This window comes from Mustela putorius, unplaced genomic scaffold (assembly GCF_011764305.1).
Source record: "Mustela putorius furo isolate JIRA1106 unplaced genomic scaffold, ASM1176430v1.1 tig00003853_pilon_pilon_pilon, whole genome shotgun sequence".
Taxonomy (NCBI): domain Eukaryota; kingdom Metazoa; phylum Chordata; class Mammalia; order Carnivora; family Mustelidae; genus Mustela; species Mustela putorius.
In genome coordinates, this window is record NW_025422005.1 from 60,895,823 (window position 1) to 62,049,255 (window position 1,153,433).

The 1,153,433-nt window shown below is 36.7% G+C and overlaps 7 protein-coding genes, 1 long non-coding RNA gene, 1 other non-coding gene and 2 pseudogenes across 15 annotated transcripts; 5 read left to right on the forward strand and 6 right to left on the reverse strand.

Moving 5' to 3' along the window:
* Positions 1-163,830: 163,830 nt before the first annotated feature.
* Positions 163,831-385,074, reverse strand: LRRIQ3 (leucine rich repeats and IQ motif containing 3). Its single transcript, XM_004758195.3, has 8 exons — positions 384,888-385,074; positions 356,239-356,487; positions 345,630-345,953; positions 318,336-318,469; positions 264,532-264,688; positions 238,618-238,747; positions 181,365-182,088; positions 163,831-164,455 (listed from the first exon to the last, which is right to left on the reverse strand). The coding sequence occupies exons 2-8, from the start codon at positions 356,485-356,487 to the stop codon at positions 164,299-164,301; spliced, it is 1,875 nt and encodes a 624-aa protein (XP_004758252.1). The 5' UTR covers positions 384,888-385,074; the 3' UTR covers positions 163,831-164,298.
* LOC123387393 lies at positions 354,555-354,657 on the reverse strand. The gene has a single exon (XR_006601852.1). It is a non-coding gene; the product is annotated as a U6 spliceosomal RNA (small nuclear RNA).
* A 39-nt stretch (positions 385,075-385,113) lies between the features above and the next one.
* Positions 385,114-391,930, forward strand: FPGT (fucose-1-phosphate guanylyltransferase). Of its 2 annotated transcripts, none has more exons than XM_004758191.3 (4): positions 385,114-385,284; positions 386,659-386,826; positions 387,994-388,086; positions 389,893-391,930. In XM_004758191.3, exons 1-4 carry the CDS (start codon positions 385,140-385,142, stop codon positions 391,347-391,349), a joined length of 1,863 nt encoding a protein of 620 aa, XP_004758248.1. In that variant the 5' UTR covers positions 385,114-385,139; the 3' UTR covers positions 391,350-391,930. The 2 variants fall into 2 exon arrangements, with proteins under 2 accessions (XP_004758248.1, XP_044920661.1); XM_045064726.1 differs by having other exon boundaries at positions 385,115-385,284; positions 390,707-390,873.
* Positions 391,931-418,992: 27,062 nt separating this feature from the next.
* On the forward strand, positions 418,993-748,692 carry LOC101680385 (serine/threonine-protein kinase TNNI3K). 4 transcript variants are annotated; one of them, XM_004758186.3, is made up of 25 exons: positions 419,001-419,533; positions 420,325-420,433; positions 436,936-437,021; positions 438,351-438,448; positions 456,435-456,545; positions 540,870-540,968; positions 546,727-546,865; positions 559,207-559,351; positions 559,438-559,542; positions 563,018-563,112; positions 563,702-563,851; positions 582,948-583,034; positions 583,617-583,673; positions 584,651-584,743; positions 584,826-584,883; positions 585,006-585,200; positions 585,950-586,054; positions 653,492-653,544; positions 653,874-653,926; positions 658,119-658,251; positions 670,241-670,350; positions 696,386-696,445; positions 699,284-699,453; positions 744,816-744,895; positions 748,150-748,692. In XM_004758186.3, exons 1-25 carry the CDS (start codon positions 419,494-419,496, stop codon positions 748,224-748,226), a joined length of 2,508 nt encoding a protein of 835 aa, XP_004758243.1. In that variant the 5' UTR covers positions 419,001-419,493; the 3' UTR covers positions 748,227-748,692. The 4 variants fall into 4 exon arrangements, with proteins under 4 accessions (XP_044920659.1, XP_044920660.1, XP_044920658.1 ...); XM_045064724.1 differs by lacking the exons at positions 744,816-744,895; positions 748,150-748,692 and adding an exon at positions 732,009-732,176 and having other exon boundaries at positions 418,993-419,533; XM_045064723.1 differs by lacking the exon at positions 696,386-696,445 and having other exon boundaries at positions 418,998-419,533.
* Positions 668,970-673,733, reverse strand: LOC123387349. The gene is made up of 4 exons (XR_006601786.1): positions 673,132-673,733; positions 672,808-672,982; positions 669,440-669,597; positions 668,970-669,262 (listed from the first exon to the last, which is right to left on the reverse strand). It is a non-coding gene; the product is annotated as an uncharacterized LOC123387349 (long non-coding RNA).
* Positions 674,645-689,053, reverse strand: LRRC53 (leucine rich repeat containing 53). The gene is given in 4 exon segments (XM_045064920.1): positions 674,645-677,723; positions 680,423-680,938; positions 685,800-686,615; positions 688,951-689,053. Coding segments are annotated over 4 exon segments (3,771 nt in total). The 3' UTR covers positions 674,645-675,387.
* Positions 748,693-766,472: 17,780 nt separating the features above from the next.
* ERICH3 (glutamate rich 3) lies at positions 766,473-881,742 on the reverse strand. Its single transcript, XM_013059191.2, has 16 exons — positions 881,516-881,742; positions 862,984-863,403; positions 841,419-841,512; positions 838,849-838,974; positions 835,186-835,257; positions 833,222-833,350; positions 828,378-828,536; positions 823,852-824,070; positions 813,786-813,966; positions 806,157-806,343; positions 802,035-802,333; positions 796,687-796,923; positions 784,532-784,978; positions 775,473-775,595; positions 769,771-772,093; positions 766,473-769,091 (listed from the first exon to the last, which is right to left on the reverse strand). The coding sequence occupies exons 1-15, from the start codon at positions 881,740-881,742 to the stop codon at positions 769,806-769,808; spliced, it is 5,208 nt and encodes a 1,735-aa protein (XP_012914645.2). The 3' UTR covers positions 766,473-769,091; positions 769,771-769,805.
* Positions 881,743-892,778: 11,036 nt separating this feature from the next.
* On the reverse strand, positions 892,779-918,898 carry CRYZ (crystallin zeta). Of its 3 annotated transcripts, XM_045064727.1 has the most exons (9): positions 918,785-918,898; positions 912,947-913,063; positions 911,196-911,348; positions 907,200-907,363; positions 902,618-902,669; positions 898,726-898,875; positions 894,392-894,493; positions 894,198-894,293; positions 892,779-893,772 (listed from the first exon to the last, which is right to left on the reverse strand). In XM_045064727.1, exons 2-9 carry the CDS (start codon positions 913,055-913,057, stop codon positions 893,608-893,610), a joined length of 993 nt encoding a protein of 330 aa, XP_044920662.1. In that variant the 5' UTR covers positions 913,058-913,063; positions 918,785-918,898; the 3' UTR covers positions 892,779-893,607. The 3 variants fall into 3 exon arrangements, with proteins under 3 accessions (XP_044920662.1, XP_044920665.1, XP_044920663.1); XM_045064730.1 differs by lacking the exon at positions 911,196-911,348; XM_045064728.1 differs by lacking the exons at positions 912,947-913,063; positions 918,785-918,898 and adding an exon at positions 911,460-911,510.
* A 40-nt stretch (positions 918,899-918,938) lies between these two features.
* TYW3 (tRNA-yW synthesizing protein 3 homolog) lies at positions 918,939-936,756 on the forward strand. The gene is made up of 6 exons (XM_004758181.3): positions 918,939-919,220; positions 921,943-922,023; positions 923,967-924,065; positions 924,500-924,571; positions 926,858-926,991; positions 935,709-936,756. The coding sequence occupies exons 1-6, from the start codon at positions 919,047-919,049 to the stop codon at positions 935,926-935,928; spliced, it is 780 nt and encodes a 259-aa protein (XP_004758238.1). The 5' UTR covers positions 918,939-919,046; the 3' UTR covers positions 935,929-936,756.
* Positions 936,757-1,048,248: 111,492 nt separating this feature from the next.
* On the forward strand, positions 1,048,249-1,048,899 carry LOC101686103 (annotated as a pseudogene).
* Positions 1,048,900-1,067,166: 18,267 nt separating this feature from the next.
* On the forward strand, positions 1,067,167-1,067,810 carry LOC101685807 (annotated as a pseudogene).
* Positions 1,067,811-1,153,433: the final 85,623 nt, after the last annotated feature.

Genomic DNA, 1,153,433 nt, shown 5'->3' on the forward strand with positions numbered 1-1,153,433 from the left:
TCACTTGTACTCTCAAGCCTTCATTTCCTGATCTTTGTAACATGCATACTTTAGTCTAACTCAGAATTTTTGTGGGAGGAATAAATGAGAGATTATAGTGGGTCTAGTGTTATCCCTAGTAGGTAGTAAGTTGGTAGGTATTAAATAAATCTGAGTTCCTTTTCCTTGCCTCCTCTCCCTTCCATGAAACTTATTTGAAGTTTTAGAAGTCTGTACAAAGCTGGAAAACTCTAAAAAACCTGAAGCTTGGTACAGACTTGAAAGTTAGGATCCCTTTTTATAAGGTGAGTTATTTGAGAAATTTTCTTCCATTCAAGGGCTACTCTATTTGGTTGCACAGTTTATGCCCTGCAGACAACATCATATCTGAAAGGGAATCAATCACTCATATGGTACACCTCATCCATTTGTTTATTTTCAACAATTTACTGACAGATTTAACAGCAACGTCTTGTTCTAGAAAAATATATCACAACAATTTTCTAACAGATAGAAGTAAAATGTCTTGAGACATGGGTGTTTCAGGTGTCCAAATGTGCTTTATGTACAGCAGAGACTTTGAACCGTGCTTTGCCTGAATGTTTTACATTTCCTTTTCATACAGCCTAAAACTCCACCAAGTAGAGATTCACTTGGTTTAATACACACCCCTTAAAATGCTTATGTAGTGAAAAGTATTAATTCTAAATCATTTCTGCTTGTTGCATCTAGGCTTTGTGTTTACTACCCCGGGATATCTTCGGGGGGATATGTTTCTAAATCTCTGGAAGGATATATTATCTCTAGTTTCCAGGTCTACTTGCTATTCAAATAGATCAGAAGGCCCAGACTATGAAGGGATATGAGAAAACCATGGGGAATTATCTTTCAGAATCATCCACCACAAAGTCATGAGTGTAATAATACTATTATAGGAGAGTAAAGAACTGGGACCAATAAATTCAATATTGTGCACTCTGCCTAATATTCCTACTAGGTTTAAGTCTGTATGATTGTCATAATGTAAAAATGTATGAGAGATTCTAGGCCATGATCATTATTAGAGCCCAAGTACAAAATGTTTTTTAACTTGCAATTTGTCAATGTCATTAAATATAAAGTACCTGTAATGACCCATGAAGAAGTATAGTGTTATTTTAAAGTCATTATTATTTTAATGATTCATTGTTAATGTATATGGCAAACTTTAGGGGAACCCTTAAAATATTTTTTAAAGAAGTGTAATGAATAGACTAAGTGAAAAGAGAAAAGGAAATTATAAAAAATACACAATTAAAACCAGAGAAGGCAGAAAAAGAATGGAAGACAGAAAAAAATTGTTACAAATAAGATATTAAATCATCTATATCAACCATATGTTTTCTATAAAAAACTCACTTTGCAATCATATGTTGGATAAAAGACTTGTATCCAAATGATACAAAGTACTCTTAAAACTCAATAATGAGAAAATAAACAACCCAATAATAATGGATGAAAGATATGAATATATCTTACCAAAGAGATACATGATGATAAATAAGGATATAAAAAGATGCCCAAACTTGTATGTCATCAGAAAATTGCAAATAAAACAATGAGATACCACTACACACTTGTTAAAATGACCAAAATCTAGAGCACTGACAGTATCAAATACTGACAAGGCTTTGGAGAAACAGGAATTTTAACTTACTGATGGTGGGAATGCAAAATGATTTAGCCATTTTGGAAGATATTTTGGAAGTTTTTTACAAAGCTAAACATAAACTTATCATATGATCTATCAATAATGCTCATAAGTATATGTCCAAATAAATTAAAATATATGACCAAATGAGAACCTGCACATGAATAGTTATATTAACTTTAGTTATAATTTCCAAAAATTGGAAGCAACTGTGATGTCCTTTAATAGGTGAATGAATAAACAAACTGCAGTACATCCATGAAATGGAACATTATTGAGTTATGAAAAGAAATGAGATATCAAGCTACAAGATGACATGGAGGAACTTTAAATCCATATTACTAAGTGAAAGAAGCTAGTTTGAAAACGTGTTATACTATATGATTCCAGCTACATGACATTCTGAAAAAGGAAAAAAACTGTAGGGAAAATTAAAGGTCAGTGGTTGCCAGGGGTTTGGGGATGAGTGGGGAGTGATAAACAAGTGAAGCACGGGGTATGTTTAGGACTATTGAATTATTCCATGCAATACTATAATGTTGAAAATATGACCTACATTGGCCAAAACCCATAGAACTGTACAATACAAAGAGAACTCTAAACTATGGATTTTAATTAATAATAATGTATCTCTATTGACTCATTAATTGTAACAAATACACCATACTAATGCAAGGTGTTAATAATAGGGGAAAATTTGGTAGGGAGAAAGGGGACATATGAGAACTCCATATACTTTCTACAAAATTTTTTTCTTAAATCTGAAACTATTCTAAAAATTAAAAGTTATTTAAGGGATGCCTGGGTGGCTCAGTCCATTAAATGCCTGCTTTTGGCTCAGGTCATGACCCAAGGTCCTGGGATCAAGTCTCACATCAGGCTCCTTGCTTAGCGGGGACCCTGCTTCTCCTTCTGCCTGCCACTCCCCCTGCTGTGTGTGCACTCTCACTCTCTCTCTCTACCTGACAAATAAATAAATAAAGCCCTTTTTAAAACAAAAGCTACTTAAAATTAAATTAAACAGGGATGACTGGGTGGCTCAGTTGGTTAAGTATCTGCCTTTGACTCAGATTATGATCTCAGTGTCCTGGGATCCAGCCCTGCACCAGGCTCCCTGCTCCATAGGCAATCTGTTTCTCTCTCTGCCCTTCCTCCCACTCATTCTCTCTCTCTCTTTCTGTGTGTCTCTCAAGTAAATGAATAAAAATTTTTAAAAAATAAAATTATATTAAACACACATTTTAAAATTTATTCTTTAATGTCTCTCCCCTTCTAGACTATAAGCTAAATATGAATTATAATTCAATAGTTGATAAATAAATATATGCCAAATAAACTAATAAAAGACCAAAAAGTAACATAAATATCATTTATTCTTTCCAGGTAATCCCAAGTAAAAGCCCATAAAATGTTACCTTCATTTGGATGCTCACCCTTTACTGCTTTTGAGTCCTCTTGGGAATGTCAAACACACAGATATACTCTTGCCAAGCTACTTGTGAAGTCTTGCCTCAAAGTAATCAGTAAAAACACTTAACAGAAAATTATATGCAATGACTATTAAGTCAGTATATAGCATATGGAAGGTGAAAATTTCATAAATTATTAAGCTCCATTTTTTTTCGTCTTATGATGACTAAAGATATGGGGAATCTTCTTAATCCAGCTTCTCTGCTGAGCTCTGCTGAAAGCCTTCTAACACGGTTCTTTCAGTGACCGCAGAACTATCATTGAAATTTCCTCTAAATCATTGTTGCATACTATCTTGATATAATCATCAGCTCTATGATCAGTTATGAATAATATAAAGCCCAGCTCTCCCGTTCACACACACAACCTTGACAAAGAAAAAATAAAACCCTGCAGGTTTGTTCTTCCTGTTACTTTGTTTTCACCTCCATGAATATTTTTCTCTATATTTTAGTAGTTTTGTTTTGTTTTTAATTATTTTGACTTGTTTTGCTTCTACTTTTTGTTCTCTTGCAGGACATTTTGCTTTATCAATCAAGACTTTGCCCCTCCCCCACCTCCATAAAAACCTGTAGTTCACAAGAACATCCTGCCCTAAACCTGTAACATCAATCAAGCCAAAATAACCTCGTTGTTTTATATCTACTTCAATACATATTACATTTACATGTTCCATGTGCATGCATTTGTGTAGCTACATGAAAATAAGAAAAATCCTGATTTTGTACTAGAGTGAACTTCAGACATTAACTGGTACACCCTTTTCCAAAAATAAAGCCCTGACTGAAGTAAAGTCACATGAACAGATAATGAGAGATCCTGAATTATAATCATGGATTTCTGTTTACCAGTCCAACACTCATTCTACAATTATTCTGAAATTAGACTCTACATTTCTAGGTGGTGTAAGCATTACCTACTCTGGATGGAAGTAAAGATTATTTTCATTGCCATTCTGTCTATGGAATTTTCAAGTGGAAGTAAGAGTCCCTTGAATCTTCCAATTTCTTATACTCAAGCTTAGTAACAATTGGAAATTGTGTTCTGGCATGATGCCATTTCCTGGGCAGGGGGATGCTAAGTCCCACTCTGGTGCAGTTTGCATTTTAGTGTATTTTGTAAATAAATTCTTAACAGATGGACAGAGCAGCAGGAAGCCAACACCAGGGAGTCAGCAGGTGGACAGGAAAGCCAGAAATGGACTGGCACTGATCAGATTAACAAAACTAAAATATCTTGGGATTCACACATGCTGCCCACAGAATAAGTTGGCACTGACCAGATAGGCAAACGCAAATCAACCCTGAGCATGGAAAATTTCCATTACTCTGTTCCTATGGGGTACCAAATCCCTCCCAGATGGTGACGACAAAGCTATAAATCCTTCAGAAAATAAGTCTGTCTTCTTTTTTTCCCCATGATGCTGACATATAGCAGGAAGGTGAGATATAAATTACGATTATTAATAGTATCAAATTGCTCTTTATTTAACTGCACTTGCCACAAAAGCAGGCACGGAGAGAGGAAGATACTATCATTGAACCCTATAAATCACTGGTATAACATCCCAAAGGACTTGAAGATTTCATTGCCGCTATAAGCACACTCCAACCCATGGCATTTTCCCCTATAATGTTTAAATCTAAATGATCCATTTTAAGGTTTGCTGCTCTGCTCATACAAAGATATGACTCTTTCATTAAAAACCTCCTTCCTTTCACTAAAATATGTGTCCTCAAGGATCCCTGCCCTTTACCCTGCACCATAGGTGTTATCTGGTGAGATAATGGCTGGCAACACAGACCTAATGCTGTCAGAACATCCAGGACCAGGGTGCTGGGCACTTTTCCTGGTCAGTCCCAGAGTTTCTAAATAAGTGTCAAGGTTTTCCAAATCTCCATGAACTCATAGTCTTCACGTGGAAATTATGAAATGCTTAATCAGATCCCTTAAATTTTTATGAGTTTTATAATAGGTGAAGCAAATCCTTGGAGTCAAGAGACTAAGTATTAAGTTCTGAATTTGCCATTAATTAGCTGCTTGATCATGCAAAAGTTGCCTAAGATTACTGAGTCTAATTTTCCTCTCTTCTGAAATCAGGATTGTGAGAATTAATTGAAAACATGTATATAAAGAACTTAGCAAAGCAACTAGTACATAATAATGAATAAATTATAGTATCTTCAACATCATTTTTATTATTATTAGAAATTTAAGTGGGGTTGATATGAAGACTGATTTTAAAATCATTCTTAAGGAGCACTGATGTACCTGGCATAGGAGATTCCAAAACCAGTCATAATGTGTGGTTAGGATTCAGTAGGATAAGAACATTCAGGGATAAGTTTGGAGAAAATTTAATTTGGAGGCTCAACCTGCTTGGAAAAGAATTATGAAATCCATAAGGTTATAAGAAATGTGGTGAACTCAAGTTTAGTTCAAATTGCTATAATAATAATAATAATAATAATAATAATAAAACTAGACTAAGTTAATATTCCAAGTTTAGTCCAATGTGAGTGGACCTGAAATAGAAAACTCTTCAAGAAACAAGGATAATCCTATTCAGAACCCCATACAGTGACCAGGATAATAGGGATAACACCTAACTGACCCCCAATCACCAGATAAAAAGCTACCCTACTATAATGTAAGATCACAATTTTCCTGTGCTGCCTTGACATGTTTAAACCTCACAGGGCTCCAAAGACCTAGTTGTGAGGCTTACTCCTATCTTCATCAGATATGCCCCTCACAGAGTGAGAAAGATTCTCACCTGCTAGTCCTCCTATTAGCCTGACTATGTCTACTCCTCCTGGCACTTGATCTAACAGGCTTCCCTTCCCTCCCAGCCCATGAAATTATTCAAACAAACCAATATCATCTTCCTACAGGAACAAGGGATCACCATACCCTCCTGCTATTACAAAGCCTATCTTCTACAAACTGTTCTCTTTCACTCTACTCTTGCATACAACACCTGTGCAGCCCTGCATTGCATTCAGTGCCCTCCTCTAGGCTCTGAGTATGTGTAACTAATAAACTTCTGTCAATCTCATGTTCCCAGTATTGGGCCTTGTGTATTTGACCTTCCCCATCATCTCGGGATGGTAATCCCTCCCTTTACCACGGGTGAGGAGGAGGTGGATAAACTATCGAAGTCAGGCAGAGTAAATAGTAGATTTCCTTCTCCCTACAGGAGGAGAACATACTCAGAAAACTAAGTTCAGTTGACTTGCAATTCTTAGTGAGGGTTTGAAAGGAAGGCTGGTTTATTCAACAGGTTTAAGACAAGGACAAGAAGGGGGAATGCCAGATCCAGTTCCCTAGAGATTATAAGCCTCCTGATGTCCTGCCTAGAAATGGACTAGAGAACGCAACCCTCAAGGGTTTTCTTTGTTCTTACCTCAACCAAAACTGGGCTGTCAGAACTAAAGGCTACCTCTCAAGCCAGTGGTATCACTAAATATATTCTTACCACTAAAAGAGAAGAAAAAAGTAATAAAAAAAGAAATATTTAACAAAAATAAAGAAATTTAAAAATGTTTTTAAAATTAAAAAAGAAAATAAAAGAAAAAAGAAAATTGAATTTTATTGCCTATTCACTATTCTCATAAAATTTTAGAGTTTTATTGTTTTTATATGCTTGCCCCAAAGATTCACTCTCCTGTTCTCAGGAAGTTTGTGACTGAATATTATTTATGGTGATCTACTGGATAGCTTCCATTTAGCTTTTAACCTTTTCTATATAACCCTTGGAATACAGGGTGGAGAGTGGGTGGAGACAGAGTTTGTGTGGCTCCCAACTATGCTATATATTCAACCTATTCTATTTCTAAGTGACATTTTGGGATACCATCCACACTCAGTCTATGTTAACTTTGATCAACTAAGCTAAAATCCTGACTTTTTAGACCTCTGTACACATTACTTAAAATATAGCTCTAACAGATTTAGCTGAGATGCTTTTTCCAACCCATATTTATCTACATCTGTGAAAAATATGAATAGGATAAGACTCCTGACATATCTACTAAAATCTTCCCTTAAAAGCTTTTTAAATATTATGAGGATTGGGTTCTAGCTATTCCTAGATGAAATGCCTGCATTGTATATGATAGTTAAAATGTGTGATTATTGATTTGGATACCTCTATCATCAATACAGGAGTTTAAAAATAAGATCAGGATTTGGAAAATGTATAATAAGTAATACAAAAAGACTATTTCAGGTGAAGAATGTTTTGGCCTTGGTTTTTAGTAACAATGTACAAATCATGAGATTCTGTGTGATTCTGTGTGAGTTAACATTAATGTAATCCACCTGATGTTTTCTATAATTGATGACTTCAGTCCTCATTAAGGGCTATAATCAGCTTGTCTTAATTTTTCCTCTAAGTGGACCCTGAGATGAAGATTTGAGTATAAGTAGTTTACCTGGGAGCTGATGCCAGGACAAAAATAGCAGAGTGGAGAATGAGACAGGGAAGAGAAGATATCCAAAAAAAGGGTGCACAATCAAGTGAGTTACTATAGTGGGTAACTGGACCTTGTAAACTGTGAAGTCTTTGCTTTAAAAATGTCAAAGAAAAGAGAAGAGAATTATTCTTACTGATGACTTCAGTGCAGCCCAAACTGGGATGGGAGGGTGAACCATACGCCCGTTGAAGATCTCTTCCACTCTTATGATTATCTGATTGCTCATTATTGAAAATTGGCTGGTAATTGGTTTGACCCAGAGAGGTCAGGATGTGAAGCGGACAGCAAAACCTTTGATTTTATAGTAAAGAGCAATGTAGTTGTCCCAGTCATATTTCAGAAGGGCATTTTTTTTAAATTTTAGAAATGTGCCATGATAATCTTCATGACTGCTAATTACAAGAGATTACCTAGGAATTGGCTACAATTTTGACAGGTGGAGATGAGACTTTGGCAATGGTGGAAATGAGAAGACCCATGACAGACCCTAAGCACTACACAGCACACATAGCACTGCTTTTGTTGTCTGTTTGCTTTGAAGCTACCTACACTGCTGATATATAATCAGATACTGGTTTTAGAAATGGTTTAAGTGAAAAGAAAAAACTTATGCTTCACATTTCTTGCTTTTAATTGGAAGAAAAATCATCCTTTTATAAACAAATGGGAATCTGATTATAATTATGTGATTTTTGTACATAATTTTATGTAAAATTAGTCACCCAGAATGCATATTTTAAATGCACTGGCTCTCGCTAATTGGCCAACAGTGAATTTTCAAAGTGATCAGTCCAATTACTGACTGCCAAGATGCAGAGATCAAATGTAGCTTTCTCTTTTTTTCAGTCCTAAGATTTGTAGAAATGGAGCATTTATACTCAGAATTATTTTTAATGCAACAAACTTAATGAAGTTAAGATCTCATTTTAACTAGGATGAGAGAAAGAACATGAAAGAACTTGAATAAATAAAATCATCTTTATTTTAATTAATTAATAAATTCATTTTGTTTGTGGGACCCCTTATATCAAACCCACTGCAACATAAAATTTCAGAACTGAAAAGGATCCTAGAAACTACACTAGTCCAATGTTTTCATTTTGTAGATAAGGTAACAAGGCTAGAGAGAGAATTAATGCCATCAGCAATTTGGTGGAGCTGAGGACTTTGAGTTAGAATTTGAATTCAGGTGCCCCATTTGTTAAGTGAATGTTCTTTCCACTACACTAGTGAGGGAAACACAACTCTTTCTTAACTATTTCAGTAATATGTCTTAAACCTATCTTGATTTTAAAAATGAGATGCTGTAGTAAGATATGGTGAAAATAGCATTTTCTTTTTTTTTTTTAATTTTAATTTAATTTTATTTACTTATTGAAGGAGAGTGAGAGTATGAGAGAGCGTGAGAGGAGAGAGGGTCAGAGCGAGAAACAGACTTACCCCTGAGCTGGGACCCTGATAGGTACTGGATTCCAGGACTCTGGATCATGACCTGAGTCACCCAGGTGCCTAAAAATAACATTTTCATATCCTGTCCAACCCATGTCCTTCACCTATAAACATCATCATGTGGATCTACAGTAGATAAGCTTCAAGGAAGAAAATACCAAAATTAGTATGTTTATTGTTAAGTGCAATGGCTGTCTTTTGAGATAGACTCAAAATCAGCATTTTCTGGCAATCTAATTCAAGATTACCGTAGAAATAGATTGAAATACCCATTTCTACGAAAAGAAGTAAAATGTTCACAACATCAAAAAGGTTAATAGGTTTTGAATGATCTGGAATTTTCTTTTGGCATCCTCTCACCTGTAACTTTTAACATTTTCTTCAAGAAAGAGATAACTGAGGAAAGGAGGGGAAAAGGAGACTTCTAGTATTTCAAAGAAATCTGAAGATCAAACAAGAAAAAGCACTAGCTTGTTATTTCCTGTCACCACCACTAGGAAGGAGTAAAGAACTGAAAGCTATGAATTTGTTTATATTTATTTTGCTGTAATTATTTAAGTACTTCAACTACACTTTTATTAGGCTGTGAGTTTCTTGAAAGCATCAGCTGTATCATTAATCTTTACATCTTTGGTGTCTAACTTAATGTCTTCTATGTTATAGACAATAAATGTCTCATAGGTAAATGAGTGAGAATCTGGTGTAGCTAGCAGTTATAATAAAATCTATAGGCATAGAAATAAGAGTAAAAAGATAGGGCCAGGTGCTAAATGAGAGGGAAGAGAAAAATTATATCAGAAGCAAAGGCTAAGAGAAGGTATTGTAAATGAACAGAAACTGGTTCACAACTTCCTGAAAGCCAAAATAAAAATTGAAGGTTGGTAGACCATATGATCACAATATCTAAATAAAGAGAGAAATGATATTTAATAAAATAATATTTTAGGATATTGTTATACGAAACTTTAAAAAATAAAATTAACAAATATCCATTAAGCACCTACTACTTTAAAGACACTTTTTTAGGCAATGTCGGATGATACAAAGGTTATGAAAAAAGAGTTATCAGTTTTAAAGAGGTTAATTAATGGATGACATAGAAAAGCACATACATGAACATAATTTAGACAAGATGTAATACACTGTAGTGGATTATAACATGACTCAGAGGAGGAAGCAATCACATAAGATTGCAAGAATCATGGAAGCATTCTTAAAGTTTTATTTGAGATGAGCCTTGATATTTGGGTAGGTTTTTCAAAGTTGGATGCATGAAAGCTAAGCTAAGGAAGTTTTTTGTTCTGTTTTGTTTTGTTTTTTTTTTTGTGTGTGTGTTTTTTTCTTTTTTTAACAGACATAAGGACAGCATGTGCTAAAGCACTGAGTTGAGAAAATATGTTTCATGCTCCTGGGGAAGTGAACAGTCCTTGTAATACCAGTTTAACTCTCATAAAGGCTTTATGTCAGGAAGTAATAAGAGATAAACCTGAATTAGTACTTGTAATACCAGTAGAAATCCAGTACCTCCTGAAGAGAAGTAATTTTGCACGAATCAAATTCAGCATCCTTATCTTGATTCAAAGCCCATCTTTAATTTCCACTCAGGTTTAAATCCTTTGGCATATCTAATTTTAATAATTAAAGGACTCTTTGGACTACACAGCATCTAGCATTCTTTTATAATTCATGAACTTGGAAAAGTTTTAATATTGTATGGATATGAATGAGCTTACTAAAACAGGCTAACAAGCCATCTGCTTCATGACACACACTTCCATAAATGTCATGAAACTTTATGTTACCATAAAATGTGGCAACAAGGAAGTACCTTTCTGTAGAAGAGAAGTTCTCTAACAGGCATTTGTAGGAACTATGGTCTTTGCTTGATCTGGCACATTGCAGCTATAACAATAAATGCCCCTAATAGAAACGGAAGAAAAATTGGCTGTAAACTTTCAAAGGAGAAAACCTGATGCTTTGACCATGGTTTCTATATTCCTGTTCCAACAACAACAACAACAACAAAAAAAAACCATTACTACCCAAGTACCTACGCTATTTAGAAGATCCCACAGGTCTTAAATCCTCTTCTTTAGAAGACTAAGATACTAAGCCCCAGAGAAGAGGGTTCATCTATTTTCTTAGTAATATATAAAGAGTGGATATTTATCACTCCCCTGTTCAGGGCAAAAGTGATTTTCTAATGTCTTTCCATAAACCTTACTGCTATGCTTAAACTGGATTAACTGAAAGAATTAACCCAGTTCCTAAGGATAAATTATTTTATTTCTTGCTTATAGGAAGGAGCACCCAATGAACTCTCTGTTACAAATATTCATGTTTTCATCAAAACCATTAAGTGAGGCTACAGTCTGCTTTAGTTCTTGGTATCTGTCATGTATTTTGAATAAATTACAATTCTACACATAGTCACCAAGGGGTCAACACAGCCACTTCCCCATTATATGTGGCTTACACAGACTCTTACACAAATTTGCAAATTCTACAAGTCTATGGATATGTTTCCATGTGGTTTCAATGTCTTCCCTGCTTAAACATACACCCAAGAGAGAAGTAACCAGTAAACAACAAATATACCATAGAAAAGCAATTCTGCAATGTCTCAGGTTTTATGTTCTAATAATGCTCAAATCCCAGTTTCCAGGATTCAGTGTACTGTGTCAGCAATAATGAGCAAAACTACTGAAACTCATTAAAGAACTTACTAATCAGTACGTTAATTGAGGCTATATGCTTCCCATTATACAGAGACAAATTAAGCAGGTTACAATGGTTCCCAGAAAACATCTGTGGAAATATGTCAAAATTAATGATAAATAAAATTGGAGCTACCTTTGTGGTTGATTTTACACCCAGCTTCATCTAAAAAAGTGCTATCAAAGAAAACTATTCATTATTTGTCAAATCAGAATAAAATCTCCAAACCACTCAGTACTTTTTCTTACAACCTTTTAATTAGAGATGAACAAACCTTAAAATAGCCACTTGTACCCCATATTGTGAGTTAAAAAAATTGGTTCTATGGGAAGAAATGTACCAAATATATGTGAAATATATAAAGGTAGATAATAATTTAATAATATGTGTTTCTATAGCATAAATAAAAATTTTCTTTCCAAGAGTCAACTGGGCTTTTAGAAACATTCCTTCACCAAATGTTGGCTCTTTGGTGAAGCAGCAAGCTATTTAGGGTGACATAATAGAACATACAGGAAGACTGGAAGAGTGACATAGAAGGAAATTCAAGTTATTAAATTATTGTGTTGTGTATACACACAAGCACACACACATATATATGTGTATTTATGAAAATCATACCATGAAATAAAACTATGCCCCAGTGTATAGATGTTAAATGAAATTTTACCAAATCACATCGCCCTCCTGCTTAGAACTTACCAATAGCTTTCCTTTATTCTTAAAATTTAAAATTGTTGATAGAAGACACAAAGTTTCACATATATTAACCTTGATTTTCTGTAACAACTTCATCTTCCCTCATTCTGTCCTTTATCCAGATACTTTATATATACTTGTTTCTGGGTTCTGTAACTGTGCTTCAACTCCAAGTTCTTTTTCAATGCTGTTCCCTCTTCCTGGAGGGCTCACTATCCCAATTCTACTCTCACTTCCTATAATACCCAGCCATTCTTCAGTTAGGAACTTAAATGTCATTTCTCTCTTTGAACTCTAAAATGTTAATTAGACTTCCTTATAATACACTTGTTATACTGTCTCTTCTGTGAACTTTTTACAAACTACATATGACTTTAATAGACTAAAGTTTACTAGTAAAACTGGTAGGCTTAGTAGTTCACTCTGCATAAAGAATAATAGAGTGAAGACAAGGTGCTCAAGTTCATAGACTGGGCAACTGGATGAAGAATGGTGCCACTCATAGAGAAGAGAAGACAAAAGGATTAAGGAAAAGGAGGGTAATTAGTTCAGTTCTGGACATGTTTAGATTTAAGTGTCTCAAGGACCTCCAAACGGAGATGTCTAGCTCACAGTGGTATATAAGATATAGAGTGAATGCATAAGATATATACTGAATAAAGATTTGGGAGTTTTTATCCTATCAATGATAAATGAATCATGGAAGTAATTGTGTAGATAAATAAGAAAAGAGTATTGGGTATAACACTAAAGCAAGAATTTAAGAGCTAGGTAAAGAAAAAGGAATGAAACTGTGAAGAAACAGCTGTAATAGTGAGAGAGTAAGTGTCAGAAAAGCAGAAGAAATATTCTTCAAGAACAAAGAGGTCAAAAAAAGAAGAAGAAGAAGAAGAAGGAGGAGGTCAATGGTGCCAAATGTGGCTAAATGGTTGAACAGTTTGATATTTATCAACAATGATAACCTTGGCAATGGCTTCAAGAGAAAAGTGCTGGAAAAAGAATGACTGACAAGTAGAAAAAATACTGTTGTCCACATCAAGAACTTTGTGAATGAAAGAAGAAACTACAGAACCTAGAAAAGCTATGGTATGGTGACACTGTGTTTTGTTTTGGTTTGGTTTTTGGTGTGGGTGTTTTATTTATTAGTATAGCAACCAAAACATGTTCAACTACTTTTGAAAAGGAGAGGCAACCCACGGAATGGGAGAAGATATTTGCAAATGACAGTACAGACAAAAGGTTGATATCCAGGATCTATAAAGAACTTCTCAAACTCACAAAAAAACAGATAATCGTATCAAAAAATGGGCAGAAGATATGAACAGACACTTCTCTAATGAAGACATACAAATGGCTATCAGACACATGAAAAATCAAAACCACGTTGAGATACCACCTTACACCAGTCAGAATGGCCAAAATTAGAAGACAGGAAACAACGTGTGTTGGAGAGGACGTGGAGAAAGGGAAACCCTCTTACACTGTAGGTGGGAATGCAAGTTGGTGCAGCCACTTTGGAGAAGTGAGATTCCTCAAGAAATTAAAAATAGAGCTTCCCTGACCCTGCAATTGCACTACTGGGTATTTACCCCAAAGATACAGATGTAGTGAAAAGAAGGGCCATCTGTACTCCAATGTTTATAGCAGCAATGGCCACGGTTGCGAAACTGTGGAAAGAACCAAGATGCCCTTCAACGGATGAATAGATAAGGAAAATGTGGTCCATATACACTATGGAGTATTATGCCTCCATCAGAAAGGATGAATACCCAACTTTTGTAACAACAAGGACAGGACTGGAGGAGATTATGCTGAGTGAAATAAGTTAAGCAGAGAAAGTCAAGTATCATATAGTTTCACTTATTTGTGGAGCATAACAAATAACATGGAAGATATAGGGAAATGGAGAGGAGATGGGAGTTGAGGGAAATTGGAGGGGGAGGTGAACCATGAGAGACTATGGACTCTGAAAAATAATTTGAGGGTTTTGAAGGGGTGGGGGTGGGAGGTTGGGGGATCCAGGTCGTGGGTATTAAGGAGAGCACATATTGCATGGAACACTGGGTGTGGTGCAAAAACAATGAATTCTGTTATGCTGAAAAGAAATTTAGAAAAATAAATAAAAGTTAAAAAAAAAGAAAAGAAAAGGAGTCAGCAGGGAAACAGAGTGAGTCTATGTGGGAGAGGAAAAAAATTAGTAAGCCAGGTCTTCTATGAGGTATAAAATGGGAGAAAGAGAGATGGTTAGAAAAACCTAAAATGACTGAGAAACAATTTTAAATGCACAGTGGAAGCTAAAGACATGAATTTATGTTAAACTGCACTATTCTGGGAATCTTTCAGCTGTACAAAGCACCCTAGATATAAAGGTAAAATTATTAGATTAATCAAGATGTTTTTTCTGTGCAAGTTCAACAGCACTACAAGTAACAGAGTTGGAAATATCCATAAAAAGAGTCTGGAAGTTAACAGTAACTTGAAATCCAATATGAATAAGAAGCAAAATAAATGTAGAGGTGAGGTAAGGAGGCTGAGAGATAAAAGGTAATAAATGAGGAGGAAGATTAACAGTAACTAATTTAGACTGATTGAAGGTTAAGAAATTTAGTCAGAGGGTGGGATGTTTGAATTCAAAATTTTAAAATGATAGTATTTCCAGGTGACAAGCAGGCTGAGAGTTTGATCATGTGAATGGGTGGATAAAAAGACACAGAAGTAATGATACCTAAAGATGAGGAAGTCAGGGGCCTCAGAGATCAGAGTGTCCAAAAACTGGCTTCTTAGCCTATTTATTGAAGTCACCTAAAGTTCCTAAGGATTTTGGAGCAGGGAGTAAACAAACATGAAATGGGTTTGAAAGTCTTCCATGAATGAGAAGGAATAAACCAGTAGTCAGTATACAACAGTGACACAGCCAGATAAAATGTGGAAGGGTCAAATGTCATGGGCCTCAAAGGTATATGGTAGTAATAGTCTAAATTTACTATTAACACAGGAAAGAACAGACAACCAAACCTCTAACCCTAAAGTAAAAGGAGTAAGAAGCCAGAACATCTATCCCCTCCATCTTTCTCTATGCCAAAGTCAAACACAATTTAATGAATTTATGGAAGGGATAAATAAGCCACCAAGGAGTGTTGAGATCAGTGGATGAAAACTGGTAGTCAATGCATGTTGTCTGAATAATTTTCACAAAAATATAATTTGGTAATCTTTAGTCAGAGCATACAGTTTTTGTTTTACCATAGAACTGACCACTCCCTGTTTTCTTTCAACTGACATAATTCCCATATGTACATTACACGCTTCCCCCACAGGCATCTGAACATTCAACATCTGCTCTACATTCTTTTTAATTTCTTTTCAAGAAGAATAAAGGTGAAACATTCCTGTTTGTATTCATCTTCAGTGCTTCAAGAAGTCCCAAATATAGTCTTCAGTGGCCAAAAAAGCTTGATCATAGTGGTAAATTGGGGAGTGACTTCTAACTATCTTAGTGAGTAATGAAACTGAGGTCAACAGTACCCTGAGTCTAAGACAACTTAGATATCAATTGATACAGAATCTCTAAGCTGGGAGTCAATAGAAGCTAAATAAAGAATAAGCTAAATAATTGTGTAGTTAAATGTAGGACTTCTCACTTAAAAGGCAAAGGTATAGCTTTCTTGTGTAATATAACCTACAACTATTAGTCCAAGGGATACATTATGTAATAAGAAAGATGGGGGAAAGCATCATGAAGCATAGACAGAAAAAAAAAAAAAAAAGAGAGAGGGACACTAAGGTGACATTGCTTAATGACTTACCAAACCAGAAGTGACTATTGATCAATGCCTTGGAAGTAAGCATAGCATATAAGAGACCAGGAATAGAGATAAGGTTTCACCTGCAAAAATATCAGGGCATATCATAGCTTAATCAAACATATCTACATTACCCATGATTTGTAAGTATAAAAATTAAGCCTATTTTTAAATAAAAATATATAAAGTTAAAAAAAACAGGTTAAAAAGCAAAAGAATAGCAGGTAACAGAGACCATTCTGATAAATGATTACAAGAAAGAACAGCTCTTTAGCATTCATTTATTTGTCTATTCAATAAGTATTTATAGAGCATTATGCTAAACTTAGTAGTATCCTAAGCACTGAGGCCTGATGTACAAAACAGAAGCTCTGCTTCTCCTGGAACTTATAGTCTAACCAGGTACTTGTAATGTTTCCAGAAATCTAATTCTTTCATCATCCAAGAGTTAGCTAATAGCAATCATTGAACAAGGGAAATCAAAACAGTGTGCTCACACATACCAAAAACATGCAGAATGGTAATATGAACATACTCATGCTCATTCTTTTGCAAACAGCTGAGCTACAAAGCAAAAACAAAAATGTGCTTTCTGTCAAAAAAAAAAAAGTGATCTAACTGAAAGAAATGAAGGATCTAGAAAATAGAATTGAACTTTTATAATATAAAACATTTGGGGTGAGTAGCTAAGATGGTGGCATAGTAGAAGGACCCTAGGTTCATCTCATCCCTGAGACACAACTACATAATTATCAAATCATTCTAAATATTCAGGAAATTGATCTGAGGACTAATACAGCATACTGCACAACTAGAAGGAGAGAGAAGGTCAATCTGAGGCAGAAAGTACAGCAACATGGTTTAGGGAAGAAATGGATCAGGTGCTGCAGAAGGGAAGGAGCCCTTGTTGCAGGGAAAGGTGAGAGAGAGTGGAGCACACAGAAATATGCATAAGGAGAATAATTTCCAAAAAATATTGGCTCAGAAAACAAGAGGGGTTGAATTTCATGGGCTTTTGCAGCCAGCAGGCCTCAAAGATTGGAGTTTAGAGATCCCCAGAATTGGCTAAGTTAGACTGAAGGACATTGCCTTAGTCCACCAGGGGAGACAGTCAAAAATCTCAGGGCAGACTGAATGATCTGAGGATTGCCTAAGTGGCACAAGGAGAGACTGTTCATGCTTTTTGGAGCACAACTGGGAGAGGTGACATTGCCTCTCCATGGACAAAGGAGTTGGCAGGTATCATTTCCCTCCCCCACCAGTCAGCACAGTGCAGAGACACTTGCTGAAGGGGGATAACCAAGACACTGATTGCTTAGCCAGCTTGCTCCAAATACCACACCCCTGCACACTGGCATGACTTTCCTTCCAGGTCAAACCTGCATAAGTCCCAGAGTGGGGAGACCTTTTCCCAAAAGACCAGTGCAGGTCTCCATCACATCAGGTCCCTGAAGTCTGGAGTTTTTAAAATCAGCATTCTGGCTGGAATGGAGTACAAAGTGCACAGTGCTGCTTCAGGCAAGCAAGTGTCCCAGAGACGGTGTGAAATCAGCAATCTGAAAAATGCCTGTGATCCACAGGGGGAAATTATTCACTCCTCTGAAAGTGCTTCCCTGAGAGCAGCAAGCACAGATTCCCCTCTCCAGGGACAAAGGAACAGGATGGCACCATACCCCTCCCTTACCCCTCAGCATGAACCAACTTCACTCAACAGCATAGAGCCAACACTAGCTGACTACCATGCTTAAATCAGACCCTACCCCTTGCTCTGCTCTGCTGGTGCTGCTTTTCTCAGGCGAGTATACCTAATGACCAGCACAACCCCCCACATACACCACATTTACTGACCACAGATTTCTGAAAAGCTTCAATGCTAGTAGAAATAACACCACATCTCTTTTAGCAATCAGGTCAGAGCACACCTATTTAAAACTTCCCAAACTCTGGTCAACGTCCAAACACTCCCCATTGCAGACAAGGAGAAACTCTGTAGACTGACCTGAGCAACAGAATAGCCAACACACAGCAACAGAGATAATTCCAGCACAGCACATATCAGAGATAATTCCTGAAGCACCAGAACTTGGACATTATATGACCTCTTCATAAACCATTAGTCTCAGGAACAAGAAACATAACAGGTCTTTCCTAACATATAGAAGACAGAGATATAGTCAAAATGGCAATATGAAGAAATTCACCCCAAAAGAAAAAACAAGAGAAAGTCATAGCCAAGGATCTAACTGAAACAGATATAAGTAATATGCTTGATCTAGAATTTGCAGCAACAATCATAAGGATACTAGCTGGGATTGAGAAAGGCATAGAAGACACCAGGGAGTCTCTATGATAAAGAGCTAAAAATAAACCAGATCAAAATGAAAAATGCAATCATCGAGATTTGAAACCAACTGCATGTAATAACTACAAGAATGGGAGAATCAGAGAAAGAATAGTGATAAAGAAGATATAATTATGGAAAATAATGAAGCTGAACAAAAGATGGGAGAGAAAGTCTTGGATCACGGAAGTAAACTTACAGAACTCAGTGATTCCATTATGTTTGATGTATCATAGAAGTCCCAGAAGAAGAGGGGGAAAAAGGGAATGGAAGGTATACTTGAGGATATTATAGCTTAAAAATTCCCTAATATGGGGAGGATAAAGATATCCAAACCAAGGAGGCACAGAGAACTCCCATAAAAATCAACAAAAGCAGGCCAAAACCAATACATATCATATCTAAATTTGCAAAATACAGAGATGGAGAAAAAAAATCCTAGAAGCAGCAATACAAAACAAATCCCTAACATACAAGGAAGACCTATAATAAGATTACAGCAGACCTCGCCACAGAAACTTGCCCACAAGAAAAGGGAGACATGATATATCCAACATGCTGAATGAGAAAAATGTGCAGCTAAGAACACTCTATCCAACAAAGATATCATTCAGAATAGAAGGAAATATAAAAAGTTTCCCAGAAAAACAAAAACTAAAGGAGTCTGTGACCACTAAACTATCCATGCAAGAAGTTTAAAGGGAAATCTTTGAGTGAGAAAGAAAGACCAAAAGTGACAAAGACTAGAAAGGAACAGAGAAAATCTCTGGAAACAACAACAAAACAAGTAATAAAATGGCACCAGATTCTTATCTATCACTAATCATTCTGACTGGAAATGGACTAAATGCTCTAATCAAAAGGCATAGGGTATCACAATGGACTTAAAAAAGAAACAAAACAAAACAAACAAACAAACAAACAAAAAAACAAGAGCCATATATATGCTGCCTATAAGAGACTCATTTTAGACCTAAAGACACCTTCAGATTGAAAGAGAAGTGCTGGAGAACCATCTGTCATGCAAATGGACTTCAAAAGAAAACTGTAGTAGCAATACTTACATCAGACAAACTAGAATTTAATAAGTGATGAAGAAGGGCACTATATCATAATAAAGGGGTCTATCATAAAAAAAGACCTAACAATTATAAATATTTATGCCCCCAACTTGGGAGCAAGCAAATATATAAAAAAATAACAGACACATTGTTAATAATACAATATTGGTAGAGGACTTCAACACTTCACAACAATGGACAGATCATCTAAGCAGAAACAACATGGAGGTTTTGAATGACACATTGGACTAGACAGACTTCCCAAATACACTCAGAACATTTCATCATAAAGAAATAGAATACACAGTCTTTTCAAGAGCACATGGTTACATTCTCCAGAATAGTTCACATACTAGGTCACACATCAGGCCTCAACAAGTACAAAAAGACTGAGATCATACCATTCACAACTTCTGATCACAATGCTATGAAACCAAACACAAGAAAAAATTGGAAAGACCATAAGTACATGGAGGCTAAAGAACAGCCTACTAAGGAATGAATGGGTCAACCAGGAAATTAAAGAAGAAATTTTGAAAATACATGGAAACAAATGAATATGAGGACATGATTGTCCAAAACCTTTGGTATGTGGCAAAAGCAGTCATAAAAGGAAAGTATACAGCAATACAGGCATACCTCAAGAAGAAAAAAAAATCTCAAACATAATAAAGGATGGAGGGGAAAAAAACAATAAATGAAGCCTAAAGTCAATAGAAGAAAGGAAATAATAAAGATTAGAGGAGAAATAAATGATAAGAAAAACCCAGCAGAACAGATCAATGAATCCAGGAGCTTGTTCTGTGAAAGAATTAATAAAATTGAAAAAAACTCTAGCCAGACTTATCAAACAGGTAAGAGAAAATCACAAATGAGAGAAGAGAAATCACGAGCACCACAGGAAAACAAACAATTGTAGGGAAATATCATGTAAAATTGTATGCCAACAACTTGGACAACCTGGAAGAAATGGATACATTCCTAAAAACATGTAAACTACCAAAACTGACATAGGAAGAAACAGAAAATTTGAACATACCCATAACCAGCAAAGAAATTGAATCAGTAACCAAGAATCTCTCAACAAACAGAAGTCCAGGACCAGATAGCTTCCCATGGGAATTCTATCAAACATTTAAAGAAAAACCAATACCTACTCTTCTCAAACTATTCCAAAAAATAGAAATGAAAGGAAAATTTCCAAACTCATTCTATGTAGCCAGCATTACCCTGATTCCAAAACCAGACAAAATCGCCACTAAAAAAGAGAACTATATGCCAATATCCCTCATGAACATGGATGTAAAAGTTCTCAACAAAATACTAGCAAATCAAATCCAACCATACATTTATTCCTGTGTTGCAAGGTGGGTTCAATATTTGCAAATGAATCAATGTGATACACCACATTAATAAAAGAAAGCATAAGAACCATATGATCTTCTCAATAAATATAAAACAAAACAAAACAAAAAACACTTAATAAAGTATAACATCCAATCATGATAAAAAAAAATCACAAAGGCCATATGTGAAAAACCGACAGCTAATATCATCTGTGGGGAGAAAACTGAGAGCTTTTTCCCTATTATCAAGAAGAATACAGGGATGTCTACTCTCACCACTATTATTTAACATAGTACTGGAAGTCCTAGCCACAGCAATAAGAAAACAAAAAGGAGTAAAACGCATTCAAATCGCCAAGGAAGAAAGCAAATGTTCATTCTTTGCAGACAACATGATACCCTATGTAGAACTCAAAAGACTCCACCAAAAATTGCTGGGGCTGATATATGAATTCAGTAAATTTGCAATATATAAAATCAGTGTACAGAAGTCTGTTGCATTTTTATATACCAACAATGAAGCAGCACAAAGAGAAATCAAGGAATTGATCTCATTCATAACTGTATCAAAAATCATAAGCTGGGGCGCCTGGGTGGCTCAATGGGTTAAAGCCTTTGCTTTCAGCTCAGGTCATGATCCCAGGGTCCTGGAATCAAGCCCCACATCGGGCTCTCTGCTCAGCAGGGAGCCTGCTTCCCCCTCTCTCTCTGCCTGTCTCTCTTCCTACTTGTGATCTCTCTCTGTCAAAAAAATCTAAAAAGAAAAAAAAAATCATAAGCTACCTAGGAATAAACCTAACCTAAGAGGTGAAATATCTGTACTCTGGAACCTATAGAACACTTATGAAAGAATTTGAAGATGACACAAAGAAATGGAAAAACAGGGGTGCCTGGGAGGCTCAGTCATTAAGCATCTGCTTTCAGCTCAGGTTATGATCCCAGGGTTCTGAGATCAAGGCCTGGGTTAGGCTCTCTGCTCAGTGGGAAGCCTGCTTCTCCCTCCCCCACTCTCCCTGCTTGAGTTCCCTCTCTTGCTTTGTCTCTCTCTGTCAAATAAATAAATAAAATCTTTAAAAAAAAAAAAGAAATGGGAAAATGTTCCATGTTCATGGATTGGAAGAACAAATATTATTAAAATGTCTCTACTATCCAAAGCAATCTATATATACATTTAATACAATCCCTATCAGCATTTTTCACAGAACTAGAACAAACATCCCTAAAGTTTGTATGGACCATAAAAGACCCCAAATAGCCTCAACAATCTTGAAAAAGAAAATCAAAGTCAGAGATGTCACAATTCCAGACTTCAAGTTATATTACAAAGCTGTAGTGATCAAGACAGTATGGTAGTGACACAAAAACAGACATATAGATCAATGTAACAGAACAGAAAATCCAGAAATCAGCCCACAACAGCATGGCCAACTAATCTTCAACCAAGCAGGAAAGAATATCCAATAAGAAAAAGACAGTCTCTTCAATAAATGGTTTTTGAGAAAACAAGACAGCGTCATGCAAAAGAATGAAACTGGACCACTTTCTTATACCATACACAAAAATCAATTCAAAATGGATGAAAGACCTAAACATGAGACAGGAAACCATCAAAACTTTAGAGGAGAACATAAGCAGCAACTTCTATGACCTCAGTCGTAGCAAATTATTAACAGACCCTTTGTTGAAGGCAAGGAAAACAAAGCAAAAACAAACTATTGGGACTTCATCAGGATAAAAAGCTTCATCAGGATAAAAAGCTTCTGCACAGGGAAGGAAACAATCAACAAAATTAACAGACAACGGAATGGAAGAAGATATTTGCAAAAAACATATCTGATAAAGTGGTAATTTCCAAAAACATAAAAAAACTTTTCAAACTAAACACCCCAAAAAACAATAACAGCTTAAAAATGATAGAAGACATGAATAGACATTTTTCCAAAGAAGACACACAGATGACCAATAAACCAATAAAAAAGATGCTCAAAGTCACTTATCATCAAGGGAAGACAAATCAAAACTACAATGAGATATCACCTCAGACCTCTCAGAATGGCTAAAAGTAACAACACAGGAAACAGCAGATGTTGGTGAGGATACAGAGAAAAGGAACCCCCTTACACTGTTGGTGAGGATGCAAACTGGTGCAGCCACTCTGAAAAGCAGTATGGAGTTTCCTCAAAAAAGTTAAAAATATAGCTTTTCTGATCACAATGTATACCTTGTAACCCAGCAATTGCACTATTAGGTGTTTATACAAAGGATGCAAAAATACTGATTCAATGGATACATGCACCCTGATGTTTAGAGCAGCATTATCAACAACAGCCAAGTTATGGAAAGAGCCCAAATACACATCAACCAATGAATAGATAAAGAAGATGGGGTTTATATATACAATGGAATATTAGCCATCAAAAAGAATAAAATCTTGCCATTTGCAACACTGTGGTTGGAACTAGAGTGGATTATACTAAGGAAAATAAGTCAGAGAAAGACAAATACCATGAGAGTTCACTCATAGGTGGAATTTAAGAAACAAGACTGATGAACATAGGGGGAGAAAAAGAAAGGGAGGAAGGCAAACCATAAACTAAGGGGTTACTGGAGGAGAGTTGGGTGGGAGGATGAGTTAAGTGGGTGATAGGTATTAAGGAAGGTACTTGTGATAAATGGATGTTGAATATATGATGAATCATTAAATTCTATACCTGAAACTAACATTACACTATGTTAAGTGACTGGAATTTAAATAATTTAAATTAAAAACTTGAGAAAACAAAACAAAACAAAACTATGTTATAACCATTACCCCATTAGGATAGTAAAAGTTGTGACCAATTCTCATTATAAACAGATAATCTTAATGGTTAAAATGGGGATTAGAATAAGCTTTCAGAATTAAAATGGGATGAGATCACACATCAAATGTGAGATGATACATTTCATTGAGGATGTTTTGGTATAACCTGCAGTGAACACTACAATAGGGTCCAAGTAAATAATCCCTTCATACTCCCTGTGGAGTCCCTAGCAGGCCTTAGATCAGGAAAAAAATGATTGTCAGATGTGGTGACGAACAGCATTTTGAGCAAATAAAAGGGTCCCTCTGAATTCAGGGAGTATGCTATTGTGTCCCACCTCTATCTTCTAATCCTGCTGTAGGATCTTTCCACCTAGAAAATGGTACATGGCAAAAGGCCCAGTCTATTCATGTGCTTGAAGACCTACTAAATTGTTCACTAATATTTTTAACACTGGCTCTATAAGGGTTTCACAGAAGTCATTTATGTTATGGATTCACTCTTTGCACAGCATCTCCTTTGACAGCAAGTAGCATAAAAAGGCATTGAAATCAAGACTCACAAACCCCTTCGGCCAAATAAGGAACTTCCTGCAGTCACTTCAAGCAGTCTGTTATACAACTGAATGAGATGAAAGGAAGCAAATCTTGTTGATGGTCACTCAGAAGCAGCCAGATTGCTCTGCTCTGTGCCTTCCCTATAGATCACCAATTTAGCCCCATTGTTTAATTTCCACAGAGAGCAGACAACACAGAGAGTAGTGCTCGGGGCCCTCTGAGCAGTCAAAGCCTTTCTGAAGAGCCAATATGCAGGAGAGGTCAGAGATGGAGGAGCCCTACCCAAGAGTTGTGTTTGTATATTTGCCTAACAATTTGTTTTGTTTGTTGGCATTTTTTTTATTAATAAAAAAATTTAAGGAAAATAATTAGTCCCATTGAGGACTACCAGCACCCCAGAAGCCTGAATCACTCATCACTAAGGGAGTGGATTTACAAATACATCTTGATGACTAGAGCCAGGGTTTCTTTCAATCAACTGCTTAAATATTTATGAGGCATATTAGATTGAGCGGTGTCCAGATGGCAGAGGAATAGCAGATTGAGATGACATCAGGTTGCAAGAGTTCAGCTAGAAAGTTATCAAAATATTCCAAACACCTACAAACCAACAGGATATTGAAGAGAAGAACAGCATCAATTCTAGAAACAGAAAATTGACCACTTTCTGAAAGTAGGACATATGGAGAACTGAATTCAAACCAACGGGAAGATAGACTGTGGCAGGAGAGGCCAGCTCACAGCAAGCAATGGAATCATGGAGCACAAAATTTGAATTTTTAAAAGTCTGCTCCATGAGGGACATCAATCTAGAGGATAAGTGGGAGTGGAGCCCTCATGGAGACTGTGTGGTCTCAGGTCCCGCAGGGTCAAAGAAGGATCAGGGGTGTCTGCATGTGGCAGAGCTCATAGGTATCAGAACGAGGAAGCTGGCTACAGAGACGGAGCCAAGGAGTGAGCTCTCATCTCAGGGTTACCTTAAACTGTGATCAGCAACACAGTTACACCACTGCTCTTTGAGCAGGGACACTACAAGTGGAGGTCCGGGGATACCCACTTTCATCTGCAAGAAGAGCAGAGTGACAGGAATCTGCTGGGTTTGGAGACTCCAAATGGGGCTCTGTGCCAGAGACAGAAACACTCTGACACAGGCTGGGTAAGCTTGGAGCACAGCTGGAGGCCAGGGAGATAGGAGTGATTGAGCGCTTTTCTCTGGGGATGTACTAAGCAGTGGGGCCCCAAGTTCTCAGCTCCACTGGGCTGGAGATTGTAAAGCCGCCATTTTCATTCCCATCCTCCAGAGCACTACAGAAAGCATTCAGGGAACAAAAACTCCCGAGAGCGAACCCGAGCAGATTATTTAGCCTGGTCCCTGGCAAGGCCGGCGCATTCCACCTTGGGCAAAGAGATTTGAGAATCACAGAAACAGGCCCCTCCCACAGAATATCAGCAAGAACATCCAGCCAAGACCAAGCTCACTGACCAAGAACAGCGGAATTCCAGAGGTGGAGAAAGCAAAGCATGGAATTCATGGCTTTCGACCCATGATTCTTTAGTCTTGTAAAGCTAATTAATTTTTTTTAATTTGTCTTTTTCTTATTCTAATTTTTTTTAACTTTTCCTCTTTCCACTTTTAACATTTTTAACTAGTTTATCTTAACAATACTTTTCTAAAAGAAAAAAAAAATCTTTTTAAACCTTCATTATTATAGTTATATTTTACCCTTCATTGTATCTAACTTTATTTTTCATATATGTATAGGGCTTTTTTTCTAAAAAATTTTTAGGATACAATTTCTTCTAATAGCTCAAAGTATAGCCTAAATCTAGCACAGGGCTTTGTTCTAGACTCCAGCCTGAGCAAATTCTCTCCACTTTATTTTTCCTTCTTTTTCAAATCAACTTATCTTACCTATTCCTTTTTTAGAATTTTTTTAAAATTTTCATCTTTACAGGCATATTCCATCCCTTCGTGTTTACCCTTATTTTTGTATATATATAAGTTTATCTTTCTTTAAAATTTTGGAGATATTTTCTTCTAAGAGACCAAAATGTACCCAAAATCAAGTGCATGGCTCTGTTCTATTCACACACACACACACACACACACACACTCACCTACATACATGTATGTATGTATGTATGTATGTATATATTATGTATATATATATATTTAATATATATAATATATTATATATATATATATTTTTTTAATTTTTAAACTTCTTTTTACCCCCTTTTTTCTCCCCCAACTTGGGTCTCTTCAGATTTGGCTGGCATACATATTTCTGGGGTCTTGCTCATTCTTCTAGTATTTTATTCTCTCATTCATATATTCTTATCTGGATAAAATGACAAGGTGGAAAAACTCACCATAGAAAAAAAAACACGAGGCAGTACTGAAGGCTAGGGACCTAATTAATACAATCATTGGCAATATGTCAGATCTAAAGTTCAGAATGACAATTCTCAAGGTGCTAGCTAGGCTCGTTAAAGGCATGGAAGATCTTAGAGAAACCCTGTCTGGAGAAATAGAAACCCTTTCTGGAAAAATAAAAGAACTAAAATCTAACCAAACTAAAATTTACAAAAGCTATTAATAAAAAATGGAGGCTCTTACTGGTACAATAAATGAGGCAGAAGAGAGAATTAGTGATATAGAATACCAAATGACAGAGAATAAAGAAGCTGAGCAAAAGAGAGACAAACAACTAATGGACCACAAGAGGAGAATTCAAGGGATAAGTGATACCACAAATGAAACAATATTAGAATAACCGGGATTCCAGAAGAAGAAGAGAGAGAGAGGGGGACAGAAGGTATATTGGAGCAAATTATTATAGATAAATTCCCTAATATGGCAAAGGAAATAAGCATAAAAATGCAAGAGACAGAGAGAACCCCCTCAAAACCAACAAAATTAGGTCCACACAACATCATCTAATAGTAAAACTGATGAGTCTTAGTGACAAACAGAAAATCCTGAAAGCAGCCCGGGACAGAAGTCTATAACATACAATGGTAAAAATATTAGATTGGCAGCAGAATTATACACAGAGACTTGGCAGGCCAGAAAGAACTGGCATGATATATTCAGAGCATTAATGAGAAAAACATGCAGTCAAGAATACTGTATCCAGCTAGGCTATCACTGAAAATAGAAGGAGAGATAAAAAGCTTCCAGGACAAACAAAACCTAAAGGAATTTGTAAAACCAAACCAGTCCTAGAGGAAATATTGAAAAGGGTCCTCTAAGCAAAGAGACAGCCTAAAAGTAGTAGATCAGAAAGGAACAGAAATAATATATAGTAACAATAACCTTACAGGCAATACAATGGCACTAAATTCATATCTTTTCATAGTTATCCTGAATGCAAATAGGCTAAATGCCCCCAACTAAAAGACACAGGGTATCATAATGGATAAAAAACAAAAACCTGTCAACATGCTGTATACAAGAAACTCATTCTAGACCCTCCAGATTTAAAGTGAGGTGGGTGGAAAACAATTTACCATGCTAATAGACATCAAAAGAAAGCTGGGGTGGCAATCCTTATATCAGATAAATTGGATTTTCAGCCAAAGACTATAATAAAAGATGAGGAAAGACACTATATCATACTTAAAGGATCTGTCCAACAAGAAGATCTAACAATTTTAAATATCTATGCCCCCAATGTGGGAGCAGCCAACTATATAAACCAATTAATAACAAAATCAAAGAAACACATCAACAATAATACAATAATAGTAGGGGACTTTTAACACGCCACTCACTGAAATGGACAGATCATCCAAGCAAAAGATCAACAAGGAAATAAAGGCCTTAAGTGACACACTGGACCAGATGGACATCACAGATATATTCAGAACATCCCAAAGCAACAGAATACACATTCTTCTCTAGTGCACATGGAACATTATCCAGAATAGATCACATCCTCTGTCCTAAATCAGGACTCAACCGGTATCAAAAGATTGGGATCATTCCCTGCATATTTTCAGACCACAATGCTCTGAAGCTAGAACTCAATCACAAGAGGAAATTTGGAAAGAACCCAATTACATGGAGACTAAACAGTATCCTTCAAAAGAATGAATGGGTCAAATGAGAAATTAAGCAAGAATTGAAGAAACTCATGAAAACAAATGATAATGAAACACAACTGTTCAAACTCTGTGGGATGCAGCAAAGGCAGACCTGAGAGGAAAATATATAGAGACACAAATCTTTCTCAAGAAACAAGAAAGGTCTCAAATACATAATCTAACCCTACACCTAAAGGAACTGAAGAAAGAACAGTAAAGAAAGCATAAACCCAGCAGGAGAAGAGAAATAATAAAGATCAGAGCAGAAATCGATGAAGTAGAAACCAAACCAAACCAAAACAAAACAAAACAAAAACCAGTAGAACAGATCAATGAAACTAAGATCTGGTTCTTTGAAAGAATTAATAAGATTGATAAACCCCTGGCCAGACTTAACAAAAAGAAAAGAGAAAGGACCCAAGTAAATAAAATCATGAATGAAAGAGGAGAGATCACAACTAACACCAAAGAAATGCAAACAGTTATAAGAACATACTATGAGCAATTATATGCCAGCAAATTTGACAATCTAAAGGAAATGAATGCATTCCTGGAGACATATAAACTACCAAAACTGAACCAGGAAGATAAAGAAAACCTGAACCGGCCCCCTAACCAGTAAGGAGATTGAAACAGTCATCAAAAATCTCCAAACAAAAGCCCAGGACCAGATGGCTTCCCAGGGGAATTCTACCAAACATTTAAAGAAGAATTAATTCCTATTCTCCTGAAACTGTTTCAAAAAATAGAAATGGAAGGAAAACTTCCAAACTCATTTTATGAGGCCAGCATCACCTTGATCCCAAAGCCAAAAACCCCATCAAAAAAGAGAATTACAGACCAATATCCTTGATGAACACAGATGCAAAAATTCTCACCAAAATACTAATCAATAGGATCCAACAGTACATCAAAAGGATTATTCACCACAACCAAGTGGGATTTATTCCAGGGCTGCAAGGTTGGTTCAACATCCACAAATCAATCAATGTGATACAACACATTAATAAAAGAAAGAACAAGAACCACAGGATATTCTAAATAGATGCTGAAAAATCATTGGACAAGGTATAGCATTTTTTTTAAAGATTTTTTTTTTTTATTTGACAGAGAGAGATGACAAGCAGGCAGAGAGGCAGGCAGAGAGAGAGGAGGAAGCAGGCTCCCTTCTGAGCAGAGAGCCCGATGTGGAGCTCAATCCCAGGACTCTGGGATCATGACCTGAGCCGAAGGCAACGGCTTAATCCACTGAGCCACCCAGGCGCCCCGGTATAGCATTTTTTTCTTAATCAAAACTCTTCACAGTATAGGGATAGAGGGTACATACCTCAATATCATCAAAACCATCTATGAAAAATCCACCACAAATATCATTCTCAATGGAGAAAACCTAAGAACTTTTACGCTAAGATCAGGAAGCCCTCAGGGATGTCCATTGTCATCACTGTTATTGCACATAGTACTAGAAGTTCTCACCTCAGCAATCAGACAACAAAAAGAAATTAAAGGCATCCAAATCGGCAAAAAAGAAGTCAAACTATCACTCATTGCAGATGATATGTTACTTTATGGGGAAAACCCAAAGACCACACTCCAATTCTACTAGAACTTGTACAGAAATTCAGTAAAGTGTGAGGATATAAAATCAATGCACAGAAATCAGTTGCATTTCTATACACCAACAAGACAGAAGAAAGAGAAATTAAGGAGTCAACCCCATTTACAATTGCATCCAAAACCCTAAGATACCTAGGAATAAACCTAACCAAAGAGGCAAAAAATCTATACTCAGAAAACTATAAAGTACTCATGAAAGAAATTGAGGAGACACAAAGAAATGGAAAAATGTTCCATGCTCATGGATTGGAATAACAAATATTATAAAAATGTCTATGCTACCTAAGGCAATCTACACGTTTAATGCAATCCTTATCAAAATACCATTGATTTTTTTTTTAATGGAACAAATAATCCTAAAATTTTATGGAACCAGAAAAGACCTCAACTACTCAGAGGAATGTTGAAAAAGAAAGCAAAAGTTGGTGGCATCACAATTCCAGACTTCAAGCTCTATTACAAATCTGTCATCATCTAGACAGCATGGCACAAGAACAGACATATAGATCAATGAAACAGAATAGAGAACCCAGAAATAGACCCTCAACTCTATGGCCAACTCATCTTTGACAAAGCAGGAAAGAATGTCTAATGGGAAAAAGACAGTCTCTTCACAAATGGTGTTGGGAAAATTGGAAAACCACATGTAGAAGAATGAAACTAGACCATTTCCTTACACCACACACAAAAATAGACTCAAAATGGATGAAAGACCTCAATGTGACACATGAATCCAACAAAATCCTAGAGGAGAACACAGGCAGCAACCTCTTCAACCTCAGCCGTAGCAACTTCTTCCTAGAAACATCACCAAAGGCAAGGGAAGTGAGGGCAAAAATGAACTATTGGGACTTCATCAAGGTCAAAAGCTTTTGCACAGCATAGGCATCAGTCAACAAAACCAAAACACAGCTGGCAGAATGGGAAAAGATATTTGCAAATGACATATCAGATAAAGAGCTAATACCAAAATCTATAAAGAACTTATCCAACTGAACACCCAAAGAACAAATAATCCAATCAAGAAATGGGCAGAGGACATGAACAGACATTTCTGCAAAGAATATCCAGATGGCCAACAGACACGTGAAAAAGTGTTCCATATCACTCGGCATCAGGGAAATACAATCAAAACCACAGTGAGATACCAGAATGTCTAAATGGCTAAAATTAATAAGTCAGGGAATGACAGTTGCTGGTGAGGCTGCGGAGAAAGGGGAACCCTCCTACACTGTTGGTGGGAATGAAAGCTGGTGTAGTCACTCTGGAAAACAGCATGGAGGTTCCTCAAAAAGTTGAAAATAGAGCTACCCTATGACCCAGCAATCATACTACTGGGTATTTACCCTAAAGATACAGATGTAGTGATCTAAAGGGGCACATGCACCCAAATGTTTATAGCAGCAATGTCCACAATAGCCAAACTATGGAAAGGACCTAGGTGTCCATCAACAGATGAATGGATAAAGAGGTTATATATATATATATATATATATATATATATATATATATATATTACACACACACACACACACACACACACACACACACAATGCAATACTATGCATCCATGAAAAGAAATGAAAATGAAATCTTGCCATTTGCAATGACATGGATGGAACTAGAGGGTATTATGCTGAGTGAAATAAGTCAATAAGTCAATCAGAGAAAGACAATTATCATATGATCTCCCTGATATGAGGAATTTGAGAGGCATAGTTGGGGGTTTGGGACATCAGGAAGAAAAAATGAAACAAGATGGGATCAGTAGGGTGACAAACTATAAAAGACTCTTACTCTCAGAAGAAAGAAACCAAACTGAGGGTTGCCAGGGGCAAGGGAGTAGGGAGAAGGTGGTTGGTTTATGGACAATGGGGAGGGTATGTGCTATGTTGAGTGCTGTGATGAGTGTAAGCCTGACGATTCACAGACCTGTACCCCTGGGGCTAATAACACATTAAATGTTAATAAAACCAACCTAGCATGTCAAAATTTTTTTAAAAAATACTTATTAAGTATAATAAAGGGTCTGACTCCATTTTTTAAAATTTTTTATTTTTTATAAACACATATTTTTATACCCAGGGGTACAGTTCTCTGACTCCACTTTTGATACTTGATTACTGACAGCTTTCAAAGCCTACAATTCTCTTTCCCTTCTGCCCTCTGAATCTGAGAAAGCTGATAAGAAGTCAGGTATTCCTTCTTTGGGTATTGGTAGGAAGTTGAAACCATGCAAGCCTCAGCCCATGTGAGGGAACCCTCATCCCAGGTCCATTCCTTAGTTCCCATAAAACCCCAAGATTCTTGTTATTTCCTGTTCTCTGAAGCTATTTTTGGAGATATATAGGTAATTTTCCTGCTACCCCCAGAGAGCCTTATTACTTGGGTAGTAAACCTTTTAATAACCTGTTGAATGTGTGCTATCATCAGTCTCAACACCCAAACCAAATGTTGGGTGGTGTATCCATCCCAACCTTGCCCAGTGATCACTACATAAAAAATATGTAATAATTACATATGTAATAATTACATTAATTATAATACATTGACTAATAAGTATAACCTTATACTTAATAGCTTGCTTCTCCATTCCTTGTTCTCCAAAGCTAAGGCTTGTCTTGTCTTAGACATATCAAGACCAAAGAGAAAGAAGGAGTTGAAATAAGACCCAGATTACTCCACATAGCTAGGGGAAGACTGAAGCCTTGTTTTCAGTTTTAAGTAGCATTTTCTATGGGAGACCACTGTCTTAGTTTCTCCCGTGACTGCATTTTCACAGACCGGACAAAAAGATGTCAATAGCTAAAGCAAACACACCTTACCCTCAGAAAGATTTCCAGAAATGTCTTGAGAAACAGAATAGGAATAGAGGCAAAAATTAATTGAAACTGGGCTCAGATTGGCTGACTGACATTTGAACTTTCCATATTAGAACAAAAAATAGTTGATATAGCTAGAATTCAAACACTGTGGTACTTTAGATCCCTAAATACCATCCAGCGCAGCTAGGAATGAAAAATGAAAAATGACCACTTATCTGACTCACTTTGGGCAATTCATTTAACTAAGCTTCTCTTAACTAAGTTTTCTCTTTTATAAAATGGTGATAATGTTCTTGTCCTGACTAATTCAGAGATATTCTGAGCATCAAAATACCATGGCATACACAGAGTTCCTTGGTAAAGTGTCACATAGCACACAAATGTGACCTATTTTAAAAACCAAAGCACCATACTCCTCAGAGAATTCCTTACTCAGCACTCTGTAGGTATTATGCAGAGACTATTAATTTTAATTTACAAGCAATTATAACAAACTTGCTAATCTGATTCTTAAGTCTTTAGTGGTTTAAAGGTAGAAAATTGGAATAAAGACGAAGCTACTTGATTCTCCATAGTACTTACAATAGTAAGTACTTATAATAGTACTTACAATAGTAAGTACTTATAATAGTACTTACAATAACTAACAGGAATACTTCAAAGGGAGCATGATTTTATATAAACAGGAGGTCAAGAAGACAAAGGGATAGCTTATAGCCTAACAGGAAAGGAGGAAATAAGCTGTAATCATCTGATACAAGAATTAAAAAGTCCAGAAGGCTGACAAATGAGTTATTTGTACCCTGACTGGTTTTGTTTAATCACAGCAAGATACAGATGATCCTGGAGAAAAGATAAGTCTTATAAATGTTTAGTGTATTCATTTAAGAAGGTAGAAAGCATTATAACATGGATTTAGAGATGTCCCATTAAAAAAAAAGTCAAATAAACTCTATGATGCTTAATGTGATTAAAAATAAAACAATTCCACCATTAATATCAGGAAGAGGGAACCCGACTTTATTAAGATGTGCTTGATAACATGCCTGATTGCCAGGGATTTTGTAGTTGTTGTTGTTACTTCTTTCAGTGCTTATTTTATCTAGTTTACAGAGAGACTCCACCCCTAATAATTCTGCAATCAGCTATCCAATAATCTTATGTTACTTAAATACATATTTGTGACAACCCTCCTACAGTATTAATCCTTATAGCAAAACAGTATAAAATTAAAACAAACAAACAAACAAAAAAACTGGGGTGCTTGGGTGGCTCAGTTCATAAAATGTCCAACTCTTGGTTTCAGCTCAGGTCATGATCTCCTGGGGCATGAGACCGAGTCCCATGTCCAGCTCCCAACTCAGATGGGAGTCTACTTAAGACTCTCTCCCTCTCTCTTTCTCTCTCTGCCTCTACTCCTCCCTATACTCATGTGCATATGTCTCTCTCTAAAATAAACAAATCTTTAAAAAAAATTTTTAAACCGGTATATAGAAAATGATAACACTCCTGTAAAATGATAACATATTTTAAAAAGCCATCCATAACTATGTACGTATCTTCCCCCTTCACTGCTCTATATCCATAAAGTGCCACCATCTCCGTAATTCCTTTTCTTTCTTTTTTTAATAATATTTGTCTTTTTTAAAAGATTTTTATTTATCTCACAAGTAGGTAGAGCAGCAGGCAGAGAGAGAGAGAGGGTAGCCAGCACCCTGCTGAGCAGAGAGCCTGATGCTGGGCTCAATCCCAGGACCCTGAGATCATGACCTGAGCTAAAGGCAGAGGCTTAACCCAGTGAGCCACACAGGCACCCCTCCATAATTCCTTTTCAATTGCTCTAGAACAAAAGAGCAAATCACCACAAAGTTTCTGTCTTCCCTCCTTCCACACAAACTCCCAGGGATAAGAATTCTTTCTGCATAAGGAAGGGTCAGAAACGGAATCTTGTTGCAGATACCCTTTGAGACACTTTTATACAGGTAAATATGAGTTAGCCAGGTTGATGGGAAGGGAAATGCTATGACTTTGACTCTTAATAACCCCTAGATATCCATTCACATATGTGCTATGATCATTTTATGAATTGCCTGCGGGACATTGGCTGGTCTTCAGACAGCGGGACAACCCTGGGCTTGGCTGCTTGAAATTGTAATATCCATTTGCTTGGCAAGTGGGTATGAGTCAGAGCATGATGCATAGCAGGAAAAAATGAATGGCTTTTGTTTATCGCCACTAAGACACAACACTATGCACATACTATATGTGTTTTAGCTATCTATCTATCTATCTATCTATCTATATCTATCTATCTGGATACATAAATATATCCTCTTCTGCTCTCTTTGTCCACATGTTTTGGGGGTGTTAATCCTTTAGGCTCTAGGCATCAGTATTTTTCCCAAGGCTTCCTGCTGATAGCATTTCATACTCCAAGGCAGTGAAGGCTTTTCTGGGATGGAGCTATGTTGACAGAAGCTCTTTTTCCTGTGAAGTCATGGCCATCTTGCCTCTACAAAGTTGGAATATGTCTGAATCAGATAAGCAAGACAGATCAGAGGCAGCTGAAGCCAAGATTTGGAGAAAGATAGATTTCTGACCATATAATCGAAGCATCTGTCCTCCCTGAAAATGGACCTTGAACTATTAGTTATATGAGCCAGATCATTTCCTTTGATTGTTAAGCCTATGTGGTCATTTGACATTAAAAATTCATCTTTAATATCCTTGTTTTCATGTCTTTTTTTCCTTCTGACTTGCGAACACTTTAAAGTCAAGGATTATATATTAATAAGTTTTCTATATTTATTAGAAATGTTTAATCCATATTAATCTCTAGTCTAGTAGTCAATAAATGTTTTCAAATGCAAGACTAGGGAAAAATATGTAGACATGTACGTTCAGAAGTTGTGGGTCTGTCAGGAAACTAGATCATTTCAGAGATGATAGTCCTGAGAATTTGGGGGGAAAATGAATAGGACGGTACTTAAGATCTTTTTAGTGCAATGAATTATGTAACTAAGCCATAACTCTACTATATGGTTCTTTTCTATACTTTCTGAGTCTAGGAAAGGATAGAAGATGAGTGCTGTTTAATCTTTTGTTTGTCACATCTCTCCACAAAACATGGCCATGGACATGCTATGGCATCCCTCCACAGTCTCTCGGCAGAGAAAGAACCACACACATTAAGACAAAAAGAGATTAAGGTGCTTCTTGTGTGAAATAATTTTCTCATTTATTTTATGAGATATGTGTTAGGAAATTCAATAGATTAGGAAGTGTGAACTCTTGTGACTAAATATTAAAAATATTTATTCACTGAAATGTCACTAATTTATATAATTTTCAAAACAATTAAATATTTAAATTTTAATACATTTAATTCATATGAGTAAGTATAAAATTAAAACATGGCATAAGGGAATGTTACTTTTTTTTTCTTCTTTATAAAAGGACACTATTCAAAATTTCTGTCATCTGCTTAGTTAAAAGTTGTCTTAGGGAATTCTTTCAGGCAAAATTTCATACACAGTCTCAGCTCTGCAACCTACATGTGTTGAAGAAATTAGGAAATAAACAGAATATCATGGTGTAAGTAAAAAATCGGACTAAATGTCAAAATTGTGAAATCTCCTCATATTGTATAAAACAAGGAAGTATATTGGACAATATCCTCCTTCTCATGTCCCTGAGATTTTGTTAGTTAGTAAGGAAGCTAACTGAACCCCTGTCAGACACCAGGTACTGTGCAAGACATTTTCACATGTATTTATGCACTGAACTTGCGTCGTGGCCCAAGAAAGAACTTTTTTTTTCTCTTTACACAAAAGGAGAATGAGACTCAACCAAAGAATAAATAAACAACTTCACAAAGTCACAAATGTAGTAAGCAACTGCAAAAGGACTGAAACCCTGTTCTGCTTAACTTTAAAACCTATTACTTAAGGATTTGCCTTTGGTTGACTGGTTTTGCAAGTGAAAATAGTACCTCTACATGACAGAAGCCAGAACTCTGGTATCAGAAGCCTCTTACAGATGAAAAATGGCATCATTCTTTCCCTTCCTCTTTTAATAGGTCATGTAATTTACCTACTGATATATAGTCATCAGGTATTTATATGTATTAGTATATAAATTTACAAAATAAAAATGTTCCTATGCACATTTCATTCTTTTAATTATACATCTAAGTATTCCAATAATAATAGTAGTAATAGTAATAATGATAAATATTTGTTTCAACCAGACAAATAATAAAGAGAATTAGATTGCAAATCATCAGGTATTAATTACCTAAGTGCACAATGAAGACCCAGGAAAAAGTCTGGGTACTGTAGGTCCTTGGAAAGCATCCTCTGGGCCACTCCCTGTTTCAAGTATCACTATATAAACACGTGAAACATGCAGTATATAATCAAGGGACGAAATGTGTGGTACAAGTTATAAAACTTCTAGAAATTTAGAAGAGAGATTAAGAAATGAACTTTTCCAGTAAAAGGTAAGGAAGTGAAGTATCTCTTAGATTCAGGAGTCTTATGTACTATGTACTATGTAAATTTATTTTTTTTCTAGGGTATACTAGAATTTCTTATTTTAAGGAAAACAAAATTTTCAGTAGGGAGAAAATTCATAGGGAGAGAATATCATTGTGATGACACAGCTAAAATAAGTAGAAGTCATAAATTGAAGTACAGAAACCACCGGTTTCCTTTATTAGAATTAAGAAAGAAGAAAAAAAAAGCAGTATCTCTGTTGGTCTCCTGTGCTTGCACTGGATCAACTCTAGCAAGAGCACCATGTGAAAAATGGCCACAGATTACTTAATTACCTTCTTTAATTACTTGGAGATCTGCAGCAGCAAGAGTAGCTCACATGGGTCCATTTTATTTCTACACCACAATTAGGTGTGCAATCAGGTTTCCTTTCTTTCTTTCTTTCTTCTTTCTTTCTTTCTTTCTTTCTTTCTTTCTTTTTTTTTTTTTTTTAAAGATTCTATTTATTTATTTGAATGAAAGAGAGAGCACAAGTGAGGAGGAGAGGGAGAAGCAGGCTCCATCCTAGGACCCTGAGATCATGATCCGAGCAGAAGGCAGCCACTTAAACAACTGAGCCACCCAGGCACCCTGCAATTATGTTTTCTTTAGAAAACAAGCAAACATAACTGTAAACAAGGGACTAACAACAAGTGTAGTCACTTCTTTTTTCTTTTTTTTTTTTAAGATTTTTATTTATTTATTTGAGATAGAATTGGGGGTGAGGGGGAGAGAAAGAGCACAAGCCCAGGGAGCAGCAGGCAGAGGGAGAAGCAGACTCCCTGCCAAGCAGGAAGCAAATTGCTGGGACCCCAAAGGTGGTCATTCTATTGCCCAAAGCCTTGCATTCAGAATGACTATTCTTTTAGAAAACTAGTTCCAGACTTTCATGTTCACAAGAAGTTCTCAGAATTCCCCAGATTAACCACATGTGTGGTCTGAGAGAAAGTAGGATGACTATGCTTGTCTAACTATAATCAAGGAGCTCAAGGATATAGCCAAATACCATGTGACCTCAAAGGCTGTATCTAGTTGGCACCATGAAAAAGTTAATTACAATCACTGAAACAATGTGGCATTTCATTTTGCAACCATGAATCATTCTCTGTCTGCTCTAGTGGCTGAGATTCATTTTCATAGTAAACTAATCTTTAGAGTGTCAGACTGTGATTGGTGATAGTGACACATTTTACAGATTGGGTCCTCAGAGCTGCGCCTACCCTGTTGCTATGGAAAGTTTGGTAGAGATCTTGGTGATAATAATCTTGACATTAGGAAAACTGGCATAAAAATTACATATGTATCTCCTTATAAAACAAAATTTGACCAAAATTTCAATCTAGAATAGTTTGTTTCTAAACAGCGTATATAATTAAATTATAATAGATTATATATAGATGGGACCTAGAGGTTTGTGAATTTATATTTGTATGTTTCTGAGTTAATATCATTTGCAGTTTAGGGTAATATTTGAAAGATCATACTCTAAAAAATAGTTACTGACCTATTAGGTATAAATATCAAATGCTCTGAAAATTCTTAAAGTGTTCTTAACCTTAAAAATGCAACATATTTTCTAAAGATACTCTTTGCCAAAAAGTGTTACAGGTAAAAGGAGATTGTGAGAAAGAATTTCTAAGAAGTAAAGATTGCCACAGGTGAACCAAGACAAGTGGCATTATAAATCCCTTTGCGTCTCTTAAGAGTGTTCCTGGTTTGTGTGTTTGACACAGTATGTATAGTCTTTCTGTAATTTATTAGAAGAATATTTAGATTTGACTCTGCTAGTATGAAAAATGAAATATTTATTGAAAATGAACTCATGTTGGCCTTCTTTTAGCCTTCAGCTCTTGTTCATCATGCCAGAAAGAAAACTTTCCCATCTCTGGAGGAGGAAATGAGTCCTTCAAGTAGTACGGAGAAAAACACTTGAAAGAAGTCCTTTCTACCTCTTTGTTTCTCAAGCAGATACACACAGCAGAGCAATTACTCTCCAGTGTGTGGTTAGGAAATGGGCTTTGATGTATTTACAAAAGGTGCACAGCTTTTTTTTTTTTTTTTTTTAGATTTGTTTATTTGTCTCTAGAGAGAGGGTTGGGAGAGGGGCAGAGGGAAAAGGAGAGAAAGTCCCAAGTTGACTCTGCACTATTTGAGAAGCCTGATGGGGGCTGTCTCATGACCCTGAGATCATGACTTGAGCCAAAACCAAGAGTTAGACACTTAACCCACTGCACCACTCAGGTGCCTTCATTGTATCCAATTTCTATTTGTGAATGTCTGCTATTAGGAAGATCCCTTTAGGTCAGAATTGTCTCTGATGATTTTCCATCAAGAACGGAAAGCTCCTAAAGAGCTTTTCTATGTATCATTCCACATAGCACTTAGGACAAGAGTAGCTATCCATGATGAAGACTCACACTTAGTCTGCAGATTTACCACTTCAAGTCTCATGCTAGACATTAACATTTAAAATATAAAACATAGGAGTTTTAACACATGATCACTGAAAATGATCTATGTCATTTGAAGATAGCTGTGGCTTTATGTAGCACCATCTTGTTATATGCAAAATAAGTCAATCTCATGTTGCTGACACCAATCCTCTGCAAAACCTGAAGATGTAAAAGTTGAGGAGTAAATTATAGCACTAATAAAGTTAACCTGGTAGAGTCCAAAATGGCATATGCAGCAGAGGAAAAAAGCAAACAGAAACAGTTCATGCTGTTATAATTGCTACAATTTCAGTGGCAATTTAAATAAAATAATTCAAATTGCTGCAATTAACACACACATAGAATTCAAAGGATGGTGGGTGACCTCACACAAAACACACTGTGGAATCAACCCTCCTCCAAAGAATTAACCTTCGTAAATCATTTGCCTCCAAAGGATGCCTGGCTTTATGCTCTCCGAAAATTATCAGCACAGGAAAAGCAGGACCCCTAAATGAGAATGCCATCAACAGCAAGCACTGTCTCCTGGTTTATTTCATCCATATGAATACACAGAGTTTGGATGTGTTACATTCACAAACTCCCTGGCTGAAAGTGGGATTTTGTTCTTTCTGCATGAGCACCCCCACACAGCTGAGAAGAAACTGTTAGCTGGATTGCTAAGAAGTGAGTGTGATTCACGTTGACAGAAATTCCACTTTTACTTGACTTCAGGGGCATAATACCATCATGTCTATGGCTTAGGTCTGGATACAGGGCTCTCTCCTACAACACACTAGAGCTTAGTAGCCACCAATTGTTATTTGAGATGTGGAAGAGAGGAGTTCAATGTTTCTCCAGTCACCTGAAACCAAATTTAAGACATACTATCTGGGACACTTTGGAAGGCTTTTCTCTTGTTAGGTCAGATTTATGCAAGCACAGAATAGACAGTCTGAAAAATGATGATTTATGATGAAAAATTTTTAAAAAGTAAGAGCTGGGTGAATCTGATATGAGTGAGAGATGACCTCTACCACCCCTGGTTCATGAGGTCTAGGTTTAGAAAACAAAGCAAGCCATTTGAACAACTGCCCAATACACAGAGCTCAAAAGCACTTTTAACATCCAAAATATATAATTTCTTGCCCCCTTAAAAAATAATCTCCACTCTGGAAGGTGCTCTTTCAAGATCACAAATCTCTTCTGACATACTTTCATATATGGAAACTTTATAACGCAAAGGCAAAAGGAAATACCATTTACCATTCACGATCTCCCTTAAAATTACCTTACTAGGTCTATGCTTATGCTTTGCATAATTTATATTGATGCATGTTTAGTCAAAATAATATTTAAACAGGATTCTCATGTGAAATTTAATTTGTGTGAGGGTTATTATACTATTGCCATGGGAAGGTCAAAGGATAGTTAATAAAAGGAAGTAATTCAAATCAGTTTAAAGGAGAAAGTAAAATTGTACCAGCTGTGCAAACAATAGCTGAACAGGGAGGAAACTGTACCTCTGTGCAAGTTACTCATACAAGTGATACTTTCTCAAATGGGGACAACAGTAAACAAAAGCATTACTTAAATTAGTATCCCCTCCCCAAAGAGAATGGGAACCAGCCTATCAGGGAAATCCTATGAATGACCGTGACAGCATCCAGAAGTCTCTGGCAGAACAAAATGGGAGGAGATATGAAATAAAACCAGAGGAGCTGGCAGAGGCTTGCAACTTGCAACTTGCTTGTAAAACGTTCATGTCTGTGGAGAGCCATCCAGCAGATGCAAGGAGTCAGGTAGACGGGAGTGCCTGAAGATTGAGGAACTGAGAATGATTAGTCTAGGAGGACGCACACAGCTCCAGGAGCCAAGAGATAAACGCATGATCACCGCTAGAGAACAATAGAGTCCTGTATGGTTACATAAGGGTCCACAAGGACACTGCGTGCACGGCGTTATGATTGGCCAAATAGGGGGGCGAGTACGGGTGAACTTCGTGGATAAATACTGCTGTAAGTGCTTGGTGCGGCGCGGCCGCCATTAGCATTAGTACATTAGCATTAGTAATAAAAGAAGTTTGCCACTCACCTCGTCTGCGGGTCATTCTTGCGGGCCGAGAGCGACACATGTCCAATTAGGACAAAAAAAAAAAGTGTTGGCAAACTGAAAGAACAAAAACAGAATTCAAAACTAAAAACAAGATCAGAATTCTTGAATACCAAGACTTCGTATGCAAATAAGTGGAAAGTAAGTCATGCTCCTTGTGAAATAAGTATTCCTTAAAAGGTTGCCAAAAATCAGATTCTTAAGTGGTTATCTGAACGTTAGTTGAAGCTGCTTAAATTGTGCATGCTTAGGAATAAAAAAAAAAAAAGAAAAAGAAAGAAAGAAACAAAAAGAATTAGTAATTTATTCCCAAAGTGACCTTTTCCAGGCCATAATAAATCATCCATATATACTGTCTTTTTCCATGAACCTTCCATTTAAAGAAGGCAAAAATGGAAGTACTGCTGAGAGCACGAGGCAGTCACTGACTCCAATAAGAAGACTGAAATTGGAGCACATAAGCACAAATCTAACTTCCTGGCTGAAATTCATCATTGAAAGAAGCACATGTCTTGTGGTTACCTGCCTGCCCCAAATCATTCCTTCTTTATGCCCCATATTTCTTTTATCTTTGTGGCTAGTCAGGAAAAGAAGAGTCACTGTTCTTGGCGTTTGCATGTGAATCTTGAATAAGAAAAGAGGTTTAAATAAATGAACAAAATGTTGATTGAGGATTGTATTTGTCCCATTGAAACAGAAGTCAAAGACTTAACTTTTGAATGTGAGTTTTGAGACTCAAAATATTCAATATTACTCTTATTGGAAAGTGAACTGTTTAAATCACAGTTATTATAGCTGCAATGGTAATGAAGACTCTTCATATTTGATCACCTTTGCTCCTTTTAACTAAAGTGTGAACCTAATAGCTCCAAGTTCCTCTAAACTCAAGGCTGAATTTTTAAAGAGAAAAATCTTTGGGAAAATCTACAGCTCCATTACAGCATTTCATTTGATTCAATCCAACACACTCTGCATTGTTGTTTAACAATTATGTGATCTTCAGCTATATTTATAATACTGAATAGTCAGCCTTTTAAATCAAAAAGCACAAACATGATAGTAGGAAAGTTTCACACTTATTATAAATTTGTGTATTTTAAAAATTAGGTAAGGTACAGCCAAAAGAAGAGAAGAATAAGAAAACACAGCAATGTAACCCTTTTCATACCCAATAGAGAGTTTAAACAAAAGATAGAACCACATTTCAATTTTTTTATGAATGACTGAATTTTAAATCTTAAGTGAATGGTACTTCAAATTCCCAGGATAGAAATGGGTTCCCCACGAACCACCCTCTACCATCATTCTATAATTACAAACCAAGCAGTACTACAAAGTAAAGGAGGTTGATAATTTTTTATAGTATTATAGCATCATAAGTAAATTGACAATTTGATGTTATACTCTGTATTAAAATATGTAGATCTAGTGGAATCTAAACACAGTTTAAATGAATGCACATGGAATATTCAACTTTGAAGAGTGCTTTCACTAAAGGAATACAGATCAGTAAATATACCACAAAAATAGTAAAAAGTCTTGAACTGAAATAGAGCTTTAAATCATCTTCATAATGTATTGTGGGGTTAACAATATCCTGTGAGAAGAAGTACCCAGATCACAACAGATCATATAGTCCTCTACAGCCACTAATGGACAATTTATTGACATGAATTTCTGTGATAGCATGCAGTGTTGGAAAGAAAAGAATGAGCTAACCTCCTTGATTCTCACTGGAAATGACTCTTTGTCTTGATCAGGCACACTGTATGCAGTCAACCAAGGCAGGAAAATATTTATCGCAATGCATTTATGACAACTTGAATACAGAGGAAAGGGAAAAACAACAACAACAATAAGAGTCAATATGAACTCGCAGTGCTAGAGAAATAGACGGGGTGTGGGGGGAGGACATTTTTCAATTTGACCAAAGAAACTACTGCCCAGAGAGAATGGTTAAGAAAACCAGAAGAACAAAGGTGTCAAAGTGGAAAAAGTGACCTTTAAATAGTTCTGGAGAGAAATATCAGAGGACTTAGAATAAAAGTATTCAGTAACCCACTATATTTCTTGTTAATATTTTATTTTCTTTAAGGAATATAGTTCAGAAATCGCTTACATGAAATGACAAAAGTAGTTCTGCTCTTTTTGAACAATGCATTTCTCAAAGCATTACTTATGAATTATTTAACTTTTCCTTATGTGTTCATACAGTGAATAATGATTAGGCAATAACTTAAAAGGAAGAGTTAAAGTTCAGTAAATTGTTCGGTCCTTCACATGTTAATATACATCTTACGAACAAATAGCTAACTTCAGTTCAAAAAATAGTATAAGATGTGGGTCTAATACCAGCAGGATTTTGTTCCCACGTGAGGCATATACTTGCAGTCGTAGATTACTTTCATTTTAACCACTTTAATCTGATTCCTTTTACCACAGGGCAACAAACAGAAACCTTTTTATGCAAATGAGCAGGACAAAGCTGTGATGAAAAGTCTGCAATTACGAGTTAAATTCTGGTGAAACCTTTACTGACTGGCATTTACGTGCCTGGTGAAACAACTGAAATTGCTACGCATCGCCCTCTCCACTTGCACTGGGATGGCAGGCTGCCCCAGGTCTTTGGGATTCATAGAAATTAAGGATTATGCATCTCACTGTAAAGAAATTATTTTGGAGATGTTGGTCAGTCTACCACGAAAAAGATGAAAGGAGTAAAAACTAACTCAAAGAGGAGTGAAATGAATCACTCCAGTTAGAGTGGAATGAAAAGTTTAATTTCCAGACAACTGCTGAGCCAACTTTGACTCATAGGTAACAATTTTTTCAAATGAAATTTCACTAAATAAGGAGGAGGCGGCATCATTCACTGTGCAAAACAAAGAGGAACTGAGTGAGCAGACCCTTCCGTACTGAGCAGTGGGCAGCTACATGTTTGTGACTTAGGCAGGAGTTAGAGTCAGGCAAGTAGAATACAGAAGATTACATGCATTTTTAATTGTTGTAAGTTCAGATAGCAAAAAAAAAAAAAAATGTTTATTTGTGTACAGTAGTGCTGGGGAAATAAGGACACCACTGCAACTGATAAGAAACTGGTTTGCTTGGTGGGGCACCTGCAGTCAGTTAAGCATCCAACTCTTGATTTCAACTCACGTCATGATCTCAGGGTCCTGAGATCAAACCCAGAGCTGGATTACCAGCTCAGCCCAGGGTCTGCTCGAGATTCTCTCTTTTTCTCTGCCCCTCCCCAGCATGCATAATCTCTCTCTCTCTCTCTCATAAACAAATCTTAAAAAGAAGAAGAAGAAAAGAAAGGAAAAGGAAAGAAAAGAAAAGAGAAACAAAAAGAAACTGGTTTGCTTGGTATAGCCTAACAAGTAGAGCCTCTATGTTCTAATTTGAATCAGACGGAAGAAACATGGGCATACAATACTGTTTTTTCTTAATTCTAGAAATAAATGCAACTGGCTATTAGATTGTTACTGTTTCCTTTACTGAAGCTTGTAATCCTCTGAAATAAAATGGATTTAGCAATTAGTATTATACCAGCCATTATTTTGCCAAGAAACCAATCTTCCATAGCTTGTCTCCAAACTTAGAACTCCCACATACTATCCACTTACAATCTCCAATGCTCACCTAGACGTTCTCAAGAGCCTACTACTAACTGGGCCAATGGACTATACTCTATAGCATTTTGATCCATTCTTCACACTGTAACTGGAGTTCACTCTTCCAAACGCCGATCTGATTGTGTCACATCCAACAAAACCCCCTATAAACCTTTGATAGCTACTTAGCTCCTATGATTAACCTGGCCTTTAAACCTCTCCATAGCCTCATCAGCCAAGCAAACCTCAATCTGTAAAACTCTTGAACTTCATGCTGCAGGCACACTAGGACTTACTCAATTCTCTGAACGTCCATGCTCTCTCCCACTACTGGGTCTTTATACACGCTCTTCTTCAGCCTGGAAAGTTATCCACGTCTCCACTGTCACTTACTTTGTACACTCCCTTCAAAGCTTACTTCAAGCTTTGCTGAAGTTGTTAAATTCTGTCATAGTATAGTATTGCTTTCCTCCAAAGCATCAATCTCATATGCAAATGTGCTTTAGCCTATCTCTTAAAAAGGTTTTCCTTATGAAATATTGAAAAAAACAAAACCTAAAATGCACACAAAGCAGAAATGGACAGTTTATCACTGATGCACCCAAGAGGTGCACCCAAGAGGTAAAATTTTGTAGGGAGAAATTCATGCTCTTATCCAATTACTGTATACTCCTACCACTCCTCCAAAGTATAACACTGATATGATTTACATAACAAATATTGTGAAAAATTTCACTATCTAAACATGCATCTTTAGGGGGAGGAGTCAAGATGGCAGAGAAGTAGCAGGCTGAGACTACTTCAGCTAGCAGGAGATCAGCTAGATAGCTTAATTAAAGATAGCAAACACCTACAAATCCATCGGCAGATCAAAGAGAAGAAGAACAACAATTCTAGAAACAGAAAAACAACCACTTTCTGAAAGGTAGGACCGGCGGAGAAGTGAATCCAAAGCGACGGGAAGATAGACCCCGGGGGGAGAGGCCGCTCCCGGCAAGCGGCGGAGCAATGGAGCACAAAATCAGGACTTTTAAAAGTCTGTTCTGCTGAGGGACATCGCTCCAGAGCTAAACCAGGGTGAAGCCCACGTGGGGTCAACGTGGCCTCAGGTCCCACAGGGTCACAGAAGGATCGGGGGTGTCTGAGTGTGCAGAGCTTGCGGGTATTGGAACAGGAAAGTCGGCCTCAGAGACAGAGCCGACAGTAAGCTCACAGCTTGGGGTTACCTTGAACCGGTCGCAGGCTCGGTGAGCTCGGAGCGCAGCCGGAGGTCAGGCAGACGGGAGTTACAGGGCGCTGTTCTCTGAGGGCGCACTGAGGAGTGGGGCCCTGGGCTCTCGGCTCCTCCGGGCCAGAGACCAGGAGGCCGCCATTTGTATTCCCATCCTCCAGAACTCTACGGAAAGCACTCAGGGAACAAAAGCTCCTGAAAACAAACCCGAGCAGATTACTCAGCCTGGCCCCTGGTAAGGGCGGTGCAATTCTGCCTGCGGCAAAGACACTTAAAGAATCACTACACCAGGCCCCTCCCCCAGAAGATCAACAAGAAATCCAGCCAAGACCAAGTTCACCTACCAAGGAGTGGGTTTCAATACCAAGGAGAGCAGCAGAATTCCAGAGGAGGAGAAAGCAAAGCATGGAACACATGGCTCTCTCCCTGTGATTTTTTTTAGTCTTGCAGTTAATTTAATTTTTTTTCTTTTTCATTTTCTCTTCTTCTGCTAAAAATTTTAACCTTTACCCTTTTCTTTTTTAACATTTTTAACTAGTTTATCTAATATATATATATTTTTTCTTTTTTATACTTTTCTTTATTCGTTTTCTTTTTTTAATTCTTTTCTTTCTTTCCTTTTTTTTTTTCCTTTTTCTTCTTTCTTTCTTTCTAAACCTCTTTTTATCCCCTTTCTCCACCCTCACGATTTGGGATATTTTGTGATTTGGTTTAAGCATATTTTCCTGGGGTTGTTGCCACCCTTTTAGTATTTTAATTACTCCTTCATATACTCTTATCTGAACAAAATGACAAAGCAGAAAACTTCACCACAAAAAAAAAAAAAAAAAAAAAAGAGGCAGTACCAAAGGCTAGGGACCTAATCAATACAGACATTGGTAATATGTCAGATCTAGCGTTCAGAATAACAATTCTCAAGGTTCTAGCTGGGCTTGAAAAATGCATGGAAGATATTAGAGAAACCCTCTCGGGAGATATAAAAGCCCTTTCTGGAGAAATAAAAGAACTAAAATCTAACCAAGTTGAAATCAAAAAAGCTATTAATGAGGTGCAATCAAAAATGGAGGCTCTCACTGCTAGGATAAATGAGGCAGAAGAAAGAATTAGTGATATAGAAGACCAAATGACAGAGAATAAAGAAGCTGAGCAAAAGAGGATAAACAGCTACTGGACCACGAGGGGAGAATTCGAGAGATAAGTGACACCATAAAACGAAACAACATTAGAATAATTGGGATTCCAGAAGAAGAAGAAAGAGAGAGGGGAGCAGAATGTATACTGGAGAGAATTATTGGGGAGAATTTACCCAATATGGCAAAGGGAAAGAGAATCAACATTCAGGAGGTTCAGAGAACGCCACTCAAAATCAATAAGAATAGGCCCACACCCCGTCACCTAATAGTAAAATTAACAGCCTTAGTGACAAAGAGAAAATCCTTAAAAGCCCGGGAAAAGAAGTCTGTAACATGCAATGGTAAAAATATTAGATCGGCAACAGACTTATCCACAAAGACCTGGCAGGCCAGAAAGAGCTGGCATGATATATTCAGAGCACTAAATGAGAAAAACATGCAGCCAAGAATATTATATCCAGCAAGGCTATCATTGAAAATAGAAGGAGAGATTAAAAGCTTCCAGGACAAACAAAAACTGAAATAATTTGCAAACACCAAACCAGCTCTACAGGAAATATTGTAAGGGTTCCTCTAAGCAAAGAGAGAGCCTACAAGTGGGAGATCAGAAAGGAACAGAGACAATATACAATAACAGTCACCTTACAGGCAATACAATGGCACTAAATTCATATCTCTCAATAGTTACCTTGAATGTTAATGGGCTAAATGCCCCAATCAAAAGACACAGGGTATCAGAATGGATTAAAAAAAAAAACAAAACGTAACCCATCTATATGTTGCCTACAAGAAATACATTTTAAGCCTGAAGACACTTCCAGATTTAAAGTGAGAGGGTGGAAAACAATTTACCATGCTAATGGACATCAGAGGAAAGCAGGAGTGGCAATCCTTATATCAGATCAATTAGATTTTAAGCCAAAGACTATGATAAGAGATGAGGAAGGACACTATATCATACTCAAAGAGTCTTTCCAATAAGAAGATCTAACAATTTTAAATATCTATGCCCCCAACGTGGGAGCAGCCAACTATATAAACCAATTAATAACAAAATCAAAGAAACACATCAACAGTAATACAATAATACTAGGGGACTTTAACACTCCCCTAACTGAAATGGACCGATCATCCAAGCAAAAGATCAATAAGGAAATAAAGGCCTTAAATGACACACTGGACCAGATGGACATCACAGATATATTCAGAACATTTCATTCCAAAGCCACAGAATACACATTCTTCTCTAGTGCACATGGAATATTCTCCGGAATAGATCACATCCACGGTCCTAATCAGGACTCAACCAGTATCAAAAGATTGGGATCATTCCCTGCATATTTTCAGACCACAATGCTCTGAAGCTAGAACTCAATCACAGAAGGAAGTTTAGAAAGAACCCAAATACATGGAGACTAAATAGCATTCTTCTAAAGAATGAATGGGTCAACCAGGAAATTAAAGAAGAATTGAAAATAATCATGGAAACAAATGATAATGAAAATACAATGGTTCAAAATCTGTGGGACACAACAAAGGAAGTCCTGAGAGGAAAATATATAGTGGTACAAGCCTTTCTCAAGAAAAAAGAAAGGTTTCAGGTATACAACCTAAACCTACATCTAAAGGATCTGGAGAAAGAACAAGAAAGAAACCCTAAACCCAGCAGGAGAAGAGAAATCTAAAGATCAGAGCAGAAATCAATGAAATAGGAACCAAAAAAAACAATAGAACAAATCAACAAAATTAGGAGCTGGTTCTTTGAAAGAATTAATAAAATTGATAAACACCTGGCCAGACTTATCAAGAAGAAAAGAGAAAGGACCCAAATAAATAAAATCATGAATGAAAGAGGAGAGATCACAACTAACACCAAAGAAATGCAAACAGTTATAAGAACATACTATGAGCAACTCTACGCCAACAAATTTGACAATCTGGAAGAAACGAATGCATTGCTAGAAACATATAAACTACCACAACTGAACCAGGAAAAAAATTGAAAGCCTGAACAGACCCATAACCAGTAAGGAGATTGAAAGAATCATCAAAAATCTCCAAACAAACAAAAGCCCAGCCCAGGGCCTGACGGCTTCCCTGGGGAATTCTACCAAACATTTAAAGAAGAACTAATTCCTATTCTCCTGAAACTGTTCCAAAAAATAGAAAGGGAAGGAAAACTTACAAACTCATTTTATGAGGCCAGCATCACCTTGATCCCAAAACCAGACAAGGATCCCATCAAAAAAGAGAGCTATAGGGCGCCTGGGTGGCTCAGTGGGTTAAGCCGCTGCTTTCGGCTCAGGTCATGATCTCAGGGTCCTGGGATCAAGGCCCGCATCAGGCTCTCTGCTCAGCAGGGAGCCTGCTTCCCTCTCTCTCTCTCTGCCTGCCTCTCCATCTACTTGTGATTTCTCTCTGTCAAATAAATAAATAAAATCTTAAAAAAAAAAAAAAAGAGAGAGAGAGAGCTATAGACCAACATCCTTGATGAACACAGTTGTGAAAATTCTCACCAAAATACTAGCCAATAGGATTCAACAGTACATTAAAAGGATTATTCACCATGACCAAGTGGGATTTATTCCAGGGCTGCAAGGTTGGTTCAACATCCGCAAATCAACCAATGTGATACAACACATCAATAAAAGAAAGAACAAGAATCAGGACACTCTCAATAGATGCTGAAAAAGCATTTGACAAAGTACAGCAACCCTTGCTGAACAAAACTCTTCAAAGTGGAGGCATAGAGGGCACATACCTCAATATTATCAAAGCCATTTATGAAAAACGCACTGCGAATATCATTCTCAATGTAGAAAAACTGAAAGCTTTTCCGCTAAGGTCAGGAACACGGCAGGGATGTCCATTATCACCACTGCTATTCAACATAGTACTAGAAGTCCTAGCCTCAGCAATCAGACAGCAAAAGGAAATTAAAGGCATCCAAATCAGCAAAGAAGAAGTCAAACTATCACTCTTTGCAGATGATATGATACTATATGTGGAAAACCCAAAAGACTCCACTCCAAAACTGCTAGAACTTATACAGGAATTCAGTAAAGTGTCAGGATATAAAATCAATGCACAGAAATGCATTGCATTTCTCTACAACAACAGCAAGACAGAATAAAGAGAAATTAAGGAGTCAATCCCATTTACAATTGCACCCCAAAACCATAAGATACCTAGGAATAAACCTAACCAAAGAGGCACAGAATCTATACTCAGAAAACTATAAAGTACTCATGAAAGAAATAGAGGAAGACATAAAGAAATGGAAAAATGTTCCATGCTCCTGGATTGGAAGTATAAATAATGTGAAAATGTCTATGCTACCTAAAGCAATCTACACATTTAATGCAATTCCTATCAAAGTACCATCCCTCTTTTTCAAAGATATGGAACAAATAATCCTAAAATTTATATGGAACCAGAAAAGACCTCGAATAGCCAAAGGGATATTGAAAAAGAAAGCCAAAGTTGGTGGCATCACAATTCCGGACTTCAAGCTCTATTACAAAGCTGTCATCATCAAAAAAGCATGGTACTGGCACAAAAACAGACATATAAATCAATGGAACAGAATAGAAAGCCCAGAAATAGACCCTCAACTCTATGGTCAACTAATCTTTGACAAAGCAGGAAAGAATGTCCAATGGAAAAAAGACAGCCTCTTCAATAAATGGTGTTGGGAAAGTTGGACAGCCACATGTAGAAAAATGAAATTGGACTATTTCCTTACACCACACATGAAAATAGACTCAAAATGGATGAAAGACCTCAATGTGAGAAAGGACTCCATCAAAATCCTTGAGGAGATCACAGGCAGCAACCTCTTTGACCTCAACAACAGCAAATTCTTCCTAGGAACATCGCCAAAGGCAAGGGAAGCAAGGGCAAAAATGAACTATTGGGATTTCATCAAGATCAAAAGCTTTTGCACAGCAAAGGAAACAGTTAACAAAACCAAAAGACAACTGACAGAATGGGAGAAGATATTTGCAAACGACATATCAGATAAAGGAATAGTGTCCAAAATCTATAAAGAACTTAGCAAACTCAACACCCAAAGAACAAATAATCCAATCAAGAAATGGACAGAGGACATGAACAGACATTTCTGCCAAGAAGACATCCAGATGGCCAACAGACACATGAAAAAGTGCTCCATATCACTCGGCATCAGGGAATTACAAATCAAAACCACAATGAGATATCACCGCATACCAGTCAGAATGGCTAAAATTAACAAGTCAAGAAACGACAGATGCTGGCGAGGATGCAGAGAAAGGGCAATGCTCCTACACTGTTGGTGGGAATGCAAGCTGGTGCAACCTCTCTGGAAAACAGCATGGAGGTTCCTCAAAATGTTGAAAATAGAACTGCCCTATGACCCAGAAATTGCACTACTGGGTATTTACCCTAAAGATACAAATGTAGTAATTCGAACGGGCACATGCACCCGAATGTTTATAGCAGCAATGTCCACAATAGCCAAACTATGAAAAGAACCTAAATGTCCATCAACAGGTGAATGGATCAAGAAGAGGTGGTATATATACACAATGGAATACTAGGCAGCCATCAAAAGAAATGAAATCTTGCCATTTGCGACAACATGGATGGAACTAGAGCGTATCATGCTTAGCGAAATAAGTCAAGCAGAGAAAGACAACTATCATATGATCTCCCTGATATGAGGAAGTGGTGATGCACAATGGGGGCTTAAGGGGTTAAGAAAAGAATAAATGAAACAAGAGGGTATTGGGAGGGAGACAAACCATAAGTGACTCAAAATCTCACAAAACAAACTGAGGGTTGCTGGGGGGAGGAGGGTTGGGAGAAGGTGTGTGGGCTTATGGACATTGGGGAGGGTATGTGCTTTGGTGAGTGCTGTGAAGTGTGTAAACCTAGTGATTCACAGACCTGTACCCCTGGGGATAAAAATATATGTTTATAAAAAATAAAAAATTAAAAAATAAAAATAATAAAACAAAACAAAACATGCATCTTTAAACACAGAGGGTAGATTTGTCTGTTTTTTGAGCATTCTAGAAATGGAATCATACGATAATTATTATTTGTGTCTAGTAACAAGAATTATTATTTGGCTAGTAACGTAAGTCTTAGCTTTTCTGTTCTTACTAAAATTTGCCTTTATAATTTCTGGTTGCTTGCATTTCAGTATAAATTTTGAATCAGAATTTTGGTTTCGAACAACAACAAAACACTTCATTGGAATGCCATTAAGTCTATTGATCAATTTGGGGAGAATTTACATCTTGACAATACTGAGTTTTACAATCAATGAATATGGTATATTCTTCCATTTATCTAGCTCTTCTTTAATTTATCTTACTAATGTCTTAGAGTTTTCAGTATAGAAAACTTGAATTTTTTTTTGTTAGACTTATTCCTAGGTAAGTATTTTATGCTATCATAAATTATATCTATCTTAATAATTCATTTTCCATTAATTTGCTAAAGTATAAAAATATAACTAATTTGGGATATTTACTTGTATCTAGGACCCTTCATAAATTCAGTTACTGGTTTTAATAGTTTTTTCTAGAATTGTTTTGATTTTCTATATACACAATAATGTTGCCTATAAATAATGACAAATTAATTTTTTTTCAATAACTCTATCTTTATTTTCCTGACTTATTGCTACAGTTAGGACATCCAATATAATATTGTATAGATAAGAAAAAAATGGACATCTATATTTGGACTCGATCTCAAAGAAAAAGCTTTCGAGAATTCAAAATTATATATAACAGTCATTGTAGGGTTCTAGTGATACCTTTTATCTAATTAAGTGTCCTTCTGTATCTAGTATTTCAATCAGTCAAATATTACATTTTATTATTTTTTAACTATTTAGCTTATTATATTAATCATATCCTTTATTTTGTTAATATCATGTATTACAATAATTTATATTCAAATGTTAAGTCAATTTGCATTTCTGTCCTTCATTTGGTAGTGACTGTACTATCCTTTTTGTATACCACCACCTTTGGTTTGCCACTATTTAGGATTCTTTAAAATCTATGTCTATTAATATTGTTCTATAATTTTTCTTTGTTACATTGTTATTGTATCATTATTGGTACTGTGGTTATTCTGTCCTTATAAAATAACTGGGAGTCTTTCTATTTCCATTTTCTGAAAGTATTTAGCTTTATCTATCAGTAGAAAAATCTGGTCCTAAAGTTTTCTTTGTGATAAATTTTTGATGTTTTAAATATAAATTTAACTTCTTAGATTTTCTGTTTCTTACCATGTCAGTTGTTTTTTTGTAGGAAGTTTTCAATTTTATCTAAAAATTTAAACAAGCCTCATATGCTTTCTTATTTTTCATTTTAATATCACTAGGATCTTTAATAATGTTCCACTTTTCAATCCTTATATTATTGTGTGTGTGTGTGTGTGTGTGTGTGTGTTGTAATATGTAATGTGTTGCCTTTAATTAGTCTCACCAGAGTTTGTCATGTTGTTAGTCCTTCAGAAAAAACTCTGGGATTTGTTGATCCCTCTATTATATGTTTATTTTCTAAGTTTTTAATTTCTGTGCTCTGCTTTAGTATTTTCTTTTTTTCCATATTCTGTCAATATTTTTTCTCTGTTCTTTTTCTAAAATATTTACATTATAGATCTTTGATTTTGATAAGTGTCAGTCTAATTTACAAAGTTTTAATCCATGTTTTCTAAAGTTCTTTTTTTTTTTTTTTAAAGATTTTTTATTTATTTGACAGGCAGAGATTACAAGTAGGCAGAGAGGCAGGCAGAGAGAGAGAGGAAGAAGCAGGCTCTCCGCCTAGCAGAGAGCCCGATGCGGGGCTCGATCCCATGACCCTGGGATCATGACCTGAGCCGAAGGCAGAGGCTTTAACCCACTGAGCCACCCAGGCGCCCCTTAATCCATGTTTTCTTATTCAGCTAAAAATATTTTATTTTTATTATTACTTCTTTGTAGGGATAGTTCTAGTCTCAATTTTTTTTATTTATTTCTGGCTTAATTGAATTTTGAACATAGTATACACTCAGAATAATCTTGATCCTTTGAAACTTATTGATACTTGTTAATTTTTATCAAGGTTTCTTATACATTTTAAAAGTGTGTATTCTGCAGTTCTCAAATACTTTATGTTTCATGCATTAGGTCTAGTTTATTAATTATGTTTTGAAAATATTCTATACCCACATTATTTATTCTTTTAGTTACAAACAGAGAATGTTAAAATATCTTATCATAATTGTGGACTTATCTAATTTTTTCATGTTTCTATGAATAATAATGTTACATATTTTAATGCTACATTACAGGGTATAAATGTATAACTGCATATGGACATTCTTAGGTGAACTGGACCTCTATCATTATTAAGTTTTCCTCTTTAACTCTAGTAAAGCATTTTGTTTGCTTTAAAGTCTACATGGTCTGATATTAATGCAGCTACACCAATTTTCACTTAGGTAATGTTTGAGTGTTAAATGATACAATTTTTCTATATTTTACTTCTATTTTTCTGAACCTCCTAAAAACAGCATTTAAAAAAATTTTGGCCTGTCATTCTTTGCGTTTTAAGTGATTTACAATTTAATTTACAACTATAAATTGTGGGTGGAGCAGCTGGGTGGTTGAGTTGGTTAAGTGTCTACCTTCAGCTTAGGTCATGATCTCAGGAACCTGGGATCAGTCCCTGCCCAGAGCTCCCTGTTCTGTGGAGAATCTGCTCCTCCCTCTCTCCTCTTTCCCTCCCCCCACACACTCCACTCATATGCTATCTCTCTCAAATAAATAAATAAAATCTTTAAAAAAACAAAAATACAAATTATACAATTTACAATACTATTACAATGTAAAATAATCAATTTACATTTGATTACTGATATATTTGTGCTTAAATCCATCATCTTACTGTTTCCTATTTGACTTAGGTGTTCTGTATTATTTTGTCTCCTCTTTCTGAGTTTTTGCTTGATTTAACATTACTGATGTTAAAAGTTATCACATTTCCTTCATCTATTTCTTGGAAGTTTATATATTTATTTACTATTCTCTTAATGATTATTCTGAGAAATAAAATGTAAATTTTGTATCAAAGCCTAATATTGTCATTCTTGCCCTTTCTCTAAACAGTACAAAGATCTTTGAACACTTTAATTCTATCTATTTATCACAGGATTTTTATGCCATTGATATCATGTATTTTAATTCCACACGTTTTAGAACACTCACCCATTGTTATTCACCTATAAGGGCTATACCTATATATTTAAAATTTTTATAATTCTTCATGTTTCCTTACATTTCTTCCTTCCATCTTATTATAGATTGAATGTTTGTGTCCCTCCAGAATTCATATGTTGAATCCTAATCCCCAAGGTGATGATATTTGGATTGGGGACCTTTGGGAGGTCCTTAAAGTTAGAGGAGGTCATGGGCGTGGAGTCTTCATCATGGGATTAGTGTCCCAAGAGACACCAGAGAGCTCTCCCTCTCTCCATACACACCCACTGAGGAAAGACCATGTGAGGACACAGGAGAAGGCACCAGATACAAGTCAGGAAAAAAGCTGTCAGAATTGGCCACTTTGACCTTATTCTTTTTAAGACTACAGAGTTGTGAGAAATTTCTGTTGTTTAAGTTACCCTAAGGTATTTCGTATTGGCAGTTCAAGCTGACTGATACATTTGGACTGATTTCCTATCTGAAGCATATTTTTTAATATTTATTTATTTGATGAACACAGATGCGAAAATACTCAACAAAATACTAGCCAATAGGATTCAACAGTACATTAAAAAGATTATTCACCACGACCAAGTGGGATTTATTCCAGGGCTGCAAGGTTGGTTCAACATCCGCAAATCAGTCAATGTGATACAACACATCAATAAAAGAAAGAACAAGAACCATATGATACTCTCAATAGATGCTGAAAAAGCATTTGACAAAGTACAACATCCCTTCCTGATCAAAACTCTTCAAAGTGTAGGGATAGAGGGCACATACCTCAATATCATCAAAGCCATCTATGAAAAACCCACCGCAAATATCATTCTCAATGGAGAAAAACTGAAAGCTTTTCCGCTAAGGTCAGGAACACGGCAGGGATGTCCATTATCACCACTGCTATTCAACATTGTATTTATTTATTTTTTAAAGGATTTTTTAAAAGATTTATTTGTCAGAGAAAGAGAGAGAGAGAACACAAGCAGGGGGAGCTGCAGGCAGAGGGAGAAGCAAGATCCTTGCTGAGCAAGGAGCCCAATAAGGGACTCAATCCCAGGATCCTGGGATCATGACCTGACCTGAAGGCAGACACCAAACTGACTGAGCCACCCAGGCATCCCTATTCTCTATTACTTCTTTAAATGTGAGTTTGTTTGTAATTAATTTTCTCAGACTTTGTTTTTCTGTAAATGTCTTTTTCTCATCCTTGTTCTGAGAAGATATATTTATTTGTTTTAGAAGTTTTGGTTAGTAGCCATTATCCTTTCTTTTTAATTGATAGACCTTTGTTTTCTACTTTCTTTTGTTCCTATTGCTAACTCAGTTCTCAGTCTCGTTGTTACTTCTATGAAAATGTTTCTTTTCTCTTCTGGTTATTTTAAAATGTTATCCTTGTTTTTGTTTTCAACTGATTTACCCAAGTGAAAATTTGTTTTTATTCCTTGGAGTTCATGGGGTTTCTTAGATTAATGACTTCATGTATTTCATCAATTTGAGAAAATTCGTAGCCGTTATTCTTGTTTCCCATAATAGATTATAAACCTCATAAGAGTAGGATCTATGTCTAATCTTTCAGTCACTATTATATTATAGGACTCAAAGTGTTTGATAAGTATGTTGATTTATCAGAAATTCTTCTGGGAAGACTTCTCAATACATTCTTCCTCAATTCTTTCTACTCTGATTTCAATATTTCTCTTCTGTGCCTGTCTGTAATATCCTGTCCTTAAATACATTATACCTCTTACACTGAAACCACAGTGCTTCTCAATCAAGGGACACATCTGTGGGTGTATTCAGTTATGCCCAGAGGTAAACAAAGCTAAGAAATAAATGTGGCCCAACTGACTGAAGTATTTAGGTAGTTTTGTTTTGTTTTTTTTAAGACTTTATTTATTTATTTGACAGACAGATCACAAGTAGGCAGAGAGGCAGTCAGAGAGAGAGGAGGAAGCAGGCTCTCTGCCAAGCAGAGAGCCCAATGCAGCGCTCAATCCTAGGACCCTGGGATCACGACCCGAGCCGAAGGCAGAGGCTTTAACCCACTGAGCCACCCAGGCGCCCCAGTTTTTTTTTTTTTTTAAAGAATTAAGCAATCACCCAAGTAACTTGGGACATTTTTTAGATATAACACAGGTGGGGTGGAATCAGTTCTTAGACGGTGCTAAGAAGCCTTCATCTGTGACAGAGAACTTCTCTGGGAGGAGTAATGGTACATATTCTCATACATCTTATAGGTTTTACTCATTGTCTGTGGATTTAATTTTTTTTTAAAGGGACTTATTGTATAAAGGTGTCTGAAAGCTACTGGAATAGAATACAAACTTTTCAAAATTAGAAAATAGAATACAAATCTTTTCAAAATTAGAAAAAAATAGTATAAATGTCAAAGTATTAAGGTTATGTTCCCAGATCCTCATTCTCTTTTCATTAGAGATATTTCAGAAGTGCTGTATATACTCTATTCCAGAGTTTACTTGTATGTCTGCAAGACATGAGGCATTGGGATGGCATAACTTGTTCTCTTAATCATCTTTACAACCCCCAGAGCCTAAAACAGTTTAAAAAGAAAAAAAAGTGTAAGGAATGAATGAATGAATGCATGAATGCTAGCATATACAGTAGTCATTTCATGTCTCTCAGAATAACTTCTTTAAGAAAAAGAAGTTAGCAGGTAGCAGTGACAACACTAGAAAAAGTCTCAAGAAAAGCCTTTAAAAAATTACTTGATAAAAGGATATAAAATCTTTACCCACATAAGGTTATGCACGTGTGACACAATCGGTTTCAGCAATATCAGTAAAGTTAAACTGGAATAACGGACATTCTATATAATCATTTGAGTTAATATACTCACTCAAACACGCTTTGTATCTATTTGTTTATCTCCATATAAACAGTAGTGAACAATCTACTGTTTGCTAGCTGCTTAACTTTTGTGAGTGTAGCATAATTATAAGTGAGTTGATAAGTAATGAAAACATTAAGTGTCATGTAAAGATTATGACTCCAGTACCTAGTAGGGCAATTAAATTTGATGTTTGTTACTCTGTCTCAAAATAAATGATGATCTGTTTTCCCCTGTGCCCATGTAAATAGCTGATTGATAACAATAGGAAAGTGGCTATGAAGGCCAATTTTACTCATTAGATAAGTGAGTAAGCAATTCATTTTACTGTTAAGATGAGTGGTGGTGAGCGCTATGATACCTACAGAAGAAATCAATATTGGACCCTTTACAACAGATTAAATACTTGTGTGTGTGTGTGTTTTAATTTATTGAATTGTGATAGTAATAAGAAATGACTGTCATGGAGCATTAGTGTTTGTAAGCTGTGACTTGATTGTCAACACATCTGCTTGAGACCAAAAGATAACATCATGAGGTATAGCAAAACTTTTCAGAAAGTGAAATTATATGAGGTCCAGGACATTATATACCATATGATCCAGTGAATATAAGTGAACTTTAAATTCTTTTTGTTTTGGGGCTCCTGGCTGGCTCAGTGGGTTAAGCCTCTGCCTTTGGCTCAGGTCATGATCTCAGGGTCCTGGGATGGAGCCCCAAATCAGGCTCTCTGCTCAGCAGGGAGACTGCTTCCCTCTCTCTCTCTGCCTGCCCCTGCCTACTTGTGATCTCTCTTTCTGTCAAATAAATAAAATATTTAAGAAAAAAAATAAATTCTTTTTGTTTATTCCTAACTTTTCTTGTAACAATAGTGTTATAAATAATCCCTTTAAAATAAATTTTATCAAATATTTTAAAGTTTAAGCTCTGCTATTATTTTACATCTCCTCAAGAGTGACAAAGTGATAATCATTAGCAGATGTAAGAATGAAGCAGATGAATAATGACTAAACTTCTTGCAAGCTAAAAGCAAAAACAAAGAAATTTTTAAACAGGGGGGAAAATACATATTTTCATAGAAGCTACTATTATGGTCTATGGTCTATATTATAACCATTTTATGGTCTATGGTTTACTAGACCATAGAACCTTTGGAATGTATGTGGATTATTAAAAAGGCAGACCAGAAATCTAAGCGAATGAGCAAAGCAGAGTTCCAAAATTATTTTTGGAAAGGTTTTTATACTTTGTAAAAGGCATAGAACTAGTTAGGACAAGAAATAAATATTGTGTTGGACTGTCTTCAACTTATTTGAAAATTTTGTATTTTTTTTTTATTTTTTAATTACACTAGCCTGAGTGAGGACTGGGAGGTAACATAAGCTAGTTGGTGCTCTAAAAGTCTCAGGATGGTCCTGTCTGCACTTTGATGAAAATAAAGAACTGCCTTGAACTCTGAAGAATAAGATAATACTCCACACATTAAAATGACGAAATTGTACCTGGATTACATATTATGAACACGAATTCCAATTTTCCAATTTCAAAGGTTGATAGAAGTGTTTATTGGGGTTTAGACACCTACCGCCTTTGTTTCAGAGCCAGAGGCTTTGTTAGGAGTAAAGAATAGGACACAAATTTGGAAGATGTCTGAAGGGTCATATTAAATCATCCTGTTCCTTGAAACAAAATTTGGCCCACCGTTGTAAAGTAAACCAAATTGTTTAAAATTATATTGCACTGGTTTATTAGAGCCTGGACTTTTTTGAATCATTATCATCTCTCCCATCTTTTATAATGATTTTATTAAAGTCAGAAATAGGTTTCTAAAGTTGCAAGGTGAAAATTATCATTTAAAAGATAAATTAGTAATTCTGGAAAATGTTTTACTATCAAAAGACAATATTTACAATAACTGCAAATCTTCTTTGCTTGCCACAATTAACCATCTGGCAAATGGGATATAATTAGGTCATCATTTGGCAATGTGATTTCAATAGGCAGACAGAATACTAATAACACAATGAGCCAAGTTCCATAATCTAATTCATTATCATTTCTCCAGCACTTCATTTTTGTTTTAAATGACTCTATTTGTTAATCATTCCACATCTCTTTGCTGAAGATAAATAATATAGCACATTCCCAACTGATAGACATGAAAACTGAAAATAAACAGAGTAATTTCTCCTTGGTCATTCTGCCAATTTTTAAAACAGCCATATTATTAATGCAGCCTCTGATACCTTCTAACACAATTCACTCAACAAGTATTTACTAGATGCCTACCTTGTGTCAGCACTGTATTGGTTACCACACAAATCAAACAAAGAAAATATAGGCTCTGGCATAAACAAGTTTAGACAAAGAAGTGAGAAAAAATTACAAATGCAGGTTTTAATGCAAAGTGATAACACAGAATTCAGAATAACCAAATTCTCTGGAGATTAGGAGTGACCAGGAAGCTCTTCATGAAGTGGGTCATGAGCTTTTCAGAAGTTTGACAGGTGATGAGCTGGTTATGGGAGTTGAAGAAAACAGAAGCGTAGAATGATGTTGCTTCTCTCTCTCCTCTCTTACCTCTCTCTCTCTCTCCTCTCTTCCTTCTCTCACTCTTTCTCTCAGTCTTTCTCTCTTTCTTTCTTATTGAACTGACAGTATAAATGGGAGCCTTAACCAGTTTGGGTAATTAATAAGGAGTAGCAGGTTAGGGAAATAAAGTAATGGGCTCAATTTCTGCATGACCAAATTGAAGACTTGATATATAAAATCTAAGAATTTGCTGTTCAACTTCTGGAGCTATTGATAAAGGCACAATTAATATAGTTGAAATGAAATGGGAGTAAAAAGGGTGGCCAGGAAGAATTTGCTGAGTAAAAATAGTCAAGGGCTGAGAATGGAGTTCTGGGGCACCATTTTTATTTAAAAGATGAGTGGAGAGGCCACCAAAATAATTTTAAGTAGGAACTGTCAGGAATATAAAGAGAAACAGCATATACTATCATAGAAACAATAAACAAGCAACCAGAAGGGTGAACCAGTTAAGTTTTTTGGTCTGCATTTATGCTGCATAACAAAACTTACAAATATTAATGCTTATAACAAAACATCTGTGTTTTTTGCATAGTGATCTGTGGTCAGCATGAACAGTTCTGATTCATGTTTTCTCTTGTTTCCAGCTACACATTCAGTTCATGGGCCCTCCATGTGACCACATGGGTCCATTTTGCTGATCAGACTATCATTAAGGGAGCACGTTCTTCTCAGAGCATATGGAAAATGCATGAGGAACCAAGCATCTTTGAAGTCCTTACTTATCTCATGTCCACTATCATTCTATTGTCCAAAGCAAGACCTATTATCAAAGAATCAGAGATACATGTTCCAACTCCTGGTCATAGAGGTTTTTCAAAATCATCTAGAAAAGAGCATCGTGAATTTATAAATCTATAATCTGAACCAAGTAAAGAATTGAAAGCTATAATCTAACCCAATCTAGTCTATGACTAAAGAATGCGATCAATTGTCAGAGTCTAAATAGGAAAAGAACTGGCCTGAGAAGAGTTTATTGTAATATATAGTTACTGACTCATTTCCAAGTATACAGTTTAGAAGAAAATGATAATTTTCTATAGCACGGATTCTTCACTTTGTAGAGAAATAGAAATAAATGTCTGGTGAGTTTTCAAGAAATACTTATGCATGAAACCAGATCAATTAAATAAAAATGTCTCAGCCTGAAATGCAGACATTTTTTACTCTTTTTTATAGCTCCTCAGGTGATTCTAATGTACACGAATGATTTATAGTGAACATTCTCCACTTTGCAAGGGAAATTAAAAAAATATAAATATCCCTAATGTGACTTCACAGTATAGTTCCAATTTTATGTATGTGAGTGTGTACATGGCACAGAATGTAGCTATGTCTGTATGCACAAAAAGGGAGTGAGAAGGACACAAACATCACGTTCATCTCTGGATTTTCAGATTGGAAATGCTCTTTATTTTACTCTTTTTTTTGTATTTTCTAAATTTTCTACAGTGAAATGTACTACTTCTAAAATATGAGACAATGAATAAATATTGGTAAATAGAAATTCAGACTAAAGAGGTGCCCAGAGTAGAAACTGCAACATATTAGGGATTCATGAAAACAGAGAATAATCTCCTGGAAAGAAGGTGAAAATGATGTGCTTTGGAAACCTAAAGGAAAAGAAGAAACAGAACCAACTATTTTCCATATGTGGTCAGCATGTTGTAAAAGATGATGAGGAGAGCTAAAATGTAGTGATATACCTTCTTCTGAATCTAAATGATTTCAAGATTTCAACCCAGAACTTTGTCATAAGGGTCTGACTATACTCTGAAATATCAGGCAAAAATAAGATTGAGAATAAGTTAGTGACAGTTCAGTGTCCAAGACGCATTTATCTCCTCTGCCTTTCATGAAACTTGATATGTTAAAATTGATCTTTTCATACTATGAAATGGGATAATTTTTCATCTCAGTTTGATCTTACCAGGCATCCTGTACCTCTCCACTTGATGACAAAAATAAAACATACCACTCCAATAGAAAAAATAATGAAGAAAACTGGAATAAAATGGAGATGAGGGGAAAGTAGCAATTGCCAAAAGTTTGGATATATAAATATGCAAATGTAATACATCCCAGGCTTTAACTCAGTTGATTTGTTGAGCCTTCACAAAAGATATGGGCAAATTTATGGCCCATTTTCCCCCGTCTTTCTAAAAAATTATTTTGTTTCTGAGCACTCAAAGGAGAAGACTGCTTGCATTTTTGTAAATAAATGTTCCTGTGGTTTGTGAGATCTAGGCACATATGTTTCAAGCATAAATGTTTTCTACTGGGAACTCTATAGAAAACCTATTATCAAGAATTAGATGATTTCATGCTTCATAAGTTTAATACTAACTGGCAGAAGTCAAAAGGAATTAACTTTTTTGCAATTGTGTCATGACTCCAAACATTGTGCCAAACATCCTGTTTTTCAGAATTGACTGGTTAGGACAGTCCATTTGTAGTTAATATTTGTACTGAATTCCCAACTAATCATTACTATTGCCTTTATTATCCCTGTTGCTATTGTTGTTTTTATTATTAAATGTGAACCAAACACATGCCCTCTGCCTACAAAGATAATCCACACTTCCAAAATTATTCTTGTGGCTTTACTTAAAATCAGTGTTGCAACAATAACTTTTTAAACTCTATCCTATACTACTCTCATATGAATATTAACATTACTGAAGAAAATAGAATGGTTCGAACTATAAAAGCATAATGACACAAAAATATTTTAAATAAGACATGCTTTCATAAGAAATTATGAATATCTAAAGAATGATTAAAGTTCAGTAGATGACCTAAGCATGGTCATGACAGAAATAAAGTATATGAATTCCCAGCCCCACATTCCAACCATTTAGCTACACTCTGTAACTTTCCTCTATCCAGAGGCAACATTCAGGAGCAGAGCCTCACGAATTTCCCCATGATACCACTAATGTTTAGTAGAGAGAACAACTCTTCTCTTATACAAAACTCATCAACCTAAAGACTCCCAAAGACTTCCATACCCAAACTGAGCTTTAAATCCTGAACTAAGAATCCTTCAACCACCGTTGACCTCAAGAGGAAGAACCACAGCAAGTGTGGTCAGCATGCAATAACCCAGCACTCGTCATGCAGCAGGAGAAATAACCCTACTCCCAGTTGAAAACTCCAAAGGAGGACAAGTCCTTATTACATTAGAACAGTGAGAGCACTAGCATAGCGTAGCACCACTTACTGAAAAAGAAGAGAGAAACTTTCCCAGAAACGTAGAAACCAGGTTCATTCTCACACCTAAGAAACAATAAACTTATTAAGAGTTGTTTCCTCTAGCATCCATTTACCATTTCTTTAGATAAGTACCACCTATTGAGGCAGGCAATATTTACCGAGGGTACAAGATTACAGTTAGATTTCATCTAGAAAAATAACAAACAATAAAGGTCTGTAACCAGATTCAGAATAAAATTGTGTCTATGAGCTTTGTTAAGTATGAAGAAAAGCGGAATATTCCAAGCATCCAAATATGATTTCTAACAATAGAACTGTTTCTTCCTCATGGTACCCATGGGAACTGCTTTTGCTCATTAACCACACTGGAAAAGATCAATTACAACCTGTCACCTTGATAGAAAAAATAGCCGTTCATTTTGCTAAAGCAAGTTTCTCCTTTTTAAAAAAAATTCCGAATACAAAATATCACAAACCAGCACGGCATTTAAAATACTGTATTTATTTTTAGTACATTGATTTTTGAGAATAGCTATTTAATGATATCTAATGAATTGTAATCATTACTATAGATATAATCTTATAAAATAGCATCTGCTTTGGGCTCTGCAGTAGAAGGGAGCGCTTGTACAAAGATTTTTTTTCTTATAATTGAAATGTTATTTATCTCTTTCCAATAGAGTGAAACATCTATATGGAATGATATTTAAAGGTAATTCTGGATTTTCATTTGCTCTATTCTGTCTGTGAATATCTCTTGATATCCGCCACCCCCGTCTTTTTTTCTTAGATGTCATGAAAGGACAAACTCAAATATTCAGGGTTTTCATATGAAATGTCACTCATCACATGGGTATACAAATCCATTTACTGTAAATCATTATTGAGAGAGGCCTAAGAAGAAAAACCTTGGAAATAGCTCATATGTTACATTAAGTCTAAAAGCAATCCAACATGCAATCTGCATACAGTCAGAGACACTACTTCCATTAAGCATACTTTACAATTTGCCATTCATTTTTCTTTCTCTAAATCTGTATTTAGATTCTCAAATAAGTTAGAACATTTACTCTAAAAACAAAAACAAAAACAAAACAAAACAAAAAAAACACCTATTCTTTTAAATTTCCATGGTGTAAAACTATTGACAGCTTTCCATGAGGCAATAGATCACATTTGGAAAGACCAATTTGATGTTAGCCATTTGATCTCAGAGTGGCATACATTCCAGAAGGAGATTTAATTATACATCTGACTCCCACTCACCCATTTGGCAGAATTTATTTTGATGTTTATTAAACACAGGACTTGAAAACATGATATATAGCTTTATCTTTCATTCTTTTTTATCCATCAAGAAAGTAGAGTTTGGAAGCTGAAGTTTAAATTCTTACAGATATTCTTGTTCCTCATTGCTTTGGAAGTAATAATTTCATTCCAAAAGGGAAACAGATTTTTTCCTTTTTTTTTTGGACAGAGAGAGATTGCATGATTGGAGGTGGTGGGGGAGTGGGCAGAGGGAGAGAGAGAATCCTAAGCAGGCTCCACACTAAGCACACAGCCCAACACAGGACTCCATCTCACGACCCTGAGATCATGACCTGAGCCAAAATCAAGAGTTGGACCTTTAACAGACTGAACACTCCAAGTGCCCTGAAAAGAGATCTTTCTTCTGAGACTTCAGATCAGGTAGCTCTACCAGGAGTCCTCTCTACCCCACTCCAGCCCTCAGGACATAGAGCAAGAGCGGGCTCTTTCATTATAAGAATCTTCTCAGCATTCCCCACTAAATGCACAGATTTAATACACTCTAGGGAAGTGGTAATCTAAGACATAATGATATATGGAAATAAGATCTATAGTCCATGGGCCCCAGATCTTTCTGACACTCAGAGTTGAATTATTCATTCAATAATCATTTGAATATAGCAAAGTGGTTGAGAATCTCCTAAGACTCTCTGAAAAAAATTATTTATTTTTTACAAGAATTATTTTAATGGCAGTCTATACAAACTACAATAGAAGCATCAGCAGGGGGAACACCCAAGTATCCCCCCACCCCCAGTGTTCCAAGATTCATCTCTGAAAGATTTTAAATCTACTGCTTATTTTGTCACTCTATGCGTATGACTTAGGGCAAATCACTCAAATTCTTGAAGCCTCAAGTGTCTTATCTTTAAAATGGACATAATTGAAATTTCTTTCCAAGTTGATTGTGAGAATCAAATGAAGTAATGCATGTGAAGTACTTAGCCCAGTGCCAGACACACAGTAAGAAGAGGATACATTTTCACTGATAAGTTTTCAAATGATCCAGGTGCTATACTTCTCTTTGGGAATCTAAAGGTGAACAAATCAGTGCTTCAACAAGTTCATAGTCTGCTGTTAAACAAAAAGGAAAACATACTATTAAGGAGCATGAAAAGTGATGGGGAATAAAGAGGTTTCTGTGAGAACACAGACAGGAGAAAAACTCGCTGGGAAAAGAGGAAGAGGAAGGTGACAGAGGATACCTAAATAGATGCCTGAAATATGGGGAGGATTTGGTTAGATTATTTAAAAGAAGAGGATTGTTGAAAATAAAAGAAAGAAGGACTTGTGTAATCCAGTGTCTTCCAAGGATCCCTCTTTATTCATAAGTCCTTAAACTAAGGTGTAGGCATTTACAGATTTCCTTGTATACCCTCTCCCTTCAAGAACAGAGGCCAGACCTCGCCTTCCCTTCTGAACCAAGAGCAAAAATTCTTTGAAAATCATACAACTTAAAGCTCTGTGCTTTCTCCTGATCCTCACCAAATTTCCTCTCACCTTAAAGAATGTCAGGGGAAAGTTGTAGCTCTTTATTATAATATAATAATGAAAAAGAATGAAAATTTACTAACAATACTCTAAGGTAATAGCTACAAAAAAATCTTTAAACATTCATAGTATCCTAAATAGGGCTTATTACCATGAAGTTTTTATGGTGCCCATTGTCCTGTTAAGAGGCTGTACATTTAATCTGCTCCTTAACTCCTTGGTTCCAATAAACCCATTTATCATTTAGGTAAACCTTTGGGTGGTTTTGGAATGTATTAACTTTGCTGTCATATCTAAATGTTCTTTGACTCTCTTCATTCCATCAGTCACAATCCCTTTATTATTTTAGCCATTTATTCTTGATTCAAGGCTTATAGTATCTTGGATAATATTGGAGAAATTCACTTCTTGTTTTATGAAACATATCTATTTTCTTACTAGTCATTTGGATCTAGTCTGGTAGAATACTTGCTACTAGAAATCACTAGAAAACTAGCTTTCAGTTATCACCCTTACTTCTAAGACACATGCATTTACAGAAAATGACCCCTAACCTTTCATCCTTTCTGCACCCATACGTACGTACATATACAGTGGAATAAAACATTAAAGTTAAAACTAATTATACTATGTTTTCATTAAAATGTTAATTTTTGTGATAAAAATGTACTTTATAGTTTTACATAGGCTTTATAACTATAGATCACATACACACAAATCAAAATTAAATTATGTACCAAAGTTTCTCAGGCCAGTCTTGGGAAGGTTATGACAAGAATAGACCTAAGAACTTCCCCCAAATATGTTCTGTAACCATGCATACTTTCAGTTAGAGTCTTTGAATATTTTTTTCCCTTTTGACTTCCATAGAAACTTCCAATTTTTTTTCAAATCCCTCCATTCTGAACTCCTCAGTTAATCCATCTAATAATATTTTATTAATGTTAATTACTTAGGGATTGTAAAATTTCCATCACCCTGAAGAATCATAAGCTCCTCTCTAAACCTAAAACAAGTGTGTCTCAATATAGAAGGGGTATAAGTAATTCTCCAGTCTAACTTGAATCAAAACCATTAAGAATAAAACCTCAATGAGAACCTTAAGAGTAATCTTATTTAAGCTATAATCTTTAGTTTATATAAAGCTCATTTGTGCATTTTTTTCCATCAAACATTTATAGAGGTGCTAGGAATGCATGTGTGAAAAAAACTACTGCTGGCTTCTTAATCCTTATGTTCTAGTGGAAGAAAAATATTACAATAGGTAATAGAAATGGTAATACCCGCAGTGTGTTATATAAGAAGTGGAATGAGAAGTGTTGAAGAGGTTGCCACAATACAGAGGTAACATTTTAATAAACAATTGAAGCTCGTAAAAAATGGAGAACCATGTGAGTAGCTGCTAAAAGAGCTTTCCAGGCAGAGGAATAGCAAATGCAAAGAATGAAAGAAGGGTAGAGGAGAAGGAGATGCAAATTAGGTAAGTAATAGGAGTGCAAAGGCCTTTATGAGGACATTTCCTCTAAAAGAGATGGAAAGCCAACTGGAACATTTTGAGTAGAGATAATATAATTTTACAGCTCAATAGGACTTCTATGGTTCTGAATATAATGAATTGGGAAAAGAACTTACAGTGTCTTATAATTAAAATGCCTTATCATGCCAATAAGTCATATCATCAGCATATAATTGACACCTGGAGCCATCATATCACTGAAAGACTGAGTACAGATAGAACAAAAAATTAAAGGATGGGACTTTCTAATGTAAAGAGGACAGAGATGAAAGCAGACAGCAAAGAAGACTAAGAAGTAAACAACCAATGAGGTAAAAGGAAAGCCAGTAGTTAAGTGATCCTAGAAGCCAAGTGAATAAAGTATTTAGTGGAAGAGGGAGTGATCAGCTGTGCCAAATACTGCTAATGAACTCAGTTGGTTAAGGACTAACTGCTGTATTTAGAAACGTGGATGCCATTGGTGACCTTGACAAGAGTAGTTTCAATGGAGGGACAGAAGTAAAAGCCTTGCTGAAGTGGATTCGAGAAATAATGGCTGGGAAGTAATTGTAGAGAGTGAGTACATACAACTCTTATGAATGATTCTGCTCTAAAAGGAAACAGAGAACTGGAGAAGTAGCTGGAAATTAAAATGGGCTAAAAGAGAAGGTTTGGAGAGTAACAGATTATTTGTGCATATAAGAAATATCTGGTAAAGCTGGGGCTGAGAGAAGATGAAGGGATATTAATATTCAAAAGAGAGGAAAAATATTGGAACAATATCCCTAACTATAACAACAAGGATAAGACTTTCCTTGTTGATTAATACTGATAATTAATATCCCTAATTATACCAACAAGTATCTGGACTTTCCTCAGAGAACAGGTACTTCAACCAAGTAGTAGAAAGTTGATGTAAATAAATGGTTAGATGTGGTGGTAGAACTTTGTTGAAATTCTCTTCTGGTTGATGAAATTTTCTCAGTGAAATAGGAGTCAATGTCTTAAAGTGAAATGAAGGACATAAGAGTGTGTGTTAGTGGTTTGAGGAGAGATTATACAAATATACAAGCGAATTGAAGGGTGAATAAACTAGAAAAATCTACTATAATTGTTAGACAGCATTAAGAGTTTGCTTTAGGTTAATGATCCTGAATTTAAGGTGAAACAATTCTTCATGGTTGTGTGTTTCCCTCCACCAACATTCAGTTATAGGATAGTAATTTGCGAGTAAGGAAGGTTAAAATTTTGATAAGTGAATATGATGAAGCAGCAAAGGGGCAATAGATTGGAGTATATACAAGAGAATGACAATAATAATTGTTCATGGTATTTAAACTCAAAACAGAGGATAGTCAAGACATGAGGGGATAAGGGGCAGAGAAAAGATAATAAAAACCAATGAATTGTATATTTTTGTAATATAAAATTTTTGCCAGAGTTGGAGTACTAGAATCAATTGGTGGAAAGGATGAGATAATGAACAGAGAAGCAAATGCTGAAGTTACAGTCATGTTATGACAAGGTCTAGGTTCTGCCCTGTGGGAGTGAGTAGCTAAGGTAAGTGGAAATTATGATAATTAGAAAAGAAAAGTTCAAAGAAATGAAAGTCCAAAGACCTGAAAGGATAATCTACATGGATGATGATCATACCCTTCAAAATTATGATAATGGTGTTATTAAAAAAATAACTATGGGTCTAGTAATGTCTTCAAGGAAGAGGATTAGAATGTATCTACAAGAAAGTGTTTCACTTGGCGCAGTTTTATGACATGAGATTTTGAAAGTTGGAGGGCTGAAGTAATAAAGAGGAGTGATAAACCTAAAGCAGCCAAGAAAAAAAGGAGGACAACCACCCTCTTTAACCTCCTCCAGCCCAAGCAGTGAAGGAGAGTGGAAAAGAAGAGTCACCACCTCAAACAGCTTCAAGGGAAGTAGTACCCCAAAGTAAGAGGTTATTTTTGGACAAAGCAAAAGGGTGAAGACAGAATAAATTTCTCTAAAGATTGCTGTGAGTTACAGAGGGCAAATCATGATGGTTTCAGAAGTTGAAAAAGAATGACCTCAGAAATGTGAATGTATATTCTTCAGGAAACTGTAATCTAGGGGAAGATGTACGATGACAAACTGGATCTTATGCTAACTAGAAAAAAAAGGCCATCTAAATAAAGTGCATGTCAAACATATTCTTGAAGGGCAGGGATCAATAATCCAGGCATCAGGCGCTATTAAAGGGAACCTGGCTCCAAGGGTTTTTAAGTTTCATAATTGGGGATAACCAGTTTTTCTTTTGTCATGATCAGGAGATGGAATCCAAGCCTTATAGGACAGTATATATGACAGGCAGAATCTTGACTTTCTACTCTAGTCTGCTACCTACATTAATTTTTGGATGAGCACCAGCCCTTCTTCTAACATTACCAATTATTAAGAGGATTCCTGAAAGAAAACTGTAAGGCATATCAGGGGCTCCCAACTCTACTCAGCCACCTCCACCAAGAGATAATTGATTATTTTATCTTTAGGTTTTCCAGAAGGCCATCTTCCTCTACATGATGCCAAATTAAAGAGACCAGTCTTATACAAAATTACCCTTACTGTTCAGGCTATTCTCATGTATTATATCCCATTATCTCAATTTTTGTTGATTAGGCCTGTGATGCTACCCCCTGACCAGGCTTAGAAGATTTTTGAAGACAGCCAACCCAAGGACTAAGAAAAGGAAGAATGTGAATGTTTTCCAGTTCCAGGAAAACAACAATGCATTTTCATTCTGCCTCTATATGTGTTTGCTCAAGGAGCAGACTACCCCTTGGCTGGCCAACAAATGATGAAAAGGCAACTTAATTATTTAAAATTATGCTAACCAAGGACTCAAGATTAATCTGTTGCCTCTGAGGCTCAGGTTTTTAGCTATTTGGCCTGTCATAGCTGCCAAATTCTCCGTTGTTTTGACTTCCTTACCTGCCACTCAGGAATTACCCACAAAGGTGTGGAGTTGTTGTGGAGTTCTGTTACTCCAATACACCCTCTGCAGACCAGAGATTAACCAGGGGTCCTGGAAGGGAGCCCTAAAAAACTCTGAAAGATTAGGATAATAGCTGTCAGGGTTGAGCTCTCATGGACCCAAGGCCGTCAGGGTAAAGATATCTGTAGACATAGAAAAAATAGCCTGAGAGAGTCTTGTTAGTGCAGAAAGGAACCTGAGTTGTTAAAAGGGTCAACCAATTAGAGGTTGTTCTGCTCATAATGGACAAAAGCATTGCATGTAATTGAGCAAGACTGGTATTCATGGTTGCAATGAATCATAATAATGTTGAATAAGAGTGGAGTATATAAGAAAATGTGGTGGGGCAAAGGAGAAACTGATCAAGTCCAGTGAAGTAAAGGTGCTTTAGATAGTTCTTAAAGAACAAGTTGAAAATTTATAAATATATGAGATAGACAAGCAGAGGAGGGTATTGTAGGCAAAAGGGATAAAATGTGAAGAAGTATATATGAAGCAGTATCAAATTTCAGGAAAGTGCACACAATTCAATGCCTATCAATAATAGTGATTACTACCATTTATCGAGCACCTGCTGTATGCCAGATATTGTATTAAACTGGTTTCAGTAATTCAACATGGTCCAGACTCTACACCACATCCCTTTCTAAGAAATAACAGTCTGACTCCAGAAGTTCTGGAGAATGATACATATCTTTCCTGAAGAATTCTTTAAAGGGGAGATATGAGAGTTTTACATAGTACCTTAGAAAAGAAACTTTTTATTAAGTCCTTTTAAATAGATCTCTCATTCCACAAACCTTCCCAGTCTAGGGAACTACTAAATTCTCCTCATTTCCTAACTGCCGCTGTCTCACTACCATGCTGTCCTGCCTTCCACCTACATTCTCCCTGTGTCATTCTGGACATAGGCCCTCTCAAGTGAAGGTAGCCACTTGGACTCCTGCCATCTCCTGTCTGCGTATCCAGATCCTCCCAAGAGCACTGAAAGACCTCATGATTCCACAGTCCCCAAGGAGGACCCCCTTTTCTTGCTGAGAAAACAAGGTGAGCCCTGGGAAATGAGGTTTTATCTTTCACTCAGTTGAAGGTGTGGTAGCATAGGAGCACAGAAGAGAGGTTGTGATAACTTTGACATTAATATTTCTATTTCTATTATAAATTACAATAGAGATAATGGTAGAGATCCTAATCTACATTAGGATGAAACTGAGGCACAGCAAAGTTAAGTAACTTTCCCAAGGTCCTACAATTCATAAATGGCCACGCTAAAGTAAAACCAAGCCAGGCTTGGGTCAGATTCCTTGCTTAATGATATTCTTCTACCTCACTTAATCCTCACAGGAAACTGTGGAGGTGAGTACTATTATCCCTGTTCTCATTTTACAAGTAAGAAAACTGAGGCTTCTTGAGATTCATTAACAGGTCCCACAATACGTGAATGGCAATGAAGGATTCAAGGTCATATTTTTCCATTCACAAAGTCCACACACTTCTGATCAGCCTGATGGTATAGAATGATGATCTGGGAACCATCCTCAGTTGAGGCTCAAAAGGGAGTGGTATTACATATCGTCACAGCTTATCAGGCATGGTTGAAGAAGAAGAATTATGATGCATAGACTAGCTAAGGAATGATGAGAGAAGACTGAAGAAATACGCAAGCTACAGATTTTATCTTATACATCACATTAAGCAGTTTCAGTTTGATCTTTAAATGCAATGTGAAGTCATTGAAAAGGCTTTTATGGGGGTGGGTGGGAAGGGGTTGGTTATGCTTCAGAAAAATCCTGCAGGAGTGGGTTGATATACTGAAGTAGGGGTGAGGCACTGGCTGTTTGAGCAAGTCCAGTGATTCCTAACCTGACGTAACTTGGGATTTTGCTGCGCATGAGCTGAAATCCAGTATCATATGAGGCTGAAATGGAAGTGACCAATAAGAGGACCTGAAGTACATAAGTAAATCTGGTCCTACTGTCTCTCCTCGCCTAAGGGATCTATGTCCTCAGTCTTAGAACATACCCCAATCATGGCACGCCTGTAATAATACAGTACTTGTGCTGGTGTTTTTCTTATTTCTGATTGCTCTTTGAGCCCATCCTATGTTACACAGCCCTGGAACTATACTTAGAATAATGGGCCTTACATTTTCATTGCACCTCACAGTTTTCACATAATTTATACTTCTATTATCTAATTTTTGCCACATAACAATCCTGAGACACTCAGAAATAGCATACGGCTGATAAAAGTTTAGAAATCTCAAGTGACAAATGGATCAAATAGCTAAGTTGTGAGAGAGTCAAATAGAATCCACAGTTTATTTTGAGGGCATGGCAGTGTGATGGAAATGTTCCATATCTTTATTGGTGTGCTAGTTTCACAAGTGTATAGATCTGTCAAAACTCATCACATTGTATTCTTTAAATGGATGCACTCTATTGAACATAAATTATATTTCAATGAATTTCATTTTCAAAAACACATCTGTGTTTTTTTAACCTTAATCTGAAGCTGTTTGGATTAAAATCTATTCTATCTTGGAGTTTATCAGAAATGAAACAAAATTAAAACACTTTCTGGATTTTCTGCAGCATTAAATATAAACTTAAATGTTCTTCCTACTTAAGGAAATTAAAAAAAAAAAACTTAAATGTTCTTCATATTTAGTCCCATAATACTTTTTCAATCTAACTCCAACCTTTCCATCCTCCTCCACTCCTTATTTCTACCCCCATTACTTTCCTGCATAAACTTTCTGGAGTAGCCAAGCTACTCCACTAGTCTCCATATCAAAAGGAAATCCCTGTGCTTTGGCCAGACTAGGTTCATGGTCAGGCTCAAGCCTGCCCTCCTCTCATAGACATTTGAACTGGTTATATCCTATTTTCTTATTTCTACTCCTCACAATTCTTCTTATTGCCTTGCCTTCATGATTATTCTTTTCCCTGAACCCATATAGTATTTACTGCCTTTTGTTAATTTGGCACTTAGCTCTTTCTTTTGGCTACACACTTATTGAGTGTCTCCTATATATCAAGAAGTTTGTAAACATAAATGTTTGCTCTTCTTTTCCCTGTCAATCTAATTAGATTATAAATTCTTCAGTCATATAAATAATGATATTCATTGTATTCCCAATAGACATCAAATAATGGGCAGCCTTTTAAGAGTATATAAAACGGCACAAAGAACCTTGGACAGGGAATCATAAAACCTGTATTCTGTGCTCAAATACAGCATATATGTGAACTGAGGTATTTGTAAAACTTTCAGAAGTTCAATTCCCACATTTATAAATGGGAAAAATATATTAACTATGCTACTCAGTTCTCAGAATCTAATGAAGCAATGTATGTATAAGTGCATTATAAATCACTGTAAATTTTATAAGTTAATGATATTTTTAAATAATTCTTGGATATACTTTTGATGCTTTCTTTTTTAATAGTGGAATAGTTCATCCCCCATCTGGGTCTGTGTTCATTCTTCAGTTTGTGGTATAATCCTGTGTTAATCCTTTCTTCAAACTTTACTGCTTCTTTAGATGTTCAAAAGATTAGTCTTATGTTAAAGATAATCCACACATATATACACTGATTCATACATAATTTATCCCACATCAAAGCTAGTATCCTATTATGCACAATAACTTATTTTATAGTACATCTATGACTTCCCTTATCCAACACGTTACAAATTAATAGGAATGGCCAACCTAAAAAATATTCCGAGGATGAGAACAAAATTTAGATAATTAAGCACTTGTTTTCCAGTAAAAAAAAAAAAAAAATATTTGGGTGCCTGGTGGCTCAGTAGGTTAAGTGTCTGCTTTCCACTCAGGTCATGGTCACGGATTCCTGGGATCCAGGCCTGCTTTGGGCTCACTGCTCAGCAGGGATCCTGCTTCTCCCTCTGTCCTTCCCTTCAACTTGTGCTTGACTTCTCTCTCTTTCTTTCTCACTCTCTCAAAGATAGATAAACGATCTTTAAAAATAAATATAAAAAAATATATATAAACTGAAATCATCAAAGAAATTATCCAGGCCTAGCTAGCTCTGACTAAATATTCAGCAGTACCACTATATTCATCTGTTTATCCATCTATTTATCATGTATCTATAATTAATAAAAATGTTGGCAGAATGGATGAGGTCCTCTTATGATTCTTTCTAATTTGCATTTGTATATTGTAGATAATGGAGTAAAAATAATATACTAGTTAATGTTTTGCTGAAAATAATTTTAACTTCTTTAGATTAAAGATCTCATTTTTGTAAGTAGAAAGTTACTGTAAATTTTACTAATGTGTACTAATTCTCAGGATACTGCAGGAGCTATTTATTTGGCTAGCTAAATTTCTACTCTCAATCTATTTCTACTAACTTTCTCTTTAAAAAATACAGCATTCAGGGGTTCCTGGGTGGCTCAGTGGGTTGTGATTCCAGGGTCCTGGGATCGAGCCCCACATTGGGCTCTCTGCTCATCAGGGAGCCCGCTTCCCCCTCTCTCTCTCTGCCTGCCTCTCTGCCTACTTGTGATCTCTGTCTGTCAAATAAATAAGTAAAAGAAAAAAATCTTTTAAAAAATACAGCATTCATATCTGAATTTACCAAGAGTTCAGTTAGCTATGCTTTTGTTCTCCAGATACTACTACACATAGTACTACAAGCTTAGCAGGTTGTTCAACAAATTCTTCGTTCATTTGGGCTAGCTGATTCAAACAAGTGGTCATTCGCTTGACAAGATTCAAATGTGTGTGGAGTGAAATGAAGTTGTTTCAGTGATGTGAGTTGTTGATCAAGTAAAACCATCAATGTGGCAGCCCTGTGAATTGCCACGTTAAACAAAGAAACACAGCCATACCTTTTATTTTTTTTTTTAAGATTTATTTACTTATTTATTTGACAGAGAGAGATCACAAGTAGGCAGAGAGACAGGAAGAGAGGCAGGCAGAGAGAGAGGAGGAAGCAGGCTCCCTGCCGAGCAGAGAGCCCGATGTGGGACTCGATCCCAGGACCCTGAGATCATGACCTGAGCTGAAGGCAGCGGCTTAACCCACTGAGCCACCCAGGCACCCCAGCCATACCTTTTAAAGAAGAATGCTTTCCAAGCAGAGCAGTAAGAAAAGTCTCCCTCTGCAGCCACATGTCAGATATGGGACAATTCACTCTGCTCAGTAAATCTGAGGGCTACCGAGAGGCCTTCCTAGATTGGGAACAAGGAATTCTCATAAGGGGATGAAGTGTGACAGAGGAAAGAGAAAATACAATCTCCACCAGTCAGGAGACCAGAATTGGGTTGTGATGTGGCTCTTGACCAATGGTGAAAAGATGAGCAGTCCATCTTTCTCAGTTTTCTCACCTCACACTTAAGAGCAATCACACTAGCCCTTCTCATCTCAAGGGCTTCCCTGAGCCTCAGAGGTGGTCATAGATGTGAGAGCATGTTGAAAAGTGTAAAATACTACAAAGATACAGAAAACATAATTTTCTGTTTCTATCTCCTTACATGAACGAGTGAATGGCACTGAGGACAAAAGATGTGCATGAGCAGCTGAGCGCCTTGTATATCAGATAAAAGATTTTTTGAGGGAGAAGAGATTTTTCAGGTTTGTTATAACTCCTCTTAAATTTAATAAACATGTATTAAGCACCTATATATGTATAGAACATGATAGTGACTTTTACAAGGAACAGAGAATACAAAGGTGATTAAGTGGACCTCCTATATTCAAAGAAGCTTAAAAACTAAGTGAAAGAGACACTGTGGCTCTGGAAAAATGCAAATAAATTCTCTGAGATACTAGCACATGCATGGAACAGCAGAATTTTTGAGCAGTGTCTGAGGGATGAATAGGAGTTGGAGAAATGGAAAAACAATGGAGGAAACAATCATACTAGATAAAGTAACAGCATAAGCACAGGGATAGAAATGTGAGTGGACAGTACACTGAAGGGTGACAAAGAATGCTGAGATCTTGGATGCAAAGAGGAAATGCATGAAGAAATTCTACACATCGGGGTGAGATTAGAGACTCTTGAATACTTTTTTTGTGTGTACTTGCTAATCAGTCAAGCAAAATAATTTGCTACCAGTAGTTTGGTGCAGATATTTGAATTCTAGAGTCCAGTTTTTCCACATGAAATCCTGTCGATTGAACTCTACATCTGACAGCTCTGGGTATGTCTGGCACTTCCCCACTTCCTAGAAAATGTTCAAAGCCAATGCATCCAAATTGGATATTACTTTCTCAAACGGCCACTGAGCTCAATAAAATGTTCCCTTCAAGCTCTGTCATCCAACAAAACAAATAAGTATCAACCAAAAATTATTTGTGAAGAGAATGTGAAAGAACTGAACTTGAAAACAATTTCTAAAAGCTTATTGCCTAAAAGCATTGATGAAGTCCTTGGAAATCTTCCTAGCAGGCAGGGTATCTGTACCCATGCAATTGAATACCATGTGCATGCAGAAACTATACAATAGAGACATGCGGCTGCAAAATAAAATTGAGATGCTTGTTAACAATATCAAATAGTTTCTGAGAACGTCCCCACCTTACATTTACATTGATAAGCAATTTCAGATTTTTCCTCCTAAACCTGGTTTAGTCCAACTCTCTAAAACAAAAAATGGGTGAATCCCATTATATTTAAAGTCAATTTCACTTTTATTGAAGATGCATGATGATTTGACCAGATTTCCATACATAATTTCAAGTTAACTTATTCAAAATTACTTATTTCCACCTAAAACCTGCCTCTGCCGCATCCTTGCTATATCAGTCAGGATAAACTGTGCTGCAGGAGCAAATCCCCAATTCAATGTACACATTGTTCTCACTCTGGGACAGGGTAACACAACAACCATTGTTTGGAATATGACTGGTCACTGCAGAAGCCAGAAGGAAAGATATAGAGAGTCTTTCTTAGCTATTAAATGCTTAGCCCTGAATTGAAAACACATTTAGTTACCCAAGTCTACTGTAGGGTCATATCATATGTTACCAGTCTCATTACCATTTTATATCAATAAAAATGTTCAGATTTTTACATAGACTGACATAAAATCATTTCTTCTCCAAACTGTATTTGTGAAAATGATAGACTATATTTATTCTTGAAGTCTTTTTTTGCTCTTTTTGCACCAGCAGTTTTACCCTCTCAAACATGTTACCTATCTTACGAACTAATATTTCCAGCTTTGAGCTATGTTCTTAAGTGTATTCATTTGTATACAATGATTATATTTCTTAAAACTTGTTTGAAAGGAAATTATTCTTCTAAATCAAATCTATTGAAATTTCTTCAAAGCATCGAAGCCAATATTTCAATCACTTTTAACCTCAGTTTTAAGCTGCAGAACTCTTTTTCATAAATCTCAAAACATCGGGATTTTCCAAAAATACTTAGTGTAACATCTAAAACTTGAATTTTTCCTCACATATTAAACTTAGATACAGTTGACTCCCAAACAATACAGGGATCAGGGGAGCCAACACACCACAGAATCTAACTTCTGACTCCCCAAAAACTTTACTAAGAGCCTACTGTCGTCAGGAGGCCTTACCAGTACAGTCAATTAAAACATATTTTGCGTGCTATATATAATACATACTATATTCTTACAATAAAGAGAGCTAGAGAAAAGAAAACAATATTAAGAAGTTGTAAGGAAGAGAAAATACTTTTACAATATTGTAAAAACTGTGACTAGACAGTACACCCAAGGGCAACTAGATCTGCCTTTTGCTTCAACAGTGTCTAGACAGAAAGGACCCAGAGGCACCCCTTTTTTTTAAACTCCAACTACTATCCAACCAACCTCTTTTGTAGTGGCAAACTTCAAAACCAACTATTAGCCATCCTCTGCCCCCAGGGCCAGGAAATATCATTTTTTAAGTTTGGCCCCTTATTGCTGATCAACCATGAGCTCCAGATAGGTAGAATTATCCACTCACGTGGAGGTCCCTGTCAACCACCTAAGCAACATGTGTGGGTTGGCTTCCTACACCTACCGCTCTCTGGACTCTATATTCACCATGAGGATATGGCTCTGGAGATGTGGGCCATTTCTTTCCTGAGTTCACCGAGGAGAAGTAGGAGGGTACCCACTGCCTCTCGAAGATCCAAAACCAGCAGGGAAGCCACACTTTTTCACAATGTGCAAAAGCAGTCCCTGAAATAGAATTTAAATGAACCCTTTTAGTGTCTGCAGGCCCTAGGTTACGACTGTGCAGGAACCACCTCTCCTCCCAGCCTCTCTGCGCCTTCCTGGAAAACCACTTCTGGATGAGCAAGTAGAATTCATCTAGATAGGCAATCACTTGGCTAACCTCCGCAAGCTGGCCTCCCGTGCTAGGCTGGGCGAGTATCTTTTCAAAAGGCTCCCTCTCAAGCACAGTTGGAGCCTCTAGAGCACAGTGGCCCTCGAGGGACCCCTCTAGTTTCCCCTGATGTCAGGCTTCTGCCTAAGCCCCTCCCTTGCCGTTACTAGGTAGCCTTGCAACCACTTAAGAGAACTCTCAAGTGGTTATCCAAATTGAAATGACAATTTTTTCCCAAACAAACAAAAAACAAAAACAGAAACAGAAACAAAAACTAAAACACTGCAAGTAAGTGGACACAGTTCCAACCATGTTGTTAAAGAGTCACCTGTAATTAAGAGATTTAATATAGATTCTTATTCTTATCATACCAAAATAAGCATAGCTATAGAACAAAGAAAAGTGGGAAAAAAATAGTAAAATTAGAAATTCTATAATGGTGAGCTGAGTTATGGTCAACTAGAATGTGACTGATAGGTAATAAAAAGTCAATTTTACCTAAAAATATTTTTTTTTCTAAATGGTCTTGCAACACACTCAAAAATTTATTTCTCAAAATTTATTAACTGCCTTCTTTTTTATTGGACCCTCAGGACAGAGAACAACATCAGAGATGACCACTGCTTCAGGGAATATAGTCCCTGGAGTGGGATTAGTAGCAGGCATGTTAATAAACATGTTCAGGGAGTATCAGAGATGATGAGGTGGAAGAATCCATCAGTTACAGTGCACTGGAGCCAGAGATGGAATAGCTAATTCCACCTGAGTAGTCAGAAAAAGTTTCATTGAAAAGCAACACAAAAACATTCTTAAAAGATTAACAGGTGTTTATACTTTGAAAACTTCAAACTCTAGGGGAAATAGATCTATTAATTGTCCTGTTCCATAGAGCTAGTTGTGTGAATTTGACTTGTACAATTAAAATGGAATTTAATAAAAAATTTTCTATTGGGGGGTATTTCACTACCCCATATTTCAAATTCCACTACTTTGGTGTGTTCAAAGGACACATTTAAAAGTTTAAACATATTGGCTCATAACTTAAACTCATTTGACTATATTGGAAAAAACTGCAAAAGTGATATCAAAATTTCAAACCACATTGGGGTACAGATGGCCCTTCTTTTCACTACATTGTATCTTTGGGGTAAATACCCAGTAGTGCAATTGCAGGGTCACAGGGAAACTCTATTTTTAATTTCTTGAGGAATCTGCACACTGTTTTCTAAAGTGGCTGCACCAACTTGCATTCCCACCAACAGTGTAAGAGGGTTCCCCTTTCTCCACATCCTCTCCAACACATGTGGTTTCCTGTCTTGCTAATTTTGACCATTCTAACTGGTGAAAGGTGGTATCTCAATGTGGTTTTAATTTGAATCTCCCTGATGACTAGTGATGATGAACATTTTTTCATGTGTCTGATAGCCATTTGTATGTCTTCATTGGAGAAGTGTCTGTTCATATCTTCTGCCCATTTTTTTTATATGATTGTCTGTTTTGTGTGTGTTGAGTTTGAGGAGTTCTTTACAGATATCAACCTTTTGTCTGTACTGTCATTTGCAAATATCTTCCTCCATTCTGTGGGTTGCCTCTTTGTTTTCTTGACTGTTTGCTTTGCTGTGCAGAAGCTTTTGATCTTGATGAAGCCCCAAAAGTTCATCTTTGCTTTTGTTTCCTTTGCCTTTGAACCATGAGAGACTATGGACTCTGAAAAACAATCTGAGGGTTTTGAAGGGGTTGGGGGTGGGGGGTTGAGGGAACCAGGTGGTGGGTATTAGAGAGGGCACAGATTGCATGGAGCACTGGATGTGGTGCAAAAACAATGAATACTGTTATGCTGAAAAGAAATTAAAAAAAAATTTTCAAACCACAAGCCATAATATTAAGTTACTGATCCTTTACTACCAGCTGAAATATTTGCCCAGATGTTACCTGTGGAGAGCCAGTGTGGGTTCATTTACTGTGCTGGCCATGCAGACCAAAGCCAGAGTTTAGATTCTAGAGGGTTAAAGCTGGACTAATTGGTCCTATGGGAGATGGCCAAGAATGGAAAGAGTTCAGACTCCCTAGTCTGAACTAAAGTGCAAGCCAGAAAACCAGGATCAGTCAACAAGCCCAATAACAAGCTCAAGATCAAAAATAGTATTCTAAAATAATCATAGATTGCCAGTTGTTTTGGACTATCTTAAATGGAACTGAAATGTCACCAACATTGTGCTTATTGTTAGAATGTATTGAACTGATTTAAGATTAGAGAATTGGATTGGACAACTTTCTATAACGTTTTTCAATCTAGTAAAGATTCTTTTTATTTCAATAACAAAAAATCTATGGTATATAATGTAAACAAAAATAGAATTTAATAAAGTAATACTAAAGTAGCTAATTTTTTTGATTTTGTGTTTTTGTTGTGGTTATAGGTTTTGATCAGCAAAAAGGATATTGATAGTTCCCATATTCCTGTTTGATGCCTCTCGTATATATAATAGGTGCTCTACCCATTTACTGTTGTTGTTGTTGTTGTTAATAAAGAACTGGCACAACTACTCATTACAGTATCACAGTAAGCCCTCAGTAAGATCAGTTATGATTATGATTATTTGGAAGTTTTCTCACAGAGAGAAAGCCAAACACTGAGGTTTAAATTCTAGAATTCTAGAGGGAGAATCAAAATTCAGTCTTATTTCAGGTTTTCAATGCTGTAAGTCAGCTAGCTTTGTAACACACCTACTATGTGCCAAGAATTGTAGTAGGCATTTTTCTACACCATTAATATTCATATTTTAATAATTAATATGCTCCTTACACAAAAATAGTGTAGGGATAATTAACAACTCAGTAAGTAAAAAAAAAAAAAGTCTGGGAGATGAAGTAAAAGAATTAAGTACAGGTCATCACTTCCTGAAAGACCAACTAGCTGAATAAACACATGAGTGTGTATAGCTATGCTCATGCACTTACATAACACAAGTTTAATGAGCACCAACAAAGCACTTTCCTGACCATGCTGCATATATAGACCCCATTTCTCTCTCCCTTACCTTGCTTTACCTTCTTTCTTTCTTTTTTTTTTTTTAATTTTTAAAGATTTTATTTATTTATTTGACAGAGATCAAAAGTAGGCAGAGAGGCAGGCAGAGAGAGATGGGGGGGAATCACGCTCCCTGCTGAGCTGAGAGCCCAATGCAGGGATCCCAGGACCCTTGGGATCATGACCTGAGCTGAAGGCAGAGACTTTAACCCACTGAGCCACCCAGGTTCACCTCTTACTTTCTCTTCTTAGCACTCATTATTATCTACCATACTGCATACTTCTTTTTATTTTGTTATTTTCTGTCTTCCTTCACAAAACCAGATCCATGCAAGCCAAATTACATTGTTATTTCCCCTACACCTGACACACAGTAAGTGCTCAGTAAGACTTTTTAAAATTTATTTTAATTGCTTATTCAATTATATATATAAATTGTTTATTCAATTATATATATAAATAAGCAAAACAAAAATTTTACGCATTTTCCCCATCTCCTTCCTCTCATATCCACCAATTTATTCTCTGTATGTATGAGCAGTGTTCTTTATTTGTTTTGTTTTTTCCTTTTTTCTTTTTTTTTAAATTTCACATATAAGTGAGATCATATAGTATTTGTCTTTCAATGTCAGACTTACCTGGCATAACGTCCTTGAGGTCTAACCATGTTGTTGCTCATTCTTTTAATGACTGAATAATATTCTATTCTACTATACATGTATACCATAGTTTCCTTACCTATTTATCTACAAAAAATACTTAGGTTGTTTTCATATCTCAGCTATTGTAAATAATGCCACAGAGCACATGGGGGTACATATATCTTTTCAAACTAGTGCTTTTGTGGTTTTTTGATAAATATTTAGAAGTGGAAACATTTGGAAGTTTTAAAATTTTTTGAGGAAACTTCATGCAATTTTCCACAATAATAGCTACACCAATTTACATTCCCACCAACAGTGCCCAAGTGTTCCCTTTTATCGACATCCTCATCAATACTTGTTATTTCTTGTTTTTTGATAATAGCCATTCTAACAAGTATGAGATGGTATCTTATTGTGGTTTTGATTTTAATTTTCTTGATGATTAATGATACTGAGCACTTATTTAGGTATCTATTGGCCATCTGTATGTCTTTTTGTAAAAACTTCTATTCAAATCTTCAGTATATTTTTTAAACTTTTTTTAATTTTTTGACTTTTTGTATTAAGTTATATGAGTTCTTTATATATTTTGAATAATAGCCCCTTATGAGGTATATTATTTGCAAATATTGTTTCCAATTCAGTAGGTTGCCTTTTAATTTTATTGATGGTGTCCTTTGCTATACAGAATCTTTTTATGTTAATATAGCTCCACTTGTTTATTTTTGCCTTTGTTGCTTTTGGTGTCAGATTCCAAAAAATCATTGCCAAAACCTATGTCAAGGATATTTCTGCCTATGTTTTCTTCTAGATATTTTGTGATTTCAGATCTTACATTCAAGTCTCTAATCCACTTTGAGTTAATTTTTGTGTACAATGTAAGATAGTGGTCTATTTTTGTTCTTTTGCATATTGTTGTCCAATTTTTCCAACAGTAGGTGTTGAATAGACAGTCCTTTTTCCATTGAATGTTCTTGCTTCCTTTGTCATAAATTAATTGACCATGTATATGTAGGTTTATATCTGGACTCTGTATTCTGTTTCATTGATCTATGTAGCAATACCATAATGTTTTAATTACTATAGCTTTGTAATATGCTTTTAAAATCAGGGTGTGTGATGTTTATAGCTTTGTTCTTTTTCAAGAACTTGATTCTTGGTTATTTAGGGCCTTTTGTGATTCCATAAGTATTTTAGGAGTTTGTTTTACTTTAGTGAAAAAATGCCAATGGAACTTAGAAGAGATTACATTGAACCCATATATTGTCTTGAGTAGTATAGAAATTTTAAAAAGATTAATTCTAATCCATGAACATGGTATATCTTTCCATTTATTTGTGTCTTCTTCAATTTCTTTTTTTCTTGTCATTTCTCTCTCTATATATATTCAATATATAATGTTAGTAATATAACTTTATAATAATACTCCAATCAAAGGAAGAACTAAATAACCAAATTCATGATAAAAAGGCAACAAGTAAGTCCAAGCACCACGATAGAGAGGATTCATGAACTTATATTCTAGAGTCTAGAACTCTACCATCACCTTGACACAGTTCCATAGGTCAAGTGTCTTCTGGATCAGTAAACTATGTAATCAAAAGGAAAATAGATGTGGGCTAAATCACCCCAAAATGTGGCTATCATATTTTCTCATAGTTAGTGATTAAATATGCTTCTCTACAACAAAATAACATTTTGTAAAGAGAAGTCACATCCAAACACAAAACTAAGCAAAGGAAGTAATTATTGTATAGCACTGAGCCTCATACAACTAAAGTTAAGCCACGAGATTTCCCTTATCTCTCTGCCTTTTTGAGGCTAGTGTTTGCTTTAATGACTCTCTTAAAAAAAAAAGTCTATAGAATAAGTTTATGTGTGCAGTAGCTTTATGATCAGAAAATGGCATTGATGTTTAGCTGTTTTTTTCTGGATTTCAAGTACCTAGAACAGTGCCTGCAGAGAAAGACACTTGATATTTGTTGGATAATTTCAAAATATATAGAAATGCTTTTTCTGATAACTTACAACTTTCAAAGATTTCTAGAAAGCAGCAGCCTTTTAACTGGACATTATTGGCAATGATAACAACTATCTCAAGACAACCTTGCAATGGCTGGCACAAAATCAAATAAAGCTTATGATTGTCTACAGGGGTCTAAGTGTTTCTGGATGAGAAAGCATATCAACTAAGGGAAGCCAAGATATTTTCCAAGATCCAATAGAACCCCTAAGTCATAAGCTAAGATACTGCTCTGTAGAGTGAGCAATCTTTGTAAAGTCAATTGCATGACAGTTTTATTATTATATTTCCCTTTGCCTAGGGCTTTATTCTAGAAGAATTCTTTTTTGAAAATTCAGTAAGATTATTAGTTCTATTTAGTTCTTTACATGACCATAGTACATATTTGGCTTTGTTCCTGTAGTTTATCAGCTGCTGGCCCTCGGGCACAAAAACTTATATAGCATAAAACAATAAATAGTGACCAGAATAAGCCAGGGTGTATAGGACACAGCCAGTAAGAACTTAATAAACATCGAATATTTGCTTCTGGACAGCCTCTTGCAATGCCACAGTTTATATCTTAACATATCCTAAATAGAGAACAATCCTCACTATCCTTGCAGCAAATTTGTTAGGGGTACAAAGAAGCTAAAAAAAATTAAACCACTTTTCTGCTATAAAAGAATAAAAGCACCAAAATAAAAGGGAGCCACAGTAAAAACTCAAAGCTCGAGCAATTACCAACTGCACATAAACCTTGTTCTCACCTAAGGTCAAATTTTTCCATTTGGGGAATCCCTTCTAGTTAAACTACTTTAAAAAATTGACTTAAGTAAAATAATGTACCTCTAGGGAAAGACTCTTTCATTTTGAACCCATGTGCCTATCCAGAAGGAAGACAGTAATCAATTGGTCAATTGGTTAAGTTGCTTTCGTGTCCTCACTTCTGCTCTTTTGAGTGCTCTCAAAGTTAGCTAGCCCAAAAGGCATAGGTGACTAGATAATTGTGGAACAGCAGGGAGTAGAATACATTCCCCACGAGATATTTCTTGAAGAGGTTTTATGATCATCTCCCATATAATATGGGAATTCTAAAAACTTGAAAAATGAAGAAATGTTTTGGTCATTAAAAGCCTTAATTTAGGGCACCTGGGTGGCTCAGTGGGTTAAGCCACTGCGTTTGGCTCAGGTCATGATCTCAGGGTCCTGGGATCTAGTCCTGCATCAGGCTCTCTGCTCAGTAGGGAGCCTGCTTCCCTCTCTCTCTTTGCCTGCCTCTCTGTCTACTTGTGATCTCTCTCTGTCAAATAGTTAAATAAAATCTTTAAAAAAAGCCTTAATTAAAAAAAAAAAAGCCTTAATAATTCATACAGTAAAAGGGACACCTGGTGGCTCAGTCAGTCAAGAGTCTGACTCTTGGATTTGGATCAGATTGTGATCTCAGGGTTCTGAGATTAAGCCTCACCTCAGACTCCGTGCTCAACATAGAGTCTCCTTGAGATTCTTTCCCTCTCCCACTCCCTTCCCCTCTGCCTGCCACCTGCTCTCTCTCTCTCCAATAAATAAATAATCTTATAACAAAAGTCACATAGTAAAGAAACTCATTGAACCCAACCTTTTCCAAAGGCATAGACTATGGAATTGTTCCTTATAGAACATATCCTGAGGAACATGGTACATCCTTTGGAAAATGCCATCATGGAGGACTGGGAGTGTCTATTGGAGAGCACACAGGGGGTGGTGTCTCTTGAAATGTTTAGTATCTGATAATCAGTGAGTTACATTTCAGAGCTATTATCATGAATCTGACTCCCTCTGCTCCCATCCCACCAGCCCTCAAAATCTCAGCTGACCATGTGTAGTTACTAGTGAAGCTAAACCGTTTCAATATCATGTGTCAATCTGAGAGATACAGAATGCCCATGGAGCCAATAAACCCATGAATAAAGAGAAATATATGATTTTCTTCTTAGGAAAGTAAGAGACCAATAGGATGTATGATCAATTTAAGTACTGTACCCCACAGTGGGGCCCATCTAGCATGTTAACAGAGAGCATAATTTAGAAAAAGAACAAAGAGGAGGAAGAGAAGGAAGAAGAAAAGGGAAATGAGAAGGAGATTTTTAAAAAGATGTTGAGAAAAGAAAAAGATCTTTCAAAAGGACCCATTGAGAAACTTTTAATTGAATTTAGAAGAAGAGTACATCTTTTGGCAATTGAGAATTTGGGACATTAAAGACAGAGACAGAGAGACAGAGAAAGGTTTCATTCCCCAGGATTGAGAGAGTTATGGGTCTTTTCAACCTGGGAGAACTCAGTCCTGAAGTTCATTAACATTGTGGAAGCTTGGGAACACGAGCCTGAAGGAAACACTCTGACCTGCAGTGATAATTACCCAATAAGGAAGTTAATTTACAGGAGGGATCACAATAACAATGATAGCTTGAAGAAGGTTTTTAGTCAAAGTTATACATTTCTAACAAGTTCTATGCAGACTTTTGTGGATTGCCCATCTACTGAGTTACGTGTCCTATATATCTCTGAGTGGCACCAAAACACGAGGCAGCTATTAAAATCACGTAGAGCCAAATAAAATTTTCCCCACTCCCACAGCTCACGTGTTATGTAGTAATCAGAAATAAAAAAGACTTTTTTGGAACATACAATCTGAGAAATGATTTCTGTTGTGGCTTATATTGTGCTCCTTTCATTCAATGTCCTGAGCCTGACTTTAAACTTAGGGCTGACTCCATGGGAGTTCCTCAGACACAAGGCCACTAGGAGTTAGATTTCTGTATGCTCATTCTGACAGCACCTACAAAAATGTATTTTCCATAATGATATACTTTATTATACCCCTAATGTCTCTCAACCTATGACCCAATCCATCAGTAGTTTCTATTAGTTTTACCTTTAGAATATATATACAGAGGCATCTGGGTGCAGTCCATTAAGCATCCAACTTTTGGTTTCAGCTCAGGTCTGATCTTGGGGTCATGGGATGGAGACCCACATTGAGCTATCCTAGCTCAGCAAAGAGTCTGCTTAAGACTCTCTGTCCCTCTCCCCGCTCTCTCTCTCATTCTCTGAAAGAAATAAATAAATCTTTAAATATATTTATATATGTAAATATATTATATATAAAATATATCTATAAATTTAAGTATAAATAGTATATAGCTAAAATATATAAATATATATAAATATATGCTTAAATATATATTATATATTATTAATACATAATTAAACATATATATTTATTATATATATATATATATTATATGCAACTGCCTCTCACCATTCCCATTCCTATGATTCTAGTCCAAATCACTATCATTGGTCTCCTGGCATCTGCAATAACTTCCACTGATCTCTCTCAGTTTTCCCACCACTCTTATTCTCATAGCCTATTTGTTGATTCAAAAACTAGCCCTCTTATACATGGAAGATAAGGAGAGATTAAAGAAAGAGCAGATAATTCCAGGCTGGTAAATTGCAGATTTAATAAATAGGTGGCTAACAATGAAAGAAGGCTGTGGGGGCAATCTGGTTGAAACATCTGTCACCGTATTGATCACCAGGGTTGATTAGGCTGATCTGGGTAGGTAGTCAGTTGTCATCTTCCTCCATCATGGCTCTATGTGTGTCTCTCTGTGCTCAGTCAAAGGTGATGACCCTCCCCAATAGAGGAGGACAATTCTTCCATCAATGGTATAGGAGAACCTATGTTCCCCTGCTAAAATCTCCAAACAAGCTCTCAAGATCCATTTGTAGGAAAATGTAGGGTAGTCAAGCTTCCAAGACTCTAGACACAGCCAAAGGAAATGCTGCATGTGGCAGTCTGCCTTTCTTAAAAAATCAAAACAAAAACAACCCCCCCCCCAAAAAAAACAAACAAACAGTAAAAAACAGAAAGACAAAAAGAAAGAAAAAGAAATGGGATGCCCCCCTGTGATGGTAAGGTAAACTAAGTTCACTTAATCAGTTTCAACCTCTCCCAGGAATGTGAACTTTTAACAGTCAATCAGAAATTTCTTAATCAGCATTAGTGAGGTAATCTGCAATAAAAGCCCTGCCTTTCCCTTCTCCCAAAAAAAGTCATTCTCCTCTGAAACAGTCCTTTCTTTTCTTTTGCTTATAACCTCCTTGGGCCACATTTCCTCCCATAAATACTTTCCATTGCAGTGCAACACATTACAATATTTCTCTACTTAGTCGATGGGATGCTACCAGATTCATGAATTGCTGAAAAGGTCAATTAGAACTTTAAATTTACTTGGTCAAATTTTGCTTTTAACAAGGAATTTAGGAGGTATGTTTTGGGTAGCCTCAGTATGAATAGATCTTTTCACTCATCCGCCAGAATTTTTAAGTTTTCATAGAAGCTTTAACTGGGTTCAGTCACATATCTATCCAGATAGTCTCACAGCACATTGCTCTCTCAAGGCTGTGTTTCAAAATTGGCTCCAACTGTGGAAATGGTGGCCAGAAAGTACACTCTAAAGGTAAGTCTTCACAAACACTGAATTAGCAAATACTGAACCATTGTTACTAGGAGAAAACAGGGTTAAGGTCCTGTGAGGACAAGTGGACAAATGGTCACTAGGAAGTTCATTCCAAAGACATATATTCTGGGAAGCCTCTCATTACCCAGATCTAGCTCAAAGGTCAAGCAGCAATCACATCCTCTTGATTACCTCCTCCAACACCATTCTTCACAAAACAAACCAAATGGAGTTTTTATGTCCCATTTCTTCACTTTCTTTCAATGGTTTCTTATTACAATTAGAGTAAAATAAAACTGGGGTTTTTAATATCCTATTCCTTTACTTTCTCTCAATGACATCCTATTGTAATTAGAGTAAAACAAAATTCATTTTCATAGTCTAGAATATCCTAACTCCTGCCCATTTCTTTGAATTAAACTCCTACACCATTTCTTTCGCTCACTACACTCTAGTTTTACTGACCTTTACTTTGTCTCTGTAGGACACCAAATTGATTCTCCTCCATGGCACTCATTTCCTCAGAGAGGCCATCTCTGATCATCACCACATCCATCCCTATCCATCACTCTTACCTTATTTATCCTGTCTACATGTTTATTTTTAGACTGTTCAATTGGAATGTAAGCTCCATGAGTACAGGAATCTGGTCAACTTTCACACTGATGTATTTTAAACAGTGATTGACACAAGGTAGGCAGTTAAAAATGTTTCTTAGATGGATGAATGAATGAATAAATGTCACTTGAATTAAAGCTCCCCTTGGTCAAATCCTGCAACTATGGGGATAGAACTGTTGCTGCAGTCTCTCTCTTTGTCCCAATCTTGTATGTGATTGATAGGTTTCTCAGCAATCATGAATACTTCATGGACCTATGAGTCAATAATGAGTAACAAATAATGAGTAACAATAATAAGTAACAAAATCCCAGTTTTGTTTTACTCTAATTGTAATAGGAACCTGGTATCCAGGGGAAGGAGCTGTTTCTGGGGACATAGAGGTAGTTACTGAGGCCAGCCACACAAAATATCCTAAGGATACCTTAGGTTATATATGGATTTATAGTCTTTATAAGGCTTGTTTTATTGTGCTGGATTCTGTTCCATCCTCTACCCTGTAGGTGGCATAATATATCACAAGCCCAACTAATCTTCTCCTCTTACACATTTGTGCAAATCACACTAGTACTATTGTAATTATTCATTAAGCAATATGATATTTTGTGCTGGATACTACACATGGGGCATCAAGAAACAAGTTTTATTTAATACTCATAACTCTATAAGATAGTACTAGCATTGTCCATATTTTACAGATGAGGAAACTGAGACTCTGAGATTTAAGTAATCAGTCTGAGGTCACAAAACTTAAGGTTCAAATCCTTGTCTTCCTGACTCTTAAATGTTATGCTTACTCTCCTCACAGCAATAAATATATTCTTATAGTATTACCTGAATAAGAATTTCATGTAAAATTTTTTTTAAATAAGGTTTTATTTAATTGAGTTCCTTCTTTATGTTGACCAGTGGACTAGGTGGTGGAAATAAAAATATAAATTGTCATGACTCTTGTCTTAAGTTATTTATGGTTTATATAAAGAATTAGGCCTATATACAAGAAGTATTTTACAGCATGGTACATCTCATGATAATGCAAAAATGCTACAACCGAAACTATAGAAATCCAGATTAAAATGTTTCTTGGCATAATTAATGCCTATGCTAAGTTTTCAGGGTGAATCTATCTTAAAATGTGAATCAGCTTCACAGTGGTTAAGAGCTCAGTCACAAGGAATAAGATCAATGTTATTCCAAATATCAGCTAATTAACATCTAAGGACAAATATTTTAAAATTCCCATTAGACATCTTGCAGAAGACCATATGCTCTTCAAAATATCAGTGAGCTACTGGCAGCCTTACATGGTCAACCTCGAGCTCAGAATTTCTGCTCCCCTTAATTCTCTGCCTTTTTTTTCTTGAGCCTATTCCTTTACCTTAGCTTTGTCACCTGCCAAAATTTAAAACTCCCCCTTGTCCCCACCCTCCTCTTGCATACATCAGCATAAAAACACCATAGATGCAAGTCCGTAGCTGAATGTTTACTGACGTTTTGTAAACTTTTGTGAACAAATTTAAATCATATACAGTTGATTCTCATTATTTGCTGTAGTTATATTCTACAAAATCTCCACAAATGCTGAATTAACAAATACTGAATCACTGCTTCTAAGAGAAAATAGGATTAGGGTCCTATGAGTCTTTGGTTATAATATTTTCATCAACCAATTAACACTTATTCTGTAATGTGTGTTTTGTTGAAAATCACCTTATTTAATATTATATTGCCAATTCATTAGCATTGAGTTCATAGCCAACAACTCTATAACTCATGCCTGAAAGCTTATCTAGCACATGTATTTTTTTCCATAAAGTATTATTGCAGCCTTTTGCCTTTAGAAACACCAGACAACACTTCAGCACTATGCTCAAGGTCTGTTTTAAACAGAAAAATTACCAACATAATTGCCAAGAATATGGTACTAAACATACTGCAGAAAAATCCCACAGTATGAGAGCTGAAACAAGGCAGCTGAGTATCTCCTTTCTCATCGACCTCAGCTGGGAATGTGCTAGTCCAGTAATTCAAAATTTAACTACTTTGGCATGTCTGGGAATGACTGCAAAAGCAGCACAAGTATTGATTTGGAGCTTATTATTTCAAATAAGTTTTTTCAAGTAGGCAAATTCACAGGCACAGAATCCCCAAATAATTAATATCAACTGTATTGGACACTTACTTACTAAAATGGCCACCAGCACTCTCTTGCTGGCTTTCTTCTCACCCCTATCCATAATGGCCTCAACTTCTTACTATTTTCCTGATTTATTTCAATCCCTTCAATTTCTCATCTTATTTTCTCATAAGATGAGAAAATCTCATAAGATGAGACTTTTGACCTAATTGTCATTTTACTATGAGAAGTGGTATGTCCAAAGCTATCCTTTAAGACATACATCTAACAAATGATTACAGAGCCAGCAATGACTCTGCAATTGTGCTCTTTCTTTAGAATGCATTGTATAAGTTTACTAGGGCTGCCATAACAAAGTATTGCAAGCTCGGTGATTAGAATAACAGGCATTTATTTCTCACAATTCTGCAGTCTGGTAGTCCACAATCAAGGTGTTGGCAGGGACATGCTTCCTCTGAAGCCTGGGAAAAAGAATTTTTCCTTGCATCTTTCTAGCTTCTGGTGGTTTGCCAGGAATCCTTGTCCAGTACATCAACATCTGCCTCCATCATCAAATGGCATTTCCCCGACATATGTCTGTGTTTCTGCATCTCTGATAAATTTCCTTAGGAGCAGTTTTCACCTGACTGAAGGGAGGCCAGTAAGACTACTAGATTTTTGTGAGCTGGGGAATGTTTTATCAAATTTCTGTGGTGAAAGTCAAGAAGCATTTTACACTCCTCATTCATTTTCAAGTATTATATATTCAGAGGTAGTTTACGTGATAGAAAACTTTCCGCTCCATTGTCCCACTTGAGAATTTTTTCTGTATTTGATGATGCCCTCTTCAAAAGGTGAACAGGAGTAGAAAATATCTGTTAGAGTCTCTTTTCAAAATGTAAACTATCCACTTCACTAAGAACTCCACTTCTCTCCAAAGGAAGGAGACTTGACAGCCAAATTTTTAGTAACTGAAAATCCTTGACCACATTTTATTGGATAAGGTGTGCACTAAGCTGGACCATTACCTGTCCAAGAAGTTTGTTTTAATGAGAGAGAGAGAGATGTTGGTTTCTGCTAGTTAAATTGGGAATAGCTAAATTTGGCAGTTGCAAGGAAATGATCCTCCATTGTAACACCAGAGAACCAGAAAGATAAAAATCAAACAGACTTGAAAGGAAAAGCCAAGTTAAGAGCCCATGAATTCAACGAGAAGTCAACACAATGACTACCCCTAATATAGCACTGTATGTTAACTAACTGGAATTAATATAAAAACTTAAAAAAAAATAAAAGACGGTGGCTTCCTTAGAGCCCTCCAGTTCATATTTGCCTCATGTTGCAGTATAAACTGTACTTTCTGCTATGTGTTCCATGAAACATATCTATGTATAGATAACAAACATTTCTTCCTACTTTTTTTACTAGCTCATTTCTGTTTTTACATTAAGTAGATTTCATTAAAATGCAACTCATTTAGACCTTTCCAACACTTGTTGATCTCCTGGACATGATAGTTGAGCAACTAATATGAGGCTGGCAGGAGAGAATTTTTTCAATCTCCTATAAAAGATATCTGACCAGCAATGGTGATATATAAGTAACTGAACTATAATAGTTTAATCATGTGAGAAATGAAATTATTTTTTACCATAAATGATCACATTGGTGCTGGTACTTGTCTCCTATTCGTTTTTAATGAAATATACACTTCTTGTACAATAGCTTTAGTAAATTTAGGATCAACCCTTCCTTTTAGTACACTGCAGTTGAAACTAATTTCTATGTGCCTAGGATACATTTCTATGTTCCTTCCTATAGTCTACCAACTTTTTACCTCCTACCAGAGACTAGAATACCTTAAAACTCTTAACAAAGAAGATGGTGGAGGAGTAGCAGACTGAGATGACATCAGGTTGCAGGAGTTCAGCTAGACAGTTATCAAACCATTCTGAACACCTACAAACCCAACAGGAGATTGAAAAGAAGAGAAGCAATTCTAGAAACAGAAAATCGACCACTTCCTGAAAGGTAGAACATGCGGAGAAGTGAATCCAAAGTGACGGGAGGATAGACTGCAGGGGGAGGGACCGGGTCCCAGCAAGCGGTGGAGCAATAGAGGATAAAATTCAAACTATTAAAAGTCTACTTCACTGAGGGGCACCATTCCAGAGGTTAAGAGGGGATGGAGCCCTCACGGGGACAGTGTGGCCTCAGGTCCTGTGGGGTCACAGAAGGATTGGATGTGTCTGAGAGTGGCAGAGCTCCCAGGGATTAGAGCAGGGCAGCTGGCTGCAGAGATAGAGCTGAGGACTGAGCTCTTAGGTCAGGGTTAACTTAAACTATGATCCATGGCACAGGAAAACCACTGCTCCTTGAGCAGAGACCGCACATGTGGCAGATCCAGGGAGACCAAACTTCATCCACCGGAAGAGCAGAGAGGTAGGATCTGCTGGATTTGGAGACTCCAAATGGGGCTGTGTTCCAGAGACAAAAACACTTGGTCACAAGCCAAGTGAGCTCAGAGCCCAGCTGGAGGCCAGGGAGATGAGAGTGATTGAGCACTTTTCTCTGAGGGCACACTGAGGAGTAGGGCCCCAAGCTCTTGGCTCCTCTGAGCAGATATTGGGAGACTGCCATTTTCATTCCTGTCCTCCAGAGCTCTACAGAAATTGTTCAAGGAACAAAAGCTCCCTAGAGTGAACTTGAGCAGATTACTTAGCCCAGCTCCTGGCAAAGGTGGTGCAATTCTGACTCAGACAAAGATATTTGAGAATCACTGCAACAGGCCTCTCCCCCAGAATATCAGCAAGAACATCCAGCCAAGACCAAGCTCACTGACCAAGGAGAACAGCAGAATTTCAGAGGACAGGAAAGTAAAGCATGGAATTCATGACTTTCTCCTTATGATTCTTTAGTCTTGCAAATATAATTTTTTTTATTTTATTTTTCTTATTCTAACTTTTTAAACTTTTCCTATAATAATGTTTTTTTAATTAGTTATCTTAAGAATACCTTTGTAAAAAAAATCTTTATAAACCTTCATTATTATAGTCATATTTTATCCTTCATTGTATCTAACTTTATTCTTTGTACACATATAAGGTATTTTCTTCTAAAAAATTTTGGGATATAATTTCTTCTAATAGATCAAAATATATGCTAAATCCATACAAGGCTTTGTTCTAGCCTTCAACCAAGCACATTCTCTCCACTTTCTTTTCTTTCTTTTCTTTCTTTTCCAACCAACTTATCTCATCAATATTTCTTTTTTAGAAATTTTTTTAAATTTTCATCTTTATAGTGAAATCCCATCCCTTCATCATGTTTACCGTTATTTTTTTTGTGTATATATATATATGTGTGTGTGTGTGTGTGTGTGTGTGTGTATTTTTTTCTTTCTTTAAAATATTTGGAGGTAGTTTCTTCTAAGAGATCAAAATACACCCAAAATCAAGTGGGTGGCTCTGTTCTATTCTCCAGTCTAATATATATATATTAGACTGGTGAATAAAATATATATATATATATATATTTTTTTTAATTTCTTTTTACCCCCTTTCTTCACCCCTGGATTTGGGGTCTCTTCTGATTTGGTCTCTTCTGATTTTTCTGGGGCCTTTGCCATGCTTTTAGTATTTTATTCCCTCATTCATATATTCTTATCTTGATAAAATGACAAGGCAGAAAAATTCACAAAAAAAAAAAATGAACAAGAGGCAGTACTGAAGGCTAGGGACCTAATTAATACAATCATTGGCAATATGTCAGATCTAGAGTTCAGAATGATGATTCTCAAGGTGCTAGCTAGGCTCGTTAAAGGCATGGAAGATCTTAGAGAAACCCTGTCTGGAGAAATAGAAACCCTTTCTGGAAAAATAAAAGAACTAAAATCTAACCAAGCTAAAATAAAAAAAGCTATTAAAGCTATTAATGAGAAACAATAAAAAATGGAGGCTCTTACTGCTATGATAAATGAGGCAGAATTAGTGATAGAATACCAAATGACAGAGAATAAAGAAGCTGAGCAAAAGAGAGATAAACAACTACTGGACCACAAGGGGAGAATTTGAGAGATAAGTGATACCACAAATGAAACAATATTAGAATAACTGGGATTCCAGAAGAAGAATAAAGAGAGAGAGGGGGGCAAAAGGTATATTGGAGTAGATTATTGTAGTATACATTGCCTAATATGGCAAAGGAAACAAGCATCAAAATCCAGGAGACACAGAGAGCCCCCTCAAAATCAACAAAAATAGGTCCACACAATGTCATCTAATAGTAAAATTGATGAGTCTTAGTGACAAAGAGAAAATCCTGAAAGCAGCCTGGGACAAGAAGTCTATAACATACAATGGTAAAAATATTAGATTGGCAGCAGACATATCCACAGAGACCTGGCAGGCCAGAAAGAACTGGCATGATATATTCAGAGCAGTAAATGAGGAAAATATGCAGCCAAGCAAACTATATCCAGCTAGGTTGTCATTGAAAATAGAAGGAGAGATAAAAAGCTTCTAGGACAAACAAAAACTAAAAGATTGTTAAACACCAGGGGCACCTGGGTGGTTCAGTGGGTTAAACACTCTGCCTTCAGCACAGGTCATGATCCCAGGGTCCTGGGATTGAGCCCCGCATCAGGCTCCCTGCTCAGCAGGGAGCCTACTTCCTCTTCTCTCTCTCTTTTTCTGCCTGCCTCTCTGCCTACTCGAGATCTCTGTCAAATAAATAAATAAAATCTTAAAAAAAAAAAAAAGAATTGTTAAACACCAAACCAACCCTACAGGAAATATTGAAAGGGATCCTCTAAGCAAAGAGGGAGCCTAAAAGTAGTAGACCAGAAAGGAATAGAAGCAATATACATAACAGTCACCTTACAGGCAATACAATGGCACTAAATCCATATCTTTCAATAGTTACCCTGAATGCAAATGAGCTAAATGTACCAATAAAAAGACACAGGGTATCAGAATGGAAAACAAAACAAAACAAAACCCATGAATATGCTATCTACAAGAAACTCATTTAGATCCGAAGACATCTCCATATTTAAAGTGAAGGAGTGGAAAAAGATTTACCATGCTAATGGACATCAAGAGAAAGATGGGGTGGCAATTCTTGTATCAAATAAATTGGATTTTCAGCCAAAGACTATAATAAGAGATGAGGAAGGACACTATACCATACTCAAAGGGTCTGTCCAACAAGAAGATCTAACAATTTTAATATCTATGCCCCTAACATGGGAGCAGCCAACTATATAAACCAATTAATAAGAAAATCAAGGAAACACATTGACAATAATACAATAATAGTAGGGGACTTTAGCACCCACCTCACTGAAATGGACAGATCATCCAAGCAAAAGATCAACAAGGAAATAAAGGCTTTAAATGACACACTGGACCAGAGAGACATCACAGATATATTCATAACATTCCATCCCAAAGCAACAGAATACACATTCTTCTCTAGTGCACATGGAACATTCTCCAGAATAGATCACATCCTGGGTCACAAATCAGGTCTCGACTGGTACCAAAAACTGGGATCATTCCCTGCGTATTTTCAGACCACAATGCTCTAAAGCTAGAACTCAATCATAAAAGAAAAGTTGGAAAGAACCGAAATGCATGGAGGCTAAAGATCATCTTACTAAAGAATAAATGGGTCAACCAGGAAATTTAAGAAGAATTGAAAAAAAAAAATCATGGAAACAAATGAAAATTAAAACACAACTGTTCAAAATCTATGGGACACAGCAAAGGTAGTCCTGAGAGGAAAGTATACAGCAATACAAACCTTTCTCAAGAAACAAGAAAGGTTTCAAGTACACAACCTAACCCTATACCTAAAGGAACTGAAGAAAGAACAGCAAAGAAAGCCTAAACCCAGCAGGAGAAGAGAAATAACAAAGATCAGAGCAGAAATTAATGAAATAGAATTTAAAAAAAAGGCAAACAAACAAACAAAAAAAAAAAACAAAAAAAACAGTAGAACAAATCAATGAAATTAGGAGCTGGTTCTTTGAAAGAATTAATCAGATTGATAAATCCCTGGCCAGACTCATCCAAATGAAAAGAGAAAAGACTCAAATAAATAAAATAATGAATGAAAGAGGAGTGATCACAACCAACACCAAAGAAATACAAACAATTATAAGAACATATTATAAGCAATTATATGCCAGCAAATTTGACAATCTGGAGGAAATGGATGCCATTCCTGGAGACATATAAAGTACTCAAACTGAACCAGGAAGAAATAGAAAACCTGAACAGACCCATAACCAGTAAGGAGATTGAAACAGTCATCAAAAATCTCCCAAGAAACAAGAGCCCAGGGCCAGATGGTTTCCTAGAGAAATTCTACAAAACTTTTAAAGAAGAATTAATACCTATTCTCTGAAAGTGTTCCAAAAAATAGAAATAGAATGAAAACTTCCAAATTTATTTTATGAGGCCAGCATTACCATGATCCCAAAACCAAAGACCCCATCAAAAAAGAAAATTACAGACCAATATCCTTGATGAACACAGATGGGAAAATTCTCACCAAAATGCTAGTCAATAGAATCCAACAATACATTAAAAGGATCATTCACCATGACCAAGTGGGATTTATTACTGGACTGCAAGGTTAGTTCAGCTTCCACAAATCAATCAATGTGATAAAATACATGAATAAAAGAAATAACAAGAACCATAGGACACTCTCAATAGATGCTAAAAAAAACCTTTGATAAAGTACAGCATACTTTCTTGATCAAAACTCTTCACGTGTAGGGATAGTGGGTACATACCTCAATATCATCTAAGCCATCTATGAAAAACCAACTGCAAATATCATTGTCAATGGAGAAATACTGAGAGATTTTCCACAAAGGTCAGGAACATGGCAGGGATGTCCATTATCACCACTGCTATTCAACATAGTACTACAAGTCCTAGCCTCAGCAATCAGACAACAAAGAGAAATTAAAGGCATCCAAATCAGCAAAGAAGAAGTCAAACTCTCACTCTTTGCAGATGATATGATGCATTATGTGGAAAACCTAAAATACTCCACTCCAAATATACTAGAACTTGTACAGGAATTCAGTAAAGTGTCAGGATATAAAATCAATGCACAGAAATCAGTTGCATTTCTCTACACCAAGAACAAGACAGAAGAAAGAGAAATTAAGGAGTCAATCCCATTTGCAATTGCATCCAAAACCCTCAGATACCTAGGATTAAACCTAACCAAAGAGGCAAAGGATCTGTACTCAGAAAACTATAAAGTACTCAGGAAAGAAATTGAGGAAGACACAAAGAAATGGAAAAATGCCCCATGCTCATGGATTGGAAGAACAAATATTGTGAAAATGCCTATGCTACCTAAACCAATCTACACGTTTAATGCAATCTCTATTAAAATATCATCATTTTTTTTCAAAGAAATGGACCATATAATCCTAAAATTTATATAGAACCAGAAAAGACTTCAAATAGCCAAAGGAATGTTGAAAAAGGAAGCCAAAATGGTGCCATAAGGATTCCAGACTTCTAACTATATTACAAAGCTGACACCATCAAGATGGTATGGTTCTGGCACAAAAACAGACATATAGATCAGTGGAATAGAATAGAGAGCCCAAAAATAGACCCTCAACTCTATGGTCAACTAATCTTTGGCAAAGCAGGAAAGAATGTCTAATGGAAAAAAAGACAGTCTCTTCAACAAATTGTGTTGGGAAAATTGGACAGCCACATGCAGAAAAATGAAATGGGACCATTTCCTTATGCCACATACAAAAAATGGACTCAAAATGGATGAAAGACCTCATCCATCCAAATGGATGAAAGATCTCAATGTGAGACAGGAATCCATCAAAATCTTTGAAAAGAATGCAGGCAGCAACCTCTTCAACCTCATTCGCAGCAACTTCTTTCCAGAAACATCACCAAAAGCAAGGGAAACAAGGGCAAAAATGAACTTTTGGGACTTCATCAAGATCAATAGCTTTTGCATAGTATAGGAAACAGTCAACAAAACCAAAAGATAGCTGATATAATGGGAGAATATATTTGCAAATGACATATCAGATAAAGGACTAATATCCAAAACCTATTAAGAACTTATCCAATTGAACACCCAAAGAACAAATAATCCAATCAAGAAATGGGCAGAGGGCATGAACAGACATTTCTGCAAAGAAGACATCCAGATGGCCAACAGACACATAAAAAAGTGCTCCATATCACTCGGCATCAGGGAAATACAAATCAAAACCACAATGAAATATCACCTCACACCAGTCAGAATGGCTAAAATCAACAAGTCAGAAATCGACAGATGCTGGTGAGGATGCAGAGAAAGGGGAACCCTCCTACACTGTTGTGTGGAATGGAAGCTGGTACAGCCACTCTGGAAAATAGCATGGAGGTTCCTCAAAAAGTTTAAAATAGAGCTATCCTACAACCCAGCAATTGCATTACTGTGTGTTTACCCTAAAGATACAAATGTAGTGATCTGAAGGGGCATGTGCACCTGAATGTTTATAGTAGTAATATTCACAATAGTCAAACTGTGGAAAGATCATAGATGTCCATCAACAGATGAATGGATAAAGAAGTGGTATATATATATATATATATATATATATATATATACACACACACACACACAATGAAATACTACACAGCTATCAAAAGAAATGAAATCTTGCCATTTGCCATGGCATGGATGGAGCAAAATAAGTCAATCAGAGAAAGACAATTATCATATAACCTCCCTGATATGAGGCATTTGAGTGGCAAAGTGGGGAGTTTGGGGGGGTAGGAAAAAATGAACCAAGATGGGATTGGGAGGAAGAAAAAAATCACAAGAGACCCTTAATCCCACAAAACAAAGTGAGGGTTGCTGGGGGTGGAGGGTAGGGAGAGGGTGGTTGGGTTATGGACGTTGGGGAGGGTATGTGCTATGGTGAGTGCCATGAAGTGTGTAAGCCTGACGATTCACAGACCTGTACCCCTGGGACTAATAATAAATTATATGTTAATAACTTTTTTTAAAAAGATGTTATAATAGGGACACCTGGGTGGCTCAGTGGGTTAAAGCCTCTGCCATCAGTTCAGGTCATGATCCCAGGGTCCTGGGATCAAGCCCCGCATCAGGCTTTCTGCTGGGCGGGGAGCCTGCTCCCCCCTCTCTCTCTGCCTGCTTGTGATCTCTGTCTCTCAAATAAATCAATAAAATCTTTAAAAAAAAAAGATGTTATAATAAAAAAAAAATTTTTAACAAAGAACTAGCTTTATAGTTTATCCCAAATTCTATTATTTCACACTGACGTTGAGCTTAATGAGTTTCACTTGTCATCATATTTTGCTTAAACACAAACTTTATGTTCTATTTATCATTTTTTTTATAATGACATTTTTAAGGTTTTCTAAAATTTTATGTCAGAGATGACACACTTGCCTTGGTGCATTTTACCTTCATAGCACTCAGGACTTGGCATCAAAAATGCTGCAATCATATTCCACAACAGAGCTATTCATTTGTCCATTTATACTCCAGATTTTGTGGAATATTTGCCAAAGGCAATGTCTTTGTGAGACCCTGGCCCTGCCTTCAAGAATTCTACAACTTAGTGAAAGCTAAGACATATAAACACAAATTAATCCAATTAAGCTAGAAAATATAAGTACCTTAGGAGAGAACATTTAGAAATCAAGATAGTATCACTTCTGGGTTAGTAGATTAGAAAATATTTTATGTACAAATACAATTGAAAATATGAGAAATTGAAAACAGATAAAATTGAAAACAAGGGGAAAACAGTTTATAGAGTTTCATTTTCTTGACATTTTAAAAATTAAAATAATTTCTTTTAAACTCCAGAAATATTTGGATTTTAAATATTTATATTCATACATATATACATATTCCAAATATGTGTATTCCTTTTGCTTTTACTGATTGTTTTTACTGCATTAGCCAGAAAATCCCATGTTATTTTCACCTTTGCTCATAGCCTTCTCTAATGTAATCAAATGCCTTCCCATAGTCATAGGGCAATGCAGCCCCTTTATTTAACATATTCCTTTACCAGGGTTTGTAGAACTTTTTGCTAGGCCTTTCAGTTCCTTAAAATTTTTTGCAGAGCAATTAGCTGCCCGTCCCTCATATATCCTTGTCATGAATAAACCTCAGTGAATAGAACCCAGTATGAATCAAAATGTATTCATCAAAAGAAAGGCTCATGGAAGAGAGGTATGCCTTCCAATGAAAGACATTTGTTCAAACCCAAAGAATTGGGGGAAATCGTTTAAGCTCAAATAAGAATTCAACTAACTTATCATTTCTTATGCATGTTATTTTCAAATGATAAAATAACTCACTTAATATTTTATATATCTGAACTGAATACTAACAAAAAATCTGAGAGGATGGCTGAATCCCCAAGTTTAAGATACATGAAATTAAACATCTTCTGTCTCACAAAATTTGCAACATTTGAGGGGCCAAACAGGTAGTGTTCCCTGCATACCAAAACAAATTCTGTCTTGATTTGTATATAAACTCATGCAGTAGATAAACTATTCAGTTTCCTACTCAAGTAAGAGAAACAAAAAAACTGATATTTAATCCACATTTTTCTTTTCTTCTGTAATCCAATTTGAAGGAGAATCATCATGCACTGTGTTTGTACTTTTTTGTTAAGCTGTGGAGTCTTCCCTCATCAACACTCAATCCCCATCTTTTTCATACAAGGCAGAAATCAAAAAGCCTCCTTCACCAGTGTGAATTTTCAGTAAATGTACCGATGGAAATTCATGAACAGTTACATGGATATGAAAAGGAAAGAAAAAAATGTGATCATTTAAAGGGAGCAAAGATTTCTCTTCATGGCACTAGGTGAGGGCAGATCATCCTTAACTCAGTTAAGGAAGGATGAAGTGTAGGATTTTGCCATTATTAACTACACAAAGGTAGCCAGCTCAGAGAAGAGAAGGGGATAGATATTCAGCTTACAGAGCAGGTGCCAGGACGTGCTTTGGGAAAAAGGAATATATTTTTCTAATTCACACAAAAGCATTTCCTCTTATAAACCATGGCCTTGACAGACTTCACCCACTCTGATGGAGTGCTGTTCTTAATTTCTACAGAGGCATGATATGGCTTAAAATGGATCTGGAAACATATGCCAAAGTATAGTTATTTAAGGGATGATTTATCCTATTAAGGGATAAATTAAAAATACGAAGAGAAAATAATATAATGTCTTAAACATTTACTATGCACCTGGCACTCTGTTAGTTGTTTTTATGCAATCTCATTAAACCCTTTCACAAACTTTATAAGGTAGAAGTTATTCAAAGAACTTAAACATCTTTTACTTTAAAAACTCCCTAGATTAGGGGTTCCTGGATGGCACAGTCAGTTAAGCCTCTGACTCTTGGTTTCAGCTCAGATCATGATCTCAGGGTGGTGAGATCTGAGTTTTATTAGGGTTCTGTGCTCAGCTGGAATCCATTTGAGACTGTCTCTCCCTCTCTTTCTGCCCTTCCCCCATGTGTATGTGTTCTCCTCTTTCTAAAAACAAATGGATAAATTAAAAAAAAAAAAAAGTCTCCCTAGATTAACTGGCATTCTCCACCCAATCAAGGAAGCATACTGAATAATGCTCATCATTCACTGAACACTTCCGTCCACTAAGCTATTCTTTAATACTAAAGAATACTACAGAGTGTTTATTTCTTCAGCCCAAGTTTTAAGGCATATACTACTAAGAATCAATTGAATTGAATCCTCAAACTTTTAAGGTCAGTTGTCATTATTTGGAAATTGTTATTTAAGTAACTTATAAACCAAAAAATGCAGAAGGTCCTAAAGAAAGAAAGTTGCTTTCTATATTTTCTATAAACATTAAATAGAATATTTTGGGAGCCAAATAAAGATGGTTCAGTAAAAAGAACTGCTATTAAATTATGTTTGCAGAGCACTGTAAAGTGCTGAGAACAATAAAAATTGAGAAAGATTAAGCAGATGGATTTCTTCAGGTATTCAGTTCACACTCATTTTAAAGAAACCAAGACTTAAACTCATAGAAGAATCATAATGGTGTGGTTTATGCAAGACCATACCAATGTCCCATCAGAATACTTATACTAAAAGAAATATTTTTTAACTCTTTAAAAAACTACTGGTAAATAACTATTTTTTAAAGTTATAATTAAAGGCTTAAGATTTGTACACATCACTTTTATGATTAGCTTTTTAAGAAAGCCTCTACTGTATTATTAACATTATAAAAGTGATGAAAATGAGTCAGCTGTTACATCAGTTGCAAAAAATAAAAATAAAAAATCACAGCCAAGAGTTGGATTGAAACGTTAGTCATCATTTTTTTAAAATTTAAATTCAATTTAATTAACATACACTGTATTATTAGTTTCAGAGGTAGAATTCAGTGATTCATCAGTTGTATATAACACCCAGTGCTCATTATATCATGTGCCCTCCTTAATGTCCATCACCCAATTACCCCATCCCCTCACTCCCCTCCCCTCGGGGAACCTTCAGTTTGATCCCTATAGTTAAGTGTCTTTTGTGATTTGTTTCCCTCTCTGTTTTCATCTTACTTTATTGTTTTCCTTCCTTTCCCCTATGTGCATCTATTTTGTTTCTTAAAATCCCATACAAGTGAAATCACATGGTATTTGTCTTTCTCTGGCTGACTTATTTCATTTAGCACAATATCCTCCAGTTCCATCCATGTAGTCCCCACTTTTACTGAGTCTATATCCAGCCCTGAGATACATCTTAAGTGTTTGATGATTTGACCTGCTCAGACCTGCCAACTCATTTTTTGCAAGCACCCCAATCATATTCTAAACTGTAGCCATAATAAACTGCCTTGAGTTTCCCAAATGCCCTATGTTCTGTTATTCACTCTGACTTCTAAGCCTTTGAACTTTGAACTATTTGTCAAAAATATTCTTCATTTCTGTATTACCTCGCAAACATTTATTTGACAGCCTCAAAGACTCAAAATTGGTGTCATTTCTTCCAGGCTGATGTCAGCTTTCCCTCAAAATTAGAAGCCCCTGTTTATATAGCACCTTTAGTTAAGTCTCTTTCACCTTTCATTATACCAGTTATTGGCCGGTGTCTTGTCCTCCTATCGCAACTAGAGCATGTGTTCTTTAAGCTCAAGTGCTCTATATAGTTCATCATTAATATATAGTACCAAACCTAGCACCTGGCACATAACTGATGATCAGTACATATTTGCAGAAGGAAATCAGAAAGGGAGACACTCTGAGAGAACTTTAATCAATATTTTCAAAAGACAGAAAATCAGAGTGTCACCATCAGATTATGAGCTACAAGAATGCCAGGCTGGTAGCAAAACATAGTGCTAGATATCCATGACCTGTTCTTAAAGATGTGCTATCTTTCAAGATCAATTGATGTCCATATTTTAAAAACAAATTTTTATTATTCTAAGATTAATATATTTAAAAATTTAAAAGAAACACACGGAAAAATGAGCTACGGCACTCAGAGAATAGCTCTTATATACTCAGTATTTTAAAATATCAGTTACACTACATGAGTCACATTATTTAAAACTCTACTAATTTAAAATGTATAATTATTCAGTCATAGACTAGGGTAAAATTTACCTTATAAATTTCAAGGATTAAAAAATCATTTCAAAGCCAAAGTAGAGTATGAAAAAGAATTGCAGGGGGAAATATTTATCTAATTTAAAAGAATTAGTTAAACCTCATTAGAAGCATTTATCTGCATAAAAGTAAATCAATAGTACAATTACAATTCATTGTCTTCTGTTCTTTAAAGCAGTTTCTTTAGTGGGCTTTTTATAAAATTCTTTTTTTAACCTAGATTAGGTAGCTAAAAGTAATGAGTTTAATTTTAAAAAGAATAATTTTATCTTTTAGTCAATCCAAACTATCATTCTATTTCAAGCAATTCTCCATCTTTTTTTCTAAAATATAAGGAATAATCATTTATCTAGTCATTTATTTATCTATCCAATGAGCATTTATTAGGAGTATACTATTTTCCAAGTTCTTTTCTAAACACTGTGAATATAGCAAAGCATAAAAAGATATGATCCATCTTCTCATGGAGTTTATTTGCCCCTGGAGACACAGAAAATAAATAAACAGGGCAAAATGAAGAAGAGACAATTTTCTCTATGATGAAAATTAAGAGAGAGATATGACATGCCGTTATTTCAAATTGAATAATCAGAGAATATTTTTCAGAGGAGATATTTAGGAGGAGATATTCAATATTAACTGAATATAGAGGAGAAGCCAACCATTCAAATATCTAAGAAAAGCATTACCAACAGAGAGAATCGTTAGCCCAAGGTCCTGGATTATGAGTAGGGAGGAGCATAAAATGAGATAAGGTCAGAGAATCAGCAGGGATTGGATCATGTAAGACTTTATAAGCTGAGAGTATAGATTTTATTTATTATAAATAAATAAAGTGTAGATTTATTTATTATAAGAGTACTTGTGTGTCACTGGAGATTTTTCAACAATATGAGAGATAGAATGTGATCATGAAGATTTTGTGCATACTATGTAGAGATTGTTTAAGCAGAAGCACGGGTTGGGAAGAGGAAATCAGTTAAGAGGCCATTTCTGTTGTCCACATGAGACAAAATAGTAGCACTGGAGACAAAGGAGTGGACAATTTTAGGACATTTTTAATGAAGAATCTATAGAACTTAAAGATACTCATCAGAAGTGAGGGAAAGAGAGAAACAAAGATTGACTCCTGTTTTGAGGTTGAGATACTAAATGGCAATGACATTCACTCAGATGGAAAAGACTGGGAACAAATAAGTTGGAATGGAAAATCAAGACTTTGTTTTGAGCACTTAATAAGAGAGATACTTTATTAAATATCCAACTAAATAAGGTACAGAGAGTTGGTCCATGAGCTTAGATTTCAGAGAAGGGATGGAGGTGAAAATAACACACTTAGGATTCACCGGCAGAGAGAATGACCTTAAAGACATAAAACTGGATGAAATTATCTAAGAAATGAGTAGTTGTTAAAAAAAAAAAAGCAACCAAACAAGCTTTCACAAACAAAATATATGTCACACCAATATTTAAAGGTTGCAAAGGTATTGAAGCAATAGAGAAGCACAAGTAATTAGTTGAGGAGAATTAAAGGTAACAAAGTTCAGTATCATAGAAATCAAAAGAAAAAACAAAGTTGCGAGAGGAAAGAGTCCTCTATATCAAATGTTATTGAAATGTAGAAAAATAAATGAAGAAGGTGGATCACTAACTTTGGCCAAATTTTGGTTGCTAGAAACAATATCATGAACAGTTCTTAACAGAGTGGTAGCCATGGAAATCTGATTAACATAAGTTGAGTGAAGGATGAAAGAGAAATATGGAATATCTAGATGAGTAACTCTTGAAATTTTGATATAAAAAAAGAAGCAACAAGATGAGGATATAATTGAAATGGGATATGACCTCAAACAAGGTCTGTTTTAAGATTGGTGATATGAAGGCATGTTTGATTGCCAATGGTAATGTTCTAGTAAAGACAGGTATTAACAATATAGGAGAAAGAAATTAATTTAAAAACTGGAAGTCCTGAAAAATGAAAGACTATCCAGAGAGCATATGAAAGCGATAGCCTTAGATTACAGCAGGGACATTTAATGCATTTTTATAGAAGGGAAGGAGACGGCATGAAGCAAACACAGATAAGCTGGTAAGACTCGTAGTAAGAATAACAGAGTTCCTTCTTAATTGATTTTATTGTCTTTTTCATGATGTATGAGACAGAATCATTTGTCTAGGCTGCCAGAAGGTTGTGGGATGTTTGAGGAAAGAGCTAAAGCTATAAAACGGTCACCTGAAGAGATAAAAAAGAATGCAGTAGGGCTACCATGCAATATTGTACGTCTATTTGGTTTTTGTGAACATGAATTTAAAGTGAGATGTTAAAATCAATGCCACAGAAATGAAAGAAGATCATAAGGGACTATTATGAACAATTATATGCCAACAAATTGGAAAATCTAGAAGAAACATACAACCTACCATGACTGTATCAGGAAGAAATATTCTGAATAAACCAATAACAAATAAGGAGTTTGAATCAGTAATCAAAAACACCCCCTCCTCCGCCACAAAAACAGAATCAAATGATGTCCCTGGTGAATTCTAACAAACATTTAAAGAGGAATACTAATTCTTCTAGAACTGTTCCAAAAAGTCAAGGGAGGAAGCTTCCAAACTGTTTTTAAGGTCAGCATTATCCTGATACCAAAGCTATAGACAAGGACAGCACAAGAAGTCTATAAGCCAATAACCCTGATGAGCATAGATGTAAAAGTTTGACAAAATACTAGCAAACCAAATTGAACAGCACATTAAAAGGATCATACATCATAAGCAAGTGGGATTTATCCCTGGGATGCAAGAATGGTTCCACTCACATAAATCAATCATTGTGCTATACCGCATTAACAGAATGAAGGATAAAAAGCATGTGATTATCACAGTAGGTATAAAAAAAGCACTTGAAATCAGTTTTTCATGATAAAAACTCTTAACCAATTAAGTATAGAAGGAACTTATCTCAACACAATAAAGACCATATATGAAAAGCCCACAGTTAATATTGAATAAATAAAAGCTTTTCCTCTAAGATCTTGAATAAGACAAGGATGCCCACTCTTGCCACTTCTATTTAACATAACACTGGAAGTCCTACCTAAAGCAATTAGGGAAGAAAAGGAAATAAAAGGCATTCAAATAAGAAAGGAAAAAATATAATTATCTCTGTAGAGAACATCATCTTATATGTCAAAACATTAAAGACTCCACCAAAAAACTATTAGAACTAATAAATGAATTCAGTAAAGTTGCAGTGATTTCTTGAATATGACACTAAAAGCACAGGATAGAAATAAAAAATAAACAAGTGAGATAATGTCAAACTAAAAAGTTTCTATATGGCAAAGGAAGCAATCAATAAAGTAAAAAATGCTACCTACAAAATGGGATTAATGTTTGTAAACCATATATTCAATAAAGGGTTAATATCCAAAACATAGGTTGGGTCTCCTGGGTAGCTCAGTCAGTTAAGCCTCTGACTCTTGATTTTGGCTCAGGTTGTGATCTCAGGATCATGAAGCCCCCATGCTTGCTCTGCTCTAAGCAGGAAGTCTGTTTTCCCTATCCCTCTACTTTTCCTCAACCTCCACTGCTTGCTCTCTCTCTTTTCTAAAATAAGTAAGTAAATATTTTGGGCAGAGGACATGAACAGACATTTCTGCAAAGAAGACATCCAGATGGCCAACAGACACATGAAAAAGTGCTCCATATCACTCGGCATCAGGGAAATACAAATCAAAACCACAATGAGATATCACCTCACACCAGTCAGAATGGCTAAAATCAACAAGTCAGGAAATGACAGATGCTGGCGAGGATGCGGAGAAAGGGGAACCCTCCTCCACTGTTGGTGGGAATGCAAGCTGGTGCAGCCACTCTGGAAAACAGCATAGAGGTTCCTCAAAATGTTGAAAATAGAACTGCCCTATGACCCAGCAATTGCACTATTGGGTATTTACCCTAAAGATACAAACGTAGTGATCCAAAGGGGCACATGCACCCGAATATTTATAGCAGCAATGTCCACAATAGCCAAACTATGGAAAGAACCTAGATGTCCATCCACAGATGAATGGATCAAGAAGATGTGGTATATATACACAATGGAATACTATGCAGCCATCAAAAGAAATGAAAGCTTGCCATTTGCGACAACATGGATGGAACTAGAGCGTATCATGCTTACCGAAATAAGTCAAGCAGAGAAAGACAACTATCATATGATCTCCCTGATATGAGGAAGTGGTGATGCAACATGGGGGCTTAAGTGGGTAGGAGAAGAATCAATGAAACAAGATGGGATTGGGAGCGAAACAAACCATAAGTGACTCTTAATCTCACAAAACAAACTGAGGGTTGCTGGGGGGAGGGGGTTTGGGAGAAGGGGGTGGTATTATGGACATTGGGGAGGGTATGTGCTTTGGTGAGTGCTGTGAAGTGTGTAAACCTGGTGATTCACAGACCTGTACCCCTGGGGATAAAAATATATGTTTATAAAAAATTAAAAATAAAATAAATATCCAAAACATATGAGGAACTCTTATAAAGAAATAATAAAAACAAAACAAAACCTTAAATAACTCAATTAAAAAATAGGCAAAAGAACTAAATGTACTTTTCTCCAAAGTCAACAGATATATAAAAAGGTGTTCAACATCACTAATCATCAAGGAAATGCAAATCAAAATTACAATAAGATATCACCTCACTCAGGTTAAGATGGCTTTTATAAACAAAACAAAACACCAAAAAAATAACAAATCTTGGCCAGGATGTGGAGAAAAGGAATCCTTGAGCACCACTGGTAGGAAAGTAAATTGGTGCAGTCACTATGGAAAACGGTATGCAGATTCCTCAAAAAAATTAAAAGTAGATCTTCCATATGATCTAGCAATCCCACTTCTATGTATATACACAAAGGAATTTAAATCAGGATCTCCAAGACATACCTGCACTCTCATGTTCACTGCAGCAATATTCACAATAACCAAGACACTGAAGGAATCTAAATACCCATTTATGGATAAATCAATAAAGAAAACATGGTGTATGTGTGTGTGTATATATATATATAGATATAGATATATATATATAGAGAGAGAGAGAGATATCTACATATAGCATAGTAACTATAGTTAACAATATTGTATGCATACTTAAAAATATGCTAAAAGAGTAGATCTTATGTTTAGGTCCTTATCACATCATCATCATAAGTGAGAAGAAACTTTTGGAAATATGGGGTAGGTTTATGTCATTGATGATAGTGATGGTTTCAAGGGTGTACATTTATCTCCAAACTCATCAAGTTGTATACATTAATTATGTATAGCTTTTTGTATGTCAAAAATATATTAATTTTAAAAATAAAGTGAAATATCTGTCTCTTTTTTCCCCCCAGCAAAGTTTAGCTTCTCTGGAGCAGGCTCCAAACAGACAATAATTTCATTGTGATTAGGTTTTTGCTGGGAAATTGTGAGCTGGCCAAGAAGGAACGCTAAAATGTTCATAAGGGAGTCATTTTTGGAGAGTCAATGTAAGATATAAATAATTTTCACAAACAAGAGAGGATGTAGAGTTTTAATTTTTAGATATTTGAATTTTATAGACTTTTTTTTCATGCTAGACACTCACAGAAGTTCTGTCTTTTCTCTTTCCAAGTAAATACACTTTAAAAAAATATAAAAATCTCCATTTATTATTATCATCATTTCATATCTCAAAATAAAGATCAAAATGTAGGAAAGACACAACCTTGAATAAAAGACAGCAGTTTATATTAAATTCATGTTCCTCAAAACTCACAATATTGTTCTTATTTTCTTGTTTTATTGAGTGAAAATTTGCACATGGATCAGCTCAGTGTCACTGACCTATGTTGGCGATCATGGTGAACAGCATGGGCACCAAGTAGAAAAGACCTGCTCCTGTTCCCCAATTCTGACTACTATCAACAATATGACTGGGAAACTTGCATCATGTTCACGAACCTCTGAAAAATGAGATACCTCATCTTTACACTGCAGGAATGAGCACTAGGTCACAGAGTTTCTATGAACTTCAAATTGGATCACATATGTAAATTGCCTTCTACAATGCCTGGATTCTATTAAGTAGTCTTTTATGGCTATTGTTATTATTATTTTCCTCTTTTCCTTCTATGGAACTGCTATAAAAGTATCTTTTCCTCCTTGTCTTCAGAGTCTCTTCTAAAAGGAACCAGGCAGGGGCACCTGGGTACTTTGGTTGTCTAAGCAGCTGACTCTTGATTTCTGCTCAGGTTGTGATTTCAGGGTGGTGAGAGGGAGCCCAATTCAGGCTCTGTGCTCAGTGGGGAGTCTTCTTGAGAATCTGTCTGTCCCTCTCCCACTGCCCCCGCCCCCCACTAATGTTCTCTCTCTCTCTCAAGTAAATAAATTAACTTGTCACCAAAAATAAAAAGAGAGAGAGGAGAAAGCACTCACAGTGACTGGGGTTGCTTGCATGTGTGGCTTTTTCTAATACCAAAATAGTGTTTCTTTTCTAACACCAACCAGTACTCTAATGTGCGAACAACATCTGGATGTTCAACAATTCAACTCAATTCTGACACTAACTACCCAGAGTTAGCAGAGACCCCACAGCGTAAACTTAGGCTCCTCACAAGACTGCCTGCACTTCAGATGGCAGCCCAAATGGAGTACTGAGGCTATGCACACTTCTGTCCAGCTGACTATAAATATGAAGTTTATCACAACTCCACCCTCAGGTTTGATAGTTCAGTAGAATGAGTTATAGAACTCAGGTAAGCACTTTACTTACAATTACCAGTTTATTGTAAAGGATAACTCAGAAAAAGCCAAATGGAAGAGATGCATAAGGCAAAGCTTTGAGGGGTGGTGCAGAACTTCCATGCCCTCTCTAGGCACACCACTTTCCTAGCACAGTGATGAAATCACCCACCTGAAAAGCTACTTGACCCCATTTTAACAGTAAATGGAGGTTTCATTACATGGGCATGGTTAATTAAATCACTGGCAATTGATGATTGAACTCAATCTCTAGCCCCTTTCTGTTCCTCGGAAGTTAGTGAATGGGGCTGAAAGTTCTAATCCTCAAAGCATGTGATTGATTTTCTGGGGACAAAATCTCACCCTGAAGCTATCTAGAGGCCCACCAAGAGTCATCTCATTAGCATCTGAAGATAGTGAATTGCAAAGAGCTATGTGCCAGGGGACTGGAAACAAAGACTAAATATTTATTTTTTATTATACCACACTGTGCTAAAGGTAACATTTGCTAGATCATATGGCCTGATAGCTGCCCTTATGCCAGTTCCAGATAAGGACAACTTCTAGAAAAGCAGAGAGAAGAAAGCTTGTGTTCTTTTAATATTTGTCAGAGACTTTCTCGAAAGGATGGGGAGGGCAGGAATTAACATAGTTCATTTAAAGGCAGAGAATAGGTTTTTATTCTTCAATAAACTGGTCATTTATTCATTCAATATGCATATTTTTGAGTGCTATTAAGCCAAACACTGTTCTAGTTGTGCCAGACACAACTTTGAACAGGACAAAGTTCCTGCTCTGTTCATGGAGTCTAATGTGATGGAGGGGACAGGCAGGAGACAAGCAAGCTCCTATGTGTAATAGCTTCAAAGTAAGTGTTATATAGAGAGAGACCAGGTAAGGGTTATAGGGACTTGGGGCTATGGGGTTATTTCAGAGAAGCCCTCACTATAAAGATGATATTTGAGTAGAGATTTGAAGGAAATGGGAAAGCAAGCCACCTGAAAATCCAGTGGACTTATTTTGCTATTTCTCAAAATAGAACGAATACAGGTACTTTAAAATAGCTAAAGAAGAAATTCAGGTAGTGATAATGATAGTCCAAAGTAGAAAAGGAGAGTTTGCATAGTCTAATAATCTGACAAGCATGTCTTGTTTATATTTTACCAACAACCCTTCTTTGTGCAGCAATCTTAACAAAAATGAAGGAAACTTATATCCAATTTCCTGACTCTCACACAAACTAAAGCTTTATAAGAAATTATTTTTTAATCATGAAAACCATGTATCACCTTTTAATCAATATGTGGAAATCAGTGATACAATGATAGCTAATGACATTTGAGGAATGTAATGCTTTTTGGTTTTTTAAATGTGAAAGTTTAAATTACACAGTTCAGTAGACAATGATCTAAATAGCCCTATCTCACAGGCAGCCAGGTATCACCAAGTAAAAACACTCAGCTTTGCAGGCACTTGGTGTAATTACTTCCTTCTTTAAAACCCTCAAAATAATTTGCTTATTTTTTCATTATATTTCTCTTATTTGAATTATATTCAGTTTTGAATTTGGTTTTTGATCCCTACCACACTGTCTGCTACTTTAGAACAGGAACTGTGTTTGTTAAGTGTTCTAATGACTAAACGAGTTTATGTCTGGGCTTCCGACCTTAAGCTTTTATTTTCTCTTCTTACACAAAGATAAATGTAGATTTACACTGTTTGGCTTCTAACATTTTTCTCTAATTTAATAATGTGCCTTTCTATATCAGAAGGTCTTTAAACTTTTTGTTCTACCTGCATAGTATTTCACCGTATGGCTGCATTTCCACTGCCTCAAACTGCATTGCCACTAATAGCTCTATGTTAGGCAAAATTCTAAGATGAACACCCATGACTCCCACTCTCATATAACCCCACAGCCTTTGATTGTGAGAGGCACCTGTGAATAGGATGGAATATCACTCCTATGATAAGGTTACATTATATGGCACTGTTCACCTTAAGAAGGAGATTATCCTAGGTGGGCCTGATCTAATTAGTTCTTAAAAAGTACTGGGCTTTTCCTGTAGAAAGCTATTTAAAGCAAGAAAAGAGCCTCCAAGGGTAGTTTTGAAGATGGAGAGAAGAATGTGACAAGGAATGTGGGCAATTTTCAGAGTAACCTCCAGCCTATAGCCAGTAAGAAAAGGGAGGTCTCAGCGCTGTAACTGCAAGACACTGACTTCTGCCGACAAATTGAAGGAGCTTGGAAGAGGACTCCAAGCTCCAGATGATAATACAGCCTGGCCAACACCTTGACTTCAACCTGTGACACCCTAAGCTGAAAACCCAATTATACCTTTGGCTGCTTTCTGACCTACAGAAACTGTGAAGTAATCAAAGTAAGCCTTTGAGTTTGTGGCGATTTGTTACATGACTCTTCTTTATCAGAGTTTCCCCTGGCTATTATTACTTGATTACTTATTTTCCATATGCATTTTTTAGAATCAGTTTCACAGTTCTAGAAAAATAAAAGTGATAGTGCACAGTTGAATTCTCAATTCAGGGACAATTGGCATCTTATTTTAAGCATTTTTTTTTTTTTAGTCTTTAACATTTATATTTTAAGGTCATCTTAATTCTTTCCATTTTTTATGCCCACTTTTATTAAACAGAGTAAAATACTCATTGAGGTAAAGTTGGATTTCCAACTTAGATGTCTTTCCAAAACAGTTGAGCTTGGGCTTTCTGGTAGTTCCCAAGGCTGCTACAACAAGGTGCCACAAATTGGGTGGCTTAAGCAAAAAGGGTTGTATAGTTCTGGAGGCTAGGCGGCCAAAATCAAGATATCAGCAAAGTTGGTTTCTTCTGAGAGCTGTGCTGGTGAGTTTGTCCCATACCTCTCTACAAGCTTCTGGTAGTTTCAGGTATTCAATCATTTATAGACAGCATTTTCCCTGTGTCTTCCCTATATGTATGTCTGCGGCTGGGTCCAAATTTCCCCTTTTTATAAGGACATATTCATTTGGATAGGGCCCAGACTAAACCTCATCCTAACTTAATCATCTACAACAACTGTATTTCCCAATAAGGTCACATTCACAGGCACTGGGAGTTAGGACATCCACAACTGCGGGGAATACATCTTTCAACCCACAGTGGGCCACTTCAGTGGTTCTTATGAAGATATCCAGGCTCAATTCTAATAAAAATATGGAGAATGGATTTTTAAAATCTTTTCTGGCTCTATCACCTTATAACTAAGTAACTTGTAATTTTTTTAAAGAAAGAGAGTAAAAATAATAAAATGTTAAGCTTTCCTCAGCCTGAGACTTCACAATTCTTGAATGATAAATTCAGCTTAAAACTATAAAGGGCCATGTTTTTTAAAGAAATTTCTGCTTCACCAGATTCTTGAGGAGAAAAAACAAACCAACTAAACTCCAAACCTGTCAACTACCAAGATATTTGAAATAAAAAAAAACTTAATTGTACTTTATAGCATTACTTGAAATTTAGTTAGCATTTCAGAGGGAAGGTAGTCCTGAATTTTTATGAGTCCTCTCAGAGTTTAATGAGTTTTATTTCTTAAATAAACTTTTATTGGAGGAAATTAAGATTTTACAATATCTTAAATGGAACAAAAGCTCAATCAAAGCTAGTGGTGGGGAAGGTCGTAACCTTAGACACAATCACTTAATCATTTGTTACCATATGTTGGAAATCCATTATACCTCAGCTTGCAGGCTTTGAGAGCAGACTTAACCTGGGTCTGAAAATAAACAATGGCTTACAAGCCAGGAAGTCAAATATTAGCTGGATCAGATCCAATGGAACATTTACTACATAGATCTTCCTTGACTTCAAAGGGGGTTACATTTGGATAAACACATCATAAGTTGAAAATACCCGAAGTCAAAAATGCATTTAATGCACATAACCTACTGACCATCATAGCTTAGCCTCATCTACCTTAAATATGCTCAGAACACTTACATTAGCTGACAGTTGGGAAAAATTATCTATCTTGAAATCCATGTTATACTAAAGTGTTGAACGTCTTATGTCATTTATTGAATTCTTTATGGAAAATGAAAACAATGGTTGTATGGGTACACAATGACTGTTAAGTATATTGGTTGTTTACCCTTATGATTGTGTGGCTGACTGGGAACCAAGGCTTACTGCGCCTACCTAGAATGATGATAGAGGATCACACCACATATCACTAGCCCAGGAAAAGATCACAATTCAACATTTTAATGACAGTTTTTAATGGATACATACAGCTTTCACACCATTGTGAAGATGAAAAATTGTAAGTTGAAGCATCATAAATCATTGGCTATAATCTGCTACTCTTATTTGAATCTCTGTGTGTGTGCAACTTTGGTAGTGATGGGCATGGTAGTCAAGGCTTAAGGGAGTAGTGGAAAGAAGGAATGAAGTTGATTGAAATTCCACTTTTCCTCTTGGTAACTAATTTTACTCTTCTGTATGCATACAAAACATCTTTGCTTTTCCTCATATTTGTGAGAGAACAATTGGCTAAAGCCTAAAATAGTTTTTTCTCTTTCTCCTTCTTCTCCTGCTTCTCCCTCTAGCTTTGACCTCCTTTTCCACTGTTGTATCTAATGGCCTTCCCATAGGAGCTAGCAATAGGCAGTGGAGACTATGCTTACTGGAATCTTCTCCAAATATATTTATTTTTTATAAAGCTTTTTTTAAAAAATATTTTATTTATTTATTTGAGAGAGAGAGAGAAGGAAGGAACAGGGGAAGGAGCAGAGGGAAAAGGGAAGAAGAAGGCCCCCTGTGAGCAGGGAGCCCAATGTAGGTCTCAATCCCAGGACTCTGAAATCATGATCTGACCTTGAGCTAAAGGCAGCCACTTGACTGAACTACTCAAGCACCGTATCACCTCCATATTTAGAATATCACCCTGAATTCTACCTTCATCTTTGAAAATGTAACACCCTTAAGTCCATAAAAATGTAGCCAACTCAGTCAGCTCAGGAAAGGCATCCCATTGTTTATTACAGTTGATGTTGATGGTGCTATTTTTATCTTTGCTTATTTTCTCTTTCCTTTTCACTGAAACAGATTTGTAGAGTGTTGAATCAAAAGGAAGAGGAGAATCAAGCTGGCCAGGGTGAGCAAGCTTCTGGATGGACAAACAGGTGAGATGACTGCTCCAATATTCTATCATGGGCAGTCAACATAGGAAGATAGACTTTACTATATCCTTAGTGTAGCTACGGTATCACATCACAGCAAAGGAACCATAAATCCTCTAGTTAGGTCTAACCTGCATAGTTAAGTAATCTGAGGACACAATCTTGCAAACAGTGGTTGTTGTAGAGTTCACTGATGACTCCCAACACACATTCTCCTCTCCTTCCTTTTAGCAGTACATTTTGACTTCATAGCTGGAGACTCTATTTTGAAACTTCCTGAATTAGTTTTCTATTGCTGCCATAACAAATTATCAAAATTTACCAGGTTAAAATAACAGTGCTTAATATCTCATAGTTCTGTAGACAAGAAGCACCAGAGGATCCAGCTGAATTATCAGCTCAGGGCTGCACAAGGCCAGAATCAAGGTGGTGGCTGGGCTGGGATCTTACTGGGAAATTTCAAGGAAGAATCTGCTTTTAATCACAGTCAAATTATTGGCAGAATTCAGTTCCTTCTCACTTTGAAAGTTGAGGTCCCTGTTTGCTTAATATGTAGCCTTTCATATTCAAGTCAACAATGGCACATTGAATCCTTCATATGTTTTGAATCTCTGACTTCTCCTGCTACCACCACAGAAAGATCCCTGCTTTGAAGGGCTCCTATATTTATAGTAGGTCCAACCACATAATGTAGGGATAATTTGCCTATCTTAAAGCTAGCTGATTAGTAACCTTAGTTACATACCTTTTTGTATATAATGAAACATATCCATTCCAGTAACATTAGGGGCAAAGATCAGGGATGACAATATTCTGTCTACTATATACCTTTCTTGCAGTAGAAGCAGCCATTCCAGCATCACTACTGTGCATAATGCCAAGAGCATCATACACATCAAATCCACTGCCAATGACACCCCTGCAAGGTGCACAATGTGGGAGAAGTACACTATATAAGTAGGCTTTAGCTAATGGGATGTAAGTGGAAATAATGTGTCTGACTTGTGATTATTTTAAACTCAGAGTATCTTGCCCGGTTCTTTTTCCTTCTCCCTTTCTGTTTACCTTAAAACAGCAATAAAATGGGCAACCTAAGAAGCTGTTTATTAAAAATGGCAGAGCCACCTTGTCATTCCTGAACCATTTATCTGTGACACATTAAGAAAAAAAAAGAAAACAATTCTATCTTGTTTAAGTCACTCTATTTTATGGTTTCTTTGTTATAGAGTTTAGTTTGCTAATGGATTACAGAATCAGGATGAAAATCCAGGCCACTTGATTCCTAGTCAGGGCTTTTAATTACCATATTGTCTCTCCCTATTCATATATGTGTTTAGTTCTGAATACTGCCACTACTCATGGAACTTACTATTTCAGATTGCTTCCCACTTGGTAGGCCTTACATCCTTTGGTCTCTAGTCCATTGTTATCCACTTGTGCTCTCCAAAACTTCTGTAAGAGTATAATACTGGGGAGAGATGGTAGGTCTGGATGGAGTTTGAAAAGGTAGGATTAGGGTTAGTAATAATGTTGGTAAGTGACTTAGTTGGGTGAAGTTGGCTTATGGAACATCTCAAGTTCCTTATAAGAAGTCTTCAAGTGAAAACTGAGTTTCGTAATTTATGCAAATTCCTGAAGAGTGGTGGATAATTTGAGCACAGAATAAAATATATCATAATAAAAAGAAAGCAATAATTGTTCTAATAAATACAAAAAAGTCAGCATGTCCATTCTTCGTACGACATCAATATGTAGAGTAATTTATAGAAAAAGGCAGGCATCTAAAATTATGCATTCATAAAATAAAAAAGTTACCGACAATGCCTAATCAAGCATCAGATAGCATTTGTCTATATCCAATAGATGTATTTTTCTCTACCTTCTTCATTAAATGGCATTCAAAGTTTTTGTCATATTCCAGATTTAGCAATTTCATTAATCTTGGCAGCAGTGTGGGTATTGTTCTGGATGAAGCCTTCTCTAAGGAGAGAATGCAGCCAATGTCTGTGATCCCTTAGTCCTTTTCATTCTGGCTGATAACTTTCATCTTGATTCCAATTGCTTCTACGGCTCTGAGCCTCCCTGAGATGTTACCGATGATTTTTAGGCATTATTTCTATTTAAAAAAAAATTAATCCTCAGAAAACACATAGTTCACAGAGTACAGTCTAAGACAACTTACAGAGCGCAATATCCCAAGGCAACTCGGAATGCAGATGTTGGCTGGAAAATCACTTTGCATTGTGCTGAGTACTTTTATTTCAGGCTTTATGTTAACACTTAGAAGCAGTTTTGAACCAACTAACAGTATGACTAAGAGTATAATCCTCACTCGGAAAAAACTTTCTCAGATATTTCAAACTGCATAATTATATGCGATTTTTTCTATATATTAATAAAGATGCTGTTTTTCACTCTATTCTCAAAAAGCATAAAATGATCATGGATAAATTGGATTGCCAATTTACCTGTCACATACAGATATTTGTTATTTGTTCTAGTGACAGCTGAGGAATTAGAGGAGAATGCCTAGGGAAGGTAAAAGTGACATTACAAATAGACAGAAGGCAATAAAATTGAGCAGAGCCCTGGGAGATGGGCCATTTGTCACCTACATTGTCTTTTCCAAAATTACTAAATATCTCTGCAACTGTTTCCTCATCAAAGAGATGGGGAGATAGTAGCTCCCTATTCACAGATATTTGGAGATAAAATGAGGAAAGGAAAGAAAGCATATATCCATAGTTCTTGAAATGTAGTTGGCTACTAATACGGTATTTCTGTATACTCGTAGCCCTGATAGAGGCGGCTCTGGAAAGAAAAAGATTTATTTATTTTTTAAAATATTTTATTTATTTATTTGAGAGAGAGAGAGAGCACAGGAGAGTGAGAAGTAGACTCCTTGATGAGCAAGGAGCCCAATGCAAGACTCAATCCCAGAACCCTGAGATCATACCCTGCACTGAAAGCAGATGCTTAACCCACTGAACCACCCAGGTGCATCTGGAAATGAACAGATTTAAAGAAAGAGATTTTCTTTGGGTACAAATTCATTACCAGCTTCTACTACTTGAAACTGCAGAAGTATATATGACCAGTATCCCGGCCACATTATTCTGAGTTAATAGTTCTCTTTTTTTTTTTTTTTAAAGATTTTATTTATTTATTTGATGGAGATCACAAGTAGGCAGAAAAGCAGGCAGAAAGAAGAGGAAGCAGGCTCCCTGCTGAGCAGAGAGGCTGATGTGGGGCTAGGTCCCAGGACCCTGAGATCATGACCTGAGCCAAAGGCAGAGGCTTTAACCCACTGAGCCACCCAGGCGCCCCAATAGTTCTCTTTCTTGAAGGAGGATGTTATACCTAAGTTTATGCCACGTATCAATTTCCTCTTGCTGTATAAAAATTAACTATAAATTTAGTTGTTTAAAACAACACAAATTTGCGTATTTCACAGGATCTTTGTGTCAGAGGTCAGAATATGGTTGGATGGGTCCTTAGGGTTTTCCCAGGCTATATATAAGCAAAGTATCTTCTGGGGCTGCATTCTCAACTGCAGTTTGCAATACTCTTCTAGGTTGTTGGAAGAATTCAATTTCCTGAAGTTTTTGGACTGAGACATCCATTTCTTGATGGCTGTTGGCTGTGGGCCCCTCTCAGTAACTCAAGGCCACTGTCAATTCCTGGCAAGTGCCCAAAATATTGATCCCCACTTCTTCAAAACAAGGAGAATCGTACATAACACAATCTAACCAAGAAAGAAATTGCCTTGTCATATTTTCATATACCAATACACAAGAGGAGAGAATTATATAGGAAATATATGCCAACTAGTGGAAATCTTGGAGGCCATCACAGAATTCTGCCTGACACACTCAATTAACTCATTTTGAAGCAAAATAATCTGATTCTTAGAGTCAGGTAACACTGTTCCATTGAAAATACATAATCTAAACTATATCCTTGCATAATTTCTTTCCTTTCTCTATCTTGTTTCCCTTCCCCTTTACAGGTTTCTCTTGAGACTTTCCCATCATAAGTCCTTTGTACATGAATGCTCATCATAGGTTCTGCCTCTAGAGATCCTAAAGGAAGACACCTTACATTGTTTTGCTTTTTTTTTTAAAGATTTTATTTATTTATTTGACAGAGAGAGATCACAAGTAGGCAGAGAGGCAGGCAGAGAGAGAGGAGGAAGCAGGCTCCCTGCTGAGCAGAGAGCCCGATGTGGGACTCAATCCCAGGACTCTGAGATCATGACCTGAGCCGAAGGCAGCGGCTTAACCCACTGAGCCACCCAGGCACCCCAACACCTTACATTCCTGTTCGGTTATATACTTTTTAATGATTGTAATATAAGTTCCACATTTTTTGTCTTTTTTTATTTCTGAGCATTGTTCTATAAGAATTTTTAGATAATTTTGTCAAGATAAATTTTAATTGTACCTTGATTTTAATTACCTTAAAGCTACAATATAAGGTTAGACAAGCTGATGTTTTGACAATATTCTGACTTATCCCTTAGAAATATGGTATATTGCTTAATCTGCTCAAGAATTCTTTCACGTCTCTCAATAAAATATCACACACATTTCTGATTTAGGTTAGTCTCCATATTTTACATTAGTTGTTCCTATAAATGGAAAATTTTTATCATTATTATTTTAGTTTCTGACTGTTTATTATTACTACAGAAATGATGAACATTTTTTATTATGTTATGTTAGTCACCATACAGTACATCATTTGTTTTTGATATACTGTTCCATGATTCATTGTTTGATGAACATTTTATCTTTATAAATGCTTTCAAAGCTATATTTAAGAATAAAACCACTGTATTTTCAGATGATGACAAGCCAAGTAGAATTGTTAAGATCTTAAGAATAGGCAAAAAATTGAAAATCAACAAAAAATAGATGGGAAGAAAATTAGGATCAAAACACAAGTGTATACTTAATGGTTTTTTTTTAAAAGAAAAGTATGAGGAAAGACATTACAGGATAAAAAAAAGACAAAATGGACTGAACTCACCACAGTAGCTCAGGAGCTAAGCAGAAGTATAAGCCGTATAATGCTCTCTGAAAACAAACAAACACTGGGCAAGACACTAGATTGTGTTAAAAAAGAAAAGGTCAAGCAAGGGCCTGCAAATAATCATCTTTCTTTATTCAGCACTAACTGGGCCCCTGCTATAATACCACATTGTTGGAAGCTAGTATTTCCACCAATACTATCTTCTTTCACAGCAGTTTATTTTCTTTACCAATTGCTTTAGAATCATCAAATCATAAACTGTTGGAGCTACTTGACTACTTAGAGACTTCCTAGTTTATCTGCCTTATTTAAAAAATAAGGAAGTGAAGCTCCAATTAGGTGAAGTTAAGCTCTAATTAGGCAAAATTATTTTCCCTCTGATTTCTCTTTTTAGTTAAAAGCATCGGAATTCATCCAAACCAGAAATCTAGGTCATCTTAAAATTCCTCTTCTTTTCATCCAATATACAATCAATGATCCAAGTGCCATTTATTTTTGAATCCTGAGCATCTCACTAACTCATAGCCACTGAGGTAGTTCAGGTCCTCTTCATCACTTTCTCTCTTTCATGCTACAAACATTCTATGCAACTTATGCAGACAAATACTGTTCCAGATGCTATAAGTACAACAGCAAAATGTTGCTTATATCTGCAGTAGGTTCTCATGTACTCTTGATTTTGATCCATTTTCAACACATTTATTGGAGATTGTTTTATGAAACATGCATCTTTTTTTTTTAAGATTTTATTTATTAATTGGACAGAGAGAGAGATCACAAGTAGGCAGAGAAGCAGGCAGAGAGAGAGGAAGGGAAGTATGCTCCCTGCTGAGCAGAGCCTGATGCGGTACTCGATCCCAGGACCCTGAGATCGTGACCGGAGCCGAAGGCAGCGGCTTAACCCACTGAGCCACCCAGGCGCCCTGAAACATGCATCTTATTATGATCTTCCTCACTCAAAATTCCCAGTAGTTTTCCACTACCATGTGGGATTAACATCAAACTTTACTTAGTGTAATCCTTCTTTATGTTTCAGCCCCTTTTCTGCTTTATGTCTAGGTTTTTGGTCCGCCATGCCACAGATCTTGTGCTATAGCCAGGATTTGGGGGTGCCTGGGTGATACAGTTGGTTAAGCATCCAGCTCTCGATTTTGGCTCAGGTCATGATCCCTGGTTTGTGAGATTGAATCCCATGTAGAGTTCTGTGCTGGTTGTGGGCCTGCTTGGTGTTCTCTCTCACATAAATAAATCTCCAAGAAATAATTAGCTTTTACCCAATATGACAGGCAGTTTCATATTATAAACTTAGAATGTTAGCCTCTTTATCTCTAGTATATTTGGGAGAAAGCAAGAAGCCCTCATCTTAGTCCCAAAACATCCTATTGGCTGTTGCTGCTTCATGAGCTGTGAGTTCCTTACTGCTCTCAGCCCTAACTCTGGCCATCATATACTTTATGGCTAGGTACCATCTGATACTCCAGGATGCTCTGATCCTTTACATAGTGCTGTGACTGCAGTACTCGCTGCACTGAAAAATGACATGGGGACAGCCTTCCTTTATGGACACATCCCTTAATTCTCCACAAGAATCACTATGAAAAGTCTTATCTATGTAACAGACTTTATTGCAGTGTTAATAGCTGCAGTGTTGATTGTTGCTAGTGTCCAAGGGAAAGGAACCCTTAATGCCTTTGATCCTAGCTTTGCTTTCCCATTCTGAAAGATTTTTCTTTACTCTCCCTCTGAAGGAACTGAATCCTTCCATGTGCTCCAGATAAGTATTTGTCCCATCGTACCCCATCTCCTGAGACAAAATACTAACTCATCTCTTATCACTGAAATTGCTCCAGATTTTGAACCATGAGGCCTTAGCCGTAGACTCCAAGGAAAACATCAGAAAAATCTCCCAAGGAATGCTTTGGCCCATCATGTATATTCTTTGCCATCTATGTAGCAGTATGAGGTACCAATATACCTCCTAATTCTTCCTGTAGGTTTGGGATGAGTAACCTTTGAAACACACACACACATACAGACATACACAGATACATACATATATACATATACACACAGAAATCTTTTTATAAGAACAATAGAAATTTTTTTCTATATATATATATAATACAAAAACCTTGCACTATATTCCCTGGCTATAATGTATGTAAAGGTGAATATTTTAATAAAGAACAAATTTGCCTTCATTTTACCTTCTTTTTCTAAGTTACAGGCAATGCCCACAGGATTCTTGGGTTTTTAAAAAGTGTGCCATTGTGATACCCTGACAACACTGGAAACACCACTGCAAGCTCCTGTCCAAAAAAGAAAAGAAAACAGGAGTTGGACATATCAGTGTTAGAGGAGAAAGAAAAGGGATTGCCCTTTTATGTAAAATATTTCACATTTTTTCTAATGTCATTTTTTCTGCAAAAAATGCCACCTTTTTAAATAAAATGTTCAATTTAGAATGTCTTTACTGTGATGCTTTCCCTTACTTCCCTGTAGAGTCAGCCAATAGCCTGCACTGGGCTTCTTATACTAATCTGCACTTACCTCTGCTATAGCTCTTAACACATTTCTATATATTTTTACATCTGTCTGTCACATGCAGCCTGTGAGCTCTTATAAGGGCAACAATGATGTTTTATTTATTTTTGTCTTCTAGTATTTGGTAACAGTAGGTGTTTAACAAATATTTTGTGAATAAATGAGAGAAGGAATAAATTCCCCAAATTATACAAATTAATGACAGAGTAAATAGCAAAACACAGACTTTCTGACTTATGGTCTATTATTTTCACAATCATTATCTAATTTAGTCCCAAGTAACAATTTTCAAATTGCAGGCTTGAAATCTAAGAGATTTAATGAATTTTTCAAGGTTATACTGATAATGTTCTGTCATTTCAGTCAGGATAGGTTAGGTAATGCTGCAGTAATAAACTCAAAATTGAAGACCTGTAAAAACAAAAGCTTATTTGTTACTCCTGCTATAGATCCATCATAGGTTGGTATTGAGAGAAAATCCACATCTTTATTCAAAGATTGATGGAATAACCGTGGTCTTGAACATTGCTTTTCTCTGTGCTAGAGGAAAAAGTGTGTTCTGGAACAATAATAGGTATGGTTTGGAAGTAACACATGTTATTCCCACTCACAAGTTAATCAAACTAGTCATGCCTTCCCTATCCATCAACAGAGCTCATGAAGTGCCATTCTATCATGTTCCTAGATATGCAAGTTAGTTAAGACTATTAGATAGACTCACATCTATTAGATAATAGGTATACCAAAAACATTTGAATATAATTTTTTATTTCTAGCCTAAAATTCTCTCTACAAAGCAGTTCTCCTTTCAGAAAAGATACAGTAGATATGGGATATATTTTAAGAGGGTTCAAGTAATATAAAAATAAATGTGAAGTAATTCAAGGAATTACACATCTTAGCTTAAAATCAAGAAACAATTGAAAAATTATTGTCTTTAGCTATAGGAAGGTGATTTTTAAGAAAAAATATGACTAGTATTAGTTGTTCTCAGATCATTCAATATAGAGAAATAAGTTGAAAATCATTTTAAAAAAGTTAAGTGTTATATAAAATGTCATCACACACACACACAAACACACTCAAAGGACATTATAGCAGGAAAGCCTAGGATTCTAGACCTAAGTTCATCACTAATTATTTATGTGTCCCTGGGTCTTTTGTAGGCATATATCTTGATATATAAAATGAAAACTTGAAGACATATATAAAATTCCTTGCAATTTAAAATTATTTGGCCCATGTAAATCAACTTAGGACACAATTTAGGAGTAACTACTATGGTCATTAGGGTGACAGTAACTGTAATGCAAGTACATCTCTAAATTTCAAACAATATAAATTTATATTAAATTTATATTAAATTTAGTTAATTAAATTTAATTCAAATTTAAAATTTTAAAAATTAAATTTTAAAAAATTTTAAAAATTATTTAAAATTAGATTAAATTAAAAGTAAATTTAAATAAATTAAATATATAAATTAAAACAATATAATTTTATTGTTTACCTATATAATAATATTCCTATTGGCAGTTACCTTTTTTCCATGCCATGATATAGGGGTCCAGTTTTCATCCATCTAGTGACTTCTCATCCAGTAGGGCCACAGAGTTCTCTGCTTTTCATCAGTAAAAGCAAAAAGAGTAGAGAAACTCAGTCCAGATGTGACAAACATTACTTCTATTCACTTTCTGTTGGGCAAACTTCTTATTGGTGAGAAGACATGGCCTCACCTGGAGGCAAAGAGGTTGGAAAAGCAATCCCTGGATGAAGACTCCCCTCCCAGGACCCAACTGATACTGTGAAAGTAGGGAATCAAATTTTGGGAGACCATCTAGTCCTCTCTGCCACACTTTCTTGACAGCCAACTACTACTCTCTGTTGCTCACCCTGTAATCAGAATACCACTATGGTATTTATATCACTCAGTTCCTTTAGGTGGTAAACATTCAAGGGCAAGGATCACTTTTAAAAAAAAAAAAAGATTGTATTTATTTATTTCAGAGAGAAAGAGCGAGCGAGCGAGAGAGAGAGAGAGAACATGAGCAGGGTGAGGAGCAGAGGGAGAAGACTCCCACAAGCACGGATCCTGATGCAGGGTTAGATCCCAGAAGTCTGGGATCATGACGGAGCTGAAGGCCGACACTGAACTGGCTGAGCCACCCAGGCACTACAGGGACCATTTTTTATTCAACTTTGCATGTTCCAGCATATAGCCCTATTACAGGAGCAGAGCAATCATTCAATAACAAATTTTGATTAAATGAATTTACTCAAAGCTCCCTCTGCCACGTTTGTGGGGTTTGTTTGTCTATTTGTTTGTTTTCCCACAGTTAGGTGAACTTGGGACACTATGTGAAATCTTTAAGAATTTTGTTACAGAACCAGACAAAATTGTTGACAGTATATTATAAGAAACATATACTAAATGTTTAGATCTAAACAATATTTTCAGACCTCCATTCTGCCCTGGAAACCATAGCTCCTTCATGAGTAGATGCCAGAAAAGGCACTTTTGATATTCTGATCCTAGGGACAGGACTTGAAATATTCTTTTACTCTTTCAGTTTATATGCATAAACCTTGGGTTTTTAAGTAAAAAACGTAAACCAATGGTGCCTAGGTAGTTCAGTTAGTTAAGTATCTGACTCTTGATTTTGGCTCAAGTCATTATCTCAGGGTTGGGCTCTGCACTCAACACAGAGTCTGCTTAAGACTCTCACTCTCCCTCTGCCTCTTCCCCTGCTCACACATTCACTTTCTCTCTCTTTCTCTCACTCTCAAATAAATAACTCTTAAAAAAAAAAAAAAAAAGGAAAAGAAAAAGGTATAAATCATAGTACCTCTAGAAAGATAGAATAGAATATGTAAACTTAAAAGTATGTGCCCTCTGAAAAACATTTATACTTTATAAAGAACATCTGTGAAGATTTTCAAAGTATAAATGAAACATTTGGGGAAAATTAACTCTTAGGTCAAGTTTTATTTCATCTACGCCAAAAATGTAAATATGTAATGATATGGTTAATGTAGAATTAATTCCTTTATCCAACAAACATTTATTAAGGACCCACATTGGCTTATTAACCTACATTATTTAGGAAAAAAGATCACACCGTTTTTTCAAATCACTTGGATAATTATCAAATGCCCTGCACTGGATTTGCAGCAAGGTCCATAGGAAGCATTTTTAAATTATAGCTTGTGGTTCTTTAAGGACAAGAGCCTATACCTACCCTTGCTTGAATTCCCAATAAATATTTATAGAATAAGTTACTATCAACATAAATCCTCTGCCCATTTTTTTCCAATCTTTTATGAAGATTTTTATCTATGACAATGTTGAACTTCACCAAAACTCAGTGATCCTGGAAAACAGCAATTAACACACACACACACAAACACACACACACACACACACACACACACACACACACACTCTTTCTCACTCTCGCTCTCACGCTCTCTCTTTCTTTTGTGTTCAGGGCTTTACTGAAAAGAAAAACTTCCCCTATATGAGTTAGATAAATCCGGATGTTCTTCCTGTTCGCCTATAACAAGGCCAGACAAAAACGCTCCCAATTCCCAGTTTTTGCCTATTAATGATTAGCTGAACTACTTGTCTTCACTGATAAATCAGAATTAATCAAAGCTGAGTTAAACTTCCCTCCTTCCCCCAGCCCCTGAACTATAACCCATTCTTACCGTGAGTTAGCATAAAACTGCTCAACGGTTCTGCCTGAGAATAGGAGCCTTGAGATAAAGCACTCTGATCTGTTCTCCAATCCCACCCTTGCATCCCACTTCCCCATGTTTCCTTTCAACCTTGTTTACTCCTCCCTATAAAAGAAGAACACTTTTTGTCTCATATTGGAATATTTACAGATCTTAGGTTCATTGCAATAACCTCTGTGCCCCTACTACAAGACCTTTTCTTCCTTGTAATAATGTTTCCTAAAATCTCTTCTTACTTCCAAATTTGTTTTTTGATACCTACTTTAAAAGAGAATTACTCCCCCCTCTACACTCAATACACAAATGTGAACTAAATCTCCATAGGCTAGATTCTAACTAACTTTATTTTTTTCATCTGACCTAACAGGTGTTGTTTTCTAATTCTCTGCAATGAAAATATTTATTAATATTCAAGTGGAGGGGCACCTGGGTGGCTCAGTGGTTTAAGCCCCTGCCTTCGGCTCGGGTCATGATCTCAGGGTCTTGGGATCGAGCCCCACATCGGGCTCTCTGCTCAGCAGGGGGCCTGCTTCCCCCTCTCTCTCTGCCTGCCTCTCTGCCTACTTGTGATCTCTCTCTATCAAATAAATAAATAAAAATCTTTAAAAAAAATATTCAAGTGGAATTGGGGCATCTGGGTGGCTCAGTTGTTAAGCAGCTGCCTTTAGCTCAGGTCATGATTCTGGGGTCCTGGGACTGAATTCCACATCAGGCTTCCTGCTCAGCAGGGAGTCTGCTTCTCCCTCTCCCTCTGCTTGCTGCTTCCTGGGCTTGTGTTCTCTATCTCTCTGTCAAATAAATAAAATACAATCTTAAAAAACAAAACAAAAAAAAAACATTGGGGAGAGTATGTGTTATAGTGAGTGCTATGAAATGTGTAAGCCTGATGATTCACAGACCTGTACCCCTGGGACAAATAATACACTATATGTTAATTTTAAAAAAATCAAAAAGATAAATACAATGGGGTAAAACAAACATTCAAATGGAATAAAGGCAAATATTTAGGAATGATACAAAATAAAGGCAATTTTGGAAATAAGAGTTCTGGATTCTGTCTTGGGGTTTGGGGAGCACCAAAAGAAAGACTTCCTGGATGTTAGGGGCGACTCTTTATTTTTCTTCCCAGAAGATTGAATACGTACTGCCATCTACTGGTAAGCACTGCAAAATCAAGTTAAAACAAATGGCACTGCTTTATTCTCTAGAAGATTGTGAACATAATTGTTGAAAAGATGATCTTCTGAAATATATAGCAGACCTAAAAACAAATATTTATGATATATATGCATTTATATTGATCCATAATGTTTAAATACTCTTTTGTCTCAGATTTCCTCGAGAAAAATTTTAGTTACCAAAAAAATATTAGATGATTCAGGGTTAAACATCTAAACAAGTCTAATCACTGCATAAATTGAATAGGATAACACAGTTCAGTATAGTATAGAGCTTTGATATACAAAGTGTTGTCTGTAAGGTAGCAGTCCCAGTATCATGTAGGAGCTGGTAAGGAATGCAGAAGCTTAGGCCTCTCCCACATCCACCTGAAAAGAATCTGCATTTTAATAAGATCGTTGGTAACACGTATACACATTAAAATTTGAGATGTATCGGTATAAAGTATTGTACAGAATTTACAGGTTAAAAAACAACAACAACAAAAAACCCTAATTGGAAGTCTTTTATTTATTGATTTATTTATTTATTTTTAATAAAAGGGAAGCTCTCAAGATTTTTGTCATGGTCCTAGAATCATTTTTCATTTTTCAATCTTCAAATGGATTTCATCTGCAATTAAATTGTTTTGAATCACTGTAAGATCCATTGAAGCAGTCTTGAAACAAATTATACCTCTGTTAAAGAAAGACAATTAAAGAACAATACCCTCAAGCTATATGTTAATATTATACATTTGTGCATATTGAGATTCATTATTCTGTTCAGCATCATTGATGAGACTTTCCATAAGATTAATTACTGACAGATATGCCAGCAGCCTCCCAAGAAGGTTAAGGGATAGATAGTAAAGGAAAAGATAAAAAACAAACTAAGGCATTGGAATTGAGCACAAGATCACTTTGGATAGCAAATCACATGCACATACACAGACACGCAATCACACACACACACAAAGACACACACACACACGTGCACACTGATGATGAACCCCCAATATCAACTTGACAGGCCGCAGGAGCCAAGCTTCAACAGTGTCCTGGCTCTTTGCAGCTCCCATAATAACCTGTATTAGAAGGGGATGCCATTGCCTCAGGCAATTTCATTTAGTGCACCAGATGCCTCCTACTTGAAAAAGGAACTCAGGTAAAAATGTACATTCTACAGAATAAAGAGCACAGTCTCAGTTTTTCACATTATAATACCATTTTCTTTGAAACTTGTTGAGACTTTCTTCATGGTCAATTTTTTATTGTTTCATGTATGCTTGAAAAATCTGCATTTACTCACTATCGGATAAATAAGTAAAGAGATGCATCAAAATAGTTAATTGTTAATTGTTCATATTTTCTATATCATAATTTTTTCTCTGTCTGATCCATCAGTATAAGAACCTTAATGTCTCCCAATAGAATGATGAAATAAAAACTTTATCTTATTTTGGCAGTTTTCGTTTCCCATATTTTAAGGCCATTTTTACTATTTTGTTTATACTTTTCTAAGAAATGTATTACTTTATAATTATTTTGTGACCCCTTTCATTCTTAATGTTTTTCATTTTAATTTCTAAATAATTTAATACTACCTGCAGTACCAAAATTCACAGACTAAAGGCACAACCTTCCCACCAGCCCCCTTTGCCCTTACTTTGGGGTTCTAGTAAGTCCCAAATTCAGGGGTCCTGAGGACTACCTTCACTTTGACCAGCTGACTGGTTTGAGTGTTCCCCTATCACCATCAAGTTCCATTATACCTTAGACTCACAGGACTCACTGAATGTGATATAGTTAATATTGCAGTTTGGGGGCACCTGGATGACTCATTAGGTTAAGTGTCTGACTTGATTTCAGCTCTTGATGACCTCAGGGTTGTTAAGTTCAACCCCCACATCTGATTCCACACTGGGTATGGAGCCTGCTTGAGATTCCCTCTCCCAAAATTCTGCTTCTGTGAGTATATACTCAACAGAAATGTTGAACAAAGTACATATACAAGAAAGTTTACAGCAGCTTAATTCATTATAGCAAAAAATCTGAAAACCCAATGTTCATAAAGAGTCAAATGGATATCTCACAGCAATAAGAAAGGATAAGTTAGTAATAAATAACACTAATAAATTTTATAAAATGATTCTGAAGGAATGAAATCAAACACAAACAAGTAAAACTTGTATGATTAAAATTAATATAAAAATTCAACAAAAGGCAAAATAGATTTGTGAAGATAGAAATAAAACAAGGGATAATTCTTAAAGGGAGTACCATTTGAGAAGGGGCATGAAGAAGCCTTCTAGATTACTAAACATGCTTTTCATCTTTATCTGAGCTTTGGCTACATAGGAGTATATATGTGAGTATACGTGCAAATATCATCAAGCTGTACACTTAGGATGTATGCAGCTTTTGTTTATGTCACACCTCAAAATAATAATTACTGAAGTATAAGGATATAGAAAGATATTTGCAGTTCTTGAGTAATAGTAATTCTTTTTCTTATTGGTTTCAAGTAGGTGGCAAGACCTCTTCAATAGTTATAAAAAAAAAAAAAAAAGGAAAAGGAAAGAAAGAAAGGAAGAAATTAATTTGCTTCCAAGGTAGCCTCATCTTTCAGTTTCACTCACCAATCTGCCTTCAGATGGTTTCAGTTAATTGACAGAAAAATAAGGCATTTGGTGGAGGGAAAAGAAGCCCAAAACAAAAGGAAAGATACTGACATTACCAGTCTAAGTTAACATAGGTAAACAAAAACATCTCAGAGCTCAGGTTGAGGAAAGGGGATAAGGAAAAAGATAAGGCATGAATGGAGGAGGGAATATCAAATGTAAGAGTCCTGTGAAGGAGAGTTAGGAGAACTAACATATCAGTGTTCTGCATTAGAATCAAGGTCTAGCTGTTTAACTCAGCTTCATTCCCATAAGCCAACGATCTAATGTGACACACTGAAGAGTGGCAGACATGACCCTGAAACTTTGGACTTGCTTCATGTGGTAGAATGGTCCAGTTACTGGGAAACAGTTGCCTGTGGAAGACCAGTGTGGCCTTTCCCTTCTGAACAACTTTGCTGTCTAACAAATTACCATTTGTGTCCACCTGGAATCCTCCTCTTTCTAGTTGTACTAGCTTTCTTGGGCTGCCATAACAAAAGTATTACAATGAAGAGACCCAGAAAACATAGTTGTTTTGTCTCACAGTTGTAGAGCCCAGAAATCCAAACATTAGGTTGATACAATGTCTCTTCAACTGTTCACTCTAGTCATCCCCTATTCTATTACCTAATGCCAGCCTCACTATCTTCTGCCCGGACTATTTTAACAACCTCCTAATGGCCTTCTTGCCTCCAGTCTTATCCCACTCAAACCCATTCTCCACTTTAAACCCAGAATGATCTTTCTAAATTGCCCATTTAATTGTCATTCCTCTCCTCAAAGACCTGTATTGGTTTGCAGCTGTTCTCAGGATAAGGTCTCAGGTTCTGAAAATGTCTTTTAGATCCTTATTTAAATGAATTTCAATTCTTTGAATTCACCCTGTTGTCTCTGTCCATCAGGTCATCGCTCTTTTCTGTCCAGAATATGCTTTCCATATCATCCCTTACTTCATGTTGCTAACTCAACTGAGCCCTTAATCCTGGCATAATATGTTCCTGAATATCCAAAGGCTAGATTAGGTGCTGCCCTTGACTACCATCAAGTATTGCCACAGCATTAAGAACTTAACTCTTCCTGTAGCACTTAACACTATTATAATTATCTGTGTACCCATCTGTTTTCCCACTACTCTTTAAATTCCTTACGGGCCAGAATCATACATTGTCTTGTTCACTATTCTATCTTTAGCATCTAGCAGTCATCTCTTCACATAGTAAGTACTTAGGAAGACTTTTCTGAATGGGTAAATTAGTAAAATAGCCAAATCATTCAAAGAAACTTTTTTGGTTACTCCCAATATTTAATTTCTGTGAATAGAACTGTACCCAAGCACATTTTATCATTTTATTTTATTTTGTTTAAAGATTTTATTTATTTGAGAGAGAGGGCAGAGGGTGAGGGAGAAACAGACACTGCACTGAGCAGGGAGCCTGATGTAGGCCCTGAACCCGGGATCCTGAGATCATAACGTTAGCCACAGGCAGATGCTTAACCCATGAAGCCACCCAGGTGCCCCCCCCCATTCATTTAGAAAATGAGTGTCACTAATCTTAAAATACTGGAATATTGCTCTTAAGTTATGCTGGACTCCATCCCACTACAGTTAGCTACTGATGCCCCCAAAGCACCTCATTAGAAGGTGACCAGACTTAAAAGGCTTGGACACCAAAGATGCATGAGTAAAGCAGATGTTTCCCTCAGAGGGCAAACATTCCCGGCACAAGAAATACTTCTGTGCTTTGCTTCAGAACACAGAAATGTTTGACACACAAAGAAAACCTGTGAAAGACAACAGGTAATCTGAGATATTAAGAAAGGTATAGAGGTGTGGTCTTTGTGCATAAAATAGATCTCCTTTGTTTTGCAAATCAAGTTTAATTCACACACACGTACAAGTATTCCCCTTATTGGAAAGAAAAGTGTGAAAAATAAAAATAAAGAAAGAAGAGAGAAAAATACTGCACTTAAAAGGCTCTTATGACTCTACCTTGTCAAACTGAAATCATGAAACTGCATAGCTTTCCACAACATTTTATGGCACCTTGCAAGAATAAAATGAAACAAAAGCTAATACCTTTTTTTTTTTTGGTTGTAAAATGAAGAAGCACAAATATGATAATTTGGCTTATTACCACAAAGTGCAAATTTTGAGTGCTTCAGAGAAATACAACATTGATGCAGGCTAATGGTTTCTTCCTTGTAACTATATGCCAGGACACCTATCAAAAACATGTCCAGTCAAGGGGTTGACATGGTTTCAAAGCCAGTCCATTAATATGGTGACAGCCCTCCATTAAACTAACTGCAAATCATTTTATTGGAGGTGAAATATTGGAGAGAGAGTGGGATTCTTGTTTACTGTCGCTATTGACTGATTGGGACATGATTGCTTAGGGACAAGCCAGTTGTTTGCATCATGTAGAAAGATAACAAAGATAAAGAAACTCTCATTTGGAGCAACTCAGCTTTTCTAATACATTTCTCTTTTCAACTCTGCACAGTAAATAGAATGAAATCCTGTTTTTGTATTTTTGGTTGTAATGGAGAGGGGGCTGATTGTATTTAAGGCAACTTACAATTAATACACATATTTTTGTACTATGAATTCAATAGAATTCCAAATAACTTGCTATTTAATATCACCACTTTATATACTTACTAAAGTTAAATATTTGTTTCTCAAAATATATAGTTTGTTACTGGACACAAAGCTGATTCTGACCTCAGGTTTGGCTGCTCACTGATAAAAAATCAGTCCTCAAAAGAGAAGTGATGTTGGGAAAGGAAAGATTGCTTTACTCAGGAAGCTTTGAGACTAATGTCTCAAAGACCATCTTCCCCTTCCAGACAAAGCCAAAGAGTTTTAAAGGGGAAGGGATGAAAGAAGGGAAGAGGGCTGCTTGCAGGAGAAGCAGGTGCCCAGGGTGTTATTTACCTGTAAACATGACTCTCAACAGACTTGACATATCAGTGGCAGCTATTCTCAAATGCAGTCTTCTGGGAAAGTTTGGTCCTTCATGCCTCAAGGCCAGGGGTCTGCAAATCTCAAGGAAAACAGGTTAGTTCTCCTGTAGGCCAAGGGACTTAGGTCAGCAAGCAAGGCATTCGTAAGTTTGAAGCAGGTTAACCCCTAAGGCCAGTTGGAATGCTGTTACAGTTTCTCAGATTTTGGTTTCCAATAAAGATATGACCATAACAGCCATAAATATAAAATATTAATCTAACTAAATGAGTTAAACATTTCTTATAGTTGCATTTACCAGCTTTTTAATTTAGCCTGAGTTTGCCACTAGGAAAACTCATGACATTGATTTGGGATTATTCTCTCAGATACATACCCAATTCTTGATTATCTAAGGTAGTAGAATGTAGGAAATAGCAAAGATAACTTAAAAATTACTCCCTTGCCTAAACCTCTACTAACCTCAAAGTATACAAAGCAATTATACCTCAAGTATTAATGATCAGGAAAATGACCAAAAGGTGAGTAGTGAAAGAGAAAAACAGAAACAAGAACTCTGGAAAATGTGTTAACTGCATGATTAACTCTCAAAATATTCATTTATGAGACAGAGGGGGGAATAAGAGAATTGTTTTATTGGAGAAAATGCAGGCCCAGATTTGTTCTGCTGGGTATAGGTGTAAGCAATACACACACATACAGGTCTAACGTATTTCAAGACATAAACAGAGAACAAACAAACCAGCCGTATGAGGCAGTAGAATAAAATACTAGCTTTGTAACTAAGGAAGGAGGCAGAAATTGGTTAAGCATCTTTCACCCATTTATAAAATATCCCCTGATGCCTATAAGTACAATGCTAGGTGGATGAAAAGTGGTCAGTAAGACACATACAATAACTCTCTTCATGAACCTATTAGGGAAATACATATTAAGTAAATGACTATAATTAATTAATCAATTAGTTAACATTGTAAAAAATCTGTCAGGAAATAAAGCATGATATGAAAACACAAAACAAGGACCTGAGAGGGAATTATTCTCTGAGGAAGTAAAATTTATTGAGTATGTGCTGTGTGTAAGCTAACATATTTTACATATAATTTTGTGTGTATAGTATAAAATTTTTGATAATAAAATGTGGTCATACAATGAAGGGATGGTAAGTAATTTACAAATAACTATAATAATAAGGAGAAAGTGCTGCCACTTAACAGTAGTACTGATAAGTTTTAGGACTATCAGGGGAGAAATTGCTACTGTTTCATTTTCTTATAAGACTGGTTAAAGAAAAAAAAAAAAAGATTGGGTAAAGGAAGAAATATATTCCAAGCTTATGGACTGGAAGAACAACCATTCTTAAAATGTCTATACTACCCAAAGTGATCTACAGATTTAATACAAACCTTATCAAAATACCAACAGCATTTTTCACAGAGCTAGAACAAACAATCCTAAAATTTGTATGGAACCACAAAAGACCCTAAATAGCCAAAGCAATCTTGAAAAAGAAAAGCAAAATGGGAGGCATAACAATTCCAGACTTCAAGTATTATTATAAAGCTATAGTAATCAAAGCAGTATGGTACTGGCACAAAAATAGACACATAGATCAATAAAACAGAATAGAAAACCCAGAAACAACCCACAATTATAATCAATTAATCTTCAACAAAAGAGGCAAGAATATACAATAGGAAAAAGACAGTCTTTCCAACAAATAGTGTTGGGAAAACTGGACAGCGACATGCAAAAGAAATGAAACTTGACTACTTTCTTACACCATACACAAAAATAAATTCAAAATGGATTAAAGACCTAAATGTGGGACCTGAAACCATAAAAATCCTAGAAGATAACATGGGCAGTAACCTCTTAGACATCAGTCATAACAACATTTTTCTAGATATGTCTCCTAAGGCAAGGGAAATAAAAGCAAAAATAAACTATTGGAGCTATATCAAAATAAAAAGCTTCTGCACAGTGAAGGAAACAATCAACAAAACTAAAAGTTAGTCTTCAGAATGGGAGAAGAAATTTGCAAATGACATTTCTGATAAAGGGTTAGTATTGAAAATATATAAAGAACTGATATAACTCAAGACCTAAAAAACAAATAATATGGTTAAAAATGGGCAGAAGACATGAACACACACTTTTCCAAAGAATACATACAGATGACCAAAAAAACACATGAAAAGATGCTCAATATTAATCATAATCAGGGAAATACAAATCAAAAGTACAATGAGATATCACCCCCCAACTGTTAGAATGATAAAATAAAAAACACAAGAAACAGCAGGTGGGTGAGGGTGAGGATGTAGAGAAAAAGGAGCCCTTGTGCACTATTGGTGGGAATGCAAACTGGTGCAATCATGTAGAAAACAATACGGATTTTCCTCAAAAAGTTAAAAACCACACTACTGGGCATTTACTCAAAGAATACAAAACACTAATTCAAAGGGATACACATATCCCTATTTGTTGTAACATTATTTACAATAGCCAAATTATGGAAGTTGACCAAGTGTCCATCAATAGATGAATGTATAAAGAAGATACAATATATAGATACACAGATATCTAATATTATTCAGTCAAAAAAGGAATGATATGTTGCCATTTGCAACAACATATGCCAAACTAGAGAGTATAAGCTATGCCAAAAAATTCAGCTAGAGAAAGACACATACCATATTATTTCACTCATATGTGGACTTTAAGAAACAAAACAAATGGAAGGAAAAGAAAAAGAGAGAGAAAAGAAAAAGAGTCACAAACCAAAATACAAATCTCAAGCACAGAGAACAAATTGATAGTTACCAGAGGGGAGGTGTGGGGGTGGGGATGTGTGAAGTAGGTGTTTGGGATTAAAAAGCACACTCGCCAAACTGTGGAAAGAACCAAGATGCCCTTCAATGGACGAATGGATAAGGAAGATGTGGTCCATATACACTATGGAGTATTATGCCTCCATCAGAAAGGATGAATACCCAACTTTTGTAGCAACATGGACGGGACTGGAAGAGATTATGCTGAGTGAAATAAGCAGAGAGAGTCAATTATCATATGGTTTCACTTATTTGTGGAGCATAACAAATAGCATGGAGGACAAGGGGAGTTAGAGAGGAGAAGGGAGTTGGGGTAAATTGGAAGGGGAGGTGAACCAAGAGAGACTATGGACTCTGAAAAACAATCTGAGGTGCTTGAAGTGGCAGGGGGGTAGTGGGAGGTTGGGGGAACCAGGTGGTAGGTATTAGAGAGGGCTCAGATTGCATGGAGCACTGGGTGTGGTGTAAAAATAATGAATACTGTTATGCTGAAAATAAATAAAAATAAATTAAAAAATAAATAAAAAGCACACTCGATATGATGAGCACTGAGTTATGTGTATAATATATAATGTATAAACTATATTGTACACATGAAATAAAGATAAAGCTACATGTTAACTATACTGGAATTAAAATTTAAAAATGTAATAAAAATAATAACAAATAAAAGATTAGTTAAAAGAAATTGAAGATAGCACATCAAAACAGAATGGTACTAGCACAAAAACAGACACATAGATCAATAAAACAGAATAGAAAACCCAGAAACAAACCCACGATTATGATCAATTCACCACTGAATTACAGTAGTGATAGACATATCTCTAAACGACTTCCCAGGACCAGGAAGGGACATCAAAGGCTGAGTAAACAGCTTGCACTGTGTATACAACAATCTCTTGCCCTACAGAATGTCCTCTCAACACATGTTCAGGGACCAGATCCTATAATGACATAGAAACAATGTTCCCAAGGAGCTTCTAGAGCTGGGCTTTCTAGCGGATCACGATGGTTGTAAGGCCGTTAATTTGGGAGCATTGAAGTTCAAATTTTGCTGGTTTTAAAGGCTTCCATTTTATATCTACTTATTCAATAGGCTAAATTAATATTACCCGTAGGATATGAGGTTTATTTAGGAATACTGATATAAATCTGCCACTTTTTTGAATAGGCTTTATATCAGTAGAAATCCTGAGCCCCATAAATCAAACAGTGTTACATGTATGAATGGTACTTCAACAAATGAGTCAACTAGTAATGAGTATACATGCAAAACAGTATTGATCACTGGTCAAGTGAATCTCAACAAACAGTACTTTTTGCTCCATTCTTTAAGAAGAAATCTGTGTGCCTTCTTAGGTAGAAGATAAAAAAGATCCACCACCCTCATAATAATAATAACAACTCCTATTAATTAAAGTGCTTACTGTGCAGCAGACCCTGAGTTAAGCATTTAAGTCTTCCACTAAATGTATGAGGAATACTATAATTATCTTACAAAAGAGGATGTTAGTTCACTTATTGTCACTCAAAAAATATATTTTCATACTGGCACCTTTCCCAACTCTGGGAAGACACATGACTTTTTTGTAAGGTGCTGGAGTTTGGACCCAGGATTTGAACCCAAATCTCATCTATGATTCTATTATGCTCTCATTGTTAATGGTGATTCATCTTTAAAACTTTCATAAAATTTCACTTTTTTTTTTTTTTTTTTTTTTTTTTTTTTTAAATTCTACCAAATATTTTTTTTTTTTTTTTTTTTTTTAGCTTCTGGTTTTTATTTATTTATTTTTTTTTTAATTTTTTAATTTTTATAAACATATATTTTTATCCCCAGGGGTACAGGTCTGTGAATCACCAGGTTTACACACTTCACAGCACTCACCAAATCACATACCCTCCCCAATGTCCATAATCCCACCCCCTTCTCCCAAAACCCCCTCCCCCCAGCAACCCTCAGTTTGTTTTGTGAGATTAAGAGTCACTTATGGTTTGTCTCCCTCCCAATCCCATCTTGTTTCATTTATTCTTCTCATACCCACTTAAGCCTCCATGTTGCATCACCACTTCCTCATATCAGGGAGATCATATGATAGTTGTCTTTCTCTGCTTGACTTATTTCGCTAAGCATGATACGCTCTAGTTCCATCCATGTTGTTGCAAATGGCAAGATTTCATTTCTTTTGATGGCTGCATAGTATTCCATTGTGTATATATACCACATCTTCTTGATCCATTCATCTGTTGATGGACATCTAGGTTCTTTCCATAGTTTGGCTATTGTGGACATTGCTGCTATAAACATTCGGGTGCATGTGTCCCTTTGGATCACTACATTTGTATCTTTAGGGTAAATACCCCAATAGTGCAATTGCTGGGTCATAGGGCAGTTCTATTTTCAACATTTTGAGGAACCTCCATGCTGTTTTCCAGAGTGGCTGCACCAGCTTGCATTCCCACCAACAGTGTAGGAGGGTTCCCCTTTCTCCGCATCCTCGCCAGCATCTGTCATTTCCTGACTTGTTGATTTTAGCCATTCTGACTGGTGTGAGGTGATATCTCATTGTGGTTTTGATTTGTATTTCCCTGATGCCGAGTGATATGGAGCACTTTTTCATGTGTCTGTTCGCCATCTGGATGTCTTCTTTGCAGAAATGTCTGTTCATGTCTTCTGCCCATTTCTTGATTGGATTATTTGTTCTTTGGGTGTTGAGTTTGCTAAGTTCTTTATAGATTCTGGACACTAGTCCTTTATCTGATATGTCGTTTGCAAATATCTTCTCCCATTCTGTCAGTTGTCTTTTGATTTTGTTAACTGTTTCCTTTGCTGTGCAAAAGCTTTTGATCTTGATGAAATCCCAGTAGTTCATTTTTTCCCTTGCTTCCCTTGCCTTTTGCGTTGTTCCTAGGAAGATGTTGCTGCGGCAGAGGTCGAAGAGGTTGCTGCCCGTGTTCTCAAGGATTTTGATGGATTCCTTTCGTACATTGAGGTCCTTCATCCATTTTGAGTCTATTTTTGTGTGTGGTGTAAGGAAATGGTCCAATTTCATTTTTCTGCATGTGGCTGTCCAATTTTCCCAGCACCATTTATTGAAAAGGCTGTCTTTTTTCCATTGGACATTCTTTCCTGCTTTGTCGAAGATTAGTTGACCATAGATTTGAGGGTCTATTTCTGGGCTCTCTATTCTGTTCCATTGATCTATGTGTCTGTTTTTGTGCCAGTACCATGCTGTCTTGATGATGACAGCTTTGTAATAGAGCTTGAAGTCCGGAATTGTGATGCCACCAACGTTGGCTTTCTTTTTCAATATCCCTTTGGCTATTCGAGGTCTTTTCTGGTTCCATATAAATTTTAGAATTATTTGTTCCATTTCTTTGAAAAAGATGGATGGTACTTTGATAGGAATTGCATTAAATGTGTAGATTGCTTTAGGTAGCATAGACATTTTCACAATATTTATTCTTCCAATCCAGGAGCATGGAACATTTTTCCATTTCTTTGTGTCTTCCTCAATTTCTTTCATGAGTACTTTATAGTTTTCTGAGTATAGATTCTGTGTCTCTTTGGTTAGGTTTATTCCTAGGTATCTTATGGTTTTGGATGCAATTGTAAATGGGATTGACTCCTTAATATCTCTTTCTTCTGTCTTGCTGTTGGTGTAGAGAAATGCAACTGATTTCTGTGCATTGATTTTATATCCTGACACTTTACTGAATTCCTGTATAAGTTCTAGCAGTTTTGGAGTGGAGTCTTTTGGGTTTTCCACATATAGTATCATATCATCTGCGAAGAGTGATAATTTGACTTCTTCTTTGCCGATTTGGATGCCTTTAATTTCCTTTTGTTGTCTGATTGCTGAGGCTAGGACCTCTAGTACGATGTTGAATAGCAGTGGTGATAATGGACATCCCTGCCGTGTTCCTGACCTTAGCGGAAAAGCTTTCAGTTTTTCTCCATTGAGAATGATATTTGCGGTGGGTTTTTCATAGATGGCTTTGATGATATTGAGGTATGTGCCCTCTATCCCTACACTTTGAAGAGTTTTGATCAGGAAGGGATGTTGTACTTTGTCAAATGCTTTTTCAGCATCTATTGAGAGTATCATATGGTTCTTGTTCTTTCTTTTATTGATGTGTTGTATCACATTGACTGATTTGCGGATGTTGAACCAACCTTGCAGCCCTGGAATAAATCCCACTTGGTCGTGGTGAATAATCTTTTTAATGTACTGTTGAATCCTATTGGCTAGTATTTTGTTGAGTATTTTCGCATCTGTGTTCATCAAGGATATCGGTCTATAGCTCTCTCTTTTTTGGTGGGATCCTTGTCTGGTTTTGGGATCAAGGTGATGCTGGCCTCATAAAATGAGTTTTGGAAGTTTTCCTTCCATTTCTATTTTTTTGGAACAGTTTCAGGAGAATAGGAATTAGTTCTTCTTTAAATGTTTGGTAGAATTCCCCCGGGAAGCCGTCTGGCCCTGGGCTTTTGTTTGTTTGGAGATTTTTTTTAATGACTGTTTCAATCTCCTTACTGGTTATGGGTCTGTTCAGGCTTTCTATTTTCTTCCTGGTTCAGTTGTGGTAGTTTATACGTTTCTAGGAATGCATCCATTTCTTCCAGATTGTCGAATTTATTGCCGTAGAGTTGCTCATAGTATGTTCTTATAATAGTTTGTATTTCTTTGGTGTTAGTTGTGATCTCTCCTCTTTCATTCATGATTTTATTTATTTGGGTCCTTTCTCTTTTCTTTTTGATAAGTCGGGCCAGGGGTTTATCAATTTTATTAATTCTTTCAAAGAACCAGCTCCTACTTTCGTTGATTTGCTCTATTGTTTTTTTGGTTTCTATTTCATTGATTTCTGCTCTGATCTTTATGATTTCTCTTCTCCTGCTGGGCTTAGGGTTTCTTTCTTGTTCTTTCTCCAGCTCCTTTAGGTGTAGGGTTAGGTTGTGTACCTGAGACCTTTCTTGTTTCTTGAGAAAGGCTTGTACCGCTATATATTTTCCTCTCAGGACTGCCTTTGTTGTGTCCCACAGATTTTGAACCGTTGTATTTTCATTATCATTTGTTTCCATGATTTTTTTCAATTCTTCTTTAATTTCCCGGTTGACCCATTCATTCTTTAGAAGGATACTGTTTAGTCTCCATGTATTTGGGTTCTTTCCAAACTTCCTTTTGTGGTTGAGTTCTAGCTTTAGAGCATTGTGGTCTGAAAATATGCAGGGAATGATCCCAATCTTTTGATACCGGTTGAGTCCTGATTTAGGACCGAGGATGTGATCTATTCTGGAGAATGTTCCATGTGCACTAGAGAAGAATGTGTATTCTGTTGCTTTGGGATGAAATATTCTGAATATATCTGTGATGTCCATCTGGTCCAGTGTGTCGTTTAAGGCCTTTATTTCCTTGCTGATCTTTTGCTTGGATGACCTGTCCATTTCAGTGAGGGGAGTGTTAAAGTCCCCTACTATTATTGTATTATGGTTGATGTGTTTCTTTGATTTTGTTATTAATTGGTTTATATAGTTGGCTGCTCCCACATTGGGGGCATAGATATTTAAAATTGTTAAATCTTCTTGTTGGACAGACCCTTTGAGTATGATATAGTGTCCTTCCTCATCTCTTATTATAGTCTTAGGCTTAAAATCTAATTGATCTGATATAAGGATTGCCACTCCTGCTTTCTTCTGATGTCCATTAGCATGGTAAATTCTTTTCCACCCCCTCACTTTAAATCTGGAGGTGTCTTCGGGCTTAAAATGAGTTTTCTTGGAGGCAACATATAGATGGGTTTTTTTTTTTTTTATCCATTCTGATACCCTGTGTCTTTTGACAGGGGCATTTAGCCCATTAACATTCAGGGTAACTATTGAGAGATATGAATTTAGTGCCATTGTATTGCCTGTAAGGTGACTGTTACTGTATATGGTCTCTGTTCCTTTCTGATCTACCACTTGTAGGCTCTCTCTTTACTTAGAGGACCCCTTTCAATATTTCCTGTAGAGCTGGTTTGGTATTTGCAAATTCTTTCAGTTGTTGTTTGTCCTGGAAGCTTTTAATCTCTCCTTCTATTTTCAATGATAGCCTAGCTGGATATAGTATTCTTGGCTGCATGTTTTTCTCGTTTAGTGCTCTGAAAATATCATGCCAGCTCTTTCTGGCCTGCCAGGTCTCTGTGGATAAGTCAGCTGCCAATCTAATATTTTTACCATTGTATGTTACAGACTTCTTTTCCCGGGCTGCTTTCAGGATTTTCTCTTTGTCATTGAGACTTGTAAATTTTACTATTAGGTGACGGGGTGTGGGCCTATTCTTATTGATTTTGAGGGGCATTCTCTGAACCTCCTGAATTTTGATGCTCGTTCCCTTTGCCATATTGGGGAAATTCTCCCCAATAATTCTCTCCAGTATACCTTCTGCTCCCCTCTCACTTTCTTCTTCTTCTGGAATCCCAATTATTCTAATGTTGTTTCGTCTTATGGTGTCACTTATCTCTCGAATTCTCCCCTCATGGTCCAGTAGCTGTTTGTCCCTCTTTTGCTCAGCTTCTTTATTCTCTGTCATTTGGTCTTCTATATCACTAATTCTTTCTTCTGCCTCATTTATCCTAGCAGTTAGAGCTTCCATTTTTGATTGCACCTCATTAATAGCTTTTTTGATTTCACCTTGGTTAGATTTTAGTTCTTTTATTTCTCCAGAAAGGGCTTTTATATCTCTCGAGAGGGTTTCTCTAATATCTTCCATGCCTTTTTCGAGCCCGACTATTTAATTCAACTCTGAGTTGCAAGTTTCAGAGATAAAGTGAGAAAAGAGGTCTGTTGAGGAGAAATACGTTTGTTGGTATTTTAATTTTAAAATGAGTTTTGAAGTAGTTAAATACTAAAAATCAGATTTAAAACATTTTTCAGGGTTTTTTTTTCTTTTAACCAATTCATCAGACTCTGTAGACACTTACTGATATTCTCATGTTATATCTCCTCTTTGCCGCTTTCCTGGAAAGTAATTTCATTCCTTCTTTATTTTCCTGCCTCCAACATAGATGGTCCCATACCCTTAATAGGTAAAGCAAATCTGTAAGAGTGACTAGTCTATTGGTTCAATGGTGGCATGCCAGAATTAAAGTATGTTAACTATAATTTAAGATACCGGAAATGAACAAAGCAGAAACATTGATAGATGCTCATATTTACTTACTTAATGAAGGAACAAAAAGACAAAATATGTGTGATGCAGTAGGTTCTACTAGTGACTAATTTGATTTATAGTTGCTCTCACGAATGATAGCTCCAGAGGCCCACCTTCCCTTTCTCTGTTTTGCACAGTGTTCAAACAAATAAATTCTCTATTTATAGAAAATTTTTTTCACAACATTAAAATTGAGAGAAAATTAAATCTATATGCCATTGTGCTGTTGGTTTTCATTTTAAATATGTCTACACATTTCCATTTGGTAATACTTGGAATTCTGGGCTAAAGCCTCTTGGATATTTGGCCAATTATACTGAAAGTTCAAGACAAATGAAACCCCGCTCTGTGATCTAGTTTTGCACACAATGAAGAAAAAATAAATTGATCAGGAAAGAGCTCATTATCTAAGTCTTAAAGATTTACTTTTTATAATACCATTGTTGATATTCTTAACTATATGAAAAATACACTACTGTGATCTGAAAATGAAAATTTCCATAGATACTTTTACAGTTTCAAGTAAGACAAGTTCATCCAACAAATGTTCTTAGGCTAATTTCTAGCCTAACCATTTAGTTAAGGTTAAAAGTGAACAATACAAGTTATTTTTATGTTTATTCAAGTGCTGCCTTTTCACACATGAATCAATACAACTTATTTAATATTGCTTACCTGTTTTAGCTATTTTCCATAGTTGATCAATTCATTTCAAACACAAAAAATGCTTCTCTCTCTCTCTCTCTCTCTCTCTGCTCATTTGTAATTTGAGAAATTTATAGGTTGTATGAGACAGAAGCAGGTATAGTCGCTGCTATTAACAGCATTCATTAATTGTCAATTGTGTGCACAGTATTAGATTGCAATAGGTACTGTGGAAAGTTGTAATAAGACGGACACCGTTTCTGCCTTCAATGCATGCAATGTAATGAAAATCATCTAACACACTTCTAGAAACATACAATACTAGAGATACACATTAAAAATATTTAAAGAGCAATATACTCAAGTGTTAGATTGACACATAGAGAAATGCCTCCATTTCTTTGTTCAAAAATATGTTCATTGTGGGGCTCCTGGGTGGCTCAGTCACTTAGCATCAGACCCTTGATCTAGGCTCAGGTCATGATCTCAGGGTCATGAGATTGAGCCCTGCCTCAGGCTCCATGCTGGGTATGGAGCCTACTTCGATTCTCTCTATCCCTCTCTCTCTAAGCCTCAACTGCCTGCTTGTGCTCTCTCTCTCCTTCTCTCAAAAATTTCATTGTCGTTCCATACCTAATAACATTAGTAACAACAGATATCAAAGGGGGCCATGAGAGACCCAACCATCTAAAATGCTAAGATGGCAGTTAAATTTTACAGAAAGCTTAATAAGCCTTGGAACTTTATACACATTATTTCATTTAATCCTTATGACAACACTACCAACAGGGTTTATCCACATTTTCCACATGAGGTAACCAAGGCTTAGAAAATTTAGTATTTAGTTGGGTCATATAGCTAATTATGGCAGAACTGAGCAAAATTCCAACGCCAGCCCCTTCCTATTTCCATACCTGGCCTCTCAAGCCTCCTTCACCAAGTCAGTCTAATTTTCTGAACTCTTTCTCCTTGCTACATTGCTTGTATCTACGCTTCGTCTTCAGCCAATTATTTTTATCTTCTCCCTTTTCCTTCTAATCCCCAGGTACTGCAGCTCCCTGCACTTCAGTATGGGACCCAGCCTCTCCACCTGAGCTCCTGGCTGCAGTCATCAGTGACTTGTTGTCCAGTCCTCTAGCTGTGCTTTTCAGGCCTTCCTTTCCTGAGCTCCTCACATTCTTTAAGTCCTAAACACCGTTTACTCCCAAACACTTTTTGAAGCTGAGACTGATACAATCCCCCATTTACAAAACTCCTCTTTCTTACCTCCATTTACATAATTGCAATCAATTTTGAAGAGATAATTCGAGACACAGGGAACTAGCATTAACTGAGCAGCTACTGTGTGTGACAGTGTCTGCTGGTTCATTTGCTTCTTACCTGGTTTTATTTCCAAGAAATCTTTAAAGCTGATTGCTCACTCTCCTGAGTCTTTATGGTATTTATTGATTCAATTTAACAAATGTTTACCACGTGCTCATTTTATATCAGGCACTGTGTGGGTTGCTGATTAGAAAATGATGAGAGGTTAGATCTCTAACTTCATGAACCTTAGAGCCTATGGGAAGAAGGTCAATAGGCAAATGTATCACTATTATTAAAAAATAATGACAGCTATGTATACAGCCATAAGCATGTATGGGAGAGAAACCACACTCAGAAGGGGAAAAGAAGGTTGGGGGGGCAGACACAATTTTTCAAATGTATATGTAGGCAGTCTCTCTCTTTTTTTTTTTAAGATTTTATTTATTTATTTGACAGAGAGAGATGACAATCAGGCAGAGAGGCAGGCAGAGAGAGGAGGAAGCAGGCTCCCTGCTGAGCAGAGAGCCGGATGCGGGGCTCGATCCCAGGACCCTGAGATCATGACCTGAGCCAAAGGCAGCAGCTTAACCCACTGAGCCACCCAGGCGCCCCTGTGGTCAGTCTCTTAATTATGAATCTGAATAAGCCAAAGTAGGTGGGGGGGGCAGGGGCAGGGAGCAGGGCAGAACACGCTAGGCAAAAGTGGCACCATCTTCATAGTGGCTGTGTGCGAGTGGAACACAGGGTAGTAAATGCCAGATGGGGTGAGGTTGGAGGCAGAAGGAGAAACTAAATCATAAGGGACTTTCTATGCCACGCTAAATTGCTTGGATTTCAATCTGAAGGCAATGGGGAGGCATTAAGGGTTTATTAAAAAATAATAATTTTTTAAGCAGGTCTGGATTTATACGGAGAAAGATCAGTGTGCCTGAGGTGTTGGACAGAAAAGCTGGAAGGAGGTGTTAAGCGGCTGTGTTGCAGTATAGTGAGATAAAAGAGGACAAGGATTTTGACTAGTGATAACAAAAAGTACTTTGGTTTAAGAAACAGATTTTAAATATTGTAAATGCAAAGAGCTTATTCATTTTTGGATGAAGGGGAAAGGAGGACAATGGAGCAGTGGGATCCAGAATGCTGCCTTGGTGTCTGCCTTAGAAAGAATAGAGAAGAGTAGACTTGGCCGGGTGGAAGAGGAGATGAGGGTGCATTTGGTGATAGCATGGGGTGCTTACTGAGCTTTCAAATAGGGATGCCCAGTTCACATTTCTGTATGAAACAGCTGGGATATGTCACATGTTCTCCAGTATTGTATTTACCATTTCATGTGTATTTTGCATCTGACCCAGTTTTTTTTTTTTTAATTTTGATTCCAATATAGTTAACATATAGTGGTATATTAGTTTCAGCTGTACAATATAGTGACTCAAATATCCCATACATCACCCAGGGCTCTCACAACAAGTGCACTCCTTAAACCTCACACCTATTTCATACACCACCCCAGGCACCTCTCCTCTGGTATCAAGTTTTGTTTTGCTTCATTCCTTAAGTGAAGAGGAGGTGCTACCTTACAATTCTTTGCATTCATCACAGGCCAAGCACATTATATTGTGTAGTGGGAGCTCAGCAAAGATTCGTTTCTTGAAAAATGGATTGATTGACTGATTGCTATGGGTTGACTCTAATACATACTAAGTAAAATTGGATAAAGTTTGCCTGAGAAGGCTTTCATAGAGGTTTTCTGTGGGAAGGTTAGAAGAACAGCAGCACAGCACATTAATGTAAACCATCCACACTAAGTATTTTTTATGTGTACCCTAAATACTTGTTATCCTGGAAACAATTATTTAGATATTTTTGAGAACATAGATTATCTTATTTTGGACTCCATTTTATCCCCAGTTAATTTCATCCTATATAGCAGGTATTTAATAAATATTTGTTGAGTAAATGTACAAATTACAATCACCAAGTCACAGTTTATGTATCACAATCACTAGATTATAGTTTATGTAAACAGTTATAAACACAGTTTATATACCACAATTGTAAATTATGAAAGCCCATATTTAATAACAGTTATGTTAAATAATAGATGGAGTTTATGTAACTTTTATCATCCAATAATCACAAAGTAGCTTTGTTTGCTATCTTTGTGATATATTTGTAGTTGGAGTCTGTCCCTTTATATCTGAGCAATTCTGCCTCCATCTGCTAGTGATGCCAGATGGAGGAGAGGCAGGGAGACCAAGAGATTAATGAAGCAACTCATCAAGTTGTACGAAAGGCAAAAATATATAAGAAAATCAAATCTGTTGAAATGCCCTTTCCAAAGAGTGATGGTTGCATATTGTATAAGTTTAAAGTTTCTGGAGGAAAAAAAAAAGAAAGAAAACTTCTGGAAGATAAAATTGTAAATGACTTGTAAAGATGTCCATTTTGGAAAAACACAGGGTATCATCTTCTTCCCAGTGTAAATGTTACATCCTAGTAGCAAAAGATATTAACTCTTTCTGACCATAGGGGTGAAATTAACTACACGGGGGAGTACAGTGTCCATTAGTGGAAATGGTTCTCCAAGGCTCTTACTTAGTGATGGACTCATACACCATGAAATAAGGGTGCAAGCTAGTTTTTTTCAAAGAAAAGTCAGTACTTCAGGACAGGGAGATTATAATTTATAGGAGGAAGGAAAAGGCAGAATCAGGTGAACTCTGCTGGGTCTTGTAATTCTTTGGAAAGCAGTAGTAAGAATGGTGGGGTGGGGGGTTCCATACACAATATTTTAGGATAGTACCAGACCTCAACCAGTGGGAGGTAAAAGAGAAAATGTCCCTCAAACAGTGCTGTAATGCAATAAGCTATATATACACAACTCACCAGGCAAAATGAATTCTAGTAGAAATGAACTAATTTAAGATAGCAGTAACTTGTAAAATTCCTAGGTGAATAAATATTATTTCTATTTCTATATATTTTCTATTACAGTATTTCTATTATTTCTAATATTACAAATGAAAAAACATGGAATGGAAAAGATGTTTAATTAACAATGATAAGAAATGGATAAATCTACATATAAGTTTAAATAAATATCATTAATAAAGTAATCATGCAATCATATTTATTAGAATTAGAAAATTCCTCTCTCTAAAGAAACCTCCTATTTGCTTAGCTATTTCTGAAGCAAGTACCATGTAGATGTATAAGTGACAACCAAATTCTCCCTGGGCCTAACATTATTCTTCTTTACACTAAATTTCTCAAGATCAAATTTTTTAAAAAGATTTTATTTATTTATTTGACAGAGATCACAAATAGGCAGAGAGGCAGGCAGAGAAAGACAGAAGCAGGCTCCCACTGAACCACCCAGGTGCCCTCAAGTTCAGTTTTTTGTCTTTATTTAAAATTATACCAATCCTAGGGGCGCCTGGGTGGCTCAGTGGGTGAAAGCCTCTGCCTTCAGCTCAGGTCACGATCCCAGAGTCCCGGGATCGAGCCCCATATCTGGCTCACTGCTCAGCAGGGAGCCTGCTTCCTCCTCTCTCTCTCTTTCTGCCTAATTGTGATCTCTGTCAAATAAATAAATAAAATCTTAAAAAAATATATATGTACCAATTCTAGTAATACTTCTGAGTTTAAATTCTTTATTAAACCTGGCAGAGTGGACAGAATATAAGATTTTTGAAATGCAAATAATTTTATTTAGTAAAAGTCACAATCAGTTCAGACCAGAAAAGAGATATAGAGGGGCAAAAAGCACGGAGTTAAATTACAGTAGTAGGGCTTTCTTGCTGGATATTTTAGGAACACATGATTGTGTTTTTGCTTCTTACAGGAATTAGAGTCATTGTGAATGGTCTTCATTTATTCCTTCATTCACTTGATTACTCAACAAAAATTTTTAAATGCTCATTATCTATCAATCATCATGTTAATTGTGAAATATATATAGCTTAGACCTTAAATTTCCATATCTGTATAAAGATTAGAAAGGAATTATCCTTGTGATTATTGGTTAAAGATAACACCCAAACTAAAGATATGAGTATGGCTGTTCCTGTTCTCAAAACATTTTATCTGCTCCCCAGAATTTCCCAAAGACCCTGTGTTAGGCAAGTCCATGTGAAAAGTTCTGGAAAAAGGCTATAAGCAGATGTGACATGTATCATTTTAGAGCCAAGGCATTTAAGATCTGTTGGACTACCTTCCTTCCACCATGCTCTTTTTTGCTCTAACAGACCTGGAGGCCACGTGTAACAGATGCTGAAGCTATAAAATGGTGGCACCTTTCTCAGTCCTATTGGACATGTAGTTTCAGTGAGAAATGAACTAAGTCGGGCTAAGCTGCTAAGATTTGAGCATCTGTTACCGTAGCCTATTTCTGGTTGTTAATCAGAGATTATCCCAAAATGATAAAGGAGGTATTGATATGAAATAAAAAGGTTGTTAAATATAAGTTCAAACCATTGGTTGACTTCTGGAAACCATGCATATCAATTCTGAAGTACTACAGGTTATACAAATTTAACATTAAGTTCTTGCCTGGTTGGTGACCACCTTTATTCATGAGATAAATGAAGGTTTTGCAGCTCTAATAGTGACATTTTCCTATGAATTCTTTACTTCCTCTTTAAGACATTTCTTGTTTTCCAGGCTGCAGAAAAATCCATAGTGAAGATAATGAAGCTGAAGGTCAGTACCTCTTGTTTTATAGGCCCTTTCTAAGGTTTTCTAACTACATATCTGTAATTTTAGATAGTTTTTCTAAAAAAAGACCCTTCCAAGTTGAATAAGCTTCAAGTTTCACAGAAATCTGAATCTAGCCCTACCTTTCATATTATAACCTCTTACCTGGAACTAGGCATTGTCTTTTTTTCATCACCTATTTATCGCAGTCTCCAAAAGTAAACTAGATAAAAAGTCCTTTAGGCAAATCAAACCCAAAAGAAATTTCCTTTGGCTGATTGTCTGAGCCACTGCTTTTCTTACATTTAGTCATTTTTAGTAGCTCTCATTGACACATACAGACTGGCACCTTTGTATTTATATACATATGGAAACATGTACACAAACACAGACATATGAGTACACACAGAAAGTGCATTTTATTATGTGTTGAGTTTTTTCTACATATTAAGATTACTTTGTAATAGAGACCTTTATTCATGTCAATATTAGGTGAGTGGGGCCAATATCTACAGATTTCTGACAGACAAGTCAGCCATTTTCATGATGTTCAGCTCATGTCACAGGTCACATGTTATAATCTGAGGTAAATCAGCTAAACAAAAACCTGCTCTGATGGTTTTTTTTTTTTTTTGGAGCTCAAAGTCCTTGGCCCTTCAAAGAGAAGAAAACCAATGTCAGTGTGATACGCAGTAGCTTTCCTCTTTCCCGAAGTACTTTACTCCGTGAATTATAAGGGTTGTGGCTTGACAGTAGCTGACATTTTCATAGATAGCCTGACCATAATCTGTATTCTGGTTAGCAGAAGAATGGTAGAAGGGGAGAGAATAGGCCAGGAAAAGTATAGTTAATAATTATGCATGCAGGTAGTGTGTTAGGAACTCTTTCCAAAGCTATGATAAAGTACTTCATTCTTTATTTAAACTCTCATAATCACTCTTCTTCTTTATCTAAAGAACCACATTTTTAGAAGAAGCAAAATTCTAAAAAAAAAAAAAAAGTCAGTTTTCAAGTTTGTTTTTCTTTTCCCCCTCTAAATGTGGGAAAGAAGGGAGAGTAGGAGGTTTTTGAAATTACCATAAATGGGGCTTTTAACCTAAAAGTTGATTCCTCAGCAGAACAGTTGAGATAGTTAATTCAAAGAATATAGCAGAAGAGTGTTTTCTTCTTGAAATTTTAGTGTTACTAAATGCCGTTATCTCAGTTTTATCAGTCTATAAAATATATTCATTAATCTGTTGCCCTTATACAGGTCAGAAAAATTTTTATAAACAAATACTTTAAAAGTTAATCCTTTGTTCTTGAAACTATGCCAAGGACTAAATAATATACACAGAAAATTAAAAATATCCTTCTTTCTTGATTTTTTTTTTTGGCACTGGAGATAAAAAATAAAATACAGGAAATCTACAGTCAAATAGATGGAAGAGCATGTAATTAATTTGATGTATTTCTGTGAAACAAGTATTACAATGGAGGTGTACACAGAAGAAATGTAAGAAAACTCCCACAGAGTATGCCCCTTGACTCTAACGGGAAATTCTGCAAACAGAAAAGGGGATAAGAGCATACCAGAAAAAGAATGTGAGAATTGTGACTAATCTGATATTTGGAAAATTGAATTGGGAGTTCTGAAGGCAGGAAAGAGCTAGAAAGATGGGAACCAGCAAAATCATTAAGGATTTTTTTTTTCCTACCAAATGAGGATTTTTACTTTATCTTTTAGGAATGGGGACCAACCAAAGAGTAGATTTGCATTTTAGAAAAATATGCAGGATAGATTTGAAGAAAGAAATAGTAAGAACTAAAGTAAACGTTGTCATTGGAAATTCAGAGAAGGGGATTTTCAAAAGCAGAGATAAAAAGATGGGCTTTTTCTGATTATATAAGATGCTAAGTAAAGAGGGATGTTAGGGATGACCCAGGATAGGTCCTGAAAGGAAAGGCAGTGGTTTCAGTTTGTAGCTTGTTGAACCTGAGTTCTATGTGGGAGCATGTGCAGTAAGTGATTAGACATGTATTTGGAGCTCAGGAAAGATGCTGCTAGGATCTGTTAGAATATAGGTGATGATGATAGAAAATATGGCCCTGCATATTGGCAATCAAGAAACTTATATAGACAGAACATTGTAGGTGAAGTGTGAGCAACATCAACATTTAAGGAAAAAGTAACAGGAACCTCTCCCAGAAAGGTCAGGAAGAACCTGAAGACTAGCCCATGGTGTCATGGAAGCTGAAGTGAAAAATAGGTGTCAAAGGGAAAAATCAATAGTATCCAATGTTTCCATGAATTAAAAAAAAAAAAAATCAACATCTGAAAGATGTTGATTTGATTTAGCCTATAGGAAATTATTAGTGATTTTAGTGAAGGTGTTCTCATTGGAGTGTCATAGGAGGGTATGGAAGTTTTTGATTTTACAGTATTGATATGTAAAACACAGGAGATAATGTTTGAGCATTTAAATGACTTGAATTGCCTAAGATGTATATTTAGAAGACAAGGAATCAGTAAAGGTGACACAAGGAACATATGGAAAACTAGAGCGAAGAGGGAATAATTATTCAATCATTTCGACATACACATTTACAATTTTTTTTTCAATATAAGCAGTTTTTCTGTTCTTTTTTGGACATAGGCTTTATAAGAGTCTTTCAGCTTACCCCAGGGATCACTCAGTAAATCTCAGCTGAGTAAGACATCAGTAAATGATCATTGAGGACCACATATGGTGTATAGGACTCTGCCAGAAACAGCTGGAAATGGAAAGGTGGTGACATACATTTCTGATCCCAAGGATTTTAGAAACTAACTGGGGAAATTTAACAAGTAGACAGATGACCAGAATATAAGGTAAGATGTGGGCCATGGGGCTATATACTTGAACTACCATTACTGACTTAATTTGTTTCCTTTGATTATCTGCTTCTGATGTATCGCCTTCAAATTTACCACAAAAGTTAAAAAATCATAGCACTGAAGATGATCGATAGTAATCATTTATTAATATAAATATAAATATAATAATTAATAAAACAACCATTATAATAATCTAGCACTTCTTATGGCTCTGGCCCTGTTCTGGGTGATTAAGATGAAAAACCTATGGTGTCAGTTTCAGAAATATTCATTTACATGTGAAAATTAAGGTTTGTTGAGATGAACTAAGGGTATAAGAATTCTTATTATTCTTACACTCTTATTATTCTCACTGAGAACATTGCTAGTGAGAGCACTAAAGATACTCACTGGAAGGATATTAGGTAACTTAAGCATCAACAGGAGAGGGGTGCTGGAGTGGCTCAGTGGGTTAAGCCTCTGCCTTCGGCTCAGGTCATGATCCTGGAGTCCCGGGATCGAGTCCTACATCAAGCCCCACATCGAGCCCCACATCGGGCTCTCTGCTCAGCAGGGAGCCTGCTTCCCCCTCTCTCTCTGCCTGCCTCTTGTCTACTTGTGTTCTCTCTCTCTCTCTCTGTCAAATAAATAAATAAAAATATTTTTTTAAAAAAAAGAATCAAAAGGGATCAAATTTAGAAAATGGGTAGAAAGCAAAGGAAGCTGTAGCAAGAGTCCAGGCTTAGCAGTGCCACAGAAATGATTATCTTTTGGATTGTTAATACTAGAAATTTGTTGCTGCCACTATTGAACTCTTAATGTCATCATTAATGACTTAATTGTCTTTGGTGTATCACTTTTTCAGGATTGAAAGTGCTAACATGAATATCAAATAGCTAACTATATGTTAGAAGCTGGGGTGAAACTTCTTTGATTTTTCTAAATTTTGTGTTGGGACATGGGTCTATATCTCAAAGCATGACTTGGCCAAAGGTTATTTCCTCAGAAAAGGAATTCAGATGATTTAGAGACAAAAACAAACAAAAGAACTTGACAAATGTCCACCTACATCCTTCTACTGATAGCAACACTTATTCCCCCCAAAAGCGGCCCAATTCTAATGTAAGTATTCATTATACCCACCAAACAAAGTATACATCCAAATCTTTAAGGGAAATAATTCAAAGTCTCATTAGTTACTACATCTGACTTGGGAATCCAGAATCACTATACTATATACATTACTCTAGTTCTCTTATGATATTACTTTAATATTATACATATAAGGACTAGGGTAAATGGAGAGGAAGGAAAAGAAATATACACAAATATATTTATGACACAACAATGTAAATAGTAGAGGTTGTGATCTTTATTTTTGCACATACAGTTGACTCTTGAACAACATGGGAGTTAGAGGTACCGACCACCCAACATAGTCAAAATCCATGTATAACTTTTGACTCCCCAAAACTGAAATTCTAGTAACCTACTATTGAATGGAAATCTTAATGATAACATAAACAATTGATAACATGTATTTTTGTATGTAATATGTATTATATAATATATTCTTGTGATTAAGAAAGCTAAGGAAAAGAAAATGTTAAAAAAAAATCTTAAGGAAGAGAAAATATATTTGCAGTATTGTACTGTCAAAAATCTGTGTATAAGTGGATCTACACAATTGAAAACCAGGTTGTTCAACGGTAAACTGTATTGATGAGACAGAGTTAGAATGTATGACTACCTCCTATACCACCTATTAGTGTACCTGTCATCAACACTTCGCTAGAACAGATTTCACCTGGTAGATTTACCCACTCATTCCCAACAAATGGGCTCTTGTTTGTGAAGTGTTGCCATAATCTTCTGTTACCTTTGGCTCTACACATAGCACTTAAGATGGCTTGAGCTCTGTCCATATGCTCCCATGCCCTATTTCTCCTTCATAGAGACATATTAAGAAAAGGAAATTTGTCAATTCCCAGCTTAACACATGGGCAGCCACCTAGAGAATCTAGTCAGCATGAAACAAAGAGGTCACATCATAGGAAAAATTTGGTAAGAACTTCTGGTACTGCTGCCATAAGAAACTAGTAGCTGCCTCTTCTGGAATGCTGATGCTGCAAAAGAAGTTATCAACCATCTCTGTCTTACACATATAGGTTATTTCCATGTCTTGGGTATTGTGAATAATACCACAAAGAACATGGAGGTGTGGATATATCTTTAAAATACTTATTTTTTTAATTTATTTATCTATCTATTTATTTATTACCTAGAAGTGGAATTTCTGGATCATGTGCAAGTTCTATTTTTAATTTTTTGAGGAACCTCCATATTGTTCTCCATTCCCACCAATTTCCATTCTCTCCAATATTGCACAAGAGTTCCTTTTCTTCATGTGTTTGTCAGCACCTGTTATCTCTTACCTTTTTGATAATAATTATTCTACCAGGTATGAGGTGCTATCTCACTGCAGTTTTTATTTGCATTTCCCTACTGATTAGTGATATTAAATACCTCTTCATGTATCTGTTGGCCATTTGTATTTTTTTTTTTTTAAATACCTAGTTAAGTCCTTTGCCCATTTTAATCAGATTATAAGTATCCCCTGCTTTTGAAACGTTTGTATTATGACACTTTGTTTTTATAAAAGACTTATATTTCATTACTGGTCTGTTTGGATTTTCTACATCATGATTCAGTCTTGATAAGTTGTGTGTTTCTAGGAATATATACATTCATCTAGGTTGTCTAATTTGTTTGTTTATTATTATTCACACTACTGTTACTAACCTTTGTATTCCTGTACTTAGCTGTAAAGTTTCGTCTTTTACTTATAACTATTTTTTTGAGACCTTTCTATTTTTTCCTTAGTAAGTGCCTAGCTAAAGGTTTGTCAATTTTACCTTTGTAAAAAATCAACTCTTAGTTTCATTAATCTTTTCTGTTCTCCTATTCTCTATTTCATCTACTAATCCATATTTGTTCCTTTCTTCAACTAACTAGTTTATTCTTATTTTTCTAGTTCTTTGATATATAACATTATGTCATTTGAGTTTTTTTAAATATTAGAGATATATAGCTATAACTTTTCCTCTTAGGGAAGCTTCGGTTTGTTACAGTTTGGTGTATTATATTTTCATTTCCACTTTTCTCAAGATCTTTGATTTTCCTTTTATTTTTGATCCATTGGTTGCTTAGTTGTTTCTTGTTTAATTTCTGTGTATTTGTGAATTTTATTTCTCTTTTACTCTAAGATTTCTAATTTCATGCCATTGTGTTTAGAAAAGTTAATACGGTTTCTGTCTTCGTGAATTTGTTGAGACATGTTTTGTGGCCTTTCATATGACCCACCCTGGACAATGTTCTTTGTGCACCAGCGAAGAATGAGTATTCAGCTGCTGTTCAATGGAATGTTCTATCTAAATCTGCTGAATCTTTTTTATCTATAGTGTTGTTTAAGTCTGCTGTTTCCTTATTGGTATTCTGTCTGGTGATTTTTCCATTGTTATGAATTGGGTATTAAAGTCTTCTGCTATTATTGTTATTTATTTCTTCTTTCAGTTCTGTTAGTATTAACTTTATACATTTAAGTGCCCCAGCATTAGGTGAATAAATACAATCAGGGGTACGTGGGTGGCTCAGTCATTAAGCCTCTACCTTTGGGTCCTTGGATCAAGACCTGCATCTGGTTCCCTGCTCAGCTGGAGGCCTGCTTCTCTCTCTCTCTCACTCCCCCTGCTTGTGTTCCCTCTCTTGCTATCTCCCTCTCTATCAAATAAATAAATAAAATTGTAAATAAATACTTACATTGGATCTTATATTTTATAGATCTAGGCATTCTATTTCTTGATTAGAGAATTTAATACATATACATTTAAAGTAATTATTAATAGACAAGGCCTTATTATTGTCATTTTGTTAATTTTTTATTGCCTGTTTGCAGTTCCTTACTTCTCTTGCTGTCTTCCTTTTTAACTTCTTGTGGTGATATAGCTTGATTCCTTTATGTCAACCTTTCTTGTATCTACTACAGGTTTTTCCTTTGTGGTTACCATGAGGTTTACACAAAATATCTTATAATTATAGCATCTTATTTTTAAGCTGATAACAATCTACCTTTATTAGCATACATAAACTCTACACTTTTAATTATCTCTCCACTCACATTTTAGGTTATTGATGTAGTTTATATCTTTTTTATATTGTATATCTATTAACAAATTATTGTAGTTAATAATACATAGCCAAAATAATAGACTAATCAAATAATAGGAAGAAAACTTTTATCTGAGAACATATTTAGAGTTCCTTTCTAAGCTTGTCCTAATGTGATTACATGAATGAATGTATATTTGCATAATGGCCTCTTTTCTCCTGCTGTTATCCCGTCCCTCTGCCATTTCCCCCTCCATGGAATGACTTTTGTTAGCCTCTGCAATTCCTGGACTCACTCCTGTTGGCAGAAAAATAAGCAACTTTAGGAAAATTTTTCTTCAAAATATGATATAAATGTATCAAAAAGACACCAGGTGAATCTCAAGAGAATGAATCATTTCTCATTAGTTTATGAAATGTTTACTGCCTTTGTACGTAAGTATCACTACCATGAACTGAGTGCTTTGTTTGTATATCTCATCTATGTCTCTCTTATGTCATAGCAGTGCAAAACTAGAAACTGTATGGCCCACAAATCCTACAATTTTACTAACTGGTAGTGAAAAAGTTTGCTAACCCCTGGGATACACTATCAGTAGACACGAGTTTCCATATTTATATTCTCAGTGTTAGTTTCCTCACTATCCAGGAAAGCCAAGAGCGTATTTATTGGGATTTTGTAATAGCAGCATCCTTACTTTGAGTACCAAGTTCTCTGTTGATTAAATCACTATTAACTGCTGACTTAATGTAGTCAGTTGTGTTACAAAAACCTTATCATAATTGAATTTCCTTTGGATCAATTAAGGAACACAGTAGGTTTTCTTGATCACACTATAAGCCATGATTCAAGAACCTATGCTCTTTTCACTTTGTAGCTCAGTCATTTTTAGCATGTTTTCCAAGGTGGTGAAAGAAAAGAAAAAATCATGGAGGACAGTGCATGGTACATACCTGTAGAGCTGGAAATCATTTTTACTCAGATTTCATTGGTCAAAATTCAGTCCTGTGCCACAATTAACTGCACAAAGAAGGCTGAAAAATATAGATTAATCATGTCCTGAAGAAATAGGAAATAGGTTTGTTGAAAAGTCTGCCAGTCTCTGACACAGAGACCCTCTGCACATAGAATTTATAGGGCTTCATATTTAATAAGATGTTGTACAGTAAAAGAAAAAAATAAAATGGGGCACCTAAGTGGCTCAGTAGGTTAAGCGTCTGCCTTTGGCTCAGGTCATGATCCCAGATTCCTGGGATCGAGCCTTACATCAGGCTTCCTGCTCAGCAGAGAGTCTGCTTCTCCCTTTCCTTTTGCCTGCCACTCTGCCTACTTGTGCTATCTCTCTGTCAAATAAATTAATAAAATCTTTAAAAAAAGAAAGAAAGAAAGAAAGAAAAAATATCTTCTACTGAAGCAGAGAGCCCAATGCAGGACTCGATCCCAGGACCCCAGGATCATGACCTGAGCAGAAAGCAGAGTTTTTAACCCACTGAGCCTCCCAGGCGCCCCTTTAACATATGATTTTAAAGGTACTTTAATGCCTTCCATGTCTAGCACGCATTTGGAAATATAGGAGACATACTAAGTCTAAAGATAGAAGAGATACAGATTTTTGATTTTTCAAAACAGTAAGGTCATTAGATTGACCTGGGATAGAACTTAAATAGAAAAAGAGAGTTATAAACAAAAAAAGCATTGTATGTAATATAATATCTGCCTTAGTACAAAGTAATAGAAACACAGAGATAAGTAAAATGTTTTTCCTTTAAGAAGCTAACAGTTGGGTAGACAGAAATAATCAAGGATGTTATTGATAACCTGTTATGTGATAAAGGTTATGAAAGATAAATAGTATAGCATAGGAGAATAAAGGAAGGTCAACAAAACTTCAGTATAGTTACTGATTCAATAAATAAATTATATCCAAATATATCAGGCAAAATTCTATTTCTTGATGATATCTGTCTCTCCTCAAATCTTATATAAATAGATAACAATTCTTCCTATAGCTAAATAGAGAAGACTTCTGCCTTCATCACTAAACATTTACCTTTATGAAGTGCTTACTGTATAGAAGGCATTGTGTTGCTTTATGTGTTTTTTTCCCCTCAGTTAAGTTTCATAATAATACTATATGACATGTATTATTCTTCTCATTAAATTCCCCAAAAATATGTATTATTTCCAAATATAGAGAGGAAAACTAGGATATCATAGAGATTATCTAACTTGTTATAGGAAACTATATCTGTCATGTTTTTTTACCACTTCACACTATCTCTCTTTGTTTTTTGAAGAATAATTAGAAATATTAGTATGAATTACTCAATTAGTTATTTGTAAAACAGCATACTAAGAGCTGGTGACATAGAATTAAATAGACAGCTATTATTTTATTAAAATTAGGAAAACACTACAAACATATTTTTAGCAGTCCAGCATAGAGGCATAACTGAATAACTGCTATTTAAAAATACTTGATTTTTGAAAATTTACCATAGACTAAGAAAATTAGAGAATTTTTAAAACAGACACTTAAAAACTTGCATATATAACTGATGAGTATAAGGAGAGATATTGAGTGGCACTAGTTACACTGTATTAAGTGAGCATGTCATAATAATAGACATTTATTTTTCTAGATAAATGAAAAAACTATTGAAAATTAACTTACACTTTACAAAGGAAACTTTTATCTCCTTTATATCTTTCTTCTAATTTTACCATGACTGTGTATTAAATAGACTTAACATTAACATGTATACTATTTCTGTATACTTTATAATCACAATTATATAATTATATGTCTTCTGTCTTTCTCTACTCTCTTCCCCCAAATGTATGCAAAAGGCAAATACATCAAAAGTAAATATATAAAAATCTTATGATCACCAAGGAAGCCAAAAGGAATGCTTAATTTCCGGTTTATGTTTGACATTTTCTGAATTTTGATAAGGATATGGATCACTGATATAATGGTGAAGATTTTATTTTGAAATAAGAAACTCAGAAATTGTTTTAACAAAATAAATGGGAAATATAATTAAATATATGAAAGTACGTAATGAAACTAATCAAAGTACACAGTGTCTTAATAGAAGTCAGCAGCTGGGGCAAAAATTACTATGCTAAGATTGCCAGAGAAACTGAAAATAGCTTTAGGGTAACTATCCTTGGGATATGAAGCAATACAATTAATGCCTCTGTATTATTTCCTGAAATAAATTAAATAAGTTTTAAATGTTCCTTGGACATCTGGAAATATAAGGAACCTTTTGGGGGTGTCATGTTAACTTGATTCAAATTAAATTATGATCAACAAGAGAAACAGTTTAATTATTGTTTATATTTTAGAAGATTTATATACAAATCCATCTTGTTACATAGAATGTTTCTTCTTTCATAGCATTATTTCAAAGTCCTTCAACTAAACATATTAGCCATAATTCAAAAGGACCACAGATGTAACCTGGCATTGGTTCATTTTGTCACTCCTCTGGGAACTTGAAAGATGAAATTCGTTTTCATAATTGCAGCTTTTGTTTTAGCATCTTCAAATCTTTCACAAGCTTTTTGAAAGGCAATCATATCAAAAACAAATTTTTCTTTACAGTGTTTTTTATATGTTTCTTGAGCCCTAAAAAGAAAAAAAAGTAAAGTAATAGAATGAGATACTTTTTTTTTTTTTAGAATGAGATACTTTTAAAAAACAAAAAGTGTAACAATCATTCAGATTATTAATGGTAAGTAGATGCTTTTAAAACAGACATACAAACGGGAAAAAAATTAGAACTTCACTTATTGCATAGAATTTTATTATATCAATAATACTTATAATTTATTTAATAAATAAATACCTATAATTTATTTAATAATATTTATATTATTTCTAATATTTCTAAGATTTCTATTGGTTGTAACAGAACTTTCATAAATCCTTGTTTAGATTCTCAACAAGGCATCTAAACCAGGCTATGCTAAGATGTTCAGAATTTTGGGGGCTCCTGGGTAGCTCAGTTGGTTAAGTGTCTGCCTTTGGCTCAGGTCATTAAACACAGGGGCCTGGGATTGAACCCTTCATCAGTATTCCTGTTCAGTGGGGAGTCTGCCTTTCTCTCTCCCTCTGTCCCTCTCCTCTGCTTGTGTGTGCATGTTCTCTCTCTCTCAAATAAGTAAAATCTTTTATTTTTTTAAAGACTGTATTTATTTATTTGACAGAGAGACTGAACATGCAGGGGGAGGGGCAGGCAAAGGGAGAAGGAGAAGCAGGCTCTCTTCTGAGCAAGGAGCCCAGACACTAGGGACTCCACTCCAGGACCCTGGTATCATGACCTGAGCAGAAGGCAGACACTTAACCAACTGAACCACCCAGGCATTCCTAAATAAAATCTTTTAAAAAAAATTGCAAAACATTTATTTAAGCCTCACTATATCCAAGTTTCTTCTAGGATGCTGTTATGGACTGAACTGTGTTCCCACTTCCAACCCTCAAATTCATATTGAAGTCCTAAACTCCAGTACCTTAGAATATTACTGTATTTGGAGATAGGGTCTTTAAGAGGTAATTAATTTTAAATGTTATCAGGCAGATAATATGAGTGGTGTCCTTATTAAAAAGATAAGGAGACGCTAAGGATATGAACACATAGAACAAACATGATATTACAACATAATGAGAAGGCAGCCAGGGAAAAAAGATCTCAAACCTGAGAAACCAAATTTGACATACCTTGATCGTGGACTTCTAGCCTTCAAAACTGTGAGAAAATAAATTTATGTTGTTTAAGCCACTCAGTCTGTGGTAATTTGTTATGGCAGCACCAGCAGACTAATATAGACTCTAAGTTGGGAAAAGGTGAATGAGGTTACCCTGTCAAAACTAGAAAATGTTCTGGTCCTTACAGGATTTCACTCATTCATCCTCATTCATACATTAATTATGTATTATAATGCCCCTAAGATGCTGGAATCATAAAGATAAGTATGACATAAGTATGAGAGGTTTATAGAAAGTAGAGAAATAATGAATACATAAATAATATTTTAGTGGTATAATTAAAGCACTATGTAACAATACAAGGAAGGCATAATGAAAAAATTAGTAAATATAATCTGAAGAAGGGGGTAAGGAAAGAAAAAAAAGACCAGATTTGAAATAATCCTTGAACTTAGTCTTGAAAGATGTGTATTTTTTAGGCAGAAAGTATAAGGGAAGAACATTTCACTCATGTATGTTTGTTTAAATAGCATGAACAACTAAAATAAAGGCAAGATAATAGCACAGCTTGGCATGCTCTAAGAAGTGACAACACTCTAATTTCTGAGACAGTGGAACAGATAATTCTGAAGAAACAGACTTACAGCAGATCATAGAACTCTTCAGTTATATTTACATATGTGGAGACAAGATGGTGGAGAAGTAGCAGGCTGAGACTACTTCAGGTAGCAAGAGATCAGCTAGATAGCTTATCTAAAGATTGCAAACACCTACAAATCCAACAGGAGATCAAAGAGAAGAAGAACAGCAATTCTAGAAACAGAAAATCAACCACTTTCTGAAAGGTGGGACTGGAGGAGAAGTGAATCCAAAGTAATGGGAAGATAGACTTGGGGAGAAAGGGCCAGCTCTCAGCAAGCTGCGGAGCAATGGAGCACAAAATCAGGACTTTTAAAAGTCTGTTCTGCTGAGGGACATCACTCAGAGGCTAAACCGGAGTGAAGCCCATGTGGGATCAGCATGGCCTCAATCCTGCAGAGTCAGAGAAGGATCAGGGGTGTCTGAGTGTCGCAGAGCTGGCAGGTATTAGAATGGGGAAGCCAGCTACAGAGACAGAGCCAAGGAGTGAGCTCTCAGCTCAGGGTAACCTTGAACAGGTCACAGGCTGGGTGAGCTCAGAGCGTGGCTAGAGGCAAGGGAAATGGGAGTAATTGGGCACTATTCTCTGGGGGTGGGGCCCGAGCTCTTGGCTCCTCCGGGCCGGAGACTGAGAGGCCGCCATTTTCATTCCCATCCTCAGGAACTCTACGGAAAGCATTCAGGGAACAAAAGTTCCTGAAAGCATACCCGAGCTCATTACTCAGCCTGGCCCCTGTTAAGGGTGGTGCAATTCTGCCTGGGGCAAAAACAATTGAGAATCACTACAACAGGCCCCTCCCCCAGAAGATCAATAAGAAATCCAGCCAGGACCAAGTTCACCTACCAAGGAGTGCAGTTCAATACCAAGGAGAGCAGTGGAATTCCAGAGGAGGAGAAAGCAAAGCACGGAACTTATGGCTTTCTCCCCATGATTCTTTAGCCTTGCAGTTAATTTAATTTTTTTTTCTTTTTCAATTTCTTTCTTCTGCTGCTAAATTTTTTAAACTTTCACCCTTTTCTTTTTTAACGTTTTTTAACTAGTTTATCTAATATATATATATATATATTATATATATATATATATATATATATTAGATAAACTAGATAAAATATAGTAAATATATAGTAAATAATTATAGATAAAAAATAGATAAAATATAATAAAGAATAAATATATATATATATATATTTCTTCTTTATTATATTTTTTCTTTCTTTGTTTTCTTTTTTTAATTTTATTTTCTTTTTTTTTTTCCTGAACCTATTTTTATCTCCTTTCTCCCCAATCGCCCAAATTTGGGATCTCTTCTGATTTGGTTAAAGTGATTTTCCTGGGGTCTTTGCCACCCTTTTAGTATTTTACTTGCTCTTTCATATACTCCTATCTGGACAAAATGACAAGGTGGAAAAATTCACCACAAAAAAAAGAACAAGAGGCAGTACTTAAGGCTAGGGACCTAATCAATACAGACATTGGTAATATGTCAGATCAAGAGTTCAGAATGACGATTCTTAAGGTTCTAGCTAGGCTCAAAAAAGGTATGGAAGATATAAGAGAAACACACTTGGGAGATATAAAAGCCCTTTCTGGAGAAAAAAAAGAACTAAATTCTAAACAAGTTGAAATCAAAAAGGCTATTAATGAGGTGAAATAAAAAATGGAGGCTCTCACTGCTAGGATAAATGAGGCAGAAGAAAGAATTAGTGATATAGAAGACCAAATGACAGAGAATAAAGAAGCTGAGCAAAAGAGGGACAAACAGCTACTGGACCACGAGGGGAGAATTCGAGAGATAAGTGACACCATAAGATGAAACAACATTAGAATAATTGGGATTCCAGAAGAAGAAGAAAGAGAGAGGGGAGCAGAAGGTATACTGGAGAGAATTATTGGGGAGAATTTCCCCAATATGGCAAAGGGAACGAGCATCAAAATTCAGGAGGCTCAGAGAATGCCCCTCAAAATCAATAAGAATGGGTCCACACCCCATAACCTAATAGTAAAATTTATAAGTCTTAATGACAAAGAGAAAATACTGAAAGCAGCCCGGGAAAAGAAGTCTGTAACATAAAAAGGCAAAATATTAGATTGGCAGCAGACTTATCCACAGAGACCTGGCAGGCCAGAAAGAGATGGCATGATATATTTAGAGCACTAAACGAGAAAAACATGCAGCCAAGAATACTGTATCCAGCTAGGCTATCATTGAAAATAGAAGGAGAGATTAAAAGCTTCCAGGACAAACAAAAACTGAAAGAATTTGCAAACAACAAACCAGCTCTACAGGAAATATTGAAAGGTGTTCTCTAAGCAAAGAGAGACCCTAAAAGTAGTAGATCAGAAAGGAACAGAGACAATATACAGGAACAGTCAGTCACCTTACAGGCAATACAATGGCACTAAATTCATACCTCTCAATAGTTACCCTGAATGTTAATGGGCTACATGCCCCAATCAAAAGACACAGGGTATCAGAATGAATAAAAAAAAAAAAAACAACTCATCTATATGTTGCCTACAAGAAATTCATTTTAAACCTGAAGACACCTCCAGATTTAAAGTGAGGGGGTGGAAAACAATTTACTATGCTAATGGACATCAGAAGAAAGCAGGAGTGGCAATCCTTATATCAGGTCAATAAGATTTTAAGCCAAAGACTATAATAAGAGATGAGGAAGGACACTATATCATACTCAAAGGATCTGTCCAACAAGAAGATCTAACAATTTTAAATATCTATGCCCCTAAAGTGGGAGCAGCCAACTATCTAAACCAATTAATAACAAAATCAAAGAAACACATCAACAATAATAGAATAATAGTAGGAGACTTTAACAATCCCCTCACTGAAATGGACAGATCATCCAAGCAAAAGATCAACAAGGAAATAAAGGCCTTAAATGGCACACTGGATCAGATGGACATTACAGATATATTCAGAACATTTCATCCCAAAAAACAGAATACACATTCTTCTCTAGTGCACATGGAACATTCTCCAGAACAGATCACATCCTCAGTACTAAATCAGGTCTCAGTCGGTATCAAAAAATTGGAATCATTCCCTGCATATTTTCAGACCACAATGCTCTGAAGCTAGAACTCAATCACAGAAGGAAATTTGGAAAGAGCCCAAATACATGGAGACTAAACAGCATCCTTCTAAAGAATAAATGGGTCAACCAGGAAATTAAAGAATTGAAAAAATTCATGGAAACAAATGATAATGAAAACACAATGGTTCAAAATCTGTGGGACACAACAAAGGCAGTTCTGAGAGGAAAATATATAGTGGTACGAGCCTTTCTCAAGAAACAAGGAGGTCTCAAGTACACAACCTAACCCTACACCTAAAGGAGCTGGAGAAAAAAACAAGAAAGAAACCCTAAACCCAGAAGGAGAAGAGAAATCATAAAGATCAGAGCAGAAATCAATGAAATAGAAACAAAAAAAAAACAATAGAACAAATCAACGAAACTAGGAGCTGGTTCTTTGAAAGAATTAATAAAATTGATAAACCCCTGGCAAGACTTATCAAAAAAGAAAAGAGAAAGGACCCAAATAAATAAAATCATGAATGAAAGAGGAGAGATCACAACTAACACCAAAGAAATACAAACAATTATAAGAACATACTATGAGCAACTTTACGCAACAAATTTGACAATCCAGAAGAAATGGATGCATTCCTAGAGACATATAAACTACCACAACTGAATCAGGAAGAAATAGAAAACCTGAACAGACCCATAACCAGTAAGGAGATTGAAAGAATCATCAAAAATCTCCAAACAAACAAAAGCCCAGGGCCAGACAACTTCCCGGTGGAATTCTACCAAACATTTAAAGAACTAATCTCTATTCTCCTGAACTGTTCCAAAAGATAGAAATGGAAGGAAAACTTCCAAACTCATTTCATGAGGCCAGCATCACCTTGATCCCCAAACCAGACAAGAATCCCATCAAAAAAAGAGAATTACAGACCAATATTCTTGATGAACACAGATGCAAAAATTCTCACCAAAATACTAGCCAGTAGGATCCAACAGTACATTAAAAGGATTATTCACCATGACCAAGTGGGATTTATTCCAGGGCTGCAAGGTTGGTTCAACATCTGCAAATCAATCAATGTGATACAACACATTAATAAGAGAAAGAACAAGAACCATATGATACTCTCAATAGAGGCTGAAAAAGCATTTGACAAAGTACAGCATCCCTTCCTGATCAAAACTCTTCAAAGTGTAGGGATAGAGGGCACATACCTCAATATCATCAAAGCCATCTATGAAAAACCCACCGCAAATATCATTCTCAATGGAGAAAAACTGACACCTTTTCTGCTAAGGTCAGGAACACGGCAAGGATGTCCATTATCACCACTGTAATTCAACATAGTACTAGAAGTCCTAGCCTCAGCAATCAGACAACAAAAGGAAATTAAAGGCACCCAAATCAGCAAAGAAGAAGTCAAACTATCACTCTGTGCAGATAATATGATACTATATGTGGAAAACCCAAAAGACGCCACTCCAAAACTGCTAGAACTTATATAGGAATTCAGTAAAGTGTCAGGATATAAAATCAATGCACAGAAATCCATTGCATTTCTCTACAACAACAACAAGACAGAAGAAAGAGAAATTAAGGAGTCAATCCCATTTACAATTGCACCCAAAATGATAAGATACCTAGGAATAAACCTAACAAAAGAGGCTAAGAATCTATACTCAGAAAACTATAAAGTACTCATGAAAGAAATTGAGGAAGATACAAATAAATGGAAAAATATTCCATGCTCTTGGATTGGAAGAACAAATATTGTGAAAATGTCTATGCTACCTAAAGCAATCTACACATTTAATGCAATTCCTCTAAAAATACCCTCCATTTTTTTTCAAAGAAATGGAACAAATAATCCTAAAATTTATATGGAACCAGAAAAGACCTCGAATAGCCAAAGGAATATTGAAAAAGAAAGCCAAAGTTGGTGGCATCACAATTCCGGATTTCAAGCTCTATTACAAAGCTGTCATCATCAAGACAGCACAAAAACAGACACATAGACCAATGGAACAGAATAGAGAGCCCAGAAATAGACCCTTAACTCTATGGTCAACTAATCTTCAACAAAGCAGGAAAGAATGTCCAATGGAAAAAAGACAGCCTCTTCAATAAATGGTGTTGGGAGAGTTGGACAGCCACATGCAGAGAAATGAAATTGGACCATTTCCTTACACCACACACGAAAACAGACTCAAAGTGGATGAACGACCTCAATGTGAGAAAGGAATCCAGCAAAATCCTTGAGGAGAACACAGGCAGCAACCTCTTCGACCTCAGCCACAGCAAATTCTTCCTAGGAACATCGCCAAAGGCAAGGGAAGCAAGGGCAAAAATGAACTATTGGGATTTCATCAAGATCAAAAGCTTTTGCACAGAAAAGTAAACAGTTAACAAAACCAAAAGACAACTGACAGAATGGGAGAAGATATTTGCAAATGACATATCAGATAAAGGGCTATAAAGTGTCCAAAATCTATAAAGAACTTAACAAACTCAACACCCAAAGAACAAATAATCCAATCAAGAAATGGGCAGAAGACATGAACAGACATTTCTGCAAAGAAGACATCCAGATGGCCAACAGACACATGAAAAAGTGCTCCATATCACTCGGCATCAGGGAAATACAAATCAAAACCACAATGAGATATCACCTCACACCAGTCAGAATGGCTAAAATTAACAAGTCAGGAAATGACAGATGCTGGTGAGGATGCAGAGAAAGGGCAATGCTCCTACACTGTTGGTGGGAATGCAAGCTGGTGCATTCACTCTGGAAAACAGCTTGGAGGTTCCTCAAAATGTTGAAAATAGAACTACCCTATGACCCAGCAATTGCACTACTAGGTATTTACCCTAAAGATACAAATGTAGTGATCCTAAAGGGCATGTGTACCCAAACGTTTATAGCAGCAGTGTCTACAGTAGCCAAACTATGGAAAGAACCTAGATGTCCATCAACAGATGAATGGATAAAGACGATGTGGTATATATACACAATGGAATACTATGTAGCCATCAAAAGAAATGAAATCTTGCCATTTGTGACAATGTGGATGGAACTAGAGGGTATTATGCTTAGCGAAATAAGTCAATTGGAGAAGGACAACAATCATATGATCTCCCTGATATGAGCAAGTGGAGATGCACCATGGGGGGTTAAGGGGGTAGGAGAAGAATAGAAACAAGATGGGATTGGGAGGGAGACAAACCATGATTGACTGTTAATCTCACAAAAAAAATTGAGGGTTGCTGGGGGGAGGTGGGTTGGGAGAAGGGGGGTGGGGTTATGGACATTGGGGAGGGTATGTGCTATGATGAAAGCTGTGAAGTGTGTAAACCTGGCGATTCACAGACCTGTACCCCTGGGGATAAAAATATATTATATGTTTATTAAAAAAAATTATATTTACATATACTCAGAAATCTGCATTTAGGGAGTAGAAGAAAGGCCAAATTCGGAAAGTCTGCAACTTACTGACTATGTGATTTTAGATAAGTTATTTCAGTTTTCTTTACCTCAGTTTCTTCATTTATAAAAATGGGATAATCCAACTCATGAGGTTCAGTAAAATACTAAATGAGTTAATACATTTAAAATCCTTAGAACAGTGCCTGACATTTAATAATTAATTTTACTGGATGGATAATAATGGTATTCATCAGAATAGGAAATATAGGAAAAGCAGCCAGATGAAAAGAAATATCAGAATTCTCTTTTGGTAATATTGTGTTTAAGGATCCTGGCTGTCCATGTGGTAATGCTCACATAGTTGACCAGAGAGAAGCAATGGTTAATGGATAAGAGAAAATGTAGTAAAGCCATTCTGCTTGGGGTTGAGATGCAGGTCTGCAACTTACTGTGAGATGTGATACACATTATTTAAACTCTGTCTGAATCATTTTATCTTTAAGAAGTGGTAGTCTAACTCATAGGATTTAGTAAGAACTAAATAGCCAATACATTTAAAGCCTTTAGAATGCCTGACATTTAATAATCATTCAATGAAAATTAGCTATTAACTATTTTGAATCTGGATTTCTAGAGAGTAGCTATATCTGGACATGTAGCAGAGTAGGAGTCATGGCAAAAGGGACTTTGCACATGTAATTAATAGTATTAACTCAGTCTAAAAAATGTATTAAAATAAACATCATACAGATAACAATTATAAACTCTGGACTAAATGTAAAAAACAAACAAACAAAAGAACACAATGAAAACAAAAAAAACTAAACTATTAAAAATTACTGAAGAGTGAGAAATAACAATCTATTATATTTATATACGCCAGGGTCAGATAATTGTAAAATAAAACTAAGAAATAATTCCATTTACAATAGCATCAAAAAAATAAAAACAAATACTTAGGTATACGTTTAACAAAAGATATACAAGACTTATGAGTGAAAATTATTATTTTTAATTAACTATTTTTGAAAAATTAAAGAAGATCTAAATTAATGGAAAGTTCCACCATTTCAAGGACTGGGAGACAGTATTATCGAGATGTTAATTATCCCCAAATTTATCTATATATGCAATGCAACCCCAATGAATATGCTAAGAGTCTTTTTGGTAGAAATTAACTTTTAAATTTGTTTTACATTTATAGAAGATCAAATTTAGATTAAGATTATATTAAGATATAAGATTAAGATGAATAAATATTAAACTTAGGTATTTTGAATTTATTAAAATTTCAATTCTATGTCAATGCAAAGGTCTGATATTAACCAAAGCAATCTTGGGAAAGGAAGAACAAAGTTAAAATTTGTATTTTCTTATTGCTGTGTAACACATTACTGTAAAGGTATTGGCTTGTAAGAACAACCACTTTATTATTTCACAGTTTTCATGGGTCAAAAGTCCAGGCACAGCATGGATTAGCTAGCTGGGTTTATTGCTTTGTTTCTCACAAGGCTGAAATCAAGATGTCAGCCGGTGCTGTGGTTCTTTTTTCTTTCTTTCTTTCTTTCTTTCTTTCTTTTTTTTTTTTTAAGATTTATTTATTCATTTTAGAGAGAGAGTGCACAGAGGAGCAGAGAGAAACATTAGCAGACTCCTCACAGAGTTGGGAGTCTGATGCAGGCTCAGTATCAAGACCCAGATACCATGACCTGAGCCAAAACCACAAGTCAGTCACTCAAATGACTGTGCCACCCATGGGCCCCACGGCTGTGATTCTCATCCAGGATGTGAGGTCCTGTTCCCCAGATTCTTGGTTGTTGTCAGAATTCATCTCCTTCTCATTCTTTCCACATTGTCTCTTTCATCTTTAAGGCAGCCATGTCACATAGAATCCTCCTACTTTCAATTTCTCTGCCTTTCTTTTCTATTACTACATGTAAAGCCTCATGTGATGCATTGGGCCTGTCTGGATAATCCAAGATAATTTCTCTATTTTAAGATCCATGAATTAGTACCCTTAATTACATGTTCAGAGTTGCCATGTATGTACTGTTACAGATAAGAGGAAAAAGAGTAACCAACTGAGGGAGAAGCTAAAGTTGGAGGCCATACAATTAATATTAGTGTAAATTTACAAGCTAGTGATTTCTTTTAGTCATTTTAACCTGAACACAAAGCATAGAGATAGTTGGATTATTCCAAGGTAGGAGCTGAGGTGGTTAGCATTGTGGAGGCAATGAAAGGAAAGGACTTCAGAGACACTGAATGAAATGGAGAAAAGAATAACTGATATGAAGAATCCTGGAAGCCACGGTAGAAATGAAAAGAAAAGAAACAATTAAGGAAGTTCATTTGAGGCTCGAGTGTCATAATATATTTGAATAATTCATGTGGTGAAATAAAAGAAGACAAGAATTGAAAAGATAAAATATTTTATTCAAAAATAAGTATACAAGGATTTAAGATTTATGAGGTAGGGCAGTTCCAAGTGATGAGAAAGCCTTTATGTGTCTATGAAAATGAGTTTAAAGGTTGTTGAGATCCAAAAATATTAGGCAATTGGGAGGGCTGTTCTTATGAATTTGGAAGTTCACTGTGATTACAGCTGAATTGGATGGAGAAGAGCTTTATAAATCAGGATATAAACACCACAGTAAATGAAGAGAGTAGTCTAGGAGGTAAGCTGATGACCAAACTAAGGACAAGCAGAAGATGATATAATTAGATAAAATGCCGTATGTGCCAGATTTTCCATGCTAATTGATACTTTATTGCAAAATGGACACCCTGCTGTTCTGCCCTGAGAACTTTCATCAGAGTATGAATAAGAATATTTTGGAAATTTCATGACCAGCTTTTACCTGAGATATATTTTTTTCTCATTTCAAAGTCTCTTTTTTAATTCAGTCTTAAATACCCTTGCAGATAGTTTATCAACTTTCTAAACTAGAGCTTTATGGTTCCTCTTTCTTTTTTCATGCTTCCTCATTCCACAGCAGGATCAGGAACTAAATTCTCAGTAATGACTTCCCTAGCAATTGAGATTCATCAGAATGCTTTTAGGTCAAGTGTTTGATACATTAATGAAGAATCAGGAGAAAAAGAACTGAAAAATTGCTGAGGTCTCTGGCCAGACTTTACTTTTTTGACTCACTGCTCTCTTCTGCATATTGATACAAAATCTTTACTTGAAAAACACTTATAATAAAACTCAGTAATGTCTTTTAGGACATGTTACCTACATAGCCAGAATATTGCCTTATTCCTGTGTGTTTTCAAGGAGATGGATAATATCTTTGCAACAGCTTGCAAGAGAAGATAATTCAGTTAAGATACATTAGGAAACTCATTTGACTCTGTATCCTCTACAAATTAATGATGGCCAGGCATTCAATTTGCTGTGATAAAACTAAGCTGATTGAATTCCTCTAACATTGATTTGCACTAGATTTGTATTTTGATATACTAGACTAGCTTTCATTCTCTTTTCCAAAATATATACTAAATTATAGAAAAATTATTTCCAAAAACCATACACACATACACACACACAGTATACATTAAGGAAGATGTTTTTAAATTTTGGCGGAGAAGTATATAAAATATTTTCATACTTAAAAAGATATTATATAAAGAATTTCAGTAAATAGTTTAAAAATTGCTTTTAACTAGGAAAAGGCAAATGCTTTCTTATTACTTTATGCTCTTTTCTAGTACAAACTACTTTTTAGTGATAACATTTAAAATTATAAATGGTTTATTTTATAATTCAAAGTTGTACCTTTTAATCCACTTCACCTATTTCACCCATCGCCCTACCCACTTCCCCTCGGGCACAGAGAGATGAAAAGTATAGTATCAGGAATATAAGCAATACTATTGTAATAATGTTGTATAGTGACAGACGGTTAACTACACTTATGGTGGTAAGCACTCTGTAACGCATAGCATTGTCAAATCATTATGTTGTATACCTGAAATTAATGTAATACTATATGTAAACTATACTTCAGCACTCAGCTTTTAAAAATGTAGATGAAATAAGCAGCAATATGGATCGCTAAGTATTTCTAGGCAAGCCTTAGGCATATGTATTTACACTGTTTGGATAGTTAAAAATGTCACCAGGATAAAACTGTGACTTGATAAGCTCCAATCTAATATCAGACAAAATTGTGTAAAAGACTTTGAAAGAGTAAAAAAACGAGTACTGGGATCCTTTCTAGTGCACCTTTCAGAGTTATCTGTGTCTTTCAATCTCATTGATCTATTCTACAACACTATATAAGTTTAAGAAAGCTATGAGTAATACAAATGATTCTTGTCTATAAAAGTATAAGCGAATTTAGTCCAGTGGAGTTATAATTATCACTAGTGGATAATGACTAAATTTATTTTGGCATTCCTGATTGCCTTTATATATACGTGCTCCTAGAATTGTCATTTGAACTGGCTAAAACATCTTATTGGTTCCTTAATTAGTTAAATAAAATCTTTGATGTGTTCATTTTATAGTGTGAGTTACAGTTTATGCTCTAAAAAATATCCTTTAGAAAGAAGTTTTAGTATATATACAATGGAATATCATTTATACATAAAAAGAGGGAAATTGTGCTATTTGCAACAACATGGATGGACCTTGAAAGCACTATACTAAGTGAAATAAGTTAGACAGAAAGACAAATATTATATGATCCCACCTATGTATGGAATCTAAACAAACTGAACTTACAGATAACAGAGAACAGATTGGTGCTTGCCTGAGGTGGGGGATAAGGAGTAGGTAAAATGGATAAGGAGGTCAAAAGACACAAAGTTCCAGTTATAAAATAAGTCATGGGATGGAATATATAGCATGGTGACTATAGTTAATAACACTATATTGTGTATTTAAAATTTGCTGAGAGACTAAATCTCAAAAGTCCTCATCACAAGGAAAACAATTGTAATTATGTGTAGTAACAGATGTTAACTAGGCTTATTGTAATCATTTTACCATATACATAACTATTAAAACATTATGTTGTACACTTGAAACTAATATAATGGTATATGTCAATTATACTCTTCATAAAAAAATCCTTTGACAACTAATAGTTTAAATTTATTAAATATAGCTTAATATATTTTGAGTCAATATTAATTTTCAGAGTCTTTGCACTAAGTTTAGTTTAAAATTTAAAAATCATCATGAAACAATTTTTAAAAAATTTTGAATTTGTTTGAGAGAGCTTTGTCCCAAGTGTATTCTGAGGATTAGCATTCTGAGACATTTCTTGAAATAAAGGTTCTGTGGTAAAATGCATGTTTAAAATAAGTTTTATTTTTTTAAGTAGGATTCCTAATGGTCTTTACCATGTGACTGTCCACTGAAATTACAGTCCCTTTCTAAGCTAATGTTTCTTAAGCAACTGCACTTTCAATCATCCCTCTTCAAAAATCTCTGCTATGATAGTTGTCTTTCTCCGCTTGACTTGTTTCACTAAGCATGATACGCTCTAGTTCCATCCATGTTGTTGCAAATGGCAAGATTTCATTTCTTTTGACAACTATCATATATATGATGTCCCTGATATGAGGAAGTGGTGATGCAACATGGGGGCTTAAGTGGGTATAAGAAGAATCAATTAAACAAGATGGAATTGGGAGGGAGACAAACCATAAGTGACTCTTAATCTCACAAAACAAACTGAGGGTTGCTGGGGGGAGGGGGGTTGGGAGAAGGGGGTGGGATTATGGACATTGGGGAGGGTATGTGCTTTGGGAGTGCTGTGAAGTGTGTAAACCTGGTGATTCACAGATCTGTACCCCTGGGGATAAAAATATATGTTTATTAAAAATAAAAAATTAAAAAAAAAATCTCTGCTATGAGTAGAGCAATATTCACTACCTCCTTCCTCTCCCCTCCATGTTACCTATTCTGAACTCTTCGATTTTGCTCATCCACTTTGCCAATTATGATTTCCCCCAGTACTTTGCTTTTCCAAATTCAAATTGACAACTGTAATTTCCTACTTCTATTTTTTGTAATGATTCAAGTATATGCTTATACCTGCCACTGAATGGTGAGTTCTTAAAGGATCAAGAATATGTTATTAATTTTTATATGGGGGTGTTGGGGAGAATTGAAATGAATTAACGCTTTGATATTTAGTTATGCTTTCTCTTTGAAGGTGTCCTAGATTACTCTCATTTATTTATTACCTACCATTTAACTAGAAATTTTAATTTTGTCTTGAAGTTCTTATATTATGTTTGTATTATTATTTAACTCTGGTAGTCTTATTGCTGGGTGACTTATCTCCCACTTAGATTTTCAGTTTATTGGTGTTAAATAATCTTTATGTCCCCATATCACTTTGACATCTTCAATAGCTGAAAATGAATTACCATTTAAATGATTTGAATGGAAGGTGTTCCCTAGTAGAAATGCCAATGATCACAGAGAGATAGAAAAAAAAAAAAAAAAAAGTGTAGGAAAAATTTACTATCATGAAATAAGCACTTATTTTAAGATAGATACCTATTCTAATAATTAGTGAAGCTATTTTCAAAATTTGGTTAATTATATTTTTAGTATATATTTAACAATTTTGGTTTTATATCTTCACTACACATTCTGAAAAAATACACATTATTTCTCATTCCAATGGCTGAAGTATTAAGCACACTAATATACATATGTATATATACAGTATACAAACATATATATTCATACATTATATATGTATTATAGATATAGATACAGATACAGATATAGATATATAGATACACACAGACACACACACACATATATATATATACATATTATGCGCTTGCCCCAGGGATCTAGCATATGACTTACATGGACTTACATGCAATCATTACTAATTCAAAAACCTTTTTTTATCCTATTTTTTTCAATAAATAATTACTGAATAGATTTTGGCAATTACTGTACTAGTTTACAAACTAGTTAGGAAACTACTGTACTAGAAATGAAAAGATAGACCAAATTATTTCATAAAGGTCTTTACAAGCTAAACTGATAAAGGCCATCTCATGGTAACTGCTACAACTGAGATCTAAATCAAGTACTAAGGAAGAACCACCAAATGAAAGGAATTAATTCAGACCGGAAGAACAGTTGTGGAAAGGTAAAAAGTACAGGTATCATTTCAGTTGGTTACTAAAGGATGAATAATAAAAGGATGAGTTTTGTCAGTGGTTGTACAGTTCATACACTGCATGACAGGGGCAAATAGGGGACAAATGGAAATACAGTCACACTCAGCCAAGCATCAGCCACTAGTGATGTGTTTCCCTGGAGAAATCCGTGCCTTGTCCTCTCATACAGGCACTAACCCCTCACCAATGTGAACATTCCAAATCTTTCTAATTTGCACAATAATAAAAGAGGCTTGTGTTGCATAATAATATGTAGATAGCACTAACATTATGGGCTTGTAGTACTCTTTCGAAGTTCATACTTTAAGAAAAAGGGGATAGAACTAGTAAGGTCACTGGAATAAGAAACTACAAATTTGGGTAGAGAATTGGGAATAATTTAGTCTGTATGGAGCAAACAGTGCTATTAGGGGAAGAAGGAAAGGCTATAAGCAGAAAATTTGGTGAGGGGCGCCTGGGTGGCTCAGTGGATTAAGCCGCTGCCTTCGGCTCAGGTCATGATCTCAGTGTCCTGGGATCGAGCCCCGCATCGGGCTCTTTGCTCAGCGGGGAGCCTGCTTCTCTCTCTCACTCTGCCTGACTCTCCGCCTACTTGTGATTTCTCTCTCTGTCAAATAAATAATAAATAAAATCTTTAAAAAAAAAAAAAAAAAAAAAAAAAGAAAATTTGGTGAGACCAGTCTAGTTAAATTGGAACAAAGTATGATGTCTGAAATGCTATTCCGATTTTATTCTGTTGGACAATGGCAAAGCATCAATATACTTACGTGGGAAGTAATATGATCAGAACTTAATTTTAAAAGACAGTTGTGGGCAGGTGCCTGGATGGCTCAGTCAGTTAAGTCACTGCCTTAGGCTCAGGTCATGATCTTATGGTCCTGGTCCTGGGGTCGAGTCCCTGGTGAGTCTCCCTGCTTAGCAGAGAGACTACTTCTCCCTCTCCTTCTTCCCAACACCCTCCCTGCAAGCTCTGTCTGTCTCTCTCAAATAAATAAATAAATAAAATATTTAAAAAAATAAAAGACAGTTGAAGCTTGGCTAGAGAACAGATTTGGGTTGAAGAAAGGATATCTTGAGAATGCAGATGGAACTCTCAATTTGAAGGATAAATTGTGAATCTTAGAATGACTCTGAGTCTGCATTAGAATGGGAGAAGTGGGATTGAAAAGGATCAGTTTGAGACTCCTTTTAAAAGTAAAATGAATAAGGAAACCTATTAGATGTTGCCACTGAGAGAGACTGAGTTGTAAAAGACTGGTTTCTAGCAATGGTCCAGAGGCTAATGATGATTGTCATTTAAAAGAATAGCCATTCATTAAGAAGCAGGTTTTGTTGGTTTAGGTGGAGGTAGGGATGAGACGGAGTTGTTTTATTGTCTCATCTTTGGTAATATATAACAACATTTTTGTCCTTTTTTATTGTCTCTATTTTTCAAAGAGAATGCTATAAACAAAGTACTGTTTATTAGGTCCCAATACTTAGTATACAATATTAACATGTAATTGACTTTAAAGCCTCTATAATATCAAAACTGTACTTACCTGATTTCCTTCATTTGTTTTAATAAATTCTTTTGATATTTTTCCATTTCTAGTCTTTGCTGAACAATCAGACATTTTTCTTGTAAGACAGCTTGATTCTTCCTCAATCTGTCCATTTTAATAATTCCTTTGGATAAAAGAGTGCGCTCATTACTTATGTTTTGAATTAATAAACGGTCTTCAGTCTTTTGTTTTTTTTGTGCTAGAAACATAGCTCTCCTCTCTCTAACTTTTTTGAGGTAATTGAATCTGTCCTGCCAAAGTTGTAGTAAACCATCCTGAATTGTCTCGTTATCTTTTGCAATTAGCTTTCGTGCAGCATTTTTTTTCTTATTTAGGTTTTCTTGAACAGTTGAGTGAACTCTTTCTCGGGCACCTTGTGCAATGGTGATAGCCGCTATTTTTTTCTTATGGCTTTCCTGCTTCTCTTGTTCTGAGTAATATCTATCAATATCCCAAAGTGTTTGGAGTTTTATACCAGTTCTGTGTGCTGTAAAAAACTCTTTTCTTACATTACTCTTCAACAGCATGTCTTTTTTATTGATTGCTGGTTTTTGATGAGTAGTAGGAAATGGCTGGACATATGTAGGAAAATAATATTTTTCTTTCAATAATGCTGCATACTTCAGTGATTCTGAAGTATGTATGGGTAGTTTGAACACTGATATCCTAAAACTGGCATCCAATTCTTCATTCTCACTTTCATCTTCAGACTCCTTCTGACCTACATCATATGGAAGACAAATATAATACATTTCACAAATGCTAAGCAGTTTATTTTCCGCCCCTATTGTTTTGAAAGCTACATTAATAAAGGTGACAAGAACATGTTATTGACTTTATTAAGGAGCATTTTCCCCACTGATGTTCTTTGTAAACTTGTGTTTTAATAGTGATTTTGGTGAGGGAAATCACTATTGAAACCATTTAACTCAAAAATGCACTGATTTCCTGTATTTCCTGCATTATCTCTCACAATCACTTAATTGGCAATGACTGAATAGCAGTATCTTATCTTATACTTAGTACTTAATGGGGCATATTATTTTTACACTTAGTTATTATTAGCTTATACTTGTAAAGGACTTTGTAATCCATTTTACCTTATTTGTCTTAACTGGTAGAAATGAATAGCTACCATCATAATTGTTTTTTCTCTTATTGGACACACAAATCCCTCAACTTCCTTTGTTAGTAATGTATAGTAATGAGACTAAGTCCTCTCTAGTAATGTGTGAACAGAAGTAATATGTGTCATTTCTGGTCTAAGGAAATGAATATATTTTCTCTATATCTTCTTTCTTCTTCTGACTCACTAGACAGAGATAAGGATAAGGCCCTAGAAGACGGCGAATCCACAGTGTGGAAGGACCCTGGCTCCCTGAATCACAGCTTGAAAAACTATGTATTCACCAGAATTAATCAAACTTGGATTCTTACAGAAGCCAGAAATAAATGGTAATTATGTTTGAATCAATATATATTTCTGGGTCTATTTGTTTATTTTCTGACAAACCTAGTTATGATTATAGGACCCATGGCAAATACAATTTTTTTTCCAAAAGTTATGCTTATTGGTCTTAGGAAAAGATGGTTCCCATGTTTAACTAATTCCTCTACCAAAATTACATCTCTACTAACTATAGTCTACAACAGTTTTATTTTTTCTAATAGAAAATTATCTTAAAGTCTTTATATGTCAAATGCAAATCCACTGGTAGAGATTTGATGGAAGTTGAAGTGACCATAAAGAAGGGTAGGACCTAGGTGGCAGCAGGGAAGAAGCAAACAGGCATGATTTTCACTAGGGGCCATAGGAATATTAACATTAGAAAAGGAAGCAGTCTAAAGCGAAGTAGAAAATCAAGTCTAGCAAATATAAAAGGTAATATACCAGGATACAAAGTCAAAGTGTCTTGAAAAGTCTATTAAAAGTTTGGGTCCAAAGCAAGGCACTAGACACAGAGGAACAAAATACAGAATTTCAGTTCTAGAGTTCTAGAGTAAATAGGATATGGTCTGGGGAACCACCTAGAAAAAGTATTCTTTTGTGTTATTTGATTTTCTGTATAAATCTTGGCATGAGAAAGCTGGCCTAGAATAATAAGATCAGGGATAGAAAACACAACTTTAATAAGTTACTAAAGATTCTGGTCATCGATTTCAATTCATATGGGGGATTGGGATTTTTTTCCCCATACCACCAAGCAATGCTCCAACACCATCCAGGTGTCCTGCAATTCAAAGTAATTCTGACACTCTGTCTACCTGGAGATAGGGTCACCTCCCATAGGTTAAAGTTTCAGTCCTACAAAATAGTCCCTACACCCTTAAGATGCCAATCACAAGTCCAAGTTATCACCTGAGCTCTGACAAACTGGCTATAGATTAGAGGTTCCACTAATCCCCGCTTGGGTTCAATTTGCTAGAGTGGCTCACAGAACTCAGAGAAACATTTTACATTTTACTTATTAGACTACTGTTTTTTTATAGAAGGATATAACTCACTAGCCGCCAGACAGAAGAGATGCATAGGGCAAGGTACGGGGAAAGGGAACAAAGCTTCCATGCTGTCTCTCCAAGCACACCATTCTGCCCAAATCTCCACGTGCTCACCAACATACAAGCTCTTAGAACCCAGTCCTTCTGGTTTTTTACAGAGGCTTCATTACATAGGCATTATTGAGTATACCATTGGCCATTAGAATCAAATTCAATCTCCATCTCCTCACCACTTTCCAGTGTTGAGGGTGGGACAGAACTTTCCAACGCTCTAACCATGGGGCTGGTTCCCCTGGCAACCAGTCTTAGGTATGAGCCAAAAATCAGCTAACATAACAAGACATTTGTGTTGCTCTTCTCTCATCACTTAGAAAATTCCAAGCATTTTAGGAGTTCTGTGCTAGAACCAAAGACAAAGACCAAATATATTTTTCTTATTATAAATCACAGTATCACAGTTACCAACATACATCAGTTTGCTCTTTCATAGCTTAATGCAGTGAATTATGAGACTGCAAGTTCTTTGAAAATAGAAGCCATACTTTATAGTAACTACATATATACTACATTTATACTAACTAGCGTCTACTAACTACATTTACTTTGTAGATGATGATTGAGATGTCTCTCATTGGCTGATTGAACATAATCCCATTAACAGTTTTCCAAAGTCTCCCAGTTTCAGGGTACCCGGGTATCTCAGTCAGTTGAATGTCAGACTTTTGATTTCAGTTCAGGTCATGATCTTAGGGTCGTAAGATTGAGCCCCACAAGCGGCTGCACAGTGGGCATGAAGCCTGCTAGAGATTCTCTCTCCCTCTGCCCCTCCCAGCCCTCCTATTAGCATGCACCCACAAGCCGTCTCTGTCTTAAAAAAAAAAAAAGTCTCCCAATTTCTTTCTCTGCTTCTAGACATTGCTCCATGCTATAAAATATATCTTCCTAAAACAGGATTCTAATCATATCATGCACCCAAAGGGAAACAAAACCTTCATGGTTCTCCACTTACAGAATGAAGGATAGTTGCACTTTTAAGCCTAGGATCCTTCATCATAGGGAAAGAGCTTCATTTTTTCCCTATACATACACAACATCTTCCCATATTTGGCACTTTGCTTATATTATTCTATGCTTTGTCCAGTATTTTCTTTTCCCTATCTGCATATGTGCTTAAATTCTATCCATTATTTAAAGCCTCTTCACATTCTTATTCTTATTCTTTACATAAAGAATTGATATATTTTATTACCTGTGATATCAATCCCTTCCTCATAGAATTTATCACAATCTGGGATGCCTGGGTGCCTCTGTCAGTTAAGCGTCTGCCTTTGGCTTAGGTCATGATCTCAGGGTCCTGGGATCAAACCCCATGGGCTCCTTGTTCAGTGGGGAGACTGCTTCTCCCTCTACCTCCTGCTACCACCTGTGATCTCTGTCTCTCTCTCAAATAAATCAAATAAATAAAACCTTTAAAAACAAAAAACCTTATCACAATCCATTTATATTAAAGCTCTATGTAGAAATTCTTAGACATAGTATCAAACTAGATATAAGCTCCATAGGAGTTGGATTCATGTTTTCTTTCATCCTCCATTCCTAGCCGTTAGCCTAGTATTTTGCAGAGAGGAGGGTCTTTTCTGCAGGGGTGGGGTATGGAGTAAACTAAACAGTAGATGCCAAAAAGTACATGTGTTAGATGAATGAATAGATGAAATAATCTTGTTGCTCAAGAGTAATTTGTCTTTTATAGTGGTAGAAGTCTAAAATTTGGAGAGAGGCAGGTTGGATTTGAATCCTATTTTTACCACTTACGTGGCCTAGGCAAGTTATTTAATTCTCTGTGCTTCAGTATACTCACTATAAGATGGCTATAATAATATCCAATTTATAGGGTTCATACAGGATTAAATGACTTAATAAAATGTAAAATGCCTGATAAAACTTGATATTTATGTATTATAACAATGCCTTATAATGAGTAAGAGCCACATGTTAGTTATTATTACTTTTTCATTATATTTTATCTGGAAAATTTGGAGTTTATCTTATCTCCTTAATTCCATCAATAGTATGTTCAAATAGCCAGATAATCGAATAACGAGTGGGGAAAATACAGCAAAGCACTTCTATTACTCCTTTCAACATCCAATGTATATTGAAGTATAGAATATACAGGAAGCCTTCTTTGTATGCTTATTTTGTTTCAAGACTTTATAATTAATCTCACTAGCTATTGTAAAAATAGAAGCCAACTGATGGAAGTGTTCTCATCTTTTTATAACCAAATTTATAAACCTATCTGCATGTTAATGCACTATCATCTTCTACCCTGATACAATTAAAAAAACACCCTTTCCTTCAGCAACAGTTAAATTTTTCACATGTACTTTGGTCCCATCAGCCTTTACTTTCCCTTCTTCAATTATCTTAATGTTCTCCTTCTTTTTTAAAAAAGATTTATTTATTTATTTGAGAAGAGAACACACAAGTAGGGAAGCCGTAGGCAGGAGAAACAGGCTCCCCACTGAGCAAGGAGCCTGATATGGGACTCAATTCCAGGACCCTGGGATCATGACCCGAGCCAAAGCTTGCGGCGTAACCAACTGAGCCACCCAGACATCCCATGTACTCCTTTATCATTGCCTCTCTACTGGCTAATTCCCATCAAACCACCAAGGCAAGCACTACAACATTCTCTTCATCCTCATTGCCCTCTAGCAAGCATTCTACTTTTCCTGTTCAATTTTAGAATAAAAACTATTGAAAGAGTTGTCTCCTTTTCATCACCTTTTATATTTTTTCAGCTTATTTAGATATGGATCTTACCTCTACTATTCCCCTCCAAATTTTGAAACTCTTTCTACCAAAGGCTTTCATGGTGATAAACACAAAAAATACCTTTTTTTCTGTTCTAATTTTTCGTAACTCTCAGTAGTGCTTAGCACAGTTGTTTCTCCTTCTTGAAATTTTTTTTTTTCTTTCAAATTCTGATTTGCAGAATTGCTGAAGCTCTCCTGATATCTTAACGAATTCTTTTTTCTTCTTCTAGATTCCTTGAAGCTCCCCTGATTTTTCTCTAGCTTTTCTGATTGCTCTTGATTTGCAGATTCTTTGTCCAGCAAATCTCTGGAGTTCTTGAGGGCTTGATATTATTGATGTATTAGGTCTCCTTCCCATGTACAACTCTCTTCTTAAATGAATCATACTCACAGCTTGTATCAGTCTGTGCACTGGTAACTCTCATATTTATCACCTCCACTTGGAAGTCTTAAAGGTATTTTTTCAAAGTTGGTACATTCAATTTTTTGCTACCAGAAACCAATTCCCACTAAAATCAGCCCTATTTCAGCAAATACCACCTGCTAATTTATTCTTCCCATATCAATTTTATCAATTAATTATAGATTTAACCTCAGAAATATAACTAAAATTAATTATTTTTTCCCTCCTTTTCCCTCCATTAGTTTCCTTCAGGTTTCTATCAGTTCTTAGTTTGACCAACTGCAGTGGCTTGAGTACTCTCCATATATCCCAATGCACAACACACTTCATTACCCACATAGTGATCAAGTCAGAGTCATCTCTTACAAATTTGGCTTTAAAGTCTTGTGGCTTTCATATGAGCTCATGATAAAAGTCATTTATTTGCCATAGCCTACAAAAACTTACATGATTTTACACTGTTGTACTTATACAACTATTTCTAACCATATCTATAATGCATAGCCAAGACACAAATGATATGTGGGTTAATTCTCAGGCACTATTTAGAGTGTCAGAACTATAAATGATAAAAAGAAGTTGTTTCCTCTATTACAATTTTGCAAGTGAAAAGTCCAAATAGACTTAGATAAGTATGTGGGCCCCACCTACTATTAGCTAGAGTCTTCAAAAAGTGAAAACAGTGCTGGCTTAAGAATCATATAGTCTGAAAAAAAAAAAAAAAAAGAAAAACCTCACCAACCTTAAAGCCTAGTAGAGGAGACAAATGGGTAAAGCATGTGTCTTCAAAATACTGTAGCTAATGGTAAGGTAAAAGTACATGTATGCAGGAAGCGTTGCAACCATAGAAGAAAGACACTTTACCCTATCTGGGTTAGTGAGCTGGTTGTCAGCAAAACTGTTCTGGAGAAGGTAACAGCTAGATTTATTTTTAAAGAGAATATTTGTTTTATATTATATTACTATAAGTCCATGTTTGGGGTATATGAAAAAATTCAATGAATTTGCAAAAGAACAGGAAACAGGGTATTCCCAGGATGGGGGAATCATAAAGATACAGATGTGAAAAAAAGATATATGTGAAATTTGGTTTTATAAAATATATAGTCAGCAGCTATTATCAGCAGTTAGTTGCTACAGATGTCCAGCAAGCAGGTGGATAAATGAGCTGAATCTAAATGCTGCAAGAGAGGACAAATCAGGAGATAAATATTTGGAGCCAATCGCAGAGGTTTTATAGATAAAACTGTAAGCATATTCAAGAGCTACAAGAGAAGTAAGGATGAAACCTTGGGGAAATTGATTTAATATGTACATGATAGGTAAGCCAAACATTAAGAAGAAAAAAAAATCTGTGGCTATAGCCTTTTGCTATGTAAGCCTCTAAAGAAATCACTACATGTAAGAGACTTGGCATATGTATACACCTAGTTTGCCATGGAAAGTCCCTGTCTTTGCCTGCTGTCCTGGTGAAGTTTATTAACAGCAACTGCTTTCACTCAGAAATGACACACGTTGGAAGGTAAATCATTGGGTCACCTTAGCTATAGGGACATTGCCCAATAACAGACAAGTAGGAGAGTACGACTGTGCTGTCTGCATTGTTTTAAGTTACATTAATATCTTAGTACAATGGCCAGGACTTGATAGATACATAGTAAATGATTTTGTTAAAACATAGGTTACCAGATCCTCAAGGTTCAATGAAAGTTGAGACCATGTTTGTTGTGTTCACTACTTTATACTAAGCACTTAGAAGAATGTCTGGTGCATAACAGGCTTTCAATAAATATGTGAATATTTATTGAATTAATGAATATTTTTCTACAGACCAAATCAGGGGTACTCTTCAGTTTGGGAGGTGGACTGTTGATTTTTAATTGACACTTTCCTCTCATCTTTTGCACCCTCACTTTCTGTATTCCCCAAATCTATTGTTATTCCCTTTAGGAACCCCACACTTCAAATATAACAGCATAACTTCTGAACAGGACTTAGACACTTCTATTTCTTACCTTTGGCTCAGGCTATTCCCACTTATTTGAAAGGCCTTATTTGCATCACCATCTTTATAAAAAGATCATTCATCTTGAATAACATAAATACTGTCATTGATTGAACTCTTATCATGTAGCTTCTAAGGTTACTTCTTTACATATACATTTATCATTTATTTTAATATTGATAAACCTGTAAGGTAGATGATATTAATCACTAACCATAATGATACAGCTAAAACACACCGAGTGTTTGCTATATATCACATTGTTCCACATCTTTTATATAAATGATCTCATTTAGTTTCCTCAACAACCTTATGAAGTAAGTACTGTACTATTTTTATCCCCATTTTTCAGATAAAGAAACTGAGGCTTAGAGAAATAGCCAATATGTTGGAGTAAGATCCTAGCATATGGCTAACACCTGGGAAAAAAAAACAAAAGAAAACAACAAAACAAAGAACAAAATATCTGGGACTCCAGAGAATAAACAAAAACAGATAATGACCTGTTAAAAACATTCATACCCTTAAAACAGAATCCAGAGTATACAACATTTGTGATGCCCTCAATATGATCCAAAGTATGTAATATGAATGATAATTATATCATGAATGATATCACTTCATATAAAATACAGAAATCATGCAATCATATAAACCATTTAAACTCATCCTTTCTGTATTTTATGTGAAGTGGTACAATATTAAATAGATTGTGCAAAGTTAAGGATTTATATTAAAATCCCTACAGAAAATTAACATATAATGCAAAGAGGTTCAACTGAAAATCCGAAGGATAAATTAAAATAGATTACAAAAATAGTTGAATAAACAAAAAGAAGATAGGATGGGGTGCCTGGGTGGCTCAGAAGGTTAAATCTCTGCCTTCAGTTCAGGTCATGGTCTAAGGGGTCCTGGGATCCAAATCCCACCCCCAACCCCCCCACCCCCCTCCCACCCCCGCATTGGGCTCTCTGCTCAGTGGGGAGCCTACTTCCCCTTCTCTTTCTCTGCCTGCCTCTCTGCCTACTTGTGATCTCTTTCATTGTGTCACAGAAATAATTAAAATCTTTAAAAACAAAAAGACAGGAAAAAATAAGCAGAGGAACAAAAGACTAAGGACAGAAAATAAATAATAAAATGTTGCTGACCTAATAGGATTAGTTTCCTGTTTAGAAGAGACACCAAAGATCTCACTTTCTACATCTCTCCATGAACACACACACTAAAAATGGGTCATATGAACACACAGAAAATGGTTGCCATGCTAGCATTTTGATCCTGGACTTCCAGCCCCCAGAACTGAAAAAATAAATTTCTGTTTAAGCCACTCAGCGTGTGGTATTTTTTTATGGGGGTCTGAGCAGGCTAATACAAAAAAAAAAAAAAAAAAAAGGAGTACCCTCTCTTCTGAATTTCTAAGCATCATTCCTTGGCTGGTATGCTGTTGCACACCAGTATGCTGTTAGTGAATAATGGGAGTGCTCAGTGACATTGATTACTCTGGTCCGGGGTGGAGTTGCTACAGCCTCTAGGCTACCTTTGGCATAAATTTCAACTAGAGACTTCAGAGTTCAAGTGGGGTCTGACATTATTCTGCAGTTATAGCAATAGAGAGGGGCTCAGGAGGGATTCTATCACTTGAAAAACACTTAGTGAGTTATTGCGTGTGGTGCTGTTTACCATTGACAAGAGGCTCATGGAACAGGTGTTTAAAAAGCATAACACAGGGGTGCCTGGGTGGCTCAGTGGATTAAAGCCTCTGCCTTTGGCTCGGGTCATGGTCCCAGGATCCTGGGATCGAGCCCCGCATCAGGCTCTCTGCTTAGCAGGGAGCCTGCTTCCTCCCCTCTCTCTGCCTGCCTCTCTGCCTACTTGTGATCTCTGTCTGTCAAATAAATAAATAAAATCTAAAAAAAAAAAGCATAACACATAGCCCAAAGAGCACCCAAATTGGGGTGGGAACTCCCAAATCCTGGTATACATATATCAGATACTTCAATCTATTTTTGGTTGATATACATTTTTTTTAAAGATTTTATTTATTTATTTGACAGAGAGAGATTACAAGTAGGCAGAGAGGCAGGCAGAGAGAGAAAGGAGGAAGCAGGCTCCCTGCTGAGCAGAAAGCCCGTTGCGGGACTCGATCCCAGAACCTTGAGATCATGACCTGAGCTGAAGGCAGCGGCTTAACCCACTGAGCCACCCCGGCGCCCGGTTGATATACATTTTTAATGATATTCTGCCTCGCAGCACAGTGGATGCTCTTCTGTATCTTAAGAATCTCATCATTATTTTAAAATAAGAATGATATGGGGCACCTGGGTGGCTCAGTGGGTTATAAAGCCTCTGCCTTCAACTCAGGTCATGATCCCAGGGTCCTAGGATCGAGCCCCACATGGGGCTCTCTGCTTAGCAGGGAGCCTGCTTCCTCCTCTCTCTCTCTCTGCCTGCCTCTCTGCCTACTTGTGGTCTCTGTCTGTCAAATAAATAAATAAAATCTTAAAAAAAAAAGTTTTAAAATAAGAATGATATGAAAATTAGTTTTAGTCCATTCACATTTACACACACACACAGACACACACACATGTCTTACATTCATCAATGAAAGAAATGGGGAAAATTCACACACAGAATCTTTCAACTATTGGAATTGTCTGAATGACTATAAAATTGTTTTATATTTTTGGGGCTTGCAGGTGGCTCAGTCAGTTAAGCGTCTAACTCAGGTTATGATCTCAGGGTCCTGAGATCTAGCTCTAAGTTGAACTCTGCACTCAGGAGGGAGTCTACTGAATACTGTACTTTTTTTTCTCTCTCTCTCTCCCTCTGCTCCTTCCCCACTCCCCCACTCTCTAAAAATAAATAAATAAACCCCTGAAAAAATATTTTATATTTTATCAGTTAGTCAACCTGAGTAACTTGTTATTGGAGTCTATGAAGGCTTAAAAAATTATCAGTAAAACTTGGTGCATTAGTTACCTATTGCTACTTTTAAAAATTACTCTTGTTCATGGAGCATAACAAATAGCATGGAGGACAAGGGGAGTTAGAGAGGAGAAGGGAGTTGAGGGAAATTGGAAGGAGAGGTGAACCATGAGAGACTATGGACTCTGAAAAACAATCTGAGGGTTTTGAAGGGGTGGAGGATGGGAGGTTGGGGTACCAGGTGGTGGATATTGGAGAGGGCACGGATTGCATGGAGCACTGGGTGTGGTGCAAAAACAATGAATACTGTTACACTGAAAATAAAGTAAAAAAGTTAAAAAAAATACTCTAAAACATATGGGCTTTAAAACAATAGACATTTATTACTTCAAAATTTCTTTGAGTTAAACTTTTAAGAGATGCCTAGTTGGTGGTTGTGGCTCAGTTTCCCAATAATGTCACAGTGAAGATGTCAACCAAGGTTGCAGTGGTCCAAAGCTTAACTGGAGGATGTGGAGGACTTCATTCCAAGATGGCTCATTCACATGACTATTCAGAGGTCTATGTTCCTTAATGCCTATTGGCAGAAGGCCTTAGTTCCTTGCTCTATGGAACTTTCAAAAGAACTGTTTGGATGTCACCCAGATCAAGTAATCTGTCAGAAAGAGCTCAGAGGAGGACACATATCTTTTATGATGATCTTGTAAGACACACACCATTTATTTTGCCATATTGTTCATTTTATGCAAATCAGTAATCCACCCAACAATGAGAGAACTAGGCTCCACTTTTTAAGGAAAGTATGCAAAGGGTTTGTGAACATATTTTACAATCATTGTATCTGATATAAAGATTTTACATTCATGGGAATCAAGCTCAAGTTCATCAAACAGTTGTAAAGACATCATTTCAAAGCTTTATATAAATTCAATATTTAATTTCTTATTTAATAATTCATATCCTATTATTATCACCATAATAACATAAATGGATTATAATTATATATTTTCCCCAGATTACAAACTCTCTCTTTTTTGTAACCTAGTACACTTTACAATAGTATTATTATTATTACAGATTTCTGCCATGACTTAAAACATTTGGAAGCACTATCTTATGGCAGTGGGATAAAACACATTCATAGAGTTTATAGAGGAGTTTGTTTATGCTATAACTGCCTATCTTAACATCTTGGGTAAATTTCCATTTTTGGATAATAGGGAACATATCTTATATATTCTTGTGTCTGTCCTCTACTACAGCTAGCACGATGTTTTGTATTTTTGGTTTTCAATTTTTAAAATTCAACTATTTGTTGAATATTAATATTTATACTCAAAACAAATTTTATTTATTAAAGACTTATTTATTCATTTGAGAGAGAGAGAGTGCACATGGGGGTGAGCAACAGAGGATAGGAAGTGAGCATCTAAGCTGACTTCATGCTGAGAATGGAGCCTGACAAGGGCTGGGTCTCATGAGGTTGAGATCAGGATCTGAGCTGAAAACAAGGATCTTAACCGACTGTGCCACCCAGAGAACCTTCAAAATGAATTTTAAAAATACATATTGTACTTCTAAATATATTACTTTTTTTTCAAAGACAGTTTGTGTCTTACAAGGAAGTCAAGAGTCTCACTTAAACTAATGTAATATTGTATGTCAACCATACTTCCATTAAAAAAAAAAAAAGAGTCCCACAATAAGAATTAGGTATAGCAGAAGGAAAAGCATTTTTAAATATCTAATAGTACTTCTTTTGTCACATTAACTTATTTTATTTCCTTCCTTTTCCTTTATTCTGACACCTTTCATCTGCTTACTGTTTTATAGCCTTTTTGTTTTGCCTTTCTTGTCTCTTACCTGAAAATGAAACCAAATGTCTTTATTAGATCCTGCTGATAGCATTAAGGGCCAAAACAGTGACTATATTAAGCTAGGAGCTTAAAAAGTGAACTTTCTAAACCAACAAGTGTTAAGGTCTACATGTGTAACAGCTTCCTATCAGTTATATTTTTCTTGCTGCTCTGGCATTATGATAAGGCAAGAAAGATAATCACAAAAGCCATACATATACAAGTTCAAATCTGGGAGATAAACTGGTGATCTGATACATAAACACCTTCTGAATGATGTGGAGTTGCTCAACATCCAGAAAAAACTGTTCAGTAATAGGCCCTAAAATGGGCCTATTGGTGAATTAGGGAATTGACAATAAATATAATCCAAAGGGCTAAAGGTCATCTATCTAGACATACAAAGCAAGCAATAATGTAAAAGGTATCACCTTTGGATATGAAGGGCACTGGCATAAAGTAATGCAAACAAACTGTCAAATCACAGCTCACACAGAATAAGAAAAATGTGACACGAGATAGTTTGAATTCTGTATCTCTTATCCAAGCTTACCATAAGAAAATGCCTAGAGATAGAATAATGCATATATTCCAAACTTACTTGGCACTGCTATGGAATTAGCCCTTAACTTAAATTACTAAGTCATAGAAGAAAATAGTTTATATAATTCTATTTAACCTTTTCCTTTCCAAAAAAATTTTCCTTTTCTATAGCAATTCTTTCTTAATTTTCATAGGAAAAACATTTAGAATTGTCTATTTGAATTGCAGGCTTAGAAATAACAATTACTTACATGACTATTGATCTAAAGAGAAGTCAAACAATGCAAAATATGAAATATTAAAGCAGATTCTCATTGCACATTTAGTCTGAAAGACCAGAGCAAGATTTCAGAATTATGACTGAAAATTGAGTTTACACATAGGTGTTCTCAGAAACCCTTGATTAAATTCTTAATAGATCAGAAGCCCTTTAACTCTCACAGTAAAACTAATTATTCTTTTTTGCCTCTTGTTTATAAAAAGACATATTTAACAAATTGTAACTATTAAGCAAATAACATGAAATTCTGAAATACCTTCCATGCAAAAGACAGCTAGCTTTTTAAAAAATGTTCGTACCAAAAAAAAAAAAAAAAAAAAAAAAAAAAAACAAACGGAAAAGGATCTGTCTATTAAACAAGCCCTGAGTAAAATACTAGATCCATGATTACTTTTCACGCTGTCAATGATTTCTGTCCCAAAATACATTAAAAAATAACCTAAAGATCTTCATACTTAGAAACAGAAGCTTCACTACAAGGAAATCTTTAGTATCTAACACATTCTCCTCTCCCTAAAATCTGCTCAGAATCTAAATATGGTCAGAAGTTTTTCTGGGGCACCTGGGGTGGTTCAGTTGGTTAGGCAACTGCCTTTGGCTCAGGTCATGATCCCAGAGTCCTGGGATTGAGTACCGCATTGGGCTCCCAGCTCCATGGGAAGTCCGCCTCTCCCTCTGACCTTCTCTCCTCTCATGCTCTCTTTCACTCTCTCTCTCTCTCAAATAAATAAATAAAATATTGAAAAAAAAAAAGAAGTTTTTCTGGTTCTTAGTGTTTTCTTTTTTCTATTTCTTAAGCAGAGTGTTGACAGACGAAATGCTTTTCAATACTGTTTGGTAGATAACAAAGGAGCATAAAAATAACTTTTTAAATACTTAGGAATAAATTTACCCAAGAAGATGAGAGATCTGTACACTAAAAACATTAAGACACTGATGAAAAGAAATGAAGAAGACATAAATAAATAGAAAGATATCTTGTATTCAGTGAACTGGAAGAATTAATATTGTTAAAGACCTATACTACCCAACGCTATCTACAAATTCAATGCAACCTTATCAGAACACTAATGGTATTTTTTAAAAATAAAAATAGATAAAATTCTACAATTCATATGGAACCACAGAAGACTACAAATAATCAAATCAATCTTAAGTAAGAACAAAGCTAGAGGCATAACACTTCCTGATTTCAAAATCTACATTACTACAGTAATCAAAACAGTAAAATAGTAGCATAAAGACAGACATATTGACTAGTGGAACAAAATAGAAAGCCCAGAAATCAATCAACACACATACAGTCAGCTGAACTTTGACAAGGATGCCAAGAAAGGATGAGGGAAAGGATAAGGGGAAAGGATAAGGTCTTCAACAAATGGTGCTGGGAAAACTGGATGCATACATGGAAAAGAATGAAACTGGAACCTTAGCTCACACTATACACAAAAAAAAAATCACTCAAAATGTATTAAAACCTTAAAGTATGACCTGAAACTATAAAACTCCTAGAAGAAATGTAGGGGAAGAGCTGCATGGTACTGGTCTTGACAATGATTTTATGGATATAACAAAGCAACAAGAAACAAAAGCAAAATAGACAAGTGGTAGTTTATCAAACTAAAAAGCTCCTGCACAGCAAAGCAAAAAATCAATACACAAAAAAGACAATGGGAGAAGATATTTGCAAACCACATATCTGATAAGGAATTAAGTTCCAAAATATATAAGAAACTCCTTTAATTCAATAATAATAGCAAAACCCTATTACTGGTTTTTCAAATTTTTAAGTGGACTAAAGACTTTAATAGACATTTCTCCAAAGAACATACAAATGGCCAAGAGATATATGAAAAAATGTTCAGTGTCATTAACCATCAGGAAAATGTAAGTCAAGACCACAGTGAGATTTCCCCTTACATGCATCAGGATGGCTATTTTACAAATAAAAGATGACAAATGGTGAGAATGTGGAACACTTGCACACTGTTGGTGGCAATACAAAATGGTTCAGACAGGTGCCTGGGTGGCTTAGTCGGTTAAGTGTCTGCCTTCAGCTCAGGTCATGATCCCAGGGTCCTGGGATTGAGCCCCACATTAGGCTCTCTGCTGAGAAGGAAGTCTGCTTCTCCCTTTCCCTCTGTCCCTCCCCACTTATGTTCTCTCCCTCTCTTTCAAACAAATAAATTAAATCTTTAAAAAAGTAAAGTTATAATCTTAAAAAATGGTGCAAGACACTATGGAAAATAGCATAAAGATTTCTCAAAATATTAAAAACAGAACTATCATATGATCTAGTAATCCCACTTCTGGGTATTTATTAAAAATAACTGAAATCAGGATCTAGAAGAGATTATTAGCACTACAATGTTCATTGCAGCACTATACACAACAGCCAAGGTATGGCTAAATGTCTATCAACAGATGAATGAATAAAGAAAATGTGACATATTCACATAATGAAATACACTTAGCATTAAAAAAAGACGGAAGTTCTGAAATAATGAGACAATATAAGAGCTTTGAGGATAATATGCAAACTGAAATAAGCCAGTCACAGGAAGACAAAAACTTCATGATTCCATTTACATGAAGTATCTAAAATTGTCAAATATGTAGAATCAGAGTGGGATATTGTTGCCAAGGTCCGAGGGAGGGGGAACTGGGGAGTTACTAAAATTGGCACAGTTTCAGTTCAGCAAGATGATGAGCTCTGGAAAGCTGCTTGTAGAGTACACCATTGTGCCTATAGTCAGCAATACAGTATTGCACAGTTAAAATTTGTTACAAGGGTAGGTCTCATATTAGGTGTTCTTACCCCAATAAAATCAAAATCAAAATCAAAATACACAGTTAAGCTTAACCCACAAAAGGCATGCCCCCCCCCACTGAATTTGGCAAGTGACTATGATGCAAATAATCATGACTGATATATTTCTTCACTCCCTGCTTTCACACTTTTTTACATTTTTTCCCTTGGTTGAAAGATTCACAGACCAAAAGATATTACCAAATTTCAGTACAGTGGTCAGAATAGCCAGAAAAGCTAGACCTTAAGTATTACTTAAATAAGTCCCCTCAAATAATTCTTACAATATCAACCTCTAAAGGACCCAGTTTTATGATAATTTCCAATAATACAGGTTTCGAAGTAGAAATCAATTAATAGAAATGTCAGAAGTCTCACAGAACCTTCGGAGACTATGTATAGTCTACTATAAAATAGCTATTTAGGCTTTTTAATTGCTACTTGTGGTCATATTAGAGTTCATTTTTCTCTTTTCCTCATTGCTAAATTATTGATTTCTATTTCATTTCAATTGTAAGTCATCCTGGTGCGTTAATGATTCTTCTATTTTAATTTCTTTTTAGATAATGTACCAAGTATGTCTAAGATTCTGTGAGCATTTATCCAGTCTCAGATCTCAAATCTCAATTTCAGTGTTTTATTAATGTAATAGACACCAATTTCCCCCAATGGCAGCTACTTAAAATTACATATGGTCTCAGTGAAGAACTTAATAGCTTCTAGCTTCCTAGAATCATTTTGATTTATTCATCTATTAATTCATCTATCTATCCATCCTTCCATCCACTCATTCATATTTTAGTAGCTTGCAAATTCAATTGAAATTCAGGAATTACAACTATGAAATTTCTTATTAAAACTCCTCCTGGTTCTTAATTTTTTCCTCTAAATTTTATTTTCCTTTTTAATCATTTGAGAATTTCTCTTTAATAAAAAATGTCTTATTTGCTAACCACAGCATATATAATAAACAAATGTGAAAAGTGCTTACATAAACCAAACATTTGCTATGTGCAAGACACTTCGGCAGACAAGGGTAGTATGAAAGGCAGGATTCCAGGTCTCATGGAACTTTTATTCTAGTGGGAAAGACATATAACAAATGCATAAATACAAAAATATCAAACAGGAAGAAAGCTCTGATGAAAAATGAGTCCGGGTAAAATGACAAGTCTACTAATTGTATGGGATAGGTAAGAAATTATATATATATTTATATTTATATTTATATTTATATTTAAATCCAAATAATCTCAAGTCAGAAAGACAAGAAGAAATAAAGAGTAGGAAATCTGCAGCAAGGGTAAGAGTTTTCCAGGAGAAATGAGAATCTATTGTAAGGACACTAGGCAGGAGCACATTTGGCCTGTTAGGGACAGAGAGAAAGCCACTAATCACTGGAACCCAGTGAGCCAAAGGAGAGGGGAGTGAGGTACAGTGACAGAAGTATGACGGGGACCAGATTACATGCGGCATTGAAGGCCACACACACTCATAAGAAATGGCTAGATTTTATTCTGAGATTGAGAGTCATTTAAGAAGGGGAGTAATACGATATGTGATTTTACCATGAGGAAAATGGATTTGAATGTGGAGTCAAGAGTGTAAGGAGAGAAACCAGTTTAAAACTACTACAGAGGCCCAGTCTAAGATCTGATGGTAGGGCTAGCCTAGAAGCAATGAAATTGCACAGTAAAAGAAAGATTTGGACTATGTTTAGATGCAAAGCCCAAGGGTTTGCTGATGAATTATATCACAAAGGAAAGGAAAAAAAAAAATCAAGGATGAATGCTAGCATTTCAGCTTGAGGAGCCAGATGGATGGTGATGTCATTTGTTGAGACAGGAAAATACTGGGTGAAAATCAGATTTCATAAACTAGATTAAATGTTTTGAAGTTCATACCTTTCATATTCAAACACAAGTTAATATTTCACTAATAAGTCATATTTAAATTCTGTATCTTATAAATAATTTTAATTTTTCATTAATATAATGTCATTTCAAAATTTTTAGCCTGAAAATAAGAAAATCATTTTGAACTATTTTTTTCCCTTTATAAGATTACTAATAATACTCAGATAAGAATGGAGAAAAATGCTATCTTTGTACACTTTTCATTAATAATACCAGATAATTTTGAGACACAACCATAATTTCCACAAACTGAATTCTTCAATACAAGGGCAGCACAGAGTTTACTCTCTGAAAGAAAAATGTTTTCAAAAAAGAAATTATCCTTATATCTGTACTTTATATAAACTTCTCTATTTAAGAGCAAAATAACTAAGCTATATTATAGTCAAATTTATATTAAATTATCTCAAAAGATAGTTTTAACTGTCACGTGAAATTTTCAGAAGTCAGGAACACAGGGGCCAGTACCATTTGTAGTCAACAGAGCTTGTTTGGTTCACCTAAATGTATTACAGATTTATGAGCCATCTGTGAGGAAATAAACGGTCTATTTTAAAATCAGTACAGATACGATCAGAACTTTCACAAGTGGTTCTGAAGCAGTTGCTCTCTTCAGCAAAACTGTCTGACACCTTGGCACTAACAGATGGCCTTGTGTGGTAAATAGGCTTTGAGACAGCTTTGAGTTCAGGTAAAGCAAAGATGAGGGAAAGGAATAAGTAAATACAAAAAGAAAGTAGTGACATCAACTTCTGTCATCCATTGTTTTCTGTGATTTGTTAGGCACACAAATGTCATGAAGTTTGGTCACACAGGGGCCATTTCTTCTTTTGAGGTTAACTTTCTTAGGAGTAATACAAAAAGGTCTTAAGTCTTTCCCTAAGCCATGCCACTGACATATACACACATAATATGATATAAATAGCCTAAGATATGAGCCAAGATCACCACAAAAAAGAATATGGTTTATAAAAAAAAAAAAAAAAAAAAGGTAAGGTATGCCTGAGTGGCATGATTGTTTGAGTGGCAGACTCTTGGTTTCCACTCAGGTAGTGATTTCAGGGTCATATGATCTAGTCCAATGTTGCGCTTAGCACAGAGTCTGCTTAGGATTCTCTCTCCTTCTGTCCTTTCCCCTGATCATTTGTGTACACTCTCCCTCTCTCAAAATAAATAAATAAATCTTTTTTAAAAATCACACATTCATATGTAACAAAACTATATTGGGGATTGATTCCAATAGGAGAGAAAGTTATAGAGAAGCAGAGAAATTATTTCCCCACTTAATACCATTAATTAGACATTTTTGTGAAAATGTTATCTAGGAATCTATTTCTCTATAGTCACATGGGAAAAACTGTAATGCATCACATGTTAACCACAAAATCATATAATTTCCAAAAATTAAAAAAAAAACACAAAAGCAATGAAACTGATGTCTATAAGTACCTTTCATAGTAACATGCAAAATACTTGAAACATTGTCACTTGATCATCAGCTAGTGAGGTTGTTTACAAATAGTTGTTTCAACTGCAATGAAATGTCTCCTGTTGTAGCAACAACATCTCAGATGAACATCCTCATTGTTGACATCCAGCCTGCTTTAAAACTGTTTACATGAGATCTTTTTCAAGATCTTTATTGAGACATATTTAACATATCATAAAACAACTGAACCGTTAAAATGCACAATTCAGTCATTCTAAAATATTCAGAGTTGTGCAACCATCATCACAACCTAGGTTTACAAATTTTTCATCCCACCAAGAAGAAATGCTATAACCATTAGAGTTACTCTCCATTCTCCAACCACCACTACCTCCCTAATCCTATACAACTGATAATCTGCCTTCCACTTCTACAGATTTATGTATTCTGAACATTTATTGTAAATAGAGATATACAATATGTGGTCTTTTATAATCAGATCCATTATTCTAAGGAAGCCAAATGCAGCTTTATGATTTCTTCTCTTTTATGGCTGCACTTTTTTTGGTTTTATTTAAATTCAAGTTAATTAATATATAACACATAGTGCATTATTAATTTCAGGGTAGAATTTAGTGTTTCATCATTTGGATATAACACCCAGTGCTCATTACATCAAGTGCCTTCCTTAATGCCTATCACCCATTTAGCCCATTTCCCTCCCACCAGACCCCCTCCAGAAACCCTGTTTGTTCCCTCCAGAAATCCTTAGTTTGCTCCCTAGAGATAAGAGTCTCATGCTTTGCTTCCCTCTCTGTTTTCCTCTTGTTTTATTTTTCCTTCTCTTTCCCTATATTCATCAGTTTTGTTTCCACATATGAGTGAAATCAAATGGTATTTATCTTCCTCTGACTGACTTATTTCACTTAGCATAATACATTTTTGTTCTAACTACATCATTGTAAATGGCAAGACATCATTCTTTCTGATGTCTGAGTGATATTCCATTATATATTCAGATATATATATATGTGTGTGTGTGTGTGTGTGTGTAGGTATATATAGGTGTGTGTAGGTATAGACACCTATATATATATATACCTACACACCTATATATACCTACACACACACACACTATATATATATATATATATATATATATATATATATATATATATATATATAATATCACCTACACACATCACTTCTTCTTCATCCATTAATCAATGAATTTCTGCGCTCCTTCCATGTTTTGGCTATTGTGGACATTGTTGCTATAAACATTGGGGTGCATGTGCCCCTTTGAATCAGTATTTTTGTATCCTTTGGACAAATACCTAGTAGGGAAAATGCTGGGTTGTAGGGTAGTTCTATTTCTTTCTTTTTTAAAGATTTTATTTATTTATTTGACAGAGATCACAAGTAGGCAGAGAGGTAGGCAGAGGGGGGGGGGGAAGCAGGCTCCCTGCTGAGCAGAGAGAGCCCGATGCGGGGCTCCATCCCAGGACCCTAGGATCATGACCTGAGCCGAAGGCAGAGGCTTTAACCCACTAAGCCACCCAGGCGCCCCTCTAACTTTTTGAGGGACCTCCATACTATTTTCCTGAGTGCTGCTCCAATTTGCTTTCCCACCAAAAATGGAAGAGGGTTCCCTTCTCTTTGCATCTTTGACAACATCTGCTATTTCCTGTGTTGTTAATTTTAGCCATTCTGACTGGTGGTATCTCATTGTGGTTTTGATTTATTCTCCTCCACCTCCATCTTCACCTATTCCACCATGAATTCTACATGTCTGGTTAATTTTAGATAGAACAATATATTCAAACCAATTCCATGCCTGGTCATAAACCCAGAAAAACAAATTAACTTATGTCTGAGCAAATGTGTCTCAGTATTAGGGTCAAACTTCCCACAGCCTCCCGAATAATTATGATTTGGTCTTTTGATGATATATAATTTTACTTTATCAAGATTTTCCATTTCTGTACTCTTCCAAGGAACATGGTGTCTCAGTCTTTTTCTCCTCTAACACCAAGATTTTTTTTTTTAAGATTTTATTTATTTACTTGACAGACAGAGATCACAAGTAGGCAGACAGGCAGGCAGAGAGAGAGGAGGAAGCAGGCTCCCTGCTGAGCAGAGATCCAGATGCGGGGCTTGATCCCAGGACCCTGAGATCATGACCTGAGCCAGAAGCAGAGGCTTAATCCACTGAGCCACCCAGGCAGCCAAACACCAAGATCTTAATTTGAAGATCTAAACTTCTCAACCTGATATCTTAGGGTTAAATCCGTTCAACTTAGACCACCTGGCTACAAAGAATATACTAGTTCAATGCCTATTGAAACAATGCTTTACTTCTATCATTATGTTGAATAATGGTTAGAAGTATAAAACCATGAGCAAAAAAAAAAAAATAGCAAAATCAACTGGATTTCTGAAATGTCATATTTTAGCTTTTCAGAAAGTAACTTTAAGCAAGTTATTTAATTCCACAAGGCTGCAGTTTCTTTATCTATGAACTAGAAGGGTGAAAATGCCTACCTTATTGATTAGCTGTGAGAATTGAGTGAAAGTGAGTGACACACACTACGTTTTTTTGTTTTTTTTTTTTTAATCTAGATTTTAGTAACTTGGCTATCCATTTCATTTCGAAATCAGAATGCAGAAATCAATGAAAGTGAAAAGAGAAAAATAGAGAAAATAAGCAAAATCAGATTTTTTAAAAAATAAACAAAATTTAGAAATCTTTAGATAAACTTCCCAAAAAAAGGAGAGAAGACCTGAATTACCAAAATCAGAAATGAAAGAGGAGGTATGACTACAAAATTTATAGAAATAAAAAGGACTATAAGGAATACAATAAACAATATGCCAACAAATTAATTTAGAGGAACAAATTACTAGAAAGACAGAAACTGCCCTACTGAACCAAGAAGAAATAGAAAATCTGAATAATCCTATATAACAAATAAATACATTGAATTAATAACTTAAAAATTTTTCAACAGATAAAATCCTAAGTCCAAATGGTGTATTAGTTTCCAGTACTGTTATAAAACTTATCACAAACTTGATAGCTTCAGATGATAAAAGAATATTCTATCACAGTTCTGGAGTCCCTTAATTCAACATTACTTTCACTGATGTGAAATTAAGATGTCAGCAGGACTGCACTCCCTTTAGAAGCTCTGACAGAGAATCTGTTCATGTGTCTTTCAGCTTCCAATGGCTGTCAGCAATCATCTGGTTGAGGCCCACATTATTTCTGCCTCCATCTTCATTACCTTTCTCTCTTGTATGTGTGTATATGTAGCATCTCCCTCTATCTCTTTTTTGTAAGGATCGCGTATGATGCCATCCATGCATTCCTGATGCCTTATGATGGCATTTAGAGACCTTACAAATAATCCAGGATTATCTCATCTCAAAATTCTTAATTATATCCGAAAAGACCCTTTTTCCAAATAAGGTAACATTTATAGATTCCAGTAATTAGATCCTGATATATTTGGGAACATCATTCAAGCAATTACAGATGGCTCCACTGATGAATTATAGCAAACCTTAAGGAATTCATACCAATTCTTCACAAACTCTTCCACCACTACCCCTACCCCCATGCCCCCATTTTTTTTTTTTTTTTGAGGAAGCACTTCAACTCATTCTATGAGGCTGGTATTATCCTGATACAAAAACCAAAGATGACAAAATAAATCTACACACCAACATCTCTTATGAATATAAATATAAAACTGCTTAACAAAATACTAGTGACCTGATTCTAGCCATATAATAAAGTATTATGCATCATTACCAAGTTGAACTTATCTCAGGAAAACATGGTTAATATCCAAAAATTAATGTAGTATACCAAATCAATAGAATAAAGAACAAAAACTACTTGATCATCTCAACTTAAGGAAAAAGATTAGTTGATAAATTCCAAAACCCTGCTATGATTCAACAAATTCAGAATAGAAAAAAACTGCATCTACAAAAATCCCATACCTAACATCCTACTTAATAGTGAATGCTTTCTTCCTAAGATTAGGACAAGGCAAAGATGTCTATTCTTGCCACTTTTCTTCAAAATTGTGCTGGCAGTTCTAGTCAAGAAGTTCTTGTACTTCAATAAGAAAAAGAAAAAGCATTATATTACTAAGGAAGAAGTAAAATTTGTCTATTTGTAGATGAGGTGATGTTCCCTGCAGAAAATCTAAGTAATATAATAAAAATTATTAGAATTAATAAGTTCAGTAAGAATTGTAGGACACCTGATAACTATCAATTTAAAAATCAACTGTATTTCTACACATTAGCAATGAAAAATTCAAAAGAAGCTAAGAAAACAATTCTATTTATAATAACATCAAACATAATAAAATGTTTAGTAAAAGAAATACAAGACTGAAGTTAAAAATAAAAATATCAAAAAATACTGTTAAAATAAATATCTAAATAAATAGAAAAACACTGTTCTTGGATAGTAAGACTTAAAAGGTTTAGAATGGTAAAAGCTACCCAAAGAAACCTATAGATTCAAACAATCCCTGTTAAAATCCTAATGACCTTTTTTGACAAATGGAAAAGCTGATCTTAAAATCCATATGCAATTTCAAGAGACTCCAAATAGCCAAAACATTCTTGAAAAAGGAAAAGTTGGAAGACTTGCATTTCCGCATTTGAAAACTTTCTACAGAACCATAGTAATTAAGACAGAGTGATACTTGCATAAAGACAGACATTTGCATCAGTGTAATAGAATTGAAAGTCCAGAAATAAACCCATTTCTGTTCAACAGATTTTTTGACGAGAATTCCCCAAAAATGTAATGAGTAATAAATAGTCTTTTCAACAAATGGTGGTGGGCCAACTAAATATCTCATTCAAAAGAATGCTACTGAACTCCTTGCCCCATCACACCAAATGCAAAAACAGACTCAACTGGATCATAAACCTAAAAGTCTGAATTAAAACTATGTATCTCTTAGAAGAAAATGTAGGTGTAATTCTTCCTAACTTTGCCTTAGGCAATGATTTCTTTGATAGGATATCAAAGGTACAAGCAAATAATACTAAAGGTAGGTGAGAAGGGAAGCAAAGAGAGGAATGAGGAAGGGAGAGAGAGAGAAGAGAGGGAGAGAGAAGGATTGGATTACATCAAAATTAAAAACAAACAAAAATGTGCTTTAAATGATAACATCAAGAAAGTGAAAAGACAACTCACAGAATGAGAGAAAATATATGCAAATCACATATTTGCCAAGAGGCTTGTATCCAGAATACATAAACCTCTTACAAGTCAATAATAAAAAAGAAAAATGTATCAGTAATAAAATGGTATCGTATTTGAATATAAATTAATCAAAAGAAAATATGTAAATAGCTAATAAGTGCATAAAAAAGATGCTTGTCTAAAGGATCACCAAGGGAATGCAAATAGAAACCAGTGAGATTCCATTTCACACCAACTTGTATGGCTATAATAAAGAAGACAGATACTACCAAGTGTTGGTAGAATTAGGAGAAATCAGAACTCTCATACACTGCTGATTTCCATACATTGCTGGCTATAAAATGGTATGTCCACTTTTAAAAACAATTTGGTAGGTTATCAAAGTATTAAACATAGAGTTACCATGTATCCATCAATTCATCTCCTAGTTATATATCCAAGAGAATTAAAAGCATATGTCCACATAGTAACTTGTATATGAAAAAAGTACTATTTATAATTGCCCCCAAAATGAAAAAGAAGTCCATCAACTGATAAATAAAATGTGTTAAGTGCATATAATTAATGTTATTCATCCATAAAGAGAAACGAAACACTGAAACATGTGCAATATACATGATCTTTGTTAACTTTATGGTAATGAAAGCCAGACACAAAAGACCTCATATTTTATTATTTATATTTATTATCATTCATTTATATGAATGTCCAGAATAGGCAATCCATAGAGACATAAGGTAGATTTGCATTACCAAGAGCTAAGAAGAGGAAGAACAGGTAAGTTACTGGTGGTGGGTACCAGTTTTCTTTTAGAGGTGATGAAAATTATCCTGTTTAGGTAGTCATGATGATTGCATTGTCCTGTGATTAACAGTGACTAGAAACAGTCAATTTTAAATTTTTGGTGTGTCTTTTTTAATTAATAAATCTCATTTTTAGAGCAATTTTAGTTTCACAGGAAAATTGAATAGAAAGTTACAGAATTCCCATATATTCCCTGTCCTAACATATGTACCCCCGCTCCCACTTTGACATCTCCCACCAGAAAGGTAAATTTGTCACAATCAATGAACATTATACTTGAAGTCCATACTATACATTTGGGTTCACCCTTGGTGTTACACATATTTGGGTATGGACAAATATATAATGAAATATATCAGTCATTAGAGTATCATACAAAATAGTTTCATAGTTTCACTACTCCTAAAAATCTGTGCTTCACTTATTCATCTCTCTTTGCTCTTTAACTCTCGCCAACCAGTTTTTTTTTATTGTCCCCATAGTTTTGCCTTTTCTAGAATGTATATAGTTAGAATTATATAGTATGTAAGATTGACTTTTTACATTTAATATGTATTTAAGTTTCCTCCATGTCTTTTCATGGCTTGATAGCATATTTTTAGTGCTGGATAATATTCCATTGTTTAGATGTATGTATTTCCAAGTTTTGGCAATTATAAATAAAGCTGCTATAAGCATCCATCTGCAGGTTTTTGTGTAAACATAACTTTTCAATTTCTTTGAGTAAATACCAGAGTATGGTTAATGGGATCATATGGTAAGACTATGTTCATTTTGTAAGAAATCGTCAAACTGTTTTCTAAGTTGGCTGTTTCATTTTGCATTCATGCCAACAGTGAATGAGAGCTCCTTTGCTTCACATACTCGTCAGCACTTGATGTTATCTGTGTTTCAGATTTTGGTCATTCTAATATGTATGTGAAGGTATGTCATTTTAATTTGCATTTCTATGGTGGCATATGATGTGGCATATTTTCATAAGCTATTTACCATCTGCATGTCTTCTTTGGTGAGGTTTTTATCTTTGCCCGTTTTTTAAACATGTTGTTTTTTCTTTTATTATTGAGTTTAAGGGTTTGTTTTTAATATTTTGGATAATAGCCCTTCATCATATCTGTCTTTGCAAATATTTTCTCCCAGTCTGTGGCTTATATTCATTCTTTTAACATTGTCACTCACAGTCCTCCAACTCTGTACTTCCCCAATATTTGGTTGGCGATTCTGGGTCTTTTGCCACTCCATAACTTAGACAGTTTGTCACTATGCACAAAGTAGCTTCCCGAGATCATGACTGGGTTGTATTGAATCTATAGATAAGTCTGAGATCTTGGTAATATTGTGTCTTCCTCTCAACAAACATGGTATTTCTCTCCATTTATTTCACTCTTCTTTGACTTTTTTATTATATTAACTAGGACTGACAGCATGGTTTGTTTGTTTGTTTGTTTTTTCTCTCACATTTGATTATGTTATTTGCCAAGTTTTATTTCTTCTTTTCAAATCTATATATGCCTTTTTTTCCTTTTCTTACATCATTGCATCAGCTAGGACTTCCAGTATAATGTTGAAAAGCAGTGGTAAGTGGGCCTTCCTTGGCTTACTTCTGATATTTGTAGGAAGACTTCTAGATTCTCACTATTAAGTATGAAGTTAGCTCCTTTTGTATTCTCCCAAGTTGAGAAAGTTCCCCTCTAGTACTACAGTTTTTATCCTGAATATGTGCTGAATTTGTCAGATGCTTTTTTTGCATTTATTGATATAATCATGTGATTTTTCTTTCTTAGCCTGTTGATGTAATGGATTATGCTAGTTGATTTTTGAATATTGAAGCAGGTTTGGGTACCTGGCAAAATCCCACATGGCCATGGTTATATTTATTTTGATACGGCTTTAGATCATAATGGTAATATTTTGTTGGGAATTTTCACATCTATGTTCATGAGACATACTGGTCTGTAGTTTTCTGTCCTTTTGATGTCTTTTTTCTGCTTTTCTTATTAATTTTGTCATCATAGAAAGAGTTCAGAAGTATTCCCTTTGCTTCTATCTTCTGGAAGATATTGTAGAGAATTGGTATGATTTCCTCATTAAATCTTTCATGCCATTGACCAATATGTCTATTGGTTTGGTTGCTTTCTGATTTAGAAGTATCTTAATTATTGATTCAACTTCTTTAGATATAAGCCTATTAGATTGTCTACCTCCTCTGTGAATTTTGGCAGATTGTGTCTTTCAGGAACTGGTTTCATATTGGTTGTCAATTTGGGGTCATAGAGGTGTTTAAATTATTCATTTATTGTCCTTCTAATGTTCATGGCAACTGAAGTAATACCCTCCTCTTTAATTTCTGATATTAGTAAACTGTGTCCTCCCTCTTTTTCTTAGACTTCCTTGAGGTTTATCACTTTCATATATATTTCCAAAGTTCTGCTGACTTTCTTTATTTCCTGTTTTCAATTTCATTGATTTTTGCCCTGTTGTTCCACTTAGTTTGGATGTAATTTGTTTTATTTTCCTATTTCTTAAGGTGGAAACCTATACTTTCAGATCTTTTTCTAAAATATGCATTCAGTGCTATAAATTTCCCCCTAAGCACTGCTTTTGCTGAATTCAATAATTTTTACAAGCTGCATTTTCATTTTCATTTAAATATTTGAAAATTTATCTTGATATTTATTCACTGGCTCATATGTTACTTAGATGTGTCTTTTTTAATTTCTAAGTGCTTTGTGATTTTCCAGATTTCTTTCTTTTATTGGCATTTAGTTTTACTTCGTGGTCTAAAGCAGATACTGTATGATTGCTAGCCTTTCAAATTTATTACAGTGTATTTAATGACCCATAATGTGGATTATCTTTGTGAATGTCCCATGTGAGCTTAAGAAGAATGTGCATTCTGCTGTTGTTACATGAAGTAATCTATAGATGTCCATTATACCCCATTGATTAATGGTGTTTTCCATTCAATTGTGTCCTTACAAATTTTCTGCCTGTTGGATCTGTTTTTTTCTGAAGATGAAGTGTTGAAATCAACAAATATTATAGTAAATTAATATATTTCTCCTTGCTGTTCTATCAGTTTTTGCCTCATATTTATTTATTTATTTTAATTTATTTTCAGCATAACAGTATTTATTATTTTTTCACCATACCCAGTGCTCCATGCAATCCGTGCCCTCTATAATACTCACCACCTGGTACCCTAACCTCCCACCCCCCCACTTCAAACCCCTCAGATTAAAAAAAAAAAAAAAAACCCTCAGATTGTTTTTCAAAGTCCATAGTCTCTCATGATTCACTTCCCCTTCCAATTTCCCCCAATTCCCTTCTCCTAACTCCCCATGTCCTCAATGCTATTTGTTATGCTCCACAAATAAGTGAAACCATATGATAATTGACTCTCTCTGCTTGACTTATTTCACTCAGCATAATCTCTTCCAGTCCCATCCATGTTGCTACCAAAGTTGGGTATTCATCCTTTCTGATGGAGGCATAATACTCCATAGTGTATATGGACCACATAATCCTTATCCATTCGTCCGTTGAAGGGCATCTTGGTTCTCTCCATAGTTTGGCGACCGTGGCCATTGCTGCTATAAACATTGGGGTACAGGTGGCCCTTCTTTTCGCGACATCTGTATCTTTGGGGTAAATACCCAGGAGTTCAATTGCAGGGTCATAGGGAAGTTCTGTTTTTAATTTCTTGAGGAATCTCCACACTGTTCTCCAAAGAGGCTGCACCAACTTGCATTCCCACCAACAGTGTAAGAGGGTTCCCCTTCTCCACATCCCCACCAACACATGTTGTTTCCTGTCTTGCTAATTTTGGCCATTCTAACTGGTGTAAGGTGATATCTCAATGTGGTTTTAATTTGAATCTCCCTGAGGGCTAGTGATGATGAACATTTTTTTCATGTGTCTGATAGCCAATGGAAACAGTCAAAAAAAAAAAAAGAGGCAAACCACGGAATGGGAGAAGATATTTGCAAATGACAGTACAGACAAAAGTTTGATATCCAGGATCTATAAAGAACTCCTCAAACTCAACACACACAAAACAGACAATCATACCAAAAAATGGGCAGAAGATATGGACAGACACTTCTCCAATGAAGACATACAAATGCCTCATATTTTTGATGCCCTGTTGTTAGGCATATAAATATTAAGGGCTGTCATGTCCTCTTTGAGAAGTGACCCTTTGTCATTATGTAATGCCCCTCTTTATGCTCATAAATTTTCTGTGGTCTTAAATCTGCTTTTTTTTTTAAGATTTTATATATTTATTTTACAGAAATGTAGCAAGAGGGGAAACAAAGCAAGGGGAGCAGAAGAGGGAGAAGCAGCACTCTCCCTGCCCTGAGCAGGAAGCCCAATGTGGGGCTCCATCCCAGAACCCTGGGATCATGACCTGAGCTGAAGGTAGATGTTTAACAACTGATCCATTCATGCACCCCTCTGCTGTTTTCTAATAAGCCCATGAAAGGCATTCTTCATATCTGTTACAGTATTTTTTATTTCTAATATTGTTTTTGTCTCTTTCTGGAATTTCCATGTTTCTAACAGTGGCCAGCATGATTTTCATGCTGTCTACTTTTCTCTTTAGAGACCTTAGGATAGAAATCATAATTGTAAATTCCTGGACTAATCATTGCAACACACATGTCATATCTGAGTCAGGGTATGAAGTCTGCCCTGTCTCTTCGTGTGTGTGTGTGTGGTTTTTGTTTTTGTGGGTTTTTTTGTGGGTTGTTTTTTTGTTTGTTTGTTTGATTTTTTGTTGTTGTTGTTTTTTGCCTTTTAGTATGTCTTATAATTTTTTCTTGATAGTGTCATGATGTAGGGGGTAAAACCACATTGCTATAAATAGGCCTTCAAAAACGTGGTGGTAAGGTTGGAGGAATGGGAAGCATTCTATGGCCCTATGAATAGGTCTCAGTCTTTTGGTGAGCCTGAGCCTCTGGACTGTGAACTTCACACATGCTTTTAGTTATCTCCCACCTTAGGTGGAATGGGAATGCTAGATGGAACATGGTATTTCCCTTCTTCTATGTGGAAAGCTAAAACTGCCTTTAATTAGGTACTCTTCTTCTCTCAAGTCATTTAGTCTGTGGTGGAAGCTCAGTAGTTTAGACTCTGGTTATATAGCTTCCCCTGAATGCAGACCTTGTGAAAATGAATAGAATTCTCTATGATATTTAATACATGATACTGTATTTCTCTAATACTCCCTCTGAGAAACTAGTAAAGCTCTAGAAGGTAAAACTCAAAAGTGTACCCACCCATTTCCTTATGACCATGTTCCCTTGTAGTTTTTCTCTCTCAGATTTGCCCACACTGAGCCTCTAGTAATTTGTCATTAATATTCAGGTTATTCTACTGGCATTGGTTCCTGTGGAGGTTACTGCTCATGGTTTTCTCCTCTGATAAGTTGTCATTCTTAATATTTGCTTGCTGGGCTCTTCAATTTGAGGGCCAGCAATTTATCCTATGACCTCAATTCTCCAATGGATATAAAAGGAGTTGTTGATATTTATGCTCTTAATCTCACAAAACAAACTGAGGGTTGTTGGGGGGAGGGGACTTGGGAGAAGGGGGGTGGGGTTATGGACATTGGGGGGGGTGTGCTTTGGTGAGTGCTGTGGGGTGTGTGGACCTGGTGATTCATGGACCTGTACCCCTGGGGATAAAAATATATGTTTATAAAAAATAAAAAAATTTAAAAAAGAGTTGTTGATATTTAATTTTTTTCAGCTTTTTACTGGTTGTTAGGATGTAGTAGTAACTTCTAATCTTCTTGCATGTCAGAATGACTGCCTTCTTCATTTTTATTAACTTTTAGTTTTAGATTGAATAATCTCTACAGATTCATCATCAGGTTTAATGACTCATTCTTCTGCCAGCTCCAATCGACTATTGATATGTCTAGTGAATTTTTTATTTTAAATATTTCAGTTTTGAAGTAAAAACTTCCATTTGTTTTTATTTTATAATATCTATCTCCTCTTTGATACTTTCTGTAATGGCCCCCAGATATGTCTGCATTCTAATGTCCAGAAACTGGGCATTACATATAAGTTACCTTATATATGTAAAGATAGTACTTTGCAGATGTAAGTTAAAAATTTTATGATGAGCTAATTAACTTGGATTATTCAAGAGGGCCTGTTAAAAGGGATGTAGGATGAGTCTGCATCAGGGAAGAAGGAAATGTAATGACATAGGGAAGAGATTGGAGTTATATAGCCACTGGCCCAGAAATGTTGTCAGTCACAAGCAATGAATTCTCCTCTAGAGCTTCTAAAAGGAACTAACCCTGCCAACAACTTGGTTTTAGCCTTTAAGTTCTATTTTGGGCTTCTGACTTTTAGAACTATGACAGAATATATTTTTGTTGTTTTAAGCTACTAAGTTTTGTGACCTGTTACACCAGTAAATGAAAGTAAATGAAAAAAACCAGGCCCTCTCCAAGGTAACTTCTTTTGCCTGTTTTTCTCCTTTGTGTAGGAGTCACAGTTTCCTATTATTTGCTTGTCACATAATTTTCTGTTAAACTTGGACATTTTACATAATACATGGTAGTAACTAGGGATATTGATTCCCTCCTATTTCTACCAGGGGCTAATTTTGTTTGCTTAGTTACCTGCTAATTTATTTAGTGACTGGAGTAACTACTTGAATTCTCTTTCCTTGTCATTGTAAAGCGACATGATGTCCCTGCTCAGATCCTCCCTCCACCTTTTTTTAAAAAAGTCTTTTAGTTTGACTACCTACTCAAGTTCAGCCCCTTGTTCAGCATAGACCATTTATTTGACAAAGACTGTGTTTTACTCCTCTTAACTAGTTAGGATTTTTACCTTTTACTGTTGAGTGTATGTTTTTAGAGGCTGCCATCACAGTTCAGAAATTTAATATTTTTGCCCCATGTTAAGTCAGGGACTAGTAGCTTGGAAGAAGCCTGTCCAATACATTTTTTAAAGATTTTATTTATTTATTTATTCATTTATTTAGGGGGTGTGCAGAAGGAGGAGGAGAGAGAGAACCTCAAGCAGATTCCACATTGTGCCACAAAGCCTGATGCCAGGCTCAGTCTCACAACCCTGAGATCATGACCTGAGCAAAATCTAGAGTTGGGCACTCAACTGACTGAACCACCCAGGCACCACCCATCCAATCGTTTTTGCCTTGGGCATGCAGTCTTCTAGATTACTAAAGATTTGTGTGAATGTATTTCTAAACCTGGCTTCTTAGAAGTTGATCCTGAGTCAAACAGCTTGCTGTTCAGCCAGTGTTTGGTCAGAGGTTTTGCGCCTTGTGCCAGTGACATTTCTGCCCAAAGTCAATAGATCTTTGTGTGAATAACAAATGCTTTTAAATCTGCCCCATATCCTGTTTGATTACTCCTGAGTGGATAAAACCTAACACATATGCATAGACTTTCTGATCCTCAAGGTTGACTGTGATTCCAGGAGGATTCTTTGCTGTCACTTCCCCTTGCATCTCTGTTAAACTTCTTCTGGCAATTCTGTCATTTCACTTGTTGCTACTAATATCATGGAACCATCAGCACCACTAAAATCTTCACTGAAGAATGCCACAGGGTAGGCCTGAGTTCTGATACTGGGGTTACTTTGGCTTACAAGGCTCTGTTTATCCAACCTTACTGTGCTTCACTCACTGCACACCAGGTTCATAGGTCTCCATTTTGATTCCCAAACATGTGAGGATATTTCCAATTTATAGCTTTGCTTTGGCATACTCCTTCTCACAATCTTCACATGGATCACTCCTTTACATCATAAAATAATCTCTCTTCAGAAGTGACATTGTGGGGTGCTTGGATGGTTCAGTCAGTTAAGTGTCTGCTTTGGCTCAGGTCATGATCTCAGGTTTGTGGGATCAGCTCCAAGTCAGGCTCACTGCTCAGTGGGGAGTCTACCTCTCCTTCTGCACCTCCCCTACTTGTGCTCTCTCTCTCTCTCTCTCTCAAATAAATAAGATCTTCTAAAAAAAAGTAAACTTATCTATCTAAATTAGACTCCCTTATATAAAGAAGGCTGTGTTACCTAAAGTACTTGTATCACCCTTCCATTTTTCTGTTTTATTCATACTACTTACCACCATTTATAATTATTTTGTTGGGGTAGTTGTGTGGCTTAGTCATTTAGCTGGACTAAATTTTTGGCTCAGGACATGATCTCAGGGTCATGGGATCAAGCTCTACATCCAGGTCCATGCTCAGTGCTGAGTCAGCTTTTTCCTCTTCCTCTGGTCCTTCCCCCTGTTCTTGTGCTCTCATTATCCCAATTAAATGAATAAAATCTTAAAAATACAATAAAATAAAACAATTTTGTTTATTCATTTGTTTGTTGCCTACTCCTGGCTTTGGAATGTAAACCCTGTGAAATCAGGATGTTTAGATTCTGTAGTCAGAGCACCCAGATCAAGATCTTGCTCCTAGAATCCATTTATTCCTTTAAAAATTGTTGAGAACCTCAAAGAGCTTTTTGGAGGGAGAGGTAAATTTTACCTCTTGATTTTTACAATATTATAAGCTAAAACTGAGAATTTTTAAAATATTTATTCCTTTAAGAATAAAATGATAAATTCATTACATGTAAAAATCAGTGATCCCACTACCACAAAATATATAGCCCCTGGAAAATTCCACTTTATACCTACAAGAGAATAAAAGTATAAAATGCAAGTAATGCTATTATTATTATGAAAAGAATTTAAACTTCGCAAACCTCTTGGGTTTACTGCCAATCTAGTGTCTGATATAATAGCAGCAGCATAAAGACAGTGTATTTTAAAAGTTGTTATATTAAGGAAGAGTCTTCCCCTGCTTGATTACAACCCCCCTTAACATCAAAATTATACTTCCCTAAATGAGCTTTTAGTTGGTTAGGATTTTTTTAAGGGTGAATCATAATATGAATACCAAGTACTAAGAGGCCTGCCATTAGAGTAAAACAATAAACTTTTTTATTTCATTTTTTATTTCATAATTCATAAAACTCAATTCCACCAGCCATTGAAAATGTACCAAATACATTGTTATGCTATAATAAATTTGAGGTTAACTGAAAGACTAATAAATCTATTTCACATGAAATTGCTTTAATTCATGTATCCCTCAGTCTGTTTAAAGTCAGTTTTTTGTAAGTGACAGATTGACACTTTTTTTTAATTAGAAACATCTCTCTTTTTTCAAGATTCATTTATTAATTTCAGAGAGACAGAGACAGACAGAAAAAGAGTGCAAGTAGTGGGGCAAGGGGCAGAGGGAGGAGAAGGAGGATCTCAAGCAGACTCCATGCTGAGCACAGAGCAGGATGCAGGGCTCAATCTCACAACCCTGAGATCGTAATCTGAGCTGAAGCTAAAGTGGGATGCTTAAATGACTGAGTTAGCCAGGCACCCCTAGAAATATCTCTTATTCATGTGCCTATATAGAGTTGTTTTTAATTTATTGAGGAGTAATTGACAGATATAATTGTATATATTTAAAGTGTACAACATGATTTGATATACACAGTCATTGTAAAATGATTATCAAGATCAAGATAATTAACACCATCATCTTACATAGCTAATTCTTATTCTTATAAAATGCTTAGAATGAACTGTTTCTGTCTCAATATTTATAATACTGTTCTTAGCTAACTCTCCCAGACTCATGAAATATATTTAAAAAAAAATGCTGTTTTTATTTGATCCTAAGTCTTTCTTCAAAATGCTTAAATGAAGAGAGTAATATCAAAATATTCCATTAAAATCTTTTTTTTTTTTTAGATTTTTATTTATTTGACAGAGAGAGAGAGAGACAGTGAGAGAGGGAACACAAGCAGGGGATGTGGGAGAGGGAGAAGCAGGCTTCCCGCTGAGGAGGGAGCCTGATACAGGGCTCAATCCCATGATCCTGGGATCATGATCTGAACTGAAGACAGAGGCTTAATGACTGAACTACCTCAGCACCCCCAAAATTTTCCATTAAAATCTTAACTCCAAAGTAACACCGATTCATTTATAATTGATGTAAAGTGTTACAGAAAAAAAGACTGTACCATGTCTAAATTTTATCTAAAAGTAATTATAAGATTTCTTAAATTCAAAAATATTTCTGAAATAAAGATAGACTGTATAGATATTATTTATTTTAACATCAATAATAATGGAAATTAGATTTATTTGACATAATTTGTACTTAGCAATCCCTTAGAAGCTTCATGATTACCACTTCTCTTTGTAAATTCCTCAGTAAAACTGCACAGCAAAATTTTACAGATAAATTCCAGGCCTATGGGTATATGAGATCTAACAGCAACAACAACAAAAGTAATAGCAGCTAACACTTATTGAACAGTTACTACATGCTAGACATTTTACTCCATGACTGTGTATATGCATGTGCTGAGCCTTATGCCAAGTGCTATACATGCATTTCTCATTTGTAGCACATTTTCATTTAATTTTTATAATACACTCATGGAATATCTTTTTATTATGCCTTTGACTAAAGAAAAAGTGATCACTATGGTTAATATAATTAACACTAGCTGTCACAACAGACAAAACTTTAATATAATGGTTAACATAACAAAGGTTGATTTCTTGCTCATATAAATCTAAAGTGGATAGGGCATCCCTCCTCCATAATATAGCCAGCCTATCTGAAACAAGCCCTCCAAAGACTGAAGCAGAAAAGTGAGGGAATTTTGTATCTCACTACCTTAGTACCAAAGTGACTCCCTTACTTCAAATCACAATCTGTTGACCAGAACCAAATTATGCAGCCCCAGTCAAACTTCGATGGATACTGGGAAATGCAGAGACACAAATGAAATATTTTGCCACAGATGACCAAAGATCCTTTGACCCCTTTTCATAAACACAGAATACACTCCTGAAAGGAGACAATGGAAAGCCCCATGAAGTCCAGAATCTCTCAATTTGTACAAAGATCTCTTAAACAGCTCTAGATAAGGTTTTAATCTAAAGACTAATGAGTCAAAAAGACAAGTCATCACATTCTGCTTCACCCATCTATACACAAATTGAATATGAAAAATGGGAATAGGGAAAGACCAAATTACAAATGGAAACAATGGGAGGCACACACTAGTAACTCTGTGAAATTCCTCTGTTTCATGTATGGATTCCTGGATTAGTACTAGATTAGTCCCAGATTCTGCTTTTTGTGAGTTGTGAGTCTTCTTCAGGTTCTTCTTTTTTCCTTTTCTTCCTTGGCCATATCTCAAGTGGGGGATTACCTATGTTGGAGGCTAGCAAAGCTTTCTCAGAGCACTTCCTACTCACTAAAGACTGGGAACTCAAGTGTACATTTAAATCTTACATGGCCTAAGGTATTTCAGACCTAGATCTTCTGGTAAAACCCTTCCATAAAAACTTCAGTTATCAGAGTTATCTTACCTTTTTCTGCTATCAGTTCCATGTAATCACATTCAAAAAATTATTTTGAAGTCCTATGTAGTGTTTAGATATACTTTTTTTTTTCTAAATTTCCCCTTGCTTTCTTCCATCTCTCTTGCTCTAGCAATTAAATGGAAGTTACTATGAGGCTATCTAGAATAATAGGTGGAAAGCCCACACACCTAATCTAAACTCTGTCCTGAGTTATCATTTTTAACTAATGGGTTTGGGCCTTGGTCTCAGAGCCTTATTAAATTGCATGATTTACTATTTGGGATTATAGAAGTAGACAACTTTTATGAAGGTGAAGGGATCTAAATTTCTGAACTCTCCATTCTCTTTCATTTTTTCTGGAAAACCAACTACCTTGCTGAGCTCTTCTTTTCTATAGGGTAACTTGCCAAACACTCCAGTACAACCAGCACACAGAATTAACACTCTTTTTTAAAATTTCTTCCTGTATGCTAGCTATACACCTTGTTTGCCTTCCAAATTATCACAAGGAAATGCTTTCCAGTTACAAAAACTAGACTGACATTTGGATTGAAAATGGCCATCAGTTTTCTCATCTGATAGCTAAAATGAGGCCATATTTAAGGTTTCAGTTAAGGTACCAACTTCTGTATTTACCACCATAATTAATCTTAACTTCTATCACATATAAACCCTGTAACCTCAGTAGCTTAGCACAGACTTCTCTATTTCTCATCAAAGAACCAATGTGTGTTGGTAGAAACTTGCAGGTATGCTAATGGAACAAATGGACTCCAAGATCTACTTGGGAGGGGAAGAAAATGATGCCCTTAGTTGCTTTCACTCTGAAGTGATGTTTCACTTTTGCTCACAGTGAAATGGATAGAAATGATCACATAATTACTACCTTCCCATATGTGAAGCTGGGCAATGCAGGGGAGTATATGGAATAGATGGCATTGTAGCTTAGAATTGGAAAATAAATCCAAATATAACTGACTCCAAAGACTATTTTTTCCATCAAGTTATACTTTCTTTTATTGAATTTAACATTCTCCTTCTCTGTTCTTGGTAGTAAGGATATTAAAAGGATTATAAAAGAAATCTGAACTATTATACTGATATGAAAGTACATTTTTGTTTGTTTGCTTTTAATTTTAAATTTGGCAAGAAAGATTTCTAGTTTTATATGCATGAGTATGCTCTAATTGCTCATCTGAAGTAATTTAGTTGATACTATTTTATATCCTGGACTAAAATTCAGTCATTCTAGCAAACAATTTAGGAGGCGGAAAAAAAAAAAAGCACTGTTAAAACTGCCTAAAGCACAAGTGGATTGAAATCAGCAAGATATGATAAATTGGATGAATCTGAAAGAAAAATGTTGGAGGCAGAAAATGTAATGTGTTTCAATGGAAACCATAAAATCTGCTTTAGAGTCTTCATTTCAGACTTATAAGTGGATTTAGAGCAAGACAAAGTACATAATGAGATAAAATAACTAAAGATTGTATAAATCTGATCACAGGCACTTTGATATAATGACCCTCAAATAATTAACCCTTTGACCCTACATTCTGAATAGGAAATAGCATTTTTGTTCTCAGAAATATCTTTTATATAACGGCTGGCACTTCTTCATAACTGTATCTGAAATATAAATGCTGTTCTGAAATAACTGTAGAGGACTGGCCCATCTTCCAGGCTTGTAATTCCTACAAAGAGTTAAGAAGTGCTAACATAATACACAGCTTTAGAATCACAGTGTCTATCCAGTATGCCATATCCTTTCTGTATCAATCAAGAAATTTACATGTTTAATTTCTAACACTGAAAAAACCTCTTAAAATATAAGATAGAATAGGCATTCATGAAGTATCATGTATCTCTAAAATATCTGACCTAAAGCAAAATATCATTTTCATAAAGAAAAAAATTGATTAGGCATTATAAAATAAAAACTGGAAGGGATAATAGGTTTAACTTTAGTTAAAGATAAAGCAGCTATTTATATTAGCTAATAATTAATAAGACAGAAATTTTGGATAATATTAACAACCAAAGCTCTCAGCAATTAAGCTGCCATGTATAATCTGATTGATTTATTTGACAATATAAATGAAACAATGAAATACCTATCCTTACCCACAAGTTACAGATAGGGCTTTTATCTTCATAATCTTAGAGATGTTCCACTGAAACTTGTAATATCATCCTTGCCGCTTAACATACTAACTCTGTGAGGGTAGGGTTTTATATGCCTTATTTATTGTTGGATTTTGAATGCCCAGAGCTGATAAAAATAAAATGTAGTAATAACCTGAAATGTAGTAAAAAATAAGTATAATAACGTACTCCAAATTTCAAAACCTGTTGTAAGGGTGAAAGGAAAGAGGTAAAGCATCTGGACAGTGATCCATTCATTGTTTATAAAGTGGTTGCCTACAGGAAAGGAAGAAGGCAGGCAATCTAATCTAATCCCCATGTCAACAGAAACTCCAGAATAAAATGGACAAATGATAATTTCTAGGAGAAAGAGACCTTATCTATTGAGTGCCTTTAGCAGGATGGCACCTGGCTAAAGCACTGTTTATATTAAATAAACCAAAAATATATGAGGTTACACTCTCCAGAGAATGTCATATAAACTATACCACTCTGAAATAAAAAACAGAAATATTTCATAATGTAAACACTTGCCTCTCACTGTTTGGTAAACCTATAAACCTCACTAACAATTTCATCTACTTTGCTGAACCACACGTGCTTGTTTTTCAAGGGAAGAGAGAACCAACCTGCAAAGTCACCCTTGATGTTCCAAATCTCTCTCTGCCTTATTTAAGTCTCTTGATTATTTGTATCCTTGAAATTATTAGTAAAGTTTGACACTGGGATAAGATCTGTGATTTGTCTAAGTCTAATCTGAGAATTCATTCATGTTACATTGGCTTGTGGATGAAAGAAATTAAGGATAGCACATAACTTGTATAATCATAAAACCACTCAAATTGGGACATGTTTTAAGACTGGGAGACACCATTATTAATAATTATACCTGGTCAACAGGCACAAATCGAGACTTTCAAAGGCAATACTGAGACATATAGTCATGGTACAAATAGCACTGGGTCTTTCATTCATTAGTGTGTTGTCTTCCTGAAAAATATTTTTAAATTTTGCCAATTTGAAATGTCCTGCTGTGAAAGTAAATGGGGAAATACAGACCCATGTAGAAGCTGCAATACTCAGTACTATATAAATTATGAATTATTCTGACAGACCTTAAAGTATTGATTTAAAGGTCAGAGAAATTATATCATGACATAATTATATGCTATTTTAATTAAACATTTAAAATTATATAGGACAGTTATGGACAGCTTCCTTATCCACATTGTATTTATCTGCATGAATATTAATATTTAAGAATGATATCTTAAAGTTGGAATTACGGTAACAGTTGATATGAATAGCATTCAGACTAATTTATATTCTTTCAGAATCACTGCACATTAATCACATCTCAAAGGAATTTTATGCAGTGTCTAAGGATTAGGAGTTGCTCAAGGTTTGAAGATATAAAAATAAACAAGATGTGTAATTGATGATATCAGAACCATTATCTACCAGAGCAGACTTTGTCTGGAGATTTTGGAAGCATCATAAAATCTTAGTTGTAAATTAAATTGTATGATTCTTGTTTTTATAAACCAATTTAAGGACGATGAATAGGGCTTAGTGGAGCCATATACCTCTTGAAATTATAAATAAAATAAATGTGGGATCATTTCTGCATTTTGGGGTACAAAGAGATGTTAATTATTTTATGACATTCTTTTTTTTTTTAAAGATTGTATTTATTTATTTGACAGACAGAGATCACAAGCAGGCAGAGAGGCAGGCAGAGAGAGAGGAGGAAGCAGGCTCCCTGCTGAGCAGAGAGCCCTATACGATACGGGGCTCGATCCCAGAACCCTGGGATCATGACCTGAGCTGAAAGCAGAGGCTTTAACCCACTGAGCCACCCAGGCACTCCTATTTTATGACATTCTTAAATTTTCTCAGATTTGGATTTGTGACCAAAGGAAAAAAAGAGTTAAGAATCAGAGAAACTGTATCTAGGGAATAGGTCCTTTTAGAGATGACCCTTATTATGAGGCAATAATTGCTCACATTCATACTCTGGTTAATAAAGTTACCTCTGGCCTAGTAGGAGCTTGATGCCTATTAGCAGACTGCACCACCTTGAAAAATATTAACCTGTAGCCATTCATTCAAATTCTCTTTGTCTTAAAAGGAAAGAAGAGTAATTGTCTGTTTTTTACCAAACTCTCTCTCCCCTACTTAACAATCTATATTTTGTGAACTTTCTGATATCCAGGGTTAACTTTGAGACTAATGTTTTGATTATTCAAATATTAATTACAATATTCTTTTATATATAATATATTGATGATAATTTTAACATATAAATATAATAAGATATTCATAACACCAAAATCGTCTTTGGACCATAAATTTAAAATTCTATTATTCAGAATATTCATTTCTTTTGTTTAGTGACTTGAGATTATTATGAATATGAACACCATAGATTATAAAACTCCTCAAAAAAATAAATTTTGGCAATGTCTTCTCTTATTTACTTCCATTCACTTTTAACCTTTGCCATCAAGTTTCCTACCTCTGCCACTTTGTTGAATTTGGTCTTTGTCAAGTTCACCACTGACTTCCCGTGTTCAAATTCAATAAATACTGAGACTTTTCAGCTAGTATTCAATAGAGTTGAATTGCCTATTTTTTAAATTTTAAGTTAGTTTTATCAAATTAGTATACATATACATTTTTTAAAGTCAAGAAGTATAAAGTATAAAGTTTTTAAAAATTCTCACTGATAAGAATTCTCATTAATAAAGACTACAAAAATAAGACATCAATACTGTCTTGATCAAAATAGTACATAGTTATTTAAAGCACAAAGCTTGATACAGAAATTCACATTTACAGAAAGAAGCTCCAGTTTCTTCTTAAAAATATTTCAGATACCTTATTTGGGGGTTATATCCCAATATGCACATAAACTTCATATATATGAATATATATATTTTCAATATTTTATCATACTTTATCAAAATTACATAATATAAAGAAATATACTGTAGAAAATATACTACAAAGAAAAAATACTATAAAGAAAAAATATTTTTACAAAGCCCCATGTAGATTCTCCCTAAACCATCCATTTTGCCTCAGTGTGACATAAATATTTTATCATTTTTAATATGTGCCATGATTTGAGTAAGGTTGAAAAATATGCTCTCTAGGCTTGCAGAATAACTATTCACTATTATACCTCAAGTTCAAATAGCTACTCTATAAACACTTGCTGAAAAATTAAAGAATAAGAGGATAAAATACATAATTAGATATATAGAATATAGGAAGGTTTTATTGTATCTTTTTTGGCTCTATAGCAAAATATGAATGTTATGTTTAAGACAGGGAAATAAGGAATTACTACTATCCATATGCTTACTTGTTGCCATGAAATTTACCTCTTTTAGATAAAAGTAGAATGTTTTTACACATTGATTCAAGATCACTTCAGAATACTCCTTGTGGGCATGACATACTGCCAGATGTTATAAAAGATAGAAAGAAGTAAAACAATAACAACAAGAACAAAAACTAGTCACTATTTTTAAGGAATTCATATTTTGGCAAGAGGAATTTTGCCAAAAACAAACATAACAAAAAGCAAAGACAAAAAGAGTGTTGTGGGATGCATAAGACAAAGGCATTAATGGTTATTATTAAGAAGAACAACAGCTTACTGGAAAAAAATGAACATAATTATGGTATTGCAGAGTAAGTGAGTTTCAAAAGGCAAAAACAGATTCACTTAAGGTGGAAAAATAATAAGTACAATCATAGTACTATACATTCTTGGAATGATAAGTTACACTTTATAATTGGAACATTCTTTATAAAGAAAAAGAAATACTGAGATATGCAGCTAGAAAATACTTTAAAATCAGATATTGAAGAACCTGAAAGCCATGTTAAAACATTTATTCTGAAGGCAATGATCCTTGGGTTTTTTTTTGTTTGTTTGTTTGTTTTTTAAGTTTAGAACAAGGAAGTCATAAAAAAGATAACTGTTTTTGAAACAGTATAGGTAGCAAGATCAGTTGGAAATCTATTGGGATAATTTGGGCAAGAAAAATTAGTATGATAATATCACCTATTGGATGGTAGATTACAATCTAGGTAGATTCTCTTTCTCTAAGGGTTTGAAGATTAACTGATTTGAAAAATTGGTAATATAACACCAAACATCAATGTTATTTGTGGAAGTTGGTGGTCTTTGCCAGAGAGTTCATCACTTCTTCTGTTGTTGAACTTATTTGAACTATCATTGAATAGGGTCTGGAATTGGCAATTTCCCAATAGCCAGAATACAATATGAGACAGAATACAATACACTTGGGAATATGACATCACAGTATAAAATAAAACTACATCAAGACAAAGATAACAAGCTAAATAACACATGGAACTGGAAGCACAATTAGACAGAATAAGAATTTTAAATACTTATATTGAATGTACCAAAAAAGGAAAGAAAAAGCAGCATGAAATAAGAATAAGAAAAAATAGTAATAAGTATATAAGAAAAAATCTTAGGTACATATATGATAGAAATAGTAAAATGGATGGTACTAAAGAATAATTCATGAGTTTAGAGGTCAAGTTGAGGCATTCTCCCAAAAGAAGTCTGAAAGGATAAAGGGATAAAAAAGAAAAAAAAAGAAAGAAAGAAAGAAAGAAATGTTTAAAGACATGGAGAACAGAAATCAAAGTATTTAAGTAACTGATGTCCCAGGAGGAGAGAAAATATATGAAGAAGTAGTGGAAGATATGCCAAATAGAAAAGAATAAGATCAGAACAAAAACCCAACTATATGTGCATATTCTACTATACATATCCAGATAAGAAAGACAGAGAAACAAATTTAAAAGCTTGGTGGGGGGTGGCATCCAGGTGGCTCATTTGGTTCAGCACCCAACTCTTAATTTCTGCTCAGGTCATGATCTCAGGGTCATGAGATCTAGTCCCACATCTGCTCTGTGCTCAGCAGGACATGTGCTTGAGTTTTTCTCTCTTTCTCTGCCCCTCCCCTTGCTCTCTTTTTCTCTCTCTCTAAAAAAGATACATAAAACATTTTAAAAAAATAAAAAATAAATAAAAGCAAAAGCTTCTAAAGGAACAAAAATTAAATGACATCAAACTTTTCAACAGCAATACTGAAACCAAGAAATAAATAAAATAATATTTTTTGAATATTGAAAGAAAATAATTTTGAACATAGACTGAAATTTTGCCAACTCATTATTCAAGTTTGAGGGTAAATATAGTCCTTGGGATGAAAGCTGGAGGAAGGTATTCTACTATCACTTCACATAAACCCTTCTGAAGGAAAGTGAGATGGAATGAGATGAGAAATGAATTTAGAAGATGTTGTAAACAATATGGGAAGTAACTGAATAACTTGGTAAGATTTGCCATTTCTTAAAAAAAAAACTAAAAGCTTTTTAAAACCAAATAAAGGAATATATACATGATAACATCATTATAACCTAAATGACAGTAGTAGGACTAGATCCTGGACAAGAAAAACGATATTAGACAATTGACAAAACATGAATATGGTCCATAGATAATAGTACTGTATCAATGTTAACTTCCTAGTATTAATAACTGTATGATTATATAATATGGCAACATTTGTGGAATGGATAAAGGATATTCAGGAATAATTTGTAATTTTTGTACCTTTTTTAGTAATTTGAAATTATTTCAAAATAAAAAATCAAGAAAATCAAAGATACAATTTTGTGAAAAAACAAGGAAAAAGAAAAGAATGGATAGAACAAACTAGAAAAAAATAGAAGACAGTAATAGCCCAACTCTCTTAATAAATATAATAAATATAAATGGACTAAATAAGCTGGTCCAGCTATTTTCTATTTTCATGAAAATAATATAATATTATAATAAAATAATATAATATAATATAATATTGCCATATTATATAAAGCAAAAAGTCAAAACTAAAAGGATAGAAAAACATTAGGAAAGGTTTAACTAAAATACAGCTGGTGCAGCTATACTAATGTCAGACAAAATAGAGCATGAGGAAAAGGCATTGCTAGAGATAAAGCAAGTAAACATAGAATGATAAAAGAATATATACTAAAAATATATATCATATATCACCAAGAATATATACTAATTATAATCATATAGGTAGTTAATTATTACCTCAAAATGCAGAAAACAAAATTTGATAGAAATCAGGAGAAGGAAATGAATCTGTAATAGTGGAATCTTTTAATAGCTTTCTCTTAATTCTTCATTAAGTAGACAAAGGGAAAATCTACAAAAATAGAATATCCTACTTTGCACAAAAACAGAATATTTGAATAACAATGAAAAGTTTGATCTAATGGACTTAAGCATTATAATATGTAGGTTTTAACAAACACCACAGAATAGGTAGAGGCCAAGATTGAAAATAATTGTCCTTGTGAAAATCATTAAAGTTAAAAGAGGCTGCTTCTTATGGGACTGTCACAGCACTCTTAATCACTCAGTACTCCCAGCATTGCTCAGCTTTCAATTTAGAAGAAATAAGTAAAAAGTCCAGAAACTGTATGCATCTCAAACACAATGTTACTACTTATTAGTAACTAAATGGTAGAAGACTGCCAAACTTCATAATCTTCCAAAATAAGGTATGCTGAACCCATTTTTTTAGTATGGTCAGAGAAAGAAATTACACTAAGCATTCTAAAAGGTAAACTTTATATTCAAGGAAAGAGAGGTATTTTTCATCATTCATGAGGAAATAGGAAGGAACAGGAAAAGGTATTTCTCATCCTTCATGAATTTGAATATATGCTATTATGTAAAAATTGGAACAATGTACTAAGATAATCCTAAATCGAAAAATATGTCCAAAAAGTAATAGAAAATATTACTTAATTTTAAAAAAGTACTTTTTTCAATCTAAATTGATACAAATACATGTCCCCCCAAAATATTCTCAAGAACATCAATACAATTTCTGGCTGCTTTTTAAATTAACCATTTTAGTAAAGCAAGCATAAGGTAATTAGTTATGATGTAAATAAAGAAATATGGGAAAATGTTATTTTTACTCTATTTCTTTAAATTAAAATGATTTAAATAAGATACTCTTCAGTTTCTATAGCTTTTTTACATATAAGAAATATTAAAAGTAAGTGGAAATAATAAAATATTATGTAAAAATGGGTGGTTCTATAATATTTGGAATGACACAGGGAATGACAGATTTTATTAGATTCCATATATTCAGATAGCTTAATCTAATACAACCATATTCCCATGCACATAATTTAATTATTACATAGTGAAACACTTACAGTTGTCAGGAGGCATCACTGTGAAACAGAATGGACACTAGACTATGGAAACAGAAACTAGAAATAGTACCAGCTCTGCCACTTTTGGATTATGTGACCTTGGATAGATTATTATAGCTTTTATAACTCACTTTCCTCATTCCAAAACATTAATAATAAACTAAGTTTTTACAATGTGATATCATCTAGCACTGGAATGACTAAGACATTTTAGTTTTTACAGTACATTTGTTGTGGCTGCACAGAACCTTCACTTAAGAGAGAAGTCAGTCAGGACTCAGTTTGATTTATGAATGATATTTTCCAAGGGTTCAGTCATCCCTTGTCTGAGACAGGATAGTTGTCCCCAAACTCCCTACTTCCTCCTCCTGTTCCAACTTTTCCTTTCTTCTATATACTTAATATAAAATATGGCTCAATTTAAAGTCAGCTCAATTTAAAATATCAATATAGGCTTTAGATTAAACAGAAGAGTTTAAATAACTTAAACACATTTTTGTTCCCTCTTTGCATTCTGGTACCATGATCAAAAAGGAAAATTACAAAAACAAAAACAAAAAACACTCAAAAACAATGACAGAATCAGTGACACCAAAATTATTTGGAAGCTAGAAGCACATGGATGAAAAGTAACTGATAACCAGCCACTATGAAGTTGAATATTAAGGTTTAATGTGGACAAGCAAAGAAAAAAGCAGATTCACAGTGCAGAACACTAAAAAAGGTGGGGAATTTGAAACATGGTTTAAAAAAATTATTTGAAAGGCATAATTATATCAACTGATCTTTGGCAACCACACATAACCAGGTAACTCTTTCATCCATTTGCTTTTAAAGGAGACTAAATATTCACCCTCTTGAGAAGTTAAACCAAAGAAACTATGGACTCAAGGGCACCAGGTATAGCTAAGGATTGGCAGGGATAATTGGAGGAGGACTGAAAATTGGAGGATGAAATGAGAGAATAGCAGTTACTCACACATCACAGGAAAAATATTGGAAGAGTCTTCTTCTGAAGAAACCTCATATTACACGTCCCTGAATGAAGACCCTGGACCTCACTAAATTATCCCACATTAATGCTTGCAGTGTTTCAAAGTAGCATTTCAGAAACTTAATCTTAAATATGAGTGAACAAACAAGGATTAGCAGCATTTTTCACAAAAGCAGTAAGAAGAAAGTAACTTAGGGAAATAGAAAAATATACCATGGAGAAGAACCATCCACAAAAAAAAAAAAAAATTATATGATATTATTATCCTCCAAGATGTAGAGAAGATATTGCATCTATATTGACCATAAAATAGAATTTTTAGAAACTTGATTACATAATTATAAGGAGAGGATAAAATTGAGTAAACACCCCAGAAGAGAGGACAAATATATTTAAAAAAAAATGGGGAAGTAAGAGATAAAAAGGATAAAAAGTAAGAGAGAAGATCAGTCCAAGAGGTCCACCTGAATAATAGGAGTCCTAGAAAGAGAATACACAATGGAGATAATGATGAAATAAATAAAGAATAATGTGTCAGCATGATGGCAGACTAGGAACTCTCACATCCTTATTCTCCCTTAGAAATATCCCATACATAACTGCAGAATGACCATAATAACTTCAAAGGAGTTCTAGAAATGAATAAAAGATTTACGGCAACCAAGTAAACACCCAAATAAGAAAAAGTCATAATCAAAACAGCAAGAAGTTTTGTGGCACTTTTACTTGCCCTTCACTACTCTCTCCCCAGTGTGGTGTAGCATAGTTAGGAAGAAGCAGCCCATTTTTAATTTCTCTCCCTTACGATGGAAAAAGAAGAATAAAACTTGTTTGGAATGTTCAAGCTTGCCTAAAGGACTGCTTTGTCTCTCACCTGACTCAAATCCTCAGGAGAGGAATGGCAATATAGTTTAGATATCAGGCTGAAAACCACTAAAGGCAGTAATGATACATAAAACTGCAAGGGAATTGCAAATCCTCAGACTCCTGGGAGAAAAACAATTGAGGGCAGAGAATACAAAAGAAAATCTAAGGCCCCAAAATGAGGCGGGGGAAGACTCTGAGAAATTAAGACACTTAAAGGAACCTGGAGAAAATCAAAAGAAAAGAAAACCATACGCACACTGACCCAGAGGGAATGCCTGCCCAGAAGAGATCTAAAAAGACTTTAACCCTTAACCCTAAGCAAATCTCAAAGCTTAGGGGTTTACTAAATAGTGAAAGTCTTCCATGCAAGTCATCAAATATTGAAAGAAGTAACTGTTTTTAAATGTCCAATTTTCAACAATCACAAAGCAGAGAAAAAAAAATAGGGAAACAAGGTCCATTTAAAGAAAATAAATCCTCCAAAACTGTCCCTGAATACACATATCAGACTTACCAGATAAAAACTTTATTTGTAAATTTCATTTTAATTCCAGTAGAGTTAACATACAGTGTTATATTAATTGCAGGTGTACAATGTAGTGATTCAACAGTTTTTTACATTATTTGGTGATCATCAAGATAAGTACTCTTTTTTTAAAGATTTATTTATTTGAGAGAGAGAGAGAGAGAGAGAACAGGGTAGAGAGGGGGAGGAGAGGGAGACTGAGTCTTAAGCAGATTCCACACTAAACACTGAGCTGTATGCAAAGCTTTGTCTCATTACCCTGACATCAAGACCTGAGCTGAAACCAAGAATCAAATGCTTTAACCAATGTTAAATGATATCACATTGTACTGGTTACCCAGCTGCCGCAAGATAAGAACTATTAATCCCCTTCATCTATTCTACCCACCTTCCCACTCAGCTCTCCTCTGGTAACCATCAATTTGTTCTTTATAGATAAGAGTCTGGTTTGGTTCTTTTTGTTGTTCATGTGTTTTGTTTCTTAAATGCCACAAATGAGTGAAAGCATATGGTATCTGCCTTTGCTTATTTTGCTTAGCATTATTCTCTCTACCTTCATCCATGTTATTGCAAATGTCAAGGTTTCATTCTTTTTTATGGCTAACTAATGTTCCATGGTATGTTTGTGTGTGTGTGTATATATATATACACACATATATTCTTTATCCATTTATCTGCCAATAGACACTTGGGCTGCTTCCATAATTTGGTTATTGAAAATAATGTTGCAATAAATATATAGGGGTGCATAGACTTTTTCAAATTAATGCTTTCATATTCTTTAGATAATTGCCCAATAGTGGAATTACTGGATCATATGATAGTTCTATTTTTAAAATTAACATATAATATATTATTTGTTTCAGGGGTACAGGTCTGTGATGATCAGTCTTAAACAATTCACAGCATGATAGTTCTATTTTTAATTTTTTTTGAGGATCCTCCACACTGTTTTCTATAATGGCTGCATTAGTTTGCATTTCCACCAACAGTGCATGAGGTTCCTTTTTTCCACATCCTCACCAACACTTTGTTGTTTCTTGAGCTATTGATTTTAGCCATTCTGACAGGTGTGATGTGATACTCATTGTGGTTTTGGTTTGCATTTCCCAAATCATTAGTGATGTTGAACATCTTTTTGTGTTAGACAAAAACTTTAAAATAACTGTTTTAAATATGCTCAAAGAGACAAAGGAAAACATGGGCAAATAATGAAAGAAAATCAGAGAAATAATATATAACCAAAATAAGATTAGCAATAAAGAGATAGAAATTATTTAAAAGAATTAAACAAATTTTGTAGCAGAGAAATAAAATAACTGAATTGAAAAACTCACTAGCATTTCAACAGCACATGTAAAAAAAAAAGGAAAAAATTCAGCAAAATTAAAGATGGATCTTTTGAAATAATAGAGTCTGAGGAACAAAAACAAGAATAGAGAAAAGTGAACAGGGAATAAAAAACTAGCAGCATACTAGCAAATGGATCAAAATATGCATTTTGGGGGTCCCAGAAGAAGAAAATAAGAAACAGATATGTTACTTGAAGAAATAAGAGATGAACCTTCCAAATTTGAAGAAACACATACATTTACAAGCTTATAAATGCCGAGTAGGATAAGCAAAATGAGATCCACACTGTGAGGCATTATAAAGAAACTGTAAAAAGAGAAAAACAAAGAAAGAATCTTGAAAGTCACAAGAGAAAAGTGACTCTTTACATAGCAGGGGTATTCAATAATTTGCAGATATATCAGCAGAAACTTTGCATGCCAAGAAGCAATAAGAGTATATATTTAACGTGCTGAAATTAAAAAAAAAAAAAAGAAAACAAAAATAAAAACAAACAAAAACAAAAAAACCACTGTCAACTGAGAATTCTATATTTAGGAAAGCTCTGTGGTAATTACTTTTATGTGGTAACTTGGTTAAACCATGGTAACCAGATATCTGGCCAAGCATTATTCTAGATGTATCTGTAAAGTCATATTTTAGATGAGATCAACATTTAAAGCAGTAGACCTTGAGTAGAGACAAATATGAGCATTATATAATAATAGGCTCAATTCACTAAGATATAATAATTAAACATATATCCACCAAAAATCAGAGGAACAAAATAAATAATACAAACATCTACAGGTTAAAGACAGAAATATAAGCATTTCTATAATAGTAGATTTCAATACCTAATTTTCAACATTGGATATAACAACCAGAGAGAATATCAATAAGAAGCAGAGGATTTGAACAATGTTATATTCAAACTGGACCTAACAGACATATACAAAACACTCAGAATATACATTTTTCTCAAATGCACATGGAACATTATCTAGGATATTCAATATTTGGGGCCATAAAACAAATCTTAATAAATTTAAAAATACTGAAATTATTCCAAGTATATTTTTTAATCACAAGGGAATTAAACTAGAAATCAATAACATAAGGAAAACTGGAAAATTCATAAATATGTACAAATTAAATGAGATACTCTTAAATAGCCCATGAGACCAAAAAAAGAAATCTCAATGGAAATTATAAAATATCTAGAGACAAATGAAAAAACAAAAAAACACAGTATACTGAAATTTCTGGGATTCAGCAAAACCAGTCTTAAGAGGCAAGTGTATGATTATAAATGATTACATTATAAAAGAAGAACAGTATCAAATAAACAGTTTAAACTTAAACTTCATTGATGTGGAAAAAGAATGAACTAAATTAATCTAGGAGAAGAAAGAAAATAATAAATATCAGAGAGGAGATAAAATAGAGTTATAAAAACAATATAGAAAATCTGTGAACACAATATTTAGTTCTTCAAAATATAAACAAAATTGATAAAGCTTCAGCTAAAAAGATAAGAAAAAAGAGATAAGGCTCAAAAAACTAAAATCAGAAGTTAAAGAGGGGACATTGCTATGATTTTACAAAAATAAAAAGGATTTTAAAAAAACTGTGAATAAATGTATGCAAATAAATTATATAACTTAGGTGAAAGAGATAAATCCTTGAACTTACACAATCTACTAACACTGAATCATGAAAGATTCAGTGAAATCAAGAATCACTGAAATCGGGACGCCTGGGTGGCTCAGTGAGTTAAAGCCTCTGCTCAGGTCATGATCCCAGGGTCCTGGGATCGAGTCCCGCATCAGGCTCTCTGCTCAGCAGGGAGCCTGCTTCCTCCTCTCTCTGCCGGCCTCTCTGCCTCCTTATGATTTGTCTATCAAATAAATAAATAAATCTTTAAAAAAAAAAAAAAGAATCACTGAAATCAAGAAAACCTGAGTAAATCTATAACTCATAAGGAGATTGAATCAGTAATCAAAACCTTCCCAACAAATAAAGTAAAAGAACTAATGACTTTACTAGGAAAGAAGTAACAGCAATCCTTCTCAAACTCTTCCAAAAAACTGAAAATGAGGGACTATCTCTTTACTCCTATGAGGCTACATTATCTTGATTGATACTAAAGCCAGACAAATAAACTAAAAGAAAAGAAAAATAATATTCTTTATGAATACTGATGCAAAAAATCCTCAAGAATCTATTAACAAACTCAAAGGAGCAGCATATTTAAAAGATTATATAACTGGATCACGGGGGATTTATTCCTGGAATACAAGAAGTGATACAACATATGAAAATCAATCTATGTAATACAAATTGACAGAATGAAGGAAAAAAACATGATTACCATAATCAATGCAGAAAAAATATTTTGACAAAAATTCAAAACCCTTTGATGATAAAAACACTGAAACAGTAAATAAAAAAATTGAAAGAAACTAATAAAAGTCATATAAGAAAAAAAAAGAACACATGCAGCTAGCATTTAAGATCAAGAATAAAATACTTAGAATAAACATAACTAAGGGTGTGAAAGACTTGTACACTGAAACCTTCAATATGTTGTTGAAAGAAATTAACAGGAATAAAAGAAAAAAAACATATATTTGTGGACTACAAGACTTAATATTACTAAACTACTACTCAATTTTTAGCAGTCTATAAGTTCAATGTACTCCTTATAAAAATCCCAATGACGTTTTAGCAGAAATAGAAAAATTCATCCTAAAATTCATATACAATTTCAAGGGACCCCAAAGAACCAAAACAAACCCGAAGAAGAAGAAAACTATAGTTCTCACACCTCATCATTTTCAAACGTACTATAAAACTATAGTAATCACAATAGTGTGGTTCTGATATAAAAACAGACATATAGATCAATGGAATAGAACAGAAGTCCAGAAGTAAATGCTTGCATATTGGATCAAATGATTCTCAAAATGAATATCAAAATGATTCAATAGGGATATAAAAACAGCAATATAGATCAATGGAATAGAATAGAAGGCCAGAAGTAAATGTTTGCAAATTGGATCAAATGATTCTCAAAATGATTATCAAAATGATTCAGTAGGGAAAGGATAGTCTTTTCAACAAATGGTGCTCAGGGATGCCTGGGTGGCTCAGTTGGTTAAGCGTCCAGCTCTTGATTTTGGCTCAGATCATGACCTCAGGTCATGAGACTAAGCCTCATATCTGGCTTCGCACTGTGCACGGAGCCTGTTTAAGATTCTCTCTCTCCCTCTCCTCCTTCCCCTCGTACCCCAAGGCACATGCTTTCTTTTTCTCAAAAAACAACAAAAAAGTCATGCTTAAAAAACTGGATTCCGTGTGCAAAAAGGTAAAATTGTATTATTACTTTACATAATAAGCAAAAATTAACCCCAAATAGATCAAAAATTTTGTGCATCAAAGGGTACTATCAATGAAGTAAAGAGGCAACCCATAGAATAGGAGAAAATACTTGCAAATCATACATTTATAAGAGATTGATATCTAGAATATATAAAGAAATCCTGCAATTCAACAGCAACAAAAAAGCAAACACAAAAATAGGAAATGAACAACAAATGGCTTAAATAAACATTTTTACAAAGAAGACATACATATGACCAATAAGCACATAAAATGATGCTCAATACCACTGATTATTAGGGAATTACAAAATAAAAGCACAATGAGATATGACCTCACATCTATGTGTTTAATGGATGGCTACAATTAAAAAGAAGAAGGAAAAGAATAATAATAAGAAGAAGAAGACGAAGAAGAAGAAGAAGGAGAAGGAGAAGAACAGAGAAAGAAAAAAATAACAAGTTTACTTAGGATGTGTAAAAATTAGAACCCTTGTGCACTGTTGCTGGGAATGTAGAATTGTGTATCTCCTGTAGCAAACAGTATGGTGATTCTTCAAAACATTACAAGTAAAATTATCATATGATCCAACAATTCCACCTCTGGCTATACATTCAAAACAACTGAAAGCAGGGTCTCAAAGAGATATCTGTATACCCATGTTCATAGCAGCATTATTCACAATAGCTAAAATATGGAAGCAACCCAAATGCTGGTTTGGATAAACAAAACATACAGCTGACCCTTGAAAAATGCAGGGATTAGGATCACCACCCCCCTGCACAGTTGAAGTTCCATGAATAACTTTGGCTCCCCCAAAACTTAACTACTAATGGCTTACCATTGGACCAAAAATCTTTCTGATAACATAAACAGTGAATTAACATATATTTTGTATGTTATGTATTATATACTGTATGCTTATAATAATCTAGAAAAGATGTTATTAAGAAAATCATAAGGAAGAGAAAACATATTTATAGCATTAGTATTTATAAAAAATAAATCTGTATAAGTGAGCCTGCCCAGTTCAAGGCTATGTTGTTCAAAGGTTGACTGTAATGGAATATTTATTATTAAACCTTAAAAAAGAAAAACAAATATGATATGCTTCCACATATATCAACTTTAAAGACATTATGCTAAATAAAATAAGCCAGTGACAAAAGGAAATATTGTGTGATTGCATTTATATGACATACCTAAAGTAATCAAATTCTAGAGAGAAATAGAAAGTGCTTTTAGAGGTTGAGGGTGGGGGAGGATTGGGAGTTACTGTCTAATGGGCACATAAGTTTCAACTGAAGAAAAATGATGAAAAGTTTCCACAGATGGATGGTCATGATGATTGCACAATATAAACATACTTAATGTACAGTTAAAAATGCTTAAAATGGTTAAGTTTTATGATACATATATTACATTAAAAATATAAGGGAAATACCCAGAACTGAGGGATATAAACTTTCAGAATGAATAACTACAATAAATTGAATAGAAAAACAATCTGGCCAAGCAAGCAAATATTTATGAGACAAATCACTGTGAAATTGCAGAATACCTGGTATAAGAAACAATGCTAAAAGTTTCCAGTCAGAAGGGAAAAACATTAAATAGACATTCATATATATCAAACTAAGAACTAAATGGCAATGGACCTTTCAAAGGAAACACTGGAAGTTAGATGATAAAGCGATCTTTAAAAAAATCTGAAAGAAGCTCTATGCAGTCAAATAACCAACCAAACATATATGTAGCATAACAGCATATTTAGGCTTTTAAGGTTTTAAAAAATTTACCTCCTATATATAATTTCTCAGTAAACTCATAGAGAAGGCACTGTATTAAAATAAGAAAATAAACCAAGAAAGACCAAGACAGAGAATTCTGGAACTTAGAGTCCCTACATAGCATGGAGACAAATGAATTCTTAGGATCACAGTTGAAGAGATGTACACCAAAATGGAGGGTCTCAGAGCAGGTTTAGAGGGTAAGCAGTCCTGATTAAATTAGCAAAATGAAAGGTGCAAGCAGAAGTATCGTGAAAAAAATTATATATGTGTGAGTATGTTTGGGGAGAGTGGTGGTTTGAATGGTATGAGATTTTCAAACAAGTTTTCGAAAAAATAGTATAAAAAAGCAAACATATCCTAATATATTATATGGCTCAGCTGCGAACAATATATACAATTACAACATAACAATTACAACAGTAAATATTAATTTACCTCCAAACAGTAGTGATATAATTCTATGGGGAAAATAGAGGAGGGAATATATAAGTGTGTGTATTATGGAGGATTTAAAAGAGAATTAAATCTCCATCTTTCACAATGGAAATCTGTAAATAATATCTACACCCCCAAAAAAAGATATTTTAGCAGAATAAGCATGTTACTTGGAAATACAAAAGGAAACAGCAGAAGAGTTACAAGATAGTATCTTGGGGTATCAGAAAGATTATGTGTAGTGGTATGGTGCATGGAACTACTATTTTTCCATCATTTCATTTTCATTTATAAATCTGGGAATTAAATAATCATACAAATAAAATTGCTTTTAAATAACAATGTAGGGCTTTATGAAATGTATATATAATATACATGAAACTAAACACTGTATATTAAAATAACTGTTGTAGACATATTGTATATACATGCAACTAATGGATAATTGATGAAATATCAAAAACCACTGACAAATAAGGAACTGGTAGAGATAAAGTACGGCAGTTCATATACAAAGAAAATAAAAGGGGATAAAGATGCCATGATGAGTTTTAAAAAGAGAAAGATTTGAATATTTAAGAATTAAAAGTTCTGAGAAAGAGAGAAATGAGGAGTTGTTCAATAGATTTAAAATTGTGGTTACACAAGATAAAGTTCTAGAGATCTGCTGTGCACTTAAAAGTCTGTTGAGAGAGTGGATCTCAGGGTAAGTGTTTTTATCATAATTTAAAAGATTTAAGAGAAAACCTTGAGAAAATTGAAAATAATTTTATAAAAATGATTATATGATTTTTCTGTGAAAGATAGAGGTAAAGAATTCCATCGATCGCACATAAAACTTTATCAGAAAAAATTCCGCAAAAACAACAAAAAGAAGTACACATGTGATAACCAAAATCCTATTAACATAAGATAAAATGTACTTTATCAACAAAACAATTATGTTCAAAGCCTGAAGGAAATTAAATATTATTACTTAATTGAAATCATTTATATTAATCTAATACTTGACAGATTTCCTGAAAGAGGAACCACGCTGACATAGCTAGACAGCAAGAAAGCTATCAACTCAATATGGTTCCTGCCTACACCTATTTCTCTTAATTACCTCCTTATGCTCAAAATCCAGTTCTTGACTTTCATTTATAAAATATTAAGTGAGATATGCATATTTTCTCTAAACATCTCAACCTATATTTCATAGAATTGTATATATATATTTTTTAAAGATTTTATTTATTTGACAGACAGAGATCACAAGTAGGCAGAGAGGCAAGCAGAGAGAGAGGGGGAAGCAGGCTCCCCACTGAGCAGAGAGCCTGATGCAGGGCTCGATCCCAGGACCCTGGGATCATGACCTGAGCTGAAGGCAGAGGCTTTAACCCACTGAGCCACCCAGGTGCCCCCAAGATCATATATTTATAGTTCAAAATTAACATGACTAATTTCTAATGAATTTACTTTTCATCAAAATATATTCATACATATAATTTAAAAATTCATATAACTAACCTCTTTGAGTGAGATGTCTTGATTTTTTTGATTTTATACCAATTTCTTTTGTTTTCAGTTCATATATAATAGAAGAAACATGTTTACTCTGTTCTCTAGAATTTTTTAAATAAACAGGAGAATGTATAATCTGTGGAAACAAAATAAAAGCAATGATAACCACAATAATGTCTGTTATATACTTTTTTGAGTTCTCAAAGAACTCTCATATTTATTATACACTACAATGATTGATTTTATTTTTAAAAAAATACCAAGAAAAACCTGTGATATAGGCAGAGTTAGGAAAAGAGCTCCATTGCATATGATTTTGATAAATTGTCTATTAAGAGTTAATGATATACTTTGAACCACGCTTGAAGGGAGACTGAGGGGAAAAGGGTCCTGTCAGGAGGGTGCCATGACAAAACAAAACAAAACCCACCAAGAAAAACAAGGAATAAACAAAGAGAAGAAAGACTGTGTTGCCAAAAAATCCTAAAGAAAGATTTAGGTTAAGAGAGGGTAGACAAAACTATTTTATAGAATACTAAAAAGGATAGTATCATTGAAAGAAAGATAAATGGGACCAGAATTATCACAGAATTATCACAAATCTTTTTTTTAAAGATTTTTTAATTTATTTATTTGATCACAAGTAGGCAGAGAGGCAGGCAGAGAGAGAGGGGGTAGCAGGCTCCCTGCTGAGCAGAGAGCCTGATATGGGGCTCAATCCCAGGACACTGGGATCAAGACCTGAGCTGAAGGCTCTAACCCACTGAGCCACAAAGGTGCCCCGAATTATCACAAATCTTAAAAGTACAAATGGATCTTGTATGTGTGGAAGGAATAACAAGCAGAATATTGAAAAAGAGCTTGGTGGAGAGTTGGGGGCACTATCAGACGTAAACTAAAAAAATATCTGTAAATTGGTTGGGAAAATTTTAATAATTAATACTGTGTTGTCTGCCTTTGTCTTCACCGTCTATCCACCACAGTGCAAAGGATCCACCAGGTCATCAGAAACCCAGGCTTTTTCAAAGTTTATCATCTCTTTCTTACCCTCTACATGGCTTCTATCCTCAAGGTTTACTCATGAGTCAAGATAGCTACTAGAGCTCTACACACAATGTCTGTATCTCAGTCAGCAAGATGGAGGAAAAAGGTAAAATGACAAAAGGGGATAGGCCATGTGTCTTAAGGTACTTTCCCAGAGGTCCTTCAAAAAACTTGTTTATATCTTATTGACCACTCATAGTGACAAAGGAGAACGTAAGCAATGTAGTCTTTTTGGTGGGTATTTTGCTGCCTGGAGTAAAATTTCAGGGTTTTTACCAAGAAAGAAGAAAAGGACAGATATTGGTAGGCAACCACAGTATACAACAGAGAAAAAGATCAGAATTTTGGAAGGGGATATACATTTGTATTTTCAGATACATTCCCAGGGACAATATGCATTCATTCCTTGATGAGCACCACTGGCCTAAATTCTAAGGACTCAAAAATTTGTATCTTCAATAGTATTCCTTTCTGAGTTGTTTCCTTTTTATGTAGTACCTATGAGCTGTGCCCTATCACTCTGGAAAATTTCACAGACATCTCATACTCGATAGAATTTAATTCCTATCTTTCCTCCCAACCTATTATAACTTATTTCTGGTTTTGGTGAATAGCGCCACCTTCATCCAAGAAGATGAGAGTCACATAAACTCTCTAATATGTGACAGCAGATAGGATTTTGAAATTAAAAAAAAAAAATCATTGTATTCCCCCTACCTTGACCTGCCTACTTGTCCAAACCTCCTTTATTCTACAATTTAGGAGAAACACTTGGATATGTTTCCTGGTGCCCTGTATTTATAATTTTCTGCTTAAATTCCTATAATGCACAAAACAGATGTATTTAACTGAATAGCCTTGAGTTTCTATCTTTTAAATTTTATATGTGATATTCTCTAATTTATTGAAAACAATCTGTCTTTATGTAATGACTCATTGTGCAAGAATTTTTTAATGCTCATGATGGATACTAGGTATTATGTAGTCCTGGAATGAATCTCAGTTATTATTCTTCACTAAAAATCCTTCACTAGTTATCTTACATAATTTCTTTCCATTCTTCCTATGACAAAAATACTAGTTTTTGCTAGAAAGACAGGTAAGCAGTTACTTCTGAGCTTATACATTCTCCTTATATTAATTTTTTTTTCTAAAGTTTGTGAAGGGGGCACCTGGGTTGCTCAGAGGGTTAAGCTTCTGCCTTCAGCTCAGGTCATGATCTCAGGGTCCTGGGTTCAAGACCTGAGTTGGGCTCTCTGCTTAGCAGGGAGTCTTCTTCCCTCTCTCTCTCTGCCTGCCTCCCTGCCTAGTTATGTCTGTCAAATATATAAATAAAATATTTTAAAAAATAAAGTTTGTCAAGAATAACTATAATATATCATAATATCAACACATTATCAAAATATAACATTATTTTAAGTAATATTACTGCTATTCTCACTTGGGTCCAGTTCTTTCTATTAAACAAAGTATTACAAAAATAATGTAGACTACTCTTCTGCAACCAATTATGTAAAAATCAATTGTAAATGCTTCTTCAACCTCAAATTCATCTATTAGTCCTCTTCAATTAGTTTTCTGTATCATTATTATTGTGTTTTCTTACTTCTATAAATTTTGCTCTATTTTTATAACTACTGTCTCTCTCTACTAACAATTCAATTCATCCTACATTAAAAATCATCCCCAATTCTATATAAACCACAAAAATGGACCCTTTCGAATAGAAGGATATGTTTAGCAATCTATTCCTAACACATATTCTTCTGTCTTTCCCTGAAAGAATAAAGGAAATTTTTAAAATAAGTGTGTATCTGTCAAATCTGAGTATCCAATCTCTATGGAGGTCTGGGGAAAGATGGAGGAAAAGTAGGAGACCCTATTAACCTATTTCAACCGGTCCCCTAAAGTGAGCTAATTATGTACCAGGACACTCTGAACACCCATGAAATCAGCCTGAGATGTAGGAATATACACTTCTGGATCTTGAAGGGGGCAGAAGACTCCAGTGGAGAGATAAAGCAGCGTGGGAATCTATCACAAATAAAATTAATTTATAGAATCATGAAATTTAAAAATTGGGTACTGAAAGAGCACCTGGGTGGCTCAGTCAGGTGAGTGTCTTCCTTCAGCTCTGGTCACACACCCAGCTTCTCCCTCTCCCTCTGCCTACAGCCCCTCACCCCTGGTTTGTGCTCCCTCTGTCTCTCTTTCTGTGTCAAATAAATGAATAAAGTCATTTAAAAAAATTAGATACTAAAGTTTTACATTTTTAATATTTTTATTATATTTAAAAATTAAATGTGTAGTTAGTAAATTCCTTTCAGAAATATATTTTCTTTAGTTCTTCCACTTACTCTTTTTCATAAACCTACATGCCATTCCTTGTCATCATTTAAAATAATTTTCCTTTCCTTGGCTTTTATAAAAGAAGAATCTGTGATAAAGTTTGCATATATGACAGCGAAACAAATCTAGGAAGCTGAGCATCTAAATCCCTAAGTAAACTGAGACTTACACAGGCTACCAAGGTAAAGAAACTGCGCTTTTCTGTATACATAGTACAAGAAGGAAAAGACATGATATACCCCTTACTGATACTCAAAATCATGAAGAAGGAAAAGTTATCAGAAGACTGAGGATAATCTAATAAATATCTTGTTTTCAATAGCAGAAAGTCTATTCTATTAACTGACATACTGTAATCCCAATACTGGTCCTCAATAATTTTATAAAGTTAAGGATATTTGGTAGCATTAAAGAGGAATAAATCACCAGGGAGGAGTATAAGTTAACAAGTGAATACATCAGATATAATTTCATTTTTAACAGGGTCAAAATTAACTCAGCTTCAAACATCCTCTATATGATAAACCTTTATTTCTGTAGTATGTTCAGATAAATGTTTTCACAACTTTGGAAAGATAACATGATTCGATGCAGATCAGAGATGTTGAGTCATCACATGAAAGAGAGTAAGGATTCATAAAATGATGCAACCTGAAGTGAGACCTCTAATGTCATAAGCAGACTTGTTAGCCCTAACACGATCAAAATTTATGCAAATGATTTGAATAATAATAAAAGGAAATGTTTATGACATTTTTAGATGAGGTGTCAAAAGAACAAGGGGAACCCTCCTACACTGTTGGTGGGAATGCAAGCTGGTGCAACCTCTCGGGAAAACAGCATGGAGGTTCCTCAAAATGTTGAAAATAGAACTGCCCTATGACCCAGCAATTGCACTATTGGGTATTTACCCTAAAGATACAAACGTAGTGATCCAAAGGGGCACGTGTACTCGAATGTTTATAGCAGCAATGTCTACAATAGCCAAACTACGGAAAGAACCTAGATGTCCATCAACAGATGAATGGATCAAGAAGATGTGGTATATATACACAATGGAATACTATGCAGCCATCAAAAGAAATGAAATCTTGCCATTTGCGACAACATGGATGGAACTAGAGCGTATCATGCTTAGCGAAATAAGTCAGGTGGAGAAAGACAACTATCATATGATCTCCCTGATATGAGGAAGTGGTGTTGCAACATGAGGGCTTAAGTGGGTACGAGAAGAATAAATGAAAGAAGATGGGATTGGGAGGGAGACAAACCATAAGTGACTCTTAATCTCACAAAACAAACTGAGGGTTGCTGGGGGGAGGGGGTTTGGGAGAAGGGGGTGGTATTATGGACATTGGGGAGGGTATGTGCTTTGGTGAGTGCTGTGAAGTGTGTAAACCTGGTGATTCACAGACCTGTACCCCTGGGGATAAAAATATATGTTTATAAAAAATAAAAAATTATATTAAAAAAAAAAGAACAAAACCAGTTAACACAAGATAGAAATTTTAAATATTTTCAATAGACAGGAACAATCAACCAAATTAAACAGATGAAATGTAATAGAAATAAATTTTACAATTGGGCAAAATGCATTTCATCACTGTAATATATAATGTAATTTAAAATCTCGAGTGATAAGAGGATACAATATTATAATTAAAAGAGCAAATTAAGAGTCCATTGTAGGATGACCTTATGCTATGTTAAACATTTTATCTATAATGAAGAAAATCACACATATTACCATATGAGTAATATGACCATATGCCTTACCATATTAATTTCTGATGAAAACCATAGTTGAAGCACTATGTCAGGTCAGGGCAACATATTTTCAGATGAGGATAGATAATCTGGAACATGAAAAGACAGCAACCTACCTACTAAGTTATTTTTAAAGTAAGCCCTACATAAATAAGCCATATTTAAGTCCAGAGTAGAAAAGAGGCAACAAAGATGGAGATTCAGGCTTCATACCTCCCCCAATTACCACCTCCCTCATCTTCTAAAATGATAGCAGACTCTTATTCAAACCACAAGAACTTAGAATTTTTTCTCTATTTTATGCTCTTTCCTGAAACTCTTTATCTAAGCCATCAGCAAATCTTGACAATTATACTTCCTAAATGTATTTCAAATCTGTCTTTTTCTCTTCCTTTTTTATATTACCTCTCTAGTCTAAGCTATAGTCACCCCCTTTAACCACAGATGGTCTTCTGCCTTCACACCAGATCTTACAAGATTCAGTTACATTTATCAAAAGATAAATCTGATCATGTTTATTTTTAGCTTTACATTTCCTGATTGCTGTCCAAGGTGCCAGTCCTTACTATGAGCTTGAAAAGCCAGCAAATATGGCCCTGGGTCACAGAGTCAAATTCACTTCATTCTACTCTTGACTTTATTCATCATACTCTTACAACATTGGATTTCATTCAGTCCTTTGAACCCAACTCAAAACAATCTACTCCAGGCCTCAGGTCCTTGTGCAAGCTCTTTGTTCTATCTAGAATACACTCCTACACTTTTCGTGACTAGCTTCTCTTCCTTGAGGTCTTAACTTTTATCTCCTCAGAAAAACATTCTATGGCAATTTTATGAGAACTAGAACTTCTCCTATTACTTTATCTCAGCAACCTATTTATTTTATTTACATTTATCACAGATTTGTTCACTTGGATTATAACTTGGTTTTCACTTTTTTTTTTTTCCTAGAATCCATCTAGTTCACCAGGGTAAGGACTTTGCTTGTCTTCCTTACTTACTGCCAAGAATGGCCCCTGACTCTCAGCAAATATTTAATAATTATATGCTAATTATTTATTACACAGTAATAAATAGTAGCAAAGACAAGTACTAGAAGGAATGAGTGGAGGTTTAGGAACTTTGGTTCAATATACTACAAAGTGACACTCCCTTTTCAGAGTGAGTCCGGCCAGACATAATTTAAAGACAAATTCCTAGCTTGCATTTTTTAAAGGATTCTATCCCAAATAACACTTTCCAACATTTTCTCTTTTAACCCTGAAATCTCCATACTGTACAGTTACTCCAAAGCTTTTTACTCAGCAACACTTTTACAGCTCTTTCATCCCCTTTTTCATCATATACATCAACTTAAACTCTTAATTTTCTAGAGTCTCTTCTACTTAACCATTCCTCAATATGTTACATGTACAAAAAGCATAAACATAATCATCTGGTAAGAATAATTATACATCTACTTGGGCACATTACTCTACTGTCTGTTGTTCTACATCACAATAAACCAGAGAACCAAAATGGCAATGATAGAGCTCTCCTTTGACAGTACTATAGAAAAGCTAGGAAAAAATAATCTATAATAGCTACAAAAGCTGGGAAAGACATATGTATATGAATTAATCTCACATAATCATAAGAAAAAACTTTCAGAACATTACTGAAAATTGGACTAGATTAACTGTGGTGCTATAGAACTCCCTATAATTGACAAACTAAGTACATGCTTGTAAAATATCAGAGGGATGACTGTACCAAATATTTATTTTCCCTGAGAGATGATAATTAACATTTAAAAATTGAGAAGTGGTGACTTTCTAGACCAAGGGTAAATATTTTATACTAAACTCTTCTGTCTCAGAAAATCAAGATTCATTTTCAACCCTTAACAGTCTGAGTTAGTGTTAGTTAGTATTCTAAGACTGTAGTTTTGTTTTCAGATTATGTATTATACAAATCAGAGCCCTTTAATTTTAAAGCATATTATAAGTCTTTAACCAAAGCAGATTAACAGAGACTCAATGTTATATTGTCTATTCGTATACTATTTATACTACAGTTGACCAAGCATCTGCTTTGTCTACATTATATATGGTCATTGTAAGGAAGCTCCATTTGAAGCATTATCTCAAAAACCTCTTTAGAACCATTAGTTCTTTGATATCCTACCACCTGTTTTCTCTTTCTTTTGTTCCCTTTCCTCTTCCCAGCTAAGACATCATCTTTAAAAGTGCTAACTTTAATAATATACTAAAACCCAAACTAAAAACTACCCTTTTTCTTCAACAGAGGAGAGGCTAACATACACTTGAACTCTGCTTTTAAGACTAAGCGATGGTTAACAGGGGGGAAAAAAAACATGGAAAAAGGGGAATGATTTAAAATAAAGTTTTATGAGAAAAATTACTTTTTAAAATAGTCCCCTAGAAGCAACTGGCAGGTTTAACTGCTATTAGAAAAACTGTTATTATCTTTTATTTGTTCCCAATGTTACTTTATCTTAACAGAGATGACTAGAAATGATAATACTCTGGATACATGAGGAAGAGAATTCACAAAGGATGACCTGGATAAACAAATATAGGACACATAGTAAATAGAGAAAGAAGTGTGACATTTCTCTTCTATACAAAAAGTAGCCATGGGAAATGAAGGTGACTGAATATTATATTTTGCTGCAAATTTCCATTTAAAGAACACATGGGAAAAAAAGAATAACAGGTATGTTCCCTCAGTTAAAGAATGGTTAAGGTCTAAGGTCCATCATTACCAAGATTAGAGGTGTCAATGTGTAAATTACTGAGCCTACTCTGTCTGCTACATTCCTGTGGATACTTGCTAGTAGCGGTTCTCAAACCCAGTAAAAAGAGATGCTGCAAACTTCCATAAAGATTTTAGAATAGGTTATAATTTCAAGTATTAATTAGTGCTAGCTCATTAATAATAATAGTTGGTATTAGATAGAGTAGGTAAAAGGCATGAAAACTTTTACAGTATACAGATTTATGTTTCTTTAAAAGTCTCATTATTTGTATATTATATTTTATATATTAACATATTAAATATATATTTACTTATTATTTACATGACAATGCAATTCTATTTGAAGTCTTATTTTTTACTAATATATTGATTATACTGTCTGATAGCCAATGTATTATATAGTAATAATTTAGAATAATTCAATATCTGGTTTACCTAAAGACCACATTTTTAAAAGTGTGTAACTCTACAAATATTATTTTGTTTATAACTTTCAAAGCACTTATGCATTCTACCTTATATCATAGTTAAGTACATTTCTCACCCCTAGAAGAAATTATTCTCTCTGAGGACTGGGTCTGTGGTTTACTTATCTCGATATCCCTGCACCACTTTTTGGATTGGATTCTTCAACCTCTGTTGCAGTATCAACTCACAAATAACAAAAAAGGATTGAGAAATTTGATTAGTTTATTCAACAAATATGTATTGAGTGCCAACTATATCCATGGCACCATGCTAGGCATCAGTACAAAGCTATTATTTTGTGAATACTTAAATTGTAGACTTCTTGAAATATTTCATAATTTAATGATTAATATACTATGTAGATATGGAAAACACAGGAAGCAAGATAAGAAATTCAAAGTGAGAAAAACTTTGTTTCCAATTAAGTTATTTGATTAAACTGAAACTGAGGATATCTACAGAGAGAAAAAGACACAGAGAGGGAGAGAGAGAGTTGAGAACATAGGCTTTAATGGCTTAATACTAAATACGTTCCTAATAAGAATCTGCATTTATTAATCCTCATGTGTTATTTAGTTATGATTTTTTTAAATCAGTAAATCTAATCATTTTGAAAAAAAAAGAGACAGGGTATATATTAGCAGTATAGGTTAATACTGCTAAAGTGATCACCAAATGAGACAAATTCATATGGTGGTGTAAAATTTAATGATGGGCAACAAAACAGAATTTTCTAAAGAAAAGAAAAAATCTTTTCCTTACTAGTAACATACATAGCTCAAGAGTCTATATTTCTGTGTGTATTTAACAGTGCACACATATATCAGAAGAGAAAAAAGAACAGATAGAGACTGCCAACATTTTACTGATTTTTAGGTTGCTCTCCTTTACCCTAAGTATCTTAAGGAAATCCAGCATTTTAGAGAGTGTATATGTTTTAAATTAGGGTTAGAATCCAAGGAAGCAGTTCTCTCTCTCTCTTTCTCACGTGCACGCGCGTACACACACACACTCACACACACACACACACACAATCCTCAATAAATTAACAGAGTAACCATATACATAATTATGCTTCTAAGTAAAGCACTTTGTAACCAACTTAAATATACTTTATGAATACATATTGATAAACTATCAAATTGATTCAATAAGAATTACTTGGGTAATATTTTCTGAAATTGAAGTTTTAGCCTCCCACAACTGGGAGTAATATACTCATTTGGGAGCTTAAAATATTAGTAAATATTGTTTCATATAAGCTTTTATTACACTACTAAGGACTAAAATGACTATTTCAAATGCAATTTAATTATGTCCTTTCCCTCTGAATGCTACATATGTGCTAGGAACTGCGGGGCGGAGGGGGAGAGACTAAGTGCTATCACTGACCCTGGTTAGCCATCCTGAAAGTTCTATAGGACCAGTACAAATCTCTGGGTTGTCTTGACTGCAGAGTATTCAGCACAACATCTTTAACAACCTCAGCTCTACTGCACTTATAGGAAACATTTCAGGTATGGTCCAGAGTTTATTATTTACATGAGGTCCAGTATTGCTGTGGCTGAATAAAAGGACTCAAAACTGTATTCACTAAAACCTTAAAAGATACAAACAGGCTTATTTTAGGACTGTAAGTTATTAGAGCAGGTATTGCCAGAATTTTTAAATTCATTAAACATCAACTGAAGTATAAAAAAATGCCTACAACTTACTATGAGTCCCTCCATGCTTTCCAGGTGAGTATTGTCATTAAACACCCATGCTTAGATGGAATATCTCTAAAACGATCCCCAATATACCAGAAAGCAGCAGTGTGATAGTTAATATTTTCTAAGTCATGGAACTTAAATTTATTATAAGAAATTCTATGTCAATTTCTAGATGACTCATAAAACACTAATTTTTGTCATTCAAGGCACAGATCAATATTGAAATATATAGAAACAGACACTCTCTTATCTTGAACAAATAAAAATTCATTCTAAGTAAGTGGTAAAGAATGGGTCATTTTATTGATTTTGTTATCTTTTTTATTAGAAAAAGATGAACAGCTTGAAAATTCTGAATTATCAGTTTTGTAAAGCAAAATTTTTATGATGGTAAGTTTCACTGGATTTAAAAATGGTAATATTAACTTTCTTGTTTGAGGAAGTAAATAATTTCATGATCATTTTTATGCAAGTTTCAAACTGTTAAAATATCCTGGCTTGGACGAATTACTAAATGTATTTCTATTTTCAACTTTACACTTATCTTGTGTGTACAGCTGATATCCCTAGTGTCCAATCAGAGACAGGCTTTCATCCTGTTGTCCAGGGATGTGCACAATTCCTTTTGACACTGATGAGAGGTAAATACATAAATCCAGCCCACTTCAGTGAAAATTGACCCATATTTTTTTTTTACCCTGAAGAAAAATACAGTGATAAAGTTTAAAGATGGAAAAAAATACAGTTAAACTCTTGAGGTGTACCATTAGTTAATGATAGTCAGCAAATATTATATTTTGCCTTGAGACAGAGAGCTCCAGATTTGCTTTTAGGTGCTCACGAATTCTAATAATCATGGTTCTATGTGATAGCAAGAAACCTAAAAGTATGAATGATAGTTTTTTTTTTTTTTTTACATTTCAATGAATTCAAAAGTTTAAGTTAAAAAGGAAAGACATGCTTTTTATATATTTTCTCCTACATCTACTCTTCACTGAGATGTTTCTTTAAGAAATGAGTATGGGGGAGCACATGGGTGGCTCAGAGAGTTAAGCCTCCATCGGCTCTGGTCATGATCCCAGGGTCCTGGGATAGAGCCTTGCATCGGGCTCTCTGCTCAGTGGGGAGCCTGCTCCCCCCCCTCTCTCTGCCTGCCTGTTTGCCTACTTGTGATCTCTCTGTCAAATAAATAAATGAAATCTTTAAAAAAAAAAGAAATGAGTATGAGCATTTCCTATATATTTAGCAATGGATAATATCCATTATTTCCCACACAAAGACTATGCCCCAATTAAAAAAAAATGGATCTTGTATAAGACTCTAATATTGTCTCTGAACTAGTATTTTCAAGATTTATCAACATTCTTAAGATCTGGGGGAAAAATTACTTAGCATAGTGAGTCAGATCAATTGCCCCTATTCCAAGTACTCTACCTCTAACTGTATCAAAAAGAAACATGCTGCAAAAAGTTAAGGCTCTCCATTTTCATTTTCTTTAATAATTCATTAATTTATCTATATAATTTGTTTTTAGTTTTTTAATATAATCAGCCTATAACATTTCTGGAATAATGAATTTCATTACAATGACCACAGTGTAGAGTAACCCCTTTATCTTCTTTATCTTTGAAAGATATTCTAAGTTCTAGTGTAACAGCACTGGAAAAAAAATGTCTTATATACATAGTTCATAACTTTGTAAGATCTTTTTGCACTGTTTTATTTTTGACTTGCATCTTACTTTCATCTGTTATCTTTCAATGATAACCTTATTTCTTCCTGCCCACATAGAAAAAGCTCAATGATAAACAGATTTCTGTTAGCTACTTTCTTCATAGTAGCATGGTGGAATAATATTTTAAGAAAATATAATAAAATTATTCCATGAGTTATAATTCAAAATAATATAAGTAGAGTTTAGATTATACTTCTTTTAAATGCAATAAATAGTGTTTTCAATCAGTAAATATTTGTTAAGTGCCTCCTATGTGCGTTTCACTGTGCTAGATAAAGGGTGGCAAAACAAAATAAAATACAACCTGTCATAAAGTGATTTATTTTCCTAGAGTAAAGACATCCACATAAAAGTCACTTTCCAAGGAAGCATCATATAAATAAACTTAAGTAGAAACATACACAAGAAAAATAATAGTAACCATACTCCAGTCAAATCAGGAAAACGTACTTACTTAATATTGAAAAAGACCAAATCTTGGTACTGGGACATTACCAGGGACTTTATTCTTTTGTTTGATGCTGCAAGCTGAAGTGAAGACAGACAGATAGAGAGGAACAATTCTGGGAACAACCACATTCTTAAACAGAAAAATAAGTAAAGAGATTCTGGGAAGGAGGTTTTGGCCTTGGTGCCAAGAACTTAAGGTGAATGAATGAAGGCATTTTAGTGCCTACTTTATGTACAGAGCATTTGATGGATATTGTAGAAAGAAGGGAATGTGCTAGAATGGAGGTGAATTGGAAGGAAGACACAAAACAATGCTAAAATTTTATATATCAGCTCTATATATGAAAAAGAAAAGACTTTCCTTCAATAATTGGCTAATTCATAGCAGCCAAGATCAAATATAGTTAATTTTAATACTGGAATCTCTCACAATAGGTAGCAATGGTTCTGTCTTGAAGGAAAAGCTGCTGATGAGATACACTCTGTTCGGGTAATTACCCTTTCCCTCCTTTGGAGCTATTAAATCCTCAAATACAGACTCCACTCTCCAATTCTAGGGCCTGAGATAAGAGACAATTAGCTTCTCTGGAGCAATACTTAGAGTTCCATATTAATTTACATTTGCTCAAAGCCTGCCACATAATTCTGGTAATTAATTTTTTATCTCCTTCTCAGCCTTCATCACTCTATTTGCCTTCGCCATGTTTCCCAGTTCTAAGTTGACATCTGCCTTGGGTCATTTCCCAAGCCTTCATTCCAGCAATGCAATCTCTAACACCAGTTTTCTTCTTAAGACAGTCCTTTAACACAGTGTCTATGCCTTGATACTTGAGGACAGATCTCATTAATACCAGCTTTCTATTTCAACCTGACCCAATTTCAATGCTGCTAAGCTTTTCACAGTAGTTCATCAATTGTTGCTAGACATGTGATGGTGAATAAAGGTGACAGTACTCATTAGATGTGGAGCTACTTACCAAACTGACTCTCCTTTGCTAGTACCTCAAACCATAACCATTCTGTGTCTCCTGTACTACTTCAAATTCTTTCTTAATTAACCTAAACAGTTTTACTTTAATTAAAATACCTTTTCCTGTGAATAATAAGATAAAATGTAAATGTTCCAATTTGAATGCCAATTGTAAATACTGTAAATGTCATCAGAAGGTTGAGCTCAGGGGCGCCTGGGTGGCTCAGTGGGTTAGGCCGCTGCCTTCGGCTCGGGTCATGGTCTCAGGGTCCTGGGATCGAGTCCCGCATCGGGCTCTCTGCTCAGCGGGGAGCCTGCTTCCTTCTCTCTCTCTCTGCCTGCCTCTCTGCCTGCTTGTGATCTCTGTCTGTCAAATAAATAAATAAAATCTTTATAAAAAAAAAAAAGAAGGTTGAGCTCATTGTAAAGCATCTTGAGGAAAGTGGGAACATGAATTAAGCAGATATGAAAAAGTACATGATGCTTAATTTACATAAGGAAATCATGTGGCAAACAGGTAAGAATAAACAAAGAGACTGGAGATTGAACCAGCTGAAGTGTACTGTTTATAACAGAATAATGAGAAAAAAACATTGAAAAGATAAAATGAAATAAAATTTTAAAAGGCTCTGAAATCTATAGCCTCTTTTATGCTCTTTCCTCTTTCATCTGGAAACCTTCCTACATTTTCTTGTCATCTCTCTATGATATTTTACTATCAAGAAAACTTTAGTCTGATGGCTATAAGATTTCAGACTTTACTCTCTTCTTTATATCATAAATAAAACAATTAAATAACCATTCTAACATTTGGTCACCCACCATCTATACAAAAGTTTGAATAACAAATGTAACTTGTTGATTCTAAGTAATTTCACAGGTATAACAGCACATATGGTATTAAAATGTAGAGATACTATTGTTTGCCAAATAATCATTTTAATTTTAAGCACAAAGGTGAAAATCAAAATATCCATTAACAGCCCTACCCAACTTTACTTTCCACAATTCCTCTCATAAATCTCTTAGTATAGTTAGGATAGTTTCCTTTCCATTCACATATCTTCCAAGCTAAGCCTCATTTTCACAGCTTTGTTCATACATTTTTGAAATGTTACCCTTGATCTTTTCTTTTTTGACATTAAATTTTTCATATGTTCCACCACACATCTGATGCTTAACTATACAGACATATTGTCATCATCATCTCATCTAAACAACAAATTCATTTTTTAAAGATTCTATTTATTTGAGAGAGAGAGAAGGAGAGGGAGGGAGAGTACAAGCCAGGAGGAGGGGGAGAAATAGAGGGAGGGGGAGAAGAAGACACCCCACTGAGCAAGGGGCCCAATGTGGGAATTGATCCCAGAACCCTGAGATCATGACCTGAGCCAAATGCAGACACTCGGCCAACTGAGCCACCCAAGTGCCCTAAACAACAAATTCCTAAAGACCAAAAAAACTCCACTCTTCTTCATTTCCCTAAAGCATGCTAAGGTGGAAAAATAAAATCATTAAAGAACATAAAATTAGAAATTTAACCAAGTTCTAACACTCCTATAAGGTAGTTATATTGATACTTATTTATATGTATAAACTTATGCATATATCTATTGCCTTTAAAATATGCTGGCAAAGCTGCTTTTATGATTAAAAATGTCATGAAATCTATACTATACCACCAGTGGAATAAACCAGTGTTCTATGGATGGACAAACCATCAATTGTTTCTAAGGCCTTTGAATATTCTTTTCATTTGTCAACTCTCAGAAACTTGCTCTTCATGTCGGATTTTCTATCTATGCATGAATCTTAAAATTGCAAACTTTAAAAAAATTTGAAGGTAAGTAATATAACATTTTTATACATGGGAGGAGTTTACATATTTATTTTTTTAATGTGAGTATAATGGTATAAAACAAAAATTATAGGGTAATAGATTTAAATAATAATTATGATAATCAAATTATACTACTGAAGGTTCTTAGGATACTGGATCTTGTTCTTCAATAGTATATTATTTAAGTAACAAAACTTTGCAATGTCAAGTTATTGTGTGGGGTAGACATATAGATCAATAGAACAGAACTTAAGAGTCCAGAAACAAACACTTGCATATGGTCAATTGAATTCTGACAAGGATATCAAGATAATTCAATAGAAGGATGAGTTTTCATTTTTCCTTTCAAAAAAATGGTTCTGTACAACTTGATATCCCCAATGTTGGATTCCTAATTCATACTATATAAACTAAAAATGAACTGTAGGCCTAAATAGAAGAGCTAAGATTATAAAACTCTTAGAAAAAACAAACATAGAAATAGGGATGCCTGGGTGGCTCAGTCAGTTAACTGTCTGCCTTCAGCTCAGGTCATGATTCCATGGTCCTGGAATGGAGTCCCACATTGGGCTCCTTGCTCAGCAGGGAGTCTGCTTCTCCCTCTGCCTGCTGCTCTCCTGCTCCTGTGCTCTCACTCTCTCTCTCTCTTACTCTCTCTCTCTCTGACAAATAAATAAATAATCTAAAAAAAAAAAAAAGAAAGAAAGAAAAAACACAGAAATAAATCTTTTAAGACCTTGGTTCGGATAATTGTTTCTTATATTTGACATGAAAAATATAAGTGATCAAGGAAAAAAAGAGATGAATTACGTTTCATCAAAATTAAAGTTTTTGTGTTTCAAATTTAAAAAGTCAAAGACAACCTACATAACAGGAATGGGAGGAAATCAGAGAGGGAGAAAAACCATGAGAGACTCTGGACTCTGGGAAACAAACTGAGGGTTACAGAAGGGAGAGAAGTGGGGGAATGGGGTAACCAGGTGAGGGCACATATTGTGATGAGCACTGGGTATTACATGCAACTAATGAATCACTGAACACTACCTCAAAAACTATTTATGTACTACTATATGTTGGCTAATTGAACATAATAAAAAAACTATTATAAAATGATGAAAGTATTTGAATAGACAGTTCTCCAAAGACATACAAGTGTCCAATAAATATGTGAAAATGTCCTCATTATCATTAGTTATTGGGAAATAAAAGTTTAAATCACAGTGATGCACCAATTCATACTGACCAGGCTGGTTATAATAAAAAAGGCAGATAATAACAAGTAGTGAGGATTTGGAGAAATTAAAACTCTCATAAATTGATGATATGAATGTAAATGGTACAACTGCCATGGAAAACAGTTTGTTATTTCCTCAAAAATTTATTACCATCTCATCCTCCTACAACTCCACTACAATGTATCTATCCAAGAAAACTGAAAAATATGTCTGCACAAATATTTGTATATGGATGTTCACAGCTGCATTATTAATAAGTCATAAATTGGAAGCAACCTACTTAATGAATAGATTACAAAATGTGGCAGTTATACAATAAAATATTATTTGGCCATAAAAATGAATGAAATACTGATACATGATACTACATGGATGAATCTTGGAAACAATATGCTAAGTGAAAGAAGCAAGACACAAATGACCACATATTTTATTATTCTATGTATATTAAATGCCCAGAATAGGCCAACTCATAGATATAGAAAATAGATTAATGGCCGCAAGGGCCCACAAGGATAATTGCTAATGGTATGGGATTTCATTTTGGGGCAATGAAAATGTTCTGGAATTAGATAATGGTAATGATTGCAGAAGTCTGTGAATATACTTAAAATCACTGAATCGAATAATTTAAAAGGATGAACTTTAGGTTATGCAAATTTATCTCAGTAGAGATATTATAAAAAATATTGTAGAGTTGACAATTCAGTTTCAGTAGTGCTTGTCAGAGTTATAATGAAATGTCAAAGATATGAAGTACCCAAAATAATTAATATAATGAAAAGAGACTGGAGAAAAATCATTAAAAATTTCCAGGTGATTTTTGGATTCAAGTTTTTAAAAAACTATAACAATTTTAGTGTTATGATAAGTTAATAATGTAAGGAAAAAGCCAAATAAATTTGCAAATTATTTTAGCATTTGAAAAAACTGAAACAGAAAATAACTAAAAATGTGCAGAACAACACATTTATCATTAACTTTCATTTGAAATTATTAACTAGATTTTAATATATTTTTTCTCTTTTTGAATCATAAATATGAATTTTTTGCAGCACCTATGGAATTATAACAAATCAAGTTTCAACGTAGATTACCTAGAACAAACAAGAACCTATAAAAATATTTATTTTAAAAAAACTGAAATAAGAACTTGTTAAGAAAAGTACTGACAATTGTTAGGTAATTAATATTCCCTAAAATACAGATAATAACTGCCAAATCTCAAAAAGTAATATAAAATATATAGGCTACTCATGGTAGTGATAGGAAGAAGAAACACCATGTACCCTTAACTATAGGAAACCAACAGGATTTCTGTAGGGGAGATGGGTTGCGGGATGGGGTAACTGGGTGATAGGCATTAATGAGGGCACGTAATGTGATGAGCACTGGGTGCCATATGCAACTGATGAGAATTATTAAACTCTATATCTGAAACTAACGATGTACTTACTGTATGTTGGCTAATTGAATTTAAGTAATAAAAAAGGAAAAAAGAAACACTGTGTAATAATATTAACACTTAAAATTAAATTTTAAAATCAATATAAAGAAAAAGAGATTTGATATTTAAAATATACTTTTAAAAACATAAATAAATAAATGAAGATGGTTATCAGATCGAAGGAAAATGAACTAGTTATTTAATAATAGAAAATATGGGAAGTCAAAACAACCACATCCAAGATTGGCAGAATAGAAATTTGGGCCAATTTTGAATTTCAAAAAAGCCAAATGAAATTTTTTTAAAGTCTTCATAAAACAGGAATTATTTCTCAAGAAAATTAGGATTTATCAGGTCAACGATCCAAATTTAAAGATTTATCAGAAATCAAAATCCCAGAGAGGTAAACCCAATATTCAATATTGTTTTTGTTCTAATAATATTTGTAGATCAGGAAAAAACAACTTACAAACTAAATTATATGTTTGATGTCTCAGGAGGTCAAGAGTAAAATATCAAAGCCCATGTCTGCCCAAGGAGGGGATACTGTCCACATCATTCAAACTCAAGGCTATACCATGAGATATAAATGAACAGTCCTAAAGAAAAACAAGATCTGGATAATGCATAATGCATATCAAGTTTTGAACTTTCAGGTGACCCAATAATTATGGCAATCCTTAGTGCGTGGTAATAAAGCAAATGAAAATACTTGAAGGGCATAAACGTAAGTCAGTTTTCTGCTTGGTATAAAATTAAGCTTCTCCTCTGAGTCAGTTGCTCAAAAAGATAAGAAACTGAGTAATGAAGAGAGCCAAGCTGATGGGTACCAGGTAGATTTCTTGCCTCTCCAGGAAATACTTCAGGCAGAAATACCCATTATAGTCTGTGGAAGTGTGTACACAATGTCTTTTACACAGAGCAAAAGATTACATCCAAATTATATATTTTAACAAAAGGTAATCTGTAGATATATTGTCAATTGTTCTCTGACAAGTTCTAAAATGTCAAAGTAGCATGCAGATATGTGAAGATTCTGAGATGGAGCTGAGATGGAGCAGAGGTGGAACTATGATTGTGAAGAAAAGATAATTTTCAAAAATAGAAAAGACAGGCACTTCACTGAGAAATATTAATAATAAAAAAATTTTATTTACATTTGTATTTATAATTGTTTTGTGATTACTAGGGGACAATATTATTGTATATTATTGATATTAAAACATACCAATGGGGGGAGATACCAATAAAGTTATCATCTGGCATAACTTAAAATAATCTCCTTATAATTTTTTCCTAATTTCTATCTGTCTCAGGTTTAAGTCATTTAATTCTTCTTTATTCACTTCAGTGCACCAAATTATCTGTTGAGCAGTACCAACAGCACTTCATAGCTTCTATCTCTTTACTTCTTCTAGATGGGTTATGCTATTAGGTGAATCCTTTGCTCAATTCTCTTTTTCCTACTGACCTTGGCAACTCCCAAAGTTTTCACCTCGATTTGTATTAAAATAGTGTTCACTTGCTGCTTTTCAAAATTTATTCTGCAATTGCTTGGCTTCAATCTTCCTGTCTGAATCTTACGGCACTAATCACATAAATGGTTACAGGTGGGTTTTCCCAGAAATGAAATACCAAGACAGAATTAAGTGTGCAAATGGTTTACTGGGAAGTAACACCAGTTAAAGGAAAATGGAGGAAGTGGATTAATCAGGGAGAGCCAACCACCTTGGAACTCTGAAGCACAAAGTCTTGTCTGTCTGAAAATCCCACACTGAGTAGAAACGGCCAGGTCCTTGTAATACTGCCTTACTCATTAATTGGCTGGAGTTTGCCTAAAGAAAATAGTGTGACCTAGACTTGAAAGCAGAGTTGGACCCTGAAGAAAAAAAAAAAGAAAAAAAAAACCTAAACTAAACGAAAAGCTGGAACTCTCAGCTAATGACACTCCTTGCATCTGAGAAACCACAAATGGTAATATTATCCTTGCATATTTCTGCCCTAATCTTATTCATCTAGTTCCAAGTCTTCTCTTTTTAGTCTCGGTAAAATCTTCGATTAAAGGGGACACTGATTTATTTATTTTTACTGTCAGTGATGAGGAGAGAACCTGATACCTAAAAAGCACACAATAAATACCTGCAAAACTTTATTAAATGGCTACATTCAGCTCCCTAAGTATTGATGAGGTCATTAAGCTTCACTTTCACGTTTGAACCATCATTATTGTTTTTTTTTTAACCTAAGAGAGGGCTGAATTAAGCTTAAATTAACTTTAGCCTCAGGCAACCCTAGCATCTGTCCGTATATACTATTCCAATATCTCATACTTCCACCTACCACTAAAAGCCACTATTTCCCTGAAGTCTTAATACTCAGGATAGCTCTAGTCTCTTTTGGTCAGACCCATTAGATGTAAGCAACTAAAATAGATTTGAATCTGTATACTCCTCTCAGTCCTACACTTTATATATGTCAGTCCCTACCCAGTGAGCTTTTCTTAGCTTTTCCCTCTCTCCCTAAAAGTTCCAGCATAGAACATGCTTGATTCCAATTTTCTAAGGCTTCAGTTTCTTTCAATGCTAAGGACATTGTAAATATTCAAAAGATACCCATTTGAAATGAACTGAATTGCTGATGGGGCCCCAAAAATGACAGACAATGACAAAGGACAATTTTTAAAGACTGTCATCACAAAGCTTCTTTCTTACAGAATTACATAGGTTGGAACAACATTACAGAAACACATTGAAAATAAAGATCAGTTTCCAGTATAAAAAAAGCACTCTTATTTCACACACACAAAAAAGAAATTTAAAAATAAAATATCTTTAAGTTTCTTTTTAACACCTCATATCATTAAAATAAGGTGACCAAATCTTTATCTCCTGAATCCAGTAGAAGATCAACCTCCCTATATTTGCTTATTATCACTTACTGTTGAGCTAGAAAAAGAAGGCAAAAGTAAATTCAGTATTTCTTGGCACACAAAAATAATCCTCATATATGATTAGTTACTTGGATTTATAAAATTAGGGCAAACTCATCCTTCTGTGCAAGTTGTGCTGTGCACAACCCCAGGGAACATAATCTACATAGACAATGATGTAAATGCACTTGTACACTGCATAGTAGCCCTGATTAAGGTGAGCTCTTTTCTTTCCTCTAACTCACATAGGACATGTGATAAATCAACTCATCTTTTAATAGTAAAAAGAGAACTACAGCTCACAAAGATATACAGATGGCAAGTAAACATGAAAATATGTATATGTCATTAAAAAATTACAAGTTAAAGCAACAAGACATTATTAGACATCTATTAGAGTAGCCAAAATTTAGAATACTAGAACCACCACATCCTGGCAAAGATATGGAGCAATGAATGAGAGCTCATTCATTGCTGGTAAGAATGCATAATGGTACAGCCACTTTGGAAGACAGCTTGGCAGACTTTTACAAAATTAAATATATTCTTACCATATGATTCAGCAATCATGCTCCACTACATTAACCTAAAAAACCTGAAAATTTATGTCCACACAAAAGCCTGCACAGGGATGATTATAGAAACTTTTTTCCTAATTGCCAAAACTTGGAAGTACTAAGAGGTTCTTCAAAGATGAATGGATAAGCTGCAGTACACTCAGACAATGAAATAATAGGAAATGAGCTATTAAGCCATGAGAGAAGGAGGAAAGATAAATGCATATTACTAAGTGAAAGAAGCCAATCTGAAAGCTTATATATCTTTAGGAAAACGTATTTAATAATAATGGAAAAGGTTCAGAGGAGGACTGTATTTGAAAACATGTTCTATTTTGTTTTATGAAAATGGTGTTCAATATGGCATGTGTATACCATCAGCATTAGTTATGAGAAAAAGTTTTGGAGGCAAGGAAACAAATCAATAAAAATTTTCTTAAATTTCAACCAAATCAGCTATCTAAAGCAAATTTTACTTTAGTATAGATGACTGCCATATTAGATTATGTCCATTGTCTCCAGGAAACATGCAATAGCATAAAGGAGTATAAGATTTGAATATCCAACGTATTAAAAGTGGTTCCAAGTAAGAAATCCTTTCCAGAAAAATTGGATTGGATTGCCTTATTGATCCCTCTCCTCATTTTGTTGCTGGCTAGGGAGAACATATCCACCCACTCCAGAAAATGTGTCAAAACAAAGGTTATGTAATTCTAACCTTTATGCTTCAAGAAGGGAAGGTGTTGCTCAAGTTCTAAGAAAAAAAAATAGATCATGATTCTAGGAGGTAAGCTGTCAAAGAAGATTGAGATTACAAAACAGATTTATTCTTTCTTTCCATGAGGCTGAAATTTAAGATTCCTGGCCATCACTCTTTTTTATCTCTGAGATGCTTTCTCTCCTTCCTAACAACATATGACTAAGCCAGCTTAAGGAAGCTTCCTATGTGAGGGTGTCAGGGTAGGAGAAAAAGGAGCAACTAGGCTACCTCTGAGATAAATACATGGCAAATTGCTTTCCTTTCTTCTGAATCTCTTCCCTTTTGGCTCCAATGGGTGTGACTCTCTCTTATACTGTATCTCTTCTAAAATTTATGTCTGTAATATAGGAAATAAGTGAAAGAATAATACAAAGCTAACAAAACATAAATAATGAAGAATATCTTATAGTCTAGCCAAAATTACTAAAATTTTTCAATGGAATTTCAGGTCAACATCCCAGTTAGAAACTGCTTTGTTTGCTATTACTCCCTAGACACATATTTTCCACAGTAAGCTTTGAGGAAAAGGGTTGACTACATCAAAGAAAATTTCAAGTATTCTACGGTATCCTAGCAAAATCCATCATAAGAGTATCTAAATCTCCCTAAAATCCATCATAATATATAAACTTCCCCCAAACTTGTTCCAATTGACCATCATAATTCTGTATCTAAGTTCCTCCTCTGCAAAAGGACCAATCACCATTTGACCACATAAGCCATGGATAAATAATGTCCCTAGCAATTGTTCTAGACCCTCAATTTCCTCTGACCCACTTTTTTTTTTTTTTTTTTTTAATCAGATTCCTTACTGATGAATCCTGACTTTTGGTTCTGTATCTCCTTCAATAGCTTAAGCATGCACCATAAATTCGGGATGCTTATATGGACTTCTAGCTTTGCAGCATAGCATTTCTTAAATAAATGTACCTTGAACTCACTCCTCTATCTCTTCCCATCCCCAAACAGGAGAAAAACAGACACTGATTACTTATCTAGTTATTAAAACTTGAATTCCTCTCTTTGCTAATCCTTTCCATTATTTGAACAAAGTCAGGAAATGACAGATGCTGGCGAGGATGCGGAGAAAGGGGAACCCTCCTACACAGTTGGTGGGAATGCAAGCTGGTGCAGCCACTCTGGAAAACAGCATGGAGGTTCCTCAAAATGTTGAAAATAGAACTGCCCTATGACCCAGAAATTGCACTATTGGGTATTTACCCTAAAGATACAAACGTAGTGATCCAAAGGGGCACGTGTACTTGAATGTTTATAGCAGCAATGTCCACAATAGCCAAACTATGGAAAGAACCTAGATGTCCATCAACAGATGAATGGATCAAGAAGATGTGGTATATATACACAATGGAATACTATGCAGCCATCAAAAGAAATGAAATCTTGCCATTTGCGACAACATGGATGGAACTATAGCGTATCATGCTTAGTGAAATAAGTCAAGCAGAGAAAGACAACTATCATATGATCTCCCTGATATGAGGAAGTGGTGATGCAACATGGGGGCTTAAGTGGGTACGAGAAGAATAAATGAAAGAAGATGGGATTGGGAGGGAGACAAACCATAAGTGACTCTTAATCTCACAAAACAAACTGAGGGTTGCTGGGGGGAGGGGGGTTGGGAGAAGGGGGTGGGATTATGGACATTGGGGAGGGTATGTGTTTTGGTGAGTGCTGTGAAGTGTGTAAACCTGGTGATTCACAGACCTGTACCCCTGGGGATAAAAATATATGTTTATAAAAATAAAAAATTAAAAAAAAAATAATAATAATAAAAAAAATTAAAAAAAGAAAAAAAAAAATAAAAATAAAAAATTTTAAAAAATTTTAAAAATTCCCATAAAATAAAATAAATGAAATAAAATAATAAAATAAATAAATTAAAAATGAATAAATAAAATAAAATAAATAATAAAATAAATTTCAAAAATTTAAAATAAATTCCTAGTATTTTATTATTCCTCCCTTTCCCCTACTTAGCTTTTTTAAATGTTTCTTGGATCCTAGATTCTCGAAGGCATTCTATGGCATCACTTGTTCTCACTATAGTTTCTAATTAACCAAGCACTAAGTCACAATAACAAGTTATGTAAGAAAGAAAAATAACAAAAGAATAGTACACCAAATAAGTGAGCTAAAGAGGAAACTACAAATGAAGCCACCAGAAGATGGAACAACAATTTTATACAGAAAAATTAAAGACTCAAAGATGAACCTCACACGTTAGAATAATTTCAATTACTCTTGAGAAATTGAGCTGAGCAACTTCTATAATGTTTTATAAGTAATAGCTATAAAGAGTGAAAAAGCATAGGACAATATATATATTTATAGAATATGAAAGAATAGTTCTTAATATTAATAGTGATATGGTTAGCAGAATTACCAATGATATTAAAGAGCTTTAGAAAACTCCTTATAGTGAATATATTTCCAATATTTCTTAACATTCAAAATACTTCCTGACAGTGATATATTCTACCTAACTTCACAGATATTAAATAAAATGTCTCTATAATATGAATATTTTATTTCTATTTATGCACATATAGTAGTCACTTACCATAACAACATATACCTATATATACATATATACCCATATATGTACACAATATTTTGCATTTGGATATATGCCTATGTATATATGTGTAAGTATTTTATAAATACATAATATATATCCAAATCGGTTGTCAATTGGATATGTACCATATGCAATAGTCAATGAAAGTCTCCTCTGCATAAAGCATATAGAAAAGCAGGTTTCATGTTCAAAATCAGTGAGTTTATGTTCTACATAGAGGACCAAAAGACACTTCAAATGAGCATAATTCTTTTATAAAACATAGTATCATATAGAGCAAATTAATACAGTGGGCACTATGTGCTAATGAGGAAAAAGTTTTGAATGAGATACATATGCCTTTAAACCTATATTTTTAATTCAATGAGTAATTTTTTGTGGGTTTTAAGGGCTTGGAAGATATTCCTGTGCTATTTCTAGAATACATGTCTTCAATAACACTGAAATCAGACTAATGAGAGTCTGGACCTTTTGTAGTCCTTTCTAATCATGTTAATATAATGGAAACATTTGTAGTGCAAGCTACTTAGAAACAGTCTCATTTGTGAAGAAGTTACCACAAACAGCGCTTTACACATTATTAAAAGTTTGTTCTAGTTAGTTATAATACAATGCCAAGTCTTCATTTCTACCATTATATAATATCCAAATTAAAAAAAAAAACTCTAAAGATTAAAAAAAGCACAAATTCTGGAGTCAGAAAACCTGAAGTTGAGTTTTAGCAATGCCACTCAATTATGCCCCCATCAGAGCCTTACTTTCCCTATTTAAAAAATGAGATAAAAATATCTATCTTACAGTGTTGTGGAGAATAAATTACAGAACACATGCAAAATATCTAGCACAGTGCCTGATACATAGTAGGCACTCAATAAATAAAAGCTTCTTTCTATTTTCAACGTGTCTTCAAAGCAATACATAACTTAGCAAAAAACAATGAATGAATATATATAGTATTAACAGCCTTTAATAAACTAAATACTTTTTTAAGTTTTCAACTACTATGAAGAGATTTTTACATTAATGTTAATAACTACTTATAATAATCAATACAAGAAAAATATACAAAACATAAATATAAAAATTGTTGTAATAAGAATAACGCACCACAAAAATTATATTTGTGTTGTTATTATATGACTTTTCTTTCATTGAGAAAATCCCAAGCAGAATATTAACAATATAATGGAAAATATTTAAAAGAGAATGAAGAGATTTTACAAATGCTACATAAATTATAGCTATAGCATCTTAAATAAAAATATTTTAAAGATAAGTAATAAACTAATTATACTTACATGTTTCCAATGTGTAAGCTTTCCCATTATATTAGTTTCAGGTTGAAAAAAGAGATTCTTAAAGATCCTGTCTTCATATCCTTTGTGTATGTAAATCCATTTTGTTTCACATTCACCAATAAGTTTCTCCTGGCGTTTTTTGCACAGCAACAAGGGGCTGAGTATAAGGGGGGAAAATTGTCATTTAGTTTCTTTGCCATAAAGAAAGGAAAGAAAACTACTCATGAGTTCACGTACACCTTTGAAAACAGGGTAGTATATTTAATGTACTATTTGTTTTCAAATTACTATTATATAAAACTACTTAGGCACTAAGGTTTGCTCATCATCCTTCACCAAGGAATGAATGAGTGCTGAGAAATCTCTGGTGATATGAATCCACAAACAATTCTGTACTCATGTTTCACTATGTATTTTATAATATAATGGCAAGAAGAACATGACTAAATTTTCTATAGAAATATAAGACAACCAGTATGAAATCTTTTGACTTTTCTCCTCCAGTGCAGAAGTCAGTAACACTCATTCTATGTAATGAAATAGTAAAGTTGTTTGCATTAAAGTGATGAACCAAGTAGAAGTGAGTTGAGGGAAATCGAAGGGAGAGACAAACAATGAGAGACTGTGAACACTGAGAAACAAACTGAGGGTTTTGGAGGGGAGAGGGGCAGCAGTTTGGGTGAGCCTGGTAGTGGGGGTTAAGGAAGGCACATACTACATGAAGCACTGTGTGTGGTGCATAAAAAATGAATCTTGGAACACTGAAAAAAAATTATAAAAGATAACAGTTGCCATTTGTTTTACCTCTGCCATTAGCAGAGGTAAAACAAAATTAACCAAGGAAAGCAATTTTTCCCATTTTTCATATTAGTGGTAGTGGCTACTAACTAGTTAGTACTTAGTGGTCACTAACTGCCAAAAGAAGAAAGAAACCAGGGATTTTCAAAGAAAATCTTTCATTCTGAAAGTAACCAATATGTGCTCTGTGAAGAGAAAAAAGTCCTTAATACCATGAAGCTTATATTCTCTTAAAAGTAGAGATAGGGGAACTTGGTGGCTCAGTCAGTTAAGTATCTATCTGCCTTTGGCTCAGGTCATGATCCAGGGTCCTGGGATAGCCCTGTCAGGTTTCCGGCTCCGTGGAGATCCTGCTTCTCCCTCTCCTCCCTGCTCCTGCTCTCTCTCTCACTATCGCTGTTGCCAGCTCTCTCTCTCAAATAAATAAATAAATCTTCAAAAAAATTAAGTAGAGATAGATAATACAGAAATAAAACACTAGAGATATGAGTGAATTGTCTTTCACACAGGCTGGATTGGGATAGTAATACTGAAAAGAAACAAGATAATGTGGGAATTTCAGGATACAAAAATTCTAGCAGAGCAAACAGCAAGTACAAAAAGCCAGTCAGAAGTATGCTTAAGGAGGCAAGAATATATTTGATATAGGTCACTGGAATGGACAATCATTGTTGAGTTTTTAGGAAAAAAGTAGCTTTGAATAGAATCACATTAGGTAGACAGTTTCTGGGATACAGTTGTGAGGAGTTCTGTGGATCCTCTCCCCAGTGAGACAAGTATTTAAAATCTCTGGAAATTATCCTAAGGGCATACAGCAAATAAACAAATATTTATTCAATAAAATCTATTATAGCTCAGTAAGAACAGTGAGACACTTTTGGATTTAAACAATTCACTGTCTCTTTTCTCTCTGTCTCGCCTGACCTAGGTTCAGACTACCAAAAGTTCTAATCCAAAAAGGCAAAACCGAGAAAACACAGGATCCCTTCCCTACCTAGTTCCCGTCGAGGGCTACAGAGTCACTGCAAGAAATACCCTAGCCTGGATCCATGTTTTAGAGAATCTATTTCAAGCAAGAATGTCTGAGAGAACTTGGGCTCTCTTCCTCCTCTTAGAACTCACTTGTACGGTAGAAGCTTTAACTCAGGTGCAATAGGGAGAGAATACTGGAACCCTGATAGCTCTTGCCTCAGAAAGTGATAAACACTTACAAGGAGAAGGGTTGCTCTAAGAGAGTACAAAGCTAAACTAAACCATCTTGAGGTTTATCAGAGAGAACCAAAAGAGACGGCTAAGAAGAGCTCTTCTGAGATCTGAAGAAACTGCAAAAACTGGCCTCAAAGATCACTTTCGAAAAGAGTTCAGTTTTAAAATATCACATTGTGGAGCAATTTATTTCCAGGGAATTGTTGAAAACAATAGTCAGATGGCAATTAGTGAAAGTTAATAATAGGTGCTATACCTTCAGAATAGCCTAACAAGAAATCAGAAAAGGGGAAACTCAAAGAGTTTTAGCACTCAAAGAGCGCTAAAATCACTCATTCCAAGGGTGACTGCACCTGGCTAAAAGTTTGCCCTCTAAGGAGCAATACCAGAGGCTACCCAATGCAGGGGGAATAAAGTTTACTAACATAGTGTAGCTAAGTTATTAAACAAAAAGTCCAGGTAAGGAGATCAACCAAGGGTGGTTACAATATACTATCTAAAATGTCCAGTTTTCAACAAAAAATTATGGGACAAAGAAACACAAAAGTATAGGCAAAGAGTAAGCCTTTTTTTTTTTTTTTTAAAGATTTTATTTATTTGACAGAGAGAGATCACAAGCAGGCAGAGAGGCAGGCAGAGAGGAAGAAGCAGGCTCCCTGCTGAGCAGAGCCCAATGCAGGGCTCAATCCCAGGACCCTGAGATCATGACCTGAGCCAAAGGCAACAGCTCAACCCACTGAGCCACCCAGGCGCCCCAAAGAGTAAGCCTTTGAAACTGCCTTTGAAAGGGCACAAATCCCAGACATAACAGATAAATACTTAAAGACAACTATTATAAATATGTTTAAAGGAAATAAGCCTCAAATAAGTAAAGAAAAGCGGGACGCCTGGGTGGCTCAGTTGGTTAAGCAGCTGCCTTCGGCTCAGGTCATGATCCCAGGGTCCTGGGATCGAGTCCCACATCGGGCTCCTTGCTCGGCAGGGAGCCTGCTTCTCCCTCTGCCTTTGCCTGCCTCTCTGTCTGCCTGTGCTCGAGCACTCTCTCTCCCTCTGTCTCTGACAAATAAATAAAATCTTTAAAAAAAAAAAAAAATAAGTAAAGAAAGGTATAAAAACATGATCTTTTCAAATAGAGATTATCAATAAAGACATAGAAATTATAAAACAGAACCAAATGAAAATTCTGCTGTTGAAAAGTACAGTAATTGGAATGAAAATTTTGCTAGAGTAGTTCAACAGTAGATTTGAATTAGAAGAAGAAAAATATCAGAAATCCACCAACATATGACTAATAGGACTTACCAGGGGAGAGAGAGAAAAAAGACAGAAAAAATTATTAGAAGTGTTAAAACTTTCTGAAATCTGATGAAAAACATTAATCTACACAACAAAGAGCTCAAAAAAACAATAAGTAAAATAAATGCATAAAAATCATATGAAGATACATCGGAGTAAAATAGCTGAAATCCAGGGGCACCTCAGTTGTTCAGTCAGTTAAATATCTGCCTTTGGCTTAGGTCATGATCTCAGGGTCCTCAGATTGATACCAGCATCAGGCTCTCTGCTCAGTGGGAAGTCTTCTCCCTCTCATTCTCCCTCTGTGTGTTCTTTCTCTCTCTCTCTTCCATTCTTTCTCTCTCTCTCAAATAAATAAAATCTTTAGAAAAAAATAGCCGAAATCCAAAATCAAAGGGAAAATCCTGAAAATAGCAGAAGAAAAAGGCCTAGTCATACATGCACAAGGGAACCCAAGTAAGATTAAATTAAACAAGGGGATTTTCTGGCCCTGGAACCTGGTATGCCATTGCATGGGAGCTAAGTCATAGCCCTACCACTTTAAAGCGTGGCTTCCGGCACCATTTGACAGGCAGGGAACACCAGCAACGCTCAAGCTAAGAGGGAAGTGGGCAGAGCTGATTCACCCCAAGAGCAAATATAGCACCCGGTTTAGAGGGTTCCCCTGCTTTGCCCAGTCAAGGGAGTTAATTCATAGCTTCACCACTGCTCACTATAGCTCCTGGTCCCTCTCAATGGGAAAACCTGTTTAGGAAAACTTGGGAGTTGTCTAGAGTGGTCCACCCACAAGAGAGCTAAGTCATAGCACCATGTGCCGCACAGCATGATCCCTGGTTTCATCAGACGGAAAGGGCTGCCAAGAATACCCAGAAGCAAACACTTACAAGAAGGAGAATCCAGCAAAAATGAGTGGCAGGCAGATAGAGCTGACTGCTCTGGAAGAAAGGCAGTGGTCTTGTTCAGCCAGGGAGCTTTCAGCATGGGGCATTTTGAGTCAAGGCCACAAACAACGAACTTAAGTGGACTTGGAACTGTTTCTCTCACTGCACCTAGGCAAGGAAACTAATTTGCACTTATTGCTGAATATTGGCTTCAGCCTGCCCAACCTGAGAATCTTACCCTAGAGCACACAAGAAACAGTGTATTCCATCCAATAGCTCTGCTCAGAGTGGCACTTAAATAGAGAGCACAGTCCATGACTTTCTCTGTCTGCAGAGCGAAACGGGTCACAGCTGACTAGGATATTCAGTCACCAAATAATGAGATGTGCAAGCCTGGACTCCTCTCCTACTGTCCTGGTAGGGCAAAAAAACTAATTCAAAGCTTCATCTACTGCTGAGTATACTACCAAATCCCAACCACCTAATAATTCTAACCAGAGACTGATCTAGGCCTAACCACAGAGCCCACACTCCAATCTCACTTGGGCAAGCCAAGTAAGAAACCAAGCCAGGAGTCCTATCTAACTCTTCTCAGCCAGTGGTACACACTCAGAACAGCTGCCTCACCAAAAATAGACCCTGAAATAGCAGGTACCACCTGCCCAAGGACATCATCAGCAGACACATCCAGATACACAAACTGAGCTATCTGGAGAAGTGTCTCTGTCAAGGTGAACCTATAAAGTCTGGAAAAGGAAACTGTTTAGCCAAATGTGCAGATACCAATGTAAGGAATGAAAGATGACAAAAATCAAATAAATATAACACAAAAACTAACAGAACTCCAATAACTGGCCCTAAAGAAATGGAGATCAATGAACTATCAAATTCAGCTCCTTAAAGAGCCTACATGCAGATTCACTCATCCTGGGCCCAATGCAGAAGTAGTCCTTTAAAAACCACTCAAAATTTGGGTAAAAGGACTCATTTCCTAATTCAAAGCATTGGTCTGGTGGGGCAGAGACCTACTAGATTATCCTACAGAATCAGAGGAGTAGGTGACATCTTCCTGCTCTCCCCATCTTGCTAAAGCTGGAAGTTACCATCTTTTTATCCCCTCTCCTGTGGCTGTCACCATTATGCTTCAGCTAAAGGGCACGTTCCTGCATGCTCTCCTTCTGCCTTGCCAAAGCCAGCATGTGACATCTTTTGGTTTTTTTCATTTGTTTTCTTTTTTTTCTTTTCTTTTTTTTTTCCACCTTTCTTTTCTTCTTCTGTCTCCTTCTTTACTATTTCTTTCCTTTTTTGGTAGATGCCATCTTTGCACTTTCCCTGTACTGCACTCCAGAACACCCATATATACCAGAGAAGAACTTCTCCACCTATCCAGTGCCACAGTTTTCCTATCAGTGACCTGTTTGTTTTGTTTTGTTTTGTTTTATGGCTGCCTTTAATCACCTGGCTATGGAGACAAGGGGACTTGAATTCTTGGGTCCCAAGAGGCTATAACAATTAGAAAGAAAGCTCTTGACAGACTACAAATCCCCAGGCATTAAATAGATAGTACATTGAAACACACTGCCAATCTTTCTGAGAAAGAGGCCATTTCCTTCCACAGGAGATTTGGCCTGAGGGGCAGGTTTCTGGTTTGGCACAATTATAAGCACCTATGGAAGTATTCTCAGAGAACTAAGGCCAGTGGATATAACCTTTGCACCTTCCCTCTGCTTCAGTTCAGCCAGCTAAGTATCTTCCTGAATGACATTTATACTCTTTTCTGGTGCCCAGATTTTTGCAGATGCTGTAGGGGACAGCTCTATATTGACTAGCTCTGGTAACCAGTAAGGCTTATACTCACGGGTCCCACATAAATGTAACTAATGGAGAAAAAGTTCTTAAACAGCTACCATGCCCAGGCTATGGCACAAAGCAACAGATACATGAGTCCAATCTTTCTGTTAAAAAGAACTATTAGCTTCAGGCTACAGCTTTAGCCTGAGGTTCAAGCTCCCAGCTAAACACACATCTAAGGACTAACTGTAAATATTTCCTGAAGCCTTGGAGGGTGGGCATTAATTTCACTCTCTCTCCCTCTACCATGTTCTCCTAGAGCACTAGCATCCCTCAAAGAAAGCTCTAGCACAAGTCTCTTACCTGATGGTATTCTGGTTTTTATGGCTGCTGCCCAGGGGATACTCCTTGATCCTCAGGCTCTGGTGGGTAGGGGGGAGGGAGCTTGTGTTCCTGAGTCACACAAGACTGTAACAATCAGAGAGACAATTCCTCACAGATTACGAGCCACAGGACACCACACAGACAATAGACAGAAACACATCCCCAGATTTTCTATGAAAGAGACTTACTTGCTAGTGCTGGAGTTTCAGACATAGGGACAACTATAGACTTGGCAAGCTTCTAGTGCCAGGAAGCACTCTTAGGGAATATGGACTGGGGATGCCATCTTTGCATTCTCTTTCACTACAACTCATAGGTATCTCCCTGAAAGGAGCTTGCACACTCATTTGGAGCCAATATTATAGTCAGTGTTACCGAGGGGACATATCCAGATCACCTGGCTCAAGGGCCCAGCAGGATTTATGGTTGTAGTCCCACAGGACAATATATATTTGCACTCTAAAAGCTTCTGCTTCAGGGTCTGGCTTCCAATCAGCTTGAATCTAGGTATTGGATGAAATCCTCCCTATAGGGACACTGACTGGTTTTGACACACACTCAAATATGGGGAGCTATTAAAAATAAATAGGCTCTTTGAACAATTTCAAGGGTTTGAAAGACAATCAAGAGCTAAGGCAGCATTAGAAAACAAGGTTCATCTCCCACATGAGACCAATCATTCAAGAGTAGGAGAGGTAGCTAACATCTAATACATAGAAAGCAACACAGAGTCAAGCAAAAGGTAGAAAGTATATACTTTATACCCAGTTACATTCTGGATGAAAGAATAAGATAAAACCTCAGGGTGGGGGTGAGGGGAGGAAACTGTAATAAAATAGAGATAAGTAATTTACCTAACAGAGTTCAGATAATTTGTCACATAGATGCTCATTAAACTCCGGAGAAAAATGATTAAGAGAACTTCAACAAATAGATAGAAAATATAAGAAATTTCCAATCAGGAGAAATCAATAACTACAATGAAAAATACACTAGAGGGATTCCTTAACAGACTAGATCAAGCAGAAGAAAGGATCAATGAACTCAATTACAGGGAAGAGAACTCATCCAATCAGAACATCAGAAAGAATCAATGAAACAATATGGAATTGGGAGGGAGACAAACCATAAGTGACTCTTAATCTCACAAAACAAACTGAGGGTTGCTGGGGGGAGGGGGGTTGGGAGAAGGGGGTGGGATTATGGACATTGGGGAGGGTATGTGCTTTGGTGAGTGCTGTTATGTGTGTAAACCTGGTGATTCACAGACCTGTACCCCTGGGGATAAAAATATATGTTTATAAAAAATAAAAAAATAATAATATGAAAAAGAGTAAATACAGTCTAATGAGTATATGGGACAATGTCAAGTAGACAAACATTTGCATTATAGAAATCTCACAAGAAGGGATAAAGAAAGGGGTGAAATGATAGCTGGAGAAATACTGGTTGAAATTTCCCTTATCTGAAGAAAGAAAAGTATGTCCAGATCCAAGACCCACAAAGAGTTCCAACTAGGATGAAATCAGAGACCTACACCAAGACACATTATACTATAACTGACAAGGTTAAAAAGAAGAGGAGAATTTTAAAAGCAGTAAAAGAGAAACAACTTGGCACATATAAGGAAGCCCTCATAACACTATCAAAAGATTTTTCAGCAGAAACTTTACAAGCCAGAAGAGAGAGGTATGATATATCAAAGTGCTAAAAGCAGAAAAATCTCAACCAAAATACTCTACCCAGCTTCATATACCATTCAGAATTAAAAGAGAAATAGAGAATTTTCTGCAGAAGCAAAGACTAACAGAGTCTATCACCACTAAACTTGCCTTACAAAAAATGTTAAAGTACTTTTTTAAGCTGAAAAGAAAGGACATTAATTAGCAACAATAAAATAACAACAACAACAAAAATATGAAAGGACAGCACTCAGTGTTGAAGGTAAATGTATGGTAAAGGTAGTAGATTGGTCACTTATACAGCTAATATGAAGGTTAAAAGACAAGAGAAATAAAAATAATGGTAATTTTTATATTAAGGAATGAACAAGATAAAAATGCAAAATGTGACAACAAAAACAGTGTTGGGGGAGAAGGGTAAAATGGAGGGATTTAAAATGCTTTGAAAATTAAGTTATCAACTTAAAATAAATTATTATAAGTTGTTATATTTAAGCCTTATGGTAGCCACCAAAAAAATACTTATAGTAGATAAGCAAAAGATAATGAGAAAGAAATCTAAGCATATCACAAAAGAAAGTCATCACACAAAGGAAGACAGCAAAAGAAAAAAAGAAACAGAACTACAAAACAAAAAAATAAAATAAAAAAATACTAAGACAATTAACAAAATGTCAATTAAGTACATAACTATCAATAATTAATTTAAATGTAAGTGCTCTGAATTCTCAAAAAGACAGAGAATGTCAGAATGGACTTTTTTTTTAAAGACCAATCTATATGCTGCTTCTAAGAGACTCACTGCAGGTGATGCAAGATTGAAGGTGAGGACATGATAAAGATATCCCATGCAAATGAAAACCAACAGAAAGCTGGAGAAACTATTCTTATATCAGACAAAACAGACTTTTGTTTGTTTGCTTGCTGTTGTTGTTTTTCAAAATAAACTTTAAACACTGTGGTGAGACATAAATAAGGGCATTCCATCATGATAAAGAAGTCAATCAAACAAGAGGATATATTATTTGTAAATATTTATATACCCAACATGAGATAATATAAACATAAAACACATATTAACAGACCTAAAGGGATTCATAGTGAAACAATGATAGTAGGGTACTTTATACCCCAGTTACGTCAATAGATAAATCATCCAGATAGAAAATCAATAAGAAAATATCAATCTTAAATAAAATTGAGGCCAGATGAACTTAACAAATACATATAGAACATTTCATCCAAAAGAAATGCAATATATATTCTTCTTAAATGCACATAGAACATTCTCCAGAATAGATCATATATTAGCTCACCAAAGGAATCATAACAAATTTAAAAGACAAAAATCATATCAAGCTTCTTTTCTAACCATAATGGCATAAAACTGGAAATAAACTATAAAAAGAAAACTGGAAAATTCACATATATTTGGACACTAAAAACATTTATTGAACAATCAAGGAGTCAATGAAGAAATAAAAAAATAAAATAAAAACATCTGGAGACAAAATAAAATGGAAATACGATATGTTAACACTTATAGGATATAACAAAAGCAGTTCTAAGAAAGAAGTTCATAACAATTAATGCCTACCTCATAAAACAAGAGAAATCTCAAATAAACTATCCCTTCACACCTCAAGGAACTAGAAAAAATGAGTACAAATGAATCCCAAATGGAAGAAAGGAATAACAAAGATCAAAGCAGAAATAAATGAAATATAGACTAAAAACAGAGTAGAAAGGATCAATGAAACCCAGAGCTTTTTCTCTGGAAAGATAAACAAAACAGAAAAAACTTTAGGTAGACTCAGCAAGAAAAAAAAGTCTCATCAAATAAAATCAGAAATGAAAGAGATGTTACAAATGATACCACAGAAAATTGTGAGACTATAACAAACAATTAGAGGCTAACAAATAGGTAAACCAAAAAGAAACAGATACAGTCAAAGAAACATACAATCTTCTGTGGCCGAATCTTGAAGAAACAGCAAATTCAAATAAACAAATTACTAGTAGGTAGAACGAATCAGCAATTTTAAAACCCCCTACAAACAAAAGGTCAGAACCAGATGGCTGTACTGGAAACTTCTACCAAACATTTAAAGTAGAATTAATACCAATCCATCTCAAACTCTTCCAAAAGATAGAAGAGGAAACACTTCCAAACTCTATTTATAAGGCCAGCATTATCCTGATATCAAAACCAGACAAGGACATCACAAGAAAAAAATTTATAGGCCAATACCCCAAATCTTTAACAAAATTATTAGTAAACTGAATTCAATAATACATTTAAAGTATTGTACACCATGATCAAGTGGGATGTGTTCAAGGGTTATAAAGATGGTTTAACATTTGCCAAGCAATCAACATGGCACATTAACAAACCAAAGGCTAAAATTCATAGGATCATCTCAATAGATACAGAAAAAAAAATTTCACAAAGTTAAATACCCATTTATGATAAAAATTCTTAATAAAGTGTGTATAAAGAAAATGTACCTCAACATGACATGGCCAGATATGACTGACAAGCCTACAGCTAACATTATCTTCAATGTTGAAAACCTCATAGCTTTTCCTCAAAGATCAGGAACATGACAAAGATACCTTTTATTCAAAATAGTATTGGAAGGCCTATCCAGAGCACTTAGGCAAGAAAAAAGACACAAAAATGCATTCAGACTGGAAAGGAGGAAGTAAACTCTCACTATCTGTATATGGCATTACATTATATATAGAAAACCCTGAAGACTCTTTCAAAAAACTGCTTGAACTAATAAATGAACTCAGTAAAGTTGCAATATACAAAAATCTGTTGTTTCTATACAATAACAACAAACTATCAGAAAGAGAAAACAAGACCACAACCCCATTTAAATCACATCAGAAAAAATAAAATACCTAGGTATAAGGTTAATCAAGAAGGGGAAAGACCAGAATACTAAAAGTATAAGACATTAATGAAACTTTAAAGGACTCAAAGAAATAGAAAGATATTCTGTGCTTAAGTGGAAGAATTAATATTGTTAAAATGTCCATACTACCCAAAGCAATCTACATATTCAGTGCAACCCCTATCAAAATATCAATGGCAGAACTAGAAGAGACAATTCTAAAATTGGGATGAAACTACAAAAGACCCTAAATAGTCAAAGCAATCTTGAGAACAAAGCTGGAAGCATCATGATCCCTGATTTCAAACTACATTATAGAGCTATAGTGATCAAGAGTATGGTATTGGCATTGAATACATAGGTTGATGGAACAGAACAGAGATCCCAGAAATAATCTCAGCATATATGATCAGTTACTTTATGACAAAGTAGCCAAGAATATACAATAGGGATAAAACAGTATCTTCAATAAATGCTAGGAAAACTGAACAGCAACATGGAAAAGAATAAAATTGGACCACTATTTCATACCATATATAAAAATTAACTCAAAATGTAGTAAAGACTTGAATATAAGACCTAAAACCATAAAATTCCTAGAAGAAAAGAAGTGGCAAGCTCCTTGACATGGGTCTCGGCTTATAATTTGCTAATGGTGGTGCCAAATTCAATACAACTCTAATTTAAAAGTTAAAAAGACAAACATAGTAAAAGTAACCATAACTGCAAAATTATTATTAGTTGCACAATATAAAAACATAAATTTTAACATCAATAATCTAAATGTGAAGGAGAGGAAAATAAAAGCATAAAGCTTAGGAATCCTATTGAGGTTAAGTTGTTATTAGTTTAAAACAAGATGTTATAATTTTAAGATATCTTATGCATGCCTCATGGTAACCACAAAGGAAATATTTGTAGTAACTATAGTAGAGAACATGATAAAGACATCATGAACATGAAAAGACATTAAAATTCAAAAAAGAAAGCAGGAAACAAGGAAAAATGGATTTACAAAACAACCAGAAAACAAAATGGCAGAAAACAACAAAATGGCAGTAACAACCAAAAATAACAAATTATCCTTATCAATAATTATTTTAACATAACTGGATTTAATCTTGTAATCAAAAGATACAGAACGGCTAAAAACAAGATCCAACAATATGCTACCTACAAGAGACACACTTGAGACTTAAAGACATACTTAGCCTGAGAGTAAATTGATAGAGAAGATATTTCAGGAAAATGGTAACAACAATTATTATAATGGTAATAACTATACCTATAACAGACAAAACAATCTTTAAGCTAAAAATGGTATAAAAAGACAAAGAAGGGTATTACATAATGACAACAGAATCAATATATCAAAAAGTTATATCAATTTTAAATACTGCCCCAAATTGGAGCACCTAAATCAAAAACTAGGTCAATCAAAAACTAACAGAGTTAAGAGACAAAAAGCAATACCACAATGGTTGGGGACTTTAATAACACACTCTCAACAATGGATAGATCAAATAGAGAATCAATAAGGAAACAGTGGATTCGAACAACACTGGAGACTAAATGGGCTTAACAGACAAATATGGAATATTCTACTTGACAATATAGAATACACATTCTTCTCTTGTGCATATAAAACATTTTCAAGATAGATCATCTGTTACGCCACAGAACAAGTCTTAGTAAGTTCAAGAAGATTTAAATCATACCAAGTAACTCCTTTCACCACAATAGTATAACTAGAGATCAGTAACAAAAGAACAAGTGAAAATTATATAAATATATAGAAATTAAACAACACTCTCCCAAACAATCAATGGCTTGAAGAAAAAGTTAAAAGGAAATTTTTATAAAAAGTATCAAGATAAACCAAATAGAAAAACAACATAGCAAAACTTATGGGATGCAGCAAAAGTAGTACTTAGAAGGTTGTTCATACTAATGAATGCCTCTATTAAGAATCAAGAAAGATCTCTAATAAATTACCTAACTCTACATCTTAAGGAACTGCAAAAAGAAGAGCAAACTGAGCACATAGTTAGCATAAAGGGTAAAGATACTGAAGATTAGAACAGAAATAAAAATAAAAGAATTAAAAGAAATGAAAAGAAAGGAAAGTAAATAGAGAACAGGAAAACAATAGAAAGGATAACCAAATTAAGAGTTGGTTATTTGAAAAGATAAAGTTGACAAATATTTAGCTAGGAAAAAAAAAAAAAAACCCACAAGGGAACAGAGGAACCAAAGCAACAAAATTATAAATGTAAAAAAGGACATTGCAACTGATACCACAGAAACACAAAAGAATCATAAGAGACAACATGAATAACTATTTGCCAACTAAAGAATGGAGAAATTCTTAGAAATCTACAAACTACCAAGACTGACTCAGGAAGATTTATAAAGTCACTAATAACGAGATATTATCAGTAAGATATAATCAGTAATCAAAAATCTCCCAAAGAAGAAAAGACCACAACGAAATGTCTTCCCTGGTGAATTTTATCAAACATTTAAAGAAGAATCAACACCAATTATTCTCAAACCAGATACTAAGTTAAGTCCATTGAAAAAAAAAATGAAGAAAACTAGACATGTGAAAAATAGCACTGTTGATATAACAAATTCGATGAATATATACTTGCTGTTCTTTCTTCACTTAGCTCCTTTAAAGTCCAACACATTTTATAAATTGATAATTATAATAATGTACTATTGGTTTTGTAACATACATGGATATATAATAGCATGAAAAAGAAGAAAGGACATATATAGAGAGAGAAATAATATTTTATATCTCACTAGACAAGTCTGTATATAAGTGAATTAATTAAATTAAGGTTTATATTTTAAGTTCTGGAGGGGGGGAACAATAACTAAATATATGCAATTAAAACATCATTAAAGGAATGGAAAAAAGTTACTAAGGCCAGTATACAATTAAAACATCATTAAAGGAATGTAAATGTTACTTTATAAAATATTCATTTAATGCAAGAAAGTAGTAATGGAGGGGGAGAAGAACAAAAAGATATGAGATGTATCTGTGAATGTTGTTAATATTTAGATTTATTTCAAATCATCTTGTGTTTTTGATATTTTATGGGTTTTTTGTTCTCAATATTTTAAATCATTAAGTATGCATGCCCATTTTACATATAATTTTAATTTTTAATATATTTGCTTTTTTAAAACTACTCATGGCATAGCATAATATGACTATCAAGAGAAGCCGTGGATCTCAGCTCCTTCCAGGTGAAAGAAAATGTTGGTTCACATGTCCAGGGCTCTCAACTTCTCTGATGGGATTCTTTGAAGGACTAGCTTCTGTTTTGCCTGTCTAGGAGTCCAGCCACCTGGAGGAGAATGGAGGCAGTGGCTTGGGCTGGTAAATGCCTTAATTTCATCTCCCTGGCTCAGAACAAAGTAAGCAAAGGGAAACACAGTTGCCTACAGTGCCACAACTTTTCTTGGGGCTGTCCAAAGAACTGACTTCTGACTTGCCTATATTCAAGTGCTGACAAAACCTAGCATCACCTTGCTGCTACTTGAGGACTACTGGGAGAACAGATAAAGATTTGGGTGGGCAGTCACCGTACCTCCTATCCCGGTTTGGCATAAAGCAGGTAAATAAAATCTCTACCTCCTACCTTCTTGCTGGAGAGAAAAAAGGTTGGACACCTAATGATACAACTTTACTGAGGTTATCTGAAGAACTGGCTTCAGCAGCACTTGTCCCAGTACACTAATGAGACCTGGCATACCCTAGACACCTAGGGGAATACAGAGAACACAGAAAGCAGGCTGAATTATTATAAAGTTTTGAGAGGCCACCAGAAACTCTGCTAGGCTGATTGTTTGCGGGTATTCTTCTGTTATGAGGCTACTCCATAATAACTAGGAGATGTGCGTGCTTCATCAAAAGGGCAGAAAGCAACTCAGAGTCAAGGAAAATGAAGAATCAGGTAAAGATGCTTCAAACAAAGGAACAAGATAAATCTCCAGAAACTGACTGTAATGAAAAAAGCTATATAAATTACCTGAAGCAGAATTCAAGATAAATGCCATAAAGATGTTCACTGAGGACAAAAGAACAATGCAGGAGCAGAATGAGAATTTTAACATGGGGGGAAGAAAATGGGGGGAAAGCACTTAACAAAAATCATGGAGCTCAAGAACACAAACACTGCACTGAAAAAAATGCACTAAAGTGGTTCAAAAATAAATTATATGCAGCAGAACACAAGATCAGAAAACTCAAAGACAACTCATTGAGAGTAATTTAGTAAGGAACAAAAACAACAAGAATGAAACAGAGTGAAGAAATCTTCAGGGACTTATGGAATACCAACAAACAGACTAAAATATGCATTATAGAGGTCTCAGTAGAAGAAGAGAGAGAAAACAAATCAGAAAGTGTGTTCAAAGAAATAATTTCTTCCTAAATCTAGGGAAGAAAATGGATGAATCTGAAGCCAAGATACCTAATTAGAATCGAAGAAGTAAAACTGTCTGTCCCTTTTCTCAGATGATATGATCTTAGATATAAAACATCCTAAAGATACTTTTTTTTAAAAAAGTTAGAACTAATAAACACATTTGGTAAAGTTGCAGGATACAAAATCAACATACAAAAATCAATGTCTCTATATACTAATGATAAACTATCTGAAAATGAAATTAGAAACACCATCCCATTTACAATTTCAACAAAAAGAGTAAAATCCAGAAATAAACTTAATGGAGGAGGTGAAATACTTGTATACCCAAAACTTAAAACACTGATGAAAGACAAATACCATATGATTTCATTCATATGTGGAATTTAAGTAACAAAACAAGCAAAGGGAGAACAAAAGAGAGAGGCAAATCAAGAAACAGACTCAAGTATAGAGAACAACTTGATGATTACCAGAGGGCAGTTGGATGGGGGATAGGTTAAATAGGTGATGGGGAGTACACTAGTGATGAGCACTGGCTGTGGTATGGATGTGTTAAATCACTATGTTAAACACCTTAAACTAATTACTACACTGTAATATTAACTAACTAGAATTTAAATAAAGCTTAAAAGACAAAATCATAAGTAAAAAAGAAACATTGATGAAAGAAATAAAAGAAGACACAAACAAATGGAAACCTAATTTGTGTTTACAGGCTAGAATATTAATAGTAAAATGTCCATACTATGCAAAATGATCTATAGATTCAACACAGACCTTATCAATATACCAATGGATTTTTTACTGAAATACAAAAAAAAAAATTTATATTGGAATCCATTGGAAGCATGAAAACCCACAAATAGCCACATCCATCTTGAAAAGGAGTAACAAAACTGGAGGCATCACACTTTCTGATTTTAAAATACACTATAAACCTATAGTAATCAAAGCAGTATAGTACTTGAATCTGATTGACAAATACAACAATGGAACTGTATAGAGAGACTAGTAGTAAATCCATATATCACAGCCAATTGATCATTCACAGGGATTTTAAGAATACCCAATGGGGAAAGAATAGTTACTTCAAAAAATGGTGCTGCGAAAACTGACTATCCACATGTGAAAGAATGAAATTAGAAGCTTATTTCACACAATACATAAAAAAATCAACCCAGAACATTTTTTTTTAAATTTTTTATTTTTTATAAACATATATTTTTATCCCCAGGGGTACAGGTCTGTGAATCACCAGGTTTACACACTTCACAGCACTCACCAAAGCACATACCCTCCCCAATGTCCATAATCCCACCCCCTTCTCCCAAACCCCCTCCCCCCAGCAACCCTCAGTTTGTTTTGTGAGATTAAGAGTCACTTATGGTTTGTCTCCCTCCCAATCCCATCTTGTTTCATTTATTCTTCTTCTACCCACTTAAGCCTCCATGTTGCATCACCACTTCCTCATATCAGGGAGATCATATGATAGTTGTCTTTCTCCGCTTGACTTATTTCGCTAAGCATGATACGCTCTAGTTCCATCCATGTTGTTGCAAATGGCAAGATTTCATTTCTTTTGATGGCTGCATAGTATTCCATTGTGTATATATACCACATCTTCTTGATCCATTCATCTGTTGATGGACATCTAGGTTCTTTCCATAGTTTGGCTATTGTGGACATTGCTGCTATAAACATTCGGGTGCATGTGTCCCTTTGGATCACTACATTTGTATCTTTAGGGTAAATACCCAATAGTGCAATTGCTGGGTCATAGGGCAGTTCTATTTTCAACATTTTGAGGAACCTCCATGCTGTTTTCCAGAGTGGCTGCACCAGCTTGCATTCCCACCAACAGTGTAGGAGGGTTCCCCTTTCTCCGCATCCTCGCCAGCATCTGTCATTTCCTGACTTGTTGATTTTAGCCATTCTGACTGGTGTGAGGTGATATCTCATTGTGGTTTTGATTTGTATTTCCCTGATGCCGAGTGATATGGAGCACTTTTTCATGTGTCTGTTCGCCATCTGGATGTCTTCTTTGCAGAAATGTCTGTTCATGTCTTCTGCCCATTTCTTGATTGGATTATTTGTTCTTTGGGTGTTGAGTTTGCTAAGTTCTTTATAGATTCTGGACACTAGTCCTTTATCTGATATGTCGTTTGCAAATATCTTCTCCCATTCTGTCAGTTGTCTTTTGATTTTGTTAACTGTTTCCTTTGCTGTGCAAAAGCTTTTGATCTTGATGAAATCCCAGTAGTTCATTTTTTCCCTTGCTTCCCTTGCCTTTTGTGTTGTTCCTAGGAAGATGTTGCTGTGGCAGAGGTCGAAGAGGTTGCTGCCCGTGTTCTCCTCAAGGATTTTGATGGATTCCTTTCGTACATTGAGGTCCTTCATCCATTTTGAGTCTATTTTTGTGTGTGGTGTAAGGAAATGGTCCAATTTCATTTTTCTGCATGTGGCTGTCCAATTTTCCCAGCACCATTTATTGAAGAGGCTGTCTTTTTTCCATTGGACATTCTTTCCTGCTTTGTCGAAGATTAGTTGACCATAGAGTTGAGGGTCTATTTCTGGGCTCTCTATTCTGTTCCATTGATCTATGTGTCTGTTTTTGTGCCAGTACCATGCTGTCTTGATGATGACAGCTTTGTAGTAGAGCTTGAAGTCCGGAATTGTGATGCCACCAACGTTGGCTTTCTTTTTCAATATCCCTTTGGCTATTCGAGGTCTTTTCTGGTTCCATATAAATTTTAGAATTATTTGTTCCATTTCTTTGAAAAAGATGGATGGCACTTTGATAGGAATTGCATTAAATATGTAGATTGCTTTAGGTAGCATAGACATTTTCACAATATTTATTCTTCCAATCCAGGAGCATGGAACATTTTTCCATTTCTTTGTGTCTTCCTCAATTTCTTTCATGAGTACTTTATAGTTTTCTCAGTATAGATTCTGTGTCTCTTTGGTTAGGTTTATTCCTAGGTATCTTATGGTTTTGGATGCAATTGTAAATGGGATTGACTCCTTAATATCTCTTTCTTCTGTCTTGCTGTTGGTGTAGAGAAATGCAACTGATTTCTGTGCATTGATTTTATATCCTGACACTTTACTGAATTCCTGTATAAGTTCTAGCAGTTTTGGAGTGGAGTCTTTTGGGTTTTCCACATATAGTATCATATCATCTGCGAAGAGTGATAATTTGACTTCTTCTTTGCCGATTTGGATGCCTTTAATTTCCTTTTGTTGTCTGATTGCTGAGGCTAGGACCTCTAGTACGATGTTGAATAGCAGTGGTGATAATGGACATCCCTGCCGTGTTCCTGACCTTAGCGGAAAAGCTTTCAGTTTTTCTCCATTGAGAATGATATTTGCAGTGGGTTTTTCATAGATGGCTTTGATGATATTGAGGTATGTGCCCTCTATCCCTACACTTTGAAGAGTTTTGATCAGGAAGGGATGTTGTACTTTGTCAAATGCTTTTTCAGCATCTATTGAGAGTATCATATGGTTCTTGTTCTTTCTTTTATTGATGTGTTGTATCACATTGACTGATTTGCGGATGTTGAACCAACCTTGCAGCCCTGGAATAAATCCCACTTGGTCGTGGTGAATAATCTTTCTAATGTACTGTTGAATCCTATTGGCTAGTATTTTGTTGAGTATTTTCGCATCTGTGTTCATCAAGGATATCGGTCTATAGCTCTCTTTTTTGGTGGGATCCTTGTCTGGTTTTGGGATCAAGGTGATGCTGGCCTCATGAAATGAGTTTGGAAGTTTTCCTTCCATTTCTATTTTTTGGAACAGTTTCAGGAGAATAGGAATTAGTTCTTCTTTAAATGTTTGTTAGAATTCCCCCGGGAAGCCGTCTGGCCCTGGGCTTTTGTTTGTTTGGAGATTTTTAATGACTGTTTCAATCTCCTTACTGGTTATGGGTCTGTTCAGGCTTTCTATTTCTTCCTGGTTCAGTTGTGGTAGTTTATATGTTTCTAGGAATGCATCCATTTCTTCCAGATTGTCAAATTTATTGCCGTAGAGTTGCTCATAGTATGTTCTTATAATAGTTTGTATTTCTTTGGTGTTAGTTGTGATCTCTCCTCTTTCATTCATGATTTTATTTATTTGGGTCCTTTCTCTTTTCTTTTTGATAAGTCTGGCCAGGGGTTTATCAATTTTATTAATTCTTTCAAAGAACCAGCTCCTAGTTTCGTTGATTTGTTCTATTGTTTTTTTGGTTTCTATTTCATTGATTTCTGCTCTGATCTTTATGATTTCTCTTCTCCTGCTGGGCTTAGGGTTTCTTTCTTGTTCTTTCTCCAGCTCCTTTAGGTGTAGGGTTAGGTTGTGTACCTGAGACCTTTCTTGTTTCTTGAGAAAGGCTTGTACCGCTATATATTTTCCTCTCAGGACTGCCTTTGTTGTGTCCCACAGATTTGAAACCGTTGTATTTTCATTATCATTTGTTTCCATGATTTTTTTCAATTCTTCTTTAATTTCCCGGTTGACCCATTCATTCTTTAGAAGGATGCTGTTTAGTCTCCATGTATTTGGGTTCTTTCCAAACTTCCTTTTGTGGTTGAGTTCTAGCTTTAGAGCATTGTGGTCTGAAATATGCAGGGAATGATCCCAATCTTTTGATACCGGTTGAGTCCTGATTTAGGACCGAGGATGTGATCTATTCTGGAGAATGTTCCATGTGCACTAGAGAAGAATGTGTATTCTGTTGCTTTGGGATGAAATATTCTGAATATATCTGTGATGTCCATCTGGTCCAGTGTGTCATTTAAGGCCTTTATTTCCTTGCTGATCTTTTGCTTGGATGACCTGTCCATTTCAGTGAGGGGAGTGTTAAAGTCCCCTACTATCATTGTATTATTGTTGATGTGTTTCTTTGATTTTGTTATTAATTGGTTTATATAGTTGGCTGCTCCCACATTGGGGGCATAGATATTTAAAATTGTTAAATCTTCTTGTTGGACAGACCCTTTGAGTATGATATAGTGTCCTTCCTCATCTCTTATTATAGTCTTTGGCTTAAAATCTAATTGATCTGATATAAGGATTGCCACTCCTGCTTTCTTCTGATGTCCATTAGCATGGTAAATTCTTTTCCACCCCCTCACTTTAAATCTGGAGGTGTCTTCGGGCTTAAAATGTGTTTCTTGGAGGCAACATATAGATGGGTTTTGTTTTTTTATCCATTCTGATACCCTGTGTCTTTTGACAGGGGCATTTAGCCCATTCACATTCAGGGTAACTATTGAGAGATATGAATTTAGTGCCATTGTATTGCCTGTAAGGTGACTGTTACTGTATATGGTCTCTGTTCCTTTCTGATCTACCACTTGTAGGCTCTCTCTAAGAACATTTTAAATATTTCAATGTAAGGCCTGAAACTGTAAAATTCCTAGAAAAAAATACAGGAAAAAGTTTCATGACATTAGTCTTGGCAACGATTTCATGTATATGAAACAGGAAACAAAAGAAAAACGGACTAGTGAGGCTACCCTAAATTAAAAAGCTTCTGCACAACAAAGTAACAGGCAAATGAATGAAAAGGCAACCTACTGAATGGGGAAAAATGTCTGTGAAACATCTATCTGATAAGGACTTAATTTCTAAAATATATGAGGAACTTTAATAACTCAATAGTAAAAAAGAAAAAGCAGCAAAACAATAACAAAAAACTAATAACCATAGATTAAAATGGGTTAAGGACTTGAACAGAGATTTCTCCAAATAACACATACAAATGGCCAATAGATATATGAAAAATATATCAATAGCTCTAATGATCAAATCAAAACCACAAGGAGATGGTTATTATTAAAAACAACAACAACAAAACAAAAGACAAGTGTTGGTAAGGATGTGGAGTAAATGAAACCCTGCCCACCTCTGATGGGAATATAAAATAGCATATCCACTACAGAAAACAGTACAGAAGTTTCTCAAAAAATGAAAAATAGATCTACCATATGATCCAGCAATCTCACTTCTGGTATTTATCAAAAAGAACTGAAATCAGGATCTCAAAATAAATGTGAGGCAGTATCACCCCCATATTCATTGTGGCACTACTCAAATTAGTCAAACTATGGAAACAAATGTCCACTGACAGATGATTGGGCATCATGGCTTGAACCATGAGGTGTTGTCGTCGTTGATTGCGATGGACACGGCCACACCCCCAACGTAACATTAGTACGTTAGCTGTGATTAAGAGAGCAGCCATGGCACCAAGTCCGGCCCACTGTTTGAGGAACGAAACAGATTGCTGTAACATTTTTTTCCACTCACTAACAGGTGCAATAGTTACTTTGGTAGAATTTATGGATATAATTTGAGCTCGTAATTGCTTAGTTAAATTTTGAAATTGACGGTTCCAGGTACCATTAAGCATTCTTCCCAATTGTCGAGACAGATTGGCCACTACTGACAAGTTATTGTAAGCTACGGGAGTATCACAAAGTCCCGCCATATTATGTATACATCCTGTTGAGATTATAGATTCTAAGACATCTATTTGTTCCTGTACTAGATCAACTCTTTGATTTACAATAAGGATCCCAGCATGCAAATGTCCGTTAATTTGTTCTTGCGTAGCCAATGCTTCAGTGACCATTCCTGTGATGTTGTTGAGCGTGGCGGCTGTCTGTACCGAGGTTGTCAATGCTACCGCGGCAGCAGTAGCAGCGGCGGCGGATGCTGCGATAGCTGCAATAATGGCTGCTGTTATTCCAAAGTCTCATTTATGTCGAAGCAGCACCGGCAGGTTGTCGGGGTTCACCTGTACTGGCATCGGGATATACGTCGGTATCTTGGCTATTACTGCCGAGTCTCCCACCGTGGCGTTCCAACATTCTGATAGCAGACAATTCTGGGACTCACAAGAGAGACTAGATGACTTGTTAATAGTAGAAGCATTAAAAACTATGAAGAGAAAGGGAGCTCTAACACAGACGGGCGTTGGTGAGTAACTTATGTGCTTAGCTGAGGTGCAATTGCAAGTAACATTTGTTCCAAATCGAGAGCCTACGTGATAGTTGTACATACAGTTACGCCATGTAGACCCATTAATAAAGTGAAGGCTTTCCAAGCCTGTACATGCCTGTGCAGCGTTGCAGAGCAGCCACCTATCTAGAAGGTGAGCTGACGCGCCTTGCGCCGGGTCGTGGTAGGTATAATTATAGCCAAAAAAGGTGGAGTTAGAGTAAGTGGGGATTTTAGGACTGAATGAGAATCCTGTTCCCACCCAAACTCCTGAGAGGCTACTATGGCAGCCACTCGTGCGGTGCAGCTCGCACAATAGCAGGCCTTGGTGCAGCAAGGTTTATACGGAGGAGGCCCCTCGTAAGGTGGCGCTGTTGGGGCTGGGCGCGTGGGCATAGGATCTAAGTTATCTACCACTTCCGTCTTTGTTTGTAACTGTGCCATAGCTCCTTCTTCTGCTTTTAATTTCAGCTGCGCCATAACCTCCCCCTGCATTTTGCGCTGTGCCATAGCCTTCTTTAGCTCTTCCTCCTTTTTTGCAAGCTCCTTTTGCATCTTGCTCACCTTTTGGCTTTTGGGCGATTTCCCTCCTCTGCCCCTTTCATCATCGCTCGAGCTAGATCCCTCACTGTCTGAGTGTCCGTTTGAGCTTTCACTCTCAGAGCTAGTGTCCTTCAAGGAGCCTTTACAAAATTCCTCTTTCACTTGTTCTAAGATCTCCCCTCCCAGTTGCACCGCCTGGCGTATGGGCTCTCGCGGGGATTGCAAACAAACTTTCACTAAAGACCAAACGGCCAGGGTTCCCGGCGTAGTGCGCGGATCGCATCTAAGGTCTTCTCCTAAATGCTCCCACTGAGGGATGTTTAATATCCCTTCCTCCAAAAACCAGGGAGCCGTTTGTCCCACTTCTCTCAAAAACAAATGAGCTGTTTTATTTTTTAAAGGAGTACCAACTGCTTTAAGGATATCAGAAAGCGGCCCCAGCATTTTATATGTGGCCATCTCATTTCCCATACCAGAAAGCTTTCTATGCTCGTCCTCGACTTGAGGACCTTTCCCTGTCACTAGACAGAAATAGGTGCACTCTTTACCTGATCGTCGCCGACTCCTTGCGTCTCTCACGATGAGATTCCCGGGTTTCGGCACCACTTGTCGCTCTCGCCAGCAAGAACGACTCGGAGACTCACGTAGCGGCGAACCTTTTTTATTAATCGCTTTTTCTTCCTCCTCCTCTCACCCCGGGTGCATGGGTTTTTATGCAGGCAGTGTTAACCAATCAGAGCATGATCACCAAACATAACCATACATGGCCATGCTGTGTTCATGCAGTGCGCATGCACCTCCCGCGTGAGTGGACCTAAATGAACAGCCAATCATATTCAGTCCCTTACAGCTCTTATAGTAGGCCTCCTGTACTGGCTCCCGACAATTGGGTAAATAAAATGTAGTATATATCTACAAAAGAATATCAATCACCTTTAAAAAAGAAAAAGCAAATTCTTCAACATGCAACAGTAAGGATGAGCCCTGACCTTATTAAGTGAATATACCGATCACAGAAAAATAAATACTGCAAGATTTCACTTACATGATTTATTCTGTCTTTTTATAACTGGAAAAGTAGAATCATATACTAAAGAATAATATAATGGCTTAAAATTTGAAGACTAGAAAGAAAGCATATTAATATTAATATAACGATCTCCAGTTTCTGAGATAAAGGCATATATTCACAAGATTGAATGCTCCTCTGCACTGAACAAAGGGACAGGTAGTAACTTCAGCCATTTTAGAAAAAAACTGAGATTTCTCCATGGGATTAAACAAAACATAAATTGTTGAATTAATTATTAATTTGCCATTCAACACATAAGTATTGTTAATAAAATTATAAACGATTATTTAAAAGTTATGTTTTATTTAGCAAAGTGTGTTAATATTAATTAGTGGGGTTCAATAAAAAGGTATTGGAAAACAAGCACCAAAATTCAAAGGAATTGTTGATTATAGTAATTTTTCAATTAGAAAGAACATATATACTTTCAAAATGCTTTCAAAATATTCACAAAATATAATCTTGAAAAGGGTTTAAACTAACATATTAATGAAAAATTTTAAGCAACTATATAATATTAAAGTTTTATAGTAATACGTAAAGTACTATTAAATGGTTATAAAATACACAGGCATGAAGAGAAAATCTCATAATTCAAATAGTTACTAATTTAACAGAGTATAGTTGTTCTGTTATGTACTTGGTCTTTAGCTCTATTTGTTACCAAAAGAAAACAACTAATTATAATGTAGTTCTACCTGTCAGTTCTTTTATACAGTAAAACAAAGAAAGGCATATCAAATTGTTAAAAAATAACTATTACAATCAGTTAAAACATACATTTTTAATATGGTATGCAACAGAGAAGTAATTATGGTTTTGTTCAGAAAGATAACAAATTTTGCTACCAGCAATTAGAAAATACATCACCTTTTTCCAATAAAATAAAAATGTCACTTTTGTCATACTTAAAGATCTTCTTCTATACACACAGATCATTTTAGGGTATTTAATTCTGTTCATCTAATTTCTCTATCCATATGTCAATATGAACAAATATTGATTATAATAACTTGATAGAAATTTTTTATTCCTTAGGAACTTTAAAGGCATATTTTGCAGTGTCTCTACAAAATCAGGCTTCTAATGGGAGAAGATATTTGCAAAGACACTATAGACAAAGGGCTGATATCCAAGATCTATAAAGAACTCAAACTCAACACACACAAAACAGAGAATCATGTCAAAAAATGGGCAGAGATCATGAACAGACACTTCTCCAGAGAAGACCTACAAATGGCTAACAGACACATGAAAAAATGTTCATCATCATTAGCCATCAGGGAGATTCAAATCAAAACCACATTGAGATATCACCTAACACAAGTTAGAATGGCCAAAATTAACAAGACAGTAAACAACAAGTGTTGGAAAGGAAGTGGAGAAAGGGGAACCCTCTTACACTGTTGGGGGGGAATGCAAGTCGGTGCAGCCACTTTAAAAAACAGTGTGGAGATTCCTTAAGAAATTAAAAATAGAGCTACCCTATGACCATGCAATTGCACTACTGGGTATTTACCCCAAAGATACAGATGTAGTGAAAGAAAGGGTCCTCTGTACCCCAATGTTCATAGCATCAATGGCCACAGTCACCAAACTGTGGAAAGAACCAAAACGCCTTTCAATGGACAAATGGATGAAGAAGATATGGTCTATATGTACAATGCAGTATTATGCCTCCATCAGAAAGGATGAATACCCAACTTTTGTATCAACATGGATGGGACTAGAAGAGATTATGCTGAGTAAAATAAGTCAAGCAGAGAGAGTCAATTATCATATGGTTTCACTTGCTTATGGAGCATAAGGAATAACATGGAGGACATTGGGAGATGGAGAGGAGAAGTGAGTTGCGGGAAATCAGAGGGGAAGACAAACCATGAGAGGCTGTGGACTCTGAGAAACAAACTGAGGATTTGGAAAGGAGGAGGGTGGGGGATTGGGTGAGCCTGGTTGTGGGTATTATGGAGGGCACATACTGCATGGAGCACTGGGTGTAGTGCATAAACAATGAATTCTGGAATACTGAAAAGAAATAAAATAAAATAAAATGAAAAAAATTCATGTTAGTTAATGATATTTGTTTACACCCATTTTTATATTATTTTCTAATAACTGAAAAATACCATAGGATGTAGTATTTAATAAGAATTGCCCAATGACTAATAAAAACTAAAAACCAAATTTAATTTGATACATCCTAGTAGCTAACCTTTCCATATTTCCTTTTTTTTAGTATTTATTTATTTATTTATAGAGAGTAAGAGCAAGTATGTGATGGGTAGAGGGAGAGAAACTTCAAGCAGACTCCCCTGAATGGAGAACCAAATGTCCGGCTTGATCTCAGGACCCATGAGATCATGACCTGAGCTGAAACCAAGAGCCTGAAGTCAACAGACTGAGACACCCAGGCACCCCTCCATGTTTCTTGTGGTATAAATAAAAAGAAAACAATTTTAAACACTCTATATAATACTTTTTCCTTTTACATATATTCATGTTTTATTAATCATCAAAAATTCTAAAATAACTGATGATAAATAAAAACCCAAACAATTTGATATTTGATAATAACATGAAATGTTAGATGGCCATCATAGTAAAAATTATGATTTTATGTCAAAATGCTAGTCATTTCCGGAGAGCTTTCCAATATCCAACACAATGTCCATAAAATAAAGTAAAAATATCAAGAATATTAAAGATTTAATAAAAATGCATACATATTGATATACAAATAAAATATACATGATACAGGTTTAACAAAATAGACGTTCAACTTTCAAATGAATTAAGGTAACAAAATGCCTTTCTCAAGGAAAATTTGTTCAAAATTGGGCAACACAATTAACTTCATTTTATTTTTAGTATTTCAGTAATTTCAACATTGAAAATAGGTGACAATGGCTATAATCACTAGTTAAAATACTGTACAATTAGTACAGCTTTTTCTAACTTGCAATATAATACAGTCCTTAAAAATAAAGTAAAGGGTTGCCTGGGTAGTTCAGTTAGTTAAGCATCCAAATTTGGCTCAGGTCATGATCAGGTCTTTGGTCCTGAGATCAAGCCTGGTGTGGGTCACCATGCTAAGTGGGAAGTCTGCTTTTCCCCCTCCCCCCTCCCCCCACCCCCAGCCTATGCTCTCTCACTTTCAAATAAATAAATTAATAATCTTTAAAATAATGAAATTATATATAAGCTAGCTATCCTTGAAATATTTTGCTACTTTTATAGCATTTATAATATAATGAAGCCCCTGAAGATAATTTACTGTTCAATAATTCAATAAACACATTCCTAAGAAACATACTTATCAATTAATAGCTTTTGCCTGTAAGAAACAGAAAACCCCAAAGTTAAGGTCGTTTAAACACAAATAAGAAGTTATTGGTTCTCAAAACAAAAATCCAGGGATAGGATTACAGGCATGATTTTTCTGGGGGCTAAGTCCCATTCCTCAGAGCATTTCTTGGCTCACTCTTTTCTCATATGTCAATTCTCTCCCCAGGCAGGCATCTCCCATCTTGCAAAAATGGGCAAAAAAATGGGTATAGCAATAATCCAGGAGAAGGAGACTAGATGATACATGATTACCAAATCAAACCAAACTCCATACCTCATGCTCACCTGAACCAAACCCAAATTGAATACCCATGACCAGGGAACTGGTATTAACTGGCTAGTGTAAGCCCACCAATCCCTCTGGCAAGAGACATAATTTTTTTTCTGATTGGTTCACAATAATCTGCTCTAACCCCTAAATCTGAGTGATTGATTTATCCCATACCTCCAACAATAAGTAGTTAGATAGATATTACTTATACAACAAAAATATCTATTAAAATTTATCTCTTTGGATATCAATATTAATATCACTTTCCTTCTCATACATACATCTGCAAAACTGGCAATTTCCAGATGAAGCATAAGTACCCTATTTCAAAAGGAGAGAATCTAAAAATACACCTGAATCTAAGTTTAAGTTCAGGATCTATGGTAATTTCTGGTTCAAGAAACCTGAATAAATGTGAATTATCCATCCACAACCTACCTATGAATATATAAATGTAGATTAAAAAGCAGAATGACTACAGAGATATATAAAGGGTACAGTGGAGCAAAACATATACCACATCCTGCCAGACAAAAACAGGTAGGACTTCCCACCTGGGAAGTAGAGTGAGTCATCTGGTCATTGAACCTATGACAATTCACTGGACTTTCTTGGAGGCATTCCTTTGAATACTATTCCCTCCCTGAGTAGAACAGTTGTAGGGATGTCTGCCTGGAAGATGTTTCTGTACCAAAAGACTATGTCCTAAGAATATGGAATAGAGCTGAATTAATATGTTAAAGGGCTTAAGAAAATCATTATTTTTAGAGAAGCTATAGATTTATCTGGCCACTCAATTCCGTAAACACTTAGTAAGCAATCTGTATTTTTACTGGCCACCCCATAAAACAGACATTATGCAGGACTCAGTTTAGTGACTTATATCTTTATCTGGGCTCTCACTGGGCTTCCACTAGTATTTCTTTATGGTCCTATCTCTGAATCAGAGCCTTTATCTTCCTTGTAATGCTTACTATCCCTTAAGTCAGGCAGAGAATACTTAACAGTAGATATTAATTTTTTTCTAGTAGCTTACCTTTCCATCTTTCCAAATCCCAACTTTAGTTTGGGGTATATAAATCAACTTTTCTACTTGACAGACTCCCAAATTAATAATCATTTCATCAGACTGAATTTTAGATCAGTTATAATCTATAGATTTGCCCTTTTTAGCAAAGTCATATCTTTTCCTCTCACTGCTTTCATTCATACCCATTTCAAGCTAATTATGTGTCCTTCCTAAAATAATCTACTACAGACCATAAGTGAAATAATCAAAACACATCAACTTCTGGCATTTTTCCTACTAATCTCCCTAATTTCATACTTTTGTTGGCAAAAGCCAATGTATAATATAGTTTAATCAACTACTTCTTAACTATATAAAAATGACTACCAACATCCTCATCCAGGATAAAAGGTTTTTCCTCATGACTCTCTTCTTTACCTCAGTATACCAATTTCATGCTTTGAAGTCTATTCCTTATAGTACCCATTTCTTTTTAAACATGACAACAACAAGCTCAAACTGGTTTAAATATCAAAAGAGTAAGTTCAGGTTAGGGTAGGATTCAGGGTTCATGACCTGAGCTGAAATTAAGAGTCAGATGTTTAACCAACTTGAGCCACCCAGGCACGGCTATACAATTTTTTTTATTCTTAAATCTTATCCATTATACAATATTTCATATGGTATAATAGTTGGTTAGCATTGTAGAATGATCAACAACTGGTTAGTTGTATGAGTTTATTTGTAATATTATTAAGAAACATATATAGAATATGTAAGAATGGAGATAAGATACTTTATTGTAACTGGAGTGTAAAGAGGTAAAAATGTGGCTATTCTCTTTCTCATAACATATGCCTTAATTCAGGAATCTAGATCAAATTCTTTAATCAACTTTAATCATTTCCTACTTCATGAAAACCCAAGGTAAAAGTTCAATTGCCTGAAGTATGACCGACTAAATACCCTGACCGATTTTCTTGCTAAAAATGAAAAAAAAAAGGGTAAAATATAATTCATGGGTAAGGACAAATATGTATATTCCTTAGAATCTAAACCCAATTAAAGCAGTAGGTCAAAGAGATAAGCAGGGAGTCTGAATCCAGCTTTCAACCTTACGACAATTACTTCACTCAGATAATCTTAACCTTTGGTATTATGGATAGCCTTGAGTATTCAAGAAGAGGAGAGTGTAAGGTCTGATCAGGATGGTAATTACACAGGGAAACCTTCCCAAAATCTAGGATCAAATGAAATGTAGCTCCAGTATAAAGGTGAATTATAATAACCACCACTATCACTATTTTCCTCACTCTACAAATTGTCAGAGGAAGAATATTGCTTTCTTGGGCTTACCTTTGTCCCTGGATGAAAGAAAGCTCATAAGATGCTAAGTATAGATGCTGAATAAGCAAGTGTGAGATATATGCAAAATTCATAAGATGTGTTAAGGATAGACAGTAAGTAAGTTAGTAGCCTGAAAAAATGCACTATATAGAAAAACAGGTATATACATTCATTGGCTGATATAAAGAATGAAATTAAAGTATTATAGAATAGAAAGGAATGGGAGAATTAACATCTTAAAAATTTCATAAAGCACTGATCACATCATCTCCAGATATACAGTTGTGTTTCCCACAGAATCATGCATCCATCAGGAACCGAATATGACCCCATGCATATTCTGCTTAAAACATGCAAGTAATATTTTTAACTGCTAGTAAGTTATCAGTTACTTAACAGCTATGGTGAGGCACACTTTTCCCTGCATTTCTCTAATAAATTTAGAGTGTGTTGTCCCTAGAACAATTCCTAACTGTTGAAGACCATCACATTAACTGTTGAAGACCAATTATCGGCAGAGAGGCCTGATGAAACAGTGACAGACAAAACATATGAACTTTGCTCTACACAGGATTCAGATAGTGTGGTCATTTCATCCCACTTTTGCCTACACCCACTCCATCTTTCTCCTTTTTTTCTAGCTATGTGTTTCAAGTAAACTAAATTAACTACAATACAAGTATATTAATTTGGTTTGGGAGACTTTCTATTCTGTGATCTGAGAAAGCTATCACAGCATCTAGATAATTTCCCAACACTACAGTTGGTGATGAAAATGGAATGCAATTAAAAGCCATACTAAGTGTGCAGAAATTCTCAATAAAATACTAACAAACTGAATCCAACAAAAATAATGAGAGGGAGACAAACCAAGAAACAGACTCTTAACTACAGACAATAAACTGATAGTTACCAGAGGGGAAGGGGCTAAAATAGATCATAGGGTTTGATGAGCACTGTACAATGTAGAGAATTGTTGAATTACTATACTGTATACCTGAAACTAATATAATATTGTATGTTAACTACACTGGAACTAAATTTAAAAACTTAAAAAAAAATTTGGTAGTTATTCAAATATACAGAAATATTTACTATTATACTTAGAAAGGACAGACAAGGATCACTAGATACTGAATAAAGCCTCTGCAATTGTAGACTAAGACAAACAAAATAAAGGAATGCAAGTTAAAAGTTTACAGAGCTTTTTTCCTCTCTCATATTTACAGTACTTTCCTGGACCTATAATTTTAGGGTGATAGATATTTTCTATTGGTTCATTGAATATATTGTTCATTCTTTTTTGGCTTCCATTGTTGTTGTTGAAAAATAAACTATCGGGCTAATTGTACCTTTTTATGTACAAGTGCATTCCTTAAACCCCGTCACTTATTGTATGCATTCCACTAGTTACCTCCCCTCTGATAACCATCAGTTTGTTCTCTATAGTTAAGTGTCTGTTTCTTGGTCAGTCTCTCTTTCTTTTATCCCCCTTTACTTGTGTGTTTTGTTTCTCAAATTCCACACATGATGAAATCATATTTGTCTATCTTTGACAGGCTTATTTCACTTACCATAATACTCTTTAGCCCCATCCATGTCATTACAAATGGTAAGATCTAATTCATTTTTATGGCTGAATAATATTTCATAAAACAATGGCCAAGTTATGGAAACAACCTAAGTGTCTATCGATAGATGAATGGATAAGGAAGATATGGGGTGTGTGTGTGTGTGTGTGTGTGTGTGTATGTATTTATACACACAATCCATATATTATACACATAATGCATATATATACACACAAGGTATATATTATACACACAATGCATATATATATATACACACATACACACACAATGGAATATTATATAGTATGTATATATAATGTGGTATATACATATAACATATATGTATATAATGTGTACATATATATACACACACAGACAGTGAAATATTATATGAGCTGTGTGTGTGTGTGTATATATACACACATACATACTATATCTTCCTTAACCATTCATCTGTTGATGGACACTTAGGTTGTTTCCATAATTTGGTCATTGTAGATAATGCTGCTATAAATATCAGGATGCATATATCCTTTTGAATTAGTATTTTTGTTACCTTTTTTATTATGTTCAATTAGCCAGCATAGAGTTCATCATTAGTTTTTTTTTTTTTTAATTTATTTGAGAGATCACAAGTGGGAGGAGAGGCAGGTAGAGAGTAAGAGGGGGAAGCAGGCTCCCCGCTGAGCAGAGAACCTGATGTTGGGCTTGATCCCAAGACCCTGGGATCATGATCTGAGCTGAAGGCAGAGGCCCCAACCCACTGAGCCACCCAGGTGCCACATCATTAGTTTTTGATGTAGTGTTCAACAGTTCATTCGTTGCATTTAACACCCAGTGCTCATTACCAAACATGCCCTCCTTAATACCTATCACCAGTTCCCTCATTCCTTCTGTAACCCTCAGCTTGTTTTCTGAAGTCCAGAGTCTCTCACTGTTTTTCTCCTTCTCTGATTTCCTCCCTTTCAGTTTTCCCTCCCATCCCCTGTGGTCCTCCATGCTACTCTTTATGTTCCAAAAATGAGTGAAACCATAAGATAACTGTCTTTCTCTGCCTGACGTATTTCACTTAGCACAACCTCCTCCAGTTCCATCCATATCAATGCAAATGGTGAATATTCATCCTTTCTGATGTCTGAGTAATATTCCATTGTATATACAGAGTAAATACCTAGTAATGAAACTGATGGACTGTAGTGTAGTTATACTGTAAAATTTCTGAGGAGCCTCCATACTATTTTCTAGAGTTGTACCAATTTGCATGTCCACCAATAGTGCATGAGGGTTCCTTTTTCTCCAACACCATTTCTGTCTATTTGAATTTAGCCATTTCAGTTTGAGATGAAATCTTACTGTATGTTGGATTTTCATTTCCTGATGATGAGCAATGTTGAGCATCTTTTCATGTGTCTGTTGGCCATGTATATGACTTCTTTGGAGAAATATCTGCTCATATCTTCTGCCCATTTTAACTGGATTATTTGGTTTTGGGGTGTTGAGTTTCAGAAGTTCTTTTTAAAAAATATATTTTATTTGAGAGAGAGAGATAGAGAGTTAGCATTCACCAGTGGGGGGAGGGGCAGAGGGCGAGCTAGAAGCAGACTCCCCACTGAGCACAGAGTCCCACTTCAGCCTTGATGGCAGGACCCTGAGATCATGACCTGAGCTGGCCAAATGCTTAACCAAATGAGCCACCTAGGCACCTGTAGAATTCCTTTAAATATTTTGGATAGTAAACCTTTACCAGATATGTCATTTGCAATTATCTTCTCCCATTCAGTGGATTATCTTTTAGTTTTGTTAATTATTTCCTTTGCTGTGCAAAAGATTTTTATTTTTATTTTTATTTTATTTTTATTTTGATGTGGTCTCAACAGTTTTATTTATTTTTTTCTTTTCATGCCTCAGGAAGCATATCTAGAAAAATGTTGCTATGGCTAGTGTTAGAGACATTACTGCATGAGCTCCCTTCTAGGATTTTTATGGTTGCAGGTGTCACATTTAGGTCTTTAATCCATTCTTGGTTTAGTTTTGTGTATAGTATAAGAACATGGTCCAGTTTCATTCTTTTGAATGTAGCTGTCCAGTATTGTCACCATCGGTTGAAGAGAGTTTTTCCTATTGCGTATTCTTGCCTTTTTGTTGAAGATTAATTGACCATATAATCACAGGTTTGTTTCTGGGCTTTCTATTCTATTCCATTGATCTTTATGTCTAATTTGTGACAGTTCCATACTATCTTGATTAGTATAGCTTTGTAGTATAGCTCAAAATCTGGATTGTGATACTTCCAGCTCTGTTTTTAAAGATTGTTTTAGCTATTTAAAGTCCTTTGTGGTTTGATGTGGCTGTGGCATTTTTCACCCCATTTATCACCCAGGGTTCATTCAACTGATCTGGCTGGCTAGGCAGGAACCCTTCCTCCCTTAGTGCTCCATGTGCATCCCTCACAAAGCCATATGCACTGTAGAAGAGGAGGATTTTCCCTGATAGAGGACCATTTTTCAGTCAAGGGTATATGAATAACTGTGTTCTCCTGCTAAAACCTCCAAACAAGCTCTCAACTAACTTATTTATGTGGAGGATCTGATTATTGTTTAACTGGAAGTTTCCCAACTCTCTCTTGAGATGGCAGTTTGTTCAGTAAGAAGTATCTCATCTCCTTATTGGAGGGTAAAAGTCTTATTACTATTTGGTAGAAAGGCAACTGCAAATCTCACAAAATTTTAACAAATTCCTATAATATTATTATAATACAGCCCCACCATAAACAATCTCTGGCCCCTAGCATAAGGATTTTTTTTTTAATTTAACCTCTCCAGGGAATAAGCAGAGAGGAGGGATTAAATGGAGAAGAGAGTGTCAGCTACCCAGCGGTTCAGGATTGGGTAGGAGAGTTTAACTGATTCTAAAACTGAGATTCAATAAATGTTCTTGTTTACAGCATCACGTATGCCTCTACTTCTAGAGGTTCTTAGTATCTTTAATTTGCACTAATTTCTGGGTCTTACAGTATGAATCAGCCTTACTCTTGGGCTCCTATCAAGATAGGTTATACAGCAGAGGTTGACAAACTTTTTCTTAAAGTGGAAGTTAGCGAATATTTTAGGTTCCTGAGTATTATGATCTCTTTCCCAAAAATTTAGTTATCATTGTGCCAAACAATGATAGCCAGTGCATAAAGGAATGGGTGTGACTGTGCTCCAGTAAAATTTATTTATAAAAACAGGTAATCATCCTGCAGGCCATAGTTTGAAGATCTCTAAGCTAAAGGTTTCTAAGGTCTGCAAAGTTATTACAGACACCCACCTGCTTCTAGTTTTCAAAATTTTGTTGCTCTCTTTCTCTTTGCCTTTCTTTTATCCTCTACTTTAGTAGCAGTTTAGTGGGATTTTAAGAACAAGTAGAGGAAAACTCAAGTGCCAACATAAATATAATTTTCAAAGTATGTGTTATTGAAAAAAACTCTCTAGAATTTTCATTAGGAATACATTGTAGATATATATCAACTAGGAAAGAACCAACATCTTTACTACACTGACTCATCCAATACTATGAAAATGATATATCTTTACATTTATTTTGATCTAGTTCTATCAGTAATGAAAGTTTTCTTTTTAGAGGTAATTTATATCTTTCCTTACATGTATCCTTAGTATGCGATATAAGAAAGCCATGGAAGGAAAAAAAAAAAATAAAAGATAGCCAAGGAAGTACAGTGCTCACATCTCCTTAAGAATGCACTAAGGGGAGCACAACTGACTGACAGCCCAAGGTTCCACTTTGGTTCCACTAATACATTTTCTCCAAGGCTATCCCAATCAATGCCTGAAAACATCAGGGTAAATAGTGCTAGCCAATTTCTGCCTCATACAGGATTCCTCTAATATTTAAATTTTTTTCAGGAATTTCCCCACTGATCTAGCTTAGATTTTTTTTCAGAGTTGTGCTGCTGAATTGCTTCCTACCCAGCCCCTTCTCTCTTTCCCTTCCCAGGTGTCAGGTTCATGTCTATTCCTATCTATACCAATCCTTTTAAGATATTTCTCCAAATGAATTTCTTGTACTTATTTTATTTTTGTGTCTGCCTCTTGAAGATCAAACAAACAAATGGTAGTTTTTTATAGTATTATAAATGGTATCTTTAATTTCATTTACAAATTTTTATTGTGTTTATGTAAGTGCCATTGGTTTTTGTATTATGACTTCACTAGCTTGCACATTAACAAACATGACATCTGTAGAAAATTAAAATTTTATTTGTTCCTTCCTAATCTTTTAAGTTCCTTTTTTGTCACTTTGTTTCATCATTACATGCTCAACGGAAAACATGTCCACCATCACAATGTTAAATGAAAATGTTAACAGTTGACAACCTTTTTTGTTCCTGATCTCAGCGGTAATAATTCCAATATTTCATTATTAAGTGATAATAAATGTGTTAAAAGATACCTATTATTAGATTAAGGAAGTATCCTTCTAACCTTTAACTCTGTTGAATTCGATCAACGGATTCTTGTGCAAACATTGAGATTTGTATACATGCAGTCCTCATTTTACAAGGTACTATGTAAATGAAACCTTATACATACCAGAGCTATAGCCTCACATTGTACAATTCTATCATATATTATTTTATATTGCTGAGCAATAAATTCCACAAACTTAAAAGGCTGATCTGGGTTCTTTTCTGGATACTTAGGGGAAAAAGAATATGCTTCTAAGCTCATTCAGGTAGTGGTGGAAACCAATTTCCTACATAGGACCAAAGTCACCATTTTCTTGCTGGTTATTGGTGAAGAGTCACTCCTAGCTAACAAAGTTCACCATCCCAGGTCCTTTCCATGTGATCTCTGTGTTCAAACCAGCAACAGTATATCAAATCCTTTTTGTGCTTCAACTTTCTCTGATACCCTGTTCTACTACTAGCCAGAGAAAACTCTGTTTGTAAAGTACTCAATTGATTAGGTTAGATCCACTTACATAATCTATATTAAAGCCAACTGGTTATAAGTAACCTTAAGGACATATGTAAAATACCTTTTGCCAGATAATATGATGTAATCATGGGAGTAACACCAGGGAGTAAATATGTAAGCCATCTTGGAATATGAAATCAAAAAAGATCAAATCTCAGTTACCTTGGAATCTTGCAAAATAACTTGTTCAAATAAGTTTTTTTGTTCAAAATATGTATAAATTTCAGTTAACATAATACTAGGCAAAGTGAGAAATGCCTGAGGTGTTCCCCCATATTCTGTTATGTGATTAATTTTCTAATGTTAAACTAATTTTGTATTCTAAGAATAAACCTATATTACCAATAGAGTATTATATTCTATATACCACTAGATACGATTTTCTAATATTTTTACATGTATATTCATAAGAATGGCCTGTAATTATCTTTCTTGTAATGTCCTTGTCATGTTTTGGTATTAATACTATATTGGCCTCTCAAAACAACATGAAAACTATTGTCTCTTACTCTCTGAAGAACTTGCATAAGATGGTATATAATATTTTTTAAATGTACACAGTAGTTCACCAGTAAATTTATCTAGAACTAAAGTCTCTTCATGGAAAGGACTTCAATCATGTATTCAATTTCTTTCAGGTATATAGGACTATTCAGCACTTTTGTTTTTTCTCGTGTCAATGTGAAAATTGTATTTCATCAAGAAATTTGTTTACTTCACCCAAATTATTTGGCATAAAGTTGTTCTTTTTATTCTCTTTAATGTCTGTAGGCCTGCAGCAATTATTTTTCATTTTTTATCATCAAATTGATAGGCAGAGAGAAAGAAAGAGGAAGGAGAAGGGGAGAAAGGAAGGGAAAGGGGAAAATAAGGGAAGGGAAGGGGAAGGAAGGGAAAAGAAAAATTGCATGGCCCCAATCAATAGATGCAGAAAAAAACATTTAACAAAACTCAACACCTTTACATGAAAAAATTCACAGAAAGCTAGTTAAGGAGAACTCCCTCAACTGATTAACAATATCTACAAAAATCTTTATAGCTAATATCATACTTAAAAGTACAGAAGTGTAAGTTTTCCCACTAAGATGAGGTCTAAGGCAAAGATGTCCTCTCAATACTCCTTATCAACATTCTTACTGGAAGTTCTAGCTAATGCAACAAGACAAGAAAAAGAAATTGAAGGCATACAGATTAAGGAAGAAGGAAAAAATTGCCTTCTGTTTCCAAATGATTTTCTATGTAGAAAATTTGAAAGAACTGACCAAAAAAACAAACAAAACAAAAAAGCACTCTCTTGACAGTAACAAGCAATTATATAGCAAGGTTGAAAGATACAAGGTTAATGCCAAAACTCATTCACCTTCTGATATACTAACAATGATAAAGTAAAACAAAATACCATACATTAGCACCTGTGAAAATAAAATATTCAGTTCAAATCTAACAAATATGTACAAGTTCTATTTGAGGAAAACTACATATAATCTTCTGATGAACAAAATCAAAGAGGAATAAATAAATAAGAGATCAAATGTTTCATAGATAAGAAAATTCATTATTGTAAGATTTCAGTTCATCCTAACTTATCTATAGATTCAGTGAAAACTCAAAGTCCCAGAAGATTATTTTTTGGATAGCTACAAACTGGTTCTAAAGTTTCTATTTACAGGCAAAAAATCCAGACTCAGTAACACAATACTGAAGAACAAAATTAAAGGACCAACACTACCCAAATTCAAGATTACTATAAAGCTACAATAATCAAGATAGGGTGGTATTAGCAAAAGAACAGATAAATAGATCAATGGAACAGAAGAGAGAGTTCAGAAATAGACATACATAATTACAGTCAACTAATCTTTGACAAAGGAGCAAAGGCAATACAATGGAACAAAGATAGCCTTTTTAAGAAATGATGCTGGAACATCCATTTGCAAAAAATAAATAAATGAATCTCATACAAATCATTACTTCTTTCAAGAAAATAACTCAAAATGGATCTATGACCTAAGTGTAAAATACAAAACTGTAATGTAAATGTAAAACTCTATAAGATATGCATTGGAGAAAACCTAGATGATCTTGGATATGGCAGTGCCTTTGTAGCTATGACACCAAAGCCATAATCCATGAAAGAATAAATTGATAAAGTAGATTTCATTAAAATTAAAAACTTCATCTCTATGGAAGACAAGGACAAGAGTATGAGAAGACAAGCTAGAGACTGGGAGAAACTGCAAAAGACATATCTGATAAAGGACTGTTTTCCAAAATTAACAAAGAATTCTTAAAATTCAACAATAAAAAAAAAGGGCCAGATATTAAAAAGACACCTCACCAAAGAAGGTATACAGATCTTGTATACATACAAGAAAATGTTCCATATCATATACAAACCAGTAAAATGTGAATTAAAATAACAAGAAGATACCACTACACATCTATTAGAATAGCCAAAATCTGTAACAGTGATAACACCAAATGATGGTGAGGAAGTGAGGCACCATAAATCTTCATTCATTGCTGGTGGTATTCAAAATGGTACAGCCACTTTGGAAAACAGTTTGGCAGTTGCTTATAAAACTAACAAGTTCCTACTATACAATCCTGCAATCATGCTCCCTGGTATTTTTCTAAAGGTGTTACAAACTGAGTTCCACACAAAAGCTTGTGCATGGATGTTTATAGCAGCTTCATTCATAGTTGTCAAAATTGGAAGTAACCAAGATGTTCTCCAGAAGAGGAATGGATGAAGAAATAGGTATATCCAGACAATGAAATATTATTCAGCTCTAAAAACAAATGAGTTTATCAAATAATGAAAATACATGGAGAAACCATAAGTGGATGTCACTTAGTCAATTTTAAATGTCTACATAATGTATGATTACAACTATAAATATTCTGGAATAGGTAAAATTATGAAGACAATAAAAAATCAGTGTTTGCCAGGGGTTAGAGATGATAAAAGGAATAAACAGAAAGAGTACAGAGGATTTTTGGAGGCAGAGAAAATGTACTATGTAAGTCAATAATGATGAAACATGCTATTTACATGTGTCCAACCCATAGAATACGTAACACCAAGAGTGTATTATAATGTAAACTATAGACTTTGGATAATGACTGTGTGTCAATGTAAGTTCTTCAACTTTAACAAAAGTACCACACTGGTGGGGAATATTTATAATGGGAGAGGCTATAAATGGGTAGAGGCTGGATTATTTTAGAAATCTCTATACATATTGTTTAATATTGATGAATAACTTAAACTGTTCTAAAATAAAATAAAGTCTTACTTTAAAAAAATGAACAAAAGGGTATCAAGAAAATGATAAAAGACATACAAAACCACATGAACTAGAAGTAGACAAGTTTAGGAATGCAATGATGGGACTCAGAAAAGAACCAGAACTTTAACACTCCTTTTAGAAGTAAATACTAAACTGGACAGAGCATAATGAATAAATGGAACAGAAAATGCCCTAATAGAAATAGAAGATGAAAATAGATATGTTAAAAATTAAAAAGAAATAATTAGAAAAGGAACTAATAATACATTATAATGACATTAAGTACCTATTCAACAATTATTTTAAATATATAACACCAACCTTAAAACAAAAAAAAATCTAAAACGAATTTTAACTTTATTAAATATGCTCACAGTTGGAATGCCTGAGTGGCTCAGTGGGTTAAAACCTCTGCCTTCGGCTCGGGTCGGGATCTCAGGATCCTGGGATTGAGCGGTGCATCAGCTCTCTGCTCAGTGGAGAGCCTGCTTCTCTTCCTCTCTCTGCCTGCCTCTCTGCCTAATTGTGATCTCTATCTATCAAATAAATAAATAATCTTAAAAAAAAACCTTTAAAAAATTTTTTTTGTATAATATTTTATTTTTTATAAGCATATATTTTTATCCCCAGGGGTACAGGTCTGTGAATCAACAGGTTTACACACTTCACAGCACTCACCAAAACACATACCATCCCCAATGTCCATAATACCACCCCCTTCTCCCAAACCCCCTCCCCCCAGCAACCCTCAGTTTGTTTTGTGAGATTAAGAGTCACTTATGGTTTGTCTCCCTCCCAATCCCATCTTCTTTCATTTATTCTTCTCGTACCCACTTAAGCCCCCATGTTGCATCACCACTTCCTCATATCAGGGAGATCATATGATAGTTGTCTTTCTCTGCTTGACTTATTTCGCTAAGCATGATACGCTCTAGTTCCATCCATGTTGTCGCAAATGGCAAGATTTCATTTCTTTTGATGGCTGCATAGTATTCCATTGTGTATATATACCACATCTTCTTGATCCATTCATCTGTTGATGGACATCTAGGTTCTTTCCATAGTTTGGCTATTGTGGACATTGCTGCTATAAACATTCGAGTACACGTGCCCCTTTGGATCACTACGTTTGTATCTTTAGGGTAAATACCCAATAGTGCAATTGCTGGGTCATAGGGCAGTTCTATTTTCAACATTTTGAGGAACCTCCATGCTGTTTTCCAGAGAGGTTGCACCAGCTTGCATTCCCACCAACTGTGTAGGAGGGTTCCCCTTTCTCCGCATCCTCGCCAGCATCTGTCATTTCCTGACTTGTTGATTTTAGCCATTCTGACTGGTGTGAGGTGATATCTCATTGTGGTTTTGATTTGTATTTCCCTGATGCCGAGTGATATGGAGCACTTTTTCATGTGTCTGTTGGCCATCTGGATGTCTTCTTTGCAGAAATGTCTGTTCATGTCCTCTGCCCATTTCTTGATTGGATTATTTGTTCTTTGGGTGTTGAGTTTGCTAAGTTCTTTATAGATTCTGGACACTAGTCCTTTATCTGATATGTCGTTTGCAAATATCTTCTCCCATTCTGTCAGTTGTCTTTTGATTTTGTTAACTGTTTCCTTTGCTGTGCAAAAGCTTTTGATCTTGATGAAATCCCAATAGTTCATTTTTGCCCTTGCTTCCCTTGCCTTTTGCGTTCTTCCTAGGAAGATGTTGCTGCGGCTGAGGTCGAAGAGGTTGCTGCCTGTGTTCTCCTCAAGGATTTTGATGGATTCCTTTCGCACATTGAGGTCCTTCATCCATTTTGAGTCTATTTTCGTGTGTGGTGTAAGGAAATGGTCCAATTTCATTTTTCTGCATGTGGCTGTCCAATTTTCCCAGCACCATTTATTGAAGAGGCTGTCTTTTTTCCACTGGACATTCTTTCCTGCTTTGTCGAAGATTAGTTGACCATAGAGTTGAGAGTCTATTTCTGGGCTCTCTATTCTGTTCCATTGATCTATGGGTCTGTTTTTGTGCCAGTACCATGCTGTCTTGATGATGACAGCTTTGTAGTAGAGCTTGAAGTCCGGAATTGTGATGCCACCAACATTGGCTTTCTTTTTCAATATCCCTTTAGCTATTCGAGGTCTTTTCTGGTTCCATATAAATTTTAGAATTATTTGTTCCATTTCTTTGAAAAAGATGGATGGTACTTTCATAAGAATTGCATTAAATGTGTAGATTGCTTTAGGTAGCATAGACATTTTCACAATATTTATTCTTCCAATCCAGGAGCATGGAACATTTTTCCATTTCTTTGTGTCTTCCTCAATTTCTTTCATGAGTACTTTATAGTTTTCTCAGTATAGATTCTGTGTCTCTTTGGTTAGGTTTATTCCTAGGTATCTTATGGTTTTGGGTGCAATTGTAAATGGGATTGACTCCTTAATTTCCCTTTCTTCTGTCTTGCTGTTGTTGTAGAGATATGCAACTGATTTCTGTGCATTGATTTTATATCCTGACACTTTACTGAATTCCTGTATAAGTTCTAGCAGTTTTGGAGTGGAGTCCTTTGGGTTTTCCACATATAGTATCATATCATCTGCGAAGAGTGATAATTTGACTTCTTCTTTGCCGATTTGGATGCCTTTAATTTCCTTTTGTTGTCTGATTGCTGAGGCTAGGACCTCTAGTACGATGTTGAATAGCAGTGGTGATAATGGACATCCCTGCCGTGTTCCTGACCTTAGCGGAAAAGCTTTCAGTTTTTCTCCATTGAGAAGATATTTGCGATGGGTTTTTCATAGATGGCTTTGATGATATTGAGGTATGTGCCCTCTATCCCTACACTTTGAAGAGTTTTGATCAGGAAGGGATGCTGTACTTTGTCAAATGCTTTTTCAGCATCTATTGAGAGTATCATATGGTTCTTGTAATCAATGAAATAGAAACCAAAAAAACAATAGAACAAATCAACAAAAGTAGGAGCTGGTTCTTTGAAAGAATTAATAAAATTGATAAACCCCTGGCCAGACTTATCAAAAAGAAAAGAGAAAGGACCCAAATAAATAAAATCATGAATGAAAGAGGAGAGATCACAACTAACACCAACGAAATACAAACTATTATAAGAACATACTATGAGCAACTCTACGGCAATAAATTTGACAATCTGGAAGAAATGGATGCATTCCTAGAAACATATAAACTACCACAACTGAACCAGGAAGAAATAGAAAGCCTGAACAGACCCATAACCAGTAAGGAGATTGAAACAGTCATTAAAAATCTCCAAACAAACAAAAGCCCAGGGCCAGACGGCTTCCCGGGGGAATTCTACCAAACATTTAAAGAAGAACTAATTCCTATTCTTCTAAATCTGTTCCAAAAAATAGAAATGGAAGGAAAACTTCCAAACTCATTTTATGAGGCCAGCATCACCTTGATCCCAAAACCAAACAAGGATCCCACCCAAAAAGAGAGCTATAGACCAATATCCTTGATGAATACAGATGTGAAAATACTCAACAAAATACTAGCCAATAGGATTCAACAGTACATTAAAAAGATTATTCACCACGACCAAGTGGGATTTATTCCAGGGCTGCAAGGTTGGTTCAACATCTGCAAATCAGTCAATGTGATACAACACATCAATAAAAGAAAGAATAAAAAATTTTTTAAAACATGCTCACAATTAATAGTAGTTTATGTATAGTAATTATAGCAATTCTGAACTATTTTGTGTCCATTAGAATTAGGCTAATGAGTAAAATTATTGATAATTTTGGCAACTAAAATTCACATGATCAAAGAAGGAAAGTTTAATGTAAAATGAAGAAAGGCAGTGAAGAACCACTTGTGCTGGATTAGCATTTAAAGTATCAACATGTGTTCATGATATAAAAAATAAACAATTTTCTATCCAGTCTGCCAAAATGGCCAAAGAACAATGACACTCTAATAGCAATAAACACCCAATTCCCAGATACTGACTGGTCTTCAAACACAATTCCCTACTAAAAAGACCAGGGCTCTTAAGAAAATATTATAGGAAGAAAAATAAGAAGAGCACAGCATTTGGGATATGTTAAACAACAGAACTCAACTTTTGCAAATTTCCACACATGGTTTCATTTCTTTACAACTAACCACAAATATATAATGCTGTCTGCCATTGGATATATATCCTAACATCTCAACCAAGTTTAAATTCTTAATGCCTCATCTATAAAATAGAAAATCAGGACAAATTTAAAAGCTCTGCTGTATTAAATGATATAAAGTGGGTTAAAGTATGTAATATAGTATTTTACATACACTACACATTCGGTAAATTTTTTCCTACTTTTTCCAGTATTTTATCCTTTTTAATCCCACAATGCAGCCAATAATCCTTCCTATTAACTCAACATAGCTGCTGTTACTTAGATTTAGTAGGCTGCCAACCTGATCATAATAATTCACTCTAAAAATAAAAATGTACTTCCCTGAGACTTCTGGGGAAGTTGGTGAAGTAAGAGGATCCTAGGTTCACTTCATCCCATGGACACACCAAGAAAACACCCATATTAGTATAAATAATTCAGAAAACAACCTAAAGTTTGGCGGAACAAATTCTCCACAACCAAATGTAGAGAAATGGCCATATAGAAGAGGGTAGGAAGGGAACAGAGGTGCTTGGGAGACAAATTGACCTGCAGGGCAGTATAAGCAAGGGAAGGATGCCACCATTTCCCTTTTCCACTCCACACTCTAGATACAGAGACACTTGTGAGAACCACTACAGCATGAATACTTTCCACCCAGCTTGCTAACAGTGTGCCCTGATTCTGCACTCTTCTGCAGATCTACCCCGGAAGGAATTTTCTGAGGTGGGTGTAGGTCCTCTCCCAGACCAGACTAGACTAGCTGAGACTTGCTTACACTGCATATTTCATTCCCACACTCTCCTGTAGACCCTTTATATCAACATATCCTTGGCAAGAGTGCTAAAAGCAGTGCCACAGTTGGAACTGTGCAAGCAAACCTGACAGGGGTCAGTACCACCTTAAAGTGATTCCTGCCTCAGGGAGAGGTGCAGAAAACCACACACACCTTTTCAACTACTGCCTCAGCCACAGGCTGGGGGCAGACATCTGATCTGACTGCAGGCTCCACTCACAATAAAAGCTTCTCAGGGGACAACACAGTGATAGTGCCCTGCAATTCAGTGCTCCCATAGCTCTGGAAATTCCCTGGTCTCATTCAACTGAATCCCAAGATGGGCCATTCTGGACAAATCACAGCAAAAGAGCTAAATGAAATGTAGATAAGCAATATTCTTTTTTTTTTTTAAGATTTTATTTATTTATTTATTTATTTATTTATTTGACAGAGATCACAAGTAGACAGAGAGGCAGACAGAGAGAGAGAGGGAAGCAGGCTTCCTGCTGAGCAGCGAGCCTAATGCAGGACTCGATCCCAGAACCCTGAAATCATGACCTGAGCCAAAGGCAGTGGCTTAACCCACTGAGCCACCCAGGTGCTCCGATAAGCAATATTCTTAATAGAGCATTTAAAGTAATGGCCATAAAAGATACTCACCAGACCCGAGAAAAAAGTGGAGGACCTCAGTGAGACCTTCAACAAAGAGACAGAAAACAGAGAAAAAGAACCACCTGAAATGAAGAACTCAGTAACTAAAATTAGAAATATATTACATTGAATAAATACTAGACTAGGTGAAGCAGAAGAAAGGATAAGCAAGTTAAAGGACATAGAAATGGAAAGCCAACAAGCTGAATAGGAGAGAGGGAAAAATAAGAAAAACTGAACACAGGCTAAGGAAATTCAGTGACACCCTCAAGTATAGTAACATTCACATTATAGGGATCTCAGAAGTAGAAGATAAAGAAAAGGGGGTAGAAAATTATTTGAAGAAATAATAGCTGAAAACTTCCCAAATCTGGAGAAGGAAATAGAAATCCACATCTAGGAGGCACAGAGAACTCCCAACAAAATCAACTCAAAGAGACTCATATTGCTATATAAGCAATCAAGGTGGAAAGTTAGCAATAAAGAGAATTATAAAAGCAGCAAGAGAAAAGAAAATGGTTTTGTCCAAGGGGAATCCCAAAAGGTTAATAGCTGACTTTTTCAGCAGAAGTTTTACAGGCAGAATAGAGTGGCCTGAAAGGGGGGGAAAAAAAAATCTGCAACAAGGAATACTCTATCTAGCAAGGCTATCTTTCAAAATAGAAAGAGAGATAAAGAGTATCTCAGGCAAACAAAACTTAAAGAAATTCATTACCACTAAATCAACCTTATATTAAATGTTAAAGGGGACTCTTTGAGTGGAAAGGAAAGACTATAAACAGAAGCAAGAAAAGTAGGAAAACCAAAAGCAGTAAAATGAGCCCTATCTATAAAAATCAGTCAAGGGATTCACAAAATAAAAGGATATAAAGTAAGATAACATATACATTAAAATTTAGAGGGGGAGAAGAAAAAATTTAATCTTTTTAGAATGGGTTCAATGTTAAGTAACCATTAACTTAATATAGACTGCTACACACATAAGATATTAATACAAACCTAATGGTAACTACAAATCAAAAACTGGTAATAGATATGCAAAAAATAAAGGGAAAGAAATCGAGGTATATCACTAAAGAAAGCCAACAAACTGTGAGATAAGAGACCAAGAGAAAAAAGAAACAGGGAAGAACTAAAAAAACAACACAGTAACCAGGAACAAAATGGCAATAAGTACATACCTATTAAAAATTATTTTGAATGTAAATGGACTAAATACTCCAATCAAATGACACAGGGCAAGAGAATGGATAAAAAAGAAAGACCCATCTATATGCTCCTATCCAAATGACCTATAGACACAGGCAGATTAAAAATTGAGGAATGGAAAAGCATTTGTCATGCAAATGGACGTGAAAAGAAATCTGGGGTGTCAATATTTATATAGGACAAAATAGAATTTAAAACAAAGACTGTAAGAAAAGACAAAGAAGGATACTACATAATCATAAAGGAAATAATCCAACAAGATGATATAACAATTGTAAATATTTATGCATCCAACATGTGAGCACCTAAATATATAAAGCAGCTAATAACAAACATAAAGGAAGTAATCATTAATACAATAATACTGGGTGACTTTAACACTCCACTTACATTAATGGGTAAAAAAAATCAACGAGGAAACAGTAGCTTTGAATGACACATTGGACTGGGTGAATATAACAGACACATTCAGAATATTCTATCCTAAAATAGGAGAATACAGTCTTTTCAAGTGCACTTGGAACATTCTTCAGAATAGATCACATGTAATGCTACAAAAGAAGTCTCAACAAATTCAAAAAGATTGCAGCCATATCATACATCTTTTCTGACCACAACACTATGAAACTAGAAATTAACCACAAGAAAAAGTCTGGAAAGAACACAAATAGATAGAGGTTAAATAAAATGCTACTGAACATCAAATGGGTCAACCAAGTAATCAAAGAGGAAATAAAAAATTACATGGAAACAACTAAAAGTGAAAACAAATAGATCCCAAACCTTTGGGATGCAGCAAGAGCTATTCAAAGAGAGTTTATAGCATTATAGACCTACCTCAAAAAGAAAAAAAAATCTCAAATATATATTAATTTTACATTTAAAGGATGTAGAGAAAAAAGCAAACAAAACCCAAGACAAGTAGAAGGAAGGAAATAATAAAAATTAGAACAGAAATAAATGAAATAGAAACTTTAAAAGAACAGTTCAATTAAATCAAGAAGTGATTCTTTGAAAAGATCAACAAAATTTTTAAACCTTTAGCCAGATTCGTGTGAGAGAACGAGTTGGGGGGAGATTCAAATAAACAAAATCAGAAATGAAAGAGGAGATATAATGACCAACAACAGAGAAATACAAGGGATTGTGAGAGAACATTATGAAAAATGATATGACAACAAATTGAATAATCTTTAAGAAATGGATAAATTCCTAGAATCTCATAGCTTCCCAAACTGAATCAAGAAGGAATAAAAAATTTGAACAGATGATTGCCAGCAATGAAACTGAATCAGTAAAAAAAAAAAAAAAAAAAAAAAAAAAAAAACAACAAACAAAAGCAAAAGTCTTTGGGGCCCCTGGGTGGCTCAGTAGGTTAAGCCTCTGCCTTCAGCTCAGGTCACGATCTCAGGGTCCTGGGATCAAGCTCCGCATCGGGCTCTCTGCTCAGCAATGAGCCTGCTTACCCCCCTTCTCTGCCTGCCTCTCTGCCTACTTGTTATCTTTGTCAAATAAACAAATAAAAATCTTAAAAAAAAAAAAAAAAGGTCGTCTAAGACCAGATGGCTTCACAGGTGAATTCTACCACACATGTAAAGTGGAGTTAATATCTATTCCTTACAAACTATTCCAAAAAAATAGAATAGGAAGGAAAACTTCCAAATTCATTCTATGAGACCAGCATTACCTTGATACCAAAATCAGATAAAACCATCACAAGGGGCACCTGGGTGGGTCAGTAGGTTAAGCCACTGCCTTCAGCTCAGGTCATGATCCCAGGGTCCTGGGATCAAGTCCTGCATCAGGCTCTCTGCTCAGTAGGGAGCCTCTTCTCCTCCTCCCCCTCTCTGCCTACCTCTCTGCCTACTTGCCATCTCTGTCAAATAAATAAAATCTTACACACACACACACACACACACAAAAGAGAACTACTGATTGATATCTCTGATAGATCTGATAGATATGAACACAGAAGTCCTCAAGAAATATTAGGAACTGAATTCAACAATACATTAAAAAAATATATATTCAGGGACGCCAGGGTGGCTCAGTTGGTTAAGCAGCTGCCTTCGGCTCAGGTCATGATCCCAGCGTCCTGGGATCGAGTCCCACATCAGGCTCCTTGCTCGGCGGGGAGCCTGCTTCTCCCACTGCCTCTGCCTGCCATTCTGTCTGCCTGTGCTCGCTCTCTCCCCCTTTCTCTCTCTGATAAATAAATAAAATCTTTAAAAAAAAAATATTCAGGGCGCCTGGGTGGCTCAGTGGGTTAAGCCGCTGCCTTCGGCTCAGGTCATGATCTCAGGGTCCTGGGATCGAGTCCCGCGTCGGGCTTGTGGCTCAGTGGGTTAAGCCGCTGCCTTCGGCTCAGGTCATGATCTCAGGGTCCTGGGATCGAGTCCCGCGTCGGGCTTTCTGCTCAGCAGGGAGCCTGCTTCCCTCTCTCTCTCTCTCTCTCTCTGCCTGCTTCTCCATCTACTTGTGATTTCTCTCTGTCAAATAAATAAATAAAATCAAAAAATATATATATTCAGACCATCAAGTGGGATTTATTCCTGGGATGCAAGAGTGGTTCAATATTTGCAAATCAGTCAATGTAACAAATTACAAGAAGAGAAAGGATAAAAACCATATTTCAACAGAGGCAAATGACAAAGTACAATTTGACAAAGTACAATGACAAAGCAATCTGACAAAGTACAACATCCATTCATGATTAAAAAAAAACAAAGTAGGTTTAGAGAGAATATGTCTCAACATAATTAATGCCATTAAAAACACACACACACACACAGCTAACATCATACTGAATGGTGAGAAATTGAAAGATATCCTCAAGATCAGGAACAAGGCAAGGATGCTACTCTCACACTTTTATTCAACATAGGACTTGAAGTCCTAGTCACAGCAATCAAACAAGAAAAATAAATAAAGCCATCCAAAGTGGTAAGAAAGAAGTAAAACTTTCACTATTCACAGATGACATGATATTATATATAGAAAACCCTGAAGACCACCAAAAACTAGATTAAACACTACTAGAAATGGTGAATAAATTCAGTAAGGTCACAGGATACAAAATCAATACACAGAAATCCACTGTATTCTATATAATAAACCAATATAAATAACAAATATAAAATGAGTAATTAAGATAACAGTCCCACTTACAATTTCACCAAAAATAATAATATGTTCAGTAATAAACTTAAGGAGGTAAAAGACCAGTACTCTGAAAACTACAAAACATTGATGAAAGAAACTGATAATGATACAAACAAATGGAAAGATAACTCATGTCCATGGATTGGGGAAACAAATATTGTTAAAATGTCCATACCATCCAAAGCAGTTTATAGATTTAATGCAATCCTTATAAAAATACCAACAGCATTTTTCATAGAACTAAAACAAATAACCCTAAAATTTGTATGGAACCACAAAAGACCTCAAATAGCCAGAGCGATCTTGAAAAAGAATAATAATACTGGAAGAATCACAGTCTCAGATTTCAAGAAACACTACAAAGTTGTACTAATCAAAATAGTATAGTACTGACACAGATATAGACACAGTTATTAGTGGAATAGAATAGAGATCTCAGAAATAAACCCACAATTATATGGTCAATTAATTTTCACCAAAGCAATAAAGGATATACAAAGGGAAAAAGTCTTTTCAACAAATGGTGCTGGGAAACTGGACAGGTAAATGTAAAAGAATGAAACTGGACCATTTTCTTATACCAGACACAAAAACAAACTGAAATACTGAATACCTAAATGTGAGACCTGCAACCATAAAAATCTTAGAAGAGAACATAGGCACCAGTATCTCTAACATTGGCCATAGCTACATTTTTCTCAATGTGCCTCCTAAGGCAAGGGAAACAAAGGCAAAAATAAACTCAGGACTAAATCTTCTACACAGCAAAGGAAACCATCAACAAAACTAAAAGACAATCTGCTGAATGGGAGGAGACATTTGCAAGTGGCATATCCAGTAAAAGTTCATATATAAAATATATAAAGAACTTACAAAACCCAACACCCCCAAAAAACAAATAATCCAATTAAAATTGGGCAGAAGATATGAAGAGACATTTCTCCAAAGAAAATACACAGATGGCCAAGAGACACATGAAAAGATGCTCACCATCACTTATCACCAGGGAAATACAAATCAAAATGACAATGAAATATCACCACAAATCTGTCAGAATGGCTAAAATAAAAAACACAAGAAACAAGTGTTGGTGAAGATGTGGAAAAAAAGAACCCTCGTGCACTATTGGTAGGAGTGCAAACTTGTACAGCCACTGTGGAAAACAGCATGAAGATTCCTCAAAAAATTGAAATTACCATGTGATCCAGTAATCGCACTATTGGGTATTTACCCAAAGAGTACAAAAGCACTAATCTGAAAACATGTATGCACCCCTATGTTTACTATAGCAGTATTCACAAGAGCCGCATCATGAAAACAACCCAAGTATCTATTGATCAATGAATGGATAAAGTAAAAGTGGTGTGTATATAAACACCACACACACATAATTACTCAGTCATAAAAAAGAATGAACTCTTGTCATCTACAACAACATGGATGGATCTAAAGGGCATAGTGCTAAGTGAAATAAGTCAGGCAGAGAAAGACAAATATCGTATGATTTCACTGGTGTGTAGAATCTAAGAAACAAAACAAAGGAAAAAAGAGAGAAATCAAGAAACAAACTCTAACTATAGAGAACAAACTGATGGTTACCAGAGGGGAGTTGAAGAGATGGGTGAAATAAATAGAGGGGGTTAAGAGTACACTTATGATAAGCACTGAGTAGTTTGTAGAATGGTTGAGTCATTATGTTGTGTACCTGAAACTGACTTAACAGTTATGTTAATTATACTGGAATTAAAGTTTTTTTAAAAATTAAAAATTGCACCTCCCTTGCACAGTTTCATCTACATCAGAGGTACCATTACTTTAAAAGATAATAGCATTAATCATAACAATTTTCTCAATTTAGGCAATATATGATATTTCAAGTCTGTACATAAAGTTTCAAGCAGTTTAAATGAACAGTTTTAAAGCATGGTGCAAAGTATTTGGGTGTGGAAATGGCTGGAAATTAACATATGACAGGACTAATTATTTGTACTTTTAGGCACTCTCCGAGGAGCTTTATATATTGCCCAGTTCCTTTCTGTTTTCCCTTTCCATAGATGAATCCAGATATACTTTTCCGATTCTAACTTCCACAATCTATCTATGTATTTATCAACTGAGCAAACTATGTTTTGAGCACCTAACATATGTCAAGCACTCTGTTACATAATAGAGATAGAGAATGTACAATACATCTGGAGATAGAGATAATTGTACAGACAACTGTAATATAGCATGTTAAGTGCTCATGATAATGACAGTATGTTATGAACATTGTCAGAGCAAATATCCCAGCCATTTTCCCAAAGCAAATTGGTAGCAATTGGAAGATTATAAATTGTTGAATAAAATTAGATTTATATTTTTGAAAGATTGCTATGTGTATGCTGTTGCAAATGTTATTAGAAGGAAACAGGAATCAAAAAAGAAAAAAAAAGAGTGTGTTTCCCATGGAATCAAATAATTCAGAGAGTACAAGTTATAACAACAATAATGACAATATTTAAAATATAGCAATTAATAAGAATGTGTTATGCTTTATATTCATGATTTTAAATTCCCACAAGCAAAGAGTGAAATAAGTCCTGCTTTTCGCCCCTGCTCTATCCCATTCAGCATATGAGGAAAGTTGGCCTCAGAGCAGTTAAGTAATGGGCCTAATGGAACAGCATTTTAAAGAGAAAAATAATTCAAATCAGTCTGCCTTGAACCACTGTGTCATTTATTATTACTGATGTCTCTTTCCACAAAGCTCATTCAAATTCTGTTCACTCTTGCTAAATGTTCAGAAATTATTTCCATGCATAAGGTTTTTATCTCATGTTACATGAATATTAAAGGAAATCTTGATTCTAAAAGAGAAAAACTCAATATTGGGGGCATAAACTAAAGACAAGTCCCTTTAATTAGATGTTTATTTCATGTAAAATGCATACTAAATTTAAATGGAACATATGAGATAGAAATAATATTTTAAGTGTATATATACCTGTCAGTAACTGTGTAACTTTCCCACATCTTTTATTCCAAATCATTTTATGTGCCCTAATCTGTGAGCCCACTCTCTCTTGCACTTTGACCTTAGTTTGAAAAGTATATGGGACCTCTTCCTCAGAAGTTTTAGGTACTGTATTTTGGTTGATTTGCTACTTGTCCCTCATACTTATTTCTCTTTATCAGGGCTATTGCAATCTTTGATTTAGCACATGCAGGATAATTCAGAACATTTTCTCAACCTAGTCACATAATGTTGAATATCATTTCAGTGAAACTTCTTAAATCTTGCTTTCTCAGGGAATGCCCAATGCCCAACTTTAGATCTACTTAATCCTACCTATATTTCAGGGCTAATTATCATTTCTGTCTTCTGAACTCTGCCATTTTGCAGTGAAGAATACACTATATGAGAATATTCTTTTTTTTTTTTGTATGTTTGGTGTTCGGCACAACTAATACAAATAAGTTTATGGCAGAGTAGCCTACCTTATTGCCCCAATTACAATGCTGAGAGATTCTTGCAAGAAAAGTTTTCCTCTATTTGCAAATGTCAGCCATTGGAAAGGAATACAGGAAACAAAGAGAGAGGAAAAGACAACTAACCAAAAAATAAGTAGATTGATGTGGCAGCAGATATTTCTGCAAAATTATCTTCACACACCCCCAAAATATGTAATCTTCACGTATTTCATGATTTGCATTTCTATTGTATCCCTTTGTATATATACAACTTATATTCCTAATACATCCCATTATATGAGAGAAATTAAAATTTTTCACTGATATTTTTAAGCTTAATAAAAGAAAGCTATCTGCATCAATGATTAATAAGAGCTTTATTGATTGGCTGTTTATATGGCAAATTTAAAATTAAAAAAGTATCAATTTATATTACACTAAATACTAAAATATTGCCACAGAGTACGTGGTATTTTCCTTAAAACTATTTCAAAACTCTATAAAATATCATTTTGATAGAGACTACAAAAATACAAAAAAGAGAATATTATTAGAAAATTGCCTTTTCATCAGATTTTATATTATTTTAATATTCAAATAGTAAAGAAAACATACCTCGTGTTTTTCCGAACTAAGAAACCACGTATCCATCTTTGAACAATCAAAACTGGAGAATTATGAGCCAGAATTTCATTAATTTTTGAGATAATATGCTTGATATTATTAATTTCATCATCATAGGTTGATCCCTGTATAGTGAAAATATATTTAATATTTATATTTCATGAAAGTATTTCCAAGGGACATTTTAAAATTGCTAGTCTAGTAATAAAAGCTATTAAAATGTTCACAAGTATCTTATAGGCATAATAGTTATATAATAAATACATTTTCTTTTTTTTTTAGATTTTTATTTATTTATTTGACAGACAGAGATCACGAGTAGGCAGAGAGGCAGGTAGAGGGAGAGAGAGAGAGAGAGAGGAAGAAGCAGGCTCCTTGTTGAGCAGAGAGCCCGATGTGGGGCTCGATCCCAGGACCCTGGGATCATGACCTGACTTGAAGGCAGAGGCTTTAACCAACTGAGCCACCCAGGCGCCCCAATAAATACATTTTCATAACTATTTTATTAGATCATAATACCAAAAATTAGTAGCACAAAATGATTTCAATTTTCTACATAAAATGCAAGACCCATGATGATAAATTTCTTCATTCTAGACTCTTTTCCCAATCTGATAACATAAATATAAAATTTTGACCATAGTCATGTTGATCTTTAAAAGGTGGTGGCATGAGTAGTTATTCAATGAAACTCTAAAAGTATTCTGTGGTTTCCCATAGGAAACTGACATATGTTAGATTCACAGAATAATTTACAGTAGTTCAAAATTTGTTGCAGCTTAACTAGAATGTTGGACATTTTATCAGGTTACAGCTCATTCCCATGAGGAGAAATATTCTTTAGTACCTTTAAAGAAATTATCTCTAAGATCTATGCCTGCAAAATTTTAGATTTGGGATCATATAGACTCCCTATAACCTACTGATCATTTGATGGGTTAGAAATAATGCTACTTTACTTACATTTTGAATGTAAGGGTTATACATGAAAAACCTAAAATTTTTATTGTTTGTAAGTCACCCACCCTGAAAATTACCAACCCACCACTTCATGTCCTCTTTTCTGCCTATATACTCAATCAGCTATGTACACCCAGCAAAAGAAATCACAAAGCATTGCAAATTAGTACTACTATGGGTTTATATTTATAAAAATGCATTACTAATTAACAACAGCTTTACATGGCCCTGGCTTGCTTCCATTCCACTAAGAGCTACTGCAATTGTTCAGTTCTGTTCTCTACACTCTTTTTAAGTATTTTCCCTAGGACTCTCTAAACATCTCTTCACAGAGGAAACAGGGCCATAAATTGAACTCCATCAAACAAATCTCTTCCATTAGCTACAGTTAACTGTATTCCCATTTAACTATATTCCTATCTCTTCTGAATAGGAATGCCTTCTATTCAACCTTAAAACAAGAAATATTTCCCTTCCTGTCCAAGATAGGCACTCCATTGCTGTTAAGTCCCGTCTCTCTCTGCTTCACTATTATCTTTTATTGTCACTATCCTTTTACCTATTAATATGATGTAGCCTTTCCCATCTTTAAAATGCACCCATATAAATGATTGCACTTATCCCAAACCCCCATCCTTTGTATTTAACTTTCATTAAGAGCCCAGATTCTTGATATAGAATTCTGTATTTGCTGTTCCTACTTCCCCTTTCCTGTAGCTCCACCCACTGGATTTTACCCCTACCAATGTATCTGATACTTTTACATTGGATATTCTTCCCTCAACTACTTCTGTGGCTTCTGTAAACCACTCCTCCTAGCTTTCCTCTAACTCCAGTTTACTTCTGGTCCTTTTTTTCCTAAGGTTTTATTTATTTACTTTACAGAGAGAGACATAGCGAGAGGGAACACAAGCAGAGAGAGAGGGAGAAGCAGGCTTCCTGCCAAGCAGAAGGCCGATGTGGGTCTTGATCCCAGGACCCTCGGATCATGACCTGAGCTGAAGGCAGACGCTTAAGGGATGAGCCACCCAGGCGCCCCACTTCTAGTCTTTTTAAATACCTATCATACCTGCCTAGTGTCACATTTAAAGGATTTTCTCTATTTGTCTCTTCTCAATTCGAACACACTCTCCAGATGATTGTACCTAATTATAGCTTCAATTCTTTCCTATGAGCTGAGGATTCCCAGATTTCTAGCTTTAGGCCTGAACTGTCTATTAAGCTAAGGAATAGTATGATCAAACTGATACCCAGTTAAATTCAGCTTTCCCAAAAATGAATCTTGCTTCTTAAACTGCTTTCTCAGATGCTCCTAGTAAATGGTACTAGTGCGCATAGTCACTTAACTCAGAAACCCTGGGACCATCCTAAGCTTTCTCTCTCTTTTTTTTCAGCTTCCTTATACCCAAATATTGGTAGATCTGATCTATTCAATATCCTAGTATCTGTCTGACTTCTCCCTTTTCTTCTAATCTCTGCCATTGTTTTTTACTGCATGTCTTTATCACTTTCTTAACTTGTTAAAAATGTCCTTATATCTGACATAATCCCTATTTCCCAACTCCCTTTGAATCATAATATACACTATTGCTAGAATGAACTTCCCAAAATGCAAATCTGATCATATGGCATCCCTGCTTAATATATTTTACAGGTACATCACTGAGAGATCAATTACACATTTCTTGATTTAGAACACAAAATTCTTGATCTAGCCCCTTTTTACCTCAATTTCATCTCCCTTTGCCCCACACAAGCCACTTTCCACAATGGCAATATCCAGCAACTTATACCCCTGAAAACTATCTGATAATTAAACCTCAATGCTTTTTACAGATGCCATTGAGTTTCTTGTCTGCCGTTCTCAATTATTTATCTCACTATCTTAGGCTTTTGGAGATTCAATTCTTTCCTCCAAGAAGCCTTTCTTGACATTGATCTGAGTTCAATACCCTTCTATAATATTATCCTTGCAGCACTCATTTGTCATACCTGACAATTTTGAGTTTTACCTGAGCCCTCTGATCCTAGGAAATGGGAAAGGTTAAGAAATCTCCTTACCCTTTCGTTTCAGAAAATGGAAGCATGTTTCCTCCATATTACTTAGATAGTACCCATCAATGCCCCTCTAGTTTACCTATGATAAGGACCTGACACAGATTCTCTAAATTCCCATTTGCCTTTTAATGATTAAACTCTTTAGTCCCCACTGATCAATCAGAACAAAATGCTTGTTAACCAAACTTTGATTAAGATATCCTCCCCCACCCCCTCCCCTGGCCCCTTAACTTTGGCCCACTTTCAGCCAGAGCCACCATATAACCCTCCTTTAATGACCCCTCCTAAGATACGCAACTCTCAAGATAAAATATTCCCTGATTTATTCTCAGATCATGCCACCCCCCTTCAACCTACTAACCCACACCAGTTCTTTCCAGTCTTATTTACTCTGCCAAGAAAAAAATTTTTGACTAACCTTAATTATGTTTGAAGATTGCTGATCAATTAGACCATTCCCATTATTGCAACAACCCCTTTCCTTCCCTTGCAATAATCTTTTTGAATAAAGTCTCTCCTAAGTCTTCATTTGTCTTTTATTTGACAAGTTTATACTATGACACAATTATTGGTCTATATTTCCCACTTGCAATATAAACTCATTAATTTTAACAAATCATTCTTTATCCTGTATCTCTAGGACTAAGTTAACTACTGGTCTGTAATGGGCATTCAATTACTAGTTGACTATTAAATCACTAAGTAATGGTAACTTATACATTGTGATATTTGGTCTCTAAGTTTGATTTGGCATTATCAACCTATTTTTGTAATTCAACTCTTACTTGGCTACAGTAATATTCCTAATTTTTCTTCCTTTTAAATGTTTATTTTTCAGTCTGTTTTGTTGGTGCCTTTTCTTTTTCAAACTATTTAACTATTTAAATGTTGGTATAATTTAGGCTTTCTTTCTTTTTCATCTATGCTAATTCTCCTCAAATGATCACCTCCTTTGCTACATCTTACTATCTCATATATGCTGATTATCCACATAGTTATATCTTTTATTTGGAATTACCTCTTTACAATTCTATAAAATAAAATTCCAATTCTATTTCTCTACTTACATGTCAAAAACTGAAATGATTGAAGTGCCTGAGTGGTATAATCAGTTAAGCATCTGACTCTTGGTTTCAGGTCAGGTCATGTTCTCAGGGTTGTGAGATCAAGCCCTGCAATCCAGCTCCATGCTTAATGCAGAGTCAGCTTAGCTCTCTCTCCCTCTGCCCCTTCCCTTCATGCTCTCTCTAAAATAAACAAATAAATCTCATAAAAAGGAGAGGAGCATCTGGGTGATTTGGTCCATTGAGCCTCTGAGGACCATTGGTTTTAGCTCAGGTCCTGATCTTTGTTGAAATCCAGCCCTGCATTGGGCTCTGCACTCAGCATGGAGTCTGCTTGAGATTCTCTCTTTCTCTCTCCCTCTAAATCTTCCCCTTGCTCATGCTCTCAAAATAAATAAATAAAATCTTAAAAAGCAAACAAACAATTATCTCAGACTGCATTACAGATGTAGTCACTAACACTATTCTTCACCTTGTCATCTAATAAATCCATATTCCTTTCCCCATTTCTTTTACCATCCCATAAATTCACTGATTTGTATCAAATAAATGTATCTTCAATCTTTTCCCTATAAACCATACCATCTACCAATTAATAAATCAGGTGTTATAAACCAGGGACCATCCCTCACTAATTTCTTTGTATTTAATTTCCCTCTACTCCAAAATTATATATGATTTTATAATTTATAATTATAAATTATAATATAATTTATGATTATATAATTATATATTATATATGAAGAATATATGATTATTTTTCTAATATGAAAATTGGATGATGCTAAATTGTTAAATATTTCCCCAGGATCTTACAAGATAAAACATTGTCTCCCTAGTATCATACATAATATTCTTTGCCATAATAATCCTATTTTTGTGTCCAGCATCATTTGACATGCCCAACCATGTATTCTAAACTATAACACTAAATTACTTCTTGTCATGATTGTGCCACACTACCTCTGTGCCTTTGTAAATGTTTTTCACTCTGCCTCACTTATTATATACCTGCCAACACCTCAATTTGCATAATTATTTATATTAAAAAGTCTCATCTGAAGTATACTTTTCTTTTTCCTTCTTCTATGACCAGAAAGCTGAACTTCAAAGATTTTTAAAGAAAATATATGTAGTACTTTCACAGATTTTGCTCCATACTGAGATCCATGACATATGGAAAAAAAAAAAAAAAAAAGATTTCTTTGGCTATTGTTTCTCCTTAATTTGCTTTATTTTCTCTACTGAAATCCCTATTCATGTATACTAGATGTCCTGGAACTCACTTCCATATTTTATATTTGTTTTCTCATCATTTACATGTATATATTTTCAATTTGTTTAAGCCATCTGCCAAAGGCCAGCTTTTTCATACTGAGTTTTCTATTACCTTTCCAACTACTCCAGTTATGTGGCTGAGACTAAGCTCTTTTCTGAAGTTCCTAACTGCCCTATCACAAAGGAGTCCTGCCTCATACCAGTTTGCTCTTCACTGTTACCCTGCCTTTACTAGGGTTTGTTTAAAAACAAAACCACAGACCTAAGATAGTCACTGATGGCAGGCCAAGTCATTAAACTGGGGCTTAATACTTAACCTATAGTTCCAACCTCCACCATAAATGTAGACATAACCACGTCAGGAATTTTCTGGTCAGCACCAATGAGGTAATCTATCACATAGGCCTTCTTCATACCCCAGAGAGTGATGAGGTCTATCTCCCTAATAAGACCCCTGCCTGCTCTTCTCCCTAGGAAAGCTGAACTTGCCTGGAACAATCCTTTTTTTTTTTTTTTTTCCTTAGTAACTTCTTTGCCCCACCCTACTTCCTATTAAAACCTTCCATTTTGTACAACTTCTCCTTGGAGCTCCTGTCTACTTGCTAAAAAGATACTGATTTAAGAGTCACTTAATGAAGCCAATTAGATCTATAAAAATACTCAGCTGAATTTTACTTTTGAATTTTATTTCATTTAGTTGAATTTTATTCTTTAACAAGACTTTCCCTGAAGTTTATTCTATGACTTATAACAATGGTCCTATATGCCACTGTTCCACTATTATCCTTAACAAATAAAAGGCTTTGTAGAATCTCCTCTCCTTCATGTTGTTTGCTTATACATATCAGGGAATAATGGCATAAAGCCAGGCAGAGCTAGTTTCTGCCTTTGACTCAAAGCCATCTTCACTGTACCTGTAAAGCAATTTTCACTATGATTAAAAGTACTTTTATGAAATAATCTTTTATTTAAATGTTACCCTTTATTGGTTTCTAGAATAGATGTGATTTCCTCTAATCCTTATGTTTCTTCATTCATTGCATTTGGGCTCTGTGTGTGTGTGTGTGTGTGTGTGTGTGTGTGTGTTTGGCAAAAGATAGCAAAATATCACTGTAAGAGTTCAGGATGTGTGTCACAAAATGTATACGGTATACGGATTATTTTGACTAGTAGGAGAGGCTAATACTAAAGTTCCCTTATCCATCCTAAACACAGGTCCTTCACAAGCCATTCAATTGCCAAAAATCCACTCCCTGGGAGCTTCAACAACAATGGAGATAGACTTTTATCACAAAGGAGGAGGTTAGTAGGAGATAAGAGTAGTAGAGGGTAGCAGGGAAGATCTTTGTCACAAACTCATCATTCTTCTAAGACCCATTTATCTTTCTTATAAGAGTTCTACATCCTCCTTCCTCTTTCCCTGTTAATGCTACTTAATGAATTCTAAGCATGAATTCTAAGCTATCTCAAGGAGTTACTTATTTTTCCCTTGGCTATCTCCCATGTATAAATGAGCAATATAAATGTTAGTAAACTTCTGTTTATTTTTTCTTGTTAATTTGGATTTTATTAAAAGTTCTCAGCCAAGAATTCAAGATAGTAGGGGGAAAATTATTTTTCCTCCCCTGTAGTAGCTTGGGACCACAGAGGTTGAGTGCATAGGTAAGAGTGAGGGAAGAATATGAAAGGGAACTTAGATGACTAGGCTTAAAAGTGATCCTGGTCAAATGCTATGGTTGTCACCAGCAGAGAACCATTAAGCTCATACTGCAGTTTACAGCAATGAGTCCCGCTTACTGCCAAAGCATGAATAATTTCTCTCTTTAAAGACAGAAACAGAATAATCACCAGTTGTGGGCAAGGTTATTGCCCTTGACAGAGTACAAGTAACCTCTAGACAGTGAGCTTTCTGATGTCCTAAAACAATTATCTTGTAAAATGCCAATAAATATATCACAGCAAACTTGAACAAATGCCATAAACCATTGTATATCTGAGGACAAATGGACTTATCCTGTTTGTAAGGGAAAGTAATGCATTTCCTCCACTAGAGTGACGACTGGAGAAAAACTGCCTGGTTTAAATCCCAGTTCTACTACTTACTAGCTATGTGATCTAGGGTAAGGAACCTATCTCTCCTCTCTTCATCATCTGTAAAATAGAGATAACAATGGTAATACCTCATTGGGTTGTGAAGGGATATTTGTAAAGCACTTAGAACAAAGGCGCAAACATTTCAAGCATCCAATGTTATCTGCCAACAGTTTTAAAATGATACTTAAAATGATATATAGTTTTAGAGTTAACAAAGCATTTCTATATACCTTATCTGATACACAAAAAAATTAGTCTAAAGGAATTTACTAAGCAATTTATCCAAACTAATGCAGTGCAAAATTATGAAATCAATAAAGTAAAAAGATAATTAGTACTAATATTCTAAATCCAATAAAAGGAATTAAAGTATTACAGTAAAAGTATGCAAAGAACAACATATGCTTACACATAAAAAAACTTCAACAATCAAGACAACAGATGGTGTGATAGTGAAATATCTATACTCAACAGCTTGCTATTGTAACCCTGGGATGAAAATATGGCTGTTGCTAACCCTGGTATAAGCCACAATGAAGCATTTCCAAAAAATAGTGAGGACTTTCATAATATGACTCACATGTAAGAGAGTACTTGGTGTTCTCACAAGAAGAGTAGTTTAAAAAACAAATTCTAAAATTATATTCTATTCAGAATGTACATAATTATGTAAAAAAGATCCCCAATTATTTTGATATTCTAAATACATTCATACTTACTTAAATTTTTTTTATCCTATTATAATGTTTTTATTTCTGCTATATGTAACTGGTCTGTCTTTTTCTATCCATTTGTGATTTTTCTAATCAGAATTTCCTAATTTGGCATATATTTCCCCAACATATTTGAAAAATGTAAATTGTACTAATCCCATATGTATTTATCTCAAATAAAGCACACCCACAGTTTTTACCTTTTCATACCATCAGAAACCACATTAATGATGCACTCGCTTTAATAATCACATGAAACAGTAGAAATCTATGTGAAACTCCCTAAAATAAGATTTTTGTATTACTTTAAATCAGTATTTCCTAGGATTACTTGGTAAACAATTTGGGAGTATCCTATCATCTATTTTCAAGTTAAAAAAAATTCACCTGAGTCAAGTACCATTAAATAAAAATAAAATTTAGAATCATAATAATATAAGAGCACAGAAATGTCAGGAAAGAAGAAAAGCAAATACAAGAAAAAAAAATACCCTACCCAGATTTTGATGACTCATAAATATTATCATTTTAAAAATATTCACTTTCTTGAAAATAGAGCTACCTTATGACCCAGCAATTGTACTACTGGGTATTTACCCTAAAGATACAAATGTAGTGATCCGAAGGGGCATGTGCAGCCAAATGTTTATAGCAGCAATGTCCACAATAGCCAAACTATGGGAAAAAACCTAGATGTCCATCAACAGATGAATGGATAAAAAAGATGTGGTATATATATATACAATGGAATACTATGCAGCCACCAAAAGAAATGAAATCTTGCAATTTGCAACTAGAGGGTATTATGCTTTGTGAAATAAGTCAAGCGGAGAAAGACAACTATCATATGATTTCCCTGATATGAGGAAGTTGAGAAGCAACTTGGGAGGTTTGGGGGGTAGGAAAAGAATAAATGAAACAAATGGGATTGGGAGGGAGGCAAACCGTAAGAGACTCAATCTCACAAAACAAACAGGGTTGCCGAGGGGGGGGGGGGAGCGAGGAGGGAGGGAGAGGGTGCTTCGGCTATGGACATTGGGGAGGGTATGTGCTATGGTGAGTGCTGTGAAGTATGTAAACCTGGTGATTCACAGACCTGTACCCCTGCGGGTAATAGAACATTATAAGTTAATTTTTAAAAATTCACTTTCAAATACTTTCCCAACTCTGCAACTTTCTTTCATTTACTGGACAGGGTCTTTGATAGAGAGATAAAAAGTTTTAATTTTGATGAAATTCAGTTTATCATTTTTTTTCCTTTTAAAGATTATGCTTTTGTTGTCAGGTTTAAGAATGTTTTTCCTACACCTTTCATCCCTAAAATCTCTATTTTTTTTTTCTTTCTAAAAGTTTTGTAGTTTTAAGTTGTACATTTAACTCCATGATTCATTTTGAGTTAATTTTTGTATGGGGTGTGGAACTTGGGTTGAGGCTTATGTGTGTGTGTGTGTGTGTGTGTGTGTGTGTATGTGTATGCCCAATTACTCTAGCCACATATATTAAAAGATTGTATTTACTCCATCAAACTACTTATATCTTTGTTAAAATTCAGTTGAACATAATTTGTAGACCTATTTTTAGGTTTTCTAATCTCTTCCCTAGATCTATATCTCACTGATACCACACAGTGTTGATTACTGTAGCTAACTAAATATCAAAATCAGGTAAATAGATTCCTATCACTTAACTGCTTTTCAAAGTTGTTTTAGTCCTTCTTATTCCTTTACCTTTCCATAAAAAGTTTAGAATGCTCTTGTTTATATCTACAGAAAATTCTGCAAGGTTTTGATAGGAATTACATTAACCCTATATATCATTTTGGAGAGAACTGAAAGATTATGCTGAATATTCTAATTCATGAATATGCTATGTCTCACCATTCATTTAGATCTGTTTTTCATAAGTGTTTTATAGCATTCAGCATACAAGTTTTATACAAGTATTGTTAGACATACCTAAGTATTTCATCTTTTTGAGTGATTATAAATGAGAGTATATTTTTAATTTTGGTGTCCAAGGGTAGTATATAGAAATGTGATTAATTTTTGCATGTTTTTAACACACTGTGGCCTTACTAAGCTCAATTTTTACTTCTAAGAGATTTTTTGGTGGATTCTTTGGGATTACCCACATAGGTCATCATTTCATCTGCAAATAGTTTTATTTCTTCTTTTTCATCTGTCTTTTATTTCCTTTTTTCAGTTAATTGCACTAACTAGACTTCCCAGCACTATGATGACATGAGAAGAGATGGTGGGCACCCTTGCTTCATTCCCACTCTTGGGGAGAAAATATTCAGTCTTTTACCACTAAGCATAATGTTAGCTGTTAGGTTTTATTTGATGTTTTTATAAACAAGAAGTTCTCTATACCTATTTTTCTGAGGTGTTTTGTTTTGTTTTGATCATTAGTGGACGCTGAACTTGGCCAAACTTGGCCAAATGTTTTTTCTCCATTAAGTGATATATGATATTTGATATATGTTTTCTTTAGTCTTTTAATATGGTAAATTACATTATTTGATTTTCAAATATTGAACAAGCTATGTATCTCCAGACTAAGAACCACTTACTCATGGTATACAGTTATTTTCATATACTGCTGAATTCTATGTGCTAACATTTTGTTAAGGATTTTTATGCTTATATTCATGAAGGATACTGGTCTGTTTTTCCTTTTTTTTTTTGTTTTTTTGGTACGGTCTTTGGTTTTGGTATCAAGGTACTATTAACTTTAAAATAAATGGTGAAGCGTTTCTTTTTATTTTCTAGAAGAAACAGGATATAGTTTTATATGTTTGGGAGAATTCTCTAATGCAATTATCTGGGACTGGATATTTCTTTTTTTGGAGTTTAAAGTTACAAATTCAATTTCTTTCATAAAGGACTAGTCAAAATTATCTTTTTCATAATGGGTGAGTTTTGTTGTTGTTGTTGTTGTCTGCATGAAGTGGACCATTCATCTAAATTGTTAAGTTTATGTGTAGTGTTTTTGTAGTATTCTCTTCTTTTGATGTCTACAAGGTCTGTAGTGATATCCTTGTTTTGTTCCTGACATTGGTAATTTGGGTCTTTTTTCTTCTCCATCAGTCTCGCTAGAGGTTTGTCAATTTTATTGATCTTTTCAAAGAACCAGATTTATGCTTTACCAATTTTATTATTTTTGTGTGTTTTTTATTTCATGGACATCTCCTATCTTTATCAGTTCCTTCTTTCTGCTTACTTTGGGTTTATTTTGCTCTTGTTTTTCTAGGTTCTTATGAAGGGAATCTCAGACTGTTGAGTTGAGGATTTTCCTTTGTTTCTATATATGTATTTAATACTAAAAATTTCCCTCTCAGCATTGCTTTAGCTGTGTCCCACAAATTTTGGTAGCTTGTATCTTAATTTTAATACATCTTTTCACTTGATACTATATCTTTGATCTATGGACTTATTAGAAGTATGTTGCTTAGTTTTCAAGTGTTTGGGGAGTGTCCTCTTATTTTTTTGTAGTCAGAGGACACACCATATATGATTCAAATTATTTTAAATTTGTTGAGGTTTGTCCATGAAACAGGAAATCACCTACATATGATTGAACACTTGAAAAAGAATGTCTACTCTCCTGTTGCTGGTTGATAGGGTTATAGAGCTTTTTCAATATATAGTAGTAATTATTGAGAGAGGGATTTTGATGTCCCTAAATATAATCATGTATTTATTTCTCATTTTAGTTTTATCAATCTTTGCTTCACATATTGTAGGACTCTTGTTTGGTGCATTCACATTTAAGATTACATGTCTTCTTAGTGGTTTGAACCTTTTATCATTATATGTCCCTGTCTGCCTCAGATAATTTTTTTTGCTCTGAAGTTTACCCTACTGATGTTAAGATAGCCAATTGGTCCTCTCTCTCCCTTTGATTAGTTTTGGTATGACAAATCTTTGTCCATCCTTTTATTTTCAACATCCCTATACCTTTATATATGAAGTTTCATGTAGACAGCATAAACTTGAGTCATATTTTTATTTTTTATTAACATATAATGAATTATTTGCCCCAGGGGTACAGGTCTGTGAATTATCAAGCTTATACATTTCATAGCAGTCACCATAGCACATATCCTCCCCAATGTCCATAACCCAGTCACCCTATCCCTACCCTTCCACCCACTAACCAACCTTCAGTTTGTTTCATGAGATTAAGAGTCTCTTATGGTTTGTCTCCCTCCCAATCCCATCTTGTTTCATTTTTTCCTTCCCTACCTCCACAACCCCCTACCCTGACTCAAATTCCTCGTATCAGGGAGATCATATGATAATTGTCTTTCTCTGATTTGAGTCTCATTTTTAGTTCTACTTGGCCAGTATCTTTCAATTGGTAAATTTGGGCCATTTAAGTTTAATTTAAATTTTAATGTAATTACTGATAAAATAGGACTTAAGCCTCCAATTTTTTATCATGTTTTCTATTTATTTTCTCTGCTTTTCATTTGCTTTCTTATTCTTACTTTCCTACAAAAGAATTTGAGAACTTCATTTATATTGATCCATAGTGATTTTTGTGCATTGGCATTCTTTTTTTAGAACTCTCATATACAAACACACACACTCACAAATGATGTCACCAATTTACTTATCCAAATTAAGTGTAGAACTCTTATCATTTTTTACAGCTGTCTTTTTAAGAATTTTCTTAAGTATTTCTCATACATATATTTAGAACATCAGACAGTGTTATGATTTATCAGATATATTATTTGCCAATATTTTCTCCAATTTTGTCAGTTTCCTTTCATTTTGTTAATAGTTTCCTTTGCTGTGCAGAAGCTGTTTAGTTCAGGACTGTTAATATTTGCTTTATATATTTAAGTGCTTCTATGCCAAATGCACATTTACGAAAGCTATATCCTCTTGTTGGATTGACACCTTCATCATTATGATAACCTTGTCTCTTATTATAGCCTTTGATTTAAAGTCCATTTTGTGTAAGTTTAGCTACACATGCTTTCTTTTGGTTTCTATTTGCATGGAATATCTGTTTCCAATTGCCTGGAATATCTATTCTTTTTCTTTTTCAAGATATTTTATCTCTGTTTCTCACATTAATTAATTTATATTATTCTATCTTCCCTTTCTCAGCATTCTTTAATCTTCCCCCTCTATTCTTCTATTGAATTCATCCACTGTACTTTTTTTATTTTGATTATTGTATTTTTGAGTTCTCTAATTACCATGTTTCTTTTTATCTATTACATTGCTGAAGCTTTCTATTTGTATATTTCAAGTATTTTTATAATTGATCATTGAAGCATTTTAATGATGCTTAAAAAATTTATCAGAAAATTTTAAACAATGCAAGCAACTCAGGATTAACATCTATCGATTGTCTCTTTTCATTCAGTTTAAGACCTTCCTAGTTCTTTGTATGTTGAGTGACTACTGAATGAAACACAGACATTTTTGTATTATGTTCTAAAACTTTTAAATCTCACTTAAACCTTGTTTTAGCTGGCTTTCTCTGATATTGCTCCAGCAGGGGAAATGGATGTCACTATCTTGTTACTTCCAGGGGGATGTAGAAGTCCAGATTCACCACCATTTAAGTCTTTGTTAATCTCCAACTGAAGGCGGGCTTCTCATTACTTCTGTTAGAAGTGCAAGTTTCCACTTTCAGATGGTCTTCATTGACATGACTATGAGGGTGGCCTTCTTACAGCTGGTAAATAATGAAAGTCCTGATCTCCATTAGTCTTCTTGTGATACCATCCCGATGGTTATTGGGTTGCCTCATCAAAGCTTCATGAGGATGGAAGTCTAGGCTCTCCACTCAGCCTCTGCAGCATGGGTAAAAGTGGAACCAAAATGTTTTCTGTGGTTTTGACTGGAGTAGAGTAGTTATTGTATGAAAGTTAACTGTCTTACTAGACTCATCTTTCTTGCTTGTTTAGATAGAGTAGGCATTTTGGTATTTTGTTTGTGTGGTTGCATCTTTTGGCTTTTAGGATACTGACTTTTTTAGCTTTAATTTTAAGATATACGTAAAAAACAAGCAAAAACAGCAAAACAGGAAATTCATCCACCACTGTGTCATTGCTCAGATTCTGATTGTCCTAGCCAGTCAGCCTCTACACTTCACCATTCAGTCTTTTAATGTTTGTTTTATATGTAATATCCAAGGAATTTATATAAGATATAATATATACAGAAATACTTGGTTTTATTATACTTTCTTTATTGCACTTTGCAAATACTGCATTTTTTTTCACTTGTGTTTTATTGTTGTTGTTGTCTGTTTTTGTTTTTGTTTTTACAAATTAAAGGTTGTGGTAACCCCACAATAAGTGAGTGTATTGGTGTCATTTTTCCCATGCCACATTTTAGTAATTCTCACCATATTTCAAACTTTTTCATTATTATATTTGTTATGATGATCTATAATTAGTGATTATAACTCACTGTAAACTCAGATGATGGTTATCATTTTTTAGCAATCATGTATTTAATCAAGGTTTCATATACTTCTTTATGCATTATAGTACAGTATTATTATACACTGAACAGATTACAGTAAAAACTTTTATATTCACTGGAAAACCAAAAAATTTATTTGACTTGCTTTAGTATATTTTTCATTGTGTTGGTCTGACATGAAAACTGCAATATCTCCAAGGTACACCTATAGTATTATGTAATGCATTATACCATAAATAATAACTATGTAACACATATAATGTCCAAGGAATTAAATTATACTTAGCAAGAGAAGTATCTCCTCTATCTTCTTAGAAGTGGAAGCCTATATTCTTATTATTAACAAAATGGTTTTTTGAGATAAATATGTTCTACCTGTATTGTAATATTTTCTATTTAGTCTTAAATTTCCAAAAATATTCATATGTTTTTGTATAATACTTTTGTACATTAATGCTCAAGATATTTCTTTATTGTAGCTATTATTTTTTACATCAATGGAAAGGGTTCCTATTTATGCCATTTAACATTTTGTGTGATAAATTCTACATTAAGACTAATGTTAAACCTTTTGTTTTATTCTACTTAATATGTATCTACTTAGGTTTTCATTTTACTTTTTCTGTATTACCTTAATTTGGGGGCTTGTCTTGTGAATAGCCATCTTGATTTTGGTTTTTACACTTACAATAAATTTATGATTACTTATAATCATATAGCATTCATAAATGTAAATATATAAAAATTTTTATAAATATAGTTTTACTTTTGACACTATCTTATGATTTCTTTATGTCATATACGCTGTATTTTTTATCTTCAAAAAGCAAAAGTATAAACTTTACAAACATATAATATGTCTTACATATTAAACCAAACAAAAATTCACTTTCAAATATCTATTTGGTTGTTATATTTATGCACTTTTATTCTTCTTTTGATACTTACCTTGGAATTGGGGAAAAAATGGATGCTAAACATTTGATCTAAAAATCTCTACTTTGGGGTAGGAGCTAAGATGATGGAATAGTAGGAAGAACCTAGACTTGCCTCTCCCTCAAACATAGCTCAATAAATATCAATCATTCTATATATTCAAGAAATCTATCAAGCACTGACAGAACAAACTGCACAACTACATGGAGAGGAGAGGCCACAGTGTGGAAGGTAGGAGGTACAGAGACGTGGTTTGGGGGAGAAAGGGGCTGTGAGTGCTATGGAGAGGAGGGAGTCCTGTCACAGAGAAATGCAAGAGAGAACGAGAGGAGTGCACAGGGAATCACACAAGGAAAAAACTTTCCCAAAGCCACTGATGGGGACAAGAGGGGCTGATTTTTCATGAGTTTTTACAAACAGCAGGTTTCAAAGATTGGAGTTTAAGAGGTCTGTGGCATAGCCAGTGTGGAGCCCTGAGGGCACTGCAGTGCTCTTTTAAGAATGAAGGCAGATAGCCTGGGGGAAGACTGTGCAATCTTGACCATCCCCGGGACACACTGGGAGAGAAAGCACTCCTTTTTGGAGTGTATCTGAGAGAGGTGGCATTGCTTCTCCAGGGAGAAAAGAGCTGGCATGTGCCATTTCCCCTGCCTGCCCCTCAGCATATACACTGAGACACCTGCTGAGGGTGGCTAACCTGGACACTGGCTCCTTGCTATGCTTTACTCCATGCCCTTGTGTTTTGGTTAGACTGCCCTTTTGGGATAAACCTGCATCATTCCCAATGTAGCAAGATCCTTCCCCAGAGGACCAGTGCAGGTCCCCACCAAGCCAGATCCCTTAGGTTTGGAGTTTCAAAATTCTGCCAGCCTGGCTGGGATAGAGCTCAAGGTACACTGTGATACTGGGCTGGTAGACAGCCAAGACAAGAGAGGGTGAAGGTGGCAATCTGAGGGACACCTGGTTTGCAAGAAGGGAGACTGTCTGCTTTTCTGGGAAGGCTTCCTGGAGATTAGCAAGTGCACTCTCCTCTATGGGGACAAAGAAGCTGGCTGGCCCCATTCCCTTATCCCGCTCCTCAGCATAAACTAATTTCAGTAAGAAGCACAGTGCCAACAATGGTGACCTAAACTGCTTATAGCAAGCTCCCCCACACCCTCCTACCCCCGTGCCCTACTGGTGCTGCTTTTCTTGAACAGGTGTGCCTGGGAACCAGAACAACAGGTCCATCCTCCAGAAGACCATCAAGCCTCCCCCACACACATGCACCACATCTACTAACCATAGTTCTGCAAAGCTTCAGCTCTAGTGGAAATAGCATCAGGTCTCTTTTAACAAGAAGAACAGAGCACACCTAGCTAAAACTCACCACACTCTGGTCAAGATCCAAACCCTCCCCACTTCAGCCAAGAGGAAACTCTGCAGAAGACTGACCCGAGGGAAAGAGCAGCCACAACACAACAGCAGAGTGCACACAGCATATGCCAGAGACACTTCCTAAAAAGTCAGGCCCTGGACATATATGAAGTCATTATTCTCAGGAGCATGAAACATACCAGGCTTTCCTAATATATGAAGAAGACAGAGACCTAGACAAAATAAGACGAAGCAATTAATCTCAAAAGAAAGAACAAGAAAAGATCATGACCAGGGATCTAATCCAAACAGATACAAGTAAAATGCCTGATCCAGAATTTAAAGCAACAATCACAAGGATACTAGTTGGGCTTAGGAAATGCATAGAAGATGCCAGGGAGTCCCATACTGCAGAGATAAAAGACCTAAAAACTGGTCAGGTTGGAAAAAAAAAAAAAAGAAGAAGAAGAAGAAAACACTATAACTGAAATGCAAAACAACTAGATGTAATGACTACAAGGATGGAGGAAGCAAAGAACAATAACTGATACAGAAGATAAAATTATATAAAATAATGAAAATGAAGGAAGAGGGAAAGAAAAATATTGGATTACAAATATAGACTTAGGGAACTCAGTGACACCATAAAGCATAGTAATATTTGTATCAGAGGAGTTCCAGAAGAAGATGGAGGAAAGGGACCAGAAGGTTTATTTGAATATATTATAGCTAAAAATTTCTTCAACTTGGGGAAGGAAACAGATCCGAATTAAGGAGGCACTGAGAACTCCCATCAAAATCAACAAAAGGAGGCCAACACCAACACATATCATATCTAAATTTGCAAAATATAGAGATAAAAAATCCTAAAAGCAAAAAAATAAAAGAAGTCTTTAACTTGTAAGTGAAGACCAATAAGGCTAGCAGTAGTTCTCTCCACAGAAAATTGGCAGGTCAAAAGAAAGTAGGATGAAATATTCAGCATACTGAATGGGAAAAATCTATATCCAAGAATACTCTATCCAGCAAGGCTATTATTCAGAATAGAAGGAAAGATGAGTCACTCAGTATAGAAGGAAAGATGAAGTTTCCCAGACAATAAAAACCAAAGGAGTTCATGACCACTAAACCAGTCCTTTAAGAAATATTAAAGGGGATGCTTTGAGTAGGAAAGAAAGACAAAAAGTGACAAAGACTAGAAGGGAATAGAGAAAATCTCCAGAAACGATAAAAAAAATAATAATAATAGAATGGCATACAATTCATATCTATCAATAATTACTCTGAATGTAAATGGACTAACTGCTCCAATCAAAAGACACAGGGTGTCAGAATGGATAGAAAAACAAAGCCCATCTATATGCCGCATACAAGAGACTCACTTTAGACCTAAAGACACCTGCAGGGTTTTTTTAATTGTTTGTTTTTGTTTTTGTTTTTCACCTGCATATTGAAAGTGAGGGGATGGAGAAATAGTTACCATGCAAATGGATGTTAAAAGAAAGCTGGAGGGTGCCTGGGTGGCTCAGTCAGTTAACATCTGCCTTTGGCTCAGGTCATGATCCCAGAGTCCCAGGATCAAGTCCTGCATCTGGCTTCCCACTCAGTGAGGAGCATGCTTCTTCCTCTGACCCTCTGCTTCTCATGCTCTCCCTCTTTCACTCTCTCTCTCTCAAATAAATACATAAAATCTTAAAAAGAAAGAAAGAAAGGTAGAGTAGCAATATCAAACAAACTTGATTTTAAACCAAAGACTAGAACAAGAGATGAAAAAGTAATAAAAATAAACTAATAATTGTAACAAACTAGACTTTCCAACAAGAATAATTGTAAATATTTATGAACCCAACTTGGGAGCATCCAAACATATAAATCAATAAATAACAAACAAAAAGGAACTCACTGACAATAATACAATACTAGTAGGAGACATTAACTCCACTTATAGCAAGGGACAGATCAGCTAAGCTGAAAATCAACAAAGAAACAATGGCTTTGAATGACAAACCGGACCAGATGGACTTCACAGATACATTAGGAACACTTCATCCTAAAGCAGCAGAATACAGTCTTTTCAAGTAGACATAGTTACATTCTCCAGAACAGATCAGGTTCTGGAGGTCACAATTTAGGTTTCAACAAGTATAAAGAGACTGAGATCACATCATGCTTATTTTCCATTCACAACGCTATGAAACTTAAAGTCAATCACAAGAAAAAATTTGCAAAGACCACAAATACATGGATGTTAAATAACATCCTACTAAAGAATGAATGGGTCAACCAAGAAATTAAAAAAGAACTTTAAAAATACGTGGAAACAAATGAAAATGAAAACATACCAGTCCAAAACTTTTGAGATACAGAAAAGTGGTCATAAAAAGGAAATACATAGTAATATAGGCCTAACTCAAGAAGCAAGAAAAATCTCAATCTGTAACCTAACCTTACACCTAAAGAAGCTAGAAAAATAAAAACAAATGAAGACTTAAGCCAGCAGAGGAAGGGAAACAATAAACATTAGAGCAGAAATAAATGATATAGAAACAAACAACCCAAAAAGTAGAACACATTGATGAAACCAGGAGCTGGTTCTTCAAAAGAATTCATAAAATTGATAAATCCCTAGCCAAGTTTACCACAAAAAAAAAAAAAAAAGAGAGAGAGAGAGAGAGAGAAAGAACATGAATAAATAAAAATAAAAGAGAGAAGAAATCAAAACCACACCACAGAAATACAAATAATTAAAATAGAATATTATGAAAAATTATATGCCAATAAATTGGACAACCTAGAAGAAATGGATAAATTTCGAGAAACATATAAATTAGCAAAACTGGAACAGAAAGAAATAGAAAACTTGAACAGACTGATAACCAGCAAAAAAACTAAATCAGTAATCAAAAATCTCCCAACAAACTAAAGTCCTGGGCTGAATGGCTTCCCAGGAGAATTCTACCAAACATTTAAAGAAGAGTTAATACCTGTACTTCTCTAACTATTCCAAAAACTAGAAACCAAAGGAAAACTTCCAAACTCATTCTACGAGTTACCATTACCATTATCTTGATTCCAAATTTAGACAAATACCCCCACTAAAATGAGAGAACTATAGGCCAATATCTATGATGAACATGGATGCAAAAATTCTCAACAAAATACTAGCAAATTGAATCCAGTGGAACATTAACAGAGTCATTCACTGTGATCAAGTAGGATTTATTCCTGGGTTGCAAGGGGGGGTTCAATATTTACAGTCAACCTGATATACCACAATAAAAGAAAGGATAAGAACCATCTGATCCTCTCAACATTTATAGAAAAAGCATTTGACAAAGCACAGCACCCATTCTTGATAAAAACCCTAAACAAAGTAGGGATAGAAGGAACAAACCTCAACATCATGACAGTCACAAGTGGAAAACCCACATCTAAGATCATCCACAATGGGGAAAAACTGAAAGCTTTTCCTCTGTGGTCAGGAATAAGACATAGATGTCTACTCTCACCATTATTTAAAATAGTTCTAGAAGTCCTAGCCCCAGCAATCAAACAATGAAAAGAAATGAGTCATCCAAATCAGCCTTGAAGAAGTCAAACTTTCACTATATTCAGATGACATCATACTCTATGTAGAAAATCCAAAGAGTCCCCCTAAAAATTGCTAGAACTGATACACAAATTCAATAAAGTTGCAGGATATAGGCCAAGGTACAGTAAATGTTGCATTTCTATATACTAATAATGAAGCAGCACAAAGAGAAATGAAGGAACCAATCCCATTTACAATTACACCAAAACCCATAAAATATCTAGGACTATACTAAGCAAAGAGGTAAAAGATCTGTACCTGAAAACTATAAAACACTTATGAAAGAAATTGAAGATGATAAAAAGAAATGGAAAAACATTCCATGCTAATAGATTGAAAGAACAAATATTGTTAAAATGTCTATACTACCAAAGCAATCCACACATATCCTGCAATCCTTATCAAAATACCAACACATCTTTCACAGAGTTAGAACAAACAATCCTAAAGTTTAAATGGAATCACAAAAGACCCCAAATAGCCAAAGCAACCTGGAAAAAGAAAAGCAAAGCTGGAGACATCACAATTCTGGACTTCAAGTTATATTACAAAGTTATAGTGATCAAGACAGTATGGTACTGGCACAAAAACAGACATATTGATCAATAGAACAGAATAGAAAATCCAGTAATGGACCCATAACTGTATGGTTGGCTAATCTTCAACAAAGCAGGAAAGAACATCCAATGGGGAAAAACAACAACAACAAAAAGTCTCTTCAACAAATGGGGCGGTGCTTCAACACAGGCTCTGGGCACCCAGGCATGCGCACACAGCCAAAAGGTTCAACCAGTTCATCTGCTCTCTACATGTGCGTCTGTCCCCAGCTGCTGAACTGCCGCTCAGTGGGGCCCAGAGGGGCCCAGAGGATCTTTAGTCCATGCAAAGGCATTATGCCCTTTTCCACATACACTCTAGGAAGGGGAACATTCTCTCTCAGTGAAGCCTAGGGGATCCCCATGACAGCATCTTGCGTGAACCCTACAGGCCACTTATTCTCCCTCTCTCCCTGACTTCTATCCATGAAAAGGGCTCCCTCCTCCCTGCAGCACCTGGCTTTTCTCTCCCCCAATTCACATGGCTGAATCTCCTTTCTGCCACATTCTCTCCTTCCAATTGTGCAGATTGTTTTCTTAATTCTCAAATCAATTTCCTAGTTGTTCAAATGATTTGATGTTAATCTCATTGGGGACCAAGAGATGAGGCAAGCCAGGGTTCCCCTACTACTCCGCCACTTTAATTCCTCTGCCCCAGCTTTCACAGTATTCTTGTACTCAATAGTAAGTGTAAAAAAAAAGTTCTGAAATATATATTTCAAAAATTACTAAATAAGTTTATATTCTCATAGATTGTCATTTATTCAAGTTTATTGTTCTAAATTAAACCTTTCAGTAAGTAAAGAATAACCAAAATAATATTGCTTATAGCAGAAATGAGTAAAAATTTATCAGTAAACTGAAAAACTGTTACTCAAACAGATTTCTTTAACTCTCTACCATAAAATTCTGCCATAATTAGGTATACCTATAGCTCTTTAAGGCTTTAAGGCTTACTCCATCTGTGATGCGTTCCATTCATGTTTTTTATACAATGGTTTTTTCCTTCAATCATTATATTTCTGACATTTTTAATCTTATCTTTTTTTTTTAAAGATTTTATTTATTTGACAGAGAGAGAGAGAGATCACAAGTAGGCAGAGAGGCAGCAGAGAGAGAGAGGGGAGGAAGCAGGCTCCCTGAGGAGCAGAGAGCCCGACGCGGGGCTCGATCCCAGGACCCTGGGATGATGACCTGAGCCGAAGGCAGAGGCTTTAACCCACTGAGCCACCCAGGCACCCCTAATCTTATTTTTTAAATTAAAATTTATTTCCTTCAGCTTACATATATACTAAAGTAGGACCATCTCACTTTTTAAAAATATTTCCCATTAAGACTATTTCTGGCAGCTAAGGCATTACCTTCCTCAGTCCAAAATTTTCTCATAAAAGCTTCTATACTTGGTAATTATGTATTAACCCATTACAATTCTGTATCCATTCCTGAAAGTTAGTGAAATTCCAAAGATGCAAAAACCCCTTCAACAGAAATTTTCAAAATACTTTTGTTTCCATAATTTTTCTTGACCTTTAAAAACATCCTTCATTTTTTTCAATCATTCATTTCCCTTAAACTAAGTGATAATAAGCCATCTCTCTGTTTTTCCTCCTACCTCCTAAAATTAATTCCCTGTTATCATCATTGGTCCCACTGCTTTGTATCCATAAAATGAAACTGCCCTAAGGCTGTGTCCTTAGCTCTCATACTGATTCCTATATTTTCTTCTGGTGCTTTGGCTTCAAGCATGCCCTCAGACCAATGACTACTGAATTTACATATTATACCTAGAACATTACGTCTGAATTTTAGTTCTACATTTCCAATGCCTGGTTCGTATCTCTGTATCAACATCCTGTCTCAAATAAACATGACCAATCTTAACTTTCTACCACAACCCTTCAAATGCTGCCATTTCTAAGTTACTTTTTGTTCCAGTTACCCAAATTCAAAATACAAAAAGAATATTTTCTCACTTACTATTTTTTTCTTATTCATATTCATATTATTCATATTTGATCAGTTAAAAAAATCCTGTCAAATAGTTGCAGTCTGTTTTTTGATATACAATGTTGATTGCAAGACTGTGAAACCAAGAAAGATTTAAAATCCCAGTTTCTTGGGGCACCTGAGTGGCTCAGTGGGTTAAAGCCTCTGCCTTCGGCTCAGGATCCTGGGATCAGCCCAGCATCAGGCTCTCTGCTTGGCAGGGAGCCTGCTTCCTCCTTTCTCTCTCTCTCTGCCTACCTTCGCTGCCTACTTGTGATCTCTATCTGTCAAATAAAATAAATAAATAATTTTTTTAAAAAATCCCAGCTTCTTGACTGACTATATATATCTGACATCGGGTAAAATTTTAAACCTTACTATATTTCATTCGTTTCTGTGAAATAATATCTTTCCACACCAAAGAATATGATGAATAGTATTCTTCAGAAAGTCCTTCCGTAGCTAGCCCAAGCCTTCATCCCTTTTGTCCTATGTTACTACTTTATTTTCTTTTCTTTAGAAATTAACACGATCTGACATTCTATGCTGGTTTTATTTTGTTTTGTTATTTCTGCTTACATGTTTACTTTCTGTGCCTCCCCACTGAACTTAAGAGAGAAGAACCTTTGTTGGTATTATTTACCACGGAGTCCAGAATAATCTCGCTCACATATTAAGTGATCAATACATATTTGGTAAAGGAATGAAGGAATAAAATGTATAAAGTGCCTACCACAATGACTTTTACTGAGTGTCTGTCCTCTAGACTGTCTATCTTCTTTCTTCTTTGCCAATACTGTCTGTCTATATCAACTCTAATCACATAATTTCTGGCCTACAGTAAATCATCTCTCTGCTCTCATCTATATCCTAACCTCCATTAACCTGCTAGCGAAATACTGAATTAATTTACTTTAAAAAACTTTGTCAATAACATTTATTCCTAGAGCACCAGTTATGGTAGAACCACTCTAATTTCCTCCTCAAATAACTACAATAGATCTTCATTGCATTCATTAAGAAGTCTAAACTCCTTAATATGTCATCCAAGGTTCTTTTCATATCCCCACTAATTTCCTATTAATTGCTTAAATGAACATCAGTCATTTTGATTGTCCTTAAAAAAAGTCATGTTAAACAAAAAGTCAGGTATGTTCCTACCTTCGATTATATCATAAAACCCATCTAGAACACATAAATGAAATTCTTCTTTTAGGGCCTGGGTTAAGATACCCAGAATTAAATACTGGATTCACTTTTTAATTTCTCTAAAATTTTTAACTATTATTTCAAAATCATTAATATATTCATAACTTTTTGTAAATAATTATATGCAGTTATAAAGTTTTCTAACTTCCTAATCTCCATGCATAATCACTGTTCATTGTTTACACACCCTTTCAAATGTGATCACTGTTCAGCTGATTTTCCATTCTTTATCAATTGTCAATGCATAGAGAGACAGATACAGATTTAGATATATTTAGAACAGATTATAAATATGTTCTGCAATATACTTTTTTACTTCCTATGTAGTTTTACTTTTCTAACATCTGTGGAACTCATCTCTTTTAAACTCTTACATGATCTATCTACCCTAATACTCATGCAATGAATCATTTTTTAAATATTTTTTATCTATCCATTCAAGCATTTTGTAATCTACAACTAGATATGGTTTCTCAATCAATTCTTTCAGCATTAAAAAATATCAACATATAATGATGATTTCAATATGCCATGTCACCAAATTAATTAAGAGTTTAATATGTTTTAAAATATTTTATTTATTTATTTGACAGAGAGAGAAATCATAAGCAGGCAGAGAGGCAGACAGAGAGAGGGGGAAACAGGCTCCCGCTGAGCAGAGAGCCTGATGAGGAGCTCCATCCCAGGACCCTGGGACCATGATCCAAGCCAAAGCAGAGGCTTAACCCACTGAGCCACCCAGGTGCCCCAAGAATTTACTATTTTTATCCACTTCCATTAATATTCCAAATTGTCCTTTAAATAATTGAAAAAAAGAAACTACTTCCCAATGGAATCGCTCAAATATAGAAAACCTGAAAAAAAAAATTAGAGATCTGCTATCTATTTAAAAAACAAAACTTTTAATCAACACAATCTTCAAGAAATAAAAAAATGAAAATAGCAATGTGGAAGAATATAAGATTAAATTAAAATATCAATTGTATTTCTATATATTAGTAACAAACAACCCAAAAATGAATTTGAGAAAATAATTCCACCACAAAATCAAAATGAATAAAATACATAGAAATAAATTTTGACAAGACAACTGTAAAACTTGCACAATGAAAACTATAAAACAATGCTGAGAAAATTAAAGAATATCTAAATAAATTGAGAGACAGTTCACATTCAAGAATGAAAATATTCACTATTGTAAAGATGGCAATCTCCACAAAATGATATATAAATTCAATGGAATCTTTTATCACTATCCCACCAGGAATCATTGTAGAAATTGACAAGCTGATCCTAAAATTCATTTGTAAATGCAAGGGACCCTGAATAGCCAAAGCAATATTGAAAAAGAAGAGCAAAGTTGGAGGACGCATACTTCCCTATTTCAAAACTTAACTACAAAGCTATCTACAATAATCAAACTGTGTGCTACTGGAATAAGGATAAATATATAGACCATTAGAATATAATTGAGAGTCCAGAAATTAACCTTCCATTTTATGGCCAATTGATTTCAGACAAAGATATCCAGATAGTTCACCTGGGAAAGAATAATCTTTTCAACAAATTGAATACATGCTAAAAAAAAAAAAAAAGAAAGAAAGAAAGAAATTACACCCTTAATTCACACCATACATAAAAATTCATTCAAAATGAAACACTAAGTTTCAGCTAAAATTATTAAACTTCTAGGAAAAAAACACAGAAACAATTTTTGACCTTAGGCAGAGTTCTTAGATACAATACCAAAAGCATAATCCATAAAAGAAAAAAATTCATAACCTAGGTGTCTTAAAACTCAAAATTTTTCTGCTCTAAGAGACCATCAAGAAAATAAAAAGATGAGCTAGAGGCTGAGAAAAAAATATATTTGTAATACATATATCTGATAAAGGATTTATATCCATGAATCTATTCTTACAACACAATAAGACAAACAACCCACTTTCAAAATGAGCAAAAATATTGCATAGGCATTTGATAAAAGTATGTATAATTGATAAGCAGATGAAAAGTGCTTACCACCATTATTCCTTAGGGAAATAAAAATAAAAATCAAAATAAAATACTAATTTATAGTTACTAGAATGTCTAATAGTTTAAAATACAAAAAATACTAGTGTTTGAAAGGACATACAGAAACTAGAACTCTTATGTATTTTTGGTTTCTACTGTTTAGAAAGCAATTTAGTGTTATACAAAATTAACGTAAACTTACCATACATACCCTCATTTGCACTCCTAAGAATCTACCCAAGAAAAATGAAAACATATGTCTACATAAAAACACGTTAAGTAGGTGTTCATAACAGCATCATTCATAATAGCAAAAACTGAAAATAATCTAAACATCCATCAACTGGTGAATGAACAAAAAAAATGCAGTATATTCATATAATGGATAATTATTCCACAATCAAAAGTAACTAACTACTAAGTAACTAACTGCTGATACAAAATAAATGAGCCTCAAACACATCACACTAAGTGAATAAAGGCAGCTGGTTAAGACTTTGTATGACTTGATTCATATAAAATATTTAGTAAAGCAATGTCACAGAAATAGAAACCAGACTAATGGTACCTATGACTGGCGATGGGAGTAGAAATTAACTTTACATGGGAAAGAAGGAAACTTTTGGAGTAGTGGAAATTTCTAACACTGGAATGTGGAGATGGTTACATAACACCATTGATTTACTAAAATCATTAAATCATATATATATAATGAGTGAATTTTATAGTATTTAAGTTATATCTAATAAAGCTATTATATTAAAACATAATAGAAACCAAAAATATATTTCTCTACAATTTGCTATTTTATGCTCAGCAATTTTTATGTAGTAGGCATATAAGCTTCTATAAATTCTAAGATATAATACTACTAATATATTCACTAGTTTATGAAATTTTAAAAAATGATACAGTATGTATTAGTTCATATAACTTAGGTAACTGAAATGAAACTCTAATGAATCCAACTACCTTTTTCAAAGCAGGGCAGAAATTAAAGAAAAGTCGGTGGTTATATGCTTTGAATCTTTCAGGAAGATGCCAGTTCTGAATTATTTCTTCATCAGAAATCACATGATGATCTAGAGCTTTGAGAGGCCATATACTGTTGACAAGAACATGTCTATATCCTTTTTTAAGGCTCACTGGACAATCGAACATAGTGAGGGCAATGAGACTTGGACAAGCAGATAGCATACATATATTCTTTAACTTTGCAAACCCATTGTCATGAAGATAGAGGAGTTTTAGTTTCTTCAATCCACTCCAAAATTTGGTATCTGGTAGACTCTTTATCTGAAATATTATTAATAATAACATCTTAATACAAATATTAATTTTCTATAAATTACATGGAAAATGAAAAACATTAAACATCTCCTAAAATTCAATATTTTTCAAACTGGCAAACTGTTGATTAATAATCCAAAAAAGAATCTCTCATTATCCAATGATTACTGGAGTAAAAACAGTACATTTTTCATCTATAATATGTTATCATTATTAGTATAATTAAATGAATAGACATATATACTTTGTTCAGTAAAAATTTCTTCGTAGCAGACAAAATCTAAAATTTTCTAAACATAAAGAATTAAGGAGCCATATCAATCAATGTGATACACCACATTAACAAAAATGAAAGTCAAAAATTATATGATCATCTCAATAGATAGAGAAAAGGAATTTGACAAAATTCAACATTTATTCATGATAAAAAAATCTTAACAAGTAGGTGCAGAGGGAATGTACCTCAACATAATAAAGGCCATATATGACAAGCCCACAGCTAACATCATATTCAATAGTGAAAATTGAAAGCTTTTCCTCTAAGAACAGGAACAAGGCAAAGCTGTTCCACTTTTATTTAACACAATATTAAAAGTTCCAGCCAGAATAATTAATCAAGGAAAAGAAACAAAAGGCATACAAATCAGAAAGGAAGAAACAAAACTGTTAGCATTTGCAGATGACATGTTATATACAGAAAATCCTAAACACTTTGCCAAAAAATTATTCAGCTAATAAATCAATTAGTAAAGTGGCAGGATACAAAACCAATATACAGATATCTGCTATATATCTATACACTAATAATAAGTTAAAGAAAGAGAAATTAAGTACACCAATCCTATATAAAATTGCATCAGAAAGAGTAAAATACCTAGAATGAATTTAACCAAGGAGGTGAAAAGATCTGCAAACAGCACACTGAAAACTATAAAATATGGATAAAAGAAAGAGTAAGAGACAAATAAATGGAAAGATATTCCATGTTCTGGACTTAAAGAATAAATCCTGTTAAAATAATAATCCTGTTAAAATATCCCAAATAATCTATGTACTCAGTATATTCCCTTTTAAATTCCAAAGGCATTTTTCACAGAAAAAGAAAAAAGAATCTTAAAATGTATAGGGAAACACAGAAGACCCTGAATAGCCAAACCAATCCTGAAAGAGAATAAAGCTAGAGGTACCATCACCCTCATTTTAAACTATATTACAAACCCATACTAATCCAAACAGTATGATATTGGTATAAAAATAGAACAGACACTTCTCCAATGAAGACATACAAATGGCTATCAGACACATGAAAAAATGTTCATCATCACTAGCAATCAGGGAGATTCAGATTAAAACCACATTGAGATACCACCTTACACTAGTTAGAATGGCCAAGATTAGCAAGACAGGAAACAACGTGTATTGGAGAGGATGTGGAAAAAGAGGAACCCTCTTACACTCTTGGTGGGAATGCAAGTTGGTGCAGCCACTTTGGAGAACAGTGTGGAGATTCCTCAAGAAATTAAAAATAGAGCTTCCCTATGACCCTGCAATTGCACTACTGGGTATTTAGCCCAAAGATACAGATGTAGTGAAGAGAAGGGCCATCTCTACAACAATGTTTATAGTGGCGATGGCCATGGTCACCAAACTGTGGAAAGAACCAAGATGCCCTTCAAAGGACGAATGGATAAGGAAGATGAGGTCCATGTACACTCTGGAGTATTATGCCTCCATCAGAAAGGATGAATACCCAACTTTGGTATCAACATGGACGGGACTGGAAGAGATTATGTTGAGTGAAATAAGTCAAGCAGAAAGAGTCAATTATCATATGGTTTCACTTATTTGTGGAGCATAACAAATAACATGGAGGACATGGGGAGATGGAGAGGAGAAGGGAGTTGAGGGAAACTGGAAGGGGAGGTGAACCATGAGAGACTATGGACTCTGAAAAACAACCTGAGGGTTCTGAAGGGGCAGGCGGTTGGAAGTTGGGGGAGCCAGGTGGTGGGTATTAAGGAGGGCACATATTGTATGGAGCACTGGGTGTGGTACAAAAACAACAACTACTGTTACGCTAAAAAGAAATAAAAAAAGAAAAGACACAAAGATCAATGTAACAGAATTCAGAGACCAAAAATAAACCCATGCATAGATGGTTAGTTGATCTATGATGGAGTCAAGAATATACAATAAAGGAAGGGGGAGTCAGGATGGCGGAGAAGTAGCAGGCTGAGACTACATCAGGTAGCAGGAGATCAGCTCAATAGCTTATCTAAAGATTGCAAACACCTACAAAACCAAAGGGAGATAGAAGAGAAGAAGAACAACAATTCTAGAAACAGAAAATCAACCACTTTCTGAAAGGTAGGACTGGCGGAGAAGTGAATCCAAAGCGATGGGAAGATAGACTGCGGGGGGAGGGGCCAGCTCCCAGCAAGTGGCAGAGCACAAGATCAGGACTTTTAAAAGTCTGTTCAGCTGAGGGACATTGCTCCAGAGGCTAAACCGGGGTGAAATGCATGCGGGGTCAGTGTGGCCTCAGGTCCCACAGGTCACAGAAGGATCAGGGTTGTCTGAGTATCTCAGAGCTGGCAAGTATTAGAATGGGGAAGCCAGCTAGAGAGACGGAGCCGAGGAGTGAGCTCTCAGCTCAGGGTTACCTTGAACCAGTCGCAGGCTGGGTGAGCTTGGCGGCCAGAGGCCAGGGAGACAGGAGTAATTGGGCGCTATTCTCTGAGGGCACACTGAGGAGTGGGGCACCGAGCTCTCGGCTCGGCTGGGCCAGAGACTGGGAGGCGGCCATTTTCATTCCGGGCCTCCAGAAATCTATGGAAAGTATTCAAGGAACAAAAGCTCGTGAAAGCAAACACGAGCTCATTACTCAGCCCAGCCCCTGGTAAGGGTGGTACAATTCTACCTGGGGCAAAGACACTTGAGAATCACTACAACAGGCCTCTCCCCCAGAAGATCAACAAGAAATCCAGCCAGGACCAAGTTCACCTACAAGGAGAACAGCAGAATTCCAGAGCAGGCGAAAGCAAAGCACGGACCTCATGGCTTTCTCCCCATGATTTTTTAGTCTTGCAGTTAATTTAATTTTTTTTTCAATTTTTTTTTCTTCTTCTGCTAAACTATTTTTAACTTTTACCCTATTCTTTTTAAATGTTTTTTAACTAGTTTATCTAATATATATGTTTTTTCATTTTTATATTTTTTCTTTATTCATTTTCTTTTTTAATTGTTTCTTTATTTATTCTGTACCTCTTTTTATCCCCTTTCTTCCACTGACAATTTCGGATCTCTTCTGATTTGGTTAAAGCATATTTTCCTGGGGTCTTTGCCACCCTTTTAGTATTTTACTTGCACCTTCATATACTCTTATCTGGACAAAATTACAATGCAGAAAAATTCACCACACACACACACAAAAAGAACAAGAGGCAGTACCGAAGGCTAGGGACCTAATCAATACAGAAATTGGTAATATGTCAGATCTAGAGTTCAGAATGATGATTCTCAAGGTTCTATCTGGGCTTGAAAAAGACATGGAAGATATTAGAGAAACCCTCTCAGAAGATATAAAAGCTCTTTCTGGAAAAAAAAAAAATCTAAAATCTAACCAAGTTGAAATTGAAAAAAGCTATTAATGAGGTGCAATCAAAAATGGAGGCTCTCACTGCTAGGATAAATGAGGCAGAAGAAAGAATTAGCGATATAGAAGACCAAATGACAGAGAATAAAGAAGCTGAGCAAAAGAGGGACAAACAGGTACTGGACCACGAGGGGAGAATTTGAGAGATAAGTGACACCATAAGACGAAACAACATTAGAATAATTGGGATTCCAGAAAAAGAAGAAAGAGAGAGGGGAGCAGAAGGTATATTGGAGAGAATTATTGGAGAGAATTTCCCTAATATGGCAAAGGGAACAAGCATCAAAACCCAGGAGGTACAGAGACCCCCCTCAAAATCAAGAAGAATAGGTCCACACCCCATCACCTAATAGTAAAGTTTACAAGTCTTAGTGACAAAGAGAAAATCCTGAAAGCAGACCAGGAAAAGTAGTCTGTAACAGAACATGGTAAAAATATTAGATTGGCAGCAGACTTATCCACAGAGACCTGGCAGGCTAGAAAGAGATGGCATGATATATTTAGAGCACTAAATGGGAAAAACATGCAGCCAAGAATACTATATCCAGCTAGGCTATCATTGAAAATAGAGGAAAGATTAAAAGCTTCCAGGACAAACAAAAACTGAAAGAATTTGCAAACACCAAACCAGCTCTACAGGAAATTTGAAAGGGGTCCTCTAAGCAAAGAGAGAGCCTAAAAGTAGTAGATCAGAAAGGAATAGAGACAATATACAATAACAGTCACCTTACAGGCAATACAATGGCACTAAATTCATATCTCTCATACTTACCCTGAATGTTAATGGGCTAAATGCCCCAATCAAAAGACACAATGGATAAAAAAAAAAAAACCCATCAATATGTTGCCTACAAGAAACTCATTTTAAACCCGACAACACCTCCAGATTTAAATTGAGGGGGTGGAAAACAATGTACCATGCTAATGGACATCAGAAGAGAGCAGGAGTGGCAATCCTTGTATCAGATCAATTAGATTTTAAGCCAAAGACTATAATAAGAGATGAGGAAGGACACTATATCATACTCAAAGGGTCTGTCCAACAAGATCTAATAATTTTAAATACCTATGCCCCTAACGTGGGAGCAGCCAACTATCTAAACCAACTAATAACAAAATCAAAGAAACACATCAACAATAATACAATAATAGTAGGGGATTTTAACACTCCCCTCACTGAAATGGACAGATCATCCAAGCAAAAGATCAACAAGGAAATAAAGGCCTTAAATGACACACTGGACCAGATGGACATCACAGATATATTCAGAACATTTCATCCCAAAGCAGCAGAATACACATTCTTCTCTAGTGCACATGGAACATTCTCCAGAATAGATCACATCCTGGGTTCTAAATCAGGTCTCAACCGGTATCAAAAGATTGGGATCATTCCCTGCATATTTTCACACTACAATGCTCTGGAGCTAGAACCACAAGAGGAAATTTGGAAAGAACCGAAATACATGGAGACTAAACAGCATCCTTCTAAAGAATGAATGGGTCAACCAGGAAATTAAAGAAGAATTGAAAAATTCATGGTAATAAATGATAATGAAAACACAACAGTTCAAAATCTGGGACACATCAAAGGCAGTCCTGAGACAAAAATATATAGCGGCACAAGCCTTTCTCAAGGGACAAGAAAAGTCTCAGGTACACAACCTAACTCTACACCTAAAGGAGCTGGAGAAAGAACAAGAAAGAAACCCTAAACCCAGCCGAAGAAGAGAAATTATAAAGATCAGAGCAAAAATCAATGAAATAGAACCCCAAAAAACAATAGAACAAATCAACGAAACTAAGAGCTGGTTCTTTGAAAAAATTAGTAAGATTGATAAACCCCAGGCCAGACTTATCAAAAAGAAAAGAGAAAGGGGGCGCCTGGGTGGCTTACTGGGTTAAGCCACTGCCTTCAGCTCAGGTCATAATCTCAGGGTGCTGGGATCGAGTCCCACATCGGGCTCTCTCTGCTCAGCAGGGAGACTGCTTCCTCCTCTCTCTCTCTGCCTGCTTCTCTGCCTACTTGTGGTCTCTCTCTGTCAAATAAATAAATAAAATCTTTAAAAAAAAAAAGAAAAAAGAAATGACCCATATAAATAAAATCATGAATGAAAGAGGAGCAATCATAACTAACACCAAAGAAATACAGACAATTATAAGAACATACTATGAGCAACTATACACCAACAAATGTGAAAATCTGGAAGAAATGGATGCATTCCTAGAGACTTTATATGTCTCTACCAAATTAATTTTACCAAAAATTTAAAGAAGTAATTCCTTTTCTCCTGAAACTGTTCCAAAAAATAGAAATGGAAGGAAAACTTCCAAACTCATTTTATGAGGCCAGCATCACCTTAATCCCAAAACCAGACAAGGATCCCATCAAAAAAGAGAATGCCAGACCAATATCCCTGATGAACACAGATGTGAAAATTCTCACCAAAATACTAGCCAACAGGATTCAACAGTACATTAAAAGGATTATTCACCACGACCAAGTGGGATTTATTCCAGGGCTGCAAGGTTGGTTCAACATCCGCAAATCAATCAATGTGTTACAACACATTAATAAAAGAAAGAACAAGAACCATATGATACTCTCAATAGATGCTGAAAAAGTATTTGACAAAGTACAGCATCACTTCCTGATCAAAACTCTTCAAAGTGTAGGGATAGAGGGCACATACCTCAATATTATCAAAGCCATCTATAAAAAATCCACCGCAAATATCATTCTCAATGGAGAAAAACTGAGAGCTTTTCCGCTAAGGTCAGGAACACGGCAGGCATGTCCATTATCACCACTGCTATTCAACACAGTACTAGAAGACCTAGCCTCAGTAATCAGACAACAAAAAGAAATTAAAGGCATCCAAATCGGCAAAGAAGAAATCAAACTATCACTCTGTGCAGATGATATGATACTATATGCGGAAAACCCAAAAGACTCCACTCCAAAACTGCTAGAACTTATACAGGAATTCAGTAAAGTGTCAGGATATAAAATCAATGCACATAAATCAGTTGCATTTCTCTACACCAACAAGACAGAAGAAAGAGAAATTAAGGAGTCAATCCCATTTACAATTGCATCCAAAACAATAAGATACCTAAGAATAAACCTAACCAAAGAGGTTAAGAATCTATACTCAGAAAACTATAAAGTACTCATGAAAGAAATTGAGGAAGATACAAAGAAATGTAAAAATGTTCCATGCTCTTGGATCGGAAGAACAAATATTGTGAAAATGTCTATGCTACCTAAAGCAATCTACACTTTTAATGCAATTCCTATCAAAATACCATCCATTTTTTTCAACGAAATGGAACAAATAATCCTAAAATTTATATGGAACCAGAAAAGACCTCAAATAGCCAAAGGAATATTGAAAAAGAAAGCCAAAGTTGGTGGCATCACAATTCTGGACTTCAAGCTCTATTACAAAGCTGTCATCATCAAGACAGCATGGTACTGGCATAAAAACAGACACATAGATCAATGGAACAAAATAGAGAGTCCAGAAATAGACCCTCAACTCTATGGTCAACTAATCTTCAACAAAGCAGGAAAGAATGTCCAATGGAAAAAAGCAGCCTCTTCAATAAATAGTGTTGGGAAAGTTGGACAGCCACATGCAGAAAAATGAAATTGGACCATTTTCTTATACCACACATGAAAATAGACTCAAAATGGATGAAGGACCTCAATGTGAGAGAAGAATCCATAAAAATCCTTGAGGATAACACAGGCAGCAACCTCTTCAACGTCAGCTGCAGCAACGTCTTCCTAGGTACATCACCAAAGGCAAGGCAATCAAGGGCAAAAATGAACTACTGGGATTTCATCAAGATCAAAAGCTTTTGCACAGCAAAGGAAACAGTTAACAAAACCAAAAGACAACTGACAGAATGGGAGAAGATATTTGCAAATGACATATCAGATAAAGGGCTAGTGTCCAAAATCTATAAAGAACTTAACAAACTCAACACCCAAAGAACAAATAATCCAATCAAGAAATGAGCAGAAGACATGAACAGACATTTCTGCAAAGAAGACATCCAGATGGCCAATAGACACATGAAAAAGTACTCTACATCACTCAGCATCAAGGAAATACAAATCAAAACCACAATGAGATATCACCTCACACCAGTCTGAATGGCTAAAATTAACAAGTCAGGAAATGACAGATGCTGGTGAGGATGCCGAGAAAGGGGAACCCTTCTACTCTGCTAGTGGGAATGCAAGCTGGTGCAACCACTCTGGAAAACAGTATGGAGTTTCCTCAAAATGTTGAAAATAGAACTACCCTACGACCCAGAAATTGTACCACCAAGTATTTACCCTAAAGATACAAACGTAGTGATCTGAAGGGGCGCATGCACCCGAATGTTTATAGCAGCAATGTCCACGATAGGCAAACTATGGAAAGAACCTAGATGTCCATCAACAGATGAATGAATAAAGAAGATGTGGTATATATATACAATGGAATACTATGCAGCCACCAAAAGAAATGAAATCTTGCCACTTGCGACAACGTGGATGGAACTAGAGGGTATCATGCTTAGCGAAATAAGTCAATTGGAGAAGGACAACTATCATATGATCTCCCTGATATGAGCAACTGGAGATGCAACATGGGGGCTTAAGGGGGTAGGAGAAGAATAAATGAAACAAGATGGGATTGGGAGGGAGACAAACCATAAGTCACTCTTAATCTCACAAAAAAAAAGTGAGGGTTGCTGGGGGGAAGGAGGTTTGGAGAGGGGGTGGGGTTATGGACATTGGGGATGGTATGTCTATGGTGAGTGCTGTGAAGTGTGTAAACCTGGCGATTCACATACCTGTACCCCTGGGGATAAAAATATTTTATATGTTTATAAAAACTAAAAAATTAAAAAAGAAAAAAATCCTAATTAAAAAAAAAGAGAATATACAATGAGGAAAGGGCAGTCTCTTCACAAATTTGCATATCATCCTTGCACAGCAGCCATGCTAATCTTCTCTGTATCTTTACATTTTTAGTATATATGCTGCTAAAGCAAGCACAAGGGCAGTCACTCCAATAAATGGTGTCAGGAAAACTGGACAGCAATATAGAAATATGTAAAAAAAAAAAAAGGTCATGAAAGTGGACCTCTATCTTATATCATACACAAAAATTACCTCAAAATGGATTAAAGTATAAAAGCTAAGACCTGAAACTATAAAACCCCTAAAAGAAAACATAGGCCATACATTCCTTCACAATAGCCTTAGTGGTGATTTTTGGTTTTGACACAAAAAGCAAAGGACACAAAAGCAAAAATATATCAACTAAAAATACAATAAACTAAGCTTCTGCAGAGCAAAGTGAAAAAATGAGAAGGCAAGCTACTGAATGGAAGAAAATATTTGTCAGTCATATATGTTAAGGGGATAATATCCAAAAGATATAAAGAACTCATACAACTCAATTCCAAAATAAAATTCAATTAAAAAATGGGCAGTGAAACTGAATAGACATTTAAGACATCCAAATGGCCAACATGGTACATGAAGATATGCTCACTATCAATAATCATCAGGGAAATACAAATTGAAACCACACTGAGATATTCCTTTACACCTGCTAGAATGGCCATAGTCCAAAGAACAGGAAATAACAAGGATGTTAAGAAAAGGGAAGGCTTATGCTCTGCTAATGGGAATGTAAATTGGTATAATCCCTGTAGAAAACAGTATGGAGGTTCCTCAAAAAAAATAAAAATAAAACTACCACATGATCCAACAATTCTACTTCTCAGGATTTATCTCAAGACAAGGAATACACTGACTCAAAAAGATTTATGTACCCTTCATATTCATTCCAACATAATTTACAATAGCTAAGACATGTAAGCAGCCTCAGTGTCTACTGACAGATAAATGGATAAAGAAAATGTGCCATATATATATATTTTTTACATATATATATATAGATATAGATATAGGTATAGATATATATTACCAATCATTATTTTGTACAGATGAACTTAATATGTCAATTATGCCATCAAAATATTAAAAAATCCAAAGCATTTTTATTTATTTATTTATTTATTAAAGATTTTATTTATTTATTTGAGAGAGGGAGAATAAGACAGAGAGAGCACAAGAGAAGGAAGGTTGGAAGGAGAAGAAGACTTCCCGTTGAGCAGGGAGCCTAATGTGGAACTCAATCCTAGGACTTCAGGATCATGACCTGAATAGTCGCTTAACCAACTGAGCCACCCATGTGCTCCTAAAATCCAGAGCATTTTTAACTAGACTATTAATTTAAGAAGTAATATATACCAAATTACACAGTGTTTATATATTTCTAACTCAAAATTTTGTTTAAACTTAAAAAATTTTTTAAAGTAATTCTCCACATCAAATGTGGTGCTCAAACTCATAACCCAAAGATCAAGAGTCACTTGCTCTACCTACTGAGTCAGCCAGGCATGTACCCCTTAAATTGTAAATTTTGTATTTAGATATATTCTATTTTAAATTCTTTTTTATATTTTATATAAAAATTGGGAGATATATTGGGATAGACAGCATAAGTGTTTTTGAATATCAATTTCATTTATATGCAAAAATCTAAAATGTCTATTGCTTACCTGATTTCCATGGAGATCAAGTTTGACTAATTTTATACAACTTTGAAGTGGATGAATATCTGTAATAAAATTGTTTGAGAAGATGCATACTCTGAGAGAGATACAGGATTGCAAATTTTCCATGGATTTTAAATGCAGGCCACTGAACTTCACGAAAACAAAATCTTTTTGATCTTCTATCATGTTCTCATTATAGTGACTCCATTCTTCATGACTGGTTAGCTCTTCTGTTATTGTTCCATGAAACATCTAAGAAACAAAAGAGTTGAAGGTAGGAAATGGAATGGAATTTTAAGGGGTTTGGGCTGTTTTTTAAAGGCAATGCTCAAAGATCATATACACAAAGTGAAACTTGTGTTTTCCATTTCATTCAAAACTTCCCAACCTTGGAGAGTCAGAATTGCTCTGATAGGATATGTAATGAGTGTGCTGCTAGGGAGCCAGTGCCCATATATGCATGCTCCTGTGTTTACTTTTGTACTAGGAGTTCACACCTTGACTTTGCCTCATTTCTACTACCCTCCCTGCATTTCAGGGTTTTTTGAGAGTATCTCCATGGATACAATCTCCTTTCTCTTATTTTAACAATACATTCTAATAGCTTTTAGCAGCACATGCTGGGAATTTCCAATCCAGTTGAATGGTTTTATTTTTTTTTTAATTTAAAAAAAAATTTTTTTAGTCCCTATTATTTTTCTGTGGAACAGAAAAAGTAATAGTTAATAGTTCTTAACTCAGTATATTTTTATTGTTAAAAAGTACTATTGAAACTTAGGTACAAGGAGAAGCCAAAACAGAGCATACTGCACAGGTGTTAGTACGTTAGGGATAGAGGAACAGAGTGGAGTGAACACCCTTCAAGACAAAAGAACCCTCTTCCTCTCTGTTTCCTCCTTGCAGAAGGAAGACTGACCAGAGTAGATCTTGCTTTCTTAGGCCTTCTGGATACCAACTGTTTCCAATATCAACCTCCAAGATGATAACAGGAAAGTCCGATGCTATGGAATATGACTTTATGCTCTTAGAGATTTAGAAAGTAAAACAAAAATTAGGTACATTGTTGAGGTTTGTAATCCTCAAACTTTGTATTTTATATCTGTTTAACCGATAGGGAATGAGCATCTGGGGAAATAAATTTAGGCTCAATATTTATCTTTTACTGTTTTATTACTGCTTCTCCTGTGCTTTAGTTTGAATATTTGGGCTTTTGGACCTGATTTCCTTGCAACCTCAATTTATAAAGCTGTGAGGAAGAGCATATTTGTTCTCATTTCAGTCTTCTGCTAACAGGAATTAGGCAAAAGTAAATTATGTTAGATTTTTCAAATGGGCTCTTCTCTACTCTATAGGTATTTTTTTCGACTTCCAAAAATAAATCTGGAAACAAAAAAAATTCCAATAGCTAGTGAGAATACAATGGGTAAAAAAGTAAAAAAAAAAAAAAAATCTAATTTGTAAATGAAATCTAAATTAAAAAAAAAGAAAAAGCAGAATCAGACCTGTATATCAGACAATAAACTGATAGTTGTCAAATAAGAGGGAGCTGGGCAAAGTGGATGAAGGGGAGAGAGAGATACAGTCCTCCAGTTACAGAATGAGTAAATCACAGGAATAGAAGATACAATATAAGGAATACAGACAATGTTATTTTAATAGTGATGTAAGGGGACAGATGGTAGCTACATATGTGGTGAACACAGCATAATGTATAAAATTGTTAAATCACTAAGTGGTATACCTGAAACTAAACCAACTATACTCAAATAAAAAATATTAAAACAAAATTAATTCCCATAAAACCTTGTAATTGAAAGCATTTTAAAAGTATATAATTTATATAACTACAAGTCAAAAATGTTATCATTGCCCTTGCCAATCAACTAATCAGTAAAAGAAAAAAAAAATTTCCTTTTTCCTAGGATACTTAGAAAACACGGAATTTGGTAAAAACAGTTAAGAAGTAAAACATTGAGGCAAGAAAAATAAAAGAAAATGATACCTTATTATGCCTTGTATAATAATTCTGGTTAAAATATTCTGCTAAATAAAGAAATGCATTTAATGATAAGCTTCCAAGTCAGGATAGTGCTAACATTTGTGTAAGAGGCTGAAAAATGTAGCTAAATGAAATTAAGGCTCAATACAGGGTTTCAACTGCTACAAAATTCTTAAAGAGACAATTTGCAATCACATTATTTATTTCTATGTTCAAGTCAACTAAGCAATTAAGATCTAGAATTCTAACAGTTTTAAAATTTGACTAATTTAAATTTATGTAAGATCTCTAGATCAAAGTTCTTTAATGTAATTTTACATAGTATTTCTCATGTATTTGAAATTTCCTTTACTGTAGGTAATTTTAGCTTTCACAAAACACAGTCACCCAGTGATAGTTTAGAAGAGAGTATTTGAACTCAAGTGGCCTGAGAGCATTTAGTAAGATTAACTATCTTTCCTGTTGGAAGAATCTCCACTATGTGGAAGTAAACTAGGGTAGCAAAATCCAAATGAAAATAAATGTGGAAATCCAGCTAAACCCTCACACTCTTTCAAGAGATTAGCTATTTTTTATATCCTAGCTAAAGCCTGGGAACTGTAATCCTCAAACTCTTAAGTACCATTTAAGGAATTAAACAGAAAGCAGATTCCTAGGCTCCATATAATATCTGCATTATCAGAGTCTCTGGGCTGAGGGCCAAAGAATATGTAATTAAGCATGTACCTGGGTAAGTCATGGACACCTTGTGAAAGACCTGCCTAAACTACAGGTAAAATGGTCTTCCAAATTTAAAGATGCTGATATAAAATAAACAGAAGTGAATGAATCTTTACAAACTTACCAAGCTCTATGGGTCTTCAAATGAAAGGCAATATACAAAAGGTATTCCATTATTTGGACTCCATATTTAGAAAATACCTTAAGTCTTTCCCCAAGCTCTCCTTTCAAAAAACCTATTTTTTTCCCCCATTTTGGCCTAATGCAGGCAAACTCTGGTTTATCACAGGGGTTTATGAGAGACCACATCTCGGGCATAAATCAGAATGTTTCAAGACAATGGGGTGCTCAAAAGTTTCAGCTATAGAATATAATTTTTGAGTCAATAGTAATTTTGTAAGAAATCTGCAAAGTGGAGTCATATCCAAACTATTCTTTTCCTTTCTTTTTCAGCCAAGTGATTTTTTTAAAATTAATAGGCTTTATTTTTTAGAGCTGTTTAAGTTTACAGAAAAATTGAAAGTACACAGAGATGCCATATACATCCTTATTGTCAGTTCCCCCTATTAACATCTTGCATTAGTGTTGTATATTTATTACAATTAATTATCCAATCTTAATGCATTATTATTAACTAATTATTATTAACTAATGCATTATTATTAACTGAAGTTAAAGTGTTTTAGATCATAGCTCATAGCAAAATCTCTCGACAAAACATATCAACATAGAACAGCATGATTTTACATCTTTTGTCAGTGCACTGGTAAACTTGTGTGTGTGGATGTGTGTGTATATAGACAGTGACACATTGATAGATAAACTATTACTTCAAGCATCCATTGTTCACACAGATTATTCCACCTCTAATAGTTTATTTTTGTATTTCTTTATTTCTTTGTAGAAGATATAATCTTCCTAGCATTTATTTTCAGGGATTCTAAATAGTGTTACTAAGTATAATTATTGTTTATAAACTTATAACAAGCAATGAAAGATTTTTATTTATTTTTTTAATAAAGATTTTTATTTATTTATTTGACAGACAGAAATCACAAGTAGGCAGAGAGAGAGATTGGAGGAAGCAGGCTCCCCGCCGAGCAGAGAGCCCGATGCGGGGCTCGATCCCAGGACCCTGGGATCATGACCTGAGCCGAAGGCAAAGGCTTTAACCCACTGAGCCACCCAGGTGCCCCGAAAGATTTTTATTTTAAAATTTTCTCAATTAATGTAATTCATATGTCACTTGAACATGATGTCAATAATCTACCACTGTTATTATTCAAAAGTAAAATTTTTTTCTATTTCTTTTATTGATCTCAGACATACTAGATAATCTGACTAAATGAAAGGTTCTACAATTACTTAAACATTCTAACTTTAGCCATTAATTGATCAACCTTGTTACTTACTCTGTGAAATTCAAGGACACTGTTTTGTGAAGTTAACAGATACTGATACATAAGATAACAATGACCCCTTCCTCAAAATGCCCAAATATGTTCAAAATAATTTTTTAATAATACCTAATGAGTGAGTTAGTGTGATTAGTATTATTGCCTCACTTGAAAACTTTTTCTTACATATAAGATGTGTAGTCTGAGAAATAAGAGAATTATTAGGTCACACAAATCCAAACTTGAGATAATTGTCATGATAGTACTTAATTGAATATCTTTTTATTCATTTTGGACAACAACTTCCTAGTTTGAGTTAAAAATATGCCAATTATAGACATATGTTTAAAAAACCTTCTGTAACATTAAATATCAAAATGATTAGGGAACTAAAATTTCAGAATTTTTAATAAATCTAGTTTGCTTAATTATTTTATGTTTAAATGTAAACTGTGAAAACAATAAAATTAACTATGTGATAAAGTAAAATAGAACTGTTGAAGTATTAACTTTTTAATTCAATAATCAGAATTCTAAACAGTTAAAAATAATGGATTCTTAGTTAATGAAATATGTTGAATTTTGCTATGCTTGACTCTGATATTTAAGGATGTCATATTTACTTCTCTCTTGGTGTAACCCTCTTCAGCAAACCATTGTCTAATTAACTCTTAGTAATTTACATTCCTGTGCCATGCCTACATCCCCATTTAGAAATTATGTGTTTATATGTTATACAATCTAACTGCTGTATTTCCAATTAAATTACATACACTCTGAGGTCAGGGCACTTTTTTTGTAGTTTTCATAGTTTGGACCTAGAACTGAATCATGTTTCAATAAATATGGCTATTTTTTACTTTCCTCAGAGATATAGTAAATTTAGAAGCAGAAAACATTAAGACTTCTATTCCTGAATAATCAATGGTTCAAAGAAGAAATCAAAGTGAAACTAAAAAAAAACTGGAAACAATTGAAAATAGAAACATAACTTATCACCACTTACAGAATGCAGCAAAAGAAATTCTAACCAGGAATTTCATGGCGATAAATACATACATTAAAAAATATCGTGAAAAAGATAACTTCTTACCTCTAGGAACTATAGGAAAAACAACAAACTATACCCAATTTAGTAGAAGGAAGGAAATTTTTAAAAGATCAGAGCAGAAATAAATGAAATAAAGAAAACAACAACAAAACTAAGGGTTAGGTTTTGAAAGAATAAAACATTGTAAACATTGCAACTGATATCAAATAAATACAAAGAATCATGAGAATACTATGAATAATCACACACCAACAAACTGAACAACCTAGGATAAATTCCTAGAAATATACAGTCTACTTATTCAGGAAGAAAAAGAACATCTGAACAGACTAATTACTAGTAAGGAGATTGAATCAATAATTAAAAACCTCTCGCCAGAGAAAAGTTCTGCCATAGAGAGCTTAATTGGCAAATTCTATCAAACATTTAAAGAATAATGAATGCCAGTCCTTCTCAAACTTTTCCAAAATGTTGAACAGGATAAAAGACTTCCAAACTTATTTTACAAGGCCATCAAAGAAAAGAAAAATAACAGCCAATATCCCTAATGAATATATGTGCAAAAATTCTGAACGAAATTCTAGGAAGTCAAATTCAACAGCATTTTTAAAAAATCATACACCATGATCATGTGGGATTTATCCCTGAGAGGCAAGAATGGTTCAACAACACAAACTCAATTAGTACAATGTACTTATAAAATGATACAAAAGACAATAATCATATGATCATCTCAATAGATGCAAAAAAAGCATTTGATAAATCAAATCCTTACATAATGAAAAGTCTAAACAAAGAGGGTATAAAAGGATTACAATTCAACCTAACAAAGGCCATCTATGGTAAGTCAACAGCTAACATCATATTCAACGGTGAAAGGTTGAAAGCTTTTCTTCTAAGATCAGAAAAAAGCAAAGGTACCCACTCTTGCCACCCCTATTCAACATAATACTAGAAATCTGAGCTAGAGTGATCAGCTAAGAAAAAGAAAAAAAGGAATCCAAATCAGAAAGGAAGAAGTAAATTTTCTGTTTGCAGATAACATGATATTATTTATAGAATATCCTCAAGACTTCATGAAAATGGTTTAAAAAATTCAGTAAAGATGAGGGCACAAAATAAACATACAAAAGTCGTTTCATTTTATATATACTAACAATGAGGTATCTGAAAAGGAGATAAGGGAACCAATCCTCTTATAAAAGCATCAAAAAGAATCAAGTACTTAGTAATAAATATAACCAAGGAGGTAAAAGATATATAACTGAAATCTCTAAGACATTAATGAAAGAAATTAAAGACACACACAAATGGAAAGATCCTGTGTTCAGAAACAATTAATACTCTTACATGTCCATTCTATCCTAAGCTATCTACAGATTCAATACAATTCTTTTTAAAATTCAAATGGTATTTTTCAAAGATATAGGAAAAAATAATCCTAAAATAATATGGGACAATAACAACAACCCAAGAAACTCAACTAGGCAAAAAAAATGTTGAAAAAGAAAATGAAGCTGGAGGGCTCACACTTTCTGACTTTAAAACATATTACAAATCCAGAGTAATCAAAACACTATGGTACTGGCATAAAAACAGGCACACAGACCAATTTAAAAGGATAGAGAGCCCAAAAATAAACTTACCCATATATGGTCAACTAATATTTGACAAGGGAACAAAGAATACTCAATGGGGAAAGGACAAAATAAATGGTGTTGAGAAAATTGGATATTCATTAGAAAAAGAATTAAATCTGACTGCTTATATATTTATAAAAATAATCTCAAAATTAACTCAAAAATTAAATCAAAAGACTTAAAGACTGGGAGCTATAAAACTCCTAGAAGAAAACATAGGGAAAAAGTTCCTTGACATTGGTCTTGGCAATGATTGTTGGATATGACTCCAAAATCAAAGTCAACAAAAGCAAAAATCAACAAGTAGGGATACATCACACTGAGAAGCTTCTACACAGAAAAAAAAAAAAAAAAAAATAAACAGAATGAAAAGGCAAATTATGGAATGGGAGAAAATATTTGCAATTAATCTAATAAGGGGTAAATATCCAAATATAAAAGAAACTCATACAAATCAGTAGCAACCATCATCATCATCACCATCATCATCTAATTATAAAATAGGAAGAGGACTTGAACAGATTTTTTTTCCAAAAAAGACACACATAAATGGCCAAGAAGCCATTTATTAAGAAGATGATCAACACCACTAATCATCAAAGCAAATGAAACCATAATGAGATACTACCTCATAACTGTACAATTTCTATATTCAAAAAGATAAGAAATAACACTGGGGAAGATGTGGAGAAGAGAGAACAAACATTTGTGCACTCTTGGTAAGAATGTGAACTGATACAGCCACCATGGAAAATAGTATGGAGGTTCCTCAAAAAATTAAAAATGGGATTACCACAAGATCTAGCAATTCCACTTCTGAGTTTGTATCCAAAGAAAATGAAATAATTATCACGCAGAGATATCTGCACCTCCCATATTCATGACAGCATTATTTACAACAGCCAAGGCTTGGAAACAACCTAAGTGCCCATTGACAGATGAACAGTTAAAAAAATGTAATAAATGTAATACTTAGAGATATATTCTACATAGTACATACATATATGCATAATGGAATATTATTCAGTCATGAGAAAAAGGAAATCCTACCATTTTATACAATATAGATGGATTTTTAAGGTTTTATATTAAGTGAAATAATCAGAGAAAGACAAATGCTGTAAAGAATAAACTATTGGTTGCCAAAGGTGGTCAAAACGGGGTGCAGGAAATGGTTACAGTCTTCCAGATACAAGATAAATTCTAGCGATATAGCATACAACATGGTAACTATAGTTAGCAATACTATATTGTATATTTTGTACTTGAAGGTTGCTAAGAGAGTAATACATCCTAAATAATATCATAACAAAGTAAATAAATAAATAAATAAACAGATAGATAGTAATTATATAAGGTGACAGATGTGTTAACTAAGTTTATTGTGATTATCATTTTCCAATATACATGTGTATCAATTCATCATACCATACACATTAAACTTAAATGTTATGTTGATTACCTCTCAGTAAATCTGGAGAACAGACTTCTAAGTATAAATGGCAAAGTATCTGTCATTTAGATTGAGATCTATTCTTAATTCCTTAAAATCTTTCCCTTTGAATTCTCTACCACCAATATCCAAATTCCTAGAAAAAGAATGTATATTTTTCATTTATTTATGGTACATAAAAAAGCACCCCAAAATCTATGGGCTTAAAACAACTGTAACTTATTATCTTGCAGGATTCTATAGGTTGACTTGATTCGACTAGGCAGTTCTTTTCCAAGTGATATTAACTAGAGATTCAATCTTGTAGGGCTTATCTGAATGGACACGTCCAAGATGTCTGACTTACATGTCTGATACATTGACAAGAACACTGACAGTAGGTTCAGCTGGGATGCTAGGATGTATGGGTCTCTCTCACCATACTGTCCCAGGTTCTTTCCATCTACACCAGCCTTCACTATGTCATTCTCTCACATCTCTATTTGTGTGTCTCTATAGTAGTGTAGTAAGAGTTTCTCTATGGTTGACTCAGGGCCAAAGAAGTATAAGAGAACCTGTCAGACCCTCTAAAGGGTAAGCCTAACTGGCACAACTTTACCTCAATCACAATCTGTTGGTTAAAAAGGCAGTTATTTTGATTTTTGAGCTTATTTTTGAGCTTATAAGATAGTTAGAAAAAAAAGAAACAAATGTAAGTTTATTCTGAGCTTGGTGACCTCAAGCAAGTTATATACCCTCGGTTTGTTATGTATCCAATTTATATGCCTCAGTTTTCTCATCTACAAAATGAGGATCGAAACAGTACTAAATGGATATAATTGTTATGAAGACTAAATGAGTTGGCATAAAGACTTTAGAATAGTGTCTGGTACATAACAAGCACTATAAATAAGTGTTACTAAAATAAATCTAGTTCAATTAACAACTCAAGATAGAATGTAGTCTTCCAAAAATAAATTAAGGCCCTTTTGGTTTCTGATACAGCATATAAGGAGTTTAGAAGTTGTTACACCATACTAACAAATAAAATAATGAATAAAATAAAAAATCAGCAACTCCTCTTAGATTTATCAGAAAAGTGAGGGTATAAGGAAAACCACTGAATCAAAAATCAGAGATACGCAAGTGGATACAAAGATCCATAAGTAACTGAAGAGAAACTCACCAATAGAAACCTCTGCAGGAACCAATGCCAGGGTAGGAAACCAGGACTGACAAGTAACTGGAGGCTAAGTGTTGATAACACAAATTTAGAAACTCCAGGCCTCATGCTTTTGTGAGATAAACACTCAGGAGCTCTAGCAGGTCCTCAGAGTGAATATTAGAGAAAAATCTGCTCAGGCTCTGACAAAGAGAGAATAAAGGAATAAATCTGAAATACACCAGACTACCCTGTTCTTCTTAACAAGGCCTACCCTCAAGAGAATATATTTAACACACAATAAATAACTGAGGTTTTACTGGAGCCTAACTGACAGGGAAGTAGGGAAATATCCAACTATAACCCCACCAAACCTTGGGAGAAAGAAAGTACACAATTCCAGCCTACTCTGGCCACCCTGTCCCATCTAACGTGTAGGAGAGCCAAAAAAATACTTGTGAAATTCACAGCCTAGGAAGCACAGCCTCACTACAAGAACTGAGACCTATCCACACCTACCACTACAACACACACTATTTTACTGGAGTTCTTTTTACCATAACATGATGTCTGGCTTTCCATAAAAAATGTTACAAGGCATACTAAAAGACAGCACGCAACAAGCATAAGAACCAGATTCAGATACTACAGGGCTGTTGGAATTATCAGCCTGAGAATTTAAAACAACCATGATTAATATACTAAGGACTCTAAAGGAAAAAATAAACAACACACAAAAAAGACAGCATAAAAAGAAAGATAAATTTTTTAAAAAATCAAAAATATGTTAGAGATCCAAACCACTGTAACAGAAATGATTAATACCTTTAATGGCCTCTTTAGTAGAATGGACATGCATAAAAAAGAAATCTCTCAGCTTGGGAATATGTTAATAGAAACTCACAAAACCAAAAATCAAAAGAGAAAAAATAATCACTGAAAAAAGCTGAAAAGAATATTGCAGAAGTGTGAGATAACCACAAAAAGTGTAACATGGGGACACCTGGGTGGCTCAGTGGGTTAAAGCCTCCACCTTCAACTCAGGTCATCGTCCCAGGGTCCTGGGATCAAGCCCCACATCGGGCTCCCTGCTTAGCACGGAGCCTGCTTCCTCCTCTCTCTCTCTGCCTGCCTCTCTGCCTACTTGTAATCTCTGTCTGTCAAACAAATAAATAAAATCTTAAAAAAAAAAGTATAACATATACATAATGGAAACACCATAATGAGACAAAAGTGACATAGAAAAAGAAGAAACATTTAAAATAGTAATGATAGGACAATTTCTGCAAATTAATGTCAGACACCTGCTCACTAATAGAAGAAGCTCAGAAAACACCAAACAGGATTAAGGCAAAAAACAAGAAAAAAAAAAAACAAGCAAAAGATAAAACAAAACACCAGTGGGGTGATACCTTACCCATAGAGGGGCAAAAATCAGGATTATATCCAACTTCTCCTAAGAAACCATACAAGGAAGGAGAGGACTGAGTGTAATATTTGCTGTCAAGACAAAATAACTCAATATAAAAATCTACGCCCTGTGAAATTGTCTTTTTAAAGTGGATGAAAAAAAAAACTCTCAGAAAAACAAAAATTGAAGGAATTTGTTGCCAATAGGCTTGCCTCGAAAGAAATGTTAAAAGCAGTTAGAAAGAAAATAATATTGTTCAGAAACTCAGATCTACATAAGGAAGAGCAGTGGGAAAGAAACAAGTGAAGAGTAAATAAAAACCTTTTATTCTTCCTATTCTTAGTTTATCTAACAGGTAACAGTTTGCTCAAATACTAATGGCAAAACTGTATTTGATTATCTATGTATATGTATGTAAATTTCTATATGCATATAAATAAAATGAATGGCAATAATAATGCAAGAACAAGAGTGAGGAATTAGAAATATCTTACTGTTAAAAGATATTTACAGGGGTGTCTGGGTGGCTCAGTGGGTTAAAGCCTCTGCTTTCGGCTAGGGTCATGATCCTAGGGTCCTGGGATCGAGCCCCGCATCGGGCTCTCTGCTTTGAAGGGAGACTGCTTCCTCCTCTCTCTCTGCCTGCCTCTCTGCCTACTTGTGATCTCTCTCTGTCAAATAAAGAAATAAAATCTTTAAAAAAAAAAAGATATTTACACTACATGTGAAATAGTATATGTCATTTGAGAGTGGACTTGAGTTATTACAATCTCAAGGGCAACTAATAAAAAAATGAAAAAAGAAAACAAATGTGCTGAGATAAGGCAGAAAATGAAATAATAAATGATGCTCAATTAAAGCACAAAAGGCAGAAAAGAATATAAGGCTAAAATTGGAACAAAAACAAGAACAATTATAGAAAACAGTAACAAATGTAATAGATAGTAATCCAGCTATCGAAATAATCACTTTAAGGGCGCCTGGGTGGCTCAGTCGTTCATGATCCCAGGGTCCTGGAATACAGCCCCATATTAGGCTCCCTGCTTAGCAGGAAGCCTGCTTCTCCCTCTCCCTCTTCACCTGCCTGTGTTCTCTCCCTCACTGTGTCTCTCTGTCATATTAAAAAAAAAAAATCTTAAAATAAAAAGAAGTAATATGGTTTTTTTTGTTTTTTTTTGTTTTTTTAATTTTTTATTTTTTATAAATATGTTTTAAACATCAACAGTCAAAGCACCAATGCAAAAACATCATGGATCAAAGTAGAGTGAACCAAAAAATCATGTCTAGGAATCGTACTTTAAGTGTACAGACATGGATAAATTAAAAGTAAAGTGATGGAGATGAATTCTACCAAATATCCAAACAATTCATACCAATCCTTCCTATACTCTTCTAAAAAAGGAGAGGAAAAAACATTTCCAAACTCATTTAACGTGGTCAGCATTATCCTGATACCAAAATTAGTGGACACTACAAAAAAAGTCAAAGACCAGTATCTTTCATGAGCACAGATGCAAAAATCCTCTACAAGATATTAGCAAATAAGTTCAACAATACATTAAAAGGATCATACCATAATGAAGTGGGATTTATGCCTTGGAATAAAGGATAGTTCAACATCCACAATTTGGCACATGTGATGATATACCACATTGACAAAATGAAGGATAAAAATCATATGAGTATCTTGACAGCTGCAGAAAAAGCACCTGACTAAATTCAACTTTCATTTATGATAAACTGAGTATTTTAACAAAGGGTATAGACAGAACATAAGTCAACATAATGAGGGACATATATGACAAATCCACAGATAGTATCATATACAACAGTAAAAGCACAAAGTTTTTCCTCTAAGAACAGGAAAAAGACAAGGATACCCACTCTCACCACTTTTATTCAACACAGTATTAGAAGTCCAGAGAGCAATTAGGCAAGAAAAAGCATCCAAATTGGAAAGAAGAAGTAAACCTATCACTATTTTCAGATAGCATATTATATGTAGAAAATCCTACAGACTCCACCAAAAAAAACACTCTGAATAAAGGAATTCGGTATAGTTGCTGGAAAGAAAACCAACAAAAATCTGTTGTGTTCCTATACACTAATAATCAACTATAATAAAACAATCTTATTTACAATTGCAACAGAAAGAATAAAATACCTGGGAATAAATTTAGCAATGCAAGGAAAAGACCCTTATACTGAAACTAACTAATTAATTAAATTGAAGAAGAGACAAATAAATGGAAAGTTATTCCATGCTCATAAACTGGAAGAATATACCTTGGTCAATGCCCATTCTACCCTAAGTAATCTACATTGCAGTGAAATTCTTAGCTAATTTTCAATGGCATTTTTTGGTGCTTTGACTATTGATGTTTAAATATAACAGAAATATAACAAACAACCCTAAATTTGTATAAAACCACAAAAACCTTAAATAGCCAAAACAATCTTGAGAAACAACAAAGCTGGAGGCATTATGCTCCTTAATTTCAAACTGCATTACAAAGCCATGATAATCAAAACAGTATGGGATTAGAATATGAAATACAGTTAAATACAACAAAAAAGAGAGACCAGAAATAAACTCACACATAGATGGTCAATTGATTTATGACATAAGAGCCAAGAATATACAACAGGGAAAAAAGAGTCTCCTCAGTAAATGGTGTTGGGAAAACTGGACAGCAACATGCAAAAGAATAAAACTGGACCTACAGCTTTTACTATAAACAAGAATTAACTCAAAATAGATTAAAAAAAAAAAAACTTGTACTTCACAATATCCTTGGTGGTGATTTTCAGTTTTGACACAAAAAGCAAAGGACACAAAAGCAAAAATACATGAAGTAAAAATACATTAAACTAAGAAGCTTCTGCACAGCAAAGGAAATCATCAAAGAAATGAGAAGGCAAGCTACTGAATGTAAGAAAATATTTGTAAGTCATATATGTAATAAGGGGATAATATCCAAAATATATAAAGAAGTTATACAACAGATAACCAAAGTAAAATCCAGTTAAAAAATGGGCAGTGAATTGAATAGACATTTCCTAAAGATATCCAGATGGCCAACATGGTTCATGAAGAGATGCTCACTATCAGTAATCATCAGGGAAATATAAATCAAAACCACAATGAGATATCACTTCATACCTGCTAGAATGGCCATTGTCTGAAGGACAGGAAACAACAAGGATGTGAAGAAAAGGGAAGGCTTATGCTCTGCTAATGGGAATGTAAATTGGTATAATCACTGTAGAAAGCAGTATGGAGGTTCCTCAAATAAATAAATAAATAAAACTACTGTCTTTTTAAAAAAAATGTTATTTATTTATTTGACACAGAGAGAGACAGCAAGAGAGGGAACACAAGCTGGGGAAATAGGAGAGGGAGAAGCAGGCTTCCCACTGAGCAGGGAGCAAATGTGGGGCTCGAAGTGGGGCTCGATTCCAGGACTTAGGGACCATGACCTGAGCTGAAGGCAGACACTTAAAGACTGAGCCACCCAGGCACCCCAATAAAACTACCATTTAATCCAATAATTCTACTTCTCAATATTTATTTGAAGACAAAGAAAACACTGGCTCAAAAAGATGTATGTACCCCTCATATTCATTCTAACAGCATTTACAATAGCCAAGACAGGTCAGCAGCCTAAGTGTCCACAGACAGATAAATGGGTAAAGAAAATGTGGTATATACATAAAATGGAATATTATGCAGCCATAGGAAAAATGAAATCCTGCTATTTGCAATAACATAGATGGACCCTGAGGGTATTATACCAAGTGAAATAAATCAGACAAAGAAAGACAAATGCTGGATGATCTCACTTACATGTGGAATTTGAAGAAAAAAAAACAAAAACAAAAAAATCAGGCTCATAGATACAAACAGATCTGTGGTGCAGCAGCAGGGGTAGGGGTTGGCAAAATAGGATGAGCTGTCCAAAGGTACAAATATTCAGTTATAAAATAAATAGGTCATGAGGAGGTAATGCAGAGCTGGATGCCTTTGATTAATAATATTGTATTGCATATTTGAGAACTGCTAGAAAGTACATCTTAAAAGTTCTCATCACATGGAAAAAAATTTTGTAACAATATATGGTGAGGGATGTTAACTAGACTTACTGTGCTGATCATTCACAATATATAGAAATAGTGATCATTATATTGTATTTCTGGAGCAAATATGATATTATGTCAATTATACCACAAATAAAAAGTATAATAAAAATTACAGAGATGAAAAGAGATAGTATATACAAATATTCATTTAATACCCCAAAATCCTTAATTTCTTAAACAGTATAATTAACTAAGCTATTTAGTACAGCCAATGAAATACTACAAAAACACTAAAACTGATATTGTAGAATAGTTAACAACATGAAAAGCTGTTGATAAAAAATCATGTTATTATTGTTTAGAAATATTTTTCACTTAAAAAAGAAATATTTTCACTGAATTATACAATTTAAAAAGGTGATTTTTATGGTATGTGAATTAATTTTCAATTAAAAATGTTCATTCTTCTGTGGCACACATTAAAAAAGATTAAAAAAAATTAAGTAATGGGGAAAGGTATATCATGCTAACACTAATCAAAAGAAAGCTAGAGGGGCCCCTGGGTGGCTCAGTGGGTTAAGCCTCTGCCTTCGGCATAGGTCATGATCTCAGGGTCTTGGGATCGAGCCCCGCATTGGGATCTCTGCTCAGCAGGGAGCCTGCTTCTCTCTCTCTCTCTGCCAGCCTCTCTGCCTACTTGTGATCTCTCTGTCAAATAAATAAATAAATTAAATATTTTTAAAAAAAGAAAGAAAGAAAGCTAGAGAAGCTTTAATAGTTCAGACATAGCAGATTTCAGAGCAAGGAAAATTATCAGGCATAAAGTAGGGTATTACATAATGATAAAAGGACAATTCTACAAGAAGACATAATAATCTTTATTGTGCATATGCCTAAAAGCAGCATTAACACCTGAGGCAAAACTGAGAGAAATGAAAGGAGACATGATGAAGCCACTATTAAATTTGGAAACTTCAACATCCCCCTATCAGAAACAGATAGATCCAGCAGGCAGAAAATCAGTAAGGACATGGTTGAAGTCCATTAGTCAGCTGGATATTTGACATTATCTACCTTAACTAACAACAGAAGACTACAAATTCTTCTCTAGTTTACATGGAATACTTGCCAGGATAAAATATAATCTTGGCCATAAAACATATCTTAACAAATTTAAAAGAAAAGAAAGCATACAATGTCTCTCTCAGAACACTGTGGAATTAAACTAGGTATCAATAAAAGAAAAATAGCTGGGAAATATCAAAATACATGGATATCAAACAGTGTATTTTTAAATAACATATGGCTCAAAGATAAATTTAAAAATATCTTTAGCTAAATGAAAATGCACCTTATAAAAATTTGTGGGTTGCAATGAAAGCAATGCTTAGAGTAATCTACAGCATTGAATTCACCTTTAGAAGATATAAAATCAATAATTTAAGTTTCCACCTTGGGAAAGTAAATCAAGAAGAGCAAATTAAATCCAAAGTAAGCAGAAGAATAAAAAATCAGTAATAAATATATTTTCAGTAAGTACATTTATAAAAAATTATTATAATCCTTGATTATATTCTCAAATATTGGGGGATGGGCACATTTTGTCATTATCTCATCCCATAACTCTCTATAAGTATCTAGCAATTCTATAAATGTTAATTTTAACGAGATCATAAGAGGGGTCTTTTACAATGAAAAATAACCAAGTTTTTACTTATTTTTTAGATCTTAAGTGAGAGGGGAAAAACGTGTCCCCCAAAATTCTGAGGTTCTTACAAAGTATATTTCTTCCTTATCTGCTAGGTCATTTGGGGTTAATGAAATGCTTTAATACTGAATCTCATCTTAGGTACCTACAAACACATTTTTGGTTATTATTAACTGATCTTTGTTTTATACAGTTTAATTCTTAAGCCATTCTCAACTGATTATTTTAGTTGGTGATATGAATTCTAAAATAATCTCAAAATCAGTCTTTCTCATATATTAGGATCATTTATATTTGTGTTCTATATTGCAACAATAGTCATCTCCATCAATAGTATTTATTTTCCAACATATAAACAAACTTAATATTAAAAAACACTCTAGGATAAAACACTATTATTTGAAATCAAGTTATTGCTATCCAAAGGAAAGATAAATATATAGTTAGTAAGTTATAATATTAAATGTAGTACACTATATTTCCATTTTTTTTTAAGAACTAGCATTCTACAGTCAGAATATAAGGTATTTTTCAGTTATTCAAACTATTCAATTAAAAAGTCTGTCACATAGCCCAGTCAGTTTGAAGAAGAAAGGATTCTCATGCAACATTTAATTTTATTTCTTATTCTTTATTGCATATCAGTGTAACTAGAATAACACAAATCCTCAGGCCCCATTAGTCTGCGTCATGAATCTTATCTCTGTAGCTATGGGGCCAGATGGTTATACTGCCCACCAACAGAAGCTGAAAACCACTGTAATTGGTTTTCAATATACCGACTTAAAGTCCTGTGTACCAAGTACTGCCAAACTTAAATATGACAAAGTGGAATCCAGGCAGTTTTGTTCCTTTTTTTATTTTTGATAATTTTACAATTACTTTGTAAAACGCACATATAAATGTGTGTATCATTAAGTTCAAATAATAAAGCTATGTTCAAAAGGCAAATATAAGTATAGCAACATATTACATAAAGCATCAGGACCCCAATTACAATTTCAAAGAAGTCCTGTAGTTGAAAAGAAATTAGTATCATTGTCAGTAAACTTAGTTTGTATCAACTAAAGTACTAATTTTAAAATTATCATACATTTTTAATCATACTATAAAACCATGTCTTTATAAACTATAATGTACATCAACTATAAGTATCATCTTTATTCCCAGCTTTTTTCATTAAAAAAAAATTGGTAGCAAACATATGAAGAGTAACTATACAAGGTTATAATTAATGAACACCTAAATTAAATTTTGAAAAGTAAAAACTTATTCTGTATGTTTATTTCCTTTTCAAGTGGATATTTACCAAATATTTTCAAGAAATTTTAAAAAAATGTTTTGCTCAGAGTGTCATTGACCTCTGAGCATCACACTCAGTCACTGGAACTTCAGATGATAGATATACAAATACATTATTATTTTAAGTAAGGAGTATATTAAAATAAAAATATTTGGTTTGGTGATCTATGTTATAAGAACTTATTTTGCAAACATCAGTTATGACATTATTAAGTAAATTCTGTACAATAGACTCCAGAATTACCATAAACTTTGCTAAGATTCTGTAAATGAAATAAAATCATGAAAAAGGAGAAAATAATGGTTTATTTTTCAAAAATCTAACTGTAGGAAATACAACTAATAGTATTTTACATTTATCATGGTTGCAAACTATTTTTAGTTTAGGATGTCTGCGATATATTTATGCCCATTATAAACATTGCAATTATTTTATAAGGAATATTTTTTATTCATTGAGTCAATACTGTTTTGATGAAGAACTTGCCATGATTTTACATCACACACAAAATGTACTTTAAAATTTAAGGAGAAGAGTTCTAGTAGAACAATTACAATATTATATATCTCCTGGCAAATGAAAATGAACTCTAGCTGGTTTGTAAGTTTATATAAAAAACACTGATCCCTTAAAACATTACATTTTGGTGGTATATTCCACATGTTTCAGATACCATAAAAAGTCATTTGGAACAATGAGCCAAAGATGCACTTGTAATCTAGACATCTTAATTTCTGTCCTTGAAATGTATTTACTTTATAAAATTTAGAAGGTTGTATATTTCTGTTCACAACTTTTAAAAGCTTTTGTGAAAACACCAGTTCAAATTTTATTTTTCTATCCCATGCTTGTAGACTGTAAAACTATAAGCTTGAAAAAACTAAAGGATGATGAGCCAGAAGATGGATATAAAACAATAAAAACTGATTTAAATCTAGAAAAATATTTGCACAGAAATCTATACCTCTTAAGAAATCATAAAGCAAGAAGAGAATAGAATAAAATATTTAAAGTATTGAGAGAAAAAAGAAAACCCACCAACCTAGAGTTCTATACCCTGTGAAATTACTTTTCAAAATGAAGGAGAAACATTTTCACAGACAAACATTGAGGAAATTTGTTGCCAATAGAAATGTTAAAAGAAGTTCTATAGAGAAAAGGAATAAGATGTAGTTCAGAAATGCAGATTGATAGAAAGCAAAGAAGAACACTGGGAAAGAAACGGTACATAATATAAAAATCTTTTATTTTTTCTTAGTCTTAATTGATCTGATTATGACAAACATAAAAGTTTGTCAAAATAACAAATGATATAAGCAACTATCTAAGTTTATACATATGTCGTACATACATGAATGTTTATATATATATAAGTGAAATTAAAGAAGCAAATATATAAGGGATAGAAGAAAAGAATCAGGTTTATTTTTAATTATAAGGTACTTACACCTGAGAAGGAATAGAGTATTATTTGAAAATGGAACTTAATTAATTATAAATGTGGATTGCAAACTTTAGAGCAACTACTGAAAATGGTAAAATAAGAACTATAACCAAGATGCTATATGAAAGGAAAGAAAATGGAATCATCTACAATGCTCATTTAAAACCACAAAAGCCATAAAAAGAGTGAAAGACAGAAGATAAAATAAAGGATAATGGCAACAAATAGAAAACAACAATGGATATCACAAATATTAACCAAATATATCAATAATCATTATGAATGTCAAAGGTCCAAATGAACCAATTAAGGGAGATTATCAGATAATATTAAAAAAAGACCGAAGTATATCTTGTCCACAAGAAAACCACTTTAAAGGTAAAGACATATAAAATGATAAAGATATACCATGCAGACACCTATTAAAAGAAAGCAGGAGTAGCTATATTAACTTTAAACAGAGCAGTCTTCAAAGCAAGAGAAATTATCAGGATAAAGAATGGCAACATGGGGGCTTAAGTGGGTAGGAGAAGAATAAATAAAACAAAAAAGGATTGGGAGGGAGACAAACCATAAGTGACTCTTAATCTCACAAAACAAACTGAGGGTTGCTGGGGGGGAGGGGGGTTGGGAGAAGGGGGGTGGGGTTATGGACATTGGGAAGGGTATGTGCTTTGGTGAGTGCTGTGAAGTATGTAAACCTGGCGATTCACAGACCTGTACCCCTGGGGATAAAAATATATGTTTATAAAAAATAAAAAATTATTAAAAAAAAAAAAGAATGGCATTACAGAGGCACCTGGGTGGTTTAGTCAGTTAAGGTCATTTAGTCAATTTTTAGTTGACTTAAATTTAGTCAATTTAAGGTCTGTTAAATTTACAGCATTGATGACCTGCCATCAGCTCAGGTCATGATCCCAGGGTCCTGAGATAGAGCTCCACATCAGGCTCTCTGCTCATCTGGGAGCCTGCTTCTCCCTCTCCCACCCCCCCACTCCCGGCTTGTGCTCACTCTCTCCCTCTCTTTGTCAAATAAATAAAATAAAATCTTAAAAAAAATGACATTAAATAATAATAATAGGGTCATTTCTCCAAAAAAGACATACCAACTGGTAGAGTTTAGGCACCTAACAAAAGTGAAGCAAAACTGATAGAATTGCAAGAAACAGATGAATCCACTATCACAGCTAGAGACTTCAACCCCACTATCAAAAAATGAACAGATCTAGCAGACAGAAAATCAATAAGAACATAGTTAAACACAACAACACCATCAATCAACAGGATGTAATTGACATCTACAGACTACCTCATCCAACAACTGCCAAATGTATATTCATCAAAAGCTCACATAAACATTTACCAAGATAGGCCATAGTTTGGGCCTAAAACACAACTTAACAGATTTAAAAGCACAGAAATTATATAATGTCTGCCCCAGATCACAATGGAATTAAACCACACATCAATAACAGAAAGATAGCTGGAATACCCCCAAATATGTGGAGATTAAACAACATATTTCTAAATAACACATGGTCAAAGACCTCAAGAGAAATTTAAAAATATTTTAAACTAAATGAAAAATAAAAATACAACTTCTCAAAATTTGTGGGATGTAGCAAAGGCAATGATTAGAGGGAAATTTACAGCATTGAATGCATATATAAAGAAGAAAAATCTAAAAGCAATAATCTGAACTTTACCTTAGAAAACTAGGAAATAAAGGAGCAAATAAAATCCAAGGTAAGCGTAAATAAAGAAATAATAAAAATTACAGGAGAAACCAGTGAAATTAAAAACAGAAAATCAATAGAGAATATCCATGAAACCAAAAGCTGGTTCTTTGGAAAGATCAAAGAAAAAAGTGAGAGAGAACACAAATTGTTAATTATTATTAATCACTAATATTAATTATTTTTAATTATTAATACCAGAAATTAAAGAGTGGACAATACTACAGATCCCATGGACTTTAGAAGTATAATAAAGAAATATCATGAACAGTTCCATGCACAAAAGTTTCATATCCTAGATGAAATGTACACATTCCTTGAAAGACACAATCAGTTATGATTCACACAAGAATAGACAATCTGAATAGGCAGAAATTTATAAAAGAAATTAAGTTAATAACTAATAACCTTCCAAAATAGAAAGCACCAGACCCATATAAGTTCACTGAGGAATGCTACCAAACTTAAGGAAGAAATTATACCAATTCCCTACAATCTCTCTCAGAAGACAGAAGCAAAACCTAACTTATTCTACGAGGTCAGAATTATCTTAACATTATGACCAAAGACATTACAAGAATGTAAAGAACAGACCAATATTTCTCCTGAAAACAGATCCAAAAATCCTGGAAAAAAAGTTTTGAAAATTGAATCCAACAAAGTATAAAAAGAATCTACCAAGTGGTATTTTTCCAAGGTATGCATGTCTGGTTCAACATTCACAAACCAATCTGTGTAATCCATCACATTAACAGGCTGAAAAAAAAAAATCACATGATCATTTCAGCATACACAGAAAAATCATTTTATCAAATCCAATACTATTCATGATAAAAATTCTCAGTAATGAAAGAATAGAGAACTTCTTCAAATTGATAAAAATACCTATATAAATTTCTGTAGCTAACATCATACTTAGTGATAAGAAATAAGAAGCTTCCCCAGTAAGACCCCACTAAGGTCCAAGGCAAGGATATTCCAACTGATCACTGCCTTGTAACATCCTACTTAAAGTCTTAGCTATTTCAATAAGACAGAGCAAGGAAATTTAAAAATATATAAGGACTGGGAAGAAGGAAATAAAACTGTTTTTGTTCAAAGATGACATGATCATCTACATAGAAAACCCAAAAGAGGGCACCTGGGTGGCTCAGTCTGTTAAGCATCTGCCTTAGGCTTCAGTTATGATCTCAGGGTCCTAGTACCAAGCCCAACTCCCTGCCCAGTGGACAGTCTGTTTCTCCCTCTTTCTCAGCCCCTACCCCAACTCATGCTCACTCTCTCACTTTCTCTCTCTCAAATAAATATTTTTTAAAAAAGAAAATTCAAAAGAATCAATAAAACGAAACAAAACAAACAAGCAAAAAAAACTACTAAATCCTGAAATGAAAAAGTGATTTAAACAGGTTGCAGATACAAGGTTCATACACAAAGCCAATCATTTTCCTACATACCAGCAATGAACAAGCTAAAAACACTATATTGTTTACATTAGCACCCCAAAAATGAAATATTTAGTTATAAATGTAACAAAATATGTACAAAATCTATAGAAGGAAAACAACAAAGTGCTGATGAACAAATTCAGAGAACTAAATAAATGGAGAGAAAATTCATGTGCATTGATAGCTCAGATACGAAGACCCACTATCAAGATGTCAGTTCCTTCCAACTTGATCTATAAATTCAGTGCAATGCCATTCAAAATCTCAATTATTTTATCAATACCAACAAACTGATTTTAAAGTTTATATAAAGAGGCAAAAACCCATAATATCTGACACACTATTGAAGAAGAACAAAATTGGAGGAATGCCACTGCCAGATTTTAAGACTTACCATAAAGATACAGTTGTCAAGACAATGTAGTATTGTCAAAACAATGGATAGTCCAATGGAACAGAACAGAGTCCAGAAACAGACAGACAGAAATATAGTCAACTGATCTTTCACAAAGAAGCAAAGATAGTACAAAGGAGCTAAGATAGACTTTTAACCAATGGTGTTGAAACAATTGGACATCCAAATGCAAAACAAACAAAAACATGACTCTAGACACACACTTAACACTTTCAGAAAAATTAATTCAAACTGGACCTATGATCCAAATGTAAAACACAAAACCTTAAAACTCATAGAAGATAACCTAGAAGAAAATCAAGGTGACCCTACGTATAATAATAAAAAATCATAACCTACAGGGCGCCTGGGTGGCTTAGTGGATTAAGGCCTCTGCCTTCGGCTCAGGTCATGATCCCAAGGTCCTGAGATTGAGCCCCACATTGGGCTCTCTGCTCTCTGCATGCTTCTCTGCCTACTTGTGATCTCTGTCTGTCAAATAAATAAATAAATAAATCTTTTTTTTTTATATATAATTTTTTATTTTTTATAAACATATATTTTTATCCCCAGGGGTACAGGTCTGTGAATCACCAGGTTTACACACTTCACAGCACTCACCAAAACACATACCCTCCCCAATGTCCATAATACCACTCCTTTCTCCCAAACCCCCTCCCCCCAGCAACCCTCGTATCATGCTTAGCGAAATAAGTCAAGCGGAGAAAGACAACTATCATATGATCTCCCTGATATGAGGAAGTGGTGATGCAACATGGGGGCTTAAGTGGGTACGAGAAGAATAAATGAAAGAAGATGGGATTGGGAGCGAGACAAACCATAAGTGACTCTTAATCTCATAAATCTTTTTTAAAAAAATCATAACCCATGAAAGAAATATTTCATAACCTATACTTCATTCAAATCAACGACATATAATTTTCAAAAGTAATGTCAAATGTATGAGAAAACAAGCCACAGACTGGGAGAAAATATTTACAAAAGACACATTTGAAAAAAGACTTTTATCCAAAATATACAAAGAACACTTAAAACTAAATAATATGGAAATGAACCAGATTAAAAAATGGGCCAAAGATCTTAATAGACACTTCACCAAAGAAGATATACAGATGGAATATTAAAACAACAATGAGCAATCATCACACACCTATTAGAATAACCAAAATCCTGAACATGGACACTACCAACTGCTGGCAAGGATGTTTAGCAACAGAAACTATCATTCGTTGTTGGTAAGAATATAAAATAGTACAGCAAGTGTGGAAGATGGTTTGGCTATATCTTATAAAACTAAATATATTCTTATCAGATATCAAGTAATTGCACTCCTTGATATTTATCCAAAGGAGTTGAATACTTATTTTTATAGAACAACTTGCACATGGATGTTCATAACAACTTTACTCATACTTGTTAAAATTTGGGAGCAACCAAGATGTCCTTCAGTAGGTGAATGGATAAAGTGTGGTACATCCAGGCATGAACTATTACTCAGCACTAAAAAGAAATTGGTATCAAGCCATAAAAAGACATGGTATACCTTAAATGCATATTACTAAGTGAAAGAGACCAACTAAAAAAGCTACATAGTGAAGGATCCTACTATATGACATAATGAATAAAGCAAAAGTGTGGAGATAGTAAAAAGATCAGTGGTTGCAGAGTTCATGGGGTGAATGAATAGGCAGGACACAGAAAAATTTTAGGCAGTAAAATTCTGAATATTAATGAGGGATACATGTCATCTTGCTTTGTCCAAACTCACTGAATATACAACACCAAAATTGAAATGAAAGGTAAACTATGGACTTTTGGTAATTATGAAATGTCAAGATAGGTTCATCAAACATAATAAATGTACCACTTTAGCAGGGGATATTGATGGGGTAGGCTATGTACCTGCAAGTATATGTGGGGATATACTGAAAATCTGTTTTTTTTTTTAAGATTTTATTCATTTTATTTGACAGAGATCACAAGTAGGCAGAGAGGCAGGCAGAGAGAGAGGAGGAAGCAGGCTCCCCGCTGAGCAGAGAGCCAGATGCTGGGCTCGATCCCAGGACCCTGAGATCATGACCCGAGCCGAAGGCAGCGGCTTAACCCACTGAGCCACCCAGGCACCCCAAAAATCTCTGTATCTTCCTCTAATTTTGTCGTGACCCTAAAACTACTCTAAAAAATAAAGTCTTAAAAATAAAATAAAATAAAAAGGGAGGCCAGCAAATAGAAGTTAGGGGAAAAAAGTTGTCCTTGGCTCCCCAGAAGGGTCAGAAGGGTGAGGGTTCCTTCAACAAGGGAAAATAAATGCTAAAAAAAAAATAAGCTGAGAACAAGCTAGCTGGCTAAATAAATTCAAATGAAGGGAACAATAAAAAAAGATTTTTTTGCTTACACTATATATCAGAAAGGGTAGGAGGAGGAACAGTAGTTGAACAGAGAGATAAAGCACAAGAAATGGAAAGATCAGAGCCTTAGCATGTACTGATCAAGCCATGCACCATAAGCATCATAGTCCATGATCTAGGACCTTCTTCATTTGGCTTCAGTGTCTTCTTGTCTTCAGTGTCTTCTTGCGAAGAAGGAAAAAAAAGTGTTTGGAAACAAATTTACTGTGCTTCTCTACAACTTACACACAACAGTCATAGTTATACCTATAGTAATAAAAGTAACATTTCATTAATTATAAACAAGCACAGGCATCTTATTGGGGTAGTGGTTGAACAATTTAGTAAACTTACTAAAAATCATTTAATTGTTCACTTAAAACAGGTTAGTTATGGTACATAAATTGTGCCTCAGTAAAGTTCTTTTAAATATCTATTCTCAATTTTCTTTATGGTACTTTTTCAGATACTCTCTACTATCTTTCCATAGAAAAAAAGCCCAAATGCCTCTACAGAGTATCATTTTCAACATATTTATAGCTCAGTTTGTCTGATGTTCCTTTTGAAATGTGGAATCCATGATTAAATGCATCATTCCCATCATGTTTTACTTATACAGAATTAATGATTTTACTACTTAGCTCTGTTGGTATATTTTATTCTGGTTACTGTAGCTTATGACTATTTAGCAACCATATCACACTATTTGATTATATTAAACATAAACTTAAATCCTTAGACTTTTTTACCCTCTACAATCAACTTCCAAGGAAATTTCTTGGAATTTCTTGGAATTTCACATAATATTCAATATTTTTTTCATTTTTACTTAAAATTATACTAATGAACATTTAAGAAAAACAGAAAATAGGGAAGAAGAACAAAAACCATAGCTGCTAATGTGGTATATTTACTTTCAGCACATTTTATATGAATAATAATATCAGAAAAAAATAACATCAATTTCTATGGCCATCCTTCCCAGGTCCAAGAAATGATGTATTTAATACTCTATATAATAAAGTCTATTACATCAGCCTGTTTCAGTCCCTTCATAGTTCTTATCACTGTCCAAAACTTTATTTGGTCACTTTTTCACTGTTTACCTTGTTAGTATACACAATTCTAGAGCTTATAAGCTATATTAACCTTTCTTCCCCTGGGCCCTCATCTAGTTCTGTAGTTTAAAATTAACTCCAAAAAAAATTAAATTAAATTAAATTAACTCCATCTAACCCCTAGCCATAACTCTAAACCTAAGGTTATCCCTCTGGAGAGGTCTCAGAACTGCAAGATAGTAGGCACATACCTTTGCACTGTCCCTAAACCTAACCATTATTCTGGTTCCTAAAGTGAATCCTAATTCTAGATCTGAGGGGACAAAAAAAGATTTGGTACACACATTGGAATATTACTCAGCCATAATAGTAACTGAAATAAGTCAGTCAGAGAAAGACAAGTATCATATGACTTCACTCATATGCAGAATTTATGAAAGAAAACAAATGGGTAAATTGGGGGGCGGGAGAAACAGAGAGGCAAACCAAGTAATACTGATGGTTACCAGAGAGGAGGTGAGTGGGGGGATGGGTTACATAGATGATGGGGATTAAGAAGTGCACTTGTTATATGCACCAGGTAGTCTAGGAAGTGTTGAATCACTATTTATTGTACACCAGAATCCAATATTACAGATTAAGATAACCAACTGGAATTAAAATTAAAACTTTCAAAAAAGCAAAACAAGGTATAATAAAATCAAAGTAACTCCATATGTACGCTGAAGATTCCTAAAATTATCGCTCTAGCCCAGACCTCTCTCATGAACCCCAAACTCATGTGTATAATGCCTACAGACACATAAACACATAAAAACTTCCATTACATATGTACTGCATAGACATACATCTGTATATTCCACATGTCTATAACCAAATTCTGGACTCTCCCTACTATCCCACCAACATTGTCCATCCATAGTCTTTCCCATCTCAGTTGATGGCCATTCTATCCTTCAGGTGATCAATTTGATTTCTTTCATTCCCTAGTATTCCAAACCCATGCCATTAGCAAATTGTACTGACTATGCCTTCAAAAATATGTCCAGAATCTAGTCAATTTCTCAGCATCCGCACTGATACTATCATAGCCAAGTCTCCACCAACTCTATCCTTGCCCCCACCCTCCACTGTAGTCTACTTTCACATTTCTGAGTGATCTTTTCAGACACAAGGCAAGTCACATCAAAACTCTGCAATGGCTTTGTTTCACCCAGGATAAAAAAAAAAACAAAATCCTTTCTTTAGGCTTTTGTCATCTCTCTGATCTGTACCGCTCACTCCCTTTTGTTTTCACCTCACTCAAAGCCTTCTGTATTTTCTAAATGTTCTCAATGTTTTGTTTTTATTAACAACAACAACAACAAAAATAAACCATTTAAACGATGGAACTATGAAAGGGTAATCTCCCTTTTTACCCAAACGATTTCTCTTTAAGTACAAAATTAAATACAAAGCCAAGTCTTTAGGAAAAACAAACAAAACCTAAGTTAAGTTCATGGCAAGACCTTGTAGAGCCCTGAATGCCTGCCTATGGCATTGATGGAAAGTTTAGTGAAGACAGGTTTCTAAAATAAATAAAAATGCATGGTGTGGTAGGTGATTTCTGGGTTTGGGATTGAAAAATTATGTTAAAGTCTTCTCTACTACTGATTGTGAGGCCTTCAGTAAGTCATTATTCTGATTCATAATTTTCTTCTATGTAAAGATGAAGAGATTAACCTGTAAAACTCATTATAAACTTGTGCTTTACAAGATAAAGACTTATAGATCGCTACTAAAAATACATCTAATAGGTCTGACTTATTCCCAGTAATGTCATTTAAAGTTCTTGATCAGTCTGCATATGCAAAAGAATGCCAGTAAATAAACCAATACCATAAATGTTAAGGGACTGGTCCCAGATTGAATTATATACAATTTACAAAAGCCTATGAAGTGAACTCAAAACTTAGGGGTAGAGAGGCTCACTTACTAAGAACTGCAAAGGCAAAGAAACCACAAACCTAAGGTTCCTGAACAGAATACAGATTTTTCATGTTCAGACTATATATCTGGACGTGGGCTTGGAGCAAATGTCTTCAGATGACGACACGGTGGGAGGAATTAACTGTCAAGAGGTCTTTGGGAACTGTTCCTGGCTGAAACAAACCGCGAGTTAGAAAGGACGCACCACTTTTCGAGAGAGATGGAAGATAAATTGTGATTTTGTCTTCTTAACGGGTCGGTTCTAGCAATTTTATCGCCCAACACTAACCACTCACCGGGTCAACTGGGCTGCAAGGCCTTATGAGTTGGGAACAAACGGCCCAGACCCGGCACAATCCGTCAAATCGCTAGGTGTTCATCTGTTCCGGAGACGGTTGCTAGGGAAACGAGGCCCGACTCTGGACTCGGTCCCTCTAGGTTTTCTCGCGGCGGGCCAGAGCTTCGGGGGCGTGGTTACGTGAGGGACGCACGTAAAGGGCGGGACAGAGGAGAAAACGGACTCAGGAACGCGTTGCATTCGGGTGCGCATGCGTGCTGTGCCGGCGGCAGAGACTTGGAAGGCTTCTGCTGGTGTCCGGGAAGGTGTTGCTATGGCTGCTGCGCTTGCACCCCTAGGCGTAACTCTGCGAGAAGCCACCCAGCGAAAATTGAGGAGGTTTTCAGAGCTGAGAGGTAGCAAAGAGGGAACCCCAACTATTCCCGGCAGTGGACCGGGAGGGTGCTTTACGTTTGGGGAAATTTGCTGGACTGTCACTTCCTGTCTGCTTCTCACCTTGGGGCTTAGGACGCAGGCCCAGCTGTAGCTTACGCTCTTGATTTTTTTTTTTTTTTTAAATTCTGCCACTACCCTTTCCTTACATTATGTTGTTACTTTATTTCTTTGACTTTATTCCTAGTAACATATATATATCAAAATAAGAGAGAAGGAAGAAGAAAGAAAATACTAATCTGATTAGGGAAGCTGTAAATCCAAGTTATGCATTTGGTTAGCTCATTAAGGAAAGTTATTTAAAATAAATGTAAATGATCTAAAGCACAGTGTTTTGATCAATACATATCTGATTTTAGCATTCTACAGTCCCCTTACCTCCTTCACCAATTCGTTCCATGCTGTGAATGCAAACTGAGTAAAAAACAGAACAAGACACAGAGGAATTATAGGTTAAAAATCTAAAAGGGGAAGTTTGTATCAAAAAAATAAATAAAGCTGTGTTATTTGTCATTCTTTGTACAACTATCTAATAAAATTCTATTTTTGATGAAGTTACTGCATTAAAATAATGCAGTAAAATAATTTAAAATAATTTAAAAATTAAAATAATTTTTAATGCAGTAACTTCATCAAAAATACAGGAAATAATACTTGGAAGACAGTAGGATATTCAGGACTGTTAGGTTTGGACAAATCCTGTCTGTTAACTATAAGAATCCTTATCACCTTGTGTACCAATAAAGAAGAGCTTCCAACTGTCTACCAAATATTCAGTCTTTTTTTAATGAGTTCATCAGGGAGTTGGGAACTTTTCTGTTATCCAGAATTTTAGGTCATACTTCAAAGCCTTTGTAAACTTGCATGGCTTTGCATTACTTAAGGTAATAAAAAATAAAGGACCTAAATTTATAAATAGCAACATTGGAGGAATGGATCTTTGGGTTGAATTGTACTTAGCCAATAAATGGTCCTGATACATAAAAATTGATTTTCACAGCTGGAGATTCATTTATTCTTTTTGTCTCTTGTTATTTAAGAATCAAAGTAAATTTTAGCAAGGCAAAAGTACTTCTTAAGAAACCTAACAACTTTCAGAATATTAAATAAGTGAACTGTAAACCATAAAAGGAGCAAGTAATCTAAGAGAAAAAAATCAAAATTTGTGAACAGTCTTCAATAGAACTAGTTTGAATTATCCTACCTACCCACGAATTATTCTCTAATTATGAGAAGATAGGTTTATGAAGATAATCTTTTTTTTTTTTCTTTCCAAAGTGGTAAACTTAGACCAGCTAGAGATTTCTAATACTTATTCCCTTGCTTCTTCCACATAGGCAAACCTGTGGCAGCTGGAGAATTCTGGGACATCGTTGCAATAACAGCAGCTGATGAAAAACAGGAGCTTGCTTATAAGCAACAGCTGTCAGAAAAGCTGAAAAAAAAGGAGCTACCCCTTGGAGTTCAATATCATGTTTTTGTTGATCCTGCTGGAGTCAAAATCGGTACTCTCTCTATGGTCAGATTTAAATTATAGGTTCTAGGCATAATGATCACTGAAGAAAAGCTTTCCTATGGCTCAAGTTTATGAGCTCTATATCTTTCTTCCTCTAGGCTTTCCAAACTTTAAAAATTTAATGTAAATTTACAATTTTTTAAGAAAGATTAAAGACATAGCGTTGTTCTTACACATTGTGACTTACCATGAAAAACTCACAGAATGTTACTTAAAAGAGAATTTTATTAATGTTAATAAATTTACTTAGGTGATGAATATTCTTTTGGACTTTATTGTTAGGACTCTTAAGGTCCTTCTCAACTCCATCGTTCAGAAATTTACATGAAGATTGCAAATCAGGGGAAAAAAATAAATACACACACATACTTAGCCTCTTGGAACCATGATGCAGAAAGCAAAAGAGCACAGTCTAATGGCCCAATATCACAGGTACTTACTTTAAAAACCCAGTTTAACTCAACCTTGCCTTTGACCTTCCGCTGCAAATAAAAATACTTGCTATTTTTCTGGGGGCCATTTTCTTTGTGATACTCAAAGCTGAAGCCTCTTGATACAACAGAGGCTATTTATATCTGACATTGGCATTGTTCTAATTAACCTGTGTTAATCCTCATAATGGTGCAGTCAGTACTTTTATGGTTCCTATCATATAGAAGAGAGTCTGAGGCAGAGAGAGTTAAATAACTTGCCCAAGGTAACTAGTAAGTGTAGTTATATTTAAGATATTTTTAAGAACACCAGGTTCTAAGAAACTTTAGAAAGGAAATCTAACTCAAATATTTGATTTTGCCATGTGGGAGAATTATTTTAATGGGTTTTTTAATTTGTAATTTCAAATGAACATGTATACTTACTGTCTTTTTGTGTTGCAAATTGTCTAATATATTACTTCTTTATTTTCAGGAGATTTCAGTGCTCATCATTTATTACCAAGTGCTAATCTCTGGATTCCACTGCTAATTATTTATCTATTTAAATACTGTGAAATGTGTGTTTAATGTGACTCTTTTGCCCATACCTTTGCTCTTCAGCTAGTTAATTGTGAGCCAAAGGCCCAATCCTCAACCTTAAAACACCTAACTTTTTATTGTAATTACAAATTCTCAGTAAGTTTCTATGAAATTAATTGCGTTCTTTAACTTTTGTTTTTAAGGAAATGGAGGATCCACACTTTGTGCCCTTCGATGTTTGGAAAAGCTATATGGCAATAAATGGAATTCTTTTACCGTCCTATTAATTCATTCTGGTAAAGTTACACATTTTCTTTTTCACTAATTGACATTTTACCTTTGATATTTTAGGGACTTTTTTCTATCTTGCAAATACTTCTCCTTTTTTAAAATTTTTTTCTTTGAAATTACTGTGTTTTGAAAACATTATTTTATGTTTTTCTAGACATTTTAAAGTTGTAAGCAACATAATGTTTTTTCACAAATGTATCTTTATAGATCACATAATATCATCAACTTTTCATGGATATTGTTTTTAGTATGTATATAGAAAATTATGTTCCTAAAATAGAACCCATCAAAATATGAACATTTCTTGATAATTCTTTAAAAGGGATTATTATTGTAGGGGAGAGGCTGGCTTAGCACTGTGATTACCAGACTTTTGCCAAAACCTACCACACATTTGTATCTGATTGTCGGTGGCAAAAGTCTACTATTCTTAAAAGAGTTTAAAAACAAAAGGAAGGGTAGTGACAAAACATGGAGAGGACAAGAAAGTATGTAAGGGAAAATCACACACAAAAGAGGACATTTTAGAGCAGGAAAGTGGGAAAGAAATAATCTCAGGAGAATAGTTTTCTTAATCAATAAACTTCATTGTATGAAAATTTGGGTTATATGCAAACCTCTGTTATTTTTCTGTATGTATTGGAGCTGATGAAAATGTTATTATAGACTGGCACGAGTTCAGGGACAGGTATTTTAGAGCCATTCATCTACATGGCTTTCAAAGCACTTTATTTCTTAGGATTCATAGAACAATGATTCTTTGTAAAGATAGTATCGAGTAAAGCATCCATGTTCTGATTTTAAGACTAACTCTAAAAAAGTAGAAAAATTCTACTTTATAGCTTATTCCAAAACCAATATTACTTATTACCGACTTAGTAAAATCTAAGGTAGACACTAGAAAATACATAGTGGGAAAAAGGTTAATCTTACAATGCTAAACTTAAGAATTGGCTAGTCTTTGGAAAAGGAGAAAAGTAGAAAGTATTAGCTCTCATTTGTTGAACAACATATCGTGTGCCAAATGTTTTACATAAAACACAATAAAGCAAGTATTCTACATTTGCTGATTTGGAGTAAATCCAAGATGGAACAACTAAAAAGTGGTGAACCAGAGTTTGAACCTGTTTTTGTCTCTTTCTACTATTTAATGCGGCTCCTCAGTATAATTAATTACATAAAAATGATGTAAGGTATTTAATGTACTTAAGAGAACATGCTTTTCAAGGAATTAAAGTCCTAAGACTCAGATTGAAAAAGCCTGTTTAAATTAAAAACAAGTATAAATTTTAAATGCTTTTAAGTAAATGTACCTTTACTTCCTTTAAATGTATGTAATAATTTGAGGAAAAATACTGCATCTGGAAATTACTGTTTAATAATTTTACTTTAGAATTGGTATTTTAGTTTTTTGTGATTTTTCCCCCCTCTATGAAGTGGATTCTTAATATAGGAGTTCAAATGTTGTTGCAATTTCAATTTATCATTTAAAATATGGATATAAGATCATTTTTTAGCCCATGGTTCTCTGAACTAGTTGCACAATTAATTCAAAACAATTAAAAGCCTCTAAAATATAATATAATAGAATTTTTTCCTAATCCCACATTGCATTATATTAAATCACTACAGGAGAATTGGTCTTGAATTTGTAACCTGGAATTTACTATTCTTTCCTGAGCTACTGTACTGTATTATATATATTAAATATGTTTAGAGATATTTTGGTTATAACTGATCCCCCTGGGTTTTTAAAATCTTAAGAGACTTATAAACATTTTTAAATAGTTATTTTGTTTAATTTTATATAGGTGGTTACAGCCAACGCCTTCCAAATGCAAGTGCTCTGGGCAAAATTTTCACTGCATTACCTTTTGGTAACCCCATTTATCAGATGTTGGAATTAAAACTAGCCATGTACATTGATTTCCCCTCACATATGAATCCTGGGATTCTGGTTACCTGTGCAGATGATATTGAACTTTATAGTATCGGAGAATGTGAGTTTATTAGATTTGACAAACCTGGCTTTACTGCTTTAGCTCATCCTTCTAGTTTGACTGTTGGTACCACACATGGAGTATTTGTCTTAGAACCTTTTGATGAATTAGAATATAGAGACCTTGAATACAGGTCTTGCCATCGTTTCCTTCATAAGCCCAGCATAGAAAAGATGCATCAATTTCATGCTGTATGTAGACCGGGAAATATTTCTCAACAGGACTTTGCTAGGGGTGATACTCCTCTTAAGTTAGACTCTGAGTATGTCTACACGGACAGCTTGTTTTATATGGATCATAAATCAGCAAAAAAGTTACTTGCTTTTTATGAGAAAATAGGCACATTGAACTGTGAAATAGATGCCTATGGAGACTTTCTGCAAGCTTTGGGACCTGGAGCAACTGTGGAGTACACCAGAAACACAGCAAATGTCACTAAAGAAGAAGCAGAGTTGATAGATATTAGGCAGAGAATATTTCATCTTCTTAAAGGAACCTCATTAAATGTTATTGTTCTTAATAACTCCAAATTTTATCACATCGGAACAACCGAAGAATATTTGTTTCATTTTACTTCAGATAGCAATTTGAAGTCAGAACTTGGCTTACAGTCCATAGCTTTTAGCATCTTTTCTGCAATATCGGAAAGTTCTGGTAATACATCCTGTATCATTCAAAGTATACTGGATTCAAGGTGTTCTGTGGCAGCTGGCTCAGTTGTGGAGTATTCCAGATTGGGGCCTGATGTTTCAGTTGGGGAAAACTGCATTATTAGTGGTTGTCATATCATAACAGCAGCTGTTCTGCCTGCATATTCTTTTGTGTGTTCCTTAAGCTTGAAGATGAATGGACACTTAAAGTATTCAACTATGGCATTTGGAGTGCAAGACAACTTGAAAAAGAATGTTAAAACATTGTCAGATATAAAGTTACTTCAATTCTTTGGAGTCTGTTTCCTGTCATGCTTAGATATTTGGAATCTGGAAGTTACAGAGGAAATGTTCTCTGGAAACAAGACATGTTTGAGTTTGTGGAATGCTCGTATTTTCCCAGTTTGTTCTTCTTTAAGTGATTCAGTTATACTATCCCTGAAAATGTTAAATGCTATACAGAACAAATCAGCATTCAGCCTGAATAACTATAAACTGTTGTCCATTGAAGAAATGCTTGTCTACAAAGATGTAGAAGACATGATAACTTATAGGGAGCAAATTTTTCTAGAAATTACTTTAAATACAAAAAAACAGTCTGATTTAGAGACATCTTAAATATCCTACACCTTGGCATTCTTGATTGAGCACGACTACAAATAGAAGAGTTTTCTGTAGACTTTTGTTTTTTCATTGAAGTGAATCAATGCAAATTATATTAACAATTACTGTAACATATTAATAACACAAAAATATGAATTCTCCATTTTTGATAAAAGAATATTTTCAAGGCTGTAAGCTTAGAAAAGGTTTTTTTTTTATGTTTAGCACTATTTTAATTTTCTTTTTTATTAAAGGTGGATTTGTGGAGCATAGCTGTGCTCATATAGTACTATAGTAGTTTTGAGTAATTTTCTAAACATATCTTTAGAGTTTTTCCATCTTCCTTTTGGGCTTTCGTTTCAGTACAGTTCTAAGTGTTTATTGGCATTTCTATCTTTGAGCATAGTAGTCCTATTCTGATGAACTGATAAAAATGGCATACTATAGGATCTTCAGAGCATTGTAAGAATACTGTAGAAATACTTTTTTGGAAAGAAACCCATTGCTCACAAATTCAGATAAAATCAATTAAAATATTGTGATTATGTAATTAATAAATAATTAGATGCAAACAGCTTTGAAATTGATGATGAAAATCTGTCTCATTTATTGCTCTTACCAAAATGAAACTAAAAGTATATATGTGTTATTTTACCTTATAAATTTGGATATGTGTTTCTATATATATATTTTTTTAAGATTTTATTTATTTGACAGGGAGAGAGACAGCAAGAGGTGAAATACAAGCATGGGAAGTGGGAGAGGGAGAAGCAGTTTTCCCACTGAGCCGGGCCGTGGTTGTATCCCAGGATCCTGGGATCATGACCTGAGCCAGAAGGCAGAGACTTAATGACTGAGCCACCCAGGCATGTGTTTCTGTATCTCAAAATTTTTCCTTAAAGTTCCATCCATACAAAAGCATATACATGTACAAAACTCAAATATCTGTGTGGGGAAGGTGGTAGGAATAATTGGGGTTCATTAATAAATGTACAAGTTCATTTTGGACATTACTTATATCCTTTTATTAATCCCTTTACTAGAACTATTAAATTACCAGAAGGACTGATTTTACTCTCTATTTCATATTTTTTGTCCTTGTACTGGTGATGGTACTGAGAAGTAATAATTGGCCAAAGGTAGGCAGCAGGAAGGAGGCTGAAGAAGAGAATTACAGATGATAAACAGCTCCAAGAAATTAAAATTTGGCTGGAATCTCAAATTATGTGTCCCTCTTTTGCTGTAAGCATGCATGTGAAATGTCTTTATGTCAAAGTGTAATAATAATTAGAGAAACTGTTTGTCAGTTTTGTGTTTTAACATGGGTAAATTGAAATATGAACTAGTCAGTGGTACTCTGATTTATATATTAATATTTCAATATAAAAATACTTGATATGGCTTGCCTATAACCTTCAATTAGTTTATTTCTGTGTTTTGTTGTTGTTGTTGTTTTAAGGTTCTTTCCAAGGAAAAACTAAAGATATAGCCATGTTTTAGCATTGACTGATTTACTTGCAGAGCTTTCAGAAGATACTATGTCTCTGTCATTGAGTGAATGTTTAATACTGTATTTCACCTAAGTGCCATTAATTATTAAGAGTTACCATTATTTTATTCCACTAAAAAGAAAAAAAAAACTATCAATAATATGGCACAATGCTTTCTTTCAGAATCAGACTCTTCTGAAACACTTTCCAACTCAGGAGTTGTTGATATCCATGTGCTTCTACCCAGTAACATCTTCCGTGTTATCAAAGATATTGGTAAAGCTATATGTCCTAAGAGTGCCTGGTAAAGCTGTATGTCCTAAGAGTGCCATCACCACATTGCTGTCTGGATTGACTCAAAACTGTCAAGACCAGATACCTGTTGTGTAAGTTTTGATGTTGATGGTTTACTATTTAGCAAAATTCAGCTTCATTTTTGCCTTTGTGTAATCACATGCCTCTAGAAAATAGTTGGCTTCTATTCAAAGTTAATGGGAGTTTTCTGACAAATTGGTGGTCACTGTTTTAATCATCATTCTGCACAATGTATGGATTCTAGTTGCTCTGAAATGTTATCAGTTTTAAAGAATTTGGCATTTTCTCTTGCCTTGAGATGCATTACTTGGGGTACTCACAAACATGTTCATTAACAGTGTATCTAACCCAACTAAGGTGATAGTCCCATGCATATATAAGTAGAATATTGAACATTTCCTCTTGATTTATCATTTTTATTTAATAAAATAACAGGCTTAAATTCCATATACTCTCAAGTTTTATAGAGGATAGTTGTTATTTGTAACTAAATATAGCCCATAAACTTACTGCACAGTTAATAATGAACAGTGACCAAGGAAGGCATGGGGGGAAAAAAATCCAACATTTGGTATTAATCTACCTCAGGCATTTTTTTTCTACAACTAAGCAAAACAGAATAAAGCATGTTATCATTGTATACTAAGTTAAAGTTTCAAATACCTAAATGATATGCTGAAAATCACAATAATTTGATCATATTAATCCAGAATTAATTCCCATAATCTGTGTTGGTCATTCATCTTCTGAGGCTAAGCAACATCCCTATTTATATTAAATTACAAAATTCAGCATAGAGCTGAAATCAAAATGCCTGCTGCAAAATGTATGAGTGACTGCCACAGATAGCTAGTAATTGTTTTACTACACACAATCAGGGATGGTATTTTACATACACTGTGATGTCCTTTGGATTTAAGAACTAGAGGCCCAGAATTGAGGCGCTTTGATGTAGTCTAGGAGAATCAAGATGGAAAGAAAAAGCTTTAAAAATATTTTTAATTTGCTCAAAACTAAAGGATTTCAAATGTTTCTGTGTTGTTTATCTAAATAAATTTTCAGCTATATCAAGAACTAAATTACCCAAAAAAAGACCTTTTTTTAAATTTACTTGAAAATTACCTTTTCTAGATTCACTTAGTACAAAAGAAAAAATTGAAGTAACTTAGCTGCCTCGTTTAACTTAAATCTTTTGTGCCTAGGGGCGCCTGAGTGGCTCAGTGGGTTAAAACCTCTGCCTTCAGCTCAGGTCGTGGTCTCGCGGTCCTGGGATCAAGCCCCACATCAGGCTCTCTGCTCAAAGGAGAGCCTGCCTCCCTCCCTCTCTGCCTGCCTCTCTACCTACTTGTGATCTCCTCTCTCTCTCTCTGTTAAATAAATAAATAAAATCTTTAAAAAAAAATCTTTTGTGCCTATAAAATTTTGTTTAGACAATTTCTATTAAAGTTGAAGAACATAACTTTTACTGTTTATACTTAGTAAAATTGTATTATTTCCTGTAATGAACTTTATTAAAGATTATTAAACATTCTCCTTCCCTCCAGTACCACTGTGCTAACCTTTATATAGCATACTAGTGTTACATCCTCTCAATTGTTTAAACTTACAGAAATTTCTAACTTTTTTTTTTTTTAATGAGGGATAAAACATGAGTCTCATCTGAGAAAGAATTCCTTCCTTAGCAAGCTATCTACCTGAGCCACAGTAAGCCAAACTTGGCACATCATGCAACTTGCCAGTGAGCTATGGTCTAGGAGAATACAATTCTGGGTCAGGTTAAAAATTTAAATAAAAAATCTGAAAAACAGGCGCCTGGGTGGCTCAGTTGGCTGAGTGTCTGACTCTTGGTTTAAGCTTGGGTCATGATCTCAGAGCTCTGAAATCAAGCCCCGTCTCAGGCTCTAGGCTCAGCACAGAATCTGCCTAAGATTCTTTCCCTCCTTCCCCCAAACTGCTGCTCCCCCTGCTCATGCTCTCTCTTAAATAAATAAAATCTTAAGAAAAAAAAAATCTGAAAACAATATGGTATTTCCTCAAAAATATAAAAATAGATCTACCTTACAATCCAGCAATTACACTACTAGGAATATACCCAAAGGATAAAAAAAATACTAGTGAAAAGGGATACATGCACCCTAGTGTTTATAGCAGCATTGTCTACAATAGTCAAACTATGGAAATAGCGCAAGTATCCATCAACTGATGATCTTCTTTATCCATATGTGTGTGTGTGTGTGTGTGTGTGTAGTGGAATATTACTCAACCATAAAAATAAAATGACATCATGTAGTTTGCAATGATGTGGATGGAGCTAGAGAGTATGCCAAGCAAAACGAGAAAGATACCATATGATTACACTCATCTGTGAAATTTAAGAAATCAAACAAGCATTGGGGAAAAAAGAGGCAAACCAGGAAATGGACTCTTTAACTATAGAGAACAAACTGATGGTTATCAGTGTGGAGGTTGGTGAGAGGATAGATTAAATAGGTGATGGGGATTAAGGAGTGCATTTATTGGAATGAGCACAGGGTATTGTATGGAGGTGTTTAATAACTAAATTGTACACTGAAATTAATATACTGTAGGTTAGCTAATGAATTTAAATTAAAACGTTTTTTAAAAATCAGTTAAAAATGGGCAGAGAGGGACACCTGGGTGACTCAGTTGGTTAAGCGGCTGCCTTCGGCTCAGGTCATGATTCCACGGTTCTGGGATCGAGTCCCACATCTGGCCCCTTGCTGGGCAGGGAGCCTGCTTCTCCCACTGCCCCTCCCCCAACTTGTGCTCGCTCGTTCTCTCTCTCTCTCTCTCTCTGACAAATGGATAAATAAAATTTAAAAAAAATTTTTTTAAAAATGGGCAGAGAGTCTGAATAGACAGTTTCTTTGCTTCTTTGCTTTAGCCTCAGGGGCAAGCTTCAAGTTTGGTACTCATCTAGTGGCCCACCAAGTTACTCTCAAGGAATGCTTGTTTTAGATGCCATCTTGGCACTCCTTGCCTCCCTTGCTCCAGCTCACCAGTATCTCACAGAGGAGAGCTTATGCACTTGTCTGGATCCTCAGTTTTGTTTCTCCTGCCCAAGGGACACCTCCAGATTGCCTGGCTCTTTTTGCCAGTGGGATTTATGCTTACAGTCCGGTAGGACTATATATTTGCATAGTATATGGGTCTGGCTTCTAATCAGCCCAGATCTTGGCATTGAGATTCTCCCCTTTGAAACACTGACAGATTTAGCACATCCTTAAGTACTAGGTATTATTAAAAATATAATAGCTACTTGGACAAGCATAAAGGGTTGAGAGAAAACCAAGAGCTGGGGCACAGTTGAACAACATGCATCATCTCCTATATTAGGCCACTTCTTTAAAACAGAGGTGTTTTTTTCATTGGCTGTATAGAAACCAACACAGTCAAGCAAAATGAAGAAACAGAAATGTGTTTCAAATGAAAGAACAATATAGAACATAAGTGGGGAAAATATTGAAACAGAGATGAGTGATTTACCAGATAAAGAGTTCAAAATAACAGTCATAGAGATAGTTTGCTCACTGAAATAAAGGGAAGAATGTGCAAACACAGTAAAAGTTCAACAAAGAGATGAGAAGTATAAGAAAGCACCAAACAGAAGTCACAGAGCTGAAGAATAAAATACCCGAACTGAATAAAAAAAAAAAAAAATTCACTAGAGGGGTTCAGCAACAGACTAGATGAAGCAGAATAAAGGATCAGTTAACTGAAAGACAATGCAAGAGAACACAAAGCAATAACAAAAAGAATAGAGAAAAAAAAATGAAGATAAATTAAGGGACTTACAAAACAGTACTAAATGAACTAACATTCACTTCATAGGACTCCCAGAAGGAAAAGAAAAGGGAAAGAGGCAGAAATCTTATTTGAAAAAATAATGGTTGAAAATTTTTCTAAGCTGAAGAAAGAAACAGACATCCAGATCTGGGAAGCCCAGAGTGTTCCAAATAAGATGAACCAAAAGAGACCCCAACAAGATATATTATAATTAAAATGTCAAAAGTTAAAGATGAGAGAATTTGAAAACCAGCAAAAGAAAAATAATTTGTTTCATAGGAACTCCCAAAAGACCATAAGACCTTTACAGGCCAAAAGGGAGTGGCACAATATATTTAAAGTGTGAAAAAAAAAAAAAAACTCCAACCAAGAATACTCTACCCAGCAATTAGCACTCAGAATTGAAGGAGAAATAAAGAGTTTTCTGGATGAACAAAAACTAAAGGAGTTCATCACCATTAAACTGGTCTTACAAGAAATGGTGAAGGGACTTCCTTAAGCTGAAAAGGGTACTAATTAGTAACAAGAACACATATGAAAGAATAAATTTCACTGGGAAGGTAAATATATAGTAAAGATAGGGGATTGATCATTTATAAAGCTAGTCTGAGCTTAAAAGAAAAAAGTAGTAAAAATAACTGTGATATCACACAATAAGATGAAGGATAAAAATCATATGATTATCTCAGGAGACATAGAGAAAGCTTTTGACAAAATTCAACATCGTGTCTTAATAAAATCTCAAGATTTAAGGATAGCGACTAAGGTAATGAGGGAATGTACTTCAACATAATAGAGCCCATATATGACCAAAACTAACATCATACTCAATGGTGAACAGCTGAAAACTTTTCCTCTAAGATCAGGAACAAAGATGTCCCCTCTTACCACTTTTATTTAACATAGTATTGGAATTCCTAGGAAGAGCATTAGGCAAAAAAGAAAAGAAATTAAAAACATACAAATTGGAATGGAAGAAGTAAAACTGCCACCATTTATAGAAAACACAATACTATATATGGAAAATCTCAAAAGCTCCAGAAAAAAAAAAAAATATATATATATATATATATATTAGAACTAATAAATGAATTCGTAAAGTTGCAGGATACAAAATTATATACAAAAAAATCTTCTGTGTTTCTATACATTGATAACAAACTATCAGGGAATTAAGAAAATGATCCCATTTACAATTGCATCAAAAAGAATAAAATACCTAGGAATAAATTTAACCAAGGAGTTGAAAGTTCTGTATATTGAAAACCATAAGACATTGGTGACCAAAATTGAACACATAAATAAGTGAAAAGCCATCCTATACTTATGAATTACAAGAATTAGCATTGTTAAAAACCCATACTATCCAAGGCAATCTACATATTCAGTGCAATTCCTGCAAAAATTTTTATATGCAGCTTTTATATGTACATGACAAACAGTCCCAAAATTCGTATAGAACTACAGAGGACCCCAGATAGCTAATGGCAATCTGGATATAGAACAAAGCTGGAGGGATCATGCTTCCTGACTTCAAACTGTATACAAAGCTGTGGTAATCAAAAGAGTAAGTATAGTATTGGCATAAAAGCAAATACATAGATCAATGCAATTGAATAGAGAGCCCAGAAATATATCCATGCATATATGGTCAATTAATTTATGACAAAGGAGCCAAAAAGATACAATGGTGAAAGAATATTCTCTTCAATAAATGGTGATGGGAAAACTGGACCACTAGATTGCTTTTTACATTCAAACTAACTCAAAATGGATTAAAGAAGTGAACATAAGACCTAAAACCATAAAAATCCTAGAAAACACAAGCAGTAAACTCCTTGACATAGGTCTTGGTAATGATTTTTTGAATGCAAAAGCAACAGAATAAAAAATAAATAAGTGATGAAATAAGTCGAGCAGAGAGAGTCAATTATCATACGGTTTCACTTATCTGTGGAGCATAACAAATAGCATGGAGGACATGGGGAGATAGAGAGGAGAAGGGAGTTGGGGGAAATTGGAAGGGGAGGTGAACCATGAGAGACTATGGACTCTGAAAAACAATCTGAGGGTTTTGAAAGGGCAGAGGGTGGGAGGTCGGGGTACCAGGTGGTGGGTATTATAGAGGGCACGGATTGCATGGAGCACTGGGTGTGGTGCAAAAATAATGAATACTGTTATGCTGAAAATAAAAATAAATTAAAAACAAACACACAAATAAATAAATAAATAGATAGATAAATAAGTGGGACTACATTAAAATAGAAAGACAACACTCTCAACAATGTGAAAAGACAGCCTACTAAATGGGAGAAAATATTTGCAAATATACTTAATAAGGTGCTTATATCCAAAATATGTAAAACATCCATTCAGGTTTTTGAAGATTTTTAATTTTTTTAAGTAATTTGTACACCCAGTGTGGGGCTTGAACTCACAATCCATATGATCAAAAGTCTTATGATCTACTGACTCAGCCAACCAGGTACCCTATCCAAAAATACAAAAAGAGCTCATTACAAACTCAGAAAAACAATTTAAAAGTGAGCAGAGGATCCAAATAGATATTTTCCAAAGACATGCTATGGTCAACAGATTCATGAAAAGATGCTCAAAATCACTAATAATCAATGAAATGCAAATCAAAACCACAATGCAGTATCACCTCACACCTTTTAGAACGGCTGTTATAAAAAAGACAATAACAAGTGTTGACAAGGATGTAGAAAAAAGGACCCTTGTGCACTGTTTGTGGGAATGTCAACTGGTGCAGCCACTATGGAAAAGAATATGAAGTTTCCTCAAAAAGTTAAAAATAGACCTATAATATGTTCCAGCAATTCTACTTCTGGTTATTTATCTAAAGAAAATAAAAACACTACCTCAGAAAAATAAAGCATTCCCATGTTTGTTGCAACATTATTTACAATAACCAAAATACAGGAACAATTTGTCCATTGAGGGATGAATACAGAAATTGTGATACATATACATACGGAATATTATTCATCTGCAAAAAAGAAAAAAAAAGGAATCTTGCCTTTTATGACAACATGGATAGTCCTTGAGAGTTGCTAAGTGACAGAGAAAGACAAAAACTGTGATCTCACTTATATGTGGAATCTTAAAAACAGAAACAAAAACAAAAAACCTCATAGGTACCAAGAACAGGAACAAATTCATAGTTGGAAGAAATAGGATAGGGTATGGGCCAAATCGGTGAAGGGAGTCAAAAAGTACAAACTTCCAGTTATAAAATGAATAAGTCATGGTAGATGTAATGGATAGTATGGCAACTCTAGTTAATAATACTATATTCATATTTGAAAGTTGATAGGAAATTTTTTTAAAAAGTTGATAAGAGAGTACATCTTAAAGTTTTCATTACACACACAAAAATTCTGTATCTATGTATGGTGACCTGTTAACTAGACTTATCACAGTGATATTTTGCAATATATACAAATATAAAATTATCTTGTTGTATACCTGAAACTAATATAATTTATGTCAGTTATACCTCAATACCAAAAATGCACCCAAAAATTGGAGTAAAAGGATAATAAAAGCTGCCAATTTTCAACCACACTGATATTTTAAGAACAAGAGGTGAAGGGGGGAAATGCATGTAAATTAGTCACTATTATCATCCACCTGTAAATCAGGTTGATTATTGACATTTGTGTCCAAAGATGTTCATCCCAAGGGCATTATTGTCCATGCAAGTAAATGATTGAAGGTAACAGACTTAATGTTTCCTTCTGGGCTGGTTGGACGAAATAGTCTCTTTTGAAGCCTCTGGCTATAGGAATCTTGTAGGCTTCCAAAATATAAAATTCAACCACTCAACAGGAATTCAGTAAAGTGTCAGGATATAAAATCAATGCACAGGAATCAGTTGAAATTCAACCATTCAAACCTAGCGATTCATCTCTGATTGCTGCAGATTGGTACAATCCATCTGCTACTGTCATTTCTCAGCTCTCTGTGCCCAAATTATATTCCTTCAATTGTGCCTAATTGTATTGCTAAAACAATCTAAACTCTAATGTCTATATTTGGGCACTGTTTTATGGTGTTACTGATTTGCTTGTTGAATCTTCAACCTCCTTAAAGGCTCTTAAAATCTTTGCTTCAACCAACAATTTGTGGTAATATGAATGATTTTTAAAATCTGTTTTTTTCACCATATCTACTCTTTTCTCTCTGCAGAACATTCAGATGGTTCAAGTTAGTTTTCATTTACTACTTCATTGTAGGAGAGTATCATATTGCCCAGAAAAGAATTAAAGCATTTACATCTTGGGGCAAAAATCTTTTAAAACACCACTCTGGAAATCAAGTAAGTGTTCATTTCATTTGCAGGTTGAAAAATGTTGTACTACTCAATGAAGTTTTACATGATTGGTTTCTTTCCTATTATTTTTAGCCTTGGGGTTTGAGAAAGTAAATTATATCCACCAATATCCTGTTCTTCGGAGAAGTTTCATCCACCAATATCCTGTTCTTCGGAGAAGTTTCAAATGCTTTTAATAAAATCTGGAACTGGAAAACTTTTACTACACAAAGAAATAATTATAACAAGTGGTCCAAGTGCAGATTTTAAATGTACAGACACATTGACAAGGTCATAAATTAACTTATAAAATTCACTGCTTATATATCACTGGGATCAATTTTTAATGAAATTTAATAAGAAAGATCATCACTCATTATAATTGGTTAAAGTTAATAGAGTTTCTAATTAACTATTATCCAGTCAAATCAAAAGCTGTCTGTGGAAGGTATCCTATGAGAAGGGGGAAGAAAGTAAAGAGTTTTGGAGAAATTCTTTTTTACTTGTTACTAATGTTTAAATACAATAGAAACATTTGCCATGAGTTCAGTACAGAAGGAGCAAGTTACCAAATTATCTGTGTTTCCTGTATCTGCGGTCTGTATCTCTCCATATCTAGACTGCAAACATGCTGTAATTTCACGAACATAAAAATAAAGAAATAAGCAACAACAAAATAAACCTTATTTTAGTCATATAATTTCATCAAGATACAGTCTATTTTGTATGTTTCATTTATAGCAGTTTTGAAGTTGTCTCGACTGGCCATAATATATTCAACACTGAGTTCTAGTTTCGTATACGTACCTGCCTGCTGTGTCTCTTCTCCCTCACTGAAAACAGTCCAGTACGCATCTCTGTTTAAAGTGCTTTTGTCTTCCTCTGTCAATACTCCTGGTCTTTTCTATCTAGATAAATGTTCTAATCATCCACCAAATTGCTCAAGGCAAAAACCTGGAAGTCATCCATGATTCCTCACATACTTTCCTTCCACCTTTCCATCCAGTTCTTCATTAAGTGAAGTCTACACATTGAAAACATAGCCAAAATGCATTCACTTTTCCCAGATCTTATGAAAACTACCATATACTATTATTACCTAGGCTAATGCAGTACAACACCTTTTTTATGTGCAATAATCAGAAACTATCATCTCATTTTTATAATTGTGCATGAAGGTGAAGTTTCAGAGAGACTGAAAAAGAAAAATATTTTAAAAGATTGGCATTGAGTTTACTGGGCATTGAAAGGACAAGGAATATTATGGTCATGTCAACCTTGCTGCATTGTTTTAATCTGTATTTACATCCTATTTTGCTTTCCTAAAGATTGCTGTTCAGGATGGCAAATCATCCTACTCCTTAACATTCTGTACTTCTTTTTCTGTGGAATTTTGCTTGGTAATAGTCTGCAAGCTCTTCAGCACGCGCGCGCGCGTGCACAAACACACACACACACCCCTTTTCCATATTTACTCTATGTAATCAGATAGCAGCTGGAATTTTTCCCCCTTTAGATATAGGCAACATTAACTCAACCTCCATTATTAGCCTCATAGTGGTCTAAAATTCTTCTAAATATCTGTGAATTCCTAGAAAGCATATATTTTCATGGTCACTTTTTTCTTTAAGCTTCCACTTCTGTTGATTTAGTTCCGTGTGGGCTTACATGTGAGTTTCTCACAATTCAATGAGTTGACTGCCTGTTTTTCACTCTTTGAGTCATTGTAAGTCTCAGACTTTCTATCTTTTCCCATAGCTACTACTTCATCCCACTCCAGAAAAAAAAAAAAAAAAAAAGCCCTTCTCACACAAGCACACAAGTATCTCCAAATAATAGCAGTGATGATTGCTATCACTGATGAAGGATATATATTAGACCAATGAAAACAGCAAATTAAACAATAACTATTCTTGTTCTTAGAAGTCCTTTAGTGTCCTCATTACCAAGAATTTTTTTACTGGTCACTTTATTGAATCTAAAATTATGTCTGACAAATAATGTCTGAATTGAATCTAAAATTATGTCTGAATCTAAAATTATGTCTGACAACTCTCTCTCCTCCATGTATACATGGAGTGTATACATGGAGTGATACATGTACCACTATGTATACACACACATCAGCTAGATTATCTCTGGGAACTTAAATCCTCATTCTAGGGGTTGTTCAGTTCGACTCTCTCCAGAGAAAACTCTAGGTGGGTATTTCAAACCCTACGTGGATATATACCTAACCGGCCACATCAAGAAGCATCAGAGAACCCAAGGACCTTTCATAACCAAGATCCACTTTCATTAGAACTTTAAAGATATAAATATATATTTATCTCTGTTGTACAGATGTTTTCTTTAACTTTGAAATTTGGGCATAAAGGAAACGAGTACAACCAAAAATCATCCCTGTTACTAGTGACTGACCACTTATTACTACAACCCTTTTCAGAGTAATAGCCTCTGCTGAGTATTACTGAATAGTGATTCCTATGGTTTGGGAAGGAGGTTGAACTTAACACTATGAATAGGATCTATGAAGAGAGTTTTTGTGTATAGAAACTAAGATCACTCACTCTTACCAACTGAACTTGAAGCAGTTTTATTGCCTACTCATGATGATAGCGTGCTTCTCCATAAGGCTCTGCAATCTGTCTCTGTCCTTGCGGCAGTATTCTTCTCACTCCAGGGAAAGTACAACTTTTGAAATGGGTTCTGGGTATGTATTATTTCTAAGGTTGTCTAACCTCAAATGAGCATACATTTTGTTTTTAAAAACACCATCATTTAGAAATCCACATTGAAATGTGATGCTTTCTTTGTAACTTTACATTCTTATGAATAGGATACCACTGCAGTAATGATCTGTTAACTCTTGATCTAGTTTCAACAGCTTTCCTTCTCTAATGGATCATTTTCATCAGGACACAAATATACTGGTTTTTTTCCTCTAATTAAAATTTTCTTTCTCAGGGTACCTGGGTGGCTCAGTTAAGTGTCTGCCTTCAGCTCAGGTCACGATCCCAGGACCCTGGGATTGAGTCTTGCTTTGGTCTTCTTGCTCAGCAGAGAGCCTGCTTCTCCCTGTACCTCTCTCTGTCGTGCGCTCTCTCTCTCTCTGACAAATAAATAAATAAATAAATAAATTTTTAAAAAGTTATTTCTTGACTCCATTTCCTTCAGCTATTCATTTCTTTGCTCCCTTATACAATATAAATTTTAGATTAAATTATCTGCACTTCCATTCTCCAATGTCTGCTCCCATTTAGTCTTCAACCCAGCTCAGTCTTTCTCTCCCTACTCCCACTTCATTGAACTTGTTCTGAGGTTTCCCAGTGTTTTCTATTTTGATAAATCTAGTACCTCGTACTTTTCATCTTTATTCATCTTTAACAACATTTGTCTCAATTGATCATTCCTTCTTTGAAATGCATTCATCTTTGGCTTTAAGAAACCCCATACTACTGTTTTTTTCCCAATTTATTTGTCACTATTCAAATCTCCTTAACTCATTCCTTATCATAATTTTTACCTCATATCACTGAAAAGTCACAGGTCTTTGTATTTACATTTCTCTGTCCACATTCACTCCTGTGGGATGTCATCCATTCTCATATCATCTATGTGCTATCAAGTCTCAAATCTATATTTCTAATTATCAAAGTATAATTCTCAAAAATATAAAAATATAATTCTATAAATTGTGAACATACATCAGAATATCATTTAATCTATTACTGATTAAATCAGCAGAGTTATGAAGTTGATTTTATATTGTTACAGATGTTACAAAGAAGAAAACATTTTATACAATGTTAGAAATAATTTTGCCCAATAATACAGTGGGTTGCCTTCTGAAAAAATGAGATGCCTCATACCAGAAGTGTTTAAGCAAAGTGACTGGAAGACAGTTTACCAAGAGTTTTTCCAAGAATTTTTTATTCTATTTATTTATTTATTTATCTATTTAGTAAGAGGTAGGTTTAGATAATGAGAGCTGGTTGAGTTTCCTGGAAAGCAGAATCTGAGATGGAATTTTAGAGTGCAGCATATATCTTAACTAGTGAGTCTGGGACTAATAATTGTACAAGGAGGTAACAGAGTAGGATTGAACATAAGGGAGAAGTCAAACTGTGATACAGGTCCAATGATAGTCTTGACAGGCGCATGCCAAGAGGGATTCTGGCTCTTGAATGACACTTTAGTGGTATCTGAAGTTGGCCCTGAGTAGCCACAGTTTATACTGCACATCAATCATCATTAGATATGGACATCTTGGAAAGGAATATCTTGGGCAAGATAGATCTCCATGGCTGAGGCAGTCTGTGAATGGAGCTGATGGCTGAAAGCTCTCTACTGACAGCATTCCCAGTAGCTGGGTAATAAGCCCTTTATTGGAAAAAAAATTTGGGTGCCGCTTCATAGTGTTCACTACAGTAAACTATGAAGTCTAACTCAGTGCCAAGATTCTTTTTATATGCAACTATTTTAATAAAACATTGTATGTTCTAATACAAGTTGAATTATGATGACTTCCAAACTTCCAAGCATGCAATATCATACATAGTTTAAGTGGACTCAATCCATGATGAAAGAAAGAAACTATGCTTTAGTAAATGTGTCAATCATTTATTTATAGAAGCAAATTTTTATAATATATGTCACAAATCTACATGATAATCCCAAGTGCCAGATTTTACTTTTGACTAGCTGAGCAAGCTAAAATATTCATAAATTCACATGGAGCCAGATGGCTTCCCACTGAATATGCATTTGAATGATTCCTGTGCATTATTTATTCCAAGAAGTACACAAAATACACCATCATCATAGTAAGGACTTCTAATGTTTGTTTCAGAAAGGAATCAAGAAATAACAGGTGTCTAATGCTAACCATATTTTGGATTGAGCTTTGAGTCCATGTGTATTTGAAAATTACTAAGACAAAATAAATATAGTTACTTCCCAATAGTCTCTGAAATATTCGGAATCTGAAATAAGGAGTTGTAAACAGGAATAGCCAGTGGAGCGATTGAGTGGCTCAGTTGTTAAGCATCTGCCTTTGGCTCAGGTCATGATCCTAGGGTCTGGGATAGAGCCCCATATCGGGCTCCCTGCTCCATGGGAAGCCTGCTTCTACCTCTCTCACTCCCCCTGCTTGTGTTCCTTCTCTGGCTACCTGCCTCTCTGTCAAATAAAATCTTAAAAAAAAAAAAAAAAGAAAGAAAGAAAAAGAAACAAAAAACAAAACAATAATAGCTGGCATTGGTAAAGAAGAGAGCTAAGCTTTATGAATTTTTTTTTAAAAACTAATTTGCTAGGTCTCTAAAACTTCAAATGTATAACACAATAAAACTGTTGCCATTTATTATTAAGTTGATCAGTATTTTTTGAGGGTGCATATATTTTGTTTTTCTTTTCAGGTTGAAATTCCAGATGTTAATTAGACATAAAAACATAATTTAATCATTGTTTCTTAAAAATATTTTGGGAAAGATGAAATGAGAACTTCCTGATTTTTTTTCTTATTTTTCAATTCAGAGTATTTTTTTCATTGAAATCTTCTTTTCTCTTTTTAGAGCTTCCTGTTCTCTAGAGATACATTTTTCATTGTTATTTCATTGTTATTTCTCTCTCATTCTTGCTCTTTTTCCCTTTAACTATGGTAAACAAGCACAGTTGTTTTATAAACTGTATTTGATAGTACTACTATCAGAAATTAGTGAGGATCTGCTTCTGAACCTGATTTTTCAGCTCATGTTGCCATGCTTTCTTGTATGTCTGATTAACTTTGATTATTTGCTGCTCATTGTCCTTGTTAAAGTATCTGCACGAGTTCTCTATGGCCTAAAATGAAAGGACCTTCCTCGAACATTGGCATTTGCTTCTGTCAGGAGACTGGAGAGGCATTACCAGTTGAGAACAGTTTTATAGAAATTCACCTTGGGTTTGTAGCCTACCAGGCTTTGCATATCCAGAGGGCAAATCTGTAGTGAGTGTATTTATGGCCATAATTTCTCAGGTATCTTGTTTTACTTACTTTTTCATTTCTCCTGCTTTGCTTAATACCAAAGGAACCTATTATACCATTCCTTTAGTCTGGAGTAAAGAATAACAGATTTACTTCTGGTTGATCCATAATCTGAAGAATAAAGAAGTTTTGGGGGAAGTTCTGCTTAATATATCCAAGATCCCATCTAAGAATCTCCAATCCATGGGTGCCTTGGGAGACCTTCTGATTCTTTGGAACCTAAGAGCAAATATGTGTGGTTTTCCAACTTACACAAGACAAAAATTTATTCCACATTCCAGCTATATTTTTGGGTCCAAGATTTTCCCTAAAATGACTATGTTTGCTCTTATATTATTTTAGTTCATCAATATTTTTAATATTTAGCATCTAAATATCAGTCTTCTATTATCATTTATATGATGCATAAATTATGTCTTTATTCTGTTGACGTATTATTAAATTTTTTGCTAGCAATGTTGTATTTTTATCAGTGGCATACCAGGGCATGGTATGTTAGCAGAGGGGAGGGTACCAGTAGATGGTATATCTTTATAATGAATGTTATGGTCATGGAATGGAATGAACAAGGAAATGCTAAATTTGGGGAGAAAAAAAAATCAGGATAAGGTAAACATCTAGACCTTAATCCCTTTAAAGTCCACATTAAAGAAGCCATATATAACAAGGTAGACAACCCAACACCTAGCATAATGCCTGCTATAGAGATAAACCACTTTAAATCTGTTACAGAGGAAGCCAAAATATGCATAAGAGGAGAAGTGATTTGGGGGAAATTGGAGGGGGAGACGAACCATGAGAGACTGTGGACTCTGAGAAACTGAGGGTTTTGGAGGGGAGGGGGGGTTGGAGGTTGGGTGAGCCTGGTATTATGGAGGGCACGTATTGCATGGAGCACTGGGTGTAGTGCATAAACAATGAATCCTGGAACACTGAAAAGAAATTAAAAAAACAAAAATTAAAAAAAAAAGAATTATTTACCTACACACAGCCCCATTTTCTATTCATTTGCTCTGTTTTATTTTATTTGTAACCATGATTACTGCTTGGATTTATTTATCTGTTAATTTGTTTTGCTCTTTTTCCTTCACTGGAATTGAACACAGCCACCAGCAGGAACCTTTTCTGTCTGGTTCACCACTTCAACACCTCATATAAGGCTCACCATATAGAATTTCAATAAATATTTGTTGAAGAGATTAAAAAATATGCATAAGCAGACAAAAGGTTTTGTTCAGTGTATGTGCCTTGAAATAGGAAATGGGTATATATTTCTTCAGGGATAAGATTATTGTTTATAACAAATAATATAGACCACTTCTCTAACTTCAAATTATCAAATATATATTGAATGTTAATTATGTGTCAGGTCCTTTTCTAGATAGTAGGGCATTTTTCATTGCTCTCAGGGTTTTTTAGTCTAGCAAATGACAAGGCAGGGGAAAAAAAAGTAATGGTAGTAACTTGTGACTAGAGCTATAATAAACAAACTGCCAGGTGTCCTGAAGGACAGTCAGCATAAGGGACTAACAAAAGGTACATGATCAGGACAGGCCTCTCAAGAAAGTAAAATTTATACCAGGATCTGAAGGAATAATAAAAATTGACATGCTTATGGGGTTTTTTGTTTGTTTTTGAGGTGGACAGAAGGAGAAAGAGTAAACAGTGGAAATAGCATTAGTGAAGACTGATAGGAGAGGCTCTAAAAGAAGCCCGGTCTGAAGTGTAGTGTGTGTAAGAAGGAGCTGCTTGGGGAAATACCCAAAGTTTAGGTTAATTTATAGTCCTTCATAAAAATTTTCATGTACCTTTCATAAATTAAGGAGAGTCAATTATCCCAGAGAGTAGAGAAGGTAGTATAGTTATGTGTGTATGTGTGTGTGTATGTGTGTGTGCATGTGTGTGTGTGAGAGAGAGAGAGAGAAGTGGGGGTAATTATTCCAGTATTTGGTTACCAAATGACAAATTTGACTTTTTGACAGGAAGGAGTAAGAAAGCAAACAAATTTTTTTAAAATAAAAAAATAAAAATCCAATGTCTTCCCACAGATCACTTCTTAGTAAAACACTATAAATTAAAGGAGGGTGGTGGTCCATGTGATAACTTTGCCTAACCATAAGTAGTGTACAAAGAACAACACTGAAGAACTGAAATGAGAGAACTGGAAAAGAGAAAGCTCACAAGCATATTAACATAATATGGATATTTCACAGGAGTTTATTTACTCTGAACTTCAAAAAATAGATTTCAAAACTTTAGTGTTTAATCCTATATTTTATATTCTCTTTAAACACATATTTCTGGGAAATGTTTTTGTTTAGACATGAATAGCTACCTTTTGTCTTTACAAGACTTTATCATCATCTGTGCTGAACTAAAAATTCAGTATGCAGGTGGCTTTTTTATTGATATAGAAATGACACCACATACAACATTATTATATCAATCTGATTTAAAGAGCAAAAAGAATGTGTTTATGTAGTTAGCTACACTGCATAAACCTTTTCTTTCATGGCTCTTGCTAGAAAAAATAACAGTAACAACAAAAATACTTACATAAATGCATATTTTATAGCCCATAATCAGACATTAGCTAAAGCAATGAAATCATCTTCAAAGTTTTCCAGTGAATAAAAACAGAACATAATTTTCTAGTTAAGCATAAAGCTCAACACAGGGCAAAGTATAAAAATTGGACAGTGCTTTAGTTTGGTTCCTAGCTCTACTGTTAACTCATTGTGATCTGCATTAAGCCAAAAGTCAAGATATACAAACACTAGGGGCCACTGGTCCGTGTGAATCTGGAATGGATTGATAAAACTTTACTAGAAAGCCTTTTTCTTTTTTTTTTTTAAAGATTTTTATTTATTTATTTGACAGAGAGAGAAAGGGTGCACAAGCAGGGGGAGAGCAGGCAGAGGGAGAGAAAGAAGCAGACTCCCCACTAAGCAAAGAGCCCTGACATGACTCCATGGCAGGGCTCAATCCCAGGACCCTGGGATCATGACACAAGCCAAAGGCAGACACTAACTGACTGAGCCTCCCAGGGACCCCTGGAAAGCCTTTGTCAAATTAAAACAAAAGCAAACAAATAAAACACCATCTAAATGGATGATAATATGCTGCCTATTTTAATTATGATATCTAGGAAAATTTAATGGATTAAAGGAGCACTTAGAAAATATGTTCAGTCATTCCCTTTAGCTAGGATAAATATATTTCATAACCCCTTACTGCATATCCGAGAAAAAGTTCTTTTCTATGATCTTTCTTCTATAATAATGAGGTAGGTGTCCTGCATTGAACACTGCATTTCAAATGTAATTTCAGTAGACTTATGTTAAAAACTTTTATGATCCTCTTTGTAACATGATGCTTCTGTCTAAACCACTCACTTTCCTTAGTATGTTTCTTGACATAATATACCATGAGTTCATATATAATTTGCATAGCCCTCTCACTGATAGAACACTACTACTTCCCCAAGTGCTTCTCTCCTTTGATAATTACGGGGGTTTTTTAGTTTTTCCAAGCAATGTTAGTTTGCTTTTTTATTCCTTTTGAAACTCTTGCTATTTTTCCTCCTTCTGTTTCCTCCTGTTGCCGCCACTTTATGTGATTTGTTTGCCATTTGCTATTTATGACTTGTCCTAACTTAATCTCATCAATTATTTGTCTCAAAAAAAAAAAAAGAATCCAAATTGAAGTTTAAGTTACTTTGATCTCATCAGTTTTGTTTAATTTGTTTTATTGTATAAGCAATAATAGACATTTTAATGAACACTATCTTAATAATTTCTCTGAATCCTCTAAAGTGATATGATTTAAATTGTGTTCAAGTTCTCATTTTATCATATGTTCAAACTTAAAATAGTCATTTCTGTTCCAAGATTTTTAAAGCTTCTCAAGCAGCAAGACCTATTTCAAGTCATGCCATGCCCAAAAAACTTCTACAGCCAGCCCAGTGTAACCCTTTCCTTTTCTGAAGTTGTATAGTATGTGGTTTTCTGCACCATCCATTTGACAGCATCAGAATCTACTTTGTAGAGTCAGTTTGTTTTATTTTCCTGCTGTTATTGGACCAGATAGATAGGTAGATATGTATATATGTGTGATAGATATAATGTATATACATATATAGTGTACCTATGTATGTAATGTATGCATACTTATGTATATATACTATTTACACACATATGGAATTGTACATACTGGCCAAATAAAAAGGTACTTGGTCATCAGAAAGGAACAGGTATAACAGCTGCCTCTAATAACTTTAAAGGATGCAGCCCCAATATATTATCTTTAGGTGTTTTGCAGATTAATGCAGGTCCAGACTCAGTAGAAGAAATGAGAATTATGGAATAGTTCAAAGAGAGATAGTGTGGTCTTTAGAGGATCTGTAGATAACTATTGTGATTAGCTAACAAGTTAACTACTATGTACCTAAATAAGTTGGTTTTCAGCATCATGGGAAATGAAAGTTTCAGAGAGATGATGATAGAATTAATTTGTTAAACCTCAATTGATGGCATGCATTTATCTCTTATTCTGATATGCCTAAAACCCTCACAAATTCCAAATGCCTTGTGACCCTTCCCCACAGACTCCATCACTTCTCTGGCTGCATATATGAATAGTAAAAAAGGGAACAAGTTTAGGTTACTATTTGTTTAATCAGATCCAGACCTCAACTTGGGCAACTCTGGACAGCAGTTAGGAAATGGTAATCATATAGTAAGCCAACTTTAACAATTAGACTCGAGATTTGGAATTTAACTCCAGTATATTCTGCCATGACTTAATAAACCTAGGCATCAGAGACACCCAAGTTAGAAGTGTCTGCATCAATTATTTTAGCTCTCAAAAGGTGTTGATCTTAAATGGTAGGGTTTGTACTGTGGGGAAAGTGGGGAATCCTTGGGGAGGAAGGAGGTGCTTCTAACAGTTTCTACCACGTTGTAATTCCAAACATGAATCTCTTCCATTGAGGACAGTTTTTAAAGGTTTTTAAACTTAGCTAAGTCTAGTTCACATTTTTTAACATTGGCATAGACCTCAAGTGACCATAATTATGGAGTCAAGAGGCAAATCAGAGAACTAGATAGAGTGAGAACATCAAGGAAAAGGTGGTCTAAATAGTTTATGGAATTATAAAGGCTCCTCAGAGGTGCTAACATCTCAGTTGAATTCTTAATATGATTTTTCATGAGTGGTATGGGCAAAAACAGTAGAGGCAGTCACTCTCCATATTACCAGACTAGGGAAACTACAATACACACTTACTTTAAATGCAGTTAAATGCAATGTTAACTTCTGAAAATGACTCTCCATGAAAACAAATCATCTTGAAATTCGCAACAATTATGGTCTACTCTTGATAATCCATTTTAAGAAAAGGAGTAAAATTGTAAAGAAAACATGTAATTTGTTCATAAATTCTAATTGAAATCATTAATTTTTGTATATTTTGTAATTTTTGTATATTTTTTGTGTGTGTGTATATATGTATATATACATATGTAAAATATACATATACATATACACACACACACTTAAAATATATAAAAATAATGATATATACATATATATATATATATACATATATATATACACACACACACTTAGATTATTAAATTTGAATATCAAGTGGGAAGGGTATATTATTTGGATACCAGTAAAATAAGACACAAACTTATTATGACATATATTGACTATATAAAATTGGAAACTTGTGTTTATTATCAAAAGTGTGCTGACATTAGGATGTACTCTAATATTACTTTGCTATAACAAGTCCCCTAATAATTATCTTCAGGGAGAATAATGTCTACAACAAGAAATCAAAGCTGTGTGGCCCTATAAACTGTGCTTTCCGTTGATTCACCCCACCAAATGGATTAATCCATTAACAGAACTGTGAGTAAAAATTGATTTTTTATTTTATTTTTTATATATTTTATGTATTTATTTGAGAGAGAGAGCAGAATGAGAAACAGAATATGAGTGAGAATTAGGGGCAGAAGCAGAAGGAGAAGCAGACTCCCTGCTGAGCAGGGAGCCCTTGGTAGGGTTCCAGGGATCATGACCTGAGCTGAAGGCAGACCCTTAACTGACTGAGAAGCCCAAGTGCCCCCAAATTGACTCTTTTGTATCCCCAACAGTTTCGCACTAACTTAACCATAGAAATCCTTTTTAATTTTTCTTCAGGACATTCAAGATTATATGTACATGAAATTTCAGCTGTGAAGGGACCCAGTCTAGTTCCACAACTAGGGTATAAAATGGATAGAAAATGTTAAGTTGAGTCAGTGTCAGTTCTAATTGGCGGGATGCTGAGCTGGGCTATGTGAACAGAAGGGGGATCATGAACTTCTGAGTACATGCCAAAGACTGATGCCATTTTTGGCACTGTATGATATAGGACTGCAGGAGGATGGCATGCAAGTGTATAGCATGATAACTCTTATCACCATTCTTCCACTAAAAAGATACAGGACGAGATATAATAAGAAATAATGATTAACTGTGCTTGGACAGACTACTTACTGAGATTGTTTCTGCTTAGAGGGACTAAGCAAAGAACTGGTCATATGGAATCACTCTGCAGGCTTTCTAACAACCACATGTTTTTTAAATCCACTTTTTGAACCTGTAAGTAATTTGCTCAACCTACATTAAATTAGCTTTCTGTTCATTTTTTAGGAATAGCCCCAAGTGGATAATTGCTAAGTAACAAGAAAACTCAATGTAAGTAGAACTGTATTTGTTTCCCTCTTCCCCTTTTTATTCTTTGTTTATTTGTTTGATTTTCAGAAGAGATCAGGTGCATTCAGAGTGGTATGGCCAGAGATTATTTGTTTGACTTTTAAATGACAAATCCCAGGCATGGAAGTGTTATGCCTAAAGACAATAACTTATTAATGGAACTATTAATTATGACATAGTGTTATTTTCTTAGCAGGCCAGCTGACTCGGGAAGGGAGAAAGAAGGATAAAAGGAAAGTAGAAATGGCTTGTGTCATGAAGTTTATATTATCCTGATGGTTTTAATTATAGTTTTTTCTAAGTGGAATCTAGGCTTTATTATATGTACCTTCTCATTACCAATCATTTATATATCTATCATAGGACAAATGTTTTATTGAAATTGCCTGTGTATGTGTCTCTCCCTGGCCCCCATTATACCATGTACTTTGGACTACATGGGATAATACATGCTTACTGAGCAAATAGATGAATCAATCCACCAATAAAGAGCAGAACGGACAATTGAAAGAAGCCCCATCAATTTGGAAAAAAAAAGTTTTAGCCAGTGACAGAGATGTGACTCATTTCTGTTTATTTAGATTCTTTAATAAACTTTACTTCATGTTTACCCCAACAAAGGAAGGCAAAGGAAAAATTAAGATTTTTGCATTTATAGTCATAGTATATAGGAAACAAAAATAGCAATATACTTTTTTTCTTTCTTTAATATATCCTCACATCTTGGGATACTGAGAACACCTGTTTAAATTACTGCAAAATTGATTTTTTACCTTTATTTTCATTCTTATATATTGTCAAGTCCTATTCATTTTAAAGAATTAATTGAAATATTACCTCAGTAATGTTCAGATTCATAATGGTAATTTATAGCTCCATCCAACATACTTCAGGTATTCTAGTGGAAAAGAAAGGAAACTTGCTTAATAAGAATCTTACAAATTATACTTCTTTAAATGTGGAAATTTATGCTTAAAAGGAAATTGATCAAATAATTTTTAATTGAATAATTTTATCTTAGACAATACACAAATTTCCTTTAGAAGTTTGTGTTTAGGGTGCCTGAGTGGCTCAGTTGGTTAAATGACTCGTTTCAGCTCAGGTCATGGTCTGGGGTCCAGGGATCAAGCCTCACAGCAGGCTCCTCCTGCTCTGCAGGGAACCTGCTTCTCCCTTTCCCTCTGCCTACCATTCCCCCTGCTTTCTCTCTTTCTGTCAAATAAATGAATAAAATATTTTTTAAAAAATTTGTTTTAATAGGAGGAATTTTATGTTTATTAAACACAAGGAAAAAGCCTAGATATATACCAATTAGTAATTCTATGTTTAAAGCAATAATTCTCTTAATTGCTTATCAACCAGATATAATACATCAACAATCTAAGCTTCCCTAAACTTTGGGAACATATTAATAAGAACTCATATACAGTGAAAGAACAATTTAGGTTTTAAGTGTAAATAAACTCATATTCCTAAATTTGTTAAGAATTGTTCCAAGGGCATCAGTTTGATTTCATGGGATCCATGTTTCTTTATAATTTATCTGTTGGAATCATAAAGGTAGAAGTGTCAAGGTCAGTTTTTATATTTTTCATCTTGAGATCATCCTTTTAAATATTTATAAAGAGACTTGTATGAAATATAAATAGCAGATGCACAAGTGTAGATAGGATAAATAAATAATATGAACCCAAAATAAAGGAATTCAGAAAGAATGTAAATAGGCTTATTGAAAGAGTATTAGAACATATCTATGTATGTGCTGAAGTGGTCTGATAAATCATTTGAAAAGATGGAGACATTAACATTATATTTAGGCAATTCAGTAGAACATGGAGGTTGGTCAAAAAGGAATAGTTGAAGAACTAAGGTATTTACTAAATCTCCCCTGACATTTTGAATGAAAAAAAAAAGTATGAAAGAAAAATTGCTTACTATGAGTCATATATTCCTTTGAGAAGGCTTTTCCTTATAAGTTATAAATATTCCTTGACAAGCTCAAATGATCTTGTTAAGAAATTACTATTTTAGGTCTTATTTATTTTATATTTTTCCTTAATTTTTAAAAATTGTTAGACTTTTCTACTAAAAGTTTTACATTTACAGAAAAATTGAACAGAAAGTACAGAAAGTTCACATATACTCTTTATTACCACCCTCCTCAGTCTCCTCTATTATTGGCATCTTAAATTATTGTGGTACTTTGGTTACCATTGATGAACCAATAATGATATGTTATTATTAACTAAAGTCCGTGGTTAACATTTGTGATTTATAGTTCTATGAGTTTTTCTAAATGCATAATGCCAAGTATTTACCATTACATTATCATACAGAATAATTTCACTACCTTAAAGAATTCTTGTTCTCCACCTATTAATTCCTCTCCCTTCCCTGTTCCTGCAACAACCACTGATCTTTTCAATGTCTTCATAGTTTTGCCTTTTCCAGAATGCCATATAGCCAAATCATCTATTGCCCTAGTGATTTCCATAGAATAAAACTCTGAGAATCTAAACAATCTTCTTTTTTTCTTTACTACAGTGTTTTATTCTCTCTTCTCTTACATTGAATTCAAAGACACGAAAACCTTCAGATAAGTAGGCAGTCCATTTTAAGCAACCTTAAAATGGTGCTCTTCAAAGTATGCCTTGGGTAGCATTTACCTGAGTGATTAGAATCACTAAGCATTCATGTTGAAATTCAGATTCCTTGGCCCTAGTACTGATCTTAATGAATAAGAATTTCTAGGGATGTAACCCTCTCTCTCTCTCTTTTTTTTTTTTTTTCATAGATCCTTAGGTGGCATCTACACCCACTAAAGTTTGAGAAGTTTGCCATTTTTGTAATTAGGTTGTGTTTTTGATAATATATGAAATAACATGCTTTTTGAACTTTTGGCAGTCCAGAACGGTGAAGAGTAGGATTCAATCTAGAGCATTTGGCCAACTCAACATAGAAAGAAGTAATTTTTACAGAAATATATTCAGTAGTGAGGAGAATATTTCCTGATTCCATGTGGATTCCCTCCTACATCCCTTAGGAAAGAAAAGTGAAAGATATTATCCTGGGTCATTTGCTTATTCCAGCCTTTTCTTCACCTTCCAGAAGGCATGCAGGAGGATTACTCCACTGCCCTTAACCCATGACCTAAACTCATATTCTTAGAAGTGGCTTGTAAATTTTGTTCCTCTGAAAGTAGAGAATTGTTATAGCTTAATAACATTGAATATTTTATGTATTGGGGTTACCATTTCCCAAATTTTTATGCTGTTATCCTACCTTTTTAGGGGGGAGGGGACAAAATTTATTGCTTCAGAATATAACAAGATTCAGTTGAGTTGCTGATTGGATTTATAAACTAATAGCACAAATTGTAGCTTTTGAAAATCAAAGCTTTCATTTGTAAGAACCAGCCTTTCTGAAAGAATAAAACTATTTTTGAAAATCAAAAGGAAAAGTCCTAAAAATTAATGCATCAAATTTGTATTATAAATAGGAAATTGAAAAATAATGCAAAATAATCTAATAACTAGGTTTTCCTTCAGTTGGTATAGGCAGTAAACATATACACATGCACACACATACTGGTGTAAGACTTGAGATAGAGAAAGAAAAAAAAGATCAGAAAAAATAGATTAGGTGTTCTTAAGGTCTGCAGTTCTGCTTCCCATATCTGACCCTCTGGATTCACAATATGGAAACCATGGATTGTTTTAGGGAATTCTGAAAGAAGGGCGAGCTTGTGCACTATTTCCCAAGGCTACACCACAAGTTTCTTAAAGAAGACTACCCAGTATGACGTTCAGGACTATACTAAATACTTGGTCTTCAATACCAAGCATTGAGGAAGTCAGGTGCCTAGGCCAATGAGCCTAAAGGCTGTCTGTCTGGGGACAGCAAAGACTATCTGACATGAGGAGATATGTGTCTCATAAGTGCTAAGGGAAAGCAGGTGCAACTGGCCTTCAAACAAGGAAAATGCAGAATGCATAGAACAAGTAACCAGAAGCCCCCACAGAATAACAAACAGCAAAAGCCTTGATCGCATATACTGATGAAGAGAGATAAGGAAAATTTTATCTGTGGGTGGATAGAGATGTCCTTGAAGTCAGATTATCTACTTCTCTAGCTATATCTGATAGGTATGGAAGCCCACTCTCTGGAGCATAGATTACCTTTGCTGAGAAAAAGGTGTGGGGAATCCTAAATTTACCTTAGCATTTACTTCAAAAAGACAAACTATAATAAACTATAATAAATGTGACATTCATACCTGTTACACTAAAACTATATCCTCTGGAGGTGAATTGCAAGATCAAAATCTATATCCTCTAGGTATAATTATATTATACAAAAGAAATACATAGTTAAAAATCAGATAACTTTTCTATGTTTTCCATTTTTCCTACATCATGCCCTGAGTTCATTTATATCAGTGGAAATATGCAGGCCAAGAGAAATGAACCCAATGAAGTAAATGGAAGGTGAATGAAAGAAGAATTATGGGAGACTTTAACAATAATAATATCTACCTTGAACTTCAGAAATATATAGACCCAGAATGGATTCCAGACTCATCCGCCTATTAGCAAATTGGATTTTCTCATCCATAATATAGGAATGATATATATACCCTGCAGAATCTTGTAACATATGAGGTATAAATGACAAAATGTATTTAAAGCACTCAGACTAGTATCTATCACACAAGAAGCGTTCAATTTTATTATTCACAATATTGTTCTCGTCATTGTTATTTTATGAATTGCCGTTTGTAGAATCAGTGTCTTAGATTTTATCTATGATTCTTATGGTGTTCAACATAATCACCACAGGTAAAATTTAATCATGGTCTTTGTTGAGAATTTCTTCTTATAATTTTATACTTCTAATATAGGCAATACTTACACTTATTTCTATTAGTAGCATGTCAGAGGGTATGGGTTCCTAGTATTTATATATAGAGAGGGGAATTCCATCACCAGTCACTCTTTTCCAACTGGCATTACTTTAACTCAGGGGAAACTGATTAGGAAGGAGCTCTATATAGTTTTAATAGCTGTTTGTGAACCTCAGATGTAACTGAACGACTTTCTAGATTTACCTATTAATTGTCTCATGAAGCTCTGCATGGATAGATAATCAGTTGATGGAGGTAAATAATCCTATTGAAACATTTGCTATTTATTTTTGATACAGCTGTTTTAAACAGACTGATTAGTTCCCTTTATGATTTCACCCTTGAAAGTACAAACTGTTTTGTTCTTTGTCATTGTTGCATGACATTCCATTTGGCAGTCAGCTTATTTTTAGCCAGACTATCAAAGTATTTTTCAACTGGACTGTCACTGCACTTGAACTTGGAATCTTGTAACCTGAGGAACTGCACTGGGAAAAAGAAGAAACTTCTAACAAATGGGAAATTATAAATCTAGACCAACCCAAACTTGCACTGGTAATTATTTTTATATCCTTAAATATAACATGTTTCAAATAGTAGTTATAGATAATAACACATCATTGGAGTATCTGTTAATTTTTACATGGAGGAAATGACAATGTATTATATGAAACTGTTGAGAAGATTGTCTGAACTCAAATTATTTTCCTCTGCAAGATTTTTAAAGAAAACAGAAAATTTATTACAAAAATATATTAGTTTTGGGGCACCTGGGTGGCTCAGTGGGTTAAAGCCTCTGCCTTCGTCTCGGGTCATGATCCCAGGGTCCTGGGATCGAGCCCCGCATTGGGCTCTCTGCTCAGTATGGAGCCTTCTCTCTCTTTCTGCCTCCCTCTCTGCCTACTTGTGATCTCAGTCTGTCAAATAAATAAAGTGTTTAAAAAATATATATATATATTAGTTTTTAGGTAAAATGTTCCTAGGAATACTGCTGAATATAGAGATTTTAGAATTATATCTTAAATACCAAGTATTTGAAATCTAAAAACTTTTGTCTAGGAACTAGAGATTGATATAATTAAAATGCAATAAAATCAAATGAAATAAGGCAAATATATTCTTTTATGTAAATATATTATCCAGTATCAAATGGGTTCTTAATTACTACAATATGATTGCATTTTAGATATAAACATCTGTATTTTAAGCTCACAATAAGTAATTTAAATTAAGTATTGTAGAATTTAGAATAAAAAACTGAGTTTTAATTACTTGTATGTTATGATCTGTGTCTGCATTTTGCAAAGCACAGCTATGAATCAGTCCCATTTGTTTTTCTTTACTAGATGAATGGAAGAAGAAAGTCAGTGAATCTTATGTTATTATAATAGGAAGATTAGAAGATGACCTGCGGATCAAAGAAAAAGAACTTGCAGAACTAAGGCACATATTTAGGTAAAGTTCTTAGAGTTAATTTTTCTTGGTATAAGTATCTTTATTAATTACCTTGTTTTAGATACATGTATATTTAAAAACACAACCCACAGAATCTCAGATGTTACCAGGCATGTTAGGCTTTAAAATATAAGGTTGGCCCTTCTTGACCATTCATATAGCCCTAAAATGCAAATATCTCCCTAAAAAATTGACTTACATGCTTCCATTGCTAAAGTTTAAAAAGAGAGGCGTATAAGGGCTGACTTTTGAATACAAGCTGTTGCTGATCTGAATAATCTTTCCTGGAATTAGGTCTTTCTTGTAAGCCATGCCAGCAACAAAAAGCAAGATTTCTCTTCCCAAATGATGGTAGAATATTGGCCATGCTGTTCTTTTTGAACTACTAGGATAAGTCCAATTTTAACAAACCTTCTGTTCTCTCGACATTCAGAGGCTGTCCCTTAATGGAACTGAATATGATTCTGCCCCTGAACAATCATATAACACTGTGTAATACCGGCTTCAAGCTTTTAGTGGGTTTTGTTCATGATAACAAGAGAAAAATAATCTGGCATAGTGTCACAACCTTGGAAGACACAAAATGTTCAAAAAAGAGGGGCAGGACCCTTCTATACACAAGCAACCTTCTGGAGAAATTGAATCTGGCATTGAAAAACTAGATGCATTTTGGAGGGTCAGTGTAAGTTAGCTGCCTGACTGAGGAAACTTCCATGCAGGCCAATCAGCCATGTTGACTTTTACCTGCGTTACTTATCTAATGTACCTGTGACAAAGAACTCCCTCTATTTTACTTGGAAAACAAGTGTGAAGCACTGACCAAATGACATATTTTTCACCTAAATTTCAGCTATAGTAAATATACAAAGTTCACGTAACTGGCAATTAAAGTTATCCATGTATAATATCGTTTATATGAAATTGTGGATTAATAAGGCTTTTTCAGGTAATTAATTTATAATTTAGGAAATAGTTGATCCTCTGTGTTAATTTGGCCCAAAATGATAAATCAGTATTGATACTCATGATGAGATATCCTGGACTGACTTTTGCAAGTACTTGAACATGATCAGTTATGGGAAAACTTTTCAAATTCCTGTAGAGATTTGACTGACACTGGTATAATAGATTTATACATACATATTTATTTTGTTGGAGAAGAGATGCAAATGTAGAATTTAATCATAAATCCTATAGTTCTTATTGACTCAGATAAATATGCTGAATGAAATGTGGTTAAACTAAAGAGATTTTCCTCAACTTCAAGAACTCAAAAACTCATTTATTAATTTATTTTTTTAATTTAAGAAGTACTGTGCAGGTATGTCAAGGCTTATTTAAATGGACATCCTTTTAAGGATTAAGTTTAACAATAGGCTTGAGATATAGGTTTCTCTCATACTCCCTCAACAACAGACCATTGTTTTTAACAGCTTCTGCTATAGCTGATTTTTCCTACATTTCCACTATATGATTAATGTTACCTCCCTTTTACTAATTAGTATTAGGGTGAGAAGCAGGAAACAGTGTCAGGAAGAATATAGTTCAGAATTTATTGTGCTAACTATATTCAAGTTTTCATTCCAGACCCACCAAATACAAGACATTTGGTAATTCTCACCATGACTCTGTGTGATAAATATGAATTCTGATGGATGATAAACTAAGGACTAGAGACATAATATCTTATCAAGATCGTATGACTAGTAAGTGCTGGAACTCTAATTTGGTCAGCTTACTACTGAGAGAGGTCTTCCTACTAGTCAGCTGACTACTGAGAGAGGTCTTCCTACTAGTACCATGGAAAGTCTAGAGGAGTCAAGAAGAAAAAATGTCTTGACCATTTTGTCTAAATTGAGTAGGAAAATTATGTCACTCAGTGTAATGGTTTTACAGTGATGCAAACATAGTTTTAAACCCAGTTTCTTTTATTTACAAACTATGTAACCTTGGATATGTTCCTTAATTTTTTTGAGCCTCCTTTGCATCTGTAAATGAGGTTAATAATAAGCTCACAGGTATTTGCAAAATAGTACTGAGGTGAGGGCCTAACACACAGTAGGCATGGAATAATTGGAAGTTTCTATTATTATGATTGGATAAATAGGGGTAGATAGAAAGACTGAAAACTTTATTATCTAGTAGAAGAATCAAATAGTTTTTTAAAAGTTAGAAAGTAAGAAAGTTAGGATTAAATGTTTTAATATGAAAATATTAAATGTTTTAATATGTTTTCAAAAGTAAAAATGTGAAATGTTAGAATAATTCAATATGATGCCAAAATTTGAAATCTAACTTTTAAAGATTGTGATCAAAAGGGATTTGGCGACAGTACTAGAAGGCTCATCAAAATAGATATCAATTTTCCTAAGAATAATAGTAGGGCATTTTATGGAAAAGAGGACTGGCAGTCTGGTGCTGAAGCCATTGAGGAAGTGACAGAAATGTCCCATTAACCAAAAGTGATAATAATGAAGCTAAGGAGAAGATTATCCCCAGCTTAGAATCATGTTTCTCCAAGGGCTAAGAGCTGCCTACAGTAGAGTAACCAACAGTGCTTGATAAAATTTTAGATTCCATGGTTCCATTCCATATCAAATGAATCAGAATCTCTGGGGATGATTTCCAGAAACCTGAATTTTTAATAAACTCCTCAGATAATATTTTTGCATGCTAAAAATGATACTTCTAAAAAACTACTTCTAGAAAGATATTCAAGTTGTGAAAACTCTGCCTGAAGTGATATTGGTGAAGGGTTAAGGAACATGAGAAGAGAAAGTAGGCAACTAGTATGGTCTACAGAGATTCAAGGGTGCAAACAAACAAACAAACATAAACAGAGCACTCTGTCTGATTCCATTAAGACAGATAGCATCACTGGGAAAGAAAGTCAGTCATGCCAAGGGCAAAGTTCTGAGGATTTTTCTTTTCTCTAAAATAAAATGATGGATGACAAGGAAAGAAAAGAATGGAGTGCTGAGAATATAAATTGTCTAACCCATTGATTCCCACACCAAAATTTTAAAGCATTTAGGAAGATGAAGCATAGTATTATATGAGATTAAATTTAAGTATCTAGGACATTTTGGGTATTACATAAATGTAGAGCCTTTTTCTTTCTCATCTTTATCCATACCTTACATAATGTAAGGAGTGCTTCTGTGATGAACAACTGTGTTATGCCTCATGACATCAGGCTTTCTCTAAACATATAAATAAGAGGAGAATGGTAAAGATGTCCAAAAAGAGGCATTTAACACCAGAGTCACAAGTGGAGTATCACTGGTATAAACACAGATTTGGGAGGTTTGGGGAGTTTTTATTGTTTTTGTTTGCTAACAAGTTCTTTTTTTTTTTTTTTTTTTTTTTTTTTAATTTTTTTTTTTTATAAACATATATTTTTATCCCCAGGGGTACAGGTCTGTGAATCACCAGGTTTACACACTTCACAGCACTCACCAAATCTTTATGGCATTCCAGGTAGATAATACATTCATTCTTTAAAAGAGATTTTCCACATCATTGTCCACCAAGGCTTCTGTTAACTCACATACATGATCTCCTGGTATAGCTTTCATATACAATACAATGTACAGGAACATAGTACTAAATTTTAAAAAGATAAAAAGAACTAAACCATTATGTTTCTTATGCCAATCTATAGCAGCTTTGGGATGAGAGTTTGCTAGGGTAAAGAAGGGGAAAGGAAATGGAATGTTCTCTCATCATCCACAATAAAGTTGCATTCACTCATAAGTTTGGACATTTGTTGAGATAATAGATGAAAGATAGGAGGAGATGAAGAAAAAGAGAAGACAGAAGAAGGAAAGACAGAAGTGGTACATTGGAATACCATTGTCTGTATTTCCTCTTCTGTGCTTTCTCTAATCTTTTTGTTTATCAATGTAAATAGCACTTACTACATGGTGTTTTCTTTATCCATTTCCAAGTCTGTCTAACCACTAGTACATGTGTTCTCTAGTGGCAGCTTCTTTGTCTTATTTAGCTTTATTTATATTTGTGTTTATTTGTAATACCTATTTGTATAGCACTTGAAAAAAAAACAACTTAGTGCTTGCCATGTTCTAGGCATGCTACTAGATATTTTATTTATTTTTTTAAAAGATTATTTATTTATTTATTTATTTGATAGAGAGATCACAAGCTACTATGTATTTTAATATGCATTAGCTCATATCGTCCTTACTGTATATATGTAAAGTGCTTTAGCATAATGACTGGCACATGGTAAATGCTCAAAAATTTTTGTTAAAAACAGATAATCATTGTTTATGTTAGCAACCTTTGAGGTAGGCATTCATTGCACTTGCCATTTTATACCTAAAGAAAATGAAGTTAATCAAATTAAATTGGCTTGAACTAGGATAAACAACATGTCTGATTATACTGGGATTGTATCGACTAGTATTTAATTTCAAAATGTGTAATCTCTGTGATCTTTGTTCTCAACCTGGGAGCGGGGGTAACAAATTATGTATTAAAATTATCCATGAAATATTTTCATTTTCTCTATACCATTCCACAATTTTGCTTTATCCTGTGTATTAGAACTATGCCTAGGGGTGGGAGTAGAAGACTATATTTTAGTTCCCCACCCCTACTCCTGGTGACACATGTACCCCACACTCAATGTTTGAAAAACACTCCATGTTGGCCCTCCACATGTAACTTTAAAAGCTTTTCAATTAAATTATTTTGTTTCAATATGTTTTTAAGTCATTAGAAATTTTAGAACTGTGCTCTTCTAATTTAATTGTCAGAGCTACTCTTCATCTGCTTAATCTGTAATATGAAATTTGAGGTCACTGAGGAGGTTGCAGAGAAGTTATATTGTTCCGATACCATAGTATTTCAGCAATAATCAAAATAATCCTATTTTTCTCATTTTAAATATTATTTTCACATTGCATCATTATACCTTGGTTGATAATGGTAATATCCCGCTTTGAAATTTATTAGGCTTGATAAATAAACAAAAATGGTCAGAAGAATGCTCTGTTTCACGAGCAAGCATTTGTAATATTTGCATGCTAAAAGTGTTCAGAGGAGGAGAGAAGAGAGAAGAAATATGCATGCCCTTCGTGCTCATTTTCTCTTTGAAAAGTTCCTCTGGGCCCAGCTACAGTCCACCATACCTAGCCTCCAAATGAAATATCTTCCAAAATTCTACTTTTTCAAAGCTATAACCAATTATAAAATTTAGCTAATGCCAAATGAATAGCTCCAGAAATATGGCAGGCTGACCTTATCTAAAATAGTGAAATTCTGCATCAAGTTGAGAAGTAGAATATTAAGAAGGAACATGTCATCTTATAACATTAAAAGAGTATGAAAGTATTATTTGGCATGTTTGGTTAGTACATCATGCTAATTAGCAATGAAACAAAGCAAACTACCACAGCAACAGAAAGACAATTCACATTGTCCCAAGACTACCTACCTCTGTATTTCTTTTCTTGCTTGTCTAGGTAAAACTCGTTATGAATAAGAATTGTACAGTAATAGCTTATAAAATCCTTATGAAGCAGCTTGATCTCAATCTCTTTTTTTTCTTTCAGTTTCTCTCTCCCTCTAGCTTTGCTACCTCACTAGCTCTCACTATCTTTCCTCCTTTTATCCTTACTCTATATTCTTCCCTCTCATCCCATACTGCCTCTGTCTTCCCTTTCAACTTCTGATCTCCCTTCTCAAATGCAAGGCAAAACAATAAAATTGTTAAAATAATCAATATAATATTCAATATTAGTGCTTTATTAAGAATATTATAGTAGCTAATGTTTATAAAAGTCTTACAAGATCTAAGCCTCACAATAAATTATTATTGTCTCAATTTTATTATCCTTAGCTATTCTTGCTCTACCTGCAAACATTTCAGTAATTATTTATTGTATGATGAATGCATAAATATATTTCATGTTGTTAGTTTGCTGATTGGATCTCTGTGATGTTGGGCAAATGTGTTTCTGGGTGTTTCCTGGGTATATACCTTGCAAACAAATCTTATCGATGATTTTTTTGTTTCTGTTGTTTGGTGGGACAAGAATCAGAAACCACCACAAAGAACTACATAAGAATTTACGTGGGGAATGAGTTGAGAAGTACTGGAGATGACGGAGAAGTACGGGCATGAGGAGCTTTCCTCCTCTCTTGAGGTCAGATCATTTGGAACACCCAGGAAATCAATCTGAGGATTAGAAGCAGAATTTCTATGGTTGGAGGAAGACAACATTGCAGGTTCAAGATGTATGGAAGTGAACTGGTGGAGAGGAAAGCTGCCAGGCTGCAAAGGGGAGGGAATACTTCCCACAGGAGAGAAAAGGGAGAGAGGAAGAGAGGGGTTGAGAGAGTGTGGTGTTGGGGTTGCACAAGAAGAAAACCTCTCAGACCACAGCCTGGTGAGTTGGGGGAACTGGGTGGTGCAAGTTTTTTACAAACATTGAATATAGCTCAGACTCTGAGCTTTTGGAAAGTTTGTGACTTTTGCGGGAGAGTTGCGGTAGCATGTGCTCCTGGAGAGTAGAACATCTCTGGCCCAGGAGCTTGAACAAAGTGCAGTAGGGATCTCAGAGGTCTCACTGGGAGAAACTGTTCCCCTTCCTGGAGTACATTTCGAAGAAAGTTTATATCCTCTCCAAGGACAAAAGACACTGCAGGCACCAGCAAATGGCCTTTCATTGGCAGTAAACAAGTGTGCACAGAGGCCGGATAACCTGGTTGCTGCTTTTCATGTTGCCAAAGCATAGAATCAGCACACTGCACAGGTGAAAAAATCTTTTTCTGGGACAAAGAGCACTAGTCAGAGAGCGGCAAGTCCCTAACCCAGAGATTGAAGCTGACCGTAGTGGTGCCATTACTTTTAAGATTTGGAGTTTTGAATCCCAAGGGCACCAGAGACAAATGCAAGACAGATGGGCACCGGGCATGCTGTGACCCTCCCCTTTGCATGAGGGCTTCGGGAACAGCGGGGGTGTGAGAGCCCCCAACTGGAGGACAGAGTGGTATGTTGCCATTTTACTCCCACTACCAATACAGCCAGGCGCAGGGAACAACACAGCGGCCCCTAGGGGAGGTGGGAGCCGCTTTCGTCAAACACCACACCCCCTGTGCTTGGCAAGTGCTTTTTTTTCTTTACTGGGTGGGTCAGGACTAACTGTGCCAACATAGCAGGCCTCTCCCAGAGAACAACAACCCAGGCAGCATACCACAAACACCAAGTGTACTGATTATACAGTGCCTCACAGTGTCCCCTTCAGTTCTGATGGAAATAAGACCAGGCTGTATTTTTTGTTTCTCTTGTTCTTTTTCTCTTTTCTTTTTTCCTTTTGTTTTATTTTCCCCCCCTTTGGAATCAGACTTACAGTTTTTTGTTTGTGAGTTTGTTTTTTCATTTCCTTTCTCTTTCTCTTGTGTTTTTTGTTTTATTTTGTTTTGTCTTGTTTTTTGGATTAGGATTCTTTTCTTTTGTTTTTCTTTATCCCCCCCCCCCTCTTTTTTTTCTTTGGAATCAGGCTTATAGTTTTTTTGATTGTCTGTTTGTTTTTTTCTTTTTCTTTTTTTTTATTTTCTTTTATTTTAGGATGAAGCTCTTTTTTTCCCTCTTTCTTTCCAGGCTTCTTTCAACAAACAAATCAAAACACACCAACATGAAGGTCAAATAGTCCCCACTGCAAGCAAAGAAGATCTCTGCAAAGGACAGCTAGTGGGAAAAGACTAGCAGCAGCACTGTCTACAGAGACCTGGCAGGCCAGATAGGATTGGCATGATATAGTCAAACTCTACAGTGGGAAAAATATACAGCCAAGAATAATTAATCCAGCAACTGTCATCCAGAATAGAAAGAGAGATAAAAAGGTTCTAAGACACAAACTGAAGGAGTTTGTGAACACTATACCAACCATTAAGAAATATTAAAGGGGACTTTGAGCAGAGAGAGAGACCAAAAGTAACAAAGACTAGAAAGGAACAGAGACAATCTATTGGAACAGCAATGTTACAGGTAATACAATGGCACTAAATTCATATCTTTCCATAATTACCCTGAATGTAATTGGACTAACTGCTCCAACAAAGACAGGGTATCAGAATGAATAAAAAAGCAAGACCCATCAGTATGCTGTTTACAAAAAACTTATTTTAGACCCAAAGACACCTCCCGATAGAGAGGGGATGGAAAACCATCTCTTATGCTAATAGACCTCAAAGGAAAGTTGGAGTAGCCATCCTTGTATCAGTCTAGATTTTAAACCAAAGACTGTAATAAGAGATAAAGAAGGACACTATATCATAATAAAAGGGTCTAGCCAACAAAAAGATCTAACAACTGTAAATACTTTTGCCCCTAACTTGGGAGCACCAAATATATACAAATCAATAAAAAACCTAAAGAAATGCATTGATAACAATTCAATAGTAGTAGGGGCCTTTAACCCCCTGTTCATAGCAATGGACAGATCATCTAAGCAGAAGATTAACAAGAGAAAAAGGACTTTGGATGGCACACTACACCAGATGGACTTAATAGATGTATTCAAAACATTTAAGCAGCAGAACATACATTCTTTTTGAGTGAACATGGAATATTCTCCAGTAGAGATCATGTACTGGGTCACAAATCAGGACTCAACCAGGTATAAAAAGACTGAGGTATATCTAGGTATAAAAAGATTCAGACCATAGTGCTATGAAATAAAGTCAACCACAAGAAAATATTTGGAAAGGCCACAAATACATGGAGGTTAAAGAACACCCTACTAAAGAATGAATGGCAGATGCCTGGGTGTCTCAGGTGGTTAAGTGTCTGCCTTCAGCTCAGGTCGTGACCAGGTACCTGGAATGGAACCCTGAAATGGGGCTCCCTGCTCAGTGAGAATCATGCTTCTCCCTCTCTATCTGCCATTCCCCCTGCTTGTGCTCTCTTGCTCTCTCTCCAGTGCTCTTTTTCTCAAATAAATAAATAAAATCTTAAAAAAAAATGAGTGGGCCATCCAAGAAATTAAAGAAGAAATTTAAAAAGATACATGGAAACAAACAAAAATGAAAACACAACAGTTCAAAATCTTTGGGATACAGAAAAGGTGGTGTTAAGAGGGATGTATATAGCAATATAGGCATTCTTCAAGAAGCAAGAAAAGTCTCAAATATGCAACCTAACCTTACACCTAAGGGAGCTAGAAAAAGAACAGCAAATGAAGCCTATATTCAGCAGGAGAGGGGAAACAATAAAGATTAGAGCAGAAATCAATGATATAGAAATCAAATGAACAATAAAACAGATCAACAAAACTAGGAGCCAGTTCATTAAAGAATTAATAAAATTGATAAACCCCTAGCCAGACCTATCAAAAAGAAAAGAGAAAGGAACCAAATAAATAAAATCATGAATGAAAGAAGAGAGATCACAACAAATACCAAAGAAATACAATTATAATATTATGAGCAATTATATGCAAACAAACTAGGCACTCCAGAAAAAATGGATAAATTCCTAAAAATGAATAAACTACCAAAATGGAAACAGGAAGAAATAGAAAATCTGAACATAACCAGCAAAGAAATTGAATCAAAGATCTCCCAACAAACAAGAGTCCAGGGCCAAGTGACTTCCCAGGGGAATTCTACTAGACATTTAAAGAATTACTACCTACTCTGAAATGTCCAAAGAATAGAAATGGACATAAAACTTCCAAACTCATTTTATGAGGCCAGAATTATCTTGATTCCAAAACTAGGCAAAGATCCCACTAATAAGGAGAATAACAGATCAATATCCCTGGTGAACACAGATGCAAAAATTCTCAAAAACATACTAGCTAATCAGATCCAACAGTACATTAAAAGGATTATTCACCAGGAACAAGTAGGATTTATTCCTGGGCTTCAAGGGTGGTTCAACATCCACAAATCACTCAATGTGATATACCACATTAATAAAGGATAAGAACCATATGATCCTTTCGATAGATGCAGAAAAAGCACTTGATAAAATATAACATCTTTGTTGATAAAAACCCTCAACAAAGTAGGGATAGAGGGAACATACTTTAACATCCTAAAGACCATACATAAAGGCCCATAGCTAATATTATTCCCAATGGAGAAAAATTGAGAGCTTTTCTCCTGAAGTCAGGAAAACAACAGGGATATCCATTCTCACCACTGTTGTTCAACATAGTACTGGAAGTCCTCACCTCAGCAATCAGACAGCAAAAAAGAAATAAAATGCCTCCATATCAGCAAAGTAGAAGTCAAACTTTCACTCTTCACAAATGGCAGGTTACTCTGGAAAACACAAGTAAACTTAAAAAAAAAAAATTGCTAGAACTGATACAGAAATTCAGCAAAGTTGCAGGATATAAAATCAACACACAGAAGTCCTTTGCATTTCTATACACCAACAATGAAGCAACAGAAAGAGAAATCAATGACTTGATCCCATTTACTATTGCACTAAAAACCACAAGACACCTAGGAATAAGCCTAACCAAAGAGGTGAAAGATCTGTGCACTGAAAACTATAGAACTGTTATGAAATTAAGGAAGACACAAAGAAATGGGAAAACACTTCCTTCTCATGGATTTGAAGAATAAACATTCTTAAAATGTCTATAATGCCCAAAGCAATCTACACATTAAGTGCAATCTCTATCAAAATAACACCAACATTTTTCATAGAGCTAGAACAAGGAATTCTAAAATTTATACGGAATGAAAAAAGACCCCAAATAACCTAAGTAACACTGAGGAATAAAACCAAAGCTGGTGGCATCACAATTCTGGACTTCAAGCTGTATTACAAAGCTGTAATCATCAAGACAGTATGATACAGACACATTGATCAATGGAACAGAATAGAAAGCCCAGAAATTGACTCTCAATTCTGGTCAGTTAATCTTCAACAAAGCAGGAAAGAATATCCAGTGAGAGAAAGACAGTATCTTCAACAAATGGTGTTGGGAAAACTGGACAGCCATAGGCAGAACATTGAAACTGGATGACTTTCTTACACCATACACAAAAATAAATTCAAAATGGATGAAAGATTTATATGTAAGGCAGGAATCCATCAAAGGCTTAAGGAGAACACAGGCAGCAACCTCTTTGATCTTGACTGTAGCAACTTCTTACTAGACACATCTCAGGAGGCAAGGGAAACAAAAACAAAAATAAATGATTGGGACTTCATCAGGAGGAAAAGCTTTTACACAATAAGAGAAATGGTCAAAAAGAAAAAAGAAAAAAAAAGGCAGCAAACAGAATGGGAGAAGATATTTAGAAATGGCATATCAAATGAAGGACTAGTACCCAAAATCTATAAAGAACTTATCAAACTGAATATCCCAAAATAAAAAATCCAGTCAAGAAAAGGGCAGAAGACATGAACATTCTCCAAAGAATACATATAAATGGCTAACAGATGCATGAAAAAAATGCTCGACAACACTTATAATCAGGAAATACAAATCAAAACCACTATGGGATACCACCTCACACCAGTCAGAATGGCTAAAATTAGCAACTTAGGAAACAACAGATGTGGGTAAGGATGTTGAGAAAGGAAACCCTCCTGCACTGTTGGTGGGAATGCAACTTGTGCAGCCACTCTGGGAAACAATATGGAGGTTCCTCAAGAAGTTAAAAATAGAGCTACCCTACAACCCAGCAATTTCACTACTAGGCATTTATCCAAAGAATACAAAAATAGTGATTCAAAGGAGCAGGTGCACCCCAATGTTTATAGCAATACTATCCATAGTAGACAAATATGGAAAGAGCGCAGGTGTCCATCGACTGATGAATAGCTATGTTACTCAGGCAGAAAAAATAAATCTTGCCATTTGCAATTATGTGGATGGAATTAGAATGTATTATGCTCAGTGAAATGTCAGAGAGAGACAAATACCAAATGATTTCACTCATGTGGAATTTAAGAAACAAAACAGATGAACATTGGAGAAGGGAAGGAAAATAAAATAAGATAAAAACAGAGAGGGAGACAATAAGAGACTTAACTACAGAGAACAAACTGACCATTTCTGGAGGGGCGGCGGGTGGGGGAAGGGGTAAATGGGTGGTGGGCTTTAAGGAGGGCATGTGATGTAATGGGACTTGAGGTAATGTAACTGAGGAATCACAAAATTCTACTCCTGAAATTAATTAATAATACACTGTATGTTAACTAACTTGAAGTTAAATAAAACAAAAAAAAAATTACAATCAGCCATTTGAAACCTAATTATCAATTTGGGAAACTAGATGATCTAAAACAAATCCTTTTCTTCTTTCCCTAAATTTCAGCAAATTAATTAATTTTAGAAAATGCATCTACCTATCAGAATATTTTGGATTGGGTATGTTATTTTTGGCCAACTGTTCAAATGTTACATTTTAATTAGTTTCCAATTGTGGTCATGTCAGATATTTTCTTGAAACGATGAGGTCATGAGAAAGAAGTATAATTGGATCATGAAACTGCATACTCTTCTGTATAAAAGGTAAAGGCTAAGAAAAGAGTTCATTATGCTACAAGAAAGAAAGTAACCTTTGGATACAAAACTACCATTTTTAATGATTAAGGACAGAATTTACTGTTAGAAATATATTCATAATAGTGACTTCATTTTAATTAGGAACTCCATCCATACCTCAGCAAGCACTACGAACTCATTAGGATATGTTAAGTTACAGTATGACATGGCAGGTGATGAAAAATGTAAGGGAAAATTAAAAAATAAATTGAGCTTAGGGTATTAGAATACATAAGTGATGTTCAATTGACAGTGAATTTGACACACACAGTTCCTTTAGAAGAGGCAAAAGAAGAGAATTTGAAACATCTCTCCTAGGAATGATTGCATTAAAACCTTGAATATTTTAATTACATGTTTCAAAACAGAAACATTTGACTAGAAGTTAATGGGAAGTGAGAATTAGGATTCAAATATAGCCCCAAAATAACTCATTAAAAAAATTACATTCCAGTTATTAAAGTTAAGATAAAAATTGTACTATTAAAATTGCACTTGACTGTCAAATATTGTGGGAGCCTATTCTCTGTTGATTCATTTTGTTGGCATTAATAGAAGTTGCATGAGTTCAAGGAGGATATAATTCAAGAGAAGAACAAAATAACAGACAGTAGTTTTGAGCAAGGAGCTCTTTAAGACTATATACCAAGTCACATATGAATGGTCAAGTCTACTTTAAGATTCAGTGAGTTAAGAATTGATTGTTGAACAAGAAGTCACTAATATAATTCATGCTTTCAATTTTACGTATGCAAACAATATTTATTCATTTAGGATTATTCTTATTTTAAATAAGGGAATAAACTTTAGTATCTTGTATTTTTTGTTTATTCAATGTTTACTTTCTTTGCAAAGCTGATCGGGGCATTAGAAATCAGGACTAATGCTGGAGTCAATTGTAGAATTCTATCTAGCATGCATTTATCCAGGACTAATGCACTTAAAGGATCCAGGACATATGAGTAGTTTTAAATCAAGTAGTTTTAAATCAAGTTGAGAACATGGTAAGGTGATTATTAAGAACAGAGGTGGGGCACCCAGTTGGTGTTCAGTAGGTGTTGCGCCAGACTGATCGATTGCATCATTTGATGATGATTGATAGATCATGGAATAAGAAAGCAATTGAATCTATCTTCTCATAAAACCTCTTAGTGCAACTTTTTTCTTCCCCTTGGATTTTTAAGCTCTCCCCTTTTTTCCATTTTAGTTATTTTAATATCTCCAGTGTTGAAAATAGCCTTCCCATGATGCCCCTGGACTGACATTACAAAATTATGATTCTAGTAGTTGCTCTGAGTCACTGACAGGTGCTAGGTGTCACAACGTCCAATTTGGTAGTCTTTTTAAAAGCATGTGAAAGCATGTGAAGACATTTTCTAGGAGCCTAGAAGAGAGTCACCATGAGCATAAAACACTTACATCTATAGAATTGTCAAAACCAGGAAATTTTGCAGGTTATCAGATGTGAGAGATTGAAGAAGATAAAACTTGGTGGGAAAGTTGTGCTAAAATTCTCCCAAGATTTAAACTATGCAAGGGAAGTTTTATGCTCAGTGACCTTGTTAACAATAGTAATAATAATAAAATAACCATTTATTGAAAACATATGTGCTAGGAACTACAGTAAGCCCTAACCTCATGCATTCTTCATAATAATACAATCTCTATGCATTATTTTAATCATTTCATAACTGAAGAAATTACAGATTGAAGTGGTTTAATGACTTGTCCAAATTGGAGGGGAGGAAAAATAAAAAACTACTTAAAAGGCAGAAGCAGGATAGGACTGCAATACAAGGACCAAGCTTTAAGGATTCCCTACACTGCTAAAATGATTTCCACTTTTAAAACATCAAAACATGGCAGGTATTGCTGTATAATATTAGAAATATGTTGAAAAACAAATTTTCTCAAGGGTTTATTACTTCAGAGGTGCTCCCAAGCCTTTTCTTTCAGCTTTTGCCATTAAGTTCATTATAGTTAACTCAAAAGGTACTTCCTTCCCTGTTCTTCTTTTAGGCTAAAGGTTATATATTTCTTTACATTTAACAGAAGCCTTCCCTTTCCTTCCCCACCCAATACTTTGTTTTCTGTCTTTTGATCTTATTGTGTGTTTTCATTGCTGGATAATGGAAGGACCAGGAAAGAAAAACCAATGCAGCTCAGGGTTTCTAAATCATTGTCAATCAACACCTTCAATGGCTAGTCACAGTTTCCTTTCCCTTTTTATTTATGGACACTGATTTCCTGCAGACTTTAAGAGAAAAATCCCATCCACCTAGGTTTAAAAGCAGAGTTCAGCTCTTCAGAAAACCTATGCTATTTGAAATCATAATCACCGAGTAGAACTCTGTGAATGCACTTGTAAGTGGGCATCTGAGTGCACTTTGTTTAGTACTACCTATTAAGTTTAATATCTGCAAGACATCTGTAATACAATTGGCTTTAAGAGTTTAGAAGCCTGACTCAGGCAAAGGCTGCATATTTCCAAGAACCATGTTATTTTGTGCAGTTACTGCACATACCATAAAATAGGTATACCATTGACAATTAGGTTCATTTTAGATAGACATTTAAAACAGTAGTATTTTCATCAGAAATATTTTTTAGCATCATTCATTGAACTGAGGGGGAAGTGCAGATAGGAGTGAGTTAAACTTTTAGCTATTTTCCCCTAAATTCTTGTCTTCTTGATCTATTATATTATTAACATTTGTAAGGATGACTCTGAGTATTGTACTTCTACATATAGCATTCCAAAGCAAGTTGAGGTATGTTTCTCAATATGAATAAGCATGTCTGTGGACTTTGCAGCTGGGAAGTTGAACATGCAACCCAAGAAGTTTATGAGTATGAGGATGTTCTAGAATATTCTATGAAAACAAACCACTGGAATTGCCATTGCTAATTAAGGTTTTCACCAAGACAGGTCCTTCAATGTCTCTAGATTTAGAGGTTCTCTCTTTTTAGCAGCACCCTGGAAATAGCACCTCTTCTTTTCTATTTTAAATATTCCAATAGCTTTTGAAGTGCTTAACTGGGTGCCTTGAAGATAATGTCCTGAATTTATAGTACCTTTCAAGTGTAAGTACTTTACAAATGATGTGGAAGTCTCACTCACCAAAGAGGATGCTATCTCACTCAAGCTGCTGGAGATTTAAATAGGCAGGAAGCCACTGGAAATTGACCTGGGAGGCCAAGGATGTGATCTTATTTCTACTGAAAAATGCCCTGGGAGTACCATTGAGGTCAAGAGGTCAAGCATTTTAGCTTTATATTCCTTTTCCAAGGGTACCTTTGGCTCTCTAGGGCCCTCCAGGGGCAAGGGTCTTTGTTCACACAAAGGCAAGGATTTTACTAATTGAATCACTAACACTACTTCTCTCCAGGGATTTTATCATAGTACCTGATCAGAGTTTAGACCTCTTTTATCTATGAAATCTGACCCCATCAAAGTACAAGGAAACTTTGCTTCAGGCAGAATTTGTAAAACAGCAGGGATTATATACCTTTCTCCAATCTCTTATCAAATGCCACTTTTTTTTCTTTTTCAAGGGAATTTCTTGACTTTCTCCATAAATATGTGAAATTTTGAATGTGAATGAGTTTACTTTCAAATGTCTGTTTTCTATTTCTATTATACATAAATTTTATTTATATTTTTAATTATACATAAATTTTAATTCATAAAATTCCTTGAAAAGTTCAAATTATACATAGAACACAAAACTACAAAACGGTCCTTAATTTAAACTTGTCTCTTCATATTATGTTCTCTCTACTTTAAGTATTCTTTATATGGATGCATATTCAAAATTATTTTTCTAGGTACAACAAAATCCTAGAAAAGATATACTTCTGAATTTATAGTAACAGGTTTCCTTTCATAATTTTTCAACTGAAAAATAATAAACTAAAAGGTAAAATCTTTGGTCATATGAAAAACTTTTTTTTCAGCTCTGATGATGCCTTCAATAAAGTCAATTTAAATTACCGCACAGAGAATGGGCTGTCTCTACTACATCTATGCTGCGTTTGTGGAGGTGAGTGCTTAAAACTCAGTATTTTACAAACTAGTTATATGTAGCTATGGTCAATGATTTGAGCTGCTTAATAGTCTCCAAGAGAATTCTATTCATGCTTAATTTTCTCTTTTGCTTTGTCCCTAAACTCTGATAAACTTCAGTTGAAGCAGTAACTACCAGGCAGATGTTCCAATGGATTTAGCTCTGAATTTAAGTTTCATTTTGTTTCTATCCTGAATCAAGTCTCTTAATTTGCTTGAAAACTAAAAAAAAAAAAGGAATTCAGTGCCAGTCAGGGATTAGGTTAAATTCAGAAGCACTTAAAGCATTCCCTAAAATACAATCATGCAATCGCTTTACAATCTGCAGTAAAATATGTGTAAGGTAAGATAAATGCCAAAGATAAAATCTTAAAGTGCAGATTGATCAACGTGAAGATTTAGAGTTTAATTGAACTTGTATTTTATTGGTTTTGTTCATTGATGTATCCCAAGCACTTGCATATAGTAGATACTTAATAAATTTATTAATGAATGATTAAGATTTACTTTGTTAATACAAACTAGTATTCACTAAACTCGGGTTTTAAATAAAAAACACCAATGCAGAAATATCAACTCTAATCATATTTTTTAAGCATTCCTCCAAGAACTAAACAGACTCTACTTAACAGATCTTCCTCCCAAATTTAAACATGCATTTCCAACCTCGATTCCTTCTTCCAGATTTCTCTGATCTAAAGAAACTCTACTGCTATAATGTTCTGAGGAATCCAGTGCAACTAGATTTTTATCTAAGATTTTTCACTGTTTATTGAAATGAATTTTCATGTTTTTATGTTTCAAAACCAACCAATAATGAGAGTACTACAGAAAAAGTGTAACAGAATGAATTAAATAAATACCACTGATACAAGGTTCTATGCATGTAATAGAAGTGTACAGTACTAAGGATGGCTGTCAATTAATAGAAAACTTTACAAATGGCCTTCAGAACAGCAGTCTGACATTTTTTTAAAGATTTCTTTTATTTATTTATTTATTTGAGAGAGAGAGAGAAAGAGCAAGAGCCCCAGCATGTTTGTCCAGGGGGGAGGGAAATAAACAGACTCTGTGTTAAGCATAGAGCCCAAGGCATGGCGATCCCAAGATCCTGAGATTATGACCTGAGCCAAAACCAAGAGTTAGACACTCACCACTTAACTGCCTGAGCCACCTGAGCCACCCAGGTGCCACAAGTCTGACATATTCATACCTCGGTGTGAATTTATCATTAAGTCAAAAAGAGATTTGAAAGTCAATTTCTCTACTCCCACAATTTAACCTTTTTTTCACTTTTCTCTTTAAGGCAACAAGTCACATATTAGAACCCTTATGTTAAAAGGGCTTCGCCCATCTCGACTAACAAGAAATGGATTTACAGCCTTGCACTTGGCAGTTTACAAGGTACAGTATTTTTGTTCCCATAATACTGTATTACAACTTAAGATGATGTGTATCTTCAGACTGCTGCTGCCCTTTCTCCCCTTCACCCTCCTCCTCTTTTTCTTCTCCTCCTCCTCTTCCTCCCTCTTCCTCCTATTCTTTTTCCTCTTCTCCTTCTTGTTCTTCTTCTCTTCTTCCTCCTTCTTCTCCTCCACCTCCTTCTTCTCCTTCTTCTTTCTTCTTTCTTCTCCTCCTACCTCCTCCTCCACCTCCTTCTTCTTCTTCTCCTTCTTCTTTCTTCTTTCTTCTCTTCCTCCTCCTCCTCCTCCTCCTCCTCCTCCTCCTTCTTCTTCTTCTTCTTCTTCTTCTTCTTCTTCTTCTTCTTCTTCTTCTTCTTCTTCCTGTGTGTGATGGGGAGTTGGCAAATTGGTAATCATGAAAAACATTCAGAGTGACTAGAGCATTATATTACTAGGGGAAGCTCTTTCTCTATATTGACCTGATATCATCTATATACCAGGTACATAGTCTGTAATATTTTCCATGTTTAACTCATTTAAGTCTCACAAGAAACTATAAGTGAATACCATTATTATCTCCAAGATTACATGGTTAGTTAATGGGTTAGCCAGGATTTGGGACCTGGCCTTCTGGTCCCTTTGCCAGAGCTTCTCACCAAGAGACCAAGTTGCCTCTGTGCAATAGAGGATGAGGTTGTCTTTGAGAATGAAAGAAGCACATTGAAGCTACATTTATTTTTCTGCACATTACCTTAATTTAAAATATCTCTAGAGGCACCTGGGTGGCTCATTTAGTTAAGCATCTAACTCTTGATTTTGGCTCAGGTCACGATCTCAGGATCTTGAGATCGAGCCCTACATGGGGCTCTGTGCTGGGTTTGGGGTCTGCTTTAGATTCTCTCTCTCCTTCTCCCTCTGCCCTCCCTCCACCACTCCTCACATGCGCACTCATGCAACACTCTGTCTCTCAAATAAATATATAAAATCTTTTTAAAAAAATACCTCTGTTTATAAAAAATAAAAAATTAAACATGCAAAAAAAAATACCTCTAGAGTTCCCTTTACTTTCCTTCTTTTATTTTTCCTACTTTTTCTTCAGTTTATTTCCTTGCATCAGTCCCTGTTTCACAGCTAATTCAGTACTTGATCAGAAGGTAAATATAAAAGTGGATTGGAAAAACTGGGATATTCAGTATTGGGATAGATCCTGGAAATTGTCATAAATATAAATGTATAGAATATATAAAATAAATATAAACTGTTTCTTCTCTAATCATAACACTTTAATATATAATTTTACTTACTCTATACTTATGAGTTAAGTATTATACTAGGTTTTATATACATTATTTCTTTAACTATTAATATAACTTAGTGATACACATAATAGCATTTTTTTAAAGAAAAGGAAACCGAAGGTTAAAGTTACATATCTAGTTAAGGTCAGAATAGTGATTGGGATCAAGTGCAGTTGGCTCATACTCTCAGACTCTCATTATATTGCATATTTTGTTCTTTCTTAATTTTATATGAATCTGTGACAGGGTTTTATTTTTATTTCAGTTTTGTTTGTGCAGGAGTTGGGAGGGGGGCAGCTATTGCTCATATCAGGATCACTTCTCACTAGGTTCCCTCCCCAATCCTTTAGAGTTTATCGTGGTGAGGGGAAAGAAGCCATATTCTCCCATGATTCAGATTCACATATTCCTGTGATTCATAGTGCAGATGCTCTAATATTCATCCTTTTTTGAGCCCAGCCAATGCCTAGTCATTTTTTTCCTGTGAGAAAGTGTCAGTTATGTGCTAACTTGTTTTTAATACCTCCTAATCATCCTGTGAAACTTGAATTGAGGCTGAGTTCAGGATATGGTAAGCAGAGTCTGATCTGGCTTTTCTGCTGACTAGCAGGAGATGAAAGTAGAAAAGCTCCAAAGAATAAGAAGCAACTTAAGGCAGTATATGAAACCATGAATTCTGAATCTGACTGGGGGGTTCCTTTCTATATTAGTTTGTTTTCCTAATAATATGACACAACCATAGAAATGCATTTTGAATAATTTAGTGCTACAATCTTTACATAATTTCTTCTACTTCTGTTTATCAAAACTAAATTTCCATATTTAGAATTTCATTTGCTCTACTTCTGTTTTCATATATTTTATGGAAGGATATATGGACTAGATATTTTTTAGCAAGTTTAAACAAATTTAGAGTCTTAGGACATAAGATAGGCAAAGATTTTGAAAAGGCTATAATAGAGTGCATGATTATTCTACTTATTCCTTAATAAAGGCAAAAAAAATTAAATTTACAATTTCCTTTAAAACACATTCATACTACCATTCATTTTACCATTCATTCTACCATTCATACTACCACTGCATTAAATCTAGTTCTAATTATCCATTCCCTAACCTGCCTAAGAAAAAGAAAATCCACTTATATCATCACAATACGATGATCAAAATCAGAAAATTTAATATTGATGCAATATTATAATCTATAGTCCAGATTCAAATTTGATTAGTTATCTTATTGGTGTCATTTATAAAAAGTTGTTTATATTTTTCTTGTTTAGAATTGATTCCAGAATCATTCATTTTTAGTTTTCTTGTCTCAGAATCTCTTTTATCTGAAAGAAATTTCCTTGCCTTTATTTCCTTTCCTTTCCTTTCCTTTCCTACCTTGATTTTAATATTTTAGTTCACACAGAACAGTTAGTTACTTATGTATATTTATTTTGATTTTTTATAAATATTTCAAGTGAACTTTATTTTTTCTTACCACTCACAAAATGCATAATCTGATTTTCACATCTTTTTATTGATCACATCAGCAACTCATTTAATCATATACCCTGGCATGCTGGATCCAACTCAGAGCTGGGTAATTTTTTTACCAGTAGGGCAACTCTACTTTCTTTAATAATAATGGAACAGGTGTTCTGTTTTTTAATTCCATGTGGCTGGTTAACACTCATCTTACTTGTTTTGTTTGTTTTTTATTTGTTTTTGTTTAGTTTTTTTTTTTTAAATAGGGGCTAGATTTATTGAGGTATAATTTATGTACAATAAAATTCACAATTTAAAGTGGGCAATTTGATGACTTTTAAAAATGTATATAGTCATGTACTGTCATCACAGTCATGATATAGGACTTTTTATCATATAAAAAATTTCCTTCATACCCTCTCTGTAGTCGATTTCTTCCTTTATCCCCCTGACCTCTGGAAAACATACATGTTTTCAATCAGTATAATTTTTCCCTTTCTAGAATTTACCTAAATGCAGTTCATTCAGTATGTTTTCTTTTATATATAGTTTCTGTCACTTAGCATAATACTATTGTTGTATGTTCAGTAATTCATTTATTTTATGGTGGATCTATATTCCTTTCAATGTATATAGTACCATTTGTTCAACAATTTACTTGTTATGGACAGATGACTTTTTTCCATATTTTGACTGTTATAAAGCTGCTATTAATATTCATGTGCAGATCTTTTTTGAGTCTTTGTCTTTATTTCTCTTGGGAAATGTGTAGAAATGTAATTGGTGGATCACATCATAAGTGCATGTTTATTTTATAAGAAATGCCAAGCCCTTTTGCCGAGTCGGTTCTATCATCTTCCATTTCCATTAGCAATGTGTTTGTTTCTAATGATTATGTTATACAGTCTTGCCAACACTTGTCAATATTTTTTATTTTAACCTTTCTATTGGATATATATTAATATATTGCTTAATTTGCATTTCTGTGGTGGCTACTGAAGTTGAATAGATTTTTATTTGCTTATTTATCACTTTTTTTTGCTGTTGTATCTTTTCAAATCTTTATCCCATTTTTAAATTTGTTTTATTGTTTTCCTGAATTATAAGAAAAGATGTGTTTTATGTATTTAGATAAGGGTCCTTTGTTGGATATACATTTTGCAAAATTTTCCCATCTTTGGCTTGCCTTTTCATTTTCTTATGGCAAAACTTATATGCCTTATTTCTTAACTGATTAGTGATTACATTATAGATCTTCAATAAACACATGCACTATCTATTAATATCAGACTATTTCACTTTAAACATAACCATCCATAGTATGATTCCACTTTATCTTCACTCTTTATACTATTGTTGTCTTATACATTATATCTATATATGTTATAAATTCCAATATATAGTTAGAATTTTTGTGATAAATACTTCATATCCTTTAGAGAAAAATATATTTAATTTTTAGCACATTGGTTATAATAAATCTATATATGATTTTCTCTATAAAGTGCTTTTTAGAGTCCATTGAACTTCATAAATCTGTAAGTTTATGCTTTCATCAATTTCAGAAATTTTGATCATTATTTTTTCAAATATGTATGTTAGAATGTTTGGTAATCTTCCATAATCTGTTAATTTTCTTCTATATTTTTTCTTTCTGTTTTTAAATTTTGATTATTTCTAATTACTTGAATTCAAGTTCAAAAATGATTCCTCTGTGATCTCCCCTCTGATGATAATCTATTAAGAGTTATTCATTTCAGATACCATATTTTTCAGGTCTAGGATTTCCCTTGATGTTTAAATATAATTTCAATTTCTTTTCTATGTTTACCCATCTGTTCCTTTGCTTTTCCATATTTTCCTTTAAATTCTTGAATCCATCATTAATGACTGTTTTAAATCCCTTATCTGTTGTCTCTAATATCTGGATTACCCCATTGTTTATTTCTATTGAATGTTTTTTCTCTTGACTGTATATTACATTTTCCAGTTTTTTCACATATTTTTAAATTTTTTATTGGATGTTAGACTTTATGTGTTATTTGTTACAATAAATCATCATGTTATCTTCCTTTAAAGATGTTGAGTTTTGTTTTGTTTTGTTTTTGGAAGGCAGTTACATTTCACCTAGTCAATTTTGATTTGATTTTTTGTGAGGTTGGTCTATTTGAGTTTCAGACTTAGCCTAAAAGCATACCTCCTACTCTAGGATGTGGTCCTTGCTCCTGAATATGGTTCTTACTCCAAAGGTGTGGATTTTTTTATATCTTACCTGATTGCCCAAGTCACTTAGTAAAGTCTCCATTATGGTTTCTGGAACTCCAAAATTTCCCATTACTCCATGATCTCTTCCATAATTACCATATACTTTCCAGCCATAAATCAGTGATCTTATCTACTAAAGAGTGTCTCTGTTTCTGCACAGTTCAACTCAAAAATCCATAGTGAATCTCTGTGCAGATGTCTATAGTCCTCTCTTTGTGTAGCTGCTTCTTCTGCTACAGTTACCCTGTTAACAAATTGCAGTCATTTTATAATCCCAGAAACTTAATCTCAATTGTTAACTCATTATGATTTCCCTTTCACTTTCTCTTCTGTGACAGAGAAATATCTCAGGCAGAAAGTGAGAGCACTCATGGAATATTGTGGAGGCTTACCTTATGTCTTTCCCTTCTTCCAAAGATCAGAGTCTTTTGTTCATATTCTTCAGTGACTTATAACAGTTGTGTCATGTATTTTGTTCCATCTTATGTATTTTACTTGTCAGTGGGGGAAATCTGTACATGTTATTTAGTCTTGCCCCCATCTATTTTTATATTACTTCCAAAATGATCTGCATAAGGCACAAATCTGTAATGTCAATGTTCTGTTTAAAAATTACTGTTGTTATTCCTTAACTGCATAATAAAATTGAGGCTCCTAAATAAGATATTCAAAATCCCTTGATTCACAACTTTGCTGGAATCACTTTTCAGACTTTCTTATGGCCACTGCTCTTTCAACACTGCTCTTTCAACTCTAATGGTTTTCAAATTTAATATGCATAAGAATTATATGGTAACTACATGTTTAAAATGGATATTTCTCTCCACATCTCACTTCAATCAAATTTTGTACATACAGAATATGCTGGGAACCTAAAATTTTAACAAACAACCTAGGCAATTTTGATGTAAGCAGTTTTTTGATGTAAACTAAATGATAAGGATCATTGTTCAAGTCTTGCAACTCAAATTGTGGTAAGAAGACCAGATGCTCCTGCCTCAAATAGAGATTTTTAGAAATGCAGAACCTCATTCCCTATCCTACCCCTAACCAATGAGAATGAGTTTTTGTTTTTTGTTCTTAATCCTAGCTGACAGTTTTACATACTAAAGTTTGTAAAGCACTGTTCTAAATTACTTCATTCTTTAGGACAAGCATTTTTCCTACCCCAGTGTTTTTATTCTTATTTCTTCTGCTTAAATATATTTTGATTTCTTTACTTCTTAAGAGATTATTACATATTTGAAACCAAGATAAATTGAGCTCCCTCAAGGCTTCTTGAACTCCCAAGCAGATTTTATTGTACTCTCTTTGGGGTTTCAATTACAAATTCACATTGTTTTATATTACAGCACTTACGGTTATTTATTTGGGTACTTCATATGTTTTGTGAACTTGTAACATTGGGAGTAAGTCTTTTTCTTTAATTACTCAGTGTATAAGGACCTATAAAAGATCCCTGATAAATAGTCTTGAGAAATTAATGAGTATCCAAGCATTAGCACAAATAATACTTGATATTGATTGATATAATATACCTTAATAAAGACTGTCAGCTTAGAAGCTAGACTATTTATTTCCATATCTCAGTACTGAGACTTACTAGCTATGCATCTTTAAACAAATTACTCTCTCCCTCAGTGTCTGAAATGGAGGAAATAGAATAGCATATTTTATTGAGTGGTTTATAGTTTTAAAAAGGACAAACCATGCACAGTACTTAGTGAAGTACCTAGCATGTAGCATGTACTTGGTTAAAAGTTAATTATCATTGTTGAACTTTCATTTCAAACAAATATTTATTGAAGAATTAATGTTCAGCCATTTTAAAAAAAGATCTTATTTACTTATTTATTAATTGGTTGATTTGAGAGAGAGAGAGCGAGAGAGAGAGAGCGCACACGTGCCAGCCCATGAGCATGGGGGCACAAGGGGAAGGAGAGGAAGAGACAGAATCCCAAGCAGATTCCATGCTGAGCACATAGCCCAACACAGGGCTTATCTTACAACCTGAGATCATAAACTGATCCAAAACCGAGTCAGAAGCTTAACTGACTGAACACTCAGGTTCCCCTAATTTTCAGCCATTTTATACCAAAAAAAAAAACAAAAAGGATCACATCTTCTGGATTATAACATCTAAAGAGATGAGAATATATAATCCTAAAAACATCAAAGTAGTGAAGTCTACACTTAGATCAATGGATTCCAAGATTTTTATTATATGCTACATAAAATTATCTCCCCAAATGCAGATATTTGTTCAAAATCATAATTATGAAAAAATTATCAATAAATATTTCTAAGCAAAAATACACTCTCTGGCAGAGAGTGTTAAAATTTGTTGGTATAAATCAATATTTCATATATCCCCTTTGATAATATTAAAATATTTTTACAAACTTATTTTCAAACATGATTAACTATTCATTAATTTTACCTGGAAATTTGGCTTATAAAAATCTCAAATTACTAGAAAGAAAATTGCCCAGCATGCCAGCTCTGCTATTTTCCTTCCCTTCTTCTTATATTAATGATATACATTTCTTCTGTGATTTTTCCCACAGGAATATTTTAAAAACAATCTGACAATTTTTTAGAAATAAATTCAGTTGAAATTAGATATTAAAATCTATAAAGCCACTAAATTTAGCACACATGAGCAATAATGCATCTGTAGTTACTAAATGCTAAAGAAAAAAGTGAGAAGTAACTCTCAACTTCTCTCCATTTGGAATTATAAGTATTTATTTATCATACTTTGGGTATTATATGTGACACATAACTAATTGATCCATTAACTGAGACCACCAGTATAAATTTTTGTGTGAAATATTAGTAAAATTTAATTCTTTTTTATAAATAAAGACAAATAGAATTTCTGATATTTTCTTTTTGTATTATTGAACACCAGGAAATGGAAGAAGGGTCAACAGAGACGATGAGATAAAAAAAAGTTCAAAAGCAAAGTTAGAGGTCTTACTTTGAGTACAGATACTCAGTCTAAGAGTGTTCTCTTTTTTCTTTCCTGTTTTCCAAATTTCAAACAAAGTCAAGTATTCCTGTCACACCAACGTTTAATAAGTGATATCTTTTGCAGAGGTAAATTCAGAATTGTTTCAACAAGAGGAATGTAGGTGTGAACTTTCATGAGCAGTTATTTTTATACTGATTAATGGATCCTTTCATTGGAGATGTCTGTGATGCATGAGGCAGCTCTAGTCCATTAAACTTTAATGCCTGGAACTAAATATGTTTTATACTGAAGCCCAGTATACTCTCTTGCCCTAAAAGAAACCTTAGTACTCTTCGAAGACTACAAAACTGATTTTTTACCTTTTTCCTTACTTGCACTAATAGGCTATAATAATTACTGGGCTGGGTAACTTGCATTGTAAAGATCCTTAAGTAAGCACATTATTAAAATATATTCTTACATTTGCCTGTTTCCACCCCAAGAAACCCAATTGTCATTCCAAACCAAGGTCTGGTCTTCCTTACAGCTTGAAGTGACATTTCAGGGACTATTAGACTCTTTGAACCAGATAGGGTATTATAGAAAATAATTTAGCCCAGGTATAACAGGTATAACTGTGTTACAGTTTTATGCATAGAAGAAAATCGGACTTGCTAACATTACAAAAAGATTTTACCCATTTACATAAATCTTTAATGGTCTATTGTATCACAAATCCACTTTATCAAGGACTTGCTGGACAGATTTGTCCAAGCCTTACTCAACCACACATGGATCTCTTTTGTTTAAAAACAAATAGCATACAAGAATTCCTGGGTGGCACAGGTGGTTAAACAGTGGACTCTTGGACTCTTGGTTGGACACTTGGTTTTGTCTCAGGTCATGCTCTCAAGGTCATAAAATCAGGCCCCACCTCTGGCTCTGCACAGGTCACAGAGTCTGCTTAAGACTTTCTCCCTCTCCATCTGCCCTTTGCTCCACAACTTGTCTCTCATAAATAAATAAATCCTTAAAACTGTTCAACAAGAAGATCTAAAAATTTTAAATATCTATGCCCCTGACATGGGAGCAGACAACTCTATAAACAAATTAATAGCAAAATCAAAAAAACACAACGACCATAATACAATAATAGTAGGTGACTTTAACACCCCCTGACTGAAATGGACAGATCATCTAAGCAAAAGATCCACAAGTAAATAAAGTTCTTAAATGACACACTGGAGCAGATGGATATCACAGATATATTCAGAACATTCCATCCCAAAACAACAGAATGCACATTCTTCTCTAGTGCACATGGAACTTTCTCCAGAATAGATCACACTCTGGGTCACAGATCAGGTCTCAACCAGTTCTGAAAGACTGGGATCATTCCCTGCATATTTTCAGACAACAATGCTCTGAAGCTAGAACTCAATCACAAGAGGAAATTAAAGAAGAATTGAAAAAAATTCATGGAAACAAATGAAATGAAAACACAACTGTTCAAAATCTGTGGGACACAGCAAAGGCAGTCCTAAGAGGAAAAAATATAGCCATACAAGACTTTCTCAAGAAACAAGAAAGGTCTCAAGTACACAACCTAACCCTACACCAAACGGAGCTAGAAAAAGAACAGCAAAGAAAGCCTAACCCAGCAGGAGAAGAGAAATAATAAAGATCAGAGCAGAAGTCAATGAAATAGAAACCAAGAGAAGAGTAGAACAAATCAACAAAACTAGGAGCTGGTTCTTTGAAAGAATTAATAGGATTGATAAACCCCTGTGGCCAAACTTACCAAAAAGAAAAAAGAAAGGACCCAAGTAAATAAAATCATGAATGAAAGAGGAAGGATCACAACCAACATCAAAGAAATACTAACAATTATTAAAACATACTATAAGCAACTCTACGCCACCAAATTTGACAATCCAGAAGAAATGGATGCATTCCTAGAGACATATAAACTACAACAACTGACCCAGGAAGAAATAGAAAACCTGAACAGACCCATAACCAGTAAGGAGATTGAAACAGTCATCAAAAATCTCCAAACAAACAAAAGCCCAGGGCCAGACAGCTTTCCAGGGAAATTCTACTAAACACTTAAAGAAGAATTAATTCCTATTCTCCTGAAACTATTCCAAAAAATAGAAATGGAAGGAAAACTTCCAAGCTCATTTTATGAGGCCAGCATCACCTTGATCCCAAAACCAGACAAAGACCCCATCAAAAAAGAGAATTACAGACCAATATCCTTGATGAACACAAATGCGAAAATTCTCACCAAAATACTAGCCAATAGGATCCAACAGTACATAAAATGGATTACTCACCATGACCAAGTGGGATTTATTCCAGGTCTGCGAGGTTGGTTCAATATCCGCAAATCAATCAATGTGATAAAATACATTGATAAAAGAAAGAACAAGAACCATATGATTCTCTAAATAGATGCTGAAAAAACATTTGACAAAGTACAGCACCACTTCCTCCTCAAAACTCTTCAAAGTGTAGGGATAGAGGGCACATACCTCAATATCATCAAAGCCATCTATGAAAAACCCACCACAAATATCATTCTCAATGTAGAAAAACTGAGAGCTTTTCTGCTAAGGTCAGGAACACAGCAGGGATGTCCGTCATCACCACTGCTATTCAACACAGTACTAGAAGTCCTAGTCTCAGCAATCAGACAACAAAAAGAAATTAAAGACATCCAAATCAGCAAAGAAGAACACAAAATACTCCACTCCAAATCTAATAGAACTTGTACAGGAATTCAGTAGGGTGTCAGCATATAAAATCAATGCACAGAAATCAGTTGCATTTCTCTACACCAACAACAAGACAGAAGAAAGAGAAATTAATGGGTCAATCCCATTTACAATTGCACCCAAAACTCTAAGATACCTAGGAATAAACCTAACCAAAGAGGCTAAGAATCTATACTCAGAAAACTATAAAGTACCCATGAAAGAATTTGAGGAAGATACAAAGAAATGGAAAAATGTTCCATGCTCATGGATTGGAAGAACAAATATTGTGAAAATGTATATGCTACCTAAAGAAATCTACACCTTTAATGCAATCCCAATCAAAATCTCAACCATTTTTTTCAAAGAAATGGAACAAATAATCCTAAAATTTATATGGAACCAGAAAAGACCTCGAATAGCCAAAGGAATATTGAACAAGAAAGCTAAAGTTGGAGACATCACAGTTCCGGACTTCAAGCTCTATTACAAAGCTGTCATCATCGAGACAGTATGATACTGGCACAAAAACAGACACATAGATCAATGGAACAGAATAGAGATCCCAGAAATGGACCCTCAACTCTATGGTCAACTAATCTTTGACAAAGCAGGAAAGAATGTCCATGGGAAAAAGACAGCCTCTTCAATAAATGGTGTTGGAAAAATTGGACAGCGACATGCAGAAAAATGAAATTGGACCATTTCCTTACACCACACATGAAAATAGACTCGAAAATGAATGAAGGACCTCAATGTGAGACAGGAATCTATCAAAATCCTTGAGGAGAATACAGGCAGCAACCTCTTCAACCTCAGCTGCAGCAACTTCTTCCCAGAAACATCACCAAAGGCAAGGGAAGCAAGGGCAAAAATGAATTCTTGGGACTTCACCAAGATCAAAAGCTTTTGCACGGCATAAGAAACAGTCAACAAAACCAAAAGACACCTGACAGAATGGGAGAAGATATTTGCAAACGCCATATCAGATAAGGGAATAGTATCCAAAAGCTCTAAATAACTTATCAAACTCAACACCCAAAGCACAAATAATCCAATCAAGAAATGGGTAGAGCACATGAACAGATATTCTGCAAAGATGGCCAACAGACACATGAAAAAATGCTCCACATCATTCAGCATCAGGGAAATACAAATCAAAACCACAATGAGATACCACTTCACATCAGTCAGAATGGCTCAAATTAACAAGTCAGGAAATAACAGATGCTGACGAGGATGCAGAGAAAGGGGAACCCTCCTACACTGTTGGTGGGAATGCAAGCTAGAGCACCCACTCTGGAAAACAGCATGGAAGTTCCTCAAAAAGTTGAAATAGAGCTACCTTATGATCCAGCAAGTGCACTACTGGGTATTTACCCTAAAGATACAAACATAGTGATCCAAAGGGGCACGTGCCTCCAAATGTTTATAGCAGCAATGTCCACAATAGCCAAAGTATGAAAAGAACCTAGATGTCCATCAACAGATGAATGGATATATATATATATATATATATATATATATATATATATATATATAATGCAGCCACCAAAAGAAATGAAATCTTGCCATTTGCAACGACGCATATGCAACTAGTGGGTATTATGCTGAGTGAAATCAGTCAATCAGAGAATGACAATTATCATATGGTCTCCCTGATATGAGAAATTTGAGAGGCAGAGTGGGGGGTTTGGGGGGTAGGGAAGGCAAAAAATGAAACAAGATGGGATTGGAAGGGAGACAAACCATAAGAGACTCAATCTCACAAAACAAACTGAGGGTTGCTGGGGGGGCTATGGAGAAGGTCGTTGCATCATGGCCATTGGGGAGGGTATGTGCTATGGTGAGTGCAGTGAAGTGCTGACGATTCACAGACCTATACCCCTGGGGCAAATAATACATTATATTTTAATTAAAATAATTAATTATAAAAGAAAATCTCTTCTGAAAAATAAAACATTTTACTTCTTCCTTTCTAATTTAGATGTTTTATTTCTTTATCTTGCCTATTCCAGCTAGAACTTCCAGTACTACATTGAATAAGAGTGGTGAAGGTGGCATCCTTCTCTTATTGCTGGTATTATAGGAAAATTTTTCAAAATTTCAAAATTGAGTATGATGTTAGCTATAAATTTGTTATGCTTGGACTTTATATGTTTAAATGTATTTCTTCTATATCCAAATTGTTAAGTTTTTATAATAAAATGATGTTGTATTTGTAAAAAATATCTTTAAAAGTAACTAATTAATATTATACACATTAATGCATAACAGAGACTTATTCATCCCACACTTTAGAATGCTGCTGTGTGTTCCATTGAATACTCATGGTGTAAATTTGGCTAGATACTGCATAAGGGAAAAACTGTCAGTTCTCCAGAAGGCTATTCCCTATCCAATTCTTCAGGGTTGTTCTTTTAAAAAATTTGCCCTTAGATACTTGTTATATATTATAGAGTCCAAACAATTAGTAAGTTCAGCTTTGTCATATTTAAAATTTATCTATGTTATTTTATATGAATGTCTGCACCATATTGCTGACTTTTAAAATTATTCCATTAGAACTCAATACTTCAGTGGAGCAAGGGAAAAATATTTGGGGCTCATCATTTAAATGCAACAAAATACTGCAAAAGTACATCCTCTCTTTGATATTGGAACTAAGGAAAGATCAACTAAAGCACAATGGATCTTCCACTGTGAAGCATGATCTTCGGAGTTGAACAGACCAGAATTTATGTCTAGCTCCAACACTTCCAATCTCCTTGAGTTTCTACAAGTACTTTAAATTCTTTGAGTCTGACTACTATCAGCCATGGTAAGGGCCATAGTATTTTTCTCATAGGTAAGTTGTGAATCTGGAATAGATGATGTCAGTAAAACATTTTATATGGCATTTAGCCCATAGTAAACATTTTTGTTACGTTCTCTTTAGCATAGCTTGGGAAGGTAAAAGTTCTATCTTTATACTACCTAGTAAAAAAAAAATTTAGGTCAATCGAAGGTCAACTTGAGAAATCTAAACAAGATATGAAAGAATAGTACTTCAGACTGACCTCACCATTTGACTATTCTGAAGAAATCATGACATACTTCCTCTTACATTCCACAAATTTTGGCCAAGTAAGAAAAAATATAAAGATAGTTGAGAAAAGGATGGATGTGCATTACTACAATCTGTCTGATAAGTATTTCATATATTCCATTGCTTTCTGTGTAATTATTTTAACATAGCCTAGTAAAGAGCTTATTATAAGGTAGACATTCATTAATAGATATTTGTTGATAAAGAGTATCCATCTCTCTGTGGATTTTACAAGTTCTTCATATATTAAATATACAAACCACTTGTAAGTGTTATATATTGTGAATAGTTCTCCAATTTGTCATTTATCTTATTGTACTTTTAATACTTTTATTTGATTAAGTTTATCATGTTTTTCTTCTATTTTAAAAAGTGATTTTGTGCTTACAAAGACTTTCTCCATTTCCCTGAATTTAAATGCCTACCCATCTGCAGGGGAAAATGTTTTAAGGTGATATCTTTTTATATACCTCAGAGGCTTTAGCCCTTAACTGTCTTTAGTCCTCACCATTTAAAAATAATAGTTATTCATGATGTTGGAGTTAATTCCTGTGAATTACTTTTTTTTTTTTCCTGGATGAAGCAGTACTGATAGACATTTCCTATTTCCAGTAATGCTTCAGAGTTTTCCTATGTTTTAATACTTTGACTAATTCAGGGAGTAACTAATGAAGCTGAGGACATGAAGTTGTAGGGAGAAGGTAAAGACAAAGGAAAAACAGGAGTTAGATGATGGAATCAACTCACTTTCTTATTTGGAAGTTTTCACTAAGGACCGAACTGAACCCCAGTCTTCTTTGTCCAATGACAATGAGTTTATTGAGCATTACTTTGCCAGGTACCTTCCAAGTATTCTGAATGTATTTCAAGTACTTTGAATGTATTATCACATCAGTTGTGAATGCATAGTTTGTATGTGTATCACATCAGGACATACAGTTACTTTCCCCTTTATTTATAACCAAGGAACTTAGTATAAAGGAGTTATGCAACTTGCTCCAGTTAACATAGTCATTAGCAGAGCTGGGGTTCTAACTTAGGGAGGTAATTCTAGTACCCACAGTCTTAACCGTAAGGATCTCAAACTTCACATGTGAAAAATAAAATATTTTATTTCTACTTCAAAAACCACATCTTCCTGATTCTTCCCTAACTCATTATCATGTCATTCTCCTGCCAGCTATAGTACTTGGGAAAAATTCAAACACAAAATACCCTGACCTACAAGACCCTATAAGATCAGATGTCTTAGACCTCCTCTTGAACACTACTTTTCCTTTCTTTATTTTTAACTTTCTACAATACACTGGCTTTCAAACATACCAAGTTTATTTCCATCTTAGGAAATTATGTGTTTCACATTTAGCTGCTCCTTAATCTTCAGTGGCTATCCTTGAAATTGTGGCTTGGATTTCTTTTTTTTTTTTTTTTTTTTTTTTTTTTGCTATTTACCATTTATCTCAAAGTGTACCTTATCAGAGAAGTAAAGCTTTCCCTGACTGCTTAATTTAAAGTAGCCATGTTATTATTTGCTAGTTTTCCTTCACAGTCATTGGTACTTTATAATACTGTATATAATATTTTTATATGCTTATTTATTTATTTTTATTTATTTTGGAGAGAAAGCATGTGCCTGGAGGGGGGGAGGGGCAGAGGAACAGGGACAGGAGAGAGAGGGGAGAGAGAGAATCCCAAGCAGACTCCCGACTGAATGTGGAGCCTGATGAGGAGCTCAGTCCCAGGACCCTGAGATCATAATCTGAGCCAAAATAAAGACTTGGATGCTCAACTGACTGAGCTACCCACACACTGTCTTGTTTATTTTTTATTTTTTCTCTTTCCTCTTACATATACACAGTAAAAATATAAGTTCCATGAAGGCAGAAATTTAACTGTCTTATTCAGTGCCATGTTTCCCTGCTCAGAACAGTTTCACATGTCATATATATTCAAGAAGTGTTTGTTAAGTGTATGAAAGGTTTATTGAAAAAGAGAATAATGTCATCAAAACTGTGTATAAAATAATTATTCAGTAGCAGAATGGAGGCTGGACTGCAGTAGGAAAAGGCTTAATCACAGAGACTAGTGAAAAGACTATAAAATGGAGGGTGATGTCAGAAATAAGAAAGTATAGGAAATACTAGTGAGTTAGAACCAACAGAATTCTGAAACTGATTGAGTCAAAGGACTCAGTGATATTTAGAGTAAGAAAATGTCATTAATGTGTATAAGAGCTAGGAGATGACAAATAACACTGGGAAAATTATGAATGGTATTTACAAGAGCAATTTTTAATTTTTAATTTGAGATGTTATCGATAGGCAGGATGTATGGAATTTGGGATTTGGACTTAGAGGAATTTGGACTAAAAGTGAAGTTATCTGATTGTGTACAAATTTCCAAAGGTGGCATTTGGAATGAGAAAGTGTCTTGAGGCTCAGTTCACTTTTTGAAGGCAGACAAAGAGAGGAGGCAAGAAGAAAGAGATCATCTGAGTATAGAGAGAAGGACTGACATTGGATTTGGTAAACAAGGTTACCTTCTGAAACTGAATAGGTGATTTTAGGACAGTGGTGAGTCCTTCTGTCTTAGGTAGAAGATACTAGCATGGCAATTTCTCTCAATAATATAAGGCAAGCACAAAGGGAGAAGAGATGGTATGAGAAAGAGCAAAATTCAATGTGCAAGGAGCATAGTGAACTCAGTTGGGATTTATGTAAGATTTGGGTATACATAGTTAGAGATTACTAAAGAAATGAATCACAGCTGTCAGGAGTGATTATCAATAACTTTTTATGGAAGCTGAGAAAATGAAGGCAAGGACAGAGATAAAATTAGCTTAGCTTTAGTGGGAAAAAAAAAGAATGGAGAAAATGTAAGTCTATATCTGAACAGAAGGGGCCAATGGAATGCAGAGTATGCAGAGGTAAAATTTAAATACAGAGGTAAATTTAAAATACAGGTATGCAGAGTAGAAAATTTGGAAACTATAACATTAATTTTGCTATTTAGAATTCTTTACCAAAGTTTTTTCACTTTTTTATAACTTCTTTTTCCAGTTACATGTAACAGGTTTAAGAAATCAACTTTTTTTTTTTTTAATGAGTGGATTTTCCTAACCAACAGTATTTGAAATAATATGTTTATGGATAAGTACAATGGCCTATCTCATGAGGACTTGACTTTCTTGCCACAGAGTGTGTTTGAGACCTATTAAAGTATTAAAGAAGTTATTTGAATTCTTACTTTACTTAGAGAAAGGGTTAAACATGTAGATCTTTTTTTGTATTCCCTTCCAATTTGGGGGTTTTATGAATATGACCATCCATATCACTCTGACTTATAAAATAAAGTATATAATAGTAATTTTTTGTAGGCTAACTTAGAGAAATATTTACTTTTATTTTGTTTTTTATTAACCATTTTGAAGGCCCTACCATGTACCAAGTTTAAATAAGTTAATGCATATGAAAGGTTAATTACATAATAAAAATTCAGTGAATGTAAATTGCGATTAATATTGTGAAAAGTTCCCTATCTCTCCAAAGACAGAAATACAATGCAAATAATAGTATGAGGAAAGTAAGCATCTCTTTGGCGATTGCATAAATTATTCTAACTCAAAGGCCTAAATTCTCCCTCAAACATCTTCACTGTCAAAATGAGTCAAGTTAGGAAAGACACTACTGATTAATTATGCATAGGTTTATGACACTATGTGTCATTAATTATGTATAGGAGCCATGACACATATGTAGAGAAGAAGCAATTACTGAATTATCAGGAAATAGTCCACTGCAGTCAGTCCAATCATGCAGCTGCCAGAGAAAGCACATTTATTGGAGCGACCTACACATACGATAGAGGTGAGTTTGCAAGAGCCTCACCATAGGTAATGTCCTTTCTATCTTTCATGGTCAAGTGGTAGAGGATTGATTGAAACTGAATAGCCTTGTCATTTGTTCATACATTTCAACCATTTGAGAGCTGCTCTTTGCTGTCTCATGCACTCTTATGCCAGAAATCACACTTAGGTTTTCTTTGAGCACCTAAACTGGCTGACAGTCAGCGAATCGATATATCCTGTTGCAGAGTGTCCAAACCTGCTATTAGTAGAAAAGTAACACTAAAGATGTGTTTCTTTACAGGACAGTGCAGAATTGATCACTTCTCTACTTCACAGTGGAGCTGATATACAGCAGGTTGGGTATGGTGGCCTCACTGCCCTTCATATTGCTACAATAGCGGGTCATCTGGAGGTAAGTCTCACCTTGGTCACCTGTGAAAACAGACCTGACTCTTTTGATTCTTGATCTTAACTATTTTCAAAAGGTGCTTTTCAGATTCTAGAAGTTGATTTATTTTTCAGCTACTGAACACATACATTTATTTTGAGGACCAAGTTAAGCTATATAAATGTTCTTTTCATAGTCAGTTCAGGCTGTTTTGTAACAATTTAATCAAACATCAATTAATATAAAGATAGCTGGATACACACAGGCTTTATAGAAGTGATTAAGAGCATAGATTTTGGAGTCAGGCAATCACTTGCTGTGTTTACCTCAAACAAGTTACTGTCATCGCTTTTTTTCATTTATGAAATAGAAATTATAATAGGCTTATTTAATGATTAAATTAGAGAATCTATATAAAACACTTTTCAGATTGTCTCGTGGTTTAATAATGAAATATCATTCATTCACTTATGTATTATTTGATTTATTAAGCATCTGTTGTGCCACAATGTGTTGTTCTAGTTTTGAGGTGAGAGTAGTAAAAAATTAGACAAAACTCCATTTTCTTGGAATTTAGCTGTGGAGAATGAGATAGACAATAAAGAAAAGAAAACATATAATATCAGTTAGTAATATGTACTAGAAAAATAAAACAAGGTAAAATAAAGAGTGAAGAAGTGGACACCATTTAAAATAAACTACATAGTGAAACTATATATAAAATATATGTGATAATACATGCAAAGACCCTGTGACAGAAAAGAATTAGTTGTGTTTCAGGGACACAAGTAAGCCAAAGTTATTAGTGTGGTATGAGCTAGAAGTGATGGAGATGAGGTCAGGTGGATGCTTACAAACAAGATCACAAAGTGTTTTTAAAGACCATGGGAAAGACTCTGGATCTTATCTTAGATTTAATTACTAAAATATTAATTTTGTACATACAAAGCACTTTGTATTATTTATTTAATCTACTCACAAATCCTCATGAAATAGCTTTTAATGTCACTGCCATTTTGTAGATATAAAACCATGGCTCTTCTATAGCCATTGTCTTTACATATTGTAAAGCCATTGAGGAAAAGAGCCATGTCTGGAATCCTGGTCAGTTTACTCAAAATCCCATGATTTTCACACTGTATGTCATTTGTGATAACAACAATATCTTTATTATTAAATAGTTATCTATTTCTCCCTTTTAGTCACGTTACAAGTTAAATTGTACTTTCTTCCCTAACACACACACATATATATATGCCAACTGTGAGCAAGCAGAGCTACATATAAAATCATACATAAAACCTATAAAATGGGTGTGATCCATCTTCCTTAACAGCATCACTGTAAAGCACTCTTACATTCAATAAATATTAACATATCTCATTGAGAGCAAAATAATTTCCTTCATGCTGACATTTCCACCTCTTACTAGGTCTTATTTCTCCCCCCAAATAGACCTTTTTGGTGCGATTCACTGTAAATATAAGTGAATCTGTGTTACTTATAAAAGGGGAAATTTCTTTAGAATCGCCTAAATACCAGTGTTTTCCAAAAAAGAGAACAACTGAGGCCAGTTATAAAGTAATGGAAGGTAAACATTAAAAAGTGTGGGTGGAAGAATTGTTGAGGTAGACATTAAGTTCCAGGGAGATATATTCAATCTCTTTTTTTTTTTTTTAATTTTTTTTTAATTTTTTATTTTTTATAAACATATATTTTTATCCCCAAGGGTACAGGTCTGTGAATCACCAGGTTTACACACTTCACAGCACTCACCAAATCACATACCCTCCCCAATGTCCATAATCCCACCCCCTTCTCCCAAACCCCCTCCCCCCGGCAACCCTCAGTTTGTTTTGTGAGATTAAGAGTCACTTATGGTTTGTCTCCCTCCCAATCCCATCTTGTTTCATTTATTCTTCTTCTACCCACTTAAGCCTCCATGTTGCATCACCACTTCCTCATATAAGGGAGATCATATGATAGTTGTCTTTCTCTGCTTGACTTATTTCGCTAAGCATGATACGCTCTAGTTCCATCCATGTTGTTGCAAATGGCAAGATTTCATTTCTTTTGATGGCTGCATAGTATTCCATTGTGTATATATACCACATCTTCTTGATCCATTCATCTGTTGATGGACATCTAGGTTCTTTCCATAGTTTGGCTATTGTGGACATTGCTGCTATAAACATTCGGGTGCATGTGTCCCTTTGGATCACTACATTTGTATCTTTAGGGTAAATACCCAATAGTGCAATTGCTGGGTCATAGGGCAGTTCTATTTTCAACATTTTGAGGAACCTCCATGCTGTTTTCCAGAGTGGCTGCACCAGCTTGCATTCCCACCAACAGTGTAGGAGGGTTCCCCTTTCTCCGCATCCTCGCCAGCATCTGTCATTTCCTGACTTGTTGATTTTAGCCATTCTGACTGGTGTGAGGTGATATCTCATTGTGGTTTTGATTTGTATTTCCCTGATGCCGAGTGATATGGAGCACTTTTTCATGTGTCTGTTGGCCATCTGGATGTCTTCTTTGCAGAAATGTCTGTTCATGTCTTCTGCCCATTTCTTGATTGGATTATTTGTTCTTTGGGTATTGAGTTTGCTAAGTTCTTTATAGATTCTGGACACTAGTCCTTTATCTGATATGTCGTTTGCAAATATCTTCTCCCATTCTGTCAGTTGTCTTTTGATTTTGTTAACTGTTTCCTTTGCTGTGCAAAAGCTTTTGATCTTGATGAAATCCCAGTAGTTCATTTTTTTCCCTTGCTTCCCTTGCCTTTTGCGTTGTTCCTAGGAAGATGTTGCTGCGGCAGAGGTCGAAGAGGTTGCTGCCCGTGTTCTCCTCAAGGATTTTGATGGATTCCTTTCGTACATTGAGGTCCTTCATCCATTTTGAGTCTATTTTTGTGTGTGGTGTAAGGAAATGGTCCAATTTCATTTTTCTGCATGTGGCTGTCCAATTTTCCCAGCACCATTTATTGAAAAGGCTGTCTTTTTTCCATTGGACATTCTTTCCTGCTTTGTCGAAGATTAGTTGACCATAGATTTGAGGGTCTATTTCTGGGCTCTCTATTCTGTTCCATTGATCTATGTGTCTGTTTTTGTGCCAGTACCATGCTGTCTTGATGATGACAGCTTTGTAATAGAGCTTGAAGTCCGGAATTGTGATGCCACCAACGTTGGCTTTCTTTTTCAATATCCCTTTGGCTATTCGAGGTCTTTTCTGGTTCCATATAAATTTTAGAATTATTTGTTCCATTTCTTTGAAAAAGATGGATGGTACTTTGATAGGAATTGCATTAAATGTGTAGATTGCTTTAGGTAGCATAGACATTTTCACAATATTTATTCTTCCAATCCAGGAGCATGGAACATTTTTCCATTTCTTTGTGTCTTCCTCAATTTCTTTCATGAGTACTTTATAGTTTTCTGAGTATAGATTCTGTGTCTCTTTGGTTAGGTTTATTCCTAGGTATCTTATGGTTTTGGATGCAATTGTAAATGGGATTGACTCCTTAATATCTCTTTCTTCTGTCTTGCTGTTGGTGTAGAGAAATGCAACTGATTTCTGTGCATTGATTTTATAACCTGACACTTTACTGAATTCCTGTATAAGTTCTAGCAGTTTTGGAGTGGAGTCTTTTGGGTTTTCCACATATAGTATCATATCATCTGCGAAGAGTGATAATTTGACTTCTTCTTTGCCGATTTGGATGCCTTTAATTTCCTTTTGTTGTCTGATTGCTGAGGCTAGGACCTCTAGTACTATGTTGAATAGCAGTGGTGATAATGGACATCCCTGCCGTGTTCCTGACCTTAGCGGAAAAGCTTTCAGTTTTTCTCCATTGAGAATGATATTTGCGGTGGGTTTTTCATAGATGGCTTTGATGATATTGAGGTATGTGCCCTCTATCCCTACACTTTGAAGAGGTTTGATCAGGAAGGGATGTTGTACTTTGTCAAATGCTTTTTCAGCATCTATTGAGAGTATCATATGGTTCTTGTTCTTTCTTTTATTGATGTGTTGTATCACATTGACTGATTTGCAGATGTTGAACCAACCTTGCAGCCCTGGAATAAATCCCACTTGGTCGTGGTGAATAATCTTTTTAATGTACTGTTGAATCCTATTGGCTAGTATTTTGTTGAGTATTTTCGCATCTGTGTTCATCAAGGATATCGGTCTATAGCTCTCTTTTTTGGTGGGATCCTTGCTGGTTTTGGGATCAAGGTGATGCTGGCCTCATAAAATGAGTTTGGAAGTTTTCCTTCCATTTCTATTTTTTGGAACAGTTTCAGGAGAATAGGAATTAGTTCTTCTTTAAATGTTTGGTAGAATTCCCCCGGGAAGCCGTCTGGCCCTGGGCTTTTGTTTGTTTGGAGATTTTTAATGACTGTTTCTATCTCCTTACTGGTTATGGGTCTGTTCAGGCTTTCTATTTCTTCCTGGTTCAGTTGCGGTAGTTTATATGTTTCTAGGAATGCATCCATTTCTTCCAGATTGTCAAATTTATTGCCGTAGAGTTGCTCATCGTATGTTCTTATAATAGTTTGTATTTCTTTGGTGTTAGTTGTGATCTCTCCTCTTTCATTCATGATTTTATTTATTTGGGTCCTTTCTCTTTTCTTTTTGATAAGTCGGGCCAGGGGTTTATCAATCTTATTAATTCTTTCAAAGAACCAGCTCCTAGTTTCATTGATTTGTTCTATTGTTTTTTTGGTTTCTATTTCATTGATTTCTGCTCTGATCTTTATGATTTCTCTTCTCCTGCTGGGCTTAGGGTTTCTTTCTTGTTCTTTCTCCAGCTCCTTTAGGTGTAGGGTTAGGTTGTGTACCTGAGACCTTTCTTGTTTCTTGAGAAAGGCTTGTACCGCTATATATTTTCCTCTCAGGACTGCCTTTGTTGTGTCCCACAGATTTTGAACCGTTGTATTTTCATTATCATTTGTTTCCATGATTTTTTTCAATTCTTCTTTAATTTCCCGGTTGACCCATTCATTCTTTAGAAGGATACTGTTTAGTCTCCATGTATTTGGGTTCTTTCCAAACTTCCTTTTGTGGTTGAGTTCTAGATTTAGAGCATTGTGGTCTGAAAATATGCAGGGAATGATCCCAATCTTTTGATACCGGTTGAGTCCTGATTTAGGACCGAGGATGTGATCTATTCTGGAGAATGTTCCATGTGCACTAGAGAAGAATGTGTATTCTGTTGCTTTGGGATGAAATATTCTGAATATATCTGTGATGTCCATCTGGTCCAGTGTGTCATTTAAGGCCTTTATTTCCTTGCTGATTTTTTGCTTGGATGACCTGTCCATTTCAGTGAGGGGAGTGTTAAAGTCCCCTACTATCATTGTATTATTGTTGATGTGTTTCTTTGATTTTGTTATTAATTGGTTTAGATAGTTGGCTGCTCCCACATTGGGGGCATAGATATTTAAAATTGTTAGATCTTCTTGTTGGACAGACCCTTTGAGTATGATATAGTGTCCTTCCTCATCTCTTATTATAGTCTTTGGCTTAAAATCTAATTGATCTGATATAAGGATTGCCACTCCTGCTTTCTTCTGATGTCCATTAGCATGGTAAATTCTTTTCCACCCCCTCACTTTAAATCTGGAGGTGTCTTCGGGCTTAAAATGTGTTTCTTGGAGGCAACATATAGATGGGTTTTGTTTTTTTATCCATTCTGATACCCTGTGTCTTTTGACAGGGGCATTTAGCCCATTCACATTCAGGGTAACTATTGAGAGATATGAATTTAGTGCCATTGTATTGCCTGTAAGGTGACTGTTACTGTATATGGTCTCTGTTCCTTTCTGATCTACCACTTGTAGGCTCTCTCTTTGCTTAGAGGACCCCTTTCAATATTTCCTGTAGAGCTGGTTTGGTATTTGCAAATTCTTTCAGTTGTTGTTTGTCCTGGAAGCTTTTAATCTCTCCTTCTATTTTCAATGATAGCCTAGCTGGATATAGTATTCTTGGCTGTATGTTTTTCTCATTTAGTGCTCTGAAAATATCATGCCAGCTCTTTCTGGCCTGCCAGGTCTCTGTGGATAAGTCAGCTGCCAATCTAATATTTTTACCATTGTATGTTACAGACTTCTTTTCCTGGGCTGCTTTCAGGATTTTCTCTTTGTCACTGAGACTTGTAAATTTTACTATTAGGTGACGGGGTGTGGGCCTATTCTTTTTGTATTTGAGGGGCGTTCTCTGAACCTCCTGAATTTTGATGCTCGTTCCCTTTGCCATATTGGGGAAATTCTCCCCAATAATTCTCTCCAGTATACCTTCTGCTCCCCTCTCACTTTCTTCTTCTTCTGGAATCCCAATTATTCTAATGTTGTTTCGTCTTATGGTGTCACTTATCTCTCGAATTCTCCCCTCGTGGTCCAGTAGCTGTTTGTCCCTCTTTTGCTCAGCTTCTTTATTCTCTGTCATTTGGTCTTCTATATCACTAATTCTTTCTTCTGCCTCATTTATCCTAGCAGTTAGAGCCTCCATTTTTGATTGCACCTCATTAATAGCTTTTTTGATTTCACCTTGGTTAGATTTTAGTTCTTTTATTTCTCCAGAAAGGGCTTTTATATCTCTCGAGAGGGTTTCTCTAATATCTTCCATGCCTTTTTCGAGCCCGGCTAGAACCTTGAGAATTGTCATTCTGAACTCTAGATCTGACATATTACCGATGTCTGTATTGATTAGGTCCCTAGCCTTCGGTACTGCCTCTTGTTCTTTTTTTTTGTGTTGAATTTTTACGTCTTGTCATTTTGTCCAGATAAGAGTAAATGAAGGGGCAAGTAAAATACTAAAAGGGTGGCAACAACCCCAGGAAAATATGCTTTAACCAAATTAGAAGAGATCCAAAATCGTGAGTGGGGGAAAGGGGATAAAAAGAGGTTCAAAAAGGAAGAAAAAAAAAAAAAAAAAAAAAAAAAGAAAAAAAAAAAAAAAAAAAAAAAAAAAGAAAAGAAAAGAAAAGAATTTTTAAAAAAGAAAAACACCTAAGAAAAATGTAAAAAAAGAAAAAAAATATATATATTAGATAAACTAGTATAAAATCGTTAAAAAAAAAGAAAAAGGTAACAGTTAAAAAAAAAAATTTACCCGAAGGCGAGAAAAAAAAAATGAAAAAGAAAAAATTAAATTAACTGCAAGACTAAAAAAAATCACAGGAAAAAAGCCATGAGTTCCGTGCTTGGCTTTCTCCTCCTCTGGAATTCTGCTGCTCTCCTTGGTATTGAAACCGCACTCCTTGGTAGGTGAACTTGGTCTCGGCTGGATTTCTTGTTGATCTTCTGGGGGAGGGGCCTGTTGTAGTGATTCTCAAGTGTCTTTGCCCCAGGCGGAATTACACCGCCCTTACCCGGGGCCGGGGTGAGTAATCCGCTCGGGTTTGCTTTCAGGAGCTTTTGTTCCCTGAGCGCTTTCCGTAGAGTTCCAGAGGACGGGAATACAAATGGCGGCCTCCTGGTCTCCGCCCGGAGGAGCCGAGAGCCCAGGGCCCCACTCCTCAGTGCGCGCTCAGAGAACCGCGCCCAATTACTCCCGTCTGCCTGACCTCCGGCCGCGCTCCGAGCTCACCGAGCCTGCGACCGGGTCAAGGTAACACGGAGCTGTGAGCTTACTGTCAGCTCTGTCTCTGTAGCCGGCTTTCCCGTTCCAATACCCGCAAGCTCTGCGACACTCAGACACCCCCGATCCTTCTGTGACCCTGCGGGACCTGAGGCCACGCTGACCCCGCGTGGGCTTCGCCCCGGTTTAGCCTCTGGAGCGATGTCCCTCAGCGGAACAGACTTTTAAAAGTCCTGATTTTGTGCGCGGTTGCTCCGCCGCTTGCCGGGAGCCGGCCCCTCCCCCCCGGGGTCTATCTTCCCGTCGCTTTGGATTCACTTCTCTGCCGGTCCTACCTTTCAGAAAGTGGTTGTTTTTCTGTTTCCAGAATTGCTGTTCTTCTTCTCTTCGATCTGCCGATGGATTTTCGGGTGTTTGCAATCTTTAGATAAGCTATCTAGCTGATCTCCGGCTAGCTGAAGCAGTCTCAGCCTGCTACTTCTCCGCCATCTTGACTCCTCCCTATATTCAATCTCTTAATGCTGGCGCGGTTGAGGAAGTGGGGGTGTTATGGCAGAATCCTTTTGTCTACTGCTGAGTTGATTACATTTGTGAGGGATAGAATTACAAGTTTCAAAAGCAAGGTGGTTAAGAGCTTGGTCTCTTCATCTCCTATTCAGATAGCTATTTTCTTGCTTTGTAAATCATGGTGTGGAAGGAAATATAATTCTACCAGCCTTAGGGCAAATTTTACCAAAATTATTCCAGATAGGCTGCTACTCTTGTCTTGCCTTTCTTCGTGGATTCTCCAACTTCCTTTTTAGCTGTTGTTAACATTTAGTGACTTTTATTGTCAATCACTGCTGCTGCATAAAGCAGGTGTATATACATTAACCTTTATTCCCTTCTTATCTAATGAACTAATTAAGGTACAAATCAGATAATAAAAGAAAATGATACTCAAAAAACCTACAAGCATCATATTCAAATGCAGAATTTTTATCTTTGAATTATTTTTCCAAAGCTATTAATTGCAATACATATTCACTTTTAATATATTTTCTTTCCCCAATATTCATTTATTCATTTAATAAATATTTTTGAACCTCTACTTTTTCTATAGCATAATGCTAGAATATAGGAATGATATAAGAAAATATGACATACTTTTTCCCTCTAAGGCATTATAGTGTAGCTGGACACACAAAATTAATACACAGGAAAAATCATAAATAATTCAAAAGTAAGATAGGAAGGACAGAAGGGGAAAGAGTCAAAGATCAGAGTGAGTATGGTAATTAGAAACAATTAGAAATGTGATAATTAAATAGCAAGAAATGGCAACACAAAATGAAAAGTGTTAAGAATTCACTGGGAATAGAGATCAACATGGACTGAAAGAGCTGGGGAAGGATTTATGAGAGAGGTTTTGAAGTTGGGCTGAACTTTAAAGAGTAGTGAGAACTAGACAGAGAAAAGAGGACTCATGTCCAAAAATGGTCAGGAGAATGAGTTGAACACATTTAGAGGAGAGTAAAAATAACGTTAGGTGAACAGATTGTGAAGAGTCCCTACAAGTAAATTTGGTTATTAGGAATGGACCAGACGAAGGAAACTAAAAATAGAAGTCCAAGGAGTTTAATTCAATTCAATAAACAATTATTGTGTATGTTTTATAACACACATGCCTAGATGGTGTGGTAGATAAAGAGATAAATAGAAGACAGAAATTCCTCCTCTTTAAAGACACTTACAGACAATAGGATTTTTTTTCCAACAGGAAATGACAAGCCATTGAGACTTTTTGAACAAGATAATGACTGGAGATTTGATAAATAACATATTGAAGAGGATTTCTTTGAACAAAGTGTTTAGTACGGATTGCAGAGTGATGATATAATGATTAAACAGACAGAGATAGAAGATTGGGTAAAGGAATCAATTTGGAGGAGAAATCAATTTGCTCCAACATGTTGATCTACTGACAACATCCAAATTTTCAAGTGGAAATATTCATTAATCATTTATGATTAATACACAACATAACAACACACAATTAATACACAACATAACAAAATACACAACTAGCATTCAAGAGAGAAATTGAGGTTTAGTATAAGTTTTTGAAAATTATATGTGAAGAGGTGGTATTTGAAACCAGGATAGCTGAAAGTTATAAATTGGGTCTAATAGATAGCGAAGCACTGAGCCCCTATCCATAGAGACTTGCAGAATTACTGAACAGCCACTGAAGGACAAAGAAGCATTGGTTATAGTGGTGCGAGGAAAACAAGGAGATTTTGCTATCACAGTAATTAGGAGTGGAGAGAATTTCAGTAGATAAAGGATCCTGGATATCAAATGGTATAGAAAGGACAATGAATACAATGGTATAAAATACATACAGTTTTTATTTAGCTGCTTATTTCACTCCTATTTTTCACTCTTCGTTAGCAGAGATGGTGGCAGTGCATCAGTGGGAGTTCCCTTTCATTAGTAGTTACTTTCTTTTATCGCCAACCTGTCTCTGTGCAACAATAACTGATGCTAAGTCTGACAGCCCTCTTTGTCTACACATATAAAATTCAGAACCTCCATTAGTGTCTCAAGTGTGTTTGTCCTCCCATAATTGTGAATTCTATTAAATAATTTTACAATAAAATTTACATTGACTAGGCAGCTGCCTCCTTCAATAATAGAAGAAAACATGTGCTGTGGATTCCTAGACACGGTGATTGCAATTTGAGACTCAGACTTAGGCTTACTGTGCTTTGAAAAGGAAGCAAATGGTGCTTGTCCTGGGTCTTACTACTTCTCCCTGATTTATCCATCAAAAAAATACATGTGCATATGCTGCTTTATACAAGTCCCAAGATCCTGTTAGCAAACTACAAAAATGCATTAAACCCTTTTCTCCCCTTTGCATCCAGGAGACACATATGTCATATGCTCCCTCAACCATGAAAATGAAAAATATTAGCTAACATTTGGTAGTGCTTGATTATTCATGTGCATTTGTTATTTGGCTCTACTGTTAGATGGCTACCATTATACTTAGTTTATCAATGAAGAAACTAAGGATTAAAGAAATTAAATGACTCCCACAGGACCATTCAGACAATAAATAAATGAGATGAGTAGGACTCAAATCTACTCAAATCTGTAGTCTTGTAAATAAAAGAACAATTATTCCCTCTTGACTCTTGTATGTGTTGCTAAAACGGGCTTACAGCCATATGACACAGAAAATATATTCAGAAAACAAAGCATAAGCTGAGTATCTTACTATCTAAAGCCCAGACATTGTTACATATACAATTTAAGCAACATTAATTAATTCAAGAATAATTTTATATGGTTCTTAGTATATGGGCACCAGTACCCATGGATGTATAATGCATGTATGTGGGCCACCACACACACACGTACACACACACACACACCCAAAGTGTAAAACACTTTATGCTTAGTCAAATAACTTGTAAAAGCTGCTACACTTTGGTGTTTCATACAGTAGTTTCTAAAGTTATCAGGAGACAAATCAATTATCTGCAGCTGTAGACAACTGTTTGAATAGCAAGCAGAAAAGCATGTCTGGGATGACACAATATATAATGTATAGGGGCTGTGGAGTGTTTTATTTCTCACAGAAAGTCACAGTTTCATATACACTTTGTGCAGGTGAGAGTACTATTTTTATAGCTGAATTTATGCTATCCTACCTTATCCTTTTTTCAGATTGTAAACACTTATCCAAACACTACTTCAGAAATGCTTCCCAGTTATTTTGGAATTTATTTCTGATTTCAAGGAAATGCAATTGATGTTGTTCCAGTTCATTCTTAACTAAATCATCTGAATGTTTTGGGAGAGAGTTTTGTTTACCATGAAGCTTCTGACTCTTTCTAAGTTATTTCTTTTAAAATGGCTTTAGTTTTCTCCCCAAAGGCACAAACAAGTGAATGCTCAGAATTATAAAATGTGGTCTGTCTGTCTCTCTCTCTCTTTCTTAAAGAGATAATGTGCTCAGGAATTTTATAACTAAAAAGTATTGGATCTGCCTCCAATCTAATGAATAGACAAGTCCCTTATGAACTCCATTCTGAATGAACCCTGAGTCATTTCACAGTGTGCAACACCATTGCCTTAACTCTGATGTCTCCCAAAATTTTGCAGGCAGAGAAACAAATCCTATATGAACATCACAGGCCACTACAATTCAGGCACAGAAAGCACAGCAAGGGCCAAATATACCAGTTAATGCACGTTATTATAAATAATTGTTTATATATCACTCTAGTGAATGCCATGAATGATTGATAGGCATTCTAATTACCTTCCTTTTTTAAAGATCTTATTTAATGATTTCAGACAGAGAGAAAGAGAGATTGAGAGAGAGCTTGGGGGGGGGGGGGTTAGGCAGAAGGAGAAGCAGAATCCCCGCTGAGCAGGGAGCTGACATGAGGCCAGATCCCAGGACCTGGGATCATGACCTGAGCTGAAGGCAGATGCTTAACAGACTGAGCCACCCAGGCATCCCTCTAATTAACATTCTTTGGCATGAACTCTAAACTTGGTCTGAATAGTCATTTGCAGACTGTGATGCCAAAGTTTAATATATCTTCATATCAAATGGTTAAATCTGAAACTAAACCTTTATTATACACATAGTCTTGGAGAACTGAGACCTGATTTAGAAACACCACATCTCCTGTGGCATTCAAGAGTCGTTTTCTCAGACGTCAAAACTAAGAAGCTGTATGTCCTAATTACTGAACGTGCTCAGTATTACAGAATACTGTTTATTAAAGGATACACTCTCTTACTGCCTAGGCTTTTGGTCTAGAGACTAAGATCATAGATTATATATCATAATCAATAATTTTATGGTTTCAGAAGCAGTACCTTAAGTGTGTATCAATTGTAAGATTGATAACAAGAGGACATTACCTTGAGTGTCACTTTTTTTGTACTCAAATCTTTGCCATGGGTTCAATTAACTATTATTAAACATTAAGTACTGCTTTTGGGGTGAGGTAAAAGAGCATAAGCAGGAAAAGCTTTATAGACTAATAAAAATGTAAATGAAGTATTCATCAGCTTGCTACCATGGCAAATGATGAAAGAAGCATTACCTGAGAAATTAGATTCAAAGATTATTGCTAATCAAATCAACCTGAAAGAGAATTATCTTTGTAAACATTCAGCATTTTGTGTGAATTTGCCTCTCTATGGCAACCCTTCTGTGCACTGATTTTGATTCCAATATCCAAGGTACTCCCTACATTCTTTTAAAAAAAGGATAGATAGATAAAGATAAGATAGATATTTATATATAAATCATGCTATGCAATGTATCAGCTAGGCAGAAATAATCTCTGTGCTAGGTATCTGTGACAGCTGATAAGAAACAGCTATAGATTTCAATTCATGTGCACTTAACCTTTTTTAATGCCATATTCCCTACCAGGAATTTGATGGCTGAGTTATGAATCAAGCTTTCTATCGCTTGCTTAAGTCATATCCCCAGAGTTTCAGAAACTCTAAGCCCCTACGACCCAGGATGGCAGGAAATTGCTACTCTTGTTCCCTCAATTAGGAATACATGGGAAAACCAATACTTTCTACCTGTTCTTTAATATAGTAATAAAGTAGAGGTGAGTACCAACTACTTTCTCTCAGGTATGATCCATTCCGGGACAGCATTTAGGGAGTAGAGCTCTTTAAGTATTTTATCTTTTCTAAACATTGTGTAAGCTATTCTCCCGAATGGCTGATTTTGATGGATCTCCAAAGAACCTTTAGAAAATTTCTGAGGTATGAGTAGTGGGAGTGAGAGGCTAGAGCCCCCACGAGTGGCTCTCAACAGCTGCCCTCTGTCACAGCATCTCTCTTCTGAGGTATCCCTCAAAGGTAATTGACACCTCTGCCTCTTTTCACTTGTTCTTTCACAACTGAGTATCAGACTAATATAGCCATTATAAAGCATGGAACTATTAAGGAAGTCACACAAAGTTTTCTGGAGTTGCTTTAAGATGCAATTCAAGTGTAACTACTTAAAGTTCTCTTTAATCTTTCTGCCTTTTACTTTTTTTCTGTGCCCTGAAGCAGGCTACTAGCTCCCTCAGTTCTGGGGTGAGCTGTCTCATAATTACTGCAGATTTCCACATCTGAGAAAGATCCTGGCAAGAGTTAAAGAATCATTTTCATATTTCTCTCCTGAAAACCATACATTAAGCTATCCAGGAAATTGGGACGGGGGGAGGGATCCAAACTAAATAAGACAAAGGGCAATGGATGCAAATCTTTTGTCCAGAGCAATCAAAGATATTACTGGTAGTGGTCAATAGGTCCCTTCATTCTGTGATTCATACTGTCATTATCTTACTCTGTATTCATACCATCATTATCCTACCGGACTTCCTGCAATAGCATTCTGACTTATAAGGCCTGTCTTCCAATCTTTTACAGTCTACTTTATCCTAAATTCTCCTGAGATTTTGCCAGATTGTCTAACACATGGCTTTGGTCACTCCCCTGACCAAGAAACTTGCTGACTCCGAAACACACCCAGCAGGAGGTTAAGTGGTGATCCAGTTCTCCTACCTTTTCAGCCATGGGTGTTCATGCTTTTCATTTACAACACACACTCTAAATTAAAGGAACTATTATGCATTTATATTCCCTATGCTCTTTATCACACTATAGTCTCTTTATAGTTTGCCTCTCCCACCCATCCTCAAAGTTCAGCTGAAATGCCGCCTTCATGAAATTGCTAGACTCCTCTAGCTCGATGTGTTTTCACGTTTCTAATCACCAATAGTACTTTATCTATACCTTTCTCATAGCATTTGACACTGTTTGTTTTATAAGCATGGTTATTTTATTATGCCATTATATATTTTTCTTGAGCGTAAGAACTGCATGTGAAAATCTTTATGTCTCTCACAGATTCCAGTGTTGTGCTTTTGCATATAGTAGGTTTCTAATAATTGTTTGTTGAATGACTAAATTAATGATTATTCAAGTGTTCTTTTACAAATCACACAGAATGAGGAAAATGATTTCTCCTCTCAGTAAATGCACAAGAGATTATAAGGATACCTTTAATAAGGAAAGTAGCTTACAAAATCACAAGCAATTTTCATGAATAGCTTCATACAAATTTCTCTTATAAAATCTATAAAATGAAGTAAGTACACAGCCTATGTAAACAAAAATAATGATTGTTTTGTTTTTAAAATTATCTCTCTGCCCATTCAATACATCTTTTTAAGTTTTCATTTATTTATTTATTTTTATATGTTAATATTATCTTTATTACTTTAAGTTAAAACAAAATTTTTAAATAGTCGAATAGAGCTTCATTTAAGCTAGAACTTTTATTTTCTTCTCCCAGCATCTGCCAAGTATTTGTGGATTTTTTCTAAGTTTTTTATTTTTTAAGTTTTTATTTATATTGCAGTTAATTAACATACAGTATAATAGTAGTTTCAAGTGTACAACTCAGTGATTCAGCACTTCCATACATCACCCTGTGCTCATCACAATAAGGGCCCTCCCATTTAAAATATAAAGGAGGAATTTCAACTCGATCTAATAAGGTTTGACCCCATCAAAAGAGAGTAACAGAGTTTAAATTTATTCTACTCCACAAAAACGAAGTCCAACATACCCATAAGGGAGAATCATTAGTCTTTTAGATCTGCATGTCTCTCTCTATGACTGGGCTGAATTTTCCTAATCTCCATTCTAATCAGTAGTGTTGTCTCCAATCTCACATGTGAATTGTGCTCTCTGGCATAAAATCAGTTACTGACTCACAGTCCTATGCTATTACGCAGCCTCAGCACTGATAGCTTGTGAGCCATTTATGAACTGTCAAGATAAATAAAGATCTTCAGATTATTTATATCTGCTATTTTCCCCAGTAAACTTATACTTAGAGAATTACTATATGTCTAATCCCTCTCCAACTTGATTTTATATCTTTTAGCCTAATTGGTTGCCAAACTGAATATACAACTTTCACAAGTTGTATGATGCAAGAAGAGTGGAAATGTGTTGTTCCAATAATGAACGTGACCTGGTTTAGATGTTGGTACTCCCATTAACAATTGTGATAATATAAATCATTGAAAATAAGTTGTGGAATTATAATATATTACAGTGAAAGCCTTAGATTTATTTTAGTGATGTCTTATTGTTTCTATTAAGTAGTTGCTTCTAGCTTTTCTGGGTATCCCCAGGAAAGTGAGAATCTCCTGTGAATCAGGCAAATTTAGTAATTTTCAGTTAATTAAACACTCTTTAGGTACTCCCTCATATTAAGGTACTAGCATGGAGTTACAGAGATGTATGGGATGCATTCTTTGTTTGAGATACTTTGCCATTCCTCCCTACCGAGCAAGGAGCCCTATTTGGGACTTGATCCCAGGACCCTGGGATCATGGGTCACCAAATCTTTTAAATGAGAGTTTATTTGTTTTCCTAACATGAACATCTTTATTGTTTTTTTTTTAATTTAAATTCAAATGAGAGTTTAGATATTAGATAATTTGTTCAATTACAAATTGAACAAACCCAGTACCGGTACCAATATGTAAATAATAAATTTACCTTTGATGGGGTGCCTGGGTGGCTCAGTTGGTTGAACAACTAGCTCTTGATCTCTGCTTAGGTCATGGTCTCAGGGTCATGGGATCAGCACCATGATGGGCCCCATGCTCTGTGGGGAGTCTGTCCCTCTGTCTGTACTCTTTCCCCAGTACACATGTGCACATACTCACTCTCTCTAAAATAAGTAAATAAATAAGTTTACCTTTAATGTACTGCTGTCAAAATAATGACGAAAACTCTGTGTTTTAGGCATTAAATTTTTTCGTAGGTTATGACCTAGCAAACCACCTTCTAGAAATTTATTTTATGGAAATAATAGGAAATTGGATTGCAAGAATGCTCATGTAAAATAAATGAGAAAAAAATCTAAATGCCTGGAAATAAATATTGATTAAATCAAGCTGATCCATGGATATAATGGGATACTAAATAGTCATTAAACATGACATTGCACAAGTTTATACAGTTATAGGAAAGAAGCGCATGCAGACTTATAAAACAATGATGTTATTTAAGCTTCATTTTACATTTAAGATTCTTTTTTTTTGAGCTTAAATTATTAGTAGGCTGAATACATTTTCTTAGAAATATAACTTTACAAAGTTGGCTACACAATTAATGACTTCAATCTCATTGCTACCCAAAGGTAAAGTTACTACTTTCACATTTTGATGGATATTCTTCCAGACTTTCTCATGTGTACTTTTTTTCTTCAAAAATATAATCACACTAAATGCTTCTGAAGCCTTTTTCTTATTTAAAATATACTTGGGACAGCTTTCCAATTGTGCAACACATTCTTTTATTAAACTATTTTTATTGAGAAAAGTATCATGCATATAAAAGGATATATATATATATGCACTATATATATAGTATACTTACTTAATTTTATATATATATAGGCTTCCTCATAAGAGCTTCATGTGACTTTTTGTGACGCTCTCTCTAGATTTATGATAACTATTCTCTTGCTTTCCTTGGTATATATATTTACGTGTATCTTTTTAATATCATGAATTATATTGTTTTGTTCTTAACATTTTTATGTTCTTGAATATTATATATGGAAATACACATTTGTTGTGACTTTTTTATTCGACATTAAATATGTAATATCCATGTTAATTTGTGTAGCTGTGATTCACTCATTCTTCCACAATTTATTTATCCAGTTTATTCTTAATTAACATTTGAGTGATTTTAAATATTTCAATATTATAGACAATGTTGTATGATAATTTTATATGTATTTCCTAGCATATTATCACAAGATATTCTCTAGAATATAGATCTAAGTTTAGAATAGCTAGGTTGTAGAGTATATGAATGTTGAAGGGGTTGATCTAGTTGACAGTCCCACCCAGTGTATAATTGGCTTGTATGATTGTTTTCTTGCTTTATATCCTCACCAACATTATTATACTAAATGTGTTTTTTTCCCTCCAGCTGGTAGATATAGAATAGTATCACATTTTGGTTTTGATTTGTATTTATCAGCTTACTTACAATATGGAACATTTCTCACATGTATGCGGCTCTCAATTACCTTTTTTCGTGAGGTGCCTTTGTGTATTTTTCAATTGAAAGGTTAGTCTGTTTTAATTGATTCACAGAAATTAATTTTTTTTAGAAAGAGGGAAGGAGAGAGAGAGAGAGAGAAGTAGAGAGGGGCAAAGAGAGAAGAAGAGAGAGAATCTCATCTGCAGTGCAGAGTTTGAGTTTGAATTTGCAGAACACTGAGATCATGCCCTGAGCTGAAATCAAGAGTTGGACACGTAACCATCTGAGCCATCCAGGTGGCCCATAAACAGTAATTTTAAAATAATAGTTATACACTTATAAAAAGCATATCATGAGCCAGGTAATGTTCTGTGCATATTGCATAAATTTTCTTGTTTCAGCTAAGGGATAAATATCATTATTAATTTTGTTTTATAAATTAGGAGATTGAGATACAGCAAGGTTAAATAACTTGACAAGGGTTATTTGTAGATCACAAAGCTAGTAAGTGAGTAAGTGATATTCTATCTTAGGTGGTATGACTATAGTCATCATCTTAATCCTGTTACTAAATTATTTCTCCTTTCTCCTTTATTATTATATATTCTTTTTTTAAGATTTTATTTATTTATTTGACAGACAGAAATAAATAGGTAGAAAAGCAGGCAGAGAGAGAGGGAAGTGGGCTCCCTGCTGAGCAGAGAGCCCGATGTGGGCCTTGATCCCAGGACCCTGGGATCAGGGCCTGAGCCGAAGGGAGAGGCTTTAACCCACTGAGCCACCCAGGCGCCCCTATTATTATATATTCTACAAATATCTTCTAATTTATAGTTCTTGCTTTCATATATTGCTTAAGAATCTCTGGGGTTTTGTGAAAATATTTTCTTATATTATCTTTTTTAAAGTTTGGTGGTTCGTCTTTAATATTAAGTATTTTAACCATCTAAAATTGATTCCAGATTATGGTGTGAGGTATGGATCCTACTTAATTTTTTTCTATATTCAATTATTTTGGCAACTGTTGTTGAAAAGCTTATTTTTTCCTTACTGGTCTATAATACCAACCCTTTCATATATAAAATATCTATTTAATTGTGAATCTGCTTCTAAGTCTTTATTCAGTTGATCTATTCAGTTGAATATTTAAGGAAAATTATCACAGAATTATCTTAATTACTGGCTATAGGAAAAGTCTTAGACAGTCTAAGTATTCACTTAGCACACAAAGTTGCTCACAATATCCTCTTAATATTTTTAATTTTCCATCGCATCAATATTGGTATGTTCTTTTTCATTCCTGATACTGCTTATTTTGGTCTCATTTTACTTGTTACTGTTATCAGAAGTTTAGTAATTTTATAAGACTTTCCAAAGAACCAACCTTTAATTTTGTTGATTTTTTGTTTGTTTTATTTTTCATTGATTTTTGCTCTTACCTTTTCAATTTATTTTTTGTTTTTATTGACACATAATTGACACACAATATCCTATTGGTATGATACTGATACAAAAACAGACATATAGATCACAGGAATAAGAATGTATAAAGAACTTACAATTATACATTTTGGATATTAACCCCTTATTGGATGTATGATTTGCATACATCTCCCATTCAATAATTTGCCTTTTCATTTTCATTTCATTTCATTTTGCCTTTTCATTTTGTTGATGATTTCCTGTACTGTGCTTTAATAAGTTTTTAGTTTGATGTAATTCCATTATTTATTTTAGCTTTTATTTCACCTCCCTGAGAAGACTGGTCCAAAGAAATATTGCTAAGACCAATGGCACAGAACGTATTGCGTATGTTTTCTTTTAGGAGTCTTGTGGTTTTACATCTTACATTTAAGTGTAATCCATTTTGAATTTGTTTTTATATATGGTATAAGATAGTGGTCCTGTTTTATTCTTTTGCATGTAGCTGTCCAGCTTTTCCAATACCATTTGTTGGAGAGATTAATTGACCATATATTTGTAGGCTTTTTTCTGAGTTCTCTATCTTATTCCAGAGATCTATATGTCTGTTTTTGTGCCACTATCATATTGTTTTCGTTACTCCAACTTTGTAGTATGTTTTGCAGTCAGAGAGTATGGTATCTTCAGCTTTGTTCTACTTTCAAGATTGCTTTGCTGTTTGGGGTGTTTTATGGTTCCATACAAATTTTAGAGTTCTTTGTTTTAGTTCTGTGAAAAATGTTGTTGGTATTTTGATAACTATTTCATTAAATACATAGATCATTTTGGGTAGTATGGACATTTTAGTAATGTTAATTCTTATCTGTGAACATGGAATATCTTTTTGTTTATTTGTATTGTGTTCAGTTTCTTTCATCAGTGTCTTATAATTTTCAGAATACAAGTCCTTTACCTCCTCAGTTAAATTTATTCCCAAGTATTTAATTCTTTTTGATCCAGTTGTAAATGGGATGGTTTTATTTTCTTTTCTTAAGATTTTATTTATTTATTTGAGAGAGAGACAGTGAGAGGGAGCACAAACTGCGGGGAGAGGGAGAAGCAGGCTCCCATTGAGCAAGGAACCCAACATTGGGCTCAATCCCAGGACCTGGGATCATGACCTGAGCCAAGGAGATGCTTAACCGACTAGACCACCAGACACCCAGAATTATTTTCTTAATTTCTTTCTTTCTTTCTCTCTTTCTTTTTAAAGAATTAATTAATTGAGAGAGAGAAAAAAACATGCATGTGCAGGGTTGGGGAAGAAAGAGAAAGAGAGAATCTTAAGCAGGCTTCAAACTCGTGAAGAGCTCAGTGGGGGAACTCAATCTCACAGCCCTGAAATCATTACCTGAGTCAAAATCAGGATTTGGACAACTGACTGACCCACCCGGTACTCCCAATTTCTTTTTCTGGCAGGTTGTTACTAGTGTTTAGGAAAGCGGCTAATTTCTCCATGTTAAGTTTGTGTCTTCTTACTTTACTAAATTTGTTTTTAAGTTTTAACAGTTTTTTGATGGAGTCCTTACTGGTTTCTAAATATAGTATCATGTTATCTGCAAATAGTGAGTTTTATTTCTTCCTTTCCAGTTTGGATGCCTTTTATATCTTTTTCTTGCCTGATTGCTCTGGGTAGGATGTCTAATACTATTTTGGAAAAAAGTGGCAAAAGTAGACATTCCTGTCTTGTTTCTGGTCTCAGAGGAAAAGTTCGCAGCTTTTCACCATAGAGTGTGATGTTAGGTGTGGGTTTGTCATATATGCTCTATATTACATTGATGTATGGTTTCTCTATTCTGACTTTCTTGAGGGTTTTTATCATCAATAGATGTAGAATTTTTTAGATGATTTTTCTGCATCTTTTGAAATGAGCATATGATTTTTATCCTTCTTTTTGTTAATGTGATATATCACATTGATTGATTTTCAGATGTTGAACCATTTTTGCATCCTGGAATAAATCCTGCTTAAATATGGTATTTGACCCCTTTAATGGATTGTTGAATTTGCTTTTTTGTTGAGGATTTTTGTACCTATGTTCATCAGGGAGATTGGTCCATAATTTTGTGGTGTCTTTGTCTTGTTTTTTTACCAGGGCATTGCTGACCTCATAAAGCATTCCTCCCTCTTTAATTGGAATAAGAGAGATAGGTTCTAACTGCTCTTACCTATCTTTTCTTATCCTCAAATTTGAGTTACTTTTTTTTTTCCTAGTTTCTTAAGGTGAATACATGGCTTAATTATGCTTAGTGAAATAAGTCAATCGGAGAAAGACAACTATCATATCACATCATATCATATCAACCCCTGAGCTAATAATAAAAAATTTAAAATTAAATAAATAAACAAATAAATAAATAACTTGTGGGTCAATAAAGGATTCAGAGTAGAAATAAGAAAGTAGTTTGAACTGAATATTAACAAAACATTACATATAGAAGCTTGAACAATATAGCCAAAATAGAACTTTGAAATATATACACATAATTAGGAAATTAATGCAAATTGCAATTCAAAGCTATCATCATCATGTTTGCAATTGATTTGGATAAAAAGGCTAAAAATTAATGAGCTAAGCCATGTATCCACCTTTTTTTAAATTATCTTTTTTTCTTAACATATAATGTATTATTAGCTCCAGGGGTACAGTTCTGTGAATCACCAGGTTTACACACTTCACAACAGTCACCATAGCACATACCCTCCCCAATGTCCATAACCCCACCACCCTCACCCTACACCCCCCACCCCCCTCAGTTTGTTTTGTGACATTAAGAATCTCTTATGGTTTGTCTCCTTCCCAATCCCATCTTGTTCCATTTATTCTTTTCCTACCCCTCAAAACCCCCACGTTGCATCTCCACTTCCTCATATCAGGGGGATCATATGATAGCTGTCTTTGTCCAAATGACTTATTTCACTAAACATAATACCCTCTCGTTCCATCCATGTCATTGCAAATGGCAAGATTTCATTTCTTTTGATGGCTGCATAGTATTCCATTATATATATATCACTTCTTCTTTATCCATTCATCTGTTGATGGACATCTAGGTTCTCTCCATACTGTGGCTATTGTGGACATTGCTGCTATAAATATTTGGGTGCATGTGCCCCTTCAGATCACTACGTTTGTATCTTTAGGGTAAATACCCAGTAGTGCACTTGCTAGGTCATAAGGTAGCTCTATTTTCAACTTTTTGAGGAACCTCCATGCTGTTTTCCAGAATGGTTGCACCAGCTTGCATTCCCACCAGCGGTGTAGGAGGGTTCCCCTTTCTCCTCATCCTCGCCAGCATCTTTTATTTCCTGACTTGTTAATTTGAGCCATTCTGACTGGAGTGAGATGGTATCTCATTGTGGTTTTGATTTGTATTTCCCTGGTGCTGAGTGATGTGGAGCATTTTTTCATGTGTCTGTTGGCCATCTGGATGTCTTCTTTGCAGAATATCTGTTCATGTCCTCTACCCATTTCTTGATTGGATTATTTGTGCTTTGGGTGTTGAATTCGATAAGTTATTTATAGATTTTGAATACTAGGCCTTTATCTGATATGGCGTTTGCAAATATCTTCTCCCATTCTGTCAGTTGTCTTTCAGTTTCGTTGACTTTCCTATGCCGTGCAAAAGCTTTTGATCTTGGTGAAGTTCCAATATTTCATTTTTTCCCTCACTTCCTTTGCCTTTGGTGATGTTTCTGGGAAGAAGTTGCTGAAGCTGAGGTTGAAGAGGTTGCTGCCTGTATTCTCCTCAAGCATTTTGAGGAATTCCTGTTTCACATTGAGGTCTTTCATCCATTTTGCATCTATTTTCCTATGTGATGTAAGAAAATGGTCCAGTTTTATTTTTCTGCATGTGGCTGTCCAATTTTCCCAATACCATTTGTTGAAGAGGCTGTCTTTTTCCCATTGGACATTCTTTCCTGCTTTGTCAAAGATTAGTTGACCGTAGAGTTGAGGGTCTATTTCCAGGCTCTCTATTCTGTTCCATTGATTTATGTGTCTGTTTTTGTGCCAGTACCATACTGTCTTGATGATGACAGCTTTGTAATAGAGCTTGAAGTCCGGAATTGTGATACCACCAACTTTGGCATTCTTTTTCAATATTCCTTTGGCTATTTGAGGTCTTTTCTGGTTCCATATAAATTTTAGGATTATTTGTTCCGTTTCTTTGAAAAAATGGTTGGGATTTTGATAGGGATTACATTAAAGGTGTAGATTGCTTTAGGTAGCATAGACATTTTCACAATATTTATTCTTCCAATCCAGGAGCATGGAACATTTTTCCATTTCTTTGTATCTTCCTCAAATTCTTTCACGAGTACTTTATAGTTTTCTGAGTATAGATTCTTTGCCTCTTTGGTTAGGTTTATTCCTAGGTATCTTACAGTTTTGAGTGCAATTGTAAATGGGATTGACTCCTTAATTTCTCTTTCTTCTGTCTTGCTGTTGTTGTAGAGAAATGCAACTGATTTCTGTGCATTGATTTTATATCCTGACACTTTACTGAATTCCTGTACATGTTCTAGTAGATTTGGAGTGGAGTCTTTTGGATTTTCCACATATAGCATCATATCATCTGCAAAGAGTGAGAGTTTGACTTCTTCTTTGCTGATTTGGATGTCTTTAATTTCTTTTTGCTGTCTGATTGCTAAGGCTAGGACTTCTAGTACTGTGTTGAATAGCAGTGGTGATGACGGATATCCCTGCTGTGTTCCTGACCTTAGAGGAAAAGCTCTCAGTTTTCCTCCATTGAGAATGATATTTTCAGTGGTTTTTCATAGACGGCTTTGATAATATTGAAGTATGTGCCTTCTATCCCTACACTTTGAAGAGTTTTAATCAGGAAGGGATGCTGTACTTTGTCAAATGCTTTTTCAGCATCTATTGAGAATATCATATGGTTCTTGTTCTTTCTTTTAGTAATGTGTTGTATCACATTGATTGATTTGCAGATGTTGAACCAGCCTTGCAGCCCTTGAATAAATCCACTTGGTCATGGTGAATAATCCATTTTATGTACTGTTGGATCCTATTGGCTAGTATTTTGGTGAGAATTTTCACATCTGTGTTCATCAAGGATACTGGTCTGTAGTTCTCTTTTTTGATGGGATCCTTGCCTGATTTGGGGATCAAGGTGATGCTGGCCTCATCAAATGAGTTTGGAAATTTTCCTTCCATTTCTATTTTTTGGAACAGTTTCAGAAGAATAGGAATGAATTCTTCTTTAAGTGTTCGGTAGAATTTCCCTGGGAAGCCATCTGGCCCTGGGCTTTTGTTTGTTTGGAGATTTTTGATGACTGTTTCAATCTTCTTACTGGTTATGGGTCTGTTCAGGTTTTCTATTTCTTCCTGGTTCAGTTGTTATAGTTTATATGTCTTTAGGAATGCATTCATTTCTTCCGGATTGTCAAATTTGTTGGCGTAGAGTTGCTCATAGCATGTTCTTATAAATGTTAGTATTTCTTTGGTGTTGGTTGTGATCTCTCCTCTTTCATTCATGATTTTATTTACTTGGGCCCTTTCTTTTTTCTTTTTGGTAAGTCTGGCCAGGGGTTTATCAATCTTATTAATTCTTTCAAAGAACCAGCTCCTAGTTTTGTTGATTTGTTCTACTCTTCTCTTGGTTTCTATTTCATTGACTTCTGCTCTGATCTTTATTATTTCTCTTCACCTGCTGGGATTAGGCTTTCTTTTGCTGTTCTTTTTCTAGCTCCGTTTGGTGTAGGGTTAGGCTGTGTACTTGAGACCTTTCTTGTTTATTGAGAAAGGCTTATATGGCTATGTACTTTCCTCTCAGGACTGCCTTTGCTGTGTCCCACAGACTTTGAACTGTTGTGTTTTCTTTCATTGGTTTCCATGAATTTTTTCAATTCTTCTTTAATTTCCTGGTTGACACATTCATTCTTTAGTAGGATGCTCTTTAACCTCCATGTTTTTGACTTCTTTACAACTTTCCACTCATAATTGAATTATAGCTTCAGATCATTGTGCTCTGAAAATATGCAGGGAATGATCCCAATCTTTAGATACCAGTTGAGACCTGATTTGTGACCCAGAATGTTAACTATTCTGGGGAAAGTTCCATGTGCACTAGAGAAAAATGTGTATTATGTTGCTTTGGGATGGAATGTTCTGAATTTATCTGTGATGTCTATCTGGTCCAGTGTGTCATTTAAGACCTTTATTTCTTTGTTGATCTTTTGTTTGGATGATCTGTCCTTTTCAGTGAGGGGAGTGTTAAAGTCCCCTACTATTACTGTATTATTGTCAATGTGTTTCTTTGATTTTGCTATTAATTGGTTTATATATTTGGCTGCTCCCATGTTATGGACATAGATATTTAAAATTGTTAGATCCTCTTGTTGGACAGACCCTTTGAGTATGATATAGTGTCCTTCATCATCTCTTATTATATTTGGCTTAAAATCTTATTGATCTGCTATAAGATTTGCCACCCCAGCTTTCTTCTGATGTCCATTAGCATGGTAAATTGTTTTCCACCACCTCACTTTAGCAGTCCATCGCCTTAACCACTCGGCCACCTCGTCCGCCACCACCTCACTTTAAATCTGGAGGTGTCTCAGGTCTAAAATGAGTTTCTTATAGGCAGCATATTGATGGGTTTTGTTTTTATATCCATTCTGATACCCTGTGTCTTTTGGCTGGGGCATTCAGCCATTTATATTCAGGGTAACTATTGAGAGATATGAATTTAGTGCCATTGTATTGCCTGTAAGGTGACTGTTACTGTATATGGTCTCTGTTCCTTTCTGACCTACCACTTGTAGTCTCTCTCTTTGCTTAGAGGACCCCTTTCAATATTTCCTGTAGAGCTGGTTTGGTGTTTGCAAATTCTTTCAGTTTTTGTTTGTCCTGGAAGCTTTTAATCTCTTCTTCTATTTTCAGTGATAGCCTAGCTGGATACCGTATTCTTGGCTGCATGTTTTTCTTATTTAATGCTCTGAATATATCATGCCAGTTTTTTCTGGCCTGCCAGGTCTCTGTGGATAAGTCCTCTGCCAATCTAATATTTTTACCATTGTATGTTACAGACTTCTTGTCCCAGGCTGCTTTCAGGATTTTTCTCTTTGTCACTAAGACTTGTAAATTTTACTATTAGATGATGGGGTGTGGACCTATTCTTATTGATTTTGAGGGGTGTTCTCTGCACCTCCTGGATTTTGATGCTTTTTCCCTTTGCCATATTAGGGAAATTCTCTCCAATATACCTTCTGCTCCCCTCTCTCTTTCTTCTTCTTCTGGAATCACAATTATTCTAATGTTGTTTTGTCTTATGGTATAACTTATCTCTCAAATTCTCCCCTTGTGGTCCAGTAGTTGTCTCTCTTTTGCTCAGCTTCTTTATTCTCTGTCATTTGGTCTTCTATATCACCAATTCTTTCTTCTGCCTCATTTATCCTAGCAGTAACAGCCTCCATTTTTTAATTGCACCTCATTAATAGCTTTTTTGATTTTAACTTGGTTAGATTTTAGTTCTTCTATTTCTCCAGAAAGGGACTTTTATTTCTTTGGACAGGGTTTCCTCTAATATCTTCCATACCTTTTTCAAGCTTGGCTAGAACCTTGAGAATCGTTATTCTGAACTCTAGATCTGACATATTACCAATGTTCATATTGATTTGGTCCCTAGCCTTTGATATTGCCTCTTGTTCTTTTTTTTTGTGGTGAGTTTTTCCACCTTGTCATTTTGTCCAGATTAGAATATATGAAGGAGCACATAAAATACTAAAAGGGTAGCAAAGATCCCAGTAAAATGTGCTTTAACCAAATCAGAAGAGAACCCAAATCATGGGGGGGGGGGAGAAAGAGGGTAAAAAGAAGTTCAGGAAAAAAAATTAATAAAATAAGACAAATAAAGAAAAAATCTTAAAAAGGATATATATATATATATATATATATATATATATATATATATATATATATATTAGACAGGTGACTAGAACAGGGTCACCCACTTAATTTTGGGAGTGTTTGATCTTTTAGAAAAAACTACCTCCCAAATTTTTAAAGAATGAAAAACATATATAAGGGTAAACACAATGAAGGGATGGGATATGAGTATAAAGATGAAAAAAAAATTTTTTTTTAATTTCTAAAAAAGAAGTTGATAAAGTAAGTTGGTTGGGAGAATAAAGAAAGAGATAGCAGAGAGAATTTGCATGGGCTGGAGACTAGAATGAGCCCGGTGCTAGATTTAGAGTGTATTTTGATCTATTAGAAAAAGTTGTACCCAAATTTTTTAGAAGAAAAAACCCTATGTGTATACAAAAAATAAAGTTAGATACAATGAAGGATAAAATGTGACTATAACAATGCAGTTTCAAAAAAGTTTTTTTTTTTTTAATGAAAGGTATTGTTAAGATAAACTAGTTTAAAAAACATTAAAAGAGGAAAGGGTAAAAGTTAAAAAACAATTTAGCAGAAGAGAAAAAAGTACAATTAAAAAAATTAATTAACTTTGCAAGACTAAAGACCTGGGGCAAAGCCATGAAGTCCATGCTTTGCTTTCTCCTCTGGAATTCCACTGTTCTTCTTGGTAAGTGAACTTGGTCTTTGCTGGATTTCTTGTTGATATTCTTGGGGAGTGGCCTGTTGTAGTGATTCTCAAGTGTCTTTGCCCCAGGCAGAATTGCACCACACTTACTGGGGTCAGGCTAAGTAATCGGCTGGGTTTCGCTTTCAGGAGCTTTTGTTCCCTTAACGCTTTCTGTCAAGTTCTGGAGCACAGGAATGAAAATGGCGGCCTCCCAATCTCTGGCCTGGAGGAGCCAAGGGCTCGGGGCCCCACTTCTCAGTGCACCCTTAAAGAAAAGCGCTCAATCAGTCCCATCTCCCTGGCCTCCAGCTGCACTCTGAGCTCACCCAACCTGTGACCAAGCATCTCTGTCTCTGGCACACAGCTCTGTCTGGAGTCTCTGAACCCTGCAAATCCCTGAGCTCTTCCGGGGGGGGTCTCTCCGGTCTTGTGGGGACCCCATTCACAGAGCAGTGGCCTGTGTCACTGATTACAATTCAAGGTAATCCCGAGTTGAGAGCTCACTCCTTGGCTCTGTTTCTGTAGCCAGCTTTCCCGCTTTGATACCTGCGAGCTCTGTGACATTCAGATACTCCCATCCTTCTGTGACCCTGCAGAACCTGGGGCCACGTTGTCCCCGCGTGGGCTTCACCCCAGTTTAGTCTCTGGACCAATGTCCGTCCCTCAATGGTGCAGACTTTTAAAAGTCCTGATTTTGTGCTCCATTGCTCCACCGCTTGCCAGGAGCTGGGCCCTACCCCTATGGTCTATCTTTCTGGAGCTTTGGATTCACTTCGCCGCTGGTCCTACCTTTCAGAAAGTGGTCAATTTTCTGTTTCTAGAATTGTTGCTCTTCTCTTCGATCTCCTGTTGGATTTGTTTGTGTTCGGAATGGTTTGATAAGCTATCTAGCTGATCTTCTGCTACCTGATGTTGTTTCAGCCTGCTACTTCTCTGCCATCTTGACTGCTCCCCCACAAGTTATTTAGAAGTAGGCTTCCAATTTTATAAATTTAGTATTTTTTATTTACCCTTTCTTATTGATTTTAAAGTTAATTCACAGTGTGCTCAGAAAATGTTGTCATTGTTTCCCAGTATTTGAAATGTACGGAGTGTTGTTATATGGACCAGTATATGATCAATTTTGTGAAAGTTCTATGTGTTCTTGAAGTGAATATGCATTCAGCTATTGTTTGTTAATGTATGGTGTATGTGCCAATTAGATCAAGTGTTTGGTCCTTCATATCTTTTATATACCTCTATGGGGGTTCTTTTGGCTTATGTTATCAACTAGGTGTTGAAAATCTACCATGACTATAGATCTGTTTCTTGTTTTAATTCTGTACATTTTTCCTAATATATTTTGATACTAAATATGCAAAAGTATAACATGATTATAGTTTCCAGGGGAAATCAATCCTTTAATTACAGCAAATTAACCTTCTTTATCCCCAGCAATGCTTTAATTTACCCATCAAGTCAATTTTTCTCATAAAAATATATCAGTATCAACCTTTCTTGCTTAGAATTTATTGGGTATATCTTTTTCTATCCTTTTACTATAAGCCTTTATAAATGTTTTACTGTAGTGATGTCTCATAAATAGCATATAATTGAATTTTATTTTATCCTACCCAGAAATTCATCATTTTAAAAATTAATTAATAATTAATTAATTTGTATTGTATATTTAGATTTAAATCTACCAACATATTTTGAACTTTTGTTTATTCTGTCTTGTTTCATGCCAAAAATTAAGGGCCTGAATATGGAAGGTCTATTCCTAGACACTTTATTCTATCCTGCTGTTCTGTTTGTTTGTTGTATATGAAAAGCACTCTGCTTTCATTGCTGAAACTTTATAATAAATTTTGATATTCAGAGGTATAAATGTGCTGATTTTTTTTTGAAAGTACTATTTAAGTTTTCATTGACATTTTTGGCCTTTTACATCCTTTAAAAATTTTTAAATCAGACTGTCCATTTCTGCGGTATTACAACTATGGGTCTTTTTTTTGTTCATTTATTTACTTCAATGCCATATTCAAAATAAGCCACATTCTATTCTGACATCAATCTCCAACTCCAGGATCTCATCAAATAAATCAGTTCAAGTGTAGATGAGAATTCTTGAGTTTGGTGCTTCTACTGTGATTTATCTCAGTTAGATTCATGTAAAATAAAGGAACAAATTGGGCTGCCTGGGTGGCTCAGTGGGTTAATCCTCTGCCTTCAGCTCAAGTCATGATCTCAGGGACCTGTGATCGAGTCCCGTATTGGGCTCTCTGCTAGGCAGGGAGCCTGCTTCCTCCTCCCTCTCTTTCTCTCTTTCTCTCTCTCTCTCTCTGCTTGCCTCTCTGCCTACTTGTGATCTCTCTCTGTCAAATAAATAAAATCTTCACAAAAAAATAATAAATAAAGGAACAAGTTGTTTGCCTCCCACACACCCAGCATGCAGTGGTGAAGTAGGCATAGATAATCACAATAAATGTACCTATTCAAATAGTAGAAAAGGGACACAAAAAAAACCCAGATAATTTCATATTGGTGTCACAAAGACTCAGACACCACAATATGGTCAGGTAATACAAATAGTAATGAATGATTGTAGTGGGTTATGAAAGCTCTTGGTCATTTATACAATTTTGAAGGTAAACATTTTCAGTAATAAATGGTCATGTGTGTGTATGTTGCATTTAAATATAAATGCACAATGGCAATTTGATTATTATAATATTTATCATGCTATATATTCTAATTTATCACTCCATTTTTTAAAATCATCTAAATTTTTAGAGGTGCCATATATCTAGAATAAATCATGCCCTAGGTATTTGGATAAAGCAACCTCTACTGTAGCTTTCTCTCCTTTTAAGTTCTCAAATCATATTGTAGTTTTATATTTACCAAGTTTGGGCCAAGAAAACTGGGGCTCTTCTCCCTTATACTGTATTGACCTTATATAGGGGACACATGAAAGAATAATACTAAGATCAGCAAAAAAGTAGACATCTCATGGCCAATAAAATTCTATGAAATATTTTAGGTGTTTTAATTTTAATTCTGAAGGGATCTGTCCATCTTGGCTTATAAGAGAACATCAGTGTCTCTTCTAAAAGTGCCATAAATAAGACAGCAAGTGGCAGATTTATTGTCGATCTATGTTTAATTTAAACTTGTTTTTGGAATATAGGAAAAGTGGTGAAAGGAAACTGACAGCTTTGAAAAGATATATGGTCTAAAACTGTACTACATCACTCATTTTAAATTAAGACTCAGTATTATTCTTTCTGAAAGATATCAGATGTGGAAAGAGACAGAGTGTGGCCCTGTTCTTTAGAGAGGCAAAACAGAAATAAAGAGCCTCTTAAATTATTAATTTTTTGAAATATGTCAAATTATTTGTCACCGTAAATGTAGCAGCCTCTAACCTGAGATGTGCTGATTTGTGTTGACCTTATGTGTTTGGATGCTTGCTGGCTTTTGTACCTCATGACAGAACATTGAGGTGCATTTTATGTTTAGATAATTTATCAGTGTATATGTGTGTAATCCTATTTATCTTGCTATTTTACCATGTTCCTTGTGTGAGCCCAATGTTTTACAGTGATATATCAAATAAGTAGACTTCAGCAATTTCAAAAGATTTTTTTTTGATACAGTAGATTTCTGTACCAGCAGTATGTCATTGGCTGAACTATTGGAAAGTAAAATATAACACAGATTAAGGCCCTTATTCATGAAAACAACTTTTATTAAGTGTTTTCAATATGTCAGTCATTTTCTAAGCACTTTACATAGATTATCTTTTTATAGTCTCAGAATAACCCCATAAGATAGATGGCATTATTATCCTCATGTAATAGATGAGTAGATTAAGTCACTCTGTTGGATATGGGAATATTCAGGGTAGGAGAAAGAGTATAACAAACACAATGGGACCTGGGAGGGAGACAAACCACAAGAGACTCTTAATCTCAGGAAATAAACTGAGGATGGCTGGGGGGTGGAGGGAGGGATAGGGTGGCTGGGTTATGGACACTGGGCAGGGTATGTGCGATGGTGAGTGCTGGGAATTGTGTAAGACTGATGATTCACAGACCTGTACCCCCAAAGCAAATAATACATTATATGTTAATTAAAAAAAGAAAGAAAGAAAGAAAGAAAAGAAAGAAAGAAAGAAATGTCATGGTATATGTGGGGAAATACAAGCTCTGCCTAAACTCTGAAGCTTAAAATAAAGGGATTTGGAAAGATGCTGGAGAGGGAAGCTATGACATTTTTATGGTGAGACTTGTATGTCATCTATGGAGTAGAAAGCCAATATTTTTCATATTGTATTAAATTGAATTATTTGCTGATATTGACATATAAATATACTAAGTTGAAGATTTACCAAATGACATAAAGAAAAATCTGTGACACCTGAGTGGCTCAGTCAGTTAGGCGTCTGCCTTTGTCTCAGGTCATGATCTCAGGTTCCTGGTTGGAGCCAGTGTTGGGCTTTGTGCTCAGTGGGGAATCTGTTTCTCTCTCTCCCTCTACTGGTACCCCAGGCTCATGCACTCTTGTGCACACTCTCATTCTCTCTCAAATAAATGAATTCCTTTAAAAAATCTAATTCTTTTTATTCACAGCCTAAAAGTTTTCTGAATTTCTAACTAATTTTATAACTTGCAATTCTGTTTCCATTTTGAATTCATTCTTACCTATAGAACTATCTTCTTTGCCTTATCAATTCTTTGGACAGGATTAAATGGAATCTGTCACAATGTGCCAGAAACAGAAACCTAAGCAACGCATTGGACATCTAGGGACATGGTAAGAAAGAGAAACATTTCTGAAAAGACTTGGCTAGAGATGAATTAAATCTAGAATGTGGGCCAAAAGATTTGATTTTTTTGTGTGAAAAATTGACTTTAAAAAGACCTAACACACTCACAAAATCATATTTCATAGTGTATTTAAATATCTATCACATATCAGCTTTTTAAGGGTTTTCTTTACCTATAACTCAGACTGACCCTCTGCCAGTGTTTGTTGCTGTTCCTAGTAGAAACTCCTTGAGTGGAATTATAGAATTATCATTTCAGTTTTAGAGGTGAAGACTGAAGCACATAAATTTGCCAGAGGGCAAAGTCAAAGCTTCAAGAGCTCTTAGAGAAGAACATAGAGCACTGAAATCTTAAACTCAAAGCTTTGGTGTTCTAGGTTTAGTAAATACCATACTTCTACTAAGAGGCTTGAGTCAAATTGAGAATGATTATTCGTAACTCCTATTCTAGTTTCTAGCAGACACCAGTCATGAGGCAGTATACCTATTGATTAAAAGTGTACATATGCTCTGGAGGCAAGAAAATTTAGGTTTGAATCTCAATTTTAATGTTTATTACTTAGTTGGCCTTGCATGGGGTGGGGTGATTATTTCTAACCCTAAATCTCTAACATCATAATAATTGGATTTACTTTTTATGTTGTTGTGAGAAATAAATGTAGCTGACGAGACTAGTATCATTACTGGTATTGATATATGCAGGTTCTGTGTCCTTTATTCATCATAAATATGCTGGTAATGTGTGATTGTACATTTCTTTGGAAATGTATACAGGAATTCTGGTAAAGATATGACTACCTATAAAATTCATACACATTCACATTGTTTTGTCTTGTGTTTGGTAAGAATCTTTAACATGAGATCTATCCTCTTAAAATTTTTTGAAGCATAAAATACTGTATTGTTAACTATAGGCAATATGTTGTACAGCAGGTTTCCAGAATTTATAGCATAACTGAAACTTTATACTCTTTAAACAACTCCCTACTTTCCCCATGAACAGCCTCCAGCAACTACTATTATCCTCTCTGCTTATAAAAGTTTGACTATTTTAGATATATGGGTGGAATCATGCAGTTATTTGTCCTTCTGCAATGCTTATATCACTTAGCATGATGTCCTCCATATTCATGAATGTTGTTCCAAATGGCAAAATATTTTTAAGGCTAAATAATATTCTACTGTATTCATTACCACATTTTATCTATTCATTTCTTAATGGACACAGGTTGCTTTTATATTGACTATTGTAAATAATGCTGCAATGAACATGGGAGTGCTAATACCTGTTTGATATAAGTCATACAGAGAAAGTCAATTATTTTATGGTTTCACTTATTTGTGGAGTATAAGGAATAGCATGAAGGATATTAGGAAAAGGAAGGGAAAAATGAAGGAGGAGTAATTGAAGTGGAAGGCTATGGACTCTAGGAAAAAAAACTGAGAGTTTTAGAAGGGAGGGAGGTGGGTGGATAGGTAAACCTGGTGATGGGGTATTAAGGAGGATTGCATGGAGAACTGGGTGTTATACACAAACAATGAGTCATGGAACACTACATCAAAAACTAATGATGTACTGTATGGTGACTAACAACACAGTAAAAATAAAGTGCACTCACGACAATTTAAAAAAAAGAGAGAGAGAGAGAAAGAGAGAACCTGATTTCAGTTATTTTGAAACATCCAGAAGTGGTATTCCAGGATCATTTGGTATTTCCATTCTTAATGTCTTGAGGAATGTCCATAGTGTTTTGCGTAACTGCTGTACCATTTTATATTTCTGCCAACACTGTTTAGGGGTTCTAATTTTTTCACAACCTCACCAACACTTTTTTAATACTAGCTATTCTAGCAGGTGTGAGGTAACATCTCATTATGATTTTAATTTTCATTTCCCTAATAATTAATGATATTGTGCATATTTTCAGATTCATATTGACTATATGTATAGCCAGTACATATGTTGGAGAAACGTCTGTTCAAGTCCTTTGCCCATTTTTTTAATGGATTACTTGTTTTCTTTGCTATTAAGTTATAGGAGTTCTTTATTTATTTTTGGAAATTATGGGGCACCTGGGTGGCTCAGCCATTAAGCATCTGCCTTTGGCTCAGTTCATGATTCCAGGGTCCTGGGATTGAGCCTCATCCTGGTCTCCCTACTCAACCTGGAGCCTGCTTCTCTCTCCTTCTCCCACTCCCCCTGCTTGTGTTCCTTCTCCAGCTATCTCTCTCTCTGTTAAATAAATAAATAAAATCTTTAAAAAAAAAAAGGAAATTAATCCCTTATCATATATATTGTTTGCAAATATTTTCTCCCATTCTGTAGGTTGCCTTTTCATTTTGTTGATTGTATCCTTTGCCATGCAAAAGCTTTTTAGTTTGTTACAGTCTCACTGTCTCTTTTTGCTTGTGTTGCCTGGCTTTTGGTGTCATATTCAGGAAAGTCTGAGAAGTGCTGGATATGTCTATTACCTTGATTGTGGTGATGATACCATGTATTTACATATGCCTAAATTCATCAAGTTGTAAACTTTAAATATGTGCACTTCTTTGTATTTAAATTATTAGAACATAAAAATCAATAGCATCAGTCACATTTAATGCTCATATACAGAGAAGGTCTAATATAAGGGGATTCAAATTCATAGATCAGTTACAAGTCCTTGAAAAAGACTTGTGTGCAGGAAATTGACACATTTGTGTCCTAGGAGATGAAGCTTTTGGATGACCCTAGCATGGCAGAGATACTCACCAAAATCTATATTCTGTTCTCCCTGGATGTTCAGGAAAACTGAATTTCCCAGTTTTGCTTGCAGTTTCATTTGGCTTCAGAACTGAATACTCATTGGAAGTGGAGCACAGAATTTTCAAGTATGGTCTCCAAAAACCTCCATAGCTCCTCCTTCACACACTTTTCTTCTTTCTTGTTGACTGGAATGGAGCCAGCTCTTCAATAAAACATTAGGTGAAAATACCAGAAACTTCTAAACAACTGTGTGGAAGAAGGTTCCATGCCATCCTGTTTACCTAGTGATTATTAGTAAATGAACAAGTAAAGAACTTCTACTGGGTTTGAAACATAAATTTGTGCATCCATTTATTGCAGCAGTGACTATTAACATAATATATAGTTATTAATTATAATGATATGGTATATTATATGAGATATAATAAAAATTATACTGAAATAGGATATCAAATATCCATTTGTGTGGGTCTTCATAGGAGAAGAAGGCATGGAAAGAGGATTGGGAAGTGGAAAAGAGAAGACTGTATCTCTGCATTGTTGCTAAGTCAGTTCTTCAATTTTGACATTGACTCTTAGGCTGATTGCAAATTAAAGGGAAAGCACTGTAGAAGCCTATTGCAGGACTCATAGGAAGCCTACTCACATTGACATTAGGCATCAGGATGTTCATTGGAGTATGCTTTCAGAATCAACACCAATAAAGAAGGGGAGGAAGCAAGACTGAGCTAGGAAAAAATCAGACAGTGTTGCAGTCTAAATAAAAGCTCACTCAGCCCCACAGAGAGCTCTGAAACTGGGATGACCTTTGAGAGTTTTCCAAGTTGGAATGAGAAGGTTGAGTTTTTATACTGGCAAAATAATCAGTCATTAGATTCTAGTGGCAGGGCAGCTCTCATTCACCAAGGAAAATTCTAGAGAGGCAGATAGTTGAGGGCTATGTTGTTAGCCCAGCAGTATTCCTGGCAGCTCAGGTAATGCATTGTGCAGACCTTAGAAAGCCCTCGTATCTTAAGTGATCAGGATTCAAATTTAATTAGTTAATTAAAAAAATTAGTAAAAGAGAACTAATGTTAAAAATACACACCATAGGGTACCTGGGTGGCTCAGTGGGTTAGCCTGCTTCCTCCCCTTCTCTTTCTATTCCTGCCTCTCTGCCTACTTGTGATCTCTTGTCTGTCAAATAAATAAATAAATAAAATATTTTTAAAAAAATACATACCATAGGTGTATGTAAAATAAAACATTTTATTTTAATTTGACATATAAATACACACTTATTCATCACACTTTAAATATGAGGCCAAAGCTTTTCTTTAAATGCAAGTCTCCAGGTTGATCTTCAGAAATGTCCTTCTTCCTTGTAATGGGTCAGACACAACTTATTATTTTAGTTTCTTTTGAATAAAGTAAGAATTTATAGCATATGCAAAGTATTCTGAATATAGACTACTGATAAATTGTTTACTACTTTTTTCTACTTATATTTCATTAATTTATATAGATATATAAATCATATACATAAAATAATAAGACAACTAAACATCAGTTTAGGGATGAAAAATGATTTTTGGAATGCATGGGGTTTAAATCAGAAGTGAAGTTCTGAAAAAATACCTACTAGCTTCAGATGTTTGAGCAATATATCACCAAGTCTCTGTTTTGCTACATTATAAGCAGTCAGTTTCGGAGAGGCTAAATGAGCTCCCAGTGCAGGTCCTGCTGTGCAGATTTTTTTCAGCTTTCTTAAGGTATTATTGACAAATAAAAATGGTATGTATTTAAGTAGCACAACATGATGTTTTGAATATACATTGTTAAATGATTACCATAGCCAAGCTAATTAACATATTCATCTCCTCCAATAGTTTCTTTCTTTGTGGGGAAAACACTTGAGATCTACTCTTTTAGCAAATTTCTAGTGTATAATACATTATTATTAACTATAGTCATCATGTTGTAACATTAGGTCTCCAAAACTTATTCATCCTCTAGCCAAGAGTTTTTAATCCTCTGAATGACATCTTCCTGTTTCTTCAAACCCTCAACCCCTGTAACCACCACTCCACTCCCTGTTACATTGAGTTTGATTTTTTTTTTAAGTCCATGTAAAAGTGAGATCATGCAGTATTTGTATTTCTGTGTCTGACTTAATTCACCTAACGTAGTGTCTTCTAAGCCCATCTATATTGTCACAAACAGCAGGATTTCCTTTTCTTAAAAGGCTGGATAATGTTTCATTACATATGTAGATCACATTTCATATATCTGTTGAGCACTTAAGTTGCTTCCATTTCTTGGTTACTGTGAATAATGCTGCAGTGAACTGGGAGTGCAGATACCAGTTTGAGAGAGCAACTCTATTTCCTTTAGCTGTATACCCATCAGTGAGATTGCTGGATCCTATGATAGTTACATTTTTAATTTTATGAGGAAACTCCATACTGTTTTCTGTAATTGCTGTTCCAGTTTATATTTCCCACGAACAGCATACAAGGGTTCTCTTTTCTCTATATCCTTGCCAACACTTACTTTTTTGATTTTTGCTAATAACCATACTAACAGGTATGAAGTAATATCTCACTGTAATTTTGATCTGAGTTTTTTTCTTATTATTAGTGATGTTGAGCATCTTTTATGCCTATGTTGGCTATTTGTGTGTCTTTAAATTTTTTAAATATTTTGTTTATTTATTTGACAGAGAGAGAGATCACAAGTAGGCAGAGTGGCTGGCAGAGAGAGAGGTGGAAGCAGGCTCCCTATTGATCAAGCTGATGCAGGGCTTGATCCCAGGACCCTGAGATCATGACCTGGGCTAAAGACAGAGGCTTAACCCACTGAGCCACACAGGCACCCATAGTTGTGTGTCTTCTTTTTAAAAATGTCTATTCAGGTCCTTTGTCTATGTTTATATTAACACATTTAGATATTTTGCTATTTAGTTATATGAGTTCTTTATGTATTTTAGATATTAATCCCTTAGTTTCATACAATCCCCTTCATTTATTTTTGTTTTGTTTTCTGTGCTTTTGGTGTCACATCCAAAGAAAAAAGGGAAAAAATCGTTACCAAGAGCATTGTCAAGGTGGTTTTCCCCTATGTTTTCATTTAGGAATTTTATGGTTTTCAGGTCTTACATTTAAGTCTTGAATACATTTTCGGTTGACTTTTGTGTGAGGTATAAAATAAGCATCCAGTTTCTTTTTTTGCATGTGGATATCAAGTTTTTTATTGAATTGTTAGTTTTAACATCATTTATTGAAGAGACTAGCCTTTCCACATTGTATATTTTTGACAACGTTGTCAAAGATTAGTTGAATACATATGCATGGGTTTATTTCTGGGCTCTTTATTCTGTTCCAGTGTTCTAAATATCTGTTTTTAAACAAGTACCATATGGTTTGATTTTTATCACTTTGTAATATAATTTGAAATCAGTAAGTGTGATGGCTCCAACTTTGTTCTTGCTGAAGATTGCTTTAACTTCTGGATTTTTTTTTTTTAATTCCAGTATAGTTAACATATAGTGTTGTATTAGTTTCAGGTGTACAATATAGTGATTCAGTAATTAAAAATCTGAACGGCTTCATAAATTTGTACATCATTATTGCACAGCAGCATACTAATCTTTTTTTTTTATTATGTTCAGTTAGCCAATATATAGTACATCATTAGTTTTTGATGTAGTGTTCAGTGATTCATTAGTTTCAAATAACACCCAGTGCTCATCACAGCATGTGCCCTCCTTGATACCCAACACCATGTTCTGCCCCTCCAACCCCCCCCCCAAAACCCTCAGTTTGTTTCGCAGGGTCCATAGCCTCTCATGGTTTGTCTCCCTCTCTGATTTCTACCCCTTTGGATTTCCCTCTCTTCCCCATGGTTCTCCATGTTATTGCTTATGTTCTACATATGAATGAAACCAAATGTTACTTATCTTTCTCTGCTTGTCTTACTTCACTCAGCATAATCCCCTCCTGTTCCATCCATGCCCATGCAGATGATAGCTATTCATCATTTCTGATGGCTGAATAATATTCCTTTGTATATATATACCACATCTTCTTTATCCATTCATCCATTGAAGGGCATCTCAGCTCCTTCCACAGTTTGGCTGTTGTGGACATTGCTGCTAAGAACATTGGGGTGCATGTGCCCCTTCTTTTCACTACATCTGTATCTTTGGGGTAAATACCTAGTAGTACAATTGCTGGGTCATAAGGTAGCTCTACTCTTACTTAACATCTTGAGGAATCTCTCCATACTGTTTTCTAGAGTGGCTGTACCAGCTTGCATTCCCACCAACAGTGTAAGAGGAGACCCCTATCTCCACATCCTCATGAATATTTGTTGTTTCTTGTTTTGTTATTTTTTGCCATTCTTACTGGAGTAAGATGTTATCTCATTGTGATTTTGATTTGCATTTCCCTGATGGCTAGTGATGTTGAGCATTTTCTCATGTATGTTAGCCATTTGTATGTCTTCTTTAGAGAAGTGTCTGTTCGTGTCTTCTACCCATTGTATGACTAGGTTATTTGTTTTTTGAGTGTTGAGTTTGAGAAGTTCTTTGTAGATCTTGGATATCAGCTCTTCAGCTGTAATGTCATTTGCAAATATCTTTTCCCATGCTGTGGTCTGAGAGGCAAGCTAATCTTCTCTATATCATTCCAATTTTAGTTTATGTGCTGCAAAAGTGAGTACTATCTGGACTGTTTTGTGGTTTCCATATAAGGTTTTTTTTTTCTTTTTTATTTCTGTTCCTATTGGAATTTTGATAGGAATTACATTGAATTTATATACTTAATTGAATAATATAAACATTGTAAGAATTTTAATTCTTCCAAACCATGATTAGGGGCTATATTTGCCTTTATTTGTATCTTCAGATTTTAAAAAATTTTTTTAAAGATTTTATTTATTTATTTGTCAGAGAGAGAGAGTGCACAAGCAGGGAGAGGGAGAAGCATACTCCCCATGGAGCAGGGAGCCTGATGGAGAACCCAGTCTCAGGACCCTGGGATCATGATCTGAGCTGAAGGCAGACACTTATCCGACTGAGCCACCCAGCTGTCCCTATATCTTCAGACTTTTATACAACCAAATTATGTATGTTGATTTTGTATTGAGCATCTCTATTACATTTTTTTTTTCCTAACAGATTTTGATGGAATTTTAGGGTTTTCTAGATAAGATCATGTAATCTACAAGTGGAGACAAATTTTACTTCTTTCTCGCTGATTTGGAAGCCCATTATTTTCTTGTTGAATTTCTCTGGTGGGTCTTCTACTATTATCTTGAATAGAAGTGGTCATAGAAGGCATCATTGTCTTGTTCCTGATCATACAGAAAAAACTTTTTGCTTTTCACCATTGAGTATGATGTTAGGTGTAAACTTGTCATATATAGCCTTCATTATGTTGAGGTATATTCCCTCGCTATCTAAATATTGAGAGATTTTATAAGGAAGGGACACTGATTTTATCAAATGCTTTTTTGGCATATACTGATATGATCATATAGTTTTTGTCCTTTATTTTGTTAAAGTGGTGTATTGAATTCATGGATTTGTGTATGTTGAACATTCTTGCATCTATGTCATAAATCCCACCTGAGGGAGGTGGAGTCAAGAGGGCGGAGAAGTAGCAGGCTGAGACTACTTCAGGTAGCAGGAGGTCAGCTAGATAGCTTATCTAAAGATTGCGAACACCTACAAATCCAATGGGAGATCAAAGAGAAGAACAGCAATTCTAGAAACAGAAAATCACCCACTTTCTGAAAGGTAGGACTGGCGGAGAAGTGAATCCAAGGTGACGGAAAGCTAGACTGTGGGGGAGGGGCCGGCTCCCTGCAAGCGGCGGAGCAACAGAGCACAAAATCAGGACTTTTAAAAGTCTGTTCCACTGAGGGACATTGCTCCAGAGGCTAGCCCGCGGTGAAGTCCATGCAGGGTCAGCGTGGCCTCAGGTCCCACAGGGTCATAGAAGAATCAGGGGTATCTGAGTGTCACAGAGCTTGCAGGTATTAGAACGGGGAAGCCGGCTACAGAGACAGAGCTGAAGACTGAGCTCTCAGCTAGAGTTACCTTAAACCCATCGCAGGCTCGGTGAGCTTGGAGCATGGCCGGAGGCCAGGGAGACGGGAGTAATTGGGTGCTATTTTCTGAGGACGTACTGAGGAGTGCAGCCCAGAGCTCTCGGCTCCTCTGGGCCGGAATTCAGTAAAGTGTCAGGATATAAAATCAATGCACAGAAATCAGTTGCATTTCTCTACACCAACAACAAGACAGAAGAAAGAGAAATTAAGGAGTCAATCCCATTTACAATTGCACCTAAAACTATAAGATACCTAGTAATAAACCTAACCAAAGAGGCCAAGAATCTATACTCAGAAAACTATAAAGTACTCATGAAAGAAATTGAGGAAGATACAAAGAAATGGAAAAATGTTCCATGCTCATGGATTGGAAGAACAAATATTGTGAAAATGTACATGCTACCTAAAGAAATCTACACCTTTAATGCAACTCCTATCAAAATCCCAACCATTTTTTTCAAAGAAATGGAACAAATAATCCTAAAATTTATATGGAACCAGAAAAGACCTCAAATAGCCAAAGGAATATTGAAAAAGAAAGCCAAAGTTGGTGGCATCACAATTCTGGACTTCAAGCTCTATTACAAAGCTGTCATCATCAAGACAGCATGGTACTGGCACAAAAACCAATGGAACAGAATAGAGAGCCCAGAAATGGACCCTCAACTCTATGGTCAACTAATCTTCGAAAAAGCAGGAAAGAATGTCCAATGGAAAAAGGACAGCCTCTTCAATAAACGGTGTTGGGAAAATTGGACAGCCACATGCAGAAAAATGAAATTGGACCACTTCCTTACACCACACACAAAAATAGACTCAAAATGGATGAAGGACCTCAATGTGATAAAGGAATCCATCAAAATCCTTGAGAAGAACACAGGCAGCAATCTCTTCAACCTCAGTCACAGCAACTTCTTCCTAGGAACATCGCCAAAGGCAAGGGAAGCAAGGGCAAAAATGAACTATTGGGATTTTATCAAGATCAAAAGCTTTTGCACAGCAAAGGAAACAGTTAACAAAACCAAAAGACAACTGACAGAATGGGAGAGGATATTTGCAAATGACATATCAGATAAAGGGCTAGTGTCCAAAATCTATAAAGAACTTAGCAAACTCAATACCCAAAGAACAAATAATCCAATCAAGAAATGGGCAGAAGACATGAACAGACATTTCTGCAAAGAAGACATTCAGATAGCCAACAGACACTTGAAAAAAGTGCTCCACATCACTCGGCATCAGGGAAATACAAATCAAAACTACAATGAGGTACCACCTCACACCAGTCAGAATGGCTAAAATTAACAAGTCAGGAAATGACAGATGCTGGCGAGGATGAGGAGAAAGGGGAACCCTCCTACACTGCTGGTGGAAATGCAAGCTGGTGCAACCACTCTGGAAAACAGCATGGAGGTTCCTCAAAATGGTGAAAATAGAACTACCCTATGACCCAGCAATAGCACTACTGGGTATTTACCCTAAAGATACAAACGTGGTGATCTGAAGGGGCATGTGCACCCGAATGTTTATAGCAGCAATGTCCACAATAGCCAAACTATGGAAAGAACCTAGATGTCCATCAACAGATGAATGGATAAAGAAGAGGTGGTATATATACACAATGGAATACTATGCGGCCATCCAAAGAAATGAAATCTTGCCATTTGCGATGACGTGGATGGAACTAGAGGGTATCATGCTTAGCAAAATAAGTCAATTAGAGAAAGACAACTATCATATGATCTCCCTGATATGAGGAAGTGGAGTGCAACATAGGGAGGTTAAGGGGGAAGGAGAAGAATCAATGAAACAAGATGGGATAGGGAGGGAGACAAACCATAAGTGGCTCTTAATCTCACAAAACAAACTGAGGGTTGCTGGGGGGAGGGGGTTGGGAGAAGAGGGGTGGGGTTATGGACATTAGGGAGGACATTAGGGAGGGTGAGTGCTGTGAAGTGTATAAACCTGGCAATTCACAGACCTGTACCCCTGGCGATAAAAATATATGTTTATAAAAAATAAAAATATATATATATAAATAAAATTTTAAAAATCCCACTTGATCATGATATATGATTATGTTAACATGCTATTGAATTAGGTTTGCTAGTGATTTTCTGAGGACTTTTGCATGTATATTCATCAGGGATATTGGACTCTAATTTTCTTTTCTGTTAATGTTCTTATCTGGTTTGGGTATGATGGTAATTCTGGCCTCATAAAATTAGTTTGGCAGTCTTCCCTCTTTTGTTTTTTGGAAGGGTTTGAGGAGGATTGGTATTAATTCTTTGGATGTTCAGTAGAACTTACTAGTGAAGGTACCCAATCCTGGACTTTCATTTATTGGGAGGCTTTAATTACTGATTACATTTCCATTTCCTTTCCCATTATTGGTCTGTTCTGGTTTCTTTTTCTTCAATGTTCAGTCTTAGTTGGTTGCTTATTCTTATGAATTTATCTATCTATTTAATTTATCTATCTAATTTATCTATTTATTTATCTATCCATTTTGTTGGTATGTAATACTTTGTATTTCTATGGCATCAGTTATAATGTTTCCTCTTTCACTGTTGACTTTATTTATTTGTATCCTCTACCTTTTTTTTTTTCATAATTAGCCCAGCTAAAGATTTGCCAGCTTTATATATTTTTTTAAATTTATCTTTTTTTTTCAGTGTTCTAAGATTCATTGTTTATGCACCACACCCAGTGTTCCATGCAATATGTGCTTTCCTTAATACTCACCACCAGTTTCACCTATCCCCCAACCCACCTCCCCTCCAAAACCCTCATTTTGTTTCTCAGAGTCCACAGTCGTTTATACTTTGTCTCCCCCTCCCCTTATTTCCCCGAATTCACTTTTCCTTTCCTTCTCCTAATGTCCTCCATGCTATTCCTTATGCTCCACAAGTAAGTGAAACCATATGATAATTGACTCTTTCTGCTTGACTTATTTCACTCAGCATAATCTCTTCCAGTCCCATCCATGTTGATACAAAAGTTGGGCATTCATTCTTTCTGATGGAAGTGTAATGTTACATTGTATGTATGGACCATATCTTCTTTATTCATTTATCTGTTAAAGGACATCTCAGCTCTTTCCACAGTTTGGTGATTGTGGCCATTGCTGCTATAAACATTGGGTTACAGGTGGTCCTTCTCACTATGTCTGTGTCTTTGGGGTAAATACCCAGTAGTGCAAATCTAGGGTCATAGTGCAACTCTATTTTTAATTTTTTAAGGAAACTCCACACTGTTTTCCAAAGTGGCTACACCAACTTGCATTCCCACCAACAGTGTGGTTCCTCTTTCTCCACATCCTGTCCAATACTTGTTGTTTCCTGTCTTGTTAATTTTGGCCAGTCTAACTGGTGTAAGGTAGTATCTCAATGTGGTTTTGATTTGAATCTCCCTGTTGGCTAATGATGATGAACATTTTTTCATGTGTCTGTTAGCCATTTGTATGTCTTATTTGGAGAAGTGTCTGTTATGATCTCTGCTTATTTTTTGACGTGATTTTCTGTTGTTGTTGTTTTTTTTAATTAATTTATTTATTTTCAGCATAACAGTATGATTTTCTGTTTTTTGAGTGTTGAATTTGAGGAGTTCTTTATAGATCTTGGATATCATCCCTTTGTCTACAGTGCCATTTGCGAATATCTTCTCCCATTCTGTGGGTAATCTCTTTGTTTTGTTGACTGTTTCTTTTACTGTGCAGAAGCTTTTCATCTTAATGAAGTCCCAAACGTTCATTTTCACTTTTGTTTCCTTTGCCTTTGGAGACATGTCTTGAAAGAAGTTGCTGTGGCCGATGTTGAAGAGGTTGCTGCCTATGTTTTTCTCTAGGATTTTGATAGATTCCTGCCTCACATTGAGGTCTTTTATCCATTTTGAGTTTATCTTGCGTATGGTGTAAGAGAATGGCCAAGTTTTATTCTTTTACACATAGCTGTCCAATTTTCCCAGCACCATTTTTTGAAGAGACTGTCTTTTGAGAAACCACCCTTAGTCTCATAAATGTTCTCAGATGTTTTTCTAGTCTCTATTTCATTTATTTCTACTCTGACATGTCTTATTGTCTACATTTTGCCAACTGTGGGCTTTATTTATTGTTCTCTTTCTAGTTTCTTGAGGTATAAACTTAGGATTTTACTTAAGATCTTTCTTTTTTAATAGGCATTTTGTAATAACTGTCCACTTACGACTGCTTTGCTGCATTCCATAAGTTGAGGTATGATATAATTCCATTATCATTGTTTTCGAGATGTTTCCCTTTTGATTTCTTCTTTGACTCTTTTTTTTTTAAAGATTTATTTATTTATTTGACAGATAGAGATCACAAGTTCACAAGTAGGCAGAGAGGCAGGCAGTGAGAGAGGAGGAAGCAGGCTCCCTGCTGAGCAGAGAGCCCGATGCGGGGCTCGATCCTAGGACTCTGAGATCATGACCTGAGCCAAAGGCAGCGGCTTAACCAACTGAGCCACCCAGGCGCCCCTCTTCTTTGACTCTTTAATTGTTCAGAAATATGTTGTTTTATTTCCATATTTTTTTAGTTATAGGAATTTTGGGGGGTTTTAATTCTGTTACTACTTTCTATTTTCTTACCATGTGGGCAGAACAGATATATGATTTCAGTCTTCTTAAAATTGTTAAGATTTATATTGTGACTTAACATATGAATTTTGGGGGAAAATGTTCCATGTGTGCTTGAGAAGAATATATTGTGCTGCTGTTGGGTGGAGTGTTCTGTGAATGTCAGGCCCATTTGGTCTAAAATGTATTTCAAGGACAATATTTCCTTATTGATTTTTGGTCTGGATGATCCACACATTGTTAAAAGTGGCATATTAAAGTCCTTCATTATTATTAAATATCTGTCTATTTCTCCCCTAAGAGCTGTTAACTTTTGTTTCATATATTTAGATGCTCCAATATTGGGTTCATATGCATTTATAATTATTGTATCCTCTCAGCGAATTAATACCTTTATCATTATATAATGATCTCCTTTTATTTTCTTGTTACAGGTTTGACATGAAGTCTATTTTGTCTAATATAAGTATTGCTACTCTTCTTGCCTTTGATTTCTATTTACATGGAATGCCTTTCTCCATCTCTTCACTTTCGGCCTATGTGTAAATCAGAAACTTGGGTGTTGCTATTTTTTTTTTTTTACTTAAGAGTTAATTTGTTTAGAGCACTTTTAGTTTTACAACAAAGTTGAGAGAAAGGTACAGAGACTTCCTATACACCCTCTGTCCCTAAAAATGCATATCCTCCGACATTTTCAACATAACTAAACAGATTGGTACACTTTTTACAAAGGATGCACCTACATTGACACATGATAATCATCCAAAGTCTGTAGTTTACCGTCAGAATTTCTTGTGGTATTAAAAATTCTATGGGTTTGGACAAATGTTTAATGATATATATCCATCTTTATATCACATAAAGTATCTTCACTGAATTAAAAATCTTCTGTGGTCTGCATATTTATCTCTTTCCTACTTCCCACCCCCTGAAAATCTTCAATCTTTTGTTTTCTGTATAGCTTTGCCTTTCCAAAATGTAATATATGTGGAATTATACAGTATATATTTTTCAGGATGGCTTCTTTCACTTAGCAATATGAGTTTAAGGTTCCTCCTTGTCTTCATAGCTTGATAGATCATTTTTTTAAGTATAATTTTTTATTTTTTATAAACATATATTTTTATCCCCAGGGGTACAGGTCTGTGAATCACCAGGTTTACACACTTCACAGCACTCACCAAAGCACATACCCTCCCCAATGTCCATAAAAAGCAGGAGAAGAGAAATCATAAAAATCAGAGCAGAAATCAATGAAATAGAAACCAAAAAAACAATAGAACAAATCAACGAAACTAGGAGCTGGATCTTTGAAAGAATTAATAAAATTGATAAACCCCTGGCTCGACTTATCAAAAAGAAAAGAGAAAGGACCCAAATAAATAAAATCATGAATGAAAGAGGAGAGATCACAACTAACACCAAAGAAATACAAACTATTATAAGAACATACTATGAGCAACTCTACGCCAATAAATTTGACAATCTGGAAGAAATGGAAGCATTCCTAGAAACATCTAAACTATCACAACTGAACCAGGAAGAAATAGAAAGCCTGAACAGACCCATAACCAGTAAGGAGATTGAAACAGTCATTAAAAATCTCCAAACAAACAAAAGCCCAGGGCCAGGCAGCTTCCCGGGGGAATTCTACCAAACATTTAAAGAAGAACTAATTCCTATTCTCCTAAAACTGTTCCAAAAAATAGAAATGGAAGGAAAACTTCCAAACTCATTTTATGAGGCCAGCATCACCTTGATCCCAAAACCAGACAAGGATCCCATCAAAAAAGAGAGCTATAGACCAATATCCTTGATGAACACAGATGCGAAAATACTCAACAAAATACTAGCGAATAGGATTCAACAGTACATTAAAAAGATTATTCACCACGACCAGGTGGGATTTATTCCAGGGCTGCAAGGTTGGTTCAACATCTGCAAATCAGTCAATGTGATACAACACATCAATAAAAGAAAGAACAAGAACCATATGATACTCTCAATAGATGCTGAAAAAGCATTTGACAAAGTACAGCATCCCTTCCTGATCAAAACTCTTCAAAGTGTACGGATAGAGGGCACATACCTCAATATCATCAAAGCCATCTATGAAAAACCCACCGCAAATATCATTCTCAATGGAGAAAAACTGAAAGCTTTTCCGCTAAGGTCAGGAACATGGCAGGGATGTCCATTATCACCACTGCTATTCAACATCGTACTAGAGGTCCTAGCCTCAGCAATCAGACAACAAAAGGAATTTAAAGGCATCCAAATCGGCAAAGAAGAAGTCAAATTATCACTCTTCGCAGATGATATGATACTATATGTGGAAAACCCAAAAGACTCCACTCCAAAACTGCTAGAACTTATACAGGAATTCAGTAAAGTGTCAGGATAGATCATTTTTATAACTGTGAATGATATGCCATTTTCTGTATGTAACATAGTTTATTATTTACCTACTGAAGGACATCTTGGTGGCTTCTAAGTTTGGGCAATTATGAATAAAGCTACTATAAACATCTGTGTGCCAGTTTTCACGTGAACATAAGTTTTCACTTCTTTGGATAAATAAGTGAGAAGTATGATTTCTGGATCATAAAGCAAGAGTATGTTTAGTTTAAAAAAAAGAGTATTTTAGTTTTATAAGAAACTATCAAACTCTCTTCCAATATGGCTGTGCCATTTTGTATTCCCACCAACAATGCATAAGAGATCCTGTTGTTCCACATTCTTACTGACATTTAGTGGGGGATTTTGGCCATTCTAATAGATGTATATTTATATCTCATTGTTGTTTTAATTTGCATTTTCTTGATATATGATTTGAAGCATTTTTTCATTTTTTTTTTTTACATCTCTATATCTTCTTTGGTGAGTTGTTTATTATGGTCTTTAACCCATTTTTTAATTTTTTAATTAAAAAAATTTTTAATTTATACTCAATTAACCATCATATAGTACATCATTAGTTTCAGATGTAGAGTTCAATTATTCATCAGTTGTATATAACACCCAGTACTCATGACACCACATGCCCTTCTAAATGACCATCACCTAGTTATTCCGTCCCCCCACTCATCTCCCCTCCAGCAGCCCTCAGTTTCTTTCCTATTGTTAAGAGTCTCTAATAGCCCATTTTTAAATCAGTTGTTCATTTTCTTATTGTTGGGTTTTAAGAGTTTTTCTGTATTTTGGATAAAAGTCCTTTATCAGATCTGTCTTTTGCAGATACTTTCTCCTAGTCTCTAGATTGTTTTCTAATTCTCTTGATATTGCTTTCAATAGAACAGAAGTTTTTCATTTTAATGAAGTTCAGCTCATCAATTATCTCTTTCATAAATCATGTATTTGGTGTTGTATCTAAAAAGGAACCACTATATTCAAGTTCATCTAGGTTTGTTCCTTGGTTGTCTTCTGAGAGTTTTATAGTTTTCTCATTACTTTTAGGTCATAGGTCAATTCTGAGTTAATTTTGTGAAGGATGTAAGGTTTATATCTAGATTTTCATTTGCATGTGGATGTCCATTTGTTCCAGCACCATGTGTTGAAGACATTTTTCTCCATACTATTGCCTTTGCCCCTTGTCAAATATCAGTTGACTTTATTTATGTCTGTCTATTTCTGGTCTCCCTTTTATGTCCTGTTGATCTTTTTTTTTTGTTATTAACACACTATCTTTATTACTGTAGCTTTATAGAAAGGCTTGAAGTTTAGTAGCATCAATATTACAACTTTGTTCTTCTTCAATATTGTGTTGGCTCTTCTGGATCTTTTGTCTCTTTATATAAACTTTAAAATCAGTCTGTCAATATACAAAAAATAATTTGCTTGGATTTTTATGGGGATTGCATTAAATCTGTATAAAAAGTAAGGAAAATGATATCTTGATTTTTAATCTGAATATGAAATATTTCTCAAGAACCCTAAGTTCTTCGATTTTGTCTTTGGATTTAATTTGCTCTTGTTTTTCTAGTTTCCTGACACAGAGTCTTGTTTCTTTAAATCATTCAGCCACTCAATGTTTTCTGAGTACAGAATTTAATCCATTTACATTAAACATAATTATTGACACATAGGGACTTATTATTGCCATTTTATTCATTGTTTTCTGGCTACTTTATAGTTCCTTGCTTTTTTTCTTCCTCTGTTGTTGTAATCCTTTGATATTTAATTATTTTCTATAGTGGTATGCTTTAATTCCTTTCTCTTTATCTTATGTGTATCCACTACTACAGGAAACATCTTACAGTTTTACTGTCTATTTAAAGTATTAACAACTCTGGTTGCACACAAAAACACCTGTTTTACTCTCCTCCCCCTCACATTTTGTTTCTGGGATGGCACAATTTACTTTTTTTTATATTGAGTATCCAATAACAAATATTTGTAATTATAGTTATTTTTAATACTTTTATTTTATTTTTTTATAATTTTTTATTTTTTATAAACATATATTTTTATCCCCAGGGGTACAGTTCTGTGAATCACCAGATTTACACACTTCACAGCACTCACCAAAGCACATACCCTCCCCAATGTCCATAATCCCACCCCCTTCCCCCAAACCCCCTCCCCCCAGCAACCCTCAGTTTGTTTTGTGAGATTAAGAGTCACTTATGGTTTGTCTCCCTCCCAATCCCATCTTGTTTCATTGATTCTTCTCCTACCCACTTAAGCCCCCATGTTGCATCACCACTTCCTCATATCAGGGAGATCATATGATAGTTGTCTTTCTCTGCTTGACTTATTTCGCTAAGCATGATACGCTCTAGTTCCATCCATGTTGTCCCAAATGGCAAGATTTCATTTCTTTTGATGGCTGCATAGTATTCCATTGTGTATATATACCACATCTTCTTGATCCATTCATCTGTTGATGGACATCTAGGTTCTTTCCATAGTTTGGCTATTGTGGACATTGCTGCTATAAATATTCGGGTGTATGTGCCCCTTTGGATCACTACGTTTGTACCTTTAGGGTAAATACCCAATAGTGCAATTGCTGGGTCATAGGGCAGTTCTATATTCACCATTTTGAGGAACCTCCATGCTGTTTTCCGGAGTGGCTGCACCAGCTTGCATTCCCACCAACTGTGTAGGAGGGTTCCCCTTTCTCCGCATCCTCGCCAGCATCTGTCATTTCCTGACTTGTTGATTTTAGCCATTCTGACTGGTGTGAGGTGATATCTCATTGTGGTTTTGATTTGTATTTCCCTGATGCCGAGTGATATGGAGCACTTTTTCATGTGTATGTTGGCCATCTGGATGTCTTCTTTGCAGAAATGTCTGTTCATGTCCTCTGCCCATTTCTTGATTGGATTATTTGTTCTTTGGGTGTTGAGTTTGCTAAGTTCTTTATAGATTCTGGACACTAGTCCTTTATCTGATATGTCATTTGCAAATATTTTCTCCCATTCTGTCAGTTGTCTTTTGATTTTGTTAACTGTTTCCTTTGCTGTGCAAAAGCTTTTGATCTTGATGAAATCCCAATAGTTCATTTTTGCCCTTGCTTCCCTTGCCTTTGGGAAGTGACTCTTCCTATGTTCCTAGGAAGATGTTGCTGCGGCAGAGGTCAAAGAGGTTGCTGCCTGTGTTCTCCTCAAGGATCTTGATGGATTCCTTTATCACATTGAGGTCCTTCATCCATTTTGAGTCTATTTTTGTGTGTGGTGTAAGGAAATGGTCCAATTTCATTTTTCTGCATGTGGCTGTTCAATTTTCCCAGCACCATTTATTGAAGAGGCTGTCTTTTTTCCATTGGACATTCTTTCCTGCTTTGTCGAAGATTAGTTGACCATAGAGTTGAGGGTCTATTTCTGGGCTCTCTATTCTGTTCCATTGATCTATGTGTCTGTTTTTGTGCCAGTACCATGCTGTCTTGATGATGACAGCTTTGTAATAGAGCTTGAAGTCCGGAATTGTGATGCCACCAATGTTGGCTTTCTTTTTCAATATCCCTTTGGCTATTCGAGGTCTTTTCTGGTTCCATATAAATTTTAGGATTATTTGTTCCATTTCTTTGAAAAAGATGGATGGTACTTTGATAGGAATTGCATTAAATGTGTAGATTGCTTTAGGTACCATAGACATTTTCACAATATTTATTCTTCCAATCCAGGAGCATGGAACATTTTTCCATTTCTTTGTGTCTTCCTCAATTTCTTTCATGAGTACTTTATAGTTTTCTGAGTATAGATTCTGTGCCTCTTTGGTTAGGTTTATTCCTAGGTATCTTATGGTTTTGGGTGCAATTGTAAATGGGATTGACTCCTTAATTTCTCTTTCTTCTGTCTTGCTGTTTTTGTAGAGAAATGCAACTGATTTCTGTGCATTGATTTTATATCCTGACACTTTACTGAATTCCTGTATAAGTTCTAGCAGTTTTGGAGTGGAGTCTTTTGGGTTTTCCACATATAGTATCATATCATCTGCGAAGAGTGGTAATTTGACTTCTTCTTTGCCGATTTGGATGCCTTTAAATTCCTTTTGTTGTCTGATTGCTGAGGCTAGGACCTCTAGTACGATGTTGAATAGCAGGGGTTGATAATGGACATCCCTGCCGTGTTCCTGACCTTAGCGGAAAAGCTCTCAGTTTTTCTCCATTGAGAATGATATTTACGGTGGGTTTTTCATAGATGGCTTTGATGATATTGAGGTATGTGCCCTCTATCCGTACACTTTGAAGAGTTTTGATCAGGAAGGGATGCTGTACTTTGTCAAATGCTTTTTCAGCATCTATTGAGAGTATCATATGGTTCTTGTTCTTTCTTTTATTGATGTGTTGTATCACATTGACTGATTTGCAGATGTTGAACCAACCTTGCAGCCCTGGAATAAATCCCACCTGGTCGTGGTGAATAATCTTTTTAATGTACTGTTGAATCCTATTCGCTAGTATTTTGTTGAGTATTTTCGCATCTGTGTTCATCAAGGATATTGGTCTATAGCTCTCTTTTTTGATGGGATCCTTGTCTGGTTTTGGGATCAAGGTGATGCTGGCCTCATAAAATGAGTTTGGAAGTTTTCCTTCCATTTCTATTTTTTGGAACAGTTTTAGGAGAATAGGAATTAGTTCTTCTTTAAATGTTTGGTAGAATTCCCCCGGGAAGCTGCCTGGCCCTGGGCTTTTGTTTGTTTGGAGATTTTTAATGACTGTTTCAATCTCCTTACTGGTTATGGGTCTGTTCAGGCTTTCTATTTCTTCCTGGTTCAGTTGTGATAGTTTAGATGTTTCTAGGAATGCTTCCATTTCTTCCAGATTGTCAAATTTATTGGCATAGAGTTGCTCATAGTATGTTCTTATAATAGTTTGTATTTCTTTGGTGTTAGTTGTGATCTCTCCTCTTTCATTCATGATTTTATTTATTTGGGTCCTTTCTCTTTTCTTTTTGATAAGTCGGGCCAGGAGTTTATCAATTTTACTAATTCTTTCAAAGAATCAGCTCCTAGTTTCGTTGATTTGTTCTATTGTTTTTTTGGTTTCTATTTCATTGATTTCTGCTCTGATCTTTATGATTTCTCTTCTCCTGCTGGGCTGAGGGTTTCTTTCTTGTTCTTTCTCCAGCTCCTTTAGGTGTAGGGTTAGGTTGTGTACCTGAGACCTTTCTTGTTTCTTGAGAAAGGCTTGTACGGCTATATATTTTCCTCTCAGGACTGCCTTTGTTGTGTCCCACAGATTTTGAACCGTTGTATTTTCATTATCATTTGTTTCCATGTATTTTTTCAATTCTTTAATTTCCCGGTTGACCCATTCATTCTTTAGAAGGATGCTGTTTAGTCTCCATGTATTTGGGTTCTTTCCAAACTTCCTTTTGTAGTTGAGTTCTAGCTTTAGAGCATTGTGGTCTGAAAATATGCAGGGAATGATCCCAATCTTTTGATACTGGTTGAGTCCTGATTTAGGACCGAGGATGTGATCTATTCTGGAAAATGTTCCATGTGCACTAGAGAAGAATGTGTATTCTGTTGCTTTGGGAAGAAATGTTATGAATATATCTGTGATGTCCATCTGGTCCAGTGTGTCGTTTAAGGCCTTTATTTCCTTGCTGATCTTTTGTTTGGATGATCTGTCCATTTCAGTGAGGGGAGTGTTAAAGTCCCCTACTATTATTGTATTATTGTTGATGTGTTTCTTTGATTTTGTTATTAATTGGTTTAGATAGTTGGCTGCTCCCACGTTGGGGGCATAGATATTTAAAATTGTTAAATCTTCTAGTTGGACAGACCCTTTGAGTATGATATAGTGTCCTTCCTCATCTCTTATTATAGTCTTTGGCTTAAAATCTAATTGATCTGATATAAGGATTGCCACTCCTGCTTTCTTCTGATGTCCATTAGCATGGTAAATTCTTTCCCACCCCCTCACTTTAAATCTGGAGGTGTCTTCGGGCTTAAAATGAGTTTCTTGGAGGCAACATATAGATGGGTTTTGTTTTTTTATCCATTCTGATACCCTGTGTCTTTTGACAGGGGCATTTAGCCCATTCACATTCAGGGTAACTATTGAGAGATATGAATTTAGTGCCATTGTATTGCCTGTAAGGTGACTGTTACTGTATATGGTCTCTGTTCCTTTCTGACCTACCACTTGTAATCTCTCTCTTTGCTTAGAGGACCCCTTTCAATATTTCCTGTAGAGCTGGTTTGGTGTTTGCAAATTCTTTCAGTTGTTGTTTGTCCTGGAAGCTTTTAATCTCTCCTTCTATTTTCAATGATAGCCTAGCTGGATATAGTATTCTTGGCTGCATGTTTTTCTCATTTAGTGCTCTGAAAATATCATGCCAGCTCTTTCTGGCCTGCCAGGTCTCTGTGGATAAGTCAGCTGCCAATCTAATATTTTTACCATTGTATGTTACAGACTTCTTTTCCTGGGCTGCTTTCAGGATTTTCTCTTTGTCACTGAGACTTGTAAATTTTACTATTAGGTGACGGGGTGTGGGCCTATTCTTTTTGTATTTGAGGGGCGTTCTCTGAACCTCCTGAATTTTGATGCTCGTTCCCTTTGCCATATTGGGGAAATTCTCCCCAATAATTCTCTCCAGTATACCTTCTGCTCCCCTCTCTCTTTCTTCTTCTTCTGGAATCCCAATTATTCTAATGTTGTTTCATCTTATGGTGTCACTTATCTCTCGAATTCTCCCCTCGTGGTCCAGTAGCTGTTTATCCTCTTTTGCTCAGCTTCTTTATTCTCTGTCATTTGGTCTTCTATATCACTAATTCTTTCTTCTGCCTCATTTATCCTAGCAGTGAGAGCCTCCATTTTTGATTGCACCTCATTAATAGCATTTTTGATTACAACTTGGTTAGATTTTAGTTCTTTTATTTCTCCAGAAAGGGCTTTTATATCTCTCGAGAGGGTTTCTCTAATATCTACCATGCCTTTTTCGAGCCCGGCTAGAACCTTGAGAATTGTCATTCTGAACTCTAGATCTGACATATTACCAATGTATGTATTGATTAGGTCCCTAGCCTTCGGTACTTACTGCCTCTTGTTTTTTTGTGTGTGTTGAATTTTTCCGTCTTGTCATTTTGTCCAGATAAGAGTATATGAAGTAGCAAGGAAAATACTAAAAGGGTGGCAACAACCCCAGGAAAATATGTTTAAACCAAATTAGAAGAGATCCCAAATCGTGAGGGGGGGAGAAAGGGGATAAAAAGAGGTTCAAAAAGGAAGAAAGAAAAAGAAAAGAAAAAAGAAAAGAAAAGAATTTTAAAAAAAGAAAACAAATAAGAAAAATATAAAAAAGAAAAAATATGTATATTAGATACACTAGTTAAAAAACGTTAAAAAAGAAAAAGGTAAAAGTTAAAAAAAAATTTTACCAGAAGGCGAGAAAAAAAAAACAAAAAAATGAAAAAGAAAAAAAATTAACTGCAAGACTAAAAAAAATCACAGGGAAAAAGCCATGAGTTCCGTGCTTTGCTTTCTCCTCCTCTGGAATTCTGCTGCTCTCCTTGGTATTGAAACCGCACTCCTTGGTAGGTGAACTTAGTCTCAGCTGGATTTCTTGTTGATCTTCAGGGGGAGGGGCCTGGTGTAGTGATTCTCAAGTGTCTTTGCCCCGGGCAGAATTGCACTGCCCTTACCAGGGGCCGGAGTGAGTAATCCGCTCGGGTTTGCTTTCAGGAGCTTTTGTTCCCTGAGCGCTTTCCGTAGAGTTCTGGAGGACGGGAATACAAATGGTGGCCTCCTGGTCTCCGGCCCGGAGGAGCCAAGAGCCCAGGGCCCCACTCCTCATGCGCCCTCAGAGAACAGCGCCCAGTTACTCCCATCTGCCTGACCTCCGGCCGCGCTCCGAGCTCACCAAGCCTGCGACCGGGTCAAGGTAACACCGAGCTGTGAGCTTACTGTCGGCTCTGTCTCTGTAGCCAGCTTTCCCGTTCCAATACCCGCAAGCTCTGCGACACTCAAACACCCCCGATCCTTCTGTGACCCTGCGGGACCTGAGGCCACACTGACCCCGCGTGGGCTTCGCCCTGGTTTAGCCTCTTGAGTGATGTCCCTCAGCGGAACAGACTTTTAAAAGTCCTGATTTTGTGCGCCGTTGCTCCGCCACTTGCCGGGAGCCGGCCCCTCCCCCCGGGGTCTATCTTCCCGTCGCTTTGGATTCACTTCTCCGCCGGTCCTACCTTTCAGAAAGTGGTTGTTTTTCTGTTTCCAGAATTGCTGTTCTTCTCTTCGATCTGCCGATGGATTTTCAGGTGTTTGCAATCTTTAGATAAGCTATCTAGCTGATCTCCGGCTAGCTGAAGTAGTCTCAGCCTGCTACTTCTCCGCCATCTTGACTCCTCCCCTAATACTTTTATTTTTTAATCTTTATACTAAAGTTGAGATTGAATAACACACGACCATTGCAGTAATAGAGTGTTCTGAATTTGTCTATATACTTACTGTTACTAGTGAGGTTTTTTTCTTTCATATGTTTTCATATTGCTAATTATTGTCCTTTTATTTCCACTTGAAGAACTCCTTTCAGCAATTACTTTCCTGCAAGTCTTGATGATGAGCTCCTTCAGCTTTTGTTTCTCAGGAAAAATATCTCTCTTTCATTTCTGAAAGACAGGCATGCTGGGTAAAGTATTCTTGGTTGACAGTTTTTGGTTTTGTTTTTGTTTTTGTTGTTTTGTTTTATTTTGCTTTGCTTTGCTTTGCTTTGCTTTCAGCACTTTGAATATATCCTCCCATTTTCTCCTAGTCTGTGGTTTCTGCTGAAAAATTCACTGATAGTCTGATGGGGGTTCTCTTGTAAGAGATGAGATGAGTTTCTTTTCTCTTGCTGCTTTGTGTTTGAGTTTTGAGAGTTTTATTGTAGTGTCTTTTTGTAAAGTCCTCTTTGTGTTGCAACTGTTTGAGGGCCACTGAACTTCCCATACCTAGATATCAGTATCTCTCCCCAGATTTGGGAAGTTTTCAGCATTACTTCCTTTAAATAATCTTTCTGTCCTCTCTCTCGCTCTTTCTCTTTCTCTCCCTCTTCCTTCTGGGATTCCCATAGTATGTGCATTTTTCTCTGATGATGTTTCATAAATCTCATAGTCTTTCTTCAGTCTGTTTCATTTATTCATCTTTTTGTTCCTCTAATTTGGGCTTTTCAAATAATCTCTCTCTCTCTTTTTTTTTTTTTTTTAATGTTCACAGATTTTTCTCCTTGGTAAAATCTGCTGTGGATGCTATTTATTGCATTTTTCATTTCATTCATGGTGTTCTCTAGCTCCAGAATGTCTGTTTGGTTCTTCTGTATAAATTCTCTCTTTTTTTGAAAGTTCTCATTTTGTTCATGTATAGTTTTCCCGATTTTGTTGAATTCTCTTGTAACTTGCTGAGGTCCTTAAAACAGTTCTTTTAATTCTTTATCAATTCATAGATCTCTATATCTTTGTAGTCAGTTACTGGAAAATCACTGTATTCCTTTGACAGTGTCAAGTTTCCTTGATTTTGTTTTGTTTTGTTTTTCTTATAGCCTTGTATTGATGTGTGCATACTTAATGGGACAGTCACTTCTAGAATTTTTAACTGCTTTAAGTGGAAAAAGACCTTCATCCACAGGTGAGCATGAGGGTGCCAGCTGAGTGTCATGTGCCAGTTCTAGCTCTGAGGAGTGCTTATCTGGACATTCTCCTCGTAGCTCTGTCAACTGTGGTCAGCACTGGTGAAGATTGTAGGAGTTTTAGCAGCCAAGTTTGTGGGTATCCATAGTGGCTATTGGGTTCTTTGGTGAAAAGACTGCTGGGATTTTCTTGATCTCTTTTTCTCTGGGAGAATTTGTGGCCAAGGGCTCCCTTTTGATATCAGGTCTGGCTCATCACTGTACTAATAGTTGCAGTTGCACCCGTATCTGATGCATAGATACCTGAAAGACAGCCACAGAGCTAGGGTCTAGAACCTGGAGTCCATGGAGTGGTGGTAAAACTGAAGTCAAGGGTTCAGGCACACTTGAAACTATAGGGACTCCAGGATCTGTGTCATGGACCTTCTTAGTGGCTCTGCCATCCTAGATGAGGGTGCTTGCAGAGTGCCTACAGGACTTGAGCTTAGAGAACGGGCATATGCCAAGCAACTGTGGCCCTGAGGTTTGAGGTACAGACATGCTCACTGTGGCTCTGGCTCTGGAGGCTGAGGTTCAGATGCTTATGGTGCTGCCACAGGTCTAGATTGCAGGCATGTGTAGGGCAGCTGTTGCTGTAGAATCCCAGGCATGTCCACAGTTGGGGGAAGGGACAGCCCTAGTGCCAAGGTGGTACAACAGCAGTTCTTTCTGGGGTGGGAGTGGTGCATAGCAACATTTCCTTCTCCAGGTGTTTTCAGTGGCAGTGCTTGTTGGTTACCTTGGTGGCCAAAATTGCTAGTGTCCTTTGTGCAGCCCACCAATGAAGTCTACACCAGCAAACATTATGTGTTCTCCACTGTGAAAGCCATGAGAGTCTGGGGCTGCCCTCAGCTTCTGTGACTTTTGAGATAATCAAAGCAAAGGTAACTGGGGTCCTCTGCGGTGCAGAACACTGGAGACCATGGTGTCATTCTCTGTATGGCTGATAATATTAGCTTTTGACTTTCTTTTCTCCTAACCATCTCTAGACATCTCAGCTATGCCAGTCTCCCCCAGCAATCCTATGTATGTGATTATTCTCCATTTTTTGTTTCATTATGTTGCTACAGTTTCTTAATTGAACTTTTGGATCCTCCTGGGGCTACTTTCCTTCATGGATAGCTCCTTGGATTTTGTAAGGTTTGTGTTTGGTTTTTGTTTGTTTTTTGTGTTTCTTTGAGGGGGAGTAGGGAGGCAGGAGGACAAGGTCTGTATCTCCTACTGAGTAGCTTCTAAAGAGATAGCTGACTACATGTGGCATCGTGAAAAATCAACTCTCCTTTCTAGCCCACACATATCTGCCATGCCTCCTATTTGAATTTTGTGACATGATCCTTCTTATTCACTTAGCTTCAATGATGGAGCACCTCCTTCTGGCTGAGAGGATAAAAGGTAGTCAAGTGGATGGAGAGTCTCTACCACCTTACTGTAATTTCTATTGTTACTTAAAAAATAGGGCTAAACTTTAGATGAGTCTAAATCACTTGGTCCCCTGCTAAACATTGTATCCTTTGTGGATGGAGATTTCAAGTGTAGATTAGCTTATTATTGGATAAATTCCTTTCTTTTCCCCATAATTAATAAGGTGCAAGATTCATGGTCTTTGAACTATGTTATACAGTAAACTTAGAGCTGTTTGATATTTGGAAACATAACTTTTAATCATTGTTCTTCTTTCACAAATGTGGAGCAATTTAAGAGTTAAACTGAATTATTCTAAGAAGTTTTCAGTTCTCATAACCAGATAAATTAATTCAGAAGTTGTAGGCTTCTAGCTATCAGGGAAAAAAATCTATCACAGACAGTGAAGACTTCTTTCTTTTTTTTTTTTTCTTTTTTAAAATTATTACTTAGTTAGTTTCCCTCATAGGAAAAAGAAAAAAAAGAAAGAAAGAAAGAAAGAAAAAAAAGTCATTAGTCCAATTATAAGTCCCCTTGGTTCCAGTGAACTCTAGGATTAGATATGTTACACCCCCTAGTTTTTCTATGAAAATAGTTAAAATATATTAACCCAGAAGAAAGTAATACCTAACACATGACAAAAGTAAATGCAAGCGCTTCCTTTCCATAATAAACTCCCAGGGTACATTTTATGAAGGTATCAAGGACAATAAATTGTTTTTAATGTAATTAGGAAATTTCTGTTATCTGGACCAAATTTGAGGTTTCTTTGTTCTTAGGATATTTTATCATGTAAATGGAAGTGAGTCTTGCTGTGGATCTGAAAATGAAATTTTGGTCTCTTTGTTCAAGTGTCTCCTCTGAATACTGAAATTTTGTGCACAGAAAATTCCCTGCTTCTTACATAAAGTCTTTGCTAAGTGACAAATACAATATATTTTATGTAGGTATGTGTTGTGACGTTTACAAGCTTTACCACATTCTGGCCTACTCATGAGTAATTGAAAGATAAACTATGAATCTTTGCCTTTCTAACTTTATAAAATTTAACAACCTTTGATAACCTCTGTGATTTCCATTTCATACTGTATGTGTTGAGATTGTATGAACTGTCTCTTAGCTCTTTTAAAAGAGGAACAGATTTTCTGAAGATACATGATTATTATATGTCTTGTATTGAAATTTACATATTTTTATTCATTCATTATTTTTTTTAATTTATGAAGCGTATGGCCTTAAAAAGAAAGTCAGGAAGGAGATGTAAATACAGAAAACTTGTAGAAACTCTCTTTTATAGATTATTAAAAATAGGATAAATCACCATCAATTTCACTTATTGTAAATAGTCACCTGCCTAAGAGATCAGAAGTCAGAGTATTTCCACTTATATCCTTTAGTATTTCCACTTCTACATTTGTCTTTGTTCTTAAGGTTATGCCCAAGATTCCTCATCAAGCTTCTCAGGGATCCTCTATCCTAAGATATACATGTCCTACAGCATATGGCATTTTTTGGTTTGGGTTGAGGGAGACACATTTATATAATATATAAAGCTATCACAGAATTTGTTCATGGACTTGCAATAGAGACAAGTCAAGGACAAATAAAACATCAGGAAAAAAGAACAAGATGTCTCCTACTGAGGTCATTTATGACTGGTCTTCCTATGATTGCAGGTTTATGGAAAGATGGTGATGAGGTCTTACATTTTCAATCCAAATAAACGTAAGGAATTTAAATTATGTAAAGAGGACAGATTAGAATAAGAGATTGATTTCTGATTATTCCAGATTGTTTTCTAATTGGCAATGTGTCCAAGCTAAGCCTTACCAATGGTATTATGGGGCAATTGGGGGGAAAAGGGGGGGTTTCTCATTGGCTCATGCCGTTAAGTGTCTGCCTTCAGCTCAAGTCATGATACTGGGGTCCTGGGATGGAGCCCCACATTGGGCTCCCTGCTCAGCAGGGTGCTTCTACCTCTCCCTGCCCCCAGCTCGTGCTTGCTCTCTCTCTCTCTCTCTCTCTTTCTCTCAAATAAATAAAATTTTTAAAAAGAAAGGAAGGAAGGAAAAGAAACTATGTTATCTAGCCATTTTATTAGTCACTGATTTAAAATTTCAGATAGGAGAAATGGGAATCTTAAAGAAAATTAGAGTTGGGGATTATTTGTATATTTCCCAGCTTTGTTACTATCTCCTCTATTACTGTGCCTATTCTCCTTGCTTCAGTTTCTTAGCCTTTGCCTTCCTAGCTCATCCTATTGGACCACTCCAGAGAAGACGCAGTTCTGCTGCTTTAGGACTAACTAATCTGAATCTAAGCAGATAGTATTCAAACAGCCTCAGGCACATTTCACCTGGCCTCTTCCTATGAAACGGAGAATCTTTCTCCTCCTAGACCCTAGAACCTAGTATTTCTATAGCCTTTATATGATTAGAACTTCATTTACCTTTCTCCTAGATAGATCTTATACAGCCTTCTAAGCAATATTCAATATAGGCATTATCTCTTTGGAAAAGTCACTCCTCCAATTCAGTGCCTCATCTTTGCCACATAACACTGGGTTTATCTCTAGCATACTTCTCTATGTTGATGTCACACTTATTTGTCTCTTACCTTAGTCAATAAATTCATTAAATCCAGGACAAGGCAGCTGTGTTTATCTCCTAAGACAGAGTAGACATTAGGTACTTGTAAAGGAATGACTGGCTGACTCAATCTGAAATTGCCCTGGAGTTACAATTTCCTTACACCAATTTTCAGGTCAGGTCTAGCTCTCAGTTTAGGCTCCTCCTTTCCTATCTCCACCTTGTCAAACTTCTTTCTGAGCCTTAGCCCTGGCTTCTAAAGCCTCATTGAGGTTAACTGATTGCCCAAGGGATAATAATCAGCCTGCTGGACTGTATTAGTGCACTAAGAACTCCTAACTACTGAACTTTGTCACAAATTCAGCCCCAATGAATGAGTTGCTCATTGGAGCTAGACTTGCAAATGTAGCACCAGGCATGATTTGGATCCCCTGCATCTCACTGCCTGTTCTATCTGGTAGAAGCTGCTCTCTTTACCCTGTTGACAGAGTTGATGCTCTAACCTAAAAGCCAAGGAAATGAATATTTATGGAGGATTTACTTTACTCAGGTCTTTTACTTATTTTATTATTATGCCATTTAATTTAATCATCACATAGCTTTATTGAAGAAACTGGGGCTCAAAGAGATGAGCTAATTTGCACCAAATCACACAGCTATTAAGTATCAGAGTCTAAATTCTTACCCAAACTGGCTGACTTCAAAAACTGAGCTCTTAATCAATTTTCTGTATCGCTAAAGAGAAAGGACCTATGGAAAACTTCCTCAGAGAAGCTAACAGGAGAAACTCCATCGTTTGTATATTCTTTAGTATTTCCATTTATATCCTTTAGTATTTCCACTTCTACATTTGGCTTTGTTCTTAAGGTTATGCCCAAGATTCCTCATCAATGAGATAATTTTTTGGAAATTACACTTTCCATTATCTGTTTTTCATCTGTCCTTGGTGAAAGGCTATAGTGCTAAGGATGTATTTCAGAAGAACTATAAAAGCAAGAAAAATTTGTTTTTCAAAACTTTTTAATATAAATGTTTTTTGATCAATTCTGATTAGAGCTTAGTTTCTATAGCACTGAAAACACTTTTTTTTTTACTCAGTAACAAGAAAATTTTGTTAAAAATATTTACCAAAATGAAAATGTCACCTTTTTTTTTCTTTTCTTTTTTTTTTTTTTTAGTCACCTGTTTCTATCTTATTTGTTGCTGTATCATTTGCTTCAGCTACTATCTTTGGACCTAAAGATTCTTGTTTCCACCTATTGCTTGCTTCTTTGTTCAGAAATTTTTATATTATCAGTTTGCTTAAAGTTTTAATTTACTTGTATTAGCCATCTTAACTGATTATACAATTTTCAGGTCTCAACAACAAAATATGGAGGCTCTTGTTAAAAAAAAAGACAGCAACAGCAGACCCTTAAAACAAGCATGGGGCCATTCTAAGTATGGAATCCTCTTTGACTGCATAGGTTGCAAATCATTTTTTGCCCTAGTTCTCATACAATTTCAGAACTATTACTGAAAATATTCTTCACAGGAAATTATCAAATTCACAACTAAATGAAGAACTGAGAGGGAAAAATTATATATATATATATATACACACACACACATACATATATGAAATATTTTCTGTTTTCCCTAATTTGATTAGAATTGAGGGTGGGGAGGAAAGTGTTTAATTAAATAATAATAATAATGACACTCCACAGCCTCTGAAACTATAGGTTATATGTTGCTAGAGCTTTGGAAAATTATTTGTATTGTTCACAGTTTATACTTGAGAAATAGTTAAAGGAAATGAAAACAATTTGAAATTTGTGCTTTAGGTCTCTACCTCATTGCTTGTTGAATCTTGAAAGAATTATAAAATGCCTTCTACTAAACCTGCACTAATTGTGACCAAAAAACAAGCATATTGAAGGATATTTCTGGAAAGAGGCAAAGTCATTGGAATTTCTCTGTTGTATGAATGCTGCATATACCCCATGATTTGCATACAAATTGTTCATGGAAAGAAATTAGGTTCTGTTTTGACTTAGTAATGGGAATTTGACACATAGTGAAAGAGAGCTCATAACAGCAATTTTGCAAGTAAAGGTTTCTTTAGAGAAGAAAAAGTAATCAAGAGATAGTGAAGACTCCATTATTGGCCTTGTTTAAATACTATTTCTGAGCTTCGTATTTTAAAACATTATATACTTTCAGCCCAGCAGAGAACCACTAGAGAATGAATAATGTATTTATTGTGTATTTAAAACTTATCAAGTATTGCCAAGCACAAAAAAATGTATTATTATTGCATATTTCAGTCCACCAATTAATGCCCACATTTATATAGTACAGTGTTAGTAAACTGGACTGAGACTTGTGGTAAATACTGTAGCTTTGGTTCTCTCAGTGTATTTTTGACAAATATGACCGAGTTTTAGTTTAGTTTTTTTTTCTTATTTTAAATTGGATTTATAAGGGAACAAGATAACTTGCCCCATTATTATTGCTTTCCTAGAGGCAATTTTGCAACTATGATTATAAATAAACTTCTATTATCAAGTCTTATTTCCCAAAAGACAAGAAAAAAAAAAATCCATCATTGGTTTTCCCCTGTGTGAGTTTCATAGTTTCTGGCAATATGCAGACCTTAAGAGTTCATGTTCCTTGTTTAGACTTTTTAAAGTTTATCTTGACTTTTGGAAGTTTTCTTTTGTTAGTCTACAAGTTTTTCTTCAAGAACATTTATAGCGTAGAAGGCATAAAAGTTGACTCGGGAAAAGCAAATCAAGTTGGTAAATATTTATTGACCATTTATAGGCCAGTTGTCATAGAAATTGAAAAAATTATAAAATATAGCTTTACATATCACCTGGGAGCTTACAATCTGTTAAAGAAATACAAATTGGAACATAATAATTTACATTTATTCTTTCACTCAACTATTCAACAAATATTTATTGAGGAACTAATAGAATTCAAGATCTGTGTTTGACACTGGTAATTTAATTGTGAGCAGAATTATATACAGTTCCTAGCCTCACAGAATTTACATCTAGTGAAAAGACAGGAAATCAAATAATCAGACAAATACACATAAAATTGCCACTGTGATAAGAGCTAGGAGGATACCAATGCTGTCATGCCTAAAACAGGATAATTTGGTCTCCCTTCTACTGTTTTCCCCTCAACCTGTTCTGACAAGGCAGCCCGAGTGAATCTTTTAAAATGTGTATCAGATTATGATACACCCAATCAGATCTGATCTACCCAGTCATATCTGATCTACCCACTCTGATCTACCCAAAAGGCCTCCTATGTAATTCAGAGGAAAAAATACTCATTTTCTACCTAACTATAATCCCCACTCTATTCTTATTCATTCTTTATCAACCTTGAATGCCTTGAACATAACAGGAATTCTCCTGTTTGGGGAGCTTTACACTGCTCTTCTCTCTACATTGCTCTTAGTAACTATCTTATTTTCTTATCCTAAGATCCTGGTTCAAATGTAATTTTATCTGTAAGTTCTTCCCAGATCATCCTATTGTGAACTGAAACCTCAAATCTCCGATATTCTAATCTCTTCCCTCCTTTATTTTTTCCCAGCACTTATCATTATATAACAGCCTATTGTTTATTTACTTCACTGTACTGTTTTCTGTACTAAAACACCAGCTCAAAAAAAAGACGGACTTTTTGTTTTCTCTCCATTATCCTCAGTTCCTAGTACAGGGCCTACCTGGAACAAGGTAGACCCACAATTAATATTTGTTGAATGGATATCTCCATAGTCATGGAAGTTGGGAGAGAATCTCTGAGGAACTGATAATTTGGCTTAGAAGTCAAGGACCTAAGTAGATGTTAATGAGATGAAGAGAGGAGAGCTAGGACGGCTGAGTAAGAGGACTGTAGGTTGGTCTTGTCCATGGAACACAAGGAGATAACTATTAAATCATCCTAAATACCCCAGAAATCAGTCTGAAGACTAACAGAACAAACTCCACAACTGAAGGGGTAGAAGAAACCTCATCAAAGCGTCTAAGAAGGGCAAACACGTGGTTTGGGGGAGCAAGGGATCAGAACTGCTGTGGAGGAGAGGGAGCTGCAGTCAGAAAAGCAAGAGAGAGAGAGAGAGAGAAGCAAGAGAGAGCAAGAGACAGAGGACCACACAGGGGAACCCACAAGGAAAACATTTCCCCAAAACTATTTGCTGGGGAAAAGAGAGGGGACTGAGTTTTGTGAGTTCTTTTAGCCAGTGGGGCTTCAAGCCTGGAGTTGAAAATGTTGGTGCCTTTGGTTGGCCTAGAGCCCTGAGGGCTCTGCCCTGCTCCAGCAGAAAAGGCAGGCAAACACCCCAGTGACAGACAGCGTGGAAATAGCCATCTGAAGACTGCCTGTTGCACACCGCAGGGACATGATCTGCCCTTCTTGGAGGAGTTCCAGAGGCAATATTCCTGGAGACACCTCTCTGGGCACACAGGAGCCCACCTGCACCATTTCTCTCCGCCTCTCAGCAGAAACACAGATAAACCAGCAGGAGGCAGTACTGCGCCAGCAGATGTTGCCTCACTTGCTTCCACTCAATCCAGCTTCCCTGCATTCTGGTGAGACTGTCTTTCTGGGTCAAGCTCACCTTAGTCCCAGCACAGTGAGACCCTGGTCTTTTGGGTGAAGACCAGCACAGGCCCCTGTCCACATCACACCCCTAAAAGCCTGGAGTTTAAAAAGTTGACATGTTTGGCTGGCATAGAAGCCATAGGACACCACGCCACTCCTGGTGAGGAGGCAGGCCCACAAACCAGGGCCGGATGGCCTGGAAACAGCAATCAGGAAAAGGTCTGGGACATACCTGGGGGAGATGATTTGTTTTTCTCAGAGAGCTTTCCTGAAAGGCAGCAGGCTCAGAGACTGCTCTCCGGTGACAAAGGAAGTAGCTGGTGCCATTTTCCTCCCTATCTGTCAGCATCAATGCAGGGCCACCTGAGGCAGGTGATAAGAACACAGGGAGGGCACAGGTTCCCTAACCTGTCCAGGCCAAGCCCCACATCCTTGTGATTTGGTGGTTCTACCCTTCTCAGTCAAGCTTGCCTCAGTCCCAGTGTGGAAGGCCCCTTGCCCAGAAGAGCAGCAAGATCCCAGCACATACCTCAGCCACTGACTAGAGAGTTCTGTAGGGCTACAGTACTAGTGCAAGTAGCATCGGGTCCCATTTCACAAGCAGAGCAGAGTACACCTAGTCAAAACTGGCCCCATTCCAGCCATGGACCAAACACTGTCCGCAGCAGGCCAGGGGAGCCTCTGCAGATGACCGACCTGAAGACTAGAGCAGCCGGACCACAGCAGCAGAGTGCGTGCAGCACATACCAAAATCACCCGTTCGAGTGCCAGACACGGGGAAGTAAATACCCTCTTCTTCATAAAGCCATTTCTCTCCAAAGTGGGAAGCAAACAGTCTTTTCTTGCACCCAGAAGAAGGCAGAGACTTAGACAAAATGCCGAGATGGAAGAATTCATCCCAAATGAAAGAACAAGATCAAGTCATGACCAGATACCTAAGTGAGACAAATAGAAGTAACATGCCTGGTGGAGAATTGAAAGCAACAATCCTAAGGCTACTCACTGGCATTAAGAAAATAATAGAGGCCTTGAGGAAGGCCCTTACCACAAAAATGAAAGAGTTAAAAAAAATTAATCATAAATAAAAATACAATAACTTAGATGAGAAACAGGCTTGATGCAATGAACACGAAGATGGAAGGAACAGATCTCTCCAATGACACTGGCAAGCCAGAAGGGAGTGTAATAATCTATTCAATATGCTGAATGGGAAGAAAACTCTGATTACAAGTGGCTAAGATTTTTTTTTTTTGATGGTTGAGTAATATTCTGTTGTCTGTATATATCACATCTGCTTTGTAAATTCATTTGTCTATGGACATCTGGGCTCTCTCCAGGGTTTGTCTATCATGGATGTTGCTTCTGTAGACACTGGGGTGCAGGTGCCCCTTTTGATATGTTTGATATGTTTGTATCAAACATATCTGTTTGATATGTTTGTATACTTTTGATACATATCCCTTTGATATGTTTGTATCCTTTGGGTAAATGCCTAGTGGTACAGTTACTGGCTCATCAGGTTAGCTCAATTTTTCACTTTTTGAGAAACCTTCATATTGTTCTCCAGACAAATGTGGAAATTAAGAAACAAAACAGAGATCATAGGGGAAAGAAAGGAAAAATAAAATCAGTTGAAAACAGGAAGACAAACCAGAAGAGACTCTTAACTATAGGAAACCAACTGAGGGTTGGGGGAGGGGTGTGGGGGATGGGATGGAGTAACTGGGTGATGGGCATTAAGTGGGGTACTTGATGGAATGAGCACTGGGTGCCATATGCAACTCAATGAATCACTAAACTCTACCTCTGAAACTAGTAATACACTATATGTTAATTAATTGAATTTAAATTAAAGAAAAAAAAAATGGGAAAAAACCTGCAGCCAAGAAGGCTCTATCCAGGAAGGGCACCATTCAGAACCAAAGGAGAGATCAAGAATTTCCCAGACAAAAAAGCACTAAAGGAGTTAGGGACTACTAAACCAGATCTATTGATTATTATTGTTAAATGGTGTTCTTCTGAGATATCACTTCCCATTCTATTCCTTTTTGGATGGTAATTATTTTCTGTTTTGTAGAATGCATTTATTTTTCTGCTACCTAGTAAAATTTTTCTCTATATTAAAAAAAGTAAAGAGAGGAAAAAGTATTAATAGTAGCAGTGATAGTAATAACAATAGTTTACATACTAACTATGAATCCTTAAAATAACCCTCCAAAATATGTAAAATCACTATCTCTAGTTCACAAATGAGGGGTTGAGACAGAATTTTCAGGAGAGGAAATTGCATGTGTAAAAGCTTTCTGACTGTATAAAATATGGGGAGGAGACAGTAAAAGAGTGTGTGCCTGGAACTGAGAGAGATCTAGAGGATGTGGTGGGAAAAGAAAAGGTTAGGGGCCAGGTAACAATGGGAGTTATTTGCAGTGTGACAACATATTCCTGATGCCTCAGGAAAGTCCTGGTCTATGCCTTTGGCTTGATGTGATTAAGTATAATTCATTTTTATTCAAAATTTCCTAGGTTGGATGATAAACTGAGTTAAGGAGTTCTGTCTCCTAAGAGTAATGACAAGCTCTTAAGAAGTGGTAATGTGATCAGATTTTCATTCTGAGAAAATAACTTTGGTTGAAAAGTTAAACATAAACTAAATGAGAAGAATTTATGCAGGGAGATGTATTATGAGGCAATAATCTATAATTATTTCCTGGTTCTGAGTGGTATTAGTAAGTATGGAAACAAGAAGAGTTTCAAAATATTTGGAGAGTAAAATTATTTGGATAATGGGTTACATATGAGGGGGATTTATGAGAAGATGGTATGAACAAAAACTTACAGGTTTCCTGTGTAGCTCTCTTGTCTTAGGTACTCTGTCTTATGAATTCTAGCTGCCTTGGCTTCTCCAGACTAGTATCAGTTACTGTATATTGGATGCAAGATGAAATCTTAAAGTAGCTTCTTTTAAAATGCATATTTCTAGTATCAGTAATCTGGGGAAGATTATCTGTAATGAATTCTTTTTATGAGCCTCAATATGACTCTAAAGTTATCAGGATATTTAATCACATGTCTTGATAATTAGTTCAATGAGCCTAGAGGTATAAAGAGATTTCATGGAGCAAGTAAATTTTGATATAGATTTTAATAGTAGAATTTGGCAACTACATGTTCTATGCTAGGTGCCGTTGAATGATCAAATAGGTTTGTGAAATAAATGAATGAATTGATTGATCTTCTTTTTATTCTTTAGCAAATCCCTACTTCAAGTCCCAAGTCTACATTTCTCCTCTGTAACTTTCTCTATCTTCCCCTGAGTTTGTAACTTGTACCTTCTTTCTTTTGTTGTGATACCCATGCTTTATCTCGATTAAATCCATAATTACCCTATATCATAATTACTTCATTTTGTTTCTTCCACAAACTTGTATATTGCTTTTGAGCAATTAATTTATCTTTGAGCGTCAGAACCCAGCAGAGTGCTTAGAATACCTAGATGTTTAAAAATATTTATTGATATGAACTGTCACTCCTCTTTTAATATTTACAAATAGTAATGTAGAAGTTAGTTCTGACCAGGATGTTTTCAGTGATGAACTGAGAGGCACAATAGTATATTAGCTAACTATTGCTATGCAAAAAACTATCCCAAAACTTTGTGGCTTAAAACAACAAACATTTATTATTTTGCAGTTTCTGTAGTTCAGGAATTTCAGGGCACCTTAGCTGGATTGCCTGATTTAGGGTCTTTCACAAGGTGTCAGGTGGGGCTCTAATTATCTCAAGGATCAAAAGGGAGCTAATCCACTTCCATACTCATTCACATAGATGTTTACCAACTTAGATCCTTTCTGGGTGTTAGCCAGAGACATCAGTGCCTTCCCATGTGATCCTATGCATAGGAAAGCTCACAGTAAGACATCTGGCTCCCGTTAGAGAAAGTGATGGAGAAATCTAGAGTAGGCAAATAAGATAAAATCAGTCTTTTTGTAATGTAATCTTGGAAGTGACATTCCATGAGCTTTGCTATATTCTTTTCATGAGAAGTGAGCCACTAGGTCAAGCCCAAACTCAAGGGAACTACTTAACCTCATGTATAGCCAATACTACTTATATTTTCTCCAAGACAGTAACAAAGAAATACAGAAATGGATTCATAGAGGGTTATATATTCTGTATGAAAGATATGGACTCTGTTAACCCAGGAAATTTGGCCAAACTCATGTTCTTTGGCCCAATTTTCTCCCAGGAGCAGAAGATCTAACAAGTAGATGTGTGGACAATTTTATTTTCCAGCAGCTAGCAGCTCTTGTTTGTGGAACAATAATTTCCAGTATACATTCTCTGGATGTCTAAGGTTCCAGAGGGACCTTAGAGGTCACATAGGGAGAGAGGGAGAATTGTTAGGGCCAAGCCCCTACTACACAGGGTGCCACCCAACCCAATTCTATCATGTTACTTATGCTGAATTCTGAGTTCATAAATACAAATATTTATAAATACTGTTTGAAATATCTGAAAAATGGGGACCCTAGAGTAATGGTTTCTGATCATGGCAGTATAGTGTAGTGTAGTATAGTGTGGTTAGGCCTGCAGGCTCTGAAACCAGCCTGTCTGGGTTTCTTTGTGTGCAGGTTCTGCCATTAGCTAGCCATGTGATGGGATTTAGAAAAGTCTGGGCTTGAGTTCCATCCACGGTTATCTCTTGGCCCTGTCTTTTACTGAAGCCAAAACTATTAGGGCAGACTGGATACACTGCCTCTTTTATTTCCACAGTAGCCTTCTATTTTTAACCTCCCTGTATATATGTTAGTTTAATATAACCAGGGGAATGGTTTATGCATTTACCATCATTATGCCTACTGTTTTTGTCCTGATAATAGGTCTTTGACTAGATGATGTGTATTCTTTGTTTTCATAAACTCCTTCTCCAGAAGGAAATTGTCTATAATTGATTTCTATACCTGTCAACGCTTAGTGTTTCATAATCAGTTAAACCATTTTTACAACTATGTGTTTACCAATTTCATTGTGTCATTTATTCTAAGTTATTGCAAACCAGCATTTTCAACTATATTGTTAAATAAAGGGCCTGTAGGTTGCAATTAATTACCCACATCTGCTGTTCTAATATGAATTAAGGTAGTATCTTACAGTTCATCTAATAGTGAGTTTTCTGGATTAATTAATGAGAAAGCTCACAAAGGGAAGCACTAAATATTTCATATATTGTGCCTGTAATAGGACTAACCCTTTAGCCTGAGACTTAATTGTTGATGTTGTCCTCTTTGTTTTTAAACTCCAGCTGTGGGAAATTAATCATTGATACATAATTTTTTAGGAGGATTCTTATTATTTATCCTTATCTAAGAGCCAAATCTTTATGTGTTCCTTCTTATGTTCTATCAGTTCTATCTATCTTCAAAATATAATTTAGAACTTGATTTTTAAGAGGCACCTTGGTGGCACAATTGGTTAAACATCAGAACTCTTGGTTTCAGCTCAAGTCATAATCTCAGGGTTGTGATCTCAAGGTTATGATCTCAAGGTCCTGAGGTTGAGCCCTACCACTGGCTCTGCATGGAATCTGCTTCATTTCTGTCTCCCTCTCTCTCTCTCTGCCTCTCCACCCATCCCCCCCTCTCTTTCTCTGTCTCTCTCTCGTATAAATAAATTTTTTTTTTTTTTAAGTTTATTTTTCAACTAGAGGCAAATCATTTGCTTTCAAAATGCTTTGGTAGAGCAGCCAAAGATGGAGGTTCAGGTGACTTGGGCTGGAGAACAAAAGTCATGAGAAAACTGGTTGTCAGGTGCTACTTACCCTTCGTGGTCCTAACATCCAGGGTGTCTGCAGTGTGGAGAGGAACGTCAGTGAGAGGAAGCCTAACTAGTACTACAATGTTCAAGTCTCCACAATCAGAAAATAGTGAAAAATGTTGGGCCTTTGGCAGCTCTATAAGTAAATCTCATAAGAAAAAAAAAATTATGGGGGCGCCTAGGTGGTTCAGTTGGTCAAGCAACTGCCTTCGGCTCAGGTCATGATCCTGGAGTGCCAGGTTCAAGTCCCACATCGGGCTCCCAGCTCCACAAGGAGTCTGCTTCTCCCTTGGACCTTCTCCCCTCTCATCCTCTGTCTCACTGTCTCCTTCTCAAATAAATAAATAAATAAAATATTTTTTAAAAAAATTTTGTTTAAAAATTATGGGTTTTGAAATGCAAAGAACATGATATATTCATAACATAGTAAATGTTGAAAGCCTGTTTTCTCAGCCAGGGATTTTAAAATAAGACCATCACATAAAGAAATGCTGCTATACACACACACACACACACACACATATATATATAAAGAAGAAAATAGCAAAGCAAGATGATTATTAGATGAAAGGGTTAGAAAATGTCCCTCTTTTCTTAAAACTATCTCTTCCAGGGACTTCCTTAATAAGCATTCCTTTGTTATCTTTTTCTTTTTTAGATGACTTTTTCCTTTGCTGGCTCCTTTTCTTATCCCTTTTTAGCAGTAAATATCCCATAAATATCTCCTCTTACCTTACGGAAGTGATGTTATCTCCTGGCTTCAATTATTACTTTAATAGAATGATACACACCACTTGTATCTCCAGCCTTGACCTCACTGCTTCTCATTACTCTTCTTCATTCAACAGCTTTTCTACTTATGTTCTCATAATTTCCTGAGAAGTGATACATTGATATAATTGATGAATTCTTTTTATATATATATGTATATAAGTTAATATATCCTTCAGCTCTATTTCTACAACTTAAGAATATGGAGCATCCCTTTAATTTCTTTGATAATATTATCTTGTGGAATCATTTTCTAAGTAATTTTCAGACCAAATTTAATTTTAACCTGAGATAATAAGAGAAAGATCACATAAGAGAACCTCATTTCTGTGACAGCCTGAAGAAACTATTTTCCAATAAGTTTTTGTACTCAAATATTTAATTAGAGGTATGTCAGGTAAAGTCATTACAAAAATATTCAGTGAATGTTGTAAGTGAAAAACTCTGTGACTACATGGTAGAGAGTTCTCACCTAACATTTGTAGTGGATGTCAAGGAGTGTATATATTTAAAAATAGAAAATTTTACAGAGAATAGAACATAAAGTCAAAAGAAGTTCTTACTCAATCTAAAGCAAATGCTACTATCTGAAATGTTTTCTAAGTAATACAAGCTTCAATACAAATGGGCAAGCACTTATTGGCATCTTTAATTAACATAGTTTTTGGTAGTTGTTTGAAAATTTGAGAATTATGTTCACATCTTGATTCAAGGATTGGCCTCAATCGAAACAGCTTGTGGTGTTGGATAAGAACAAAGTGAACTGCAAAGAAGAACTGGAAGAAACTGGCTATTACAAGCAATTAATCTGGGAGGCAGAACTGTAGGTAGTGTTCTCACTTCCTAAATTCATGAAGTAGACAAAAGTTTTATCTTCATGCTCATCTCCCCTAAGAGGTTTCCTCTTTTAAAGTCATCACTTGTTAACAATTTCTCATCATCTCTCACCAGTCGTCTTATATGCCGTGATATGATTCTACCATCTTAATTGTCTCTGAAAACCATTCTTCATTTCCAAGCCACTACTACTACCTCAGCTCATGTGATCCTTAGCTCTTTCTTTTTAACTTACTGTGGGCCCTTGCTAACTGATCACCCTGCTTCCAATCTTGCTCCCTCTTCAATCCATTTGCTATACTATTACTAGAAGAGTCATTTTAAGATCCAAATCAGAATATACTTTACTACGACTTGAAATCTCTTGGTGAGTTCCTAAAAGGAAAAATTTTAAGAAAAATTCCAAACTTCCTTCCGTAGTACATAAGACTCTTTAAGATCCCTAATAAACAACTCCTACTTAAAATAAATTTTGCTTTATTTGTTTTTCAGTCAACTGCAAACAGTTACATAGCCAGGATAATTCTTTTTTTTTTTTTCATTTTGGAAAAATCTTTCTTTTTTAAATTGACACATAATGTACTATTGTTTTCAGAGGTATAGGTCTGTGATTCATCAGTCATATAATACCCTATGCTCATTACATCACATGCTGTTATTAATGTCCATCACCTAGTTACTGCAACCCTCTTCCCCTCCAGCAACCCTCAGTTTGTTTCCTATTATTAAGAGTCTCCTATGGTTTGTCTCCTGCTCTGGTTTCATCTTGTTTTATTTTTTTCCTCTCTTCCCCTATGACCTCTGCTTTATTTCTTAAATTTCACATATCAGTGAGATCACATGATAATTGTCTTTCTCTGATAGACTTATTTTGCTTAACATAATACCCTCTAGTTCCATCCACGTCATTGCAAATGGCAGGATTTCAATTTTTGATGGCTAAGTGGTATTCAATATATATACATGTATACATATATATGTATATGTATATGTATATGTATGGAATATACACATATATATGTATATCTCACATCTTTATTTTTCAGATTTCATTTTTAATGGCTAAGTAGTATTCCATTACACACACATACACACACACACGTATATATCTCACATCTTCTTTATCCATTCATCTGGGTTCTTTCCATAGTTTAGCTGTTGTGTACACTGCTATATAAGCAGGATTGTTCTTACTGATATACTGGCTATACGAACATCTCTGAAAATCTTTGAAGAGTAACATCTACAAAGAACTATATCTTCTGCAGAACTGATAAGATGGCAAGGAATTGCTAACTGGCCATAAATAATAACACACATAAGAAGTAAAACAGCATGGAATGTATGGTGCTTTGGACCTCCATAGATCTGAATTTAAACTTTGGTGAATTTAAACTTTCCTTAAAAGCTATATAATTCAATCAAGAAATGGGCAGAGGACATGAACAGACATTTCTGCAAAGACGACATCCAGATGGCCAACAGACACATGAAAAAGTGCTCCATATCACTGGGCATCAGGGAAATACAAATCAAAACCACAATGAGATATCACCTCACACCAGTCAGAATGGCTAAAATCAACAAGTCAGGAAATGACAGATGCTGGCGAGGATGCAGAGAAAGGGGAACCCTCCTACACTGTTGGTGGGAATGCAAGCTGGTGCAGCCACTCTGGAAAACAGCATGGAGGTTCCTCAAAATGTTGAAAATAGAACTGCCCTATGACCCAGCAATTGCACTATTGGGTATTTACCCTAAAGATACAAACGTAGTGATCCAAAGGGGCACGTGCACCCGAATGTTTATAGCAGCAATGTCCACAATAGCCAAACTATGGAAAGAACCTAGATGTCCATCAACAGATGAATGGATCAAGAAGATGTGGGATATATACACAATGGAATACTATGCAGCCATCAAAAGAAATGAAATCTTGCCATTTGCAACAACATGGATGGAACTAGAGCGTATCATGCTTAGCGAAATAAGTCAAGCAGAGAAAGACAACTATCATATGATCTCCCTGATATGAAGAAGTGGTGATGCAACATGGGGGCTTAAGTGGGTAGGAGAAGAATCAATGAAACAAGATGGGATTGGGAGGGAGACAAACCATAAGTGACTCTTAATCTCACAAAACAAACTGAGGGTTGCTGGGGGGAGGGGGTTTGGGGGAAGGGGGTGGGATTATGGACATTGGGGAGGGTATGTGCTTTGGTGAGTGCTGTGAAGTGTGTAAACCTGGTGATTCACAGACCTGTACCCCTGGGGATAAAAATATATGTTTATAAAAAATAAAAAATTAATTAAAAAAAACTTTCCTTAAAAGCTATATAATTCTGAATTCCATTATTATTATTTTTAAGGTGGGGATATTGATAAAATTCCATGAGATTGCTATAAGCATTACCTGAAAGAGATATTCTATTTTGCTGATAGATATCCTCAAAGTACACATTGAAGAAATATTAGTTCCCTTTGCCTTCTAATGCTTCATTCACATTAATAACAATCAAACTATAAGTGACAGATCGATGTAGAGGACTCTATCACCTCAGGGAAAAAAGCAATGGGAAATAGAGTAGAAATATGTAACAGGATGAACAGTTGCCAAAGAAGGTAGATTTTCTGTTAGAGGAAGTCTGGAAAAAGCACATGCAACTGGAGACGGGTGAATGTGTGTGTGTGTGTGTGTGTGTGTAGTAGTAGTAGTAGTAGCAGCAGCAGCAACAGTCATAGTAGATGGAATCAACCAGAGAATGTATACAGTAAAATAACTAATAGCTGCCACTTATTGAATACTTTTCATTACATACCAAGTATTGTGCTAATTGTTTTGCATGTATTAACTTAATACAAAAGAATTATAGCAGAAAAAGGAGATCGAAAAGAAGCACAAGGAAACACTTGTCAGTGAGGAAAAAGCAACATTTAAGAAACTCTTAAGAGTTGAACAGAGAGAGTCACCTCTGAGGAGGAATAATAACAAGTTGGCAGAAAGGTAAGGAGCAAACTCAAAAACTGCAATGTCAATCAACCTAAGGAAGAATAGGATGTTAAGGAGCAGATAAATAACAAAATAAATATTAAAATAAGGAAAAAACTAAAAAGTATCTGTTGGAATGGGCAATTAGGAGGCCTTTCATGTCATTTTCCACAGAAATTATGCTAAGGCGGTGAGGTCTGAAGCCAGGTTGTAGTGGGTGAGGAATGAATAGGAGGTGAGGAAATGTGAACAAAAGGTAGACTGCTTTTAAGAGTATTGTCTATAACGTTTAGGAGAGAGGGAATGGTTCAAGGGGACACAATTGAGAACCAGTTTTTGAAAGTTAGAAATGGAAATAATTGGAAAATATCAAATCTAAATCAATTTGCATATTAATGTCTTGGGATCATTTTGAATTCATGGGGCATAAACTTTAGAAAACATTTTCCTCTATTGTAAAGAATGCTGCTATAAACATAAGGGTGCATGTATCCTTTTGAATTAGTGTTTTTGTATTTTGGGGGTAAATATCCAGTAGAGCAATTACTGGATCATAGGGTATTTCTATCTTTAACTTTTTATGGAAACTTAATACTGTTTTCCACAGTGACCGCACCAGTTTGCATTCCGGCAAACTGCGCAGTTTGTCAGAAAGCAAACTGGTGCAAGACATGGATGGAACTAGAGAGTATAATCCTAAACAAAATAACCAGTCAGAGAAAGACAAATACCATATGATTTCTCTCATACATGGAATTTAATAAACAAAACAAATGAACCAAGGGAAAGATTGAGAGACGGAGAGACAGAGAAACCAAGAAACGGACTCTTAACTAAAGAGAACAAACTAATGGTTACCAAAGGAAAGGTGGGTGGGTGAATGGGTTAAATAGGTGATGGGGATTTAGGAGTGTACTTTTGATGTGTACTGAGTAACGTATAGGATTGTGCAATCACTATACGGTACACCTGAAACCAATATAGCACTGTGCGTTAACTGAGAACATAATTCTAAAATTTAAATTTAAAAAAATTCAAAATTAAAAAATTTTTAAAAATCATTTTTGTCTAAAGTTTTACTACTACAGATTTTCCCAAAAAAAGGCAATGTGTATTATCCTAGTGTAGTCTCATGGTTTTGCTCTCTGTAAATCTTAGTAGTAAAAGTTAAATAAATGTATACAGAAGAGAAAATTCTGGCTTTAAATAAACTATAAATCCTGAGGAAAACAGTAGTATAAGCATACATTTGAAGAAGACAACAAGAAAGTCATTAAAATGATACATCACTTAAAGGAAAGAAAATCTTAATTTAAAAGTATAGGTATTTATTGAACATCTACTAGGTAGAAGACACTGTACCTAATGTTGGCAATTTCAACTGATATCGATTGACATTTTATCCCTCAAAATTTATTTTATTCTACTTCTCTCCCATGGGACATTTGGTTCCTCTTGATATGGCCTTTATTTTCTTCAGTGCTATTGATGACTTTCATAATATAAAGAATAGAGAGGGTGCTAAATGGTACCAAGTCATATAAGTTAAAGTCATATTATAGAAGTATTCAGCAAGCAAGAACAATAAAGGCCTTTGCTCTTATAGACATTACTTGTAGAATCTCTGGAATTTTAAATAATAAGATTTAACCATTTTTAAAAATTTTTTATTTTTTATAAACATATATTTTTATCCCCAAAGATTTGACCATTTTAATTATGATTAAATTCCAGTGAAAAATTATTTTTGCTGAAGTCCCAAACTTACTACACTTCACTGGCACAAGTTTAGAACATGAAAAAAAAAAGTTAAGAATTTTATATAATAGTGGTTTACCCACAGTGACTATTAAAAGGAAGATTAAGTTGTGAGGACAAATAGTATAAGCATCCAGAAATGTTCAATATGGGGAAGTATTTGTAGGAACTTCTCATGAAGAACATAAGCTTGACCTTGAGACTGGTTATGGCATGCAGAGAAAGAGAAAGGAGGCTTTCTAGGAAGAAAGAGCAGAATATATAAATATATGTTTAAATACACCTGAAAATTGGAGATACCCCAGTTGGATCTTTTGAAGAGTCAACTGGTAAATAAAAAATATCTGTAAAGTGTAATATATATAGTAATTCCTACTATCAAAATAAGGAACTCTGATTCATTTTCTATGCTTATGAAACAACTACTTAATGGGAAGCACTTTTTGGTGCTTATCTTTTGGTCAGTAAAAGGTACCTAGTTACCAGACTATATTTGAACACCGTTCCTTTGATCATAATAATAATAATAGTGACATATATGTCAGTTATACAAATCTAAATATAATACAGTTTATTTCCTTAAAGAATCTAAAGATTGGGACGCCTGGGTGGCTCAGTGGGTTAAAGCCTCTGCCTTCGGCTCAGGTCATAATCCCAGGGCCCTGGGATAGAGCCCCATATTGGGCTCTCTGCTCAGCAGGGAGCCTGCTTCTCTCTCTCTCTCTCTCTGCCTGCCTCTCTGCCTACTTGTGATCTCTGTCAAATAAATAAATAAAATCTTTAAAAAAAAAAAAGAGTCTAGAGATTATAAAGATATCCTTTCTGTGATAACTTTTTTTCTACTCTACAATTTCACTAGTAGTTTTGTTAATATTTTCAAGGGAAAAAGGTCAAAACTATGTATTCTATCAAAAAATCTTAAGACAACAGATTTTGTGACTTACAAAAATCTTAATGAGATAATGTGTACATGTAAAACTCTAATCACAGTTCCTGGCATGGAGCAGGCACTGCGGTTTGCAAAAGGTTAATTTAGTATGCTCAACCAATGGATAGTTGAACACTACATCTTAAACTAATGATGTACTATTTGTTGGCTAATTGAATTTTAAAAATAAATAAATGATCAATAAATGTTGAATTATTTAAAATTTCTATCATATAATTGTGTCCTGATTGTTAGTTTAATTCCCTTATAACTAATGGTGTGTGTGTATGTGTGTATAATTTTTGCTAGAAATACAGTCCAATTCAACAATTATTTGGATGCCTATCATATACTTTGCAAAGTGGCAAATAATTCAGACCGTGACTTTATGAAGCTTCATTTGGTAGAAAGAATGCGAGATTGCTTTACCAACTTTTTTAAGTTTTGGAGAAGGGAAGCATGGATTAAAATGATAGATGTATGTTCCAGCTTACATGTTAATACAAGTGTATTTGTCTTAGATACATGACAGTCATATTTGTACATCACAATACATTATATTCCCATAGATTGCTTAGATATACTCTCTCCATGATGACTCCAAAAGAAATAAAGATCAATAAATGCATTCTACTCATATAAGTAATATATGATATTATTCAAATAATTCCAATGTACATTGCTCTCAATGGTTAAATATTTCCTTGAGTTTTAAAACAAACTAAATAAAACCTACTGTTCAATAATGACTCTGTGGTTTCATTAAGACTTACATTTTTGACAGTTTCTCAGAAGGCCAGCACTTCATAATTAATGCTCAGCCAAAAGATTGACCTTCTGAGTGATTGGGTAAGTGCAGATTTAGGAGGAAAAAAGTTTGCTTTGGACCATTTATTGAAGCCTAAGAGCCGTTATCTTTTAGAATCAAAGTAAGTTCTGGAATCAAGCCTGAGAAATTGGCACTATATGTTAACATTTCAGAGTCCCTATTACAATAAAAATGCATGCTGTCTACTTTACTCTATGCTATATTTAAAATAAGGGAAATTGTAAAAAGCTTCATTTACTTGATCATTTGTGACCTTCTATAAAGGTTCCTAAGATTGAACTCCCAGGCATGTAAAGTCTAAGATACCAAATGTTTTATATAAATGGCTCTGATATTCATTCCAAGCTGGATCCATAGAGCTTCTACTGAAAGTTTCCTCTTAGTTAGTTCATTTACTTAAAGATTAGTGTTAATGAGATTAAGGTCACACAAAGGGCCTAATGGAAAATGTTTGAAGTCAAAGGGACCTAGATTTGAATTCCAATTCTGCCTTTACTAGCTATAGGAACTCAAATAATTTATCTAGGCTCCTTGAGGCTCAGTTTCTTCACTTTTAAAATGGAAAAGTAAGTAAGTAAGTACTTATCTTTCTCTGTTTTGGGGTGAAACAGGACATTCCAGTTACCATTTATGCACTGAGTGCAGGGTGTGACACTCAATGTGCCCTCAATAAATGTTAATGGTGTTTTTAATTTTTTTATTAGAAAATCAACTCACTATACACATTATGTATTCTATGGATCACTTGTTAGCAATACTCAAAAACAGCAAAAATACTGTTCTGGGTGTATACAGAAGCCTATACATCTGTATACATAGATATAGAGACAGAGAGATAGAGCTAGAGATGATATAAATATATAGAGATATAGATGATATAGATATAAATATAGATTTTTTTAAGATTTATTTATTTTAGAGAAAGGGAGAGAGAAACCATGTGTGTGTGCACACAAAGGGGCAGTGGCAGAGGGAGGAGAGAGAGAATCGCAAACAGTCTCCCTACTGAGTACAGAGCCCAACCTGGGGCTTGATTTCACAATCCTGAGATCATGACATGAGCTGAAATCAAGAGCCGACATAACCAACTGAGCCACTGAGGTTCCCCAAACCTGTTTATATTTTTGAAACCACCAGAAATTTCAGATGTCCTAACAAGAATTCCTTATCTTTTTAAATCGCTAGATTCTACTCCTGAAATTAATATTATACTATATGTTAACCAACTTGAATTTAAAGAAGATCTCGGAGAAAAGAATTTTAAAAAACAATTTAAAATAATTAAGAAAAAAAAAAAACAAATGTGTATCTTTCACTGAAAGAACGTTTCCAGCTGCTTTTGATCAATCTAATGAAAATTCATGATCCTTCGATCTTGTAAATGACCTTCTTGGGTAGCTAGACAATATAAATGAACAAAGGAGTAGCTACGTCTAGTTGAAACTAGTTGAAAAGCCTGTAACATTAAACTCAGTCATTCTATTACCTCTAACGCATTGTCACTGATTGTATTTTATCTTCTGATTTTTGTTCACTATTAATCATCAAATCCATCAAAAACATAACTTTGATTATTTTTCCTATTGTATGTGGAGTTTCTTTGGTAAGAATTTCAAATATCTTGCAACTGTAGATCTTGCTTTGTTAGTAGAAGTTTTTTCTCAAAGCCTTCAACATCAAGTGTGTTGAGCTTTAAATCACAACTTTATTCACAAGCTCTAAAAAGTCCCCTATTTTACTGCTGATCATGAATGGTATAAATATTTATTTAGAACAGTGATTTCATTTGAAAGACAGTTAGGAATAAAAATATGGGTGAAATCACTCTCCAAAATATTAGAATTTGGTATTTCTTATTAATTTTTGTTTCAAAATGGAAGATATTTTCCTGGTACTACAAGTCATGGTAAAAGTTATGAAATAAAAAAATGTGAAGTTCCTTTATAATCTCACCTTATATAGCTATTTACTATTAATGTTTTGGTATGTTTCCTTCCATTATTTAAAATTATTAATGTATATACATAAGTATTATATATGTGTGTGTGTGTATATATATATATATATATATATATGAATGCATGTGCTTATTTAACTTAAAGGTATTTCATAGACCCCTTTCCAGGTTAATAAAAAAGTGATAGTTTTGAGAACATAATATTATTTCCACAAAGAACATTACATTTTTTTTACTATTATAATGTTTCAATAAACTTCTTTGTACTTTAAAAAAAAAAAAAAGAATTCCTTAACTTTGTATGACAATCAGTTGTAATGCTGATTGAATAACTTCTGAGAATAAGAATGCAAAACAACAGTTTTAGCTCATACATGCTCAATAAACTGTGTGTTGATACATGAATAAACGGATGATTGAATGAATAAACTATTTAAAACCATAGAGCACTCAGAAACAAAGCTTGAGGCAAGAGACTAAAGATTCTGTGCTGACACTGACTTGCTCCATGACCTTGAGAAATGTCCTACTTCCTCTCATTTTCAATTTCTTCTTTTTTCTCATTTCTGTTTCTTCATCTTTAAAAAATAGGGGTTTGAAATGTAATGTCTGCCCATGGTCCCTCTCCAGTTCTGAAGGGCTATGATTCAAACAGGATAGGAAACTTTACTGAGGCAATTTGTTTATTTTAATAGAAGAGATGTTGGAACATAAGTCCTTGAGCTTTTAGATCCTATCTTCCTGTGTTGTCTCCTAAGCTTAACAGACTTTTGAAAATTTTCCCAAATGAATTATTTGACTACATGAAGAATAGATAATGCATTAAAATCCACAATAAAAAGGAGCACGTCTGAAGGAAATGATTCCAACCAATTTTCCAGAAGTGAGACTTAGAAATAGGTCTTTGGGAGGAGAAGAAATTTGAAGCGTTAGCCAATTTGTTACAATGTATAATTTTCAAAGAAGATAATTGACCAATAGCTCCTTGTGTTTTTCAGTTGCTCATTTATTCATTATTTCATTCATTCATACATTCATTCATTCATTCACTCATCCACTCATTCATTCAACAAATGCTTATTGAATGATTGCTATTTGCATAGCAACAGGCCAGGTCAGGATTATAAAGATGAACCTGATGTACTCTGTCCTTAAAGGATTTGTTCTTTAGTATGGATGAAAAAGAATGCATATAATTATTCAGTTGTTATATATCGCATGAAAGAAAGTTACATGAAATTTCTGTAGAAGAAAGATAATTTCAGCAAGTCCACTGACAGGGAAGGGAGGAAAATCAAATCTTGGAGAAGAAGGTATTTAGCTTGGGTTTAAATATCTGTAGTTCGGGCAAAAGATAATACCTGGCTGAGGAAATGATGTAAACAAAGACTCAAAGGAGCAGGAAATGTAATTGAGTAATTGAGTGTATGAAAGAGAGTAATGCGAAATTCATTTTAAAAGTATAATGTCAGATTGAGAAGGCATTTGAAACCCACACTAAGGGGTCCAGTCTTCATTTTCTAGACAAAAACAAGTCGTCAGAGGTTTCAGAGAAGGGAGATGAAAGAAAACTGCTTCAGGATGGTGACTTCTGAACAAGCATTGTGCATGATGATTGTAAAATGAATTTTGATAGGCAGATGCCCCAAATCAAGGTCTCAAATCAAGGTTTCAAATGCCTTCTCAATCTGACAGTATTCTTTTAAAATGAATTTCCCTTTATTCTCTTTCATATACTCAATTACTCAATTACATTTCCTGCTCCTTTGAGTCTTTGTTTACATCATTTCCTCAGCCAGGTATTAACCCAGAGCTCTCTTTCTTATCCAGGCTGCTGATGTCCTGCTGCAACAGGGAGCTAATGTCAATGTTCAAGATGCAGTTTTTTTCACTCCATTGCACATTGCAGCATACTATGGACATGAACAGGTAAGTCTGACAGTAGTATTCCCAAAGGCTGTGGGACCTTCCAGGTTTTTGTTGAGCTATCTGTTCTAGCCTCAAAGAAAGAATATTTAAGATATCTTTTGAATTATTTTTGCCATATTCTCATCACCTCCACCCTTAAGGAACTTATAGATCCTTAGAAATACTGCATCTTCCAAGTTACTCATTTTTACTGACTGTCTTAGTACCCAAGGGAGGCAGTGATGTAAGTATACAATCCCAGGAATCAGTCAGCCTGAATTCGAAAAATTCCTAGCTTTGTGACCATGTATGTTATGTCATTTCCCTGATCATCAGTTTCTTCATCTGCATAATAGAGAAAATATTAATAGTATCTAGCTCATAGGATTGCTGATATGATGAGATATTAATTTAAAGTGTTTGGCAAATGCTCAATAACTGTTACTATAATGATGCTAGTGACAGTAACAATAAAACAAATCATGAACACTGTCCCAGCAGGTTAAAAAAAAAAAAGTGTGTTTTAGAAACTGAGTTTCTTCTTTTCTACTGTCTTGGGATGTGGTATACTGCAAATATGTTCAGGTTTTCATTTTCAGAACTTATGTATATCCTAAAAGGGACTTTGCAGGTGTGATCAAATTAAGAATCTTGAGTTGGAGAGATTATCCTAGAATCATCTGGGTGGACCTGATATAATCACAAGGATCCTTTTACTAGGGAGCAGGAAACAGATGTGACAATAGAAGTGAGAAGTTAAAGTGATACAAGAAGGGTCACGACCTAAAGAATGTAAGCAATTAAAATCCCTTTTATGAAGATGGTTTCTAAAGCTAAGAAGGAAGCCCCTGCCCCTCCCAAAGCCAAAGCCAAAGCAAAGGCTTTGAAGGCCAAAAGAGTGGTGCTGAAAGGTGTCCACAATCACATAAAAAAGATCTACACATCACCTACATTCTTTTTTTTTCATTTATTTATTTTCAGCATAACAGTATCATTATTTTTTCACTACACCCAGTGCTCTATGCAATCCGTGCCCTCTATAATGCCCACCACCTGGTACCCTGACCTCCCACCCCCCCGCCACTTCAAACCCCTCAGATTGTTTTTCAGAGTCCATAGTCTCTCATGATTCACCTCCCCTTCCAATTTACCCCAACCCCCTTCTCTCTAACTCCCCATGTCCTCCATGCTTTTGGTTATGCTCCACAAATAAGTGAAAACATATGATAACTGACTCTCTCTGCTTGACTTATTTCACTCAGCATAATCTCTTCCAGTCCCGTCCATGTTGATACAAAAGTTGGGTATTCATCCTTTCTGATGGAGGCATAATACTCCATAGTGTATATGGACCACATCTTCATTATCCATTCATCCGTTGAATGGCATCTTGGTTCTTTCCACAGTTTGGCGACCATGGCCATTGCTGCTATAAACATTGGGGTACAGATGGCCCTTCTTTTCACTACATCTGTATCTTTGGGGTAAATACCCAGGAGTGCAATGGCAGGGTCATAGGAAAGTTCTATTTTTAATTTCTTGAGGAATCTCCACACTGTTCTCCAAAGAGGCTGCACCAACTTGCATTCCCACCAACATTCTGACAACCCAAGACTGCATCTCGGAAGGAAGCCCAAATACCCCCAAAAAAGCACCCCCAGGAGAAAGGAGCCTGATCACTATGCCATCATCAAGTTCCCCCTGACTACTGAGTCAGCCATGAAGAAAATAGGAGACAACAACACGCTTGTGTTCATTGTGGATATCAAGGCCAACAAGCACCAGATCAAACAGGCTGTGATGAAGCTCTATGACATTGACATGGCCAAGGTCAACACCTTGATCAGACCTGGTGGAAAGAAGAAGTCATATGTTCAACTGGCCCCTGACTATGATGCTTTTGGTGTTGCCAACAAAATTGGGAACATCTAAACTGAGTCCAGCTGGCTAAATCTAAACAGTTGTTTTCATCATTAAAAAAGAAAGGAAAAAAGGATGTATGCAACCTATAGAAGCTGAAAAAGTGAGGAAATGAAAGCCTCCAAAGAGACTGAAGCCTGCCAATACCTTGATTTTAGATTTCTAACCTCCAGAGCTTTAAGAGAATAACCTGTGCTACTTGAATCCAATAATTTTGTGGCAGTTTACAACAATGGGAAACTAATACATGGACTAACCTAGACAATTATTTTTATAAATCACTATATGGCTTTAAATATAATTTGATTTAAATACATAATTATTTATAAAGTAATTAATTATCCAATATCAAGCATGTTGTAATAAAGTAATACTATATAGAGAGAATGTTTTAACTGGAAAGTGTGTCTTCGTTCAATGAGTAGTTTTACTTGACCTTCACGACATCCTGATGAACTTAATAAGTTACAGTATGAGTAATCTTATACCCAGGGATAAGCCTTTTATGTGGATTATTCTTTTTGGTAATTTTTCCAAAATCCTAAAATTAGTTGTTATTTGCATCTTCCTGTCAATGAGATACATGAACTCACTTAGGTCAGGTGGCATGCCAGAGTCACACAGCTGGTTAGAAGAGCTTAAATATATATTCACACCTGTCTGATCCCAAAGTCCAAAGTTATTTTTTGTACTTAAGAGCTGCTGCTGCTGCTTCTTCCATCAGTGAAACAAATAAAAAAGTCCAGGAAATTTGCTTAAATTCAAAGCCAGGTGCTCTAACTCCACAGTCCATTGATTTTATAAATTTGTAACAACTTTCTTGAGATATACTTCATCAATTTAAATTGTACAACTCAGTGATTTTTAGTATATTCAAAGTGTACAACCATCACAACAATTAATTGAACAGTTATTACCCACAGAAGCAACCTTGTGCATATTAGCTCTTCCAACTTCTTCCCCACCTCTCTCTTCTGCCTGAAGAAAATACTAATATACTTTCCATTTCTATAGATTTACCTATTCTGGAGACCTCCTATACATAGAGTCATGCAACATATGGTCCTTTGTGACTGACTTCTTTCACTTAGCATAGTGTTTTTAAGTCTCATTAACTTTATAAAATGTATCAGTACCTCCTTGCTTTTTAGTGGAGAGTACTACTTTGTTGTATGAATATGCCACATTTATTTTTTCATTCATCAATTGATGGATGTGGATTTTTTTTTCCCACTTTTTGGCTATTTTGAACAATGCTGACTTGAACATTCAGGTTTGTTTGTTTGTTTGTTTGTTTGTTTTAATTCAAGTATAATTAACATATACTGTTATGTTCCTTTCAGATGTATGATATAATGATTCAACAATTCTATACATTTCTCAATGCTTATCAAAATAAGTGTACTCTTAATCCCCTTTATCTATTTCACCCATTCCTTCCCTACCTCATGTACAAGTTTTGATACACACATCTGTTTGCATTTCTCTTGGGTACTTCTTGGGGTAGAATTGATGTCTTATATGGTAACACCATGTTTAACATCTTATGGAATGCCAAACTTTTCCAAAGAGGTAGATGCCTAATGATTTAAAAACTACATTATGTTCAGGAAAAAAAAAGCATACATAACATGGGCCCAGGATTGAGTCCATTGATTTTTAACCTTAACATATTGAAAGACAAAATTTTTGTGTGCAACTTTCAAACATCGCCATTTAGCTAGCCTTAAGAAACCAAATAGAACTAAACAGAAATGAACATGTAATTTGATAATTAAAACTTAACTGTTCTTTTGAAATCCTTTTTTCACTCTTCCTCACTTTATATCTCTAGATCTCTAGTCTTACTCAAGTATGGAGTAAAATTATACCTTTTTGCCTTTGTAGAGGTCATGCCATTGTACTGCCTGAGGATTCCAAGTTAAAAAATCAAACTTATTTGTGTTGCTGTGCTCTTCTAGTCATTGTGCCTTTATTTCTTTGCTAGCTAGCATATGCTTGGACACTCTCAGATCCGTGAAGCGTGACCTATAGCTAGGAAAGATTTCTCATTTCATTTGATGTGCTGCTCAGAGTGCACTGGAGTGTACTGGAGAGCTGGGCACTGAAAATGCTTCAGAAAGTACAGGGTCGAAAAGCTCAGATGATGAAAAAATTCCATACTTTTCTGACTGTAGGCACAGACTGGATGTACACAATGCATGTTATTTGTAGAGTCATCCTCTTTGGTGATTAACCTCCTCACCCACTGAAACATAAAGAGCTTCTGTGCATGTTGGGTGGAGAGCTAAATTTGTTTACTTTCCCTGGATATATAGTCACAGTCTTATAAAATTATGCTAAAATGTGGATGGCCTTTTTATGATAAGGGACTCACTTTCGGTGTCCGAAGACAGCACATAAGTAATTTATGGATGCTATTGTCATTTGCTAAAATATGCTGACAGGAGAATGGTACATTCAATATATAAATGTGCCTAATGTTCCATGTTCCTTGCCATTTGTTTATTTACTTGTTTTTAAGTGGAAGAGTAGATGTTTTGTACCAAGAGCAATATTTCCTAGCTATATAATAATAGTGCTTAATAGACAATCGATTTCAAAGATAGTTTAAAGCTGTCCATTATAAAGTCACATAACCAGAATTTATGGAGTCTTTGTAAGTGGAAATATCTGCTTAGGAATGCACAGCTCTTGAGACTAACTTTTACTGTTCCAATTTTTTCTGAATTAAGTATTGGCCTGCCCATTAGCTAACAAATAAATGGATAAAATATGCATGTTCCACATTGGTGCTACCACTTCTGCTAACATTTTATTGAGTGCCAGGCACTTTTCTAAGTGTTTTACATGTGATAACTTATTTAATCTTTGTAACAACCCTATGAAGTGGAGCTATTGTGATTCCCATCTTAGTAATGAAGAAACTGAAATTTTGAAAGGTCAAATAATTTTTAAAGGTGATAAAGCCTAACTTCAGTACCCTTGTTCTCTACCTAACATACTCAAGATGAAGTTTCCCACATCCCACACAGCTAATTTTTGCCTAGAATTTCCACCAAATATGTACCATATAGTTGAGATGTTTATTTGCTACCACATAGAAATTCAAAATAGTTTTAGAGTTTGAATTCACTTTTATGCTAACACCTCAGTGGTCATGAGGTCAGTTGAGGGTTCCTCCCATAAGGGTTATTTTGATGGCACAAATTCATTCTTATTTACCTCTCAGTATCGTCGTATTGACTTTTGAAATAGCCAGGAGACAATGTCAAATTTAGAGAAGTTATCTGGAAGGTTATAAGTGAATAGGTAAATAATTTAAAGAAATCTTGTAAATTATCTGAAACAATCCCTGGAAGACTCCTAAGTTGTTTAATACTTCATCTTTCTCTCCCTTTGAATGTGGATCTCAGCTAATTGAGGAAGATGCTGCAAGCAAGTGCATCTATCTCCCCTTTACTCACAAATCCAGAAAAGAACCCAGAACTCCAGTAGCAAGATAACCATATGTAACCCATTATGCATGGAGTTGTTGTGAAAATCAAGAAGCAAGTAAACACTGCTGGCTCTGGCCGGAAAAAGACTTTGGAAAAGATGGTTCAGGGAAGATTATGGGTGACTCTAGGGAAAATTATTTATGCACAATGAAGAACTAACCCTGAAATTGCTCTGATTTTAGACTTCTTGTTACGTGATAGAATAATAAATTATTTGTTGCTTAGGCCAATTGAGTTAGGATTTTCTGGTAAAAATAATCTAAGACAAAGCTTTAATGATATGTCTTCTTTCATATTTTTTGAAAGCTTTGCATTATCGTTTGACTTTGGTACTAATTTTAAATGAATGGATTCTTTAGGTAACTCGCCTTCTTTTGAAATTTGGTGCTGATGTAAATGTAAGTGGTGAAGTTGGAGACAGGCCCCTCCACCTAGCATCTGCAAAAGGATTCTTTAATATTACAAAACTCTTGATGGAAGAAGGCAGCAAAGCAGATGGTAAGATTATATGTTTAGAAGACATTTGCTTTTTTTTTTTTTACTTTATGTGTATTTTTTATTTGCACTTTCCTTATTTATTAGAGAATACTCTTGAAGCTGATTAATTGCATATACTAATTTATTCCATAAATTATAATTTATTATTTTAATGTAATAACTAAATGTATATGTCATCATCATTTTATATACACTTTAGTTCAACTCTTAACATATTAGATGCTTCAATAAAAGTAAGTAGTTCCATTAGATAAATCATTCTCATTTTGCTATTTTTCACTAATCCTGTTTTTTTTTTTTTTAATTTTTATTTTTTATAAACATATATTTTTATCCCCAGGGGTACAGGTCTGTGAATCACCAGGTTTACACACTTCACAGCACACACCAAATCACATACCCTCCCCAATGTCCATAATCCCACCCCCTTCTCCCAAACCCCCTCCCCCCGGCAACCCTCAGTTTGTTTTGTGAGATTAAGAGTCACTTATGGTTTGTCTCCCTCCCAATCCCATCTTGTTTCATTGATTCTTCTTCTACCCACTTAAGCCTCCATGTTGCATCACCACTTCCTCATATCAGGGAGATCATATGATAGTTGTCTTTCTCTGCTTGACTTATTTCGCTAAGCATGATACGCTCTAGTTCCATCCATGTTGTTGCAAATGGCAAGATTTCATTTCTTTTGATGGCTGCAGAGTATTCCATTGTGTATATATACCACATCTTCTTGATCCATTCATCTGTTGATGGACATCTAGGTTCTTTCCATAGTTTGGCTATTGTGGACATTGCTGCTATAAACATTCGGGTGCATGTGTCCCTTTGGATCACTACATTTGTATCTTTAGGGTAAATACCCAATAGTGCAATTGCTGGGTCATAGGGCAGTTCTATTTTCAACATTTTGAGGAACCTCCATGCTGTTTTCCAGAGTGGCTGCACCAGCTTGCATTCCCACCAACAGTGTAGGAGGGTTCCCCTTACTCCGCATCCTCGCCAGCATCTGTCATTTCCTGACTTGTTGATTTTAGCCATTCTGACTGGTGTGAGGTGATATCTCATTGTGGTTTTGATTTGTATTTCCCTGATGCCGAGTGATATGGAGCACTTTTTCATGTGTCTGTTGGCCATCTGGATGTCTTCTTTGCAGAAATGTCTGTTCATGTCTTCTGCCCATTTCTTGATTGGATTATTTGTTCTTTGGGTGTTGAGTTTGCTAAGTTCTTTATAGATTCTGGACACTAGTCCTTTATCTGATATGTCGTTTGCAAATATCTTCTCCCATTCTGTCAGTTGTCTTTTGATTTTGTTAACTGTTTCCTTTGCTGTGCAAAAGCTTTTGATCTTGATGAAATCCCAGTAGTTCATTTTTGCCCTTGCTTCCCTTGCCTTTTGTGTTGTTCCTAGGAAGATGTTGCTGCGGCAGAGGTCGAAGAGGTTGCTGCCCGTGTTCTCCTCAAGGATTTTGATGGATTCCTTTCTCACATTGAGGTCCTTCATCCATTTTGAGTCTATATTCGTGTGTGGTGTAAGGAAATGGTCCAATTTCATTTTTCTGCATGTGGCTGTCCAATTTTCCCAGCACCATTTATTGAAAAGGCTGTCTTTTTTCCATTGGACATTCTTTCCTGCTTTGTCGAAGATTAGATGACCATAGATTTGAGGGTCTATTTCTGGGCTCTCTATTCTGTTCCATTGATCTATGTGTCTGTTTTTGTGCCAGTACCATGCTGTCTTGATGATGACAGCTTTGTAATAGAGCTTGAAGTCCGGAATTGTGATGCCACCAACGTTGGCTTTCTTTTTCAATATCCCTTTGGCTATTCGAGGTCTTTTCTGGTTCCATATAAATTTTAGAATTATTTGTTCCATTTCTTTGAAAAAGATGGATGGTACTTTGATAGGAATTGCATTAAATGTGTAGATTGCTTTAGGTAGCATAGACATTTTCACAATATTTATTCTTCCAATCCAGGAGCATGGAACATTTTTCCATTTCTTTGTGTCTTCCTCAATTTCTTTCATGAGTACTTTATAGTTTTCTGAGTATAGATTCTGTGTCTCTTTGGTTAGGTTTATTCCTAGGTATCTTATGGTTTTGGATGCAATTGTAAATGGGATTGACTCCTTAATATCTCTTTCTTCTGTCTTGCTGTTGGTGTAGAGAAATGCAACTGATTTCTGTGCATTGATTTTATATCCTGACACTTTACTGAATTCCTGTATAAGTTCTAGCAGTTTTGGAGTGGAGTCTTTTGGGTTTTCCACATATAGTATCATATCATCTGCGAAGAGTGATAATTTGACTTCTTCTTTGCCGATTTGGATGCCTTTAATTTTCCTTTTGTTGTCTGATTGCTGAGGCTAGGACCTCTAGTACGATGTTGAATAGCAGTGGTGATAATGGACATCCCTGCCGTGTTCCTGACCTTAGCGGAAAAGCTTTCAGTTTTTCTCCATTGAGAATGATATTTGCGGTGGGTTTCTCATAGATGGCTTTGATGATATTGAGGTATGTGCCCTCTATCCCTACACTTTGAAGAGTTTTGATCAGGAAGGGATGTTGTACTTTGTCAAATGCTTTTTCAGCATCTATTGAGAGTATCATATGGTTCTTGTTCTTTCTTTTATTGATGTGTTGTATCACATTGACTGATTTGCGGATGTTGAACCAACCTTGCAGCCCTGGAATAAATCCCACTTGGTCGTGGTGAATAATCTTTTTAATGTACTGTTGAATCCTATTGGCTAGTATTTTGTTGAGTATTTTCGCATCTGTGTTCATCAAGGATATCGGTCTATAGCTCTCTTTTTTGATGGGATCCTTGTCTTGTTTTGGGATCAAGGTGATGCTGGCCTCATAAAATGAGTTTGGAAGTTTTCCTTCCATTTCTATTTTTTGGAACAGTTTCAGGAGAATAGGAATTAGTTCTTCTTTAAATGTTTGGTAAAATTCCCCCGGGAAGCCGTCTGGCCCTGGGCTTTTGTTTGTTTGGAGATTTTTAATGACTGTTTCAATCTCCTTACTGGTTATGGGTCTGTTCAGGCTTTCTATTTCTTCCTGGTTCAGTTGTGGTAGTTTATATGTTTCTAGGAATGCAACCATTTCTTCCAGATTGTCAAATTTATTGCCGTAGAGTTGCTCATAGTATGTTCTTATAATAGTTTGTATTTCTTTGGTGTTAGTTGTGATCTCTCCTCTTTCATTCATGATTTTATTTATTTGGGTCCTTTCTCTTTTCTTTTTGATAAGTCAGGCCAGGGGTTTATCAATTTTATTAATTCTTTCAAAGAACCAGCTCCTACTTTCGTTGATTTGTTCTATTGTTTTTTTGGTTTCTATTTCATTGATTTCTGCTCTGATCTTTATGATTTCTCTTCTCCTGCTGGGCTTAGGGTTTCTTTCTTGTTCTTTCTCCAGCTCCTTTAGGTGTAGGGTTAGGTTGTGTACCTGAGACCTTTCTTGTTTCTTGAGAAAGGCTTGTACGGCTATATATTTTCCTCTCAGGACTGCCTTTGTTGTGTCCCACAGATTTTGAACCGTTGTATTTTCATTATCATTTGTTTCCATGATTTTTTTCAATTCTTCTTTAATTTCCCGGTTAACCCATTCATTCTTTAGAAGGATACTGTTTAGTCTCCATGTATTTGGGTTCTTTCCAAACTTCCTTTTGTGGTTGAGTTCTAGCTTTAGAGCATTGTGGTCTGAAAATATGCAGGGAATGATCCCAATCTTTTGATACTGGTTGAGTCCTGATTTAGGACCGAGGATGTGATCTATTCTGGAGAATGTTCCATGTGCACTAGAGAAGAATGTGTATTCTGTTGCTTTGGGATGAAATATTCTGAATATATCTGTGATGTCCATCTGGTCCAGTGTGTCATTTAAGGCCTTTATTTCCTTGCTGATCTTTTGCTTGGATGACCTGTCCATTTCAGTGAGGGGAGTGTTAAAGTCCCCTACTATTATTGTATTATTGTTGATGTGTTTCTTTGATTTTGTTATTAATTGGTTTATATAGTTGGCTGCTCCCACATTGGGGGCATAGATATTTAAAATTGTTAAATCTTCTTGTTGGACAGACCCTTTGAGTATGATATAGTGTCCTTCCTCATCTCTCATTATAGTCTTTGGCTTAAAATCTAATTGATCTGATATAAGGATTGCCACTCCTGCTTTCTTCTGATGTCCATTAGCATGGTAAATTCTTTTCCACCCCCTCACTTTAAATCTGGAGGTGTCTTCGGGCTTAAAATGTGTTTCTTGGAGGCAACATATAGATGGGTTTTGTTTTTTTATCCATTCTGATACCCTGTGTCTTTTGACAGGGGCATTTAGCCCATTCACATTCAGGGTAACTATTGAGAGATATGAATTTAGTGCCATTGTATTGCCTGTAAGGTGACTGTTACTGTATATGGTCTCTGTTCCTTTCTGATCTACCACTTGTAGGCTCTCTCTTTGCTTAGAGGACCCCTTTCAATATTTCCTGTAGAGCTGGTTTGGTGTTTGCAAATTCTTTCAGTTGTTGTTTGTCCTGGAAGCTTTTAATCTCTCCTTCAATTTTCAATGATAGCCTAGCTGGATATAGTATTCTTGGCTGCATGTTTTTCTCGTTTAGTGCTCTGAAAATATCATGCCAGCTCTTTCTGGCCTGCCAGGTCTCTGTGGATAAGTCAGCTGCCAATCTAATATTTTTACCATTGTATGTTACAGACTTCTTTTTCCCGGGCTGCTTTCAGGATTTTCTCTTTGTCATTGAGACTTGTAAATTTTACTATTAGGTGACGGGGTGTGGGCCTATTCTTATTGATTTTGAGGGGCATTCTCTGAACCTCCTGAATTTTGATGCTCGTTCCCTTTGCCATATTGGGGAAATTCTCCCCAATAATTCTCTCCAGTATACCTTCTGCTCCCCTCTCACTTTCTTCTTCTTCTGGAATCCCAATTATTCTAATGTTGTTTCGTCTTATGGTGTCACTTATCTCTCGAATTCTCCCCTCGTGGTCCAGTAGCTGTTTGTCCCTCTTTTGCTCAGCTTCTTTATTCTCTGTCATTTGGTCTTCTATATCACTAATTCTTTCTTCTGCCTCATTTATCCTAGCAGTTAGAGCCTCCATTTTTGATTGCACCTCATTAATAGCTTTTTTCATTTCACCTTGGTTAGATTTTAGTTCTTTTATTTCTCCAGAAAGGGCTTTTATATCTCTCGAGAGGGTTTCTCTAATATCTTCCATGCCTTTTTTCGAGCCCGGCTAGAACCTTGAGAATTGTCATTCTGAACTCTAGATCTGACATATTACCGATGTCTGTATTGATTAGGTCCCTAGCCTTCAGTACTGCCTCTTGTTCTTTTTTTTGTGTTGAATTTTTACGTCTTGTCATTTTGTCCAGATAAGAGTAAATGAAGGGGCAAGTAAAATACTAAAAGGGTGGCAACAACCCCAGGAAAATATGCTTTAACCAAATTAGAAGAGATCCAAAATCGTGAGTGGGGGAGAAAGGGGATAAAAAGAGGTTCAAAAAGGAAGAAAAAAAAAAAAAAAAAAAAAAAAAAAAAAAAAGAAAAAAAAAAGAAAAAAAAAAGAAAAGAAAAGAATTTTTAAAAAAAGAAAACACCTAAGAAAAATGTAAAAATATATATATATATATATTAGATAAACTAGTAAAAAATCGTTAAAAAAGAAAAAGGTAACAGTTAAAAAAAATTTTACCCAAAGGCGAGAAAAAAAAAAAAATGAAAAAGAAAAAATTAAATTAACTGCAAGACTAAAAAAAATCACAGGAAAAAAGCCATGAGTTCCGTGCTTGGCTTTCTCCTCCTCTGGAATTCTGCTGCTCTCCTTGGTATTGAAACCGCACTCCTTGGTAGGTGAACTTGGTCTCGGCTGGATTTCTTGTTGATCTTCTGGGGGAGGGGCCTGTTGTAGTGATTCTCAAGTGTCTTTGCCCCAGGCGGAATTACACCGCCCTTACCCGGGGCCGGGGTGAGTAATCCGCTCGGGTTTGCTTTCAGGAGCTTTTGTTCCCTGAGCGCTTTCCGTAGAGTTCCAGAGGACGGGAATACAAATGGCGGCCTCCTGGTCTCCGGCCCGGAGGAGCCAAGAGCCCAGGGCCCCACTCCTCAGTGCACCCTCAGAGAACAGCGCCCAGTTACTCCCGTCTGCCTGACCTCCGGCCGCGCTCCGAGCTCACCGAGCCTGCGACCGGTTCAAGGTAACACGGAGCTGCGAGCTTACTGTCAGCTCTGTCTCTGTAGCCGGCTTTCCCGTTCCAATACCTGCAAGCTCTGCGACACTCAGACACCCCCGATCCTTCTGTGACCCTGCGGGACCTGAGGCCACGCTGACCCCGCATGGGCTTCGCCCTGGTTTAGCCTCTGGAGCGATGTCCCTCAGCGGAACAGACTTTTAAAAGTCCTGATTTTGTGCGCGGTTGCTCCGCCGCTTGCCGGGAGCCGGCCCCTCCCCCTGGGGTCTATCTTCCCGTCGCTTTGGATTCACTTCTCCGCCGGTCCTACCTTTCACAAAGTGGTTGTTTTTCTGTTTCCAGAATTGCTGTTCTTCTTCTCTTCGATCTGCCGATGGATTTTCAGGTGTTTGCAATCTTTAGATAAGCTATCTAGCTGATCTCCGGCTAGCTGAAGCAGTCTCAGCTTGCTACTTCTCCGCCATCTTGACTCCTCCCCCTCCACTAATCCTGTTTTTAATTGAGGCAAAATTTCGTATAGCAAAATTCTCAAATCTTAAGTAAATGTTGACTTAAGTGAATATTTACTATCCATGGAAACCCACCCAGATCAAGATATTGAATATTTTCATTTGGAAAATTGAACTCTGGAACATTCATTTGTGCCCTCTTCTCAGTAAATATCTTTAACCACAAAAGTTAATCAATATTCTGGCTTCTATTGCCATAGGTTAGTTTTTTTTCTGTTCTTGGAGTTCAATACAATTTAGTATTGCCTTCTTTTGACTGATAGTATTATTGTAGCTTTTATCCATGTTTTTGCACGAATAATAATTTGTCTTTTTTATTGCTAAAGTTGTATGAATATTCCTCAATTTGATTATCCATCATCCTCCCAATGAATGCTTGAATGTTTCTAGTGTTTGGCTTTTATGAATGTGTAGATGCCAGAAACATTCAATTCTTTTATGTTAACATGTATACTAATCTCCCTTGGGGTGAATATATATATGTATGTGTGTATATGTGTGTGTGTGTGTGTCTGTGTGTGTGTGTATATATATATATATACATATATATTTGCTATATGCATATGTTTTACTTTATAGGAAATTAGAAGCAGTTTTCTTAAGTGTTTGTACTATTTTTACTCCCGCAGCAATGTATGAGAGTTCCAGTTGCTCCCTGTATCCTCCGCAATATTTGATATTACAATTATTTTTAGTGAAACAGTGTGATCAGGCTGAGAGAAAAAAAAAAAGCTTTAGGACATACAGAAAGATTTTAGGATATGGTTAATAGAATAGAATTTCCCACAACTTTTAATTTTCTTAATTATAAGATGAATTTTGGAAAATCAATTAAAAGTACAATGTTGAAAAAAGTTATTTCTTTCTCTTTTTCTCTTCCTTACAAACTTTATTTTCTGACACGAATTCACTCAGAGTTACATCTTGTCATTAAATTCTCTCAGGCACATCCAACATTCTTCCATTGACCCCCAAGAGACCTAATTAAAAACCCAGCTGTAAGAGCTGCTAGCCTTTGCAGCAGAAACTATGAACATTTACAAAAGGACAAGGTTGTCAAAGCTCTCAAATGCCAGTGCCTTGGTCCAAAATTGAGATCAATATTCAGTTAATAAAACTAATCAATGTTTTCACCTACACATAAGGAAAAGGTAAAGCCTTCCAGAGATACATATGGGAAGAGGCTTAGGCAGTTTCCATGTCTGAAAAAGGGCTATTTTACTTTCTGGTGTCATTTTCTATGAACCAGTATGCAATAACTGAGGTATTTTTGTCTATAGCATTATCATAAATAAACTGTGTTTACAGGATACAAGAAATACTGTTCCTTAGACCTTGTTTAAGCAGTCTCTTTGATTTTGTTGGTTTACAATAGGCAAAGGTACACCTGTATGAACCACTGAACACATAATTGTGTTTTTGAAACTGCCTCGCTCTTCCAGAGGGCCAGAAAGAGCTCACTTTTTTTTCCTTTTATTATCGATGCCAACCTCAGCTTTTTATTCCTCTGTGCAACTCTAAAGCTCAGTGGTGTCAAAATGAGTATCATTGATCAGCATGTCTTCAGAATCAAAGTTCTCTTCTACAAAAGGCATTGAAATGTATACTGCACCTGTCTTCCCCCTACATGCCAGCATCATATGATGTAATTTTCAACCCTTTCTTTCTGATTCACATAAGCTCTACATGCTTTCTACTCAATCATTTAAAATATCAAGAGACAGCATGACTCAGAATTTTATGTATTTTTATTTCCTTCTAATACACACTTGATATTTAAGTTCCTTTTGTACTTCAACCAATCGCAAAGAATAAACCAGATCTGTTATGCTACTGGACACCATACTAGATTTATTATTAGCCAGTTCATTTATTCCAAAGTGTAGCTAAGCCTCCAGATGATTTATTTTAGATCTGACCCTTGCCTGTGGTAAATGGACATAGGAGGAAGAGTGAATTAATGACCCCAAAAGGGACACAATTCAAAATCTGGTATTTACAGTATGTCTCCATGGTAACAGAATGTCACAAATGAAAATAAATTTAGCCTACAAAATTAGCCAAAATGTAATTCTGAAAGCAACCATTTCAGTTAAGCATGTTTGGGAGGCTGACCTATTCAGTCACATATGTTTCAAGTCTCTAGTCTTCTTTGTACCACATAGAAAAATGAAAAAGGAGAAATGTAATGCTTATTGGATGAGATTGAAAAGGTCAAAATATTGCTGGACCCCATAACAAGAAAGTAGTGATCGAGCCTTCATAACTTATCATTTTAATAAAGTTAAAAATGGAAAATTTTTAATTCAGGATTTATTAATTTTTTGTCATCTGACTAGTAAGAACTACAGTTCCTTTTACATAGAACTGGATATTATATAAAGTCACAAAAATTTCTAAGACTTAGCCAGGAAGAGGAAGTATTTTATTTCTAAAACTCTATCTTGTCAGAGCTACTACACAGATTTGTTATTGAAAATGTATTTAAGACACACTTGGAAGTTGTTTTAGAAAGCTAATGGGAAGTACATAACATTGCTGGGTTACTGTGGGAATTTTTACTTAATCATTTTTTTTTTAAAGATTTTATTTATTTATTTGAGAGTGAGAGAAAGCAAAGAAGGGGGAGGATCAGAGACAGACGCAGACTCCCCGCTGAGCAGGGGCCCGATGCGGGACTCTATCCCAGGACTCCAGGATCATGATGTGAGCTGAAGGCAGTTGCTTAACCAATTCCACCACCCAGGCGTCCTACTTTATCTTTAAGATCAATAAGCAGAGATAAGCAAGTAGTATCCATCCACTCACCCATTCGCTTAATCTTTCTTTCAAAATACATTACTGAACACAAACGCTTTTCAAAGCAGAGGACTAGGCACTAAATACTCTCCTAAGAATGACTTACATCTATTTCTTTGATTGAAATTCTTCTTTATTTAACTCTCAGTAAAATGCAAAATTAGAGCAAATAGAATACCATTCATACATTCAGTTTCCCTCAGATAAGATATAATAATATATACATTTTTTTGGTCACTACACATTAATCCAAGACAAATCTAAGTAGAAAACAATGGCTGAAGCAGAAATAGAGATGTGTATATATAACTCTATGTCTGATCCTGATCTCACCTGGCTTGTCCCTTCAGTTGGTATTTATATCTTCTTTGATGAGAAGAATGTCTAGGCCACTGCAGGTAATTCACCAAGTAGATAATCTACTTTGAAGTTTATTGACTGGAGCAGAAAAAAATAATGTTGGGTGGGGCCAGGGAGAGCCAAAGGCAAGCTATGAATTAATGGAAGATTGTGCTGCGTTCTGCTTTACAATGTTCCCTCTGGACCTCAAGAACTCTTACGTGACCTCCAGTTGCCCTGGACTCCCTACTGTTCTAAAGCATTCACTCATAGTATTGACTTTCCCTAGCTTCCAACAGAATGTGAACAAAGGAGAAGTATCATAAAAAGAAAGATAATCAAAATAACCAGGAACATTCTTCTGAAGGAAGGATGTCCTTCTTAGCCACTCATTAATAAAAAAGATTCAAAGATTTATTTTTCAATAACAGCCTTGGGAGGAAAAGTTCAATGACTTTGTTAAAGATTTCCCTTTGGCTTAGATCTTGCAGGACAATAAAATAAAAATCATTGTCTACAAATATAGCAGTGACAAGGCCTGTGTTCATTAAATGTTAAGTGATGGTTGTAACAACAGTAATAATAAACTACTTGTGCATTTTTCAAAATTAACTATTACCTTCCCTTTTTTTTTCTTTCCTACATATCTCTTACTTATTTTTCTTCAATTCTTTTGATTCTATGAAAAATTCTTATTATAGATACATATAAGAATGAGAATAAGTGGGTTTGTTAAAGACTGTTATTTTCTATTTTGAATTCTATTTTCTATACATATTAACAAACCAATCAAATACAATAAATAACTATAGAGCAGATATTTCAATTATTTTAGTTTTAAAAATTAAGCACTAAAGCAGATCCAGAATTTAGCATCTTGGTGTTCAGTTATTACTTCTGGCCTAAAATTATTGAATATTCAATGAGATTGCAGGTTATTTGAGGGTATAGAGATTCTATATATTTATAGCATATTTTCCTTGACATTTAGCAGGTTTCTAGGAGGGAAATTAGTAGAAAAGAAGAATAGACACTTTCATTAAATGTCTAATATGTGGCAGGCACCATGCTAGGTACTTTCTGGTCATGATCTCGTTTGATCTTTTCAGCAACCCTGCAACAGTACTGTTATTATATCCATTGTAATTAATAATTAATCAGTATCTCCAACACTTCAAGTACTTGGCATACAATGATCATTTTATACTTGTTGAGGAATGAGTATATATCAATCAGGTGTTCTTAATCTTTAAGCACTGGAAACTAACTCTTGCTAATTTAAGCAGAAAAGGAATATATTAAAGGATATCAGTCAGAGCACAGAATCTTCCCCAGGACAGGATGGAAAGCCAGGTTTGGAATTCGCACAGTGAGGATCAATGTCCATAATCACAGCCCCAAAGGAGTCCTTTGAAAACACATTGCTACTGCTAGGCTCACATGCCTACACTTGTTCTTCTGGCACCAGCCATGTAGGGCACTGAGTCTGTGAGTGGAATCACTACCACTGGAAGCTGGATGGAGCTACATTGCCAAGATAGATTAGGTTCTGCTTTTCTGTGTCTCGTCAGCTCTGATGTCAGAGTCTGACATAATGTGTTGATTGGAGGATCTCATAGATAAGTGTCCAAACCAGGGTGCTGTTGAAAGTGAAGGGGTCACTATGAAAAACTATGCTAGGATAAAGCCTTAACAGGGAGATGTGGCCACTCTCTGCCAGTCCTGTGCTCTCACTGCAAAGGAAGCTTGGAGTGCATATTTTCAGCTCCTATGATTAAACATGGTCTTGGCCTCTAGTCAGTAGTCTTGGTATAGGGAATTCCCCAAATGTCCAAAGGGGTCATGAGGCTGGCTGAGCCAAGGAGAGGACAGATGCCCACTACTGAGGGAACAACTGGATGTTAAATAACTGTCTAAGGAAATATAATTAATGAGGTCTGCCTCACTCTAGAGCTTGTATTTTCATTATGCCATGCTGTTTATCCTGGAGTATGATAATTCTCAGTCAAGGGTACACTCCTAAATAATGTTGTAAACATACACAGTGCTAGACCCCGCCCTGACCTGTTGAACCAAAATATCTGGGAATGGTGCTGTAGCCAAGAACTGTAATTTTTTACATCTTACAGGAGAAGAAAAAAAAATAATTTAGAAGGAGATCCTTGTGGAAATAAGGCCATGAGGATCTTTTGGATGCTTATTAGTTTCCTGAACTATTACATTGTGCAAGGTAGATTTGATTAGATGCATTCCATAGAATTTATGGAAGCTAGAAGAAAGCCTGTTTAATGTGGCAATGGGCAATAGAACAGAATTATAACTTTTTAAATTGGATGCACTTAATTTCCTTTATTATTATCATTAATTGGCAATTTCCAGGAGTCTCTCAGGCACTTAGAAAAGTTCTTGACACAACACATGAGAAACCTGAGACACCGAGGACTCCAGATAACCTCCTTTTCTTTTCTTGTTGATGACAGTGAATGCCCAGGACAATGAAGACCATGTCCCACTCCATTTCTGTTCTCGCTTTGGACACCATGATATAGTGAAGTTCCTGCTCCAGAGTGATAGCGAAGTTCAGCCACATGTTGTTAATATCTATGGAGATACCCCTTTGCACCTGTGAGTAATATAAACCATTCCATGTGTCCTTCAGCTGGACCACATGTACCTTCTTACTATTATCAAGATATTTTATTTTACTCTAGGGCATGCTACAATGGCAAATTTGACGTTGCCAAGGAAATCATTCAAATATCAGGAACTGAAAGCCTAACTAAAGAAAACATCTTCAGTGAAACAGCTTTCCACAGGTAAAAGGATGTTTGAGTTCAATAGCCACTAAGGGTAGCTGGTACCCTTAGGCACCTGAAGTTGTGTACAAAAAGGGAGAATGGATAGTGACAGATGTTGCAATCAGAGAGCAAGAGCAGAGGGTGGGCAGAGGACAAGGAGTCCAGGCTAGATGCACGGAAGAAAAGGTAGAGGCAGATGCTGCAGTCAGTACAACAGATGGGGGCTGGAACCAGATGCTGCATTCCTGGCAGCAGCCACAAAGACAGGGTCTGATGTTGTCAAGGCAACAGGCATATCAACATCTGTAAGCATATTGCTTCTATTCCACTTCACTCTGCAGAAAGCTGCCAAAAGGGGCAGTGCCCATAATCCTCCTCCGACAAGAATCTCATTACCAGAATTCATCAGCATCAAATGTGACACATTTTCCCTTACCACTTATACCTTATGTGCAAATGTATCTACCTATCTAAGACATCCATCTGTCAGCCTGTAAAAGCCTAGTCAGGGTGGCCACTGAGATACCTAAGAAGGCATTAACTCCTTTCTAGGAATGCATGAGAGTCCTTTAAAGTGTGCTCTAGAGAAGGAAGAAAAAGTCTGCTAAAAATTCAGAACCATAGCTCCCTAAAATATCCAAAAGTAAGGCAGATGTCTTATAAAATTTGAAACCTTCATTTTTAACAATGAGTTACTATTTTGCTATAAAAATAAAAACATAGTACTTTGAATTTAATAAACCCTGACTATAAGATCATTTACCTACACATTATAAATTTCTTGGCTAGTTTGCAACTTCTAAAAAATGTATTTGAGACTAATATGTTATTTACATAGTGTTTGTATTATACTGGTGACTAATAGAAATGAGGAGACTTTTTTTTCATACTGAAGTAGTATTAAGCTTATGTTTCCTGATAAGGCATCAGTCTGCCCAATATGGCTTAGATGCTCGGATTTTTATCAGGAAAAAAAAAAAAACATAAAAAACAAAACAAAACAAACAAACAAAAAACCAGCCAAAAGGGAGTTGAAGAAAACTACTATTTATGTAGTAGTGAATATATGCCAGATGATTTGCACCCATTATCTCCTTTAGTCCTTATAACCATTTAATGAAGTAGGATTTATTATTCCTCTTTTGAAGACGAGAAACTGGGGCACAGAGAAGCTAAGTAACTTGCCAAAGAGTCTAGGACTAGGAAATCACGTATTAAATACCCACCTGAATCCAAATTCTGTGCTTTTTATATATCTTCATGTTCTAGTACCAAAATATTTTGTCTGTGTTCTACATGCTCTGTAATAGAACGGATGCAAGAACTCTTTAGATCATGCTTTCAGTCAAAATGGGTCAGTGGAATTTCTCCCCAAGGGGATAATTGGCAGAACTGATATAAATGGTTACGGGTGTCCTTTTTCCCCATTAGGTCATGCTTGTTAAGGCTGACACCTCAGGCTAGTTTTCAAATCATTTTGCTACTCTGTGCACATAAATTGGAACCAACTATAATCAAAGGATGATTGTCACCTCCAGAACAGTCTATATGACTAGTTTAGTGAAGTGAGTTGAAAGTATATATCCAGTCGTTTTATTTTGTATAAGCCTGTGGCTACTAGGAATAACATATTAATATTTTATTCTATTCACTTAAGCACATATTTATAAAAGAAACTCCTTTTACATTAGGAGTTCACTCTGGTTCTGAAATTTTTATGTAAAAGTTACAATGCCTTGCACTCAATAGAAAGCACTGAATACATTTCTGTTATCATTTTCATATGTATATATTCATGTACACACATATATGTACACACACATATATGTGTGTGCATAAATATGTATATATATACATATATATATTCAGAACTCATTAATTCCTGTAAATGGTTGCTTTGAAAAGAATCAATGAGGCAGTTCCGACAATGGAACATTAAGAGTGTTCCCTCCTTAAAGCAACTCTATTGTAAGGTATCAAGGTAATCAGAGCCGTAGCCATTATCATAACACAATATGATAAGTGCCATAAGTCTAAAATGACAAAGAAAGAGTAGAGATGGCAATGAACTCAGCCTTTGGTTCATGAGACTTCATAGATGAAACAACAGTTTAGCTAGATGAATAATATATTTCTTTAAGGAAAATAATGACATTTTATTAAAGAAAAAAGATTGCCAAGGTCACCCCAAGAAGTGGAAATATTAAGACCCAATGAACTACCTATTCTAAAACCAAGTTTGGAAGGAAAAACACACTGTTTATCTGTATTGTTCTACAAAATTCAGTACTTCTCTTCCAAAATACATGACACTGGTCATGCATGAGTTTTTCCCACACCAAAAAATTCTCCAATTTTCTGTAAGTATGTGTCTCCAACTTTCCGTAAGCATGTGTCCTACAATTCAATTCAATTCTGATACCATCTACCAGGAGTTAGTATTAGACCCCATAGGCTAATGGCTCAGTCCCACAAACTGCCCCCCTGCCATTTCAGATGCCAATCACAAGTCCAGGTGTCACCTAAGTCTCTCAGGACCCTTCTGAGTTCCCCCATTCCATTGTCCTGCAGAATGCCTAGGTCTTGTAGCTAAAAATGCATGAAAGTCCTGCAATACTTTTCCTCCTTTTATGAAAAAGAATATCATGGAAAATATTTAATAATCAGATACTCGAAATTTTATACAACTTCTTATCTTGAAAGACCAGATTTGGGAATCTCAGGATTATATTGCTACATGTGCTTATATTTTTTTTTAATTTTTTTTTAAGATTTTATTTATTTATTTGACAGAGAGAGATCACAAGTAGGCAGAGAGGCAGGCAGAGAGAGAGGAGGAAGCAGGCTCCCTGCTGAGCAGAGAGCCCGATGTGGGACTCGATCCCAGGACCCCGAGATCATGACCTGAGCCGAAGGCAGCGGCTTAACCCACTGAGCTACCTAGGCGCCCTACATGTGCTTATATTTTATCACTTCCTTCTCCTCTCTCATTTCCTCCTTCTCCCTACTTTGTCTTTCTAGCACTCTTATAAACACACTAGATTCTGGAATTGCCTGGGTGTATCAGAGCTGTATCCATTTTTTAGGGATTGCTATAACAAAATACAATAGACTGGATGGCTTGAACCCCAGAAATTGATTTTCTCACAGTTTATGGAGACTAGAAGTCCAAGATCTTGATGTCAGCAGATTTGATTTCTTCTGAGGCCTCTCTCCTAGGCTAATAAATAGCCACATTTTTGTTTTGTCTTCACATGATTGTCCCTTTGTTTGTGTCATCTGTGTACTAATCTTCCCTTTTTTATAAGGACAACAGTCATGTTGGAATAGGGCCCATCCCAATGACTCCATTTTAATTGAAATACTTCTTTAAATCATACTCCTTTAAATACAATCACATTGTGAAATTGTAAGAGGGCTTGAACACATTAATTTGTGGGGCACACAATTCAACTCATAACAGAAGTCTTTTCCTTTTGTTTTATTTTTGCAGTGCTTGTACCTATGGCAAGAGCATTGACCTGGTTAAATTTCTACTTGATCAAAATGTCATAAGCATCAACCACCAAGGAAGGGACGGGCACACAGGTCAGACTTTGGTGAAACATCACTAGTTTTCAATACATATCATTGCTCAAGAATAGTGGGGAATAGAAGAATAGATGACATTGTCAACCCTAATGAGGAAGAACGTTTGATTATTTTATCACTGACATCTTTTAGAATTGATGGTGCATGGTAACAATAAAAAGCAGACTGACTTTTGATCAGCTTCTTTATTGCAGTAAATTATCTACAGTTGGTGCATCTATTATGCCCCATACCAGGAACAAATTGACCACACTGCCTGTTTTTCTTGCTGCTCAAGAAAAACACTGGCTTTGGGTCTTAGTTCTTATACAGAGATGCCAACATTTGTTCTTGGTAATCTCAGTGCATGTAGAAATACTAAAAATTGAGCTAAACATAAGGCAACCTCTCTAGATCAACTAGAATAGGATACTTCTTTTGCTTAAAGTATGTTGTGTTTGCTCAATATAGAATTAATTCTTTATCAAAGACATCTATCTTTGCTTCGTATCTCTGGCAACAATGCTATGATATGGTAATAGCTGTCTTTTGAAAATCTGGGTTCAGTTTTCCTCTTTTCTCCTTTCATACTTTCATTCTATTGTAGGATTGCACTCTGCTTGCTACCATGGTCACATTCGCCTGGTTCAGTTCTTACTGGATAATGGAGCTGATATGAATCTGGTAGCTTGTGATCCCAGCAGGTCTAGTGGTGAAAAAGATGAACAGACATGTTTGATGTGGGCTTATGAAAAAGGTATATTTTTCATCATTGCCTCTCCATAATGATGCATTGAACTGTATGTATAGATTATGTCAATGCATTAATAATTATTATACACTCCCATTTCCTCTGCAGATTATATTTGAGTCTTTAGGAACTTGATCAAAGAGTCAATAGACCGGGCGCCTGGGTGGCTCAGTGGGTTAAGCCGCTGCCTTCGGCTCAGGTCATGATCTCAGGGTCCTGGGATCGAGTCCCGCATCGGGCTCTCTGCTCGGCAGGGAGTCTGCTTCCCTCTCTCTCTCTCTCTGTCTACCTCTCCATCTACTTGTGATTTCTCTCTGTCAAATAAATAAATAAAATCTTAAAAAAAAAGGGGGGGGGTTACCTTTAAAAAAAAAAGAGTCAATAGACCACTTCTAGGGAAGGTAACTCTAGGGTTGCAGATGAGCTGAAGGCATTCTTGATACCAGCACTTTGAAAATAGAATGAGCTACAACAGTCCTAGGTAATAGAGAAACAAAATTGTGATATGTAATAATAGTTACTTTCTTAGTATACATAGAGCTAGACTCTGTCTCTTACACGGGGGAATTTTCATGTGGATTCAAATTAAATAAATATGAAGAAAGGGAATATTTGTTACATCTGACCTTGCTAACAATGCCTGAACTAGAAAAAGTCAGGGAACCAATAATTAGTGCCTGTGTGTAAACTTACGTGAGCTCAAAGTAATGAAACTTTGGACTTTGATATGAGAACACCTGGGTTTAAATCAAGCTGTGTTCTTTGATCTTGGACAAGTCATCTATCCTTGCTGAATTTCAGTTTCTTCTGAAAGAATGAGAATAATAGCATCTCCTACTTAAGAGATTACAAAGATTAAATGAGATAATATATGCACATTGATTACAGCACTGGCTGGCACATTGTAAGTACTAATAATTGGTACTTAAGTACTGGTAACAGTGGTCATGGTAGTAGTTCAGAAATAGAGATGATCAATAATGAGGTCTACATTTTAAGGAGAGGAAACTGGAAATAATCAAAGGGGAAATAGCACTTCATCATTGTTTTAAGATATAGTATACCTCATCATCAAGCTTTACATATATGCATAAGCTCCTGTGGAGTTTAAATTTTCAAGTGAAATGGAAAAGTATACATTGTCATTGAAATCAGAGGGTTACAAGTAAATACTGTAAAATATATCAAACTTTGCTGCCTGTCTGTTGCTGTCTTATTAGGATGTTTAAACTATCTAAAGAAGTATTCTGTTTTTAAATGCTAGAGTCTTAGATGTCCATACTAAAAAAATGTGGAAGATTTCTTAGGCTACCTATTTGATATAAAAGATTTTCTGCCTGAAGTGAGACATGAAATTTTTTTTTGTTTCATTTTAATGGCTTTTAATTTTATTAAAAGTGTGTCATGGTGCAAACAGTTTTGAGGCTTTTTTAAAGCTCAATATTACATTGTTGTGTATAGTTGCAGGTTTTTTAACTTTAATCAAATTTTTTTAAATAAATTAATTTATTTTCAGAAAAACAGTATTCATTATTTTTTCACCACACCCAGTGCTCCATGCAATCCGTGCCCTCCATAATACCCACCACCCGGTACCCCAACCTTCCACCCTCCCGCCACTTCAAACCCCTCAGATTGTTTTTTGGAGTCCATAGCCTCTCATGGTTCATCTCCCCTTCCAATTTCCCCCAACTCCCTTCTCCTCTCTAAGACCCCTTGTCCTCCATGATATTTGTTATGCTCCACAAATAAGTGAAACCATATGATAGTTGACTCTCTCTGCTTGACTTATTTCACTCAGCATAATCTCTTCCAGTCCCGTCCATGTTGCTACAAAAGTTGGGTATTCGTCCTTTCTGATGGAGGCATAATACTCCATAGTGAGACACGAAATTTTATCAATTAAGAGAGATGGAATTCGATAGCTAAAACAGGCAAGTTGTAAGCACATAGAGAGAAAGAATAATATAGATCTGAAGACTGCCAGTGAGAAAATGATTATAGGACTTACTTTAATAGAGACATGTGAACAGACATGGTAAAGTAAGGAATGAGTTGGATGTAGCCCTATTATGTTATATGTTCTTTTTTGAATATTGTGTAAATACATATGTGCATGCACACACATTTGCATATTATATTGCTCGATGATTTGTCACAAACTGAACTCACATCCAACATCTAGCATCCAGATGAAGAAACTGAATATGGCCAGCACCCAAAAACTACACTTACATTCTCTTCCAGTCATTCCCCGGAGAGGGTCCCACTGCCTTCTTGGAGTACAGATTAGCTTTGCCTCTCTCTGTACTTTGTACAAGTGCAATGTCATGGTATATACATTTTTGAGTCTGGCTTCTTTTGGCCAACAATTTGTGAGATTCACTCATATTATTTTAGGTAGTTGTATATTGTTCATTCCCATTGTATAGCATACTATTTTGTTATTGTATCACTATTCATTCTACTGCTTGGGGGCATTTGGATAATTTTCAGTTGAGGACTATTAAGAATACTTTTGCTATTAACATTCAAGTGCATGACTTTTGATGAACATCTGGATGCATTTCTGTTAGTATAAGGACCTTCCAATTTGTATAAAATAAATTCCAGGTAGTTCTGCATTTGAATATCAGTTGAAGAATCTTACATATTCTGAAGCCTCAGGAGGGCTTACTAAGTTCTACTTACCCATCACATTGCATTTATTCATGTGAATCTCAGACAGTGTCTCTCAAGAAACTTGAGTTTCAGAGAAAGACTGTTTACAAGCATTAGTCTTCCGGAAGACAGCTCAGATATATCTGCTGTAGCTAGCTCTTCACAGGGGTTGGCTTTGTTTGTTTTTAGTTGACTGAGAGTGATGGTTGAAAACTGGCTTTAGTTTTACTTTTTATGGAATTCCACACTTTAAGAAACAATGAATCATTGTATAGTTTCCCAAGATTTTCTACCAAATGACAACAACAAAAATCTTTTGGCTTAGAGGATTTACCCACTGGTCTCTGCAACATCTGCCATACTTGTCACCCTTATTTGTTCAACTAATGTGCTGGGCATCAGTGTTGTATTCCATTATTACTATGAATTTTAACAAATTGAATGTCAGTACTCAAGAGACAGATGGATGCTTTGCATATGTTCTAGAGCAGAACATGTCAAAACCAACAAAATGAAACTGTTGCTATTTTCTCTTGCTAGAAAAATGTTGCATTGTTTTCATGTTTCAGGGGAGATTGAAATATTGAAATATTGTCAACAGTGCACTGTCCCTGTTTTCTTTAAATAAAGAAATGCTTTCCTTTCTCCCTCAGAGAGGGATTCCCCAAATTAACTGAGGTGGCATACGAAGGATTTTCCTGAGCAACTTAGAGATGGAGTTGAGGAAACACTAAAACTTCATTTGAAGTTCCTTCTTTATAGGATAGAGATGTTATAGAAATGGTCCAATCATGGTTATCTGTACCTTGTTCTCTCCTTGGAGTGATAAACCAGAAGGGAGCCTTACAGCCAGGGTCTGTCTGTTTAAAAAGGAGTACTGGGGCACCTGGGTGGTTCAGTGTGTTAAGCCTTTGCCTTCGGCTCAGGTCATGATCTCAGCGTCCTGGGATTGAGCCCCGCATCAGGCTTTCTGGTCAGTGGGGAGCCTGCTTCCCTCTCTCTCTGCCTGCCTCTCTGCCTACTTGTGATCTCTCTGTCAAATAAATAAATAAAATCTTAAAAAAAAAAAAGTACTTTTGGAAGTGCCAAATTTAAATAGCTTATCCTAGTCTACCAACCCTTTCTTTCTTTCTTTCTTTCTTTCTTTCTTTCTTTCTTTCTTTCTTTCTCTACCCTCTTAAAGGAAAATGGGAATTTTTCTCAATAGCGCCCATCTCCATTCTTCTAAGGCAAACTTTTCACCTGTTACAAAGTTTTTAGCTTACCCTCTGCTGTTCTGATATAGCACATTCAGTTCAGAGATGCTTTAGAGTTATATAAGAGTTACCAGCTTTCTTTTGGAAACTCAGAAAAGAGTTTACTCACTATGGCTCCCTGAAGGATTAAATATAAAGAACAGTTTCCATTTACATAGCCCTTTTAACCTAAAGATATCAAAATCAATCTTGGAAATAATTTTCCTGGTGACCTTGATTCTACACAGAAACCTATTGGTTAAGTTTCAATATTTCCCTGCTAGACTACTCAGAACTCTAATTTTACAATATTTAGAGTGTTTCCCTTCCTCAACTTGGCTACCCCCCACCCCCCGCCTTGTTTTCTACTATTCCATCTGAGAGTAGCGATAGCTGTCTCACTCACTTGGATTTGTTCTGCCCTTTCCCTGGGGTACAAAGGACTTGTATGAATCAATTTAAATTGGCCAGAAGAAATAGCCAGCAGCCTGCTTATGTTCAAATCCTCTGCCCTAATCACCAGTATGGAAAACCCATTGAAAAGACCTACACATAATCTCGCATCCATTGCATTAAAGATGAAACTGCCGAATTGAAAAGATCTCAGCCAATTAGAATTGAACACATAGCTCAATAGTGTGTCTGGCAGTTAGATTTGAAAAGGCTGCCTTTGACAAAGAAAAGCACTTCTTTATGTCAGGCTGTTTAGGGTCAGAAAATAACCCGAATCAGAAACAGAACTTAAAACTTCTTATTTGCTTCAGTACTGACACCAGTTAAAGTAATTTACAGAGGTTCCTATCCCAATACCTAATTACGCAGAATACAATATTTGTATACATCAGAACGACTGTAATTCACAGTGACAGGGAGCTGCAGTTGGAGAATTAGTGAGTAAGTGAGCAAAAACAATAAAAATCAAGGTTCCTGTACCATGATATATACTTTGTTCATTCCTTTTGACAAGTGTAGTATGGTGTGAATTATTTATAGTCAACATACTATAGTGTATTCTCTAAAAGTAATAAAGTCTTACAGTTGTGAGTTTCTACAGTTTTCAACCAGTAAAAAAATAACTAAAAGATAAGAGTTGGGGAGGAGTTGAAGGAAGAAGAGCCGAACTCATTAAATTTTTGATAAACCTCCATCAATGGATAATAAATTCCCAAACTTCTTTATATTGAATCCTTACCTACTGAGAGTCTAGTTACTTAGTTTAGGGAACCTCAGTTAGTGTGCTAGAGTGAATTCGGTCGGGGTAGAAGAAGGAATAAATGAAAGATTTAGATGGTATTTCAAAATCTATGTGCAATTTTGTGTGTGCTGGTTACATTCTACATGTTTAGTTACTCTCTCCTCTAAAAAGTAAGCAAATGGAATAGTACCAACTCTCATTAGAATGGTCAGAACTTTCATTTTTGTAGGGGGGTAACACATCTACACACAGTAAAATATTTTTGAAACTTAGTAACTATATTAAAACCTACACACACTGAATTCTACACCTAAAACCAATATTGCACTGTATGTTAACTAACTAGAATTTAAACAAAGATTTGAAACTAAAAAAAACAAAAAACCCATACATTAAAATGGATAGTAGAAAAAACTTACATTCATTAAATGCCTATTACACATGCATATAAATGTATGTATAATTAAATTATCCACATAACTCTTTAAAATGTTATTGCCTTTCTATTACAGATTAAAAATTTGAGACTTCAATCTGCCAAGTCACACTTGCCCAAACAGCACAGCTCTTAAGTGGAGAGCAGGTACCAAACAGAGTTCTGTCTTATTGCAGAATTTAAGCTCTTACCACCTCACCTGAGAATCAGATCTCAGTTCAAATTCCATCCTAATCATATAATGACTTTGGGCAAGTCATTTAACCTCCCTAAGCCTTAATCTTCAGACTTAAAATGAGGAGCAGGATTAAAATGAGGAGCAGGATTTCTCTCTCTCAAATAAATAAATTTAAATAAATAAACAAATAAATAAATGTCTGGAACATAACAGATTCTCGGTAAAAATAATGGTATCCATTATTATTAACTTCATCAAAAAGGTTCAAGCAAGCTTCACATAAATTCCAAATTTCAGTCTTTCCTAATTTACATGTTTTAGTGTAGAATGAGAAATATGACATATTGATATATTAGAATGATGGGAATCTCCTATAAACTCTCTAATGAAGAGTTTATATCCCTGCCAAACACCACCGGAAAAACCTGGAATATATAAAACCATGTGTTGTTATGAGGCTGGGTGGCTCAGTTGGTTAAGCATCTGACTCTTGGTTTTGGCTCAGGTCCTGATCTCATGGGTCATGAGAGCGAGCCCGTATGTCGGGCTCCACACTCAATGGGAGCTGCTTGACTATTCTCTTCCTTTGCCCCTTCCCCCAGTCTCTGTCCCTCTCTCAAATAAATATATAAATCTTTAAAACAAACCAAAAAAAAAAAAGTGCTGTTTTGTTGTATTTATATTTCTTATGAATCAAGTAATACCATATATTTTAAAACCTCAGGATTGAAGCAAGGTTAAGAAGGTTTTGAAAGTCACTAATCAAATATTTAAAAAGCAATTTAAAACCATTATTCTAATATGTATAGTACCATACAAATATGTAAAACAATATTTTAAAATTCAACACAAATTTGCAAGTCTCTTCACAATAGCAGGGTTTTCCCCCTCAGTTATGGACAAGTGTCAGAAATTGTGACTGTGTTTTCAAACCAACACACGAACTGACATGATAGATCTTTTTACTTCGATATCTGAGGAGTGTGTAAAACTCAGCAAGTCCAAAATTGAACTTAATATCTTTTTTGTTCTCATCAATCAGTTTCTCCTACCATATCTCTTATTCATTCTGTCAATTTAATGGCATTACCATCCACTTAGTCACTGAAGTCAGAGATCTGGATTGATGCTTGGTGACTTTTTTTTTTATTTTGTATTTCTTTTCAGTGTAACAGTATTCATTGTTTTTTGTGCCACACCCAGTTCTCCATGCAGTACATGCCCTCCCTAATACCCACCACCTTGTTCCCCCAACCTCCCACCCCCACCCCCCGCCTCTTCAGAACCCTCAGACTGTTTTTCAGAGTCCGTAGTCTCTCATGGTTCACCTCCCCTTCCAATTTCCCTCAACTCCCTTCTCCTCTCCATCTCCCCATGTCCTCCATTCTATTTGTTATGCTCCACAAATAAGTGAAACCATATGATAATTGACTCTCTCTGCTTGACTTATTTCATTCAGCATAATCTCTTCCAGTGCATCCATGTTGCTACAAAAGTTGGATATTCATCCTTTCTGATGGAGGTATAAGATGCTTGGTGACTTTTTTTCCCTCTATCTCTCTTTCCAAAAGTTCCCATCATTTTGCCTCATGGGTACTTAATCCATCCTTTCTTTTTTTTATTTTTACTGTCACTGTTTTAGTTTATAACCTTATCTTTATCCTGATCCATTTTAATAGCTTCATAACTACTCTTCATTTTTTTCTTTTCCTTTTTTTCTTCAGCTTCTTTGATTTCATTTTCTAACTGTAGTTTTGAAGAAGTATTCAAGGTGTAAATAGGGCCATAGCATTTCCCAGCTTAACATCTTTCACTGGCACACTATTACCTATTGAAAAAGTTCCAATATATTATCATGGCATACCCTGTGCCCATGCCCTGTGCCCTTCCTACCTCTTAAACCTCATATCCAGTCACTGTCATGTGAATGACCCCACATTCTGCAATCATCATTAAATCCACTACATTGCTAACACTGAGTGGGGGTTCTCTCTGTGCCAGGCATATTCTAAATACTTCATACGTATTAACTTATCATCTGTGCACAATTACCCTGTGAAACAGTATCTATTCACATGATAGTAATACAAATATACTCCTTTTTCTCCATGTGTATCGATGTATTCCATGTTTCCAAGCCTTTTCTCATACAGTCTTCTCTATCTCGACACCCCTCATTCTCCCTTACCCACTCCACTCTCATTTTCTGATTTCTACTTAGCTTTCAAAACTCAGTTTACAGATAGTCTCTTCCTGAAAGTCTTCCCTGATGTTCCAGGCTAGCATACATGTCCTTTCTTTATGTTTATTATACCATATGCGCAACTCTATCTCTGTATTTACCATTGCATATTGAAACACTCTGCCCCTTACCAGAATATAAACTTCTTGAAAACAAACATTTGAGCTATTAATTTTATGTCTTCCAAAAAGCTAATTCAAAGACTGATTCCTAATAGGTGCTCAATACTTGTTTATTGAAGTGAATTAGAGAATGAGCAAATATCCCAGTCATAGCATTCAATTTCCTGTCTCATTAATGGCATCTAGTTCATCATAATATGGTAGATGTTCCCAAGAATGCCACTTACTGATCTTCTGTTGTCTCTGGAGATATTTCTTTAAATACTATGGGTTTCTTATTAACTATACAGTTCTAATACTTAAATTTTAATAGGCAGATGATTTTAAAATAAGTTCTAAATAAAACTCCTCTTTCTATGCATTGCAACTGTGAAATATTTCCCTCTGAGTCTTATGTTCCCTTTTTGCTTAATCAACTTATATTCATCTTTCAAATTTAGCTGAAAAGATAGTTCCTTAAGGAACTCTTTCCTGACCCCTCTAGCTTCCTGTAAAACAGTGCTATTATGAATAGCACATTCACAGCATCCTCTACCTTTTCCTTCCTAGAACTAGGCTAAATAAAATTTTAGCGCTTGTATCATTATTTTTCTCTTTTATTTTAGAAAGCATTCATTATAAGATTAAGGGCATTTATATTTCAACATTATATTTCTCATACCTGGTTTCAGTCATTTATTCAAAAAACATTATTACAATCCTAATATGTGGTAGACACTGTGCTAGGAACTGAGTAAAACAGTGAGTTAGACATACAAATTTTCCCTGTTCTTAGAAAGTTTGTATTTCTAGCAGAAGAGGTGGGTCATGATCAAGAAAACAAATAGAAACCATCAGAAAAATAAAAAACTCTCACGAATAAAACAAAAAGGAAAAACAACACTGTATAAAGTTTAAGGTAAAAAGTTTAAGGACACTATTTAAAATTGAGAAATCATGAAGGGCTTCCCTGGGAAGATGTTACTTGAGCTGATCTCTAATGGGAAAAGAAAAGCCAAATGGGAAGGAGAGAAAAGAGGGAAAGAAGAATGCTAAATAACTTGGTTTATATAGAGTTCTTTTGGCAAAAACGTTAACAATTGTGGGTTCTTTTCTCAAGGTGAAGAAGGACTGGTGGCATTCTTGTTTGGTTCTGGTGATTTGGTAATTAACAGGCAAGAATATGGGGGAAGAGGGATGTGTGTACCCTTTCTTTTTTTTTAATTAAATTTATTTATTTTCAGAAAAACAGTATTCATTATTTTTCCACCACACCCAGTGCTCCATGTAATCTGTGCCCTCTATAATACCCACCACCTGGTACCCCAACCTCCCACCCCCTCGCCACTTCAAACCCCTCAGATTTTTTTCAGAGTCCATAGTCTCTCATGGTTCACCTCCCCTTCCAATTTACCTCAATTCCCTTCTCCTCTCTAAGACCCCTTGTCCTCCATGATATTTGTTATGCTCCACAAATAAATGAAACCATATGATAGTTGACTCTCTCTGCTTGACTTATTTCACTCAGCATAATCTCTTCCAGTCCCATCCATGTTGCTACAAAAGTTGGGTATTCGTCCTTTCTGATGGAGGCATAATACTCCATAGTGTATATGGACCACATCTTCCTTATCCATTTGTCCGTTGAAGGGCATCTTGGCTCTTTCCACAGTTTGGTGACCGTGGCCATTGCTGCTATAAACATTGGGGTACAGATGGCCCTTCTTTTCATGACATCTGTATCTTTGGGGTAAATACCCAGGAATGCAATGGCAGGGTCATAGGGAAGTTGTATTTTTAATTTCTTGAGGAATCTCCACACTGTTCTCCAAAGAGGTTGCACTAACTTGCATTCCCAGCAACAGTGGAAGAGGGTTCCCCTTTCTCCACATTCTCTCCAACACATGTTGTTTCCTGTTTTGTTCATTTTGGCCATTCTAACTGGTGTAAAGTGATATCTCAATGTGGTTTTAATTTGAATCTCCCTGAGGGCTAGGGATGATGAACATTTTTTCATGTGTCTGATAGCCATTTGTATGTCTTTATTGGAGAAGTGTCTGTTCATATCTTCTGCCCATTTTTTGATGTTTGCCTGTTTCATGTGTGTTGAGTTCGAGGAGTTCATTATAGATACTGGATATCAACCTTTTGTCTGTACTGTCATTTGCAAATATCTTCTCCCATTCCGTGGGTTGCCTCTTTGTTTTTTTGACTGTTTCCTTTGCTGTGCAGAAGCTTTTGATTTTGATGAAGTCCCAAAAGTTTATTTTCGCTTTTGTTTCCTTTGCCTTTGGAGACATATCTTGAAAGAAGTTGCTGTGGCTGATATCGAAGAGATTACTGCCTATGTTCTCCTCTAGGATTCTGATGGATTCCTGTCTCACGTTGAGGTCTTTTATCCATTTGAGTTTATCTTTGTGTACGGTGTAAGAGAATGGTCGAGTTTCATTCTTCTACTTATAGCTGTCCAGTTTTCCCAGCACCATTTATTGAAGAGACTGACTTTTTTCACTGTATATTTTTTCCTGTTTTGTCGAAGATTAATTGACCATAGAGTTGAGGGTCCATATCTGGGCTCTCTACTCTGTTCCACTGGTCTATGTGTCTGTTTTTATGCCAGTACCATGCTGTCTTGGTGATCACAGCTTTGTAATAGAGCTTGAAATCAGGTAATGCGATGCCCCCAGCTTTATTTTTGTTTACCCTTTCTTATGAAACTATCTTTTGGATTTAAATGATGAGAAGATATAGCAAGTCTTGAATTTTTCTTGTCTCTTATTTAAATGATAATGTGTGGGCCAAGTTTGGCAGAAGGAAGAACAAACATCAAAGTGATTCCACTTTTCAGTGCATTTGGAAAGTGAGTTTTTAGAATGATAAGAAGGGGAGATAGCAAAATATTGAGCCAAGTCTTGGCTGTATAATTGCTGTGAAAGTTTCCTCCTTTAGTATGTACAAAGAAGGCCTGAGACTGCTACTTTAATAACCTAGGCATTTTGAACATGTGAGGTCAATAGGAATTCCTTGGCTTATATAATCAAGACCTAATCCCTATGTTTTCTACTTTAGACCCAGAGGGCCTCAGACTCACAATGTCAAGGAGATGATCTTAGTACTAGAGTCATTTACTTTTAACCTTCAGACCTAGTAATTAAAATAATTTTCATAGCAAGTTTTCTTCTGCTATTAAAATAATTCTTCATAGCAGTAAACAGCATTCATTGTTCCTAAGACAAAATTGTGGGGTCAGAGAGATATCCTTACAGGGATATAGTAAAATGTGTCCTTTTCCTTCTTGAATAATTTTGAATCCTCTGTTGTATATATGACCATGATATACATACTAAACTGTCTATGTAACAGCCCTTTGGATGGATTGTAGCCTTAAAAAAAAATCTAGGTTATAAAATAAAGATGTGCAGAAAGTTAAAAGCAAAGAGGTTTGTGGTTGGGAGGAATCACTCCAAGTATAAGGAAAGGAAAAGAAGAAGATGATGAACTAAAGGGAAAGCATGGAATTTGAGTAATACAGACAGACTTGAAGGGTGGAATGCAGGAAATGAAAGACACTCCAAGCTGGCAAAACCTCCATGGGCTCTAATCAGTAATCCTCTGAAGCGCAAAGCATTATTATAACTGCATTAGGCTAATAACATAGCAACCTCCTGTTTTGGGTGAAATACTTGGATGTAGATAGTAAATTCTTAGATATGGGAAAACATTTTATTTAATTAGTGGAAGTTTGATTATCTCTGGATGTGTTCCATTAGTGTGCCTTGGTTATCTGGGTATATCCATTATCAGAAGTTAGCCTTAGCAAGTCCATTGAGTGAGTTCCACCAAGGCATTTTTCTGCTTAACTCCTTGTGACCAAGTATCAGGGAACTGGGCCTTAGTGGTTTTCAGGTTTCTTTGCATACACTTTGGTAGTTTGTCAGAGCAATGATAGCAGTGAAGAATTTCCCGTACGTGTGCGCCTCAGCCCACAGTTAGCAGGAGGTGGGAAATCAGGCGGAGATGCCTTCCAGAGCCAAGGGGCCTCTTGGCATTTCCCTGGCAGCCTCGTGCTTATCATCAGCCAGAACCCAGGCACTCATTAGGCTCTTGATGAAAAGCATCCCAAAGAAAATGCCAGCAAATTGTGCCACTGTGCTGGCAGGAAATTAAAACTACTCAGAGCAAGTGGAGCCAAGAGAGCTGTTGAAATGAAAGGTAACATCAAGGGTGTGATCACTGACTTACACAGACCGTCAGGATTCAAGATGCGGCTTTCTGCTTCACTAGGGAAAGCAGGAGGCCCTCTCCTCTGGCAGCCACAGTCAGCCCAACAGAGAGGCTGAGACAGGCAGGGAGGTGGACTTTGTGATTTAAGTAAGCTTTGTTATGCTTGGGTAAATGTGTGGGGTTTAAGTCATTTTATTTTTCCCAAAGGAGAAACAGAAATAAGAAATTTTGTGTTGTTTTGTTTTGTTTTCTGGTCCCAAACGCTTAAAGACCAAATTTAGTAGAAAAACAACTCAAAGCACCATAGGTCCTATTAAACTGGGGGCAGACAAACCTCAGAACCTATGAATCTACCAGCAGGACAGATGAAGGGGTATTTTAATTTCAGAGAACTTTTTGTTGGTGATGTTAATTTTATCCTGAGACTAAAATAGCCATCAGCAATGAGGAAGAAAGGGAGGTGCTCAATGGAAGGCAGCACCAACATGCAAACAGAGGACACTGAAATTTTCATCACACTAGGGGCAGTCGGCAGAGTAATGTCCCCCTACAGATGTCCAGGTCCAGTCCCCAGCAGCTTATGAGTATGCTGCCTTACATGGGAAAGGGGAATTAAGACTGCTAATTAGAAGACTTTTTGAGAAAGATTATCCTGGATTATTCCAGTGGGCCCAAAATCATAGCAGGGGTCTTTAAATGTGGAAGAGGGAGGCAGAAGCAGAGGTCAGAGTGATATGGAGTGAAAAGGACTCAGCCAGCCACTGATAGCTTTGAAAATATAAAAGGGGACAACAGCCAAGAAATGTTTTGAGCCTGGAAAAACACAAGGAAGTGGATGTTCCTCTAGAGCCTCTAGAAAGGAGTACCAACACCTTGACTTTAGCCCATTGAGAACTATTTTGGACTTCTGACTTCTAGAACTATAATAAAGTATTGTTTAAGTCACTAAGTTTGCAATAATTAACCACAACAACAATAGAAATGGAATATATTAGTATTTAGAAAAATTTATGTGATGTTCCATAAAAGACTTTTCAAGTTCATTTATAATTCTTCAGGCAAAATAGTAAGGCAAGAAAGCAGTGAAAATATCTGAAAGGCATATTTACATGTTAGAATTGTAGGCACATGCATTATCTCACTTAATCTTTACAACAGCCTTAGAATGACATACCATAGCTCTAATCTGTAAATAAGGATCTTTCTTAAGAGTAAAACAAATCGTGTCCTTCAACTAATTAAAGTGTTTCTCCATCTCACCTACATTAAAATCCAAATTTCTTATCTTAAACTCCAAAGTGCCACATCCATAGTATCAAAGTATGGATTCCTAATCAGCATCACCTGGGGCTTTGTTAGAAAAGCCACTCTCAGGTTCCACTACAGACCTTTCAGTCAGAATCTCTGGGGGTAGTGCTCAGGAATCTGTGGTTTAACACGTGCTCCATCAATGAAACTAGAAGCTGGTTCTTTGAAAGAATTAACAAAATTGATAATCCCCTAGCCAGACTTATCACAGAGAGAGAGATAAAGAGAGAGAGAAAGACCCAAATAAATAAAATCATTAATGAAAGAAGAGAGATCACAACCAACAGCAAAGAAATACAAACAATTATAAGAGAATATTTTGAGCAATTATATGCCAACAAATTAGACAATCTGGGAAAAAATGGATAAATGTTTAGAAACACGTAAATTACCAAAACAGAAATAGGAAGAAAGAGAAAATCTGAACAGACCCACCAGCAAAGACATTGAATCAGTAATCAAAAATCTCCCAACAAACAAAAGTTCAGGGCTGGATGGCTTTCCAGGGGAATTCTAACAAACAATTAAAGAAGAATTAATGCCTGTTCTTCTGAAACTGTTCTAAAAAAATAGAAATGGAAGGAAAACTTCTAAACTCATTCTATGAGGCCAGTATTACCTTCATTCCAAAACCAGGAAAGGACTCCACTAAAAAAGGAGAATTGTAGGCCAATATGCCTGAAGAACATACATCCAAAATTTCTCAACAAGATTACTAACTAAATGGATCCAACAGTACATTGAAAAGATTATTTACCATAACGGAGTGGGATTTATTCCTAGGCTGTAGGGGTGGTTCAGCATCCACAAATCAATCAATGTAATATGCCACATTAATAAAAAAAAAAAAAGGGTAAGAAATATATGTTCCTCTCTTTAGATGCAGAAAAGGCATTTGACAAAATACAGTACCCTTTCTTGATAAAAAACCCTCAACACAGTAGGAATAGAAGGAACACACCTCAACATCATGAATGCCATACCAAAAAAAGACCCATAGTTATGGTCATCCTCAATGTGGAAAATCTGAGAGCTTTTCAAGAAGAGAGGAATGTCGACTCTCACCACTTTTGTTCAACATAGTACTGGAAGTCCTAGCCTCAGCAATCAGACAATAAAAAGAAATAAAGGCATACAGATTGGCAAGGAAGGAGTCAAACTTTCACTCTTTGCAGATTACATGATATTCTATGTGGAAAATCTGAAAGACCACCAAAAAATTGCGAGAATTCAGCAAAGTCACAGGATATAAAATCAATGCACAGAAATCTGTTACATTTCTATATACCAATAATGAAGCAGAGGAAAGAGAAATAAAGGAATTGATCCCATTTTCAACTACATGAAAAACTGAAAGATAGGAATAAACCTAACGAAAGACGTAAAAATTCTGTACTCTGAAAACTATAAAACACTGATGAAAGAAATTGAGGAAGACACAAAGAAATGGAAAAACTTTCCATGCTCATGAATTGGAAGAACAAAGTTTTGTTAACATCTCTATATTACCCAAATCAATGTACAGATTCAATGCATCCCCTATCAAAATAACACCAGCATTTTCACAGAACTAGAACGAAGAATTCTAAAATCTATATGGAACCAGAAAAGACCCCAGAGAATCAAAGGGACACTGAATAAGAAAACCAAACTGGAGTCATTACAATCCCAGACTTCAAGCTGTATTACAAAGCTATAATCATCAAGTAGTGTGGTAATGGCACAAAAACAGACTCATAGATCAATAGAATAGAATTGAAAACCCAGAAATGGACCCACAACTCCACAACTATATGGTCAACAATCTTAAGCAAAGCAGGAAAGAATATCCAATGAAAAAAACAAAAAACAAAAAACAGTGTCTTCAACAAATGGTGTTGAGAAAACTGAATAGCCACATGCATAACAAAGAAATTGGACCACTTCTTATACCATACACAAAAATAAATTCCGAGTGGATGAATGACCTAAGTGTGAGACAGGAATCCTAGAGGAGAACAATGGCAGCAACATCTTTTAACTTGCTGCAGCAACTTCTTGCTGGAAAGAAGGCAAGGGAAACAAAAAACAAAACAAGAGAACTATGGGGACTTCATCAGGATAAAAATCTTCTGCACAGCAAAGGAAACAATCAACACAACTAAAAGACAGCCAGTGGAAGGGGAGAAGATATTTGTAAACAGCATATTGGATAAAGGGTTAATATCCAAAATCAATAAAGAACTTACCAAACTCAAACCCCAAATAAAAAAACTCCAGTCAAGAAATGGGTGGAAGATGTGAACAGACATTTCTCCAAGGAAGACATATAAATGGCTAGCAAACATATGAAAAAATGTTCAACATCAGTTATCATAAGGGAAATACAAATCAAAACCACTATGAGATACCACCTTGCAGCAGTCAAAATGGCTGAAATTAACAATTCGGGAAACAACAGATGTTGGTAAGGATGCAGAGAGAGGGGAACCCTCTTCCACTGTTGGTAGGAATGCAAACTGGTACAACCGCTCTGGAAAACTGAATGGAGGTTCCTCAGAAAGTTAAAAATCGAGTTTCCCTATGATCCAGCAATTGCACTACTGGGTCTTTATACAAAGGATAGAAAAATAGTAATTTGAAGGGACATATGCATACTGATGTTTTTAGCATCATATCAATACTAGCCAAATTATGGAAAGAGCCCAGATATCCATCAACTGAAGAATGGATAAAGATGTGGTGTATATATATAAAATGGAATATTACTCAGCCATCAAAAAGAACAAAATCTTTCCATTTGCAATGATGATGTGAAGTGAAATAAGTCAGTCAGAGAAAGACAAATACCATATGATGCCACACGTGTGTTTATTTAAGAAAATAAACAGATGAACATAAGGGAGGGGAAGGAAAAATAAAAGAAGATAAAAACAGAGAGGGAGGCAAACTATAAAACACTCTTAACTATAGGGAACAAACTGAGGGTTGCTGGAGGGGAGAGAGTGAGGGGATGGGCTAAATGTGTGATGGGCATTAAGGAGTGCACTTGTGTTGAACACTGGGATATATTTAAGTGATGAATCACTAAATTCCAACTCTGAAACTAATACTACACTATATATTAACTAACTTGAATTTAAATAAAACATTTAAAGAAAATAAATAATACGTGTTCTTGGTGATTCTTATACACACTACAAAGTTTGTGAAGCGCTTCTGCACATGATATGTGCTTATCTATTTCTCCACCCAGCTCTGGAACCACTCTCATCCTTGCTTGTGATATTACAACCGCACTGGCCACCTTTCATTTCTGAAGGTGTCATATTTCATCCCATCTTGGAACCTTTACATCATCTGTTCCTTCTGCTTAATAGGCTCTTCTTTAATTTTAATTTTTTTAATTATTTATTAGACAGAGAGCATAAGCAGGGAGCAGCAGGCAGAAAGAGAAGGAGAAACAGGCTCCCCACTGAGCAGGGAGCCCAACATTGGGGCCCCATTCCAGGACTCCTAGATCATGACCTGAGCCAAAGATAAATGCTTAACCAACTGAGCCTGTATTAGGCTCTTTAGAAATGTGCTTGTTGGCTCATGTCATTTGGGTCTTGAGGTTTCCCTGATTGTGAGCACAGGAAAGTACAAAGAAAAAGGTCCTAATAGGACAGGCTCCTCATTATTTCATCATAACCCATGTCTGTGATTTGAGAAAATTACAGATCAACCAGTCATGAATTGAAATCTGTGGATAAGAAAATGGGCACTAGTTGTTAACTCTGTAGATTTAAGTTTTTCTACAAATTTTAGCAATTTTCATCACAATGTTATTGTTGATTTTCTTAAAAGAAACTGGTATTGGGATATTACATTTGGAAAAGCTTTTAATCTAGTTTTTTTTTTTTAAGATTTTTTTTTTTTTTTTTGACAGAAAGAGATCACAAGTAGGCAGAGAGGCAGGCAGAGAGAGAGGAAGGGAAGCAGGCTCACTGCTGAGCAGAGAGCCTGATGTGGGGCTCGATCCCAGGACCCCGGGATCATGACCTGAGCCGAAGGCAGAGGCTTAACCCACTGAGCCACCCAGGCGGCCCTTAATCTAGTTTTTAATCTAATTCTCCATCTCATGATCTTGGATGCTCTATTAATTTTCATTCTTTTTTTTGAAGGGGTGATTTGATAAACAGGCATAACTATCAGCATATACTCTATACATTAGGTGTATTCTGAACAAGTGTTAACTATGAACCCTCTGGGATGGATAAGCACATATGATTTTTCAATTGCTAAAATTTGCCATTTTTACAATGAGTTCTATTGCATTTCACAAGTCTCTTGGCAGGGTCTTTAAGGCTGACTTTGTTTTTCTCTTGTATAAATTAGGTTCGATAGATTATTTTTATAGTTAAAACATAAAATAGTATCAAAAAGTTTAGTTCTGGGGCACTTGGGTGGCTCAATGGGTTAATGCCTCTGCCTTCAGCTCAGGTCATGATCCCACGGTCCTGAGATCAAGCCCCTCACCGCATCGGGCTCTCTGCTCAGCAGGGAGCCTGCTTCCCTCTCTCTCTGCCTGCCTCTCTGCCTACTTGTGAGCTCTGTCTGTCAAATAAATAAATAAAATATTAAAAAAAAAAACGTTTAGTTCTATTAAAAATCATGGGTCTAGTCAGAAGAGCATTTAGCATTTTTAAATTTTTCACAATATGTTACCTACTGTAGTAGACGCCCTAATTTGGGTGGTGTTATATGATAGAAATTTATCAGTTGTGTAGAAGTCCAATGAGGGCATTTCTGGTCAGTGCATAGCTTTTTCCCATCCCTTAGGGCCTTAAAACCTTCTGTATCCAGCCAGCAAAAAGGAAGAGCAGAGAAGGCTCACCTTGTTCTTAAACCCCAGAGCTGGAAGTGGCATTGCTTTTGCTTATGCCTTGGTGAGAATTTGTCTCAAGGCCACATCTGCTTGCAAGGGCAATAGGAAAATTGTCCCTGAGTAAACAGACATTCTCAGTGGCAAAATCACCCCATGAATGGGGAGTACAAATATTTGTAGGAAGACAGCTATCTCCTGCCACAAAAACCTATGTTAATTATCTTTGTGCCATGTTATGCTGCAGTTGCCAACCAAATGCATCGTTCAAAGAAAATACATCCCTCTCTCCTGGTTACCATATGTGCTTTTTACCCTTTTAATGGTACCCTTAGCACCTCATATTTCCTCATTTAGAAATTCTCATTTATATTCAACTACACTAAGCTTCTTAAGGATAGGACCATAGTCACCTTGTTCTTTGTACCCCTACTATCCAATATAGTGCTTAACACAGTGCTACACATGTAGTAGAGTCTCAGTGAATTATTTTGAATAAATGAATGAGTAGGTGAATGAATGAATGAATGAATGAACTGAATTCATATTACAATATATTATCCCTCAAGACATATCATATATTTCAAGCCACCTCTAGTCACTTTTGAGTTGTATGATGAGCTGAATAAATCAAACAAAAATTAAGACCCTTTGTCCTTTTTGTCTTTCCATGAAGGACACGATGCAATTGTCACACTCCTGAAGCATTATAAGAGACCGCAGGATGAATTGCCCTGTAATGAATATTCTCAGCCTGGAGGAGGTATCCCTTTCTTAATAAGTGTTTGTTGTTATTACAATATTGTGCCCAAAGGTAAACCTTTATTTCTATTACTATTATTCTAAGGCTAGGGATGAGGACATGTCAGATTGGCTTTATTTTAAGAAAACTTATGTCTGGATGAGGCTGAAAATAAAGAAGCCTTCACTTAAGCTGTTTTCTAACTCATGAATCTGCAGTCCCTTCAGGTTTAGCATTCCCTGGACTAGATGTTTATGAGGCCTATGCAGGACCAGGAAGGCCCGGGCGAGCTGAGAGCAGTCGTTCTCCATTTCAGTAATCTATTAAGGCAGGCCAGAAAATACTCATACCCAGACACAAATTAAATCTGCCAGAGTCTACTACACCTTGTTTTGTTTTTATTATTTTTAATCTTTTTATGTACTCTCTAAATAAACACTTGCTATACAGTTCCAGTATCCAGAAAAAGACCTGGGTTAAAACTATATTCTCACTTGGTTTCCTAAGCAAATTTCTTTTGTCACCTGCTTCTTTTGGATAATGCTTTATGTTTATGTAGAAAAAAAAGCTACTTTCAACTCTATAATATAATTTGATTTCTAGATGGCTCCTATGTGTCTCTTCCATCCCCCCTGGGGAAGATTAAAAGCATGACAAAAGGTATTTTAATATAAGACAGTTGTTATATTTTATTACAAAGGATAACTATTGCCTCAAGTATGATAACTTTCTGTTTTGTTTTACGCATTATAAATGATGACTACTTTGCATGCATAACCAATATTATCAACAAACCATTCTTTCCATGATTAACCTTACCCGCTGTACTCTTTTGCACATGCTATCTTGGGTCATGAAGGTATAGTAGTGAAAATTTCCCCACTATTAAAGAAAGATCAAATTTTTTACACATTTGTATTTTTAATGAAGTCTAAATTACAAATATTAATATCTCTAAGGAGAATTGGGAATAGGTTTGCGATAGGAAAATAAATTTTTAAAAATAAGTTATTTTCCAAAAGATCCCAAATAAGTAATGCTTTGGGGAATTTTTGAGTGTGTGCAGCACACAGAAATTAATACGACTGAATCAGGAAAATTAATATATATTATACACACACATATATGATTCAACTATAAATTCATATTTAGCTTTAGAATTTTCAGCTTTTAAAAATTATTTTTGGTGTGAGATGTTTCATCTGAATGATTCATGCACTTATTTTTTGACATCTAATTGGCATCCCTTTGAGATTTGGCTTATGGATATTTGGCTAAGCCCATTGTGATAGGTTGCAGGGTTGACCAGATAACGCTTGTTATCATGATGTGCTATGAACTGTACTCCAGGGTTGCTGTGTCACACAGACAAGCTAGTTATTGATCAGATTAGGAATAAACACTTAGCCCTGATAACAAAGGTCAGGGAACAGAGACAGAAACTAACATGTTTTTAATGCAAAGGGATAGAGATCATTGGTGATAAGGTTTTATTATCTCCAAGTAGTCAATTGTATTTGGAAAATTAAATGTTACTAGGGAATGACATTTTTGGTAAAGTATATATGTGTATCATGTGTACACATCTATGTGTGTTTTTTGTCTTAAAAAATAAAAATAACAATTCCTATTTGCAGAGAAAGCAGATGTTCTCCTCCTAAGGGCTGGATTGCCTTCACATTTTCATCTTCAGCTCTCTGAAATTGAGTTCCATGAGATTATCGGCTCAGGTAACCTATGAAAACACTAGTCTGTTTAGTTTCATTAGCTCAAGATAATATGTGTTTATTCATTTCTCTTAAACAATTTTAGGTTCTTTTGGGAAAGTATATAAAGGACGATGCAGGAATAAAATAGTGGCAATAAAACGGTAAGCAAACAAAGAAAATTTAGCATCAGACAGGAGTTGTGAACTTTTAGACGCATATGCACGCAAGCCCCTTGTTTTGATCCATCTATTGGCTAAGGATTTCCTGTTCCTGCCATTTCCAGTTATCGAGCCAACACCTACTGCTCCAAATCAGATGTGGATATGTTTTGCCGAGAGGTGTCCATTCTCTGCCAGCTCAATCATCCTTGTGTAATTCAGTTTGTGGGTGCTTGCTTGAATGATCCCAGCCAGTTTGCCATCGTCACTCAGTACATATCAGGGGGCTCTCTGTTCTCCCTCCTTCATGAACAGAAGAGGTATGGTTCTCTTGTTCTGACTTACCATTTTACATGTCTTTGGAATTATCCTTGCAGTACTTCAGAGGCTTTCCTCTTGGATAAGCCTTTACTTTCTGAAATCTCTGAGTGCTAGGCAATGTGGCATTTTAAAGGTGGCTAATAATTTATGCCCAATAATTATGTTTTAGTGAATAGAAATACTTCTGTGCTTTCTTAACAGGAATTCAGTTGGGGATAACAAATTCAAGGAATTTAAATTAGCAACTGAAGCTTATAATAATTAGGCTAAATATGACATACTAATAAAGCAGATATATGTAAGCTGAGAATAAAATAATTACCAAGGGTCACAGCATTTATTTTTTAAAGTTTTAAAAAAGAATAGCCTTGCACTAATCTAATTTATTTCACATCCTAGATATATGCATGCAATAATTAGAGTGTGGTTTCACTCAGTTATTAGAGTAGAATCCATTCTATGTTATTATAAAAAAAATAAGTATAACATTATAAATATTATAAAATCAAGAGGGATATTTTAAATATGAGGGTTTGGTATCTGAATTGATTTATAATTAAGCATGATCTGAGGTAGAAGTTATTTTTTCCAGACTTTTTTAAAAATTTTTAGCATAATCTTCAATAAAGCAAAAAAGACTGAAAGATATACAGAATAACAAATCATGCACTCCACTGGTATTTTTCAGAAAGACGTGTTATTGGCTTTGACCACTTCATCCTCACTAAATCTTTTTTTTAAATTCTAGGATTCTTGATTTGCAGTCTAAATTAATTATTGCAGTAGATGTTGCCAAAGGTATGGAGTACCTTCACAACCTGACACAGCCAATTATACACCGTGACTTAAACAGGTATTTCCCCCCCTAAATAATGAACATAGAATTGTGTAACTGACTAGGAATCTAAGATAGAATTCAGTGTATCTTCACTGAAGATACAGTGTAACTACACTTTGATATATTGCAAATCAGGGTTTTCAACTATGTGGGTTAGGCAATAGACTACTACTTTAAGGCTAAGCTATATAAAGTTTTGTCATTGTCTTTTACAGAAATAGAAAGCTATATAACTGCCTCTTGGGGATCTTTCAAGAGAGTGATAGCTGTAAGATTCACCAGCTAGCTAGTTCTCAAGTCAATAAAGTCAGATCCAGAATTTAGATCAATGACTATTATAGCATGTCAGGTCTCATACAAAGTCAGGTATTGCCGGAGGTCCTGATTTTTTTTTTTAAGATTTTTTATTTATTTAACACAGAGAGAGAGAGAGATCACAAGTAGGCAGAGAGAGGGAAAGCAGGCTTCCCGCTGAGCAGAGAGCCCGATGCGGGGCTCGATCCCAGGACCCTGAGATCATGACGCAAGTTGAAGGCAGAGGCTTAACCCACTGAGCCACCCAGGTGCCCCAGGAGGTCCTGATTTAAATTACCTGAAACACCATTTTTGTACTACTGTTTTGGTATTTTTCTAATGGTAAATTCAGCCAAAACACAGCAGCTCATTTACCTAGTTTTCATGTGAAGATGTTTTCATGTAGGTTAGACTTGAAACAAATAATTATAGTGTACCAGGGGGTGAAACCCCAAGGATTTAAAAACAAAAACAAAAAAAAATTTAAACAGTGAAAGCTTTCTCTAAGCAATATCTTACAAGAAGGCCAATACACAAAATGTAGCAGCTTTAATCGAAGGCAGAATGCAGGGTACAAAAATCTGTTCACTTACCATTTTCTAATGCCAAGGAGAGAGATCCTTACACCACCTCTTGGAATCCCAAATGTGTTATGGAGAATAGCCAGACAACCTCTGATCTAGTTTATGAAATAAGTCAGATTACTGAAAGTCAATTAAATTTCATTTCATAATTATCAATAACATTCATATAGAACCCATATATAATCTTATGTATAAAGACCACAATTCTGAATCTCCTAAAAAGCAATTACTCCATTCAGCCTTTTGTTCAACAACTATTTGGGTATCTACCATGTTTAAAGCCTTTTTACTTGGCATATTAGAGCTTACAAAGTGAAGCTACCAGAGACTCCCTTCCCAAGGAGCTTTCATAGTTCTAATGGAAGAGAAAAATACTTGCCTAAGTATGTGGTAGGTATAAAGTAATAAGTTTTCTAACAGAGATGTTTAAAAATCCTATAAAATTTTAGAAAGAAGAATATTAATTACTTCTGAGGAGTTTAGAAACATCTTCATGGAAGAAGGGACATTTGAGCTTGGCATGAAAGGATGGATAGAATCTGGAAGGGGAAGACGTTAAGAAGATAGAGATTAGGAAGTTAAAGGCATAGCTAGCAACAATGAATAGTTTCACTTTAGTGGATGAAGTGTATATGAATGTATGTAGTGTTCGTAATGTAGGAAACAAAAGACGGGGGAAAAAATTCAAAAAGATAAGTTGGCATAAGAGCACAGAAACCAGCGAATCGTAGACTTAAGGTAATTTAGACTTTGTTCTGTAAGAAAGAAGTAGGCACTGAAGTGGAGGAGGTAAGAATCACAAATTCAGAATTGTAGTGTGGGATGATTAATCCAGCATCTTTGTAAAAGATTGACTTGATGGGGAAGTCAAGAAACCAGTGAAGCAGTTGTTGCAGTAATCTAAATGAGAAGTAATAAAAAGCAGAATTTCACTAGTGGCAGTGGAAATGAAAGGGAGAGACAGATATGAAAGATAGGAGAAAGAAAATAAATTAGATATGAGGGTGGTTGAAACTTAGATATTGCAAGTAAATATGTATGGGATTCAATCCATTTAAAATTATTTATTAGTTTTCACACAAAAGTCATTTCTTTGCTGTTATTAAGGTTTTTTCTTACCTCTCTTTTTAAAGCATTTATGTTAATAAACATTTTCTCTTTGAGTTTCAGTAACAGTACTTAGGAAATAGATTTAGGTGATAAATTAGCATAATAGAAACTGGTGATTTGTGAGTTTTGGAAGTGTTATTTTGTCATCCCAACCATTTTGCATGTGGTACTAAAACAAATGAGTGATCACTGAAGGTTTTGTTTAGCTGTAACTCCTCAATTATGGGGCAAATGATTGTGTGTTCTGTTGCCCTGTAAGGGCAAGTTGTTACCATCAAGTTATAAAACAGGGCCAAATATATAAATGTTGATTAAAAGTAGAAATAGAACATTTACTATATAACAGATTTATTTATATTTGCCATTTTTTTCTGTTTCTAATCTAACCTAAATGCTTTAAATTGTACCAAAACATATTCAGATTTTACAAAATATGGTTTCATAAGTGTCTGCAGTATAATAGGCCCGAAACTATTACATTTATTATTTATGAACTCTTTTTTAACTAATCTTTAGTCTGGCAAAAATAAAACATTGAGTTTTTCAGGTTAATGTGGATGTAGCATTATATATTTCTCAAAAGAGTGTAAGTCCTTCTGGACTTATTATACTGTTTGGGTACATAGACCATATACTGTGAAACAATTTCTTTCCCATGTAAGGTAGAAAATGACTAAGGACCAAAATGATTAAGCAGCAATTTTCAAAGGATTTCAAGTAAGTCAAAGATCAAAGTAGAGTGGAAAGCTTCCTGGAGGATATAGAGCTAAAGCTAGACTTTGAAGAACAGGTATGTGTCTTCCCTCGGTGTTCTCACAGCAGATTAACCCTTGCATATCTACGATGTTCATGGAGCCCCACTGAAAGACAGAAAGGGAAAGATGCACATCAGAGTGAGGAACTTGGACATGTTTGCATTTTTGCATTGAAATGACCTGTTTACATTTTTCTTTCTCCCACTAATCTGGGCCTGTCAGGGCTTCTGGAGCAGCGATCCTGCTCTCTTTCTCTCAGAGATGTTTGATCAGTGCATTTTTAACTGAACCAAATTCTTGGAACATTTCTGTGAATATCATTTCAAGAAAGCAATAGCCTAGTTTGTCCAAGTATGGCTGCTTTTAGGTAGAGTCCGACTTACTTTGCCCAATACTCTTTATGGTTTAAAGCAAAGGGGCTGTTTGAGCTTATTGATCAGCTTACAGATGAGGGGACACTCTATCTTTGATGCTGTGGTTGTTGATTTATATGAGTGAGAGGAAAGAATTCTCTGCCTTTCTCTTGGCAAGCTTCTTACCATACAGGTCTGAAAGTTAATTTTGATCTTTAAATATTTACTAAGGAAAAGTTGAAGGGCTGAATAAGTAAGGGCTTCTTTCCAATGATGATGATGAGAACGATAACACCTACCATTGATTTACCACTCACAACATGAAAGGAGGTCTGCTAAGCCCTTCCTATGTGCTCTTATTTAATCTCATAATAATTCTATAGTATAGCTATTGTTATCTCCATTTTCCTAATACGGAAACTATGTCCAAAGTCACATTCTTAACTTACAGTGTTCTTAACATTATATCATGCTGTCTCGACAACAACAGCAACAAAACCAAGTCAGAACACAGAGATAAAGGAGGCTGATGATATTGGATTAGCATCAGACATTTACCAACTTTGTTCTTTGTGCTTCGGTCCTTAAACGCAATTCCTGTGATGCAAATCATTTCTCATACGATCTTCTTGTGTTCCTGTGTTCCTGCTTTATTTCTTCTTTTATAACCCATGTTCTGCTAGAATGGAATAGAAACTGCATATGAGGTACACAGATAGATTTCCCTTGCTCTGTAGTGTTTAAATATTTTTTAAACATTTTTTTCCAAAGACTGATTTATTTATTTGGGCCGGGGGATGGAGGGTTCAGAGGGAGAAAGAGAATGTCAAGCAGATTCCCTGCTGAGTGTGGAGAATGTGGATGGAACTCAATCCCAGGACCCTGAGATCATGTCCTGAACTGAAATCAAGAGCTGGCTGCTTAATTCACTGAGCCAGCCAGGTGCCCCTAAATATTTTAAAAATCTATATAGCTTTATACAGGAATGCACTTTCCAATTTGTTGTAGACCCCACTACCTACCAACTCTCCAACTTACACTTGGCTCAATTTATATATTCATTTTGCAGCATTGGAGCTTGCAAAGCATGATTTATAGCTAAAGGCTTTAAAGCTTGTTACTGAATACAAACAGCTCTCTGTGTTACCTTGGAAAAGTGTGTTTTCCAAATTGTTTGACATTGAAACCAAACATCACTGCAAACATATATGGATCAAATGAATGGCCTTTTCCCTTGGTAAGTATATAGTAGAACAACACTCTATGCAACGGAATAGTGGTACTTCCATCACAGAGTGGCCATTGCTCTCCCATGAGATACTTACATGAAAGCATTTTATAAACTGTGAAGCTAATACAAAGGACAGTTGTTATCCCTATTAATCCCTCACTTGTCCCCTTATATGTCAGGATGGAAAAACACTCCACAACATTCTCATGCATTCCAGTATTTCTTTTTACATAACTTTATATTACTTTTTTTTTTACTTTTACTTTTTTATTTTTTATAAACATCTATTTTTATCCCCAGGGGTACAGGTCTGTGAATCACCAGATTTACACACTTCACAGCACTCACCAAAGCACATACCCTCCCCAATGTCCATAACTTTATATTACTTTTTAAGTAATTAATGGGGGTCTAGATCTACATCTAAGAACAATTACTGTTGGTTTTGAGTGTCAGCTTCTTTTGGGTGAAACAAAGGAAGATAATTAATGACAAGTTAAAAACAGCCAATTTACTGATGACAAATGACAAATACCATAAAATGACAAAGTTGGTAAGGGGTGGAAGAATTTTAATTTTGAAGATGACATTTAATTCAGTCAGTGAAGATTTCAAAAAGTATCAAAGAAAAAATATTCAAAAAATGTTTAATTTTCAGTTGATGTATGCATTTATCTTTCAATTGACTATAAATATAAAAGTTTGACATTTGAAAAAAGCAAATACAAATAAGCTAATGAGGTTTTATTTCTAATTACTGAATTTTTAGGTACAGCTGTGTTCCTCAGTTCTCATAAATTAGAGTCCACTCTTAGATGTGCCTTTCATTTGTGACTTTTCCAGTAAGTGGCTATACAGATAAAGTTTAATATTTACTGGCAAATACCATATTGCAAAGAATTCTGAATACCTAAGTGCAAACCAGTTGATTACAATGCAATAATTATTTAGGTCTTGAAAGAACCCACTGAAACTCATGAAATCCTTCATAACGCTACTTATGTAATTCTCTATTATTAAGCCACTCATATGTGGCATCCAAAATTTTGTCAAAATTTTCTCCTCCATTTCCACTTTAAAAGTAAATAAATTTAGAAATTAACATAAATACTTGAGTGCTTGATATGAGCCAGAGTCTGTGCTATGCCTGGGGATACAGCTGAGAATTATAGCCCATAGCACTTTTTCTAGAAGAGACTGGAGTCTAATGAAGTATTTTCCCAAATTTCCCAATCATAAGCACCATCTGGGGACCGTCACTTAAAAAAAAAAAAGAAAGAAAGAAAACAAAACAAAACACAGATTCAAAGGCACAGATTGAGAATGTCCTATATTAGGCCTAAGAACTTAAACTTTTAAACAAGACTGCCAGCTAATTCTTATGACCAAACAAGAAAAAGAAATACTATTCTAGCACAGTTTTCTCAACCCTGGCTGCACATTAGAAACTATGGGAGAACTTAAAAAAAAAAAATCCTAATGCTACTTACCTCAGAATTTACAGGGGCAGGGCCCAGGTATCATATTTTTAGAGAGCATTCCTCATGATTCCAATATGCAGGCAACAGTGAGAGCAACCTTCAAGTATTAATGCCAATTATTCTATTTGCCATACAATCTCCTCCTTCTCTGCTGCCAGAGAGTAGTGGAAGTATTGAGGAATTAAGTCATGTAGAATTATAATTTTTTTAATTTTATTTATTTATTTGAGAGAGAATGAGAGAGAGAGAGCATGAAATGGGGGAGGGTCGTGGGAGGAGCAAACCCCCCACTGAGCAGGACACCCAATGCGGGACTCAATCCTGGGACTCTAGGATCACGACCTGAGCCAAAGGCAGTTGCTTAATGAACTGAGACACCCAGGCACCCCAGAATTATAAATGTTTGAGAATCATTGCCCAAAATACAAAATTCATTCATTTGTTTATCATTCATTCATTCGTTCATCCATTAAATAATGAATGCAAAAGACTGAGATCCATAGGCCCACAATACCTCCAGCTTAGAATAGGTCCCAAATCCAGTATTTTCCATGGAAGTTGTGCTATGTATACATAAGGCTCTCTAGAACATGTAATTTATAATTCATGATTGATACTAGAAACAGTATCAGTAAATTTTGTATACAGCTAAAACAAAAGTATAAGTTTCAATATTGGACGATTGCAGTGCCCACAGGTTTAAAGGATGTTCAAGACTATAAACTCTGGAAGAATACCTAACTACATGTAATAAATCAATACACATATAGAATGATAAAGACAGGGGCGCCTGTGTGGCTCGGGTTAAGCCTCTGCCTTCAGCTCAGGTCATGATCTCAGGGACCTGGGATGGAGCCCCACATCAGGCTCTCTGCTCGGCAGGGAGCCTGCTTCCCCCCTCTCTCTCTCTGCCATTCTGCCTACTGTAATCTCTACCTGTCAAATAAATCAATAAAATCTTTAAAAAATAAAAAAAGAAAGATAAAGACATATAAACTGTATATGTGTATTATATATCAATTTACATTTAAGCCTACATTTTCCATGTTTTTGTGATGCTTCCAGCCTTTCTCAACTGGACTTCTGAAAAATTAAGTCTATGGAAAATGATTTGAGGGACAATTGTCTTAATTCTCCCAAAGAAGAGACATAGCTCTACCATTTGGAATGCATAAAAGAGAAGTTTATTCATTACCTACAATGAATGCCTTAGGACTTAGAGCCCTTGGGTTTAAGGCGTGCTTGTAGTTCTGAAATGGTTTTGTCCAAAACTGTACTGTGACTTCAGATTTCCAATTAATCTTTTAAAATATTCTCTGTGAACTTTATTACTGTTTTAAGTAATGGGGAGGGGGAAGTAAGCCATTCAGTTTTCCAAGATGAAATCTATATTTGTTAGTGTAGGTTATTTGCTACAATAATAGACCCCAAATTGGATAATGGTCCAAAAGCAATAGAAGTTTGTATCTTCACTATGCGAACAGGTTATTGGTGTGGCCCTTATCCATGAAGTTATTTAAGACCCAAATTAAACATGGGCTTGCAGGGTCTCCTTGGGGGTCATTTCCATTCAACTGAGAATAAATGGGATGAGAATATGTAAGATATGCATGAAATGTTTCATAGGCCAGACATGAGAGTGTCATACATCACTTTGAGTCACATCTTGTTGGCTAGAGCTCCCTCATATAGCAATGCCTCTTACTGCAGCAGGGAGTGGGTAATACAGTCTAGCTGTGTGCCCAGAAGAAGAAACAAGTTTTCATGGCTAGCTAATAATCGGTGCTACATTCACCCTATTTACCCTAGTGATAACAGTTACTAGGATTTAGGTAAAGATAATAATTGAGAAGTCTGATCTACGTTTGCTTGAATCAATTGTGTAATACAATGTTAATCACATACTAAATGTCTTTTATAAATACACGTTCACAATTTATATACTAATACTACTAATTGTGAAATGTAGTGAAAGCTTTTTAATAAAGCATACTATACATTAATTAATTTTGAAATGATTATTTTCATTTACTATTGTTGATTACATTAAAGACATGAAAATAGCTTTGGGAGTATGGGGACATATGTCCCTGAATCAAAACATGGCTCAAGAGCAAAACATGTTTTGTAATGAGATAAGAGTATGAGCTAGACTATATAAATTCAAAACATAAGTCACAGTTCCATGTTTGAAGATGGGATTGGGAGGGAAACAAACCATAAGTGACTCTTAATCTCACAAAACAAACTGAGGGTTGCTCGGGGGAGGGGGTTTAGGAGAAGGGGGTGGTATTATGGACATTGGGGAGGGTATGTGCTTTGGTGAGTGCTGTGAAGTGTGTAAACCTGGTGATTCACAGACCTGTACCCCTGGGGATAAAAATATATGTTTATAAAAAATAAAAAAAATTATATTAAAAAAAACCACACATATACACACCTTTTTCTTTAAGAGTGAAAATTAAAACACAGAAGAACTATGATCACTCCAGTCGGAGAACCTTGTTGTACTATACCCGGCAGAAGGCATTCCTCAAAAATTTAGTTCTACAAATTGCTGTAATCGTATGCCTGAGCTCCATTCAAGTGTTGGTTGATGTTCAGGCCTGTTCCATTTCCATTTCTGACATGCTTGGTCTCCATTTTAAGTCAGTCTGTCTGTATTCAACTCCCTAAATTTTCAGATGAAGTTCCAGGAACTCTCAAGTTCCAACCTATTATTTAAATAGAAAATCACCATCCAGCTTGTCCTCATCTTCTCTGAATGTAGCTTCATCCCTGCCTCTCACCTGATTCTCACAGTTCCCAGAGGCAATGTCCCAAACATTCCCATCACATTTCATTTTGGTTGAGGTTCCTCATCCTGCATTAAAGTAGCAGGTCCCTCCCTCTTCCCTGTTGCACTACTAAAATGTCCTCAAGTCCTGAGCTGTCCTCTCGTTGTACTCCAATGGAAATAGCTGAAGTTTCCTCCCAGGGCCAGTTAAAATGTTCCTCCTTTCTCAGCTGCCTGCATTAGAACGTCTCATTTAATTTTGGCTGCATCCACGAATTCTAAAAATAGTGCTCTTACTTAACACCCCATTAAGTAAATTCCCTGAGACACATACTCTCTTTAAATTAAAACAGGTATATTTAAGTCAGAGAAAAACTCATTCATTCTGCTCACACTATCATATTGTTCACACAAACCTGGTCAATCCTGCCATCTCTCGCTTCCATCAGGAACTTTGCCTCAGTGGTCCCAGTCAGATAAATCCCTGAATCTCTTATTTTAGATGTGGGTTCTAAACCCCTGTATGCTATTTGAAACACTACACAAGATTATGTGTGTGTGTACAAAATAAATGTATCTGTGTGTATAAGAGCACAGGAAGTCGGGGTTGACGGAAAACAGGAATTCCGTGATTCCAGAAGTCACTTTTGAATTGACATAAAAATATTACTACTCCGCCCTTGAACCTGGCCTCGGGATTTCTTCTTCCAGAGCATTTCATGATGAAGTCATTTATTCTGTAATACAACAAGCCATACCCTGAGAAATCCCAAAGCCAGGTAGACAGCTGTGCTTTTCCTCACCCCAGAGCTGAACTTAGAAGAGTAGTAGTGATGCCCCTTCTTGATCCTCTAAAACCTTTCAAAATCTTCCCTGTGACTGGTGGTGACCTTACTGGCCTGCAATTTTGTAGTGTTACTTGTTCCTTATACTGCCATGTTCCATTCTTGAGGGATACGGCCTATATAAAGTCAGCTTTTGAAAATATCAACAAAGGCTTTGCTCTGTCAGCTTCGTTTCTTCTCTGCTCTCATTTCTTGGGAGGCACTGTGAGTGGCCTCTTGGCACCTTGTCGATTTCCTGAGCAGCTAACCTTTCAATAATGATATTAATGCTGCCCTGTGGTTATCTGTGCATTTCTCAGTTCATCATTTTCAACCCTTGCTTGCTGAGATTCATTTACATTGTTGTATTCTTAAGATTCTGGAATTTAATTGAGTGCAACATAACTAGGGACCCAGAGCCAGAATTTCTAGCTAATAAGGGAGAAACAGTCTTAATAGGTGGATATTTCTTTTGTCATTGATTGAATTTCCAATAGCTATACCTTGAATCTCACCGAGGAAAAGAAATACAGATAATTGTGAACTTTCTTCTCTTGTTTAACATTTTTTATTTCAAAATTCTTCCTATCACTCTTGGGAGGAAGCAACTTTTCAGCTAAGGTCAGTATTCTCCTGAGACTGCAGCATGGACGGCTCTGGGAATCTGTGTGCGTGTGGCCTGCTGGAAAGCTGGTGGAAGGCTGGTGGACGAACTAACTGAGAGCCAAGGCTATGGAGCCAGACCATGCAGTTGCACATACCACTTCTGTCATATCTTAACTGTGTCCATGGACAATTTGTTTAAAAACCAGTTTTCTAATATATAAGATAATAATGTTACCTATTTTATTGGGTTCAAATGAGAAAATGCTTTAGCCATTATTGTGGTTTTTCTTCTTTATCTTCCTGAAAGTATATTTTCACTACTTAATATTCTTTTTTTATTAACATATAATGTGTTATTTGTTTCAGGGGTATAGGTCTGTGAATCATCAGGCTTACATAATTCACAGCACTCACCATAGCACATACCCTCCCCAATGTCCATAACCCAGCCACCCTATCCCTCCCCCCACCACCTACCAGCAGCCCTCAGTTTGTTACCTGAGATTAAGAGTCTCTCATGGTTTGTCTCCCTTCCCAGTCCCATCTTGTTTCATTTTTTCCCTCCCTTCCCCCCATGACCCCCAACCTAACTCTCACATTCCTCATGTCAGAGAGATTGTATGATAATTGTCTTTCTCTCGTTGACTTATTTCACTTAGCATAATAACCTCTAGTTCCATCCACGTCATTGGGTTTTTTTTGTTTTTTTTTTTTTGGTCATTGGGGTTTTGATGGCTGCATACTATTCCATTGTATGTATATATATATATATATATATATATATATATATATATATATATACACACACCCCTCTTCTTCTTTATCCATTCATCTGTTGTTGGACATCTAGGTTCTTTCCATAGTTTGGCTATTGTGGACATTGCTGCTATAAACTTTCGGGTGCACAAGCCCCATTGGATCACTACATTTGTATCTTTAGGGTAAATACCCAGTAGTGTGATTGCTGGGTCATAGGGTAGCTCTATTTTCAACTTTTTGAGGAAACTCCATACTGTTTTCCAGAGTGGATGCACCAGCCTGCATTCCCACCAACAGTGTAGGAGGTTTCCCCTTTCTCTGCATCCTTGTCACCATCTCTCATTTCCTGACTTGTTAATTTTAGCCATTCTGACTGGTGTGAGGCAGTATCTCATTATGATTTTGATTTGTATTTCCCTGAATCTGAGTAATGTTGAGCATTTTTACATGCGTCTGTTGGCCATCTGGATGTCTTCTTTGCCGAAATGTCAGATGATGTCTTCTGCCCTTTTCTTGATTGGATTATTTGTTCTATGGGTGTTCAGTTTGATAAGTTCTCTATAAATTTTGGATACTAGTCCTTTATCTAATATGTCATTTGAAAATATCTTCTCCCATTCTGTTGGTTGTCTTTTGGTTTCCTTGGCTGTTTCCTTTGCTGTGCAAATCTTTTGATCTTAATGGAAGTCTCAGTAGTTCATTTTTGTCCTTGCTTCCGTTACCTTTGGCAGTGTTTCTAGGAAGAAGTTGCTGAGGTTGACTGTGTTCTCCTCAAGGATTTTGATGGGTTCATGTCTCACATTGAGATCTTTCATCAATTTTGAGTCTATTTTTGTGTGTGGTGTAAGGAAATGGTCCTCCAGTTTCATTCTTCTACATGTGGCTGTCCAATTTTCCCAACACCATTTGAAGAGACTGTCTTTTTTCCATTGAACATTCTTTTCTGCTTTGTTGAAGATTAGTTGACCATAAAGTTGAGGGTCCATTTCTGGGCTCTCTATTTTGTTCCATTGATCTATGTGTCTGTTTTTGTGCCAGTACCATACTGTCTTGATGATTACAACTTTATAATAGAGCTTGAAGTCTGGAATTGTAATGTCACCAACTTTGGTTTTCTTTTTCAACGTTCCTCTGGCTATTTGGGGTCTTTTCTGGTTCCATATAAATTTTAGAATTATTTGTTCTATTTCTTTGAAAAAAGTTCATGGTATTTTGACCGGGATTGCATTAAATGTGTAGATTGCTCTAGGTACCATAGACATTTTCACAATATTTGTTCTTCCAATCCAGGAGAATGGTACCTTTTTCCATTCTTTGCATCTTCCTCAATTTCCTTCATGAGTACTTTATGGTTTTCTGAGTACAGATTCTTAGCCTGTTTGGTTAGGTTTATTCCTAGGCATGTTACTTTTTTGGGTGCAATTGTAAGTGGGATCAACTCCTTAATTTTTCTTTCTTCTGTCTTGTTGTTGGTATAAAGAAATGCAACTGATTTCTGTGCATTGATTTTATATCCTGACACTTTACTGAATTCCCATACAAGTTCTAGCAGTTTTGGAGTGGAGTCTTTTGGGTTTTCCACATATAACATCATATCGTCTGCAAAGAGTGATAGTTTGACTTCTTTGCTGATTTGGATGCCTTAATTTATTTTTATTGTCTGATTGCTGAGGCTAGGACTTCTAGTACTGTGTTGAATAGCAGTAGTGATGACAGACATCCCTGCTGTGTTCCTGACCTTAGAGGAAAAGCTCTCAGTTTTTCTGCATTGAGAATGATATTTGCAGTGGGTTTTTCATAGATGGCTTTGATAATATTGAGGTATGTGCCCTCTATCCCTACACTTTCAAGAGTTTTGATCAGGAAGGGATGCCACACTTTGTCAAATGCTTTTTCAGCATCTATTGAGAGTATCATATGGTTCTTGTTCTTTCTTTTATTAATGTATTGTATCACATTGATTGATTTGCGGCTGTTGAACCAAACTTGCAGCCCTGGAATAAATCCCACTTGGTCGTGGTGAATAATCCTTTTAATGTACTGATCCTATTGGCTAGTATTTTGGTGAGAATTTTCACATCTGTGTTCATCAGGGATATTTTTCTGTAATTCTCTTTTTTGATGGGATCCTTGCCTGGTTTGGGGATCAAGGTGATGCTGGCTTCATAAAATGAGTTCATATGTTTTCCTTCCACTTCTATTTTTCAGAAAAGTTTCAGAAGAACGGGTATTAATTCTTCTTTAAGAGTTTGGTAGAATTCCCCTGAAAAGCCATCTGGCCCCGGGCTCTTGTTTGTTGGGAGATTTCTGATTACTGCTTCAATTTCCTTATTCGTTATGGGTCAGGTTTTCTATTTCTTCCTTGTTCAGTTTTGGTAGTTTATATGTCTCCACGAATGCATCCATTTCTTCCAGATTGTCTAATTTGCTGGCATATAGTTGCTCTTAATAGGTTTTTATAATTATATTTCTTTGGTGTTGGTTCTGATCTCTCCTCTTTCATTCATGATTTTATTTACTTGGGTTCTTTCTCTTTTCTTTTTGGTAAGTCTGGCCAGGGGTTTATCAATCTTATTAATTCTTTCAAAGAACCAGCTCCTATTTTTATTGATCTGTTCTTCTGTTCTTTGGTTTCTACTTCATTGATTTCTGCTCTGATCTTTATTATTTCTCTTCTCCTTTTGGGTTTAGGTTTTATTTGCTGTCCTTTATTCAGCTTCTTTAGGTATAAGGTTAGGTTGTATACTTGAGACCTTTCTTGTTTCTTGAGAAAGGCTTGTATTGCTGTATACTTTCCTCTTAGGACCACCTTTGCTGTGTCCCAAAGATTTTGAACAGTTGTGTTTTCATTTTCCTTTGTTTCCATGAATATTTTAAAATTATTCTTTAATTTCCTGATTGATCCATTCATTCTTTAGTAGGATGCTCTTTAGCCTCCATGTACTTCAGTTCTTTCCAACTTTCCTCTTGTGGTTGAGTCCTAGTTTCAAAGCATTGTGGTCTGAGAATATGCAGGAAATGATCCCAATCTTTTGGTCTTGATTTGGGACTCACGTTGTGATCTATTCTGGAGAATGTTCCATGTGCACTAGAGAAGAATGTGTATTCTGTTGCTTTGGGATGGAATGTTCTGAATATATATTCTGAATATAAAAGCCACACCCTTGATGTGGTCATCTCTGTCATTAAAGCCTTTATTTCCTTGTTGATCTTTTGCTTAGATGATCTGTCCATTTCAGTGAGGGGGTTGTTAAAGTCCCCTATTACTATTGTATTATTGTTGATGTGGTTTGTTGTTGTTGTTGTTATTAATTCATTTATATAATTGGCTGTTCCCATGTTAGGAGCATAGATATTTAAAACTGTTAGATCTTCTTGTTGGACAGACCCTTTGTTATGATATAGCTTCTTTCCTCATCTCTTATTACAGTCTTTGGCTTAAAATCTAATTTATCTGATATAAGGATTGCCACCCCAGCTTTCTTTTGATGTTCATTAGTAAGGTAAATTGTTTTCCAGCCCCTCACTTTAAATCTGGAGGTGTCTTTGGGTCAAAATGAGTTTCTTGCAGACAGCATAGATGTCTTAGACCCCATAGATGGGTCTTATTTTTTATCCATGCTGATACCCTGTGTCTTTTGATTGAGGCATGTAGCCATTTACATTCAGGGTAACTATTGAAAGATATGAATTTAGTTCCAATGTATTGCCTGTAAGGTGATTGTTACTGTATATTATCTCTGTTGCTTTCTGGTCTATTACTTTTAGGCTCTCCCTATGCTTAGAGGACCCCTTTGAATATTTCCTGTAGGATGTTTGCAAATTCTTTTTGTTTGCAGATCTCTTTTTTTGTTTGATCTAGAAGCTTTTTATCTCTCCTATATTCAATGACAGCCTAGGTGAATGTAGTATTCTTGGCTGCATATTTTTCTTTTTTAGTGCTCTATATGTCATGCCAGTTCTTTCTGGCCTGACAGGTCTCTGTGGATAGGTCTGCTGCCAATCTAATATTTCTACCATTGTATGTTACAGATCTCTTGTGCCGTGCTGCTTTCAGGACTTTCTCTATGTCACTGAGACTTGTAATTTATAATCTTAGATGATGAGGTGTTGACCTATTTTTATTGATTTTGAGGGGAGTTCTCTGTGCCTCCTAGATTTTGATGCTTGTTCCCTTGGCCAAATTAGGGAAATTCTCTGATATTTGTTCCAATATACCTGTGGCCCTCTCTCTCTCTTCTTCTTCTGGGATCCCAATTATTCTAATATTGTTTCATCTTATGGTATCGTTTATCTCTCAAATTCTACCCTCATGATCCAGTAGTTATTTATCTCTCTTTTTCTCAGTTTCTCTACTCTCCATCATTTGGTCTTCTATATCACTAATTCTCTCTTCTGCCTCATTTATCCTAGCAGTAAGAGCCTCCATTTTTTATTGCATCTCATTAATAGCTTTTTTAATTTCAACTTGGTTTGATTTTAGCTCTTTTATTTCTCCAGAAAGGGATTTTATTTCTCCAAAAAGGGATTCTCTAGTATCTCCCATGCTTTTTTTTAATCCCAGCTAGCACCTTGATAATCGTCGTTCTGAACTAGTTCTGACATCTTACTAATGTCTGTATTGATTGGGTCCCTAGCCATTGGTACTTCCTTTTGTTCTTTTGTTTTGAGGTTAGTTTTTCTGCCTTATCATTTTATCCAGATAAGAATAGATGAAGGATACGAAAAGGATAGCAATGAACCCAGAAAAATACACTCTAACCAAATTGGAAGAGAACCAAAACTGGGGCTGGAGAAAGGAGAAAATATATATATAATTTATAATATCGATTTATATTTTATATTTATTTATTTATCTATATTTTTATTACACACACACACACACACATAGACTGGTGAATAGAACAGAGCCCCACACTTGATTTTGGGTGTGTTTTGGTCTATTAGAAGAAACTGCCCTCCAAAATTTTCAAGAAAGAAAAACTTATGTATATACAAAAATAAGGGTAAACATGATGAAGGGATGCAATATGACTATAAAAATGAAAATTTTAAATGATTCTTAAAAAGGAATTGATAGGATAAGAAATTGGTTAAAAAAAGAAAAAAATGGAGGAAAGATGTGATCAGGTTGAGACTAAAATAAATTCATGCACTAGATTTAAGGTATATTTTGATCTGTTAGAAGAAACTGTAGCCCAAAATTTTAAAGAAAGAAAAGCTTATATGTATACAAAAAGCAAGGTTAAATACAATGAAAGGATAGAACATGGCTACAACAATAAAAATTTAAGAAGGTTTTTTAAAAAAATGTATTGATAATATAAAACAGTTTAAAAAGGTTAAAATAAGAAAGAGGAAAATAAATAAAATAGAATAAGAAAAAAATAAAATTTAAAAATTTTAACTTTGAAAGAATAATCATGGGGAAAAAAGCTGTGAATTCAATGTGTTGCATTCCCCTGTGGTGCTCTAGATTTCCGCAATTCTCACTGATTAGTGAACTTGGTCTTAGCTGGATGTTCTTAATGATCTTCTGAGGGAGAGGCCTGTTGCAGTGATTCTCAAATGTCTTTGCCTGAAGCGGAATTGCACCATTCTTGCCAGGGGCTGGGCTAAGTAATCTCCTCAGTTTTGCTCTCTGTAGCTTTTGTTCCCTGAACTATTTCCATATAGCTTTCTGGGACAGGAACAAAAATTGTGGCCTATCAATCTCTAGCCCACATAGTAGCTGAGAGCTTGGGGTGCCCCTTCTCAGTGTGCCCTCAGAGAAAAGCAGTCAATCCCTCCTGTCTCCCTGGTCTCCATCTGCACTCCATGCTCACCTGGCCTGTGACCAAGCATTTCTATCTCTGGCGCATGTCCCTGTTTGGAGTCTCCAAACCCAGCAGATTGCTGCAACGTGTTCCAATGCCGCTCCTCCCAGAGGAGAAAGGAGGGGTTTCTCTCCAGACCTGCCACTTGTGGGGTCCCTGCTCAAAGAGCAGTGGCCCAGCTGTGCCACGGATCTTGGTTTAAGGTAATCCCGGGCTGAGAACCCATTCCTTGGCTCCATCTCTGCAGCCAGTTTCCCTGTTCCAATACCTGGGAGCTCTGCCACACTCAGGCACCCCTGGTCCTTCTGTGACCCCACAGGTCCTGAGAGCACACTGTCTCTGTGAGGGTTCCCCTCACCCCTACTCCGCTTAGCCTCTGGAGTGATGACCCTCAGTTGGACAGACTTCTAAAAGTTCTGATTTTGTGCTCCCTGTTCTACCACTCTACTGGTAGCCGGCCCCTCCTCCTGAGGTCCATCTTCCCAAATACTGTCTCAGATTCACTTCACACATCACTTCCTACCTTCCAGAAAGTGGTCAATTTTCTGTTCCTAGAGTTGCTGCTATTCTTCTCGTCAGTCTCCTGTTGAGTTTGCAGGTGTTCAGAATGGCTTGATAACTATCCAGCTGAACTCCTAGGACCAGATGAACTTTAAGTCTTCTTCTCCTCTGCCATCTTGCTCAACAATAGACTACTTAATATTCTTTTTTAATATATTTATTTTTTTCAGTGTAACAGTATTCATTGTTTTTGCTCCACAGCCAGTGCTCCATGCAATCCATGCCCTCTCTAATGCCCATCACCTGGTTCCCCCAACCTCCCACCCCCTGCCCCTTCAAAACCCTCAGATTGTTTTTCAGAGTCCATAGTCTCTCATGGTTCACCTCCCCTTCCAATTTCCCCCAACTCCCTTCTCCTCTCTATCTCCCCTTGTCCTCCATGCTATTTGTTATGCTCCACAAATAAGTAAAACCATATGACAACTGACTCTCTCTGCTTGACTTATTTCACTCAGCATAATCTCTTCCAGTCCCGTCCATGTTGCTACAAAAGTTGGGTATTCATCCTTTCTGATGGAGGCATAATACTCCCTAGTGTATATAGACAACATCTTCCTTATCCATTTGTCCATTAAAGGGCATCTTGGTTCTTTCCACAGTTTGGCGACCATGGCCATTGCTGCTATAAACATTGGGGTACAGATGGCCCTTCTTTTCACTACATCTGTATCTTTAGGATAAATACCCAGTGACTACTTAATATTCTTAATGCTGAAGTTTATTTATTGACTTGAATGTTCCTAAAGGCCTGTCCCTCCGTTTGATTGTATTACTACAGACTTTGCTTGTAATATCTCAGATGCCTAATTTCTTCTTGTCATGAAGATCTAGGAGATAAGTGGATTGTTTGACTATGGATCTCTCACTATATATAAAGAGGGACCAGGGAATTCTAATCCTACATCTCTGCCTTCATTGAGAACTCTGTATCCCTTCATGGGTCTGTCTTGCAACAGGGATTCCCTATGACATATCCATTAGTAGATGTGGATCAGAAACAATATGGATAAAAACACAGCTGAGTATTGGGTTATTTAATTATCCAAGACCCTTCTTGGCAATTCTTCTTCCTATAGCTCATTCACAAATCTTACCTATACAATTTAAATGCCAGCCATTCAACCACACAACAATCATTTGTTGGTGAATATAATGGCAGAGAAGGGGAACCCTCATCAGAGGCACATCCCAGGGATCATGCCAGGCAAAAAAGTCCAGTAGGAGAGCCCTGGATCTGTAGAGCACTTGCAGGCATCCATTTAGTGAGGTATCTTTTCTTCTTAATGCTCAATGGGCTCAGCCAATGACTCAATTCAGCAATTATCCTTTTCACTCTAAAGACTAGGGGAGGATATTTTCAAAATTACCAGTAAAATGGTTGCTCCTGCCCTTCTTTCAATAGAGAAAAGGAAGAATTCATCCCATCACATCTTTTTTGCTTTCTTAATTCACAGGAGAAAATCATTTTTCTCATTTCTATCCCCATTCTTTCTGTGACACTGTTGCTATGTCACTTGACTTCTTTCTGCCTCAGGTTTCTCATTTGCAAGTGGAGATAGTGATGTCTAACATCTACCTGTTCACTGAGATATCCTTGCAATTAATAGGGGTGTCAGGACAATGTTACATGGAGAACACTAGAGAAAGATTCTACAAGAGAAATCCATGTATCATTTTTATTAATCACATGAAACTGAGTTGCCAGAAATCTTAGAGTAAGAATCATTTTATATCCAGGTGCTGGATCTGTACGCTCTGTAGGGTAGTCTGGATTATCTTCTTCCAACTCAAGTTGAACATTGTCACAGTTCCTAAATGGTGTGGAGTACAACATACTCCTTTTCCAAAAGGCTTAATATTACCTTGACACAGCAAGAAGAAAAGAGCATGCAAGTCCCACAGAATGATTAGAACTCTTTAATCTTGGAGGGATGGTCTTTGTATCAGTTATATTTTAAGCCTTGTGTGTGATGAACTGTATTCTCAGTCACTAAACCCTCATTTACTGGCTTTAACAATCTGCAGAAAGTTAGTGAAAAGCAATGCCTGGTTCATAGATGAAATAGTGTTAGAGCATTGATGATGTCTGGCTTCTTTTCTTTGGGGAGGGAAATCCCCTTCTAAATTCTTAAAATAGCAGTTGGCTTTCATTAAGTCTATTCAGAGTTAAGGGTCTGAGGATCTTGAGTGACCCTTTCTTTGGGAATGGGGCACATTTTAATAGGCTTTTCCTGTCTGCGGTTTTTGAAAGATTTAGCCGCTGGCAGTCTCCTGAATTGCTCTGGATTTGTAAAGGAAAGGATTGATTACATGCTTCTAATTCTTTCTCTTTCTTTAATTTTTTTTCCCCATCTCAAACAAAGAAGGAGAAAGATGTGCTGGGTCTCCCTCTATTGAAATATAGTTGGCCTTAAGGGCAGATATTTTAGCATTGAACTTTTATTAACCTCTTCTGGGTTTGACAAAGTTTCTTCTTTGCTGCTTCCTAAATATGAAGCTAAAGAGCAGTTATTTGCCAAGCTTGTTTCCTAGCACTGTAAGCAGTAAACAGAAAACAAAGTTTACTTTGTGTGTGTGTGTGTGTGTCTTTCTCAATTGAATTGCATCTGAAGTCTCTATCTGAAAAGGTAAATTTAATACAGACCTTAACATATGCTGTTCACTCTGATGGGAACATTTACCCCTGCCCTACCTTCTTTCTTGTCTTCCCATCATTGTTCCTTCTCTCCCTTCCTCTAGCATCAATTTTCTCCTGGCTAATTTATAATCCTTCCTCCAGAAAGCCCTCTTAAATAGTCCCACAGACTACCCAGCTCTTGCTTATCTCAGGGTAGATAGATAGCACTCTATGAAAATTAGTCATGTATTTGCATGTATTCCATGCTACACCTTAAGCTTAACTAGGACAGAGGCTCTTGGTTTTGTACACTTATATTCCCTTATACTTAGCACAGTGACTGGGTCCTAATAAAAATTCAATTAATATTTGTCAAATGTATGAATTAATTAATAGCATTTGAAGGAATATAAAAGCATTATTAATATTTCTTTGTGCCAGGTATTGAGCTCAGTGCTTCATAAGCATTAGCTTAATAAATACTCATAACTCTCCATGCTATCTTTTTTAAGCAGATAAAGACAAAAAGGCTTAAAAAGATTAAGCAATTGTGATACAGATGGTAAGTGACAGACTAGGGTTATTACCCATATTTTGCAGTTAACTAGATCCATAGTTCTCTAAAACATAGGGATGTTTAGTCATTTAGTCCCACAGACCAGGAGCAGCTCTAATTAAATAACAAAGCAGTATTTGTTAGATTGCCTTACGAAGGAAGGCATATATTATAGAATTCATAGCAGAATTTAAAAGGTAGTTTTCACTTAATATTGAAAAATTCAGTGGCATTTAGTAATATGAAAGCTACTTTTTTCTTTTTTTTTTTTTTGCTCAAGACTGCTGTTCTACAAATCGCTTACCTAGCTGTTTTGTGCTGTAATTCTTTGTATGCTAGTCACTAAAGCCTGTCCAAAAACCCAGTGAAGACAGTGAGAAAAAAAGATATGATCAGTTGTTTGACTGCTCTGATTTTCTAATTTACTCAGGTGAAAAGTTAGCCAAACAAACTGATTTTGCAATGTAGAAATAGCCCAAGACTATCTGATGCTTCTTTGGAAAAAAATATAATCCCCTGAAATTCTAATGATTTCTAGTCACTACTGACTATGTAGATTTGAACCAATACCTGCTTTTTCTGAATTGATTGATTTTCCTTCTCACAGGCAACATTTTTATTTTCTAACCTGCAGCATTTCTGTGCCTGACTAGAATATTTTTGCATTTGATTAATGCTTTCATTTGACTTTCAATGAGGTCTCAAAACAGTTTGGCTTGTCACAGTCAAATTATTTAAATATCCTCTGAAAAGAGTATGTGGGAACTAAAATCAGATTCATGTGAACCTGAAAAACCAGTGGTGACATTCCCTGAACTTGTTATATTTTTATGTCTAAATTAATCATTTCACAATTTTGCTTTATGTTGATGATAAGCTTCTTAAATACAGTGATTATTTGATGCCTTAATGGAAAATTTTTAATTTTTAGCTGACCCAGAAGTTGGGGTCCTCTCTGGCAAGGATTTATGTTTTTGTTTTTGTTTTGTTTTTAATATACTTTGTGGTTTCAGCAGCACAAATGTATTATGCCTTCTATTTATATATATATTTTTCAAAGTTCCTTTGGTTTCTTTAATACAAATATCTAAGCCATCCTTTCATTTTCATTTCATTTTCATTCCAGCTACTTTTCACTCTTAATTGAATGAAATTATCACAACCATGTTTTCAAATATGGTCAACATTTTCTATCTCTGTTCAGCTTATGCCATGTGAAAGAAAACACACATAAAATCATATATACCATAAGATCTTATTTATATACAATTTTAGAAAATGCAAAGTAATCTCTAGCATCAAAATTCAGACCAGTGGTTTCCTAGGGCTGGGCTAAGAGAGGAATGAATTGCAAAGGGAGTTAAGAATCCTGTTGGGGTGACAGAAATACTTTGTATCTTGATTCCACAAAAGTATATGTCCACAAGTTAGCTGTCCACAAATGTTAGCATTTAGTCAAAGGACCCTAGACATTTACAGGAAAGGAGATGAGAAAGAATCTTTGAGACTCTACACTTACGCTCTATTCACTCTTGCTGGTAATGGTCTTAATGCGTACAGTATTCAGTGCTGGGATCTACTCCTCAGCCAGATGTGAAAGTGTGTACCTTGAATGGCAAAGGCCCAGGTTGTTTGTATATCATCAGAAAACTGGTGGGTTGGAGACATTAGACATCAAAAATTGCAAACTAGCGAGCACAACATCTGAAACAAAAAAAGCTACCGTAATATCACCAAGTTGATTAAAAGCAGTGTGCTGTTAGATATGCAGCATGAAACTGTGGATCATGAGGATGCAGCTATCTTCTAGATGTCGTTCACAGGAGGAAATCTATGGAATCTAATGAACATTGATGCTGTGACTCAGAAAAGATACAATGAATTAATTAATTTATAATCAAGATCACAGAAGTGAGATAGCATAAACAACACAACTCATGTGCCAGAAATACAAAATTAGATTCCCTCTTCAAAATGAGAATTGTAGAGCATCTCTATATACGTCTCAACAGATGAGACGTATATAACTGGTCAAATAACTGGTCTGTGGAAAATGTTCCCTTTGAACTTTGGTCAAAGGCCAGTTTAGCCCAAATTCTGAAAATTGGATCGGACAATCCAAATTTAGTTGGCAGAAGGAAATGAGAAATGTACAGCCTTTGACAATAAACAACACAGTGAAGGTATTTGTGATAGAGTTTTTTATTTTTTTTCTTGATGACTGTAAATGATTCAGAAAGGCATAGATCAGCTGGTTTTCATTTGAGCAGTGACTTATTTTTCTAAATTTAGCTGAATACTAAGCCTTTGTACTTATTGTTAGGGCAAGGCAGTTTTAGCCATTTCAGAGAGCCACTTTTTTATTGATAAATGGTAAAATTTCTATAGAAAAACTACCCAGTATATGTCATCTATATGTATTCTTTTAATCTAGCAGACACATTTAACAAATAGTTTTTGCTGCAAAAACAAACAAGCACTGAAGGAAGGTGGATTCTCTTGCTCAATAATCTTTTACCTCCTTTGTTTAGATATCTCCACAATTGAAGATTACAAATACCTTATATTTGTTTCATTTTGCTTCATATTTTTCAGAATATCTTAAGGAAAATTATGTTTGTTTGTTTGTTCTTACAGGAGTGAGAACTATGGAGAGTATACTCTAGCTGAAAGAAACAAAAAAAAAGCAAATAAATTAACTAAATTTAAAATTTTGTTTTGAGCATTTGATGAACAAAGTGCTGTTATAGTCATAAATTGATCAAATGCTTGTATAATCAGAAAGTTTACAAAACTTTATACATAAGAAGTTTTCACTTGGGAGGTGAACTCTCAGAACTGGAATTTGTTACAAAAAAGAAAACCATTGAGACTTCTAGAACTGAAGCTTTTCTCCCAAAAGTTTGGCTTGGCTTGTCTACACTAGTTTTCAGTATCATTTCTTATAAAAGAAGTTTCTCTAGGCTTTGGCCAACAATACAGCAACTAAGAATTGCTATATCAGTTTTAAGAGTCATGGTAGTATCAAAGAGAATACATCCCAGGAATGGCAAAAAGACTGTGTGCTCTCTCTCTCTCTCTCTCTCTTTTTTTAAAAATATTTTATTTATTTATTTGACAGACAGAGATCACAAGTAGGCAGAGAGGCAGGCAGAGAGAGAGGGGGAAGCAGGCTCCCCGCAGAGCAGAGAGCCCAATGCAGGGCTCGATCCCAGGACCTTGAGATCATGACCTGAGCCAAAGGCAGAGGCTTAACCCACTGAGCCACCTAGGTACCCCAAGACTTGTGGTTTCAAGTCAGAAATATTAAGGCTTAATCCAAGCCCTGCTACTTCATAATGCTGTAATGGTTGACAAATTATTTCTAAATAATTATTTTCTTCATTTATAAAATAGGAATGATATCTACCTCATAGCAGTGTCTGGCATATAGTAGACATTCAATAAATGTTAGTTTTTTGTCTCTTCACCTAAAATGGCTCTAGGACCATTTGAAACATACTTACATATATGTTATCAAAGTTCCAACTCTCCAATCTTTGCTGCAAATAAGGGTTGCAAAGAGTAATTCAAAGGAAAAATGCTTAGTAATTATTTCTCTGCCTTCCCATTCTCCCTCTCAACAAAAGTTCTTCATCCTGATGATAATGTGCTTTCTTTAATTCACTAATTATCCTGAGAGAGAAAAAGAAAAAGAGAGAAGAAGAAGAGGAGGAAGAAGAAAACATGCAGAAAGATTGGCACTGCAAAGAAAGAGGAAGCCCAAAGGTCAATATTAAAAACATACCTTCTAACAGTCAGAGCCTCTCAAGTAATCTCCCTCTCCTCTCCTCCCCTCTCTTCTCTTCTGAGATATAAGTCCTTGCCTTAACTTAGCAACCTGAGATCTGGTTAGGTAAAAAGGAAATATTGGATCACAGAAAATCACTTATACATAGATAATTAAAAATTGACACTATTCTACTTTTGTAATTTTTTTTAAATCACAGCTTAGTTCTGACTTTCTGGGAAAAAAAAAGAATGAGGGAGATGGTTCTCATATTTAAGGGTATTTTATGATTTTATTTTGACCCTTGGAAAATCTACCATCATATCATAAGCACAGAATCCCATTCTATACTTCCACATTGCCCGGGGACACATCTCTCAGGGATGTCTGTCTGTCTCCAGTATTTCAATTGGGATAACCACTAGAAATCTAGGAAAGTGCAAGAGCTATCCTTCTTGCTAGGAATTCTTATTTACTGTCTATCATATCTGCATGCTACCTGCAGCAGGCAGTTAATGCAAACTTTAACCTTCCTCAAAGCATCCATAACTCAGTGTGTACATTGTTGGTTGGAGAGTATATGCTGTATTTCACTGTTAGCTAACAGGCAAGGGGATGGACTGCAGACTCAGAACATCATTAGATAAATGTAAAAAACAATAACAACAAACAAACATACAAACAAAAAACACCTCTGGCAATGTTATAGAGAGTGACTCAGTACAGGAGCATTTGGCATAGGTTGGGAGAAAGTTAAAAGAGTTCAGATCAGACGTAATAAGCGTCTGAACTGAGACAGTAGCAATGAGAAAGTAACAGAATATAAGGATGATAGACTATGGTAGAGGTGAAATTGACTGGATCTGGTATCTAGTCCAAATCAAAAGTAAAGAAGAAAAAAGGATTGAAAAATACCAAGATTTCAGTCAGGGTAGATGGTGATACATGCAACAAGATGCAAATATCGAAACTGACTTCAACCGTGTGTGTTTGAAACACTAGTGAAGTAATCATGTTTACTTTATGGGAAATTGTGAGGAGTATGGAATAGGGAATTTGGAAAATCCCTGAATGTTACTTTCCTTTGGACACGTTCTCTAATCCACCTGTCCTCTTAGATGAGGCTAGGTATTTCCTTTCTGTTCTGTAAAAGCACTTTCTTCCTTCCTAACACTTACTTCTGTTTAATCAGAATTGCCTTTTTCATTTTGTCACCTCAGATAGACTATAGGTTTAGTGAGGGCAGCGCTTATGACCATTCTGCTTACCTTAGTACTATTACACTAAGCATAAATCCTAATAAATAATAAATGCTCAAAACCTTTTTTTTTGAATGACTAGTAGTGCCTTGGAATCTTTGGAAGTTATGAAGCACTAATTGTTTATTTCAAAGAAGTGACAGCAATGGCTCTGGGATTAATTGACTTTATATATAGAGTCCCAACAGAAGCAGCAGTGGGAGGAACTGCTGATACAGGATGAGAAGCTTTTAGAGAAAGGAGAAAAGAATAGTCACAAGGATAAGGGGGAAAGGGTGGAATTTTAGAAGTAACATGTCAGAAATGTCAGGCACCTCAAAAAGTCCAGGATGTCTAGGGAGAGAACAACGATACCAGCAGAGACCTTTGAAAAGTAATGGACAGTGGAGAGCATGAGCAGAGCAAAAATAGAGGATGTCCATGATTATTTCAAAACTAAATAGAACAAGTTTAAGAAGAATGAGGAGGGCTTTGCAATGAGCCCTATAACCGCTGGATTCTTTAATTCAGTGTTTACCTAAAAGGACATGTTTCAGAATTCTAGTACCTCCTACTTTTAAAGATAGAGAAAATACATTAGAAGTTCTGTAATGATTGTTCAATTTCAATGACATATTCCACCACCTTCTTTGCCAATTTACAACTTACTTATTAACATTCCAAGGGAAATATTCCTTGAGATACATTTTGAGATATGCTGCTCTGATTCTGTATCTAGAAACACATTTATATTCTCTACTTTTAAAGGTATAGTAGTGGGTACTGTCCCTGTTTGTCAGAAATCTTCCTGATCCAGGTGACTGTCGAGGTGATATGTTTTTTGAGTTCCATCGAAGTGCATCTTATAGTGATAACATTATACATTGACATTCCTTTATTCAACCAACACTTACTGTATACCTACTGTGTACCAGGTACGATGGTCAGTGCTGACGATACAAGACTAAACAACATGGCAAAGGTTCCTCCTGCTCTCGTGAAGCATACAGATTAGATGTGCGTGAGGGGAGCTAAGACAAATAAGCAAAATAATTTTGGATAATTAAAAAATGTGCTATAAAATGTGTAGTTGTGATGACCAGGTGAAAAATCCCTGAATTGGAATGAAGTATACACGACATGCATATATATCATACACACACACACACACACACAGGAAGAAGATCAGGGTGACTGACGCATACTGTATACTAGAGTGACAGAAGATAAAATCTCAGTTGAACAAGAACCAGTCCATATATGGCACACGGACCACTTGGGAGTTCAAATTCTATTTTGAATGTGATAGTAAGCCACTGAGGGGTTCAAGCAGGAGAGAAACATGATCTGATTTATTTATTTATTCATTCAACAAATATTTACAGAGCATATACTATGTGTCAGTTCTTTGGCACTGGAGATACTACGGTTACCAAAACAGATCCTGTCTTTATGAAGACTATGTCTTAGTAAATAAATGCTTTTAACATAGACTATTCTAAATGTAATGGAGAGAATGAGCTAATATGGGGCAGGAGTAGAAGCAGAGAGAGCAGTCAAGAGTCTGTGATGGGTTCCAAGAGAGGAATGAAAGTGAACCAGGCTAGAATGCCTACAGTGAGATGGAGAGAAGTCAGTAGCTTTGATATTTTTTATAGGTACAGTCTGCTAGGTTGTGGCTGGATACCTTTGAGAGATGATGGAAAAAGAAAACCTCAATAGACACAGATGCCATTTTTTTTTTTTGAGATGTTTTTTGGAAAACAGCTTTTGGGAAACAGAAATCAAGAGATCTTTTGTGGCCATTTTAAATATGAGCAGCCTATTTAAGAAAAGACATTAAGAAGTCAGTTGCACGTGTTGTGATGAGCACTTGGTCTTAAACGCAGCTGATGAACCACTGAACACTACACCAAAAACTAGAGATGTATTATATGTTGGCTAACAGAATTTAAATAGAAAAAAGAAGTCTGTTGCAAATGAAAATCTAAAGCTCAGGAAACCATTAGTTCAACTATGAGTTAGATGCAGTTTTTATTCCATTTTACCATTAAGGAAATTGAAGCACAGAGACATTAAATAACTAGCCTCAGAGTTACTGACAGTGCTGGGATTTGAACCTAGACTGAACTGAGGCTGACTCCAAGACTGAGTCTTTACTACTTCACTGTGCTGCTTTTCTAAAACCTTAGGGGGCATATGAGAGGCAGGTGAGTGAAGATAAATTTTCCAAGAGGGTTTGAAGAAGGAAAGGGGGAAACTGGATTGTAACTAGAGGGGTCTGTAGGCCAGGGAATGCTTTTAAAGATGGGTCTTACTAGAGCATGTGTGCATGCTGATGGAATAATCTGGTAAGAGGAAAAAATTGATGTTGCAGGTTAGAAGCATCAAATTGTATGAACAAAGTCCTTGCACTTGGCTCAGGGCCTGGCAGCAGTCAGGACTCAGTATGAGTCTGCTGAATTACAATAAGTTTCTTAAACCTGACAACTAAAAGAAGTGGGATTTAACCCCAATCTCTGAATCCTCTGTACTTCTCAGGCCACTAGACCGTGCTGTCTCATAGCCCTTAGTCTAGTCTAGTTCTCATCTAAAAAGTCATTTCCCTCTGGTTCTATGACTAGCCCCACTGTTTTAGATGCAGAAGCCCCTGATTCAATTTCTTGCTGGAATGGATTCTCCACAAATAAGGATAATCCTCCGTTTCATGTTTACTCACTTGGTTGACTTCCTCTATTCCACACTCTTTCCACAACAGGCTTTGCAGTTTCTGTTTTCTGAGACATTCAAATAAATGTGAGTTGGTATTAAGTCCAAGTACATCCTGAAATGCATAATTTTCCCCCTTTATCATTTTTGAAACAAATGGATAAATTACAAAGGAATGACATTAATGAGATGTTTAATTTGAGGCTTTAATTTTGCAAATGTTGGGAAGCATAATTAAGATTCAGGCAGAACATAAGGGTCTTCAGGAATACAAAACAAACTATATTTTGCATCTAGAATTTTGGGAACATTTTCTGCTCAAACACAAACCTCTTATAGCTGTGTTCCTTTGTTCCACAAGCACCCTGGGCACTGTGAAGAAACAAAACATGTAGTCCTCACAAAGGTGGCAAATAAATAATCAGCATGGCTGTTATTGTGACAATTAGCAGAAAACAATGTGCTGGGGAGGGGTTGAGGTGAAGGTGAAAGGGAGTGGGCACTGGGTTTATATTTCCTTTATTCTCAGAATCGCAGGGCAAGCTTCATTTTCATTCCAGATGATATCTCAGGTAATTAAAACAGTGAGGAGAAAAAGGAATAATGAATTAGAAGGGGATACAGATAGGGTGATAAAGGTTTCTGGGAAAAGGTAAGCAAGAAAAGCATTTGAAAGCTTAAGAAAAAAAAATCACATATTATTGAAAACAAAAAACAAAAACAAAACCTTACACAGCCACAGTTTATCTATCAAAAAGGAGGAAGAAAAGAAAGTGAGTTTAAACGGTAGAGAGAGAGCTGCTGGTTTTCAAGTATCTGAAATGGCTATTTCACACCTAGAAATAGAAATTAATTTCCCAGACAATCTCTATCTCTTAGACTGTGTCTAAACACAGAAGTCATTTTGAACAAAAAAGTAAGGTGAGTCAGGTAACAAATACTCATAAAATTGCTATTTCTACTTCTGTTGGAATAGTATTGTACACAGTAAAAACAGTAAAAGTATATTGATTGATTTGTGAATTCATTTCATTATTAGGTTGAACCATATGAAGTTGTCCTTCTTTGGTTAAAATGGTTGCAAATCACCAATATCATGTAATTCAAGGTGATATCATTAAACTAATGGAGAAAATTTCTCTTGTGTTTGAAATCAATTGATATATATTTACCAAACATGGGGTATAAATTCAGGACTGGAGCAGATGTTGTAAATGAGTAAACACAAAGATTCTGAATATGATAATTTGTTTGGTTTGAAAGGTTTTGCAGACCTCAAGGGATGCTATTAGATGTTTAGAGTCTATCAAGGGAGAGAATGCATAACCAAGCTGGTCTAAAGTCAATAACACTTTATGCACAACTTTTTTTTCTGTATTTTATTTATTATAGTAGTATTGCATATATTTGAAAAATAACAACATATGTATAAATAGTATATATGTGCATATACACACACACACATATATACATGTGTGTGTAGTACATATATATTTTATCTCTAGACAAAGCTTAGTGCAAATTTAGATTGTTAAAAACTATACTAGACAGGACTTTTAAAGTTGCAAGTGGCAGGGAAACCACTCAAACTGGCCCAAGAAAAACAGAAAAAGATCTTCACTTACATAACTGAAAAGTTCAGCAGATGTGTTTTAAAACACAGCTAGGTCTAAGATTCCAAATGATGCCATCAAAGCTTGGTTTTTCTCCATCTCTAGGCTTTTTCTCTTTTTAATTTTATTATTCACTTGGTTTTTATTCTCCACCTGGTGGTCACTGTTGCAGTGTGATGAGGTCTTCTCCTTTCACATTACCAACACCGTCCTGGAATTGTGTATTAAAATTCCTAAGCTTATCACTAAGATAGAATGTGATGTTCTGATTGGCTACATAATTCATAAACCACTCCTAGAATCTTAAATCTACACGAACCTCGTGAAATAACTGAGGAGGGGGACTCCCCATAGAAAATAAAGAAGTATGAGTATACGCTGAACCAGCAAAAGTAACAGTTTGCCAACTGTGAAATAACCATTGCCATCTGGAGAACCACGGCACATGGATAGGATAGCACTGCTGTAAAGATTATACAATGAAAGATATGTATCCTCACCTTGTTCTTACAACTTATTATTGGCTTATTCATTTATTCAGCAAGAACTGAGAGTCTTCTGCATATGATTTTTTTCGTACTAGGGGATTCAAATTTAACTAAGACATAGCTTCCACCCTCCAGGAGCTCCAAACCTAATGGGAAAACAAAATTGCCGAGTGATAAACCAAGTACTACGAAAGTACAGAGGAAAATGTAACCAACTGTACAAAGAATGTTAAAGAGATCACAAGCACAATGATACTTGAACGAGGACTTAATGGAGTAAGAATTTTCAGCCAGAGTGAAAAAATAAAAAATAAAAACAGCAATGACTAAAATACCGAAATAATTACTGCTGTTGAGCTGATAGAGGAAACTCATGAGGGAGTTTCTCATGAGCTGATAGAGGAAACTCATACCACAGCCATAAACACCAATAGGATGAGGGGGGTAGGCCCAGTTTAAAGTTTAGAGAAAAATTCTATGCAACATTTCAGAGCACTGTTTGATAGCGTTTGATTCTCAAGAGCTATTTAGTAAGCGGTGATACAATTAAAAAGGAAGAAAAAGAAAGAGTCCACCAATGACTTTAGGTGAGAGAGAAAGGAATGGGAAGAAATTCAGATTATTGCAGTGATGTCTTTGGGAGCAGAGAAATGAACAATTTCTACATCTTGGTTTATAAGGAAAAAGAAGACATCAGAAATATTTTGTATGATTCTTACAATCCAAAGACCTAACCTTTGTAGCACCTAGAAGTAGGATGTCAAGAATATTAAATAAGTTTTAGAGTCTTAAATTCAAGGTTCATTTTCTTACTTTTCAAAATTAACAATGAGCCTTAATCTAAAAGACAGTTTTTAGGTAGCTATTATGTACTGGCAAGGGGAATGAGTGAGCATAGCCTCTGTAAGTTTTTTTCTTCAATATAGATAATAGATTTGATAAAAACATGGGTATATTTCTTTCTATAACTCATTCAAATCCATATGTATACATACATATTACACACTGAATGTCAAATTTGGGTGATTCTCCAGGTCACAGCAATTTTAATACTTTATACATTTCTTTGTGATGAGCTAAAGAAAAGGTCTTTTTAATGCATTCACAGTGGGAAGAAAGATTTTTTAAAAACTTTATTTATCAATTTTGGTACTTAACTATATAATTCAGCCCTTTGTTATTCACAAGTGGTATTGAATCTTTAATAACACTATCAATGAAAAGGCATGTACCTGTCTGCATTTTGTAACAAAAAGGAAAATATATAAATAGCTTGCCATTGTTTGGTAAATTCTACTGCTCAGTTATGGGGAAGCTAAATAATCCATAGTCCATGTGAACAAGTTAGAAAAGAGCCTTTAATGAGCTACAAAGGGAAGTATTTTCAGAGTACTATCCTCATTTTCATAAATGTTGCTGGAGAGGCAATTGCTCAAATATAATTCTCCCATTAGGAGGTTAAGAGAGATAATAACAGCTTAACACAGAAGGAAATAACAAAAGAAATAAGATGTCAAATATGATCAGATATGTCTTTGCCATATAAATTCAAACAATAAAATTGCTATATAATTATTTCAAAACTCTGCTTACTTTATTTTTCAATATTAAATTCTTCAAGCAAGGGTCTGCCAATACATCTGGGCTTTGGATCACCCATAATATTTGCATCCGGAGGGGAGCTCATTATTTTAAGAGGGGAAAAAGGCAATTTCAGATCTATGCTTATTATTGCCATCCTAAATGATATTCATAGAAATGATACAAAGTTTAGAGCTGTATATGTGGAACATCAAATGAAAAACTCTAGTTGGAATAATATGAGTAGTCTCATCCTTCATATTTTTAAAATTTATTTCTTTGTTTTTCAATAGCTAACTTTTGTTCCATCATAAAGTTATCCAAGTGTAGATAAATGAAAGTAGCATTCAGTCAAATGACCTGACTGCTTATATCAACTCTTGACAGTAATTATGTGACTCTTGGAAATGATGGAGTGGTGCAGTAATAAGATGATATTTCAGTAGACAACCCAGGAGGCCTAAAGCCTGCGTTGATGGTGAATATACTGCTCTTCCTTTAGAAGTCCTTGAGGAAAATTAATGTACAGAGAACTATGACAAAGTAAGGAATGGTAAGGAATTATTCATTCAGAATTTGGACCCAAAACCCACTGAAAAATTGGTTTCTGTTCTGTACCTTATGGAAGACTCGGGTTTTTTTCCCTTATTCTAGAGATACACTAGAGTCTTGACCAATTGCAGGTAAGATGCAAAATAAGACTTCTAACCATTCCTGTTCCTAACCATTAGGTTAGGCCTCTAATCATTCCCCATTCCTGATGTAGAATACCATGAATTAGTCTTGCCTGTTTTTTTAAATATTATATATGTAGATTCATAGACACTTTTATATCTGGCTTTTTATGCTTACATTCTTTTTGTGAATCCATCCATTTAAAACACTCTATAGTATTCCATTCAGCAAATACATTTACTTTTCCATTTTACTACTGATGGATATTTGAGTTATTTTCATAGTAAGAATGTCTTCCTCTGAACATTCCTTACATGTCTTTTGGTGGTCAAACATATGCACTTCTGTTGCTTGTTTATTTAGAAATGGCACAGAAAGATTCTCAAAGAGGGAAATTAATTCCCCAGTTTTGGGCTCATCTTGTAGGTTTTCTTCTCCTGATATGTTCCTTAATTCTGCACTCTTTTTTAGCTGTTTTGTGCTTTAAAATAATTTTTTTAACATTTTCTTTAGTTTCTTGCAGAATGAGGTTCAATTGCCATTACCAAAACTGGAACTCTCAAGGCACATCCTCTTTATTGATTTTAACTTATCAACATCAAGTTTCAGGATCAATTCCATGTAGAAAATAGGATTATATTTTGTTCTGAATTTTCTTAGTTCAGAATTAGCATTTATTTTTCTTCTCTTCTGTATTACCATCAAATTTGGATACCACATTGTTAACTCAATTAAGCATGGCTGAACATATAGTAGGATTCAATAAACATTTGATCAGTAGATTCAAAACAACATCAAGTTGCCACAAGGAAGAAAGAACATATTACTGGCTATAGCTACCAAAACATCTATATGAAAAGCGAAAATAAATCAGTGGCTTTGTTTATACAATGCCAAATATTTAGATTTGGGGAGATTCCCAAATGATCTACTAGGTTTTCATTCTTATATGAATCTTTGGCATCATGTACACAACCACATGGAAGCTGTGTTCCTTGTTAAGAATTTTTCTACATAGTTGGGCGCCTGGGTGGCTCAGTGGATTAAGCCGCTGCCTTCGGCTCAGGTCATGATCTCAGGGTCCTGGGATCGAGTCCCGCATCGGGCTCTCTGCTCAGCGGGGAGCCTGCTTCCCTCTCTCTCTCTGCCTGCCTCTCTGTCTACTGTGATCTCTCTCTGTCAAATGAATAAATAAAATCTTTAAAAAAAAAAAAGAATTTTTCTACATAGTTAATGAGGAACATAGTTTGAAGACTTAGCTGAAGTCCATGCTAATCACATTACCATGGATAATGAAGAGTAAGCTGAGTGTTTGCTTTTAAAGTTCTACTTCCTGTGCTTCATTTTGCCTACATTTTGTTCTCATTACCATTGTTTGAGTAAGGAACTAAAACTTCTCAATCTTCTTTATGTCTTTTCTGCTTAGAAATATATGTCAGTGAAAAACCTGCTCCCCACACTAATTTCCTACTATTTGAGTTAGATCGACTACTTCCAACCTATGCTTAAACCTCAGCTCTGGTTCTAAGTCAGAATATTTCGATAAGGATTATAATAAAATAATACATCTCACTTAGGAACAAGAGGTAATGCATATCAGAATCACCTGGAAAGACTTTATTAAACAAGAATTCTTGCTCCCATTTCTTTTATCATTCCTAAGGATATATCAAAATCTACCCCTCCCATCATCCACTAGCCTATTGACTTACCACCTTAGGAAATACCGGTTCAGTAGAGCGGTCTTATTTCCTTTTGTTTCCCTATGACTACTGCTCTGTCTCTCTATGCCTGTTCAATTCTGTCTGGATTCGTAGCTTAACTTTTCATATCCAGTGTCTCTTAGCTTTGTACCTTCTTCCCAGCAACTTGATCTCTTAGATAATTGACACTGCTTGCTAAAATCTAAGTTCCCCATCTAAAACTTTGTGTTTCTAACAAGTTCCTAGGTGAGACTGATGCTTCTGGCTTGGGAATCATACACTGAGAACCACTAACTGATGGTGATCCCCCAGACTTTGGATTCATTCTACCTAAGTTCAGTTCCCTGTGTTTTATCCCCTATCTGAATCTCCAGTGTTATTAGTTCTAATTCTTATCTGTATTTATAACTACTCTTCCCCTACTAACTGAATTCCTGGTTCTGACTCTGGTTTTTTCAAACCCTAAAGAACGAGAGTTCTGTTAACTGATTTGATTGATTGAATGATTAATTAGTTCATTTATTCATTCCATCACTCATTACATATTTAATGCCTTGTATGTGATAGTCATTGTCTAAGCAAAGTGAAAAAGGTCCATTCGGTATTATTAAGGAGCTTATAGTTTAAGAAAGAGAGATCGAGTAAGCTGAAAATGCCAATACAATAACACTAAGTATAATGATAGTGTTAAGCACTGGATTCCATAAAAATGCAAAGATGAGAGATCTAGCCCTGACTACATGTGGGCAGAGAAGGTTTGTAGAAAGAGAAGGTGCCTAAGTTGAGCCCTGAATTACGAGTTGGGTTATCCCGCTGATGAATAAAGACAAGGCACTCGGAGAAGCTGGAGTGTACACAAATAGCTGCAAATAGCTGTGAAAAACATAAGGATCTCAGTGTGATTGATGAAAGGTGAAAAGATACAGGTCTTTAAAGTATATGAGGCTGAAGAATTAAGCAAGAACCAAAATATACAGGATTATTTAGGCTAACCAAATGAGTATTGGAACTATGAGGAATCACTGAAAGATTGTAAGCAAATGACTGGGATCATCTGTATATCTTTAGAATTGGAAAGTGGTAAATAACACTACTCACAGAGAAACAGGCAATGATCTAAACTAGAGATAATAAGAAAATAAACCAAAATATTGAAAGTCAATAGACATAGAACTATAGACATTTTTACAAACTGTTTATGAAATGATATTTATACAACTTCATGGTATAGAAGATAAAACTGCCTAGGATCCTAGGCAGATCTAACTGGCACACCAAGAGGAAAAATTTAAGAGGCTAGTTAGACAAAAGAATGAGGGTTAAAAAAGATATTTTCTAGGAGTGGAAAATAAGATACATGATTTCTTATGATCAACTATTGGGTTCCCTGGAAACATCTTTGAGTTTATTAGAATAAGTCAACTGAGGTAGTGTTATTCCCCATGATTTTAAAAACATCAGCGGAGTACTAATCTGAAATTTTTACATCTGAACGTTGACCTTTTACTTACATGAACACTTTCATATTTAGTTCTATTTGTGTATTAGTTTTTGATAACTGGTTGCTGCTGTATACATTACTACAAATTTAACAACTTAAAACAATATAAACTTATTGCCTGTTCTAAAGTTAAAAATTGGGTTGGCTTGGCTGATTTTCTTGGCAAATACCACCTTCACCCCCAAATGGGCATTGGTCAGCCAGGCTCTTACTGGAAGGCTCTGAGAAGAACCCATTTCCAAAGTCATTTATGATGTCAGCTGATTCCGTTTTGTGGTTGGAAGGGCTGAAGTTCCTGTTTACTTGCTGGCTATCAGTTGGGAGCTTCTCTTGGGCCCTAGAGATGCCTCTCAAGTCCTAGCATGTTTGCCGTTACATCTCAGAGCCAGCAAGTTGTCACACTGAATCCTTTTCATGCTTGGGATCTCTCTGATTTCTTCTGCCACATCTCTTCTGCCTCCAGAACTAAGAAAGTTCTGTGATTTAGGGCTCAGGCGATTCTATGGTCTGTAACCTTAATTACATCTACAAAGTCCTTTTTGTCACATATAATTAACATATTCATAGAATGGGGACATCTTGGGCTGTGATTCTGCCTACCACAATTCATATTAAGGTTTTCCATTTACTAAGATAAATAAAAATTATAGTCTAGTGTGAATGGCCTATGCCATTTACCGCTGTCATAGAGAATGTTTCTGTTTCTCCCCTATTAGCACAAAGAACCTCCATGAATAGCCCACATCAAGTTAACTGCTAAAAGATTTGTTCCTTGCTGCTTTCTTTCTCCTCCTCTTCCATCACTCCACTTGTCAAAGTCTTTAGTATAAGTTAAGATATATTTCTGTCAAAACTATCTACAATAAATCAGTTGTTGATCTGAGCTCTTCTTAAGCTAATGAACACACAGGATTAGCATGTACATTTGAAGGCATAATGGTACAGAAAAAGCCAAAGTTAATGGAAGAATCATTGAAGATTATGGGGTGCCTGGGTGGCTCAGTGGGTTAAGCCTCTGCCTTCGGCTCAGATCATGATCCCAGAGTCCTGGGATCGAGCCCCACATTGGGCTCTCTGCTCAGCAGGGAGCCTGCTTCCTCCTCTCTCTTCTGCCTGCCTCTGCCTGCTTGTGATTTCTGTCTGTCAAATAAATAAGTAAAATCTAAAAAAAAAAAAAAAAAGAATCAGTGAAGATTAGTTTGCTCACAGTTTTGCCATTCCCTCCCCATTGAAAGTCGATACTGCATGAAAAATAATTCAACTATTGATGATGTGGTTAATATACACTATAAAGTCTTCCAGGGGGCTTCATATTTGCATTAACTGGGAACTCCTTGAAAGATGTAATTGTATAATATCTTTTACTGCAACTATGCTGCTTTGCCTTCTAACAGAGAGTTCTAATATATAATAAGATACATGGAAATGTGATTCTGATACCTAATGTGAAAAGGAAATGTGATGGCAGATATCAATAGGACATTAAATTAGTATTAATTCCTACTAAAATTTTGTTCAGGGAACCATTTTTTTAGGCCTTATGATTAAAGATTTGTCTTTTTGCTTTGGCATAATTGCAAGTTTTGTTGTGTTGTTTTTCTAAAAATACATATTGGAGTAGAGTTTAGGCTTGGATAGTTATGTTTCTTCCTCAAGACTTACACAAATTCTTCATTCTGAAATACTTGAATTATCACAAGTTATTTTCTTTTAGTGTCATAGAAAAGATGGAATCACAGCCATATTGGTGATTTGGAAGAATTCAGCAAGGCAAATGATTATCAGAATATTGTTCCTATCTTTTTTGGCCTTTTCCTAGTTCTTTTTGTTTTAATTTCTGGAAAAGAAGAAACCCATTATCTATGAGCCCAAACCTTGTGATATAAGAGACAGAGACACATGTAGGATGTTAGGGAGAAGAAAAGTGCCATGCCCAAAATTTAAAAATAATAAAAATAACGATTTAAAATTTTTTCAAAATTGTTCTTTAAGTATAGAGAATATTACAATCTAAGTCGAGATGATACCTTCTGATACCAGACAGCTATCCGGTCTCTAATCTCTCTTCCTTCCCTTACTATAAATTGTACAGAAGATACAAGATAAACCTATTTTTAGCTCCCAGCCACAGAAGATGTTAGGGCTTGTGCTTCTCTAGATCTGCTATATGCTGATGTAAGGAGACATCACTTACAATGCCCAAATAAGACAAAAAGTAGACTATTTCTTTTTTAGGCCCTGCAGGTATATGCTCATGTTTTTCTCTCTAGTTTCGTCATGTCACTTATCCTCATAGATCACCCTCATAAATGTCAACTATTTTACTCTCTGCTTCAGCCAGTGCTTGTACCACCATCACCAACCCAACTGGCAACGCAATAACCATTCTTCTCTGGGAGATCTCCAGGTTCCTAGAAAATCCTCCTCTACCACTTGAACAACAAGATGTTTTTCTCTCAAACTCACCACATATAGCTAGAAATAAGAATCTTACACCTCATAACAACCACTCAACCTTACTTCCTACCAAAAAGTTTTACAAATATATGAGTGGGGTTTTCAGTGCTAAACTGATGACTATTTTAAAGTGTGGCTCACCTTTCTTATGCAGTACTGGCTTTAGAAAGGATGAGAGTGATCACTGAAACTCCTTTACCTCTGCCACATAGACCAGACTAAGTTTTCCATTTTTTCATCCTCACTTTCTTACTGCATAAAAACTGAAATTAATATCACCATCTTTACATTGTCCCTATAAAAAACAAATGAAGATATGTTTCTAAAATACCTTCCATACTGCCAAATGTGTAGCAGGTATATACCAAATATTAGTTTTGCTTTAATTCTCTCTTTGTTGTTTTTGTCAGGCTTGAATTCTTATTTTCTCAGTTATTCTCTCTGGGCAGTCTACCTCCATGTGACAAATTTTATCCTCTCACAAATCAAGGTCAGGAAAGATAGACACCCTAATTTTGAATTCCCTATTAATCAAGTTAACTCAAGTTAGCCACAAGTTATAGGCCTAGAGGGTTAAATCTTTCTTTTTTAATGTGTCATGATAAACAAATCGAAAGTCAGTGATTCAAATCCAAATGCAACATGGTGTTATATTTTTGAAGTCATTCAGACTAAGGTATAGTTTGACATTCAACCTGACAGCTTCATACCTCAAGTCTGTAGAAGACATTTTGTGGTATTGTACTTTTTGTAGAAAACTTGTTTCAATTCATCACACATACCCCTTAATTAAAAAAAAAAAAACTCTCTTCATTATATATAAATGCAGAAGACTTCAAGAAAGATGACACTTACCTAATGCCTCCAAATAGCCAAAAGAACAAACTGTCTTCTCAGTACCAGAATTAGCTACTACTCCAATGTAACGAAAATTATATTGGCTTAACACCCTGCAATTTTTAAATATTTTTCCATCCATTATTCATTTGATCTTCTCAATGGCTTATAAGACAGTCAGGAAAGACACATCACAAATTTGCATACGAGGAAGTCGAGGCTAAGAGATGTTATGTTGCTTACACAAGATCGTGTAACTAGTCCAGAAGCCAGTGTTCAAACCCAAGTCTGGCTAAGGACAGAGCTCAAGCTCCTCACCCTTATGACCAGGAGACACCCATAAGACTCCTTATTCAAAATTCAATGCTCTATGCTCTGATACGTGTTGCAATTTTTGGTCATTATTTTTAAGTATGAGGAAGAGTTCTTTATTGTTTTGGTTTTATTTGAGGTTCTATGCATAACACTTTGTATTATATATATGCATATATTTATATATGCATATATATTATATGCATAACACTTTTTATAATACGTAACTATTTTATTCCATATTCCTGCTTACATTTATATAGATTTTGCAAGTAATTCTTATTATTCTTTTGTTATTGGCACATAGATAAGTTAGTGTATTCTGAAAGCCAGTAGATGAAGTTGTACCAACATTCCAAATGAGTCAGTGATTCCTAGATAATCTAGAAAACACAGGTTTTATGGAAATACTTCAACCCCTGACTTGGGCTAAAGATGCCTATGCAAAAAGGTAGAGTAAGAAAAATTTATTTTTATTGACTTTATTTTTTGTTTGTTCCAGCTTTTTATTTAAATTCCAGTTAGTCCAAGGTGCCTGGGTAGCTCAGTTAGTCAGGCATTTGAATCTTGATTTTGGCTCAGGTCATGATCTCAGGGTCCTGAGATCAAGCCCTACATTGGACTCCACCCTCAGGACAGAGTCTCCTTGGAATTCCCTCTCTCCCTCTCCATTTTTCCCTTCCCCCTCCACTTTCTCTATTTCTCAAATAAACAAATAAAATCTTAAATATATACTTACACGTGTGTCTGTGTGTCTGTGTCTGTGTGTGTGTATTTTTTTAATTCCAATTAGAGAGGTTGCTGTCTGTATTCTCCTCTAGGATTTTGATGGTTTCCTGTCTGACATTTAGGTCTTTCATCCATTTGGAATTTATTTTTGTGTACAGTGTAAGAAAGTGGTCCAGTTTCATTCTCCTACATGTGCCTGTTCAGTTTTCTGAACACTGTTTGTTGAAGACACTGTCTTTTCTCCATTGGATAGTCTTTCCTGCTTTGCTGAAGATTGGTTAGCCATATAGTTGTTGGTTCATTTCTGGGTTTCCTATTCTGTTTTTGTGCCAGTACCATACTATTTTGATCACTACAGCTTTGTATTATAATTTGGATGTCTGGTATTGTGATGTCTCCAGCTCTGCTCTTCTTTTTCCATATTGCTTTGGCTATTTGGAGTCTTTTATGGTTCCATACAAATTTTAGTATTGTTTGTTCTAGCTCTGTGAAAAGTGCTGATGGTATTTTGATAGGGAGTGCATTAAATGTGTATATTGCCTTGGATAGTATAGACATTTTAACAGAATGTGTTCTTCCAACCCATGAGCATGGGGTATTTTTCCATTTCTTTGTGTCCTCTTCATTTTCTTTCATCAGTGTTTTACAGTTTTCGGAGTACAGATATTTTACCTCTTTGGTGAGGTTAGGCTTATTCCTAGGTATTTTATGGGTTTTGGTATAAATTGTTAATAGAATTGATTCCTTGATTTCTCTTTCTGCTACTTCATTAGTGGTATAGGAATAATTTAAAGCTTAAATGAAAGAACAATTTTGTTTTAAAATAATTCTTGTTTGATGAAGATGCTAATGGGATTCTACATGATTAATTCTGATAAAATATGGCTAGATAATCTAGGCTACTAATCACATCAATAAAGTCTGTTTCTATTTTTCAGTTGTATATTTCCATTTATAGAAACTTACCTTAAATATAAAATTAAAGTAACTATTAACTCCAATTTCTTATTTTTTAAATGTAGAACTTAAGCTTCCCAGAGATTTTATTAATTTCCCCAAAATCATACAGCTAGTTGATGGTAAAAGCATATTAGAACTCTAACTCTGACTCTTAATCTAGTATTCTTTCCACTACTACAGATTCCCTTAATTTTTGGATCTCCAATATTTCCTGAGAAAATAAAAGTTGTGTCTCCTAAGAAATAGGAAAACACATTTAGTTTCTAACCGAATGAGAAATTCGTATTTTTAATCTGCATTTGCAATTTACCTCAAGTTCTTCTACAGTTCTTTCATGATCCTGGTTTCAGACCTTCTCCTATATTTCTCTTAAGAGCTTACAAGTTGTAAAATTAAACCATGAAAGACCAGAAATAAACTTGACATCTAAGGCAAGAAAGGGGGGGGGGGGAAAGCCTAGCATTCCTTCCAAGAAATGGTAGTATAATAGCCAAAGATGATGAGATAACTGTCAGAAGCCAATAGGGATCTTAAATTGAGATTTATTCTTTGAAGGCCTGACTATACTCTTACGGTGCTCTGAAAATCAGTAGTGTCTTATGAGTTATCACAGCCTGAGACTTACATTGAATGATCTCACCAAGACTTTCAAACAGGCTGATTTCTTTCAGTGCTCACTCATGTTCTATGGTGATTAAGAGATTGTTGAAAAGTAAAGGTTTCTCTCCTTGACAAATGGTTGGTTATTGTGGAAGGAATTTTTTTGTCTTTATGTAGTTATACCTTAGAGCATACATTGCATGCTAGGTTTCAGGGCTGAAAAAGTACTAATGGCCTTCCACATTTCAATTTTATACCATAAAATTGAAGTTGCTAACAAAATGCATAGCATCACTAACTCTCTCAGCTCCTAGGCTTTTATGATATCTATATTCTGTAGGCTTTTATATTTGAAGATTTCTCAATGAAGGATAATAGTGTGACCGTTCCATTAAATAATAAGCATGGCTGTAAGGTCCCTGAATAGGTAAGGTTCTATTTAAATGCTAATTATCATCATTATAAACCATTTGGGATGCAACTGAGTGTGGATACCCTGAGATAAAATCTTTTTATCTAAAACAGAGGATAATAACTGTAGGTAAAACTTCTTGGCTCTTGTAGGTATCAACCTGAGACAACCCACAATTAGAAATTCACTTCGTACAAATGCAGCAAAAAGGAGTATAATGAGTAGGTCAAATAGGTAACAAACTATGTGATGTGCACTGAATAAGGAATCTCCCCTCACCCCATCTATACACACACACACCATCCTGTCTAGAAATGATGGCTTTAAAGAACTGTGACTGCTCCCTGCCATTCTGCCAATGCATGTATTCACTAAACCTTTCTAGATTGCCTACTGTGTATCTTTCAGTGAAGGGATAGAAAGGTAAATAAAAAATAATTCTGTTCTCAAGAAGATAGAGTAGATGAAAAAGAAATAGTCAAAAGGAGGAAGAGAAAAACATAAGAGATACAGATAAAGGAGAGGAGGAGTGGACTTGGGAGAAGAAGAATTAGAGAAGGAATATTTGAATCTGCCCTTAAAGGATGGACAGACAGAATCTGGGCACACAGAGATATGAAGAACAGGTATTCCAGGCTGAAGAAATTAGGTAAATTAGAAAATTGTTTCCTAATAATGTCCAAATACCTCTTGAACATATATATACCTATTAATTGATGGCAAGTCATTAGGTTCAATGATAAGATAGGTAGATAAGTCAAGGAGGGCTGGTGCCTTCAGCAAGTATCACAGATAAGCTTCTGGCAAAAGCTGGGGATCCCGAGCTATCTATTTCTTCTTTGATTCCCTATACCATACTCATCAGTCTGGGTTTCTACCTTGATTATCTCATTGCAATAGTTTTTTTCTAGGTGATCCCATGACTTTAATTATAATCTCAAATCTTTATCTTTGACACAGACCTCTCCCCTGTACTCTAGATCTAAATATTCAAATATCTATTTGGCGTTCTCACTTGGATACTAAAGGAGCCTCCAACTCAAAATATCCAGCACCAAATTTGCAATCATAGCATCATTCTCATCCAATGTGTCTTTCTCAGAAATGGCACCACCATTTTCCCAGATTCACATTTTAGAGTCATCCTATGTAATTCCTAGTCTCTCCTTCCTAATCCAATTATACCAAGTCTTTCTATTGTAACTCGGAGATACCTTCCAAATTTACCCACTATCCTTTACCCCTTTTCTATCCTTTTAGTTTGAGCTATGAATACTCTCCCTTAGTTGTGGAAATAGTCACTAATAGCCCTCCAATTAACAGTGATGTCAGATTAATGATGCCACCTTTATTGATTGATTGGCTAAGCCATTCACTGATTTATTCTTTCATTCATATAGTAACCATTTATTTAAGCATTTATTGAATGTTTACCATATGTCAGGCATTGTAGGAGCAAAAAATAAGACAGCCTCTTCTGAAAAGTATAAAAGTACTAAGTAGATAGGTTGGTTACATTCATAATTGTATGGGGCACAGTGGAAAATCCTAGATCTTAATATAAAACAATCACTGTAAGATGTGATTTATTTAACTTTTTAGCTTTTTCCCAATATGGAAACACAACACGTTTCACTACGTAAAATACATATCATACCTCTTCATAAACAATTCCAAGCTATATTAAGAAAGTTATAGTTTCTAAAATAGTGGTAATCAATTATAAAGGAGTGGTCACAGGAATGCCACATATTCTTGCTAAATTTCAAGAGTTTTATAATGTCTTATGTGTTAGTGTTCAAGAAATTAACTGATCCCCTCTGATGAAATTTCTCTAATGCATGTATCAATGCAATTAATACATGTATCATTACTTTTACTGTACCTAAAAAAAAAATTTGAACTTTCACAGAAGTAAATTGCAGGCTCTTTAAGTTCAGTATGAAGAATGTTGAGAGATCTGTCTAATTTGAATGCAAGGAAGTGCCAAAAAAAATTATGTATATAGCAAGGTACTGTATTACACTTGGTGTTTTAGTGTGTATCCAAATTATTGTACATTTTAGTTTTATTTCCAAAGATTGCTCAAGATGCTTTAATTATGAAGAGAATAGGAAATATAAAGTTAGAACAATATACAGATTTCACTGAAATCAGTTGCAATTAGTTCTTTCAGCTGCATGATGGTACGGGACTTAAGGCTGGTATATTTATTTTGGTATATTTATTTTGGTAAAATATATTTATATCTATATTTATATATACATTTATATTTATAAGGCTGGTATATTTATTTTGCATTTAGAATACTGTAAGTTACATATTGTGTGTTGGATTTCATAACAGTGGGCACATGCTTTTCAATGGTTATTTGCTGTGTGGTAGTAGTGTAGGAGTTTTATGCAAGTTTTAGGTTCATAAAACCTACTATAAAATTTTTGAATTAATGGATCATTGAGTGTATTGAGAGTAACGGTTTTAGAATTGAGCTCTTATTTTATTACTATCCCACTTATAGCATCTAAGTTAACCACTTATTAAAAGTTCCTTGAAGTTTTTGTTTAAAAGTGTTCTAACCATACATAATAATCTATGTTGGTTATTTTATAACAACTTTGACTATATAGTTCCAAGTGTACTTGTGCCTCTTTTCTAAAATTTATATTTTAACATTATAAGAATCTAGTAGCAGATTCATTTTAAAGAATAAAATATGCATGGAGTTTTGTATGAAAAAATTATAGCAGTGAAAGAAATATATGCCCACTTGATCTAGCATATTAATCTTAACCTTTCTTCCAGTTGTACTTTAGATTGTTATTCTGCTCCTGAACCTATGTCCAATAATGGGCGAATAAATTCTGAATGACGTTGAGGCATTTTACATTGTTCTGTGTCTATTCACTGTCTATTCCACAGTGCCCATTTTTAAATATCTGTATATAGAAATTAAATTTAGTTTAAAAATATTGATTGCTTCTTATAGGACAAATGCTATGTTAGTGCAAAGGATCTAAGCTGAATAATACATTTGTTCTGCTATTACGGAATTCTTAGCCTTGCAAGGAAGACAAAGAAGCAAATCAACAGCTTCAAGAGACATCTAACTAGTCAGAAAATTCAGTCAGCTGTCTCCAGAATATATGTTTGGGATTGGACTGTTTCTCACTATGTGCAACACTGCCACCCTGATCCCAATGACTCTTCTCTCTCACCTGACCGTCACAATACATCTCTAATTTATCTTTTTCTTTCCATTCTTGCTCCCTTTAACCCTTCATTCTGTTTTCAACAAAGCAGCAGAAGTCATATTTTTTAAAAAGCTGATCATGTTACTCCTATTCTCAAAATGTTCCAATGGTTCTGTAGCTCATTTGCAAAAGAAGTCAAAACACAATCACTTAAAAGGCCCTACTTCAGCTGATCCCTGCTAACTCTCTGACATGCATTCCTATTAGTCTCCTGGTTTACTCTGGTCCAGTCACAATGGCCGCCTTGCTCAACTTCAGACCTTTGCACTTGCTGTTCCATTTGCCAGGAACGTTCTTCCCCCATCTGTCCATGTGGCTGGCCTCCTCACTCCTTCCATTCTCAGGTATCACTTCATCAGTGAGGCCGTTCCTGACCATCTTAGAACAAGTAGCAACTCTTACCCTTGCAGATTCTCCTGTTTTCCTTCTACACTTCCCTTTTCACTCTCTGACAAACCATTTATTCAAATGGTTTGTTAATGTTCATTGTCTTGTCCTCTGTATGTATATTCATGAGTGTCTATTGCTTAATACAGTCTTTTTTTTTTTTTTAATTTTTCCTCTCCCTCTTTCACTCTTTTTGCTTGTTAGGATTTTTTGTTTTTTGGTGTGTGTGTGTGTGTGTGTAATTTAATCGTACAAATATCCATTTATACAGTAAGAAAAAACCTCCCATCTCCATCTCCTCCCCGGCACCATGAGGCCCCACCAGAACACCCACTCAGCTTGCTTGCTGTCCAGGTGGAGGGGGAAGCAATGGCTGCTCCAACATTCACCCAAGGAGATGAAGGAAAAGCAAGGCAGTGGGGTGGGAAATCAGCTTGCATTTCTGAGCCCTCACAACCCCACCATCCTTTCCTGCTAGGGCTCCGATCGAACTTGGAGAGCCCATCTTGGCCACCCTCAAGCCACATGACCTGTCTTGGTGAGCTTCTAGGATGAGCTTGAAGTTACAGACTGGGAGTGCCTGGGTGGCTCAGTCTAAGTGTCTGCTTTCAGCTCAGGTTGTGATCCCAGGGTCCTGGGAAAGGGCTCTATGTCAGGCTCCTGGCTCAGTGGGAGTCTGCTTCTCCCTCTCCCTCGGCCTTTTTCCTTTTCCACGCTTTCTCTCTCTTCTTAAATAAATAAAATCTTTTAAGAAATTAAAAAAAAAAACCCTTCCTGTAAAAATCTCTCATTTAATACTGGTCTTAACTATAGTCACATTTATTATCATACTTATATTAGACTTTACTGCTTTCTAGTTTCTATAGTCTTCCTACTTTACTGATTTTTTTTTTTTGCCATTTCCTTGTGTCTTTTGTATATAGACTAAATATTCTTTATTTTTATTTTTTCTTCTGTGATTTGAGCAATATACATTCTGTTCTTGGTTCTGGATTATGGCCATCTTTACATTTGTATAAACCTCATTGGACCTTTTTTCTCTGCTTATTATGAGGGAAACAGGATCCCTAGCTTTGACCAAGCTATGACTACTGATGTATAGCCATCTCCAGTTTTCTTTTCAAGAGAAACTATGCTTTAGGTGGTTGGTATAAGGAGTTCTATAGACAGAGGAACACAAAAAAATCGTCCATGTGGAAAGGGGGAAACTTTGAGCATAGCCCAGGCTCAGCCTGGTCCCAGACTCCTCCTAGGAGTCTCAGCTCTGAAATCTTTGGCAGAAACATCTGTGCATTAGAATCACAGTTGCTCTTCACACAGCAGCATGTCTGGTTCTCAAATGTTCAAATATGGCACATAATTGAGGACTGAGAGGGTATTTTTCCTGCTTTGACATGAAGCAAAGCACAGCACTGGAATTTCAAGACCAGAGGAATTCGGAGAGCGGAGTCTTTTCTTCAGTTCATGGATGTGCAGCGACCTCTGGTGATAATCACCTTGGATGTCATGGTGGGTACCACCAAGAGACTGTGGTGGGTCTTGTAAGGCCTGTGCTGATGAGACAGTAGAACTGAAACAGAGACTGTTGAACTGCCATAAAGCAACTGAAAAGAAGTATCTGTGAGACTGTATGTGAAATAGGAGTTCTGAGCATCCTAAAAATTATTGGAGTAGGTTTTTCCAGGAGACAGTGACCTTAAATTAGTAGGGGTGGTTGCGGAAAGATAACTTATGTAAGTCCAAGAATCATATCAGAACTTTGGATTCCCTTGAATGAAAGCAAGGACTTTAATATGCTTTTATTTCCCACTCCTTAATATTTTATAATATGATCTAGAATTAGATACATGGAATTTTATTAATACATTTTTCTTATTCTTATTAAAGATCTTGTCTTTCAAGAATAATTTTCACTCTTGCAATATAATTTTGCAATATCACCACTCTTGCTTGAAAGAAACCTACATACTTTGCTGGTAGTAATGTTCTCTGGAGTTCTATTATAAAATAATTTCTTCGTTTCTATCTTTTTATTTTCCATTCATTTCTTCTAGAGTGTATCTTTGTGTAAGACCCCATGATGTATGTGTAATGTGAACCTTTGGCTATCTTGATAATTTCCACTCATTACTTTTAGATATTAATAAAAGCTTGGCTTGGTTGTCTCTAACTTTTTTACTCTCCACTGAACCTCAGAAGCTTATAGCTAACTGCTTACTGGTTACCTCCACTTGAATGTTTAAAATATATCTCAGGTTATATCAGGTAATGTAACTGCATCAGTGTGAAATTTCAGGGCCATAAAAAATGGCATTGTGGCTATACAAGATATTATTTTAGTCCTTGGGAGATACATAATTCTAGTTCTTAGGAGATGCATAAAAGATGGAGGGCCATCTTTCCTTTGTGATATCAGATACAGTATTAGAAGCTGTGGTAGTTATGAAAATATGCCTCCCACCCTGATCGTTTCTGTTTTGAGGAACATAACTGAGTGCCCCAGTTGCTTCTCTTCTTGATCTACCCCCATGTTCAAGACAGGGATACATTTCCCATAGGTGTCTCCCAGCCATGACTCTGAACAATCAGGGTATTAATGAAAGCCCATTCCTACAAGGAATGAACTTGTTTAATGGGTAACTTTGTTTCAAGGACTTCCCACCAGCCAACACATTCTTAGAACTATGTCGCCTTTTGGAACACTTTCTCCCCAATCCTCCCTCTTTCTTCACAGGAGTCTTCAAGCTCACCCTTCCTTCTCTTGCTTCTTTCTTCCTCCACTTTTCTCTCTCAAAGTTCACCCTTCTGGCTGGCTAACGGGCAGTTACTTTTAAAGCCCCCATGTATACTCCTGTCTCAGAGTCTTGCACCTTACAATTCCTTCTCTCTGGGACACTGTGTCAGGCATCATTCTGGTTCACACTTGGACTTTCTTCAAGCCTCTGCTCAAAGATTGTGTTTTCAGAGAAGACTTCTTGAACTACTTATGAAAACTAGAACCCCCATCTCCATATTCCCTTTCCACTTTACTGTGTTTTGTGTCTTTTTTGTTTGCTGTGTATATTTCCCCCTTGAATGTAAGTCTCATGAGAGAAACAAGATTTTTATGCTTTGCCTACTGCTATATCCTCAGTGACTCTAACAGTGCTTAGCATATAGTACCCTCTCAATAAATAATTGTTCAGTAAATGAGTGGGAACACAATGGTTTAGTTAAAACACTACTCCACCCCCAAATGCTACAGACTATTACTCTATTGTCTTCTGTCATGCAAAGACACCAAGGAAAAACCTAGAGTAAACATGGTTTTTATCCCTTTGCTTAACTTAGTTTCTTTCTTGGATGCTTGTATGGTATCTTCAATCATTAACATTTTTTTATAATTTCCCAATAGATGTGGCTGAATGGTCCCATATAATAGGTAAGTGATATACATGAAGGAAAATTTGAGAGCCTTCTCCTAGTTCCTCCTTGGTTTCTGGATTGCTCTGTTTCAGAGTTCTGTCTTGAGTTAGCAGAGAATTATTTTCCTATCTAATCCATCTATATTAGTTTCCTATAGCTGCCATGACAAATTATCCCTCAGGATAATTTGCTATCAGAATCATCCAACAGGAGTTGATTCCCTTACAGCTCTGGAGGCTAGAAGTCCAAAATTAAGGTGTCAATGGAGTTTCATTCTCTCTAGAGGCTTTAGAGGAAATTCTATGCCTGGCTTCTTCTACTTCTGGTGGTTCTTGGCCACATCATTGCAATTTCTGCCTCTGACTGCATATCACCTTCTCCTGTGTATGTCCCTCTCTCCTTCTCTTCTGTCTGTTACAAAGACACTAGCCACTGGATTAAAGAAGACCTACCCAGATCATCCAGAATAATCTCATCTTGAGATTTTGAATCATATTTACAAAACCGTTATATTCCACGTAAGATAATATTCACAGGGTGTGAAGATTAGAAGATGGACATATCTTTTTGAGGCCACCATTCAAACCACTATGTTATCCATGCTGCAATTAAGGTTGTTTTCTCCAAAAGATTAGCAAATCACACACAGAGACACACACACAGATTACCAAATCACTGATTTGTGCTATCGGATGTTATATATATACCACAGTGCTCCTGTAAATCTGTAAGTATTTGTATTTGTAATGTGTGCGTGAACATATGTATGTGTGTTTTGTGGGTTTTGTGGAATTTTGTTGCTATTTCAAAAGGAAGCTCAAGAGTCTCCAACAACTTGTGTCTCCAATTTAGATATTCAGGGTGTGTATTAAATGACACAGTCAATTATTTCTCAGGCAAAATTTCTCCCTAGTTTTCTGCTATCAGCTAGAAAATGTTGATATAATAAGTGTTATATATTTTGATATGCTGTATGGCATATTATCAAAGTAGTATAACAAATATAAATGGATGGCAAAAGCTAAGTATTATTTAATTTATTCATTAAATACACATTTCTGGAATGACTGCTATATGTCAGGCACAACGCTAAGTATAGAGATAAGTAAGACTATGTATTGTACTCAAAGACTTTACAGTATTTTAGAAGGATATAACATAACATAAATGGCCATACATCAAAAGAGAAAATAATAAATATCCAAAGAGAGAATGAAATCAAGAGGCATATGAGTCAGGAAGAAAGACAAAAGACAAAAATTTTAGGAGAGATATGCATTTAAAAAATTGATAGACTTTTTTTTTTTTTAAAGAACAATGTTAGGGTCAAAGAACATTTGAGAGGAAGGTACAGAGATTTTCCATATAACTTTCTTTCCCAACACATGCATAGTGCCCCCGTATATATTGTCAACATCCCCCTCCCAGAGTGGCATATTTACAAAGTTAATAAACCTATAGTACACATCATATCATCCGGAGTCCATAGTCTACATTATGGTTTACTCTTGGTGTTATACATTCTATGGAGTTGAACAAATTTATCATGACACGTGTCTATCATTACAGCATTGTGCAGAGTGGTTTTACTGCCCTCAAAATCTTCTAAGCTCTATCCATTCCTCCTTTTTCTCCCACTAATCCTGGAAACCACTGAGCTTTTTACTGGTTCCATAGTTTTGCCTTTTCCAGAATGTCATCTAGTTGACTTACACAGTATGCAGCCTTTTCAGACTGGCTTATTTCACTTAGTAATATGCAGTAAGTTCCCTCCATGTCATTTTATAGCTTGATAGCTCATTTCCTTTTGGCACTGAGATTATCCCATTGTCTGGATGCACCAAAGTTTATTTATCCATACAACTACTGAAGAGTATCTTGGTTGCTTCCAAGTTTGAGTAATTGTGAATAAAGCTTCTATAAATATCCATGTGCAGATTTTTCTGTGGACATAATTTTCAACTACTTTGGGTAAATAAATTTTCAACTACTTTGGGTAAATACTAAGGAGCATGATTACTGGATCTTTTGGTAAGAGTCATGTTTCCTTTTGTATGAAACTGCCAAACTGTTTTCCAAAGTGGCTGTCCCATTTTTGCGTTCTCACCAGCAATGAAGGAGACTTCCCATTGCTCCACATCTCACTAGTATTTGGTGTTGAGATGTTCATTTTGGTCCTTTACCACATATGTATGAAATGATTGAATAAATACATTTGCATAAATTTTCATGCCTGTGTAACTAACTACCAGAGGTAGAAATCTCTGTAAGTATAAGCCAGAAATTATGTGGAAGAAATCCTAATACATTTGGAGAAAGAAAACTGCAAGTAAACATTTGCTAGATGTTTTCTATGTTTAAATTTATACATTAAAAACTGCTGTTTGAAAATAAGCATTTCAGATTTCACATGATCCATTCTATGCATCCAATTGCTCAAACAAAAGGAGAAAAAAACAAGAAAGAATTCTAGCAAGACTGCCAGCAGCAGGTGCTGAAATTTGCTTCCACACACTGTCTTTCTTGACTTTCACTTTGCTTTTGAGGATCGGTACAGGGCTTGAGAAATATTTCAAAGAAGTTTTCTGGCCAGCTATGTTTTGCCAAGCTGTCGTAGCTTTCTCAAAGCTTTCAAAATTATCAAATACCAACATATATCTCCCACACTATTACTTTATCAGGAAAGGACACTGAAAATAGCATCACAACTTTCAGAATTCTTTATCATGTCATAAAGCAGCTTTAGTCAAACTGCAGTACCTACACTCAAGCTGTAACAAGGCAATGTCAGCATTAAGATGTAACGTTCCACAGATGCCAGTTGTAGCAATAGCTGTAATAAGTGTCAGAGGAAGCATTATCACATGCTACCTCTTTCAAGTTGGCAATGTGACTTTTATCAATCTTTGAAAGTAATGGTTCGACTTTGAATTTCATGCCACTTTAATGGGGGAAAATGGCTTGTTCTTCCTTGTCCTGTCCAGAATTTTAATTAGTTTTGCTCTTTTCTTATCTTTTGTATATTTTACCTCCATCCATAGTCATCATCAGATACCCATTAACTTCTAGGTAGGGAGAAATTACTGGGATTTTCTTTAGAGTTCCTATGACATTTAAATGTTCTTCCTGATATTTGACAACCTCTACAACGCTGCCAGCATGGATAATATCTATTGAATATCCAGTGTGTTAAAAAAAAAAAAGAAAAGAAAAAGAAAAACCCACCAACTTCTAATTCCTGAAGCTTCAAAGACATGAACAGGATGGTTCATGCATTTAAGGTGCTTATAGCTGAGTGGAGGATACAAAAGTACACACAAGTGACAAAGAGTTACATTTAATAGTGTTTTGCAAATCACTGAGGTCTTACAGACTTACTGTTTAATATCTACCATAACCTGACAAGACAATTCTTTTTTTTTTTTTTTAAGATTTTTATTTATTTGTTAGAGAGGGAGAGAGAGAGAGATATACAGAGCGCAAGCACAGGCAGACAGAGTGGCAGACGAGAGGCAGAGGGAGAAGCAAGCAGCCCGATGCGAGACTCGATCCCAGGACACTGGGATCATGACCTGAGCCTAAGGCAGCCGCTCAACCAACTGAGCCACCCAGGCGACCCCCGACAAGACAATTCTTAAAGATAAGAGAATTTAAGGCAACAGATTAAGAAATAAATCATTCGAGTGTTTCAAAAAGACACTAGGCACAGTCTGGGCTCTATGGAGTCTATTGTTTCTCTGAATCTCCTGTTCTTTCTACTATACTATATAGCTTGTAAGAGTTTAAACCAGAAAGTACGATGGTTGTAAAATGAGGAAATTGGTAGAGACTTCACTAGGAGACGTAACTTAGTCTGATTATTAAGAACAAGAGGAATGACATAACCTGACAAGCTGGCATGAGTAAGGACACAAGCCATGTCATAGCAGTGGGCATTTGCTGGATCTTGTCAGGCCCACTGTGTAGATGACCACTGCCAGTATTCTTACATCCTCCTGATCACAAAACTCTCCATGTAGCAACCTTCTAGAAGTTTTCCCAGTTGGGCAGAATCTGAAAAACTGAGAGTAACATGCAAGTCAGGGAAGAAACAAGAGCACTGAATTTCTTTGTCTTTTAAATTTTTTCAGTGTAATGGCTTCTTCTAAGAACCAACTCCGCCTAAGAAAGGGCTTTTAAGCTTGAGGGCCAAATTAACCATTTTGAGATATGTAATTATTTATGATCTTTGGAAACATAAAGGGTAAGTGTGTCTTCTAGCAGACCTAATGCCTTAAGGTGATTTCTATGTAAGGTTATTTGTTCTTTTGCTCAATATTTAAAATTGGTCACACATCCCCATTTACATGTCATAAAGTGAAGATGTGGGGCGCCTGGGTGGCTCAGTCATTAAGCATCTGCCTTTGGCTCAGGTCATGATCCTGGGGTCCTGGGATCAAGCTCTGCATCCAGCTCCCTGCTTGGTGGTGGGAAGCCTGCTTCTTCCTCTCCCACTACCCCTGTTTGTGTTCCTCTCTCGCTGTGTCTCTCTGTCTGTGTCAAATAAATAAACAAAAATTGAAAAAAGGAAAAAAGGTAAAACAAAGTGAAGATATATATGTATTATCATTTATTATTATGAGGAATATATCATTTGTATGAACTGTCATCCTCAGTCTTTCTTTTAAGAAATCAACTAATTAATTCTCTGATGCTGGCACTTCCTTTTCTTTCTTTATTTCTTTATTGAGAAAACACTATGTGTCAGGAACATAAAATAGGAATTTTTTCACAAGCATTATTTATTTAATCCTTATTTTAAAAACTCAAAATCCTGAATAAGAGAAATTTGAAGTTCGGTAAATTAATACCTTCCACCAAAGTCACTCACTAGGCTTAATGGCAGAACTGATATTTGAACCAAAGTTCCCTTATTCTTTCCAAATTCCACCCACACTCGTTAACCAACTTTCAGCATCTTCTAGAGACCAGACACGTTTGCATTTGTTTCTTTAACTCAAAGAAACCTGTGTGTGGGTAGCATTTACAACTGTTGTTTCCATCGTTATAGAGTTAAACAGAAAAACTACACACAAATCAAAACCAAACGCCCTCCCCCCAAAGAAGTCAAAACCAAAAAAAAAAAAAAAAAAAAAAAAGTACTAAATTCTTTAGGAACAAAATGTTCTGCAGTACTGGGTAAGTGCAGAATACAAAGTATCCACAACTTGTTAGATCACTTACAGACTTCTTTAGAATACTAATCATCTGTCATTTCCATGTTGCATGCAAATTCTGGGTAGCTGTTGGTAAGCAAGAATAAAATCACCTAGTATCTTTTCTGGCTTTGTTTCAGCTGGTAGACTCCTGAGTAACCCAGTCATATAAAGCTGACATCATGAAATATGCATGTTGTTGAACTATTTAGTCACATATCACATTTTCTATTAACACATTCTCATTAGATTTCTAAACATCATGGAGGCAATTCATGCTTCAGCTTAGCTCCTCCTTCAGATCCCATAGGTCCCCTCCACCACCAACCCCACGCTCCCACCCTTTCTGTCTCCTTTATTTGGTCCTGTTCTCGTCCCTCTCTGTGTTCTGCCTTTTCTTCTTAGTCACTATTTTTTGTACTTTGTTGCACTTACTTTTCTTTTTTAACTTACAGACTTCACTATTTTAATACTTGTCTTCCTTGCTTCCATTAAAAAACAATATTCAAAACAAATGTTCCCAAATTAAAGCAACAGATGAGAAATTTGGTCTATACTTTCCAATTTAATTTTTCTTAAACTGCTCTGTATGGTGACTGTCAAAGCATGTGTGGAGGACAGTCAATGAATTTTGAAGCCAACTACATGTGGATTCTGATCATAATTCTGACACTTTCACCAAATGGGTGGCCTTGGGAAAGTTATTTTAAGCTTCTCAGCCTCAATTCCTCAGGTGTAAGGTGAAACATTAATATCACCATATAAGGCTATAGCAGAGATCAAATGAGATGAGGAAATCAAAGTACCTAGATATGTTACCTTAGGGAAATTACTTAACCTTTCTCCTATTCCATTTATATTCAAAATTATATAATAATTATATCTACCTCATGGGGTTGTGTGACATTGTTAACCATAATTGACTAACATACATTGCTTAGAACCATGTCTTGTACATAGTGATATATGTGTTAATTATTATTATTACCTAATACCTAACACCATGCCTAGTATTGAAAGATCTCCTGTAGGTAATACTTTCTACAAATGGGTTACTAACAAACATTTTTTTAGATTACTGACTTGTCAAAAGGGAAGAAGAGCTCAGTGCATAGAAAGCATGACTGGGACGATGTAGAACATGCTAGAAAAGCTGAACAAGTAGAACATGGTGACTGAAGGGGTTAAAGGATAAGGAGGAATCAAGGATGATTCTCTGGTTCTTGTTTGGGTAACTTGATTCATGGTGATATCCTGCACTACAAGAGGAGAAGCAAGTTTGGTCAGGAAAAAGGAAGACTCGGGGCTAGATGGCTCAGGGATTAAAGAGTCCATGGCATTGAGCAGCACAGATGTTCGTGTTGGAAAAAAGAGTGGAAGGGAAAAAGGTGAGACTAGTGAATTGAATAGGGGCTGGTCAGTAAAGTAGTAGAAGAAGTAAGTGTAAGAAAAACCTTCAAGAATGTTGACTATGAAGGGAAGGAGAACAATAGAATGTTGCACAGAGGATTACCATGAAAAAAGCAGGGTGTTCTGTCAGTAGCTATATTAATTATTCACAACCATGATGTTCCTTAAGCTGCTATAATTTGCCACGTCCTAGAGAGCAAAGGATTAAAAAACTGGTTTAAGAATAGTTTTGCACTATCTGGGGAAATAGGAGATATGCAGAAAAAGAAAAAAAAATAGTGTATACTAAGTACCAAATGTGTGGAACTGAAAATTGTATTACTGGTATTCAGTCTCGGATTTATTGGTGCAGGCTTGTATATTTGGGTAAGATTTCAAAAAGGAGGCCAGATTTCAAATTGTTCTTGAAAAAGGGCTCGGATTTAGGTGGTCAGGAAAAGCATGGGGGAAGGGGTAAATGGGATGAATAGAGCTTCTGACTTCTGCTTGGCAGTCAGTGATTAGAGGAGTAGAGTGAAAAGAGTTGATTCAGCTCATTTCCTTATCTTTCCTGGAAAGGTAGGTTTGTTCTAAAGCTTTTTATGTCCTGCGTAATATCTAGCAGTGTGGTGGATGCCAAATAAATATCACCCAAATATTTGTTGAGTAAATGCTGATTATATAGGTAGCTGACAGATAAGAATTTGCCTGGAGTAAGACTAAAATGGGAAAATTAATATATTAAGTCTCAGAGAATTATTCAGAGTCACAAATTTGGACCTTTATAGGAAATATGAAGCAATAGTTTGGCCTGAGTAACTACAGAATTCATTCTATGGAATCTAGGAAAAGTTACAGCTGAATATAATCCCTCCATAAAATCCCCCCCATTGTTCCCAGTTGTTCTTGCCCTTTATTCCTTCAGTGTCAGAAGAAATTTTAATTCAATAAGAGTTTATTGATCACCAATTATTTCTCTGGTTCCTGGGTCTCACCCTTGTGGAACTTACAATCTTATTGGAGACAAGCACTGGAAAAGCTCATCTAAGAAGAAATCACTGGACAGGGTATTAAAAAATGGGGATATTTATTTAGAGGAAATTGGAAGTGAATTCAGAGTTGGAGAAGACAGCATGAACAAAGGGAAGCAGAAGGGGAGGTAGGAGCTGATGGTATTGTGGGGACAGTCACACAGCAATGACAAAGGGTTAGAACTAAAATAACCCTAAACTGTCATGGTTGGTAACTTATATTTCTATGACTAATATTTCTATCCCACAGGAATAGACTATCTAGTGCCTAAAAAAAAAAAAAAAAAAACCTACAGTTCCTCTTCTCAACAACTGAAGAGAAGCTGAATGGTTCAGTGAGTTTTTAAAAAATAGACCTGTTCATTTCTTTTGAATTTTCATAGTGTCCCTGATGGAAGGCATGTGGGACTAAGTACATTTTTAACCTGGCCTTTTGCACAGATATGGGCATTTAGTCTTCCCGTGCTAAGAAGAGATAGAGATAGTATAGTAAAAGCCATTGCTTCTGATTAGTTCAGTAGGTAAACGGTTTCTTTCCTGAGTTACTTACAAATCCCTGCCTCCCAAAAGGGTGCGAACAAATTCCCCTGAAGCCATCCTTTTTAAACATTCATTGGTGGCTCAGATTAGGAGACACTCCTTTAGAGGTCGAGCTCAGCAGGAGCACAGCCTCTGCTTGTCAGAGATAGAGCCGCCTGGCCTGCTCCCGCCAAGTTACCCAGGTCCGGAGCTGCTCTACTTCATTCATAAACCTTCTTTGTTGATAAAGCCCAGCTCTTCTCTCTGCCATTCTTAAGCACATCCCTCCTCTGCTCAACACACGTGCACCTGCTTCGTGTTCTTGAAACAGGAAATTGGCACACAAAAGATCAAGGGTTTTGCTGCCACACCTAACTCAAAAGATTCTTCTTGTACGTGTCTTTATATATTTGTGTTCTTATTCTCTCTTCTCTCCAGCCTTGTTTCTTTATCCCCATTAGTGTCCAGGATTTAATTTCATCCTGCAGAGATACAGGGTTAAAACAGACCTTGTGTGTCTGAGTGTTTGTGCTCAGAAGGCATGTGGTCATAGAAATACAGTTTTGGATCTGATTTCTTAAGCATCAGTGTGAAGAGTCCTAGCACGCTTTTCAGTGGGAGTCGGTGGTGCCCTTAGCATCCATATAAACACTTAACAGAGGCTAGAGACATGCTTAGATCCTCAGAGAGCAGGGAAAAGGAAGTAAGTGAGGCAGCACAAAGAACAGTTATTAGTCAGGGGCTGAACCAGGTAATCTTGGCAAAAAAAAAAAAAAAAAAAAAAAACAAGCTCTTCAAATTCTTCCTTTATAGCATTCAGATTTTGCAGTTTGCATATCTAAGATGCCTCATCCTCATAAGATTATACCCTGTTAAATGGACATAAGCGAAACTGTAGCCATACCTAGAAACAGCAGTTGTGCTAGCTTGTTGATTCTAGGCTACTAACTCGTAGAAATCTCACAATCAATAGCATGAGTGTGTGTCGTCCGATTTATTCAGTCATTATCACTCTTCCACTTGCATTTCATGGTGTTGAGCAAATAGTAAGTGAAGAGTATGGAGGTTTTTTCACCTTACTCTCAATAAATGGGTTTAACAACAATACAAATCTTATAATCCACCTCTTCAATCCCACTGGCAATGGGACAAATCCAATAGCTTTAGAGGTAAGCCTTCAAATATACTTCTACTGACAGACTAAAGTTTGTTTTAGAAAAAGTCAAGGTTCTACAATCCTTTGCATTCATTGAAGTGTTCTGTTTCCATGGTTTCCAAGAGTTCACTGAAATTAGGCTTTCAGTGTTTAGAAGTTAATGATATGGGGCTTTGGTAAATTTCTTCTCTCTTACCTGTATTATGTTCAAGATCTGTATATTGCTATTCCTGAATTAGTTTGGGGTTCTATTTTGCTGTCAATGTGGGTTTTTTCCCAATGTGCCTTTTCATAAGAAACAATGGTAGATACAAACTACCTTAAATCAGTATGATAAAGCTCAACTAGGGTTGCTTCCTGGCAGCATTAAAAATAAAATTACAGTTTTCCCTGTCAGTGAAGAACTAGCTTCACAGGGATTAATAGGAAAACCTAGGCTTGGGATTCTCTGGCCTTTGTCAAGGAGGAGTGCCCTGATGAAATAAAATCCAAAAGATAGAGTTCCAGTGGCCTCACTTTTCTGACAGAAAAAACAACAACAACAAAATCTTCTGGATATGGTGGGAGTCGTGGATCAGTTTATGTTGGGCCCAAAGGTACACAGATGCCCAGAATATTAGGTGGAGGCTTTATTAGGGTATGAAGCAAAGTACAGGATTCCCAATGTTGCCATACAATTGTTAACCAGTTTCTGTGTGCTGCCCGAATTGTGAGGGACCTTAGAGTGGTTGCTGAGGGTCCAGTCACCACATAACATATATAATAAGGAAAGACCAACAAGGTCTCTGAACCTAAATGTGTTGTCTCCATTGTCTAGCGCTCCAATCCAGGATCCCCAGCAGTCACCCCTCATGAAAATATTGAGTTTTTGATTTTCTTGTTCCCTATGATGGAAGAAGCAGGGATAAAAATGTAAAATCAGTGGAAGAAAAATATCAGGGGGCACCTGGGTGGCTCAGTGGGTTAAGCCGCTGCCTTCAGCTCAGGTCATGATCTCAGGGTCCTGGGATCGAGTTCCGCATCGGGTTCTCTGCTCGGAAAGGAGCCTGCTTCCTCCTCTCTCTCTCTGCCTGCTTCTCTGCCTACATGTAACCTTTGTCAAATAAATAAATAAAATTAAAAAAAAAAAAAAGAAGAAGAAGAAGAAGAAAAATGTCAGAAAGAAAGAAAGGGAGGGAAGGAGGCAGGAGGCAGGAAGGGTGGAAGGAAGGGAGGCAAGTATGCTTCTGTGACTGCACGGAGATGATCTACATGACTTGGAAATATTTTTTTTTTTTAGGAAAAGGCACAGAGCTCCAAAGTTAGTAGAGGTGAGTTGCACTGCATTTCAAGGATCTAGGAAGCACCTTACATTATACTTGAAACAAATTGGAAGCAGCTCAGAGTACGGGGGTTCCATATGGAGAGGTACAGAGCCACATTTTGTTAGTGGCAAAGGTTTAGGAAGGGTTTTTAAGGGGAACTTAATAGGCTAGAACAGTGTAGCTGCCTCTGCTGAAAGTCAAGAATGTGGTAACTCCCCAGAGGGAGGTCTGGAGCAGAGAGTTCTGGGCCATCAAGGAGTACCACCAGCAAAACTGGCAACAGGCAGATCTGGGACTCCTCAGCATCAGGTCTGAATGATTGCTTGTCAGGCAGATGTGTTTGTAAACGAATGACTTTCACAGTGTGATGAGATTCAAAATGAAGCCTAATTGCTTCCACTGATTTAACCCTTGGAATGCTTCCAGGCATGCCGATAGCCATGTGTCTTTAATCATGTAAGTTAATCACCTTCAGGCATTTATCAGAAAACAGTGGCTTATAGCAAGTCTGGAGAGCATTGCTGTTGCATTATTAGGTTTACACTTCTGAGGCTGTCATCTCTTCAAATAAGGACACTGAGAGGTTGGCCACGGTGCCCTTAAACTAGTGTTTGTTAGTAGCAACGGACACAGTCAATTACATGGCTCTATAATTCAGAAAAAAAAAATGAATTAATATTTATGTGGATTTTTTTAAGTGGCTTAGAAAAAAACACCTAATGGTACCAGAGTGAGAGTAGTAAGTCACCTTGATCCTTCTAAGGCCATCATGAACTCCAGTCTGGCTCTGGAGGTAAGTCAGAATTGGAAAATGGTCTAATAATCAGGCCAGTCTGATTAATAGTGACAATTAGTATTGGACTATAGTGCATAACCAACTGATTATGAATCATTTAAGCACTTTAGGTAAATTTTCAATATAGGCAATTAAAATGAAAAGACTCATGATGCTTACATAATGACTTCATTAAATTAACTCAGTTCTGAGGTTGGAGTAAAAAAAAAAAAGTCAGAACCAGCAGAATTTAACTTCCATTCACTTTTGTATAAACAAAAACTAGAGAAAATACTTAAAAGATATAAATACATACACACACACCACACTGAAAACAGCTTATTCTTTTCTGAAAGAGAACTGTGTTACTATGGAAGAAAGAACTGAAGGTCAGAGCAGGGATTGTATTCGCATTGGATAAAGTAAATCTTGCCTTCAGTTATATTTTGTATTCTGCTAAGTGCATACATTGTTAAGGTTAAAAGAACTTTATTGTGGAGTCATCTGTAAGGGACAGACATTTCAAAGAGACAAATAGTCAGTTCTGTTACATAAACAATTGACCCAAATCATTTGCTTCATGATAAGAGACAAAGCGAAAGCCAACTCCAAATACTGCGCTTTCAATGCAGTCAGGGGAACAAAGATTCCTTTGGGTGAAATGCAGTCATTCAATCAAAGTAGCAACAGTTTTATAGAATTAGACAATGGGAATGGAAGGAGAAGAGACTCTCTAGGGCTAAGAGTGAGTTGAAACACTCCATAGTGAAGTCAGCTTCTCCTGTGGGTTTTGATTCGGAAAGTCATATTGTTTCCAAGACTCATCACTTGATTCCTACCCAGTACATGGCTTTATCATTTACAAAGGGCATTGCTTGTAAGTTACAAACACTCTGTAAGCTAGGTCTTCCATATTTTAATAATAACCAATACCTATTTACAAAGCTCCATGTGTGATCTCTTTTTTTAACATTTTATTTGAGAGAGAGTGAACTAGAGAAAGAAGGAGTGGGGGGGCAGAGAGGGAGAAGCAGACTCCCCACTGAGCAGGGAGCCCAATGGGGGACTCCATCCCAGGATCTGGGATCATGACGTGAGCCGAAGGCAGACATTTAATTGACTAAGCCACCCAAGTGCCCCTCCATGTATGTGTGATCTCTGGTTCTTCATTCCTCTCACAAGTTTTAAAGACGAGAAAGGAAGATTCAAAAAGTTGAAATTATTTTTTGTCCAAATTCACGGGACTAGTAACAGCAAAAACCAGGTATTCTGACTCTGGGTCCTTTTCCTACATACTCCCTTCTCTTCATCCTATTTCTTAAGACCTTCTCTTTTACCTTAATGATATTTTCCAGAATTAATTCTCACAGTCACTATATTCTTTTCTAGGTCTCTGACCATAAAAGCCACTTTACAGTCTACCTATTGTATGATAATGTTTCTTCCTTTCAGTTTGCATTTCATTCCCAATCAGATTGTCATCTCTTTGAAAGCAGACACTGAGGTTTCTATCACAGAATGAAGCCTTCTAAGCAAGAAGGGTAAACCTGTGCAGAAATCCACATTGGTGACTTCCATTCCAGCATACCATTTCTCCTGTAAGGCATGATCACCAAAGACTGCAATAAAACCCTTTGAGCTACTGGCGCTGCATGGTTGACTTGGCATACTCATCGGCTAAGCTGCTTGCTTCAGAGCTTGAGCCTCACTTCACACAACAAAATTTCAAGTCCACAAACAGCACAGACTATTAGAATCACACTTGTTTAGATGAAATCAAAATGTTAGATCCAGAAATGCCAAAAATTACTGTAAGTATGAAGAACTTATTGATGTTTATCTCTCGAACTTCCTTGTATTTTTTTTTAATTATGTTATGTTAGTCACCATACAGCACATCATTAGTTTGTGATGTAGTGTTCCATGATTCATCATTTGCATGTAAGGCCCCGTGCTCCATGCAATACATTCCCTCCTTAATACCCATCACCAGGCTCACCCATTCCCCCCAACCCCCTTCCTTCTAAAACTCTCCGTTTGTTTCCCAGAGTCTGTAGTCTCTCATGGTTCGTCTCCCAGTCCGATTTCTCCCCCTTCATTTTTCCCTTCTCTGTTGTCCTCCAGGCTGTTCCTTATGTTCCACAAATAAGGGAAACCATATGATAATTGACTTTCTCTGTTTGACTTATTTCACTTAGCATAACCTCCTCTAGTCCCATCCAAGCTGATGCAAAAGTTGGGTAATTATCCTTTCTGATAGCTGAGTAATATTCCATTGTGTATATATACCACATCTTCTTTATCCATTTGTCTATTGAAGGGCATCTTGGCTCTTTCCACAGTTTGGCTATTGTGGACATTGCTGTATGAACACTGGGGTGCATATGGCCCTTCTTTTCAATGCATCCATATCTTTGGAGTAAATACCCAGTAGTACAATTGCTGGGTCATAGGGTAGCTCTATTTTTTATTTTTTTGAGGAACCTCCACACTGTTTTCTCAAGTGGCTGCACCAATTTGCTTTCCCACCAACAGTGTAAGAGGGTGAACTTCCTTGTATGGTTACCAAACCTCCTGCCATATGGAGATCATTCCTCAGCATCATGGCACCCTTAAAGATGTTTTCAGAGTTTTAGCATCAAGTGTGTGTGTGTGTGTTGCAGATGTGTACACTTGTGTATATTAAAACATCTGTTCACCATTGTCCTCCTTCCTTCCACTGTAACTCTCTCTTCTCATCTACAGCTCCTTATTTCTCAGTCCTTTCCCCCAGATAATAGGATTTGGGCTAAAGGGCTAGTTCAATCAATTACTGAGAGGTTTATTTATCTAACAAATTCAAATCAAAAGGGTCTGACTCACAGGGATATTTTCACCAAATGCTATGTACGTGAAGATACTCTGTAAAGCGTCATGTGTAACAGAAAACGGTCTCCCCCCAGAATTTCATATAGAAGCAAATGGATAAAGTGAACCTCCCAGGTGGTCTCCTAGGGAAGAAAAAAATCTTAGAATTCTCATCATCTTATTTCCTTTCACTCTTCTGATCCTGATGACACTCTTTGTGTGCCTAGCTGGATTCCCAGGTCAGATTGCAGATGTCCCGTTCACAGGGATTGTGCTTCATTCATCAACATATGACCTATTAACCACACTCTACCAGGGAAGAAGGTTAATCTTTGCCTGCTGTGTCTTGGTGGATCAGAGGTGTATTCGATTTATTTCCATGTAGCTTGTTGACTTCATTCTCATTACCTTATAGTCATATACATTGAACACAGAAATTTTTAGCACTAGCTGTCAGATCTTTCTTCACTCAAGCAGACTTTCTGTAATTTCTGTCTAGACAGCAAGCTGAAGAGTCCTGGCTCCTCAAGGCCTATCTGGATGATGTGCGAGTCAGCTTCCCCTTAAAAAAGTGTAAACTCTGGAGCCTGAAAATTGAATGCTGCCTCCATTTCTTACTAGCTCTGATACTGGCCATCTTATGTAACCACTGTGATCCTCAGTTATCCATCCGCAGAATAGATATGCTAATACCAACCACATAGTGGCTCCATGAGGAATGGAAGAATCATGAAAACACCAGTGCTTTCCTACAGAAGGCTCTCACGCAATACTTACTCCCTTTTTTCTTTACTGCTACCCTCTCTGTTACTGCCCTACAACTTTCACTATTCTCACTCGTCTCAAAACTCGCCATTCAGGACAAATCTCAGTAATTAAACTCTTGAAGTTACCACTAATAATAATTGTACCACTTCTATTGTCTTAACTGACTTCAGCTCTAAGCTCCTCCCCTCCCCTAGGTATCCTCAACCCTGATGCTGATGACTCTCTGACCCCCCACAAGGGCCAGCACAAAGCCTTAGTTAGTGCTGTCACTGATCAGCACAGATTCTCTCAGCTTCACCCCTGCCTATCTCTCTCTATATACTTCACTCCGGGTAATAGGAACCATGACTCAGCAGTAACTAATAAAATGAATGGCTGAATCTTAGAGGTAGTTCTTAAAGTTAGTTTCCATGGTTACTGAGTGGTTAGAGAAGGAATGGGCAAATCCAAAAGACAATCTTGAAGTAAATAGAAAATTTTATTTTGTTCCAGCACTTCCGAAAGTTCTGCAGTATTATTTTCATAGTATCCTTTTTGACATTTGGTCCCATTTGCTGGTATGAACGCAGATCACCTTATGTTCCTAAACTGTCATTTCATCCTTTGTTTTGTGTAATTTACTACTGTGTGTTAAGAACACAAGAGTTCTATCTCCTTGTATCAGGCCTAGAACTCCCTTCCATTTTCATCTTTCCTTGTAAGAATCCAACACCACCTCTACTAAATTTCCCTCCATTACTCTACAGCACGTACTCCAATTAGGAAGTATATCTTCCTATAATTCCTGATAGAAACTGTAAATATCCCTAACTCTAGACCTTTCTAAGATCATCCTCCAACTTAGACTTCTTTTCTCCCATTATCTTCGGCCCCATTTTCTCCTCACTACGTCTGCTCACAAACTCTTTGCCTGTCTCGTTTACCACTGTGTATCCCAGAATATAGAAAATTTCTTGATACATGACCAACATTCAGCCAATTTATATTTATAGACTTACAGACTTTCCCTCAAGTCCCACTTCAAAAATAATTTCTTTTTTTAACCTACACTATTTTCTTTGAATTCTTACATAAGCCACATTCATTTTTATTTTTATCAGCTGATTTTAAGTTCCTTGAAGATGAAATTCATAACTTGCCTCACGTTGCATCTCTCAGAGTATCTTGATAATATGAGGAAATTAAATATCATCTTGGAGGAAAGGTTCATAACCTAAAACAAGAATGATTCATAAAATGCATTTCTCACCTACCGTTTTCTAGTCTCTATTCTAAGATCTGAGAGAGTGACCTTCATGAACTAGAGTCTTTGTCTTCACTGTTACTAGTTACCTGTGTAATCTCCACTGATACACTCAAATTCTCTGAGTTTTGGACTCTTCTAGGAACTGAGAGGGTTATACTAAGTTCTAATGTCTCTTCCCATCGTAGGATTTTGTGAATTCTAAATATTTATCAGTAGATTGATGAATGGTATTTGAAAAGTATTCATGACTATTTTCTATTTCTTTTGATTTATTTGTTCAACAGATGTTTATTGAATGCTCCAAGGTAATGTGTATGCTAAAAACACCAGAGGTACAGCAGTGAGCATAATCCATGCATCCTGAGGTATCCTGCTTCTCATACCATGATGCCCTGGATGTCCCAGGGACCTAATTCACTTAAATTTCTTTGATAAAAGGGCAAAATTTTGCTAAACCCTCCACCCCAATTCCAGCTAGCTCTTATTAACATAAAATATTTACTTTGGGAGAAATTTAAGCAAGCAAATAAATAAGTATTCCATACAGATGTAACTTTTCTGGGGGTTCTCAGATCCGCGATTTTAAGCTATTGCCTGGATGACTACTATGATGGAAAAAGTGAAAATTTAACCAGTTGTTCTGGGAGGCTTTCCCTATATTGAACTAGAGCAGCAGCTCCATTTACAAATCTGTTTTACATCTTGAAATGATACTCCTAAAAACATTTTTTTAAATAACCACTGTTCTGGGTAACTAATTGGAATTAAAACAAAGTAACAGACAGCAAGCTATACATATAAATGTGTGATAATTAGAACTCCCTATTTGGTATGTATTTTAATGATATCTTTAAAATGAAACACCCATTATCTTTTGATAGGCCAATGGATGTGGGATTGAAACTCCCATAAATCCTTCAACAAATAGTGGTACAACATTAGATGCATTTTTCTTGTTGTACTTGAACTTCCAGAGAGCTCCTGATGCTATCAAGTTCTTTATCATGACAGTCATCACATGTAGCAACTGATAAATTTGTGGTTAAAAAGAACATTTCAGGGTTTTGTTTTGACATCCTTGATTACTTCTACACTGGGTTTTTCCAAACAAAGTGACTTTAAACACATTCTGGATTTTTGGTAGTTGAGAGAGGATTAAGTCTCTATCACAGAACTAAAATTCACTAATAATACTAGGGAAGTACAAAAGTAACTTTCTTATAAAGCTCCAGTCAACACCAAAAAGCATTTGTGTAAAGGATTCAATGTCTTATTTGTCTTACTCAGGCCTAGAAAATTAGGTTCATAACCTCTTTATATTGATCATGGAGCAAAACAACTAAGGATAGAGGCAATAAAACATGGGATAGCCTATGGACACTAAAAAAAAAAAAAAAAAAGAAAAAAAAATCCAGTGAAGGATCTCCTAATTCTGAAGTGACTTATTTGCAAGCCAAATGTGAAATGAGCATGAAGAAAGGCATTCAGTAAGAAGCACTCAAAGATATGCTCGTCTGTAAGATACCCCACAACTCATTTCACCAACATGTGTGAGGAACAATCTTTTTTGGTCTTTCCCAGTCTTGATTCTTGATTTACTTTTTGAAAAAGAAGGACATTCTTAATCTAGCTTGAATTATGGTTTGGAAAGACTTTGATGACCTTTATACATTTTCTTTCCTAAAACCTTAAAAGGTGGTATATCTAGTATCAGGTTTAAAAACGCTCTTTCTTCCTGGAATTGTAGCTAGAAGATATTGGCCAAGACATTTTCCACAAAGGGTCCTTTTACTGTGTTCTTATTGAGCTCTGACTTGAACTGTCCTTATGCCTAGGGTTCCAGCAAGCTGGTTCTCTAGCTCTGATCTCATATGCTCACAGATGCCTTTGTCCGAGTCTGTTACAATTGTATTAGCAACTGAACCTCAAAGATTTGAAAAACTGATCTTCAGCTAATGGGACTTTTTGACAAGTTTAGAAGATATACTCAAAGTTGGATACTGCGTGTGCTTTCCAAGTTAGATATAAAATGATTTTGTATATATTCCTTTTGAATTAGCAAAATTAGGAAAATCAGACTCACTAACTTAAGATCGCTGGTCATCTGTTGGAGCTTCTTTATCATCTGGGTAAACACATATCATTCTCTTCCTTAAGATTCATAAATTCAGAATTCAGAATTCAGATTTCAGAAATTCAGAAATTCAGATTCAGAAATAATAAAGTCTACTGAAAGTTGTTTTTTGTTTGGTTTTGTTTTGTTTTTTTATAGTCACAATATTCTTCTCTGTGAGGACGGGCATGCTGTGGTGGCAGATTTTGGAGGTGAGATTTCCATGAATAATACCCCAAAATGACATCAGTCTCTTTCTTCCTTCCTAGTTGGTGCCTAATATTATCTGATGAATCTGAAAATGGATTTCACACTGACAGCTATGCTTCTCTAAGTCATTCAAATTTCAGTGACCCTGATTCTCAAAAGTATATTGTTTATTTTCAGTTTTTCCCCTTTGATATCCCAGACTAAAAAAAAAAAAGGAAGTGAGCATTTAAATAAGGTAGAGGCTCTTGGGGTTTCAAAATTTTATCTGTGATTTTAACCTTGTTTTTAAAGATATTTCCTTTGACATGAATTTGTTTTCTCTCTCCCTCAGAATCAAGATTTCTACAGTCTCTAGACGAAGACAACATGACAAAACAACCCGGGGTTTGCTGCTGCTTGTGTTCCCTATAATTATGAAACAATTAAAATGTGTAAACTCAGCATGAGACGAAGTGAGAGGAAAGCAGCTTTAACTGGAAGCATTGTCATGGTCCCAGGGGCAGGATAATGTTTTATGTTTTTATTTTCAGTAAGCCCTCAAAAGAACTCTTTCAAGGCTCTACCAGAAAAATAGATTAGATATATATTTGGGAAGGGCTATGGGCAAAGTAATACACAACTTGTTTAAAATATAACTTAAAAAAGTACATGGCAGGCATAGTTAATTGGTTCTCAGTTTTAGATCTTCTTTATTCAGCAGTGGAGTGAATGTTTAATCAGTAACGAACTATAGAATCTGTAGTTAACCAGCATCTATTAACAACTTTTTTCGACTTTAACATCATAAGGCAATATGTCACATAACCAAACATTAATATTTAAGTAAAATATGTTATAACATCTGAAGCAAGCATAATTGTACTCAAGATGCCTGCTATTAAATTCCTTACCTGCTCTCTCCTTTGCTCCCCGCCACCCCCAAAAAGTAACTTCTCATTCTAGACCCCCTCTGTTATTTAATTACCCATGTTTGAGGTAATTTTCATTCCTTCCTTCCCTGCTTCCACTGACTTTACTCACTTTTCCTGTCTGTTTGCATGCTTGTTTTCAGTTCAACCCAACCTCTCATTTTCCACCTCAGTGCAGGTCTTCATCTCTCCTCTGAACTAGAAGTAGGATTCTAACTCCAGTATTCTCTTCCAGTTCATTCTTTGCAACATCAGACAAGTATTGGGTTCTGTCAGTTCACTTCCTCTTATAAATCATCAAAGATACCCACTACCCAGGGCACCTGGATAGCTCAGTCAGTTAAGCATCCGTCTTGATTTCGGCTGAGACCGTGATCTCAGGGTCCCAGGATCGAGCCCCACATCGTGCTCCATACTCAATGGATATCTTCTCTCCTTCTTCCTCTGGGCACCCTCACTCCCTGTGCATGCATGCTCTTTCTCTCCCTCTCTCACACACATAAATAAATAAATATATATGGAGATTATATAGATATAGATCCATATATATATATCTCTACTACCCACAGGCCAAATCCAAATTCATTATCTAGCAGCCTCCTGTCCTCCCCAGTCTGGCTCAGAGCCACTCTGTGACCCCTTCTCCCACAGTAAGTTCTCTCAGATCTCCTACAGCCCAGCACACAACCCTCCTGGTCATGCCGCAAACATGCCATTCACCTTCGCAGCCCCGTGACTCTCCTAGTGTGTGGTATTCTCTACCTGGATAGCTTTCTACTCCACCCCACCTAAAAGCAGTCTACTCATCTCGTAAGACTCAGGAAATTATATCCATTTTAAGTAACTTCCCTTCCATAACATCCCCTCCCCACTGCCTCCTCCCCATGTACTCTTCTGTCCGTGCTTTTGTGCATTTTGCACTGCTAACTTAAACTCTTATTTATTCATTCTACAAACATTTATTGAGGGCCTGCCCTGTATCAGGCATTGTGCAAAAGATGAGAAATGCAAAATGTGAAGAAAAGTTTAGTCCTTGATCTCAAGGAGCTCATTTTCTAATGGGGAAAACATGGTAATAAGCAGAAAGATTGAAAGCAGTGTGGAAATTTTGTGGTAAATAAGGTGTGACAAAGCATCATGGGAGCTCAGGTGGGATGAATGGGAATAAATTAGCTGTAGGGAAAACAGAAAGGAGTGGCAGGTAGAATGAACAACAGTATGAGCAAAGTCACAGGGGAGAATAAGAAATATCAGACTTCCTAGGGGAACTTCAAATAGGTTGGCATTGTTGGCATGCACTGTGAGAGGAAGAGAGAGCAAAAGATGGATTAGAGCAGAAAGCAGGAACCACATCACGGACCGTGTCGTATTGTAAGCAGGATTATGCATGCTGGTTTCCCCAATTAGACTTCACTCATTCATCCAACAAATATCTGTGGGCTCTTTACTAGAGGCCAGATATTCTTCTAGGAACTGGGGATATTACAGTAAACAAATAAATTTTCTTATTCCTATGGAGCTAATATTCTACTAAAAAGAGATAGACACTGAACAAATTAACAATATATATTGTTAAGAGACAATGTTGTGAAGAGACAAGTGTTATGAAGAAAAAGCAAAGCACAGGATATGAATGGAGAGTAGTAGGGTGCCATTTAGATAGGGCAAGAAGGAAAGATAACATTTGATGAGAGACCTGACCAGCAGTCACCCATGTGGGGGGAAGAGGAATACAGAGTAAGTGCAAAGGCCCTGAGGCAGAAAAATTCTCTGTGTGTTCAAGAAGAGACTGACTGGAGTGGAGTAAGCAAGAGGAGAATGGTAAGATATGAGGTAAGGGAGGTAGAAAAGAATGAGTCCTCCTTTTGACAGGACACACAGACCTGGGACATAGAGATAGCTAAATCAGTAGTTCTCAACCCCAGCTGCACACTGGAATCACTTCAAGAACTTGTTTAAAAAGTATGCCACTTGAATCTAACCCCAAGAAATTCTGATTTCATTGGCCTGGGGTTGATCTTAAGTGCCTGTATCTTTTAAAAGTTTCCCCAAGAAATTCTGATTTCATTGGCCTGGGGTTGATCTTAAGTGCCTGTATCTTTTAAAAGTTTCCCCTGTATCTTTTAAAAGCCACTGTGATTCTCAAATACATCCAGACTGGCTAAATAAATTTCTGTGGAAAAAATTGAATTGAATGTCACCAACAACAAGTAATTTTTTATCCTAGCAGTGTAGTCTTTAAGCACAGCACTACTCTAGATTAATTTTGAAGACTATTTTGTTTCCTACTAGTTATGTGGCCTTGTGTAAGTTGGCTAATTACTCTATCACTCCCCTGTGGAAAAATGGGCACATTGTATGCCTACTTCCACTTATGCAATGTTGTGTCACAATGCATAATCTGCTACGTAAGTGGGGGTTATTTGAAATGTGAAAGCTCATGTGAAAGAATTGCATATAAGTACCATAATCGGAATAGAGATATTCTTGGAATGCTGTAATTATGCCTGATTTCAAAATAAGGTAGACACTTCAAAAGAATTATCAGCAGCCAGCTCTGCATAGAATTTCGGTAAGAGCAATAAAAGGATACTGGTTTCCTTCAGTGAAAATACAAAGAAGGTGTTTGGTGAACTTCATTGATAAGGTTATGACTCCATGGGATTTTAGACCTGAAAGGGCTTGCCTCCTTTGTTTTGCCCTTGAGGAATCTGAGGTCCAGGAAGCTTATGAGATTTGTCCAGAGCTGCACAAACAGGCAGTGGTAGAGCTAGAACTGGAATTTTCATCTCCTGACTCAAAACCTAGTGCTCTTTCCCCTAAACCACAAATAAACCAAAATTATGCATTTGCATCCATCCCGGAATGGAAACTTATATTTAAAACCAAAAAATATATAACTGCAAGTGAAAAAAAATGTAAATAATGCCATCAAAACATGAATATGAAACTTGGTACAGAGAAAATTATAACAGTTTATAGACTTTGGTCCTGGAATACTTATTGCGCAAACCACATTCAGAAATAACACAACTGGACCAACAAAGGTGATATGACAGATGTGATCCTGCCAGTAAGATATCTGCTTTGTAGGAGTATTCTGGGTGCCCCCCTAAGGTCCTTTCTCTCCTCAGTCATGAAGGCACTGTTTAAGGGTTTAATTTAGTGACTTCCTAAATTACAACCTGAAGATCTAAAGGAGGGAAGGTGCCTCCCACATGTGTGATTCACCCCCAGGGAGGCATAGAGTTCTTGGATGAATCGTGATTGGCTTTTCAGAAGCCTGTATAGTTTCTAGGGGTAAGATGCTCAGAAGTAAACAGAAAATGCTGCTGCTGTGATCATCATTTTATAAAACGCAGAGTTACTTGATGATTAATATTGTTGCAATATTTTTGGAAGAATTATGAATCTCATGATCTTCCAATGATTTAAAAAAATGCTCTTCGCTAAAATGAGCAACAATAGAAAACCTACTGTTTATGTATAAACACACCAGTTTATTGCACAGTATAGGGCAATCAATGTTATTTTATGTTTATATATATATGTATATATCTTTTGAGAACAATGCGAGAACACTTAAATCCTTACTAAGAAAAACGGTGTTCTACAATGGGATAACTAAACATTTGGTAAATGACTTGTGGATGTTTCTGGACACACAGAACCTCCGCTGGATGGCTCCTGAGGTGTTCACTCAGTGCACACGCTACACTATCAAAGCTGACGTCTTCAGCTATGCTCTGTGTCTATGGGAACTCCTCACCGGTGAAATTCCATTCGCTCATCTCAAGCCAGGTAAGACATCCTGCCAAGTTTTTCTGTTTTCCAGAGTTCTGTGCATTTTCATGACTTCAAGAAACACTTATTTCCAAAAAGTAATACTCTTGGTGGGTTGGCAAGGTGAGAAGTAAGTAAACAATTTCAATTTGGTTGTTTTGTTTTGTTTTGTTTTAAAAAAATTGTATTTATTTATTTGAGAAAGAGAGATAGTGAGAGAGAAAGAGCACAAGTAATGGGGAGAGGGATAAGCAGACTCCCCACTGAGCCAGGAGCCGGAGGCAGGGTTCGATCCCAGGACCCTGAGACCGACCGTGACCTGAGCCAAAAGCAGACACAACTGACTGAGTCACCCAGGCGCCCCTCAATTTGTTTTAAAGCGTGTGCCAATAATGTAGACACTGTAATATCTATTTTTTTTTTTGAGATTAGATTCTGATGCTTCTTTTTAGTGTGTATATAAGGGTGAGCTGAAAGTAGCAACACATAAAAATAAACTCTCGGGACTGTTTTCTGCTTGTCTCACGTTATAGAAGGAAATTGCTTTTCCTGGTAATTTTGTATTACATAAATGGATACCTTCCAAAAATGGGGCTTTGTGAGTGAGCCTAATTTTGGGTGATAAGATACATTAGACTCTGTGTACATGTAGACTGCAGAGGTATGCAGTCTAATCACATGAAAAATATACACATACTTGAGGTTTAAGGTAAATTTTATTTGCATCTGCTCTTCATTTTATTTGATTTTATGTCTTGTCATTCTATTTACTTTCTTGTATTCACCATGCGACTGGAAATTTGTCCCCAGCAATCACTCATCTGATTTATGGCTTTACAGGTTTGCCTTTTCCAGTATGTCCTATAAATGAAATCATGTTGTTGATTTTTAGTAATTCATTTTTTTTGTCCCTGAGTAATATTCCATTGTGTGGATATGTCTAAATTTAATTATGGATTCACAAGTTGATGATTATTTGGATTATTCTTACTTTGGGACTACTATGAATAAGATAGGTAAAGCCATTTAGGTCTTTGTGTGGATGGTTTTATTACTCTTGAATAAATATGTAAGAGATAATTACCAGATCTTATGAAAAGAGTTTTTCTAAGGCGTTTGTACCATTATGGATTCCCACCAGCAGTGGATTAGAATTCCGGTTGCTACACATCCTTGCCAGGACTTTTTTGTCACCTGTTTAAAATCAAATATTAGCCATTTAAGTAGGTATCTAATGGTATGCTGCTGTAGTATTATAATTCTCTGACAGCTAATGATGTTGATGATCTTTTCACATGTTTATGTGTGTTCGTGCCTCCTCCCTTGGTGAAGTGTTTGTTCACATTGCCTTATTATTCACTTGTAAGAGTTCTCAGATTCTAGGTAGAAGTCTTTCATCTGCTATGCATTTTGAAAGTGTTTTTCTCTAGTCTGTGGCTTGCCTTTTCATAGTCCTAGCAATGTCTTGAAAGAAGTTTTTAGTTTCAATGAAGTCTGCATTATCAAAGTTTTAAATCACATTTTTTGTATCCTTTCTAAAATATGGTTTCATCAATAAGGCCAAAAGATTTCCTCCTATGTTTTCTTAAAGAACTCTTAGAGGTTTAGGCTTTATATTTATAAAATATATTTGTCTTTTTTTTAATGGCACAGGTATGAACTTTTGTTATTCTTTTGCTAATTTATTTGTTTTTTGGGCACCTGGGTGGCTCAGTCAGTTAAGCATCTGCCTTTGGCTCATGTCATGATCCTAGAGTCCCAGCGTCAGTGGGGAGCCTGCTTCTCCCTCCCTCTCTGTGGCTCCCAGTGTTTGCGCTACCCTCTCCCCTCAAATGAATAAAAATCTTTTAAAAATTTATCATAAAAAATGTATTTGTTTTTTAATATGGATGTTTAATTTTCCAGCATAGTTTGTTGAAAAAACTTTCCTTTCTCCTTTAAATTATTTTGGTAGTATTGTCAAAAATTAATTGCCCATATATATATTTATTTTTGAACTCTGTTCTATTGATATATGTCTACCCTTAGAACTCTAAGAGTATTCTAAGAACTATGCCTTACCTTAGAACTCTGTTCTATTGATATATGTCTACCCTTACTCTAATAGCATATTATATTGTAAGGTTACATTTAAGTCTTGAAATCAGGTTAGATGAACCTTCCAACTATGTTCTCCTTTATAGAAATCGCTTTGGCTCTTCTAGACTTTTTGCTTTTCTATGTAAATTTTAGAATCAGCTTGTTTATTTCTACCAAAAAAAAAAAAAAAGCCCACTGAAATTTGGGGTGGATTACACTGAGTTTATATAGATCAATTTAGGAAGAATTGGCAATGTAAGCATACTGAATCTTCTAATCAGTCCCCATGGTGTAGCTCTCCCTTCAGTTAGGTCTTCTTTAATTTCTGTCGTCAGTGTGTTTGTAGTTTTTAGCATACAAACCTTGCACATTTTTTTAGACATCTCTATGCATTTTGTATTTGATACTATTGTACATGTTATCCTTTAAAATTTCAATGTCCAATGGTTCTTTGTTAGAAGAGAGATATAATTAATTTTTAAATATCAACCTAGAACTCTACATATTTGCTAAATTTACTTATCCATTCAAGTACCTTTATTCTACATTGTTTGGGATTTTCCACATAGATGATTTTGTGATCTGTAAATAAAGACCTTCTTCCTTTTCAATCTGTATATTTTTTTGTATCTTTTTTCTTAACTTCTTGCACAAAGACTAGTGAACAACAATGAACAAAAAACAGAAGTGATAAGATATATACCTCAAATCTAACTCCTAAAAATTTCACCTGCCACCATGCTAGTCAAAGCTGCTGTCTTTATCACTGTACTGATGCCACTTGACTTCTCTCCCTTCTTCTGCCCCACTTCCTTTGAGACATTTTTGCTCACTTACTGTCATATGACCCTAATTAATTTTTAGATCTTAGCTTAAATATCACTTCTTCCCAAAACATCTTCCTTAATTCTCTAATATTGAGTTAATCCAATCTCCTCCATGCCCCCAAGTCATCATTTATTATACTATTTATCATATTTTACTCATACAGTTTTGGAATTTTCTCTACTCCATTATCCTCTGCTAATTACACATGAATATTTTGGAGAGATAAAGATCCTTTCTGTCAGGAACCACCCAGAAATATTTACCCTTTAAAGAGAGAATATTATATAATAAAACAGTTAAAAGCCTTGCCTAAGAATAACTGGATTCCAATATCCCAGATATTAGAACTTACCGTACTTTATCGGAAAGAGAATTTATGATAGATGTTGAATTTTTTAAAGTTGGACAGTGACCGTGCATCAAGAAATGAGACTCCTTATATCATTGCAGTGGTTAGGCAATCTAGCATATGTTCCACAATAAATTGTGTGAAGCATCAGATTCAGTATAAGCTACATATTAGCCACTTACGAAGAGGAACAAATCCATGACTACAATGTTTGGCAACATTATCAGTTACGGTAGTAGCAACATTCCACATGGCTCTTCCTTCTGGATTTAGTAGTAGTACCCTATCTCCTGAGAGAAATACGAAAGTGGAACACAAATACTGGCACTGACTCTTATGCAAGGAATGAGTATACCTGGAGAAGAACATGAAGTTAGAGTCTCTTTTGTGTAGGCCATGTTCAAATTAACCTTATAATCTCAGGTTTAGAAAGAACCAAAAAGCCATCATATCTGGCATTCTATGGATCACCTGATACCAGATGCCCAAAGGGTCAGGAGAATTGGGCAAATGCTGGACCCCGGACAGTGTGATGGACAGGAAGTCACGTGCTCTGACTCCAGGGGACAGCCGCTACCCAGCTCCAGCCGAACAGGGCCATGCAGAAGTGTAGGGATCACTGCTCACTATTACCATATAAACGAATTTCTGTGTGTGTTTGTGTAGAAATCTAAAGGTTTGGGGTGCCTGGGTGGCTCATTCAATTAAGCATCTGACTCTTGATTTCAGCTTGGGTCCTGAGCTCTGGGAGATGGAGCCCCATGTTGGGCTCTGAGTTGGGTATAGAGACTGCTCAAGGTTCTCTCTCTCTCCCTTGTGCCTCCATGCTCACACACTCTCTCTCCTTCTGTCACTCTCAAAGAAGGAAAGAAAGAGAAAGGAAGAAAAAGAAAAGAAGAAAACTGAATGTTGTCAATTAATTCAGTTTTTAAGAAAGCGTTTTTCAGGATAACACCACATGGGCTAAGAGAATCGGCATAATGTGTAAGAACGTGAGCCTTGTAACTGTATGCAAGCTACTTAACCTAGCTGTACTTCACTTTATTTTTTAAATGGGCATAATAATGGGCCTACCTCAAAAGACTGGAATGGTGACTAGGAACTGGAAGCACTCAATAAATATTAGCTACTATTATTATTTTTAGGCTATTGTTGAGGGCTCCTCTGCCTGGGAACTGTGCTAGAGTTAAGAGGAAAACAGAGAGGAATAGGGCATTGCTCAGGCCGTCATAGTAAAGAGCAGAGGTTAAGTCCCAACTAGAGAGAAGCAGAGTGCTGAAGATGCTCCCTGGAGGAGTCTCCTGTCCAGACTGTGCAAAAGGGGAGAGGATATCAGAGAAGGAATCTAAGAGGAGGTGATAACTGAACTGCAAAAAGCTGAAAACTAATTAAATAGATAAACAGTGGGGAGGTAGAGAAGAAGTTGCAACAGAAAGCAGTATGCGCAAGGTGCAGAGGCATGAGAGATGCACAAATAATTCAGTAAGGATGAATCAGAGAATACAAGGAAACCCATCACAAGACACATGCTGTAAATGTAAACCTAGAGCCAGGTGGTGAAGGGCCTGTGTGTTCGCAGTGAAAGTCGCTGCAGGAGTTTAAGCAGGGCAATAGTACAACACTAGTATTATTTTTGAATGCTCTCTCTTGCTACAAAGCTAATTCTGGATTGAAGAGGCTTGAAACCCAGGGCAAAGAGACCAGGTACTCCAGATAAGAATGTAGAAGACCTTAATTAGGGGAGTGGCTTTAGAAGAGAAAGGAGAGGCTGGTTGTGGGAAATTTGAATGGGACTTGCTGGTGGGCCAAGGTGAGAGCACAAGGGAGAGGGAGGAGTCAGGCTTAACTTCAGGCTTCTGGCTGAGCCAGCAGAAGATGATGGATCCAGGAAGAGAGCAGATTTGTGAGAGAAGTGACAAGATTAGAGAGAGAAGGAGCCAAGGTGTGAAGCCAAGCAGAGAGAGAAGAACCAGGCAAGATGAAAAAGGAGCTGGTATGACATGGCAAACAAGAGCTGTCCTGGATTCATTTCAGAGAAAGAAACCAACACCTGCTTCCCAGATTTTACGTCTCCCCCGGGTCTGTCTCCTCTGATATATCATGACAAAGTAAAGAAGAAATCTAGGATAAATTAATCCATCGATATGTATCTCATCCAATCCTGTTCCCTTATAACCAGGTACCAAATTTTGTGGATCACTTTCAGATTATAGTTTGAGGCCAAAGAAAAAGCCTCTTGTTTTCCTTTTGTTTTCCTCTGTGATGCCAGCTGGTTCACAAGGAGACTCAACTCTGTGTCCTGGGATTCCTTTAATGCCAAGCTATATCGAAGTCTCGGATGTGACAGCAAATTAAGAACATCTGCCAATTCATTCTAGCCAGATTTCGGTGAGACTTTATATGGAGGTTTTAACTCAGGTTTGCAAGCTGTAATATAGGGGCCAAATATGGCTTGCAATTTTTTTTTTTTTGTCTCACATATGATTGTAAAAAATAAGAATTTAAGTACATTTAGAGACACAGTTATATCACAGGATCCCATATTTGTAGCAATTTGTGTTTGCTAGCCCTGTTTAAATATTAGGTGTTCTTCTCCATATATGATTAGAATCCTAAAGCATCCTAAATATAATAACCTTAAAAGGCATAAGCACTTGATGATGGGGACTATGTTTTCACATGTGTTAGGAAAATAGGAAAATAGGAGTGAGCCAAAGTTCTGAAATCCTGTGTTTGCTGTGCTAATCTTTATCAGTTTATCACTGAAAAGAGTAGAGCCAGCCAATCACTACAGAGATCACTGGAAAGATCAAATCAGTCCAATGGATGGTGATATTTCTATGAACATAGCTGATATTAACATTCCAATACTTCATTACCCTGACAAAGATTGCAATGAGAATAGACATTGGTGCAAATTAATCTATTCTTCTGACAGTCTGTAATGAGAATGGGATGTGGTTTAAAAAATTAAGCCATTCTTAGTGCAATCTCAAGATTGCAATCTCGTGGTCTCTCTCAGATGCTATATGCTCTGGTGATACATCATTGAGAAGTGTCAGTTTAACAAAGAATGTGTCTTAGCGCTTGCTGGGAGAGTGGTCCATATTTGCTTTGTTTCACCAAAGCCCAACCCATAAAAACAGCAAGGTAGAATCAATTGTGTTTTTTAAAACACACATACACACAATCAAAACTGAAAAAAAAAAAAAATTCTTGTAGTTTATGTTCATCAAAGCTTACAAGTAAAATGTTTTTTTATATGGATGCCTGGACTTATTTTTATAAAACGTAAGTGATAGTTTAATTTAGGAATTCAGAATCTAGTACCAATTTATCCATAAGCAATATAGCTAATTAAATTTGCCACGAAGAGCTGCGTGGTCCTCCTCTCCACAGTGGCCATATTGCATTATGAGCCAGGGCTGGTGACAGATGAGATGGTTTGTAGCCTTGTAATTTGCAGTAACTCAATGCAACCTTTTACTGGGTATTCAGACTCCCAGAAAACCTCAAAAGGAACTATGATTTCTGATCTAAACAGAACAGAAAAGATACAGTGTTTTAGATATCTAGTTCTCTAGATTTAGAGTAAAAGGGATCGGTGAAACCCTTAGCTCTGTAGATGATAATAACTACAGCAACAACAGCTAACGCTTATTGAGAACCAACAATGTGCCAGATGCTCTCTGTACACTATCTCCCTTAATTCTAACAATAACCTGTGGTTTAGGTTCTATTAGGATAAGATATATGCTCAACATCACACACCAGTAAGAGGGACAGTCAAGACGTAAGTGCATGGCTCCTTGTCCCCAAACCCCATGCTTATCACCATTACACGATGTCCTCAAGGCTTCATCTTACATGTACAAAAATTAATACTCACAGAGGCAAATTAGCTTAATTAGGATCGCTCACAGAGTTAAAAGCAAAACCAGACTGGAAATTAGGCCCCCACATCACATTTCCTTGTTAAAGGAATTTCTTTCTTTTCTTTTTTTATTTTATATTTTTATTTGAGAGAAGGAGCCATAAGAGAGCTCATGGGAGAAAGCGAGAGCACAAGCAGGCGGGAAGTGGTAGAGGGAGAAGCAGTCTCTCTGCCAAGCAGGGACCCGGATGTGGGACTCAAGCCCAAGGACCCCAGGATCATGACCCTAGCCCAAGGCAGATGCCAGCTGACTGAGCTACCCAGGTGCCCCAAGGCCAATTATTAATGGTGATACTGTTTCAATTTATAGAAGCTCCCTCCCCAAATGTTCTGATAAAAAGATAAAAGTATGAACTAAATTTGCCACCAGATCTCAATCATTTACCTAATTGTGTCATAATTTAGTATTAAACTAAGCATATTCATTCTATGGTGTTTCTTAGTGACTAGGCATTGTGCTCTGTCCTAAAGACATAATAATGAGCAAGATAGCAATTGTCATTAATCCATAATCCTTATTTATTTGTACAATAAATGTTTACTGAGTCATCTATACCATGACCTCTTTTATCTCCAGTGAAATCGTATTTTGAGCGGCCTCATTTATTGATTTGTTTGGTGCATATCAGTTGGGTGGCTACTGATTAGCTGTCATCGTGCTAAGCACGGGAGATACAATGGTGAAAAGATACAATTCCTGAGCTCAAGGAGCTTGTGATTTACAGAGGCAAGCAAATAAATAGGCAATTAAGTATAATATAATACCATATTATACGACAATACTACAATAGCACCATGTGCTATGGGAGTACATAGGAAGGGCACCCAGAGACAGTTCAAGTTAAGACCTAAGGGACACTAAATATAATGTAAGAAAAGAGGATACGCACAAGAACATTTCAGGAAAAAAGGATCACCTTTCCGAATTTGTGATTGAATCATAAAAAGAAGTGAAAAGTCCAGTAATTCATCTCTTTAAAAATTATTCATTCATTTACCAAAGTTTATGGAAAAGCCTAACACTTCTTTTGTTAGCTTATTATTGCCCACATGGAATGTTCAGTACATCTGTTCATGAGAATAAGTGAGTGAAGGTTATCACATGCCGGACAGAATGATGATCTCTAGTCATATCCCTTTTTTTCTTGATAAAGTATTGATAAGCAATAAAGAACTTAAATCCACAAATCAAGACCATGGTTATATAAACTTTTGAGGCTGACACACAAAATCTTGTTTAATTTAAGCCTCATTCAGGATGAGAGTGAGAAAAAGCTATGCTCTAAAATTGTGCAGTCCACTATGGAAGCTACGAGACACACGTGGTTACTTAAATTTAAATTTATATGAACTGAAACTGAAGTAAAAGTTCAGTTATTCAGTCACACCTTTTTAGTGCTTAATAGCCACATTTTAAGTGCTTAATAGGCATATGCTACCATGTTGAACACTGCAGAATATTTCCATCATTGTAAAAAGATCTATTAGATAGTCCTACTCTAGTGCTAGATTACAAGTTTTGCTCAGTCATTGATAATCATCACAGTGCTGAGAAAATGGTAGGTGCTCAATAAATAGTTATTGATATTTTTAAGTTTACCTTTATTCTCTTTTAATAGCAAAGTTTCACTTGTAAAAGTAGAAACCAACATGTACATAAATCATTTAACATATTTTATGTAGCAATCAAGATAAAAAATTTGATGAATGGGCTGACAGTCTCTTTCCTGAATCTGGAATACCAGAAAATTTCCCAGCTGTTGGTGTAACATGGCCACTTAGGCAAGACTGACAAAGTAATCTCAGAGGTGACAAATCTCAATTCCATGACCCCTCATGTTGCATTGCCCACTTTCTGGTGGAGGTGCTAATGAGTGGTATCACTGCCAAGAGTGCACAAAGCAAAAAGGAGAAGGAGATGCCAAGGCCTTGTAGAATCTGCTTTGAATAATGAAGAATTAAGTATCGTTCATCTTAAACTGATTTTCCAGACGCAGTGCCAAGAAGCAAACAGGTAACTTTATAGACTTGATATCAGAGTCTAAAAGGGTTTCAGAGGAGACATTTGGCACCTGCATCTGAGTTTAACTCACTTTATGAATAGTCCCTCCCCACCCATTAGGATATGTATAATTAGTTTAAATGTGTTCACTACACTGGCTTATGTGCTTATAGCTGTACCAGCTCAACAATATCCAAATGGTCATAAGGTGAAAAAGTAGAGTTTAAAGATCAGTGATTATTAAGCATTAGTTAATTTGTTTGCTTATTTATTTACCTCATGCCAAAAAGAATTAAAAATCGTCAAGAGTAGCCAATGGGAGAAACCTAACACAGCTAGTTTTTTGTGACACAGAAGACACATTTTATAAGTGACATTTCATTTGCTAAATATGTGGGGTTTTTTTTTAAAGATTCTTATTCATTTATTTGACAGAGAGAGAGATCACAAGTAGGCAGAGTGGCAGGCTGAGGGGGTGGGGGAGCAGGCTCCCCACCCAGCTGAGAGCCCGATGCAGGGCTCCATCCCAGGACCCTGAGATCATGACCTGAGCCAAAGGCAGAGGCTCAACTCACTGAGCCACCCAGGCACCCCCTAAATATGTTTTGACCTGTCTTTTGTTTCTTTGTTTTCTTAGTGTCAGCAAATATAACTGTAGCTAATAGTGGCTAGAAAGGTTTGACAAATGTGACAATGCAAATATTCTACAAATGGCATTGAAAACAAGAATAGAAATGGAATTCCTGACTCTGCCCTCAACTTGGAACAATTGTACAATTAGAACTGCTGTTGTAAGGAAGGAAATATTAAAATACCAGACAGGCAAAGAAAATGAACTTAAAATTTTAAATACAAATAACCAATAAATATTTAGGAAAATATTAAGCCTCACTATTCATCAAAGAACAAAATTTAAACAACAAGAAATGAGCTGATACACTTGCCTCTCATATTAAGAAAATCTTTTACAAAATGAGAAAGCCTAATACTGGTGTAGATGTAATGAAAGTCTCTTACACATTGGCCATTGAGAGTGTAAATTAATACAACTCTTGAGAAAAACAGTGTATCAGTATGTGTCAAAAGTCTTCAGCTATGCCCTTTGGCAGGTTAATCTTACCCCTCAAAATATCATAAATATCATAAAATATCATAAATATCAAAATATCATAAATAAAGTTTCAGTCTGTGAAACTGGGAAAGTCATACTGAAGATGATTACTTTGAAGTGTTTATACCCAAATTTGAACATCCTGAAATTGAGGAATGATTAAGTAAATCATACAGAATACAGAGTCGTTAAAAATACATTAACCTGAAGTTTAATAACTTGGAAAAATGTTGATATTTAGGGGAAAAATATTACATAATCATATACTGGATTGGGCATGAGCTCAATGATAGAAAGAGTATATAAGAATACTCAAAATATTTTAACAACTGTCCTTTCTGAATAAGATTTTATTCTAATTATGTTTCTAAAATTCCAAAGAAAACAGGTATGTTACATTTGTCAAAATTAGGTAGTAATTCTGACTGATCCATAAAGCAAAATGTTGATTAACTTACATATAATTTCACTAAATTAGTAAATCTATAAACAGAAGTGAATTGGAGCAAACTTTAATGTAAGAGAGGCAGTAGTTATAGGTCATATCACAAATATTGTTAGGGTACAGACAGATGTTGATGACATCACAACCTGGAAAAGAGGAAGTCAACATCCTGGGACTTTAGCCTCCCACCGGTGCAGAGCAATTTTAGGAGGAATAAAAAGAGCTTCAGGTGTTGTTTACAAAGTATTTTCAGTGTGAAGTGGTTGAAGAGAGCGTGGAATCTGGAACAAGAGGTTATACCAATTACTAATTATGTTTAATTTTTTCACAAATTAAAAACTAGTTACATACACGCACACACACAGAAATACCTACTTTGAATGATTGTTAGGAGGTTTGAAAAAGCTTATGTATGATCTACCATGCTGCCTGATACAAAATATGTTTAATGAAAGTACCTATGAACTTGGTTTCCAAGAGAGTTACAGAAATCACTGGTTGCAGAGCAGGAAAATATGCAACAGTCAGGATTCCACAGCGAAGCCCCAAGCATCACCACACCGTAATGGGGAGTTTCAGATGAGCAATATTCAGAAATCCAAGCAGACAGGTAACACTAGGGAGTTGAGTCAACGAGTGATATTAGCTAAAATGATGGATTTGAGGTATCTTACAAAGTTTAGCAAATAGTAACTACTTTATAAATATTAAATCTTAAAATCCCAACATTCTTATAACCAGTAATGGTATTTAAACTTAAAAAATCATCTATTTTGCCCAAGTTAAAGGGGTGCTTTCTGAATTGCGAAGTTCAGCGGCACCCCACCTCTTGCTAAGTACAGGATAAGCTCTTTAGCCTGGATTTATGACATTGTATATCGTCTGGTCCAGTTTGCCTTTCAGTCCTTACTTCCTATAACATTATGTATATACCCTTCAGACACACACCCCAAACTGCTTGCTCTCTGTATGTTCTTTTGCATGCTTCTTTGATCCTCTTTGTGTTCCCTCCGCTCCCAATTTGTTGAATGAGTGAACAACTGAATGAATGGACAATTATAAAGATAAACTGATAGTATCAAATTATCCAACATTTTGTTTAAGCATTAAAAAAAAAAAAAAAAACCTGCATAGAGCTATCTTTGAGTCCCTGCTAATGTTGCACAGATTGATTCTTGATGACTTTTTGTTTGTCTGTTCATATGCTTCTTGGGGCAAGTATGTGGGTTTCAGAACTGACATGTTCATTTGGTTCCTAGCGGCTGCTGCAGCAGACATGGCTTACCACCACATCAGACCTCCCATTGGCTATTCCATCCCCAAGCCCATATCATCTCTGCTCATGCGAGGGTGGAACGCATGTCCTGAAGTGAGTAATTCTTATTTCCTCTTAGAAAATGTGTTATGGTCAAAATCTGTCACAAATAGTGTAACTCCAAAGTCTACTTTCAGTGTGTATTTTAAGACTGTCAAGGCAGGAAGACTGATTTGCCTTCTGCTCTTTAGTCTCTAATTGCCTCAAAAGTCTGAGTATCTCATCTTTCTTTGCTGCTGCTCTCTGATTTTGAAATGTTTCTCACAACTGATTAGCAAAAGAGAGACCAGGGTATGACAGATGAGTCACAGCCTCATCTCAGCTGCAATTTTATTAACTACACTTGAACCATACTTAGTCATTTTCTGAAGAAAGAAGTTTGGCACAAGACGGATTTGTGTTGGCTTTTCACCATGAGGCAGACCTTTAGCGGAGACTCCGTGACAAGTGGTCTTTAGTTGCACTGGCTCAAGCGGGAGGCCAGAGACCAAGTCCTAGTCCTTCCCTAATTCTTTAAGCAGTAATGTGAGAAAGCATTTAGGAACGCAGATGGAGGGTTCGAGACTATGGACGGAATCAATAAAGGAGGATATGTGAACAGAGAAAAAAATTAAATATGATCATAGATCTAAAAATATTAAGGGTTACACTCCTATTATCCCAGCATGAAATCTCAGACCACTTGTTTACAAGACAGGATTCTTCTTATCTGTACCAGACATTTTGAGAATGTCTGACAAACGAGGAGACTCCTCAACTTCTCTCTTGATAATACTGTTTAGCACGGTGTCTGAGACTCTCCCTGCCAGCATGTTTTGTTGTCTATTGAAATCCTTGGGTTTTAACGTCAGCCCACATTGATTCTTCTGCCCTGAGTAGAGGGAATTAGTTCACATTAGTTAGCTGTTGTTAACTCAGGAAGTACCTCACCAAGGGAGAAATAGAATAAGCCCCAGTCTAGATTTTGGAAGGAGAAAGCCAAGTTCCCCACTTCTTTTTTCTAAAGGTAAAACCCAGACCAAGTCATTACCCAACTGCACAAACATACATGGAGACTCTTAAGAAGAAAAATAAAGATTACTATGGCATGCGGATTGAGTAACCTCAAAAGAAGTAATCTCTTCTCCTGACCATTCTGCTTCGCAGATTGTGTATTTATTGGTGTTGAATCTTTTCTCACTACCAGAAAGCAGGGATTTTGTTTTGTTTTGTTTTGTTTGTGGCTGCAACCTCAGCACCTAGAACCATCCCTAGTAGATGTTCAAAAATATTTGTTGAGTACATCAGTGAGCACCACTATTGCTTATCAAAGCCTTCAACACCCTCATCTGAATTGCAGTGTCCAAAAAATAATTTGTCTTGAAAATTATATGGCTTAAAATAGTTTGGGAAAAGCTTTCCTTGCTGATTCAATATGAACCTCAGGCATATTTTCTAGGAATAAGTATGTCAAAAAAGCTAATCTGAAATTTCCTTTTCTCTTTAGTGTATATAACATAAAGTATAACAAAAAATGTAAAGTAAAATTTTAAAAAACTGTCAAGGGTATCCCTTTTGCTTTTATTAATGGACTCTTCATGTTTATGATTATAAATTGGGAATATATGGAAGTTTTCATTTGAAGATAAAAGCAAGTCATTAGCAACTTCTAAAAGTATTTTTGGGGAGGTAGAATGGATGTCACAAATAACACATTAGGAAATAAGAGAACCAGATCAGGGCTAAAGGAGGGTATGCTTAAAGTTAAAAAAAAAAAAAAAATACTAAGAACCCAAAACTCAAGTGTTTAGTGGAAAAGTTTCATTGGTAAGCAGCAAAACCAATCAGTCCAGGGCCTGGGCTCTGAGAATGCAGTTCAGGGAGAAGGATGGGGGAAAGGCATAGTAGGAAGCAAAGTCTCTGACTAGCCAGCTGTGTCTGGGCTTGCCGGTCAGGTGGGCCCTGGCTCGGCTGTGGTTTCCATCTCAGCATCATGAAGTTGAGCTGCTGGATGTGATGTGCCTGAAACATCATCGCCGTGCCCATCTCAATAGCGTCTTCACTGTGTGAGCAGGCTCAGTGGTGAGGAAAAGGGAAATGGTGGGCTAGTTCTTGTTCTTTCCTTCAACAATGACTTATGGAGTCTCCACACAGCCCCACGAACAAGTGCTGGGGATTCAGTGGAGACCTATGCTCCAGGGAGCCTCAGTAAGGTCTAGTAGCCAAATGGAGACAAATTGAATAAACAAATGATTTTATAGTTATAAGCCAGACTGAGGAAAACAAGAGTAGATGAGAATGCATACTAAAGGAATTGGCAAGTACAGGACAAAGAGATAATATAGGTCAGGAAAGGCTTCCTAGAACAAGAGACACTTGAGCTGAGGTCACAAGCATAAACAGGAGTTTGGTGAGAGAGAAAAACAGTCCAAGCAAAGAGAAGGTGTGCAAATTCACTCGGAGAAAGGACACAAGAGAGAGGCTTATTAGGTATGGGAAGCTTGTAGCGACTGAGGGGTTAGCTCTCCATACCATCATTTGAAATAAGTTCATCTTTAGATATGAGACACTAACACCATGCTCTCCTGGTCCTTGCTCTCTAGGTTATCAACTTCATTACTCATTCTTTCTTTCATATTTGTCTTTGCTTCACTCCTTAAACTTGAACCATATTATTATCTCCTATATATGTCTTCTTAGTCAAGACCTACAAAGACAGAAAAGGACAGTGAGAAAAGCAGATATGAAATCCCAGGCAACTATATTTTTGTCCCTAAAGAGTTGCAGAAATATGATAAAAGTAATTGTTTTTTGAAAATTCAGCTGAACTTGGCATGAAAAGATTTGATAACTTACTCAGAGAATTGCATGTGGTTCCTATAGTGAGACAGGCACTGAATTATCTTCTAGTATGATTGGGGTAGTTGAGCATTGTTTCTTAACGTGTGGGCTGCATATTACATACTCCAGTTTACCCGGAAAAATTTGTTAAAACGAAGATTCTGGGGCCCTATTCTAAAGCTCCTGCATCAAAATGTCTAGGATGGAGCCTGGGACTTTGCATTTAACAAGCACCTCAGCCGGATCTGTGCCCAGTAAAGGCAGAGAACCAGCGGGCTGAAACAGGAGCAAAAGACACTGAAGTCTGAGCATGCGCTGAGCTGCTGTTGCATTAATCCAGTTGATTACAAGACAAAGACTACAATGGTTACCATGGGGATTCAGGAGCAAGGGCAAACGTGAGAACTACTTCAAAGCAAACAACATCCTAAGGAGGTGAAAGACTGGATTTAGGAAATGGCAAAGAGGAAGGAGCCCAGGAGAGCTGTCATCATCACCGCCTTCTGAGAATTAGCCAGTGACCACAGTACTCCTTAGGCTCTTAGGTATCAGGGATATTGTTGGCAGTGGGAGAAAAAGCCAAGTGCTCTGCTTTAAGGTGAAGATGGTTTTTGTTTTTTGGTTTTGGGATTTTTTTAAAAATAATAATAGAAAAAGGAAAAAAGAAAGATAGCTACCAAGAGATTAAAAAAAAACTAACCTGGTCTACAAAGCTAAGGAAACTATCAATTAGAATAAAGTGATTGTGCAAGAAGTTGGCGTAGATGCTCTTCTCACCTTAAAGGCGCTTAACCGAATGAAGTGGGATCAGGGGAGGCAGACAGATGGCATAGGAGCTAAGCTCAGGCAGAGAAGCTGAACAAAAATAGAGGGGAGAGGAGTTGGAGTTAAAAGCAAGGAAATTTTGAATCCAAGGAGAAAACAGAAAGAAGAGAGGGAATAAGGTTAGAGAGTTTCAAAATAAGAAAGTTACATCATTTGCTGGCAATTCTGAATAGGAAAGAAAACAGAAGATAGGCAGAGCATGTAAGCAGAATTTACATTGTTCTGTAGTCTTTTAGGCTATACAAATATTGCAGGAAGCAGATATAAAGATCCTGTTATATAAAACTATATTAGAGACTACATAAATATATAAAATATGTAAAAATATATTAGATATAGATAGAAGAAGAGAAAGTACTACCTTTTTCCCCCTAGGAAAGGTAAAATGTAATATTCTATACCATGAAGGTATGCTTTCAATGTTTTACTGGGATATCAAAAATAAAATTGTTTGAATATACCTCTATCTTTCCAATAAATGTGGCTTTGAATGAGAGAAGCTTATTCTACTATTGCTTTTAAATCTCATATTTATAAGGACATTTAATTCCTGTGCACAAGGAAGAATACTCACACCAAACAATAGTGACATGCTAAACTCAAGAGATCAAGCCTTGAAAGCTTACATACTAATAGGTTATTTAGTTTTCAAAATCTTAAGTTAATAACAATTGGCAATAAAGCTTGTTAAAATTCCCTTTGTTCAGGATCCATTGTGTTGATCTTGAAGCTCCATTTGTTCTTCTAAAATGATTGAAGCCGAGATCGCCACCTAGTGGATTTAGAGGATTTTACAAGTTTTACAGAACTAGCTTACATCCCCTGGAAATCCTTAATTTTTTTTTTTTTCTCTTAGAGAAATAATAGGTTTTAAAAACTCTACTTAAGATCTAGGATAATTGTCAACATAACAGTTGCAAATGGTTGAAATATAGGAATATGCATATCAGCTAGACTACAGTTAACAAACAAAGCTCAATTTTTATTTTCATACCATAATTAGGAAAACAGATCAGGCACAAATATGAATATATAATCATCTATGTAGAAAGCAATATTGTAATACCACTAATTGAGATGTGTATAGTAATTTCCATAAAATAAACATCAAGTGTAAATCTGTTCAAGTACTTTTTTCTTCTTTAATCTTTCATTTGCTTAAGGCTTTTTTTTTTTTTTTGATGTTTGCTTTCTTTCTCAGAACTAGGCAAAACTTTTCTTTCCCATTTTTCTATTTCTCAGAGAAGCAAATTCAGTTAAATGTGTCAAACCTATCTTGTGGCTCCATCTTTGATTTTTGCATTCTATGCAGTCATGTACTTTTACTTCATTGACAACCAAGAGTTCCTGAGGACTTTTCCTCCAAAAGAATGCATTTGGAATGCCTGCAAAGACTAGGGGGTGTTTGTGTGTCCTTTTGAAGAAAGCTAAAATAGAAAATGATGATTAGTTAAGTTCTGCCTCTAAAGGTGAGGGATTAGCACAATCAGCAGATGGCGGATACAGTGTAGGTTTTGGAGCAGAGCTTCCAGTCTCATTTATTGTTCAAGGAATTAGAGGCACCTTATTTCTCATCTCAAAACTCATGTCTTTTAACTCTGGTGAAGAGGAAAGCACTAGATGTGTCTGCACTGCCACTGCACCTCCTTTATGAGCTCTGTCATCTTTATCTGGTTGAATATTTTGAACTTCTCCGAAATCTTGCAAATTATAGTTAATTCTGAGATCTATTTCACTACGAGGACTATTTTCAGCTTCCGGGGAACATGTGATACTCAAATCCTTAGCTGTAATAGTAGCCTCAGCAGAGCTTGAATCATACAACATATGTTTTTCACTTTTTCCATTTTCCCAAGTTTGCTGCATTTCTTTTCTACTACCTTTTAAGGTCAACTGTGCAGTCCTAATTAATGTACTAGAATCTGCCTTGTTTCCATCCAACATTTTATTCTATTCTTTCCCTAATATTTTTATCCCTAGTATTTCAGTGCCATCATCTCTGGGCAATGCCTTTGTGCTATCAGTTTCTTTTTTGTCACTGTTGGTTGGATTCCAAATGGCTTGAGTACTAAGAGAAGTACTGATATCTTTGGGAATCTCTGTTCTATTTTGGTATGGAATAGAATTTTTCTTCATCGAAGTTAGGTCGCCTGTGGCTTGTGTCTCAGAGGAAATGAGAGCGGAATCATCAGTTTCTCTTTGGGGAGGTTTTATTCCTACATCATTTCCCTCATCCATGATACAACGTTCCACAATTTGATGTGATATATTCCATTTGGGCATCAACATTTTTTCCTCATTTCCAAGTTGTGTGTGACTTGAGTGTTGCTCTACATGTTTCAAGGTTTCATTTTGATTTAAGGTATGTTCTTTATTGGTGTCCATTTTGTGGCCATCTACAAATTGTGTTTGATTCCCCAGGGACAAAGAAAACTGATTTGGCCCAATGATCTTGGATTTGTCCTGCTCCCTGTGCTCAGTGGGCTCTGTTGCCCCTTGGTCAGTAGACCCCCTGGAAATGCTGGGGGGTAAAACATCACTTTCTGTATTTTCCCAAGTAGCTGGTAAATACTTGGGTACTTCCAATGCAAGGGGAGTTGCACCTTCCACTTGCTCATTTGAAAATTGAGAGCTTGCCTGACTGTGTTCAGCTATGATGGGTGTGGATAGAGGCAGTGCTGATGCATTGCTATCAGGAATGAGGCCATTAGGGTGACAGTTGCCTTCCCTGGACCTCTGGGTGACTACAGGTAAGTCATTAGCACTGAGCGGAGGAGTCTTTTTAGTGTCTTGTTGGTAATACGGGGTCTGCTTTGGAGCATGTTTGAGAGGAATGCTCTTTGAAGTGAGTTTATCACAGTTGTTGTTACTCACTGGCTGTTGGGGAAAATCTGCAGAGGACACAAGGTTTATATCAGCTTCTTTCTGAGAAGCTTTAGGTAATTTATGCGGCAGTAACAATACCTGTTTGCATTTCTTTGGGAGTTCTGACAATGATTTTTCTGGATGGACTTTGACTTTTCTGAATGGGTGTGAGTTTAATTTTATCCTTGAATTTTGTTTTTTAATTTTCCCTTTGAGGTCAGATTGACTGGTTCTCTTCTTTTTCGGAATCTGTGGATCAGCAGACCGATTTCCTCCTTTGTTTCCCTCCTGAGGATTGCCACATTTTTTGAGATCCAACTTGGTCAGGGGGCTACTTTGAGTTTTCTGCTGTTTCCAGTGGGTTGATGTTTTAGACGACATCACCAGATGATTTTTTTCTACTAAATCAGGATCACAGAAGCTAACCCTCTTAGGGGAATATGTTTTCTTGATTTTTGTTGATAACCTTGATAACTCTGGGCTGTCCTCCCTCATAAGGAATTTTTCTATTGCGCTGTTAATTTGGATCTGCTCTTTCTTGGCCTTTGAATGTTCTTGACGATTTGGCTTCTTTTCTTTCACGTAATCTTGAAATTGATCACAGGGCACATACTTACAGATAAGAGAACTGTTTGGCTGAAAATAGCTAGGCCTGCTCCATTTTAACGGTCCACAAGGATCATCATATTTTGATCTATGTTTTTGTAAGATCTGTTGTACACAGTGTTCCTCGGGCTCACAAGGCTGGGATGATGAACCTGTAATAAAATGTCTCTGCCTGTGAGGTTGTAAGCCACTGTCTTTTTTTTCTACTGGAGGCTGCCATGATTCATTTGTTAAATGCTTTTCAAGACTTTCTCTTGCCAACACTGAAGCGGATGTTGCATATCTCCTCCTGAATGTGTCATTGTTGATATCTGCTGAACAATAAATGCAGAAATTTAGCACTGAGCAGAGTTTTATTACCCCAACCGAACAGATGCTTAGAAACCTTATGAAAGGTGCAAAAAATGATGCCTCTGAGATGGCAATTCTTGGATACTTCCTAATTTTTAACCAAACCTACAAAAGACTTTGGGGAGTTTACAAAGCTACCCTTTACGGCCCCATTTTAATAGTTGCAATGCTGAATTAAAAGTTCAGAATTAGAAATAAAAACATTCATAGTTGTAAATCTTTACATTGGTTGTTGGTTAGGTTAGCTTTAAATATGAATAATATCTAAGCTCTTTTCAAATGGCCATCACAATAGTTTTCTGCATTAATTTCCCAGTTAGAACTAAATATTAGGAAGAACATGATACTGTATTGAGTAGTGTTTAGGTTTCAAACACAAGATACCTTCAACCACAAAAAAGAAATACCTGTGATACTACTACTGGCTTCATCAAAGCAGAGGCCATACCTGTTTAATTTCCCATCACTTAATATAGGATTAATTAAATATTTTTTTAAATGAATGAGTATTCTGGAATATGGTCTGGTCTGTATTGCAGGAATCTCTGTGAATTTTAAATGATACATGTTAATATGATATTAATGATACCTGTTAAATAATAATAATGACCAAAAAAATAGTAATATTTACCATTAATTAAGCATCTACTAAGAGCCAGGCACTGTGCTAAATACAGTACCTTCATTATCTCATTTAATATTCTCAAGAGATCTGATCCACTGGACAAGTCCTGTTGTCCTGTCACTTTCATAGATGAAGAAAGATGCTTAGAGAGGTGAAATGCTTCTACCCATCACATTTCCACATGTCCATATCGGCAGAACTTGACCCAGGTCTGTCTGACACTAAACCCTATCCTCTTAAGTACAATGCATGTTAGGTTTAAAATAACATCTTCTCAGTATACTTTCTCTTGTCTTCTGAAGTTGTTTGTTTTATCCAAAGGAAGAAAGGAGTATTACTGTTCAGAGATCGAAAGGAAGACGTGAGCTAGTCTTCACACTAGCATCTGACTCTTAAGATGTGCCTTCAATTTTCTGGGGGACCTTGGGGAAGCTACTTACTCAATGGGTATCAAGAGATAAGACTTAGATGGGAATTTTATGTGGATATAAAATTATTCTGGGGAAAGAATTTTAGCTTTTATCAGATTCCAAGAGAGTTCTGTGACTCAAAGATAAATATTCAGAACTATCAGACTAGATCATCTCTAAATCTTCCCTACTCCTGAAATACTGTGATTCTGTGTTTCCAAGTTTGGAGACATAATAAGAGTGACATTGACTCTTACTGACTTCTCTTCAAAAGCAAACGTGGCCTTGGTTGTTTTCTCCTCCGATACCTATTCATTCCATCTCCAGTACAATGCCTGACATGTAGCAGAATTTCAAGTTTTTCTCAAAAGTAAATGTATTGATTTGACAAACAACTGTGTTCTCTGTGTGAAACAAGGGACTGGGTTTTAAATGGTTAAGAGACAACATTCCCTTCAGTAAAAGGGTTTCCCACAGAAAAGTTAAGGCATTGGACAAAGCTAAACAACTGCCTGAAGTGTGGCTCTATTGAAAGGGTAAGTGTTTCTTTCTTTCTAAAATAAAGCCAGTCTGATCTGGTTTCTATGACAGACTTTTTTTTTTTTAAAACTTTGGCTACTCCTCTCTTGAGTCAAATCATCAGACCCTAGAAACTAGTAAGAACTGGAGTCGGGGGAATGCAATGGCCTGCCTTATGCCACACATGAAATAACATACAGTTTCATTCTTTTCCAATTGTCCCCAAATCCATCTTAAGGGCCATATCCTGACAGTGAGAATTTCTTGGTGCTGTACCTCCACCATTCATATTCTGAGAGAAAGCTCTGCTCATTGTAAACCAATTCAAATAAATGACAGGAACCTCTTTACAGAAAAGCTGTCAAAGTTTTCACTGCTGAGCCTGAAAGCATCACCTTACTATTCAGGAAGGAAAAGGAAGACATTTAATTCATTGCCTCCACCTAAATATTGACATTGCCCATGTACAGTGGGTAGATGTCATGGCCAGATTCACTTGGCTCCCAACATGGGACGATGAATGAAGTCCTGACTTTCCCTGGACTGGAAAGTTATCATCCTTGACAGCTCAGCAAGCAAAGTGTGTGTCTTGACATCATTCCTGAAATGAATCACTAGCATTAGAAGGCCCATTCTTCTAACATGTCATGCTCTGAGAAGGTCGCTTACTGCAGAATTGGCATTAGAGCTCGAAGGATGTCGGAATAGAAGCCGATACTCAGCCTCCCATAAATCTTAACAGCATATTGCTATTTAAAAGCCTGCTTTTCTTTAAAAAAAAAAAAAAAAAAGAAGAAGAAGAAGAAGAAGAAGAAGAAGAGGAGGAGGAGGAGGAGGAGGAGAAGAAAAAGAAACTTGTTAGATGTTGGGTCACAAACTCACTTTCCAACAGGCATAAGATATACTTACTCTCAGCTCCTGAGGGTGGGGGAGTCCTCATCTACACCTTACCCCAAACATACATGCAGATACATACAGATCTAGTATCTTTAGAAGAAGGACAGACTGGTATGACACAATGATTTTTATAGCATTCTACTTTTAAGGAAATTATGTCTTTTGGAGGAATTTAAACAGTGGGATCCTCTGAAACAAGGCAACTCACCTATTGTTCTTGTTACATGCTGTGGCAAAGTTGGAGGTTGGACTTCCCCAGGCTCATGATTCCTTAGCTCTTTAACTCTCTTTGGACAATGTCTTGTAAGTAAGCCTGCTTCATTAAAAGCTGCCATATTCCCAGGAGGCTCTGAACATCCTGACTGCAGCAATCTGCCACCAAAGCAGAAGAAAGTGCTGTCTGCCCCATGGTCTTTACCTTTCAGGTTTCTAAATGATCCGTCAGGGGCTGTGGACTCAGAGGCCAGTGCTGCTTCATGGCTGTTTTCCTGTAAAAGTGGCATTTCCTTTCTGGACCCCACAATGGACATGACCTTTATCTCGTTTTCCTGAGTTAAGTGGCAGTTACAGTATCCCTTAGCGTGGTAATTTCTTGCCTCATGAGCACACAGGGATTCATCGAAGGTTCTGCAACAAAGGTTTTCTGATGTGTGTTCATTTGCTCTGCCTTGTTGGAGTTTCCAGTTAAATACAACTAAACCTAGGCAAGTGAGACCAACAGCTCCTGTGACAAATAGAGAGACCATTAAAAGATAACATCAAAGGAAGAAACATATAAATCACCAAATGTGAAATCCGCAAATATCAAGGTTAATGGTTTAAAGGGCATCAGAATGGGTGGGAAGTCTATCACCATGAAGAAAAATACCAATGCAGACAGAGGCTGTTTAATCAACATTGTTCTGTCTGTTAATTTGGAGCTCTCTTTGTAGCCTATTAAAAATTATAAGAAAAATACCATCTGGAATGCCTTTGGTGGAAAAAAGGAGTTTTTTTTCATGGACTGAGATTCATTCAAGATAAAATCATTCTTGCATTAAAATCTTCTGCCTGTAGGAAACCAAATTTCCTATTTCTTATTAGGAAATAGTAGACTACATTTAGTACATACCCTGAAATTCCCATATATCATAACCCCCTCCTATTGTTGTATTTTTTTCATCCCTAAGATTCACCCCCTACCCCAGAAAAAGTCATTGACTTCTGATTAGCATAAAGGCCAAATCCCTGGGCATCCAAGTCTCAGCGCAATCTGGCTGTAACCTCCCTCCTTTGCCTAATTTTTCATTTTTCATTATTTAAACACTGTGTTTCAAACTCTTCAGTTCACTAGTCTTAAGGTATTTCTAAGGTTTTGTGTATGCCCCTCGCATACACAAGGTTTTGTGACTCTTGCAGTTTTTTCCCTTATCTCTGTTTATTTGAATTTTTTTCTAAATTTATTTATCCTTTAAAAACTAAATCTGTACCTCTGAATTTCTCGATACCTTTGCTGTTTTTTCCATCTTGCAAAGATCACTCCCTTCTATGAACTCCCACAAAATCATGACTGACATCTAATCTCAGACTGTCTGGAACTGTCCGTTCATGTTCTACGTATGTATAACTTATCCTCTGAATAAACCTGCAAAGGGTAGTGTTTCTCAAACACACACAGAGTCTCACCTGTTTCTACTTCACCGTTTCCCATCTTGACAAAAGGCATGCTCAACTGCCTAGATGTTCAAACCAAAGTCTCTAGAGTTATACCGCACTTCCCTCTCTGTCCTAGTCATTTCCTTTTTTCTTAGCCCTTATAACAGTATAAAATTACTGTGTTTGCTTACTTGCTTGCTCGTTCACTGTCTGTCTTCCCCTGCTAGAATTAAGTGCTGAGAGAAAATGGACCTTTACAGTTTTGTTCGACATCTTATCTCCAGTACCCTCAACTCTCACACAGGCTTACCGGAATGTTTATTGAATATTCTTAAGTAAACAGAAGGGATTCTGTTTATGAGTTTTCTTAATGAAATGCACTGAGTGGTCTAACTTTACAAATCTCCAAAATGGTGATGGGGTAGACATGGTGTCAGTATCAACTAAGTTAGGAGCTCTGTTTTCTAAGTCCAGCTCTGACCACAAATTGCTGTGTGACCTTAGGCAAGTCAGTTCCCCTGGAGAACTCAGTTTCCTGACTCTGGAAATGAGGACAGTGAAAGAGATGAGGTCAACATTTTAGACTTTTTGATTGATTGCACCATGCCTGGTTCCCTCTACTGCAGACAATTTAATGAAAACATGATATTTTTTGAACTTGAAAGAAAAGAGAAAGTATCAGGCCATGATTTCTTCATTTTTCTGTTAAAGATGAAGATTAACCAAAGTGAATAGCAGCCTCTGGTAAAAACCATCAAGCTTTAGGTAGTTTACCAGATCTTGAGGTCTTATAAGCCCCACTTTAATTTTTTTGTGATAGTATATTCTTAGTACTATCACATTTTGACATAACTTAATCTCTATTAAAGACACAACAATTTTTTTAAAAGCAATAGCAAAACTTAGATCAGACCCTTTATTGCCTAGAGCTAGGGTAATTCCAAAAAAGACTTTTGGCTTTAAAATATTAAAAACATACAAAAATAATAAAATTTTAGAACCACTCCATATGTCTTACAGGGAGTAAGAAAACTCAGGATTCAAAGCTTTGTTCTGACACCTTCCTTGAGCAAGTTTTCTAACCTCTCTGAGCCTTATTTTTTCTCCCCTATCAAATGAGAATGATTAATACCACTCAGTAATTAAATGAGATAATATATGTGACATGTAACACATAGTAAACTTTGATCATAGGTTCAGTGAATCATCATTGTGGTTTATGGTTATGATTCCTACTGCTGTTGTTTCATTTTGATATTCCCTATTAGGTCCTAGAAGACTCAGCTGTTGGGTGTGGGAGGAGAGAAAGTCCATACTATCGCTTGATATGGCTGATACAGTTACTAAGCCAAATAATAAAGAAAAGAAAGATCTAAATTTTCTTAAACACATGCATCAGCCATTGAAATGAGAGTAGGCATAATCTGATTATAGGGTGAAGTTTTCCCTCTAATTGCATCTAAATGGCAAGGATCTACTCACTCTCCTGCTGTTGATGCTAGAAGGGTGTGTGCATCGCATTGCTCAGGTATGGTCACTTTCTATCAGTGCAGAGAGCAAAAAGCAGCAAATGAAGCTTGTAGGCAGGCTGAACATGCTATTAAGAAGATAGTTGAATTTTCATTGCCATGGGCATTGTTGCTATTTTTAAAAAGTGTTCTAACAATCTTTCTGAGTTGGAAAAACAACAACAACAAAAAGCAAAATTTAATGATAAGTCCTTGCTGGAAATGTTACAGCTTCATGAAATCTTTCTCCTTTCATCAACCAATTCACAGAATGGGAGGTTTTAAGATATTAGAGTATGATGCCAAACAACCACTTATTAGTTTTCAATTCACTGAATTTGATTTTTTATATTCTCTGGAATTTTGATGATTTTTCTACAGCCTAAGAAAGAAAGGGATTCAAGGGTCAAATTATAGTTCTAAGTCTTTTCCCCACAATCGACAGTTATAGGTTATTAATTACATTTTTACTTCAGAGGGACTAGAATCTTAATAGAATAAATTGTATAGTAGGAATTTTTTTAAGACAAATATTTCCTAAAAATATTTTTAACAATCACTCAGAGAGATACCTAATGATAATTTTACACATTATAACTTGTGTATAATCATACTTATAACTCATCAGAATTTGTCCGTGCATAATAAGCTTCCTATTATTTTGACAAAACCTTTGAATCTTCCAGAATTTATATCCATTTCTATAGTAATGTAATTTGGTAGTAAATTTTTTCTGAAAATAGATACAGAAAATACCTAGAAGATATTGAAAATTAGTCCATTGTAATATTTCCAAAATGATGCCCTACAAAACACGAATTTAATGAAATCCTCTGTGAAAAAAGAGTTAATGATTAAGTAAATTTAAGAAACATTCCACATTGTATCTTCCTCTTAATGATCATAATGCTCATTAGAAATTAGAAAAATGCTGCAGTAAAGAAACCTGCATCACTTTGTTTAATCCACCATTACCCAAATCTCTTTGAACCTCACAACATGTTGTTTACATGTGCATCTGTGTATGTTTTTATTGGAATATCTATTAATTATTCTGTAGAACTAGCACTTGAGTTCTACTATTCTAGTACATTTAAAGTAAAATTCCCTGCCCTGTTGCTTTGGTCTTTTATGGTAAATTATTTCTTAACACACATAATTACTGACATGGTTACATAGTTTTTGAAATAATTTATCTTTCTGGGAGGATTTAAATTCACTTCCAAGTGAATCAGATTACCGCTGATGGTAGTTCCATTGTTTAGACCGGACACTGGTGCCCATCTATTCTGATTAAAAGTATAACTGTCAGGAGTTAAAAATCTGATGTTCAAGTTTTGCTGGAAACCTGCTATGGAACAATTATTTATAGCACATATTCAAAATACATCAGTTCAGTCCTGGATGTCATTTGCAAACCTCTGGTGTTCTCGCTTTGGGGCACTCCCCCCACCCCCCACACACACCTCATCACCATGGTTACCCACAAGTGCAAAGGATTTCACCACACACTCACTGCAAGCATAGGGGGGAAACACACATCCAGGTAGATAACTCAAGAAATCTCATGTATATTTGGTCTTTGACTAATGATATTAAGTATCACTTTATATCATTCACCCAGTGAGAGGTAACAATAGTTGATGTATAGTTAAGAGATGTTTAAACTACCTTAGAAAAATTAAAGAGTTGAAAATTATCTTCTCTTTAGTCAGTCCGGGGAGGTATGGGCCAAGTTTATGAATGAGTTGATAAACAGAAATCTCACAAGAATTCAAAACCCCCAAATAGGCGGAAAGCAAGGCACAGAGAGGTTAAATAACTTCCCCAAGGTCACAGAGCAAGTAAGAGGGCAGTCAGGATTCAAACCTGGGTGATCTAACTGCAGAGCTCATACACTAAATGTTTGTGCTGTACAAGCACTCTAGAGCAGGATGCATGTGATTTCCATACTACCAACTCCTCGTGCACCTGGTTAAGCCCACTGATTCTTACTATACCACAGAGGGGCACACGGACGAGAGCACCTTGAAGAAAGAGACAATGTCTCATCACTTTTTAATCCCTATTTCTAGTGTTTTAATGAATGTCCCAGTGTTTCGTGACAAATGGAAGATTGATAAAATGTAGATACTATTCCTGCATTACAGACAAGAAAACTGAATCTGAATGGTAAGGTGACTGACTCGGAATTACAGTGGTTATTATACTAAGACTAGAGTTCTTGAATTCTGGTCCAAGACCCTTTCCTCTGTTACACAGCTTCTCTGCAACAGGAAATTCTTACAACCTGTTCCAGGTCAATCAACATCCTCCCACATCTACTGACAACCTCTCCCTTCCACAAGCCCTGGAAAATTTCCCCAAATCGCCTGGGAAAGGCATCATTTAGTGTATTTTAAGAGCATGGAAATGAGCTGCGCACACTTCTCCCTGGCATACCTGCAAAGCCAAGGACAGTCAGCAGAGCCACATCCTGCCCCGGGAGGAGGGGACTTCTGTTCTTTAAAACCAGAGTGAAGTTGGAGACCTTGGAGTCACAGTTGGTCTCAGACAGCTTTAGCACACTCTTTGCGGTGGCCACAGCCGCGACAGATGGCTGACAACTTAGGTCCTGGGCATTCCGGAGCATGCGAGCCGAAGACTTAACATAGTTTCTTAAAAACCGGGCAAGGGGGTAGAGATCACAAGAGCAGCTCCACTGGTTCTTATCTAAACTCAGAAGGATTAGCTGCTTCAGTGGAGTGAAAACATCTGGCATGTGGGCCAACCTATTTCGAGAAAGGTCCACTTCCTGTAGTTGAGGAAAGGGCTGGAAAGCATCTTTCCCAATGTAGGAAATAAAATTGTTAGATAAATCCAGATGCCTAAGACGGTGCAGCTTCACGCCTCCGAAGGAAGTGCCTGTCAGGTTAGTGATCTGATTCCCATCCAGGTGGAGCCGGGTCAGGCCCTTGGTGTTCCGGAACCAGGACCCCCGAAGGGTATGCAGAGCATTATTGCTAAGCACGAGCACCTGCAGACCGTGAAGCTCGCTGAAGGTGAGATCAGTAAGCGAAGAGCTGGATATTTGGTTGTGCTCCAGCAACAGTGTCCGCAACCCTGAGAGGCCATGCAAGGCATCTTCCCGAATGTCCGCGATGCCATTTCTGCTCAAGGAGAGCAAGGCAAGATTAAACAAGAGGGAGAGATTTGTGCTCTCTATGGCGGAGAGGTATCCATCAGTGATGATTAAAACCTTCGTGGTCGCAGGGGCTGCTGTGGGGAAGAAAAGCACAAACTAGCAGCAAGATACACACAAGCGGGAGGGGAGTGCAGTGGAGAGCAAAGATACTCAGTGCCCTCTGAACAATCTAACCACCTGGGTAAGAAAAACAAACAAAATGAAAAAAATTCCCTGATTTCTCGGTTTAAGGGGAAGCTGGCTCTTTATCAGAATGATGGATTTTTATGTTCTTTGTTTCTATGACATGTTTATTTGAGAAACATAAACCCATCTGTTCCTTTCGATGTCAAAGTTAATTCACTGTTTGGAATTATCACCATCAATTTTTGTTTTTGGTTTTGAATTTGGTTTTATTTTTGGTTTTGTTTTTGAAAGTGGCATTTTAGGCTTCCTCTCTGTGAGGCTGTGTACTGACCCACTCCAGGCCTGCCAGCCCAAGACAGATTTATCCATGAGCCACGCATGTGTCTAAGTTTCATGGCCAGTTTTCCACGAGCAGTGTATATTTATGCTGTGAACTCAGTCATCTTTTCTCTCAAACCTAAAGGTAGAAGTTGGGTGGGAGGAGTGAGAAGGAGTGTTGGTTTCTGCTTTTTAGCTCCAGGCTAAAAGTTGGCAACTCAGTGAGGATCTCTATTCTCTCCAGACGACCTGAGGATCTGTCAGTGGGGTTCTCATTATAGTCTGGGCCATCTTGGCCTCCACTCTAATATCTGTTCCCTCCAATGAAGTACATCATGTGATGACAGGTGGTACTCAGGGCTTCCAACTGTTAAATCCCTTCACCATAATCACCTCAGAGCTATCACTGCTCTGTCATTAGAAATCAAAGCGTTTTAACTCAATAAAGATGTATTATAATCAGGAGTTATTGTAACACATCTTTATCATGCTAAAATTGTTTTGACTGCAAATGACAGTGCCATAAAGATGGAAGAGTCCATTGTCCCTGGGAGGTCTACAGGTGATATTAGAACAATCAACCAGGGGGGAAGCAAATCACAATTCCCTTATGAAATTCAGACTGTACTGCTGAAAGAAAGAGATTTCAAAAATGTGAAAAAGGGATTTTCATGGTGTCTTCTTTTGGAAGAATTGCTCCCATCTCTATAGCACAAACAAGCTCAAACTGTGGTCTTTTTCTGTATAGTATTTATTGCTGATTATTTGAACTCTATTAATTCTGGCCAGTTTAGCATTTTGTTTCTCTCAGTATTGTTTTTGATATGGGTTAAGGGAGTTTTATTTTTATGGATCCCCAGTTCTCTAGGGATTTGTCGACTCTGAGGGAAGAGGCTATTGATTCTGTCAATTACTTCTTGTCTAGGAATAAACCCGAGCTCCACTCACAAGTCATCCATTTACTACTCTGTGTTTATGAAATTTAACTTCGTGAATGTGGCATTCCGTAAATGAGAAGGAAGATATAGAGGTGCTGCAATGTTTCTTACAGACTTCAGCTATCTCTGATCAGGGGGAAAAAAAAATGTAGTGAAGTCAGGAAATCTATTTGAGAGGATAGGAGTTTAGTGTTTAAGCGTTTTCAATACTAATTGGAAACAGTGTACAACCAACTACCCTTGAAACGGTCTCTCTCCTGTCAGGGATGACGATAACTTCTCTCTCTTAATTTTCATTGAGTCATAGGATTTTAGAAATGAAATTGTCTTCTTTCACTCCATCTTAACTCAGACTTGTTTCTGAAATTTTTCCATTGGCAGAGCTTATAACTTGTTTATCTTCTCTTGGATATCAGGATGTAAATCACATTCTCCTCAAATTTGTTAATAAGGTGTCTTATTAAATTGTTGACTTAAGCAAGCAATATGTAATGAATACAGGCAGTGTATCTTGTTAGCATTTCTACAGCTCATTTACCACCAATAAAAAAAGACTAGACTTTCAAAATTAGATGCACTTTGATAATAATCTGTTTTGCTAGTACATCACTTAATCTTACTAATGCTGAACAATTGCAGTTCAGGTTTCTGATTCATTGATATTTTTCCCAGCAAATGATAGGGCTCCAAACTGCACGAAGGATGGACAAAAATATAATTAAAGTGATTTTTTTTTTTTCTATTATTAAAAAATGTGTGTGGCCGCATGAAATGGTAGTATTCTTCTGTAATAGCAAAATATCGCAGCTACCTCTGAAGGTAACTTAACGTCTTGCCATAGTTTTGGTTGAGACCACCAGAAACAGGAAGATAATGTGACCAGTCTCTCCTCACTGAGAAAGGCATGCCCTTTGAAAGTTTACCTCTATCAGGCTGAGCCGAGAGAGCACTCAACACAAGGCAAGCCTCGGCAGCAAATTCGCCAGATACACTTAACACTGCTTTTTAGAGCTATTGGTTTTATTACCTACTATATAGTTTAGCTGTTGACAGAGGGTTACATCTCTGGTGCAAACCACGCATGACGCAGGACAAGCTGCCACCAGCCTCAGTACGATGGCAAAGAGCATGAGCCATCCACCTGAAAGGAGAGAACAAGGCACATCATGATGTTGGCATTTATTACCATGATTTCAGTATGTTCAGCTCATGAGGCATTTGGGTGATTTCTTCTATGTAATGAGCCACCTTGGGTTCTCACAAGATGCCAGGTGAATAGCTAGAATTCTTAATTCGTATATAATTTAAACCAAACTTCTAAAGCATTTGACCATAAATTTAGAGAGCTCATATGCAGGGCACACCCCTTAGAATAGTTTATTTAAAAACTAAATTACTCTGCAAAATACTGTACAGCTTATTGAGCTTTTGCACATACATGATCTTATTTAGTTCTTTTAATTCTGCAATGCAACTGGAGGCTGAAAGGCTGAAGTTCAGAATGGCTCATAAACCACCTAAAGTTACATAGCTATTTGGTATTTGACTTCACATCTTTTGACTCTCTCTCCAGCGTTCTTTCTAGTTTGCAGAAGTTAATCTCAGGCACTGCATCTTACATAAACACCAGCAAAGTATTCTTTACAGATTTAGATGCCATACTTAGAGAGGGAGTCTGGAGGAGCACCAAGATCATAAGCCCTACCTCGCTTTGAATTCAGCTCTGCTATTTACTGACTAAGGTATCTTAGGTAAATTATTCATTTTTTCTTATTTTTTGCCTTTTCATTTTTAAAATGGAAATAACAGATGCCTATATTATAGAGTATGTTGTAAAAATTCAATGGAATGCTCTGTTTAAGAAATGTTAGATTTTACCATGATTTTTATGCTTTTTCAGCCCTCCAATGAAATGTTAACATCATTTGGATATAATATTACAAAAAGGCTATGTATTTATAATGTATTACATGATTGATCTAGGGGGGAAAGAAAACCTGAAGCACATTGTAATAAAAACGCTCTACCTATATAATAACATAGTTTGAGAATTAATTAAAATGTAAATAAAACATAAAATCATGAATCCTGTCCTTCGTTCAACCCTCTGTCCTGAATGCTTTCTGTAGGCCGAACACTGCTACAGGCACTGGGGATAGAGTAGTGACAACGATAAATCCCTGCCCTCATGGGCAACAAAAATCAGTATGGAAATATCTGTTAAGTCATGTGGAAATAAGTGCTACGGAATAAATGAAGTAAGAAAGGGAGCAGACAGCACTGGCTTGGGGGTTCTAAAACATGGTAACAAGGAAAACCTCTCTGACAAAGTAACATTTAAGCAAAGATCTGGAGAAGGTGAAGGCACTGATCAGTCCAGGTGGAGAGAAAGGCAAATGCAAAAGTCCCTGAGAGCGCGGTGTGCTTGGCCTGCAGCGGTTAGCCTGACCACAGACGCGAGCAGGAGGGGAGCATCAGGCAGTAGGGAGGGCAGGCTATGCGCAAGCCTTACAGGATGGAATGGAAAGGTGTTGCTTTGTATCCAAATCAGATGAGCCTCCTAGGGGGCTTTTATGAGTGGTATTACTTAATCTGTAGTGCATTTTTAAATGATTATTTTAGGGGCACCTGGGTGGCTCAGTGGGTTCAACATCTGTCTTCGGCTCAGGTCAAGATCCCAAGGTCCTGGTTTGGAGCCCTGCATCATCAGGCTCCCTGCTCAGCAGCAGGTCTGCTTCTTCCTCTTCCTCTGCCACTCCCCCTGCTTATGCACTCTCTCACTCTCTCTCTCTCTCTCTGTAAAATAAATAAATAAAATATTTTAAATAAATAAAAAAAACAAAATGAGTATCTTGGCTACTGTGTTGGTTACTATAGTTTGAAATCAGGGAGCATAAAACTGGAGTTTTGGCATTTTTCAAGACTGCTTTGGCTATTCAAAGTCTTTTGTGGTTTCATACAAATATTAGGATTCTCTGTTCTATTTTTATGGAATATGTCTTTAGAATTTTGGTAGGGATTGCATGAATCTGTAGATTGCTTTAGGTAGTATGGACATTTTAATAATACGAACTCTTCCAATCCATGAGCATAGAAATTTTTCCATTTACCTGTTTTTGTTTTTTTCAATTTCTTTCATCAGTGTCTTACGGCTTTCAGTGTACAGACCTTTTGCCTCCTTAGTCAGATTTATTCTTGGGTATTTAATTCTTTTTGATGTAATTATAAATAGTATTATTTTGCTAATTTATTTTCCTGACAGTCATTATTAGTGTATAGAAATGTAACAGATTTTTGTGTATTTGGTTTTGTATCCATAACTTCACTGGATTTATTAATTTCAACAGTTTTTTGGTGAAGTCTAAAGGGTTTCCTATATATAATATCACAATATCTGCAAATAGTTTTACTCCTTCCTTTCTAATTCGGATGTTTTATTTCTTTTTCTTGCCTAATTGACCCTGGCTAGGGTTTCTAATACTATGTTGAATAAAAGTGGCAAGAGGGGGCATTCTTGTCTTATTGCTGAACTTAGAGGAAAAGCATTGAGCATGTAGGTTGGCTACCATGTTGGGAATACTTTTGATAGAGAAAGAACAGAAGCGGCAAAAGTAATTATAAGGCAATTATAATAATTCAAAAAGGAGAAGATGGTGGTTTAGATGAAAAAGAGAGGTAGATTATGGACAACTTTTTTATTATCATGATGCAATTTAATATAACAAATTTGAGCTCAAACAAGCTGTCCTGTACAATGGAACATGCTAGGTATACAGAAGTAAATAAACCATTGCTTACTCTCAAAGCACTTTCTACATAGTGGCCTAGTTATAGCCCAAGGAAGAATTAAATAAATCTAAAGAGAGCTGCAAACTTATTTTGTGGAACCACTTGAACACGTTAAGAAGGGTGTATCTTGTGAATTGAGCCTTGAGAGCAGAGGATTTCTATAGGTAGAGAGTAAGAGTTAGATAATTCTAATCTGAGAAAATAGTAAGAACAAAGCCCCGCATCGGGCAAAAATCTAATCTCAATTCACTTCTTTAAATTTACCTGAGCTGCTTGGAGCCCATTCCCTGCATATGTGCTCCAGAGACCAGCCAAAGATTTAAACAGAGTTTGTATGCAGATTCTGGGGCTCCCTTTCTTAGACTCTATTCTTCCAGGGTCTCCCCTCATTTTCTAGTGCCTATGCATGGTAAGCAGGATTCTACGATGGTCCCAACATCCCTGACCCCTGGTATACATGCCAAGGATAATCCTCTCCCCTTGAATACGGGAAGAACCGACAAATATTATTAAATATGATTACTCCTATAATTATGTTTCCTCATATGGCAAAAGGAAAATTTCCCTGGGTAGGCCTGATCTAATCAGATGGGCTCTTTAAAAGCAGAGAATATTTCTCCAGTTGGTCACAGAGGAAGAAGAGAAACATGTCCTTGCTGCCCAGGATGAAAGCAAATGGCCATGTTGTGAACTACTTATAGGAACCATGTGGCAAGAAACTGTGAGCACTTTCCAGAAGCTGAGAGTCATCTCTAAACAACTATTGGCAAGAAAACAGGAACTTGAGTCAGACAACCACAAGGAAATGAATTCTTCCAAAAACCAGAGAGCTAAGAAGAGGCCTTGAGCCTCAGAGGACAATCACAGTGCTAGCTGACACTTTGATTTTAGTCTGGTGAGACCCTGAGCAAAGGACCCAGTTAATTTACACTCACTTCCTGACCCACGGAAGCTGTGAGATAATAAGTGGGTGTTGCTTTAAATGATTAAATCTGTGATATTTTGTTAAAAACCATAGCTAATATATTCTGATTGCCCTGAATTTTGTCATCTGGTTCTTTAAGCAAACCTGTAGGCTTTCATAAGAATTTTAATTGTTCCCTAAGATGTGGTTGGGACCTGCCCTTAGGGTAAATTTTGCTATAAATAAATAAATAAACGTGAAACTGACTCCATGCCCTTCCTGTCTTCCAAGTGACTCCCCTCCCGAAGCTACTGGCTTTTGTTCCCTCTCTACTGCCTTTAGGTAGCCGTCTTTTGCATTTTGTCCGGAGCTTACAGTTGTCTGGGGAAAGATTGATCCACTATAAAATGCTACCTGTCCATTCAGATTCTGGATGCCTTCTGCAGACAGAATGGATATGATTTGCTGGTGGATGAAGAGCAAGAGTATGACAAAGAGAGAAGTCAGAGAGGATTCTTCGTTTTTTTTGGCCTCTATAAGTGAAAGGATGCAGTTGCCATTTACTGAAACAGGGAAGACTATGAATATGAAAAATGGCATATGTGAGTTTAGAGTTTAAGAGAGTGTACTGGGCTAGATATAGATATTTGGGAGTTGTTTTTTAAAGCCGTGAGACAGAATTAAACCCTCAAAAAATTAACTCTAAAGAGAGATGAGAAGAAACCGAAAGCTTGAGTCCTGGTACATTACAGAATTTAAAGATGAAAAGGAAAAAGTGAAACTAATAGAGGAGACTGAGGAGGAACAAATGAGAGAGGAGAAAATTAGTGAGAAGTAGTGACCTCAAATCCAATTAAAGATGTTTCGGGCACGAAGGAATGATTATTTGCATTTAATGCAGTGCCAAGGAAGATGAACATTCCATAGAAATGTGAGTGGAGGCAAATTCTGTGGATTTAAACACTGGTGGATGGTCGGTGTAGTAGTGGGAATCAGAAGTTTGAGGGATGAGAAGGTCCAAAATAAGTATCTGGAGTGCAAGAGAGTGAGTGAACCAAAAATGTGTAATAGGCTCTCTAGGCAGTACTGAGGGACCACCTCAGGTTAGGGGGACATGGTTTTGAAGTGAAGACTGGTCAGGATGGATTTAATCAAGATTGGGAATTTTTTTTTTTAAGATTTTACTTATTTGAGAGAGAGAGAGAGAGTGTGTGTGTGAGAGGCAGCATGAGAGGGGAGAAGATTAGAGGGAGACACAGACCACCCCCCCTGGCGCCCGGAGCCCGATATGGCACTCAATCCCCGGACTTCGGGATCATGACCTGAGCTGAAGGCAATTGCTTAACCAACTGAGCCACCCAGGCATCCTGGGAATTTTTATTTTTTTCCAGTAGTGTACAAAATGCATGATAAGGCAAGGTAACTGAAGCTGTATGGAAGAGAGTGATTATGATTGCTAATAAAATGTAAGCTAAGTAAGGGAGGAAACAAGGTGAGTAAATGACAGTGAAGAGATAGTAAGATGAACAGGCAAACCATAAGAGACTTAACTATAGAGGACAAAACGAGGGTTGATGGAGGGAGGTGGGTAGGGGGGTGGGCTAAACGGTAATGGGCATTAAGGAGGACACTTGTGATGAGCACTGGGTGATGAGTCACTAAATTCTACTCCTGAAGCCGACATTACACTATATGTTACCTAAGTAGAATTTAAATAAGAACTTGAAACAAAAAGAAGAAAGAAAAGATGGTAAGATGAACAAAAAAATAAGGGAGATAGATTAGATGATAGGTAGGTAAATAGATATATGCAGGCATATGTACCTACATAGAACAATATTAGCATAAACACGGTTTTTAAGGCAGAGTGATAGATACATGGAGGTTTATTAAATTGTTCTCTAATCCTTTAGGGTATATTTTAAAACGTTCACAATATAAAGTTGGGGGGTTTTTTTTTGTTTTTTTTTTTTTGTTTTTTTTATTTTAAAGATTTTATTTATTTATTTGACAGGCAGAGATCACAAGTAGGCAGAGAGGCAGGCAGAGAGAGAGAGAAGGAAGCAGGCTCCCTGCTGAGCAGAGAGCCCGATGCGGGACTCTATCCCAGGATCCTGAGATCATGACCTGAGCCAAAGGCAGCGGCTTAACCCACTGAGCCACCCAGGCGTCCATAAAGTTCGGTTTTTTTTTTAAGTGGCAAGATGGTTTGTGTGGTTAAAGATTGTTGGAGTCAGGGTTCCAGAAGAAGTAAGCTAGAAAGGCACCTTGGTGGCTCAGTCAGTTAAGCATCTGCCTTCCACTCAGTCATGATCTCGGGGTCCCGGGATTGAGCCCCACATCGGAACCTGCTTCTCCCTGTTCCCCCTGCTCATGTTCTCTCTCTCTCAATCTCTCTCTCTTTCAAATAAATAAATAAAATCTTTTAAAAAATGAAAAAAATTGAAAATGAGTAATCTAGAGAGAAAGTAGAGCCTAGATAGTGATCTGATGGAAACTGACAGGATAAAAACTTGGAAGGGTTGCAGACCTTGTTAGTAACTGGTCTAGGATAGGACACAGAAGCTGAGTGACTAGAAGAAGGTGGAGTGTAAGGTCAAGGCAGAAGAGGAGACAAAGGAACCTAGAGGTCAGGCCATTCTAATGATTAGTTGCATGGATAATAAAAGCACTAAGTAATGTTAGCATGACAGGGAGCCAAACACTAAAGCCTTCAAAGAATGATGGACAGTGGCTGGTGTAATAGCTTCATAAACTGGTGGTTTTTAGAAGAGAGGCCATTTGGAAACAATAAGGAAGACCCAGAGCTCCACTCACCCCATCACCACCCCCACCGACTTAGGGGCACCAGGAATACGCAAGAAAAAAAACAGCTTTCACTTGAGAGGGCTCTGGGAAAGCAGTGTCCTCAGGGGAGGGCTAGATATTAAGGGAGAAATTGTTCTACTAAGAATCTAAATTAGGTGGTTACCGCGCCTGAATGTTAAATTGGGCTATCCACCTCCTGGCAGTAAAAGTTTCATAAAGGAGAAATGATAGGTTATATAGTCCCTAGGATCTGACAAAAGGAGGTATATAATCTCTTCCAAAAAGAACAACATTTTCTAAAATCCCCAGTACTTTTTCCATAGATCCATAATCATCTTTATATCCTGAGCAATTAGAACGAAGTTTGGAATGTAATCAGAATACAATAAATGTTTGTTTAACTAAACTCATCAGACACAGAAGTTCATAATGAACAATGTCTTTAATGGAAGCTTTTGAATATAAAAAGCTTATCTTAACCCCTAAAATAGGGCATAATCATAAGGTTTCTATTGATCTTAGTTTTGAATCTGAGATGACATTTTCAATATGAAGCTAATTACAAAATTTGCTTTAGCAGTTCCTTTCCTACAGACACATTGTGCAGTATATTACAAGGCGCTGAGATAGTTAACAGTTTTTAGTATTCACTTTTATTCTTTCATTTTGAAGAGAAAAACCTGCCATTTAAAAGCATGCAAAGCTAATTAAAGCTTTTCCACTATTTCATTATCTGAATGTAGTTGCAAATTCTGACTTAAAAGTCTTATCAGAAGACTCAACATCCCTCCCTGAACAGCAAATGAACATTCAATTAACACTTCAATACAAGTGTATTTTAAATAAAAATATACTTTATTGTTAATCTCATTCTTTACAAATGCAAATACCCAATTTTAAAATCCAAAGAGTTGCCTCCCTTTTATTCTTTGGGGGAAAAAAGTCTTTTCTTTATTTACAGGGAAGACCCGAATTTTCTGAAGTTGTTACCAAGTTAGAAGAGTGTCTTTGCAACATTGAGGTAAGAACTTTAGCTTCTGAAATATGTCTTAAAAAAAAATCTTGAATATCCAAGGGGATAGGGGATTAGGCAAGTGGTACTCATAGAAAGTAGGTATGAAGGTCCATAACTTCATTCATATATTTACCCTGTTCATTAAGCTTCTAAGATGGACTGACGGAATCTATAGGGACAAAGGCAAATTCAGCATGAATTGGGGCCTTACAGCACATGATCAGTCAGGCAAATGGGCACAGGCAAGCCCAGCTTGAAAAAATTAATTTGTAAAAGTTCGAAAATACAGCAAATATGTTAGAAGGTAATTATGTAAATCAACTTTTTACTATACAAAAGTTCCTATCTACAGTGAAATGTAAGTTAAAATATTAAGCCATTGTCTATGCTCAATAAGAAAGGGAAATTATCACTAAAATTAGTGCATAAATTAATTGGGATGCATTGCTTTTATACCACACATGTGTTGCATGAAGTGATATATGTTGGTAATCAGCCTAATGGAATTTTCTTCCCTTAATATCAAGGAGCTGTTTGCTTTAATTTTCTCTCTAATTGCTTTAATTTTCTATACACCTGGTCAGGAGATAGTACTTGAAAATAAGCAAGGAAGCTAACACATGAGCACTAATTCAAAAATAATAATATATCCCCAATGCAAATGAGTGCTGCAAGAGACAGGAGTGGACATCACATATATAGGCTTAAAAACACACATGCATATGATGGGAAGGAGCAAAACAGGGGAAATAGCATCAACAGCATCAATCCCAAAATGGAACCATCCATTTTTTTCCCCTAAAACAACAACAACAATAGCAACAAAATCTCCACTTATAGTCACTAGAACCCAATTTATTGGGAACGGGTTCCAGGTCTTCAGCGGCAGTCTGCAGCAAATGGCTGTTTCCTAACTCTGAAACGGAACTTCTAAAAAGGAAGTCTTTTTTTGTAGGAGGCAGCTTCAGTCTTTGGACATCAAACGTCCATTCCCTTCTCTTCAGTCCTGAAACATGCAAAGCAGAGAAAAGTAGTAGTATATAGGGTGGGGCTTTAGCAGCCCCTACCAACAAGGGCATCTGCCAGAGGCCTTGCATGTTGAGAGACACTTAAGGCTTAAGTTCCAAGTGTCCTCGCACTTGGAACCTTTGTGTTTCACAGGGAAAAGCTGCTCCAAGCCTGGGGACATAGCCAATTTGATGAGGAAAGTGGATTCCAGAAACAGAGACAATGGTAGGATCTCCTAAACTAGTATGGCTTCTTATACTGACCAAGCCTCTTAGCACAATCTCCACCAGTACAGAAGATAAATAATTTTATAGACAAAGAGAACTTGCCAGACTGGGCTGCACCAAATAATAGCCCAGAATCAACTTTCAAGGGCTTGATTTGTGGAATTCCGTGTCTTGGAAGATGAAATGATAGGGCATGTCGAACAAGAATAAATGGTAACATCACATACCAGAGTCAAAGAAACAATAGAAAGAATGTCAAATGGTGGAGATATGGTTTAGGAGGATCATACATGTCTGTGGATTATAAGCTCTTAGGGAGTTAGAATGTGAAGTAGCTGTTTTGCTACATTCTTCTCTCTTCTGAGATGGCCAAACAAAATAGTACCCAGTGATGTCCTTTTAAAGGGATGATCATAACTGGAACACAAATTTTAGGGAAGACAGATCAGAATGATGAATGGATTGAAAATCATGGGTGTGAGAACCAATTAAAGGAACCAGAGATGCTTGTCCCAGAGAAGAGAAAATTAGGATGAGCCTGAGAGCTATTTTTTAAACATTTGAAAAATGATCATATGGCAAAGGGATTGGCCCGTTCTCTATGGGCCAACAGATGGAAATGAAGCGCAACTACGGTTTGGTTTTTTTAAAAGAAAGAAGTGTCTAATTGTCAGAGCTGTCCTAAGATAAATGAGCAGATCTGGAGGCAGTGAGGTCCTCATCACTCGAGACTCCCCATCAGCTTGCATAGCTAACTTGAAAAGGAGGCACAGAAGAGATTCAATCATTGAAGAGTTTGAAGGTTCATTTCAACACTGACAACACATGATTCTCAGAGCTTCACTTAGTAATATCTTGGCTACTGTGAAGAGCCTAGCATTTACATATATTTTATTTTTAAACCAAAATCTACTGCCGACATGTTTTATGAAATTATAATGTCAAAGCACTAGTGTGCTCAGTTAGGTTAGGTAAACAGCAAGGTCGTCAGAAATTCAAGAAAACTACTCTCCTATTTTTTTTTTCTTTTCTGTCTCTTTTTCTTCATTCTCTTCTATTTTCTAGCTACACTTAACTATTTGTAACTATTTTTAAAAATTCTCCCCCAACAACTCTCTTTAGTCCTCATGCTTGCCAGACATTAAAGCATCCTTCATTTTATAAAATGGATGTATTCTTGGAAACATGTGTAAATTCATTTTACGTAAAGGAAATAATTTCATATAAAGGGGATAATTTTAAGCTATAGTTTAAAGGAACTCTGCCATGAATCTCATCACCATAGTGAAAAATGTCATCTTTCAACCATTAAATAATCACCTTCTAAATATCCGTGTTATGAATCTGATTTGAGCATACCATGTATTCTGAAAGATGGTGTAAGTTGAATGGGCCAGCTCTCAGGCTAGAACTAGGTCAAAAAAGTAAATTAAGCTAGCCATGTGTTGTCATCAGAGGCCAATAGGAAAAGCCGGAAGCAAACTGAGATGAATACAAATTGAAATATGAGAAATCCTAGAATAGAAAGTTAAAAGAAATCCATATTCTATTCTGTGCCTTAAGCCTGTCGGATTTATGAAAGGATTGAAACTACCCCTTCTTCACTCAGATGATGTCTCCTGCATCAAGTAACAGTAGCGGGTCTCTCTCACCTTCTGCTTCTTCTGACTGCCTGGTGAGCCGGGGTGGGCCTGGCCAGAGCCACGTGGCAGCTTTAAGAAGTCGTTTTGAATTGGAATATGCTCTGAATGCGAGGTCCTGTGCTGCCTGGTTCCAAAGGTGAGTGGCAATCTAAACAACAGTCTCATGGTCCAGTTAACCAGAACCCACCAAGTTCTTCACCCGATTTGGTTAGTGTTAATGAGGGATTTACCATCTTTATGGCAAACTTTGAAGTAAGAGTTTTTAGCCCATTTTTCATATAATATTCTATTAATGTTATAGTACTAAAAAATAGAAAGTATATTATTTATTTATTTAAGATGTCTAAGTTTCAAGTAACAGTAGTTACCTCTAGCTTAATATGGAACTGTCTAACTACAGCAACTAAAGGAATTTACTGAAAGCATTTTGGGGTTATCTTATGGCATCCAAGGAAGGATTCCTTGTGTAAGAACCAAGACATAGCTTTGAGGATCTGAACACCACAAGAGTTCAGCATACCGAGGCTGACCCTATGACCCAGCAATTCCGCTCCTAGGTACATACCCCAAAGAACGGTAAACAGGTACTCAAACAAATACTTGTACTCAAATATTTGTAGTAGCCCTATTCACAATTGCCAAAAGGTGGAAACAACCCAAATATCCATTAACAGATAAGCAGATAAACAAAGTGTGGTATGCACATAATAAAACATTCTTCAGTCATAAAAAGGAATGACATACTGATACATGCTTCAACATGGATGAACCTAGAAAATAAGCCTTCAGTTGGAAGAAGCCATGCACAGAGATTATATGTTATATGATCCTCTTTATATGAATACCCAGAATAAGTGTGTAAGTCAGTTCAGGCTGCCATAACAACTGGAGGTTTAAAGAACAGAAATTTATTTTCTCACTCTGGAGGCTGATAATCTGAGATCAGGATGCTGGCATGGTCAGGCTCCGGTGGGGACATACCGATGCCCATCTTCCTGGTTTTACAGATGTCCCTTTCTCACTGTGTTCTCACATGGCAAAGAGAGTTCTGCAATCTCTTCACCTTTTTATAAAGGCATCCGTCCTGTGGGATCAGGGCTTCAGCCTGACCTTATCTAATCTTAATGGTCTCCTTAAAGGCCCATCTCCAATACAGTCACATAGGGTTTAGTGCTTCAACATACGGATTTAGTGGGAGGAGGACACAACTCAGTCCATAAAAGGTAATATGTAAATCCAGTAAAAAAAATTTTTTTTAATTAAAAAATAAAAATAAAGCAGACTGGTAGTTGCCAGAAGCTACGGAGAGAGAGAAATTAGGACTAATAGCTTAATGTGTACAGGGTTTTATTTTGGGATCATAAAACTATTTTGGAACTAGAGAGAGGTGGCTGTAAAACACTGTGATTGTACTAAAGGCCACTGAATTGTTCACTTTAATATGATTAATTGCATGTTATGTGAACTTTACCTCAAAAAAAAAAAAAAAAGTGAAAAAGAGGAAAAAAAAACAAGCAAAGGAGCAAGTCAGAAAAAAGAAAAGAAAAAAAACATTCTTCCATAGTGAACTCTACTATTTACATGCCCCAGTTCCCAACAGACAGTCTCTTTGTCTCTCAGCTTAACTGTAAAGTTTCAAGGAGAGATATATCAATTATGTAATGCCATAATAATTCTCTATAAAATCCATGCCAGATATATCAATTATGTAATGCCATAATAATTCTGTATAAAACCCATACCAGAATCCAAGAACATACATTCATAAGTATTTTTTTCTTGCTCATGTATCTCTGAGCTGGTTGTAGGTGGCTTGACTGAGCACAGGTTTTATCCAAAGTCTATCCCACATGTCTTTCCCTGTCTTTGGCGCAGCAGCTACTTGAGACATGTTCTTCTCATGGACAAAGGCTAGGAACTCAAGAGGACAGGCCCAACTTCACATGTCCATTTAATTCCTGTGTTCAAGTTGTACCCGATGGCATTCCATGGGCACGTCACATAGCTGAGTCTAATATCCAATAGGGAGAGAAAATATATTTACTCAACCTCTAGTGGAAGGAACTACAAAGTCACTTGGCAAAGGCCATAGACATGTGAATATCTATGAATAATGAATTAGTAGTAAAAACAGTGTGCTCTGAGAGAGAATGCGATTGGCCCTTTGGGGGATCAAATGGCCACCCCTGGTCTTAGCAAGTGTGGCTGCCATGGCAGTGGGGTCATATTTCATTAATATAAACATGGCGGCCAGGTACCCCTATTCTGGATGGGGAATGGAAAAGGCAGTCACTTGTGAGCTGGATGGATACTATAGAAAGTATATACTGCAAACCATGGACATCTGGAAAATCTGGCTTAAAATCTCTGTGCTTTCACATGAGCTCCAGAGCATTTGCAAGCTGCTATCCATGTGTACTCTTACACACACATAAATGCCTCTACACTCACTCACACATTCCATCATCGCAGTAAGAATTTGTATCCTGAAAGTGGTGAAAGATGATCTGGAGTGAGCAAGGATCTTACACCATACACAAATTGCTGATGTTGGTCTCTTAGCTATAGTTATTACATTCTTAGTCTAACAAAAGAGTTGCAGCTGCTGCTCTGAAGAGATGGGAATCTAAATCATGAAGCCTTTAATCTACCGAATGTCATAAAATTAAGTATCAGTGGGTTTGATTGATAACCAGGCAAAGTGGACACAATTCTTTATCAGATTCCAGTCTCTTACATAATTTCCTAAGAGGCTCATAGGCCAAGATTAGATTAAGTTCAGTCACAGCATCGTCTCCTGGTTCCATCTGTTCTTCTCATTCTTTACTTGTGGTTTTAAAATTCATCCTCTGAACAGACAGATTTTGATATTTCCAAAGCACAGTCACTTGCAGTTTGTCTACTTTGAAGCAGAAGTTAAGAGCGTGAGCTGTGGAACCATATAGACCTGAGGTTCAATCTCAGCTTTACCATTTACCAGCCCAACGACCTTGCGCCAGTACTTAAAGTTTTATACATAAGATAGAGATAGTAATACCAGCTTCAGGATTGCTGTTGAGAGAGGCAGTATTGTCACGGGAGTGAGTGATTGATTAAAACATGCCAGGAGACCCAAGCAAAAACTACAAGTTGCAGTAATGTAGGTAAGTCATACACCTTAAAACACATAGACAGCTGCACAGCATGGGAGACACAGCTGCACTCCCAATAGGCCCTTCAAGAACCCAGAGAAATAAACCGTTGCTCATAAAACTGCCCAAATGGGGTGGGAAAAACCCATGAGGTCTTTGAGGTGTTGCTTTTGATAGTCTCCTAAGGTTTCTTATAGTTTTCTGGCCCTTCACAGCTGTTGGAGAACTCTGCTAAATCTTCATCTCTCTACTTGGTTCAGATTTCTCTTAATAATGTAGGACATCCTGAGTATTTGCTGTTAGGGTGCATAGAAGTTTTGTTTATTGGTTGTACCATCCCTCTAGCAAGTTCAGTCTCTGGACTGCTTGAAATCAACTCCAGAAATAGATAAAGCATTTAGCTAAGCTGTAAGATGTACTAAGATAGGAATCGTGTGTGTTTTATTCATAACCACATCCCTAGTATCTAGCAGTATGGTTGGCATAAAGTCGATATGTAATAAACATTTGTTTCATAGATAAAGATTTGAAATAAATGGGCTCAAAAAATCATAATTATTATTAATTTGGAACATAATGCATGAAAGAGCTTTAACTAATTTTGGTATGCTTTCCATGTATACACCTATCATTATTGAGTGCCTACTACATGCTGGGTGCTATTTCAGACCCTTTGAGTAGTCATCTAAGTAAGGCTCAGGAAGTGGGTATTCCAATTTTTATAGATGAGGAAACTGAGCCTCAGGAAGGAGAAGTAACTTTACTAAGTTTGTGGACGCAGAGCTGGAGTTCTCACCCAAGACTCTTCTATGCTTTCTGAATTTCTCTGCCACCAAGAGGTGGCACTTTTCAGAAGCTTGATATATTTTGCCAATACTTGTATTTGCTGGACTTCTTCCAGCTTCTTCTGGAAGCCAGTCAGGGAAGGAATTCAGCGACTTCTCCTCCGCCTGCTTTTTTAGCTTTTATTCTGAAAGACAGAGCAAGTGAGACCAGAGATCGATAGGTTCATAAGGTCAAAGAGCCTGAGGATACAGGAACCGATGGAGTGCCTCCAGCAGGGCCACAAGTTCAACAGCCTGGAAGACAGTGGCTTGAAACTTTGGCCACACAGGAGAATCATCTGGGGAACTCTTACAAATACCAATGCCCAGGGCCAATTACACCCAAACCTATGTGGGAGGGGGCACCCAGACATCAGAAGCTTTTAAAGCTTCCCAGATGAAGAAAAAAAAAAAAAAAGAAACAAACAAACAAAAAACTTTAAAAATGAGGTTTCTGAGATGATTGCAACATTCCCTCAAGTATGAGAAGCAGGAGAGAAGGGAACCCTGCCGTGCTAACCCCCCCTCACTTTGCGGGGAGGAGATGCAACCAGTAGGATACACGGAAGAGGAAAGTGAGGGCAGAGGTGACACAGCAGTTGTGACCAAAGGACACCATTTTGAAGGTTAATTACCTGTGGGGTCTCTCCCTGAAGTCTTTGCAATGTGCTAGTAACTGCTGATCTGAGGAGCATTCTAACTTGTTAAAATCACACAAGGTGTAATTTTTAGCCTGGTATCATGCTTTTCAAATACAGGTAGAGGATTTGGCCTGTGGTCCCGACTAATGCACTCTCCCAATTCTGGGCCTCTCAGCCCTCCACAACTTCTTAAAAATGGTACATTTATTTTTCAGTTTTGGGTTATGAAGTTCACAGCCTATAGTTTTGTAACGCATGATTTGATGGGGGTTTTGGTTGTTGTTTATTTGCATATTTGTTTTTTAATGATTATTGTTTTCCTTTATAAAACACAGGTGAAGGTGGGAAATCTGTCAGATTACTTTCTTGGCAGGTCATAGGGACCTACCAGTTCCCACTAAAACCACAAACTGTTGCAATCTGAGATGGAGGAAGGTGCTCCTGAAGGGCTGCCTCTTTTAAAATATTTTATGTCTCTAGATATATTTGGAAAAGTAAGCATGTGGCACTTGCCCCTCCCAGTGGGTATGAAATCTCTCCCATCTCTTACATGGATTACATCATGCAAATTTAGAAATGACAGAGTGATACACAACCTTTCAGATGGGAAAACCAATTAGTGTTTGTGTGGGGCTGGGCTCTGAGAATAGACTGCTCTGACCTAGTTAGCCATCCAGGAGAGGAGAACCAGAGATCCAGGGACTGCAACTGTAAAACAGATACATTTGGAATTAATTTCTCACATTACGAAAGGGTCCATCAAAGGGTTCCTTTAAATAGGAAGTTTGCCTAGCACACTTGCAATGCAGTTCAACTTTAAAAAGTTGAATGTAAGTTATAACATTTTAATTTACATTCAGTTTTTCTGGAATGCAGGATTTGTGGGTGATGACAGCGACCTGAAACTGATGTTCCTAGGGGGTGTGAAAAGAAAGGGGAGCAGGGAGGCGTTTGTGGCCATTTGCCAGCTTGGAGGAGAATGTTTATCAAGTAGGAGCAATCCTGTCTCCTCATCACCAAAGGCCAGTACTTCCCTTTTTAATCTACCACCTCTCCTACTGCCACTTCCCTCAGGCTCCGTGAACACCCTCTCTTCTTTCCTGGTCTTCCTCTCCTGTTTCCATCTCTTCCCAGCCCACCACAATCCGCAGTCTCAACAAGGACGTTATGACCACTTTAAGCTCTTCCTACCTTGCTTCTCTCCTCTAAATGAGTTTTCTTATGATTTCATACAAATCCGTGGCTCCAGCCTCTCTCTCACACACACAAACACACGTTACACACACACACGCGCGCACACACACACACGCACAGTTAACCCCCAGTCCGTTTGTCCCACATGACTGCTCTGCTTTTGTTTTAACTTCTCTCCCATTATGACCTTAATTCACTTAACCATCATCCACTGCCAGCAACTAACCTTCCTTCTGTAGAACTGCAATTATGTCTGCACCCTACTTTAAAACCACCAGTAGGGGCGCCTGGGTGGCTCAGTGGGTTAAACCTCTGCCTTCGGCTTGGTTCCTGAACCCCAGGTCCTGGGATGGAGCCCCACATGGGGAGCCTGCTTTCCCCTCTCTGCCTGCCTCTCTGCCTACTTGTGATCTCTGTCTGTCAAATAAATAAACAGAATTTTAAAAAAAAATAAAAAATAAGTAAAAAATAAAATAAAACCACCAGTAATACTCCATTACCTCTGAAATTAAGTGAAATCATGTCCTCCTGCAACCCCAAATGGTCAATGGTACATTTTCCAGTCATACCTCCCACTGAGCATTATATGTCCCAGTCATCCTAAGCAGAGAGAAGCTGTCATTTCTTCTCTTCTCTTCTTGAATGAGTACTGAACTTTCTATAGTGTTTTGGACAATCCCACAAAATAAAGAATTATCCTGCACAAAATAGCAGTAGCATCCCTGGTAATGCACGCTATAGACAGATTAGAATTTCTACTGTATCCCATACATTCCTATGTTTAACATACGGTTACCCTGTTCCTGTATCCTATATTTTTTTAACATTGTCACCTTATCCAGTCTTGCCAAAATATTAATAAGCCTTCAGTAATAGCTCAGTCAGCTCAATCATATCATAAGGGAGCCTTTTCTGGGGCTACCTGGTCCCCACCTGTGCCTTACCAAAGGCCATGGCATTTTGTGGCACTTTATGTGCTTACATTATTTTGTCTTATAACTATTTATTTTTAGCTCATAACTACTTCAGGGACAGAAATTGTCTTCTCTTTTGTTTTTATTCAGGTGTCTACAATATCTCATTTATAACTTAACTGTATGTGGTAAATACTAAATATATTTATTTATAATAAATTAGAGGATTCATTAGTTGGGCTACAAATGCCATGCTTTGTATTTCTGCATTTTAAGTGAGTAAAACGCCAGCACTCAGAGTTTTTGACCCCTGCATTCCTATCAAGTTCAGATATGTTCTTATCCAAAATAATGAACCACCAGATAATTCAGACTTCTTTCCACACCACTCTTTCACCTTTAGAGCTTTAGATGTCTACCTATTTCTTTTTAAAGAAGAATGGAGGTACCTGAACTGTGTGAGGACAGAAGTGACTGATAACATTCATTCCCAGTGTGTTATTAAAAAAGAGAGAGAAAGAGAGACATAAAGAGATTGCCTTCTGTTGAGCAGTTAGGCGAGGCATCAACGAAGAAGAGGCAGATGATGGAAATGTGGTCCAGGTATAAAGAGAACAGGATGAACAAACATGAAATAATGATTGCAAACTTTCTTTTCCTTCTTTGCAAATAAATAAATAAATATCTTCAAAGGCATCCCTTCCCCAATTGATGTATAATAGTAGTTCTTTTATTCATCAAGGATCTACATTTAGATAGATCTGTTTTCAGTTTTTATACTCTGTTCCATTGGAATATTTGTTTATCCCCATGTCAGGAATAAATACAGAATTTTAATTACAGTAGCATTTTTAAAGTCTTGATATCTGGTAGGGTTTGTGTCATCTTGGCTATTCTTGATCTTTCTTGGCTTCACTCATATAGATTTTATAATCAGCTTGCATTTTCTACACACACAAAAAAGAAAATTTTGATTATAGATTTTTTCAAGTTTATTTATTTATTTTTTTAGTAATCTCCATACTCCGTGCGGGTCTCAAACTTATGACCCTGAGATCAAGAGTCTCATATTCTTCTGACTGAGCCAGCCTGGCGCCCCAGAGTATAGATATTTTAAACCTATAGATCGATATGGGAAGATCTGACATCTTTATGGTATTGGGTTTCCCCTCCCATGAGCTTAGTGGATTTTTGCATTTATTAAATGTTTTTTAATATCCGTTGGGGCTAATGTAGAGTATGAACTCAGCCATAATACCTGTTGCTAAAATGTAACACAGAAACCGCAGTGGACAAACGAAAGTTTCAGATAATGGGGTGGGTCTTTGAAAGGCCAAAGCCTTCATGACGACTCTGCCCTTGGAATGTGGTGGGGAGTTTTGAAACTTTCTTAGCCCCAATAGCCGTCCTGCCCCGTGATCTAAGAGATGGATGCATTGTCCCTTAGGCTATGTTTAGCAGAACTCTTAGAACAGGCAGATTAGCATATCGTATCTTTCCCATAAACAGAGCTTCCCAGTTTTAGTAAGACCGCCTGTCACACTTAAGTGCCTGAGAAGCAGTGATATCCTGAAGGACTAATAAAAGCATGACCAAACAAGAGTGAAGGGTCTTCGTCTCTGAGCTTTGACCTTTGTGACGTCTCTCTTTCACAGCAAAGTTTGCAGTAATCTCTCATCCGTCGGTACAAGGATTTCTGGCCATTGCCAGCAAATATCTTTAAGTTAGATTTCACAGTCTTCTCTGTAAGTTTCTTATATACCTTTTGTTGTATTGATTGTTACCTTCATTGATTGCTGAAATAATTTGAATTCATTAGCAACATATTATTTTATTCTCTGTAGTTTTTCTTTCTTCTCACCCTTTTTTTGTATTTGGTTTTTTTTTTTTTTTTTTTGGATTCTTTGAATATGCATTCTTTTTCTTTTTTTTTTCCATTTTTAAAAACTTGTATTTTTTTATTTAAATTCAATTTAATTAACAGATAGTATATTAGTTTCAGAGGTAATTTAGAGATTCATCAGGTGCATATAACACCCAGTGCTCATTCCATCAAGTGCCCTCCTTAATGCCCATCACCCAGTTACCCCCGTCCCCTGACCTACTCCCCTCCAGCAACCCTTAATTTGTTTCCTAGAGTTAAGGGTCTTTTATGGTTTGTCTCCTTCTGTTTTCATCTTATTTTTCATTCTCTTTCCCTTATGTTCATCTGTTTTGTTTCTTAAATTCCACCTATGAGTGAAATCATGTGATATATGTCTATCCATGACTGACTTATTTCACTTAGCATAATACCTCTAGCTCCATTCCCATCATTGCAAATGGCAAGATTACACGCTTTTTGATGGCCAAGTATGTGAGTGTGTGTGTGTAACACATCTTCTTTATCCATTCATCTGTTAATGGACATCTATATTTTTTCCATAGTTTGGCTATTGTGGACATTGTTGCTATAAACATTGGAGTGCATGTGCCCCCTTTGAATCACTGTTTTTATCCTTTGGATAAATACCTAGTAGTACAGTTGCTCAATTGTAGGGTAGCTTTATATTTAACTTTTTGAGGAACCTCCATACAGTCTTCCAGAGTGCCTGTACTAGTCTGCATTCCCACCAACAGTGAAAGAGGGTTCCCCTTCCTCCACATCCTCATCAACACCTGTTGTTTCCTGAGGTGTTAATTTCAGCCTGAATATGCACTCTGTTTTTCTATTCTTGGTGAGTGCCTAGAAACCTTAACATATTTAACTTAACAAATTCTTTATTTAATACATTTGTTAATAAAACAGAAGATCTCCCAAACAAAAGGTTTTAGAGCATTTTAGTTGCAAATCATTCTCTCCTGAATTATATGATATTTCTGTCATTATTTTAATTTCATCATGATTTTTTTAATTCTACATCTTAGATACTATTTTATTGTTTTATCTAGCTATGGTTCATTTAGACTTCCTCTTAGTAACAGCTTCATTATTAATTGCACTTATATTTCACACCTTCCTCCTAGATAATTTTCCTTTTCCTCAAATACATCTTTAAAAATTCCTTTCACATGACTGTTAGAAGTAAACATGTGAAAAAACACCCTTATTCTCCCTCCTTCTTTTATTTTTATTTTATTTTTTTTTTAATTTTTATTTATTTTTTTTTTATTTATTTGACAGACAGAGATCACAAGTAGGCAGAGAGGGAGTCAGAGAGAGGAGGAAGCAGGCTCCCTGCTGAGCAGAGAGCCCGATGCGGGGCTTGATCCCAGGACCCTGGGATCATGACCTGAGCCGAAGGCAGAGGCTTTAACCCACTGAGCCACCCAGGTGCCCCTTTTTTTTTTTTTAATTTTTTTTTTTTTTTTAATTCTCCCTCCTTCTTAAAAGATACTTTAGTGAATATGGGATTTGAGGTATTTAACTTTTCACATATACCTTCAAGGTGCATTTGACATGTTTCTGACTTTCCTTGTTGCTCTTAAACTTTCACCTATGGATCTAATTATTTATTTTATTTCCAGTCTACCCTTTATAACTGCTGTTAGCACTTCTCTTTGTCTTTGGTAGCCTACATTTAACTATGTGGTATATAGTTTTAATGGATTTAATATATTTTGCTTTGAATTTCTTGGGTGTCTAGCATCTGAGAATTGGCACCTTTTATATATTTTAGATAATCCCTCACCACTACCTCTTCTAATATTTCTGCAGCCCATCTTCTTTATTTTTCCCTTGTGGAACTCTAAAAGTATTTTAGATCTTCTCACTCTACTTTCCACATTTCTCAATCTCTTCATATATATATTTCCCACCATTTACTTTTTCTATGATGCCTTCTGGTAATTTCTTCAAATCTGTCTTCTAGTTCACATATTCTCTTGGTAACTGGATCTAATATGTTGTTCTGTTCATTACATTTCTATTTCAACTTATTTCTAATTTCTGCTCCATATCTAGAAAATGTGTGTGCAACAGTCTGAAAGCCTCATGTTTCTTCCACATACTCTTAATTATTTTCTTTCTTCAAACACATTTATTTTATATTCTGTATCTGAAGGTCTGTAATTTCTAATCTTTGTAGTCTTTATATATCTAATTATGTAGTTCATTGTTTCTGCTGATTCTTGCTTCTGAATCATCACATATTTAAAGATTTGTGTTCTTTTTGTGAGGTCAGGTCCTTGGAACTTTATCTCTGCAAATTTTTTTGGTGCTTTATTTGGTGTAGGTTACTTCACAGAAGCTTTGTGTGTGCTCTCACTAATCATATAGGTACACTAACCCCACAGGACCCCTTCAGAACTTCCACTTGGAGTTTTTCATAAAATACATGCAGTGGTATTTTCTATTTTAAAACGTGGATCTTTGTGGACTGTGGATGCGACTTCTGAGTGTAAAAATTTCATTTTTTTCACCTTTTTTCATTATTTTCATTTTACCTGGAGCCAAGGACAAAACAGACACTAACCCTCTTCATCTTTTTATGTAGAGTAGATTTTATTTTTCCTGGTTCACTCTGGGATTGTCCTTTGCAGATTTTAGCTTGACAGCAGTGTTTCTTATCTGACCTCCCACCTTGCTTGAACCCAGGCTGTGTTTCCCACTGTGTGGTTCAACAAAAGTCAGGCTTTAGGCCAACAGGAATCAGTATCTTCACAGCACTTACATCGACCTGGAATCATAATTTTAGCCAATCATTTACTTCTTCATTGGTGTCTGCACTAACTGTAAATATCATGAGAGCATGAACTTCTTTTCTTCTTTTTCATGCTTTCTCTCCAATACTTATAACAGCGTCCGGCATATGGTAGGTGCTAAATACCTATTTGTGGAATGAATGAATGGTCATGACAGGCCCTCACAAACATTAATGCTGTTCAGTCTTCACCACAATCTTGTGAAGTAGGACTCGTGGTTTCCATTTTTCAGGCAAAACAAACTGAGACTCCAATGATTTAAATAATCTGTATGAAGCTACATAGTGGGAAAATGGTAGTTGATAGTTGAACCTGGGCCTGCTGGTAGTTTCCCTTACACCACGATGTCTCTGGAGGCTCAGCCTGACCAGAATGTTTGAACCATCTGTAGGAGGCAGGAACTTGTATCCTCTGGTTTGGGCTTTGAGAATCTGCAGAGAGCTGCCTACCTATGAAGTTCTGCCAGCTCCACTGGCACCTCGAGCCCTCTCAGTCTGCAGCCAGTACAACCTTTGACTGCAGGGAAATTGTCCCTCCTCACTCTGACTACCTCTGATCCTGGCCAGTTTACTTCAGTTTATGCCTGCTTGTGACAGACCTTTATAACCAGCTGCCTGCACTGATAGAGAGGTAGCCTGAACACAGCGAACTCCATATCTGCTACACATGCACCAGCTTGCCATGGCCTAACCCTGCCCTCTCTGTCTTCTTTAATCATGTCTCTGGGAACCAGCTTGACTCCCTGGCCACACTTTAAAAGCCACAAAAACCAATCCGTACATATAAAAAGATAAACTCTTCCCTTCTAGACAACATGGGACCAGTTTTAAGGATAACTCTACTTTAGTATGATTCCTTTATTGAATTAAATACATTGTAAAACTAGGCCTCCTTTTTCCCCCCCATTTCTTCATTAAATATATTCTCTAGGACAGTAGCCTGTTGCATTCACTATATTTTAAGTAATTTGTAGCTGACATTTTGGAGCAAAAAATAACCTAATGATGAGGATTTTAAGAATTTTTTAACCCTGGAAATGAAAATAAACACAGCCCTTTCTCACTCATAAATACAACCTTCCAGCTGATGCCACATGGAAAGAATTTTAAGATTTATAAATGTAAGGAGACAATAGAAAGATAGCATCTTTGGTTCCTGAACTGCCTCCCTACTCACTAAAGATTGTTGATTAAAATATGACATTTAAGGGATTTACAGAATACCTCAGTGTGTATCAGAGCATCACAGTAGTATGTAACTCTCACTTCAGCAATGTCTTCTGAGCTTATAGGAAGTGTTGCCTTACGAACTCGCTCGGCAAGTTCTATGGGCCTCGCTCACCTTTTTTGTATAATGAGAAGAGTAAAACGTTGCTTGCCTAATCTAGGGACAAGAAAACTCTCTTTTTCAGGATAGTTATCACCTCTGGGATGTGTAATTTTAGTGACATTCACTCGCTGAAGGTCATTTATCAAGCTTTTTTAAGGGTCTTCACTGAAAAAATATAAAAGTCAAAGGAGGGCAGCTAGAATCTAAGCAAGTGCCATAATGCCTGTCAGTTGCCTTTTATCTCTTTCTTTTTAAGCTCCAATTTTTTTTTTGAGGTGCCCATAAATCTTTCTAATTAACAAAAGCAGAAAATTTCTTAATGCCATAGGGTATGGAGTTAAGAGAGAAAAATACACAGTTGATCACACTGATATGAGGGTGTGAAAGTACTTGGCACACCTCATTATGTCCCCAAATGTCATCTAATAAGGAGAAGAGATTAAAGAGAGTGGAGAGAGGTCTTGCGGGGAGTTAAAACTTCTTCCACAAAGGGCTGAACAACTAGCATAGCTATCTGTTTCTATTTATATACCTCTCCACCACAACCCAGGTGCCACACCCAGAAAGCAACTCAGTGAAATAAGCCAACAATTCCCATATGCACACGTACACACAAAAAGTAGAAAGAAAACTATAAATTGATTGCTAGCGGCCCCTGCATTTCATGCTGCTGATATCCTACAAATCATCAGAAGTGGAAATAGTCTGCGCTGAATTGGGATAGAGCTCTGTGTAAGAACTTCCCTTTAGCCTCCTGCGAACGGCAGAGCAGTCAGTCTTAGAGAGGTTCTTTTCCAGCTGCCTTGCTCTCTAGCTCCGCCTAGCAACCAGTTGACAAACCACACGTGGGGCCTCCAGCCCTTCTGACTGCTGTACTGAGAGAGAAGCTTCGAGATTTCACACTGAACACAGACTGGATTCAGCTGCAGAGTTTGGAGCGTGTGAAAAAAATGTCATCTCTTTCCTTCAATTCCTTGCCTTTCAAAAGCACCCTCAGTTGGAAACAGAAATTTTCCATGAAAAATGTAAAATCATCATCATCATCATCATCCATCATCATCAACATCCGTTCAGAAGACGAAGTGATGAAAAATGGGAAATTAATAAAAGTGAAAATACGAGAAGAGCCCTAGGTGTGTAAAATTGGCACCTTTTTATAAGTTTTAAGAACCTGAATGTATTGTCAGGCATAACAGATTTACATGAGAAGAGTGAGCCAGTGACATATTTAGGTGGCAAGAGGCACTTGAGAGAGGATGAGCGGAGGCTCTCGGGCTCTCCGTGTGGCTCCTCTAATGCTGATTTTCATGTTCTTTTCTGTCCTTCAGCCGGGCTTGTTAGCAATCGAAAAACAGGCTCCCCTGTCACCCAAAAGGTGAGCCGGGAGTGCATTTCCCTCTTCAAGTGTTTTGTAATCCTAATTAACTAATTCCCGGCCAAGGGAAGAGAACCTGCAAAGATTCGCCAGAGGCAAAGTGCTAAATAAACGCAGACAGATTTCTCCGTTTTCAATTAGATGAAATGACATAGTGGCACTGCAAATAGCCTGACTTTCTAACGATCAGAGTTTTATGAGGTTTTTTTTTTTTAATTTTATTATTATTATTTTTTTAATTCCTGGAAATGAAAAGAAAGCCTGGGCCTTTCTCCATTCATAACCAAAACCAGAACCGAGGGCCCAGGCCCACTCTTGGTACATCAAAGGCCACGGATCCTGCCTTGGGCGGTGACATTTGTGTATGACCAAAAGCAAGACTTGGTCCAAAAGTGCTGCTTTTGAGACTCCTTCTGCGCTACTGAAGTGTCTGACAGGACCTAGCACGGAGACCAGAGTGAACCCCCGGCCTAATTAAATCTGTACGGGCGGCACTGAGCGCGGTTCCGCAGCCCCTGACTCCAGCCCCCGCCCCTCCCGGCTCCCTCCCGACTCCAGTGTTTGCGCCGTGAATCTCTTGCCAGCATGGCAACTGTTGCTATGTTTGCAGTAATAAGAAGTGGGTGATGCCGGTGCCTCTGTAATGATTCAGATACAAGAGCAATGATTTCTAAATAGATTTCTGAAGCAGCTCTCACAAAGGCTCTGCACCGCTTAACGGGTTTAACTCCTCATAGAGGTTTTTTTCTCTTCTTTTCATGTTCTGCACCTCCCATGCGGACTAATTCTAACCCTCACATAATGCAAAAATGGCAACATGCTTCCTTTTCCTTTCCTGGTATGTGGAAAAGAAAGGGTGTTTGGTTTGGTTTGGTTTCGTTTTTGTTTTTTTGTTTTGTTTTGTTTTGTTTTTTTGTTTTTTTGTTTTGTTAAAGAAGACGTTTCAGGAGTTATTGTTTCTTATTTATCTCCTTGGCAACTATGAGATTGAGTTTCACTTGGTGTGTAGGTAAGCCGTTAAAACAAACTGAAAAAATCGTGGATCCAGACAAAAGAAAATTCCTGTGTTAATCAAAGTGGAATGAAAAATCTCTGTCATTAATATTCGTGATATTAGCTGAGCACCTTCTATTAATGAGCAGATGTTTTAAAGACCTCAATTGCAAAGAAGTACGAAAAATTCACTAGCGGGTATGTTTATCTTTCCGAATCCTCTTCCAAAGAGACAGAAAAAAAAAAAAAGGAGGAAGGAAGGAAGAATATTTTGAATATTCTTGGCCTCCATCAGGCACCAATTTGCTAGCCAGTGTCAAGTACCCCACTCCACCCCCTTACTTAAAACTGGCTGCTAACACAACCTAGGCCCTTGGGGAGATAATAACTGAGATCAGGCCATGTTCATTGACGGCAACATTAACTTGGTCAAAAAAGGGAAAGAGAAGGCATTTGATGTGTTTGGGTTATTTACTATGTTCCAGACACTGCTGTGCATTTTTTCTTCACCACTCGTATCACTGACTTATCACAGCTCTTCTACAAGGTAGGGATTATTTATCAGTATTCTGCAAATGGGACAACTAGAGCACAGGAAGGATAGAGAGCCTCCCCAGGCTTTGCAACCAGTAAACAGCAGGGCCAACACTGAGCCTAGATCAGTCCAACTCCAAAGCCCAGGATCTCTTGACTACTTGCTGAGCTGCGGCAGTGTGAGACGGAGAGCTGCCCTCAATACTAATCAGCTGTGTGGCATGGACAAGTCCCTTCCTTACCTGGGTTTTAGGGTTCTCCTCTATTCTAAGGCATGTGAACTTGATCCTTGCTACTCAGGGTGTTAGCCCACATATCAGCAGCAGGGGCCTGTTAGAAGTTCAGCTCCCAGGCCCCACGGGGATCTACTGAATCACAACCTGCATTGTGACATGACTTGTGAATGTGCATTAAAATTTAAGAAGCACAGGACTTACCAGTCTCTGAGAACCCTTCTAGCTCTGGTTTATTGGGAATGCTATCCCCCTTATCACTCTATTTGTGAATCTAACTCCTCCAAGGTTGTGTCGTCTCTCCTTCCAGGCTTTCCTAATCCCAACTTTATGCTTGATGAAAAGATTTTCCTCTCTTTTAACCAAAGTTTCTTACCTTAATTCTTACCACTTTCTACTTAGTATCATGCCTGTCCTGTGTAAGTTCCTTGAGAGGCAGAACCATCCGTATGAAATAATGTTATACCTAATACCAACTGGCATAATACATTATGCTAAACAAATATGTTGAAAGAAATGTTAAGTAAATCAATATCTGAATTTAGTTATAGATATCATGTAGTGCTCTGATTGTAAGGTCCCCATATTGTCCATTATGAATATTTCAAGGCAAGCGCATGCCAAGAGTTCTTTAAATATGGATCCAAAGAAGCCCAAGCTCACACTGGTCTTAGGAGACGGAACCCAAGGAATACAAAAACACTAATTCAAAAGGATACATTCACCCTAAGTTTATTGTAGCATTATTTACAATAACCAAGATATAGAAGCAGTCCAAGTATCCACTGATAGGTGAATGGAGATACACACACACACACATAACTGTGTGTGTATATATATATATATATATATGTGTGTGTGTGTGTTTTATATATATATATATACACGTGTGTGTGTGTGTATGTATATATATATGTGTGTGGGGGTGTGTGTGTATACACATATACATACATATATTATTCGGCCATAATTGTCATTTGCAATAACATGGATGGAGCTAGAGCATATAAGCAAAATAAGTCAGAGAAAGAAAAATACCATATGATTGCACTCATGCATGGAATTTAAGAAACAAATGAGCAAAGGGAAAAAAGAGAGAGATCTAAACCAAGAAACAGACTCTTAATCATAAAAAACAAACTGATGGTTACCAAAAGGAGGTGGGCAGGGAGACGGATTAAATGGGTGATGGGGATTAAGGAGTGCATTTGTTGTGATGAGCACGGGGTGTTGTTGTATGGACGTGTTGAATCACTATATTGTACATCTGAAGCTAATATAACACTGTATGTTAATTATACTGGAATTACAATTTAAAAAAACTTTAAAAATAAATAAAAAATAAAGCAGATGTAGGGGGTCAGTGTGTACTAGCATGTTTTTCTGTTCCCTACCTTTTTAGCAAGAAATCAAAAGCCTTCTGGGAATACTGACCGTGAGTTAAGGGTTAGAACCTGACCCAGGACAGGTGTCCTAGAGAAGAGCTGCTCAGGAGGAAGGGGATGACTTAATAACACAAGAGGAAGCTGGTGTGCTACACTGGAAAGCCCATGTACTTTAGGCGCCAAAGGTACCTACCTGTGTTCAAATCCCAGTTCCGCCTCCTAAGAACAGTGTGAACTTGGGCCCAAGTTTGCTGTAGGTGTCATGATATTACTTTGTCTGGTTTTTGCAAGGACTGGAGAAAATACATATAAAACAGTTAATATTATCCCTGGGAAGTTTGTGTTGTTTTTGTTTTAAACTAGACATAATTTCCACTATTTTAGAGTCCTACCCAGAGATAGATAAATACCTTTCTGAGGCTGAGAAAGTCTGTGTCTGCCTGGAACTCAGAATCCTAATTCAGACACACTGCTCTCCTTTTTATCACTTATTCTCTTTGAGATAGTAGGACATTCCTTTTTCTCATTAAATACCAGCTTTACCCATAAATTTCTCATAGCTTTTCCTCACCTATCTCCACTGCTTGTTTGTCAAATTCAATAATGTTGGCCATTCCCTAATCAGGTTGCCATTTGGATTAAAGTCAGGGTTTCTGGATATTTTCTATCCAGCAGCTATTTACATGAAAATGACAGAAATCAGGGGAAATTACTTTCAAGGATTTTAATTTTTTTTTTTTTGCAAGCCTTGAAAAGAAAACCATAGTTAATTATGAATGTGCCTGATAAATGCTAGAGTACTACATGAAAATGGAAAAGATTTAAAATGCTTGCGAAACAACAAATCTAAATATACTGTTTTTACCCAAATAAACATTTTCCGTTCTATTAAAAAATAATCCTTTATTGTTCAAGGAACAATGAGGCTTACACTCTTTTCTTCAATGCTATTTTACCAAATCAGCCCAGAAAAGAAAAATAGAATCATAAACTAAATAAAATTGATGACAAAACACCATATGAAGATGTCGTTGTTGTTTTTAACTGAAGACATATGTTAAGGCATAGAGTATTTGACTATGGAATGTACCTGTGAACTACTTTCTGATATTAAGTGATCTGAAGTTCATATTTTTAAGTTTTCTGCCACATGTATGTTCTTTGGCTATTTTTCTTTCTTTTTTTTTTTAAGATTTTATTTATTTATTTGGCAGAGAGCGAGATATAGTGAGAGAGAGAACACAAGCGGGGCAGTGGGAGAGAAAGAGGCAGACTCCCCACTAAGCAGGGAGCCCAGATGTGGCTGGATCCCAGGACCCTAGGATCATGACCTGAGCCAAAGGCAGTAGCTTAAGGACTGAGCCACCCAGGCGCCCCTATTTTTCTTTCTTTTTAAAAATGTGGACAGTTCTGAGTTTAAAGACTACTTAGAAAATTTAAACCACATTATTCACCTCCAAATTTTTACTTACTGAGTTCTTTAGCACAAAGGACATTAAATTCCCTTCCTTTTTTCTTATGTCTAAATGGAAGGAGGAATACTATCAAGGTTCTTGTATTTTTTTTTTTTCAGTTACTGCCCATTGAATTAGGCTAGCAACTTGCCCTATAATTTGTCCTCAAGTACAAAGATCTGTGTGTTACATTTATTTAAATAAATTCCTCTTTATTTTAGGCAAACATATAGGAACTTGAACAGTATACAAAGTTTAATTGAATATGCCTAGATTTGGAAAGTTCATGGAATTAACCAACTATCTCACAAAAATGTGTTGGGTTCCTAGTGGTACATGGAACTGTGTCTGGCCCTATCCAGAAAGCCCCCAGTATTTCGGTAGCTAGTCTTATATAAATACTATTGGCGAATTGAATACATTGCCTGTTGTTCTTTACTCCCTTTTTGTCTTTCCCATTTTTTCTTTAAAGATTACCAATATTTTACATATAGATGAGAAAAGCCCGATGTAGGCATCATGTTCCCTCACTCGTCCAGACCCTTCATTTATTCTGTTGCTACTACTGATTTATTGCTCTTTCTTTAGGTTGTTCCACTGGAGATGTATTCATCTAGCATATATTAAGCATCTACTATGTGCCAGATCCTGAGTCAATATTGGGAATATAAAGATGGATAACATCTCTTCTTGGCTCTGATAGAATGTAGTCTAGTGAGGCGGTCAGAGGAGCAAATGGGAAGATAAGTACTGAGCCAAGAGTAGGATGCTCTGGCATCTGGGGAGGGTCAAAGGAAGCTTCCTGAAGACAATGCTGCCTAACTTGAATCTGGGAGAATTCGCCGAACAGAGAAGGGAAGGAAAGGTGTCTTAGGGAAAGAAAGCATCGGGACCAAGGTAGAGAGGTGGGAACCGGAGTGATACGTTTGGGGAAGAGCAGAGAGTGGGATGTGACATAGCAGAAGAGAGGAATAAAGATTTAAAATGGGCAGAAATAGAAATAAGAGTATGGAGACAAGTGAGGCCCCATTCCTTCTCTCAGTGAACAGGCACTAAGACCTCAGACTCTCCATGCAGACAGTGAGCATGTGAGGCTCTTAATGGGACTGGATACAGCAACCAGTCGTCTTTGTTGAAATCACAGTGGGGCACGAGTCTAAATTTCAAGCGAATGAACAAGCATGATTTCTGCAGTTGTGTTTAGAATGGGTCAGCAAAAAGACTCGGGTGGGTAGAGAAAATGTAGTGATACAGATGAGACAGAAGTGACATAGACACAGTAGAGGTTTACCTTGAACCCAAGAACAGCCTCTGGAACTGTGCCAACCAGGCAGCATTGCAGGGGTTGTTCTTGACACTCAGCTAATCTCACACTGATGACACCATCCACATGATTGTGTTTGTGAGGCTGTCTCTTTAAAGGGGAAAGAGAAATCAAGATGTAAGGTTCTAGGTGGAAGGGAAGGGAAGAAGGAAGGAAGGAAGGAAAAAGAAAAAGAGAAAGAAATTACCCAAAGGTTTCACAGCCTGTAGTTTGCTAATCTCTAGATGGAAAGGTGAATGATAAAACTGAGACCTACTGGGTTAACTGCCCAGCATCTCAGCCATATGCCTTATTCCTCTTTATATGCATCTCCACTCCCACACCACTCCCATCTGCCTTCATCCTGAGTGCCTAGAATAGCATCGAGCACATGGTAGTTCCTCATCAGAAGTTCATTGATGACAGAACCGATACCGACCGCTGACAGGGTGCTATTTATACTGTTCTGTCTTCCCTGTAGGGAGCTTCGTACCATGTTTTTCAAAATGGGAACTCTGCTATGGCATGCCTCACTCCACTTGGAAAACTTCCCTCTCAACAAGCATATGACTGGGCAGACCATGCAACTACGCAGAGTTGGCTTTTTCTGCCTTTGCCCAGGAAAAAGGCTTACCACAGAAAACCACAGATGATTTTTGCCATCTCCTAAGCATCCCTCATGACAAGACACTTAGAAAACACTCCTGACTCTATAAAGTTGATGCTAGTGTGGGATGGTTAACAGAGGCTTTGTCAAAGGATTTTGTCGTTAGGTCAACCAAGCACCCAAGTTGCTCAGTCAGTGCTGTTCGGGGGGCTGGGGATCACAGCAGAAGTGGCTGAAAGGAGAAATTGGTTGTGGACAAAGAATTGGCATGAGCCCCAGGGCTGCACGTGCTTTTCCAGGTCATTCACTCGGCAGACATTTACTGAGCACTTACAGTGGAATCTGGAAATGTACGTGACTGAGACTCCATCCCTTCCCTTAATGAACAAATTGGTTTTTGGTTTTTTAGGTTTTTTTAAATTTTATTTATTTATTTGACAGAGAGAGAGAGATCACAAGTAGGCAGTAGAGGGGGGCAGGGAAGCAAGCTCCCCACTGAGCAGAGAGCCCGATGTGGGGCTCGATCCCAGGACCCTGAGATCATGACCTGAGCCGAAGGCAGAGGCTTAACCCACTGAGCCACCCAGGTGCCCCAATGAGCAAATTGTTTTAATCCAGTGTGCTTAGTGCTCTGATCAGAGTGAGTCCTTGGACAGACAGAGATACAAGGGCACTGCTAGGAGTTGGGGATCTGGTGGTGACTCCCTGGCAACGTTCGCTCTGGAGGGAGAATTCGTTCCACAGACACATCCCTCCTCAGAATCTTCCACATCTGCAGAGAATTTGCTCTCACTATGAGTTATTCCTTTTCTGTCCTCCCTTCTTTCTTTTTCTTCCCCTCTCTTTCTCTCTAAACCAGACCTAAGCAAGTCTACATTATCCGGAAGCAGCTGGTGCTACAATGTGGGAGTGTTAAATGTTTAACATCTTGTCACTTGTGAAACTGATGGAGTCATCCTTTTTGTTTCAGACTTTCATGTTTAGGGGTTGAAAAGCTAGATTGATGAGCATTACCAGAGAGAAATATTTTTTGAGAAGTTAGTGAAGCTGATGACACGTTACTTTACAGTTTAGTGAAATTCAGCAAATCTAATTCTATTATCCTGTCAAAGTTTCACAAAAGGGAGACCTGAAAGCATATTTAAGATGAATCTTTAAAGATTTCAGAAGCCACAGCCACATCTGCAAAAATCAGATGCATCTGGTGCTGACAGACCTTTGTTTTTTTATAGACTAAAGGGAGTAAATAATCCTTCAACAACTAATTAAGTTTAAATAAAGTTATCTTGGTGATTCAGTGCCTGCCTTTCCTCCCTTAAAAAGACTGTCAAGCAGTAAACCATAACCACATTTTTTTTTTAATTGAAAGACTTCACATAGCCAGATTTACCCCGGGCACACCAAAATGGAAGCTTCCTTGATGAATCATAGAACAGAGTACTGAAATAGAGATTTTATAGAGCATTTAAAGCCAGATCATTTAGGCCCTTGTTTATTTTCACAATCAAGTATGAGACATGGTCTAATAAATGCATTCTTACCAAAATGTCAGGAGTAATTGTTTTTAAAACATTTACCCGCAACTCTACATTTTTTAGAGGTTCACAAACTGACAAGCTGAAAGGGCTTTATGATCCTTTCACCAATTGGTACAACTGTATGTGTACTTGTACTGAAATGCTCATTATTAAGTCCAAAAGAAACATTGATGTAAAGGTTTATTCTAATAGAAAGTGCTTTTTTCCCCCTCTCTGCTATTTAATAACCATTCATTACAGGAGGAAATTCGCATCAAGTTTATTGAGAATTAACTATGTACCATATTTATATTATCTAATTTAATATTCCTAGCTACCTGCAAGGTAGATATTTTTACTTTGAAGATGGCAGAACTGGTCAAAACAGAAATTAGGCCCTGAAATAGTAAGTAGGGAGGTTGGGGTTGACCCCAGTCTGACTAACCAGAAAGCCCATGTGTGTTCTTTCCAGGACAGCATAGGAAATTGTTTGGAATGCATGATGAAAACAAGGTCAAGGCTATGGCTTCAAATGTGAGGGGATGCCATGGATTGAATTGTGTCCCCCAGAAAGACAGGTCAATGTCCTAACCCCCCAGTACCTCAAACCATGACCTTATTTGGAAATAGGCTTCTTACAGATGCAATCAGTTGAGGTCATACTGGAGCAGGGTGGACCCTTGTTCCATTACGAGTTGTGTTCTTCTAAGAAGAGGAGAGAGAGAATGCTATGTGAAGACAATGGTGACAGAGGTGATAGCATCTACAAGGCAGGAACATGGAGAATGACATCACGTCACCAAAAGTTAGAGACAGTCAGGGAAAAGGTTCTCCCTCAGAGCTTTCGGAGGGAACCAACTTTGATTTTGGACTTCCAGCCTCCAGAACTGTAAGAGAGTAAGTTTCTGTTGTTTTAAGGTATCCAGTTTCAGAATGTTGTTACAGTAGCACTAGGAAATGAACACACGGGATAAAAGAGGCTTACTGAGCCTAGGAACAAAACCAGCCAGAGACTTGATGTTAGGCTGATGCCCTGGGTGAGAAAGAGCAGTCCACTTGTTATTTCCCTTCATCCTTTGTTGTTGTACAGGAAAACCACACCATATCTAATTTGAGATATAAAAGACATTTTCTGGGGTGCCTTCTCAGAAAGAAAAAAAAATATGTAACTAACCAAAGTTATAGTTAAATTCTAATATTTTGTACTACCCATACATGTCACAAGGACACTGGGAGACGATGTGCTCTCTGAGGTCTCACTGGGGGGTCTGTTTGATGGTTGCTGTTGGCAACCAGTTCTACAGGAGGCACAGTGAAGACCTAATTAAGGCAGGAGTCATGAAGAAATTGCAGGTAATTGAGGTCAAACACAACTGAGGTCGGGCAGGTGACTGACATCCGATTTAGTCAAACTAAGGAGATCAAGGTTTGACTCAGACAGAGACAACAGGTGAGGCCTGGAGACTGATCACTGATGGAAATAATTAAAAGAGGGATCTGACAAGGACATTCAAGCTAGGTCCAACAATAAGTGTGATAAATCTAAGGTAAGTCTGAGGTTTTCATCTTCAGAAACCTAGTCCTCCTCAGTTGGCTCCTATTTTGGACTGGAGATCTTCAGTTTTTGAAAGGTCTGTAGTACCCATGCCGGCCTAATGCCCTGAAGAGCCAGTTTACCTCCTTTATTCCCCAAAAATGCTGATATCTGACTCAGTCAAGAAGGAGAAATTTGCCTTTTGTGGAGAATGTGAATAGAGAATAGTACTTAAGAGCCTCACTAGGGAGGTGGGGGAAGAGAGATCATCCACTTCCTGATAAAGTCATCCTCCAGGGATCTTCCAGTGGAAATTGTGCTGAGAATGTGAATCTGAAGAGTAAATCACTTATATCTATAATTTTATTGATCATAACTTAGGTATTTCAAGATTTTTAAAAACCTGGCCATTTCTTTTTGTTCTGAAATTTCCCATGAACCAGGAAAAAAATTAGCGAATGTTGAAGACTAGTCAATGAATGCTGCTATCCACTCATTCATTCATCTGTTCGAGCACTACTTACTAGAATAGGGAGAGGGTTCCAAATTTCCAGACGTTTTGCTAATGCTGAAAACAAAGGCAAAAATAAGAAATGGCTCCTGATTGAAGATCAGGAGTCTAGTCAGTACAATGCGGTAAATGCCTGTACTTGAGACAGTGAGGCCATCTACTGTGGGGCTTGTGTGAGGGTACTGTGACCAAGAAATTCATTGGGTTGGGGCCTATCCATATAAGGCCGAACTCAACAGGCCCTGAGCCTGGAGAAGCAGACCATGTCTGCTGCTAGGACCTGGGCCATGGCATCTCTGCAGTAGATAGCATGGTCAAACTTGTCTTAAAGGAGGGCCATTTCCACAACTTTGTTGTGGCCTGGAGAGGGGAAGGAGCTGTCTAGTGGCAGAGGAGATCAGTTATAATATTGACAGAATTAGGCTTTAGTTAAGATCTGGCTAGGACTGAAAGAGAAATGAGGAGTTGTGGAGAAAGCTACAGTTTAACCATGGTAACATGATATCTACTTCCTATGTGGAGGAGGCATTGAATATTCCCATCACTAATACAAACATTTTATTTCTGCAGAAGTAGCAATGGATGTGCTCTCCTACATCCACATTTTCCCCAACCCTTACTATGATAGCTTCAGGCAGCTTATTTTTGGTATTTTCCAGTGTTTACATTCTAGATAGAGGCATGTCCTTATTGACAATTCACACAAATGATCTCAGTAATTGCTAAGCACATGGCAGACAATATTTTCTCTAGCATCCTCTACCCAAATGTGACAGAAGCCTAAAAGAAGTTTTTATAATGCATTTCCCATGAGCAAAATTGAGGAAACACTGATAAAAATTCCAAATAAAACAGAAACATCATTGTCCCCAGTCTCTCGATCTGTTGATGGAGATTATTTACGGTTTGTCCCCCTTTTGACAAATACCATTCATTATTATCTATTAGAGGAATCACCTTCAACACCTGTGAGAACTTTCCATGTGCAATTTATCTGTAGGGATAATTCTTTTGAAGGAGGTTAATGACATTAAACCCATTTTACAGATGGGAATAAAAGCGACAGGTTTATCATGATCAGGTCAGATAGTAAATCAATGCCTCATTAACATTCGTTAGAATTTTCACTGCATTCAATTTCAAATTAAGCTCCTTCCCTAAGGCACTTAATTATTATCAAGAACTTTCTGGCATTCACTCATCACTGATTCATATGTCAAACAGTTGAGCCCACATATGTGCTAGTGGCATAAGACTTGCCCGGAACGGTGAGTGGATCAACTGAGCCAGACTATGGGAAGTAGTTTAGGATCAGTGCAGAGGTAGCCTTTAAAAACAGTACTTAGTAATGGTGATATTTGTCAAGGGCTCCATATGTGTAGGCACCATGTTATACATTATATATGATCTGTATATAACTCATAGTAGCAATCTCAGACCTCCGTTTTTAAAATGAGGAATTTGAGACCTAGGTAGCAACTTGGGTAAGGAATATAACTAGTTAGCCAAAAGGGGATTTGAGACTAAGCCATCTGAAGCCAGAGTTCATGGTCTTAATCACTAAGCCAATGTTTCTCAAATTTACTATGCATTAGAATCACCTGGAAGGCTTCTTAAAGCATAGACCGCTGGGCCTCCTCCCAGAGGTGTGATGCAGGGTTAAAAATTTGCATTTCCAACCAGTTCCCAGAGGATGCTGAGGCTGATGATTCAGATACCACACTTTGAGAACCACTGCTCTAAGCGATACTTAATGTAATCATCTTTGACTGTGCTCAGCATATAGTAGGAAGCCATTCAAAGTTTTCAAGCAAGTGGTGACCTAGTCAGAGTTCTTGCTCAGCAACAATGAATCTGACAGCTATGTGTAGGGTGCTAGAGGGCAGGTGACAGCCCAAGAGTGAGAGTAAGGAGAAACAGAGTAGGCAGTAGATCCTGGGAAATACTGGCCTGGTGGAGGGGACCCAGAAGGTTTGCTGATTGAGGACAAAGGGGCCATTAGAGGTGACCCTCTACGCTTTGGTCAGGGTGGCTAGAGGAATTATCCAGCCCTTCAATAGGAATTGAAAGGATAGAAGGGAATTCTGCCTTCTTATTTACGTATCTCCTGCTTCCACATAGCATCCTGCTTTTTGTTCCCTTTATTTATTGTTTCTGTGTATGATATTTCCACGGCATTTTCCTTCTTCCTCTTTACCTACAGGACCAGTATAACCTAAGGGCAGTTGTAGACTCTTGGTCTTTTCTAAGATGTTGTTCTTATCCCTAGAGGACCTCTGATTCTCCTACTCGCACATCAACTTCTCCTGTTTAGCTCTGCACCAGGGTCTTAGTGAATTCTACTAATCATGACTAAGTTTTTGGTTTCTGTGTTTTATCAGAAGCCCATCTGGGAAACTTACTGTCAGTTACTTACCAACATAAATGGTATTCAAAATAATATCTGTTTTTTAAGTTCAAAATTATGGTATTGGGTTTTTTGGTTTCACATTTTGCTTTTATGTAATTTCTTTTCCATGAGTAAAGGATGCATTTTTAAAACACCATTTACAAATATGCATCCTGAGAAAGCATTTAGTCTTCAATTTAAAACAAATTACCTTACCTTAAAAGTGCAACTTTTAAAAGTCCTTAGATTGATTTTTGTAAACTAAATTACAGGGAAGCTAGAGTAATAGAAAACTTCTAAGAATCTCTTTATTAAGTAAATAGTTTTACAAAACAGTTCCACCGAATGTATCTTTAAAAGAAACTTCTGTTTTATACATGAATTTTCTCAAAGTGAGGACAGGTATCCACAATGAGAATACATTATGGCTGAAATAAACCAAAGATTTAAAAAAAATAAAATAAAATAAAAACATTTATGATGTTCACCATTCTGAATTATATTTCTCATCTATGCCTGGATTATGAATGAGTTTTTTCCCCCCCAAAATTGACTGAACTAGGTTCAGAGTGGGTCTTTAGTATGAAAATGTAAATGCATGTCATTTAAATACACACAGAATTCATGTGACCTTGCCTCCTGCTTTTCTTAAAAATTTGAGACCACCTCCATGACTGCCACCAAGTTTCCTCCTTGACCCCTATAAACTTCTTTAAAAGCTTCATGAATCTTCTTCTGTTTATCTGCGGGTAGAGAAATGGTGCTTCTTTTCTGTGTCTAGCCTTTCCCTTTCTCCCAGGTCTTGCCCCATCGTCCCTTGTACTGATCACTTCCTATGCCTCGGGCTCTTTCTTCCTCAGTCTCTGCTTATCTCCATCAGCCTTCTCTCTCACCTCTGTCTTCTGACATCAAAAGTTATGTCTTACAACTTTAAAAAGGAACAATGTTATTGTTGTGCCTCATTTTAAATACACTGATAGCAAAAGAGAGAAGGAAGATAGAAGGGAGCCCTGGAACACATAGTGAGAGGTAGGGAGTCTTGGTCCCCTATGGGGTGACACAGAGAGGAGACCTCTTTGAAATGTAACATGTTTAAGCAGCTGTGAGGGAACTTGAAGTCAGACTAACAGAAAGCAGGGCAGCCCCTCCCTAAACTTAGACCTAGAAGTTCCATGTGACATTGATTCATCTTGGGGTACTTGCTTGAGGCTTCAATTCACTCAGTTGGGAATAGTGGGACATGGGAGCAGAAGTAAAAAGGAGCTTGAATAGAGCCATGTTCCCTAGGGCAGGGTTGGCGTCCTATCTCTGAGAACACAGATCCAATTCTCTGTGCTCTGAGTACCCAGAACGGACAGTATTTCTCCTTTGGGCCAGAGCTCTACAACCAGCTTTAGCCCCAGGACATTTTTAGAGGATGTCCTCTCCCTGTCACCAGGGGGGTTTGCAGAGGTGGAACTGTGACATATATGGAGCCTGTTACAATGGTGATAAGGGGCACATTCATGCAGTCCCACCGGCTGGGTCCACATTCTGGCAAAGCCATTTCCTATGCATAATATGCGTTGGCCAAACTAACTAACCTCTTCCTATTTGCTTCCTCATCTATAAAACAAGGAAAATAATAGTACTCACTTCATGATTATTATGAAAATTAAGTGAAACAATGTCCACAAACCTAAAACATCTGGTACATAGATATTGCTCAGTAAATGTTAGGTATTATATGAAATAGATATTACAGCACAAGAAATTCCTACCTAATCATATACATGCATGTACACACACAGACACAAAAACACACGCACATATTCTACATTAAATGCCTCTATTTTTTGTAAAGCTTTTTTAATTTCTTTCCTTTCTTCCTTCTTTTGCCTAGCAAATAACTGGTAAAGACCCCCTGTCCTCCAGGCATGGGAGATATGGTGATCAACAAGGTGGACCCAATCCCTGCCCTCACAGAGCAGTTGAACAGACCATTTTCAGCAAAACATTCTAAACTTTATGATAAGAGGGGCACAGAATCAAAAAGGCAAATATGAATGAATAAATTGTATATGGATGTTTCTAGTTATTTCTACGTAAATATTAAGTGTTTTGATCCTGAAAATAAGTAGAAATTTCTCTAAAACCTGTGCTGGTCTCTTTAATGCCATTTGCGCTATGAATCATCACCACTCGGAAGCCGAGAGTGTTTGTGGGTCTGCATCTAACTGTTGTTAATTGTCTAAACAGGTAGCTGGGATCCAGGTAGAGCAAAAAATCCGGATGAAGGAGATATATCGATATCCCTCCAAAGACAGACCATAGGAAGTAATGACTATCTGCCTTAGTTCCCACCCTTCTCACTTTTCCTACTCTCTCATGCTGAGATTCACTGGCCAGAGATTTTTTTTTTTTTTTTTTTAAATCTGGTTCAGGCTCTATTGGAAGCTGAACATAGCAGGTGAATGAATCAGGGCCAGGCACAAATAGTAGACTGTGGACTCCGGGGCTTCAAAGAAAGGCATTTAGGGCGGTTCTGTGCTTGGAGCTGCTGCTTGCACTTGCTAAGAGCCGGAATCCAAAGGAGGCAGCCTCTGCACCATGCCCGTAAATAAAGGAAATGTGTGCCTAGCGTTCCTATGGGAACGTGGGGCAGCTCAGATTACCATTCCCCAGACTCGGACTCGGACTCGGTTTCCTTTCAGTGGGGCGTCTTCCGTTAAGAGGTAGACGGAGGGGGTACACCTCCAGAGTGGTGCCTGGGGGATATTTGTAGTGGGCATTGCATGATTCATTCTCCCAACACGGTATAGAAGACTTACTCCTGAAGATATATCTTTAAAAAACAGCATGAAAAAGAGGGGATCCGACTTTGCCCCACATATTCCAAAAATGTAAAGCAGTTGTTTGCTAAGTCTTTAAAGTGTGTGTGCGTGTGCGTGCGTGTGTTTGCGCACACATAGTACCCAAGGAAGCAACCCCAGGATAACATTCATTTTCTGGTTGGAATATTTATTATGGAATCAAATGTGGATTAAAATTGGTGTTTTTTTCAGGTTCAAAATCTGCTGTCTTTTTACCTTAGCCCCTGACTTTAGTGGAAACGTTGTCTATTTGCCTATAGAGAGAATTAAGGATGAGACTGTGAATACCTAAAACTCAGTTTTGCATGATTCAAATCATCAACAGGCTCACGACAAAATTTCTAACACCGAGCCCAAATGTCCACTCGGAATTGAAAAATCCAAATTACTAATGAGAGGCAAGAAGCCCACACATTCACTTCACTCCAGCAGATCGCAGGACTTCCTGTCCTGTGTCAACACTGTGAAGCATTGCATGTGTGTCCCGAGTCTTCTCCTCCCTGTTACTGGCCCCGTTACTCACCTCAGGCGAAGGAGCTGAGCTTTCTGCTCTTTAGTGTCTTCACAAAAAGTAATGACGGCGTTAATAATAATATCTGTCCCTCGTGATTGCCACAAAGGTTAAATGAGATTTTAAACATAGATGAAATAGGTGTTCTAACACTTAATGATTTTTTAAAAGTGCTTTTAGAAACATTATCCTAATTGATCCTTCTGTGAAACATCTGGCTTTGTTAAAAGTCACGTATCACAGAATTGTGAGTGTGATGTTTGTGTTTTGCTGTTCCCTGGGTTGTGTATCTAAGAGAAGGAGACAATTCTCCCAAGCCCCAGGTAAAGCACAGGTAAATGTGGAGCTCCTACTTTCACTAGAGAAGTGCTTTTGCAAACTTTGGCATTTGGCCACAGCCGTATTATGGCCAGCCACAAACACAGTTGAGTATTTTTTTTTTTTTTCTGCAGTGCCCACAAAATCTCCAGTGAATTCTTCTCTGCGAAAAATCTTGAAAGCACACAGTGTGATAATTGATACCAGATAGTATTTGGAAGTATTCAGAGGAGCCTATTAGGTATTTTAGTAGCCCGATCTGTGCCCCGTTCTGGTTTTGGAAATCTGCAGAGGGGTGCCTCTGCGGGCCTGCCTAGAGTAAACAGGTTTGGCCCTTCCAGGAGGGCGGGGTATGTTGCAGGCTCCCTGCACCTGGTACTATGTGGACCCCAGGGCTGCTGCCTAGTGCCATTGGCTGTGGCCAGACCTGAAGTAGGGCCAGCTGGTGACTGACTGCAGGGACTCCCCAAACCCTCTCCTATTTAAAAATTGTACCAGAAAATACATCAGCAAAAAGCCACATAAATGTCTCCAGAAAGAAACTTCGTAAGCGATTTTCTATTTTTCTCACTTCTGAGGGCTGTAGACATTCTTTAACTCGTTCATTCATTTAGCAAATATTTATTCAGAACCTACACTTCTAGGTTCTGCAATACAGCATCAAATAAAACAGACAAAACAATCCCTTCCTTCATGGAGCTTTTATTCTAGTGAGGAAGGAGGGTGACTTTTTTTTTTTTTTAAAGAAAATTATGAAATATAGTAAAGCAGGGGTGACGGACAGGGAGCACAGAAAGAGATGTGATTTGCAATTTTCTTTTTTTATTTTTTTTAAGATTTTATTTCTTTATTTGACAGAGACAGATCACAAGTAGGCAGAGAGGCAGGCAGAGAGAGAGAGAAGAGGGGAAGCAGGCTCCCTGCTGAGCAGAGAGCCTGATGTGGGGCTCCATCCCAGGACCCTGAAATCATGACCTGAGCCGAAGGCAGAGGCTTTAACCCACTGAGCCACCCAGGTACCTCCTGATTTGCAATTTTCAACAGAAAGATCAGGGAAGACCTCAGCCAGAAGATAACATGTGAGCAAAGATGTGAACAGAGTGAATTTGAAAACCATAGGCCTCTAGAGAAGAGCCTTCCAGCTTGTGGGAACAGTAAGTGCAAATTCCCTGAGGTGAGATCGTATCTGTGAATTCCAAGAGCAGCCAGGAGACCAAAAGGAGCAAAACAACCCTAGGGAAGAGTAATAGGAGACAAAGTAGAGAAGGGCAGGTGGCCAGATCATGAAGGAGGCACAGGCCATTGGGCGTTTCCTGAGACTGAGACACCTGCCTCCACAGGCGTCTGAGCCGCGAAGTCACGTGATCACGCCGCTTTTTAAAAGGAACACCCTACCCGGTGTACTTTATGGCACTGAGAGGAGTGGTAGTCAATTCCTTCCTTCTTTTAAACTTACTTTCCTCTCATTCAATTACGTAATAATTATTACGTAGCTTATTACTTATTTTAGTTAATTACTAAGTAATTATTACTTAGCTTAGGCTGTGGGTTGGGCACTGGGGAAGACTGATAAGTGGGGGAAAAGCAACGATGATCAATTTAATGGAGCCCATACTAGGGAGGGCAGCTACCCAAGCGCTGGGGAGCAGGAGTGAAAGCAAGGCATGGGGGAGGGTTACGTAACTTGGTCACAAGCCACAGCTTGGCAGTGGTGGTGCCAGGACTAGAAACCTTACGCTCCTGACCACTCAGACAGCCTGCCTGGAGCACCGGGGCTGAGACAGGAGGCCAGGGACATGACCAGGCGTTCAGGTCCATTAGATTCATTTATTAAATATTGTGGAGAGCATACTCTGCACCAGGCCCCAGATGCCAGGGCCACAGAGGTAACGAACAGAACACGGCTCTCATTCCGAAAGCGGGTGCTCTGGAGTGCCCCGTATCAAGGCTTCATAAATACCAACATAAAACTAACCCTGGAGGTCTAGCTATGCAGCCAGTCACAGGACACTTCTTACAGAAGCCACAGTGGTGTTCCTGCCAAAACAGAAGGCAGGAGCAGGGGTGGGCTCAGCAGGAAATGTCAAACCCTGGGTTGCCCCAGGATTCAAAGAAGCTTCACAGCACATCACACCAGAGTAGGGTAAGAGCCCCGACGTTACTGGCAGGAGAAGAGCTTTTCAATAAGAACAAGGCACCCTAGCAACATAATACCATTTTGTTATTCAGGGTCTGACAGCAAAGAATACACAGAGGAGGCAGGGAAGGCTTTGGTGTTGTATGATGAGGCAAAGGTCCCAGAGGTTTAGTATACATTCACTTAAAACAAAAACCAAAAAAAAAAAAAAAAAAATTTGCTTGTAATTTTGTAACCTCCTTAGGGTGTTTCAAATGGTTTGTGAAGATCAATGTTCTACATGTTCAAAGAGTTAAGGGAGTTTTCAAATCTTTCCATTCAGGCTGGCCTGTCATAAAGAACAAAGGAACATGGAATTTCTTGCAGGGATCTGAATCCATACAACAGAGCCTGGAGATGTTCAATCAACAGAGATGGCCTTTGAACTTTTCTCAATCCAAAAGGGGAAACGAATATGTACTGCTCTGTAGGCACCTCTCTACTTGCCACTTTTATCTTCCGTCAATAAAATTGGTTTTGTAATTTCTACTTATGTAGCCACCCAGGGGCCATTATTATAAAATAGTGGTTAAAAGCTTGGGCTCTGACGGGCCCGAGTTCAAATTCAAGTTCGACTGCTTATAAGCTGTGTGACCTGAGGCAAGTTAGTTGAGCTCTCCAAGTCTCACGCGTCTTACCTACAGGATGAAAATAAGAATATCACCTCCTTCATAAGGTTGCAGTGAGCGTTAAATGAATGTGATTTGTACAAATCTGATATATGGTAAACACGGAATGAATGTATACTCTATTTCTTTACTGTTTTGCCATTAGCACATTTATTTCCATCTTGATTATTCCTCTCCTAAGAGGAACTACTAAAATGAAAGATGAGTGGAGATTCTGCCTCATTGGGATCGCACTCTTTGGCCCAAAGGTGGAAGACGGCTTAGAGAAGCATCACATAAAGGGTTGATGTGTTGCTCCAACGGATGCATTGATAAACTATGCCCCACGGACCAAATCTAACTCTCTGCCTGTTTTTGTAAAGTTTTTCTGAACATAGCCACACTCATTTGTTTACATATTGTCTATATCTGCTTTTGTTCTGCAATAGCAGAGTTGAACAGTTGCAACAGAGACCCTATGATCTGCAAATTCTAAAATATTTACTATCTTCCCCTTTACAGGAAAATGTATCTGACCCTTGTTCTAGCAACTTAAAAAATCCAAATTTTTTTCAAGTCACGTAGCTCTGAAACTGAATACATTGGAAACGTATCTCTCCAATGGAAAAATAATAAGGCTACCTTCAAGAAGTCAGCCCGTTTACTTATCCTGGTCAATCCCAGAGGACACAAAGATTCATAAAGCAGCATCCCCAGTCCACTTGCTGGTCAGATGAATATGCACTGTGAGGCAGGTTCTGCCAATGGCAAGAGCCAGTGCCTCGAGCAACACTGAGGCCACTGTGGTTCCTGCCTCTTTTCCATATGGCCCTCACCTCTATCCCAGAAGCCAGAAGTTTGAAGAGAGACTCTCCATGGTGTTTCGTTTCATTTGCGTATCTCTAAGACTACCGAAAACCACTGAATGTATGAGGATACCCTAACAAAGAATCACTCGCAGATTTCTCTGGCAAAGACATGGAGGGTGGAATAGGTTGGACAGGAAAGAGGAGTAAGGAGCCTTCTGCAGAGGTCACTGTTCCAATGCATGTAACAGGGGGATGCAGCTCATTCTTGGGCAGTGGTTGAAGAAATGGCAGGAGCTGATAAAAATAAGCACGAGTATAGTTGCAGGGGAGGAATCACCATTCATTCATTTAGTACATATTTATTGGATACCTAGTTCATGACAATTAGTTTAAGGCACTGGGGATCGAGACACAGTAGTACATGAGACAAACCAGTCCCTGTGGTCATGAAACTTGCCCTCCAGCTGGAAGAGGCAGGCCATCTTAATTTGGGCTCCTCCAAAAAAAAAAGACCATGAGACAAGGATTTGCGTGAATCCCGCCCCCCCCCCCCCCCCCCCCCACCTGAGATGTGATCTCAAGCACAGTGAAGGAAAGAGAAGTAAATAAGGGCGTACGTTAATGAGTAAGTCACTGCCATGAGCAACTAAGGCTCCATTTCATGTTGTGTCCTCTGAGGGTATAGGCCATGGCTCAGAATTCTCCCAACAAAGAGCAAGGATGATGGAGGATTTATCTACCAACTCTTGTTCCTCCCTGGTGGAGTCTCATTAAGGTGGGCAGGAAGGAGAATTAGCTATGCATCCCCACCTTTAAGGACAGACACAGGAAACCATAAGCAGGTATAGAAAATTCTAAAGGTGACTACCCAAATAGATCAAGGCAGAGTACTACATCTGGCGACACAGGTGACAAACGATGAACAAATACTCAAGAAAATGAGATGGTGGTAAGTACTATGCAGGCAGTTAGAACAGGTTAATAAGATACAGAGTCAGAGAGACTGGAAGGCTAGTTTAGATGGGCTGGTTAGAATGATGAAAACAAGGAAGGGCCTGGGGAGCAGCATGCAGCAGGGGGAAAAAGCAAGTGCAGAGTTCATCAGACAGGAAAAAGAGGAGAAATCGAAGTCCTCTGTTGTAGCTATAGCACAGGAGGCAGACGGGAGTGTTACAGAGTGAAGTCCACCGAGGGTTGATGCCAAACCACAAAGGCTTCATCAGCCAGAACAGGACATGAGAATGTTGTTCTGCATGTGTTGGGTAGTTTCTGAGGGATTTTGAACAGGAACATGACATAATCTGATGAATATTTTTAAAAGTTCATCCTGGTTACTCCTCTTCCCTTTCCCTTTCTTACAAAAGCCATTAGATAGGACAGGATAGATAGGGCTGAGCAAGGTTGATGTCTTCACGAGATGTGGAACAGGATGTCTGAATCCAAGTAGGGTACAGAGAATGTCTATGTGGGTGATGAGAGTGGTGGGTGACAGCTGACTGGCCTGAGGTGTCAGAGCTAGAGCGGGAGGAAGGAAGGTTTTCCATGAGGGTTTTGGTCTACCCAGCCAAGATAATAGAGCCCAGGTATTGTGAGGAAGGCATCCATAGGGGGAGAAACCTGATATGGGAGGTCAGAGTCTGAGCCTAGGAAGGAGAACGTCCATGAGGCGTGTCAGTGAAGCAGTGACCCCACGTGAAGTGTCAGATCCCATACACAATGGGAAGAATGTTCGCGCAGGGAGGTGATGGCCACAGTGGTTCTGTGCAGATTGAGAAGAGTGTCAGTTACAAGAAGGTGCCTGGTGTGGGGAAGTTGGAGCATGAGGGTGGTGAAGAGGGTAAGAGTGTAAGGAGGGCATCACACGGGGCACAGCTCTGTACTGAGTACTGGAGCCCAAGGTAAGAGAGGAATCACCAGCTTGGGGCAGACCCAGGGGAAATAGCCCAGAGTGGGGTGTCAGAACCCAAGAGGGGAAGGGAAGCAGCCACATGGAGGCAACAGTGGAACCCATGTGGGGTAAAGGAAGATGTCCAGATATGTGTTGAGGGGTGGGGGTGTGACAGCACCCAGAGATTTGTACATTTGGGAGCAATGATCAAACAAGTAAATATATTAATGATAATGGGGACCAGATTTCTCACTGTCTGAATGGACACTGTAATGTTAGATTGGATTGGAGATAAAGGTATGAATGTATGATTTGAGGGTGGTGGGAGAGGTCTCAATGTATTTACCCAAGGATGTATATACATGCATGTTCTTCACCTCTACCTGCTCAGTGAGGCGGCCTGGGAGCAGCAACACTTCAACAAGGAACACACCAAGCACCCAGATCTTGATTTCTAAATACTGTTCTCCACAAAAAGGGAAAAGGGTACTTGGGAAAAACGACAGATTTCAAGGCTGGGACAAGGAATGCACAAAGTAAGCCCGGAACGTCTGGTGCCAGAAAGTAAAGAGATACTCAAAGATGAGTCTATATCAAAGGACAGCTTAAAAAGGCTCCTGCTTGCCAGCTGTAAGATAATTTAAGCAGCAAAATAATGACAGTAACATCATAATCCATTGAATAAAACAGTAACTTTAAATCCATACTGATATAAATAAGTGAAGATATTTCACTTATTTGGTTGAGATATGGAATATTTATATAGTCTCAAAGTAACTCCCCACAAAATACTTATTAATTACGAAAAGAGTCATTTTGTAATAGTGGGTCCTCTCAGACACCACCTTAACCAAGTAATGAAAATTAAGAACACAATAATGGGTCACATGACAATGTGACAGGTTACAATGAAGAGAACACAGCATCATTTTTGTGATGCTTCCCGCCAAAAATACATAATTTTAATTTAATCATTAGTAAGCCTCAGACAAACCAAATTCAAGGATATTCTACAAAATAACTGGCTTGTTCAAAAATATTCAGGGTCATGGGCGCCTGGGTGGCTCAGTGGGTTAAGCCGCTACCTTCAGCTCAGGTCATGATCTCGGGGTCCTGGGATCGAGTCCCGCATCGGGCTCTCTGCTCAGCGGGGAGCCTGCTTCCCTCTCTCTCTCTGTCTGCCTCTCTGCCTACTTGTGATCTCTCTGTCAAATAAATAAATAAAATCTTTAAAAAAAAAAAAAAAAAAAAAAAATATTCAGGGTCATGAAACTCAAAGACTGAGAAACTGTCTCCAGTTGAAAGAAATCAAAGAAACAGAACAACTAAATGCAGTGTGTGACTCTGAATCTGATCCTTTTGCTGGAAGGAACATTATTGAGACAATGCACAAGTCTTGAAAATGGCATCTGAGAGTAGATAAAATCAGAAGATTAGGTTAGGCTATATAGAAGAATGTCTTTATTTTAGAAGCATACTAAGGTGTTTGGAAAATGATAGGCATCAGATTGGCAACTTACTCTCAAAAGGTTCAGGATTTTTTTTTAAAAGTACCACTGTTGCAACCTTCCTTCATTTTGAGATTGTTTCAAAATGAAAGTTAAAATTTTATATATTCACTTTAGCCATTTGATTTCCTAGGTCTTTGCACATGCCCCAACCTATACCTATCCCAGAAGTCCCCTCCCCTCGAGAACCCTTCTTGTCCTGCATTTCCTCTGTGAAGGGAGGGTACCCTGTGCAGGATGTACTGTGTCCCCGGGCACTGAAGTTTACCTGTACATGTCTATATTTCTGTTTACCCTAAAGGGTGGAGTCCATGTCCATCACACTCATATCTGCATTCTTAGCACTCAGCACAGCACCTGGCATTGGGCTTGATAATTAACCACGGAGAGAAGGAGAGAGACAAAGTTATAGGTATAAAATTGGAATCTTGGGGCACCTGGGTGGCTCAGTGGGTTAAAGCCTCTGCCTTTGGCTCAGGTCATGATCCCAGAGTCCTGGGATGGAGCCCTGCATCGGGCTCTCTGCTCAGCGGGGAGCCTGCTTCCATCTCTTTCTCTCTGCCTGCCTCTCTGCCTTCTTGTCATCTCTGTCAAATAAATAAATAAAATCTTTAAAATAATATAAAATCAAATTGGAATCTTTTCTAGAGCTAACTGAGTTAAGAAAAGCAGGTTGTTTATGTGCTGCCTGGCCTGTGTTGGAATTACAGCTGTATGATCCTGAACCAGACTTAGACTCCTTTCCCACACATGTAAAACAGGTTGTAAGATGGAGCAAATGTAGTAAGATTTGCAAGGCATCTAGCAGAGTCCTTGACACTTAGCAGGTAGGCAACAAATTTTTGTTTCCCATTTCTCCTGAAAAATAGGAATAAAAATTATCAAAGAAGACTAGAAGTACAGAATTTCAGGTTATCTCTTGACTTCACAATAGCCCTGATATATGAATTTGGGTAAGTCATTTCACTTCACAAAGCTTCGACTTCCTTCTTGGTAAAATGGGAGGCGGGAAAATGGAAGAGCGAGAGGTGAGCTCTATGACCATCATGCTCCCAAGATCTTCTAGTTCTAAAATTTCAAGTACTTTCCCTCTTTTTGGGTAAGAGTAAGTACAGAAGGTGAAGGGTAAGTGAGTTTTTACTGTATTTAAAGGGTGGTCCTTAGTTGTAGCAGTCAAGGCATGCGAAGTGCCCCTCCTACTGGATTACACAGTTCTTCATTTATACCTGCTAAAAATATAGGTAAGTTGAGAGGCCGTGGTATTGTTAGGTACTGTTGAGCACATTAAAAATTTATGAGCCATCAAGGAACTAGCACACAGTTTCAATTTTTGCTGCATTTTCCCTTATTCATAATTCTTTCCCTAATTGCTTTTTCCCTTAAAAATGGGGGAGCTGAGACCTTGGATATTTGCCTAATGGCTCAAACAGAGCCATGACCCATTGCCAAGTCTTTCAGGCCTTTTATAGCCTGGGGACATTTGCCACTGAAAGAAAGCTGATGGGTTTGATTTTCCTGAAAGAGATATTTTGCACTGACCTCTGGCCCCATTAAATACTTTGGCCATTGCCCATTCACGGTAATGGGAGCAATAAATTTGTTTTAATTTAGGACGTTATCAAGTAGGAAATATTGACAAAGACAAAATAACATTCTGAAAACAGCCAGGATGAAATCATGAATAAATAAATATTTTGAACTTAGCTGATAAATTAACAAATGCTTATTCATAAGAGTCTGACTGGACTATTCCAAAGTTAGGCCAAAGGTGATCCCATTTCTAATAGAAATGTCGTCTTTCTCTTTCGACCAGTGAAAAGGTGGGCTGCATAGACATTGCAAGGCATAGAAAGGCATTTATCCATTGTGACAGATCTGTTTTAAATAGATCTATTTGTTTTCAGCTAAATGCCAAAAGGAACAGCCAGATGACTCTAGCAGCCTTTTCTATGGCAAAGCATTTATTTTCCTTGTGTAAACACCTTTATTAGGGAACAGGCTGTTTCTCTACCTGTTCTTTCTATTAGTCCCTTAGATTAGCATCAAAGAACTGAAATTCTTGTTAGATGTTACCTGTACGTGTTTCATTTTGAGTGAAAGAAATGACTTTTAACTTGGGTACATTCCTCTTGAGGAAGGGGATAAAGGTGCATATGCCATCAATCCCCTCACTAATATTCTTTCATAAGTAACATGATTATGACAGATGGCACAAAAAAAAAAGTCCTAACAAACCACAAAGCACATTTGCAAAGCTGTGAGGTCTTAAATGGTGTTGGCTTTGCAAAGTCCAAATGACTAAATCTTCTAGGTTACCAGTAGCCTGAGGGCATCTTTAGCTGCATAAAAACTAATTGGACCAACTTGAATGGAAGAAAATTGTGCCTGAAGTCTTTAATCACACTAGTAACCTAATGGTTTCCTGTTCGACATAGCCAGGGCAGTGTTTAGGAAGATGAATCCATGCATGCGGCTTAGAAAACCTTGCACAAGATCAGACAGTTGTGGGGAGGCTTAAGCATCTCCTTTAGCAAGTTTATTGTGTGTGTCTCAAATTTTGGCACAGGGACAGGTAAGCCATTGTTGGAGAGGGGAAAGTAAAAAATGTTTTAAAAGATCTAACTAGGGGTGCCTGGGTGGCTCAGTGGGTTAAGCCGCTGCCTTCGGCTCAGGTCATGATCTCAGGGTCCTGGGATCGAGCCCCGCATTGGGCTCTCTGCTCAGCAGGAAGCCTGCTTCCTCCTCTCTCTCTGCCTGCCTCTCTGCCTACTTGTGACCTCTCTCTGTCAAATAAATAAATAAAATCTTAAAAAAAAAAAAAAATAAAAGATCTACCTAAGCAGGACATGAGAAAGCTGATGCTTTCTTGCATCATAGGTTTCCTATGATGATGAAAGGTATTTCTCTATGAGGAATAAAGATGTCATGTTCATCTTTGTATGCCAAGAATCCAAAACTCTAACCCATGATGAATTCGGGGAGCTCCCCAAATGGTAACAGACCAACAGCTTGACATGGGCTGCTATTAAATGTAGCATGCTTTACAAGAAAGGGCATGGGCTGGAAGTCTGAAGACCTTTTGTTCAAGTTGTGGTTCCACCTCTTGCTAGCTCTGTGAGTTACTGCAGGTTGTTGAAACTTGGAGCCTGGTATAGGATGGAGGTAAAGTTAATGCCTTCCCAGATACCTCATGGGGGGGTGATAAAAATGCTCTAAGCTAATCAGTATAAAAGTATGTGCCAACCACAAAGCCCTCTACAAACCTAGGAAATCATATTCTGTCATCATGGTAGAACTTACTGTTCCGTGTCTCTTTGTTCTTACTTAGTTGTTTCAATTTGCTTTCAAGCCATGTGGACTCTATTCACTTGCTATAATTCACCAAATCAAAGTCCCCAGCTCTGCAAAAACCACACTTGGAAGAATGTCATAAAGATGGTTTCTTTTGGACTGGGTGCCCACCTGATGTCTCCTTTGGAATGTAATTCAGTCAGAGGCAGTCATGGCACTAGCAGATATTCTGAGAATTCATGAAATCCCACAGCCAAAACCATGATCCATTGCTCCAATACCAAAAGCATTTGGCAGACTATAGTTTGGAAGCCATAGTCCTGGCTGCATTTGAGGCTCTGAATGGGGCCATTTGAACTCGCTGTGGTCCTGCCCACTCCCACTCTGAAGAGAAGGCACCTGAGTTCCCTGGATCTCTTTAGACCGTCTTTTTCTTATTTCCTCACAGGCTTTGCTTCACAATATACCTTCCTGGAGTAAGAGATGACAGAGTGATTTGGAGTTTTTCTCCACCTCTCAGGCACTGCAACACTAAGAGTCTACAGATTTATCTTCTATAAAAACTTCTGTGAAGCAGCTCAGGGGTTTTTAGCACCAGCCTTATACAACCTGTCATTCAAATCCTTAATGATGGGTTTATGTGAAAGCGATTTCTCCACACTTTCCATTTGCTTCATCTTAGATGGCAGTGTGGTTCTTCCTTTGAACTAGACCACGAAAAGAGCTGGTTCCTTCCGGCAAATATCAGGGTTCAGTGACTATTTGAAATGAAATGTCTATAGACAAAACGCTGCAAACACCACCTTGAGTAGGAGCAGTAATGAGTAGCTAGGTATGCCGCAGCACGTGTGTGGAAATCGGCCGTTCAGTCCTGGCCAAATGGCAGACACTTCAGATAAGGAAGATAAAGATCTTCTGCCTAAGTGGGAAATGCAATCTCATCTGCCTTTCCAACATATGAAAACCAGTTTCACAAAGTCTGCATGGTTCATGACTACCTTCCAAAGAACCCTGGAACGTAAGAAATGGAAGGACCCGGAATGTCACATCATTCGGATCCCTCTGTAGCCCCCACAACCATGAGGTACCTCAGCCATATCTCAAAAACTTCCAGAGATGGGACAGTGTCCCCTTCTAGAAGAACTCAATCTGTTTGGGTGAAGTTCTAGCTTTAGGAAATGTGATATTGTCTTTTAACTCTTCCCATTGTCTTGGGCTCAGCCTTTACCCTGAAGATGGAGAATGCCACCTACCTGAAGTCTGTGTCAGTTCTTCACTTATTCAACCAGGGACAAGTCAATCTAACCACTTGTCCTTTGGCACCCATCTCCCCTTCTTACCTCCAAGCAATCAGGAGAAACTCTGTCCAGTATCTGGAATCCAGATGTATGTTCTTACGTATGGGTTCCCCTTTAAATTTATCCTCAACAAAAAGATAAAGCAAATCTAACACCGTGTCTTTTTTTTTCTTTCTTCTTACTAAGCCCATGGTAGCTTCTAGTAATCAGTGCTTTTTTTTTTAAGTGTACAGAAAAACTCTGTTTTAATTTTTTTTCTGGATTTTAGCCTAGAATGTACGTTAATCCACTAGTTTAGTTTATAGACTCTGCCTTCCTCCTGCTCTGAAGAATTGAAGCTATATTTGGATATATTCTATCATCTAGCACTTTCCTCACTTTTCATAGCTCTTCTGTAATCTTATATATATATTGATTGACTTGGGTTTGGATAATACTTTTTGCTTAATGTGTTGGTCATGAATGTCATTATCTCTGCATTCCTTTCAGCCAACATAGCCTCCTAGTTTAGAATGTTCTTGTCTTTGCTCATGGTGTGTAAGTCCATTCTCAGACCACGTGACTGACTATAAACATGCTAGCTTGTGCCGACAAACCATGGTCTTACTGGCATGCACATACAAAAATGCAGATCACACATTTTGGGGTTGAGTATGAATGGGCCTATTTAGTTAACCATCTACTAGGTAGTCTATACACACAAAGCTTGGATTGAAAAGCAGGAAATATTTTTTGAATTTTAGTTCTGCTCTTCATTTTAGATAAATTATTCATCCTCTGGTGTGCCTTTGTAAGAGACAATGGCTGATGATTGTGTTTATCTTTACATATACATCACAGAGCTAATTTGAACTATTTAGCCTAAAACGACTGAAACCTTTTTTAAGTACTTAAATAAGAAATGTCGATATAATGGGGCTGTGTGCAAAACTAACATAAAGATTCTGTTATTCTCTTTAAAGGAGAAAACATCACTACATTCCCATTAAACATATGCATGAAATTACCCATATAATATTCTATATCATTCATATATATGCCTATATATGACATACAGCACCCTTTTAGCATAAAGAAGGTTACCTAGTTGACTAGTAATATTGAAACACTGCAAAACTGAGTGTTTTTCTTACCTGCTATTAGTTCACACTTACTTTCCTGGGGCAGCAACATCACTGGACACGTCGATTTTCACTGACCACAACTTCAGCAAACACAGGTCCTACTAGTGTGTCCCTTATACTCTGGGCTTCTGTGAAACTCCTGCTGAAGTCTGGGTGCACATGGGTTGAGGACAACTAGTTCCATTGATCAGGGTCTGGTTTCTCCTGCTTTGTTTGACCTGGGCGTGCCTGGCCTCCATCTGTCTGTCATCCTAGAACAGTGTCCAGAGCCAGCCCATGTGGTATTTCTTGGTCAGGAAGGTTAAGTCCCCTGGCATGAATTGCATTCAGCAACTGAATAAATAAGACAGCTTGGGGATGGGTTTTTATTCCTAGGAAACCAGATAGCCTTTTTGATGATAAAATATTTATTCCCCATTATCTTGTTGTTGCCAAGACTACTATGGACAGTACATTTCTTAAAAAGAGCTAGATTGCTAAAGAGGCTTTAGTAGGTAAATTTTAGGGTATCAGCAGGTCTGTTTTATTTTTGAAAAATATCTCATATGACATTTGATTGCCCAGAACTGAGTGTGGTTTGCCACTTAATGTTGATTCAGCTAATACCATGTCCCACTTTAAGTCAATACTTTTGCTTCTTTTTAATCATTGTTTTCCCCTAAAAAAGAACTTCACTTTATCTCTTAAGAAAGTGAGGCCAAACATGTCGTCGTTTTAAGGCAAAGTAAATTAAACAGAGTGCATTTATATTAGAGTTTAGAAAAATCTAACTTCTTCAAACAAACATTTTGTAATAACTTTATTTTATACACTTTAATTATTTTAATTATTTACAAAGTACCAGCTAAGCACTGTGGGAGATCCAAGGATGTCAGGCAGGACCTCTGACCTCCAGGAATATTCTGTTTAGTGGGGTTCACTGGCATACAAATACAGATGGTGCTACACCAAGGCAGCTTCTGATAAGCACTGTGGCATAAATAGAAGTACTAAAGGGTATGAAATCCTGGATGGGATTTCCAAGAAGACTGAGGAAATGTTGCCTTCCAGTTGGACCTTTCTAAATAATAAAAGTAGGTAACATGTATTGTTTCTTAAATTCTAGCACTTTTCAAAGTATTTTAAACTTATTATTTCTTTAGTTCTCGTGATTAACCTTATACGCCAAGTTTTGTTATGATTCCCATCTTATGGTTGTATAAACTGATGTGAACATAAGAGAGACCACAGGTATATAATTCACTGACAGGTATGATTCACTGTGAGGGTGAAGGTTTCCTTGGTTTCAGGTTTTGAGTCTGAAGAGCTAAAAAGGAAGCAACCCCATTAACCAGTATGATAAAAGTGTAGAAGTTGGAGAGAGAAGCACTAATTAGGGCCAGGAACCAGGAAGAAATTCCTATTTGAAGTTAAGCATGCAGGCTTTGGAATCTAAAAGCCTTGGGTTCCACCCTTAGCTGAGCCAATTACCAAACCTGAGTGACAAGTTACTTAATGGCTCCAGCCTCAGTTTTCTCACCTGTAAAATGGCAGAAATTATTTGGTAGTGATAAGAATCAAGTGAGATGAGAGAGGTAAATGCTTACTACAAGGAATCATGAAATAAATATTATCATCACTATCTCTTATAGTTACCATTGTAACAACAGCAATATAACAATAACACTATCTCTTGCCATTGGTTTCTTGATATTGATTATTACTAAGATAATAATGTTCTGGTGATTGGTTCCTTTTGAGTAAGGCTTATAATGATATTAATTCGGGTTTTAGAATCAACACTCCTTTGTATTAAATTTAATCATCAAAACAAACTGAAATTATTTATGTATGTTTCCCATTTTACAGATAAATACACTGAGGCTGAGAATAGGTGGCATGCCCTTTGTAGACTCCCTGGGAGAGGCAAGACTCACACCCAGATCTGACTTACTCTAAATAACTCTGAACTCTCTCCCAACTAGTCACTTGTAGCATTAAAAACACTTTTGGAGAAACAAAACAAAACAAAACACCTTTGGAGGGGCACCTGGGTGGCTCACTGAGTTAAGCCTCTGCCTTAGGCTCAGGTCATGATCTCAGGGTCCTGGGATCAAGCCCTGCATCAGGCTCTGTGCTCAGCAGGGAGCCTGCTTCCTCCTCTCTCTCTCCTTGCCTCTGCCTACTTGTGATCTCTCTCTCTCTGTCAAATAAATTAAATCTTTAAGACAAAACAAAACAAACCTTTGGGGGTGCCTGGGTGGCTCAGTGAGTTAAGCCGCTGCCTTCGGCTCAGGTCATAATCTCAGGGTCCTGGAATCGAGCCCCGCATTGGGCTCTCTGCTCAGCAGGGAGCCTGCTTCCCTCTCTGTCTCTGCCTGCCTCTCTGCCTACTTGTGATCTCTCCCTGTCAAATAAATAAATAAAATCTTAAAAACAGCAACAAAAAAAAAACCTTTGTATCATTTTGTCAGTTTTCTGGGATCTACGCTGAGTGAATAAATTGTGTTTTATAAAAATGTTATTAGCAAACCATCATCCTGGTTTTCATAGTATGAAAACATATGTCTCTTGGAATTTTCTAGTGCTGGACAGTGTTCCTCTCAAGGCCTGTCTTTGGAGGAGATGAAGAGAGGTCTCCAGTTCTCCCCTGTTGACAAATATGGTAAGTCTATAGATGATTCAGATCGATTAAGGGACCTGTCCCTGAGAAGGTGATAACAAGATAAAGATTTTGATAACAAGAAAAGATTTTGTTTTATATAATAACGAGAAATGACAGATGATTTACAGATACTATATTGTAAAAGTACAAACTTTGATCTTGTCTTATATAACTCTGCATTCATCTTTGAGTTTAGTGATGTGTGTGCATTAAGTGTGTATTTGTGTATGTATATCAGTGTGAGTCCACGTGGAAGAAGATAAAACTCTCCTCATGAAAACAGTCGCCGGCGTCTTGTGATATTCCAAAACCTAGTTGCCACCTTACTGAGCTCCCTGCCTCTAAGCCCCACATGGCTGGTATGTCTGGAGGAGAAAAACAAGACAGGAGTCTCCACAATTCCATCATATGCTGGGAGCTCTTCCCCTTTAGAAAGTACCCAAGGGTAAAAGGTAAACCCAGCCATCTCCTCCAAATCTAGAGAGGAGGTGAAGTTATCATTGATGGTATCCATTTTGCACAGGATTACTTTAGAAGGAATTAATACTTTAGAAGGAATTAACTCTCTGAAATAGTTAACGCAGCTCTCTGCAGGCCCCTGGAAGCCAGAGGATGGGTAATCGCCCTCATCACCAGCTGCCATATTAATGTGCGAGGCCTGTAATGTCCTTTTTCCAACCTCTAAGCCTGAGAGGCTCTATATTTAATTAGAATTTTAGCACAATGGGCTCATTTATTCATGGGAACTTTCCTTGACAATATGGAGGACTGAAAAAAATGTACGTCAGTTAAAGAGATCAGATTTTTTACAAGAACTGGGTTTGGGGAAGAATAAATTGGATGATGTGTTCCCGGTTCTCTGATTTAGATGGCCATAGACCCAGGAAGCCCTCAGCTTTGGGATCCTCACCAATGCACCTTGTTTGCTGAGTATTATTACCTAAGGCATAAGAAAGCCTTTATGAAATGAAGGAAAAAAAAATTGTTCTGGATGGATGCAGACAAACTACTTGGGAACATTAAAGAGAGGAAACTTTGTGCTCTGACTCCCAGGACGTGTCCAGAATGTAGCCGAGTGCTTTTTATCATCAGCTTTACAACATAATTGGCCAGTCTAGTAACAGGAAAATGTGCTCTAAGTGTCACATCATCACATTTTTCATAGAGATAATATCGTTTTTTCAAACCTTCACAGATGTGACCACACAACCACAAAATATAGGGCACCCTTTGAAATGCGTGCTTTGACCAGAAGTCTTCCCTTTCATGGTGGAGGAAACATTTCAAGATGAAGCATTTCATTAACGATCTGTTTCTTAAAGGAGTAAGACTTTGAGCAGAATTCCTCAAGATGGAGAAGACAGAAGAGATGCAGAAATGCAGAAGCCGGGTTTTCCCCCGCATGTGTGTACTGGGGTGGAAGAAAACATTAGGGTATTTGGATGGAGCAAGAGCTCCAACAGACAAAGGAGACAGATTTACTGTCTCCCCCTAGGAACATCCTGCTGTACAAGAAAGTACCTTTAATTGCTCCCCATTTTCATTGCATAAGCTAGTTGCGGTAAAACAGCTACTTCAGGAACTGTTTCTTTCTCTCTGCCCCCAAAGAGCAGGGATAGAGAATGAAGTTAAGATTACACACTGAGCAATTCTCTCTGTACTTGAGGCTTTTCACCCTCAAGCAACAAAACGTGCAGACGTGGTTCAGTCTTTTCCTAGAGCCTGCGGTCAAATTTCACTCGGGTCCCTCTTCAGCGGAACAGCCCCCCAAGTACCTGTCATCCAACTCTGGCAATGATGCATCCATAAAAAAGTCAGCACCCACGCCCCGCTGACTCCGCCACCCATCCCGGAAAGAGCCACCCCACACTGAGGAACAAGCACCCCCAGTGAGATTTCCCCTGCAAGGGGAAGGGGCGTGGCATAGCCTCACACGCAGGTAACACCGCTTGTGGCACAGGAGAAAGCTCATGATAAAAGGATCACGAGTTTATCAAAACGTCTATCTGTGCCTGGAATGAAGGTGCAGTTTCAGGCTGGACAAGAGGAAATATTTTGCTTTAGGATGGAGATTTTATGTAAGTCCACCCAAAATCAGGATTCGGTGATGTGTATCCCGACCCTGCCTCCTCTCTTCTCAGCTCCCCCACCACACACACACACACACACACATACACCCCTCCTCTCTGACCCGGGCCAGCCCCCTCACTGGAGGGGAGCTAGAGGAGGACACGTCAGCTGCAGCCCCCCGCATGTCCGTTCAGGAGAGTGTGTGTGCTGCCTAACAGATTAGCCAGAGCGCCTTCCTGTGAAAATAAATAAACCTATCCAACTGCATATTGCTAGATGCCTTGACAAAAATGTAGATGGCTGAGTCGGTTCTGAAAACTCAGCTATCAAAGGGGAGCAGAAGCAGCATTAGCTGTTGACAAATGTGCCTGTTTTGACAGAAGCAAAGAACGAGCGGCTTCCTTACTTGCCGTGGAAAAGGAACGGCTTCCCGGCACAAGTCCTGTGTCCTCTCCGGGCAGCGGCCTGGTCCTGAGCCACAGGTTGCATTCTCTGGACACAGCAGGGGCCCGCACTTCAATGAGCATCAAATACCACTGGTATTTGGGCCTAAACTTTGAGGTCCACTTAAAAACCAGGCACTCAGGAAGGAAAAACAAAAATCAAACCTAGCCAAAGGCAACCTGCTGTAGAGAGTGGCTCTTTCCTTCTGCCCTGTACTTAGCTCTCCCTTCTTTTAATCACTGCCATTTGCCCAACACTCACGGTGTCACGTACTGTAGGGATGGTCTCGTCTATGCTACCAACCTTGTGAATTAATGTCCTATTTACAAATGAAGACACCGAGGCCTACAAAGGTTAAGTGGACAAAAACCACAGAACCCGTAAGTCATGGAGCCAGGGTTCAAAGCCAGATTTGCCTGACGCAGAAGCCCAGGCTTCCAGCCGTAGCAATACACCACCTTCTGGGACTGACCCCTTCTTGACTCCAGACGTGGCCAGCTTGGGTCCAACATCACACACCCCTCATTTGGGTTCCCCTGGTCTCAGCTCTCTGTTTGCGTTTTAAATTTTGCCTTTGTTTTACAACTGCTTGCCACCAACTCCTGCCCAGACCCTGAGCCCAGGAGCCGGGAGAAGCTGCCTGGCAGCTGTGTGGTGCACTGGGTGAGGCTGGTTAGGAAAAAAATGGCAAGACGGGACACAACCCGGTAAGTAACAGCTGAACTTCTATTCCGTTGCAGGCTACGTGTCTGATCCCATGAGTCCGATGCATTTTCATTCTTGCCCGAATAGTGGCAGCTTTGAGGACAGCGGCTGACAGCATTCCGCGGATACCTAAGGAGAGTTTTCCCCCAAACTGACAGCAACAGCTCCAATCGTGGCAGGCTTGCCTCCAATTATAATATTTTTACCCTCTAAGGTTTCCTTAAATTGGCTTGTTTATTCTGGTCCTATTTAATTCCCTACCACAAGTTGGGCTTTGGATTTGTGGCTAAGCACTGAAATGCAAAAGAACCGAGACAGAATGTATCTAAAGAATTGGTTTGAATTTTGTAACTGAAAGAAAAAATTTATATCGTTACTTAGAGATGGGGCCCAAGTCTGTGGTGGGCACTTAACAATTGTTATGTTTTCCTAGACTAAATTATCTAGACTTGAGTTTGGGAACTGTGGGTTTGATTTTTTTAGAATATTGTTCATTTTCTTATGTTATTATGTTACCACTAGTGTCTGGCTCTGTGATTAAAGATTGTTGGCACACAAAATGGATTCAGAAGTGTATCTCATTCCAACAAGACATCTTCTGAGTATACCTCCTTTAAGACATATCGGTAATGACCTTCAGATCAAGATGCTTGCAAAATACTGCACTTAGTTATTTAGCCTCCTTTCTGTATCATAGCAAGTGCTCTGTGCTTTATTTGGGCATCTTGTTGCCCAAGGCATACCTTCCAAGGTATTGTGGATGCTCTTGGTATAGGTATGGCACTACTCTACAAATACAAACCTGTTGTCCATACTGGAGTCTAGCACAGTGCATGGGAAGGATATCTGAGGTACCAGTGGCCTGCAAAACATGAGACATCGGGGGGCACCTGGCTGGCTCCATCCGTAAAGTCCATGACTCTTGATATCAGGATCAAGTGCACAGTGAGATGCTTAAGAGCTTCCTGGCCTCTACTCCCAGACGCCAGTAACAGCTCCCTGAAAAAGCCACCAGACACTTCTAGATGTCCCCCGGGGCGGGGGGGGGCACAAATCTGCCCCAGGTTGAGAACCACTGCTCAAAGCCATCAGAGGACAACTGGGAGCTTGAACAGCAACAGAAGGAATATACAGCCTGGTTTTGACTGTATTTAGGCAAATCTGCTTTCTTCTCCTGAGTATCGTGGGCTCATATACATATGGAACTAAATGGGAAAAGTGCTGATGGCCCCTTTCATGTCTGTGGTGAGCTCCTCCATCCTCCCCTCTCCTCCTACCGCTTAGAGATTATGTCTCTTGAGGGCAGTTTCTATCAGAACAGCAACCTCACCTCTAAAACCCTTCTGAGAGTTATCTTATGTCGTGTGGTTGCAAAGTTGAAAGTCCTTGGCTTGGGGAAAGCCAAGTGCCAGTCCAGTAGAAGTTAAAACCATGATACTTCCCCTTAGAGTTACTCCTTTTTAGCCTCCAGCCTCTTCATTTCCCCACCAAATTATTCTGGAATCATAGGTGCTCTTTCCTGCCTAGCAAGTTGCCAAGGGTCTTTCTGATAAGCAGGAACAAGGAGCCTCAAGTGGCCATCCAGGCATAAAGCCTTCTGGTAAGGGGCTGCCTGAAGACCACCCATTCTATGGTTCTTTCTCTAGTCCTCCATTCTGGCTACTTTAGGCAATGAACGAGCACCTAGCTGGAGTTCTTCAGACCTTAATCCTTTCATGAGCTGAGTTGAAATACTGTAGACAGTTAAAAGAAATTTAAAATAAGAAAATAAGTAAATAACCAGTTTTAACTAAAAGATTGACAGTAGGTGTAATGCTGATCGTATATATAGCCAGGACAGTGCTGGGGGTAAACCAGGTGTCCTCCCCGATTCCCATGGAATGGAGGTCCTATCCAGAGAAAGGATAGGAAGGGGATTTTCTAGAACAAATGTGTGAAGCTCCCTTTCTTTGTTTCCTTTAATTAACCACCTCCTCTCTCTACAATGTATCTCTTTAGGTTACTGCTTCCCTCAGCCTCTTGTCTTGTCAAGGATCTGCAAATAATGAGACTAATGTGTCTTGATTCCTGAGAAGGGGAACCTTTTCACAGATGCCAGCCTGTAGCTCACAAACCCACTTCATTATTGCACCTTTAATGGGACCCAAGGATCATCTTGGAGATTGTCTTGAGATCATGAGGTTGTGTGTGTGTGTCTATGTGTCTTTTCTCCTCGCTGAAAAATGTCTCACTAATTGCTTTCTTTTTCTGCTGATAAAAATGAACTTCTGTGATCATGTTTTCGCATGCTTAGCACATTAATTTTTTTCTATGTGCATGCGGCACTGAGCTCGCTTCGAAGATGTTCAATTAGCTATAATTGTAAGCCAAATTACAGCAGCACCAGGAGAGAGTTATTCCAACAGAGTGATTATTTGGGTTAAATTATTTCCAAAGCTGACATTTTGCTGGGACAGAGGGAAAAAATGGGTGCTGGAGGTAGGAAAAAAGGCTAGTGCTAGAGAATCCATCTGAAATGAAGGACCTGATTCCTTCCTCTCCCTCTATTGTTCCTTGTCTTAATTTCCTTTCCTTCTTCTTTCCTCCCTTCTCCTTTCTTCCTTCCTTCCTTGTCTCCCTCAAACAATAACCACCAGCTTTGGAGTTACTCAGACTTTCTACAGTAATTTCGTGACCATAGGCAAGTCAACCTATCTGAGCTCCAGTTTATTATCTGTAAGATGGTAATAATAACATTTCTCTTGAAGAGGTACTATAAGAATTACAAATAATATAAAGTTCATTGTATAGTTCTTGGCTCACAATAGCAGATACTGTACATGTTGTTGTTGTGTATTGTTACTGTTCTATCACCATGCAACCAAAGAGCTATATGAGGAGAGGAGGGCATGCGAAGAGTGGAGATTTTTTTCTCTAATGTGAAAATTGGCATCATTGTCCCTAAAACCCTGCTTTTGTGAACAGTGAGCTTCTGAGCTTACACTTCTGAGGCAGTGTGAGCCACGATCCAGCAACCTTAGGACTGGCTCATTTCAGGATGTCTTTTTATACCTGAAATCAAATCAGAAGAGAAATCAAATCCTTTAAATCAAATACAAGAGCCAAGAAGCATCCCCCAACAAGGGAGATGTTAAGTAGAAATAGCAAGAAAACCCACGTATTGAGCACCTATTATGTGGCAGGAAGAGTTTCAGAGGATTTAAAATGCAATTATTGTCGCTTAGTTCTCCAAACAACTCCGGAAAGGGAAAATTTTTTTCTTGCTTGCTCAAGTAGATAATGAATCCAAGCTAGTTTAGAATGGAACCAGGTTTCAAAACTAGGTTTGCCTGGCACTAGTTCTTATGATCTGTTCACCACACAGGACTGCCTCTATTGTGTGGAGGAAAAGGATTAAAAATAGCCAGTGTTCACAATCCAGAATCATGGTAAGAGCCAACGAATCTGCTGTTCTGCAGTCCCGAGGAAAATTTGGGAATTAGCCCAGGAGAAGTTTCAGGGACTAGAAAAACAAACCTTTCCTGATTGCTGCGGCTCATTATTGCAAAGTAAAACCAAAAATATAATCATCATCATTTTCTCTGTTTTAATTATGGAAAAGAAGGGGCTAGAATAATCTCAAGGCTCAAAAAATACACATTGTTATTTTCTAGGCAGAATGAACCAGAAATGATTGGCAGAAGCCAGACTCTCACCGTGATAAGCAGGAACAAAAAAGTTAGGAGGGCAAAGCACAGCAATTAGGGAAGCCAAGGAGTCTCACATTTTCCTCTCCTCATTAGCACACTGGGTAGGGAAAGCAAGGAGAGATAGTGGAACCATTACCAGTAGGATCTGAATGCCTCCTTCCTTCCTAGTTTTGTGGTACGTGCAGTTACTCAAGCAGGCAGACCAAAGAGCTCCTTCTGATCAGTTCCCTTCCATCTTTCAAGAGCCACGAGGGCAAAGAGGAGCCATTGGACACCGGCAGTCCCTTCCCCAGGATCAGCTGAAGACTCAGCTGGCATAGTAACAGACTGTGGTCGGAGACTGTCAGCTCAATTAGCAGTGTATGCGAAACATGATGGAGAAGCAAAGTTCCTCTCCCTCCTTGGACATCCTACCTTTTATGAGGCTTACTAGAAATAAAAAGAGCAGGGGTTGCACATTTCTCCTCAGGCCAGAGATCCCAGGCAGCCCAGCAGCTGAACCAGTGGCAGGGTGCTAATTAAATTAGGCTTCTTGAATTAAAACACTGCCATGGGTGCCAAGACCCGCTGATGAGGACACGTCTCCAAAGCGCTCTCAGTCGAGCTTTATGTTTAATTAGTGAGATAAAAAGAATATTATCTCAAATAACTGTCTTTTAAGCAATGGGCTCATATGCAGAAAAAAGGTATCTTTGCCATCTTTAAAAAAAGGTTTTGCAGTTCACTAATTTCACTAACCTCCATCTCTTCTTTTATCTCAACTGATCAGTAAATGGTAAGAGTCCAGCAAGACCATGAAATGCAATAAAAATAATTTGAATGCAGGTTTGCCCTTCAGTTTTCTACTCATAATAATTGATGGTCTGCTTAACACCACTTCAAAAATTAATCCACAGTGAAGAATATCGGGTTCTTCTTTCAGGGCTTTTCTTTCTTTCTTTTTTTTTTTTTTTTTTCCTTTCCAGAAATTCAAATTAGTCTAAGGGAAAAAAAAAATCAATGTCAAGATTGAGGATAATTTGAAATAATCAGAATAAAAATGAATGGGACACTAGCTGACGTGTGTTTATCCTACACCAAGTAGGAGACGGTAGGAAGCAGAATAGCATCAAGCAGTTCTTGAGTGACAGCCCATGTCGGGATTACTAGAGGATTTATTAAAATACAGATTTCTGGGCCTCAGTGGGAGGGTTTTTAGACTCAGAAGGTTTGGAGTGGGGCCCAAGAATGTGCATTTCTGGCAAAACTCCCAGGAGTTGCTGCTGCCGCTGCCGGTCCTGGGACCACACTTTGAGAGGCGCCAGCAGAGTGGTTCGGGGTGTGAGCTTTCGAATCAGACTTGGGTTCTGTTTTTTGTTCTGTTCTGGTTTTTGACCCCTCATTATGGGACCTCTCATGGGCCAGTTAGTTCGTCTCTCTGATCCTCCAATTCCCCATGTGTAAAGTGGATATAGTGGTTCTTACCTCACAGAGAAGATTAAGAAAAACAGTGCATGGAGAGCACATATCCCCATGCTAGGCACATGATAAATGTTCCATAACAATCGGCCATGCTTGATGTAACATGACTGAGAGAGGAATGAAGCAAGCACCAAGGGCTAATCATTTATTTCCTGGATACTAATGAAAGGATCTTGGCTGGGAAAATTGAAGTGTTTATAAGACAGCCCTAAGGTCAGGTTAAAAAGGCAACAAAGAAGAAAGGTAACAAAAAAGAAAGCAAGAATAACACAAAAGGCACAATGTGGATAAAATTATAACCAGATTTGCAATGCAGTTAAATTAAACATAAACACTTAATTACGAGTGTCTCTGAGGACCAAGTCTTAGACACACACCTCTCCATTGACATTTCAGATCTTCTTGGCCTACCTATGCCATTTACCCCATTTACCAGGGAGCCACCCACCATCGTAACAACCAAGTTCCTGTGGGAAACCTGACCACCCCATACCTCCTGTGGGGGCAGGAGGCTCCCGACTGCCCCACAACTCCCAGATCACTGCTATGAACCTCCCTCATTGCCTGGGGAGCGATGCCTTCTGTCTCTAGGCCTTTGCAACTCAACCTGGCTATTAACCCACACTTGTGCACCTGTGGAGGAAACCTTTGACCAATGGGAGGTCAGAGCCAGGAAATACATTCTTCTCCTTTCTCCACCACAATCCCTTGTCCTGAGGCACAGTCCTTCTTAGTGCTTCAGAAGACAACTTGGTGAGTGGCCCTTGGCACCCAGCAGTATCCAGCTCAATACCAGACTGTAGGGCAGGCTCTCCCTCCTTTCCTCCTCATTCCTGCTTCTTGCCTCATTTCTGCTTCCAGGGATTGATTTACTCTAGAAGGAAGCGGCTTTTGGGCTTTCGACCAGGGTCTGCTTTCCGGTAAAACCAAACTATGACAGATAATATGCAAATGATTTGAATTTTGATCAATAGTTCCTCCTTAGTAAGGAGTGGTTTGTAGAAAGAAGGAATAGGTAGTTGTAGAATAATTCAATTAGTATAAGATTGAATTCACCAATGACCGAGGAGTTCAGGACACTGCCAGGCTAAGATCACCCTTTTAGCCTTGTTTCTTTCAGCGCCATTTGAGTATCCTGTTGTCCCTACTGTTAAAAGATAAAGTGAGGCATATTAAAAATGTCAAGAGTTATTTTGAGGGAAAATCTATTCCAATAGGGCAGCACCAAACCAGAGGTGGTTAGGAACCCTCCACTGACAGGAAATGGGAGCAAGACTTTTATAGAAAAGACACTGAAGCAAAGCAAGGAAATTATTGGGTTGGCTACCGCTTTAAGCTGCTACCTTATTTGGAAAAGCTTAGTTGGCTGTTTGTGATTGATTGTTCTTGGGTTTTGATTTCTGAACCTTGAGACCGTGGATAGGCTTGGGTTTTGGTTTACTTACGTATGGTGCTGAGTATTAGAACCATGTCAGGCTCATGGCCTCTTTTTGTAATTAACCTAACACCGTTTTCACTCTGGTTCAGTCTGCTGCATGTGAGACGTTGTACTGAGCTGTGTGATCAGGCCCTGTGTAAGTACCGACCCACGGCACAAGTAGTCCTAGTACCTTCGGCCCGTTGCCCTAGATTTCTGTAAGCTGATCTTTTCCCTCTTCCTTTTCCATTCTTGTTCTTTCTCTCATTCCACAGATCCACTTACTCATTTTCCTACTTTATTAGTGTGTTTCCGTTTAGCCATCTCATCATCTCTGGTCTTTATTTTACTCCCTTGTGTTCAGTGTCTTTCTGCAACCCAGAAGCGACTTTTTACACGCCTTTCAGGAAGGTCTATCATTTGCATAAAAATGACTGGCTTCCGGGCGTTACCAAGAGACACTAACTTCCAGACAAAGTCCGTCTCTGTAGTACTTCTCATTCTTATTGTGTAAGCTGGCCTCACCCCAGGGAGGTCTAATGACCGAAATGCCTTTGTATTGCTTTGGTTTTTAACTCTTCAACACTGGTTAAATATGATCTTCATGTATCTTTTAGTACCAGTCCCAAAAGGATAAGGGAACAAACCCTCAAGTTTTGTCATCATAGAGCCCCACCTACTACAGTCTAGGTCCGCCCTGGTTTCAGGAATTGCCTGCCCATGCTTCAGGCCAGGCTTCTTCACCAAGAGAACAAGGAAACTGAATTAATTCATTAACAAGGGTTGGGCTGGATTGGAAAGTCACCAAATTAAAGGTAGAGAAGAGGACGAAAAGCAATAGCATATGGACATAAGATTGTTAGTCTAGGGGCACCTGGGTGGCTCAGTGGGTTAAAGCTCTGCCTTTGGCTCGGGTCATGATCCCAGGGTCCTGGGATCAAGCCCCACATTGGGCTCTCTGCTCAGTGGGGAGCCTGCTTCCTCCTCTCTCTGACTGCCTCTTTGCCTACTTGTAACCTCTGTCTGTCAAGTAAATAAATAAAATCTTTAAAAAAAAAAAAAAAGATTGTTAGTCTACTGCTCTGCAGAGCCCCAGATCTCTAAAAGTTTTTTTGGCTTCCACATATTCACCAAAACCCTTCCACTTTCTAGAATACAAAGTCAATGCATTTGGGGGGCAAGTTCAACCGGTCAAATGTATGCAAAGCAAGCACATTTTTAAAAAATTCTAATAATTAAAATAATAGGCTAGCTAAGGAAAGACTGTCCTAGTTAATTGGTCTCCACTGAAGAAACATTAGGCTTTAGGGGAAATGCATGTTTAATAGAAGTAATAAGTTATTAATACAAATGGAAATTCTGCAAAACGTAAAATAGTGGTGGAGAATGTTCAAGCTGCTTGCTAAAGCTAAATCAGTTTGTTCCTTTTTCCCACCCTATCCATTAAGCTGTTAATTGCTGTAAAATATTAATACAGCTCAAGAATCACAGAGAGACACCTCCTTATTTGCAATTTTCCTATCAAATGTCTTACTACTGTATCGAAAATGATTCCTCCCTCTTACCATAAGCACACACTGCAATCCATCAGAACCACAACAAACAGGAGTGTTTATAAATGCTCACAAATGTTGTTTATGTTCTTAACCTGGTTAAAAACAGGCCCTCCCTTACCCCCTTATAACTTTAAACAATCTGCCGTAAAAGGCATGTTTCCTCTATTTTGGTAGACTCCACAGAGTTCATTTTTCCCGTGGTGCGAATTTGTAGTGTTTATTCGTAAACATAGCATTAATAACTATCAACATAACATCTGAAGGGAGCCATTACTTGGGTCTCCAAGAAGAGGACCGGTTTTCTATACCCTCATGCAGGGGCTTGTCACCCTGCAAGGTCACTCAGGGATCTCATAGCCAGCAAATGATGTCTGCTATCCCGAGTTAGGGCTCCAGCCCACGATACGTTTGGAGAACTAGGATAAACCATGAGTGGCCGCAAAGAGTCCTCTTTTCCCACTCTGTTAGGGCTGGTGGGAGACAGGCACGATCTCTTCCTTTACACCCCTTTGCCTCCAGGCCTTACTCGAGTTTCCAGTCTGCTATATCTTTAACTTTTTATTTTAGATAATGGTCAGTTCACAGGAATTTGCAAAAATTGAGTACAAGGGGGCCCCTGGGTGGCTCAGTGGGTTAAGTCTCTGCCTTCGGCTCAGGTCATGATCCCAGGGGCCTGGGATCGAGTCCCGCATCGGGCTCTCTGCTCAGCAGGGAGCCTGCTTCTCCTCATCTCTCTGTCTGTCTCTCTGCCTATTTGTGATCTCTGTCTCTGTCAAATAAATAAATAAAATCTTTAAAAAAAAAAATTGAGTACAGGGAGGTCCTGTATAATCTTCACCTAGCTTCCTCCAGTGGAACATCTTATACTTAACTGTAGGACTGATTCAAAACCCAGAAATGGACATTGACCTTCCCCCCTCTTTTTAGGGGCCTGGTACTCACTTCTAAATAGAAAGAGGCTGGAGCCCTTATTCCACCAGCCTCAGGGGACAACTAGAAGAGAGTGACAACAATTGACAAAGGAGGTGTTCAGAAGATAGAATATGTAACTATGTAAATCCTTGCTTTTCTAAAGTTTCATACAACCTAGTTGTTTCCATGACCCACATATGGACTCTTCCTTGGAGTTGAAATATGGGAAGAAATACCACCAACAAGATCCTTACTATTTTAAGTGCCACTAAACAGAGCACTGCACTGTAAAATACCAATAACAAATGCACTGCCATTTTAAAATCTCTTCCTAACCATTTTAAGACGGTTGTGTTAAACCATCGTTTAAGAAGTTTTAGCTGTTGAAAAGTTTAGTCTCAACTGCTGGTGCCTTCATAGTCAATCCAAACCTTATTTGGGGGAACTTGTGCCTATGAATATTTGAAAAAATATTGTTTATTAGGCACCTTTACTCTTACTTTATAATTAAATGATGTAATTACTTTGAAGACTCAATACCTACAGTTTTCCTGCTACAATACAAGTCGATCCTGCATAAAACTTAATTTGGGGGGCAGTTGGGTGGCTCAGTTGGTTAAAGTGTCTGCCTTCAGCTTAGGTCATGATCCTGGGATCCTGGAATTGAGCCCCACATCGGGCACCCTGCTCAGCAGAGAGCCTGCTTCTCCCCCCGCTTCTGCCTGCTACTTTCTCCTCTCTGTCAAAGGAATAAATAAAATCTTTTAAAAAAAAAAAAAACCAACTTAGGGGCACCTGGGTGGCCCAGTCGTTAAGCATCTGCCTTCAGCTCAGGTCATGATCCCAAGGTCCCCGCACTGGGTCCCTGCTTCTCCCTCTCCCACTGCCCCTGTTTGTATTCCCATTCTGTGTCAAATAAATAAATAAATAAATAAAATCTTAAAAAAAAAAAAAACAAAAAAACTTCTTTTTTTACTTTACTGCTAAACCTGCAAGGACTAAGGAAACTCTTTTTATAAAAGTAGACTAGGGGTACCTTGGTGGCTCAGCCCTTTAAGCACCTGCCTTCTACTCAGGGTCCTGGGATCGAGCCCCACATTGGGCTCCCTACTCAGTGGGGAGCCCGTTTCTCCCTCTCCTGCTGCTCTCTCATGCTCTCTCCGGCTCTGTAAATAAATAAAATCTTTAAAAAAAAAAAAAAAACAATTAAAAAGTGAGCTAAAACCATCAGTGATCTGGGTAAGCACAAGGGAAGAGCAAGTTTGCCCTGAGAGCGATGGAATATTAGAACTGAAATTGGAGATTAAGCCTGGAGTCCACTCGAGGGGAAAATTTATTGAAGACTGGCACATTGAACTGGATCCCGAGAGAATTATTCACAAATTAAGATTAACTCAATATTCACCAACAAATGAGAAACAGACCAGTATGAATGAAAGTCAGCAGAAATAACAATCTGTAGATCCAGACTGCCAGGGATGCTCACTATTAGAAGACTCTATTTCATAATAGAAAATAACTACACATAAAATACTTAAATTTTTAAAACAAAATGACATGAATTAGGAAAAACTTAGCTAACAACATGCGATCATTGAAAATAAACAGGTAAATTTGGATTAAAGACTAAATACAACTTTAAGGACAAAATTGTAGAAAGCACAAACTCAGTGATGCATTAAGAAGAAGATTAGACAGATAAATAAAAGAATTGGCAGGCAGCTCTGAAGAGACAACACAGAATGCCACACTTAGGAACAGAAAAGTTGAAAAATTTCAGAGCTTTTGGCTCCTCCATAAAATAGGAATTAAAAGACCTGCCCTATTTTCTTCTGTTTGCTACTAGGTTCTACTTCATGAGAACAATGCAAGGTCTGTGTGATAATGTCCCGTGAGTCCAAATTATTACATACCAGCAAGGTATAATCCAGACTCCCTCTGTCTCTTTCTATCTCTTTCCCTCAGGCTACCCTTACCTGATTTCTTTTTCTCTTCATTGGTTTTCTTCAAACCATTCTTGTTTATATTGTACCCTGATTTCCCCGGACATAATAACTTTTGGGAGGCAGGGTGATCTGTCCCTTGCCCAATCCGTTAGGATCAGCTGAAGCACTTGTTCTTTCAGGTGTGGACTGGACAAGTGTGGAGCTCTTTATCATACTGATTAGAGGTGCTCAGAGTACTGGGGATCCGTTGGTTTAGGTGGCTCGGGGTGCACAACCATCTCACACGGAATCTCAGGAGATACATAAGCTAGAAATGGCCATGAGTTCCCCTCTCTCAGTTGCAAGATGCCACTTAACATGTAATGGCTGACCAGAAGCTAACCCAGTCACAAATGCTCCCAGACTCAGGTTCACAGGTCTTATAGTTTGCAAAGGGAGGTTATGACCTGAAAACAGCAGCATCTAATGATTGAAGGAGAAACATTCTCCTCTGGAAGGGGCCTCCATGATGAAGGGGAGGACATTTATAAGCATCTTGGAGCCTAAGAGAGTAGAATTTCCTCCCAGATGACAGAGAAATGATCCCAGAATCATTCTTGTTTTTTTTTTTTAATTTTAATTCTAGTTAACCAAGAATATTTTATTAATTTCCAGTGTACAATAGAGAGACTCCATTCTTCTGTACATCACCTGGGCGGCTCACCACAACCAGCATTATTATTGTAACTGTGGCGGTACTGTGTTTTGGAAGCCCTCATCTCCACGCGGAGGGCAGGTTATGATGTTGCAGCTAAGACTCTGAAGCAGTGATTCTCTACCCTAGCTGCATGGGAAGCTTTAGAAAGCACTGGTCTTGGGTCCACTCCCTGGTGGTGCTAATGGTCGGGGGGTGCAGCCTGGCATCCGGACTTTTTGAAGCTTCCCAGTAGACCCTAATGTGCAGCCCAAGCTAAGAACCTTTGAGAACAGGGGTCCTCACACTTCTGTGCACATCTGTTATCCCCTGCCTGGCAGGCTTTCTAGAACACAGTTTGAACTGCACATTCTCAAGAGTCTGGTCCCCAGGCCAGCAACATCAGCATCGTATGGGGACTTGTTAGAAATGCAAACTATCATGTGCCCTGCAAACTGAATGGGAAACTCTAGCAAATTCTAATTTAATCAGCCCTTCAGGAGATTCTAATGCAAGATAAACGTTGAGAATTCCTACTGCAGATAGAACCATTTCCTTCTGGGTTCAATCCTAACTGGGACACTTCCTAGCTCTGTGACTTGAATATGTCACTTCACTTCACCTTTTTGTGTCTCAGTCTCAACATCTATAAAATGGGGCTAATAGTACCTTCCTCACAGCGTTATGAGGCTTAATGAGCAAAAGAATAAAATTAGTAAAATAGTATAAAAGCAAAATGTGCAAAGCTGTATTAAACCTGTTAAATTAGGTTTCTGAAATCATATTGACAGACTACTTTTTCAAATCAGGAGTTATTCAGACTTGAAGTCTCTGGTGAAAAACCTTGACTACATGTATTAATCACCTGTGGAGGTATTTTTTAAAGTCCTGATGCCTAACTCTCACCCTCAGAGATTTAAAGAATTTCCTCAGGAGAATTCTTATGTGCAGCTAAAATGGAAAACCAGAGATTTAGATTTGAGTTTGTTAAGCCAATTTGTATATGCTTAGAAAGGTGGTAATTTGCTGAATTCTACTGTGGAATTCTGTGCTAAGTAGGCAGCCACTAACATTATGACTAGTTCAGTGGGGAGAGTGTTCATAATCAGAGACTTTCTTTAAATTAATTCACGACCTGTGTGTGTGTTGGGGGGGTGGTGTGTGTGTATTAAGAAAACTAGTATGTGGGATTTCTGCTGTCTCTAACTATAAACACTTGCATTGTCAGTAGGGGTTACAAACAGGTAATGGCAAACCTTAGAGACATCTATAATCCAAACAACCAAAATATTTCACCTGCACTGCATCTGAAAACTTGCATTTCAGTGTCTGCAAAAGCAAGAACTAAGTTAGCGATCCTAAGAACGAAACAAAAACAACCCACCAAGTGTGAGAGAATGAATTTGATTAGAAATTAGGATTTTTGCTTCTCTAAAAAGAAAATCTGACAAGCAGCAGCACTGTCAAGCGAAATAGGCTGTAGACCAAAAGCAAGATTTCTAATCCTGTCTCGTCCCCTAACCCACGTGGAGCCCGATCCTCAGACCTCCTGGGCCACTGCTTTCTCAGCCTGGTATCTACAAAGGAAATGGTAGAGTCTTCAATCTCCAGTGTCCCTATTACCTCCAAAGTTTTATGGAAATGTCATTTTCTCTTCAGTCAACAAATTCAGATACTTCCTGTATCTTATCAACATCAACTGAATGCGGACTTAAAAATTTTCAGGACCCCCTATAACAACATTATTTTCACCTGTTTTCATTCATGTAGTCATTCATCGACCAGGTATTAATTGAGCATGTGCCGTGTGCCAGACCATGTTCTTGGCACAGCGAATTGAACGGGTGCCAGAACAGAGCACGTTTCATCTCTCCTGGAGCTGACATTCTATTGCAGAACCAGTCAGCCCGTGTTACATGAAGTGTGACTGTCAGAACTCTCCAGCTCCTTTTTCCTTCTTCACAGCATCTCATGTTTGCACCCTAATAGATGTACCAGAGAAGACAGTGAAGGAGGCGATGGATGGCCTGAAAGCCTGGCTAAGATTTAATAATAGTCTTAAAAAGAGCGCGCCTTGCTGGCTCATTGATTTAGCGTCTGCCTTTGGCTTGCGTCGTGATCACAGGGACCTGGGATCAAGTCCCACGTAGCTCCCTGCGAGCGGGGAGTCTTCTCCCTCTTCCCCTCCACCTGCGTGTGCTCTCTCTTTCACTCTGTCTCTCAAATAAATAAAATTATGAAAAAAGAGAGAGACAGAGATTGTAATCATTCATTCCACCGAAGGGATTAAAGGGCAATTTGTTCCTCACACCAGTCCTTTCCAAACTTTTAAGATTAAGGAGTATTTTTGAAAACTAACATTTCTGTGGCATATAGGAAATGAGGATTAGTCAACAGAATTACAGAACTACTTACCTGACTGCTTTTTGGCACAGGTTACAAAATACAGACCCCAGGCCAAAGCTGGTACTTCACCTTTCTTCTGTAAATTAAGTTTTATTGGAACACAACCCACTCATTTAAATATTGTCTTTGGCTGCTTTTGCCCTCAAGTGGCAGGATTGACTAGTTGTGACTCTATGTCCCATAAAACCTAAAATGTGTGGTATCTGCTCCTTTATAGAAAGACTTTGCTGACCCCTGCCCTCTAGCATGGAGTTGCTCTTCGAGTACCCCTGTTGACTGCCTGTGTTCTTGGACACACTCCAAGGGCTCTCTTCCTTCCCTGAAAACAGCCAGATGCTGTGTTAGGACTCTATTTTTTCCTTGTAGCAACCCCAAGCTGCATGACCCACTCATTTATTTTTCCGACAGACGACCACTTTAGTAGTATGTAGCCAGAACAAACTTTATACATTAATCAACATTCTAGCAACTCATTTATGACAGCTGCCATGCCTTGCAGCTTGAGAAACAGCAGCCACGGGCTATTCACCTGGTCCATTACACCAGTGCTTTTCAAATATTTTTGCTCACATAACACCGAGTAAGCATTAAAAAGCTGTCAGAACCCCCATACACATTTTTTTCATTGACATCTACAAATTTTCATGTAAGTTTAAATAGTAGTTACAGATTAATTTGTAGCATGTTATAGAATGGAATGTTTTAAGATAAAACAGTTCCATCTCTTTCCTGTGTCCAAAGAAATCAAAATGTTATCACAACTTCATATTAGCTTTATCCATCCACCCCACTGGATCCTGTGGGGTGCCAACATATTACCCCCTTCGGAGTCAACGCATTGATTCCCCAGCCGTCTGGGGTGGGCTCTGCTGCGGGCTCTTGTCTGAGTCTCTTTAGGGGAGGTGCTTTTGACTGAAGAGAGCAACCTAGTCAAAGGTTAGGTAGGCTCTCTCCTGGGGAAACAGCCAACATCAGGGACTGGCCCACCGTGGGAAGTCAGAGACCTGGCCCCTCTGCCCTAAGAGCTGCTCCCAAGCTCCCCAAGTGATGGGCTACAGACTTAGGGGTAAGGACATCAAGGCCCATCTTCTCTCCCTACCCATTTAGTTTCCCTCACTCTCCCATAGTAATATTCCCAAGGTCACAGGTCCCAGTAAACTTTCTGTATATAGACCTCTGTTCTAGGTTTCTTAAGGAGCTTGACCTAAGATAGCCATTTTCAAAAGTACATGACAGTTCTTCTTTAGCATTAGGAAATCTCACGTTATTTTTTTAATTTCCATTCCACTTTGCCCCAGATTTTTATCTGACTGTAGTGTATTTGTATGTTTGAAAGTTTTTTTTTTTTATTGCCTTTTCATACTTGTCTGTAACTAAATTGTTATATAAAGTAAAATTTGGGGCACCTGGGTGTCTCAGCTGGTTAAGCATCTGCTCAGGTCATGCCCCCAGGGTCCTGGGATCAAGCCTAGCATCAGGCTCCCTGCTCAGCGGGGAGCCTGCTTCTCCCTCTCCCTTTGCCTCTCCCCATGCTTGTGCTTGCTCTCTCTCTCTCCCTCTGTCAAATGAATAAATACAATCTCTAAAAATTTTAATAAAAAATAAAATTTAAACATCTTCTAAAATTTTCAGTATAATAAACACACAGTGTTATATTAATTTCAGGTATATAATATAGTGATTCAACAACTCTATACATTACCCAGTGCTCATCATAAGTCTACTCTTAATCCTGTCAGCTATTTCTCCCATTCCCCTACCCCACCTCCCTTCTGGTAACCATCAGTTTGTTCTCCACAGTTAAGAGTCTGGTTTTTTTTGTTGATTTAAAGTTTTCTTATGAACATAAGTTTCTATGTACAAAATTTCTTCTGGACGAAGCTATCATTACAACAAGGAGTAATATGCATCTGGCCAAAACGACATACATGTATTATAAGTTTTGATAACCGTTATCTGTAAAATGCAAGAGCAGAAATGCATCTCTTAAGAGGGTGACTTCTATTTTTAATTAGTTTGTATATGTATGAACAAATATTATTTACTGCTAAATGAGAGTGTTGAACATCAGTTCTATTCCATCTTGCTTTATTTGTAATGACGTACAAAGGTAGTATTTATGCGTGTCACATAAATAAATCGATGGGAATAGAAGTGGTGTGAAGTGGTGAAGTTTGAAGTACTGTACTGCAGTTGTCATCTCTGACCTCCTTGTGATTTACCAAAAGGCACAGACTGATAAAATACCAAAAATTATTTTACTATCTTATCAGCTGACAACTCAATTAAGACCTCCTTTAGTTTTCTTGAAAACAAAGAATTGAAAACCACTTGTCTTGCAGAAGGATTGGTTAACTAGTCATCGAGGTCATTCCTGTGCTCCATACCTACACCATATTTCACATTGTTCATCATGTGTGACATCTCGGAGGAAACACAGTAAGTCGGTAAATGAAGAGTTGACACCTATTATTAAGAGAGAAAGAGAGACTGGCAAAAGGGAGGACCTTGAGTGCAACTAGTTTCAGGTCCATTTCATGACATAAATGCATATGATGGTTGAACACCTGCAAAGTAGCCTTGCTAGTGAATCCCTTGAAAAGCTTCATTTCCCCTCAGGGATACACCCACACCAGCTTGAAGATCTCTACGTCACCTTAGTACCAAGCTTCTGAACAAGTATGAGATTTCTCCTACACTTTTTTCCTTAACACAACCTTAGTTATAAGTAGATATTTAATAAAGACCAGGAAGGATCTGACAAAGGAGGTAGAGAGCTTGTTCTTAAATAGACTTTGGCACAAGACTCTCTGTCCCAGGAATCTTCTGTGTACTCTATTTTCCCTATGAAAAATGGAGGCATCACATCATCACAAAGTATTGTAAGGGTTGCACAGATTATGAAACAAGATAAAACTTCTGGAATTTCAAAAGGAATGTGTATTCTCAAAAGGAATGTGCATTTTATCTGACAGAATTTATATTACCTGTCATAGTTTTCCTATCATAGGGCATGGTATTAGGAGGAAGGAAAAAACAAAGAACAAAAAAAGAACGGTGAGCTTGAGAGTGACTTTGAAGGAATTCTAGCTATATTTATTCCCTGTTCCTTTGTACCTCTTGTTGCTGACCATGTTGACAGGGAGATTTTTTTAAATGACACAATCAGGTACGTATAGAGGACTAGAAGGAAATATTGCCCAAGGTCAGAAGTGGCCTTTCCTGGGCTGTCCTTGAAGCTGGTGGAATATTTCACTTATTAGATGAATCTCTAAGGCTTTCTTTTCTTTTCCCAAGCAATCATTTTCCAAGGGCAATATTTGTGGCAAAATTACTGATTTAGAAGTATGATGGAACTCAACTTTAAATTTATAACACAAGAATTTATAAAGCCACAGAAAAGGCTCAACTTAAAAAGATTTTTACAGGGGCACTTGGGCAGCTCAGTTGGTTAAATATTTTCCTTTGGCTCGGGTCATGATCCCAGGGTCCTGGGATCAACCCCCTTATCAGTCTCCTTGTTTGGTGGAGAGTAATTCTTTCCCTCTCCCTGCTTATTTCCTCTCTCTCCCTCTCAACTAAATAACATCTTTAAAATAAATAAATAAATAGATAGATAAATAAATAAACAAATTTCAAATAGCCTAATTCTGCCTACCTTTACTTTGGTTGTCCAGTTTTCTCTTGAATTATTTAAATAATTTACCTTATTCTTTGATTAGCTGTAAATATAACTCCCTTCTTTCTGATACAGTATATATTAATGAGATCTGTTATTTCCCCTTCTAAACCACCCCGAATGCACCTTTCTTTTAAAAAAAAAAAAAAGATTTTATTTATTTATTTGACAGAGAGAGAGAAAGCAAGAGCACAAGCAGGGGGAGCAGCAGAGGGAAAGGGAGATGCAGGCTCCCTACTGAGCAGGGAGCCAAATGCGGGCTTGGTCCCAGTACCCCAGTATCATGACCTGAGCCGAAGGCAGACGCTTAACCAACTGAGCCACCAAGGCACCCCTAAATGCATCTTTCAAAAGAAGTTTCCTTCCTTACACCTGTGGCCAGGTGAAAGAGGTACAAGAGAACAGGGAATATATAGCTGGAATCTCTTGAAGTCCCCCTTAAACTCACCCTCCCTTCCTTTCTTTGCAAGTCTTTTCCTTCCTCCGACCCGCAAATGAAAACATTTAGAAGTGCACATATAGTATCTTGCTATGTATTTACGATACCTCTTCCTAGAAGATAATGTGTGAGATGAAGAACATCGGAGTTTGGGGTCTGAAGACCTGAGACTGAACATGATTTTAGACAAACCACTTAACTTTATTGAGCTTGTATTTACTTGTTTAGGAAATGGTAGTAACTTTCCTCTCTGGCATTACCCCATGTATGGGAAAGACATGTATGAATGCAGACGTGTTTTCAGACAGTCGATATAAACAACCTGTGAGACAAATTTTCTCTGCTTTATAGAGTTTAAATTCATAAGGAAAGGACAAAGAAGATAATCTCAAAGTCGTCTTATTTTTAAAGAATCATTCACATGTCTTATTTGTAAATGTATGGTTTCTTTATGCTTTTAATAATGAAACTGAGGGGAAAATCAGTTCAGCTGAACATACAAATAGTTTTATCAACATAGTATTTGCAGAGAAAGAAATTCATTTAATCGAAATATCACAACACTGAATTTCACACTTAAACCCACATGCAGATTGTAGGATTATGTTACAGAATGTTTTGATCGAATGTGTTAAATATAAAAATAATTCAATGCAATTTCCATTTAGCACATTGTACAAAAGTCATTCTTCAATAGAATTAACAAGTTTACAATCTTTCTTATAAGGTGCTATGTATTCAAAGTGCTCTGTAGCATTGAGGTTGAGATTAGGAAACAAATACTGGAGAGTTCCTCAGTAACGCAGCTCAGTAATAAATGAAATCGGATATACTGTAGATGAAACCCACCCATTAATCCTAAAACAGACCATGGCGATCTGTGGTGCGCTGTGAGAGGCACTCATTCTTGGTGGGGGGTGGGGCTGGAAGATGTCATAAACACATCATTATGGTCCTAATAAAAATAAGCTTCAAGTTGAATCCATCACTTTTATAGTGAGTACCCTTTCCTAGAGAAAAGGAGAAAAACAGAGGCACAGAAAACGAAAGAGGCAGAGAAAGTTCACAATGCTTCTGCAGTCCATTTTCCTCCTGAGATTAATCCTCAGTACAACCCAGAGTCCACAATAGCAGTTCCAGACTTTAGAGTCCATCAGAATTACCTGGAGGGCTTATTAAACACCCACTGCAAGGCCCCAGCCACAGCGTTTCCAATTTAATAGGTGTGAGAGCAGGGTGGGAATTAGTATTCTTGGAACAGTTCCAGGTGATGCTGACATCTTCATCAAGGGACCACATTTTTGAGAACCACAGGTTATATCTTGGATCAAGGGCTCCTTTATTAAAATGAAACATACCTAAAAAGACAACATGCCTGCTCCCTAGGGACATAGAGTGTAGGGCATTCTGCCTAGATTGTATGATTTAAGGCACCAGCCCTCAATTTTAGCTACATAATAGTAGTAGGAGAATAGAACAGTAGTAGAGTAGAATCAACTGAATTTAAAAAAACAAAAAACAAAACAAAACAAAAAAAAAAAACACTTGATGCCTACACCCATCTAAAAGTAATTAAACCCACATCTCCAGGGAAGGGGGCCAGGGGTTGAATCATTCACGGAAGTGCTCCGCACAAGTCTAATGAGTAGTCCAGCTGGAGAATTGCTGCTTTAGGAGATTTTGTTCATCTCCTCATGGGAGAAAATATGGCCAAACATATGTGCCTTTTAGGGTACTGGTATAGGAACAAAGGCGTCTTCAAGGAAATCATAATCCCCAGTAGGCACACGGATGCACAACTATTTCTAGTAATATCAAGGGGTAATTTAGAAAGTGATTCTGACTGTTGATTTACAATGCCCCGCAAGGTTAGTTCACAGGTTTGAAATAACAGAACTCGGACAGGTGAGCAGCACACTAATCTAATCCAAGTTTCTTTTCCATCAAATGACATCAGCCAAAGAATCCAGAGTCTAGAATGTTGGTGTGGGTACTGATGTGCCGTATTTACCTGCTATAATTATTGTTACTCATTTCAGTCAGCTTAATTATTTACTACTCCGATTTACATTTGAATGGACCTATAAATAAGGCCCCCAGGGACAAAATGCTACCAGCAGTTAAGTCTACCTCAGAAAGCAAAACTACGGAAACACAAACAAACAAAAAAACACAAAGGGCATTTTGAAATAAGATTGCCGCTTTACTCTTCTAGCATAAATAAGATGAATAAATAAAGTAAATAAATAAAGTAAATCAACATGCCATAGAATCCCTTTCTGGAAGGATTTACAGGGCTGGAGCAATTTTTAGTACTGAGTGTACACGAAGGACCTTTAGAGCTCATTTTCACAAACCAAGTCATTAAAGCTCCAAGCCACAGACTTTAAATAAAACTCTAATGTATGAAACCGGAACTAATATTTGATTATAAATAAAAAGGAGTTTAAACAAACCCCAGATGTGAGGACTGGGCCTTTCAGGTGATCTTTGGTAAAAGTCAAACATTTGAAAGCTATCAATTGGATTTGAATAGAGACACATTAGCTATGTTGAATACATAACAGCCTCACAGTCTTCCATTAGAAACTGCAGCCCCTAAGGAGGGTCCTACAGAAGGATCCAGTTAATTTTAAGGTGTTTTCTGTGCTACTGACCAACACTGCTGGACTGGGAACCGGCTTAGACAAGCAAAATGATTAAAAAAAAAAAAAGAGGTAAAAATCCAAAGTCAAAGTGAGATGCTTGGGTGAATCTTTCTCCAGTCTTAAGTCTTCCTGAAGACATCTTTCAAACATCCTGAAAAATAATAAAAAGGACAGAACGATGTGTAAAATCTCTCAGGATAGTAGAAACTAGGCACTGAGAATAAGACGGCATCAGGGAAATAGCAGGAATACAGGAAATGCTAAAAATAATTTTAGCCTTTAATTACAATCTGTAATATTTTACATATATTTTTATAATGTGTATATATTTTTCATATTTTATAATTTATGCTCTATGTATATTAAACTTCACAAAAACTGCAGAAATGAAGGCATACGGCCCATTTAAAGGCAAGTAATCACAGCCATCCTTTTAAACACTCAAAGGGAAATGAACTTAGGAATAGAGTTTGATTCTTCTGGTCTGTGGTGCGTCCCTGTGGCCCATTCTCTTTAATTCATCTCCAGGACCCTGGAAAGGAGACATGGGTTTCACCTCCTCAGAGAACTGTGCTTGCAGAGCAGAGAACATGACTCGGGGGTACAAAAGGGGTAGAAGTGGGTGCCTGTGTGCACGTTGGCGCCGTCACATTGGCCTTCTCCAGCTCCTGTCCTCAGGGGCTGGGGGCTAAGCAGTATAGCCTTGAGAATTGACACTGCTGGGTACAGGTATATGCAGGGACAGATGAAGGTTTGAGCTTGACCAAAGGGGAGGGATTCTCAGGTGGGGAATCTGTTAAATCCTGCAAACAGAGCGGGCTTAAACTCACCTTCTGCCCCAAAGTCTCTTAGGCCTTCATGTTGTTCAAGGAGGCATCTGCGTTTGCACGTTCTCTTTTTCTCTCTGCACTGTAAGCTCTTGGCTCCCTTGGCTTTCCGTGTAATCAGGTTTTACAGGGAGCGTTTGCAGGCCCTGTAGACTGTCTCTCCTAGGCTCTGACTCTCTCCCTCGGGACACTCCTGGGCTGAATTCTTGAGCTGCACCCAACTCCTGCCCATCTTCACAGCTCCCCGGGCCAGCCTCCTCTCCCACGGGCTCTGCCTGCTGCATGGTTTCGACTCCCCGGCCCTCTGGATCCTGCCCTAGCTGTGGGGCCTTCCCTCCCGGGTCTGAAGGTTCTTGTGGAGCCCCCTCCTCAGCCTCTGGTACCCAAGTCCCCGGCACCTCCTCCCTACTCGGAGCTCTTTCCTCTGCCACCACCTTCTCAGCAGCTGCTGGTTTCCCTAGTAACCCCTCCACTTCGTGCCAAGTTTCCTTGCCAGCAACATCTGACGGGGAGGAGGCTTTATTTGCCTCTGTTTTCCCCTCAGCTGTCTTCAAATCTGCCAACACCTCCCTCTGCTCTGCAGCCGTTCCTGCAGTGTCGTCTTCTTGGTGGAGAACTTCCTCAGCCACCATGGCTCCAACTTGCCAGCTCCCATCCCCCTCTGTGTCCCCGTGCCTCCTCACTCCTGTCTCCGGAGCGCACTCTTTATCTGCCTCCTCATCCATAGCTTCTTCACTCAGCTTTTGTGCCATCATGGAATCTTCCTCAGAAACATCTTGGGTCATCGCTGTGACCCCTGCTCCTTGCTGCCTTTGCAAAGACCCTTCTTCATCCCCAGCTTCCAGTCCCTTGAGGCCATCTTGATCCTTGGCTGCCTGCTCCTGGGCCTCACCCGTGGCTGTGATCTCTGCCTCCGGCGCTTGCTCCTTTCCTGCTTGTTCAGTTTCAGGAGCTTCTAACACAGCCTTCCCCTCAGGGCCTGGCCCTTGGTCCTGCCCCGAGGGAGCCCCGTTCTCCCTGGGGAGCAGCTCAGCTCTGCCTTTGTGCTCTGGGTCCTGGGGTTCTCTCAGTCTTTCCCCTCCTTCCTCTTTGCTCAGAGCACTTGTGTTTTCCAGTGACCCCTCATATCCAGGTGACCCCTCAAACATGGTCTCCACCCTCTCTCTTAGTGAATCTCCTCCTTGCAGCCCTACGTCTTCAGTCAACTCCAACCCCGTGATGGGGGCTTCACCCTCCGCATCACACTCCACTTCATTCTGGGAGACTTGTGTCTCTTCCTCAGATCTCACTTCCTTCGAGGTTTCCTGCCATTCCCCTTTAAACTTTTGCTCACCCTGCCCTGCATTTGCCCCTGTCACCTCTTCCCTCTCAGATTCAGTTTCCTCCAGAGAGGATTCTGGCCTCTCAGCTTTCTTCCTTTCTTCTGCTACACTTAATGCCCCGGGTAGCATTTCTTTCCTGTCATCTTCTTTATTAGATTCTGCCTCCGTCCCAACCTCCTCCCTTTCCGCATCTTTCAGGGTGGTCTGCGAAAGCCCCATCCGGGCTGCCTCAGCCTTCTCCGAAGTTGAGGAGCTCAAGACTGTCCCTGGTCCCATGGCTGCCTTCCTCTCTTCGGCTGGTTCTTCTCCCCCAAGCATTGCCTCTACTGAACCACCTTCTCTCTCAGAGGCAGCATCTCCCTCGGCTCCCAGGTCCTCTAGGTCTGCAGATGCTTGCTCTTCCCTAGTCACCACCTCAGGCTTTCCAGACCCTGCTGAGCTCACGACCTCCGCTCTCTCAGCCTCTCTCTCCTCTGCCTCCCTCAGGGTTTCGGCCTCCTGCATACGCTCTGAGTCCAGAGCTGCGTCACTTGCAAGCACTGTTTTCTGGGAGCCCCACTCCCCATCAGCAGCTGCCTTCTCAGTCTCCAACACTGTTGGCAACAAGGCTGCCTCTTCAAGAGCCTCATCTTCATTCACACCTCCAGAGGCTCTGGTGGCTTCTATCCCTCTAGGGCTTAACTCCTCTTCCCCTTCAGCTTCTGCCTCAGCCCCACTCGCTCTGCTCTGAGGGAGCTCTCTTTCCTCTGCAAATTGTTCTATTAATGCAGGCTGCTCTGCTGTTGGCTTCCCCTCCCCCAAGGGAACCTCATCAACCCTTGCTTTTTCCCACGTTGCTGCCTCCCCTTTCTTTTCCGTTGTGTCAGCATCCCGGTGCTGGGGAAGTTCACCTTCCTGCGCTGCCTCTTTCTTCTCCAGTGTATACACGTCTGATACACCTTGGTTGGATTCTGTGTGTGAGCTGAGTGTTGCCCTTTTCTCCAACATGAAATTCCTGTGTGGTGCTATGAAATAGGGTTAGAAAACATGGTTACTTTAACCAGAGTGCCCAGGGAGGAGATATTCTATATAACCATATATGTGATATAGATAATATCTAGAAGCTATTGATCTTACATATTAACCATTTCCTCGATCCTATGATGCCATCGACTGTAACATGCACCATGATTTAATAATGGCTCTTCATGATGAAAATAAGTGCTATCGGTTTAATGGACACATTGATATTTAAGGAAAACTGAACATCAGAAATGTTGAAAACAAATAAGATCTCCATATCTTAGAGTGGTCTCCTCCCCCCTTCTCTCTCTCTCTCTCTCAATCTTTCATATAACACACATACCGCCTACTTTTATTTGAAATATTAGGACTTGCAGAAAAATTATGGAATAAAAAACCAGTATTTCATCTTCTTAGAAATCACTTTGCCCTAGAGCATCATAATATGTGTGTCCTTGGCTTGTGTTTCTTGTATTCATGTGGGCATTCGGCAGCACAATCACAATACAGTGTGAGCTGATTATTATCCCCTATATTATTCTCACGTTTTAAAGCTACTATATCTAGATTTAGTCATCAAATAACTTTCTAGCTCAAGGTAAGGCTTTTACTAAAGACACCAATTTGTATTATAGGTCAGGATACCTCCCTGCCTACGTTCAGAAACTGTTTTGCCTTTGGCAAAACAGGATCACAGAACAAGGCAGGACTTTGTAGTCTGGGACAAATTTCAACATAAATAACCTTCTTGAAGTATTTCATAAGTTCTCATCTATAATTCCCTGGCAAATCTGGCTGTACTAGCCATCATACTTCAATAAATCTAAGTTCAATATGTTTCTTAAAGGCTTCAAATGCGTTTCTTGTTATTTAAAAAATACATGCATTTCTGTTGAAATGACCCATGCAAAATTAATAAAAGGATGTCATGCCAAATACCCAAAGCATTTACATTTTCTGACTGCAGAATAATACTTAGGGAGATAGGAAATTCTAAAATGGTCATCTTAATAATTTTGCTATCACTCTACTCTTTCTCACTCATAGAAGACACTAGACCAGATGCTAGAAGTTATCATACCCATGTGCCAACCTCTAAATTATAAAGTAAGCAAATGCGTCTTCCTTGTATTTTTTACTGCTTGTCTTTTTGGCCAGCCATCTAACCCCCACACCCCACCCAGTTACCAAGGATCTACCAGAAACCTAAAGCCCTGCTCTTATCATCTCTTCGTCCCTGTTCTGATACTCCATCCAGGACTATCTGATCATTCCATTTCCCCTCCTAACACAAAACACAACTGCTCTTTGTTGCATTCTCTTGGCCTTTTGCCAGGTAGCAACAATAAACCATTTTGAAGTAAGGTGGCAATAGCTGATACTACATTTTCCTCAAAAAGTATATTTGGAAGGTAACTTTTGGAGACTTCTTTCAAAGTAGTAACAGAAATTTCAGGTCTACCAATAGGATAGTGTTGACTTTAATATGTGGTCCTCAGCACATCACAGCAGTTACTTACTAAATTGTAGCTGTGAGTTGCTAGAGGGAAATATTGAGCCAAATGTTCATTCAGAGAACATGTAGCCAACTCATTTGAAAGAATTTTATTTCATTTTTCATATTTCACTTCAGCCATCCATTGTATCTCATTACGATTATTGGATTTAAAACAAATTAAATTAAAACAATGTGTATCAAGTCTCTTTAATAGTATATCTGTTGCTATTCAAATTCTCACATGAAAGTATATTAAAAAGTCAGTTATGAAAAACATTTAAATAAAGTCCTCTGTTTTGTAAGCTGGTCTTTAAATTTATGGATTAAAAAACATTAAGGAAAATGGGAATAAAACTGTCTGCCACCATATAACAATATACTATGCCTAAATTCTAGGAGAGAAAGGGCTAATGGCATCCAGCTGAGCTATTATATGAACATGCACATCATAGGGAAGTCAGACATGACATTCCTGAAGTAAGAGAGAAAGAGTAACTGAAATCCTTCTAAGTAGTATGGGTATGAAACATGACATGGTTTTTGACAGTAACCTCATGGGCTTTTGGAAAAAAAAAAAAATATATATATATATAAGACACAAGCGATATTCAGAAATGGAGACAATTTGATTTTGTGAAATGAATGTGTACTTAGGGGTCAGACAGAACTGGACAAGAATGCCAGCTCTGTCACTTACTATCCATATCCACTTGGGAAACAAGTTCAACAAACACTTCTCTAAGCCTTCATTCTTCTATACAAAAAATGGGAGCAGAAATGCTTGACTCACAGAATCCTTATAATGGTTAACCATAAAATGCTTTGCAGGGTTTCTGGCACACAGAAAGCCCTATCAAGTCTTCCTTCCATACTTCCTGCATTGTAGACTGTTTGGGAGGTATACCAGAACTCCTCTAGTGGAATGCTCATCATACAAGATTTGGATTCCCTAAGCAGTTAGGGTCCTCCTCCTGTAACTCATCTACTTCATGTTCAAGTGCCACCTGGCCCTCTCCACATTCCCCAGGGGTAACTGGAGCTCAGGGAACCAGTGTGAGTGCAAATATTCTGGCTACTATTTCTTGTGAGTAAGAAAGTCCTTTTTCTCTGACACAAGAGTCTTGCATCTTCTGCTCACACCATGAAACTGTGGCTGGCAAACATGTTTGCTTAAAAATAGAGTAAAATCTCAAACACCTCATAGTGCTTAATAACTGTCTTTAAAAATTAGAGGTACTGTGACCATATGATAAATAAAATGAATAACACTACCCCCCCCATATACACATACATATATTCAAGTCAGTGCGGTTTTTAAAAGTCCTCTACTAAATACGGGGAAACCTGATTTCAAGGACACAGGGTGTTTGACCCGATGGATATGAGTCATGGTCTGTTGAATCACTCTAATTGGCAATCTTGCAGCTGGAATACTCATCACCAAGAGCCAGGTCATATGCTGATTTCCCCTAATTTAAAAAAATAAGGAGTTCAAATAAACCACTGTGAAATGTACCTTGGCCCTCTCTGTCTCCAGTGCACCAGTTGGGCAAATCCTCCTACCTGATCACCTAACAGGGAGGCTGACTACGAAAATAAGACTGATCTGACCAACATTTCTATTATACTTTAAAGTCCTTTTTCCCCTCCAATCTAGGCACTAATGTATTCAAAAAAGAACAAGAACATTCATATCTGATGTCAGCTTTAAAGCTCCCCTTAAGGCCTCTCAGCCACCTCCTGCCATCAAATTCATTAGTGGAAAGAAAATAAAGGTGGAAGAAGGAGGAAGCAAGGGTTGGGGGGGTGGTGAAAGATGAAAATGGGGCTGTCATTCGCAGAGGCTTTCTAAAGGTCTTTCCTAGGTAATGATGTGCCCTCACCTGCACCTGTGTCATTCTCCAGCTTCCTCGAGTGCTTCTCCTCGTCTGTGCTGCTAACACCAGACTCGGTGTCATAGTGCCGGTGGCTGCCAGTTTCCACAGCCTCAGCGACGGTCTGTCCAACTGATTGGAGATCACAGGAAATATCAAAAGGCATAAAAACAGGTCATGGGAACATTGCTGAACTCTTTCACATCCTTTCAGCAAGTGGGGTTAATTTTAAAGTATTCACATTAAAATGTGACCTTTTCTTTTTTTAAATCTATGAAGATTAAATCGCTTCCAAGCCATGATTTCAAAAAGGAAAACACAATGGCAGATCATGAAGTAAAGAAATCCATGCAAAGAAATACTGAAAAGAGACAACAGCCAGAAGCAGTGACAGATCAGCCAAATGCACATGCAATGAAATGATGGAAAACAAGGTTTAGTTGCATTTTCCTTTCTAGAAACATATGTCATGGTTTTTATAACACCAGTCATCATGGCTTTTTGAAATTTCTAAGAGTATCAGAGATGACTATACTATGAGCATTTCATACATTAGTAGATTTTAGTGATTTGACCTCAATACTCACTCCAGGTGGACACAGCGAGAAAAGCTAGTGTATGGTTCCTATATATTCAACAGTAAAAGCTGTTGTAGAAATTCCTGTTCTCTGCAGCTGATAACCAGCCGTGAAACTTCAGAAACACAATGACCTAAGTTCAAGACCCATACTCCATACCAACCATGTCATCTTCAGGAAGTTCTTTGACCTAAGCTTAAGCCTCAGTTTACCCATCTGTCAAAAAAAGATACCTACTCAATGGTTATTGGAAGGATTAAATAAAGAAATATATGTAGTACAGCCTTATCTTTACTTATAAGGAGGTACTTAAGCACTTAATAAATAATAGCTATGATGATGATGAGCATGTTGATTATAAGTATTACCAACCAATCTGGCATGATTCTAGGCAACACTGTAATATCAATTAAATTTGTCTTTAATTTCTGACATGTCCCTGTCTACATCCCTTACCTATTATCCAATGATCCCTGTGCCTAAATCCCAAACTCCTATGATTGTGCCACCTTCTGGTGAATTAAAGCTCATGCGAATAACACTAGACCAAATCTGCCCTCCCAGATAAGAACAAGTCTCCAAAATACATTCTCCTTCCTCCCCGCCGCCGTCTGCCTTCCTTCCTCCCCCACCCCACGTCTCCCTTCTTCCCCCCCTCCTTCCTCACCCCCCACCTGCCTTCCTTCCTCCTCCCCCCCCCCCGCACTCCCCCCCTCATCTGCCTTCCTTCCTGCCCTCCCTCTTTCCTTCCTTCCCTTCTTTCTTCTTTTCTCTCTTTCCTCTCACATATTTGGGTTCAATTGATCCCAAAACTATACTTTGAGAAAAACAGAACTAAAATGTGGTCTCTTGCGCACTTTAAGGTGAATTGCTAAAGGGTAATTGGTTACTTATTGATTCATCTGTGTTTTGAAGCAAATAGTAAAATGTCTGCCTCATGTGGCTTTTGGGGACAAAAATGGAATGACTTAACTTTATTAATAGTAAGAGAATAAACATGGAAATGAAAAGAGGTATATCATATAGTCCAAATTCTGTTTTAAATAATTGTTTAACATCAACTTTCCTCATTCATCTGATAAACAAATAAAAAAGATTTTTATAATAATAAAGTTTAGAGATGACATCAACTCATGACAATTTGATTATAGTAGGGTTTGTTATCAAACAAACCTTTATTTTAGGAACTTGTGAACATTGCACATATAATTAAATATCATCTTGCGCACTATAATAATATTAACAGTATTAACCAATGAGTTTAAACATGCAATGTTTTAGGTCCTTGTGTATAATAAATCTGCTTGGCTAATTGAGCAATAGTAATTCCAAAAATGGTAGGACAGTGGAATGGGAGCAAGACTGATTTCACAACAATGATTTGAAGTTTTGTTTCATCAGAGCCTACGAGGTACCTGGATTTTTCCCCCCGGTAGCCATAGACTATAAATAAGTATGGTTTATCATATGAATATCAAATCCTTATGTTATACACCTAAAATAATATACATCAATTATACCTTAATAAATTTTTAATGAAAAATGGTTTATCATAATAATCATCATCATAATAATAATTAAAATAAACAATTAGCAGCTATTGAACCAAAGACTATTCTAAGAAGCCAAACGATACTAGCATAATTTGGAAATTATAACTCACTCAGAATGGACAGTGAAGCATGTAGTCCCTCTGTCTCAGGACTGTCCTCACCACCTGGCCACGTCTCCTGGCTTGCCCCTGGAGGGTTAGGCTTTGGAAGTAGATGAGAAGGCTTTTGGAAGTAGATATAGTTAGGTGTTGCCTGCTTCAGATTCAGCAAGAATGGGACCCTGGCCTGAGCATCAAGGACTTATGAGGTGTGAGACCAGAAAAGTCCTCCCTTGGTCATTTTTTTTCCTCAGATGTTCTGAAACTAAAACTTAAAAGCAAGAACTTAGCCAGGGTCTAACCTTCAGGGTTTCCACCTGGAGGAAATGAGGACTGTGCCCGCTGAGCCTGGAGCCAGCACTGTAATACATCACTTTGTGTTCTTAACTACTTAGCCCTTGACCCCCTGAGGCTCCTCGCCTTCCCTCTCTGTAAAGATGACCATTAAAAGCAAAGGAAACTGTCTGTTCTCACAGCCTTCAAAGCAAAGTGGAAGAGGCTTGCTCTGAGAATTCTTAGAAAAGCGCTTTTCCACTCAAATAATATAGAATATTTTAAGATGTTTTTTAAAATACCAAAATATTATTATCTGATATTAGCTTTTTTATTATGAAAACAAACATATTTTAAAATAATATATATAGTACTTTCTCAAAATAGGGAAATAGTACATATCCTTATTTAAAGCTTTATAAGATTATAAGGTATAAAAAAGAAAACAAAAGTTATCTTAGTTTCACCACTCAGAACTACTAGTTAACATTTGGTTGGATCTCTATGTATCTTTTTTACTCTCCTCTTGTATAGATAGCATTTTTTAAATTTGGCAATATATTGTGACTATTTCCACGTATCATTAAATAAAAAAAGATTCCTCAGTAACTACATAAAAGTTCTAATAGGTTTTTACTAAAATGTGGTTAACCAGTTGTCTGATGTTGAATATTGTTATTTCCATTTGTGTGTGGGTGTATGTGTGATTATAAAGCTATTTTAAATACCACTTACAATCATTTTTGTATTTTTTTCTGACTATTCCCTTAGGGCAAATTCCTGGAATTGGAATTGCTGGCTTCAAGAGCATATTTTTAGAAGCTTTTGATATATGTTTTTATATGTTCTTCAGAAAAAGGAGGTATCAACAAATGATTTCACCTGTAATGAGGGAAGGCTGTATGACCCTGCACATTGCCAACAATGTCACCATTTCCACCAATTCTTTCTATAATTTTGTAATTGAAAACTGGTGGCAAGGATGTCATTTTCAATATTAGTAGGCAAGCTTTCTATAATCATTCCTGCTTCTCCACTTGTTTTCAAACAAAACAAACTGGATCCCATCTCAAAACACACTAATAACGCTGAGCAACTCACTAACAGAAGAAAGTTTTAAAGAGGAAACTTTTCATCTGAATTTTAAGGATGTAAGAAGCTATAAAGGAAGAGTAAGATCTATCCAAGTTTATCCCAAGTTCCCCGTGACCTTGAATACCCTGCGTGTGATTCGATCATTCTTTGTGTAGCCAATCAATTACCTTCCTAGCAAGTCACCATGACAGACTTTGTGACTAACACCCTCTACCTACGCAGTGAAGATGTGCCTGCTCTTACCTCCGGCTCAGCAACACCACCCACACAAACCCAGGACTAATTACAAACTCAAGTCCACAGCTGTTCAGAGATAACAGCTGCAGAGAGCTAATATCTATCCTCCATGCAGTACAGAATAGTAGAGAATCATCTTTCTGCAACTTTCAGATCACATCATTTGCATGTTCAAACCGTTCCATCTTAGAATGCAATCCTCCCGATGGCATACACGTTTCTTTCTCTGCCTCATCTTCCACCACTTTCTGGTTCATCTGTTTGTTTGCATCTGTCACACCAGCCTCCCTTCTTCCGGAAGCTTCACTCAGCAAGGATGCTCCCTGTTTAGGGTTAGAGTCCTCGAGTTTGCTCTTCCTTCTGCTTCCTGTGGGCTTTCTCCAGCTGGCAGGGTACCTCTGCCCTGTAATTCCTGCTGGTCTCTGCTCAAATGTCCCCTCATCAGAAAGGCCGTCCCTAAAATCCACCCCTTCCTAGAACCATTACTCTGTCCTCTTACCCTGATTGGTTTTTCTTCTACACTTAGTCCAGAATACCCCAGTACTTTAGACCTCAGCTCACTACACATGATGGCCTTATTCTCTCCTCAGGGCCATCTAACTTGCCTGCATGACGATCAGACTGCATATGGCTTTACATTACTTAGGTTTAGAAAGCTGGCCAAGCATGCTGACATCCTCTCATTCACGTATAAAAGCATAAAATGCCTGCTGCCATATACATTTTACAGTATACTTTATAATATTCTACTCAATATTTTATTTATATTTGTAATGTATAAATTATATTACTTCCCAAATTAATCTATCTAAATTGTTCCACTAGTAGAACACAGAGCAAAGATCATGTCACAGTGCATTAAGACAGCTTAAACTGAAGATAACAGAGAAAAATAAACACATTAAAATAACACTACGCCCTATCATCCTGAATTGCCTCCCAAGGACATTGTCCCATTGTAGCTGGCAATTACAATCTTTTACTTTACCCACTTCACTGGATGCAACACATCTTTTATATCAATTCACCTGATTTGTTGGTGGACTGGACAAAGCCCAATTAAGTGAGACATATAAAATAGAAAGAAAAATATCACCTTATGTTATCAATCTGAAAGGTACAAAGGTACTGACTATAGAACTTAACTACTTTATCCACGGCTATGATCTTAAGTGAAAACAATTCAGATAAAGTTGTATTCGTTGGGACACTATAAAACATCATTAACTGATTGTAATTTTGTAGCCCACACACCTGTTCCTAACATAATCACAGTTCATAATTCAGCACCAAACAAATATGAGAGATAATCTTCTATACATTATCTTGGTCCCCATTTTGACCTAAGGTTCTAATCAGAGATCTAAATAAAATAATACACATTTCACTCTTTACCATGCCTTCTGATTGAATGCAGCATGGTCAGCTACATGACCTTCCTCTCAAGCATTAACTCTAGTTCCGTCCCTCTCACCTGATCCATCTAACAGAAAACTCCATTAAGAAAGAGGAACTAGTCATAACCTCTTTGCTTGGCATCAGGCAAGTCAAGACCTAGTTTACTTTATCTGAAATTTTCTTAGAAATATTTATTCATATAAGGGACTCTGAGACTATTTCTGACCTCTCTTTATCTATTATTTTAAATATTTACACATTTACTGTTTCATTTCCTTAAATATACTTAAAAACATCAGCACTCAAGAGTTATAATCTATGCCTCCTTGGTTTTTGATAGCATTAATCTTTCTGCATCATTCTGAATATTTTCCATTTTTTAAGAATCCATTGTTTCATTTTCCACTGTACTTTCTTCCCCTCTGCCTCTAGGCCTCCATAACCCAGAAATTTTGTTCTTTTGTGGAAGATGGGCCATAGAACAAATCTATCGGTTCTTGCACAGAAGGCAACATATTTTTAAGAAAATTTGCAAAGTTATAAAATACTAATGCAATAAGTAGAATACTATATATAGTGAATAAGAATAAAATATAGTTATATGTGCTAACATGAAAAGGTACTGAAGACATGGTATTAAGTGAAAAAAAAAGCAAGTGGTAAAACAAAATGTATCATGTTTCCATCTATCTATAAAAAGAATGTATGTATATATATGTAATATATGAATATATTTTTATATATGTATAGAGAAAAATTTTTCTGGAATCAGGTCTAAAAAAAATATTTTCTGCAGATATGACACTGTTGCATGGGAAAGAGTAGAGGTGGGACAAGGAGGACCAGCTTTCTTTTCATTCTCTCTGTTCTGTATTGTTTAAACTTTTCAACCAATCCTATCAAGAGCCTTAATATGTGATCTAGAAATGATACTCTTAGGAACCTAACCTAAGAAAATAATTATAGATTTTAAATTACTTTAGGTCATAAGATATTAGAGTTCTATTAATAATAGTGAAAATTGGGAAAAATATAAATATCAATAATAGGGGCATGGTTACCTTATACGAAAACCACAGAATGGGATGACACACAGATATTGAAGATTACATAATAACAAAAAATGCTTATGGTATAACAATGAGGATAAAAAGCAGGATACAACATTTTATAAAAATTATGACAACATGACTTTGTAAGCCCTAAGTTTAGAAATCAAAAAAACTGACCACATATTGAAGGTGATTTTTGTGTGAGCGCTAAACCTATGGGTAATTTTTAAAAAATCTACTCTTCTCTATATTCTGACTGTTATTTCATGTTATGTCATAAGCAGTTAATGAAAAATAAACACTGACAAAGAGACCTGCTACATTTATTAAAGCTTAAGAAAGATAAAAAGTCACAAACCTTGCCATCTAGTGTCAAACCTGCCTTAATAAAAAGATAACAAAATGCTTTAGAATTATAGATGTTATCAAGTCAAGAACACAGACTTCCCATAATATGTAAGAAAAATGATAAACCTACACACTTTTCATTTCACACATTCAGAAAAAACCCTCCTCACTTTCTTCCAAGTGACACGATCCTAGTCCAATGTTTCTGTTTATTCCATCCATCACCTAAATACAACCTACACTACATGTGTCTTGCTTTACAAAAAGATGTCTAGGTACACAAGGCCAGGTACACAATCTAGTTTTCTGAAGTGGAAGTTAAAGAAATAACAATGTCACTGTTCCTACTGAACTTCAACATCTCTACCTTTTGAGGGCAGCAGCTTGCCCAGTTGTACAAATTTCCTTGATGGTACATTATACATTCTAGAACTGAACAATGAAATCCATGATCAAAGACTTGAATTATTTTGTAAGTAGTTTTCAAATATATTTTAATGAGGATCTTTACTCATGTATGGAAAAACCTCTTTGAAAATCTCAGAGGTCTTTAATCCCAGGGGAGAAGTTGGCAAACTTCTTCTATAAAGGACCAGAGAATGTATTCTTAGGGCTTTGTGAGCTATCAGGAGGTTTCTGCTGCAACTGCTTAATTCTGTCCTTGCAATGCAAGAGCAGCCATTATTAATATGTAAGCCAGTGAGCATAGCTCTGTTCCAATAAAACTTTATTTTCTGACACTGAAATTTGAATTTAATTTTTTTGTGTCACCACATATTATTCTTTTGATTTTTTTCAAACCACCGAAAGACTTTAAAAACAGAACATTTTTAAAACGTTCTTAATGCAGAAGGAGAAAAAAAGGCAGTAGACCAGATGGGGCCTGTGGATTGAAGTTTGTCAAGCTGTATATTCTAGAGTTATTTGAATTTGCTACACCCCACTATCTGGAATGCTTTCATCTTCCTCCGTTCGATCTTAAAAATCGTATCTAATGTTTAAAGCCTTCCTCAAAAAAATCCTTCACAAAAACATTCAAGGTGTACTTAACCAAATGGGACTTTCCCTTTCTTTTGAAATGCCATAGCATTTGTACCGTCTCTGGCTTTATGAATGATTACTGACCTTTGTCCAATTATTGGTGTGCCACGCCTTCCCCTTAACATGTGATGGGAGGCACCCTCTCTTACACATTTCTTATTGACCATGGTGCCCTGTACATGGTAGAAGGTGAATACTACTGATAATTGAAAGATAACTATTTAATATCCTCAATTCCTAGATGTAGGCCCAAGTGGTTTAATATCAGCTTTTAAGGTCCTAAAAAAAAAAAAAATTAGAGACATTAAAATATTCATAAGCTTTAAAACAGATGATTTTAGTAATATTAAAATGTGAAAACAGATTTTCGCTTGGAATTGAGAAGAGTGCCCACCATTTTGGCAGGGAAGACAGATGAGAGAGAACAGGGGAAGGAGAGGAGTGACAGAACCAAACATCTGGCAGGTATGGTCCAGCTGTCCACAGGACACAACTTGGTCCTTTAACTGTACCCTAAAATCAAGGAAGGCATCAGATCTTCCATATCTTGAAAGTCCTGGGACCTGATTATGGTGGGACACTCTTCACTCTTCCCATTCAAAAGGAACTGTCCTGCATACTCACCCAGGGACCACTGGGTCAGGAAGTCACTCAGTTTCAGAGAAGAACTCAAAGTAAAGTTTGGAGTTTTCTATGAGACTGTCATATTTTTATCTAAGTTTAAATTCCTATTGCACAGATACAATAGAAAAATCTTTAAAAACCAGAGCCACTCTGCTTGAATTCAAATCCTAAGAATGCTTCTTAGGAGCTATATAATCTTCACAATTTACTTAACCTCTCTGAGCCACAATTTTGTCACCTGTGAGAAAAAGACATGATGATAAGAGAACCTAACTCAGGGGATACTGGGCAGTTGTAGGGGGTAGATGAGTTAATGTAAGAAGTGTTTAGAACTGGCACATTGTGAGCACCTACCAATGTTAGCTGTGTGTGTGTGTGTGTGTGTGTGTGTGTGTGTAGAAAGTACATATATATATAGCTAAGAAGAAATAGTATTTCTAGTGTTAAGTAACCTCTAAAAAGCCACACATACCCTTGCCTTCAGACATATAATGTGTTTTATTTGATTCTTGAGATAGAATTAACACAAGAAGGAATTTACAGAAAATAGGAAACAAGCTATATAAGATTTATCAACTTTTAAAATGCAATAGAAGGGACACAGCAAGCTGAAACTACATGTATGATTATGTGATGAAGAGAGGAATAAGAAAAAAATTGAATGCCTCTGGCATTATCGCAATCGTATTTCCCAAGCTTTGGCAGAAATGCAAGGACCAAATAGCTTCCATGCATGGAACAATGGCAGGTCAACTCAATGGCCATACTTACCATCTTTTTCCACCCTACTGGCACCTGCCTTTTTGTCCTCCACCTTAGCAGTGCTTCCTTCCCAAAGCTCACTCTTATTCTTTTCTTTTTCTTCTGTGGAAAGATGTTCCCTGGACTTCTCAGATAAGCCCTCGGCAATCACTGGCGTTCCTTTCTCTGTTTCTTCTTCAAGAACATTCTCCAAGTGTTCCTCTATGGGCAGAGGCTTGGTCTCTACATCCGCTGTTATAATTTCTTGGTCTTCGATTTCCACTTCTAAATAATCCTCAATTGGAAGTTGGGATTTTCCTGGCTCATCACTTTCACTCAGCTCCTGGGAAGATGAACTCCTGGCCGTTCTGTTCGGACTGTTTCCAGTGTGGGCTCCTCCATCTCCCAGAGCAGACTCATCACTGCAACTAGAACATGGGTGACTTCTGGAGGAGGAGGATGAAGCAGTCTTTATATCTAAAAAATTAAAATGACATCATTGTTCTTCCATAAAACAACTGGATTAATTGTGGGAATTAGGTTAATAACAATTATACTAAATTTTTTAAAATATAGGTTCATAGATTTACCGTTTTCACGTATATTGCACATAGCTGTCAAGATAAAGAAAAACCTATGCAATCTGAGTCTCCAGAAGTTTTTCTTTCTTAAAAAAATATTATTTATTTATTTATTTGAGAGAGAATGAGAGTGAGCGAGCATGAGCCAGAGGAAGGAACAGAGGGAGAGGGAGAAGCAGACTCCCCACTGAGCAGGGAGTCAAAGTGGGGCTTCATCCCAGACCCCGAGATCATGACCTGAGTCAAAGGCAGTCGCTAAACTGACTGAACCATTTAGGCAGCCGTCTAGAGGTTTTTAATAGGAAATCACATTTAGCTAAAAACCAACTGTATGTATGTATGTATGTATTTTTGAAAGACATTTTATTGGAAAGTCTTTGTATCTATTTCATTGTAGAAGAAACGGAATACTCTTACTTGTTCAGTAAGAGTGCTTATTCATTATCATGTTGACTAGCCACAGTATTCTCTGTGCAAAAAAACTTAAATTTTTATCTACTGTAATACCAACCTTATCCAGCTAGCAATGTGTACTAGAAAGATCAATGCATTTGGATAATACCAAGACACTTGAAAGATATTCTGAAGGGATGCTTGTGTGTGCGTGTATGTGCATGTGTGTGGTGTGTGTGTGTGTGTGTGTGTGCGTGTGTGTGTGTGTGTGTGTGGAGGAGGACATGTTGTCTTATTCCAGGTTTCTCCAAAGCAGACGCTGAGGTCAGGGTTCATGTGATATATTAAGGATACGCTCCAGGAGAAACTCTTGCAGATGTAGGTGAAGCAGGGCAGGGAAGGCAAGAGGTCAATCAAGGGAGCTCTTTCAAGCAACATCTCAACCTCAGCTGATCCCACAGGGACCTCTGAGGTCTAAATTATATTAGAATTGTTCCTCTCTCGAGGAAGAAGTCGGGCTTTCATACTCTGCTCCAGTCAGAGGTGGCTACCACCTCCTACCGCCCCCCACCCCCAAGGGAAGGTAAACTCCTTAGACTCTTTGTCTGGGCAAGTGAAGCAGCTCCGAAGCCCAGGGCTGTCCTCTGAAGGAGGAAGAGGGTTGCCAGAGCTGGGAGATGGGACATGGAATCAGTCAGAGGGCTTCTAGAAGATGGAGGCCGTGTGCTGATGGGGTGCTACCGATACATCGACTAGATTGACTAAACTGGAAATGGTTTCGTACTTACTACCCACAAGCCCTTTCAAAAATCTCCAAGAAAGCCACACACACACTGAATCTCTGGAAGGAAGACGTGCAGCCTGAAAGTCACGGCGTATGCTGGGGCCAGAGAAATACAAACTTGCTTCTGAGTTTTTCACCAACAGATCTGTGTTTACAGTAGTTTTTTATAGACTATATTTTCAAATGAAATAGCCTACACTTAAATGCTGCTTAGCTTTGTTGTTTTCTCTGCTCTGTGTGCTCCTTACTCTTTTCTGTTCTTTATTTCTGTTTGGCAGCTACACAGATGGCTGTAGCAGCTGATACAGACTTTAAGGGAAGAAATACCTGTCTTTCCTCTTATCCTTTCCTTTCACACCCTCCAGCCCAAACGACTCTCCATGACACGGCTCAGAATTTTAAGTATAGTCACAGACACTTATCAGAGTTTCCACAAAGATTTGAGAGATGCTACACGGCAGTAAAGAAACAAACTCTAAAAAGCCTTTAAGCAACAGAACCCCTTCAGTACGATTCCATTTGTTCTTATCTCCCAACCGCTTTGACAGGCACCAGATGACCACTGTTTGTCAAAGGAACGCATACCTTAACCACTCATTCTTTATCTCCATTTTATAAAATCTGCCTCTCAGTAGGGAACACAGCAGATCAAGGACGGTTGTTCTCTATCTCATTTGTACCATTTCAGAAACTTGAGGGACGATGATCTCACCCTCTCTTAAGCATCTCACCTTTTTTTTTTTTTAAAGAAAAACAACTCATATTTGCTAGTTGTTCAATCAATAGCTCTCATTAATTGCACAATTAGCTAGAAGGCAATATTATACTTGCTCTGTACTCCCACAAATATTCAAATCTATCCTCTTTAATATTGATTTCATGACTCACTTTTGTCTCTGAGAGTTGTTCACATAATAAGAAAAATGAGCATTCCTCTACCTTTCTTTCATAGCTCCTATTAATTGTGTTACTTTATTTCAAAAGGCTGAAACACACTCTGGTTCATTTTGAGTCAGTCCCTTGGAGAAGAAAGATCAGGAGAATGAACGGCCTTCAAGAGGCAAGGGTACCTGACCTCTCATATAAACTCATTTCAGTTTTCCAATTTCTCTCTAACCTTGCTGTGCAATTTAGTTTCCCTCTCATTTCTTTCTCTCATTTTCATGCAGACACTGGGCAAGACTTTGCCTACAAATAAAAGCTCAAAATGTTTCAGGGCCACGGAATGAGATTTTCATCACTAATTTTATTTATTGTCTTAGAAATGAAGGAAGTTTTGATATAGAAATTTTTGTCTAAAAGAACATTTTACATGAAAGAACTCTGAGGGCACATACTTCATGTTTTTTGTCAGTACGAGGGAAAAAATTATCTTGGAGGTATGTTAGTAAGCAAAGCTGGCTCCCACCCAATTCTGTTTGTCTCTGCATGGCTCCCTTTAGGTACTGAAGCTAAAAGCATCTGTTCTTGATCTTTATGGTAAAGAAATGATGTGCACTGGTTGGTGCAGCACCTTGAGTCCATGCCCTGTGAGGCATTTCTGACTTTCCACCCTGCATTCAGTCAGGCTCCAAACCCTTCACTGTCTTCTCTCTTCGTGTCACTGATAACTGTTCCTTTTTTTTGCATGACTACTATTTCACACAACATGAGACTGAGAGAAAATAATATGTTCCTCTGTAAGATGAAACTACGTGCTTCAATCATGACGTGGCTGCTGACTAGCTTTGACTTTGGCTCTTCCACAAACCCCCCTAAGCCTCTGTTTTCTTGACTGTAAAATGGGGCTAATTCTCTCTGTAAGTCTCTCTGTAAGTCTCTGTAAGTCTGCAGAAATTACACAAAATAAAATAATGATTTTTTTATGAATTCCAGTCTTTCCCCCTCTATGGAGTCATACACGTTAAGTATAGTCTAATGCATTTCTTTCTTGTGATTTCACCCTGTGCATTATATGAAGAAAAGTAATTGCAGTAACCATTTGCTGAGGAAATAAATAAAAACATGATCATGATTATGTATGCACTTACTGCAAACCAGACATGGAGGTAAGCACTCCATAAATATCTCATTTAATCCCATGGGATAGCTATCTTCTTTTTCTAGATCTAGAAAGTAAGGGGAGCACCTGGATGGCTCAGTTGGTAAGCATTCAACTCTTGGTTTCGTCTCAGGTCATCATCTCAGGGTGATGAGATCGAGTCCCACTTAAAGCTCCTCACCCATCGCAGAGTCAACCTGAGATTCTCTGCCTCTTTCTCTCCACCTGTCCCTTTCCCCTCTGCTCACACTCGTTCTCTCTCTCTCAAATAAATTAATTAAATCAATTTAATTTTAAAAGAATGTAAGGCCCAGAGAAGTTAAATAATACCCAATGCCCATTAGCTATAAAGTAGCAAGTTTTGTAAAACATATTTTTTGTAATGACTCACTATAGTAAAACCAAGACTACTCTACTTGCCAAAAGGCCTTCAAACAGAGAGCACCCACTGTCACAGACCTACTATCGCTTCTCTTAACTAACTTCCACTCCAGGATGACAAATGGAAAATAGTCCTCTTATGTGTCAGACAACGTGCTAGGTTTTAAGGACACAGTAGAGAAAAAAGCAGGCCAGGACCCTGCTTCCACAGAGATTACACACTCTAGCCAGACACTGCCTCCTTTTGCACAAGCACAATAGATCAACTGTACGTGTTCCCTCAGGTGTTTGTTCATTCTCCTCACAGTGACCATGGACAGCTCTCTCGGGAGCTGCTGTTACACTCCTCACTGCTATCAGCAGCTTTATTATCTGTTTTGAACAAACTGTAAGCCCTGATCTTTGTTTTGAATCATTTCTCATCTCCTAGCATAAAGCATGGTTTTACTATAGTTTAAATTCACCGTTTTCTTCATTAGTACCCTGATTTTAACTACTTTGTTTTGGGTTCACTAGCTTGAGGCCCCATGGACACTTTAAGTGCACAAACTCAGTACAAATATGTAAATTCAGTCAAAAACAACTAGCTTTCACCACAACCCAATGGATCTTATACCCATCCAAACTAATATAGACTGCATCTCTCTCCCATTCTTTGGTCTGAGGGTTCACAACAAAATCTGCGTACATGCTGCTCCTATGGTCTTCAAATTGGCTGTGACACACAAATTTACACACCCTATTACTCATATAAATAGTCCTATCTTGATTATACACAGGAGCTCATAAAAATCTGTTTTTATATTATATCAGATACTGTGGTTTAGTCAATATTTTCATGTACAATAATGCCTAATTAGACAAGTGCTCCATACTCATAAATATTGTAGAGTGAATGTATGTTTAATAAAAATAAAAGTAGAAATCATTAAATTCTAACTATAAACGGTAACTAGTTATTTGTCTTAAGGGAGATCATATGTCCTCACACCAATAATTCATGACTCAATTCATCAATGAGACAAATGTACACATTACTTTGTAAGAATAAATATCTACAGGTAAATGCAGTTCTAGCAGGAGGAGATGAAAAAATTGAAAAAGCTTAAAACTTCCCCCATGACTACCTTTATCTGCACTTTTTTAAACATTAAAATGAATACTTAAAATCCTGAGAATATAATCAAATCCTGTGTCACACTGTGCTGCCTAAGTCCTTTTACATTTATCCACTAAGATTAAGATTTTATTGGGTAGCCCAATAATACCTTTGTTGTATACAAGGCAGATTCAAAACTGTAGAGAAAAACCTCAGAGGAAAGTGTTTTATGTGGACAAAAATGATTATGTATTTAAAAGTCATGGCTTCCTACTTCAGTAATCAAAATGTGAATAGATTGAGGAATTCTGACTTTTCAGAAAAATTAAAATTTGACAATCATGCCAAAACCCCAAAATCAGACATATAGATGCTAACCAGAAGGCCATCTACAGGCTTCCCCTCGTCCTCTCTGTTCAAGGAAAAGTCAAGTTACACTGACATCCACCGAATGTGTTTTCATAGCACCTATGATTTCGACATGGAAGGAGCAGTCTCCCCTCATGTGCTTCTCATCATTAGTCAGGCCAGGAAATGAAGAGCGAGATTCCTGAAGTCAATAAGTAAATAGAATATTTTTGTGACTCTGGAATTTTAAAAGTCTATAAGTTTCTTCAATATAAATATATGCTGACTATAGGGAAAATGGAAAAGGGAAATATTATCTTTATTACTTCAAAAACCATTTGCTTAATTCTTATATTCTATTCTTTGCAATTCTGGGAAGAGGTTCTCTCTTTCTCTCTCTCTCTCTCTCTGAAATCTTTCTCATAAGAAGCTATTGATTCTTGGGGCACCTGGGTGGCTCAGTGGGTTAAAGCCTCTGCCTTCGGATGATATGATACTATATGTGGAAAACCCAAAAGACTCCACTCCAAAACTGCTAGAACTTATACAGGAATTCAGTAAAGTGTCAGGATATAAAATCAATGCACAAAAATCAGTTGCATTTCTCTACACCAACAGCAAGACAGAAGAAAGAGATATTAAGGAGTCAATCCCATTTACAATTGCATCCAAAACCATAAGATACCTAGGAATAAACCTAACCAAAGAGACACAGAATCTATACTCAGAAAACTATAAAGTACTCATGAAAGAAATTGAGGAAGACACAAAGAAATGGAAAAATGTTCCATGCTCCTGGATTGGAAGAATAAATATTGTGAAAATGTCTATGCTACCTAAAGCAATCTACACATTTAATGCAATTCCTATCAAAGTACCATCCATCTTTTTCAAAGAAATGGAACAAATAATTCTAAAATTTATATGGAACCAGAAACGACCTCGAATAGCCAAAGGGATATTGAAAAAGAAAGCCAACGTTGGTGGCATCACAATTCCGGACTTCAAGCTCTATTACAAAGCTGTCATCATCAAGACAGCATGGTACTGGCACAAAAACAGACACATAGATCAATGGAACAGAATAGAGAGCCCAGAAATAGACCCTCAAATCTATGGTCAACTAATCTTCGACAAAGCAGGAAAGAATGTCCAATGGAAAAAGACAGCCTTTTCAATAAATGGTGCTGGGAAAATTGGACAGCCACATGCAGAAAAATGAAATTGGACCATTTCCTTACACCACACACAAAAATAGACTCAAAATGGATGAAGGACCTCAATGTACGAAAGGAATCCATCAAAATCCTTAAGGAGAACACGGGCAGCAACCTCTTCGACCTCTGCCGCAGCAACATCTTCCTAGGAACAACGCAAAAGGCGAGGGAAGCAAGGGAAAAAATGAACAACTGGGATTTCATCAAGATCAAAAGCTTTTGCACAGCAAAGGAAACAGTTAACAAAATCAAAAGACAACTGACAGAATGGGAAAAGATATTTGCAAACGACATATCAGATAAAGGACTAGTGTCCAGAATCTATAAAGAACTTAGCAAACTCAACACCCAAAGAACAAATAATCCAATCAAGAAATGGGCAGAAGACATGAACAGACATTTCTGCAAAGAAGACATCCAGATGGCGAACAGACACATGAAAAAGTGCTCCATATCACTCGGCATCAGGGAAATACAAATCAAAACCACAATGAGATATCACCTCACACCAGTCAGAATGGCTAAAATCAACAAGTCAGGAAATGACAGATGCTGGCGAGGATGCGGAGAAAGGGGAACCCTCCTACACTGTTGGTGGGAATGCAAGCTGGTGCAGCCACTCTGGAAAACAGCATGGAGGTTCCTCAAAATGTTGAAAATAGAACTGCCCTATGACCCAGCAATTGCACTATTGGGTATTTACCCTAAAGATACAAATGTAGTGATCCAAAGGGACACATGCACCCGAATGTTTATAGCAGCAATGTCCACAATAGCCAAACTATGGAAAGAACCTAGATGTCCATCAACAGATGAATGGATCAAGAAGATGTGGTATATATACACAATGGAATACTATGCAGCCATCAAAAGAAATGAAATCTTGCCATTTGCAACAACATGGATGGAACTAGAGCGTATCATGCTTAGCGAAATAAGTCAAGCAGAGAAAGACAACTATCATATGATCTCCCTGATATGAGGAAGTGGTGATGCAACATGGAGGCTTAAGTGGGTAGAAGAAGAATAAATGAAACAAGATGGGATTGGGAGGGAGACAAACCATAAGTGACTTTTAATCTCACAAAACAAACTGAGGGTTGCCGGGGGGAGGGGGTTTGGGAGAAGGGGGTGGGATTATGGACATTGGGGAGGGTATGTGATTTGGTGAGTGCTGTGAAGTGTGTAAACCTGGTGATTCACAGACCTGTACCCCTGGGGATAAAAATATATGTTTATAAAAAATAAAAAATTAAAAAAAAAAAAAAAAAAGCCTCTGCCTTCGGCCCAGGTCATGATCTCAGGGTCCTGGGATCGAGCCCCTCATTGGGCGCTCTGCTCAGCGAGGAGCCTGCCTCCCCCCTCTCTGTCTCTGCCTGCCTCTCTGCCTACTTGTGATCTCTGTCAAATAAATAAATAAAATCTTTAAAAAAAAAAAAAAAGAAGCTATTGATTCTTTACCTCTTACTCAGAAGCATTATCATCCAAACTGTCCGTGAAAGCATAAAAGTATATTCTCAGCGACATGACGCTTTTCCCCTCAACCTTATAACATTCATCCATGACAATATATTTTCAACTAGTGACTTAGTGCCTGGGGTTGCCAACACAAATGCAGAGAAAAGGAAGCTGTCGTTCTTTTTAAACGATGGAAAGTCTTACACGTCATGCCTAAACCAGGATGCTCTCTTCGTGGCTCTCGTTCCCTGGGGCTCATCACTCATGGCTACTCAGCGCAGAGCGTTCATCAAGGCGGGCCCACGCCATTGTGAGCCGGCACTTTAAATGGGGCCAACTTGTCACCAGAGTGACAGCCTGGGCAATTGTTTGCCCTCTGGGAACAGGTGCAGACAGGTTCAAATGAAACACGTCCAAATACTAACAGCAAGATTCTTAATCATGTCAGTAAAAAGGATGAACTGGTGTCTCAGACTCAGTGGTCACAATATTCCTCTTACTCTTCTGAAGATGAAATGCTGTCCGGCTTTTTAATAGAGTGTTCCAAGGAACCCACTGTGTCATTATCATTTTTAATACATGCTACTTTGTTTGCTGGATGAAATCTCTAATTCAGATACTCTGCATGCTAAAAGGAATGTTTCTGAATAACACGAGGCCAGGTTATCAAAATCAAGGGATGGGAAATAAAAGAGCTGGGAGGTAGAGGAAAGAAAGAGTAATAAGAATGAGATTTTATTTCAAAATAATGGCAAAGTTTTAATGTAAATACCAAAAATGCAAAAGAGCTCTTAATAATATCATTATTGAAGCAACAAAATAAAATAGTTGGCAAATTTAATTTCTGGCTCTTAAATTTCCCATTTGCGGGCTAGATTTTATATGTTCTAGTAGATTTCACTACGTACCTCTTCAAAAATATTATATATTCTCTACCCAATAATGCAGCTAACTATATACAATCTTTTCCAATAAAATTCTAAGGTGCTTTTATTCGTGGCGAATAAAAGCATCTTAGTGTTCTTGGTGTTAAAACAATCAAGCAATTGCATAATATTTACAAAATGTCTTTGAGGAAATCACCTCTGTGAAGAGTAACAAAGACAACATACAGTGCTGGCTTTAAGAGTGTAACAATTTTGTGTTATTAACTTGTGTAATTAATTTGATGGGTAAAATTTACCATATGAAACAATAAGAGACAATGAATAAGAGAATAATGAATTACTGAATGATAGTGTTATAAACTAAGGAGCTCAGTGAAAGCTAGCAAGGTAGGACAGGGTCACGGAGGAGGGGCCTCAGCTGGAACTGAGCTCAATGCCTGGGAGTGGACAGGGAAGTCCATCCAGGGAGGAGAAAGGTCAATTGGAGTAAAAGTAGAAAATGTCCATTTATATGTCCTTTCTTCAAAAATAAAAAAAATAAAAAAATAAAAAAGACTCTAGAGAAGAAGAGCTCAAGTGCCTCTAAAATGTAGTCTTGAGGAAGGAGAATCCTTTGGGGGTGGGGGGGATTTGTTTTACTTTCAGATAAAGAGATATTTTCTCATTTGGAACATTATTATATTGTTTCTCCAAAATCCAGGCTCTGATGTTGGGTAATGTTTTTATGTCTTGGTTCCACTGCTTTCTGGTTGTATGAGTTCCTTGGAATCCCACCATATCCAAGTTTATGTATTTGTAAAATGGAGATAAAAAAGTACCTGCTTTTCAAGACTGTTTGTTTTATAATTCATATAAAATATTTAACACAGTACTTAGTACAGAGTCTTAATAAACAATACCTTCTGGATCCCTTTCCAAACATAGGATTCCAATTATTTATATGTAAGCAGTATTCAGTGTTAAAGCTTACCTATTCTGTCAGTTATTCAATAATCACAGGTCTAAGTGATTAAAGCTTTCCCTCCAAGGAAGATCCAAGTACTGCCTACACCCTCTCTGTTTGAACATAAAAATTTATTCTGTTTTAGAAAAAATCCATCTGAACCTATGAAAATAAGATGATTATGTATCACAAAAGTAATCCCAGATGACCAAAGATTAAAAGAATGTGCTGAATCTTCATGAAATCAACACTTGTTAATTCCTCACCATTACTGAAGAAATGAAAAACTGAGTCCCTGTGTTTTGAACCAGTTATATTTACAAGCAAACACGTTTAGTTCTTTTCCAGGTTTAAGTCACTCATATAATTTATTCAAAATTTGATTCATGTGATATCACTTTTCCATAGAATTCTTTCACTTTCTCTATGCCATATAGGAATATAAACTTAAATCCAATATTCACATTCAAATTGAGAAAAACCTTATATATTAAGCATGCCTGGAAATATAAAATGCAAGTTTTAAGAGAAATTAGAGAAATGGCCTAGTTTAGACTTTATAAAAAATGTTTCAATGCCTGGCCATTAATTTGAGTGGGTCTTTCAACTATAATAAAAGTGACAGCAAATTTTGTTTTTGAGTTTAGTAATAGCGAACATCATTCTAAATTCCATGGTGCTTTACTCTTTGCTTTGACTGTCAGGAAACTCAGGATTAAATTTTTAGTTCAAGCTTAGTGATGGTCCTACCTATGGTTCCCAGTAAAATTATCTTCTCTTTTACTCTAAACAGTTTCTGAATTTTATTGCCTTTATGTGTGTGCATGAAATTTTAGAATAGGTTTGCTTAAATTATTTCTTGAAGAGAGCATAACTAAAATATTTGCTTTTATGATTACTTGGTTACTGAATTTACTCTTATTTATATTATCCCAGTATACTACTCTAATTCAAAATTCTGAATTTTATACAATAAAAAATGTTGAGAGGAGGAAAGAATGGGGGAAATGGACAGTAATTTAAAAAGTTGTTATGGGGCGCCTGGGTGGCTCATTCAGTTGGGCATCTACCTTTGGCTCAGGTCATGATCCCAGGGTTCTGGGATGGAGCTCCGCATTCCTGCTCTGAGGGGAGTCTGTTTCTCCCTCTCCCTCTCCCTCTGCCCTCCTCTACCCCCTGTCAAATAAATAATTAAATCTTAAAAAAAAAAAAAAAGTCCTCGTAATGTGACCTCATTCTCCAGCCCAAAGCAAACTACAAAGACATATATATCTATAACTAGTAAATACTCCCAATGTACCAGGAGAGATCTCAGATTAACTAAGAATCACATAACTTTGGTCAAACCCTTTTATGGGACAGCAGGAAATTGTTTCCTTCTTTGATTGAACATTATTTCAGGAAACTAAGTTCTTTTAAAAAGTCTTAAAATGCTTGAAATATGCCTCAGATGATAAGGGCAACTTTCTCTACCTGATAACTTTTCTCTATTTTCTCCATGAATATTCAAAGTCACTTTTGGCTTGCAGACTGGGAGAGAGCTGCCTTTACCAAGAGAGATAATCCTTCCATGAAACTAAGATGCCAGCACCCTGTGTACAAAGTAAGTGAAGACAAAAAGTGAACTTGGGCAAGAATCTCAAACTTTCCCTTTAACTGAATGGAAGATACTTTGCATTTTTCCAAGGGTATAAAATGGTGTGCACACACATGCATGCACATGGGTGTGTGTATGTGTGTGTCTATATATGTATGTAAGAGGGGATACTTTGGGATTTAGAAAAAAAAAAGGAGTAACTTTCTAAGTAAACAGAAGGCATGTCACTACAAGCTTTACTGAGGACTGGTGAAAAATCCCAGCAAACTAAGGAAAGAAGGGATTAAGGAGTGACCCCATAAATTAGGTATTTATGGAAGACTGATCACCATCCCCTGGTTAGGGATCTAGGCTCTAAATGCTCCCTTAAAAAAGGATCATCCCATTAAAGGTAAAGGAAAGTAGTGAGCGCACTTGGTGAACAGCTCATGTCCCATGACCTGGGTAACAACTTGCCTTGTTTATCCTCCTCCAACTCACTGTCAGAGCACCCATCACCTTCATCTTTTAAATTGTCGTCAGCATCTGCTGCCTTTTGTGACGAGGTTTCACTCTCCTTTTCCGGATCTAATTGGTCTTTTTCATCATCTGAGGGTGACTTTGACGTCCCAGTCATTTGGTCATCAGCCTGTCCTTCTTCATTAGCTTTCTCATCTTGTTTCTCCTCCTCTACTTCAAAATCTTCTTCATATTCTGAGGGGGAGAAAAATCACACTGTAAGAAGGAAAATAGAATCTCTGATACTTAACCCATTTTACTTTAATGAGAACTTTGACTCCACTACCCTCTCTTCTCTGGGCCTTTCTTTGCTTCTTTTTCACACAATTACTGAACATGGAAAACCAACAGCAAGTGATCAAAGATTAAAATCAGTTACATACACAAGAGCACAAAGGCAGTAAAGTTCCAAATAACGAGTCTAAAACCTAATGAAAGTTCATTTACAAATGGACATCATCATCTACAATAACCAAAATGGAAAAGAGAAGAACTTGATAGAAAACAATAAATTAGAAATAAATTAAAAATGAAGAGAACAGGATTATAATAATGAAAGTTAATTTGGAGACCCAGTGAGGTCATATTTCATATGAAGAATGGTCAAAATATTTGGATATCAAGTTAATGAATAGTGAAGTGGAAAAATTCAATTAATCAAGTCCAAAGGCTCTGAGAAGTAATACTGTGAATAGCACATTCTTTGAGAACCAAATGGACATTAAAAAAAAAAGGATTATGAGGGATTCTATACCTAGACCAGAACCCAAATCATATGCATTATTCATCCCTATAGTCAAGGAAATAATTACATTCCAAGAATAAAAAATTCTCATAAAATAGAACATTCCTGTCACAGCCACTAATTTGCTTCATTCCCAACAGAAGTGCAACAAATCCGTACCAGAAAAAGGAAATTGTCACATCAGATAAACTCCAGCTGTCCCTTGTGGTTATAATTTTTCACCTTTCATATTTAATTGTTCCCCTTTTTCCTCCACCCAAAACAAAGAATCTTGAAATGACAACATGCCAAGGATAGAGAGCGCAAAGATTTCATGCAGAACCAATTAAGCAAATAAACAATTATCTCTAAAATAAAATTTATTGGGAAAATAAAGCTTTCCCAATAAATACACAAAGTTTTGTGTATTTTAGTTAATAGATATTCTGGCTTCCTTGCCAGTGGTGGGGACCTCTCAGGTAATTACTTAGAGCTATCTACCCTGCCCCAATGAAAGAAACTTAATTTAGAAATACATGCCCTGTGCATGTGAAGAAAGCTCTGCTAATGCAGGGGTTGTATGAGGGAGATGTAAGGGGAAAGTGAAATCAGAAACTGTAACAAAGAAAGGCAAACAAAGAGAATTCGTCACAAGGAGGTTTTCATGAAAGAGATTCAATATGGGGAATGTGAAAGGTGAAATATTATCAGCAAAACAAAATTATAAATAAGAAGATGAAAAGTGTGGTTTATATCATATGAAACAAACAGGAAATACTAATAAAAACCAGTATTTTTCTCCAACTATTTCAGGCCAAATGATAGGATAGTTCTCACTTAACCCAGTCACTGTCGATCAATAAACCTTTCATGAGACCCTTTAATGTAGAAAAGGTAAAATTGCAAGGTAAGAGACACGACAATAACACAATCCCTGCCACCAAGGAATCCCCAATTTTTGTGGAGGAATGAGATGCAAGTACAGAAGAGATATGGGACTCATAGTCGTTTTTATACACGGTCCTCTGGACACTGAGTGTTCTTGCTATGGGTTTTCACACAGGACTCCTGACTAATTATGTGAAATAGTGTCAAATGGTTGGGATGGAATAAAAAAAAAAAGGCAGAAAATCATTTGGAGATCATGGAAGACTTCACGAAAGGAGGAGTTTAGGTTAGCCACAGAACACACGTGTATACCCGCACACCCAGTCACTACAGAGAAACACATGCATCTGTCACTTTACAGATACTTGCTGCTGGTCACAGGATAAGCAGGGGCCAAAAAAACATGAGTGACCTGCTATAATTCCATCAACAGTGTCACATAGTGGTGACGTATGAGGGTTTTAGAGGCAGGCCGACATGTGCCCAAGTCCACGTGAAAACACTTGCTAAGTGTGTGACCTTACACAATCTGTACATCTTCAAGGTTCCGTTTCTTCATTTGTGACATGGTAGTGCCTGCCTCACAAAGCAGTGGTGACTATTAAAGCAAGAAGCCCTGTAACAAGGCTGCACTGGTGTCTTCATCAGAGAAGCATCTGCCTTTGGCTCAGGTCATGATCTCGGGGTCCTGGGGTCGAGCCCCATGTCAGGCTCCCTGCTCGGTGGAGAGCCTGCTTCTCCTTCTCCCCCCAACTTAGGTGCTCTCCCTCTCTCTCAAATAAATTAAATCTTTTTAAAAATGTAATGGAGGCCCCTGATTAAAACTGGAGAAGTACAAGTGTCCACAATTAAGACACAATTACACTTATATTATTGAAGCCGAGCATAAAATTGAAGTAACATGTAGTGAACCAGAAGAACAGTCCGCACATCCTCTTTTGCAGGAGCTTCTGTGCTTTCTCTCAAAGTACGAAATTCCAGGCTGCCCTTGTTTGCTCTACCCACTGCAGTCATCGCACCTATCACCCCTCCATTCACCAAGAGCATGTGATCAGCACGAGAGCTCAGAGCCGCCTCCTTTGTGGTATCTTCTCCATACGGGTGAGCTGGCGGCATGCTTTCTGGATCCCTTTTCATAATTTCTTCTGTTTCTCCTATCTCATCTTCCTTCTTCCAAGGAATTTAATTAGCTTGTTGTTTACCATCCCCACTAATAAGGAAGGGAGCTGACATGAGGTCAACATCAATCCAGCTGCAACCCTTTCTCACTGACCTCCACTCAAGTTTCTGGCTGCCCTTTCCCATCGGTGGATGCCTGTAGAGAGCTGAAGCCTGGTTGCCTCTGTTTCTCCTCCTCCTCCTCCCACTCCTCCTCTTCCTTCTTTTCTTTTTAAAATCCATTAACTAGCCAACCCAGAAGAAAGATCTTGGGGAAAGCTATAGCATAGCCATAAAGTTCATACTCCTAACACTGGCCATGTTGGTTTAAGGAAAAAAAAAAAGAAGAAGAAGAAGAATATTAATCCTCTCCTGAGCATGGCTTTAATAAACCTACACATCTTGGAAGTTAAAACACATAAAAACATGTCTGATTTGTTCATCTCTGTGCTACTGCTATTGCCATAGATAGTTTTAAATCCTCAGTCTAAGATAATAAAGACTAGAACGGATCACAGAGAGAGATAAACTGGGTCAAAGTGTTACAAGGGAAATCTTTTTTAAGATGATCACATTCTTTCAGTAATAAACAAAGTCCAGTGCTATAATAGCTTTGTAAGTCTTCTCTCGAGTTTCTGAAACCCTTGGGCACCAGGAAGATGAGATGAGGAGGAGGAACCTAGGATCTGCCCCTTTCCCAATGCCGGTTCTTCCACAGGTCATCCCAGCCCACGGCTAATGCTCCTCTAATCCCAGCGCTGTCTCCTTGCTGTAAGCAGGACACACCGGTGGCTCTCCCTTTCTGACTCTGGTTACCACAACCAGGTAACATTGAGGACAACTTGTGCAGAATAGGAGGTAGTACAGTGTGGGAAGTCTGGGTGTGGGAATTAGACAAGCCTGCGTATTGGAGTGTGGCAGAGTATGTGGGCCCACAATATGCCACTTTGGCATCAGGGTTATATTGAGCTGAAGGCAACTGAGAAGTAGCAGGTTCAAGAAGAGCTCTCTGCCCTCTGCCTATTTGCCTAAAAGCAGGACATAAACTTGTGAAGGTGTCTCCTTTCTCCCTTTTATCCAGGAAGGACAGAAGTTAATCAAAGAAGACAACTCTACACCCTTATCAGTCCAGAAAAAAGCCCCCGAGGAATCAGCATCAAAAACCTCACTGAAAACAGCCTTTATCTAGCATTAATTTTGCCATATATTGCTTTCCCATAATTTGCTGTCCCAGAAACTCAGTGCTGTATCTTTGTCTTGTCACTTCTAAAAGCTTATTGTTCTTTTGCTAAGATGCTATTATATAAGCCCAAGGTCTAACCACCCCCTTGAGTTCCTCAGCACTGAGTGCTCCTGGGTGTATGTCTGAAGCACATGCTAAGACAGTTCTGTCTGTTTCTCCTGTTTCAATCTCTTTTGTCAGTCTCATTCACAAGGACCCAGCCAAAGAACCTAAATGGGTCCAAGAAAAAGCTTTCCTCTCCTACAGTATAAATCGTAGTTCTGCTGCTTTCTGTTTCTCTGTCTGAGCTTCAGTTTCCTAGCCCACAAAATGGAGGGATAATATCTACCACAATGAAAGGTAAGGATAAAATTAAGTAGTGTGTGTGGGGGGGATCCTGGGTGGCTCAGTGAGTTAAGCATCAGACTCTTGATTGCGATTCAATTCATGATCTCAGGGTCGTAGGACTGAGCCCAGTGTGGGGCTCTGTACTGGGCGTAGAGCCTGCTTAGGATTCTCTCTCTCTCCCTCTACCCTCTCCTGCCCACAACCCCCCACGTACCCTCTCTCTCTAACAAAAGAAGACAAAACAGGACAAAAAAAGCGTGTGGAAAACTCTGGCCCAGTGCTCAGTGCCTGGCACTTTCATTATTGTTATTATCACTACTCTACATATGAGAGTGTGTGTGTGTGTGTGTGTGTGTGTGTGTGAGAGAGAGAGAGAGAGAGAGAGGGAGAGAGGGAGAGAGAGAAAGACAGAGAAGAAGGAATGGAGGGAGGGAGGGAGGGGAGGAAAGAGGGAGGGAGGGGAGGAAGAAGAGGAGAACAAGAGAGAATAACAAGGAAGGCAGACAGATCTGCTCTAGGACCCCGAGCCTATGTCAACTGTTTTTACTTATGGCATATTCCTATTACTATATAAGCATATTGTGCCTACCGAATCCCAAGCATCAATTTCACCAAAGCAAGTACATTCAAATTCTAAAGAAAAAAAAAAAAAAGTAAAATTCTCTTTGGTCAACCAAGTCTCTCTGTGCAGAAGTGAATAGAGCTTCTGGCTCATGCAGACAGAAATTCCCCTCCTGCCCCTGCGAACACCTTCCCCTCTCCCGAAGGAGGCCTGCCCTCCTCTGAGGTGGGTGACACAGACTCCATGCAAAGCAGAGAGGAAATGTGGTCAGGGATACCTCCGTGTAACAGAGCTGCCTGAACACTGTAATGGTGGGTTTTGTTGCACATTTCCACAAGGGCGTTTTAAAGACTGAAGCAAAACAACAATAACAACAACAAAAAGAACTCTGCAGAATCCATTACCGTATTTAAATATATTTTCCTGGGCATCCTCCCAAGCTCCTTGTCCTGGTTTTTCTTTAAGTTCCATTTCTTCCACAGCTGTCCTCACTTCCACAATCCCTGTTTTTTCTTCTTGAGCTGAAAAAATGACTGAAGTGGCTTTGTTCCCCTCCATCTCACTCCTTCTTGGTATCATGTGCCCTCTGCCCTTCCTCAGTTTCCCCTCACCCTTCTTCAGTTCTTCTCTTTTCTCAACACTCTTCTCTTTCCTGGGTTTTGGTGAAGTTGGATTTTTGTCAAGGCCCATTGCAATGATGCACCTATGAAAAAAATAGATACACATAAGGTACTTATTAACTTTTATATATAACACAATGGAAACTCTAAGCTTTTTAAAATCACTTCTTTCTTATTCCAGTAAGAATATTATAAGACATATTTTATTATAATACACATAGTTCATTAGAATAAGCTATTTTCTCATTCATACCAAATTTTTATAAATGAACACAACTATTAACAACTTTACCCACAGTAATAAAAAAGAAAACAACTTAACAATTAAGAACAGTTGTCTCAAACTAAAACTTGTGCCTTTAAAGCGTGTGTTTAGCCTTATTACAGAGTCCAATAAGCATATCATTCAAGTTCTTAAATGAGAATTATGTGATAAAAGAACATTCAGGTATATAAACAGGGAAGCTGAGATAAAAATAATCAGAAGAAAGGTGCCATTCAGTCTTAGATAATTTGTTATTCCAACAACACAACAACAAAAGACTTATATACAAGGTGGACTCTAAATAAATATGATTGATTTTTTAAGAAACATATACACTCCAATGTTGTTGTGTCCTTTAAGTAAACACCTCGTAGAGCTTGCATGCTTATTTTAATAGAACTGTCATCACTGTTTTTAGAATGGCCTTTTGAAGCCTGTACAACAATCTTTTGGTGACTTTTCCTGGCAATAAGCTTTTATTCTTTGGAGATGGCAACAATTTGTAGAGGTCATGAAGTCATTCCAAGTCAAATCTGGTGAAACAAGCAGGTGATCTGAATGCATTAAGACATTAAAAAATACTTTAAAGATCAGTTATAACAAAGTAACATGAATAAATCCTTCAGTAGCTTTTTTCCTTATCTCTCAAGTTAATATTGAAATAAAAACTCCAATGATGATAACACTACAGATGTTAATGAAAATATGATTATGGTCATAGTAAGGTTATTGAGCATTCCCTCTGTGCCAAGGTCTTTGCTGGGTACTGTATATCCATTATCTTACAGGATTCATTACCCAACCCAGGATGATACATTAAGAACTATCACCACAATTGACAAATCAGGAAACTGAGGCTGGCAGGCCTCCATGACTTGCCCAAGCTCACTGAGCAGGTTAGGGATGGCGCTAGTCCCTGGGTCAGGATTGCTAGATTCCATCCCCTCACAATGAGGTACAAAGATATTGTTAGATTACAGGTGTAGCCCTTCCAGAAGGACGGCCCCACAAGACAGATGTTACACTGCAGGGCTTCCCACCAGGGAAAGTGTTCACACTCCACCAGAAACGAGCACAATCTGGAGAAGTTTGCACCAAGGCCTAGAGGTGATCTGGGACCTGAGAAAGCTGCCTGGTGATTGTCAACCTCCCCCAGCCTCCTCCTCTAGAACCAACTGGGTCTCCTTCCCTACAGGACTTACTGGAAAACGGAATCAATAGAGTGCACAGGTGAAAACGAATCCAAATGTAGTCAAGATGTGTCCATCCAGGAAGAACAGAAATAATATGTAAAATATGAAAACCACCTCCACGTGAATCAGATCCAATGGTAACTTCTTGAGCTAAAGATGTCACTGAATTTCAGCCATCCCCAGTCTAGAAGCAGCATAGGAATCAATTCTCCCAGCTTATGAGAACTTAGTTATATCACTTATCTTTTCAATATCTCCCCATAAAATAAAGCTAAAAGGATTTGCACTCAAAGTAACTATCAGGCTGTAAAAAATGAGATAATAAGAATACACTTACCTCCCCCATATTAAGCATGATAAATGTTTCTTGCCTGTAATGATGATGTACTTAGCACACTGCTTTCTGTGGAATCAAGGTGTCATGAATCTTCACAATATGATGACTGGCATTGCCTTCTGTTCAAGCTGTTCTTCCCTTATCAATGGCAACACCAAATCTATGGATTTGGAGCATCTGATCTGCTGTTACTTTTAGTTTATATTGTGACTACATGGAGGCTTTGATGCCTCCCTCCCGCATGCACAGACTTTTTATTGCCCATCTGCTCAGGGGAATTGGACGAACAAAGTGAACAACATCTGGGCTTTCCTCGTCACTGACTACCTATTTGACTTCTGAGTGTAATTGGAGGTGTTGATTCTGATTACCGAAGCTCAGTGCAGCCTGCATTCCACTTGGCTAGGCAATTCTTCCTCCTGTGCCTCACTCTAGCAGCTGAAAACAACTACCTCGTCTTTTCAGTTTCATGACTGAGGGAGGGGTACAAGCATGGAACCTCCCCACTTGGACATGACCACTGCTGAGCCTGCCTTGTTTTCTGAAGACCTTAAACAGGTAATGCCTAATCATTTTGAGAACTAGAACTCCCTACTGTTGTTTTAAAGAATTCCCTCCTCATAACCAAAGTTCCGGAACCACTATTTTTTAAACGAATCAAAATTAATTTCATTTTTAACAAATTAGAGGCATTCATGTACACCTCTTAAAATAATTAGAAGTATTATGGTGGATGTCACCGCCCCAAAGAAGTTATGTAATATTATAAGTGAATTATATTTTATAAATATTTATATTTGTATTATGTAAATAAAATATTTTTTAAAAGATAACAGACCTAACAATCCTTATTCTTTAAAATCACCACCACTTTGTTTTTATTATTTGAAAAGGTCAAAGAAGCCAGAGGGAATGAAATGAAATCAAATAAAAAATTGTACCTAGACTAATAAGTGTTAAATAGGAAAGTAGATGTCATCAATCAGATTTTAGTACTGACGATAAAACCTTCATAAAAAGTGTTTATAACCAAACTCTTACAGCTTGGATTTATACAGCAACTCTCAAAGAGTACAATGTGTTTGTGCATGGATGACTGTATATAGCTCATTAGCTTTCCTGGGAGTCAAACACAAATTTGTTAAATGACTTGCCCATAGTATGGAGAAAGCATATTTGAGTTGGAACAGGAAAACAGCCTAAGGTGGGCCCTCTGTACACCTGGGCACTCCTACTATTCGCTGTCCCACTGGCTGGATAACTCTTTCTCATGTTTTCTACCCACTTAAACCTCCAGTGCCTTCTTCCTTAAGCCTTAACCTCGGCTGACAAATTCTTGTTTGACAGAAAATTCAGAAACAATCAGCAGAGAACTTGTAGTTGATCTCAACACACCCATCTTGTTAACTCCTTTACTTGTTATTTGCATTTCCCCCAGTAGAATGGGCTCCTTATGGGCAGGAACTTTGGTTGTTTCACTCCTGTTTTCTGGCTTGGCCAGAAAACTCAATTCTCCATGAGTACTTTTAGAAAAAAAAAGAAAGAAAGAAAGAAAACACTCCTACAAGCAGGTGTCCTCATTTCAAACAGAATGTCCAGTATGAAAGTTGACAAGCAACAGTCAAAATTGACCCTTTACCATGCATTTCGTTATGCCTGAGATTAAAAATAGGGGCATGAGAACAAGAACTGGGCACACCACGATGCAAACGTGACCTGTCATTACCCAACCATGTAAGACAGATGCTTGGCACGTGCTTTGGACTCCCAAACCAGTTCGTAAGAAGAATGAGAATAAAATGCCCTCTCTCCTTCACTTCAGAAACAGAACTTAAAGCAATATGAGGAAAGGGAAAGCGAGAGAAACAGAATTTGGAACACCAACAGCTTTTATCCCCTTTATAGAATATATCTGGAAATCTAACTTCTATCTAATAATTTCAAACACAACACACCCGGTTATAATAAGCAACTTTTAACTTAGATATTTTAGGCTCATCTACACTGATATCTTTGTTAACAAACTGTGCTGAGAAATGCATCAGTAGAAGCATAAAAAGAAAAAAACATAGCAAAACTTGCCCTCTACCAAAGGACATTTGTTTCCATACTTGTAGCAAGGAGATGATCTCTCCACGCACACAAACCCAAAGTAGCCTCGTTTGCCTCCAAGTCTGGAACCTTTTCGATGCTTATATTCACAGCAGGAGCTTAACCTGTTCACCTGCATCCCATTCAGGAAAAAGGTGAGACTGAAGGGGAAACCATGGTGCCTTTTGGAAATAAACTGAAAGGTCTCTGGAATTAAAAAAGTAAATACATCAGTGAAAGCAACTAACATCGGACTAATATGTTCAAAATGACATTTTTCTATTAGATAAGTACAATATTATGCTCTAGATCACCTTTTTAATTTGAGGACAATTTTAAGTTATAAAAACACATGCTGTTACTTTTATTTACAATAAATACCCCAAGGCATTATAAAACTCTGATTTTTAATAAAATAATAACATTATATGAGCTCTTATTATGGCCAGATGTTATGCCTGATTATTTTGGGTGTATTATTTCTCAACAAACACATGATGTGAGAATATTATTATCACTACTTTCTATATATAGAAATTGAAGTTCAAGGGAACTCAATAATTTATCCAAGATCATACGGTAAGAGGACAGTCAGTGTTGGAGTCCAAATATCTCTCTAGATTCCATCTTGCTATTTAGCTACTGATAATGTATAAGGCAAAAAGCTACTGTGAGCACAGTAATGCATTTAAATAAATGTGTGTATTTAACTATGACTTGAACCAGCCTAATACATATATGGATGAGGTAGAATTATTTCATCTCAAATCCATTCTCAGTTCTGCCTGGATTTGGGTCTCCTCATCCCCCCACCCACCCAAAAGTCCTATCAATAAGTTAAGAACCACTGCTTGTAGTTAATAACTTTTATCATCCCAAGTCTTTTTAATGCACTTTGGAAAGATCTCACCCTAGAGATCCCAAATTCTAGGTCTAAGAAAACCCTATGCTACAGAGCAACTCAGAAACCTCCTTTTCATGACTCTTCTAATGTCTCTTCCTACAAAACAGTTCTCCCTGGACTTTTCCACTTGCACTAGTGATGGAGTTGATCACTTCATCTCTCTGCTCTGTATACCTTTCTTGTTGCTGTTATTATAATTGTTGAAAAATATGGCTATACCAGGGCTTCTCAAACTTTAGTGTGCATCAGAATACCCTGAGAGGCTTATTGTAACACAGTCTGCTGGGCTTCCCCCCAGAGTTTCTGATTCACTAGAGCCCAAGAATTTGCATTTCTTTTTTTTTTTTTTTTTTTTTTTTTTTTAATATTTTTTTTAAAGATTTTTTTATTTATTTATTTGACAGAAATCACAAGTAGACAGAGAGGCAGGCAGAGAGAGAGAGGGAAGCAGGCTCCCCCCTGAGCAGAGAGCCCGATGCGGGACTCGATCCCAGGACCCTGAGATCATGACCTGAGCCGAAGGCAGAGGCTTTAACCTACTGAGCCACCCAGGCACCCAAGAATTTGCATTTCTATTAAGTTGCCAAGTGATGCTTGATCTTCTGGTCCAGGGACCCCAATGTGATAAGCCGGATGTAGATGTCTACTGTCCTGTGTGTTTATGAAATCCATGAGAGCTGGAACTAGTCTGACTCATCTTTGTTCCCCCAGGTCACAGGACAATGGCATAGAAAACCCCCCAAGAACTAATTAATGAATTATTATTTTAACCTGTTTCACAGTTATCTACAAATGCTATGTTCATACCACACTCTGCCCCCCAAAACTGTCTAAATCAGTTGCAACTTGTACTGAAGAATAGAATTACTGGAAAGCTAATTCCATCATTTATATGTTAGTGTTATGATATACAATTAAACACGCAAGGGAAGAGAATTTTGAAAAGTTAGCATCTGGGGAAACTAAGATACAACACCTACAAAAATCCACTTGTTTTAATGATATATGGGCTCCTAAATGTTGACTAGAAAGCAAGTTTGACTGCTTTGTTTCCAGAAACTTGAAAGGGACATTCATCTCCTATGATCTATTCTGCTGCAGCATCACACCTGCAAAGTACCTGAGGTCCCAGCCCAGGAAGGGTGTGCAGCTAAGGAAATGCTGAGGATGGGCCCAGGAGGTAGACTTCTCACTTTCATCACGTAGTCGTGTGGCTAGAGAGTGCCTCCCCTATTATTTCGTTTCTTTCTTTTTTCAAACTTACTGAACAAGAATTGACACCCTCTGCTTTTCTTCCCTTGTTATTTCTTTTTTAATTTTACATTTTAAAATTAAGTGACACTTTCCAACCCTGACTTAATGGTGTTTGCATGGATTAATGAAAAGCATATATAGACCAGAAGTCAGAAGATTTGAGTCTGTGTCCTAGTTCTTCACTTGTAAGTTGAGTGTCCCTTGGTAAGTCATTGAACTGTTGCATTTCAGAATTCTCATCTATAAAATGAGGATGGCCATGGGAGTGGGTGGAGGAGTTGGGTGGAGGCAGCAATCCAGTCTATCCACTTCACTGAGCAGCCCTACGGATTATATACTGTACAGTGTTCGAAGACATTCTACGTTATTTATAAAATGCGATTATTCATTTTTGACTGGCAGTCGCTTGCACTGTTTTAGGCACTAAAGAGGAACTAAAATACTGAAAAAAAGATCAAATATGGTGTCCTGACTCAAGAAGTTATAATTTAGTAGGAGAGACAAAAATAATATGACAGATTTCTGGAGTGAGGTCCCCACATCCTCTCCCCTTAAATTTTGTCTCTAAAAATGGACCAAAGACTTAAAACAAACTGAACAGCAGTTATTCATCAAAAATTCCTGAACTTTTCATAAGAACAGAGGGAATCTGAGACATTCTTGCCTGGGGCTACTCCCATCCCCCTCCCCGGCCAGCATTTCACCAGCAAGCGGAGGTTCTAAAAGGGAAGGGCAGGCCATAAATAACCAGCAGCTTCCCTGTCAGTGGGGGCTGACTTCATCTGGAGCAGAAAACAAAAAAGCCTTGGCCAGGGGCACTACCAGTAACAAGGAACAATCTTGGAGGCAAGCTAATGTGGAAGGTCAGAGATCCTGCTAGCTGAGACTGTCCTTGTAATTAGGGCAAGCAGCAGGCCAGTGGACTAGCCAGAAACTTAACAGGGAGATACAGGCCATAAGGCAATTACAGACACACAGATAAGCTCTCCACGCATTCCCCAGCTGATGGGAAGTGCCATGGATTGGAGTAGGCCCAACTTATTCACACATCGCTCGCCTACCAGGAGCTTGCACCCACAAACAAAGAAAACACAAGAAAGCCTGGTGGAAAATAAAAGTTAAAGCGGACTTGAAAACTGTCTGAACTTTGGATGAACTCCTGAACCTGTTGCATTGGGTTAAATATTGCTCTCTAAAAATCCATGACCACCCAGAACCTCAGAATGTGACCTTATCCGGAAATAGGGTCTTTGCAGATACAACTAGTGAAGAATCAAGATGAAATCATTTGGTCAAACAAATTCAGTGACTGATGTCCTTACAGGAAGAGGACAGGACACACAGAGACACACAGGGAAGAATGACATGTGCGGACAGAGGACACAGAGGTGGGAACAATGGGCTGCAAGCCAGGGAATGCCAGGGGTTGCTGGGAATCACCAGAAGTTGGATGAGGCAAGGGAAGATTCTCCCCTAGAGCGATTAGATAGAGGATGGCCCTGCTAATGATACCTGATTTTAGATGCCTGGCCTCCAGAGCCTTGAGAGAATTAAATTACTGTTGTTTGAAGCCACCTGTTCTTGGGATTTATTACATTAGCCCCAGGAAATGAAAACCCCCACACACAGATCCAGGATACAAGGTGGCGGCTGTCCTTCATTCAAAGTCTTCTGACTTGGTACTGGGTCAAAGTGTTTGAACACGACCTCTGTCTGACAAATCACTGGATGATCGATAACCTATGAAAACACAGAGACGACCTGAAGAGGCCTGCCTAAAAAATAAAAAGAGATAAAACCTGAGCAGAGATATTTTACTGGCTGTCTACCAAGGAGTGGGGAGGGCATGGATTTCAAGGATTTCAGAGAAGTTACTAAACAGACAACAACCAAAAGAGGGAGAACAATAACCTACTAACCTACCAGAGGGAAACGTCAGAATCTAGACTCCACAGTTGCTATAATACATGATCGAAAACATTGAGTTTTCAACAACAACAACAAAATCAAAAGACATGTATGTAAGAAGCAGAAAAGTGTGGCCCATATTCAGGGGGAGAAAAAAGCTATCGAATCCACTCACAGGCCTCTGCTCAAGAGAAATGACCAGATGTCTACACAAAACCTTGTATCTGTATATTTATCACAGCATGACTTACAATGGTCCCAAATTAGAAACAGCCCAAACGTGCATGTAGCGAGTAGAATACATTCGGTGCTGTACGAAGAGAGCAACCATTGATGAATGCTGGGACTAGACGGCTCTCTGAAACATCAGGCTACAGGAAGGAAGCAAGACACGAATGCTGTCTATTGTATGATTTCATTTATGCGAAATGTCCAGAAAAGATGTATCTGTAGAGACTGGAAGCAGAGCAGTGGCTGCCTGAGGCTAGCTACAAAAAAAAAAAAAAAGGGGGGGGGTTCTTCTGCCAGGGGGCACAAGGGAACTTTCTGAAGTGAGAGAGATTCTAAAACTGGTTTGTGCTAGTGGCTACACAACCCTCTAAGATGCTTAAAGATCAGTGCATTGTACACTCACAATGGATGAACTGTGGAATATAAGTTATAAGTCAATGAGCTATTTTTAAAAACTAAAAACTAGGGGCACCTGGGTGGCTCAGTGGGCTAAAGCCTCTGCCTTTGGCTCAGGTCATGATCCCAGAGTCCTGGGATCTAGCCCCTTATTGGGCTCTCTGCTCAGCGGGGAGCCTGCTTCCCCCTCTCCCTCTGCCTGCCTCTTTGCCTATTTGTGATCTCTCTCTCTGTCAAATAAATAAATAAAATCTAAAAAAAATTAAAAAATAATAAAAAATAAAAACTATACTACTAAATACTAAAGCTATTTTTATAAAAACTAAAAACTCAATATATATAACAAGCAAAAGATCAACAAAAAACAGTTACTGTAAGTCACAGGGTAATGAAATGCTTAGGGTTTCAGGGGAGACTGAGTGCCCCAGCCATGGAGAGAGGGATGAACCACAGCAGAAGTCAGCTGAGAAAGTTTCATAGCCTCAATGTGAATCTTAAGAGATGGATAAAATTTGAATTTAAAATCCTATCTTGAATTTAAAATCCTTTGTCCTACCGCAGACAAAGAAATAGCGCTCCAAAAGACAAGATAACACTCGGTGGGTGGGGAAAAGAGTGAAGCAGTTGGTTTGTGAGGGAGTAATGAGGAATGCGCAAATCCGTGCAAAGGATCAGGTTATGAAAATACAGGAAAATGGGGCAGAAAAGGAAGGGATTTTACGAAGGTCAGGGAAAAGAAAATTCATGTTGCTCTTTGTATCCGCATGAACCCAGGAGGCCAAGGTTTGCCTCGTTTGAAAGAATGAACATGGTAAGTAAAAATGCCCACAGAGAACTATACTCTCTACAAGTAGCAGAAATACTCAGTGACTTCCTAGGTGTACATAATAAACCATCAATATGTGGCTTGATGGCTACAATCAGACTGTAGGACATCAGTGAATTACTAAGGGAATAAAAGATGCACTTGCCACATTCCTAAATAATTAATTTTATTGTTATTTCTCATCCAAAAGCAAGACAAATTAACAAATGCCATACTTTTAATTAGTTTACTGCTCCAAGCAGAACGTTAAACGCCTTTTTTTTTTAAACAGAAATCTTCTAAAAACCTATTCACATTTCACTGAATCGTGCACAGCTTTGATTTGTAAAACGGGCAGATTCTTTTCAGACCAGCTAAATTGCTAAGATTGCTGAACCACAAGTCAACTCTGAGCCACCCAACTTTTCAATTTTCAACAATTACTTTCCTGGCAATGAAAGGGCAAGCTGAGACAAAATTATTATGTGAAGAGGATTCAATTATTTAACTCCCCATTCCATCCTGTTAACTGAAGTCTGTCCAGTGACACAACAGAAGTCAGTCCCAGGATCAACAGGTATGCAAAACAACACAGTCAAGGAACACTCTGCCTTGCTCTTTCTTTAGTTTTGCACTTTACCGCAGAGTACATGTGGTCTCTCTGAAAACCACTCAGCTAGCTAAGCCTTGTTCTTGTTTCATTTGTATGGACCATGTTCTCCAGCAGGCAGATAGACATATATGCATTGTCTTGAAGAAAGCATGATCCCAGACCCAGGAAAAGTTTCATTATGTTCATTCTGATTGTAGACTATAGCTAATTTCAGCAATTCTTCTAAATTAATTCCTGAAAGTTACACTTTCAAAAATTAAGTGTGTCTATGGCACTATCATTAGGGGTTTCATAACTCTCATATTAGGAAAATGTAAGAAACCCTTTGCCACTAAGAATAGCTAATTGAGCAAGAGTCCTGCACCTACTCAGCCATCTAGGACCTGCTCTTGACCAGACCCCAAGCTTTGCATCTGAACTTAGGAAGCCATCGTACCCCTGGAATTCTCTCATTTTCCTCATTTACGATACAGCAGAAATGAACTCTCAAATGCTATGGCAAAATGGCAGGGTAAATTACATTTCAGCCACGTACATAAAATGGGGAAAAATAGTGTCTGGCATTATTAAGCATTATTTTTTATAAATAAGTATTATAAATCTTCATAAAGTTAAAACTAACATTCAAATGTTTCCTCTTTCTTATATTGGAAAATTTTAAATATTTAATCCCTAAATCTGTCCAGTTTCTTTTTAAGAACTTGAAATTTTTAGAATTAACAGTCACTGTTTTTGAGTGATGAAAGAAATCAGAAAAGCCAAAAGTAACAATTTGCATTCTTGCCCCCAACTCCTAAGACTCCTTAAACTTGTATCAAGATTGCCCAAATATAAATATTTCTTTTACTTAGTAAAAATGTAATTACATTCTAAACAGAGTTTCTTAAGCAAGGAAATAACAAATATAATCCTGTAACAACTTGTCCTTTCCACCGCTATTCCGCACAACTAAATACTGATGAAACCCACTTCAGTACAATAAGTGAAGCCCTATACTGGATATAAAAATTATCTTCTGCTAAGAAACATGGATTTATGATCAAATGAAGGCAGAAATGTACTAAAATCCATCTAGTCAAATTCTGCACCAAGTTATTTAGGTGTGATTCACCCTGAAGTTTATTGGATTTGTGATTTTATCTCAACATTTTTCTAAAGAACAAATTGCCAATCTGGTATTTTTCCTGTAGAATAATGTATGATATAATTCACTATGGCAGGCCAAATAGTTAACTTGTAATTTGGGGGACAGTTTATTCGTGCAACATTTTAATGATCATATATCTCTATCCCAAAATTAATCTGTTACCAGGTTAAATCACTCCAAATTCCTTCTTCCACAATCTGCAAGAGTAATTGCTGCTTCAGTTTCAATCATGGAGCAGTAAATCTAGATTTACTTTGAGGCAGCTGGTTTATAAGTCCCTGGATATGCATAATTTCATAGAGTGATTGAAGTCATTTTGGTAGGAGATCAACAATAGTTTATCTATAGCATCAACTTAAAGCAACTTAAAAAATTCATATTTTATGTGTACCTTTTTCTAGTAGTTTGCCTTTGTAGACACAAAGGTTTTCCCCACCACAATGCTGTTGATAAACTTTTATTTCATCCCGGAAGTCTGGTTGATCATGAGACAGGTGCACAGTTTTCCCCAAATAGATCATTGTAATAGCTGCATTACTATGTGGTGGTGTTTTATGAATCTTTCTTGAATCCTAGAATCAACAAAAGAAGGGCGCTTATTAATTACTTTCTAATCAGAGAGAAATGATATGGTAATAATAGGAGGAGAAGAAAAGGCTCTTCTCTAGCAATAAAACCTTGATAAAATGTCAATTTTCCCAGTGTACAAGTCAACCCAGTTACCAAAGAAATCTAACAATTTATATGCATTTTGGCTTTGTATTTTTAGTATAAATGCCAGCAATCTGGACAAAATTTGTCACTTTTTATTCTACTTGTGTTTGTGTGTGTGTGTGTGTCTGTGTGTGTGTGTCTGTGTCTGTGCGTGTACTTTACATACAACAAAAATACCAGTGACACTAAGAGGAAACTGCTCTTGGTTCTTTCAGCTTTTTCTCAGATAAAAATTCAAATCAAATTAATTAAATATTGGTGACATAATTTTGTTCTAATTTGAATTGATTTTGTGATTTAGCAACTGTTTTTGCAATTGAGTGCTTTATCTTCACACTTCAGCAATAACAATGTATCCTTCCCCAAACTTCCTCTATGTGAGACAGGGATGACACAGGTTCAATTCCTTCTAGGGTCACTCTGAGGATTAGAGACCTGTGTTATATGCCTGGGACTATTCATCTTTACAGGAAGCATTCATTCAGTGAAAAATCAGCATTATTAATATTATTTCTCATATCGAGCAGTAAACCCAACAACAACAGCAACAACAAAACCCCATTCTATGGTGTCCACACATTTATTTATAAAATAAACAATAAATTGATACGCCAGAGATGAAAAGAAATGTCTTCTGCCTGGTATCCTCATTTATATTCTGAAGTATTTTCACAAGAGTGCATGAGCAAAGTGTTTAACCTCCAAGAGGAAGATGAAGAAAGAAGCAGGAAAAGGAAGAAAAGGATGCTGGTTGAGAGACTTTCAAGAGAGCCTAGTAAGAATACTGTCAGCTCGACAATTATACAGAGGCCGGGCAATACATTTAATCTACTTCACTTTTCTAAAAATCAATTTTCAACTAAATGAAAAATGTGAAGAGACCAACTTTCAGTGAATTCAAAGCAATTATTTGCGTTTGATTTCACTGAATTATGGATGCCTCGGAAACATGCATTTTTTTCCAAATAACAAAGCTGCAACAGAAATTTCTGAAGGAACTACTAAAATATTTCCATCTTCAAACCCATCCTCTTCCACTTCGGAGGATTTTTTTTTTTCTCATTCAATTCCATTTCTCTGAAGCAAAAGCCAGAGGAAGTAAATCTGATTAAATGAAATTCTGCAAATGACAGTCTATAAAGTGTAAATGGGGAAGGACGTCCAACCTTTAAAATTTAAGTAAACTGTCTTGCCTATGGCAAACAGAGCTCCCAAATAGAGAGGAAATCAACAAAAATAATTCAAGGACATCAGTAACTATAAAGGTAAATCAGCAAACTGGATAATTCTTTGCAGAGACATCTCCCTGAGTCACAGTTGAAAGCGAAGGGATGATGGCAGGCCTGCTCCAAGTTGCAAAGCCACGTCGAGTTTGCTCTTGCTTGGGCGGCTATGCAACCGTAACACGCATTTCTGGGGCCCAGTCCACCATCACCGGCCTATGGCAAATCCGGCTCCCACAGAACATTTAATGATAGGACGGATTAAATAAGAGCACCTCCTTTTTGTTAAGCAATACTTTCCAAAGTGGCATGAATGCGGAGGTAGCCCTGTGAACTTCTGGGAGATAAGCTCTATCTAAATGCAAGGCCAGAGTGAGATGAGGGTGGAGGCAAGGCCTGCCTCTGATGTACAAAATGAGAAAGGAGAAGCTGAAATGGTTAAAAGGAAAATAAAGGAAATGACAGCCCTTCACCTTTTCATTTACTCTTAATCATTTTTTTTTCTTCTAAAGCATGTACCTGACAGCAACATCTCTTTTCTCTTGGGTCTAGTTACTTCCTTCTTTTTAAAAATATTCCCCAATTATTGCCACTATGTAACCTTTTCTGGATTCTAACAGGAGGCCTGAGTGACAGCTCATGATTAAATACATGCACTAGGAAATGAACAATTGTTTCTTTCAGTAGACTAAATTGCCTCTATACTTACCATATTCCAAGGTTATAAAGGACCCAGACTGATGAAACTTTAGCAAGCTTTCACGGCCCTTTCTGCCATCCTCAAGCAAAATATCAAAACCTCCCATGAAAATTCCATTTCAGGAACCGGAGCAGAGGCTCATGCCCACGCACCACTAAGGTTTATCTTCCTTCCTTTCTGCACCACTTCCTTACGAATTTCCTTCTCATTTCTTTTCAGATATCTCAGGTAAGCACAATCTGAGCTGACAAATAAATAGCAAGCTCATTGGGTGGTTAACCGGCCAGCGATTACGTATTTGCAATACCTACCATTCGATTAATATACTAAATTGTCACTAGGATTTTTTTTTTTTTAATCTGTGCTAAGGCCTGAGTTGGGGAGGAGAGGTGGATTAAAGAGACCAAAAGGGTGTCAAAGGGCTTATTCTTACTGATAGCACTAGGCGGTAATTCCTCTTCATCCACTTAGCCAAGCCCTGATGAACTCCGGGAGCCACGGAGTCTTACCTAGACCTCTGCAATAAATCTCTAGTTAATAGGGCGGCCATGGAATTTAATCATCCAAACTGGGAGATATAGTGAAAAAGACATTATTAATAATTATGCTAGGAGAAAAAAACAAAAGCCCATGAATTTGAACTGTTTTAGGAAAGCTGGGATGTATAGTCACTCTACTAGCTCGTCTCCCCACTTCTAGCCTCATATCTCCCCAGAGTGAACTATATCACTAAATATATCATGTGACTCTCCTGTTTAAGGTCTTCCAACAATCCCCAATATCCATGGGATAAGGTTCAACCTTCCTTAATTAACAAAAAATGTCTTATATTTTCAACACCTCCTATCTGTCAACTATTTGCAATTTCTTTTGATACATTTAAAGGTCCAGCAGCTGCACTAATTGGAGTGCCCCAAACACTCCCCAGGTGTTTTTAATCTCCCAACCCATAGAACTCTCTAAGTCACATGGCCTTGAAACCGTTGCCTTGTATTCCTCTCCCTCTCCGTAGATGAGAGCTGTGTCTCACTGATCTTTATGCCCCTGGTGTCTCGCCAGTGCTGACACCTAGCACGGGCCTAGTAAAATTGATCCGACTGGACACAGACGTGGAACAATTAGGGATTCCACAGTCTGTCCTTTGCTGAGATAGAAGCTGCAGTAAGTTGACCCCGCCCTACATCAGAAGCTTTCCGCATTTATAGGAACTCTATAGGTACCACAACATGAAAACTGATTCACAGTGCCCTGTTAAACAACACCTCTGACAAAGATTGATGAAAAGCCTGTATAAGGAACAGCAGGCAGACCCCGTGCTGACTCTGATTCAGGCCGCAGGGGGAGCAAATTCCAAAATAAGCCAGAGGAAGAGCGCTCCAGCGTTCGTATCCTGAGGCTTCGGGAAGCAGCTGGTTGTAACAGAAACTGCTCACTCTAGTCACTTGGTTCCTCTCTTTCTCTTCTCTTTCATGCTGGTTTTTCCTTGTTCACTCCTCCTCCTTCCTTTGCTTTTCCTATGCTTCCTCTTTTCACTCTCCTCTTGCCCATTTTTCTGACCACTCTGTAACCCGTGTCTCATGCTTATTCCGGCATGTCCCCAAATGCCTCCATCCTCCCGGAGGTACTGGAACTCCAGGTTTGGAGGATGATGAGTGGACCCAGGAGCCTTCCCTTCCTCATCTCCCGAAGAAGAATAAATTCAGTAAGTCAGCTAAGAGGTAGAAATTATCCAGCTGCATTTTGCTTTTGTTAAGATCTGAAAAGCTTACGAGGTCTGCCCTTAAACTCCAAGGGCTGCAGACCTGCAGAAGCATCTTTGGTTCTTTCTCCCTTCTATTGTTTAATTCTGCAATGCCAGCTGCTAAGATATTTTAACTGCTGAATTGACATTTAAACCATTTTTCAAGTCCTTTCTAGTAATGTAGTTACTGAACTGCAATGTTAATTTTAAGCAAAAACATTATTGAAAGGAAAGTGCCTGAAATAAATCAAACCTGTATGAGATATGTTGAATTACTTTATATTAAAATCATGCTGATGCTTTCCTTTTTCATTCTCAAATCTCAGTCTACTAGTGAGGAAAACCAAGTAAAAAATACCAAGATTGACTAAAATGGAAATTTTTTAAAAAATGTTTTAAAGTATAGTCAAACAAAAGAAATGTGCAATCTCTCTAGCAAAACTAACATTTGTAGGCTCTATTGGTTGTTGAAGAAAAAGGATCTATGTCTGGAAGGCACAATTTATTTCCAAATATTTACATAAATAGTGTAATTAAGAGTTTAATTTTTTGTATGGATAATAAAATAATATCTGTTTGTGAACACAGTACTAATAAACACTTGATTAAATATAAGTAAAATCAAATGTCTGCCCTCAACAAGCTTCATAATCTGGGAGTAGAAGTAACAAATAATAGAAGTACATGAGTATTGATACTAAGAAGAACAGAGTAAAGGGCATAAGTAAGAAAATCCTTCTGAAGAAAGGAAGAGAAGGGATCCTATTACAACATACAGAAATCACTACAGAACATAAAGCCTCTGACAGAGGCTGGGAAAAGTGGATTCGAACACATCCTTCTATCTCGGGTGCCCACAGGCAATTCACAGAGAGAGAGCATCTGGCATTGAGGAAACACCTGACTGATTGTGATTAATATCTCCAGGGATTTGAGAGAAACAAGTTTTTTGTAGATAAATTCCATATAATTTGGGTTTGAGGATTACAAATGCAGGCTCTAGGATTACAAATGCGTGTGTATTTAGTCTGTCACTAACTAGTTATGTGACCTTGGCCAGCCTATTTTTAGTTAACCTTACTTGCCTCAGTTTCCTCATCTTTAATATGGAGACATTATTTTATCTCTTTCTGGAGTTTATCGTGTGTATTAAAGGAGGAAACGTATGCAACGCATGGAGCAAAACTCCCAGCACATGCTGAAACTTCACTGAATAGAAGGTAGAACCATTGCTGTCAACACGGCATATAAACTTTTTATTGTATTAAAAGCCAACAAACTTAAATAAAAAAATAAATAAATAAAAGCCAACAAAGGTAATTGAATAGGAAAAAATATATAGACGATTTAAAAATGAGTGAATAGCCTGCGGAAAGTAGAAATAAAAAAACTCACAGATCAGAGGTGTGGAAGTGGTGGACCAACCAGCTGAGGGTCCAGGGAGTAGTTGAGTTTGCCTTGGATGGGAGTGGAAAGCTGGAAAGGACTCAAAATCTGAAAGCTCTTGAATGCCCATATCTAACCATGTCTTTGTACTCTGAAGTTTTGACATCTGGGGCCTTACTGACCCCGAGGGAAACTACGCCTCCCAGACTAACTAATTCCTAGAGATGGTAAATGACTTGCCTGGGAGAGTGCCTTTCATGGACGAACTAACCCATCGGGAGCTTATCCACCCTGCCCCTACCTCTGCTATCTGGCTTTTAAACTCTGGGCCAATGTTCCCTTGCCCTAAGCACCCTGGATCAAGCAGCAGACACCTCAGGGAGAGCCTCCACACTCTAACACCTGCCAAAATTATCATACTATCCAATCCTGAACCTGCTTCCCTTGTCTTTCCTGTTCCTTCTCTCAGAAACCACAACGAAAGCTCTTGCCCACGTTTCCCTCCCACTTCTCCCGTCTCCTGACCAACTCTGGTGCCTGGAGTGGTCCCGTGTGACATGTGCGATGGATAATTTTATCTTTCGTGGTAGCTGGGCCACAATGCCCACATGTGGTCAAACATTCTGGATAGAACCCTGACCAATATACAGGGCATGTCCCTCCCGGGAATTGTAAGTGACACACTGTTTTTTCAGTGGTAATCATCTCTTGATCTATAGGTCTCAACATACCTGAATAATAATAAAACCTGCATTTTAAAAGAACCAGGCAAATATATACCTGCTTTCTTTAGGAAAGGAGCCGGTGAAGGTCTTAAGCAGCAGGGAGCGTGTTGGGAGCTCTTCCCTCAAGCTTCGTTTAACTTCGTTACGTAGAATCTGTCAATACTGAGATGGACTTTGCTTGCTCTTGTTTACCTTTTCTTCCTTTGACCCTCTGCTCCCCGATTCCATCTGCTAACTTCCTACTCATCTTTCAAAGCCCATTTCAAATGTCATCTTCTCTCCAAAGCGCTCTTCAATCTCCTCAAAGCTAGCATTTCCTTTCTCTGAGTTCTCATTGTGCTTTATTTATACCACCATGAGTGTACTCATTTCAATGTGTCATGGTTAGCTGTAGATATTTCTGGCTCCCGGGCTAAAATGCAATCTGAGACTAAGGATTTGGCTTTACTCATCTTGGTAACCTCAGCACCTAGCACAGTGCTTGTCATAATCAATAAAAGCTAAATTGAGCTATTTGTCGATTTAAAGGCAGAACGTTAAGCCCATAGATGACTGCAACAGCCCTGTAAAGATTGAGGTAGCAAGCCCCTGACCTGGGGATATAGCACTGAGAAAGGAAAAGGACTGTCTGATACATGAGCCCATGTCCCCATGCTAGAGCTGTGCAGTCTGAGACAGCAGCCGCTTACCCTGTTGGCTGGGGGCATTGGAAAGGGGGCTCATTTGAATGAGATGTGCCATAAATATAAAATGTTTACTGAATTTCAGAGACGTAGTATGAAAAAAATCTTGTTCGATACTCATTAAAACTCACACTGATTACATGTTGAAATGACAGTATGTTGACTATACTTGATGAAACAAAGTATGTTAATAAAATTACTTTCTCATGTTTCTTTTTACATTTTTTAGTGTAGTTAGTAGAAAATTAAAGTTGCATATGTGACTTGCATTATATTTTTATTGGATACTCTATCTGGAAGATTCAGCAATTAACTGATGTGGGATGCAGATAGAAGGAAGCCTAGGTTTTGAGCCTAGATTTTGAAATTTTTATTGAGGAAAAGGTCTTGCTGGGTCACCAGCAAGCCATGTCAAATTTGAGGGGCAGGAGACCCTACCAATCAGACACCAGCGATTCCATAGAGCTCTTGAGGGGGTCTGAGGGGTAGGGCGGGGCCTTGACTAGATATAGGAGAAGCCCAGCCTTGTTCATTCCTGAAGAAGCTTGATTACACAAAACAAATAAAAAATAGAAACCAACTTTATTTTGTTTTTTAAATTAATTACCATAATGGTTAAGTAGTTTCTTATTTGAAAGCCTATCTTTTTATATTCATAAATACTATTTATAGGACCATCCCCATTTTAACAGGCTGCTGTATAGAACAGGTAAACAACAATACTGTGTGAGGACAAAATCTGGATATGTGGAGGAAAACCTCAGAGCAAAATCTAAGAAGTCGCATGGATTCTGTAAAGAAGTATAAAAGCTCTGCCAGTCCTGGAACAAGAGGAAACAAAGCAACGGGGCACACTGGTGACTTGTTGGACTGTGGGATGTACTACATCTTGTCATTTGGTTCCAAGGACCATCCCCTAGAGACACACAACACAGAAGACAGAGACTATGTTCTGCACATTCCTAGGGGAACAGGGGCTGGGTCACCAGCAAGCCATATCTCTTTGTCTTTTCCCTCTTTTAAGAGTATTTGGAGGATGTTTTGAGGATGATAGTCATAAAATGAGTGAATTTAATGTGTAAATTACATGCTACCTAAATACATTTAAAGGCTGAAGCTTAAATTCAAAGACATTAAAAGGCTGAAAGTAAAAGAATATATATATATATATATATATATATATATATATATAATATATATGTTTTTAAAGACTGTATATTAAATGCTAATCTAAAGAAAATTAGTACCGTGACACAATGGAGATTTTAAGGCCAAAGGAATATGATAAAGAGGATCATTTTTTTAATCATAAAGAATCACCTCATCAGTAAGATAGAGGAATCCTAAAGCTAAGATCATACAGCCAGGTAGTCTCAATATTTACAAAGAAGAATTTGACATAATTACAAGGAGAAATGGACAGATCTATGATTACAGAGAATGAATTATCTCTAGAACTCAGGAACTGAGAAAGCAGATAAATAAGAATGCTAAGCATGTGAAAACAGGAATGACATAATTAACATTTCTTATCTATTGGGCATTTGTAGAACTCTACTCCCAACACTGAGAGGCTCATTTTCTTTACAAACACTGAACATATATTAGCCCACAAAGAAGTCTCTACAAATACCCAAGAATCAAAATCCTACAGAGCCAGATACTTTTGAAAAGTAACATTCGGTGAATACAAAAGAAGTTTTTAGAATTTAAAAAAGGCACCAGAAGAAAAAACTCAGTAGAATGTGTGGAAGATAAAACTGAAGAAATCTCCAGCAAGTAGAACAAAAGGACTAAGAAGTAGAAAATAGGAGAGAAAAAGATAAGAATATTAGAGCATTAGTGTAGTTGTTCTCTCATTCCATAAACAGAATAGAAGTTTGGAAACAAAACAAAAGGCCAAATCAGGCTAAAACCTTGTGATTCAGAAAGACAGACACGTTAAGGTCTTTCGAAGCCAGGATGCCAGCTGACACCATGCTGTGTTGCTAACTTCGGGGGTGCTCGGTGGAAGCTGGCTCTTGTGCCTGTCTGCGGCACTCATCCTGACCACAGGCTGGAGAAGTCACTGTTCTCTCTGTGACCAGCTATGGAAACCCATTCCCCTGACCATATTTCTGCCAGGTGTCCCATGGCCCCACTGGTCCTCATCAAGACTTGACTAGATGCCCTGACCCTGGTGAGCCCCCATTTTCCTAGGAAACCCTCATGACTTGCCCTCTCTGACTTCTCCAGAAGAGGCTCTTAAAACTGTCAAGGAACCAAATTCAGACTCTGACCCAAAGGTTCCATTCACCTTATTTCTCCTGTAAATATTATTTATTACAATGTTAGATTTGAGCTTATGTCTGAAGTTTCATGCCTATAAATGATAGAGTTTCAAAGAAAAACAGGACTCAGTTAACACAGAAGTCAGTAGAATGGTTGTTCTGTGGAGAAAGCAGGAGATGTGATGGGGCAGGAAATGGGGGCTCAGGCTATGCAGCAGAGCTCTACTTCATTAGGAAATAATGATGTGTACATGGCTGTTTGCTTGAGTACTAATTTTTTTTTAAGATTTTATTTATTTATTTGAGAGAGAGCAAGAGCAGCGGCAGAAGCAGGCTCCCCGCTGAGCAGGGAGCCCAACACAAGACTCAATCCCAGGACCCTGAGATCATGACCTGAGGTGAAGGCAAACACTTAACCTACTGAGCCATCCAGGGGCCCCGCACATATAGATTTATTAGGTTCTTATGGTTTAGGAGATATTTAAACTGTTTTGTTTTTTTTTAAAGTATGACTGGGTAGAGTTTATCCCAGTAATAGACTTTTAATATCAGAAAATCTAATGCTGCCAGCATGTGAATATAGTGAGGAAATCACTGTGTTTGCTACGTAGAGGCAGCATGGCAGCATCCTTCCAAAGCACACGTTTCCTGGCTTAGTGAAGGGAAACCAACACCAGCATGTAGAGTTCAGAAGTTAGTAGCTATGGTAGATTTTATTATTGCTCCAAATAGTCACTGCCCCACTCTGTGAGAGGATGATACTTCTTACTCATTTGTTGTCATGCTTTAGTGGATTTTTTATTAATAGTGCTAAATTAATTACTGAACTGAGCTACTCAAATATTTGATTTCAGATTCATCCAGGCTTACAATTACACTTATAAAATTATTATATTTATATAAAGACATTTTGCATTTGATTTCACTAGATTCATTTGTATGGCACATCCAGAAATTTAATAGCGCAAGGTAATCTATGCTCAATTAATAAAAGAAAACTTGATTACATATTCACCCTGGTAAAGAGAGGATCTAAGCCATTTGGAGCAGTGGTTGGACGGAATCTTCTCCTTCTCCATGATTCAAGTCTATTTTCCCTCATGATTCTTCCACTGGGGGGAGGAGGTGGAGGAGGAATAGGCATCATGTAATTGTTAATGTTTGGAAGTTGATAGCGATACACTCCCTGTGAATTGTCCATGGAGTTCTTGAACTTCATCACTGCCTTCTTGCCCTGTAATCACATTTCATGACATAACAACCAGTGAAACAGTAGTAGTGACCAATGCAACCCAAAATTAAAGACAAGACTGTATGATTTACATTGCATGTAAATACAACTGATAATAATAGGCAAACTCAAAACACTTCATTTTTTTAATTGAAAATTGCCATTTTGTAGTATCCACAGCAAGTTAAATTTTCATGACTTCCTAACCTTATTGAAGTATATTTTTATGTCAGATACACAGTGATGACATTGTTATAGTACTTTGGGCTTTTTCTTCAATAATACATTAAATCCATTAAATCTTTAACAATTTAAAATCAAGGAGGTGGAAGAATTGTACTTTGAGGCAGGGTTGGATAGTTCACTTAACAAGGGGGCGTTAGTTCTTTTCTTACATTGATTTCACCCATCCAGGGGTTATAATATTCCTTGATAATATAATGGCAAGGAACCAAATGCGGACTCTGACCCAAAGACTCTATTCAGCTTATTTTTTCCTACATACTCAACTTATAGGAATAAACCCTACCAAAATAACTGTACAATATGTTGATGTAAATGTGTAAAAGGATACACACACACACACACACACCAAATTCAGTTGAATGATTGAAAGGAGAATATTTAACTAAATTTTTTTTTATGTCTTTGTAATAGATTCTCACCAGGCTTCAAAAAGAATACTATGAATCTATTCATCCTGACATAAAAAGGTCTATGTAATGTGATCACACAATTCTTTTAAATGAATTTGTATGTGGATTTTGATAAAATCAGGGATGACTGGAAGACTTTGAACTAAGGGTTGCCTTTGGGATTTGGATTATTGGGAGATACCATTTTCCATCTTACATATCTTTGTATTATTTGAAAAAAAATGTATCTCTGTATTAATCAAAAATTAAAAAGCACCAAAGGTGTAATCAATCATCATATCACATTTTTAAAATATATTTGAATCTTGGTATTTTCATAAATTGGTCATTTTTGTGCATCTGAGGTAGCTTTCCAAACTTGAAGTCATCTTTAATCACTTTTACCCATTTTATACCAATTTATTTGGTACGTTTCTTTTCAGCCAATTTATTCTTTGAGATGCTTAAATAGAATGAAAAGTTATTTTAAGAAATGGGAGTCATTCTTCAAATATTGCTCAATGCTAATAAGTAAAAGCAAGATAAATAAGGGCACATATAAGCTATATTTTGATCAAAACAACACTTACGTGAACAGAGAGGGATTTAAACAGATATTCAACAATGAATTTAGAATTGTTAAAATAGGTGATATTGCAGGAGCTATTTATGTTCTCATTTTTCTCTTCTTACACTTTCCAATTTTTCTGTGATGATGTGCATTGATATTATAACAACAAATATAAATTAAGTGAAAATAAGAAGAATAAAATCAATGAATCCAGAACTTTGGAGACTTGGAGATTTTTTAAAATTATTATTTCTAAGTAGTTATCAGTCAGTTGTATGCCTTATTTGGAAATGGCTTAATAAATTTTTTTTTTTAATTACCATGCCATTCCTTACCTTGCTTTTTTACCCCACAGTGTCTTGGACATCTTTCCATGCGAGTAAAAATAAGTTTACCTTATATTTTTTGTTTAACATACTTTAATAAATTATAATGTTTCTAAACAACATCCTATTAAATTGTTAGGTATCTTCAGTTATTCACTATTACAAATACTGTAATACTGAGCATTCTTGAATCTATTCTTCTTCACATATCTATATATTCCTAAAATAAATTCCTATATGTAAAAATTCTTGAGCATTTAAAATATTGGTGCATATTCCCACACTGCCTTAGCAAATAGTCATACTAATTTCTATACTTACCAATAGTGTATGAGAAACTCTTATCATAAGGATAATTATTATGAATTAAGTCACAATTTTCACTCAATTGCATCTTAACTCACTCTGTTTTTGACCAGATTGCTTTTGCCTAAATTGAAGACCTTTACTCCTGATACTTAGAAACTTGCTTATGTCTGTTGTCCTTTTCAACAATTCTCACATTCATAACTTTTACGTTTTAAGAAAACAATAAGAATTTGGTGGGTACTCACTACATACTCAGCACTCATAAAGACTACTACTTCTTTAGAAATTTGTCTGATTTACATTAAATCATCTTCATCATCAACACCATGGAAAAATAACATGTCTTCTGACAGCGTAGTTATACAGCATTGCAGCATAAGCTCCAGTAAGTTAAGAGACTTCTGTAGGCCTTGATAACTGATATAGCACTAATGCCTAGAGCAGGACCTAGCCCATAGTAAGTGCCCAATAAATATTTACTGAATGAAAAGTGTATGTTTAGCTAGTTTAAATTAACATGGAATTAAACTCAATCTTGTCAGCCTAAGAAAGTCACCATTAAGTGACTTATAAACAGGAAAATAAAAGGCCCTATGAAGATTTAACAAATAAATTCATCCAATGGCTCAGAGCAGAACTGGAAAATCAGCTGAAGAAAAAAAAAATCTCTCCCTAGCTAGCAGAACTTGAATATTACTTGATTAGTACTTTTTACATATCTAATAGGAAAAAGAATCTATCAAAGTATAGGAGCTTAGAAAAAATAATAAAATCACCTTGACAAATGTGGAATGTACCCATCCAAGCACTATCTAGGGGAGAGAAAATCCCACCCATTGGATTTTAAATATTTCTAGTCCTAATGGCAAAGTTATCCCTGAAAGACACAGGGAGTTAGCCAAAGACCTTTGAGTTTTCTGGTACCTTTGGCAAGCCCATTCCTAAGATGAGATAGGTACATCAACCCATTTTAACCTAATTCCATTCCCCTATATACCCTCATTCTGATTCCATGCTCACTAGGCAACCCTCTCATTGTGATCTGGCTTCTCACAGAGGTCTATCTATAGTAGGATAATGGACTGCTTCTACAGCTTTGATTATTTGATATCTGGTGAATTAAGGGCCTTTGATTATGATTTGGCTGCTGATTTTGGTTTACTATGGGGAGACAGATGAGCTTGTTCTGTGTTATTCTTGTTAACTTGAGGCAATGTCTCAGGACATATCTGTTCCTGGACACTAGCTGAAATAGGAAATCTCCAGGCTTTCATTGTGGACCCCAGATCCTAGAGTGTCAGCCTAACTGACTTATGCCCCAAAAGCTTCTGCCTAGACTTAAGAACTACTCCTTAGACAAAGCGCTACCACTGTTGATTTAATTTTTCCTTCTTTCTAGGAAATACTGTTTAATTAACTAAAATAAGGTATGTGAAAAGTGCTTCATAACCTGAAAAGCATATTAAGTGGATAAAATATTAGTTATTATTTGTAGTTATATTATACTTTTATAATAAAACATGATCATTTATTTGTCTGGATTAATTTCTTAGTATCCAGGTTATCTGTCAGTTCTAGATAAAAATATCTTAATTAAAAAAAAATCTTAATCTGATATGTCTTAGGTTTCCTAATAAGAAATGGAACTAAATTCACCCATTTGAACACAGTAGTAATTGTTCTCACGACACAGGTTTCTTCTTAAGCTGGCAAATGTTTCTTCTTCATGTTAGAAATACAAACGATACCCTCCCTAATTACTGAATCTTAATTATTCGTCCCTGTTTGAGTAACTTGTATTTTATGTTTACCATGTTTCCCTCTGGTGCGCTCTTAAAATAAGTTAAAATTACCAGAGACATAACCTTGAAAAGGAAGCAAAGATAAGCTCCTATGTATGATAAATTCACCATATTTTAAAGAGGGACATACTTTTTCTTCTATATCCAACCTTCTCCAGAGTCAAACTTGAAGCAATTTCATACACTGACGGTAAAGTAAGTCAGCATGCAAATGCAAACCTATTCTTGGAAAGTTCATTTTCTAGGTTCCATGCATGTAAAATTTAGAATCAGTCAACACTGAGTCTGTTCTGATAGAAGTCATATAAGAAGTTTCTCTTTGTTTTTCATACAACTGTTCAAATTAATGAAAGATAACCTTATATTATTATAAGGTTATTTGTGTTATTAAGGAAAATGAGTAAGGAATAGATTTATAATAATATAAATTTATTTATTATTTATAATAATATAAATCTATTCCTTACTCATTTTCCTTAATAACACAAATTATAGGCCTTCCGGTTAAAGTAAAATATAATTAAACATAAGTACCTAGTAAATGCTTAATAAGTGCATAATATAAATTTCACTGAGTAGATTAATTGAATCTTGCATCTTAAAACTTGTGATAATCTAATATTCCCATGAAGAATAAAAATATATTTCTTGAAGAAGTAACATTTACCCCAATGGGAAATGGAGCTTCATTTTCCAGCAATGAGGTTTTCGATCTGGATCCCGAAGTTATCTTTGGAACAGTTCCCACCACAGGATTACTGGGAAGAGGCTTTAATCGAATTGGAGGCTGCATATTTCCTGGGGCAGTGTATGGTCGAGGGGCTGTCTAGACAATTAGGGGAAAAAATTCCATTTAAATTAGTATCTTGACATGTTTCCAGAACCAATTAATAACCCAACAAATTGCCTAGAGTAATTAATGATGCCTTTTTACTGAACAGATTAAACTTTAATTATGTCCTTCCATTATACATAGCCTTATGACCCAAAGTATTTGTTAAAACATATGGCGTGGAAGTCCTCTACATAACTAAATGCCACAATTATAGAGTATTCTAGACAAAGGAAATGTTCTCTGTTAGGTTCCCGTATTTAATACATTTTGTAAACTTGCTGACAATACCTAATTTATTCAGTGCATAAAATGGGTTTGCTCAATCAAATGTTACCTTGAATAATGTTCCTATTTTCGAGATTTAAAGGAGTATGATTGGAATGGACTCATTTCCGTTTAAATGTTTTCAACATAAACTACTGTAAGTTCTTTACATCTTCAAAATTGTGAAGTAAAAGCAGACAATATGATTCAAAAAGAAGAGAGGTGATGCTTAACTATAATGCATTACCACTTTTTCAACTTCTCCCTTGAAATGCCAGGAAAGTAAAAACGAGAACCAGTAACTGGTAATTGGAAAACACTGTGTGAAAATGGAGATGTTTTCCAGGCTGGATAGTTTCCATTTGCTCTTCTTCTCGGCCTTCTCTGCCCTGCTCTGCCATCTGGGAGTAATTTCTTCATGGGCTACACCTACTACTCTCTGATGTTGGTTGGAATTGGCCAGTAAAGGCACTAGCAGGAGATCAGAAGACAAGAGGCAAGTAGTTGAGGTCTTAACTCTCCTGAACCATTCCCACCAAGGCTGTGATGGGCCAGCTGGGTCTCTCTACCGAATCCAGAGCTCCTGTCAGGCCGTCCTCTCCTAGCTTATAAGGACTGCCTGCTGGTGCTGGGACCCAGTCCTTCCCTCTCCCTCTCTGGCCTAGGTGCTATGCTTCCCAGGGTGCTGACCCCAACATACTTAACATCCCCAGTGGGTTTTCCTTAACCCTGCTGACATCTTTGTAAGTAGTTCCTTTATTAAACTCTTCCTAATTACCCTATTTGTGTGAGCCATCTGTTTCCTGCTGAGACCCTGACTGATGCATTTTCCAATCAAGAATGTACTGCAGAGAATACCAAAAGGACCAGTATGGAGCATTAGAAATGCTGTTTGTGGCACTGACAGAACACTGTAAGTTTAGTATAAAGATCAGCAATGTTTAGAAAAGAAAAAAACAAAAACCAAAAAACAAGTCTCTGGGCCCTGTTGCTCTATTACGATAAAAAAGTTGGAAACCTGTTAAGAATAATTCATGTATATTTGGGTTAGAAGGATGGTGTATAAATGACTCATGAACAATGCTTAATGCACTGAGTCAAGAGCAGTAAACAACAAATATTCAACTCTGGAAATGCATTGTGTAATCCAAAAAAAATGATGAGAGGGCAGCTCCTACCACCAAAAATTGATCTGAGTGCCGTCTTGACAAGGATGTCATATGTTGCCAAATGTCTGATTTTGTTAAGTCAACATTCATTGGATTCCAACTATATGCAGTATGAGAAAATTGAAAAGTAAATTTTAACATCTATTGGCAACACATGACAATTAGTGCCAAATAAACTACACAAACACTGCCAACGAGACAATAACAACAATAACAGAATATCTAAAACCTAACAGAACTTAGAATTAAATGTTATTTGTTATAAACCAACGAGGCTAGGAAAAATTCAAGTTTTCACAAAAGCATCTTATCCAAATGTATAAGCAAGGGAAGAAAATGGCTGAGCAGAGAAGAAAAATGATAAATTTAAGTATCTAGGTAGGTAGAAAGCCAGTTGTGAGACAGACATGGGAAGGGTAGCAGAAATAATATTCCCCAATATCTGTTCTTCTTTCCTCACTAGTAACAGAATTTTTTTTTATCAGGGAACATGGCTATCATAAATAAAGACTACATTTCCTAGCATCTCTTGCAACTCTGTACAGATATATGCCTCAGTTTCGGTCAATAAGATGTGAGCAGAAGTGATATAGGAAACCTCCAGATCATGCCTTTACAAGAAGTGTGCCATCACTTTCCCTTTACCCACTTCCCTGTGGCTGAACTATCCACACAGCAATCTGCCATCTTGGCTTATGTAAATGAAGGCAACACACTAAGTTTGGCAGATTAATGATAAATTAGGAGTTTGAGCTTTTGATGACTTCATAGAGTAGAGATGAGCACACCAGCTGAGATTCACCTAAGCGTGTTGGGAAGGAGGGGAGGGCAACCTTATGTTTAAGTCATTGTTATTTTGGGTCTCTGCATGCAAACCTATTTCGTGACCAATACAGAAAGCCAAGTGGATTGACTAAGGCAACATTTGATTTAAAGAAACAGGACAGAAGAATACATGAGCCAAAAGGCAAAATGTCTTAAAACCCACAAAGATAAATCCAACTAGAGGTTTCCGAGCAAGAGAATCAGATCACCCAAAAGAATTCTTTTGAACTCTGTGAAACAAATAATGCCTAAGACTCTCTCTTGTCAAGTACTTCAACTGAACACAAGCATGCTGAAAATCTAATATAGGCATTTAAGAAAGCAGGTTACTATAAACTAGAACATGATCTATTGGCTTCTGTGCTCTAAATTTTATTTCCCACATTTGCATACAAATATCATTCAGTTAGATGAATATGGCAGTCAAATGTTTAACTGATTATATTTCTATCTAAAAACAAATTTGCATCATTCAACTAACAGCTGTGAGCTACAAACTGTTGTAGTTCACATCAGAAGCCACCTTAAATTTGCTATATTTTAAACTGTTTGCAATATATTTTCTTGAAATAAATATGGCACTGTAGCTTAACATTTTCAAAACTGTACCAGAATGTGAATTGAAATTGACTACCTGGTGATTACCCAGCTTAGCTGAGCATTTCTAATTCTTACTAGACGATCTCTGGGGGTGAATTTTCCAAGCCTTGTGCAGAATGAGTTGAATGGCTTTCCACAGTTTTAATGGGCATGGTGCAGCTAAAAGCCTATCTGCTACTCTGAAGGTTTAGGTTCAATTAGTGACCAAGTGCAATAACTATTCACTGGATGTTTTCCTTCTTTTTTCAAGAAAGTTAAAAGAAAAATCAACTGCAATATCCCAAGAGGATTATTATCTCCATCTCCAAGGCACTTGCTCGTCAGGAGTCAAATTTAAAGGATATGTATCCAGGCTGAGAGAAAGAAAATGAAGATTTGAATTTCTGTAAAACGGGAACCACAGTTCCAAGATCACAATAGGTATCCTTTACGGTGCAGAAGCACCCTAGGGGGTGACCAAGTGTAGAATCGTGGTTTACCAGACAGAAAGGCTTCTGAAGTGCTGGTGTCAGTGTTTCCTGTAATTTTAAAATTACTTTCTCACTCCTGCCACATTAAGATCTCCTGGATGTATCATAAACTACTTATTGAGGGTGTTCAGCTGGAAAATTGAAAAGAAAGCCTTTCAAGGGTTTTTCCTCTTTGAAACAGGTGGGAAGATAGAAAACAGCACTTGATTGTTTCTTTTGTTTCAACCAGTTTAAGCTTTTGAGAGCCTAGTGAATTTGCCATCCAAAAAAAAATCATTATTTGTGTACGTCTACATTTAAATGAAGCTTGGAAATATGGTAACAACAAAGGGAAAATGGTTGCTTTTCATAACTTGAGCTGTTCATCGGGAAATGTCAAAACATATTTACCTTTGAGAAATGTCAAAGCTTAACACTATACGAGATGAACCTACTTCAACAATCTGTGAAAGCTTTGCAATTTCTCCCTAAATATTGTGCAATCCAAAAAAAGTTCATGTTAACAAGGAAATATATTAGGCCACACAAAGCAAGAATAAAGATGTGATCAAGCAATTCATTTACAACTTAAACCATCAACCTCCAGCAAATATTTTGCAAATCTTTTCCTGTACCTATATATTGTTTCAAGCTACCTCATCTTCCTTCAAATTAATCCCATCTCTATATTATAAATGAATCAAACTGGGATGAAACGTTGGTTTGGGCAATTTCTTTAAATAGAATCTCTGCACATTTAACTATGTTTACGTTAGAGTATTTGCCCATGCTTTTGATAAAAGAAACACAAATATAAGTATCTGGCCCGACAGGCTATTTGGTATGATTGAGTTTGTGTGCATAAAATAAGTTTGACAGGTAAGGTGAGAGTGGAGGGAACAGCGAGGACAAAGTCCAGAGGTCAGAAAACACAGGACATATGTGGATGACTAGTGGTTCAATCTTGCTGCATTGTAGAGTGCTAAAGGGAAATCATGAGGGGAAATATTGGGTTGGCTAAATTGAGGTCGTATGGCTTAGGGTCTAAAATGTCAGGTGAAAAAGTCTAGGTTTTTCTAAAAAATGTCACAGAGCCAGTGAAGGCATGTGGGTATGTAAGTAACAAGTAATCTGCACTTTAAAGAAACTACTCTAGCTCTAACAAGCAAAATGGATTTGACAAGGGTGATACTGATTAAAAGTGAGGCATTCAATAAAGACAGTTGAACAGATAGAACACCACATTGGCATTCAGTAGGATTCACAGAATTATAAAGAAAAGCACTCTCAGAATTCCTTCTGAGAGTAATTAGAAATTATATATTATTTAGTCAGAATGGTACATGATAGAGTATTTAATATGACTCACCAGTGTTCCTGGACTGGAATGTCCTTCATCAACCAGGACACTATGGCCACGGTTAGTTTTCGGGCCAGCTGGGGGATGGGGAGACAGGACTGGCATGTTATTTTCTATAGACCATCTTGTGGATTCTCCCTAGAATAAGAAAGTGATTGAACAAATTGATGCATAATTAGCAATGAAGGTTATGTTATTGACTGACAGTTAAGAGATACTGTATTACTAAAGAAGTCCTTTCTCATTACTTTTAAAAGTGTTCCTCCTGAGGCCTATCATGACAGAAAAAGTTTCCATAGCTGTAGTGGTACATTGGGTGTGATAATGAGAGGCAGGAATTTCAGTCTGCTATATTGTAAGAAACAGCTGTACCCAAAGAAACAGCTATGGATACAGTGGATTTTAGCAACAATATTTATGAATCCGCTCTAAGCAGATCACTACAAGAAGCACGGGGTTCCTCACAACTTTGGTCAGTAAAGACTACCAGAAACTATTACTTTTCTACCTTAAAAAAATAATGAAATCATGCCCCAAGCAAAAGGGTTGCATATTATATGAGGAACTTAAACCACAGGTCTTTCACCAAATGCAGCTACAAAGTGAAAATTGTTATGAATAAAAATCATATAGGGAGGAACTGGAGTGTCTCTCATGAATTTCTGCCAGTGTTTTAACATGTTCACATGCTTAGTTAGCGTGTCCGCCAACCGGGGTGAAAGTGAATCCCACACATCTTCCGGCAGCGTTTGTCACTATTTCCAGGGACCATTTTTCTTCATCAACATTCCAGCAGTAAGTTAGAGAATGTATAACTCAATCCTTGATGTAGGATAATATTGGCAAAGTTGAATTAACCAGAAATCTCTACACACCAACTTTTCTGATCTTTTTTTTTTTTTTTTTTTTATTTATTTGACAGAGATCACAAGTAGGCAGAGAGGCAGGCAGAGAGAGAGGGGAAGCAGGCTCACTGTCGAGCAGAGAGCCTGATGCAGGACTCAATCCCAGGACCCTGAGATCATGACCTGAGCTGAGTGAGGGCAGAGGCTTAACCCACTGAGCCAGCCAGGCGTCCCCAACTTTTCTGATCTTGAAAAAATGACCTATCTGCTGTTATTTAACAATACTTTTGTAACAAGAGCCTCTTTTAATCATGACGGAATAGGCAGATTTGAGTCCATTAGGCAAGAGGAAAAAATTACCACCTTATATGTGGCAACGTATTCTCCAGAAGGTTTACAAATATTCCTTAGTTTGTGAAATGTATCTTGGGCCCCACATTTGTGACACAACACAGAAAATGAAGAATTACCTGACCATTCAAATGGCTCAGGAAATTGAATAAAACTGTCAACCTCAAATGAAATCTTTCAGACATGCTTAATTGAACCTCTCAACCCGATTCAAATGTATATGCTTCATAAGTTGACTGCAAAGAAGGGTTATCAAATATAAAAATAAAAATAAAAACAAATAAGGAGATTTTAAATGCCTTGTACAGAACGTCTAAATCTTAGGCTTTTGTTTGCCAAGGTATCTCTTTCCTACTGTATTCAAGGGTCACCTGTGCATGAAAATGTGCCACAGGATAATTCTGAGAATACCATTTTCCATCACATTGGCAACATCACCATCTATTTTCAGTTTTTTCAAACACAAAACAAAAATCCTTCGGTCTCTGTTACATATCAGTCAAGAAAAGACAAAAACAAAATTTCAAACTTGAAAAGGATGTTTCCGTGTTTGCTTTGAAAGCTTTGTACTTCACAAAGTTGCAGAAGAAGCCCCTATTTTGCCATGAGCTTTGTCCCTATTTTGGGGGCCAAGATAGAGTCTTGGTGAAACTATCACCTGACTTCAGCCAAGAGTACTCAAAAGTAAAGTGCCTCAAAAAGCATCAATAGTGGTGTCACTGACTTTTAAAATCATAAAATAATATTATGAAGTAAAAGAATTATGTAGCTCCTTACCTTAAATCTCTGAATTCGCTCCTTCCTAGCTAAGGTCTCCAGTTTTCTTTTTATTTCAAGCTGATGATAACGCTAAGCACAAGGGAAAGAAGAGAGGAGAGAATCATGTCAATTACAGCAAAGTTTTTTTTTTTTTAGAGGAAAATAATCTCACCAGCTGACTGTATTCCCCACTTACCCCCCCCCCCACCTTGTCACTGAGATGGAGAAGAATCACCTGTGTAAGTATGCAAGTGGGAATATAAATTGGTACAACTCTTTGGAAAGCCGATTCCTAATATAATGCAGTGAAAAGTGTCCCTACCCTTTAACCGACACATTTCACTTCCAAACCTAGGAGGAAATCGAAATTAAAAGAAAACATATCTGTGTTATACACAAAGATGCTACCTGAAAGGAATTTTTCCTTCAAAGTAAAAATTCAGAAGCAGTATAAATCTTAAAGAAGATGGTTAACACTTGTGCACATCCATATACCAGGATAGAATATAATCATTAAAATAAGATTCATGAAGATTTTGTAAAGAAAAAATGGAAAATACATGTCATGAGGGAAAAATGTAAAATACGGAATTGCACAGAAATACAATTTAATTGATCAAGTTCAAACTGTGGGGCTGCCGTGCCAGGAAGGGGCATCATGTGGGCGTCATCTCTTCTTGAACAGTGCTAATTGCTAAGCGGTCTCATTGCATGAGTGCAGAAACGGAGGCAGAGGACCAGGAACTTGCTCCAGGTCACACATCTGGTCAGTGGTAAAACTGTCATCTGGGGCTCAGTCTGTTGGACGCTAACTTCCTGTTTCTTTGCTCTTATTTACTTACTTTTCATAAGACTCTGGCCCCACATTTTGAGCATGTTTTTATGAATGCATAAATGTGAACAGAGACTAAAAGGAAATGTATGTCAACAGCAGTGCTCTCTGAGAGGAAGGATTCTCTGAAGTTATTTTCCTTTGTGTCCATTCTTGAGTTTTCCTAATTTTCTGCAATATATTAATTATATAATTTAAAAATAAACCTCATGTAAAAGTAAGCTGCTTACAATACTATTTGAAATCATTCAGACACATTTGAGGGCATTTGAAGTGTTTTTTCTGCGTCCTTGATCCCCTCGTGCCGCCGTGGGACGCTGCGGGCTCGATCTTTCCCTAGCGAGTATCATCAGCCCTCTCCAGACACTTCCCTTCCCTCTCTCCCTCACCTTTCTTCTCTCACCCTCGGATCACCACACCTCATTACGCTCGCTACCAGCCATTTTCCATTGTCCATTTATTTCCAAATCTGCAGCCCTCTCTCTCAACCTCACCCTTCCGCACCAAGGCCACCAACGTCTTTGTTTCTCGGTCACACCAAATTCCTTCTTTTCCCCAGCCCTTCTGGGTTTCACCCTTCGGCAGCTTGTGAGAGCCGGCCGGCTCTCTGTGGGGTCTGGTTTTCCATCCGGCGAGAGAGCTCCCTCCTAGCCCTGCCGCGTTCGCTGAGCTCCCAGCCTCCCCTCCATCCGCGCGGCGGTGCCTGAGCTCCATCGAGCGCGCGCGCGCCACCTGCCGCGCTAGCGCCCCCCGGCGGTGCTCTGGCTCCTTCTCCCCAGCCCTCCTCGTTCAGTCAGTGTCAATCTTTCTTCCGGTTCACGTCTCCTCTCATCTGGGAGAGCTGCCTCTCCCCAGCGTCTCCACGACTGCTGTTAGCCCTCACCCTTCGGCAACAGCTTCCTAATTGACCTCCCACCTCCAATCTTTTCCAGCTCATTAATCCATCTCCCGCATTTTTAGCAACATCATCTTTCTAACACGGCTCTGCTCATTTACTTCACGCCCCTGCTGAAAAAAACATCTCATCGCCTCATCACCTACACTCCAAACCTCGCTGGGGACTCAAGGCCCTCCAGAAACCGGGCCCCGGCCTACTGAAGAGTGTCGCTTCCTGCGGCTCTTCAACCAGCCCACTGTGTGGTCTGGCCTCAGTGAGCTTTCTTGCCCAGCCACGCTGTCCTCTCTTCTCTTACCTCAGGCCTGCGGTCCTCAGTCTCTCCAGTGCCTTTCTCAGGCTTTCCTGTGGTGCCTCATTTAGCCTTCCGGGTCCAGTTCAAATAGCAGGACCTCTGTTCAGCCTCCTCTGACTCTCACAGAGGCAAGTCATCATCCCCATCTTCCTTGAGCCCGGTTGGTTTTTCCTCTCTCCTAGCGTGTGATCGCTTTTCACAATAGTTTTTTATTTTGTTTTGTTTTGTTTTTTTGGCTTTGGATTTTTTTTTTTTGTTTTTACATCTCACGGCTACATCACATAACTTCATACTGGCACATGGTCAGCCTACAGTTAATGACTGACGTTTCTTGTATGCATGAATACATGAATATTAATATATAACAGCATTAGTAAACAGCATCGGCATAAATTAAATGTGAGATGTGACAATTTAGAGACACATATTCCATTTGTTAAGTATATTAATGTATTGTATATCACAATTATATATTACATTTTATAAAATTATATATTACATATTAACACTTATCTAAGATATCTATTCCAAACTTTAAGAATGTATGAAGACTCTGAAATAATAACATACTTAACAGTTATGATGTGTCAATTACATGAAAATTTGGAAAACTAAACTTCAAAGATCAAAGCTAATACCGAACTTGGTATCTATTGGTTAAATTTGAAACTAGGTATAGATTAATTTACTGTACTATTCTTTTAACACTAGTTGCAGAATTCCAACTAATACTCTTATAAGCAAGTGAATTTGGGGACCATAAACAATGATCCCACATAATTCATGCACATGATATAAAACATAAAATGAATTCCTAAATTAACAGATCATATCTTATCTGAATGCAACACTTGCTCAGTATAATGGTAGCATAATAATAAATATTTTAAGTGGCACTACACTTAGTATTGGTTTACTGGTGATTCTACAGTTGTTCATAAATGTTTACTGCACTCACAGGTCAATTCTTTCACCAACCAACTTTTCTGATTTACTGCTGCATGGCCAAGCCAAGAAGTGACATGCTTTTTCACGGAGATTAAAATGGTGTTGATGCTTGAAACTATAAGTTCCATGGAGCAAGGCTAAAATAATTTATCAAGTTAGCTAGATATCCTACTAAAAATGCCATGTCAGACTTGAAAAAAAGTTGTTGATGCTTAGTTTATGAATCTACGCTGACCAACGTGGCCTAAAGTAGGAGGGACAGCAGATGTTTCAATGCTTCTTCCCTGAAATTTAGCATACGGCTCAGCTTCAGAGCCTTAAAAGAATAACAAATCTGAAATAATTCATGGCAGTGGAATTACTGATATTTAAACAGATGTCACTTTTTTTTTTTTTTTAGCAAATGGAAATTGAGGTACAGATGGTGAGGGCCGGTATGTTTTTGAGTAGCCATTATGGATTAAAAATCTACACTTGTTAAATTAAATACCACAAAATATATACTGATGTCCGTATTTTTCCCTAACTGAAACGGAGAAAAGCTTAGTCTCTTGGCACTTTGCTACCTAGAGAGAAGAGTATTTCTCAGGGAACCTTGTTCCATTCCTTTTCCATGAAATACAGGAGGAATTCCTCTGCTTCTGGGTACAGGAGTGTTATTAATTGTCATATTAGAAAGTATCTATTATAAAGAAAATGTGATTACTTTACCTCCATATCAAGAACCTTATGGAAAATAGCCTGAGCTAGGCACTCCCGGATATATTTTTGGTGATCCTTCTTCATGATATTTAGTTTGTATTCTTTTTCAGAAAGTATCCTTCCACTTCTTGTGATCTGACATGAATAAATAAAACAGACATGGAAATACAAAGCAGAAAATACACTGTTCGTTACCAAAAAGGGAGCGAGAGAGCGACAGAGCGAGTGGCAGTGTCTTCTAAGCATAAGAGAGTATACCACTATAGTTGATAAATGTTCACTTTTAATGAATATTTCATAAAGAAAAAAATCAGTCTCATATACCCATCATTGAGAAAACACACACAGGTGGTGCACTTGACGTTTAAAACAAGGTTTTCATTAGAGTTACAATGTCTTCTTGATGGAACCCAGGTGTTCCTTTCATTTCTTTCTTTTTTTTTTTTTTTAACACATTGGGAAGAGGAGGTGTGGTGGCACCTTGAAACAATGAATAGGAGCAGTGATCACAGGACTGATGATCTTACAGGAATTGACTCTGAAGGGCAAAACATGTAAGCTACAGAGGTGCTCATCAGTTTGTTTTAAAAATAATTGGTTTCATTATTTTCACACAGCTTTCTCTCCTTCCACTGTCCAACCCAGAATGTAATTTAATTTGTCATGATTCAGATTTTTTTCAGATTATTCAGGGCTGCAGATGTAAAATATTCCAGACTGATTTCAACTGGCATCATTGAAAATGTCAGAAGTCATAGTTTCTGCTTTTTATTTACTTGTTTTTCTTTTCTCTTACTCCTTCCTAAGGGCCTATTTGGTATTATGTTTCTGTATCTTCTGTAAACAGAAGGTGCTATCCTTTCTGAATTGTTCATCTTCTCCCTTTCCATTTAATTATGCTCTGCTCCTTCAGGTCTAATCCAAGGCCACATACTTCTTAATTTTGGATAACTAGCTTTATAACACTGTTGGTTCAATGTATTGGAGCTCAGAGACCAAGGAGATTTGTGTTACAAGTGATTGGATACTGATGATCTTTTTTTATATAGCTCCCCCCACCCCAGTGGAAGAAAGGGGTATGGTTCTAAAAAGTGTTTCCAATCACAAATAACTCAGTTAGTCTTTGAAATGTGTTGTCTGTCCATGGGATATCATGCTATTTGTTTCCAACAGAGAAAAAATGTTGAGAACATCTTGTACTGTGCCCCCTCCCCATTTAACAGGTGTCCTAGTCCTCTCCCCTCTGAGAGATCTGATTTCCCCAACTAGACTGGAAGCCGCTACAAGGGCAGAAGTTCTTAAACTTAAGCCTGCATCAGAATCAGAAAACAAGTTGAAAAACAGATTGGTGGGCCTCGGCCCACAGCTTCTGACTCAATAAGTCTGGGGTGGGGCTCTAAAATTTGCATTTTCTAACAGGTTCCCAAATGATGCTGGACACTGCTGAGTCAGGAACTGTATTTGAACCACAGTATTAGAGAAATCTTCCTTATGTGAGCTGTCATGTGCATAATCAATGTTCAAAAAATGCGCGTTAATGTGTTGATGAGTACATCCTTCCCATTTATACATAAACCTCGCAGATTGTTATCCAAAGAATTAATGTTAATAGTGACCACAATAGTTGCTTATGACACATCTCTTACTGCCACAGCAATCCTGAGGGCTGGGTAGCATTGTCTTCTTTTAACAACTGAGGAAGCTGGAGTGAAGAAAGTGAGCTGCATGAATTGTTCCAGAGTCTCTGACTTGTAAATGGCAGAGCCAGGTTTCAGCCAGGTCTGTCGGATAACAAAGCCCGGAGAGACAAAAAGCAAGCTCTCTGGAGACCTACCCAGCCAGAGAGCCAAGCACATAACAACAATTAGAAACACAATGTGTATCCTTTCAACACCATGGCAACAAGGGTTAAGGAAATTCACTGTGTTTTAAAAAGGTAAACAGCTAAAATCCTTACTCACACTTTCTATATCCACACCCACTTCTTTCAATGGACAACTGTTGTATTTTTTAAAGGTTTTCACATTAAGAACATTTAGAGAAATGGAAATCTTGTGGAAATGATAGTTTTGGAGCTAAGGAAGGACACGAAAGTTACCAATAAACCATCCAGGAAAGGAAACAGGTTTTTAAAATTCAAGGGGAAATTTTGAACTCTTCATGTCTTCCACACGATATTCTGTGATTATTAAAAATAACATTTTTTTTCCCCTGAAGACAGTAAAGTATTCTCTATGCTTAATCCCTAACAGTTTCTGGCTCATACGATATGTTCAATAAATATGTGTTGAATAAATGAATGAATAAACAAACAAGTAAAATATGCTATTGGAAGCTCTTAGGGTTTTTCCTCAATAATTTATAAGTAGCCTTAGCGGTCATTGCGACCGCTCTTCCTATCTTTTGAAACACAGCTTCAAAAAGATAAATCAGAGCTCTGGAAAGAAGTAATTTTTCTAAAATGAAGGAGTGAGGGGAATGTTGTCCCTAATTAGCTCAAAGAAGAAACCAGAAAAGGGAGAGAGAACTACTGCATTTAATGAAACAAGAGGGCAGGTAGGAAGTAAGCCAAATCTTACCAGGCCTGATCTTAGGAGATGCCGCCTTATCCTTGTGTTGTTGAAATATCCAGTCAGGTGTTTATCAGTAAGACTATTATATGCTGCCAGCAATCTGGAAGAGAAAAATGAAACCATTAAGGTTTTTGAAGTGTTGCCTGATAGCCTAGCGATTCTTGACTTTCTCATCCCCAAACTGTGCATAATCATTCACTCCAGACAGCTAGTCATTCATGTATGTGTTCAATAAACAGGTAGTGAGGACTTACAGTTTTCCAGGTTTTATGATAAGAACTGAGAGACAGTCCTGACATTGTTTATTTTACAGACAAGTATGGAAATCAGACATGAACAATTATATTGGGTGTGAAAAATCCAACAATAGAAATATGCAAAACTCATGGGGACACAGAGAAGGAGACGACCAACTCCAGTTGTCAAGAAAGTCTTCTCAGATTGCATGGAGCACTGGGTGTGGTGAAAAAATAATGAATACTGTTTTTCTGAAAATAAATAAATTGAAAAAATTAAAAAAAATTCTAAAAAAAAAAAGGCTTCTCAGAGGAAGCATGATGGGAAATCTGGAGTTCCTTCCAAGGACTCTTCAGCCCCTACCCTAAATTCCAGCAGCAAACTTAAAGGTACTTCCTCAACATATTCTTCCATATCTTCAGGACACAATGCCAACATTACTGCCAAGACTTCTCTCTCTCTCTGACCTGTTAGCTAGTGGATAGGATCAGAGATTCACAATCATGTCTTCTCCCAGCAAATATTCCCCAGTGCAAACTGGATGTTCTGTGTTACCTTCCACCCCCTCTCCCTAAAACCTTGAGGTACACTACATATCATATCAAGATTGGAAGGGCAGGATCTTGTGTTATTCTTAGTATCCCTTTGGAAGTATTTATTGTGTACCCAAATAATGATGTGTTCAATAGGGGAAAACACAATTTTGTTTAGGTCTCATTCCTACTGGTATAAACTTCTAAGTTTAAGTTCAGCAGCCTAGAAGTCTTAACTTCCATATTTATATCTATAGCTCTGTCTCTATATCTCACACAATTTCAAGAATTCCACATCCAGAACTCCTCCCCTCCCCCACAAAATTCATAGATTACTTTTGATTTTTTAGGGTCTTTTATTTTAAGAGTTAAAGGAAAACAAATTTGTTCCTTGATTACATCTTATATCTTGGAAGGTGGTCACTCTGAGTCTACAATCAAAGTTTAAAGCTATTTTTTTTTTTAAGATTTTACTTATTTATTTGATACAGAGAGAGAGAGATAGCAAGAGAGGGAACACAAGCACAAGGAGTGAGAGAGGGAGAAGCAGGCTTCCCACTGAGCAGAGAGCCCGATGCGGGGCTCGATCCCAGGAGCCTGGGATCATGACCTGAGCAGAAGGCTGACATGTAACCTTCTGAGCCACCCAGGTGGCCCTGGAGCTATTTTTTCAAAGTTTTAGCTTACCCTCCACTGATTATTATTACCTTACAAAAGCATATGCACCTACATTTACATGTGTATATCCAGGTAGGCACGTGTGTTCATCCACACACATAAATGTGAGTGTAGGTACATACATGTATATATAGAGAGAGAGTTGAAGACAGAGAGAGACAGGTAGAGAGAAAGAGGCAAAGAGGGAGAATTCACAAGCCTAAACATATCCCTAAAATAAGGCTGTCTTTAAAAAAATGTATACTTTATTACCTGCAGCAGATTCACAGTCTGTACATGTGACGAGCACTTAATCCTTAACTTATTTGGAGGCCACAGCAGGAACGCATATGATACAGTCAAGTAAATGTCATTAGTGACAATTTTATTTAGCTGCCTTAATTACATAGAGATGGTATTGGTGACCTTTTCCTGCCTCTTTTCTCCTTAACGCCCATCTTAGGAAAGTTATATGCTGTCAAATGGTAAGGAAAGTTTAATTTTGTCCACAAAAGACACTGAAAGCAGTTACAAAGCCCAGAAGCCAAGATGCCACATGAGAAGCCATTATTTCACAGGGTTTATGTAAAAAGACAACCTGAGGGCTTCTGTAATGCACATACGAAACCAGCCCCAGATAATGCTTTGAAACCATCTTTTAAATGAACTGTCTTGGTGTCCTATAGTTCATCAAAGGTTTCCTGTCTCCAAAAGGTCAACACTGTATCCCTTACCCTTTCTGAATCTCAGAATATCTTTTCAGCAACTCTTATCAGAAAGGTGAGCAGGTGTCTCTCGGTCCTAACAATCATGATTCCACAGTTCACAGATTCTTAAGATAAATTATTAGACAGATATCATATATAGTCTTTTGTCTGTATTTCAGGCTCAAGTTAAAAAAAAAAATCAATAGTTTTGGGATAGCTGTGAGTGCTAAAACCCTGATTAAATGAAATAGGGTCAAAAAGTTAGAATAACATGAACTTTAACTTCCCTACTGGCTGAAAAGAATCCCCTTTTTTCAATTCAGAATTTGTAACTTTTTCAATATTTAGGTCCTAAGAATAATGCTTAGCCAGCTTTGGCGACACCTCATCCTAATTCTGCCCCCTCAGGCTCATACTAAATGAGTATGTGTCCATGACATTCCTCCAGTCTTACCGAAAGGTCCAGTGGAATTGAAACCTTTGAACACATCAGCTTTCTCACCTTTAAAGATTGAAAGTCCCTGGTTGGGATGCTATTTGTAAAACAACTCTTTCCATGACTATCATATATCTGGCCTTGGCAGAAAATTTGAAAAATAACTAGCTGGGTTCATCCAGGGTCACTGATTTCTTTTTCAGCAGTGCCTAATTTTTTTTTTTTTTTAACTGAAACTTCAGAGTGACAAACTGTTAACAAGAAATTGTACTAAAGTGAATTATATACAGAGTTAGTAAAACAGTTGTTAAGGACTGAATGTTTGCTTCCCCCTAAAATTCGTATGTTAAAATCCTAAACCCCCGTGTGATGGTATTAGGAGGTGGTGGGCTTCCAAAGTAATAGGATTAGAGTGTGGAGCCCTCTTGAATGAGATTGGTGCCCTTACAAAGACCCCAGAGAGCGCCCTTGACCCTTTCACCATATGAGGAGACAGCAAGAAAACAACCCAATTTGAACCAGGATGCAGCTCTCACAAGACACTGAATCTGTGGGCACATAGATCTTGGACGTCCCAGCCTCTAGAACTGCAAGAAATAAATTTCTGTTGTTTAAGCCACCCAGTCTATGGTAGTGCGTCCCAGGAGACTGATGAGACTACATTAGCAGTCAAAGCAAACATTTCTATTGTATCCATGCAAATGTCAGCCTTGTTCAGACCATGAAGCCTCCACAGGGAGATGGTAGGAATCCTGTGTCTCAGCCACAACCGTGGTCTGTCGGCTCTGCTTCTCTTCCCATGTGCTTGGTATGGGTTTGTGGCCTCCCTTTGCACTTGCTCAATTACAAGAGCTTTACTGACCCGGCCACAAATTTCGATTAGTAGAGCTTTTCTGATGTTTCTGCCTTTGTCCTCTCTAGTCACTGCCACTGTTCCCCCAACACACACACCCTTTTCTTTTCTCTCTTGCCCTCAGCAGAGCCCTGGGCCAGATGAGGTCACCTCACCCGAGGTGATTGTGTTGTACCTGCAGCACTCCACTCCCTTTGTAAGTCACTCTCTGCATCTCTGGTCAAAGCTGGACTTCTGGTCGTGCTACCCTGTCCCATGATCCTCACTGCTGTGGTCCACAAGATCAACAAGTGGCAATTACCAGGCCACTGTGACTATATCATTCAAAGGCCATGCTGTTCACACTAAGTCCCACAGCTAAATGCCAAGACAGGCCTAACTCATTGGCTTCTTTATCTGATGGATAAGCCTATTTACCCATTCTCTGGTCACCGGGTGAAGAACAACCCACTATCTGGCTCAATGCACCAGGGAAGATGGTCCCCCAGGAAACAGAGCGACCCTGTCTCTATGACGGGTCCTGTTTCCTCCATTCTGATAAACACCCCACATTCCTGCGGTAGAGGGATTAGAGGAGCAGGCTGCTGAGTCACTGGGAGTGCTGCCTTCCCAGCTGCAGTCCTTCAACACTTAACCCTGGAACCCCTGCCTCCCACTGTGTAGAATATAGAAGTGGAGCTCTGAAGTAATAAAGTCGGTGGTTCCTATCAATCCCTCCATCTGCCCCCAAAGAGGAAAAAAAAAAAAACCCATCTGAAAAGACAAGCACTATAATATTATTAATCACAAGCATTTATTGAGCACTGACTATTTTCAGGGCATTCCATAAGATACCAGTGATTCAGAGATGGCACAGACACTGCACCCAGAGTTCCCAGTCTAGTATACAAGGGGGAAGTATACATATACATACAGTGTGTGTGTGTGTGTGTGTGTGCACGCACGTGGGCATACTTTATTTCCTCCTGTGTCATAGATTGTTTCATTCACAAATAGATAATGCATATTTAAGTGTCTCCATGTCAGTTTCTGTGCCCTAAGTTGGGCAAGAAGTATAAACTCCCATCCCATTAGCAGATTACAAAGCCCCTCCACATACACAGAATCATGTGATTTCTTTTAGGCCCATGGAATGAAAGCTAGTACAGCACTCCCATCTTCCTGAAATGGAAAATCTCTAAAACAAGATTATCATTTAACCTGAGCCAGTCATAGAAAAGCCTGACGAAGGTAACACTTCTTTATATACCACAGTGATAGAAGAATTTCTTCTGGCCTCAGCGATCTGGAACCTAAGCCCTCTCCCAGCACTGCCTCTCCCCATACTGTCTACCTTTGAGGGGAGAGACAGATGTAGTGGTCAAGACTCCAGCTCCAGTTCAATCCTGGCCTCATCATTACTGGTTCCGTAACTGGGAGCAAGTGACTTACTATACCTTGGTTGTTTTACCTTCCACAAGACACTAGAACATGAACAAGATGCGGCCAAGTTCTTCGCCACTTTATAACTAGGATCGCTTTTCCTCCAGTTTCCAATAACATGTTTCTCATTTTTAACTCGGACCTCATTGGAATGACCTTTACCATCCATATTTCTGCTAACATTCTGTACACGATTATCTATGTGTTCTCTAAGATGAAGGAAGCTTTTTCTCCAGATCCCTTTTATTTTTTGAGAGCTCTCACCAGAATTACAGGAAAATTCCTTCATAAGAAAATACTTGCAAACCATATGTCTGATACGGAGTTAATATCCAAAATATATAAGGACATCATACAACTCAAAAGTAAGCATAATAACTATAACAACAATCCAGTTAAAAATGAGGAGAAGACCTGAAAAGACATTTTTTCCAAAAAAAAAAAAAGAAGAAGAAGAAACATACAAATAGCCAACAAGTATGTGAAGTGATATTCAGTTTATCATCAAGGAAATGGATATCAAAACCATAATGAGATAATCACTTCACATCTGTTAAGATGGCTATTCTCCAAAAGATAAGAGATCTTAAGTGTTGGTGAGAAGGGAGAGATGAGGGAACCTTTGTACATTATTGGTGGGACTGTAAATTGGTACACTATGGAAAATCGTATAGACGTTTCTCAAAAAATTAAAAATAGAATTCCCATAAGATCCAGCAATCCCATTTCTGGAAATACTTCCAAAAGAAATGAAATCATGATCTTGAAAAGATATCTGCACCCCCAAGTTCACTACAGCATTATTCATAATAGCCAACCCATGGAAACAATCTAAGTGTCCATCAATGTATAAAAGATACGGAAAATATGGTGAATACACACACACACAGGACTATTATTCCACATTAAAGAAAGGAAATCCTGCCATTTGCAATAACATGAATATATTTTAGGGCATTATTCTAAGTCAGGTAATTCAGAGAAAGAAAAATACTGTGCCATCTCACTTGTATGTGGATATTTTTAAAATGAACTAATAGAAATACTGAATGATGGTTGCCAGGGATTGCATGTAGGAGGAATGAAGAGATATTGGTAAGAGGGTACAAATTTCCAGTTACAAGATGCATAAGTTCTGGGGATCTAATGTACATCATGGTGAATACAGTTAACAATGTTGTATCATATACCTGAAAGTTGCTTAGAAATTATATATTTTTTAAAAAAGTAATTATGCAAGATGATGAATGTGTTAAAGAAACTTATTGTGGTAAACATTTTGCAATATCAACATCTATCAAATCATCACATTGTACACCTTAGACTTACACCATATTATATGTCAATTATAGCTCAATAAAGCTGGAAAAAACTTTTTGCACCTCAAAACTTTTCCAGTCACTACTCCATTATCAATTCCAAACCTGCTTCCACATTTTTAGGTATTTTTGTAATAGCAGCATTCCACTTCTTGGAACCATTTTCTGAGTCTGTTCAGACTCTGTCACAAAATGAACTGGGTGACTTAACCAACAGATATTTATTTGCCAGTTCTGAGGGCTGGAAGTCTGAGGTCAATGTGCCAGCACGGTCAGACTCCTGGTGAGGCCCTCTTCCTGGATGGTGAACAGCCATCTGGTCTTTGTATTCTCACGTGGCACGGAGCAGACGGAAAGGCAAGCTCTTTCTCGCCTCTTCTTACACAGGCACTAATCCCATCATGAGGGCTCCATCCTCATGACCTACCTCCCAAAAGCCCCAGCTCCAAATACCATTGCACTGGAGATTATGGTTTCAGCATATGAATCTGAGGAGGATACAAGCCTATGGTCCAGAACAGAAAGCACAATTGTCTCTTTTGTCTTTTGTGGATTAGGAACACAAAGCTTAGTTTAAGTCACTTGCTAAAGATTATATAACCTAAAACTTGCTCCTTATAATATTTGCCAAGTCACAGTGGAATACCACTCACCAGGGCCTGCTAAGGTGGGGACCAGGATGTTAAGTATGATGACAGAAAAATAAGAATCATGAAATCGTCACAGAAAAATGTAATTCCATAAATTCCCTGGTACAGAAATAGAAAAATTTTAAATGAAAATACTTACAAATGAAATTAATACATAACTTCATTTGTAATTTGCCATATCATTAGCATAAAAACAATATTCTGAAATCTTTAAATTATCTTATTCTCTAATATATATTTCTGCAACCTGCTTTATGATGCAAATTTCCCTAGCAAGCTTGTTAAGAGAGAATATAAAGAATAATTTTGACACAACCAGTTTTATTTAGATCAAATTGTGATTTTTGCCTATCTGAATTAATGAAGCTTGTACTAGTTTATTACTGCTACTGTACAAAAGTACCACAACTTAGTAGCTTAACACGAATTTATTGCCTTCTACTTCTGGAGGTCCAAAGTTCAAAATGGGTCTCACTAGACTAGAGTCAAGGGGTCATCAGGACTACATTCCTTCTGGAGCTTCTAAAGAAGGATATTTTCCACATTCTAGAGGCTCCCCCCATTTTATTTTAGGGTCAGCTGATTAGCAACCTTAATTCCATGTGCAAACTTAATTTTCCCTTGCCATGTAAATTTCACATGTTGTGAAGACTAAGACAGGGATGGACTTCTTTGAGGGGCATTCATTATTCTGCCTATCACAAGGCTTTTCCTATATGCCAGATGCCAGGCAGCAGAAACACTAGATGCTGAATGTTATGGCAATAATATATACACTGTCCGATGACCACGTCCAGTGATGCCAGTGATCCTCACTTTCAAAAGGGACACTTCCCAGATGGAGGAAGACAGTTCTTGGCACCATACCAGGATGTACAAAATAAATTGGATCCTAAATTTTGATGTGCCAAATATGAGCACTAAGACAAAAGAACAGGAGGGACACTAAGGAGCCAATATATTCAAGCAATAGATTTTTCTCATAAGGATAACAATAGAAAGATAACTTCTTTAGGTAAATGTAATATGTGAAAAGACAGTTTAGCCCATAGGATGTAATTGCACTTGTGTCAAACATCAATTAATCGGCACTTAACAAATTTCATGAAATTCAAATAATGATTATATGAAACACTAAGAAAGAAGAAAATTTTGCCAATTACATTATAGTATGCCATTGATGTAAGCACAGATGATTTTAGTAATGTTAAAATGTGAAAGAATCTTCTTAATATTGATGTAATAGGTCACTGTGTATGCTTAATTACTGCACATATATAAATAAATCTGGGGAAGAGGAAAGAATATGGCAGGATCCCTACCATTAAAAGCCTCAAAATGAGGTTAGAGAGAAGGATTTTCCACATAAAACAATTAGAAAGCATGCAAAACTATATTTTAAAAGTAATAACTGTGGAGTATTGGGCTGACTCATACTGGCTCTAATGAGATAACCGTTAAGATTTTCAAAAGTTTTGCAAGCCATTGTTAGCATGAAATTGGCCATCGTGGGAGTATTTACACCACAGAAATTAACAAACACTATAAATCTAGGCTTTTTTCTTTCTGAAAAGCCAGTTTACCAGCACACCACTAATTTCAAAAATAAGTAGCAAGATATATCACAGGAGCTATTAAATAAAATGATTGATTACATGAGTCAACATACAGAAGTATGCCTTACACAGTTTTATCCAGAAATTCATCTTCTATATGCAATATTTGACCAAAGGGGCTCATATACTCCTTCAATCATTTCCTATCCCCAACAAAAAGAACATGAGGACTCTAGCAAACACATTGACATTTTCAGCAGCATTTCAATCAAGAAATTTTATGCAAGATATCTCTTTATATTGCCACAAACGGAAAGGTTCAACTCACCTACAAATCTGGAAAAACTGATTACATCATTTTATGCTCAAGAAAATCAAATAAGACTTAGGTGAATGAGCACAGTTTTATTGCTAGAGACAAGAGCCTAATCGAGAGGTGCTTTGCATTTCAGAGGTCACTAAATCTGCAATTTGTGGAGTTTGATAATGTTCTAGGAGGGCCTACATCTAAACTCCACTGCCAAGACAGGCTTCTAGCAATGACAACCAGATAAAATGTTTCTGCAACTCACTTATCAAGTCTTTGTACTGGGAAAGCAAGTTAAACAAATCATAGGATATTGTGGTTTGATTGCCATTTTGCTACAATTCACAAGCAATAGAGCTCTAACTCTTGACCCATTTGACTTTCTCACTGTCCATCAAAAAGATTTGTAAGAATCTACAGAATTGCAGCTCTATGAGGAAATGCATCACACTCAAGCCAACCAACTAAAACTAAGATTTTTGCATCTCAGAAAGATTCTTAGCAAAGAAGTTAATAAAATCTAAACGGGAACAACTTCTCCAAACAAAATAACTGAAAGCAGCACAAATAACCAGACAAATAAAGAAAAAAATAAACTGTGTAGCCTCCCATCACTGAAAACTACATCTCTGTCATTTAAGAGTGAGAAAATTTAACACCAGACACCTTAACTCTTAATAGGTGCAATGATTTTCCTGTAGCTATTAAAGGCAAATAAATCTATATCAAATACTTCAGCCCAAAATAAATTTTATGAGATTAAAAAAAAAAAAAAAAAAGGATGAGACCTAGGGCTAGAAAGCTTGCAGTCAAATTCTTAATTCTACCCCTTACAAGATGCATGACCCTGGTGAATTCAATTTTCTTTTTGCAATTATCACCATGAAGTCAAATGCTGTGACTGACTCCTGCAGTGGATGATCTAAGTTTACTGGTCTGGAAATGTATTTACCTGGAGCCACGGGATTATAGAAATGACCACATGAGGTCTAGTCAACTCTACTATTTTACATTCAGGACACTGAGGTTATAAAAGGAGGCACAGCTCATCAGTAAACTCACGTCCAAAGACTCAAAAAGAAGATGCCAGGATGTCACAGGAATTCCCATAGAATTGTAGCTGTCCCTGTCCTTGGGTCCTTGTGTTGCACCAGAATTTCTTTCATCATGTTTGATCACTCCCTTTAGACTCATGTAAGATCCCTCCATGTATCCATCCCTCTCACAAGTTGTACGGTGATGCCATATCTACAGTAAACACTTCAATACTTGCCGAATGAATGAGATTATAAATCAGTTCATGGAAACAAAATACATTGGTCCAATTCTTTGACATACAACCTTAAAAAAAAAAAATCAATGTGTAAGGATCGTAACCTCTCTTCTGCTTCAGGATAATAACTGAAAGTAGTTTATGCCAAGAAGTTCAAAAGCATGTTTTACGTATTTTGGCTTTTTAAAAAAAATTCAGAATCCTCAGTGTGGATGATCATGCTGACAATGTTAGTTTTGTTGTTTTGTTTTTGTCAAATAAATGCTTTGCAATATGCTACAAAATTGCATTGAAAGGAAATTTCCTAGGGAGGCAGGAAAAAAAGAAAAACCTTTTGAGGAAACTTGAAGAAAGACCAATACAGAAGAGTAATTGACATAAGGGTCAATTATTTTCCCAACCTTTATAAGAAAACTCTTTGCCAACGAAAATTAGACCATGAGTCTCTGCTGCCTGCCACTTTATAGAGGGTGATTGAACTAATATTATATAAATGATATTATATTACATTCTTCATTCTTTTTATTTGTATCCAAACCTGCCAGATCTCAGCAATTATGCTAAATATTGATTTACAATTTCATTCAGCTTATTCCAATGAAGCAGACAGATGAGAACCATAATATTATTTTATTTATAGCCTTAATATGATGGTTTGAAGTGACTAGTAAAAACAAAACTAGTCTCCAACTGTGCTGACTACTGGCGAGATAGTTTTGCAGTGTTCACAGATGAGGCAATAAGAAACTAGTGCATGGGAAGTCAGTAGGCCTGGGACTCCCCAAGGTGGACAGTTCCCAAAAGAAGCTCTTCTCTGGAGGCTTAAGAATTTCAGTTCTTTGGAGAGAAAAAAAATAAATTGTGGACACTTAAGGAAATATGCATTAATGGAAAAATAACATGCAAACCAAGGGAGATAAAGATGCTGTTTGGAGAAAAGGTGACAGGAGGGAAAGTTCTAGGAACCAATAATTTTCATCACTAGTATTTATAGATCACTAACATTTTTGTAGTGCACACAGTAAACACTCTACTAACATGAGCTATGTACTTTAATTCTCAAAGCGACCCTGTAAAGTACTATTATCCACCCTCTTCACGGAAGAGTAAACTGAAATAATAGAGTGCTTAGATGAGCAGCTCATAACTAGTTAAAGGCAGATCCACCATTCAAATCAGCAACTGTTCTGCTTGAACCACTAAGCTGAACTGTGTGTTCTACAAGGTCCCGTCAACAGTCCTGAGGAGCTCAGCCTAAAGAAGAGAAAGCATATGGTGGACAGATAAGTGAATGGTTGACCTGTGAAAGATGCTAAGAAGGCAGGAGCATCCCAAATAATGAGGGAAAGTACAGGAGGACAGTTTGGTTTAATAAAAGGAACAGTTGTTTAAAAATCAAAGGAGTGGCCTGTAAGATGGTATGCCCAACAGGCCTGGGAGTGGCCAGTTTTCTAGTAGCCATGGAGGGTCTTAAGCAGGGAAACAGCATGACTAAATTATTCTACCACCAGTATCCTTGAGGAGGCAGAGTATGGAAGCTGAGAGTTTCACCTCTCGAGTCCAGTTTCCTCAGTTTGACTCTTAACTATCTAACCATATCAGCTACTGAGTAGACTGGCAATGAGGGGCAAGGTACTTAACTTCCCCGTGCTTTCTATTTTCCTCTGAAAATGGAAATAATAAGAGTGCTGTTTTTGAAAATCACTGAGAGCATTAAATGAGTCAATACTAAAAACTAGCAAATTGCTTATCATATATTAAATGCTCAGTGGATTTTGGAAGTTACCATAGAGCTGATGTACTTTAAGAATTAGATGCTAAAGATTTAATGATGTGTTAACTAACATTTCATAAAACATACATATATGAAACCTTCATACTGTGCATCTTAAACTTATATAATGTCAATTACATCTCCATAAAGCTGGAAAAATTAAACAAGAAAAAAACAAAAAAGACTTAAGCAACATATGTTTTGCATGAAGATCAAAATAGACACACAATAGCTGTCACTCACTGAGTCTCTAATATGTGCCAAAATTCCTGCAAGGAAGGTATTTATTAGCCCAATTTTTGAAAAAGGAAAGTGAGGCACAGGGAAATTAACTTTCCTACGTCCCCATAAGGCACAACTGAGATTCAAACCTATGTCTATCTGACCCCAACAATATTCTTCTTCCTACTGTAGCATGTTCATCTCATATTTTTTTAATGAAACATTGATTTTCTCTGTGGAATATCATTCCTTTTCACTTAGAAGGACACACACATACACAAAAATAAGATGACTTTCAGACAGTTCCAATCTTTCTGAGACTTCAAGTCCTTGTTTGTGGCTCCCTTTGAAATGCTCTAACCTTCTACCCACACTCCCCCAACATTTTCTACCTTTCCTTGGACCTTGTCTCCCAACTTGCTTCTTGACCTCCTCTGCTGCCTGAAATAGGACTTGGGGATCTGGTTCCTTCCCCATGCTCTTGCATTCCATCCTGAAACTTCAGACTTTCCCTTTTCTTCTTCTGTGGGCTAATCTCTTCACCAAGAACTGGAACTTCAATATCCCTCTACATGGAATGCAGCCTCAGGTCAGCCTCATTCACTCCCTAAGTCCATTTCCTATTCTGGAAGATTCCTGTCTGGACAAACTCTTAAGTGTCAAGTTTGACTGAGAGGAAAACAAAATTCGTAGGAAAGAAAAATTTAACACTGATAACCTCATATAAATCCCTACAAATTATGGTGAAAGAGCCATTTGCTGGTAGTTTGAGAGATTCCAAGCTACTGATTTCAAGGGGATTGCTTATGTCAGCAATTACTGAGCCAAGTGCAGGGTATAGTCCTGAAGTACATGGAAGACCAAAATATGTAGAGAGGTATGGTCTCTACCCTCAAGACCTTTGTAGTTATGAGGGAAACATAAAGACGACTGGAATGCTCCGAGGGAATTCCCTTCCTTACTTGTTGGTGTAACTTTAAAAATAGTACTGTCTTAGAAACAGCCTTTCAAACAATATAGCTTTGTCAGTATAGCTTTAAAAGTAAGATAGGCATAGGAAAATGGAGAAAAAATAAAATGACCAAAAAACCCTACTATGATTATCAATGGGAGGGTGTCAAGCAGTTTTTCTTTTTTCTTTTCTTTTTTGCTCAAAGTAGAAATTTTTCAAAACACAGATAAGTATAAGGAAGAAAATAAAAACAACTTGTATCCCTAGTACCCGGAGACTCACTGAGATCTCCTCCAAGTTTGTTATTCTAATTTACAGCAGATTATTTTTATTTGAATCTAAACAACAGAAACAAGATTATTGTAAACATCTTGAAGCAAGCTATGAAGAAAGACAACTTCTTAATATGAAAGCCACATAATATTCACAAATATAAAATATTACAATCCATGGCATATAGAGAATGTCAGATTAACTGCTACCATAAAACACTATGATTCAATTCAATTTAAAATCCTTAGTTTTTAATGCTGTTTCATAACTACTATGTGCAATTTATATTGTCTGTTTAGTTCCCTGCTGTTTTTCCCTTGTTTCAATATTTTGCCCTAAGAATTTTCATTAATTTATAAATGTTTATTACTATTATAAGAAAATAATAACAGTCACAGAAAAATGGATCACCAGCTTAAAATGTACAATTTTCTAGCCCAACTAGTGTAAGACGCTGAGAGGTGGGGAGTAATTTGATTACGAATCAGACTAAGAAGAAAAGTTCAATACTTAACCAGTAGAGATCATTGACTTATTATCTTAATTACTTCTTCTCACTAGCGCTTTAATCATATTTTCTGTTTGCTTTGAGTTTTATCTCCCTTTTCAACTTTTGGCTTCCAATCTCCACTCTTCATGAGCCTCATTTTGTTAAATCATTTCCAAGGACTACATTTCTCATAAAGGCCATCTTTAGCTTTTGCAGGACCACATAATAAAGAGCATCAGCAGTGACAAACAGGTTGTATTAGTGCTGGAGGGATGCCATAATGAAGTATCACAGACTGGGGCTTAAACAACAGTTTATTGTCCACAGTTCTGGAGAGTAGATGTCCAAGATCAAGGTCTCAACAGGATTGGTGTCTTCTGAAAGCAATGAGGGAAAATCTATTCTACGCCTGTCCCTTGAGCTTGCAGATGGCCATTTTTCCTCTCTATCTTCACATGGTCTTCTTTCTGTGTGTATGTCTATGTCCTAACATCCCCTTCTTATAATGACACCAGTCATATCAGATGAATGACCCATTGACCTCATTTAACCATAATTACCAGTCATATTAGATGAATGACCCATTGACCTCATTTAACCATAATTACATCTTAAGGATCATATCTTAAAATACAGTCACATCTGAGGCACTGGGAGTTAGCACAGCAAATGTGAATTTGGGTGTGGTTACAATTCAGCCCAAAACACAAGCACAGTGAAAAAGATGACCAACTGAACGATATAACATGGATTTAGATAGAAATCTAATAGGAATGTATTTCTTGAGTACACAGAAACCCACACTTTGATTTCAAATTATCTGTGTTGGCAAACAGAAAAGGGTCATTGATGATCCATCCAAAAGGGGGACAGATACCTTCTCTATCCCACCACCTCCATGTAGGTAGTTTGGACAGATGTGGAGAGGATAATGAAGCTCTCCAAAGAGATCCCCCAGAGCCCTGGGCAGGAAAAGAAATTATACCTCTCAGTCATCTGCCCGTAGACCAAAAAAAGAGTTAACCATATGAAAGAAACCAGTAGACAAGAAGAGTAAGGGTCAGAAGAGACCCTCAAGAAATGAGAAGTCATTAAGGAAGTCTGACCCGTACATCTACACTTTAAAATGTTCTTCACTTTTAAAGCATGTGTCTTGTGGCTCACTATAAAAGCAATGCTTTGACAAAGACTCTCAAGAAAACTCTAATCCTAATATTGACAGAATCTCAGTAAGGCATGATTTTACAAGCTGCATCTACTGAACTTGTAACATCTTTTTCTTTTTTCTCTGGAAAAGACATTAATCCAGAAATGCAAGCTCTCAGGTGAATTACTTTAATCCAAATATATTTGCTAATATAACAACCTGCAGCAATGCTGTTTTCAATGAAGGATGCGTTCCCTAATTGGAATTCCTGGAAGAAGACAGTTGTGTAGAGCTTCTAGCTAGTTAAAAAAAAAAAAAAAAAAAAATGGCTTCTGAGTGGTTAGAAACCAGAGGTATAGTGGAATCCTACCTAACGTTTGGGTTGTAGTTAGCACAAGATGCAAATGTATTATATTGTCAAAAATATTCTTAAAAATTATGAGCTTAATCCAAAAAGTATGATACTCATGGTTTTGTGTATGCCGCACCACTCAGTAATTCTTTGTATGCATAAGTTTCAGAACCATGGAGGTAGGTCAAAGCAAGGAACTAAAGAAAAATCAAAATGCAGTGTCTATACACTCAAATAAGTCACCTTAGAGGGCGTTGCCCAAGTCTTATTCAGTGCAACCAGGACCAGCAATTGATCACTCAAACCAAAAATTAATTTAATAAGGTAACTATATATAAATGTATATATAAATACATTTACCTTAAGTAGTTTATCTGAAAGCATAAAAGTCTATCAGTTCACTGTATTTATTTGTGTTTGTGGTGCCAAGGGTTTTATTTTGACTGTGACTCAGCTGATGGTCCTCTTCCCTTATCCTTTCAAAAAATATAATTCATATTTATAATGTATCATTTGGGACTTCAAGTTTAGGGAAAGGTGACAAAGATGCTTGCAGATCTTTATGAATTTTGAATCCTAGATATTTTTTCCTCTTATACAAATTTTACCGCCACTTAATTTAATAGTTTACTTTAAACCCATGAACATTTATGGAATCATTCCAAAGCCTACACTATTTTCAACTATTTGTGGGGGGAACTGAATAAGTCATTGGCAGGAAAGATCCAATAATTCAATCTGCATACTACTTCTCTCGGTTTGTGCCAAAATTATTAATTAAAGTTAAAAAGATTATTTCAGTACTATCTTCCAGAATCTGAAATTTTCATTGAAAATGATGTCTCTGGAAACTTAGAGTCTTGAAAATATATAAACACCTAGGCCCAGATTATTTGAGGCTGATTTTAGGTTTGAAAATTGGGTCACAGAAGTTTTATTTTCTCATCTCCCTGAAAAACTTTTTGTAGTTACTAATAATCAAAGTAAGTTGGGGAAGTCTCCACTTTTCGCAGTTAGAGATACCTTTCTTCAGCAGAGATTGCGAGAAAGAATGTGGGATGCTACAGAAGATTGCATCTGACAGTACCCTGTTCTCTATACAAGAAGTGTACATACTGGGATATGCACATTGCTTGGATACCTAAAGACTTTCCTAATGGAACCCGGGCAAGGGTAGTTTTAGGGGAATTAATTTCTAGACCCTCTAGTTTCTTCGGTGCTAGCCTAAAACTTATCTGACTGAAAATGCTCTTCCACATCATAATGATCCATAACCCCCTTCCCTTTTATAATCATCTTTCCATTTTTACAAAAGAAGGGCACACCTCTCACCACCTGGTGTCTTATCAGGGTGCACTGAATTTAGGAGGATACCTGGAAAATAAAAGGGGCAACCTAAATTGCACAGATGTTAACACAAGTGCCTTCCTGACTGGGCAACACATACTATCGCAAGTAAACTCCAACACTTTGCTTTCAATACAATTGAAGGATCTCATTGAAAGATCCCTGAAAACACTTTTTTTTTTTTTTTTAAGATTCTATTTATTTATTTGACAGACAGAGATCACAAGTAGGCAAAGAGAGAGGAGGAAGCAGGCTCCCTGCTGAGCAGAGAGCTCATCCCAGGACCCTGGGATCATGACCTGAGCTGAAGGCAGAGGCTTTAACCCACGGAGCCACCCAGGCACCCCTGAAAACACTTTTTGACGATAAATCACTATGTGATTTTTGGTCTATAACTCTGAAGGAATTCAAAGAACCGAGTGATGTATAAACAAATCCCTCTCCAATTCCATCTATGTATGTGCACAGGTTTGTTAAGCAAAGGGGTAAGAGAAGACATCCCAACTATAACAAAAAGAGCAGACTCTAATAGATGATCAGAGAGGTCAAAACAAATGAACACACTCAATTCATCTCTTTTAATCAGAAAGAATTTATTTCTGATGTTAAATGGTTAATATGTGACAAGAGGGTGAGTAGAAACTACCCAATTTGAATTTAAATATTTAATGACTTCAAGTCTGATTTCCTGTGTGACAGAGATAATTTTGGTAGTAGGAGCGAGTGGTGAGCAACGAAGAGACTAGAAAGTTGCTACAGCCATACAAAGCAGTACACTTTGGTAAGAAGGCAGAGACGCCACAATTTTAAATCTAGTCAGCATTCATCACCACACATAGGTACAAATTGTGTGTGTGTATAAGAATGTTTAAGATCTACTCTTTTAGTAACTTTCAAATTTTTAAAAAAAGAGTATTATTAGCTGTAATGATTTATCGACTGGAAGATTGTACCTTTTGACTCCCGTCACTCACATCGCCCCCACCTTCCCTCCACCCCTCCCCTGTCTCTGTATCTATTAGTTCATTTGTTGTTGCTGTTTTAGACTTCCCATAGAAGTGAGATCATGTAAGTATTTGTGTTGGTCATTTTGTGGGACATACAAATATTGAATTATTATATCATACACCTGAAACTAATGTTATATGTTAATTATATCACAATTTTTAAAAGTACCCTGTTGAACCAACCAAACAAAAAAAGGCAGAGACAAACTGCAATGGACATTCCATTTGTAAATGACATGGTGGGCTTATAATTTTTTGTCACTTTTGGATATATATATCCACTATCTAAAAATTGACAATTTCATTCCCAGCAATTTTCACCCTGCCTTTGATGAAGAAGGACTGAGTTACCAGCGAGTACTAGGGAGGTGTTAATTCTTTCTATACCATACTTCCGTATACAATGGTCCCCAACTTACAATGGTTTGGCTTATAATTTTTTTACTACAATTGTACAAAAGCAATAAGCATCCAGGAGAAACCATTCTGAATTCTGATCTTTTGCTAGGCCAGTGATATGTGGTATGATGCACTCTGGTGGTGCTGGGCGGTGGCAGCTCCCAGTCAGCCATAGAGTCACAAGGATACACAACTGATACCCTTAAACCATTCTGTATGTACCCGGATAGCCATTCTGTTTTTCACCTTCAGTAGAGCATTCAATAGATTGCATGAGATATTTACCACTTTATTATACAATAGGCTTCATGTGAGATGATTTTGCCCCAATCTATAGGCTAACATAAGTGTTCTGAGTACATTGAAAGTAGGCAAGGCTAAGCTACGATGTTCAGCAGTTTTGGTGAATTAAGTGCGTTTTGGACTTATATTACAGGGGGTTTATTGGATCATAACCCCGTCATAAGTGGAAGCAGATCTGTACTCCGTCAGTACAGAAACACTTGTTTACATTTAAAAGATATACATTAATAAGTCTAAACAAACAAATAAAAAGTGTGTCCAACCTTGGAGCAATCTTTCCAAGCATACATCTTCTGCATTTTTATCTTGTCATAAACCATAATGCTCCCCATTCTTCCAATTCCTCAAAGCAAATTTACAGACGAGTGTGACTATCTCTACTTAGAGCCAAGCTTATCTTTCACACAGGGAATCAACTTCACATGGATTCAGTGACGATCCTTTGAAGGAGTTAGAAGAGCCGTATCATTTTATCCTCATGCATGACTGAGAGGTATAAAATCCCCATTCTACCTCCAGGACTAGTGCGCAACCCACAAACACACGCGCACACACACCAATAGCAACCCAGGGTGAGATTTAGCAAACTAGAGGGACTATGAGCTGAAATTTTCCACTCTGAAACGACTGCATTAGAGATGGCAGTGCCAGGAGCGGTGTTTTATAGTTGACTTCCCCCAAATTACAATGCATCTCAGATTCAAAGTCTCTATTATAATCTTTGGCAGAAGTTTTTAAGACCACTTTTGTTTACTCCAAACTGTTTCTGAACCAAGTCAGCACAGACCCTTTGCAATTTTTACATCAAGTGTTTCAAGCTGTAATTAAGTAAGCAGTGGCACTCAAAGGAAGCACCAAGAGAAAGCATTAGGGCGTCACTTACTGATTGGTGGAATTTTAGGGATTTGAAATTTCTGTTTTATTGTACCACTGCACTTCATTACCATTTATCCTTAAAATGTAATAAGTACAAACTGCTTCAGCAATGATGGAAAAGCTTTCTCAGCTTTAATGAAACCTTTTATTTGCTACTGAAACTTTTATTATTTCCAAATGGTGGCATAGTCAAGAAAAAGAATCACTACTTATATTGACGAAAAACTTCAGCAATTTGAATAATTTTGTTCGTGGATGAATTTTAAGGCATTTAGAGTTTGTTATTCTTGTGTTTATTGTTTTCATTTACTTTTGATGAACTAAAACCAAAAAAATACACATATACCCACTATTACAAAATAATTTTCTAATTATATATCAAAATGCCAGATAGTTATGTACAGGAATCACTTGTCAGATGTTGGTCTGATCTGGATAGGAATTTCTATGCATCTAGGGCTCCAACACATCTCAGCTACTGGCCGTGAGATGCAAAGTTGTAACTGTTCAGTGCACAGGCAATGAAACTGGATGGCCTGGTTTTGCTTTCCAGCCCTGACATCTGCCAACCTGTGAGACCTTTCAAAATTTTCAGACCTCAGTTTCCTTCCCTGTGAGAATGAGGGTGACTAGAATCTGCCTCATGAAATGGGTGGGGAAATTAAATGAGGTGTTTCATGTAAAATATTATTCTATGACATGGCACTTGGTAAACACTTGTTCAGCTTATGGTACAAATGTTCAGCTCTAATACGCTTTTCCTTTGTGAATACATCCACCTCTAGACCAGAGGCAGTGTCAGAACACACCATTCATTCAACAAACATTAACTGAGCTTTACTTTATGCAGAACATTGTCCTAGGTGAAGGAGACACAAAGATTAATAAGACATGGTGCCTACTCTCCAGGAGTTTACAATTTTAGTGCAAAATTAGTGTTGCCATCTTAGTATCTTTCTTGAAGAGTACCATGAAGCATACTCTTTCCCTAGATCATAAATTTTCCTTTTTTCCAATGTGTTGGAACTAATGGAGCTTCAGAAAAATTTCACTTCAGTTTCTGAAATCTTAATCATGCACAATTTAATAAGCAGCTACAGGTTTTTCCACATTTTAAAATGGATGATTAAATGGTCTAATAAGATTCTAACTTAGCCAAAAATTTGAAAAACATAGGAAGACAACCATGACTGACACATTCATTTTCCCGTATGTGGACATACTGCAAACAGCAGCTGCAGAAAAATAGTGCCATTTACATCCCACATGACCCCCGGCTAACTAAAATTGCACAGGAGTTCAGCCTCAAAGTGGCAAAGGACCTAAACTAAATTCAATTTGAGATAAAATGAGAAGAAGCTTGTTTAGTCGTAGCTACACTGCTTTCCAAAAAGAGTTCTGAAATTGACTTCCAACATGGCACCTTGTATACCTCCAGTTTTTCAAACATTCTGTTTATGTCATTACACTCAGAATTCATTAAAAAATAAAAATCTTTAAGTTCGACTATCAATCCTAAACACAACGACTAATGTGGCATTTTAGACATCACAAACCCCAAATGATCTTAAATATGTTGTCCTCTACTAATTTGCTGCTCTTGAAAATGTGCAATAAATCCAATTAAAAAGGAAAACATTTTCAAATTAGTTGCAAGATCAACTAGGATATTATCTGCTTACTAGATGTATCATAATAAAAAACCATCTAATATGCATTACATTGTTTAATTCGGGAGGAAATTGGATATTCTCCCTTCCAACAAAAGGACAGAGACTTTTTTTTTTAAACAACATCCAATAATGACTGTGTTAACTTTCTAGAATAGATTGAATAATTGCCAAATACATCGTCTGAGGAGTCACCCTGCCCAAAGCAACAGGAGATCATGTGTAAACATAGGAGGGCACAATTCCTTCCTTCTCTCCGTCCTCTCCAGTATCACACCACCTTCCCTAGTCAAAATACTTTCAAAGATTCCCCCATGACACTGAAATAAGGGGCCCCCTTCACATAAACCTCCCTCGACATTAAATCAACTCACACCTCATTTCTCTGCAAGAGGCCACAGTGAAAATTTCTCTCTCAGTCCCAAATCTCCAAACGAATGCATATTTTGGTGACCTCTACTTTTGCATTCAAACGCACATGTCCCACACCACAGGATCTTTTTGATCCCAGCTAACGTCCCTGCTTAATGTATGCGTTTTTCACATCCATTTTTTAATCCTTCCAGAGTGAAAATTTCAAAGAGGCGAACGTCGGTGAAAGAAGCGAGGAAAGGAAGGGAGGAGATGGGAAGCCTGGGATTTCTGCCATCTTCAGTGCAACCCAGAATTCCTATTATTTGTTTCTTCTTCCCCAGCCCTCCCTCTCGCTTCCCCTCTAGCCCCTTTCTCCGCTGCAGGAGGGAGGAGGAGGGGCCGCTGGCTGAAGCCGCCACCTGCCGCGGGGTGGAAAAGCTCCAGTTGTCACTTACCCAGCCGGGTGAGAATGGCTCATTTTTGCAGGATCCCTTTTGGACCCCGCGGCAGGTGCGGAGGTTGGGTGCGCGGGGCCCCGTGCGCGCTGGCGCAGCGACCTTTGCGCTCGCCCGGTGACTCCGCACTGCGGCCGCCCGAGCTCCGGGCACCTGAGCTGGGCCGCCGCCGCCCCAGAGCTGCCCCGTAGCCTCCCGGGCCCCCCACCCGCTGGCGGTATCCACAGCCTCGCGGTTGCTAAGGGAGGAGGGAAGGCGAGCGCGGAGGTTCTGGAGAGCCCCAAGCGCTGCTGGAACCGAGCCTGGGGGAAGCTGGAAGTGAAGCTCAGCTTCCAGTCCCTTTTTCTGGGCCCTAATGTGGGAGGAAACTCAGGCCCCTGATCTGTTGCCCTGGGCGCGCGTTCCCCAGGCACCTGTAATCTGAAACACACACACACACACACATACACTCACTCACTCACGCACACCTATTTAGGCTGGTGTGCTTCCTGCTAGGCCCTGGGGAAGCAAGGGCTGGGTTAGGTAATCATAATCAAAGTCCAGAGCTGCCACTGTGATGCATGGGTTTCCAGTTGTAAAACAGTCCCTGGATTCCAAGTTCAAGGGAAAGAAAGAGGTCTTTCTCAATCTGTTTTGGGTTTTGATTTTGATTCAGATCTAGAAAGCATGGCAATAACTTCATTTCCTCTTTGGAAAAATCTCCATCCTTGTTCCCACTGAAGTCCCCACTCCCAGCAGGCAGTGCCCATAGTTCTGAAGTCCAGAAGGTGGGATGGTGCAGTTTCTCAGGGAAGGATGCTAAAATAGAACCTGCATTCGAATCCAGCACAGAGAAGGCAGGCCTTCCGTGAAAAAGCTTAGATTTACATGACAGGGCCTTGGTGTGGACAAAGCCTAAAGCACTGAACTTAGATGACACTATCCCGAGTCCTATTTTGCTTTGTCACGTTGTTTTTTGAGGACTTGATCTCTGGCCTCAGGTTCAGGGACAGGTTGGACACATCTGTGGTGACTGAGCCCTCCATGGATCTCTACTCTAGCTCAATCACACTTACAGGGGTACTGGACATCAGTTCACTAACAGCATTCTGCTCTCCCACACATCATAAAGAACCACTGGGTATGTCAGAGTCAGTTTCCTTCACATGATATTCAAGGTCCCTCATCCCTGGACCCCTGCATCTCTCCTCAGGCCCATTTTCTCCCCCTCTTCAATCCTAAACTAGCAAAACCAGATCTCGCACTGTGAATGGAACATACTTCTTCCCTTGACCACTTGACAAACTTCTATGCATCTTTCAACCTTAGCTTGCCCACCTCTTTCTTGCATGTCTCCAGGTGTGCTGAGGTCTCCCACATTGGGGGCCCCACTCTACATACCTCTGTTTTACACCCATACTCTGCATGACTGCACTTACTGGCAGATGGTTACCTTTTCTACTTGAATGTGAGCTCCTCTGTTTTGTGTGGTACATGGATTTTATTTCTCGGTCTTCTCAGAAGCAAACAGCAATTCAATAAACATTTGGTGCATAAATGAAGGAAACAGATTTCTTAAATATCTAGTCAGAGTGGTAGTATTTTTATAGACCGCTTACTCAATGCATTTCTCAGCATTTAATGGGAACTTACTAACTGTTCATTATCTCATTTAATCCTCCTCTCTACTCTGTGAGGAAGGTTTTCTCCTCCACTTCACAGCTATCTAAACTAAGACACAGAGGAGCTAATTATTTTGCTTGAACTCTACTTTAGCTCCTAAGTGGAAAAAAACAGGATTCAAATCCAAATCTGTCTGATTCCAAAGCCCACAAGTGGTTGTTTTGTTTTGTTTTGTCTTGTTTTGTTTTGTTTAACAATGACAACATTCCTTCCCCCATGATTCCTGTGAGTTGCCACAGGAGTCAAATTTCCTCCACTATCAGAACTTTCTGACCTGAAAGATCAGAGCCATCCCAGCAGGGGGAACATAGAGTTCAATAGCCAGGATCCTGAGTCTGAGGACTCAAGGCTGTTTTGGGGAACCAAGGTTAGAGAAAGAGAAAAGGAGAGGTTGTCCAAGAAAAAAGACAAGAGATGTGAAAGTCATCTTATGCTTCAACAAGGAATTTCTATAGATCCCTAATCACTGTGCAGCCACAACTGGGACTTGAGCCAGATCTGCCCCCACAGATGTCTACTCCCACTGCCTGTGGCTCCCGTTGGATGGTGTCCTTCATGCTCCCTGTTGCTACATTTCACCTGGATAAAAATTGGCCAGGAGGGAGGGGGTACTAGAGAAATACATTATAATTTGCCCAAGTGCTGCCAACCCCTAAGGATGGTGTAAATAAGATAATCTTATACAGGTACTAGTTGTTACATATTAATTCATTTGTGCAAATAGAAAATGGTATTCGCTCACTGGTGGAATGAGAAAAGAAATTAAAATACACTATGTAGATACTCAGGATTTTGTAGAAAAGAATCCCTGGCACTCGGCAGATAGCAAGGTACTCTCGGCAGCATGTATTAATTCATAAATGGAGTTTGAGTTCTCCACCCCTGTGAGCTGCACAATTTCACATCCCTGATGAAAACTGCAAGGAAGCTACTAATTTTCACTTCAGAAAACGCTCACTGTGAAAATGTATTGGGAATTTAGCCAGAAAGAATTTTTATGTTAATTTCTAGTATGGAGATAGGGAAAGGGGAAAAAAAGGGGAAAAAAAAATCTAAACTGATCTAAACTGTTTCAGAGACCAAATAGTCACTGGAGTCATTTTCATTTTCTCGCAGGAAAACAAGTCCCCAGATGTCCCCAGTTGTACCATACATTTATAAAAAGATTTTTGTTTTGTAGAAAGACCTCTGGAGCTGGGGTTTGGGGTCAGGAGACAAGCAGAACTCCACTTCGGTTGAAGAGGAGCTTTACTTAGAAATCACAGATCATCTCCTAGGTCAGAGGTGGGAGTCTATGACTCAAGGGCTAAACCCAGCCCCTGCCTGTTTCTGTACAGTCCACAAGGTGAGAAGAGTTGCTTTATTTGTAAATGGTTTGAAAAAATCTAAAGAATAATAATGTTCTATGATACATGAAGATTACATGAAATTCACATTTCCATAGCCTTAAATAAAGTCTTACTGGAACACAGCCACATTCATTTGTTCATGAATCATCTACGACGACCCCTTTGGTGCTCCAGAGGCAGAACTGAGTCATTACAACATGAACTCATGGCCCACAACAAGGAAAATATTTACTCTCTGGCCCATTACAGCAAAAGTTTACGTTGTTACTGCCATCAGAAAGGTAATTGACCTTTACGGACTCTAAGAACAGATACGATATCTTTCACCATTTTATCTCGAGCACCTATCACAGTGCCTCTCACAGAGTAGGTGCTCAATAAGCAAATGAAGGAACAGACAAATGGTTGGGAGGAGCACATCTTCCCATGGGTTTATTTTTCTCCCACAAATAAAGGTGAAGTCATCCAGACTTCCTCTCAGATGTAATAAACATGCATGATGATCTGATGCCTCTCTTTTATCTACCCATAGAAAACCACAGTAAGTAAGGTAAGCATTTCATCAGGTCAAAATTGTGCAGATGGTTAGGTTTATAAGACAGCACCCTGATACTTCACATCCTCCAACATTAGCTTAGGTCCCTCAAAGCTACAGCACAGAGAAGCTGGAGAATGAAAAGCACCTATATAAAGCTTTAACTTCAAACCTGAATTGTTTTCCCACCTTCCCTAATGAGCTTCCCTAAATAGTTTAATTCCTGTGAGACACTTAGTGAAGCATGGCGTTAGGGATAGGAAAGGCTGAGAGGGCATGTACGACAAATAGAGTGACGACTTAAAGGGATATCCCTAATTCAGAGTTCTGAGTAACCCAGACAGGCAAGATGTCTCCAGATCCTTCCATCCTTATTTGTGAGTTGGACTCAGTCTGCAGACAGATCAGCTGAATTGCAGTCAATGAACTTACACAGGGACGATGGGAAACCAGTGGTATTTACTACACCCGAGGTCTCAAAGATGGCCAGAACACCTGTCTGCCCTCAAGCTTGAAGGCTATCAACTCGACAGACGTGTGGGCAAAGAATGACAAGTGCTAAGTCCTATGATGGAAGTATGCAGCAGGTACGGTAACGGGGCCTTCTGACTAACGCTCCTGTCCTATCTTCGTCCCACCACTTCCAGCCATGTTCCCACTCTTTGGGATGGTGAATATCACTTCTCACAAATCACATTCTTATTCTCTCTAGTCTTGACACCCTGATCCTTCCTCACCACCCTCTCCCAGGTATTCTGTACCAGGAAAGGAAAAAGATTGGCCTTGATAGGGGAGAAGAGAAGGAAAAGAGAGAAACATAAAGGCTATGGGGGAGGCATAACCTGCAAAATATGCAAGAAATCTGCAAGAAAAAGAAAACATATTCATTATTTTTATTGTTTTCAAGTAATTATATTACTGATAAATACATTCTCCATCCCTACCCCAAAAAAGTTTCTCTAGGGAAGTCAGAGAAAAATTCAAGGAGGAGACAGTTCTAACCATAAGCCTTAGAAGCTGTGTAGGAGTTTGCCAGGTGGATGGAGCCTGGGGGGAAGAGGCATGTCTTCCCCAAGCTAATACCACCCTACTTACGCTTCTCAAGCCAACCGTGGACTCAGTATCTGCAGACCCTTTCTCCTTTCTGTAGCCCAAACATTAATGGAGGCTGTGATTTGGAATAGAAAAAAGGAAGAGGATAAAAAGGAGAAAAGGTAGGAAGTTAATGGCTCTGTCAAGGAAATGGGGTTTGAAGAGGGTTCAAGAGTGTCAAGCCACAGCTGTGGGGGTCACCTCCCCTTCTGATGTATATTGTCTGTGGGGACCATGCCACATATTCTTATACACAGTATTGTCTGCATGTGTGTCTTATTCTCCTCCACCCCCAAACTAAGTTCCTGCTTAGTACCAAATTGCCATGAATTTCAGAATATTTAATACACATTTGTTGAATAAGTGATATAAGAAGTGTAAGCCATATTTTCCTGGGCACTCCAGTTGGAGAAAAATACATGAAGAAGATGACATAATAGGAGTCCTAAGTAATGATTTCCCTGGCTTTAGCCTAATCCATGCATGAATGAATGTGTTAGATGTTAGGGAGCTCTCTGTATCCATGTCCGCCATTAGCCAAAAATGCACTTGAAACCGCAGGCATGAAGAGCCATCACAGTGGCCTGATGCAATGGAAGACAAGGTTTGCTTACTGGATCCGGTGTTTTAAGCAGCTACAGATGGCTGCCATCGCTGTTCGCCAAGAGAACAGAGAGCATACTTGGAGGACACAGAACTCGACTTCAGCTCCACTTGTCCTAGGATCAGAGAATATCCATTGACTTTACCATTATCAGGCTCTACGCTCAGTGCTGCAATCCTTGAATCCTGCAACTATAAGGCAGGTGTTATTTTAATCCCTGTTTTCCAGATGAGAAAGCTGAGGCTCAGAGAAGTTACATACCATCTGGCAAGTGTCCCAGCTGAGATTTAAATCCCATTCTCTGTGACTTCAGAACCCGCACTCTTAAACACTTTGCTCAATTCCTTCCCACGTCCCAGAGGCAAGGAAGCATGACCACACGATGGGGAGGGTAATAACGGTAAGGTCACTGATCCCAAAGGAAAATTGTTCTCAGTAGTACCAACTGTTCTCCTCCCAACTTTGTCTAAGAACAGTAGCTCGGTAATGTGACTGGAGAAAAGAAATTGAAGAGCACGAATTTCATTTATTACTGCACATCTGTTTTCCGACAGAGCAAATGGAACATTCCACATTCTGGAGCCCTTAAGAGCACCCATCTCTAAAAACCTTTACAGCTTCATTTGGTTTAAATGACAATGACTTGGCTTTTCTGCAGAAGCAGGAGAGCTTCTTCCAGAGGTCTTCCAGAATGCCAGCATCACAAACTACTGATGAATGATCTTTCCCTCTTTTCTACAGCTAGACTCCTTGCATTGGGTCATATAAACAAAACCACACTTCTTAAACTCAGGTAAGAAGTACATTCATGGCTTTGAGCAGAAGACTGGGATTCTTTCCATGGGCAGCAGGTGATAGTCAAACTCATAGAACAAACAATCTAATTATAGTAACTCTTTTAAAATAAAAACACAGCTTTATTACTTACAAATTCATACAGTAACCCAGATTAAGAAAGTGCTACCTGATAGGATCCTGAATAAATATTGACTAGATAAAGATTTTTTTTGGTAATTAATATATTCGTTTCATGTAAAGAAGCACCCTTAAAGATAGTTGAGTATGCCTTCACCAATGATTGCTCAAGCCAACATTTCTCCCTAAGAGCACAGAAGTAAAAAACAAAAAAAGTTCCATCATTGTTGGAGAGATCACAAATTCTGAATTAATGAGACTTCTCCTATTGTTACGAAGGAAAGGGAAGTATGGTGAAGCATCAAAGAACAGGCAAACAGGAAAACCATCCTGGAGTGGGAGCTGAAGACAAAGAGTATTCACGAGTCAACTGCGGGAAAACCCAATGCAGTGAAAATACAGCTCCTGAGCTATATAAATACATTTGGAAGGAAAAACTTGGCGATTCTTTGGGATATGTACAGTTTAGTAACACAGCCCTCATAGTTGACTCAAGATTAGAATTATGGGATTCCTCCCTTCTTTCAAGTGTCCCTTAAAAAAAAATACATAAATATATTTTTCTCTCATTCAATAAAGGCCACTTCAGATTCCACATTTTGGTTGAGGAGGAGAGATTGTGATTGCAGGGATGTCTGTCTGCACGTGTGCAGGGCTGTCTCCACAAGGAGGTTTTATCCCTGAGCTAAATGGTCAGTCGGGCTCAGATGGGGGGAGGAGGGTGAATGCTCTTTGGAGCCCAAGTTCCACCACACTGGAAACAGAAGCACAAAAGGTATGGTCTTGTCCCTTTTTTGTGCCTTGTAGTCACACACAGCAACTGAGGCTATTTCCTCAGCAGTCAGCCAAAGGGTTGGGGGAGGGGAGGCCAAGTTGTTAACACCAGGTCCGTCATGATGTAGAGAAGCGTTAGCCAGCAGGGACAGAAAGACGAGGAGAAAATGCAGCTTTACTGACTTAAAAGGCAAATAAATGACAAAGAAAGAGGCCAAGTCTTAAATGGGTACTTAAATGGATAAAAGTTCCAGTTATCCATAATCACAAAAAGTAGGAAACCCATAAATCTCCTTCATTTTGATTGGCATCATGTCCTTGCTCTCGGACTTGAGTCATCATACCTATGTGACATTATAAATTGTGAGCATTTTCTTAGATGCACCAGTATGGCCATGTTATAAAGAACAGGTTTAAGAAGAGGTAAGAGGTTCCAGCTCCCCTATTTTGTTCATATTGAAGTAGGGAATCTGGGTTTGATTTGAATTCTGTCCCTGCGGAAGTTGTTCCTATTCACCAATGTCTGGTTATTGTCCACTTCAGGATACAGGACAGGCTGGCATGTCTTCATCATCTTGAAGTTAGGCAGGAGCATAGGACCTGACCCAGCTCATGAAATGTGAGTGGAAAATGATGTGTCCCTCCTGGGTAGAATATTTTAAGAGCTTGTGCTGGATTCTCTCTCTTTCTTCCCCTGGGCCCAGCAACCAGCAACCTTCCAGATGGAGACCATTTCCTCAGCCTGTCCTCCCAACTGAAAAGAGCATGGAGCAGAGCCCCTCCAGTCCCCCCAAACCCCAGATGGACAGGAACACAGAAGAGCAACAAACCTTTGCTATTTAAAGCCACCGAGATCTGCGGGTTGTTGGCTATCACACCAGAACTTGCCTAGAGCAATTAATAAGCTATATAATAGTTATGTGACTTTGGGAAAGCTACTGATAAGTGCTTACCCCTGTTTTCTTATCAGAAAATGAGGGAGGCCTGGTATACAGTAAGCACTGAGAATATGGTAATTTGTTCGCCTTCATAATAAACTACACTTGAAGAACTACCTACAGCAAGCCAGTCACTATCTTCTCTACACATACGTCCTCTCTCATCCTCAAACCAATCTTAGAAGTTAGGTGTTATTGATCTTTTTTTTTTTTTAAAGATTTTATTTATTTATATGACAGAGAGAAATCACAAGTAGATGGAGAGGCAGGCAGAGAGAGAAAGAGGGAAGTAGGCTCTCTGCTGAGCAGAGAGCCCGATGCGGGACTCGATCCCAGGACTCTGAGATCATGACCTGAGCCAAATGCAGCGGCTTAACCCACTGAGCCACCCAGGCGCCCCTGATCTTTTTATACATGGTGAAACCAAACCTCAAAGAGGTTTACTAGCTCAATGAACATCAACCAACTTGTAAGTGGAACCACATCTTTCTGATCCAGAGCTCTTGCTTCCTCCCCTAAAAGTAGTTATTTCATTTCTCATAAGTGAAAACTTACTAGTATATTAGTAATTAAGATAAACGTCTTAAAGAAACAAATAAGTAATAAGTCATTTAGAGTATAAATCATCATTTTCTTCAATACACACAACATCTTTCCTACTAAATGATTTGGTTTGAATGATCCTGGCTAAAGCCATATCTGGCAATTCCCATCTGGGATTCCCAACTCCTAAGGGTTTATTAAGGTAATAATATGGGTTCGCAAGCTATTCTCGGGGTTTGCACAGGTCTAGAAGAAATAATATACTTACAGTGGGAAGAATGACCAAAGTTAATTAAAAGTAAGTTTTCCTTTTTTTCTTTTTTATCAGAATTTATAATCAATCATTTCATTCTGATACATTTGTACATTGATATAATCGAAAGTATGCTTTGGTCCACTTATGATGATTTATAAGGACACTATTGATGCTTATGAATCAATGAGAAAAAATAAAAAAGAAAGATCTAAAAAATGTTATGGTGTTAAGTCATAAACTCAAAACTTTGGATAATCTGGGACAATAATTTCAAATAAAATATGTTTTTAATCTATGACATTAATAAACTGCATTTTATATAGATTTGTGACTCTTTTTCAATAAATATTTTTACAAGTACAAAGTTAAAAAAAAGTGTACAAGGAACTCTTCGTTATATAAATGTTGTTAATACCACTATACCTCAAATCTCAAATTTTGGCCAGGACAAGCCTAAATTAACCTTCTTCTCCCTCTTTGCAACTTAGCTCCTAATAACCCAGATTATCTGCTACAGTGCAGAGAGGTTCTGGGAAGCAGCACAGCAGAAACACAGATGACTTTTTCATGGGTTCAATAAAAGGAAGAACTAATGAATGAAATAAAAGTAACTGAATCAAAGCAACCTTGTCACTTTGGGGGACACAGCACCCTTCAATTTTGGGGAGGGTTGGAAAGAGATTTTAGTAAAAAATGTGGGTCAAAATTAATGAGACACCAGCAAAAACCATTCTGTGGGCATTCTCTCTCTACCTACCCCCCCCCCCTTCTGGACATGAACCAGTCATTTTCAGTCTAAATTAAAGGCATTCAGTTGTCCACAGAGCAAGCACAGTGGTCAATGGTGTTTCAAAGAGAATTTTGTTCAGATTTCTGGAGGACACATCAAAGAAAATAAGAAGCCCTTAGAGTTACAGCAGTAATGACAATTTTAAAAGTTACTGGATACATGCCATGTACCAGGCTCTGTGCTAAAATAATTTAAAAGTCATGTCTCATCTTATACTCAAGTACTATTATTTCCCCCTTTTTACAGGGAAAATTTCTTAAGCAAAGGATTGAAGTAATTTGCCTAGAGTTACCTGCTGGTTAAGTGGTGACGCCTCCTTAGCAATGGCTCTCAGCCTCTGTGTTATACTGTCCCCTGCAGGGTGTCTGGGAATGATACAAATTGAGGGTGTCATCATGAAAGCAGAAGGGAACCATTTCTGGAGTCCTTCCGAAGCGCTAACAACACATTCACATCACTTCACTAAATTCTCATAATTTTGAGGGTGGGGAAGGTGAGGAGATACCAGTATTCTCACGGCACAGATGAGAAAATCAAGGCTCAAAGAGATTAATGGGTTCACCAACCCAGAAGACAAAAATATAAACCAAGGTATTCTAAATCCACATTGAATGATCTGCCTCTGAGCAAGCTGGTTCTGATTTAACCTCAAAAAATCATTTGCACATCTAAAATATCAAGATATCTAACTGAATTACAGTCTGGATGAAAAAATACCTGGATGGTTGCTTGGAAATTCAATATAAGGCAATTTCAAGATCAATGTGATCTCCAAACTAAAAAGATCAATGTGATACTGGTTTACATTCTCTGATGTGCAAGTTCTTCTATATTTTGCTTTGATAGGATCACATCTGGAACACTGAGTTTCCATGAGTCGTAACTCAAGTTTAGATATTGTTCACTGCATTTTTCCAAATTCAGAAGTGAGGTCAAAGCTCTCTAAGGTGTCCTCTAGAAGCCTTTCTCCTCTGGTTTAAGGTAAGGGGAAAGCATTCCCTCTTACCCATGACAGGTGGGTGTGGGAACAGGGAGAAATCAACACACTTATCAGTGAAATCCTCAGCACCGGCTTCTTCCTTCTTGCAATGACTTTTCCTTCCCACACCCTGGTAGTAAGTGACGGGCTAACACATATGTATGTGTCCAACACTTCTCTCTGGGAAGCGTGAAGAACTGTCATGCAGAGTCGCACAGGATCATGCAAGACTGCAGGCCATGCTGCTCATGTAGACCATGATGTGAATGGTGCCCCCTGCAGTTGTGTAACTTGAGAGCCCTACTGACACCTACTGTTTTAGTCTCTGCCTATGGCACCTCTGTTGAAACTAAGATAGAAAAAGTCTGTTTCACTTACTCCCGGACATTATAATCAACGTTTCAAAATAAAAGAGTTACATTTAAAAATGCAATTATTGGGGCACCTGGGTGGCTCAGTCGTTAAGCAGCAGCCTTTGGCTCAGGTTATGACCCCAGGGTCCTGGGATGGAGCTCCACATCGGGCTCCCAGCTCAGCAGGGAGCCTGCTTCTCCCTCTCCCATTCCCCTTGCTTGTGTTCCTCTCTCACTGTGTCTCTCTGTCAAATAAATAAATAAAATCTTTTTTAAAAATGCAATTATCAGGAAACAACAGGTGTTGGTAAGGTTGTGGAAAAAGGGGAACACTCTTCCACTTCTGGTGGGAAGGCACACTAGTGGAGCCACTCGGGAAAATAGTAGGTTTTCCAGAGGTTCCTCAAAAAGCTGAAAATAAAGCTACCCTACAAGCCAGCAATTGCACTACTAGGAATTTATCCAAAAGATACAAAACTATTGATTCAAAGGGGCACATGCACCCTGATGTTTACAGCAGCATTATCAACAATACCCAAATTATGAAAAGAGCCCAAGTGTCCCTCAACCGATGAATGGATAGAGAAGGTGGTATATATATATATATATATATATATATATATATATATATATACACACACACACACACACACACACACACACACACAATAGAATTTTACTTGACCATCAAGAAGAATAAAATCTTGCCATTTGCAACGACGTGGTTGGAGGTAGAAAGTATTATGCTGAGTGAAAGAAGTCAGTCACAGAAATACATACCACATGATTTCACTCATATGTGTAACTTAAGAAACAAAACAGATGAACACAGGGGAAAGAAAAGAACAAGAAAGGGAGGCAAACCATAAGAGAGACTTTTAACTAGAGAGAACAAACTGAGGGTCGCTGGAGGGGCGATGGGCATGGGGGTTGGGCTAAATGGGTGACAGGGTAGTAAGGAGAGCACTTGTGATGAGCATCAGGTGTTGTATGGTGCATGTAAGTGACGAATCCCTAAATTCTACTCCTGAAATTAATAGTATGACACTAGATGTTAACTAACTAGAATTTAAATAAAAACTTGAAACATTAAAAAAAAGAGAAATAACATATTTGCAGAAGGTAAAAAAATAAAATAAAATTGCAATTTTCAAGTATAACTTTCTTAAAACAGGGAATACACTGGAAGACATTTTATAGAAGAAACCATTGAAATAACTAAATTAAGCATAATACAAATATGAAGAGTATCAGCGCCGTCAAATGTTTAAAGGGTTTGAGGCAGAAGAGAGAAGAGACTGAGAAGTTTCATGGTAGATAATTAGGAGAAATTGTAAGATGATTTTTGGCTCAGTAAAAGAAAGAACTTTCCAGAAACAAGCAACAATTAGAGACCCTATGGCAACAACCCTATGAGAAAGGGCATACTTTACATCCATATCATAGAGAATGTGTCCAAAAATAGAATGGGTAATGTCTGATGGTAGACAGTTCCTTATCCTGATAAATGATCAAAAGGGGAATCAAATGTTTTAGAGATCTTCATAAAGAGTTATACTGAGCTAAATGGATTACAAGGCTTCTTCTAGGATAGAGACTGTGACAATTTGCTATGAACCTCCACGAGCCCTGGAAGAAGGAAACCTCTTTACCTTCCCTCTAAAGGAGGCTGAGGCCTTTTATAAGGTGCTTGATCCAACCTTTACATGTGAAAATTTCAAAGCTCTTATCAGGTCTTGTGTAGCTAAGCAAATAGCCCCGCAGAGTATATGGTACAGTAAAGAACCTATTTTATTTTTTATTCCTTCATGATCCAATTTTAAAAGGAGTTTGAAGGGTACCTGGGGGCTCAGTCGGTTAAGCATCTGCCTTCAGCTCAGGTGATGATCCCAGGGTTCTGGGATGGAGCCCCACATCGGGCTACCTGCTTAATGGGGAGTCTGCTTCTTCCTCTGCCTCTCCTCCTTCTCGTGCTCGCTCTCTCTCTCTCTCAAATAAATAAATAAAATCTTTAAAAAATCAAAATAAATAAAAAGGGAGTGAGAATAGAAATTAAAAACCTAACACTGCTCTGTGTATTAATGAGTTCTGCCAACTCCACTGTGAGAGAGATGTTCAATCTAGAATGCTTCATTCAATCTTATGGTTTTAATTAAGGAGTCAAAAACTTAAAAGGAGAAAGAAAAATGTAAGACGCTAGGGAGTGACAGGCCCATGCAGATGAGACTGCATGGCGAGTCTAATAGTCCAATAGTCCAGTCTCACAAGGCAGCAACTCACAGGCTCAGCCTCTCGTTGCCTTCTAGAAATGCTTTCTAGAATTGCCATATCAAAATTATCTGTGGTTAGAAATCTGCCCACTGTTTCTGACTGCAGGAAGGCTGATCCTTCACAGGAAGGCAATGGGAAACCCGTGCATGCATTTATGTCCCCACGTGAGCCAGCAGCTATCTACTGGGCAACTGAAGATAAAGAAAGTAGAGACAACTATGCTGGTGGGAACATCTAAGAGAGACTGGATGAAGGTTTCTGCCCCCACATGAGGTTGGTCAGCAGGGTCTGAAGGAGAAGAGGCTGCCCCCTGTCCTGCCAGAGTTCCTGGGTATCGCTTTCTGGGCATTGTCACAGAACTGGGAAGGCCACTGGATCCTCAGGCAACTCCAGCACCTGTAGGAGGGAGAAGATTTTTCCCAAAGGGTAAACAAAACTTCTCAAAACCAAAGAGGAGAATCACTTTTAAAGAAAGAGAGGCATTCTTAGAGATGAGCAGAGATCTTAGAAGTTCATCAGAGATGGAAAGACCACAAGAAGACCCTCATGAATGCTTTCATGCCTCTGATGTTTTCCCCTCAAACTGGGGGGAAACTCTTGTTGACAGCTTGTTCATAGAGATTTTAGTTCTGATATGAGTTTGGTTAAACAACAGAGCACAAGAAGCCCCGAAGAAAGTGACAGACACAGAACGATCGTTTCACTGTGTGGGAAATGTGCTTAAAAAGAACACATGGACAAAGAGCAGAGTTTGAGATGTGGTTGGATTGCAAAGGTGATGGATTATAATCTATAGTTTGTGATATATAGGATGTAATATATAGCAGCGTATTTTATCATCATGTGTGTTTCCTAAAATTACAGACAAGTCATAGACAGGCAGCCTTCACGATTCTCTTAGAGGAGAAATGTGAGAAGCAACATCAGAGTTTACACACTGTTTTCTACTTACTTAGCTAATGCTTGACACACTGTGCTATGCAGAGAAATCCATCAACGGGGAGAAGGACATGATGAAACGGCTGGCCAAATCAGGCCAGATGGCGTCCAGCCCGAACCAACGCCCTCCCCGCACACAAATGGGTGTCAGACAAGGTCACCGATAGGCCCTAAGCCGTGCAGCTTTTCCCGCACAGGGATGGTCAATGATGCAACGAGAATGGTGAACACCTGCTTGGGGAAGGGTTGCTGCTCCTCCCAGAGCTTTCTAGTCTCATCAGATGGCCGGCCTCCACTAATGTCTTTGGGGGCAGGCCAGCCCCGAGTGACTGAGTGGTAATGACTATGAACTGGAAGGTCATCTCTCTACCTGAGGACATATACTCTGCTGTCAATCATTTCTCAAATTTGGCCCCACTGTACAGGCTGACAATTAGCCTGAATAAAGCGAAGGTGATGTTTTTAGTTGCCCCAGGCAAATCAGGCAAGCAACCAAAAATTACCATCAATGGCACGGAGTTAAAAGCCATATTCGATTCCCACTGCCTATGTAGTCCGTTATCTAATGACAGGTCCTCTGCTCTGGTTTTCTGTGGTTTTTTGAGCAACCACCAGTAGTGCAGCTCATTATCAGAACGAGAAGTAACAACCTGTGTTAATAAATCCAGCTTATTTGGGGGAACTTGACAGACAGGATTCTTGGAGATAAAGCACCTGATTACAGATAAAGACCAAAGTGCAAGACAGCCCTGCTGTCCAGTCTCCTCTGTGCATGTGAAATTTAGTTCATTACCATTGCCTCCTGGAAGAACATTAATTCCACTCTGCAGAAAACATCAAATAGCAACACTGGTAAACTTGTCAAGGAGTAGAGCTACTAATCAGTAATTGACATAATATTTGCCCTGCCTTTTTAGTAACTGGCAATAGTTTCAGTTCAACAGTCACGGAAATAATGAAATTTGCAGAATTGCACAGGAAAATCTATGGGAGTTATAAGCCATTGCATAGATTGCTAATAGTCCAACAGTGTTTGTGTGATACTGTTCCAAACTTCTACAAATTTTTTAGGATGAAAGTTTAATTTCTTGCATTATTCAGTTTCTTTTAGCAGCAAACACCTCAAATATAACCTATATAAAGGCTAAGGACAAATGAAAGGATCAAATTGAGGACACATACTGCTATAGGATTCACTTTCTACACCTTAAGCTGAGTAAAATCTTGGAATTTCCTTATTCTTTCACTATTTTATTTTGTTTTATTTTATTTTATTTTTGCTACTTCTTCTTTACCCAGGCCACACGATGTTCATTAGAATAATAACCCTCTTGACTCCAATGCATCCAAAAATATGTACATGCAAGAAAACCCATTTTGCCTGTCCAAATCCAATTATTTCTGGAATGAAAATCACAAAGTACTAAACAGGTTACAATTCTGTTCATGTATTGAAACAAATAACCTTAGAACTATAGATTGCTAATATTGTCAGGTTATAGGGACTAATCTTAATTTATTTGGTAAACATTTATTGAGAGCATGTCTAGGGCAAGGTTATTCCTGCTGTATCAAAGTGTTATCTTCCAAAATTGGTTTTCCCTGTAATAGAAGAAACCTTTTCAGGAAAAACAGTCTCATCTAGTCACCCGATAAGATCTAAAAGGCTTATGTTTTCTTGATCTTTCAGCAAATTCTTTTATGTCTTTTTATTTCAAAAGAAAGCTTCCCACCAGGCATTTGTTGGCAAACATAGGCAGAGATTTCTTAGAAGCACTAATTCTAACTCAGCACTGCCACAAGTCACTAGTTCTAAAAAAGCGCACCCCCTGTGAAGATCCTTCAATGATTCGGGACAGGTAACAATATCCATGGTCACTGTATATTTATTGGACCACAGTGACAGGGCCAAGAAAGAAAGGGGACCAGGCAGGAGGGGGCTGTGGCTGCAGGTCATTGACTGGGAGAGAGTCTCGCCCCGCTGGAAGAAATGGAAGGCATGTGTAAGTGAAGTGCCCAGCACTCACCTGTCACAGGGAAACACGCTCAATACACGTACCTTCACTTTTCTCCTGTAAGACTGCTTTATGTTAATGTAGCATTTTAAAGAACACGAATCGTGTTCTCGTGGGTTATCTTATTGGATGCTCCCAACACTGGAGATAAGCTTTATTTTATGTTTGGAAACACAGATGGCCTGAGAGGTCAGATCTATGTGGCCCTCGGTCACACAGCTAGTACATTTTCGAGTCCATAACCCGGACCTTCTGACTCCAAGGACTCTCTGCCTCCTTTATTGTTCTGAGCTACAAGTATTCGGTGATGGGGTCCGGGACACTTTCTATCTTATTTTTCTTAAAAAAAAAAAAAAAAAAAACCCTCCCTTCACTCATGTCTTCATACCTTCCAGGAGTATTTATCATCTCCTCACGTTTCCTTTCCTGTTTGATTCTCTGTCTCCTCCGGTTCCATATGTAAAATTGTTGCACGCATAATGTTCATGGATGCATGATTAAGAGTTCGTTACTCAGGATCTTGAGTTCTTCCAAGTTAAAGAAAGCCTACAAACAAGGCACATTTCATTCTGGGCCTTGTTTTTCCTTTCAGCACTTCTGCTCAAATACCAAACACCCTTTGCGTTTTACTTGGGATGGAAAGAAACAGTTGTGTAGCTGTAGCTATTACTGGGCCATTACCATTCTGAGGTGTTGATTTTGTGCTTCGCATTTTTCCTGTGTTCTTCACTTGATGCGCTATCTTGAATTTTTATTTCACTCTAATCATTTTTTAAATTTGAAGTCTTCCTTTTTACTTTGGCAATTTCAGTTGGAACGCCGGGTTTAGAAAAAAAAAATGTTCACAGAAAAACTGAAGGTTAAATCAGTTTTATTCTGTAAACAGTGCCTAAATTATCATCTCCTTCCCATAACAACCCAATTAATATGTTAGAGCAAAGCTGGAAAGCCAAAAACGGTGCTGAAAACGTAGAGTTAGTGTGACACCTTCTGGCGAGAAACAAACTGCATTTCGTCAACAGCAGCAAAAAAACGAATTCAGATAAGGGTCCTCCAGATAGCTTTTATTCCAACAAACCCATCTTTCGAGAGAGTACCTGGTGTTGCCCCAGGCTCCGCCACAGGTCCCGGGGCTACTGACAAGGGAAGGTCTGATTCTTCCATTTACCAGTCTAACCACCTCCTGGGAAAGAAATCTCTTTATCTTCACACCCATCTATGGAGATGTCAGCACCTAGAGTTAGGCTGGGTACTCATCTAAGATGCTGGTGGGGTTGGGGCACGGAGCCAACCCATCCTCGTGGATCAAGGACAGCCTCCCAGAGGCGGGGATGCTGAAGTCTTGAAGGATGAGCAGTTTTTTATGAGCAGCAAGGTAGGAAGTGGGCATGATGCAGCGGGGAAAGTGGCGCACACGGGAAAGGAAGGGAACAGCATGTGTGCAAGGCTCTGAGGCTGAGAGTGTGTGTTTACTGACCAGAAGTTATTTCAGGCACCTAGAGAAGACAGAGCGTGGAGAGAGCTGTGGCTGGAGACCACACAGGGCCCCAACCCACAAGGGCTTTGGAAGCTTAGAAGTGTGGGTTCCGTGATCCAGGCTGCAGGGACCCACTGGAAGATGTAAGCATGACGGTGACAGGATCAGAGTTTTCCACTAGAAAAATCAGCCTGGCTCCAGAGTGGAGGGAGGGAGGAAGACTCGTTAAAGTTTGGTCAAGTAGGAAGCTGTGAATATGGAAGAGAACCTGAACTGGGCAGGGAATGTGGGTGGGTGTCATACAAAGTGTTTTATGAAAGGGTATCATCAGCCAGTATGAGAGCACATTTAAATGTGGACCCTGAAAAAAACAGAAGGATTATGTTTTATGTTTATATGGCTCAAAATAAAAGGAATATTTCTTTTCCTTGAACAAAGAGAGAAAGCCCCGTCTTTCAATGTAGATGTCTTCTTTCTCTTTGTATGTGGTCTTAGGAAAGAGTTAAAATATTTCTCAACATATGAGAGGATAATTGCTCCACCATCCAAGCATGCAATTTTACAAACTAAATTTGGAGACTTTCAAAAAATATTGATCGCACCTGAAAACATTTAATGAATGCAATTTGGAAACAAGGGCCCAGAGACACCAATTTGTATCAACAGTGCTTAAATACTCCCATAAAAAACACACCCAGGGCCTTGGGAAATCTGGATCACCATAATGTGCTTTCAAAGGAAGGTTTGAAATTTTTAGATGAACGGCTATAATTATAAATTGAAATTAAATAAAATGCAGAAGAGGCCAGGATTTCCCCTGCTGTCAGAATAAATCTAAGGAATACGTGGTATCCACTGTCAGACAAGGCCGTGCACTTACTCCCTGTATAAACCACTCTCTGCTTTGGGTAGCAGAGCGCTTTTCCTTCGGTATCCAAATGCTAATGGATACTTTTTTCCCCATTTAACTCAGATTTAATCTAAACATTTCCACTGGTCTGCAAGGCTCCCTGTTACCTTCTGGAGTTAACCTCTGTTACCCTCGTACTCCCTCATCCCAACCCATCAGAACACCTCGGTCTTCCGGAAACACACCAAGGATGGTCGTTCCTTCCTCAAGGCTTTTGCATCTACGACTCCCTCTGTCCGGAAAGCTCTGTGTCCAGATATCTATCTGCACCACTGACTCCCTCATTTCCTTTAGGTCCCTCCTTTCTACGAAGGTTTCCGTGACCACACTATATAAAATAGCACCTGCACTCGACATTCTCTTGCCCTTTACTCTGCATTAGTTGTCTGTATAGCTCTTATCATCACTCAACAGCCCATGTACTTAACCTGTTTATCACTGCCTCTCTCCACTAACATCCAAATGCTATGAAACCACAGGCTGTCACTGATGGATAGCCAGGGAGCGGAACGGTGCCTGGTTCTGAGTAGGTGCTTAACAAATATATTAAATGAATGATGTTTATTGAAAGTATTTATTGGGTTTTTAGTCAGATGGGCAAGCTGGAGACTTTCAATCAATTTACCAACCATGTACTATGTGGCAGGTGCTGTTCTCTACCTCGCATGAGAAAAAAGACCAACCTTGGGTCCCTGGATAAACAGAACAGTGGAATTCAGTAAGTTAGCTGATAATTATTGTCGGCTATATTTCAATAAAGCTGGGGGAAAAAACCAGATAACTGTAATCCACCCGTTCATTCAACAAATATTTACCAAGTACTTAATGGAAGAGAGCTAAGTTTCTTGTAGGCTTTTTATGTGCCAACATTATGCAAAGGCATAGGAAGATGCATCTATTATATTTTTTAGAGCAACTAGTAAGGTAACTATTATCTCTGATTTAGAACCATGAAACTGGAAGCTTATGAAAGCCCAAGGTTGTCACACTAGACCAGGTCTAGGTCTGTCTAACTCTGTATTAGTTATTCTGCTAAAGGAACTCAGAGAAAAACCATCTAACCTATTAATGGGGTCAGAACAGCCTTCCAAAGGGAAGTAACACCTAGGGTAAACCTTCAAAGTAATGTGTTAGAACTGGGCAAGAGTAGAGGGTAGGGTGTGCTGAGTGGGATGGATAGCTTGACATTGTACTTTCCATAAAGAAGGAAACTTCTGGGCCTTTGTTTTCATTAATAAAGTAGGATAAATTTTGGTTCTCTGAATTACTGAAATAGAATAAAAAATACAAACACACACATACACATCCCATTATAAACAATAGCAAAATCAATTTAATATGTGATATAACTCAATCATGCAATGCAAATAATTAGCACGAAGGAATAATATAAACACAAGATTGAGGGAGATCTAGTATTCCAGATTCTAACAAAAGAGATGTGATTGCCTATAAACAACATTTTCCATTTATAGCATATAATTAAATAACTTATGTGGCAATTAAATTACATGCCAATTAAATAGAATTGCAAGCTTTAATAAAACAAGTTAAAAACAAGTGGAAGTTATTACTGAAGCACATCACTTGCTTTTTGCCTACTAAGTTGAATTGACATTTAAAAATTAATACTTACCTGTGTTATGTACTTTCTATATTTAGAATATAAGTTTAAGAATTAGGCTATTAAAGGCTTTCAAGCTAAAATTAATTAAGGTTTAGAAGTTCAGATGCTTGCTCCATTCAAATAAAATAATAAAAAAAAACAAATTGTTTTGATTCGTTTTACTTTTATTTTCTTTAAAATTCCATGTTTTTTTCCTCTTAACCATCCAAAGTGAGATTATCTTTGAAGCAAGATGGCAGGTACCCAGAGCTGAGCTCTGACAGTATATAAAGCCAATTTTTTCGTACCTGATCCAAATGCTAAATCTGCAATTTACAGTTAATTTATCAATATATTTACATATCTCTGTGGTTTTTCTGCGATACAGTTTAAACTTCAAATTAAATATATATACATAATATACATTGTGTGTATGTGTTTATAATACTTGGGATACAGCATTGTTTTTTAATAATGCTTGATAAACAAGTATTATTTCTGGAAGATGGGCTTCCACCTTGTTTGCAGTGCCCCAGGTTATATTGCATAACTGGGACTTTATATGCTTCAAAGAGTTTAGATAAACACTTGTCAGGAATATTGGGAGTTAAATATACACACACATACATATATTTCAAAGTATGGGAAAGCAGGCACACAGAGCACTTGACCTCCTTTGTACAACTGTCTGGAGAAAAAATTTAAGTAATATGTGTGCGTATGTGTATATATATATATATATATATATGTATATATATATAAACACTAGCCAGGATTACTGACAGTTAAATACTTACATATATATACGTAATATATATATAAATATAAATAATGTGAATTATTTATATATTACATAGATAATATATAAATGTTATATATTATAAATAATATGAATTAAATATAATTGTGTGTGTGTGTGTGTGGTATGGAAAAGCATGCACACAGAGCACTTGAACCTCCTTTGTACCCGTCTGGAGAAAATATATAAATAGTACACTAAACCTAACTAAGGCTCTTCCGGTCGGGTTATTTGAAGTACCATTTTCCTCTCCTCCTGTCTTTTTTCCCACTTTCCAATGTACTCAAGTAAATTGAAAAATTATAATGGATCAATTTAAAATATTTTATTTTCTAAAAGCCTTTTTTGCCTGTTGTAAGGTACAGCACTCCACTCCTTTGATAGTAGAGACAGGCAGTTATCTGAATCTAGTTTAAAAAGGTTATGCAAAATAAAAAGAAATGGTAATGAAAGGGATACTCTGCTTTCCAAGTCCTTGTTTTCTCTTATTCCAGATAGGGCATATCAAAAATAGCTATGTAAAGAAAAAAAAAAGTTGTCTTTATGGAAAAAAATGAAAAAGTTTAAAAATATATATTCATCTAAATATAAGTGGCGCTATAAATAGAACTTGATATAGCAGAGTTTACAGGCAGGAAAACCTAACCCACCATTATAATCCTTCACTCCTCAAACACTTGACTGCCTGTCCTCTATAGCACTGTGTTGGGTTTTAATTCCTCACCTCAAGAAGCGTAAATTCTACTTAAGCAAAGACATTCAATCACAAGATGAAAATATTCACTCTTCCGGGTTAGCAACTGCTTACCATTCTAAGCTTCAGCCATTTCACATTTCTTCCCACATGTGGTTTATAGCCATTTGCTTTCATTCGTGGTTTGAGTGACACCTGATTCACAGCTGCTCCCACATGCTACCTACCGTCCAGAGGGAAAAGTGCCTTGCTCATCTTCCAAATACTTCACATGGGGCTATATGAAGATCACCTTGTAATTACTCATATGCTTAATCTCTGAGTGTATTTGGAGAAAGGATAATAAATGGGGTATAAATGGCATGAAGGAGTACACGCAGAAAGTTCTGGGTTTGAAGGGCAAATGAGAGGAGAAGGCTCGGCAGCACATGCTGTATTTGGCTGGCTAGAGCTTGGGCAGATGAAGTGAAATGATCCCGTAAGGTTGGGAACTGGAGGTTGATTCCAGGTTTGATGTCGGGTTAGGTTTTGCTGAGTGATTCTGTACAATGATGGTGGTTCCCACTAGTTGATCATATTCCAGGGGCCGCCTGGTGCAACGTGAGAGGGCTGGTTCAGGCCGGTTCAGGCTAATGGACTGAAGAGCAACGAGGGGTCAAATAAGTGGAAGGGCTGAATGCAGTCAAAGAGCAGGTAGGATCCATATTTTTAAAAAAGGACTTTAAACAACCTCTGCTCCGAAGCTGATTTCTTAACTCTCTTGATCACGTTAGAAAGGCGTGTTAATTTAAATTTCCCCCATCCTCACCATTCCGGGGGCCTGGAGTAAAGCAAATGAGGTCACAGTAATAGTAATAACACAAATTCTACTATTTCAGTGAGTCCGATGTCTGGCCTAAGGTATCCATCTCCCTGAACACTCTTCCTCAAGAATTTCGGGGGGACCCAGAGCTACCTAGACTATGGCTCTTTCCTGGTTCTGTGGCTGATGCTTTTCTTCTGCACACCCTGGTCCCCCGGGCAGCCTCTGACAGGCTTCTAGCAAAAACAGGCACAGAGCTAGGTTGCAAATCCCCCATTCCTTGGTAAAACCACAGTGTTTGGAATTTTTACTTTAAAAATGTATTCTAGGGGCACCTGGGTGGCTCAGTGGGTTAAGCCTCTGCTTTCGGCTCAGGTCATGATCCAGCCCCACATGGCGGGGAACCTGCTTGGCGGGGAACCTGCTTTCCCCTCTCTCTCTGCCTGCCTCTCTGCCTACTTGTGATCTCTGTCAAATAAATAAATAAAATCTTTTAAAAAAATTTTAAAAATGTATTCTAACTACATTTTCATGCAGAAGTTAAGGTACATTCTACAAATCAGTGCATAATATATATTTATTAACTTATTCAATAAATGTTTGCTAAGTTCCCTCCATCAGTGAGGCATAGAGACAGGTTTAGGAAATGAAAGACCGAGTCCCTTCACTCAAGGAACACACACCACTCCAGTCAGGAAAGCAGGCAAATAAACAGTAAATTGCTATAGTGTAAGTTGTGCCTTTTTTGTTTCTCTGCGTGGTGTGTGTGTGTGTGTGTATGTGTGTGTTTGTGTGTGTGTATACCCATCTTCTTTTACAAAGAATTTAATACCCTAGGCAGGGTGGCAAATGTTCAGATTTATTCTAGGGGCAGAGAGGAAGGGGACTAAACTCTGATTAAGGGTGGTCAAGGAAGATTTTTCTCTGTGAGGTTATCACATTTAGTGCGGCCTGAAATTCTAAATACTGCCTTCACGTCTTTGAGACTGGCAAGGCCCTAGAGGCTTAGCTGTGAGCTCCCTACTCTTGGCAGATATGCCCCCGACCTGGTGGGAAAGGCTCACCCCACTCGCCTCCAGCTAGTTCCTCTATCAGCTGGAATAGCTACAACCAATTCTGTCCTCCACGTAATCCCACACATTAAGGGGTTTTAATCAGACATTTCACAAAGATCACTCTGGTACTCTGTGGCCAGTTGGATTCAAAGTAGGGCAAGAAGAAAGGGCGGGCAGCCAGTGAGAGGGCCATGAAGGAGAGCCAGGCAGGAAGCAATGAGGGCTGAGGCCCAAGCACTGACACCGAGTCAGGTTCTGTAGGTACAAAGACTAGACGCCACTCAAGTCAATGGCCAATGGCCGACAGGATGCAGTTAACAGGGATAAGGGAGAGGGAAGAATCAAAAATGCCTCCTGGACTTGGGTAGCCAGGTGCAAGCTGTTGTCTTTCACTGAGCTAGGGAAGAATTCAATTCTGGGCATACTGATTCTGAGAAGTTTGTGGAACATCCAAGCACTGTCTAGTGGATGGTCTGTATGTGGGCCTTAGAACAGGTTGGAGATACAGGCTTGAGTGTACAAAGGAGATAGTGATGCCTGAGCTCTCATTTCAGTCAAGAATAATGTACAGAGAAAAAAAGTCCCAAAGTAAAGCATGTCAACATTTAAAAGGCGAGTGGAAGAAGACATGTTTACATAGGAAACTGAGAAGGGAGCAGGGGTATCAGGAGAATGTTGTTCTAGAAGTCAGGCTAGAAAACGATTTAAGGTGTTTTTATGTGTAGGGAGATGATGAAGCTGCGGGATTCGGGGAATAATTATTAGAGGAAAGTTCATGAAGAGGCCAAAGCAAAGCGATCCAGAGGAAAGATAGAGAAGTTAATGCTTAATAAGCAGGATGGTCATCACTTCCAATGAAATAGATGAAGACAAAAAGGATACAAATAAATTTGTAAGTATAAATAGCTTAGTGTTTTCTTCATTGTGAAATAAGAATTCCAGATAAATTGCCTACCACTGAATGGAACAAAACTGGAAAACAGTGCTCCTCATTTAGTTAACCAGCAGGCTGAAGATGGAGGCAAAGAATTCTAGCAACTTAAGAGTTTTCATTTATGTGGAAATGTAGTTTGATAGACATAAAAAAGGAACATAATCTGAGAAGCACTTAGAAGCTATAGTGATAGGTCTATAAACAAGACTATGTGAAACCAGCTAATAAACTCAAACCTACTTTAGGATAAAAGAAACTGCAAGACATGTAAAAACCCAAATTACATGAATAAGCTGTGAAACAGAATTACAGTGTTAATTCTTAAGCAAAATAATATTTCACCAAATAATACATGGGTGCAGTTTTGTTAAAATGCGTTTGTCACACCTACTAACAGTGCTTTGATTACAAGTGATGCTTACAGTTGGATTTCAAATGTGATGCTGCAATCAAAATAAACATCCAAGACAAATTGATAAGCCCAAGTTCATCTTGGTTTTTTTATTAACCATAAGTTAAATCTGGGAGTTCATTGCTAGAAATGTACACCCAGAGTTCTCCCAAGATCAGACAGTTCTCATCATCTGAATATCTTTTTTAAAAAAATGAAGCATTTTCTGAGGACAATTTATTATTTCAAAAACAAGAATAAAGTAAATAGTTATGATACATTTAGTATAAATTTAACACATACACTGACATTTTTTACAGAGCATGTCATAAGAATAAACCATAAATTATCAACCCAGATAAAAATGAATTCTGAATATGCAGGCATACAATTGCAGAAGATTCTACACACACACACACACACACACACACACACTCACACACATATATATGTGCTCTGAAACTTAGTAAGTCATTTATTTTGATTTGTGATATTAAGTTCTTTAGTTCCTAATATTTACTATTTAAGGAAGCACTTTTTTTTTTTAAGATTTTATTTATTTGACAGAGATCAAAGTAGGCGGAGAGGCAGGCAGAGAGAGAAGAGGAAGCAGGCTCCCTGCTGAGCAGAGAGCCATATGTGGGGCTTGATCCCAGGACCCTGGGATCATGACCTGGGCTGAAGGCAGAGGCTTTAACTCATTGAGCCACCCAGGCGCCCTAAGGAAGCATTTCTTTAAAATAAAATTTTGCTGATTTCCTAGAAATAACTTCTGCTAAAAAATATTTGAAAATGTTGAAAAAAAGTGTCAGGGGGAAATCTTTGTAATTCTACTACTAAATCAAGCCCTTCTGAAAAGTATTTAACAGGCATCTCTTGAAATGCATAGGTAAATCCATATTCATGCACAATGAAATAGAACTGTAATTATACATATTTTGTATCTGCTTTTTAAACTTAATATTTTTAATACTGTGCCCTGAACATCTTCCCATGTTAGTAGCTATATATCTACATGATATTCTAATAGCTACATCATATTGTGCTGTACAAATACATCAGCTTTTAATCACTTAATTGATGAAAATCTGGGTCATTTCCAATATTTTACTATGATTAGCTAGGCTGCAGTGAAAGCCATCTTGACATATGCCTCTACAGACACATCCATCTCATTAGGACAAATGCCTGTAGTGGAATTAATGGGTCAAAGGAGATCCACATTTTAAAATTAATACACCTTCTATCTGCTCCCCAGAAGAGAAGCAACTGTATACTTCCATCAATAGTCCATAAGTGTCCATTTCTTGAGTTACTAATGAGGGTGAACACCACTTTCCCTAAGTTTGCTGGCTATATACATCTATTCTTGCAATGATTTTCCACTCATTTCCATGTCTCCTGTGGGGTGTTCATCATTTGCTAATTAATTTGAAGAATTTTTTCTTTTTTCTTTAGATTAGTAATCTTTATCTGTTACTACAGATCTTTTTTTAATTTTTTTCTATTTTCTACTTTCTTTGATAGTTTGGGCTTCTGATTAATGATGTAAGGGGCTGTTCACCTCTCAAGATTATAAAAAAATGTTCTACCATGTTTTTGTTTTATATAATTTTATTTATATTTAAAATTTTGAACCATCTCAAAGTCTATTGATACTACATGTGAAGTAAGATTCTAGCTTATTATTTTTTCCCAAATGGGTAGCCGGGTCTCTTAGTAAGTAACTTTTTTTTCCCCACTTAAAAGCTGTATTTATGGGTGCCTAGGTGGCTTTGGTGGGTTAGGCCACTGCCTTCGGCCCAGGTCATGATCTCAGGGTCCTGGAATTGAGTCCTGTATTGGACTCTCTGCTCAGCAGGGAGCCTGCTTCCCCCTCTCTCTTTCTGTCTGCCTCTCTTCCTACTTGTGATCTCTGTCAAAAAAAAAAAAAAAAAAAATACCTTAAAAGAAAAAAAAAAAAAAGCTGTATTTGTCACCCCCAAAAGTGAGAAACATTTTTAGACTCTCTTTTGTTCCACTGATCTTGGACCAGTATTTTACTAACTCTAACTTAGGGGAAAAAATTTCGTATCTGTTGAGACTCGTTCCAAACTTTTTTTTCCCTCCCCTTTCTGAATTGTCTGGCTACTTGCTTATCCCCACCTCTTCAAAGAAAAGCTTTAGAAACATTTTTTCAAGTTTCTAAAAAGTCCTATTGAAATTTTGGTATGTATTACTTTGAATTTTTGGAGTATGAGGGAAAAATCTATACATGAATGGGACCAAAAAAATCTTTGAGTATTATGTTATATTCCTCAGGAATTTTAGTTCTCTTTTTAAGGGTCTTGTATGTTTTTTGTAAATTTGGTCACTTATATTTCACTGCTTTTTAAATTGGTAATAGTAGTACTTCTATTGTGAACAGACCATTTTTCCATTATATTTTCTGATTAACAGGTTTATATTAATCTTTATATACTTATTATGCAATTGGCTACCTTTCTGAACTTAGTAGTAGTCTTTCCATTTGTTCTCTTGCCTTCTCCAGGTCTTGAATAATGTAACGTTAAGTGATTCTTCTGTATGCTCCCTTTCAATATCTGTATGTGTGACTTTTAAAAATTTTAAGGGCTATGTCATATTACCAGTAGTTTTCATTAATTTTGCATAGATCTAATAAAAACTGTCAGTAAATAAACATAGCTCTTTGCGTTAGTTCAGGAAAATTTTAATTATTGCTTCTTTCATTTTTCTGTGTTCTTTGGGGTAGCCCACATATAATTCAAAAATTGTATTTTCCTTTTTCTTTCTTTTGTTTGCCATACCTTAATTTTTTCTTTTCCTTCTTTTTTTTTTTTTTGAATGATCAAATTTACCCATATGACCTATAAAGTTTTCAGTAGTGTCAGTTATGCTGATTTGTCCTCCTATGGGAATTTGCTTTTGAAATTTCCTTTTATTTTTTTTTTCCCACATTTCAGGATGCTCCCTTTTCATTCCTTCTCTTTAACTCAATTTATTCCTTCTTCATGGCTGATAAAAATGAAAGTAATTATTTAGACACTCCTTTGTACACACCAGAGCACTAAGTACTTCACAGACTTTAACTTGCTTACTTCCTACAAATGCTGTAACAGATATCACTCCCATGTTACGTGTGAGGAAACGGAAATTCTGGATGATGAGGTAATTTGCCCAGGACTCTGTGGCTGATCAGTAGGAGAGCCAGGTCTTCTGCCTCCATAACCCATGCTTTTAACAACCCTGTTTCCACAGATCCGTGGGCCTCCTCCCTGTTCACAGGGGAGTTCGGTTCCTTTCAGATCCATATCTGGAATGAGGTGCCTCCTAAGTACCTGTGTTAATTCCAGTGCCTGCTGGACAAAGGCAGGAGCATCTTCTGCTCCAATTCTTAATCGCTTAGCTAACTGCCACAGCCAAACATTCTTTGAACAAGTGTTACGCACTCTCAGCATTTGCTACAATCTAGGGATCCTCCACCTTCCATCCATGTGTAAGACTTCTTTCTGGTGACTGTATATCCAGGGGTACAAAGTGCCCCTCACTCCTGAACCTGCAGTTGTACCCAAATTGAAATCTGTAGTTTCCATCACGCAAGTGAAAGAAAGGGGCTGAGGAATACTGCCCGGGTGGGCAGTATTCAATTCTGGCTAGCTCTGCCAGCAACAGGGATTTGATTTTCTAGATGGTGTAGCTTCTGTGCCCTGAGTTAGTGACTGAGTTGGGGCTTCTTCTTAACTTCTCTCCAGCTAGTCTGATCAATGAATCAAATGATGGGCACTGGAGTTAATACAAATCCCCACTGAATTTTGGCACAGGATTTTCTCTTTAGCTTGTAGTACTGTCACAATCTTTGTGGGTATTTTTGCATGAAGCCGGGAAAGGATAACCAGGGACTGCCAACCATGTTTGACAAGCATTTGTATCCCACAGTGGGTTTGAGATTTAGACTCACTCTTAAAAGAGAATACATGGGCTGTCCCACCAATACCCGGCAGCCTGACTCTAGACCACAGTGAATCCAGATCCTTTTTTATAATTCCTAACATTTCTGGGCTCTTTTCTTAGATGTGGGAAATTCCCCAAATATGAGCTATTCCTTAATAGCTCATATTTTCCTATGGATTAGTAAAATCATCCTATGACAATTTTCAAATGATGTATTTTTTTTTTTTTTTAAATCACCATGCTAAAAATGGCAGTGTGGGAAAAATAATGAAGGTTTGAGCTGATGTGTTTTCCCATCTGCGAGATGTAGGTGAGGAGTCAGGCAGAGCCAGGTCAAAGTGACCCAACAGGTTTGGTTATTCTTGAATGTTATCCTGCACAGAAAAAATGCTCTTTACACTGTGAATTATGGAAGCCCCTTGGCACACATAGCCCCTTAACTCAGGAAAGCTAAGCTAAGGACATTATAAAATGTTACCATGCGCCAACCCCCCCCCCCCTTTTTCTGTCTTCAGAAGCTTGCATGTATTTTGTACTCCCAGGGCCAAAGCTACTCTGGATGGAGGCAGCTAACAAATACATCAAAAATATTAAACATGTAATTAGAAATCCCAGCCTGCACTAAATGCCCTTCATCTGTGTCTCTGTGTCACCTTCTTGTGATGATTGGTTTTATGTATCAACATAATATTGCCATGTTTCCTCTGGGTGTTTACAAAGAGTCACCAGGTGATTTTAGGTAGATTATCCTCAGTAACGCAGGTGGGCTTCACTCAATGGGCTGAAAGCATTCAGAATTAAAACTGAGGTTTCCCCGAGAAAGAATCCTGCAATATAGAAATCCTGCCAGCCCACCCTATAGATTCAGGCTTATCAGCCTCTATAACTATGAGAAAATTCCATAAATCTCTTTCTACATATATGTGTGTATGTGCATGTGTGTTTGTATGCATACAGGAGGCTACGAGCATATGGAGAAAAGCAAGAACAAAATTAACAATCAAAACTTCATTTCTTTGCACATGACATTGATGTCAAGATTTCTAAGAAATTATTCCTTTTTTAGTTTCGATAAGGACTTCCAGCACAGAACACTGTTAGAAATTAACCGTTAGGAATTATGTAAAAGAGATGTAAGGCAAGTACTATATCAAGACCAAATAGATAAACACAGGTTTTATTTTTTCTACAGAATTTACTGCAGGTCACCATGTAATGAAGACAAAAGCAGATCATTCTTCATGTGTCAAACTTGTTTACTAATTTAAATAAAAACATATGACTCCCATTACACAGATAATTCTAAATCTAGTTTGAAAATCAAATCAATCAAGAAGTATCTGTCAGGAGACTATGTACCTACCTATCTTACTACACCAAAAGTAAGGCTGTCCTCTTCCCAGAATATATGGACAATGAGCAATCAACTATCAACACAGTGGATGTACTAATATTTGAGGAAATGCTGGAAAAACTATTTGTTAAAAAACAAATTTCTCTAGACATTATCTTGCCCTTGCAAGAGACTTGCAGATCCAGATGAGAGAAGTTTAGAAAAGGGGTCTTATTTAGTCCAGAAAATCTTCAGAGTATGATACAGTTCTGAGCTAACCAGATACTAAAGAACCTTCATAAGAACAAGCAGGCTTGGAAACCATACAGCCTCATTTTGAATTAACTTGCTTTTGTCAAACGTGTGGAATTAATGATCAAGTACCAGGCATTTCTGTAATGTACCCAATGCCAAATGACTACTGACATTCTACTTCCTACTATAATGACTTCTTGATTCAAGGCAGGTGGCAGGCGTAAAGAATATTGTGAGCTGTAAAATAAATTGTACTCCAATGACCACATCTCTAAAGATAAATCTTGTTTTTTAACATGAGAAACTCACTGAATCCAACAAATGCTGATTAGAGCAAAGGTAGTGTGAGTAAAACTGGGGCAGGAACCCTCTAACTACATTAGGAAGACATGAAAGAATTAGTCATTCTAAGAGAAGAATCATTTTCCCACTAGTTCCACTGTTATGGATGATATTTTTGTGAGCCTGGGCCACCTTCTCCAGCGAATACTGAGAACCTATTACAGGTTTCAACCAACCAATTTCCATTCCAGCTTGAAGGGCCGCTGCAAATTGCCTGAACTCCTCCTACATGTAGAAGAACAGATGAATTAATTTTCAGAAGGATTAAAAATTTTCAGATTCTAAGAGTCAGAACATAAACAGTTCCTTACGAATATGTGGCTTTTGTCATTTGTCCAGAACTACAGACAAAGTTTTCTACAGACTAAATATAAGTACAATTTGCCTGAGGCAGGGTCAGTTTACAAAAACCCTATTGTCCTGAAGTAATTACTAATAGTATCTCCTTTCTCTCTCAAAAGTGTCTTGCCTTGGAAAATAAATTACATCTCCCCCCACCCCCACCCCAGTTATCTTGTAGTGACTAATCCTTAACATACCCACCCAGTCAGATAATTAAGTTCAACATCTACTGGAACTTACAGTCTGCTTGAGTAAGCAAACTGTATCAATGTTTAAGTTATCAAAATCAGAGTCACTTCTTTTCCTACCTTGGTTGATGAATACAGAGCAACTCCAATTATACTAGATTCCTTTGCCATGGTGTCCCGTGGGTTTATTTCAATAGGACCTCTGCTGCCAACAACCTAGTAAGAAAAACAACTTGTCTATAATTAAAGATCACTGAAAAATAGTACTGAATTATGGTAAAGCCTCAAAGTGGTAAAAAAAAAAAAATACTTACTATTACTCGTCCTCCATATGACAGAAGATTCAAATCATTGCTAAGATTTACATTAGCTAACATTTCAATGATCACATCAATTCCTTTTTCACCAACAGATTTCTATGTAATAAATAAGAATGCAGAGTAAGGTAAGAGAACAAGTAAAAAAAACTGTAGAACAGTTATCACAGTCCCATATATTATGGAAATATGTTTCAAAAGACATAAAATGCTACATTTTTAAGACTAATAACACTAATTTTTAAATGATCTAATTATATAGTGTTGATGTAATTCCAAGGGACCAGTCACAACATCTAAAGTGATAAAGATCTATACTAAATAAATTTCAAGTGCTTTGACTCAACTTGACTATAAAATACTTTTCCTCAGTTGAAAATCTTCTGTTTTCAAAACGTATTTTTTTTTTAAAGATTTTATTTATTTATTTGACAGAGAGAGATCACAAGTAGGCAGAGAAAGAGACAGAGAGGGAAGCAGGCCCCCTGCTGAGCAGTGAGCCCGGGATGCGGAACTCGATCCCAGGACCCTGAGATCACGACCTGAGCTGAAGGCAAAGGCTTAACCCACTGAGCCACCCAGGTGCCTCTCAAAAGGTATTTTCACAGAGACGCAAACAACAAGTATCAAATCCCAAAAAGGCTTCCACTTTTGTTAAAAAACAAAAGACAAAAAAAGGAAATCATTGGCTATCTGGTGTTGCAGTATTTTCTTTGTGTGCATTTAGTTTTGTTCCAAGTGATTTATAATCAGCCTGCCATACTACTCCTTTTCTTTTGGGTTTTCAGAGATGTTGGTTTGCAACATCCAAAACTGGCTCTTCTCTTAAATAAGTTATACATATATACCTTATATTCATTTTATTTAACCAAAAAAAAAAAGAATACCAGTGCCAGGAATTGTTAAGTAAGTACTGGGGATTCAAAGATGGACACAGAGAACTCAAAACAAAGCTAGGGAGAAAGATGGAAACATACTGCAGTCAAGGCTGTGATGGGAAGAGCTAAGTGCTGCGACAATGGAAATAAACTATAGGTTATAGAGAAAAACAAAGCTGTAAGTCTGATCACCTGTAACGATCAGAGGAAGTTCCACAGAGATGAGGTCCTAGGCCCTGAGGAATGAACAGGAGTTCCTTAAGGAAAAAGGAAGGAAGAGGAGCCAGCAGATAATACGCCTGAGGCAGAATAAAGAGAAAACAGAAAAGCTATGGCCTAAGAGTCCAAGTCAGGATTAGAAAGTATCCCAGGGGAGCTGGGGCATGTGTTTCGGAAGGCGGGTAGGGGGAGAGGAAGAGGTAGAGAGGCGACTATCAACTGCTATGGGCTGGGAACATGCATCAAATGCCATGTTAAAGGGTGTAGACTTTGGGGGAGGGCAGGTGTTCATTAATTAATTTTTGTGCCAGACACTGTTTTAGACACTGAAGGTGCAGCAGGGAACAAGAAAGACAAAAATTCCTACCCTCATGGAGCTTCCATTTTAGGTATTTCTGGAGATTTTTTTTTTTTTTTTTTTAAAAGGAGAACCAAATAATTTAGGAAACTGTGAAGACAGAAGGGACTACTAGGTCACTTACAAATAACAGACAAAGCTGGAGAAGAAGATGAGGACTAAACTAAGTCATAGCAGAGACGAGAACGAAGAGGGAGACATATTTGAAAGGCATGTCAGTGTGGAAACTGACAGACGGAGGTGATTGACCTAACAGGTAGGAAGGAGAATAGCGATTAAAAGATAGGAATAGGGGCACCTGGGTGGCTCAGTGGGTTAAGCCTCTGCCTTCAGCTCAGGTCATGATCTCAGGGTTCTGGGATCGAGTCCTGCATCAGGCTCTCTGCTCGGCACAGAGCCTGCTTCCTTCCCTCTCTCTCTCTCTGCCTACTTGTGATCTCTCTCTCTGTCAAATAAATAAAATCTTTAAAAAAAAAAAAAGAAATGTGGGTCTGTCTCAGATGAAGAGACCAGTGGCCACATCTAGCAGGCTGATGGCATGAAGGAAGGGAATGCAGGCCAGAAACAGTGCTGGAAATCAGCAGGATGTGGGCACAAACAGAAGCCATGGGTATAGGTGAGACTCATCAGAGGAAGGTCTCGCACCACGGAAGACACAAGACCAATGGTAAAAGCTAAGGAACAGCAACATTTAAGTATTATGAGAAGGAAGGGGACTGCAAATGAAGTCAGGGAAGTAAGAAGAGAACCAGCTTCCAGGAGATGTGGTCAGGGTCAGCTGCTGCCAAAAAAATCACACAGAATGAGGCCAGGTCAAAAGCAGCAGATGGATAATTAAGAGCTCACCAGTGACCTCTGACAAGCAAAATGCAGTAGAAGGTGATGGGAGGTAAGGAAGTAAAAAGAGTAAGTACTCACTGCTTTTTCAAGAAGTGTTGGTGGTAGAGGGGGTGAAGGGTGTGGAAAAAGGGTAAGGGAGTGATCCGGAGAATGAGAGAGACTTAAGCAGAAGGACCTAGTAGACGAGAAAGAAGCCATAAGACTTCAGGGTCTTAAAGTTATATGTCTGCAAAACAAAAATATATTCTTAAAATAATGGGCCATTTTTCATTTTTGTAAATACTCTTGGATGATGGTATCAGGAGTGAATATTCAATTAATTCTAGGTTTCCTAGACATACACAAAGGAGTAGCTTTACTCAGTTTTTTGGCAAGATGATTTAGTGCTAATAAATATACTCTCCCTTGTATCTTCCTCCATTTGTAATGGCTGAGGTTACACAGTAATCAGTACCTGGAAAATTTTAAGTCTCAACAAGTAATTTGAGGTTTAGCAAAGTAATCAGTGTTTAGTAAATTGCTACTACAGTGCAAACAGAGAACTTCAGAATCTGCTTGAGTTCTGCTCTAACAATGGACTATATGCAGCAACTAACTAAAGTCTAACTCCCTGCTCTGGATGAGGGAAATGGTTATTCATTCCTCCTTGGCATCCAATTAAAAAATCAACTTTTTTCCCTAGGCTACACAAAGCCAGTTTGTAATCTCTAGGCACCTCACCTTCCAATGAAAAATTATACCAAAAGAAATTAGGTTGGGAAAATCTCATGGTTGCCAGAGGCAGGGGATTGGAAGTGGGTGAAATGGTGAATATGGTCAAAAAGGTAGAAACTTCCAGTTTAAAAAAAAAAAAAAGTCATGGGGATGTAAAGTATAGCCTGGTGACCATAGTTAATAAGACTGTATCACAGATCTAAAAGTTGCAAAGAGTAGATCTTGAAAGTTCTTAGAAGAAAAAAACTTTTGTAACAATGTATGGTGTTGGATGTTAATGAACTTATTGTACTGATCATTTCACAGTACCTACAAATATAAAAAAAGGGGGGGGGCACCTGGGTGGTGCAGTCTGACTCTTGGGTTTCAACTCAGGTCATGATCTCAGAGTTATGAGATAGAGCTGCATCCCCAGCTCCACGCTCAGCATGGAGTCTGCTTGAGTATCTCTGTCCCTCTCCCTCTGCTCCTTCCCTCTGCCTCCCTCTGCCACACACACTCTATCTCTAAACAGATGAGTGGATAAAGAAGAGGTGGTATATATCTACAATGGAATATTACTCAGCCATCAAAAATGCAATCTTGCTATTTGCAACAATGTAGATGGAGCTAGAGAACATTATGCTCAGTGAAATAAGTCAGTCAGAGAAAGGCAATGATCATATGATCTCACTCATATGTAGAATTTAAGAAACAAAACACAGGATCATAGCGGAAGAAAGGAAAAAAAAAATGAAACAAGACGAAACCAGAGAGGGAGACAAAACAGAAGAGATCCCTTCCTAATCATAGGAAACAAACTGAGGGTTGTTTGAGGGTGAGGGGTGGAGAATGGGGTAACTGGGTGACGAACATTAAGGAGGGCACGTGTGTACTGAGCACTGGGTGTTATAAAATACTGATGAATCACAGACTTGTACCTCTGAAACCAATAATATGCTATATGGTAACTGAATTTAAATGATTAAAACAAAACAAAATTAAAAAATCTAAAAAAAGAAAAGAACACCTCAGGGCTCTAAATACAAAGCTGTGACTTTACTTAAAATGTGACTGCACTTAAGAGTACCAATTTTGATAGCTGTAAGACTCTGGAAAGGGTAGGTTTTATTTGATATAAACATAAACAAGACAGATGAGAGTAAAGGTCTGAAAATTAGACACCTCTGCTTTTTAATTTACTAAAGCTGTGAAACACACATAGGCATTAAAAAAAGAGCAAACAACTTTAAGAGAGTGGCTGTTTAGAAAAGAGCTCACACAAAAAAGTCAGTCTCCCAAGAAATAAAATCTATTTTTATAAAACTGTAGAGTTATTTTACCTTAATTTTTTCAATATAATTAGGTTCTCTGTGATTGAACACTTCATGGGCTCCATTTTGCAAAACAATGTTTTGTCCTTCCTCAGTACCAGCTGTGCCCAAAACCTTTAAGCCGTAAGCTCTGGCAATTTGGCATGCTGCTAGTCCAACCTGAAAAACAAAATATAAACACCTAGTTTTGGATTCTTGGCATCCCTACAAATATTTATTAAATATATGTAATAAACTTAAGGTTCTTCTAGGTCCTACCCTATCCTTAAAGAATTCCGAGTCTATGACAAGGTCTGAAGAAAGAAGAACAACAATAACTAACTTTTATTGAGTATTTATAATGTGTCAGGTACCACAGAATGCTTTATTTTATCCTTATCCGTTGCTTTATTTTATCCTCACAATAAGCCTGGGAGGTAGATATTATTATTGTCCATATTCCATAGATGAGAAAACTGAAGCTCATAAAATGTAAGTAACCTGACCAGGTCACAGAGATGGGAACAGGGCCAAATCACAGAGCTGGACCAATTCAGTCTGCAGAGCTTGAGTTTTTAACCACTGTATAAAATGCTTACTCAGCACCTACTTTGTGCAAAAGGTAAGGGGTTTAAAGTCATTCAAAACTTGATCCCTGACTTCATACTTAAACAATACATATAAAATGCTAAATGACAAATGTGACATCATTTAAGTAGAAGAGATAGGTATATGAGCAAATTCATTCATTCATCCATATGATGACCATTTATTGTTTACTATATGCTAGACATGATACTTCATGCAAGAAACTTATATTCTGAGAAAGGAGGAAAATAATAAACACACAAATTAATGAATAAAATAAATTTAGCTATGAAAAAGTGCTATAAAAAAAACTAGCCTATTGGAGATAGGCAGAGGGATTAGTGAGGTCACCAAGAAAGGCAACTCTGAAGAGATGAGACCTAAGTCAAGTGAGGGACAAGCCGTGTGAAGATGTGGAAAGCTGGTGGAGAATGTTGTAGGCAGAATGGTCCTGGCTCACCTGGTGACATGGGAATAGCCTGGACAGGAAGGGGGTCAACGTGGCTTGAGGGTAGGGCACATGGGAGGGAGTGCAAGATGTGGCCAGTGGAGCATGCATTCCCTTTGCAAATGCTGAGCCGCATTTGCTCACTTAACTGAGGATATGCAATAATTAGCTGAATATGCATGTGGACTTGGGAGCATCCAGAGTTGGAAATTTAAATTTGAGATTCATCACTTATAGATGGTATTTAAAGCCACGGACTGCATGAAATCACTAGATCACTATATAAATGTGCTTAGGATAAAGGAGAAATAAAACCATATAAGAAATATAAACAAAAGCAGCTTTTTTTTAATTTGCAGGACTAGGAAACCTATGTTTGGTTACAGGCCACGTGAATGGTACAGATAAGTGTCACATACGTTTACAGCAGGGCTTCTCAAACTTAGCACTACTGACATTTGGGGCGGGACAATTCTGTGTTGCAGGGGCTAGCCTAGGCTTTGAAGGATGTTTAGCAGCATGTCTGGTTTCTATCCACTAGACACCACAGCCCCTCTACCCAGTGACAACCGAAAATATCCCCAGACGCTGCCCCAAATGTTCAAGGGGGAGATAGGATGATGCCAAACCACCCTCAGTGATAACCAGTGATTCAGAGGAAGGTGAAACCATCACGGATTGGGAATGACAGAAAAGAATTAAGATGAAAAATGATGATAGAAACTGATTAAAACTATAACAGAATCACAGACTCCCAGGCCTGAAATAGACTGTAAAGATTGTGCGGCATATGGGAGTGTCGAGTCTGAACTCAGTTGGGTTTTGGCAGGGATCTGTTTGATTTAACCAAAACAAACAAACAAACCCTGGGACTCACGGTCTCATGAGTCAGAGAGACATTCAATTCCATGAAATACAATATAGTACAGAGTTAGCACTATTGATTTTTGCTACTTTAAATTAAAAAAAAAAAAAAAAACACAGGCCTCTAATAAAACTATATCTGAACTAAAGAGTTAATGTAAATATAACTCCTTCTGCTCTACTCTAAAGAGGCATTTAAGAGCTGTTCTGAAGGTACTGTTTATGCTCTTCTTGTCAACAATTACACCAGCAACAGTACTTCAACAGATTATGTACCATTATGTGTCAACTATTTTTCTTCTATTTACTTTGCTGACACTAAAATAGGGCACTCCCTATCTGGATAACAGCTGTGTTCATCAATTCCACACCATTTTAAATACACAACATAATCCCAGAGGAATTTGAATTAAATGAGGACAGAAAGTACAAACGGAAGCAAGACAAAACCCAGTACTATTTCCCTCTGGTAGGGCAGGGAGGATCAGAAGTGCTTCTCACACCAGGCCGCCAGCCTATCCCTGCTAGCCAAGGATTTAACAAACTCAGGCAGTTCAGAGAACAGTGTGGATTTTGCCTTAAAAAAAAAAAAAAAAAAAAAAAAAAATTTTTTTTTTTAAAACCATGGTGAAGTGACTGGGCTTTTTACACGAGGGTAAAGGGAATAAAAAGATTTTCTTTAAATTCTTCTCTCCTCTTCCTATGAAACCTCTCCCTTTTATAGAGAGCACCAGGTTACTTCTCTGAAAGCCAAAGCAATTTAAATAAATGCAAGTATGACAGATCCTTTAGTTATTTTGGGTTAAATTTAATTTAACCCCAAAATAGCCTCTTTGGTGAAGCTAAGCAATGGGAATTTTTGACAAGGTATATCTGTCATATTTTCTCAAGGCCCCAAAAGACAACCTTAGTCTTTTTAGTAAATACTCTGATCTGTGAAATCCTTCAGAACGGATCTGAGGTAGACAGGAGGCTAAGTGTGGAACCTTGTGCTTCATCTATTTAAAGTAACAGAAACACAATAGGCTGAACGCTCAGTACTACCTGGCCACCTTTAGAGATAATTTCACATTTTCAGGATGCCATTCATTACTCCTGGAACAATGTGTCATTTAACAAGCTACTCCTTTTGACTACTCTGAGGAATACACAATGCTCTGAAAGGGTTAACCAGCTTCCTCAAGGTGAGCCATCCAGCCCCAGGCCCTGTATTTAAAAAAAAAATGTGAAATCTCATCTCCAAAATTTCTAAAGCCTCTACATGCAGGATAGAGGTCATGTGGATTTCTTGTTAAATTCCAACCTCAGAGCTCTAACTTTTCCTCTAAGCTCCTCAGAGGCAGATTGACAGCTGGTTTCTTGAAGAAGCTTCTGACAGCCCTGTCTGTGTTGGGTTATTTCACTGAAGAGCTTATTTTAAAGTTCTCAGTTCCCTCCCCCACCCACATTAGCATTTTAAGCCATGGGTTGTAGTGTTAAGGACACAGCTGTACACCGTGCATTCCATGAATGTCATCAAAGCACAGTAGGTGAACAGTGGAAGGGAGATAGACGGGTCTGAGAATTCACCGTGTGGCTTTGCCGTGCTGTCTGGGGCAACATAGGTAAAGCTTTAATGAGCCTTAGTTTCCTTATCTAAGGGAATATAGAATTAATATTAACTTTAAACAACTATTTAAAATTCTAAATAAATACTCTTATAACATATGCTACTTGAAGGCAAAAACAAAGCTAGTTTATTTTGGTCTGCACCTGACACCGGTGGAAAACCTAACACAGACATTTTTAATGGGGTGATCTGTTGAAGGTTTTAACAGAGAAATGCTAAACTAATGACAAGGAATCACCTTCAGAAGACAGCATTTTAAGAAGCTTTACTACAGAGAGGAGTCTCTTTATTGACTACAAATACTGACTATATTTATTAACTTGGCTTTTAAAAATGGCTGAAAAGAAATATAATGTAAAACCTACACAAATAAGCTCCTTTAAACATAAACTTAAAAATAAACAAATACTTACTCCTCCACTAGCCCCATGAACCAGAACACTTTCTCCAGCTTTCACACGGGCACTGCGAAACAAGACAAGGGTTCATCACCTCACTTTGAAGATAATGAAGCGCAGGTGTTTGTCATTCTTAAGGAAATTCCACCCTCAGTTCAACTAACACTTCCCCAAACAAGAAACTCATTTTGTTCTACAGCCCAAAATATTCTCCAATCTTCACAGTATCAAATGAGGGTTCTTCAGACACAGACAAAGGAAAACATGAAATTCATTTGTTCATTCAACAAACATTTAATAGGAACCTATTATGTTCTATGAACAGTGCTGGATGCTGGTAGCACATGGGGTGCTACCTTCCCTCTGGGAGGCTACAGTCTTTGGAGGCACGTGAAGTGAAAGAGCTAAACCTAGAGGACCTGGAATCTCTCATTCATTCCCACAGAAAGTGTCTCAAAAGAGGATTATGGGAAAATAAAAAAAAAAGAGGATTATGATAACCACAGTCTTGATACTGTGACCCAGGGTAATGCCCAAGGAAACACAGAAGTTAGGTGATTTAAGAAACCATTTTTTCTTCTCCATGCCTTTGAACATCAGGTTGCACAGCTTCTAAGCCCAGGTTTCAGAGAGCAATGCTGAATCCGCAGTGGTACGACCGTAAGAAATATGATCAATCCTGTCACACCAAAAAATGTCTAGATCTTTCAGTGAAATGACATACTCTTTCCACTTCCGGTTCATTATACTGAAAAATAAGGCACACGCAGCAAGACAGTTAGGGGATGCTTTATTACTCTGGATGGACAAGTGCTAATGTCCCAATCCAGCAGCTGTTCTGTGATCCAGATCTGATTCTCAGGGAGAATCTCTTACTTCCTAGAAAAATAGGGGGTGGCCACAGTGGACATACATTCTGTTCAGTCTGGGACTAACAACACAATGACCCCGGGTCGTGCTCAAGGCTGTGTACCAACAGCTGACAAACAGCAATTATGAGCAGTAAATGAAACTTCTTACAGTTCTCTTGTTTAGAAATAAGGGGACCGAGGGCAGTGAGTCTGAAATGATAAACTAAGATAACTATTATCTTTGACATTTTAAAAAGTAAAATATAAATGTGAGGGAGTAGGATTACCAATACCATACTGTAGTATTGGTACATCTAATTGTACACTAAGGGTACATCCTCCTACCACAGGACCTGGGGAGGATGGTGAAAAAGCAAGCTAACCCTCTCCCAGATCTCACAGCTAGGATCCTTCTACCCTTGCACAGAGTCACTGTGATGGTTAATTTTGTGTGTCAACTTGGCTGGGCCTGGGGCCAGAATTTGGTTAAGCATGATTCTGAATGTCTCTGTAGGGCCTCATCCAATCAGTTGAAGGCCTTAAGATAACAAAAACTGACTTCTGGAGCAGAAGAGCTTCTGCTGGTAGATTGCCTTTTAACTTGAACTGCAGCTCTTTCCGGAGTCTCCAGCCTTCCAGTTTACCCTATCAGACTTTAAATTCACCAAGCCTCCACAAATCAATCTCTCTCTCACTCTCTGTATATAAGTATGTAATCTGTACGGACACGTTCTGTTGTTCTGCTCCTCTGGAGAATCCTGACAAATATAGTCATCTCCCTCAGGGGCTCACAGCAGGGGCACGAGCTTTGGCCTGGCCTTCCATGCTGCTGCTCCAGGCTTCCTCCCAGTCACTGAAGATTAGCACCTGGCATGTGGGCTCTCTCTTCCATCCCAAAGTCAGCCCTAATCTAACAGATTTCAACATTCTCTGGGAAGAAAACCTTAAATCACAATTCCTGAATTCTCTCCCAAGGTGGAACCTGGTAACCGCCCTCAACCACTCTACTGAAGAAATGTATCAGACTCTAACAATCAGTGCTACGATAGTAATCTCCTAATTCTGTAAGCCCGTAGTCTTTCAACATCTTTCCTTCAACTTCCCAGAGATTGCTGTCTCCTGATTGCTCAATTTCTGCCCACTAGCTCCTCCTGGTCGTGTTTCCTGTACTAGCCAGCCAGGACCTCATGGCAGTTCAACCCAACTCCTCTCTCTTCATCTCCCGTGCTCTCACCTCCTTCACACTATTGCATTATGCCACTGATACTCCAGCCCTGGATTAATGAAAATCTAACTTCCTTAATAATCTATCCAAATGGTGATGTACTATATTAAAAAAAAAATAAAATAATAAAATCACGTGATCATGCATTTTGGTGCCACTTCCATCCTGATTGTCAAAAGAACACTTTGTCTCCTATTTCATGATGAAAAGTGAGGCAATCTCTTATGAGTTCCTTCAACACTCCACCTCTTCCTACCCACAAACGTTTCCATAGTTTACCATCTTTACAGCGTCTAGGTTTAGCAGAAGAGCTGTCCTTTTGATGTCTAAAGCCAATCTCTCCACGTATTCTACATCTTTCCATCCTACTACCTGCCACTCCACCCTCTCTTCCAAACCTTCCATTGCTCCCTCTGCTAGATCTTTCCTCAGCTACAGACATATTCAACTCCCGTCTAACCTTTTGTCCCCACAAATTCCCAAGTACTCTTCTACTTCCTCCTCCCTAACTACCTCCATTTGAGGAACCCAATTCCACCTTCTTCCTCAGCCCACTCAAACTTCTCTCTCACCACTCTACTGAAAGTGACCTGACTCAAGTCACCAATCACCTCTGAAATGCTAAGCCCAACTGCTCTTTTATCCAAACACACCTCACTCTTGGATTTGACAGCTAGCTTTCCTTCTTGGTAGTGACATCAACTATTGCCCCTAACACTATCAACACTGAAGGAATATTTACTCTGCACTGGGATCTGTACTGAGCTTAACAGGCATGACCTCACTGAATTCTCACCACACCCCTAGGAAGGAGGTGTTATTAATATTCACGTTTTTCAAACCAGTAAACTACGGCTGAGACAGGAAAGTAACCGGACCACAGTCATATGGCTGTTAGTAGAAGACAGTACTGTAACCCAAGTCTTCCTGTCTTCAAAAAACATGAACTTAACAGGTGTTTATTATAGACACCATGACCTCTAGACAACCTTGGCCTTGGTAAACACTCCCTTTGGTCTCTTAGGTCTCTTTCCCCTACCTCTGACTATACTCCTACATGCTGATGTTCTCTAACTTTCTACTCTCACTCCACTGTTCTTCACTCCCTGAAGGATTTCAGTCACTTTCATCTTGTCAACTCCCACCCACCGGCTGACAGCCCCATGTTGACATCTTTAGTCTCTAGGCATCAGATAATTTCACCCAACAGGTTTCTGATCTTCTCCATCACAATACCTATTTTGGTTTCAACTCCAAAACTGGACCAAGCTTCCCTCTGAAACTTTTTCCTTCTTTTCTTTGTCATAGTTCAACATTATCCAACCTAAAGAGCCAGAAGTATCTGTAAGTTCATCTTCTCTCTCATTCTCCACAGCAAACAGTCACCAAACACAACGGATTTTACCCTCTAATAGCTGTCCTTTCCCTTACACCTTTTCTACCATGGCCCTTCCTCTGGCCCTTAAGTATTTTGCCTAAAGGACACTCGTATAAGACCCTCCCATCTCTTTCTCCATTCCTGTCATCGAATCCATCCTTCACATAGCTCATAGGTAATCTTAATAAAACACTCCTATAACAGTATCATTCCCCTGAATAAAACATTTCATGACCCCAATCCCTTACAGAACAGTGTGTGAGCTCTATCATCTTGCTTTTTACAATCTGAAACCTACCTATTTCATGTGACAGCTAATATTTATTAAAAGATTACTATATTCCAACCTAATGCAACATGACTCTTTGCCTTGAAATATTCTATCCAACAAAATCAAACTGCTATAGCTCTCCTTAAATATCATGATATTCCCCCCCAACAGCAGGCTTTTCCTATTGTCCAGAATTTTCTCTGCCTACCTCCTACCCCCACCAACAGGTATTCTTTCCCAAGAAAACTCCCTGATAAAAGTACAGATTTTCAGAAGGGTGCCTGGCTAGCTCAGTTGGTGGAGTATGTGTCTTGATCTTTGGGTTGTGAGTTCACACCCCATGTTGGGTATAGAGATTACTTAAAGATCAAATCTTTAAAAAAAAATATATATATAAATTCTCAGATCCCAGCCGTGGGAACTGACCAGTGGGTCTAGGGAAGGGCCCTACATGGTATTTTTAAATTGCAGCAATTAGTTTCTAGGGCTGGATAACAAGATTTCTGAACCATGACTTTAAAATAATCCAAGCCTCACATCTTGGCAGGAAGCCCCATCTCATCACCACTGTTACATCCCTTATGATCCCATAAATCCCTATGCACATCTATACCACCGTACTTTCCACATTATACATCAATATTATTACTCTCATGTCTGTCTCTCTAACTAGACTGTCAGCATCTTAAAGACAATGACAGCGTTTTGCTCTTCTTTGTATCCCCAGTGATTAGAATAATCTCCCAAATTAGCACAGTTTCCAGTCCATAAATGCTTAATGGTAACTAAATAGTAACCAAATATGAGAGACATGGACGCATGGTAGGAAGGCAGGCAATACTGGCTGTATGACCGACCGTGTGTGTCATTACCTGTGGAGCAGGGCTCGATAAGCAGTAAAATAGGGAATACCAATGGCAGCTCCTTGCTTCAAGTCCAGTTTTCCTGGTAGTGTGTAAACGGTGTGATCGTCTGCGAGAGCATACTCGGCATAGCCCCCCGAGATGGTGCTAGTAGTGAAAACCCTGTCACCTTTCTGGGGAAAGCAAGAAATTGATAAATGCAGTAGGGACTAAAAATGATGTCAAATGGGTATAATCTCTTCTAATGCAACTTTTGTAACAATGAATAAGTATTTATGTATTGTCTCCATCTTAGGGTCTCGTAAAAATATCTGTAGCATACTGAACATTCTTAAATGTTTTATTAATAGAAATCAGGAAGAAAACTTAAGGAAAATAGGAGAAAATAAAAAAGGAAAGGAAAGAAAACCTCCAGAATAGTATAATGAGAAGACAACCTTACCATGAGACCTTACTGTGCAAGACACTGTATTAGGAGTCTAATGAGTATTGTCTAATTTGATCATCTCAAGAGCCTATGAGGTAAGTACTTTTTTCTTTTCTTTTTTTTTTTTTAAAGATTTTATTTATTTATTCGACAGAGAGAGATCACAGGTAGATAGAGAGGCAGGCAGAGAGAGAGGGAAGCAGGCTCCCTGCTGAGCAGAGAGCCCGATGTGGGACTCGATCCCAGGACCCCGAGATCATGACCTGAGCCGAAGGCAGCGGCTTAACCCACTGAGCCACCCAGGCGCCCCTGAGGTAAGTACTTTTCTTATCACCACTTTAGATTAATTCTACTACACAAATGAAGAAATCTAGGGACAAAGAAGTTCAATAATTTGCTCAGATTAAGCAGTTAGTAAACGGCAGTTAGCATAACTATTTTTTTTTCCCGAAATACTAGGAAGAAGAAATAAATAAGATACAAGGTTTCTTTCACATACCAAATACCTGTTCTAAATCCATCCCCCAGGTTTCTTGCATTCCTTCCTCCTTTTTTATGCATACACCAAGAGCAGGAAACTCTGCCTGGATCCTGACAGCAAGATGAGCCGGGACAGGCTTCTTCACTTGTTACAGCATCAGAAACACAGTACACTCTCAGTCAACTCTGCTGGGTCCTTGCTATTGGAAAGCAGATGCATAACTGAGGGTGAGGTAAGGCACAAGGGAGGCCTTGGAGCCTGACCAAAATGACCTGCATGCTAGGGAAATCAGACTGGCTACTATAAACACCTGTCCGGACTCCCCTTTCTTGAAAAAAATGTAAATATTCCTTGGAATAAGCAAAACATTAAGGCAATAACTTTCACGGTACTTAAATTTGTCCTGTAAAAAAAAAAAAAAAAAAAAAAAAAAAAAGATCTCTAAAAAGTAATAGCCCTACACAGTGGGATAGAAACAGAAAAGATTCAAAAGGCATCCAGCAGTCAAAGACACGTGTCACTGCTTACAGTGCCACTTGCAAATGGTCAAATATGACTGTGTTAAGATTATTCCTGTTTTTACAGCTTCAAAAGATGTTGCCCAGATTGCAATATAATTCAAACACATTCTAAGAATTCACTATGGAAAGCAGGACTTTGAGTTCTGTGATAGATACTAATAACAAAATAACTTCCCCCATCAAAAGCATCTTAAACTCTAGGAAGAGAGAAAAGGAAAGGATAGGAATAACTACAATGCAAGAAAACATGATAAACTATCAAAGATTAAGTCCCAGGAAAAGAAAGGAATTACTTCTAAGTTAAAGAATCAAAAATAGGTTCATTGAGAAGCTAAGATTTAAGATAGGTCTTGAGGAACTGGACTAAGATTTTGAAAAATGAAATGGAAAAAAGTTATTACAAGTGAAGGATACAAAGTAAACAAAGAAACAGTGGCAGGAATAAATGCTGAGGAACCGCTAGCACTTGTACCCAGTGAGTAAGTAGTCTAATGCATGGAAGGTAACAGTTTCAGAGATACAATGAAAAGGAACTAAAGCTGGAGGGTAAAAGCCCCTGCACCTATGTTAATAAGTTTCAGTTTAATTCTGCCAGGCAGAAAAACCAAAAATGAGCAAAGACAGAGAAGGAAGAGCATGGGGTATGCAGGAAAGAACAGCTTTACTAAAAAATAAAGTATAGGGTGAGAAGGAATGGAGATGGGAATAGGAGGACAGTAGGAAAGAGCAGAAAAGAGTCTTCTGTCACAACATAAGCACTCTCAGCAATACTCTGAAATCTGTAAGGAACTGACCTAAGAATTAAACCGTACAACAATCGATTACATTTCAGAACACATCCCTTATGGAGCAGCGATAGATTCGTGGAGGAAGGAGAGCAGGTGGTCAGTTAGGTATCTGTCACAGATATCCAGGTAAGAGACTAGGCAGCATAACCTGAACTCCAGGCAGTGGGCACAGAAGGACACAAGAGAAAACCATCCTCGCGAGGGAAAGCTGAGTGACGGGGAGTGAAACCACCATGTCACCAACATACTCGCATAAGAGCAGAGCTGATCTGATATGACAAAAGGTAAGCTCTGTTTCAGACACACTGTGTATGAGGTTACCAAGGGCTGGTGGCGTGGGTCCCGTCTCCCACAGCTCCCACACAACTTTCTGTGAAGATGTAAACGTTCTGTATCAGCACTGTCCAGTAGGGCAGCCATTACAAACAGGGGCTATACACATCTGAAATGTCGCTGGTGTGACTGAGCAACTGACTCCTTTATTTTACTTCAAGTTAATATGAATTTTAATTCACATGTGGCTAGTGGCTACCTTATTAGACGGGACAGGTTCACAGCTTAGTGGAAAATTCTAACCTAAAGACATCACATGTGATCATGGAAACCATGGGATCATCCTGAAGAAGGCACAGAATACCAAAAGCAGAGGTGTAAAACGAGATTGAGAATACTGGGCAGTTCTGAAATTTGAGGAGCATCCCGAGAAAAAGCAGCTTGAAAAACAATGCCTAGGTGGAACTGGGGGAAAGGACAGGAGAGAATGATGTCATAGAAGCTGAAAGGAAAAAAAAATTTTTTTAAGAAAAAGTTAAGTGGCTGACAGTGTCAAATGTCACCAAGAAGTCAAGAGAGATAATGACATAAAAGGGCCCATTAACTCTAGCAATAGAGAGGCCATTAGCGACATTAGCAAGAAGCGTTTCAGTGGAGCAATGAGGGCAGAAGCCAGACTGCCACGGGCTGAGGGGAGCACAGCCACAGGAATCGGAATGCCTTCCTGTGCAGAGGCCACGTTAATCTTCTCTGTCTCGGTCCAATTTTGGTAAATGTGCTGCCAAAGTGGAGCAGGTCAAGGAATTATGAGGAAAGATGCTGGAACATGAATATGCTATCTATGATTTAGATTTCTTTTGGCATATAAATAACAAAAGCCCCGATCATAATATTTTCATTGACTCAGTCACCTTGATCTGAGTCAGAGCTCCAAAAATGTATAGTTGACCTGGCATTCTTTTCATCTTTTACTTATTATTCAAAAGAATTGGCCTTTCCTTTATCTTATGAAACTAAATTTATAGAAAGAATTAAACATTATGTTGGCTTGTGTATTATTGAGAGGAAATAGTATCATTTCCTTGCCTATTTTCGGTCCTTACATGTTTCTCCTACATCAAAAGGATCACAGCTGAATTCTGTGAGAATGTGAAGATACAGAATTTACCCAGCGCTTATCCCCAACAATGGAAACTAGGAAGACCTCTAGATAAAAGCCAATCTCTTTTTTGAATAGAGGAGTCCCCCAAGTGGCAGAAATTGTGTAATGGGCCTTTCATTTTTTTTGAAGTTTTTATTTAAATTCCAGTTAGTTAACAGATAGTGTAATACGAGTTTCAGGTGTACAATACAGTGATTCAACACTTCCATACAACACCCGGTGCTCATCACCGCAAATGCTCTCCTTAATCTATAACGGGGCCTTTTAAAGACTAACAACACATTTTAAAAGCTATGTTAAAATATTTTAAGAAAAATATTAAGCCAAAATGGAAATAATTTAAAATGTAATACCTTGAAAGTGGATACATTATCTCCAACGGCTTCTACTATGCCAGCCACATCGGAACCAGGAGTATAGGGTAAGAGCGGTTTTCTACTGTAAGTACCAGAACGAATGTATGTTTCCACTGGGTTTATACCACACGCGTGGACTTTGATTAGAACCTGCAATGACAATGTATTTTCGTTCACGCAGAACATTCAGGTATTCATTCAGCGTTAATGATACGACTCTACTGATTATGGAAATTATAAAAATGGATGGGAAAACCTCACCTTCAATGGGCTCCTGTTAGTTTTGCAAACCAACATATACATAAAAAAGATAAAACAGAAAGGCTTATTAATGTGTTATATTAAAAACATTTTGGGGGGCACCTGGGTAGCTCAGTGGGTTAAAGCCTCTGCCTTTGGCTCAGGTCATGATCCCAGGGTCCTGGGATTGAGCCCCGCATCGGGCTCTCTGCTTGGTGGGGAGCCTGCTTCCTCCTCTCTCTGTCTGCCTGCCTCTGCCTACTTGTGATCTCTGTCAAATAAATAAATAAAAATTAAAAAAAAAATTGGGAAAATAGTAGTGGAAATATTTGAGAGGATGTGTGGCACAAACCTTTATGTGCTCATCAAGCCCAATTCCTCCTCCTCCTGGGTCCTTAGGAAGAATATTATTTCTTGGTGCCTTTATAATTGAGTTTTAGCCAACAGAATGTGAACAAAAGTGACCAGAGCCACTTTCTGGCTCATAAAGATGTTCTAGGCAATCCACACTGTGCCTTCACCCTTTCGTAGAAGTGACCCCAGAAGACAGAGGTGTTGAAGGTGGCAGAGCCCCGTGATGGAAGAAGGCTGGGTCCACAAATCACTCTTTGAGAGTTACCCACTGATATTTTAGAATTTTGGAATTTAGTGAATGAGAAATAATTTTCTAATGTTGAGCCATTGAGATTTTGAGGTTACATCTACCACAGAAGCTAATTTTACCTTATTTAATATGTAATGATATCTTTTGCTATAAGAGTAAGAGAAGGCCTTACAAAGAAAATGGTATCCGAGCTAGGCCCTAAAAGAAGAGTAGATATTCTTTCAGAATGGGAGAAAAGGATGTTTCAGGTAGAAGTAATAGTATGTGCAAAGACAGAAGGAATAAAACCGGCTCTTGGGGAAACCAGACAATGCTGCTTGTAACAGCACAGTCTATTGAAAAGGAGCAATGAGATATGAATCTCTAAAGTTAGGTTATGGCCAAACTGTAAAAACTCTCAGATGCTTCAAGGTTCATTAAGGAAATGAGACTTGGAAGTCATGGAAGGTGCAGTAATAAAAATACATAATTTTTAATGAGAAAGTATATTGTTAAAGTCACCAGAAATGATTAAACTCTTCATTTAAATTCTCTTAAATCATATATAGGAGGCATGTATGCAGAAGAAAATGATTTTCCTACTGTGCACAAAATAGAAATCATGAAAGTTTGTAATAGAATAACTTGTTCAAAACTACTTATGACTCCATGCAGAAAAATTCAATTATTGCACTTCATAGATGATCCTCAACCTCAAAAATGTTCTGAGCAAGTTATTTTCCCTTTTCATGGATGTAACTCACTAACAGTTATAATTATGCTCTCTTTATAGCATCAGTATAAACTGTCCTAATCCACTGTGTTTATGAATTATTGTGAATCTGCTTTTTTTCAACATGAGCCTGATGTTCTGGAGACACGCACTCAGTGTAATTATTGCCTATTTTTATGGAATTATTTCCACCTGATGGTCTTTTGGAATTGGTACTGCAATATCCGACTGGAGTTTCAGCACTTCTGGTCCACCAAATTCAAAAACTCGAATTGCTCTCATCAACTTCTGTCCAGTCGCCATGGTGATCTAGACACCAAGAAAAAAAAATAATAATCTACTGTCATATGGTATCTAGGCTGTATCACTATGTTTTTCCCCCTGGAGGGGGCAGATCAAACAATTTTTCAAACAACAATTTAAATCATGAGCTTACACAGATCTCATTTCATGTTTAAGGACCTTTCATCTTACAAATCCTTCAGCTACAAAGCAAAATACTTGGTATTACTTCCTGTAGGGATTCAGTGCCTTCCACAAGGGAATCAAACATGCAAACAAAAACATCTGGCTAGACATAGCATGAAACAGTATCTTGGGTTTCTTTTTGGGCAAGCTTGTGCTGTTACATCTTAGAAATTTGTTAAGTTTTACTAACATTGGATAAATAGACCTTCTGTTAGATTGTGAAATATTTCAAATATAGAGAGAATCATAAAGCATATGATGAACACACTTACCTGCCCCCTGCTTTAATAAATCTCAACATTCTAAAAACCTAGAACATTATAGACATAGCTAAAGCCTTCTGTACCCATCCCCAAACCCATTCCTGGCCCAGCCTTTTAAGTGCTGATTATTACCATAAACTCAGTGCTCATCAGTCCCAGGCATGGGCTCAGGTGGTGATCTCACTACTTCATGGAACAACATGTGTTATTGTGTTGCACGGTCCCAAACTTTACTTAGATTGGGTCATACTGTACTTAATTCTGCAACTTGCTTTTTCTTCTCAACATTAAGTTTTTGAGATTTATCAATGGCGAAATACTTAGCTTTATTTAGTTCATTCAATTTAACAAAGGAGGAAAACATGAAAAACTAAAAAGACTGCTTTATGTAATCTTTTATAAATCACAAGGGTCATTTACAGTTAACCTTTCTGTCCTATCACTGTTACTTTTTTTCTACCACTGTTATCATTAAAATGAAAACTCAGAGTTAAAAGAAAAGGTAAACAACATTTGAATAGGAAAATAGCTAATTATGGAAATCTTCCATACCTATGGCAATGAAACAAAAAGGTTTTTGACTGTATCTCCATAATTTTGCTTGTGGTTTATCACAATTTCTTGATATTAACCACATCAAATAGTTAGTTAGACTCTGCCACCACCCAGAACATCGTTGCTAACTTCTGGAATAATTATATTCGTCAACCATGAGTAGGCGAAAGATCAAAAAGAGTTGCAGAAACTAGGGCTTGAGATGAAAGAACTCAGACTTTGACTATATTGAAGTTCAACACAGGACTACTCAGAACAGTTATGTGGTAACTATAAAATGTCACTCCAAGTACAGGGGGGCGATCAAAAGCAGTTTGATCGTGTTATTGGTGGAAAGTTCCTGATATAATTAACCAAAAAGCGTATCATTTTAAGACTCTTTAAGTGATGCCACACAGTACCAGCACAGAGGAGAAAGTAAATTGTCTGTTGTTAGAGGGTGGTTTAGCAGTGACATGTCCTAAAGGGCAAACCTCAAATACAAGGGGGCAGAAGGGGGCAGAAACAGGCAGAAGACATAAACCTAAGGTCATTGTAGACTAGCTGAGCTGTCCCTAAGGGTGACACCTGTGCGGGGTGAGGACCTGGAAAAGGTGGCTCACTCCATACCCACCAGCAGTTTCACTACTGAATTTCTATCTAGCTCTTCACTCAGGCCAGGTATTTCTTAGACAAGAAAGTGAAATATAAAGACAATAAAACAAACCACCACCACCAACAACAAAAAAAACCCAGCAGCAACAAAAATAAGAAACAAGGCTGCCCAGCTCATAGTTTTCCATTCTGGAGATAACACAGCTTTCTTTTCCCTTTTTGCCGTCAACAGTGTTTGGAAAGAGTACAGGTTTTGGAATCTGACAGCTTTCAGTATCAATTCCAGCTCTATCATTTCCTAGCCAGATGGCCTTGGGCAAGGCAATCAACTTTGTTGAGCTTCTTCCTCTCAAAACTGGGCTCCCACTCAGGGTTACTGTGGTAGAGACACGGCAAGCATCAAGCACTGAACCCTGCAAATGTTCACTCCTATATATAGTAGACATCATGATTCCTTTCCCATCTCTTTTCTCCTTTCTTACTCATTAAAATATTCTTCATTCTATAATTCCATAATCACCTCTGATTTTACATAACAATATTTACGGGACTCAGATTATAAACAAGAATTTCACCTCAAACAATTCAGTCTGGAGAATCATTTAAACAAAATATTAATAGCAAACACTGGCTATTACTCATTCAGCATGTAGTTTTTGAACATTAACTGTAAGCGAGGCACTGTGCTAACCCCAGAGAACACAAAGGGCAAAGAGAAAATGCCCCAACCCTCCTCCTAGCTCCTGTTAACTGTGCTCAGTCTCTCACACAGCTACATACACCATGTAAGATCTGCAGCGACTTTTCCACTTTTACCTATTTCCTACGTATTTATTTCTTTCAAGCACCTGCCTCTAGCTTTTCACCAACAGACATCATTATTATCCTCAAAGAACTGTAACAGTAATAAAAGCAAAATTACTCTGAAATAGAATCTATCAAAATTATCTAACATATACATTTCCTCCCCTACATTTTGGTATCTACTAAGTTGGGAAAAAAGAACAAAGGAAAAAGGATACTCATCCTTAATACTGGATTTAGAAGACTCTGCTGCCTCACCTAGTACTACCATCTTATCCTATCAAGCATGTAAGGACACCAGGCATAACCTTGACAGCGTTGTCTTCTCCTTTGCTTCTGTCCATCTTATTTCCTACTGAGCCTTTGCCACTATGATGGATCAGGCTTCAAACTGCACAAATTGCCTTTGAAAAACCCCTTCAACTATTCACAGAATCATCACCTGCTTCATAATATATAATACATAAGGGGATATGTCAAAGGGAATAATAAAAAGAATAAAATAATACAATATGCTAATAGTAATTATAATCCTTAAACCCCTAATAACTGATCTTCTAAAAACCAAGTATTTTATGCCCACTGGTATAATTATTTTCACAATAGGGAGGAAAGCAACCACTTAATTGTACGCAGAAACCTGAATTAAAATCATTCATTTTATGGATGAGAAAACATTCTAAGAGGTTAAGAGACTCACCAGGGTCACACAGAGGCAGAGCTAGAACTCTAGTATGTTAAATGTTGATTGATTTTTTTTCCTTACTATACAATCCTTTTCATCTTACCCTTTGAAATGTTGGCATAGAAGATACTTAGCTTCTTAAAAATATACCTTATAATGATGATAGTGAGACAGGCTGAGCTAGCAATATGAAATTCAACTAACCCACAGGTAGGATTACATATTTTATGATTAAGGCATCTGCTCAGAGTGTGAAAGTTTCCAAAAGGCTGTAAGTTAGGGTGATCCAGTAGTGATACACAGGACCTCATTCTATTAGGAAAACTGTGGAGGCCACGACACGGTTGGGGTCGAGGACCAAACCAGGCCCTGACTGGTGTCTCCTTCAAAGTTGGGACACCTTGAGAAGGTTAAGGACGGGAAAGTTGAGTAACACTGAGAAAGGGTCGGTGCTGTGTGTAGTGCACTCCCCTACGTGACTTCCCACACCTTCTCCCTATAGAAGGGAACAATGTGGTCAGGGTCAAGAATTCTTAGTTGGTCCTTGTTGTTCCTGACCCTCCCATAATCCACTCCCAGGTTGATTGTCTTGCTAATGGCACTAGCCCAGACTACCTGGCATCACGAGGTTTGCTTGTAGTTAATGTAAACTTGTTATAGAAACTTGCAGTCATCTAACTAGGTACGATGTATTACTCCTTCTGTTGTGATCTGCCTTATAAATGATTGTAAGATGTGGAATAAAATTGGCCCTGTTGGACATCCTCCTCAGTGTCCCTCCTGCCCCCATCTTTTTGTCTCTTAATTTCTTTTCGCCATCCTCTTACCCTTACGTTTCCCTGGTCAATTTGTCGCGCCGGCCGTGACAGAAAACTAGTAAAAATTTCCTTATCTGTAAAAAGAGGCCAGTACTCCCTTGCTTGCCATCCTGGCCGAGATTAACTGCAACAGTTGCGTGAGCCCTCCACAGCATGCCAGCACGCACCAGGCTCTGTTAGACTAAATCATTTCCATGTCAGCAGGTCTGCCACCTTGCTAGTGTTTTCAAATAGATTTTTCTATTCATCAAGTGTAAATTTTAAATTAGAGGACCTGGCTTAATTTTTGGTTGTACTTTTGACCCATTAAAAGTCGCCAAGCAGGGCACCTGGGAGGCTCAGTGGGTTAAGCCTCTGCCTTGGGCTCAGGTGGTGATCTCAGGGTCCTGGAATGGAGCCCCCACAAGCAGGCTCTCTGCTCAGCATGGAGCCTGCTTCCCCCACCCCCCTCTGCCTAGCTTTCTGCCTTCTTGTGATCTCTCTGTCAAATAAATAAATAAAACCTTAAAAAAGTTGCCAAGCATACTTCGGAAATCTAGGAAATACAGAATTTAAAATTCCTCCTCAGTGATCTTTTTCTATGCTCTGTTTCAGTCTGTTTGGTTTAATAAAAACTAAAGGGATGGGGAAAATGTTAGAACTGTATTTTAATCCAGAATGAAGAAATCAAGTCACAAAGCCAGAGCAAGGGCACTTAATGAGAGAAGGGCGTAAGATGAAATAAGAATTTCTGGTACAACCTAAAAAAAAAAATTAGAACTTGGAAGGAGAATCATCGTTAGGAAATGGGCTGCTGTTGATCAAGAATGCTTCATGTAAGCCTTCTCTTTTTTTTATAGTCTTAAGCTAGAAATGTAAAAATAATAATAATAATAAATAAAAAAAATTAAAAGTAACCTAAGAAATGTGGCTGCCTGGCTGTGTGACCTTGTCAGGTTGCTTTCTTGGTCTGGATCTCAGTGCCCAGTTCTGGTAAGAGGGGGTGGTGGAGAAGGAGTTGAATAGGTAATTCAAGACCTCTCCAGGTTCTTGGATGTAAGGATTGGATGGAACTAGGCCGGCTGCTCTCCAGGGCTGGGGAAGAGCTCGGTGGGAGTTGCTGCTGCGGACCAGACACAGACGGCTTCAGTGGGAATCGCACAACTTTTCCGAGAGCAGTCCAAACTTCGGCCTTTCAAGAGTTCAATCATTAACGCATTCCCTGGTCACTGAGAAAAGCCTCGTCTCGGAACGAAGTGAACATTTAACGATGTGTTTACGTGGTTATTTTGTAATTTTTTTTTCCTTTGAAAATCATTCTGGGTCAGGGTCACCGGGGTTGGGTGGGGAGAGGGGGGTCCAGGAAACTAGGCATTTCTTTCCAAAAGGAACACAGCAGCTCTGATGGTAAGAGGCGACTTCCGACCGGGCGGGCGGAGCTCGGGAGAGGCGCGGAGCACCAGCCGGTTCCCGCCGCGGGGCTGGGTGCACTGAGCACCAGCCGGTTCCCGCCGCGGGGCTGGGTGCACACCGCCGCCGGCTGCAGCCCGAATGCCCAAGCCCAGGCCTGGCGGCGGGAGCGGGACCCACGGCGCCCTGCGGGGTGCAGCCCAAACGCAGACCCCCCTGAAGACCAGGATGGGGGCTCGCGGCCGGCAAGCGAAAGTCCCTGCGTGATTTACGCATGAGGAATTCGCATCCCCCAGAGGGAAAGGTCTTGGGCCACGAGCTCCTTTTTCCGATCCTCCAGGACAGACCGCGGGACGAGAGCGCAACCGCACTCAAACTCGGCTCCTCCGTGGACGAGCGGCGGGGACACCCGCTGCCTCAACAACTAAAGCGGACTTTTTAAAAAACCACTTACCGGTTCTAGAGCGGGGACGCAAAACCTGCGAAGCCTAGCTCAGATTCCACGGAAAAGGGGACGGACCTGGGCGTCTTCTACCCTTGCCGGCTCCGCCTCGCCCGCGCCCGTCTCCCCGCCCTCAGGGGAGGGCACGACGCGCTCCCGAACTCAGAACGGGGAAGAAGTTTGGGCCTTTCCGGCCACCACTCGCCTCAAAATGGCTTCCCCCAGGGAAAGGCGAGGGCTGATGTCAAAGTGAAGACTCTAAAGCCTTCCTCGCATGGATCGTTCCGCAGAGTTCAGGAGATGGAAGGCCCAGTGTCTGAGCAGAGCGGACCTCAGCCGGAAGGGCAGTGTGGACGAGGATGTGGTAGAACTTGTGCAGCTCCTGAATGGGCGAGAACAGTACTTCACCACCAGTTCCTGCGCGGGGCGCATCCTCCTCCTAGACGGGGTGAGGCCCTTTTGTTTCCCCGCCAGCCCTGCGGAGTGCAACCCCAGGAGCCCTGGGCCGCCCCCCACCCCGGCCCCCGTGCACCCCAGTCCAGCCTGTGCCAGTCCAGCCTGTGCTTGTCCTTTTGATAGGGGGTTTCGGCTTCTTTATGAAACTTCGAGGTTGAATTAGGCCAGTGCTTCTACAACGTTAACGGGTCTCTTAATCAGCGGGTGCTCTTTTATAGCACAGATTCTGATTCAGTAATTCTGGGACGGAGCTGATGACACTACGTATTTCTGCCAGGCCCCCCGTGATGGCGAAACTGCTGGCCTGAGAATGCTCTGGAGTTGCAAGGATTAGAGAATTTGATTCTGAATAGTGGGGGAATTTAAGGACTTCCCAGCAGGGCGAGGCTGGGAGGCTTTTCTCTTCGATCGCGCTACCGAATTAACTGCTAGATAGAACGTCTCCGGAGTTAAGGTGTTTACTGCCTCCTAGTGGCCCGCTCCGTTATTACAGCTCTGGTAATTTTTACATTATGCTAAATAAAATAGCGCAGTGTAGGTTAGTCTGAGATAGTGGTCAAGCCCTCAGGCTTTGGAGTGATACTGCTTAGATTCTAAGCTAATTATGGGACTTACTGGCTTTGCGATTTTAGGAAGGTTATCTAAACTCAACTCCTCCCTGTTCTATGAACTGAGGATAATAGAGTATCGGCTTCTTAGGGATTTTACGTAGTTGAAATGGGATAATTTGAAACATTTAGCATCATGCCTGGCTCATATTAAGTGAGCTATAAAAGTTAGCTGCATGTCGATATTAATATTCGGATTGAATTCAAAGCATGAAAGACAGCACACTCACAAACTCATTTTTTAGATCCCTCGTTGACTGGTAATTTGCTGGTCCCCCAGGTTAGTGGGGTAGAATATTTTTATATTGCCACCATTGCCTCCTGTGCTTTGGCACTCTAGTTGGGCTTACTCTCTCATCTACTGCCCTGTTTTACCTGGATTTCTGTAGCGTTTTCTGATAGGTCACTGATCTACCATTCTCTCTACCCTAAACCATGTTACACACTGTTAACAGATCCACCTTCCTAAAGACAATTCTGTACATGTCACTCATCCATGCTGAAATCTTTTATTACACGTTTTTCCAACACAAAATCCAAACCCCTATTCTAGTATACCTTCCAACCCTTCTGCTGCTCTGATATTTTCTGCTACTTCTCTTCATGTTTATCTCTTCACTAGAATTGAGTTGGTCTTTTTTTCTTCTTATATTTACCACCCTTGCCTTTGTTCATATTTATTTTTCCTGAAATGTTTCCCCCCATGTCTGTATATTTGAGATGTGGCTTCCATAACTCCCCTCTCCCATCTGAACACAAGCATACATACCCATTTGTAAGTAATGACCGCTTCTTCTGAACTGCCTTAGGACTTCTTCTGAACCTCTTTTCATTTTATGTATATTATTTATTTTCATTTAGCCTTATTTTTGGGAAGGATTTGCATCGACTTACAGAAAAGCAATATAAGAAGAAAAATTAAAAGTGGGAAAATCTGGATGAAGGGACTATAGGTAAGATGAAACTAGAGATAGTTTTAGTTCCTATATATGCCCCTAGATTCTGTAAATTTGCTAGAGGTGAGTCACACATTTGTTTCTAACATTTAGAGCAGCCAGCATAAGATCAGATAAATGTTATTGAGGTTATTCAATGAAAGCAAACCAGTTACTTAGGACAGGCTCAGCTCTTCCTCTTTACAAAGCCAGACAGCCAAGTCTTCTGTGAACTCACTGTAAAAACAATTACTTTGTAGAAGTACAGTGATTTAAACTAAGTATGGTTCCCTGCATCTTCTTTCCAGTCTCTCTGAGGGTAGAATATGTTTATAACCAAAGAATCTAATAAATATTTTTTCAGTTAATAAAAAACAAAACAAAACAAAAAACCCTAATGTTAAGGCATTGCTTCTTGAAGCTTTGACCTTGCAGTCCTAGCTCTGCCCTTTGATTCTATATATATAGTCTAATCCCAATGTTACAGATGTATGCCTTTAGAAACTAAACTTATTATAAGGGTGTGAACAGTCCACCTGTCACTAAAAAGTAACAGGTCCTGTGTGGGATTGGTACAGTGCTTTTTTAGAAAGGGAATTCGAAGTTGTTTTTTTGTTTGTTTTTTAAAATTTTGTGCAAGCCAAGGGGCACCTGGTGGCTCAGTAGGTTGAGTATCTGACTCTTTATTTCAACTTAGGCCATGATCTCAGAGTTGGGAAGCCTACTTAAGATTCTCTCTCCCTCTCTCCCTCTGCCCCTTCTACCCCACCTCCTACTCGTGCTCTCTGTCCTCTTTCTCTCAAAAAAAAAAAAAATTTTTTTTTTTTTTTTTTGTAAGCCAAATAAAACAACTAGAGTACAACTCAGGCTGCTAGCATATAACCCCTTAAAATAATCCCTTTTCTTCTGACAAAATCATGACCATATATCAGAAAATATTAAGTTTTATATCTTAATAAACAATTTATTTTCTTTCTATACCAAATAATTTGGTTTCATTTTTGTTTCGGGTTAACTTTACCCAAAACCTAGTGAATTATTCTCAGTAATACTTAAAATTACTGCTTGGGATTATTAATCTAAGAAAGCTTACAATTATGCTATGCATTGTACTTACTATTTGTGTAAATATTATATGACTAAATTAAATTATGTTTTTTTTTTATTTTAGGGTATAAATGGTTTTGAGGTTCAAAAGCAAAACTGTTGCTGGCTACTGGTTACACACAAACCTTGTGTAAAAGATGATGTGGTAAGTTTATATATATAAACTTAGAAGTAAATTTTTAATTCAGACTCACATTAAATACATATGAAAAGAATAGCACATTCAAGGTAGATTTATGTGCTTAATTATAATGACTGAAGATTAGAAAGCCTAGGAGAATTCATTACAGTGACTTTTTTGATTTGGGAGATAAAAGTATAAATATGTATATAAGCAATAAGCATTACTTATTGCTCAACAGAAGACATCCCCTTGGACATAGAGAGTTCATGGATATTGACACAGAGTAAATCAAAAATTACACTTCTACCATTTGATAACTCTGTAACCTGGAATAAATTATACAAGGAGAAGGTAGCTCAGAGAAAAGGATAGTACTATCTATATATTACCAGTAAACAGACATAAATCAGTTATACATTATTTATCTGGGTTGCTTCTTGTAAAGCTTCCTATCTATCCTGGGTTATTTAGCTTCAGAAATTAAAATGAGTTCATGTGAGTTTGTATTCGTTGGGCACTTTACATTAGCTATTCAGGTACTCAAGTGTTGTCTTAAGGTACTCATTCATTCTTCATCTCCTTATTTGGGTACTGGTTTTCTGCATATTGACCCGTATTCTCTTCTGCTGTAGACAGTCTTTGTGGTAGAAAAATAGCTGCCAGGAGCCCCAGCAGAAACGGACTTCTTGCTAATATCCAGGTATTATTTCCAGGCGAGTCTGAGTCTTCCTGCTTGGATTAGATGTTCTCCTCTTGAGATCAGTTATTTTTGCCAGAATGGAATGCTGTCCTTCATCAGACCTAGGCATTTGGCATTTCTGAGATTATGATAGCAGGAGTCATGAGTCATGATAGGGTCATGATTGACAGTCCCATCGGAATCAAGTGGTGTGAAGAAGGGAGGATACTGCCCGAGGACACTAGGTGGACAGAAATAATAACCACTTTGTATAAATTCTAGCTCAAGACCTATATGCATCTCAACTTCAATCTAATAACAAAGCATTTAAATAGGACTTTTTTTTTTAAGGTTTTGTTTATTTACTCGACAGACAGAGATCACAAATAGGCAGAGAGGCAGGCAGAAAGAGGAGGAAGCAGGCTCCCTGCTGAGCAGAGAGCCCAATGCAGGGCTCGATCCTAGGACTCTGGGATCATGACCTGAGCCGAGGGCAGAGGCATGACCCACTGAGGCATCCAGGCGCCCCAGAACTTTTTTTTTTTAAGATGTTTTATTTTTTTTTTAAGATGTTTTATTGATTTTTGTGAGAGAGAGAGAGAGAGAGAGAGCGCGCGCGCGCACGCGCATGCGCAAGGGCACAAAGGGCAGGGATGGGCAGAGGAAGAAGCAGACTCCTTGCTGAGCAAGGAGCCCGATGTGGGACTAGATCCCAACACCCCAGGATCATGAGCCAAAGGCAGAGGCTTTACTGACTGAGCCACTCAGACACCCTGAATAAAACTTTCATATCATAAAAAAAAAAACCCAAACTTTCATATCATATTCCTTTATTTTTTTTTAAAGTAGGCTCTGTGCATGTTGGGTACAACATGGGCTTAAACTTGTGACCTCAGAATCGAGAGTCACATGCTCTATGGACTGGTCCAACCATATTCCTTGATGAAAATTTATACCACATACCATATTCCATATATCATATACCGTATTCCTTAATGGAAATCTGTTTTGGAATTAAATAGAGTAATAGTTTACTTTCCAAGGTATGGCTGGAAAGAATGACACGAGGGGTTTATGGGAGAATTAGAAACCAGGTCTTTTAAAAGAAGAGGCAGGTGGTTGGAAAAAGAGGACCAAGAAAACAGAGTGAAAAGTTATTGCAGAAAAAGGATACTGGATGATTCAGAATGTTTCTGGAAAAAACTGAAGTTGCATATGGTGAAAGGTCACCATAGAGAAGGATCATGTATTGGTGTCTGATGCCTAACATTTCTCATTTATTTAGATGCCAGCTCTGAGGAAAGCAACTGGTGATGCCATTTTGAAATTTGAACCACTCATTCTCCATGTGCAGTGTCGAGAGTTGCAGGATGCACAGATTTTGGTAACATTTTTAGATTATACTTAAATTTATAGGTATGGGAGTAGATTTAATTCTTTTTTTTTTTTTTTTAAGATTTTATTCATTTACTTGACAGAGAGAGACACAAGAGAGGGAACACAAGCAGGGAAAGTGGGAGAGGGAGAAACAGGCTTCCCTCAGAGCAGGGAGTCTGATATGGGGCTCGACCCCAGGACTAGGGGACCATGACCCGAGCCAAAGTCAGATGCTTAATGACTGAGCCACCCAGGTACCCCAAGGGTAGATTTAATTCTAAGTTTTAAATTTATAAAAAAATATATGATGTCAGTTTAATTAACTAGTTTTAAAATTTAATTATAGGTTTGAGCTTATATATATTTCTGCAATTTGTAGAGCTAACCAGTTTATCTAATTAGCCAGATTATCAGAATTTAACAGTTTATTTTTTTTAACAGCATTCAGTGGCAATAGATTCTGGTTTCAGGAACTCTGGCATAACCGTGGGGAAGAGAGGCAAGACTATGTTGGTAAGAAAACTTTTGGCAAAAAGCAGTTCTTTGGGCCTGAAGCGATTCAGATTATTGAAAAATCTCTTTGGACTCCCGGGCTTTAGTCTCTCCCTACCCAAATCTTGCCATTCCCTTGCTGAGAAATTTTCAGTACTTTACTCTTTCCTATAGAGCAAAGTCAAGTTCTTAGATTTGCATTTGAGCTCTTATCTTATAGTGTCGTCCTCTACTTCCTTTCAGGCTGATTCTCTGTGCCCTCCTCATCCTAAATAGTCCAAGCTCCATGTAATCAGTACCATGACGTAGTGGAGAGAATCATAGGCAAGTGTCTAAAGTCCTCCGCTGGCTTACCATAGCTGTATTGCATGAACTCGGGCAAGCCCCTTAATTCCTCAGGGTCTCAATTTTCTTGGTCAAGATCAATCCACAGGAGGTCAGATCCCACTACTCTCACTTGATAAAATCCTGACCCAGGTTGCTTTTGTGCTATAATGGCAAAAGTGAGTAGTTATAACAGATACTGTATGGTCACAAAGTCAGAAATATTTACTATCTGCCAACCGTGGACTAGATGATCTTTAAAGCCCTTGCTAAGCCTCCACCCTCTCTGAGTCCTTTCATGGCCAAATCAGCTCCTAGTGATTTTGCCCTGTTCTGACTCCGATAGTATTTATTATTTGTAATGGTATGGATTCTTGGCTTTTGAACTATTTCAGGTTTTCTTCCATTCTAGCTTCCTAGACTTTCCTGTTCTCTATTTTTAACAAATTTGCCATTTCCCAATAGAGATGGCTTACAAAAGAAGACACCTAGGGAAAAAAAAAATAAGAAACATGCCTAACTAGAAAGTCAAAGCCCACAGTACTGGTTTGTATCCCTGTCTCCTTCCTGTACACTCCATCTGGCTGCCCAAGCAAGAACAGAACCGTTCATTCACTTTCCATTCCTTTGTCTTCTGTGTTTAGTTACTTACAAGTCCTGTCACATCTGCCTCTAATTTCTTATGCCCAACTCCACCCTTCCAAGCCCTCTGTCACTGCCCCTACTTAAGCCATCATGATCCTCCCCCAGTCTTTACAGTGGTCTCCTGACTCGTTCTCCTGCTGTCCATCTTCTCCTTTCGTCCCCCCAGCCAATACTGTCAGAATCCCCCTTTTAAAAAAGTCAGGGTCTCCATATATTTCCCCTTGTATTCGAGGCCCTACCCAAACTATTTTCCACTTACCTTATTTATGCTCATCCTCTGCTAGCATACTTCTGCTCCAGCCAGACAGAAAACTCTCAGCTCTTTCCCAAATGTATCGTACTCTTTCATGTCTCCGTGACTATAGATGAGCTGTTTCTCTGGCTGGAATGTCCCCTGTCCCCATTTTTATACCTGGTAAAATGGCACTTATCCTTAAAACCCCAACTCAAATGCTACCTTTCTCATAAAGCGGAGGCCTCAGTCTCAATTAGTTGTTCTCTTCTATGTTTCCTTAGCACTGCATGTGTGTGTCTGTATACACTTATGGACACGTTCGTACATATGTGTGTGTGTCTCTCCTGGCATAACACCTATGTTGTCTTGTCACTCTTTGTTCACTATTTATTTCCTGTTTTAAAGTGTGAGCTCTTAAAGGCAGAGGTTATATTTATTCTGTTTCTTCACCCCTTTCATGAGGCCAAAACACTGTAGATGCTCAGTAAAAGTTCAACGAAAGAGTTTTTATTTCTTGTACTAGTACTAGTTTTTGTTGCTGTTCTTAAACCATTTCCACCATTTGGATTTACTCAGAACACATTGGCTGTTTCATCAAGAGGTTACTAAGATTGGCAACCCTAAAGCATGGAGAAGGCAGCCCCTTTGGGAGATAGTTACCAGGCATGGTTTATTTTCCTCTCTCATAACCACATTCTGCTCAAGCAGCACTAAGAGGCTATTTCACATTCAGTCCATTTTGACTTTTCCTTGAAGCTTCTGTTGAGATTCCATTTTTTTTTCTTTTCTTTAAATAGTTTATTAAAGCTTCCTAAGCATTAGTGAGAGTGAAATTGTCAGAGTGATTGGATTTTTGGCTATTTTCTGCTTTCCTAAAAGACAATGTATAGAATGACTTTCTTAAGAAATAACTTTATGTGATGGGAAAATCTGTTTAATCTCCTTTGATTGAGTTATGTTTAGCTAAAGTATATTAAAGTTAAACTTAAAGACTGTAATGGAACCAAACATGTTTAAACACAGCCCTAAATGGGACTTTTCTTAAGTTATCTTCAGTGTCTATAGTGCATAAGTCATCATATCTAAATTGTCTGTTCCTGCAGGCTATCCGGAGCACACATGGCTTAGAAGTTCCATTAAGCCATAAGGGAAAACTGATGGTGACTGAGGAATATATCGACTTCCTGTTACAGATAGCAAATCAAAAAATGGAGGAAAACAAGAAGAGAATTGAAAGGTATATTAATTGGATGTTTCTATGGTACTCATATATCTAAGTCATCCTTGAAAATACTGATAGACACATTTAACTTTTCTATTTGTAATCTTAGCACAGATCATAAAAAAGCGATCAAAGTAACAGATGAGAGTAGCCCAGACAGTAAAGGTTACTAAATGGAGTGTAAAGGGGAAGCTCCATCAGGGTAGTGGGACGTGACTGGTAGGAACAGGCATAAAGGGAGAGAAGCATCACCCCTCAGGTGAGAGCGCCCAACAGCAATGGGGACCATGACTGATGAAGTTGAAGGCAGCCAGGGAAGAGGTACACACTGCCCCCTGAATGTGATCTGCTGGCAATTATCTAGAATCTCCTTTTGAGGAAACCAACCTGGTTAATTTTAGCTTAATAAATCTTTTACGTATGTGGCTGGTTCTTATGGATTAGATCTAGAACTGCCATAATTGTCCCAGGTGGAAGGATCATGACTATCAATTCACATCCTTATACCTTTTCTTCTTAAATTTTACCTCCTGGTAAATAAAACTCTTACATTACTTTCTTGTCAACTTTTTCATAAAAATAGTGTTTTGACACGAAGAGGTGACTGTGATGCTATCTTTCTTATATGAAGGGAATGCCGGTGATCTGGCATCAGCAAGATGTACGCTTCTGAGTTTGTCAAGGAGTGATGGCCAACTTAGCGTTTGTAATGTCCTTCCCTCCATCCCCACTTCCTTGGCTACCTCACAACCAGTCAGTCACCCCGTAAATTATTCTTAGATCATCTCTACTGTCACTTTCTTTATTTAAGGCCGCTGCAATAGCCTTGTTAGCTGGTCTCATAGTAGAATGTTTCTGGTGTGTCTCTCTGCCAAGTCATTCTTGGTATCACCATCAGAATCCTGTCTGTAAAGTGCAAAGGAATCCTATTATTTTACTTGCCTGCTTAAAATTCTTTTAATACCTACAATTTTTTTTTTTTTTTGAAGTAGCTAAGACTACACGTGCCAATGGTAGCAGTGTTGAATTTGGCTCCAGAGGCAGAACTGAATTTGAATCCGGGTTCCACCACAACTTACTCAACATCCTTGACTTCATTTGTCTTCCATCTAACTTAGGAGAAATTCCCATCTTAAAGAACAGTTTTAGTATAAATAGCATCTATATAATGACTGGCCCTATCCCTGTCATGTCATGGGTTCTCAGGATAGGGTCACTCTTTTCCTTCTTCAGTGACACCTAGAGAAAACAAACCGATGATCACATCATTACAAACCCTCCAGGCTTTCTTAACCAGGACTCCTCATTTGAACCACAGAAGTCACAAACTTATTCAAGCGACTGTTTCTCAGTTCTTGTAACAAGGGTGTACATCTTCTATTGTAGATACATTGGAGAGAAGTTAACTCATTATAGACAATGGATGTCTTGGGGCATTGGAGCTTAATTTTCTAGTAGAACCCTGGTTGAAAAAACCTGAGGGGTTACCTGGCTACCAGGTGCTTTGAGCAAACATTCTAAATGAAGTGATCGTTTCAAGTAAGTACTAAGGAGCACCCAGCCACTTCCCCAGACTACTGAATTTGAACTACATCTGGGTATTTATTGGTACCATTCCATAAGTTTACTATGTTCTTAGATTGTATTCCGGTGAGGCTCTTTGCTAAAATGTAGGAAGTAACAAATCAGTTTCTCTGTTTCCTTACTTGAATTTCAACAAGATTATAAATATAGCCCAAGAGCAAGTAACTACACTCCCTGGTGAAGTTAATTGAGCCACGTTCACCAGCTGTAAAATCAAATTACACTTTAAATCCATCGACTCAAAAATATGTTTTGAGATTATAGTATGCATGCTGCTATCAAGAGAGCCATGCTCATCATATAAAATCAATGAAAAATTAAAAGAAGGGCAGAAAATGTCTTAAGATACTGATTAGAAGATTACACGTGAATTCAGAAAGGGGGAACAAATTAGAGAGCTTCTCTGGGAACAGCTGTACATTCAACCAAATGCGGAGAAAAAGTTACCCTTCCAATGTGGAAAAGTGAAAAAAAAAAAAATACTGGAGGTGATAAGTTCTGCAATCAGACTTTGAGTATGAAATTGGTTTGTCATAGGACCAAAGTTTCACAATTCAAGTAACTATAGTAGAATTTTTAAATGTCAAGTCCTAATCAGTAATATGTCAGCAATAAGAAATAGTCTAGAAATGTAAAAATCAAAGTTAAGAGGTAAACGTTTTTAATTTAAGAAAAAAGGTCTTATTTGTGTGAAACAATTCCCAAACCCACTTCTTAATGGGAGGAATAAGAGAATTTTATATATAATGATTTCTAACTAAAAAATAGGAAGTTTGGAGATTTCTTTACAACTATAAGAGAAAGGTTCTGTTTGGATCTGTTAATAAGAGATCACGACTGACTTGGGTCCAATGAAACCACTATTTGACTATGTATGAGTAGAAGGAAATTAGCCATGTTCTTCTCTTCATGAGCTATATAGTAAGAAAATGGTAAATAAAGAGTAAAATGGCTGACTACACTGGCATATAGTACTGTTGATAAAACAAATTGGAAAAAAGGTCAGTTGTGCTTTTTTTTAAACTTTTCTATTTTATGGTAAAATATATATGCCATAAAACTTACCAGTTTTAACCGCACATTTCAGTGGCATCATGTACATTCACACTGTTAAGCAGCCACCACTGTCCACCTCCAGAACCTTTTCATCATCCTAAACTCAAACTCAGAACCTGTTAAACAACAAGTCCCCCTTCCCCAGACTCCCAGTTCCTGGTAACCATTCTATTTTCTATTACTTTGAATTTGACTATTCTAGGTCCCTCACGTAAGTGGAATAGTATACTTGTCCTTTTGTGTCTCGCTTATGTCACCTAAGTATACGCTCTTCAGAGTGTATCCATGTTGTAGCATGTATCACAATTTCATTCCTTTTTAAGGCTAAATAATATTCCACTGTATTTGTCGGTCACATTTTATTTATCCATTCACTCATCAGTGAACAATTGGGATTTTTCCGTCTTTAAGCTTTTGTAAATAACACTGTGAGGAACACATGTGTACAAATGTCTGAGCCCTGCTTTTAGTTCTTTTGGGTGTTTGCCCAGCAGTAGAATAGCTGCATCACCTGGTAGTATAAAGGACTGCTGTGCCGTTTTCCACAGGAATTGCACTATTTTATATTCCCACCAGCCATACACAAGGGTTCCCTTTTCTCAAGGTCCTTGCCAATACTTGTTGTCTTTTGTGGGCTTTTTTGATAGATGCCATCCTGACAGGTGTGAGGTGATGTATTTGTGGTTTTGATTTGCATGTCCCTAATAGTCAATGACATGGAGCATTTTTTCATACAGCTATTGGCAGGTCTATGAAATTCTGTTCTGTCGCTCTCTGCTTTCCTTCCTGCTTGTGCTGCCTGTCGTTCCTAGCCTTTCCTTCAGCTGCTTCCCCATATAATTGATAGGTCCTCCAAATCTCTCCCAAGTCCTGAGCCTGTATAGCCAATAACCGTTGAAACATATCTAACTAGAATACTCCCATCAGCCTTCCCTCATTAGCTTTCTTGTCCTAGTCTCAACCCCATAGCCATTTCCTTGGTTCAGATTTTTTTATTATTTACCAATATCGTTACAGTTTATTTCTCAGTACAAAATAGACATCTGAACCATATTGAATTACATTAATTAATTGCATGTGTGTCCTTTTCTTCCACTACAGTGCGGTCACATTGAAAATAGGACTGAGTTCTCCCTGCCACCAACCATACTCATACAGCCTTTAAATATTTCTTATCCCAAAACCTAAGGTAGTGTCCAGCTCATAGTGGAAAACCAGCACATGTTTATTGAGTTAATAATAAGCAATAAAGAACTTAAAAGTTAATCCATTAAATTGAGTTCCCCAAAGATAATGACAGTTTCTTATTTACCATTCTCTGAGGGCCTGGCATGAGAATAGTATTTAATAAGTGTTTGCTTAATTTGTTAACTTTTTCCATCCATAGTGCTACTTATGAGGCTTCAGAGCCTTAAATGATTATTCTGGAAGACGTGTAAGATGGTCTGGAGATAAGAGTGAGCGGTGTAGGCTCTTGGCACACAGTTCAGGTGAGAAGTAATAGGAGCTTGAACAGCAAGATGAATGGGAGTGATAGTGCAGAATGTAAACCAAACATGGTGACAGACTAGAAATGGGAGTAGAAAGGAGGCGGCGGCAAGGGTAACAGATGTCTTAGACTCCTTGTTGTTGCTGTCTTATTTTTAAAAACAGAACTAAAACAGGTAAATAATAAGTCACACATTTCCCTATTACTTAAGATCAAAGAAGCAAATAATATAAAGTGAAAACACATAACTTTATTTTTGTATAGTTTCTCCCTTGGATATTCTGTTCCTCATTTTTTTCCTCTCCTGTACCTAGCCAGCTTCTGTCCATCCTTATAATTCAGCCCGGGCATTGGGTTATTTCTCAAGGAGCATTTCATGATCTCACTTGAAGCGAGGTACCCCCGCTGTACTCCCCCTTCCTCTTGTCTGCTTCATGGCATGCTGAATGTGTCTGTACAGTTCTGCAGCTCGCATTAAACCCTGAGCTGCTTGAGGGCACAGCTGGGTCCTTTCCCTCCTTCTCTAGCACCTGACACAGGCTCCGTCACATACCTGTTTTTTAATAAAAATGCTCGGGTTTAATCGAGTTAAAATCTAAATACATATCTGTGAAAATAGCTTTTTTTGTTATGTGTGAATAATGGAACCCTTAAAGGGTATGAAATTGTGGCTAGATTTCATTAATTTTATATTCCTATTTCAGAAGTCAGAGAAATATCAGCTCTTTATTGCAAGTGGTTCTCTAACTGACCTGAAAAAAAGAATTCATTTTCCTAGAGCTGCTCTGAAAAGTTCTGTCATGGAGAGCGCTAAGTACAGGTTGCCCTGTGGCATGATAATCTGACTGCAGAAGTAGAGAAACTGAAGACAATTTGATTTTCTTTGGGGGTGGGGAAGATAGTTGCCTGTGCATACATTTCGTTTTATCTTCTGAGTTCTTTTTATTGTCTATGAGAGTGGAGAAAATTGCACTTTGAGAATTGGGCTTCAGAGTGCTCTGTAAAGGGGCATCGTATGAGGAGAGAGCATGTAATTGCAAAACAAATTTCTGACTTACTGAGAAAGTTTCCCAAAGAACTTTTTAAAAATTCCCTTTAAAAAACAAAAGGAAAACGTATTTGGAGTATTTGTTCTTGGCTTTCAGACAACAGAATCATTTTCCATTTTACAGTTGTTTTTGGTACCGCAAGGATGTAGCTTTAAATTCTTAGGTTCTTTAATGGAAGGTTAAAGTAAGGCACCTATTCCTCTTTAATTACTTTTTTATGTGATTGACAGGATATTTTACACAAGCTATTAATTCTCTATGATCATAAAAGAGCAATTTAATCTTATCTTTAATTTTCTAGGGATAAAGTATAATCCAGAAAAAAGACTCGGTGACCTGAGTCTAAAGTTCAGGGTTGGGTAGAGAATGGTAGAAAATGGAGTTGCATATCGTGGATAGCCTCTTATGATCAGATAGGGGTGATTCACCTATCATGTGAATCATTCTTATCAATGGAACAATGATCTGAAATGATTCACATCATTTGGTGGCATGATGAAGTTTTGGACTTACGTTTTATTTACTTTTTATTTTTTTTTAAGATTTTGTTTATTTATTGGACAGAGAGAGAGAGATCACAAGTAGGCAGAGCAGTAGGCAGAGGGAGAGGGAGAAGCAGGCTCCCTGCTGAGTGAGGAGCCCATGTGGGGCTCGATCCTGGGACCTTGAGGATCATGAACTGAGCTGAAGGCAGACACTTAACCAGCTGAGCCACCCAGGTGCCCCTGGACTTACGTTTTAGATAAAATGAGTCATTCTACTGGGTCATTGTGTTAAACTATTCTAAATAGGCAGTATGGAAGATGAAAAGAAAATCAGTCATTAAAGTCACCCGGGATGCTGGTAAGACCGGGAGGGAAAGATTATCCTGGGTGTAGAAATTTTCATGAATGTAAGATACTGAACAAAATATCGGTAGATGACATGAGGGGCAGATGAAGGAGTTTAGTCTGGTGAAGTGTTGGTGAGCCAGCTGCATTCTCCCCTCGTCCCAACTCTGTTAGGCGAGATGCAGAAAAAATAAGTATACCCACTCGAGAAGAATGCAAAGCAGATGGTGTCTTTATCGGGGAACCAGGTTTCAGTTGGGTAAGGATAAAGGGGTACATTAAACTAAAAGGTTGTTACCATGGAACAGGGTCTAAAAAATTATACAATAGTAGTATTTTCCAAAGTCTTTTGCTGTACCTCTTGCTATACTGTTTTTCCTGTACTATACCTCCTCTTTGAGATTGAGTTATTCACCAAAGAAATATCTATTGGGTGTCTACTATTTGCCAGATATGGTGCTGGATATCAGGTATACATAACTGGTGAGTATGTAAGTTCTTGAAATATGGATAGGATATGGTGTAATCATATTAGGTACATATTAAAATTGGCTGGACTATTTGGAAACAGGTGACTATCTTGTTTTTTTAGGGCAATTTTAGAGCCTTTACAACTAGAACTTATAACCTGTTCATTCAATTAAATAAGAAAATTGATCCAGGGGCGCCTGGGTGGCTCAGTGGGTTAAGCCGCTGCCTTCGGCTCGGGTCATGATCTCAGGGTCTTGGGATCGAGTCCCACATCGGGCTCTCTGCTCAGCAGGGAGCCTGCTTCCTCCTCTCTCTGCCTGCCTCTCTGCCTACTTGTGATCACTGTCTGTCAAATAAATAAATAAAATCTTAAAAAAAGAAAAAAGAAAAAAGAAAATTGATCCAAATAGCAATCTATTCCATAGTTGTAAAAAATTCCCTGTTATACTTTACATTATAATAGAACTTAAAAGCATGAGATCCCCACAGTAAACAAGGGGGTTCTCAGCTTCCAGATTACTCTGCTTGGGGACCTAGGGTAACACATCCATATTCACCTTTTTGTTCAGTGGTGGTTTATTCACTTATTTTTACCGAATGTCTTAGCATTGTACTATATGCTAAGAATGAAACAGAAAACATGATAGATGGGGTCCTTGGTCTCATAGAGTTTATATTCTATAAAAAAGTTCATATCAAGAACTTACTTTGTGCCAGGCACTGTGCTAAGTACTTACATAGGTCACTTGTAACTTTCTGACAACCCAGCTCGGTACAGGATAATGTCTGCTTTTCTAAATGAGGAGATCGAGACTCAGTAAGGGAATTAGCCTCCCTTTAACTTTCCTAGTGGCAAGCATGTGAATCACGTGCAATACACCATGCCGCCTCTCTGCCCTCCCACATGGCAGAAAACCTCTGTGTCAGGTGGAGGATTGGATTAGGTGTTAACATGGGAGGAGAAAAGATGTGAAGACCAATTTGGGGGGAACTAACAGTTTACTGTAGCACACAATTAAAACCAAGGTAGAAATATGAGGAAAGGAAAAGAATAATTCACATTAAAAAAAATCAAAATAACTAATAAACATGAAAAACAATTTCACTCGCAAACAAAAATGATAATTATTATTTTATAAGATATCATTGTCTCTTATCAATGTTTTTTTTATGGTAATATTCAACATATGAATGAAGTGATCTTTCAAGTACTGCTGTTAGAAGCATATGTTTTTGAACATCTTTTCTGGAAAACAGGTGGTATTTATCAAGAGCTTTATAATATTCTCCCTTTAACCAGGCAGTTATATTTCTAGCGGTCTGTCCTAAATAAGTAGCTAGAAACTTATATCATACTATTTTTACTTTTTTTTTTAAAGATTTTATTTATTTATTTGATAGAGACACAGCAAGAGAGGGAATGCAAGCAGGGGGAGTGGGAGAGGGAGAAGCAGGCTTCCCGCTGAGCAGGGAGCCCGATACGGGGCTCGATCCCAGGACCCTAGGATCATGACCTGAGCCGAAGGCAGAAGCTTAATGACTGAGCACCCAGGCGCCCCATCATACTATTTTTAAAAATGTTTGTCACACTGTTGTTTGTATTAGGGCAAGTTTGAAAACAAATTAAGGCCAACCTAGATGACATAATGTTATACTACTATTAAAAAGTGTTATTTTGTTGTTTACTTAGTGATACAGAAAATGTTTTTAATAAATATTAAATTTGATAAAACAATGTAAAACTATAATAATTCTGTAAAAAGCAGTAGGTATATGGGTACATATATAAATACATTAATTCAGAATACATTAATAAACTGGAAAGAATAAAAATACTGAGAGGTTATTTCTAGGTAATTCTGTAGAGGTAGTGTATTTTTAACCTCATATATTTGCCAAATTCTCTAAAGTGAGATTTTATTACATTTATCATTTTTTATAAAGAAAAATAATTACTCTTGTGTTCTTACCTTTTTTGTTTGGCTTGTTCATGTGGAATAGAAGTTGGGGTAGAAAACAGGTTGTTAAGAGGTGTTTCCAACCCAATTTTCAGGTGTGTTCTTGAAGAACTGAAAACACACTTCCTAATTAAATGATCATGTAAAAGTAAGAAGCATATTATTTCTCTGATTCATTTATATTTTAATGTTGACATGGGACATTATCAAATATATAGAATTTAAAAATTATAGATGTATTTTAGTTATTCTGTTTGAGAACACAAATATAACAGCAATGCTTATTTCTTTACAGGTTTTATAATTGCCTACAACATGCTTTGGAAAAAGAAACTGTTACTAACTCATATCCCAAAAAGAAAATCAAAGACAAAAATAATTCATCATATACTCGGAAGAAGAAAAGAAACCCAGAAGCAGCACATGACAAATGTATTACTGAAGAAAATGATGAAGATTGTGAAAATGATGATGACCCAGGAATCAGTATTACTATCTTCCCTGAAGATTACTAAGATTTGGTCTTGGTAGAATAATATTTCTAATAGATATTACAAAGCTGCTCTTTACAAGAGTATTTTAGTTTCTTGAGTGTATGAGCCATTCAGAGAAGCAAGACTTATTCTTTCTCTATATTTTAGAGAAATCCTTAGTTTTTTAAAATAGCTGTGTATAATATTTGCTCATTAAATACCATCCGTTTTAGTCACATAGAGATTCATTGCAAAAATGAAATTGACTTTTTAATGCCTCTCTTTTTTAAGTTTCAGTTTCTACTTCTGCAAAACAGAATTACAATACTCTTTCAAGAGAACCTTAACATTGGAAATATTTGAGTAAAAGTCATCACAATATTTGACTTCCTTTTTCACTTTGAAATCTCCAGCCTTTAAAGGGGGATGAGCTTTTTTCTTGTCACTGTGGAGTCCAGTGACAAATCCTTCCCTTTATTTTGACTTTGTGGAGAAAACAACTGCTGTTGGACAGGACAAAATACCTGAACCCTCTTCACATTATTTCTCACAGACCAGAGCTTGCCATGGGCATGGTCTCTGCCACACAGGTGGGCCTGGTCTCTCACTAAACTTGGTCAGAAGTGATAACTTAAGACCTATGAATCTTTACAGAATCCTTGTATACTGGTTTGGAAAGTTTCAAGGAATTAAAAGACTTGGGTCTATGTTATGACTGCTGCATGGAAGTTGGAGGGTCCTTGAACAAATCATTGAATTTCCAAGGCTTTCAGTTCCTCTTCTGTATAATAGTTCTGACACCTGCTGTATTTACATGACAGGAGTGCTGACAGCATCACGTTAAATAAAAATGAGAAAGTTATTAATAGACTTTTGCATATGTGTTACTATTTATTTCTCATTTATTTTCATTAGAAAATGATGCTTTCATACTGTATTTTCAGAAAGTATCAAATCATAAAAGTTATACTTAAAGAGAAATTATTAGTCCTAGAACTAGTACATGCTAGGATAAAATTATCAGAATGTCAAGAAAAAAATTATACAATATAGTCAACACTGAGTTGTGATTTTGGCATTTCCTAATATTTTATAGTTTGTCTAAGTCTTTATGTAAATTCTACTCAGATTTGCACCCCAGATGCTTGCCTTCTAACGTATCATTTTGCACTCTCATTTTTAAAATAGATGGACTTCAAAAACATCTGTTATCTTCTAAATTCCTCAGGGATGATGTCCGTGATGCTGAGCTGTTTCTTCCCTCCCTTTTTCTATCATCTCTCTGAACTGCTCTCTTTTAGGTCTTTATAATAAGATTGTAATATTTTTACTTTTCTAATTTCTTTTAACATGCCCACGGAAGTCTTCCAGCACAGTCTTCTCCTTCATTGTTCCAGAAAGAAGCTCCTTTGAATCTTTAGTGCCCTTGCCACTTGCAGCATTTGGTGCTGTTAATCACCTTGTGCCCGCAGGCATCCCGAATGCTTGCTTCTGCCCTGATTATGGTGAATTCTCAAATCTTTTTCTCTGAAACCTTTTAACCATTTTCAACATTCATTATACCTTAGAATCATCTTCCTAACTTTGGAAAAATACAGAAATGATCTGAGACTTTCCAGAGAGGGACAGTAAGCATGTGGGTTTTTTGTTTTTTTTTTAAAGCTGTTAAATTGTTCTCTAATTGTAAAACAAATGTCAATAATGGGTAGGTATTCCCATATTTCTGTCTTTGGCTTTTTTGCATTTCTCTCTTCATCCCAGGCATCTCACCCATTCCAGCAGCTCTGACCTCCGAGGCAGTTAACTCCCAGCTCCTGCCCCTACCTGCCTGTTGGCTAAGCTCCAGCTAACTGTGGGGCTTCTCCAGTACAGCTCTTCCTTTGTAAGGTCTCTTGTTACACGGTTTCCTGGTTCCTTGGCTAAAGAGAACAGGCTTGTATTAGGACCCTTTTTGTGGGGGTGGGCAGAGGCGATCTGAGCCCACTGGCATTTCTGGGTTCTGGCTTTTCAAGTTCCCAGTCCGGGTTATGTGAGGGAAGAAGGAACACCAGAGAACTTACCACTCTGTTGTTCTTCAGATCCCAAGATGCCTAGCCAGTCCACCTTCCCCTCTTCACCTTTCAGTCTTCTTATGTTTGCTTTATGTATAATATCCAGAGTTTTTAGTTATACTTAGTGGGAGGAATGGGAAAATCCTATCTACTCTATCCTCCAGAATCCGAAGTCTAACATACGTTCTAAATTATCAGTAACATCACATTGTCGGGATATTGTTGCTACCTCTGGAACCTATCCCAGTAGCCACGTTCCCTTTATTTAGTGCTGTGCCTCTTCTCCCGGATCCTAGGCTTTGCTGCTCCTGCTTCAGACTTCTGGAGCCTCTGCACTCAAAGAAAAAAATCTGGAAGTCTGTTTCCTATCCACCTCCCACCCTGCTGTCACATACACACCCACTGTCTCCTAGCCAATAATGACAAGTGCAGAGCTTCAGAAGGCAACTCTGTTGCCCAGATATGGGATAAACTTGGACATGGAATTGCCATTTAAGCTCCCAACAGTGTCAGGCTGAGGCTGGGACTTCACCTGACTCCCATCATGTTTTTCCTATTTCCTCACCCATTTCTCCTGGGAGCGCCTGCTTAATAAATCCCTTGCATTCAAATGGTGTCTTCCGTAAGAACCTAACATAAAACAGGTATTGAGATTACTTCAGATCTATTTTTTTTAAGTGGTGACCATACATTTATTATAAAGAGTTGATGTTTTATTATGTTAGACATTATATCATTGGTAGTGTTTGCAACTTAACGATGTAAACATGATGCAAATAAACTTACATTAAGTACACAGTTTTAAAACTTTGGAGGAGTATATGAGCAGCAATTTTTAAAGATCACTTCTTTTTTTTCCAAATATTTTATTTATTTAAAAAAGAGAGTGAGCAGGAAGAGGGGCAGAGGCAGAGAGAGGGGGAAAGGATCTTAAGACTCTGGGCTGAGCCCGATGCAGGACAGGGCTCGAGCCAAAGTCAAGGGTCAGACGCTTAACCAAATGAGCCACCCAGGCACCCCAAGGTTCACTTCTACCCGACGTACTGTTGTAAAAGCCTAAAGAAAGGAATAATTGATTATAGATGAGGTAGTACTAGAAATCCTTTCAGGAGGATGCCATTTCGTTTAGGTCTTTAAAGTCAAGAAACAAGTTCACTTGACTGAAAAAAGTTCAAGAAAACTCTTAACAGACAGAAAGAATGTGTAATTCAATTGAGGCACCAAAGAGCATGGTACATTCAGTGAGGGTAAATATTCCAGAAAAGCTGAAATGCAATATATGGTATGAAACGAGTCTGATTGGTTGAAGCCCAGTTGTGGAAGGCCTTGGGGTCCACCATGGATACAAACCAGTGTTGCCTAAATATGACTATGCATCAGAAATGCCCAGGCTTGCAGTGGCGTGGAAGGGTTGCTTTTTAGAATGCTGACTCCAAGACTTGAGATCTTTCAAGCCAGAATCTTCAATCTGCAGTCCAGGGATCTGTTTCTTTAAACCCATGTAAAGTGATCATGATAAATCAGCACTTGATCATGATAAATCATCACTTAGAATCCAGTGGTTAACAAATTTAATCCTGAAAGCATGGGAGAAAAATTAATAATTTTTTTTTTTAATGGAAAAAAGTAACATGATCAGATGTTGCAATGGACCTATGTGACAGATTCTGGGTATACACATTATAGGAGGGTAAGCAGGAAGTTTGAATATATTAAGTCACTGTCCTTATCCTTAGGTCTAAAGCCAGGAGGAATGTACAGCTGTGCCCCTCGAACTCTGTTCACCTCCAGGAGGGGATATTCCCACAGATGACAGTAGGAATGGAATGGAATGCCTTAAAGGTGTGCGGTGCACATTCTTATCTACTAACATATACAGCAGTCCTGCCAAAGGGGAATTTGGGCAGGAAAAAAGTCTTTTAGTCTCAGAATGTCTGGACCGTCTCTTCTAATTTAATGAATAAAATGTGGAAATACCTGCCAGTAGGTAGATGAAAAGAGAAGAGAAATAGTTACAAAATAAAGCCCTAAAATAAGAACTGTAAGAAAAGGGGGAGCGGGGAGCAGGGGAGAATGCGAAGTGAGAGCCTGTGGTAGAATGACTGTGCATCTTGTCGAAAAGTATCTCTAAGGAACTCATAATCCATTGGTTTTCATAATCATTTTCACTCATTTAAAACTGAGCCCATAGGGAATCACGTACCCCAAAACTTTATTAACTGAGTATATGCCTAGAATCAGGAAGAGAGGGGCTGCCTCCTAATCCCTTCACCTAAGGTAGCAGAACTATCCTGGACCTCTTAGGGCAGTAGAGGAGTGAGTCCAGCTGTTGGTCATAAGCCCCAAAGGACATCGAACCCCACTCACTCCTTAGCATGGTATATTATCCTATATTCAAGTCACATGCCCAATCAAGAATATTAATAACTGCAGCAGGGCAACTAGTGATAATTTAATATGCAAGGTAAGCTATTGAGAATTACCGTGCAGGTTGTCCTCATTGTTACTCATCCAACCAAAACGAAAGGAGTCCTTTCTCTTCATGGGGGCAGGCATTTATTCCTAAGGCCTGGATTCATTTCTCCCTATCGTCTACAAGTTAACTAACTTTTTGTTCTAATTTAAACAAACAAACAAAAAAAGATTTTTAAGTTTACTGAGAAATAGGAAGGGAAATTTAAAAACATGCTTTTGTTCTTAATATTCTAAGCCAGCAGTCATAAACTTGTGGTTGCAGGTAGGGCCAAACAGATGTGTTTTGGCCTACACAGAATATATTTTTTCCAAACTGAACCAGTATTTTAAAATATGATGAAGTTTTTTTTTTTGTTGTTGTTGTTGTTGGTTTTTTTTTTTTGTTTTGTTTTGTTTTTTAGGTATGTCTCTAGTTTTTCTTTAAAAATTGGAAGATCTGACTCTCCTGGGCCTGGACAACACTTAGCAGAGGCAAGGGCTGGTGGCCACAAGGCTTTCTGCTCCCCGCAGTTGCAGCGCCCCTACTGGCTCCCTGACACACCGGCTGCAATCCTTCCCTCTTCCGTGATTGGCCCTGAGGCCACCAGCATTGGTAACTCCTGGTTAGAACTTCAGGGAGAATTAACCTACATAATGATGTTAGTTATGATATTACACAATAAACAAGAGATCAAAGCAAGACTGGCTACATAATTTGCAGAGGACAGTGCAAAAATGAAGATGGGGAGAGGAGACCTTGCTGAGAAATATTCAATGACAAAATGGCAACAACAGAGCATTAGTTCAGGTGCAGGGTACTTCCAAGCATGGAGCGCCTTGCAGTTGCTCAGTTTGGACACCCATGAGTCTGACCCTGGACCGGAGGCTTGGTCTTTCTGGAGTTGAAGGGGGAATGAGTGTCAGGGTGTTTAGCCGGCCTACAGATTGTGGGACGGGCCTGGCCGAGGTGCTGGCTTTCACACAACACCCCTGAGGTGGGTCAGGGACCACACACAGAACTGCAGCCAGTTCTCAAGGTTCTTCAAGAGCTCACCCATGAGTTTCCACACCTCCTGTCAAAATGGGGAAAGCCTTTGTTTTCAGAACATGGTCCTCCTTGCCGCCTTTGTCTTTGAAATCCGGTGGCTCTGGAAAAGGCTCCATTTCACTTGCTCTGAGTTTAGCCACTGAGCACTTTGCCTTGCCTTTCAAAATGTCACTGATGAGTATTCAGTCCTGGTCTACTCCCAAATAGCTGCCACAGTCCCTGACCCACTTGAATCTGGTTGGGCTGGGAGTAAAGCTAACACTGCCCTATAGGGTATGTAATAAGGGATATCTGTTTGGTTAGGATTTGGGGCCTTTAAACATGGGCTCTGACCCTCTAGCCTCTCTTTTCCCTACTCTATCATGCTGTTCCCAACAAGCAGGTTTCTCTTAGTGCAAAAGAATTATAATACCCACAAATGCTTATGTTCTTAAACTCAGATCTTTAATGTACTGGGTTTTTATGCATTTGGTTCTTGTTGAGAATTTATCTCTCAGCCCTTTTTCTTTTTGCCTTTAAAATGGTTCAGTTAAAGCTTTGATTTTAACCCATTGCATGTGTACCCATTTACTCATTTTCATTATTATCTTTAAGTAATTTATTTTGTTACCTTTTATTTCTTTGGAGCAGTTTTAGGTTTACAGAAAAACCAAGGAGAAAGTACAGGGGTGCCTGGGTGGTTCAGTTGGTTAAGGGACCAGCTCTCGGTTTTGGCTCAGGTGATGCTCTCAGGGTCTTGAGATCAAGCCCCTCGTCGGTCTTTGAGCTCACTTTGGATTCTGCTTGGATATTCTCTCCCTCTGTCCCTTCCCTCCCTTGTCCTTGCACACTCTCTCTCTTTTTCTCAAAGAAATAAATCCTTAGAAAATAAAAAACAAGAGAGTACAGAGAGTTCTCATACACTTCCCTTCCCCTCTGTCCCCCAGCTCAGTTTCCCGTTTGTAACATCTTACATCAGTGCTGTGCTTTTGTTCCAAGTGATCTGCCAATATTGATGCAGTATTATTAACTAAAGTCCATAGTGTACTCCTCTCCTCATCTCTGGTCTCTCCTTTTGAAACTATTATCATACACTGGGCCGACTTTAACTATCTGGTCTCCATATCTTTCCACCCACCACACCCCTCCCTCTCCTCATGTTTACAAACTTGATTCTGTGTCATTGACTCAGATTATCTGCCGGCAAACTCATTCTCATTTCAACTCTGTTCAATCTGTCTAGCTCGCCTGGTGAATTTTACACTTCAAAGACGGCATTTTGTTTCTAGAAGTTCTGTTTGGTTCATTTTCAAGTCAGTGGCAGATTATTTAAAAGTTCCAGAAATGTATTTCCCTTTCCATACTCCCTTTTCCAGATATTTCCGTCAAATTTATTAACCCAACCTTTTCATACATCTGTATATCGTAGGAATGACCTGTCTTTAGCTATACCAAGAATGATGAAGAAGAAACTCCTTTTCCAAATATAAGTGAGGGAATATAAGAGGGAAATGAAATCTTTCTCAACAACCAAATTGTTTACTTGCCATTCACACGTGTATACAGCAATTGCACAATAGTTACTTAACAAATATGTAAGGTGACATAGAAACAAGACAAAGCCCCTACTCTGGCAGAGCTTTCCATCTCATAACATATGAAAGACTGTAGAGGGACACCTGGGTGGCCAGCTGGTTAAGCAGCAGCCTTCCACTCACGTCATGATCGCAGGATCCTGGTATTGAGTCCTATATCAGGTTCCCTGTTTGGCAGGGACTCTGCTTCTCCCTCTCCCTCTGCCTGCCGCTCTGCCTACTCTCTATCTCTCTATCTCTCTGTCAAATAAAAATAAATTCTTAAAAAAAAAAAAAAAGACTGCGCAGTGGACACCAACACACAGAGGCCTAGGATGCTCCTTGCTCTTCAGATTCTACTCGTCAGTCCAAGCCCAGTTCAAATGTGGCCTCTTCTCAGAAGCTTTCCTGATGGCCCATTTCAGAATTAACGTCTTCCATCTCTGCTTTCCCAGGGCACATTCCCACTCTTATACTTACACAGCACATTGTCTGCATCTCTAGAACCATACATATCAAGGAGTAGCTTCATACTTGTTAGCTGCCCACATATACATCCACCAATATCACCCTATTAAAGTTTGACGACTTGAGGGAGAGAGGTGTGTTTCTATCATTTTTGTAACTCCGATGCCTTGCCCAGGGTCGGTTTCTAACAAGCACTTTTTAAAAAGATTTTATTTATATGAGAGAGTGAGCAAGAGAGAGAGCACAGAACCAGGGGCGGAGGGATAGGGAGAAGCAGTCTCTCCGCTGACCAGGAAGCCCAACTTGGGGCTCCATCTGGGGACCCTCGGATCATGGCCTGGGCCAAAGGCAGAGGTTTAAACCACTGAGCCACCCAGACATCCCTCTAACAAGCACTTTCTAAATGATTTCAATTTATAAACACACTGTAGGTGGGAGAGTTCAGAGCATTATCTAATTTATCACTTTATAGACAAATGACAAATTCATTATCAAATCTTATTATTATTATTATTTTAAAGACTTTATTTGTCAGAGAGAGAAAGAGCACAAGCAGGGGTAGCTACAGGCAGAGGGAGAAGCAGGCTCCCTGCTAAGCAGAGAGTTCAGTGCCAATGTTGACACCAATGCCCTACCTCAATCCCATGACCTTAGCCCAGGGCAGACGCTTAACCAATGGAGACAGCCAGGCATCCCTAATATTCATTTCTTGGAAAAATATTTATATGATTGACAAAATCAAGGGGCCGAGGTAAAAAAATAAGCTTAGAGGACACTTTGTGCATAATATGCCTTGTATCTGATGAGATACTCAAATTTCCAAACCCAGCATTCCAAGATTCCAATACATCTTGTGACTAAAGTCCTGTTTGTAGAAAGCCTTTTGAAAGCTTTTTATTGTGACATAATTTCAAAAATGGAGAAAAGTTATGTTAGTATAAAGAATTTCTGAATATTCTTTACCCAGAATTGACTACTCCATCTCCCTCTGGCTTCCTCTCTTTTTGTGCATATGGGTATATGGAGACATACCATAAATATAAACATCTTTTTCTGAACCATTTAAGAGTAAGTTGAAGGTATGATGGTTCATTATCCTTAAATACTTCAATGCATATTTCCTTAGAACAAGGACAGTCTCATATAATCTCAACACAAATATAAAAATCAGGAAATCTGAAATTTATATAACCTAATTATATAATCTATAAGTCTTATTCAAATTTCATCAGTTGTCTCAATGATATGATTTTTAGTAATTTGTTTTTCTGACCCAGGATCCAATTTAACTCAAATTGTATTGAGTTTCTATATTTCTTCAGACTTCTTTAATCATCAATAATCACTTAGCAAGTCCTTGTCCTTCGTAACACTGACATGTTTGAGAAATACATGAAGAGGGTTTTTAGAAATAGCTATCAGTTTATATTTTTCTCATACTTATTCACAATTAGATTCAGGTAATGCATTTTTGTCAAGAAAACTACATAATGAGGAGTTCTTATCAATGTATAATTTTAGGAGACATGTGACTTCAGGTTCTCTTACTGGTGACGTTAACTTTGATCATTTGGTTAATGTGGTGTTGGGGCGCCTGGGTGGCTCAGTGGGTTAAAACCTCTACCTTCAGCTCAGGTCATGATCTCAGGGTCCTGGGATCGAGTCCCACATCGGGCTCTCTGCTCAGCGGGGAGCCTGCTTCCGATCTCTGTCAAATAAATACATTTAAAAAAAAATGTGGTGTCTGCCAGATTTCTCCCTTATTTATTTGACAGACAGAGATCACAAGTAGATGCAGAGAAAGGCAGAGAGAGGAAGGGAAGCAGGCTCCCTGCTGAGCAGACAGCCTGATGCGGGGCTCGATCCCAGGACCCTGAGATCAGGACCTGAACTGAAGGTAGAGGCTTTAACCCACTGAGCCACCCAGGTGCCCCAGATTTCTCCCTTCTTAAGGTAATATTTTTTCCTTTTATATTTAATAAGAAATTTGTAGGACCTATACTTTAAAAGTATGTTAACGACCTGTTCTTCATCAAACTTTCACCCATAGTTTTAGCATAATTCTTGTTTGAATCAGTCATGGCCATGAGGATTGCAAAAGGGTAATTTACCATTCCTTTACTCCTTCTATGTTTACTAGTTGGCATTCTTCTTCAAGAGAAAGTTTCCCCTTCACTGTGTGAGTGTGTGTGTGTGAGAGAGAGGAGAGAGAGAAAGAGATGGATTCAAATATTCTTGTTTTATTCGTGGATTATAATCTGTTGCTGTCATTCTTTATAGTCCCAGATGTGAACAGTGAAGTCACTTCAAGTTGGCTTCTGTGCTCTTTTCACATGTTCTCATCAGGTTCAAGCATTTCCTTATTATTTTTCACCAGGAAAATGTTCTAGGTTCATTGTGTGCTGTTACAGAATCATAGAATCAGCTAAAACCCCCCAGTTCCTTGACATTTAGAAAGTATGTTCCGAACACTAGGTGTTCTCATGACAGCAAGTTAAAACACACACACACACACACACACACACACACACAATTATGAAATGATTCATCAGTGTATAATAATCAGTCAGTAAGTGATCATTATTCAAAAGCTGGATCTTGTAGTTTACATCATCCATGAGATGTATTGACAGAAATGACATCTCAACCTGTCTACTAAGTTTATTTCCCTGCAATGTAGCAGCAGGAACGTTCACATTAATACACAGAAATGCTGTCTCATTACATTCATTTAATGAATCCCTTTGTTCCTCAGTTTTTCATGACTTACTATCTGCCTCTATGTATTTTCCAGCGTATGGTAAGACTTAAATCAACTATTTTTAATTCCTTGGGTAAAAAAGCACTGTGCAGAAATCAAGAAATTATGGCTAATTTCGTTTCACTTAACAATTGCCAATAACTTAAACGTCCGGTTAATCTTGTGGCTAATGTGTACTGATTCTTTGAAATGAGGCAAAAGAGAATTATTAAGTCCCATGAACTAGCCAGTGTTTCCCACAGCAACAGGCATATTGTCAAATTGAAGTTTAATTCATTAGTTCCAAAAAAGGAGGGTAAAGAAAGAAAAAGAAACAAAGCCCGAACACATTGTCTAGAGTTTTCACAAGCAGCCACCAGGTGGCAGAACACTACACACAGTGAATTTGGCTGAGCAGCAGGAGCCTGGTTCAAAACTGAAATGGTGAGTGTGGGTTTGGGTTTGTTTTCTCTTTATAAAACCAATTCCAGAATATTTTGATGTTTTTATTTTTAAGAAAAAAATAACTTAAGAAAAAATGACTCTTCCAGTTATTTTTCTGAAAATGAAATCACATAATGCCAAATGATATTTGGCATTTTAATAAAAAAGCCATATTCTCAGAAGTTTTCATCTTTGCTGTTCCAGTATGTCATTAAAATGATGTCTATGGTATAACATGAAAGAAATATTGGGAACAAGTTTTGCTTCAAATTTTTAGTCTGCTTGAGTCTAAAATCTACATGGTTAGAATTGTAAGATCATCTTCATGATTTAAAATATTCTTCACACATACATAAGTAAAATATATGTGAAAGAACTGATAAAAACACCATTTTGTACAAATTCAAAAGATGAATCTATCTATTTATAGATGACTCTATAGAGGCCTCAAAGAAAATTGCTGTGTCTCTCTGTATATTTGTATTAAATCTACAGTTATCCTTGAGAAAGAGCAAGTAATTACAATTGGATTATAGATTTCCATGTCAAAATTTTTTTCTTTAGTTTTTTTAATATTACTTTTCCTCATGCGGTCCTGTCTATTCTTTATCCTAAATCTAAATTCAACACTTAGACAGCAATTTAGTTACAAAATTTCAATATACAATCGTCCAGCCTATAAATAATCCATTACTATTGGTTTAAAAGAATCATTGTAAGATGGAGGTTCATTGATTCCTGATGACTTATTTCAGACAACATATTCTAGATCTTGTACAACCACTAACAAGTTTTTTTGATCCCTTTGGTTTTGAGGGGATTTTGTGACACTGAATTTTCATTGTGATTGCATTGGTAAAATGTAAATAAATAGTATACTTTCAGTCAGAGTGTAATGCAGAGGGTTTCAAAATACAGCACAACTGGGTATTTAGGACTACAGTTGTGGTTTGGTGGTAAAAAGTAGAAATAAGAGAATCTAAAGATAAAGTCTGATAAGAAATAATGTTCTTAATTCAAAGATAAAGATAATCAAATGCTGAGAAATCTTCAGCAATTTGTTTCCTTCCTACTGTTGTGTGTTAAATGTAGTCTCAGCAACGTCTGGTTTAACCTTGTAATCTCTAGTTGACGCTTTGTTTTTGAAAAAAACAAAGGAGCATTTTTCTTAAATATTGCATTTGCATTTTCACTTACAAAGTTCTGGAGGTACTTGGCACGTGTTCCTCTGTGAACTTACGTTTTTGCTTTTTTGCCTGGATCTCTTTTTTGGATGCTAAACTTAACTATTTCCCCAGACTTCTCTATACTGCACTCTAAGCAAATCAATCCTCTAAGTGGGAAAATACTGTCTGAGGGGACTCCTTCACTCAAGGAATGAAGAATAGTTCTTTAAAAGGGTTATGTTTCATCAGGCATTTCTATAGTCACTTATTTTTTTTTCTGTCTTTCCATATTTTTAAAACTGAAAAGCTACATATGATGCCTTAACTCTTGGTTGGTCAGTCAGTGGACTGCTGCCCTGTTGATGTTGAACAACCTAAATATAGAAATGAGCATATAGCTTGCATCAGTTCCAGTATCATGCCTTGTTTCTATGGAAAATACACGATTCAACTTAATTACATAATCTGTCGTTCTCTAAGACAGGGCTTCCAACAGGGCCAAACAATTCTAAAGCGAGTTCGTCTCTTTTTTAAAGAGGGCTAATCAGAAGGGATTTGTGATATTGAAATCACTAAGAGGTAATTATAAATGATTTTGTGCAATTCAGGAATGAAAAATTCCTCCCCAAAGCCCCAAATCTTTGAGTCTGTTTTGTTTTAAAATAATAGAAGTTTGTTTCTTCATTTACCTATCACACTAGTGTTGTGCATGGATTTCTTAAATGCCAGAAATGAAAATATGTTCCTATAAAGAAAGATGAATGGATTCCAAGCGACAATAAGAAATGACACGTAATATACTTCTGAAAGCTGAAATTTTCACAATGATGAAAGACAAGGGAATTCATTCCATGAAAACAATATTAATGATGGGTTTCAACACTGATATTTTTCATTGTTTCTTTACAATCAGAGAAGGAAAACATTTTCCAGGAAACTTTCCATAGTCTGTTTATATGCACATCAATTTTTGCTATTAAAGTAGAAACTAGTAATTACATTTTAAAAAATGACACTCTGGTAATTATATATTTTAAATATGAATCCTGATGTTTAATTAGGTCATATGACTGTAATATCAGTTTGCGTTAGCAGCAGATTATCAAATCCTAGCAATTCATCCCATAGGGAAATACAAGAAGAAAAGGCTGCTGTAATTGTGAGATTTAAATAGAATAAACCATAATGCAGTACAATATTCTTTAAATATTTTAATGTTTACTAATGTTATTGAGTAATGAAGTTTATCATCATCACATATTCTTTGTAGATAATTACTATGGCAGCAATAAGCACATAGGAAGAAGCTTCATGTTTTTTTCCTCCAAGAAAGCTTTCCAATTAAGCTCAGAGCTGAATTCAAAACATATATTTGAAAATGGTTTTGTGTATTTTTAATATGCTTATGTATGTACTATTAATTTTTTTCTGAAATTAATTACATTATGCTTGGATGTTAGGTTAAACAATTCTTATTTTTTACCCTATATCATAAATCTGTATTTTATTAGCTCTTACTTTCACTTTTTTCTAATTGCCATTGATAAATAATGCAGGGCAGACAAAACCCATTTTTAACAGAAGTATCTATCATTTACAGTCAATAGTTTCTAAAAAGCTTAACCACATGCCTATATTTCATATAACATCTTGTTTTGAATTTATTACAATAAATGCAGGGCTTTTGTTGGTTTTTGTTTAATCCCTGCTTGCTTCTCTAAACCACACTGACTGCTATTTACTAGTTTAATTACTTTGCCACAAACACCCAAAAATCATAGGAGAGTTTATTCATTATCAATTCTTAACACAACCCTCTTTCGGTTGCGTTTTTCTCAGGAAAGAGATATCTTTACTACATACGTGTTGCTACGTACTACGTACGTGTTTCTTAGATGACTTGTGGGAACTGTATTCCTAATGTTACATTTTTCCCTCCAAAATTTGCTCTTCAAGATATAAAAATGAACTGTTAAGTGGCTACCACAAAATTCATTTGTGCAGGTTTAATGAAACAAGTGCTCTTAAATGCTTAGACATTTTAGAGTCTCCTTATAATGTGTGTAATGATTTACACAGATAAAACAATTTGAGTACTTTTCCATTTAGCCCATAAAAGCTAGGATTTCCTATATATGGGTAACTTTATTATTCAAGATGCCTGCTTTGAAATTGTTCCACACATTGTCCTAGATGAAGCTACCAGAATTTTTATTAAAATATCTTGCCTTTTTTTCTCCTTGTAGGTACATCTGCTCTAATTCGTACCTATAAACATATATTTCTTAATGAGAGAAAACATCTTTTCTAAATGACAAAAATCTAAAACTGCTTGAGTGGATCTGAGGACAAGATATTCTTTTGTTTTATGAGCAAGAGGAAAGATCTCCCCTTTATCACACACTTTGTGTCTTTTGTTGCTTTTGACTAAAGCAACACAATTGTTGCTAATTGTATTATAGACTGACAAAATGTGTGTGTTAATATTACTGTGTTTATAACAATATTTTGTGTTTATGATTTACCCTAAAGAATCTATTTTTTTACACTATGGGTCATTTTAGATTGTGTTAATATTCTAAAATATTAGTTTCAATAAAACAAAAGGTTAGGAATATGACACTTCCTAGAAGAGTGCTATCCTTGAAAAACATTTTTCTGGGCGCAGATCCCTGAGTTTTTCTCCTAGTTGGACTGTGAATAGATTTTGTTACTTTAACTTTGAAACTATAAAACAGAGGTATGCTTTGAGTTTCTTTATCGAAAGTTCATTTTTGTTAATTCTTCTAAAATATCCAGGCTACTTTGAAGGTGCAGTGCTTCATTTCATGATTTTGCCTGTGGTCACTACTGTAAATTTTGTCAACTTTTGGGTTTGCTGGTCCTTTTCTTTAAGCTTTTACATTCTGATCCTCCTCAGCCACACAGTGAATGTTTTACTTATCTTTCGCTAATTTTCAAACATCTGTGAAGTACAGCAAATGTATTCAGTAGAACAGGGCTTTTCCTTCCCATAACAAAATGAATACCTCCCATTAAGACATCTGATTTCCCACTTTTAAAAGTTTTTAAATTCCAAGCTCCTTTCTAAAAATACTTTGCTTTTTGTCTCTAGGACTTAATAATGTTAATTCTTTATATCTTTTTTTTTTTTTTAATTACTTTCAGGTCATGGTGGTGGACATGAGAGATGACATAGGAAGTTTTTCTTTCAGAGTAGCATTATATATTTTAGAATGTGCTATAGATTATGTAATATGAATTATGTTCCTGTTTATATTGAATGGAGTGGGTAATTGCAAGCTATAAATCATTTCTGGGTATCTGAAAAATTCAGCCTTCTTACTCTAGTTACACACATAAATAAAGATAGTTATATTTGTTTTTTCAAATCCAATTTTTAGATCTGCTTAAAATCTGTTGTGCTTCAGAAAGCGTAGTATATTATGTTCAACATTTTCAATTTAAAATCAAAATATTTCCTTTGAGATATATTTTCTATCCCTAATATTTGCTAGACATATGAAAAATACCAACAGAAAGTTATTGTTTCTGCTGAAAATGCATAAATAATAAAAAATGTTCATTATGCTTACATTGATTCAAATGACAGGGAGTTCCAGTTTTTCTAACTTAGATTCAGAATTACCACCTGATTTTCCAGACATATCAGTTGCCTCTTGTGTAGCTATAAATGCAGAGACCTACAGTCTGCCCACAGAATTCTGTTGGTTCCTTACCTGAAGAGAGAAATGAAAGAACAAATACTGTGTTTTCATTCTGCTACTCATTGGTTATTCTATTTTGGGCAACTGGTCTTAATTTGGAAAATAAAAGAGAATGAAATATATTTTTAATAGGTGGCATTTAATCATCCCATAGCTAAAGACAAGAGAGTTCTAAATTACAAAGAAGTTTCATTACAAGGTTCATAGAAAGTGGTGAAACATGCAGAAACAGCGGTATGGCTCACAAAAGCACATTCTCTAACAAAAACCACTGATGTCTATACTAGATGAGGCTAACGTGTCCTGTTCCTAAAAAAGCCCCACATAATTTAAAGCCATTTGGAAGAATGGATATAATTAATGCAAAAGGTGTGATGCTGGGAGTAAGGATATCCAGGTTTTAATTTAATCTGTCATTTAGTAGCTGTGTGACCTTCAGGAAGTTACTGCCCTTACCCAGCCTGAGTTTCCTCATTTGAATAGTAATTAAGTGGCTGAATAGGATGGTCTCCATTATCTTTTCTACCTCTGTGATTCAATATACCCTCTGTCCTACACTCTTTTCAACGAATTTTCTTTTGCAAAGCCACATGGTCCTCACCTCTTTCATACAATATTATATTAGATATGTATGATATGTATGCTCAGCTGCCTTGTGAAAAGAATATTATAGACACACACATATGTGTGTGTGTGTTGCTCCATGGAAAACTATTACATTAATCACCAAACTATATATATGCTAATATATAATATATATAATACCATATATTTTCTAATGTAGAAATACAAAAATAAGATGTAGAAGATGACTCTCTATATTATTATTTTTCTAGTAACAGAAACCTTACCTAAACCAAGTCCACCAACACTGTAATACTGAAGGAAAAATCCAGGGGAGCATTACTTTTTTATGAAGTCAAATTCTCCAAAAAGTCAAAAGCCCTTCTAAAACAGTGATACTCAAGGACATTCACTGAAACATATTTGGGAATATTGTAGGTAAATGTGTACAGAAGTGACACCTCCACTTCTTTTTTTTTTTTTGGAAAGCCATAACTTTGACCATATTAAAATATGTAATATGGCATAAAATATCACCATTTAAAAAAAAAACCTATCTCCAATATATATTAGTTGCTATTCTAGTATGGAAGCAATGGGATTTGATGTCATGGAAATGGTAGCCCATAAGAGAAACACGTTACAAAAAGCAACTCCTTTCTGCCCGCCTCCCCTCCCCCTGAAATAATAACAATTTGCTAAATTGTTGGGAAGTTGTTATAATTCCTTTTCCAAATTATTACTCGCCCTTTAGATTAGAAATGAGGCCAGGGTTAGCAATCAGCTATAAATGGTAGGATTTTTCAAGTAAGAAGCACTTGTCTGATTGTGAAGTGGAGGCCATTACTGCCTTGATTGGGGCCTTTTTTTTTTTTTTTTTTTTTCAGTTTGCTTGATTTGTGGTTGAGAGCACATATTCACTCCTGTACTGCGAGCAATCAGAGCCTCTCCTCTCTCATTTTTGCTCAGCGATTTAGGGTCCACTACTTTGGCACAGCTGCCACCTTTTAGCCTCCATCATGCAGAATATATCCTTTTAAAAAAAGAGGGGGGCGTGGAGGATGAGAGCAGGTAACTAACGTACATTCGACTTCTTAATGTGCCTACTTTACATTTTCAGGAAAACTTTTTCACTCAAGGTAACAAACATGTTGGAACTTGGACCTATACACTTGGTAAATAAGTTTGGATGGAGACTCGAAGGTTGTGAGAGCAAACTTTCCAGTTCTTTATTTATCCTACCAGAAAAAAAACAGGTGTAGGGATACAAGCTGACACGAAGGCATTTAGCTTTATTTAGCACAAGTGTAGTCTTTGTTCTCTGGGGAATGACACAGAAACAAGATCTTTCTTCTTTGCCTTTGTTCTGGAAGGCACTTCACAAGTTTTTCACCTAATTTAAGGTCTATAGGAAGATGATATGAAAACCTCTTGAAATAGGAGGCCTATTTTGTCAGGTTTAAAATTACTTAAAACATCTTCTAATTTAAGACAATCTCTTCTTGTTGTCGACAGTCAGGAAATATTTTTGTCAGGAGTTGAGTTCAGTGCCTTTCTCCTTGGAACTCATTAGAGAATCCCTGGAAGAAACTGGAGTTTCTAAGTTGGAATTAGCTGATCATCTTGGGCACCTTCCTGGATCCTGTCAATCATCCCCAAATAATGGGTCTATGTAAGAGCATGTGTCCTATCACCCCAGTTCTGCTCCTGGTTCCCCAAACCAAATGCCCAGCTAACTTCTGTAAAATAAATACCAAACTTGCATTTTTCTAAATACACTGACCAAGTCTGGGTCAATAAACAATGAAGGGAAGCCCACTTCACAATGAAGTGAAGCCCACCAAAATTAAGAATACCATCTAGTAAGTGGTAATTTCCCTCCAGATCTGGGTTGGAGTTCATGATTTTTTCTCATCAGCTTTACCGAGATGTAATTTATTAACCACAAAACTCGCTCGTTTTAATGTACAAGTCAATGGATTTTTGTGAATTTATAGAATCTGACTTTAGAATGATGTCACCATCCTAAAAGGAAATGTTGTGCCTCTTTAAGATCACCCTCAATTTCATTCCGGGCCCTACACAACCAATAAGCGACTTCTTGTCTCTAAATGTTTGACTTTCGGGGGCATTTCATATAGATAGAACACATGCTCTTTTGTGTCAGGATTTTTCACTGAGATGTTTGAGATTTAGGGGTTCATCCATGTTGTAGCATGTTATCTCTTCTTTGATAACTACTATTCTATTATATAGATACACTACATTTTGTCTATCCATTCATCTCATGAATGATAGTTGAGTTGTTTCGACATTTTAGATGTTGTTATTGATGCTGCTACAAACATTTGTGTACCAGTTTGTGTATGGATATATGTTTTCAATTTTTTGTAAGTAGGGGTAGAATTACTGAATCATATGGTAAATTATGATTAACTTAAGAAACTGCCAAAGTGTTTTGCAAAATGGCTATATCAGTTTACATGCCCATCAGCAATGTATGAGTTCCAATTTCCCCACATTCCTGCCAACACTTGTTACTGTCTGTCTTTTTCATTATAGCCATTCTAGTGGGTCTTACTGTGGTTTTCTACTGGTCTCACTTTGGTTTTCATTTGTATTTCTCTAATAACAAATGATGATGCCTGTAGTCTTTTCATGTGCTTATTAGTGTTTTGCGTATCATTTTCAGGAAAATGTCTATTCAAATTCTTTGCCCATTTTTTAATTAGGCTGTTTTATATTTATTGACCCATCAGAGTTGTTTATGTATTCTGGATACAAGTCTCTTATTGGATATATGATTTGCAAATATTTTCTTCCAGTCTGTGGGGTTGACTTTTCATTTTCTTGATAGTGTCTTTGAAGCCCAAAAGTTTTTAATTTTCAACAAATCACTTTTGAACTCTTTTTTTTTAAAAGATTTTTATTTATCTATTTGACACAGAGAGAGCAAGCAAGAGAGAGAGACAGAGAAAAAGCACAAGCAGGGGGAAGGGCACTCAGGGGAGAAGCAGGCTCCCCACTGAGCAAGGAGCCCAATGTGGGGCTCCATGCAGGGCTCCATCCCAGGACCCTGGGTCGATGACCTGAGCTGAAGGCAGAGCCTCAACCAACTGAGCTGCCCAGGTGCTCCCTGTTTTGAACTCTTAAAATGATCAATTCTGAATATAATCACTTAAAGAGTCAGAGAAAAAGGGAAATAAAAGGGAAAAAGTAAAATGTCAAAAACAAAATCCATAATTATACTTGGGTCAGTGTAAGGAAAAGAAGATATGGGTTTGTTAATCCATTTTATTTTTAAAAATCTGAAACTTTTCTCTTTAGAAGAACAAGTTTTTTTTTGTGTGTGTGATTGTTGTTTTTTAAACCCTTCATTTGTTCACTTTATGTGGGTCATTTGAACCTTTTCTTACCTAGGGTCACAGAAATTAGAAATTCAGCCCTGCCCAGGTCACAAATGGATGGGTTGGAACAATGCACATATATAAGTGAACTTGAAGCCACAAACTCTTACTCTTCATGCTTCCACCTCTGAGGAAATGGAAGAAGAAAACTCAGGATGCAAGGAAAATCAGGATGCGAGAACCCTGGGGCAGGAGACCCTGAACTCTGTCCTCTCAGGCCCATTGCATTCCTTTTTTGGGAACTGTCTTCTCAGGTACACTCATAGTGGTGATTAGTGGAGGCAGCAGCTTTACAACAACTGCTGAACGCAAGTTTTCCAGACAAATTTGGTAGAGATGTAGATAAAATTGTTAGCAACAAATGTATCTGTTTAGAAGTTCTTGTGGGAGAGAGATAAAAAAGGAAGTAAAAGACACTTGCCTGTGAGGTATACACAGAACATGTTTGTAATACCCATGGCTCACTTTAGGGTGGCAAAAGTACATGTACGTTGCTTTTAGCATTAAAAGTGGCAAGTATTTTAATACTTTTCAGGGTCTACAATTTGAAAGTACCTAGCAGCAAATGCTTTAGAAAATTAAATATTAAGCAACTGTTAATAGGTTTAATTTGCGAGTTCAGATTTTTATCTGGCATTTGCAATGTATGATAAACAAGACTAATACAGTTTGGTTGCCCTAGATGCTTCTCACTTTTTTTTTTCTCGCTTTTAGCCATCAGTACTCAAAAAGCACATACACTTTCACAAATATTGAGTAGTACCCTTATCTGACTTTATATAAACTTTAGATTTTTTTTTAAACCAAAACTCTGGATACAGGCAACTAAGAATTCAGTAACTACCATGGTTACATTTTATCTAATAGATGCAAGTGTTGTTGCAAATATAGGGTTAAAAATCACAAGAGGTTAGACATCTGGTTGGCTCAGTCTGGTGAGTGTCTTGACTCTTGATTTTGGCTCAGTTCATGACTTCAATGGGATCAGGCCCCGCACGAGGCTCTGCACTCAATGTGGAGTCTGCTTGAGATTTTTTTCTCTACCATTCCCTGCTCCTGTACACACTCTCTCTAAAATAAATAAGTAAGTAAGTAAGTAAGTAAATAAATAAATAAATAAGTAAAATCTTAAAAAAAAAATCACAAGTGGTACATAGCTTAAATATTTCCAGGAGATTCTGTTGCACATAAGTAGAAGGAACTCATTATCTGTATTATTTTTAGACTCAATTTAGTACTGTCACCTGTATTACCTTTTTAAAAAGTGGCTTTCAACTGAGCTTCTGCTAAGAATGTAGCTGAGTCTTAAGGACATAGTTAATCCATTTTTGGATTAACCAATTATCCATTATTAATCCATTTTTGACAAGGTTGCTTACTTGTTCAATCAAAACACCAAAACCTGAACTGAAGGCTGGTAAAGTTAAAACTATTGATGGTAATCAACCTAGTGGAGTTGAAATGCAATGCTAATAAGTAATTAGTTAAGGTAGAAAAGGTCTATGTAGTAGAAGCAAGTTTCATCAGAAATAAAAACAGGTGACCTGAGAATAAGACATTGTCTAGATAAATGTCAGGTAACTAAAATACTTCCTAGTAACTTCTATAAAATGAAAATAGAAAAGACATAGCCTCAAACAAAAAGCTGTGCTCTGGAAAAAAAAAAAAAAAAAAGAATGCCAAACAAAAGGAGAGAAAGTGTTGATTTCTCCCAAGAACAAATGGAAATGTTAGTAGAACCCCTGTGGTTTAGAGCAGTAGGACTTATACTAAAACAAGAGGAATATTCTTTGAACCCTTAAGTAAATATGTTATATCAACTAAGCAACTTTACACACGGAAGGAAATAAGCCTCCTTCCCTGTCACGAACGTTCTGGCAGAAAAGAAATTGATTTGTTATAATTTATCAAAACCTGAGTTCAAACAGGCCTCATCAACCTATTTTATAGCTGGCATAATATTAACAGTAGCCTTCTGGGTATCATTGATTTTTGTCTCCATGTGTTCTGCAAGACCTCAGAGCCCTGCAAAGTCCCCAGTACATGCTCTTGGGAGTCCCCAAAATATGCTGTATTTTTAAGCATAAACTGAGTGGTGATCTTGGGATGATTGCTGTTCTACTGTTCTTATGTTCTACTGTTCTACTGTTAGCGCATTCACTGACCCTCACTGCTGCTTCTGTTGGGCATCATAGCACACCAAACATCACTATTCTTCCTTCTCCCTCTCTTTTCTCCTTCTTTCTAACTTACAGCCCTCTCTGCATGGGGATTGTTTGGGCATAAACAAGTGCCAAGCACCACTAGATTTGCTCCTCTATCTTAGTTATGGCTCCATTTTATAGTTTGTATGTCTGTGCTTACATTTCTCATCTCTTCATGCATGTTTTTTTACATTTTCCATGAGATCCTTTAGTATTCGTGTAATTGTTATGCCAAGTTCTGGTGTGATAATTCCAATGGTTGGCTCATCTCTGAGTCTGCTTCTACTGACTGCTTCCTCTCTTAAGCATGTTTTCTTGCTCCTGTATCTTGTAAAATTCTATTTTATTCCAGAAGTTTTTTACTAAAAGAATAATAGAGAATAAAGTAAACAATATTTGCCTCTAGAAAAGAGCACACACACTGCTTTTTCTGCCAAAATGCTTGAGTGGGGATGGGGTGCTGAGTGATTCTGAGTTGTGTTCGAGGTGGATCTGGTCTCTTATGCAGCATCAGTTTGATTCAATTCACAACTGGCCTTAAATGTTTTAAGGATGGGATTGATATTTTTCCAGAAACAGGCTCTGAGCATTGATGGGACTCCTGAGATCTCTTTATGCCTTATGACAACGTCTTCAGCTTTCTGAACTACGGGATCTCTCTCTCTGTTTACAGTAAGAATGTCAGATTTTGGAATTGTTTGGAAGTTCTCTTTGCTCTCTGGTGCTGCTTCAGGATAGATGCACCTACAATCTCTCTCCTCCCTCCTGCCTTACTGCCAACTTAAAGGGTAGCTGCTTATACCTTGTGAAGGTCCAGAATACCTTGAAAATCCTTCTCTTAGCTCTCCTGCCTCATTCATCAGTATCAGTAACTGAAATTTCAGAATGCCTTGAGTGGGTCTCTTCAGTGCTCCTGTCGCATTCCTTGTTCTCTGCTGGCTGTCTGCCTTTCACTCTCCCAGTTCTCTTGCTCTACCCTCAGACTTGGGTATTCTACCCCAAGCACTGCCTGAATACCTCAGAGAAGAGGAGGTGGCTGGATGCCAATTTGTCTGCAGCTGTGATTCCATGTAATTCCAACCTGTGCTATCTGCCTATTTGTAGCCACTAAAAGTTCCTTAAAAGCTTGATAGTTTTCTCCTTATCCTTATCTCTGGTAAATTCTTCCTCCCCCTGCTTTGCAAAAGGCATGAGAACAGCCATGTGTCTCTTCTCTTCTATGAAGGCATATCATTTTCTGGAATATGGCTAATCGAGGTTTCTTTGTGTTCTCATCTCTACAGAGGTTTCTAAATGTTACCCAGCTTACTTTTGGTAATTAGGTAATTAGGTAGAGAGCAATGGTTTCTTACAACCTTTTATATCCAAACCAGAGATCTCCCTACCTTGGCTTTCAGAGCACCTCACTTAAGTGAGGTGATTGCTGTAACTGTGCAGTAATCCTGATCAGTCTGAAGACAAAACTAAATCTGAGTAAACTCAATAGTTAACTGGTAGAAAGAGAAATGCAAGAGCCCATTAGCTTCACATACTTATGACACAAACATCTGCAAATAGATTTTAGATTGGGATACAGAGAACTCTCAAACAGCCAAAACAAAACAAACCAGAAAATATACAAGATTTTTCTGTATTACCTATAACAAATTTGACCCTGTAGAATATTGACATAAAAATCAATAAATAAATGACATAAAAGTTTTAAATAAATGAAAACATTTTAAATAAATGAAAACTCTCCACTAGGAATGCTAATTATGTATACTACTCAAACTAGCAAACAAAACATAAAATCTTTACTAGTTCAACTCAAATGTTAGTTTATTCTGAAAACATGTTTATATTTTCTATATTGCTCAGTTGTTCTATTTGTCTCTTTACTGTTAGGAAGTTTGATTATTCATATGTTGGATTGTCTTTCTCTGTCTTGCATACCTATTAATTAGCCCCTATTAATTGCTTTAATCTCTTTTTTATCTATATTTTTATCATCTTAAATAATTGTTATGTTAGCAATTTAATTTCCAGCAATTATTATTCTGTCCTTTATAATTATCTATTGATTTCATGATAATGTTTCAATTATTACTTTCTTTCTTTAGGTACTGAGTGCCTCTCTTTTTGCCCTAATTCTTTGAGTTCATGACAGGTTCATTTATTCTCATGACACACACATACACACACATTCACATATACACAAATCCACACATATATATTCTGATGCTCCTCAAATTTATATCTCTAGTCCAGGCCACTTCCATATCCAATTGCTTACTTGAATGTCTAACAACTCTCCCTTATTCCTCCCTAACTCTGCTATTTGAAACTCCATGTTTTCAGTTCTTCACACTGGAAAAACTTGGGCTTATCCTTGACTGCACTGTTTCACTCATACATCCTATCTTGTAGGCTCTACCTTCAAATTACATCCAAACTTGAATCATCTCTCAGGCTACCACTGCTACCATCCACCATCTTGGCCCTGATTTATCTATCCTCTGTCTCTCTAGTTATATTTGATCATTAGCTCTTCTCTGAGGCCAGGTCAAATGCCTTTCCTAAAGCTTACTTGGCAGGGTGGGTGGAGGGAAGATTTGCCATTCTTGTGTGAGAAACATGCTCAGGCCTTGGCTCATTTCAGTTCAGTTACTGACCCGGTCTTCAGACAGGTTGGGAGAGTGGTTGTTTGAGAGCCAAGGTTTTTCAGAATGAGTTTTTATCCACAGTCTCCAGATTTTGAAGTTTACTGACCATTTGTTATTTGGTTGTTGTGGTGGATTTTTTTTTCCCCCATAAGGGACACATTTCTGTGGTACAGTTTTATTCTACCATCCTGAACTGGTAATCTACCTTTGCTACACACTTTGCACGTGCTATCCTTCGAAACTTCAGAGGAACCTGGTGAAACAAAAAAGATTATTCTCTTTCATGAATGAAAATTAGGCTCAGAGAAGACCCAGTACTCAGTTAGCTCTTCTGGTCCTAAACAAGAGGGTTTTTTGCTTTTGCCATTTCTCCACACTGCATGCATATCTAAACCTTCCTTTAAAGGACCAGCTGTCTTCAATGTAGCAAGATACCTGATACACAAGCTATAGATCCCAATAATCCTTTGTTGGTCAGAAAGGGGAGAGTATGTTCCTTAGTATGGGGGTGGGTCGGAGAAAGATGATTCTTTGAGCATGTTAGAAGTTTGGTTCAGACAGAGGGTGAGATGGGGAGGAAATGGGTGGAGGAAATGATGATATCCCAGTGTAACATCTTGTTATTCCTAGGGAAAAAAATGAAACTGTCAGAAATATGGTAGAATATAAAATTTGATACTGTATGAAATTAATAATGTAAGTTGAAAGCCATCACTTCAGGTTAAAAATGGTGACTTGAATATGCACATTTGCATTCAATTCTTCCCTGTAACCTACTGAGTTGTTTGTTTTTAAATAGACAAAGTACAAAGACAGAGAGTGGGAAAGAAGGCAGCAGCCCCAACTTCAGAAGCTAGAAAACATGCAGACGAGCGGTAACCGACCTTGCGGATTTGAGAAAACAGCCCCTTAAGCTGTCTGTGGGAAAAGCTGAGAGGCAACACGATTTGTGCCCAGGAAACCTGAAGATTCTCAGGGACTTGTAGGACCCCTACCTCTGGAAGTGGAGATGAAGGCAGGACTAGGGTTGGGGGATTTCAGTGAAGGCGGATAGTTTGTCAGATTCCCTCCTGCATTCCACTCAGCTGAAGAGACTAGAGGTTTATTCTCTGCAAAGGGAGATACCAGGGACAGTTTTGGGATCCAGTGTACATTTACTCACTTAATCTGAGGTCCCTAGGCTTCTCCCAACTCTCAGTGCCCCAAATGTGTATAGCTAAACATATGCCCTCCACACAAGGGAGGGATTGAAAGATTGAAAGAATCTTTTCTGGAACTGACCAGTGCAAGAAAATGAATCCCAAAATGCTAACAGTGGAAGGAGCATAAAAGCACCAGTGAGATCATCTTACAGAGAAGAATCCAGTAGGCAAACCCTACCCACAATCACAGAGCTGCCACTCAACTGTTTAATTCCACACTCTTAAATACAAGTCAGTCGTTAACTATCACTAGATCTTGGAGGCAAGCACCTAATATGGTAAGTCGAGACCCCAAAAAACAAATGAAAGAAACTTAGAAAAACCAAAGCTATAAAGGAAGGAGAAATATTAAAAAATATAATAATTACTAAATTCTTTGAGATAAAAGGAGATAATACATCCATAATAGATGAATAGAATTCTATAAAAAGGAGAAGGAATATTTCTTTTAAAAAAGGCCCTTGCATATTAGAAAATATGATGGAGGCTTTATTATTTTTTTTTAAAGATTTATTTATTTATTTGACAGAGATCACAAGTAGGCAGAGAAAGCAGCCAGAGAGGTCCAGAGAGGTGGGGGAAGCAGGATCTCTGCTGAGCTCTCAGAGAGCCTGACGTGGGGCTCGATTCCAGGACCCTGAGATCATGACCTGAACTGAAGGCAGAGGCTTAACCCACTGAGACACCCAGGTTCCCTGATGGAGGCTTTAAAAAAATTTTCTGTAATCATTTTAATTTAAAAAATATAAAAAAAATTAAATTTAAAATTTAATTAGAAATTAATGTGATTTAATTTTTAAAAACTTAAATCATATGCTTAATATCCAAGGCCTGTTTTTATTTTTCAAATGTCTTTTCCCTTTTTATAGAGTACATATAGTATATTATTTGGAAAATACCATGGATATTTTCTATTTGTCCTTCCACTTCTACATTGTCTTGCCAGTTATAGTGGGCAGATCCTAGCTTGACCACCATCCAGTGTTTCACACCATATAATCCCCAGTTTTGAGTGGGATGTTGGCCTACTTCTAACAAAGAAAATACAGCAAAGGCGATGGGATGTTACTCCCAGGATTAGAATACACCATATGGCAAGGATGATGGGCTGACACTTCCATAAGTAAGTTAAGTAATATGGTAAAGGTAATGAGATGGCAGTCCTATGCTAACTTGATAATTCAATGTCACATTAGATATACATATACATATATGTATCTTCATCTTGCTAGCATGCGCTAGAGAGACTCTCCTGCTGACTTTGCAAAAATCAACTTCCATGTTGTGAATTGTCTATGGAAAGGTTAACATGACTAAGAATTGCAGGTAGCTTCTTGGACCAGAGAGGCTTACACCAGCCCAAGTCAGCAAAAAGCCAGATTCTCCTGTCATATAGTCACAAAGAAATTTGGCCAACAAACTGGAAAGCCTAGAAGTGAATTCTTTCCTAGTCAAGCCTCCACCCAACACCCTTGTTGTAGCCTCCTGAGATCTTAAGGCAGAGAATGCAGCAGAGAATTAGCATGATACCTGATCCACAGAAGCTGTGAGGTAATAGACAGGTGTGGTTTCAAGCCACTAAGTTTAGGTAACTTTCAAGTTACTTTCAATTTACTGTACTGATAGAAAACTAAGGAAGGTTTACAGACCTGCCTCAGTGGTTAAGATGCTGGTCTCTGTGAACAACTGCTTGGGTTCACAATTCAGTCCTACCACTTCCTTGAACAAGTTACTCAACCTCTTTGTTCCTCAGCTTCATCATGTATAAAATGGGGCTAATAATAATACTTATCTCCATGAATAACTTAAAAGACGAAGTGAAGAAATATATGTAAAGCACTAGAATAGTTCCTGGCACATAATAAGAACTAGGTGCTTGCTATCATAATAATTGTAAAGATAAACTAATAAATAAGTAATATAAATCAACATAAAATAATAAAATGAAAGTAAATAAACATGGTTGAATAGTTCGGATAAATAACACAAAATAAAAAATAATGCATTAATATAATTTTATCAATTAGGATAGATGACATTATGTTGCAAAAACAAAAATCTCAAAATCTCAGTGACTATAAACACAAATGTATATTTCCTGCTTACATTAAATGTCCACTGCTGACAGCAGCAGACTCTGTTGTATTCTCATAGACCCAGGCTAATGGAGCAGCTACTGTGTTAAATGTTGCCAAGCACTGTATCACAGTGAATAAAGCTCTGGAGAATCTCACTTCCATAATTAAATGCTCCATTCTGGAAGTGACATGCCCTATTTCTGCTTACAACTCATTGGCTCCACCCAACTTATAAGCGAACCGAAACATGCAATCTTATCATGCATTCAGAAGTGGAGAGAATCAGAAATGTTTAGCAAAAAGATTACCACTTTTGTTATTGTCAGTGTTTGACTCTTTATTCTATGAATAAACTTATATTCTGTAAATAATATTTGATAAATATAAAAACTAAACTTAAGAAAGAAAATAATGTGCCTTCTAGGCTTGAAACGGGTTAATATTAATTATTGTTGTTCAAAGATATTTCAGAAATAGGACTCCTCTAAGCCTCATTTGGAGGGAAATTATTGGAAAACAAATCACTGATTTTCAACATACTTCAGATACAGAAGATGACTTTGCCTCTTAAGACTACAGACTTTTTATTGAATAGATGTATTCTTTAAAAATTTAAACTATTGCAATTCTACTTGTTCTTCTGCACTATACAAAGCACAGATTTTTATTTCTTCAAGATGGAGATGACAAACAGGAAAACTGCAAGGGCCATCATGTGGAAAGCTTCACTGTACCTGATGGAGCCCCCCAAAACTCTATTTCTGGAGCTTGACAATTGCTCCTCCTCCCTCTGCTCCAAAAAACAAGGCCTATAAACAAGGCATATACTGGTTTGAGGGAAAGCCTCAGAGGCCAAAGTAAGCAGAGTTCATTGCAGTTTTGTTGTCTTCTATGACTAACATTGGATCTTCACAATGTGATTTTCTGAGAAAAAGCTATAGCCCTACTTTACACTGTATACTTAAATAATTCCAGACTAAATAACTTTTAAAATATATATAAATAGATGAATGTATATAAATAGATGATCATCAGGTGGTAAGTGCTTTTCTAAATTTGACTCTAAATAAAATAAATACATTTGGCAACGTAAAAATACTGAAAGACATATCACAACTGAGAAGGTTTTGTTTCCTAAGAATAATGAAAATAGTAGAAAAGGATATTATCACAGAAAATAGGCAAAGAAAGGAAAAGTTCCAAACGAAGAAACACAAATGACTTATAAAATATATAACCTACTTAAAATTGAAATGAAAATTGAAACAATATTTTGTTTTGACTCTTTGCTAAAAGATAAAGTGATTTATAATAATCACCTGTGAGCTTGTGGAAAATGGGCACTAAAGTTTGGTAAGAGTAAGGTAATATGGTTCAACTCTTCTGGAAGATAATTTTCAATATGCATCAAATACTCTAAAACTATGCATATTCTTCCCCTTGGCCATTGTATTTCTATGAATTTCCACATGAAAATAACCAGTAGTGAGTTGAAAACAACCCAGAAGGTTCTGCGTGGAAGGCTATCCTCCTTCAGGGTGTGGATACTGGTTTGTCGAGCCGTGGTCCATTGGTGGTCTTCAGTCCTTCAGTCTTTCTTTTAGTCAAGAGCCAGGCTGTCTGAAATAGAGAAGTCTGACAGGTTGAAACCTAAGAAAAAAAAAACTTTCCCCTCAAAGGAAACTACCCAGCAGAAGAAAGTGTGTTTCAACACAAATGGTAATCATTCCCCAAGAGCAAATTTTAGCATTGCCTGAGTATTTGGGTTTTTGACTTGATTTTTGTAAACCTGGTGTTTGTAGAGATTAACATGATATCAATATAATAATGAACAAGCTGGTCTCTGTCTCTTGCTATGGTATTTCCTAGGGATCTAGGAGTATTAACCAGTCCTGAGAACATCTTGATACTTTCCCCATTGTTTTTCTAACTTCTTATGTTTGTGAACTTTGAAGCTCCTTGGCATCACCTGTCCATGATTCTAGCTTGTTGGTGAGAAACTGCTCAAGATAAAAAGCTTGTTGTCATTTACCTTTTCAGAGCTACTCTGAAAACTGTTACAAAATTCTCAATGAGTCTAAAACTGGGGAGAAGAATTTTTGGCTTATTAAAATAAATCTGTTATAACAATGGCATGGTATGGTTTTTAATGTCAGCAAAATAGTAGTTGTGGATCCCAAGCAAAAATAATATCATAATGTGGTAACATAACACTTTGAAAAAAATAAATTGTGCGTTCTTTCTTCTCTGTGGCTATCCTCTGTCACACCTGGGGGAGTATGACAATACCATGGAATCTGTGCCATGGCATTAATTGTCAAAATAGAACCATACCATGACAGAAAATTTTTTTTATACTTCAAAACAGTAAGCCTAGGTGTGAGACAGAAAGCGTCAAAAGTAGAAGCAGAAATTTTTTTTCCTGCTCCCAGGTTTCTAGTATTGGCTCCACTCCTTTCTTTTGGACAGGGCATCTTTTCTTATTCTTGCTCTACTACAGTCAAAGAACACAATACCCAGCAATTGTAGCTGCTAAACAAATTAATGAACAAATACAAGCTGTCAGGTAAGTCATTTGCCTTACCTGGATTTAATCTCAAGTTTCTAAGCAACATTCTTACTTTAATTTGCTGGCCTTGTATAATGAATTTGGGAGTGTTCCCTCCTTTTTAATTTTTTGGAGGGGTTTGAGAAGCATTTTTTAAATGCTTGGTAAAATTCACCAGTGAAGCCATCTGGTTCTGAGCTTTTCTTCATTGAGAGATTTTTGATTACTGGTTTAACATCTTTACTAGTAAAGTTATTACTGTTCATATTTCCTATTTCTTCCTTATTCAGTATTGATAAGTTGTATGTTTCTAAGAACTTGTCCATTTCTTCTGTGTTGTCCACTTTGTTAGCGTATCCTTGTTCATAGCAGCTTATGATCTTATGAATTTCTGTATTATCAGTTGTAACGTCTCTTTTTTCATTTATAATTTTGTTGGTCCTTTCTTTTTTTTCCTGATTAGTCTAGCTAAAAGTTTGTCAATTTTGTTTATCTTTTCAAGGAACCAACTCTTACTTTGGTTAATACTTCTACTTTTTTTGTTCTTTATTTCATTTACATCTGTTCTAATCTTATTATTTCTTTTTCTTCACAAACCTTGGGCTCAATTTGCTCTTCTCTTCCTAGTTCCTTTAGGTATAGAGTTAGATTGTTTATTTGGAATCCTTTTTTGCCTTTTAAGGTAGGTGTTTATTGCTACGAACTTCCTCTTTTGCCGTTTTCCCACAGGTTCTAGTATACTGTTTCCATTTTCATTCAACTCAAGAACCTTTTTTGTTTCCCCTCTAATTTATTTTTTGATCCATTAGATCAGTCCAGAAGAGTGTTGTTTAATCTCCATGTATTTGTGAACTTTCCAGTTTTGCTCTTTTGTTACTGATATTTAGTTTAATCCCATTGTGTTCAAGAAAATATTTGGTGTGATTTCAATCTTTTTGAATGCTAAGACTGGTTTTGTGACCTAATCTGTTCTATCCTAGAAAATGTTCTGTGTGCATTTGAGAAGAACGTGTATTCTGCCATTGTTGGACGGAGTCTTCTGTTAAATACATCTGGTCTATAGCATTATTCAAATCCACTATTTTCTTCTGATTCTCTGTCTGGATGATCTATCCATCGTTGAGAGTGGGGTATTGTAGTCCTTAATATTATTGTATTACTATTTATTCCTCCTTTTACTTCTGTTATTTTCTGCTCTTTATATTTAGGTACTCCAATGTTGGGTGCAAAAATATTTACAATTATTATAACTCCTTGATGTATATATCTCTTTTCATTATATAATGATCTTCTTTTTCTCTTTTTACTATTTTTAGCTTAAAGTCTATTTTGTCATTCAACTCAAGAACCTTTTTTGTTTCCCCTCTAATTTATTTTTTGATCCATTAGATCAGCTCAGAAGAGTGTTGTTTAATCTCCATGTATTTGTGAACTTTCCAGTTTTACTCTTTTGTTATTGTTATCGAGTTTAATCCCATTGTGTTCAGAGAAAATATTTGGTGTGATTTCAATCTTTTTGAATGCTAAAACTGGTTTTGTGACCTAATCTGTTCTATCCTAGAAAATGTTCTATGTGCATTTGAGAAGAATGTGTATTTTGCCATTGTTGGACAATTAAGTGTAGCTACTTCTCCTTTTTGTGGGAGGGGATACATTTCCATCCCTTCACTCAGAATCTATGTGTGATTTTAAGTCTATTATAGGCAGCATATTGTTGGATTGTATTTTTTTATCTATTCAACCATTCTTCTCTATGGAGAATTTAATGTTTATGTTTAAAGTAATTATTGATTAGGAATTATTGTTTGATATGGAAAGATTTACTATTAACTATTTTTTAACTGTTTTCTGGTTGTTTTGTCAATCTATTGCTTCTTGTTTGTTATCCTGCTGTCATTTTTGGATTTTGATGTCTTTTGGTATCAGTATGCTTTGATTTCTTTATTACATTCTCTTGCGTAATTACTACAGGATTGTCTCTACAGGATTGTCTCTTATGGTTAACATTGAAGCTTATGTAAAATATCTTTTTTTTTTTTTAAAGATTTTATTTATTTATTTTGAGAGAGAGACAGTGAGAGAGAACATGAGCGAGGAGAAGGTCAGAGGGAGAAGCAGACTCCCCATGGAGCTGGGAGCCCAGTGTGGGACTCGATCCCGGGACTCCAGGATCATGACCTGAGCCGAAGGCAGTTGTCCAACCAACTGAGCCACCCAGGCGCCCCGCTTATGTAAAATATCTTAAACTTATAATACCTTGTTTTAAACTGGTAACAATTTAACTTCAATAAAATTTGTAAACTTTACACTTTTACCTCTCTTCCTCCTCACATTTTAAGTTTTTCTATTTCAATTTATATGTTTTAATATTGTATAATTAATAACAGATTATTGTAGTTATAGTTATTTTCACTAGCTTTTTAAAACATTTTTCAAACTAGAGCTGTTAGTGAATTATGTACCACATTACCATATTACAGAATCTAATATATACTTATCATTATCAGTTAGATTTATGCTTTTTATGCTTTTATCATATTAGTGCTCTTTAACTTCTCAAAAAACTCTAACATTTCTTGTAAGGCAGGTCTGGCAGTAATGAACTCACTCAGCTTTTGTTTTTTGGGGAGAAAGTCTTTATCTCTCCTTCTTTTCTAAAGGACATCTTCATTGGATATAGAATTCTTGGTTATTTTCTTTCAAAATTTTGAAAGTACCATTCCATGTTCTCCTGACCTGAAAAGTTTCTGTTCAGAAATCCGCACTTACCTTGTAGTGGTTCCCTTGTACATAACTTCTCTTTTTTCTTGCTACTCTTAAATTCTTTGTTTTTGACTTTGACAGTTTAATTATAATGTGTCTTACTATAGCCTTATTTGGATTCAACCTATTTGGGATCCTCTGAAACTCATGGACCTGGATGTCCATTTTTCTCCTAGGTTCAAGAAGTTTTCAGCCATTATCTATTAAAATATACTTTCTGTCACTTTCTATTTTTCTTTTGCTTCTGGAATCTTCATAATGTGAATATTGTTTCTTTTCATTGTGTGTCATGCTTCCCATAGGCTCTCTCCACTCTGTCATTATTTTTTTCTTTTTGTTCCTCTGACTGGGTAATATCCAATATCTAATCTTCAGGTCACTGATAATTTCTTCTGCATTGTTAAGTCTACTCTTGAAACTATTTATTGAATTCTTCAGTTCACTTATTTTATTTTCAACTCTCAGATTTTGGTTTCTAGTTTTGTTTTTTTTTTCTGATGTTTATAATTCCCTTGTCAAACTTCTCACTTTGTTCACACATGATTTTCCTAATTTTTTTAGTTGTATAACTGTTTTCTTGTAGTTCACTAAACTTCCTTAAAATGGTTATTCTGAATTCTTTGTCAGACAGTTCATAGATCTCCATTTATTTAGGGACAGTTATTGGAACTTTATTATTTTCCTTTGGTGGTATCACATTTACCTGATTTTTCATGATCCTTGATTCCTTACATTGGTACCTGCACAATTGAGTAATTGGGTTCCTCTTTTAGAATTACAGATTTGCTATGGCAGACTCAGGTCTTCAGTCAGCTCAGTTTGGATTTCTAGATATATCTGCTGGGCAAGTGGAGCCTGATATTATTTCTTAGGGGTGTGGCAACTGGTCAAGCTCTGAGGACAGGGACACATATGGTGGTGTCACTGGCTGAGAATAGTTGGATAGGACTGCTGACTTTCTTCCCTACCAAAGTGAGGCTGTAGGATGGGTTCTGCAGTTGCCTGGATTCTGTGGTCAGTTTTACTCTGTTGTTAGGACTGGATATTATATTCAGTAGCTGATGTAGCTATGAATTAGCTTCCATGCCAACTAGGACAGCAGGATGGGACTCAGAACCTGCACAGCTCATTGTTTGGGGACCCAAATCTGGCCACAGTGTGTACTGAATTCCCTGGTCAGGTGAGACCAATTTTGCTCCACAGTTGGGGGAAGCCACAGGCTGTGCTTTCTGTTTAAGTGCTACTATACAAAGAGCTGTTAACTGGTCTATGCAGCTTTTCATGTGCTCTGGTTAGGTTCCCTGGACAGGCTGAAGGCCGTATTCAACAATAAGCATGTCTATGATTTAGATTTCCTATCTGAATGCAATGGAAGAAGCAGCTCTAAAGCCAGTAAGCTCTTTGTTGTCTTCATTCAAGTTAATCTACACCTCAAGTTCCCTAACTGAACAAGGCCACTAACTGCTCTGCAAACCATCAGTTCTGCCCACACACCTCATGGCTCAAGTGTCACTGAGCCACACTGCTTCTGGGAGTTGTTGCCAGCCCTTCCGGTCAGTAAGAGCTGGAAGACACTTTCCACAAAGGGTGGGGCTATGATTCTGCTTCTTGCCTTGGTGTGGGCAAATTGGCCTCTTAAGTTGGCAGAACGCCTTATTTGAGGACCCAAATCAGGCATATCTGCATCCTACTGGATTTCCTGGTCAGAATGCATCCCCAAATTTGTTCTGCAGATGAACTGAACAGTATACTGGTTGGGATTACTACTTGGGCTTTGCAGGTATGAACTCAATCTGTCAAGCTCTGTGTGCTGGTTATTGTAAGCTCTTCCTCTCTTCTCTGTGACAGTCAGATTCCCAGTGGTTGACAAGGAAGTTTCCCTTGTAATCCCCATGGTTGGAGATCAGAGCAGGGGCTCTTAGAAAGTGACCCATAATGCTGGGGTGGGGGCCATGGTCCTGGTTGTCCTCTCTGCATTCTTCTTTCCCACTGAAGGAATGAGAGGCTCAGGGGAGACCTGTCCATATGTTGCTGCACTAGCCTTAAGGAAGGGTAATGTGGTCAACATTAGCTGCTTCTACTTACCTTTTTAATGCACTCTTGGTCTCTGAAGCAAGGGAGCTCTTCAGCCTCATCCCTATGTTCTAGAATTCTCTCAGCGGTGTCTTGTTTTTTTGTTTTTTTTTTGTTTTTTTTTTATCTTTTTTTTTAAATTTTTTATTTTTTATAAACATATATTTTTATCCCCAGGGGTACAGGTCTGTGAATCACCAGGTTTACACACTTCACAGCACTCACCAAAGCACATACCCTCCCCAATGTCCATAATCCCACCCCCTTCTCCCAAACCCCCTCCCCCCAGCAACCCTCAGTTTGTTTTGTGAGATTAAGAGTCACTTATGGTTTGTCTCCCTCCCAATCCCATCTTGTTTCATTTATTCTTCTCCTACCCACTTAAGCCCCCATGTTGCATCACCACTTCCTCTTATCAGGGAGATCATATGATAGTTGTCTTTCTCTGCTTGACTTATTTCGCTAAGCATGACACGCTCTAGTTCCATCCATGTTGTCGCACATGGCAAGATTTCATTTCTTTTGATGGCTGCATAGTATTCCATTGTGTATATATACCACATCTTCTTTATCCATTCATCTGTTGATGGACATATAGGTTCTTTCCATAGTTTGGCTATTGTGGACATTTCTGCTATAAACATTCGGGTGCACGTGCCCCTTTGGATCACTATGTTTGTATCTTTAGGGTAAATACCCAATAGTGCAATTGCTGGGTCATAGGGCAGTTCTATTTTCAACATTTTGAGGAACCTCCATGCTGTTTTCCAGAGTGGCTGCACCAGCTTGCATTCCCACCAACAGTGTAGGAGGGTTCCCCTTTCTCCGCATCCTCGCCAGCATCTGTCATTTCCTGACTTGTTGATTTTAGCCATTCTGACTGGTGTGAGGTGATATCTCATTGTGGTTTTGATTTGTATTTCCGTGATGCCGAGTGATGTGGAGCACTTTTTCATGTGTCTGTTGGCCATCTGGATGTCTTCTTTGCAGAAATGTCTGTTCATGTCCTCTGCCCATTTCTTGATTGGATTATTTGTTCTTTGGGTGTTGAGTTTGCTAAGTTCCTTATAGATTCTGGACGCTAGTCCTTTATCTGATATGTCGTTTGCAAATATCTTCTCCCATTCTGTCAATTCCGGACTTCAACCTCTATTACAAAGCTGTCATCATCAAGACAGTATGCTACTGGCACAAAAACAGACACATAGATCAATGGAACAGAATAGAGAGCCCAGAAATAGACCCTCAACTCTACAGTCAACTAATCTTCGACAAAGCAGGAAAGAATGTCCAATGGAAAAAAGACAGCCTCTTCAATAAATGGTGCTGGGAAAATTGGACAGCCACATGCAGAAAAATGAAATTGGACCATTTCCTTACACCACACACAAAAATAGACTCAAAATGGATGAAGGACCTCAATGTGATAAGGAATCCATCAAAATCCTTGAGGAGAACACAGGCAGCAACCTCTTCGACCTCAGCCGCAGCAACATCTTCCTAGGAACAACGCCAAAGGCAAGGGAAGCAAGGGCAAAAATGAACTATTGGGATTTCATCAAGATCAAAAGCTTTTGCACAGCAAAGGAAACAGTTAACAAAATCAAAAGACAACTGACAGAATGGGTGTCTTGTTTTTGAACAGTTGTTAGCTGTTCTTCTTGTGAGGGGGAGCAAAGTCATAAATGACCTAGGTAGCCACCTCCCTCTCATTTTAATTTGATACGAAGAGATAAAATGTGCTTTATCAATATTAAGTCAAGAGTGACATTGACTTAATGTGATGAATAGAAAATGATACTGGTATCCTGAGATTTCTCTGCACATTTCTTCTTTTACTCAGAAAAATATGGACCCTTGACTATCTGAATCAAAAATGGAAATCAAAAAGGGAAACAGAATCAAAATGTATAAAATTCTGGAAGCAAATCTTTAGCTCTAATTTAGAGAAAGAATGATGTTCAGGTCCCAAGATAATCCCAGACCCAACATTCTTCTGGATGGAGGAAAGATGAAGGACACAAAAGGAGAAGGGCTGAAACATTCAGTTTTATGTGACAAAAGAGGCCATTAAAATTTTCCCGAAAAGGTAAGGGCAAGAAAAGTTAATGGACTGGCTCAGGCATTTGCTTTGATGCGTAAATATAACAAGGAAGAGAGCCCAAGTTACCCGATTTCCCAGACCTATGCTACAACTCCTTGTCGCTTATTATACATACTTCCTCTTTAATAAAGTTCTAATTCAAGTGTCTATGTCAGATGGGGATGATTTGGAAACAGTTTAGGGACCCGAGGCTTATCAAAGTACTTAAATGGCCACGGAATGATTAAAAGGAATGTGTGTTCAAATACAAATGAAGAATGATCTGAAGGTGGGCACAAGGAATAGCAGATGGTAACTATTAATTATTAGCCAATTATGAAGACTTCAGTCCAGTAAGAAAAACGGTATTCTATGTCTGACTCATCATCATCTACCCCTTGTAATGCTTTGATTTCTTGTAAGAATAGTAAAGGAAGACATTTCATCCCTCTGTTGATACCAAGAGATTTCTCTGATGTTCGAAAGATTGGAATTGTGTGGTCATTGGTAGAATAATATCACATTAAATTCCTGAACATATGTTTCGAGGGCTTGATCGACAAAAAAGGTCAGAGACATTATTACGAATGCATAGTTCTTGAGAGATTATTTGGTATTTATTATTCCTAATTAATGCAATTCTACGAGACTGAGCTGGGCACATGGGGATCTAACCAACCCCCACACCCCACCCGCCGTCAGCCTTGAATGCATTTAGGTAGCACATAATAAGCATGTAGTCAGTTTGTGCTCTAGTCAAGAGGTTTTAATAAATCGTTACAAGCATTTCAGATCTGAAGCCGGCAAGGGTGTGTGTGTGTGTGGGGTAAGGCTAGACATGAGTTGAGCCCAACTTTATGAATGGAGTGCCTACATGTCATTAATGTTTCAATAGGTCCCCTAACAGGGGTAATTGGCCCTCCAGGGAGCTTCTCCAAGCCCCCAAGTTCAATCTGCCAATAGTGAGGATGCTCAGGCCTTGAAGGTAAGCGGAACCATTCCCGTTTTACCCTGAACTCAAGGGTCAAACAGGCCTAAGGGAAATAGTTTGGAACTGTCATCTAACATTATCACCGACATACACTGTGTTTCCAAGCAGCCTGCAAAGGGAGCCAGCAGCATGCGTGCCTGCCCGAGCTGCAGGGTGGTAGCATGTCACATGTCTGCTAACAGAAGGGGATAACCATCCCAGTACAAACTTGACATATATAAATTGATTACATAAGTGGGCAGTGGTGGTCCTTTCAAGTACACTCCTTTTGTTTGAGCTTTACAGTAAAATTACCAGCAGCAGTTTACAATTAAGGGGAATAATAATAACTGAATATGCTTTCATCTGCACATACAATTACAATGAACTGCATGCCTTAATAGGATTGTGAAAAATCTGCGTTTGACCCATACAAAAAAGTAAACATTCTTGTTCTGGATACTATATCATTATCACAACAAAGAGAAACTCCTGAAATCTGATGATTTAAACATCTGGAGAATGTTAATCACTTCAAAATGACGGATGTTTTTTATTTCAGCTTTTGACAGACACACTCCTTTCATAGATAGATGATTATTTACATAAATTACATCATCAATGTGAAAAAAATCAGAATAACTTCAAAGGACAAAATGCTTAATTAAAAAGAGACTTGTATTTCTATTTTTCTCCCTTTCTCTGTTTTTCCTTTAAAGGAGGAGTAAAGTACCCACTTACTTGAAATGCCACCAGGTCTTTTGTAGGTAAATAAGAAAGAAATTGTCTTTTTGAACTGTTTCAGGTAGAAGGCAACCACCTTTGAGAATGAATTACTGGTTTTAGTGCCCTGAAACCTATTAATTGCTTTGCGTCCACTTCTAACTTCTAAAGTTTCCCCTTTAGTGAAAAGGACGATTTGGAGTTTATTCCGCTACTCCAGTAGATGAAACTGAACAGATTCAAGCTCAAGTTGAGTCTGGGACTCACCCTCATTTCCCATTCAGACTCCCCAGTTGGAGGGAAATAAAGTGCTTTCAAAGCAACTAAGCTCTGAACCATTTTATTGCTGACTGGGGTGGGGTTGGGGGAGAGATAAAATCCACCAGCAGCCTGGAGAGAACAGTTTGGAAATCTGCCCTTGAGAGCGCAGCCCCGGCTGCAGGGACTGTGGTCCCTCAGGACGGGCCTCTGACTTGCGGCGTGCGGCCTGATGCTGGTGGGTAGAGCTGGTGCAATTTGGCTGATCCACTACAATTTCCTCCTACACTCGGAGCTGATCTGCAGGCTGACCTTAGACAATTTGTCTTCTTTCAGGGAGAAATGTCACCCGAAAGGAAGCTATTAAGTCAAGAAGGTAATTCTCTCAGAACAGTCCACTGTATAAACAGAACTTGACCTCAGGTAATTTATTGCTGGTCCCTAACAAAGAGACTTAAGATATAGGCCTGATAGAGTGGAGATCTGAATCTGTCAATAAAAAGGGCAAGCCACAACCTCAGACGGTTTCTTGTGAGTGGCCATATTTAGAGTACAAGCCACATGAATATATTCTTCAAATAAGAATTAGAGTGGCATTTGGTCGTTTAGAAGGAAAATTTTGTTTCGTTAACAAATCAGAAGTTTGTGCTTGCACAGTCAAGCCTCTGATTGTCTTGTTCTTTAATACAGTCTCGTTCATCTGTTTGTTAAGCTAATATCCAAGCATACGAAGGTTACATTTTCTTAAAGAGAGTGTATTGGACACAGGGCTCAAGATCCATGCCCCAAATGGCAAAGAGGTTGATTTGCTGTTTTCACAGAGAGTGCAAAAGGGAAAGCTAAATTTCTTAATTGAGGGGAATGAATGGTGTTACTTGGTCTGAGAGAACAATGGGTGACAGCATCTCATGGTTTAGAAACTGAGAAGGCGGGACTACTGCGCTTTATCTTGACAATAGCTCATGGACCATCTTTAATGGAGAGTAGAGAAGCTTTTGTAAAGAAAAAGAGGAAAGAAAGGAAGAGAAGAACCCGGGGAAAGAAAGGGAAACAAAAATATCAGGAGAATTGGTTAACTCACTTCGAAACTCCTTGCTTTGTGGTTATTAAGGAGAAATTTTCCATTTCCAATGCCCAAAAGAGATCTTCTGACTTTGCTATTACAACAGTAAGTACCAGCACCTTAATTAATAGTTTGTTTTATGCCTTCTCCTCTAAGGTCCAGATTTTCCACTCTGACATTAAGTCTCAACAGGGGAAATGCTCCCTACCTCCAGCTCACCCTCCACAGCCCTCTCTTCCCCGAGTACCTCTCTCCTTCTTCAGTCTCGTCCAATTCACCAGCCAGCTCCACCAGGGTCTGAAGCTTGGAGACCACCCACAGCCTGCAAGTGGGGAAGTGCTAAAAACCTGTCGACTACAGCTGACACAGTCCGTCAGGTTAGATTCTAATACTGTGAAAAGTTTTCTGCAATTTTTCCAGAGTACTGCTTGGTGTCAGACATTTCAGGTCTAAGAACAGCAGCTCATACTTTGCTTCTTGACTGGCACTAACTTTCAAAAAGATGGGTACAGATTTCTGACACTCTCTGGAATCTCCATTTGTCCAGTCTATAAAATGGAGCTAATGCCACTACTGGATTCCCTGTACAAATTGCAGTTCTTCCCTCGAATGCATGGAGTGCTTTGAGATCCTCATGGGAAAATTCTAAGGGAGGAATTGGAAAGTATAATGATGTTTTTCTAAATTGAAAGTGACAGCCACCATTTAGTGGGGGAATCAGAAGATAGAACTGAGAGCAGGAAGCCTTATATTCGTTACAACAGATGGTTTAGTTTTCACTGAATGATGAGGAAGAAGCTGAGTGAATGAACAGCAGTATGTCCTTAAAAGATTCAGCAGCCTTCCAATTACCCCGGAACAATCTAGCAGTTACTAAAGACTTGGACTGGTCTGTATTATGCAAAACGAAGCATCCCTACTGGGTTTGACTTCAGCTGGTTAAAGTCATAGGCACAGTGTTCCACTATTAAATAACATTGGTATAATTACCACTGGCATGGCTTTAAAAAGTAAGATATGTCATTCAAATTCCTAGCACAAAAATAAGTCACATAGCAAATCTATAATAAATGCCTGTTGAAAAAAATGGGGAATGATTTTTCAGTTCGAGGAATTGCTTTCATCACTGCTTGGCCTTTCTTTTAACTCTTGGCCACCTCTGCATTTTTTTTTTCCTTCATAAAAAAACTATCAAACATTTCCTATGAAATACAAAATATGCAGGAAAGGATAGAACGCAATATAACAGACCTGTTTTCTGCCACCAAGATTAAGCAGACGTTAACATTTTTCAGTGTGTTTGATCTCTCTCTCTTTTATAGACATACAACATTATATGGATATATCTTCACCTCTTCATCTGCACCCTTCCTCAGAAGTAAAAACTTACCTGAAATTGCCTTGCATCGCTTTTGCGCATATGTTGGTACTTTTACTACATAAGCATGTGTTCCCGAAAAGTACACACTATTGTTTCATTTAACTGTTTTAATACATGTGATTTTCATCATGCTGTATTTATCCTTTTGCAACTTTCCAATTAACACGTTTTTAAGATTTATTCATATTGATACATGTAAATTTGGTTCATTCATGTAACAGTAAAATAGCATTCCTTCATGTGTACCTAACCCATTCCACTTCTAAGGGACCAGTTCAAGTCCTCAGTAACTGTTGGTTGGCCCCATTTAATAGGATGGAATGTTGCTTTTTTTCTAATTGAGTATTTTTATTAAAATACATATATGTATGAGAGTTCACAGAAAAATGTGACTCCTGATGGCGAGTTTTGCTTGTTTATTTTTTGCTATTACAGACAACACTGAAATGAACTTTTTTGTACTTGTAGCCTTGAGGGGAAATCTTGAAGTCAAATTGCTAGATTCTATAGAATGACCATCTTTGTCCTTATCTGGTATTGTCAAATTGTACTCTAAAAAACAAAAAAAGATTTTATTTATTTATTTGACAAACAGAGACCACAAGTATGCAGAGAGACAGACAGAGAGGCAGGCAAAGAGTGTGGGGGGGGGGAAGGGGGGCGGAAAGCAGGTTCCCCGCTGAGCAGGTAGCCCCATGCAGGACTCAATCCCAGGACCCTGAGACCATGACCTGAGCTGAAGGCAGAGGCTTAGCCCTCTGAGCCACCCAGGTGCCCCTCAAATTGTACTCTAAAATGTCAACAGTTTACACTGCCATTAGCAATAAATAAGAATTACTGTTTCTTTACATCATCACTAACCCTTGGTGTCATCCCATTAATTAATTTTTTTTTAAATATTTTATTTATTTATTTGACAGAGAGAGAGATCACAAGTAGGCAGAGAGGCAAGCAGAGAGAGAGGAGGAAGCAGGCTCTCCACTGAGCAGAGAGCCCGACGTGGGGCTCGATCCCAGGACCCTGAGATCATGACCCGAGCTGAAGGCAGAGGCTTAACCCACTGAGCCACCCAGGCGCCCCCCATTAATTAATTTTTATCAATTCAATGGTTGTGAAACTTTATCTCATTGAGGTTGTAATTTTAATTTCCCTGATTACTAATGATATTGAGAATATTTTTTAATCTACTCTTTATACTCCTTCTGTGAGTTGTCTGTTTATATCCTTTACCCATTTCCTTTTGGCTTGTATGTCCTTTTCTTCTTCCTGGTTTTTAAGATACAGTTTGCAAAATATGTCCTTGTCAGTCTTTCTGCTTTATTTGTGATGTCTTTTTCATGAAATTTTCTTTCATATTTACAGTGCTCAAACTTATCAATTTTTTCTTTATGTTTTGCTTTTAGTATCCTGTTAAAGAAATGTTTTAAAATGCCAAAAAGTATTTTCTAATTATTCTCTACTATTTTCTTCTAAAAGATTTAGCTTCTCCTTTCATATTATTTTAAAAACTCACTTGTGGATAAAATCTACTGTGGGAATCTGTTTATGCTTTGTCCCTGTGCCAAGTATCAAAAATTTATCCTTCACCCTATTATTTGCAAGTCTTCTAACAGAAGGGCTAACGTTTCTATGAAAAGCTAAAGGCCTAAGCTTCTAAATACACATGATTTCCCCCCTAGATATCCTTATAAACCTATACCAATATCACACTGTCTGATATAAAATTTGAATCACAGTGTGGTAGGCAGAAAAATACCTCCCCAAAGATGTTCACATCTTAATCCCTGGAACCTGTGAATATGTTACTTAATATGGTAAAGGAACTTGGCAGATACGATGAAATTAAAGCCCTTGATATGGAGGGATTATACAGGATTATCTAGATGGGCCCAGTCTAATGCCTAGTCCTTAAAAGGGGAGAACCTTTCCCAGCTGCAACGAGAGTAAGAGAAAGATACGAGTATGGGAGGTTGAGAAGGCACGTGGAACATCACTGACTTTGAAGATGAAGGAAGGAAGCCACGAGCCAGGAATGCCGGCATTCTCCAAGAGCTGGAACAGGCAAGGAAATTACTCCTTTAGAGCCTCTAGATATGAATACAGCCCTGCTGACAGTTTGATTTTAGCCTAGTGAGGCCTGTTAATTCTAATCCACAGAAACGTAAGAAAATACATACACATAATATATAATATAATATATAACACATATTTTATATCTGTCTGTATCTATAGATATCTTATTTGTACCGTTTCTTTGGAGCACCCTAACACATATACCATATTTCTGTAATTATTTGGATCATCTTGTCTAATGCTTCTCCCTATAAATCCTTCTTTTACATCTTTGATTAGATTTAATCTTAACTGCCATATAGGTTCTTGATATCATAATCAGTAGCTTTTTTATTTCATTTTATAGTTTGATGCTTGAGCATGGATATTACATAAATGGATTTTGAAAATTGATCTCATTTTCAGCAATATAACTGAGCTCTGCTATGGTTTGAAACATTTTGTCAGTTTTCTTGAATGTTCCATACAGACTACCACATCAGCAAAAATTAGCTATTTTGTTTCTGCTTTCTAATCCCTATGTGCTCCTTCTCAATGTTATAAGGTTTTGGGAGTGTGTATTTGTGAAAATAGACTAAATGGTATAGTAAATGTAACATTTCAGTGGCCATATACAAGAAAGAGAGTGTTTATAGGGTTGTATGGAAAGTTTCTTTATAACTCAGATCTTAAGGTGGTGAACATCACTTATTTCCACATTGCATTATGCAGAGTTCAGTCACCTGAATCTACCTAACTACAAAGGAGACAGAGATATGAGCTGTGGGCCCTGGAAGAAAGATAAAGAGCAGTTGTTGTTGGTATCCCAGTCTTGTTTCTGTTTGGAATGAGAATTGGTGGGCCAAAGCATATGCATGTTTTATATTCTCATATTATTTTTATGCTTTATTTTTGCATACTATAAAATATGGGGATATGGATACAATTTCAATTTGGCCTAAGGCACTTTTTAACCATACATAATTAGGATTCATTTAAAAAATTAATCTAGCTCTATCCGAGACTGCTATCTTCTATGAAGTTACAGCAACAGCCTAGTATTTCTTCTATCTAGAAGCAAACTTTTAAGGGAGAATATTGCTTGGGCTAATAAGTAGGTCATCTCTGGGGGAAAAAAAAAAGAACTATACTACCTTCTCCATTCCATTGGAAGCATCTCTATATTTATTAAATCAAATGATAATAAAAATGTCAGGGAAGAAAAGTCATGAAAGAACACACTGAAAATTTGGAAGAAGAGGAGAATGTCTTTTTGGTCCAGACATGGTAGAGGTAAGATTGTCGGGATGACTTTGAAGTAAACAGAGGCCACCAGCCTTCTTTAGCTCCTACTAAAAGAAATTCCTCTTTCTCTTCCAACAGTTGCCTCTCTGAATCTCATCCAACTCCACTGAACATCATCACATAAATACAGTTTATAGGAAATTTTAGCACCAAAAAGAATGGTTCTCCCTCATTGTTTTCTCTTGTGCTCTTTAAGACCTCACTTGGGAATTTCCAAAAAAGCTTCCATACTATTGGGCACCTAGGCTTTAAGTTCTTTGTGATGGTCATCAACCACTGTTAGGCTGTAGTTCCAAAAAAGGAATGCTGAGCTTATAACAAGGAAGAGTTTTAGTTCCCACTTATCTATAAAAGAATATAAACCAGGTGTGGTCTTGTATTTAGAGATCAAGCATCCAGATTCGAGAGAGTTAGTTGATTAGTTACCTAAGTAACAAGTGATTAACAACAGGAAAGATAGTGACCAGATGATTTGTATGTGACCAAAGTTTAGGTTACCATACAGGACAACTGTCTACAGACCCTATCTCAAGTTTTTCCAGTCTTCCTTGTTATTTGAGCCCTGTGGGTTAGTCAGATTAGAAACCCTATGAAAGCACCAGATTGGGGTAACTTTGCCATCCAGGGCAAAAAGTGCTGCAGAAAAACATCTTCCTTGTGAGAAACCTGTGGTTTAGCCAACACATTGCTGGCTGAAATTTCTACCTATAAGAAAGAGTAGCAAATTTGCTAACCAGAACTGCAAAGAAGGTAGAAACAAAGTGATAACTGACTTTGAAGGCTAATTTAAAAAGTGGGTTATGGGCTTGCCTGTGTGGCTCAGTTAAGTAGCCAGCTCTTGATTTTATCTCGGTCGTGATCTCAAGGTCCTGGCATTGGGTTGAGCCCTGTGTCGGGCTCCACACTCAAAAGAGAGTGTCCTTGAGATTCTCTCCCCCTCTGCCCCTCCACTCACTCATGCTCTCTCTCTCTCTCCCTCTAAAATAAATAAATCTTTAAAACATTTAAAAATCAGTCAATAAATAAAATTTTAAAAATAAACAAAAAGCAGACTATGTTAATATTCACCCTTAAATCTACTTAGACCTTCCTCACGGTTTTTTTTAAATTTCTTCCTGTGAACTGTGTGCTGCTTATCCCTTTTTGCTTTCATTTCTGCTTCCATCTTGTTCTTGTATTCATCTCACTTTCTGTAATATTTACATTCTGTCCTCTTTCTTTCTTCTTCCCCCACTCTTTCTTTACTTCTTTTCTCTCCTCCCACCTTCCACTTTTTGTGGTCATCTCCTCGTAAGTAATGACCAATAAGTGGGCCTTTATCACAGGAGTAAATATATTTTTATTGGCCATTAATGTTCAAGACAGCTTTGGTTTCTTATTTCTTGTCCTTAATACAACCTTCAAATGCACTGAATGTTCCATGTACAATTCACATTACCTGACCTCATCTGAACACTCAGTTGAGAGTGGGGCCGAGGCCTCTCTATTTTGACCAAATACCCAGAGTTGATTCTGCTGTGGGTATTGTGCAGATCACATTTGGTGAAATCCTGCTTTCACTCATCTTTCACTGCTCTCAATACTGTCTTCCAGGCTGTCATCTGGAAACCTCTTTTCTTCTTAAATTCCAATGTCCCCTATTTACAGATGACCTGGCATATGACTTTACAGAGAACAATGCAATAAGGCAAATGTTTTCAGTTTTCAAGTTTTGACAACCACTAAGAACGTGTCTCTTTTTTCCTGAAGTCACCCTTGCAGCCCTTCTATCAAGGCTGACAGCGTGCCCTGCGATTCCGTTGTTCAGAAGACAAGTCCCTTTCCCCCAACCCCCATTATTCTTACTCTTTACCTTTCTCTCTCCCACCCTCTGTTCCTCTCCGGTGATCTCTCCCTTCCTCCGCCCACCTGTCTCTCTGCCCTAATAATTCCTTAACTTTTTTGGTCATGTTGTTATTTTTACTAATTATCGATACGAACATTTATCTCTTTTACTTGAGGACAAGGTCCACATAATCATTTTTGCATGGACTGCAAAGAACATAGTTCTGTCCTTCAATAAATATTTGTTGAACGAATGATTACTTGTTCTTTTCCCAAATACAAAACGAAATGGTGAGACTGACGCGCTGCCTACTGCGCTAAGCAGGCACTACAAAACAAAATCGAACTAGTCACTTTTTCTTCATGCATACTCCTCAACTAAGTGTTTTTTCTGAAGCATGGAAGTGACAGTTCCCAGTCTTGCATGAAGGAATAGCTATTCAGAAACCAGTAACATTCAGAAAATATAATAAACTTCTTACTCACAACGGCAATTAAATCTGAAAATATTTAGAAATAACTCTCAAGTGTGATATTTATAGGTAGGAAACCACATTTGCCAAAACAAAATGAAATTCTGAATAAATGGAAAGGCATATTTATCTCTCTGGCAACTGAAGAATGACTATTGTAACAATGTCACCTCTTCTGAAATTTCTTTTATTTTTCCAGCCAATTAAACACCCAATCCAGAATATGATAATTCTTTTGATTTCTTGGTCACAGGAATGAGGCAGTTTCAGAAGCCAGGGTATGGTATTTGTTACTATGTTAATCCCACAGGCCAAGGAACTAAGGAATCCATGAGAAGGTTCTGCCAATTACTAAGTATACATATTTCTATTATACACTTGAGAACTGGAGAGCCTGCCACGGGGTTTGTGAAACAGTGGAACTACTGTGAGCAAGACCAAGATTAGGATTCTATTTAATACCTGACCCCCATTGGTTCTGGGAGGGGCTACAGCTACACCTCCTCTAATGTCAACTTGTACAGTTGTGTCCAATGGTCTCTAAATGTTTCAGGACTCCCTTCTCCCCATTGTGTAGTCACCTAAGGAAAGAACATAAGACCCTTTGGAGAAGAATAGGGAAATCATTGCCAAAGCGTGCTGCTGTTCTAGGATCCTTCCTCATGGGGACAGAGTCTCTCTTTTAGGAAAATCTGAAAATTGCCTAGTTCGGGTCCAAATCATGAGTCATGAATTGGGGCCTGAGCCCTCAACTTTCTGATCATCCGTCCTCATTTCCCTTGGTTTAATTAATTAAGCACACTCTTATTGGCTGCCCTTGGGAACACTGTGTTCTATTAACTATCATCACAACTCCATTCAGGTCAGGGCCCTTGGCTGTCACTCTGAACTTGCTACCCATTATGCTAATTCCACGCATTTTGCTTTTTATGGTTACATGCTGCCATGTTGCCTCTGTTATCTCAGAATCTCTTATTCCCATTGCTATTAGGGAGCCCCATTCTGGCCCAGCCCTGGACTACAGAGGAAGCCACCATTGATCTCGATGATCCTAATGCCTCCTTCCCCAACACATTCCTCACTGCTTGACAGAGTATCTTCTGGTTAAACTTAATTCACTGTTACTCTAGCTGTTCACCTCTTTGAGCCTTTTAATCCCTTCTTCCACCATTTGCCATAGCAATTCTGGACATTTCTCCTTCTTTTCATTTCATGTGGTCTTTCCCTTTTTTCCAAGTTTTCAACAGCCATTCTAGAAGCATAGGTAGTGCTGTCTTCTGGGGTCCTTGCCAGGGCATTAAATACTGCGGACTGGGAAAATAAATGTTCTTCCTCCGGTAAACTCTTCTCTCCAATTTTATAGTCTATCTTCTTGATTCAGCATCCACAGGATCCAGTCCCATATATACTGTCTAGGCTTTTATATGAAGACTGTCCCCTCAGGGAGGGTAACCTTGGGCAAGACAGCTCTCTTTGGTAAAGGGAAATTTTAACATCCATGGATGGTTCTTGACAGAAACAATTATCATTATGGCTGCTGCAAGGAGGTTTTCCACTTCTTTCTTTCCTTTAGTTTATACATCTCTAATACCCCAATATAAGAAAACAGAAAAAATAATGACAAATACCATTTGAAAGAGAAAATATACATGATCTCCAAAGTGAAAAACATAACTACATCTCCAACAATCAAATAAATGTGAATTATGACAAAATATAATATTACAAAGGTTTTTTTTGTTTTGTTTTGTTTTGTTTTTTAGTACCATATTCATTTTCTCATTCTCGACGAGGATGCACTAAGATATGAATTCCCATTTACTTATGAAAAAGGAGTGCAAACTTGCACAATTTAACTCTATATTTTAAGAAACAGTTAATTTCTTCTCTACGAACACTCAATAATTCTTTTTTTGTCTCATTTTAACAGTTTTCTAAATATAGTACCTTCTCATCTGTCTTAGTTAGCCCAGGTTGCCATAAAAAATGTCATAGACTAGGTTGCTTAAACAACAATATTTTTTTTTCCTCACAGTTGTGGAGGCTGGGAAGTCCAACATCAGGATTCCAGCATGGTTGCTCTCTGATGAGGGCTCTCTTCTGCGCTTACAGATGGCTGCCTTCATTCTACCTTCATATGGCAGGGGTGGAAAAGTGAAGAGTGTTTGTGGGGATGGGAGGGGAGGGAGAAGGAGAGAGATGGTTGAGAGGGATTGAGGAAAGGGAGAGAAAGATCTCTTTCTCTTCTTATAAGGCCATAGTCCTATCAGATTAGATCCACAGCCTTATATCCTTATTTAACTTGAAGTACTTTCTAAAGATCCTACCCCAGGTCCAGCTACATTGGGAATTAAGGCTGTCTATAGCATCATCTCTTAAAATAACTGACTTTAAAAATCTTCAAAATTTGTCAGTTTCATCTCTTCTCTTCATTTCCTCTGTTAATGTTGTATTCTAAGCCACCATCATCAGCTGGATTCCTACAGAAGCCCTCTAACAGATCTTTCTACTTCTATTCTAGCCTCATAACATTCTATTCTTTTTTTTTTTAAGATTTTTTTTTATTTATTTGACAGAGATCACAAGTAGGCAGAGAAGCAGGCAGAGAGAGAGGAGGAAGCAGGCTCCCTGCCGAGCAGAGAGCCCGACGTGGGGCTCGATCCCAGGACCCCGGGATCATGACCTGAGCCGAAGGCAGAGGCTTTAACCCACTGAACCACCCAGGTACCCCCCTCACAACATTCTATTCTTACTGAAATTTTTTTTAATACTATAAATAAGATAATGATGCATGAGTGAATAAATAAATAAATGAACAACTTTATGAATTAGGACTGATATTAATATATCCCTATTTGACAAATAAGTAAATAAAAGCACCAATGTTCATCTCAGGTTTTATACAACATTGCCTTCTTCCAAAGAAAACAGATACAGCTTACATTACTGAGCTCTTACCAAATGCTAAGCATCCTTCTAAGTACGAAGCATGTATTGTAACATTAATCCTCCTGATACTCCTGTGAGATAGGTACTATTGTTATCCTCATTTACTGATGAAGCATCTGTGCAACTGAGTAATTAGAAAATTTATCCAAACTTACAAAGCTAGTAAAGAGTGGATCAAAATGTGATCTGACTCAGGAGCCTATACACTTAAATACTACATTAAATCTATTAAGTTAATTAATAAACCACTTAGCACAGTGTCTGACACATAAGTGCTATGTTAACTAGCTATTAGTATTATTATGTTGGTTCATTGGTGAAATGCTTATTTAAATATTTCCCCATGTTTATCGGTTCTACCAGTTTGTGGTTTGCCTTTTTGTTTCTTAGTGATATTTTTCAAAGAGCAAATGTTTTACATTCTAATGAAGTACAATTTATCACATTTTTTCTTTTATACTTTGTATTTCTTTGTCTTATCTAGTAAACCTTGCAATGCCAGAGCACAGACATTTTCTATTTTATTCTAGAAATTCTAGAGATTTAAGTCAACGCTAATTTTTTCCCTTGAGGTTATTGAGTCAATCCAGCACCATTTATTGAAAAGCCTTTCCTTTTCTCCATTGAATTGCCTTGGTTCCTTTGTGGAAAATAAGTTGGCTATATACATGTTGGTGTATTTCTTTACTTGCAGGGGGCACGTTTAAAATGCTTAACAGCTGCATGTAACTAGTGCCTACTACATAGTGTAGCACACAATTATAGAACATGCCAACTATTACAGAAAATTTTTTTAAACAGTTGTGTAGAAAGTCTTGAAATTTGATAGAAGTTTTTTTCTTTTAAAATTTGCTTTGGTTGACAATTTTACATACCTATAATAATGGTAAATACCTATGCCCCAAACATGGGAGCACTTAAATACATAAAGCAACTATTAACAAACATAAAGAAAGAAATTGACAACAATACAATAACAGTAGGGTATTTAACACTCTGCCTACATCAATGGATAGATCACCCAGAGAGAAAAGCAACAATGAAACAGTGGCTTTGAATGACTCATTAGACCATATGGCCCTAACAGATACGTCCAGAACATTCCATCCCAAAAAAGCAGATTACACATTGTTTTCAAGTGCACATGGGACATTCTCCAGGATAGATTTCATGTTAGGCCACAAAATAAGTCTCAATAAATTAAAAAAGATTTAACTCATATCATGCCTCTTTTCTAGTCATAACATTATAAAACTAGAAATCAATCATAAGAAAAAATCTGGAAATAACAAAAATACATGGAAGCTAAATAACTTGCTACTAAACAATGAATGAGTCAACCAAGAAATCAAAGAAGAAATCAAAAAATATGTGGAGACAAATGAAAATGAAAAATAAAATGGTCCAAAATCTTTGGGATGCAGCAAAAGCTATTCTAAGAGGGAAGTTTATAGCAATACAGGTCTACCTCAAGAAATAAGAAAAATCTCAAACAACCTAAACTTACATCTAAAGGACCTAGAAAAAGAATAACAAACAAAGCCCCAGAACAGTAGAAGGAAGAAAATAATAAAGAACAGAGTAGAAATAAACAAGGTAAAAACAAACTGAAAACCAAAAACTATAGGACAGATCAATGAAACCAGGAACAGGTTCTTTGAAAAGACCAACAAAATTGATAAATCTTTAGCCAGATTCATCAAGAAAAAGAGAGAGGGGACTCAAATAAAATCAGAAATGAAGGAGGAGAAATAAGAACGAACACTACAGGAATATGAAAAATTATAAGAGAATATTATTAAAAATTATATGCCAATGAATAGACAGCATAGAAGAAATGGATAAATTTCTAGAAACATATAACCTTCCAAAACTGAAGCAGGAAGAAATAATAAAATTTGAATAGACCAGTTATTAGCAGTAGAATTGAATCAGTAATGAAAAAGCACCCTACAAACAAAGAACTCACAAGTGAATTTACCACACATTTAAAGAAGAGTTAATATTCATTCTTCTCAAACTACTCCAAAAAGAGAAGACAAAGGAAGCCTTCCAAATTAATTCCACAAGGCCAGAATCACCCTGTTACCAAAAACAAAGACACTACAAAAAAAGAAAACTACAGGCCAATACGTCTGATGAACATACATGCAAAATCCTCAACGAAGTGGGGCACCTGGGTAGTTCAGTTGGTTAAGTGGCTGGCTCTTGATTTCGGCTCAGGCCATGATCTCAGGGTCCTGGGATCAAGCACTGTGTTGGGCTCTGTGCTAGCAGAGTCTACTTGAGGATTCTTTCTCCCTCTTCCTCCACTGCCCCCCAACTTGTGCTCTCTCTGTCAAATAAATAATTTTTTTTTTAAAAAAAACCTGATTTATTTATTTATTTGAGAGAGAGACAGAGAAAGCTTGAGTGGAGGGAGGGACAAATGGAGCGGGGCAAGCAGACTCCCCACTGAACAAAGAGCCCATCACCGGACTTGATCCCAGGACCCTAAGATCATGACCTGAGCTGAAGTCAGATGCATAAACGATTGAGCCACCCAGGCATCCCAAATAAATAAATCTTTTTTTTTTTTTTAAGATTTTATTTATTTATTTATCAGAGAGAGAGAGAGGGAGCGTGCGAGCACAGGCAGACAGAGTGGCAGGAAGAGACGAGAGAAGCAGGTTCCCTGCTGAGCAAGGAGCCCGATGTAGGACTCCATCCCAGGACGCTGGGATCATGACCCAAGCTGAAGGCAGCCACTTAACCAACTGAGCCACCCAGGCATCCCAAATCTTTTTTTTTTTTTTAATTTTATTTTTATTTATTTGACAGACAGAGATCACAAGTAGGCAGAGAGGCAGGCAGAGAGAGAGGAAGGGAAGCAGTCTCCTTGCTGAGCAGAGAGCCCAATGGGGGCTCAATTCCAAGATCCTGAGATCATGACCTGAGCCGAAGGCAGAGGCCAGAGCCTCCAGAGCCACCCAGGAACCCCTAAATAAATCTTTTTAAAAAAAATCCTCAGCAAAGTATTAGCAAGACAAATACAATTGTACATTAAAAATAACATTCAACATGATCAAGTGGAATTTATTTCAGGGATGCAGGGGTGGTTTGATATTTACAAATCAATCAACATCACATCAACAAGACAAAACTTAAAAACCATATGATCATCTCAAAAAATGTTTTCATTATTCTGGGGTCTTTGTACTTTTTTATATGAATTTTAGAATCAGTTGGTTGCTACAACAAAGCTACTAGAATTTTGTTTGGAATTTCTTTAAGACTATTGATCAATTTTGGTTGATCTACAATGCTATATCAAATCTTCCAATTCACAAATATATCTCTCCATTTATACAAGCCTTCTTTAACTTCTCCTAGCAGTGTTTTGTTGGTTTAGCATATAGGACTTGAACATCTTCTGTTAGATTTATTCCTTGATATATTGTTTTTTGACATACTTATAAATAAAAGTTTTAATATTTTATTTCCGACTGTTTGTTGTTAGTATATAAGAATCCATTTTAAAAATAAATTTATGTATTTATTTATTTATCTGTTGTATTTAAATGACATGATGGAAATTAACTAAACTTACTGTGGGTAATCACTTCACAATATATGTAACTCAAGTCAACATGCTGTACACTTTACATTTAAACACTACTACTGGTCAATTATATCTCAATAAAGCTGGAAGAAAAAACATTTACTGTTGTCTTGAAGTATAATTAACATAAAATGTTACATTAGTGTCACGTGTATGACATAGTGATTTGACAACTCTATATGTATGCTAGGCTCACCACAAGTGTAGCTATGCTCTGTCACCATACAGTGCTATTACAATACCACTGACAATATTCACTATTTGTACTTTTCATCCCCATTACTTATTATTATATATTTATATACTTATTTTATATGCTTTTTATTTTTGTATGTTAATCTACTAATCTTTGAAATTGTTAAATTCATTTATTGGCTTTAGTAAGTGTTCTATAGATTTCCTAATATTTTCTACATAAATAGCATACCAACTGTAGAGTTTTATGTCTTTCTTTCTGTGCTTTATATCTTTTAAATCTTTTCCCTGCCTTATTATAAATCTGATGCCTCCAGCACAGTGTGGAAAAGAAGTATGGAAAGTGGACATCCGTGTTTGTTCTCATTCTCAGGGGGGAAATGCCCTTTCAGGTAGTTTAAGGAACTTCCTTAAACTTAAACTTTCTTAAACTACCCTTTTGCAAAGGGTTTTTACCATGAATGAGCATTGATGCTTTTCCTAGAGATCTCAAAGTAATCATGTGGGTTTTTTCTCCTCTGTTCTGTTAAAGTGATTAATTCCACTGAATCATTTTTACACATAAAATCCCTGAATTCCTTCTGAGATACTCTTAATCACAATATTGCCTTCTTTTAAAAAATTAACATATAACATATTATTTGCCCCAGGAGTACAGTTCTTTGAATCATCAGGCTTACACACTTCACAGCACTCACCATAGCACATACCCTTCCCAGTGTCCATAATCCAGCCACCCTATCCCTACCCCGCACCCCTTAGCAACCCTCAGTTTGTTTCATGAGATTAAGGGTCTCTTATGGTTTGTCTCCTTCCCAATTCCATCTTGTTTTGTTTTTTCCCTCCCTACCCCCCATGAGCCCCGACCCTGTCTTTCAGATTCCTCATATCTGAGAGATCATATGATAATTGTCTTTCTCTGACTTATTTCGCTCAGCATAATACCCCCTAGTTCCATGCACATCATTGCAAATGGCAAGATTTCATTTCTTTTGATGGCTGCATAGTATTCCAATGTGTGTGTGTGTGTGTGTGTGTGTGTGTGTGTGTGTTGTATACCACATCTTATTTATCCATTCATCTATTGATGGATATCTAGGTTCTTTCCATAGTTCCATAGTTTGGCTATTGTGGACATTGCTGCTATAAACATTTGGGTGCGTGTGACCCTTCAGATCACTACATTTGTATCTTTAGGGAAAATACCCAATAGTGTGATTTCTGGGTTGTAGGATAGCTCTATTTTCCATTTTTTGAGGAACCTCCATACTGTTTTCCATTCCCACCAACAGTGTAGGAGGGTTCCCCTTTCTCCACATCCTCACCAACATCTGCCATTTCCTGACTTGTTAATTTTAGCCATTCTGTCTGGTGTGAGGTGGTATCTTACTATGGTTTTGATTTGTATTTCCCTGACGCCAAGTGGCACTGAGCACTTTTTCATGGGTCTGTTGGCCATTTGGATGTCTTCTTTGCAGAAGTGACTGTTCATGTCTTCTGCCCATTTCTTGATTGGATTATTTTTTCTTTGGGTGTTGAGTTTGATAAGTTCTTTATAAATTTTGGATACTAGCCCTTTATCTGATATGTCATTTGTGAATATCTTCTCCCATTCTGTCAGCTGTCTTTTGGTTTTGTTGACTATTTCCTTTGCTGTACAAAAGCTTTCGATCTTGATGAAGTCCCAATAGCTTATTTGTGCCCTTGCTTCCCTTGTCTTTGGGAATGTTTCTAGGAAGAAGTTGCTTCAGCTGAGGTTGAAGAGGTTGCTGCCTGTGTTCTGCTCAAGGATTTTGATAGATTCCAGTCTCAGACATTAAGTAAGGTCTTTCATCCATTTTTAGTCTATTTTTTGTGTGTGTGTAAAAAATGGTTCAGTTTCATTCTTCTGCATGTGGCTTTCCAATTTCCCCAACACCATTTGTTGAAGAGACACTCTTTTTTCCATTGCATATTCTTTCCTGCTTTGTCAAATATTAGTTGACCATACAGTTGATGGTAAACATTTCTGGGCTCTTTATTTTGTTCCATTGATCTATGTGTCTGTTTTTGTGCCAGTACCATACTGTCTTGAAGATTAGAGCTTTGTAATAGAGCTTGAAGTCTGGAATTGTAATGCCATCAATTTTGGTTTTCATTTTCAACACTCCCCTGGATATTCAGGGTCTTTTCTGGTTCCATATAAATTTTAGGATTATCTGTTCCATTTCTTTGAAAAAAGTTCATGGTATTTTGATAAGATTTACATTAAATGTGTAGATTGCTTTAGGTAGCATAGACATTTTCACAATATTTATTCTTCCAATCCATGAGCATGGAACATTTTTCCATTTCTTTGTGTCTTCCTCAATTCCTTTCATCAGTACTTTATATTGTCTTCTTAAAATATTGCTGAATTTGTTTTTACTAATAATACCTTGTTAAACATTTTTACATCTGCATAATTGAGAAATATTGGCCTATAACTTCCAGCTTTTTGTACTATCTTGTCGAGTTATGGTATTATGCTGACTTCATGAATGAGCTGGGTGGTGATCCTCAATCCTCTATTTTCTGAAAACGCTGTGTAAAATAGGACTGGACTTATTACTCCTTTTAAGTATTTGACAGAGTTCACCAGTGAAACATAACTTTCTTTTGGGGAAAGGTTTTGATATTAAATTCAATTGATTAAATACATAAAAGTCCATTCAAGTTTTTCTATTTTTTCCTTGTGTCAATATTAGTAAGTTGATTATTCAGGAAAATATTTTATAGATTATCAAATCTGTTGCAATAAAGTTATTCATACATTCACTATATTATCTTTTTAATGTCTTCAGGGTCTATGGTGATAATTCCTTTTTCATTTCTGATATTAGTAAATTGTGTTCTCATTTTTCTTGGTCATTCTCAGTAGAGATTTGTCAATTTTTTTGATCTTTACAAAGAATCACCTTTTGGCTCTATTGATTTTTTTTATGCTCTATTTTCATTTTGTTGATTATTTTTCCTTATTACTTTCCTTCACTCTGCTTTTTGGGTTTACTCTGTTGATTTTCATCTGGCTTCTTATAGGAATTTTAGGTCATCAACTTTAAATCTTCTTTTTAAATATAAGCATTTTTTTTTTAGATTTGATTTATTTATTTGACAAAGAGAAAGAGATCACAAGCAGGCAGAGAGACAGGCAGAGAGAGGGGGAAGCAGGCTCCCCACTGAGAGAGCCCTGGGATTCTGATCCCAAAACCCTGAGATCATGACCTGAACTGAAGGCAGAGGCTTAACTCACTGAGTCACCCAAGTACCCCAAATATAAGCATCTAAAGTGATGTTTTTCTCCAAATCCTGCTTTAGCTGCATCCAACAAATTTTAGTATGTTGTATTTTTTCTTGTCATTCAGTACAAAGCATATCGTAATTTCTCTTATGATTTTCTTCTTGACTCATGAATTACTGAGAAATATGTGGTTTATTTTCAACATATTTGGTGTTTTCCTAGATACTTATTATTATTATTATTATTATTTATAAATACTTGATTTATTGTCAGAGAATACAGTCTATACTATTGATCCATAAACTTTACTGAGACTTGTTTATGGCACAACATATAATTTATCTTGCATTTATCATAGGTACTTGAGGGGCACCTGGGTGGCTCAGTGGGTAAAATCCTCTGCCTTCGACTCACGTCGTGATCCCAGGGTCCTGGGATCAGAGCCCCAGGGCTCTCTCAGTGGGGAGCCTGCTTCCCCCTCTCTCTCTGTCTGCCTCTCTGCCTACTTGTGATCTCTGTCAAATAAATAAATAAATAAATCTTAAAAATAATGTTTATCATAGGCACTTGAAAAGAATGTGTATCCTACAGGTGTTGTTTGGAGTATTCTATAAATATCAGTTAGTTTGTTTCTGATTGCGTGGTTCACATCTTCTGCATCTTAACTGATATTTCTTTCTTTGTGGTTTATGTTTCCCTAATGACTAAAGGCGTTGGTACTTTTCATGTACTTATTGGTTATTAATAATTTTTTAAATGTATGATATGCAGTAAGGATTGAGGTTCTATTATTTTCCCATATGTATATTAAGCTTCTCCAGCACATTTTTTAAAAAATTTATTTATTTTCAGAAAAACGGTATTTATTATTTTTTCACCACACCCAGTGCTCCATGCAATCCGTGCCCTCTATAATACCCACCACCTGGTACCCCAACCTCCCAAACCTCCGCCACTTCAAACCCCTCAGATTGTTTTTCAGAGTCCATAGTCTCTCATGATTCACCTCCCCTTCCAATTTACCCCAACTCCCTTCTCCTCTCCAGCACATTTTGTTGCAAAGTCTTTTCTTCATTCATTGAGTTGCACTGGTAACCATGTAGAACATCAGCTGATTTTATGGGGGGGCCTACCTCTGGATTATTCATTCTGTGCTCTTGATCTAGATTTTTATCCTTAGGCTAATACCACACTGTTTTGATTATTGTAGTTTTATAGTGTCTTGAGATCAGATACTGTACATATATCTAACTATATTCTTATTTAGTAATATTTTAGATATTCTAGGTTCCTTGCATTTGCATATAAATTTTAAAAAACAAGTTTGTCAACTTCTATCAAAAACACTTGCTAGGATTTTGAGTGAGATTGTTTTCAATCTATAGATGAATCTGGGGAGAAGTGACACCAATATTGAGTTGTCAAATTTACAAACTAGGTACATCTTTAAATTGGCTTAGGTCTTCAATTTAGTTAGTATTTGCTAGTTTTCATTTTATAAAATTTGTACTATTTTATTAGATATATCTCTCTATATTTTGTATATTTATGGTATTATAAATGGCACTTTTTCATATTTAAATGTTAATTTCCAGGTTTCTAACACTCGTGTATGGGAATACTATTGGTTGCGGTATGTTGACCTTGTATCCCATGGCCTTACTAAACTCATTCATAAATTCTAGTAGCTTTTCTTTAGGTTTCTTAGGATTTTCTGTGTACCCAATCATGACGCTTACAATAAACAGCTTTATTTCTTTCTTTCCAATCTGCATGCCTTTCCTTTCTTTTACCTGTCTTAGCATACTGAGTATGAACTCTAATACTATGCTGAACAGGACCCTGGAGGAAAGCATTCAGTCTTTCACTCCTAAGTATGATATTACCTGTAGGTTTTCTATAAATACACTTGTCAAAGTCAGGGAGTTCCCTTCTGTTCCTAGTTTGAGGAGAACTGTATTTGTTTGTGTATTTGTTTTTATTTGTTTTTTTTTTAAGGATTTTATTTATTATTTATTTGAGAGAGAGAGATAGAGCACAAGCAGGAAGGGGAGGGAAGAAGGAAAGGGAGAACCAACTCCCTGCTTAGCAGGGAGCCTGACACAGGACTTAATTCCAGGACCCTGAGATCATGACCTGAGCCTAAAGCAGATGCTTAACTGACTAAGCCACCCAAGCACCCCCCGTATTTTTTTTTAAATAAGTCATGGAAATTGGATTTGTGAAATGCTTCTTCTGTACTAATGAAAACTATGTTTTTTCTTTTTAAATTCAGCTAATATGATGAATTATAAGGATTGATTTTAAATGTTAAGCCAACCCAATCATGACATAGCATTTTTATATGTATTAGTTTTTAATTTGCTAATATTTGTTGAGGATTTTTGAGTCTTTGTTCACAAGAGATTTTGCTTTATATTTGTGTCTTTGTCTCCTTCCATATTGAAGGTAATATGGGCTTCCTAAAACGAGTTAGAATATCTTCACTCCTTTTTGGTTTTCTAAGAGTTTGTGTAAAATTGGTATTATTTGGGGTGCCTGGATGGCTCAGTGGGTTAAAGCCTCTGACTTCAGCTCAGGTCATGGTTCCAGGGTCCTGGGATCGAGCCCCGAATCAGGCTCTCTGCTCGGCAGGGAGCCTGCTTCCCTTGTGATCTCTGTCAAATAAATAAATAAACTAGTTTTTAAAAAGAAGATTGGTATTATTTATTCCTTATATATTAGATAGTGGGGTATTGTTTTAACAGATGTCAAAAACCAGTATAATGAAGTACATTCTATATAAACATGTAAGTGAAAAATAATACCCCAATTATATCATACAAAGTATAGATCTTAAATCTTTTAATATATTAAAATAATTTATATTCTCATCAGATATTTTCTTAGACCAGAATACAACTTATTCCAATATCTCCTATAGTTAGAGGAGGACACTCCACTAATAGCAGATACCCTTGAAAAATTATTGAGAGAGAAAGAGAAGGAAAAGCAATAGACCTCACCTTGACTATCCTGTGGCCCTATATATACAGTTATTTTTATGTGCCATTCATACCTATTTCAGGTCTGAAAGGGAAGGATATTTCAGTGAAATTGTCCTAACTCCTTCTCCCTTTTATGCCTCCTATTTTAAATATATCAAACCTATATAAACTGAAAGACTATCTGTCAACATTAATAATGAAGGCAGAACCAGGATGTAAAAAAAGAACATATGATCAATATTTCTTATTGGTGATTCTTCTTATTTTATGCAGAAAATGAAGGAGTGTATAGAGAAATTAAACAGATTACATACTTGGGTCATTATTCAAAGAAAGAAATTTTTATTATTCTAGTTTATTATAATAAGTTCTATGTCATAATTTAATACTTCTTTTGCCAATTTTTTTAGTTAAATATTGAACTTCAAACAAATTATATCCAAATAACTAGGGTTGCCATTAATAGAGAATGAGTGTTGTAGATAATATGTCCTTGAAGAATATTTTAAAATTCCAAACAACAAGAATACTGCCTATTATTATTAGTTTTATTTTTTTCCCTTCCTAATATCTACAAGTAAATAAATATTTCTTGCAGGTTTTTGGGGGCGGGGTGCAAATAGTGAAGAAATGTAACTTTTATAAAAAAGGTAGTGGTAAAGAAGATGTGGTATACACACACACACACACACACACACACACACACACACAGGACTACTATGCAGCCATCAAAAGAAATGAACTCTTGCCATTTGCAATGACGTGGATGGAACTAGAGGATACTATGCTGAGCAAAATAAGTCAATCAGAGAAAGATAATTATCATATGATCTCTCTGATAGGAGGAATTTGAGAGGCAAAGTGGGAGGCCGTGGAGCGTAGGGAAGGAAAAAATGAAACAAGATGGAATCAGGAGGGAGAAAAAACATGAGAGACTCTTAATCTCATGAAACAAACTGGGGGCTGCTGGAGGGTGGGGGGTAGAGATAGGGTGGCTGGGTTATGGACATTGGGGAGGGTATGTGCTATGGTGAATGCTATAAAGTGTGTAAACCTGATGATTCACAGACCTGTACCCCTGGGTAAATAATACATTATATGTTAATTTTTTTTTTTTTAAAAAAAGGAAGTGGTAGAATAATAAACCCAACCTCAAAGTTTCCTGTCAATATTGAGTCTTCCAGTAGGCTTCATATAGTTTGCTTGAAAGAAATATTGTGCTAGTTATCAGAGCTTCAGAGTGGCAAAGTGCTCAGATGGCAAATTTTGTGTAGAAAACTTACATCTAATTTCTGCCTGGTGTCCTGCCCTTCACAATACATTGGAGCCATACTACATTAAAACACAAATGTCATGCAAATAGTTGGGACAGCAGCTCTGGGAAACCAATACTGTTTTATAAAACAGTACACCCTGTATGCTTTGATTGTCATTCATTAACATGGTTTCCAGTGAGAGTGACATTTCCATCTGAGACAGAGCTGAAAGCAGATCCTACATGAAATCCCCTTCCCATTCTGCACCTGGTTTCCCCTCCCCCCTTCCCTACCAGCCCCTCCACAGTAAAGGGCAGCCCAGGCCTGGTTCCTGTCACTAGCCAGGCTACAACTTCAAATCCCAAGTCTGTGTTCTGGTTTCCCTCTGGGTCTTACTAGAAGTTTATCGACAAAACACAGGCTCCTCATAATCTGTTTGAAAAGCCCACTGCGTTCCATGGGACAATATGATCATCCTATAGTGGTGAGCACCATTCTGTGTGTTGTCATTGTGGAGAAAATGTTCTATAAGTATGTGTATGAAAGAAGTGGAATTGAGGAGGTGGGATGTTTTCACTCTACCAGTAAAACAACCTCATCTCTGCCAAAAACTTAAGATCCGGTCCCCTTTGGGGAACTCTCTCTAGGTTTTACTTTGGAAACCATCTGCTCTCTCCGTGAGTATTGGCTCCCCAGGGAAATCCAGGCCTCTCAAAGTTTTGGCCTCATGTCTGGGGGAATTCCATACCCAAGCCAGCCAAGACTTGGCTTGTCCTCCTTGGAGAGAAGATTTTGTGGATCTAGCATTTGCATGTGCTTATCCTTTGGGCCAAAAATTATCCAGAGATGTAACTGAGCTTTCTAATTATGCAAATAAATAACAAATATTCTCTTTCTTTCTCATGTACTCTCTCTTTTTATTCAAAAAATTCATTATCATAAAGTATAAATAGTACCTTAATTTGTTTCGTTCTGCTAATTACCACATAACCTGGGACAAGTTGTAGATGAAATCTAGATACAGAATGGGCTAAATTTGATAGGATGTGGGCAACAACAATAACAACATGCCAAATAAAATGACTTATTTTTGTTCACTGCTATCTCTTCAAACTTACTCTGTGGGCTGTATCTTGGCAGGATCTTTACAGCATACTTAGATAATGCAAGTCATTTTTTATGCATAATCAGAGTCTCATCACAGGACTAAAAATGTCGAAATCACTGCTCCTTATTCTTATTACTACAACTAGATCTAATCCAACCCTGCTACCCCAGCTTGCTATTGTTCTAGGCCTAGAAGTCTAGAGTGGTAGGAGAGAACTCTTGGCTTTTCTCTTTACCTTGTCTTTTTTTCTCCTTTCACTATTTTTAGGTCTTCTCTGGGCCTATCAGGGTGGGAGGTGGAAAGTAAGGAGAACAGGTAAGCAATAGGAAAGATCTTATTTCACTGGCATGGACAGTAATCTGTGATGGAACCTTCTGAGTGTGGCAGTGTGCCCAAGCTGGTTCTTCCTCTAATGGAATATTTCTGTGTGTTTCTCAATGATATCCCCAGTGGATCTCTCCAGTTGCAACTTCCTTGATTCTTACTTGTTCCTTGTTGCTTGCTGGCTGCTTAAAATTCTTCCCTCAGCCTCTGAGCCTGTGACGGTCTTCTCTTTCATTAGGCTCACACCTTCATCCACGAAGTTCCTTTTGGGTGAAGGGTGGACTCAAAGTAGCTCCATATTGCCTCTCTCCCATGTGGCCCATATCTGATCCACAGGGAAAACTCATCCATCCTTGTCCTGTCATGCTGTTGTTGAAAGAGATGTTTATTTCTAAGATAGTCCTCTTTCACTCCACTCTATTGCACTGGGCCAATCTAGCTCCAGTTTCTCTTGCCATCCTTATGCTTTCAGACTGCAGGATAATAGGTCAACCCCATCAAGTAATTCCCTTGAAGCCCTCTTTCTTATTTAGATTAATAGGGAGGTGGGAGCAACCCTTTTACCCCATAGGAGTGGAAATCCAAAATATACCAAGAGCTATCTCCAGAGTAATCCTCTTTCCCAGACATTTCAGCTTCAACTCTGTATCTTCAAAGTAGATGATGGCTCAAGATCTGAAAATCAAGTCCATATAACTCCAAATTCTGTGCTCTGAATAAGCAGGTAATATATACTACATCATTATAGATTAATAGAACTCTACAGCTCTCAAAATGGAAATTATAATTGATGGGGAAATGTCCTTATGAATAGAGACAAGTTGGGCATTTTTGGCAGGTAGGCTACAGAGGTAATATTGTATCCTTCTCATTGCATGCAGGTTTATTTTGTCTTGTTCATGGATTTTCTTTGCATTTTCTAATGTATTTACCAAAGAAAGGTGTAAGGTATGTTTATTATTACTCTATCATTATGTTTAATGTAGAAAATTATGGATAAGGATAAAATCACAATAAATCAACTGCCATAATTCACCACTATTAGCATTATTATATCCCTGTTTTTGCATACATATATGTTTAATATGTTTATATAGGTAAATGTACATAAATACATATATATATTTCCTTATAATAGTTATAGAAGTCATACTTTAGGTAGTATAGTGTAGTAGTTAAAAAAATACACTTTGAAGTCACAGAGACTTGAGTTCAAGTTCACTTCACCATTTATAAGCTATGTATACTGGGTAAATTATTTAGACTTCTGAGCCTCATTTCTTAATCAGTTATATGAACAGGATGGTAATAATACTCTCCTTGTAGAATGGACATTAACTATTATATTTCAAAGATTTTGAATTCCTGAAGTTTTATTTTTTAAATTTTAATTCCTAAAGTTTCCTTTCTCAAATAGTCTTGTTCTTATCTTACACTGATTTATAATTTCATAAAAATCCCTATTTCCTTACTTTGTCTCTTTAATCATCTTAAGTATATTTGTTTTATGGGGTCTTTTGTGTAGTTCTGACTTCTAGGGATCTTGAGCTGTAAATTGTTCTCTTTTGTGTGTTATTTCTCTACCCTTTAATGAATAGTTTCTTTGTGTAGTCTCCGACTTTTTTTTTTTTTTTCATGAGTAGCTTTTAAGTCCTTTATCTAGGTGCTAAGTTCTGGTCCATGGCTTCGTGGCCTCACATGAATATTCTTTTTTTTTTCTTTTTTAAAGATTTTATTTATTTATTAGAGAGAGGGAGAGAGAGCACAAGCAGGGGAAGCCGCAGAGGGAGAGGGAAATGCAGGAGCCTCTCGAGCAGGGAACCTATTGCAGGGCTTGTAGGGCTGGATCACAAGGTCCTGGGATCATGACCTGAGCTGAAGGCAGACACTTAAGTAATTGAGGCACCCAGATATCCCTACTGATCACTCTTAATTCGAGTATATGTAGGTTGTTTTATTTGCTTGCTAGGTTGTATATTTAAGTTATTTTAGCCTTCATTTCTATGTGTTTGTGCTATTAAAACTATAGAAAGTTATCTCCATTAGTAAAATTTTAGACATGGTTACCAAAATTGGGGAAAAAATTAGAGTAGATACTTAACCTCGCAGCACTCTCAGATGATATCATGTTTGCACCAACTGTTTCTATCAAAGCGAAAGTCTGGCTTTGATTCACAAACATGTTAAGTGATCAGCTCCCCTTTCCTGAACCAAAATCATACATGTCACTATATGAGTTAAGCAATGCATTCTCATTTATTATATGAGCTGCAGGGAATAATATGGAAGGGACTCAAGATGTTTGTAGAGGTCAGGAGAGAAAGTATAGAGCACAAGCTGACTAACGTTAAAGAGTTCTGAATAAATCAGGAACTTGTGGGTTAATGTGCGTTTGAATTTTAACATAAGACATATTTCCCCCAACTCTTTCCCAGAGAGCAGTACTTAGTGAATTGCTAAGGGAAATGATCAAAAGTATTAGAATCCTTTTGTGACAATATGCAACTTTACAAGATACCTTTGTACTAGAAATGTGTGCTGGTGTAATAACTGTATTACATTATGTACTAAAGAACAACACAACTGTTAACCAATAACAAAGTTTTCTATGATGTAGAAACAAAAAAATAATATAACCCACATACCCTGGGTTGCTGTAACAATACAACAAAGGCAGATTACTAAAAAATCTTAAATCATGAATCTGAAAATTATAGTGCAATTCAAATAGACATTTCAGGTTTACCCTGAATCTGAAATAGTCCTTAATGGTGGTATTTTGTTCTTCATTTTGCAAACACACGTCATTGCATCATTATAGCATGCACATTTCTGGAGCACAAAATTTACACTGAAGACTTCAGACAATGAATCCCAGCCATCCCAGGAAGATTTTTCTTAGGCAACATTAACATTAGATGCAATTATGGTCTGGCTTGGTGAAAAACTTGGCTGTTATGAGGCATATTGCACTTAGTTTTATTCCCCTAATGGGCCTAACCGGGAGGTCAAACAGGAACAAAACACATTTTTTACCAACATGCTAAGAGATCACTTTTTCCTCCCCTCCTAGTCTGCCAAGATTCAAACCCTAACCAATACTGGCACATTACTTAACCTCTCCATGCCTGTTTCCTCATCTAAAAATATGAATATTACCTGTGTCACGTGCTGACTGTGAGGATTCTATGAGCTAAAACTATAGTTTGTTTGCTATTATCATTATGTTATGATATTATCATGTTTATCATTTTAGGCCCTCTGGAAAATATTAGATAATAATGATAATGAAAAATTACAAGAAACTTTCCATGAGATGTGTCTATTAGGTACTTAGGTTGTGTCAAGCAATTTGTATTCATTATATCTTGTTTTCCTAACAATAATCTAGAGGAAGCACTTTGATCCCCATTTTACATATGATGCAGATGTGGTTCAGAGAAGTTAAAGAACTTAACTCTGAGCACATAGCCAGCATGTTGATCTGAAACAAAATCCTTCTGTCACCAAGATGCCTATGCTCTTTATACTGTTTCTATGGATCCAAAGACGACACAAACTGGATGTAGAAAGGATCCTGGCTACTTCTGTTTCCCTGAATGGAAAGCAAGTCTAGTGGGTGTGGAGCAGGAAAACTACATACAGCTCTTTATTGGAAAGGGGACTGGAAGAAGTCTCAGCTCTTCCCCTGACAGGCTATGTGGTTTTGGTGATTCATCTCACCTCTCTGATCCTCTTTTCCTCATTGGTGGAAAGGAGGGCTTGGACTAGACTAGTGCACATTTCATCTCTTTGACTCTCAGCTTCCTTATCTATGAAACAGAAATATAGGCTTGGCTGTCCAGGGAAATTTGGGATATGAAAGTGATTTTTAAAGTGTGCTCTAGGAAAAAAAAAAAAAAAGTGTGTTCTAGTTACCTATTGGTGCAGAAAAACAAACCAAAAACAATGACTTCGAATAAAATCCAGTAACCACTACTTATTTTGATAATGAATCTGGGTTTTGATAAGACCCAGTTGGATAATTTTTTCCTCAGGGTCTTTCATGGAGTTGAAGTCAGACAGTGACCAGGGCTTGGCTCTCCTCTAAAACGTCTTCCCTCACAGTGCCTGGGCTGGAATGAATCAAACATCTGGTGAGTGGAGGAGATGGGGCTGTTTCTTTCTTTCCGTATGTCATCACTCCATGTAGATGCTCCACAAGGCAGCCTTAGGATGGCCAGGCTTCCTACTTGGGAGCTTAAGCTCCAACAGTTAGTATCTTAAGAAAACTACCTGGGAGCTTAAGCTCGAATAGTTAGTTTCCTAAGAAAAATTAACAGAAGAGGCACAGCCGTTTCTAACCTAAACCCCAAAGTTACACAGCATTACTTCTGCAGCACTGTATTCATTAAGGCAGTTACCAAGTCCTCCTGGGTTCCTAGGAGAGGACATAGACTCCATCTCTTCATTGAAGGAGTGTCGAAGAATTGCAGACATCTTTTAAAACCACCACAAATTGCTATAAAGCATAGGTATTGCTATTACTAATTTTATCCAGCTGCAGCTCATTCTCTCAGGGGATTATTAACAGCAAATGTAAAACATTTCATATCGAGTTCATTCTAAATCTGCCTTCTCCAAATGTGAAATTGTGTTCTCAAGAAACATCCACCAACTTTTATATTAGCCAAAGTAAAACACAACCTGGAAAGAAAATTCTCGTAAAAATACTACTAAGTGTGATGCTATTTCAAGCCAAGTCCATTTTTTAAGGCCCATCTGCTTAAAAAAGATTATTCCCTATTTTTTTTTCTGTCTGTTAATATGGATAATAAAGAAGTGGCTGTAATAAGCATATTGGGGCATTTGGTTACTTTTTCAAATGTTAGAGGTACTTTGATCTATGCTAAGTGATGTAGGCCTTTTAGCTAGGAGGTATGCAGCCTGTGGTGCAAGAGAGGGGGGAATGTCTGATTCCTCCTAAGTTAATAGTCTTCGAGGTATAGCAGTCCCATCACTCCTTAAAGATGAAGTCCTGCTGAGAAGTCTAAATGACTAAGTCAGGCTTTCAGGGAGTTATCTGCTTATCCAATACTGAAATCCAGGTCTTTTCACTCGTTTCAGTGTTCGCTCTATTATCATGCAGTTTCTCAAGATCCCTGGGAAGCTTGTGTAATTTTCTGCTTGGGTATAAAATACACTGAGAAGTTGAATAGCTTTAGATAGTGATTACATAATAAGTACAATGCTGATTAAGCCCATTCCTATCAAACTGACACACCTTTTCAATAGTGATAAGTTTTTTTTATCTTAGAAATAAATAAATCAGTAAACATCCCCCAATTTCCTTCATTCACTGTTATAATTTCATACATATATATTCATATATATATATGTGAATTTTGGAATTCATAAATTTATCTAAACTCTTCTTGAATCTACAGTTGACTCTTAAAAACATGGGAGTAAAGGGTGTTGATTGCTCACATCATTGAAAATCTGCATATAATTTTCGGTTCCCCCACAACTTAATCACTAATAGCTAATGTTGATCTGAAGCCTTGCCAATAACATAAACTGTCCATTAATTCATATTTTGTATGTTATATATATATATATATATATTACATACTATATTTTACAGTAAAGTGAGCTGAGAAAAGAAAATGTTAACAGAATCATAAGGAAGAGAAAATATATTTAAAGTACTGTATGTATTGAAAAAAATCGACATATAAGTAAACTCATGCAGTTCAAATCCATGTTGTTCGGGGGTTAACTGTATTTATTTTTTAAGCTTGTATAAATTGTCAATTCTAGAACTCCATGTTCTTTAACTTAAAGTGAACAATTTAAAGCTATGAAGATACTATAAAGTTTCTGATGGCTCACTGAGCTTTTCTACCTCTATAATAAATAGAGATAATATAAAAAGGTGTAATTTTTTAAATTAGAGATTCTGTGCCCTTAATTATTTTTTAGTCCATTCCAGCTACAGGGTTTCTTTTTACATACATCCTCTACAGAAATATGTTTTTACATTCTACTTTTGTATATATTGTGATGCATACAGAGGCAGCATTCATTGCATGGGTATCCCTCTTCTCCCTTCCTATGCTCCATCAAATAGCCCAGACACTGTTTTATAATCCTCAGCACAGTGCCCTAGATATCCCCTATTAGGTGACTAGAACAAGCCCCTAATATGAAACCCCTTTGAAACTTTTGTATCAATACTATAGAGTAGCCACATGCTAGTATCCTTAGTCTTTGAGACCCTGATAAAATAACAGTAAAGCAATTTTTTAAAATACAACAGAATTGGGGTGCCTGGGTGGCTCAGTGGGTTAAAGCCTCTGCCTTCAGCTCAGGTCATGATCCTGGGATCAAGTCCCGCTGAGCAGCGGGGAGCCTGCTTTCCCCTCTCTATCTGCCTGCCTCTCTGCCTACTTGTGATCTCTGTAGTCTGTCAAATAAATAAATAAAATCTTTAAAAAATACAACAGAATAATACTGCAAGGATAGAGGAATGGTACAAAAGCCATGAACAGCTGAAATGTGTCAATAAAATGTTTGGAAAACAGACAATAGAGAGGTGGTATCTGAGTACACAGACAGACAGCAGGAAAGCAAGTCCATGTTCCTATGGAACTCTGGAGAGACTCATGACTTGGGACTTGGAGTTAAAGATAAGGGTACTGATTTAAATTCTGTGTATGGCATCTTTGACCTTTAATACCCCCATGACATAGAACTCCCAGAAGCTAACCATCACTCTTCCCATTCCCTTCTTTTCATTTTGTGAAATTTCAGAGCACCAAGAATAAACATCCTGAAAACTTCCAGAGACAGGCAAAAGAAAACAACAAATGATATGGATAGAGACTGACATTAGAATTCTCATCAGCAGCAATAGATATCGAAAGATATTGGATAATGCCTTTTAAAATATTTATCCAGATACAACTCATGTCCAAAAGAACAAACAAGGGGCACCTGGGTGGCTCAGTCAGTTAAGTATCTGCCTTCGGCTCAGATCATGATCTTGGGTTCCTGGAATCTAGCCCCGCATTAGGCATGAGGCTCCTTGCTCAGCAGGGAGTCTGCTTCTCCCTCACCTTCTCCCTCTGCCCCCTCCGCTCCCCTGCTTGTGCTCTCTTTCTCAAATAAATAAATAAATAAAATCTTGAGGGAAAAAAAAGCCCAAACAATAAAATCATTAAACAACAGAAGAAAAATTACTCTCAACCTAGAATTCTTTACCTGAATACATCAAGACTTTGATTAGAATAAAACACCTGAAATTAAAATTTGAAAATATCTACTTGCCATATACCTTAAGAAGATATCATGTTCAGTTAAGTATCAGGATATAAAGCCAATAAATGAAACTCAGCTGTTTCTATACACTAAAAAACTATCAGAAAGAGGAATTTAAAAATACCATTTAAAATTGTATCAAAAAGAATGAAATACCTAGAAACAAATTTAACCAAGGAGGTGCACTATATACTGAAAACTATAAGACATTGATAAATGAAATTGAGTATACAAATAAATGGAAAAATATGCTGTGCTCATGAACTGGAAAATTGATATTGTTAAAATGTCCCTACTACCCAAAGCAATCTACATATTCAACGTAATCCGTATCAAAATTCCAATAGCATTTTTCACAGAAATTTGGGATCCCTGGATGGCTCAGTCCGTTAAGCATCTGTCTTAGGCTCAGGTCATGATCCTAGGATCCTGGGATTGAGTCCAGCATTGGACTCCTTGCTCGGCAGGGAACCTGCTTCTCCCTCTGCCTGCTGCTCCCCCTGCTTGTGCTCTCTCTTTGACATGAATAAACTTTTTCAAAAAATTAATTAAAAAAATAAAAATCCTAAAATTTGTATCGAATTACAAAAGACCCTGAATATCCAAACTAATCCTTAGAAGAACAAAGCTAGAACATAACACTACCTGATTTTAGATGACATTACAAATCTATAGTAATTAAAGTAGTATAGTATTGGTAGGGAAACAGACACATAGATCAATGGAACAGAATAGAAAGACCATAAATGAACAGGGGCGCCTGGGTGGCTCAAGTCGGTCAAGTGTCTAACTCTTGATTTTGGCTCTGGTCATGATTGTTTGATGGAGCTCCATGTCAGCCTCCACGCTCAGTGCAGAGTATGCTTGAGATGCTCTCTCTAACTCTCCCTTTGCCCTTTCCCCGACTCCTGCTCTCTTTCTCTCCCAAATAAATAAATAAATAAATAAAATCTTTAAAAAAAAAACCCACATGTGATCAATTAATTTATGACAAAGGAGAATGGACAGCAGGTAAAAATAATTTCTTAAATAAATTTTGTTGGGAGGGGCACCTTGGCTCAGTCAGTCAAGTGTCCAGCTCTTGATTTTTGCTCAAATCATGATCTCAGGGTCTAGGAATCAAGAACCCACATCGGGCTCCTTGCTCAGCAGGGAGTCTGTTTCTTCCTCTCCCTCTGTATACTCTCTCCCGCTCATACTTCTGCTCTCTCTCTTTCAAATAAATTTTTAAAATATAAAATAAATAAATAAATTGTGTTGGGAAAACTGGACAGCCACAGGCAAAAGAATGAAACAATTGCTAGTTTACACCCTATACATAAATCAACTCAAAAGAGATTTAAGATTTAAACATACGACCTTAAACCAGAAAAAGCTGGAAGAAAACATAAGTAGTAAGCTCCTTGATATAGGTTTTAATGATAAATTTTTGGCTATGACACCAAAGGCAAAGGCAAGAAGATCAAAAATAAAGAAGTGGGGCTACATCAAACTAAAAAGCTGTTGTACAGCAAAAGAAAACATCAACAAAATGAAAAGGCAGCCTATAGAATGGGAGAAAATATTTGAAATAATAATCTGATATGAGATTAATATCCTAAATATATAGAGAATCCATACAAGTCAATCACAAAAACAAAAACAAAGAACAAACAAAAAACCCTCACCAAACAATCTGATTAAAAATTGGCTCGAAGAACTGAATAGACCTTTTTCCAAAGAAGACCTACAAATGGCCAACAGACACATGAAAAGATGCTCAGCATCACTATCATTAGAGAAATGCAAATCAAAACCATAATAAGATATCTACCACTCACACCTGTTAAGGGGGCTATGATTAAAAGGGGGAAAAAATGTTGTCAAGGATATGCAGAAAAGAGAATTCTTGTGCACTGGTGGGAATGTAAATTGATGCAGGCACTTTGAGAAAGAGTATGGAGGATCCCAAAGAAATTAAAAATAGAACTACCATATGATCCAGCAATCCCACTTCCAGTTACTTACCCAAAGGAAATGACAACAGAATATTAAATAGATAGATGTCTGCATTCCAGGTTCACTGTAGAATTATTCACTACAGCAAAGATAAAAACCTTTTGTCCCCATCCTCCACATTAAGAAACTTGATTAGCTCTGGGGCTCCAGTTCATTCTAATGAGTGAGGACTTCCACAGCTCCACAGAAGACTGGAAGAAACATGGATTTCATCAGGATATTGCAGAGCATTAAGTTTGATAAAGAAATAAAGGAATGTAAAATTATTTGAGCAGTCTATCTTTTGCTATTTTGACATTTCTATCCCACTGTGATCAAAAGAACCAAAATAGGATCTATCCATATAGGGTAATTCTCTAAGTATGGCAAATCCAACAACACACAGTGAAGTAGGGAAATGAAAAGTAAAAAATTATTCAAATCTCACCAAACAAAACCCACCTAACACCTTTTCTAGAGCAAAGAATGGGGTTTGCACTACATTCATTAAACCAGAATATCCTGCCACACTCATTAAACCACCTAGGTTATTTTTCATTTCTCAGTGTTGAAAATATAATGTGTAGTGTGTGATAAAGTAAAATGAGTAGAAAAGGCTTTATTCCAACTTTTCGAAACTCTGATCTCTTTTGTGGAAAGAGCTAAGCAAATCATGCTCTCTTCTGTGCAGGGCATAGGGAATAGTGGCCCTCACTCCTCCTCATGTGCTGAAGGCTGAAATTAATCACTTCTTAGATCTACAAAGCTTGTCCAGCACACAGACAGCCTTGCCCTGCACATATATGCACTTAATACATATTTCTGGATGATGTTTAAAGCTCCTAAAATAAAGTGCTAAATAACAACAATCATAGACCTTGGCAGCATGCCCTATTAGCACATCTTCAACTGTTACATGAGCAGCCCCAAGCGAAAATTAGCTCATGGGGCCCCACTAAATACTCTGCTAAAAATAGGCTTCATCATCTCTCATTTCAATGTTTATGAGGTCACAGGCATCTCATACACTCCATCCAAGTGCTGGTCATGTCAATTCCTTTGAGCTCAGGAAGTTGGCATCTAAAATAAAATGCCAATATTTAGATCCTAATGAATTCCAGGAAATATATTAGGTTTTCCCTTCAAGACTGAAAAACACATGGAGCTTTCAGTTTTTTATGCAAAAATCCAAGTATAAATCAATATAATAGAATGTGTTTTGCACCAGTTTTCTGTTTTGAGTTTTTAAAATCACCTGCCTGCTACCTGCTTGAAGACTTACGACGGAATCTTGTGTTTGACGGAGGTTTGAAACATATTTGTTGTTATTGCTATAAATGCCAGAGTCCATAAACAAAAAAAAATTAGAAAGGATATAAGACATGCCCATCTCCCAGTATAGTTTTAAGAGTTAACTGAAGTAAAAGCATAGCATGTTGTAAAGTTCAAAATGTTAGCTTCTAACACTATTACCCATCATATGCCCAAAACACTCATCTCTTAATGATCCCCTTTGCAGTATTTTGGTTTCTCCAAACATTTTTTTTCCCTCAAGAGTGAACCATTTAAGTTTCTTCAAGTAGAACATTTTAGTTTCCCTCCAATGTCTAAATAACTATGCCTGAATAAACTTCCTTCTCATTTTTCTTAGAACATACCTTCACTGTAGGGACGGCTTGCAGTATCAGCCCTTAGCAGCCCCAGCCAAATGCTAACCTGATTCCTTAGATGGTAAGTAGACCTCACTGGCATGTCAGAACTCATGTATGGCCCCAGGTCAGAATCAAGTTCAGTGGTTTGATACCAAAGGCTTCCCAAAAAGAAGTTTAGAGTGCTTCACCAGACTCATTCTAACCATGGCACCTTCTTTTGTTAAAACGCCCTAGGGACTTCAGTACCTTCTTTTCCATTATTAATGACCTATGATTCATCAGTGTCTAAGACCTGTTACTAAATTAATCTGAATTAAGTTAGATGCCCTTACTTCATGGGGGTTCTATGGGCCCAGAGCTGGTTTGAGAAAAAGCAAAATATCAATCCCATATTCTTATAAATATTCGGGTTCACATATTTTCATCTACAGTTCATCTTGTTAATGTCAGCCTTCATAATTTATTGACCATGTAAAAATATTTTAGTATGGGAAGTGGAGAAAATGAATGAGAATAAATCATTCAGTGCTCTTCCACAAGCCACAGTCCAGTCCAGAAGACCTTCATTTTAAATTTTGCATTCGAGTGCCAGTTGAGACAAATTGGTTAACAGTTCATCATGGGAGCAATTCCAGAGCTCATTCATTTAGACTCGAAGGACTTTTCAGCGTCACCAGAGGCAGCCAGCACATAGTTGGTGACCTCAGGAAGAACACAGTATTTGGAGATTTAGAAAAACTACAATATATGCTTCAGTCCTTAAAATTCATCATCTAATTTCCTCTATCTCCTTTCCACTGGGTAAGAAACATCTGTCAACACATGTGCCATTGGCCTGTTACTCTTCCTAATGTGGTTATTGAGTTTGACTCTCTACACCCCGACAGAGAGAAAAGACATTCTGACACATAGGCAAGCACCATGGGGTAATGTAAAATATGCAAGGGTTAAACAATCACTTCCCCCGTCCCCCCCACCCCTATGACTTTACCTAGAGGGAAAACTATGCCTTGTTTTAAATAACACTACCCTTTCCCATAATCCTGTATACTAGGAATTGACATTATAAAAATTTGCTTTATTATTTTTTTTCCTAACAGAACAACATATGTTATGCTTACATTTGAAAGCAATCTCGGAAAATGGGCCTGCATGTGAATGCAATTGGCTGCAAGTTCACATTTCGCTTAGACAAAACTGTGAGCAAAACACATGTTTTTCCATCTAAGCTAGAAGATGGAAAATGACGCATTATTTTTTAGGCTTTTGTGGCATGCACTTTAGAATCAGTGCATATTTTTTCATGCACATTTTCACAAATGTCAATGCTGATACATCCATCAGATCTGATGTGTTCAATCCCTTCAGCACCTGGAGAACTTGCACTCTTGAAAATATTTTTTCCTCCAAACTTTTCAATTTGCTTCTGAGAATTGTAATCCTTTTTGACGAGTGATAAGTGAGAAACAGAACCCTCCATCTTCGCGTCCTACAAAGGAAGGAGAACATTCTTACATGCTTGCTCTTAATTCCAGGTAAATCAAAGAACGCCTGTTTCACTCACAAGTACACCAAGTAATCTCTGCAGTCCTCACAAAACTCAAGGAAAAAACTGAAGCTAACTTGCCACTAACGTGGTACAGGCGACGTCAGATAACATGGTACAGGCGGCAATGACCCGATCACAAATACACTGCAAACAAACCAGCAGAGATCATTATTTAGTTGGAAAAGTACTCTTTTTCCTTTGTGGTTGGTAAAAAAAGAAAGACTTTTTCTAAAATTCTATTTTTTTTTTTTAATAAAAGTTAGCTAGAAGAGGGAAACTGTAGGCCTTCATTTGAGCTATACACATTTAAGAATAAGGTTACCAGGAAGCCAATCAGACACTGATTGGAAAGGAGACAAAAAAAGGACATTTCCCATGAGTAAAGTAATCTATTCAATATTAGGAATGGCAGGATGCCAACAATTGATATGTATAGAGAGTGAGTTTTCCCAGTTTAGGAAGAAGGGGTAGAGGTAAGCAGGCCATGTACTGTTTGCTATAAGTAAGATGCGTGGCATTTTATCTTTACTTCTTTCAAGTACATAATGGATTTTTGAAACAGGAGGGGCAGATAAACTATCCACTGAGCTGAGAATATAAAGAAAGTTAGAACATTTTATTCACTTACTCAATATCTGAGTAATTTAAGAACCAGTGGTTCTTAAAATCAAGAGCAAAATTCTATTTTGTAATATGCTGTCAGAATCAATGTGCCTTTATTCAGCTCTTTCTGCATATCACTTCTCATGCCTTTTGCTAAGACCAAATGTAGCATTTGTAAGCTAAATGACTTTATACAAATTAGCAAGTAGCATAGCTTAGAGAGAAATAGGTATTATCTTGAGGCTACAGCATCAGGGTGAAGTCTCTTGACCTAAGAATATATGAAAATTTGTCCCTTCTCAAGTTCAGATTAAAGGATGAATGTACTTTCTTTTAACCACAAAATAGTATAATGTCTGTAAAATAGGTAAATAAATTAAACTTTATTTTAAAATATATTATAACTAAAAGGAGCGCTAACATAATTAAGTCTCAGTAGTGAACAGAAATAAGTAGGTTGCATAAATAGAAATATTTACTCCAATGAGCAGCTTGGTCATCAGCATTTACTCCAGAGTCTTCAGAGCATGAAGTGAAATGCAGTTGGTGGTAAAATAGCATTTCAAATGATACAGTCAATGTTAATCCTTTTTTGAGCATAAATATAGGGACTACAGATTTCAAATCGGATCAATTAACTCTCTGTCCCAATCAATCCCTAAAGGGTTTCTTTTAGCTTGAAAATGTGTAACAAAAACAAAAGGATTAATTCAGAAGACTTGAATCCTTGCTGTGGAGTGAAGAATATACAGATCACCAACAGTTAACTTCAGTATCAACAACCACAATAAACTATACATCACACACCGGCACACATTTGGCATGTCTATCTATCAATCCTCATTAGCAATTGGTGAAGCTCCAAGTCTGGGGTAATGGTGTGCTCTAATTCCGTGTCTAGGAACGTTTCATTGTCATAGTGCCCTTATTATTCGCAGAAGAGCTCTGGTTTATATTATTATACTTTAGAGCTACATTATCTAAGACCCAGGTAGTTGATATGGTGTCTCTTAGTACGAATTCTCTTATTTTCTTGTTTTCTATTACATCCTGTTTCTAGCTGGGCCGTACAAGTCTGACCTTCCTGCGTAACAATGTTAATATACTTAATGTTAATATACTCAATGCACTCACCATAAATGTACTCAAGAAAGAGAATGAGAATTTCTCTGTGTATAATTGCTTGAAGCCCAATCCTTCAAAAAGTCTTTATTCTCTTCCCACAAAGAGTTTAGCAAGTACCTATCTTATGCTCTTACTATTTCTGTTACTAATTGCTGTCACTTAGGTGTGTGTCACCTAATTTCTTCCAGATGTGAAAACCTATGCAATGCACTTGAAGTTTCCACGAGTTGGGGCTGCACTTACCTGCCTGCAGACTCCCCATCGTCACTCAAGATATCTTTGCTCTATTTGTGCTTTGTGTTTGCAATTGTACTCCATTCCAGGGCAAGAGCAGCTATATAATTATACATCGTTAAAATGGAATGTGAGGGACACGGTACAAACCATGGTACGAACGGTGCACCCAGGATAGACTGCTGCACAGATGAGGCCTTTGCTCTTTACTTCCTCCTGCCCGGGTGGGTTTATTACATTTGGGGGTCAGAGAAGATATTTGGAGGTTGAAGTAATCCCTAGGGCTACCCAAAAAGATTTTTGGGTAGAAGGAATCAATTTGAGGGGCTCAGGCCCAATTCTTGGAAACAGACTTGTTTGGGGACACTGAGGACATTCATGTACAATCTTGAGTCGTGTCTCTGATACAGCCTCTGGAAGCTCCTCAGCAGAGCCCTAAAATCTAGCGTTAGGCTGGCTGTGTAATCACTGTAAGGAGAGAGGTTTCCCGGGCCGAGAAGATCCAGGTGGTGGAAATACCAGGAGTCATCATCGTGATAAAGACAGCAGCAAGAAGCGAAGTCGTGATGACAAGTGCCATCGGCAAGGCTGACAGCCATAGCACCTGAGGCGTCAGAGCTGGTCATTTCTGACAGGCTCTGACAGCAGCAACAGCTGCTACAGAAGGCAGTAGCCAGGGGTGGATAGAAGTGAGACTCCACCAGCAACAGTCGCCAGAAATGATCAACTCTCACTAGGGATGGGAAGATAGCAGGGGATGAAGAGTTAGGAGGATAGAATTTGGAGTTAAAAACCACTGTGTCAGATCCCTATACTCTGTGGTCACCAAGTGTGGTGTGACCTATAGAAATAAGGATAATCGGGATAATTATCAGTTATCTATTTCCCTTATAGCTCTTAGGCAGACACAAACTTTCGGAAGGACACTCACAGTAGCAAGGATGCCCCGCATATGGTAGTCAAGAGAATCATATGTTTCTATCTCATGATGGTTAAGCAACAATTGAAGGGAAAAAAATAACATCTGTTGAAAGCCTTCCCATAATTATGTAATTTAATCCTTCCACCAACACTGCAAGTTCTGTAATCACGAAGCCCATTTTATAGATGACTAAAATGGGTCTTGGAAAGATTTAAACGATTTGCCCAAATACATGCAAATAAGGACATAGCTGAGATGTGAACACAGATCTGACTAACTCCAAAGCCGATGCTCTTTCCATTAGACTCTGCTGCCTCCGTGGGAGCCTGAGACAAACAATGGAAACAAAACCACCACAGACACCCAGCCCCACTCTCAGCCAGTCTACCTCCTGGCCCCTGCAGAAGGAAGCAGATGTGGAGCAAAATATCCATGGGCTCTGAAAACTGAGTTGCTGACACTGCTGCTGCTCCCTGCCAAGTCCCTTGCTCTGAGGGCAGTTTGGTGTAAAGAATGCTGATAATCACTGTAAATGGAGGAGTAGGACTCTTAGCCCGGGACATGAGGGGAGCGCATAAATAGTTTTGGCAGCAGCATCTATACTGTGGTACTGGGAGGTACATACTTTTCACATAGAAAATAAAAAATAAAAATAAACAGATTGTCTGGAACTCTTCCAGCAGCCCCCCAGCTGACCCCCAGGGCTTATAAGCCAGTGTTCTGTCCCAAATGTGGTTTTCCCTCTTAAATACTTGCAGATATCAGGTGAGGTAAGGATTCATTGCATGCGTAGATAGGGATTCTATCCCGAGAGGACTGGCGGGACACCAGGAATGATGGGATTTGGGTTGCTGCAAATCCAAAGTGGGAAGCGAGGTTCTTTCCAAGGCAAAGAGCGGCAGCATTTTCACAAGGAAGATGTGAAAAGAGAGCTAGCCTTTCGTGGAAAGGAAGATAAAATGGGAAGTCTCCTCAACTTCCTCAGTGATGTCCAACAATGAAGGAGAATTTGGAAGAATCATGAGCGTGGGGGGAGGGGGTCAATTTCACTTTTTAGTTGGCAGGTAATTCTTTTAGATATTTGAATTGGCATCAGGGTGGTTTTCTCTAATGTCTACATGAACAAAGACTGACTTGTCCTTAAAACGTCATTACATTGAAACTACAGAGAATATTTCCAACAAGTGGGAATCCATTTTTTGTATTTTTTAAAATCTTTTCATAGTTGAGTCTGTGAAAAAAGAAAATATTTCCATGTTGGCACTCTTGTCTATCGAGCATCTATTCTTTTCTGTTCTCTATGCTGGGCTTTAAATGTATTATCTCAGTTACTCTTTATAAAATACCTCGAAGTATTTTACAAATCACAGCTACATATGTTGAGCATCTATACTGCACCACTATGTCATTTATGTATATTATTTAACCTAATCCTCCATAAAGTACCCAAGATTTTCTCCTTTTTATAAACAACAATAGAAATAATAAGAAAGAAGTGTAGATATAATAATAACTTAGGGGGGCCTGGGTGGCGCATGTGGTTGAGTCTTACAGTCGTGGTTTCAGCTCAGGTCGTGATCTCAGTGTCTTGAGATCAAGCCCTGCATTGGGCTGTATTCTCAGAGTGGAGTCTGCTTAAGACTTTCTCTCCCCTTCTCTCTGCCCCTCTACCCCGTGCTTGCGCTTTCTGTCTCTCGAATAAATAATCTTTAAAAATAATAACTTAAAAATTACTCTATAACTGGCATTGTTATAAATACTTTTCTCACATTAAGTAACTCCATGAAACAAGTACTATGGTTATACCCATTTCACACTTAAAGCATTTGGCGGAGAGAGTTTAAGTAATTCGCTCAAAATTATATAGCCACTGAGAATTAAATCCAGTCCACTGGATTTCAGTGTCCATCATTTTAACCCCTGCATATTTCCCCACAACTTAGTAAGGTGAGACTCAAGAGAAATTCAATTTCCTACATCAGATGATACAGTTATAAAGAATAGACTGAGCAAGGTCCCAGGGTTTTGTATGTTTGTTTTTATTTTTTTACTTCAAAGCCCATATTTTTCCACTTCATCACCAGACCGCCTTTATAAGTAATATTTCTTTGGCAGTGAGATTCTACCACAAGGCCCACAACACAAACTCTTAATTATTAACACCCATTGAATTCTTTTTGTGAGACATTCCTGGACGTGAAGCCTTTGCCTGTTAGGCACACTGAAAGGTTGAGGATGGTACTTCAAAGTTAAACAATGAAACTGTGAGAGGCATTACAAACAGTAAAAATAAAATGGACACTTTTGGCTTAAGCAAAGATACTATAGCTAGAAATAGTTCTCTGCCCCCCCCCCCTTTTTAAAATCTAAATTTCACTGACAGGATAGGAAAACAAAATCTGGTTTTCCCTAAGAACTGTTATTTTCTAAGTCAGCTATACATTTGAGCAGCCAAATATTAGATCCATCCTGAAGTAAATTTTCAAATGATTTATTCCATATATGTATTCCTAATGATGGCAAAATGAATGATCTGTTCTTGCACATGTAAGTATGCTCATATTCATAGACCTGGGATAGATCTAGAAAAATATATCCATTTGTATTTATTTAATGACATTCTTAAATGGGTCTTTTAAACCAAAGTAGGCAACATACTGTATCACTTACACATTTTGTTTTGGCATGAATTCACAAGTCATATTTTACTAGGGAAAGTTTATTCTGAAGTTTTATTGATTATTTACATCTCTTAAAGCTGATGAGTAAGATTTCAATATAATTTATATACCTTTTTCATTTTCCTTTCAATCTTTACAAATTATTATCCATGATGAGCTATAGCCAAATGTAAGAATAATTTCATACAGAATACGTAAGCCATGCCTCACCCTATCATGAAATAGATATAATACCAAACTATTGAAGGAATGCTAACCTAAGTTTTATATATTTTTTTAACTTTTTATTTTTTTTTTTTAAGGCAGGCAGAGAGAGAAGCAAACTTCCCACTGAGCAAGGTGCCCAATGTGGGACTTGATCCCAGGGCCCTGGGGGCATGACCTGAGCCAAAGGCAAACACTTAACCAACTGAGTCACCCAGGTGTCCCCTAACTTTTATTTTCAATGAAGGCAGTCTTACTAATTCTGAATTCGATCTAGACTACAGCCAAATATGAAATATAATTTTATAGATGCATTTCTTCAGAACCCTACCTTCCCATGCTATCTATAATTGACATCAAGATGGCTCAGAAGGGGGGAAAACATACTGTGAGAGAATAAATCCCATCTTTATTAATATCTGAATACTTTGTACATGTCTTACTTGCTGTATCACTCTTAATCCATTTCCTGAGGACTTACAGGTAACCACTTACCCTGAATTATCTAGGGCAAACAAATTAAAATGGTTTAGCCATACATGCAACTAATGCAAGCTGCATTAGAGTGTAATTATATGTGTATATATATTTATATTCCTTATTAAATTTGAAGATCTTGAATGATAGAGATCAACATCCTAATCAATTTTGTATCTTCCATGATATGTCGTGTAGTGCTTTGTACACAGTAGGTCTTCAAATGCATATTAAATTACTGGATGGTATTCATTATTTGGAATTGGATTTGACTGGATATAATAAAAAAAAATCTAAAATTAACAGTGGCCTAAAAAAATAAAAATAACTGGCCAGAGAGACTGTGGACTCGAGAAACAAACTGAGGGTTTTCAAAATCTTTTTTTTTTTTAATATTTTTTGAAAGATTATTTATTTATTTATTTGACAGAGAGAGAGAGAGAGAGAACAAGTAGGCAGAGAGACAGGCAGAGAGAGAAGAGGGAGCAGGCTCCCTGCCGAGCAGAGATCCCAATGCGGGGCTGGATCCCAGGATCCTGGGATCATGACCCGAGCCGAAGGCAGAGGCTTTAACCCACTGAGCCACCCAGGCGCCCCCAAACTGAGGGTTTTGTGGGTGGAGGTAGAGGGATGGTGAGCCTGGTGGTGGGTATTAGGGAGGGCACGTACTGCATGGAACACTGGGTGTGGTGCATAACAATGAATATTGGAACACTGAAAAAATAAAATTAAATTTAAAAAATTAACTGGTCTGCAGGAGATAGATGCATACATCTTTCTCATGTCATAAAGAGAACACAGGTAGGCAGTCCAAAAATACTGTATTAACTCTGCTATGTCTTATTTCCTCTGTCTTGTTCCTTTATCATTTGCAATGCATTGGCTCAAGATCTGGAGTGGTTGTCTGAACTCCAGCCATCATATCTGTTTCCCAGGAAGCAGAAAGAAAGAAGGGAGAAAAGAATATCATGACCTCCTTTTTCTAAGGAGGCTTCCAAGTAGTCCTGCACCACACTTTCATTTAGATCTCACTGAACAGAACTTAGTCACATAACCACACCTAAATAGAAGGGAAGCTGGCAAATGTATCCTGATAGCTAGGTGTATTAGCATCTCATATAAGCTTAATTGATACATTAATAAAATGACTAAAATGGGATCTTAAGGAAGATATATATCCGTCTGTCACAAGTACCCATCAAAGATGAACAAAACCTCTCCTAATGGAATATAATATTAAGATTTGGAATATATTCTCAAATATTTGTATGAAGACCTCTTTCAGTTTATTGCATTTCAGCACTGACTTAATCACATGCTATATAACAGGAGAACTGTTATACATGGAGATTTTTTTGTTTGAGGAATTTATAATTAGAGTAGTCAAAAATTTTTCTACTGACAGAAACCCTATTCAAATTAATATTTTTGTCATTTTTAATATCTATCCATCCAATTTATCTATATACCTCCCTACTTACTTATTTTTAAATCAAAGAAGGGAAGAGTTCCCGAGTCAAATGTGTGCTTATGAACTATTAAAACATGAAAGAATGGATCACTTGTTTTGACATTTTTTTTAATGATTTTATTCATTTATTTTACAGAGAGAGCAAAAGCAGGGGATGCAGCAGGCAGAGAGAGAAGGAGAAGCAGGCTCCCCACTGAACAGGAAGTCCAATATGGGGCTCGATCCCAGGACCCTGGGATCGTGACCTGAGCCAAAGGCAGATGCTTAACCCACTGAACCATGTAGGTGCCCCTGTTTTGCCATTGTTATGAATTTATGCTTATATACCTGGAATAAACCATCTGAAATTTAATTCAGGATGGATCAAATATTTGAACACTGAATTGTGCTGCTGACTTAGAAAATAATATTTCTTAAAGAAAACAAGACTTCATTTTCATTTCCTTGATAAAGGTAAGTAGATAGGTAGATAGATTGATAAGTACATAATTTTTTTTAATAACATGCATGCATATGATGTAAACAGAATTCTAAGTTCTTGGTGTGTATTATCTCCTTTAAAGTCACAACAACCCTGTCAAGTAAGTACTACTATTCTTATTTTATAACTGGGGAAATAAGAACAAAAAGATTAGTAAATAATGAGCCTGGCATCAAATTCAGATAATTTGGCTCCAGAATTCTCCTGAATGCTATCCCATTTCTTGGAATGAATGCTTTCTAAGCAACATATATTTTAAAAAAATAACTCATCAAAATAATTCTAAATATAAAATAAAATGTAAACCAAACCTATTATAATCAACTTTTTTTAATATATTACCTTTTTATACATTTTTTATTGACTTGCTTCTTTCAGGCAATATTATGAATGCCTCCCCAATCCTAGATCTTATGTGTTTTAATTAATCATAATTAATATTCTCTTTGTGATGCTCAGATTGACTGGTGGGAACCTCCCTGTGACTCCTTTATATTTTTAAAACTGCTTCCAAAATCATTGCACATATACTTGCTTTTTGACAAGAGGATATTCTAGACCCATCCTGAATTTTCCAACCTTTCTGTTAAATGGAATAGGAACTTGATGGCTAGAGCTTAAGCAGCCATCTTTTACCGTGAAGTATACACTTATCTTGAGGATGGGGGAAGAACAAACTAGAAATCTTTTTTTTTTGTAAGCAACTGCCAAACAAGTCTTAGTCTGCTTGACATTAGACTTAATTTATGTGATGAGAGAGAGAGATTGACCTTGTTTATGCTGCTCTATTATGATTTTCCTAAATTTGTAGCTTTATCTAATTCTGTTACACTGGGGTCAGAGCAGTTGGAACTCATAGTACAAATGTGGCTGCTGGGACCTGGGCCTTCCTCAGGCTGATGGTTAGGGCCAAGTATGAAAGAAGGGGTTTTGGATGAATCAGTTGCTTCTAAAAATCTACTGTGTAAAATGATATACCAGGAAGTGTCTGATGTAGATCAAGCATCAACTAGGTTATTATCCAGGATTAAGTATAAGTCAGGAGAGGTCCAAGGCAAGATTTAGAAACTACTCTAATTGTTTCACCCTGTGTTTCTATTCTGGCACATACATCTTACATATATATTATAACCAGTGGACCAAGGGTTGCCTAGTTTAAGCCATTACTGATATTCATTTGTTTGTTCATTTATTCATTCATTCATTCGTTCAACAAAAATGTATTTAGTGACTAGGGTGCACCAAGCACCATTCCAAGGATGCAGCAGTAAGTAGAAAATACAAAAAAAAAAAAAAAAAAAAAAAAAAAAAAAAAAAAAAAATCCTGCCCTCATTGGCGTGGAGGGAGACAGAAACTACTCAATTAAAATAAGTAAAATATATGTATGAAGAAGGTGATAAGTACAGAAGTGATAAGTACACAGAGAAAAATAAGAAAGAAGGGAAGGAGGGTAAGGAGTGCAGGTGGGTGACAATTTTAGATGACTCAACAAGAGAAACCTCACTAAGAAAATAGCACTTGAGGGAAGCAGATGAGGTAACAAGTCATTTGATATTTGTATTAGAGCATTCTAGGTAGAGAGAAGAGCAAGTCCCAAGTCCTTTTGCTTGCTGTGCTGTGAATGGACTAGGCATGAGGCAGGAATCACAGAGAACAGTTAATTCAAAGGAGAGGTGATGGTGGCTGGAACAGGGTAGTGTAGTCAAATTCTGGTAATGAAGAGTTGTCAAATTCTGGGTACCTTTAGAAGATAGTACTGATAGGATTTGCTTTGAGGGGTTGGATGTGATTTATGAGTGAAAGAGAGAAATTGAGAATGATTTCAAGGTTTTTGACCTGGGCAACAGTAGGGTTGGTGACATCAATTACTGACATGGTAAAGACTATATAGAAGAAGGCATTGGGAAGAAGATCTCAGTGTCTGGAAAATCTAGAAAATTTTCAACTTTTCTGTTAATATTCTAATTTTTTTCTAAAGCCAACATTCAAATTGACCACTTAGACCTCTTCATTGTGCTCATACTTTAGGGGCCCCTGACTTGGCTCTCCCCTGGCTACACTTCTCTTCACAGGGTAAGGTTTTCATGGAACTAAGAGGATGTGTCACAGTCTCTTCTAGATGTAGGATTTGGGGATTCCCTGTCAAATGTCCCAATCCCACTTCCACAATCTATGTAGATGCCCATCTTTCTAAGAGTGGTTCAGTCTAGTAATGCATGCATCTCTGGGCAAATGCATAGCTAAGAGATGGCTGAATGTGAGTAGAAGAGGTTGTGGCTAGAGCTTGGGGTGAGTTGCCCACTCTAGAGGGGTTCCTCTAGAAAGAAGGGTCCTCTAGAGGTAGGGTCAGTCTGCATTGTTGTACATGATATCATAACCTTCTCTTTTGTAGTAATAGGCATGGACTTATCTTTTCAGATGAGACTTTGAAAGTGGCTTGACTTTGAAAGGAGTACTCTTTGAATATGCTCCCACGGTCCTTAGTTTGGTATTGAAAACCTGTGCCACATGTTGAAATGCTACCGATCCCCTCTCTATTCTCAGTTTCTATATCTGTAAAATGAAGCAGATGCCTTAAAAGCTGCTGTGATGAAAAAGTGAACAAGTGAAATGTAAAGTAAATAAGAGAAATGGTAAGCATACTGCCTCACGCATAACAAACATTTGAATGACTGTTGTTCTATTCTGTCTAAAGAACATCTTACATATCCATGCATTCTTAAATTCTCAAAAAACATATGTGAGTGCAGCAGTAATGGAAGGATGTATTCAAGTGTTTTTTCTAATGTCCACTGGATTCTCTTTTGCTTGAAATCATGAGACAGCATTTAGATGCAGATCATAACTCTTGTGTTCTGTTTCAGGAGCTAGTGCTGTGCTTACTTCTTGAGTCAAATACAGAATTCCCATTAGTGTTGATGGTAATTACCCCTGCAGAACAAAGCATGATGAGTGGAGCCCCTGCTGAGGAATTACTTTAATGACTTTGAACTTTAAGAAAGAAACTTAAGAAAGCTACACATGATGACAACCTCAGGGCCTGAACTCCTGCTGCCTCCCAAACTACTATTTTCAGTTGGTGGTTCTGAGTAGGTCACTTCTGGGGCATGTTGTTCTTTATGACCAAGTAGTTAGAAGCATATTAGAGACAAAGTGCTTTGAATTTGTAGTTCAATATTTGATGACTGATAGTGGTAGAACTCATGGCCTACCATAAAAAGTCTCAGCTTTCAATTCAAAAGTCAGTCTATATTATCATGTAGAATTAATGATAATGGTAGAGGTAGTAGAAGTAACTGTATTTAATAGCATCCACCTATATTATTGTCACTATAAATTTCTGATCACCAGCCTAAACTGGAGCCTCAACCCTACCTGGCATTTTGGTATGATCTTCCTATTTCTCTTGTGACTTCATTCTCCTACTTACAGTAAAAATATTTATATCTTTTATACGTTTTATACTCTTTATACCTTTGTTGAACCATGCTGGAAAACAGATCATACAGGCATGCAAATTCCCAATACATCAAGTTAAATTACACTAAATAAAATTTTTCCTCAAAATTAAAAATAGAATTACCATATTGCCTACCAGTCCTACGTCTGGGTATATGTCCAAAAGAATTGAAAGCAGGGTCTTGTATTTTTGCACAATCCTGTTCACAGCAACACCATTTACAATAGTCAACATATGGAAGCAACCCAAATGTCAGTCAGTGGGCAAATGGATAAACAAAATGTGGTATATAGGGCGCCTGGGTGGCTCAGTGGGTTAAGCCGCTGCCTTCGGCTCAGGTCATGATCTCAGGGTACTGGGATCGAGTCCCGCATCAGGCTCTCTGCTCAGCAGGGAGCCTGCTTCCTCCTCCTCTCTCTCTCTCTCTCTGCCTGCCTCTCTGCCTACTTGTGATCTCTCTCTGTCAAATAAATAAATAAAATCTTTTTTAAAAAAATGTGGTATATACATCCAATGGAATATTATTCAGCCTTAAAAAGGAGGGAAATCTTCATATGCTACAACATGGATAAAACTTGATGACATGCTAAGTGAAATAAGTCAGTTACAGAAAGATACTGCATAATTCTACTTATCTGAGGTATCTAAAGTGGTCCAGTTCATAGAAACAAAAAGTCTAATGGTGGGTAAAAGAAAAAGGTGGGAGGGGGGAGAAATAGGAGTTTTTAATTGCTATAGAGTTTGAGAATTTCCAGATGAAAGAGTTCTGGAGATCTATTTCATAACAATGTGAATATTGGTGGTACTATTCAACTATACACTTAGAAATGATGAAGAGGTAGATTTTATATATGTTTTTTACCACAATCAAAAAAATTTCTGAAAACCAAATAAGCAAAACACACACACACACGACAAAACAATTTCACCTTTTTTGTGTTGTGTTGTAGTTGTTCAACAAATATGCTCATGTGCTTACTGCATACCATACCCTGTGCAGGTTCAAAATTCTGGCAGTCTAGTTTTGCCTTCCTCTCCAAAAGTACACTGTTCCTATGAAATCTTTTATAAGCTGAATGGGGTAAAGAGTATCCCTTACTTTCCAAAAGTGTGCGTTTCACCACTTAACTTTTATGAAAGACCTACATTAATTAATACAGTAATGGCTCTTTTCGTGAAACCAAAAATTCTCTTCAAATTCCTTTCGGTACTGATGTAGGTAAGGAAAACCTTTGAAAGGCAAGGGGTATCTGTATTTATTTGGCAATCAATACTGGGGAGTTAAGAGTGTGGCAGTATAATGAAATTTAGAAATGTAGCAACATAATTCTGGGTATTTATCTTCTAAAAAATATTATGTGAATACTATGAAATGCTCTCTATTGCTGGGGAAATCCGGTGCTGATTTCTTCCCCTTTCCTCAGTTTAAATGACTGCCCACCCTCAGTTTAAATGACTTTCTTGACTCTGTAAGGCCAAAGCATTTACAAGAAACACCAACTATATAGCAAGACAGATTTAAACCACCTCACAGGCATTCCTTGGCCTGAGATCACTTGGATAATTTCTAGAAGGAAAAACCAATTTGGTGTTTACCTATGCACAAAAGCATTTATGTACTTGAAAAATTGCTGTAAGTGCAAATTTTCGAGTAGCAAAGTTGTTTTCTTGCTTATATTTAAAAGTTGGAAAATTGTTTTTCTAGAAAACATATTCACCCCAAGACATACGTAGTGTTCTAATTATATCAACATAGGCAGTTTTTCAAGAATACATCTACTCTATTGGCGGAATTTTTCACAGAAAGGCACAAACTTAGAAAATCTATCAAAAAACTTGTTGGAAAAGTCACAGAATGACTGGTAAAATTTTGGCAGACCAAAAAAGTTACCAGTAAAGCCAGACACTCAAAATTTCTTAACTTGGATTTCAAGTAATCTCACCAGCTTGTGTGTGTGTGTGTGTGTGTGTGTGTGTGTGTGTGTATGTGTGCATGTTTAATTATTGTTGCTTGCTTGTTTGCTTTCTTTTTTTCTACTCCCACCCCCAGTACCAAGATATGATCGACCTGGGTTGGCAAACATTTTCTTCATAGGCCAGCTAATAAACATTTTAGGCTTTTCAGGACATTGTTTCTGTTGCAACTATTAAATTCTGCCACTGTAGCACTAATCAGACACAAACAATAGTAAACAAATGGACACAGCTGTGTTCCAATAAAACTTTATTTACAAAAAGAGATTTCATGCTGGATTTGGTCTGTAAGCTCTAGTTTGCCTATCCTTGTTTTAGCTCATAGTCAGGAAGGTGGATTTTATTCTAATTGGCAATGAAAGTCATTCTGTAGTTTTAAAATAGAGAACTAATATGATCTTATTTAGCCTTTAAAAAGATTATTTTGGCTACCAAACAGAGAATGGGTGGAAGGGAGTGGCAAGAATGGAAACAGGAGTTCAGGAAACATATAAGGTGGCTTGAATGGAAGTGGTAGCAGTGAAGATGAAATGTAGTTGAGTTCAAGAGAGACACCAGTGTTGGTAATAAAATTTTGTAGCCAGCTGTATATTAATGGTATTTAAAGCATCCAGTTTCCATCACAAATACTTAACTCTGTCATTGTAGCTCAAAAGCAGCCACAGAAAACACACAGATGAGTGAATGTGGGCTGAGTCCCAGTAAAATTGTTTTATTTATAAAAACAGCTGGCTGGTATTCCAGTTATAGTTTGCCAACCTCTAACTTAAAATATGAATCTTTGTTCTTTTCTAGACTTCCTTTCATGTGACCCTTCCTCTTGTTAGTCAAGTTAGTCACTCAGTGAAAACTGTTATAAGTGGGATGCAAAGAAAAAAAAACGGACAATATTTTTAACTGCCAAAATGGGTTCTTGAGAATTAAAACATGTTTCAAGGAAAGAAGAGCAAAGAGTTTATGCCATAATACCAGAAATAGGAAGAGAATGGAAAAAGAGACACACAACCCCATACAGACCTTTTTCATCTTCCCTGCCCTACTCTCACCCTTACTCCTCAAGGAAGTAGATGATAATCCCTGAAACTGAGGACATCAGGGAATTGGAAATGTGGTATCACCTTGGTCAGGAGGCTAGAAATAGTAAACAACAAGGATAAACACAAGGAGAAGACGAGTGAGCATTAGAAGGCTCTGACTATAGCCCAGGGCCAGTGTCAAGGAAACTAACAAAATCTGTGCCAATATCCACAGACCATAAATCACCATTTGTGGGAGCATCATTACCTGCTCATTTCATATCTGTAGGATAAGGGAATTATGTTGATGGCTTTGGTATATTTCTTGGCATGTTATTATTATTCAATAGGACATTTACCCATTTATAGTCTTTGCTGAGCCCTATCTAGTCTGCTTCATGTAGATACTTTTCCTTTAACAGCCAAACACTCTTAAATGGTCATCTATCAAAATAGACAGTGGGATCCTTATTATTTGGTAAGGGGCTAGTGATATGAAAAGGAAAGTCCTAATGGATGGCTTGGGAGAAAATTGGAACTGTTGAGACTCACCTCTATTACATAAAACTATCCCAAATATCCTCCAAATTTAAAAAAAATAAACTTTTTTTTTTTTTGAGTGAGGTAGTACCTGACAAAGATTCAATTATGTCCCATACATTTGCCAGAATTTGAAGTTTGGGTAAGGAAATATTCTTTTTTTTTTTTTAAGGTTTTTTTTTTTTTTTTTAAGATTTTATTTATTTATTTGTCAGAGAGAGAGAGAGAGCGAGAGTGAGCACAGGCAGACAGAGTGGCAGGCAGTCAGAGGGAGAAACAGGCTCCCTGCAGAGCAAGGAGCCTGATGTGGGACTCGATCCCAGGGCACTGGGATCAAGACCTGAGCCAAAGTCAGCTGCTTAACCAACTGAGCCACCTAGGCATCCCATGGGTAAGGAAATATTCTTAACCAGTTGTGTGATCCAACGTTGCCGATTTAGGGATTTAGTTTTCTTAATCCCTCAATGTATTTAATTTTCTGATTGTTTAAAAGGTCTTTGCTATTTGCCTGAATCTGATTCTGCTAGTTAGCGTTTTACTTTATGTATGTATGTGTGTATTTATGAGCGCTTTCTTTATCTGTTTTAGAGAAAGAGAGAGCATGAGTGGGGAGAGGGGAAGAGGGAGAGAGAGAATCTCAAGCAGACTCCCTGCTGAATGTGGCAGAGCCCAACTCAGGGCTCGATCTCATGATGCTGACTGAAACCATGATCTGAGCTAAAACCAAGAGTTAGGTACTCAAATGATGGAGCCACACAGGTACCTCTATTCTTTAGCATTTTAATCTACACAATTATTATCATTTAGTCATCCTGAAAAATTTTTTATTCTATGTCAACCATCAGTGATGGCACCTTTGGAGCATATTATTCGGAAAATGATGAGATTATGGGATCTGCAAGAGGATGGAAACTCATCAGTTCCAACTTCCACATCTTACAGATGAGGATACTGAGGCCCCAGCGAATGAAGTAGCATAACAGACATCACATGTATGGAACAAAGACTAAGATTAGAGGGTTTTTTGACAGTAATTTATGTTCTTTTTATGATTCTATGTCACTGGTGACATCAGTAAGTGCAAAAGTCTCCTGTAAAGATTGAAACACATCTTAATAATTATTTGCGATTTCCTAGGTGTAGAAGCTCCCCTTTCAGCACAAAATAATTTTGCTAAATAAATATAAAAACAATCAGTGACCAGCTAGGACATTGAACCAACCTATTCAGATATTGCCAAAGACAATATAACTCAACATTTTTTTTCTTCATGGTCAGGCCCCTTGGACTGATTTAAAAAAAAACAAAAACAAAAACACCTAACTAAGCCTCATTTTAAACTGACCTTAGTAAAGAGATTTATCATGAAAAATCAAGAATATTCTCAAAACCCTGGGGAAAGAAACTCATCTCACACTTTATTAAGAACTCTAGGATGCTATGGTTTCTCACCTCTTCCATTTATCACCTCTTCCAACTGCCTGCATTCCTCTGTTCTGTTTTTGTTGTTTTGTTTATTTAATTTGGTGGGTGCTGTCAGGACTTGCTCTTCAATATATACAGTACAATAATCACTGCTGAGAAACAGCAGCCTCGGTCCCCATGTCCATGTTCCTTACAGGTAAAGTACCTCTTCTAAAAAATTTGTGGGAGCATAATAAGTTATTGAAATTTCTCATGTAACTGAGTATAGAAATAATACTCACTGTAACAATTCCCTATGTAAGCATAAAACTAGAATTTTTTAAATACTTCCATATTCGCTTATGTTTACCCCACCTTAAGCCCACAGAGAAGGCAGCCAATTGTCATTAATCTCACTTTACAGCTGGAAAAATAAACTCAGAGACTTTCAGTCTCTTATCCAACAGTGAAGTCAGATCTCGAATCCAGGTTTCTTGGCTTCTAGGCCATTTGCCCTTTCAATACCCACATCCAAAGCTACTGGTTTAGGAAAAGAAGAAATAATGGCGATGCCGTGGAGGTAATGACAGGCTAGAGATGGGTGACCTGAGTAGCCACTTGACTATTTTAAATCTTGTTTCAGGGTTCTGTCATCCTATAAACTGATTATTATTCTTGGACCCAACTGTACCCTTCTTTTTTTCCTGCTTTTCCATGTGAATAGGCCAAATTATTTTAATCTGTGTTTTCAAATATGGCTTAACATTTAACTTCCTGTAGTCTGATTCTTCTTCTGATAATGAACCAGAAGTGACCTGAAATACTGACAGAAAATAATGTGGGTGATGATAATAATGGCAATAACAACCCAAGGCCAGGCATCTATAGGATTAGAGTTTCTTCTGAAACTGAGGAACAACATACACACACACACACACACACACGTGAAGGCAAATGTTAAATATCTGTCACTAGATGAAAGAATTCCATATCCAGTGATTGGTATGAAGTCTGAAGAACTAACTCCATGTGTTAAAACAGAGCAGAAAAACGTGAGTACAAAGGTATTATGCAAACAAAACACAGCATTTCCATGTGTAGGAGTTTAACTGGGTCTGGCTGCAGCAAGCTCTGGGGCACCTTCCCTAACACAGACAAGGGCATCTGTGATTTGTATCTAAAACATTTTGCACGGTTAGATCATTGTTTACATAAATGTAAGGTGGTAGTTTCCAGTAGGGTATCTTGAGTGAGAATCTGCTGGTGAAGAAAATATGGGCACAAATTTTAAGCATTTCCAAGACATATGTAAACAAACACAACATTAATACATGATGATAGCATCAGGCTATAACAAATAAAGCAGATCACATCCATGGAAGCTTTGTTCCACCTAGAAGTGTGCCATCTGAGGATCAAATCTCAAAGAATCAAATTTACATTCTAAACTTAATGCAGAAAAATCTACTCATATGACTCATAGGCCCAGCCCAAGAGAAAACTGTCTGTAGCATTTTTATTCAAGTAGAAGCTACAACTGATCCTGTTTGCTAAGATGTTCACTTACGCACCTTTAGTTGACCATTGTAAAATGGATGTGCGCTTTATACTCTTTATAAAAGGACTACAGTCTTGAGAAATGTCAGTTACACAATACACTAGAAGAAAAAAAAATGTCTCCTTATGTGTGAAGAATGAACATTCTTACAGCAACCGCTAGCCTTCCTTTCATTTAATACTTCCTCTTTCACTCAGCAATACACATAGTTCTTCCCGCTTCTGATCACTATTTCACTGAGTCTCTGCTCTCCCATATTCACCTCTCCCTGGGCTGACACACTAGACTATAAGACTAATGGGAAACAACGGAAGAAACAACCAAACCAAGCTATGGGAATATAGGAAAAATGGTGGCCAACAGAAAACCGGTCCTTGAACCCTGATATCTTAAGGTTTAGAATTTGAAAAGAAACTAGAAGAAAGTAGTGGATCTTATGGAAGAAAGCAGTGAATTGTGCAGGTGAGTGGCAATGAAAATAAGCTTGTCCCCCTTTACCATAAGGATCTCTACAGGGTGTGACCAAGTTAATCTATTTTCGAAAGCCAGTTTTGCCATTTGTAAAAAATACAGGTGATCCCTGACTTACGACATTTCAATTCAGGATTTTTCAACTTTGTGATAGTGCAAAAGTGATATGCATTCAGTAAAACTGTACTTTGAATTCTGGATTCTGATCTTGTCCCAGGCTAATGATGTGGTACAATACTGTCCTGTCATGTCGGGCAGTGGCAGTGAGCCTCAGCTCTTAGTCAGCCACGTGGTTACCAGGGTTAACAATTGATACATGGACAAGCATTCTGTGTCTCACTTTCAGTACAGTACTCAATAAATTACATGAGATATTCAACACTTTATTATAAAATAGGCTTTGTGTTAGGTGATTTTGCCCAAATATAGGCTAAGTGTTCTGAGCACATTTAAGGTAGGGTAGGCTGAGCCATGGTGTTCAGTAAGTTAGGTGTATTACGTGCATTTCTGACTCATGATATATTCAACTTACAATAGGGTTATGAGGACATAATCCCATTGTAAGTAAAGAAGAATCTGTGCTTAACCCTGCCTAGTTCAGAGGGCTGTTGAAGGAAAAAGTGTAAAAGTTATTTAGGAATTTATTTCTCCCTGGATAGTGCTACATAAAAATATGAATGTAAATATAAAAGGATCAAAAACATTTTTGCTGATGGGATACCTGAGTGGCTCAGTTGGTTAAACCTCTGCCTTCAGCTGAGGTCATGATCCCAAGGTCCTGGGATCGAGTCCCACCCACATCAGGCTTCTTGCTCAGCGGGGAATCTGTTCTCTCTCTGCCAGCTGGTCTCCCTGCTTGTGCTCCCTCTATCTCTCTGACAAATAAATAAATAAAATCTTTAAAAAAATTACTGCCTATTTATCCCTCTTTTCTGAATCTCACTCTTTAGAATAAAACCTTGTTTCTTCTTTCTTTAGTCTGCATCTAACTCTAAAATGTGAAGGACTTCTTTTTACAGTTCATAAATAGTTGAAAGACTACTTAACCTGACATAGCACTTCAACTCCCAGAATTGGTGAGTTCTGCTCATGCTGGCAAATGCAGTAACAGATCTCTGCAGCAGAGGCAGGCTGAGCCTGTCTTTCCCCATGTGTTGCTCATGTGGCCAGTCAAGGATAGGTGAAATCTATCAGTCCATTTTCTTCTGGATTTGGTTGGTGCTCAAAACCTGACTAAAACTCCCCTGGTAGTACATAAAGTAGAGCTAGCTGGAAAAAAAAAAAAAAGTGGAAATAATTATGGTTTTGGGGGTCACTTTAAAAATACAAGCATCTTTTCTATTATTTTCCTTTCATTTTAAATAACCCAGAAGTAATGAGACTTCCCAGGGATTAACTTGCTCATCTGACCAAATCTGGCTCAACATCCTGACAATGTCTGGTTAAAAGATGTGACTACCACAAATACAGCTTCTCATCCCCTACACCATGTTTTACTCATTACCTGGCAAAGGTACAAGCCAAAATTCTCGTAAACCTCCTGATTTCCCGCTCATAATTTGGGGAAGTAAACCATGGCCGAGAAACCACATAAAGCTCCATTAAGTGAACCTAAATAAATGATATCTCTGCAAATGAATCACCGCTTACCCAAATTCCATGCACTGCAGAGAGACAGGAATGGTCAATGAATACCAGATTCCCAATAACCACAAAGCACAGACACGATCTCAGGGACAACTCCATCCCAACTGCATAGAAAGAGGGAAAATAGCCACCATTCCTAGTAATAGCTCAAAGTGCACAGCCCCCATGTTCTGTGAAATAACTGCCTTACATACAGGAACAAATAGAAAATGAGTTGGATCATTCGAACTCATCTGAAATCAGATTTTAGATTTTAGATAGGAGTAAAGAAGAAAAGATTTAAAGGACTGAAGACTGCTTTGAAAAAATATACAAAAGGTAACTTAAATTGTGCGACTTTTGCACAGTCACAATGAGGCTATTTTCTTAGCAAGGTTTATGAAATTGCCTTTTTTTTCTTTCTTTCTTTCTTTTTTTTTTTTTTAAAGATTTTATTTATTTATTTGACAGAGAGAGATCACAAGTATACAGAAAGACAGGCGGAGAGAGCAGGGGAAGCAGGCTACCCCCTGAGCAGAGAGCCCGATATGGGGCTTGATTCCAGGACCCTGAGATCATGACCTGAGCGGAAGGCAGAGGCTTAATCCACTGAGCCACCCAGGTGCCCCTGCCCTTTTTTCTTAAAACAAATGTTTCTGGAGTTCTTACTGTGTTTCAGGGACTAATGCTACATTCTGGGGACATACCAGTCAACAGAATATATTTCCTATGATTATGGGCCAAATCCAATCCACTGCCTGTTTTTCATAAAGTTTTATTAGAACACAATCATTTGCTCACATTTTATCTATGGCTGGTTTGCTATGGCTATCCTATAATGACAGCATCAAGTCTTTGTAACAGAAATTCTATAGCCCACAAAGCCTAAAATATTTACTATCTGTTCCTGTACAGAAATGTTTGACAAGCCCTGGTATAGAGGGAGAAATGGGAAAAAATATATATATATATATATATATATATAGGAAGTTATAATACTGTTTACTAAGCGCTATGATGTGGGAATTCTGCAGTTCTAAAACAGCATCTAAAGAATCAGGGAGGACTGAGGAGGTAACATTTAAACTGAGACCTAAAAGTGAACAAGTAGCTAACCAGTTGATGGGGAGAGAAAGTATCCCAAAGGAAGATCACATGCAACAACCAGGAGGCAACCAGGAGGTCTCATTCAGGGAACTGAAAGTATAAACTGTCAACACGGCTGGAACAAAGAGAGCAGGGAGTAGGGAGATAAATCCTGTCAAAAAGAGAATCAGAACCTCAGAACATAAATGTTCCTCTATATCAGCTTAAAACGTTTCAAAGTTATTCTGAGGGTTTACACCATGAGATGAAATCATCAAGCTGTATAAATGTTTATATAAGACTTTGGGGTTTACATAATATTATGGTGTATATAAGATTATATGTGAGATTATATATAATATATATTATATATATAAGATTTATATAAGATTATGGTGTTTATGTAAGATTTATGATAAGGCTCCTTTCTGACATAGTCACCAGGAAAACAAAAGTAATGAACTTCAAAATGAGATTGATCAGGAAATGCTAACATTCAAATTAATCCATCCCTTTGACTCCTACCAACCTGTGGCTGTGGGATTAGTGGCTGTGTAGAGCATAATACAGGAAAAACTTGCTGTATGACGCCTCACAGATATTGCACTTTTTACAAATTGAATGTTTGTGGCAAACACAAACCTTATTTATTTTAGAGAGAGTGAGAGGATGGAGGGCAGTGGGAGAGAAAATCTCAAGACTCCCCACTGAGAGCAGAGCCCCACAAAGGGTTCGGTCTCAAGAACCTGATGTCATGACCTGAGCCAAAATCAAGAGTCGGATGTTTAACCAACTGAGCCACCCAGGAGCCCTGACATGAAGTATTTTCAAATCAAGGTATGTATATTGTTATTTTAGACATAGTATTATTGTACACTTAATAGACTATAGTATATTGTAAACATAACTTTAATATGCACTGAGAAACCAAAAACTTCATTTGACTTGATTTTTTGCAATATATGGTCTGGGACAAAACCCACAATATCTTTGAGATATGCCTTCACTAAAATTTCCTATAACACTTAGGTCAGTGCTTCACTCCAATTTGTGTTGACATTACAATCAAGGCACATCTGAAAAATATAGTCAGTGATGGTGCTGAAGAGGAAGCCAATCTTCCCTGTCTGACAACTGAGACAACTGTAACACCTTAAGTCTGATTTCTGCCTTTCTTATAAAATGACTCTATTATCAACCATAGTTTTTTACCATATCTCATTGGCTTCTCTATGTCAGTCTTATTTCCTTGTTCTTCCTCTTCTCCTAGACCTCCTCAAGTTGGCATGCCCCAGCACCTCAATCTTTAAACCTATTCTCTAACACTAACTCATTTAGTGAATGCATCCGGTCTGATTGCTTGAAATACCATCCATAAGCCAGTGATACCCTAGTATTTATCTTTAGCACAGGCTTTTCTCCTGAACTTCAGTCTTGGGTAACCTCTTGCCTATTTGACAATGCCACTTGGTCATCTAGAAGACATCATGCACTCAATATGTCCTTCCTCCAACTTCTCCCTCTCAAAACTGTTCAACCTGTTGTTATTTTCAGCTCACTTGACAGTAACTACATCATTTCCATTATTCAAACTAAACATGTGGAAGTCATCCTTATCTCTCCTTTCCTCACACCCTTCATCCAATCTGTGAGGAAATTCTCTCGGTCCTGACATCAAAATATACACAGAATTTAATCTTTCTCACCACCTCCTCTGTGGCCACTTACTACCACTATCTCCTACTTGGACTACTGATACAGGTTCTAAACTGTTTTGCCTGATTCCATCCTTCCCCTTCAAATCTATTCTCAACACAGGAGTCAGAGAGATTCATTTAAAATATAAGTCAAATTTTGTCATTCTTCTGCTCATAATCTTGTATTGACCTCCCATCTCACTCAAATGGTTGTGCTGTCCCCTCACACTTGTCCACAATCTCAACTCCTACTACTCTCACTCTCACTCACTGCATTATAAACCTACTGATCTTAAATATACCAGGGATATATCAGGGATGTTCTTGCCTTAGGATTTTTATACTGGCTGTTTACTCTACCTGGGAGGATAGCCCCCCAGATGTCCAATCCCTGCACCAACTGTAGTGGCTTAACCTCAATTCTTCATCCTTCACTACATCCACACTCTTGTCTCAGGATGAGTACAGAGTGTTTCTCTGTCCCTTGACTTTAGACTTGATCATTTGACTTCCTTTTGCCAATGGTATGTGGGCAGAAGCAACAGTGGGTCAGTTTTGAGCCTAGCCCTAAAGAGGTCTGCTCTCTTCAATTTTCATCACTATGAAAAGTCTTTCCCCTACCAGACAGAACTACACAGGTTATGCTCCAGAGTAAATACACATGGAGTAGAACTGCTGCAGCCAAACACACTACTAACCAAGAATAAATTATTGCTCTTTTAAATCAGGGATTGGCAAACTTTTCCTGTAAAGGGCTAAATAGTAAATAATGAGGGTTTATGACCCATATAGTCTCTACTATCTCAACACCACCACTGGTAGCTTGACAGCAGCCACACAATATGCAAATGAACACGAAACAGCTTTGTGTTCCAACAGAACTTACAGAAACAGGCAATAGTGAATTAGGATTTGAACTGGGTCTCTCTGATTCCAAAGAAGTCTTACTGTCCACTGTATCACTATAATATCATTTAATTTCATTTATGTCAGGTGTCTGGAGAAACCCATTATCTTTTGTTAAAGAAATAAAAGGAACAATGATCCATAAATATGGTTGATAAAATACCTATCTAGCTAATTCAACTGTTACTTCATGTTTTTTTTCTATTTTTTTTTTTGGCCTGACAATCATGCAGGACCATTCAACCTCTTGTTCCTTTATATCTCGTATATGATTGTTAATTTTGCCAAATTATCCTTAACTGAATAAGGTCTTTTGGGCATGTTTCATACCCATGTTCCTGACTCATACTCTTATACAGTGTATGCTTGCTTGCCTTGAAGTGATTAGACCAAAGATCCCTAAGTTAATTCAACATATGTAAGTTCGGGATGGTATTTGGACTTCCCTGGCCTGCTACTTCACTTGATTTGCATTTGAATTACCTTAGCATGTACTCAATCATCACCAGTACTCAAGAGTCCCATTTCTTTCTAACTAATGCCCAGTTTTTGCTCTGGTCCAGCCTTGGACCATATGCAATGAGCTATCAATCTCTCAATATTTTGACTGTTCACTTTCATGAGATAGAATTAGAACACTGCCAGTCACTATTAGTTCCTATTCCCTTCCCTTTTGTAGTAAACTAAAAAACTTGAACTTTGGTTTCTAGAAAACAGAATTTTGGAGTCACATTTCTATTCCTTGTAGACATTCAGATGAACCCGACAGAACCTGTATATACCATTCATGCTTGGAGACTATTGATGTTCTTCAATGAAAGCCTATTCTATGAAGGCTGGTAGACCTGCCTTTAGATACTGGTTTCACCATTAGTAAGTGTGTGTATTTGGCCAAGTTACCTAGTTACCTAATGTCCTCAGTTTCTCTGTCTCCATAATGTTTTAATGAAAATCTCTTCAGGGGCACCTGGGTGGCTCAGTGGGTTAAAGCCTCTGCCTTCAGCTCAGATCATGATCCCACAGTCCTGGGATTGAGCCCCGCATTGGGCTGGCTCTCTGCTCAGCAGGGAGCCTGCTTCCTCCTCTCTTTCTGCCCGCCTCTCTGCCTACTTGTGATCTCTGTCTGTCAAATGAATAAATAAAATTAAAAAAAAAATCTCTTAATAGGGTTTTTTTTTCTCTCTCTGCATTTTCTACTTTAATTTACTTTCAGGAAATTTGATGACATCTCTATACCCATTATTGCAGGGTGGGACTTGTGGTGAGGGCGAAAACAGAAAGATCTTATAAGGATAACAGGCTTCTGCTTTAAACAAACAAACAAACAAAAAACAAAACTTCTAGAGAAAGGGATTCATTAGCATAGTTAGAATATCTTGATGGTACATGAAAGCAAAATGGTTTTCAGCATAAAACATAAAGATTCTCATGTGCCAGGGAAGGAGAAATAAGGAACAAGTTTCTGAATCACAAAGCTAAACAGGATGTATATCCTGCTTCTGGCAGTACCACTGAGATTTGGCAGGATCGCAAGATATTACATATGCCTCATGTGTCAGGTTCATGAAAGATTATAATGAGAAAAAAAAAATCTAGGCAGGTAGCTTGGGGTCAGATTTTGCCACCTTATAGAGTTTACACTTTAACAGAGTGCCACATTTTAAGATAAGATGAGATTTCATTCAGGAATTATTTTAGGAAAATTAATCTGAGGGAAGTCAGAATTGAAGGAGAGAGAAAACTGAAGGAGAGAGAAATTGGTGGCAGAGAGATTAGAGGGAGAGATAGGAATAAGGATTTATTGTAATAGCCAGAGCCTGAGGTGATAAAATCTTAAACTTGTATTGTTTGAACCTTCTAATTCCTGGACTTTAAAGGCTGGGTGAAGAAAGCACATTGGCCAAGATTTCAAGATGCTCTTGGCCTTGCCAGACACAATTACAGCCACCTGTGAGCTAAGCGGGAGCTTGAAACACAAAAGTGCTCAGAATCCCATTTAACCTGGCCTCTCTATGCTAGGAATATTATGGGATGGACCTTTTGTCTTCTCTTCAGCAATTCACTTAAGATAACCTCGGGTCTGAGAGGTAGAAAATTGGATGCTACTGAAAAGGGCTACTGAGAGAAGATTGAGTAGCTCACTGATTGTAATGGCTCCAAAATCAGGCTTGCTGCACTCTTAAAGTCAAAGGGGGTTTGTGTATGGTGTTTTCTTTGACACAGCACTCCGGAGTCTTCTTACCTATTTTAAGGATTATTATTGCCATTTAAAATACAAATTGGACTTGCATTGGCATTAAACAATATATATCACTAAGCTCTAACAGATGTCAATTTGGCTTAGAGAAGCTTTTCACTGTTCTTGGAGCTATTGTTCCTTACCAATGACAAAGTCAGAATTCCCCTGGTTATAGTAAAGCATTAACAGTAATACAATTACTGACTCTGCCTAAAATTTAGTAACTGCTGAATGCAGAAATAAATATCACCTGATCTGTTATCCAGGAACTATAGAAAGTAGTACTGACCTAAAGATTACTTACCTAATCTCTATTTTGCCTTGGGATAAAATCTGTAGAGAGGATTATAGTTCAACTAATTTTTACTTAAGGAATAAAGGAAAAGAGAATAAAATCTTTTGAGAGACTATTATGTTCCAGATACTTTGCTAAGCCTTCAGCATACATTATTTCATTCAAATTTCATAACAACTTGATTAGCTAAATATTGCCAATTCATTGTACAAGTGAGAAAAATAGAGCCTCAGAGAAGTAAGATCACATGACAAAAATAAAACACATAAAAATGTACAAAGGCTGGGATTCTACTCCACATTTGTCTCTCTAATTTTAGAAAAGAAACTATATGACTAATTTCCAAATGAAATATACAAGAACTACTGATTAGCATTAAAAGGAAAGAAAGGAAGAAAGGCACTTCAACATACAAGGTAGGTTATATCTGCTATGTCATTAATATTAGTCCCCTGTTACAGATGTAGAGATTAAAGAGCTGGAACTCTTTGACCATCTGTAACCATCGAACCCCTGCCTTCCCACCCTGCGTAGAATCATGAAATGTTGGAATGAACTTGTATCTTATCTCATCGACAACTTCATTGACCAGATGACTGAGTAGAGGCCCATGTAACCTATTGTGATTTGTCCAAAGACAAGTAAGTTGTCAGTAATCAAGAGTCATGTCTGCTTCTGAGGTTCTTACCAAAGCACCAAGGCCCTTTGTTCTCCTAAATTATAAGAGGACTGTCACTCAAGTTCTATCTTTACTGAACTTTCACGGAAGGTTCTGTCGTCTTCAAGATTCCTCCATTGCTACTCCGAATGCCTATCTTTCACTACATCTTTCATCTCAACCTCTCTAATACAATGGTCCCTAACTTCAGGTTTTTAATACTGTTTTGTTAAAACTGCTCTTGTTCCATTTTCTCCATTTCTGTGCACCCACGTGCCTCCATCCACCTGGTTGCTCTATCATGAGCAACAACAAAATGGAAGCTATTCTTAATAACTCATTCTATCTCACAGGCTCATTCAATCCACCCCATGGTCAATTTATATTGCTTTCATGATATATGGTCCCTTCATTTTGTCTCCACTGACTGCCATTCATCTGGTCCAAATCATCATCGTCTCTCACCTAGCCCTATGTAGTAATCTTCTAATGGATATCTCCCACTGAAAAACCCCATCTCTCTTTACTTTTGTTCTTCTGTAATCTATTCTCCACACAACCAGAAGTCAGAGAATCTTTTAAAAATATGAATCATATTTTCTTAAAGCCCTTCAATGAATTCCAGTGCACTTGAGATCAAATTTTAAAACTGTTAACATGGCCCCCAGGTGCTTGTATCATCAAAACCTCTTGGTTTTGTCTTGTCCCACTCACTCCTTCCATCACTAATTCTTCAGACTAAAAACTAATTCTTGGTTTTGTCTTGTCCCACTCACTCTTCCATCACTAATTCTTCTGAGAAATGTCTGTCTCATTTCTCAGACACCGTCAGCTCATCCTTCCAGTATTTTACTAGTTCAACTGTAATTTCCAGGGAAGATTTTCCTGTTCTCTTAATCTAAACTAGGAATCCCTTGAATTTTCAATCCTGGAAATCTATTTTTCCTTCATTGCACTTATCTCAGTCTCTAAACACCTGCTTATTTTTGTGGTTAGTTGTTTACTGGTTTTCTCGCTGTCTAAACTGTAAAGACAGTAAAGGCAGGGGCTAGGTCTATTTTGTTTTCTGCTAAATCCTCTTCTGCCTTATCAAAATGACTTATGTACAGTAGAAGCTCCAGAAAATTTGGTAAAAGATGAATGCCTAAACACTCAAGAATGACCCAATCACTGTAAGTTTGTAATGGAATTCTCTCAAAATAAATTTATTTAAATGGATTTACTTTAATTAAAAAAATCAAAGTTTTTATACTGTACTTGACAGGGGCTGAGAGAGAATGAAAGAAGTATTAAAAACATACAAGCAGAAATTAACTTGTTACATATACCTCAAATGTTAGAGAATTAAAATTAAATATGTTTTGCTTCCTGAAAGGTACTTAATGAATGACCACTTTGTGTGCATGGTCCAAGTCAGTTTCTTTTAAAATAATGAAAAGTCAGAAAAATCTGGCCTTAATCAATTTTCCCCCCAATCTTACTATTCTTACTATTCTCTGATTAGACTTGGTCCTGGAGATGATAAAATATCCACACAGTGAAAAAGGATTCCTGGTTTACATGAATAAGGGCAGATGTAGTAACCTAGTCAGAACAAAGGATGTATGTATATACACAACAAGATGTGACATCAGACTGGTTTTATATACATAAAACAGAATGTACTGATTCATCAAAGGTATCTGACAAAGAAATACATGACAGCAAAGAAATTAGAAGTTCTGGTCAAGCATTTACTGACTGACAGACCTCATAATTTGGAATATCCCTGACAAATTTTTTTCTGCTACTCTTCTGCGAATGAGCCACTAATACTGAGCACAGGAAACAGGAAACTATGAAATTCATGTAATTAAAGAAAAGTCATACACACACACACATATATAATGTATGTGCATATATATATAAATGTGTAATGTGTATACATATGTGTGTGTGTATTATGTGTCAATGCTACTGAAACACAAAGAATACTCCTTAGCATCTTAAATTGTGCACATATACTTTTCCCTGTATAGACATAGCCACTATAAGGTATATTGTCTTATAGAAATTTGACTCAAAGACTACAACTAAATCAACAATTGGAGCTAATTTCACGATAATTTTGACAGCTTTCTAAGTAAAAGACTAGCTCTCAATCAAGTCTCCTACCTAACTTTCCCAATTCTTTTCTGGAACAAAGTAGAGTAGAAGTATTTAAATAAATAAAAAAACTTGCTAACTCTATCTTGCTTTATGAATGTTATAAATGGGGTCTCCACTAAAATGCATAAATCATTCTCCCTTGTGAGTCTCAACCAGGCTTCTGTTTACCAGATGGAAGTAAAAAGTGACAGTATATGCAACATGTGCTCCAAATCCTGCTGTCAAGACTTTCAAAAAATGATATGCCTCTAAACATCCCACCATAGTCCAGATGTGTTGGGCCTGATCTTAAAAATGTAAAATAAAATAAAATGAAACAGCCACAGGTACAGGCAGGACTCTGTTCCAGCTTCTTCAAGAAGAATGCTTAGAACTTCTTAGTGATAGTTAAAATAAAAGGAGGTACAGAGTACAGCTAGAGAACAACAGGACCTGCCCTATGCTTGCAAATGACAGGTCAGTCTAAGCTTCAATCACTGTACTCTGAAAGCTGGGTTAAAGAAAAAGCACATTCATTAGGTTACAGGAAACCTCCTGGCCAGCAGAGGGCAAGATCCAGAAAATAAGACAGATTTCCCTTTACATTAATCATCTACAAAGTACTTTCATATACTTTTTATTATGGTTTGAATGTTTTTTCCCCCCACATTCATAGTTGGAAACCTAATCCTCAAAGTGATGGTATTAGGAGGTAGGTCCTTTGGGAGGTTTAACCTTTACTAGTGGGAATTACAGCTTTCATAATAAAAGAGGACCAAAGAGTTCCCTAGCCCCTTCTATCAACTCAGAATACCATGAGAAGTCTGTGCCCGGAAGAGGGGTCTCACTTGACCATGCTCACACTCTGGTCTGGGATTTCCAGCCTTCAGAACTATGAGAAGTAAATTTCCGCTGTTTATAAGCCACCTAGTCTGTGGCATTTTGTATTGCAACTCTATGATAAAGGTATTACTTCTCCATTTTGCACATAAGGAATATTTGACCTTGAAAACTTAGATGATTTGCCCCGTATCACCACTGCTGCTAACTGACAGTCTGCTTTTGCATACAGTTCTTCACACACCAAATTTAGTGCTTTTCCCACAATATCACCAGCAAGTTCTCTCCACTAAGCTTAAACTCCTAAGGGATGTCTGAATCTTGCCTTTGTTCACACAGATTCCATTTCTTAATTCAGATCAAGTCCAAGCATCTCTGTTAAAACTATACATCAGTGTAATTGATGGAGAGTGATGGAGTGCATGGTGCCTGGTAACTGATCGAACTGTCCCTTGTAGCAGCTCCAATCCTGAGACACTCTGCCAGAATGAGAATATGGCCTTGAAAGAATGAATGTTATCTCCTGAACCCCTTTGGGCAGATGTGATCTTGATTTCATTTTGTTGAATTCTCTTTTTTTCTTTGACTCTCATAGTCCTGTTCTCTTTTTATTTATTTTATTTATTAAAATCTGACCTGCTGTCTTAAGAGACAACTCAATTAAGAGAAGATAACACTAAAACCCACATTTTAGCTGACAGTGACCAACATTATTTTATTTTATTCTAATGTCACAGTCTTTATTTCATTCTGTCCCTTAAGAGTCAGGTGAAGTCTCAGATCTGTCACAAAACCTTTCCCAGAACTCCAATCTTCCAGAAATTAAGGAGAAAATAAAAACCCATCTCTGCCTAAAAAATGTAAAACCTTCATATCAGTTGAGCATAACACTGTTGCACAAGAGAAAATATTCCTTTCTTATTACATCGTCTAACATGTTTTCCATTATATACCAGTATTTATTTATTATTAAGGAATTTTTCCATAGCTTAAAATAAAGAGAAAGGAGACCACATATTCTTCCAACATCATGTTGCAGCATTGTCTAGCAGGTTCCCCAATGATTATTTGGCTATCTAAATGGGTACAGCACTGGTTGAGTGTGGGTCAAAGGACAAGTGCTAAGTTTCATGTTACTTTGCAGATTTTTTTTTTCCATTCTATAACTGGAAGTTTGTACCTCTTAATCTCTATCACCCACTTCACTCATCTCCCCAACCTCCTCCCCTCTGGCAACTAAGAGTTTATTCTTTTTATTTATGATTCTGTTTCTGTTCATTTGTTTTGTTTTGTTTTTTATATTCCACATATAAGTGAAATATTATGGTATTTGTCTTTCTCTGTCTGACTTATTTCACTTAGTGTAATACCCTCTAGGTTCACCCATGTTGTCATAAATGACAAGATTTCATTCTTTTTTATAGCTGAGTAATATTCCATTATACACACACAAACCCCCGGCCCCACATCTTCCTCACCCATTTATCTAATAATGGATATTTAATTTTCTTTTGTATCTTCACTTTTGTAAATAGTGCTGCACTAAACATAGGGATGTACATATCTTTTCAAATTAATATTTTCATTTTCCTTGGGTAAATAGCCAGTAGTGGAATTATTAGGTCATATAGTAGTCCTATTTTTAATTTTTTGAGGAAAAAAATTTCATAATTTCATAATAGTTGCACCAATTTACATTCCCATTTTCTCTGAGATAGCGGCCATAAACAAGGTGCTATTTGTTACTATGGGTTCATATAATATGAAATATTCATTCAAATATTTACTCAATAAATATTTATTTATTGAGCATCTACAAAGTGCCAGGTCCTTTGTTGATTGGGAGAGGGTAAGCAATCAGTGGTAAAATGCTAAATCAGGCACAGATTCTATTCTTAAGGAAATTAAACTCATGAATAAAAATCACTTAAGAGCATCTCCTACTCTATGTGCCTTGAGGCCATCAAATTATGTCTCATTATGCCCTTGATCCCTGTTTAGCTACCTCACTACGAGAAACTCAGGACTCCTAATTCGTCCTGTATCCCACAGATTTTCAACCCTTTTGACTGTTAATTTTTATATCTGGCTCTATTTCATACTTTTATCCAGATCTGGAGAGATTTGTCTTATTAGATGTCAAAACATATGCAATGTGACAATAATTAAGAATTGCAGTATTTTTTAAAAAAGAATTGTAGTATAATTCAAGTTAGAAAAACATTAGAAAAATTGATCAATAAGAAACACAGAAGCAAATCCACACACACAAGAAAATAGATATATTACATAGGTCTTCTTGTAAATACATCATTAATGTAATTATTAATATCGTTCACTAAATATGTCCCTTTATTTTCCTTCTAGGTACATGAAAGAACTGCAGTTTCCCCCCTCTTTGATTGTAGGTGTGAACTTGTGACTTATAATGTCCAAAAAAAATGTGAGTATAAGTATGTCATTTCCTTGAAAAAGCTTCAAAAACCAGTTACTAATTTGTCTTTCTCTTCCACTTTCAAATTAATTCTAGCACTTATGTCAAAATGGAGCCTCCATGAGCATGGGCACCTGAGTGGCTATGAAGAGCAGAGTCCATGTTGATTTGTCTCACACATATACCATAAACTGAGAAATAGACTATAACTACATTATGTCACAGGAATTTTTGAATTGTTATAATAGCATAACTGAGTTTACCTGACTGATACAGGGGGGACAGGATGAGTTGTTTAATAAATTATTCTTGGTCAAATGAGTATTCATACAGGAAAAATTGAAGTGGGTTCCTTACCCCATAGCATACACAAAAATCAATTCCATGCAAATAAAAAAAATTAAGTTAAAAGCTTTAAAACTTACAACAAAAACACAAGATGACATATTTATGACATCAGACTTGAAATTATATCTTAAACCAAACACAAAAAGTCTTAGCCATAAAAGAAATATTGGTAAATTTGACATTAAAATTCATGTTAAAGATACAACACCAAAATCCTGAGGCACAAAAGAAGAAATAATAAATTGGACTTCATTGAAGTTAAAAACTTCTACTTTATGGAAGAGAATAAAGACAAGCCATAGACTGGGAGAAAATGTTTTCAAATCATCCATCTGATAAAAGATTTGTATCCACAACATACAAATAACTCTCAAAATTCAATATAAAAAAACAACACATAGTGTTGTGCATATTTACAATAGCCGAGATATGGAAGCAACCTAAGTGTTCATCAATAGATGAATGGATAATGTGTGTGTGTGTGTGTTTATAATGGAACATTATCAGTTGTGAGAAAGAATGAGATCTTGCCATTTGTGACATCCTGAATGGACCAAGAGTGTATTGTGTTAAATGAAGTAAGTTAAACAGAGAAAGCCAAATTCTATATGATTTCACTTATATGTGGAAACTGAAAAAAAAAAAAAAAGGACAAAAAAAGCAAAAGCAGGCTCATAAATACAGAAAACACGCTGGCTGTTTCCTGAGTGGAAGGGGGTAAGGGGCAGGAAAAATGGGTGAAGGGGAATGGGAGGTACAGGCTTCCAGGTACGGAGTGAATGAATAAGTCACAGGGATGAAAGATATAGCGTAGGGAATATAATCAATGGTATTGTAACAGAATTATATGGCGACAGAGGGTAGCTACAATTGTGGTGAGCATCATGTATAGAGTTGTTGAATCACTGTATTGTACACCTGAAATGAATGTAACATTGTGTGTCAACCATACATCAATCAATCAATCAATAAATATAATAAAATAAGGAAACAACACCTCAATTTTTTAAATTGGTAAAGATTTTTTAAAAGATTTTATTTAATTATTTGAGAGAGATTGAGCAAAAAAGAGAGCATAAGTGGGGGGTGGAGAGAGGAGAAGAAGGAGAAGCAGGCTCCCCGCTGAGCAGAGAGCCTGATGCGGGGCTCAATTCCAGGACCCTGAGATCATGACCTGAGCTGAAGGCAGACACTTAAGCGAGTGAGCGACTAGGCACTCCTCAGTGGGCAAAGATTTGGATAGACACTTCACCAAAGAAGATATATGGATTGCAAAAAAGGTATGAAAAAGTGCTCAGCATTAATTATTATTAGTAGCAGTTATTCTTTGTTATTACAAATTAAAACCAGATTCTATCACAGATTGTTACAACAGATAAAATAGAATGGAAACTCCGATCATACTAAGTGTTGGCAAGAATATGGGACAACTAGAACTCTCATACACTACCAGTGGGAATGTAAAATGGTAGAATCATTTTGGCAGTTTGTCAGTCTTATGAAGTTAAACATATCTACCACGTGATTCAGTCATTCCATTATTGATATCTGCCCAAGAAAAACGAGGCATTTGTTTACACAAAGACCTGTACATGAATTTTAATAGCAGCTTTATTTGTAAGTGTAAAATATGGAAATAGTACAAATACATCAATATGCAAATAAATAAATAAATTGGTATATTGCTGTAGAATATACTCAGTAATAAAATTATTAATCCATATAATATGGTTTAATCTCAAAATAATTACGTTGAGTGAAAGAAACCTAGAATTCTAATAAAACAGAGTATGTACTTTTTGTTTCATTTATATAAAACTCTAGAAAATACAAACTAATCTATAATGGCAGAAAATAGAAGTGGTTGCCTGAAAGTAGAAGGTGAGTGAAGGGATAGGAAGGGGAATTATAAAGTTACAGGAGGAAACATTTGGGGGTAATTAATTGTCTCAGTTGTGGTAATGTTTTGGCATAATTAATTGTCTCTGTTGTGGTAATGTTTCAGAGGAATACACAAGTCAAAATGTATCAAACTGGGTACTTTACGTATGGATTGTTTTCTTTATGTAATTATATATCCATCCAGGCTAAAAAAAAAAAGTTGAATTTCAAAGAAAGCCAGAGTCTCTCTTTGCTTGCATGTTCCTTAGTAGTGAGATCTAGTTCTTCCTCTGTCTGGAGAGCCACATGTGACCTTCCTGCTCCCTGACCCATGCTACTCCTGATTGCTTACCTGCTACAAGGTATATACTGATAGGGAGCCTCAGTCCTTGAAGGAGTGAAGAGTGAAGCCAGATGTCTTATCAGTGCTCTCCTAGATAATACCCCCAAGAGGTAAACCTTCTCATGCCAAACACACACTATGCAATAGGTAACCCCGGATATGTCTGACTTGACCCTCCCAGGGATGAGGCTTCAATGAATAACTGAAATCAGAAAGAGCTAAAGATCCAAGATAAAATGCCATTGGTGGTATGGTAGGAGATGTCCCTCTGCCAAGACATTCCTGATCCAGCAGAAGAGAAACACCTGTAAACCAAAAGAATTTATATACTTTAGTATCCATATGATGATGTAAAACTATGGATGAAGTGAAACTGATCATAAATCTCAAAAAGTTGTAAAATATTAGTTTCAAATATTAAAGCCAATGTTGTTGTTAAAGCCAAGATAAAGAAGTTCAGGGCAATCTTGAAAACAGTGGGCAACCCTTTGGTTCTGCTCAGGGGTAGTGGCTCCATCTACACTGTTTCCTGTCCCTGACTCCAATTTATGTTATTCACAGACTTGAGGAAGGGATATCAGAAGAAAGAGCTCTATAGAAAATTTCATTTGGAGAAGAAAGGAAACAAAACTGACCTTCAAAATGATGGTGGGTGAGAGGGTAAAGCAGCCCTTCTCTAATGAAAAGTTGAGAATTAACTATAAGACATATTAGGAAGTTTCCTTCATGCTATAACTGGTGAGGAAAATAAATTATCCAGTTCCACTTCTCCCCCCACCCAAAATAAAAAAATACCAGCAGCAATACAAGGAAGAAGATATCTTTAACAGTTATGATCAACAAAGGATTAAGAATTATAATATATTTTAAATAGAATCTTTTAACAATAAAAAGACAAAACCTAATAGATAAGTGGGCAGGATACATAAACATGCATCTCATACAGAGGAACTATAACTGGCAAATAAGTATGTGGTAAAAAGCATAGTCTCATTAGTAATCTTGGAAACTAAATTAAGACAACAATACGATGTCATTTTATACCTACTAGATTGGCAAAACAAAACAAAAGCGAAAAACAAACCAAAAAAATGTCTGAGAATATCATGTAGATGAAGATAGGAAACACAGGAACTTTTCCATATTACTAGCTAGAGTGTATTGGTTTAATCATTTTGGAAAACAACTTGGAATTTTCTCAAGTTCAACATGGGTAATTTCACTTTTAAGTGAATTCTCTAGAGAACCCCTGGCATCTATGTACTAGCAAATGTGCATAAAAATATTCATAGCAGCATTGATTGCAACAGAAACCCCCCCACACAGAATAATCCCTCAACAGAATGGAATGATACATATTCCTATAATGGAATAGTATATAACAGTGAAAATAAATGAACTATATCCTCAACAACATAAATTCATTTTAGAAACCAAATTTTGGATTTTAGGACTAGCAAGTCAAAAAGACTTAGCATGATGTTACTTACAAAGTTGAAAAGTTATATAAAACCAAAAAAAAATGTAATAAAACAATTTTTTAAAAAAACAAGGAGTAGATGGTCCAGGATGCTGTTAGCTCAGGGAGTGAGAGAGGTACAAGAGAAGGGAAAAGCAAAGTCTAGTCCATGAGTATGTACCTAGTTCTTAAGCAAGGTAGTGTATTTATGGACCCTAATTTTTAGCATTTTAGTATGAATAAAATACAAATATTTGATAGCAGAAAATATTTTTAAAAAGCAATAACTGAGAATTTTCCATAACATAAAATCCTAAGATTAAAAAAATGTACTCTCCATGAGACAGGAGTAGAAGACCAGTAAGTTGGTCATAATGGCAGGTAAAGAAATTAATGAAGGCTATCCAGTAGACATTCTTGAGTATTGGGGTGCCTAGGGCTCAGTTGGTTAAGTGGCTGACTCTTGGTTTCAACTCAGGTCATTGTCTCAGGGTCCTGGAATCAAGCCCCATGTCAGGCTCTACACTCAGCAGGGAGTTTGCTCAAAGATTCTCTCTCCTTCTCCCTCTGCCCCCCTTCTGCTCAAGCTCTCTCTCAAATAAATAAATCATTTAAAAAATTCATGAGTATTTATCAACATTTGAGAATTCTACTGGTGCTATGGGTGAGATGCTGAAGACAATTGTCTGTTTCTAGTAATGAGTTGTTGCAGAAGTTGGATCTCCTTAAACAGGCAAAAGTGGGTTTAGTTTCTGCTTACACCTTAAGTTCAATGTTTTGGGTTTATCTGGCAATTCAGGGAGTTAATACCAATAAAGCAGGAATTGGAAAGAATCAGAATATACATGAACAGAGTCAAAGAAATAATAGACAAGACAAAGACTGGCAAGCTGGATAGAGATGCAGCTTCAAGATTTGTGAAAAATGCCCTTTGGGGACCAAAATCTAAAAATGCATCCAAAGTTGCCAATGAAGGAAAAGTAAACATTAAAAAAAATGCACTCTCCAAAAGTAATGCAGTATAAAGTAAAAATAAATAAGTAAATACACACACATATGAAACTTGTGATTTCTTTAAAGCTTCCAAACAGAAAAGACAAATATTCTAAGAGACAATTTTCAGGCAGAAAATAAAAGATGTGGGACACCTGGCTGGCTCACTCGGCAGAGCATATGACTCTTGATAGGGTGTTGTTAGTTCAAACTCCGTGCTGGGCATGGAGCCTACTCAAAAAGGAAAAAAAAAAAAAAGATGAAAGATGTGATATACAGGAAAGAATGAAAAATAAAGTAGTAAGTATTAAGTAACTTTGGCTACATAAAACAATAATTATAATAGCATGTGGACATTTTAAAAATTGAAAATTCACAACACTAATAAATTACAACAGCAATAAATAAATTGAGATTGAGATATTGAAGTTAAAGTGTCCTGAGGTCCTTCAGCTCTCTAGGAGAATAACAAACGTATTAACTTTAAACACTGATAAGGAAGGATTCATGTAATAACTTCCATGGTAACCACTAAAAGACTAGACACATTGTGTATAGCTTCTAAGCTAGCCAGAGGAAATACAAACTGAATTTTTTAAAAATTTAATTCAAAAGACAGCAAAAAAAGAGAATAAAAGAAACAAGAGAAGCACATGCTGTTTATAAAAGATCTCTCTAAAATATGGAGGCACAGAAAAATTGGAAGTAAAAGTGTGGCTCAAAGTTTGCCATGGCAACATTCATGAATGGAAAGATGGCACTGCTACATTACTATCAGTTAAGTGGGCTTTAAGTTAAAAGACTTCCCAGAGTATAAAGAAAGCTATGTAACAATTCTCAATTTTTATATACTGAACATGGCCTCAAAATAAATAAGGAGGAAAACATGACAAAACAAAAGAAACAACTTCCTAATCATAGTGAGAGACTGTAAAACAATATTTTCAATTACTGAAAGAATAAGCAGATAAGAAATTAGTAAAGATAGAGATTTCAACAAAATAATTAGTAAAAGTGACCTAAAAAGCAAATATTGGATACTGTACAAAATAAGTATAAAATAGACATTGTTTTCAAACATTTACAAAAATTAACCATTTAATGGGATAAAAGACACATTTCAAGTTATTTCAAAAGAATGAAATTATATAGGCTGTATTCTTTGTAACTAAATATAAAATTTTTAAGAGGTAGAACAAACTGTTTGGAAATGAAGATACATACTTCTAAATAATGCATTATTAGAAGAAAGAATTAGAAGTATAAGAAAATATTTGACTTGAACAGTAACAAAAGTATTGATGCCAAGATGTGTGAGATGCCAGCTAATTAAATACATATATTACATAAGATGAAGTAGTGATACTGAATGAGCAAAGTATGTGTTATAAGAAGTTTGAAAGGTTCATCAGTATTTTAGGACCACTATAATTTGTAAATTTGTTGTTCAACAAATACTAAGAAGTCCAATAACCTAGGTGTTGGAGAGGATGTGGAGTATCTCTTACCCATTGTTGGAATGTAACAACTTCAGTGGTTCACAAACTCAACATTTCAACAGTTCTATTCTTAAATATTTACCCAAGAGAATCTCAGGCTTTCACTGCAGAAATATTTATAGTAAAGTCTATAGCTACATTAAAACAGAAAAAGCTTAGAAAATTTCAAATGTTCCCTTAAAGAGAATAGGTAACTATATTTTTGGTATTTTCAAGCAGTGTATTATGCTGTGGTAATCAAAGTAAATGAATTATAGTGGTCTTAAAATACTGATGAACCTTTCAAACTTTTTTTTTTTTTAAAGATTATTATTTATTTATTTGGCAGACAAGAGATCACAAGTAAGCAGAGAAGCAGGCAGAGAGAGAGAGGAGGAAGCAGTCTCCCTGCTGAGCAGAGAGCCAGATGTGGGGGTCAATCCCAGGATCCTGGGATCATGACCTGAGATGAAGGCAGAGGCTTTAACCCACTGAGTCACCCAGGCACCCCACCTTTCAAACTTCTTATAACATATACTTTGCTAAGTATCACTATTTCATTTTATGTACTATATGCATTTACATATATATACATATATCTACAGTGCACAGTAGTATGTTGTTGTATGTATAGACCACATTTTGTTTATCCATTCATCTGTTGATGGCATTTGGGTTGTTTTCCATTTTTTAGCTATTGTAAATACTGCTGCTATGAATACTGGCATACAAATATCTGTTCGTCTCTACTTTCTGTACTATGTTATTTTTTACTATATTAAAAGTTTCTTTGATGAAAAAGAGATACTAATTTTATGTAGTCTTGCTAAAAAGCATTTCCTACACCAAGATCAAGAAGGTATTCTCCCATGTTTTCTTTCTGCACCAATAAGAGTGAAGTAACACAATATTGGTTATAAATCCCAGAATATTAGTTATAATATATCTTATACAATTAAAAGACATTTAAATGAAAATATTCTTTTAAAGGAATATATCTGTGTTAAAACAATATTTTAAAACATTAAATAAATTATCAAAAACAAGAGACAGGAGAGTAGCTTGAGGGGGAGGGATACAGAGATTAGAATAAATTAGATTAGAATAGATTAGAGGAGATTAGATTAGAAGGACACAGAAATGTATATGTTAAAGGGATTGGCATGACCTTATAAGATAAATGAAAAAAAAATTTTAATTGTTGGAATTCATTAGCATTTACATGGTTTAGATTAAAAACCTATAAACAAAAGTCAATTAGGTTTTATACCAACAACAGTTAGAAAATTGTATTTTTTAAAAATACCACTTAGCACAGTACAACTTCACTGAAAAACAGTAAAAAACCACTCTAAATAAATGGAAAGACATGCTGTGGTCATGGATTGGAAAAATCATTATTTTAAAGATGTCAGTTCTCTTTCAATTGACCTATAGACTCAAAACAATCCTAGTCAAAATCTTAAACAGACTGTGTGTGTGTGTGCACGGGTGTGTGTGCACACACACATGCATGAATGCACAAATGCAGGACTAGAATAACATAGTCAATAGTTTATGGAAATTCATAGGGCCAGCAATAGCCAAGATCTACCAAAAATGAAAATGTATTATAAAGCTGTAAGTAAGACTGTATAGGATTATTGCTTAAGGAGTTAATTATATGTTAAGAGATGATGCAAAAAAAATATAAGCTATTCAACTTGTGTCTTATTTCCATACGCTCTTTAATGTATCTTGAATTTCATATGGCATTCAGCTATTTTCCTATTTAATAATGATTAAACAAGTAAGAAAATAAGTGTTGATGGATATCAACTTAAAAGGAAGTTATGCTATAGGACTCTGTACCTGTGCTTTCTACATTTAACATACTTGATAAGTAACATGAAATGATGAAAGTCTTGGGTTTCAAAATTACCTCAATAATTATTTTCTCTAAATTTATATATCTTATGGATTTTATAAAACACATTTTACAGACATTATTATATTTAATCTTCATAGTAAACCTATGAAATAGAGAATGTAATTTTGGGTGGAATAAGTTGGAACCCATTATTGCCTAAAGCCAACAGGATTTAAACATCTGAATTAATTTAATTTAATTTATTTATTTTTAAACACTTTATTAATCTATTTGATAGGGAGAGGGAGAGAACACAAGCAGGGGAGTGGCAGGCAGAGGGAGAAGCAGGCTCCCTGCTGACATGGGAGCCCGATGTGGGGCTCAATCCCAAGACCCTGAGATCATGACCACACTCCAAGGCAGAAGCTTAACCAACTGAGATACCCAGGCACCCAAGCCTGAATTTATTTAAAAAATGACTTATACAAAATAGAGTTACCCTATGACCCTGCAATTGCACTCCTAGGTATTTACCCCAAAGATACTGATGTAGTGAAAAGAAGAGCCATCTGTATACCCCAAAGTTCATAGCAGCCATGACCACAATCACCAAACTATGGAAAGAACCAAAATGCCCTTCAACAGACTAATGGATAAAGAGGATATGGTCCAAATATACAATGGAATATTACGCAGCCATCAGAAAGGCTGAATACCCAACTTTTGTATCAACATGGACAGGACTGGAGGAGATTATGCTGAATGAAATAAGTCAAACAGAGAGAGTCAATTATCATAAAGTTTCACTTACTTGTGGAGCATAAGGAATAACATGGAGGACATTAGGAGAAGGAAAGGAAAAGTGAATTGGGGGAAATCAGAGGGAGAGACGAACCATGAAAGACTGTGGACTTGGAGGGCGGAAGGGTGGGGGTTAAGTGAGCCTGGTGGTGGGTATTAAGGAGGATACATATTGCATGGAGCACTGGGTGTGGTGCATAAACAATGAGTCTTGGAACACTGAAAAAAAATTTTTTAATAAGGTAAAATAAAAAATAACTCATGCAAATATGGATGGAGGGGATTTAGTTTAATGGCAATTTTAAATAGAGTTGAAAAGGAACCTTAATATGAAAAAAGAAAATGGAAAGAAAAAAGAAAACAAAAATGAAAATTTTTAGTCTCTTTTGTAGTAGCAAAATATAATTTCAAGGGAAGTGATGGCAAGTTGTACTCTGCATTAGTCAGATAATACTAGGAATCTGTGTTCAGTTCTAGGTACCATATTTTGGAAGGCATTAATAAACTAGAGAACATCTGCTCAGGAAAAGCAAAGATGATTAAAAAATTAAAACTGTCATGAGAGGAATGGTTGAGATTTGCCTGGAACATGAAAGCTCTCATCAAATATTTTTAAAAGCATCCTGTTTAAAAAAAAAAAGAATTATTTAAAGTTGGCTCAGAGAATAGATATATGGCCAACAGATGAAGACTATAAGAGTACATGTTTCAACTAAATATAGGAAGAACTTTTCTAATAATTCAAAATGTTCCATTTAACCTCAAGGTTTGGTGTTGTGCAGATTATATTCCAGCTAAGTGCCTGATTTTTTTTTTTGTTCTTATCCATTGAGCATACATAATCTGCATAGAATCTGCACTGATTTTAGTGAGATTTTAAAAATATTTTTAAAAGATTTATTTATTTATATTGGGGGGGCAGAGGAAGAGGGAGAGAAAGTCTTATACAAACTCTGTGCACAGTGCGGACACCACCACGCAGGGTTCAATCCCACAACCCTGAGATCACGACCTAAGCCAAAACCAAGAGTAAGATGCTTAACCTACTGTGCTACCCAGGTTCTCCTTTTTAAAATTTTTACGTAGGCAAACCACCCTCCAGATCAAGACAGAATACATTTTCCAGAATCCCAGAGATAAGGGTTATGTGGTCACGGGCTTTACGACTAGAGAAGACGAACATTAGAGAAGAACAATGGAGTGTGACAGAGGGCAAGTTCTGAAGGGGCTCTGAGCACTTCTGAGCATCTAATGGAGAATGGAACCTGATCAAGGGATAAGGGAAATATCTCAAGGATGTGACATTAAATAGATTGGAGATGAAGAGGAGTGAACCTGACAAAGGATGAGTTTGCTGGGGAATTTTCTATAAGGGGTATAGTGTGTGCAAAGTTCCACCTTTCAGAAAGTAAGAGAGCATGGAGTGTTCAAGAAACAGAGACAACTAAGAAGGGAAACAGAATAAAAATTACCCAAAGCAACTGCATTATTTTCCTTTAGCTGATCCAAAGTAGCTTCTATCATCTTCCTATAATATTGATGAGAAATAAACCAACTACTTGAACAAACAAAAGAATATGGAAATTTTTCTCCCCCGTCTGAGTTTCCCAGAACCTTCTGTTTAAGCCAAAGGCCCTTTCCCAACTCTGTCCTCTTAATTTCAGCCCAGGCTTCCCGTGTTTCATTTTTTATATCTTGTGGTCTTCTTATATCTCCTGATCTTTCCAGTTGCTTATTACATAAATATTCCTCTTGGGATTCAGTATATTTTAAGGTAAAAGACTTGACTCTTACTTCCTCAAGAAAGGAGGAGGAGAAAGAAGATGAAAGAAGCAACTAATACTTTATTAGGAAACATCTTTTTGGAATAAAAATTACTAAATTATATCACGTGTCCCAATCTAGGAAAAAGGTCTCATCAAAGTGGTATTAACTATAAAACAAATGAAGCTATTAAGAAAAATATTAATAATTACTATAAATTAAAACTTCAAAATTTGGGGGTAGTCTTTTCAATTTTATCCATGTTTTTTTTTTTGTGGCATGCCCTGATTATAACTTTCTCTGAATTGTAGTAATAGCCAAATTTATTGAAAGCTTACTCTGTTCTAAAATCTTTACATGTATTTATGTAATCCTTACAACATATGAGGTAGCTGTTATTATTATGACCATTTAACAGATGAGGAAATTGCCCAGAGTCACATAGCTGGTAAAACAGAGTCTAACCCTGGCAATCTCACTTCAGATCCTCCAGCCCTAAAGGAGTGCTTATTAATGATGATGATGAAAAAATTGTAACTTTAAGAAATACCTGGTTGGCAGAGATTCCCCTATACATCACTGAGGCCACTCACAGAATACTGGTAGAGTACCATATTATCTTTTCTTGCCTAAATAAGCCCCATAAAGAATTTCTAGAAATAGTAGAAGTCTAAATTCTCTTTCTCAACAAACCTGTATTTCTCAACATAGAAGAAGGGGATTTAGAAAATACCACGAAGCCCCTTAGGATCTGTGGCAAGGGGAGAGTTACTGTTTTCCTAGCTGTGAGCAATCTGAAAGAGTAAGGTTGGTCATAGGATTTCTCCCTCTGTCTTTGCTACCTTGTTTCCTTTTGATTAGCTCCATCTCTCTCCTCAATCCCTCCCCCACCCAATCCTGGGTGCCCAGTGTGCTTGACTGCATCTCTCTTCACTTTGACCTAAAACACCTTTCCAGCCCTCTCCCAATGCTGACCCACTAACCTGCCAAACTGTCCTGTGTATTAACTAGTGAGCCAATAGTCTGTTCTATCCTTGATATAGTGTAATAATAAAATAAAAGCATTAGATTTGGAGTCAGAGGCCTCCATCTGCCATTAGCCATATGACCCTGAGCAATTTGTATAATTTCTCTGAGCCTCAGTCCCTCATTGCTAATAGATAAATGACAATGAACCAAAGAACTTTGTAAATTATAAAGTACTAGGGGAAATATTAAATTATTAATATGTGAATCAAAAACTCTTTAAGGGAGTTTTATTTCTGGATATAATGTCTTAACTCACAGGGTGAATTTTTATGATAATGTCAGGTGATGCAGGTAACTATACAGGAGTTAATTTGAGAACTGAGAGGATCTTTGTGTGTCTTTTGAAAAAACCTCAAAAGCAGGTGTCTTGTCTTCCCACATAACTCCATATAGTACGCAGGTGCACAATTTAAAGTGTTATGTATCTCCCATAATAAACATCTACCTCCAATCTATTAACAATCTATTAGCAGAGTGAATTATTGGGACATGCAAAGGACTAGGCTATTCATGACTAGTTTGGTTTTGTACTATTCTAACCAGACCCCTGAATAGTAAATTGTTCTGCTTGCACATCCTAACAAGCACCAAGCTTCCAAGAGGTCCCACAGACATTTCAGCAAGAGGCCTTCATTTGGTACAAACTCCAGATTACTGCTGGAAGGCTGTTTTGTGTTTTTGAATGGCTGGAAAATATACTACCTTTTAAAACTGTAATTAACTATTGTTTTCTTAAGCATAAGTCATTTAATTTGGTCATATGCCACCTCTGGATTTGTTGATACAAATTTGTATTTGGGAATATTAATAGCAAAATATAATCTACAATCCTTGTCCACACAAATTGCAGTAAATTACAGTTCACCAAATTGCTGTGCTAAGAGGAAAACAGAAGTGGTTGTGGATTTCATAAAGCAAACATAGCATTCCAAAAATAATTACAGAGTTGTCACCTTAAAATATCCAGTTGTTTCTCCAAAGTGATCAGTATTAAGTAAAGGCATGTTCATCCATGTTAGATTTCATTGACTTTTAAGTTACCAATCCTTCCCCCCCTCCACCTATTTTTTGATATTTATTTTAGAAAAGTTGGTCCTTTTTCTTTACTTTTCTGAGGAGAAAAAGGTAATGTATAAAAAATAATATGAAAACATTTATATGGATACACAAACTTCATTTGCAGAAAATTACATGCCACTGATGTTATATGACTTATTATCTAACAATATTATTCTTTAACTATAGACAATTTGCTGTATTTTAAAAGCCTAGGAAGCAACGTCAGTTTTTTACTTGTTTTGTTTTGCTTTTGAAGCAACGCTTTTTAGAGCAAACTGAAGTTATTAGGAAACAGGCCTTTGCAGCTTCCACTGTCCTATGCAAACTTAAGTTTTAAAGACATTACTCTATGTATATACAAAGCATATGTAAATGCTCACATAATACAGAAGTTTCTTATATATTAAGTTTATATTGAAATAAAAGCACAACCATTTCTCAACATAAAACAAAACAAAAAAAAACTTTAAAAATCTATGTTTAGTCCTGACCAACTCTGAAAAAAGGAAGACTAAGGAGATCTTGGAAACCAACAAGTACACAAACATGGAAATTAAGAATTGTCCTCTAAAATAAAATTATAATCTGAATGTTTATCAATAAAAGTCTAGAGGTCTCGACATTTTAATGACTTTTGGAGCTAAGCAGAAGTGATTCAAGAAAGATTCCAAATCTTCTATAACCATTTTACACCATTATATAACCGAATTGAAAGTTCACCAAAAGCTGTATAGTATATGTATACTCGGTTGTTTTATGTAAGCTTCACTCAGGGAGAAAAAGTCACAAGGAGTTGATTTTTAATGTTAATTTTGATTTCTAATGCTTACAATAAATTAAGTCAACCACTTTCTAAGTTCCAGACTGCCACACATGATCTAAACTGCTCTGTGGGGATAAAACACTTTAGAAGCTCATAATTCCTACAGGGTGTTTTGATTATTTTATACAAACTAAACTCTAACAGCAAAAAATTTCACAAGGGAAATTGTTGTGTGGTTTAAGGCCACATAATCTGGTTTCAACCCTTGTCTTAGCCTTGAGTTAAAGGCATACTCATTAACTTGAAACAATAAACTCAAACCTTAACATTTCTGGAAAGAATTCAATTCAGGACTTTGGCAGTATCAATGGTAAATATTACACATAGGCTCAATGTGATCTTATACAGAGATACAGAACATGTAGGTAACGTAGGCAATTCCAAAGTTTTAAATGAGCAACTGATATATTGCGTATAGTTGCCTTATGTATGGACATTGGGCCTTCACACACACACATGCAAAACTTCCTAATTTTCTCAATACTGAATTATAAGCTGTGGTTATAACTTCAAAATCTATTTAGAGAAAAAAATGCAGAATGGATCTGGAGTGGTCATAATCATATACCACATTAGAAAAGTTGATCAATGATAAATTTAAAAAAGAAAAAATAGTTGGGCCATTTAAAAATAAACTAAAAAAAAACTACCCACTTGGAATTTATAGTCAAAAAAGAATGACATAGACTAAGTAAGCAACATCCTAGCACCTTAGCTAAATGTAACGAAATTGGATTAGGCATTAACACAGAGAAAAAAGAAACAATGGATATTTTAAATGGGTAATAAGATTTTTTTCTTTGTAAGAACTAATGTGAGTTAAATTTAGGTGGAAGAGAAAACAGGATGCAGCACATTAAAAAGAGATGGAAACATTATAGGAATAAATAGAGAGGGGAAAAAAAGACCTAGAAGGCAGAGAGGTGCAGGATGGAAAAAATTATGTACACATGTCAGAACAGTCTAGAGCTTAGCACATATTTCACTCAGGACTGTCTAAAACAATCAGGTAGTTTAACTCACTCAAATATAAAATAAGACTATGAATAGGCAAGAGAATAATGGAATGTGGTGGTTCTAAGAAATTTTTCCAAACTATAACTCTCCCACACTAGCTATACATTTGCCTTGGTAATAGAAAGGTTGGAAATCACCAATTCATATGGAACTAGCCATCATATATTTTTTGAAAAATTGTCCCAGATATTCACTCCTTGTTTTAGAAGTTGAACTACTATAACAAAGTAAAGCCATGACAAAGAAAATTCCATTTAATTAAAAATAGGTTTGCCAAAGAGAAGACCATCGTCCTATCTCCCCAAATTTAGAGGTTATTTTCAAAATTTTACTGGTGTGTAAACAAGATATCCACTTCTGCCGCCATCCCCCACCATGCTAGCCCAACCCCAAACACTATGAACTTTGAGACTATTTGCAGAGTAAGCTCCAGCGCTATCTATATTGTCCAAATGTGGTATACCTTATACCATATATGTACCATACCGTTTATGTATCGTATATGTCCTATCTGCTCAAAGCCTTCTGCCTTCTACTTCTACACTATATTCTCATGTACTCACTCATTAGTTCATCAGGATTTACTGAGTTCGAGACACTGGCACTGTATTATATATTTTGTTCTAGACACTGGCACTGTAAATAAGACATTCATGAATTCCAATCTTGAGCTTCAAGAGCCTAACAGGGTATTTTTGACAAGTTTCAATATAATATGGGAAGTATAGATTATTACAGGAGGACATAAGAGAAATATCTAATTGTTGTGGTGTAAGACAGAAAATCAAGGTAGGCTTCCTGAAGACTGAAATCTAAAGGCTCAGTCCATCTACTCAGAAGACAAGTGAAAATTAATTTCTAACTTATTTTCTATAGCCTTGTAAAATCCTATCAGTTACTAATTCCTTTTGCTTAATTAAATCACATATTCCTTTTGCTTAATTAAATCTTTCATGGCACGTTTGCCTTATAAAAACCCTTGATATTCTGGTCATTATCTCTATGTTCTTTATCCATCTAAAAAATTCACCATTGTCCTTCGCCTTTTTTATTTTTAGTTTTTAATTATTTTTTTACTCTTAATTTTATTTTTTCAGTGTTCCAAAATTCATTGTTTATGCATCACACCCAGTGCTCCATGCAATATATGCCCTCCTTAATACCCATCAACAGGCTCACCCAACTCCCCACCTCCCTCCCCTCCAAAACCCTCAGTTAATTTCTCAGAGTCCACAGTCTCTCCAATTTCCCCCTCCCATTTTGTTTGTTCTCCCCCTCCAATTTCCCCCAACTCACTTCTCTTCTACTCAATTTGTTTTTAAGGAAGATTTTTTTGTTTATATGAGAGATACAGAGATAGCGAGCAAGTGAGCTGGGAAGAGGAGCAGGGAAAAAGAGAGACTCATAAGTAGGCTCTGGCATTGAGCCTGACACAGGAGCTGATCTCACCATCCTGAGATCATGACCTGAGCCAAAATCAAGAGGTGGTTGCTCAATTGACTGAGTCAGCCAGGCACCCCCCATTTGTCATTTTTAAAAAGTAGTATCTACTATGTGGTACATAAACAGTGAATCTTAGAACACTGAAAAAAATAAAATTAAATTAAGATGTTAAAATAAAGTAATATCTAAAGTTTATCAAATGCTTACTGAGGGCTGGGCACTCATTCTATGTATTTTACCCTTTCTATCTCAATAACCCTCTTGACAACTTTATGAGACAGGTAATATTACTATCTTCATTTCACAGATGAGAAGACTGAGGCTTTGAGCATTTTAGTAATTTACTCATGGTCAGCTAGCTGGTCAGTTGTAGTGCCACGACTAGTATCTGTGTCTCATTTGAATGCTCAGCCTGTGTTCTTGGCTACTACCAACTACTGCCTTCTTCTTTTTTGCTACTTCAAAGCCCAGGTTAATGCCATTATGCATCTCCTTTCTAGAGAAGTTGAAGTGGAATACTGCCAGGCATAGGAAGAAAATAAAACTTTTCAACTAAAACAAACTCAAAGAGCCCTAGACTAGCATTACCCTTATACCAAAACCAGACACAAATATTATAAGAAAATTAATAATACAGACCAATAGAATTATTAATATTTTTTAAAGATTTTTATTTTTTTATTCATTTGACAGAGATCACAAGTAGATGCAGAGGCAGGCAGAGAGAGAGGGGGAAGCAGGCTCCCTGCTGAGTAGAGGGCCTGATGCAGGGCTCGATCCCAGGACCTGAAATCATGACCTGAGCCGAAGGCAGAGGCTTTAACCCACTGAGCCACCCAGACTCCCAGAATTAATAATATTGATAACCCCCTGGACAGGTTTATCAAAAGGAAAAGAGAAAGAACCCAAATAAATAAAATCATGAATGAAAGAGGAGAGATCACAACCAACACTGAAGCAATACAAACAATTTTAAGAACATATTATGAGCAACTATATACCATCAAACCAAGCAATCTGGAAGAAATGGAAGAATTCCTAGAGAAATATAAGCTACCAAAACTGAAACAGGAAGAAGCTAAAGACCTGAACAGACCCATAACCAGTAAGGAGATTGAAGCAATAATCAAAAATCTGCCAAAAACTAGAGTCCAGGGCCAGATGGATTTCCAGGGGGTTCTACCAAACATTGAAACACTAAAGAATACCTATTCTTCTGATCAAAAACTAAAACCAAATAAACAAACAAACAGAAAAACAGAAGTGGAAGGACAACTTCCAAACTGTTTCTGTGAGGCCAGCATTACCCTGATCCCAAAACCAGACAAAGACCCCAACCGAAAGGAGAATTACTTTTAATTCTTTTAATTATTAATATCCCTGATGAACATGGATACCAAAATTCTCACCAAGACACTGCTGATAGGATCTAACTGTACATTAAAAGGATTATTCACCATAACCAAGTGGGATTTATTCCTGGGTTGCAAAGGTGGTTCAATGTCCACAAATCAATCAATGTGATATACTACATTAATAAAAGAAAGACAAGAACCATATGATCCTCTCAATAGATGCAGGAAAAGCATTTGACAAAGTACAACATTCTTTCTAGATTAAAACTGTTCACAGCATAGGGATAGAGGGAATAGAACTCATACAGGAATTCAATAAAGTGACAGGATATAAAATAAGTGCACAGAAATCAGTTGCATTTCTTTACACTAAAAATGAAACAGAAGTAAGAGAAATTAAGGAGTTGACTCCATTTACAATTGCACCAAAACCTATAAGGTACCTAGGAGTAAACCTAACAAAAAAGGCAAAGGATCTGTTTCAGAAAACTATAGAACACTCATGGAAGAAATTGAGGAAGAAATGGAAAAATGTTCCATGCTCATGGATTGAAGAACAAATATTATTCAAGTGTCTATGCTACCTAGAGCAATCTATTCATTCAATACAATCCCTATCAAAATCCTATCAACTTTTTTCACAGAGCTGAAACAAATAAACCTAAAATTTGTATGGAATCAGAAAAGACCCTTAACAGCCAAAAGAATGTTGAAAAAGAAAACCAAAGCTGGTGACATCACAATCCCGAACTTCAAGCTCTACTACAAAGCTGTGATCATCAAAACAGCATGGTACTGGCACAAAAACAGACACACAGATCAATGGAAAAGAATAGATAGCTCAGAAATGGACCCTCAATGCTATGATCAACTAATCTTCGACAAAGCAGTAAAGAATATCTAATGGAAAAAAGATAGTCTCTTCAACAAATGGTGTTGGGAAAATTGGATAGCCACATGCGGAAGAATGAAACTGGAACACTTCCTTACACTATACACAAAGATAAACTCAAAATAGATGAAAGACCTAAATGTGAGACAGGAATCCATCAGAATCCTAGAGGAAGGCACCTGGGTGGCTCAGTTATTAAGTGTCTGCCTTCAGCTCAGGTCATAATCCCAAGGTCTTGGGATCAGGTCTTGCCTCAGGCTCCCCACGGAGCCTGCTTTTCCCTCTACCTGCTGCGCCCCCTGCTTGTGTTTCCTCTCTCGCTGTCTCTCTCTCTATCAAATAAATAAATAAAATCTTTTAAAAGGAAAAAAAAAAAAAAAGCCCTAGAGGAAAACACAGGCAGCAGCCTCTAAGACCTCAGTGGTAGGAACTTCTTGCTAGACACATCTCCAAAAGCAAGGGAAACAAAGGCATAAATTAACTACTGGGACTTCCTCAAGATAAAAAGCTTTTGCACAGCAAAGGAAACAGTCAACCAACAAAGCCAAAAACAAAAACAAAAAAACCAATCTACAGAATGGGAGAAGATACTTGCAAATGTCTTATCAGATAAAGGGCTTGTATCCAAAATCTACAAAGAACTATCACCCTAACAAAGAACAAATAATCTAATCAAGAAATGGGCAGAAGACATAAACAGACATTTCTCCAAAGAAGACATGCAGATATCCAGCAGATGTGAAAAAAATGCTCAATGTCACTTGGCACTAGGGAAATACAAATCAAAACCACAATGATATACCACCTCACACTGGTCAGAATGGCTAAAATGAACAACTTAGGAAATGACAGATGTTGGCAAGGATGTGAAGGAGAACCCTCTTAGGCTATTGGTGGGAATGTAGACTTGTGCAGTCACTCTGGAAAACAGTATGGAGGTTCCTCAAAAGGTTGAAAATAGAGCTACCTATGACCCAGAAATTGCACTACTAGGTATTTACCCCAAAGATACAAATGTAGTGATCCGATGGGGCACCTGCACCCCAATGTTTATAGGAGCAATGTCTACAATAGTCTATGGAAAGAGCCCAGATGTCCAATGACAGATGAATGGATAAAGAAGATGTGGAGATGTGGAGGGGATATATATATATATATATATATATATATATATATACGTATATATATATATATGATGAATACTACTCAGCCATCAAAAAAATGAAATCTTGCCATTTGCGATGACATGTATGGAACTAGAGGGTATTATGCTAAGTGATATAAGTCAATCAGAGAAAGACAATTATCATATGCTCTCACTCATATGTGAAATTTAAGAAACAAAACAGAGGATCATAGGGGAAAGGAGGGAAAAATAAAACAAGATGAAATTAGAGAGGGAGAAAAACCATAAGAGACTCTTAATCATAGGAAACAAACAAGGCTGAGGAGAGGAGAGGGTTGGGTGATGGGGTAACTGAGTGATGGGCAGTAAGGAGAGCACGTGATGTAATAAGCACTGGGTATTATATGAGACTGATGAATCACTGAACCCTGCCTCTGAAACTAATAATACACTATATGTTAATTAACTGAACTTAAATGAAAAATAATAGAAAAAAGTACAGACCAATATCTCCCATGCAGATAGATGCAAAAATCCTCCAATAATGTATAAAAAGAACTATAGAGCATAACTAAGTGGGATATATTCTAGGCATGTAAGATTGGTTCAACATTCAGAAATTCATGTAATACATTACCTTAATAGGTTAAAGAGGAAAAAATCACATGCTCATATCTCACATGCTTGTAAGATGCAAATCAAAACAAAACAAAACCTCTCAGCAAACTCGGAATAGAGAGGAACTTCTTCAACTTGATAAAGAACATCTACAAAAAAACCTGCTGTTAACATCATGCCTGATGGTGAAAAATTAGAAGCTTTCCCACTGGGAGTAAGAAAAAGGTAAAGATGTCCGTCTCACCACTGCTTTTCAACAGTACTGGAAGTAAGGGAAGTCCTAGCTAATGTGATTAGAGAAGAAAAGAAAGGAAAAGGCAGATTAAGAAGAAAGAAATAAAACTGTCTTTTTTCACAGATGACATGATTGTTAGTGTGGAAAATCCCACAGAATCAACAAAAAACTCCTGGAACTTTTAAGGTGGCAAGATACAAAGTTAACATATAAAAGTCATTTACTCTCCTATATACTTGCCATGAGCAATTGGAATTTAAAATTAAAAAACACAGTATCATTAGCAGCCCCCAATATGAAATACTCAGGTATAAATCTAACAAAATATATATAAAATATATATAAGGAAGACTACAAAGCTGTGATGAAATAAATCAAAGAATTAAAAATTGGATAGCTATTCCATATTCACGGATAGGAAGACAATACTGTCACAATGTCAATTCTTCCTAAACTTGTAAACAGATTAAATGCAATTACAATAAAAGTACCATCAAATTATTTTGTGAATATCTGATTTATGATACCAAAGAGCCAACACAATATTGAAGGAGAACAAATTCAGAGGACTTACACTGTCCAAGTTCAAGACACACTATAAAGTTATAGTAACCTGTACAGTATGATTGGTAAAAAAGAGGCAAACAAACGAGTAGAAAACAACAGAGAACCCATAAATAGACCCTCACAAATATAGTCAACTGATCTTTGACAAAGGAGCAAACGCACAAAACAAAATGCAGCAAAAATTCCCTTTTTAATACATGGTGCTGGAACAACTGGACAACCACATACAAAAAAATGAATCTACGCACAGACCCTGCAGTCTTCACAAAATTAACTCAAAATGAATGATAGGTTTACATGCAAAATGCAAAAGTATAAAACTCCTAGAAGACCTAGGAGAAACCTAGAAACCTAGGAGAAAATCTAGATGACTTTCTCTAAAAACCTAGGAGAAAATCTAGATGACTTTGGGTTTGCTGATGACTTTTTAGATACAACCTCAAAGGCCAAATCCATGAAAGGATGAATTGATGAACTAGAATTCATTAAAATTAAAAACTTCTGCTTTGTGAGAGACACTTTTAGGAAAATGAAAAGACAAGGCACAAAATGGTAGAAAATATTTGTTAACAATATGTCTGATAATAAACTGATATGCAAATACAAAAAAATTCTTAAAACTCAACAAGAAGGAAAAAAAAAGACCCATTTAAAAATGGGATCTTGGGGCGCCTGGGTGGCTCAGTGGGTTAAGCCTCTGCCTTCGGCTCAGGTCATGATCTTAGGGTCCTTGGATAAAGCCCCGCATTAGGATCTCTGCTCAGCAGGGAGCCTGCTTCCTCCCCCAACTCTGCCTACTTGTGATCTCTCTCTCTGTGTCAAATAAATAAATAAAATCTTAAAAAAGGGGGGGGGGATCTTAATAGAGACCATACCAAAGAACAAAATTAGATGCCAAATAAGCATATGAAAAGATACTTTACATCATATGTCATCAGGGAAATGCAAATTAAATCAACAATGAGATATCACTACAAACCTATTAGAATGGCCAAAACCCAAAACAGCAGTGAATCTGCTTGTTCCTCTCCTTCCAACCCTGCCCCCCCTTGTGAGCTCCCTCTCTCTCTCTCTCCTGCTCAAAGAGATAAAATCTTTAAAAAAATCAAATGCTGGTGCGGATGTGGAGCAACAGGAATTGTCATTAATTGCTGGTGGAAATGCAAAATGGAACGGCCACTTTGGAAAACAATTTGGTAGTTTCTTATAAAATTAAACATACTTTCTTACCATATATTACAGCAATATTTACCCAAATGAGCGGAAAACTTTGTACCCACAAAAACCTGCCCATAGCTATTTATAGATTTTTTATTCAAAATTCCCACAGTTAGAAAAGAACCAAAATGTCCTTTAGTAGGTGAATGGATAAATGAACTGGTATATCCATCCATATAATGGAATATTATTCAACACTGAAAAGAAATGAGCTGAGCCATGAAAAAACATGGAAGAATCCTAAATGTATATTCTAAGTGGAAGAGCCAACCCTGATACGTACTGTATGATTCAAATTATATGACATTCTGGAAAAGGCAAAAATATGGAGATTACAAAGATCAGCGTTTGCCAGAGGTTATGGGGTAGAGGGTAGAATAGGCAGAGTACTGGGGATTTTTAGGACAGTGAAACTATTTTGTATGATACTACAGTGGTAGATATATGTCACTGTACATTTGTTAAGACCTGAAAATGACAACTCAAGAGTGAACTCTAGGGTAAACTATGGACTCTGGGTGATAATGATGTTCAATGTAGATTTACCAATTGGGGAAGCTGTGAATATGTGGGTGAAGAGAGCACATGGAAACTCTATACTTCCTGTTTATTTTTTTTAAAGATTTTATTTATTTATTTGACACAGAGAGAGAGATCACAAGTAGGCAGAGAGGCAGGCAGAGAGAGAGAGAGAGAAGCAGGCTCCCCGCTGAGCAGAGAGCCCGATGCGGGGCTCGATCCCAGGACCCTGAGATCATGACCTGAGCCGAAGGCAGAGGCTTAACCCACTGAGCCACCCAGGCGCCCCTCTGCTTAATTTTGTGGTGAACCTAAAACTGCTCTAAAAAAAGTCCCTTTTTCCCCAAAGGTATAAATTCCTGAGAGTCTCAGTCTCATTGCCATTGCTCAGAGAATGCTGAAGCCCCATCCGTCCACCAACCACCCACCCACTACAGAACCACACATCCAGTCACGGATAGAAATGAGCCGGGCAGAGGGCCAAACTAGCTGAACAGACCAAGTGATATGATTACATGGCAGCCGGCATGAAGCCTGTAACTGAACGAAAAGCTGAATTATTCAATGAGGAGAGGAATCTTCTCTCAATTGTTTATGAAAGTGTTGTGGGAGCCCAAAGGTCATATTGGAGGGTCATCTCAAGTATTGAGCAAAAGATGGAAGGTGCTGAGGAAAACAGCAGATGATCTGAGAATACAGAGAGAAAACTGAGGCTGAGCTAAAAGATGTCTGCAATGATGTACATTCTGTTTTGGGAAAGTTTTTGATTCCCAACGGTTCACAGGTGAGAAAAGTCTTCTATTTGAAAATGAAGGGAGATGACTACTTTTACTAGCCGGGGTTTCTGCGGATGATAATTAGAAGGAGATTATGAATCAGTCATAACAGACATACCAAGAAGCTTTTGAAATCAGCAAAAAGGAAGTGCAACCAACACATCCTATCAGGTTGGGTCTGGCCCTTAACCTATCTGTGTTGTTATGATAAGATTCTGCGCTCCCTATAGAAAGCCTGCTCTCTTGCAAAGACAGATGGCTTGCAAAAAATGGCTTTTGATAAAGCCATTGTTGAACTTGATACAGTAAGTGTAAAGTCATACCAAGACAGTTCTTTTGTGGTGCCTGCGTGTCTCAGTCGGTCAGGCATCTAAGTTTGGCTCAGGTCATGATCTTGGGGTCCTGGGCTCCCAGCCCTGTATCAGGCTTCCTGCTCAGCAGTGAATCTGCTTGTCCCTCTCCTTCTGACCCTGCCCCCACTTGTGAGCTCCCTCTGTCTCTCTCTCCTGCTCAAAGAGATAAAATCTTAAAAAAAAAAAAATACAGCACACTAATCATGCAATTACTCAGAGACAAGTTGACATTGTGGACATTGGATACCCAAGGAGACAAAGTTGAATTAATGCGGAAGAAAGAGGGGAAAATTAGCTAGCCTTCCAACTTTTGTCTTCCTCATCCCCAAATTTACACAGACCATTTGTCATTTATGCTGTCCCACAAATAGTTTTTTGTTTATGATTTATGACAGGTTTATTTTACTTCGATTTGAATTCCTATTCTTCCCATGTGGTTTTCATGTTTAATGTTAGGGGAGTAGAGCCAGTTAAGATTTAGGGAGTTACCTGTTTTCATCTTGGGGTGGCCAGTATGGGGATGTGGAACTTTTACACTAGTTATAAATGTTTGGCGTAGTACTTTTGGTACATTGTGACTTGACAAAGTACGTTTTGTGTTAAAACTGCTTTCATGTCTAAGCAGAGAAAACTGCCTACATACTGGTTTGTCCTGGTGGGGAATAAAAGGAATAACTGGTTCCAGACACAGGTATAGTTATTGTGGATACTTTAAGTCTGAGGCACTTACAAGGCTGCAGGAGAAATAGGTGCCCCGTGGATATTACAGGTTGAACCTCATGTATCTGTGGAATACGCATTCTCAATGTGCACACCTTTAACTACAACTGCAGAAGTGTTCCTTTCACTGTGACCCAATTTTCTCTGAATAAGGGCAGAAACGGTTCATATTCCATTATTTGTAAAGTTCCCTGCTGTTTGCTTTCATTACTTTTGCAACACTCATTTTATTTGTATTTAAATGTTTTACACAACCTAAGAACAAATGTACAAGTAAAAATGCAGTAAAAATGGATCGCTTGATATCCATTACTTTATGTATATTAGCACAACAGCAAAATAAAAAACCCATGGATTTAACTTCTTTTGGATTGTTTTTTTTTCTTTTGTGATTTTTTTTTTGATACTTGCCTAACATGCATATGGTATAAAAATAGTTAACAGGGAAGTAACATGAGATGATAACTAGCTTTGTTTAATGTCTTATGAAACTTTGATGAAAAAACCAAGCATAATTGTGGAGAGCATGTATTAAATTCATGTAAGTAGAATAATAGTTTATGATTGGACTTTTCAACTACTTTATAGTTTTTCAAATAAATTAGTCTTTTGATTCTGAAACTTCTCTAAGGGAAATTGTATATTTTTAGAAATTTATTCCTTGTTCTCTCTTGGCAGCTAATGGACTTTTAACCCATTTCATTAACAAGTTTAAATACAAAATTTATTAAAATAATAAAAACAACAAAGTATAAATTGCTCAAGACAAAAAGGACAGGGAAGGAAACAAAGTTTTTTTTTTTTTTTTTTTTTTTTTTTTTTAGTTTTTTATTTTTTTTTTATTTTTATTTTTTTTTTTTTAATTTTTTATTTTTTATAAACATATATTTTTATCCCCAGGGGTACAGGTCTGTGAATCACCAGGTTTACACACTTCACAGCACTCACCAAATCACATACCCTCCCCAATGTCCATAATTTGAAAGAAGGAAAAAAAGATGAAACAAATAGCAACTGATCCGGTAAGTCAGAGAAAGTTAAAGCCCAACTACCTGGAAAGTGAGATGCCTATGAAAAACAAGCACATTTGTTCTATTAAACTCTGGAAAGATTCAGGAATTAGAGGTATCAGGTGACTTGGAAGACTAAAGGACAAGATAGGGTGAGCACAAGGACTGATTTTTGAGTCTGTAATGGGAGCATTGAAAGTTTAGATGTCCTGTCCCAGAATACACCCCCTCCCACCAAAACAAAGTAAGACATTACTGTAGGTGGAGATTGACTCAGAAAAGCTCTGGTTTGGGGGACACGGTGAGAAACATATGCAATCCAAGATAAAGGAAGACTAAAACAAAAGATGGTATCCCCAAGATAAAGATGAAGACAGCTCTCAAGAAAACTGCGATAGAGTTGATTTAGAAAGCGGTCAGCTGTATTGGATCAGGAAGATGGAGAATTCAGGAAAAAGGAAAAAGTGGAACTTATCTATTACCTATGAGGTTTAACAGTAACAAGAGAAACTTCAGTGCTTAGAAAGAAAGCTTGGGCTGAATGAGCAACACGTACAAAGAAAACTAGGCAAAAATAAACAAGCATGACAGCTGACTCCAGGAAAAACAGTGAGTTGCTTCATTAAATGCAACAAATTATTACATGCGGATGAGCTGTGATCAGATCTATATAGTCCCAACAATTAAATATAAAATTATTTAACCAAAAAAATTAGGAGAATGAAAATAAGAAAAATTTTAATCACAAAGTATAAGAAAGCCAAAGCCTTATATTCCAGAGTAAAAATCAATAGCTAATATGTAAAATCAATATATTAATAAATTAAATCAGTATAAATGCCTAAATCGATAGGGGTGCCTAGGTGGTTCCATCAGTTAAGTATCTACCTTTGGCTAAGGTCATGATCCCAGGGTCCTGGAATCTAGCCCCACATCTGGGGCTGAGCAGGGAGCCTGCTTCTCCCTTTCCCTTTTCCCCTCCCCCTGTTCGTGCTCTCTCTCTCTCTCTCTCTCTCAAATACATAAAATCTTTTAAAAAATGAATCTATATAATAAATAACAAAATCAATATGATATCTAAAATTGAAAAATCAAAAATATACAGGATAGCAAGCTATTTGGATAAATAGTTTTCAAAACAATTCCTGAAGAAGGAACTCACAAATATAAAATACAAAATGAAAACCAAAAAAGTAGCAAAAAAGTAAAATTGGTTCTAAGGGGCAGGAACTGGGGAGCAAGAGATATTAAAAACAAGGAATGCTCTTTTTCAGGGGCGCCTGGGTGGCTCAGTGGGTTAAGCCTCTGCGTTTGGCTCAGGTCATGATCTCAGAGTTCTGGGATAGAACACTGCATCAGGCTCTCTGCATCTCTCTGCCTGCCTCTCTGCCTACTCGTGATCTCTCTCTCTGTCAAATAAATAAATAAAATCTTAAAAAAAAAAAGAATGTTCTTTTTCATCATAAATCAGATAACCATTTTTCTCAGAAATGTCCTGTTTTATTCCTTTTCCCCAGTGTTGTATCCAGTTAACAAACCTCTTTCATTTTGTAAAGTACATGACAAATTAAATGTTCAATCTAATTACAAAATTTATAGAATTACTTTACTTCTAAATTATCCACATTTATTACTATCATAAATAAAAAAATTTTAAGTGGGTCTTTGAGTTGAAGTTGAAATAAGGAGGTTTATGTCCTATTTATGGCTCTTAATACTTGGTGATAAAGGGCTAGTTTCCTAACCTCTCTGTGCCTTCTTTTTTATCACATCTACAAAATGAGAATTATAAAAGTTCCCACTGCATAGATTTGTTATAAAGATTGAATAGGCCACTTTGCACAGTGTTTTGCACTTAACTAATGCTCAATAAACATAACCTATTATTGTATTAAATGTCTATGAAATTTGAGTTGATTCAGAATGAATCTATTTCCTCATAGTGGATTTTCATCTATGCCTTTAATGTTATAATTGAAAATTAGTGAAAAGTTTAAAGTTACATTCCTTTTTCTTAAATCAATGAAACATATTGAATAGGCTCTCTGCATGATTGTTTGAAGAAAAGGCCAAATTTGGAACATTTAATTACAAGGTAAAGAGCCAATAAAACTACAACCATTTAGTTCATTCAGATGTTCTTTTAAATCTTCAGATCATAATTAGAAAAATAAATACACTGCTTGTTTTCAGATCATAATTTTCCCTATATATTTGTTAATCTTCATTTAGTACTTGGGAGTACTTTTTGCACAAATAACTGTGTGTAATCACAGACTGCAAGCTATTTTGGAAGTCTGGCTGACTTTCCACATTCTATGGGATCCTGGGAATATAGCAGTATAAAGGATCTACAGTCTATGGGTTTATCAGACATGTGAACAGTCTCAAGAAAATGCATCTAAATGTCTTAGGCCGAGTGCTGTGAAGTGTGTAAACCTGGTGATTCACAGACCTGTACCCCTGGGGATAAAAATATATGTTTATAAAAAATAAAAAATTAAAAAAAAAAAAAAATGTCTTAGGCAAAGTTTCCAACATTATTTCATAAGACTCCTATGAAGAGCTAGCATTTTTTTATAGGTCAAATGCAGATTAAATAGGTCATTTTTGTAATGTTGGTTAGAGGACTTCTATAATATCGCCCAGTAACCTAATGGTTATTTCAATAAATTGCTTAATTTAAAGATAATGTTTAATTAAGCTGCTCCTGTGCTTTTAAACCTTACATTCTAATTTTTTATGTTCCAGTTTCTGAAATTTTATTCATTTGAAGTCTTACCTCACTATAGTCTTTTTTTTTATAAACATATATTTTTATCCCCAGGGGTATAGGTCTGTGAATCACCAGGTTTACACACTTCACAGCACTCACCAAAGCACATCACCATAGTCTTTTGCAGGAATTCTAGTTTATATGAATCTTCCTTCCTTGAACTCAACGGCCATTTTAACAGTTGGGGATTGTTTTTGGCTGTATAATAGATTCTTTCACAAACTTTTTCCAGTTTTATGGAAGCTTAATTTACAAATAAAGTTGTAATACAACTGAAGTGTACAGCATGATGATTTGATATATGTATACATTAGGAAACAATTTTCATAATCAAGTTAATTAACACATACACCACTTCACATAGTTACCTTTTTTTCTTGGTACAATTTTTTTTTTAAGATTGATTTATTTATTTGAGAGAGAGAGTGAGAGCACAGGGTGGGGAGGTGCAGAGGAAGAGGGAGAGAGAAACTTCAGCAGACTCTGTACTCAATGCCAGCTGACACAGGGCTTGATTTCATGATGCTGAGATCACAACCTGAGCAGAAACCAAGAGTGGGACATTTAACTAAATGCACCACCCTGGTGCCCTTGGTACAGACTTTCTAGATGTACTCTCTCTTAGCAGATTTTGATTATACAAAACAGTATTATTAAATACAGTCACTATCTATAGTAACCATCATCAGCTCCTCAGGACTTATTCATCTTACGACTGCAAGTTTGTGCCCTTTTACCAACCTCTCCCTGTTTTCCCCACCCTTCAGGCACTGGAAACCCCCATTTTATCCCATTTCTAAGAGTTTAACTTTTTTTTTTTTTTTTTGAGATTCTGCATATAAGTAACACCATGCAATATTTGTCTTTGTTGGGTTTATTTCATTTAGCATATAATGCCCTTCAGATTCAACCATATCACAAATGGCAGTTCTTTTTAGAGGCTGGATAATAACCCACTGTGCTGTATACACAGCATACTGACAATTGTTTTTATTCTGACTTCAATCTTTCTTTAAAAGTCTCATATGTGTGATGGGTCTCACAAAATTTTAATCTATTTAATGTCAGTGGCATTGTGTTCATAGCATAACCATAAAATAATGCAACTGTATTTTTGAACAAGCATTCAAAAACTTAATCTCACAGATGAAATTTATTTTTGTTAGTCATGTTGGGATTTAATCCCTGTTCAACACTGCTGCCATTTTTAGTATATACAACCTATAATATATTCTCTTGTAGAATGACAGTAATAATGAATTTTCTTTCTCTGAAGATGAAATTTATTTTGCAAGTCAGTAGTTACTTGTCACCAAATTTAACACCAAAACAAATAAGTAGAGTAGTATTGAGGCTGTTTTGTAGCATAAATAGTTTTGAATATAATTCCTGAAAAAGGAGCTCCTCAGATTTTTTTTAATGTAGTAAGCTTAAGTCTATCATTGTTTTTGGCATTGTTGTAGTCCTTACTTATTTTTATATATCATTTTAGCATTGTTCGTTTGGTTTTAGTCTCATATCTCCCCCTACACTTCTCAGTATTATGTAAAATGAAGACACATGATGGGCACTCAACCAATGTCTTTAATATTGAAACTTCTCTGCCCTTCTTTCTGTAGGAGGCAACTAGCAATCAGAAAGAGACATAATAAAAACCACCTGGACAACTCCAACCAACTCAGAGCCCCCAGATTGAAAATAGTGGTTCCATTTCCATGAAAAAAATTCTTTTTTGTTTGTTTCTTTTCTTCCATTTTTAGAAGCAAAGACACCCATTCAAATACCCGGTAAAGAAAAAAACTCTAGACAGGTCTGGGTTTCCAGTTCCAGAAAACTAAGATAGAGCTCCTGGAATATTATGCCCAGATTCTCTTGGCTTTACCTCCTGTACAAATAAATCCATCCACTGCTGTGCTTGGCGAGGTGACAAAAACAGCTGCAGGGGAGGCAAAACCTTTCCTGGCACAGGCTCTGTGCCGATTTCCTTCGTTAAGGACTCTCATCTTTCTAGCATGTGGGCCCTTCTCGGCTGACAGGACAAAGCAAGGCAGCAGTGGGTGGAAGGAGAGGGGAGTCAAGCTCACTGACCCTTGATTGAGCTCGGCTTCCTGCTGTCCCCAACTTCTGTAAGATGCTAACCTTTTCCTCTCCTGCCCCGGCGATTCCTGTGGGAATAGTAGAGTTCCTAAGCCACAGTCCTACAGATGGGAAGAGATGATATAGGCTCAAATAATTCAGAGATGGGGGGAAGGAAGAGAAGGAAAGGAGAAGAAAAAGAGGTCAAGAAAAATGAAACAAAAAGGAATCAGATAAAGGAAGCTATAAGGACAGATATGAGAAGATCAGGAAACTAGAAATTAGGAGTGGTTTTTTGTTGTTGTTGTTGTTGTTGTTTTAATTGAGAAAATGTCTGAAAATTCAGGTGAATTTTGCCAGTCACAGGAGGATTTTCCCAACCATCTTTTTTATCCTCATTTACTCTCAAGGTGATATGTCCATGCCTGTGCCTAGGTTAGGGCTTAAAAGCAGACTTTGGAGCCAGATTTCTCAGATTTACTACTTCCTAGACATTTGACAATTATTTAATATCTCTGTTTATAAGTTTCCTCCTTGGTAAAATGGAGACAATTTCAGTGTCCACCATATAGGATTATTATGAAAATTAAATTGGTTGAGGCATGTAATAAAAGAGTTTTCCATAGTATATGACATATAGTGCACGCTCAATTTTCCTTGGTACCAATGAACCTCAATTTTGATGGTACCAATGAACAGCTTCTGACCATTAAGTCACTTGATGGAGTGGACCCGACTCACCAGGCATATTCATTTACTTATAAGTATTCATTTATAAGTATTGCTCACACTTTTTCTATCTTGAAATATCTAGGTTTACCTCTTTATCTCAACCTATCAAAACCTACCATTCGTTAAGTACCTGTTTCACAAATACTTATTCCAACCTCCTCCACGGAACCATTCCTGATCTCCCCTATGAACTCTTACATCATTTAACATCTGTACGTTTGACACTTAGTGGTTCACATACCAGCATAAGCTACACAGTATCTTATGCAAAGCAGAGACAGCTGGCCAGTAACAGTTACTGATTAGTTTCTCATAGCTTGCCTTGTATTAGAAAGGGAAAAGGAGAATGGCCAAAGTATTTATGTCTTTGTCCAATGTAAATTATGCGGGTCTCCAGCACTGAAAGACCCTCTCTTTTTTTTTGAGAATCTTTTGAAGGATGAATCTCTGCATGGTGGTGGGAAAAGGAATAAGTTATCTGACACAAGTTGCTGAGAGAGTCAGAAATATCCAGAATAACTCAACTGTATCCTCAGTCCATAATTATAACTGTTAAAAGATACCACCAAATGGGCTCTGAAGTCAGACAGAACAGGGATTCCTCCTTGGTCTTCCATTTACTAGCTGTGCAATTCTGGAAAATTTATGAAGCTATATGAAATTGACTTTCCTCATCTATAAAGTTAGGATAACAATGTCTTCTTCATAAGGTACCTGAGACATTTAAAGAATTTATATTATGGTGCCTGCCATATGCATTCGACAAATGCCATTTCCTTTCCTCTTTCTAAGAATGAATCAAGGCAGAAAACACCAAACCGTTCTTGAACTAAGTCATTTCAACTACTCTTTAGTTAGTTTTTCACAGTGGGTCTTTGTAAATTTTAAGAGCCACAAAAGTCACATTAGTCTTGGCTGTGACTAAATTAGATACTATTCTGAAGGATTACAGTCCTAGGAACCTATCACCTCAGCAGGCTGAATTAAAAATTTAAAAATCACACCCACAACAGGTTGGAGAAATAAAAGGAATAGGTCACAAAGAGCTTTATTTTCTCTTTTTAACCTGTTGTCATCGTTTATTTGCCTACTTGCTTTTTAATTGTTTGCCAGGTCTTCTATGAGTTCAGTCAATTTTCACCTGTTCCTTTTTGCTGTAAATTCACTGTAAGTATAATGGAAGGGAAATAAAGATTTTAAAGTTCTAAAACATATTTTTTAATGGAAAGTTCTTTCTTAGCTGGGATTTATTTCTCATATCATTTACTGCAGGAGACTTGTGAGCTAGAGGAAGAGAAGAAACTCTTTAAATAGTGTTAACATTTACTGTGGAAATACTATTTGTTATAACTTTATGTCAGAAAGCTAAAACTTTATCGTCCAAAATGAGGGTGGTATATATGTGGTCTTTCCCATCTGTAGATGGGCAAAGCTAATACTTGTGGTCAAACTCAGAGAAAACCGTGATTAATAAAACTAGTAAGATTCAAGCTATGTGAAAGTCAGTGCATGGCCAGCATAGCTCTGGAATCAGACTGACCAGTACGACCCCTATAGCCAGAGCGGTCAATGTGAGCAGAATAAAATACAGAGTTAAATGGTTGAGGCTGTGACCAGGCACTGGTCCCTTAGAAGGAACCTTAGAAGGGACCTATGATCTATGCTTATGTGGCAGGTACCTAAAAAACATACAAAGTTGACAGTGGAAGAGAATAAAAAGGGTCCTGTAAACATAATGCATCAATGTGTAGTTACAGAGAAAAATGAAAGTAAATGTGGGCCAGAAACAAGAACAGCCACCACATAAGCTGCAGGAACAGAAAAGAGTCAGAGAAGTGTTGGCCCTATAAGAAGAAAACTTTCACTTACTATTCATTAATTCATTCTTTCACTCAACCAATATGTATGAGAACCAAATATCTGTTAGGTAAATAAGGCTACAAAGATGAAAAGAAATCCTTGCCTGTAGTGAGGTGAAAAACACATCTAGTACAGATTAGGAGGAAGGGACCCTAGTCTGCCTAGGTTAAGGTATGTTTACAGAAACTAGGTGTCTCAGGGCTTTTCTTAGCAGACAAAAGAGAGGTGGGCTCTAGCAAGAAGGACCAATATGTTGGGGTTTATCCTGCAGATATTGAAGAACAATTAAAATTTGCAAGATGAGGAGCAACATGATCAGCTTTTAGGGTAGAAATGTCCTCTGGTTGAAGTGGACCTAAAGAAGGACAAGGAGGCCAGTAGGGAAGTTATAATAATAGTAGAGGGTAGGTATAGGGATGGTAAGAGTTGAACCCAATAAAAAGTAGAGGGATGAGAATGAAAAGGACAGATTTGAGGCAACAGAATTGATAGTGCGTATGTGTAAAGGAGAGTGAAGGACCTGCAAAAAAGTCTACATATTAGGCATGAGCAAATGGTGACACCTGGGGCTTTTCACCAAAGTAGGAAAGACTGGAAAAAGCAGGCTTTGAGCAAGACAATGTAAAAGCTTAATTTTTAATACACTGTATTTACATGCTTTTGTGACAACTAAGTAAAAACAGCATATAATTAGGTCTATGCAAAAAGAAATCTGTAAGTCCCCTGTATGATACAGAGGACTGAGAATGGAAAGGAAACTGATAATGAAGATGCTAAAGATTGAAGAGGATAGAAATGGACTTATCTGAACTAAAGTCAGAGTTCTTATTAAAAATGAAACAAAATGAACAAACAAAAATAAAATTCACTAAATGCACTCTGAATAGATAACACAGATGGGGGAATTAATAGGATATTAGGTGAAGGATTCTCAAGGCTAAAGAACAAAGCCTTCCAGTTTCTCCATCAAACTCCACAAACACCAGGAGCTTGACTTTACTGCAATCACTGGTACCACCACTGCCAGTCCTACTCAGGTCTCTGAAACACAACCCTACAAGCACTGCAAAATCATCACCACTCCTGCCCCTACTACCTTCACCAGCAAAACTGGAAACTTCTTTTACAGCATCTCACTCAAGTGCCTAATTCAAAGGTAAATTAAGTTCAAGGGAGACTTGGAATTTGAGTTCTGATATATCCCTTGGGGAAGAGGGAAAAAGGGGGCCCCCACTGGTCCAAGGTGAATAGAACAAGTGGATCAGAGAGGGAAAAGGGGGGGTCGTAACTCTGAGACTAGAAAGAGATTTTTAACTCTATGTAGAATTACTGAATGTAACAATAAAAACAATGTATTCAATCTATTCAATTTGATTCAATCTAATCAAATCTATTATTTGTTTAGCATAATAGATATTATATGCCACACACTGTATATACACTACTCAAAACTTCATAATAACCCTCTATGGCAGGTTTTACTATCTCCATGTTACAAATAGCAGAAAAGAATCCCAGAAGTGAAATAATCAATATCACAGAGCTAGTATATGGTTCAGCCAAGGTTTGAGTGCAAGTCAGCCTAATTCCTTACCCTCTCCATGTTCTTCTTTCAGAATGCTATCAACAGAGAATACCTGTAGTTAGGTAAGCATTTCTATATGAGTAGTGCAATAAATTTATTTATACTTTAACTGTAAATTTTGTGTGTTTTTTTTCTGAAAAATTGCTTTGATTCTAAAAATGACAGTCAATGACATCTCTCTCAGGTGCTGCTATAAAACTAAGCCCAAGTGAATGCTAACGAAGAAGTCAAGAACCATTACCCTGGGCACAGGGTACAGAATGTTACACAGGAGACTCCAGACATGAAGGAACATGGAGATTTGGCCAAGGAAGGCTATGGATGTATATCCTGCAATGAATGGGAACACCAATTCAGGCCATCATCCTACCCTTTTAGCATCCTACAACAAAAAAGGTTTTCTCTGACCAGGGAAAACCCTGCTGATAATACACAATAAAATGGTCCTGCCATTTTTTAAATATTCCAACAAATTTATCATCAGGATATATTTTTACTTGTAAACCTGAATTAGTTTTTCTGCCAAAGAGTTAGAAGATATACTTCTGTGTTTGGATGAAATATGGTTTCAGAAAGGTTGATGAGAGGTATGAGAGTAAATCCACATGTGGGAGAATATAAAGGCAGCAAGATAATTTCTTTGTCTGATTCTGCCATTTTTAAATTTTTCTAATCATCCTTGAAAATTTCATGTGTGTGGTATGACGTGTGTGTGGTATAAATTGTTTAGTTCCCATGAACAATCCTTTCTTTATTATCAAAATAAAAGCATACTGGAGGTACTTCTATATTTATTGCAGCATTATTTACAAGAGCCAAATTATGGAAACAGCCTGAGTGTCCAGCAACTAAAGATTGTTAAGGAAGATGTGATTGTTTTATATATATATATATATATATATATATATATATATATATATATATAATGGAATATTACTTAGCCATAAAAAAGAATGAAATCTTGACATTTGCAAAAACATGGATGGATCTAGAGAGTATAATGCTAAGCAAAATAAGCCAATCAGAGAAAGACAAATACCATATGATATAATTCATATGTGGCATTTATTAAATGAAACAAATGAATAAAGGGGAAAATAGACAAATAAAAAATACATTCTTTTTTTTAAAAAAAGAAATATTCATCATTTTGAGAGACAGAGAGAGTGTGAACAAGGGGAGGGATGAAGGGAGAGGGAGACAAGCAGACTCCCCACTGAGCAGGGAGCCTGATGAAGGGCTCAATACCAAGTGCAAGATCATGACCTGAGTTGAAACCAGGAGTCAGATGCTCAACCAACCAAGCCACCCAGGTGCCCCCCAAAAGTAGATTCCTAACTGCAGAGAAGAAGCAGATGGTTACCAGAGGGGAGGATGATGGGGGGGGATGGGCAAAATAAATGAAGGGGATTAAGAGTCCACTTATTTTCATGAGCACTGAGTAATATCAGGAAGTGTTGAATGACTATATTGTACACCAGAAAATAAGATAACTATATTATATATGTTAACTATACTGGAATTAAAAATTTTTAAAAAGTTAAAAAGCATACCAGAGTAATATATTTAAAAAGTAAATGGGATCATGTGACTCCCTGCTAAATCCCTTCCATTGCTTTTTTTTTAAGAGACTCCAAACTCCTTGCCACAATGAGAAAGGCCCTACATGATCTAGCTCTTCCTGACCTCCCTAACCTCTCCAGGTATCACACCATGCTTTAGCCATGTAGGTCTCCTGATTTCTCAAATGCACCAAGCCCGTCCCCACTCTAGGCTTTTATACTTATTGTATCTCCGCTGAGAGCTCTTATCCCCTTTTCTGTATGGCTGCCTTTTTTTTTTTTTTTTTTTTTTTTTTTTTTTTTTTTTTTTTTGCCTTTGGGACCTGTCTCAGAGGCTGCCTGCTCAAAGAGCCGTTACCTTCCCTTATCACCCTATCCCTAATGATCTACTCCCTGTTTCTCAGACATCTCTCACACCCTCCATCACTTGGACTTTTCAACAATACCTGGACGTTTCTCTTGCAGTACATATCTCAACTGATTTATTTGTGTGTTTATCCATTTATCATCTGTCTCATTCGGTCGAATTTGGATCCACGAGAACAGGGATATCATGTGTTTGTACTACTGTATCCTCAGGGCACCTGGCAGGTAGCTGTTACTCAGTCAATTTCTACTCATGGAACAAATGCAGCAGTGGTCGAATAGAATCAGCATGGCCTGTGCCATCCACCCTTCCTTATAGTCTTACTGCTTTTTATTCCTTGTCACAGCTTTTTGTCCTAGTCACATAGAACAAATTATCTTGTAGTTCTTGGTTGGTTTTTAAGCCCCGCTTCTCTAATCAAAAAGAATATCTGTACCTGGTTTGACTCCCTTTTCTTTGAGGCTTTTACCTCAAAAGCTACTGAGTCCCTATACCATCCTCAGCTGTTCAGAGAATCCGAAGTTTATTAGATGGCCTACACTTTATGCCAGATAGAATTTAATGCACTTTGTGAAGTGATCTGTTACTTCAAGGTGGCTGTTGTTAGTCATTAGCAAAGCAGTAAAACTTAACCAAAGTCATTTCACATATAGCCTTAGTGCCAGAAATAGGTCTCAGGAGCGCTGAGGAATGATTTTAGAGGCTCCTAAAAGCCATAGATTTGGGAGTACCTTGTTTACTTATTCTGAACAAATTAGTTCCATAGGATGTGAAATAATCTAACAATGAAAAATTCAGATTTACTCATACAGGTGAGGATTTTTTTTTTTCAATACTGGGCAAGAAATTCCATTTCATAAGTCCTACTCCCTTAAAAATTAACCACTGTGCCCACAATACAAACTGTGAAAGTTCCCATCAGGTAATTATAGCAAAAAACAAAAACAAACAAACAAAAAACCCTCAAATGTGATGAGAGAGTGGCTAAAACTGCAGAGCAGAGACTGTGTGTGTGAGGAATTGAGCATTCTTGTGCATGTGCTTAAAGGTACATAGGGACCTTGCTTTTCATGTAGTATAAACTTTATTTTCAAAATAATTTCTTTAATTGTACTTCTACTTGAAGGAATAAGTTATATTTGATAAATGATCTTCTTGTGCAAAAATCCCAGGATAGGTAATCAATATCATATAACACTCACTCTCATAGTATGCACTCTATACGAAATAGACCAAAACAGTATTTGAAAGAAACACTTCCTCATCATGGCTGAGAGTGATTTTAAAATGACTATCAGGCAATCAAACTCTCTCCTTTCCAAAGAAACTCAGTGTTTTCTGCATTAATCTGTAAGATAAACTAAAAGTTGATGAGGAGTTACATGTTCTTCAAGTATATACAATCCTCATTTTTATTTAAGTATGTTTGTAGTGGATAACAAGTGTTATATATTTTATTGTTAAAATATAGAAAAATGATTTCTAGTGCTGTCACAACAAAACGTCCCTGTCCTTGGTCTAACTTCTGTGAAAACCTAACATATACCTAGTCTAAAAACTAAAAATCCCCTAAGGCCTTTTGTTCTTCAACTCCCACATGTCCCCAATCATTTACTGACCCCTTAATGCAGTTGCAGTTCCGAATGTGTGTGTGTGTGTGTGTGTGTGTGTGTGTGTGTGGTGTCTGGCTGGATAATGATGAGCTAAGCTTAATTACATCATTAGGCAAGAGGCCGCAGATCTCCTGCTGCCTTAAGGGACTGATTGGAATTTTAAAATATTATTTTCACTTAGTGGAATCTAAATTAAATAAATAAGTTCCATTTTAAAAGAATGGTGGTACATTTGCTGTTGATTTTTGTCCGTTTACAATTGTGCTAGAGGCTGAGGTGCCCAAAGGGGTATACAGTCATCTTCTTGCAAACTCCTAATTATACCATTTAAAATATAACTGACAAGACTTCTTCTGTTGTACCAGAATACATTTATTTTTTAAAGTTGCTTCCTTTTTTTTCTTTGGCACTTCTAATATATTTCCCTAATAACTATTCTATACCTCCCAAATTATTATTTAATGCAAGTCATTACTGTATGAGGAATAGGTTTATATTTTTTACATTTTTATACATTTATTTCATGGTGCCATTTATAGCTCCATCCAGCCAACCATTGCAATCTGAGGCACAGAGAGTTAACTTCTTTGCTCTGAGTTACTCCTAGCTAAGCTATGAGAAAAGTGAAAAGATAGGAGAACTTAGGAATTTGATTTTTGGTTCTGAAAAGTCAAATGCATGTTTCCTTAGCATTCCTATTCAGAGTCAGACTACTTCTCCTTCATGTAAGCAAGGTTATAAAATTGTCTCTATCCTTCCTAATTAAAGACCTGAGAAACATGAATTTTAGGTTACTTAGAGAGTCAGGGTCGGGTTTTGAGGCACCACAGGCCACCCAAGGAAAATCCAGCTGCATCGCATTTGAAGCTGTCCTATCATAGTCTGGAAAAAATGTTCCAATCTTAAAAATATGTCTAGACCACTTTACTTCACTCCTATGTGACTCTTAGGTGAAGTGGGGTGGGGGGGTGGGGGGGAGGATTGATGGGTAAGAGGAGGGTGGCAAATGAGCATTCTACATGAAAAGTCTTTTCTCAAAAGAACCCATCAGGAAGCTGATTTACAGACAAAAAACTGACATTACAGATCCTGTGTGTAAGCCCTTCATCAGTCTGTGGTAGGGAGTTTCAGGCATTGCCTTTAAATAAAAAGAATGCTAAATGTCCTCCTGTATCTCATAGACTCAGGCATGGCTCCAGGCATGTGAGGGGCAGAATGTCTTTACAATGGCCTCACTTCCGGACAGGCAAGCCCCTCCTTTTCAGTTCCTGTGCTCCCACAATCCCCAGATCTTCAGATTCTAGTGCGCAGCAGTTTGCCTGGGTCTGGGCTCTACAGCAAAACCAACCCCCATTTAGGATATACCCACTCTATGCTCTCTTACGAAAACTTAACTACATTCACTTGTGATCCTATTTAGATACATTTTTAACATTTCTTTTTTTTTTAAAGATTTTTATTTATTTATTTGATAGACAGAGAGAGATCACAAGTAGGCAGAGAGGCAGGCAGAGAGAGAGGGGGAAGCAGGCTCCCTGCCGAGCAGAGAGCCCGATGTGGGGCTCGATCCCAGGACCCCGAGATCATGACCTGAGCTGAAGGCAGAGGCTTAAACCACTGAGCTACCCAGGCGCCCCCATTTTTAACATTTCTGATTAGAAGTAAAAAATGGCTCTTGGCTAAAAATGCTTTAGGATCTTGGATTTTTGAGGAATGGAACCTCCAAGGTTATTTTACAGACGAGGAAGCCAAATTCCCCAAGAAGTTGTATAATCTCTCCAAGATCACACAGATACTTAATAATTTAGCTGGGACTAACATCTCTTTCTCAATTCCTGATCCATTGTTTTTAATCCATGGCACCAAGCTGCTTAATGTTTCAGCCTTCGAAGGATATCTTATCATCTAGACAGTTTTTCTAATCCCTTGACCGAATTAGTAAGTGAGACGGGAAACTTAGGTTCTGACACACGCTCAAGAGGTAATATAACCAGTCCTCTGAAAATTGTCTTTCTTAAACAAATCTTCACACCCCACAGCTTACTTAAATGAATTAGGTTGCTGTCCTGCTCATTTGTGGCTGGCAATGCCATCCCTTAATCACAGGAGAGGAGTGACTGCAGGAGTTTCTTCTAGAAATACTGGCAAAAGTCACTCCTTTGAAAAGCAGGGAAGAAACACTGACTCTGGTCTCTGGTTAAGTGGGTCCCTTAATGGAGGAGTTAGGGACTGCCTAGATATCCCATTAACACACAAGAGCGTGCATGAGTGCAGGAGGGTGTCATTAGGGTAAATGAACGGGTTTTGGGGATTAATGCTGTTAACACTGCTGCCTGCTGATAGTAAGAGAAGGCAATCTCGACCTGTTAAACAGCCTACCACCTGGGAAGTTGAACTGCCCTTTAGTCAGCGGAGACTGGTGTGGTATCAAGAATGAGTTTCAAAAAAAATTCTGAGCCACAGGAATAAAAGGATGCAGAGAGATTTTTAAAAGAAGAAAGAAAAGGATGAGAGAACCAACTGAATTAATGTGTTAAGCTATTTTATGAGATTTAGGAGCACTGTAGTGTAATCGATTTGGTCCTAAGGAAAGTACTAGGTACATATGTGAAGTATTTTGGCTTTTAATAATATTTCTACTATATGATTCGCCAAGATCAACTTGTTTAGGGGTTTCAGGTAGCTTTTAATTAGTAATTTATTCCCAAATACCTTTGTACTACCACTCTCATGAATATACTCATAAAATATATCTGTGGCTTCCCAACAAGATAGTATACCAGCAGAGTGAAAAATCCTTTCCCCAAAATCTACCCTGGAGAAACTGCAGAGCCAAACGTGGGTCAGAGGAAGTATTATAAAAACAATGAGGAAACTCCTAGGGAGAAAGCTGTAGAAACTAGTGTATAAGATTGCAGTGGCCTGGGGCAAAGGCTACTGTGTCATAGCATTAAGGGCTTGTTTAGGGAGGGTTTTCAAACTGTTCTTATCTTTGGATCATCATCATCTATCCTATCACCAAAGAATCCACAACAATAGTTTAGGTCACTGCCACCGGTAGTATCAGGGCACGATAAAAGTCCTGCTGGAGTGAAATGATATTCCCACCAACCAGTCACATGCCATGAATCACTCCTCTACTTCTCCCCTGTCTAAACTCCCCAAGGGGATTGCCCCTACCCAGGAATATAAAGCAGATGCATAGTGGAGTACCAGTTAACCAAAAGGTTCTGTAAAAATAAGACCTCATGTAATAGTGATTACAATAAATTTAAGTGGGTTTGATACTACTTAAAACACAAGAGATTCTCATACTAGTTTTTAAATTAAAAAAAATTTATTAACATGACATGCTATTTACAAGAAGTACCATTTAAACAAATGATACAAAAAGGATAGCAAAAAGTAATCTGGAAATTTTCAAAATTCCAAAGAAGACTGGAATTGCAGTCTTAACATCCAACAAGATAAAAGTTCATGGGGAAAAAAAATCATAAAAAAGAGAGTTATACCCTGATATAGGGAATAACAGAGCAAGATTTAGTCATCGTGTACATAAATGTACCTAACTGTATGGGTAGACAGCACTGGAAGGGGTTGGGGGGGGAGAATACATAAATCAAAAATTGTAGCTGAAGACTTTAAAACACACCTCCTGGAATTGATAGATCAAAAAAATAAGATTAACTTCTAGCTTCTTATTCAGATTGCAATAAAACTAGAAGTTAATAAAATTTTTAATCTTGTATGTCTCAAATTTACAAAATATATACTAAATAGACTATGGAAATCATAAGAGAAATGACAAAGTACTTAGAATTGAGCAATGAAATTCATACTATATGTCAAATTTTGTGGGGCACATCTAAAGCAGTATTTATGGAGAAATCTCTAATTCTGAATACATTTATTAGGGCACAAGGAAGATTAAAGAAAAATATTGCTAAGCAAGAAGAAAGGAAGGAAGGCAGACAGATAGACAATATCCTCCAAAAGAAATAATTTTTTTAGAAAGTAAGAACAGAATTTTACTAAAGAGAAAATTTAAAAGAAAATAGAGTGGATTGGCACCTGGGTGGCTCAGTGGGTTGAGCATCTGCCTTTGGCTCAGGTCATGATTCCAGGGTCCTGGGATTGAGTCCCACATTGGACTCTGCTCAGTGAGGAGTGTGCTTTTCCCTCTCCCTCTACCCCTGCCCTCTGCTTGTGTGCGCTCTCTCTCTCTCTCTCAAATAAATAAATAAAATCTTAAAAAAAAAACAAAACTATTTAAAAGAAAATGGAGTGAATTATAACACCAAAACTCATTATCTTAAAAGGTCAATAGTAATCTTCAGACAGGACTAATAGAGAAGAAAAAAAAAGAGCTACAAATAAATAATATACAATATGACAAAGAGAAATAACTATAAAATCAACACAGATTTTAATTATAATAATAATAATAATGAAATAACATTATGAAAATGTGAAAACATCGTGAAATGGGTTTCTAAAGAATATAGAATGCAAAAGTATATACAAGAAGAAATAGAAAATGAGAATAGAAAAATTGGCATTAAAGAAATGTAAGTGGTGAGCCAAGACTTTCCAAAAAAGTCTAAGGCCCACATTTATAGTTGAGTTCTACCAAACTTTCAAAGATTAAAGTTTCTTCTGTAATAGAAAGGGAAAGAAGACTGATCAGTTCATTTTATGAGCTTAATACAATAATTCATGAATCCAACATTGTATTATTTAAGTGCAGCATTATCAGGTAGAATTTATTCCAAGAATGCAGTGATGCTTACAGAAAAAAAAAATCTATCAATGATATACATAAAACACATTATAGACTAAAAAAATACAATCATCAATCTTTAAATAAAGAAAAATAAAGTTGTTGAAAAGTAATTAGCAGAAACTTTCTTTACTAGGTAAAGGCTATGTACACAAACCCTTCAACTTCCAACATATTCCCTTGAAGCTCAGAAAAAAACTAAAATACTTGTTGTCTCTGTTATTGTTTAACATAGTACAGTAAAGTATTCCAAGGGAAGAGATAAAACTCTCATTATTTGAAGATTTCTATATAGTGATAACAAGAAAATAAACATATGAATGATACTATTGAGAGGTTTCAGCAAGTTGGTCAGATTTAAATTTGATCTACACAAAATCAATAGCATTTCTGTGTAACAGGAGTAAGTATCTAGAAAATACAATAAAATGAAGACATCATAAAAGTAATAAAAACTATAAAATTTCAATGCATTAAAAAGTACCTAAGGTTTTGTAGAGATAAATTTAGACTCTTTTGAAAAACATAAAAAATAGATATTCTATACACTTGGAAGAGTTAATAAGAATCCAGTTTTCTTTCCTAGTAATTCATAAATTCAATACAACTTCAGTCAAAATTCTAAGTAGATTTTTTAAAGTAACATTTTAAAATTGGTTTCAAGGAATAAAAATCTTTGATTTGTTTAAGACAACTCTGAAAAACTAGAGTAAATAAAAAAGACAGTATGGTACAGTATGGGACAAATAGATCAATGGAATATAATAGAAAACTCAAGATAGATACATGGAAATATGAGTACATTATATATGACAAAGTTGACCCTACAAATTGTGGTTATAAAAATGCATAGATCAGAATTCCTGTTGCAGAAACATAGTTGATTAATGATCCCAGATGCTCTCCCTCTGCATCCACAATCACAGTCATGCCACGGCCACTTCCTGCAGGCTATTTCCAGCCAATGACTGAGCACATGGGGGTACTAATTCTCACAAGATGTGATACTCCCAGGAGAGGCAATTTTGGTTTGAGGCATCCCATTGGCCTGGTCAAAGCTTTCTTAGAACTGTACTGTAGTTTAAGACCCTTCCTACCCAACCTACCTTCTAGCTGTCTCTCCTTCACAGGTGTCAGACATATAGGAGTGGTCTTCTAGGCACCACCCTTTATCCTTCACAGGTGTTTCCCCTCATTAATCTCTTGCATGTCTAAATCCATTTTGACATCTGCTGCTAGGAGAACCCGAGTAACATACAAAAAAAAAAAAAATGAACAGATCGACTGTTGTGTAGATGTTATTAGGAAAATTGTCTCCCATATAAAGAAAAATAGACTTGCATCCCTCTCCCATACCATAACTGCAGGTGAATTCCAGATAGATCTAAAATTATATAAGAAACATATAACTAAAAAGTAAAAGAAGATAGTCATCCAGTGGTAGTGAAAGATAACTTAAAACCCCAAAAGAACAAATAAGGCAAAAGTAATAATTTGAGAATATTAAAATTTGAGGATTTATGTTCAGTGAAGGTCAATGTGGTATGATGGACTGCTGTCTCCCAAATTCACTCTCCCATCTCTACACATAACAGAATTCCTTAATTTTTGGTGGGAGCATGGTTACCTAGGTAAAAGATTATGTTGCTTAGACTTCTTTTTCACTAGATATGGTCCTGTGACTACTTTCTAGCCAATGAAATGTGATCAGACTTCCAGCAACTGTGTGTGGTATCTATGTCATGCCCTTAAAACAAAGGGACTTACTACACTCTTATCCTTCTTGTCTCCTTCACAATTGTTGAAGAACCACTTTGCACCATGTGAAGAAAGGCAATACCCTAGAAATGATGGAATAGTAAGACAAAAAGATCATTTCCTCCAGATTGTTACTTGAGAGAGAAACAAACCTTTCTTGTTTGAGCCATTGTTAATATGGGGCTCGAATACAAATGCCAAAGTTACCTCCTATTTAATATAAACACCATGAACAAAGTTAGTGGATAGAGGACAAATTGAAAAAATATATTGGCAATCAAAAAAAGTATAATAACTAAGATATTTAAAAAACCCTCATTCAACCAAGAAAGCAAAAAATGAAAATCAGAAATGTTCAAAGCTATTAACATGCAATAATGGGAAATCCAAAACACTGAAAAGCATATTAGGAGATGATAAATTTTATCAGTAATTAGATAAATTAAAATTTAAATTATGATATATCACTTAAACTCATCAAATTGGCCAATATTAAGCAATGCCAAGGATTAAGGATATAGGTATGTAATGTAATGATATAGGGATAATTCTTGCATTCTTGATAGGAATGTTAATATACACTTTCTGAAAATCAGTTTGATAGAGGTTAGTTAAATTAGATAAACACACATGTCCTTTGGCTCAGAACCTTGCTACTAGGTAGCTATCCCAAGAAATCCTTATGCAGATCCAGAAGATACATGAAGGACCAGTTCCTTACAGGGCCATTTCTAGTAGTAGGGAAATGGAGACATTGTAGCTCTCCTAAAGCCAACAGAAACAAGGGATACATACATACAGCACACAGATACTAAAAACAAGAGTGCTGAGTAAAACAAGTAAACAAAATGAGATTTATAACAGTAGATCATTATATAAATGAAAATGTATGCACATAAAAACAAATATAAATAATATACACTTATAATAAAGACATAATTAAATAAATATATATTTTACACACACACACACACACACACACACCAAACCACGTTAGAATGGTTAAGGAATAAGGATGAAGGGAAAAATAAATAAATAATATGAGTCATTGCATAAACTGATGATGACAATGTACCATGCACCAACTCAGCCTTCTGTACTCTAAGTACCAAAAAAAAAAAAAAAAAAAAAAAAAAAAAAAAAAAAAAAAAAAACAATAATAAAACAATATAAAATGTTTACCACAAAACTAAGTCTGTCTATCTTTATTACTATTATGGCTATCTTTGTATACTCTTTGAAGTATTTTCCTAATATAATAAGAAGTCCTGTGAATCTTGTGATGATTTTCACAGGTTTATAATCTAGGACATTGACCAGAGGGTAAGGGGTAGTAGGAATATGTGGGATATATAGAGGAAGGAACTCTAAATGTTATCCACATTACTTCTGAAAGTTTGAATTATTCTAATACCAAGTCCTGGTATTATATTCTTTCATCACCTTAGGCTCAATAGTACAAATCTATGTTCCTAGTGAACCTCTCCCTATTCATAATTATCAAACGTTTCCAAAAAGAAATGGAAAGGAGGTTGTGAAGAGAATCAAAAGAGAACCAGAAGAGGTAAAAAATGTGTATATATATATATATATATATATATATATATATATATATATATGACTAGTGAACTAAGTATCTGGTTCTTCCATTCAATGTAGATTCTATGTGTTTAGGGTTAGGAGAATAAAAGGAAAGAACAGAGTGCAGAACTTGGTCTTTCCATCAAGGAGACACCCAGTCATTTATCAGAAACCCTTTAAGTTTGGTCATCTTACTCAGCTAACTCTTCTGCTCTGTAAGTTCTCAGTGGCTGCAAGCCAAAATGTTGAACCCTTCATGTTCAATCATACTTTCGATGCCTGTCAGAAATGAGTCCACACTTGTATTTTAAAAAAATAGATTTGGCCTATTTGCATCTCACTTTGGCAATTCCTTACTCTTTTTTTTTTATCTTTTATTTTATTTTATTTTATTTTAATTTTTTATTTTTTATAAACATATATTTTTATCCCCAGGGGTACAGGTCTGTGAATCACCAGGTTTACACACTTCACAGCACTCACCAAATCACATACCCTCCCCAATGTCCATAATCCCACCCCCTTCTCCCAAACCCCTCCCCCCGGCAACCCTCAGTTTGTTTTGTGAGATTAAGAGTCACTTATGGTTTGTCTCCCTCCCAATCCCATCTTGTTTCATTTATTCTTCTCCTACCCACTTAAGCCTCCATGTTGCATCACCACTTCCTCATATCAGGGAGATCATATGATAGTTGTCTTTCTCTGCTTGACTTATTTCGCTAAGCATGATACGCTCTAGTTCCATCCATGTTGTTGCAAATGGCAAGATTTCATTTCTTTTGATGGCTGCATAGTATTCTATTGTGTATATATACCACATCTTCTTGATCCATTCATCTGTTGATGGACATCTAGGTTCTTTCCATAGTTTGGCTATTGTGGACATTGCTGCTATAAACATTCGGGTGCACGTGCCCCTTTGGATCACTACGTTTGTATCTTTAGGGTAAATACCCAATAGTGCAATTGCTGGGTCATAGGGCAGTTCTATTTTCAACATTTTGAGGAACCTCCATGCTGTTTTCCAGAGTGGCTGCACCAGCTTGCATTCCCACCAACAGTGTAGGAGGGTTCCCCTTTCTCCACATCCTCGCCAGCATCTGTCATTTCCTGACTTGTTGATTTTAGCCATTCTGACTGGTGTGAGGTGATATCTCATTGTGGTTTTGATTTGTATTTCCCTGATGCCGAGTGATATGGAGCACTTTTTCATGTGTCTGTTGGCCATCTGGATGTCTTCTTTGCAGAAATGTCTGTTCATGTCCTCTGCCCATTTCTTGATTGGATTATTTGTTCTTTGGGTGTTGAGTTTGCTAAGTTCTTTATAGATTCTGGACACTAGTCCTTTATCTGATATGTCATTTGCAAATATCTTCTCCCATTCTGTCAGTTGTCTTTTGATTTTGTTAACTGTTTCCTTTGCTGTGCAAAAGCTTTTGATCTTGATGAAATCCCAGTAGTTCATTTTTTCCCTTGCTTCCCTTGCCTTTTGCGTTGTTCCTAGGAAGATGTTGCTGCGGCAGAGGTCGAAGAGGTTGCTGCCCGTGTTCTCCTCAAGGATTTTGATGGATTCCTTTCGTACATTGAGGTCCTTCATCCATTTTGAGTCTATTTTTGTGTGTGGTGTAAGGAAATGGTCCAATTTCATTTTTCTGAATGTGGCTGTCCAATTTTCCCAGCACCATTTATTGAAGAGGCTGTCTTTTTTCCATTGGACATTCTTTCCTGCTTTGTCGAAGATTAGTTGACCATAGAGTTGAGGGTCTATTTCTGGGCTCTCTATTCTGTTCCATTGATCTATGTGTCTGTTTTTGTGCCAGTACCATGCTGTCTTGATGATGACAGCTTTGTAATAGAGCTTGAAGTCCGGAATTGTGATGCCACCAAGCCAATAGGATTCAACAGTACATTAAAAAGATTATTCACCACGACCAAGTGGGATTTATTCCAGGGCTGCAAGCTTGGTTCAACATCCGCAAATCAGTCAACGTGATACAACACATCAATAAAAGAAAGAACAAGAACCATATGATACTCTCAATAGATGCTGAAAAAGCATTTGACAAAGTACAACATCCCTTCCTGATCAAAACTCTTCAAAGTGTAGGGATAGAGGGCACATACCTCAATATCATCAAAGCCATCTATGAAAAACCCACCGCAAATATCATTCTCAATGGAGAAAAACTGAAAGCTTTTCCGCTAAGGTCAGGAACACGGCAGGGATGTCCATTATCACCACTGCTATTCAACATCGTACTAGAGGTCCTAGCCTCAGCAATCAGACAACAAAAGGAAATTAAAGGCATCCAAATTGGCAAAGAAGAAGTCAAATTATCACTCTTCGCAGATGATATGATACTATATGTGGAAAACCCAAAAGACTCCACTCCAAAACTGCTAGAACTTATACAGGAATTCAGTAAAGTGTCAGGATATAAAATCAATGCACAGAAATCAGTTGCATTTCTCTACACCAACAGCAAGACAGAAGAAAGAGATATTAAGGAGTCAATCCCATTTACAATTGCATCCAAAACCATAAGATACCTAGGAATAAACCTAACCAAAGAGACACAGAATCTATACTCAGAAAACTATAAAGTACTCATGAAAGAAATTGAGGAAGACACAAAGAAATGGAAAAATGTTCCATGCTCCTGGATTGGAAGAATAAATATTGTGAAAATGTCTATGCTACCTAAAGCAATCTACACATTTAATGCAATTCCTATCAAAGTACCATCCATCTTTTTCAAAGAAATGGAACAAATAATGCTAAAATTTATATGGAACCAGAAAAGACCTCGAATAGCCAAAGGGATATTGAAAAAGAAAGCCAACGTTGGCAATTCCTTACTCTTAAAAACTGAGCTTTGGCCTGTTAATACGACACCCACTGGGGATCTGTGTTCTCCTACATTGAAAAGCAGTTCTCCTACAGTGAAATGGGTTCTGTCAGCCATCTTGTAAAAAGAAACTAACTAATCCTTGCTTTAGGTGAGCAAGCAGTAACATTTCACTCTACCAGAGAGAATGTAAAAATTAAACAACTATAGCAACAAAAAATGTTTAGGAAAAGAGTGTCTAGACCACAGTGTGGATATAAAGGTCTGGTATGTCTTCTTTAATAAAATATATCCTACATCCACAACCAGCTTCATGTATCTGCAACCGCTACTGTCTCACAGGGTCTCGTGTTCAGAAGAGCCCTGCTTGGGTTTCATGTTCTGTGCTTGGGTTTAATGCTCTGCGGTGGCTATCTTGAAATCTCCCAGCTCTGGCCCTCCACCACTGCCACCCTCTGCCTGGGGTACACTTTAAGTTCACTGAAGGAGATCACAACACCCTCGACCAGCAATCCTTCTTCCTCCCTTGCATGGAGTTAGGGTCAGGGAGGGTCTGGGCCAGGTGCACTTGCTGAATCTTGGGCTGGCAGAGAGGCAGTTCCTTTAGTGGGTGATTCCATAGGGTCTCTTTCCCAATCCCTCAGAAGTATCAAGGAGGCGTGGTGCTGGACCCCAACTGCAATAAACTGGGAAGCAGCAGGTCTGTGTAAAGGGGACATTGACTTTCCTGCCCCTGGCTGGGGCCCCACATTTTCATTTTGCCACTTTCCCTGGACCCAGCTCTGCCTAAATCTTTCCAGGATCAGTACTGAAAAGAAACTTTCCTGGTGGGAAAAAGCAACTTACCCAGTCCTATGACCCTGTTCCTTGGTGAAGGTCCCTGACTTGGGATCCTAGTGCCAGCATTACACTGGCCTCTGGGTTGCACTTCTCCCTTAACTACTCTGCAGAGGTAAGTAATCCTCTTTATGTCACTTTATGCAATTGAATCAAGCCAGAAATTTCAGATAAGATTTATTAAATAGTAAAGAAAACAAGAAGGAAAATAAACACATGGCTTACAAGGAATGGAAATAACTCATCTGACAGAATGAAGACTCTGGTGGTAGGATAGCAGCCTTATTCTTAGGAAGCCATTCCGAAGGACCATTCCAGTCCTTTCTACTCCCTTTACCTCCCAAACTTTCCCTTTAGTTTTCACTTCTTTCAGACAGTCTTAGTTTCCTTTTAGGGAGACCTACCTCTTCAATGGATGACTAATAAGAAGAATTAAGTCATACTTGAAAGGAAATATTAACTTCTCCTCAAAAAAGAAAAAAAAAAGTAATTTTAGCTCTGTAGGCCTACCAGAATAGCCAAACCTTAATAAAGTATATAAAATTATTTCATTCTTATACCGGGAAATAACTGACATAGTAGCAGGAACAGACTTCTCTAATGTTGGTAAAGTTACAATATTTTTTGTTTCATTTTAAATCCTTTCTATTCAAACAATGATGTGTTCTATAAGTCTACTAAAAAAGTAACATGGTTATTAATGGTGATGGAAAGAAAGTAGCATGCTTAAGCTTCTCTCTAGAGCTCTGACATTCATATTTCTAAAGTTTCATTCTATTGTTTTAATTCCTGTTTATTTTTTTCTAAAATGTATGACATAATTGTAAGACTATTTGATGACTTGTTTTCTTTTGGGTGTCACAGCTTGCTAATTTCCACCCCCATCTTTCTTCCTCATGTAATAGGTTGAACTGCAGCTAAAATAGACTTTTTGTAGAGAATAAAAGAAAAGCTCTGCTAATTTTAAAAATTCTCTTAAGCTAGCAGATGTTTAACTTTTGGATTTCTCAGGATATTTTTAAAGTGAAAGCAAAACCCATAAATGATTGCCAATTTTTTTATTTCATCAAGTAAAGGTCTTTAAAAGTAAAACATACTAATCGTATTAGTTCATAAAAGAAAGGATATTTTAATTCAGGTAAAAGACTTTCTTTTACCTGAACAAACTGAGCAATGGACTCTCCTCATTTCTCCGTGGAACACTTCAGAACATGAAAATCATTACCAGGTAAACTCCCTGAATAAGAAGTTGGCAAAATTTTAAAATTCACAATAAATATTTCCCTGCAAAGTTTTCAACTATTTGGAGTATTTCTACAGGTTTTTTGAACTTTTATATATGACAATATATTGAGGTTCAACAGTGTGCATTCTGTGGCTTTACAAAGTCATTCTAAATTTAAAAACCTTTGGAGCAAGAATTTCATTATGCTTTTGTTTCTTTCTTTCTTTCTTTCTTTCTTTCTTTCTTTTTTTTTTTTTTAGAGAGAGAGAAATCACAAGTAGGCAGAGAGACAGGCAGAGAGGGGGGAGGGAGGCAGGATCCCTGCTGGCAGAGAAACCGATGTGGGGCTCGATCCCAGGACCCCAAGATCATGACCTGAGCCGAAGGCTCAGGTGCCCCTATGCTTTTCTTTTTATTACTAAGAAAACTAAACAGAAACCATTGTAAAGGGCCATTGTCTTCTCTCGAATTGCTCTTTACTACTGAACTTTCATTTCTAAAACAATAGAATGCTGCATAGTAGACGATTGAGATATACCATGGGTTATTTGTAACACCCAGGATGTTACTTTATAATCAATAGCCTGATTTGATAAAGTAGGCCTGTAGTTTTGTCAATATAAACATCTTTACTCTTACAAGGCTCTCTTCTATACTTAATTCCTCTTGGAATTATGTATGCTTTAGATACAGTCACATAGATAAAAATGTGTTAGGAATTTTTTAAAATTCTGAAGAAAATCTTTGCTTAATAAATGTTGCATTCCTACATGTAGTTTAAGCATGGCTGTTTAGAATTTTTTCATTACTTGCATAGGAAGCTGAACACTATATAGAATTAATAAACTTGAACTTGACCCTCACCCTTTGTTGCATAATAATCAATGTAAGGATGTTATAAGGAAATATTTATTATATTAAAACAAAGGACATTATTCTGATAGCTGTTGAGTCTAAAATGTAACATTTGACTTTCAAAGCAAGTAAATCAGCAGAGCTCCAAATAGGGGGACTCAACCAACAAAGGATCATAAAGTTAAAAAGTCTCTGTTAATCAATGACAAATTTAGTACTTGTTGCTACAATTACAAAGATAATAGTTCCTTTATGTCAGTGCCTTTGGTTTTGCAGCTGTAAAATAGCTTTGAAATTCAGCATTTCAAGGAATAGAAATTAATAGGAGGTCATTTCTACCAGAGAAATTTTAGGAGCCCATCCTCTCTAATCATCATTAAAAACTAAATCCATAGGAGAAGAGGCACTTTACTGATTGTCAAGTGGAAGCTATTATTCATTTGATGAAGCTCTTGGCACCGTGCCATTGATTCTGCACTACAGCCTGCTGCTTGTTCTCCTTCATCTCGTGCAATCAGAGTTGTTTCTGCCTGCCAGGAGCTATTTATAGAGCAAAAGGGTGGTGGGGGTGGGGGGAGAAAAGCTGATATGTTCTCCGTCTTGAAAAACAACTTTCAAACTTTGTAAGTACAAATCTGTTTTTCTTGTCATCAGACTGCTTTTTCTGTCAATGCAGAAGATAAGGAAGCTGACTTCAAGACAACTGCCCTTCCTAATAATGACTCTGAATTTGGTGGAGTCACAGGCTATAGTCACACTGTATCTGATACCCCTGGATTAATAGTCCTCAAAACTACTCACACGGTCATATGTCTATAGTATAATTCTCTAATTTTAGACTTCTAAATCTATTCCAGTTCTATATCTTAAAAATTACTAAGAGCTACTCCCTGCTTTCTTATACTTATTAAAAGCAAATACACCTTGCAAAGAAAAAGGAAAAAAGCACTACAAAGAAAAATTTCAAACTATAAGTATAGGAAGATATTTGGGGGCTCAATTATTTAGGAGTTGGTTCAACAGTTAAGTGTTTGTGAAATTGTTTTTCTTACAATTGCAAAGAAGTTGGATTTTTAAAATTTTACTTAAAAGATTAGTCATCATAAGACAACATAAATCTTTATGTTAAAAATTATCCCATGATATGAACATGGCATTCTCAAATTTATCTCAACTCTTATTGTCTTGAGTTGCAATTGCGAATATATTTTAAAACCTTAGCTATTCAGAATCTTTATTTTTGGAGAAGCTTCAGGCCTTATATCAGCACTTTCCAAATCTACTTAAAATGTTTTATCTTCTAAAATAATAAAGAAAATAAAAATAAGATAATAATGTAATTTTAAAATCTTAAAGATCGAAATAGCAATAGCAATACTTCTGGTTGCTAAAATTTAATATAATGGAAAGGAATTGTATTTGTTGGAATGCAAAACAACAAAACCAAAACCTGAGCCATAAAAAAGATATATATGGAAATAAAATCATATGACTCTGAATTGCCTGATACAATTTCCTTGACAAATTTGTTCACAATTCAATCAAATGTTGTTTTAATAAAGCACAATTTTCAAAAAATAGTCATAGAGCTAGAGCATTGCCCATAAATGTTTGGTTATAAATAGAACATCAAAATATAATTGTAATCATTTGAAAATAAAGGTCAGCTAAAGTAGAAAATAAAGGTCAGCTTTATAAAGGTCAGCTAAAGTAGAAAATAGACCATGGACTTGTTTGTTTTGTTTTAACTTTATAGAAGACCTACATTTCAGCACCCCTTTTGGTTTGTGGTATTTTCAGAGTCCTGGCTTGCAGCAGGAACCAGAAAGGTATACTTACCAGGGAGTCTATAGTATCGTTTCTCCTGAAAGCAACATGCCTTACCACCAAGACATTTATCTAGAAGCTAAGATTAAATGAAATGCTCTGTTTCAGACAAAACCTATAGACCATGAAGTGAAATTAAGTATCATGGATTCAGGTATTTTAGAAAATCAAGTGGAATAAGAAAAATAAAAGTCCATTTGATTCTGAATCTCCCAGAATAACTATGCATAGCCTGAACTTCTAGATAATTTACAGCTTTTCCTGCCTGTCACTTTTAGTTCTCACAACTTTCTTCCAATGGAGCTTCAGCTAAAACAAAACAAAGATCAACATCAAAAAATATCTTTCCTTTATGAACACAATCCTATATTTCTCAAAATTGCACAACATTAAATTGAAGGGCAACAAATTCACAAGTTATACCTTCAATGTTTGAGCACTGACCTTATATGCCAGATACTGTCTTGAATAGTTTTTCATGCATTATCCCATTTAATTAGTACCCATCAATCTTAATCTTCAAAAAAAAAAAAACAACCCATTATACAGGTAATAAATGAATAGTTAGAAAGGTGAAGTAAATTATTAAGTTTACATAGATAAAAAGTGGCAAATCAAACACAGGTCTCTTCCAACTATAAAAATAGTAATTTCAGGCAAGTCTTCTACCAAGGACTTAGTAGCATTCATTCATTCATTCATTCAGCATTCATTCAACCAATATTAAGATTATCTCACATGTGGCAGACCAATGAGGCAAAGATCCCTGCTTTGGGGAAGCTTAAATCTTAGTGAGTGGAGACAGACAACAAAAATAAGCACAATAAATAAGCAAGTACATAATATATTAGGTTAACATCAATTCATTGGAAAAAAATGTAAAGTGTAGCATTTTCCCTAATAATCTGAACTCTTAAGTTAGTGGTAAAGACAACTTTCAAAATTTAAAAAAAAAAAAAAAAAAAAAAGGAGCTCAGGAGACCAATGATAAGCACCCCAAAAAGGAAATGCTACAGCATTTCCAGTGTTGAAGAAATGACTTAATACTGGGGGAAATGACACCTGTTTGCCACCACTGCAGAGAGCTGAATTTGTTATAAATCTTTGTTAGTTTGATCATGAGATGCTTGGAAATAAAGGGCAGAGCAGGGCATCTGGAATACAACAAACACACGTAAATCACTGGAAAATCACGTGTGGTTTGATGACATTTCTTTACTTTGGTTTCCACTGACTGGTATGCCAAACCCCAGACACCAAAATGACTAAGGTTGGGGAATAAACACCCATCATTAAATCTCCAGTGGTTTAATAATTACCCCTCTTCCTCCTGGGGACATGATTAAACCTCACACAGAAAAAAAAAAAAAATAACCACGAGAAACTAAGTTGCTGGACATCAGAGGTGAAGAGAAAGTAAATGAGAAAAAAAGAGAGAGTGAGAGCAACAAGGGAAATGAGAGAAGAGACGGGGAGAGCACAGAGAGGAAAAATCTCTTTGGTGGTTACTCTCAACTATCCTTAGGCTCAAGACAACCACCCACAGGCACTAAACAAGTGATTAAGCTGCAATCTGGGTATGTACCTCATTCTCATAATTCCAGAGGATGGGGCAAGTTGCTCCAATGGGAGCAGAAAGTACAGTAACACAAGAAACATAATCCTACCCAAGGCCATGCTTTCCTCCTAGAGGAATGGCTGAGCTGGATCCCTCCAATATAAAAATGGTGAATCTTCTCTCTTCTGGGAGTATTAATTGGCTTTGGTCAATATCACTTTCTTAAGACGGAAAAATGGAATCTTTTCTTTTAATAGCATATGAAGTGGTCCCTGAGTTATAACTGACCTGAATACAACTCAGTCAGAGTTTCTTGTAATGGTTGAAAAACCAGCATTACCTTCCTATGCATGGAGTTTCCACACACATGCTACGAAAAAAATTCCCAATTATTGACTGGAACTAAGGGAAGTAAATTGGCTACAGGATGATGATAAACCCCATTTGTGATATAATACCAGGGATTACATGTTAACTGAGATCAAAGTCAATACTCCTTAAGTAGTTTCCTTCTTAGTTTTTCCTATTTATAAACTGAAAATATTCTAGCAGACCCACTCCAGAAATCATGTCTATATTCCCACCATTGTATCTCTAGTACCTGTACAGTATTTAGCAAATATTAGCACTCAATAAACATTTTGACCAAAAAAATGTAGATAAATGAATGTATTAATATTATTTTTTAATTGAAGTATAGTTGCCACACAATGTTACATTAGTTTCAGGGGTACAACAGTGATTTGACAACTCTATACATTATGTTCTGCTCATGAGTATAGCTACCATCTGTCACCATACAACGTTGTTACAATACCACTGACTGACTCTCTTCCTATGCTTTCAATCCCTGTGAATTATTTATTCCATGACTAGAAACCTGTACCTTCCACTCCCCTTGACCCTTTGCCCATCCTCTACCCCACTCCCCTCTGGCAATCATCAGTTTGTTCTCTGTATTTATGGATCTGCTTCTGCTTTTTTTGGATTGTTCATTTGTTTTGTTTTTTAGATTCCACATAAAAATGAAGTTATACAGTATTTGTCTTTCTCTGTCTGACTTATCTCTCTTAGTATTAATACTCTAGTTTCGTCCATACTGTTGTAAATGGCAAGATCTCATTCTTTTTTATGGCTGAGTAGTATTTCATTGCATATTTACATACCACTTCTTTATCCATTCATCCATCAATGGACACTTGGGTTGCTTCCATAGCTTAGCTATTGTAAATAATGTTTCTTTAAACACAGGAGTGCCTATACCTTTTCTAATTACAGTTGTTTTTTTTTTTAATTTCTCTGGCTAAGTATCCAGTAGTGCAATTACTTTTCTTTTCTTTCTTTCTTTTTTTTTTTTCTTTCTAGAAACCCTCAAACTGTTTTCCACAGTGGCTGTACCAAGTTACATCCCCACCAAGAATGCACAAGGTTCCTTTTTTTGCACATCCTTGCCAACACTTGTTATTTCTGTCTTTTTGATACTAGACATTCTGACTGGTGTGAGGTGATATCGCACTGTGGTTTTGATTTGCATTTCCCTAATGATTAGTGATGTTGAGCAACTTTTCCTGTGTCTGCTGGCCATCTGTATGTCTTCTTTGGAAAAATTTCTATTTGTTTTTCAGTTTTGAGTTATATAAGTTCTTGATATATTTTGGATATTAACCCCTTATGAGACAAATCACTTGCAAATATCTTCTCCCATTCAGTAGGTTGCCTTGTCATTTTGTTGATTGTTTTCTTTGCTGTGCAGAAACTATTTGTTTGACATAGTCCCAATAGTTTGATTTTGTTTTTGTTCCTATTTTTCTATCTTACAAGAACATGGTAGCAATTTATATAAAATTATTGGGTTCCCTGAATTGATTAGGTACCTTAATGACTCTTTAAATTTATTATACTTGTATGCCTCATTACTTACTTTTATATATACTATATATGTATTTATATATTTTATATTATTTATATTATTTATTATTATTTATATTATTAAACCAAATGATAGTAAATTACTCTCTGGAAAACATATGGCAGGAAGGAAAAGTAACTAATATTTATTAAGGATTCATTAAGATTGGCATGTGCAATATCTCTTTATTTGCATGGTCTCATGTATTTCTTAAGGCACTCTGATTTAGACATTATTATTCTGCTTTAACAGGGAAAGAAGTATAGGCTTAGAAAGGTCAATTAATTTGCCTAAAGTCATATAACCAGTAAGCAGCAGAATGCAGATTCAAACCTTGGCCCTTTTGACTTGGAAGTCCATGCTCCTTTCTAGTATATCAAACTGCTAAGGGAAAACATATTGAAACTGCAAAAGCAAGCATCTATCTGTCAAAAGATAAAGAACCTTCTCTTCAAGCTTGGGCTGTGCCTGCGCTAGCTGTTTTCATTATAATAGACTTTTTTCTTTTTTTTTTTAAAGATCTTACTTATTTATTTGTCAGAGGGAGACAGAGAGCACACAAGCAGGGGAGCAGCAGGCAGAGGGAGAAACAGGCTCTCCACTGAGCAGGGAGCCCATTGCAGAGCTCAATCTCAGGACTCTGGGATCATGACCCAAGCCAAAGGCAGTTGCTTAACCAACCGAGACACCCAGGCGCCCCTATGAACAATTTAAATAAAGGAGAAAAGTGTTGAGTCCAACCACCAAAATATCTTTTATTTAGAGATTTTATGGTATATTAATAGGCTAAGAAGTTACTCTTCTTTCTAAGGAGTTATTGCATTAAAAAATATTTATCTGCCTCATGTGTTTTAGTTTGATTTACCTTTAGTCAGATCAATTAGGAAAAATGTAACTCAAAGAAAGTCACAGATGGAAAGCAAACTACACAGAAGAGAATTGGAGAGACCTGAGCATCCCCAAAAATTCACTGATGTCCACCAGGAAAGATATGGAAAGCAAACTTTTCTTGATGAATACCAGTTTCCTGGAAGGGGGCAATTACATTCTTCTCTTCCAGAAAGTTAGAAAAGCCAGCATGACCTCTGAGTAAGTCTCCTGTGAATAAGCTCGGGAAGGCATCCGTCGAAGTGTAATCCTATATAAAGCTGAACAGTCCTGTGGCAATTAGATTGATAGTGAATTTGGTCTTAGGGGAAAGAGTCCTACACTGGTAAGTGAAGTAGATAGTACTGGTGTCTTAACCACCATATCACCTGCACATGCATGTTGCACATGCAACTGAATTAATAATTACCAGAGTTCAAAACCAAGGACTTTAGTCTGTGTATGTCTGTGTATCTCTTGAAGAGAGAAAAATAATCCTTGGGGGGGGGGGCGGGGGAATGGTCCATTTTCAGCTGATTCAATATGGAAAACTCCTTGCAGTAAACATGTGTTGAGTCAAATAGAAAATCATTCAGCAAAATTTATAAAGAAAAATCAGTTTCATAAACTTCTGGCAGCCTCAAATTCAAAGTACTCTGATTATCTGATCAAAGTTTCAGCACTGAGTATTGGAAATCCCTATAAGTGAGATTATCAAAAGGAGATATTAAGCCATAAACATTAATTATCAGAATCATAGCCTACCAAAAATTGGCTTATGTTTTCAGGTACTGTACTGTACCTTAGTCTCCCCTCATCCTAAAATAGAGTTTTTAAAAGTAATTCTGCATAAAAGAAGATATAAACAGTATCAGTTTTATGCATAAGAATTGATTATGCTTATCCTTATCTTGAAGGATAGTGAAAGGTCCACATGACCCCCAGAATGTATCATCCTTTCTCACACACTACTGGCCTCAATCTAAGAAATTAATCATTAATGACACTCTTTGGAATAAAACATAATATCTGTTAATTATCCATACACATACATACCTTTTCCTTTAAGAGTAGAGTTTGAAAGAATAGATGGAAATTAGGTTTATATTATTGAAGAAAGGGAAAAATTTGGGATATCCATGGAAAAAATCAGACCACTAAATGTCAAAAGGCAAAGATGCCAGAAGATATGACAATAGAAAGTTACAGTGAAGGTAAATTTTTCTAATATAATAACAAAATTCATCTAGCTCACCTTACTCAGGAAGATGAAATAATATATGCAGAGCTCTCTGAACTCCTTGAAAAAGAAGCACAGACATACAGAGAATAATTATAGCTGCATTTTCTAGTACCTAAACAAGTCTTGGCTGAATGCCCCATTAGGTCTTGCATATCATAAGACTACCATTAAGTAAGCCAAAAGAAAAACTCCTACATGCTAGTCAGGGAGCCGAAGAGTAAAAGGCAGCCTTCAACAGCACTGATTCCAACTAGAATTCAATCTGGGCTCCAACATAAGAATCTGGTTCACATATTTTTAATGGGCATCTTTCAGATACTTAAGGAAGAAAGAAATTAGTAAATTCTCCCCAAGCCTTATCCCTAACATGTAAAGAATGAAGCCTGCCACCTGTCTAGGATTTGAGTTTCTTATGAATGTTCACTACATCAAAGCTTCAAGGGACAGGCTTTGAGTAAAGGCAGACAAGATCAAGAGACTTGCATATTTTAAATAAGACACAAAAATTACAACATAAAAAAATAAAACAGAACCCCTCTTTATTCAATCAGAAATCTGAGGGCCCTTACTGGGTTAGGCTTAAATTTACTCTATGTTCTAGAAAGGGTACCTTGTTTAAAAGGAAGTTTAAGGGAGAACAAATGTATTTCATGGGGTTTTATAAATTAACAAAAGTATTCTGCAAGGTGCTTTGAGAGTCAGAGATTAAAGAAAAAACTGAAGCGATATAAAGCTTTCACTTTCCCTAATGCTGTGAGAATATGAGTAGCTTTTCTCAGCTGCTGTCAAACAATTTTTCCATGTTTATTCTTTCCTGATATCACTATACCAGTAGCTAAATCAACAGCAATAACATCTTATATTTAATTAAGATTTAAAAATTGAAAAGAAATATTAAATATGTTATCTTTTTTTGATTCTTAGATATAGTCTGGAGAGTTATTTTTATCTCAGTTTTACAGATAAAGCAACAACGTTTAAAAAAGAAATTAGTGATTTACTCAAGGCTACACAAGAGCTAAGTAGTAGAACTGAGTGTCAAATCCATCTCTTTAGACTCCAAATCCATGACTTGAAGAGAGAAAAATAATCCTGGGGGGGGGGGATGGATTTTCTGACTTAGGTTTTCTGACTAACTTAGATTTTCCGACTAACTAATGATATAGACAACTCTTTTTTCCCCCACTGCTAATTTTGCAAAGAAGACCTTCTAGTCAGACCTGTTTAAATAATCTAATTATTAAGGCAAAATTACAGTAATTTTTATCAGAGTATAACGAGGGTGCAAACTACAACTCTTTTACATGATCCAGACTAAAGAAATAGACTAGAGACTTCAGATTGTTCCTGGATCAACCCAAATGTGGTCATCTTGCTAATACATGGGGATTTCTTTATTACGGATCTTAACTCGTGAAACTGAGTCTCCTAAGTGTTGATGCAATCCACATGTAGTGTTATGAAAGTCTGCCCGAGTTACACCCCCAGGGGCAGGTGGTTCGTTTGATCTTTATAGTCGTAAAGGAAATATTTGGTAATCAGACTAAAAAAGTACCCCAGAGAAAGACAGGAGGGCATTTGCACAATGATGTGAAATTCTTTTTCTGCCTAAATCTCATTCTTCCAGTAGTAAAAGAATCTGAAGAAGAAACCTTGGAGACTAGAAAGAGCTTTAGAAGCAATTGCTAGGAGAGGAGTCAAGATGGCGAAGAAGTAGCAGTCTGAGACTACTTCAGCTAGCAGGATATTAGCTAGATAGCTTATCTAAAGACTGCAAACACCTGCAAATCCATTGGCAAACCGAAGAGAAGAAGAACAGCAATTCTAGAAACAGAAAAACAACCACTTTCTGAAAGATAGTACTGGCGGAGAAGTGAATCCAAAGCAACAGGAAGATAGACCCCGGGGGGAGAGGCCGGCTCCTGGCAAGCGGCAGAGCAACGGAGCACAAAATCAGGACTTTCAAAAGTCTGTTCCACTGAGGGACATCGCTCCAGAGGCTAAACCGGGGTGAAGCCCACGCGGGGTCAGCGTGGCCACAGGTCCCGCAGGGTCACAGAAGGGTCGGGGGTGTCTGAGTGTCGCAGAGCTTGCGGGCATTGGAACAGGAAAGCCAGCTACAGAGACAGAGCCGACAGTAAGCTCACAGCTCGGGTTACCCTGAACCGGTCGCAGGCTCGGTGAGCTCCGAGCACAGCCGGAGGTCAGGCAGACGGGAGTTACTGGGCGCTGTTCTCTGAGGGCCACTGAGGAGTGGGGCCCTGGGCTCTCGGCTCCTCCAGGCCGGAGACCAGGAGGCCGCCCTTTGTATTCCCGTCCTCAGGAACTCTATGGAAAGCGCTCAAACAAAAGCTCCTGAAAGCAAAGCAGAGAAGATTACTCAGCCCGGCCCCTGGTAAGGGTGGTGCAATTCCGCTTGGGGCAAAGACTCTTGAGAATCACTACACCAGGCCCCTCCCCCAGATAATCAACAAGAAATCCAGCCAAGACCAAGTTCACCTACCAAGGAGTGCAGTTTCAATACCAAGGAGAGCAGCAGAATTCCAGAGGAGGAGAAAGCAAAGCATGGAACTCATGGCTTTCTCCCTGTGAATTTTTAGTCTTGCAGTTAATTTAATTTTTTTATTTTTCATTTTTTTCTCTTCTTCTGCTAAAATTTTTTTTTAACTTTTACCCTTTTCTTTTTTAACGTTTTTAAAGTGGTTTATCTAATATATATATATATATATTTTCTTTTTTATACTTTTCTTTATTCATTTTATTTTTTTAATTCTTTTTTATTCTTTCTTTCTTTTTGAACCTCTTTTTATCCCCTTTCTCCCCCCTCACGATTTGGGATGTCTTCTGATTTGGTGAAAGCATATTTTCCTGGGGTCGTTGCCACCCTTTTAGTATTTTACTTGCTCTTTCATATACTCTTAGCTGGACAAAATGACAAGGCGGAAATATTCACCACAAAAAAAAGAACAAGAGGCAGTACCAGAGGCTAGGGATCTAATCAATACAGACATTGGTAATATGTCAGATATAGAGTTCAGAATGACAATTCTCAGGGTTCTAGCCAGGCTCGAGAAAGGCATGGAAGATATTAGAGAAACCCTCTCGGGAGATATAAAAACCCTTTCTGGAGAAATAAAAGAACTAAAATCTAACCAAGTTGAAATTAAAAAAGCTATTAATGAGGTGCAATCAAAAATGGAGGCTCTCACTGCTAGGATAAATGAGGCAGAAGGAAGAATTAGTGATATAGAAGACCAAATGACAGAGAATAAAGAAGCTGAGCAAAAGAGGGACAAACAGCTACTGGACCACGAGGGGAGACTTCGAGAGATAAGTGACACCATAAGACGAAACAACATTAGAATAATTGGGATTCCAGAAGAAGAAGAAAGAGAGAGGGGAGAAGAAGATATACTGGAGAGAATTATTGGGGAGAATTTCCCCAATATGGCAAAGGGAATGAGCATCAAAATTCAGGAGGTTCAGAGAACACCCCTCAAAATCAATAAGAATAGCCCCACACCCCATCACCTAACAGTAAAATTTACAAGTCTTAGTGACAAAGAGAAAATCCTGAAAGCAGCCCAGGAAAAGAAGTCTGTAACATACAATGGTAAAAATATTAGATTGGTAGCTGACTTATCCACAGAGACCTGGCAGGCCAGAAAGAGCTGGCATGATATTTTCAGAGCACTAAATGAGAAAAACATGCAGCCAAGAATACTATATCCAGCTAGGCTATCATTGAAAATAGAAGGAGAGATTAAAAGCTTCCAGGACAAACAAAAACTGAAAGAATTTGCAAACACCAAACCAGCTCTACAGGAAATATTGAAAGGGGTCCTCTAAGCAAAGAGAGAGCCTACAAGTGGTAGATCAGAAAGGAACAGAGACCATATACAGTAACAGTCACCTTACAGGCAATACAATGGCACTAAATTCATATCTCTCAATAGTTACCCTGTATGTTAATGGGCTAAATGCCCCAATCAAAAGACACAGGGTATCAGAATGGATAAAAAAACAAAACCCATCTATATGTTGCCTCCAAGAAACTCATTTTAAGCCCAAAGACACCTCCAGATTTAAAGTGAGGGGGTGGAAAAGAATTTACCATGCTAATGGACATCAGAAGAAAGCAGGAGTGGCAATCCTTGTATCAGATCAATTAGATTTTAAGCCAAAGACTATAATAAGAGATGAGGAAGAACACTATATCATACTCAAAGGGTCTGTCCAACAAGAAGATCTAACAATTTTAAATATCTATGCTCCCAACGTGGGAGCAGCCAACTATCTAAACCAATTAATAACAAAATCAAAGAAACACATCAACAATAATACAATAATAGTAGGGGATTTTAGCACTCCCCTCACTGAAATGGACAGATCATCCAAGCAAAAGATCAAGAAGGAAATAAAGGCCTTAAATGACACACTGGACCAGATGGACATCACAGATATATTCAGAACATTTCATCCCAAAGCAACAGAATACACATTCTTCTCTAGTGCACATGGAACATTCTCCAGAATAGATCACATCCTCGGTCCTAAACCAGGACTCAGCAGGTATCAAAAGATTGGGATCATTCCTTGCATATTTTCAGACCACAATGCTCTGAAGCTAGAACTCAACCACAAGAGGAAGTTTGGAAAGAACCCAAATACATGGAGACTAAACAGCATCCTTCTAAAGAATGAATGGGTCAACCGGGAAATTAAAGAAGAATGAAAAAAATCATGGAAACAAATGATAATGAAAATACAAAGGTTCAAAACCTGTGGGACACAACAAAGGCAGTTCTGAGAGGAAAATATATAGTGGTACAAGCCTTTCTCAAGAAACAAGAAAGGTCTCAGGTACACAACCTAACCCTACACCTAAAGGAGCTGGAGAAAGAACAAGAAAGAAACCCTAAGCCCAGTAGGAGAAGAGAAATCATAAAGATCAGAGCAGAAATCAATGAAATAGAAACCAAAAAGACAACAGAACAAATCAACGAAACTAGGAGCTGGTTCTTGGAAAGAATTAATAAGATTGATAAACCCCTGGCCAGACTTATCAAAAAGAAAAGAAAAAGGACCCAAATAAATAAAATCATGAACGAAAGAGGAGAGATCACAACTAACACCAAAGAAATACAAACTATTAAAAGAACATACTATGAGCAACTCTATGTCAACAAATTTGACAATCTGGAAGAAATGGATGCATTCCTAGAAACATGTAAGAAGAAACAGAAAACCTGAACAGACCCATAACCAGTAAGGAGATTGAAACAGTCATTAAAAATCTCCAAACAAACAAAAGCCCAGGGCCAGACCCATAACCAGTAAGGAGATTGAAACAGTCATTAAAAATCTCCAAACAAACAAAAGCCCAGGGCCAGACGGCTTCCCGGGGGAATTCTACCAAAAATTTAAAGAAGAACTAATTCCTATTCTCCTGAAACTGTTCCAAAAAATAGAAATGGAAGGAAAACTTCCAAACTCATTTTATGAAGCCAGCATCATCTTGATCCCAATACCAGACAAGGATCCCATCAAAAAAGAGAGCTATAGATGTGAAAATTCTCACCAAAATAATAGCCAATAGGATTCAACAGTACATTAAAAGGATTATTCACCACGACCAAGTGGGATTTATTCCAGGGCTGCAAGCTTGGTTCAACATCCGCAAATCAGTCAATGTGATACAACACATCAATAAAAGAAAGAACAAGAACCATATGATACTCTCAATAGATGCTGAAAAAGCATTTGACAAAGTACAGCATCCCTTCCTGATCAAAACTCTTCAAAGTGTAGGGATAGAGGGCACATACCTCAATATCATCAAAGCCATCTATGAAAAACCCACCGCAAATATCATTCTCAATGGAGAAAAACTGAAAGCTTTTCTGCCAAGGTCAGGAACACGGCAGGGATGTCCATTATCACCACTGCTATTCAACATCGTACTAGAAGTCCTAGCCTCAGCAATCAGACAACAAAAGAAAATTAAAGGCATCCAAATTGGCAAAAAAGAAGTCAAATTATCACTCTTCACAGATGATATGATACTATATGTGGAAAACCCAAAAGACTCCACTCCAAAACTGCTAGAACTTGTACAGGAATTCAGTAAAGTGTCAGGATATAAAATCAATGCACAGAAATCAGTTGCATTTCTCTACACCAACAGCAAGACAGAAGAAAGAGAAATTAAGGAGTTAATCCCATTTACAATTTCACCCAAAACCATAAGATACCTAGCAATAAACCTAACCAAAGAGGCACAGAATCTACACTCAGAAAACTATAAAGTACTCATGAAAGAAATTGAGGAAGACACAAAGAAATGGAAAAATGTTCCATGCTCCTGGATTGGAAGAATAAATATTGTGAAAATGTCTATGCTACCTAAAGCAATCTACACATTTAATGCAATTCCTATCAAAGTATCATCCATCTTTTTCAAAGAAATGGAACAAATAATTCTAAAATTTTTATGGAGCCAGAAAAGACCTCGAATAGCCAAAGGGATATTGAAAAAGAAGGCCAAAGTGGGTGGCATCACAATTCCGGACTTCAAGCTCTATTACAAAGCTGTCATCATCAAGACAGTATGGTACTGGCACAAAAACAGACACATAGATCAATGGAACAGAATAGAGAGCCCAGAAATAGACCCTCAACTCTATGGTCAACTAATCTTCGACAAAGCAGGAAAGAATGTCCAATGGAAAAAAGACAGCCTCTTCAATAAATGGTGCTGGGAAAATTGGACAGCCACATTCAGAAAAATGAAATTGGACCATTTCCTTACACCACACACGAAAATAGACTCAAAATGGATGAAGGACCTCAATGTGATAAAGGAATCCATCAAAATCCTAGAGGAGAACACAGGCAGCAACCTCTTCGACCTCAGCCGCAGCAACATCTTCCTAGGAATATCGCCAAAGGCAAGGGAAGCAAGGGCAAAAATGAACTATTGGGATTTCATCAAGATCAAAAGCTTTTGCACAGCAAAGGAAACAGTTAACAAAATCAAAAGACAACTGACAGAATGGGAGAAGATATTTGCAAACGACATATCAGATAAAGGACTAGTGTCCAAAATCTATAAAGAACTTAGCAAACTCAACACCCAAAGAACAAATAATCCAATCAAGAAATGGGCAGAGGACATGAACAGACATTTCTGCAAAGAAGACATCCAGATGGCCAACAGACACATGAAAAAGTGCTCCATATCACTCGGCATCAGGGAAATACAAATCAAAACCACAATGAGATACCACCTCACACCAGTCAGAATGGCTAAAATCAACAAGTCAGGAAATGACAGATGCTGGCGAGGATGCGGAGAAAGGGGAACCCTCCTACACTGTTGGTGGGAATGCAAGATGGTGCAACCACTCTGGAAAACAGCATGGAGGTTCCTCAAAATGTTGAAAATAGAACTGCCCTATGACCCAGCAATTGCACTATTGGGTATTTACCCTAAAGATACAAACGTAGTGATCCAAAGGGGCACGTGCACCCGAATGTTTATAGCAGCAATGTCCACAATAGCCAAACTATGGAAAGAACCTAAATGTCCATCAACAGATGAATGGATCAAGAAGATGTGGTATATATACACAATGGAATACTATGCAGCCATCAAAAGAAATGAAATCTTGCCATTTGCAACAACATGGATGGAACTGGAGTGTATCATGCTTAGTGAAATAAGTCAAGGGGAGAAAGACAACTATCATATGATCTCCCTGATATGAGGAAGTGGTGATGCAACATGGGGGCTTAAGTGGGTAGGAGAAGAATAAATGAAACAAGATGGGATTGGGAGGGAGACAAACCATAAGTGACTCTTAATCTCACAAAACAAACTGAGGGTTGCTGGGGGGAGGGGGTTTGGGAGAAGGGGGTGGGGTTATGGACATTGGGGAGGGAATGTGCTTTGGTGAGTGCTGAGAAGTGTGTAAACCTGGCGATTCACAGACCTGTACCCCTGGGGATAAAAATATATGTTTATAAAAAATAAAAAATTAAAATAAAAAGAAGCAATTGTTAGAGTGGTCTGGTGACAGCAATAAAAATAGAGGCAAAGGAAAAATCAAGAGTATCTCTTTTTTTCCCACAGCATATTACATAAAGCCTCCCCAAAAATGTATTTCAGTTAGCCTTTGCTGGGTAACAAAACACCCCTAAACTAAATGGATTAAAAACATTTTTATTACTTTCCACGGTTTGTGTGGTTCTTCTTCTGACCTCACCTGCACTTATTCACCTACAGAGTCAGCGATAGTCCAGGTGGGGAAACAGACTCCATCCATTAATAGAAGTCACATTGCAAAAGTTTATGGACACAAAGAGGCATAATTCTTTAGGGTCCATTATGACCCTAATCAACTACTTAGGGGTCTTTAATCCCAGTTGTACCTAGAATCATCTGGGATATTTTTAAACAAATAAAACTGACTAGTTCTCACTCCTAGAAATTCTGACTTAAGTGGTAGAAGGTAAAGCACAGTCATCAGCATTTCTTAAAAGCCCTCCAGGGGGTTAAAATTAAGGAAGATTTAAGAACAGCTATTTTGGAGGCACCTGGGTGCTCAGTCCATTATGCATCTGACTCTTGGTTCCAGCTCTAGTCCTGATCTCGTGGGTCATGAGATCAAGCCCTGTATAGGGCTCCATGGTCTGTGTGGAGTCTGCTTGAGATTCTCTCCCTTTGCCCCTCCCCCTACTCACACACACACGTGTGCACTCTCTCTCATTCAAATGAGTTTAAAAATCTTAAGAAAAAAAAAGGAATGACTGTTTTCTATTCTGATGATTGAATTACAGTAGCTATAGAATGAGTAAGTGAGAATACTCTGTAATAAGAATTTCATACTAAGGTAAGTGATAAGGGGTAATATAAAATAGAAGAAAAATAGAAGACAGAAAAGTATTGGATCACAGTCAATAACAGAACCAGAACAAAGATACTAACTCAGTCAAAAATACTATGGGTTTTTACTAATACCCTAATGAAGGGAGACTGGTAATTAACAGCAGGAAAAAAACCCTGATGAACTATATAACTATGTTATATGTATAATTTGTTGTGTATATATTTATAGATAAGCTTAACCATTTAAAACTTAATACACAGTTTACTCATTGGTATTGTTTTAGTTTTCCCCAATTCATTCATTGTATTTTCCTCCTAACACTAGTTCTCAACACAAATTGAAACTTGGATGGTTTTAAAGAATACTGATGCAAAAGCCCAAACCCAAATATTCTGATTTAATTGCCCTGGAACAGGACCAGTCTTCAGAAACCAGGTGATTATAAAGTGAAACCAAGCTTGAGAACTGTTGCTCTAAGATATCATTTTCTTTCTTTCTTTCTTACTCTCTCTCTCTCTTTCTCTCTCTCTCTCTTCCTTCCTTCCTTTCTTTCTTTCCATATCATTATAAACAAAATTTTCCAAGTTTTGTTAAGGAGTGGCATTAACTCTGATGGGACCAGTCAATACAGTAGTCTCTCTTAGGGTTCAAAATAATTCTCTGAGGGCAGGACCTACATCTTGTTCAACTCTGTATATCAACAGCCTGGCACATGTGTAGAATAAGACATGGACTGGTAACTCTCTTACAGAATGAGCACCCCAACCTACTGTTGTGTGAATTTGGGTGAGAGCTAAATATTTTTTATTAAATAAATACTAAAATATTTTTAAATGAAACTGACAGTGACATCTGAGGTAAGCTAGTACATAGAAAACTTCATATTGTTTGAATACCCCCAATGATTAACTGAAATAGTCCTCTCCATCAGAGACAGAACTTAAAAGAAAGCCATTTAACAGTCAATATTCATATATTCCAGAGTCTCTGCCACAGTAGATTGACATGCCCAGAGACAACAGACTTGGCACCCCTACTTAATAGTAGACATTTATCTTTTAACTTCTGATACTTCCTATCTCCAATCCTCATACTTTATTTCCCACTCTGTTTCTACATTTATCCAACTCCTAAATCTTCTGGCTTAACCTTCTGTCCTGACTAAACATTTAGTCTTTGGAATTTGACTTTTCTAGTTTCAGCTCTCCATCCTTTCTAGAATACAACTTAGACTGTCTCTGACTTTTCTTATTCTCAGCCAATACCGAAAAATCATGTCAGTGCAACTTCATCCATAGGGCGTCAACTATGATGTTCCACTGGCCTATGCCCCAAATAGGGTTCTCCTTCCCTCCCAATCCACTTGCTTACAGGTCAACCCTACACTGGAGACTAGCCCTCATTCTACTGGTTGGACGTCAAGACCCTACTTAGGATATGGGGACTCAAGGGACTTCGGAAATAAGAGATCACAAACAAATATTGAGCCCTATCCTAGAGAAAAAAACAACAACATATAGATATGAGAAATGCTGGATTTAGCAAAATCAAGTAGATTTCTTTCGTGGAAGTCTTCATAGAGATTTTATGTACACTGAATTTCTAACACTGGCAACTTGAAAAATTCTGATAATTCTCACTAACTATCCGAAATTTGGAGACAAGTAAATTGAGATGAGATGATATCCCTTCTCTCTTTCTTGCTCTTTCACTCTCTCTCTCCTTTTTTCTTTTTGAGATTAATTTACTTATTTAAGTAATCTCTCTGCCCATTGTGGGGCTCAAACTCATGACCCCAAGACCAACAGTCACATGCTGTACTGACTGAGCCAGCCAGACACCCCCTCTTTCTCTCTCTTCTGATTAGCTTGGAAGAAAGGTAAGATGTATAGAGAGGGATGGATTAGAGACTAGTGAAATCAGAGTTTTAAGGGATATTTATTGGGAACAAATGCATTGGAACTCCACACTGAATTAAGAGAGTTACTTAAAGCCCTAAGATATCTCCTCACCATGGAAATGGGATATGTTCATAATAAGGTATAGTAAATTTTGATATGCTATAGTTTACAATGTCTCAGGAAAGCACAGTTCAGGTTATTATGGTAAAACTTCATACAATTTTGTCTCATCTCTAACAAATTCCAGAAAGAATCCCACACTCTTAAACTATAGAAAAGTGGATGGAATACAAATTTCCCAGCCCAAAAATTTAGCTTCAAGGGAATGATGAATCAAATCAAGAAAAATTTATTCATAACTTATCAAAGCAAATAGAATAGAAAAGTAAGACCTATGTTAAATATAAGCACATTTTAGGGAGTAAGATGGCATAGCAATTACAGATACTGTAGTATAGAAAAAACAGTGGACGATAATAAAGTTGTGCAAAATGTAATTCACTAACCTGTTCTAAAACAAAAATGTAAATAATGGAAAAAATTCATTTTGAAATGCATTTCTAGAAGAGTATAATAAAAAGATTAAATTTAACAAAGTAAGCTCTTTATCAACCTAAAAATGAGACTAAAAAGCAATGAGATATGATGAAATACGAAATCATAGCATAAGAAAAAAATAGCATTTTAAAAGACCTACTACAAAAATAAAAATAAACTAAAAATAAAAATGAAAATAAATAAAAGACTTTCTAAATAAATTAGAGCAAGCAAGAAAGAAACAGAGGAAACAGAGGAAACCCTTGAGGTAATTACATCAAACACAGAGGAAAAAGCCAAAACAATTAAAGTAATTAGAGGAAAAGATAATGGATATGAAGGAGATACTGTGAAAATGATAAAGATACCATGAGGTGAGTGGCTTTGAGTTCAATAACTCCGATAGTGAAGAACAAAATATATTCAAAGATATAATACAAAATAATGACCCACAAATAAACCCACAACCTAAATTTGTGTATCAAAAACCCACTATATTTCAGGAAATAAAGCAAATATTCAGCAAAAAAGATATACCTGGTAGTCACTGAATTTCAAAAATAAAGAAAAAAATCTTCAGGAATTCCTTGCAGGGGTGGGAAAAAAAAAATGATTTCTGAAAACCATTAGAGCAAGATCTCTAATGTTCTTTTTTTTTTTTTTTAAAGATGTTATTTATTTGACAAAGAGAGAGTAGACAGAGAGGCAGGCAGAGAGAGAGGAGGAAGCAGGCTCCCTGCTGAGCAGAAAGCCTGATGAGGGGCTCAATCCCAGGACCCCGGGATCACGACCCGAGCCGAAGGCAGAGGTGTTGACCCACTGAGCCACCAAGGTGTCCCATTATCTCTAATGTTCTGATAGAAACAAATTATTATCCAAGAATATTGTCCCCAGCTTAAGATATCTTTCAAAAATTAAAAAAGATAAATATTTTGAAAACAAAAAACTCAGAACACAGCAGCCATGAACTATTTTTTTAAAAAAAACACACAAAAAAATCTAGATCATTAGTAGGATAGAACAATTAGAATAAACATATAAATAAATACATAGAATAACTAACTATATAAATAAATAGAAATATTTGATTGAGTGGCAGCAACATACAGTTGTGTAGACTTTTCATTGTCCAAATTCGGGTAGCACCATTCATATTATAAACTGAACAACTGAATGTGGTGGCTACAGAGTTTCAACTTAGATTTTCTTTTGTGAAAATCAGATAAGATCAAAATAAATGATCTTATTTATAACAACATGAGATTTATGACCATTGTATTTACCCAATTATTTCTTCCTATCTATCTATCTATGCCTTTAACAATAAATATGCATAGGGATGGATCTTTATGTTCACCTGCTCTTAAAGATTACTATTATAGAATAGTTGGGTTTAACTATTCAATAATGATTAATTTAATCACATAGAGATATGTAGCAATATACAAGTGATTGGTAATAAGGAGAAACTATGTGATTGTCCTAGTCCTGGATTTCATAACATATCCTTTTCCTTTTATAACATAATCTGTTTATTTGTCATCCATTTTACCCTCTTAACATTCCATTCTGTCCACATATGTCTTAATTCTAGGGAATAACTGAGCCTTGGAAGGTGCTCTGAAGATATCAAGTCCCACACATCTAACTCCTTTTTCTGGATTTAATTTCCCTCTCAGAGAGCCTGGAAGGAGAGCCCCTATAAGCCATGCAATCCTACCACCACGGCCACATCTTGCTAGAGAAGAATAGACACCAATTCCAAGACCAATGTTTTGCTTAGCCACAGTAAATGAATACATAGAAACTATATAATTAGTAATAGGACTTGAACTAGACAATCATGGCCAAGACAATCATATTGGACCATGTAAAAAATTAATAAGAGAAAAATCTGGTTTCTAGAGAGAGGAAATAATTAATTAGACACATTTAGAGAAACAAAGAGAATTAAAGATTCCACCTTCCGTTTGGGAGAAAGGGAAAAAAAAAGGAATAGATAAGGATTTAGGAAATAGGTAAGGAGTTAAGAAAAGGCAGCAAGGGGCCTCCTTTTGGCCTTAGCCTCAGCCATGGGCCCCAGCTTGGTTCAACCTGTATTTAGCAGTACATGGTACTTACAGAGAAATCAATACTCTCATACTTTATTCACCACTGAAGTGTTATTAACTCTGTATGATTCCTTTAGAGAGAAGAATAAATGAGTAATAGGCTTCAGGTAACTGAATCCTTAAATAAGAAATAACCATGGACCCTAACATTTAAAGGGTCTAAAAATTGGTATGCACAAAATTAAAGCCCTCCTAAAAAAATAAAAAAGAAAAACCTATGGTATAAGAAAGTGGGAAAGGGATGCTTAGATAGCTCAGTCAGTTAAGTGTCTGCCTCCAGCTCAGGTTTCTGGGATCCAGCCACCCATAGAGTTTCTTGCTCAGAGTTCAGTCTGCTTCTCCTTCTGCCCCTCCCTCTGTTGTGCTCTCTCTCTCTCACTAATTCTCTCTCTCTCTCAAATAAAGAAATAAACTCTTTAAAAAAATGCAAAACTGCATTGCCCCCTCCTTTACTTGGGCTAGCTTGAATAGGTTTGTTTCTTTACAAACAAAAAGGCTTTGTTTGCATAAGTAAAGCATCAATCAACGCAGTCTACTGTGGTGTTTGGGTTTGCGAAAGTCCTGTGATGATGAGGATTACCACTAAAGGCCATAAGGAATAGGTAAAAGGGAGACACGAATCCAAGCCAAAGATTTTAGAAAGTATGAAGTTTAAACCAGGAAAACCAAGATAAGCAGACAAGATTCAAGTGCAAGGATAGTCTTGAATATGGGAGGGAGTTAAAGAGCAGGACTGGGACTGGGCAGTGTAAAGTTTTTCTGGTGAGATAAACACAACACCAGGCAAAGTGGGTGCAAGGCAAGATTTATTAAAAACACTCTCCAGTGAAGTTTCAGGGCTCAGGAGAAGGGAAGCCAGGAAAGTTGCGCTGGGAGAAGGTGGGCACCCTCGGGTGAGGTTCCGCACTCTGGAAAGCAGAGTGGCAGAAGTTGCGCCCAAGACAGGGAGGAGGGGGCTCTTAAGGAGCCTCAAGGGGAATTCAGGGGTCTTTTGGTAAGTTTCCCTTATTTGGATATTTCGCCTGCTCATCAGGGTCCCCATTGGTCTACTGGAGCCCCGGCGGGGGGGGGTCTCAGATTCCTGCTTGTCAGGGTCCCATTGGTCCACGGGAGCCTGCGCCGGGAGGGTTTCAGATTCCTGCTTGGGGCCTTTGTTCTCCTGTGCGCGTCAGGTTTTGTGGTGGGAACTTTCGCCATCTTAAGTAGCCCTTTCTGCCAGCCCAGCAGGCAGAACTGAATTACACTTAGGGCAATAGCTGACCAGGCTGCTTAGGTCAACCTTACTGCCAAGAACAACTAGAAAAGAGAGAAACAATTTTTAGCATCCAATAGAGAAGTGACTTCCAATTTCTAGTTCCAGATGTGAGGAGTGTGGAACTTAACACTCTGCCCTAACAACAATAAAAAGTTGAATGGACTGAAAAATCAAAACTTCTTGGATCCATAGAGAGAGGAAAACGCAGACCAAACTGCTGTCCCCAGGCTGAAGAGACAGGCAAATACAGGCGGTCAAAGTTTACCAGAGCAGAACTCACAAGCAGAAACTGCCTTAGGAACCAGTACTAGGTTAGGAAGCCTGAACTGTGATGAATTACTGAGAGCTAACTATGGACAACTCTGAGAGTCAAAAACTGAGGGTGAAGCAGTCGTAGGAGGGCCCCCCCAATTATTGTGAGATCTAGCCCCAAGAGCTAAATTTCCATGGTAAATATCAGAAAAATGCCCTTGGGATCCGACAGAAGCCCTGTGTTTCGACAAGGCCAGCACTCTGGAGACGAGTTACCCGGAGCCTAACCTGTTGGGGTATTATCAGAGTTTAACTGACCTGGGAGAAGGGACATACCCAAATCCTGTCAGCTCCAGCCCTCTACATGGAGGAAGGGAAACACCCAGCTCCAGCCTACTGTAATCACCCTGTCCTAACCTAGAGGGGAAGAAAAAAGCAGAAGCATACATGGTATTCACAGTCTAGAAGCACAGAATCACTGAAAGTTTGAGATTTAATCATAAGACTGTAGAATGCTTCTCTCCCTCACCCACACCTCACCACTGAATCACTAAAAGCCTATTTATAGAGGTTCTTTTTACCCAATACATAATGTCTGGCTCTCCAGAAGAAATCAAAGACCTATCAAAGGGCAAAAGACAGTTGCAAGAGACAGAGCAAGCCTCAGAAGTAGACACAGCAGGATGTTGGAATTACCAGGCTGAGAATTTAAACAACTATGATTAATATGCTAAAGGTTGTAATGTATAAAGTAGACAGCATGCAAAAACAGATGGGCAATATAAACAGAGAAATAAAAATTCTAAGAAAGAACCAAAAAGAAATGCCAGAGACCAAAAACAGTATAACAAAAATGAAAAGCACCTCTGATGGACTTATTAGTGAACTGGACACGGCTGAGGAAAGAATGTCTGAGCTTGAGGATGTATGAACAGAAACCTCCAAAACAAAAATCAAACAGAACAAAGACTGAAAAAAAATCAACAGAATATCCAGGGACTATGGGAAAACTATAAAAGAAGGTAAAAATATACACATAATGGAAATACCAGGAGAAGAAATAGAGAAAGAAACAGAAGAAATAATTGAAATAATAATGACTGAAAATTTCTCCAAATTAATATCAGAAACCAACATATCCAGGAAGCCAAGAGAATACCAAGCAGGATAAATGTAAAAACAAAACAAAACTACACCTAGGAATATAATTTTCAAACCATAAAAAACCAAAGATAAAGAAAAAAAATCCTTAGATTAGCCAGAGGAAAATAAACAATAAACACCTTGCCTATAGCAGAACAAAGATAAAAATAATATCCAGCCTTTCAGAAATCAACCAAGCAAGAAGAAAACAGACTGACATGTTTAAAATGTGGAGAGGAAAAAAAAAAGAAAAAAACACCAGCCTAGAAATCTTCATTCTCTGAATTTATCCTTCAAAATGAAGGAGAAATAAAGGTTTTCTCAGATAGAGAGAAATTAAAGAAGTCAGTCGACCTGCTTTTCAAGAAATGTTAAGGGGCACCTGGGTGACTCAGTGGATTAAGTCTCTGCCTTTGGCTCAGGTCGTGATCCCAGGGTCCTGGGATCAAGCCCCATATCGAGCCTCGCATTGGGCTCTCTGCTCAGTGGGGAGCCTGCTTCCCCCACTCTCTCTGCCTGCCTCTCTGCCTACTTGTGATCTCTCTCTCTCTGTCAAATAAATAATAAAAATAAAAATCTAAAAAAAAAAAAGAAATGTTAAAAGTTCTTTAGAGAGAAGAAAAATAATATTGATCAGACACTAAGATCTACATAAGGAAAGGAAGAACATCAGAAAAGGATTAATAAGTAAAGGTAAAATAAAAATTTCTCTTATTCTAAATTTATCTGAAAAGTAACAGTTTGTTCAAAATAAATATAGCAATAGTGTTTTTGATTATGTATGCAATACACACACACACACAAACATCAATGTATGCATGTGAATATATCTATATCCTATAGTCAATATAGGTATAGATCTATGCCCATCATTTGATATAGGTATAGATATATGTATTATTTGTAATGTTACAAATGGCAGGAGGGAAGAAATTAGGATTATTTTGTTAACAAGTTATTCACATTACCCACTAAATGGTACAGTGTTACTGGATTATTTGTAAATATATATTGCAAGCACTGGGGCAACTACTAAAAAAGGTTAAAAAAATAAAAGAAGTGATATGCTAAGAAATAGTATAACTGATATACTAAGAAGAGAAAATGGAATCACATTAATTCTCAACTGAACATCTCTTAAACAGTATTAGAGACCAAGGCAGTGAGGATTTGTGGGACATATCAAGAAGAGAGAAGCCAAGAAAAGGGAGCACAAATATGAGAGCCACTTTTGCCCCGAGATACTAATATCAAACAGCAGCACAGTGGCTGAAAGGCTAAGAAGCTGATCAAAGCTTTCAGCAGTTTCAGATTCAGGAGCCCAAATAATAGTTCAAGGACATTTTTTTAAAGAGATTATTTATTTATTTATTTATTTGGCATGCAGAGTGAGAGAGAGAGAGAGAGGGAACACAAGCAAGGGGAGTGGGAGAGCAAGAAGCAGGCTTCCCACTGTACAAGGAGCTCCATGCGGGGCTTGTCCCAGGACTCTGGGATCATCTGAGCTGAAGGCAGACCACTAACGACTGAGTCACCCAAGCACCCCTAGTTCAAGGATTTTTAAAGAAGCGCTGTCCTGTTAAAAACACTTCTAGTTAGGAATCTGAAGGGCCACATGGTAAAGAGTAAGAAGTAGATCAGATCAGTCCACAAAAAAGTGAAGCCCAGCTTTGAATCATTAGAGTTTATACTGGATTATGGTGCTCATCCTTGAATTTGATTGTCTGCCAGAAGCAAAATTAAATCATCTCTGAAAAAAGATATCATCTAGATATTAAACTATGTTTGTAGGGGTGCCTGGGTGCCTCAGTCAGTTAAGCTGTCTACCTTCAGCTAAGGTCACGATCCTAGGGTCCTGGGATCAAGCCCTGAATTAGGCTCCCTGCTCAGCAGGGAGTCTGTTTCTCCCTCTCCTTCTGCCCCTGCTTCTGTGCTCTATCTTACTCACTCTATCTCTCAAATAAATAAAATCTTAAAAAAAAAATTAAACTATGTCTAATTTTTCATGCACAAACAATAAACAGAAAATAGAAACATACCCAGAGGCTATCTAGATATTGATACGTTAGATACACACTATAAAATCACTATGATTAATATGTTCATGTAATTTACTAATACGGTGGAGAATTCCCTGAAATAAATGGAAATTACGAAAAAAGAATCAGAAAAATTCTAGAACAAAAATTATGTTATTGGAAATAACTAAAGAAAGTATCAGTGAATGATATGACATGGCATAGGGGGAAAAAATCCAGTCTGACACACTGAGGGGAAAAAAAGAGACATGAAATACAAGATAAAAGTCTAATGCACCCGTGACTGGAACCTCAGAAGAAGAGAATGGGAGAGAATGAGAGCAAGTGAAAGAGGAGAGAGGGAAGAGATAAAAGTGACATTTCTTGGGGCACCTGGGTGGCTCAGTGGGTTAAGCCTCTGCCTTAGGCTCAGGTCACAGTCTCAGGGCCCCGGGATTGAGCCCCACATTGGACTCTCTACTCAGCAGGGAGCCTGCTTCCCCCACTCTCTCTGCCTGCCTCTCTGCCTACTTATGATCTCTCTCTGTGTCAAATAAATAAATTTTTAAAAAAATATTTTAAAAAAAGTAACATTGCTAGACATAATGTTCAAGAATTTTTTAAAAATTGATTAAAGTTATCAAGTTACTGATTCAAGAAGCATCCAAACTTTGTCCAGAATAAATAAAGAAAACCACATCCAAGTCTATCTTACTAAAACTGTTAAAAACCAAACATTTAAAGAAAATTTAAAGGCAAATGGGGGAAAAAATGTTATTACTTTAAACAGCAGCCAGAAGACTTAAAATAGAACTTTTAAATGGAAATAATGTTCAGTTGTCTGTGTTTTCTTGTAATTCACTGGATTTCTTTAAGAGGACTATTCTGAACTCTCTGTGAGACAGTTTATATATCTCCTTTTCTCTTGGGTCTGTCTTTGGAACTTTGTTGATGTCACCTTTCTTTGGTTATTCATGATCCTTGTAGCCTGAGGCCAGAGGAGCCAGCCTGGAGACTAAGTCTGTGGGGCCTGGTGCTGGGGCTTGCCAGAAGACTGGAGCCAGGACAACTGGCTGAGTACTAGGGAGGATGAGGAGCCCACAATAGTTAGTTCGGAGTATAAGTCCATGGGGGCCAACCTGGCAAGAGTGGGCTGGAAGCCTGAAGCCATGAGAGCTGCCTAAGGTTGCAGGAGGCAGTCAAGCACTGATAGGGACCAATGCTGTCAGGCATTTACCTCACTCTCCAGTCCCTCCATGGAGAGTCATTCCTCTTTGTGCTGGACTGCCCAGGCTTGGGAGAAATACGATAGGGTAATATGAAACTGTCTTTCCTACCTTCTTCAGTGCATCTTGTCTTATTTCTATATTCTATCCAGGTTCTGTTATGCCTCACCTGGAATCATGAGTTGTTGTGAAGGTATTTTCATTCCTGGGGAGTTGTTCAAATTAATATTTCTGGGAGGGGAAGAGCTCTAGACACTCCTATACTGTCATCTTGCTGATGTCACTCTCAATGACTAAATAATTTAAGGAGAACTAGGACTCAATTCTAGGGAAAGTGGCTCACTTCTGAGGAAGTCAGAATCTTCAGCCTCCTGGCTAGGATTTAAGGGTAGACTTCATAACTTATGAAAGAAGAGAAAGTTGGTAGAATATCTTAGTACCAGAACCTTAGCAAGGGTTAATTAAGCAGACCAGTCATATGTGATGGAGGTTGTGGAAGGTATTAAAGGACAAGAGTGACTTCTAATGCATTAGTCACTGTCAAGGTCCTTACATAACTGTAAAAAAAAAAAAAAGGCTGAATAATCTTTTTCAGGTCCTATTTGTAAGTGGAGAGAGAGACTCTAAATCTCATTGGACTGTGAACAGCCTGCAAATGACATACCTAATTACAGACCATGGGTGGAAGTAGGGCAGGCAGGTCCTGACCAAAGTAGTACTTCTTCTGAGCTAAGTGCTACCTGGAAGACTTTCTCCTTAGAACTTGAAATTCTTTTTCTCTAAGGTGGTTTATTGCCTTAGTTTCAAGTTTTTCTTAACTACCTCAACCCCAGCTGAGGTCTCTTCTTTTTAACCACCTCATCCTTACAACTTATAGGTTATAGAATTTGTTTCTGTTAAGGCTGAGAAAGGAGGAAAAAAGAGAGCTGAACAAGCTGTAAGCCTAAGAATGCAGAGCCCAGAGAGAAACCAGGCATCGGAATCAGATAGAAAGAAAAACAGGAAGTGACCACAAGAGGATTAGGTGGTGGAATGCTTGACCAAGGAAAGGTGGCAGAGACTGGAGATATAAGTGTCTATCACAAGCTTTAAGAATTTAGCAACTGGTGGTTTATTTTGGAAGAATGATCAAGAAAAGATAAAAAAATGTGGAAATTGGCTGGATTTATACCAGTAAGTCTAATAAGAATCAAGAACTTTCACATACTATTTAGAAATCCATGGTTCTGTGGTTAGAGAAGTCTCAAAATGCAACATGTCAGTCATGTGAAATTTTGGATAAATTTTTCCTGTGGGTAGGGAATTTAAGTTCAAGCTGAACTTTTATGAGGAAAAATTGGCTGGAATTGTTTACCCTGCAGCCAAGAGAGGAGTTTCAAATATGCTAGTCAGTGATGTATTTGTGAAAAATATGAATCTAAGGAATCCTAGCCCATCTTCATATGCTAAAGTCAAGGTAGAGCTGAGCTTGAGTAAAGAGGTAAGAGTTTGTGTTTCACAACCTCTTACTTCTTGTACGTCTGTACCCTATCTCCCATTACCTTTCTTCTTGATCCTAAAGACCCAAGCTCTTCATACTTCAATTCAAAACTGAATTCTGTAAAGGCCTGGATTCTTTCCAAGTGTCCTATATACTTAGCTTCTTATCTCTATTTTTCAGGTGAAAAAGAATGCTCAGAGTGGTTAGTGACTAGCCAAGAAAATACCGATTAAAAGTCATAGAGCTAATTTCCAGGTATTTTGAGGTCCTTCCACCTTTGGTGAATCCATTAATTTGTTTATTCATTTCTTGAACATATGTTAACAGAGAGTAAAAACACCTAGTTTTTACAGAGCATGTCATAACTTTTTCATATATGCTTTTCACTTAATCTCCACCATAATTCTCTAAGACAAGTAAGCTATTAACCCCATTTTACAGATGACATGGTTAAGGTTCAAAGAAGTCAAATAATATGTCATAGTTTACCAGGTTTATTAAGTGTCAGTGCTGTGATGGGAACTGAGGTCCTCTGATACAAAGTTCAGTGAACTTCCCCTTAAAGACTGCTAACGATATAAAGATGATAAAAACATATTTTTCCTACCTTCACAAATTTTATCTAGTTGAAAACCAATGACAGATTAGATAACAACATAAAGCAATGCAGTTACTACAAAATAGTATTTTAAGTGCCAACCAAACTATGTAGGCATTAAGTACCAAAGATTCAGAGAAGGATCACTGATGACAGTAATCTTGGAAAGCTTCACAGAAGGGGCAGATGCTGAGATGGCCTTGAAAGTTTAAGAGGATTTTAGGCCTCTGCAGAAATTTTCTCAGGCCACTTCAAGTCCCCTCCCACAGGGAACCAGCAAGGACCTTGCTAGCACCATGAGCCCTGCCCCTGCAGGCTACTGTGGACTCACCCCTCTAATACACCCTTGATGGAGCCCATCCAAAGTAATGCCACAAACCTGACAGTGTGCAACCAGCTGTGACAGTGGCCAGCACAACTCCAAAGTGATTCTTGTGCTGAGGAGAAAGGAAGATAACCACAAGCACCGGTCTAACTGTAGCCTCTATAGTGTGTTGGGGGAATAGACATAGGCTCTGACTGCAGGCCCTGTGACCAATGAAAGCATCTCAGAGGACAACACAGTGCCCTGAAGTTCCATGGTACTGCATTTCCATCAAATGCCTGGCTGGTTCAACTCAAGACCAAGGTGGCACCAGACTGGCCTACTAACCAAACCTGCCCAAAGAGAGCCATTACAGACAACTTGATAGAAGCCAAACACAGCTGAGCACAACAGTAGGGCATAACCAACACACACAGGAGACACCCCTGAAGCACCAGGTTCTGGTGAACAGGGGACCTTGCACTGCAGGGCACTACAGGACCTCTTCTTCATAAGGCCATGGCTTTCAAGAGCAAGAGACATAGCTGACTTTCCTGACTCACAGAAACAGACACAAAGAGTTACACAAAATGAGGAGACAGAGGAATTTGTTCCAAATTTAAGAATGGGAACAAAATCATAAGAGAGGTAACTGTAATGGAGACAAGAAATGTATATGCTTGACAAAGAATTTAAAGTAATGGTCATAAAAATACTCACTTAACTTGAGAAAAGAGTAGAGAATGTCAGTGAGACCCTCAACAAAGAAACAGAAAACATAAAAAAGAAACAATCAGAAATGAAGAACTTAATAGCCAAAATTAAAAATACACTAGAGGGAATAAACAGTAGACTAGAAGATGGACACCTGGATGGCTCAGTCAGTTAAGCATCTGATTCTTGATTTCGGTTCAGGTCATGATCTCAGGTCATGAGATCAAGACCCTTGTCAGGCTCCATGTTTAGTAGGGAGTCTACTTGAGATTCTCTCCCTGTGCCTCTACCCTCCTCTCTCTTTCTCTCTCTCTTTCCCTCTAAAATAAATAAATAAATCTTTTAAAAAAGTAGTAGACAAGAAGAAACAAAAGAATGGATACAGAGTAATGGAAAGCAATCAAGGTGAATAGGAGAGAGAAACAATGAAAAGAGACTAAGGGAACTCAGTGACACTATCAAGCATAAATAACATTTGCATTATAGGGATCCCAGAAAGAGAAGAGAAAGGAAACAAGGCAGAAATTTTATTTGAAGAAAGAATAGCTGAAAACTTCCTGAATCTGGGGAAGAAAACAGAAATCTAGACTCTGGAGGTACAAAGAGCTCTCAACAAAATCAAAACAAGAAGGTCCACACCAAGACACATAGTAATTAAAATGGCAAAAAGTAGTGATAAAGAAAGAATTTTAAAGGCTGCAAGAGGGAAGAATACACATATGAGGGAAACCTCATAAATTTATCAGCTGATTTTTCAGCAGAGCTTCAGCAGGCCAGAAGAGAGCGCCATGATATATTCAATAGGCTGAAAGAAAAAACCTGCCACCAAAAATACCTATCTAGCAAGGGTATCACTCAGAATAGAAGGAGAGAGAAAGACAAAAAAAAAAAACATTAAAAGACCAGTAAACCAGCTATATAAGAAATGTTGAAAGGGACTGTTTGAGTGAAAAGGAAAGATATTAAGTTGGAGTAAGAAAAGTAGGAAGCACAAAGCTCTAAAATTAAGTATATCTATAAACACAAGTCAAGGGATCCACAAAATAAAAGGATATAAATAAAAAGAAAAACAAAAACATATACCTAAAATGTGGGGAGGAGAGGAATAAAACATGGTTCAAACTTAAATGACCACCAACTTAATATAGACTGCTATATGCTTAAGTCATTATATACCTAATGGTACGTATATACCTAATGGTAACTACAAAACAAACAAACAAACAAACAAAAAAGTTAAAATATGTGAAAGTGGAATCCAAGCATATCCCTAAAGAAAGCCAACAAACCATAAAAAGAAAAAAAAAAAAAAAGGAAAGGAAAGGAACAGAGAAGACCTACAAAAACAAACATAAAACAAGTAGCAAAATTACATACAATTACATACAATAATTACATACTTACCAATAATTTCTTTGAATGTAAATGGACTAAATGCCCCAATCAAAATACATAGGATAATGGAAGGGATAAAAAAGGAAGACCCATCTATATACTGCCTACGAAAGAGTCATTTCAGACCTAAATACACAAGCAGATTGAAAGAAAAGGCATGGAAAAGCAGTTATCCTGCAAATGGAAGTAAAAAGAAAACCAGGGTATTAACACTTACATCATCAAAATAGACTCCCTAACAGACTGTAGCAAGACACAAAGAAGGACACTCCATAATCATAAAGGGAACAATCCAATAAGAAGATACAATTGTAAATATTTATGCACCCAACATGGGAGCACCCAAATACACAAAACAGCTAATAACAAACATAAAGGAAATAATCACAAAATCACTAATAATAGTAGGAGATTTTAATATCCCAGTTACATCAATGAATAGATCATTCAAACAGAAAATCGGCAAGGAAAGAATGGCTTTAAATGACACTTTGGACAAGACATATCTAAGGATTTATTCAGAATATTCCACCCTAAAACTGCAGAACACACATTCTTCTCAAGTACACGTGGACCATTCTCCAGAATAGATCATATATTAGGCCATAAAATGAGTCTCAACAAATTCAAAAAGATTGAAGTCATGTCATGCATCTTTTCCAACCACAACACTATGAAACTGGAAATAAACCAAGAAAAAAATCTAGAAAGAACACAAATGCATAGAACTTAGACAACACAACCCAGTGAAAGGGTCAACCAAGAAACCGAAGAGGACATAAAAAAAAAAAAAAATATATATATATATATATATATATATATATAGAGAGAGAGAGAGAGAGAGAGAGAGAGAGAGAAATGAAAATGAAAACACAATGGTCCAAAATCTTTGGGATACAGCAAAAGCTTTTTTAAGAGGCAAGTTTATGGCAATACAGGCCTACCTCTAGAAGTAAGAAAGACATCAAATAGACAACCTAACCTTACATCTAAAGGAGCTAGCAAAAGAAAAACAAAGCTCAAAACCTGGAAAAAATAATAAAGATTAGATCAGAAATAAACAAAATAGAAACCAAAAAATAATAATTAAAAAAAAAATAGAACAGATCAATGAAACCAGGAGCTTGTTCTTTGAAAAGATCAATAAAATGAACTCATTTTGAACTTAGCTCAACTCATTCAAAAAAAGTGAGAGGACTCAAATAAGCAAAATCACAAATGAAGGAGGAGAAATAACAACTGATGTCACAAAAATACAAAGGATTATAAGAGGATATTATGAAAAATTATACTCTAACAAATTGGACAACCAAAAAGAAATGGATAAACTCCTAGAAATATATAATCTCCCAAAACCAAATCAGAAAGAAATAGAAATTTTGAACAGACCAATTACCACCAATGAAAATGAATCAGTAATGAAAAAACTCCCAAAATCAAAAGTCCAGAACCAGAAACCTTCACAGGTGAATTCTAACAAAACATTTAAAGATTTAATACTTATTCTTCTCAGACTATTCTAAAAAAATAGAAGAGGAAGGAAACTTCCAAATTCATTCTATGAAAACAGCATTACCTGATATCAAATCCAGATAAAGACACTACCAAAAAAAAAAAAAAAAAGAACTACTGGCCAATATCTCTGAGAAACATAGATGCAAATATCCTCAACAAAATACTAGCAAACCAAATCCAACAATACATTAAAAATTCATTCACCATGATCAAGTAAAATTTATTCCTGGGATGCAAGAGTGGCTCAATATTTGTAAATCAATCAACATGATACACTACACTGAGAAAAATGATCAAAGCCATATCATTGTTTCATTTCAATAGATGAAACTATGTACTTTATCATTTGATAAAGTACAAAATACATTCATGATAAAAATCCTCAATAATGTAAGTTTAAAGGGAATATACCTCAACATAATAAATTCCCAGACTATGGAATTCATATAGAATATATGAAAACTCACATCTAACGTCATACTCAATGGTAAAAAACTGAGAGATTTTCTCCTTATATCAGGAACAATACAAGGATGTCCACTCTCAGCACTTTTATTGAACATAATATTGGAAGTCCTAGCCACAGCAATCAGTCAAGAAAAAGAAACAAAAAACATTCAAATTGGTAAACTTTCACTATTTGCAGATAACATGATACTAAATATAGAAAACCCTAAAGACTCCACCAAAAAACTAGTAGAACTAATAAATGAATTCAGTAAGTTCAAAGGATACACAACCAATATAGGGAAATCTGCTACATTTCTGTACACTAATAGTGAAGTAGCAGAAAGATAAATTAAGAGAACAATCCCATTTTAAATTATACCAAAAACAGTACAATGCCTAGGAATAAACTTAACCAAGGAAATGAAATACCTGTAGGGAAAAACAAAGAAAGAAAAGATTAAGAGGATTTGGATAGGAAAGGAGAATGAACTTTCCTGGAATAGTGAATGACACGAATATTAGCAGGGAGGTAGAATATACATAACATGTTTAAGGGACAGAAAATAAAGTATTATTAATATAATAATTGCCATTTATTGAAACGGAACATGGTTTAGTGATTAAAAGCATGGTCTGTGAAGACAGACCTCTTGGGTTTGAAATATACTACCACTTATTAGCTGTTAACATGGTAAGTTAATTTCCCTATAGCTCATTGTTCAGTTCTCTAAAATTAAGATAATGATATTACCTATTTTAGAGGCTCATTACAAGAATCAAATGAGTTTATAAAGCATTTAGAACACTATCTAAATACTAAGTAAGTTCAGTTAGCTAAATGAGGTATGAAAGTATTATAAATATACACTTCTCCAGGCACTGATCTAAGCACATTATGTTATTTCACTTAATCTTCATCATCTTATAAAGTGTATATTATTAACTCTGTGTTATTGGTGAGAAAACTAGAACTATGAGTTAAATTTCATAAGATCACAATGCTGGTAGCTTTTAAAGCTAAGAATCAAATATAAATACAAAGCCTGTGCTCTTATCTGCTAAACCATACTTTCTGAGTTTAGGAAGTTTGGGGAAAACAGAGAAAAGCAGGGTAAGGCCAAATTACGGAGACCTTGAAATCATCAGGCTATCACAATTAAATGGTTTCTGAGCCATGATGTGTTTTAGTAAGGTTTATCTGGTCATAGAATTTTGGATGGATTAGAAATCTCTGGGCCATAGGAGCATCAAGTAGACACAAATATACCTCAAGTGAACTTGCAGAAAATAGACACCAATTTTTCTCGTTCTTCAAACTCACCCTTAAATATTCAACCAAACTATGTAACCTCATTTGATTTCTATACCATAATCAGTAATAACTTTAGGACCAAATAACCAAAGAAAACTTGGGGCTTTATTGGCTGATTACTAAATCCACCCAAACCCAACAATAGTTGGGTTAACTGCCTAACTGTAGGTGCAGATATTCATGTATATCCAAAGTCTCTTTGTAATCTACAACCGAAAGGTATTTAACAACTAGGAAATGAATCACGTGTGTAATGCCTCTTGATTTAACAGTCCAACTCATCCCCCACAGATGCTATTCCCAACTATAAAGTATTGCTGGAGAAAATCACAAAGCCAGGTTGCTGCTACAACACATTCATGAGCTTCAACCTTAGCTGGGCCTGAAATGCTGCCAGGCGGCCCTAGTCAGACATCTCTCCTATTCCCCTCAGTGGCTATTCCAAACTTTCACCACTCTTAAGCGTTTTACACCTCTCCCCCATCCTACCATCACCAGCGCCATCATCCACACACACATGCTCAACAGATGATTCCGGTATTTTACCGAGAAAATAAAGTTAAATGCAATCTTGTGGAAATTCCTCAGCTCCTCACCTTGCCACCACCACGAACTTGTCTGTAAACCCACATATTTCTACATCTTTCCCTCCTAGATCAGTAAAAGTTGTCTTTCCCTGTATCCAGAGCTAATTATTTCATCTGTACTCTGCACCCCTTGTCTGCTCATCGATATCACTCGGCCAAACTGTTCCTCTCATTTCTAATTGTTCAAATTTCCTTCTCTACTGGTTTTTTCCCTTTAGCACATTCTTGTAAGCAGCTCTATTATTTAAAATTATCTTTTAACCCTTGTCCCCTGAGACCTCCTCTTCGTCCTTTCAAAGTCAGACTACTTGAAAGAAGAGGCTTATGTTCCTTGAGTTCTTTACTCTCTTCATCCTCTTTTGATTTTTCCTTGGACCACATGTTCATAGAATGAGATTAGTCATAACCCTTGGTTCATGACACAATCATTACTGCTTCATGCGTGATCCACTTAAGAATTCAGTTGTTCAGACCACCTGCTCTCTTCCCTTCTCTATCCTTTCTCACTCTTTCCCTTACAGGTTTTTCCTGAAGACCAGCATTCCCTTAAGGAAACTCGTGACCTGAATCCTCACCTAAAACACAGCTTCCAGGAAACCTGACCAAAGATACCAAGGATGATAGATGAGAAAGACTAAAAAGAGCCTGAAATGCCAGTGAAATCATGGAACTACCACACTTGCCCTGAGCTACTTAACTCCCGGACTCTTGTTATTTAAGAAAAATAACTATTTGGTTAAGCTAGTGTAGTTGAGTTTTTTGAACTTGCAGTTGAAAATAGTCCCTAAATGATCCACTCCCAAACCTAGCTTCTCCAGTCCAGATCATTCTTACAAATTCCAGATCCACATATCTAAGTACTTTAGTAACACCTCCATTTAGTACTTCAATTCCAACCTGCCCAAAACTGGACTTCTAAATTTCTCCCAAAATAGGCACTTCTTTCTGTATCTCAAATAGTGAATGTCATCCCTAACTGTTCACTTACCCCAAACAAAATCCTGAATGATAGAGTCCCACCCCTTTCCAGTCTTTCCACACCTCTCCACTCATGTTCCCCTGCACCACTGCCCCAGATTGATTTTAGTCACTGAATCCAATCCTGTGGATTCCCTCTCCTAAATACATCATAAATGTATTCTTTTCTCATGATTCTTACTGCCAATGTCATTTGCTTTACCTTCAGTCTTCAGCATTTTGCTCTCCGGTAAGTTTCCTGCCTGGTCTGCTTGCCTCCTAGCTTGATGTTCTACAATTTATTACTCACCCACACTTCCACCAGATGGACTTTGTTTTTGCAGGAGGCAAACAATATCCTCCTGTCTCCCCACAAGTAGCTTCATGGTAGAACAGGATAAATTTGAAGTGGTTGTTCCCTGAAAGAAAAAAGAAACAAAAAGGAAAAGGAAAAAAAAGAAACTAAGTTCTACATCTGGTTTTACACAATAAAGATTAAGGAAATGTGCAGGATAAGGAGAGAATCCATACATTAAGCTAATTCAGCAGATGCAGGCACTTTGAACCAGAAAGGCCTACGAAATCCAACAACCCCCTTCTCTTCCCTGCTTTTCAGCAAAATAGAGACTGGGAAGAACAGTTGTGGTTTGAACCTCAAACTTCATTTTTCTCTCAAACATCCTTCCTGACTGCTAAGTTACTGCCCAAATCTGGTAACATTCCTCTTCTTAGAATTTTTCAGTGATTTTCTACTACCATCAGGAAAAATGTGAACATCTAAGTCAAGCCCTATGATCTGGCTATAGTAAACTACCCAGAGTTTGATACACCAAACTACCCAAGTAACTATTTAATGCTCCCATGCTTTTTTGCATGTTGTTCTCCTACCCATCACACCCTTTTTGTTCTACCCTTTCCTTTTTACTGATAAGTTCTATTTATCCTAGATGATGCAGTTCAAGCCTTTCCTAACTTGCTAATTCTAAATACCCCTCAACTGGACTTTAGTATCACTCTAAGTGAACTTTTATTGAAGCATTCTTAAAACTATATAGTAACAGTGATGAACTCCTCAGGAGCAAAGACTGTAACTCTGTAACCCCAGAATTAATCTGTGCCTGTATATAGTAAGCACCTCCTCTCCAAAGTTTGTTTAATGTGGTGTTTTGTTGTTTTTTTTGTTGTTTTTGCCACCATTCACTAAGAACTTACTATTTTTAGGTTCTGTAATAGGAGATACATGTGCATTTTGTAAATCCACCTAAAACCCTATGAATTATGTACTATTATTAATTTCTATATTATAGATGAGGGAAGTGCACACTTCAGTGATATATCCAAGTTCATGCAGCTAGTGACTAAGTATGTGCTGGCAATCTCCATCTCTATTAATGATAAGCATTTGCAAATGCTTTGAATAAAAATGGCCCTATGAGAACACATACATGGAAGCTAAAAACTATGCTCATTCATTTATTCAATGAATATTTAATGAGGAAAGAGGCGTAGGAGCTGGAGAGTCATGCAACTATACTTCAGTTTCTCGAAGTGTTTGACCATTTAAAACAAATTCACAAAATAAGTAAAATTATTAAACTTCTTTTTCCCTCCAACATCCATCTGCTGTCTCCTCTCTCCCTCCCTTCCTTTCTTCTTTCCTTTCTCTCTTTCTCTCTCCCTCTCTCTCTCTCTCTCTTTTTTCTTCTTTGCACAGTGTGTTGCCTAATTTCCTTTGGACTACCATGATTTTACTCAGTCTCTGGGCATACAGGTGAAAAGTAACACACATATTTCAACTGAAGCTCTGCATAGTTTTACTGGAAATCAGGTACTTTCCTTTATTTAAAAAACACAAAATACTTGGTCAAGGAAAGGAATAAAAAAGGAAAAATACAAAAAGAATTCATCATGCATGAAGTATTTGGAAAAAATAACTAACCATGTTAGTTTATGAACAAAGAGAGCTAGAATAAATTAAAACCAAAAATAATTGTACCAAAATAAAAACCAGGTAAAATTGAAGCCTCAGGACCTTAAATCCACTACTCAAAATAGCTCAATACTAACTGAAATGGATGTTCAGTCAAAATACATGACAATAAGTAGGTATATTCAAATAGCATTTAGTCTAAAGCTGAGTGTTCATTTGCAAGGCAGACAAGCCATTAAAAAACAGTGGTTTGGGGTGTTCTCAACTGAACCTGAATTTTCAGATGTATAAATTAGTTTTCCTCCTTGGAAAGATATGATTTCCTGTTTTCAGGAGAAATGCAGGCTTCTAAAACCTTATTTAAAAGGTTCAAAAGGCTACTTAGGCATCAAATAACTATTAAAAACAATATTTTGACTATTTAAGTGTAAACGAATAGGAAACATATGGATTAAATTTCCCTTAAATTGCACGTGCTCCAAACTGAAGAGTATAAGCATGGGTGAAACCTGTTTTGGATTTCAGTGAGCCCAAAACATTTGAAAAATCATTTGAGATGTTCAGTGAACTCAAGAGTACAGCTGGATTCACCCATCCCTAATTCATCCCTATCCTATGCTTCTGGTCTTAATATAAGGAAGGCTGTAAGTACACAAGTAGCTTGAAGGTAAAATGTCTAGATCTAAATTTAGAGGTGATTAGAAAAGATCTTTTTAAATCTTTTAAAATCCTGTATTTTAAAAGAAAGTCTTCCACTTTTAAAGAAAATCTAGTCTTTAGACTCTTCATATAATCTTCTTTTTAGTCTCTTCCTAATTAAAGACAATTTATATGACTTTAGGATTGAGAATAAAAAAAAAAAAACACAAAATTTTTTTGAGCTTCCTCTATGGGCCAGACACTGTGCTTGGTATTTTTACACACATTATTTCTTTATCCAATCCCCCAAACCAGTTTCAGTGACCTATGCACAAAGACAAAGCATCTGTATCTCACTCAGTTTTATTCTCTTCACCTTGATCAATCAGCCTGTTTACAATAAACAGCCTGGGTCTAATAAGCCAATTGAAAAAATATTATATTTTCTCATCGAATTAAACTGATAATATTAAGAATTAAAGTCCTTTGCTAAAAGATGAACTACATAAAACTGGAAGACAGCAGGAAAAGTGATTAAGAGCACATGTTTTTGAATAAAAAATTACTTGTCTTTCTGTACCTTCTTTGTAAAATGGGTAATAATACCTATCTTATAACATCACTGTGAATATAGAGTAGGGGGCTGTATGTAATATGTTTGAGAGTAAGGAGCTCAATAAATATTGCATAAGAAATATATGTATACTTAAGGATGTGCTGAAAACTTTCCTCCAAAAATCAGTCAGTTCTAGATTGTGACTGCCTATAACCCTTACCAAAATGAATCCCTCTGATCTCTCTCCAGAAACTCTGTGAAAAACACTTCACCCAATAGAAAATGGTCCCCATACATCCTGAAGAGGGTGCTTGGAACCACCTCCATCTTGAGTTACATCTCTTCACAACATGGGTGGATTTGGAGGGTAGTACGCTAAGTGAAGTGAGTCAGACAGAAAAAGATAGATACCATATGATTTCACTTACATGTGGAGTCTAAGAAACAAAACAAACAAGCAAACAGAAATAGACACACAAATACAGAGGACGAACTGGTGGTTGCCAGAGGGAGGGTTGGAAGGATGGGTGAAACAGGTGAAGGGGATAACGAGGTACTAAATTCCAGTTATAAAATAAATAAGTTGCAAGAGTGAAAAGGACAGTATAGGGAATATAGTCAATAATACTTAATAACTTTGTATGGTGACAGATATAACTAAACTTATTATGGTATGTAATTGTTGAATGACTATGTTATACACCTGAAATGAATACAATATTGTATGTGAACTATAGTTTAATAAAAACTGAAAAGTAAAAACAAAACAAAACAAAAAATAAACAAGTTACAACTCTCCACTTCATGGTGCCCTATAAAATGCCATGCCAGCTACTTGAGGATTGAGGCTATCCCCACACCTATCAGAAGTTACCTGTGTCAAACAGCAGGGCCTGCCATGACCCATCTCCTGCTAACTGAGGTTTATCATACTGTTATAGGGCCTTCCCTTTTCCCGCCCAAATCCAGGGGCTCCTCTACCATTAGTTCAGGAAGTTCGCTGGGCTCTAAAAAGTCATAGCTCTTTCTTGGGTAGACCTCAGCTCTAGCATTCTGGTCAACCACTCCACCACCACTGGAGAAGCTAGCACAACCCAATGTGCAGGCATATTCAGTGTAGCTCCAGTGTTCAGATACAATATTTTTAAGAAAGAGAAAATATACTGAACAGCCCCCGACCTACCTACCACTAATGCCTTATCTGAGGGTCATGCTTCTGCCTCCCTATGACTTCAAGTTTTGCTCAGAGAAAATGGAATATGGTGTTTAGGAAGAGTTCCCAGCACCATACCACAGTTCCATGTAGGAAAATAACCATAAGACATTTTTCTTTGACAATTCCTCCACCTCCTTGTATGCTTTTTTGCCTCCTTAGGAAAAGATCTGATTCTCCAGCATGCAGCCTATGATGTTTTCAAAAAGTCTCTGTACAGATTTTAAATTTCTGAGGTAAATCAAACCTTATCAGATTTGCTGGTTAGTCAACTTTCCATTGCCTGTCAGCAGTGATAACCTGACCAGAAGAGGTGTTCTGGCCTGCAGGGATCTATGAGTCACTTATCTCCATGAGGTTTTAATGAGCTGCATTAAGTCAAGCACTCTGACAAATCTGTACATAAAATAATTGGTTTTAAATGCTTTATGAGAGGCTGCACATGGAGCAAAGGTATTGAATGTCGTGTACTCACCACAGGTAAGAATTTTAAGAGGCAACCTAATGGCTTAAGAGCCTTCTAATTGTCATTAGGTCTCTCTTTGGTTGGGTTGCTCTTTGTTTTAAGTTTACAGGAGGAAGAACTTGCTTCAGACCGCATCTAAGAAGGGGAAGTGACTGGTACTTAATCAAGGGCTCATCTTTCAGCTATGTGCTCTCTGGGAGAGAGAGATGGGAAATAATGGAAAGTACAGTAGCCCTCCCTTATCTGGGGTTTTGCTTTCCATGGTTTCAGTTATTCACAGCCAACTTCAATCCAGAAGAAAATGACTCCCCTTCTAACATCAGAAGGTTAATAGTAGCCTAAAGCTACATCACAATGCCTACGTCATTCACCTCATTTCATCTCAACACACAGGTCTTTTCACAGCAACTTCTTTCAAGACACATCTCCAAAGGCAAAGGGAAAAAAAAGCAAAAAAATGAACTTTTGGGACTTCATCAAGATATAAAGCTTCTGCACAGCAAGGAAACAGTCAACAAAACAAAGAGGCAGCCCACGGAATGGGAGAAGATATTTGCAAATGACACTACAGACAAAGAGCTGATATCCAAGTTCTATAAAGAACTTCTCAAACTTAACACTCCCAAAACAAATAATCAAGTCAAAAATGGGCAGAAGACATGAACAGACACTTCTTCAATGAAGACATACAAATGGCTAACAAACACATGAAAAAGTCTTCATCATCCTTAGCTATCAGGGAGATTCAAATCAAAACCACATTGAGATACCACCTTATGCAAGTTAGAATGGCAAAAATTAGCAAGACAAGAAACAATAAATGTTGGAGAGAATGTGGCGAAAGGGGAACTCTCTTACCCTGGTGGTGGGAATGCAAGTTGGTGCAGCCACTTTGGAAAATAGTGTAGAGATTCCTCAAAAAAATTAAAAATAGAGCTACCCTAAGACCCTGCAATTGCACTACTGGGTATTTACCCCAAAGATACAGATGTAGTGAAAAGAAGGGCCATCTGTACCCCAATGTTCATAGCTGCAATGGCCACAATCACCAAACTGTGGAAAGAGCCAAGATGACCTTCAACAAATAAATGGATAAAGAAGATATGGTCCATATATACAATGAAGTATTATGCCTTAATCAGAAAGGATGAATACCCAACTTTTGTATCAACATGGATGGGACTGGAGGAAATTATGCTGAGTGAAATAAATCAAGTAGAGAGAGTCAATTATCATATGGTTTCACTTATTTGTGGAGCATAAGGAATAGCATGGAGGACATTAAGAGAAGGAAAGGAAAAGTAATTTGGGGGTAATCGGAGGGGGAGACAAACCAAGAGAGACTGTGGACTCTGAGAAAAAAAACTGAGGGTTTTGGAAAGGAGGGGGTGGTGGGATAGGTGAGCCTGGTGGTGGGTATTCAGGAGGCCATGTATTGTATAGAGCACTGGGTGTGGTGCATAAACAATGAATCCTGGAACACTGAAAAAACAAAATGAAATTTTAAAAAAACACATAGGCCTTTTATCATCTCACATTATCATCGTAAGAAGGGTGAGTACAGTACAGTAAGATATTTTGGCGAGAAACTACATTCATATAACTTTAATTATAGTATATTCTTACAATTGCTCTATTTTATTATTACTCATTGTCATTAATCTCTTACTGTGCCTAATTTATAAATTAAACTTTGTCATAGGTATATATGTGTAGGGAAAAAAACATATATAGGGTTCAGTGCTATCCACGATTTCAAGCATCCACTGGGGGTTTTGGAATGTATCACCTGGAGATAAAATGGAATACTGTATACCCTTCCTTCTTACACCTCCAGTAATATTCTATTTTAGTTCATCTGTAAAAGGCAGGGATAGAGCTGGAAAAGTAGAATTCCAGGTGTTGCTTGAGCTTCCATGCCCTTTTATCCACAGTCATCACTCAGGCCAGTTTAGGACAAGGTTGCAGGGTCATTGACAAAATTAGGTTACCAAGGAAGGAAAAAGTCATTATCGGAGATGCTGGCCTGATAACAGAAGTGAAGGGAAGACATAGGTCAAGGTCATGCAACATCAGGCATAAGACTGTCAGTACCAGGGGTACATTTGTCAGACTTAGCATTAGAGAGAGGGATCTCAGTAGGAATTTACATTGATGTCCTAGTGTATTGTAACTATGATCCAAGAAATTCTATCCTTACTGGAGAGGTCTCCAACCAATGGAGATGGGGCTTGTTTCTAGGGGCACAATACTAGCTGTCAAGGAGATAAATGACATTTCCAGAATACTGCAATAGTCTCAGTTCAGGGGGGTTCCTGGATCTTTAGGACACCTGACTGGGATACTAGGAAGGATAAACATGAAGGGTACCAAGTAGGAAATGAAGGCTCCCAGACTCCTCTCTTTGCCATATTTCCCCCTCTTGTCATTAACCCTAATATCTCACTCAAAGGCCCAAATCAGAAACCTAAACACCATCCATGATACTTCCCTCTCCCACCCCTTCATTTCCAAATCAAATGCCAACCCTTTGTTCCACACTCTTAATGTCTTTTGTCACTCTCTCCATCCTCACTGTCATTACCTTAGTTTAGGATACCATCATCTTTTTCTCTAGATTACTATAGTAGCCCACTAACTAGTCTTCTTGCCTTCCTACCAATCCCTATTTCCTACCACTACATCCCTTCTACTTGTGCTCTGGCCCTCCCTAATTATTTGTAGCTCCTTAAATGGGCCATGCTCTCTCTTGTCTCTGAGGTTTGCACATCTTCATCTGGCTAAGTCTTAACACTTTCACTTTCTCAAAGAGAGTTCCCATTCCCCAGGACTAGGCTCAGTGCCCCACCCCGTGCTACTGTAGAACCCTATAAAAAGGTCTATAAAAACCATATTTCAGTGTCTCTTTTCTTCCTTTTGTCTTTTTGATCAACTTTGTACCACAGCTCTTAGTGCACTGCCTAAAACAGTATGAAATCAATGAATCTTTAATTAGTGGACTGGAATCTATAATTTGGGAGTTACACTCAGGATATACTATACTTGCTTGTGAATCTAAATGATATTATAAAAAAGAATTAGACAATTAAAAATAGAACTACCATATCATCCAGCCAATCCCTATTCTATATATATGTATATCCCAAGGAAATTATATCACTGTCTTGGAGTTATCTGCACCCTCATGTCCATTGCAGCATTATCCATGGTAGCCAAGATATGAAAACACCCTGTGCCTGTTGAGTTTTGAATAGATAAGAAAAATGTGGGGTGAATGCAATGAAATATGATTTATACTTAAAAAAGAGGGAAGCCTACCTTTTGCAACAACACAGATGGCCTTTGAAGGCATTGTGCTAAGTAAAATAAGTCAAACAGAAAAAAATAAATAATTAATGATATCACTTATATGTGCAACCTTTTAAAAAGTCAAAATCATAGAAATAAAATAGCATGAAGGTTGCCAGGGGTTGGGAGTTGGGGAAAATGAGATGTTGGTCAAAGGGTATAAACTCTCAGTTATAAGATAAATAAATTCTGGTCATGTAAAGAACAGCATGGTGACTATAGCTAACAATATAGTATTATATACTTAAAAGTTGCTAAGAGAGTAGGTCTTAAATGTTCTCATCACACACACAAAAATAATTATATGAGGTGAGAGCTATATTAACTAATCTTATGTGGTGATCATTTCACAATATATACAGGTATCAAATCATCATGTTGTATACCTTAAGTTACATAATGTTATACAGCAATTGTATCTCAATAAAACTGGGGAGAAAATGTAAACCGATATCTAAGGAAAATACTAAATCCCAGGAATTGTAGCTATGTCTCCAGATTCTGAATCTGAGGAGTGTGACTATACCTAATGAAGACATTAATTTTCTATTAAGTTTGGTAGAGGCATTACATGGTTATTTCACTGATTTGACAGTGGACAACTGAAGAAGCAAAGAAAAAAGCAAAATAAAACCAAACCACCAGGCAGAGGTAAAAAACAAACAAACAAACAAAAAACCTCGCATCTAAAAAAGAGCTCCTTTAACTTCCTTTGGTGACAAGAAATAGTAATTTATTCAGGAAAAATCCTCCTGTTAGCCATTCTAACACTGAGTCTAGACCAACATTTGCTCCAAGCTGATCATAAATTTTCTTTGCATTCCCACTTCCATATATAAATCCCACCTATCCAAATTGAGGCTATTCCAGACATGAGAAAAACAAAGACTCAACTGTGATAACAAGTATTAAGACATTAATTCGCTAAAATGATATCAAGTCTTTCTTGCACATACCCCCTTTTATATAGAAAGTTGAACAAGTTGAAATAAAATAGCAATTTTACAGGGAAATATGAAAAAAAAGCAAAGAATTTCAGGGCACAGTAATGCTGCATCTAAAATTGGTCAGAAAGTAAGTCTTCTTAGTTCTGTTTTCATTCATTTCAGTTTGCTAATCAAAATATTTTCTGTTGATGCACCTGATATTCCCACACACTGACACTTGCCAAAATCTGCTAATCGTGGTCAACTTCATGTACTCTGTAAAGCCTGGGCAGCTAACCTGTATGGCTGTGCAGGATGCTCATCAGATTAAAATACCCCCCTAAAACAAGACTAAAGTCTGAAATCAAGCCTAAACTCTGCTCAACAAGCTTTGTGCCCTCTCTTGTGGCTTGCATCACCAAGAGGACAGGATACCTTTTCCTAATCCACACAAAAGTATGGGAATCCTGCTTGAAAGGGTTAAGAGTCAGCATTGTCACAGCTCTCAAATAGCCCTAGAAGAGCAAACTTCTGAATTATACGTTCCAGAGATCCCAAAGGCCTTCAATCTCAGAATATAACATTCTGCCCTCTAATCATCATGACTTTGAGCCTGAACCATTAAATGAATCCACTCAATTTCTGCCCATCAGGACTTTTGCTTATGGTAGAAACTGCCAGACCTTTAAACCATGCGGAACAAACAACAAAGGCTATAAGTCAGCTTGAGGCTAGGGAGTAAGCAAAATCCAGCCTTCTGTTTATATTTCAGACCTGCTTGATTCCAAGTGCTTTGAGCACACTTGCATCTTTGGCTGGTAGTACAATATCTTGACTTTCTGGGAACCCCATCTTTCCTGGGACTCAGTGCTCCTCCCACCCCCATATCAGTCTTTTGACTGACTTTCTGGATAGGGTTTAGTCCCCTGCCTCAGCCTTTTTTTTTTTCTTTTTAAGATTTTATTTATTTATTGGACAGACAGAGATCACAAGTAGGCAGAGAGGCAGGCAGAGAGAGAGAGAGAGAGAGAGGAGGAAGCAGGCTCCCTGCTGAGCAGAGAGCCGGATGCGGGACTCAATCCCGGGACCCCGAGATCATGACCTGAGCTGAAGGCAGAGGCTTAACCCACTGAGCCACCCAGGTGCCCCTGCCTCAACCTTTTTAATCCTCCTCTCCTCTCAGGCTGACCACCCCTTCCACTAGTGAAGATGTGATCCCAGGCTCAGCATTCAGCCCAATATAGAAAATGATATGGCCCACGTGATGAGGTTAACAATATGGTATATTTCATAGGCTCCAAACTACCAAACTTCACAAAAGTAGGGGTTTCCACCCATTTCATTGTCTTCCTTCACTACTTATCATAAAAATCTTATCCAGTAAAACCAAAAGGGCTCATCTTATCCTTATCTTGATAAACAACAATAAAAACAACAACAAATAGCTACTCTGGTGAAGACCATAGAGTTAAATTCTAGAGAATAAAAGTTTATGAAACCCAGACCATATTCTTGAATGTTGCCCATCAATACCACATGCATCTCAGAATAGCTTTCATTGGTGGAAATTTCTGGCCATAACCAGAGAGCCAAAGAACTCCAAGAGGACAACAAGATTGAGAAAGCAGGCATAGGCTTCCTGGTACTTGTTGAGAGCAGGATAGCAGACTTAATTCTTTAGCCCTCAGTTTTTCTGAAGGCTGGCTCTTTTGCTAAACCCTCCTCCTCCCTAAGTAGACCCATCTAAAATCAACCTAATCTCCTCCTTACTGTCTGCAGTCTTCCCTCTCCCATATCTCTCTGTATTCTCTAAACGCCACATTTAGTTGCTGTGCATACCTTTAAACTGACCATTTTTAACCACAACTCTTTTCCTTAAGACCCAGAACCATAATTAATTTATTCAGGATCAGGTCCTAAAATCTCTTTTCTGGGACCCTCTAACAAACCAAGAGTTTCCTAGAGATGATAACTAACACTCACTGAATTCTTATTACAAGTACAGGCTTGCACTACTCTGGTGGGGCCTAGGAAGGCCTGAGTTTTCTGCCACTACAGCCCTGCTATCCTTCCAGACAAACCTAGGCTTACAGGCTGATGTGTTTCTGGAAACCAAAATCCACACTGACATGACTTACTTTTCCTGACATCACTATTTTTGGCTGTGATCTGCATGTCAATATCATGTATCTTCCCCTCCTATGATTCTATTGGACTCATAACTGAGTTACAGCTTCTGTTGTCTGAGGAAGGATGATGAAGTAGGTAGAAATAGCTTTAGAATAAAGTTGATGCTATGGACAGCAAAGTGAAAAGAAGGTAAAAACCTGGGGTGCCTGGGTGGCTCAATGGGTTAAGCCTCTGCCGTAGGCTCAGGTCATGATCTCAGGGTCCTGGGATCAAGCCCTGCATTGGGCTCTCTGCTCAGCAGGGAGCCTGCTTCCTCCCCTCTCTCTGCCTGCCTCTCTGCCTACCTGTGATCTCTGTTTGTCAAATAAACAAACAAACAAATAAATGAAGGAAAAAACCTAGGTCTTTGATGACTTTTTTTACTATGGTAAAAACCACATAACACAAAATTGACCATTTTAACCACCCTTAAGTGTACAATTTAGTGGCATTAATTATATTCACAATGTTGTGCCACCATCACCACTATCTATTTCCAAAACTTTTTCATCACCCCAAACAGAGACTTTGCAACTATTCAGCAATAGCTCCCATTCCCTGGTCTCCCCTACCCCTGTGCTCTCTAATCTACTTTCTGTCTTGATAAATTTGCCTTTTCCAGATATTTCAAATAAGTGGAATCGCACAATATTTGTTCTTTTGTGCCTGGTTTATTTCACTTGGCAGAATGTTTTCAAGGTTCAAGGTTCATAAAGTATGGTACCCATTATCAACAATGTACTCATGATTCAATTAATATTTTTTGTATATAAAATATAAAGCTTATATAGCACTTATTTTGATGCTTAATATAAATCCATTTGATTTGAATATACATGCACACCTTATTTTATTACATTTGGCTTTATTTTACTTCACAGATATTGCATTTTTTACAAATTGAAAATTGGTGGCAACCCTGTGTCAAGCAAATCTATTGGCACCATTTAATAGCATTAGCTCACTTTGTGCCTCTGTATCACATTTTGATAATTTTCACAATATTTCAAATTTTTTCATTATTATTATATTTGAATTGCTGCAATCTCATGATATAACTTTAATGAATGAGGAATTGCTTCTTATGGATGAGCAAAGAACATGGTTTCTTGAAATGAAATCTACTGTGAAGATTCTGTGAAGATTGTTAAAATGGCAACAAAGGATTCAGAATATTGCATAAGCTTAGTTGATAGAACAGTGGAGAGATCTGGGAGAACTGATTCCAATTTTGAAAGAAGTTCTACTATTGGTAAAATGCTACCAAACAGCATCACATGCCACAGAGAAATCATTTGTAAAAGACAGACTCAACCAATATGGAAAATTTCATTATTGTCTTATTCCAAGAAATTGCTGCAACCACCCCAACTTTCAGCAAGCACACCCTGATCAGTCAACAACCATCAACACTGAGGTGAGACTCTCCACCAGCAAAAAGATAATGGCTCACTGAAAACTCAGATGGTAATTAGTATTTTTTAGCAACAAATTATTATGTAATTCAGGTATATACATGGGTTTTTTTAGGCATAATGCTTTTGCACACTTAATGAACTACAATATAGTAAAAACATAATTTTTTATAATTTTTTATTTTTGTTATCAACATATAATGTATTATTAGCCCCAGGGGTACAGGTCTGTGAATTGTCAGGTTTACACACTTCACAGCACTCACCATAGCACATACCCTCTCCAATGTCCATAACCCCACCACCCTCTCCCTACCCCGCTCATCCCAGCAACCCTCAGTTTGTTTTGGGACATTAAGAGTCTCTTATGGTTTGTCTCCCTCCCAATCCCATCTTGTTTCATTTATTCTTTTCCTATCCCCCAAATCCCCCATGTTGCATCTCTACTTCCTCATATCAAGGAGATCATATGATAGTTGTCTTTCTCTGATTGACTTATTTCACTAAGCATAAAACCCTTTAGTTCTATCCATGTCATTGCAAATGGCAAGATTTCATTTCTTTTGATGGCTGCAGAGTATTCCATTGTGTATATATACCACCTCTTCTTAATCCATTCATCTGTTGATGGACATCTAGGTTCTTTCCATAGTTTGCTATTGTGGATGTTGCTGCTATAAACATTCAGGTGCACGTGCCCCTTTGGATCACTACATTTGTATCTTTAGGGTAAATACCCAATAGTGCAATTGCTGGGTCATAAGGTAGCTCTATTTTCAACTTTTTGAGGAACCTCCATGCTGTTTTCCAGAGTGGTTGCACCAGCTTGCATTCCCACCAACAGTGTAAGAGGGTTCCCCTTTCTCTGCATCCTGGTCAGCATCTATCATTTCCTGACTTGTTAATTTGAGCCATTCTGACTGGTGTGAGGTGGTATCTCATTGTAGTTTTTATTTGTATTTCTCTGATGCCAAGTGATGTGGAGCACTTTTTCATTGTCTGTTGGCCATCTGGATGTTTTCTTTGCAGATATATCTGTTCATGTCCTCTGCCCATTTCTTGATTGGATTATTTGTTCTTTGGGTGTTGAGTTTGATAAGCTCTTTATAGATTTTGGATACTAGCCCTTTATCTGATATGTAAAAACATAATTTTTGTATGCACTTGGAAACCAAAAAAAATATTTAACTCATTGTGTTGCAATACTAACTTTATTATGGTGGTCTGGAACTAAATCTGCATTATCTCTGAGGTACATCTGTAATGAAGGGTAGTATGTATATGTGGTGTGTTTACACTTTAGTTCCCATGAACCCTAGGAAACTGATTCTACAAATATTATACAGAGACATAAATGTATAGGCTTATTTTTTTTTTTGGCAAAGTGATGCATTCCTCTTATTTATTAAATCACTGGCTTTGGTGTTATATAGAGCTATTTATAGATCAATTTCATAAAAGAATGAAAATATTGTGAAAAATTTCAGCTTAATAAATATTTAAATTAAAAATTTCAGAACTGTATTCCTTTTTCATTGCTGAATAGTATTCCATTGCACATATATGCAACTGTAAGGGCCTATTTAGCCAGAGCAGCCCCCACCTTGGTTGAACAGCCATTTTGTTGTTTATGCAGTAAAACTTAAACTGCCCCTGCCCCCCCCACCCCCCGTGCCAGGGGAACTTACTTAAAAGCAAGTCCCAGGTAACAAAGCCCAAATATAAGGGTGGGTCAGGTCAGGTGGAGATAAAAGCCTGAATGCAGGGATGAGTTGGGTCAGGTGGAGACGTCCAATCAGTAATGCATGCATTCTGTCTCCCTAGCTACCAAGGAGTGTGGGTGCTCACCTTTTGGGCACCAATTCTGACTAAGGTGATAGGCTAGTTCAAATGTCTGCTATGGGCCAATTGGCCACCCGTGTGGGACCTAGCATGACTGTGCAGCTTTCTCTGTGTGTTGCAATCTCATTGGCCACCTGGTTGTGGCCAGGTCACCCTCTCAATAAGGGACAGCCCCGACCAGTCTGTTTGATGGTCAGTCTGATTCTTGATGCTTGGCACGAAATAAAGCTTTGCTTGACCTTCACTTTGTATCAGTCTCGCTCCTTTGATTATAGACCCATTATTGGAGGACCCAACACAACATTTGTTTGTCCATTCATCTGTTGATGAATACTTGGATTATTTGTACCTTTTGACTATTGTTAATAATGTTGCAATGAATATTGAAATACAAAGTATCTGACACCCTGCTTTCTATTCTTCTGGTTACAAATTTAGGAATAGAAATGCTAGCTTATGGTAATTCTGCCAAACTTTTGGAGGAACTGCCAAACTTTTCCATAAAGGCTGCATTTTACATTCCCCCAGCAACTTAAGAAGATTCTGATTTCTCTACATTTTTGCCAATATTTTGACATGTCAAAAATCAACTGGCCGTAAATATGTGGGTTTGCTTATGTAATCTCAGTTCCATTCTATTAGTCTATATGTCTTTCTTTATGCCTTTCATGAATTTTTGAGCTGCGTCATTAACACATTGAAGGTTACTTCATTTTCTATTGCTGCTATAACAAATTATTACAAATTTGGTACCTCAAAAAAAAATTATTATCTTATAGTTCTAGAGGACAGAGTTCCCCAATGGGTTTCATTGACATAAACCAAGGTTCCAGCAAGGTTGCATTTTTTTCTGGCAACTCTAGGGAAGACTCCATTTCCTTACCTTTTCAAGATTCTAAAAGCCACCCACATTCCATAGCTCATGGCTTTCTTCCATCTTCAGAGAAAGCAGTGGCAGACTGAGTCCTTCTTACATTGAATCTCTCTAACTTTTGCTCCATCATCATGTTTCTCTCTGTCTCTGACCCCTCTTTTGCCTCCCTCTTTTACTCTTGTGATTATATCAGACCCACCCAAACAACCCAAGATAATCACCCTATTTTAAGTTCAGCTGATTAGCAAGTTAGATTTCCCTTTGTCATGTAATATATTCACCAGTTTTAGGAATTAGGACATGAACGACTTTAGGGACCTATTGTACTGCCTTCCACAGCCATTCCAGTTCTGGACTTGTAGTCATTTGATACAATGAATTTCCCTATAGTTAAAGCCTATATTATTTGAGGCTGGTCCTGATGTACTCACCAGAGTCTCCCTATCACCACTCACCACAGTGCTTGAAATATAGTATATGATTGATATACTATTGAAAAATACATTTATTGATGCTAAATATATTTATTGATATATTTAGGGTCCAGATCAATTATGCCAGTGATTTTCAAACTAGGTCCTATAGAATTCTAAAGTTTCATTCTTGTGCTTTTAGAAACCACTTGCGGGAAGGAGAAACTGCTGAGGAAGAAGCTGAACCTTGCTTCAATCCAAGCAGTTTGCCTTTGTCTATTTCATATTTTGAGATTCTGTGTAAAATTGTATTTATAAAAAGTCTACTGATACAGGAAGGTACAAAAGAAAACACTGGGATTAGGTCATTGACAATTTAGCACAATTCCAAAATGTTTGCTTCATGAAGATGTTGATTTTATAAGATAAACTGAACCAGCTGTGTAGGTGAGTTACTCTTACAGCGAGAAGGACGTGCTTCACATGGTGCTCAGCTGAAACTGGGTTGAGAAGAACTGGAGCATGAGACAGTCTCCTTACAACTCAACATTCTAAATATAGTTTCCTATTCAATCCCCCAAATATTTTCTTCCAATTAAGCAATTCCCTTGGTCCTATAATTTCAGAAAACTCCTTGGAATTCAGTTGGGAATGAAGAACTGCTTTTTCCAAGCTACTGAGAGAAGAAAAGCAATGGTGAGCATGATTAAGTGCTTACTCATTCTGTGCCAAGCACCATGCTAAACAATTTACACACATTATTCCTCATGTGTATGTGGTCTTTGCCATAATCCTGCAAAGTACACATTATCTCGACTGTACTGATAAGAAAGCTGGGACAAATAAATATTAATCTGCCAAGGCCACAAAACTTGATAGGAGATCTTTTAATATTTTCCTCAAACGCTGGTCATAGACTCCCACAAGAATAAGGGTCCTTTTTCCTTGTTGTCCTTAAATGACCTTTTCATTTACACAATGTTCAGGGCATTCACAGAGATTCCAGATTTAGAGTTATGTTTAAGTGAAAAGTAAGCTATATGCAGTGGGAAATCTGCAGAAGACCATACCTTCACTAAGATACAAAACTTCCGGTTTTTAGGAATAACTAGGAGGTTATCTGTTGAAATCTCCACAAAAAGTCTAACATGATACCTAAGTGAAGCACCGTAAGCCACTGAGTAGAGGTTGTTTAGAAAGATTAACAGCTTACTCTGAAGGTGGCCACACTTGGGTTTCAGTTTGAACCCTGGCTTCAACTGACTGCGTGACTGCACAATTCTTCACTCTACTAAGCTTATGTGTTCTCATACATTAAATGGGGGTAATAATAGAGGCACTGAAAGAATTAAGCAGGTTAATGACAGTTGGAAGTATTTGAAATAGTCCTAGTCGTAAACAGTAAATATTGGCTATAACTGCAAGATTTACAAAGCTTTGGATGTGTATTTCACATATCAGCTCTTGTGTAGTAGCAATAATTAGTAGCAATGATAATGAATCCGTAAAAAAAACAATAATAACTGCTCCTTCCCTTCTCTAACAGTCTATTTTTCCCTCTATAGGAATGGCCCCCCAACAGCAGATCTGCTGTAATATATGTCATCTTAAAAAGCAACTCTCCTGTGTATCACATTTCCCTCTAGCTATCACCCAATTTTTATGCTCCCATTAAAACAAAAATTTTCAAAATCCTGTTGATACTCACTGTACTTCCTTTCCTATTTTCTCTTAAAACCCACCAATAAGGTTTTCTTTCCAACACCTCTTTGAAAACCGCTTTTGGCTAGATCACTAAGCAGCATGTGACACAGATGATCACTTCTTCCTTTTTGAATCATTTTCTTCACTTGGCAACCATACCAGCTATATGTTTCTTCTATTTTCTCAGTTCTTCTTTTCAGTCTTCTCTTCTGGTAACTTCCAGAACTCCTTTACTAGAATGCCGTTGGCCTCAGATCTCGCCATCCTTTAGCTAACCCCCCTTTCCAGTTCCATGCTTTAAATACCAATTATAGGCGAACAGCCTATATATATGTATAATGTATATCTTTAACTGCAGCCTCTCCTTTGAATTCCAGATTCATATTCCAGTTGCCCACTGGACATTTCCAATTGGATACTTAGTAGGTATCTCATATACAACATTTCCCGATATGAACTCCTATTTTCCCACTTCTACCTTCCACCTCCACCCTTCCTTAACTCTAAAAATAGCAACTCCATTTTTTTTTCAGTTGCTTAGGTCAAAAACTTTTTGACAACCTTCCCCACCACTCTCAGTCACACCCCATCCAAGCAAGTTCTATTACTTCTATCTTCAATCAGACCTCAGTCTAATAATTTACCCTAAAATCTAATAATCAGAGTGTCTCTTATTTTAAAATTTATACAAGGTAATGTCACTCCTTTGCTTAACATCCTATAATGGCTTCCCCTCTCATTCAGAATAAAATCCAAAGTTCTTACTGGTCTACGAGGCCCTTCATGAAGCTATCCCTATTTCTCTGACTTAGTCTTTCGGTATTTTCCTTCTGGCTCACTGTATTCCAGCCAAACAGAACTTCTTAGTGTTCTTGAATACTCCAAAATTTCACACTAACTCTCCTTTCTGTTTGAACTGTTCTTCCCACTTATTTCTATGTATCTTGCTCCTTCATTTATTGAAGTGTCTGTTCAAATGTCACCTTATCAGAGAAACTTTGAAATAGTCACCCCATCTCTATCACTCTCTATTCTTTGCCTTGCCTCATTTTTCTTCATAGCAGTCTTCATTACTTAGAATATTACATTTTTAAAATATGTGTCTTCCTCTTTGTAATATTATTTTCATAAGTCCATAGACTTTGTCTTTATTATTTGTTACTATAGCTTAAATGCATAGAACAGTACACAGCACATTGTAGATGCATTCCTAAATATTTACTGAATTTATAAATCATTTGTTAAGACCCCACTATGTAACCATTATCTTAGTCAATCCTTACAACCACCTGGGGTTAAATGCTTACATGTTATGTCCGAATGTCACAAGTCTGATGTTCTACTAGCTGTATCAAGTTGGACAAGTTACTTCACCTCCCTAAACCTCTTTCCTCATCTGTATAATAGAATAATATCTATTTCAAGGTATATTGTGAAGATTTAAAGGAATACTATGTGGAGACTTTTGCATAATGCCTGAAAGTTGTGTAATAGTAGTGTAGGTAAGAGAAGTAAGAATCAGAAAGGTTAAAATCTACATAGATTGTAAAATCCACAGATTATAAAAACAGAAGGAGAAGGCTGGATAAAAAATCTCAAGCTCTAATGTTGGAAAAAAAAATTTTAAGCTTATTTATTTATTTATTTGACAGATAGAGATCACAAGTAGGCAGAGAGGCAGGCGGGGGGGGGGGGGAAGCAGGCTCCCTGCTGAGCAGAGAGGCCGATGCGGGGCTTGATCCCAGGAACTTGAGATCATGACCTGAGCCGAAGGCAGAGGCTTTAACCCACTCAGCCACCCCCAATGCTGGAAAATTTGCTTATTTGTGTTTGTTTTATTGTTTTTGAAACTAAATCTGGACAAACAGATATTCCCTTTCCATTTATTCCTAAATCTAAACTTCGTTTTCAAGTTTTATGAGATCCTGCTGAGGTGTCCTATTTTCTCTAATAAGTCCTAACATTTTTCTATTTTTATTTATTCACACAACAAACATGAATCAGAATTTATAATATACTTGGGAACATAAGCCACATGTTTTGATGACAAGGAAATTAGGAGGACCGAGAGAGTGCTAAGGAAATTCAGGGGTAAGAGGCACACCTTTATTTCTTTGTAGGTGAGAACTCTCCTATTCCTTCCCTCACTTCTAATCCATAGGGCAGTTTCTTTATAAACCTCTTGCTGTGTAAACACAACACATGAGAATGACTGACATACATACATCTGTTCTCCTAAGTGTTAGGAATTCCTGATTGAGTTCCTAATATCAATTTCCTGAGACAAAAATGTACAGATAATTTTAGGGGGAGTTAACCAAAGTGTTTTCTATTCATCTCATCTGGTTTGCACACATAAGTGGTGCCTCTGGGTACACCATAAAAAGAAATTTAATTAAGAGCAAACCCACTTGGGTTTTACTTATCTTGGGTCCACTAATCAGATTCAAGACTAAGAGTTCCTTGCAGGGAGAGGGTTGTGGAGCAGATACTTGTTTTTCCCAAAACTTTGTGTCTACTTCAATTAAAGTAGACATATTTAAAAAGTCATATTTTAAAAAGTCATATATATTGTGTAGGATTATTAAATTATATTAGTCATTCATATTAAAAAATATGCAGTCATATTTTTAAAAAAGCATATTGTGTAGTATTATTTACAAAACTTTTGTCTACTTCTGCAGTCAGATTTTTTTTTTTAAAGGCATATATACTGTGGAGGATTATTTACAATCTCTGGAGAGAATGAACATGAAGCATTAGTGTGTATGGATACTATCATGTGTTGAAAGAAACATACTTGCAGCAGACCTATAACTACAGAATTCTGAGGTTGAATTTCAGGGTTTATTGGGGTAAGGGAGTGATTCATAGGGATGTTGATATTTTAGCATTTTCTATTCAACATGGAAATTTAGAGATTATCCTAGGAGAAATGAAGGGGAAAACTATATGCCTCAACTCTTATTTTTAATGAGGGTGAATTTGCAGAGATGTCAAAATTTGGGTAGTCCCTCTGCCAAATCTGTTTTACATATGCGGGGTTTTTTTTTGTTTTGTTTTGTTTTTTTTTGCCATCTTATTCCTGTCAAAAGGTATTGCCAAGAATCATTCCTGTCATGGTGTTTGGCGCCAGCACTGTCCAAATAAGAAGCTGCTCAATGTGAGAAAGAACTGGCTTCAGAGGCTCAGATGGTATATTAGTGTTGGAAGTATTGCTGTATGGAAGCTTCTCTGCTTCACATTGAATAAAACTGTATGATATTTACCACCATTTAATCCAGAGACTCCCCTCCCTCCTTCTACTTATAATAACTGCACTGTGTTGCTGGGTTGTTTTTTTTTAACAACATCTGGACTGCAAATATAAAAAATGCATCAGCTATAAGTAGAGTTGTGACAATAAGACAAAATTCTTGCCATTACTGCTTTCACTCAAAGCCCTGAAACCTTTGCTTATGATTCTCCCAAAATGAAACCCCTCAACAAAGCTCTCTAAGCCTCAGCATACACATTGGAAAATTGGAAATTATAATGCCTACCACACACCAAAAAAGGTTGCCAAGATTTAAAATTATAACCTTCATATGCCATTTAGCACATACAGCACAGGAGACATAAACAATAAATGTTGTTGGAAGGGAAGTAGAAGGCAGAGATTTGTTAGCAAACACATCTAATTTCTGTCCTGCTCTACTACTTACAAACTGTGTAACCTTAACCTTAAACTGGCCAACATTTCTCTGAGTCTCAGTTTCTCAGAATGATATATTACCTATCTTGTAGATGTGGGATAATGAAATGTGATAATATATCTAAAGGGCTTACCATAGATAGTGCTGACACATTCTAAATGTCCTGTACATTAGCTGTTATTATGAATTCATTACTTCTTGAATGCTTGTATAAATAA

Coding starts and splice junctions, on each gene's coding strand:
- TYW3 (XM_004758181.3), top strand. CDS start 919,047: ATGGATCGTTCCGCAGAGTTCAGGAGATGGAAGGCCCAGTGTCTGAGC. Junction 922,024..923,966: donor CTTGTGTAAAAGATGATGTG/GTAAGTTTATAT, acceptor TCATTTATTTAG/ATGCCAGCTCTGAGGAAAGC. Junction 924,066..924,499: donor TGCAGGATGCACAGATTTTG/GTAACATTTTTA, acceptor TTTTTTTAACAG/CATTCAGTGGCAATAGATTC.
- ERICH3 (XM_013059191.2), bottom strand. CDS start 881,742: ATGTCGAGTGCAGGTGCTATTTTATATAGTGTGGTCACGGAAACCTTC. Junction 833,351..835,185: donor AGCGAATTCAGAGATTTAAG/GTAAGGAGCTAC, acceptor TTCTTATTCTAG/GGAGAATCCACAAGATGGTC. Junction 813,967..823,851: donor TAGATCCTCTCTTTACCAGG/GTGAATATGTAA, acceptor TGTTGATTCTAG/GATTCAAGAAAGATTCATAA.
- LRRIQ3 (XM_004758195.3), bottom strand. CDS start 356,487: ATGTTTCATGGAACAATAACAGAAGAGCTAACCAGTCATGAAGAATGG. Junction 345,954..356,238: donor TTGATCTCCATGGAAATCAG/GTAAGCAATAGA, acceptor ATAATATTTCAG/ATAAAGAGTCTACCAGATAC. Junction 238,748..264,531: donor AGCTTACACATTGGAAACAT/GTAAGTATAATT, acceptor TTGTTTCCACAG/ATTATACATTCTCCTGTTTA.
- CRYZ (XM_045064727.1), bottom strand. CDS start 913,057: ATGGCGACTGGACAGAAGTTGATGAGAGCAATTCGAGTTTTTGAATTT. Junction 907,364..911,195: donor ATAATGTATCCACTTTCAAG/GTATTACATTTT, acceptor TGCTTTCCCCAG/AAAGGTGACAGGGTTTTCAC. Junction 902,670..907,199: donor TATCGAGCCCTGCTCCACAG/GTAATGACACAC, acceptor CTTGTTTCGCAG/TGCCCGTGTGAAAGCTGGAG.
- LOC101680385 (XM_004758186.3), top strand. CDS start 419,494: ATGGGAAATTATAAATCTAGACCAACCCAAACTTGCACTG. Junction 563,852..582,947: donor GATGTGGGCTTATGAAAAAG/GTATATTTTTCA, acceptor CTTTCCATGAAG/GACACGATGCAATTGTCACA. Junction 658,252..670,240: donor ATTCGCTCATCTCAAGCCAG/GTAAGACATCCT, acceptor TTTGGTTCCTAG/CGGCTGCTGCAGCAGACATG.
- FPGT (XM_004758191.3), top strand. CDS start 385,140: ATGCGTGCTGTGCCGGCGGCAGAGACTTGGAAGGCTTCTGCTGGTGTC. Junction 385,285..386,658: donor GAGGTTTTCAGAGCTGAGAG/GTAGCAAAGAGG, acceptor TCTTCCACATAG/GCAAACCTGTGGCAGCTGGA. Junction 386,827..387,993: donor TCCTGCTGGAGTCAAAATCG/GTACTCTCTCTA, acceptor TTTGTTTTTAAG/GAAATGGAGGATCCACACTT.